Below are 1,153,433 nucleotides of genomic sequence, written 5' to 3' on the forward strand. Positions count from 1 at the left end.
CACTCCCTTCCTTATTCAGTTTTCCCCCACACCACCTCAGGGTGCTCCTTTTCCTACCTCAAAATGTCAGCCCAACATCTTGCCCTCGGTCCATCATAGCTAAGGCAAAACCCCTCTAGAAACCCCACCCGCGAACAGTCGGAAGCCCTCGCATCTGTATATCCCCACAGGGCTGCCACAAACTTGACCTCTTCCACTGGTGTACGAGCTTTTCGGCCCAGGCCCCTTGGCCCCTCACCTTACACCTGTGTCCAGTGGCCCCATACCCGGGCCATCTCCCGCATCCGTGTGCCCCTTACCTTGGCCCTCCTTCCTTCCGGTCACATCCTCGTGACCTTTTATCCGTTTTGTCAGTTCCCACCCCCACATTAGTCCCGTACGTACCTTTACATGACCCACCACGCATGTCCCCTACCCCTCCCCCTGCCCCCACTGATACCATAAAAGTGGCCGCACCAGCTGCCTGTTTACCTGGATCCAACGAAACCGCTCGATGCTCTCCTGTCCTTCCCTCCGGGGGGGGCGACCTGTCTCCCCAGCGTGATGTCCGACCCGTGGGCTCTGCCTGGCGCCGTGACACCTGTAACATACTACACACAACATTACTCGGCCCCCCACCCTCTCTCAACTCCCCTTCCACCATACTATCCTCATCATACGCTAAAGCATCAACTTTAGAATAACCAGCCCTCCCGGCCGGCAGCGCCGACTGCACCCTCTTCACAACATTAAAAATAAACTTTCACGTCGCTCCTCCTCTTACGGTGTCCCCAGGCTGTGGCGCCCCATGCGTGTTGGGGCCGTCGAGCCTGCTGTGGGCCTACTTCTGCCGGCCTCGACGGGATCCCCCGGCGGTACTGGGCACGCCGCTGAGGCTCAACCCTCCCTTCACCTTGGCGCCATGGGCGGTCCCAAGCCCAGCCAAGTCTGGTGCCCGCGATGCTGCGCCCCCTGAAAAATAAACGTATGGTCTGGTATGCTGAGCCCCAGCTACCTTCCCCCCACCTGTCCCACTCCACTTCACCCCTACCCCTAAGATACTGCCTCCCATGCCCTACCTACCACACTCCGCTACCTCATCCAAGGACCCCTCTCCAGACCCCTTGGGCCCCTCTAACGGCCCCAAGAAACCCCCTCCCCCATGAATCCAAGGTATCTAGGCCACCCCAGTCCCTCTCGCTCCCGTTCGATTTGAGCCGCTGGGGGGGACCCCACCTCTGCCCCATCCTCCTGTCCAGCCCGCGCCACGGCGCACCCCCGCGGGGCAGCCACTGTGGCAGCTGACCAGACACCCCAACTCCGAACCCAGAGGATTGCCCGGACTGGCTACTGTCCCTACCCCCTTCCAGAGGTCCCCCCCCCTCTGACGATAAATGGCCCCTCCCCTTGTCTGCCTTGCGGTCTCACCAGCCACCATGAATGCTTTCAGCCCATTGGAGTGACCCCCGTCCTCCCTCAATCCAAGAGGAGATATGCGCTCCGCCTAGCGTTTCCCCCTGCATGCGGCATCACAGCCCGATTCCCCCCACCTACCGCGCCTCAATCTGCCCCGGGGCAGCGCTCTCCCTACTCGCGCTGCCCAGTAGACCATTTTTGCCGTATTTTACCGGGGCCACTCCTCTCACATTAGTGGCGCCTTTGCAAACATGCTGCCCCGGGGCAGCGCTCCCCCTACTCGCGCTGCCCCGCAGATCATGTTTGCCACCTTGTATCGGGGCCGCTCCCCTCACATATGGGCGGCCCCATTGCAAACCCCCGCCAAGGCGGGGAGATGCCCGCCGCGCTCCCCCGCCTCGGGGACCCCTCCCCGCTACTACCGTCCCCACACCTCCCGCGCTCCCCACCGAGACTGTCGCATGCCAACGGGGCAGCGCCCCCAGTACCAGCGTGGCCCCCCACGACTAACCTTGGCCCTCGTAGCTCCCCGGGGGGGGGCAAACAAGCCCCAGGACAAAAAACATACACCTACAGTGCTCCCAGCCACCAGGTCACTAGAACCTAAAATGGTGGCTGGGCAGGTGCCAAACACCCCCTAAATAGCCTTGGGCTATCTTTTTAGACTGGGCTGTATTTGGGCTATTCCCAAAAGCGGACCAACACCACAAAAAGGCCGCGCCCGTCTGGTCCCCACCCCCTCCCAATCTGCCCAGGGGGCAGACCTCGCTGTGCTCGGCTGCCCCCCAAACCTCCCTTATGCCCTGGCTCGCTCTTTGTGTATCGCTTTCTGTATATCGCGGGAACACTGCCCCCTTTCCTGCTTGGCCCCCGCCTGGGTTTTACAGCAGATACATTGAGTTACAGCGGATACAGCGAGCAGTATCCACGAGCAGTGAATGGCGGCGTTGTTAGTAGTGCCCCGGTCGCTCCGGCACTCAGCTCAGTTCAGACACTCATCTCTATGGCTCCGTGGGTCTCAGCTCAAACTCAGGCTCAAGCACACGGTACACAGTTCCGCTGTATCGCTGTACCGAATCCGCCGCTTTCCTCGAAGCCGCTAAAGCTGCCGCCGCTTTTCCTCCCGCTCGTTTCTCACAGTTTGCTTGCTCGCTCCCCGCTGCCTGCGCTCTGCTTGGCAAGGGTAGAAGCAATGACCCTGATTGAGTCTTTTGTACTTTCCAACCAGCGCACCTTCCTGTAGTTTGTTGTTACTAGCTACCCTGGAAGAAGGTTTTCCTTTTGGTGAAACATGCTTTGTGCATTGATCTCCATGATTGGTTCCCAGTGGTTGCTTTCATTTGCTTTATTAATCTGGAATGATGAAATTAGGTGAAATAAGGGGAGAGTTAGTACTGTAAAATCAATTCTTGAGTGTGAACCTGCTACTTAATAGGTCCATGCAGGAGAAGTGTTATTGATGCCTACGGTTACTAACCTTAGGCCAAGAGATTCTAGAAATTTCACTAATGCCACTGCCCATACGTCTCTTGGACCATTTCCTTCAGGGATGTTGCGGATGACCCATAGGTGTTCATATTGTAATATGTTTTCCTCTCGGGAGAATGGCCACAGTAGATTCATATTGAAATCACCTGAAATGTATATTTCTTAAGGTGTTACATCTCGCACTACCTCAAGTAAGATATTTACTAGTTTATGGACATTGATTTCCTTATACTTGCATCTGGGTGTATGTAGAGACTAATTAATGAAAGGAAACTCTCGATGTCTTTGTGCCATTTCCTCAACTTTACTATTGAGATGTTATTGGCATCTAAGACCACTCGTTCGCTTTTCATCTTATGTCCAGTAGCTATAAAGGTTGCCAAGCACCCCCTTGGGTGACCATATCTCATTTCTGTAACATCTGGACCAAAGTAGACAACAAATCCATTCAGTACAAATGGCTGAGTGGCCCAAGTTTCTTCTAAAAGAAAAATATGAAAATTCCTGGTATAGGTATTTAGGTAATTGTTATGGCTTTTAGTTTGCACGCAGTTTATGTTTCATAAGCATAATTTCATAGTTTCCTTTGATGGGATGGGTGAATTTTGCTGGGAGTGCTGTGCTTTTTTCTGTCAGGCTCCAGAACCGCCAAGTAAGGCTGCTGTTAACCAGCCTAGGTTGAGTTGAGTTGTGCATTTTGGATTATTAATTTAAACCCTGTAAGCCAATAAGGGTCATCTGGACTTTCTACATAGTGCACCTTGATTTTGTCCACTGCATAAAAAGACAGCTACCTACACTGCTCGAGTAGAAAATGTACTAAAGCCGCAGTAAAAAGTAGCACCCTCTTGCATGCCGAGTGGTACAGTCTGTGCTGTTTTTACAGTACAGAACAAGCTCCCGGTGCTAAAACCATTGTAAGCAGCACAACGTGCAGAATTCTGCACGCTCACGGAGCTCCTTGGAATTTCACTGAATTACCTCTGGAGAATTCCGCAGTTCCACCCACCCCTACGATACATAATCAATTTCCCTAAATTAATCAACATCTCTAACATTCTACTTTGCTTGGAATTTGAAGAAAGCACTATTATTACCTTCATTCCAAATATACGATCTTGTGAGTGGTTCTCGAGAGCCAAACAGGAAGTGCAGCCCCCTTGGAGTCAATGCAGGGGATTGTGTGTTCGATTTTTGCGAGCGTCTGAAGATGCTAAAGATCATGCTACCTAAAGCCTTGATACTGAGGTGAAAACTTAAAGATCTTCTGAAGCAAAACAAACACATAGCTTAGTTACAATTTTTTTTTTTTTTTTTAGATTCTCTGGGCAACTTTAATGATTTGAATTTGCACATGTAAAATTTCTACCAGATGCAAGGTTCAACATGAGATACAAATATATATCATTGCCGAGAACCCCCTTCTCCTAAACTGGAAGTGTTAACACTTTGGATACATATTTACGCCTGCCTTTGAAGACTAGAACACATTTGTGTGAATATCATGGCCGGTAACTAATTACCGGTTGGATATTTTTTTTTTTAAACAGATTTTTATTAACTTTTCTTCAGGCATCTTACAATCATACAGTGCAGTGAAATCAGCATTGCAGTGGGCCCATCCTCAGAATGCAAAACAACATTACTCAATATCCCGTATTCCTACCTAACTCCCCCCCTCCTCCCCCTCTACCCCCACCCCCCTTGTCAGTGTGCGTTCTTCTACTCCCCCTGCAAGATGGCATAAACCCCTTGTGCTCCGGTACCCAACTCCTTCCAAAGGGTATACTCAGCTACATCCAATTAGGGATCCAGTGATCCCAGCTAAATGATCAGACGCGCTCCATGTCTCTATTCCAGGTTCGTTTCTCCCCTCAACCTAACATGCAGTAGCGATCACAAGCGGTGAAGGTCTAGGTTCTAGTTGTCCCCCTTTCTTACGTGTTCTTCGGGTCTCCCCACCCCAGTCGCTACTTCCTGACTTACCGGCGCTTCTCCCCCATCCCCTTCCTCTGCCTCTGCTGTTGACTGGAGTTCTACTACCAACGCGCCCCACGCCCTGGCCGCTTCTAGCGCTTTGTCATTGGATGTGCGTCTGGCTAATTGTAATCTGAGCGTCCCTTCACTGCTCGCCCACTGTTGAAAGCTCACTTGCCATCTCAGAAAACTGGGTCCCGCTCTGGACTTCCAGCGCATTGTGAGCTCCCTCTTCGCCATAATCAGCCCCAGATCGAAAAATGTACTTGTGATTTTTGTGGCGGGTGTGTGTGGGAACCAAAGTAAAAGGCAAACTCCCATCCCTACTTCAATCTGACGCTCTGTTACCCTGTTCAGACATGCGACAACATCGGTCAAATATGTACCCAACCCCGCGCAAGACCAAAACATATGACCAATATCAGCACCCTCCGCATTACATCGGGGACACATTGAATGAGTTCCCCCAAATATAGCTTAGTTACTATTGCACACAGTCTTCTATGTTACATAGCAATTGTCACACTGACAAAATTCTGTGTAATACTAAAGAGTACTTACAATACTTAGAAAGAAAGAATGATTAGTGGCAAGGCTTATTGTGCGCAAAAAGTTAACAAGTGTTCCCCTTAATCAGGTACAAACTATTTATATTGTGTGCTCCAAGGACCGGGACAGCCACTCATACCCCTATGCATTTTATTTGCATGTATGTTGGAGTCCCATGGCAATGAGCTCACCTTTAGGTTCTGTAATCAGTACATTTAAATGGATTTTTTTTTATAATACTTTTGTAGCGAGGGGTGGTTACTACTTATGCCCTATATTTCTTGAGTTACTCATGAGGTGTAATTCATGAGGTGAATAGAGATACTAAGAAATAAAGAAATGATTAGAAGAGCTATATAAAATATACAGCCAAATATAATAAAACTGTTCTGGCTGTGATTTGAGTTATATTTAAATCACACCACATATTTGAGGTGGGGTTTGATATTATTTGGTTTTAATGGTAGAAGATTGTTTCAAATATGTGGCGACTAATTGAGATAGATTTCTGTTATAATGTAGGTATTAGTGTTGGGGAACAATAAAGTTGTATTGTATAAAGAATAATGGTCCTGAGGCATAACTTAAGCACGAAGGAAACTTTGTTGTTCAAGTTGAAGCTAGCGGCGGCCATCTTGTTTATGGTTGGTTGTGTGTCTAAACGCTTTTAAGATACGTTGAGACCGATATCTTCACAGAAAGTAAGATATATGTTTGCAGTCTTAACCGAGTAATATAGAACGCATAAATATTATATTCGCGTGAGGTATTTACAGTTGTTAGACTACTGGCTGGGACTATATAAGAGGGAGATTCAAGATGGCACATGAGCACAAGCCCAGTAATATTGAGTGGGGAGTACTCTCTGCTGCTTCGGTAAGTGAATCAAATGTATGCGGTGAGAGATCTTAATATTATATATTTTATGGAGATTTTTTGAGATTGGGTTGGCCATAGGTTGTATGGCTGCTTATCAGCATGCTCATTGATGATACTCTCCAGTCGTGCGGGTCGTATACCTAAAGGACAGATGTTAGCAACTTATTCAATGTGGTGATTGTTCCTAATACGGGTCTTTCAGCATGCGCAATAACGATACTTTGCAGTCGTGCGGTTCGTATTTAAAAAAAAACTAATTTAGTAATATATTAAATGTGGCGATTCCTCAAATTTGGGCATGTCATGTAGATGTATCCTTGATATTTGCTGATGTAATGGAGGGCCATCCTTTATTTTCTCCGACTCCTCTATATGGAGAATCTTAACCTCTTGCTCGTGATGGAACCACTCCGTCACGAGCCACGGACACGCTGTGCTGGTGTCGGAGTGGTTCCGTCACCGCGTGGCAGCCCCGCCCACGCTGCAGGAATTCCGAGTGGGGCGTTCTATTGAGCGGGCGGGGCCATGACGGAACCACTCCGTCACAAGCACAGCGCGCTCGTGACAGAGTGGTTCCGTCACGAGCATGGCGGCGCCGCACGGACCCCCCTCGCCCCCCAGCGTCACGTCGGAATTACCGCCACGGCCAAGGGGTTAATCAATAATAAATAGTCAACATGACTGATTAGGAACGTTGATATGCTGTTATGGTGGTGGTTTGTAAATAGATTGTAGTATGAGACTTATTTTGTCTCATTTTATGCTTATTTTCTGCAGGTTTCAGATATTTCAGTGTGGTTACTCGTTTTGTCCTAGAAAAAGGACTTCATAAACAGATGGTAAGCATACATAGATTGACTTATGAAAGGTGCATGATGTACCGTGCATGACCTTTTTACGTAGAACACAATGATAGATACATTTATTATTATTTCCTTTTTATGCTCCAGCGCATACTTTTGCTAAATGCAAGCCTTTGACGTTTGAACTACGGTGGATTTAGTGATTAGGATTTGGATGGATGTTTTATTAGGTGAGCTCTTTGTCTTGGAATGACAGCATGGGTGTTTAAGGGTATTAAGGTGTGGTTTATGTTCCACACATTGATAACTTGACTTTTTTGTATGTATATACAATGTTTTGAGTTTTAATATGGTGATTATAATTATTATGATTGCACTTGCGTTTCCAATTGCCTCTATTTGATAAATATATCTTTACATAAGAACTAGATACTGAAATGTTAGTTCAATCAGTGATTTGAGCACTTATAATCAATTTTTGATCACTTTTGAGCACATGGGTGTTCTGGTGGAGGTGATGTTGTGTATTCACTACAGTATTACTTATGTTGTTAATTTGTTTATAGCCCTGATGAAGTCAGAGATGCTGCGGCATCAGAACTGATGAAACACTTGTTGGCTATATGTGATCTGGAGAAGATTTTATCAAACATCAAGAATAAAATCATCATGGACAAGGAAGATTGATTGGACTTTGATTTTGTGACACACGTGGTGTTGTGCTCAGGACAATCTTTTATTTTTACTTACAATACTTATGTTGTTATATTTAGAATCTTAGCTCTGTTTTAAACTTGTTTTACCAAACCTAAAAAATTGTATGAACATAATGGACACAAATGGTGAATTATCACCTGCACAGGGGGTTACTCTTCAAAGCAAACATTTCTAACATCTTCAATACCTCAGCACACCCATGAAGCATTAGTAGCACATACTTTTTGTAAATAATTACACCCATTGGCTGAACCGTGGGAGTGCAAACATCTGTAGAAAAGTAAAATGGACGTTTCTGGCCATTATATAAAGTATAGAACAATCTAGAACACTCACTGGGGGATGTCATCAGTGATGTAATAAATGATGTTAGTGAACATGACATGAGTGATGTCATATGTGAGGTCATAAGCAGTGCATGGAAGTGGTGCTTGTTACAGTTAGTGCTGCTAACTACAACTGGTGAAAATCTATGTTTTTATTTTGTTCAAAACATTAAATCTTTAGTAGCAGAGGCAAGGGGCAGAGGCAGAAGTGGTGCCTCACAGTAGGCAGGGCTACGCTCTTGAGCCCCTGGTAAGGAGTCGCTGCAGTAGAAAACACTGAGTTTTCACCTCTCATTCATGTACAACTTAATAACACGTTTTGTGATACCATTTTTAGTATCTTACGTCATAAGAATTCATTGAGAGCCTGGCAAGTACTCCACTGGTGCTGGACTTGCTGTCATATTGAGAGATCCCCATATGTATGACAGTGATCTGAGGGCCGGCTTTAGGGCGGTGTGACTGGTACGGCCCTACTGGGGGCTGAACGAGAGGGGGGGGCGTAGACCTCAATTGGGGGCAATGTGTTTAGCAAACAATTACAATTTAAAAGCAGCTGATGCAGAGTTCCTTGTGCCTCCGGAATTCCGGCAGCAATACAAATTTAAAGATATCCCTTGTGATTAATGTTCCCGCTAGTGAGAGAGATCGGAGTTTTGTCTGGTGGCAATTTTGACTCGCCACAAAGTAGCGCTGAGGGCGAATATGACTGCTGCAAAGAACAGATCAGTATTTCAAGTGAATAGCTGAGTGGAATAGTAAAGCCAGCCTTTACCAGCACTTTAAAGGTAAATGTATGCAAGGGAATTTCAATAGAGAGATGAGGGGCCCCTTTACCGGGTGGTAGAGAGGGAATCTGAGGAGGATGTTATGTGACAGGCTGCAAAAAAAGATTGTCACACCGGGCGCCACCAGCGCTAAAGCCCGCCCTGGGTGATCTCTAGGGACAAATATATACCCTTCCCTCAGCACATTCATTACAGCTGGGTGCTGAACAGAGCAGGACTGGTGGTACTGGGCAGCAGTATAGGGAAGTGGTTGTTTTCCCTAGTGGGCCGGCAGGTTGGGGGTCAGTTTTAGTGCTGTTGGTGGCTGGCTTAGTTACTGGCGATAGGCCAGGCTGTGTTTCTTCCCTGCAGCGCTTTGGTGCTTTACAAACAAAAATTGCAAAAAAATGATTTTGAAAGCTTGCCGGTTAGACCCCACTCGCTTGAAAACCATTTGGTTTTGTATTTTGTTGATTTCTGTCACCTGCAGAGTCATCATGAACAGCGCTGACATTCAGGGGTCCAAGAGGAACGGAGATGAGGGGTCTGCTGATGCTTGGCTCAGAGGGTCCAGTACATATATGAAAAAGACTCTTTATAGTTCAAAAGAGTCCCCTTCTTTATAGTGTGGTCATTGCAATGCAGTTCGGTTAAGTATATTAAATGATACCGTTGCGTTGAGTAACAATTGTGAGAAATGATTCTAATCATGAACTTGGAAACATTCATGCCTGTTACCACTGGCCTGACAACAATGTTAATAGTGACCAAGAGGTAAGTCAGTTCTCTTTTTCTCTTAGAAGGGCTCTAGGACGCTGCTATAAAGTCACATAACAGTCTTTTGTTTTTTTCGCAGCGCTAACCTTGAATTACTGTATTTAAAGGTGATCTCGTGAAATGATGGAGCAAAAGGATGCACTGTGAGAAACGTAATTACTTAGGAACACACAATGTGGTTTAGTGACGTTGGGATTGATTCAAGGATTCCTGGTTTTGCTCTGTGAAATGTGGCCACTTCATGTATATCTCCCATTTTAGATCAAAGCTTAATGCTTTGTATTTATTTATTTGAGGTGTTAAATCAGGTCCCTGTGTTTACGTACTTCTTGATTATGCATGTTTCACAATGGTTGGTTATGATAATTATTGGGTAGGGTGATGTTTTAATGCGGAAGCTAAAGGGAAAACTAGAGAACCCATCATTGGTCAGTGCATCGACAACACTTGCTCCACATAGCTAAAAGTATTAATTAATGGTCTTCCTTTCTTGAATTACTTCATCAGCCTGCTCTACACCCATCCAACTGTTTATTTATACACTGAGCCATACATCCATGTCTCCAATCTCCATACATGCTTTCAATGACTGTGCAAGGTTGTATACTGCAAAATGAAGCACCAACTGACCCTACTGAGACTGGGAGTTTTCTCAACTAAAGACCTAATCCCAAAATGGAAACGGACCTGGCCCGCAATGGATTGCTGCCTTTGCGGACAAGGAGAAGAATCATTGCTCCACCTACTCTGTATTCTGTCAGCGCATATTTCCCGCCGGAGGATGGGACCTATGCGCAGACAACCATCAGTGACGAATTACAAACCGCCCTGTTGACTGAATTCCAACCAGTAACTAGGGAACAGGTTGCGGACGTTATTGTTAAAATCAAATCCGGATCTCCTACAGATCCGTTCCCCCTTCGAATGATCAAGATCCTGGCTCCCTCTCTGATACCAAGGCTCACTGATATATTCAATCTTTCTCTGAACCAAGCCATCGTTCCTGCTAGGTGGAAGAAAGCCCTTGTCAGGCCTATCCTGAAGAAGCCTACTTCAAATGCTAGTGAGCTAGCTAACTATCGTCCTATCTCATTGCTGCCTTACTTTGGGAAAGTTCTTGAAGCCTTAGTAAATAGACAACTAACCGGCTATCTCGAAGGACAGAATCTGCTAGATCCCTCTCAATCAGGGTTTAGGGCAGCACATAGCACCGAGACAGCGGTAGTCAAAATGGTCGATAACATCAGGCTTGCCCTAGACAAAAAGCAATCAGCTATTTTGGTGCCATTAGATCTTTCGGCCACTTTTGACACCATCTCACATGACATCTTGTTACAACGGCTCTGGGAGATGAGGATTCAGGGGAAGGCCTTGGACTGGTTTAGGAACTATTTGAAAGGCCGATCGACCTCGGTTCACTTTGGTCTTAGGGCAGCATGTAGTAGATCAGTGTGTTTTGGAGTACCGCAGGGCTCCATTTTGAGCCCCATGCTCTTCAATCTGTATCTGACTCCCTTGGCCAAAATAATCAAACTGTATTGCTTTGAAACGGTATCGTATGCCGATGATACCCAGTTGCTGATAACTTTTGGCCCGACCCCTCAGACACTATCATCAGATTCAAGAAATGTATGACCCACATTGATAACTGGATGGGTCCAAATAAACTGCAACTGAATAAGAGCAAAACTGAGATAATTCTGTTTGGCAGAGATGAAGATCATTGGTCCAGTGACTGGTGGCCACAACCACTGGGCCCCTGCCTACTGGGCCCCTGCCCACCACCAAAATCAACTGTTTGCAACTTGGGGATCATCATCGACAATAAACTGTCGATGAAAGCTCATGCGGACCGGGTCGTGGGCACTTGTTATGGAATTTTACACAATCTGCGCAGGATTTTTAAGTGGTTACCAATCGACTCTCGTAAACCATTGATCCAGGGACTAATTATGAGTCGAGTGGATTATGATAATGCACTATTGGCTTGCATAAATGACAATCTCTATGCCAAGCTACAAATCCTTCAAAACACTGCTGCCAGACTCATTTTGGATCTACCCAGGAGATCATCCTCCTATGCCAATTTGAAATTCCTACACTGGCTACCTATTAGGCTGAGAAGCAAATTTAAGACTCTCTGTCTCATACATAAGAGCCTCTACCATTCTGGCCCAGGGTACTTAGTTAATAAACTGCGGAAATACCAATCAAACAGAACCCTGAGATCTAGCTCTAAATTTCTCTTAACACCATTGAGAGTGCGCACCACGAGACAAGGTGGACGGTCTTTTTCTTATCTCGTCCCCCATCTCTGGAACAAGCTCCCCCCACATATCCCTTCCATTTCAGATCACATGTCCTTTCGTAAGGAACTAAAAACCGGGCTATTTCCCAACTAATAGCTTTTGATCACCCTCACTGTGTCCGCAAGCGCCTTGAGACCTAACGGTGATTTGTTGCGCTATAGAAGACCTTATGACTTATGACTTTATGACTTATTTGTCCTGCATTATTATTCTATACCGAAAGAACTTTTGTGGCCAATAATGAAAAGAGAACAAATAAGGACTTACAGATCCACCGTAATAAAATGTTTAGGAGGCTCAACCGTACAATTGGCATGTAAAGCAATAACGTTTTTGAGTTTAGCTGCAAATGAACTAGGAAAGAGAGATAGAGAACTTGATCCAGCAAAGCATGTAAAGTGAAAAAAGTGTGGATAATCAATCTGCAGCCTGTATAAGAACTACATATCTCATAGCCAGACTCATTATTACAAGACTGAAGAAACCAATTGTTCTCTGCTTTTTAAAAGAAAAAAAGTTTGATCACAAATTTTTTCGAGAATTTTTTAATCAATCTGTATTTTCCTCATGAATTTTATGTGTTTTAGCGATTAAGCCGCTCTTTTTATGATTTAAATTAAATCAAATAAAGTAATTTAACCTTCGTAGTGCAAAATGAGTTGTAAAATGCATCATATTTGCAATTTCTTTTTCAAAACGTCCTCCCCAAGCCGCATCGCATTGGTCAGAGTCGCTCGGGTGGTTAGACTCGCTGGCTGCTCTCAACTCGCCTCGTGCAGTATGAGGGCTGGTTTAACATTGTGCCAGGGATGATTTCGGGTCTCAGCCCCACCCTGGTTCTGAGCAGGCCTGCCAACATGAATAGTGCAAAGGGGGGAGGGAAGGTACAAAGCCTCTATACAGCTATAATACAGCTTACAGCGTGCTCTGCTTGTGGGATTCATGAGAGAATTAAATGGTTTTCACTGGTTTTGAATGTCTTTTTGTGAGGTCCATGATTTTGGCTTCTTCGAGACGAGCATGTGAGGCCAACTGTTTCTATGGAAGTTCTTTTCAGCCCTGTGTGGAGGCTTTCCTCAGTGGATGAGTCATTTCTTCGACATGACAACCACGAGATCTCTGTCATGGCTTTATGTGAGAGAGGCTTCACATAGGTCTCAGTGATTACTGTCTTTGCTAAATTGCTTTGGGCTTAGGCTGTGACCATTGCCTTCCCCATTTTCGTGCCTAGAGACGCCTTTCTTTGTGCCTACTCCCGAGTGCATTGTGCCTACGACGCAGAGAGGTAGGTGAGAACCTGTGTTTATGTTTTTAATTCCTTCATGTGCATTCGAGAGACATGTTTCATGTGCTAACAGGTGAATGACCAGACATGGCCGGGCTATTTTCATGGCAGGAATTTTTACTGTGTCTATGTTTGAAAGAGATAATGTTTACCAGAGTGACCCCCTGCCTCCGGAGAGTGGTGCCAGAGCCACCACAGTGCCACGTGCCACGTGGCCGAAGTGCCTGCTATCCCGGAGTTGCAGCTTGGGCGGCCGCCACCTCTAGCGGCATCTCTCTCTGCCACCTCTGGCGCATCTCTCTCTCTGCCACCTCTGACGGCTTCTCCCTCTGCCACCTCGCTATAGCTCGGTAGAGTGGCACCCGTTGTCAAAGTGTGTTCGCAGGGATTTCCTAACGTTTTCCACTTGCTAATTAAATTGTATGAAAAAAACACATATGTCTTCATTGGAAATGAGCTGATCACTTCGAATCAAAGACTGCGAAGTATTATTAAAGTAAATTATTTATAGCTTAACACCAAGATAGCAATGTGTTGTAATCTTCTTTCTGTGATGTTCTCTCCTAGTGTGGAACATGGAACACTGCGCCTAGTGCGTTCCACATTCCACCTAGGAGTTTGAGGTTCTACACTGGGCAGTTGAGGACAGGCTGGCTTGGGGTGAGCCACGCTTTCCACGCAGGCTACAAACCACTAATAAAGAACCCTTTTATCCAATCACCTGACTTTCCCGTGGTGTTTGAAGATACCTCTTAACATTGGCGACGAGTTGGCCATGTTACACACAACTGATCATTTTACATGTCTTGAAGAAATATTCACAATAAAAGAATAGGGCAGAGGGTTGGAAGAGGTGTTTGTGTAGATTATTGACTTTGTATATTAAAACACAGAAAGCAAGCTTATATGTACCCAAGGCCTTACTGAAGAGTTTTAGATGTCACATTACATCCTGATTCCCAGATGAGTTAAACTTACCACCTCTTTTTACTAGGACATCACTGAGACAAATGTAGTTTAGAATTGAATTATATATCCTATGCAACATCTTACAAGGGAAACACAGGATAGTTTTGCTGTAAAAAACACGCAGTGTCAAAAACATTGTAGTACATTCCATGGATGTAAATTTTCAGTGAGGTTCTACACTGGGTAGTTGATGACAGGCTGGCTTGGGGTGAGCCACGCTTTCCACGCTGGCTACAAACCACTAATAAAGAACCCTTTTATCCACTTACCTGACTTCCTACTGGTGTTTGAAGATACCTCTTAACCAGGGTCAGATTGGGATCACAATTTGGCCCGGGCACTGACAAAAAAAGTGGCCCACATTTGCGGTGCGTGGCCCACATTCACGGGGCGTGGCCAACATTCGGGGCCGTGCCCTTTCATGAAACACACAAAGGAATGTAAGTGGGAGGATATTGTTCTTGGGAAAGACACAGGGCCAAGGCGACAATGTCCTACAAGCTGAGCACCTTAAAAACAGCCAGGCCCCTTTCTATTACCAAATAAATCCCAACCCTCCAGCTCAGGAGCATCTGAAAACAGCAAGGCTCCTTTCTCTTAAAAAATGATTCCCCAGCCCTCCAGCTCAGGAGCATCTGAAAACAGCAAGGCCCCTTTCTCTTAAAAAATGATTCCCCAGCCCTCCAGCACAGGAGCACCTGAAAACAGCGAGGCCCCGTTCTATTAAAAAATTATTCCCCAGCCCTCCAGCGCAGGAGTACCTGAAAAACAGAGAGGCCCCTTTCTCCATTAAAAAATTATTCCCCAGCCCTCCAGCGCAGGAGCACTTGAAAACAGCGAGGCCCCTTTCTATAAAAAAATTATCCCCCTGCCCTCCAGAGCAGGAGCACCTAAAAACAGCGAGGCCCCTTCCTATTAAAAAGTTATCCCCCAGCCCTCCAGCGCAGGAGCACCTGAAAGCAGCGAGGCCCCTTTCTATAAAAAAATTATTCTCCAGCCCTCCAGCGCAGGATCACCTGAAAAATAGGAGAGGCCGCTTTCTATTAAAAAATTATTCCCCAGCCCTCCAGTGCAGGTGCACCTGAAAACAGCGAGGCCCCTTTCTATTAAAACAATTATTCCCCAGCCCTCCAGCGCAGGAGCACCTGAAAACAGAGAGGCCCCTTTCTATCAAAAAATGATTCCCCAGCCCTCCAGCGCAGGAGCACCAGAAAAACAGAGAGGCCCCTTTCTATTAAAAAATTATTCCCCAGCCCTCCAGCAAAGGAGCATTTGAAAACAGCGAGGCTCCTTTCTATTAAAAAATTAGTCCCCAGACCTCCAACGCAGGAGCACCTGAAAAACAGCGAGGCCCCAGCTATTTGTAAATTACTCAGCCCTCCCCAGCCCTTCTTTGCCTCAGGGCAATAGCGTGGCAGGAGAGGGGCTAAAGCAAAAACACAGCTTCTGGGCCGTCCATTGGGGTGCGGAGGGAGGCTAAGGTGAAGATGGTGCGAGTTCCCCACATCACCTGGCCCCATAGTGGGGCCAATGTGAAAATGGCTCATAGGCCTGAGCAACACCTGGCCCTTAGGGAGGCCGATTCTGTGCACACAATCACCCCTCCCCAGCCCATCATCAGCATGAAGGCTTGGCAGGGCAGGGGGTCAAGGAAAGGCCACAGCTGATCATCGCTGAACTGTGGGCCGCACAGGGAAGCTGCATTTCTCTCCCTGTCAGTGCTCTCTGTTGACTGGTAATGGGGGGAAAAACCAGCCCACAGAGTGCACTGAGACACCGGCCCTTCGGCCCATGCCAGAGTGCCAGCAGTGCCAATCCGCCCCTGCTTTTAACACAATGTTCCTTCAAAGAATGCCGTCTTTTTGCTTCTTTCCCTTTAATTTCTCCCGAGCCTGATTAGGACTCAGTCAGAGCAGTATCCCGAGTGACACAGAGGTGTGGTGCCGCGGCCAGGGCGACTGACGCTGGAATCTGGGGCTCACGGTTCGATCCCCGGCTCCGGCGGCAGGTTAGCCCAGCACCATGTGACTCTGGGCAATAGCTCGCTTAATCTTCCCGACGGCCCCCAGCGCCTAGAGACCCTTACGGGTGATTGTGCGCTTTACAAATGTGGACTTTTACACACAGCTGCATCTGATTACGAACGGACTGGTGTTCACTTCTCAGGTGAAGCCTGCCAGCAGGCAGCAAGGATTATTCGGGTGAGGCCCGTCAGGCAGGCAGCAAGCACTCCTCTGGTGAGGCCAGGAAGGCAGCAAGTACATATTATACATAAAGCACATTTTCCTTGATTGCTTCAGGTGCACCTTTTAAAATGTGCTCCTGGCGCAATAAAGGAAAATGTGCTTTATTAGGTTTAATGCAGTGCCCCCAGAGCAGCTGCAAACTCATGCTGCCCTGGGGTCGCGCATTCATGTGAAAAACAAAGGGGCGGCTTTGAAGCTGCTCTGTGTTTTCCCAGGGGCGGTGTGTCGCATAGGGCATGGGGGCGTAGCCCCACTTACATTTTGCCCCCCTGATCCCCAATTCTATATGTAAACTACAAAACATTTTAAAAAGTAATTCAGCCTCAGGTCCGTACCAGCAGCAGCATGGTCCTGTATAAGCTAGAGGGGGTGGGCTCAACAATATTGATAGATACCCACAGTATTCCTCAGTCACTACTCACCAGCCAGTCGGGACCCAAGTGCGCATGCTTGGTTGGACGGCTGCCGTTCTCCGCACAACCCAACATGCACACTAGAGGCTCCTCTGAGAGTCTCAATAACTGCACATTACTGAGGTGGGGTAACTCAAAGCACATCCCCCGGTCTCTGTTATGAGCGTTGACAGTGTCTGCCCCAACCAATCCATGTGCTGCTGTAACAGCAGTAACAGCGTCTAGATTGGCTTATGATGTGTGGTCACGAGGAACCTCCATGCAGTGTGTCACGTGAGGCGGCGTGGGGGTGCGAGGAGGCTATCTCTCTCGTGCTGGAATTTGTGTCCGACCTGTGATGTACTTTTAAATTAAAAAGGCTCCAGACACATGTGAACGGACCATCAGCGGTAAAGCCCATTTAAAGAACACAAACGCGGACGTTTACTGTTGCCGAACACGGGTAAGTTCTGTTTTCACTTTGGAGTGTGTGACTCACGGGTGTCTATAGCAGTGGTGGGTGTTTTGATAGACTAGCAGTCTTTTGAATGTGAAACCTGGTGTCCAAACTGTTCTTTTAGTTAATTTCAGTTTGTTATTTAGGCTGTTTTTTTCGTATTGGGGTAGAAAAAGCATTATGAATCATGGACGCCCACGGGGGCACACAGCCTTGATCACAAGAGATGTGATGCTGCAAACAATGCGCAAGCGTTAATCCCGTGAAGTTGTTGTATAGCTTACGTTGCACCACAAAGGGTGCCTATGCCATAACCCATCTGCGAAGAATACCCATTCATTAATGTAGTTAATTATTATGCATCTAAAGCCTCATCAAGTTAAATAAAGGCATATTTTGAAAAGGGAGCAGGATATGTTCGAATTCTGGTCTTCAGTGTGCTTCTATTGGTGTACAATACAGAAAAGCAAAATAACACTCTACTGGAGTGAAGTCACGCTCATGGCGCATGTCCAGTCATGCCTGTGAACTACCTCTCATTTGAAAATCAACATTGAAAACGCATTCTAAAAGTGGATTCCAACGTGGTGCAGGGAATCAAATGTGAAGGGCACAAAGTTAAAGAATAAAATAGATGTCTTGCAAGAAAACGATAGGAAAAGTTTGGTAAAACATATTACCACCATTCTCTGCAATATGCTAATATTTGCAGAAAGATAAAGGCACATTCCACACAAACTGTACTGTGTGAACGCATGCGTGTGCACCCTAACTTGTTATAACATGTCAATCTACAGTGAGGCCAGCTTTCTTTTGTGTACGGAAGCGAATCAAAGTGAACTTGCATCCTTTCAAATCTCACATCCAGTAAACTGCCATATTCCTCCACCCCCCCCCCCCTCTCAAGTGCTAGGCCTTTTTTGGGCTATTTGGGTTGGTTCACACTTTGGCCCCTGTAACATTTTGTCGACATAAGGAATCCATGCCAAATTTGCAACCTTTTCTTCCAACATCTTGAGAATTCTAAAGGTACCCAGGGTTTGTGGATTTCCCTGAAGGGAACTGAGAAATTGGCCAAAATACAGCAAATTTGTTTTTTTTTGTTGGAAAAATGAGACAAAAAGTGTTACAGAAGAAAGCATCTGTTTTTTTCCCTGCAAAATATATCAACAAATGGTTTATGGTGCTACAATAAACAGCTTTAAGGAACAGGTAGATTTTTGACAGAAAACCGACATTTTCTACACACAGTTTTGGCATTTTACTGGGACATAGCCTCTTTTTCCTATTTTTTGTGATTTCAACCTCCTTCGAGTTAGTGGTAGTAATGGGTGTAAAAGCAATAATAGATCCTAGGAAACTATACATTTCTGAAAAGTAGAAACTATTCTGAATTCAGCAAGTGGTTGTTTGTGTAGATCCTTTAAGATTTTTCTATAGTCATTAACAATTGAGTTAAAAATGTATTAAAATTGAGTTAAAAAAACCCAGCCATAAGTGCAAAAGTTTTCACATGTAATTTCTTTTAAGTATGGCAGATTTTTAAAAAATATATATGGTTATGTTTGCTGGGCCATTCTGGTTGCGGGGATTTATAGGACTTGTAGGTTCACCAAGTACCTGAGGTACCCAGAGCAAATAAATGAGCTGCTTCTTGCAGTGGTATTTCATTGAGTACCGGGTATATGGCAATATATTTGCTAAAATATAAAGAGTGAAAAATAGGTACCATGAAAACCTATGTATTTCAAAACTGGGAACAAAATATAGAAATTAGAAGCAGTGTTTATTTGCAGATCTCCGAAACTGCAGGCACCCATACAAGCATGTGAATTAGAGGAAAGTTTTCAAAATTATTTCTTTTTTAAACATTGTCTTACATTTGGAAGGCAGAATCACAAAGTAAGTCAATAGATAATAACATGTGTTCTACTATTCTGGATTTCCCTAATGCTCCTGGTCAAAATGGTACCTCTCTTGTGCGGGTAGGCCTAGTGGCTGCAACAGGAAATGGCCCAACATGCAACATGGACACATCAATTTTTTCCAGTGAAAAAGGACTCTTTTGTTGCAATGTGCCTAGCTGTGGATTTTGACACTAGCTCAGCCAACACCTAGGGAAACTTAGCACACCTATACATTTTTTTAAACTAGACACCCAGGGGAATCCAATATGGGGTAAGTTGTGTGACTCTCACCAGGTTTTGTTACCCAGAATCCCTTGTAAACCTCAAACTTTGTAAAAAAAAAACCTTTTTCGTCACATTTCTTTGGTAGAAAGTTCTGGAATCTGCGTGGAAGCACACACTTCTACCCACCCAGCATCCCCCCAAGCCTCCCAATACAAATGGTACCTCACTTGTGTGGGTAGGACTAGTGCCCATGACAGGAATTAGCCCTAAACGCAACATGGACACCTCACATTTTTCTACAGAAAACTGACCCTTTCTTTGCTGTGTTCCAAGCTGTGGATTTTGAGCTCTAGCTCAGCCAGCACCTAGAGAAACTTAGCAAATCTGTGCGTTTTTGAAAAATAGACATCCAGGGGAATCCAGGCTGGTGTGACTTGTGTGGCTCTCACCTCTATTACCCAGAATCCCTTGCAAACTTCTAACTTTGACAACAAAACCCACATTTTTATCACATTTCTGTGATGAAAAATGCGGTAATCTATGTGGAGCCACAAACTTTCACCCAGAAGCATTCCCTAAAGTCTCACAATAAAAATGGTACCTCACCTGTGTGGGTAGGCCTAGTGCCTGTGACAGCAAATGGCCCAAAATGCAACGTGAACACATCACATTTTCCACGTAAATGTGCCCTTTCTTTGCAATATTCCTAGCTGTAGATTTTGGGCTCTAACTCATCCAGCACGCAGGGAAACATTGCAAACCTATACATTTTGGAAAACTAGACATCCATGGAAAAACAGGATGTGGTGACTTGTGTGGCTCTCACCAGGTTCTGTTATCCAGAATCGCTTCCAAACACCAAACTTTGTGAAACAAAAACAAAAAAAAACAAATTTTCCTCAAATTTCTGTGATGGAAAGTTCTGGAAATGGCACGGAGCCACAAACTTCCACACACTCAGCATTCCCCCAAGTCTCCCGATAAAATTTTTATCTCACTTGTGTGGTTAGGCCTAGTACCAGTGACAAGAAACAGCCCAAAACGCAACGTGGACACATCACATTTTTCCAGTGAAAACTGACCCTTTTTTTGGAATGTGCCTAGAAGGGGATTTTGGACCTTAGCTCTGCCGCCACTGAAGGAAACCTAGCAAACCTATATATTTTTGAAAACTTAACATCCAGGGAAATCCAGGATGGGGTGCCTTGTGTGGCTCACCCCAGGTTCTGTTACCCAGAATCCTTTGCAAACCTCAAACTTTGTAAAAAAAAACAACAACTTTTTCCACTCCTTTCTGTGATGGAAAGTTAAGGAATCTAAGGTGAGCCACAAACTTCCGCCAATCCAGCAATCCCCCAAGTCTCTAGATAAAAATTATACCTCACTTATTTGGGTAGGCCCAGTTCCCGCAACAGAAAACGGCCTAAAACGTACTGTGGGACTTCAAAATTAACCATTACAAAAAGACCTTGTTTTGCGAGTGAGTCACCTGCGTTTTTGATCCTGGGCTCAGTGGACATCTAGGAAAACTTACCAATCCCAGACATTCCTGAAAACTAAACACCTGTGGGAGTACAGGGAGGTGTGACTTGTGTGGATTCCCCAATGTTTTCCCACCCATAATCCCCTGCACACCTAAAATGTAGCTAAAAAATATCACATTTTCTCACATTTGTGTGTGGGAAAGTTGTGGTATCACCGGGCTGACACACATTTCCTACCACCCAGCATTCCCCCAGGTCTCCTGATAAAACTGGTACCTGACTTGTGTGGGTGGGCCAAGCATCCACAATAGGCTTGGGCCCTAAACCAATTGTGAAGACATCAAAATTATCTATCACCAAATGACCTGATTTTGCAAGGGGGGCACCTGCGTTTTTGGTCCTGGGATCGGCGGTCATCCTGGGCAACCTACCAAACCAATTGAAAAGGGGGCGGTTGGGCACAGGCTTAATGTAGAGCAGTTGTGAGAATGTAGCGTGCCACGGAGGTATCACCTAGTCGAACATCAGGTGTGACAATCCATATAGAAAAAAGCGTTCCCTTTATCTTGGGAACGACCCTCTGGGCGCTGCTGTCTCGGATCGACACTGCGATCTATTTCTTGTTTTAAATCATATAAGACCAATAAATAGTCAGTTCATCAAATTTCAATCATCATTTGGTTTATTTCTTCAATTCTCAATGTTGAAATTCACATCGTGAAGCATATCATGATCATAAATCCATATTGATATATAGCGCTTTTCCCAATGCATTTCGTACCTATGACAGGTACTTCATCAGGGGAATCTGTAGAAATAATACGTATAAATGAGGATCCATCATTCTATCTATTCAATTGCAGATCTCGTATAAAATAGGCAAGCAGTACATTTTCGCAAACATGACAGTTACTAAATAAAAATCACACTCGGAATCAACTCATTTAACTTAAATTAAAGCTCTAGGAAGTGAACCTGTTATAGCCCCTAACGTAAGCATAGTGCGACTTAGTGAACAAAAAACCAATGTGCCACATCTAAAACAAGATAGGTGTTACATGGTAACGGAAATGAAACCAGACGGTACCTCCAAGTTTGCATACGGATATTTCTCACTCTCAAACGGATCTTAAATGTGAACATAACCTGTTACTAGTCCCCACTCTAATCGCGATGCTGTCAACTTACCGCTGATATAAAGATACGTGCGTTGTACTCTCAAAGTGAACAAACGCGGGACCAACCCGTCGCTGTTGATAAAGCGTGGTGTTCAAAACAGTGAAGACGACCTCCCTCTGAGGTGATTAAAAGGTGAAGTCGGACTAAAGTTAGAGTGACGAATGAGTTCAGCCATGTTGGAACAGGGTATTCTGCTTAGCTGACCCACCAAGTTCTGTGATGTACTCCCGGGTACCATCTAACTCACAAAAACTTGTCCATTAACAACAAACTAAATCATAAAATGTAAAAACGTCAGTAATGACAATAAATCATATTACAATAAATGCAGTAACTGTGGTTATGAAACGTGTCAGTGTTGTTATTGTTCATATATAACACGAGAGGTCCAAGCGTTCATTGAGCCCATAAGGTTTTAAAGAGTCCAACTTAAAAATCCATTGATTTTCTTTTTGTAAGAGTTTTCTGTTCACATCTTAATTTCCAATGGTGGTGACCATTTTAAGCACCAAGAATTTTAACTGTGAAATGTTATGTCTTTTCTCATTGAAGTGAACAGCAATGGGCGATTTTTCATTTTTTGTTCTTATATTGCTCTTATGTTCAGTCAGACGAGTCTTTATCTTCCTGGTAGTTTTGCCCACATATACCAGTCCACATGGGCACTTGAGAAGGTATATAAGATTCATGCTGTCACAAGTTTCCGTGACTTTGAGACATTGGCAAATTTTATCTAATGAACCAGATTTCAAAGGGACTTTTCTAAATCAGCCAAGATTTGCTTACACTCGCAGCAGAAACATCCAAGACATGCTCAAAAAAAGAACTCAAGATACCACACATGAATCGTTCAAAGGCACAGTACCATGTTTCAATTGCAATAACTGTCATGCAATTATTAAGGGAACTATTATCAATCATCCACGGCAAGGGAACCCTATACGTCTCAAAGTCACGGCAACTTGTGACAGCATGAATCTTATCAGGTTTTTAGGAGAGCCCGATTTGGCTGAGTTTAGCAGAGATTCAGTGTCATGGATGGTGAGAAGAGGGAATTCTTTAAGGGTGATAAGGCTTGGTATGGCTTGAGCGGGTTCAGCAACCTTATTGTGACAGGTATTTACATTGGAGACAGAGGTCTTATTGTAAATGTCATACATTTTTTGGGAAAAGTGGTTGGCTATGTCATCACATAGAGATTGGGTTGGCTCTTCTTCAGGGCTGCAGGCTTTGGGGTTAATAAGGCTGTTAAGGACCTGGAAGAGGGTTTTAGATGTGTTATCCATCTGCTCCAGTTCGTTGGCTATGTGATTTTTACGAACAGTTTATGTTCTTATGATAGGCATCCAAGGCTACCTTGTATTTTTCTTTGTCAAAGGGGTCCTTGGTGCGGCGCCATTGGCGCTCGAGCTTTTTGCATTGACTTTTTTCTTCTCAAAGCTCTGACGAATACCAGGGAGTCCGGATGCATTTGGGGGCCATAGAGGATTTTTTCAGGGGGATTAGAGTGTCAATGGTGGATGTAATTGTGTCCTGGAGGACCGTCAGACGTTTGTCCACTGTGTCTGAGGTTAGCTGACTTGGGGGATGAATGCTTCAGGGAAAAGGGCGGGTGTTAGTTTGTGCCACTGTCTGTAGGTCCCTCTAGCAGGATTTTTCTTAACTACACGTTCGTGGGGACCTCTTAGGACGTCAGCGCACCATGCACACGATTGTCATTCCATTTGAAATATAACAAATGCCTTGGGAGGTTGGGGAAGCTCTTCCCCAATTCCCGAGGCAAAACAAAAAAGGAAATCCCTCTGCTGTTTTCACCAGATGGATTTCGTGCTCCTGTGCACTTGACGGAATGGTTCTGTCATGAGCACATGAGCACTGGTGGTCATGAAGGAACCATTGCATCATGAGGTCCGAAGGTGTAAAGTCTTCTCTGTCCTGTGTTTTTGTGTTTTCACAGCGGGTGATGTAGTCTTTTGATGCTGCCTGCCTGACTCTTTGTGTAAGCTTTTGTTTAAGGCTCAGAGGGTGGATTATCACGTAGTATGGTTCGCCATCATCAGCCATGAATTTACATTCACCAGGCTGCACATCCTCAATCCAGGGTTTGTGCAAAGGATGGAAGGTATGAGGCCAATAGAAAACAGGGGTGTGAAACCCCCCACACCATCTGCATCAGCCCTCTTCCCCTCATACGTGTTGTGTAAGAAAAAGGGGGTTCACCCAGTATAAGTCGCTGGAACCTGTGTACTGTAGGCACTGAGAGGAAGGGTCCCAGCAAATCGAAAAAGATTTAAAATGAATAGTAAAAGTATAAAGCAAAATTAGATAACAAACAGTTAGCATACATTGTTGTTTATTCACAATGTAGACACGTATTATATATCACAAGAGTGAGTTGATAATATACTCCAACGATATTCAAAAAAGTGCCCCTGGAAGGGAAGGGAGTGGTATGGTGAAGGATAGTGCAAATGAAGTAGTGACATAAAAAGGCTAAGTAGCCACACTGTACTATGTATATTCAATTGAACATAGATAAAGCCATCATCAACACAAAAGTTCCTTAGAAACACAAAGCATACTCCACATAATACATTTGATGTTATGTTCATGGGGTGGAGCTGAAAACAACAGAGAGCTGTTGACGTTTCGACCCCTTTGAGATTGGCAGGCGTTAATAGAGTCCTTGCAGTGGGGTCTTCATCAGGACGGGGGCGGGGCAAAGGACCTATTCAGTAAGTAATAAATAATTTCAATATATCGTATCAATCCAGAGTTAATAATATTAATAGGCACATGGATAACAGACAAGACATACCAAGCGGTTGCTTGTCTCAGGTAGAGATGGAAAACGCTCCTACTGGAGAGAGCTCCAATTCCTGTGGAGAAGAGGTGGTTCGGTTGTTAGGACTATAGTGATCAACTGAAATAGCTGAGTGAAAGAGAGGGAAATAAATTGAAAAGACTCACGGTGGTTGATAACCCCAAATCGGCCATCCAATCTGTAGGGAAGCCAGGGCAAACAATATATCACCTCCGCGCACACATTATCTAAAGTTAATCTTGCATAATGATCAGAGAGAAGAGAAAATGAGCGGGGCTTACTGTGGTGATGAATCAGTGGGGCCGCCCGCAGGTCGGAAGCAACGCGGTGAAGCCGCTGTTGTATGCTGACGTCGTCGAATAGTTCAAACGTCTGAAAAGGTTGTTAAAATCAGGATTACTACTAGGGAGAGATGTGAGGGAACCTGCATCGCATCCCGCATAGCAGTGCGTGTACATACCTGGGAGGTAGGGAGTGAATCCGTCTGTTTCAGAAGCGTGGTCAACAATGGAGACCAGCTTCTTCCTGTTAGTTGTATCATCTAGGATACCGGGTCACGTGATTACTGACGTAGCAGAAATCAGTGCACTCAAGGCGGAGATCAATGGTGATGCTACCCTTAGTAATGCCAAGGATGCATTAGCCAACCTCGACGCCTCCCTTAAAGACTTTGAACTTACCACGCAAAATAAGAAAATTGAGAAACTTGCACGTGATCTGCGCTTGTATGATAAAAAGAAAACCTATCCTTATCTACAAGAGGACTATTACCGCCACAGTGCTGTGACGGCAGGTACTCTGATTGTAGGTAAGCGGGCTTGGAATTTTATCAACGTTCCCTGTAGCCGTTTTCTTTTTATGTGGAGGGGTCCATGTGGCCTCTGCTGCATAAACATCACTGCAGGCAGACGGGGCTTTTCCCTTCTGATCCTTTGTGGCCGCGTTTGTTTTTGATCTGTACACGGGTCAATGGTTTTACTAGTTTTAGATTTCTTGCAATCACTTTAGTTCTTCACGGTGCTTTGAATCAGGCATACGGCAACGGGGGCCACATAATAGTGAAAACATATTTATACTATGCCTTGTGTGTGTGGGGAGATTCACGTGGTCCATGTTGCACCTCCCTATATTACCATAGGCAGAATGGTTATCGTTCCAATGTTGCCATTTGACCGTGATTGTTCCTGTGTTTATATGGGACAGTACTAACACCATGTATAGTGATTTTTTTCTATTGTGGCATTCAAATATAGGACAATTCATTGATAATTGGAGTGAGGTTATGCAACATATGGCATTTTTCCCATTTCTGGTAATTATTGTGTTTTTTTTTTCGTTTTTTGTGTTTTAAAAAAAAATACATATTCTTGCTTCCATTTGTGGTAACATCCCCCTGTGACTTATGTGGTTACAGATATGGGGACAAAGGGATATACATGATATAGCTAATGTTAGGTGGCGATTATATATTGCCAGAAAATGTTTTGTGCATTTACTTTTGATTTTTTGTTTGTTTGTATGTGTTTTCTTTTCACTCACTAGTACCTTCCCTTATCATGGGGAGAATATACTTGAAGTGGTGAAAAAGGATTGATACATGCCTTATTCCTCGCTGTTTTCTACATACCTGTAGGTAATGTATCCTATTTACCTTTTTCCACACTTGGCTCTTGTATTGATTTATATTTACTTGTAATTTGACTATAGGGACATTGCTCCGTTTAGGTTTTATCTCCTTTCAATTATTATGGTTCTCCATTTATATTTATTTGTAATTTGACTATAGGGATATTGCTCCGTTTAGGTTTTATCTCCTTTCAATTATTATGGTCGTCCTTTTATTATTAGTTTCCATTGTTTGCTGCGTTATCTGGGTGGCCTCTACTTTTGATATTTCAAGTACAGGTGTATCATCTATCATTCAGGTTTGTTGATTACTGTGTATACTACACAGACATGAATATTCTTACAGTGATTGTCTGTCGTAGCTATATTTGCTATTAGGATCATAACTGTGTGTATATTATTTGCCCTTTTACTGTTTCATACAGTGACGTCGTCATCTATTTATTTATACATGGCGCCCTGAACCACCCATCTGTTCGGATACGTGGACTGAGTGTTTAGGTGAGCATGTTCTCTTGATACATCCTAGTAATTGGGCCAGTTTATTGTTACGATATATAATGGGGTTTGGAGCCAGTGGTTAGAAGGCCTTTGGGTTGTGGTCGCTACCTTTTATTTCCCCCCCCCCCCATTTACAGTTATCAACAATTTCCAGGGTAAGATTTTTGTAATATAGACTTGAGCCTTGTTGTACCCTCTTGTCACATATGCCTTTCCGTGCTTAGGGATTTATGTGGTAGGGCTCTGGAGTCCCCCTACAACTATGAATTACCGTATGTGTTGGTTATCTCTTTTCTGCTATTCTTTTCATAGAATTATCCTTTTATACACCTATCTGGATTTTTTTACTACAATAACGGTGACCATCCACCTTTACCTTTAATACGCTACTGCTGGAATTGATATTAGGTATGGGGATTTGCTGTTTTTTTGTCTCTTTAACCCTTGATGCGCTGGTCCTGCGACCATTATTTTGGTCCAATGTTCATATGGGACGTCTTATGTTTATGTAGGTATATATACATTTTATTTTCTTGTTGCTTTTGCTCATAGATCTAAAACGTTATCGACCCATGACGTGGACTTTTTTGTGCTCGTGGGATTAGCATGTCGCGGGCGTTCATCTTTAAAATATTGCTTTAAAATATTGCTGCTATCTTTTTGGGTGAGTGTTTCTGATGTGTCTTTTATTTGTTATATCGTGCGATTTTATCTCAAGTGGGATGCGATGTGTTATACATCACCGCGTGCTGTATGTATTGTTAGACCTGACTTTTACTTTTACTGATGGGCACTTGCCTTTTTCTTTCTTTCTTCTTTTCATCTAGGTGTTTTATTATTCATTTCTGTCTACTCTTATTTCTAACTTGTGGTGCAGATCTTCTTGTTTGGTTTTTCTCTTTCGCTCTTGAAAATTCGTCTGGTATTGGTCTTCTTCTATATTTCACTTCATTTTTTCTTTCTCATCTTCGTTTTGATATAGTTCTGATATTATCTCTTGATATGTATCATTTGTGATTATTCGTTCAGATTGCATATATTTTTTGCTGAGTTTGCTGACTTCTCCCAGGTCAACACAATATTTCAATAATAAATACAACTGTTGCAATGCTGACTTCTCCTAGGCCAGCACAATAACTGGCATTTTAGAGAAGATGTCTTTCTGTGTTTGTGTCCCATGCGCCAGAGGGGCTCTGATCAGCAAGGCAGGGTCTAGGGACAACTCTAGGGAGAGACCGTCACATGGCCTAGTGGGGCAGAGAGAGGGGTCGTGACGGTGTAGGCAGTGTCCTGGGGCGTGAAAACAGAGGAGCGGCTATAGGAGGCCCCGTGAGCTCTGACTCTGAGGTCAGGCACTGGGGATCTGCTGGAGTGATTTTAATTGCATACAGGGCACAGAAGCTTATTGCTTAGTGCTCCACCTCCCAGGGACAAAGGGCATTCGTGTGGCAAGAATTTATTGGAGGTGCAGGCAGTTGCATGACATGTGGCAGCTAGGACACTTGGGGGAGCCAAAGCACTCTTATTATGCTCAGAGACATCAGAAACGCACACCAGACGGGCCTATAACCCACCTACACAGGAAAATGACATTGCCCTTGTATGGCAGGTGTTAGAAGAGAGATTCAGTCACCAATCTCAAGTCTTTGATCCAGCTAGCTTCCCTGACCCTCTATACCACTGAACTTCCTCCAAATTGCCAGCTTCAAATGAAACTCTCTAAGGCTACCACAGTGGCAAGCACACTAACCCAGGCTTGTGGTCATCAGCAGAGAAGGTGAGGAATCCTTCCTGCATGCCAAGCACAACTGCTACTTTAACATTAAAGTTATTGACAAGTTTACTCCTCTTAAAGAGAGACGCGCTGATTTCATTTACAAAAAGTAAACAATATGTTGAATGCTGCTACTTTGCAAACAGTTTAGTTGTTTGTTAAATAAAAAACATCTGTGAGTGAGTTACTCTGAAATGCATTGTATATCGAAGTCTGTTATGAATAATCTCGCGCGCACGGCGTTGACTTACCGCGATTCTGAGTTTGCCGAGTTGTTTTCCTCCCGGTTTGCATGCGCTGCGCCATTTTCGATCTTGCTGAGTGATCGCGCAAGACTTTTCGACCGCGAGTACGTCATGGCGTGATCGTGTGAGTCTTTTCGACCGCAAGTACGTCATAGCGTCACGCCATCTTGCACTGCAAGACTTTCAGAACGCAAATGCGTCATAAGGGCCCGCGATCACACATCGCGAGAGTAAACAATTGCGAACACGTAGATGCACCACGCAGCTGAAATCCGGCGGGAGATTTGAACATCTCGCTTTCCCGAAATAGCAAAAATTGCTATTCTGCACAAGAAATCTATAGCTGGCAGCATAAACCTTCTGAAATTGATGATTTGGATCAGGATAACTCCTCAGATTGACATTTGGCTGCACTTTTTTTGTGCAAGGAGTGCATTTTTGGGGGGTTGGGAGGAAAGAATTGCCCCAGAGTCTCCAACTTCCTGTTCCTGTCCAGCAGGCTCCTCCCACTGCTTTGTCCATGTCCTGGTCACTTTTCATTTGGATCTGGAGCTGGAAGGATTACCCTTTGTGGCTGCTGCTGGATATTTGTATTTGAGGAATTTTTGTTTGGATCACTTTTGAAGTTGAGATTTTACAAGTAAGTTGGTGTTGTTTGTTTGGGGCATTGCAGTTGCTGCAACTACAATTTATAAACTTTTTCCCAACTTTAAAAAAAATAATTAAAATATATTGTGGGTAGCAACAGTATCTAGTAGGCCCAGGGTTAGTCATGGGTGCATGATACAACTGTTTCTGTGAGTTTTGTTGAACTTAAGTATCATTTACGGCATGGATGGTATGGAATTGAATAGCTCACTGTTATTACATCTATGTGGATGTTTTTTGTAATGTTAGGGTGTGTGTTAAAGCTACACTAGCCAGTAGGCCCAGGGGTAGTCAGTGGTGCATGGGCCAAGTCTTTCTGTGTGTTCTCTTGATTTTAAATATCATTTAGGGCATGGAAGCCAATGGATTGGGGTGATTTATGTGTGTATTTCGATTTTTGGGTGTTGTTGGGGCCTGGTCCAGGTCCTGGCCATGTGGGTGGGGGTCTAGGGGCCATTTTGAAGCCAGGCAGTGTGCTTTGTGCCATAGGCCTGCAACCAGTCTGCCTTGCTTTCATCCATTATGCCCAGGGGTAGTCAGTGGTGCATGGGTAAGCTGCGCATTTTCACCCTCCTGAGGCGGAAGCCGGGAGGTCCTCTCTTCTATTTTAATTCTTGTGTGTTTTTAACTTGCAACCATCACCCCGCTCGATTTAAGGAGCGCTTTAGTGCCTTATACTCATGGTGCCTTCCGCTTGACTAAAAAAGCGGTTACCTGGCAGATACCTTAGCCGCACTTCCCCGCTGCCTGCGCCCGCTCTCAGCTGAACGCTGACGCTGAGAGTGTGGTCCCGGGGAGGCGAAGACCTTACAGCGGCCATCTTGGGTGGGAGTAAGCGCTCTGGTGCGCTCTAGTCTTCTATAAAAGGGGATAGTTGTTCTCCGCATAGCGGACGCGTTTAGCGGACACACCGGACACACGCCGGAGTCATGCCAGAGTCCTGCCCGTCTGCGCCCGTCCGCGCCAGGACGGGCCCAGGGACCTATCACTCCGTCCTTCCCTCGCCGGATCCCATTACATTTCCACGCTCCCACCTTCTGCAACTAAACCATGCCACGTCCTTATCCAATCCCCTGTCCAAAAATGCGATAGACCCGTCTCACAATCAATACCACTGCCATCACTGTCCTTATCAGCTGATCATACCGGCAGAGATCAGGCAGAAACATGTACAAACTCTGAATATGGCACTTCTGAACTGTCGTTCCCTGCCAAAACACGCCCTAGAGATCTCTTTCCTACTTCAGGACAGGGCACTGGACGCATTGTTTCTCACCGAAACATGGTTGGGACCCAGTTCAGGCCCAGATGTTGCTCAGGCCCTGCCTCCGGGCTACTTAATCCAGCATCTTGACCGAACAGGGAATGTAGGTGTTGGGAATGCCATCCTCTATAAGGAGCATTTAGTCTGTCGCTTTTTAGACAGCCCACTGCGTGACTGTGAAAATGTCCATTTTTCAATCACTCTCTCACCCTCAGCCTCTTTTACGGGGCTATTAGTTTACCGTCCACCTGGTTCCCTAGGACAATTTCGCAAGACACTGCTGGAAGCCGTTGTGAACCTCGCCAGTCTGGCCTCCAACTTCACCATACTAGGAGATTTAAATCTCCATTTCGATGATCCCAATGATACGATAGCCGCGGATCTGACCCAAGATCTAGAAACCTGCGAAATGATTAAAATAATTCAGAATCCCACTCATATAAAGGGACACCTGCTTGATCCCATTTTCTCTAATATCGCCGACCTAACCACCTTGCACCCGAACCCCATCCCATGGTCAGATCACTTCATCATACCTTTCTCTTGGAGCTCCCCTTCACCACCCCCGGCCAAACCATTTAGTACCAAACAGATAAGACCCTGGTCCAAACTTAACTTAAACAAATGGTCGGAAGTACTAAGGATCTCCTCACCATCTGCTAACCTTGACATTAATTTAGCGAACTCAGACTTTAACCAGTGGATACAGAGCTCATTGGATATCACCTTGCCCAAGAAATCGGTAACTCAAAAAAGGGGATCCATCAATCATCCGTGGTTTAGCCCAGAGCTCCGAAAACTTAAACAGAGCTGTAAAAAACAGGAGAGACTTTGGAGGAAAAATGTCGACCCTGAAACTAAAATCAAATACAGAGCTTCTATTAAAACCTATAAAGCTGCGCTAAAGACCACTAAAATAGCCTTTTATACAGAGAAAATCTCTGCATCCCCTAACTCATCAAAAGAAATGTTCACTATTTTTAAAAGTTTACTAAAGCCCCCTGACTCCCCCCCCCTCCCCCGGCCCCTCAATCATCTGGCCCTCGTTGTGAAGAATTGGCACTCTTTTTTTATAATAAAATTCAAAATATTCTTCGGGCCCTTCCACCCATCACCGTTCCTGATCCACCGCTGCCACCTAAACCCCCCTCTCAAGGTTCTATCCCCGAACTCTCCTCCTTCTCCCTTCTCACCAGGGAATTATTCCCTCCCCTTCTCAACTCAATCAAAAGTGGCTCTCCCCTTGATCCCGTCCCAATCAACACTCTCAAGCTAGTCCAGCCCATCATGGTTAACACCTCGATTGAAACAGGAACTGTCCCACGGGACTGGAAAATGGCCATGGTTAAACCGTTACTGAAAAAACCTAACCTGGACCCTGGAGACCTATCCAACTACCGTACCATCTCCCTTCTCCCGGGCGTTAGTAAATTGGCAGAAAAATTCATTAACCAGCAACTGTCCTCCTTCCTGGAAGCCTCTAATCTACTCCATCCCTCCCAAACAGGCTTCCGCCCGGGACAAGGGACGGAGACGGCACTCCTTAGGGTGGTGGAGGAGGCTAGGAGGATCCTGGACACAGGTGGCAATGTGGCCATCATCCTCCTAGACCTCAGCGCCGCCTTCGATACGGTAAGTCACCGTATCCTTTTAACCCGCCTGATCGAAATCGGAGTCTCGGGAAAAGCTCTGTCATGGCTGGAATCCTTTCTCTCTGAGAGATATTTTAAAGTATTTGAAGGAGACTGCCACTCCACGCCATTACCTCTGCAGTGTGGGGTGCCTCAGGGCTCCTCTCTCAGCCCCACACTTTTTAATGTGTACATGTCCCCTTTAGCTAAGATAGGGGCCCCCTATGGAATTGAATTGGTCAGCTACGCTGATGACACTCAGCTCGTGGTCTCTCTGAATCAGGCAGAAGTATCCCACACGAGTCTGAGTGATTGTCTGGATGATGTATCAATGTGGATGGGCCTGTCCCAGCTAAAGCTCAATAACCAAAAGACCGAATTGATGTTATTAGGCAGGAATGCATCTTTTAACTCCCCTACGCTATGGCCATCCTCTATGGGCGCTAGCCCAACTCCCAAAAGCGTGATCAAGAGTTTGGGCTTTTGGCTAGATAACGATCTTACTTTTAAAGTACAAGCCAGAAAAACTGCGGCCACCTGCTTTTGCTTGCTCAAATCCATCCGCAAAATCCTCCCTCAATTGCCCGACAGAGCCATAAAATCCTGGTCCAAACCATGATCCTGTCGAGGCTGGATTACGGGAACGCGCTCTATCTGGGAGCCCCAGTCTCTGTAGTCCGGAAATTGCAGGTGGTACAGAACTCCGCCGTTAGACTGCTGACGAACACCAACCATCGCTCCTCAGCCAAACCAGGGTTGAAATCTCCCCACTGGTTACCCATACAGGAACGGGTACATTTCAAGGCCCTCTGTATAGCCCATAAAAACCTTCAGGGTAAAGGCCCTCCCATTCTTGCCAATCTGATTGAACCACACACAATCCCCAGAAATCTCTGTTCCAACAAGCTTAACCTGGCTCACGTCAGCAGAATCAACAAGGCTCGTACGGGTGGTCGCCTCTTCTCCTACAATGCCTCAAGGTTGTGGAACTCCATGCCCCTCTCGCTTCGACAGGAGCCCAACCATCTTTCCTTCCGTAAGAAATTAAAAACCTGGCTCTTCCCTACAAAATAATGATACCCACCTTCTCTTTTTCAACCCCCTCTTCTCGTAGCTGCAAGCGCTGGGATGCCTCCGGGTAGCCATGCGCTATACAAGAATACTTTCAATTTAATTTAATTCAATGGGCCAAGTCTTTCTGTATGTTCTCTTGATTTTAAACATCATTTAGGGCATGAATGCCATTGGATTGGGGTGATTTTTGTGTGTATCTCGATTTTTGGGTGTTGTTGGGGCCTGGTCCAGGGCCTGGCCATGTGGGTGGGGGGCATTTTGAGCCCTGGTCCAGGTCCTTGCCATGTGGGTGGGGGTCTAGGGGCCATTTTGAAGCCAGGCAGTGTGCTTTGTGCAATAGGCCTGCCACCAGTCTACCTTGCTTTCATCCATTATGCCCAGCGGTAGTCAGTGGTGCATGGGCCAAGTCTTTTTGTGTCTTCTCTTGATTTTAAACACCATTTAGGGCATGGATGCCATTGGATTGGGGTGATTTTTGTGTATATTTCGATGTTTGGGTGTTGTTGGGGCCTGGCCCAGGGCCTGGCCATGTGGGTGGGGGCCATTTTGAGGCCTGGTCCAGGTCTTGGCCATGTGGGTGGGGGTCTAGGTGCCATTTTGAAGCCAGGCAGTGTGCTTTGTGCAATAGGCCTGCAACCAGTCTGCCTTGCTTTCACCCATTATTACGCCCAGGGGTAGTCAGTGGTGCATGGGCCAAGTCTCTGTGTGTTCTCTTGATTTTAAACATCATTTAGGGCATGGATGCCATTGGATTGGGGTGATTTCTGTGTGTATTTCGATTTTTTGGGTGTTGGTGGGGCCTGGTCTATCACCTGGCCATGTGGTTGGGGGCCATTTTGAGGCCTGGTCCAGGACCTGGCCATGTGGGTGGGGGTCTTGGGGCCATTTTGAAGCCAGGCAGTGTGCTTTGTGCCATAGGCCTGCACCCAGTCTGCCTTGCTTTCATCCATTATGCCCAGAGGCAGTCAGTGGTGCATGGGCCAAGTCTTTCTGTGTGATCTGTTAATTTTAAACACCATTTAGGGCGTCGATGCCATTGGATTGGGGTGATTTTTGTGTATATTTTGATTTTTTGGGTGTTGTTGGGGCCTGGTCCAGGGCCTGGCCACGTGAGTGGGGGCCATTTTGAGGCCTGGTCCAGGGCCTGGCCATGTGGGTGGGTGTCTAGGGGTCAATTTGAAGCCAGGCAGTGTACTTTGTGCCATAGGCCTGCAACCAGTCTGCCTTGATTTCATCCATTATGCCCAGGGGTAGTCAGTGGTGCATGGGCCAAGATTTTCTGTGTGTTCTCTCGATTTTAAACATCATTTAAGGCATGGATGCCATTGGATTGGGGTGATTTTTGTGTGTATTTTGATTTTTGGGTGTTGTTGGGGCCTGGTCCAGGGCCTGGCCATGTGGGTTGGGGCCATTTTGAGGCCCGGTCCAGGTCCTGGCCATGTGGGTGGGGGTCTAGGGGGCATTTTGAAGCCAGGCAGTGTGCTTTGTGCAATAGGCCTTCCACCAGTCTGCCTTGCTTTCATCCATTATGCCCAGGGGTAGTCAGTGGTGCATGGGCCAAGTCTTTTTGTGTGTTCTCTTGATTTTAAACATCATTTAGGGCATGGATGCCATTGGATTGGGGCGATTTTTGTGTGTATTTTGACTTTTTGGGTGTTGTTGGGGCCTGGTCCAGGGCCTGGCCATGTGGGTGGGGACCATTTTGGGGTCTGGTCCAGGGCCTGGCCATGTGGGTGGGGGTCTAGGGGCCAAGTTGAAGCCAGGCAGTGTGCTTTGTGCCATAAGCCTGCACCCAGTCTGCCTTGCTTTCGTCCTTTATGCCCAGGGGTAGTCAGTGGTGCATGGGCCAAGTCTCTCTGTGTGTTCTCTTGATTTTAAACATCATTTAGGGCATGGATGCCATTGGATTGGGGTGATGTTTGTGTGTATTTCGATTTTTTGGGTGTTGTTGGGACCTGGTCCATCGCTTGGCCATGTGGGTGGGGGCCATTTTGAGGCCTGGTCCAGGACCTGGCCGTGTGGGTGGGAGTCTAGGGGCCATTTTGAAGCCAGGCAGTGTGCTTTGTGCCATAGGCCTGTACCCAGTCTGCCTTGCTTTCATCCAGTATGCCCAGGGGTACTCAGTGGTGCATAGGCCAAGTCTTTCTGTGTGTTCTCTTGATTTTAAACATCATTTAGAGCATGGATGCCATTGGATTGGGGTGATTTTTGTGTGTATTTTGATTTTTTGGGTGTTGTTGGGGCCTGGTACAGGGCCTGGCCATGTGGGTGGGGGCCATTTTGAGGCATGGTCTAGGGCCTGGCCATGTGGGTGGGGGTCTAGGGGCCATTTTGAAGCCAGGCAGTGTACTTTGTGCTGGAGGCCTGCACCCAGTCTGCCTTGCTTTCACCCATTATGCCCAGAGGTAGTCAGTGGTGCATGGGCCAAGCCTTTCTGTGTGTTCTCTTGATTTTAAACACCATTTAGGGCATGGATGCCATTGGATTGGGGTGATTTTTGTGTGTATTTTGATTTTTCGGGTGTTATTGGGGCCTGGTCTAGGGCCTGGCCATGTGGGTTTGGACCATTTTGAGGCCTGGTCCAGTGCCTGGCCATGTGGGTGGGGGTCTAGGGGCTATTTTGAAGCCAGGCAGTGTGCTTTGTGCCATAGGCCTGCACCCAGTCTGCCTTGCTTTCATCCATTATGCCCAGGGGTACTCAGTGGTGCGTGAAACATCTCTCTCTGTGTGGTCTCTCTTCTATTAATTTAAACATCCATTTTGGATTAGAATTGCCATTTTGTTTTGGGTCTTTCCGTTTTTGGGTGTGTTGTGTTAATAATAATAAATGCCTAGTTGCAAATATTAATTCAAGCACGACATATGCAACATTTATTTTACTGATGTTCCTCTGGCTTCCTTTGCTTTAGGTGCACAAAGACTGACAAACCAGGAATCATCCTCATCATCATCACTTGTTGTAGTGCCAGGAAGAAGCCCTGCTGCGGTGTGTGAACAATGTCACGTAACGTCACGTGTGGTGGCCACAGACAACTCTGCAACTCGTGCAACTGCGTCCTGCTGTTCTGTCATCTGAAGAAGATGGGCCCAAAGAAAGGTGGCGGTAGCTCCTCTACCAAGAAAGTTGCCAGTGCCACTGCCAGTAAGAAGGAGCAGAAGAAGCAGTGGCGCCACTTACCAAGGAGACTGGTGTGCCGAAAGACACTTTTTGGGGGGAAAAAACTACGCCTGCAGCAGCGGTGTCCACCGGGGACCAAGGGGGAAGCAGCACCTCCTCTTCATTGGTCTCAGTGCCACCACGCCAAGTTAGGCCCAAGTCCATGAGTGCCGCAGAGGCAGCCTCTTTAATTGCTCTTTCACCATCGACCAGTGATGTTGGCGTTGACTCATCACAAAGTAGCATCCAATCAACGCAGGGTGTAACTCATCTGACGAGTGTCCAATACAGCCGCAACGACAACCACAGGTGCAACAAGGAGAGGCGCAAGTAGAGGCACAAGTAGAGGCTCATGGAGAGGCACATGGAGAGGCACAACTGCCCACAATGCTTGTTCCTCCAGAAGTAGGGGCACAACAGGAAATCGAGATTCATGGGAGGTATCAGCTGAGCAAGCCACTCCTCCTGATGGAAAAGTTCAAGGAGGGCTAGTACAAGTTCTTCTTCAAGCCCCCTTCCTTATGATGATCTAGATCTTGATTGGCAGCCACCAATGCAGTCTGGGAGGGAGGCATGCCATGAGCCGACAAAGCTAGGTAAAAGGAAGGTTCCCGCAAGGCTTTCAGTTAAGGGTGATGACGAAGAAGAAGTAGAAGTGGTGTATTCTGCTGCTGATGAACAGTCTGACGATGACGACCCAGTCATCACAGTCGTCACTCCAGCCTCAGCGGGTATGCAGCAGACAGACATTTTTACCCTATCCAAAAATGCTGCTGTGCTGGATGTGTGCGGCGCGACACCACTGGTACCACCACCAACACAGGTAACACTAACTACTACACCAACACGACTTACAGCTTCCATATTTTCTTGTCAGAAGAGCCGTCAGGGACCTCCATCTAGCTCGACCTCCATTCTCTCAAGTAGTGGTGCTGTAAGTGCACAACAGAGTCAAATTCCGCCACGCCCATCCTCCACTTCATCTGGCATTGAAACTGAAAGTAACACCTCCACCACCACCAGAAATCTCCAGTCCCCAGTTTGGGACTTCTTTAGTATTAGCAAAAAGGCGGAAAACCTAGTCATTTGTTCGATTTGTAAACAAGTAGTTATTTGGGGTAAGCTTGCTACCAACTATGGTACCGGAGGCCAGAGAGTTCATCCAAAAAAACACCACATTATCCAGTGGGAGCCGCACCTAAGTAACATTCGGAAAGCCAAAAGTCCAAATCCAAATGTATCCATTGATATTGCATCTGATGACGAGGAGCTGATCATGCAGGGGGAGGTGAAGAACCAAGAGACATTTTTTCTGGTACACACAGTACCCCTGGCAGCAGCACTGCAGTGGTAGCGCCCACACTCTCCTCTACCCCGGCAACCTCTAGGAGGCACAGTAGTCTGGTAGAGACACCAATGCGAAAAAGTACATCAATGAGCCTAACTGGGTTGAAAAAGTCTGGATCGTCATCACATATGAAAACGGTCCAGACCACCATTAAAAGCATGTTTTGTTCGAAGGCGCCATTTGAACGCAACCATCCAACGGCACGTCTGTATAATGCAATGCTGGCTAAAATGTTAGCGCTGGACCTTCTCCCTTTTTCTTTCATGGAAGGGGTGGGTTTTGTAGAATTTGTGGCAACAGTCTGCCCTAAATGGAAGGTTCCTAGCCGGTCCTAATCTTTCCAGAGTTGCGGTTCCAGCACTACATCACGATGTGCAGGAGGTGATTGGGGCTTTGCAGAAGAGTGCTGTTCACACTATCCACCTGACAACAGACATGTGGACCAGTTGCCAAGCCGTTGATTACATGTGTATCACTGCACACTGGTTCTCTTTTGCGGGGGTTAGAGACAAGATAGCTGCAGGCGATGACAGTGTCACAATTTTTCAAGCTACTCAGAAACATGCAACAGTAGGCATGTTTGCCATGGAGAAATCTCATACTGCAGTAAACATTTTGGAGGATTTTAACTGTAAGGTCTTTGAATGGCTGCAGCCAAGAAAGCGCATGATTGGTTATGTTTCCACGGATAATGGCAGTAATATGGTTAAGGCCATGTCTGATGGTGGGTATTTCAGAGTGCCATGTTTGGCGCACAGTATTAACATTGTTGTTCAAGATTTCTTGAAAAAAGAAAACACAGTCAGCAAGTTACTGACCATCTGCCGAAGAATCTGCACACATTTCAGCCATTCTTTTAAGGCCCGGAAGCAGCTGAGGATCATTCAGCATAACTGTAGAGTGCCAGTCAGAGGACTCATCCAGGAGGTGGCAACACGTTGAAACTCAACGTTCTACATGCTTGAGCGTCTGTTTGAGCAGTACTTGGTAATCAATGAGTATGTCTTTAACGCATGGGGTGCTTCTATGAAAGACATGAGGCTAGAAGTGGATGAATGGGACTCTAGTTAAAAGCCTGACAGACATGCTTCATCCTTTTGAGGTGTTCATGCACGCCATGAAGTCAGCAGGGAGGATTGTACTTTGGGCAAAGCTATCCCATTGTTGCGCATGCTAGAGCACCAACTGAAGGCGGTGTCTTCAATGTTCCGAGTTGATGCTGAAAAACAAGACGCATATCAGTTGGCGGAGAGGTTATTAAGCCGCCTAGTTGAGAATGAAAGGCTTAAAGCAATACATTCAGAACAACATTACATTTGTGCCACTATTCTGGACCCACGGTACAAAAAGGCACTGTCCAGCAATACATTAATTCCTTTTTATGAAGCAGATGTTTCAAGTACAAACATTGGCTAGCTCTGTCAGCCACTCGATTCGAAAACGAGAGGCAGGAAATTGAAGGAACCACCACAAGTACTACTGAAGCAGCAGGCCATCCGGCGTCAAAGTCCACTTCTGTGGCCGAAGGCAGTCACTTTCCCTCACAGCCATTACCGACAGCAGCAACCGTATCATCATCATCACCTGCACCAGGCCCAGCCATAATATTGTCGGAAGCGGATTTGATAACTCATCATGGGTTTGCTCGTTCCAGTGTTGATGCAAAGGCAACAGATGGTACGCAAAGTGGGTCACCCATGGAGGACCTTGAGTGGATGGTACAGGCCTATCTGGATGACCCAACAGAGATCTTCTTTGATCCAAACCCATTGATGTATTGGTATGGGAAAAGGCCTCAATGGCCACTGATCACCAAGCTTGCTCTAAATTATTTGGCTTGCCCACTCGCAAGCGTGTCTTTTAAACGTGTTTTCAGTGCTGCTGGTGCCATTGTAACATCAAAAAGGACCCGCCTCTCGCCCAAAAATGTGGAGAGGTTAACATTGATCAAGATGAATCAGCACTTCATACCACCAGACTACAAAATACATGAATCCACGCAGGAAGAAGAAGACACCGACTTCGGTGACAGAAGTTCTTCTCTGTTAGCTGACCTACTCCAGGTTCAATTCACAGAGTTTGAGGACGAGCTCTACTTCCCTGACACCTAGGCCTGAAATACTGACTTTCTTTTTTTTGTCCTTATTCACTTTTATTCCTTTGTGTCTTTCTTTGTTTTGCAACTTTTACCACAACAAAACTCTAATCACCACAAATCCATCAGCAGCACTGTCTTCGTCTTATTTCCTTATTGAAGGTGCCACTGTCTGCATTCCTGAAGTTCACAACTCAGTCATGCTCCTCTATTCTCCTCCTCCAGAGACTCCCCCTATCCATTTCCCTCAAGGCAGATGGCTGGATTACGCAGAATCAAGAAACTGTCGCTTTGTAGACGAGTCCCCTCAAAAGAAGTGGGACTGGAATTACTGACTATATGCTGACTGTTACTTCTGAAATTTACATGAGAGGCTGCCCTGTGGGCCTTCATTTTAAGAATAAGATGTGGACACAAAGTGGAACAGGTAATGAATGATGAGATGGCATTCTGTGGACAACACTGGCTGTCTGGCTCTGATGAAAGCAATTGCTGTTTGTTTGTTTGTTGTGCATGAAATGAATTATATGTGTTCTGTTATTTAATCTTTTACACACTAAATGTAACTCAAGTCTACTCTGTTTTTACCTTGTTTAATGCAAATTGTACTTCTACTGCAGGGGCCACTACGTTGCATTTTTAAAAATGTAAAATGTCCGTGGACTCACTGTGTGTAGACTGTGACTGCATGAACAACATTGAGTTTGCCAATACCATGATGATGATGAGTCTTGATGATCAAAGTTACATAATATCTTTACAGTCACTCACTGGGATGGATGGATCATCATCGTCGGTTTACAGAAGAACTATGGCCATTTTGTGAGTGGCAAACAGGTATACAAGTTAACAACAACCACAGCAGAACTACATGTCTGTCTAGTCGTGGTATGGAGTGGTCGAGCCAGTGAAGTGTTGTTATGCCAGAGTCCAGACAGCAGTTCATGTAAAATTGCGGCTATGTTGCTTGCTGCATAAAATTAGATCTGCTTTGTCTGTCTGTGTCAAAGAGGTATGCTACATGGAGGTTGGTTCACTCAGTGGTGCCTGCCTTGACCGTCTGCATGGCCCTGGCCTGCTGTGTACTAATTACTTTCCTTGAAAAGGAGACTCAGAGTACGCACTTTAGAAATGATGCTTGTATGTAATACTGTCGTCTCTGAAAGTGAAAGTGTTATTTTTGCACTACACACCGTACCTTATATTTTTTATCCATGGTGTTTTAATATCCCTTCCTGTTTTTTCATCGACAATTACAGGCCGGCTTTTACCCTGTGCGATGGGAAAAACATTAACTCAGCAATCCGCAATTCAGCATCCGCCAGGCAGGCAGTGGACAGTGTGTCTGGATACCAAGATTGATCGACAGAGCGTGAGATGGAATGGAGGAGTACCGCGAACAAGAGGAATGGCTGGATGCATGCAACTTCCCAAATTGAACAGGACAACTACAACATACAGTTACAGTATCCTCTTCACTTCTCCTTATCTTTTAAATAATGTTATTGTTGTGAACTTCTATGAGTGCGACTCTGTGCGTTTGCTCTCGGTTTCAAATTCATCCCTACAGCTATTTGTTACGTTTCTTTGCTATTTTTAAAACTAATTTAATGTCCTAATACATGTTTATTCTCTCTGAGGGCAGATAGGCAAGTGAAACTGCCTAATTACTGCAGCCCTGTACTGTTAAATTGTTTATTCATAGTTAGTAAGTTGTAGTAACTACTACTTTTCAGTAACCTAACCATCCATTTAGCAAACAACTTCATGCATGCAGTGCACTTCCTTAATGTCCCTTAAAAGATTTATGGATATCTTCGCATCCAAAGATTTGTTTTTCTTTATTTATTGTTTGTCCATGCTGTGTTTTTTTCCTCTCTCCACAAAACTTTCCCAAAACCCCCGATTTCCAGCTAATTTTCAAACCCTAACCCTCTTCCCCCGGGCTGTGTGGTTTTCATTAAGGTGTGACAGACTAAATGACAACAGTAATTCCACACACTTGCTGGGGAGGATAAGGTCAAAGCAACAGAAAATCAATTTCAAGGCTGGTGAAGAAATCCAAGGATATATTCTTATTCTTAGTCTGCTTGACACACACCCATGAGTATTTGCAAATCATATCAGAATTTCATGTGCGCCATTGAGTGGATTCATCTTCAACAACATCCTCCTCCTACACGTGACGAATGCTTACACTGCTGTCTCTTTCACCTTATGTACTATTTCTTGTAGTAGCCATACTCCATGCAACTAGTAATTATATTTTGAATACTTTAGCATTTCTTAGGCTACAATTTATGGCACTGTTCTTGTGTACTGTACTATCTATCGTACTGTTCTAATGCTCCGCTCAGGCCACTCAATGTTTCATTTCCTTTTTTTCATATGCTGCTACTGCCAGTGTGTACCACTACTACTACCACCACAACGATGACATTTCATCCGTCCAGGATTCCATAGCCAACCTTAATCGCCATTTGCCATGCAGCCAGCCCTGTGCCTAGCCCTATTCCCTATTCTCAAACACGAATCACAGGTAAGATAAGCATTTTGGGGGAGGAAGAATAATGGAGTAGGAGGAGAGCAAATGTGGGCGATTAGACAATTTGAATTAACCAGCCAGTTAAGTTTCAGGAAAACAAGCATACAGTTCTCCCCCCCCGCCTCCTCACAAAACAGTAAAAAAACGCGTATGCCAAGTTTAAGCTGAAATAAATATTTATTTGAGCCCCACCCCCCTCCCTAACCCCACCCCCCTCCCTAACCCCAACCAATGTCCATGAAATCAATGTCCCCAAAGTACCAAAACCCCAACGCCCAATTCCTACCCCCAAAAGTCTTTAAAAGGGGCAAGGGGCAGTCTCTCTACTTCCGCCGGCGGTGCCCTTTGGCCAGGTGGTCACGTTGCTCTCTCCGGAGTCCTTGAGCAGGACTTTCAGCCTCGCCACCTCCTGCTCAAGGTTGGACACTCGCAGGGTCAATCGGTGCACACAAGCCTTGCACTTGCAGGTACTGTGGGGGGCAACTGTTGTTTTTTCTGCTCGGCAGCGGTGGATGGCTGCTGGACCACGGCTCCGAACTGCTGGAGTTTGCGCTGGGTGTATGACCCAGTGGCAGCGGAGGAGGATGCAGCTGTTGTGGATGTTGTTGACTGCATGTCATCCTCCTCCTCCTAAGCCACCAGCCGCTGATATTCGGCGACAATTGCCTCCTGCTTCCATTGCCCGGCACAGATAGCCAACTCCTTCCTTGTTAGTTTAGAAGGAGTATCTATATGAAGAAAGAAAAACATACTGTAACCAATGCTCTTTAAGATTAACACAAAAAGATTCAGCAGAAAGTTGTGTCACAGTAGCACTAGCAACTTGCAAGCACAGTACATAACATTTGTGGCATGTATCTATCTAACCTCCCACTTCACCGGCCTCTGCTCTAACATTATTGGGAGTTTCAGGAATTATACTAGCACTATATGGACTCACTACATTAGACTCAGACAGTACACCAGTCTTCTTCTTCTCTCTTGTTTAGCGAAATTGGTACGTAAACTTGTGGAAGCCGGCATAATGGAAAGTTATGTAACTCACTAAACCAACTACAAAAAGGTTCTACTAGGACTGGCAGGCAGCACTCCGCAGCACGCGAAGTGACAGACACAGTCCGTCATGATTGCAGACCACTAAAAAGTTTCCTACTAAATAACCAGTCATAATATACTCAAACTATCAATCCACCACCACTATCTCTTCTTAGTGCATGTGCCTCTCCATGCGCCTCTACTTGTGCCTCTACTTGTGCCATTCCGTGATCCTCGATTCCAACAGCCCTGAAGAGTCACATCATTAACAACGGTGTGACGAAACACGTGTCGGCTGGTTGCATTTTGTATGTACTGATCAGAATTGAATTATAAACACACATCTTACGTCGCTGGATCTCGACCTCATTTATTGAACTTTGTCTTACGCATCAGGTTCTTACTGAAGAACCAAGCAATTTACAATCATGTACATTTATTGAACCTTGTCTTACTCATCAGGTTCTTACTGAAGAACCAAGCAATCTGCAAAGGTGTGCACAGGATTTGTCTTCATTTGTTTGGTAGGGAATTTGTTCCTTACCTATGCAGGGGCTGTTTACTGTCTGGGTTTGTTCCCCTGACCTGTCTTGCACCGTGTAATCTGAGCCAATCTACTTGATTCGCACCCGCTAGAGCACCATATCTTCCTGTCCCTCATCCAAACCCAATCTCTCTTCACACCGCCAGTGAGCAGGCGAGCACCTGCAATCACAGAAGCTTTTGAAACATAATTTACCTGCAATGTAATCTCTAGTGTCTAGCATTAGGCAGTTCTGTAAAGTACACTCATACATAATCACTCAGGCCAAATGAGCACAAAATTGAAAACAAGTAAGCATAGTAGCACCGCCAGTGAGCAGGCGAGCACCTGCAATCACAGAAGCTTTTGAAACATAATTTACCTGCAATGTAATCGGCAGCATTCTTGCTCTTCGGAAAAAACTAATATTTGCAATATCATAACACTGAGCAGGAGAAAATAAAGTAGTGATTAAATAGCTACTAGTACTCACCAAGCCCAGGGATCTCACCACCAAGCAGGTCGAGCAGGTCTTGTTCCCAGTCCAGGATGTCAGACCACCGGTGCGTCGCCTGGTTGTAGGTACGCCTGACCCCAGACTCCCGATACATGGCCCGGCACACCTTCCCCCATAGCTGGCGACGCTCCCGGAGCCCGTACCCGGTACTGGGCCTGCCGCCTGCCGCGACGGTCTTGAGGAGGTGGCGCTGTACAAAGAAAACCAGTGCGGCCACCTCTACTGTGCTGAAGATGTCCCTGGGACTTACAGCCTCCCCCCTTAAGCGCCCGCAAGAGAGTCGGCTACGCGGTGCGGGACCCTTCCCCTTAAGGTTTTTGCCAGCTCCCTTTGCCATGGTCCCGGACAGTTAAAGGAAAATAAAATAGGAAAGAATAGGGAAAAAGTAAAAAAAAGAAAATAGAGTTAAAAAAGTAGTTTTAAAGTAACGAAAAGTAGAAAAAAACACAAAATATAAATGTACAAAAATGAAGAGACAGATAATGAGTAAAAAAGATTTAAAAAAAGTTCAAACAGTCTCATGTTCTAGGTTGTCTAATCATTGGTTTCTTTGCTATAGGACGAAGAGCTAATGTGACACTGATTGCTAGTCTGGTAGGGGGATTTTGGGTACTAAGGTGAGTTTTGGTATACCCTAATTCACTGAGGTCCCAAGTCTCTGTGCACAGTTCTGTGTTTGCGCAGAATTCCTGTAACATGGCGCCGCCAACGAGTGTGGTCTTATTGTGAGACACTTGAGTAGTGCTTATATCAGTCTACGACCCCCTCACTATTGTTTCTATTGGAGAAGTGTGGCTCACCGATTAGAGCGGCAGACCCTGAGGCAGAGGTCTGGCCCAGGACCAGGGTTCAATTCCCGACGCGGCAGGGTCTTGGGCTCAACGTCCACGGACTCGATAATTCTTGCCTAGGTGCCTACTCTAATCATGGGTCCCACTCTGCAACTCTGGGCAATAGCTTGCTTAATCTCCCCAACGGCCCCGAAAGCGCTAGGATGCCTGGCCTCACCTTGGAGGTACCCAGTAAGGGGCATCTCACAGGGAAAGCCAGGAAGGGTTCCACAGCGCCAAGATACCTTCTAGGTGATAGTGCGCTTTACAAGTATACACACACACACACACACACACATGGTAGTGACGGATAAAAGACCTACCTATATTTACATAGGTTGTTTCAAGCTTGTTACTTCTCAAAGGTTTCTTCTTTGAATTACAACCCATTTGTGCATACTAGTATTGTCTTGTACTTCTCTGTTACTGTTTCGATATGGCTGCGGTTGATATCCCGGCTCACAGTCGTGTTGCTGTGCGTAATCATTTGCAGGAGTACCTCGTCTCACTTGAGGGACAGGCGGTGATTTTTTGTTGTCTCTGCTGACGTGGCGTACCCGTTTGAGTTGTACTACTCATGGGTCTCATTTCATGTGGTAGATGCTGTTTCTGGTGTTTTTCACACTTACACCCCTGCTGATGCTCCTGCAGTGAACGCTCCATATCGGACGGCAGAAATACCGATTTCTGTTTGGCAGCATGCCGTTTGACCATTGTTACAATGGTCAGACAAGGACCGTTGTCCATTCTAGGCGTTACTTGGCCTGTGTTGGCTGCTTACACTCCGCATTCCCCGGCGGGTGCTTTGACAGCTATTCAATTGCGACCCCTGCATGCTTCTTCGGTAGCAGTTATCAGGGGTCTGGTTCACTACATTTCTCGCAACCTCCCGGGTGGGGCCCTGGCTGGTGCAGCGCATCCAGTTGGCGGTGGCGGACTCAAAATTAGTCCCGTCATGGTTTATGCGGTCATGGGCAAGCGCCCCCAGGATAAGGAAGAAATGCCTTTTTGGCTTGCCGAGAAATTTGACCAACTGCAATGTTGAAGAAAGAACGTCAATTTGAGTGATTGATGGAACTTTGGCTTCCCACTCCTCTTCGCACACCATGAAGAGGGACCAGACTTTTGTTAATATAACTGCTTGGCCCGTTTTAGATGGGATTGTATGGGATGCTGTAAAGTTCCAGATTCATGGTCTCACAGAGGTTATTAATGTTCCGAATGTACTCCGTGTTTATATGGGGGATGTGGTTAAACAGAATATTCGCTCTGATGATTGGGATGTTAAAGCTGTGGAAGCTTTATTTACTGATTTGAAATAGTATCCTGCCTTCGATGCTGAAGGTTTATATTTAGAACTATGGTGATTTGTACTGTTACCAACATTTTGGCAATCACTTTCTGCATAAGACTAACTCATTTAGGAGTATGGTTAATTTTACGCAGTGGGAACATTGTCCCGCATCATTGGAAGCCAGCTCAAATACATTTTTGAAAAAGTTTTCCTATTTTACTGATTTTGATCAATCCAACCCTAATTAATTTTATTTTAAATTAACTGGAGAGTCAGTTTCCAAGGTTAGCCTTACCCACACCAAATTACTTTATTCAAAGTCCTTTATTGATCAGTTAGCAGTTTGGGGCTATGAACTGTGGAGAGATACTATTGATCTTAAATCTGTTTGGGGTTGTAAAAGTTGGCAAGTGCAAGGCACTGAGGCTTTGCATCGTGCTTGTCTCATCCCGAACCATATGTTGTTTCTGAATGACTCTATTTCACAAACGACAATCTTTGGATTGGCTACTTCTAAAAAATCGAATACTCCTTCCTTTCCTGATTTGGGTGAATACCCCCATTGGAATAATTTTACCGGTGCACCTTTGAGTGAAATACAGGCACTGCTTAGTAATTCCTCTTTTAATGTTTTCAGCATTAATCCCGAAGGCTGGTTGCTATGGCAAAAAAGTACAGATTCCTGCCAGCACCGCTTTCTGGGTCTGGCCCCTGGCTATATGACGGTTAGAGTTGATCCCCGTTTTCCAACTCACCATTCAGTCACCACCTATTCTGTTGGTAAATTGTGCCAGAGCTGGCTCAAGAATTCATCCTTACCGTCTGTAAATTGGCATTTGTCCAAACTCACTGAATCTGTCGATTTAAATGATTTTGTTAAGGGCCCTTCGGGTTTCAGATCGAAACGATGAATATATGCTTCTTACAATGAAATTTGGAAACTGTCTCAAATTGAAGCTATAGATCAAGCTAATTTAGAAAAAGTGCTGGCTGTTGTAGACAATCACATTAATACCCTTTCTTCACGTATTTACACTTTGAATAATATTGTGTCATCTGTGGTCGATATTGTACAAGAAGATGTCGCAGTGTTGTATCATGGCCAAAATCAATTGCGTTCTGTCATGCAGTTTGCTTGGACTTTGCAAACTCTTAAGAATGGTCGCGTTCCATGGGATTACACAAGCTTGTTATTCATGCCTTTTAATTTGACTTTGAAGCAACAATTCATGTCAATGGAAGGGCCATTGGCCTAAAGGGAAAAGATGCTACGTTTTCCCTGTAGCATATTGAAAAATTAGAACCATTGCTTTTTTCTGTAGCAGAGGCAAATTCGGCTGTTTGGCTTATCTATGGGTTAATAACATTACCTTTCTCTCTTTTCAAATTCGAGAATTTCATGAAACACTATGCTATAGGAAGATTTGAGCCCCTGGGTGGTGTATTCCTTCACGAGGTTTGGAACCTCCCATTCACTTATCGATGTTTGAGGGATGGTAAAGAGGTATTTTTGAATGGCAAAGATTGTGTGTCTACACCAGATCATTCGTTAACATGCAGAAATCTTCAATTGCACGGCTCTTTTAATGTGCTTGCACCAAATTTAGCGTGTGTTTTGAAGGGCACCCCAGTCCCGGCCATTACACTAACATTCACACTGCTTGCTAATGGTAGTTATTTGTTACTAAATAATGTAGAGTGTTGTGGTTTAGTCGCCGGTATTGCTTACATTGTTACCGTTTCCCAGCGTGTTACTTGTTGCAAGAATGTGCTGTTCCCTCCTCCGCATGGCAGGCTTGATGCTTCCCTCTGGCCCTTGATTCCGACCTTGAAAGCAGAGTTCAACAAGATGAGCAGAATAAGAGCTCTATTGTCCCAGAAAGAATATCCCTTTACATCTACACTTGAGACATTCGTCCTTCACGTTGTAAATACTTGTACAGAAGTGAATGCTTTATTAAACACAGACCTGCCCTTGCACTTCGTTGCTTTGATCCACACGATTCTGAATGCCTCGTCGACTACTGGCTTGGCTCATTTTTTTAAAGTAGTATGCTCTGGCCTTGTTACCTCGTTTCAGACTATATTCGGTGTGATCCCTTCATTTTTTCATTCGCTTTTTTCGAGAGTCTTTGGAGGTTTCCCCTTGCTCCTGGCTTTGGGCGCCGGAATTCTGCTTTTGTTTATTGCAAAATGGATGCACTGTTTGTGCTCCTAGACGTTCAGTCCTGGCTGTTCCGCCTGCGTGACGGGATGCTAGAATACTATGGAGCTCTACCTTTGGCGACTCTGAGTGTAGCATATGGTTATCCTTCCGATTTCCCTTCTTCACTTGTGTGCAGCCTTCCATTGCCTAGATTGTGAATTCGAATGGGCCCTGGATTCGTGTCTCTGCAACACGGTGTCTCCTGATCTGGATTTTGATCTACTGATGAGTCCCTTAGTTGCTCATGAAATAGACTGTTCTGGTACTGGGATTATGGCCTGCGCAGCGGCAAATGGGGTTCTAGGCAATTGGAATGTTTGGACTGCGGCCAATGACTTTCTGGATCGCAGTTATCTAGAAGTAAGCCCGAGTTGTCCTCTGATGATGCTAGAGGCTCCGGCAATCGAGGAACATGTATGTTCTTTCCCTTTTCTTAATTGGATGGCTGAAATGTTCATGGATGAGAACAAAGACTTCGTGTTGGAAGCAGTTGCAACATTTGGTGCTTACACGTTGTTGGACTGAAGTATTGGATATTTACTTCATAGACACATGCTAGACTTGTGAATATTTTTTATTTTTATCTTGCTTTTTCCTTACGAGGCTGAGGTGTTTTCCCACTGATTTGAATATATTTTGGATTTACAATCCTAAATTTAAAAAATCTGCGAATTTTCTGAACTTGGTTCTGTCCTCCTCGAACTTGAACTCTGCGTTCTAACATGTTTGCCCTGAGTGCTGTGTATTCCCCGAACATGGAGGGGGGGCGGTGTCATATGGATTATGGGCCTCTTTTGCGTGTATGTTAAGTTAACATGGCTTATTCGAAGTTTAAACGCCATTTTTCCCTTTTGCTATTTTTGCGCACGACACTGCTTAGCTGTTTTTGCTGATTTAGCTTGGATGAAGGTCTATACATGCGATAAGGTTGCTTTTCGACATCTCTAGACATACATCGTATCCCCTGTCTGTACAGTGAATGCTAAGCCGCCAAGGTTATGATAACATGAGCCTGTTTATTGGCTTGTCCGTGTAACACATTCTAGACACAACAATTGGCAGCTGCAAGCCGAGTAGGATTCTGGTGCCTTTATCATAGCACACTTGCCAGAATTGCACACACTTGGAGGATTCCAGGCATGCAGAGAGACTAACCGATCCTGATGTAATTTACACTTACTGAGCGGACAGGTAAATGGGGTCCCCCTAAGAAAGCTCAAGAGACCCTCTATAGTTTTATAATACATAGTTCTTAGATAGGGAGGGTGCTTTAAATAGGCGCTTTTTATCACCAGTTTGCACTATCATTGTAAAATGATTCCTCCTTTTGTATTTTATGGAATTGTAACCATGCTGTCCGTATTATTATTATCCTTATGTATGCTGATGTTGATTAAAATACTGCGCTTTAGATCACGTCGTTAAAATAAACATTTTAACCTTACCGTGTCTCTATTTTACTCCTGTTGTGGACTGGTATGAGCGTATAACAAAAGAGTGTTCTCACTTCCCACCAATCCTGAGATAGTCCTTAGTCGCATGTTCTAGGTTGTCTAATCATTGGTTTCTTTGCTATAGGATGAAGAGCTAATGTGACACTGATTGCTAGTCTGGTAGGGGATTTTGGGTACTAAGGTGAGTTTTGGTACAGCCTAATTCACTGAGGTCCTAAGTCTCTGTGCACAGTTCTGTGTTTACGCAGAATCCCTTTAACAATATGACATCTCTTTATTAATGTGATACCTGCACTTTCACAATTGCTTTATTAACCTTCCTGCTTTCTCAAATTTGCTTGCAAATGCACCATTTTTCTTCTCTTTTTTCAAAAACATTTTGGGAGGAGAACCCCCCGAACCCTTCTTATGGTTGTTCAGGCTCGCTCGCTACGCTCGCTCGCAACGGGTTAGTATGCAAATCATTTTACGCCTCTTCACTTTCAAATGTCACCAGCCGCCGCCACTGTTGTATCTGGCCCAGCAAGGAGTGTGTCATCCGTGCTGTAAACGCGGAAGATCAGAAAGTAGAAAACAGAGAGCAGCAGTAAGGTGAGAGCCTTCCTTGCCGTCTTTGCTGTGAAATCGTTTTCAGAAAATTTACATTTGCAAGGCAAGAGGCGTTTTGTGTGTGCCACGTTACAAAGTATGGAAAACGACCAATGCTGCAGTGTGCGAGACACACACCTGTCATACTGCATGTTAAAATCATTCCCCGTGTCCGCCTTTGAGCCCTCCAAATCTTGTTCTTTGGAATTGCTCCATGCTGTGATAAGTGTTCTGATAACTCGTTTAACTTCTACCGTTCCCGATGGTGCTCCCTCGAAGCCGTCTCTGGCTCTTACATTTCACACTCGCTCAATACACAATTTCTCTACTCTGGTCTCTTGACATTGTCCTCTGATAAGTATTTGCAATGTAAATACCAAACAGCACATTAAAATGCAATAGATTATAATCACGTTTTTGTAATTGTTATTATATAAACAGGTGCACACATCCACAATATTCAGAATCAATAACAATCTTGATCACTAGAGGGTAGGGAAGCCACTTTACCCACAGAAAAATACATGCCATCTGTTTACATTTTAAAAATCTTCAAAGGCCTGTACCTGATTCTTAAGTGTAACTGTATATGAATCAGTCTGCCTTTGGTTTGAACATGGCCTCTCTGTCTTTGTTTACTTTAATTTTCAGTCATGGTTCATTTAGGCAGCTGTAGAACACATTTTAAATTGTTTTCTTCCTGCATTTAATGTTTAAATAATGTATTGATAAGGGGGAAAAATAGCAGCTTGAGGTGATTTTCCATATGTATGCGCTGGTAGGAAACTAAAATATTGGTTGTGCTGATGTAAAACCAGCTAGTTGTCATCTCCATTGGAGGGGAAGATGCTTTAATAGAGCTGTGCATGCATGCCTGATAGGTTGATGCGTTGTGTGCATTATAAGAAAAGTATGACAGGCCACAGTTTGTTAAGGAATTTTGAGGTGGCTAAATAATTAAGGAAAGGGGATGAACACTGTCCTAGAATTGGCTTTACTAAAAGGCAGGTTTAAAGAGAAAAGTTTCCACATTTTGCTATAATATGTGTTCCCAGTTTTTATATATTCAGGAATGTGTATTTCAAGTTCGATGCTTTACAAGCTAATCCAAATCCTCTAAAATGTATATCTTCTTTTAAGACCTGTAAACAAAGCAAACCCCAATCTTGGTGGTACTGAGGTTTGGTGAGGTTGTCCCTGTTTTACCAAATTTAAAGATACCCATTCCTTGCCTTCCAAACTTCTCTGAGGTCTCTCGAGAGCACACTTTAGGTCTTATGATATTGCAAATGTGGTCGTGCGTCTTGTACCTGAAATTTTATTTGACTAATGGTTACAGTTTGACGTTCAATCACTATTATGAGTAGGAGACCCAAATAGATCGTCTTTCTAAAGCTTGTTTGCAAATGAATTCGGGATGTGACTATTGATGCAGTAAGACTGGTTAGGAGATGAGTGGTAATGGTCCTGCTCTAAAGTTGATGATTAAAAATCCTGACCCAACAAGTGAAGTGCTCTCCTAACACATCAAGACATTGTCTGGGGCTGTCTTCCTAGTTTCTGGAACAGTCAGAACTACATTCATAGGGAAGGGTTTTGGAATCTACTTGGCAGAGGCACAAGGCAACATGGGGAAAAGAAGTGAAGTACATTGTGATGTTGTAATTTAAAAGAAAAAGGGCCTTTAATATGTATAGTCCTTTATCAAATAATTAGGAAAAGTATGCTAAGAAATCCATTTTTTCATCACCATGTTTTCATAGTTCTCTTGGGGAAGTTAAATTTCACCCTTTGGAAGATACGACGTGCATGGCATACTACAAAAGTATCGAACGTTTTCATTTGTGCCCTTCAGCAGGAATCCCAATGGAGTTTTGTATACATTTTCTGAAAAATAGTCACCAAAATGCATCATTTGGCCATGCAGTCTTCAAAATGTTCTCTGGGGGGTGACATTGCCCACTCAAACACACCTAATGGAGATTGGCTTGTTTTACTGGCTTGATCGAATTAGATGCAGATCAAAATGCTGGTTACGCCTCACCACTTTCAAAGTTCACCGGCCAGCACTGAGTTCATGCCATGGATTGCAGAGTGTAGCACAGTGTTGCCAGCATGACTTGTCTGGTAGTGCACATTGCATGACACGATTTTTTTTATTTGTGTCACAAGAGTGAAAGCCTACTGACTAACTTGTATAGATTACCAGATCCTAGCACTGAGATCTGGCGTGCCTGGATATGTGTCATGAGTGAGTTACGCAATGTATGATGCTATGAGTACACTAGAGTCACACATGCCTTCGAATTAAATTTTAGAAGCCCTGATCTGGAGCACTGCACAGAACCCAGACACTGAGGTGGAGAAAGAAGAGACAGCCTAGCTCACCCTTTGAAAGTCTATTTAATTCTTTGATGCAGAGGGTTGCTTAATATTCTTCATAAAGGCTGCCATTTGGTAGACTGTACGAGATAAGGATGGGACTGCAGTTCTTGTTGTCAGGGCGTAAAGTGTCTTTTGAAAGCCATCAGCTTTTTTTCTCTTTTCCTCATTGCTGTCAGGAGTGGCCATGATAGTTTGGTGTAGACGGCTCACACCTCTTTGTGTCGCCTGTTGTTAGTGCTCTAGTCTAGGGAAGGCCCTGCTGTGAAGTGCATCACTCGCAAAAAAGGCTGAGTCTGGAGGACAGATTAAAAGGACACATGAAAACAGAACCCACCCAAACCGGTTATGAAAGTGCAGACTGAGAATACACAGCCCCTGTCTGCTATAACTCTATAAGAGTGCTACTGACTCATTTGTTGTTCCAGGTTCACTTTCTCTCTGACCACAGCGTGGGTGCTACGCAAAGTGTGATAGAAAACTAATGCACAACCTGAGCTGTTGTCTGCCTGACAGCCAGCATCCCTGAGGTGAAGGGTATCACTTGGAAATTAATCTGCAGGCAAATCTGCTTCCCCTGCCCTGGAATAACTGGAAAATCCTGCCTGAACAAAGAGGGAAGGAGAAACCTAACCCAGCAGGTGGTGCTGAGAGTTCATATGGACAAAAGCAGTTGATTCTGGTCCTGTTGTCCATCCACCTGAAAAAAAGAGTGCCACTGGTGTGCTTCTGAATCTGAGTCAGTCTCTGATCCTGAAAGGAGAAACAGTGGCACTGCTAAAGTACACCCAAGGAAATCTGAACATCATCACTGCTGTTGAATCATAGCACTAGACCTAGTGTGTACGATCGGATTGCATCGCTGAAGAACAGGATTGGCATTGATTTGCTGCACACTTTTTAGGCTCAAAGTAACTATTACCATGTGACTGTAGCACTGTCGAGTTGTACCCAAGCAGTTCACGCCACTGAAGAACACGGTGAGCCTGTGGCACCCACCCCAGGGTGACAGGAACAAACTTAACATATGGCTATCTATGACAGCTGTGTCTGAACTGGTGTGGCGAAGTGAGCTGAAAAATGTCGATGGATTCAACCCAGATCTGTGACTGGGGATGAGTGTCTGAAAAGTTTCAGTACTCTGTGCATCATCTTCTTGCATTTGCTGTGTCCGCCCTAAGTTGGCAGGGTATGCCCAGACGTTGGTCCCTTGCTCACTGGATTCAAGCTAGCCAGGCTGATGAGGATGCTTGTTTCCGGTCCAGTGAAGACATGGCTTGGCTGTTCATAGTGGACTGTTCCCTGAACTGGGGTGGCGAAGCGAGCTAAAGAATGATGATGGATGCAACCCAGATCTGTAACTGGGGTTTAGAATCAGAAATGTTTCAGCACTCCGTCTATAATCTCCTTGTGTTTGATTTGTTCACCCTAAGTTGGCAGGGTATTCCCAGACATGAGTCCCTTGCTCACTTTGCCACTGGTTTCAAGCTAGCCTGGCTGATGAGGGGTGTAACCCCGAAACTGGTCCCAGGATGCTCGTTTCCGGTCCAGTGAAGACATGGCTTGGCAGTTCACGGTGGACTGTTCCCTTGAGGCACAGGGTCAAGACTGATTTGCATACAGCTGTGTCTGAACTGAGAGGTTAAGTGAGCTAAGGAATGATGATGGCTTCAACCCAGATCAGTGACTGGGGGTGAGTGTCTAAAACGTTTTAGCATTCTGTGCATTATTTCCTGGTGTTTGCTTTAGCTATGATACTTGCCAATTGTGTTTGACACAAACTATGCTGCTCAGTAACCACTGCCTTGAGACACATTATGCACTTGTACAAAAGCACTGATTGGTACCTTTGATGACAACTTTCAATGCACCCAATTAACCAAAGTTGGTGCTGCCAAATTCATCTAGAAGCTATTAAGTCACTGCCCTGGAGCCTATGCCTGGAAGAAAGAAGCTCCAGCAAGGCACAGCGACTATTACCAACACTCAGTGTGTCAGTAGCTTGTCAGAAGTTAGAACCTGACATTTGACCTCTGCCTTTAAACGCACAGCAAACGTGTCAAGATAAAAGCTAGGGGGCTTATTTACAAGCCCCTTGCGCCACTGGTGCGCCCCTTTTCCCATATTAAAAGTGACACATCAGCGGCACAAGGGGCATGGAAATAAGCCCCTAGAGTTGAAGGCATGTTAATTGCTCATTCACCTTCTGAATTCAACACAGTTCTTTGGTGGGTCCTGCAACACCTGCCCACCCCTCCGTCCACCTACTTCCAGCACCTATGAAGAGCTTGGCCTTCTTGGTCTTCCGTATAGGTCCTCTTTCCGAGGTGCATGGTAAATTTGTCAGGTGAAACTGCCTATCGGTCGAGTCACACAAGAGCACTTTTCAAGAGGTCAGCCTCTGGGTAATCTTTAAGCAATATCCACCTTATTGACAATGTTTTAGCCCCTTTTAGGCTTACCTTAATAGTGTTGGAGTGTCACTGTTCCCACTTTGTGGCCAGCGCTTTTGGAAAGGTTGTTTTTGGGGCTCTGGCTCCATTTTAAAGGGCTTTCTGTTGTCCTGTTTCTCTGCAATTGATCTGACCTGTGAAGTGCTTCTGGAGCTTCCTGTCAGGAGGTTGGAGACTTATTCAGGAAAGGACGTGGCTGAGGCCTAAACCACACCCACAACTGGTTAAAGCTACTGCACAGTTGCTTGCTTTGGTGATATTGTATGCATTTTCATTTTCTTTGTTTTTGAAGTGCTTTTGATACTATTTATATGTATTTTGCTTGGTAAATTTGTATATGGAAGGAAAGAATTTCCATACAACAACTAAGAAACGTAAGCAAACAATTTCTCCTCCACCAGTAATTTCCCAAATTGTGGATTTTAATGATCCTTCGCTAATAACTTTATTGAGTAAGTTAATATTGGTTTAGAAATTAAAAATATTCGCAAGGATATGGCTGGCCTTTCAATGAAAGTCTCTGACAATGCAAAAAAAAAAATCCAGGCTAATAAGGTAAAATTGACAGTGTGTTCCTTCTCACCACGAAAATTGTGCCACGAAATACCTTATTACGCAAGTTAGAAAACCGAAGTAGGCGGTATAATTTGAGCATCATTAATTTGCCGGAAAGGGTTGAAGGCAATAACTATAGGCAATACTTGGAATCCTTGATACCTGGTCCTTTACAGTTAGAATTCTCAGAAAATTTTTAAATTGATAAGGCATATAGGGCCAGATGTATCAAAGGGTTTTGCCCATTCTGTGTCTATGTGTAAATGTGTTGATACATATGGCTCATAGATTCTTTCTCATAGTAATCCAAGCAATGTTAAACTACGTCAGGTGATTTTTAAAGTCTTGCGTCACTATCATCTGCTAATGATCCGGAAAGCAGCAAGAGAGATCCCAACTTTAATGGCGAATGCATATACATTTTTATACATCAAGACTTCACCAAGGAGACTGTTACAATTCGCAAATAATTCACTGAACTTAGACCTCAACTAAGAAGCTGTGGTTTTAAATATAGCCTTTTTGATCCATCTGGAATCTGGAAGGATGGTATCTCAAAACACTTTCATCATCCTAAGGATCTTCGTGCGTTTTTAGATCAACATTCTCTGCTGCCCATGGGAACAAGTGACACTTCAACATGAATTGTACAATTGAATATTCTTGATTTTAGCCTATTAGTTGATATTTTAGTGTATCTAGGCAGGACAATCTTGCATATATGGGTGTGCAATTCTGGAATATTATTTATGTTTCTATGTTGTCTTTTTTATGTTTGTCCTTGTCTTTCCTTTTTCCCCCTTCTTCTTTATTTGGTGATACTATCAAATACTTTAAGCTACATATTTTCTTTCTTTGTTCTATTTCTTTTTTTACTGATTATAAATAATAATAATAAAATTAAAGTTGTTAAATTTAATGTCAAAGGTTTAAGACACCCTGTTAAAAGAACTAACGTTTTAGATTATTCATTTTCTGATCCTACATATCACAATATTGATATTTGATATTTCTGACAATGCACTTATTCCAGGTGTGATACAACTTTACGCAACAAAACAATCCCACTCTTGCTGGGGTATGAATACGAATATTGCTCTTGATGACAATAATAAATCCAAAATGTTGTAAACATTACATGATTATTTCTCTTTCAATCGAGAAGGACCTACTGCACTAGTTAATCATTCTGATACATTGAAGGCTTATATCAGAGGAGTAAAAATATCAATTATGGTGCACGATAACAAAGCTTTCAATGCTAAACTTCAGGAATTTGATAAACAAATAGCTTAATTACGTCTAATGATAATCAATGCAAAATGCAATTACAGAAACTCAGATATGAGTTAAACTCTTTTTTAAGTAGAATGGAATGGAAGCGGATTTATAAAGCACATGGCTACCCGTGGGCGTCCCAGCGCTGTGAGTAGAGATATCAGCAGAGGTAGCGGATGCTTAAGGAACCTTAGGGAAAAGAAAAGTTTTCAAAAGCTTGCGAAACTTCTGGAGGCTAGGCTCAGTGCGGATGCTAAGGGGGAGGGAATTCCAGAGTGCAGCGGCCTTGACGGAGAAGCGACGTCCTCCTGTACGTGCCCTTTTTATTCTAGGGACATTAGCGAGGTACAGGTGGTCAGATCTGAGTGCCCTGTTGGCTTTGTAAGGGCCAATCAGACTTCTCAAGATGGGGGGGCCCTTACCCTGTAAGGACTTGTGCATAATGCACAGGGATTTAAATTTAATTTTCTCTCGTATTGGCAGCCAGTGCAGGGATCTGAGGGCGGGTTTGGCTGAGAGCTTAGTTGACGATCCCGTTAGAAATCTCGCTGCTGAATTCTGAATGATTTGTAATTTATTTATAGTTGATTCTGGGGCACCTAGATACAGGGCATTACCATAATCCAACCTGGAAAGGATTAGGCCGTAAATAAGAAGTTTCCTGAAGTGGGGAGGTAAGAGAGGGAGAATTTTCCATGCAGTACGGAGTAAGCCAAAACACACGCCAGCAGTTTTCTTCACTTGGGTACTGAGCGAGAGATCTTGGTCGAGCCATATTCCAAGACTTTTAATTTCATTTTTTGGGAGGGGAGCTGCTCCCATACATGTGGGTCACATGGAGTTAAGAATGGGTATAGTCTTATGTCCTAGGAGCATAAGCTCCGTTTTATCTCCATTTAATTTGAGAAGGGATTTGTTCATCCAACCAAAGATTTCTGACAGGCAGGATCGAAGGTTCTCGGAACAGTGGTCTGATTGGTTAAGTGAGATGACCAGTTGTGTGTTGTGTGCATAGGAGACCAACTTAATTCCAGAGGGGGTGACGATGTCTTCCGGGGGTGACATATATGCATTAAAAAGTGTTGGGCTCAACGATGAGCCCTGTAGTACGCCATACTGGAGAGAAACAGATTTGGAACAAATGTTACCTTCCGAAACCTGAAAGGTCCTGTTGTTTATGAAGGATTTTAGCCATGTCTAAGCTGATCCTGAAACTCCTAGATTTCTGAGGCGTTGGATGAGGATACGGTGATCAACAGTATCAAAGGCTGCGCTTAGATCCAGAAGGATCACTGCTGCTGATCCTCTTGAGTCCAGGATCTGCCTCGCCTCTTCAACCACCACTATCAGGGCGGTATCCGTGCCCTGGCCAGGGCGGAAACCTGTCTGGGAGCTGCGGAGCAACTCACCTGCTTCCAAGAAGGCGGATAGTTGTTGGTTTGCGAACTTTTCCGCATTCTTGCTAATCCCTGGCAGTAGAGAGATAGGTCGATAGTTGGCCATCTCTGAGGGATCCAACTGAGGCTTCTTTAGCGGGGCTCTTACTATAGCATTTTTCCAACTAGGAGGAACAATACCTTGGGAAAAGGAGGAGTTGACTAAATCGGTGGCTAATGGGGTGATGATTGATGATACCAATTTCATGATGTGCATTGGTGCAGGGTCACTCGGGGAACCACTTTTTATTGATCAAAATTTTTTTTTTAATTCCTCCGTAGTAATTGGGGAAAAGGAGTCCAAGTGTGGATCGGTGGTTAAGGCACTGGGAATGCTAAGTTCGGATGGCTGGTCAGTGCAGGGTAGGCTTTTTAGAATGTTTTGGATTTTACTTGCGAAGAATTCCACGAGTAAGTTACATCTGGACCCTGAGATATCAGGGACGGGGGAGGGTCAGGAACAGGAGTTCCTTCACTATACGGAAGGTCTCTCTTGAGGAATTTGAGGTGGCTCGAATTTTCTCCTCAAAGAAAACCGCCTGAGAAGCTTTAAGTGAGGCTTTATAGGACCTGATGGCTGTTTTGTATGCAGATTTCATGTTGTTAATCCAGTCTTTCCTCCAGGCACGTTCTAATTTTTTGCTTACTTTTCTCTGGTCCCTGAGTTCTGGCGTGTACCAAGGAGATTTAAAAGGTCTACTTTTTTTCTCTAATCTTTTCCTGGGTAGAGGGCAGTCAAGTGAGTTTTCGATACAGAGTGAAACTTTTTTATCGGCTATCAGCGGATCTGGATCGTGTGTGGGGGCTGATTGCTCCAATAAACTTATCCAGCTATCAAGTGGGAGTTTGGACCAGGGTCTTTCTTGGCTTTGTGTCTCTGGGACTCGGGAGATGTCCGAGGTGGTTTGCCAGTTGAACGGGATTAGGAAATGGTTGGATCAAGGGATAGGTAAAGGTTTCCATTTTATCTAGAGGGTCATCGAAATGCAAATCTAGATCTCCCAGTAATGTGAAGTTGGACGAGGTAGTGGCTAGGGAGATAACTGTCTCCAGTAACGAACTGCTAAAGTGCCCTATGGTGCCCGGTGGGGGGGCGATACAAGAGAGATCTGAATGGTGAAATGAACATTCTCACAGTCTAAAATCCCGCTGTCAACCAGCCTACATGAGAGCTGGTTTCTATATACAATGGCGATCCCACCTCCTTTGCCATTGGGCCTGTTCTGGGACTGGATGAGATATCCTAGGGGGAGAGCTCGGACTATGTCCGGGTCGGAGTTAGAGGATAGCCAAGTCTCCGTTAGAAACAATACGTCGAGTTTATAATCCTGAATCAGTAGATTGATTTCTAGGGAATGTTTAGGCAGCAATCTACAGTTCAGTAGGGCCATACTCAGGCAGGTTGTAACGTGTGTAGAAGACTTTTTTTCCAGCATGGAGTAGTGGCATAAAGTGCAGTGGGTGTGGGGTCTGTCTGGGTTGAGTGAGTTGGAGCAAACAGGGTTACTGTTTAATCTCCATTGGAGGAGAGCTTTGCGCGAGTAGGTAAAGATGGAATTAGGGAAAATAGCAGGGTGCCCTGACCCTGAGCCCTGACTGGCGCAGACGGGCGCAGATGGGCTTGCCTCTGGCGTGCCTCCGGCGCACCATCTGCGCACCCGCTGTGCGAACAAAATGCGTGGTTCATTTTGTAGTGTGGGGCCAAATTCGCCCGCAACACTAGCCCGCCGACCTCCACTCCACCAAAGATGGCGACTGTGCAGATGCGCTCGAGTGTCTAATCCCGAGTCCCAAGTGAGCCCAAATCGGCCGCCTGGAAACGCGTTAACCCCCGGTAAGAGCAAGTGTGGAAGGTAAGGGTAAATAAGGTTTTTAAAAGTTTCAAGCAAAACACAGCGTTTTTACAAAAATTAAAAAAGACTTTGTCCTCAGATTCCCGGCTTCCGCCTCAGGAATCTCTAACTCTATCACTGAGTGCTTTACAGATCTGGCTCTATATGTAATGCGGGGCCAAATTCGCCCGCAGCACTAGCCCGCCAACCTCCACTTCACCAAAGATGGCGCCTGTGCAGATGCGCTCGAGTGCCTAATCCCGCGTCCCAAGTGAGCCCAAATCGGCCGCCTGGAAACACGTTAACCCCCGGTAAGAGCGAGTGTGGAAGGTAAGGGTAAAAAAGGTTTTTAAAAGTTTCACGCAAAACACAGCGTTTTTACAAAAATTAAAAAAGACTTTGTCCTCAGATTCCCGGCTTCCGCCTCAGGAATCTCTAACTCTATCACTGGGTGCTTTACAGATCTGGCTCTATATGTAGTGCGGGGCCAAATTCGCCCGCAGCACTAGCCCGCCGACCTCCACTCCACCAAAGATGGCGCCTGTGCAGATGCGCTCGAGTGTCTAATCCCGCATCCCAAGTGAGCTCAAATCGGCCGCCTGGGAACGCTTAACCCCCGGTAAGAGCGAGTGTGGAAGGTAAGGGTAAATAAGGTTTTTAAAAGTTTCACACAAAACACAGCGTTTTTACAAAAATTAAAAAAGACTTTGGCCCCGATGTAGGTCGGTCGGTAACGGACGAAAATCGGTATTTTCGGCCGTTACCGATCGGAATAGAGACAACGGGATGTAGGAGTCCGAAATCCGGCGAAACCGGCGATTTTACCGAATCGGAAAGTCACCGAGTCGGTAGAATCCCGAATCGGAAAAAAGTAGGAATCTGAAAATTCTCCGATTCGGTAGAATACCTAATCGGAGAATTTTCAGATTCCTACTTTTTTCCGATTCGGGATTCTACCGACTCGGTGACTTTCCGAATCGGTAAAATCGCCGATTCGGTATGAATACCGAATCGGTGATAATCCGATTCGATGCGAAAAGCTGAAGAATGAGATGTAGGTAAGCACTGAAATACCGAATTTGCTTCAAATTCGGTATTTCAGAGTCGGAAATTACCATGGATTGGAATCAGGTGGTAACCAGGTGCAACCTATAAAAAAGGACCCAAAATGCAGTTCTACTTGCAACATGGCAGCTTTCTATGTCATAGCAAGACGGCTACGGCTACAGCAGGAAGGAGAGAGGGAATGGCTGAGACAGGAGCAGGTGTATAGACAGCGGATCACCCTGTGCATGCTGACAGATCCAGAGATCCTACAGAGGTACAGGCTGGAGGCAGAGACCATCAGAGACCTCATTAGGGACCTCCAACCCCTGTTGCAGCACCCCACCCCAAGGGCACACGCAATCCCTGTGCAGGTGCAGGTGCTATGCTGCCTACACCTGCTGGCGTCTGGCAGCTATCAAAGTGTAGTTGCTGTGGCAGGAGGGGTGACCCAGAGCAGCCTGTCAAGGTTCTTCCACAAGTTCCTTGATGCCATGATTCAGAGGATGGACCACTACATATCCTTCCCTTCCACCCATGCAGAACTGGCACAGACAAAAGCTGAATTCTATCAGATGGCAAGATTCCCCCACATCATTGGCTGCATAGATGGCACACACATTCCGATTTGCCCCCCTGCTGACACGGAATACGTATACCGCAATCGGAAGTCACGGCACACCATAAATGTGCAGGTGATATCCAATGCTAAGTGTGTCATCACTGACCTGGTTGCAAAGTTTCCGGGGAGTACCCACGACTCCTATATCTTCCAGAGTAGCGGAATTTATGCACGGCTGATGGCAGGGGATTTTGGTGAAGGATACCTCCTAGGTAAGACACAGTGTTTGACCCCCATAACCAAAATTGCAGTGTGAAGTACATGTATGCATGTGAGTAATGTTACCCCTTTTCCTTGTAGGCGACAGTGCATATGCCCTACGCTCGTTCATTCTCACCCCCTACCTCAACCCCTCAACACCAAGCCAAAGGAGGTACAACCGTGCCCACAAAAGCACGAGGAATGTAGTAGAAAGGACCTTTGGCATCTGGAAGAGCAGGTTCAGATGTCTGCACAAGAGCGGAGGTGCAAGGCAATATACCCCCATCACCTGCTGCAAGATTATTGCTGTCTGTGCAATGTTGCACAACCTTGCAGTCAGGAAAGGCACAGAGGTTGAGTTATCCGACTACGAGGACCCTGATGATGACAATGCTGTGCCACTACCACAACCTGCTGGAGTCCCTGCACCAACTGACGGCAGATACAGGCGTCAGGAGATAACAGACAACTATTTCTGAGTGAGTACAGATGCACAAACAGGTCAATGTATGTTTTCAGAAATGAAATTTAATAATGTTGCATCAACGTTACTGCACTGATGTGCAACAAAAGAAAAGGTAAACAAGAAGTGGGGAACTGTCCATTGTCCGGGTTGCCTCACCCTCACTGCCAGTCTTATTTTTTGCTGCGCTTAGCAGCCCCACTTGGATGAGCCTCACCCCCTTCTGTATGCCCAGCAGCCTCAGCTGAGCGCCTGCTGCTCCGGCGCGGCTCTGACACTGCGCTGGCCGGGCTGCTGCGGCTGCTGCTGTCCCCAGCCTCGCCCAGGACGGGATTCACAACAGTGTTGGAGATCAGTAGTGTCTCCATGGCGGTGGTAATACGGCCCATGCCCCTAGTGACCTCTGACATGTTCTGTGTGAGGCTGGCCTCCATGTTTGCCCCACGTTGGCATAGCTGGGCGGTCGCAGCTGCAAGGCGGTTGAGTGACCTATTCTGTATACGTGCATCCCTGCGACGACATTGCTCATGGTCATCCATCCTGTTGCAGAGCTGGGTGATGGCAGTGGTCATTCGGCCAATAGATGTTGCTATCTCCTTGTTGCTATCTACAAAAGTCTTGAAGCCCTGTGCCATTTCCCCCATCTGCAGGTTGTGCAGGCGCAACTGGCGATGGCAGGCCAGGATGGATTTTGCCTGCATTCTCTGAATCGTCACCATACTGGTCTCCAGCCCTGCGAAGACGCTGCCTCCCTGTGCCTGTATTGGACTGCTGGTTGCACGTGGCCTCCGTGGATTTCTGCTGCCCTGCTGTGTGTGCTGGGGTGACGCTGGTGTCACAGGGTCTTGTGCAGGAGCCTGACCCGCCGCGCCCTCCATGATGACTAATGGAGCAACAATTCTCCTCCTGGCAGGGGATGTTGCAGGTACAGGGTGGCTGTGTGGTGGTGTGATCTCCGGGGAGAATTGCAATGTGGGCGACTGAGACAGAGACAGTCGGGGGGAGTGTGGATGTGTGAGGGAATGTCCAGTGTCTTCCTCATTGCCCAGGGCACTGGTGTTGTCCTCCTCCTGTGCTGCTACACTGGTGCTTGCCACCGCCACCGCACTGGCTGTTGGTGCTGGAGCTGGTGCTGGAGCTGGTGCTGCTCCCCCGCCTGATGGTGCCCCTAGGTATAAAGAAGCATTTGTCAACTGAGTGCTAATGTGTTCCAGTCACTACTATTAAAGCATTGCACATCTCATTACAAAAACGTCGATGCAGTATTACAGTTATTTTTCTTATGCTTCTGCAGTGGCATTATTGGGTACTTTTGCTGACTACATTTAGCAAGATGCATTGCTCATGTCTGTTGCTAGCAGTACTGGCCTGGGGTTTGGCTGTGCATTGGGTCTATAGGGGAGGTGTCTGGTATGGTGTGTCAAGTTGCGCATGCTTCTTACCTGTAGCTGTAGCTCGGGATGAGCTATCCAGGTCCCCAATTCCCACGACACTCGCCCTCTCAATAGTGGTCGCCACTAGTTCCTCCAGCTGAGTGAGGGGTGGCGCCCGGTTTGTGCCTCCTCCAGTAAGTCCAGCCTGCTTGTGCAGGTCAGCCAGTTTTCTCTTTGTCACGCCACGGATATCGTAAAACCTCTTCTTGAGGTCGTCTTGGCTCCTGTGGGTGACACCAACAGCGTTGACTTTTTCACCGATGTCTATCCAGAGCTTCCTCTTGGTGCTCTCCGGAACAGTGAGGGACAGCCTTCCATAAAGCTGCCTGTGCACCCTCACCACCTCCTCCACCAACGTTTGCAGCTCCATGGTGCTAAATTTTGTCTTCCTCTTGCGCTCTGCCTTCTGGCTCTCAGTGCTGTTTGCCATGTCTCACAGGGATCCTGCTAACACTGCTGCTCACTGTGTTTGCTCAGCTCAGGCAGCTTTCCAGAAAGTTCTGATGAGTTGCACCTGCCTGGGTTGCCACTCCCTGTGGGGGAGGGTGCTTCCAGCTCATTGGCTGATGTCTTCAGTGTCAGTTAACCTGCTCGACGAATCGGCATTCTCCGAATCGGTATTTTCCGAATCGGAATATACCGAATATGTTCGGTAAATACCGAATCGGTATGTATTATGCGTTCCTATTGGCCTTTTGGCCCATGGGGCGTATTTCTATTTCCGATTCGGCGTTTACCGAATCGGTAGGATCCGCATTTTTATTTACCGAATCGGACGTGTCCGATCCGGCCTATACCGATTCGGTACTTGGCGAATCGGTACGTATCGACTCACGATACCGATTGCTACCGAATCGGTATTTTTCCGATTAATTTTTTCTACATATCATTTTCCGATTTTGAAATACCGATTCGGTACGGATCGGTATTTTAAAATCGGTAAATGCGTTTTACCTACATCGGGGCCCTAGTCCTCAGATTCCCGACTTCCGCCTCAGGAATCTCTAACTCTATCACTGAGTGCTTTACATATCTGGCTCTATATGTAGTGCGGGGCCAAATTCGCCCGCAGCACTAGCCCGCCGACCTCCACTCCACCAAAGATGGCGCCTGTGCAGATGCGCTCGAGTGTCTAACCCCACGTCCCAAGTGAGCCCAAATCGGCCGCCTGGAAATGCGTTAACCCTTGGTAAGAGCGAGTGTGGAAGGTAAGGGTAAATGGGGTTTTTTAAAGTTTCACCCAAAACACAGTGTTTTTACAAAAATTAAAAAAGACTTTGTCCTCAGATTCCCGGCTTCCGCCTCAGGAATCTCTAACTTTATCACTGAGTGCTTTACAGGTCTGGCTCTATATGTAGCGCGGGGCCAAATTCGCCCGCAGCACTAGCCCGCCGACCTCCACTCCACCAAAGATGGCGCCTGTGCAGATGCGCTCGAGTGTCTAATCCCGCATCCCAAGTGAGCCCAAATCGGCCGCCTGGAAACGCTTAACCCCCGGTAAGAGCGAGTGTGGAAGGTAAGGGTAAATAAGGTTTTTAAAAGTTTCACACAAAACACAGCGTTTTTACAAAAATTAAAAAAGACTTTGTCCTCAGATTCCCGGCTTCCGCCTCAGGAATCTCTAACTCTATCACTGAGTGCTTTACATATCTGGCTCTATATGTAGTGTGGGGCCAAATTCGCCCGCAGCACTAGCCCGCCGACCTCCACTCCACCAAAGATGGCGCCTGTGCAGATGCGCTCGAGTGTCTAATCCCACGTCCCAAGTGAGCCCAAATCGGCCGCCTGGAAATGCGTTAACCCTTGGTAAGAGCGAGTGTGGAAGGTAAGGGTAAATGGGGTTTTTAAAAGTTTCACCCAAAACACAGTGTTTTTACAAAAATTAAAAAAGACTTTGTCCTCAGATTCCCGGCTTTCGCCTCAGGAATCTCTAACTTTATCACTGAGTGCTTTACAGATCTGGCTCTATATGTAGTGCGGGGCCAAATTCGCCCGCAGCACTAGCCCGCCGAACTCCACTCCACCAAAGATGGCGCCTGTGCAGATGCGTTCGAGTGTGTAATCCCGCGTCCCAAGTGAGCCCAAATCGTCCGCCTGAAAACGTGTTAACTCCCGGTAAGAGCGAGTGTGGAAGGTTAGGGTAAATAAGGTTTTTAAAAGTTTCACGCAAAACACAGCATTTTTACAAAAATTAAAAAAGACTTTGTCCTCAGATTCCTGGCTTCCGCCTCAGGAATCTCTAATTCTATCACTGAGTGCTTTATAGATCTGGCTCTATATGTAGTGCGGGGCCAAATTCGCCCGCAGCACTAGCCCGCCGACCTCCACACCACCAAAGATGGCGCCTGTGCATATGCACTCGAGTGTCTAATCACGCGTCCCAAGTGAGCCCAAATCGGCCGCCTGGAAAAGCGTTAACCCCCGGTAAGAGCGAGTGTGGAAGGTAAGGGTAAATAAGGTTTTTAAAAGTTTCACACAAAACACAGCGTTTTTATAAAAATTAAAAAAGACTTTGTCCTCAGATTCCCGGCTTCCGCCTCAGGAATCTCTAACTCTATCTCTAACTCTAAGTAGAAGGGCTGGTATACAAATTTTGAATCATAAGGCAAAATTTAATTTCAAAGCCAATGGATCTGGGTGACTTTTGGCAAATTATTTATGTTTCAAAAAAATAAAATCCAAATAATGCATTTGAATGGTAAATTGGCATTATCACACAATGAAATTGTTAATGAATTTTTGGTCTACTATTCGAAACTATTCAGTAATCCCTCATCTATAAATAAGTTTAGTATTGATAAGTTTTTTTAAATTACCCAATCAATGAAGGAAAAATTCAATGTGCCAATTTCAAATCTCTTAAACTGGGTAAATCACCTGGGCCACAGGGTTCACCTGCTGAATTTGTAAAGAATTGTTTCCTTATCTGATGCCTCATTTAGGTAAATTATTTACTCACTTTAGTATATCAGGATCTACCTCAAGATCCTTTACTGAAGCTTTGATTATAGTTCTTCAAAATTCAAATAAAGATCCCACTATTGTATCAAATTACCGCCCTATTTCCTTAATTAATCAAGACTGTAAAGTTAATGTGAAAATTCTTACTACCAGATAGACTTCTGTGCTTGATACTATTGTTCACATTATTCAAACTGGTTTCATGAAAAATAGAGAGTCAGTGAATAATACTCGGTTAATATTTCATCCAATTGAAACTGTGTCATCTTTACCCCTTCCAGCTGGTGTCCTTGCATTAGATGCTGAAAAAGCCTTTGACAAAGTACATTGTCAGTATCTCTTTAGTACTTTATCCGCTTCATAATTTTGGCAATTCCTTTATTCCTATGATTTCAGCCCTTTATTCTGACCAGTCTGCTAAACTTTCCATTAATGATCAACTCTCTAATAAATCTATCCTTTTTAGAGGCACTCATCAAGGTTGTCCCTTATTACCTTTACTTTTCTTCCTTGCCATTGAATCTCTACTCATTTCCATCAGACACTCCACAGAAATAAAAGGTATTACTATTAATGAGGTTACTATAAAAACTTCAGCTTATGCTGCTGATGTATTATTATATATTAGTAATCCAGATTCCTCAATTCCGCCCCTTTTAAAGGTGGTTCAGTTATATTCTCAAATTTCAGGATACACTTTAAACACAAATAAGGCATACACTTTTCCCTTAAATGTGCACTGCCCTGATATGCTCCCAAACAATAAAATATTATGGCGAAAAGAAAAACTTAAATATCTAGGGATCCTAGTTTCTTATACCATTAAACAATCGGTTACATTCAACTGTGAGTATATTCTTAATACTATTAAAGACAAAATAAACCAGTGGTCCGTTTTACAATCATCTTGGTGGGGGAAAGTTGTTTCTCTGAAAATAGTTATTGTTCCAAAAATATTTTATCAATTATCCATGATACCTACCCAACTTCCACTTAAGTTCTATAAATCTTTAGACACGCTAATATCTAAATTCATTGGGAATAATAAAGCAACTTCTATAAGTTACCAAAAATAGAAAATTGCTAAATGTAGTGGTGGTTTTGGTTTGCCAGACTTTTTTAATTATCATAAAGTGTTCATTTTAATACTAAGCTCCTTTTGTATCACCCCTAAAAATGTTATTAGTATACCCTCATGGCCTCTCATGAAAAAAGTTTGATATCACCATTTCCGGTGCTTACTTCACTTATTATGTCTGATTCAAATTCTTTATGACAAAGATCTGCAATATTGAAACCTACAAAATTAATATTACAAGATGTAGATTCTCTCTTTCAAACCCCTATTTCTCACACCTTAAATATATTCTTATGGTTTAGTCCTATTATAAAGCTTAATCAAAGCATACAATTTTGGCAGTCTTGCATAAATGAGGGAATCTTTTACTTAAAAGATATATATCATAATAACACTTTTTTATACTTTGAAGAGCTGCAACAAAAGTTTCTCTTGCCTCCTAAATATGAGTTTTCATGTAATTCTATCCTTGATTAATTTCCTAGCAATTTCCGAATGGAAAATTTAAACAATTTAGAAACGCATATTTAAGCAATTGCTTTTTCATCTCATGCTATGTCGATGTAGTATAAAAAATTTAATAATTTTGATAAGAATAACATACATTTTTCTCTTCTTTTTGTAATAATTAACTCAATCTATCTTCTTCTCAAGATTTATGGAAGAAAATTTGGATGAACATTGTCGCTGGATGGTTGCCAGTGTCCTTATATCAAACTAATTCTTTCATATTATTTAATCGTTTATGGACTCCGTTGAAAATATTTAAGGCAAACCTACTAAACTGAGACCATTCTTGATTGTCTGTGTGGCTGCCGGGTGGGGAGTAAAACCACAACCCCTAGCCTGCCAAGCGGCATGGACGCCACCAACACTTGCTGCACGCACCCGGAGGCGCATATATTTTGGCCAGGGCTCCCGCTGCGTGGGAGACCAGTCCTGATTGTCTGTGTGGCCGCAGTGGTGGGGAAAAACAACAACCCCCAGCCTGCCAAGTAGCACGGACGCCACCAACCCTTGCTGCACGTGCCTGGAGGCGCATACATTTTGGCCAGGGCTCCCGCCGCGCAGGAGACTGTTCTTGATTGTCTGTGTGGCCGGTGGGGGTAAAACCACAACCTCTAGCCTGCCAAGCAGCAAGGACACCACCAACGCTTGCTGCACGCACCTGGAAGTGCATACGTTTCGGCCAGGGCTCCCACTGTGCGGGCCGCCCCCAGGCGAAGCCCAGGCCAAGGGGGGTCTGTCTGCACCCGTTCGGCGGCCGGAAGAGGCTGGGCTGGGCCAGGTCTTTTGGCTATCTCTACAGGAACATTGTGGTCAGGCCAGGACTTCTCCAGATCACGTTGTTTTGGATTGAGTCCTCAAGGGCAGAAACAGGGTACCTTGCATGATTCCTCTTAATGGTGATCTATGAATGTATTTTTTTTGGTAATTTTCTTCTATGAACTCAGCCCGGAATATGCCCCTCGTATTTCTTATTGATAGCTGAAGCGACCCTAATTCTGTACCACAGTTTACATAAGACTAAGTGTCTCCTGACCAAATAGCAATGGGTAAAAGGAAATTAACCATTGGCCAAGGGGGTCCTCCAGGAAGTAACTCAGTAGGGACCATAGACTACTTCTTAACTAGAGCGGCAAATGTCATCACGTAGGAGATAGCTTTGACTGAGAAAAGGCTCTCTATGGAGACTGAGAAATTAGCACTGGGCTCTGTAAGGAATGGAGAAATGTTGGTGGCAACAAGGGAACTAGTGGGAGAAAGGTACCCCCTTATGCCTCTATCCTCATTGAAGGAAGGCCCTATGGTTGAGCTGGCAACATCTATCTGTACTCCTGCAGCCACCCTGACAGTGGGTGACCATCTGGACTGTTCCCCCACTAAGAGAAAGCAAACTGGTGAGAATAGAGCCATGAGAAAGTTCCAGTGGACAAAAACCATCCCACCACAAACTGAACATAATCTGGAACTGCTGCTGGACACCCTCCTTGTAAGGCTAGAGACTATGAGTAAAGATCCTTTAGCACCCATAATCTTAAAGCTGGCAGGGATTGAGATGAAATTTAACTCTTTTGTTTCCATATATAATAATTGTCTCCAGGGCCTGACATAGTTGTCGGGGGTGGGAGGGGGTCCGTGCTTGGTATCTGGTGGCTCGACCCAAGTCTGCCAGGCGAGTAGTAGCCAAAAACCAGTGCGTGTGTCTCTGTCTAGTAAAACTAACACTAATTATACAGCAGGGGGGGTCGACCATTGTACCTCAGGCGGCCCGCATAGAAGGGAAGGCAACAGCTAAAGAGGGCCCACCACCCACCTAATCTAGGACACACCCGCGCCGCACGGCCACCAGCCGCTGCGTGTGCCTCCTCGCTGCCCCTGCTGCCGCCGTGTGACCACGCCCCCTTGTGGTAAATAAATAAATAATACCCTATTTTTGACTAGACTTATAGCATAACAGATAGCTCAATAAATAAGAGTCAAGATTCGAGGTAGTAGGAGTTTCTGCAGGTTTATTACAGCATAAGGACAAGATCAGGACAACCTGCATGGGAATAGGACAATAAGGCCCGGCAGCTGCCGGGGCTAGGTCTGGGATGAGCGCGCTAACATTTAATAACAAAACATTGACTTATATACATAGCGCAAACACATAGCAGTACATTGCAGTAGGCGTAACAGTAGGTGGAGTAGAAGGCGTGACGCGTAGCAGTCGCGAGAGATAACAGTAATAAGAGGTGTAACGGGGAGTTTACTTAGACATGTGATGCAAAACGTAACAGAATATGTCATGAATGGGCGGACACATAGGAGGGGGCTACCTAAGGAGCAGGGACCTCTAACCTAATGGTGCGCGAAAACTAGCAATGACGTGTTACTAGGAGAAGCTGGGGGCTACGAACTCTGTGCTAGGAGCAGAGACTAGAGTCTGGAGGGTCGGAGCGACATGTACTTAAACCCTATCTGGTATCTAATGTTTAGGGAACATGTTGATATAAACTAGAAGTCATGAGGGGAGAAGCTAACTTGATTCTAAGACTGGACCATGCATTATTCTACATGTAGTGCGTGAAGAATATTAAATGACCATTAAATACAGTATTTCTCTAACATGGAGACGAAAAGGCTAGACAATGACGGAAACTATTGATGCAGTTCAGGAGCTTAGGAATGCAGAGGAGGAGGACTGAACTGATAGCAGGAACTATAACATACTTTTGGCAGACTCAGAGGCAGAGCCGGGGTGCACCGGGCACTGCGAGGCAGGAAGTAAGTGAAGGGTCGAGGATACAGGTGGGGGCTGTATCGCTCCTCAGCGAGGCTTTCAGGAGACAGGAGCTGAATCTGTGGTCCGGGCCCTTTTTGAGGCCTGGAAACGGGGACTTTATAATTGAATAACGTGCACACTGAGAAACGTGGCAACATCACTTACATAGGCCTGATATTCGTAGTATTCACGAGGACTGGAAACTAACATACTAGAGGTGGACACAACTGTAATTGCGTCTTTAATCAGAAATGGGGAATAACATATGCATATTGATCATGCACACATAACACATGATGGATGAGGCGTAGGGACACAGAACATGGCAAAATTTACTTTTCCACATTCCCTCCTTGTCACTACGTTTCCATCAGGAAACATCAATATTCATGATACCGTCTATCATTTCATACAGTACCATTTGCTCGTCTCGAATTGTCTTGGAACGGGATTTAGAACAGGGCTTGGGACTGGGAATACTGGGAATACAAGAGGTAGCACACATGCTGCAAATCGCAGGGCCACATTGTATACAGAGGCAGCAGCTAAATATGATCGCTACTACAATACCTAAAAAGGACAGGACTTTCCAACCCCAGGCGGAAATTATATTCCAGAACCAACCGGACCATGTCCAGGTGCCTGGATCTTGGTGTAACAGATGGGCAATTTTATGGAGTCTGGTTATAGCTGAATAAACAGACGGCGCGTTATTTGGAATGAAAATGCAACAACTGGATCCGAGAATTCTACAGGCCCCGCCCCTATCGGCCAGTATGACGTCAAGGACGAGACGATTCTGTAAAACGACAATTCTCATAAAGGATTGCTCTTCAGTTAAATTACCTAGAGCGGAGGCAGTCTCATCTACTACTGCTTCAAGGGTTCTTGTTAACCTACGGATTAGCTTACTATTTACAACTGTACCTAAATAAGGGAAAACACCTTTATCTATATCAATGAATTGCTCTGCGGCGGTTTCAGTATAATCGACAATCGGGAGATTTCTCTTGTGTCTAGTGTGTACTAAGAAAGAATTCCTATGATAGTCAGGTGGGGCTAGAAAAACAGGTGGCAGTAGGAAAGCAATGTAACAGGTTCCCTCCCAATCGAGGGGCAGACGGACATATGCAGTTTGACCACAAACAAAATAAGAATGACGTGAAGCTTTAAAAATAGATTTCCTACTGTCACTATACTCGATAACAGTAGTACATTCACTATGACCTATATGTACAGAACCATAACTACGGACACATAATTCGCCTTTGACTGGTAGTACTGAAATAGCGGGTGAGTCTGGAGTAGTATCAGACTGAACATTCAGGACCATGAAATTCGACGAATAATTTCCTAAATTATATACTTCATTTTCTAAATCTAAACCTGTTCTGTGGGGAAGACCTTGCTTGTCTGGAAAACATGTACTGTTAAGAAAAGACATATCTGTTGAGGATGACGTTAACGTGGACCATGCTCCACACGAACCATTGTGTGAGAATGGGTAAGGAAAGAGTGGCAGAACTCCCTTCGGTGTCTGGAAAGGGGGGAGTCGACCACACACCCAACAATTAGTGGCATTGCTGGTCTGGTGTGAATAATGTAACATACGGATAAATGTGTTATTACGCATTGCGAGGCGGTATGAATATTCGTGAGGAGGCAGATCACTGAACGTGTGTTCTACTGTAGCATGAGCAGACATATTTACATGAGGAACTGGAAAACACAGGAAAAGTGCGTAGCTGGTGCAGGAAATCATTATGCTGAGAAATAATATGAAACTCAGAAAAATGATACATTTGATTGAGCTTTGACTGACTCTCTCACTATGGGGGTCTATTTTATACATGTCAGAAACAGTCTAACCGTTTCACCTAGGGGAGGACTTATACAATCAAACTGGCTGACTTATTAGACCTGAGCTTTAACTTATACTCCTGTTGCGGAGTTTTCTCTAACAAGGGAGGGGTTGTAATAAAGTCTGGTGCGGGACAGTCCTTCAAAACAATGTTCTGGCAATCCTTCGAATCCTGGGAAATGTTCTTGGCAATGTCTGGTTTCGATCCTTTGAAAAGTTTTACGTGAGAGAGGTGTACCCACCCCTTCCTGCCTTCCAACTTGACGGCAGTCCGGGTGGTCAAGAGGACCTGACGTGGCTCCTTCCAACGTGGTTCCAGCGGACTTGATCTGTCGAAATTTCTGATCATCACAAGGGACCCTGGAACGATCTCGTGCGGTGCCACCTCGGTATTGTCTGGAAATGCGGCGGCAACCTGTGAACGACATGAGTTGAGGGCAGACATCAAGGAAGCTAGGTAATCTGTCAGCATATTACATGAAACATCGGTAATACTTCGGGGTCTAGGAGTACCCCACATGTTAGGGGGGCGGCCGAAAACGACCTCATACGGGGACAGACCTGATCTGGAATGTGCGACCATACGCATATAAAATAAAGCGACTGGCAAAGCTACTAACCAGTCCACACCCTTGTCTTTACAGATTTTTGCTATACGGCTTTTCAGAGTCTGATTATGCCTTTCGACTAGTCCAGCTGCTTCTGGATGGCGTACACAATGGAACTTCCACTGGTACCCTAACAAAAGGGAAACATGTTTCATGAGTTCGGATGAGAATGGCTGGCCGTTATCAGAATATACGACTCTAGGGAGTCCATATCTAGGGAAGAATTCACGAACCAACTGCCTGGCAGTGGTCGCGGCTGTATAATCTGGGACTGGATATGCTTCTGTCCATCTGGACAAGGCGCATACAACTACAAGGACATACTTGAAACCTCGACATCGCTCCATTTGAATATAATCCATCTGGAGGACCTCAAAAGGGTGGTCAGGGGGCTGGAAACCACCTTGTTCCACCGGGACACTTTTACCTGGATTAAACTGACAACATATCATACAGGTACGGACTTTCTGCTTGGCTGCAGCTCGTAAATGCTTGTTGAACCAAATGTTCTGGATACTGTCTAACATAGCTTTTTCTCCTAAATGTGCTGGACTATGTGCGGTATTGATAATGACTTGAACCATAGAATCGGGGAGAAACCATGTGGCTCTACCCTTCGTTAACCATCCTTGATCTGTCTGGACCCCTCCTTGTTCGGACCATTTCTTGATTTCTTCAGGAGTAGCATGTAACTGGATATCTATGACATCTTGTGTAGGGTCCTTAACTGTCATACATGTAATCAGATCTGGAGTATGTGTCTGATTAACTGGAATGTCTGGAGTCTGTGCTGTAAGCTTGGCTGTGCGGTCTGCTAGATCATTACCTTGGGAAATAATGTCTGTAACTTTCGTATGTGCTTTGCATTTCATGATAGCAATAGATGTCGGTAAATGTATGGCATCTAATAGGGCTTGAATAAGGAGACCATGCTGAATCTTGGTTCCATGAGAAGTCATAAAACCTCTCTCCTGCCAGAGCACTCCGAAGTCGTGTACAACTCCGAATGCGTAACGTGAATCTGTGTAAACATTAACCTTCAGGTTCTTGGCATGTATACAGGCTTGTGTCAGAGCGACTAGCTCTGCTGCTTGAGCGGACAGAGTATCAATACGGTGTGTTTCAATGACTTCAGTGTCAGTAGTCACTGCATACACGGCGACTAGTTCTCCTGTACTAGTTCTCATACATGAACCATCCACATAAAGTGTCAGGTCCGGATCTGGTAACGGAATATCTGTCAGGTCTTGTCTTGGCTTTGTCGTAATGTTAACTACTTCCACACAATCATGTGTGTCTGGATTTGAACTAACTGATGGTAACAGTGTAGCAGGATTCAGGACGTTGCAGCGTCTAATTTCTATGTGTGGCTGGAACAGTGTCAATTCATAACCTGTTAAACGTGCAATTGTCAAGTGCTGAGTTTGTGTTCGGTTTAAAAGAACTTCTACTGAATGTGGGACCTGTACTGTCAGGGAATGTCCTAAAACTATGGAATCACTTTGTCTGATAGCTAGTGCTGTGGCTGCAACTGACTTAAGGCACGCAGGCAACGCCTGGGCGACTGGATCTAATGTGCTCGAAAAATAAGCACAGGGCTTGTATTGACCTGCTTGATCTTGTGTGAGAACAGATAATGCTGTACCTTCGCGTTCTGTAACGAAAAGTGTAAAAGGTTTACTGTAGTTCGGTGTAGCTAGAACTGGAGCTTGACATAGGGCTTTCTTTAACTCGTTGAAACTAAGTGTATGTTCAGATGTCCAAGGGAGGACAGTCGATACGGCTGCCTCCTGTGTCGTTAACCGTATCAGTGGCTTGGCTAGGAATGCATACTGGGGAATCCATTGTCTACAATAAGAAGTAAGGCCGATAAAAGCACGTACCTCCTTCTGGGTTCTGGGCTGGGGAAGACTCGCTATTAACTGGATACGGTCGGGTGTCAACTGCCTACCCCTCTTGGACAGCAAGTGTCCTAAGTATACCACTTGCTGGACACAGAATTGAAGCTTCGAAGGTGACACCTTGTGCCCCATCTCGGCTAGAAAATACAGAACCGTAAGTGATGCACGCTCGCAGTCACGTTCAGAACGGGCTGTGATCAGTAGATCATCGACATACTGGAGCAGGGCAGTGTCAGTTGGCATGTGAATGTTGTCTAGTTGTCTCTTGAGTGCTTGACTGTAAATACTAGGGCTTTCTGTGAAACCTTGAGGAGCGCGTGTAAACATATAGCTCCTTCCATTTAAACAGAATCCGAAAAGAAACTGGCTGTCTGGATGAATTGGAACACTAAAAAATGCATTCTTGAGGTCAATGACAGTGAAAAACATGGCTTCGGAATCAATGGCTGTTAACAGGGAAGAAATGTCTGGGACAACTGGGTACTGAGGAATAATACATTTATTAAGCTCTCGTAGATCAATCACTAATCGATATACTGGCGGTGCATTTGGATCAGTACGTTTCATGACTGGAATGATCGGAGAATTACATACATTGGAGTCAGTTTCTACAACTACTCCTTGAGCCATGAGCTCGTCAATAATTTTGGATAAGGCTGCTACAGCCTCAGGTGGCAATCTGTACTGCCTGATTCGGGGTAACACTACACCTGGCTTGAGAGTCACACGATAGGGTGTGATTTGCATGTAACCTACATCAGTTGGACCTTGCGCCCATAAATGCTGCGGAACATTAGACAATCTTGAATCAAAATCTCGTAATACATAGTGACCCTTAAAGTCACGTAGGAACAGACGTATTCCCTCTGGGGAACAGCAAATAACTGCACCTAATTCTTTCAATGTCTTAATGCCTAATAGATTTTCTGGACATGACTTAGTAAGTAACAGATCAGTAGTGCGGGACAATGGACCTACTTCTAGAGTGACTGGCTTTGATATCTCATTAACTATGGGTTTTCCTGAAAATCCAAGGGAAACATTTCTTGAGCCTGAGAGCGGAGCCCCTGGAACTTCGGCATGACTAATTGTGGTCCTACTTGCCCCTGTATCGATCAAAAACTTTCTGTCTTTCCCCAATACTTGACTGTGAACATAGGGACCTTCTTGGTCTACAGGTATCTCGATGAGAGGCAAGCCTACCTCCCTCTCTAGGCTGTTTCATGAATATGACTGGTACTCTGGATACTCGGACTGTGCATACTGGTACATCTGCGATGTAACATGCTGTGTTGCAGCAATAGGCTGCGGTACGGAAACTGTCTGTGGTGCATTCTGTGACTGAGGAGTCTGTGAAACTTGTTCTTGTCTCGGCGGACGTGGTCTTTCTTTAGACTTACCAATAGCTATGTTGTGTTTCAGAACTGCACACTCGTTTATAAAATGACCTGGCTGTTTACAATAATTGCAGTTCCCTTTAACGGGAGCCGCAGGATGACTGGCTTGATTCGGACCCCTCTTCTGACTGTCTTGAGGAATAGATTGTGCAACTAGCACTTTCATTTTCGTGTCTTTCATACGTTTTCTTTCGTGTTCTTGCTCTTCTCTGATTCTATTCTGGTGATACTGGAGCATCTGGAGCATCTGGGACGGAGTATTTGCTTGCCAGGTGCTTTCGACTTTCAAAACTCGGTTTTTAATTTGTGGACTTGAATTCTCGACTAATTTGGTAACGAAAAGATGAGGGTATGACTCACTACTTGTCTTGAGACCACTGTTAATACTAAAACATTTTTCGAATCTAGAATAAAAATCACTAATGTCTTCATCTTGTTTCTGTTTACAGGCTGAGATTGCATCCCAGTCTTCTTTCCTAGTTGTCAATAATCTGGGTAAAACTTGAATCAATAATTCTGGTAAATCTTTACATTTATCTCCAAGACCGGTACCTGGTACTCGTGCCTTGTCTTCAGCTTCTAGAGCTGTCCAATCGATCTTTTTCTCTCCCACCTCCCATTCTTTTTCCTTTAACTTTTCATACACCCCTGCGGGTAGCAGGACCTTTAACATTTTAATGATATCTGGGTAAGTGTATTCTCCCATACGGAGCATGTCTTTTAATTCTCGATGGAACCCTGCTGGATCTTTGTCATGACAGGGAATTAATTTCTTCATTTCAAGAAGTTCCATCTTTGATATCGGAGTGTATACAAACACTCGTTGCATTACGCCACCCGCCCCTTGGACTGGGTGGACTTCTCGTAGCGGATTTTGTCTGTCTATGTAGAATGGTTTACTTTCCGGGGGTGAGACATGAACAAAATGCGGGTTCAGGAACGTTCTATACTTGTGACGCTGTTCTAGAATGACACTAACTAAATCGGTGCCTAGACCTCTCCATCTGTACTGGAGTAACTCGTTCAGGATATCATGTAACGGGCCTGGATCAGAATGTTGACCCTCATACAGGGTAATGAGGTGCTGGATCATATACATACCCACCAGTCGTTGCTCGGCTGGGGGCAGTTTCAGAAACATTTGTGCCACTATTTCGTCTGGAAAAGTGGTAGAATCAGTAATCCATCGGACTGCTGATCGGGCTAGTTCTTGTTCGTGCATGGTACTTAATTCGCTATAACCGACTCGTGATTTCAGAATGTGATCGGTAGCTTGAAATACTTGTTCTAGAGAACCTTGTTCTGGTGCTGGATGATGAAACATAGACTTAGGTTCTAGACGTAAATGGCGATCTGGAAATCTGGATTTTCCTACATACGCTATTCTGGCGGGATTCTCGTCTTCCTCTTCAGGATCAGAGACACTTTCTTTCTCGCTTACTTGTGCTGCTTTACGCTGTTCGTGTAACCTTATTACTTCTTTACGAATTTTCTTGTACATACTTTCCATGGCACTAATGGTCTTGTGCTTACCCTCGGCTATATTATCACTCCACCTTGTTAGGATTCTCATTTCCGCGGGATCTTTAGACGGGTAATCTTGTTCTCTTATTAAACAATTGATCAGGAACTTTAATATCATGAGCTGAATCTCGGCTTTCCTTTGAGACATAATTTCGCCAATACTTTCTGGATCATCCCCTGTACGGATGAAACGATATATTCTGTCTAGATCTTCTTTCATATTTGGTAAGGTGACTAGATACTCGGTCACCCTTCTTACGCGTACGGAATATAAAACCATATTATACTCGCCTGGGACTGTGTCATAGACACATTCGGCAAGGGCTTGTCTGATTTCTGTAACAGACTTATTACTTTTAGGAGTACGCTGTGATGCTTGAGCATGTAATTCGAGTGCTGATAAACGCTTGTGTGGCGGCGGGGTTTGAGGAGGACCTCCTCCTGCGGCCCCTAGACTAGAATCGTCGACTGACATTCTTCGTGCTTGCAGGGTCGGTAATTGTAACGTGGGCTGAACTTGTATGGCAGGCTGACCCGGGGGTACTGTAGCAGGTACTCCGGTGTCTGGAGGAACGGGAAGTGCCTGATTTACAGGGACAGGCGGAGCGCGAACAGGATTGGCATATTCTGGAACTGTGTCGTCCAAATAGGACGAAATAAAAATACCAGCTGCGGTCGGTTTGTGACGTAGCTTGGTCGGAACTAATGGTGGCGGGAAATTACTGGGTGCCTCTGGGGTCGCTTTTGGCAAACCCTCGGCAAGGAGAGGATACATACCCTTCATAAGGGCATGCCTCTGTCTGTCTGACTGTTCGGCTTTGACTTGTTCACCTATCTCGATTAATTCTCTTTCTTGGGCTCGTTCTTGGGATTCTCTACTTAATTCTGACTTTCTGACTTCCTTTTCCGTTCTTCTATGCGCTTCCTTACGCCATAACTCGATGGCATCTTTCTGTGACTGTCTGGCTTTCTTTTTCCATAGTGCTTCTTCTACTCGCATGATACATTCGGCATCCCATGTACCCGATACGGGCCATCTATACTTTTCTTCTAACTGTTTGGTATACTCTACCCATAAATCTAGATACAATATGGCGCTTATGCCATGTTTCTGATACATAAAATGACCTGGACTGTCCCTAGGCGGAACAGGAACTGCTGCTTCCAGCAGACCCTTTCTAGTTTTTAACTGACGTAACTTGGAAAAGAGCGGCATTCTAAACTTGAATCGGAACACAATACAATACACGAAAAACAATAACAATTAGGAAAACAATTCAGGCATACCACGACATTGAAAATACATTAAACAACATTATAAATGACAGTTCGAACAGAATACTACCTGAAAATACTGAAAACAGAAACAGAACAGAATTCTCGAGAACGGAACAGACTAGAGTTACTGGATGCACTGCTGTAACAGTACGGAACATACCGGTCCCATAAAGGAACGCATCAAGACCCGTATCCACCTAGGTGAACACTTCGTTTGTGGGCTTGGGTACCACCAACCCACGGACCAGGAGTCAATTTAGACTGACCCTGTCTAGATACTACCCCAGCAATGGTACTCACCGGGCAGCACGGAACGGAAGGCCTCGGACGGGACTGGACTACGACGACGAACTTCGGACTTCGGACTTCGGACTTCAGTTACGGGTGGACCTCCGGATACCTCGGACCTTGGACTCTCGGCTTGGGCTCTGGTCGGGACTCGCCGCGTTCCTCCACCGTCTCGTTCGGATGCTGGACCGCCTCCTCCGTCTCCTCCGTGGGCCTGAGGGATACTTGAAGCAGAAATATCTGCACTTGGCCAATATGGTTCCGTCACGACTGCAGAGGGTCAGGGGGTCGGCGTGGCTTCACCGACGCGTGGGGAAAGGGCAAGTCCCTGTTCGGGCGCCATTATGTGGTAAATAAATAAATAATACCCTATTTTTGACTAGACTTATAGCATAACAGATAGCTCAATAAATAAGAGTCAAGATTCGAGGTAGTAGGAGTTTCTGCAGGTTTATTACAGCATAAGGACAAGATCAGGACAACCTGCATGGGAATAGGACAATAAGGCCCGGCAGCTGCCGGGGCTAGGTCTGGGATGAGCGCGCTAACATTTAATAACAAAACATTGACTTATATACATAGCGCAAACACATAGCAGTACATTGCAGTAGGCGTAACAGTAGGTGGAGTAGAAGGCGTGACGCGTAGCAGTCGCGAGAGATAACAGTAATAAGAGGTGTAACGGGGAGTTTACTTAGACATGTGATGCAAAACGTAACAGAATATGTCATGAATGGGCGGACACATAGGAGGGGGCTACCTAAGGAGCAGGGACCTCTAACCTAATGGTGCGCGAAAACTAGCAATGACGTGTTACTAGGAGAAGCTGGGGGCTACGAACTCTGTGCTAGGAGCAGAGACTAGAGTCTGGAGGGTCGGAGCGACATGTACTTAAACCCTATCTGGTATCTAATGTTTAGGGAACATGTTGATATAAACTAGAAGTCATGAGGGGAGAAGCTAACTTGATTCTAAGACTGGACCATGCATTATTCTACATGTAGTGCGTGAAGAATATTAAATGACCATTAAATACAGTATTTCTCTAACATGGAGACGAAAAGGCTAGACAATGACGGAAACTATTGATGCAGTTCAGGAGCTTAGGAATGCAGAGGAGGAGGACTGAACTGATAGCAGGAACTATAACATACTTTTGGCAGACTCAGAGGCAGAGCCGGGGTGCACCGGGCACTGCGAGGCAGGAAGTAAGTGAAGGGTCGAGGATACAGGTGGGGGCTGTATCGCTCCTCAGCGAGGCTTTCAGGAGACAGGAGCTGAATCTGTGGTCCGGGCCCTTTTTGAGGCCTGGAAACGGGGACTTTATAATTGAATAACGTGCACACTGAGAAACGTGGCAACATCACTTACATAGGCCTGATATTCGTAGTATTCACGAGGACTGGAAACTAACATACTAGAGGTGGACACAACTGTAATTGCGTCTTTAATCAGAAATGGGGAATAACATATGCATATTGATCATGCACACATAACACATGATGGATGAGGCGTAGGGACACAGAACATGGCAAAATTTACTTTTCCACACCCTGCCTCCGAGCGGCGTGGTCTCCTGCGTGATAGCACTGTGCTCCTGTACCCCGTTTTCCTGCTGTGTGCCCCCCTGACTGCTGAGTAATATTGTGTTCTATTTCTGCTCTTTTTGTACTTTTGTTTTGTGCCTGTATTTTCGCCTGTCCCCTGTTTCTCGGTCTCCTCCCTCCCCGCTCCCCGCTTCCCGCCACCCCCGCTAACCACGCCCCTTTTTTTCTGTACCCTCCCCGCTCCCGCCTCCCAGCTGCTCCGCCCTCCCTCGCACTTCGCCATATATGGCGACCGTGCGAACGCGCAGCGGTCACGCGCAGCGGTCACGCGCAGCGGGCGCGCCGATTGTGCGCCGAAGGCGCGCCAAAGGTAAGCCCGTCTGCGCCCGTCCGTGACCGGACCGCGCCCAGCGCCAGGACCCCTGGCCCCCACCGACTAAAGACGACCCGACTGTCCTACAACGCCACCGAACTCCTCGCACTCAACACCGTCGGAACCCCTGGATGCTACCGAGCCACCCCGAAGCGCACCCACGGACCCTTCAGCTGCCACGCCTGCAAGTTCACCTGCATCCGGACCTGCCCCGCTCCAGCACCCGCCAAGCCGAACACCAGCAGCAACCACCTGAAGTGCATCCTGCTCAACACCCGCTCCGTCCACAGACACGCCATCGAACTCTGGAACCTCCTCGACACCACAGCTCCCGACGTCGCCTTCCTCACGGAAACCTGGATGAACGACTCCTCAGCGCCCGACATCGCCATCGCCATCCCAGAGGGCTACAAGATCACCCGAAGAGACCGCGACAAACAGACTGGAGGAGGCATCGCCATCATCCACAGGGACACAATCCACATCACGACCAACACCGACGACACCCTGAAAACCGCCGAACACCTACACTTCCAGATCCGCACCGACCCGAAGACCACCCTCAGAGGCACCCTGATCTACCGACCCCCGGGACCACGCACACAATTCAGCGAGGACATCGCCGACTTCGTCAGCCCGCATGCCCTCCCCTCCGCTGACTACATCCTCCTGGGGGACCTCAACTTCCACCTGGAGAACAACAACGACCGCAACACCACCACCCTGCTCGACAGCCTCGCCAACCTCAGACTCAAGCAGCTGGTATCCACCCCCACCCACCTCGCAGGACACACACTCGACGCCGTCTTCTCATCCAGCAAAGACATCGCCTTCAGCCACGCCACTGGACTCCATTGGACAGACCACAGCTGCATCCACTTCACCTTCACAAGAACGACGATCCACCACCACCAGCAACCGGTTGCTCAAAGAAACTGGAACAAGATCACAGCTGACCAGCTCGCCACTTCCCTGAGCCAGCACCCCCCCGCCAGCTCAGCCAACCCCAGCCAGGCCGCCAACAACCTCACGAAGTGGATCAACTACTGCGCGGACGAACTCGCCCCACTGAGGACTCCGCCTAGCTGACCCGGCAGCACGAAGGCCCCATGGTTCCCCGACGAACTCAAGAGCTCCAAGAAGAACTGCCGAGCCCTCGAGAATGTTATACACAAAGGGTTAAACCCAATATAGTCAAGGGACCTGGGTAATTTAGTGGTATATAAGGAAGGGGTCCCGGACAAAACAACAAAATTCACAATTTTAAATAACTCTTTACAAAAAGACAGATAAATCAATGCAAAAAGATTTATTTCAAATTTTGCATTTTAACCACTCATTGGTTGCATTTCATCAATAACACAATACAAAAATTCTTATCTATGTGCCCACATACACAACAGGGAGGGGGGTGAAGTGAGGGAAAGTGCCAAAGTTTTAAAAGGAATAAAGAAATGATCAAATTCATTCGTATACGGATATATCCAAATTCAAAAAACAAATGTTCATGTGATTCCTTGAGAACAAGGTCCACAATATTGTGCTCATATAGAGTCCATCATAAAATTCATGTAGACCACCTAGCTCCCCTTCAGCTGCTTTAGTCTAGCTTGGGGGTAGGAGTTGGTGGAGAGATTGGCGTCTACGTTTCGACCCACTTAGCACGTAGGATGTTCGTCCTTACAACGGGGTCTTCTTCAGGACGGGAAGGTTGTGGGTGGGCAACCTCCTAGAAAACAGTTGAGAAGTTATTTAGTACACAGCTACCTTGTTGTAACATACAAGGCAGGTGGATATTTAAAAATAGGTGGGGAAGGGAATGTTGTCTGCTGTCCACTGTACAAATCGAGTGTGGATGATTACGATGGAGTGGACATCCATAGTCATTTAAAACGTGACTCACCTAACATACACAGGAAGCTGAACCAGATTAGAGTCTTGATCCAGATGATTCCCAGACCTTAAGGGTATGTCCCTAGGTGGAAATCATACAAGAGATAATAAACATTAGTGGGTCCTGCACAGGCCGCCCAGAAGTATCTCACACAACCCCTCTGGGTTTACTTTAACGTGAAAGCTAACACTGGGATTATGCCAGATGTTTTAAGCCAACCTACCCATTAGTAAAATGATGTCGATGACCAGGGGATGCTCCTGCTTGGAGCTGTCTCAAAACGGGGATTAAATCAACCGTAGGGCCATCAGCTTGTCGCCAAACAGTCTGTTGTAAAGTATGATTCAAAAGGTTCAAAACACATCATACTATACCCATTTAGCCAATTGTTACGTACATTACGAAAGGGCTAATATTCACTGGGCTACACGTACCTCTAGTTACTACATAAATTGTTGGATGACTTGGCTATATTGAAAAGACGGCTATGATGCTTGCGATGGAGGTAAAGTCTGATGGGTAATTAACTGAATTACCTGCTAGTCCAAAAAGAAACCACAATGCCATTATTATCATGGATGAATCAAACGGACTTTCCTTAGATAGAATGCTACATTCAGCAAATATACTGCACCTTGATTGCAAAAACACTCGGGATAATCGGATATTGCATTCTCGTTCCTAGTAGAGCCCTACTGCAAAATGAGGACAACGTTAGGCACATTCCACCTATGTACTGAAAACATTAAGGGGCCGGTGAAAACAAAAATCTCACCTGGAAGCTAGTCATGTATTAACTAGTCGTCTAACCACTGGGCTGATTTGTCATGGGCTCCCAAAGGGAATGAATCTGGAAATTCAAGGGGTCAAGGGACAACCAGTTAGGCTATATGTCCAAGGAATATAGTGTATTGGTCATAGCGTGTTAGACGGGGCATCAAAAATTGGCGCTCACCTTCTTAATCGTCACCAAAAAATGGAGGCTGGCGGCGGTGACCATCTGTAGAAAGTTAAAAGTGCAAACAGTGTTAGGGGGACGCGACCCAATGCGTCGTGTCAAAAGGATTGCCACACACTAGTGTCGCCTCTCACCTGACACCGCCGGTTCGATTTCCTAACTCCGTCGCGCTGTCGTCCACCTCAGCTCTGAGTGCAGACAGACTTCCTGGTTAGAACGCAGTGGGCGGAGCATTCTCCCGGAGTTTTAAAGGAAATAGAAGAACGGTTGTGCCTACTTTAGAGCGCCGGTAACCGAGCATTCACTTGGATGTAAAACCCACATGTAAACCTAATTATCCACATGTAGAATTACTTGGTGAAGATTTTAAGAATAAAAACGAAAAAGATTCTTTTAATATTGAATTGTTGAATTATTCACCCTAATTCTCCGCCATAGTTCCGCGTTAAACCAGGTTCTCATAGATATTTCGAAGTTTAACCAGTTGTAAACCTTTAAGTATAAGAACACCTAAAATCCCATTGTTAATGGCAAAAGTAGTTGAAAAATTTGGAGAGGCAAAATCATTGCTGGTCATAGCATTTGTACATAGTCCCAAGGCCATGTGAAGCACCAATCAGCCAACAGTGATTACTAAGTATAGTTCTCAATCGGCATGGATAGCATCTTATAAAGTACCTTGAGCGCATTAAATTACACAGCATTTTGAGCAACCAAATGGCCCCAAGACAGTGACATTTCATATATATATATGTCAAATCACAAGTATACATAATATAGACCCATCCGGATCTAGAACTGCAAAATACTAGGTCCTACCGCTTGTATATAGCCAGAAAATTGTATACAATTGTATCATTTACACAGCAAGAGATGCAAAGTTCAATCATTAGTATACACGGACTACATTACAGCGCAGTACAATGCATAAATAAATTGCAAGGCAATTCGTGCACAGAGTTGGCCTTTGTGTCAGTATTGGACGTTAGAGAAAAGTCATATATGCCAGACCACACGTATGCAAATCACAGACTGTCATAGCATCCTTGTCACAGCAGTGTTTATATAGAAGCAACCATAGAGGAGTGCGCACAATACTTGCAGGTTAGTGAAAAGCACTGCTCAACACGGTTGCAGAAAAACTCCAAACTGCAACCAAAATAGGGAATTTCCAATTCATAGGTTTGCCAACTGTACAAAACTGCTTTCGGATTCATTTAGACCCTCGGATACAGAGTTGAAGATCTGAATCCACTTCAGTTCTCGGACATTCAATACACTAGATACATCACCACCCCTGGGGCCTAGTGCCAGCGGATAAGGGGGGTGCCATCATCATTCAAGACACCACCAAATACAAAGAAGAAATTTGGCGCCAATTAAATGATGGCGTTAGTTACCGTAAGCTGACCTCCGATCCCACCAAGGATTTGGCGGCTGAAATTCTACGGATAACACAAGAGGGTTTGCAACAAGGGTTCCTTACAGATCAGGAATACCAATATCTCAATCTGCAACATCCACGCACCCCGACCATCTACACCTTACCTAAGGTGCACAAAGACATCAACAATCCCCCAGGGCGACCTATTGTCTCCGGGTGTGGTTCCATCCTGGAGCCACTCTGTCGGTACGTGGATTTCTTCCTAAAACCTCTAGCTGAAGGAACTGCGACTTATCTTAGAGACACTACACATGTCATCAATCTGGTAGATGCCGAACCTTTCAACCCTGAAGAGGAACTATTGGTCACGTGCGACATTGTGTCGCTATATACAAGTATTCCTCAAGAGGAGGCATTATTTGTGGTGACTCTAGCTCTTGACAAGCGGCCTGCCCCTGTACAAGTACCTACCAGCTTTATCATCCTTTTGTTGAAAGTAGCAATGATGAGGAATTTTTTCACCTTCCAGAATGTATTCTACCTGCAGACAAAGGGCGTGGCAATGGGGGCAGCCTTTGCCCCGGACCTGGCAATTCTATTCATGTCCTTCTATGAAAACACCTTCGTCATGAACGTCAGTAACCCTTTTCAAATGCAGATACGCATGTGGATGCGATATATTGACGACGTTGTATTCATTTGGAACGGAAACAAGGAGGATTTGAACCGCTTCCATTCATGGCTTAACTTACAATCCCCGGATATCCAATTTACAATGTATGCCAGTAACACCAGGATTGATTTTTTGGATATCAGTATAATAGCGGAAGAGGGAAAACTGTATACTACACTCTTCAGGAAGCCGGCCGAACGCAATTCCCTACTATTGTACTCAAGCCACCATCCACGCAGTTTGCGCGATAATTTACCCCACGGGCAGTTCCTCCGGGTCAGGAGGAATTGCAGCAGGAAGGAAGACTACATGGCTCAGTCGGAGATTTTGATGACCCGTCTAATGGAAAGAGGCTATCCCAAGCGGTTGATCAAACAATCACGGAAAAGGGCATGGTTCAACAATCGTGAAACACTTCTTGAACCCTCTTCACGGATAGACCAAAAAGGCAAACGCATGATATGTGTCACCACTTTTTCTACAAAAAGTCAAGAAATAAAAAAAACCATCAACAAACATTGGGGCATAGTTAGCAAGGAGTTGGCAATTCCCGAGGTACCCATGCATGCTTTTAAAAAAGCTAGATGCCTGAAGGACTATGTGGTTTCATCCTTTCTAGAATGTCCTAAAGCTCCTACCCTGGCCTCCTGTTGGAAACAACCTCCCGTAGTAGGGCACTTTAGATGTGGTAGCTGTAAAGCTTGTCCCTCAACTATCCAATCGAAGGACTTTACATTCAAGAACCACCGTCACACATACAAGACCCACACCAATTGCAACACCACTAATGTTATTTATGGGATTATTTGCCCGTGCAATTTAATATATGTTGGTCAAACCCAGCAACGGGTGAAAGTGAGATTCCTTACACATTGCAGCCGCATAAGATGCAAAACCCAGGGAGCACCATTAGTGGAACACTGTCTACAAGCAAACCATCTGCCAGAAACTCTTAAGTGGGCAGTCCTTGATCATGTGACACTAGGCCCCAGGGGTGGTGATGTATCTAGTGTATTGAAAGTCCGAGAACTGAAGTGGATTCAGATCTTCAACTCTGTATCCGAGGGTCTAAATGAATCCGAAAGCAGTTTTGTACAGTTGGCAAACCTATGAATTGGAAATTCCCTATTTTGGTTGCAGTTTGTAGTTTTTCTGCAACCGTGTTGAGCAGTGCTTTTCACTAACCTGCGAGTATTGTGCGCACTCCTCTATGGTTGCTTCTATATAAACACTGCTGTGACAAGGATGCTATGACAGTCTGTGATTTGCATACCTGTGGTCTGGCATATATGACTTTTCTCTAACGTCCAATACTAACACAAAGGCCAACTCTGTGCACGAATTGCCTTGCAATTTATTTATGCATTGTACTGCGCTGTAATGTAGTCCGTGTATACTAATGATTGAACTTTGCATCTCTTGCTGTGTAAATGATACAATTGTATACAATTTTCTGGCTATATACAAGCGGTAGGACCTAGTATTTTGCAGTTCTAGATCCGGATGGGTCTATATTATGTATACTTGTGATTTGACATATATATATATGAAATGTCACTGTCTTGGGGCCATTTGGTTGCTCAAAATGCTGTGTAATTTAATGCGCTCAAGGTACTTTATAAGATGCTATCCATGCCGATTGAGAACTATACTTAGTAATCACTGTTGGCTGATTGGTGCTTCACATGGCCTTGGGACTATGTACAAATGCTATGACCAGCAATGATTTTGCCTCTCCAAATTTTTCAACTACTTTTGCCATTAACAATGGGATTTTAGGTGTTCTTTTACTTAAAGGTTTACAACTGGTTAAACTTCGAAATATCTATGAGAACCTGGTTTAACGCGGAACTATGGCGGAGAATTAGGGCGAATAATTCAACAATTCAATATTAAAAGAATCTTTTTCGTTTTTATTCTTAAAATCTTCACCAAGTAATTCTACATGTGGATAAATAGGTTTACATGTGGGTTTTACATCCAAGTGAATGCTCGGTTACCGGCGCTCTAAAGTAGGCACAACCGTTCTTCTATTTCCTTTAAAACTCCGGGAGAATGCTCCGCCCACTGCGTTCTAACCAGGAAGTCTGTCTGCACTCAGAGCTGAGGTGGACGACAGCGCGACGGAGTTAGGAAATCGAACCGGCGGTGTCAGGTGAGAGGCGACACTAGTGTGTGGCAATCATTTTGACACGACGCATTGGGTCGCGTCCCCCTAACACTGTTTGCACTTTTAACTTTCTACAGATGGTCACCGCCGCCAGCCTCCATTTTTTGGTGACGATTAAGAAGGTGAGCGCCAATTTTTGATGCCCCGTCTAACACGCTATGACCAATACACTATATTCCTTGGACATATAGCCTAACTGGTTGTCCCTTGACCCCTTGAATTTCCAGATTCATTCCCTTTGGGAGCCCATGACAAATCAGCCCAGTGGTTAGACGACTAGTTAATACATGACTAGCTTCCAGGTGAGATTTTTGTTTTCACCGGCCCCTTAATGTTTTCAGTACATAGGTGGAATGTGCCTAACGTTGTCCTCATTTTGCAGTAGGGCTCTACTAGGAACGAGAACGCAATATCCGATTATCCCGAGTGTTTTTGCAATCAAGGTGCAGTATATTTGCTGAATGTAGCATTCTATCTAAGGAAAGTCCGTTTGATTCAGTCAGTCAGTCAGTCAAATACTTTATTGCGATAACTTAATATCATACAAAGACAATGGCAAATATATGAAACAAAAATACAAACAACAGATACATTAAAAACAATTAAAAACAATTTAAGAATAACAGGTTAAAAAGACCAACGTACACAATGTTACAATTTAACGTCAGCATAACTGGTACAAAGTGCAAAGTGCTAAAGTGCAAAAGTGCTAAAGTGCAATAAAGACTTAAAAAGTGTAAAAATTCTAAGGGGGTCCCCAGAAAAATGATTAGGACTGGCGACTACTAGCCCTGCTACAGTACTTTCTAAGAGTGCTGACCCAAAAGGTCACCAGCCAACGTACTAACTAGAGTGTTGATCTATACTACAAAGGCAGGTAGACACATTTTTAAGTCTAATGTTCCTGCTTCTAATAGCTCTCACCAGGAAACTAGCCACGTAAAACATAATCCTGGGAGTTTGTAGCATTTGTAGATAAATAAGAGCAGGTCTAACTAAAATAAATCCTGCTTCCTTGAGTGTAGGTACAAGAAACAATTTCCGAGCTTCATTGTAGTAGCTGCAAAACATTATAAAGTGCATAGTACTTTGCTCGGAAAAATGGTCGCAAGAACAGGGTGGTGCCTTTTCTGGGGTACTCCAGACGGGATAAAAACCCAAGCTAAAATGTATCAAATTAAATCGAAAACGAGTTAAAATAAACCTGTGGTAGGGATGGGTCACCACGTTAAGGTAGCTGTTAGGACCGTTGGGTATAGCCAACAGTACACTGGCCCTGACACAAGGTTTCTTCAGCTCAATTTCTTCCCTCTCCAGGGTTAGGAGCTCCTTCATTCCAACTTTGGTGTAAACAATGTCTTTCGATGTTAGAGAATCAATAGCAGTGTAAAGTTCAGGCCTCCCCAACTTCAGAAAATTTTCCTTAATGTACATCAACCACCTAATCCTGTGTACATTATCTAGGTTCAAACAGTCCCTCATTATGATGTGATTAAGAGGAATTTCTGTGTTCAGCCACATCCTCAGCCAAGCAACTAAAGGTGCTATTCTAATCACGTCTGTGATGTAGCCTTCCCCCAATTCCATGTGGACTGTGTAGGCCGGGGTTGACTGGGGGACGCCCAAGACAGATCTAAAAAATTTGTTTTCCATTGTCTGTATGGGTTCCACTCCCCTATATCCCCACAATGAGCCACCATATGATGCAACTGAGATGCATTTAGCCTTGTATATTTTACTGATAGCTGCAAATGGCCTACCCCCCAGTTTTTTAGAAAACCCATGGAGGGCAGCAGATGTCCTGGCCAGCATGGATGCTCTGCTTGTAACATGAGGACCCCAGCTACCTTTGTCGTCAAATGTGAGCCCAAGGTAGGGAAAGGAGGAGACACGTGCGAGCTTTTCCTGCCCACAAAGAAAAGTTTTATGAAAGGGTCTCCTAGAGGCCCTGCCCACGAGCATAACCTGCGATTTTTTTGCATTTATTTTCAGGTCAAGTGAGCCCATAAAGGATTCAAAGGCATCCAGGAGCCGTTGAAGCCCCACCCCAGTACGCGCAAGAAGAACAGCGTCATCCGCATAAAGGAGAACTGGAATCCCCTGCTCTCCTGCACGTGGAATGTCGCTTGTAACGTCCCTGAGGGCTGGCTCCAGCGCGTTCACATAAAGCGTAAATAACAGTGGTGCCAGAATACATCCCTGTCTTACTCCCTTTTCAGACGCAAAAACATCTGTACACCTTCCATTCGAGGATACTCTAATTTTAGCAGTAAGGCCAGAGTGTAAGTCAGCTAATAAATTAACTATGGATCTATCCAGACCCATGTCGAGTAATTTTAACCAGAGCTTGGATCTATTGACCATATCAAACGCAGAGGAGAGGTCCATGAACCCAAGGTACATGGACCCATCCTTGGCCCTGGTATATTTCTCGATCAAGAGGTGGAGATTAAGGCACTGATCCAGGGTACTTCTTTTAGATCTGAACCCATATTGCACATTACTCAAGATATTGTTCTCGGTGGCCCATTCATTCAATTTAACTAATATGACTCTCCCAAGAATCTTAACTGAAGAATCAATCAGTGAAATTGGTCTGTAACATGCAGGATCCTGCCTATTTCCTTTTTTAAAAACAGGAATGATTATTGATGTTTTCCATGATTTGGGAATATTGTCACGGTTTAAGGCATTAAAGACCCTGCAGAGCAATCTTGACCAGAAGTTAGGGAAGCATTTAAAGGCATCAGCGGGGACACCATCTGGTCCTGGTGCCTTTTTTTTTAAAGTACAATCTATTGCAGATAATACTTCACTGACTTCAAAGTGCAAATGGTTCCCTAATGGAATAGTATTAACTTCCTGTTCCCTGGTATCAGCGTTATTATGAGCTGAATAGATATCTCTGAAGTGTTTAATCCAACCCTCATCAGGGATATTAGTTTCTAGAGGGGAGTTATCCTCCCCTGTGAGTAAGGGTTGGTTGACAATCCTCCAGAATTCTCCACTATTTTTTAGAATGGCTGGATCAGTAAGTTGTGTCCAGGCTTCATCTTTAAGCTGTTTTTTCCTTACTACAATGGCCTTTTTGTATAGTGCTCTACTATTGCTGATGAGGTCACGATCTTTCGGAACAGTTTTCAAAGCATTGAGCAATGCAGAGTGTGCTTTTGAGCAACTGTGATCAAACCATCTTTTGAGAGGTTTCGGCTTGGAATTACTAGTCACAGAAAGCCTGCCGTTTATCTTGTTACATATATGCTGCTAAATGCAAAGATCACTTCCCCATCATTAGAGTCACTAGATAAACACACTCCAACCTCCTCCTCAGCCTCTGAAAGAACTTCTTGAACAAAGGGTTCTGGGATTATGCTATCCCATTTCAGTCTCCTTCCCTGATCCTTAACTTTGAGCTTTCTTTCTTCATAACAAGGACCATGGTTTCGCCCTAAAAAATCAGACACTACTAGGTCCATGGAAACTGGGTTATGATCACTAAAAGCGGAAACCACAGTTCTATACATTAAAACCTTGGATAAAAAACATGCAGAAATAAAAATATAATCAATAATAGAGTCATTGTCTGAGCCCTTGAAAGTAGGGGCTCTAATCCCCCCCTCCCCACAACTGGATTCGTATAGGTTCCATCTTGCGAGGAAGTTCTCTAAACAACCCCCCTGTCTGTTATGTTCAAGATGGACCAGTGCACAATTTGGAGGGGATTCTGAGTCATCGCAAACACACATAAGTGAACAAGGGTGTATATTAAAATCCCCCCAAAAAATGATTTCAAATGCATTAACATCTTCACTATAGACTGACAGAAAGTAATCCAATCTACCTAGACTATATGTTGTACAGTCAACAGCGTTGGAATTATAAAAATTAATAAACAAAATATTAGGAGATTCCACACGAGACAATTCAACAATAAGACATTGCTCAGATCCTGAGTCACATTTCTTAAGGCTACCTTTGATGTCTAGTTTGAAGAGGCTTAACAGTCCTCCCCTCGCTCTTCCTGCTGTGCTAGCCACAGCAGGGATACAAAAATGACTGTAGCCATCAAGAGAAAAACTAGAATTTGTGTCCCAAGTTTCCTGCAGAGCAATGATATCATACCTAATTATAAAAGCCATCCAAGTTGCATTACCTACTTTGGTCTTTCTACCAGCTATATTCCAAGTAAGCATACTGAATACTGGCACACTATTCTCTATCTGACTAGAATGTTCTGACAGGAGTCAGTCATTATGATCCAAAAAGGATAAGGGTGCAAATCGATTAGACAATAAGAGGGGTTGAGCAAAAGGATTCTGATGTACTAAGGGAGCGGATTGATTTACAGTATTCCGATGTTGTTCCCAGCCCCATCTGTAGTTTAAATCAGAATTAATATCCCATCCAAAGGCTGGTGTTTTCGGGTAGGTGACGTTCTGCTGCTCACCATAAAAGAACTTCAATGTTAATGGTACAACAGAGCCCTGCCTGCGTTGGGGTGGGAGTAAATTAATAAGGATGTTAGGCAACACATGCATTTATTTTCAGGTCAAGTGAGCCCATAAAGGATTCAAAGGCATCCAGGAGCCGTTGAAGCCCCACCCCAGTACGCGCAAGAAGAACAGCGTCATCCGCATAAAGGAGAACTGGAATCCCCTGCTCTCCTGCACGTGGAATGTCGCTTGTAACGTCCCTGAGGGCTGGCTCCAGCGCGTTCACATAAAGCGTAAATAACAGTGGTGCCAGAATACATCCCTGTCTTACTCCCTTTTCAGACGCAAAAACATCTGTACACCTTCCATTCGAGGATACTCTAATTTTAGCAGTAAGGCCAGAGTGTAAGTCAGCTAATAAATTAACTATGGATCTATCCAGACCCATGTCGAGTAATTTTAACCAGAGCTTGGATCTATTGACCATATCAAACGCAGAGGAGAGGTCCATGAACCCAAGGTACATGGACCCATCCTTGGCCCTGGTATATTTCTCGATCAAGAGGTGGAGATTAAGGCACTGATCCAGGGTACTTCTTTTAGATCTGAACCCATATTGCACATTACTCAAGATATTGTTCTCGGTGGCCCATTCATTCAATTTAACTAATATGACTCTCCCAAGAATCTTAACTGAAGAATCAATCAGTGAAATTGGTCTGTAACATGCAGGATCCTGCCTATTTCCTTTTTTAAAAACAGGAATGATTATTGATGTTTTCCATGATTTGGGAATATTGTCACGGTTTAAGGCATTAAAGACCCTGCAGAGCAATCTTGACCAGAAGTTAGGGAAGCATTTAAAGGCATCAGCGGGGACACCATCTGGTCCTGGTGCCTTTTTTTTTAAAGTACAATCTATTGCAGATAATACTTCACTGACTTCAAAGTGCAAATGGATCCCTAATGGAATAGTATTAACTTCCTGTTCCCTGGTATCAGCGTTATTATGAGCTGAATAGATATCTCTGAAGTGTTTAATCCAACCCTCATCAGGGATATTAGTTTCTAGAGGGGAGTTATCCTCCCCTGTGAGTAAGGGTTGGTTGACAATCCTCCAGAATTCTCCACTATTTTTTAGAATGGCTGGATCAGTAAGTTGTGTCCAGGCTTCATCTTTAAGCTGTTTTTTCCTTACTACAATGGCCTTTTTGTATAGTGCTCTACTATTGCTGATGAGGTCACGATCTTTCGGAACAGTTTTCAAAGCATTGAGCAATGCAGAGTGTGCTTTTGAGCAACTGTGATCAAACCATCTTTTGAGAGGTTTCGGCTTGGAATTACTAGTCACAGAAAGCCTGCCGTTTATCTTGTTACATATGCTGCTAAATGCAAAGATCACTTCCCCATCATTAGAGTCACTAGATAAACACACTCCAACCTCCTCCTCAGCCTCTGAAAGAACTTCTTGAACAAAGGGTTCTGGGATTATGCTATCCCATTTCAGTCTCCTTCCCTGATCCTTAACTTTGAGCTTTCTTTCTTCATAACAAGGACCATGGTTTCGCCCTAAAAAATCAGACACTACTAGGTCCATGGAAACTGGGTTATGATCACTAAAAGCGGAAACCACAGTTCTATACATTAAAACCTTGGATAAAAAACATGCAGAAATAAAAATATAATCAATAATAGAGTCATTGTCTGAGCCCTTGAAAGTAGGGGCTCTAATCCCCCCCTCCCCACAACTGGATTCGTATAGGTTCCATCTTGCGAGGAAGTTCTCTAAACAACCCCCCTGTCTGTTATGTTCAAGATGGACCAGTGCACAATTTGGAGGGGATTCTGAGTCATCGCAAACACACATAAGTGAACAAGGGTGTATATTAAAATCCCCCCAAAAAATGATTTCAAATGCATTAACATCTTCACTATAGACTGACAGAAAGTAATCCAATCTACCTAGACTATATGTTGTACAGTCAACAGCGTTGGAATTATAAAAATTAATAAACAAAATATTAGGAGATTCCACACGAGACAATTCAACAATAAGACATTGCTCAGATCCTGAGTCACATTTCTTAAGGCTACCTTTGATGTCTAGTTTGAAGAGGCTTAACAGTCCTCCCCTCGCTCTTCCTGCTGTGCTAGCCACAGCAGGGATACAAAAATGACTGTAGCCATCAAGAGAAAAACTAGAATTTGTGTCCCAAGTTTCCTGCAGAGCAATGATATCATACCTAATTATAAAAGCCATCCAAGTTGCATTACCTACTTTGGTCTTTCTACCAGCTATATTCCAAGTAAGCATACTGAATACTGGCACACTATTCTCTATCTGACTAGAATGTTCTGACAGGAGTCAGTCATTATGATCCAAAAAGGATAAGGGTGCAAATCGATTAGACAATAAGAGGGGTTGAGCAAAAGGATTCTGATGTACTAAGGGAGCGGATTGATTTACAGTATTCCGATGTTGTTCCCAGCCCCATCTGTAGTTTAAATCAGAATTAATATCCCATCCAAAGGCTGGTGTTTTCGGGTAGGTGACGTTCTGCTGCTCACCATAAAAGAACTTCAATGTTAATGGTACAACAGAGCCCTGCCTGCGTTGGGGTGGGAGTAAATTAATAAGGATGTTAGGCAACACGCCTGAATGTAAGAAGCTTACTGCCACGCAATCCCCCTTGAATTTTTTGGGACGATTACCTAGCCATGAGACCCTTTTAGCAGTTTTAATCTCTTGAGCCAGCAGTTGACCCCCCCCTGGAGCTAACCTCATATTAGTAGTAAGCCACTGCAAGGCTTTGTTAGACAGAGAGGAAGGGGATTCTTCAACACCGGCTTCTAAGGGTGGTACATTTGCCAATACTAAAATGACAGGGGAAGCTTCAACTATAAATTGAAGAGGGTCAGTTAACTGAGCATGTGCAGGGGGTATCTCGACCGTTAACAGGCCATCCCCTCTAATAGTATTGGGAGCAATAGGTTTTGGATCAGGAGGCTGAGGTGGTGGAATATTTAATACATCATCTGTATTCTCCCCCTCCTGATCATCAACTTCTCTACTATTTTTGTCCAGGTTTGATACCAACATCGTAACATTAACAACACCCTCTGTTAGTCTATTCAACTGCCCCCCTAGCTTTTTGACTTCAGATTGTAATTTATCAATTTTAGAGAGTAATGGTTTAACAATGGATTTGATTTTACTATCTATTAGGTCAGCGATTCTATCAAACAGGTCCTCATCATGGCTGGCCTTAATCTCAACACTTTCCCCTTCAACTTCCTTTGGGTTTACTTTTGGGATGTTTACCCTCTTCCTCCTGGCCCCAGATCTTAGTCCCTCCCGTCTCGGCGGGTTTTTATTTTTCACAGAGTCTAATCGAGAAGTTTGTTCAGTGATAGAAATATCTTCATCTGTGGGGTCAACACGAATTTCCTGATCCACATCACTGACAGATTTATTTCCATGCTCCACGATAAGAACCTCGGGACCAGACAACAAATTATCATTTAGGGAGCCGGATTCCTGTATGGTAGGACAATTTGAAGAGGCATCAAAGAAAGTCTGCAGGGACACTAAGTCCTCAGGTGAGGGGGATGAAGATGGGGACAAACAGTGTAAGTCAGGTGACTGACTCAATCCCAGCGATTCTCTCCTCTGTAGATTGATTTTTTTCACTGTTTGCACCAAGTAGTTTTCCATTGTGTTGGCAAGTGGTGCAAGTGGTGCAGGTCCCTTTTTAGGCATACTGATGATTATAACACAGAGCAAATACTCTTCAAACCACAGGATAATATGTATCACAAGCACTACAGTCTTACTTGAACAGTTGGATGCCTCACGAACCTTGCGCAGGGTTTCTGGCCCTGCCCTGCCTCCTCGTGCCGATGAGGGCCGTAGAGGGCCCGCCCTTTGCCCGGGCTTCGCCCCGGGCGTCCCGCTCGCGTCCCGCGACGCGGGGGTTGTCCTTCCTTTATTGCGGTGTTTGGCGCTCTCTGGGCGCGTCCGGCGTCACTCTGCACGCGCCGCCGCGTTGCCTGCCGGGATTTGTGGTCTCCCGGAGTGGCGGCGCGGAGTCCGGTGCCCTTGGACTCTTGGCGGTGTCGGCGGTTACCTCTGGAGCTTTCTCTGTGGCCGTGTGACTCTCGGCGGTGGCGGCAATATGGTAAGTATCTCCCCCGTTTGATTCATCCATGATAATAATGGCATTGTGGTTTCTTTTTGGACTAGCAGGTAATTCAGTTAATTACCCATCAGACTTTACCTCCATCGCAAGCATCATAGCCGTCTTTTCAATATAGCCAAGTCATCCAACAATTTATGTAGTAACTAGAGGTACGTGTAGCCCAGTGAATATTAGCCCTTTCGTAATGTACGTAACAATTGGCTAAATGGGTATAGTATGATGTGTTTTGAACCTTTTGAATCATACTTTACAACAGACTGTTTGGCGACAAGCTGATGGCCCTACGGTTGATTTAATCCCCATTTTGAGACAGCTCCAAGCAGGAGCATCCCCTGGTCATCGACATCATTTTACTAATGGGTAGGTTGGCTTAAAACATCTGGCATAATCCCAGTGTTAGCTTTCACGTTAAAGTAAACCCAGAGGGGTTGTGTGAGATACTTCTGGGCGGCCTGTGCAGGACCCACTAATGTTTATTATCTCTTGTATGATTTCCACCTAGGGACATACCCTTAAGGTCTGGGAATCATCTGGATCAAGACTCTAATCTGGTTCAGCTTCCTGTGTATGTTAGGTGAGTCACGTTTTAAATGACTATGGATGTCCACTCCATCGTAATCATCCACACTCGATTTGTACAGTGGACAGCAGACAACATTCCCTTCCCCACCTATTTTTAAATATCCACCTGCCTTGTATGTTACAACAAGGTAGCTGTGTACTAAATAACTTCTCAACTGTTTTCTAGGAGGTTGCCCACCCACAACCTTCCCGTCCTGAAGAAGACCCCGTTGTAAGGACGAACATCCTACGTGCTAAGTGGGTCGAAACGTAGACGCCAATCTCTCCACCAACTCCTACCCCCAAGCTAGACTAAAGCAGCTGAAGGGGAGCTAGGTGGTCTACATGAATTTTATGATGGACTCTATATGAGCACAATATTGTGGACCTTGTTCTCAAGGAATCACATGAACATTTGTTTTTTTAATTTGGATATATCCGTATACGAACGAATTTGATCATTTCTTTATTCCTTTTAAAACTTTGGCACTTTCCCTCACTTCACCCCCCTCCCTGTTGTGTATGTGGGCACATAGATAAGAATTTTTGTATTGTGTTATTGATGAAATGCAACCAATGAGTGGTTAAAATGCAAAATTTGAAATAAATCTTTTTGCATTGATTTATCTGTCTTTTTGTAAAGAGTTATTTAAAATTGTGAATTTTGTTGTTTTGTCCGGGACCCCTTCCTTATATACCACGAGCCCTCGAGAAAGCCTGGAGAAGGGAACCAACACCGGACATGACCACCCTCAAGCTTGCCACCCGGAAGCACCACCAACTGATCCGCGCCACTAAGAAAACCGCATTCAAGGACCGGCTGGACAACAACGCACACAACTGCAAGGAACTCTTCAACATCGTCAAAGAGCTCTCCAACCCCAACGCCGGAAACAACGACATCACCCCATCGCAAGACCTCTGCAACTCCCTCGCCTCCTACTTCCACAACAAGATCGCGGACATACACAACAGCTTCAGCACTCAACCGACGCACATCACAACTGAACCACCGCCCCCCACCACCACCCTCCGCGCCTGGACTCCGATCAGCACCGAAGACACCATCCGCTTGATGAACTCCATCCATTCCGGATCTCCGACCGACCCCTGCCCTCACCACGTCTTCAACAGGGCCGACGCGGTCATCGCACCCCACCTGCGGGACATCATCAACACCTCCTTCGACACCGCCACCTTGCCGGAGAGCTGGAAGCACGCCGAACTCAGCGCCCTACTCAAGAAACCTACAGCGGACCCCACCGAACTCAAGAATTACCGCCCCATCTCGCTCCTCCCGTTACCAGCCAAAGTCATCGAGAAGACCGTCAACAAGCAGCTGGCCGCCTTCCTCGAGACGAACGGATCCCTCGACCCCTCACAGTCGGGCTTCCGAGCCAACCACAGCACAGAGACCGCCCTCATCGCTGCCACCGATGACATCCGAGCCCTGATGGACAACGGAGAAACAGCGGCCCTCTTCCTCCTAGACCTCTCCGCGGCATTCGACACTGTCTGCCACCGCACCCTAGTGCAGCGCCTCAGCAACATCGGAATCCAGGAGAAGGCATTCGATTGGATCATCTCATTCCTCAACGGAAGAACACAGAGAGTCCGTCTTCCACCGCACAAGTCAGAGGCCACCGAAGTCATCTGCGGCGTCCCTCAAGGATCCTCGCTGAGCCCCACACTCTTCAACGTCTACATGAGCCCCCTCGCGGCCATCGCACGCCAACACAACCTCAACATCATCTCCTACGCTGACGACACCCAGCTGATCCTCTCCCTGACCAACGACCCCGCCGCCGCCAGAGCCAACCTTCACGAAGGGATGAAAGACGTAGCCGAGTGGATGTCGAGCAGCCGCCTGAAACTGAACTCTGACAAGACGGAAGTCCTCATCCTTGGATCATCACCCTCTGCCTGGGACAACTCCTGGTGGCCCCCTGCCCTGGGCAGCGCACCCAAACCGACAGACCACGCATGCAACCTGGGCTTCATCTTGGACTCCTCCCTCACCATGACCAGACAAGTCAACGCCGTCTCCTCGTCATGCTTCAACATCCTGCGCATGCTACGGAAGATCTTCCGGTGGATCCCCACCGAGACCAGGAAGACGGTCACCCAGGCCCTCCTCACTAGCCGACTGAACTACGGCAACGCCCTCTACGCCGGAACCACCGCCAAGCTCCAGAAGAGACTACAGCGGATCCAGAACGCCTCAGCCAGACTCATCCTCGACATCCCACGACACAGCCACATCTCCGGACATCTGAGAGACCTGCATTGGCTCCCCGTCAACAAAAGAATCACCTTCCGCCTCCTCACCCACGCACACAAAGCCCTACACGACCAAGGCCCCAGCTACCTCAACAACCGCATCAACTTCTACGCTCCCAAACGACACCTCCGATCAGCCAACCACGCCCTCGCCGCCGTCCCCCGCATCCGAAGAACGACAACGGGAGGAAGGTCCTTCTCCTACCTGGCCGCCAAGACCTGGAACTCCCTACCGACCGACCTGCGCCTGACCCAAGACCACCTCTCCTTCAGGAAGAAGCTCAAGACCTGGCTATTCGAGCAGTAGCAGCACCCCCTCCCCCCCTAGCGCCTTGAGACCCTCCGGGTAAGTAGTGCGCTATATAAATTCCTGTGATTGATTGATTGACATTCTTTCTCCTATCCTAAAATGGCCATGGTTGAAAACCAATGTATACTCGATCCCCCCCCTCAATCAGCACCCCTAGTTGCTGTTCTGTTAGGGGTTCCTTCACTCACACCAGGTACTAAGGAAACTTCTATAGACCTTATCCACAAGACCACTCATTGGTGAAATCACAAAGTGGCTAACTGTACTAATGCATCGTCTGATATCATTATGGCCAGACGAGTGGGCTGGATTGGCCATCAGACTAGCAAAAATGTTGAGGGGGATTGCATGATTGCTCATTTTAAGCACCCCATGCAGGCTAAAGCACTGGCAGGTTGCCAGTTCAAAAATGGCACCAAAACAAAAATTAGAACAGTTTATTTTACAGTCTTTTTATCCTTTTAAACAACCCCTTGTAAATCCTTAATGGCAGTTGCCATTCAAGCTAGTTAAGCCTGTTCAAGACAGAAATGTGAACCTAATATTACCTTTGACTAATCAATACATACCTCTAGCCAGCCCACAGGGCCTTGACAAAAATGACTGACGAATTTCAGTGGCAGAAAAAACACAGGGCAAAAAGTCACCATCTAAGGCTCTCACTAAGCCAAATGTGCCTACTTCTATATTCCAACTCCCGTTGGATAATCCCTCTAATTCCATCCGCACCTCAGCCGTCCCTGCTGACTCCCTCATGAAGGTATTGTGCTGGAATATAGCTGTTCTTAGGTCAATGAGGGAAAACGTATCCTGGGAACACTTTCTTGCTACACATCACATTAATACTCTATAAGAAACATGGGGGTCCAATAATTGCTTTTATTTGGATGGTTTTTATCTCAGTTTGTAAATATGCTATCCCCTCGAACATGGGAAGACCTGGTGGGGTCTTCTTTAAATGTTCTCTCCTACACTTTCCAACCAATCCAAACTGATTGGCTGCCGATCACCCCATGTGCAAGCAGTGGAATTGTCATGTAAGAATCTCCCCACCTTGTTAGTGATTACCTTTTACAATTTAATCTCCAGAATCCATTAGACTTTACATTGTTTGGCCTTAGATGACTTCTGGAATGTTATGGGGAAGAAAGACAAGCTTATCATGACACAATAATAATTGGGGATTTTAACATCCGTCCATGCTCCCTTAGTTGCATTTCAATGTTGGAGGTAGAGGATGTCTCCCAGTTGTCAAACCATTTTGAACACACACCATCAGGCACTTTTTAGGTCTCGACTATTATATCCCGCAGGGATAAATAGACGAGAGTATAGTGGACAAACCAAGCTCTGAAACAGATTGAAACAGATTGCGTCCAGTTCATGTGGTGCATTTGTGCGGAACGCGCATCCACATCAAACCCATCAGCCTCCCTCCCACAGGCATCTGAAGCTTCCCCAGCGTGTACTCGGCCTCAGGCATTCAAGCGTGAAGCTTCCCCAGCACGCGCTAGGCCTCACTTCTCCTCCCCCCGAATTCACCCCTGCTGTTGCTGCCCACAGCCGTATTTCACTTTAGCTCTAGCTCATTATGCTGAGAGCTTCACTTCAAAGAAATGCGCCCCCCACCCCCGCAATGGTGAGAGCATTTCCCGGCCGCTTTTAATTTCATTTCGCGGCCGTTTTATCTAAGTGCGTCATTTCCACCATAAGTGCATTTTCACACTTTCTCCCTCTCGCTCCGAGCTCTCAGTCTGTCTAATTCTATGTCTATATTTCTCCAGGGGACGTCTGCACTTCCTCTCACTGGCTTTATCTAGATACCCGGCTGTGCGCCTCACTTTCTATCAGCGTCTATCACTTTATTTGTCTTCTCTTTCTTGTCCATGTCATCTCTACTTCCTTTCCCCTCTCTCTCTTCTTTTATACAACCCTTGCTTGACCGCCCTGATGCGCCAACACTTTCTTCCGCCCTCCCCCTCAGCCCTTCTGCTCTGCCCTTTCGCCCCTTCACCCTCCCTTCTCCCTCCAACCCTCCACAGGTGCAGGCTCTATCACAGAGCCGTTCCAAAGACGTGCTAACGGCATTAGCAGCCCCTCCAGCTGGTCACTGTGCTGCAGTTCTGGGAGCAATCCACGGGGCTCAAGAGACCTCTGCACAGCCAGTAATTGAGAAGTGGATTATATTTTTAGACTAAAAACTATCAGGATCATCAATCAACTTCCAGGTGAAGAGGAGAAATTCTGCTTCTTGTTTTTTGCGCTTCTGACGCCCGTTCAAATTAAACTCTCCTTGTAAATGTTTTCATTTCCACGCAATCTGCGTATCTCAACTGTCCCAATGTCACGTTGTCTGCATTTCTTTTCCTCTCGCTTGCCTCCTGCCCCATTTCGCCCATTTCCAGTCTCGGCTTCTCTCTTGTGCCCTCCATCTATCTACCCTCTCCCTTCCTCCTCTTCCCTATCGTCTTCCTCCCTGCTCCTTCCCCCACCCGTCTAAACGCTTTCTTCCATAGCTGCCTAGATTCCAGTTTGCTTATGTGTGACTTTTCAGTGTTTGAAATGTTCTTGTATATGAAATGTCATTTCTGAATGGGCGCCACTGTGAGTTACAGTTTATCGCAAGTCCAGCTTTGCCTTTGTTGCCAATTTCAGAATAACCTGGGCGACCTAGAAACAGTGGAGTGATTAGGAATGTAGCTGGGTACATTTTTGTTTCCGGTGTAAACGACATAACATATTGGGTGTTGCATGCTTCCCAGGATAACTTATGAAAATATAAGAAAATCGACAAAGAACGAGCTGACTACAGTGCCATTTTACTAGGGCACAGCTGTCTGTATGAAGCACTGGTGACAGCAGTTGCTGACTTCTGCCATACAGTTTGCTGCCTTGCTTGCGCTCCTCTTTCCCTCTTTCACCCGTTTCTTCTTTTCTCTATCTGCCCCGCGGCCCTTTCTCTCTTTGCCTTGCAGCGTCTTTTTTTTGGTGCTTCTGACGCCTGTTCAAATTAAACTCTCCTTGCAAATGTTTGCATTTCCACGCCATCTGCGTATCTCAACTCTCCCATTGTCACGTTGTCTGCATTTCTTTTCCTCTCGCTTGCCTCCTACCCCATTTAACCCACTTCCAGTCTCGGCTTCTCTCTTGTGCCCTCCATCTATCTACCCCCTCACTTCCTCCTCGTCCCTCTCGTCTTCCTTCCCCCACCTGTCTAAACTCTTTCTTCCATAGCTGCCTAGATTCCAGTTTGCTTATGTGTGACTTATGTGCAGCTGCACGCTGTATTTCCACTTTAAAAGCAGTTTTTTATGTGCACAAAAAGACACTTTTCAAGATGATGCTGCAGATGCATTTCACATGTATTTCAAATATGAGCGCGAAAAAAGACAGAACAGTAAAATACACAATTTATAACTCCTGGCAGCCACGTTCTAAGATATTACTACATCAGTTTTGCCTAATAATGTACAACTATTCAGACGTACTGTTTACAAAATGTCGCTTTTAATCTACTTTATGTCACAAATTTTACTTTATTAGTGTTGGACTGCCATTGCATTTTGCATTTTTTATTCTCTCTACACCCCTCTCTCTCTACACCCCTCTCTCTACACCCATCTCTCTCTACACCCATCTCTCTCTACACCCATCTCTCTCTACACCCATCTCTCTCGCTACACCCCTCTCGCTACACCCCTCTCGCTACACCCCTCTAGCTACACACCCCTCTCGCTACACCCACTCTCTCTAAACCCCCCTCTCTCTAAGCCCTCCTTTCTCTCGCTACCCCACTCTCACTACCTCACTCTCTCTACACCCCTCTCTATATAAACCCCTCTCTCTACACCCCTCTCTCTAGACCTCTCTCTCTACACCACCCTCTCTCTACACCCCTCTCTCTACACCCCTCTCGCAACACCCCTCTCTACGCCCCCTCTCTACACTCCCCTCTCTACACTCCCCTCTCTACACCCCCCTCTCTATACCCCCTCTCCACACCCCCCTCTCCACACCCCCCTCTCTACACCCCTCTCTCTACACCCCTCTCTCTACACCCCTCTCGCTACACCCCTCTCGCTACCCCCTCTCGCTACACCCCTCTTGCTACACCCCTCTCTCTACACCCCTCTCTCTACACCCCTCTCTCTCTACACCCCTCTCTCTCTATCGCCCTCTATCTATCTATCTATCTTTCGCCCTCTAGCTGTCTATCTATTGCCCTCACTCTATCGCCCTCACTATATCTATCTGTCTATCAATCACCCTCACTCTGTCTATCTATCGCACTCACTCTGTTGCCATCACTCTATCGATCAATCGCACTCACTCTATCTATCTATCACCCTCACTCTATCTATCTATCGCCCTCACTCTATCTATCTATCGCACCACCACAGCATCACTCAGGGGCACCACAACATCACTATGCGCTACCACAGCTTCACTGAACGACACAGCATTACTCGTTGCCATCCCCAACATCACTAAGCGCCACCACAGCATCAATCTGTGCAACCATTCAACAACTGGTTCAAATATGTTCTCTCAATGTTTCAAACGTTATTGCAAATGTCACAAAAAGATGTTAATATTACACTTCTGTTCTTAGATTTTCCTCCCAGTAAAATACACTGAACATAATCTTTTTTTTTTTCTTTTTTTTCTTTATTCCTCATATACCAGAAGTGGATATTCTAGAAAGGGTATCTCCTCCTCTCCTCAGTGCGATGTTCCGTCCAACTGGACCAAATCTACCATATTGGCTCCAGATTGGGAGAGGAGGTAGGATACCCCTCCAGCCTCCACTGTGAGCTAGGTCCACTCCATACCCTATAGTCTCTACGGCCCTTGGTTGGGTAGGATACCAAGCACCCACAGGACCCAGGTGAAATCACAGGAATATATCTCATCGGTTCCGCCAAGCCACCAGGGCCGCCCAAGTTTTATCAAGGCTAGAATTATCACATGCAATATCGGCTTCGCTGATATATATAATATAGCTTAAAAAATCTGCAAAGGTAGGAGAAATCTCCGACTTCCAAAGTTTACATATTTCTCGTCTAGCTATAATCATTACGTAAAATATAAATTTAGTCCTTATCTCATTAAGCTGAGACCAAAACTCTAACCCAAAAAAAGATGGTCATCGGAGTGATTTTAAACCGTATATAGCACACTTCTATTATAAATTCTTCTATTTTGGACCAAAAAAGAGATAGTTTAGGGCACTCAACGAACATATGTATATCGTCTGCCTTGGAAAGCTTACAGCGTAAACAACAGTATTCAGAATTCATAAACTTGGACAGCTTCTTGGGTGAAAAATACGCTCTATATAATGTGAACAAGTGGTTTCGTTTTAAAGGGGCGGATTTAACAACCATATGCAAAAATTTGAAAGAATCTCCCCAAAGACCTTGTAATTCGCCATGTTGTAGAGCTGTTGCTTCTCCCCATAATTTATTAAGTTCAGGTTCCGTGACTTGATCTTTCTCATTTAGTGCCTCGTACCAAAAGGAAACTTCTTTTTTCCAGCTCCCTTTTCTCTTTACTAGATCAAATGTAGGGTTAGTTGTAAGATTCCAAGTTATAATACTACACCAGCTGGATAATTGATAAAATTTGAATCTAGTAAGGGTTCCATTTGTTAACCTGGATAATGAATCCCACTCCATTAGTCTTGAGTCTACGAGGATATCTTGCCACTGTCCAATGCCCGCTGTTCTAAGAGGAATCGATAATTGATCCCTAAGGCATTCGGGTGTTCCCGGCGAATCCCATATAGGGGCAAGGGGAGTGTAGTAAGAAATGTCCAATTTTTTCCTGACAAACACCCAATTTCTCAAAGCTGTTCCCAAGACCTTTAATCTGACCTTCTTGTAGAACTTCGGGTCTCCGAACTTAAATAAAAAAGATTCTTTACCTTGAGGAATGTTGTGTAGCAAAGCTTGGAATAACTGACCCAAACAAGAAGTGTCAGCTTTATCGGCCATTGACCTAAAGTTTTTAAAATGAAAAGCTTGACAGTAGTGGAGAATGTCTGGCAAAGCAAGTCCGCCTGTCTTAATCTTTCTTCTAAGTTTTTTCATAGAAATTCTGGGCGATTTGGAGTTCCAAATAAAGGACCCTATCCGTCCCTATATTTTGGCAATATCTTTAGAGCTAAATGAAAGAGGTATCGAATTGAAAAGGAAGGTGATCTTTGGTAAGATGATCATCTTCAACAGATTCACTCTACCAAAGATGTTTAACGCCAGTCCCGACCAGCGGTGTAAAAGTATATTGATATCCTTAAGTTCCCGCTCCAAATTAACTTTGGGTATTTCTGTAATGTTTTGTACAAGCTGGATGCCTAGATATCTCATACGGGACTTTGCACCACGAAACCTAACCTCCTGATTCCATTGCATGACCTCAGTTTTTTCTTTGTTAACTTTGTACCCCGAGACCTCTCCAAATGCTTCTGCTTGATGAAATAATTGAGGGATTGACGTTTCGGGATTAGATGTGAACATTAAGAGATCATCAGCATATAGGGCACATTTTAAGTTTAGCTCATTCAGGCGAAAAGGTTCAATTAGATCATCTGATCTTTATTTGATAACAAAGGGCTCCAAGTATAAATTAAATATTAGGGGGGATAGGGGACATCCCTGTCTAGTGCCACGTGTAATTTTAACCCAATCTGTAAGTAAGTTATTTAGTAAGAATTTAGCTCTGGGCTGGCAATATAACGCTTTTATCGATGTTATAAAGTTAATCGGTATGCCTGCCAAACTTTGACAGAGCTTCCCACAGATACATCCAACTTACTTGATCAAAGGCCTTAGCGGCGTCTATGGCTACTATGCTTAATGGCACCTCACCCACTGAAGCAAAGTCAATTGCCGCAATGGCCTGAAAGGTCAATTCATTTAATTGTCTGCCCGGCATAAAGCCCCTCTGGTTCTCATGAACAATAGTCTTAATGACTTTGGCCAATCTCGCTGCCAAAACTCCTGCAAACATTTTATAGTCCACGTTCAGCAGCGAGATTGGCCTATACGACTCAACCAATGAGGGGTCTTTATTAGGTTTCAAAACCAGGGTTACTGTGGCCTCTGACCAAGTCGGGGGCATAGGATCTCCTTCTAGATGTATTCCATTAAAAAGGGCCGTTAAAATGGGACCTAAAATTTCCGACCCTATTTGGTAAATTTCGACTGGGAGCCCATCTGGGCCTGCAGCCTTACCGCTGGCCATCCTCTTAAGTTGATCATGTACCTCTCCCTCCTTAATTGGTGAGCTTAAAAATGAGCTATCCGTCTCTGTTAGGCGGGGTATACATACTCCCTCCAGCCATTGAGCTACCTCTTCCAAAGATGTTTTGTCGTTACTCCCCATATATAGGTTTTGCATATAGGTTTTAACTTCGCTCAGAATCTCCCCGCTGTCTGATGATATATCGCCAGAGCTCTGTATCCTCAATCCGGATATCTGGTTCCTAACACGATCTGCCCTGGCCTTCCAAGCTAGTATTCACCCACATTTCTCCCCATAAGAAAAATTCTGGAGTCTGTTCGTATCCCACCTTAATTTAATAATTTTATCTAGGTTGGCCCGGTATTTAATTTTTAAGTTCTCTAACTCCTTTTGAATGGATGCCACATCCATCCGTTGTTCTAAGGAAGCTTTCTGTAAATCTTGCTATTTTTGCTTTAAAAGAGATAAAGAGTCTTCATCTTCCTTTTTTCTGATTTTATTTCTTCTTATCATTTCAGATGTAAATATACCTCTTAAGAAAGTCTTGAAAGCATCCCATAATATTTGATCTGATACGGTGTTCTTATTTAGTTGAAAATATTCGGTCATATGTTTCAATAGTTCAAGCTTTAGATTCTCTTGTGATAATAAGGATCTATCCAAGGTCCATCTCCTAGCTTGTAAATTCTGTGGGAGCTTGAGCACTAGCTCTACTAAGGAGTGATCTGATAATATTGCCGGGATGTAAGCAGTGTAGAGGGTCTCAGAGGGAAGACTTTGATCAATAAGAAAGAAATCAATTCGTGAGTGGTGCCTATGTCTGTGGCTATAAAATGAATAGTCTCTGTTGTTCCGATTCTTAGTCCTCCAGACATCTATCAAATTGAAATCTTTTATTATGTTTCCAAGCTCCCTTTTAGATCTAAGTAGTGGAGGTACAAGAGCCTTAGAAGTGCGATCCAATCTAGGATCGAATACCACATTAAAATCGCCACCTAATATGATGGGGGCATTCAAATCGATAAGGCTAGTTTTCAGACTAATCAAGGCCTCTGGCGCATCTTGATTTGGGCCATAGTATACAGTACATGTTTCCTTTATGTTTTTTACTACCAATGACGCAATCAGCCATCTACCTGTATGATCTGTTTCATACTTCTCAACCCTTTTTCCACTATTAATTCTAATAATTATCATCACTCCTCTAGTATTATCGCTCTGCTGTGAACATAGAATGTCCTGTATCCATTTTTGATTTTTAAAAGCCAATCTACACTCCTGTGAATTAAGGTGGGTTTCTTCTAAAAGAAGAATATGGGCGCCAGACTTATTTAAGAATTCACAAATTCTACCGAGTTTCCTGCTTTCCCTCAGTCCATTAACATTCCAGCTAATTATTTTTAATTTATTCTCCATATTCCTTGATTATCACCTAAGGGGAAGTGGCTCTTAGTTACATGTTGACTCTTAGTGCTCTCGGAGTTTCTAGCTATATGAGGATTTTTTTTATTTTTTTTAATGCTCCCTCCCTTCCTCCCCCACCCTCCTCCCCCCGTGAGGAACCTTCCCTTATTACCTTTGGCGAAGACATCGCCATTCGAGGCCCTTCCCCCCGACTGGAATTCTGGTCCTATCCATGAATACAATACAAATTATATGTACCTTCACCCATCTAATCACAAAATAATGGAAATCTTTTTTTTTTTTTTTTACATAAAGTTTTTTTGTGCTTATTTGTATATATATACAACAATATATATATTTTTTTCTTTAGCATCTCTTTGTGGTTTATTTCTCCTTCATCTCCCCCTCATATTCCAATACTGCAACTTTAATGTAACTATTTATAACTGCATCTCTACAAAGTGGTAATTCTATTAATATAATCCACTAGTCTCAAATTTAAACATTCCGTTATCTTAGACTTTCCGAGCCTCTTTCAGACTTATTACAAAGTCGTCTAATTCCTGCGGGGATGTGAAATTATAAGTCTTATTATTCCATACCACTCGTAGGGAAGCAGGAAATTTCATCATCACCTGAGCACCCAGACCTCTCAATTCCTGCATCCTAGACCCCCAACTCCCACTGTCTTTGGGCCGTCGCTCTACCCACATCAGAACGAATTAAGTACTTTGAGGGCCCTATCTGTAGTGAAGAGTCAATCAGAGCCCTACCTAATATTAATTCTTTAACAGAATAAGATAGGAAGTTTACCAAAATTTTCCTAGGGGCATTTCTATCAGGATGTCTACGAAAGGGATCTCTATGGGCTCTCTGTATTTCGCGCTCCAAGTCGATATCCGGTCTGTCTTTTAAGATTCCTTCTCTCAGAAGCTTGCAAATCATGGTTTTAACATCGCCTTTCTCTGACTCCTCCGGTATTTTCAAAAATGTCAAATTATTGCGTCTTGCATGGATTTCCAACCTTTCCATATCCTGCTGGAGGGTCTGATTCTTGGCTTTCAGGTCAGATATTGTTTTGGACTGCGCATGTGAGGCCCTTGAGAGCACCGCAACCTCGCCGTCTAATGCTACGGTTCTTGTACAGACATCATCTAGTTTTCCTTCCAGGATAGTGCATTTCTGAGCGATTTCCCTTTGGTTACCTTCAGAGATTTCAAATTTAGGTAAATGTTTTGCCAAAAGATCATCCTGTAAAGATCTAAACAAGTGCTCCATACTTTCACCTCCTGCTTTATGTGGTTTATCCTCACTTAAACTACTTCCTGCCAGAGAACCGGCTGCCTCAGGGGATGTATTGCCAGTTACGGAGACCACAGGTTGTGAGTCATCCCTACGTAAATCAGCGCTTGGGACGTCATCTATTACCTCCATTTCTGGGTCTATCAATAAAGGTGTATACCTATTTTGCAAGGTCACTTCAACCGAGTTTTGTGGAGCCACAGGAGTTGAAACCTGCTCAGTGGTGGAGGGGTCTAAACTAGATACTGTTTTCTCCATGATTTTGAAGTATGACGTTAAGGAGGGGGCTGGTTTTGAGGCTGCGAATGTCTTTTTTTTTTTGCTTTTTCCCCTCTACATTCTTATTCCTCTCTCTCTTCTCTTTTTTCCGTAATGGGGTTAGAGGAATTGGACCACGATCTCGTTTTAGGGGGAGATATGAGAATTCTCTATCCGGCAAAGAATGGAGGAGGTACCTACTCCTTACTACCGGAGGGGTAGCACCTTGCAAAAGATCGCTTGTACTTGAGTCTAGATTAGGACTTATTTTATTGCAATCCTGTTGCTGCAGACAAGCTCTCTCCGCTGTATCCAAAAGGATCTTGGACTTCAAGCCAGTAACAGAGTCCATTCCCTTAAGTCCTATGGGTGTATAACAAGCCAGTTCCTCCCTCCGTGCTCCATTGTCATTCACTCGTAAACTCTGCCGTGCCTTTAATGTAGATATGCCACAAACATTAACCAGCTTCCCCTCTGCTCCCCAACCACGATACCCGCTCACCGCAAATATTCTGTGACCTCTGGGATAAATCCTAGCAGCAGCCCCTCGTATTTATCTCCAAAAACCAAACCTGCTCGCCGCGTAGAGACCACCTCTCTCGCCTCGTCCGCGCTGAGCACAATCGCCCCTTCCGCCTCCAACCTCCATGTCCACGCCCATCAGCCTCGGAGGTCATCCTAATGCCTCCGGCTCAGTGCATCGCCGTGTTGCCCGGGGAGGTCACTCAGGAAGAGAAAGTAGATAACCCCCCTAATAATTTGTTACTCTGAGGAGAAGGGAAGAGTGCAGAATCCGCTCGCTTACCGCATGGACTTCTGAAGGGCGACGATACATTAATCCGAGAGACCAGACATTCCCAGTCAGGAAGGAGCTCTCACGACCGCCGTCAGCTGGCCGCCATCTTCCTCTGAGCATAATCTTCACAAAAGTTAATTACAAAAGCTTAAGCTATTGCCATTATACATTACAATAACTTTTATTTAAGTATTAATTATTAAAAAAAAATAAAAAACATTGTTATTTGTAATATCAATACATCTAAGTCACGTAAATACAAAACATGTTGCATTACAAATGCTATAGGTGTCACATTTTCAAAATTTAAATGTATTGGCATTGTAAATGGCAAAGCTAGTAATCTTGCTATTTTCAAAACCAACACATAAATAAAAAAATTGTCATTTACAAGACCAATAGCTCAAACTTTCCTAATGCGAGACCTATTGCATTTAAATGCTTGTTTAGAAGGTTTCCTTTCAGCCCATAACATACGCTGCATACACTGCCTACAGCAAGCAAACATGTCTGCCCTGGTCCCCACTTATGCAGGCAGTGGTAGCTCTAGCATAATTGACCATAACATGCTCTCTGCACTACTAACACCGGCTGTGACAAATCGAAGCGTTATCTGGAACTGCCATAGTTATCATAATCCTCTAATATTGGATCTTTCCCTTACGGCTCCCCTGAAAGGGGGAATGGCGAGTCAAATCTCTAATATTAACATTAGCACTAAAGACCAAGCGCGGGGATTGAAATGGGAAAGGATTACCCGTGAGAGTATTCTGGATAACCTGTATTTCACCTGTTCCCCAGAGCTCCAAGTATGTATGGATCCTGCCCCACATGACAGAGCCAGCCTAGAGGCCTCAATAACTAGCCATCAAAATTAGAGCAAGATGCCCAAAACTCAGTAGGTGGTTTGATTACACCTATTCGGCTGCCTACAAGGAGCTAATGCAGGCCCTTAAGCAAAATCTGAGGGATGCAACATTGATTAGAAGCTGTAGGAAGGCCTATAAGTCTGCCGTACAGTAAAGGAAAAAGTAGTTAAGGGAGCAAGCTTTGAAGGCCCTCAGCCAAGCTAGTGCCACCTTGCTTCATCAGTCTGTGCAAATATGTTTTCCTAAACAACGCAATATGCACTTAATGAGATAATATCTATAGCCCTTGGCCCATCGCCTAGCACTGTTGCAATTTATATGATGTATTTTTTTTTTGTAGGTTTTATGTGTATGACCACTGAAACAGCAATGCTGGCCATCTCTTATCGCCCTGTAAAGATATTTTTTATTACATTTATGTGACTTAAGTATTATGCATAGAATGTTTTTTGATGAAATGTGCTCTTTTTAAAACTGTCTGCTTTTATGGCTCTTTGTTGCTGAATAAAGTACTGTTGACTGACTGACCAAATTCTCCCAATTGTTGGCACTGTAATTTGGCTTCAGGTTCCCTTAAACATATGCTTTTTGAATTAATATTGTCTTTAAGTTTTGGAATGAGGTTTGGGATGTTATTATTAAAAAATGTCATTTATAAGGTAAACCTTCATATAATATGTTGATTTGTAAGTCACTTTCTCTCTCAACAAAACTGTCATATTTAGATAATAAGCTCTTTAACTTTTTACTATCTGCTGCTCTAAAATCAATTACTACCAATTGGAAAGATGCTTCATTATTATCAGTCCATGCATGGTGGTCATGGATAATTTTTAGTAGAAAGGGAGCTGATTTGACTATGTCGGGTGTTATTTATAATGCATCCATTTACCAATCGTTTTGGAAATCAATTTATAATGATATAGCATTATACTATTAATTGTTTTACATTTTATATTAAGTACAGTTAGTTAGATTTTAATGTATGGCTTTGTTACGTAATACTTGTTACCAGTAGTTATTGATCCCCATTTAAATTTTTAATTTTAGCTCCTATTACACTGCAATTCTCATTGTGGTCTGACCACAATTTGCGCCTGACTGTGTATGTCAAGTTGGGAATTTGCGCCCCATTTGACTTTAAACTCGGGACTCTGAACAACTCACTTAGGTGCGGGTCTCAAGGGGCTACTACTTTCATGAGTGAAATGTCTCATTAAAATTATACCCAACAGTCGTGGTATGCCTTTCATATTTTCCCCAATAAATAACTGGCAAGAACTGGGGGTGCAACTGCAAAATGCTGATACGCTTATTGTGGGATTAATTACCTGTCCCAAGGTGTCAAACTAAGAATTGGTTATGGATTTTCCATCTACTATTTATTACATCTTCAAAGAGGGCAGGTGCTCACTTTGATCCCTTGGAACAAGTTTTTTGAGAACCTATTTGGAGTTTCTCTCTTCATAAGCACTCATTTAGAGAATGGCAAGTACTCCAATGGTAAATTTCCTGCTGCCACCCTCACAAACCCCCATCTGTCTGGTGGCGATATCTAATGGCTAAAGTATACCCCCTGCACTTTCATCAGGGCTCCATGCTGAGCAGCAGGCATTTCCCTGGTTGACGGCAGGCTGATTTTACTGCTTGTGGGAATTGTTTTTGTTTCTTGGAACCGGTTGAGCTGAGTTTCGTGACTGCAGAACTTTGGTGTTTTACAAACAAACAATGCAAAACAAAAGGTTTTAAAGCATGCCTCTTAGATCACAGATATTTAAATACCAATTTTTAAAAAAAAATTGGTTGGTTCCTTTAACTGCAGGGTCACCACAAGCAGCACTGGTGCAGAGGGAAGGGAGGTGAGGGGTCTGCTGGGTAAACAGCGTTTACCACGCAACTTTTACCACGCACTTCCTTTACCATGCAACTTTTACAACGCAAGTCGTTACAACGACTTGCGCTGGGGGGCGCTGTAGGATAGGGAATAGTTTAATTTACTATCCAAAACCTTCCCTACTATCCACGGGCACTGGAGTTGGAATAGTAAATTAAACTATTCACTATCCAGCGCCCCCCAACGCAAGTCGTTGTAACGACTTGCGTCGTAAAAGTTGCGTGGTAAAGGCATGCGTTGTAAAAGCATGCGTAGTAACGACATACATCCTTCTGCTGTAACTTGAGTCAGAGAGTCCAGTAGGTATACAATAAAGCCTCTTCAAAACAATGGGGCAGATTTACAAGCCACTTGTGCCTCCTTGCGCCACCATCGCATCACTTTTTTTGATGTAATGGCGGCGGAAACAATGCCGCCAAATTACAATGAGATACATCTAGTGGGATGCATCAGGTTGTAAAGCCCTGCATCACATTATACCTGCGCCAGGTATAATGTATGCAGGTTAGGGGTTCACACGCAAAAAGACATGTAGAACGGACGCAATGAAATTTACAACATTACAATGCGCCACTCTACGCCTTCACTGCATCAAAATCTCCACGCCAGCTCATACCCGGCGTGAGGAACGACACAGAGCTTTTTGAATGGGACTCACTTACCTGTTGTGGCACATTGCTGGAGTTGCATCACTTTCTTGAGTAACTCCAGTGATGGGTCAGAAATACTGTTAATCCTTGTGCCATGGAGCACTGTATTGTAAATACAGTGCATCCATAGTGGTACAAGGACATTTAACGCTGGCGCAAAGAAACGGATGCATCCATGCAGCTGCGTCAGTTCCTTGTAAATCTACCCTAATGTATTTTTTAAGGCCCAGCTAGAGAGCGAGCGCAGCTGTCTCTTCAAGACCTGCTGTAATCGGTGTACATCGTCTATCCCCTTTCTTGACATTGCTATTTGTCTATGTCAGAGTCCTTCAAAAATCCCTGTCTGCTAGTGGTCAATCTTGCCTCTTTGTCTATCCTTTCTTTCTTCTGTTCCTCCCACAGAGCAGGGATTTAGTACTGTCTCATGCCACCATGGCTCTTAATCTGTTCTCTGTTTTCCTTGGTTTCCTGCTCTGGTTTGGAGCCTGACTGCTTACATTCAAATATAGCATACTCCTTCTCACCCCCTCTTAATGCCACAGTTGTGTTAATGCTGCCTTTTTTACTGCTTCCTCCACCACCTGTGACTCCTGCTGGGTTGTTTGTTTTAATTGTTGCGGACATTCTGCCTGCAGAGTATTGGTTTACCTTTCAATCTTGGGTATTTTCTCTGCTCCTCCAGTCCCTCATAATCAGTCAGCAGGCTACAGTCCGCCCTGCCCCACAGCTCTGCTGATAGTTTACAATGCCCTCCCGGTGTCCCTGCTGAGTTGTAATTAACTCGAAACGGACCATCTGTGCTGAGGGAATGCTTCATTTTCACCCTGTCTCACACATGCTGCTAAGAGACCTCTCTTTGATTGCTTGTTTTACTTTAAGCTGCAAGTTTTAATGAACCAGTAAGTAAGTATCTGACTGGACAGAGGCATGAACACAAGCAGGAGGAAGGCAGAGAAAGTGTGGAGCACTCCTGAGGCTGAAGGAGTTTAGTGGTATTAATTTGCATCACCCCACCACTTCATTGTTGTAAACATGCCCTTCTTCCTTATAAGCATGCACATAATCGCAGAGAAGGTCTGACAAGAAGCCAGTCTTGGGAAGTACACCAGCGATGGACTTGATAGAAAAACTGTGCCCTCCAGAACAATTTTTTTTCCTGTAATTAAACACTGCCAGTCTGCCATGGGAAAAGCCTTATTGACCGTCAACACATTTATGTACGCAACGCGCTCGGCTTCCCTTGAACAAATGCTAGAATAGATTTTCGGTAGATAAGTGAAGGAGTGAAAAGGTGTGCATTTGTACAAGATGTCTTGTGGGTCAGCAGTAGGCACCAACTTTGGTTTTGATTATGAGGTTTCCATATACATTGAGGTGCAGATTTACAAGCCCCTTGCGCCACTGGTCCGTCACTTTTTGTGTCGTACCGGTGGCGCATTTTACTGCTACATATTAACACGGACAGGTAAAGCCACCCTGCGTGACGTTTCCTGTCCTTGTAAATATGGCCACTTTGCATGCAGCACTTTGCTTGAAAAGGGCGTTCCATGGTTGTTGCTGTGGGTGTTCCCACGCAACACCCATGGAACCAGACACATTTCCAGATTTACAAGGAATCGTAAATCTGGAAATGTGTGTGAATACTATGCCTCCCCAGGGGAGGCGTAGGGAGGCACAACGAGGAGAAATGTATTCACTTCTCCTCTTTTTCTTTTTTTCTTTCTATGCGTGCTACATTCTGCAGTATGCATAGAAAGAGGAAATCACCTCTAAAGATTGTTTATGTACAGGAAGGGTTCCCTTCCTCCACATAAACAATCATTGAGACAATGATGTTTTTCAACTTCTATGTGTGCTAATGCAGCACACATAGAAGTTAAAAAAATGGCATTTCAGATTGTTTTTGTTCAGGAAGGGAACCCTTCCTGAAAAAACCAATCTGCCCACTACGCAGGCATCCTTGCACCATGGTGTAAGGGTGCCTGCGCCGGCACGTGGCAGGAGTTTGTGTGCCAGCGCAGGGGGAAGCACAGAGATGCGACATATTGTTATAAATATGTTGCATCCCTGTGCTTTGAAAGTGACTCAGTGCAGCACAGCCAAATGGCTTGCGTTCTGCACTGAGTCACTTTCTTGTAAATGTGCCCCGTAATACTTTCTACTGCCTGCTTTAAGGATTGTTTCAATCCCCTTCTGATCTCTGTACTCTGGCACTTTAGACTTTTGACTGTTGCCCTGGCAACAGCTTACTGAAATTTGATGTGTACCCAGGCGTCTTTCAAAGTCGGGCCTTGCAGTTGCATAGCTGACTCACGGTCTGGGGTTAAGCAACCTTTCCACGATAGCTGATCAATTTTGCACTTTATGTTGACAACATCATTTTGAAAACCCAGGAAAAAGCTACTCCTCCCCATTTGCAACAGAGATAAAAATAAAATGGACAAACTGCAGAGACAGTAAAAGGTAAGAGTAAAACAGATTACAAATATTTTACAGATAGCAGCTAGGTCTGTAAATTTAAGAAAATATTAGGGGTTTAAAGAGGGATTATAGTAGAATGTGGATTGATAATAATAGCAAGGATATAGGAAAGAAACTCAATAACAAGTTTTGATAACTAAATCCAGCCATTTTCTTAAACCCCACAAGCGTGGTGTCATATATTCCCTGTCAACACGAATAATTGGAAACAACAGATGCAGGGTTTTACTTTATCTTTTTAGATCGAAACCTACCAGACTGCTCAACTGTCTGGTTTGCTAATGACTAAGGGCCAGATGTAGGTAGCCAAATACCGGTCGGTAACGGCCGATTTCGGCCGTTACCGACCGGTATTTGGCTTTTGAAATGTAGGTGGGTCTGAATTTACAGAATCGGTATATTTACTGATTCGGTAAATTTACCACTTCTGTATTTTACCGAATCGGTAAATATACCGATTCTGTAAATCCATATGTAGGTGGCAGAGTTTGCAGTGCCACAGGCCCTTAGGATTTCTTATTTTACCACCCAATCCTATTGGGTGGTAAAATACAGAATTCCAGTGTACATGCACATCTGTGCATGTACACCTATGCCATGTCCCTTAGGGCATGTATGTGTGCCACATGGCACACAAGCCTGCATTTGGGGTGCTACAGGGTGTCAAAGTGACACCCAGTTCCCCCTGCCAGGATTCGGTATTTACCGATTCTGTAAATACCGAATCTGTATTTCCCATTGATTCCTATGGGCTTCAAGGCCCCAGTTGGCACCTATCTGGCCACATGTAAGTCCCTTGTAAAAGGTACCATGGGTACCAAGGAAACTGTGACAAGGGAAGGCCTCTAAGGGCTGCAGCACACATTGTGCCACTCTTAGAGATCCCGTACCTTTACACACAAACACTGCCATTGCAGACTGCATGTTCTGGGGCAAGAAAAAGTGAAGAGTTGACATGGCACTTGTGTGCCATGCCTGCAACCCTCTGCATATGGTGTAGGTAAGACACCCCTCTAGCTTGGCGGACTATATCACTATCCCACTGGTGAGGGTACATTTGCATGAGCACTGGATCCCTACAGTGTCTAAGTCCATTCTTCGACATTGTAAGGACAGTAAAGCCATAAAGAGTAAATGGTCTGGGAGTTTGTCATTATAAACTCCACAGCACCATAATGACTTTGCTGAATTGTGGGAAGTTTGGTAGCAAACTTCTCAGCATAATGAACCCACACTGATGCCAGTGTTCGATTTATTATACATTGCACTCAGAGGGCATCTTACAGATGCCCCTTGAAAAATAACCAGCTTCTGGTGGTTTCCCTGACCGGGAAATACCAGCCTGCCGCCACAAGACATGTTTCTGGATCTCTGGGGTTGGAGCCTCTGCTCTCTAAGCCCAGAAACAAAGCCTTTCCTGGGTGGAGGTGGTCACACCTTGCACAGGCCAGGAAGAGCCATCTGTGGCAGGGGAACTCCAAAGGCCTTGCCTCCTTTGTACGCGACCCCCACCCTCTCCTGCTATTAGGAGCAGGCCCCCTTCCTGTCTCACCCTCTTTTCTGCATGAAGACAGGCAGGAACAATTAGAACAGCCCAGAAGGTGTCCCCACCTCTGCCAATCCCACACCTCAGGTGGGGGTGGTCAGTGCCTACTCTCCAATCAGGATTAGGGATTGTGCTCACTCCCCACGTGGGATGAGCACACAAAGAGTGTAGTCACCCTAAGGTCAGTAGCCCACTGGCTACTGACATTAAGACCACTAAAGCGCCCCCTAAATACAGTATTTGGGGACAGCCCTGAACCCAGAAGGCACATTCCTGCAATCCTACAAAGAAGAAGGATAAAAGAAGACGCACAGCAGAGGTGACTGCAGGGAAGAACTGGCTTGACCCTAGCCCTACCGACCCGTCTGCAGTTTCGAGAGAACCTGCACCAAAAGTCGCCTTGCAGTAAGCAATGTCCAAAACCCCTGTGAGGGCTGACTGCCTGAAAGAAAGACCTGCTTGACTGTGAGCAGCAGCTCTGCTCAAAAGAATCTCCAAAGAAAGACTCAGAGCCTGCTGGAGACAAAGAGACCCAATGCCTGGGACCACCACTGCACCTGTCACTTATGGCCCGAGTATGAGTGTCCCACTGGTCCCAGCGAGGTCCTCCAGTGCTCCAAAGTCTCGTCCACCACAAATTGACCCTCCAGGACTCTCTGATGTCACCTGCGGCCTCTGCACAGAGATCCCCCCAACCGCAAATGGCCCAGTAAGGTGAAATTCAACCTCAAATGGCACCCTTGCATCCAGCCACCCTGCACCCTGGAGAAGAGGACCTGAGGTGCACCTACGTCCCTGAGCCCTCCAACTTACCTGCCCAGCTGTTGGTTCCTCCTGGAAGACTTCCTGGACTGAGCCTGCAGCCAGTATCCAAAACTGTGAATTCCAATTGATAACAACAGGGCACTCTCTACACGGCCACACCTGCGCTGCTGCGGGTGCACCTTGTGTGCTAACTCAGATCCCCTTGCCATGAGCTTTACCCTAGGAGCTTTGCTCCCTTAACCCTGTGTCTAGCCCGAGAACAGCCATAAACCCACAGCTCCCTAATCCCATAGACTAACATTGGGCCTCAGCACTGCACCTGGCCACCCTAGTGCCACTGTGGGTGCTAACTTTTGACCCAGACCTGTGTGGTTCTTGGGGCTGCATCTTATTGCTGTCAATGAGATGCAGCCCTGTGTTGCCAATTTGGTAGAGTGTGGTGTTGAGCAAAGGAGGCCAATGCAACACTCTGCCACCTCTCCAGTCAATATGCCCCTTTGCCTGTTCATGAGATGCAGCCATGTGTTCCAAAAGTGACAATGCACGTTGTCACTCCATTGTAAATATGCACCCTTGTGTCTAAAAGGTGCACATTCCATATTGTCACAAATCAGCATTTTGGAGGACAAATGGGATGTTCAACTATGAGTAGAAGGGCTATGCATCCAAAAGTACAGTGCACAGACTCTGCATATCAGGAATGTGGTCTCATATAAACTACAACATGTTTGGTCTGTGTGCCATGCTCACCGAACCATACAGTCCATGTCAAGGTGCCTGTCAAGTTAAGTATAACACTGAGCAAGAATTACAATGTTGCACCAATGCATGTCATCTTGCTACATGTCACCTTCACCTGATACATCAAAATGCACTCATCCACATCAATGTTTCTACATGTGTCATACAGATACCAGTATTGTATAGTTACCACAGTCCTGGTGTGAGATGGCCATGACACATTGACATGCCTGCAAACCAGTATTTAGGTAAAGTCAACAGTGGCAATGAACAAATGCATGGGCAATCATGTCTGTAAACATCCTTACACAAAAAAGGAATCAAATCACCCTGGGAAGTATACATGCATCATCCATGTGTCCATCAGAGGGGCAAATTTACAACCACCCATCACCACGCCAATGTCACTTGATGTGACCCTGGAGTGGTTATAGGTGCTTAGCACCACTTACAAGCCAGTGTAAACTGATGCCATTTAATCAAGGCCCACTTACACACTTCACATGGCGTGAAAGCTGAGAGTAAAGGGTGTCGTGTTTGGTGTCCCCTTTGCAACAGCCATAGAAAAACACACTGCCCTATACTCACAAGGGTGAAGTCAAAAGGAGACTAGTAATACATTTTGGCAAGAAAAAGCATGATCTCTAACGTGAAAATATATAGAAAATCTTCATTTACCAACGCTTTTGCAGTTTCTATGTGTACTGCATTGTGCATCACACACATAGAAACAGCAAATTGTCAATCATTGATAATGTGCCTGATCGGTCCCTCCCTGCACATAAACAGTCTTACCCAGACACAGTTTCACTATCTTGCTAAGGTGCCTGTCTCTGCTCCACACTTAGTAGTTAAGTGCCAGTGCAGGATGAAACACATCACTGAACCATAAACTTGTAACTATGGTGCAAGGCTGAGTTACTGAAGTGGAGTGTGGAGTCAATCGTGTAAGGAGAAGGCCTCACTCTGTCACTTCATTGTATCTATGGCCCTGTGATGCAAGAAAAATGTCTGGAGTCCAACAATGGTGAAGTTGCATAAGCCTGACTAAGAGCCATATGTCCTCCGGCTTGCAACATATCACAATTGAAAATGCACAAAAGTGGAAGGGTGACTGGGTGAAATGAATAAGGGGCAATAAACCAGAAGCTGAACTATTCCTGCATATCAAAATACATCAATGAGAATGTCATTTGTCAATGTGATTTGGACACCTTAAAATAGATAAGCACTGGTTGGAGCATGTCAAATCAAGCACATCTACCTGTCATATCATGGAGTACATCACATCAATCCTGATCTCAACAGCATGATTGCCCTACTCATGCCACAATAACAATCATGTGGCATTGCCAACAGCAAGGTCGGGTGCCTTGCAACCTACACCTCTAAAAATAGATAACAAAAAACATGTACACTTGAATGATTAGGGAGACTCAAAGACAAAGCAGTGTACAGACACATAAATCAGATAAAATCCTCATTGGTAAGAATGTGTTACAACCTGCAGCACTGTCACTAATGAACAGAGGATACAACTGGTGCAGCATGTGTGCAGAAACTGGCCCCTCACATTTGGCATCCTAGGAAATTGTAAAAATAAACATTTACAACTAAAATCTCACATCAGGGATGTAGTACGATGATTTACTATACTACATGTACTAGGTGTATTTTACTTAAAATAGGGATTGGACAATGTCATGCAGTCACCATGTAAACTGCTTAGATGCATTACCATACTTGAGCTACACATACAAAAGCCTCTCCTCTTTACATTGTAGAGGGAGAAACATCACCTCCAGAACAGCACCCTGTCCCACTCTTCAATGATGAAGATGAAGACATCTCAACCACCGACCATGACACCCTCCAAGAGCTGCCCAACTTTACTGACAGGCCATCTCCGGAAGCAGGGACATCCAGCAGCATCATGGAAGCTCCACCTCCTGCACAAAACACCCAGCAGCAAGCACCTACCACCACAGCTGTCTCACAGGACTTTGAGGTCCCACTTTTAACATTTCAACGCTGTGCGGTAGAAGTCCAGCATGAGATGGCTGGTCAGGTGCGGGTGGAGTTTGACAGCCTGACGGCCAAACTAAATGGGGTGTCTCAGTCCCATTAGGGACCACCTAGAGTTCATCAGAGACATCCACAGTATGCTCCATGCTCTCCAGTATTTCATGGCTGACATTGCTAGAGTACTTACACAGAGACAAGAACAATTGTCTAGTCAAAGTGGCTCCAGCAATGTCACCAAGGAGTTGCATGAAATGAGAATGATCAGGAAAGAACATAGAGCGATGCAGGCTTCACACTTGGCAGCTATGGTTGCATACCACAGAGAAGTTGCTGGAGTCTTCCCAGCCCTGCAGCTCATCATTTGGCAGAGATGTATGCTGCTGCACCTTTAACATCCACATCTTACCCCGCTGTTATGCCACAGCCTCACAATTCTCCAGCCAATCCTCCATCAAGCACACAGGAGGCACATGACACATCAGAGGAGGAAGATGTGGAGGAATCAACATTCTTGCGATAAAGTCAGCAGTAGTATTCATATCTGTCAAATGGTCTGTTTCTGCTTGGACCTGTGACTACCATCATGCCTCGGAACATCAGCTTCCAGTGTCCTCTGAATGACTTTGCTACACTCACCTTGGACTTTAATATGGACTTCCGATTTTGGCATTGTTCACAATGACACTGCAATCAGCATGCTGACTGAACTCTGCCCATTCCTTAACATGTCTCTGGACATGTTCCCCTTCCCCAACAAGAACTCTGTATGGCCCTCCTTTGGACATTTACACAATGAGGTGTTGTTGCACAAAGAACTGGGACAGTCTGCTACCTCAGTAAATGCACATGTAAATAAAAATAACTGAGTCACTAAGATGTGTGTTGCCTGTGACCATTTATGTTTAAATGTGCCAACAATGCATGGTCAGTTTAGCCATCACTACAAATCAAGGAACATTTGGCAAAGGGAATATGTTTACTCTGTGTCCATGATAGGCATTGTAAGGGCTGGACATGTGTGACTCTCCCAATGCTCATATCTGTAAGACAACACTGTTTTAGCAACATACAAATACTCTAATGCCCCAGATCACTTGGCCGCAGTGGGCCAAGACCTGGCTGGCCTTGGCAGGGGGGTCGCCAAGAGGAATATTGCCCAGGCCTCGGCTGCAGCAAAAGCCCCAGCACTGGAATTATGGAACTGTGATATGGACTTGTGCCATGAGGCTGAACAAGTGGTCTACCAAAGCTGTGGCTGCCCCGCAAATGGGGAAAGATATGAGGGGCTTGGGCACAGTATAGAGGTCAGTGGACGGGGCCCTGAGGTGCGTCTTAAAGTTTGCCAATGAGAGAATTGCAGATAAGTCCGTCTAGTACTGTATTGGTGTTGGCAGCATGTAACTGAGATTGTAACCTGATGCGCTATGGGATACATGCGTTTTTTGGCTACCCACATCATATATGTCGATGTATGCCATGTCTCTGAAGCTTATTTGTCTTTTTTTCCTTTTTGTTCAACAAAAAGAATTACAAAAAAAAAACTTCATGCCCATGATCTTGATCGTGACTTGGAACAATACTCATGGCAGTGTGAAGCCACATGAAGTGTCTCAAATCTATTTTTAAATACTTGGAACAAGTACTCATAGTAAATCTGGTGGACAATGTTTAAATGGATGTGTGTCATGGCATGCTACATTTAACGACAGTTCTCTCAACATGTGACATATGCCAAAAAATTAATCTAGCAGAAAGAAGAGGAATGTTGTGGGAAAGCATATGTCAAAATTGTTACTAGTTATAATCTGTGCGCTGGTGTGCTATAAAGACCCTCACAACATCCCTTGCCCAACATGTGTATGCCAATTTTTTCACAGTGTTGTCCACAATATACACGGCCCTGTTGGAACATGTATAGAGGCGTTAGGATGACTAGTAAATAATGCAAAGCATATATCCCCTGCACTCCCACATGGAAAGTGAAGCTGTTGCGGGGACCGGTGTAATCGACGATTACCCAAAGAATCCTAACACCATACCTACAGCATTCAGCCAATGCTGTGTGAGCACAATGCCCACAGTGCATCCTGTGTAATTCTGTACTTGCTAAATAGTCACATATAGATGAATATTTCTCAGACCACTCTAAAACTTTTTCCTAACTGAACTTTGTTACCCTAAACATCAATCAGTTTGGTTCAAACCCATTCTAAATAAAGATTGATGGTAGCCTGCCCCTTGAAGACGGTATAATTACATTTGTGAACATTCAAATTGATTGTGTGGGGGATGCATCTGGTGTAATCTGCTACCAATTCAATAGCAAAAATCAATGTCAGCACAAACAATCAACCATCATCAATGTATTCTTACAAAGCACAATCTTAACAAACTAATCATACTGACTTATTCTAAACTACATTAACCTAACTTGTACTAATAATAAACTATACCAAACTAACTACCTTATCTAAGACTATACACATAACAACATATATTATACATCAATCCACCTCCCCCTGACAGCATATCCAGGGACATCACAAATGCAGCTTAACCTATACATCAACTAACTAAACATACATAATAAACAAATATGTTTTTTGTATTTTTTTAACAAGTCCAAAATACATTATCCCCCCACCCTAAGGAAAAGGAAACTTAATCAAAAGCACTAAGAGAATATCCAAAAAGTAAGAACCAACTACATTTTGTACAAAACAATATGGACAGTGGACCACTTTTACACACTCAAAGCACCAACCCGCACATCACCAGTATTTGTATATACTTTTCTTTCAAATTGCGTGCAATTTTCAAATACTCCCTGCCCTGAGAGTATATCCCAAATCCTTGGGAAAAATTAGTGTTATATCAAACTTTGAAAAGCACCGCTAGAGAGTTTGGATCTCCACCATATGTGGTTGGTAAAGTCTGTAAACAAGAGTATTTCAAATGAAAGACGCTGTATCCGTGATTGCAAAAAAGTTCAAAATTCTTTTAATGATCCATTTGAGGTACCAGCCAACGCGTTTCGTTCCACCCTAAGGAAAAGGAAACTTAATCAAAAGCACTAAGAGAATATCCAAAAAGTAAGAACCAACTACACCTAACATTATACTAGCCCTACACTAAAACTACGCTTAACACTAAATAACAAATAATTCTCTGAAAAGGATAGTGAATAGGTGAGAGGAAACGTGGGACTATACAAGGTGGGAAAAAAATCCCTTGCATATCAATAGGGAAGCCCCAGGGCCCCCTTAATGTTCATGAGGTGGCCCTTAATATCATCATTGTCCCGTTATAGTCGGGACACCCAAACATTCAAATTGAACAACATCCTCCTCTCCCTCTTTGTGAGAACAGACCTCTCTTTGTGTCCTGCAACTCTTGAGGATGTCCCCGGTTGAGCACTCTGTGAGGGGGCTAGGTTTTGTGTTGAAGAGGTGGGTGCAGCATGTGGAGCACCTCTTGATGGTCCTGGTACAGCCAACCTTTTCTTTTGTGTGCCACAATGTAATCCTGATGGGACAGGTATTGGCTGGGACTTGCTCTGGTATGTTGTGGCGGCAGGCAGGGTAGAGTGTTGCTGTCTACCTTTCTTTGTGCTATCTGATGTGGACTTCCATCCGCCAGAAGCCCTCTCCTCACGGTACCTCTTAGCCATTACATTGTATCCCTTTGCCACATGTCTAATGTGAAGGTAACGTTCATTATGCTGGAGGAACAACCACTGCTCCTCCGTTGACATGTTGTCTGAAAAAAACAAATACATGTCATGTTTCCTGACTCCAAAAACATGATGACATTATGCATAATTGCCACACCAAAAACTAATAAGCCATATGTACTCTGAACATCGTCATCAAAAATGACACACATGACCTGACGAATCATAAACACATTATAGCCAGAATCAGAATAAGATGTTTATGACAACATGGTTATTCCTGGGCTTGGACAAAGCAGACACACAGTGCAGTGACCGCAGGTGTAGAATTGCTGTTTGCCATTTGGCTGTGCAAATGAACAATTATTGAGTCCAACAAGGGGAGTTCAGTAAGTATGTAGTTTAACAGGCCCAAAGCAGACCCTGTATAGTTTAACAGGCCCATAGCAGACCCTGCCATTCCATCTACACAAAGACAGTAGGCTGCACAGTCTGCAATCATATCAGATGACTAATCACAACAGTAGTAGTCATGTAGTGCATTTGAGGAAATGGTAATTCATCGTATTAGGGACCATTTGGAGGTGTCAACACAGCTACACAACCCTATTAGATCAGGTACACATTTACTTGCAAATCTGTTGGACAATGAATATAATTTGACATGCATGCAAGGAAAAAGGGCATAGATTTCATGAAGCATTTTGTAGTAGTAGTAACTTTCTCTGCTAATTTCTGTGCAATGACCTAATGGGACAGCAAAGCTGCTGCATGTTACCCACAAATTTGCCTGCACATATTTTCAAACAGTGGCAGTGTGAATACCTACGTGCTAGTGCTAAGGAATGCACCCTCGCCAAACAGTGGTATGTTGTCTGCCTTAAGCACGTTAGTTAATGTAATGCAATGATCACCATCATGCACTTGATCCATCATTAAACTATTGTGTTTATCATGTGTGACACACTGATGACCAACTTGTAACATATGAATTGGAGAACTGTTGAGCATGTCACCGTAAAAAGCATATTCCCAGAATGTTTTGGACACAGTGTTAAATTTAGACACTCCACAATATTCAAGGGGCCCCTGTGGGAATTGTTCTGTGTAATCATGAATGGGCTTAGCAGTGTAACAATGTCAAACCCTCAACACCTAAATGTAGTGTGAAATGTTGTCTGATGCATGAGTTGACATTGTCCAATGTTGATTTTTATTATCCCTGCTTGCACTGAGATAGTCTGTCCAAGACAATGTTGTGATACTAAACATTTCATTGGCTACAGAGGTCTGCTTACTTACATCGGTCCTAGGATGCTTGTTTAAGGTCCAGGGAGGACCTGGCTTGGTAGTTCGGGCTGGACTGTTCATATGAGACACAGGGTCAGGACTGATTTGCATGTAGCCAGGTCTAAACTGGGGTGCATGGTGAGCAAAAGAATGATGGATTTAACCCAGTTCTCTCGACTGGGGGTGAATGTTTGGATTTGTTCTACATTCTGCCCATCAATTGTGTGTCTTTTGCTTTCACGCCCTAAGTGCACCGGGTATGCCCAGACGTGGGTCCTGGGCTCACTGTGCCACTGGAATCAAGCTATCCTGGCTGAAGAAGGGTGAAACCCCGAAACCAGTTATAGGATGCCTGTTTAAGGTCCAGGGAGGACCTGGCTTGGTAGTTCGGGCTGGACTGTTCCCATGAGACACAGGGTCAAGACTGATTTGCATATGGCCAGGTCTAAACATGGGTGGCATGGTGAGCAAAGAATATTAGATTTAACCCAGATCTCTTGACTGGGGGTGAATGTTTTGATTTGTTCTACATTCCGTCCATCAATTGTGTGTCTTTTGCTATCACGTCCTAAGGGCGCCAGGTATGCCCAGACCTGGGTCCTGGGCTCACTGTGCCACTGGAATCAGCTATCCTGGCTGATGAGGGGTGAAACCCTGAAACCAGTCCTAGGATGCTTGTTTCCAGTCCAGGGAGGGCCTGGCTTGGCAGTTCGGGCTGGACTGTTCCCATGAGGCACAGGGTCAGGACTGATTTGCATATGACCAGGTCTAAACTGGGGTGTATGATGAGCAAAAGAATTATGGCTTTAAGTGCGCCGGGTATGCCCAGACGTGGGTCCTGGGCTCACTGTGCCACTGGAATCAAGCTATCCTGGCTGAAGAAGGGTGAAACCCCGAAACCAGTTATAGGATGCTTGTTTCCGGTCCAGGGAGGACCTGGCATGGCACTTCGGGTTGGACTGTTCCCACAAGGCACAGGGTCAAGACTGATTTGCATATGGCCAGGTCTAAACAGGGGTGGCATGGTGAGCAAAGAATATTAGATTTAACCCAGATCTCTTGACTGGGGGTGATTTGTTCTACATTCCGTCTATCAATTGTGTGTCTTTTGCTTTCATGCCCTGAGTGCGCCATGTATGCCCAGACGTGGGCCCTGGGCTCACTGTGCCACTGGAATCAAGCTATCCTGGCTGAAGAGGGGAGAAACCCCGAAACCGGTGCTAGGATGTTTGTTTCCGGTCCAGGGAGGACCTGGCTTGACAGTTCAGGCTGGACTGTTCCCATGAGGCACAGAGTCAAGACTGATTTGCATATGGCCAGGTCTAAACTGGGGTGGCATGGTGAGCCAAAAGAATGATGGATTTAACCCAGATCTCTTGACTGGGGGTGAATGTTTTGATTTGCTCTACATTCCGTCCATCAATTGTGTGTCTTTCACTTACTTACATCAGCATGGAAATGATTCACAAGATTCCGCATCAAATACAAAAGTATTGTAGGAGACAGATTTTTGTACCAATGATCTGTGTTACATTAGAAGAGTTTTTCTGACAAACTTGTTGAGGTTTCATCATGTCAGTCAGCCCTTTGTGAGACGTACTCACATTGTCATTGGGGTTATGTGATCTGCTCTTTGTACACCTAACTGTCATTGTTAACTGGAACTGCTATTAGACTTGACAATTACCAACATGCATATCAGTGCTGGGTGTCAACGTATTCTAGGTGTGTTCATACACATCAACGTCATTACTCAAATGCATCTTCTGAAGTGTGTACACTCTGGGATGTACCTACAATGGCTGTAGTGATGTACAAAGTTTGTATTAGTGAATACTTTGAATTTATTACATTTGCATAGTTACTTAAAACCATTGCAATACGAGTTTCAGATAATACAATAAAATCATGATAAGATAAAATTACATATTTCCAAAAATTCATAATTCCTTAAAAGGTTAAAACAGTTAAATTGCTATCTGGTAAAAATTGCTTTGTTCTTCATACACAGAGTTCTCAATGTAATTTATGCGTTCTGCCAGGCTTCATGCTCTGTCTGGGCGGTACTACTATCCAAAAGTTTGTATTAGTGGGCTCATAATTCAGTAGCTCAAACTATACTATATTCAAATGACAAATAATTCCATGCTCAAGGAAACATTTTTAGCTTGATGTAGCAGTGGACATGCACCATGTGCACAAGCTGACCTGTACACATTATACTTAGTCAAGGAGCCATGTTAATTTTTAGTTTTGGGTCAGATCATGCAGAATACATCACACACGTGTCTGTCCATTGTTCCTAAATGACAAATCAAATTTAACGTGTTGTGAGTACCCACAGACACAGCTTAAGTCAAATCATTGATTTGTGGTGACACAGTTGATGCCATGGGGGCAAACATCATGTGGTGATGATAGTGCATTCTATTTATTTACAATAAGTTTGTGTATGTGTTTTTGTCAATAGTTCATGTCAGAATGCCACATCATTTTGCAAATGATTAACAACACTAAAGCAGCAGGGGTATAGGGCAAAGATTGACTGCACTTTATCCAATGTTTTATGGTCTATTTATTCTCAAAGAATTCTGGGTGCCAAGAACCTGAAGTCACATACCCCTAGACTCTCAAGGGCAATGCCCAAAAAGCTTTGCTATGAAACACAATGGTTCAGCACTCCCCCACAATACACAGTAACAATGATAGTCAAAATAATGATTTTAAAAAATCAACTCAGTAGGACTTAAAGTTTTCTTTTTCTTTTATTCAAAATCTTCATACAAAGCGTAGCCAACGCGTTTCATCCAGAGGACTTCTTCAGGGCTACAACAAACAAGTATACAAAAAATATATATATTATACAAAACTATTTACAATAAAAAACACACAGTTCATGATACATCATGATTACAAATACATAGTATATATACTTTTACAACTAGATTTATGAACATGATTCACCTACTAAAAGGATTTACAGTCTGGCGTCTATTTATGCCTATTTAAAAAAAAAGGGATGTCAATAAACGTTTAAAGGAATCAAATGAGGGAAAGAGAGCTAAGATAAGCAAAATATGTGGTACAACTGATAAACATGTCAAATATATATCCTTTTTGAACAAAGTAAATGTTATTGCATATAGGACCATTTATATTTCTAAAGGGAAGTTTAAACTAAAGACAGGGAGGATCATTTCATTCCTATATTCTAACTAAATCTAAGCTTGAGATAAGTTCAGTAAATTCAGTGCCTTGTCTTACCGAAAGATTTGGAGATTATGTTAAGTGTGTTCCAGAGATATGTTATTGCAAACTTCCAGTATGTGTAACAATAATCGCCTATTACGAGAGGAAATATATCATTTTATTTCAATTTCCACAGCTATAGATATGCTGCTATTGAGTGAAACACAAATGTACTACATACCTTATTTCTAATAGAGCAGGCCAATCCTTTAATCAAGTATTCATCTTTATTGATGGTCGAGAAGGATAGTTTTGACTGGTGCCAATATTCGCATCCAATCACTATGGCATCAGTATTCGCCTTAATTGAAGAATTTAAAATAATAAGTATATTAGATCACATGCTTAATAGAGCATAGATCAAAGATAACAAATTTATGCAAACGGAACCAGTTTAACTTGGGCATGGGGTCACCAAGAATCAGGCCATGATATTATGGTCAGCCAGCCTCCATAATGCATATAAAGGTAACTTAAAGCAGGTATTTTCATAGCTTAATAGCAAATACATGGCCCAGCGTGAGTTTGTTGAATTCCCTACTTCGTCTGCAGCCAGGAAAAGTCAGAATAGGAACAGCCTCCATAGTGCATGTAAAAGCATTCCGTTATTTGGAGGCAGCTATTGCCATAACTCAATTACACCCCAAAATAAAAATAAACATGAAAATAATAATAAAAACAGGGGCCCAACGCGGATCAATTAAATTCCCTACTTTATATTCGGCCCACAAGTGATGAGAATGAGAACTACAGCGTTGTGCGGTATAACGTATACTGCACATCGATAGACTGCCTAGTGACAGTCTTTTAAGTAACGTCAAAGCAGATCGTCATGTGTATTACAGGATCAATGGTCCCCCAACCCTTATTTTTTAACAGTGTAAACTTTATTGAGGGGACAGAAAGGTGGCAACTCGAGCTAATAGTAATCAAACAGCCCCCCTCATTCCTTACTTACTTGAGTACTGGCGGCGTGTCAGCTCAACCCCGGTAACGGCTTCGAGTTTGTAGATGAAAAGTTAGTCGGGAATTGCGAGTTTGAATAGCCCGCAAACAATTAACAGCTGTACCTAATTGATACAAAGGACGCGAAAGATCAGATGAACACGGCCGCCATCTTAGAGTGTATCAATTCTTTTAACTGGCTGTCTGATTTATACCTAGCTACGGGATATAGACGATATTCTTAGTAAACATTATGTTAGGAGTTAAGTGCTCGAAGACTCCACATTTATATAGTTGATTGTAGGCAAGAACACTATTTATTTATAGGGGCCGTTTTAAACATTAATTGTGCAATTGATACGAAGAGCATTTTATTAGACAGATCTCAGTGTAACTTCAATTCGAGTTTAATCATAACGGTAAGGCCAGTTTCCAATATGAATCGTATATGGGTTTCAGTTATCCGTATCCGACTAACTTTTCGTCTACAAACTCGAAGCCGTTACCGGGGTTGAGCTGACACGCTGCCAGTACTCAAGTAAGTAAGGAATGAGGGGGGCTGTTTGATTACTATTAGCTCGAGTTGCCACCTTTCTGTCCCCTCGATAAAGTTTACACTGTTAAAAAATAAGGGTTGGGGTACCATTGATCCTGTGTAATACACAAGACGATCTGCTTTGGCGTTACTTAAAAGACTGTCACTAGGCAGTCTATCGATGTGCAGTATACGTTATACCGCACAACGCTGTAGTTCTCATTCTCATCACTTGTGGGCCGAATATAAAGTAGGGAATTTAATTGATCCGCCTTGGGCCCCTCTTTTTATTATTATTTTCATATTTATTTTTATTTTGGGGTGTAATTGAGTTATGGCAATAGCTGCCTCCAAATAACGGAATGCTTTTACATGCACTATGGAGGCTGTTCCTATTCGGACTTTTACTGGTTACAGACGAAGTAGGGAATTCAACAAATGTATGGAAAGTATGATTAATGTCATTGACATCACATTTTACAAAACTCACGTACATCATTGATGGCTTCATGATACAATTTCATTCAATGTAATAATCACGTGTTGTGCCACGTTGAATACATTTTGCAATCTGCTTAGCCTGTCTTACCCACAACACATATCAATGTCACCCTGGTGGCCTAACGGAATGCCTGCCATGATCTGAGTGCTGTAACATATTGCAACTTGTTCCACAGCTTCATGATTGACGAATTAGCTCTAAAACCTCAACTGACGTAACGTTTGTAGGGCAAATCTGTTTTTCCACTAAGCACAGGTGTATCACAACCTCTGACATGTTGGTGACCCACATTGTGTATCTCACTGGGATTGGCAGCCAGTTGGTCATGTAAAGTGTACCTATATCAAAACATGCAGGGGTGGCATAGTATATCATGACAGGCATGTATTTTTGCCATATGGCAATTTCCATGTGTAGTGCATATATGTTGGGCCCAATTAGTGTCCTGCAGATCATCCTCTGACGTGATACAAAGTTACTCATGTACTTACCACATTGCCTGCCGACAATGAGTCCAAGGTAATCCATGAGGTTACCCTCATGGTCCAGGCAATCCTGCCACTGGTGTTTCCACTGCTGGACAGTCATGTCCACACTAAACATATTGAACATTTTCTTCCAGATGTGCTTCCACCTCACTTTCTAGACTTTCTCATTGTATCCATGTAGGCTACGTCCCCCGACCTCTACCATCTTGGGCAGGTAAAATTTTAAAAGCCATAGGAAGCCCCCCAAGGCCCACACCGACATCCTGCCCTCTGTACCTTGACCCAAAATCTCCAACTACACTGTTGACCTTAGGCAAACAAAAAGACCCAGAGATAACCGCCAATAATTATGAAAAATTACAGAGATACCCCCGAGACGTTCATCCGATAAAATAATCGGACAGTCGCAAAAAACATGTATGAACAGAGACACTGGACTCAACAAGGACAGTATGGACTGTACTCTACACAGATAACTCTCTCCAAAACACCAACACAAGCAGACACTTTCCAACACCTCCACAATTCACATAAGACGCTAAAAGTGTGGTGAAAGAGAAAATGAAAGTGTACAGCACTCCTCCATGGAACAGGATGAAGACTGGCATAATTTCCTGCCAGTTTGCAGCCCGTTTCCATGGTTTGCGACAATATTACACACGCATACGGGTAAGTGGAAAGATTTCATGTGTATACATTCATTTTCCATGCCGGGTGTGAAAAATATTACCGCAAACGTGGATTTGCATTGATTTTTTTAAAGCCTATTGATACTTGATCATTGTATGTACCATTTTATCCGATTTGCCTGGACTAACAACACAATATGTATTTGTGATTTGATCTGTGTGTTGTACTTTTGTGTGGTCTATCTGAACTGTACAGGTATGAGTGGTCCTGAGCTATAAGGAGGCACTAAAGACTTCCATTGATGTCTTTTCATGACTGGTCATGTGTGTACCTAAACACATACCACAGTGTCACACGTTAGGGTTAGCAATTGTAGTATGTGTCACTACATGTGAGCCTCTTACATCAGACATTGCTGTGATGTCTGTGCCAGTAAGATAGTCTTGCTACACAAATGTACTTGAACAACAGGCAGTCACTACTTGTCTATGATATTTGCAATGTAGCATGCAATTCACAGCTATGAATGCACATTCACATTTGAGTATGTTAATAGCTGGTGGTATTCAGGGGCACATTGATGAGAGTCTTTGCTAAGGCACTCATGACTTCCTATTCAAAAGTTATGTCTATGCATTTCATGCTGTGCTATGCATGACATGGTCTATGACCGGTGTGCAATGACCATCTCCATTGTCAACATTACAAAAAATGCTAAACAAGGCTTTACATGGTGTAAGTATGTTCTTGTGCAGGCAACATCACAAGACAGGTCTAGCATATCAGCAATTAGAAAATATTAGCTGGTGTAGAAAATTATGTTATGGCTGGACAGATACTATTGGAAGTACAATTGGTAGTGTGTCTTCATATATTATGAATACCCTATGGGCTCAAATATCTTACAGGGACAGCCAGATAATGCATAGTTAAATGTGTGTGACAGATAGCAGAATGGAGTGGAAACTTTAAAATTATGCATAGCTCAACAGGTCCCACTCAGCCATGTTCAAGCATGTTGAAAACCCAGATTCACATGTGAACATGTCATTGTTACTTTGGAACAGCAACGTTGCAGTTTGCATGTCACAATCCTTGAAACAGCAACACTAGTGATGCCTGTAAGCACAAGCAGTCTGCATGGCCTGGAAATATTGCTGTGCCTTTGTATGAGACCCAGGTGTCTAGACACAGATACTTCTGAGTTACAGCAGATTGACGTAGATGACAATGCCTGCATTGTGCGTGATATGGTGGACCCAGTTTCTTGCCATTGTTGGGTGAGCAATGAACATTACCTGATGGCAAGGATTGTCATGTTATTGTTTTAACATCGCTGACATGAGAAGTATGCATGGTGCAACTTGTTGTGTTGATCATTGAAGGTGCTACTGTTAATGTACAAAGGTTAGTGTGCATTGCAGGACACACATGAAGAGGACACTGGTGTAACAAGGTAGACATCCTATCTCTTTGAATGTCCTCTCAACGTCATTAAGCTTTAGTAGGTTATGCAGTCCATCACTGTCGAGGATGAGGCCCATCTACTTTACAACACTTGTGATACAGGGGACATGTGAGTAGCTAAATAAGATTGTCCTCTATTTTCCCCTGTATCAGTAGTTTAAAATGCATAGTTTGAGTACCATGCTGTACTGTGGATTGTATTATCTGGTCTCGCCAAGGATTATGCTGGCTGAGTCAGTGACTCAGAGAGGGTGTTGTGATTTGTGGCCTGCTGCAGTATTGAAGTTTTGGAGATGGTTGTGTGTGAAGCAGAGTAGGCCCGGGGTTGCATTTGCACATTATCCATAAAAATACTGCTTGTAGGGGGGGGGGGGGGCGGAGCTTGCCAGCGTCGATGGTGGACGCATAAGAGAGGAGCTCCACGCAACTACCCTTAATATCCTGCTAACTATCCTGTTTTAACGGAGTCTGTTGGCATCTAACTGAGGCGTTATCCCGCTGAAACCTAGCGGAAGACTCAGCGACGTGTCCTGGTGGCAGACAGCCCCCGGCGAGGGCAAATGGTATTGGCGCTGTCCCGAGGCGCAGTGGGCCCCGATCCCCGAGCTCGATTTTGGAGCCTCCCGGTGTGCGTAGCTGTACGTGCGGCCGGGGCACATTGAGGAGCACCGGTCCCTACGAGGAAACGTCTCTGCCCGGAGTCGGAGGTGGAGGCCATGTGGGGAGTCACCCGCTGCTGCACTGAGTGAGAATGGAGGCGCGCCTGAGGGGAAACTGGACGGTGCTCTGACGCGGACACCAGGCGGGGCCGGGAAGGAGCGAACCACCCGGCCTGACCCCCCCTGAGATATCGGCACTTGCGGTGAGGTGAGCTTGGGCCCTCCACCCCCACTTTCCCTCTGAGCCCAGACTTTTGCATCGTGGCAGTGTGAGCCGCCGGTCTCACGTGTGGCAGTTACTTCGGGGGGTGCACCCTTCTACATCTCCCTGGGCGCCCCCCCTACTTGCTATTGGCACCGGAGCTCCTGCCTGAGACCGAGCTTGGACGGTCGGACTGTCAAGAGATCTACTGGGAGAGCGGGGCACTAGCCCTTGGAATTGCAGGAGGGAGACCTACTTGACAGCGTGTTGAAGCCCGGCCCTTCCCCCCCACCCGCGCCATATTGTGGTACAGACACCCGCAGCTTTCAGATTCACGGGGGTCTGCGCGGACCCTCCGGGTCCCGCTGCTGTTGGAGGGGTCCTGCTGGGGCTGTATATGATTGCTTGGCCCCTCTGTGTTACAAAACGCTGTCAAGCCTGTTGAGTGGGAGCTGGGAAATTGGGAGCTCACTACTACGGAGAGCGGGGACCCCTAAGCCTGCGTCACCATCGTACTTACCCCCTCGAATTGTACAACCAGGTGGCAGTAGGGGACACCCCCTGAGAATACTGACTCGGAGGACCTTCTGTGGGCTAGTGATTGGTCTGGGGTCAGCTGTGTGTTGAGGCAGCGACGGGGGCTTCCCCGAGTGTCCCTCCCTCCAGGCGCAGTGAGACGGTGACGACTGCATCTTCTATATATCTGACCTGTCTGCCCCGTCCAACATGGGCAAGGGTGACAAAACTCAGACTAAGCTTGCTTTTGACCAGCAGCGGGCGAGGGCACCTGAGGAGCAACCCCCTGCCTCTTCACAACGGGTTAATGCTCCTGGGAGCTCACTGGGTGCGGATATCAAGGACATGTTGGTGGCCATGGAGAAGGGACTGCAGGACAGTGTGACCTCCCTAGGCTCCAAGATCGATGCTCTCACGTATCGCATGAACCGTATGTCTGAGCGAGTGGACAAACACGCAGAGCGCCTAGACATGTCTGAGCGGCGCCTAACGGAGGTGTAGGAGGCCCAGTTGGAATGGGACAAGGACCGCAAGCAGTTCGGCAGACTGTTGCATGTCATCCAGGACAAGTCGGAGGATTTGGAGGCCCGCTCGCGACGCTCGAACATTCGCATCACGGGAGTGTCGGAGACGACCCAAACCGGCAAAATGGAACTTTTTGTGGAGAAACTCCTCACCACTCTCCTGGGAGAGGACGTTTTTTCACCGATGTTTATCGTGGAAAGGGCGCATCGCACACTTGGGCCAAGACCTCCCGTGGGGGCGCCCCCGCGACCGATAATTGCTAAACTGCTGAACTATAGAGACAGGGACACAGCACTACGTGTAGCCAGAGACGAAGGAAAACTGCAGTTCGAAGGTATGGACATCTCCTAATACCCGGACTTTACAGCAAAAATACAGGAGGAGAGACGACGCTTCGCCCCCTACAAGAAACAGCTTCTTGAACTAGGCCTGGACTATGCGATGATGTACCCGGCGAAGCTGCGGATCAACAGATAAGGCCACTCACATTATTTCTCAGACCCCAGGGAACTCCAGAAATCCTTGAAGGAATGGTCTAAAGAAAGGAGGAGCAGTCCAAAGGGCCACGAGGATGAGCAGGAGAGGGCCTATCAACTTGATGAGCAAGATGAATAATGCTACGGCTGTTACGGCTCTTGCTCCTCCTCGCAACAGGGAACTCCTGGTGGGTGATCACGTAGCGCTGGTTTGTCACAAGTATCAAGTAATATCCCACACCATTCATAGGCACTGAGGGGTCATCGCTGGAACTGTGCAGTCGGAACTTGGTGAGACCATTCCTTTTTCTTTTTGTCCCCCTATAGAAATGTTCTGCGGGTCACTGGGGCCTGACTTTTGCTGTAATGTGGCACATACTACGAGTATGGGGGTGCTGTCTGCAATGACGTGTGGGGGTGGGATCTTTGGATGTAGCCTATTGGACACTTTTGAAGTACAAGTGACAGACTCATGTTATAAGACACTTGATGGGTGGTGGTGCAGGTGCTGCTTCGTACAGTACAATGCTGGGGCATGACTACTAATTTTTTCTGGTAACCTCCGCCCTTGTGCTATTAGCCAATTTGGCCCCTAGGAGGGCGAATTCTGGGATTGTTACAGGATACTGTGGGGAGGGGGTGCGGGGGAGGGTGGAAAGGGGCGGTCTGGCCAGGTTGGGGGTGGTCAGCTGTGGGAGGGGGGACTTGTGTTCAGGGGTGAGTTTTTGTTCTGGAAGAGGGGGGTTAAGAGTTACGCCAAGCACTGTGTTGCCCATTTCTACTTGTTACAGACATATGATGATCACTACGACTCTGTTGAGAAATGTACGCAGGTCTGCGAGACCTCCGTTTACTGTCTATTGCATTTCAATGTTGGGATGGCTGATACACCCGCGCTGAACTCCATAGGGGACTCCGAGTCGCTGAGAGAATTGACATGGAATGTGAGGGGACTCAATGACTATCGTAAGCTCAGAAAGGTGTTGAATTACCTATATAGGCACCACATAGACCTTGCACTGCTTCAGGAAACCCACCTCCCTCTTAATAGTAGGATGTTCACAGCTAAGGGGTTGCATGGCCATAGTGTTGCATCGGGGTTCACTACACACTCCAGGGGGGTGGTCACCTGGATCAATCCGAGGTCTAAACTAAAATTAACCTTGATTAAAGCAGACCCAGAAGGCCGCTACGTAATAGCCAGGTGTTCAGGTAAGGGACACGACCTCATAGTAGTCAATGTATATGGCCCCAACTACGACAACCCCGATTTTTATGATGCTTTAGCGATGCACTGCAGGAATCATGTGGGCTCTAAAATGCTGTGGGGGGGGGGGCGATTTCAACTTTGTATTCGATCCAGAGCTGGATAGGTCGTCTGGCCAGACCCGCCGACCGGCTGCTGCGGCTCAATTCATGCAGGTGGAACTGATTAAGCTAGATCTCATTGATGTATGGAGATACAGACACCCCGAAAAAGGCGGTTATACACACTACTCTGCCTTCCATGATGTCCACACACGAATTGACTACCGGCTGGCATCCCAGCCGCTGCTGAACAGTGTCCAGGGGTGTGCCACATTGCCGCGTACGCTCTCGGACCACTCCCCCTTGCTTCTTGTGTTGGCGACCCCGCCTTCACATGGCGATTTCCCCCCTACTCCTTACTGGATGATGCCTTTAGAGGGGAACTGGCGGAGGACATAGATAGTTTCTTTGAGATAAACCTGGGGTCTGTTGACAGCTTTCAGACGATATGGGACACTTTCAAGGTATACATCAGGGGGGTGGCAATGGATAAACACTCGAGCGTACTTAAGTCCATACGGCAGAGACTGAAACACCGAGAGACCCAACTGTCAGACCTTGAGGGGCGTCTGCGCTGCCACCCAGAGGCCTCTACAACAACACAAATTCAAATGCTGATTGCAGAATATAATGAGGAGGTAGATAGGGAAGTACAACACATGGGTAAATATGCCACGGCCCGAACATACGGGGAGGGAGAGAGGCCTAGCTCACTGTTGGCGCGTATGCTGTGTAATGATAGGCGTCCTTTGGTTATAGATGAACTGGTGTCGGCTGAGGGGGTGGTGCTTTCGGAAGAGTCGGAGATACTCAGAGAGTTTAAAGACTACTATACTGGTCTCTACAAGTCCAGATCCTCGCAGGTGGATGTGGAAATAGATGATTATCTTAGCTACATTAAAATGCCGTTCTTGTCCAACTCCCAGCGGGAATTTCTGATGACGCCCATACAGAAGGAGGAGGTATTAGAAGCACTGGAGGGGATGAGATCTGGGAGTGCTCCGGGGGTGGATGGACTGACGGTAGGCTATTATAAGGCTTTTAAGGACCAATTGATCCCTCATCTGATGACACTATTTGGTGACATTTGCGAGGAGGGCAGTATGCCGGTCTCCATGAGGGAGGCATTGCTCGTTACTATATTAAAACCTGGGAAGCCTCCTGATTCCTGCAGCTCCTACAGGCCACTCTCCCTAATCAATGTAGATGCCAAATTATATGCCAAGGTACTGGCTACCCGCCTAGCACTGCTTGCTCCGGAGCTGGTCGCGCCGGAACAGGCAGGATTCATTCCTGATAGGAACCTTACGTACAATATCCACACGGTGCTAGGAACTATGCAACATGTTCGCCAAGAAAACACAGCTTTGGCCATTTTCCTCAATATAGAGAAGGCCTTCGACTCTGTGGAGTGGCCCTTCCTGGTGAGAGTCCTGCGGAAGTTTGGATTGGGTGAACCCTTCCTACAAATGTTGGGAGCATTGTACTATAAACCTATGGCGAGATTGAGGATAGGAGACAGAGTCACGGATGCCTTTGAAATAGGCAGGGGCACTAGGCAGGGCTGCCCGCTCCCGCCGCTCCTATATGCACTGGTCGCGGAACCACTAGCATGTGCGATCAGGGAGTATCACAGCCTGAGGGGTGACAGTTTCCCAACATACAAAATAGGTATATCTACTTACGCTGACGATACCCTTTTATACATCCGTGACCCGGAAGTTAACCTCTCGCCAGTGCTGAGAGAGGTGGTACGGTTCGGTGCCCTTTCCGGCCTGCAAGCCAACTGGACCAAGTCCGTTGCGTTCCCTTTAACACCGGTGACACGACCATTCGAGATGGAATTCCCATTGCAATGGACCACAGACCCAGTGCGATACTTAGGGATACGACTCACACAGATCCGGACATCCTTGTGAGGGAGAATTATGGGGTGGCGTACACAAAGTTAGTAGACGATGTGGAAATATGGTGTAAACTCCCCTTATCTTTAATGGGAAGGATTGCCCTCATGAAGATGGTGGTCTTACCTCGCTTCCTGTTCCTCTTTAATAATATCCCTGTGGTTCTATCCAAGGCTTTCTTTAAACAACTGACTCAGGTTCTCATAAGATTAGCCTAGGGAGGCAAACAACACAGAGTTCAGTGGAAGGTACTGACGCTTCCTTATGAAATGGGGGGTTTGGGTGCCCCGGATATGGAACGATACTATAGGGTCGCGCAGGCTGCGCACCTCCATACCTGGATACATGGGAATCAGAATATTCCCCATGTCATTCTAGAACGATTATTCGCTCACCCTTCCCCTCTGCCGGCTACTGTATGCTACCCGATTGACCGAAGCGTTGGTAAACTGGACTCGATTAAGTCCACAAATCACGCCTGGTGCTCTTTGATACGGGCACGAGATTATGACCTGCTCTACTCCCCATTGATGCAGATAGATTGGGCGGTGTGGCTGGCCCTCCTACGGGAGAAGGGAGTTGTGATAGCATTACGCGACCTAGGAATTACGAAGATGGGGGATCTATTCATGGACGGGGCAGTTAAAACTTGGGCGCAATTACTTCCCACGCGGACAGTGACCTCTCTTTTACAGCGCTTTCAGTTCCACAGGGTTCGAAGCGCGTTGCTGGAGCTATTAGACCCAGAGCTAGCTGAACCGCCTGAAATCCCAGAGTTCACTTATGTGATTAAAACGGCACAGTCCCGAAAATTGGTCACTAATCTTAATAAATTAGGAGTTTCTCATAAACAGTTCCAACACTCTAAGGCTAGGACGGAATGGCAGCGCGATCTGCAACTGCAGATAGACGACGAAATGTGGAGATATTGCTGCACAAGCACCAGGACACTGTCTTTGAATGGAAGGCACAGATTGGTCAGTTTCAAGTACATACAGCGCATTTACTATACACCAGAGAGATTGCACAGATACGGACTTAGGCAGTCTGCGGAGTGTGAACGGTTCCATGAGCCAGTAGCTGACTTTATACATATGGCATGGAACTGCCCAGGCGTTGCGAAATTCTGGACGGAGGTATTCTCGGAATTGAGCCAGATATTGGACTCAGAAATCCAGATGGACCCGGCACTGGCACTGCTGGGATACTCCAAGAAACTCCCGGTGGCATTACGCCGCTTGGCAGATATGGCATTACTAATTGCTAGGCGTGTAGTGGCTATTTGCTGGATGAGGGGTCCGCTACCTACAAAGAAAAGATGGGCCAGGGACTTGCTATACTGCTGTACACAATCGGAAACATATAACGAATTTCTCCCACCCACGTGCCGACCCAAGAACTTCTGGGGTTTATACCGGACATATTCGGGTGCTGGGGAAAGGGAGGAGGTGGAACGGGATGACGCAGATCGGAACGATGCGATCGACATGCTAGTACCACTCGACGGTTGTGCTGAGCTGGACCAACTGGGGTAGGGGAGGAGAGCACGGGGTAAGGTGGACCTGTGAGATCAAGACACTGTTCCAAAGGGGGATTAGGGGAAGGGAGCACCACACAACCTACCAATGCTAGCAGGAGACTCGCCTGGGATGTGGTCATTAGAGGTAGTGTATCGTGGACGACGGAGTCTCTCTACTGGGGATGGTCTGGTCTTGTCTGTTGTGGATAGAGGTTGGGGGTGTGTATCAGGCTCTTCCCGGGTGCTTTAGTCAGGCGGGGCAACAGCTGGCGAGCTGGGGGTGGGGGGATTGTTGGGGTAGGAGTTAAGGCTTGACACAGTGTTGGGACATCATTGCTAGTCTACAACGTTCTGAGCTGGGGGAATAGCTAGTCCAAATCTGGGAGCGGGCGTGGGCGTAGGGCATTTTAGAAGTTAGGAGCGCTGGAGTTCTAATGTAATGTTGGTCAATCACAGCGTCATACACTTTTTGAATGCCGCCGGGCCCCCGTGATGCCGGCTGAAAGGCTGTGTTAGCTTTCCTTATGTGCTGGACCTTTTCGCCTATGCTTTGCTGCCGGCCCCAGGGTTGTAGGCTGCACGCTGTGTTAAACATGTTTTTAAGGAAATAAAAGTTTATAAAAAAAAAAAGAAATACTGCTTGTACCAAACAGTTTTCCATGGACAATATGGGACATGTGATTTGATTGCCACTGTTGCCATTCATGAGGCAAACATGTGGTGCAGCCTATCAACAACATATGTTAGGTAGCACCTTGGTGAATGTTGGATTTCCATGGATGCTATTGGGAAAGATATTTAGGTCAGGCATACTCCTTACTGTGGTGGAGTGTCTTGGTGTCCACCATGCACTGTTACATGAACCATACATGATAGTTGTCCAGCTTGCACAGCACCATTTCATGATGAAAATGTGTACATTGCTTGAGAGATGTAACATTGTGGGACATTGACATTTTTTCTTAGAAGCATGCTTATCTATGTGTTCAACTGTGCCTGCAGATGTGTGGCTGTTTAGATTGTTGTAGTTATGCTGAAGAGCAAATGTACACACATCATACAATTAACATGTGTCAACGAGTAGTCATAATCCAGATCTAGGTGGTGCACCTTCTCGGGGCTATGATTAATCATTTCATGACCATGTGACCTAAAAACATGTCCATTCCTGTTGTCATATGTTGCATGTTGTTGGGATGTTAGTGCTGTACTGATTGTATTCAATGTAGCACCTCACTCATGTGTATGTCTGTCCTCTGTTTTAGGTGTGTGAACACCCAGCTAGAGTTATTGTATGAGGATGTTGCCCAATCTGCCCCTTTATTGTCATGAGGCAATCTTGTTGTGGTGCATGTGACATAGACAATGTATTGACATTGCCTTGGCAGGTACATGGTCCTTCATACACATTGTTGTGTGCTGCTCACGTGCCATTGGTCCCATATCAGACATATGTGTTATTGTTCCTGCTTATGTGACTATAGCATTGACTGATCATTGCTGTGTTGAAGAATGATACATGCACAGTGAATGATGCATGTCATTTGACTATTGATCATTACAATGGCACATGTGTTAGCTTTTGGGTTATTCACAATTTCAGTTGTTGATTCATTGAGTGTGCTTGGTGCTTGAGGCATTCACAGAACTGTATTGACACACCAGTTATTGTACCTATACTATAATCTGTATCTTCCTCCTCCACACCCACACAAACTGTTGTCACTTACCTTTATTCCTGTGCAGTTTAATTCACAGATATGTTTGATTACACATATTATGAATGTTTCTAGCTTTGTGGGCACAGCTATAATTAGCATTAGACATACAGTGTATGTTGTGCCACACGCTTGTATGTCATCAGACATATATGTGCTCCTGGGATGACACAACACATATTTATTTTCACTGAACGACCATACATATTTATTTGCTCATGTATCCAATAAGTTGCTCCATCCCCATTCTGTCCACTGCTAAATGTGAGAGCGGTGTGGCACAGTTTCTTTAGTTACCTTTCACTTAACGGATATATGAACTTCTGAAGATATAAACCAAGCATACAAGACTTTTGTGTACCTAAATTTTATTTTACAAAGTAACATTCGGGGGGACTTTTTTAAAGAAAAATCTAAACGATTGGATCTTTGTTTATTGTGATTATATAAAAAAGTTTCAGATGATTTTATCCCCTCTTTCTGTTCCAGCAGCAGAAGCGTTGGTGTGTCTAACCTCTGCCTCTTTGTCTTGGCCATCCTTTGGATTGTCCTGCTCCTCATGATCTTTATCCAATGGCATGTTTGTGCGTACACAAATACTGTGCAGAATGCAGCATTCCATTATGATCTTGCAAACAAGTTCAGGACTTCCTCACAGGCAAAACCCACAGACTCCCGCTCTTCTTCTCTAAACCCACACAGATCAACTGTGGATTACCCCAAGGATCATCGCTCATCCCAGAGCTGTACTGGCCGTAGTGGGCTCTGGGCATTTCCCCGGTGGGCCGCCATGACGGGGCCGTTTTTGTTACAGGGGACCGGTAACAAAATCCGCCAAAACCAGCCCAAGAAAACAGCTCTGCCGCACCCCCTCCCCCTTGGAGGGGGAGCCGGTCGAGCAGTTTTCCAGGGCCGGTTTTGGTTCCCAGTCCGGCCTTGGCTCAGTCTTAAGCTCTCTACATGGTCCCCCTTGCTGCCATCGTCAGACAGCATGCACGCAGCATAGTATCCTATGCTGACGACACCCAGCTCATCCTCTTCCTCACAAAGGATACCTACACCACCAGGCTCAGCTTCCAGGAATGAATGAAAGACGTTTCATCCTGGATAAGCAGCAGCTGCATGAAGCTCAACTTGGAGAGGACAGAAGTCCTCATCCTCCGACCCACCCCCGCAGCATGGGACAACACCTGGTGGCCCACCGTCCTGGGCAACCGCCTCCCACTCCAACGGACCACGCCTAGAACCTCAGCATTATACTCGACTCCTCCCTCACCATGACCCTACAGATCAACAATGTCACCTCCACCTGCTTCAACACCTTCTGCATCCTTCGTAAGACCTTCAAATGGATCACCCCAAATCCAGAAAGACCGTCACCCATGTACTCATAACTAGCAGACTGGACTACAGACCTGCCCTCTACGCTGTAATCCAAAAATCCCTTCTCCGCAAAATCGATACCATCCAGAACACCATGGCCATACTTGTCCTCGGCATCCCTCCACATGAACACATCACCCAACACCTGCGAGACCTCCACTTGCTCTCCATTGAGAAGAGAGTAACCCTCAAGCTACTCACTCATGCCTACACATCTCTCCTCAACACTGGAACCAAATACCTCAATGAAAGACTCTCCTTCCATGTACCCAAAAGAAACCTCCGCTCCGCCGACCTTGCCCTCACTAAAACCCTGTGCATCAGCAGAGCCAGAGCAGGTGGAAGAGTCTTCTCCTACATCGCGGCCTGGAACGAGCTCCGTATCAACATCAGACACTCCCCCACTCTGTACACCTTCAGGAAGAGCCTCTAGACCTGGCTCTTTGGCTGACTCGGAGCTGCACCCCCCCCTCCCCAGTGCCTGGAGACTCTCACGGGTCAGTAACATGCTTCACAATTCCCAGATTGATTGATTGACCGATTGTACAGAGGCCAGTGTCTGCCGGGAGTACTGCTTGCATGATTTCCTTAGGCACACCTAACACTTGCTAGTCTCCTCGTTAAGATATGCAAATGGTACATGCAGACTTTTTGTTTTCCCGATTTGCAACAAGTTTTAGCTGAAGAAAATTGCCTAGACAAAGGGCAATTTGCTTTAGACAAGTGCATCCTAATAAACATTTCTTCTCAAATTGTGGTCAGGCCTAAATCTTTTCATTCAACAATTTGCATTTCACCAAAAAGATACATTTTGCTCTCCCTCTGTGATGTTCAACCAGGCACGTTGCAAACTTAAATACATGAAAAGTTGTTTTTCCTTAATGACAGAAAATCTGCAAGTTGAAGTCTCTGACTGATACACATTCATACTTTTCACATTCACCTGAATCTGCTGGACTGCAAGATGAACTGGAGGTCCCTTAAGTCATACACACATTCTTGATGTACAATAATTGGAGGAGTCAGAGGGCCCAGAGTTCTGGTTATAAATCACAGAGCACTTATTTATACCAAACGTTAAGGGAAGAACATCTCCAGATAAGTTTCACAGAACAGAAACAATATTTTATACCCTTGGTGTAAGGCTTTACCCAAGGTATATCAGAAGACTCCGATGTCCAAGATCTTACCGTGGGCCAAGATCTTGGTCAGGCTGCCATTGTTTATGTGATGTAGATAGCTATGTTGCCATACATACAAATAATCACATTTACACAATGTATGTATTCACCTTGTACATGATGTGTCAAGGTTCATGATAGCGTTCTTGCAAAGTTGGTTTGTAAGCAAGTTTACTTTCCTAGAAACTAATCCTCAATGTAATGTTTGCAAATGTGTGTAAAAAGTCATTGTGTGAGAGTGCAGGCAACTTTAGGAAGAAACCTATGAACATGTATAAATGGCATTGTTTATGTTGAAATTATTAAGAAATATCCAGAGACCCAAAGCAGAGTAAATAGGTCTGTTTATTAATCATCCACTCTCCTCACTGGAGAGCTTCTCAACATTCCATGGCAAGCTCAGGGCCGGCCATACCAACAGGGTAAACAGGGAGGGGGTGGTGGGACATACCAATAAGGGGAATAAATGACAACACATCTCCCTTCCATAGGGTGACACAGGATAAAACTAGTCCCACCACGGTGGGATAGCATATATCATATGAATAGAGGAAAGGCAATAAGAGAACAGGAAGGTTATGTACATTTACAAATCTTGTCAAAACTCCACCATTGACCATTTTCAAGTTGAACTACATTCTTAAGCACCTTGGCAATTTTGCATGGCATGTAGTATTTACTTTGGGTGGCTCCCACCTTGGTGTTCCTTCTGACTTGTACCATGTCACCTATTTCCCACTTGGGATCCTTCACCCCGTACTTATTATCGTACCACAGCTTGTACTTGTCTTGGTAGAGATGAACCTTATCTGCCCTAGCTTCCTGATCCACTACTCTGGGTTCACCCCCACTCATCCAACTGGGATTAAATTTGGTGCATTGTTCCCGACCACGTAGTGCCACAAAAGGAGAGATGCCTGTGACCTTATTGGGAGAGGTGTGGTAGGCCCACAGACACTTCCTAATAGACTCTTCTATATCATGCCCATTGGTTGCGGCTAATTGGATGTGTTCCTTGATGATTCTGTTTGCTGGCTCCACCAGCCCATTGGCCTTAGGGCAGTATAAAGCGGTGGCTTCATGTTTAATGTTCAAACCTTTGAGAAAAGTACACATTTCATCAGAGCAAAACTGAACGCCATTATCCGTAACCAGAGTCACTGGTATGCCTTCCTCCACAAATACTCCTTTTAAAAACTCAATCACTGTCCTCGTGGTGACAGAGTGGACAAACTTTTGTTTGATCCAATGGGTCGTGTAGTCAATTAAAACCAGCATGAATTTTTTCTTTTCTCCTAATTCAAGCATGGGGCCAATAATGTCCATAGCCAGCTTGCTCCATGGTTTACTTGGTACTTCTACTGGGGATATTGGAGCTTTTTGAATTGTTTTTGATTTATCACTTTTTGCACATGCCCCGCAATCATTAACAGCTTGTTCGGTCATGGCATCCATCCTGGGAAACCAGTAGCTGGACCTAACTCTGGCTTTAGTTAGGCTACGCCCAAGATGGCCTTCATGCGCCAATTCAATGACCTTCTTCCTGAGGTTCTTGGGTGGAACCACTCTCTGGTTGCGATAGATTCTTCCATTGATGAGGCTTAGTTCATTCCTCACTTCCCAATATTCCTCTACAATGGGTCGAAGTTCGCTCTTCCTGCTCGGCCATCCTTTCTCCATGTATTCCTTCAGGGCAATTATTTCCTTGTCTTCTTTAGTCTCCGTTTCCCACTCTTCTTCTGTGATGGCAGGCGTCTCCATCATAAGTACCGGACTGTCAAGAGCTTCTTCTTTCTCGCCCACCTCTGGTAATGGTGATCTTGAAAGGAAATCGGCGATTTTATTTTCCTTTCCAGGCACATACTCCACATTGAAATTATAGTGTTCCAGACCCAATATCCATCTGCTGATGCGAGGAGTACAATTCTCTAGTCCCTTCACAGAAAATATGAAGGTGAGGGGTTTATGATCTGTCCGGATGGTGAACCTTAAACCCCACAAGAAAAACTTGAAATGTCTGGCAGCCCAGAAACAGGCCAGGGTCTCCCTTTCGATTACGGAGTAGTTCCTTTCTGGGTTAGTGAGACTCCTGGAGGCAAACGCGATGACTTTCTCCTCTTTACCATCCTTTTGTATTAAGGTTGCTCCCAGGCCCTTGTTGGAAGCATCTGTTGCAAGGATGGTTTTCTTTGAGGCATCGAAAGTTCCTAATGCTGGGGAGGTTAACAATTCCTCTTTCAACAATTTTACCGCAGCATCATGCTCCTTGTTCCACAGGAAATCCTTGTCCTTCTTCATCAAATCTCTCATAGACTCACACTTTGCCGAAAAATTGTCCACGTACTTTGACATATATTCTAAAAGCCCCCAAAAGGATTTAAGTTCCTCCTTGTTGTTGGGGCTGGGTGCCTCCTTCACCGCACGGATTAAACTGCTTTTCGGCCTCAATCCTTCTTCTGTAATTTTGTGGCCTAAATACTCTACCTCGTTCACTTTTATTTTACAATGTTCCTTTTTCAGAGTCAGGCCTGCCTCCATAAGTCTGCTGAACACCTGTCTCATGACATCATCATGTTCTTCCTCAGTCTGGCCGTATACTAGGATGTCGTCCTGGAAACATATGGTGTTCCTCACTCCTTCTAGAATTTTCTGCATCGCCTTCTGGAAAATAGCTGCTGCAGATGCCAGGCCAAAAGGCATCCGTTTGAACATGAACGCTCCTATTGGGGTGATGAATGCCGTGAGGGGCCTAGACTCTGGATGGAGTTCTATTTGGTGATAAGCCATAGAGAGGTCGATCACACTGAAGTACTTAGCAGGACCCATGGTACTCAGCATTTCATTGATTATGGGCAAAGGATGTCTTTCTACCCATATACTGTCATTTAGGCTGCGCAAATCCACACAGAGACGAATACCCTCTCCATTGGCCTTGGCCGCGATGACAATGGGAGCCAACCACTCAGTGCAGGTTACAGGTTGTATTATCTCCAACTCACACAGTTTGCGCAATTCCTCCTCTAGAGGTGCCTTCAACTTCAGGGGTACAGGGCGAAGTTTATGTACGACTGGTTTTGCATTATACTTCAATTTATTCTATGCTGGAACATGTGCAAACACCCAAGCTCATCTCTGAATAATTGCCCAAACTCCTCACAAATGTTACCACATCCCTGGTACTTGTCAGTAAGTAACACCTGTTCTGGACTGTTAGGATCTAGGATGATTCCCAGCTCTTTTTGGTGAACCCAACCCAACAAATTGGATCCTGATTCTACTACATACACTGGACCAAAAGTTTCTCTGTCCTTAAAACGTAGTTGAACATTTTTCATGCCCACCAAAGGTATTTTCCCCTTGTTATACCCTGTAGGAGAAATATCAGGCATTTTCAATTGTTTGACATTACAATTTTCCATGCAGACAAAATCATCTCTGTTGAGTAACGTATAAGGAGAGCAAGAATCTGCCTACTTTCTACACATTGGCCATCGAGGAAGACATCACATTTAGGATAGATGGCATTTACAGTCCCTTCTATATCTTTTACCTGTAAAATATTTTTCTCTACTCTTGGTCCTATGCACTTCACTTCCCTGGCTGTAATCTTCTCTGTACTCTTGCTCTCACTTTTTGAAAATTGTTCACCATCCCTACATACTCTCGCAAAATGTCCTTTCCTATTACATTTTTTGCATGTGACAAACCTGGCAGGGCATTGGTAAAAAGTAGCAAAATTATTATTACTACCACACCTGTAGCATTTCAGTCCTCTCTCTCTGGTTTCTCCTCTAATGCTGAGATTATCCTTAGATCTTATCTTACATACTTCACTGACCTCTTCTTCATCTTTTATAGAAGCTACCTCCTCCCCATTAGTTTTCATCTCCTTAATACATCTGGCTGTGTGTTCAACAGACTTGGCTATTTCAATAGCTTCTTTTAAACTAGGGTTCTTCGCTAATAACTTTTCCTGGATGCGGGGGTTATTGGTACATCTTACAAGTTGGTCCCTAATAAGGGACTCTGTCAAACGGCCAAACTCACATAACTGCGTTAAACCCCACAAAGCAGCAATGAAATTCTGTACAGACTCCTGCTTCCCCTGACTCCTTTTGAAAAACGTATGGCGTTCCAACACCACATTTACCTTGTCTTCAAAGTGTTCTTCTAATTTTACCATAGTTTGCTCATATTCATCCACTCCTGTTTCCTCCTGTCCTTCCTGATCTAGCCTAGGTAAAGACTCATATACCTTGCGCCCATGCCTTCCCAAGTTGTGTAATAAAATATGTTTTTTCCTTTCAGGCTTGTATTTTTCTCCACCTACAGCAATTAAATAAGACTCAAAAAGTTTCAACCACTCTTTCCAACTTATTTCAGGCTCACCTAACTCATTCAGAAAAGGCGGGGGTTGACTCATGCTTGCTGCGGCCATTATTAATACTATGCTCAATTACACCCTGAAAAAAGAGGTACACTATGCTAAAAGGAATAAAAAGCAAAGTAATCACAACTAGCACTTCTTTTAAAGAACAAATACTAAAATAACATAGACTTCAAACGGTAAAATGTAATAAGGGATGAAAATTTTTTTTTTTTAAATCACGACATCTATGTAAAATTCTTCCACACGACAGCAGAGAACAGTCAGGTGGCTCGGCTGTCTTTAGAAACGATGGAACCAGGAAGGCTGAAATCACGAAGCAGGCAGCAGCTGAGGTAACAAAGAGTTAAGTTCCTCACAAGAAATGCCGGCCCTTTGCTGCTGGCGCGCCGGGACCCTCCCCGCTATCAGTTACCAGGAAATCCAGACGCTGACAGAACTCCCTGCTCCACAGCTCATCCACTCAATGGCACTTGAAAGCAGCTGTACTGATACGATCGTGGAGCACCCTTGGATCCACACACAGCGTGGGACTGCGAAAAGACGATGACGAGTGACCTTCCCCAGCTCCACACGCACTTCGGTCGCTCTTCACACAGGACCGCAGATCGGACGCCAACTACAGGAACTATGACAGGCGACACCACAGGCGAGCAGCACGACATCCAAACAGCGCAGCTTCTCCTCGAGCACGGTAGGTTCTATTTTACTTCAACCCAGATTTGCTCGGTTAAATAGAATAGTCGCCCGATTACTTTCACCAGAAATGCAGTTCACAGCCAATAGCTAAATAGCAACAGCCCAGAAGTTAAGCGCTCGGTGAATAGGCACTAGCACAGTCATATGAAGTTGGTAACACCCAGAGTCACACAGGATGATTTTCTCACCACCTCAAGAAGCGGATAATAACGATAACAGCAGAAACCGGTTATATGAAAACACTGATGAGGAGCACAGCATACATTCCAAAAGCATCTGAAACGTTTCCAATGGTGTCCACTGGTCCAAAACCTCTTTGAAATCTTCACTTCCACTGTAAGGTTTTGTATGGAGAGAGCACTCAAAGGGGAGATGATTAACTCCTGCCCCCATCCCATCCTCGTCGCCAATGTTGAAGTTATTAAGAAATATCCAGAGACCCAAAGCAGAGTAAATAGGTCTGTTTATTAATCATCCACTCTCCTCACTGGAGAGCTTCTCAACATTCCATGGCAAGCTCAGGGCCGGCCATACCAACAGGGTAAACAGGGAGGGGGTGGTGGGACATACCAATAAGGGGAATAAATTACAACAGTTTACCTCTAGACCTAACTGTGACACATGACAGCATACTGACTGTGTGCCACAAAAAGGTGTCTCACATTTTGTGCGCTCCTTGAGAGTGACCCCTGCATGTTGGAAACCCCTACACACCCCCTTCATGCGGTTGCAGTCACCAATTGCACCCATCTGCAGGTAGAGCTCTGTCCACTTTTTAAAGTGCAGGTGGGTATCACGTGCACAAATAAATACTAGACGATTGATTCAAGCAGTCGCCCTGCATTTCCCTAATGTGCTGCCCTTAGGGCAACGAGAATTCATGGTTGCCCTGAAGGCAGCACATTATTTGTAATAGGGAGCATTGTCTTTGTTTGTAACATAGTGCACCTGTCTAAAGGTGTGCAATGGCTCAAACAAGAACAGTGTACCCATTTTGAAATATTAAAGTATACAAAAATTATGGATGGAATGCTTGAAGGGATCTTAGTCACTGGTAATTACTTGGGACCACATCACAGTTCATCCCTATTTTGCACTTCATTGGAAACAGTCCAGCCCAAGCTGCCAAGCTAGGCCCTCCCTGGACCAGAACAAAGGCAACCCATGATCGTTTATACCCTTGTTCTGGACTCATCAGCCGGGTATCTCCTGTATATATGTGGGGACACTAACATAAATGAAAAGAGGAAAGTCATGCATTGCCAAAGAGCACTGACAGTCAAATGCTGAAGAAACATGCACCAGTAAAACGCCGGGATGCAGCACACCCAATCAAAACACAGTGAGACCGAAATACGCCAGAGGAAGGAGAAACACAAGATAGCTGAAAAAGCCATTAAGCCAGAAGTAGGGAGCAGAGATAGAATATAAAGCCATCTACTCACGAGCAAGATGCAGTCTCAAAAGCCAACTCTAACTGTATTTTAAAAATAGGTCTTCTAGACAGCTAAAGCTATTTCTAACTAGTAATATGTCTTGTTTCTTTAACTGAAAGAGGATGAGTTCACTTTTAAAGTTTGATCTACAGGTCACATACAAATGTAAATGCACATTTTTATATACTCCTTAATAAAGGACTGTAGTCAATTTCTGAATTCTATTAATTTTTTCAGATACAGGAGGAAAGTCAAAGGGAGGAAAATGTGTTTGCTAAGATCACACTGTCTGACCAAACTAAGATTAAAAGCCAGAGGCCTAATTCACAGAACTAACTTAAGACAAAATCCTAAACTTTCTACCATTTTTGTACTCACAGAAGGCACTTACTCATTTTGGTATTCACAGAAGACACTTACTCATTTCGGTATTAAACGAAGTTAGGAGTCCTAACTTTAGGACTTCTAAATGCCTTCTGTGAATACCGAAAGTCTAAAATTAGGATTTTTCTCAATTTAGTAGTAGTAAAGTTAGGACTCCTAACTTTAGGACTCCTAAATGCCTTCTGTGAATACCAAAAGTTTTAAAATTAGGATTTTTCTCAGTTTAGTACTAGTAAAGTTAGGACTCCTAACTTTAGGACTCCTAAATGCCTTCTGTGAATACCGAAAGTCTAATAATTAGGATTTTTCTCAATTTAGTAGTAGTTAAATTAGGACTCCTAATTTTAGGACTCCTAAATGCCTTCTGTGAAAACCGAAAGTCCTAAAATTAAGGTTTTTCTCAGTTTAGTAGTAGTAGTAAAGTTGAGAAAAATCCTAATTTTAAGACTTTCTGTATTCACAGAAGGCATTTAAGAGTCCTAAAGTTAGGAGTCCTAACGTTACTACTACTAAATTTGAGAAAAATCTTAATTTTAAGACTTTAGGTATTCACAGAAGGCATTTAGGAGCCCTAAAATTAGGACTCCTAACTTCTGTGAATACCGAAATGAGTAAGTGCCTCCTGTGAATATCAAAATGAGTAAGTGCCTTCTGTGAATACAAAAATGGTAGTACGTTTAGGATTTTGTCTTAAGTTAGTTCTGTGAATTGGGCCCCAGGTCTTTTGGTTCAATTATCCACAACCTAGACACTAGGTCAGATCTCTTGTACAACTCTTTGCAGCTGACTTATTTACCCACCAAGTTATCTTACCCATAAATACACCCAGGCAGCACTGAATGCCTTATCATTTCCCCAAGCAATATCAGCATTTATTCCCATAAGTGGATTCTGGACTCAAGCCCATTAACAAACAAACCAATGATTGTAAATAAAACAACACCCCTGTGTTTCATACTAGACAATAAACACTTTTAACATTTTAGCAATACAGCAAAACATTAACGGCAGCTGCGTATCATTCATAATCTTAAGTACCCGGGGCCTCATTTATGAGAAATGACGCCTCGCTGCGTGAAATCAGCGATGCGTCACTTCTCAGTGCGCACTCCTTGCGTCATACCTGATGCGTTATATTTACTGTATGACGCATCATGTCGCAAGGAATTACAGATACGTCAGTATTTCTGACGTATCTGTATGGTGCAAAATTGACGCATTGCTGGAGTGTGTCACAGAAGTGACGCAACTCCAGCAATGCGTCCTTTCACATGGGGCAAGCCCCATGTGAAAGGGCCTGTGTCAGTCTTATGCCTACTGTGAGGCAGGCATAAGATTTTGACGCAAAGGCGTCCTAGAAGTGATGCAGTGAAATCTCATAGATTTCACTGCGTCACTTCTACGAAGATTTTTGCAGGGGAACGCCCCCCTGCATACATTATACCTGACGCAGGTATAGTGTAGCGCAGGGGTTTACAAAGTGACGCATCTGCTTAGATGCATTGCTTTATAAATAGTAAGCAACAGGAGGCATGTTTTACGCCGCCGATGCATCACAAAAAGTGACGCATTGGAAGCGCAAAACTGATGCAAGGCCTCATAAATGAGGCCCCAGGAATTTACACAAGATATCCAAAACATAATCCAATCTCTAGTTATTTTGCTTTCAAACCTTTCAGAATCTAGTCTGTATCCTTTCCAAATGCAGTCTGAAAACACGATAGAGAGAATATTTACAAATACTAACAAGTATTGGCAAAGCCAATAGGTCTTGCAAACAAGTCAAAATACGTCATTGTTTTCATGTGTAGTTGTATGGATGGTCGAGTGGATGAAGGTGAGAATGCATACATGCACGTATACATAAGTGTAGGAGGGCATAGTTGGATTGTGAGATGAATGGGGGACTACATGAATGGAATTGAGGTAAGGGTAGCCAGATAGGGCCCTGACAGCGTGGGAGAAGGGGCAGTTAATGGGTGGAGACAGTTAATGAGTGAGTGATTGAGTGTACTGGTGGTGAAAGAAGTGCAAGGATGGATCAGTAGCTAGATGAATAGATGAGTGCATGAATAGCAGAAAGGGGAAATTGCAGTATTGTTGTTGGCACAGTGTGCAAGCAGTACCTTGAAGTCTACCTCTTTTTGCTTCCTGTAGGTGGTGGAGCTATAGGGAGCACAAGTTATAATGAGCAAAAGTGAATTTCATTCTAAAATGACACAAATCAAGAAACAAGCAAATAAACACTGCTCTAATTGGATTACAGTGCTTGCATGTTCAAACAACTAAATTACATAGAGGTACACCTGTTTTTTACGGATGGATGTCACGAAACGAAACGAAGGTATGAAAGAAGTAGCCGAATGGATGAAACAGAGCCGCCTAAAACTCAACTCAGACAAAACGGAGGTGCTCATCCTAGGATCCTCCCCCTCAGCTTGGGACGACTCTTGGTGGCCTTCCGCTTTGGGATCAGCACCCACACCCACAGACCATGCACGTAACCTTGGCTTCATTCTAGACTCCTCTCTCTCTATGTCCAGACAAGTCAACGCCGTATCGTCCTCCTGCTTCAACGTCCTTCGCATTCTCAAAAAGATCTTCCGCTGGATCCCCCTCGAGACAAGAAAGACTGTCACCCATGCACTGGTCACGAGTCGACTAGACTATGGCAACACACTTTACGCCGGAATTACAACAAAATCGCAGAAAAAGCTCCAGCGTATCCAAAACGCGTCAGCGAGACTCATATTAGACATCCCGCGCCAAGAGCACATCACCGGACACCTAAAAAACCTCCACTGGCTTCCCGTCAACAAGAGAATTACTTTCCGCCTTCTTACCCACGCACACAAGGCCCTTTATAATCTGGGACCCGAATGCCTCAACACCCGACTGTCCTTCTACATTCCCACCCGCCAACTAAGATCATCCAATCAAGCCCTCGCCGCAGTCCCGCGCATCCGAAAAACCACCATGGGTGGCAGATCATTCTCCTTCCTGGCTGCCAAGACCTGGAACTCACTCCCCACCCACCTCCGCCTTACTCAGAACCACATCTCCTTCAGAAAAGAACTGAAAACCTGGCTATTCGACAAATAGTGAAGCCCTCCCTCTAGCGCCTTGAGACCCTCTGGGTGAGTAGTGCGCTATATAAATGCCCGAACTTGAACTTGAACTTGAAACTGGATCCCCAATAAGAATACCCTTCACTTAGGGCACTTGGCTCAAAGGCACCGTACAGTCTTAATGGAGCCACTGGAAATGGTTTGCTTAACAATGTATAGAAAAAACACAATTTCATAGCCTGGTGGCCAGTGACACAGACAATGAAGCCATTCTAGAGATATTGATAGTGTAAACAACCTCCCTGTCTACTTTGAGTCACATATGGCGGTGTATACAGAGTTGAGCACAAACTGCTTCTAGCTTGCAAAGCAACGTTGTGTCCAGCAATCCTGTTTAGGCTCCAAAAATGGCTGACAATGGCAAAATCATTGATTTGCAACACTGATGGAAAATTGGAAATCTCTAAAATGAAGGACAATTTTCTTTGTGTACGCACTATGTAGAAGAAGTGATTTCAGGCACACACAGTAGTCGTGGTCTGAATCTCCAGACACAATGGTAGTCTTTGTTGAACAACGGCATGTTCATAAGAAGCTGAAGAGATGTGTAGGGTATCTCCCTTGATCCCCTTTTTCTTGTAAGCACATATTAATCGTGAGACTAAAGGGTCTGTCAGTACTCATAAAGACCTTATTACATTTAATGTGGGTTCATTTTTATATCTATAGGGATAGAGTGTGCAGGCTGAGTGTCTTACTTTTTGGTTTCAATTTCTTTTTATTTTGAGATTACTTTTGTTGGGCAGCTGTTGGCATGGCCCCTTTGTCCCAGGGTCCACAGCTTCTATGCTTAGTGTTGACAAGAAATCACCATTTACCGCCAGCAAATCAACACCATAAACCATACACTTAGACCAGTGCTCAACTTATATTCTAAAATATGGAATGGGTGGATGTCTGGATAAATGATTAAGGGGCAGATGTATCAAGAATGTGTTTTGCGATTCGCAACTGCAGATTCGCAAAACGCGATGTATGCACTTTTTTGGGATTTATTAAAAATTCTAAGAATTGTTTGCAATTTCTTAAATTGTGAAATTCACAAAATAAGAAATTGCAAAAAACGGGAATCTGCAATGCTGGAGCAGGTTGATGACATCACAGTCAGGAAGTGGGAGTGATTACCTGCACCTGCTTGCTTGCGCCACACCCAGTGGCAGTTGGAAGACTGTTTGGAGGCCGAACAGACCTGCTTGCACTGAAATGGAGTCCCAAAACACCCAGGAGGGAATGTCAGGAGAGAAAAGAAAGAGAAAACATAAGTTTTCTGAAAAGGAGCAAGAAATACTTATTGAAGAGATGATCTGCAGCCATGAGTTGCTTTTTGGTAAAAAAGCACTGAAAGTGCCTGAATCTAGAAAAAGAAAGATCTGGCTGGACATTCAGCAAAAAGTGAATGCTGTAGGAGTTACAAACTGTACCATTGCAGAACTAAGGAAAAGATGGTACGACATGCGCCAGAGATCAAAAGAAAGGGCTGATGAAAGAATAAAGGAGGCAAACAAGACTGGAGGTGGAACTTCCACAGCAGATCAACCAACACCTCACGAGGAACTTGTGGAGGCCACTCCCCTGCCTGAGAGCGTGAGTGGAGTGGCTGATATATACAGCTCTGACCCTACACAAAGTGCACACGGTAAGATTCATGTTTTTAAATATGAAAGTTAATGGAGAATGCATGTGAATTGGTGTATTAGAAGTAATCAGTGGTAGGAATTTTTGTAATCCTGGTAGTTAGATTAACATACAGCAAGCAATGCATCATTGGTGTTGTAGTTTACCCGGAAATTTTCATATTTGGCATCAAGTAAACACAGATCCACATAGTGCTTTTGTTAGGAAGACTGAAATGTACCTCAAATGAAGTTAGATTTTCAAGTAGAAACACTTCATTTTTTTTCATAAAGCACATCATAAAACAAACTCATATGTCTCACTCTACATCCACAGCACAATGAAGGCATTCAAGGGATGAAACTGAGGGCAATGAATCACCTCTCCAAGATGTTTCTGGTGCAGAAGGAGGAAGCAGTGATGAGACTGTCTCTATTCCCATTGTGCGCAGAAAGCGCAGACATGTGGCCCCTCTGCCTCCTTTAGAAGATGACCTTAATAATGAAGGTGGTACAAGAGACAGTGGTCTTGACACAGTGGTCCCTCGTGGCAATGAAGACCAAGCCCAAACACAAAGAAAGCCACGTATGTATAGCTTGGATAGATCAAGGAGCAGCAGTGGTCATATGGAAACTACAACAGTCTTTGCAGGTTTAGAGCAGGATCTGCTTCATGTGCAGCGCCTGCAACATAAGGCCCTTCATTCTATTAATAGGCAGCTGTCAAAATTAAACCACAACCAAGAAAGCATGGGAGAAGGCATGAAATATATGGCAGCATCAAGAGACAGACTATGCTTGACTCTTGAACGCACAGAAACATCACGCAACAGGGCTGCTCACCGTGCACATGGCAGAATGCATGGGTACACTAAAGCCATTAACAGACTATGTACAGTGACATGTAATTTTACAAGGCGCAGCGTAAACATGCAGATAGAAATGAGTGAATGCACTCAAAACATAGCCAAAGGCCAGGACAAGGTCACATCTGCTGTGGAAATAATACAAACAGCAAACTCTGGCACCAGTGCACTTATGGCTTCAGCAGACAGCGAGGACACCTCTAGCAGGAGTAGTAGCAACCCCATTCCAACTTCTCAGCTGACGCAGCACAGAAGTGGAAGACATGTTGGAAATTCTTCTGTTTTGGAGAGCATGGAATGTCAGCAGTGCTCTGCGCAAAGCCGCCAACGTAAAAAATGACATTTTGCATTGAAATAGTTTGTCCTACCAGATTTGGCACATATGGGGTATCTTCGTTATTTTGGGAACATTATCATGAATGTGCAGTAACATGTCATGTAACCATTCAATAGTAAGCTTATTGTTTTGAAAATTAAAACATTCTCTTGGAAAAATAATTAATGTTGTGAAAGACCTTGTCTTACCTAAAAGTTATTTTGTGTTATCTCAGACCGTCTTTGACGGCCAGCCACAGCTCCTACTCCTGCTGTAGCCCTTCTAGGTGGAGGTATATCATCATCATCAGATGATTCTGAGTCACTCACTTCAATTTCTGTTCCTTTTCTCATAGCCATGTTATGTAGAATTGCACAGATAGTTACAATCTTACAGCATGTTTCTGGATTGTATTGTAATGCACCTCCACTTTTGTGTATGCAACGAAAACGGCTTTTTAAAATTCCAAATGTGCGTTCAATGACGCCACGAGTTGACCGGTGTGCCCTATTATATCTTCTTTCACTTGCATTTGATGGATTCAAATGCGGCGTTAGAATAAAATCTTGCACTGCGTAGGCACTGTCACCTGCATGATGAAAAAGAAAGAGTGAGTGTGTGTTACATCAATGAGTAACTGTTGTGTGAATGGCTGTATGTATGAGATTCATTTACCTAGTACATATCCCTCTCCAAACTGTCCCGCACTCAGACGTCCATGAATTCCACTATGTCGAAAAATAAAGGAATCATGTGTGCTACCTGGGTACTTTGCCACAATATCATTGATGATGTATTTTGCATTGCACACAATCTGAATGTTGAGTGAATGGTAACTTTTCCTATTTCTATACACATATTCAGCGGCTGCTAGTGAAGTGATAGCAATATGGGTGCCATCAATACAACCAATCACATGTGGGAAACATGCAACTTGGTAAGAATCCAGTTTAGTCTCTTGCATGGCTTGCTGGGTATTTGATAAGTAGATGTGATGTTGAAGTCTGTTCAGCATTGCATCCAGGAAGCCATGGAAAAAATGTGAGAGAGCACTCTGGGACACCCCACCAACCTCTGCAATGACGCTTTGAAAAGACCCTGAAGCTAAAAGGTGCAGTGAGCACAATATCTGCACATGAGTAGGAATTGATTGTGCCCTGCCTGTTGGATTCTCCAAAAAAGGTTTCAATTCATCAATGAGATCCAAAATAGTGTGTGGGTGAAGTCTGTATTTGTCATAGATGTCCTCTTCAGTCTGCTGGAACAGCGTAATGCGCAGTCTAAAAATTCTTTCCTGTCTCTGTCTCCTCTGTGCAAGGGCTTGGATACGCAGCCTACTGGCTATCAGGTAAAGTTCAGCCATTTTGAAAAGTTTACGTTGCATTGTGGGTTCCTTTTTATCCTTTCAACCAGGTTACCACCTGCATGTAGTTGGTGTTAATTGTGATTTTTTTAAATGCAAATTTCATGTTTTCGCAATTTGTGAATTTTTTATAAATCTCTTTGCGATTTCTAATTTTGCAAACTCTATATTGCGAATATCGCAAATTAGGAACCACGCAAAATAAGGAATCGCAGAAAAATTCGCAGAAACCCTGTTCTTGCAAAATAGGTAATCGCAAATTTAGCGATTACTTATTTAGCGATGCAAATATCTACATACATACCTTTTTCCTACTATTTAATCGCAAACACTGCTTTTTAGCGATTCACAGCGTTTGCGACTAAAAAAGACATTGATACATCTGCCCCCTAAATGAGTGCCTGGATGGATAGCTGGATAAATCCGTGAGTTTATAAGTAAGCCGTGTCCTGTGGCCTAGTCGACTAATGTGTCACTTTAGGGGCCTGTGATTGATGTCATGGTCAACTGTTGAAATCCTGATGAATCCACTCAGCCGTTCATCCTTCTGAAGTCGATGAAATGATTATTGTTGGGTAACAATAGATATCTGTTATTCAGTGCCAAGATACCCTTCCGGGTAAATGTGTGCTTTACCAATACACGTTATATGAATAAATTGGCTAGTGACTGCGTGGATGGAAGCAGACAGTTTATTTCAAGCTCACATGGATAGGCCTTGGACTGCATTTGTGATCTGTTGAAAAGTTCAAGAAGGACCAATATAATGTTACTGCAGTCTTTACAATATCTTTTCTTTTAGTTCAATGTGAAGTCCTAGAAACAATGGATTGACTACTATTTGGTGAAGGAGTCTGGATGTGCCTAATCGAAATTTTTGCAGATGATGTGCTTATCTTTGACCTAACCCTGATTGGATTACAAACTTTCTACTAATTAATGTCTCTAAAACTAAGGTATAGGAAACCTTTAAACCCTTTGGATGGAACTTTGGGGACAAGGGAAGACGTACATCTACCATGGTAGAATATTTTCTCATGACTGTGCGAGCAGGTATCATTTTAGACGAATAGGTAATAACGGATTTTTAAACGCCTGTGCATTACATAAATATTACAAATCTATGGGGAGCACATTCACGTATTTACTGGGCATTTATATAGCCAAAATTCCACCTACTTTATGCTATGCATACACCTGCACTCCTATAGATGAATGATCTTTTATAAATCTATACAAGGGTAAGATCTTACCGAAAGTTTGTGTAGTAAATCCAGCAGTTTCAGTACAGGCACTGAGGCTGGAATATGCTTTGGCAAGTACATATGCCCAAGCATTCACAAAAATAAATCTCCAGCCAAATTGTGTAATACATGCCTCTAGCCATTACATTTAGAAACCTGGGTAGCCTAAAAAAAGTATGTAACCTTTACAGTAAACCTCCGACTGACACTAGAAAGACTAGAGTGCAAAATTGAATATCTCTGGTCTTGTGGCATAACAAAACTGAGGGAGCCCATCCTGCAAAGTACAAGGATGTTATCTTTTAATTCTAAATTCTTTACATTGTTTGCTGTTGCTGCTGTGAGTTGACAATTAAAGAAATATGCATAATATCGGCCTTCGTGCCTTGCCATAAAATTGAATATCTCTGGTCTTGTGGCATAACAAAACTGAGGGAGCCCATCCTGCAAAGTACAAGGATGGGGCCCCTCCCATCAGTCCCAGTCAGGAGCTCTCAGGCCAGAGGCTCGCCGCCCGTACACAGTGCCAGAAGGGACCCCAGGAGCTCGGGTCCCCCGCACTGCAGGGGTTAAGGGGGCTAGTGTTACGCCACTGCTATAGTCATGGTTTCCTGGACGATTAAGGCTTTTTCTGAAACATGTTGTCCCAAGATTAAGTTATACTTTAGACAGCCCCATTGTACGAAAATGAAAATGAATACGGCCTTGCCAGATATGGTATGTTATAAACAAACCCAAAAGACTGTACCCCAATCTTCAGAACATAGAGCTCAAAGACTAATACTACTGTTTAGGCATCCTTCCATTGAAGGATTGTGTAGGTAAATGGGTGGATCATAAAAAGGATTTCACTTTGGGCCTGACTAGAAGTAAAAGTGCTATTTATTGCACCTGGTGAATTACGAAGCCCTGGGTTCGTTATTTATTGGATGCGATAAATAGCACCTATCACGAGTTATTGGGGAATAAATGCAGATTGTGGTGTTTTACATGGTAAAGTAAATACCATACCCATTTCCACTGTTAAATGTTTTCAGGTTTGACCTGATGAAATGTAATGAATGTTGAGCTATTTACCAAATCCGATAATTATAGGATGCATTAATTAAAAACCAAACTCGTAATTCCGTACCATGCATAATCGTGGATTTTTGCACAGGATGGAATTAACCACCTAAATTGTACTCGGAGACATTGTGGCATGTCTGTCGAGGTGGAAAACTGATTTTGACATGTACTTTTTCGATTGTCCAGTATTTGCAAACTCATGGAAGCATTTAGTAAATCTGCTATATATAAAGTTTCAAAAAAGAACTAGTCTAGATGAATTCATCAATTTTATAATGATTTCACCAAATGAACATATCTTTACATTTTTATTTTTTTTAGGAGAGTTCATCTATATACAAATGTTAACACGTCATCAGCAAAATCAATAAAATATAACACATTCTCAGAGCTCACAGCATCTCTTAAAACTTAAAACACAGCAACAAGCCATAACGACGAAACATGAAAAAGTGTGATCATGTTAAACACTCAAATACATTATTACCTTTAAAATTCTAATATATTTCAATTTCACATTTTCATCGGGACTTTATTCCTTAAAACCCTTCATTACTCAATTATTTGCCACAACTTAAGAAATGTCCTTTGTGACCCAGAACCTAATGCATATCTTTTTTCTAACTCCTTAATCCTACTTATTTTAGATCTAAAATGTTGAAATGTAGGAATTTCCTCCGATCGCCCTTTTTGGAAGATTAAGGATCTAGCTATTTAATTCACAATATACAGTTGTTTTTTTCAAAAACAAATTGGCTTTAACTCGGGTGAATACCCGAAGAAAGCTGTCAAAGTATCCAATGGTTGTTGCAGCTGCCATTTATGGCAGTAAAATTGGCTAATCAAAATCTAGAACTTACTCAACTTAGGACAGGTCCATATCCGTTCAATTGTCCTCTTCCTCAACCTCACATCTTAAACAATTAATCAAGATCTGTTGTTTAATCTTTTGGAGTAAAGCGGGAGTTCTATATAGTAGCCATTTGGTGTCAAATTTCATGTGGCGCATGTTTGCACCCTGTAATAATGAAGAATTGAAGTCATTTATCTTATCCAAAGCGAACATTGATATCAGGAGATTCTCTTTAGCTGCCTCTCATGTGCTTTCTCATGGATCTTCGCCACCTCATAGTTATGTAAGAGTGATACCCAGTAGCTAATTGACCTACGGGGTCTGGATTCTATCAGATTTTCTGTAAGTTCTGACGATGCCATGATCTGTATGGGATTTAGATCCAATAAGTAGTGTCTTATTATAATAAAGGACCATTGTAGTGGTGCTCTATGATATTCAATACTGGATTCTCTTTCATTTCACTTTTTCCAGCTCCCATCCAGAAAATCCAGTATCCTTTCATACCCATTTCTCAACCAACTTAGCACACCATTCCTATATACTAGGGGGACGTCTCCATCATATATATCCGATAAACAAGTTATCTCATTGAGAATTGGGGTATAACAATAGCTATAAAATTGCTGCCTGCCTTTTATATTCCACTGTACAACCTAGTTCTGACTTCTTCGGGTGTTTTGGTCAATCGCATATAATCGATAATATTACACTCTTGAAAGATTAGATCTAAAAAAAGTTATCATATCTGCCGATATTTAAAGTTTTATCTGATCTGTAAGCAGAATGTGCAAAAGTCGCAAAGTAATACTCCCTCAAGTCAGGGAGGGCCAATCTGCCTCCATTCAGGCGTCTATATAATATGTCTAAAGCTAATCTAGATGCTTTATTTGCCCATAAAAAAGTTGTAAACATACTCTGCATAGCCTGAAAAAATGTCATTTGTATTGCACTTGGAATAGCAGAGAATAAAAAATTACATGTTCTTCTATACACATTACACATGCCAATGCAGCTAGGATTAATGTTTATTTGTGCAGAGGCCCCTCTATAAAAACCTAAGATAATGTTGATATATCTGGCAGGGAAAACAAATAAAGCCAAGAGACTTTCACAACAGACCAAATCAAAGCCTTCTAGGCATCTAGCAACATAATCTGGGCTGGGATTTTATTGTAGCTAAAATAATCTAAGGGCTCAAATAAAAAGTCGTGGTAAAACATAGCTGCCTCCATAAAAGAAATCCGGTTTGATCCAGATCTAACTGACCCTATACACTTACTAATTCTGTTGGCTAGAGGTTTAGCTATAATTTTATGGTCAGTGTTTGGAAGGCTTATTGGTCTGTATGGATTCACATCCTACTTGTCTTTATTCTTCTTCAGAAAACTAACCACTACCGCTGTTTTAAAGGAGGGCGGTATCTACCCCCCCTACAGAATATAGTTGGCCAGTAATACCAGTTCAGGGTTTAAAATCACAGAGAATCTTTTTATATGATTCAGCTGGAAATCCATCTTCTCCACTTGCCTTCCCGTTGGCTAAAGATTGCACCACTTCCTCTACTTCTTTGATAGTAATATCTGCCAGCAGATCCCTCACATGATTTACCTGTAATTTGGGGATTATAAATTCACATATAAACTCCTTAAGTTTTAAAACATCAACTTCTTACGTTGTGGAGTAAATGAATTTATAATGATTAAAAAAATGCTCATGAATTTGTGATTCTTCTGTCTTCTGTTTTTGAATTCTTATTCACCGGTGATGTTATCCTATTGGATGCTTGCCACTCTCTTATTTGCCAAGCTAAAAATTTCCCAGAAAATTCACTTTCTTCATATACTTTTTGAAGATAAGCGGAATAAGCTAATCAACCTATGTTATAATAATATTCATGCATGCACAAGAGGCAATTTATTTTTGGCGCTTCTATTTCTGATATATCGCGCATTTGGCTGTTGGACCCCCAGTCCTATTTGCGACCTCTCTATCTTTTGGGAGCACTTTATAACAATATATTTGGAGGTTATATACCCACAAATGGTTGCCTTGAAGGCTTTAGCTCTAGGCTTTTGATCTACTTTAGCTTTATCTCTATTTAGTTGAAAAAAACATTGTATTTCATTATGGACCTCAGTACACCATCTTTCATCCTCGAGGTGAATTTTATGAAAGACCCATCTTGAACATATCTTACGTTTATCGAACACTGTTACCTCCATTTTTATCAGTGCATGATCGTGAAAGTAATTCTGAATATGCATATGGTTTAATTAGTATTAGATTTGGAAGAGACAGATGAATATTCTTTCTTTTCTGGGTATCGAGCCTGCCAAATGTAAATTAAATCTAGTTTGTGCATACATTCCATCAGAGCATTGGCTGTTCAGGTCTTATTTTGTTTACGGGTCTCGGAGGACGAATCTATCTACATATTTTGCAAAAAAATTAAAATCACCACCCATTATTACTGCTACTGGAATGTTTAGGAGTGCCTGACAAAGATTTAATAATGGTACTGCATTGTCTTCTATGGGTGCATATATGGAAGCTATTGTCAATCTGCACTGAATAATTACCCCACTAATCAAACTCCATCGCCCTTCTTTATCTGTCTGAAATGAAGTAATTTGGAAACATAATTATTTATTGATAAAGATTGGTACCCCCCTATGGGCAGCGTTAATTTACGAAAAATATTGACCATTAATCTAGTGTCTTAACATTCTGTCTGTAGATTCCGTTTTTTTCCGTGTAATGCCTTTCCTGGATTTTTTTTTCCATAAATCATTTGTATTGGTATTATTTGGTACATGACTTACAACTGAGTTCTTGTCAAACAGTAGGGTACTACACATTACAAATGTCAGCGTAGTGCACCATTACAACCATCATCTTACATCTTTATTACCTGTGCATCATTATTAATTACATTATTTGCCCCTTTGACCTTGTTAACTGTCTTCCACTGAGAAGTTTGCTGTGGGAATCATGCATATACCACCACGAAAAGTATTCCATTGTCCCCATAATCATTCCCATTTTTGGGGGCATCCTATGAGTAGGTATACAGTTTTTTTCAGCTACCTTAGCCATATCCATATCATTCCACCATTCCGTTATTGTGGGAATGCTGCGGGTTCCCCAGTGTTTGGCAATATTTCTCTTAGCTAGTGTCATACCCAGTGTTGCCCAGGTCTGTGCCGTGGAGTTAAGGTCTGTTGCTTCCCAAAAATTTAGAAGACACCATTTGGGCTCCGGTGGAGCAGGGGCCCACTCACACTTGTCATAGTTGACATAACTGACTCCCAGTATGCCACTATTTCTGGGCATTCCCATATTATGTGAAAAAATGTGGCTAATGCTCTGCACTGTTGCGGGCAAAGTTGGTTGTCAATCGTACCCATTTTGTATAGTGTGCCCTAGTGTAGTAGGTCCTGTGAAGTATCTTAAGTTATACAAGGCGCAACCTAGATGGGATCACCACCTCCCTCAGGGATGCTAATGCCTCCTGTCAATCTGTGTCGTCTAAATCTCCCAAGTCTTTCTGCCATTTGTCCCGGAGAAGTTGCATGGGATCAGGTTGGTTGTTAATAATTTTATGGTACGTTAGGGATGTGGCTTTTTTATCCATGTGCTCTGTCAGTAATCTGTCTTGTAATGGGGAGGCTTCAGGGAGGTTAGTATCATGAGGGATAGTCGCTTCTAAAGCATGGTTGATCTGTAAGAAACTGAACCGTTTCGTGGGTGCCATCTCATACTGTTCTGGAAGTTGCGCGAATGTGATTACTTTCCCCTGGGTCCAGACATCTCTTACTTTTGATATTCCTATACTGTCCCACTGTTTGAATCCCTTGCTGATGCATAGCATACCCAGCTGGCTAGTTTCACAGAGGGGTGTTGCTTGTGTGAATTTGTTGTCCCAACCTAACTGTCTGAGTACTGGGTTGCCACACTTAGTGTGTTTGTTTTGTCGGTCCGAACAGGGCCTGTTTTTTGTTATATAGTTCCCGGTTAATGCCTCCCATTCCCAGTTCCGGCCTCTCAAGTCTGTAAGTGGGGTTAGTGTGGGAGACATGTTGCCAGTGATTAATTACCATTAATTGGGACGGCCAATAATACGTGTGGATATTCGGGAGCGCAATGCCGCCATCATACCAATTTCTAGTCAGTTTAGTCATAACTAATCAGGCTGGTATACTATTCCAAAGGAGTTTGGTAACTTCTGTCTCCATGGCCCAGAGGTAGGACAGGGGTATTAGAAATGGGGTATTTTGCAGAGCCTTGAGAAATCTAGGGAGCACCATCATTTTGAAAAGTGCTGCGTTCCCTAGTAGTGTCAATGGCAATGATTGGCAGTGTTTGGTGTCTCTGTGTAGCCGTTTTAGGGATGCTTAAAGATTTAGGGTCATAAAGTCCTCTGTGTCGGAAGCAATATGGATCCCCAAATATTTGAAACTATCTTCCACTACTTTTATGTCGCATCCAGTAGGTAGCGTCGGCGGTGGCCCTCTCAGGACATACAGAACGGATTTGCTCCAGTTAATTGTGTATCCGGAGTGTCTCCCATAAGTATCACAAATACCCGGTAGCCTATATAGGGAGCGTTTGGGAGAGGCCATATATAGGAGCACATAATCTGCATACAGAGATATGCAATCTTCCCATTCCTCTGTCCAGCGGAGCCCGTGGATAATTGGATCTTGCCGTATCCAGGCCGCCAAGGGCTCTAGCACAAGGGCAAAAAGGAGCAGTGACAGCTGGCAGCCCTGTCTTGTACCACGGCCCAAGGGAAACTCTCTGGATATATGCCCGTTAGCCACTACATGAGCAAGAGGTTTTGTATACAATAGCTTTACCCACTAGCAAAATTTAGGCCTGAATCCCATCTGTGCGAGAACAGCAAAGAGGAAGGGCCACTCGACAGTTTCAAAGGTCATGCCTGCGTCGAGAGATAGCATTATGGCCTCTTCTTCTATGTTTTTTTTGCGTCCCACCACATTGATTTAGGGCTGTGTTCTTGCCCGGCATAAACCCTGTCTGGGTGTATTATTTAGATAGGTGCGGTGTAAGTCTGTTAGCTAATGGTTTTGCCAAGATCTTGGCCTCTGAATTGATCAAAGAGATGGGTCGATAAGAGGCACTTTCTTGGGCCGGTTTATCGGGTTCATGGATGGCCACTATTGTGGAGGTTCTCTGGTCCCGTTCTGCTCTCCCATTTCTAAGCGGGCGTTATACATGTTCAATAGGTGTGGTGCCACCGTAGCTGCACTTCACTTATATGATTCTACAGGGAGGCCATTTGGTCCTAGGACCTTTCCTGATTGGAACTCTTCAGTTGAGAGTTCTGTTTCTAGCAATTGAGTCTCATCCTCTGTGAGTGTGGGGAGCTGGATATCACGGAGGAATGCCCCCGCCTCCTCCTGTTGTTTGTGATTGATGGAGTATATACCTGCTCATAATGAAGCGGTAACATGTTAGTTATTGCTCGGGGTCTGTTGCAATTTCTCCCATTGTGAGTTGGAGTTCTGCCACCCACCTATCTGCCTTTTCTCGCTTGTCAAGCCAGGCGAGGAGCTTACTGGCTTTATCCCCCACTTCGTATATTGAATGTAAAGTAGTAGTCAGTCGCATTTTCGCATCTTCCCACAGATAGTATTTATATTCTTGTTTTTTAAGGTGAAGTTGGTGCGTGTTTGTGTCTGAGGGGACTTGCGCGTGAATCATCTCTTCGTTGCCCACCTCCTGCTCAAGTGTTACTATCGTCCTTGCCTTTTCTCTTTTGTGATCTGTAATTAGTGAGATGGCTTGTCCAAGAAGAACAGTATTATATGCCTCCCACAAAGTGAAGGGACAGGAGACCGAGGGCTCGTTTTCCCTAAGGTAGTGCTTTGTAGCTTAACCAATCCCTTCCAAATCTTTGGGTTTTTGAGGTAGCCCGAGTATATTTGAAATATATGACATTGTGTTGATGTGTGCCATGTATATTTAACGGATATAGGGGAATGGTCTGGTATGCCCCTTGGCAAGTGTGTAATTTCCTTGAATCTCCCCATATTGCCCGCTGGTGGCAGTATGCGGTCTATTCTAGAAAGACTGTGATGTGCACTTGAATGATATTTGAATTGTCCTGCTTGTGGGAATTGCGAACGCCAAATATCCACTAAGCCCATTGTATCAAGGAAGTCTCCTAATTTGGAATGTGGCGGTGTTGTTAATGGGGGAATGTTCGGTCTAGGGCATCATGAAGAGTTGTGTTAAAGTCACCTCCTACAATTAGTTCTCCCTGTGGAAGCTGGAGTAGAAATTCGCTAAGCGCTGGGAATGCCAGCAAGTGGAGTGCTGGGGGATGTCAACTGTCACAATGTTGATTGTGCGTCCTTCCCATTGGCAAGAGACAGCCGCAAACCGGCCCTGGTCATCTGTTTGCGTATGTTTGACAATGATTGGGCATTGTTTCTTTATTAAAATTCCCACCCTTTCTTTATCCTGATTAGAACTCTGAATGGACTGCCAATTTTAGTTTATCCCGGAGGCCATTCACATTTCTTGATCTCAGAGGTAGGTGCTGAACAAGCGTGGGCTTAGAAGTGGCGGAACAAGGTGGTGCAGTCATGTGTGGCAATGGAGTTTTATGCGACGTGGTCCTGACTATAGTATTGAAGTGTAGTGCCCCTGTGAGTGTTTGTAAGGTGTTCCATAAACTGTATCAAAAAAGGAGGAAAAGTTAAACAGAAACTGAGAAGAGAGCACATTGTTCCCACCACCCTCCCTGTTTCCCTGCATGAAGGTTTAAGGACCACCCGCCTCCCCAACAGTGCAGAGTGCCTAATACCCATTACCCTGTACCTTCATAGGGGGGAAATGTTCCTTTGTAGTCTCCCCAGGACATCCTCTTATACTTTATATTTCACATTGCAATTGTAAAGTAAATTAGTGCAGCAATCACGGATACCACTGTTCCATGTTGTTCTGATCCAATGACAAGTCAGGGAGTGCCTCCAGGCTCGTCTGTGATTGTGGCAAGTGTCATGAATCGCTCAGTCATGGGTTGCAGTGCTTCAGACGTCCTTGTTAATAATTAGATTAGTCCCACAATCATCAAATGTCGATATGGTAACTTGGTAGGCATGTCTGTGTCCGTTAGTTCCCACTGGCGGGGAGCACTTTATCTACTTGATCCTCTGTTACAGTCATCGATTCTCCCAGTTATGATGGAGTCATTCCAGTCGCATTTCGATTAGTGTTCCTCCCCTGGTTTTCCATGGTTGGAGACTCAGTGCCTCCCATCAAGCCTTTCTTGTGCCTCCTCGGTGTCATAAAGAACCACACTTTCCCATCTGCCTCCACTCTTAGCTTTGCAGGAAACATCATTGAGTATCTAAGTTTACGGTCCCGCAGTTCTTGCTTTATGGCAATAAAGCTTCATCTTTGTTTGGACATCGTGGCCGTGTAGTCTGAGAAGAAGGAGCTCATGCCTTGTTCATAACGTATTGGTTGGGCCGCTCTGGCTGTTTCCAGAATTAAGTCCTCGTCACGGTAATTAAAAATGCGGGCCAGTATGGGCCTGGGGGGCACACCCGGCTTAGGCTTACTATCCCCCACCACCCCTGGGCACGGTGGGCACTTTCGACCGAGAAGTAGTTGGAGATTCCTCGGGGTAGTAGGTGGTTCTTGATAAGGTCTTCTATTAAGAGGCCAACTGCGGGCCCTCCTATTCTTTTGTACCGCTTTTGGCCGCCATAAGTGAGGCAGGGTATGCTCAGACGTAAGTCCCTTGCTCACTTTGCCACTGGATTCAAGCAAGCCGGGCTGAAGAAGGCTGTAATGCCAGAAACCGGTCCTCGGAAGCTTGTTTCCGGTCCAGGGAAGACATGGCTTGGCAGTTCGGGCTGGACTGTTCCCATGAGGCACAGGGTCAGACTGATTTGCATATACCCATGTCTGAACTGGGGTGGCAGAGTGGGCTAAAGAACGGTGATGGATTAAACCCAGATCTTTTGACTGAGTGTGAGTGTTTGATTGGTTCAGATGCTCCGTCCATCACCACCCCCTTTTGTACCGCTTTTGGCCGCCATAAGTGTGGCAGGGTATGCTCAGACGTGAGTCCCTTGCTCACTTTGCCACTGGATTCAAGCAAGCGTGCTGAAGAAGGCTGTAATACCAGAAACCGGTCCTCGGAAGCTTGCTTCCGGTCCAGGGAAGACATGGCTTGGCAGTTTGGGCTGGACTGTTCCCATGAGGCACAGGGTCAGACTGATTTGCATATAGCCATGTCTGAACTGGGGTGGCAGAGTGGGCTAAAGAACGGTGATGGATTAAACCCAGATCTTTTGACTGGGTGTGAGAATTTGATTGGTTCAGATGCTCTGTCCTTCACCACCCCCTTTTCTACCACTTTTGGCCGCCATAAGTGTGGCAGGGTATGCTCAGACGTGAGTCCCTTGCTCACTTTGCCACTGGATTCAAGTAAGCCGGGCTGAAGAAGGCTGTAATGCCAGAAACCGGTCCTCGGAAGCTTGTTTCCGGTCCAGGGAAGACATGGCTTGGCAGTTCGGGCTGGCCTGTTCTCATGAGGCACAGGATCAGACTGATTTGCATATAGCCATGTCTGAACTGGGGTGGCAGAGTGGGCTAAAGAACCGTGATGGATTAAACCCAGATCTTTTGACTGGGTGTGAGTGTTTGATTGGTTCAGATGCTCCGTCCATCACCACCCCCTTTTGTACCGCTTTTGGCCACCATAAGTGTGGCAGGGTATGCTCAGACGTGAGTTCCTTGCTCACTTTGCCACTGGATTCATGCAAGCCGGGCTGAAGACGGCTGTAATGCCAGAAACCAGTCCTCTGAAGCTTGTTTCCGGTCCAGGAAAGACATGGCTTGGCAGTTTGGGCTGGACTATTCCCATGAAGCACAAGGTCAGACTGATTTGCATATAGCCATGTCTGAACTGGGGTGGCAGAGTGGGATAAAGAACGGTGATGGATTAAACCCAGATCTTTTGACTGGGTGTGAGTGTTTGATTGGTTCAGATGCTCCAATCTTTACCACCCCTTTTTGTACCGCTTTTGGCCGCCATAAGTGTGGCAGGGTATGCTCAGACGTGAGTCCCTAGCTCACTTTGCCACTGGATTCAAGCAAGCCGGGCTGAAGACGGCTGTAATGCCAGAAACTGGTCCTCGGAAGCTTGTTTCTGGTCCAGGGAAGGCATGGCTTGGCAGTTCGGACTGGACTGTTCCCATGAGGCACAGGGTCAGACTGATTTGCATATAGCCATGTCTGAACTGGGGTGGCAGAGTGGGCTAAAGAACGGTGATGGATTAAACCCAGATCTTTTGACTGGGTGTGAGTGTTTGATTGGTTCAGATGCTCCGTCCATTACCATCCCCTTTTGTACCGCTTTTGGCCGCCATAAGTGTGGCAGGATATGCTCAGACGTGAGTCCCTTGCTCACTTTGCCACTGGATTCAAGCAAGCCGGGCTGAAGACGGCTGTAATGCCAGAAACTGGTCCTCGGAAGCTTGTTTCCGGTCCAGGGAAGGCATGGCTTGGCAGTTCGGGCTGGACTATTGCCATGAGGCACAGGGTCAGACTGATTTGCATATAGCCATGTCTGAACTGGGGTGGCAGTGTGGGCTAAAGAACGGTGATGGATTAAACCCAGATCTTTTGACTGGGTGTGAGTGTTTGATTGGTTCAGATGCTCTGTCCATTACCACCCCCTTTTGTACTGCTTTTGGCCGCCATAAGTGTGGCAGGGTATGCTCAGACGTGATTCCCTTGCTCACTTTGCCACTGGATTCAAGCAAGCCGGGCTGAAGACGGCTGTAATGCCAGAAACCGGTCCTCAGAAGCTTGTTTCCGGTTCAGGGAAGGCATGGCTTGGCAGTTCGGGCTGGACTGTTCCCAAGAGGCACAGGGTCAGACTGATTTGCATATAGCCATGTCTGAACTGGGGTGGCAGAGTGGGCTAAAGAACGGTGATGGATTAAACCCAGATCTTTTGACTGGGTGTGAGTGTTTGATTGGTTCAGATGCTCCGTCCATTACCACCCCCTTTTGTACCGCCTGAAGAGAGCCTTGGCACACCTGTAAGACTGCTTTACTGCCCGCAGCCTGTTGTGATTCACTCTGAGGCCTCTGAGGATCGGTTCATTGCTCAAATGGGTCCACCTATTGGCCCCCCCACAATTCCGGTTTGCCATTATAGCACGGAAGCATAAGGTGGTCAATTGGGGGAAGCAAAGGATGGGAACAGCAGGGAGGGAGACCTGTGAAAACGAAAGACTCATTTAGAACCACTGACCTATAATACCACATATGACAATAGAACAGAGATTTTATGAGAACATTCTCTATATACCTGTAAAGGAAAATAACCTGCGTTTGCAGCCACTTTAGGAAGGATGATTAGCTCTCATAATAACCTTCCATAAGACACTACTTTGTCTTTCTGAGCCGCAGAGGTTTGAACCCAATCATTGTGAATTTACTGTGAACAGAAACTGGTATACCAGGCTTTTTCAAATATATATATACATGAACAATCACGCCTTTATCTGTACACTAAATCATACTCACCAATAGCGGTGTATGTTTGAGCTGCACAAGGGAGGAATGATTAGGTTTAGGGTTCACCTCTCACTGTTCCCCCTGCTAGTAGCCGGACAACAAAACATATCACATGTAATACATCAACATAAATGAATACAAGCATACTCTGGGTATCACTCCAATGGAATGCGTGTTACGTCGCAGAATGTATGTATACGTTTTTTGCTGCATACACTTCATTGCAAGAAACTTATATAGTTCTGTAATTTGCAGCTGATTATACCACCTGTTATATTCGTAGTAAGTGGGTCTGGCTGTATTCCAGAAGGAAACAATATCCCATACGTTTCCCGTGCCCCATTTCATAAATGAGATAAGGCTCCTTGGGGGTATGAGGTAAAGAGAGTTCTGTAGGCAAATCAGAGGTTGTGTGGTCTTTCAAGCAAAAGGCCCAGGCGGAATAGGATTAGAGATGGTGTCTAAGACACCCTTACCGCACAGAAGGCAAAAGCGGATCTGACTACGAAGTCCTGGAATCGCCAACCCAAACAGGATAATCTGTTACAAAAAGGGGGTGGGGTCGCACACTACTCACACACCGGCGGTGTCGCCCCTAAGGACTCTGGTTAATGTAGTTATGTGTTCCGCGATGCATCATCTTTCGATCTTCTGCTGTCTTCGCTGTCTTCGCCATCCCTGGACACGTGTTTCGGGGTATCACCATCATCAGGATAATCTGTGACGTCTTTCCCGACGCTGCAGGCTTTCATAGCGTTCTGGGAGATTTTTTGGGTCATTTCCTGTGCGCGTGCGACACCGCACACAGGCTTCTGGGATTTGTGGTTTCTTGCTCCACGCGGTGAGGAGATGGCCGGGGTTTCCCGTCCATCCAGCTTGCCTGCAACACCTGATAAACAGTGAGGCTTGTGTTTCAATCCATCGCCCTCCGCTGTAGGAGACTGGGAGAGTGGTCAGCGGTCTTGGCATGTAACAGCACATCCCTCTTCCAAAGACCGCTTACACGAACCAGGTTTGTTAGGAAATTTTGCGTGAAAGGCTTTGATTACTTTTGGAGCTTGCATTCCAGCTGCTGGTTCCCATGAATTCTCCTCCAGCCCGTATCCTTTCCAGGACACCAAATACCACAGTTGTGTGCCTCGCATTTTGGGATCCAATATTTTATGTACTTCATACTCAGGTTCATTATTGATCCATACAGGACAAGGCTTTTTCTTCACTGGCTTCAAAAGTGACACATGAAAGACGCAGTGTATTTTTATGGATTTGGGAAGTGTCAGTAGCATCGCAACAGGCAAATTAACCTTTTTTATTCTGTAAGGACCGATAAACCTTGGATTAAATATGCTGTTTTTACGGAAACTAATGTTTCGAATAGATAGCCATACTACGTCACCCACCTGATTCGTAGGATTAGGTTTCTGGTGTTTATTGGCCGTTGCCTTATATCGTAGCTTAGCTGTTTTCAGGTTTCTGTACATTTGTTTCAGGGTCTGTTGTATGTGAGTTATTCGGTTCTGCGCTTCAGACATCTGTGTGTTGGCTACAGGATGGATCAATAGTATCAATCGAGGATGAAATCCATAATTGATGTAAAATGGAGCTATCTTGGTGGACTGATGCTTTGCACTATTGTAGGCAAGTTCGGCTAGACATAGCAACTCCATCCTCTCGTCGGAATTCTTTGACACACACACGTAAATATTGTTTGAGAGTTTAGTTCAGTCTTTCTGTTTGTCCGTCCAATTGTGGGTGAAAGCTGGTTGGCTTGGAGGATTTTATATGTAGTGCAGCACACCATGCCTTCCAAAACCGAGCTGTGAACTGCGGGCCCCTGTAGGAAACGATATTTGTAGGGAGACCATGTAACCAGAACACATGGTGCATTAGCATTTTTGCCAGTTGTCCTGAGGTGGGTTCTTGTGCACAGGCAATGAAAGAACCCATTTTCGTGAGACTCTCCACCATCGCCAGAATGGCGGTACAACCCTTGTCTTTTGGGAGTCCAGCGATGAAATCCAAGTAAATCGATTCCCACGGAACCAATGGTGTAGGAAGGGGTTGCAGCAATCCTTGTATTTTTCCATGGTCTGCTTTGTATTGTACATATGTCTCACACTTGCGGATTGTATTTAACTTCTTTTCCCATCGAAGGCCACAAGAAATGCCAACTTATCCGGTCAAGAGTCTTTTCTATACCATTGTGTCCGGCGCTATGATTATTATGACACCATTGAAACACTTCTTTCCTCGACGCCAGAGAAGGTACTAACAACTGTTTGCCTTTAATAGGTAGTCAATTGACCAGAGTCCATTGGGTATGATTCTTTAGCCATTCCTTCCAATAGCGGTTTTGAATACCCATTGCTACTCTCTGTAAGAAGGAATCGGTTTGAAGAAGCCCGACTACTTGTTGTCGCTTTAAGATAGAACGAGTTCGCTCAATCGTATGTTCTGGGACCGTCTCTTGTCTGGATAGAGCATCCACTTTATGGTTTTCTGCTCCTGGGCTATAGGTTACCATAAAATGGACCTCAGAAAAGAAAAGCATCCACCTTAGTTGTCTGGGTGAAAGCGTTCTAGTAAACCTCATAAATTGTGGGTTCCGGTGATTCGTATATATGGTCACAACGTGTTTGGCTCCCATCAAAAGATGTCTCCAATCGCTGACAGCTACGTTAATAGCTAACAGTTCTTTTTCAGCAATAGTGTATCTAACCTCAGCATTGTTCAGTTTTCGTGGCATATAGGCCTAGGCCACCAGGTGTAATTGGCCTGTATCCTTATGTCTTTGGGATAGTATAGCTCCAATGACTACATCTGAGGCGTCAGCTTCCACTATATAGGGGATCTCAGAATTAGGTGAGCAGAATAGGAGCCATAGTAAAAGCTTGTTTCAGAGTTTGGAACAAGGTTCTGCTTTGTCGTCCCAACTAAAGGATACCTTCTTTCTTAGAAGTTTGGTGATTGGAGTCACTATGTTGGAGAAATGGCTTATGAACCTGCGATAAAAGTTTGCGAATCCAAGGAAACATTGCATGTCTTTATAACATCGGTAGGTCTTGGCCATTCCTTTACAGCTAAGATCTTTCGCTCCAACATTTCCTGTCCGCAGGGGGACAGCATCACTCCCAGAAACTCTACTTAACTCATGTGAAACTCACATTTACTGAGTTTGGAATTCAGCTTATTGTTTTTTAGAGCACTGAATAGCTGCCTAACATGCCCCTCATGGTCATCAATGGAAGAAGAATAAATCAAAATGTCATTGATGTATGCCACCACAAATCGATGCACAAACTCCTGCAAGACTTTGTTCACAAAATACTGAAATGCTTTGGGGGCGTTGCAGAGGCCAAAGGGCATCACCGTATTCTCATACAATTCATATCTGGTATGGAAGGCGGTTTTCCACTCATCGTCTTCCCGTACACACACCAAGTGATATGCCTCTTTGAAGTCCAGCCTAGTGAATATGGTGGCGGTTTTGACTTGTTCAAGCAGAACAGGAATTAAAGGCAAAGGGTACCTGTTTTTTATGGTGACATTGCTTAGCGTTCTAAAGTCAATGCATGCCCTCCTTTCACCATTCACCTTTGGAATAAAAAAAAGCGGAGAGGCCGCCGGTGACCTAGACGGGCGTATAAATCCGTTCTCCAAATATTTGTTGATATACTCTCTAAGATGCATGTTTTCTGGTTCTGTTAATGCGTATAGTCTCCCACAGGGAATGACTGCTCCTGGGATCAAATCTATTTCGCAGTCATAATGCCTATGAGGGGGAAGTGTGTCTGTCTGCTTCTCACAAAAAACGTCCTTATATTCAGCGTAACAGGAAGGCAGGGTAACGTCAGTTTCTGCAGCTGTGGCGGTGTTGTGAACTAGGCTTATGCTCTGCACTGGTGATAACACTTGAAAACAACCATGCTTATGACACCAGGAACCATGAAACTTCATCGTTCTGTCTTCCCAGTTAACAATGGGGTTATGCTATACCAACCAAGGAAGACCCAATATGACACCATATTGCCGGGCCTGTATAACGTTAAATCTCACACTTTCTGTATGGTCTTCCCCATAACGGATTTCTAAAGACTCAGTGTGGTGTCTATCAGGACCGGTACTCAATTCCGTCCCATCTAATGTGAGTACTTCTTCAGGTTTGTCTTTAGCTACTAAAGCTAGCAACAGTTCTTTAGCTACCAGACTGTCCATAAAAAGCCCTGTGGCTCCTGAATCTATCATGGCTTCTATTCGTTGCCATCCTTTCGCTGTTTTTAGCTGAACAGGGATGAAGAAATGATACGATGAAAGACCTGTCTGGTGATTAATAGAAGGGATGGTCATACCACCCAAAGATTTCCCTTCTGCTATCTTTGAGTCTGTTAGTTTTTCTGCACCATATCAGCTATGGCCACATGTGGTTTCTTAAGCCCTAAATTGTTTCTATGTTTATTAAGGCATTCTTTTTAAAAATTACCTTTATGCCACAATACATACAGAGGCCATTTTTTCTTCAGGCCACTGCGTTTCTGCCACTAAACGCTGAAGGGTATTTATATACCCTACCAGATATTTACTGCCCTGTTTTAGTTCTAGCAGTTCTCTATCTGTGGAAAATGATGCTGCCCTGTGGTCAAACACCATTTCGAACCCTTTCTTGAAAACGTCCCAATCATATAACAAGGGATCATCTCTGCGTACTAAAGGCACTGCCCACTGACCTGCATCTCCGGTTAAATATGATATCATAAAGGCTACCCTAGCCCAGTTGGTGGGAAAAGCCTTAGGCCTACAGGTAAAGTACAACAGTATTTGAGTCATAATTACCTGAACCTTGGTAGTCTCCGTGGAAGCGTTCAGGGGCACTCCGCCGAGCCTGGTGGGCGGCAACTCTCACAGGTGCTGCTGCTTGGCTCCGCTACGAACGGTTTGAAAGCCGCCTTACTGGAAGCTGTGTGGAGAGAGGAGCAGCAAGAGTTCTCAACGCTATGGCCCCGAAAGGTACACGGAAAAAACGAGACCCGGAGGCTAACACCACTTTGACTACAAATGGAGGTGAGAAATCCTTAAGTGGGGCTGCGGCAAAAAAAACTGGGGCAGGGGCAATTTCTGAAACCTCTGGTGCAGTTAAGCAAACAATCTCTACCCTGTTTCTGGTGGCAGAGGAGAAAAAACGAAAGGAAGCGGCGCGCAGCCCACAGTCAGCATCACAATTAAAGATGCTTACAGGAGAGCTTACTACGCTGGCACCAAAAGAAGGGATGCTGAACGATAAATTGTCAGAGCAAGTATTAACTACGGTGTCACAAAACGCTAACATACCACTTGGCATTTCATCTGTGAGTGAAAGCGTCGATGTTACTATGACAGACGGAGAGCCTATTTCGGAGTCATTAGAGGGAAATGTTATAGAACCTCTTGTAGGCTTGACCACGGCAGAGAAAGGCTTGGCTGTAAGGGTGGATACTGCTGTAGCTAACGACGCAGAGTCTATGAACTTCTACTCAGTGTCAGAAAACTCAGCCTCCTCATGCAAAGATTTGGCCACACAGTACTCTAAGCAAATGCGTATGGAGGAAGTTGAAAGTGAGGCTGATGATGACGAAGCCGATGAATATACAGCAGAAAGCCCTATCACTGTGAGGGGTGAAGGGGATGCGTCTATGACGGAGGGCGCTGTTGGAGGGTATCAAGAAGATCAGACTGACAATATAACTTTAGCCCCGATTTATCAGACGATCCTAAGCCATATGGACAAAACTGAGCAGGAAAGTCACAAAATTCAAAACTCTTGTCGGAAGCTCCAAAGCTCTTTTCGGAGACTGGCAAAATCACAGTCTGAGTTTGGTGAAAGGTTTACTGAGGTTGAAGCACGAGTATCTAATATTGAAGATAAATTGGTCAAACAGAAATCGGTCACTGAGACTTTAAGTGCTAATAAAGAGGATTTATTATGGAAAATGGCCGATTTTGAAAACCGTGCTCGGCGCAACAATCTCAGACTTATGCAAATTCCGGAAGGTAAAGAAGGGCAGGATTCACGCAAGTATATAGTTGAACTGTTCCAGAAGGCATTTCCGGATTTGAATAAATGGGATTGGGAGCGAGAGATTGAGCGTGCCCATAGATATCCTTTTAACATTCAACTCCGAGCGGGACAAAATGCCACTAAACCTAGACCTTTTCTTGTGGCTTTTAACAACTTTCGTGCCAGAGAAGACATATATAGGCACACTCGCCCAAATAGTAAGAGCATGGGTGAAGGGTTTACTTTTTTTGCTACACCAGATTATAGTAAACATACAATGGACACCCGTTGGCAGCTACAGCAGTTGGTGAATCAATTTCAAATAAAGGGTGCACAAGCCTATATTATGAATCCGGCGAAACTTAAAGTGATTCATAAGGAGAATACTAAGTTTTTCACTAACGTTACAGCTGCGAAGGAATATTTGCATCTTATAAAGGACTCTTAGATATTCAGACTTATCATATAGAATGAAAGTGACTGGATTAACGTGATTATCTATCAATATGAAAAGAATCTAAATGAATGCTATCTATGTTTGAGTTTAACGTATCAGTTACCGATTTAGAGAATAGCCTTACATTCTGTATGATGTATAATATAGAAAGGCTGCTGGAAACTTGTTTTCTCAGTTTTTTAAAAGGAATGGTTCTGCATCTAGGAGATTTACTGTTTATCTTTTTGGTCTTTGATAGCTAGAACCTGAAGGTATAGATATTATGATAAAAAATGTGTAGTTTGTATATAAGATAAAAACAGAATGGAAAGAAACCTGTGGGGGCGATGACAGGGGGGGTGGAAAGCTCATTCCCATTACCAGGACCATGAGTCCGAAAGCCTCGGTAATGGAGGGGGGGAGGGCGACAGAGGGGTCTGGGGGTTATTGGTGGAGGGAGGCACTAGGGTTAAAGGGGGAAAAAAACACGTTGGGGTCAGATGACTGTATAGAACTGATAAGGTCACAGATTTATTATTATAGTACTAGTCAGGATAGGATGGGATTTATTAAAACAACAAAAAATCTTGTAAGGGGAGAAGGCAAAGAGGGTAAAGACGGTGGGAAAGAACTGTGATGGCTAGGAATATCAAAATTTGTTCTTTTATTGTTTCGGGTCTCAACAATATAAATAAAAGGAAGAGGATTGCTTCTGAAATTCGATTTTTGAAACCAGATATTTTGTGTTTACAGGAGACCCATCTCCCTTGGGAGAAAAGGGGGCTAGCTGCTGATTTAGGGTATGCAGTGCTAGTAGCATCTCAGCAAACAAGTTTGATCAGAGGGGTAATGATCTTGATCAGAACGCGCTTAGGCATGCTTGTACGTAGTTTGACGGATAAGTGGGGTAGATGGGTGATTGCGACATTAAATATAGGAGGCACATACATAACATTATGTTCGATTTATGGATCTAACTTGGATGAGGGGGATGTATTTGAGTATTTAAATTCTGAGTTGGCTAATTGGAGTTCTCCCTTGGTTGTGTGTGGGGACCTGAACATTAATCTGGCGGTTGGGGAGTTAGAGGTTGGAGCAGAGAGTTATAAGGGGCGAAAACCACGAGTTTTTAAAGCACTATACAATCTAGTTAAGGATTACGCGCTGGTTGACATTTGGAGCAAAAATCATCCAACACTACCAGGGTATACCTATTACTCCTCACCACATAGGAAGTTCGTCCGTTTGGACTATTTCTTTACCTCAATTAGTATTCAATCCAATATAAAGATTCAGTTATATCCCAGGGTAACATCGGACCACTCCCCTCTGATAATTGAGATCGCTCATGTTGGAGAAATGAAACAAAGTAGGAGTTTTTCGTTTGACAGGAAGCTCTGCCTAGACGAACAATACAGAGAATATATGGGTAAATGGATTGTAGAATTCATACAGAACAACAGGAAGTCCACTAATGTTGAGATAATCTGGGATACTTGGAAAGCATGTTTTAGAGGGGAAGCGGTGAGCTATGGACTTTATCATCAAAATCAGCAACGGGGAAAAATTCAGGACTTGTATGGTCAGCTGTGTAAAGCTGTAGAAAATTTTATTAAAGAAATAGAGAAGAGGGATAATACGATTAAAATCCAGGAGTATGAGGGGTTAATTGCTAAATGCCATGTTAACATCACAGGAGTTTGGTCTGAGGAGACAGCTCGGAAATATTTAATACATAGAAGGTATATTCATGAGTATGGGGAGGCTATAGGAAGGGCACTGGCTCTAAAATTAAAAATGAAGGAGTCTGCTCGCCAAATTGCGAAAATGCAAGATAAAGGCGGTGTGGTGCACGAAGACCCAGAGAAAATATTGGAAATATTATATCAGTTTTATACTGAGTTATATACTCATCAATCTACTCTATCTCCTGGTGTCTTCTTGCAAGAGATCATCTTTACTAAATTATCAGACTCTGAGAAAGAGGCGCTAGATCAGCCTTTTTCAATGGAAGAATTGAAAAGAGCAGTCAAAAATATTCTGAATGGGAAGGCAGCTGGCCCTGATTTTATTCCAGGGGAGGTGTATAAATGTTTTTTTGAACCTTTAAAAACTCTTATGTTGGATACTTTTAGAACAGCACAACTGGGGAGAGCGCCACAGTCATGGGATGATGCTTCAATTGTAGTTTTCGCAAAAAAAGGGAAGCCCCCAGAGCAGCCCACGTCATATCGGCCTATATCTTTACTAAATTGCAATAGCAAGATTTACTCAAAGATGCTTGCAAACCGTATGTCTAATGTCATAACACCTTTAGTATCATTGACTCAGCACGGGTTCATCCCAAATAGAGGAACTGTAGCACATGTTAATAAGGTGATTACCTTGATAGATATAGCTGAAATCGAGAGAAGAGACTTAGTGCTGATATTACTCGACGCTGAGAAAGTGTTCGATCGCGTAGAGTGGACATATTTATGGGCAGTAATGAATAAAATGGGATTTGGTAAAAACTTCTTGAGAGCTATAAAAGCATTGTACAGGTCACCTAACGCGAGAGTGGGCCGAAACTCGGAAAGGATAGTTATTACAAGAGGTACACGCCAGGGATGCCCTTGCTCTCCACACCTCTTCGCGTTATTTATGAATCCATTTATAATTAAATTGCTAGAGTCACCACATATTAAACCATTCTATGCTTCAAACATACCTCACTCAATATTTGCATATGCGGATGATATAGCTATTATCACCACTGATCCTGGGCAGGCAATGAAAGAGATTGAACGCTTGGCCATTGACTTTGGAAATAGCTCCGGTTATAAGCTAAACGCTGCAAAAACGCAGGTGCTCTGTTCAGATAGTGTTCAATTCAATGACCATAGGGTTACTCCGGAAGTGACATATTTAGGTATTATAATTAAATCCCACACATAAGAGATAGTGGACGCTAATTGGGATAAAATATTGCAACAACTCAAGCAATCTTTAGACAGATGGGGGAGAGGTAACATTATCAAGATGAATGTGCTAGCCAAGATACTATATTTATATTGCAGTATTCCCTTAGAGACACCTTTAAATCATATCTATAAGTTGCAAACTTTATGTAAAAAATTCTTTTGGGCACCTGGTAAAACTAGGCGAGCAATGAAATGGCTGACTTTGCCGATAGAGAGAGGTGGGCGTGGGATTCCTGATTTTGTGTTTTATTATTACGTTTGTTTTTTTACAAAGAATGAGAATTTTGTTGACTGGAGAACCAACTGAGGACCCTGCTGAGTCACCGTCGATATTTTATTTATTATTGGGGGAGCATGCAAAGGGCTGTTTGTTAAAAGAGTTGGAGGGGAATTACTACAAGCACACCCGTTTTAAGGTGGTTGAATCTGCGTATAAAGTTTGGAGAAAGGTAGTGAGGATTATGAAGCTAGAGAGAATCTCATATTACACTCCTTTTTCAGCGGAGAAAATACTCCCATCGATATTCTGGGATAGTGTTGCGAAGGAATGGAGCAAGAAAGGGGTGGTCAGAATTGGTGATTTATTTGATGTAGACGGAATATTTAGATCTTTTTCAAATATGGGAAGCAAATATCAGCTATCTCATTCTTTTTTTTAAAAAATATTTACAAGTTAGAGATTTTTGTGTAAAGAAAGTAAACACACCCACTCCTAACAAATTAATAGAGGCAATTCGATTGAAAAAAAGGACTGGTTTGATATATCGGTTGCTGACGGAATATAAACCTGACGACTTGAATAAATATAATGTATATTGGCAGAATCAGCTGGAGGAAACCGACTTAAATGTTGTAGATACAATCATGATGGCAAAAGATACCTGTTTGTCAGCTAACTTGAAAGCGCAGGTATATAAGACCATATTTAGATTATATTACACGCCCAAACGAATGGCAACATGGGGGCCTAAGTATGATGGAAAATGCTTTCGGTGTGGAGAGGAAGATGCAGATGTTCATGTCTTTTACAATTGTCCCAAATTATCGTCTTTCATCTCCAGCATTGAAGGGTTTATATCTTTAGTTATTCACCATCCTATTAAAATATCCCCCGCACTAATGTTAGTAGGGGGGGGGCAATGTGTCAATAACAATGTGAACTTATGTAAATTTAAGAATTTTTTATTTTTAGCAATGACCACTGCCCGTTTATGTATAGCAACGGAATGGTTACAACCAGAAGCACCGATGTTTGAATTTTGGCGAAGGAAACTGTTCAATGTATACGAATTGGAATGGAATCTGTATGCTTTAAAGGGTGTTAAAAAAAACGATTAGGTATATTCATATGGGGGGCTCTTAAAGATTATCTAGAGGCATAGTTTATGGATTTACGTATCTTTTCTTATGAATTTGGTAATCCTGTCCTCCCCGCTTGATTTACACAATTTTGTAAAAGCAGATTATAGATATGTATATTTTTTGATGCTGGGAATGTACTACTTGTTAAATGACCCAACTGTGGTAACAAAATAAATAAAATAAATAAAATAAAAAAGGAAGCGTTCAGGGGCTGCTAAAGGTATGGGGTCATTATTTCCACAGTAAGAGGTGTCTGGAAGGAAGAGCTCCCGAATTGCCAGGGACCATTTTCTGTACCTCGTCCTGTTTGGACACAAAATGGATTTCTTTGTATGTTGTTTGCCTTTTCTTGTAAGGCTCCTGTCTCAGCTCTAGAGGCCGCAACATCTTGCTGTAGAAGAACTAGGGTGGCTAGTACATCCCCTAGGGTGGCCATAGTCATGGAATCGCCAACCCAAACAGGATAATCTGCGGCGTCTTTCCTGATGCTGCAGGCTTTCATAGCGTTATGGGAGATTTCTTTGGTCATTTCCGGTGTGTGCGCAATGCAGCGCACAGGCTTCTGGTATTTGTGGTTTCTTGCTCCACGCGGTGAGGAGACGGCTGGGTTTTTTCATCCATCCAGCTCGCCTGCTTCGCCTGATATACAGTGATGCATGCGTTCCTATCCACCGCCCTCCACTGTAGGAAACCCGAGTCAGCGGTCATGGGCCCATGGTATGTAACAGTCTGCTTGAACTTACAGAGACATGCCCTGCTTAATGAGCCCCCCTTCAACATGCTAACCAAGGACTACCAGAGTGACTACAAAGGCTAGTTAGCTGGCCTCCTGTTCAGAGCCACAGGGACATGACAGGTGAACCTGGACCAAGCTGGAATGAGTTCTTGGCCTGATCCCCAAGTGGTGCCCCTTATGTTCTGGTCCCTTGGTGTGGGCTCAGTTGAGCTCCCCAGAAGTTTTTGGGTTCTTCGTGAATGTGAACAGGTCCATTAGCACTAGGATCTCGCCACCCGTTCACGAACTAATGTGAAGTTCTGGCAAATAAATTGTTGCACAATAATATCGACTGCTATGTGGGGATCGTCAACGCCAAGCTATAGCAACTACTGTCCATGACGCCCAACAGGATCTTTGTGCTATAGTGATGACTGCCTGCGACATGTGGCCTGCTGTTCGTGCTATTTCGACAGCCATCCACAACACTCTCCCTGCTCTTCACAGCCCCTTTTATCACGAATGTAACTCTTTGCACTGGACTGTGAAGGTAATTGTTTCGGGGGAAACAACCGTTACAACGCAACTATTACAACGGACTACTTTTACAACGCAACTATTACAACGCGTGATCCTTTACAACGAATGCCTTTACAACGCATGTCATTACATCGCAGATGCTATTACAACGCATGCAATTACAACGTAAGTATAGGTAGGTTTATCTTTTTTAAAACATTTATTTAATTTGGGTTTTGGGGTACAGGGGTATTTTAAGGGTTCAGGGCTAGGTTTGGGTATGGGGTACAGGGGTATTTTTAGGTTTCAGGGCTAGGTTTGGGTTTTGGGGTACAGGGGTATTTTTAGGTTTCAGGGCTAGGTTTGGGTTTTGGGGTACAGGGGTATTTTTAGGTTTCAGGGCTAGGTTTGGGTTTTGGGGTACAGGGGTATTTTAGGTTTCAGGGCTGGTTTTGGGGTACAGGGGTATTTTTAGGTTTCAGGGTTAGGTTTGGGTTATGGGGTACAGGGGTATTTTTAGGTTTCAGGGCTAGGTTTGGGTTTTGGGGTACAGGGGTATGTTTAGGTTTCAGGGCTAGGTTTGGGTTTTGGGGTACAGGGGTATTTTTAGGTTTCAGGGCTAGGTTTGGGTTTTGGGGTACAGGGGTATTTTAGGTTTCAGGGCTAGGTTTGGGTTTTGGGGTACAGGGGTATTTTTAGGTTTCAGGGCTAGGTTTGGGTTTTGGGGTACAGGGATATTTTTAGGTTTAAGGGCTAGGTTTGGGTTATGGGGTATAGGGGTATTTTAGGTTTCAGGGCTAGGTTTGGGTTTGGGGTTCAGGGGTATTTTTAGGTTTCAGGGCTAGGTTTGGGTTTTGGGGTACAGGGGTATTTTAGGTTTCAGGGCTAGGTTTGGGTTTTGGGGCACAGGGGTATTTTTAGGTTTAAGGGCTAGGTTTGGGTTTTGGGGTATAGGGGTATTTTTAGGTTTCAGGGCTAGGTTTGGGTTTTGGGGTACAGGGGTATTTTTAGGTTTCAGGGCTAGGTTTGGGTTTTTGGGTATAGGGGTATTTTTAGGGTTCAGGGCTAGGCTTGGGTTTTGGGGTACAGGGGTAGCTTTAGTGATTAGGGATAGGTTTGGTGTACAGGGGTAAAGGGGTATTTTAAGGGTTCAGTTTTTTTAAAATTACTTTTAATAAATTCAATTATTTTAATAATTATTACTTTTATTTTTTTTAAAAATGATATACTTACCTATACTTACGTTGTAATTGCATGCATTGTAATAGCATCTGCTATGTAATGTCATGCGTTGTAAAGGCATTCTTTGTAATGGATCCTGCGTTGTAAAAATTGCGTTGTATTGGTATGCGATGTAAAAGTTCGCGTTGTAACGTCATACATCCTTGTTTCGGTAGGACCAACCTGGTCCCTGCATCTGGCCCATGCTCTATCCTGGTCAGCCTGAACTTGTGACTTTCACCTGCTCTCGCACAATCAGATATCTGCGAGTGGCACACTGTTCTTTTGGTCATTTGTTCTCCTAAATCTTTACAAAATTCATAACTCTTGTTCTACTGATTGGATTTTTATCATTTTGGTGTCTAATAATGTATTAAACTTTACTCAACTTTTCTAAATTGGTGTGTGACTTGTCTTTTGTTGTGCTTTCAATTTATCACTGTGTGTGTGCTGCATAAATATTTTACATATTGCCTCTAAGTTAAGCTTGACTGTTTTTTGTTCCAAGCTACCCAGGGTTAAGCACAGGTTAATTTAGTGATAGTTTGTGGTGTACCCTCCCAGTTATTGTGACTGTTGCTTGACGACTATTTACACCCCTGCAAACCAACAACCCAATTTCTCACAAGTGTACATAATAAAGTAATTTTCCTTTCCTGAAATATACTCACTGGGCAGCGAGTGTTGTTTATTGTATTATTCTGATTCTCTCGCCCACAGCATCTCCACTGAGTAAGTCATGGATAGATTTGCCTTGCTACCCCGAGAGTCAAGTGTTCAAAAGAGATATTTAGCTCCCACTTTGGAAATTCATGTTTAGAGGTCTACAAGATATCAGTAGTGAAAAATCACAGTAGTTGCAGTTAGGGCACAGTACACTCAGTCTGATAAGGGACCCTCTAACACACATTTCTGAAAATACAACTCTTCCAAAAAGATAGGCATTGCATAGCAGTTGTTGTTTGAATGTATTCCTGATGTAAGTCTTAAAATCCATCTACAATCAATTCTCTCTCTTCAAGGTAGTATGATAATTTCGGGCCTTCAACAGCAAAACAATCATAAATCAGATGAGATGTGATACTGTTATGTTCAGCTGTCACATATCTTTCATCTCCAACATAAAGTTATTGATAAGGTAAAAGAATTACACAAACTGTCAATGTAATGTGAAAAAACAATCAAATGACTTTAAATAGAACGTTGTAACTTTTGATTGCTATTAATTATTTTGGAGTAAACTTCCACGATTTACAATGGCTTTAATTGTACAAACTATTTAGAAAAGGCAGGATTTATGCATTCCTTTTATGTGCTTAAAATGACTATTATATTAAACATATATTACCTTTGATGGTTTACATAAGGTTATAGGAAATGTTCCACTCATTTCTGTACCAGATAACAACAGTTGACAATAATTTCTCTGTATTTACGAAGAGTGTAGGAATGTGTATCTGACAATTAGTTGTACCTTTCCTGATGTAATTTCTAGAAGGCTTTTTTGTAGCCCCTATTCTAAAAATTGTACTAGTATTCTAATTCTTTCTTGGACAGAATAGTCCTTGGAACTACAATACATATATACTTGCTCCTGGGTAACTCACCCAGTGGAATAATATTTGTCAGAATTCCGTTCAGAGGGCCACGTGGCAAGCAGGAAGTTACTGTACCCAACTCCTGCCATCTCATGACCCACTCTACTATGGGTACAGAGCAACTGGGCCAAGTTCCCCTTCAGCACTTGACTTTCAATGGTAGCGTGGGCTGAGCAGTCCAAGGCCTCTCAGGGGGAGGTAGACACATGGGGTGAACAGTTCTCACAACCCAAAATACCTTCAGAAGCAGTAATAAATGATTATTCAGTCAAATACTTGCTTTTATGAAAAAACAAGTATTTATATGCAACCGCAAAGTAAAAAACAGCATTTACAAACAATGCACAGAGTCCCTGGAGGTCATGTCTTCAGTGTTTTAACAGCCAGGCTCCTGAGTGAGACTTTCCTCATGCTAGTGGCTATTTGCCATTCGCTGTAAATAGTCAAAGCTTGCAGTTATTCCCTATTCACTGTAAGCAATATTCAGGTTAAGCCCCACTAGTAGTCAGAGTCTCACGAGTTCCTCTCCACCACTTTATTAAAGTCAAAGGTGTTCCAGTGCCAAAGCACCATATGGCACAGGCACGTTCCCCCTAGTCTGCCTGGCCTGAAAATCAGCCTGTCTGCACCACTAAGATGTAAATGAACAGTCTCCAAGAACACCCCCTTTGCTGGTGCTGAAGCTGCAGAGGCTGTATCTGGTGAGATTTTCCCATGCTGCCTGGGAGTGGCAGTGGTCCGATGTCATTGGGTTCCTTACACACAGCCCTGAAGAGACAGCACCTGGGGCTCTTTAATGCTCCTTCGATGCTTTAAGTTTCTTCAGAGCTTTCCCACAGGTGAACAGAGAGGGTGCAATGCTCCAGGTGCTGGTCTTCAGTCAGGGCTTGGGGCCGCTCCGGCCACTACGGTGGCCTCTTCCTTAAGATTATAGTCTTAATCAAACCACGTTCCTTGCCTTGTCCCAGCACACCTCTCTTTCATATGGGGTCAACTTCCTACTCTGTATATGAGCTACAGCCTGATGAGCACAGAAGAAATCTTCACAGTGATCCTGCCTGACATACAAGGTCGCTAACTTTACTCCACACACAGATTGCAGCCTGATCATTATTGCAGCATTCTTCACAGCAACCCCACCTGGTATATGGAGTCGCCAACCTCACGCCACACACAGGCTAAGGCCTGATCAGCATGGCAATAATCTTCATGGCAGCCCCACATGACATACAGGGTTCCTGACTTCACTCTGCACACAGGCTACAACCTGATTGGCACAGTAGTAATTTTTTCAGTGGTCCCACCTGGCTTATGTGGTTGCCAACTACACTCCTGCAGAGTTCACAGCTCACTTCATGGCAGCCCTGCTCTGGCATACAGAGGTCACTGACTTTTCCCTGCATACAGGCACTGACCTGATTGGTACACTAGCCATCGCCTCACACCTTGCCAAAGGGCTCCTATTGCCAGGATCCTCCACTGGACCTCCCTACCTCAAATGCTCTCCTCTTCCTCACCGAGCACACTGGTCTTGGAAGCAGGCAGGCACTGGTGCTCCTGGAGCAGGTGGTCATGGATTTCTTGGGTGATGATCCTTCACCTAGCTGGGAGACTGGCAAGCCTTGCAGAGCTTCTCCTCCTCACACAACTCGAATGGCTACTAATCACTTGACAAATTATGGGACCTTGAGCTCTTCTTCCTATGGTGTATTTCCTGACACCAGATGTGATTTCGTTTCTGAGGCTTTGAAGTTTATATTGGGGTTGGTTACTTTTGAAGTGCCCTCTCCTCTGCCCTAGCAGAAGGCAGTCTGTCACAGCAGGGCCAATTCTAAATCTGATAGCCCCACAACCCAAGCCATAGGAGTGACTATAGATTCACTTCTGGAGGGCAGCATCAGTGATATGTTTATCAAAAGGTTACCCCAGAGCCTCAGGCCTAATCTTTAAGATTCTCTTCGTCAGCCCCATCTCCTTGCTGAGATGTGCCCAGGCTCCTTCCAGTGATGTCTCTCTGAATCAAAGAGCACCCTTTGAAGTGTACTGAAGAGCCTGGATCTCCCTTCCTCTGTGTGTCCCACCCAGCTCACATGAATGCGGCAATCCACAAATATGTCTGGGGGTGGGGCAGTTCCTCTACCTCCTCATGTTCTTTCAGTTATCCTTGCATCTTCCAAAATAGAGCAGAGAGTCTTCCATTTATTGTTCCATTCACATGTCTACACTTATCATATGCATAGTCCTTATAACACACATGCACTGCTAATCACTACATCTCCCATGTATTATACCCCTTGCAGGTACACATCACACAGCACATGCATATAAATCTCACACACTGCACAGCTCTGCATCGTCCCTTTGAATGTATATTACCATTCAAACACACATACACACACCACATGTATAACACACATACACTGTGCAGCACTACACACCAATCCAATGTAGGCCAAGTATGAGTTATGAATACAGCAGTGGAACTTTTTCACTCCAGTGACACAGGCAAAAATGCTTGTTCACTCCAACTATATACTGTCACGACTGGACTTGTACTGCTTAATTCCTGGCAAAGGCAACAGCCCTTCACCACTATGATGACATTGTACAGACATCTACAACTATGTAATGTTCTAACACAATTGGTAGGGATGATACATGCAACACTATATGGTTCATATTATGTAGCCTAATAATATGTGTTACTATGTCAGAACATATGCTAACAGCAAAGAGTTTTGGGAAACCCAAGAAGGCAGCTAGGGGTCAGCAGTCCAGTTCATATGAAATCGGGGATATAATTAGTTATGTTAGTAATATATCTAATCATGTGTACACATTCGATTTGTAGAAATGTGGTGGCAGATAATATCCCATGGAATATACCCCCTACATACAACCTTACATGATTGATCTCCACTACTGATAAAATACGAAAATATTTGATCAGATGTCCGCTACGGTTGGCTGTCTAGTAGTGGTGTAAGGTCTGATTGGTAACATTAGGAGATAACAATCACCACGCCAGCAGGGGCATTCGTAGCACTCTAGGCGTGGCAGAAGGATCCCACTATGCAGTGGTACATGGTACGTTTTTCTGATGGACATTAAGACACGTGGACTGGTTCATGCAATATACATGGGAGATGTTGATGGGTAAAATTACATCACTACGGGGACACAATCTGACTCACATGTGTTTGTTTATTACAGAAGGGAACGTTTTTGAAATTGGTTGAGACCTCTACAAGTGCAAGATATATACAGATGAGAGGTACGTGTTTACTTTGAGAGATGTAAGTTTGACATGTATAATAGGCCTATAAGGTTAATAGATGTGCTTACAATTTATTTCCCCACGTGCTTGTTCAGATGGATTTTTTGTCCTGAAGATTCCCACCATAATTAATGTGTGGCTGAAACATTGACACTAATGTGGGGATCATTTAGTATGAAATAATTCTGTGTTCTGGATAAATAATTGTGCTGGACTGACAATTTTGAGCTATGGATACCCACGTTGTACATATGTATCACATTTTAACTGCTTCACTATTGCAGCCATGAGCACTGATCCATCTGCACTGTTTTGATTCACTTTTTTAAGCACCTTATGTAATGAACACTAAAATTGCGATCTTTGTGTATGACCAAGATGGACATGTACTTTAACCTAATGGGTTATTTTGAGTGAGTACCACGGAACCACTTGTCTGGTACAGTTAAAGCTTGCAGTCACAAATCCGTGTTAGATTGATTGTAAAGTATCACATTTATGAAAGCATCTTTTGTGATTTCATAAAAGAGATCCAGTTGAACATGTTTTACTGAAAAAGAAACTATCCACAGAGCAAGTGGCGCTTTCAGTTGTTATAATTACCCGACACAACAGTGATCTCGGGTGCACACAGAGCATGACAAGGATTAATTCCGGTGTTCATGGGTTAAAAGACTTCCCCTTTGTGAGTTATCAACCGTCTGTCTCTGGAGAGTCTATTGCTCGTCTGCTCAAGTGCTGCACTTGCTGTTTAAGTGCATCTTAGGCTGTTGACAGTCAGCAATGGGTTGTGGGCGTGGCATGCAGTGGCTGTTGATAACATTGCTGTTCCCAATGTGCATGTTGCAATAGATCAGCATGCAGAATGATCGATAGTATACGAGTAAATGACAACATTTGTGTATAGCGCCTACCACTCAAAAAGGGCGCCTTGGCTCCTTGGAAAGAACCAAACGATATCTATTCCTTTGTGGAGCATTGAACAGGCGTTGGTGTCGAGGTCAGGGCTCGCAGGATATGGCATGCTGCTCATAGTGCCAGCCTGGCGCTTCAGATCTACTGAACTGTTCATAGTATTGCCATGTCTCATGTTGTGTCCTTCCTCTGTGTTTAATTTGCAGATTGTAAAATCGCAGGATGTCTGTTGAATATTTTGAATACAAAGGCATTCTCATCCCTTCAGTTGCTTTTTCAGAGGCGAGTGTGCGGTTTGCAGAGAACCATTTTCCAGTCCTGGACGATGATGTATTTAATGTCACCTATCCCAAATCAGGTAAAGGAAGATGCTGTTCAGGTATGGCTTGACAGAGCAGCTGCAGCAAGATCTATTGTTACAAATTATTTAAAATATGAAAAGAGTGGGTATTTCGCTTCAAGATGAGTAGTATTGCTCTCCTGTCTCATTCGATTGGCTATTAGTGCTATTATATGTCCCCTTCTATTAAGTTCTTCCATCGGACTGCATGAGGAACTATTTTACATCTTGCCTGGGCACTCAATCGTCATACTGTTTGTCACATTCATTCCTTTATCCCTTATGTTTATTCTTGAAAGAAAACAATCGTTTATTGCTTTTTTGCAGGATTGGGAAAGCATATGGGGCTTGCAATATTGTTCTAACCAGCACTGTGAATGACTGTGTTAACATGTGTTAGCACATTTAAGCCAGGCCTGTTGACTTTGTCAGTACTTATTTTAATGATGATTTCAGTGTGTGTCTATATATGTTGCACTACATGGCTATTTTGCATTTTCCGATACAGCCCTATTCACAATATCCAGCGCCTTGTAAAGACGCATCTACGACAATATTTTGTTCAAGTGACAGGCAGGTATCATTGGCGAATTAGGAACAGACCTACATACATTTCCAAAAATGTAGTAAACTTCAGAAGGGCCTTTTGAAGAGCGTCTATTGCGGCAAATACACAAATATGACAGGTTGGTAGAACTCAGAGAGATACATCGAATGTCGATGCTTCTGTTCAATCAATCAATGAATCTTTATTTGGTTTTTGTATAAACCATACAGACAATATCATAAATACAATAAAGTAGGTGATATAAAGGTTTGCATTTAAGTTTAAAATATTAAAATAAGCAAATCCTATACTCAAGTTAGGAGTTACATTAAATTGTGTTGACTCCATCCACAACTAGCAAGCAGTTTCTGATCTTAACGACCATCAGTACAAAGCACAATACGGCATCATCGATTGGCAATCAATGTAGGGATCGGAGAAAATAAGAGCCGGTCTATACTGAGTAGAATGTAACAATATGGTTTTAAAAAGTGTGACCTGAGAATTGTATAAAACTTACAAAATACATAAAGTGCAGACCGCTGCATGCAGAGCAACCAACGCAAGGATAGAGTGTACAACTTCTCCGCCTTTGGCCCATTTTGGAAAAGCCACCATAAGAGTGACGAAGTCTAAACTAAAATGTTCCAGTATAAATCGATGTCGATAATGTAATACTGTAACGAGATATGGTTGAATACATTCTCCGTAAAATACAGGACCATAGGCACAGGCTACGGATTTTCCTAATTCTCTGACATTCCCGTTTTCAACAATAACTCGTTTTAGCTAGCTTTTCAATTCCAAATTCAAAAAGAACATGGATGGAGTATGGCTCTTTGAAATTGACCATATCATCAAGAGACCTATACATAGTTAAAAAAAAAAATCAAGCTAGGGTATCTTAAAAACATAATAAACCGTTAAACTGTTCAGACAATGCAAACTATCTTTGTTAGATTTGGGGGTCTCTAGTTGGCAGAGGTAGGTACCTTTGACCCAATAGGGACCCTTGCGTCTAGTCAGGGTAAGGGGGTACACTCCTAAAATAACCCCTGCTCATCCCCTTGGTAGCTTGGCACGAGCAGACAGGTTTATCTCAGAAGCAGTGTGTTAAGCATTTATGAACACGTACCCAGTAACCCAGTTACAACACTACAGATGGACACCACACAAGTTGTAGTATTAAAATAAGTATTTTTATATAGACTTAACAAAAGACTACAAATGACAAAAATCCACAATACTGTACTTAAAAATGGTAGAATTAGCTAAGTTCTCTTAAGATGTAAAATGCGACACTTTGAGTCAATGTACCTTAGGATGCCTAACGCTATACAATGAAAGTGTTGCAGGGAAGGTGATGCGTCGGTTTCTTATGCGCAAGAACAGTGATGCATTGGGTCCCTACCAATGCGTACGGGATACGTCGGTTCTTCTCAACATGGGGAGGTGATGCTTCGGTTTCTTACTGCGCTTCTGTGGAGATGCGACCAACAGCAACGTGATGCGATGAAGATCCGGTGCAATGAACAAAATGGCGTCTTCTCCTTGATGCGACACGATGCGTGCACGCCCGACGGCTGTGAGCCAACTCAACGATTCTTCTGAGCCTGACAGGCCCTGCGACTCGCTTCCCGGTGGTGCGGCATGGTCTGATGTGACGTCGATCCTCTTTTCCGGCGATGCGAGGCGCTTCGCGACGATGCGACAGCTGCAGCGGCGACACGCTTTCCCAAAGATGCGATGACAGTGGCTGTGACATGATTCTCTGATGATGCGGCAGCGTCTAGTGCGACGTCGATCCTCTTCTCCAGTGATGTGAGGCGCTTCTGCGTTGCGAAGTGACAGCGGCAGTACGGCGACAGGCTTCTTCTTTGTGAGTCGCTCTTCCAGCTCCTTGTGACACACAGTCCCTCAGAAAGCCCAACACCACTGCAGGCACTTCCAAATAACTCTTGGGGAGCTGGTGGGTGAAGTCTGTTGTCCCTGAGAATTCAGCAGGAGGTAAGCTCTATCTCAAGCCCTTGGAGATACTTCACAAGTTGAATGAAAGTAGCACAAAAGTCCTTTCTCCTTTCTTTGGCAGTCAAACCACTGCAGGCCATTCCTCACGCTTAGGGACAGTCTCTCTGGTTCCTCTCCTCAGCAAAGGTTTCTTCTTGTTTCCCAAAAGTGATCTAAAGTTCTGAGGTCTGGTTCTCCCTTTTTATACACAGTTTATCTTTGTTCTCTGAAGGTAGAGAGGCCTTTGCCTAGTCCAAACCAGTTCTGGTCAGTCCTGGAGCACTTTGTTGACAAGACTCTTTCTTTCCTTTCACAGTGCAGGCCAGGGACATCAGACACACCACAGGAGGTGGAGCCAGCATTGTGGAGTGAAGGCACAACCCTATTCAGGTCCCAGGTGCAACTCCTCCCTCCCATCTGCATGGAGATCTCTCTATTCAGCCCTGTGCTGACTCACCCTGTCTCCTGGAATCCCCCAGCCCCTGTCACTCAAACTCCAGACAAGGAATACAGAACCTAGCAGAGGCAGGCTTGGATAGGTAGACACAAAAAATGCCTACTTTCTAAAAGTGGTATTTTCAAACACAGAATGTTAAACCCAACTTCACTAAAAGATGCATTTTATCATTCTGAGTTCAGGCATACCGAACTTGAATTTCCACCTAGTTCCCTGAGTCAGTTAGGATTATAAGATGTAATAATCAAACTGCCCATTCTGGCCTATGGGGAACAGATAGCCTTGCAATAGTGAACAACGAAAATGGATGTAATTCACCATTAGGACATGCCACACACACCAGGGCATTTCCTACCTTTTACTACAATGCACTCTGCCGTTGGGCCAACCATAGCGTTGACTAATATGCAGAAACAGGAAGGTTTAGGGACTGGCAAGTGGGTGCACTTGCCCAGTCAACATTGCAGTACCAGACTTCACACAGGCTATGCAATGGCAGACCTGAGACACACTTTTACTGGCTGCTTCTGTGGGTGGCACAACCAGTGCTGCAAGCCCACCAGCAACATTTGATTTACAAGCCCGGGGCACACGCAGTGCCCTGTACTAGGGTCTGACAAGTAAACCAAACCAGCCAATGATGGAGTCACTAATCCATACATCAATTTACAATAGGGAGAGTATATGCACTTTAGCACTGATCAGCAGTGGTAAAGTGCCCAGAGTCATAAAACCAACAAAAACAGGTCAGATAAAATACAGGAGGAAGGCAAAAAGTTCAAGGATGATCCTGCAAAAAGGGCCAAGTCCAACAATCTTCAATATATTTCGGCTAATGTTCCCTCTTATTTTTTTCCTCTTCTTGTGGCAGTGTAAGGTCTGTGTGTGCTGCAGCCTAGGGAACATGCACCAAGAAACTGAGGCCCTTATTTATGAAGGGCTTCTCCCACTTTTGCATCACTTTTTGTAACCCGGCAGCGGCGTAATCAATGCCCCATACTGCGCCCTATTAACATAGTGACACATCTAGGCAGATGCGTTACTTTGTAAATGCCTGCGCTACATTATACCTGGTCAGGTATAATGTATGCAGGGTGGGTGTTCCGCTTAAAAAAGCCTTGTAAATGTGGTGCAGTTAAATCTATGAGATTCCAATTCAAGGACTTCACTGAATCAAATACTTATGCCTGCTTCAAGCAGGCATAAGGACTGATGCAGGACCTTTTACATGGGGCTCCCCCATATGTAATGAAACCATTACTAGAGTTGTGTCAGCTCCCTGACACACTCCAGCAATGCGTCATTACTGTGCCACCAGATATATCAGGATTCATGATGTATCTGTACAATCCTTTCAACATGGAGCGCCGCAGTATAAATACAGCGCATCCATGTTGTCATAAGGAGGGCGCAATGAAAAGTGTTGCATCGCTGTTTTCAACCAGCAATGCAACACTTTTCATACATGAGGCCCTGACCATGCATGCACAGGCAGCGGGAAGCTGCCAGTGCTCTCATTCCTAACACACAAACCCAATCAGATTTCACCATCAGAGACAAATCTCACAATCATATGGCCACCAGTGTAATTCGGTGAATACGAAACTTGTTAGGTGACTTTCCAGGGTTCATTTTAGGTACATTGTGATCTTGGGCTGTCATCATGAACTCTATAGTCACTGTTTTTTGAGAAAGGAATTAAGGAACCTGCTGAAAGATTGCATAACTATACAAAATAAATAAATGAAATCAAGCTCAACATATCCATTACTTATGGATCAGCAGTGTTCTTTGTGAATACTTCGGCAACATCCATTTAACATCTAGGTATTGTTCGCCTAATAAATAATCCTTACATTCAAGACCAAAAAAACATAGCGCAGCCAGGAGTTAGAGTAGTTAAGATAGGCAGATAAAAAATCTTTGAAGGCAGATAAAAACCTGAACTGTACAATGGCAGTGTCTGAAAGGGGAAGACCAAAGGTTGAGGTCATTCTGAGCCTTATGCTTGTGCCATGCATTTATTTATTTATTAAACTTTTATAGCGCACAGCTACCCGGAGGTGTCTCGGCGCTGAAAGAGAAAGAACATAAGATTGAGGGGAGTGCTTACTGGTTGAACAGCTACATTTTTACCGACTTCCTAAATGTCATGAGGGATGGCCTGGCCTTGATATGTAGAGGAAGGGTATTCCACATTTTGGCGGTAGCAACTATGAATGCTCTGTCTCCCCATGATGATTTCTTTGTGCGTGGGATGGTTAAGCAGCGTGCAGAGGAGGAGCGAAGGGTTCTGGTGGGAATATATAGACAGAGTGCCTTTTTCAAGAACTCTGGTCCAGAGTTATTAATAGCTTTATGCGTTATATATAAAGCCTTAAATTTGGTTCGGCTTCTGATTGGTAGCCAATGTAGGTGGCGAATGACTGGGGAAATTGATTTAAATTTAGACGTACCAGAAAGCATTCTTGCTGCTGAATTCTGCACAAATTGCAGCTTATTTAAAACTCTCTCCTGAGCATTCAGAAAGAGGCCATTGCAATAGTCGATCTTTGCCATAACCAGCGTACGCATGAGAGTCTTTCCCACACTAGGGGGAAGGAAGGGAAGCAGCTTCCTTACCATTCTGAGAATGTTGAAGGATGCGGATACAACTGCATTCGCATGGTGAATGAACGAGAGCTTGTCGTCGAACATAACCCCAAGATTCCTGACTTAATTGACTGGTTGAGGCGGAGGTCCCAAGACGGTTGGCCACCACGTGAGGGACCAGCCAGGGGTTAAACTGCCAAAAGTCATTGCCTCCGTTTTCTCGGAGTTTGACTTTAGGCAGTTTTTTGCCATCCAGGCGCTGATGGCTAACATTCCCTCCTGAAAACTGGCTGCCACTTGTATGCCATTGTTATGTACTGCCAACACCAATTGGGTGTCGTCGGCATATGAAGTTATTCTCATCCCTAGATCTTTAATGATCCTGGCCAGGTCCGACACGTAGATATTAAATAAGGTCGGACTAATGGAGGATCCTTGTGAGACGCCACAGGGGAGAGAAAATATTGGAGAATAGGATTCGCCCAGTTTAACCGATTGAGTACGATTGGCGAGAAAGGAGGTTAGTAGCATTTTCCCCTTATGTCCAATGCCCATGGCCGAGACACGGTCGATTAGAATGTAATGATCAACCGTGTCAAAGGCCTCTGACAGATCCAGTAGAACAAGGACCCCCGCACCACCTTGATCTAATATCATCCTAATTCAGTAAAATTGTTCTCAATTTGTGCAGCGACTTTTACCAAAGGCATAATTTTTTTGCAAGCCAACATACATTCAAACATGTTGGTTTCAAAATACAAATTCAAAGAGGGTAGCAATGTGACCTGCCACATTAATACAAATAACATATGTCGTAAATTGCGACCGACTACAAATAGCTGCCATCCAATGGAAGGTATTCACACCAGCCAAATCTTAGAGTTTGTCTCCTCTTTAACCAGAAGCCGGATAAATAATGACTTTTTATACTATTTACATGGTCATTAGTAAAATTGTGCATATTTATTCTATCAGGGTAGTGCCTAGGTATGTTTGTCTGCTATTTGCAATATGCCATACAAATAGTACATAATGGGCCAGATTCATCAAACAAAAATCCGCTCGCAAATGGGCAGATTCTCAGAATCTGCCCCTTTGCGAGCTGTATTTTTGCATTTGGGATGCATCATCCTAAATGCAAAAATCGCAATTTTAGAAATCGCTAAATTGCGATTAATTCCATTCAAGGAATCTCAAATTGAGATTCCTTAAATGCAATGCATGAACGTTTATAAAATAGCGAAATCGCTAATAGGGCACGCAAATTACCATGAAGTACAACTTCATGGTAATTTGCAAAAACTTTGGAAAATGCACTAAAGTGCATTTTTCGAAATTTCATGTTGCGCGCACACATACCCTAAGGGCATGTGTGTGTGCAACATATGTGCACATATCAATTTCAGGGGTGCAACAGGGTGTCCTTTGGACACCCCTGCACCCTTGAAATCGCAATCTTAATTTGCGAATTGCTAAAAGCGATCCGCAAATTGAGATTGTCTTCCCATTCATTCCTATGGGCCCCTCGGCCTATAGGAATGAATGGGGAGGTAGTCCTTAATTGCGACTCGCAATTTGCGAGTCGCAATTAAGGAATTCTAAGAAATCGCTATTTTTTAAGTGATTTCTTGATGCATTCCATTTTGCAATTCCGTAATAGCGAATCGGTATTTTTCGCTATTAAGGAATCGCAAATTGGGTTGTTGATGCATCTGGGGGAATGTTTGCTATTTAGCCAACAAACGGGTAAATAGTGAAGTTTCTTTGCTATTTGGATTGACGCCAACCAATCTATTCATTATCTATACTTTTATTTTAGCAAACTGAGGAGTAAACAGTGAAGTTTCTTTGCTACTTGCATCACTGCCATCCAGTTGGTATATAATTTTTGCTATTTAGACAGCAACTAGGTAAATAGGGAAGTTTTTTGGTATTTACACAGCCAATGGCCAAACAGTGCATAATCTTTACATTTTAGCCAGCATCTGGGTAAATACTGAAGTTTTCTTTTCTATTTGCACAGTAACCAGCCAAATGATACATGGGGCGGGGGTGGAGGAGTTGGCAGATGACGAAAGAGGGAAAAAAAAAAAGAAAACCACTTACTTTGCACTCGCTTCATTGACGGTGTGGTGAGTGCAAGGTAAGTGTTTTTATTTATTATTTTATTTCATTTTCTCTATTCCATTGTCTGGCGACTGCCCCCTGCCCCACCCCTACCCCTCCCCACCGTTCTCACCTGCAAGGGCAGTGACTGTAATAAAGACAGAGTTGAGCCGAACCCCATACATTTCTCCATCAATGCTATCTAGGAACAACCTCTGGTAATGCATGTTATACAAATGTTTCCATTGATGTGCAGAGAAAAAGCAACAGAGTGCTGAACAAGTGTGGACACCCTGAGATACAATTTAGGATTGTTTACTAGGGAGCTGGTGATCACAAAGGGGACACCTTTATTTTACCCAGAGCAGAGCAACCATACTTATGGCCAATAATTAAGAAAACTGAAAACTCCTGTCTATGCCCTATGCTGGTTATCTATTCTTGTACACATTCATTTATGAATTCTATGTAGGTGCTCTGGTAGTGGAAACCAGATTATCTTCAGAAGTGACCCAACCCCTGCACACTTACCTCAATGCTCAGGCCACTCCCACTTTCTTATCCTTCCAGATTGGATGAAGCATCATTATGGGAGAAATGTACCGAAAGCTTGCTAAGTAGTCACCAATGCACTCAAACTCACAAGAATCATTAGGATTGGTTGGCCATCACATTGTGACAGTCATAGATATGCTCTGTAGTGTCCTTGGACTATGGATAGCTTGAAGCCCATTCCCAAACCTGGATAAAACTACTATTCTCACATGTTCAGTGTTTAAGATATGTGGAGGAGAAGGTTGTGTTTTTGAGTTGTAATCTAACATAAAACACTGTCAGATAACAACTTCTTTGAATGTTCGGGCAAAAGCAATCTATCATACAACACATAAACTGATGTTTTCTAATTAAAAAGTAACTTTGCACATGTTGCTAGTGATCCCCATCAAATATTTTTATAAAACACATAGTAAAATGAATTTTTATAGGCTTGAAAGACAGAGGTTAATAAAACATAACGCAAAAGTACCCTAGGTCTGGAGTTGCCTCGAGTTAAACTGGTTTGTATCTAAGCAGACCCATATTTCGAAATGTTTATACATGAAATTCGCATAAAAATATTTGGCAGCTGGCACTTTTCTGTTGTTTAATTCAAATTAGAATTCAGTGTTTTAAAAAAAATGCTACGAAGGAAAAATGATAACTATGAATCACTTAAGTAATGGTGTGATGACTTTGGTGCTATTCCTACCAAATTCTCAGAGAGAAGGCTACCAATTTGTCTTTGTTGTCTAAGTGATTCCTGATTTAGTCACCTGGTTCTTCTTTTCAAAGGAACAGTGTGGATGCTTGAGATCCTGAGCCTCATTCGCAATTACGGAGACCCGACATGGAACAGAGAAGTGCCCAACTGGAAACGAGTGCCATGGTATGAAAGTATTGGCTTTCGAGAGAAGGCGGAGAATTACTCTCCACCTAGGATGTTCACCTCCCACCTCCCCAGACAACTTTTCGCCAAATCCTTTTTCAGCACAAAAGCCAAGGTATGGTTAATGTGGGGCAGGTCATTTTATCCTTAAACTGTAATGGTGCATGGTGTAACTGCGACCTAGAAGAAGTGGAGCACGTTAACAGAACAGAATAACCGTATGTGGGTGAAACACTAGTTGTTCTTTTGGGGTAACTTTCTTTCTTTCAATTCTGCCGCTCATTATCATACTTCCTCCATTTTCTGTCCTTGTACTCACACTCTCTTCTTGCCCTCCCTAACTTTCCTACCCTCTCCTCTCTGGTTCTTCTTCACCAGCTTTTCACTTATCTCTCTTCCTTCCTGTCTGTCTCTTTCTTTCCCTCCCTCTCTCTCACACCTTCTCTCTCTCTTTTGTCCCTTCTCCTTCTTTGTCTCTCACGTTGAAACAATTTTCATTAAACTATGTCCGCTCTTTCCTCAAACCTTCCGTTCACCCCAGAGCTCTTATTCCACATTCTTTCCACTTCTCCCATCCCACTGTGTGCTACATTTCCCCCTAGATCAGCTGTCCCTACATTTTCTTCTTTCCTCATGCCTTACAATGATCCTATCATGCTTTTGATGCAGCGTAAGCAGGGGCACACTTTTTATCACCAATGACCAATTTCAAGCCCACCTGACTTATCCCCGCTTAGACTAAATGTGTCCCAAGTTGGCAGGGTATGCCCAGATGTGGGTCCCTTGCTCACTTTGCCACTGGATTCAAGATAGCCTGGCTGATGAGGGCCATTAGCCCAAAACCGGTCCCAGGATGCTTGTTTTTGGTTCAGGGAAGACATGGCTTGGCAGTTTGGTCCGGACTGTTCCCATGAGGCACAGGGTCAGGACTAATTTGCATATGGCTGTGTCTTAACTGGGGTGGCAAAGTAAGCTAAAGAATGATGATGCATTCAACTCAGATCTAACACTGGGTGTGAGTGTCTGAAAAGTTTCCGCGATCCGTCCATCATCTCCTTGTCGTAACCCATTTCTAATGACATGTAAGAAGCAGGAATACCCTCAGGTGCTACAGGAATTCCCTCTCTAATGGGTATAGGTTCATCCTTTCTAAACAAAGTTTTCAACAATTTTAATAACTTCATGTTGTCTTGTTCCCTAATCCAAAGCAATAACCCAAGAACTAAACTCCCTCTGTACTCCTAGCAATCTGATTTGTTCACCCTGACCGATACCAGCGCTTCTCACACCAACCAACCAATAGCAGCAAAACACTCTTGTGAGGATTCACACTAACTGACCAATGTCAGCGCTCCTCTCTATGACATCAGTATAGTTCCTGAACTCCTGCAACTGACCCTCCCTTTACAAAAGTTAATGTTAGCAATTTTTAAAGAACTTTTTTAAGAGAAAAATTAAGGCTAGACCACATTTAAAACAAACCAGCTTGTTTGCTCTACTAAAAGAAAATAGATACAATCACTCTAAGAATTCTTTCGCTACCAGGAAAATCTCGACCAGCTCGATTCTACTCTCAATTTTCAGGTGTGCTTTCTGAAGGTACCCAAATAAATCCCCTCAATACTAGCTTCAATGGTCCCTGTGCAATACCAGCAATTCGACCATTGTTAAGTACTGCATCAACAGCAGCCAACACAATACTTAGTGTATGCCAAACTAAGATACCCCCTTGGGTTTATCCCGGGATCTAAGCCCTACTATGGACCTGCTAGCTCAATTCCTTCCGTCTTTATCAATTGCCAGTATAATCAATTTAAACGAACCATCCTCCTTCTGCTACCAAAAACTGATGAAGTGGAAGCGGAGGCATAATTCTTATCACCAGTTACCAAATTCAAATCCACCTGATTTATCCCCGTTTAGACTAAATTTGTCCCACACCTCTAATAACTTGGCCCTCCGATTAACTTTTTGATAGTTGATAGGGACTGACCATTGACAAGACAGTTAATACCACCCTTATGAGGACCTACAAGAAAGGGAATATTCTACAAACAAGCAAACAAACTCAGATTAAGAATCACATTAATAATATTTATCAATAACGACAAACTCTGATTACTTATCAATGTGCTTTTATCTATTTCCTAGTATATGAATGATCACTCAAAAAATACAGTTTCAAACACAGTGTATCCCACATGAGAGAGATAGAGAGAAATTCACAATAACATCCCATTAAACAAGCATGATTGAGTAGATAGAAGAGGCAAAGAGCATTTACAATAAGATCAATGCAATTACAGAGTATCATACAGCCTAAGAAAACTATTGCACAGCGTGCTAATAGTCTGAAGGGGTAGCCCTCTGGCTGGAAGGGAAAGCTGGGGCAACCTCACAAAGGTATAAGCAGCAAATTCAAAAATTTAAAATCAGAAAGCATCAGCCAGACAATTAGGAAAGGAAACAGCAACATGGCTCTCTCCTCTAACACCGTCAACAACGTGCCACACTCCCCCCTAACACTGGTAGATATACCCTAAATTGTTAAAGTCCATCCCTAATTCGTTGAAACCTTGCAGAGACAGATGGGAGATGAAAGGTGCTGAATAAATGAGCTTGGTGTTTTTCAGCATCATTTTCTTCACAGTTGCACTTGTCTGTACTAACTTCTAATAGTATGACACTGGGTCTGATGTATTGAACCCTGAAAGTTATGCAAAATTCTGTGTGAATGTGGCAGAACTATATTTCGGTGGTATTGGGCAATGGTCCTATTGATGGCAAGTGTTTACAACTCGTAGAACACTAGCTCTGTGAAAAAGTAATGACCATAATGCTGGTAAAAAAACATGCTATCATAGTCAGGTGTATCCATGTAAGAAATTGCAGCAGATTGGTCAAAATGTGAAAGCATAGTATTTATAGCTTCAATGTCCCAATCATCAGACAGACTACTCGGGGTAATGAAATCCTTCATTGAAATTTTGAACACGTGTGGAATTTTCAAATGTTGAGTAGGACCAAATAGTTCATATGAAACTCTATCCCATAGTATTTGTACAAAAGGCAGTTGCTTCTTGGGAAGGCATAGTGATGTAAAGGTAATTGTTGGGCCGAATTGCAATTAGTGTTTCAGTTTCATTTGGATGTTCAATTTCAACAGGTGTAGTTTGTACTCCGTTATTTGATGCTCCTTCATTTTGCACATACGAGTCTTGAAAGATTATTAGTCTTTTCATCTGAACTTCCTGTATGGTAGTGAGAGGAGATCAGCGGCTACTCAGAATTCCACGTGGCCTGCTGTTGAGAATCAGCCACATAGTGTGGTTTGATCAGATCAATGGAGACACATTTTTTGCTTTTTTGCCGGCAAGAGGCGGAAAAAGTACTGTTCTTGTTCTTTGAACTGCCAGGACAGGTACAGGTGTCCTGTATGTTGGCCCAAACTCCTTGTTGTCACAATATTTTCTCTGACCAGGCCGCCAATCTTCGGGACCCAGCCAGGTCTTTCCAGAACCGGTTTCACTTCCCCAGTGGTGATGTGTTTTACTTGGACATTGCTTTGTGATGCCCGGAATTCATTGAGTTCCTGTAAAACAGCTAAACGATCATTCAATTCAAATGGTTTTATATCTGTGCTTGTACAATCGAGGTCAGGTACCCACATACATGTACCAGACAGGATCTCATAGGGAGTACGTCCTCCCAAGGATTTTCCTGGCATATTATATCGTATAGGCGATTGACCCTACTACCACCGGCACCTAATACCCTTGCTGTTCAGGATTGCTTTAGGTCCTGGTTTTACCTCTCTACCACCAAATTTCTCTCCGGATAGTAGGTTCGGGAGTACCATAAGGCCACTCTTAAACTTTCCATGGCTTCCTTGTAAGCCAGAGTGTTAAATGCAGGGCACCGGTTGGAAGGTAACATGCAATTGCGTATGTCCCGATAAAGACTCGCAAATCCTTTATAACAGTTTGAGCGTCAGTCGAGTGCTGACGCCAAAACCCACAGAAATCTAGAGCATGAATCCACTGCCACCAAGATGTACTTGTAAGCCCTGTCTGAATATAAATTGCCGCAGTGATCTAAATAGACACATACGAGAGGTCTGTCAGAAATGAGTAATGGTGTTTGTGGTGGCCGTGCTACGGTGGAACCCTTCATCTGCTGACAGATGTCGCACTTTAAAGCATAAGCCTTTGCCTGTTTAGACAAACTTGGCCATCAGAACTGCTTCTTCAGTAACAAAACTGTAGCAGCGACTTCTGCGTGTACAGTGTCCAGACCCTCATGTGCAGCTAGTATTAAACCAAAATTGCAATCAGTGTTTGATAAAACTCAAACCCTCACTCCTGGAATTTGTGCTTACAGTGTGATTTGCGCATCTAATTTTAGGTGTGACTAACTTGAGCCTGTGGCAGGCATCATTTCAGCTTTGCCACTTGTTCCCATAACAATTTATGCTCATTTGCGTAACCCTTAGTATCTCTAAACCCATTCTGGACCCAGTAATGACGATAATTATTGTAAGACTACACACAGTAGAGCGAATTGCACACTATCAGTGTGGGGAATTCCTGATCCGTATACTATAGTACCAATATCAGGTCTTTCAGATCTGCCAACTGTGCTGTACAATCTCTATCACAATCAGCTGTATTGTGATAGAGTACCAAGAGCATGGTGTCGAAGAGACAGGAGCAAGCTACTAGGTAAAGGTCCCCTGTTTAGAATTGTTATTGTCATGTGGATAGGACAACGTATGTAAAAATGGAGTGTACATGATGAGCTGATCATAAAAGACATGAAAAAGGCTGCCATTGCTAAGTTATTTACAAAACATGTTTTTATCCAAGCAAGTGACAATGAGTTATGAAATCTACGACAATGTTCTAAGGAACAGCTGGCTTATATCACTACTTTCTGTCAACTGGTGGTGGTAGCACGCTGGACGGAAGAGAAAAGAACATCCTTCTTCTATTGAGGTTTAAGAAATTACCTTAAAGATTCCCTCTCCCACATCATTGATCTCCCAGACGATTATGTAGAATTTATTGATCTCGCGGTTAGTTTAGATCATCGATTGGGCACGCAAAAGGGTGACCGATCTCACAGTGATACCAGAGTAATTGTTCCCAAAACCAAGAAGAAAGAGTCAGACAGTAAGACTCGTAATACTGGACCTATGCAGATAGGAGGTATACGGGGTCCACTATCTAATGAGGAAATAAAACCTCACCTGAAATTAAGCCTATGTCTTTATTTTGGCAAAGCTGGTCATTTTGCTTGGGAATGTTCTGCAAAACCGAATAGACTAAAGTTGTGGCTAGCATAAAGGTTGATCAAGAATAGGGAAAACTAAGGCTCTCAACCAGAAGGGAGAATGTCTTGTTGAGAGAAGCCATACAGATCTCACAATATCTGACCAATGTAGCAACACAAATCCCATGGCATCTGACTATCCGAGTCACAGTAATCCTGTCTCAACAGTGGAGGCACATCACATCCATGCTTATTGAATCAGGGGCCACAGGCAATCTCTTTTATTTGACCCTAGCTACCAAGCTCGGGTTCACAATAGTTCTCAAAGGGAAACCTGAGCCTATGCAAGCAGTAGATGGTGTAGTCAGTCTTTTGGACTGACTTGTTTTCAGACAGAGGCTCTAACCTTAGTGTGCGATAGTGTGCGATTTGTCTTTGATCTAATAGCCACTCCTACCTTTGGGGTAATTTTGGGAGTACCTTGGCTAGAACACCATAATCCAAAAATTGATTGGGTATACTGCACCGTAACTTTGGACTCCCCATTCTACACTACTAACTGCTACCAAGAGGCTCCAGAGGTGGGGATACCTCTGCATTGCGTCTTGGTCCAAGGAACAGAAAAGTATAAACTACCCAAAGAATAGCAGGACTTTGAAGATGTTGTTGACTCTGTGAAAGCCACCCAACTGCCCCCAGACAGAGCCTTTTCATTGCCGCATAGATCTCCTCCTGGGAGCAACGCTGCTCTGCAGTAGAGTTTATGCATTGATAGAACCTGAAACTCAATATCTACTCAAAGATTATGGATTAACTACAAGAGATAGGCCACTCCATGTTCCCTGTGTCTTTCCCACTTTTCTTCGTACCCAAGAAGAATGGGGAGTTGAGGGTTTATGTGGATTATAGGGCAGTCAATAAGGTGATTATTAAGAACCGCTATCCTCTCCTGTTAATTCCAGTACTACTTGATCAGATCAGAAATTCCACCATTTACACGAAACTAGATTTATGGGGAATTTACCCCTCAATCCGTGAACGAGAAGTTGATGAATGGAAAACCTCCTTTAGGACTACATTTGGGCTGTTTGAGTATACAGTTATGCCCTTCGGACTATGTAATGCTCTGGCATCATTTCAAAATGTCATTAACAAGGTCTTGAGGGAGTATTTGGATCTTTGAGTAACCCTCTATGTACAACATTCTGATTTATTCAAACTCAGTACCAGAACATGTGCAGCATGTATTTACCATTTTGCAGCGCCTTAGAGAAAATACTCTCTTTGCTAAATTAGACAAATGTTCCTTCCATGTACAGTCATTAGAGTGTCTGGCGTATGACTAATCTCTGACAGGCCCCCTGGACTCCAAAAAGGTAGAAGCCATTTTCAATTGGCGAACTCCAACAAATGTCAAGGAAGTTTAACCGATACTTGTCTTTGCGAATTTTGACTGCTGTTTCATCACACACTTTTCAGAGACAGTGGTACCCATAACACAGCTGCTAAAAAAAAAAAGGACATTCATTCGCATGGCCTCCAGAAGCCAATCAGGCATTGCAACTCTCAAAAACCAAATTCACCACTGCAACCATTCTTCATTATCCCAATCCAGACGAGCCCCATTACGTCGAAGCTAATGCTTCGCAAGTAGCTGTAGGAGAAATTTAATCTTAAAAGAACCCAAGACCTGGCCACAAGCATCCCATAGTCTTTATTCCACCAGCATCTACTGGCAGAACAAAACTATATTGTGGCTGAAAAGGAACTTCTTGCCATTAAACTGGTGTTCACTGAATGGAGGCATTACCTACAGGGGTGAGATAAACATACACTCACAATATTATCAGATCATAAAAATGCACAATTATTTAATTCTGCTAGGGCTCTCACAACCAGTCAAATGAGATGGCTGTATTTCTTTAGTGGGTTTGATTTCGTCATCTCCTATCGCCCAGGGACCAAGCAGTTACAGTCTGATGTTCTTTCTAGACTGGGGTATGCTCACTATTACCATTCCACGGATGTACAAGAATACGTATCTGGCTTCCCAGCTTGTGCATGAAACAAGAACACTCACATTGTACCTGTAGGCTTATTACAACCTCTGCCTATATCCCCAGTTCCTTGGTACACCATTAGAATGGATTTTATTACTAACCGTCCAACAAGCAATACCTTCACTACCCTTTTTGTAGTTGTTGACAAGCTATCAAAATGGCACATCTCATTCCCCTCAAAAAAATATCCACTGCCGCAGAATTTAGTCAAATATTCATTGATCGTATCGTAAGAGTGCATGGTCTACCGACTAAAATCATCTCAGATTGGGGTGTTCAATACACATCTAAATTTTGGAGAGCACTCTGTGATATGTTAGGAATAGAGGTAGCCTTGGCATCTGCCTTCACTCACACTGTAATAACAGACAAACTGAACGGAGCAACTATTCCCTAGAACTTACACTAAGATGCTTACTATCCACGTACACAGGACATTAGGATCAGGCCTTACTTCTAGCTGAATTCACTTATAATAACAGCACCCACTCATCCATAAACTACATACCCTTCTTCTTCATGTCAGGACAACATCCTCTGGCCCTTCACATTGATATAGCAGGAGTTTCTACTACGCTACTTTCCCTCACAGAAAAATTAGAACAACTGGATGAGACTCAAAATGATACTAGGACAAGTTTAGCAAAAGCCAAATTGGTCATGAAGGCACAAGCTGACAACCATAGAACCGCAGCACCCATATATAAAGAAGGAGACAAGTTATGGTTATCAATATGACACCTACAACAAGAAGGCCCAAGGAAGCTACAACCACAGTTGATAGGTCCTTATGACATTATCAAGCTAATTAACTCAGTTACCATCAAGTTACGTCTTCCCCCTGAATATGCTATCCAAACAGTGTTTCACGTTTCACTGATCAAGCCATACCCCCCGCCACACGAAAATATACCCCACCTCCACCTGATTAATGGCCAACAAGAGTACGAAGTACACTGTTTCCTGGACTCTAAACAATCTCAGGGAAAACTATATTATCCTATAGATTGGAAGGGTTAAGACCCTTCAGAGCATTCCTGGGAACTAGCCAACTCTGCTCATGACCCCCGTCTGGTGAGATGATTTTATGCCCTACATCTCACCAAACCATGACCTGTAAGACTGCCTTTGGGAGAGGTGACTGTAAGGATTCCTACCACAGCTTATCTCTCTTGACTATCACAATATACCGGCATGACTCATATAATTCCTGCCAACACTTATGAATGAACAAACATTTTGTACCCTGATTTCTGACCATGTTACATGCCGTTGGTAATAGCTAGCCAAAGCTGGTGAGCTCCGGTATGTTTAAAAAGGCTTAATCGATTTTCCAAATGTTTTACCAGGCATATGCATGGTCAGTTTCAGGCGCCATGGAAACATTCAGACAATTCCCCAGAATAAGCATCAAGCTCCTGGCATAGATGACCTCAACGTGAACCTTCTGGAAGACAGCCGTCATCATATTTATCCCCTACACCTATTCCTTGCTATAAGCCATTAGTATGCGACCTTCTAAAACACCTTCTAGAAGTCAGCCTTATTAAGTTAATTATCTGCACCTGTTAATTTTCCCAAACTATTAAAATGCCTCTGTTATGGACGTTCTAAGGCAGTGTTATTTAAAGGCCATCCACACTCCTTCCCTTCGCTTAGCCTCTTAAACTGCAATTTACCTGTTTCTCAGTTTCCAGAACTCTGTCTTGCCAGCTCCCTTGATCCTTCCACTTCAGCTTCACCGCGCAGAACGTCCTGCATGTGTCTTGCACCTGGATGGAAAAAAGAACAAGAAGAAAAGGAGAGACGCATTGACAGACTTGATTTTACTACACGCTGAGCTCAGTCGGAACATTGAGCTGCAAACAAAGGAAACCAGCGTTTTTTCCAACTTGTACATACTATTGTCAGGGCTCTGCCAGAGACGAATCGGGTGAAGCTATCCCTGTCCAAATTTGCTATTGGGTTTGAAGCTGAAACCATATTCACTACAGTTTTGACAATGTTGATAAAACTGTAAGAGTTTAAGAACAGGGAACTTCAAAGAGACTCAGTTTGTTGGAGAACAAACCCCGAAAGAGCAGACCACAAAAATGGGGAGAATGTTTAGCAACAAAGATCTCTTGCAAAGGATTGGAGACAGCAGAGTGCTTTTCGAGCGAAGGAGTGGCAGACAACATGGTGGTGTTCAGGCAAGAGGCAGATATTACAGACTTGGTGGAGATAAGCTGTGAGAGCTAGGACAGTATCTGAAGGGGATCCACTCCATCACAGTAGAGGCATTGTCAAGAAGTGGACGAGTGGAGACGGGGAGGCTGACCAGAGATTCACTCAGAGTGATGTAGCCCAGACTTCGACAAGAGGAGTTAGTTCAAGAAACCTGAATGGAAAACAATTCCGACGGAGGGAGAGTAACCACGAAGTCCAAGAAGAGCACCAACAATGTTGATCATCAGGAGCATGGGAGCACATGTCGGAAACCCGACAATGGAAACAAAACAATCTAACAATGGAATCGATGCTCATGCACAATATTAACAGGAGGAGGAGTCACAATACCTTGTGACTCAAAAGACTTTAAACAAAAAGAACTTGCATACATACGGGCCCATTACTAAATGGCTGGAGTATGAACACATGCCTCAAATATACACTTTCTCACATTTCATGCAATTCTTTATGTCATTCATAAATGTTTTAAAGAAACCAATCCTCTCTGTAATATTTTTACGGAAGTAGGCTTATTTTAAAGGTTTTTATCAGCAATAGAGTGTGAATATAGCTTTAAAATGGCTGCCTAAGTGTTTTTGTGTTGCACATCATGACACAGTGTTCCTAAAACATCCATTCTGTTTCATGAGATCTCACAAGTCCCTGGCTCAGATGTATGACGTTACAACGCAGGCTATTACAACGCCTGCCTTTACAACGCGGTTTTTACATCGCAAACCTTTACAACGCATAGCGCTTAGAGGTGCTGGATAGTGGTAAGTATAATTTTCTATTCCAACTCCAGTCCCCGTGGACACTAGGGAAGGTGTTGGATAGAAAATTAAACTTATTCCCTATCCTAGAGCGCCCCCCAGCGCAATGCGTTGTAATAGTTTGCGTTGTAATGACCGCGTTGTAATGGTAGTGCATTGTAAAAGTTTCGTTGTAACGGTTGTTCACCCCCTGGCTCATACTCAACATCACCATTAATATTATCATAGCTGCGACTCTAGCACTAAGGCTTTGACTGCTGTATACACTTCCAGAATGCAGTCACATTGTTTTTCCACTGGTCACTTGTATGCAAATCACAGTGTCTTGCCTTGCAGCTCTTTTCCTCATTGCTTCTCTTCTGCTTGGATGGATTGATGTGCACACTTTCTACATGCCTATCAGCTATTTTGATTTTGCTGCATTGTGCTTCTGTCATAACAGCTTTAGAAGCCACAAACTTGAGTCAAGGAAATAGGGAGAGTAGACTTATGTTGCATATTATTGCAGATCTAAAATGAAAGATATAATGAATTAAACAAAAAAAGTGTATTGTTGTGCTTGTTAAACTTTTTTCAGTTTGCAACATGGTTCTTACACCCAGTGGTTTTTGGCTCATCAAAGCCAGTTAGAACCCACTGTTCCATATAGGATGAGTATAATGCACTTTTTACGATAACCTATGCTCACCCTCTGGAAGCCTGGCACCGAGCAGTCAGGCTTGTCCTCAGGGCTCAAGTGTAAAGTGTTGGCACAACACCCCCCTCGCAACACACTGCATTCACCAAAATCAAAACGAGATGCGCATTGTATATACACTAAACAGTGATACACAATTGTCGGACTTTCCCCTTGCAGGAAGGTCAAACAGTCACTAGTCTCTAACTAGGCTGCGTGACCCAGACTCTCAGTCTTTCAACTCTACCAACCAACAATATACGTTGCCTCTGCTGGTGCCCTGTTGACTAGACAGTTAAAACCAACACAAAAAGACCTGTAACTTAAGTTTATCCATCCTGATTAGACCTCCAGGTTCCCAACAGCACCTGCACGAGGGTGGGATCCCTGTCCCCCCTGTAGACAAAAGGTTGGGACCCAGGAAGCTGGCGTGCTCCTTATCTGAAGGAATATTTTTCCCTTAAGCCAAGGTGTGACCTGCAGGAGACCCCTGCCAGTCACCTGCAGGTGCCTGCTAGGCACACAAACCCCTCGGGCTTCGTCACAGTGATTTCCAAAACAAAGCACCCTGTGGCGTGGGTTCAGGGAGAAGGAACCAACAACCTCGGACAAAGGCTGCAATGTCAGACACTGTCGTCCTCCAGATCTGGATGTTGAAGACAGTCTCAGCTCCTGGCTCAGGTTCCCCCAACACCCCTCAGACTCCACATGCTGTAGAGCACATGCGAGCACAGGTCCTCTTGCTTGCAGGCACAGGATCCTTGGACTCTGCAAGATTTCCTCACACTCCTCAAACTCCTCATGTCTCAGACGTTAGATGGCTGCTGGTCTTTGCGCACACACTCTCCTTGCACAGTGAGATGATGGTGTATCTCAGGACGGATCTTGTCCCAACCACAATCGCTTCCACCTGTCTCCGCTGCACCCACTGATATCCTTATGATCTCATGGAGACAGTAAGATCCCTTGTGTTCCTGGGATCTTGTTGACAGGAGGCCAGTTCACCAGCCCTTGGAGAGTACTTCGAGACCCAGGCCATAACAGTTGGCACTAGCTGCAGGCCAGCAATGTCCAGGCAAACCCACCAAGTGATAGTCCCCTTCTTGAATCAATGAAAGTTCGAAGCCACCACAGGTCTATGAATATTCCATTTGCAGTCCCTCCTGCCCTTATGATTCCTTGTGTCAAACCAGTGTATTATTGTTCCAAATCCAAAAGTGTCTCTACTTTTGGAGGCTGAAGCCCCAGTACTTATACTCACCATGGCCTTGGAAGAGAAGATCAGTTAAAAAGGCCGTCTTTGAAATTCACAGGCCCGCTCTAAATTTGATCTTGTCTGCCATCCTACCCCGGGAGGTGTGATCTAAATCTTTTGTGGGGCCAAGACCCTGCCCTTGGAATTCAGGTGCCAATTACACCCCCACGTAACCGACCCAGAAAGGCCCCATTGTATCGAACACACCATTCAGTGTCATTAACGACTCTTGGAGGTAACCCATAAACACACCTTCCCAACTTCATCCCAACAATGCACCCTGTCACCAGGGAGAACTCTGATATAGCAAGAGACATGCAGAACCTTGGATCCCAGCTTTGTAAATGCTAAGCTGAGTAACAGTAACCCGTGCACACATGTCCCACCATGGAAACCAGGTGGCACAATCGATGAGCTACCTTCGTGGAGGGCACAGCCAGTACAACAGGACCATGGAGACCATTTGAGCTGCATGCCCCTGGCATAGGTCTTAGCCCACATCAAGGGACTTACAGCTAACTCGAATCAGACAATCATACATACACCTCTCCACAGTACGTACATGATGAGCACAGTGCTTTGACACTGCATGGCAGTGCCAAATGTGCCCAAACCCTAAACTAGCAAAACTAGGTCAAAACATGAGGTTCACAGACAAAAAAGGTTAGGGAAGTCCACTCCAAAAGGGGCAGGTCTAACAATGGGCAATCCATGTGGGATGTCTTGGGTTTCCATCCTTTTTTCCTTTTGGGTGCTTGGCATTGCACAACCTTTTGTGGGCAATACCAAAACATGCAGTAGCCTTTGGGACAGCACATTATTTACCATTATTTAGCTTTCTTTACCCTTTCATTTGTTGCATCTTATTACAGGTCTTTCTACATATTCTTTGTTCGTCCTATCAACGGAGCTCTTCTTCTTTACTGTGTTTTTATTAGATAAAATGTGCAATTCCACTGTTTGCATTCCGCAAACAATTTTTTTTTCTTACAGTAGTCCATGAGAGTGCACGTGTTTCAATGCTCTCTCCATCGTATGCTGCTTCCCCCATCACATACCTGTCTCCTCTTGTTTTGAGTTTTCCCCTCCTCCCACCCCAGCTCATTCATTGCTACCCATGCCCAGATGTTTTGATTTTAATAATTTTTTTCTACCACCCCTCAATGTCCTCTGTTGTTCCCTACCAACTTCCTGTTGCCAGCCCTCACTCATGACTCCACCACCCGCTTGTTTCACTCATTCCTCTGTTGTTCTCTTACCCCTTGCATCTTGGAAGTTTAAAAAAATGTTTTTTCATTTTTATGGGCAACCTAGGAGCTGCTATTTGCTACTGGAAAGTTCTGGTTTTCTATAATTGTTGTTTTATACTGCACCAAGGTGTCTGCCATTTTGGAACCAGAAGAAAAAAAATAAACAAATGGTTCACTGCAACATGCTCTATGCACTCACTTCTTCAATTTTGTTGGTGTCAAGGCTACACAGGAGCTGCAATGCCCATTTCTTTTTTTGCTAATGCTGCACAACATTTGCTAAAGCATTGCTAGCAGGATAAAATAGTGAGACCTTTTGACAAGTTCTTGGTTGGCCTTGACCTGCCTGAGCCCTGCTGCTCTGCTGGCATCTTCTGAAATGAGCCGTGATCCCCAAAGGTTGTCCCCTAGTCCTGGACTGTCATGAGAGTGTATTCTTATTTAAGAAAAGGTGAAGATACAGATGTTTTGGGCTCCTCGCGACTGCAAAGTCATCTGTTCGATCTGAGAAATTACTGTCTGCAAGGACCACCAACATGAAGCTCCTGTGGAAACTGCTCTTCTCAGTAACACTGATCAATTGCAATGATTGGCAATGCAAAGATCCAATGAGACCTGCACTAGGCACCAGCATCAACCACCTGCATCAACCGCTAAGTTGCAGCTTCAGCAAATACTGACTCTTCGTGCTTCAATACAACTTTTCAGTGAGAAGAACCTGATCCCTACATCCGAGCCATGCTCCATTGCGGTTGGCCTGAAATTGTCACATTACCCCACTTGTGACATTACCCCAGTTCACCACAACTAGATAACTGAGTGGTGCTTTGTGCTTTGGCACTGTTATCTTTTTTTAATTTTTTTTTTAATTGTTATTGACAACACGACAATGGAAGTAAAACAGCATAATTCCATCGGGAAGTATAAAAATGGTGTAGCAAAATGAATGGAGAAAAAAAAAGGTACTCACAGTGACAGAGGAACAGAAACAGCAGTACAAAAAGAAAATATCATTTGGATACATTGCCTTTTATATTTTAAATGAAATTTCCTCAAATTTTTTCACATTTCCTTAGTGACTGCAGCCCTCTAAACTTAGTCAGAGCCGCCTCCATCAAATATATTTCGTTGACCAGTGACCACCATTCCATGATGTGAGGGGGTAGAGGGGAAATCCAGGAACGAGCAATAGTTAATTTGGCACAAGATAGTAATATAGTAACTAGGGCCTGATGGGGGAGCGATGAGGAGTGAATTTCTAGTAATATCGTTAGAGCCGACAAAACGGGTGTCTTACCCAGTTTCATTTTCAAAACCTTATCCAAAGCTGACCAAAACTCCTTTAACACGAGGCAGGAAAATAACATATGTTCTAAGTCGGCACTAACAAGATCACACTTGGGGCACTTAGTGCAATCACTATATAAGACATTTGTAGAGCACTTGGAAATTACTTCAGGAGTATAATAGAGCAGACAGATGGTTTTAAACTGTTGTAACCTTAAGCTTGATGATTGAACCAGGTTATTCAAGTTAGAAAGAGAGTGAGCAATCTGATTAGATGTTATATTGCATCCCATCTTCGAACTCCATTTCTCAGCTAGTTTAAAACAATCGCCTGTTTTATAAGTGGTAAGACATTTATAAATTTCCCTTATTAAAGACTTAGGGGAAGATTTATAAAGGCCTTTTTCCCATGTTAAAAATGACGCACCGGCGGCGCAAGGCCTTCATAAATCTGCCCCTTAGTCCTCAATGAGTAAAAACAGTCCCAAATATCAGAGTCAAGAATTTCTAAAATTTTTCATTTTGTGTATCAAGAAATCGTGGATTTGGATATATTGAAACCTCATTGAGTAGGTCAAATTAAATAAATTTTTAAGTGCCCCAAAGTCTAAGAAACCCTGAGAGTCGTAGAGATCCACCAATGTTGGGATTCCGTGAGCAGACCATTTATTTGCCTACCATCGTTAAAAATCCCGGGACGACCCGGATTTCCCCAGAGTCGCAATCTAGAATGAAAAAATGAAGTATTACAAAAAGTCAAAATGTTAAACCAGATTTTAGCTGAATCTCTGGCGGTCTTAAATGTAGCCCTCTTGTAGTAGTTCGGGTCATTTAATCTTAACAGGAACATTCTAGAATCTGAGTTGAGCATATTAATATGAACAAAAAATTGAGTGTCAGAGTTCAACAGAGAGCGTAAGCGGCCTATAAAAGTGGCCCAAAAGTATAATTTAAAATCCAGGAAATGAAGTCCCCCTGCATCTACTGCACCCTTGAGTAACGTCAAAGATCTGCGCACCTTCCTGTATCCCCAAATAAAACTGCTAAGTAAAACATCAAGCTTCTTAAAAAAAGAATTGTTAAGTGCTAGAGGTATAGAACAAAATAAATAAAGGAATTTAGGAAGCACTTTCATTTTAATCAGATTGATTCTGCTAATAATCTTTACGGGGAGTTTGTGCCATTTTTTCTGTGACGAAGCTGTTGATTTAAGTAAAGCATCATAGTTAATAGAGATGACCTCGCTGATTTTAGATGAAATTTTAACCCCTAGGTAATTGGCGACCTTACAAATTCCGGTAAAAGTAACCTGTGGTTTATAATTCACTACTATTTGTGTTTTATTAATGTTTAATTTATATCCTGAGACATCTCCGAATCTACTGGCCTCAGTAGTAATACCCTCTAATGCCTCGACAACATCTGTGGAGTAGATGGCAATGTCATCCGCGTAAGCAGTAATTTTCAAGGAGTGGAGGCCAAATCTAAACTGTGTAATTCGAGATTGAAGCTGAAGGGCAGATAAAAAGGGTTCCATCGATAGAGCAAAGAGCAGGGGTGATAACGGACACCCCTGCCGAGTGCCCCGAGAGATGGCAAAAATGGGAGAGGTCAGTCCAGCGTAGCTGATACTTGCTGTAGGTCTATTGTATAGAGCCCTTATCCAGCTAGCAAAATGGCCCCTGAAACCCATGAAGGACAAAACCGACCATAGATAGTCCCACCCCACCCCACTCGGTCGAAAGCCTTCTCGGCATCAAGTAAAATCATACCGAGTGGGATGGACTCAGTCTTGGCTATGTCAAAAGCGGTTATGGCTGTGTTTATATGGACCGTAGTGTCCCTACCTATTACAAATCTGTGTTGTTGAGGATTTACTATTTTAGGGATATACGGAGCCAATCGATTGGCAAGAATTTTGGCGAAGACCTTGGCATCGGTGTTAATCAAAGAGATGGGTCTTTAAGACCCACACTCATCAGCCGGTTTGCCTTTTTTAAGAAAGAAGACTATTTTTGCAATATTCCAGGAGCTAGGGGCCTTCCCGTGTTCCCCTATAGATTGAATTACCTGAAAGAAAAGAGGGATCAGTTCTTCAATGCACAATTTATAAAGCTCAACTGGGATGGTATCTTCACCGGTTGCTTTTCCCGATGGTAATGAGGAAATAGCCTGTCTGATCTCTAACATAGTAATCTCCTCCGATAGTTGATCTAACCCATTTAAACTATATTTCTCTTTGATGTTACTATCCAGATATTCTTGGATCTTTCCTGCATTGGGTTGATTCTCCGGGGTATATAGGATGTTATAGAATTCCACAAATTGGGCCAGTATCTGTACTGCCTGATCATGTATGATGTTATTAGAGCCCCTAATGCTTTTGATCGTAGTGTGGGCCCTTTCATCAGCCACTTTATGTGCCAGTATTTTCCCTATTTTATCTCCTCCTTCGTAATGAGATATTCTTAATTTATGTAGTTTAGCACTGCTTTTTTCCATGAAAATTGTTTTAAAATTTGCTTTTAAGCGCCCCAATGTTAATCCAAGTTCAATTACACTGGGAGAGCCGGTTCGTAGAGCGTCTGCAAAGAGCAATTCTTGTGCCGAGATATTAGATATCAGTTTGTGTTGGCATTACGGCGCTCAGAGTTTTGCCTATAGACGAATTGTTGAGTAAACCCTCTGATGCTGGCCTTACAGGCATCCCAAACAATTATGCATGAAGCTGAATTGAGATTAAGTTGAATAAATTCACAAAGATGTAGTTTGAGTTGTTTAATGTATCCAATATCCAATAATAAATAACGAGGAAAAGAAAACATTCTTGGGACCACCTGGGCTTGTAAGTTGTTAAACGTGAGTAAGATTGGATTATGGTCCGAAGTGACCCGAGGGCAGATCTCCATGGAGCTAATAGATAATATATTGGCTGAGGCCCAGGCCATATCAATACGGGAACATAGTTTGTGTGGTGCTGAGTAATACGTGTTGCCAGGTATTTTAGGGTGAATAGAGTGCCAGATGTCCCTAATATTATGTAACCAACTAATCTCCAGAATTGCTGCCCGCACTTTGCGCATACGCTGAAAAGCGCCCTGTCTAGTAGTGTCTAGGCGGTATTCCATAATACAATTAAAATCCCCCATCATAATTAGCTCCCCTTCCCACCCCAGAAGCTCCGTATTTAATTGATCAAAGACATAGTCTTCATCAGTGTTTGGCCCATAGATGACACAGAATACATATTTATAGTTCCCTATAGATACTTGAGCAATGGCCCAACGGCCGTTTTTGTCTGAGGTAGTTTTAAGAGTTTCTGCTCTGGTTCGTCTATCTTTAAGGATGGCAACTCCTCAATTTGATACTTGTAACGTGGAGCTGATAATAACGTCATATCCAAGTTGGCTAAGTAGCTTCCTATCCTTAAAAGCATTATGTGTCTCGGATAAAAAAACAAAATGTGGGTCATATAGCCTAAGTTCTTTGGAGACAAGTCGTCTTTTATTCTTACTGTTCAGCCCCGCAACGTTCCAGGCCAAACATTTTAGTTTATACATTTTGAAGCATAAGTTAAACATATTCTAGCATTCTGCCCACTAGAAAAACAAATATATCTACTTCCCATCAAATTCAGTAGTACACCATGTCGTGTTGTTTTTTTTTGAAGTTTTCCCCCCCAAAACCAAACCCCCCCGGAGAACCCAGGCCCCCCCACCCTTCCCCCTATCGATCTCCACATCTGGAGAGGGAACCCCCTGAACCTGCTGCCGCTGAAGAGGCAGCTACGTGGAGCAGCAGCCTGAGGACTACCTACCGCCCAACTACTTTTCGTAAGGATAAACAAAAAAGGAGGAAAACACCCAATGAGGAAAAAAGAAAGGGCGAAGGAAAATACGGAAGCTCCGTACAGTCTGATATATGGGTCTGTGTAACATCCTTCATTCAATAAGGGAGAGAAAGAGAAGCCAAACATTAGCCAAATTTAGATAACAAAATCTCTGCTTCCTTCTCATCCGTGAAAAAAATAGGTGTGGCCTCCCTTGATAACCTTGAAACGGGCCGGCTCTTGTAAGAACACTTGCACCCCTATAGATTTAAAGGGATCTATAAGTTTCTTTAGCTTCCACCTCCTATCCATGGTAGCTTTACTCAAATCTGAGCGTACAAAAAAGGACAGATTCTCGATAGTGACTGGAGAATTGGGGCGTGCTTTCAAGGAGACTGCTTGTTTCAAAAGAAAGTTGGCAAAATAGATAAGAAAGGGCCTAGGAAATTTACTTTCTCGGTTCCTTTGGACTAAAGGGAGACGATGAGCTCTCTGAACCTGAGAATCCCAATCCCAGTCCGCTAAGTCAGGGGAAGCCTTAGGTAATAACATAGCAAGATATGCCCTTGGATCTGACCCTTCTACTCCTTCAGGAATACAAAAAAGTGTCAAGTTCGATCGCCGTTGGTGATTTTCTAGGTCTTCCACTTTCAGCTGTAAAGATGTAATCTGGGCATCGTGTTTACTCGGGGAAGACTCAGTACGAGCAGAGTCCTCCTCTATATGTACCACTCTCTGTTGTAGCTCCTCAATGTCTTGTGACATCCCCCCCAATTTAGAAGTCATCTCTGATAATGAATTCTGTAGTTTGCTATTATCCTCCCGTAACTGCAAAAAATGGTCTTGAGCTTCCAAACGGTGATTTGTTAGAGTTTGCAGGGTGATATCTAGGGGAGAGATAGCAGTTTCAGATTCTCCGAGGGTGGCCGGCAGTGAGGTTGTAGTAGCTACATCAGAGATCGCAGCTATTGGTTGAGATAGGGGAGGTATACCAGGGGGAGTTGAGGGTGCTGTGGAAGTAATATGACTTGAGATAGGTCCTACAGTAATTATTGACAGATGACTAGGAGTCAGTTTAGGATCAGGGGGGGGGGGGGGGGGACAGATGATTTGGCCACCGGAGATCACGAGATGGTATTTGTGGGAGAAAGAATTATAGTATCGTTCTCAATGCCAATGTCCCTAAGAAAAGGACCCGTTGGTGCCACAGAGTGTCTCTTCGGAGACTCAGGAATTGGTGGGCTTGTACCTGACAACTGCAGAGTCATATTTTTGACAAGCCCTTTGGCCTGTATCCATTTCCTGAGGGGCCTTTTTTCGGCAAGAAGAGCCTTTTTCGGAGCAGGAGCAGGGATAATGATTGGTAGGCCCTCAGATGTAAGTGTTCTCCCTTTCTTATTGTTTAGTTTGGCCTTAGATTTAGCTTTTTCCCTTCGACCGGCCAAAAACTTGGCAGTGTCTTGAGAGGAATCGGTTGCAGGATTGACAGGTTCTCCATCCTCAGCCTCGTCATCCACCTCCTCATAATCCTCATTGGATCCCACCCCTTCTCCTTCCTCAACCCCCACAGCGGGGGGGGGGGAGAGGCGGACACATCATTGCGAGTCTGCGTGTCTTCTGTAATTACTACCCCCGGGCTCGTTTCCTCCTCCGGGGTCGCACCAGAGTTAATATCTCCCTCTCCCTCTCCTTCAGAACCAACGACAAGAGGCTTACCCCCAGCAGGTGAAACCTCCTGTGGGCCCCCAGATGGCAAAGTAGTGATTACAGCTCCTTCCAGAAACTGTACAGTGAGAGGACCGACGGTTAAAGTAGAGGGGGAAGCAATGCCCGATGAGACCGATGAGACCAGCCCCGAGGCAACCTTGTTGCTACCAGCATCATTGAGAATTACTTTGTTGCAGTCAATATCCATCATACTTGAGCTGTCTCCAGAGCTGCCCATGTGAGACCCGGGGGGCCCCTTCTTGTCTGTGCTATTAAGCAACATAGTATCAGAGACAACAAAAACCGGAGGGCGCAGAACTTGCTTACCGTCTCCTGGTAGCTCCAAAGGCAGGCTCGCTGCATCCATCATGGCACAGGAAGGTGAAGCCGCCAAAGTATCTAAGGAAACCGGGGCGGGCGCCAAAGCTAGAGACACCAAGGGAGCCTGAGCGGCCGCTGCAGACTCCGCAGCGGCTGCCTTGGTAGCACGTGTGGCTCTCGGGAGATTCTTTGGAGCCATTCTCTCCTGTGTGCTTTGATCCTGAGGCAAAAACAGCTGCCCTCGCCGTGCCGACAGTCCTGACCAGCTGAGCACCGATCCGCGGACCAACCACTGAATCGTGTGCCTCACAGACTGCAGGGAGCTGCTCCCCAAGCAGAGCCACAGCATTCGTCGCCGCCGCCCTTCTGCAAAAGTTTAGAGCCGAAAAGCACCCCGTGGTCGCAGCGGATCACTACACAGCGGGCGGCATGCACAGGCAGACCCGACAACCGGACATCCCTAGTCCACGTCAGTTGTTCAGATGCGATTAAATTTCCAGATTGCCGGCACTAGAGAGGTACAACATATTCTCCGTTTGTACTCCGTTTATCCGAGTTGGCTTGAGACGGTAGGAGCCTCTGAGTAGGCTGCTGCTCTGCGGCGTCCTCACTCCGCCATCTTGGATCGCCGTGTCACTGTTTTCACCTCAATCTTTAAAAACTTTAAAAACTCTTCAGTTCTACTTGTTTGTTATTTTGGTGTCATTTAAATGATTACATAGTCCATTTTTCTTAATTGGTTTGGGATTTTTCTTGGTTTGTGTTTCAACTTTATTACTCTTTGAGTACTCCATAACTATTGTACACATTGCCTCTGTCTTAAGCTTAACTTCTTTTAGGCTAAGCTTCTAGAGGGTTTGGCACAGGTTTATTTAGTGACTTTTGTGGTTCACCTTGAAAAGGATTGTGTTTATTTTTGAGTGGGATTTCTACCCTTCTCAACTAATAAACCCATTTCTTGCAATAGATTGGTTAAACAAGGGAGCAGCAGAGCAACCAAATTCATGGACTGAACACCATTAACATTTGAGTTGTAACGAAAGAGTTTATTGATCTGCTTGTGGTTTCTCTTACCAGATATCTTGATATAATCAAGTTTGAAGTCATAGATGCTTCTTTATTCTCTAGTATACTGGATACCACCTTGTTATGGGAGCAAAATTCACTGATAGACTGAGTGTAAGAATCAATATCTTTGAGTTGTACCTTGGACCAGAACAGTTCTTTAACTGCATCTAAGATAATTAGAAAGGAAGATCAGAGACAACAAGAACTCTTGGAGAGTACTGAAAATATGCAGATGTATTCTGCAAAAAAGGGACAGGTCACCTCTCAACCCATTGGCCCTATGACTGCGCTGTCAAACTGATACCAGGAGGAAAATACCCCACAGTCATGTGTATGCTCCCACACAGAGAATAGAGGCTTACATACAGAAAACATTGCTGAAAATCTTGCTAAGGATTTATTCTGCAATCTTGTTTATCTACTAGGGCAACCTTCTTCTTTACCCTGAAACCTCATGGAGACTGTGCCCTTGCGGGGGCGTGGCTTGAGCGCCGATCTAGGTGGAAGCGGGACTCCGGAGCTCCTCCGTAGCCGACCCTCTCCGTCACATATCCTGACCCCGAAACCGGACCCCTGACCTCCACAGTTGCATCGGAGGGTCTGGGGGGCATTGGGGGAGAAGCTGGAGGCGCTGAGTGCCTCACGACCGCTGGAAAAGAACTTTTCCCCCCGAGCGAAGCGGCCGAAGTGGCGGGCTCGCAAAATCGCGACTGGAGTCACTGGCCGTGCTGGCTGACGGAGGTGAGCTACCGGCTGCGGGGGGCCCTCGGAGGTGGCAAGAACTGCTGGTGCTGGAGCGGAGCGTCCCACGAGCTGGTTGAGGTGGGAAGCGCTGCCTGGAATTGCGGGTTTGTCGAGGCCCAGGAGCAGCAGATTAGCGAGCTGCCTGACCCCAAGATGGCGGCGCCCGCGTGAATGAGACTGCCCCTGGACCACCGTTCAAAGACGTCGAAGGGCCCGCAGATTACCCTTGAGAGGGGACCACCCTGCTGCTGGGGTGGGAGCACCGGTGACCACTATCCCTAAGGGCAGTGACGACTGTTGGCTGTGATTGCTGGCTGCCTGGGGGACCATCCTGTGAGGTAGGCAGGAGTGGTGGGGTGCGCCTTCGCCGGGCGCTTGAGTGAGCCTGCCGCCACCGGTGAGGTGGATGTTAGTGTGCTGGTGCCCCGGAGACTGGCGGTGACTGCGTTATCTGCTTCCTCTGGACCCCCCAGTAGTGCGAAGGCCCGGGGCCCCTATCTCCTTCCCATCCTGCATCGGAAGCTGTGGCATCGACGGGATCCATTTTGGGCCTGCAGGGGGGGGGGTCCTGGGAACGAAGAGAGCTGCTCCCTGGGGCGGAGCGCAGTCCCTGGGGCCTGTGGGCCATCCATTAGCCTGCTGACCACTGCAGTCGACCGCTTGGAGCTGGCCCTGGAGATCTGTCTGAGGGCCCTCGCTGGAGCATCTCCCCTCCGCTGACCTTGCCCATGCGCCCACTTACGGTAGAACGGATATTCCTGCCACAAGGGACAGGGGAGTGTAGGGCCAGCATTGGTGCCCCCCCTGGCGTGACGGCATCGGGCTAGCGGGCCTAGGGCACTGGGCCCGGGTGGACGACGCCTGTGGTTTTGGACTACCCGACCAGCACTATCGCTTGGAGAGGACTGCGAAAGCTGCCACAAGATGGTCAGGGGGGCCAAAAAGAAGGGCTTCGATGTGCTGAGGCTCGATGACCCGGGTCATTCCATGGCGGGAGACGGACCGGCGTCTGGCTCTGGGGGTTCGGCCCCGCCAGAGGACCCTCCCTGAGCGAGATTATGCAGGCCATTGTGGCATCAAGTGAGGCCCTGGAGAAGCGGATGGACACCATTGGGTCTGACCTGTCCCTCTTGAAGGATGACCACAGGAAGCTGAAGGAGCGAGTCACGACTTCGGAAACGACCATGAAGGACATTCCTGGTGAAATGGCTACCCTGAAGGCCTCATTGGCGGAAGTGGCGCAGAAGGTTCGGGTGCTGGAGCTCAGGGCCGAGGACAATGAGGGGCGCTCCAGACGAAACAACCTCCGTATCGTGGGTGTCCCGGAGAGAGAGGAGGGCCAGGATGCGGTGTCCTTTTTGGAAACCTGGTTGCGGGCGGAGGTGGCGCCGGAGGGGCTCTCCCCATTTTTCGCCCTGGAGCGCGCCCACAGAGTCCCGACGCGCCCGCCTAGAGCTGGCGGGCCGCCGCGCCCGATGCTGGTGCGCCTTCTGCACTACAGGGATCTTGACCACATTCTACAGGCGGCCAGGGGTTTACCCAACCTGCGCATTGGTAACAGCAAGGTCATGATTTTCCCGAACTTCACCAGGGATGTTCAACGACAACGGGCATCCTTCCTGGCGGTCAAGCGAAAATTGAGAACTATGCAACTGTCTTATTCCATGCTGTTCCCGGCCCGACTGAAGGTCATGGCTGGAGGGGACACACACTTCTTCCTTACACCGCAGGCGGCTTGGGACTGGATAGAAGCCAGGGGGGAGGTTGGCGGGGGCGCCCCCCCTGCGACCACGCCTAGACGACGCTCCACTGATCTGACACCGACGCGACGCCCTGGATCCCCGGCTGGGTGGCAACAAGAAAGGAATGAGGGGGTGCTGGTGGTGGCGGCCATCAGCCAGGGGGAGGTCAGCCCCTCCAGTAACGCCTCGGAGCGCTCGAAGAATGCTGATTTAAGCCCTAGCTCCAGCAGCGCCCATGGTCTATCAGAAGCGGACCTACCGGTGGTGACTCGCTGCTGTATGGTACTGGGACACGGGGTGGGCCCTGCCTGATGGTGCTGGGAGGCGGGGGGAAGCTTGCTCCTGTTGATCGTAACTATAATATTAGTGGGTGAGCTGTGGATTGTTTCTAAATACTTGGGAGAGGGGGGGAAGCTCCAGATCTGACTAAGATTGACGTCTTAAACAGCCTAGCCTGCTCTGGTTGATTTACGCTTGATTTGCAGGGTTTGGATGGGGTTACCACGTTAGTTGTCTGTCCTGGGGAGTGGGTGTTGGGTAGGATTGTTTGGTTGCGTTTGTGGGGGATGGGATCTGGGCGTGTCAGAGGGTCCTATAAGAGAACATGTGAACTGCGATGTAGACTGCCATGGGACCCGACTCAGGCTACAAATGTCTCACGTGGAATGTTAGGAGGATGCATACCATGCATAGACGCCACAAGATTCACTCATATTTAATTTGGCGGGGCATTCATATAGCCTTCCTCCAGGAAATGCATTTCTTAGCACAGGAAGGGAAAGCATTGCAATGGAGATAGAGGGGGCAAGTCTACCACACTGATTACTCAGCCTACGCTAGGGGGGTGGTCATCTGGATACGGGTGGGGGTTCCCTTTCAATGCATCCAGCACCTTATTGACCCGGAGGGGAGGTATGCAGTGGTGAGGGGAAAACTTGATGGGAGGGACCTAACGTTGGGTTGTCTATATGCCCCGAACGTAGAACAACCTGCCTTCTTCTCCTCGTTGTCCCGCAAACTGGCCCCGTGTTTAGTGGGACCATTGCTCCTTGGAGGGGACTTTAATTGTGTAACTGACAGTGCATTGGACCGCTCACATCCCCCTTACCGAATGCACCGACGAGCAAACTAGCGCTTGCGCGTTCTGACTGGCAACGTTACTGGGGGCTGATTGACTCATAGAGAGCTAACCACCCATTGGACAGGGACTATTCCTTCTTTTCCTCCCTTCACGAACTTCATGTCCGTATAGACGCCTTTGTGTGTTCTCCGGAAGTGCATGGGGAGGTGTGCCATAGTGAATACCTTACGAGCACGATCTCCGACCATAACCCGCTGCTGGTGCAGATGCGATGGTCGCAACGTCGCCCACGCATTCCCACCTGGAAACCACGCTTGACGAACAGGTCTTCCGGACCGCGATAGCCTCGAGTATAGAGACGTATTTCCAGCTCAATGCGGGGACAGCGGGGTCGGCCACGGTTGAATGGGACGCCCTTAAATCAGTGGTGCGGGGGCGAATCATTGCGACAGTATCGGGGGGGCGGAAAACCTTACTTAGTGACATTCGCCGAGAGGACGAGAAGCTGCACTCGCTGGAGCGAGAACGACCTGAGCGACCGGATACTCATGAGGCCCTACTCAAGGCGAGGGAATCAGCGGCGGCGACGGTGGAACTTCTCAGGTGCTTCGACTACAAATCCTACCTCACGCGTGCACATTCGGAACGGGATAAAACAGGGGCTCTCTTGGCCTGGCTAACCAATCCGGCTCGCCGCGGTTCGGTCATCCTTGAACTCAGAGATCACGCGGGTAAGGCGCGGTTCGACCACCAGGGAATTAATGAGCTATTCTATGATTATTACACGGAACTATACTGTAGTCGGGTCCTTCCGTCGGCGGACGAGTTCCAGAGATTCCTGGAGGGTTTGGGTTTGCCGGAGCTGGACGAAGAGGACGCAAAACCTCAGGGGGATAAAATTGTGGTGAGGGAGGTGAGAGTCGCCATCAAGAGTATGGCACGGAATAAAACGCCAGGCTCCGATGGTCTCCCGACGGAATTTTATCACACCTACGTCAACCTCCTGGTGCCCCGGCTGGCGTGGCTCTACAATGAGGCTAAACGGCTAGCTAGCTTACTGAAGACCACTGGCGAGGCGCTAATTGTCTCACTATTGAAACCTGGCAAACAGCCTTGGGACAGATCGGCGTATCGCCCGCTGTCCATGCTTAACCTTGACTACAAAATATTGAGCAAAATCTTGGCGACGCGGCTATTCCCCCACATGTCCACACTGATCCACGTGGACCAATCTGGCTTTATCCCGACCCGCAACACCGCGCTTAATATACGACGGCTCCTCCACGTTCTGGAGGCTGACACCTACGATGTGGACGAGGCGGCGGTGTTTGCAATCGACATGGAGAAGGCCTTCGATAGCCTGGAGTGGCCCTACCTTTTCCATGTTATGCGCGCAATGGGACTGGGCAAGGATTTTGTGGATTGGACGGCACTATTGTACCGGAATGCTACGGCTAGGGTCAGAACAGGAGGTGTAATATCTGAGGCTTGCGCCGTAGAAAGGGGCACTCGTCAGGGGTGCCCCCTCTCCCCCCTATTATTTGCCATAGCGATCGAACCTTTGGCGGCACGAGCCCGGCTGGGGCAGGCATATCAGGGGTTGGACGTCTACAGGCAGGTGCACCATATCACTTTATACGCTGATGACCTCCTACTGTTTTTGGCGGACTCTGCTGCCTCCCTGCGGGGGGCTACATCCCTCCTTAAGTCGCTGAGCATGGTGTCGGGCCTCAGAGTGAACTGGGCGAAATCTTACCTGTTCCCGACTCGTGCACGTAGAACATGCCCACACACTACGGAAGGAGTGGCCTGGGAGGAGAGGAGGCTTCGCTACCTGATTACTTCGATCTATCACAATAGCATAGACATTCTAGAGGGCAATATCGGGTCGGCGATCAGACTTACTAAAACGAATTTCGCCTTCTGGAGTACGCTCCCATTGTCTCTGGGTGGCGCTCCTCAAGAAGATGACGCTACTGAGATTGCTCTATTTTTTCCAAACTCTTCCGGTCTGGATCCCGGCGAGTTACTTCCGGCGACTACGGGCCATGGTGATTGGTTTTCTGTGGGGTTCGGGTAGACGCAGAGTGGCACACACCACGCTTCTAAGGCCTCGGGCTGAGGGGGGTCTCGCGGTGCTGGATTACGAGCTGTACTACCTGGCGGCCCAGTTACAGTGGTTGACACAATGGGTAGCGAGAGCTACGAGGGAAGAGGACGGATCCGGTGAACCGGCGGGACCGGTTCGGGTAGTATCCCGGATCGTTCTGGGCCTCCCGATGGGGGACCTCCATCTCACCCAGGATTTCTCGACGGTCCGGAAGTGTTGGAATAGGTATCTGCGGAGGGGACATATTGCGGTTCCATACGCACCTGAGATCCCGCTCAAGCTATGCAGGGCGCTCCCGCATGGGGGCACATGGCACCGTTTGGAAGACTGGGAGCATCAGGGTCTAGCGTCCGTTGGGGATCTGTTTGATGACGGAGTGCTAATGGCTTTCGATCTCTTGAGGGATCGCTTTGGGCTTCCGGGGGGAGACTTCCTCCTTCATGCGGCGCTGACAGCGGCGATCCGTAAACATTGGAGGACGGGTATGACGGAACCGCCACTGTCCATGGGCTGTCAGTACGTGGTAATGGCCGCGGAGACAGTTAAGGCTATTACGTGCCTCTATAAGCGCATGGCTATGGAAGCTTTAACCCCGCTACAAGCCCTGAAGGCGAAATGGGAGGCGGATTTAACGACGGAGATCTCTGAGGCGGCATGGTCTGGTATAGTGGAGCGGGCCTGGAAAGGGACGCGCATCGTGAGGTTTCAGCTGGTGCATTTTTACATCCTGCATAGAGCATACCTTACCCCTGACAAATTACATAAGTACTTTCCAACACACTCGGCGGCCTGCCCGCGCTGCCCGGCGGAGGTGGCTGATTTCCAACACATGTTCTGGTCCTGCGGGAGGTCACTGAGAGGGATTTACAACCTACAATGGCATAGGGGCTCTCTTGGCCTGGCTAACCAATCCGGCACGCCGCGGTTCGGTCATCCTTGAACTCAGAGATCACGCGGGTAAGGCGCGGTTCGACCAACAGGGAATTAATGAGCTATTCTATGATTATTACACGGAACTATACCGTAGTCGGGTCCTTCCGTCGGCGGACGAGTTCCAGAGATTCCTGGAGGGTTTGGGTTTGCCGGAGCTGGACGAAGAGGACGCAAAACCTCAGGGGGATAAAATTGTGGTGAGGGAGGTGAGAGTCACCATCAAGAGTATGGCACGGAATAAAACGCCAGGCTCCGATGGTCTCCTGACGGAATTTTATCACACCTACGTCGACCTCCTGGCGCCCCGGCTGGCGTGGCTCTACAATGAGGCTAAACGGCTAGGTAGCTTACCGAAGACCACTGGCGAGGCGCTAATTGTCTCACTATTGAAACCTGGCAAACAGCCTTGGGACAGATCGGCGTATTGCCCGCTGTCCATGCTTAACCTGGACTACAAAATATTGAGCAAAATCTTGGCGACGTGGCTATTCCCCCACATGTCCACACTGATCCACGTGGACCAATCTGGCTTTATCCCGACCCGCAACACCGCGCTTAATATACGACGGCTCCTCCACGTTCTAGAGGCTGACACCTACGATGTGGACGAGGCGGCGGTGTTTGCAATCGACATGGAGAAGGCCTTCGATAGCCTGGAGTGGCCCTACCTTTTCCATGTTATGCGCGCAATGGGACTGGGCAAGGATTTTGTGGATTTGACGGCACTATTGTACCGGAACGCTACGGCTAGGGTCAGAACAGGAGGTGTAATATCTGAGGCTTGCGCCGTAGGAAGGGGCACTCATCAGGGGTGCCCCCTCTCCCCCCTATTATTTGCCATAGCGATTGAACCTTTGGCGGCACGAACCCGGCTGGGGCAGGCATATCAGGGGTTGGACGTCTACGGGCAGGTGCACCATATCACTTTATACGCTGATGACCTCCTACTGTTTTTGGCGGACTCTGCTGCCTCCCTGCGGGGGGCTAAATCCCTCCTTAAGTCGCTGAGCATGGTGTCGGGCCTCAGAGTGAACTGGGCGAAATCTTACCTGTTCCCGACTCGTGCGCGTAGAACATGCCCACACACTACGGAAGGAGTGGCCTGGGAGGAGAGGAGTCTTCGCTACCTGATTACTTCGATCTATCACAATAGCATAGACATTCTAGAGGGCAATATCGGGTCGGCGATCAGACTTACTAAAACGAATTTCGCCTTCTGGAGTACGCTCCCATTGTCTCTGGGTGGCGCTCCTCAAGAAGGTGATGCTACCGAGATTGCTCTATTTTTTCCGAACTCTTCCGGTCTGGATCCCGGCGAGTTACTTCCGGCGACTACGGGCCATGGTGATTGATTTTCTGTGGGGTTCGGGTAGACGCAGAGTGGCACACACCACGCTTCTAAGGCCTCGGGCTGAGGGGGGTCTCGCGGTGCTGGATTACGAGCTGTACTACCTGGCGGCCCAGTTACAGTGGTTGACACAATGGGTAGCGAGAGCCACGAGGGAAGAGGACGGATCCGGTGAACCGGCGGGACCGGTTTGGGTAGTATCCCGGATCGTTCTGGGCCTCCCGATGGGGGGACCTCCATCTCACCCAGGAATTCTCGACAGTCCGGAAGTGTTGGAATAGGTATCTGCGGAGGGGACATATTGCGGTTCCATATGCACCTGAGATCCCGCTCAAGCTATGCAGGGCGCTCCCGCATGGGGGCACATGGCACCGTTTGGAAGACTAGGAGCATCAGGGTCTAGCGTCCGTTGGGGATCTGTTTGATGACGGAGTGCTAATGCCTTTCGATCTCTTGAGGGATCGCTTTGGGCTTCCGGGGGGAGACTTCCTCCTTCATGCGGCGCTGACAGCGGCGATCCGTAAACATTGGAAGACGGGTATGACGGAACCGCCACTGTCCATGGGCTGTAAGTACGTGGTAATGGCCGCGGGGAAGGCTAAGGCTATTACGTGCCTCTATAAGCGCATGGCTATGGAAGCTTTAACCCCGCTACAAGCCCTGAAGGCGAAATGGGAGGCGGATTTAACGACGGAGATCCCTGAGGCGGGGTGGTCTGGTATAGTGGAGCGGGCCTGGAAAGGGACACGCAACGCGAGGTTTCAGCTGGTGCATTTTTACATCCTGCATAGAGCATACCTTACCCCTGACAAATTACATAAGTACTTTCCAACACACTCGGCGGCCTGCCCGCGCTGCCCGGCAGAGGTGGCCGATTTACAACACATGTTCTGGTCCTGCGGGAGGTCACTGAGTGGGATTTACAACCTACAATGGCACACTGCGTGCTACACTGGTTCCCACACACATCAAAGAACAAAATCACTAGTAAGTTCCTGGACCTGGGTCTGCTTTTAGCGAAACGAGCCATAACATCCAGGTGGAAGGCGAGTAGGGGTCCCACGGTGGAGAGGTGGTGGGCGGAGCTCACTAAATGGGCCCGCTGTGAGGGGGAGGTTCGTCTGCAGCTGGCACTTAGAGCAGGTACTGATACTGCTCTGGAGCGGGCCCGGGCCTGGGAGCGATTTGTTCTGGAACTCACGCTTTCGGACTCTGACAGCGAGGTCTCCCCCGCACGTAGCCCTGCACCTTAGTTGCCTTAGCCTGGGTTTGTAATTGTCCGGGTTCTTTCCCTTGGATTGCCCCACGCCCCACGTGGTGACTGCAATCCCCTGTTGGTTACTCCTGATAGTCTGTCTCGGACCTGCACTGCTCGCGAGGGATTTTGACTTGCTCTTGTGCAACTCTGACATGCCTGGGGGTGGGCGGGGGCAGGGGGGAGTAGGGGGGTAGGGGTAGGGGGGTAAGAGACATGGGGGTTTGGGTTGGGGAGTTTTGAGGGGGGGATGTTTATTTGGATTTGTTAGAGGCTCAATAGGCCGGGAGCGAGAAAACCGAGAGGAAAGAAAGGCAGCCTTGAGTACTGCCTGCGGAACAGTTATATCTGAGCCTTAATGCACCTGTCAGCTACTAGTGCTCTCCTGTCTAATGCCACTCGACCTCCGGGGTGTGAGCTGAATGGCCGTGTAAGACTTTTATTTAGGAGCCTGTGTTATGCGACGATGGGTAACTTGGCTGTTCGACGAAATGGCTGTACAAATTATGACGCTGCAATAAAAATATATTTTAAAAAAAATGGAGACTGTGCCCTTGCATTGAATATTGAGAACATATTTCCATACAGATAATGTTTCCCAATAATCTCTATATTATATCTGCTCAAGATTTACAAAATCATATCTTTGCGAATTTAGAAGTGAAGATGATTGGAAAGACTGCTATTAATGCCAAATTTAGGTTTTATGAGTACTTGGTGATGCCTGGTGGTGCTCTTTGGCCTATCTAATGCACCAGCAACCTTACAGCATTTCTTTAATGAGATATTCTGTGACCCTCAGAATGATTTGAGGTAGTCCACTTCAATAAAAATATGGTGTTTTCTGCTACTTTGCAAGAACTTTGAGAACCTGTGAAAGAAGTAATGAAACATTTAAAACTTCATCAATTGTGTGGCACGTTATTCAAATTTACATTTGAGTCATCTTCAGTCACATTTTTAGATTATGCTACATCAGTCTACAGAAAAAAAATGGAAAAGACAAGCTGCAAGTAGTACTCCAGTGGCCACTACCAAAGACACTGAAAGAGATCCACTGACTCACCAATTTGTACAGTTAGCTCATTCCAGCCTTTTTATCTTTGATAATCCTCAGAGAAGGGAGTCCCTTTTTATGTAAAGCAACATGAACAAGAACAAACAGTTATTGCTCTTAAAGGTGTATTTACAACAGGTACTATTCTACAACATTCCAACATTGAATTATCTTTTATTGTGGAAACTAATGCTTCAGCAACAGCAATTGGAGCTATCTTTTCTCAAAGATCTCCGGACCCAGAAAACGTGCACGCTGTTGTCTTATATTCAAGAATATCTTCCAGATCTGAACAGCATTATACCATTTATGACCATAAATGACCGTAAACTATAATCCATCAAGGATTTATTTAAACATTTGTAACAATATTCATAAAGTGCAGGCATGTAATCACAGTAAAGATTTGAGGGTTCCTTAAATCAATATGTGAAACTATAGACATTCCAGGCGGATGCTCTTGTTTTGCTGTTTTTATTTTCACATCAACTACAGGCGATAAAACTGACATGGAAAAACTGATGCTCTTTTCCATGACTTCTAACATTGAAGTACCCTTGATTTTATACCTTACATCGCAAGATAATGCAACACATGAAATTAACAAGCCTTTAGGACTATTCACAACACCGAATGGATACTGTAAAACATAGTCCACGACACACATGAGGTGGTAGATTGCACTATCATAACAAACTGAACATGGCAACAACAGATTTACAGCAACATCCAACATACAACTAACATCCTGATTCACCTTCTGCAGGTTATCCAAAAATAGGATAAACAGAGAATCTTCTCTCTTGGTTCCTAAAAAGAGCTACCGTTGTCACAGTTACTAGCACACAATTGTATGCATATTTCTCTTGCCAAACAACATATGGTGAAATCAATGACCCCAGTTTATCTCTCATTCTGCGAAACTACAGTTACATTGTTGTGAATACAAACATGTAAACACATGAGTTACACTCCTCAATCTGACATACAAAGTAAAAGAGTAATTAAGATAATTGAAAAATATCAGCAACCTTTTGTAACAAAACAAGGATTTGCTGGTTTCCCTTAAAAGAATTCATATGTAACAATTTATTGAATAGCTCTTATAGCATGTCTTTGTTTTATTATGCCTGTGGTTTTCCAGTCTGTATGCTTCAAATTGTCATTCCGTCCACATCTATTCTGTGAGTCAGTACCAGAGTACTTCCTTTACAGGATATTAATAGGTCAGCTGTTATCCATTTAATTAAAACCCTGACTCGGCATAAGGCAAGAAACATGCAGAAATATTTAGCAAGCAGCTGATTGATAATAAGTTGTTTGAGTAAATTTGAACTATACAGAAGGTGCAGTCAACGATAATATCTTGATTAATCAATCAATCAATCAGGTCATTTGTAGAGCGCACTACTCACCCGTAGGGTCTCAAGGCGCTGGGAGGGGGGGGGTGCCGCTACTGCTCGAACAGCCAGGTCTTGAGCTTCTTCCTGAAGGAGAGGTGGTCTTGGGTCAGGCGCAGATTGGTCGGAAGTGAGTTCCAGGTCTTGGCGGCCAGGTAGGAGAAGGATCTTCCTCCTGTTGTCGCTCTTCGGATGCGGGGGACGGCGGCGAGGGCGTGGTTGGTTGATCTGAGGAGGCGCTTGGGAGTGTAGAAGTTGATCCGGTTGTTGAGGTAGCTCGGGCCTTGGTCGTGTAGGGCTTTGTGCGCGTGGGTGAGGAGCCGGAAGGTGATTCTCTTGTTGACCGGGAGCCAGTGCAGGTCTCTCAGGTGTCCGGAGATGTGGCTGCGTCGGGGGATGTCGAGGATGAGTCTCGCCGAGGCGTTCTGGATCCGCTGGAGTCTCTTCTGGAGTTTGGCAGTGGTTCCGGCGTAGAGGGCGTTGCCGTAGTCCAGTCGGCTGGTGACGAGGGCTTGGGTGACCGTCTTCCTCGTCTCGGTGGGGATCCACCGGAAGATCTTACGTAGCATGCGCAGGATGTTGAAGCATGACGAGGAGACGGCGTTGACTTGTCTGGTCATGGAGAGGGAGGAGTCCAGGATGAAGCCCAGGTTGCGTGCGTGGTCCGTCGGTTTGGGTGCGGTGCCCAGGGCGGGGGGCCACCAGGAGTCGTCCCAGGCGGAGGGCGTGGAGCCCAGGATGAGGACCTCCGTCTTGTCTGAGTTCAGTTTCAGGCGGCTGGTCGTCATCCATTCGGCTACGTCTCTCATCCCTTCGTGCAGGTTGGCTCTGGCGGTGGCGGGGTCGTTGGTCAGGGAGAGGATCAGCTGGGTGTCGTCGGCGTAGGAGATGATGTTCAGGTTGTGTTGGCGTGCGATGGCCGCGAGGGGGCTCATGTAGATGTTGAAGAGGGTTGGGCTCAGCGAGGATCCTTGGGGTACGCCGCAGATGACTTTGGTGGCCTCTGACTTGTACGGTGGTAGGCGGACTCTTTGTGTTCTTCCGTCGAGGAAGGAGGTGATCCAGTCCAGTGCCTTCTCCTGGATTCCGATGTTGCTGAGGCGCTGTACTAGGGTGCGGTGGCAGACAGTGTCGAAAGCCGCGGAGAGGTCCAGGAGGATGAGGGCCGCTGTTTCTCCGTTGTCCATCAGAGTTCGAAGGTCGTCGGTGGCGGCGATGAGGGCGGTCTCGGTGCTGTGGTTCGCTCGGAAGCCGGACTGTGATGGGTCGAGGGATCCATTCGTCTCGAGGAAGGCGGCCAGCTGTTTGTTGACGGTCTTCTCGATGACTTTGGCCGGGAACGGGAGGAGCGAGATGGGACGGTAGTTCTTGAGGTCGGTGGGGTCTGCTGTGGGTTTCTTGAGGAGAGCGCTGAGTTCGGCGTGCTTCCAGCTCTCAGGGAAGGTGGCGGAGTCGAAGGAGGTGTTGATGATGTCCCGCAGGTGGGGTGCGAGGACAGCGTCGGCTTTGTTGAAGACGTGGTGAGGGCAGGGGTCAGTCGGAGATCCGGAATGGATGGAGTTCATGGTGCGGATGGTGTCTTCGGTGCTGATCGGGGTCCAGGTGCGGAGGGTGGTGGTGGGTGGCGTCGTTGCGGTTGTGGCTTGCGTTGGTTGGTTGTTGAAGCTGTTGTGTATGTCCGTGATCTTGTTGTGGAAGTAGGACGCGAGGGAGTTGCAGAGGTCTTGCGACGGGGTGATGTCGTTGTTTCCGGCGTTGGGGTTGGAGAGCTCTTTCACGATGTTGAAGAGTTCCTTGCAGTTGTGTGCGTTGTTGTCCAGCCGGTCCTTGTATGCATTTTTCTTGGTGGCGCGGATCAGTTGGTGGTGTTTCCGGGTGGCGAGCTTGAGGGTGGTCATGTTGTCCGTCGTTGGTTCCCTTCTCCAGGCTTTCTCGAGGGCTCGACAGTTCTTCTTGGAGCACTTGAGTTCGTCGGTGAACCATGGTGTTTTTCTGCTGCAGGATCTGCTGGGCGGGGTCCTCAGAGGGGCGAGTTCGTCCGCGCAGTTGCTGATCCACTTCGTGAGGTTGTCGGCGGCCTGGCTGGGGTTCGCTGAGTTGGCGGGAGGGTGCTGGCTCAGGGAGGCGGTGAGCTGGTCGGCTGTGATCTTGTTCCAGCTTCTTCGAGCAACCTGTTGCTGGAGGTGGTGGATCGTCGTTCTTCTGAAGGTGAAGTGGACGCAGCTGTGGTCCGTCCAGTGGAGTCCTGTTGCGTGGCTGAAGGTGACGTCTTTGCTGGATGAGAAGACGGCGTCGAGTGTGTGTCCGGCGAGGTGGGTGGGGGTGGTCACCAGTTGCTTGAGTCCGAGGTTGTCGAGGTTGTCGAGCAGGGTGATGGTGTTGCGGTCGTTGTTGTTCTCCAGGTGGAAGTTGAGGTCCCCCAGGAGGATGTAGTCGGCGGAGGGGAGAGCGTGCGGGCTGACGAAGTCGGCGATGTCCTCGCTGAATCGTGTGCGTGGTCCCGGGGGTCGGTAGATCAGGGTGCCTCTGAGGGTGGTCTTCGGGTTGGTGTGGATCTGGAAGTGCAGGTGTTCAGCGGTGGTGAGGGTGTCATCGGTGTTGGTGGTGATGCGGATGGTGTCTCTGTGGATGATGGCGATGCCGCCTCCGGTCTGGTTGTCGCGGTCCCTCCGGGTGATCTTGTAGCCCTCTGGGATGGCGATGGCGATGTCAGGGGCTGAGGAGGCGTTCATCCAGGTCTCGGTGATGAAGGCAACGTCGGGGGCGGTGGTGTCGAGCAGGTTCCAGAGTTCTACGGCGTGTCTGTGGACGGAGCGGGTGTTGAGCAGGATGCACTTGAGGTGGGTGCTGCTGGAGTTCGGCTTGGCGGGTGCAGGGAAGGTCCGGATGCAGGAGAACTTGCAGGCGAGGCAGCTGAAGGGTCCGTGGGTGTGCTTCGGGGCGGCTCGGTGACATCCTGGGATGTGGCCGGTGTTGAGTGCGATGAGGTCGGCGGCGCTGTAGGTTCGTCGGGTCGGCTTCCGTCGGTGGGGGCCAGGGGTCCTGGCGCTGGTCGCGATCCGGTCGCGGACGGGCGCAGACGGGCTTACCTTTGGCGCGCACAATCGGCGCGCCCGCTGCGCGTCAACGCTGCGCGTTCGCACGGTCGCCATATAAGGCCAAGTGCGCGGGTGGGCGGAGCAGCTGGGAGGCGGGAGCGGGGAGGGAACAGAAGGGAAAAGGGGCGGGGTCGGTGGTAGTGGCGGGAAGCGGGGGCGGCGAGGGAGGCGGGAAACCGAGCGCTGACACGGGTAGAGGTTAGAGAATCTGGACAAGCACACAGGAATGTTAAAACAGGCTAAAACGGGGAAAAACGCTTAAATACAGTCACAAGTGATTGACAAACCAGCTAAACACGGAGAAAAAGCCTAAGAGAAGAATACAGGCACAAGTGATTGGCAAAACGGGCTAAACACGGAGAAAAAAGCCTAAGAGAAGAATACAGGCACAAGTGATTGGCAAAACGGGCTAAACACGGAGAAAAAAGCCTAAGAGAAGAATACAGGCACAAGTGATTGGCAAAAACAGGCTAAACACGGGGGAGGGATTTGAAAAATAAAAACAAGCACAAGCGAGTGGCAAAGGAAGGCAAACTGACGGCAGCAGGGTCAGTCGGCAGCGAGGCAGCGAGGCAGCTAAGAACAGCTAGGGGGCACACGCAGCAGCTGGCGGCCGTGCGGCGCGGGGGTGTCCCACAAGTGCCTGAAATACTTGGGGATTCAAGGTGTAGCACTAGAGTTGCTAAAATCTCTTCTGACGGTCCGTATGCTATCAGTTGCCTTCAAGGGCTTTATATGTGAATTTTATTCACTGCATAGTGGAGTACTTTAGAGCTCATCTTTGAGCCCAACTCTTTTCAATCTTTATGTAACCCCTTTGTCATCCCTAATCAAGTATTTTGAGCTATCGCTGGTGTCTAACGTTGATGATACCCAAATTGTGGTATCACTATCGTACAAAGGTCTGGATATGAGTAGGATTTTTTAAAACTGTATGGTGGCAGTTGGCTGTTGGATGGACCAGAACTGCTTAAAATTCAACAAAGACAGAGGTCATTTTGTTTTGAAATCATCCCACATTTTGCTCCCCTAGCTGGTGGCCCGAAGAAATGGGCTCTCTTCTCATGCCAGTGCAGAAGGCAGAGCGTCTTGATCGACGACTGACTATCCTATAAGCAGAAAGTAAATCAATTTGTTTCAACCGCCTTCTTCTGTCTGCGAGTACTTAGGAAAATTGCTAAATTTTCACCACTAGAAACGCTCAAGACAGTGGTAATAACATTAGTTCTTTTAAGGATAGACTGCTGCATTGTGCTTTCTTCTGATCCACCTAAGAAAAAAATTGGAAAAGTTGCAGACTGTTCAAAATGCAGCAGCTCTACTTATCACAAAAAATCCTAAAGTTGTCTCAGTCACTCAAGCCATTTGTTGTCTTCATTGGCTGCCAATGAGAAAATGCATTATCTTTAATGGACTCTGCACAGCCTACAAGGCCCTGCAGGGTGAGGGCTCAGCGTACCTTAGAGACAGGAATCAGATGCCATTTCCCAAACAGGACTCAATGCTCAATTTCGGCTCAAAATTTGTGTGTTACCCTTTACAGATGAACTACCTAGGCAGGCAGGAGCCTTATATGGTGTTCAGCAATGCACTGGAATCACCTCCCTTGGCAATGACAAATGCTACTTCTATGCTCAGGTTCCGGAAGGAACTAAAGACCTGGTTGTTCTCCCTGGATCTCTGAGTGATCTCTGAGTGATGTTTCTCTGGGAAAGTTGATGCTCAGGCTTTTCGGTCCCTTCTGTTACGGGTAGCGATAAGACACCTCCTTGCAATTCAATCAAATAAAATCAAGGGATATGTCCCATCTAGCGGGACACACTATTGGTCTAATTTTACTACAGCTGGTTTAGTCAAGATAAGGAAATGTGAACTCAGGACATGGAGTGATCACCTTTTTACCAAAGAAGGAATATATTTCTGATAGTAGTAAGATATTTAATAGGACTTGGAACAAGCTAGATACTTTCAGTTTATTTTACACAAAAAAAACTGAAGATTTAATTCACAATTGTTGCAATTATCTTTTTGATAAAGTGAATGAGTCTGGTTCCAAAGTAATGACTTTTAGTCACTAAAACATGAGAGCAACATTTTGTTTCTGAACACAATTATAGTGGAGAGGCATAAGGTCAGACAAGCAGAGTGAAGATAGATACTGGGATGAAACTAGATTGGCCTATAAAAATCAATTAAAAAGTATAAATATATGCTTACACCATTTTATAGGCAGCCAATTTCCTTATTAAATTATTACAGACTTTAGCTAATTTTACTAAGCCTTTCTATATGGTTTCATCTTTTCCTAGTTCACAAGAACTTTGTTGAAAGTTGGCCACCTAGGATAGAGACTGTTTATGCCTCCATCAGCTCGCATTGGGTGAAGATGAAAAAAGAATGCTCAACTACTTCTCTCTAAGATGATAACAGTGTGGTTGCGACCCTTGCCAATGTGGACAATGTAGAACTATTCTTGCCCAGAAAAATGGGTCTCCAGATGATAGCTGCTCTGTTCGAGTTTTTAAAGAGATAGTGTCTGTGACTGTCCCTGTCGTTTCTTGTAAATTGAATTCTTATTTTAGTGGTGGCATGGTACAACAAGATAGAAAGAAATTTGTAGCCAAACCTCAGCCAAAAATACTAACTTCAATGCAGAAAAGTTCCTAACTCTAGAGCCATCCGATTGCTAACTGTTGTTGCTAAGCTGGGAGAGGAATTTTTCACTCAATGGTTAGCAAGTAATTTAGAGGAGCTTTTTCTTTTTGACAATAGCCAAATGGGTTTCAGATCTGAAACAGTACTAGTATCGGTAATAGATACACTATGAATCAAACTGACCAAGGGGATTCCTTCCCGCTTCATATTGCTCAATCTGTATGACCCCTTTGATAAGGTGTATCATACCACCCTAATTGGGGTACTAGAAAAGCTGGGAATACGAATTGCTTTAAATTGACATTGATTGCTATAAGAAAACAGAGAACTTATGCTGCTGTTACCTTCACATCGTCCTCAAAAGACCGATATATATTGTTATGTACCTCAAGGTTCAGCACTTTCACCTATTTTGTTTTACTTGTAAATTTGTCCTCTAGCAAAAGCCATTAAATGTTTTAGTGCTTCTATCATCTCATATGTAGATGATAGACAGTCCTTAGGCTTTTGAACGTGCATGGGGTTGGCCATAGGGTCTGGCCCTGGAGACCCCATCCTAGGGCCTTTTGAGGATCAGGCCGGGGGGTGCACGGTCCTCTCCACATTTGATTACATTGTAGCCTGGGGGGGCTTGCTGGGGCCTTTAGAGGCTTGGAGATGTGGGCCATGTGGTCTCCCTCCCTATATAAAGCAATTTTTACCCTAGGAGTGGCCTCCCCAAGGCCTCTGGAGGCTCAGTGAGAGGGGCCACGCAGTCCCCATCCAATTTATGAATACAGCCCCAGGACGAGGCTCCCTGGTGTTATAAAAAACATTAAATGTGACACAAGTGCCATTTTTATTTTTTATTTTTTCGATCCCGCAGGATCACAGCATTTTTTGCAAATTCTTTTTTTAATGTTCCCACCAGCTGGGAGCAGACTTACTGCTTGCTCTTACTTGGTGGAGCTTTAAATTAGTCCTGCCATGCAAACTCGAACAAAGGTTTCCCTGTCTACACTAGTGCGGACAGCAAACCATTATGTCGCAGCAGTGGGAATCAAGGGGCATAGCTGAGCCTGGCCCTGTAGAATGGGGTCCCCAGGGCCATTATTGGCTCTGGGAGGGTGTTGTGCTGTTTCCCTCCCTTTTGGTTGCACAGCGGTGCCCTGGGACTAAAAATGGCCCAAAGAAGGGGGCTGTGTGGCCCCTCTCCCTTTTTGTCTGTAGCTGGCCCCCAGGTGGTGGCGGCCCCAGGGGTTTGGCGGTGCCCTGGGTTGAAATCTACCCAGGAGGAGGGGTGCAAAGCCACCCTATCCCTAATTATATATGGTTGGGCCCATTGGGGTGGCGGTCCCAGAGCTGAATCAGCCTAGGAGGGGGCGCATGACCCTCCTCCCCCTATTTATACACTGCTGTGACCCGAGGGTTGGCAGTCCCTGGGGCTGAATTCAGCCCAGGAGAGGGGGTCACGCTGCCCCCCCTTCCTCCCCATTAAAATAAAGAATTCATCCCTTGGACCTGGCCCACCCAGAGGGCATATATTTATACATTTTGTCGCAAATTTGAGAATCCTACTCGAAATCACAGTAAAATTGAAACTGAGTCTCAAGGTGGCTGCCAACACTTCCTGCATGAAGTGATGGCAGTCAATCACATTTCAGTATGTAGACTGTTGAATCCTTGGAGGATCGACATCCCTAAAGATGCAAATGATCATTCCTTTAAATATCTTAAAAGCTACTGAACAGAATTTCACCAAATAACAAAAAGGGTTCTTTCTGAATCAAGACCTACCTTTCTGCCAATTTTGGCTTATTTCCATCCAGTGGATAAGGCTGCAGTCGTGTCTAAAAATCTCTATGGAAATTAACTTTGGAAAATCAATTTTTTTGACCCCCCTTTTTCTCATTCCCCGCTTGATGAATAACCTCAAAACAAAAAACAGCAGGGCATTTTTTGGGGGAAAATTTGTGAATATTTGTCAAACAGCACCAAAGTTATAGGCAAGTAAAAAAATGCTTTTGCTATGAAAACATAGTCCTAACTATATATATCATCTACTGGAATCGCCAATAGGTAGTTATAGCTAGGGCCCAGTTTCCAGTTTTCAGATGTTTACTGTGGCTTGCCAGGAGGTTTAGGTGCTCTACCAATACACTGCAAACACTCCACTTTAGGCAAGGTAGATCAGAGAAATTGATCTTGCTTGCTGGAAGCAGAGCAGGCAAATTTCTTTCAGACTTCATATTTATCAGCTCCCTGTGTCTGAAAGCAATGCCGGCTCACCCAGTAGGTGGGTAGCCGGCAGGGACCGCGGGTGCATTGAGGCTCCCCCGTGGTCCCAATTAACTAGGTGCCCTGGGGGCATCAAATTTAAATGGCCACGCCCGGGAGGATTGGGCCCCCTTCTAGTAAATAAGAGCATGTTTCATGCTCTTGGTTGCTAGAAGTCGAGCTGAGTTTGCTATGGCTTGTCGGGTGGGGTAAACCTACCGACAAGCTGTAGCAAACTGCAATGTCCCAGAGGTGGGCAACCCAGGATATTGCAAGAGCCAGCCCTGGGGGGTGGCGGTCTCCAGGCCATTATTGGTTTGAGGAGGGGGCCCCTTCTTTTATGTCATTGGCCCCTGGGAGGTGGTGGTACCCGGAGATGTGGGGGGTTCCCATGCCCCCGTTCTTTAAAAAAAAATTAAAGACCCGGGGAGGTGGCGACCCTTCAGATTGCAGGGGGGTCCACACAACCCCCGCATTCTTTTAGGAAAAAGTCTGGGAAGGTGCCAGTCCTTGGGGCAGTAGGGGAGGCCTCCCCCACATTAAGTAGTAAAAAAGCCCTGAGGAGGTGGTGGGCCCTAGAGCATAACACGGCACCAGGAGGGGGCTTGTGTGCCCCCCTTCTTTATTTACACAATGGCCCCAGGACCTGACCCACCCTGCGGGCAATTATTAATGATACATGGGAGCCCACACTTCTTTTTTAATGTTTTGGCCGTATTCCCTGATCCAGAGCAACTTGCGCCAAAAATGTTTTATAGAAAATACTTTTAACCCTGGGGGGCTCAGAGTATTCCTATTCTGCCCCCTTTCCTTTATTATTTACATTTTGTGGGACTCTGTTTCAAGCTGAGTCCCAAGATGGCTGCCAACACTTCCTGGTTGAAGTGTTGACAGCCAATCAAATTTCAGTAGGTATTGTGTGGGATTTTGGGCTCCCAAATATCTATTTTTTCAAACTTAAATATCTCTGAATTTACTGAACGGAATTACACCAAATCACAGGCAGCATGCTTTCTGGACCAACATCTAGCTTTCTACCAAATCTGATGTTATTCTGTTCAGCGGTTTGGGCTGTAGTCGTGTTCAAAAAATAAAAATCACCATAGACATAACATGGGAAAAACACATTTTGGGATGGATCACCCTGAAACTTTCAACAAGCAGTGAACAAAAAAGGGGACTTTTTTTGAAAATTGTGTGAAAATTCATCCAAAATTATTGCTAAAACAAAAAACGCTTTTCCTATAGTAACTTTGCTCTTAACTACAACTACCTACTGGTGACCACCAGTAGGTTTTATATATATATCTGTATGCATGCTGGGGATTTAATTTTTTTACTCCATCGGCAGATTGGGGTTCACATTTAAAGCCATGTGGTTCCTTAAATCCTCAACATGGCTGTGATCAAGGCTCGGCATAGAATTAGGAGGACGATGTAAAGACATGCATGATGCTACTGTTTATTCTGAAAATAAACACCAACAATCTTAAAATAGGGCTCTGGCAATTTGTTCTTGTTAGATTATGTGTGGGCATTCCGTTCCCGTTTTGCAAAAACCTCCCTTGCTTGTTTCCATGGCTCCCTTAATGGATGGATTGTGTGCTGCTGTTTGAACAGACTTGGGAGCACAACCCAGCTTGCTTTTATGTCAATACAGAATTTTCCTTTGATTATGATATCACAAGGCAAGTAAGATAAGAAGGGGCAGCATGGGGCTGTGCTCTTCTGTTTTCATATTTTTGGTGTGAAAAGACTATTTTTTAACACGTTGACACAAAGCATGTTAAAATGGATTTCAATATTTTCAAATGCACGGAGTCACTTTTTTAATACAGCATGATGACATATGAGACATTTGCAGCTTTTTGTGATGTGTTATTGGTATTTATCTTGGATTCAAATCTATCACAAATTATGCTGATGAGTATTTTACTCTAAATGCATGCTGAGGATTGTATTTATGACTCCATGGGCAGATTGGGGCCCGGCTTTAAAGTCATATGGTTGCTTAAATCTACAACCCGCCTCACCTGTGATCAAGGCTCGGCATACAGCTGAAACATTTTAGGAGTTCTATGTAAAGAAATGCATGCTGCTACTGTTTATATACGTATATGTATATATGTGTGTGTATGTACATATATGTGTGTGTATATATATTACCTACTAGCGGTTGCCAGTAGGTATATATATTTAGTACCATGTTTCTAATCCTAAAGATCATTTTTTGTTTTGCCAATTTCTTTGGCGCCATTTAATGAATCTTTGCAAAATGTAAAAAATTAACGGCCTGCTCAATTCAGCTGCTGTGTTGAAACATTTGGGGTCATTCGTCAACCGGGGCCAAGAAAAAAGTAGGTCCCCAAATATTCTTTCTCCATGTAAATTTCCATAGGAAACTGTTGACACAGCTGCAGCCCGAACTGCTGAAAGGAATTACACTAAATTTGCCCGAAAGGTAGCTCTTGGTTCAGAGTGCACTCTTTTTGTTAAATAGTAGAAATCTGTCCAGCAGTTTTTGAGAAAATTAACTATTTACAGATATACAAATATGAACTCGGTGGTACAATGAACCCTCCCGATCCTGAGCCTTGCAATTTGTTTGTCTGTCAACACTTCAAACCAGGAAGTGTTAGCAGCCAACATGTGACTCGGTTGAACCGAATCACAAGGAAATAGGTAAATAAAATTATAAAAAATAAGAAAACAGGGCAGGGTAGAAACACCCTGACCCCCTCGGCCTGCTCAGCGGGTCCCTGTGGGATCCCCAGTGCCCAAAAAAGCATGGAAAAAACCAAAGGAATGTGCACTGGGTGTGTGAATACCACTGAAAAAAACCCAGGCTCAGTGTTTTTCGTTGTGTTTAATTAAGCCCCCGGGTGGGCAATGCCAAAATATGCTGTGGGGGCTAATGAGGCCCCTCACAGCCCAGAGGACCACCACCTCCCTAGGGCTATAGTTATTACATGTCGAGGGCCATGTGCCCCTCCGCAGCGCTGGGCACCACCACCTCCCTAGGGCTTTAAACATGATGGGAGGGGGCCATGCGGCCCCCCTCCAGGAGCCATCCATGGCCCTGGGGACCGCCACACCTCAGGGCTGGCTCCAGCAATCTGCCAGGGTTCCTCCCTCGGGCCATTGCAGTTTGCTATGGGATGGAGGGAGAACTGCTCCTGCCATTCCATAGCAAACAGTGTACTCACATTGAACATGCCAGAGCACATTGCTCCTGCTTGTTCAAAGCGAATACACTTTGCTTTTTACACCAGTGAGCTGCATGTTATCAGCTCCCTGGGGTAAAAAGCAATGCCGGCCCCTGCAAGAGGTAGTAGCTGGCCGGGACTGTAGTGGCTTCCAGGCTCCCCCATGATCCTTTTAAAAATGACCATGCCTGGAGTATGGGGTCCCTTGGGGCTGGAATCGACCTGGGGAGGGTGGCCACACTGCCCAACTCCCTGAAAATTAATTTAAAAAAATGGCCTAGCCCTAGTGGATGGGGACCTTGGGCCCAAAATGGCCAGGGAGGGTGGCCGCAAAGGCACCCTCCCCTCTAAAAAAATAAAAGAAGCAAAGGCCTAGCCCCGGAGGATGGGGTCACTGAGGGCGGAATCAGCCTCAGGAGGGGGGCCATGCACCCCCTTCCCGTTGTATTTTTTTAAAATGAAATATGGGTCTGTCTCTAGGGGATGGAATCCCCCGGCCCAAAAGGGCCAGGGGAAGGGGGCCACTGAGCCCCCTTCCTAAAATAAATAACATAAACAAACGAAGCTGGAAACTCACCACTACTCTGCAAACGTGCTTCCTAGTGTGCTATAGGTTGTGGAATGAAGTTCCCTTTGCTACTAAGGGTCTTTAGCGGCAAACTTGCCTACCTCTTACCTCCAGTAATTCCTACACAGTGGGATTTCTGAGAAGTGGTCAGAGGGAATGCCCCTTTTTCCACCACTCTGCAGTGCACCTCTTGCCGCACTGCTGGTGGGGCGATGAGATCCCCTTGGTCTTCATTGCCCAAGCAGAAGTGCACCAGGAGGCGTAATTGCAGAGTGGTGTAAACAGGGGGTGTTGCCTCCGAATAACTCTTAGCAATCCAGCTGTGTGAGGCTCACTGGAGATAAATGGAGGGCTAGTTGGCCCTCAGGCAACCTCAAGAAGCAAGGGGACTTCACTCCTCAACCCAGAGCATGCCAGGAGGCACATTTGCAGAGTGGTGGAGAAAGGGGGCATAGCCTGTGACCAACTCTCAGCAGTTGTAGAGAAGACAGGAGTATAACCCATAGACCAAGCCTGGACTGGGTAGGTAAAATACAATTATCACACAGTGTCCTGAAAGATAAAAGTCAGTAGGCAGTTATAAATAGCATGCACATAGCATTACTTAGGTGAACAGGAAGGAGATTACTCATTTTTGGAATCAAAAAGATAATTATTCATCTTTATGTTATAACATTCATTTTATGGTTGGAAGTACACAGTTAAGACCAGCACTGCATAGAATGTAATGACAACCACATGAAACTTGGTGCAACAAACGTGAATAAATAGTGCAAGTGGCGACGCAAGTGAGAGAGAACAGAGAACATCGTGGTCGGCGCACTGTGTTTGAAGTGCAAATTATGTACAGTGAGTGGCTAAAAACGGCACGTGTGACATAGTGATATCACGGAGGGCACAATCTCGCACAACCTTCTGCTCCGGTTTCAAGACGGACGCGCTGAATCATACAGCGCCCTCGAAGCATGGCTGACTAACGCGGCCGGCATACACGCCAAAGTACTACCTCATCAAACTCGGCAGTATTTCAGGCACAATCCACGCTCTGAAATCGTCAACGAGCGCCCTCGAAGCATGGCTGACTAACGCGGCCGACTTACACGCTAAAGTACTACCTCATCAAACTCGGCAATATTTCAGGCACGATCCACGCTCTGAAATCGTCAACGAGCCTCCTCCTGCCTCATCCTGTGCCCCGATCCCCGGTGACCATCTGGGTCCTCTAGTCAAACCCCTGTTGGTTACAAGTACTCCAATTCGCAAGGATTTTTCAAGCACTATACAATTCAGACAACCAGTCCTGATGATGATCCGAAATGGTCCGGATCGAAACGCCGTCGACCCAACAGCCTAATTAATAGGCGCACTTCTTCCTAGTGGCTTCAAATCTATTAAATCAATTGTGCCCTCCGTGATATCACTATGTCACACGTGCCGTTTTTAGCCACTCACTGTACATAATTTGCACTTCAAACACAGTGCGCCGACCACGCTGTTCTCTGTTCTCTCTCACTTGCGTCGCCACTTGCACTATTTATTCACGTTTGTTTCACCAAGTTTCATGTGGTTGTCATTACATTCTATGCAGTGCTGTTCTTAACTGTGTACTTCCAACCATAAAATGAATGTTATAATATAAAGATGAATAATTATCTTTTTGATTAAAAAAAATTAGTAATCTCCTTCCTGTTCACCTAAGTAATGCTATGTGCATGCTATTTATAACTGCCTACTGACTTTTATCTTTCAGGACACTGTGGGATAATTGTATCAACTCTCAGCAGTGCCACAAAGGTTGGCTAGTTGGCCCCCAAGGACCCCTAGCAGGGAAGAGGACTTAGGGGCATATTATCAAGGACCGTTGTTAAAATTATCACCGTTTTATCTGCAGGAAACTGCCCATAAAACGGCGATAATGGGCTTGATAATACGCCCTTGTTAATTCCCATAGAAGCCCATGTTCTCGTTTTAACATGGGCTTCTATGGGAATTAACACGGGTGTATTATCAAGCCCATTTTCGCTGTTTTATCTGGAGTTTCCTGCCGATAAAACAGTGATAATTTTAACACCGGTCCTTGATAATATGCCCCCTTATTTCTCAACTAAGAGCACGCCAGGAAGCACATTTGCAGAGTGGTGGGCAAAGGTGGTTTGCCCTGCTATCAGAATTTAGAACTCTGCAAACATGCTTCCTGGCACGCTACCGGTTGGGGCATGAAGTCCACTTTACTTCTGAGGGACTTTGGGGGCCAAGAAGCCATCCCGGTACCTTATGTAAGTCCTACGAAGTGGAATTCCAAAGCGCTGGTCGGAGGCCTAGCCCCCTTTCTCCACCACGCTGCAAATGTGACTACTGGTTAAAGGAGCATTTAAAATGCAAAAGGTCTTGTATTTCTGAGAGTTAGCGCTATTGGCGTTGTAAATGTAAAAGTTTTTTTGGAGTGGAGTATGTAGTGTGTAGTGGAATTATGTGGTATGTAGTGCAGTGAAATTATGTGGATGGAGAGTATGTGGTATTTAGTGTATAGGAATTATTTAGAGTGGGATTATGTGTTATGGGGAGTCATTTTTGGGTATGGTAGTCTGTGTTGTGGAGTGGTAACCTCACTAAGCTCACGTTTAGTGTGCCTCATTTCCACAGAAGCTAAGCTATAAACTCAATGAGACACAAAAAAAGAAGGAAACACTGAGGAGCACTTCTGGACCTAGTCAGAGGTACAACCAGTGGCACTGGAATTATGCAACTATTCAGCCGAGGCAATTTTTGCATAACTATACATTTTCTGCATTTGCCACATAATCCATTTACTGCAGCATAATCTGCAGATTTGAGCGAAATAAACCTTGTTTCCAGCTCAAACAGCTCAAACTCTACCAAAAATGCAGTGACAAAAGTTACAGCATGGAGGAAGGCCCTTTGCCAAGCTAAAATGGACACCTGTTACTTATTGCTATATGTGGGTGTTAAATTTGTACTAATGGTGCACAAACCACTCTTGCTTCTTTCTGCGCCTCTCTTGCCTCTTTTTGCACTCCTCTTGCTTTTTTCTGCACATTTCTTTCACTTTCTGCACCTTCCTTCTTTCTGCACCTCTCTTGCCTCTTTCTCCACTTCCCTTGCTTCTTTCTGCACCTCGCGTGCTTCCTTCTGTACCCCTCTTGTCTCTTTCTGCACCTCTCTTCCCTCTTTCTGTACACCTTTTCCCTCTTTCCACACCTCCATTGCCTGTTTCTGCACCTCTCATGCTTCTTTCTGCACTTCTTTTGCTTCTTTCTGTACTTTTCTTGCCTCTTTCTGCACCCCTTTTAACTCTTTCTATACCTCTCTTGAATCTTTCTGCACCTCTCTTGACTCTTTCTGTACCCCTCTTGCCTCTTTCTGCACTTCACTTGCCTCTTTATGCACCTCTCTTGCATCTTTCTACATCTCTCTTCCTTCTTTATGCACATATCTTGCCTCTTTCTATACCTCTCTTGCCTCTTTCTTCACCTCTCTTGCCTCTTTTTACACCTATGTTGCTTTTCTCTGCACTTTTCTTCCCTCTTTTTGCACTGCTATTGCTACTTTTAGTACCTCAGTTGCTTCTTTCTGCACCTCTCTTGTTTCTTTCTATACCTCTCTTGCTTCTTTCTATATCCCTCTTGCTTCTTTCTATACTCCTCTTACCTCTTTCTCAATCCTTCTTTCTTCTCCTCTCGTGCCTCTTTCTGCACATCTCATGCCTCTTTCTGCTCTTCTCTTGCATCTTTATCCACATTGGTTGCTTCTTTCTGCACTTCTCTTGCTTCTTTCTGTACCCCTCTTGCCTCTTTCTGTCTTTCTTCTTTCTACACCTCTTTTGCCTCTTTCTGCACCTCTCTTGCCTCTTTTTGCACCTTTCTTGCATATTTCTGCACTTCTCTTGCTTTTTTCTACACTTGTCGTGACTCCTTCTGCACCTCTCCTGCCTCTTTCTGCACCTCACCTGCCTCTTTCCACATCTCTCTCGCTTCTTTCTGCATCACTCCTGCTTTTTTATACACCTCTCTCGTTTCCTTCTGCATCTCTCTTGTGTCTTTCATCACTTTTCTAGCTTCTTTCTGTACCTCTCTTGCTTCTTTCTGTACTTCTCTTGGTTCTTTCTGTACCTTTCTTACTCTTTCTACATTTCTCTTGCCTCTTTCTGCTTGTTACTGCATCTTTCTTCCTATTTCTGTACTTCCATTACCTCTTTCTGTGCTTTGCTTGCTTCTTTCTGCACCTTTCTTCCTCTTTCTGTATCTCTCTTGCCTCTTTCTATACCTTTCTTGCCTCTTTCTGCACTACTCTTGTTTTTTTTCTCATATTCTCTAGCCTTTTTTCCGTACTCAAATGGGAAGTGCAAGCTGTCAAGTTTAACAGTATGCTTGTTCTCATGACAGAGGTGGATGTTTACTTGTAAATGTATTCTCACATGTGTTATGCATCCGAAGATGGTAGATTAAAAAGCGGGTAGCCTCTCCTATAGGTAGTCAAATTTTCCCAGTTCTGCTCTGTCATTCGGTTGCCCAGGCAGGCATGTCTTACGTATCTAGGTATTATAGAGCCCCTCAAATGTACTATTGAATACCCATGTGCCCTGTATTATGAGCAGAAAGAAATACATACCCCTTCTTGTACACAAATCTACAGAGTATATTGTTTGAAATACAGGTATTCATGTATTTGTATGTTTACTTTTATGTAACATGTCACTAGGTAAAAGCACAGATAAACACATGCATACCTTCACAAACTTGGTGAGTCTTACAGCAGTGATATGGTTAGGATTGCAATTTTATATTTGGTTGGCCTAACATTCTGAGCAGTCAATGAATAGTGAACCTTTAAGAGAAAAATAAGAGGTTTAAGACATCTTGAGGGAAGGATTAGTGATTAGGCTACTTTCTATCAGTCTGTGGAAAGGTACAGTCGAAGTAGGCCTCTTTCAGCACCTCTGTTGCTTCTTTCTGCACTTCTCTTGCTTCTTTCTGCACCCGCCTTCCTTCTTTCTTACCCTGTCTTGCCTCTATCTGCACTTCTCTTGCCTCTTTCACAAGTTCTCTTGCCTCTTTCTGCACTTCTCTTGCTTCTTTCTGCACCTTTTGTCCTGTTTGTGCACATTTCTTACCTATGTAGGCATAGTTAGAAATTAACATATAAAACACCTCAGAAATTCACTGAAAAAAATACAGGTTTCAGGGACTGATATAGTTAGAAATTAGCTTTTAAAAAACCTCAGGAAATCATTGAAAAAACACATTTCATGGATGTTATATTTAGAAATTAGTATTTAAAAAACGTTGGAATTTCACTGAAAAAAACAGAGGTTTTTGGGACATATAGTTAGGAATTAGCATTTAAAAAACCTTAGATATTCACTGAAAAGAACACAGGTTTCAGGGACATTATAGTTAGGCTGATATTTCTTTTGTATAAAACCAGGGAAATTCAGTCGTTGTAGTTAGCTGAACTGACTATAACTCTTGCCCCTGCAATGCAAAGCTGATGATGTCACATATTACATCACTCGTGACATGGTCAGTAACATCACTCATGACATCACCAATAACATCTCAAATGACATTACTGATGACATCATCCTCATAATCTCTGATGCACCTACTCACACCCCAATATAACCTATCACACACCCACTCCAAATTTCAGACTACCATTCTTGAAACCATTGACACACCCATACCAGTATGTACATACCGTCTCACTGGGTGATAGGTCTACATACACATCCATTCACTCACCCATACAGGCACTCCTACAGCCAGTCACTCACCAATACAACAGCTGACATATCCACTCATATACCCCTACAGCCACTCATACACCGTTTGAGATGTCATCCGTGATGCCATCAGTGATGTCACTGACCAAATCCTGAATGATGTAATATCTGATGTCATCAGCAGTGCATTCCAGTGGCGCGAGTCATAGTTAGCTGAACTAACTATAACGGCGGAATTTCTATAGTTTTGTACGAGTGAAATGTCCAATTAACTATAACGGGCCTGAAACCTATCTTTTTTTCAGTGAATTATTAAGGTTTTTTTAAATGCTGATCTCTAATTATAACGTGCCTGAAACCTATGGGTTTTTCAGTAAATTTAAAAGTTTTAAAAAAATGCTAATTTCTAACTATAACGTCCCTGAAACCTATGGTTTTTTCAGTGAATATATATATATATATTACCTACTGGCGGTCGCCAGTAGGTAGTTATAGATAGAACCTAGTTTCCATAGGAAAAACATTTTTTGATTTGCTAATGACTTTGGCGTCGTTTGACGAATATTTCTGAAATTCTCCCCCAAAAAAGTCTATCTAGGTCAGCTTCTATCCAGAAAGTTTGGGGGTTATTTGTTAAGCGAGGGCTGAGAAAAAAGTAGGTCCCAAAACTTGTTTTCTCCATGTTAATTTCCATAGGAAATTTTGCGACGAGCTACAGCCCGAACTGCTGAACGGAATTACTTCAGATTTGGCAGAAAGGTAGAGCTTGGTTCAGAAAGCGACTTTCTTTTTAAATGGTGTAAATCCATTCAGTAGTTTTTGAGAAATAAAAAAAAAGAGTGAAAAAATCTATTTCCCATAGGAATATTTGTGCAAGGCTACAGCTGAAATTATTGGACAGAATTACTCCAAATTTGGCAGAAAGGTAGGCATAAAAGAAGAGAAGGGGGCAGGGTAGAAACACCATGACTCCCTAGGTCTACTAAGGTGGTCCCAGAAGGACCTTCAGGGCCCACATTTTTTTTTTAAATTAAATAAATTGGCGCAATTGGTGCAGGGGTCGCGTGTTCCTGCATTTTATTTTAAAAGGCCCCTGGGTGGGCTAGGTCTTGGGGGCATTGGTTAAAAAAATAGGGTTGCTGGTGCCCCCGCAGTCCCGGGGCTTCACTTATGTTGGTGGGGTCAGTAGGCTGTGAAAATAGGTCCGGGCGTATTTGTTAAAAAAAGAATAGCAGGGGCTCGCTGGGACCCCCGCAGTCCTGGGGCTTCACTGATGTTGGGAGGGGGTTCACTAGGCTGTGGAAATAGATCCCAGGGGTATTTGTTAAAAAAATAATAGAGGGGGGCTTGCGGGGCTTTGCTGGAGCCCATCCAGTCCTGGTGCTTCACTCATGTTGGGAGGGGGGTGTAGTAGGCTTATATCGGGAAAATAACAATGCACCGTATTGCGGCCTTTCTATAATATAATGTGGAATAAAGTTTATTTGTTATGCAGTCTTCACTTTTGTTACGGATAGAGTCACTTTATTACAGGAAATTCATTAGTATGTGGGAGGGCATGTTCTGTATGTGTATGTGTGCACGGAACAAAATTAACGTTTAATTGGCTGAGGTGATCCAACAACAAGATTAATGTTCATTGGGTGCAAACCATCGAAAGTGGAAGTGTTTCCTGCCATTCAGTTCTCCTCCGAAGAATAGCAAGGACATCTAATTGGCTCACATGTTGTAAGGAGGACCTTCCTGAGCTTTATATTGATTGGTTGCGATCTATTGAAAGTAGAAGCGTTGCTAGGTACTCCCTTCTCCTCCGTGGAGTAGGAGGGACATATGATTGGCTGACTTGTTCTAAGGAGAAGCTTCCAGTACTTCAAGTTGGTTGGTTGCGAACTATTGAAAGTAGAAGTGTTGGCAGCCATTCATTTGTGCTCCGTGGAGTAGGAGGAACATCTGATTGGCTGACGTGTTCTAAGGAGGAGCTTTAATATTGCTTAATGTTGCTTGGTTACGAACTATTGAAAGTAGAAGTGTTTGCAGCCATTCACCTGCTCTCCGCGGAGTAGGAGGGACATCTGATTGGCTGTTGTGTTCTAAGGAGGAGCTTCCATAGCTTAATGTTGATTGGTTGTAAACTATTGAAAGTAGAAGTGTTGGCCGCCATTCACTTGTGCTCTGCGGAGTAGGAGGGACATCTGATTGGTTGACGTTTTCCAAGGAGGACTTTTCGAAGCTTAATGTTGATTGGCTGTAAACCATTGAAAGTAGAAGTGTTATCAGCGATTCCTTCCCGCTCCTTCAGAGTATTAGAGATATTTCATTGGGTAGCGTGTTCCAAGCAGGACCTTCCGAAGCTTAATGTTAATTGGATGTGAAGCATTAAAAGTAGAAGTGTAGGCAGCCATTCCCTCCTTCTCTGCGGAACAACTTGGACATTTTATTGCCTAAAGTGTTCTGAGCACAAGTTTGCTCCTTATTGGGTGGGAACGGTTCACTTATGTCAGTCATTTTGTGACGCACTTCCAAACTAGTATGGGAAAACAAAGTAGTAGAGGGGAGGGTAGGAACACTATTAACTCTGTACAGTGGTCACAAGCTGGTGGGCAGGGATTGTGAAGGTAAAAATAGTTTTTTATATATTTTAAGGGCCATTTATATAATTGTCGTGGGGTGTACAAATCACGGCGGAACAATAACAGTGTCTTGAGGTCTTCTTTTTATCAAGTTTGCGGGTGGGATAGTTCCCAGGGGCACTATTTACTTATAATGTGGTGTTAACTTTTCTGACGGGGAGGTGTGGTTGTGCAGCTAAAATTTCAGTCTAGGTTTGAAACAGTTTTAATTTAGCAATTGCAAATTAACTTTCTTCGGAAACTGACGCTGTATATATCAAAGGGGTGACAAATAAAAATGGAATTTCATAAAATATCAGTTAAGCATTGCAACACCCTCCTTTTTTCTGCTATAGATTGTAAAAGTGTTGCCCCATTTTCTTGATAACATAAAAGGGCATCAGTTACTTTTAGGTAAAGTGGACAAGAAGTGCTACAACAAACAATCCCGCACTACATTATCTGAGGTCAGAAGAACAAGTAAAAAACAGTTAAACACAAATGACTTCATATGAGATAGAAATATATGCATTATCATTTTTCAAACTTTTATTTTGTAGAATTCGGGAACGTTCTGTGGTAGTGCTTAGAGATTGCACACTGTTCTGCTAACAAATCACATACTCATTTAAGATTATATAGGATAGTACTATTATAACATAAAGTACTGGTCCTATATATTCTATAGGGAGAAGGTGAATAGGAACCGCAACTGAGAAGAATAGAAATGAGAAAATAACATTCAGAAATGTAGGGTTTATCAAATGTTTAAACTAACAAAGTATGTATGAAAGCAAAATCTTTTTAGACTGCAATTTTGTAAAATATGCTCACTGATAAAATATCTGATCAAGTGAAATATAAAGGTTAGTAAGCTGTATTACAGGTGGTGCAGACAAATCTCCAATTCCTCTTCTGTAACAATAGGACAGTCTATTACAATATAACAAATGACACCATTGTTACACAAAAAAGAAAAGGAAAATAAAGTTATGAATAGAACAGAAGATCCATAACTAAATACTTTTGAGCGGTAATTATTTTCGGAGCTTCTTTTCTCCGGGACGTCGAAAAGTTTGATGTTTGTGGCGACAGGTAATAAACTCCTCTGAGATCATTATACTGTGAAAATTATAATATACATATTCACAGTATATGATCAAAAGGGGGGAACGGACTAAAAGCCAGAAGCTGGTGATGTTGCTTATATATCTTTGCTCTTTGTGCCAAAGGGTCATAAACTCCTCTGAGATCACCATGACTGTTCATATTATAATATACATATTAACAGTATATGATCCCTAGGGGAAAACAGACTAACAACTGGAAGGTGGTGACGTTAATGGTAAATGTTTTGGGTTTGCGCCGACAGGTCACCAACACCTCTGAGGTCAAGTACAGTGTCAATATTATAATATATAAAGTCACAGTATATAAGCTCAAAGGAGCCAGAAAAGGGGCAATGTTTGCTGTAATCTGTCTGTTTCTGAAAACAACGTGCAGACGTTACAGAAAAAAAGGCAAAACATGCAATAACACTATTTTCTACATACAAATGTTTAAATATTGACAAATAACTACGTATTATAAATATCTACTATGCCATAATCAAACGATTACAACTCCAGTATATGTTTTGTTGACGCAAATCAAGAATATGACGCTAGAAAATGGAACCTGCATAATAGAATGGACACGGAGAAACAACTCGCGAAAATGAAACTAATCGCACAACGGGAGTGGTTTATATAGTTTTTTGGTATTAAGTTGTCAATGGAAGGAAGATGCCGCTCCGCCCATTTAGATGTCATGTTTTACAGTCTACACATGCTCACGTTTTAACTGTTTAACTTGTGCATGTGTTGGGAAAATTGACAAACTATAAAGCAGGTAAAGATTTTGATTTCCATCGTAACATGTATAAGGTCCTTAATATCTACATACATTGGAGAGTTTAAAAAGTATTACCTAGTGAACTGTGTCATTTAAATGCTCATGATTAAAATCATCTAAATAGAAGACAATAAAACAATTATCCTTCACAATAGAAGAAAAAAAAACGTGCTAATATTTGTCATCACCATGCTGTTAAATTTAAAAAATGGCAGCATTTGTAAAGGGTAAAGCTACCCCCGGAAAGGTATGCCGGCGCTCAGGGGCGTTGGGAAGATTAAGCAAGGTGTTACCCACAGTGAGATAGTGGTGGGCTAAGATGCTGTTGGAGTCGGGAATCGAACTGTGAACGCTGTTTTTCGAAGTCAGGTATTATAGGTGCTGTGTCATACTTTTACTACACTTATATGTTAATTACTGCTAATTAAGTTGAAAACATTGTTAAATTATAAGTAGGGCTCCTTGTTTTCCGTTTTTACAGATAAATACAGACAGAAAAGTATTTATTTTCCTTTCTGTATTTATTTAAAAATGTGAATACAAACGGAAATTGGGTTATTTTTTGTACTAGGCCAATAGGTGTGCCATTCTAAAAGTAAAAGGGTTAAAACAATGAAAGAATTTTAGTAAAGAGCCTTAACGAGCATTATATATGCTCATATAAGAAAACATGCACATTTTAATATCAAGGTTGTGTATAGTTTATCCTCTAAGAGTGTTTATATGACTGAAAACGGTCAGTCTTTCAGGCATGAGTGCATATTTATCAGACAAATAAAAGTGGAAATATACTCATTTCAGATTATTTGTTTACAAAACCCAAAATATATATGGGTAAATACAGATACAATTATTTAAAAAAAATATGGATAAATACAGATGGAAATGCCCAAAAAATAAATACCATAAAACCAGGAGCCATAATTATAAGTTATAAAAGATTACTGTTAAGTTAGTTTTCTCTATAAAAGGTATGCATGTGTTTTTAAAATTACTTAAAAAACATTATAGGTTACAGGGACAATGTAGTTAGAAATTAGCATTTAAAAAGCTTTGAAATTCACTGAAAAAAACTATAGGTTTCAGGCCTGTTATAGTTAGAAATTAGCATTTGAGAAAAACCTTAGAAATTCACTGAAAAAAACATAGGTTTCAGGGGTGTTATAGTTAGCTGGACATTTCACTCGTACAAAACCATAGAAATTCCACCGTTATAGTTAGTTGAGCTAACCATAACTCGTGCCCCCGCAAATCACTGCTGATGACGTCACATATTTCATTGTTCATGACATGGTCAGTGACATCACTGATGACATCACTGATGACATCTCAAATGACATCACTGATGACATCACGTGAAAATCTGATGCACCTCATCACACTCTAATATAACACTTGATAAACCCACTCTAAAATACAGACTATGATTTTCGAAACCAGGAACACACCATTATCAGTTAGTACATATCCACTCACTAATTCCTATCACTACAAACACACATCCACTCATTCACCCATACAGTCACTCAAACATACAGTCAGCCATCAATACAGCATTATCATATGCACTCACATATCTATACAGACACTCACACACCACCTCTCATTCATTGAGTTACTCACACACCTAGTCAGTCATGGAAATAATCAATCACACTTTCATTTACTCACCTGTACAGTTATACACACACCACCTCACTTATTTAAACACATATTAACACATACGTACACTCTAATACCATAAGTAATACAAGCACACACTGATCCATACAGGCACTCTCACAATCACTCACTCTCACAAATAGTCATTTATACACTCCAACACTCACATGTATGTAGTAATGTATATTACAATGCTGAGGCCAAGTAATTTGTAAATGTCACCCACACCCCAAGATAGCAATATGGAAGAACAATATTACATGTTACCCGTCATATAATTTCTCTTATACATCACGCTGTTATTTTGGGACAGTAAGCTTGAAAAAAGGAGTAGTTTTTAAACATGGAAATGTCCATTGACAACAGAAAGTGGAATACTGGATTGCACTGGTTGGGTGGGTGTACAAAAATAAGTATGTAGTAAGGAATATATAAAAATACTATTTACTTTGTTAGAAACACGTTTTCTCTGTGGCCGGGAGAGATTCTGAAGCAGTTATAGTTAACAATGGACACAACTATAATTTCCAGGTCTTGTTCACTACAAAATGTTCATTGTTCAATGGATAAGAGTAAGGTTGTGCAGAAAGCCTTGGGGCTGCCATTAGGAAGATGAACCAATCCCATGCTTCACAGGGATCAGAGATATATGGGGTTTTATGCTAATAAAGGTAAACGTGGTACAGGTTTACAAAATGTGTGTGTAGAAAGTTGAGAAATGAATGAGATGTGTATTTGGGTAATATAAATGGACACACACACACGCACACACAAACACACACACACACACACACACACACACACACACACACACACACACACACACACACTTACATATTTATTAAACATGCACAATCCAAGAACACCCAGTCTCGAGCACACCATACTGCTGTGGGGAGGGGCAGGGAGCTGAAGTGGGGGAGATGCCAGTGGAAAAGATGAGAACAAACGTGGGTTCTGCTGTGATATCCACGAGGTTCGGCTCTTCCATGTTTCCGAGGTCCTTCCTGTAAGGAATATTATAGATTAAGTTGGAAAACCTTGGTGGGAATGTTCATGCGCCCTTTGTTGGGCAGGATGCTTCTAAGAACAGAGATTCTGTTCCAGACATAAGCTTGGGCAGTGAGTTAAGTGGACAGGTAGCATGGACCCCTTTCATGTTATGAGAGCGTACATGCACTTCTCTGCATGGGTGCGATACTTCTAACGAGGGAGTACTGGTGCTCAATTGCAAACAGGTTCTGTGGGACCATGAGAAACTGCCTTTTTTTAAATTTCCATTTCAAGCACTGTACCCGGACTGGATTATGTGTTTGACCACTAACTGCGGGTGCAGCGGCACAGTATGCATGCATTATTACTTCATGTGATGGGGTGTTGAATATTCTGCACTTATGTAACCGTCTTGAATGTGAAAACATCCTAACTTCATGCCCTTTGGAAATCTGATGCTTTACTTGTAAGTTTTACAGATAATTAAATAGAAACTGTCATGTGTAATTAAAAAACGGGCCATGACAAGGTCTCAAGGACCGTGAACGGCTCATCGGCGTCAGCGCCCAACTAGGTCTCGTGTCACAAACATAAAGTATCAATATATCACATGCCCGCCTTCCAGTCGAGGGCATGGAGTCCGGTAGCTAACCCCGGAAAGGGATGAGGGTTGGATGTCAGAATACTCCTTTCCCACAGAATGTGCGGGGCCTGTCTGTTAATCACTGCCTGTTGCTGAAGAGACCTCCTTCAAACCGGCCAGATAACATGCGTTACCACAGTGTTACTCCAGGCGAGGAAAGAGCCACGCCGACTCCCGTACACCGTTCATCATATGCAGCGTATTACCAAGTGCCAAGAAGTCCCACGTGCCGTAAGTCCCCAGCCTCGGACTAGAACCTTGTGTTCAACTGGCTCAGTAACATGATCAGGTGCGCAGCATCCAGTGTGGGCATAAAACAGAGACTTTATTGAGTGGTTTGTTGGTGTGAATCCGTGTTTTTACAATTGACACCCGCTCATTATGGTATGGGCATTAATAAAGAGCTTACCACCACTGACGAGGCGCTGAAGCAGCCGGCAAGACTAGCGCGTTGACAGGGAAGGGAAGCGTCCCTCCGACATATTAAATGGCGCCGAGCCACTTAAAAGTGTTAATGCCCACACTATGACTTTAAATGGAAAACTGACAGCAATGCCCCTAGACACCTGTTGTCCTGTCTCGAGATGCGCCTGACCTACACGACCCACCCTAGATCACAACAGGGCGAGGTTGGCACCACAGACAGCAATGCATGGGGCATCCGGAGCGGGTGGAGGCTGAAAACCATGGTACAGCAAGGTAGGCACGAGTGGATGAGGATGCCTACTGCCTCCGGAACGTGCAGGGCAGCGGTTGCCTGTAGGTGGGCAGTGAGTGCAGGTGACTGGTGTCACGGGAGGAGATTGATGCACCTCTAACTCCCATCATCTCTAACCCATCGGTCCCACGTGCCAGGCAGTGGGCACCGGCTACAGGTACCTCTGTACCCGGGAGCCACACCTTTCTTGACACATGTGTGCCAGGTGTGGTGCACTTTTTACTGTGATCTGCTCTAAATGATCACTGTGCCACGATGCGCAAGAAACAACAGTTCTAACAACATAGCTAGTACCCCAAGACACAGACCGTGGGCGCCCCACCCCCGATAGTGATAAGGTGAGTGCGTAGGGGCAGGCAGTGGTTGCACTTTTCTGACCTCCCCTGCCCTGGGTACATTCCCCAATGCCCATAGCATCCTGAGGTACCGAAAGTGTACATATGGTACAGTGGACACCCAATCAGAGGCGACTAGAGAGCGCAGGGAAGAGGGACAGATGCCCACTCCAGTACCAGGACGACTGCACTGTGCTCTTCGTAGGTGCCCTTGGGGCTCAGTGGCCACAGAGCTGGGCACCTCCTGAGGGGAGAGGCTGTGAAGTGCAGCCCTGTTGTTCCATGTTAGGGCACACAGTGAGCGGGCGTGTACACGTGAGTGGTTCCTTCTATATAAGACAATGTTTGGTCACGCTGTGCCATGCAGAGCATGTCAGACTGCAGAAGTGCCCAACCTGGAGTCAAACACAGAATGCTTTGCTGACATACATAGAGCTCGCTACATGCAAAGGGTATCTTTCACTGAGTGCATCTGTCCATCCTTTGAGGACAGTGCGTGCAAGTGCACAAAATGCATGTGTACTGAGTATGTGTATAGAGTCAGTGATGGGTTCTGCACAGTGCCAGTGCGTGATAGTTGCGTTTGTATGCATGGGATGGGTGCATGTTGAATATTCTCTGTAAGTTGCAAGTGCTGCGTACATGGTACACTGTGTGCACACTGCCTGTAAAGCGTGGTTTCCATTGGGCTCAGCTTGATTGCTAGATTGCTGTGTACGGCGTATGTCGCGCACCATGGCCAGGATGTGCCGTATGTATCAACCCAGTACCAGGATGAACCGCATCTAACATTTAGTGTGCGTCTTCTGCAATATGTGCACTGCAACGCATGTGGAAAGTGGTATTAGCACACCGTGAGGATTGCATGGTGTGTGCAGTGCTTCTTCTGTGCAGAATTTGTAATATAAGCAAGTAGAAGGGCACGACTTAACCCATTCTGTGTGTGGAGACCACTATGAGGTACGAAGCACATGGTGTGTGCATTATGTGTAGATTATGATCTATTCACTATATGTGCATGACACCATGTGCACTGCCTTCTGTATATGAGAGTGGTGCGCGTATCCCATTTTATTGCCCAGTAGACTTCCATGCTATATGAACTCTGCATCATACGTTGTGCAGAAGTGCAAGTTTGCAGTCTGAGATATGCACAGTAAACACCGTGATTAGCACATGCAGTGATCCAAATGTGAAACAAGTTGCATGCACCATATGTGCAAGGTACTATGTGCACTTTATACGTGCAGTGGGCGTGCGCTGTATGCTTGGTGTAGTGTGCAAAAGGTAATAGTTGCTTAGCGCACTATGTACCTGGTCTACGGTTTGCGTAGAATGCCTACCCCTCATGTGCAGCGTACTACACACACAATCACTGCTCGTACCTGGGGTTGCTGCTGTTCCAGTACGCATTTTTTTTTACATTTCGGCAGGATTCGTGACCCCAGCGCGAATTTCGCTGAACTTTTTTACAAACATGCTTTATTTGGCCATGGGGGTTCTTGTGGGACCCCCTGAGCAGGCCTAGGGGAACAGGGTGTTTCTACCCTGCCCCCTTTTCTTTTTTTTCACCTTTGTTTTACTGTTTTCTTGTGACTTGGTTCTGAAGGCTGCCAACACTTCCTGGTTTGGAGTGTTGGTAGCCAATCACAGTGAAGCTCGTACTCGAGAGGGGTCGCGACTCCACCGCGTCCCTAGATAGCGACGCTTTTTCTTTTTAAAATTTTTCAGGAACTACTTAACAGATTTACACCATTTAACAAAAAGTGCTCTTTCTAAAACAAGACCTACCTTTTGGTGTAATTCTGCAGCTGTGTCTAAAGTTTCCTATGGAAAATGACATGGGGAAAATACGTTTTGGGACCCCCTTTTTTCTCAGCCCCCGCTTGTCGAATCACTCCGAAACTTTCAAGACAGGAACTGTGCGGCCTGAGGACTAGTGCGGGCCACTAGTTTTGAAAAGTTCGCGAAGATGTGTCATCTGGCACCAAAGTTATTGAGAAAACAAAAACCGCTTTTCCTGTGGAAACTAGGTCCTAACTATATACATATACATATATATATATATATAAGGTAGAAAGGCTGCCGAAATGCATTCACATTTGTGCTAAATAAAAGTGTTGCCTACTGTTTCCCCCTGGGTCGCTGTCTCTCTTCGTGGAAGGAGGTTTGGTGCATATATATATATATATATATATATATATATATATATATATATATATATATATGTGTGTAAAACGAAGAGTTGCCTCAGATGATGGAGCCACAACAAAGCGAGTTGATGCCTTTATTTCTGGAATGCAGGACATAAGGAAAGCTGCTCCCCAAAGCACAATTTGCAGCCAGACGCGTTTCGAGCGTAGAGTTGTGTGTATATATATATATATATATATATATATATATTATATATATATATATATATATATATATATATATATATACATATATATATGTATATATATGTATATATTACCTACTTATACTATATATAATTCGCAAACTTTTAAGAAACACTCACTCACGAGATGATGTCAACAGTGATGTAATTTGAGATGTCATCAGTGATGCCATCAGTGATGTCACTGACCATGTCAAGAGTGATGTAATATTTGATGTCATCAGCAGTGCATTGCGGGGGCGCGAGTTATAGTTAGCTCAGCTAACTATAATGGCGGAATTTTTCTGGTTCTTTGCATCCTTATCAAATACAATTCCTGCCATTTGTTTTGTTCAGTTGGCACAATCGAATATCAAATTGCTGAAATATGGAGATTTTTTTGACATCAAGCTACTATAGTTTATTTCCCTGCGATGTAGCTGATTGCATTATATTTGACCAGCTTCTCCATCTTCTGTTGGTAGCCAAATGAGATAATCTAGTGATACCAAAATCTGTATATCTCCTCACCAATGTCTTTGCTATTAGTCTGCCTTGCTTTGCGGATGCCAATGTCCATAAGTTTTGTCCCGGTATCGTATACATCTTAACCCCTTCGACGCTCATGACGGAACCGTTCCGTCATGAGCGTCGGTTGAGCTGTGCTCATGACGGAACCGTTCCGTCATGAGACGGCAGGCTCATTAGAACCTTCAGCACAGCGCAGGAATCTGCGCCGCGTTGAAGGTGTTAAAAAACAGCTCTATTTAATTAACAAAACAGACCAATGATTTCTATCACATGAAGCAAATGATGCCATATAATATGTTTTCAAATCACGAAATACAAGACTCCTTCTTTGGGTAATAGGATTAGAATCTGCAGTCTTGGTGATTATTACGCTAAATATAACTTGAAAATAACAGCTCTGCTTTTTAAAAAAACTATTGGAAAATAATATACATGGTGCTACTATGAATAAGATGTGTGTGGGGCACATTGTGTGCCTTTGTCTAAGTATTCATGTTAATCACAGCTCATGAGGGGCTGTGATTAACTTGAATACTTAAACTAAAGCGCACAATATACCCCGCACCGCACTTTTCTAACAGGAGTACAGCAAGTTTAAAAACACAGCGTGTACTTTCACAATAAATAGAAAGTACACTCTGTGTTTTTAAACTTGCTGTACTCTTGTAAGTAAAGCGCGGTGTGGGGCACATTGGGTGCCTTTGTCTAAGTATTCATGTTAATCACAGTTCGTGATGGGTTGTGATTACCATGAATACTTAAACTAAACCGCACAATATGCATAGCTGCCAAGGTTTCAGATTGCTATGTCTGACATTTTCATAATTTCAATCTAATTATGAGTCACATTTCAACAACTATGAGTGACTTCTTGCGAGGAAAGAAAATCAAGCAATGAAGATGAGGGAAACATAAAAATATCAGAAACAAGGCCCATTTGAGCAATGAAAAACTCTAAAAGACATTAAAACTGGTGCAAAGGAATGTGGCGGCTGACTCAATAATTACAATGAAATTACAAAACTGTCACACATAGCAATTTGAAACCTTGGCAGCTATGTCACTACACACCGCTTTTCAGTGAGTAGCAGGATACAATACAGCTCACAGTAAAGATCAGAAATGAAAACAAAAGTGGGGCAAGCAGCGAATTATTGCAAGAACCAACAATGGATGAGCGCGGGTACACAGAGGAGAAAGGGCAGACATGGTCTGCACAAAACTGTACATCCAGCAGCAGAAGCCCATGCTCCGTGGGCTCTAGAAAACGTCAACAATAAGCATGCTTGCATAACAGTATGTGATGGATGTATGACATTACAACGCATACTTTTACCACGCATGCCTTTACAACGCGGTATTTACAACGAATACCTTTACAACACATAGTGCTTTGGGGCGCTGGATAGTGAATAGTTTAATTTACTATTCCAACTCCAGTCCCAGTGGATAGTAGGGAAGGTGTTGGATAGTAAATTAAATCTATTCCCTATCCTAGAGCGCCCCCCAGCGCAATGTGTTGTAATGGTTTGCATTGTAAAAGTTGCGTCGTAAAGGCACTGCATGGTAAAAGTTGCGTTGTAAAGGATGTTTTCAGTATGTGACTATTTCACTAAATTATTAAATTGCATCCATTCCTGATTTAAGTGCGTGTTTTGCTGTGATAGCTGTGGGATCTTGATGCTGGTATTAGAATAAGAGAGGGTAGCGCCAATCATTTTGACTTAGTGAGTAGGAAAGCGACTTGATTCATAAACAAAAGAGGCAGTGTGTGGGTGGTAGAAAAGGACATGCGTTTCCCACACACAGTTTTGCATTGGTGCTGTCCGTGCTGCTTCTGATGTGTAGGGGCAATCGGGTCCGAAAGCATACTTTACTCCCGCCCAGAGTTAAAAAAGGTTTACTCTTCCGTGCACGTCCAAACAACTTGCACTGCAATTTCAAAGTGCAGGAGGATTTCAAGAGAAGGAAGGCGGGTTGGGGGAACAGGAATTTATAGTTTACAGGGGGTGTGCAGGGTCAGGGTGCAAGTTGCCAAAATGCTTGTCGGTCCAGAAGGCAAAAAGAAACACTTCACTTACTCTGTGTCGGCGCCGCGGCCCACTCATAATCAATGGTGCAGGTGTAACGATTGCCCTGGCACCACAGTCCCGGGCAGCGCCGCAGCCGCCGTCTGGATTAGACACTCCTCAGTCTCCAACCGACTAGACTGCAGGCAGTAGCTGAGGCAGTAGTCATGCTCGTACACCACTACCAGCACTGTTGAATCAATCCTTACGCCGGCCGAGCCCGGCGGCCGCATTTTGAGAGTGCAGCGGCAGGCCCAAAGCCTGTTGGCTGCATAAAAACTGAAACTATGCCACGCAACCGCGCCGGACCATGGCGCCAATGGTGATTAGGGCAAATGTAATCATGGGACATTCGCGCAGCCTTGCCCGCCCATGACGCCTATGGTGATTGGGCAAATGTTATCATGGGACAGAATTGTGACGTTACCTCTGTGACTGCGCGGTATCCGGTAAAACATTACATTATAGCCAGCTGCGCGCTGAGCCAGCACCCAACTAAGACCTTTGGCAGTCAGTGGAGATTGGAGGTGCCAAATTGCAGTTCCGCTGCAGACAGCTGAGCTGAGGCAAATGCGTGACAATGCATTTCAGTGCGGTAATGCGGATCACCACACTGAAATGCGTCAGTATCATGCCTGATGAGTGATACTTGGCAGGGCTGAATATGCCCCGCTTTGCGCGTTTCTACCAAGAGTAGAGCAAGTTTAAAAACACAACATGTACATTCAGAATACATTGAAAGTACACGCTGTGTTTTTAAACTTGTGGGATTCTTTTGAGTAAAGCGCTATGTCCCAAAAAGTAGGGACGTTTAAGGTTCAGGTACCCATAGCTGCCAAGGTTTCAGATCGCTAGGTGTGACATTTTGATGATTTTAGTGAAATGAAGAGTGATATTCACGACTATGAGTGACACTTTCTTTACAAGCAAAACCAAGTAATGAAAATGCGGGAAACATAAATATCAGAAATAATACCCATTTGAGCAACGTCACTGTGACACCAAAAGCAATTTTAAATAGCATAGAAAGTCAGTCCAACAGTAGGAGATCTGGATGTACACCATAGCAAACACGGTTTCAGGGTGTCCTCATAGCTGTGTACGTTTTTGCGTGTCAGATTCTGTCCATTTAAGCTTACTGCAGGTTTTTTTGTTCAGAAAAATCGGCAGTCAGTCCAGCCCTAGCTCGATAAGCCCACAAACAGACAAAACACCGACCTGCCACCTCAAGATCGCAAAAAGCACTGGTGGCAGAACAGCAACGAAAGAGATAGCTGCAACTTCATCTCAGGGGTCAAATCGCCATGGGCTCAGCTCTATCTTTCGTGCGCTGACAAAAAAGCTTGCGGATAGTGTAGGCTTCATTGAAGCTCCGGGCAGCCCACCCGTCCAGCACCAGGGGGCATATTATCAAGGGGGTTTATCTCCGCTTTTTTGGCTTTAAAAGCCAAGAAAGCGGAGATAACATTATCTCCCTATTACCTAGCTGTCGCTAACACCAGTTAGCGACAGCTAGTAGGAGATAGCGACCATCTTGGGCCCCACTTTGCATGTCAGAGAAATTTATCACTAATGACATGCAAAGTGGGCGTGCCAAGATGGTAGCAACTGGAAACAGTCGCTAACATCGCTATCTCCTATTACCAACTTTTGGAGATATTCGCGCTAAGCCCATAATAGAAGGATCCCTTGACAAAGCCAATAGGCTTCTCTTATATATATTGTGGTGATGACTCTTCAATAAAGCCAATAGGCTTGCTGTATATTTTTGGATGTGATGACTTCTTGACAAAGCCAATGGGCTTGCCTTATATATTGATGTAATGACCCACTGACAAAGCCTATAGGCCTGCTTTATGTAAAGTTATAATCCTCCAATATAGTGATGTTCTATCTGGAATAGGTGGGGATGTGCACTGATGTTGAAGGTCATCGCCCAGTGGGAGTCAAATGTGATTTTAGAATGTCACCAAAGGTAATTCCATCTGGCTGATGGGCATTTTATAAATTAATATGTCAGTAGTAATTAGTAGTGTGTGTGTAATAAATGTACTTTTCCAAAGACAAAGCACTGAGAGGGCAATCATTTATTGAGTGCTATTATTGCTATTATTGTGTTCTAGCAAACAGCGATTACTAGACCACACCACCTCCCCTGAGTAGGCCTTTGATTGTTCTGCTTCGCTACCCTGAGAGAGTAAAGTGCTACAATGGGGTGTTCGGTTCCTAGTAAGGAGACAATTGTGCAACTATTACTTGTGCAGTCCTCACATCTTGCATAACTAATAATCCCATTTCTTACAGTAAGGATTTGAAACCGGGAAGAATGAGAACAGGCAGGACTGGAGAACAAGTGGGATTGCATATTTGGCATGATTGTATATTCATGGATTTGAGAGCGTATGTGGTTAGATACCCTGTGACATTGAAGTGTAGGTGTGATGGGAGGTCCAGTCAGAGTTTAAGAACGTTTTAAAATGAACTATTGGGGTAGACAAGAGATTATGTGGGGTTTGGGACCAATTAGAGATGGTGAGACAGGATTGCCGAAAAGTCTGGGTAATTTCAGGTAAAGGGTGGAAATATATGTAAAGATGTGGAAGTCTGAGTTTTTTAAGTGAAATCACTGAAGTGTGCTGGTGGTTTGCTGGCACTTTACAGCTCCCTCACTTGATCAAATACAATGTCCCAAAGATGTTTGAGCCCGTTCCAGAGGATTGTATCTTCTAAGGAAATAATCTCCGACATAAATATTGTGCCCTATATTTATTTTGTCTAATAAATGTTGTGGCATTGAGTGTAACTTTTCATTTATTAACTCCCATAAGTGATTATTCTGTAGACAATATTTAGGATACAATATCTATATCAGATGATATTAGGACAGTGATAATCTGGTACTTACTCTCCGAGAGGTGTACAAAAGACTATTGGCCCGATTCACAGAAGTAATCCGAAAGAAAATCCTAAACTAACTACTTTTGTTATTCACAGAAGGCATTTAGTAGTAGTAAAGTTAGGATTTTGTCTTAAGTCTATCTTAAGTCTGTCTTAAGTTTGTCTTAAGTCTGTCCTAAGTTTGTCTTAAGTTTGTCTTAATTCTGTCTTAAGTCTGTCTTAAGTCAAACTTTAAGACAAAATCATAACTTTACTACTATTAAATGCTTTCTGTGAATACCAAAAGTAGTACGTCTAGGATTTTGTCTCAGATTAGTTCTGTGAATTGGCCCCTTTATGCTTTCGATTTGTGTAGTCATTCCAGTTCACATTTTGTTTATTGCTGCTTTTAGAAAATCTTCCCATTAAGTAATCTGAAAGTATGTTCTGCCAAAGCAACCCACAATTCAAAGTCAACAAATGAAGAAACAAGAATGTTACATGGCACACAGTAAATGTCATTGTGTGACAGAGCAAGTAGACCAACAGTAATCGAAAATACCTTTATAATACCAACAAAACCATTTTTAGCCAAAAGGGACTTGTTTTTATTACCAAAGCAGCAGCCAGCAAGTGAGTGCAGGTGGAGTATGAGCTCACCTGGGAAATTATTATTTCATATTTTCATATTATACAAATGGGTACATGCAGATCAGGTACAACATGGGCAGCAACAGAGATGGCTAACCTTTACCTAGCCCTATCCAAGTTCTGCAACCATTTTTTTCAACCTTTGGTCCGCAGAACACCCACTTTCCTACAAGACACTAGGGATTTATTAAGACTCATTGAAACCACCAACTCAGAGGCCCCACTCCAGATGTGCTGCTTACACTGGACGTGGAGGCCCTCTATACCAACAGTCCACAACTTAACACACTTGAGGTAGTGGAGGAGAAACTCCACAGTATTCCCTGGTCTTCACCCACTCTGAACAGCTTTGTCATGGAATGTGCCCACATCGCACTCACTGCAAACTTTTTTTAGTTTGAAGAACAATTGTTCCATCAGATACAGGGTACATCTATGGGCAGTACCGTCGCCCCGAGTCTGGCATGTCTTTACATGTCAGGCTTTTAGGCAAGGAATGTGCTGCTCACAGATTCCAACCCTTTCTCGGATAACGTTCTCCTATGGAGACGTTATATCAATGATATTTTAATATTCTGAAAGGACCACAAAGACATGATTCCCAATTTCCTAATGTGTATTAATAACCTCAATCCCTACCTCAAATTCACAGCCAATTGCTCTGAACAGGAACTCCCTTTCCTTGATATCATGATCATCAAGAAACCGGACAGATTGGTTACCATCACATACAAGAAACCCACGACAGCCTCTGCCCTCTCTTGTACCAAAGTTTCCACCCCAAGGCCCTCAGGGAGAATTTACCATTTGGCCAGTTTCTACGTCTTCGTAGGAACTGCAGCAACATTGAGGACTACAAAAAACAAGCATCAGAGCTAAGCACCCACCTGGCCAGGAGACAGTACCTTCCTCGTATTATAACGAATGCACAAAAACAAGCATGTAATGCCAACCGGTTAGGCCTCCTTGAAACACAGATCAAACCCAAGAATGACCTCATTACATGTGTCACGACCTACACCTCCTGAGTCAAACATGTTTAAAAGGGTCATAAACAGACATTGGAGAGTTCTGGAGACAGGAGATCTGACACTAAACAAACCAAAATTTTCTTTTAAAAGAACAGCTAACATCAAGGATCATCAACACTAGACCAAAATAAACACATCTACGGCACCCAACACATTGTGGAATTTACCACCTGTGACTGGACATTGGAGCCACTCACAGCTGAGGTATGGTCCAGTATGTAGGCCTTGGAGTCTCAGAGACCCCTCTGAGAGAGTCCCCTGCGTAAAGGGAGCCTTCCGCAACAGAGATAGAGAAGTGATACCACTTCCCCTGGGATCACAGCTTACTGGACTTTGGAAGTTACTTTGACTCGTCTACCAGTTTGTGTCCCCGTCACCCTTCCCCTCCTCCTTCCATGCAGTGTCCTTCACCCTCCCCTTCTCTTTCCCACCTACAATACCTGTCTACTTCCCCGCGCCTACCCACCTCCCCTGAATCTTTCCCCTTGCCTGCTTTTCCCCTTACGAATTTGTGCTTTTGGTTTATCTCGACCTTACAAGTAACTATGTTGCCATGCTCTAATAACTGTGTAACCTTTGTAACGATGTAAACTGTAACTATGATCTGATGTTCATGTAAAGCGCTCTGATACCTCCGGATCTAGCCAGCTCTATATAAATCTTTAACATAAAAATAAAAATAAAAAATATCCTTGTGGCCATTGTGTAGTCTGTCCCTTAACACGAGCCACTAAAACAATCCCACTAACTAATAACTGGATATGGACCCAAAACAAGCACACAAATTGCAACACACGTAATTGTATCTACCTCATTACGTGCCCCTGTCATCGCCAATAAGCATGGGCGGATTTTGCGGATCCACGATTCGCGGATTTGCGGACAGCGACCAGGTGTGTGTTACTATGCAATCGCGCCGAAGGGCGCAGGGGTCCCTTGAGTGAGCTATCATAGTGGGTAAATGGCGGGAAGATGGTGCCCGCCGCGAATGTGTGGGCGGGGCCAAACGGACGGGGCTTCCATGCGAGTGCACATGCCTCTTGTGTGTATTAAAGGTCAGAGACCGATCAGAGCAGCAGATGAAGATACAGAAGCTCCTGGCCACAGGAACAGCACGAGGATTGCGCTCGTGAAAGTCAAGGATGCAAAGGCCTCTGTCCAGCATCACAGCTGATTTTCGATGGTATATTTGGGAAGAAGGCACACCTGCCTGGCCTGTTGTTACTATTTTACGATGGCGCCGGCAAGCTGCCAGCGCCATCCTAAACCTATTAATCATTGGCAGCATCGCGTTTGGTTTGATGGCGCCCTCCCCCACTCTATGTCAGCTGCGAGGTTAGGCCCACTCTCCATTCCAGGTACGGATTGGCCTGCGTTGGGGGGCTTTACCCCGCACCCGAATCACGGCGCTTGTCCTCTAGCGGATGTTCGTAGACTACATGTGGTCGCAATTGCTGTGATTTGAGCGTTAGTACAATACATAGGTCGTCATCTCCCGGGGGGTGCGGCCGTTCAGATGGAACGTGGCGGTTTAAAATTGAATCCAGTTATGGTCAATTCGGTTTTTGGTAAGCGTCCTGATGATAAGGATGACTTTCCCTTTTGGCTTGCCGAGAAATTTGACCAACTGGAAGCTGTGTTCCCAAATTCTACTCCTGCTGATAAACATAGGATGTTAACGATTACTTTACCTAAGGATTTAGCACCCGAATTAGTCGACTGTGAGAGCTGGGGAAAAACTTTGCGGCAGTTTTTACGAGGTGCTTCGGCACCCCGTCGATGACGCAGCTGCCCGAGATTGTCAAACGTGTTCAGGATGATCACGGACCGGAGGCCGCTGTTGAATTGGGTATGCGCCTGTGTGGTTCGTTTGAGATCGTTAGCGATCTCATACTCTCCAATGTTAAAGGAGACGCAGTGAATTTTCAGGTGTCTAATGCTTTGGCACTAATACCCGATGCCGAGAAACCCCGCCAGTTGGCGAAGATTGTAGTGGCCGCTTATAAAACAATCGGTCGCACAAGTAAAGGTTTGAAGTATTTCGCGGTCAAGGAGAAGAAACAAACGCAAGTACAGTCTGCTGCGGCAGATGTACAACCAAAGTCCAAGAAACAAAATTGGCCTCAGAAACAGAAACAGGGGAAGCAACAGCAGCAGACTCAGATTTCTTATCCTGCTCCGCAAGTTTCAGTTCCTGCGCCGACTGAGAAAGTTTATGATTTGCGCGACCGCGCAATGATTAAATCACCTGATCGATTTCAGGGTTCTGATCAACGCTCTCCTCGTTCCTTTCAGGACTCATCGGCCCCGAAGACCGGTGGAGGAGGAGGCGGACGGGGACGTAGTGGCCAACAAGGACGTGGCCAGCCCCGCCAGACAGACGGCGCGGCGAAGCAGGAGGATTCTGCGCAAAAGCGACCACAGTTTGCAAAGAAAAAGGTCGCGGCCTTAACAGCGCATAGATATGCCACAGATAGTGAGAACGCGGCTTCGGAATCTGACGTGGGCTCTGACCTTGCTGGACAGCGCGGCGGAGGTTACCATAGTGAGAGAGGCGCTGCGTCCACTACTGAGGGTGACAGCGACTGATGTCTACGTTGTAATCGAAACAGCCGATACTAGACTTGCTCCCCCTGAAAGACTTTATGAAATTGTCCTGTTAATTGAAGGTGACATACAGCGTACCGTCAGAGGGGTATTTTGGGAGAATCTTTCTTCTACATATGATATTTTGCTTTCGGAGGCTGACTGGCCCCCACCTTTTGTGCTCGCAGCGCCGCGAGGGGAGGAGGTAATCCTCCCCAGTTTCGCGAACACTGTCTCAAAAGAGCATGCGCAGCATTTTGCAGAAGAGTGGGCTCGGGCTCTCGCACCGGCTCTGTACCGTAACCAATGTGGTTGGGATAAATTGTCGCCTTGCCACGAAATCCCGTTGCGGTCTGAGCCGCAGCCTCAACCTCAATATCCCATACGGCGTGAAGCAAAAGCTTCCGTCGCTGAAATCCTTGTGCAATTGGAATATCAGGGAGTTATTGAAACGTGTGTGTCACCGATGAATAATCATAAACAACAGAAGGTACCAGAGGGTCTCAAAGGGTGTGCCCACAAAGAATAGAAAGCCAACCAATCCCTGCAAGCCAAAGTGATGCGTCACAGAACATTCTCACCAAAATGAGGAAAATACCCATCAGTCACCATACTGATCCGCCCTTCATCATTTGGGATTTTATCCGTACCACCCGTCTGAGAAGCTCGGTGTCACACTAAGAGGTCAACCCGGTGGTAAGGGGGTTCCTCAAAAGGGGAAGGCAATGACAGTGTGGTAGACCACTAGATGTTTTGTAAGTGGCCCCGGATATGGGACTGGGGTGTGCAGTGCTAGAAAGAGTGATAGGGTGAAAGAAACCAATAAGAAGTGAATTTAAAATTGGTTTGAAAAGGCACTTAACAAAGAGTTTATTAGGTGTGTGCCTAACATACCAAAAGTATAAAAACAATGTAACCTAAGGCTGTCTCATAATGTAGACTGCTCCAGGTATGGAAAGGTCAACTAGTTTCTGCAATACTGGGACTATTGTTCCCTTGCATTCGTCAGGACCAATAAACAATTAAAAACTACTGCACCATGTGAACTTAAAATGAAGTGAAAAGTGACAACAGGATACCAAACAAGTGCATAAAGTCACCTGAATGCTCCAGATGCCCTTACAGTCTGTGCATATCACTGAGGAAAAAGAAAAAGGTTAGGTATAGCTATCATCATCAGGTGGGCTGACCAACAAGTCCATTTAATATGGATCAGACATTACATCACACACACAGTGTTGACATATAGGCACTTATTACTAATATGGCCTGATTTTTAAGTTATTTGGAAAGACAATTTCATAAGCCAAATATCTCACAGTCCTTACCTCGATCTGTAAGGTGGACTGACCTAACCCCACCTGGCAGCGGCTCAGGGGAAAATGAAGCACCGCTCTAGAAAACATGTGGAAAACACGTAAACAACACAAGTACACAACAAAAGACTCAGCACTTCCTCTTATCAGTAGCCGACAAGAAATGGTGTCGGTACCACGTATTCACAGAGCCAGGACTCGAATTAAAGCCAGCTGCCATTTGTTAGAAAAGCGCAGCCTGGCGCGAGTCAGAGCAGTAGGCACGGGACATGGGCTCTGTTAAAAGTTAGATACCGTCTGTTTGAAAGAGCGCTGCATGGCGCGAAGAACAGCAAAAGGCTTTTCCTACCTCTCCGTCGGTACTCCGGGCCGGCGTCCTAGCCGACTGGGGAGGTGACGAGAAACGAGATAGCGGGTGTTTAAGAGCCGCGCTGCTATTGGTAGCCAGGTCACGTGGGGCGCCTAACAGACCTATCGGATTATTGCAAAGTTAGGCGAGGCTGCGTTTTCATAGGCTATTGCGCTATAGACCATCAGGGTTCATTGGCCATTCAGGCGTAGGTGGTCATGGTAACGCAAATCTCAGGCGAATGTAAACACAACACGAGAGGAATACGAGAACGGTACAGGAGGGAAAACAACCGGGTACCAAATTTTTTTTTTTAAAACGGGGAAATAACTCGTTTGCAGTTGATGTCACCCGATCAAGCATTCAGAAGAATGCTTGACTCTCGGATCACTAGGGCTGAAAGTGGCCGCGTTGTGCACCTCACGGTACTTGCTTGTTACCTGACACTGTAGTACAGAGATAGATGACCCAAGCCCGGCTAACCATAAAACTAGCTGTGATAAATATAGCTTGTTCATATTTACCGGGACAAAATCCTAGGAAGGGTCACTATGTGATCAAGATGGACAAACTCAGCTGGGCGCTATTGCAACGCCCTGTTAGCACCCTTCAAAAAGGGAGGAGATGACGTCAAGATTTTCATCATACTTCAGACAAATGTTAGAACAAAATCCCTCCCACAGGTAGGACACCCTAACAAGAGGCCTGATGTAGTAGGGCTCTACACTGTTGTTGTAGGCAGAATCACAACACAGACCAGGGAATGTCATCGTTCAGGCCCCCTCTGTGTGTCTTCAATTTAAGCACCCATCTTTGTTCTTTTTTCAGCAGGTACCTAGTTACATCGGCTGTGTGATTCGGGATAAATGGTTGCTCCAAAACAGTCCAATGGAAATCAGTGGCTAGGTGTTTAGCTTCAAGGAAGTGAGTGGTTAACTTAGTGGCTTGTCTGGCACACCTGATGGTACTCTTGTGCTCAGATATCCGTATGCGGATCTTACGGGTAGTCATTCCCACATACTTGTAGCCACAAGGGCAGGTAATCAGATAGATTACGTGATCACTGTTGCAATTAGTGACACAGTACCTATTGCTTACAAGTCACACTTGTACACTTCGGCTGAATTGCGGTTTCCCACTGTGGAGAAAGTTTTAACGGCGGTACAGATGGCGATTCTTAAAGAACGAGCTCTGTCACAGGGGAAGCGCATGTTAGTGGTAACACCCTGTCCTCATTTGGAGGCAGTCACAAAAGCCAGTGTACCAAATTCGAAAGCTTTGCACCCTCGGTGGATTCAGTGGGCTGCGTCATTGACATCCACGGATGTCACGTTTATTTTTGACGCCTCTTTACGGTCGCAAGAGTACTTGCAGTATAAATTCGTTCATCCTGCTCCTCTGGCTATGCGACCGTTGGAGGACTTCCATTGCATCATTTACACTGATGGGTCGGCGCAGGTTGCGCATGGCTCTAAACATGCCTACGTTTCCGCATGCGCCATTGTGGTCGGTGCTATGTTGAATGATGAGTTCATTTCCAGGGAAGTGCACACGTTGCCCCTGGGCGATTGCACCGCACAATTAGCGGAGCTTCGTGCTCTCTTACTAGCGTTGGAGTACGCGGATCCAAGTGTTACTACTCTGATAGTAAGTGATTCTTACTACTGTGTCCAGTCTTACAATGAGAACTTGTTCTTTTGGATTCAAAATGATTTTCATGATTCCAAGGGTAGCACAATAAAACATAAAATGATCTGGGTTCGAGTGGCAGAGCTTAAGGCTAAGTTGCCACTCGTTTATGTGATTCATACTCTCGGTCATCAGCGCGTGGGAGTTCACGCTGTTGGCAATTCGCTTGCTGATGAAGCGGCGAAATCAGCAGTATCTACATACTTAGTTGCAGCGGTTACTAGATCCAAAACCAAGATTGATAGCGACATCTTGGCGGCAGTTGCTGCCTCTGAGAAGGGAAGTAAACATCCTGCGGGATTCCCTTCGAAGTACAAATACCACTTAAGTCCCGAAAAGGTTCCTTTTGTGACAATTCCTGACGTTGGGGAACGGCTGATTCCCAACTCGGATCGCAGAGCAGACTTGATTACAGCGGCACATGAAGGTGTGGCATCTGCGCATGCGGGCGTCTCGGCCACTGTAACTCAATTACAACAACGTTTCTGGTGGCGGGGACTGTACAAACAGACACGTGATTATGTCCTTCTTTGTGACATATGCCAGCAGATTAAACCTTCGACTGCTACGCGTCCGCCACAGACTCAGTTGTACATTTCTAATAAACCGCTAGGTTGTGTTTATTTAGATCACTGCGGTCCTTTTTCATCTGATACTGCGTATAAGTACATCTTAGTAGCAGTTGACTCATGCACACGCTTTGTGTGGGTATGGCCACATCGCAGCGCTGATTCACGGACTGTCATTAGAGATTTGCGTGTCTTTATAGGGATTTTTGCCTGTGGTACCTTCCATTCGGATCAGGGTCCGGCTTTCGCCTCTAAGGCGTATAAGGATGCCATGACTTCGTTGGGGGTCCAAGTCAAGTTTTCGTCTCCCTACAGACCTGAGGGTAACAGTGTAGTTGAGCGAATGAACCGTGATTTAAAGCAATCTTTGACAGCCCGAGTTATAGGCACTGGCAGAAACTGGCTGGCTCACCTCTATGGCGTGCAGCGTGCTCTTAATAATCTCCCTAGAAGGTCTCTGGGTGGGCGGACCCCATACGAAATGCTCTTTGGCATCAAGATGTACGTCCCTGACCTTGACGGTCTAGACTGTGTGGTTCGCGCCACTTCCTTTGACGCAGATGAACATTGCAATGTTTTACAGAATCTACAAAAGACCAGAGACAGTCTTGCAAAGGAACATTTGCCCTCCACATTGGATGATGCGTTTCAGATCCCGGTAGTTGGCTGGCTACCCCAAGTTGGAGAACTGGTTCGAGAGAAGATCGATAACAAGAAAGAATTTGGTCCTTCCTATCGAGCTCCGGTTCCAGTCCTTGGAGTGAAGGGCACAAGAACAGTCATTTTACCACCACTTCCTGGTCGTAAGGAAAACAGGTTTATTTCTATTGACAATGTCAAGATACACAGAGTGGCCGATTCTTCTTAGCATGACACCGGCGGTTTCCTGTCCTTCCATTGTGAGAAATTCAGTTATGCCCACAGCTTCTAATATTGAACCTGAGGTGGCCATCGAATTACCTGCTCTTTCCTGTCCTTTATTAAATAATTTACCCGGAACTAACATTGATGAGATAGACTATGCCTACCCCACTGATCTGTCCATACCTGACCTGCAAGCACGTTTAGCCACGGAATCCAGATTTTCATTTGACTCTGTTTCCCTTGCCTCGAAGAAACCCTCTCGAATTGCGCTTTATGCCAGTCTGTTTAAAAAACATTTTTTGATTCCCCCTTGGACATACATTTGGCTGGTCCTTTTTTCAGTTTACCTTTTTATGTCAATTGGTTTTGTGTTTTATTTTTTTCGAATCATGGATGGACACTATGTCGAGGAACGAACATGCATTACTCATCTAAATGGAACTTTGGCCCCGCTTTCCTCGTCACATTCTACACACAGATTTAAAAGAGACTTGACTTTGGTTAACATCACAGCATGGCCTGTCCTTGATGGAATCGTGTGGGATGCAGTTCGCTTTCAGATTCATGGCCCAACGGAAGTCGTTAATGTTCCTAATGTACTTAGAGTAAATATGGGGGATGTGGTGAAACAGAACATTCGTTCTGATGACTGGGATGTTAATGCTGTAGACAGTTTGTTTTCTGATTTACAATACTATGCTGCCTTTGATGCTGAGGATTTATATTTAGAATCTGCTAATTATGGTGAATTATTCTGCTACCAGCATTATGGCAATCACTTCTTACACAAAACATCATCCCTAGGGGATACTGTTAATTTTACTCAGTGGGAACATTGCCCGGCACCTAAACAAGGGAGCTCAGAAACGTTTCTGAAAAAGTATACTTATTTCACTGACTTTAACCCGTCCAATCCCGAGTCCTTTTATTTTAAATTTCATAACACACCAATGTCCAAGGTTAGACTTACCGATACTAAATTGTTGTATTCGAAGACCTTCCTTGATCAATTAGTTACTGGAGGCTATGAGCTATGGAAGGAAACAATAGACCTTAAATCAGTTTGGGGTTCAAGGGCCTGGCAGGTACAAGGCACTGAGGCTTTGCACCGTGCATGTCTCATCCTGAATCATATGTTGTTTCTGAATGAAACAATTTCCCAGACCACATGCTTTGGATTGGCTACTTCTAAAAAGTTAAACACTCCTTCTTTCCCGGAGTTGGAGGAATATGATGGTTGGAGTAATTTTACTCAGTTGTCCATTAGGGAATTACAAGCTCTGCTTCTTAATTCCACCTTTAACATTTCCAGTATGAATCCTAAGGGTTGGCTGCTTTGGCACCGTAGTGCTGATTCTTGCCAGAATAGATTTTTGAATTTAACTGACGGTTTTAAAGCTGTTAGATCTGATCCCCGGTTTAACTTGGGTCATACTGTCACCTCTTATTCTGTAGGCAAGTTGTGTCAAAATTGGCTAAAACATTCAACCTTACCTGCGGTTAAGATTCATCTATCTAAACTCAATGCAGACGTGGACTTGAATGACTTCATTAAAGGCCCGGCTAGTGGCAGGTCGAAAAGGTGGTTATATGGGGTTTACAATGAAATTTGGAAACTATCACAGATTGAGGCTGCTACACGCCTTAGGGCTATTGATCAGGCGAATCTTGAGAAAGTGCTTGCAGTTGTTGACAATAGCATTAACGTGCTTTCTTCTAGAATTTACACATTGGATAATATTGTGTCGTCAGTTGTCGATATTGTGCATGATGAAGTGTCGGTATTATACCATGGTCAAAATCAATTACGATCAATCATGCAGTTTGCAGGGACCCTTCAAACTCTTAAAATGGGTAAAGTTCCCTGGGGGTACATGAACGTTTCTTCTTTATTTGCACCGTTTAATTTGACTGACAAACAACGCTTACTTTCAATGCGTGATGCTTCCTTTTCTATGTTACATATTGAAAGGTTAGAATCCTTACCTTTTTCCGTGGCTGAAGCCACTGCTGCAACGTGGCTTATCCACGGTTTAATAACGCTGCCTTTTGCTTTATATAAGTTTTCAAATTGTATGAAATATGTACCCATAGGTCGCTATGAACCTTTAGGTAGCGGTTTCCTTCATGAAGTCTGGTCACTCCCATACACATACAGATGTTTTAAGGATGACCAGGAAGTTTATCTGAAAGGGGAGGAGTGCACTGAGACGCCAGATCATTCTTTAATGTGTAGACACATACAGTTACACGGTTCATGCAACAAGGACCGACCAAATATGGCTTGCGTTTTACAAGGCACGCCAGTTCCTGCTATCATCCCCACGTTTAAATTATTGGAGAATGGTAGTTATTTAATGCTCAATAATGAAGACTGTTGAGAGGAGGAGCTTGGCGGGCATCCGAGATGGCCGCTTGAGCACAGCGCTCTCCGGACCCTCGCCGCTCCCGGCATTTTATCCTGGCTGAATCCTGATTTCTTGCAAGAATTCGTGTAGGGGACGTTTGGCTGATTACCCTGGCACTTTTCAGAAATCGATTTGGATCTCGTATTCCTGAGATATGGTGCTCTGAACTTTTGGGCTCCGCCCTTGAGGTGCGCCCGGGACGGGGTGCGGTTCTGTAGCCGTCCTGCAATTGAACAACAACGGCAGGAGATCTGGCCTTGTGGGTCCCCCCTTCCTAAGTTTCGGTTTCGATTCCATTCCGACTTGGGCCACGGATGTGGATGTCGTGTTGCGACTGAGACTTGGAGGCAGATCGGCTGTTGGGCTTTCATGTGACCTATTTGCTGGCTTGGCGACCTCTACCCGAGTTGTGCCCCCTTTTTTATGTACTTTTGATCCTGTACTTTGGGTGTCGGGCCCGTCGAACCTGGTGGCTTGTCCTGTGACGCATCTTCAAAATGGCGGGCAGAGGGGACAGAGAGACGCGCAAGACGAAAACACCTCTGCGCGGAGCTCCAGTTCAATCAAATGTCATGGACCGTTATACCCATTCTAAGGGGTCCCCCGGAGCTGCCCTGCCTGGTTCTAGTATAGCGTCCGAACGAGTTTTGGGAGAGTCGGCGGAGCCCTCCCTACAGGATATCATGGGCGCCATCTCGGGTGTGAGGGAATCCATCGGCCTACAGTACGAGGCCTTGGCCCACAAACTTGACACCGTGGCTATTGAGGTGAATCTGATTCGTGCTGATCTCGGCAAGACGAATGAGAGGGTACAATCACTGGATATTAAATCCTCTAGCCTTACGAATGACGTCTCGGAGCTCCAAACAGAGATTGGAAATCTCCGTCGGGGGAACGACTTCATGACCCGTCGCCTGGAGGACTTTGAAAATAGGGCGCGTCGCTGCAATGTTCGCCTGGTTGGTGTACCGGAAAACCCTGAACCCCACTCGGTGGATCTCCTGGTTGAGGATCTGGTCTTTAACCATCTGGCCCCTTCTGGTCTCACAAAATTTTTCACGGTGGAACGCGCACATCGTGTTCCAGGGGGCAAAGTCAAGCCGGGAGCCCCGCCGAGACCCATTGTAGCGAAGCTTTTTCATTATAGAGACCGGGACGCTATCCTGCAGGCCTCGCGGGTGAAGGGCCCGGTGGCCTTTGAGAATGCTACGGTGAACTTTTACCCGGACTTTTCCCAACAGGTTCAGAGACAACGTATGGAGTTTCGTGGTGCCAAGAAACGTCTCCGGGATCGGGGCCTACGTTACGCCATGCTCTTTCCCACCAGACTCCGGGTCGAATACAATGAGCGTACCCTTTTCTTTGATCGGCCAGATGCTGTTAATGACTGGCTGGACTCATTGCCTGACCGTCCTCCTGAAACGGACTCCGCCGCTCACCCTGGTGGTGCCGAAGGTGGTGTGGAGATCTAACTGTTCGGCTCTTACGTCTTATTTTGAATACATTCTCAGGAGTGTTGGCCGGCGTCCCTCTACATTGTGATCATTCTGTCTTTCGTTTGTTATTTTTGTTCTTGCTGAGGTCGGGGGGAGGATGGAACGGAGACCTTTCCTCCTCCGGGGTCTTTGTGTAGAATAGGGGTTCTTGGGCGACAGGCACACTGCAGGTTGGGGTGGCTCTTTAGCTTTTTGCAGGGGTGCAGGGTGGGGGGTGTTTCTCTTCAGTTTGGGGGAGGGGGGTTGGGAAGTTTTTTCTTTTCTGTGTGTTGTTTTCAAGGCGAGTTGCTCCTGTGTTTGCTGCTGTTTCTGATGTCTAGCTCATGGACGAGGGGTCTTGGCTCGGGCGGCTGGGATGGGGGGTAGAGGGTTGAAATTTCTTTCCTGGAACGTTAATGGCCTGGGAGATCGTATTAAGCGCAGTGTGGTCTTAAAATGTATACGACGTTTGTCACCGGACATTGTTTTCATGCAAGAAACCCATTTGATTGGTAATGTTTGTTATGCAATGAATAGATGGGGCTACCGCCTTGTGGCGCACTCGGGGTTTACCTCCGGATCTAGGGGTGTGGGTATTCTTGTTCGAACCTCCCTCTCCCTGGCGATCGATGAGGTGATTCATGATGACCGTGGGAGATATACTGTCCTGGTGGGTAGGTATGAAGGCCGCACCCTATCTCTCTTCAATGTTTATGTTCCCCCGGGTTTGCAGGCCTCTACTTTTACTGACTTGGGCCGTGTTTTGTTAGATCTCCCTGATAGCACTCTCTTTCTGGCCGGTGATTTTAATTCGGTGCTTTCCGGCCTTCACGATCGCCATCCCCCTAGAGATACCCCGCAGGCTCAGCAGTGGTTGGGTGGGTTTTTGGATACCTTTGGCCTTGTGGACTGCTGGCGACTGTTGCATCCTACTCAGCTCCAATACACCTTCCATTCTGGGGCTCATGGCAGTCTGTCTCGGCTGGATTATTTCCTGATGCCCGCGTCCCAATCATCGGCGGTTCGTGAGATTTTACATTTGCCGAGGGGTATTTCTGATCACTCGCCGCTCTGGCTTCGTTTCGAGGTTGGGGTAGAGGCGGCGGGCCGAGTGGCTCCCATTAACCCTTGGTATCTTTCCTCCCCTGAGACTCGTACCCTCTTGCTCAAGTCCATGGATGCATATTTCCTGGAAAACGAGGGGTCGGTCTCTTCGGCTGTGTCCCTGTGGGAAGCCTTTAAAACTGTGATTCGTGGACAGGCCCTTTCCTTGATTGTTGAAGCTAAGAGGGCAGGGAGGAGGGAGGTGGTGGACCTTGAGGGGGAGATCTCTGCTTTGGAGGACGAGTTGGAATCTGGTGTCACGCCTGAGAAACTCCATGCCCTGGGTCTAAAATAGTTTGCATATAAATCTCTGGTCACTGACGCTGCAAGGGTGATGTTTCGTGAGCAGCAGGGCAGATTGTACGATGTGGGTGACAAGGCGGGCAAACTCCTAGCGTGGTTGGACAAGAAAGAAAGAGTTAATCGTGTGGTGCCCGTGATTCAGTCTGCGAGTGGTGAGAATGTGATTGATCCGACCGCCATTGTTGATCGTTTTGCGGAATATTTCCGTGTGGTATATGCTCCCGTGTCTGTGAGGGATGTTGCCGACTCCCGCCTTCTTCTGCGTGATATCACTTTGCCCTGTGTCACCGACTTGGACCGTATTGCTTTGGACTCCCCTTTTACGAATGATGAGATAGCCAATGCAGTTCGATCGCTCCGTTCGGGCAAAGCATTGGGCCCGAACGGTTTGCCTATTGAGTTGTACAAATTACGCCCCGATAAGGTGGCGCCGTATCTCCGCGCCATGTTTCTAGAATCTCGTGAGCGGAACATACTTCCTTATGATCAGCGTCTGGCGACAATCGTCGTCATTCCCAAAGAGTGTAAACCGCGTGACCTCTGTTCCTCGTATAGGCCCATATCCCTATTAAATGTTGAACCTAAGGTGTTGGCTAAACTTTTGGCGACCCGTCTCCTTTCGGTTCTTGGGGAGTTGGTCCATCCGGATCAATCTGGTTTTATCCCGCATCGCAACACTGCTCTGAATTTACGTCGCCTCCACGGCGCGCTGGCGAGGGCGGGGCTTTTGACTGAACCGGCCATTTTGGCGTCCCTGGATGCCTCCATGGCCTTTGATACTGTGGAGTGGCCCTATTTATGGGCGACACTTGAGAAATTTGGATTCGGGTGCGAGTTTATTAGCTGGGTTAGGCTGTTGTACGCGGAACCTCTGGCGCAAGTTGTAGTGAACGGTAGAGTGTCGGCCCCCTTCTCCTTGGGCAGGGGTACCCGTCAGGGTTGCCCCTTGTCCCCTCTGTTGTTCGCGCTCGCTCTTGAACCGTTGGCGGCCTGGCTCCGTTGGGAACCGTCCCTTAAAGGTATTCGTTGGGCCCCGGATTTCGAAGACCGCGTCTCGCTTTATGCGGACGACATCCTCTTGTATCTTACTTCTCCTCGCAAGTCTTTATCTGTTTTATTTGACGTTCTTGCGTCCTTTGGCGCTAACTCAGGCCTCGTCATCAACTGGTCTAAATCCTGTGTATACGTTTTATCTGGTATCTTGCCTCCGTTGCCGAGTAGACTTCCTCTTCAGGTGGTCCGGGATGGTTTCAAATACTTGGGGGTTTTTGTTACCTTGGATCCGTCCCTTCGTTTTGATCGTAATCTCCTTCCCCCGTTGCTTAGGCTCCGTTTGGACGTTGCCCGCTGGCGCAAACTTCCCCTGTCTCCACTGGGTCGGGCGGCCCTGTTTAAGATGATGTCACTACCGCGGTTTCTCTACGCTCTCCAGAATTATTATGATCCTATCCCCAAGACCTATTTTCGGGAGATTGAGAGCCTTCAGAGGCAACTTATTTGGGATGGGCGACCGCGCATTGCTCTCGCGAAACTTTCCATCCCGTGGTACGATGGGGGCATGGCGCTCCCCGATATTAAGAGATACTACTGGGCTTCCCATCTGTCCGCTATTAATCACGCTATGTTCTCGCCGGGTCGTAATCCGGCGTTTGAGATGGATAAACTTCAGCTTCCGGGAGGTGACTTTAACAGAGTGCTCTATTCTCGCTCCGCTGGGCGCCATCTTGTGGGACCTACTTTGACTGCTTTGACGGTGTGGCGTGCTGCGAATGTGAGCCTGGGCTGGGAGGATCGCTTGACGTTGGCGACGCCGCTTTATGCTTCGGAACGTCTGGGCGGTCTTTGGTCTTCCAAGGGTTTTGACCGTTGGGACTTGATTGGGATCTCTAAAGTGGGGGATGTATACTCTAAGGGTTCTGTGCGCCCGTTTCAGGCCCTCCAGGCTGACTACGGCCTGAGTAGTCGGGAATTCTTTCGTTATTTACAGATCAGGCACGCTTTGGTTTCGGTGTTTGCTCCTGGTGAGATTCCGCCTGACTCTTCCCCACTTGAAGACCGTATCCTTGACGAACATCTTCCTGATAGCACTATCTCCCTGATCTATAAAAAGTTGATTAACAATCGGACTGACTTATTGGCCCGACTTCGGGAACAGTGGATGGGAGATGGGTTGGAACTTGATGATGAGGATTGGCAATCGGCCCTCTCCTCTCCGAAGGAGGTGGCTATACCGGCTCGACTCCGTCTGGTCCAATTGAAGATCCTTCATCGGGTGTACGTGACGGGACCGCGACTGATGGTGATGGGCTTTTCCTCCGATGGACTGTGTAAGCGTGGATGTGGTTTGCGTGCTACTTTCCTGCATATTCTTTGGGAGTGCCCGATGGTGGCTGCTTATTGGGTAGCTGTGCTTGATCTGATGACTGTGGTGACAGGGATATCCTTGCGTCCGGAACCCCGTCGCTGTCTTTTGAATGTTTGGGAGCCCACGGACTATTCGGTGGCACAGACTAGATGGGCCACCCTGGGCTATATGATTGCGAAGCGAGATATTGCGCAACTCTGGGGGGCCTCCAGGCCCCCTGCCCTCTCGCAATGGGAGGATAACATGGATTGGTCCATGTTCCGTGAGAAAACTGTCTATGTGGCCAGGGGCAGACCCAAGGCATGGGTGAAGGTGTGGGGTCAATGGAACGAATACCGTGGCGACATTTGTACTCCTCCCCTTGTGGACACTATCGAGATTACCCTGTCTCCTTAGGCTAGCGTTCCCGGAATCTTCATATAGGGACTGAGCTGGTGTCTCCGGCTCTCCCCCCTTCTTCTTCCTGATCTCTGCCCCCCTCCCCCCCCCCCACTTCGCACTTTTAGTGCTTAGGATATTGCTACTGCACTTCCGCTGCTGTCCCCCCCTTGCGTCCCTTGGGCTGACCTTCAGTGATACACTCTCGCCTTTCTGTGTGTTTGTTCTTTCATATATATAAAACCTGTTTTTGTCCTGTATATAATGTGGAGTATTGCATTGTTGATTGACGGTTACCTCTGCGGGCATATATGATATGTGTCTACTCCTTTTTAGCGGCTGGCCCGTGTGGTTGTAGGCCCATCCTTGTACCTTTTTACTTGCTCAAATAAAAGTTTTTAAAAAAAAAAATAAAAAAAAAAAAAAAATAATGAAGACTGTTGTGGGTTAATTAGAGGTTTAGCTTTCATAGTAACAGTAAGTGAGCGGGTTATTTGCTGCAGAAATGTGCTTTATCCTCCCACACATGAACATAGGGAGTCTTCCATCTGGCCACAGATACCAACCTTGGGAGCAGAATTCAGCGGCATGGCAAGAATAAGGGCTCTTTTGTCCCAGAAAGAGGTGGCCTTGAGCTCGGCCCGTGAAACTTTCGTGCTTCACATTGCAAACACCCGTACAGAGGTTCAGGCTCTTTTGAATACTGATTTGCCTTTGCATTTCGGAGCGATGGTTCGTACTATCTTTAACGCATCCTCCACAAAAGGCCTAGCGCATTTCTTTAAAGTTGTTAGCAATGGTCTCGTGACTTCCTTTGAAAAGATTTTTGGAGTCATCCCTGCTTTCTTCCATTCTATTTTTTCATCCTTGTTTGGAGGGTTCCCATTTTTACTTGCATTACCAGCTGGCGCTCTAGTGGTTTTCTGTCTTTTTAAATATGGATGTCCTTCCTGTGCAAGACCCCGCGCAACAGCTACTGACGCGGTTTCGCAACCGCATGCTTGAATATTATGGCACACTGCCGTTGGCGACATTGAGCACGGCATATGGATTATCTTTTCGATTCTCCTATTTCACCTGTGTCCAGCCTGTATTTCACTGCCTGACCTGTGATTTCCATTGGGCCATTGATTTGTGTCTCTGCGGACCGGTTTCTCCTGACGTCGATTTTAATCAGCTGATGAGTCCTATCATTGCTCACGAGTTGGTTTGTTCTGACGAGAGGATTATGGCCTTAGCAGTGGCACATGGACTAATTGGTCCCTGGGATATATTGTCGGCAGCACAGAATTTCTTGGAACTAAGTTTTCTTGAAAACCCACCGAGCTGTCCTCTGATGGTTATAGAGGATCCGGTGCTGGGAGAACACGTATGTTCTTTTCATCTTTTAAATTGGATGGCTGAACTGTTTTCGGATGAGGACAGTGATTTCCTATTGGAGGCTGTTGCTACTTACTTTGCATATACAGTTTTGTCATAGACACTGCCTCGGATTGACGTGCTGAGTAATAGCATTTCCTTGATTTTATTGACTTATGTGTCAACATTTTTTATTATTTCCTTGCCTATTGGCTTGAGCCAAGTTATATTTTTGGGCTATTTGTTAGCATTACTTTTTAATGTTTAGTTTCGGATCATGCTCGTTTACTGTTGAGTTCTGCTCTCATGAGATGGCACTTCTGTTATCATATTTAGTCCGTTCTCGGATCATGGGGGGGTGTCATGTAGCTCCTGAATATCCTTATATCGTGTTAAGTTAGCATAGGTACATTTGAGGTTTAAACGCCATTTTCCATTCTTGCAACTTCTGCATACGACACTTAATTGTTGACTTAGCTTTCAACCTAGTAGTTTGCCGTGGTTTATGTGAGAATAATATGTTATTGCTCTGATATCAGCTTTGCTTAATAAACTATGTCTGCACGAAGAGTGCTGAAGTGCGGAACAACACGATATGGAATTGTTATGATGTCTGATCTCCACGACTCCATAGTCATAACACAAGTGCAGCCTTTGCCAACTCTGGCTTCAGGCGGGATTGATATTGCTTTGCATGAGGCACATAGAGAACACTTGATGCGGTTCACATGAAGAGAGAGCTGGTGTATGCTGATGTGATTCCTTCATGCTAGGACACTAAGGTATGGGCCCGCCCTAATACAACCCAAAGAGACCTTCTTAGCTAATAATATAATATGTGTGTTAGGGAGGGTGAGATATAAGTGTTGTTAACTCTTATTCATTTACAGCATGTTATCATGCTGTCACCGTTCGCTTTTTATGTATTAGTAACTATGCTGGTAATTTTGCTACTGATAATAAGTATACTTGTATTATCTAAGATACTGCGCCTGAGAAGACGGCATTAGTAAATAAACATTTCAAATGCACATGTGTCTTCTTAACTCCATGTTCTGGTTTGTAATGATAATATAACGAAAGAGTGTTCATGAGTTCCACGTATCCTGAGGTACTTTAAGTTCATGTTCTGGTTTGTCTAAACATTGGGAGGTTGATAAGACCAATGAGACACTGTAGCTAGCTCGGTAAGGGGTAAGTTGGGTACTAAGGTGAGTTTTGGGTCACCCTAATTCGCCGAGGTTCCAATCCTCTGTGCACAGTTCTGTGTGAGAACAGAAACCCTGCGACAGCTTCAGTCAGGAAGGAACAATGTTGGGTGTTTAAATTGGGAGGACACACTAGGGGACGCAATGATGAAATTCCATGGACAGAACTGAACCACTGGGGCCCATTCCTACCATCCCCTCTCCTCCACTTACCAATCCTGACAGTGCCCTAATACTCGGCATGCTTTAGCATCACCACAAAAGATAGGACACCCTTAGGTCCGACAGAGGAATTATCGTGCGCAAGCCCCCCTTGCCTCGCCTTTACTATCCTTGGCATTGGACCTTATGGTCCATGACAGAACCCCCTCTTTAACAACCCCATTGTGCACCGCAAGCCACCAACTCTGACATTTGAGTTTTTACCTTACCCCTCACCCAGCAGCCCACACTAGCATGTATACTCTACCCAGGGATCTTACATATCCCCTAGCTAGCAATAACACACTGACACATTGTGTAACTTGCCTACCACATTCTGAGCCTACAATAGCAATTTCACAACTGACCAGGGCTCAAATTTACCCAATATCCTATTCCTTAGTTGTACACACTAGCGGTTGTCCTCTCAATTAAGTTTTTAAACAACCCCCTTACAAGATGGCTGCTGCGCTTCCACACACTCTAGACCCTGCTATAAATAGCAGAGAACCGGAGGTTGTCCTCACGGGGCCCGGAGCAAGGGTAGGATGATTGTTAGTTGACTGACTACACCTGTAGTATACGCTGCGTTCGTACGTCCAGCTTGACCGTAAGCATCTGCCACTGTTACCGGTGACTGAATCCACTGTTTGTTCTTTTCAGAAACTTGAGCAATGACGTGCTCTGGTTATCCCTGTCAGCCTTAGACTATGTAACCAGGGGTGAGTTTGCCACCACAGTGTGTTTGTTACATAATTTGCTCCTTGTTGCCCAAGCCATTTCGGGTTTTGTCAACATCAGCTAAATATGATTGCCCTGAGCTGGCAGTCCAAATCATTCTCGGCTAATACCGCGCACGTTTGTCTAGCATAAGCGCCCCTGTCCATTATGTCCATCAATTGTTTGCCATCATTTGTTTAGCATTTTCCTGTATAACCTCGATTATCCCAGGTCATCTACCCGCTAAATATTTCGGACCTCATTTATCGCATCCGAATGTCACTAAAATGTTTTCGCCCGGCTACGTAAGTCCCCCACCAAGTACTGTTCCACAGTTGGGGAACCATTGGCATCCGATGTTCCACGCAATTTAAGCGCTAATTTGACCGCACTGCAACCAGAAAACAGCCAATGTTTCTCCTTCAAATCCTTTGAGTATGAATGCTCACGCAACCTTGTGCTCAATTGTTTCAATTTATTCATCGCTTGCCAGACACATGAGTTTATGCACTGGCGATGCTTGAACCGCAGCCAACTAATGTGTAATTTTGTATTTGCCAGGTTGTTTGTCAGTACAATTTACCATTTTTTTACATAACCATGTTGCCAAACTGCTGGCTTTTGCTTTGACTTTCATTGGTTTTATTATTATTTTTTATTTTTCCTTGGTTGTACCTCCCCTTCTTCTCCCACAGGTCTACAGTACTCCCCAGTACAAGTCTACTAGGGCATTCCTACCGTATCTGGTAATTTATGTCACAGAATCTCAATACCAGACGGTAGTGCACTTTTCACACTTAGCTTTCTCTGTCCTGCTGAAGTGCCATTTGACCCATTAGGGGCAGACTGGGCATGAAACATGTTGACCATCCACACTTTGATAGCCCTTTAGGAACAGTAATCCAACATAGGGGCACATGCACAGTTTTTAACCAGGCTAGAGCTACCTAGTACATTACAATTTGATCTAAGTAGGACTGCTCCAGACCTATTTTACTTATCTCACCCCCTTGCACTACCCAACCCCACACCCACACGCACCTAACAGCTTCTTCAAAAGATCCCCAAAAAAGAGCCCCGATTCCGGGAGCCAGTCAGGCATTTCAGCGCCGGCCTGACGAGGGGCAAACGCCCGATGATTAAGCATGACATCTCTCGGGGTGTGTGAGGGCATCACGAAGATAGGACTGTTTTTCCTCCACGTCCAGACAGGAACTGCACACTCCCTTTAGACTTTAACATTTACCTAGAACATGTAATGCACACATTTACCTAATTTGCACACCAGGTACAGCAAGGCATTAACACTAAACAAATATAGCATAGACAGTGTTCTTCTCTGGGCTGACTCCAAAAGCTGGGCACCTCCAGCACCCATCTCTCAGCAGCAAGACAGGCTCATGATCCAAGGCAGATCCTCAGCACCCCCAGCACAATTCTGCATACCTCTCAGGAGATGCCTCCCTCACATGATGGTAATGCTGACTGTTGAGGGTACCAAATTTGAATCTCAGAAAATTCTCCTGTGCCCTCTGCGTGTAGCCTACATTGGTCAGCAGGACAACCTGGATTGCTGACTTTGGGTTTCAGTTCGCTACTTACACTGTATCTGCAGACACATTTTGTGCATTTTCCTGACAGATTTCTGGAATTTATAAGAGGTGATTCTGTAACTTTTTGCATCCATTTCCAGATACATCAACAACAATCTGTGTCTTCAACTAGCAACAGGCAGGACTACTGCAGCTGGGAATAACTTAATCAGTAAGAAATTAAAAACATAGGCACAAAAGGGGACAAGCCTTTGCACCTTAAACTCATCAGATTTGTGGGACCACACCTTAAAAGGAACAAAACAACAGGTCTGGGTCAAAGACTATCTCTGCCACCTAAAGGGAACAAAAGAACAGGACCCGGCAAAGGCTATCTCTGCCCTTTTAAATAGACTGCTGTCTCAAGTCAAAAGTCAGATATAAATATTCCTAGAATGACAATTTACCTCCGAACTCTATTTTGTACACCCTACTACTGTGGAGACCCCAAAAATAGCCACAGACATACATGATAAAGCAATACTGCAGGAAACATCCTACTTCGCACATTTAGCATACATGTTTGCCTACCCATGCACAATGAATGAGGTGAAGGACTGATTTGCAGAAGACTGCATGGACCACTTTAACTGGCGCACCATATAAGATATCCGCCCATCCAGGGAAAAGCTAAAAAGATCTGTACTCCATAAGCCGTCGATAGCAGCAGTGGAAAGCCAGAATATGGGTCATATTTATCATACTTTCATGCAACGCAACAAGCCACCTCAATGACCTAGCTGCGTGAAAGGGAAGTGGTGCGACTGGGCCGAATTTAACATCTTACAGCACATTCCTGTCCTTCCCATGTGCTTGCGCACTTTTGGCTACCTAGCACCAATGCAGGCAACCCTATGCGATGGTGGAAGGGTGCCTGTGTTGTAAGACAGATTTTTTTGTGCAGCAAGGGACACCTTCCTGCACAACAACAATCCTGGGAGGCATTTTGCTCTTTCTATGGGGCCGATTCCGATCCGGTAAAATCACCGTCCGTACGAGTCGCATCCGGAGCCGTTTCCGTACGACTCGTACAGACGCCATACGACCCGACAAGTACAATCCCGACCGGGGTACCAGGACGCGAGTCGTACGGTCCACGTCAGGTAAGGGCGATTCGTACGGAAAAGCGCACAATCACAAACACACCGTATGACGCGTACACCCCATGATCGCAGGGGTACGCGGCGTACCCCTGCGATCATGGGGTGTACGCGCTGTACCCGGGGGGGGCGTTCCGTACCTGTTTCGGGGCGAACTCTGCTTTTACGGCAGTTTTCAGCTCCCGTAGGAAAAGGGTCGTACGGTGCGTACCCAACGCGAATCGTACTTGCCGGTTCGGAAAAATCAGCCGCGAACCGTACAGATGTCGCGTACAGCGGGTTCCGAGGGAGAGTCGTACGGGGATTTCATTCGTACGGTCCCTGTACGATTCGTACGGAGTACGGCTCCTGGTATGGATCGCACTTCGTCGGTCGTACGGGGGGACGTTGCAGGGTACGATTCGTACGGGAAAAACGCTCCGAACGGCAATTCGGAGCGCTTTTTACCGGATCGGAATCGACCCCTATGTGTGCTGCAGAATGATGCACACATAGAATGAGGAAAAACCAGGATTAATAAGTATATTTCTCCTTGTTACCCCTCACTTGGGGAGGCGTAGCATTTTGCATGGGTGGATGCCTGGGAACACCCATGCTCCACCCTTAGCGCACCTCCTTGGAGCAGAGTAACCCAAGGCAGCGCAAACCTCTCCCTTGCGTTATTCCAGATTTATCAAGCCCTGCAGAATCACGCAAGGTGGCCTTGCATGGCTTGATAAATCTGACTTTGTTGTTGGGTCGCCCTTGCGCCCCCTTGTGTGGCACAATGATAAATATGCTTCTATATGTATTGGGGACTGCATCATACAGCTTTTGGACCTGATTACTTGTACACAATCTGACTAAAAGAAAAAGATTATGCTTGGAACTTGCAACATGAGGACTTGTCACCAGTTTAGTATTATGTAACAAAAATAGGGTGACTATATATCTCTCACTGTACTAATGTGAAGTTCTCTGACTGCATAGCCATAACTCATTGGTCCTCCATGTACACAGAGTTGTTATGTTTGCTGAGGATAAAAGAAAAATAAGTGTCAAAAAACCTTTGACCTACTTCATTGGTCATTCAGCGCAGGAGATGGACACTTGGAAAGTCATGCTTGGGGCCAATCCTAGCCCAAAATTCAATATGTGCCATATTTGTTTGTTGCACCGAGAACCTGGACTACAGTATTGAGGGTAGGACTGGGACAGAGTGCGGGATGGGACAGAGATTAGTGAAGGACTGGTGGCAGAGCTTGGACAAGACTCAGAAAGGGTCTGGATCTGTTCCAGAGACGCAATCTGATGGCTCTTTTTAGCAGCATGAACTCGTAGAGGGAAGACAATCTTTAATAACACCAATCAATTCAACTGGAATTTCTCTGGACACATAGTAACCACAGATAACTACGTAAGGTAGTTGATTCATTATGAAGCCAAAAATAACTGAACATAGAGACACCTCAAAAAGAGAGTGTTAATATACGTTGGAATCAGCCTAAAGCCAAATCTACTAATAAAGTTGAGTCAATGCTACATGTAAAAAACATTTATTTCAAGAAATAGGATGCAGAGGATCAAAAAGCATGAGTCCAAATTTCCCTGGATCGAGGGTTGATGAAAATAAAGCATCTATCTATCCCTACACTAACTCTAACATGACATCCCTACTTAAGCATTCTCAGGAAAAGGAAATTAAAGTGTGTCAGCATGTGGAGTCTTCCTAAGAAGTCTCTCCACCATTGATGGGTCAGATAGCATCAAGCTGTCGAGACAGAGCTTGCTCTAAATGCTCTCTCTCCAAAGTCAGAGACACAGTGTGACACTTTCCCTGCTTGTAACATTCCAATATTACAGGCATCTTCCCAAGAGTCCTTGCGGGTCACACCGTTTGTTCCAAACACAATCGAATAGGTAACTTTCCATGGGATAACAGTGTTCCCAAACTGAAACAAGTCGACCTTGATCCCCAGACCTTCTCCAGTGTAAAACACAACAAAGGCATTATTATTGCTAATGAGGGCGCTTCTTCCACCTGCACTCAAAATGTGAGAAAGAACAGATTCCAAGACACAAAAGAAATTCAACCATTAATTATAGGGCAAAAGCTTCCGGGGAAATTGCATTTCATGCCTTCAAAATGTAGCTAACATAAGAAAATAGCAAATGAGCTTCAAGAAATCTCATAAGAAATAAGGCACATACGAATAATATTCCTACCTACATGTAAATTACAAAATTTTAAAAAAAACATTAAACAAATAAATTATTGTCAGTTGCATGACACCAATTATTTATGTTAAAATTTTCTGCTGGTCACATTCAATTTCTACATTAGTTTTTCATATTATGAATCAATGGCCTAAATACATCACAGTGTCACGTTATTACATTTCATGATCCTAACACTTCATGTTACTACATCAAAGTATTATGTGGAGGTGCGCTAAACGTGTGATTATAATGCACCGGTACAAATAAAATGTGATTTCCTCTACATCAAGTCAAAGCAGAACCAAGCACTGGCGCATGACTAATTACAGAGCGTAGGACTTGGTAGGAAGATTGCAGGCCTGGTGCAGGACTGGTTAATAAGTGGTGCATATAACTGATGTAGGGTGAAGGAGAAGTGTGCATGGCTTTAGCAGTAAAGATGTACATGCCATTAGCAAGTACTGGACACTTGCTGATAATGTGCATTGCTACATTACAGAGCTGGTTCTAGCACATTCAAGGTTCTGCAAATGTCCAGACAGACTGCATGATAGCGGCAGAATGCAGGCTCTGGACATACATTGAGCATAGTGTAGGCTCTAAAGTGTTCCCCGTCCTGGGCAGAGAGAGAGACAGACTACATCTATTGGCAGATGACATGTTCTAGGCAGAAGGAACGCACATACAGAAGGAATATAGGTGCTCAGTAGAGGGATGTATGACGTTACATCGCGAACTTTTACAACGCACACCGTTACAACGCAATTTTTACAACGCAGATACATTTACAACGAATGCTTTTACAACGCATGACATTACATAGCAGATGCTATTACAACGCATGCCATTACAACGTAAGTATAGGTAAGTATATTATTTATTAAAAAAATGTAATTTAGTAAAATGTAATTAATTTAATAAATTAAATCATTTTTTAATAATTAATTTGTAAATATATATACTTTAAAAAATAGTTTATTTTAAAAAGAACAATTATTATTAAAGAACTAATATTAAAAAATAATAAAATTATTAAAATTAATTATTTAAATTTAAAATTATTTATTTAAAAACTGAACCCTAAAAATACCCGTTACCCTGAACCCTTAAAATACCCATGCACCCCAAAACCCAAACTTAGCCCTGAAACCTAAAAATACCCCTGTACCCCAAAACCCATACCTAGCCCTGAAACCTAAAAATACCCCTGTACCCCAAAACCTAAAACTAGCCCTGAAACCTAAAAATACCCCTGTACCCCAAAACCCAAACCTAGCCCTGAAACCTAAAAATACCCCTGTACCCCAAAACCCATACCTAGCCCTGAAACCTAAAAATACCCCTGTACCCCAAAACCCAAACCTAGCCCTGAAACCTAAAAATACCCCTGTACCCCAAAACCTATACCTAGCCCTGAAACCTAAAAATACCCCTGTACCCCAAAACCCAAACCTAGCCCTGAAACCTAAAAATACCCCTGTACCCCAAAACCCATACCTAGCCCTGAAACCTAAAAATACCCCTGTACCCCAAAACCCAAACCTAGCCCTGAAACCTAAAAATACCCCTGTACCCCAAAACCCATAACTAGCCCTGAAACCTAAAAATACCCCTGTACCCCAAACCCATACCTAACACTGAAACCTAATACCCCTGTACCCCAAAACCCATACCTAGCCCTGAAACCTAAAAATACCCCTGTACCCCAAAACCCAAACCTAGCCCTGAAACCTAAAAATACCCCTGTACCCCATAACCCAAAACTAAATATATACTAATTTACATTTAAAAAAAAATTATTTAAAAAAATAACATACTTACCAATACTTACGTTGTAATGGCATGCGTTGTAATAGCATCTGCTATGTAATGTCATGCGTTGTAAAGGCATGCGTTGTAACGGATCCTGCGTTGTAATGGTGTGCGTTGTAACGGTGTGCGTTGTAATAGTTGCGTTGTAAGGGTTGTTTCCCTCAGTAGAGTACAAACCCTGAGAAGAGTGAAGATTCTTGGCACTGTGGGAGCAGAGAGCAGGTCCGGCTATCAGCTCACCTCTCTCCTATCTTCTGTCACATTGAAAGCAGAGCAGCCTTTCATGGCTCTGACTCTTTTCTTTCCACTAGCCAAAAAATACGTTTATAAAATATGTTTGAAGTTTGCTGAAAGCCAGTGTGTTTATCTGCTTCTTGTCAGCCATTCACCCTATTTTAATGCACTTTTGGTCTTTTAGACTTTATTTGACATTTACTTCACTTCTTTTTACTATAATCTCTTCCTGTGTTGCAGTTTATGGCAAAGGCTGTGTGAAATCTCTGACGTCATAAAATGCTAATTTGCTTTCCCGCTTAAGAATTTGTTTAAAAATAGAGCCCTGCAAATATTGTTTGCATTTTTTTTTATAACTTCTTGGTAATCTGCACAGTGCCTTCCAAGATTGTAGTTGTAATAACTGAGGCAGCAACTGAAATGTGGGGCATTTTGTCTTTAGGTTATATACACGATTCGAAACCCAAAAGATGTCCTGGTGTCCATGTACCACTATGCATCGATTGCAAATTATTTGAACACTCCGAGCAACTTTGAAGAACTTCTGGGGGACTTCCTTGCAGGCAGAGGTGAGTGTACTGGCTACGTCAAACATCATGCACAAAACAATATTGAGTTCATTTAAACTCCTTGGGAAGGCCCACCGGTCTGCTAGGTGACTGGAGACTATCACAGCCACTTCCCTAGTAGAGGCCAATCCATTGATTTTAGAGATTTCTACCAGGCAGACGGTTATCTCTATGCCTTCAGTGGGGCGGTCGGAGCAGCAGCTCCCCAGAAGCCTTGCATTTTGCACATTGGGCACCAAGGTCCAGATTTATCATAGTATTGTGTTGCCCTAGCATCACCCATGTTGTTGCAAGGGCAACCAGTACTAAAGCCAGATTTACCAATCAATGCAAAGCCACCTAGCACATCGCTAGCTTGTGATGTTACTTTGCCCTGAGAAGGCGTTCCATGGGTAAAGCATTGGTGGTCTCACACAACCACCCATAGACTTTGGTGCATTCCCAAATTTACCAAGACTGGTAAACCTGGGAATGCTTCAGAATCTTATCCTTCCAGAGGAGGCACAACGAGGAAAAATACCCCTCCTCGTTTTTTCCTCTTTCTAAGTGCTGCATTCTGCCCTCCAGGCAGCTCATTTCAACAAGTTGTCTTGTTCGATTGTGTTGCACGAGATATTGATAAATCTGGCCCCATGGTTGTAGGGTCCACTCGGACATGTTTTTTGTATTTTCTGAAAACAAAAAAGCAACGGCCCGGACAAGCAGAGAGTTGTGTCCCTGCATGTGGGCGTGATTTGTTTCTCCAGTAAGGAAAATTATTTACGGGGCACCTGACACTGTGATCTGACAGCTCTGTGGCAAAGGTCTCTCAGGTGAGAGGGTTTAGCTGGTAAAGCCAGTTGAGTCTCTGCCAAAGCTTCCCTCCATTCTGAAAAGAAAGCGGGCATAACGCATGCTTGACAGCGGGGGAGTACCACTGAGTTTGGTGATACTACTGCTTCTCCAGGCTCTAGAGGACTCCATGTACTTTGGATGGTTTTATGACAGAACAATGCATGCCATTACCACACATGCCTTTGCAAAACTGTCATCACAATGCATGCCTTTACCAAGAATTTTTTTCCATGCATATGTCTCTATACCTATGCCTTTACGAAGAAAATGTAAGTAATAATAATAGTCATTTTTATTCGATTTAAAGTGATGAATAATAAAAGTGTACATACCAGTACATTTAAAAGCATTTATTTTTTTAATTGTTTTTTAAAAGATAAGAGTGCAGATAAAAAGCATGTGCAATTTAGCATACAGCAATTAGTGACTTCCTTCTGCCAATAGCAGCCCTCAATAATCTAGCTAATACCACACAAGAATACAAATTTGGAAGTAATTGTAAATATAAATACGCCGGCCTACATTGTTTATAATTTAGTGATTTCAATAAAGGCTTGATATCCTCAGATCCTTATAAAATTTACAAAAAAAAGTACATGTATGTTTGATTGTTCAGACATCTTGTCACAAGGCCAATACATTAGTTTTCATGACCAGTTGTTAGTAGTTGGGAAGCTTGTCAAACGATGAAAGATGTCAAGCCTAAAATGCGTAAAAAAAAACCTATGTTGGTAATTAAGAACACTAATTAAATATGGTTGAATCGAGAAACTGGTCAAAATCATTTGGTTATGCTGTACAGTTGGTTTGACCAGTTTGACTAGTTCTACCAATAATCTTGCATCTTCCAGTAAGTTTAAATATTCTGGTTTTAGTGTTTTCCTTGTGATGCATTTCAGGGTTATCAGAATATTCAGGATGACAAATGTCAGTCATAAATTATTTGATAAAATTTAACCATGGAATTCTCAGAGCAAGCTCCGAATCACACCAGTGCTGTGCAATAGAACAAATAAAATCTATATAATCCAAAGTCCACATCTTATGCCAAAGGAGCATTGGCTGCACTTTTATAAAATTAGCTAAATGAATTGCTCCGAGTTCCAAGTGGCTGACAAAGTTCGGGCAGCTGGTTGGGAGTCCAATTAGATTTTTTTTAAAAACATTTTCTAGCAGCTGAAAATAGTCCACATTTACATACCCCCATAGCTCAGAACCATACATTGCAATTGATCGGCATTTGGCATTTCAGATGGTTAACATTTCTTTTGGGTTGCACAGACCTGTAATTGATCTAATAAACTGCATCCTTTTTGAGCTTACTGCACTTCTCCAATTCTCTATACAATCAAATAAAATCCCCCAAAAAGAGGACTGTTGTAGCAAAATTGCTTTTCCTACTAAAATGTTATGCCCCTTCGATAGTCTTTGGTTTGCTTTCATGACAAAGGTTTTGCTAATGTTGATTAATAACCCCAGATTCTCCATAAAATGTACGCATTTGTTTAGAAGATGCTGCAAAGCCAGTGGAGTGCGGGCCATAAGTATTGCATCGTCAGCGTAGAGTAGAACAGGTATAGGTTGATGTCCAATTTGAGGGTGCACAGTCTAAATATCGAGTTTTATATATCAACCTACAAAAATATCGAGTTGGAAATATCGAAGGTATAGAATATCGAGGTCAAGAATATCATTGGACTGAATATCGACCCTAAGGTAAGTAATATCGATTTTTTTAATATCGAGGTAAGTAATATTGAAGTTAGTAATATCGATAGCATATATATTGATGTAACTAATCTCGATGTTACTAATATCGATATGTATATTATATGTATGTATAATATGTTTTTGTTAAATATTTTAATTGTTTTAAATTATATGTGCACTATTTATATATATTAATAATGTTATTTTTAAGTATATTTTATGTTTTAGTACCGGAGCGGGTTGTGGGTTTATAGGGGAATAGGGTGGGAAGTAATTTAAATATACTAAATTAATGATTAATTTTTAGGAATTATAAATTAATTAAATACATTTTTGCTTTTATTCTGTAGCGGGTTGCGGGTTTAAAGGGGAATTGGGTGGGAAGTATTTTAATTGTAATTAATTAATGATTTATATTTATTTATTGGTATGGATAATTATTTTATTTATAAATAAATATTAACTGGCAATTAATTATTTTAATTTTAATTAATTTTTAATAGGTAATTAATGTTTTTAATTGGTAATTTCTTTTTAATTGGTAATTAATGTTTTTAATTAGTAATTCATTTTTTTAATTTATAATTTTTTTTTAAATGGTAAATAATTTTGTTAGTTGGCAATGAATATTTTTAATTGGTAATTAAGTTTTATTATTTGGAAATTATTTTTAATTAATTGGTAATCAATGTTTCATAAAAAGTATTATTTGGGTATGAAAAATAATTTAATTGCTTAATAATTTTTAATTATGAATTATTTTTAAATAATAATATTTGTTTGTATTGAAAAAATATGTTATTGTTTAATATTTATTATTTGGTGGGTAATATTTATTAATTAATATTTATTGGTATTTATTGTTAATTTATTGTTAATTATTTATTCAATTGTAATTGCTTTTAATAATTATTAATTGTGTGTAAATGATGTAGATTTATTTAAAAATTAAATTATTTATTATTTTAAATACAAAAATGATGTATAAGTACGTTATATTTAAATTCTACGCTATCCAACGTTTTCCTTACTGTTTCACCCCCTGGAGTTGGAATAGTAATTTTTACCCGAACGCTATCCAATGTTTTCCCTACTGTAGCACCCTCTGGAGTTGGAATAGTAATTTTTACCCCTACGCTATCCAACGCTTTCCCTACTGTTGCACCCTCTGGAGTTGGAATAGTAATTTTTACCTCTAAGCTATCCAATGCTTTCCCTACTATAGCACTCTTTGGAGTTGGAATAGTAATTGTTACCCCTACGCTATCCAATGCTTTCCCTACTGTTACACCCTCTGGAGTTGGAATAGTAATTTTTACCCCTACGCTATCCAATGCTCTCCCTACTGTTACCCCCTCTGGAGTTGGAATAGTAATTTTTACCTCTACGCTATCCAATGCATTCCCTGCTGTAGCACTCTTTGGAGTTGGAATAGTAATTTTTACCCCTACGCTATCCAATGATTTCCCTACTGTTACACCCTCTGGAGTTGGAATAGTAATATTTACCCCTACGCTATCCAATGCTTTCCCTACTGTTACACCCTCTGGAGTTGGAATAGTAATTTTTACCCCTGCACTATCCAACGCTTTCCCTACTGTTACACCCTCTGGAGTTGGAAAAGTAATTTTTACCCCTACGGCATCCAACGCTATCCCTACTGTTGCCCCCTCTGAAGTTGGAATAGTAACTTTTTACCTCTACACTATCCAAAGCTTTCCCTACGGTTACACCCTCTGGAGTTGGAATAGTAATTTTTACCCCTACGCTATCCAATGCTTTCCCTACTGTTACACCCTCTGGAGTTGGAATAGTAATATTTACCCCTACGGTATCCAACGCTTTCCCTACTGTTACTCCCTCTGGAATTGGAATAGTAATTTTTACCCCTATGCTATCCAACGCTTTCCCTACTGTTCCACCCCCTGGAGTTGGAATAGTAATTTTTACCCCTATGCTATCCAACGCTTTCCCTACTGTTACACCCTCTGGAGTTGGAATAGTATTTTGTACCCCTACGCTATCCAACGCTTTCTCTACTGTTGCCCCCTCTGGAGTTGGAAGAGTAATCTTTACCCCTACGCTATCCAATGCTTTCCCTACTGTAGCACCCAATGTTATCATTACTGTAGTTGTTTTTTGGACTTTAAATAGTACTTTTATTTATTTGGCTATTTAATATTTTTATTATTATTTTTGATAATGTAGTATAATAATAATTTAAAAAATATTGAAAGTATATTTAATTTTTTGATGTATTAAATATGAATATTTACTTTTTATTTATGTTATTGTTTTATGTTTAGATGTATTTGTAATGTATCATATTTTGTAATTCATGAGTTATTAAAATAATTATTAAAACGTATTATTAGGTAAGTATGTGTTTTATGTATATTTTTAATTAATGTTATATTATTGTATATGCATTATTTATTCATTTTAAACAATATTAAATATGTTTAACTATGTTTATTTGGTTTATAAGTATTATTTACATTATTTTACAATTTTTTTAATTACAAAAACCCCCGATATTTTTAATTACGATATTTTTAACAACAATATTTGTTTTTCGATATTTTTGTACTTACCATGTTGTCGATAGAATGTCGATATTCTTGCCTTCCATATTCCAGCGTCAATTTTTCTGCAGGTCGATATTTTGTCCGTCGATATTCTGTCAGTGATTCCAATTTGGGGCAGGTCGGTGCATGCATTCACAAGGGTGCTACCCAAGCTTTTAATATATATATTGAATAAAAAAGGAGCTAGTACGCATCCTTGACGGACCTATTTTCTGATGTTAAAAGATCGTGTGCATTCAAGACTCCTCCCAAATTGGATCTTAGCAGAACCAGTTGAGAATAAATATCTGTGATAGTTGATAATAGCAATAGCTATACTCATTGAAGTCTTGACAGATTATAGTTGATCATGAACAACACAGTCGAATGTGGAGGACAAATCTACAGAAACTAAAAACAAGTTACCATGTTTATCATGTGTATATTTGCCCAACAGTTAGTTCAAACTAATGGCTTGCCCTGTGGTCCCAATTCCCTGGCAAAACCCATATTGGAAATCCGAAATTATATTATTAGTGACTGCCCACTCGTGCAGTCTGCATAAAAGTATGCGACCCAACAATTTGACTAAAGGGTCTAACAAGGAGATGGGTGTGTAGTGCATGGGACAATTACGGTCTCCCTTTTTAAATATTGGGACAATGTGGAATTCGGAACAAGAACTTTTGGAATCCAACACTCTGAAAAGATCTAGAAATCAGAGTCAAAAGAGGACCCCAAAGTTCAATATTTGTTTTAAAAAGGTAAATTGGAATGCAGTAAGGGCCCAGTGCTTTGCCTCCCTTACTTGATCCCAGAGCCCGAATGACCTCATCCAGTGTGAAATTAAAATCAAAGTTTATAGACAAAAATGCAGATCTGGTAAAATCACCATCCGGCTCGGGCGCAAAGCTATTTCGACTGCTATCAATTGGGCCTGTATAGAGGTTAGAAAAATGAGCTACCCATTCTTCTTCTGTTATTGCAACCTCAATGCTAGGCTTGTCAGCATCACTAAAGAAGGGGGAGTGTATGCCATGCCAGAATTCCGTCGTGTTCTTATTTTGACTTGCCATGTACAGGTTTTCCCAGGCCTCCTCTTTGAGGCCTTTCTTATGGTTTTTTAATACTAGCCTGTACACCTGCCTACAATTCTGTACTTCCATGGCATTTCTAGGTGTCTCTTTCAGGGCTCCATTCAATGCTTCGCGGGCCTGGGAGCAGGCGTGATCAAACCAGTTTTGGATTTTTTCAGGCCTGCTCTTTTTATTTAATTTCCTTAGTGGTTTGGTTATAGGCCTTAATAACCGTAATTGCTTCCCCTAACTCATCCAGACAAATTCAAACAGACTTCCCTTCTGGTGGATTCATTGTTCTAAAAATCTAGACGGTTCAACCATAGACCAATGTAGGGTAAAACCATTAGTACTGGAAAGCTCAGTATTTTCCACAAGTAAGTTGTGGTGATGGACCCCCTTCTTAGTTACAGGGTAAGTATCCAGTGTTAGGCTCTGTGGGAAGTGGTCGCTCATTACAATGTCGTGTAGTAAAAAGATTTTAACTATGGCAGAATATCGCTTCAGGAAGACAAAAAAATCAATAATGCTTTTTCCCATACTGCCATCGAATGTACATAATACTTCAACTGGCGTGTCTCCAAACTCATTGCTAAAACCCAAATTATATTTAAAAAGTAGCTCATTAAGTTTCTCTCCATACGCTGTGTGGGAAAAGTGTGTAACATCGTCCCATGTAGACAAAGTAAACAAATGGGGGTAGGGTAGGATTACCCGGACACCGTAGAACTGGTGGTGGGGTCTCATATGGACCCCGCTGGGTGGACCTGGCAAAATAAAAATAAAAAAATGTGGTGGCCACCGCTCATGGTAAGGAAGTTCTTGGGTGGCATGCAGGCAAAATAAAGAAATTGGAGGGGGACACATGTGCCCCCCGCTAAGGCTTTCCTATAGCCCCAGGGACTGCCACCTCTCGGGGAAATCCTTTTGAATTATTCAAGGGGTGCACACGCAGCACCCCCAGCCCCGGGGCCGCCAACTCTCTGGGTCAAAACAATGTAATAATTTAGGGCACCAGTACAGCCTTCCCAGCATCCTTGGACTGCACCTACCCAGGGAGAACCAGCAATCAATGTGGGGGACCAATTCACGGAGGCACGAGAAAATGCAGCAACACCAGCGCTTCTGAGCTCGTGAAACCCGAAGGTAATAGAAATTCGGAAAACTGGGGGACAGCTGACACCACGAAGGTTGCACTTACCGCAAAAACTCCATGAACCAGAATGCAACACTTGTACACGCCCACAGGGGCGGGACTATGAATTTAAATGCTGGTTAAAAATGCGAAGCAGCTGCTCCTCTCTCCATAAGCCCGCCAGTGATCAAAGGAGACATACTCCAGAAACGCCAATAGCAAAAACAGGCTTTGAAGGACTCTTGCTGTGCGAATTGCGCCTTGTTCTGCTGCAGCTTCCTGAATAAATATGGTAAAATAGAACGTCGTGTGTGGCACTTCAATGTTTGAGCAACTTCGTTTTGGATATAATTTGGCCCGCTCTAGGTCACGAAGTGCCCCGCTACAGATTGCGCAGGTCCGGGTGCTTGCATGCAAGAGCACCGCGAGGAACGACGTCACCAATTCAGTGAGGCACGAGAAAATGCAGCAAAACCAGCGCTTCTGAGCACGTGCAGCCCGAAGGTAATAGAAATTCAGAAAACTGGGGGACAGGTGACATCACGAAGGTTGCATTTACCGCAAAAACTCCATGAACCAGAATGCAACACTTGTACACGCCCACAGGGGCGGGACTATGAATTTAAATGCTGGTTAAAAATACAAAGCGATACAAAAGGGGATGATGGACGGAGCGCTTGAGCAAATCAAACACTCACCCCCAGTCAACTGATCTGGGTTTAATCCATCACCATTCTTTAGCTCACTCGGCCACCCCAGTTCAGACATGGCGATATGCAAATCAGTCTGACCCTGTGCCTCATGGGAGCAGTCCAGCCCGAACTGCCAAGCCATGTCTTTCCTGGACCAGAAACAAGCATCCTGGGACCGGTTTCGGATTCATAATCCTCATCAGCCAGGCTATCTTGAATCCAGTGGCCAAGTGAGCAAGGGACTCACGTCTGAGCATACCCTGCCACACTTAGGGCAAACAAAGCGATACAAAAGGGGATGATGGACGGAGCGCTTGAGCAAATCAAACATTCACCCCCAGTCAACTGATCTGGGTTTTATCCATCACCATTCTTTAGCTCACTCAGCCACCCCAGTTCAGACATGGCTATATGCAAATCAGTCTGACCCTGTGCCTCATGGGAACAGTCCAGCCCGAACTGCCAAGCCATGTCTTCCCTGGACCGGAAACAAGCATCCTGGGACCGGTTTCGGATTCATAATCCTCATCAGCCAGGCTATCTTGAATCCACTGGCCAAGTGAGCAAGGGACTCACGTCTGAGCATACCCTGCCACACTTAGGGCGAACAAAGTGATACAAAAGGGGATGATGGACGGAGCGCTTGAGCAAATCAAACACTCACCCCCAGTCAACTGATCTGGGTTTAATCCATCACCATTCTTTAGCTCACTCGGCCACCCCAGTTCAGACATGACTATATGCAAATCAGTCTGACCCTGTGTCTGATGGGAACAGTCCAGGCCGAACTGCCAAGCCATGTCTTCCCTGGACCGGAAACAAGCATCCTGGGACCGGTTTCGGATTCATAATCCTCATCAGCCAGGCTATCTTGAATCCAGTGGCCAAGTGAGCAAGGGACTCACGTCTGAGCATACCCTGCCACACTTAGGGTGAACAAAGCGATACAAAAGGGGATGATGGACGGAGCGCTTGAGCAAATCAAACACTCACCCCCAGTCAACTGATCTGGGTTTAATCCATCACCATTCTTTAGCTCACTCGGCCACCCCAGTTCAGACATGGCTATATGCAAATCAGTCTGACCCTATGTCTGATGGGAACAGTCCAGGCCGAACTGCCAAGCCATGTCTTCCCTGGACCGGAAACAAGCATCCTGGGACCGGTTTCGGATTCATAATCCTCATCAGCCAGGCTATCTTGAATCCAGTGGCCAAGTGAGCAAGGGACTCACGTCTGAGCATACCCTGCCACACTTAGGGTGAACAAAGCGATACAAAAGGGGATGATGGACGGAGCGCTTGAGCAAATCAAACACTCACCCCCAGTCAACTGATCTGGGTTTAATCCATCACCATTCTTTAGCTCACTCGGCCACCCCAGTTCAGACATGGCTATATGCAAATCAGTCTGACCCTGTGCCTCATGGGAACAGTCCAGCCCGAACTGCCAAGCCATGTCTTCCCTGGACCGGAAACAAGCATCCTGGGACCGGTTTCGGATTCATAATCCTCATCAGCCAGGCTATCTTGAATCCATTGGCCAAGTTAGCAAGGGACTCACGTCTGAGCATACCCTGCCACACTTAGGGTGAACAAAGCGATACAAAAGGGGATGATGGACGGAGCGCTTGAGCAAATCAAACACTCACCCCCAGTCAACTGATCTGGGTTTAATCCATCACCATTCTTTAGCTCACTCGGCCACCCCAGTTCAGACATGGCTATATGCAAATCAGTCTTACCCTGTGCCTCATGGGAACAGTCCAGCCCGAACTGCCAAGCCATGTCTTCCCTGGACCGGAAACAAGCATCCTGGGACCGGTTTCGGATTCATAATCCTCATCAGCCAGGCTATCTTGAATCCAGTGGCCGAGTGAGCAAGGGACTCACGTCTGAGCATACCCTGCCACACTTAGGGCGAACAAAGCGATACAAAAGGGGATGATGGACGGAGCGCTTGAGCAAATCAAACACTCACCCCCAGTCAACTGATCTGGGTTTAATACATCACCATTCTTTAGCTCACTCGGCCACCCCAGTTCAGACATGGCTATATGCAAATCAGTCTGACCCTGTGCCTCATGGGAACAGTCCAGCCCGAACTGCCAAGCCATGTCTTCCCTGAACCGGAAACAAGCATCCTGGGACCAGTTTCGGATTCATAATCCTCATCAGCCAGGCTATCTTGAATCCAGGGGCCAAGTGAGCAAGGGACTCACGTCTGAGCATAACCTGCCACACTTAGGGCGAACAAAGCGATACAAAAGGGGATGATGGACGGAGCGCTTGAGCAAATCAAACACTCACCCCCAGTCAACTGATCTGGGTTTAATCCATCACCATTCTTTAGCTCACTCGGCCACCCCAGTTCAGACATGGCTTTATGCAAATCAGTCTGACCCTGTGCCTCATGGGAACAGTCCAGCCCGAACTGCCAAGCCATGTCTTCCCTGGACCGGAAACAAGCATCCTGGGACCGGTTTCATATTCATAATCCTCATCAGCCAGGCTATCTTGAATCGAGTCACCAAGTGAGCAAGCGACTCACGTCTGAGCTTACCCTGCCACACTTAGGGCGAACAAAGCGATACAAAAGGGTATGATGGACGGAGCGCTTGAGCAAATCAAACACTCACCCCCAGTCAACTGATCTGGGTTTAATCCATCACCATTCTTTAGTTCACTCGGCCACCCCAGTTCAGACATGGCTATATGCAAATCAGTCTGACCCTGTGGCTCATGGGAACAGTCCAGCTTGAACTGCCAAGCCATGTCTTCCCTGGACCAGAAACAAGCATCCTGGGACCGGTTTCGGATTCATAATCCTCATCAGCCAGGCTATCTTGAATCCAGTGGCCAAGTGAGCAAGGGACTCACGTCTGAGCGTACCCTGCCACACTTAGGGCGAACAAAGCGATACAAAAGGGGATGATGGACGGAGCGCTTGAGCAAATCAAACACTCACCCCCAGTCAACTGATCTGGGTTTAATCCATCACCATTCTTTCGCTCACTCGGCCACCCCAGTTCAGACATGGCTATATGCAAATCAGTCTGACCCTGTGCCTCATGGGAACAGTCCAGCCCGAACTGCCAAGCCATGTCTTCCCTGGACCGGAAACATGGTTAAAAATGCAAAGCAGCTGCTCCTCTCTCCTTAAGCCTGCCAGTGATCAAGGGAGACATACTCCAGAAATGCGTATGGCACAAACAGGCATTGAAGGACTCTTGCTGTGTGAATTGCGCCTTGTTCTGCTGCAGCTTCCTGAATAAATATGGTAAAATAGAACGTCGTGTGTGGCACTTCAATGTTTGAGCAACTTCGTTTTGGATATTATGTGGCCGGCTCTAGGTCACGAAGTGCCCTGCTACAGATGGTGCAGGTCCGGGTGCTTGCAGGCAAGAGCATCATGTGGAACGACGTCACCAATTCAGTGAGGCACGAGAAAATGCAGCAAAACCAGCGCTTCTGAGCACGTGCAACCCGAAGGTAATAGAAATTCGGAAAACTGGGGGACAGCTGACACCACGAAGGTTGCACTTACCGCAAAAACTCCATGAACCAGAATGCAACACTTGTACACGCCCACAGGGGCGGGACAATGAATTTAAATGCTGGTTAAAAATGCAAAGCAGCTGCTCCTCTCTCCATAAGCCCGCCAGTGATCAAATGAGACATACTCCAGAAACGCGTATGGCACAAATAGGCTTTGAAGGACTCTTGCTGTGCGAATTGCGCCTTGTTCTGCTGCAGCTTCCTGAATAAATATGCTAAAATAGAACGTTGTATGTGGCACTTCAATGTTTGAGAAACTTCATTTTGGATATATATATATATATATATATATATATATATATATATATATATATATATATATATATATATATATATATCTATCTATATCTATATTTATACATATATATGACATTGGGACATAATATTAGATCATTAATATCATAATACATTATTATTGTGATGCAGAAATATTGTGGACATAAATATTGATTTCTAGGTAAGTAATATGTTTTCAAGCGTATCGTAGCTTTTAATCTTGTTTGCAAGAATATCTAAAGGCCTGATTACGATAGCAGTAAACACGCCACCGACAGGCGGTCAGTGGCAGGTTCACCGCCATCGTGCAGCCATTTTCCTTCCGCAAGATTGTGATAGGGAGCGGTGTGCTGGCGGACGAAAAGCCAGACCGCCACGGGTCCAACAGAAGCAATCGTTCCGATTGCCTGTTGGATCACCCTGCTTCCCCAGAATGGTGACGGTGCCTAGGAGCCTGATTGGGATGCAGGATCCCCGCCAGTCTTTCTATGTCAGTTCAACCGCCATGGAAAGAGGATGTACTTTGGGGACCGTTGCGGGCCCCCCTTGACCGGGAGCAGTTCAGTTATGCATGTGGGGGGCACCTATGGTGCAGGGAAATGTTAAATATTGCAGATGTGACCACCGTGGTGGTGATCGAATCATAATTCCACGTTTGAGACCGCCACCTTATAGGTGGGTGGGCCCCATCCACAGGACAATTTCGGATGGACAGAAGTCCGTCCGCCATTTTGATGAGCCCCTATGTTTTTATTATCATTTGCAATAATATCGTTGTAATAAATACTGTTTGATAAATTATTTTAATGTGTCATTGTTAAAATTGTAATTTTATACATTTTAGATTGCTTGTATATTTGTTGTTCATATTTTTAAATATAGTTTTAAACTTTAAATACTTTATTAATTATTAATAGTAATTTATAGTGTTGTAGCGGGTTCCGAGTTTTCCAGGGGTACAGAGTGAGGAAGTTAATTGAGTATAACAAATTAATAAGGGATTTTTAATTCATATTAATTATTTAAGGGAGCCTAAATAATGTAAATCGTATGATTATATTATTGTTTAAGAACTATTTTACATGCCGAATATATTGTTTGTGGGTCTATTGGGTGGGAAGTTAATGAAATAATAATTGATTGATCAATTGTTTATTATTGCTTTGTTAATCGATAATTAATTATGTAAATTGTGTAATTAAATATTTTCAGTGATGTTTGGTGTGTGTTGTTGGGCTTGCAGGGGTATAGGGTGTTCAGTTAAGTAAGAAATAATTGATTAATTATTAATTTAGTATTCATTATTTATTTGGTAATTAATTAGGCAAATTGTGTAATTATTATTTTTGTCATGTTATTTTTAGGTGCAGGTTGCTGGATTGTAGGGGAATAGGGTGGAAAGTGAATTAAGTAATAATCAATTATTTATTATTATCTTATTACATGTATTGATAAATATATAACTTGTCCTATATTTATATTGTAGGTTCCTGTGTTTGTATGGGAATAGGGTGTGAAGTTATTCAAATATAATTAGATAACACATAATAAAACATTTATTAATAATTATTTATATATTACTTAATATGTGAATTAAGTTATCTGATTTCATTTTAATTATCTTTCAATTGTGTAAAGTGTATTGTGGGATTTTAATCATATAATCAATTCATAATACACACATTTATTTGAAGTGAATTATTACTTTTTTGATAATTGTTTAAAATTATATTTGTGTTAACAATATTTTTGACAAGATATTTGTGAGTCACAATATTTGAGTAGTCAATATTCTGTCACTGATCCATATTTATATGGATAGGTGACAGAATATCGACTACTCAAATATTGTGATGCACAAATATCGTAATATATACATAATACACTTTCATTGTAAAGGCATATTTGTAGTAAACATATGCAGGTATTCATACAAAACGTTGGGGTCTATTAGGATGGCGGTCGGAAAACCTCCCCGACTGCCATGGTAGTGGTAAAAGATGGCCCGCATTGACCACGGCATAAACGCCAGTCCAATTAGGATGCTCCGCAGTCGAAATCCGATCGTAGTGGTCGGATTCTGGCCATTAATATTGCGGCAGTCGCTGCTGCCAGCAGCACCGCCGCAATGTTAAAAGGAGCATGTCCTGCATCTCCGTTCACTGCCACCTAGCACAGTGGACCCGCACACCCCTCCAACACATTGCGGGCCCGCAATGGGCCCCCGGAACATGTCACAGCATGCCTTTCCATGGCGGTTCCACCACCGTGGAAAGGCTGGCTACCGCCGGCATCATAATTGTGGCGGCCGTGCTTGGCCCTGATCCGCCACAATTGTAGCGGTCCAGCTCCACCGTCCAGGCAAGCAGACGGAGTGCAACCGGTGAAAAAGTGGTGGGCGGAAAATCGAACCGCTGCAGTCACGACCGAAGCTAATCGGACCAGCGGTTTTCCGGGTTTCGACTGCGGGCGGATGGCTGCCGCCGGTACGGCCAACCATACTTATAGACCCCATTGAGTCAGTGATATTGACATACACAATTATTAAGTTGGAAATATCATGACAGAAATATCGTGAGCAAGACTATCGATTTTAAGGCAAGTAATATCGCTTTTTAAAATACAGAAGAAAATACAGAAGTCATTAATATAGTTTGCAAAAATGTAGTTGTTCAAAATATTGTTTTTTAATTTAGTGTTATGTATTTTAGTATATATTTTACATGTATGTGATGTAATTTTTTTATTGTTCAGGTTTTTTAATGTATGTGTTACATTTTTAGTAGTTATTAAATTTTATTTGACTACATTTTGTGTTCTTTAGTTCTGTAGCGGGTTGTACGTTTGTATGGGAATAGGGTCAAAAGTAATTTAATTATAATAAATGACGGATTCTTTTTTTTAAACATTTATTTCATTGATATTTAATTTGTTAATAGTGTTAAGAATTTTTTTTAATTAATTTTTAGTTGTTAACTAATATCAATCATTGATAATTAATTATGGTAATTGTGTATTTCTTTTAGGTGTGGGTTGTGGGGTTCATAGGGGTAAAGGGTGGGAAGTAATTTATTTTAAATTAATTAATAAATACATTAAATCAAAGAATTGATAATTAATTATGTTAATTGTTTATTTTTTGTGTGGTTTGTGGGTTTAGATGGAGTAAAGCGAGCGAAGGTGAATACATTTGAATTAAGTTATAATTAGTTGTTAAATACTATTCGTTATTTATTTGTAAAATAAATCTTTTAACTGTGTCATTAAATAGTTTTTAGTTTATTTTTAGGGTTGGTTCTGGGGTTTATCGGGTTATGGGGTGGGAAGTTAATCAATTGTGATTAATTTATATTTAGTTTTTAATAAATAATATTTATTTAATTGATAACGAATTATATTATTTGCTCAATAAAAAAGAAATTGAGATGTGGGTTGTGGATTTTGTCGGGGTTTTGGGTGGGAAGTAAATGAATATTTAGTGAATAATTATTTTTAATTAATATTAATTATTAATTTGACAATTTATTATGTTAATTGTGAAAATGATTTCCTGGTATATTTTATGAGTGTCTTGTGTTTTGTTAGTGTACTGTGTAAAAACACTTCATTTAAAATTAATGAATATTTAATTAATGTTAATTGGTTTGTTGATAAATATTTATATTATTAGTGTATATCAGCTTTGGGGGCGTGGCTGAGCACGCAATGGCGGCAGACGTGCCTGGGTAGAGCTCCAAGCGAAGCTCCCCTACCACAGGCCATTTCTCCGCTAAAATTACACGATTTTGGCAGAAAACTTCATCGAGGGCGCCCGAAGCACTCTGTGCCACGCTGGTGAAGTTTGGGACCGGTAGCTTGCTCCTGGCTGCCCCGACGGGGAAGACGACTGAATACCGCGTGGACGGATTCGCGGCTGGAGCTGGATGCAGACCGTTAGGGCTGGCGGCGGATCACCCGCGACGCGGGAGCCGGGGATCTTTTTTCACCTCGCCCTGACCCTTGCCCCTTACTGACGTTGGCTTTCCTTGGGGCGACCTACTACACTCGGGCCCCTCTCGGCTGACATGTGGGTGCTGGCGACCTGCTCTACCTGAGTCGTTCGGACACGCCTTCTACGCCGCCCCCACTAGTGCATGGACCTGCTGAAGTGGACATGGAGGGGTGCACTGCTGTGAGCCTCCTGAGGTAACCTGTCGCCGGTGCTCTCCTTTGCGATCTACTGACTTGAGCGCTGCAGCGGAGATCCCCCCCGGGGCACTTACGGAGCGCCTGGCCCCCCTGCGCCTGGTCCACGGCAGTTCCAGTGACAACCGCGATTGAGAGCTGCCCACTGATGGTGTATTTGAGCTCACACGCGACTGCTGCCTGGCTCGTGCACCGGTGGAGTTGAGTGGGAGTGTCTGGAGCTGGCTACCACGCAGGATTTCTGGACACAGGTGCCTGAGCGCGGGGGGAACTGCTACCTCCTTGAGGGCACTATCGAATAGGCAGTGGAGCGGGGGGGTGTGATGCGATGACCACCGCCTGCCCGAGCCCGCGTATTGAGGGGGCCGACTACAATTACACGTGAAATTGGCGGAGGGGGCCACTTTTGTCGAGTTGAGCCTTTCATGTTGGCTCACTAAACTGGAAGCCCGCCTGCCACCTAGATGCACTGATAGCCGCTAACCGTGGCTAGGAAGGACACGCACCACGCCGCTCTGGCGCCCCCCCTGGACGAGGCCAGTCTTCCTGGTGGGTGACTACCGCATGGCTTGAGAGAGTGGACAACCTACGTTTCCCTACAGCTCACTTGTATTGCCCTTGTGACCCGCTATTCCCTGCCTGACGTCGCAGGGAACCCTTCAAGTCACACTGCTGCCCCGACGCTATTGCGACTCCCATGTCTGGGGGACCTCAGACAAGAGCTGGTGCGAGCGGCGCGCAGGGGAAGGGGAAGATGGCGAAGCTGACTGAACCGGACCACACTGCCTCCAAATTGGACACAATGCTGGCTGCAATGGAGAGGCTGGAGGAGTCGATGCATCTGACCCACACTTCTTTAGAGACTAAAATTGACGGTATGGCTATTGACCTGACGCACCTTCGGGCTGACCACAAAAAACTCTCTGACCGGACGGCCACCCTAGAAACCACTATGATGGATATGATGCCCAAGATTAAACAGATGGACAGACATGTCCAGGATCTTCTTAATAAGTGGAATTCCTGGAAGATCGGGCGGAGGATGCGGAAGGACGGGTGAGGAGAAACAACGTCCGCATAGTGGGTCTGCCGGAGCGATGGGAGGGCAGAGAGCCAGCGGAGCATGTGGAACGTTGGCTCATGGACCTGCTACCGGAGGGTACCCTTTCGCAGCACTTTGTAGTGGAGCGAGCCCACCGTGTGCCGACGCGTCCTCCCCCTACAGGCTCCAACCGGAGACCCATGCTCATTCGCGTCTTGAACTGCAGAGACCGCGATGCCATACTGCGCGAGGCTCGGAAACTATCCGACATCAGAGTTGAGAGAACCAAAATCATGTTCTTCCCTGATTACACTGTGCAAGTACAACGCCAGCGCCACTCTTTTCTAGTGGTGAAACAACGACTCCGCTGCCTGGCTCTGAAATATTCATTGCTCATTCCGGCCCGCCTGCGTGTGGTGGCTCAGGATAAGACACACTTTTTCAATACCCCTGAGGCAGTTGAGACCTGGCTTGACTCGGGCATTGATAAGGAACCTGGTGAGATGCCACTGAAGATGCGACGCGACCGAGGATCCCGACGACGACGCCGCAGAAGGCCCTCGCCGGCGAATTCGACACACATGGAAACAGAAGTGGGTCCCACACCTGACCTTATGCAAAGTGAGCAACAGGAGGCCCTCCGAATGGTGGCGGAGATCAGCGGCTCCCTGACAGCAGATCCTGCTTTGGAGGCTAGCCCTGAAGCCCTTGTGAGCGACAATGAATACTTTTACGGCTTACCGAACTCCCAAGTTTCGGTGGATCTTCCGGATGTTACACCGCAGACTGCTGACATAGTCCAGTGAACATGTCCCAGAGCAATCGACCTACTATTTAGACACTGAGGAAGTCTGCAGCTGACAAACTACTGGTTCCATGAGACACTGAGGTGTAGCTAACAATGCCGCTCTGGCTCCGAATAGGCATCCGGCCCTGCTTCCTATGGTTGTGTGGGCCGAACCCTTTGCTAGTTAAATGCCATGGACGTGCCCACTGTTGGTGAGTCGCGGGGCTGCATCAGAGGGGTGGACGAACCCCCAGAGGTGAGTGCCTAGCTGAGGCCCGCTCTGTGTTGCTGTCGGGCAACTGGTCTCTGACCTTAAAGGAACAGACACACCATGCAACGAGAACTCTCGCTGGAACTGGGCTGAATGTCAATAGCTGCCTGTGGTGGGGGGCAGCACCCTCGCCCTGATTGCATGAAACCCCTGTAAAGATAGAGCTAAAGGCTCAGTGACCCCCCTTGAACTTACGGACTCTTAGTGCTCGCTAGAGCGTTTGGACGACAACATGTTCTGCTGTCGACCTTATGGTATTATGTTTTTGTTTCCCTTGTTTATAAGACTGTTGTTTTTTTCCTATTCCCCTGATATGTGTTTACGGGGCAGTGGACGAGTGCAAACGATTTTCAGTGATTTACGTGGGTGTCTGATCTGCTGTGCAGCTAGGCTGTGTGCTGGGGGTGGATGGTTGGGGGAGGACACGGGAGAATGGGCGTGCAATGGCTACGGTTAAATTCTGTACCTGGAACGTACGCGGTATGCATACGCGGTATGCATACGCCTTCACGCCGTTACCAGGTTTATTCATATCTTAGGCGACACCAGGTACAAATAGCAGTGTTGCAAGAGACCCATTTGACTGACCCGGAGGTGCTTACGCTACGTCGCAGGTGGAGGGGGCAACTGTATGCCACGGGCTTCTCGGCATTTGCACGTGGGACTTTGGTTTGGATACACCCTGGGGTCCCCTTTGCACTCACTCACAGTAGAATAGACGCTGAGGGCAGATATGTGATTCTTCAGGGTAAGCTGGATGGACAACAGGTGGTTATAGCTTCTATCTATGCTCCTAAGACGGAACAGAGACGATTCCTCTAACGATTGTCGTCGATGATAGCGCCATGACCGGGTTTACCACTTTTGCTTGGAGGCGATTATAACTGCGTACTGGATGTTGCGTTAGATCGTCATTCCTCCCCTTAGCCAATGCACCGGCGAGTGGAGCATTGAAGGCGCTCACAGACTGGGCAACGCAGTGGGGCTTACACGATGTCTGGCGCAATCGTAACCCTAATACGAGAATCTATTCGTACTATTCGGGTGCCCATGCGCTACATGTCCGACTAGACAGGTTTATGTTGTCGAGCGATTTACTTCCCCATGTCACAGACACCTGTTATTTGGGTCGCACTCACTCTGACCACAACCCTCATACCCTGGCGACTCCAACCAGATGTCTTATTAGATGCCCCATATAGAGAGGCGCTCTCGAACCGCATTTTGCAGTATTTTGAGGACAATAACGACACTGCATCCGCCCCACAAGTTGAGTGGGATGTGTTTAAGGTAGTCACGTGGGTCAACTGCCTGGGCATGTGGGCGGGAATGCGGCGCCAGGTGGAAAGAGACTTGACGAGAGTAGAATCCACCTTACTAACTGGAGAGCGGGAGGTGGCTGAGGGAGACGACATGAGATTGGTGGCAGCCCGAGAGCAGCACACTCGGCTTCTAGATAGGTTGAAGAACCTGAATTATGCTGCCCATTCGGCGCGCACGCATCACGTTGGAGACACGCCGGGCAAGCTGTTATCTTGGCTGATACGGCGGGACACCCAAACCGCGCCCGTACTGTCAGTCCGTATCACGCAGGGCACCACTGTCTATACGCAGAGGGCTATACACGAAGCCTTCATGAACCATTATGAGGGCCTCTATCGCTCCTGGTTGCGAGTCACTGAGGATGACATCTCAGGGTACCTGTCAGCGTTACCCCTGCCAGCGGTTACCAATGCGCAGTGGGAGGAGTTAGGCGTGCCGCTCGCGGCGGAAGAGATTCGAACAGTCATCTTTTCCCTCTCCAATGGTAAGACCCCAGGACCGGATGGACTACCTGCGGAGTTCTATAAGGCCTACTCTACCATCCTCATACCCGAACTATTGCGGATGTACAAGGCGTCAATTGAGGATTCTGCTCTCCCGCCAACCCTGAATGAGGCAAATGTAATATCTCTCTTGAAGCCGGGCAGAGATGGACTCAATATGGGATCATACAGGCCACTTGCCCTCCTCAATACGGACTATAAGATCCTGGCATCTGCGCTAGCCCAGAGATTGGCGCCCTTGGTACCTAATCTGGTACACGCTGACCAGAACGGTTTTGTGCCAACCCGCAGTACGTCTTATAACATCAGACGCCTGTTTAGAGTGCAAAGCCTAGCCACGTCCCAATGGCCTCACTCGGGGTGCTTGGTTCTCAATCTTGAGAAAGCATTTGACTCTGTGGAGTGACCCTACCTGGTGCGGGTGCTGGAGAAGTTTGGCTTGGGCGATGCCTACCTTCAGATGGTGGAACTTCTCTACCAGGGTCCTGTGGTGCGTGTTCGCACGGGCAGGCTCCTATCGGACTTGGTCCGAGTCCGTAGAGGCACTAGGCAAGGGTGCCCCCTCTCCCCCTTAATCTTTGCTCTCATGATGGAGCCCTTGGCGACGCAACTCCGTGCCTCCGGCATAGATTGGGGTATCCCTTTGGCGGACGGACTACACTCTGTGTCACTGTATGCGGATGATTTACTGATCTACATCAGAGACGTGACTTGTTTCCCGCGCGCCCTCACTGCCATATTCAGCAGCTTCGGTAACGTGTCGGGACTCCGAGTTAACTGGCCGAAGTCAGGAGTGTATTCTTTTGCCGCAGACACGCCAGAAAGCGATATTGTAGTAATGGACGAGCGATTCATCTGGTATCCAACCGTCTTCCGCTATTTAGGGATTTATATTTATCGTAACCCTGCTGACCTACTGGAGGGTAACCTCATGAGGGCAATTTCGTCACTCGCGGCACAGGTGACTTTTTGGAACTCCCTTCCACTAAAGGTCCCAAGTCGGATTACGCTTACAAAAATGATAGCGCTGCCTAAATTGTTGTACATTTATGCCAATCTCCCGGTGTATATCCCGGCCCGAACTTTCCGAGAGCTGGAAACTCTGACCAGGCGATTCATCTGGAATGCGGGGCAGCCCAGAGTCGCGTTAAAGACGCTATATGCTGCAACGGTAAATGGGGGCTATCTGTTCCTAATCAGGAGCTCTATTATTATTATTTGCAACTGCAGTGGGTTACCTACTGGTTGAGTGGAAAGAACTTGAGTGATACAGCCTCGGGCGACACCGTCATGACGGTTGAGCAGATACACGCGCTGTTTCACCCCTTAGCTAGGGTATGCTGCCCTGATCAACCGCACCTTGCGGTGGCGAGGAAGTGTTATATGAGAAACCTAAAGCTTACAAGCTCTACCAAATCATATGCCCCTAATTTACCACTGCTGGGGAAGCCTTGGGAGGGAGGCACACTTACGGAGGCAGCGCTAGGCAGTTGGACGAACGTTGATTTAGAGAGCTTGGGAGACATGTTTGCAGAGGGCACTCTACTTTCATTTGAGACCTGGCAGCCAACACGGGACTGCCTCCTGGGCAATTCCTAACACATGCGACACTTATCCGCTTACTGACACAAACCTGGGGTGACTTAACAGAGGAGCTGCCGGCTCACCTACTGATTCAGTACTTGCACGTGATGGGAAACGGCTCCCACATACGCAATTTTCCTCACAGCGCCTGCGAGACAAATGGACTGTAGATAGGGGTCAGGCCTGGACCGATTAAGAATGGCCGTTGGTGCTGGCCGAGGCGATGAACGTTCCGCGCAACTTCCGTTTTAAGACCGTACAATATTATAGTGTGCACCGTGCGTATTTATCCCCGGATAAAATCAACCGCTATTTTGGTCTTGACTCATCAGCATGTCCCAGTTGCAGACTTGTGGATGCGCAGCTTCTGCACGTGCTCTGGATGTGCCCTGTCCTACACGATTACTGGAAATTAGTGTCGGCCTCTTTGGCAGCAGCAACAGGGGGTATCTTGCCACACACATGGGAAGCTTGCCTGTTGGGCTTATTTAAGCGGACGAAACAGACAAAGGTCTAGGCTAGGTTTTGGGACCTGGGACTGATAACTGTGATACGCCTCATCACCAAGCGCTGGAAGAATAGTGCACCCCCACAGGCAATACACTGGCGCAATTCGTTTGACAATTGGGCGAGGGCGGAGAGTGTAGCCTTACACAGAGAGGAGACGGCGGGACTCCGCATGTATCCCATAGCGCAAGACTGGGACAACGCCTTGGCTGTTTATCAGCAACTGTGCCTGCAGAGGGGTATTATTTAGACTCTCTTGCCCTATTGAGCACTGGCCCAGCCTTTCCCCCCCTCCCTCCCCATTTCCCCCCTCTTCCTTCCCCCCTCCCTCTCACCCCACTTCCCCCCCTCCCTGCCCGCGTGCCTCTCTCCCCTGCAGGACCTATATCGGGTCTCTAAGATGGCTTTCCCATCCTTTCCTCCTCCCCCCCCTCATTGTGTCTGCTGCTTGTCGCGTCGGACGACCCCCACTACTGACGCAGTACCACACATGCCCGCCCCTGACTGCCCCGTCTGTACCACACATCCATTGTTTTGACATCAACCAGTCTTTAGTCCCTACATTCTCAGGTTGTTATTCACAGTTTCTTGTTCCGTATAAATTATTTGAATGTACTCTGCATTGCTGACACGCTTGATTTTGCCTTGATCCATAGATATACCATTGCAGATGTCCCAACCTAAACATTTCACTGGTGGGATGTGAGGAAACAGTTGGTTTATTCTGAGAACTGTTGTTGTTGATTTATAATTTTTCCTTTATTTATTAGACGACTATAGCTAATGGCCCTGTCATGCTGTTCTCACTATTTTGCTTTAATTATCACTCTCCCTACTGCTGCACTGACTGTAGTGGGAATAGTAAATGTTACCTCTCCGCAATCTAACACTTTACCTACTGTTGCATAGACTGGAGTGGGAAGAGTACATTTTACCCATCCGTAATCCAACGCTTTCCCTGCTGTTCCACTGATTGGAACATTTACTTACTTTTGCATTGACCGGAGTGGGAATAGTAAATTGTAACCTCTGCAATCCCGCCCTTTCCTTATTGTTGCTCTGACTGGAGTGGGAATAGTAAATTTTACCCATCCGCAATCCAATGCTTCTCCTACTGTTGCACTGACTGGAGTGGGAATAGTACATTTGTGGGAATAGTACATTTTAACCCTCCACAATCTAGCGCTTTCCTTACTGTTGCACTGACTGGAGTGGGAATAGTAAATTTTACCCCGCTGCAATCCAACGCTTTCCCTACTGTTGCACTGAATAGAATGTAATGGGCATGGCACACTTGGACAGCTCCGACCCCCAGGGACCAAGACAAGGTAAGAAGCATGCCATCACACCCCTGATACCCCCCTACTATCCCCACACACCCAGGAGAGACCCAGGGGCACAACAAAACAAAAAGTCCATTGCAGGTACACAAGCACACACAGCAATGCATTATGAGAGATATAGTCACTTTCACATTACAATGGAGCATTGACACCCAGCCAGTCCCAAACAGTATGTGCACATTAGGAAAGGCCAAATACAGACAGACAGGACCCATGTAACTTCAAACAGTGAAATTTAATGCATGAAAAGTGCAAGTCAGGACAGAAAATGAATGTGTGCATTTACGTCCACAGCACCACCAGAAACACAGGGAACAGTCAGTGGAGGTGAGGATGAATCCCCTAGCCCAGAGGCAACAGGCAAGAGGAGGAAATGGAGCAGGAGGGCAGCCCAGTAATCCCTCCAAAATGCAGCACACGAATGTAGTGCCACCACTGCCCCCGCTGGAGTAGGAAGCCCAGGACACCGATGGCGATGTCCAACCAGTCCCGGGACAGCCAGAGCTACAACACCGTGCTCGAGCACATGCTGATCCGATCCCGCCAATTCCATCCAGGTGCAGGGCACGTGCTTCCACCAGTGCATCAGTCCCAGGAGAGGACACAGTCTTCGGAGGGCTGTAGGGGCACAGGTTGGACGTCCAGCGCCTGCAGGAGAGAAGCATTAGACCATTACAGAGGCAAATCAGGGTTGGCTTCATGGGCATGATGGATGCCCTGGAGGCACTCTGTGCTGAACTGTCAACCGCCTTTCCTCAGCAACAAAAGTGCTGTCAAGGCGCAGCATCAGTATGCAGCGTGAGGTGGCACACAGCAGCCAGGACGTGGCAATGGTCCTGGTACAGGTGACATGTGCTGTGGATGAGCACTACTGGCCCAGGAGTCCTCTCTCCAACAGAAAAGGACGCCCAATCTGGCAGGAGCAGCATTACACCCCCACCCCCGGATAGGCGCCGTAGTGGGCATCACAGTAGGGCTTCTGGGACAGGTGAGGAGGGCACTTTTGCACCCCCAGCCAGGGGCTACTGTAGTGTAGTTCCTATATTCCCAATATGCTCTGTGCATTGGAATAATATATCCTATAGATTTGACGTAGGACTTAGGTCAATAGGTCTCTATCGAATATTCTAAACTTAATAGTGAGTGCCAGCTACCTCAGAGGTCACTAGAAACTTTCTCGAATTCACAAGAAGGGATTAGTTTCTGACAACACCATAAACATGACAACTTTGTTTCCCTTGGACTGGAATAACTATCTTCAGAGTTGTGGAAACAATAGATAAGTATTTCACTCAGTCAATCGTGCATGTTTGGTTTCTACAGAGTTGTAAAGAAACAGTGAGACGGGTGTTTTCAATAAAAGGTTTATTGAACAGTCTTCTTTTTCATGCAAGAGGGGGGTACTGCTACAGTCTTTAGACAGAATATAAAGTATAATGAGAATAGTATTATAAAATATTACTGTAATAGCATTGTATGGTTTCTAAGCCATATAAAAATACATACATAAATAACACAGTCTAAAATACTCAACTGGTGCGTCTAAAATACGCCTAACCCAATGTACCTAACCTAAGTCTAGTACGAGGAAGTATGGTCTTTTGCATAGGTTTAGTTTTTGCCAAGAATCTACCAAAGGTTTCTCTAGGTTCTAATCAGCTCCATACCTTAGAATGAAGGAGGTCTGGTATATCTGTCTCGGGCCTCGGTTTCCCAACACCCCGCAAAGGGAGTCAGAATCACTGGAGCTGGATTCTTGGCAGAGAAGGGCAGCTTCCTGATCAGTGCGTCAACTGGAGAGTCGGCTTCCTTCAAAACTTGCTGTAGCGAGCTGCGTCGGGCAAGTAGATTGTCTAACTGCTCCGAACCACAGTGCTTTGCCATAGCAAGTGAAGGTATATTCATGCCTCAAAGGCGTTTAGTAATGCCATGTTTGACGCAAAGACAGGCATATGAACGGCATGAATGAACCCCTAAGGAATAGTTGTTCATTGTAAAGTAACTGAGTTCTTGGAGAAATCAATATTCAAGCAAGGGGAAGTCCCTAACAGCTTAAGCTGGTTTTCCAAGAAATCGTTGTGACGTTTGGTGAACGGATGGAAGTAGCCATGCCTGTATTTGGGTAGCATGGGCTATGCCTAAATAAGGGCTTGATTTCTAATCCTATATAAGGGCAACGTGAATTGTACCTATATAAGGGCATGAATCGGGAAAATCCATTCGGAATCTAAAACACCATACAACATCCACTCTACTTTCTTATGTACAACATTACTAAGTTCTAAACACGTTAAAAATATCTAAACATGATGTGCTAAAACCCACCCAAAATACATAAAAATGCAATGGTACAGGTTGTATAAGAAAAGAGCATTTGTGCTGTACGCATTTAAAGCAATGGTTCATTCTAAGCATATAGGTGACATATTCAAAATGTGATCTGAATGAATCATGAAAATACATTTATGAAATGGCTCGTAAATACAGAAGAAAAAGGTGCCGAATCCATTTCATATCATATTACATATAACTGTTGGTATGAGGACAAGAACATATATTGTCTCTGGAAGTTTTCAAAGAATTCTAGTTCTCTATAAAAAGTATTTTTTTTGTGTCCTCATATTTCGCCCTTGGTGACCAACGAGTAGCATGTAGAGCTAAACTTACTGTCACAGATAGACTGGTAGGGGCTCTCAAAAGGGCCGCCCAAATTGCCCCTCAGTAAGTGATGTCAGACTCCAACTAAGCTACTTTGGAACAATCGTCAGGGACACATGCTGCGTTCATATACCCATTCTTATACCGATTCAACTTTGGTGGGTATACTCAAACGTGAGAAATAGGTGCCAAGCAGCGTAATCATTGGACCTTGGGGGGAAAAAAATAAAAAAAAATAAATAAAACCCAAGGTCAAAAAAAACATTACCAGTTTAATAATCTTCAGAAGTTTGTCTTGCGCGAATTTCCAGATCTTAAAAGGTCTAGCTTCGATGTTTGTAGCACAGAGGTACGCCAATCAAGTAAGGTAGGAGGCAGCGGATCTTTCCATTTCCTACATATTTCCCTCCTGGCCAGCAAAATACCAAAAAAGAGTAAATTTTTTGCCGGTCCGTGAAATTCTGGAGAAACACCAAAAATAACAAGAGCAAGGCATAATGTAACTTGGGATCCCAGGGAGGTGGAAAGTGATAGGCAAACTGAGTTCCAAAAGGGTGATAAAAGTGGGCAATCTAGGAACATGTGTACATCTAAAGCTTCTACCAAGCCGCATTTAGGGCATGAGACAGGATTATCCGAGAACTTCGATAAACGCTGGGGCGAATAGTAGGCCCTATGTAGTGTGAACAAGTGGTTTCGGCGTAGCCAAGATGGTTTCACAATGTTCCACATGGTCTTGAAGGATTCGAACCACAGGTTCTCCACACTGATGTTTGCAATATGTGCGGTCCACAGTTTATCAGACAACTGAAACTCACCCTCGATTCCGTCCAATAGGAGATTGTACCAGAGTGAAACCTCCTTCTTAGAAAGAGGTTTATCTATTAAGAGGGACACTAAGTTACTATCACCCCGTAGTTGAAATCTACCTTTAATAGAAATCTGTGAGTGTGCCCAACTTTGTATTTGTAGGTATTTGAACCTGGAGAACCGAGTCCCTATTTTTAGACTCAGTATCTCCCACGGAAGTAGGGCACCATCTACAAAAAGATCCCCCCCATACTGCTAATCCTGCCTCTGGTAATGGTACTGCAAGGCTATCCAACAGCCAGCTCGGAGACCCAGGTGAATTCCATAATGGAGCCTTACAGGAATAATAGTCAATTTTAATAGTACGCCTAAGTTTAGCCCATGTTCTACATGAATCTCTTAACACCTTTAGTTTTACTTTTTTTTAAAACTTGGGATCCCCAAACTTAAACAAAAATTCATGATCGGCAACCTTTTCCCCTCTGAGTAATGCTGCAAACATAAGCCCACATCCCGAGTTTGTCGGCGATTTTAATAGCATCCTGATATGGGACATCTGGAAGGCTCACCCATAGAGCTGTAGGTCGGGCGCCGCTAAACCTCCCTTCTCTCTACGCCGCCTGATCTTCTTCCAGGCAATTCTAGGGTTACGATTATTCCAAATAAAAGAACATATATCCCTTTGGAGTTTGGCTATCATTGAGGGTTCAAAAAAAAGGGGGATGTTGTTAAATAAGAATGTAACTTTCGGTAAGATCGTCATTTTAACCAGATTGGATCTGCCTAATAAAGATAATGGGAGTGAAGACCATGATTTCTTTAGCCTATGACATTCTTTAGCAATGAGTGAGAAATTTGCTGGAACTATCTCATTTATATCCTTGTATATATTTCAGCCCACATATCGCAAGACTGGACTTAGCTGTACCCCTGCCACAGGCACAGGATCATTCCAGACCATTATATCTGACTTGGCCGCATTAACTTCGTAGCCAGATACGGCTCCGAACTCCTCAGCCAACGCAATTACCGCCGGAAAAGCCGACCGTAATTCAGATGTAAAAATGAGAATATCGTCCGCATATAAGGCTACCTTCCTCTCCCACCCTTCATATACAAAAGACTTGATGTTACTATTGTCTCGAATCCACTGAGCAAAAGGCTCTATATACAGATCAAATAAAAGGGGGGAGAGGGGGCAGCCTTGGCGGGTACCCTGAGAGATGTTAATTGGGTCTGATAGTTCTCCCTTGACGAGTATTGAAGCTGACGGATTCCTATACAAAAGATTGACTACGCGCCTACATTTTTTACCGATGTTAAATTTTCCCAAGACCTCCGATAAGCAAACCCAGTTAACTCTATCGAAGGCCTTTGTGGCGTCCAAGGTCATCACTGCAAGAGGAAGCGACGCCAACGTTGCCATATCGATGGCACCTATAAGGTCATAGGTCAGCTCGTATAGCTGACGCCCCCTTACAAAGCCCTTTTGGTCTATATGCAAGATGTTTGTTGCTATTGCCCCCAACCTATTTGCCAGTACAGCTGTAAAAATTTTGTAGTCTGTGTTTAAGATGGAAATTGGTCTATAAGACCCACAGCTCATTGCTGATTTACCGGTTTTAAAATCAGTGTTATTGAGGCACTATCCCATGATATAGGAGGGGCATCCCTTCAAGAAGAATCTTATTAAATAACTCCGTCAAGAAGGGGAGAATTATTGGGTTCAGAGCTTTATAAATTTCAGATGGCAGACCATCTGGGCCTGATGCCCTACCTTTTTTACTACTGGCTACTGCTAGCCTGACCTCCTCCTGTGAGATGGGATCTTCCAGCCTATTACTTTGTTCTAATGACAGTGCCGTAAGGGAAACGCCCGCCAGCCAATCCTCACGGTTCTTATCCTCATGGTATATTTCACTGAAGAAATCGCGAAGCGCTCTCCTAATGTCAGCATCAGTGGAGAATGTTATTCCACCGGCCGTAATTGAGTTGATGTTATTACGAACTAACTCCGTCTTCGTCTTCCAGGCCAGCAGTTTACTGGCACCCTCACCATACTCAAAATGTGCCAGTTTGCTGGCTTCCCATCTCTCTAATACCCTAGCATTTAACACTGAGCTTAGCTCTCCTTTTAAGATGGTCACTTTATTCTGCCACTCATGTACTATAGATGGGAGGGCATCTGGGTGACTAGCAACTTCTATTTGGAGTTTAACCAACTCCAATTCAAGGGATGCCACTGCTTCTCTATAAATTTTATTCTTGTACGAAGCTTTATTATTTATGTGACCCCTTAAAAATGCTTTAAGTGCATGCCATATAACACCTGGAGAGGCAGAACCTATATTTTAATCCAGAAAAAACTGGACCTCCACCTTAAGAGCATCGATGATATCAGGGGAGGACAATAAAGAACGATCAAAGGACCAGTTGCTTGATCGACTCTTAGGAAACCCTTCCAGATCTAAGAGTATCGCCGCGTGGTCTGATAAATGAAATGGTAAATGAGATACCGATTTAACCAAGTTAACTAAGGATTGGCTAATCAGAATAAAATCAATTCGAGATTGGTGGTGAAATCTGTAATTTCGGAATGTGACTCCTCTTTGTGTTCCATGCATTGATCTCCAGATGTCATTATATCCTAACTGCTTCATGTTGTCTTGCAGGTAAGACCTGGTTTTAGATAGAACTTTAGCTCTATTAGAAGGTGATTTATCCACTAAGGGATCCAGGACTATGTTGAAATCACCTGCTAAAATAACGGGTTCAGGAAATAGATACAGATGTGAGAAAAGAACCTTCAAAGCCGAGGGATCATCCTTATAAGGGCCGTAGTATCCCACTATAGTGATTGGAGACCCAAATATTATAACTGACGCTATTGCTTATTGACCGCCAGGGTCCACCAATTTAGAAATCAGTCTCGCTTTAATAGATTTTCTAAATAAGATTGCCACACCTCTAGTGAGTGTCAATTGTGACGTTGTTATACAAATATCGATCCATCTGTTTCTTTTAACCAGTACCAGCATTTCAGGCTCGGCCAAATGTGTCTCCTGAAGTACTATGATCTGCGCAGTTAAATCTCGCAGATATTGCATTATGTTGTTTTTCCTCGGGCTTGTTGGCAAACAATTGGTATTCCAGGAGAGAATAACTAATTTACTCATTAAACTGATGTTTCCACATCTTTACTTTTTTGACTCCCCCAGGTTTAAAGGAACCGATACGGTGTATGCCCCTATAGAAAAAGAATTGAACAGGGACACCTCCTTTTGAAAATAATAATAACAGCTTCAGGTATAAAGCCAATCTACAACAAAAATGAGGACTCTTTTTTAATTTTTCCCCCTGCGACCCCCCCCCAGTGCCCCTGACAACCCCCCCCCCCTCCCCTTGGAAACCCTTGTTCTATCTATCTGGAAAAACCAGAAGATAGCACTCTGTCGTGCACTCCCATCTTAATTTTGACCGGGGATATAAAAAGAGAATACCAAGGAGAGAAGAAAGAGTGTCAGAAAAATAGGAGTGAGGAAAAAATATATCTGTCCAATGTAACGTGCACTCTCTGGATGAACCGTGATATATTAGGAAAAATAGAAAATACGATTCTTAAGTGTTATATGTTTCACTACTTTTACTTCAGACTTTTTTTTCCTTTATTTATATATATATATATATATTTTTACTTTTCCCCTACTTTATTCCCCTGTTTCTCCTTACTTTTTTCAACTTCTTTTTTTCCCCTTTCTTTTCTGTTCCCCACTCCCTCTCTATCTTCATACACTTACATTCCCCTTTATCTCTCTCTTTTAATTTTTCTTTTTCTTATTCTTATTCCCTTTTTTTTTTTTTTTTCGGAATGCTGAACATTATTAGGTAACCACTCAAGAAAGCTTCACCTAGCTAGCCGCTCCCTTTTCCTTACCTATAGTCAGAAGTAACTCGTCCGCTGCCTGCACTGATCTAATATTATGCATGCTGTTATACATAACTCTCAATGCTGCCGGGAAAACTAGTTAAGCCACTGCACCATATCTTCTGAAAGCCTCAAGCCTTTTCCCAAACACCCATTGTTTGTCCAGAGTTACCCTGGACAAGTCAGATCGAATTTGGAAATTAAATCCCTTCGCACTGACAGATTTCTGCTTTAGGGCGAGATTTAGGATGGTTTCTTTAAGGGAATATGTATGAAAGTTAACCAAAACTTTTCTGGGCTTGGTTCTTTGGGGATTTTTTCTAAAAGGCTCTCTATGGATGCGTTGAATGTCTTGAGCTAATTCTTCCTCTGATTGGTCCAATCGCAGCGCTTCTTTCAGAAGTGAGATAACGTACTGTTTAATGTCCGAGCCTTCTTTATCCTCGGGGATATTCAAGATGCGGAGGTTATTCCTTCGGGCATTATTCTCCAGCGTCTCCATCCTTTCCGCAAGGGTTTGATCATCTTTCTTAAGCATGGTAATATTGGTCTTAGCTTCATCAAGATATAGGGACATACCGGTTACCCTGTCCTCAAGTACCTCTGTTCTTAGTGTGAGATCACTTAATTTTCTATCCAGGGATTCACAAAAACACCTGATATCCGCCTGATTAGCTGCTGAGGTCTCAAAACCCTTTTTAATATCTGCAGACAAAGATGCAAACATTCCCTGAAATGAAGCTTGCAATGTGGTAATCAAGTCTGCGTTACTATCATTGGACGCCCCCACATTAGACAGGGGATCTGGATCTGGATCAGGTAGTGTGGCTGAAGTGGCTGATGCGGCTAGTAATGGTGGGAATGTTGATGGTGTTGCGCCTTGCCGCACAACTTGTGAGCTTGAGCTGTCTGTTAAAGACAAAGGGGCCATCAAAAAAGGTGGAGCCAATGGGGGTGCCAGGACTAAGGCCAAAGGTGGAGGGTAGTCCGAAGTACAGACAGCAGTGTCTCCACCTCCACTCTCTGTAACTACCACTCGTTCTATTCTAGTACCCACACTAGCGCCCAAATGTACGGAACTTTCTTCACCGCCTCCACCTGTGGCCATATTAGTCATGGTGTTACTATGGCTGGACGAATCCTCCGTGCCCCCCGCCCCTTCAAAAGCTGTATCCTCAGTTGGTGGCTTTTCCAAATTACCAGGGAGAGCGCTATTAACCTCTAATAGAGCCATATCAGTCAAAGTACACTTATTAATCTTCGCCGCAGAGGTACTGGATAGACTAAAAGACTGGGCATCCTAGCAGGGTATAATACCTATGTACCAAGCAGGATTTCGGTCAAACCATTCTGTTATTGACAATATATCAATTCTCCAGACTATTTTAGACAAATACATCTTACGAAACTCGCAACCAGTGTACGCGGCGTTTATTGACTATTCTACTGCTTTCGATCGCGTAGATAGACCTACACTGTGGAAAAAGTTAAGGAGATTGGGAATTCCGGAATATCTGCTGCAGATCATAATTAATCTCCATACCAACACTTGGTCACAGGTGCAAATGGGGGGTGACAAGGGACTAACTGAAACAATCAGAACGGCTAACGGGCTTAAACAAGGGTGCCTTTTAGCACCGATATTATTTTCACTATACCTTAGCGATTTACCACACCATCTGCAACAAGGCGCTAGTTTGCCTCCTAAGATTGCCTCACAAAGTGTACACGCCCTGCTTTAGACAGACGACATTGTAATGTTGGACCTTACGCCCTTTGGTTTACAAAAGCTCCTGGACATTTTAAACGAATACTCAAAGGTCCACTCTCTAATTCCAAACTTAACAAAAACCAAAGTGGTAGCTTTTACTGGTAGGAAACAAAGTGTTAATTACTGTTGGAAGCTTGGCGGGGTACAAGTAGAAGAAGTTGACGAATACATATACCTCGGCAGGATTTTCTCAAAGAATTTACAAAATATAAAACAGATAAATAACTTAAAGAGAAAATCAGAATTACATGCCGGGGCTCTTTCTAGACTGTACTCTGCCACAGGAAATAGGCACTTCTCTTCATTGTTAAAAGTGTACAAAGTAAAAATTCCTCCGGTTTTATCTTATGCTACTGAGCATATTCCAATAAAGCAATGGTCTTACATGGACCTAAATGAAGGGAAAATTTTGAACAAAATCTTGAAGGTTTCAAAATCAATACCTGTTCAAGCCCTAAGACTAGAATTCTCAATAACAAGCTCTTATGCTACAGCTGTCGCCAACATCATCAGATGGGCTTATAATATCTTACATGCAAAGGAAGGAACACTGCGCTACTTACTAAAAACTGAAACATTTGAATCAGACGCATCAAAGCTTAACTTTTATAGGAATGTGACAAAGGCATTTGAAATTGCTAAACTTACTAAAGGTATTTTACTCACCTGGTCCGCTTCCCAATTGAAACTCTATCTAAAATGCTTTACACCTAGGTTGAGCTTCGATCTTGATTTTGCCCATTGTAGTAAGTTATTGTCATATAAACTCTATACTGAAACATTGGAATACAAGCAAGTACAGCCATATATAGGGTTTTCCCTTACGCATGGTGCAAGAAGGGCAATAACAATGTTGCGCTTAGGTATTTTACCTGTGTTAACCTTTACCTCTAGATGGTCACTAGACGGATCTTCGACATGTAATCTCTGTCAAGGAGGCGATCAGAACATCGAGCATATTTTATTTGTATGTCCTCATACAAACATAGTTACAGCACGGTCAAGATATCTTGACCCGATATACCGCAAATGTAGAATTACTACAGTAAAAAATTTGCTACTAGTGTGTAAACAACCACCTAATGAATGGGTTTGTTATAATTTTTACACATTTCTAAAGTCTTTTCTAACATATTAATCCTTGTCGATTTATCTTCATGTAAACTGTTTTTTAAATTTGTGGTCCTCAGTTGAGTACCAAAACAAATAAAAAAAAATTTGACTTTGACTTTTTTTGAATAGGTGTAGCCTCAGTGCTTCCTCCCCTCTCAAGGGCTGTGGCCTCTATTAACGGTTTTCTTAGATTATCCAAGGGAGAGATTTTATCTGGCAGTAAAACCACTTGTGGAACCACTTTAAAGAAAGATCTCAATGACGGCGTAATTTTTGACACAGAGCTAGAGTTTTTACCCTTGGACCCTTTCGAAGACTTACATGTATAAGCTCGTTTTGCTTTAACCTGGCCTGTCAAATAAGAGGAGGGCTTTCTTTTGCTATTCGTGGTAGGTTTATCAAAGATATTATTACTATCCCCTGGAGATTCCACCTGTTTAAACACAGACTCCGCTTCACCCAAACATGAAGTCGTAGGTAAGCTTAAACCAACATCAACCAAAAGCGTGGTGAGTGCACTTATTCTTTACTTTCTTTATCTCGCATTTGCTGCTTTTATGCTTATCTCCTCTCAAATTATAGTGCCCTTCTGCCCCTTTACCACCATACTTGCTGTTTACTCCGGAGCCTCCACCTTCTTGACCCTGCTCCTGAACTGGAATCGGCTCATCTTCCAGTAAGCTCCCCGTGGCAGCTTCGATATCCAAAACGGGGGATGCAGCTGCACCACAACGCCCAGGGAGAAGTGCCCGAGTCCGACGCCCCCGCCGGAGCTCCAGGGCGGCCAGGCTCCACACAGAAAAAACAGACGACTGCTGCGGAGACCCCCGGTATGCCTCGAAGATCTCTCGCCGACTTGGAGAAACCTCAATGGCCGGGGAATTCACTGCAGCCTTAGCAGATAGGCACGCCCCTTGCAAACACATGGGATCACCGACCGCGCGGGTAAAGGTAATAAATCCCTCGTTCTTTTTTGGTATGGAAGCAAGTTTCGTTGTTCAGCGTGGCATATTACAGTCCGTGCTCGTACTTCAGCCCGGTGACGTTTTTTTTTTTTACCGGAACGGGAGCCCACGAACGGAGCGCTGCAGCAGCTCAAGCGGCTGCCCCCATGTTTCCCATGCCTTCCACTTCTTGTGTTTGTCCCTCCTCTACAGCATGGATTCAATAGTTTTACTTTAAGCAGATTACTTTGTGCCCAAAAAAATAAATACAAATTTGGAAAAATGTATAATCATAGAAAGAAAGAGTTACAAAGTTAGAAATTTGTTTTGAAAAAATGAAGGTTGAACTCAGAGTCTCTAAGAACACTGTGTGCCAAATCAAAAGTCAGTGTTATTGTTTGGAGAAAACATAAAATCTTCTAAGTCTGTAAAGAATTTGTCTACCATTGTAGGTGAAAGTTGGATTACCTTGTTAAGAAGATCAACTGCATATTTGCAGTGGATGATACCTGTGTGCCTGTTTTCTCTCATACCTCACCATCAGCAATATGCGTCTGTGGGATCTCAATGAATTCGTTCATCAGAATTCGTAGCTGCTGGGGACAACACAGTGCATGGGCCATTACTGGTTCAAGCAAAGTATCAACATCTGTTGGCATGACTGATGGGAGTGTCAGACATGTGTCTCGCACACATTCTTCTCCGCATAGCAGGCATTGTAGAACAGGTAAGATGCAATCTTGCCAAATTAGTCTGAATGACAGAAACCATGTGGTATTTAATTCTCTTAGACAAGGTAGTCCCAAAATTTGGACGATGCACTCACTACACTTTTTTGCCAGTAGAGTTGTCTCCACAGTGAATTGGGTGTCGCTTTTGGATTGGCTTGCCATATCGAAGCAGTAGGAGCAAAAATAGTATCCCTGCAGCGAGTCCCAAAATGAGAGGCAATCCACCAAACACAGAGTTTGGAAATATTCCTAGGACTGCTTCAAAAGGTGCTAACAGTCCGGAAAAAACTGTCTTAAATACATGTACAATACCATCGTATCAGACATATTTAAGATATGACTTAACATTTCCGGGAACTGCATAGGGCAATTTGTAGTTAAGAGGGCCTGTATCTCTGCAGAAGTCCTTGCGACTTGCAGACCATTTGTTACTTTGGCCGAGGTCAGTGGCACAGTTTTTTGTAAGAGAATGGCTTTCATTCTGCCTAAAGTATCAATTCGTATAGAAGAGATGTTCAGTGAAGGCCTTAAAGGCGACTCCCGGTCTGTCTTGGTTTTAGGAAACAATACTTGCATACTGCAAGTGACCCTGGCTGACACAGCTACGAGATAGGGTTAACCTGGCAACATGCCACAGCAGCTGTGATCGTTCAACATGAGGTAACTTCCATCAGAAAGCTGTCCAAAAATTGGATCAATCACTGCAGCTGGTGAACCTTGAAGGTGGCAGGATAAGTTGTTAGAGGAACCATCGCAGGCCCCGTGTAAATGAATACCCTTACAAAGGAGAGAACCGCTTAGTGCTTTTTCACAAATATTACCACTAAGAAACACTTCTTTTCCCCCACTCCAACATCTGTATATGTATGGTAATTCCCAGGATGTCTTGATGTATTCTTTACCCAACCTTTCATATGTGCCTGCTGGTATGTATTTTAGGCAATATTAAAAATGGAAAATAGTAAGAGGCAGAGTGATTGTTCTGTGTAAAATCCATTCCGTGGTTGGCTTTTCAGCGACAGTTAATGGCAATCTTTCCAGTTTTTCAATGCTCAGCACCATATTGTTTGCTCCCATCTGTGCCAGTTTGATCTGTTTATCAGTGCGACTGAATTCTGAAAACAGTGACGTAGTATTGATTAAACGCCAAGAAACATAGCCTGAATAAAGTTTTTGTAATGTCCAGCATGATAGAACGTATTTGCGACTGACCATGTTGCAGCATGACCAAATCATGTTCCATGTCTATGGCAGAGGATACTATGCTGTCCAAAGAATATAATCTGGACGACAGAGTCGTTAACCCATTGTCAACTACAGAGAGAGATTTCTCTAAGGTAATACGATCAATTTCTCGTATTCTTTCTGCAGTCGCTGCTTGCTTAATCTTCCATGCTTCATTATAAGCAGCATAGATACCGGCATAAATAAAACGTTTATGATGTGGGGTTCTTGGCCCTAGCAAGAATTCCCTGAAATCAGCGCCATCTTTAAGTAAAGATAAGTGTTGATTTACATCCTTTAGTGTAGATCTATGTAGCCATTCAAGGCACAGCTTCCCTACACTGTATGTTGTTATTATTCCTAGATGCTGTCTCTGAACATATCTTGGATCTGGCATAGTGAATTTGAACCCCCGTGTTTTATTCAGGAATCTATCTTGACAGTTATTTGTGTCTGTGGGCCAGATTAACCATTCTTTTCAATCTGGATCTGTTCTGTTGTGAAGCAAAATAGTATGTACGTCGACCTCCCCCTGTGAAGTGTTATCACTAACTTGTGTAGGTGCAGGGTTGGCTAACCAAAGACAAGACGTCTGTTGGACAGTGTCAATCCTTTGTGCCCCAGAAAGTTTTTGTCTCAATGTTGTCTTTCCAAAAGTAGAAGCCTAGTGAAGACAGCTGAGCATAAAAGGCTGCAGAATACATTTGCTTGGTATTCGTCAACATACTTTTCATTCCTGTCTTATTAACATTTTTAAAGAAAAATTATTCTGGATTTGAAGTATTAAAACCTGTTCTTGAGCTACCCTTTGGTGGCATAGGACAATGTTTCCATTGGGTATACATCAGTACATTTCTAGGATTTGCAGATTTGTGTAAGAAATGATGACCATAGTGATTATAACAATACATTTGTTCATAATCTGATGAACCTTCTAAATATTCATGATTTGTAAATACAGCAGACATTTCTAAGTCTGACATCATATTTATTAACAGTCTCGAAGTCCCAATCATCAGAAAAGGTACTAGATAAAACAAAGTCATTCAAAGAAATCTTGAACTGGTGTGGAATATTCAACAGCTCCGACGGGCCAAAAATGTCATAATCAGTTCAGTCCCAAGCTATACCACCAGGTATAGGAACGGCTGTGATGTTCACTGATGACAAATCTCTTTGTTCACGATGAGATGATTTGTGTGCCTTGAGTAGTAAGATGATGTTCTTACTTGCTGTGTCCTTTTTAACATATCTTCCATTTATCAGCATTCCCAAAGTTATTACCAGAGTCAACCAAAGTAGAAGAAAAAGTACACCCAACACGATCCAAAGTTCAATCCAAGGAGAAACCAGATAAGTCTTTTCCAAGTGATGAAAAAGGTCTGTTGCTTGTTCTTTGAGAGTTCTTTTTACTGGTGTTGTTTCACACTCACTGGGATCCTCAAAAAACGTATCAAAGTTAATGAAATAACCAGAGGCAGTTCTGTCAATTGTAAGGATTGCATCAGGATTTGTTGAAAACGCTGAAAGCTCACGATCACTTGTTACATTTGTGTATTCAGATGAAACTGCATTGTAGACAGGCGTTTCTTGATAAACTGTTATTTGGGTCTCAGGAGGTACAAGTTCCATAGCTTTGTTGCATAGTCCTTCATTTTGCACTGCAGATTCTTCAAAGGTGATGAGTCTCTCAGTTTGAACCTCTTGGATAGTAGCCAGATTAGGCCGTCTGCTACATTGGTGGAGTCCACTTGGCCTACTGCTTATGTATGTATGTATTGTGCACTTATATAGCGCAGACTGTCACCCAAAGGGTATCCTGGCGCTCTGACTGAACATAGCTAAGTACATGCATACACAGATTACGCTGCTCTAGGAAACAAGTAGGTCTTCAGGCTTCTCTCGAAGGCTAGGAATTCACCATGGCTCCTCAATAAAAGTGGTAGAGAATTCCACAGCTTAGCAGCGGCAAAGCTAAAGGAGCGGCCACCCATCCTTACCCTCTGAAACCTGGGAACTGTCACCAAGCGTGCAGAGGAAGAGCGTAATGTCCGGGAGGTGGAATACCAAGAAAACAAGTTCTGCAGCAGAAGTGGACCACGTCCATGCAAGGCTTTAAAAACCAGGCAAGAGGATTTGAAAAGAATACGTTGATGCACTGGCAGCCAATGCAAGTCGCGCAGCGCAGAGGTGGAAAAAGCCGTGCGCGGTCGGGAGAGGGCCAGTTTGGCTGCCATATTTTGAACGCGCTGCAATTTACCAACCAGCAATTTAGGTGCTTCAAGAAGCAGAGCGTTGCAGTAGTCCAGCCTGCTTAAAATGATCCCACGCACCACTTCTGGTCTGGCCTGTGCTGGGAGTAGCGGCAGGACTTTCCGCAACATCCGCAGCAACATCATACACGTAGCAACGGTTTTGTTGGCAAAGGCATCCAATTGCAAGTTGGGGCCAAACACAACCCCCAAATTGCGAGCAGATCCTGCTGCTGACACTGCCCCTAAGAAGTAGGATGGCCAGAAATCATCTGGAAGAGGGCGAGCCACTGGCCCCTCACCCAAGATGGCGCCTAAAGATTATCCCCTCCTAGGTACCCAACCCAAAATGGCGTGCAAAAGCGGCGCGATTCGTTCCTAGTGAGCCCCAGTATCCCTCTGTCCCACAAAATGCAGGTGGCCAACTATTAACGTGCAGGTAAGCTCTACCTAGACTTCCCCAGAGAATTACTAAAAAGAACAAGCGACTGCGACCAATACGCGTGCAGCGCGAAGAAGCTAATGCAAATAGGATTTTTAAAATAATAAAATCAAGGCAATACAAGCAGAGAATGATCCTAAGTCATGCAGCGCGTATTTAGGCTAGATAGTCTACCTGAAGTAAGGAAGAAGTCCTGCTTATATAGGTTCCTCCTCCAATGCGGGAGTCCTGTGAGGGCGAGCCACTGGCCCCTCACCCCAGATGGCGCCTAAAGATTATCCCCTCCTAGGTACCCAACCCAAAATGGCATCCAAAAGCGGCGTGAATCGTTCCTAGTGAGCCCCAGTATCCCTCTGTCCCACAAAATGCAGGTGGCCAACTATTAACGTGCAGGTAAGCTCTACCTAGAATACATTTGCTTGGTATTCGTCAACATACTTTTCATTCCTGTCTTATTAACATTTTTAAAGAAAAATTATTCTGGATTTGAAGTATTAAAACCTGTTCTTGAGCTACCCTTTGGTGGCATAGGACAATGTTTCCATTGGGTATACATCAGTACATTTCTAGGATTTGCAGATTTGTGTAAGAAATGATGACCATAGTGATTATAACAATACATTTGTTCATAATCTGATGAACCTTCTAAATATTCATGATTTGTAAATACAGCAGACATTTCTAAGTCTGACATCATATTTATTAACAGTCTCGAAGTCCCAATCATCAGAAAAGGTACTAGATGAAACAAAGTCATTCAAAGAAATCTTAAACTGGTGTGGAATATTCAACAGCTCCGACGGGCCAAAAATGTCATAATCAGTTCAGTCCCAAGCTATACCACCAGGTATAGGAACGGCTGTGATGTTCACTGATGACAAATCTCTTTGTTCACGATGAGATGATTTGTGTGCCTTGAGTAGTAAGATGATGTTCTTACTTGCTGTGTCCTTTTTAACATATCTTCCATTTATCAGCATTCCCAAAGTTATTACCAGAGTCAACCAAAGTAGAAGAAAAAGTACACCTAACACGATCCAAAGTTCAATCCAAGGAGAAACCAGATAAGTCTTTTCCAAGTGATGAAAAAGGTCTGTTGCTTGTTCTTTGAGAGTTCTTTTTACTGGTGTTGTTTCACACTCACTGGGATCCTCAAAAAACGTATCAAAGTTAATGAAATAACCAGAGGCAGTTCTGTCAATTGTAAGGATTGCATCAGGATTTGTTGAAAACGCTGAAAGCTCACGATCACTTGTTACATTTGTGTATTCAGATGAAACTGCATTGTAGACAGGCGTTTCTTGATAAACTGTTATTTGGGTCTCAGGAGGTACAAGTTCCATAGCTTTGTTGCATAGTCCTTCATTTTGCACTGCAGATTCTTCAAAGGTGATGAGTCTCTCAGTTTGAACCTCTTGGATAGTAGCCAGATTAGGCCGTCTGCTACATTGGTGGAGTCCACTTGGCCTACTGCTTATGTATGTATGTATTGTGCACTTATATAGCGCAGACTGTCACCCAAAGGGTATCCTGGCGCTCTGACTGAACATAGCTAAGTACATGCATACACAGATTACGCTGCTCTAGGAAACAAGTAGGTCTTCAGGCTTCTCTCGAAGGCTAGGAATTCACCATGGCTCCTCAATAAAAGCGGTAGAGAATTCCACAGCTTAGCAGCGGCAAAGCTAAAGGAGCGGCCACCCATCCTTACCCTCTGAAACCTGGGAACTGTCACCAAGCGTGCAGAGGAAGAGCGTAATGTCCGGGAGGTGGAATACCAAGAAAACAAGTTCTGCAGCAGAAGTGGACCACGTCCATGCAAGGCTTTAAAAACCAGGCAAGAGGATTTGAAAAGAATACGTTGATGCACTGGCAGCCAATGCAAGTCGCGCAGCGCAGAGGTGGAAAAAGCCGTGCGCGGTCGGGAGAGGGCCAGTTTGGCTGCCATATTTTGAACGCGCTGCAATTTACCAACCAGCAATTTAGGTGCTTCAAGAAGCAGAGCGTTGCAGTAGTCCAGCCTGCTTAAAATGATCCCACGCACCACTTCTGGTCTGGCCTGATCTGGGAGTAGCGGCAGGACTTTCCGCAACATCCGCAGCAACATCATACACGTAGCAACGGTTTTGTTGGCAAAGGCATCCAATTGCAAGTTGGGGCCAAACACAACCCCCAAATTGCGAGCAGACTCTGCTGCTGACACTGCCCCTAAGAAGTAGGATGGCCAGAAATCATCTGGAAGAGGGCGAGCCACTGGCCCCTCACCCAAGATGGCGCCTAAAGATTATCCCCTCCTAGGTACCCAACCCAAAATGGCATCCAAAAGCGGTGCGATTCGTTCCTAGTGAGCCCCAGTATCCCTCTGTCCCACAAAATGCAGGTGGCCAACTATTAACATGCAGGTAAGCTCTACCTAGACTTCCCCAGAAAATTACTAAAAAGAACAAGCGACTGCGACCAATACGCGTGCAGCGCGAAGAAGCTAATGCAAATAGGATTTTTAAAATAATAAAATCAAGGCAATACAAGCAGAGAATGATCCTAAGTCATGCAGCGCGTATTTAGGCTAGATAGTCTACCTGAAGTAAGGAAGAAGTCCTGCTTATATAGGTTCCTCCTCCAATGCGGGAGTCCTGTGAGGGCGAGCCACTGGCCCCTCACCCCAGATGGCGCCTAAAGATTATCCCCTCCTAGGTACCCAACCCAAAATGGCATCCAAAAGCGGCGTGATTCGTTCCTAGTGAGCCCCAGTATCCCTCTGTCCCACAAAATGCAGGTGGCCAACTATTAACGTGCAGGTAAGCTCTACCTAGACTTCCCCAGAGAATTACTAAAGAGAACAAGCGCCTGCGACCAATACGCGTGCAGCGCGAAGAAGCTAATGAAAATAGGATTTTTAAAATAATAAAATCAAGGCAATACAAGCAGAGAATGATCGTAAGTCACGCAGCGCGTATTTAGGCTAGATAGTCGGCCACATGATGTAGTTTGACCAGGTTGTGTGGAAAATTAGTACGATTTTGGTAAACATTATCTGCGCCATCTTGCCTTTTCCCGGATGCCACACTTTTGTCGTGCGCACCCGCCATTTTAGGTGCCTCGATCAGAACCACCCTCTGCACGCCGCTGGCCCCCAGCTTAGCCCTTCGCCCTCGCACAGCCCGCGCGCTAACAACCCCCGCTCTCACATGCCTTGGGTCATAAACCCCTCTCTAGCACAGCTCTGCCTCAAAGCCCCATCCTGTTCCCAGCGCGACCCCTCCCTTCATTCTTTTCATAGTCCCCGGCCCTTTGATGCAAAACCCCTTTTCCTGCGCCCATTTGTCTTCCTCGTTCCCAGGCCGACACCTAGCTCTGCCGATACTATTCCTTGCCCCTCCCCGTACAGTAGAAAGCTTCCCTCATCAAAGGACCCCCGAGTTGATCAAAGCCCCCACCCCATGAGATCCGATCGAACCCCCCACATTCCATGAATCGACGGAATGTCCAGCTGCGCGATAATCATCACCTGTTGTGACCGGGGTGGGGGACTTCTACTGTAAATGTGTGTGGGAACGGGCCCGAAGGGGAGATTCCGGGAACGTCTTTCCGTACATCAAAGCATTGCCATGAATATGTAATCTATAATAAAGCAATAAAACCTGTATATAAGAGGCCAGGCCTCAGAGATGCAGTTAGAGCACCTCAGAACGATACCTGCTGTCTAACTGATGTGTTCTCCTCCGGAGAGAATAAACCTTGTTTCCTGCCTTCCCGTCTCCAGCGCCTGCCTCGTCATTGATTAATAATTCGTGGGTTACAGAGGCGATACCGCCGGGCACAAATATCGATTGCCCCTGACCTTAGTTTCTACAGTTGATGGACACAAACCTGTTCTCCTTTTTACCAGCAAGAGGCGCCAGTAATACTGTTCTTGATCCTTGGATTTCTAGGACAGGTACTGGTTGTCTGTAAGAAGGCCTAAATTCCTTCTTGTCCTCGATCTTCTCTCTGACTAGATCCCCAAGCTTAGGAATCCAGACAGGCCTTGCTGGTACAGTCGGTTTTTCTTCAGTGGTGGTTGGCTTCAGGAACACGTTACTTTGTTTCGTTCTTATTTCATTTAAGTCCTGTAAAACAGCCAAATGGTCTTTGATATCAAAGGGTTTCTGGTCTACCACTGAAGTCTGACACTCAAGATCCAATATTAACATTCTGGTCCCAAAAAGGACTTCAAATGGAGTGATACCCCCTAGAGAACTTCTTGGCAGATTGTTAAGACTACGTTGGACACATATTAAATGTTTGACCCACCCGTCAACCGAGCCTAATACCCTAGCTGTTATAGATTGCTTTAAGTCCTGTTTTTTTCTCTCCACTACCAAATTTCCCTCAGGTTGGAATGGACTAGAGTACTGCAATGCAACGCCTAACTTGGCCATGGCCTCCTTGTAAGCCCGAGAGCTAAACGCAGGACCCTGGTCAGAATGTAGTGTGTCAACTGCGTATGTGCCGATAAAGTCTCGCAAATGTTTTATAACAGTTCGAGCGTCAGCCGAGCGCTGACGCCACATCCAAATGAACCTTGAACACGAATCTACTGCGACCATGATATATTTATAGTTACCAACCCTCTGTAAGGGACCGCAGTGGTCCAGGTAAATGCAAGCTAATGGATTATCTAAAATTAACAGGGGCGTCTGTGCAGGACGTTTCACAGTAGAGACTTTCATCTTTTGGCAGATTTCACATTCCAAAACATAGTTTCTGGTTTGTTTCCTCATGCATGGCCACCAGTATCTCTGTTTTAATAATGACACTGTGGCAGAAATACCTGCTTGAGCAGAGGCAAGCCCTTTATATGCTGCTAAAATTAGTCCTAATCTATGTTCCATGTTTGGTATTACTCTATCCTCCACTCCAGGGATTCGAGCAAACAGAACATTATTCGCATCAGGTAAATATGAGTATTTGAGTGGAAAGCCTTCTGGTAATGTTTTACCACTGTCTTTGCTTGAAGCAGTGACAGCTTGCATTATTTCGCTGTCTATTTTAGTTTTTGAAAGAGTGACTGCAGCTACAAAAGCCGTTTGCACAGCTGCCTTTGCGGCTTCTTCAGCCAATGAATTCCCTGCAACGTGAACGCCATCACATTGATGACTCAGCGTATGTATCATGTGAGTGCTTTGTAGTCTTTGTCGTAACTGATCTACTTGTTCCCAAAGCAATTTATGCTTGATTGTGCCACCTTTTTCATGTGTGTAACCGTTTTGAATCCAGTTCTGCAAGTATTCATTGTAAGATTGAACACAATAATACGAATCCGACACTATGAGTGTGGGGAATTCGCGGTCCCTATTCTCAAGCACCTTCTTGAATGCTTGTAGTTCAGCTCACTGAGCTGTACAATCTCCTAGAGATTGTGTTTTAGTGACCATTGGTCGAAATTTGCCATCACGCCAATGACCTTTAACGACCGCGCACGCCGCACTATAGGCTTGTGTACCTCCGTAGCGGGTTGAACTGATCCGTCAGTATAAATTGTACATTCATACTGATCTAGAGGCAGAATTTCAGTAGGCAGAGGACATTCTTGTTCATATTGTAGAAATGCCTTTGTTTTCAAATATGGGTCAAAAACGTATTCAACGTCTGATGCAGCAAGAGAATTAAGCCATTGTATCCATTTCAGATGTAAAGCTTTTGCATTTGGAATGCTCGCTTTTGTTACTGCCTCTAAGGCAGGTACAGGAGTTATGACCATAATTTGTTTACCCTGTGCGTGGGCTCTATCTTTTTCTACTGCAGTTTGAAGCTTTAAGAATTTTTTATGTAGAAGTGAATTTCATTTCTGCTTGTGTGTACTAGTGATTTGTAAGCTATTGGTACTTTTTCACCTTCATTAAAAGTTAAGTACGTGAATCTGCATTGTCCTGGAATGATTCAGATCACTAAGTTGCGTACGTTTACGCGTGTTTGCAAATGTTTTCTTGCTAACATGTCTGTTTGCAATGAACACAACATTTCTGTGTGTTTTTGAGTCCAATTAACAGTTTTAAAATCAGGTTTGATTAATTCGTAGAGAGGTTTAACACTTTCTGCATAGTTTAGAATGTAAGTTCTTCTGAAATTCAGGAAAACCTAGAATCAACTAAGTTTTTCAGTGTTTTTTGGAGGTTGGAGCAGCGCACATTTCTCTAGAAAGTTTGCTGCCAGGCTTTTGCCTTCACTCGATAACGCATATCCTAGAAATAGGACGTTGAGGTGGGCAATTCTCGATTTTTTGAAATTGAATTTGTATCCTTCAGAGGCGAATCCCAATATAATTGTATTCACCCTATTCAAGTGCCTATCCAAGTCATCGTCTGTCAGATAGATGTCATCGACATATGACAAGGCTTCATCATCATATGGTTCTAGAAACTCTGTTACTCTAACTGAAAATAACCCAGGACTATTCTTGAATCCCTGAGGGAGGCAACAGAATTGACGCTGTGTCCCCATAATTGAGAAAGCGGTCAAATACCTACTTTCTGGTGCAATGTTTTGACAGATAAAAACATTAGAAATATCTAATGTGGTTTTATTTTTTTATGCACAATGTTATTCATTAGTGCTGCACTATGTGCATTTTGTACTGCAAAAGTTTTGGAACAAGAGTTTAAATGTCTGCAATCCAATACTAGACGATATGTATTGTCTGGTTTGGAGACAGGAAACAAAGGATTGTTTATGGACGAGGTGCATTTTTCAACCACACCTTGGTATTCAAGTTGATCTAATATCTCCCTGACTTGTTCTTTGTGGTGAGGACAGTCCTCATCCCATCCTACATGATTTTTATATAATGCAGGAGCTTGGGCCACTGCCCATTTCCTGGCATAAGTATTTTTTAAATGTATTGGAATGTGGTTGGAGAAGGCTGGCATAATGATGTCTTCGCCACGTGGGCACTCCCTGACTAATTCTGGTGGCCTGTCTTGTTCAGCTAGAAGAATGTCATAACCCTTAGGAAGTCGCTCCCAAAAGAGTGCTCTCACTTTTCTTGGTAGGTCCCCCTCCATCTGGAGTGTTATTTCATATGACTTATGTGGACAACTAACCTTGGTATCTGCAGTTTTAACTTGAATTAATTCATTCAAGTCCACTGTCTCCGGATGATCCTTCATGGTCTTGCGAGCTATGGTGACTTCTGCTGCGCTGTCCAACATTGTCTGAGCCCATTCCCCATTCTTGAGTCGTCTCCTCAAGATCCTAGGCATGTTTGATTTTTACACCTGCTACCTTCTTTTTGGTAAATTGAGGTTTCTTGATTTTGTGAACGTATTGATCGTCTTTCGACTTCACACGTTCTTCCTTGTATTCGGACCGTCCTCTTCTTTCGGATTTCTGTGACGAAGTCTGAAAGGTACGAGAGGAACGTGTATCAGTATCTTTATAGCTATAAGGTTTTCTCATATTATCCATATTCCTGAGGTTATACCTCCTTTCAGAGGGCTCCTTCTGAGGAGACCTACCCCGGGATTGAGAACGCTTCTCTTTAGAAGTTTGTTTAGTGTTCTTCCACTTCCTTTTAATAGGAGTAGGAGTGTTTTTAGTAAAGACCTTTAACTATATAATTCTATTAGATTTTGTATATCACTAAGTAATTCATCGTCTCACATTGCTTCAATGTCAGGGTTAGGTCTGTAGTTGGCTATAGCTAGCCATGTTGCTCCTGGTCTACCTAGTGGACCGAGCCTGGTAACGTGATTTATATGTTTTAGGGCGCCTTTAAACTAGAGCACATGCTCCTGGTAAGTTAGTGGAATTTCAATATCCTCGAAGGGAATGTATTCCTCTGGTGGTTCATCTTCTTTGTAGAAGTGAAACACTTTTGTTACTGGGTTTGCTTCAGGGAAGACTATCCATGAATAGAATACCTCTGTCTGGTGATATTCATGTGCCTCTATCACAAAAACTACCTTAGCACCTCTTGGTGTTAGGCCATTTCTAATAGGTTTTATAGTGATGGCTTTCCATAAATTTTCTGAAGTGCTTATAGCATCCTCATCGGTTTCATTAAAACCTGTTATGTTAAAAACTGCACCGGCTGGATCAGCCGCAGCTCCACCGGTTTCGGTGTTGTTATCCCCGTTGAGGGACATTTTTGTTTAATAAAACTGCAGAGCAAGTTTCAAGGAAACAAAGATAAGGTGCACAATATTTTGAAACACTGTATCCTTCAACGTTGAACAAACCAAAAAGCTAATACATAGGACTTTCGTCCTACCCTTTACCCACTCCAGACGTCTATCGGAGTATTTACGCAAAAGGGGTCCTTGAGAAAAACTCAACTGAGTTACTTTAGTACCTAGCGTTAAATTAGTGCCTTACCAAACGTTGGGCGCCATGTAGTTTAGTTCCTATATTCCCAATAGGCTCTGCACATTGGAATAATATATCCTATAGATTTGATGTAGGACTTAGGTCAATAGGTCTCTATCGAATATACTAAACTTAATAGTGAGTGCCAGCTAGCTCAGAGGTCAGTAGAAACTTTCTCGAATTCATAAGAAGGGATTAGTTTCTGACAACCGCATAAACATGACAACTTTGTTTCCCTAGGACTGGAATAACTATCTTCAGGGTCGTGGAAACAATAGGTAAGTATTTCACTCAGGCAATCGTGCAATTTCAATAAAAGGGGTATTGAACAGTCTTTTTTCTCATGCAAGAGAGGTGAACTGCTACAATTGTTAGACAGAATATAAAGTATAATGCGTACAGCGAGAATAGTATTATAAAATAATACTACAATAGCATTGTATAGTTTCTAATCCATATAAAAATACATACATAAATAACACAGGCTAAAATACTCAACTGGTGCTTCTAAAATACGCCTACCCCAATGTACCTAACCTAAGTCGAGAACGAGGGAGGAAGTAAGTATGGTCTTTAGCATAGGTTTAGTTTTTGTCAAGAATCTACCAAAGGTTTCTCTAGGTTCTAATCAGCTCTATACCTTAGAATGAAGAAGGTCTGGTATCTCTCTCTCATGACTCAATTTCCCAACACCCCGCAAGGGGAGTCAGAAACACTGGAGCTTGATTCTTGGCAGTGAAGGGCAGTTTCCTGATCAGTGCGTCAACTGGAGAGTCGGCTTCCTTCGGCACTTGCTGTAGCGAGCTGCGTTGGGAAAGTAGGCCGTCAAACTGCTTCGAACCACCGTGCTTTGCCATAGCAAGTTAAGGTATATTTATACCTTGAAGGTGTTTAGGAATACCATGTTTGACGTAAAGTTGGGCATATGAACGTCATGAATGAAACCCTAAGGAATAGTTGTTCATTGTAAAGTAACTGAGATCTTGGAGAAATCAATATTCAAGCAAGGGGAAGTCCCTGATGACTTAAGCTGGTTTTCCAAGAAATCATTGAGACGTTTGGTGAACGAATGCCTGTATTTGGGTTGCACGGGCTATGCCTAAATAAGGGCTTTATTTCTAAGCCTATATAAGGGCAACGTGAATTGTACCTATATAAGGGCATGAATCAGGAAAATCTATTTGGAATCCTAAACGCCATATAACGCTACGGGCTGACAGCGCCACAGTTATGGTGCTCAAACTTGGACAAGGATGTGGGCGCATCAACCCAGTGTGCATGGACACTTGCTATTGATTGTTCATTCGCACTGTGATCCTAACATGTGCTGGGCATTGGACAATACATTGTGTGCTACACAGGCTGTGTGCCGTTATTAATCCTGAAGTAAAGGAAATAAAACACAGTCTCATAATTGATATTTAGCATTGTGTCATATTTTCTTACCTAGAAATAGTTCTGTGTAATCTCATCTTGCCTCTGGCGCCCAGCAGCTGCATCAATTACACCTGCTGGCATGCGTACGGGCACTGGCTCTTGCTCATCCGATGAATCCGATTCACTGAGCTCCACTGGTGTGCCTTTCATGATGGCGATATTGTGCAGCATGGCACCTACTACCACTATCTTGCAACAGGTCTGGGGGCTGTATTGTAGTGTCCCTCCACTCTTATGTAGGAATCTGAATCTGCTCTTGAGTAGCCCGAAGGTCCGCTCAATGGTACATCTGGTTGCTATATGGGCACTGTTGTACCTCCGCTCCCCAGCCTTGGCAGGATTCAGGTAAGGAGTCAGTATGAATTCACAGACCGCCTACTCACCTTTGGGGTGGGAGGAATATGGTTAAACATGTCCTGCCAATGCTGTCCTTCACTGATGTGTCCTTTGTACAAAAGCAATTACCTAGTAGGTCTCCTTCACCAAACTCCCCACTTGTGAGTCGACGGTGTATCCCACTGTGGCAGAAGATGAAAGCGGCGTGCGTGCTGCCTGGGTATTTTGCGACAATGTCGGTGATGATGTGTTTGGCATTACACATCACCTGTATGTTCAGGGAATGGTAGGATTTGTGATTCCTGAACACATACTCATTCTGGGAAGGGGTGATATGGTGACATGTGTCCCATCTATGCATCCAATGATGTAGGGAAATTGTGCAACTTGACAGAACTCTTGCTTTGTCTGGTCTAGAGCCTGTGGTGTGCTGGGGAAGTGGATGTGGTGATGCAGCCTCTGTACCATGGCATCATGGAACGCGTGGAAAAAGCGTGACAATGCACTCTGTGAGACCCCTCCTGCTGAGGCTATCACCCCCTGGAAGCTATCTGATGCCAAGAGGTGCAGGGAGCACAGGTCCTAGATGAGGGTGGGGATGGTGTGTGTCCTGCGGGTGAGGTGTTTAAGTATAGGTCCGAGCTCCTCAATTAAATCAAGGATGCTCTCTTCATCCAGCCTGTATTTTGTATGAATCTCCTTCTCAGTCCGCTGGAACAGGGTTATGCACGCGCAAAAGATCCTTTCCTGGCGACTCGTTCTCTGTGCAGCAGCTCTGAGTCGTAGCCTCCTGGCTATCACTTACAGCCCAGCCATTGTGGAAAAAATATGTTGCATTGTGGGCCTCCTTAAATAGTTTGCACTTGGTTACCACCTGCTCAGACTTGGTGGTAATTGCGATTCTCAAAATTGCGAATTTCATCAAATTGCAAATTGCGATTTTTTCATGCATTCCGTTTTGCCCAACAATTGCGATATTCGCTATTGTTGAACCACATTTTGGGAATTCCCCAAAAAATCACTAAGTAGTATGAATCGCAAATTTGCTAATCGCTGATTATGCGATTAGCAATTTTGCGTACAGAATGTGCCTTTTACATAGCAAAGCTGTGTTTTGTGATCGCAAACACCATTGTTTGCGATTCACAGTGTGTGCGATCGCAAAACTGCTTCATACATATGGCCCCAAGTGTCCATATATTTATTTATTTTATTTATTTATTTATGCAATTTATAAAGCGCCCAAATACCCATGGGTGTCTGGGTGCTGTGGACTGGACCAAGGGGGCTGACATGACTGATTATTGATTAAAGAGCCAAGTGTGCTGATTATGGTCTTAGCAGCAGTAGCTGGAGGATATGGGAGAAGTTTCTTTATCATTTTGATGGTGTAGAAGGCAGTGGTGTAACGAAACTTGAGGGGGCCCCCCTGCAAAGCACATGGAGGGGGCCCCCCCACCCCCCGGCGGCCCAGCCCACCACCTACTACTTTGCCCCACCACCCAGAAATCTAGTATATTTTTATTTGAAACCTCAAACATTTAAATGAAATGCCTCTATATTGTCAGAAAAAAAACACCTGGGGCACACAGTGTTGTGCTAGAAGACATGACATTGTCATATTAGAACCAAATTGTAAACACACTAAAAACAAAAAGTAGGCTTTTCCTGTCCAAGCTACCAGGAATTGGAATATCAACATCAGAAAGGTCCTATCCTGAAAGGGCCTGAAGATTCGCCTTTTCAAGAATGCTACACTGCTTAACAATAGAAATCACCATTGTGAGATTCTTCTTTTTGTGGATGATAATGAATCATATCCCTGCACTCTTGACAATGTAATTATTGTTAGCTTATAAAGTGCACTGAAACCTAAACTGTATCCTGGTGCTGAGATAAACGGCAGATTCCAATTACAATTAGATACGAGTACCAGTTCAGGCATGTTGTTTATAAAGCCAGGTTTCTAAGCTTTACTAACACAACCGCTGTGGATCTTCTGCAAACCTGGGCAACGTGTTCCAATGTTGAACAGCTTGTACTGAGGAGTTGCCTCCCAACTAAATTGCCGAACGTACAGTTCTGGCTGGAATTAAAAACATCAACTTATTTTGTATGTAACACGGGCCCTTACCACGTAGAGCCCAATGGCCCAAATACAAAGATTTGAAACTGACCCGCTTGACAATCAACAACCAATTACGAGAGTCCCATCCTAGGGAATCCGAAGGCCTCCTCTGCCATTTTAGGGCTGGTTTCGCAGCCACATTCTGAATAAGCTATAAGCCCTTAAATATGCCTACTGCATATCCTAAGAATAAGAAATTGCCATTATCCATATGGTTCACAATTAATACCTAGACAACCACAGGCCAAGCTTGAGAAGGAAAGAGTGGTTCAGCATTCAAATGCTCCCTAGCTAAGTCTGTGCTATGTGAATATACATACACACAAACCTGGCCATACCTAAGCAGTCAAAAGTACCCCACTTGGTTGTTTGAGACATGTCCAGAGATTTACCAAAGTCTCACCTGATCGTTATGTCCAGAACAGAGACTGGTCAGTTTCCCAGTTCATTACCACTAACTGGGTCACAGATTTGGGCGCCCGTAACAAAGAAAGTGAACTGCTTGCCTCCTCTGCCAATCCCAAACTATTACAAATGCCTGTGACTCTCCAACCTGTGCATCCCTGAATAGTTAAGCGTCCTGTAAGCATATAATGTTATCCTCCATTACATAGGGGCCTGTGAGCTCCATATAAGGATAATAAATAACACTATTAAAGTCTTCAAATTGCGCAACTGCCCTTTTCTGACCAGGTTCAGAGATATGCAGAATTTCATCTGGCAGTCCAGAGATTTGTGAGCTTTTAACTCAGCTATTCTGGAGAGAACTGAACCTCCATTTAGCTACTCTTTACCAGTATCAAGACTTTCAGGTCTCCCAACTGGCCACCCCTTACCACCTGGCAAACAAAAAGTTTCCAACTGGCTATGTGAGAGATGATAAGAAATATGCAACTCTTCCACATGGGCATCCCTAACCTCTTCAGAGACTAGCAGGTCGCCTACTTTGCTGTCCCTAACCAGGGTTAGAGATGCGGGCACATGCCATGCACTACTCAGGTTCACTGCTCCCACAAAGTGTTGGGTATTGATTAGGAAGCTGTAACTCACCTGCCCATCCGCCTAGCTCATATGTGGGCAGTCATTTAAGTAGGGCCTAAAGATGTGCCAGATTCCTAGAAATAGATCTTTGGCCGACACAGGCTCCACGCCACCTTAGCTTATCCACTTGTAAGATCAATGCAGTCCCTTCTCTTAAATGGATGTAAGAAATCAAGTGTAATACCAACATCAAGGCTCTGCTTTTTAGCAAAAAGCTGTTGTATTCAGGGACTTCTACTTTCCTTTTAAAGTTTACATACGGATTGAGAACTCTTAGCACTCAAAGTGCTGCTGTTTGCTAAAAACCCAGCACAAGAATTCAAACATGACATACGGTAACTTGGTAGTTCCTTCACCACATCATGCTACGATAAAGCAGATACCATTATGAAATTAGAGGATATTCAGAAGTAATATTAAAAACATATATTTTCAATTAACAGTTATGAACAAATGAAAAGATCAACCTCCCAACAGAGGGGTGTGGAGAAGACCTTGATATAGGAATTAAAAGGATTGGGACAGTCCTCGGTGAACACCAATCCTCAGTAAGCAAAGATAGCGCTGCATACCTTGTAAGAACAAGATCAGGCTTGTGACTTCTGGTAGTATAGTGATAACAGCTGGACAGCGATTATCTAGTCTGCCAACCGGTATGTGTTCATTGGCAGTGCTAATAAATACTTCAAGGAGGTGTTCACCAAAAATGACTGGTGTCAGACCATCTCTTTGACATTAGAAATATTTTCTTTGCGATTTTGATTTTCTAATGGCTGTACAGGCAAGAGATGCCAACCAGTGTCATATTTATTACTGCAGTGCTTATTTGTACTGTCAATGAACTAAAATGTATTAAGTTCAAATGAGAATTGTGCAAACGCTGCAGCACAACCATTACACTTTTCATATGCCAATCGGCTGCCTGCGTGGAAACTGGAGGTTTGGAGGCTGACTTTACGATGCCCTGGCCTCCTCCAAGGATCCCTGCTCAAAATGTTGTGCCAACAAACAAACAATCAGGAGTTTCTAGCGTCGCTGTCCAGCTGACTTCGTAGCTGGGCAGGCAGCAGAGAAGGCACTGGCACATCTTTTATTCTCTGCATTTTCGTTTAATTTTGTTTTGTTCATTTTTTACAACTGTATTTTCTTCACACATATTTGCACAATTTCACCTCTAATACGTGGCCATTGCTCTGTGCGCTCTGCAGAGAGGCCAACTATTGGATGATCATGTACTCTGAACACCGTTTTGACACAGTGGCATGCACTCTAAGAAGCTTGTGGAGCTTTAACCACCATTTACATAGCTCACAGTCATGGCCAGTTACAAACACCTGGAAAGGACTCACTTCAAAGTAAGCACTAAACAAGTGCAATAGGACTCATGAAAAAAAATATGGAAACACAGCATCCTGCAAATAGCGAACACTTTTAGGGAATGCAATATTAAATAAAACATGTGAACTGTAAATAGAAATTAAATAGCTGACATAGATTACCTAAAACGTTTTTGTATTCATTATTTATAAACCGGTCAGTGTTTTTGCCATTACAACTAACATAGGGGACCCGTTTCAATGTCCGTTTTGAAGTATTACCGGCCCTCTTAAAGCCCTGACCTCACCTGAAAGTATTGTCAAAATCTAGAGCATCAGCACATGATATGCTGTGACTAACGAGTGGCTAGCAGATGCACAGAGCCATATGGCAAACATTTTTTATTCACATTTTAAGGCACTGTAGCTCTGTCCTGCCGAAAAATATAAGTGACAAAGTGAGCCTGAGATGTTTGAGCAAATCTGAATTAATGCATGATATGCAAAAACGAATATCACTGACTGCAAACCTTGGAAAGTTGAACAAAATATGTCTTGTATAGGCCGGCACTGTCTAGACAAACTTTTGTGAAGGTGGAGGGATCAGCATTTGGAACTTTCTAAACCTAGAGTTTTTTTCGCTTCCCAAATGCATTTTGCTATTTGGGGTCTTGGCAAGATTTAAAAATTATTTCAAATCATGCACGATTCTTAATTATTAAATTTCGTCCAATACACACTCTCTTCTGTTCCACAGCAGCACTTTAAAGAAGGTTAACATTGTGAGGCCTACAAATCACCATGTTTCAAACCTTACCTCACTGAAGCATGAAGTTACTGCAGAAGTGCTAACATCCAGTAAATCTAAAGCGGGGAAGGCAGTGAGTTCCTGGAGAGTGGCGCGCACTGCTGCTGAGGCTAACTGCTGCTGACGCAATGCAAATATCCGGAGCCTCTTTTGAACCCTGCCCCTTTCACATTTCGTCACAGGGAGAGGTGGGATCTGTAAATCTCGCTGATCACACCCTGCCCTGTAACGAGATGGGAACATGCAGTGTTCCTGGTTGACAGACAACCTCGGGAAGTACAGGATGTAGAGAGCCACCCGGCCTCTCACCTACATTGTAGCAACACACACACACGCACGCCTTCACCCTCGGGACGGGCACGCCCCGAGGTATATATTAAAAGCGCAGAAGACCGCTCGGGGTCTTTCCGGCATACCACTAACCTGTGTGTGTGTCCAGTCACTGTGTGATCCACGCCACGTGCGAGGCCCAGACCTCGCGCACTACACTGGCGACGAGGCCGGTTCTGCCCCCGCGCGTGCCTGGCCATCTGCTGGAGCTCCCCGCTCCATTGCCTGCTGTTGGTTGCCGGCCGCTTCTGCCTGGCGTCCTTGTGGCCGCGGAGCTCGTCCGCCGGCCTGCTGCCTCTGCTCAAGTCGGCTCCCCGCCCACGCGCCTCCGAGGTCGGAGCGTGTTCAGCTGGCGGGAGCCGCCCGGTGAGTGATTCACCCCGCGTCCTTGCCGGCGACCCCGCGCTGTGTGTGCGGTTACCTGGGGGCTCGCCCCGCTGCGCGCACAGCGCTAGCGCGCCTCCCGTGGTGTGCTGCCCCAGGGGGGTGGGGCGAAGAGGGGAGACGCTGCACGTCAGCCCCGAGGCCCTGTCTGCCGGCGCCTCCCACGCCTACGCCTGCCCTCCGCTCCGTGAACTCGGCTTTGCTCTGGCCCTGAGACTGCTTTGGAGGTGATTTTAATCAAGCACTGGCAAGAGCACCAATTCAGACCCGGGCTGATTCCACTGCTGCCTGCTCCCCGCACCGCTGACACAGCCTGCTCGGGCCAAGGGGGGGGGGGTGTGCTGCTGCACCGCGACGTGCTAATACTGTGTTGAACAAGCATTGGCCGAGTCAACTTCTGCCTCCCGTGGGAGCCCCGTGTCAGGAAGCTAGACGGCCACGTACTCACCATCCTACCTCTGTTCCACGCTGCGCGGCCCGCGCAGGAGGGGAGTGATCCAAGGAAGGGGCCACCATCATGAATGACGCCGCCACAGGGGGTGCGCCCACGTGGACGGCCGCACATGCCGCTTCGCCACGCCCGCCTCCGCGGCGCGGAGCAGCCACTCACGTAGTCAGCCATGCCCACACTGGAGTGGCCCCGCTTCCGCCATTCAGCGAGACTGCAGACCCAGCAACTGCGGCGCCGCGATGGAAGGCGTGGCTGGGGCGCTTGAACCTCTACTTTAAGGGGACCAGAGAAACCGACAGCACCGTGAAGAGATCGCTCTTACTCCTGTATGGCGGGCCAGAAATTTACGACCTTTTCGAATCTCTCCCAAACACCGGTGAGGACGATGACTATGACGCGGCGGTGACCGCGCTGAATACCCACTTTGACCCCCAGGTCAACACCGACTATGAAAAGTTCAAGTTTAAACGGGCGTGGCAAACTGAGAACGAATCTGTGGACATGTATTATGCGAGGCTGCGCCGGCTGGCCAGCAGCTGCCCGTTTGCCGAACCGCGTGAGGAGATCAGAGACCAAATCATCGTCGGGTGCAAATCGAAACTGCTTCGGAAGCTCATCCTCAGACAACCGGGCATCACGTTGGATGCCATCCTTGTCCTCGCTCGCTCCCATGAGCTGTCAGACTCCAGAGCAGACGAGATGGAAATGGCGCTCCGGTCCCCCATTGCCCAGCAAGCGGCACCAAAAATGGCGCCCATCAAGGAAGAGACCGTCGACGCCATACAAAGGAGACCGGCGGGCGGAAGGAATCGACAGTGGCAATCCCGGGACGCCCAGTGTGCCTACTGCGGGGGAGATCATGCGGCGACCGCTGTGTGCAATGCGAAAGGAAAGACGTGCTCAAAGTGCGGCAGACTCAACCACTTTGCTGCGGTGTGCCAGGGAGGACGGTACAGGCCCAATGCACAGAGGTCGCGAGGCGGACATGGGTCTCGGTCAATGGCATCCAGAGTGAGGCAACTGTCGCTTGAGCGGTAACACCCGCCCCCGGACACGCAGGCCCAAGGCCGGAAGCCATACTATGAAGACGAGGAGGACGATGAGGTCTATGTAGTCTCCTATGTCAGCCGGGTAGCCACCCGGAAGAGGCCGCCGCCTATGTGCACGATATCAGTGGAAGGCTCAGAAATCAGAGCACTCATCGACACAGGCGCCTCCGTGAACGTCATGGACTCGGACCAGTATGAACAAATGTCGCCGAAACCCACACTGACCCCGACGAACGCTCGAATATACATGTATGGGGGCACCGAACCCATGCCGTTGCGTGGCGTCATCAGCACCACCATTCGAAATGGGGAATACACGACTGAAACCCGGTTCCACGTAACTGAGGGGAAGAAAGGGACACTACTCAGCTGCAACACAGCGGAAGACCTGGGTTTGGTCTTCTTCGCCAACCAAGTTCACCAATCACACGCCGACTCCATGCTTGAAGAATTCCCGGCGCTCTTTAGTGGCCTTGGAAAGCTCAAAGGCAAGAAAATCAAACTACACATAGACACCTCCATCCGTCCTGTCGCTTTGCGTCACAGAAGAGTGCCTTTTAACCTCCGCGCTCAGGTCGAAGAGGAGCTGAAGAAGCTCGAAGACCTCGATGTCATCGAGAAGGTGTCGGGACCGACTCCGTGGGTGTCTCCACTGGTGGTTGCCCCGAAGCCCAAGCAGCCTGGTGCCATCAGGCTGTGCGTCGACATGAGGCTGCCAAACACTGCCGTGAAAAGGGAGCGCCACATCACGCCCACCATGGACGACATCGTCGCCGACCTCAACGGGGCGAAGTGGTTCTCTAAACTTGATCTCAACGCGGGCTACCACCAGTTGGAACTTGATCAGAGCAGCCGATACATCACGACTTTCTCCACCCATGTCGGGCTCCGGAGATACAAGAGGTTAAGCTTTGGAGTGTCATCGGCAGCCGAAGTGTTTCAGAATGCAATAAAGGAAGTTCTGTCCGGGCTGAGTGGGGTCATCAACTTGAGCGACGACATTCTGATCTACTCGAACACGCTGGAGGAACACCATGCACATCTGAGGGCCACCCTACAAAGGTTACAGGAACATGGACTAACCCTCCACAGGGAAAAGTGCTCGTTCTACCAAGAAGCGGTGGACTTCTTCGGCTACCGATTCACGCGCGAAGGACTCCGAGTTGACCCAAAGAAGGCGGAAGCGATCCAGAATGCCAGCACGCCCAGAAACCCCACCAAGGTGAGAAGCTTCCTCGGGATGGCCACGTACTGTGGCCGATTTATACCCAACTTGGCCGACCTGGCCGAGCCCCTCCGCGCACTCACTAGACAGGACCATGAATGGGAATGGACTGGCGCAGCAAACCAAGCCTTCCAGGAAATCAAGGCGAGCCTTCTGGACAAGGCCACGATGGCTTACTTCCAACCACGCAGGAAGACCGAATTAGTCGTGGACGCCAGCCCCGTAGGCCTCGGCGCTGTTCTACTGCAGGAATATGGCCAGAATGTCTGGAAACCTGTCGCATATGCGAGCAAGGCTCTCACGGACACTGAAACGCGGTATGCTCAAATCGAGCGAGAGGCGCTAGCCATCAAGTGGGCCTGCCAACACTTTCACTTGTACCTCTGCGGCCAACCCTTCACCATTGTGACCGACCACAAACCACTCCTGACCCTGTTCACCGGATCCTCCAGGCTTGCCCCACCGCGGATTGAACGATGGGCCGTCCAGCTACAAGGCTACAATTTCACCCTGGTCTTCTGGCCCGGCGCCCATAATCCAGCGGACTATCTGTCCAGGCATCCTGATGTCACCAGAAAAGCAATCCCACTGGCGGATAGTCCATTGGTGGAGGAATTCGTCCACATGGTGTCCGTGGCTGCCTGCCCGGAGACCCTCACCCTGCAGGAGATTGGAAGAGCCACCACTGAAGATGAGACTCTGACCCGCGTCAAGAATGCCCTGGACACTGGAAGCTGGACCTGGTTTCTGGAAGGAGCTCAAGGACTTCGTCCGGAGATTAGCCATGCCCGACAACAGCTATGGCAGATCCGCCATGAATTGAGCGTCGGCGATGAAGGCATTATACTGAGAGGGCATCTCATTGTGGTGCCTGCAAGCCTCCAACAACAGACCCTCGTGATCGCTCACACGGGCCACCAAGGAACTGCCAAGACGAAGGCCAGACTACGCAACAAAGTATGGTTCCCAGCCATGGATCGCATGGTGGATGAGATGGTGCGCTCCTGTCATGCCTGCACCATCACGGGGTCAGATCCAGCCCCAGCCCCAGTCATCACTAAAGAAGCGGCGACAACACCCTGGACCCAGCTGAGCATAGACTTCGGGAGCTTCCCAGATGGTCGACACACGCTGGTCGTCGTGGATTCTTTTTCGAAATTCCCCGTCGTGGAACTACTCTCCTCCACAGCATTTGGACCAGTCAAGAAAGCGTTGGACCACGTCTTTGCCACTATGGGACTCCCGGAGGAAGTGAAGTCGGACATCGGACCCCCTTTTCAAGGGCGAGAGTTCCAAACGTACCTGGAGGGCCTAGGGATAAAACACCGCAAGATCACACCGTTGTGGCCGCAAGCAAACGGCGAAGTGGAGAGGCTCATGCGGACTCTCAACAGGGCGCTCCGCATCGCCGTCAACGATGGCAAAGACCCGGAAGCTGCGTTAGACCAATTCCTGAGTGCATACCGACAGACCCCGCATAGCACCACCCACTGCGCACCGGCGCATGTCCTGTTCAAAAGAGCACCAAGAGGCAACATCCCTGCGTCCTCTACATGGACCCCGGAAGAGAGAGATGATGATGCCATCCAGGCACGGAGAACTCTCACGAACCAGAAAGCAAGCGAAAGGAGACATGCAAGACACCCAGGGTTGCAAGAAGGAGACATCGTGGTGGTACAAGATCGGCACCCTGGGTGGAAATTTAGAACCCCGTTTGAACCAGAGCGATGGATCGTGGAGAAAATTCAAGGAACAATGGTGACGGCCCGCCTCGGCCAACAGACTGTCACACGGAATATATCCTGTTTCAAACGAGTTGGAGTGCCGGATGGCACTCCCCAGGAGGCCGACGAAACCATCGATGTCGGCGCAGATGGTCCGGATGATGGAAGAACGGGGGCCCAAAACTCCGTGCCCCTCCCGAGCCGTAACCAGCCAGGAGAAGACAGGCGTCACCTTGGTGTGCCCCGAAGTGAAACAACTGGGTGCACCTCTTCCTCCCGAGATGAAACAACAACCCCGGCTGGGGCTGTTGAGTCTCCTGCCCGGTCCAACCACAGATACCACCTGCGGCCCAATCCTGGGCCAAGCCAAAGACTCCGAGACTTTATGTGCACTTCCCCTTAGCCATTGTGTTTGGACAGTTTACATGTGAACTAAATTGAAGGAGGGATGTAGAGAGCCACCTGGCCTCTCACCTACATTGTAGCAACACACACACACGCACGCCTTCACCCTCGGGACGGGCACGCCCCGAGGTATATATTAAAAGCGCGGAAGACCGCTCGGGGTCTTTCCGGCATACCACTAACCTGTGTGAAATTGTTGCAATATTTGTATTTGGTTTGTGTTTGTCCTTTTATAAGAGTTTTCTTAGTCTCTTTTTACTCTTTCTTCGTAAGTTACCAGAGCAATTCTGTAATGTATCCATTGCCTGAGATGCTTGGTTATTCACCAAATCCTCGATGCTCTGGGAATTTGGTGTGTTCAAGCAGAACCCCCCTTCTAGGTCTTTGAGTGCCATTGCTGCTACGCCGGTGGGCATTGATTGGGATAACATATGTGTAGGCTCTTCTGGGGCCTTATTAATGAAAGCCTTGCGCCACCGGTGAGTCACTTTTTCCCATGTTAAAAGTGACGCACCGGCGGCGCGAGGCCTTCATAAATAAGGCCCCTGGTGTTTTGGTAGATAAGCTTACTTCAAGCCAGCTGTATTGCGTAAAAGAAGAATAATCAATCCAGGCTTCATGTGTACTATGGGGGTTGGAGACTGTTAGAAATAGGGGTCTCTAGTTGGCAGAGGTAGGTCCCTTTGTCCAAATAGTGACCCTTGCGTCTAGTCAGGACAAGGGGATACATTCTTAAGATAACCCCTGCCCACCCCCTTGGTAGCTTGGCACGAGAAGGTAGGCGTATACCAAAGTCAATGTGTAAATTATTTGTACCAACACTCACAGTAACAGAGTAAAAATACCACAAAATCACACCAGTTTAGAAAAATAAAATATCTTTATCTAAACTTAGCAAGACCAAAACAACAAAAATCCAACATGAACAGTTAAAAATATGACTTTCAAAAGGTTTCAAGACCTTGTACGATACTAAACTATGGATCCGTGACTTTTACACAAAGTCCCTGAAGACGCGTCAAAATTCACAAGGCCAAACAGCCGCAAAGAAAGGAAGCATTGGAAAATACAGACGTGTGTCAGTACCTGAGTCTTTGGGGAGGTGAGGCGACAGTTCTGCTGCACACAGGAGAAGTGATGCATTGAATCCGGACTGTAGGAGGAATTAAGGCGTCGAAATCCAAGACGATTCTGGTCTGAGGCTTTGCATCATCCGGCGTCGGTTCCGAGAGACTTTTTTTTTTTTATATATATCATTTTCACAGCGAAAAACACATACACCATACAACAAAAAAAAAATCATTACAGTTCATAGACTTAAAAGAATACAACAAGATAAGTAAATAAATCAGCACAGACGTTGCTTAAACAAGGAAGGGGAGAGAAATATACAGAAAAATACATCCTTAGTTCATTTTCAGCCCAGATCATTCATATCAACAAATATCATTCCTCATAATAATTACGAAAGGCACCCCATATTTTCAGACCCAGTTGTCTCCTCCTAGAACCCTTAACTGAAAAAAGCCCCCACTCCAATTTATATAAACTATACATTTTAGCTCGCCATAATTGAAATGCCGGTGGGTTTTCCTGTAACCACTCAGTAGCTATACACAGCCGGGCTACCGTCCTAGAAAAAAAACCTAAATAGCGATACTGATATAGTATGTCCACCGGCCTATTTGTGGGAATTTTCCCCAATAGCATCATTGCAGGTGTGATAACTAAAGGCATTTTAATAACCAATGTCAACATTTTTTCAATATCTGCAATAAAACTTTGGAGTTTAACACAGCCAAAAAAAATATGTAAGCTTTCCGCATCATCCTCCCTACAGCGAAAACATTTGCCCTCATACCCACCCCCCCATTTTGCCATTTGTGCCGGAGTGTAGTATAAATCGAATAGGGTTTTATAAAATTGGACTTTTAAATTTACAGACAAGGTTCCGAGAGACTATGCACAGCTTTGTGATGCTTTGTGTAAGTTCTTACAGAGATTAGCTGCAAAACCCACCCCTGAGGCCCTGTTACTGGAAGGAGGCACCTCAGGCAAGAGTAGGACTCACAAATGGCAGAATCCAGCAGCACCAGCAGATTTGCAGGAAGTCTTTTGTGCTGGGACTACTTAACAGGAGGCAAGCACACACAAGCCCTTGGAGATCTCCTTCAGGCACGGGGCACAGCACACAGCAAAGTCCTTCTCCTTTCCTTGGCAGAAATAACAACTGCAGGCCAACCCCACATAGCACACAGCAAAGGGGCAGTACTTCTCCTCGGTCTTTCCAGCTCTTCTCCTTGGCAAAGGGTGCTCTTGAATTCTAGGGATGATCTAAAGTTCAGGGGTTTTAAGTCTAATACATATATCCCAAAATGCATTTGTCTTCTTTGTGCAGGGGGCTCTGACCCCAGTTCAAACCAGTTCTGCCTTCACTGGTGCAGTATGACCACAGGAAGTGGAGACAGCATTGTGCAAGGGAGACAGGCTTCATTCAGGTGCAAGGTAAATCTCCTCCCACCACTCTATATGCAGCCAGGGTCTATTCAGCTCAGGGCTGAGTCATCAAGGAAGGGCCAGGCATACCTTAACCCCCCCCCCCAGATGCTGTCTACAGGTAATGCATATCCTCTGTCTCTGTCACACTGAAACCAGACAGTCAATCCACAAACAGGCAGAGGCACACAGGAAGGTTGAACAAGAAAATAGCCACTTTCTAAAAGTGGTATTTTCAAACACACAATTTAAAAATCATCTTTACTACAAGATGTGTTATTAAATCCTGAGGTCAGGGATACTAAACTCCATTTTTCCATCTTATCCCTATGGGAAGATATGCTTGTAAAATGTTACAAAGCATTCCCCATTCTTTACTATGGAGGCAGATAGCCTTTCAATAGTGAAAAACGGAATTGGCAGCATTTCACGATCAGGACACGTTACACACACCAGTACATGTCCTACCTTTCATATAATCTGCACCCTGCTGGCGTGGGGGTACCTTAGGCCTGAGCACACAGAAGGATACAAAGTTCCCCGGGGAGGGGGGGCTTGTTACAGTGTGGAGAGAGAGTTAGATGTGGAGAGTCAAGGAACTGGGAAGGTTCCTTTTTCGGAACTAGAGAGCCTCACACACCCAGAGCGTTAGGTGTGAAACACACCCTGACTGTAGGGTGTCCAGTGTCATCATCGGCTCACTGCTCCTCGTCAGACCGGCGCTGCAATGTCTGACGGAGTGCCGAAGGGCACCCTTCTGGTGGAGTTCTTTTGTTCCTTGCCGCTTGGTGTGTGTGAGTAAAAAGAGAACAAGTGTAGTCGGTGCAGAATGAGTGAATATTAAAACAGGGTAACCAGTCCACAATGGGTTTTATTGGCGTGGCTGATTCCCTAATTAAAAGGGGGTGAGAGGGGAGCTAGAGACTGTGTGAGGGTACAGAAAACTAACTCAACCCCTTGGTGTGGTCAACATGTTTCTCGCCATCCGGCGATTCGTCAGGACCAGTGCAAGGTACTACACGTGAAGAAAGGTGATATAAAGCTCATTCAAAAAGTAAAAAGCAAATACAACCTCACTGGGTCGGGTAAAAAGAGGGCCAGGGGGTCCTGCTCTAGTTAGGCGACCTAAAGGTGGGAGGAAAAGAAATTTAAGAGAAAGCGAGTCAAATCATATCTCGAAATTATGATGACACATTGAGATAGTGTTGGGTGACTTTTAGGTCAATGCTCTCCACACTGTGGGGTTTGTGAAGGGGACGTGCAGGGAGAACATTCATACCGAACATTCATAATCGGTCTGGGTATGGCACGATTATAATCTCTCAGTGGAGAAGTAGAAATGCAGTGAAAACATTCATCTCAAGTGTCTAGCCGAATCTGTCCATGCAGCACCCATTCCTGGGAGGCGAAAAGGAAAATTCTTATCCTAGGGGAGAGTGAAAAAGGCCTCGCAGTAAGCTCCCGTGGGGCCAGCGCTGTCTGATGGGTGTACCTGCGGGGTATGGAGGGGCAGGGATGAGAGTGTTAGACAGGGTACAGGGTAATACACTAGTGCCTGGTAGTAGTGGCTCCCCCTATGGGGGAAGACCAGGCTCATGCCAGAGCAAAACCGCGTGGAGGGCACAGGGATGGACACTCGAAGCGCCTCCCCGGTAAAGATGCCTAGAAACACGGGTGCGGTCGTCTGGTAGGGAGGGAGACGGAGCCTCTGTCCGTGTAGGGAGTCTGCACAACAGGGGAGCTCCCAGCGCGGGGCACAACCCGCACGCCCAGCACCATACAACACAGTACGCCCACAGTACGTGGGCGTTAGTATAGACGGCGCCGAGGTGCAGCGGGGCACACGCAAGAGACACCCCCAGGGCACAGCATCTGGCGCGTAAGTGGAACCAGGGACCGGAGGGCGCTCCCCACCTCCTCAGTACCGCCGGCCGTAATGTGGCAAGTGGGCGGGGAACCCGGGCAGGGCCGAGGGCCACCCCCGCATCCCCCAGGGCTGTGAAGCTGCCAGCGTGGGAGGCGAGCCTCAGATCATGGGGACAGAGGGAAAGATCTTACCTCAGTGCGGACGCTGGGACGGCGGAGACACCTACCCCTCACGCTCGCGGCACCTGGTCAGGGTGCGGAGCAACTGGTGGTGAGTCCCAGTGTTGTCCATCTATAAGAAGGCTGGCCGATCGTATCCCCGGGCGCCGCGAGTGCAGTGGCTCTTGTCGCGCGTCATAGGCATGCGCACCGGGAGCCCAGTGACTGTGGCTGTTGAAAGGCAATGATGGCAACTGTGGCGGCCATGTTGGAAAGGTCGCTAGTGCTAGCGGAGGTCGGATGTGCAGTCAGCTAGGGGGCAGGTGTGGCACTGGGTTACTGCTCAAACTGGAAATTATGCGGGTTTGGGATCCAATTAAGGTAACCTCTCTAGCGGCAGAGCTGCGTGACTGCTGAGGGAAACGGTGGGGTGGGGTGGGGGAAGGGAGGGGGGGGAAGGTGGGGGGGGTTGTTAGGCTGTTGGGGTGTGTGGTGGTAAGGTTGATTGACCGGTATCAGATCACGGGGGTAGCGTGGCCTCCCTGATGTGCACTGAGGTATTATGCTCAAGGTAGAGACAAAGGGGGGGGGGTGTTTCGTCAGGTACTTGGAGGGACGTCGTGTGGAGATGACTTGAAGGGGAATCATCACAGGTAGGGCAAAGACCCCCGAATGTGCAAAAGCCTGGGTCAAGCTCCGGGGTTTGTAATGAATGGGTTGAGTGGGTACCAGAGCTAGCTCGGAAATCATCTAGAGACGGTGGCCCAGGGGACTGCATCGTTGAGCCCTACTGTGTCGAGCTGTAGGCGGTGCACCCATCTCTGTTCCAGCCTAAACAGTGCCTGCCTGGACAAGGCGGGTTGGGACTCGAGCACTAACCACTGGATGCTATCTGCAGAGTGGTTGTGACGTTGGTAGTGTTCATACAGTCTTGTGTGGGTCCTGGAGCACCGTATATTGCTTTTATGCTCCGTTATTCTTAGCTTCACTTGTCTCATGGTCATACCTATATAAAATTTGTCACAGGGACAGATCAGGAGGTAGATACATTTAGTACTGAGACAGTTGGTGTGTCTGTTGAGTTTCCATGTGAAGGAATCGGTGAGTTTGATTTCTTTACATTGTCTGGACTGGGGACATACCGCACAGCCGCCACAAGGGTAGTGTCCAACAACGGGAGGAAGGTGCCATAGTGTCTGCTGCCCACTGCTGTGTTGTTTCTTAGGGCGTGTATGTATCTTCCCCAGACTTTTCCTTGAGGACACCCAGTTCAAGGGGGACTGGTGCCAGGTCTCCTGGAAATGTACGAAAGATCTCCTATTCTTGATTGTCAAGACAGCCAAAAGACTGGCTGATGCCCTGCTGGATAAAATTACAGCAATAGAGATGACAATGAAGGCAGCTGTCAATAAAAATTCTAAGGCAGGCTTCACCTCTAAACTTGCAGAAATCAACCAGGAGATCGCTGATAATCAAGAGTATCTCCAAAAACAGAAACTAGCTAAACTTCAAAAAGATCTGGATAAGTTTGATAAAGAAAAAGTGTATCCTTACCTCAAGGAAGGGTATTCTAACAAAAAATCCGGATACTCCTCAGACGAGAACTCTGGCACTGACAGTCGCAGAGGGTCGGCAAGTAGTGACTCTAGTGGAAGCACTACACCCAATAACAACCGCCAGCAACGTCGCCCAAACTGGAATAGAGGCTATCACCAAGGACCCATGTTCCAAGGACCACCCCAAATGCTGCCCCCGTGGCAATATCCTTTTTACCCTCAGGGGCCCCCTCAACTCTACCCACTGAACCCCAACCCCCCTCCTTTTCACGACAGAGGTTGGGGCCGAGGAAAAGGGCGCAAGCGGGGCGGTGTAAGAGGGGTGCAGTGGCAAGACCAGCCATCGACATCTGCCCCGATGGAAACCAGGAGTGTAACCAGGGGAAGGAGAGCCTAATAGTTAATCTCTCTAAGAGAGTACTCAATTTCACTGAAATGGGTATCCTTGAGAAGGGCTTGGGGTTTGTTCCCACCCCCACCCCAGACAACTTCACGGAAATGTGTGAGATCAAACAACTTTTCCGCAAAGTACGTCTCAGGGCCTTTTTCCAAGACCAACCAGCAACCGACAAAACTGACACAGGGCTACGCAACCCCTCCACATTCACCCCAACGGATGGGATGGTCCCACCCGAGGTGCTTACATTTGAGAGGGCAGTAATGAGGTCCCTGGAGAATAAACCGCAGACCAGTAGTTTCAACAACCTGAGTAGAGCTGAAAGACAGGCTGTCTTAGCTTTGGGTAGTGACACCTCCATCGTCATTAAACAAGCCGATAAAGGGGGAGCCACGGTTATACAAGATGCCATTGACTATGACACAGAGTGCAAACGGCAACTTGCCAACACCACCCACTACAGACCCCTTCCGGCAGATCCGACCAGCAGGTTGACTACAGACATCTCAAGTCTGATTATTGAAGGCGAGACCAATGGCTGGATCTCGAAACACGAAGCGGATTTCCTCTTGACGACGGACCCAGTGGTCCCTTACTTCTACACCCTGCCTAAGATTCACAAGGGTACCAGTCCAGTCCCAGGGAGACCTATTGTCTCTGGCATTGGCTCATTATTGGAGCCACTGTCTAAATTCTGTGACGTATTCCTTCAGCCCATTGTGAAGAAAATACCCTCCTTCCTGCAGGACACAAGGGATGTCCTACGCCTGATTGATTCAATTGATGGTAGGGAAGAAGTGGACCTCCTCCTCACGCTTGATGTGGAAGCACTGTATACGAATATTCCCCAAGCAGCCACACTAGAAGCAGTGGAATCTGCCTTAATGCAGGATGAGTGGTCCTCCCCTACACCAATACCGTTCATTATGGCCTGCGCAAGCATCGCCCTGGCAGAAAACTTTTTCCAGTATGGAGCCCAATTGTACCATCAAATCAGGGGCACGTCAATGGGTTCTACCTTTGCTCCCAGCATTGCCTGTATCTACATGGCAGCCTTCGAGAACCAAGTGATCTACCCAGAATCCAACCCCTTCAGAGAACATCTGACATTATGGCGTCGCTACATAGACGACATCCTGATACTATGGAAAGGTGACCGCGATAGCTGCACCCAATTCTGTACATGGATCAACCAACAGAATCCATACCTTAAATTCACAGGCTCCATGTCTGAGACGGCTCTCCCCTTTCTTGACCTCACTATACGGCTGGGCTCAGCTGGATTGAGCACTACCCTCTTCCGGAAGAATACGGACAGAAACAGTCTTCTCTTGTTCAATAGCCATCACCCAAGAGCACTACGCGAGAATCTACCCTTTGGCCAATTTCTGAGGGTACGAAGAAACTGCTCCTCTAGGGATGACTATAGGCAAGAAGCTAATACTCTCCAACACAAACTGATGGATAGAGGGTACCCCACAAAATTGATACGCGACTCCAGTCAAAGAGCACTCAACAACCATAGGGAGGCCCTCCTTGAAGTACACCAGAAAGAGCGTGATGACCTGATTACCTGTGTCACCAGTTTCACCAGAAACTCCAACTTTATTAAAAAAACTGTGAACAAACACTGGGGCATCCTCAACTTAGGGGGCACTGAGCTACCCAAACCGAGGTTCGCTTTTAAACAAACAGCCAACCTTAAAGACTCCCTGATACATACACGCCCTAAGAAACAACACAGCAGTGGGCAGCAGACACTATGGCACCTTCCTCCCGTTGTTGGACACTACCCTTGTGGCGGCTGTGCGGTATGTCCCCAGTCCAGACAATGTAAAGAAATCAAACTTACCGATTCCTTCACATGGAAACTCAACAGACACACCAACTGTCTCAGTACTAAAAGTATCTACCTCCTGATCTGTCCCTGTGACAAATTTTATATAGGTATGACCATGAGACAAGTGAAGCTAAGAATAACGGAGCATAAAAGCAATATACGGTGCTCCAGGACCCACACGAGACTGTATGAACACTACCAACGTCACAACCACTCTGCAGACAGCATCCAGTGGTTAGTGCTCGAGTCCCAACCAGCCTTGTCCAGGCAGGCACTGTTTAGGCTGGAACAGAGATGGGTGCACCGCCTACAGGTCGACACAGTAGGGCTCAACGATGCAGTCCCCTGGGCCACCGTCTCTAGATGATTTCCGAGCTAGCTCTGGTACCCACTCAACCCATTCATTACAAACCCCGGAGCTTGACCCAGGCTTTTGCACATTCTAGGGTCTTTGCCCTACCTGTGATGATTCCCCTTCAAGTCATCTCCACACGACGTCCCTCCAAGTACCTGACGAAACACTTCCCCCCCCCTTTGTCTCTACCTTGAGCATAATACCTCAGTGCACATCAGGGAGGCCACGCTACCCCCGTGATCTGATACCGGTCAATCAACCTTACCACCACACACCCCAACAGCCTAACCACCCCCCCACCTCCCCCCCTCCCTTCCCCACCCCACCCCACCATTTCTCTCAGCAGTCACGCAGCTCTGCCGCTAGAGAGGTTACCTTAATTGGATCACAAACCCGCATAATTTCCAGTTTGAGCAGTAACCCAGTGCCACACCTGCCCCCTAGCTGACTGCATATCCGACCTCCGCTAGCACTAGCGACCTTTCTAACATGGCCGCCACAGTTGCCATCATTGCCTTTCAACAGCCACAGTCACTGGGCTCCCGGTGCGCATGCCTATGACGCGCGACAAGCGCCACTGCACTCGCGGCGCCCGGGGATACGATCAGCCAGCCTTCTTATAGATGGACAACACTGGGACTCACCACCAGTTGCTCCGCACCCTGACCAGGTGCCGCGAGTGTGAGGGGTAGGTGTCTCCGCCGTCCCAGCGTCCGCACTGAGGTAAGATCTTTCCCTCTGTCCCCATGATCTGAGGCTCGCCTCCCATGCTGGCAGCTTCACAGCCCTGGGGGATGCGGGGATGGCCCTCGGCCCTGCCCGGGTTCCCCGCCCACTTGCCACATTACGGCCGGCGGTACTGAGGAGGTGGGGAGCGCCCTCCAGTCCCTGCTTCCACTTACGCGCCAGATGCTGTGCCCTGGGGGGTGTCTCTTGCGCGGTGCCCCGCTGCACCTCGGCGCCGTCTATACTAACGCCCACGTCCTGTGGGCGTACTGTGTTGTATGGTGCTGGGCGTGCGGGTTGTGCCCCGCGCTGGGAGCTCCCCTGTTGTGCAGACTCCCTACACGGACAGAGGCTCCGTCTCCCTCCCTACCAGACGACCGCACCCGTGTTTCTAGGCATCTTTACCGGGGAGGCGCTTCGAGTGTCCATCCCTGTGCCCTCCACGCGGTTTTGCTCTGGCATGAGCCTGGTCTTCCCCCATAGGGGGAGCCACTACTACCAGGCACTAGTGTATTACCCTGTACCCTGTCTAACACTCTCATCCCTGCCCCTCCATACCCCGCAGGTACACCCATCAGACAGCGCTGGCCCCACGGGAGCTTACTGCGAGGCCTTTTTCACTCTCCCTTAGGGTAAGAACTTTCCTTTTCGCCTACCAGGAATGGGTGCTGCATGGACAGATTCGGCTAGACACTTGAGATGAATGTTTTCACTGCATTTCTACTTCTCCACTGAGAGATTATAATCGTGCCACACCCAGACCGATTATGAATGTTCGGTATGAATGTTCTCCCTGCACGTCCCCTTCACAAACCCCACAGTGTGGAGAGCATTGACCTAAAAGTCACCCAACACTATCTCAATGTGTCATCATAATTTCGAGATATGATTTGACTCGCTCTCTCTTAAATTTCTTTTCCTCCCACCTTTAGGTCGCCTAACTAGAGCAGGACCCCCTGGCCCTCTTTTTACCCGACCCAGTGAGGTTGTATTTGCTTTTTACTTTTTGAATGAGCTTTATATCACCTTTCTTCACGTGTAGTACCTTGCACTGGTCCTGACGAATAGCCGGATGGCGAGAAACATGTTGACCACACCAGGGGGTTGAGTTAGTTTTCTGTACCCTCACACAGTCTCTAGCTCCCCTCTCACCCCCTTTTAATTAGGGAATCAGCCACGCCAATAAAACCCATTGTGGACTGGTTACCCTGTTTTAATATTCACTCACTCTGCACCGACTACACTTGTCCTCTTTTTACTCACACACACCAAGCGGCAAGGAACAAAAGAACTCCGCCAGAAGGGTGCCCTTCGGCACTCCGTCAGACATTGCAGCGCCGGTCTGACGAGGAGCAGTGAGCCGATGATGACACTGGACACCCTACAGTCAGGGTGTCTTTCACACCTAACGCTCTGGGTGTGTGAGGCTCTCTAGTTCTGAAAAAGGAACCTTCCCAGTTCCTTGACTCTCCACATCTAACTCTCTCTCCACACTGTAACAACCCCCCCCCTCCCCGGGGAACTTTGTATCCTTCTGTGTGCTCTAGTCTTGGACATGTACACTGGACCCCATTAAATATCGTCCGATCTTAAGTTCCTCTTGTTGTCTAAAAGGTACCTTAGGCCTACCATAGGAGTTTCCTATGTGTAAGAAAAGGGAAGGGTAGGGCCTGGCAAGTGTGTGCACTTGCCAAGTTGACATGGCAGTTAACAAACTGCGCACAGGCACCGCGGTGGCAGGCCTGAGACAACCTTTTAAGGGCTACTCAATGGGGTGGCAAATCAGTGCTGCAGGCCCACTAATAGCATTTGATTTACCAGCCCTGGAACACTCAGTGCACTTTACTAGGGACCTACAGTTAAACAGATTTGCCAATCAGAGATAAGCAATCACAATATCAATTTACACAGGAAGCACTTGCACTTTTACACTGATCAGCAGTGGCAAAGTGCCCAAAGCATCTAAGCCAACAAAAACGAAATCCAGCACAAGATCAAAAACAGGCAAAGTCAGGGACAACCATGCCTAGGATGCCAGGTTTAACAGAGACATATTAGTTGAGGAGCCTATTTTAAGGAATACAGATCTTTGCATGTAGCCAATTTTCTTTTACGTTCAGCGTCCAGATGGGGGTAATTGAATGTAGAATGCTATGTAATGTCCACCAATGTCTCAATTATATCTCCACAGAAACAATGTGCAGCAGAGGAGGCACTTGTCAAATGCAAGGCCCCTTTCCACCATGACCTTGCAGCTTTGCTGCAAGTTTTGAGAGTATACCTCCATCTTAAAGCAACTGCAGAATTAGTGCTTCCACTATCGTAGTCAGTAGCCTGGCCATAAAGTTCAATGTGCCAACTGAAGAGGCTGTGGCTGAGGTCTTGGGGGTGCTATGTGCTTCTTAAGTGGACAATGAGGTAAATGTCCTAGTGGTTGCTTTTGAAATGAGTTGTTTGCTTTGCTCCCGCGGCTTGATCGGGCCTTCTGTATTGGACACTTTTTTGGGTGTTGGCCTGATATGTATGATTGGTGTTTTCCCCATTCTTTAATTGCTGGTCAGCCTTGAGTGAGAGGTTTTGAATTTTGTCACTCCCCGGTGGAAGCTTTGAGTTTTTGGGGGCTATTTAGTTTGACGTAGATGGTGAGTGGATTGAGGAGATGGGATTAAGATTGAATTGTGGTTTCAGCCTTTGCTGTTCCTAAGGCTGGTCAAAATAGGACATGACCTGGAGGGATTTTGGAGCGCTTGTTGTGTTTTGTTAAGATTAAGGTGCAGGAGTACTGGTTTTCCACTACCAAAGTCACCAGCACTAGCACTAACACCACATTCTGAGCAGAGGAAGGGAGGGCGGCTGTCAGGCAGAAGGCAATCGGCTCATTATGGGCTTGAGATTCGAACAGGACTTCAAGCTGAACAAGAGCCTGGCTGCATGCCCAAGCCTGGCTCGAGCTTTCAGGAACTCACCCAACTCTAGGCACAAGCAAACTCCAAATTAACATGTGCTCAACTGTCTGGTAGTTTGGCAAATAACAGCCAGGCTTAACTTAGAGGTAATGTGTAGAGTAGTTATGCAGACTTCAAATAGTACTTACTTCAAACAGTAATAAAGTAATTGTGCAACCCTATATTAATAAGAGACTGGGTCAGACATATCATAACCAGAAAAAGGGAAACTTCTTTGCAAATTTTTTTGAACTACCCCATGATATTGTAGAGCAATGTTCTCATTGTGTATAATTTAACAAATCACGTGGGGTACTTGCTTTATGCAGAAAATGCTGACTGTGATGTTAAAAAACAAAACATTTAATCATAATTTGAATTATCATCATATAATTCATCAGATGCAAACACAATAGAATGCTCTAGATCTTCTAGCTTTTCATGCAGTGTATCAATATCTCAATTGTCGGAAACAGTACTAGGGGTAATGACATCATTCAATGATACTTTAAACAAATAAGAAATGTTTAAAAGTTCAGTGGGACCATATACCTCACAGGGGACCCTATCACAAAAATCCCATCAGGAACTAGAACAGCTGAAATATTCACCAGGGAAAGGTCTCTTTGTTTACCGTGTGATTGCGCATGTGGTTTGAGAACCAAGTTCACCGGTTGTATTGCAGAGTGCCCTGGGAGATAGTGACCATTTAGAAGCAAGAAAAAGACTGTCACCAAACCAATACAGGGGACCAGGAAAAGTAACTCAATGGTAATCCAAAGATGTTAACACAGTATGTCCTTTTCAGCCAAAGAAAGAACGAGAAGGCTCACTTTCAGTCTGAATGGCAGAGGTGGCGGTGGGGGTGTATCCGATACATCGGAAGAGAATTCATCAAAGTCAATAAAGTAGCCAGTGGCTGTTTGATTTATTGTTGGCAGGTGCCAACTGGGTGATGACTTGATCTGTGGAACATTGATGTAGACCATGTTCTTTTGAGATTACTGAATTGAAATCTGTTTCTGTACTAGTTGACTGTACAGTTGTTGTAGCAACAGGTAGAAGGCATAATTTGTTGTTGTTAATTGTTGTCTCTCAATGGAGAGAGGATGCTTCATTTGTTGTTAAAGCTTCCATTGGAACTTCCTACACAGTAGTGAGAGAAGTTCACGTGGCTTACTGTTGGAAATTGGCCACATAGTGTGGTTTGATCAGATCGATGGAGACAAATCTTTTGTGTTTGTGGCCGGCAAGGGGTGGAAGAAGTACTTCTCTGGTGCCTTAAATAGCCAGGCCAGGAAAAGGCGCTCTGTAAGATGGCCAAAATTATTTCTTGTCCACAATTATTTCCCTGACCTGGTCTCCAACCTTTGAGACCAAGGCAGGTCTTTGCGGAACTTCCTTCACTTTCCCAGTTGCATTGCGTTATACTCGGACAGTTCTATGTTCATCCCGGAAGTCATTCAGTTCCTCTAAAACAGGCAAAGATGCAGTGATGTTAAACAGTGATTCTGCCACCACTGTGGTGGTATTTTCGAGGTCTAGGACCCACATGTTTACCCCAAACAGGATTTCATAAAGAGTTTGACCACCCAAGGGTTTTCTAGGCAGGGTATTAAGTACCCCTTGGATCCCATACAGAGGATGGACCCAACTGCAGCCTGAGCCTTGTAACTTTGCTGGTAAAGACTGCTTTAAGTCACAGTTTTCCCTCTCTACAACCAAATTAACCTCAGGAAGGTATGGAGACGAGAAGCGCAGGGTCACAACCTAACTTCCTTTGGCCTCTTTATAAACCCTAGAGCTAAACCCCAGACCCTGGTCAGAATGTAATTTGCCAACTGCTTATGTCGTGATTAGGACTAGCAGGTCCTGTATAACAGTTCTGGCATCAGGTGACTGCTGTGGCCATACCCAGAGGAGTCAAGAGTAGGAGTCTACTGCTACCAAGATGTACTTGTAAGACCCATCTGATGACAGAGGACAGCAGTGGTCCAGGTAAACACAAGCCAGATGCCTGTTTGAAATCAGTAGAGGCGTCTGTGGTAGACAGGCCATGGTGGACCCCTTTATCTGCTGGCAGACATCGCATATAAGGACAAAGTACTTGGTTTGTTTGTAAAGACCGGGTCACATGTAACGTTGCTGCAATAATGAAATTGTAGCAGCCACCCCTGCATGTGCAGATACCAGACCCTTGCGTGCAGCTAGGATTAAACACATCCTGTGATCAGTGTTTGGTATTACTCTATCCCCAACTCCAGGAATGTGAACATATAGAATGTTTTGTACTTCTAACTTGACGGAGTTCTTGAGTAGAAAGCCTTTTGGCAAATGGGAGTCATTGCAAGCATCATTGACAGCCACCATCTGACTCTCTCTATCTATCCTCACACTTGAATGAGTGATTTCAGCAACCACATCAGAGCAAACTGTTGCTTTTGTGGCTTCATCAGCCATGGAATTCCCCGCAACGTTTACACCAGCATCTGATGACTCAATGTGTGTATTATGAGTCCGTATCAAGTCCTTTTAGCTATGCCACCTGTTCTCAAAGCATATTGTGCTTGATTGTCCAACCCTTTGAGTCCATTCTGGCTCCAAAATGTAGATATTTTTTATAAGACTGGACACAGTTGTGCAGTAGCTGTGGAGAAGCGTGGCTCAGTGGTTAGAGGTGGCAGACCCAGAAGCTGAGATCGGCCGTGGACCAGGGTTCGATTCCCCGCCTCGGCGGGTCTCGGGCTCAAAATTCCACGGACTCGATAATTCTCGTTCCGGTGCCTACTCGACTCACGGGGTCACACTCTGCGACTCTGGGCAATAGCTTGCTTAATCTCCACTACGGCCCCTCGCGGCGGGATGCCTGGCTTTCACCTTGTGGATACCATGCCGGGGTATCTCACAGGGGAATACCAGGACGGGTTCCCTAAGCAAGCGCTTAGATACCGTGTCGGTGATTTGCGCTATATAAATACATGTACATTTACATTTACAGTAGTTTACAAGGGGAGCCATCCCCATTGGCAAGCACATTTTTAGTAATCTGAGTTTTTCCTGTGGGCTGGTATAAGGAAACACCTCCTCAAGCTGACTTGTTTTTTGTGCAATCTAGAACTGAATCTCCCCCATCTGATGGGATCTTTACCCATGACTGCATTTAGCATTTGTGCACTGCTGCTCAGTGTAGCCTGTTATGGTTGTGCAGCTTGAGTGGTCTGCACAGGGTTAAACAATAATGTTCGCATATTGAACTTTGTCATACATCTTTATATTGTTACAAGTTCTTTGTATAGTGTTTGCACATCTGCTGCTGATAAATTATCAGCATTAGGATGCAGTATGTAGCTGGTTAAGACTAGTCATGTTGCTTCCTCATTGCTGAGAGGACCAAGTCTAACATTTGCTGTTGTGTGTGGTTAACTATGGGCGAAATTTGCGAATTCGCGGTACGTGAATTCGCTTTCGCACGAATTCGCGGTCCGCAAAATCCGCGAATTTGTGCAAATTTGCTTATTATTTTTTTTTGCGTGTTCGCGGGGCGCTTTGCGTGTTTTGCAGGGTTTTTTTCAGGGCAGCGACCGCGGTCGTACATGGACGGGGCCATCTTGTTTTTAGTGTTCACGTTGCGTATTTCTGTTTCCGGGCGCCTGTTGCATGCTCGCGTTGTGCATTTCCTATGTGCGGGCCTCAATTGCTTGCTTGCGTCTGTTTTTGCATGCTCGCGGGGGGAAATATCGCGCAAACTTACCCACGCGGCTGCAATGGGTGCGGCCATCTTGTTTTTCATTCATTGATATGGCTTTGGGCATGCTTTTTCAATCCTCCCTTAATCTTTGCAATCCTTTGTTTCTTTGAACTTTTTTTAACTTTTTTTACTCATTACCTATCTCTTTATTTTTGTATATCTATATTTTGTGTTTTTTTCTACTTTTGGTTACTTTAAATCTACTTTTTTTAACTCTCTTTTCTTTTCTTTACTTTTTCCCTATTCTTTCCTATTTTTTTTTCTTCAACTGTCCAGGACCATGGCAAAGGGAGCCGGGAAGAACCTTAAGGGGAAGGGTCCCGCACCCCGTACCCGGCTCCCTTGCGGGCACTTAAGGGGGGAGGCAGTAACTGCCCGGGAGGTCTTCAGCACGGTGGAGGTGGCCGCACTGGTTTTCTTTGTACAGCGCCACCTCCCCAAGACCGTTGCGGCAGGCGGCAAGCCCGGTACCGGGTACGGGCTCCAGGAGCGTCACCAGCTATGGGGGAAGGTGTGCTGGGCCATTTATCGGGAGTCTGGGGTCCGGCGCATCTACAACCAGGTGACGCACCAGTGGTCTGACATTCTGGACCGGGAGCAAGACCTGCTCGACCTGCTTTTCGAGATCCCGGGCCTCGGTGAGTAGTAGTAGCTAGTATTTAATCTCTACTTGTTTTCTCCTGCTCTGTGTTATGATATTGCAAATATTTGTTTTTTCCGAAGAGCAAGAATGCTGCCGATTACATTGCAGGTAAATTATGTTTCAAAAGCTTCTGTGATTGCAGGTGCTCGCCTGCTCACTGGCGGTACTACTATGCTTACTTGTTTTCAATTTTGTGCTCATTTGGCCTGGGTGATTATTTATGTATGAGTGTACTATACAGAAGTGCGTAATGCTAGACACTAGAGATTACATTGCAGGTAAATTATGTTTAAAAAGCTTCTGTGATTGCAGGTGCTCGCCTGCTCACTGGCGGTGCTACTATGCTTACTTGTTTTCAATTTTATGCTCATTTGGCCTGAGTGATTATGTTTGAGTGTACTTTACAGAACTGCGTAATGCTAGACACTAGAGACTTAAGTCTAGTTCTTCCTTTGTACTCCTGCCACTAAGAAGAAATAGTGGTGGTGGATTGATAGGTTGAGTATATTATGACTGTTTATTTACTATTTAGTAGGAAACTTATTAGTGGTCCGCAATCATGACGGACTGTGTCTGTCACTTAGCGTGCTGCGGAGTGCTGCCTGCCAGTCCTAGTAGAACCTTTTTGTGGTTGGTTTAGTGGATTTTCCAAGTAGACGGTCCGCGAATCCAGCAATACCAATTTCCTAGTAGACCACATAAGATAGGTCAATACATTTAGTGCAATTGTTTTCTATTTCCCCGAAATAATTTGTTATTTTTTTTTGAAATGTTTGATTTGGCTGACAACAATCATCCATGTTTGTGTCTTTCTTTCATGTTGTACATCAGCTCCCCCCAGGGGCAAGAGGACAGGGGAGGAGGTAGCGGCACCGGCGGGCCAGGATACGTCCGCCGAGGGCTCCTCTGCTGGCCCCAGTAAGTTTTCCTGTTAATATTATTAATTATACTTCCCTATCTTTTACAGCACCTATTTATTCCAAACGTTCCTCATAATTCTATTTTTTCCTAAATTGTCTTTGATCTTCTTGTAGACTGTTTCTAAATTCTTATCATGACTCTCCGTGCTACTACTAGATTATTATTATTAGTCTGTCTGTGTAGCTAGCTAAGCTTGCACAGTTGGACAAATGTGTTAAACAAAACTCCTATTCAGCAATAGCTCTAGGCACTGAGTGCAGTCCTCTGGGTTGTCCATAATGTCTAATGAAGTCTTCTTAATGTTTATGCTTTGACAATTCCCAACAATAAAATGTCAGTGGCTACCAAGAATAAGATACTTATTATATTTTGATTTCATATGAGGACATACTACTACTGTTGCAGGGACTATTCTGCACATACAGAACTATGGACAAGAAATAGGGCATTGGTGATAATAGGCGCAGTTAGACTTTCCAGTTTCCACATACCTCAGTCATAACAGAAGTTGAACCCCCAATCTCCTTATACTTAGACTAGCTAGTGTGTCAGAGTCTTTATTTAGCTCCCGAATGCAGCAATGATCCCCAATGATTATACAACCCAGAACATAAGAATACAGAGTCAGAGTCAACTCCCGACCTCTCAGAGTCACGGAATCATGCTTTCAAATTACAAACCCTTTCGCTCACTCACTCATGACTAAAAAACCACAGAGTTTATGTAAGTTTTAAAGCTTCATTAAAAGTAAAACAACTAGCTCTGTGTGTACTCAGTAGTCAGTACATAACATTTCAATTGTGCATTATATAAAAACATGTATTACAATCAAATTCATTCATATAAGTTAAACGGTGAAGTCTTTGAAACTGAACAGTGGCTCATTTATTTTACACATTAATTGTGGGAGACCCCTCACCTGGTTGGAACTTAAAGTCTTGGTGATGATGATGACGAGTCGACTCCGAGTAACATCTTGCTCTTGTTGGTACTCGTAGAAGGGAAGCTTCTGTCTGTTATGAGAAAAATGGTGTGTGTTAAAAAGCAAGCATTCATCAGTTGTGCCAAAAAGTGTAGCTTCTTATCAGGCCTAAGTAAAAAAACAGCACCCTACCCTTCCGAAAAGGGAATTTTTAGTTTAGACTAGAGAGTCACAAATAATTAAATTTGTTTAGTAACATATTTTTTCATTCCTAGACAAAATAGGGAGTGGTGTATGGCATCTAAAATTTTCACAAGTATTTTCTAGGCGTAACACCATCGGCACAGCCAACCACCAGTGCCGGGGCCAGCGCGGAGGCGGTCACTCCAGGGGCAGATGCGGTGCCAGCAGGAACTGCTGTGGGGGATGCCACAGTGGTGGCAGGCAGTGGTAAGCTTAAGCTATTATATTCCTTCCTTATTGAGATTGCAGAGTAGGCTCGCTGCAGGGGTGTATATGTTGCACAGTACAAGTAAGTACACTTTACTGTTAAGAAGACTTACAAATTTAGAAGTAAGTTTTTGTCAACCAGGTAGAACTTAGAACTGAAGACAGTCACCCTTGACTTTAGCATTAGCGGCAGAAGTTGACGAGTAACCAATGGCCTACTCTAAATTTGACTTCGACTCAGCTGTGAAAGTGTTATCGAAAAGCCAAGTCAGATCAGAGATTAACTTGATGGATGGGATGAACGGGAAGGGAAAGAAGGGTGTAAGGAAGGACGAGCAAGTTAAATTAATGGCTGGCAAAGAATGATACGTGTTTTTGAATGCAGGCACAGTTGGCTGTGAATCTGACGCATGGCCGGTTGAAGGCTGAAGCAAGGATGGGTGGAAGGAGAAATAAAAGAGGACTGCCTGGTTGGGTGAAACAGAAAATGTATGTGTGCACAATATATCCTTTGGTGCAAATTCAAATGCAAGTCAAGCACAAATAAAAAGGGTGTTTTTTGGTGAGAAAAAGTAAGGGTTGTCCATTAAGAAGAACGATTGACATTTACTTTGAATGAATGGATGCCTGGATGGTATCTTCCTCATAGATAGCATAGGTGTATATAGAGTAGACAGAGTAGATGGTCACTAGATGAAGACTAAGAGTGTTACTTTGAAGAGCAAAGCCGAGGAAAGTAGTAGTTGTAATTTTTCAGAATACTCCCTTGACTAACAGTAGTTTGCAAGCACAGCATATATTGTGTATCTATATTGTACAGTTCACATTATCAAGTCAAGTCACAAGTGCCTTCCTCCAGCGATTACGGGGACCACTCACTACCTCTGTTAATAATTTTTTTGGAACTCTGTCATTCATGTGTGGCCTATCGGTGTTCAGTCAATCAATAAAAACAAAGCACGTAAAGTCATCCCTTATATAAGCATATATCCTGTGAAGGGATAGATGATCATATTATCTTCTTCATTTTCCATTTGTAGTAGTCAGGGACAGGGCAGGGTGAAAGTTAAATTAATTGAGCAGTAGCCCTTGTAACAGAGACACCCGTAATAGAAAAGTAAGAGCTTCACCACCTGCATGTACTGGACTGGTAACAGTAACGCAAGTCTGTGTCATCATGGCTTGCGTCTGTTTTTTTCGGGTGCAAGTTGACTGCGCTACCATTATGCCGGCTTCCACAAGTTTATGTACCAATTTCGCTAAACAAGAGAGAAGAAGAAGACTGGTGTACTGTCTGAGTCTAATGTAGTGAGTCCATATAGTGCTAGTAGAATTCCTGAAACTCCCACTAATGTTAGAGCAGAGGCCGACGAAGTTGGAGGTTCGATAGATACATGCCACACAAATGCTATGTACTGTGCTTGCAAGTTGCTAGTGCTCCTGTGACACAACTTTCTGTAGAATTATTTTGTGTTAATCTTAAAGAGTATTGGACTTGGTTACAGTATTTTTCTTTTTCTTCATCTAGACACTCCTTCTTCTAAACTATCTTGGAACTAAGGAGTTGGCTATCCGGGCCAGGCGCCGGAAGCTGGAGTTAATTGTCGCAGAATATCGGCGGCTGGAGGCCCAGGAGGAGGAGGAAAGCAGTCGACATCGGCAACAACTGCATCCTCCTCCGCTCCCCCTGGGTCATCCGGTCAGCGCAATCCTCCAGCGGTACGGCGCCATGGTCTCGTAGCCACCCGCCGCCGCAGAGCAGCGACAACAACAGCTGCCCCCACAGTGCCTGCAAGGCAAGGATGCACAGTTTGTCACTGAGAGTGGCCTACCTTGAGCAGCAGCTGGCCCAACTGTCGAGGCAGAAAGCCAAGCTCAAGGCCCTCCATCGGGAGCTCCGCGACCACCTCGCCACAGGACACCGCCGGTGGAAGTAGATGGAGAGAGACTGTCCCTTGCCCCTTTTTTTAAGACTTTGGGGGGGGGGAATTGGGCTTTGGGGTTTTTGGACTTTTGGGACATTTGATTTCATGGACATTGGTTGGGGTTAGGGAGGGGGGTGGGTTGGGTCTTGTGGGATAGTTTATTTTTGTTAGGGACAAAATAATTATGTATTTTCTACTGAAACATAGCATACGCGTTTTATGTTTTGTGGGGCAGGCAGGGTGGGGTTAACTCAACTGTACGTTTGTTTTCCTGAAACTTAACTGGCTGCTTGATTCTAATTGTCTAAGTAATCCCCCAAATTTCTACAAAAGTGCCACTGACAGAGTTAGTGAATTCAATTGTCCTACTACTTTATTAGTACTACCGTCAGTCTCTCCTCTTCTCCTACTCCATTATTCTTCCTCCCACAAAATGCTTATCTTACCTGTCATTAGTGTTTGAGAATAGGGCTAAGCACAGGGCTAGCTGCATGGCAAATGGTGATTAAGGTTGCCAATGGAATCCTGGATGGATGAAATGGCATTCGTTGTGGTGGTAGTAGTAGTGGTACACACTGGCAGTAGCAGCATATGAAAAAAAGGAAATGAAACATTGAGTGGCCTGAGCGTAGCATTAGAACAGTACGATAGATAGTACAGTACACAAGAACAGTGCCATTGTAGCCTAAGCAATGCTAAAGTATTCAAAATATAAGTACTAGTTGCGTGGAGTAAGGCTACTACCAGAAATAGTACTGAAGGTGAAGGACACAGCAGCATAAGCATTCGATTCGTCACGTGTGGGAGGAGGATGTTGTTGATGATCAATCCACTTGATGGCGTACATGAAATTCTGATTTGATTCACCGGCCTTGAAATTGATTTTCTGCTGCTTTGACCTTATCCTCCCCAGCAAGTGTGTGGAATTATTGTTGTAATTTAGTCACACCTCAATGAAAACCATACAGCCCGGGGGGAAGAGGGTTAGGGTTTGAAAATTGGATGGGAATGGGGGGTTTTGGGAAAGTTTTATGGAGAGAGGAAAAAAACCACAGCATGGACAAACAACAAATGAAGAAAAACAGATCTTTGAATACGAAGATATCCATACATCTTTTGAGGGACATAAAGGAAGTGCACTACTAGATGCATGAAGTTGTTTGCTAAATGGATGGTTAGGTTACTGAAAAGTAGTACTTACTACAACTTACTAACTATGAAGAAAGAATTTGACAGTACAGGGCTGCAGTAATTACGCAATTTCACTTGCCTATCTGCCCTCAGAGAGAATAAGCACTTATTAGTACATTAAATTAATAGCAAAGAAACTTATCAAATAGCTGGAGGGATGAATTTGAATCAGAGAGCAAACAAACGCACAGTCACACGCATAGAAGTTCACAACAATAACATTATTTAAAAGATAAGGAGAAGTGAAGAGGATACTGTAACTGTATGTTGTAGTTGTCCTGTTCAATTTGGGAAGTTGCATGCACCAGCCATTCCTCTTATTCGCGGTACTCCTCCATTCCATCTGATGCTCTGTTCATAAATCTTGGTGACCAGACACACTGTTCACTGCCTGCCTGGTGGAGGCGAAATTGCGTATTGCTAATGGTAAGCCTGAGTTAATAATTGTTTTTCCCATCGCAACAGGGTAAAAGCCGGCCTGTAATTGTTGAGGGAAAAACAGGAAGTGATATTAAAAAAACACCACGGAGAAAAAATATAAGGTACGGTGTGTAGTGCAAAAATAACACTTTCAGTTTCAGAGGCAACAGTATTACAAACAACAAGCATCATTTCTAAAGTGCGTACTCTCAGTCTCCTTTTCAAGGACAGTAATATATTTAGCACACAGCAGGCCAGGGCCATGCAGACGGTCAAGGCAGGCACCACTGAGTGAACCAACCTGATGTAGCATACCTCTTTGACACTGGCAGACAATGCATATCTAATTGTATGCTGCAAGCCACATAGCCGCAATTTTACATGAACTGCTGTCTGGACTCTGGCATAACAACACTACACTGGCTCGACCACTCCATACCACGACTAGACAGACATGTACTTCTGCTGTGGTTGTTGTTGACTTGTTTACCTGTTTGCCACTCACGAAATGGCCATAGTTCTTCCGTAAACCGACGATGATGATCCAGCATCCATCCCAGGGAGTGAGTGTAAAGAATAAAGATATTATGTAACTTTGATCATCAAGACTCATCATCATGGTATATTGGCAAACTCAATGTTGTTCATGCAGTCTCAGTTTACACTCAGTGAGTCCAAGGACATTTTCCATATTAAAGAATGCAACATAGTGGCCCCTGCAGTACAAGTACAATTTGAAATAAACAAGTTAAAACCAGAGTATACTTGAGTTAGATTTAGTGTGTAAAAGTAAAAGATTAAATAATAACAGAACACATATGATTCATTTCATGCACAACAAACAAACAGCAATTGCTTTCAACAGAGCCAGACAACCAGTGTTGTCCACTGCAGTGCATGCCATCTCATCATTATTATTCATTACATGTTCCACTTTTTGTCCCCATATTCTTCTTAAAGTTAAGCCCCACAGGGCAGCCTCTCATGTCAATTTCCGAAGTAACAGTCAGCATCAGCAATCAGCATATAGTCATTAATTCCAGTCCTATTTCTTTTGAGGGGGCTCGTCTACGAAGCGACAGTTTCTTGATTCAGCGTAATCCAGCCATCTGCCTTGGTGGAATTGGATAGGGGGAGTCTGAAGGAGGAGGATAGAGGAGCATGACTGGGTTGTGAAATTGTGAACTTCAGGAATGCAGACAGTGGCACCTTCAATAAGGAAATAAGACGAAGACAGTACTGGTGATGGATTTGTTGCGATTAGAGTTTTCTTGTGGTAAAAGTTGCAAAACAAAGAAAGACACAGGAATAAAACGTGAATAAGGACGAAAAAAAAGGAAGTCAGTATTTCAGACCTAGGTGTCAGGGAAATAGAGCTCGTCCTCAAACTCTGTGATTTGCAACGGGTGTAGGTCAGCTAACAGAGAAGGACTTCCGCCACCTAAGTCTGTGTCCTCCTCTTCTTCCTGCGTGGATTCACGTATTTTGTAATCTGGTGGTATGATGTGCTGATTCATCTTGATCATTGTTAACCTCTTCACATTTTTGGGTGAGAGGCGGGTCCTTTTTGAAGGTACAATGGCACCAGCAGCACTGAAAACACGTTCCGAAGACACACTTGCGAGTGGGCAAGACAAATAATTTAGAGCCAGCTTTGTGATCATTGGCCATTGACCCCTTTTCCCAAACCATTGTTATCAATGTAGACCTCTATTGGGTCATCCAGATAGGCCTGCACCATCCACTCAAGGCCATCCAGGGATTCCAGGGGTGCTCCACTTTGCGTACCATCTGTGGCCTTTGCATCAGCACTAGAACGAGCAAACCCTTGATGAGTTATCCAATCCGCTTCCAACAATATTAAGGCTGGCCCTGGTGCAGGTGAGGAGGATGATGATGATACGGTTGCTGCTGTTGATAACGGCTCTGAGGGAAAGTGGACCTTGACGCCGGATGGCCTGCTGATTCAGTAGTACTTGTGGGGTTTTGTTCAATTTCTTGCCGCTCTTTTTCGAACCGAGTGGCTGACAGAGCTAGCCAATGTATGTACTTCTGCTTCTTTAAAAGAAATGAATCTATTGCTGGCCACTGCTTTTTTATACCGTGGATCCAGAATAGTGGCACAAATGTAATATTGAATGTAATGCTTTAAGCCTTGCATTGTCAAGTAGGCGGGTTAATAAGCTCTCCGCCAACTGATATGCGTCTTGCTTGTCAGTATCATCTTTGAACGTTGAAAACACCGCCTTTAGTTGGTGCTCTAGCATGCGCAACAATGGGATAGCTTTGCCCAAAGTACAGTCCTCCGTGCTGCAATCACGCGTGAAGACCTCAAAAGGACAAAGCATGTCATGGGGAGAGGAATTAGCCTTTTGCTAGGGCGCTCGACCTCGGACCTGGGGAACTTGGTTCGAGTCTCGGTAACGACGCCAAAAAACCCCTGTGATTCTGGGCAAATCACTTAATCTCCCCGTGCCTAAAAAATGAAAGTGTGTCCTCATGTAACGTGCTATGTAAAGCGCTCTGATAACTAATTCGGTTCGGTTCTAGTTCGCGCTATATAAAACTCTGCAAAAAAAAAAAAAAACTAGGTCCCATTCCTCTACCTCTAGCCTCATGTCTTTCATAGAAGAACCCAGCGCAAAGACATACTCATTGATTACCAAGCACTGTTCAAACAGACGCTCAAGAATTTAGAAGTTCGAGTTCCAATGCGTTGCCACCTCCTGGATGAGTCATTTGACTGGCACTCTACGGTCACGTTGAATGATCCTCAGCTGCTTCCGTGCCTTAAAAGAATGGTTGAAATGTCTGCAGATTCTTCGGCAGGTGGTCAGTAACTTGCTGACTGTGTTTTCTTTTTTCAAGAAATCTTGAACAACAATGTTAATACTGTGTGCCAAACACAGCACTCTGAAATAGCCACCATCATTCATGGCCTTAACTATATTACTGCCATTATCCGTTGAAACATAACCAATCATGCGACTTCTTGGCACCAGCCATTCAAAGACCTTACTGTTAAACTCCTCCAAAATGTTTACTGTAGTATGAGATTTCTCCATGGCAAACATGGCTACTGTTTCATGTTTCCGAGTAGCTTGAAAAATTGTGTCACAGTCAACATCTGCAGATAGCTTCTCTCTAACCCCTGCAAAAGAGACCCAGTGTGCAGTGATGCACATGTAATAATGGGCTTGGCAACTGGTCCACATGTCTTTTGTCAGGTGGATAGTAATGATGTTTTTAATAGCTTGGCGCAAAGTGTCATGTCGGGATCCCCCTGTGATCCTCTTCCTCCAAAAGTCTGGAAGACGTTTGGTAAAGACACCTTACCATGGCTGAGACAGATCTGCAACCAATCATTGGTGGAAGGAACAGTTCCGGGTAGTTGGAAACAGGCGGTGGTGACCCCGCTGATGAAAAAATCCACCCTAGATCCATCAACCCCAGCCAGCTTCCGACCCATCTCTCTCCTGCCCTATCCGGTCAAAATCCTGGAAAAAGCAGTCAGCCGGACGCTGTCGTGCTTTCTGGAGGATAACTGCCAGCTTGACAGAGACCAATTTGGGTTTAGACCAGGCCATGGGACTGAGACGGCGCTTGTCACCATGATGGATAACCTGCGCATGCGAGCCGACAAGGGGAATGCAACTGTTTTAGTGCTTCTCGATATGTCAGCAGCATTCGACACGGTGAATCATTCCATCCTAATGGAGAGGCTTAGGAGGTTGGGGGTGCAGGGGCGTGCACTGCAATGGCTCCAGTCCAATTTACGGGAAGACAACAGGTTGTATCCTTAGCATCATTCTCCTCTAGTAAATCGCCGGTAATATATGGAGTGCCGCAGGGCTCCGCAATCAGTCCTATTCTCTTTAATATATACCTGCAGCCCCTGCTTTCTATTATTAAATCTTTTGGAGTCAGCTTAGTTAACTATGCTGAAAAAACTCAGTTAGCGTTCTCTTTAGAAGGGGAACATGCGGTGTCCCTTGATACTTTCCAGCAATGCATGCAATGCATGGCTGGCTGGCTCAGGAGAAACTCCCTTCAATTTAACAGTGGAAAAACCGAGGTGCTGTATTGCTCCTCTGCAAGGATACCCAAACCATTACCTTGCGAACTTAAAGTAACTCCTGCGGAGGAATCAATACCGCCGGTTAAGAAATTATGCAACCTGGGGGTTTTAATTGATGACAACCTTCAGACGGAGTCCCATGCTACTAAGAATGCTAATGCATGTCTCTCCTTAATCAGTTTGTTCCGGAAAATACTTCCGCTACTACCTACCGAGTCACGATCATTGGTGGTAAGAAGCACCGTGCTAAGCAGGCTGGATTATTGTAATTCTCTGTTTGCGGGTGCCCCACTATATATCATCCAGGGACTGCAAAGAATACAGTCTGCAGCAGCAAAATTAGCACTCAACAGGCAGCGAAGCTCATCTTCCACCATGGCTCAGAGAGAGCTGCATCTGTTCTTTAGAGCAGCGCATAAGCTAGGACCAATCCCCCTGCAGGAAAAGTTCAGGTGGTACCAACCCAAGAGGCACCTCCGCTCCTCCAGTACCAGCCTTTTGTCGGTCTCTAGGTTCAAACAGGCCAGGGCAGGAGTGAGGTCGTTCAGTGTCATGGGTGCATGCCTCTGGAATGAACTTCCCCTGAATTTGAGACAAGCAGCCACCCTGTTAGAATTCCTTAAGAGCCTTAAAACATGGCTTTTCCCTAAAGTTTAGTTCTGCCTCCCACACATTCGGCTCTGCCTCTTTCCATCTAGGTCCCTCTCTTCAGTCAGAAGCGCCAGGATACCCGTAGGGTGACAGTCTGCGCTATACACATACCGAATCAATCAATCAATCAATAGGGTGAACAGCACTCTTCTGCAAAGCTGCCCCAATCACCTCCAGCACATCTTGATGTAGTGCTGGTACCGCAACTCTGGCAAAATAGGACCTGCTAGGAACCTTCCATTTAGGGCAGACTGTTGCCACAAATTCTCGAAGCATTGCATTATAAAGACGTGCCGTTGGGTGGTTGCATTCAAATGGCGCCTCTGACCAATACATGATTTTAATGGTGGTCTGGACTGTTTTCATATGTGATGAGGAGGATCCAGACCTCTTCAACCCAGTTAGGCTCATTGATGTACTTTTTCGCATTGGTGTCTCTCCCAGACTCTTAGTGTGCCTCATAGATGTTGCTGGGGTAGAGGGTGTGGGCGCTACCACTGCAGTGCTGCTGCCAGGGGTACTGTGTGTACCAGAAAAAATGTCTGTTGCTTCTTCACCTCCCCCCTGCACGATCAGCCCCTAGTCATCATCAGATGCAATATCTATGGATACATTGGATTTGTTGTACTTTTGGCTGCCCGGATCTTACTTAGGTGCGCCTCCCACTAGATAGTGTGGTGTTTTTGGAGATGACCTCTCTGGCCTCCGATACCATGGTTGGTGCCCCTACTTACAGGAGAAGTGTGGCTCAATGGTTAGAGCGGCAGACCCTAATGCAGAGGTCTAGCTCGGGACCAGGGTTCAATTCCCCGCTTCGGTGGGCCTTGGGCTCAAAATTCCACGGACCTAATAATTCTCGCCTCGGTGCCTATTCCAATCATGGAGTCCCACTCTGCAACTCTGAGCAATAGCTTGCTTAATCTCCACAACGGCCCCCACAACGCTAACGATGCCTGTGCTTCACCTTGGGGGTGCCCAGGAGTGGACACCTCACAGGGAAAGCTGGATGGGTTCCACAGCGGTATTCGTACAAGCGCCTTGAGACCCTTGCGGGTGAGTAGTGCGCTATACAAGTATCAATTTACATTTACCAAGCTTATCCCGACTAACTACAGTTTTACAAATCAAACAAATAACTAGGTTTTCCGCCTTTTTGCTAATACTAAAAAAGTCCCAAACTGCGGAGTTGAGATTTCTGGTGGTGGTGGTGGAGGTGCTACTTTCAATGCCAGATGAAGTGGAGGATGGGCGTGGCCGAATTTGACTCTGTTGTGCACTTACAGTTACAGCACCACTACTTGAGGAAACGAAGGTCGAGCTGGATGGAGGTCCCTGCCGGCCCTTCTGAAGAGAAAATATGGCAGCTGTAGGTCGTGTTGGTGTAGTAGTTACCTGTGTTGGTGGTGGTACCACTGCCACGCCACCCACATCCTGCTCAGCAGCAATTCGGGATAGGGTGAAAATGTCTGTCTGCTGCATGCCCGCTGGTGCTGGAGTGACGACTGTGATGACTGGGACGTCATCCTCAGACTGTTCATCAGCAGCAGAATACACCACTACTACTTCTTGTTCTTCGTCATCACCCATAAGTGAAAGCCTTGCGGGAACCTGCCTTTTAGGCTTAGCTACCTTTGTCGGCTAATGGCGTGCCTCTCTCTCAGACTGCATTGGTGGGTTCCAATCACGAAAACTATCTTCCAAATCGTGCAAAAATTGCAAAATGGAGACAAGCCGGCTTCTCACATCACCTCCAAGCAGCAATGTGAAGACCTAGCCATCTTCTTCACGGAAAAAGTGAAGAAAATTTACAACGCTTTCACCCAGGATAGTCCTGAGGACACCAGCCCCCCCAACGCCACCTTTGGAGACTACAGGCTCACCTGCCTACCCGCTATCTCCGGTGAAGAACTTACCAAACTCTGTAGGAAGGTGAAATCTGGTGCCCCCACAGACCCGATGAGGCCAATTCACTTCCTGGGAGCTTTGGAATTCTTCCTCCCATCTCTGACCTCACTCCTTAATCTCTCATTTTCCACTGCCACGGTACCCACTTGCTGGAAACAGGCCTGGGTTACGCCAATTATAAAAAAACCTTCCCTAGACCCCTCTAAACCGGAGAATTACCGGCCCGTTTCACTGCTCCCATGGGTCGCAAAACTAGCGGAAGCCCACGTGAACAAAATTCTCAGTGATCACATGGCAAAAAACAACATCCTGGACCCCTCCCAACACGGGTTCAGGCCGGGCCATAGCACGGAATCCGCACTCCTCACCTCTACGGAAAATTTATGGGAAATGATGGACACCGGTAAAAGCGCCGCGCTGATACTGCTCGATCTCAGCGCGGCCTTTGATACGGTCTCCCATGCCATCCTACTAAAACGCCTTGAAAACATCGGGATCGTAGATTCGGCGCTTCAATGGTTCCGATCATTTCTAACCAACAGATCATTCAGGGTATCTGCCCCTCCGTTTATCTCCCAACCTCAAGACATAGGACAAGGAGTCCCACAGGGATCTGCCCTCAGCCCCTCCTTGTTTAACCTATATATGCAACCTTTGGCGGAGGTTGCCAAGACATGGGGCCTCACAATGGTGTCGTACGCCGACGACACTCAGTTGGTCATCAGCCTCAATGAGGCCCCATCTCCCGAGGCCACTAGTTTCAGGGATGGACTGACTGCCGTCGCTAAATGGATGACAGCAAACTGCCTCCAACTTAACGGTGGCAAAACCGAGGTGCTGATAATGGGGAAAAACAGTGACAACTGGAATGACCTCTGGTGGCCCCAATCATTGGGCCCAGCACCCCTCCCGAAAACTCTAGTAAAAAATCTAGGAGTGTGGCTGGACTCTACTCTTAGCTTCCAGTCGCACACCAAAAAAGTTGCCGCAACTTGCATTGGTTTACTGAGAAGTCTTAACCCCATCTTAGGCTACTTTGACTCCAAAACGCGACAACTTATCGTACAATCTACCATCTTGTCCAGGCTGGACTACGCAAGTGTCCTGCTGTTAGGAGCAAACAAAGCTGAAATAAAGAGATTCCAACGGATCCAGAATTCGGCTGCAAGGGCTATAGTAGGTCTTCCTAGAAGGTGCTCAGCGAGAGCGACCATTCACAGACTTCATTGGCTACCCATCGAAGCCCGCATCCAATTCAAGGCCCTCATATTCGCCTTTAAAATCCTGAAGAACGAAGGCCCAGAGCTCCTCCGTTCACTGTTGACCCCCTATATTCCCAAACGGAATCTCCGGTCCAAGGGGCAACACCTAGCCATGGTACCCCACATAAAGTTCTGCCGCATCGGAGGGCGTTCCTTCAAACTACTGGGGGCCAAGTTATGGAACTCCCTTCCCTTCCACATTCGATGCATCGACAATATATTAGCCTTCCGCAGAGCGACCAAAACCCATCTCTTTCCCTCTTTGTAGGTCTCGTCTCTCGTTTCAGATGGCTGTGTTATGGTTCTAGCGCCGGGACGCCCCGTTGCTGAGGCAGCTGTTTGCGCTTTACAAAACAGATAACATAACATAACATAACATCTAGATCATCAGAAGGAAGGGGGCTTGAAGAAGAACTTGTACTAGCCCTCCTTGACCTTTTTCTTGCTGGGGATCTGGAAGACAATGGTTCATCAGGAGGAGTGGCTTGCTCGGATGATGCTCCCGCTTGAATCTCGATTTCCTGATGTGCCCCTACTTCTGGAGGAGCAAGCATTGTGGGCAGTTGTGCCTCTCCATGCGCCTCTCCTTGCGCCTCTCCATGCGCCACTCCATACGATTCTCCATACGCCACTCCATGCGCCTCTCCAAGGTCCACTCCTTGCGCCACTCCTTGCGCCTCTACTTGCGCCACTCCTTTCACCAGCGCCACTCCTTGCGCCACTCCTTGCGCCTCTCCTTGCGCCTCTCCTTGCGCCTCTCCTTGTTGCACCTGTGGTTGTCGTTGCGGCTGTGGTTGAACACTCAACAGATGAGGTACACCCTGCATTGATTGGATGCTACTTTCCTGCGATGAGTCTATGCCAACATCACTGGTCGATGGTGATTGAGCAATTAAAGTGGCTGCCTCTTCAGCACTCATGGCCTTGGGCCTAACTTGGCGTGGTGGCACTGAGACCAATGAAGCTGAGGTGCTGCTCCAAGCTTGGTCCCTGGCGGACACCACTGCTGCAGGCGTAGTTTTTTTTCCCCAAATAAAGTGTCTGTGGGCACACCAGTCTCCTTGGTAAGTGGCGCCACTTGTTTCTTCTGCTCCTTCTTACTGGCAGTGGCAGTGGCAATTTTCTTGGTAGAGGAGATACGGCCACCTTTCTTTGGGCCCATCTTCTTCAGATGTCAGAACAGCAGCCGCAGTTGCACGAGTTGCAGAGTTGTCTGTGGCCACACGTGACGTCACGTGACGTTGTGCACACACCGCAGCAGGACTTCTTCCTGGCACTGATGATGAACGATGAGGATGATTCGTGGTTCTCTTTGTGGACCTAAAAGCAAAAGATGCCAGAGGAACATCAGTTAAATAAATGTTGCATATGTCGTGCTTCAATTAATATTTGCAACTAGGCATTTATTATTATTACAACACACCCAAAAACGGAAAGACCAAAAATACAATTTTTAATTATTTCTAATCAAAAATGGATGTTTACATTAATAGAAGAGAGACCACACATAGAGAGTTGTTTCATGCACCAGTGAGTACCCCTGGGCATAATGGATGAAAGGAGGCAGACTGGGTGCAGGCCTATGGCACAAAGCACACTGCCTGGCTTCAAAATGGCCCCTTGACCCCCAGCCACATGGCCAGGCCCTGCCTGGACCAGGCCTCAAAATGGCCCCCACCCACACGGCCAGGCCCCAACAACACCCCAAAAAATCAAAAAACACACACAAATCACCATTATCCAATGCCATCAATGCCCTAAATGGTGTTTAAAATCAAGAGAACACACAGAAAGCCTTGGTCCATGCACCACTGAGTACCCCTGGGCATAATGGATGAAAGGAGGCAGACTGGGTGCAGGCCTATGGCACAAAACACACTGCCTGGATTCAAAATGGCCCCTTGACTCCCACCCACATGGCCAGGCCCTGCCTGGACCAGGCCTCAAAATAGCCCCCACCCACACGGTCAGGCCCCAACAACACCCCAAAAAATCAAAAAACACATAAAAATCACCACAATCCAATGCCAGCCATGCCCTAAATGATGTTTAAAATCAAGAGAGCACACAGAAAGCCTTGGTCCATGCACCACTGAGTACCCCTGGCATAATCGATGAAAGCAAGGCAGACTGGGTGCAGGCCTATGGCACAAAGCACATTGCCTGGCTTCAAAATGGCCCCTTGACCACCACCACCCACATGGCCAGGCCCTGCCTGGACCAGGCATCAAAATGGCCCCCACCCACATGGCCAGGCCCCAACAACACCCCAAAAAATCAAAAAACACACAAAAATCACCACAATCCAATGCCATCCATACCCTAAATGGTGTTTAAAACCAAGAAAACACACATAAAGCCTATCAATTCCATGACAAAATGATATTTAAATTCAACAAAACTCACAGAAAAAGTTGTATCATGCACCCATGACTAACCCTGGGCCTACTGGATACTGTGGCTACCTACAATATATATTTTTTTAAGTTGTGAAAAAGTTTAAAAATTATATTTGCAGCAACTGCAATGCCCCAAACAAACAACACCAACTTACTTGTAAAATCTCAAATCCAAAAGTAATCCAAAAGTGATCTAAACAAAAAGTCCTCAAATAAATACAAATATCCAGCAGCTGCCACAAAAAGTAATTCTTCCAGCTCCTGATCCAAATGAAAAGTGACCAGGACATGGACAAAGCACTGGGAGTAGCCTGCTGGACAGGAACAGGAAGTTGCAAACTCTGGGGCACTTCCTACCTCCCACCCCCCAAAAATGGACTCCTTCCACAAAAAAGTGCAGCCAAATGTCAATCTGAGGAGTTATTCTGATCCAAATCATCATTTTCAGAAGGTTTATGCTGCCTGCGGTGGATTTCTTGTGCAGAATTGCAATTTTTGCAAGTTCGGGAAAGCGAGCTGTTCAAATCTTCCTCAGGAAGTCAGCTGCGCGTCGCATCTACGTGTTCGCAATTGTTTACTCTTGTGATGCGTAATTGCGGGCCCTTATGATGTGCTCGCGTTCTCAAACTCTCGCAGTGCAAGATGGCGGGCCGCTATGACGTACTCACGGTCAAAAAGTCTCGCGCGATCACGCAGCCAAATCCAAAAATGACGCAACGCACGCAAACCGGGAGGAAAACAACTCGGCGAACTCAGAATAACGGTAAGTCAATGCCGCGTGCGCAAGATTGTATTTTTGAAGCCCGACCAAGCAAAAAAATCTGCCAGCTTGCGAATTGCGAATTCTTTGACAGTTTCGCGTAATTCGCGGACCGCGAATTTGCCAAAAATTCACAAATTCCACGAAAGGAACGGATTTTCATGCCCATAGGTATGTGTGGTAAACCAATTTATGTGATCTTGGTAAGTTAGAGGTATTTATATCTCTTCGTATGGTGTATCTGGCACTATATATATATATATATATATATATATATATATCAAAACCAAAGCCAAAACTCCCTCTGAGTGAAGAAAGTAGTGCGGCACAGCTTTGGGGTACGAAAAATGGCTTTATTGATAAAACAGCCCTGGCAAAAAAAAAAAAAAAACTGCAGCCTGCTGCTTTGGACTCTTAAGAGGCTTAAGGCCAGTGCTTAGGTTCTTCGATGCCCCCACCAGACAGCTTGTAGTCCAGGCAACCATCATCTCTCGTCTGGACTATGCAAGCTCTTTGTTGGCTGGGGCGAACCAGGCTGAGTTAACCCGCCTGCAGCGGGTGCAAAACGCCGCGGCGAGAGCCATTGTCGGCTTACCTAGGTTTTGCCCGGTGACTAATGTCCTCCGCTGCCTGCACTGGCTCCCGGTCAGGAAGCGTATTCTTTTCAAGGTCTTGTGTTTGACCTTTAAAATCTTAAGAGGCATAGGCCCTGAGATTCTGGCCAACTCTATTTCCTTTTATGTCCCCACCCGCAACCTTCGGTCTCAAGGTCAGGCCCTTGCTGTTGTCCCTAGGTTTAGGCTCAGCAGGATGGGGGGTCGTTCTTTCAGGGTGAAAGCGGCGTTAGTCTGGAACACCATTCCAGTTGAAATCCGGCTGCTTGAGGACTTGTTGTCTTTCCGTAGAGCCATCAAGACCTTCTTGTTTTAGCCTCTTTTCCGTGGCATTGTCTCCCTGTTATGTTATGTTGCTCTGTTGTCTCTGCCCCGGGATGCTCCTTCACTGGGGTCGCTGTGCGCATAATAAATTGTTATAACATAACATAACATAACATTACGAGTCCATGAAACGCTGGCAGACATGTTTCAGCCCTTAATGGATTTCCTCCGTGACCGTTTTCATGATCTCTCTTCATCTCTGGGGGTAAGCTCGAGTGGTCTTTTAGCAGCGACATCATGTAATGCCCCACTGTGTGGCTGATGAACCACACACCGCCACAGTCGTCCGGAAAGCCAAGCCACTTTCTGTCCCCCTTCTCAGGCAACTCAATATTGCCTCCTCTCGCCCCAGAAAATGGTAACCTCCATGTGGAAATCGACTATACCAGGGGGGTGACGCGTTTTAGTTCCATGCACCGATCAAAGCTGCTCGCACACCGTGTAGCACCTGATCGAGAGGGCCTACCGCTTGGCCAGCAGCCTGCCTGCTGGCAAAACACCAAAACTAAACCTTTCTCTGAGTGAAGAAAGGAGTGAGACACAGCTCTGGGGTACGAAAAGTGGCTTTATTGATAAAACAGCGCTGGCATTACGAGTCCATGAAACGCTGGCAGACGCGTTTCAGTGCTTAATGGCTTTCCTCAGTGCCCGTTTTCATGATCTCTCTTCATCTCTGGGGGTCAGCTCAAGTGGTCTTTTAGCACCGACCTTGCCCAGTCAGCTGGTTACTTGCCCCTCCTTCCGCCTTGATGATGCAGTGGCAGCTCGCGCTACTCCTCCCAGACCACAGCATGCTGGTAGATGGAGTTCTCAGAGCAGTTCCATGCCATGATGGGGTATTGCACAACACCATGTGATGCCCCAATGTGTGGCTGATGAACCCCACACCGCTGCAGTCATCCGGAAGGCCAAGCCACTTTCTGTTACCCCATTGAATGAACCAACCCCATTACCTGAAAAGAGAAAGACTATAGGTTCCTAGAGTGGTCACAAGTTGGAGATCCATCACAGAGGGATCAGCAAGCAGCTCGGCTAAGGTTTCAGCATGTAGTGACCTCGCAAATGACAGCAAGTGCTCCTCTACCTCAACCCAGAAATGCTTGTTCATTTATGACCAAAAGTATCCTTGGTCTCAAGCAGAGACCTTAGTCAGGCCAACATTGTCATGGTCTATTGATAGCTCCATCGCTTTACGGATGAAAACACAATGTGCGTTGAGGCCTTGTACACGGTGGTCAAGTTGTCATGATTATGTTCATACTAAGTGAAATTTGAAAGCAATGTAGTTTCAGAGAAACTAATACTGCAATGTCAGGCACGCAAATGCGTATTAAAAGTAATTGTGTGAAAAAAAAGACAACTTAGGAAACATGTATATGATAAAAATGTCAACGTTCCTCTCTGGCCTAACTAAGACACATGACACAACTAGCCCTTAGTATCACTCTGGAGACCTGGATTCAACAGATGCATGGCCTCTCCTTCTCATTCAGGCAAGAGGACAGCAGGTCAGCACAGCGGGGCAGCAGTCCTTCAGAGCAGCAGTCCGGCAGAGTGGCAGTCCTTTCAGCAGTAAAGAAATCCTTCTTCCTTGCACAGTATCCACAGGTCCAGAAACCTGTTGAAGAGTTGGAGTATGTGGTACAGTTTTATACCTAGGCCTTCCTTTGAAGTGGGGGAAGCTTCTAGAGGTTTCCATTTGAAGTCCACAGGCATCCTGCATTCCCTGTCCTGCCGCCAGACTAAGTAGAGGGGGTATGCAGCCCTTTGTGTGGCAGGAGGATGCAGCCTTCTCAAGTGTAAGTAGGGCTATCACCAGCTCCACCCTCCCATGCTACAGATGCCTAGGAGAAATACCCAAAGCCGAATTGCCAGCTACACACTGTCATGTGATCCAGAGACAGGCTTCTGGCACTAAATGGCTAAGAGTAACATCAAAAGTGTCCCAGAGAAATATACACAAATTATATAAACACAATTTAACAGAACAAATATTACACAACACAAGGAAAATAACCTAAAACTTAATTGTGTCAGCCAACACTTGAATAATACACGTAAACCCAAAGATTGATATATCAAAATACATTTGTGTTATTTATTATACATACAGTTTAAAAACAGTTTATCCTTAAAACCATAAAAATCATAATCAATTGTTACACATTTTTTACAGAAAACAAAAGTCGACGCAGCGTTTCGGTGATATTCGATTGATGATTCACCTTCTTCAGGACAGTTTTCTCACTATTTCCGTAGGGTTTCTACAGTGTTTGAGGAGCAACCGTTTTCAATAGTGAAATCACTCCAGATGTATATCAATTATATATGCTTTCAATTTCTAGGGACCTTGGTTGGAGCCACCGTGTCTTTATTAGTTTAAAATGCACTGGGCATAGGCTTCTTCAGGACAGTTTTCAATTAGAAATGCTTTCAATTTCTAGGGACCTTGGTTGGAGCCACTGTGTCTTTATTAGTTTAAAATGCACTGGGCATAGGCTAAAAAACAACTTTTCAAGAAGCCTGATAAGGTCTGTTTGTCAGTCGCAACTGGATGTCATCAACACTCAAGGTGCCTTCATTGGTTGTTGTTACAGAGTTTGATATCTGGTCCTGTAATTTGGCAGACCACGCTGTACAGGTATTGGAATATATATTTTTCTTTAAGAGACCTTAATTAAAATGTACGGCCTCCCTGCATCCATCCAGAGTCCCGGATGAAAACGGGACTCTGGATGGATGCAGGGAGGCCGTAAATCCGTCCATCACCGCCCCCTTTTGTACCACTTTGTTCGCCATAAGTTGGCAGGGTATGCTCAGACGTGAGTCCCTTGCTCACTTTGCCACTGGATTCAAGCAAGCCGGGCTGAAGACGGCTGTAATGCCAGAAACCGGTCCTCGGAAGCTTATTTCCGGTCCAGGGAAGGCATGGCTTGGCAGTTCGGGCTGGACTGTTCCCATGAGGCACAGGGTCAGACTGATTTGTATATGGCCATGTCTGAACTGGGTGTCATGCCTGCTTGCAGGGAGCGGGCGCATCGCTCGTAACTGGAGACGTGATTGGCAAAGAAGAAGTGGTTGGCAAAAGCTCACCATAAGATTGAGCGCGCATTGCGCATGCGCATGGTAGTTCCTGGTGCATTTAGGACCGCCTTTCCATTTCGGAAGCGCTTCGCGTCTAGCTAGTGTCATTGGTTCGTTCCGGGTCACTGGGGGAAGCCGTCCGAGGAGTCAGCGGTTGGCGTCCCACCACCATCGGCGTTTACGGCGGTATTCGTGAGTTCAGGAAGATTCCTGAGATAGCGTCTCACCTTGATTTATTGTTCGTTGCTTATTATTACCTTTGGTTTAGAGCCGGCTGGCTTTCAAGGAATTCACTCCGCTGTGAGAACAGCGGGTGCATTATTATTGTTCTGACTCGAGGGTAGTCAGATTACTAAGTGTTGTCACTGAGTTGTGTTGCAAGTCGAGTCCCTAGTTTTGTTGGGACTTTGTTTTATTGTACTTTGTGCCGGTTAACAAGGGGATTGGATGCTTGGAGCACTTATAGGTGTATCCTCTGATGTCAAGAGGTACAGTGCCTGTACAGAGAAACAGTATAGAAGTCTAGAAACCTTGAGTCAGGGCCTAATCTCATGTTTTCTTGTTTATAGGATAACATATACATACATAGGTCTGCCCTGTTCCCATGATGCACTGGGCCAGGGACAGACTAATTTGCATACAGCCAGGTTCTGAAACTGGGATGGTGCAATGAGCTAAAAAACGGTGTTGGATCTAGCCCTGGTTTCTTGACTGGGTGAGAGTACTCTGCTTAATTCAGAGACTCTGTCCATCACCACCCCTTGTTGTAAATAATTTTGTCCACCCTAAGCGTGGAAGGGTATACTCAGATGTGAGTCCCTTGCTCATTGCACCATCAGGATTCAAGCAAGCCGGGCCGAAGACGCCTGAAATGGCAGAAACCGGTCCCCGGAAGCTTGTTTCCTTCCCAGTGTAAGAATTGGCTTTTGTAGTCTGGTCTGCCCTGTTCCCATGATGCACTGGGCCAGGGACAGACTAATTTGCATACAGCCAGGTTCTGAAACTGGGATGGTGCAATGAGCTAAAAAACGGTGTTGGATCTAGCCCTGATCTCTTGACTGGGTGAGAGTACTCTGCTTAATTCAAAGACTCTGTCCATCACCACCCCTTGTTGTAAATAATTTTGTCCACCCTAAGCGTGGAAGGGTATACTCAGATGTGAGTCCCTTGCTCATTGCACCATCAGGATTCAAGCAAGCCGGGCCGAAGACGCCTGAAATGGCAGAAACCGGTCCCCGGAAGCTTGTTTCCTTCCCAGTGTAAGAATTGGCTTTTGTAGTCTGGTCTGCCCTGTTCCCATGATGCACTGGGCCAGGGACAGACTAATTTGCATACAGCCAGGTTCTGAAACTGGGATGGTGCAATGAGCTAAAAAACGGTGTTGGATCTAGCCCTGATCTCTTGACTGGGTGAGAGTACTCTGCTTAATTCAGAGACTCTGTCCATCACCACCCCTTGTTGTAAATAATTTTGTCCACCCTAAGCGTGGAAGGGTATACTCAGATGTGAGTCCCTTGCTCATTGCACCATAAGGATTCAAGCAAGCCGGGCCGAAGACGCCTGAAATGGCAGAAACCGGTCCCCGGAAGCTTGTTTCCTTCCCAGTGTAAGAATTGGCTTTTGTAGTCTGGTCTGCCCTGTTCCCATGATGCACTGGGCCAGGGACAGACTAATTTGCATACAGCCAGGTTCTGAAACTGGGATGGTGCAATGAGCTAAAAAACGGTGTTGGATCTAGCCCTGATCTCTTGACTGGGTGAGAGTACTCTGCTTAATTCAGAGACTCTGTCCATCACCACCCCTTGTTGTAAATAATTTTGTCCACCCTAAGCGTGGAAGGGTATACTCAGATGTGAGTCCCTTGCTCATTGCACCATCAGGATTCAAGCAAGCCGGGCCGAAGACGCCTGAAATGGCAGAAACCGGTCCCCGGAAGCTTGTTTCCTTCCCAGTGTAAGAATTGGCTTTTGTAGTCTGGTCTGCCCTGTTCCCATGATGCACTGGGCCAGGGACAGACTAATTTGCATACAGCCAGGTTCTGAAACTGGGATGGTGCAATGAGCTAAAAAACGGTGTTGGATCTAGCCCTGATCTCTTGACTGGGTGAGAGTACTCTGCTTAATTCAGAGACTCTGTCCATCACCACCCCTTGTTGTAAATAATTTTGTCCACCCTAAGCGTGGAAGGGTATACTCAGATGTGAGTCCCTTGCTCATTGCACCATCAGGATTCAAGCAAGCCGGGCGGAAGACGCCTGAAATGGCAGAAACCGGTCCCCGGAAGCTTGTTTCCTTCCCAGTGTAAGAATTGGCTTTTGTAGTCTGGTCTGCCCTGTTCCCATGATGCACTGGGCCAGGGACAGACTAATTTGCATACAGCCAGGTTCTGAAACTGGGATGGTGCAATGAGCTAAAAAACGGTGTTGGATCTAGCCCTGATCTCTTGACTGGGTGAGAGTACTCTGCTTAATTCAGAGACTCTGTCCATCACCACCCCTTGTTGTAAATAATTTTGTCCACCCTAAGCGTGGAAGGGTATACTCAGATGTGAGTCCCTTGCTCATTGCACCATCAGGATTCAAGCAAGCCGGGCCAAAGACGCCTGAAATGGCAGAAACCGGTCCCCGGAAGCTTGTTTCCTTCCCAGTGTAAGAATTGGCTTTTGTAGTCTGGTCTGCCCTGTTCCCATGATGCACTGGGCCAGGGACAGACTAATTTGCATACAGCCAGGTTCTGAAACTGGGATGGTGCAATGAGCTAAAAAACGGTGTTGGATCTAGCCCTGATCTCTTGACTGGGTGAGAGTACTCTGCTTAATTCAGAGACTCTGTCCATCACCACCCCTTGTTGTAAATAATTTTGTCCACCCTAAGCGTGGAAGGGTATACTCAGATGTGAGTCCCTTGCTCATTGCACCATCAGGATTCAAGCAAGCCGGGCCGAAGACGCCTGAAATGGCAGAAACCGGTCCCCGGAAGCTTGTTTACTTCCCAGTGTAAGAATTGGCTTTTGTAGTCTGGTCTGCCCTGTTCCCATGATGCACTGGGCCAGGGACAGACTAATTTGCATACAGCCAGGTTCTGAAACTGGGATGGTGCAATGAGCTAAAAAACGGTGTTGGATCTAGCCCTGATCTCTTGACTGGGTGAGAGTACTCTGCTTAATTCAGAGACTCTGTCCATCACCACCCCTTGTTGTAAATAATTTTGTCCACCCTAAGCGTGGAAGGGTATACTCAGATGTGAGTCCCTTGCTCATTGCACCATCAGGATTCAAGCAAGCCGGGCCGAAGACGCCTGAAATGGCAGAAACCGGTCCCCGGAAGCTTGTTTCCTTCCCAGTGTAAGAATTGGCTTTTGTAGTCTGGTCTGCCCTGTTCCCATGATGCACTGGGCCAGGGACAGACTAATTTGCATACAGCCAGGTTCTGAAACTGGGATGGTGCAATGAGCTAAAAAACGGTGTTGGATCTAGCCCTGATCTCTTGACTGGGTGAGAGTACTCTGCTTAATTCAGAGACTCTGTCCATCACCACCCCTTGTTGTAAATAATTTTGTCCACCCTAAGCGTGGAAGGGTATACTCAGATGTGAGTCCCTTGCTCATTGCACCATCAGGATTCAAGCAAGCCGGGCCGAAGACGCCTGAAATGGCAGAAACCGGTCCCCGGAAGCTTGTTTCCTTCCCAGTGTAAGAATTGGCTTTTGTAGTCTGGTCTGCCCTGTTCCCATGATGCACTGGGCCAGGGACAGACTAATTTGCATACAGCCAGGTTCTGAAACTGGGATGGTGCAATGAGCTAAAAAACGGTGTTGGATCTAGCCCTGATCTCTTGACTGGGTGAGAGTACTCTGCTTAATTCAGAGACTCTGTCCATCACCACCCCTTGTTGTAAATAACACTGGATTCAAGCAAGCCGGGCTGAAGACGGCTGAAATGCCAGAAAACGGTCCTCGGAAGCTTGTTTCCGGTCCAGGGAATGCATGGCTTGGCAGTTCGGGCTGGACTGTTCCCATGAGGCACAGGGTCAGACTGATTTGTATATGGCCATGTCTGAACTGGGGTGGCAGAGTGGGCTAAAGAACGGTGATGTATTAAATCCAGATCTGTTGACTGGGTGTGAGTGTTTGATTGGTTCAGATGCTCCGTCCATCACCACCCCCTTTTGTACCACTTTGTTCGCCATAAGTTGGCAGGGTATGCTCAGACGTGAGTCCCTTGCTCACTTTGCCCCTGGATTCAAGCAAGCCGGGCTGAAGACGGCTGAAATGCCAGAAACCGGTCCTCGGAAGCTTGTTTCCGGTCCATGGAAGGCATGGCTTGGCAGGTCGGGCTGGACTGTTCCCATGAGGCACAGGGTCAGACTGATTTGCATAAGGCCATGTCTGAACTGAGGTGGCAGAGTGGGCTAAAGAACGGTGATGGATTAAACCCAGATCTGTTGACTGGGTGTGAGTGTTTGATTGGTTCAGATGATCCGTCCATCACCACCCCCTGTTGTACCCGTTTCTAAAAGTGACATTTAAAAAAGTGTAATTTAAAATCCAAATTCAACATGGGAGAGTATTTCTACTTACATTCCCAAAGACACCAAACATGAAATGGTTACCCATTTTGAGTTGACAACTGATTAAATGTAATAAGGGAACTCCAATGTTCTCTTATTGTAGAGACAGGCCTTGCAATAGTGAAATACAAGTTTAAGAGTTTTTTCACTACCAGGACATGTAAAATTAAAAAGTACATATACAGCTTTTTAAATGCACTGCATCCTGCCCTCTGCGCTGTCCAGGGCCTAGACCTAGAGGTCTAGGCCCTGGACAGCGCAGGGCCTAGACCTCTAGGGCCTGGCAAAAAGTTATTTTGCAAGGTTGAAGTTGTTAAAACTGCACACAGGCTGCAATGGCAGACATGGGACATGTTTAAAGGGCTACTTAAGTAAGTAGCACAATCCTTGCTGTAGGCCCTCTAGTAGGATTTAATTTACAGGCCCTGGGGACAGGTAGTGCCACTTTATTAGGGACTTATAAGTACATTAATTATGCCAATTGGGCATAAGCAAATTTGACCATGTTTTAAGGAGAGCACAAGCAAAAACGAAATCAGCAAAACAGGGGGATTGAAGGCAAAAACTTCAGGGAGAACCACACCAAGGATGCCATGTCTAACACAGTCATAGAATGTATACCAACCCATTGGCTCAACGTTTTCCTCATTCAAAACTAAATTATGGGGGTCAACACAGTATGGATGAATACATTTAGTATACTGCTCCAAACACGCCTAGTTTCCTCACCCCACTTTCTCTCCTGTCTCTCTGACTGGATCCTGATAATCTTTGAAGGTTTTGGGGCTTAAATACCTGCCATGCTTTATTGGAAGCCTGTAATTTGGATGATCAGTAGGGCAGTATTAGAAATTGGGTTTCTGGTTGTCAGATGTATGCCCAAACAGGAGCCACAATCCTAGTTAGGGTAAGTCAGATACACACCCATGGTAGCTTGGCACAGAGCAGTCAAGCTTAACGTAAGAGGCAATGTGTAAAGTATTTGTACAACACTCCATATAGTAACACAGTGAAAACACCACAAAAAGACACAATTTTAGAAAAAAAGTTTACATTTCTATTGGAAAAACAAGACCAAAACAAAATAAAGAAGTCAAGATGTACATTGTTATGAAACAAATTGTTCTCTAGTGCTTTGAAACAAATAGCACCAACCAGGCTATCTGGTCCCGCCTGTCCAGCACAAATCCAAAGGTTCAGGCTGATCGTGATGGAGCGTGGGATAGACACAGGGACCAGCCTTGGCATGCTAAACAGTACCTTGGATGAATCGACATCTAGGGTGGTACGTGGAGCAAAGGAGGCGATGGGTTGTGGTCGATCACGCAGATGTAAGGGATCCATCAGTTCCAAGCTGTGCAAAGTTAAAGATGCATTGAGAGTCAAAATGAGGTGAACATCCGGGGGATGTGTTGGTGTCGAATTGATGGACTTGTAGGTGAAGTGTCTATCACAGAAAAGAGGACCCTTGTAAAAACGGATTTCCAGGCAGGGGAGCAGGGGATGAAAGTCACAATTTAAACAAAAAACAATCTGCCTACATAAATTGAAGTAAGATATCTCATCAATAATTTCAAAGCGCAATACGTCTTAATTGAGCCCAGTGAAAAACAACAAATCTCAAAACCAAGTTCGTCACAATCATATATACATAATATTTTTTCAAAATGTGCAATGATTCTTGTAGTACATTCATAAAAAATAAGCTATCTACAATTTCTATTCTGATGTGAACACATCAATAACAATACTCATAACAAAATATATTCACCCTGGAGAGATCCAGGCCCTCCAACAAAACAATCCAACGTAATAATGACTCTACAGACATACTAGCCAAATCACATATTTCAGTTATCAATAACCATACAACACAAAACCAATTAAATCAAGCAGTATTTATATAGTAGTAGTAGTAATTTTCTTTCTTCAGTTTTAAATACCATATAAGATACAACATCATACAATATATACACAGTAATGTCAACCAATTGTAGATACGGTCCCAAGCCCACACATATAAAAAAAACTATACATCATTTCATTCATTAGTATTTACCATAAAAACTGAATTTAAAGACATTTAGAAACTCTATAAATCACTTTGGGTTTAACCAGTGACATAAAAAAGGCACAATTTAAAATTAATAAAACTATAAGTGCAAAACGTGATATAATAAAAAAGCATGTGCAATAATGATACTATGCGGGCATACTGATGTTAATGGAATCATACGATGAATCAGTATGCCAGTCATATGAAAAGTATACTGTACTAGGAGAATTCCCTCCCATGCACTAGTCTTAGGACGACACTTCCTTGAGCCTGAATTCTTGCTAATCCTATGTTCCTTGGTTGGTAAAATCAAGCGGTATTTATATATGTAGCACAACATTGAGCGAAATCAGAACCTTATTCTGTACATTGGCAAGCTCAATTCAAATGCATATTATACAGAAAACAGAAATTCTATACCATCTATTGGATCACATCATCATTAATGATTGAAGTAATCAGATGTTCTGGTCCTTGTATTCCAATTCAAGGTAAGCGCAGACTCACATTTCCTCAGGGCGCAGAATGAATTAAAATAAAACAAGTGATAGGAATCTGGAAGGAATCCCAGGGTTGGACATTCTGCAGAAAAATGCAAAAAATGCCTGTAAGCAGCTCGAACAAAAGTGAATGATCAGAAAACTCGAATTTTTATCTACGAAGAGATCTCCAGAGTTATTTGTGTCTTAGTATTTAGGGATACACTTCAGTGTGTGATAGGTCAAATATGAAGGAACATCCCTTACTTTCCAAATAAAGGCAAGATGATCGAACTGCTCACCATAATTTTAGAATCTGTAGCCTTAGTTAAACAGGTCCTCAAAGATAACAGCGTCCATGAATAAAACCTTGATGGAGCTCTGTAGGTGATGCAAGCAGCACAAAGCAATGCATTGATGCGGAGCTGTGCAAATTCAGAGTTCTTTCAGAAAAAGATGACGATGCTTCCGTCAGTCGGCGATGCTGTGTCCGCGGTTCAGGCAGTATCAGCAATGCATCGGTGTTGAGGGAAATGCACCGGTTCCAATTGGCGCAACATTGTCAATGCGTAGATTTTATATGGTGACAGCACTTGGTACTCACTTCCAAGGGCCCAGGACTGGATTGCACCACTTGGCAGAGCAGGGCTCACAGCAGACAGAGTCCAGGTGCTGGTTACAGATTGAAGAGAGAAGTCATTCATATCTCTGAGACTTCAGAAAATAGGAGGCAAGCCAACAAGCTCTTGGAGATAATTTGCTTCTGGGATGTACAGATGCATGTCCAGCCCTTTTCATTCCCAGGCAAGACTCAGCAGGCCAACACAGCAAAGCGGTTTATTAAAGAGGCAGTACATCCAGCTGCACAGCAGTCCTTCTTCCTGGAAGAATATCCTCAGTTCCAGAAGTGTTCTGAATTGGTGGTGTCAGAGGTCCAGTACTTATTATCAGGTGGACCTTTAAAGTGGGAAAGACTTCAAAGCGATGCATTGAGGTTTACAGAGTCACTTTCTTTCCTGCCTTGGCTCCAGACCCTCACCACAGGAGAGTATGCAACCCTTTGTATGAGGAACATGACTCAGTTCTTTTAGTTGTAAGCATCAGTTCCTCCCTCCCATCCTGTTCAGGCTGACCAATCAGCATGTAGATGACCACTCAGTCACACCTGCCCTTCCTTTGTGTTTGGTGTATAGAGGGAATGCAGGAAGCCAGCTGTCGCCTACCAAAGACGTGTGTTCCAGAGGCAGGTAGAAGGCCTTTTCACGTTGGAGATAACAGACATCTTCTCCACCTGACAAATGCTGACTCCACCGTGCTTGTGCCCACCTGTCATATGCAATGCAGAGAAGAGGAGATTCTGCACCTATCGCAAATTCTGGGGAGCTGGAACACACTTGTATTTTCCAGCTCTGTTTTTTCTCTGTCCTGCTGGTCCCTCTCTGGCTCCTAGCCTGTGGCAGCACTGCAGACAGATGTGCAAAGTACATGCAGAGGGGAGGCGTATAGCAGAGAAAAACAATCAGCAGTCAAATTAATCTTTAAGACTGTTGGCGTGGGGGGGGGGGGGAAGAGACCGGACCGCTAAACTATCTTCTTTTGGTAATCTTTTGTGTTTGGGAGGCTATCATGCAGCTACTGTACCTACTGAAACCAGGGAGCAAGTTTAAGTTTGACATGTGGCAGAGCTTGCGCAATGCGTATGGAGGACACAATTCATCGGTCAAGGGCCATTCATGAACATAATACACTTCGAAAACATCTGGTGAAAGGCTGACAAAAGGTTTCAAACTCTACAATTTCTATGCCAAAAGGAGCCTCTGAACTCCAGAATGTAACTCCAAAATATTTTGAGTACCTGGTAGCAAATATACTTGATGGTGTGGAAGGGTGGTTGCGGCATTATCATACATAGTGAATCAGGAGGGTAGAGGTAAGTGTAAACATAATTTGTGATCACACGAGTGAATAAATGGTCTTCTCTCTGACACTGTGCAATGGTAACACATTGGGCAGAGGGAGACATATTTGATCTGCACGATGGACTTCTAGCACCTCCTTTGTATATAGTCAGCGATAATAAACAAACTTTATAAGGAGCAGAAAATAGAGACCAAAAGTATGGCCCCCACTAGAACCAAATCGCACCAAGGACATAATCTACAGATTCGGAAGGGGTGAAGGAAAGGCGCAGAAAGTAAGCTTCAAGTTGGTGACCGCAGAAAGTAAGCTTCAAGTTGGTTACGCTGTGGAGCAAATAGCAGAAGTGAGGAATGACTTGCTAACATATTTAAAGAAGAGGAACCTCCAAATGAGCTCGCCGATGTAGAAGGCAGGAGGACAATCTGTATCCAATTCAATCAACATGTTTGTGGACATGCATTTAAAAAAACACAGGTACAAGTGTCACATTTTAGAGAGAGGGATATGAACAGCAGTGACTTAGGGAATGAAAGTTTGTGGTCTCTTGACCTGAGTCCACTGAGTATTAAGTACTCAAATGCCATTGAAGGCAATCAACCCTTGCCAAAGGCAGGACTGTCCTCTTCCCTTTGTTCATTTTCCCTAACGGATAATAGGATGTAGCAAGATTGTGTGATAGGGAGCATGAGTGATGAAGAAGGAAACAAGGGGCTAGGCAATGAGAATAGGGAGGCAGCTGGTGCAATACAGGAGCCAGAAAGAAGCTGGGGTGTTTCCTTAGCATTCTGCCTTACATCTACATGGCTCAGCCTCATCTTCAGACTCAACGCTTGACATAATGTCTGCCAAAAAGTGTTAAACAATGATATTTTGAAATCTAAGAAATCTCAGCTTCAGTCCATTACCTTAGAACTGAAGCAAATGAATTATCATATGCCTAACTTAGTGGGGCCTTTAGAGGAAAGCAGGTAACCCATGACCAAAGAAGTACAAGGACAGGCTGGCATGACTATACCTGAAGAGGAAAGGGTAACATCACTATAAGTTTCCAGACAGCCAATGCTGATATAAAAAAGGGGTGAGCAGACAATGTATAGGTAGTACATATAACATACAAAGGAAATAAGAAAACGGTGGTTACTGGAAGTAAAGAAGGAGAACGTGAGCACAAATGCATCAATGAAGGAAGGCATTCCGTAAAAATCCCTAAAAAGATATCACAAAAAATGGACACAACGGGACTCCAACAAGATGCCCAAGGAAAAGGAAGTATTAAAGGTACACATGTGGTTGATAGTTGGAAGAATCACCCGACACTCCGCTAAGGAAGAAGGAGACCAGCTATGTCAGCTTACCCGACTCCACCTGCCCCATGTGACCTAGCCTGTAAGGTAGTGTGGGTTGGGGAAGAGAGACTGGGTGTTTCTTGTTCAAGGTAGAAACAAGTGACTTAGAAGAACTCAGCAACACTGCTGATTAATTAATTCCTCCTGAGGAGCAGCAAAATTAATTCGTGATTCGGTGTTACAAGTGTAACACGGAATTACTGACCCCACCGGCAGTATTAAAAATTCTGCCCTCCCGTAATTTATCATTCCTACCCCAACCTAAACCATTTTTGAGAAGATGTTGGATACTACAGGAGCTATATTTACTATTCTCACTCCGATCTAAACCATTCTGGGGAAGGTGTTGGACACTAAAGGGCTTACATTTACTATTATCACTCCAATCTAATATGTTTGGTGAAGGTAAAAGTCACCACATGGGTAACATTTAATTTTCCTGAAAATCAATACATAATTTTTTCCAAATCATAAATAAAGTAAAAAAATTATAACTTGCCATACACGTTAACAAATTACATAAGACTTCAAAAAAGAAACATGTCCTAATATAACATAAAACATTAAAAATGAACAACATTTCACAACACAAAAGAATCCAAGTAAGTGCCTTATTATGACTTTGGTAATCTCGGAGCGGGGCTGCCATGCTGCCACTCCGCTCCAAGACCGGCAATCAAGGCCGTCCGCCATAGCACAACTTAGTTCTATTCTGGCAGGCGTTTATTTGGCGGTCCCACTGTGTTGCCTTTCAAATAGGTACCGCAATGGGAGTGTCAAAAGCTGTTCCTGCCAAGTCCATGCCCTGCAGGAACTTCGGGTGAATGCGCACAGAGAGGCACAACATGTGCCCTCCTGCATGCCCCCCAGGGCACAGAGGAACTACCATGAAACATTTGGTGGTGAGGAAATTCGTAATATGTGTGGCAGGGCCACAGTGGCCCAGCCAAGCATATTGCAGCCTCAAGACTCCTCTGCCACCACCAGGGATCTCTGATCCAAGTAAGTGCCTTATTATGACTTTGGTAATCTCGTAGTGGGCTGCCATGCTGCCGCTCCGCTCCGAGACTGCCAAAACCAATAAAGGCCATCCGCCATAGTACAACTTATTTCCATTCTGGCAGGTGTTTTTGTGGCGGTCCCACTGCGTTGCCTTTCAAAAAGGTACCGCAATGGGAGTGTCAAAAGCAGTTCCTGCAGGGCATGGACTGCCAAGTCAATGCCCTGCAGGAACTTCGGGTGAATGCACACAGAGAGGCACAACATGTGCCCTCCTGCATGCCCCCCATGGCATAGAGGAACTACCATGAAAAGTTTGGTGGTGAGGAATTTCGTAATATGTGTGGTGGGGCCACAGTGGCCCACCCAAGCATATTGCAGCCTCCAGACTCCCGTGCCACCGCCAGGGTTGCGGTGGTCCCAGGGTGGCTTGACCGTAATGGTCCTAATAGGGCGGTCAGATGACCGCCACCACAGCGTTCCCATGAGCCTGTCGGTCCGTCGAGCGCCAAACTAGTAATAAGCCCCTAAATTAAATTAAAAAGTAATATATAAAAAAGTACTACAAGTAAAATATAAAAAACTACAATATTCTAATTCTACACCATTACTAACAATATAAATATCATAAAGTTTAGAAAATAATAACTTACAAAGTTATTGTATATAATTGCCCAAATTAGTGTAAATCATACAATGGAAAAAACATTAATAAATGATTAAAATAACATACTTTAATTAAAAAGAAACAAAATGTATGCATACAAACTCTACACATATACATAAGGGTGAAGTATATTTTAATGACATCAATCAAAAATTGAAAGTTGATGTAATGTCTTGATAATTAATACAGAATAATAGCTACAATTCTAAAATGTACGAATACACTACTTAAAAAATAAACAATTATTTAAAATATGAACTAAAAGCAAATATTTCAAAATTGCCCCACCCCAGACCCTATAAATACAAATCCGACTAATATTATTACTAATTTTTGTTTAAAAAACTAATATACATACAATTTTTTTTGCTAAACTATTTAATAAATCCCACATTCTATTTACATTTTTAAATGAAAACATAGAATTGTATATAAAACTGTCATAAATATTTAAAAGATAATTAATACAATCTTTAAATTGTTCCTTTCACTTGTCATAAACACAAATACTACATACAATAACATACCAAACATAAATTAAATAATAACTACCACTTAATTTTGGAAATAAAAATAGTTAAAAAAATATAAATTACATTAAAATATTAAATTCAAATGTTATACAAACATTTCTTATCTATCCAAACATAAACAATGATTTAAGTTTCATGATTTTAAAATTACTACATAAAAGTTAACAAATACTTTTAAAATAAAACAAACATTTATACAAACACACTTTCAAAATATCCCCAAACCTTTCTCATATAAAGCCAACATCCTCTAAACCTTTCTCATATAAAGCCAACATCCTGCTACAATTTTTTTTATTAAACATATATTTTTATTTAAAAAGATATATTTTTAAATTAAACAGACAAAATATACCTTTTAGAAAACAAATATGCAAAACCTCAAATCATTTTAAAATTAAGCATATAAAATACATTTTATATTACTACAACTGTTTAACAAAAATATCATCAAACACAATATTATATAAAATGCTATTTTAGTAAACTATATATTTTACAAAAATTTTAAAAACAAGTCTAGAATGATATAGTTTTCTTCGATATGTATGTCCATGTTTTTGACATCACAATATTCCTGCAATGACTTTTCTTTATTAAAATGTTTTTTTTAAATATTCTGTCCAAACACCATTCTCAATAGGGTATCCATGGAGAGACATCAACATTATCTGTAATACAATCTGGCATTGCTTAATGAGCATTTTATTATCTGCATACACGAATATGCTGGCTACCTCAGGTGTTTGCCAATTATCTACTATATATACAACAGCAGGGTTAAGACAAAGCTTTGTTGTAGCCCACAGGCAGGACCTGACTGGGACAGGCCACCAAAATCAAAGTGTCCTCTGTGAAGCAGCCAGCAAAAATGCGGTACACAGTCTGCAAATCAAGGCAGTTTTAAACACTCTGTATAGGCATTTTACAGTGTATAAGAGACAACATGCATGTGTGCTTGCTGCAGACAATGTTACAGCAGACAAAAGTAAACAGTAACAGCAAATGAACAGCAAACCCCAGTCCACCAGACCCAAACCAGACGAAAATCAGGCCGAGACCTGATCTGTCAGATCAACATTTCTGGCACTGCCAGATTGCTTAATAGGCCAGTCCGAAAGTGAATTTGGAAGGGGCACATGACTGGATTCAGCTACTTTTAGAAAATTATTGATAATCACCCCTGTTCTGTTTATAGAGATTATGTATTTGTGAAAAACTATAGGGTGTAAATAAGATGCAAAGAGAGAAAGGGTGAGTGAGTTAACGAGAGTGTTAGAGTTTGTAGGATTACATGGCTAAGTAGATATAGTGAATCTGAATGTAAATGACAATGGTGCAATTGTTTCTTTGTCTGAGAAGGTATTTGGTATTTTGTGAAAGTGACTGATGTGGAGAATATGATTGCTCCATATGTTGTTGTGGTAATAGGTTTCTGTTATTCCTTATATGGCAGAGTATGATAGTATTTTGGGCTTTTTATGATAGGACAAACATTTTGCACTCCAAAATATGGATTTCATGCATCAGCATAATGTTTATGGATGTGATTTCCTATAGTTTACACTGCCTAATGTGATATTGTGATAATTTACTGTGAAAACATGTTTGCCTTTGGTAAGAGAGTAATTTGCACAGTTTATCAAGGCAGGGGGGCATATGTAGTGCCTCCCAACGCACCCAATCACTGTGCGCCAGGCACCACATTGTATCTGGCAGATGTTGCTTGGATGTGCACAAAGTGCATTTTTCTACTGCAGCTTGTGCTGTTGCCCTATTCCTGGGACGCAGCACAAGCCACAGTAGAAAAGAGCACTTTATAACTGCCTACATGGTGGTCCGATCATAATAGGGCAGGTGGGACCACCTATTCATTGTCATACGGTCACCTGCCTGATACGATGATGGTCGGCGGCCAAGCCAACAGCCATCGTAATGAGGGCCTCAGAGTTTTCCTTCTCAGCAAGACAGACATTCCTCTACTCCAAACTACTCCTAACTGGAAGCAAAGGGAGCTGAATAACCGTTTAAATATGCTTTTATTTGAAAACCTATCGTAGTTGTAAATTCAATGGGTCTTGTCCATTTGGGTGTTTAGCTCCATCTGCAAGATAGCTAATATGACATAAGACATCTGTTGCGGGGATTCTGCACATACACAGAACTATGTGTTAGAAGGGGCAATCTCCGAGGGCCAGGTTGTGCTCACCCAGACACCCCAAGATTCACCTCTCCCACAGAACTTGCTGAGTCTTGATTGTGAGGTCCTCACCGGGGAGGACTTTGGGTCTGGGATCGTACACTCTGAGCTCACACCACACTACGAACAGACACCACACCGTTGGATTTTAGGAACAAGGTCTTTATATAAGCAAATAATGAAGGAAACACTCTTATGTACACAGTGGCCACAGGACCACAAAGTCTCTGAGGATTCGGGAAGGGGGAAGCGGGACAGTCTTTTAGTCTCTGGGTCAGTACGAGGCGTACCCCACGCACAGCTCTCAATCCTCGAGCCGGGGGGTACGGGATGGTGGTCGTACTGGCTGCCTCACCTTCTTCGAGTCGGCCCGGTCGTGATGGTGGTCTCGATGGTCCAGCCGGACCAGAGTACTCCTTGAGCCGCGACGAGGTCAGCAGGGCTCGATCGGGAGGGGTTCGTGAGAGCCGCGACAGCGTCAGCAGGGCTCGGATGGTTGCAAGTTCAGCTCGAGCCGCGACAGCGTCAGCAGGGCTCCGATGGTCTTAGATGTCGAGCCGCGACAGCGTCAGCAGGGCTCCGGTGGTCTTTAGATGTCGAGCCGCGACAGCGTCAGCAGGGCTCCGGTGGTCTTTAGATGTCGAGCCGCGACAGCGTCAGCAGGGCTCCGGTGGTTCAGTTCCTTAAGGCGAAGAAGGAGCCGCGACAGCGTCAGCAGGGCTCAGAGGTTCAGGATGAGTCTTTTTAGGATCAGCCGCGATCAGATCAGCAGGGCTTCAGGTCCGAGATACAACTGCCTGCTAGCTGTTGGGCGGGCCCAGTTATAGTCCTTTCGCTCTTTGATCTCCGGACCCTTGCAGGCGGAGGTCTCAGGCCCTGGGGGCTGGTCGTTGGCGAGGTCCGGCGGTTGGCTCTTTGATCCCTTTGAAGGAAGGGTCCGGGAATTCCCAGACGCCCAGCGGGTCTGGAGCCAGCCCTCGGGGAGGCCAGAGGGGTGAGCGAAACTGGCCCACAGTGGAGGCCGAAGGTGTGACAGATACCAGTCTCTCAGGGGAGGCCAGAGGTGCCATCGAAACTCCCTGGCTTATCTCACTCGGGGAGCCCTTTACCCTCCGGCGGGGACTGGCGCGCCTTTGGAGGCTGGGTTTCGCTGGGGCCGGGGTCACGCTAGGCCCAAGGAGACAGGGATGTCGGGAGGGGAAGATGGCGTCCGGGCCTTGTGGGGCATGCCAGGTCTAGGTGCTCGGAGCCGTGAGCGGGACGGGGACATGTGGCCTGGTCGTGGGTTGACGGGGGTTCGGGCTCATCGGGGGTGAGACTACCAGGCTGCTGGGTGCAGGCTATTCTTACGGGGACGCCGCGCAGGGGCTCAGGGTGCAGGCCTACGCTCGCAGAGGTCTGAGGGACAGAGACGGGCCAGGCCACGAGGCCGGGTCCAACACGCGTCCCCCCCAGTTGAAGGCGGGGAGAACTACCCATCCTCTTGGGGGTTCTCTTCGCTGAGGCGGAAGAATCGGGACAGGCCGTCTGCATTGGCGTGGTCAACACCAGGCCGGTGCTCAACAGTGAAGTCCATCCCCTGGAGTGAGATGGACCAGTGCAGCAATTTGGGATTCTCCCCTCTCATCTGCATTAGCCACCGGAGGGGTCGGTGGTCGGTCTGGACCCGGAAGTGAGTACCGAACAGGTAGGGCCTCAGCTTCTTCAGGGCCCAAACCACCGCGAAGGCCTCCCGCTCGATGGTGCTCCACCTTTGCTCGCGAGGGAGTAGCCTCCGGCTAATAAATGCCACTGGTTGGTCTAGGCCGTTCTCATTCACCTGGGACAGGACCGCTCCGATGCCATGCTCGGACGCGTCCGTCTGGACTACAAACTCTCGTGAGTAGTCGGGGGCCTGCAGGACGGGGGCGGTGCACATAGCGTCTTTCAACGTCTCGAACGCCTCTTGGCAGGCGGAGGTCCAGCTGACTTTCCTCGGCTGGTTTTTGGAGGTTAACTCCGTGAGGGGGGCTACGAGGCTGCCGTAATTTTTGATGAACCGGCGATAGTACCCTGTGAGTCCTAGAAACGCCCGCACTTCCGTCTGGGTCGTGGGGGCCTCCCAGGCCACGATGGCATCGATCTTGGGCTGGAGGGGGGCTACGAGGACGCTTCCGACCTGGTGCCCGAGGTAGATTACGGACCCTTGTCCGATCTGGCACTTGCTTGCCTTAATGGTGAGACCAGCCCTTCTCAGGGCGGTCAGCACCGCCCAGAGGTTCTGGAGGTGCTCGGGCCAGTGGGAACTGTACACTGCGATATCATCCAGATACGCAGCGCTGAAATCTTCCAGCCCAGCCAGTACCTGGTTAACCAGCCTCTGGAAGGTGGCGGGGGCGTTCTTCATCCCGAAGGGCATCACCCGGAAATGGTAGTGACCATCCGGGGTGGAAAAAGCGGATCTTTCCTTAGCTCCCTCGGTGAGGGCGATCTGCCAGTATCCACTGGTCAGGTCGAAAGTGCTAAGGAAACGAGCAGCCCCGAGGCGATCGATAAGCTCGTCGGCTCGGGGGATGGGATGAGCATCGGTTCTGGTGACTGCGTTGAGCCCGCGGTAGTCCACGCAGAACCTCAGCTCGGGAACCGCACCGGGGGCGGCTGCTTTCGGAACCAGGACCACGGGGCTAGCCCATGGGCTGTCAGAGGCTTCGACCACCCCGAGGGCTAACATCTTCGATACCTCGGACTTGATACAGGCCCGGACTCGGTCAGGGACGCGGTAGGCTCTGTGCCGTACCGGAGGGCTGTTCCCGGTGTCCACGTCGTGGACGCACCAGCTGGTGACGCCGGGGGTGAGGGAGAAGAGGTCCGAGAACTGTCCCAGTAACTGGCGGCAGTCCGTGCGCTGCTCGGAAGAGAGGGAGGAGGAGAGACTCACCCCCTCTCCGGAGCCGTCTTTTTCTTTCACGCACAGGAGATCGGGGAGAGGCTCCGTTTCTTCTTCTGCCCCATCGTCCGTGGCGAGGAGCAAACTCAACTCGGACCGTGCGAAGTGGGGCTTGAGGCGGTTCACGTGAAGGACGGGTAAGGGGTTTCTGGGGGACTCTACGTCGATGAGGTAGGTCACCTGACTCTTGCGCTCGACCACCCTGAAGGGCCCTGTCCACTTGTCTTGCAGGCCACAGGGCTCTACGGGGGCCATCACCCAGACCCGCTGTCCGGGCTGCAACTCGACTAGAGTGGTATTTTGGTCATACCACCGTTTCATTTCTTCTTGACTGGCCTCGAGGTTCGCCTCGGCCAGTTCTCTGAACTTCCTCGTCTGGTTCCGGAGGGCCAGAATGTAACGAAACACATCTGGAGGGGGCTCAGGGGCCGCCGTCTCCCACCCTTCCTTGACCAGACTGAGGGGTCCTCGGACGGGGTGCCCGTAGAGCAGCTCGAAGGGGCTGAACCCCAGGGACTTCTGGGGGACTTCGCGGTACGCGAAGAGGAGACAGGGAAGGAGGACGTCCCACTTACGCCTCAGGGGCTCTTCGAGACCCATGATCATCCCTTTTCAGGGTCCGGTTGAAGCGCTCCACCAGACCGTTCCCCTGGGGGTGATATGGGGTGGTGAACTTGTAGGTCACCCCACATTGCTGCCAGAGGGACTTCATGTATTTCGAGATGAAGTTGGTCCCTCGGTCGCTGACGACTTCTCGGGGGAATCCCACCCGGGAGAAGATGGCCATGAGGGCCCGCCCCACTACAGGGGCGGTCACCGTCCGGAGGGGAATGGCTTTGGGGTAGCGGGTGGCATGGTCTACCAGCACCAGGATAAAGCGGTGCCCCAAGGAGGTCTGGGGGTCGAGGGGGCCCACGATGTCGATTCCCACCCTCTCAAAGGGGGTACTGACCACGGGGAAGGGCTGGAGGGGGGCCTTGCGCCTCCCGCCGCTCTTCCCGCTGGACTGACACGTGGGGCAGGACTTACAGTGAGCCTCCACATCGGAGCGCATGCCCGGCCAGTAGAAGTGGGTGACCAGGCGATGGTACGTTTTGTCTCGTCCCAAGTGTCCCGCCAGGGGCACGTCATGGGCCAGGTTCAGGAGAAAGCCGCGGAAGCGTAGGGGGACCACCAGCACTCGGCCGGACCCTAGCTCGGCGGACTTTTGCTCGCTGTATAAGAGGCCATTTTCCCAATATACCAAGTGGGAGCCGGACTGGTCACCGGCGGCCTGGGCGGCGGCCTGCTGCCGCGGCCCAACCAAGGATGGACAGGAGGTCTGCTCTAGGCAGAATTCTTCACGGGATGGTCCTCCTTCCTGGCGCCACTGGGCCAGCTCAGGAAGGTCGTCCAGGCTCGGGGTCGAATCGACGCTAGGGCCGAGGGGACCTGCGTCGGGGGGGAAGCTCTCCCCGGGGAACAGTTCAGGGGCTTCGGAGGGTTCAGGGACCTCGGGGTCCTCAGGGGTCATTGGTGCCGCCTCTAAGGTCGCCCCTTCTGGGGTGACCCTTCGGGCGGTCATCGACCGGGTACTCACACAGGCCCATTCGGGCAGGCCCACCATCTCCAGGTAGGTCCTTTTCTCAACCCGCTGCCATGGGAAGCTCTCTAGATCGTTGCCGAGCAGGCAGTCCACGGGCATGTTGGAGCGGACTGCCACTCGTAACTCCCCCGAGACGCCCCCCCACTCGAACGGGACTTGAGCTATCCGGCAGGTGCGGACGGAGTTATCGGCTGCGATCACCCTGCAGGAGATGTGGGGAACAATCTGGGCTTCGGTTACTAGATGCCGTTTGACGGCGGTGATACTGGCCCCCGTGTCTCGGAGCGCCCCTATGTGATGGCCATTGACAGTCACCTGCTGTCGGTACTTCTCGGTATTGTCGGGTAGGGGGGCTCCTGGGACCATCTCCCTATCACCCAGGGAGACTAACATCATGGCTGTGGGGTCAGCCCCCTCGAATTCCTCTTCTCCCTCCTCTTCTTCTAGGGCTACTGAGGTGATATGGCGCGCTGGGGGCCCTGCAGCGGCAGGCTTCTTGAACAAAGGGCAGCGGGGGTCATTGGCATAGTGCCCTGGTTGCTGGCAATGGTAGCAGGCTTGGCTGACTCGGGGCCCTGGTTTGGCTGGGGGAAACCCTGCGCGCGCTGTGGGAGGCGAGGTGCTGGGCTGGTTTCTGGGGGGACTGTGCGGGGACCCTCCCTGGGATCCCCTCTGTCTATTCTGGTTCCCCCCTCCTCTCTGGCGGGAAGACCCCTGTTCATTTCGGCCAGAATCTCCCCCCGGCCCCCGGGGGACTCGGGTGCTCACCCAGCGATCGGCCTCGACGGCCAGTTTCCGGGGGTCAGCCAACTTGCTGTCCAGGAGGTGCTGTCGGAGTTCCACAAAGCAATTCAGGGACAAATGTTCATACGCAATCAGGTCAATGAGCCCCTCGAAGGTGGACACCTTGCTGCCCTTGATCCACCCCTCGAGGGCCCAGCTATAGAAATTGACATATTCCACCCAGGTGGTGCCGAGGATTTTCTTGCACTCTCTGAAGCGTTGGCGGTACATTTCTGGAGTGAGCCCGTACCTTGTGAGGAGGGCCTCTTTCATGTGGCTGTAGGAGGTCTGTTCGGCAGACGGTAGGTCGAGTAGGGTGTCTCTCCCTTCACTCAGGAATCGACCCCACAGCCCGGCTCCCCAATCTTTCTGTGGAACTCGGTGTGAGGTCATAGCTACCTCGTAGGCCTTGAACCATTGCTGGATGTCATCGTTTTTATAATATTCTTTGACCACATCCTTGGGGATGTGGACCTTGGGTTCCACTGGGGGACCAGACTCTCGGGTCGCTGCTGTTTTGTTGCCTTCATTCCGGGCCTTTAGTTCGATTTCCAATATGCTGCGCTCGTGCTCCAGCTGGAGCTTCTTTCCGTCATGTTCTCGCTGGAGCTTCTTCTCCTCCAGTTCTCCTTGCAGCCGCAGCTGCTCGATGGCTAGCTTCTTCTCGGCCAGCTTGAGTTCTCCTTCCATTTTCAAACGGGCTAGTTCTAGCTCGTGGTTTCGGTTGCGTTCTCGGTCGGTCATCTCTTCTCGAGACAGACCTCTCTCGGGGCTGTAAGTCCGCGTTGGGGACTCTGCTCTTTCTTGCTCTGGGGCGTGGGTTTCGATCAGGGGTGCTCCCCCTTCATCGGCTTCCGTCGGTGCTGGAGGTTGGGCTCCGGTCTCCACCCAGGCTGTTAGAGCTTGTTGGAAGTCCTCTTTGGTGTTTAATCCCGTTGACGGGATATGGAGATCTTTGCAGAATTGCTTGAGCTCACGGTGCGAATAGTCTCCCAGAAGCTCCATCTGGAAGGTGGTCTTGTCGGTAGTGATGCTCATGGCTGCTCTTTGTTCGGGTAGTGTGTCAGTACTGTACGATCCCTAGACGTAGGTTCTTATCCCACCGCTGCCACCAATGTTAGAAGGGGCAATCTCCGAGGGCCAGGTTGTGCTCACCCAGACACCCCAAGATCCACCTCTCCCACAGAACTTGCAGAGTCTTGATTGTGAGGTCCTCACCGGGGAGGACTTTGGGTCTGGGATCGTACACTCTGAGCTCACACCACACTACGAACAGACACCACACCGTTGGATTTTAGGAACAAGGTCTTTATATAAGCAAATAACGAAGGAAACACTCTTATGTACACAGTGGCCACAGGACCACAAAGTCTCTGAGGATTCGGGAAGGGGGAAGCGGGACAGTCTTTTAGTCTCTGGGTCAGTACGAGGCGTACCCCACGCACAGCTCTCAATCCTCGAGCCGGGGGGTACGGGATGGTGGTCGTACTGGCTGCCTCACCTTCGTCGAGTCGGCCCGGTCGTGATGGTGGTCTCGATGGTCCAGCCGGACCAGAGTACTCCTTGAGCCGCGACGAGGTCAGCAGGGCTCGATCGGGAGGGGTTCGTGAGAGCCGCGACAGCGTCAGCAGGGCTCGGATGGTTGCAAGTTCAGCTCGAGCCGCGACAGCGTCAGCAGGGCTCCGATGGTCTTAGATGTCGAGCCGCGACAGCGTCAGCAGGGCTCCGGTGGTCTTTAGATGTCGATCCGCGACAGCGTCAGCAGGGCTCCGGTGGTCTTTAGATGTCGAGCCGCGACAGCGTCAGCAGGGCTCCGGTGGTTCAGTTCCTTAAGGCGAAGAAGGAGCCGTGACAGCGTCAGCAGGGCTCAGAGGTTCAGGATGAGTCTTTTTAGGATCAGCCGCGATCAGATCAGCAGGGCTTCAGGTCCAAGATACAACTGCCTGCTAGCTGTTGGGCGGGCCCAGTTATAGTCCTTTCGCTCTTTGATCTCCGGACCCTTGCAGGCGGAGGTCTCAGGCCCTGGGGGCTGGTCGTTGGCGAGGTCCGGCAGTTGGCTCTTTGATCCCTTTGAAGGAAGGGTCCGGGAATTCCCAGACGCCCAGCGGGTCTGGAGCCAGCCCTCGGGGAGGCCAGAGGGGTGATCGAAACTGGCCCACAGGGGAGGCCAAAGGTGTGACAGATACCAGTCTCTCAGGGGAGGCCGGAGGTGCCATCGAAACTCCCTGGCTTATCTCACTCGGGGAGCCCTTTACCCTCCGGTGGGGACTGGCGCGCCTTTGGAGGCTGGGTTTCGCTGGGGCCGGGGTCACGCTAGGCCCAAGGAGACAGGGATGTCGGGAGGGGAAGATGGCGTCCGGGCATTGTGGGGCATGCCAGGTCTAGGTGCTCGGAGCCGTGAGCGGGACGGGGACATGCGGCCTGGTCGTGGGTTGACGGGGGTTCGGGCTCATCGGGGGTGAGACTACCAGGCTGCTGGGTGCAGGCTATTCTTATGGGGACGCCGCGCAGGGGCTCAGGGTGCAGGCCTATGCTCGCAGAGGTCTGAGGGACAGAGACGGGCCACGCCACGAGGCCGGGTCCAACACTATGCATATGAAAACAGATCATCGGTGTATTGGGGTTGTACCTTTCTACCACCTTAGTACCCAAAATCCCAAAACCGACTAGCTATAGCTATAGTGTCTCATTCATTCTCCTACATAATCACAAAATAAATGATTAGATAACCCAGAACACAACATTCCCGACTCTGTCAGGAATCGCTGTAGCAAGACATTCCTTTTTACTCACTCACTCGTACTAGTCCACAGTAAGAGTAGGCAGAGTCACTGTAATAATTCAAAATGTTAATTTTAACTGTTGTGCTCTATAATGCAGTACACCAGCCACTTCCAGCAGCAAAATGCATACACATAAAAGAGTTAGCATTGTTACGATACAATAGAATATAAAGGGGGATGTCATCATATACAGACAGTGGAACAAGGCCTATTAGGCATAACCACCCTCCCCTTGGTAAGTTGAAGTTTATTATATAAAGGAAGATCTCTGGGCTTTGTCAGCAGACCCCATACCTTAGAGCCTAGATGGAAGCTTTACATCATAGGAACAGTATAGCTCTTCTCCAAAAAAAGGTCTCTCTCCAAGTGTGTGTGAACAACATGCATCCCCATAACATCAAAGCACGAGTTTTCCAGCAATGCAGCTGTGTTTAGCATGTTAAGTCTAGGTGCTAGTGACTGACCAGAACAAAATAACGAGGAGCATGTTTATCAAACTTGCACATCGTGTTGAGACAACACTCCAGGAATATGCAGAGAATGCAGAAAGCAGACAGTCCCCATGTGAAAGGCACAAACAGAGTCTTGCGAAATAAAGTTATGAAGTAATGTGCGCAAAAGCAGCATCATGGCAGCAGAGCTCATGTTCACTTAGCAATGTCGAGAATCAATCAATCAATCAGATAATTTGCAAAGCGCATTACTTACCCGTGAGGGTCTCAAGGCTCTGGAGGGGGGGGGGATGCTGCTACTGTTCGAATAGCCAGGTCTTGAGGAGTCTTCTGAAGGTTAGGAGGTCCTGGGTCTGCCGTAGGGGGATGGGGATGGTGTTCCAGGTCTTGTCGATGAGGTGGGAGAACGATCTATCGCCGGAGGTTGCTCTTCGGATGCGGGGCACTGTGGCAAGGGTGAGGTCGGCAGTTGGGGTTGTAGAAGCTGAGTCGTCTGTTGAGGTATGCTGGTCCTGTGTTGTGGAGTGCCTTGTGTGCGTGGGTAAGGAGCCTGAAGGTGACCACATTGTTGCAGGTCTCTCAGGTGGGGTGTGATGTGGCTGCGGCGAGCGACGTCAACGATCAGGCGTGCGGAGGCTCCTGCGTAGACGGCGTTTCCGTAGTCCAACCTGCTGCTGACGAGGGCCTGTGTGACCGTTCTTCTTGTTTCTGTGGGGATCCACCTGTAGATCTTGCAGAGCATGCAGAGGGTGTGAAGCAGGAGGACGAGATTGCGTTGACCTGTTTTGTCATGGAGAGAGTAGAGTTGAGGATGAACCCAAGGTTGCGTACGTGGTCGGTGGGTGTTGGTGCTGTTCCCAGTGTGGTCGGCCACCAGGAGTCATCCCAGACCGAGGGGGTGGAGACCAGGATGAAGACTTCTGTCTTTTCCGAGTTTAGCTTCAGTCAGCTGTTCTTCATCCACTCGGCGACGGCTTTCATTCCTTTGTGGAGGTTGGTTTTGGCGGCGAGGGGGTCCTTCGTGAGGGAGAGGATCAGCTGGGTGTCAGCGGCATAGGGGATGATGTTGAGGTTGTGCAGTCAGGCGAACGGTGCCATGTAGATGTTGAAAAATGTTGGGCTGAGGGATGAGCCCTGGGGTATGCCGCAGATGATCTCGTGGCTTAGGCGTGAAAAGGGGTAGGCGGACGCTCTGGGTTCTGCCAGAGAGGAAGAGGTGGTCCAGTCCAGACCCTTGTCTTGGATCCCAGCATTGTGGAGGCGTGTGCGTAGGGTGCGGTGGCAGACAGTGTCGAAGGTGGCTGACAGGTCCGGGAGGATGAGGGCCGCGGTTTCTCGGTTGTCCAGGCGGACTCTGATGTCATCGGTAGCTGTAATGAGGGCAGTTTTGGTGCTGTGGTTGCTGCGGAACCTGAACTGGCACGGGTCCAGGATGCTGTTCTCCTCGAGGTAGCAGGTCAGTTGTCTGTTGACGCTCTTCTTGAAGACCTTTGCTGGGAATGGGAGCAGGGAGATGGGCCGGAAGTTCTTGAGGTCTTTGGGGTCAGCCTTGGGTTTTTTGAGTAAGGCGTTGATCTCGGCGTGCTTCCAGCTCTCCGGGAAGGTTGCTGTTTCAAAGGAGATGTTGATGGTTTTCCGGAGATGGGGTGCGATGGTGGTGCTGGCTTTATTGAAGATGTGGTGTGGGCATGGGTCTGACGGAGGTCTGGAGTGGATGGTGTTCATGATTTTGATTTTATCATCATTGTTTATGTTGGTCCAGGAGAGCAGGAGGTTGGTGCGGATGGTGGACGTGGGGATGGAGGTCTCAGTGGTTGTCGGGGCGGTCAAGACGTTGAAGCTGTCATGGAGGTCTGCGATCTTGCGATGGAAGAAGGTCGCAAGGGAGTCACACAGGTCTTGCGAAGGTGGAATATCATTGGTGTTGGAGTTGGGGTTGGAGAGTTCCTTCATGAAGTTGAAGAGCTCTTTGCTGTTGTGTGCATTGTTGTCTAGGCGGTCTTCGAAGGAGGCCCTTTTGGCAGATCTGATGAGGTGATGGTGTCTGCGGGTGGCATTCTTGTGGGCTGTGTAGCTGTCCGGTGTCTGTTTACGGTGCCATTTCTTCTCTAGCTGTCGGCAGGGTTGCTTGGAGGCCTGGAGGTCTGCAGTGAACCAGCTGGCTTTCTTGTTGGCGTGTCTGTTGGAGGGTTTCTTGATCGGGGCAAGGGTGTTGGTGTAGTCGTTGATCCAATGTCTGAGGTTGCAGGTGGCGGTGTCGGGGTCGGTGAGGTCGGAAGGTGGGATCCGGGTGAGTGTGGTGGTTAGCTGGTCTTCAGAGACTTTGCTTTGGTGGGTGTCCGGAAGGTGAAGTGGATGCAGCGATGGTCGGTCCAGTGGAGTTCGGTGGTGTGGTTTAAGGAGACGTGGGTGCTTGCAGAGAAAATGGGGTCAAGCATGTGGCAGGCAGAGTGGGTGGGTGTTGTGATGAGTTGTTTGAGTCCCAGGTTGGTGAGGTTGTCGATCAGGGTGGTGGAGTTGCTGTTGTTGTTGTTCTTGAGGTGGAAGTTCAGTTCAGCGAGAAGGATGTAGTCTGTGGAGGCGAGGGCGTGTGCACTGACGAAGTCGGCGATGGAGTCGATGAACTGTGGTCAGGGACCGGGGGGTCTGTAAACGAGGGTTCCTCTGAGGGTGGTGTTGGGATCTGTGTGGATCAGGAAGTGCAGGTGTTCGGCGGTACTGAGGGGGTCGTCGGTGTTGGTTGAGACTCAGAGAGTGTTCCTGTGGACGATGGCGATTCCTCCTCCTGCTCAGTTGGTGCGGTCCCTGCAGGTGATCTTGTAGCCGTCCGGGATGGCTACGGCAATGTCGGGTGCAGAGGAGGGGTTCAGCCAGGTCTCTGTCAGGAAGGCAACGTCTGGGGAGGTAGAGTCGAGTAGGTCCCAGAGTTCAACGGCGTGTTTGCGGGTGGAGCGGGTGTTGAGAAGAATGCATCTGAGGTTGTTGGGTTCTTTCCTGGTGGGTGGATTTGCGGATCAGATGCTAGTGAAGCTGCAGTTCCGGCAGGAGAAGGGTTCTTGGGTGTGCTTCGGGGCGGTTAGGATACAGGTGTGTGATCGTCCAATGTTGAGTGCGTGGAGGTATCGTAGCAGCGTGCCCGCTGCGCGCGACCGCGCAGCGGCCGCCATAAGAAGGGGAGGTGGGACGGAGGAGCAGCTGGGAGGTGGGAGCGAACGAATGGGAGAGCGGGGGCGGGGCCACAGGGGACGCATCGGCTGGAAAAGCCACGAGAGGAACGGCGAGAAGGAGACAAAGGGCACAGGGCACAGAATAGCACAAGAGGGTGAAAGGAGGAATGAAACGAAGACAAAATAAACATTGACAACAAAAGCAGTACAATAACACTGAGCAGCCTACGGCCTACCACTGGCCACCAGGGATGAGGCGCAGGTGGTAGCCTGCTAGTGGTGGAGGGCCTTGAACTTCCGTCAGCAGAAGCGGCAGCTGGGGTAAGGGCACGGGCACACAGGTGGTGCTGTTCGGCGGGGGGAGCGACCTGTCTAAAAGGGTCAAGGGTCGCTCTCCTCACCACGCAGCGGCCGCCATAAGAAAGGGGGGTGGGAGGGAGGGACAACGACCCTAATGGTAGGAGAATGACCCTAACTGCCATATAACACATAGGAAGCCATACAAAGTACAGGGGTACTCTGATCATGGAGGATGTCTTAAAGATTCTTAAGAACCAGGTTTTCTTGCTATTGACTTTTTATGTGGCTTTGAAGCAACATAGAGTACTTTTTTCACAGCTGTATTGACCTTAAGCGTACTTTATAAGAATGTTGTCTCATTTAGCACCATGACTTAGAAATTAAACTCGTCAGTGCAGTTGGTTTTCAAGATGTGTTGCCTAAAGAATATACAGTTTGTGCAATTTTTATTATATGGAAATTTAACAACAATCCCTTCCCTTCTCTATAATGCAGTCGGTTTTCAAATCTTTGAATTCCTAGCAGGCTACGTTTAACATTTGTGCCAAAAATAAATACTGCTGACATAGGGATTGAACCTGGTATCATGGAGGTTTAAAATATTAAGTAGGGTATATTGATGCCTCACAACTTTTTAACCAAAACACCAGCGGCAAAATGTTTGACAGTTAAGTTTATTTCAGTATTGACAGGTAGGTATTTATATGTAAGTATATGTTTACTTTACTTAGCTCTACACATTTGTACCGTGACAATATATATTTCTTTAAAGTACATCAGTGCATTCGTGTAGAATTAAGAATAGCTAATCTAAATTTACATACATTACCTTCCTCCTCAACAGTTTTGTCCTCGATATTTTAACTACAGTACTGTGGTAAATTGCAAATTGCTACTCAATAGTCCTAGCATTTTGTTTCATTTTTAATATAAATGTGATCCACTGCATTATGCTGTATAATCTGCACTTCTCTTATAAGCTCTTATAAGAACTTGGAAGTGCCATTCATTTCTCTACCAAAATCCTGGAAACCTCAAGTCAGTTAATGACTTCATAGTATATGAAAGTCTGCAATCCTAATATAAAAAAGTGTCTAATATCCTGCAATAAGAAAATGATGTAGCTACCCATCCGTAATAACTTATGACAGCTGAATTGTGACATGATAATGCTTACTGTCAACTCCAGCAAGCAACGTGAAAAGCAGATCGCAGATCATTAATATGGTCTTTTTTTCTAAAATAAACAATGATCAGCAGAAAGGAGAGGTTTATGATAACATATCTATTTTTGCACATGCTTAATTACACGAAAGAAAGTATATATATGCATGCTACTACTTATCTGCTATTTGGTGTTTTACAGTCCTTTTATGTTAAACTGGTTGTTTTTTTTTACAATATAACACTAACTGCTATTTGGTGTTTTTAATTTTACAGATTCTAATTTCATCCTTTATGTGTGCAGCTATAGTGTTTCTTTCATATGAAAGAGCAAAACACCAAGGGGCAGATTTAAAAGAAACGGACTCAGTGCGTCCTGCAAGCCACACTGAGTCACCTTCAAAGCACAGGGATGCAACATATTTAAAACAATATGTCGCATCTCTGTGCTTCCACATGCGCTGGCGCACAAACTGCTGCCATGCGCTGGCGCAGCCACCTTTGCACCATGGTGCATGGAGGCCTGGGTCGTGGGGAGATTGTTTTTGTTCAGTAAGGGTTCCCTTCCAGCACAAAAACAATCTGAAATGCCGTTTTTCAACTTCTATGTGTGCTGCATTAGCACACATAGAAGTTGAAAAACAATTAGAGGTGATTTCCTCTTTCTCTGTGTGCTTCAGAATGCAAAAGGAAAGAAAATGAGGAGTATCGAATACATATCTCCTCGTTGCGTCTCCCTACGCCACCCCTGGAAATGTGTCTGGTTCCATGGGTGTTGCGTGGCAACACCCACAGCAACTCCCATGGAACACCCCTTTCATGCAAAGTGCTGGGTACAAAGGGGACATATTTACAAGGAGAGAAAAAGTCACACACGGTGGCTTTTCCTGTCCTTGTAAATATGGAGCAGTAAAATGCGCCACCTGTACGACACAAAACAGTGACGCATCGGTGGCACAAGGGGCTTGTAAATCTGCCCTCAAGGATTTAAGTGGCTTACAGGAAGAGTAATGATGTGACCATGTGTATTGCATGCCATACGTTAAAGGGTATTGCAAGTTGCCTATTTATTTTATTTATTTATTTTAGGAGTTTCATATAGCGCTGACCTGACCCGAGGGTATCGGAGCACTTTACAAAAGTGTGATTTAAGAAATTACAATAGTAGAGGAGTCTTAAACATAGGGATTCTGGATTCAATGAGTGCTGTGGATTCATGAGGAAGTAGATGGGTCCTCAGGTAGCTTCATTGAATGCATTCTTGGGGTAGTGCAAGAGTTTAGCAGCAGTCTCGCATGCCGGGCCCATTTGTTTGGTGGTGGACTTTCGTGGATCAGTACGATTGGCGTGGAGGTGGCAGCTATCCGTTTGGGAGGGAGAGGTTGAGGAGGAGGCCTTTTAGGAGTTTTTAGAATTTTGTGAAGGACGGGGTGGTCCTGATATCTGCTGGGATGGAGTTCCAGATTTTGGGCGCGTTTCCGGCAAATGAGCTGGCCGCGTTTTTTTTGTTTGCATGCTTTCATGGGGATGAGAAGGAGGGAGGTGAAATTCCTAAGGTTTCTTGTTTGGCCAGCCCCCTTAAGTTTGGCGGCCAGGTAGTCTGGTTTTCCTGTGTGTAGGGCTTTGTGTGTGAGGCAGGCAGTTTTAAAGTTGGTCCTCTGTTCCACAGGGAGCCATTTTAGTTCTCTTAGGGCTGGTGAGATGTGATCATATTTCTTGATTCCAGTGACCATTCTGGCTGCCGCGTTGAGGGTTGTTTTGAGGGGAGCTAGGTGGGCTTTACCAGTGCCGGTTAGGGTTGCGTTACCCTAGTCTAATCTGGATAGCACCAGTGCTTGTGTAGCTTGTTTGAGGTCTTTGGTAGGGATGAATGGTTTAATTTTGTGGGGACATTTCAGGTTAAGGAAGGCAGTCTTTGAGGAGTTTTTGATGTGGTGGGTCATTTCCAGTTTTGGATCAAGAGAGATTCCCAGAGATTTTACTGAGTTCGCCATAGTGGGAGTGCTGCTTAGATAATCCATATCCTTGAGCCATTCTGCAATTTGTTGGTTCTCTTCCTTGCTGGAGATTAGGAGGAACTCGGTTTTGACTTGATTGAGTTTGAGGTGGTTTGGGACAGCCATTGTTGAATTTCTTTAATAGTGTTATTTAGTCTGGAAATGTCGTCTGGGGAGGTGGTTTCTAGATAGATCTGGGTGTCATCAGTGTATAGGTGGAAGGGGATCTTTGCGTTTGGAGATTGGAGGCGGGTCTGAAGTTGTTTAGGTCTGTGCAGTCAAGGCCTGGTTTCTTAATTATTAGCGTTCCTTGGCCTGATTTAAGGCAGTCAGGTATGCTTCCGGTTCTCAAGGAGCTGTTAGTGATCCTGCACCAGAACGGGGCTACTGAAAGTTTGAGGTCTTTGGTCAGTTGGAATGGTGTAGGTTCGACGGTGTGAGAAGCAGTATTGGAGGTGGAGATTAGCTTGATAATCTCGGCTTCTGAGTTGGGATTGAAGGATTTCCACTCATTCGTGTGTAGCCGGCCACTGTTTTCCATTGCGACTGGGGGCGGGCCTACGCATGTGGAGTTGGCGTTGGTGTCTGTATCTATTGAGTGCTCAATCTTGGAGATTGTTTCTTCAAAGAAGGTGGCAAAGTTTTCACACAGTTCCTTGGAGGCCTGGGTAGAGGATGCGAGGGGCTTGGAGGTTTGCTGCTTGATGATTTTGAACAGTTCGTAAGGCCTGTTTTTAGCATTGTCCAGGGCGGCGTGAAGAAATTGATTTAACGTTATTGATGTGTTTTTTGTATTTTCTTCTAGCTGCTTTGAGTTGTTCAAGTAGGCACGTGGAGGGGTTCTTTCTCCAGAGTCTTTCTGTGACTCTAAGTTGTCTCCTTTCATTGTTAACTTCCGTATTGAACCAGGATCTGGATGGGATGTTTCTGGGTTTTTTTAGTTTCAGGGGGGCCATCTGATCTAGAATGGATGCCATGGATGTGTTGTAATGGTCCGTGAGTTCTGTCGTGGTTAGACCATCCGTGGGGATGCTGAGTTGTGCATTGACTTTTTTCTTCAAGTCAGTCATGTTGACCTGGGTGAGGTTTCTGGTCCATTTGGGCTGTTTGCGGATGTGTGGTTGTAGGGTAACTGGCTGGGTGAGGTGGAAGACGATTAAGTGGTGGTCAGACCAGTCCACGGGTAAGATGTGAGTTATCGTCACTAAGTCTTGTTTGGCGATAATGGCATCATGGATTGAACCTTTGTTATGGGTCTCTTCTGTGCAGTGTTGTTTGAGGTTGTTGTTGAGAAGTAGCTCATTCAGGTTGCGTACTGGCGGATTGTTAACGTCATTCCAGTGAAGGTTGAGGTTGCCTAGAATTAGGTTGTTCGTATCTTGAAGTGAGCAGTGGGCAATCAGGTCGGACAGGTGTTCAGTGAAAGCAGCTGAGTTGCCCAGGGGGTGGTAGATGAGCTGACACGTTAGTGATTCTTTGTTGCTTGTACCAGTGGTGGCAGTTTCCCTGTTGCTTGTACCAACGGTGCCAGTTAGGCAACTTCAAAGGTGTTGTAGTTGAAGGAGTCTGCCTCTGACATGGAGATATTGTCTCTGTGGATGATTGCTATGCCTCCTCCTCTTTGGTCTTTTCTGTGTTTGCGAGTGATTAAGAAGCCTGGGGGGACGAGAGTGTCCAGGAGGGGTAGGGAGGAGTCCTTGAGCCAGGTTTCAGTGATATATGCTATGTCAACGTCATGGGTGAGGATGGATTCTTCTAGTTCGGTGGCATGTTTGATGACTGATCTGCAGTTAATGAGCAAACAGTTTGTGGGAGTCGTCTCTGCTATGGGAGTCTTTTTAAGGGGGGGCCCAGGGATGATTGTGCGGGTGGTCGGTGGTCTAGGTGATTTTGGTGATTCTTGTTCTCTTACTAGCCCGGTGATCACCTGTATTTTGGATTGTAGGGTGATAGTCCTGAGCTTGTCGTTCGGGTAGGTGAGGACCACCGCCTTACTCTCGGACAAAGGCTCACTAGTTCTTTTGGACCTCTGAGAAGTTCTGGGGAGGGGATTGTGATCCCTTTCTGAGGGAGGACTATGGGAGCTCTCTGTTGTGAGCTGGTGGTGTAGGAGTTCACTCTGGGGGAGTTAGGCGGTATGGAGGACCTGTACTCTCTGGGGGTGAAGTTGCATGGCGGGGGTAGGTGGGGTTGTTCGGGAGTGTCGGCCCACTTGTGTGTCTGGAGGTAAGAGGCGTTGCTTGGGAATGTCGGCCCGTTGTGTGTCTGGAGGTGAGGAGAGCTTGCGATGGGAGGAGGAGAGGTCCTATTCTCCTTGGTGGGTGTGGGGAGGGTGTCACATGGAGGTGTGCGCTTGAGGTTGTTGGGGAGTACAGACGAGGTAGGAGTCGGTGGGGTGTGGGAGCTGGACGAAGTACGTGGAGGGGCCGCGTTCTTCCAGAGGGCGGTGTGCGGGGTGTCACATAACGAGAGGAACGAGTGGTGTCTAGAGTGTACGAGGGCGGTAGGTGGGTTCGGAGGGTGGGTATGGTTCTTCTGGCAAGGGTGAAGGGTCGGGCTGGGGGGTTGCGCGAGATGGTGCATTCCGGAGAGCGGGGAAGAGGGCGTCAAAAGACTCTAGATTGTCATTGTTGGCTTGTATTAGGAACTTGACATTGTAGTATATGGTCACCGTGGTGCATTCAGCGAGTAGTGTAGATATTCGAGTTTCTCTGTTAGTGGGTCGGACGTATGCTTCTGAGGAGCGGTGGATTGGATGTGGACGGAATGAGTTGTGAGGTCGCCACTATCCTGAGTTTCCTTCCTGGGCACTGCTCTGGGGGGTTGGGTGCAGATTAGTGACGCAAGTGTGCCCGTTCTCTTAGCCCTCTACTTGTTCGAGGGGAGAGGAACTCATCCGTGTTGAAGGTGGATGAGTGGATGAGCACTGTCCGTGGCAGAGGTATTGCTTCACAATGGGCTGAAGTGACCGGGTGCGGAAAGATATAGACAGGGTCAAACCCTGCACAGTGTGTTGTTGGTGCCCGGGTCAAAGGCAATCATTGAGCCATGGTGAGAGAGTCATGGACTGGGACTCTCTGCATTCTTCCGGAGTTGGGAGGGGATCCCATCCACGGTTGAGCATTGACCGCAGTGGAAGTGTGTTGTGTGTGCCAAAGTTGGGGTCAGACTGAGCACTGGTGTGGAATTCAGAGGATAAATCAGGGTTTAAGAGTGATTGTGTCCTGGCTGAGTCCTCTTTTTAGCAATGCTCGTGCACTGGAGAGAGCCTTGTGTTGTGAGTACTGGGGTCAAGGTCAGATTGAGCTCTGGTGGAGAAGTCAGGGATAGGGAGTGATCAAAATTCTATGAGTGTATAAAGGAACATGGGCGACCCTCAGTCACGTTCCTCTAGATGGGCATGGAACTATTCATTTACTTGCAGTACAGTACAGCAGAGGGTTCTTTCTCCATGTATAACACAAGAGCAACTCTTTGGTAAATTTAATAATAAATCATGAAATACGGCATCCAAAGTTTCTGTGCTTCTTTGCATGAGAGGTTATATTTACTGAGATCTGGCCTTGCTGCTCTCTGCCCTGGTGCTGGCGTGGAAACAGCCTGCCGTGTGTAGTGCATGCTATTGTACAACATTGCAAATGTGTCTGCCTGATTTCTAGCATAGGTTTTATGCTGACAGGATGGCCTTATATTACAAAATACTATGTCTAAACATTCTTTTGCCACCTTGGATGTGTGCTGTACATCGTAGCACACATGCAACATCAGAAAAAGTTGGAGAAAGAAAAACATTTCTCCTTTTTTAACACTTGCCTGAAAGAGGCATTTTTTTCGGGTGCAAAACCCTGTCTACTATTGATAGGAGATAGGTCTTTGCATCAAAAACCATCGTGGTTACATGGGAACGCTGATGTACCATTCATGTCCCCTTGACACAAACTAATTCCAAACAGCACAGCGTGCAGCTTTCCAATTTTTTCAGGCAACTATCCTGTGGAAATAAAAAAGTTGTGTGCTGAAAAGTGAATCCCAAGTAATTACGTATTGCAGTCCTTTGTGTCATTTCTGTGACACAAACCTGTTGCAAAGTGTTAATACATAAATGGCAATACAAGTTCAAATAATAGTTTGTTATGATGAAGAGCTGGAGTAGAATGACAGTATATTGCATCGTGTTAACTTTCACTTTGTGATTCCTCAGTGCCCTTTGGTTCCTGGTTTGATCATGTTCAAGGGTGGATGGAAATGAAGGACAGAAGCAAGTTCTTTTTCATCACTTATGATGAACTGCTGGAGGTAAATCTCTCACTACCATGATTTCAATTAAATTGATGTAGGGGAGTAAAAGTTACTTAGGAAATCAGAGGCTCATGCACACCCCTAATTTCTATGGCGTTGTTCTCTTAGATTTCTGGCCAGTTTCACCCTAATGCTAAAATAATTATGTTTAAGTCTCAGGTTTACCATAGGCGTCCCTTAAATGTGAAAGCAGAATGCCCCATCCAGTGGCTCAAGGTCCATTCTGTGCATTTACTCCAGTTTCTTTGTGAATGTGAGAGAGCTCCATGTTATTTTGAAATTTGTAGGGGTGCATTATAGTCCCAAGTAGTCAGCACCCGCATATTTAGAGGGCCTACTGATGTAGTATAGTTATGTAACATTAGGCTGAGAAACAGCATGATATATGTGTTTATTAATCAGAGACTAATAGGGTTTTATTGAAACGTAGCGATGCCTAAGGTAGAAATGTCGTATTGCTAATGAAATGCTGTGAAATATGTGATTAATACTGAAAGAATTAATATAGGGTTTTAAATGAAGGCTAATGCTCAGATTGAGAGTATAATTAACGTGCTATAATAGTAGAATGCAACGTTGTGCCGTGTTAGAAATGCATTTAAAAGTGCAGAGGCCTGAGACATGTTGAAGCTGTAGAGGCCTAACTATATTTTCTTTTGTTAGCCATAGTCGAGAAGAAATGTTTTTCTCCTTGGGGAAAGCTGTCCTCAGTAAAATATGAAATGGTCACTTCGAATGGTTGCAGAAATGTTCCCATGTATTTCAGCTTGCAGGTGCAAGTCCACAAGGCTCGTTAGGTAGAAGAGTCCATTGTTTAAAAGTTAGGATAGTAGGCGCGGATGGAGGAAAAGCTGGCAAGGAATTTGCGAGTGCAACATTTAGCGAGAAGGTGCCTGTTACACAAGGACACATCAACGGACGCTGGATGGAAAGGTGCCATGTTGGAAAACTCCAAAGATCTTCACCTGCCAGAAGGGTGTACCTCTGGGAGTGTCAACGGATTTTGGGATTCTGTATTAGGGACAGCACCCGAGGGTGGAGAGCAGATTGACAGAGCAGGATGTAGTAAGCTGTAGAGAGAGAGTGTCTTGGCAACTTAGGTAGAGTGAGGTGTAGAAGGAGCGTCTTATAACGAGCTCAATGGTAGATGATCTGCCTAGCTAAAGTGAAGATACTTCTTTGGAAGACTTCACCGCTGACACCTTTATTCTTGTCTGATGGGAATGTTATGTAGGGATGTCACTTTAGAATAGCGTAGGGACAGACCAATATTTGTTTTCCCTTTTGTAAATGCAGTCGAAACTTCAAGCTGGGACTGTTCTTGGTTGCCTGATGTTACTCAAATTAACTAAGCTTTTTATCTTGAGTCTTCCAAAACTCTTGCTTAGGATTATGTTTGTATTAGTGCCAGTTTAATTTTTGAATCTTTTGCTGAGATGCTTGTATGTTCAACTATTTTTGGCTTTGTAATATATCTTTAAAATTTCAGTGGTAGTCAGTGGTCCTTTGAGTTCATTTGGATTTATGTGGATGCGGATTTATAGATATCAATGCAAGGTCTTTCTTTATACTTCTAGAACAGGGAAAAAGGTTCAGCCGACCGGATTTGGGATTCTAGAGATGAGTAAGAAAATCTAGATTAAAATCCCAACTTCCTCAGTTGGTAGCCAGAGGATGGTTCCCTTTGCAGATTAGGGAAAGATCTGATCTAGAACAGGATACGAAGTAGCTTCAGTGGGTCAGGTGTACCGCACACCTAGAGTAATTGTCGACCATTGTTGAGGGAATCGTGAGGTACCATCGATTGCCCGCTGGACCGAGATAGGGGGAACGAATATGTGAGTGCGTGAGTAACTGACGCTGGTCGTGAGTTGCTGTGTGCTTGAGACCTATCAGTGGAGGTGATTGTCCGGTCGTTTCCTGGACAGACAGTTGCCAGTTTGGTGACAATTACACGACTGTGGACGTACAGTCAGACTGTGGACGTACAGTCAGCGAAGTGGTTGCTTGGTCAGAAGTGATCATTTCAGTGTATGTTTGGGGCGTTTGTGTGAGTGAGAAATGGATGGTGAAGGAGGGGAACTGCTGCGCCGCGGAGGCGAGTGACCTCAGATGGTGCCACGCTGGGATAGGGCGGTTAGTGTGAAGCCGCGCTGTGATTGGTGGAGTTTCATCAGGAAGTAAAAAGAGCGCTGCGGGAGAAGAGACGCTGGGTTTCATCATTAAATGTTTTAAAGTTTTGCGAGATTTGTTTCGAAAAGAGAAAAGGTTAGAACCTCGGGGAGGAGAAGAGGCCCCACCCGAGGATACTGCAGTTCATTATATGGCTACAAATGTTGGGTTGCACACTATATTAGGGCTCGAGAACTGGGCAAAAATGACAGATGGAAATGAGGAGTTGACGTTCCCTAGGTACGGGACGTTCAGCCTGGATGTGTTGTATCAGTTGAAAGCGATTATGGCTTATTTGCAACCTCTGCGTAGACCGACACAGTTTAAGGCATTGAATGGATGGATCAGGGCGGCGCACGAAAGGAACAGATACAGGCGACAGGAAAGAGTGAAGAGATCAGTCAGGGCCGTCCAAGACGCGAGGTGGGATGCTTTGGAAAAAAGATGTAGTATACAGACGATTGAGGGAGCGCAGAGAAAGAGCACTGAGGATGATGACAGTGACACGAATGATAGCTTGATAGAAAGGCTGTTATCAGAGAGACCACCCCCATACAATTTAGAGGCCGGGGAGGAGAAGTCGGCCCCGGTAGAGGAAGTGAGGGTACTGCAAGTCCCCCCTAGAACTGAGGTGGTGGGAACGCTCTCGGCAGGAGAGGGACAGAATGTAGAAGGTGTCAGTACTCAGAGGTTGCCGGATGCTCTTACAGTACCGGTCACTATTGTCCCCAAAGTATCAGTGTACAATCCAGAGCAGATGCGAGAGGAACAGTGTGGTGGACAGACTGAGTCAAATGCCAAGGCCTGTAGAATCAAGTACCCCTTTACCAGCCACTGCAGACTCGTCAAGGGGACCAATGGATTTGAGGGGCCCGAGACCAAAATCTATAGGGGAGTTGAGGCCGGACTTGAGGACATGGGAGTCAGTTGAAAGGGCTAAAAGTGACAGGATAAGAGAGGGATCGGACCATGGGAATACTGGAAATAGAACAGTTCCTCCTAACACCCCTAAAATCTGTAGAAGCAGGGGACAGGACAATGAGTCCAGGGAATCAAGTGGTGCAATAAAAGCAAAAAGAATTGATGTGATGCGATTGAAAGCAGAGGTGGGTGAGATTGTTGAAGGAAACTTGTCCATAGAAAGGATTGGGCTCTATGAACCAGATGAGTTGCTGTTCCTGGCGAAGGATGTGACTCGGAAAGCTACATCGTCCCACGAGAAACTGACTGAATTAGCAGACAAATATGAGGTGGACCTGTCTAAGACAAAAATGTTTCAGGGTAATCACAGGCTGCAATATACTGACCAGGATTTGGAAGAGAAAAGAGTGATTGGATTAAAAACTCACATTCGGGAACTGATTATAGGGATACGAGCGTGGAGTAGGCTTGACAAATGGGAAGAAAGGTGGTGAAAGAAAAAGATTGTGAGAAGAAGTACTATTGAGACACCCCCTGCGGGAGGAGGAATGGCTGGAATTGAGGCATACCCTTTGCGGGAGGAGGCCCATGGGGCATATGTGCATGTGCCCTAGAGTAGGGGAAATTTGGCTGCCTTTACAAATGATTTCCCAAAGCTGAGAGAGAACGAAGTTGAGTGGTACAAGCTGGTAGAGAGGTTTGTTAAGATCTGAAAGGTACTGTGGATTGACTTGAACACCTTGTTTGACATCGTTGTTCCAGGAGATTTGTGGATAGCATTCAAGGTCGTTGTTGAATGGCCCATTGTGGAGCTAGAGCGAGATGCTGCCACAAATGGACCCTCACCTCTTGTAATGAAAAAATACAAGCAGGATATAGATTGGGTGAAAATAGAACGGACGACTCAGGAGCCTAAGGAGACCGTTCATGAGTACTATGAGAGATTGTTACAGGTCTTTAAGCAGTACAGTGGGTTAGATGTGATGAATCCTAGGGACATGGGACAGTTTGTGGCAAAGTTCGTTCTAGAGTTGACGCCTGATATTTGTCGTATGATCCAGCAACATTTAAGTTGTTGGCAGAATAAACCGCTGGATGAGATTTTGAGATATGCTCGATACTGTAGCGATGAAATAGACTCGAACCACAAAAAGCTCAAGGACAAGCTGATGATGGTTCAGATGCAATCGGCAGACAAAGGAGGTACCTTAGGGAGGAAACAAAATGGACAGAAAAAGGGAAATGGGGACGACTCTATTGGGGAGTCCATATAACTCGCCAATAATGGGATTGCAGAAACCAAGTGGGAAGTTCAGGATTGTACAGGATCTTCGCCGGGTGAACAACATAGTTGTTCCATGTTGTCCAGTGGTACCGAATTCATCTGTGATCTTGTTTCAGATTCCGTGCCAAGCTGAGTGATTTACTGTGATAGACCTTTGTCAGGCTTTTTTTTCAATACCTTTGCATGAGGATAGCCAATTTTTATTTGCTTTCAGGCTGAAAAACAGGGTCTTAACGTGGTATCATATCCCTCAGGCGTACACAGAGAGTCCATCAATATTTAATCAGATTTTGAAAAAGAATCTTGAGAGTATAGTGCTGCCTCAAAACTCGGTTCTTGTCCAGTACATAGCCTTGTTGCGTCAGAGACCGAAGATGCATGCAGGATTGATACCATTGCTCTACTGAACCATTTGGCAGAGAACGGACACAAGGTCTCGCCAAATAAGTTACAATACTGTTTGAATGAGGTGCAGTATTTGGGACACAAGATAGAGAAGGGGAAAAGGAAAGTGTCACCAGATAGGATAGAGGCAATATTGACAATGACGGTGCCTTCCACTCAGAGGGAGATCAGGATGTTCTTAGGGATGGTTGGCTACTGTCGCCAGTGGATTGCCAACTTTTCACTGAAGGCAAAGCCTTTGCAGAGACTGACGCACAAGGATGTGAGTGATCCGGTACCATGTGAGTTGCGAGAGGACCTTTGTCGTGCTCCGGCCCTGGGAATGCCCGACTACAATAAGTCTTTTTCACTGTCCTGCTGCGAATGAGAGGGTTGTGCATTAGCAGTCTTAGTTCAGGAGCACGGAGGTGTCCGTAGACCAGTTGCTTATTTCTCAGCTACTTTAGATCCAGTAGCTTCAGTGTTGCCCGAATGTCTGAAATCTGTTGCGGCAACAGGTGTCAGCATTGAATGGTGTGAAAGCATTGACTGTTTTTGTACCACATTCTGTTGAACTGTTGATGACCAGGACCAACACACAGCATTGACGAATAACAGGCTCACACACTACGAGCAGGTTATACTTGCTGTGAAGAATGTGACCCTTAAGTGGTGCTTTGTTTTTTGAATCCTGCTACCTTGATGCCATTGCCAAATACGCTTGATGAAGATTGTGAGGACCATGATTGTCTTGATGTGGCTGAACTTTGCACCAAACCGAGACCTGACATTGTTGATGAGCCATTTCTTGACCCTGATGAAACTTTCTTTGTCGATGGTTCATGTGTAAGAGACAGTGTTGGTCAGTTGAGAGCAGCATTTGCTGTATGCACCATTTCAGGAGTTGTCGAAGCTGCATGCCTGGAAGGAGTATACTCTGCTCAGGTGACTGAACTTATAGCTTTGACACGTGCCTGCTTGGCCGTAGAGGGAATTCGGATTAGCATTTATACCAACAGCCAATACGGGTTTGGTGTAGTTCATGACTATGGACAGTTATGGTCTCAGAGAGGGTACATGACTTCATCAGGAACACCAATCCAGAATGGAGAATTTGTTAGGCTGCTTTTAGAAGCTTTACAGGAACCCTTAGAAATTTCTGTTGTAAAGTGCACGGCTCACGGTAAAGGAACAGATTTCGTATCACTTGGAAATCGCTATGCGGACGAAGTTGCACAATTCTGTGCTGAGCACGGTTATTCATTTACTGAACAGGAGATAGAAGGATGCGAGGAAAGAACTGAGTTAGACATGATGCTTGCCATGGCCGATACTTGGGATGAGCTCAGATGTATGCAAGAACAAGTGTCCGAACATGAGAAAAATGTGTGGATAAATTCAGGCTGTGTGAAAGGAGATGTGGAGATTTGGGTCTCGTCTGATGGAAGGGCGGTGTTGCCGGATGAGCTGTTGAGTCCGATGGCGGGGCAAATTCATGGTGCAGTTCACTTGGGAAGAGATGCGATGATCCGAGTGTTCAGACAAAAACTCCAAAGTTTCGTGCAGTGGCCGAAGCTGTATGTCAAAGGTGTGTTACATATCAACAAATGAATGTTGGGAAAAGAACGGCAGTCACCATGAGTCACATTGGGAGGTCGGGGGGCCATTCAACCAGATGCAATTGGATTTTATCGAGATGCCCAGATGCAATCACTTGAGGTACATTTTAGTGGTGGTGTGTGTGTTGGGTGGGTGGAGGCATACCCGACGCGCAGGTGCGACACACTTACAGTAGCAGAGCGATTGTTGAGGGAACTAGTGCCTAGGTTCGGGGTCCCGGACAGAGGAACTCACTTCCATAGTGAGGTCACGAATGATGATGATGATTTGTACGGCATTGAACATTGATCAAAGGCTCCACTGTAGTTATCGTCCAGAGGCTTCTGGGATAGTGGAGCAGATCAACGGAACTTTGAAAGCTCAGATGGCGAAACTGTGTTCCTCCACGTCCCTTAAGTGGCCTGATGCCTTGCCTTTGGTGCTGATTAGTATGCGCAGTACCCCAGACAGGAGAACAGGTCTTTCGCCTCATGAAGTACTGATAGGGAGGGCAATGAGGTTACCAGCGGTGCTGTCAACAGCTTTGCTGAGTATCACAGATGGTCTGATCCTTGATTATTGCAAGGGACTCGTTGATGTCATCCGTTCTGTGTCCCATCAGGTGCAGGCTGCTGTGGTTCCGGCTTCCAGTGATCTCTGTCACGACCTGAGTCCGGGGGACTGGGTGTTGGTTCGGAAGCACGTGAGGAAAAGCTGTTTGGATGCTCGTTGGAAGGGGCCCTACTAAGCCATCCTTATAAGGAACACTGCTGTGAAGTGTGGTGGGCTACCGAATTGGGTGCATGCTTCGCACCTCCGTCGAGTTCCAGCACCCTTGGAAGAAACAGCTCCTCTCCTTGATGAAAATCCAGCTGCAGTGGTAAGGCCACAGGAGGGGACAAGCCAAGCTGTGAGGGTCTCTGGAGAAGCTAGTGACTCACCGGATCAAGTTGAAGGGAGTCATAGCGAAGTTGAATTGGAATCAGTCTCTGGAAGAGGAAGTGACTGTGAAAGTGACCCAAAGCCGAACTCAGCTGAAGAGAACAGTGCACAAAGTAAGCAGGTCGAGAACAGGGGGACCAGCAGAGCAGGGGAACAGTGGCCAGAAAGACAAAGGCGATTGAACCTGAGGCTGGTTTCCGAGAGAGATCTTGCCTCGGTGTCTGAGGTGTCCCAATCAGACGGAGGAAGGGAAGAGCAAACTTGTGAGGGATTAAGAAGATCAATGCGAAAGAGAGTGCCTTGCCAGAGATATGCGACCCCTGAGTGGACCTACCCGGTGACTGATGCCAGGCATACTGAGATCGGGATATGTGAGCGCAGTGACGGTGATCAGTAACAGTCCTAACATCAAGTTGGACGTGTTGTTGTTGGTACCAGGACTCGAAGGGGTACTGACCATCACTGTTCCGGATCCTCCGATTTTAAGCAGAATTCGGCATTTGATTTTGAGTAGATTGCTTTTTCCTACATTTGGCCCTGAAATTTCAGCTCAAGAATCCATTGTTATTCGTCTTGAACTCTTGGAATATGTGTTAGAAGCGGTTGGGACAAGCCTTATTATTGATGAATGAGACTGTTGTAAATATTCGCTGTAATTTACTTAGGTCCGAGTGGAAGAAGAAGAAATTTAGGGACTTCCCATAGAGGACGGAGTAGAGTTAGGGTTGTCTGTTGTTGCTGTAAATAAGGAACTGAAATCAAATGGGATTTTCAGCCTCTGAGGTGTGGATCGAGTGTTTCAATTGTAAAGAAGGAAGAAAGAGGCTTTGAATACTGTTGCAGAACGACGGTTTCGAGAAGCAAGTCCTGAGACCATGGAGGCTGGGAACCCGAATCATAGAGCTAGGTGCATTGTAGGCACACTTGTAGGAGGAGTAATACTCTTCATTGTTTTAGTCGTTGTAGTCCCATACTTGGCACCACATGAGCAGGCAGTAGAGGTTGAGGGTACACCTACACCTACTACTCCTAGCAAAGAAGAAGTAAAGGTAGGACGTGACAGAGCTTTGCTGCTAGAAGAGAGTCCAAGGGAAATTTCAAGCCTAATGCGTATGCAAAGTTGTTGTATGAGTACATTGATGGGATGGATGCGAAAGATTGCTATGTGTGTATGCAATTGCCTGCTTCTGTAGACGAGGGTATTAGATGCCATTATCTCCCATTGACTTATGGAATTTCATGCAGTTTGTTGCTTAGCATATTTTATGGTCATAACCATTTTGAGTATTTCTTTTCGAATTATGATGCGGTGCTTCCTGAAGTAACGGCATATAAGCTTTTGAATAAGTATGATTATTATAAGTTAGAGGACAGGCTTGGAACGTATTTTATTCTGACCCAGGAGTTGGATACAGCATATGCGATACCGAAAACAAAAACAGTTGCGAAATTCAGGACAAGGTAAAGTGGATTGGACAGATGAGGAAAGGTTGCACAAGACTAAAGGGAGTTTTGGTCCAATAGCTTTAGATGAAATACAGAAAGGGAAGTTGTGCATTCATCGACCACAACCGGATGTATGACATTACAACGCATGCATTTACATCGCATGCCTTTACAACGCGGTTTTCACAACGCATGCCTTTACAACGCATAGTGCTTTCCCTATCCTAGAGCGCCCCCCAGCGCAATGCGTTGTAATGGTTTGCGTTGTAAAAGTTGCGTCGTAAAGGCACTGCGTGGTAAAAGTTGCGTTGTAAAGGATGTTCCCCACCACAACCATATTAAGAGAATGTCAATGTAGGTCACACTACGTGCGGCCATAAATTCAGTCTAGAATATTATGCAAAGGACTTTTTGCAAGGTGTGGTGCAAGTGATTCCGACGGTGCATTTCGTCTGTGGGAGGAATGCCTATGTGGTTTTCCTGAGAAGTGGTATGGAACGTGCTATTTAGTGATCATTTTCCCTAAGATTTATCATACGGAAGATTTTGAGCTTATAGAAGGAGGACAACACGTGAGAGTGAAGCGAGGTGAAAGTGCAGGAGCCATAGTGGGAGATGTTTTTGGAGCAATGATACCCATGGTGGGAGTGATTCTGAATGATGTGAAGATCCGAAGGTTGGCGACTGTTGTGGACAAATTATCTATGAATACAGCTTAGTCCTTAGTGTTGGTTGAGGGTGAGATGTTGTCGATGAGGACTATGGTTTTGCAAAACCGTCTTCAATTAGACGTCCTTCTAGCAAAAGTCTGTAAACTTTTGAAGGTCCAAGAATGTTGTACTTATATACCAGACAATTGCAAGGATCTGGAGAAATATATAAGCAACATTACTGCGATTCATTATGAGATTGAGGACTTGACTGAATAAACTGTTTGGGAAAAGATTGGAAAGGGATTTGGAAGATTGGGAGTTGGTTTGCCAATCTTGGAAAGGGAATTCTTGGTTATATCTTGAAACCAATAATAATAGTGGTGTGTTGCGTGATTGGATTGTGGGGAATGGTCAGAGCGTACAAGTGGTACAGGTCAAGTCGATTGGAGAGATCAATGTGAATGCAAGAGAGACGTATGGAGAGACTGCAGGACAGTCAGTATCAAAGTCTGAAGAATATGGAAACGCTCAGGAGGGGGAAAACGGCAACAAGCTCAGTCTAAGTCGGTTCTTTCCAAAGGATGGTGTAGAGTGTGATGACACGGGTCATCAAAGGGGGGAACTGAGAGAGCGCCATGTTATTTTGAAATTTGTAGGGGTGGATTATAGTCCCAAGTAGTCAGCACCCACATATTTAGAGGGCCTACTAATGTAGTATAGTTATGAATTAATGAAACAAAATGAAAAGAGCATTTGTAAAGCGCGGTAGCTACCCTGAGGAGTCCTAGCGCTGCGGACAAATGCGTGTAAAAGGGCAGAAGGAGTCTAGTCTATGTGATAAACAGCTGGGATTTAAGCTTTTTCCGGACGGACAGCAGGTTGTGTTCCGCACGCAGGTGGGGGGGGGGGGGGTAAGGAGTTCCAGAGTTTGGCTGTATTGTGGGAGAAAGAACGTCCTCCACATCTGACCTTCTTGATCCTGGGTACTGTGAAAAGGTGTGAGAAGGTAGATCTAAGCTGTCTGTTTGGTTGGTAGGGAATGAACAAGGCGTGATTGATGGTGGCGCCTGATTTCCATAAGGCTCGATGTGCGATGGACAGGCCCTTGAATGCGATTCTGTCCCTGACAGGGAGCCAATGGATCTTCCTGACTTCTGTTTTGACTGGGGTACGACGTGCGATCTGAAGCAGGGTACGTGCTGCACAGTTCTGGATGACCTGTAGCTTGTTTAAGGTGGACTGTGGGGCCCCTAGGTAGAGGGCATTTCCAAAATCCAAACGCGACAGGATTAGACCTTAGATGATCCGTCTGGCATTAAAGGGTAGGAGGGGAATGATTTTTCGGATGAGCCTGAGTAAACCGAAGCAGGTCGCTGATAATTTTGCTACTTGGTGGTTGAAATTGAGGGACTTGTCCAGCCAGATGCCAATGCTCTTTATTGTGTCCTTGGGCACGGGGGGGGTCCAAGGCAGGCGGGCTAGAGGTGGTTGATGTTGGGATGGGGGGGTGACCTAGTAGCATTAACTCGGTTTTGTCTCCGTTTAGTTTGAAACAGGAAGATGTCATCCAGGAGGTCACTGCTTCCAGGCAGTCCCTGACATTGTTGGGGCCGGAATGAGAGTGACTCAGAGCCACCACTAGCTGAGTATCGTCCGCATAGGTGACTATTTTTATCCCGAAGGGACGGACGATCTCAGCAAGGGGCTCATGTAGACGTTAAAAAGCGTAGGGCTTAAGGAAGAACCCTGCGGTACACCACAATCGAGAGATTTGCTGTTGGAAGCAGTGTCACCCTCAAAAACTTTGAAGGATCGCTCCTTCAAGAAGGATTCAAGCCATGAGATTGCTTTCGATGAGACTCCTAGGTTGGTGAGTCGTTGCAGTAGTATGCTATGGTTTGCAGATCCATGATCTTCCTTGTCTCTTCTGTCACATTAATAAGGGCAGTCTCAGTCCCGTGCGTGGGTCGGAATCCTGTTTGAGTAGGGTCAAGTAACTAGTAGGTCTCTAGGAACTCCGTCAGAGTCTTGTTGACGTGTTTTTCCAAAATCTTGCTAAGCCATGGTAGCAGGGAGATTGGTCGGTAGTTCCCTGGAATATTGGGATCTAGGGTAGGTTTCTATAGGAGGGCTCTGACCAAGGCTCGTTTCCAAGGAAGCGGGACAATTCCGGTGGCTAGCGAGGCTTTAAGTAGTTCCAGGATGGTGGGTAAGATGTGCGCGGTGACTACCAGCAGAGAGAGTGGAGGTGCTGGGTCATTGGGAGATCCGGATTTTACTTGGAGCATGATGGATTGTAGCATGGAGGGGTCAAGAAAGGGGATGTTTGCGAGTGTCGCTGGGATGTGGGGTTGTGGCTCAGGAGGGTTGATTACTGAAATTGGGGCTTTGGTGTGGGGGAAAGTGGTGTAGATGGTTTGTATTTTATTATGGAAGAATTCTGCCAGGTCGTTACAGCGGGATTGGGGGTTGAGGGGGCTTTGAGGTTTTTCAGAGAGTTTGAGAAGGGTTTTTGCGATTTTATAGATTTCCTTGGGTTAGAGATGGCTGCATTGATTTTGCCCTCGTAGAAAACTGCTTGCCCAGTTCTAATTTCATTTTTATAGGTTTTTATCGCCGTTCTGTACGCAATTTTTCTGGGGAGGGAGTAGTCTAGACGACAGTTTCTCTCTAGTTTTTTACATTGGCGTTTCTTTTCTCGTAAGTCCTGGGAGTACCAGGGGCGCTTTTGGTGATGCGCTTCGGTTTAGTAACTTTAGTGGGGAGAACAGAATCTAAAGAATTTAACCCCTTCCATGCTCATGACGAGCTCAGCTCGTCATGCAGTACACTGCTCGTGTGCTCATGACCAGCTCAGCTCGTCATGAACAATGGGGATCTGCACAGTTCAGCACCAGGGGGGAATTGCTATAGCATTGAAGGTGTTAAAATCCACTTGTTGAAGTTCTCATTGGCTGCGGAGGGATCCGCATTGAAGGATGGTCCGGAGGAGTCTAAAGTTACTGTCAATTCTGCTTGGGGGAGTTTTGACCAATTGCGTTCCTTCCGGGTAGCTATATTGGGTGCTTGATGGGGAGCTGGGCATCCCCAGGAGGCAGGGATCAAAAAGTGGTCTGTCCATGGCAGGGGGGGAGGGTTTCCAACTAAAAGACCTGGACAGTTGGTGAAGATGGGGGCCTAGGAGATGGCATTTAGAATGGGTAGATTTCAACACTAATTGTTGGAGTTGGAGTGCAGCAAGACTGGAAATTATTTCTAGGGCATTGTTGTCTGAAGAGTTGTCGAAGTGAATATTTAAATCTCCTAGGAGAGTGAAGTTAGAGGAGCTACAGACTAGGTTGGCTATGGCGGATGACAGGGAGTTAAGGAACTTTCCTAGAGTCCCAGGTGGACGGTATATAAGTATCCCTGACAGGGTGCTGGTGGGGGAGAAGTCGAGGGCGAATGAAAGACTCTCGCAGTTGGATATTGGGTAGGGGGAGCTGCGGCAGCTATAACATTCTTTATAGATGATAGCTAAGCCGTCTCCTCTTCCAGTTGTACGATCTTCTCGCACAATTTGGTATCCTTTGGGTAGGGCCTGGACGATGTCGGGGTCTGACTCGAGATGGAGCCAAGTTTCAGTTAAAAACAGGGAGTCAGGGCTATGTTCTTTCAGTAACAGTGAGATCTCAGTGGTGTGTTTGGGGAGGGATCTACAGTTTAGAAGGAGGATACTTCGCTGTGTAGGTTTGGATGGGAGGATGGGGGAAGCTGGAATACGCAATGAGGGCATGTTGAGTTTTGATCTAGTGGATTGCACGTAGTAGGGCAGGGTGATGGGACCTTACCTCTTAGTTTGTGCAATGAGTTAGGGCTGTATCTTCTGACCTGATTGGAAAAATGAGCAGGGGTCATAGCCCCTGGCCCCGGTCGGCCGCGGACGGGCGCAGACGGGCTTGCCTTTGGCGCGCCTTCGGCGCACCAGCGGCATGCCTGCTGCACACGTCCGCTGCGTGTCTTGATGTGCATGGGTTTATCAGTTGGTTGGACTGACAGCTGCAGGCAGCTAATTGTCATCCGGCCCGGAAGTCGTCAATCACTTCCTGGAGCCCGGATCTTGCCCTGCCTCCCTCCACGCAAACCAAACAATTGGCAGTGGACCGGGGAGTATGGGACCGTGAGCACAGTATACAGTGAGTAAAAAAAAAAAGCTTTTACCCTTGTGAATTGTTAAAAAACAGCGTAAGCCCTTCCCGGGCGTTCCTTGTTACCCCAAGCGCGTAACGTTAGGCTGACTAATAGGATTTTATTGAAATGTAGCGTTGCCTAAGGTAGAAATGTAATGACATGAGACATGTCGTATTGCTAATAAAATGCTGTGAAATATGTGTTTAATACTGAACTAATTAATATAGGGTTTTAAATGAAGGCTAATGCTCACATTGAGAGTAGAATTAACATGTTATAATAGTAGAATGCAACGTTGTGCCGTGTTAGAAATCCATTTAAAAGTGCGGAGGCCTGAGACATGTTGAAGCCGTAGAGGCCTAACTATATTTTCTTTTGTTAGCCTCAGTGGAGAAGAAATGATTTTCTCCTTGGGGAACGCTGTCTTCAGTAAAATATGAAATGGTAACTTCGAATGGTTGCAGAGATGTTCCCATGTATTTCAGCTTGCAGGTGCAAGGCCACAAGGCTCATTAGGTAGAAGAGTCCATTGTTTAAAAGTTAGGATAGTAGGCGCAGATGGAGGAAAAGCTGCCAAGGAATTTGGGAGTGCAACATTTAGCGAGAAGGTGCCTGGGACCCAAGGTCACATCAACGGACGTTGGATCGAAAGGTGCCATGTTGGAAAACTCCGAAGATCTTCACCTGTCAGAGGGGTGTACCTCTGGGCGTGTCGACTGATTTGGAGATTTTGTATTAGGAATAGCACCCGAGGGTGGAGAGCAGAATTTGAGAGGGGATTGACAGAGCAGCATGTAGTAAGCTGTAGAGAGAGAGTGTCTTGGGAACTGAGGTAGAGCGAGGTGTAGAAGGAGCATCTTAGAAAGAGTTCAATGGTAGATTATCTGCCTAGCTAAAGTGACTTCACCGCTGACACCTTTATTCTTGTCTGATGGGAATGTTATGTAGGGATGTCACTTTAGAATAGCGTAGGGACAGACCAATAATTTTTTTCCCTTTTGTACATGCAGTCCAAACTTCAAGCTGGGACTGTTCTTGGTTGCCTGATGTTACTCGAATTAACTTTGCTTTTTATCTTGAGTCGTCTAAGACTCTTGCATAGGATTATGTTTGTATTAGTGCTAGTTTACTTTTTGTATCTTTTGCTGAGATGCTTGTATGTTCAACTATTTTTGGCTTTGTAATAAATCTTTAAAATTTCAGTGGTAGTCAGTGGTCCTTTGAGTTCATTTGGATTTATGTGGATGCGGTTTTATAGATATCAATGCAAGGTCTTTCTTTATACTTCTAGAACAGGGAAAAAGGTTCAGTCAACCGAATTTGGTATTCTAGAGATGAGTAAGAAAATCTAGATTAAAATCCCAACTTCCTCAATAGATACAATTAATATGAGTTTGCTGACATCATTAGTGGGGCTACATATCTTCTCGGTTGGTGGGAATTATTAGATAGATAGGCTGAAAGAAACCATGCAGCATATTATCTAGGGCTGGCGATAGATTTATCGCCGCTTTAGTGCCTGTTTTCGGGTGAAAAGCGGTGATAATTCTATCACATTATCAACAAGGACACGCTGGTGTGTGTATCCTTGATTTATCCCCCGTTTCTGTCACCACTCACTACGCATCAATAATGAGATGCAAGTAGGCGTGGCTGACAGAAACAACATGGGAAAATATCGAGACGGCAGATTCACAATATTAGCAAGGAGTGGTAGCAATGATAATAATCGCGCTACCTCTGGCCTAACGCAGGAATTTAACGTCTGCTAAATTCCTATGTTAGCATACCTAACATGGGAGGTGGATTATGGGGGTAAGGCCACAGGGCCTTATCACGAAGATCATCGCTGTTTTGGGAGAGACATCGCTGTTTTTTAGGTGATATTTGCAAAACGAAAGGTGGTGATGGACGGAGCGTTGACAATACAAGCACTCACCCCCAGTCAACTGATCTGGGTTTAATCCATCACCGTTCTTTAGCCCACTCTGCCACCCCAATTTAGACATGGCCATATGCAAATCAGTCTGACCCTGTGCCTCATCGGAACAGTCCAGCCTGAACTGCCAAGCCATGCCTTTCCTGGACCGGAAACAAGCTTCCGAGGACCAGTTTCTGGCATTACAGCCGTCTTCAGCCCGGCTTGCTTGAATCCAGTGGCAAAGTGAGCAAGGGACTCATGTCTGAGCATACCCTGCCAACTTATGGTGAACTTATGGCGGTATTTGGCCATTTGCCCGCTATCGCTGGAATATTTATCGCCATAGCACTGAGCGTTGGGAATACAGTGCTAGCTTGGCTAGATATTCCAGCGATAGCCGGCGATAATGAAAAGTTATTGTTTCCTCCCTTAGCCCACAAAGCCTGCAAATACTCGATGACCATTGATTTCCCATTTTGAATTCCATCCTTTGTCGGATATCTTCCCAACCTCAAGTACATAAATGTATTCTTAAGCAAAGGTCTTTGATGATTTGACAGATAGGGTTGGGGCGACAACCTACCAAAAGAGTTAGCAATTGACCAGAAATTATTTTTTTTCCTTAAGTCCTCCTTATCCGCAATAGTCGTTAGTAATGTGGCCATTTGATTCATTTCTTTCTTAAAAACTATTCTACTTCTCATTTCCACTACTAATTTAGAGCAATCAAAATTACATTAAGCATTTAAGTACAGCTGCCAATTTTTTGAATATTCACCTTCCGAAATTTCGAGCCAACACAGCTTTGCTAAAGATCCTTCCTCCGAACGGACTAATGATAACAAGGACTTCAAAAATGCTGATTGACGCGCCAGAAATTGATTCTTCAATCCGAATTCCAGTCTTATGTTTGCACGACTGATATATTTAGGGATCTTAAAAACAGTTTTATATGTTCTAATTTCTATATCGTCGAGAAATTTCACGTCTTTGCCCCTAAAGATGATTGAGCAATAGTCCAAAGATGGAATTAACTTTGCTCTCATCAACTTCATTAGATGTTCATAGTTAGGGCATGATAATTTGTCTCTTAATTTTCTAAAAGCAAATGCGAGAGAGCAACCCCTGGCTTCAAGATTATTAAAATGCTGTCTAAATATCAGTCCATCATCAAAAGTAATTCCAAGATATTTATATGATTTCACATTTTCAATTACCAGGCCGTTGATATACCACTCTTTAATCCTCGGTTTCCCTTTTCCCATAGTCATTATTTTTGTCTTTTTTATATTAATTGTTAGTCCATTTTGTATGACATAACAATTAAAAGAATCAATTAACCTTTTTAACCCTATAACTGTTTGGCTCATTAAAATGGTATTGTCTGCATATTGCAGATATTTAATCTCTTGACCATAAATCGAAGGCGAATGCGAATTAATATTTTTAAAATGAGCTGGCAAATCGGCCATAAAAAGATTAAAAAGGCAAGGAGCCAAGACACAGCCTTGTTTCAATCCCACATTAGTAGCCAAACGACGGGTCATATGTTTTCCATCGCCAATTTTGATCTGCACCCAGGTGTCGGAGTATAAAAGTATAATAATTTTTAGTAGAGTTTCCGGTATACCCCAATTCCTTAACTTCCACCAAAGAGTATTTCGCGGCACAGAATCAAAAGCGGCTTTTAAATCAATAAAACAAACATATAATGTTTGCATCCTAGTTTTGGCTCTCTCACCTAATAGTGTTAATAAAATCAAATTGGGATGGGTTGATTCACCCTTTCTAAACCCAGTTTGAAAGTTAGGAATCAGCTCCTTTTTTGTGGCCCAAGCCTCTAACTCATCCAACAGGCAACTAGCAAACATTTTTGCATCTACGTCTGTGAGTGTGATTAAACGATAATTAGCCGGATTATCCTGGGGGCCACATTTATATAGTCGTTGTATAATACTTCCATGCCACGATAACGGAATAAGGCCTGATTTAAGTACCTCATTAAACAAAAGCATTGATAACTCCGGCCAATTACTTAATTTAGCTTTAAATATTGCATTCGGAATACCATTTGGACCTGGTGCTCCGTTGGATCTAATCCTATTTATCGCTTTTTTTACTTTATCGAGCGACCAGGGCTCAATATCCATACTACATTGAGGAGGAGGAATACAATCCGGCCTCCCTCTATTTGTTGTTTTATGCATGTCAGTAGGACTATTACTATCACACTTGTCATAATCTGGACATTGGGTATCGATTTTTTGATTAAAAAAGTTCATCCAACTTACTTCATCTACATTAGCACTATTGCTTCTATTATTACCATTCTCGATGTTGTTAATAATGCTCCAAAAAAACGTAGATCTTTGGATTTACAAGCATGATGTATCTTTGCCCATGTTGATTCATAATATGCTTGCTTTGCTCTCCAAATTTCCCTCTTATATCCCTGTTTTAACTCTCTAATTTTAAGTGATATAATAAAAAGCGATAGCCTGTTTTTATTCCTGTGCAGTAATCCTACTGCTTTATTAAGCTTTCTTTTTTGATATAGTAGGTGGGAAGAATACCACCCTGGTTTCCTAGGGTTCAGTGTTATACCCTTAGAGGGCTCATCCCTAGCAAATTTAGCCAACGATTCGTCACACAAATGTGACCATAAATCAACCATGGAATTCTCTTCACTGTGAGCAGACTGCACGCCCTGTATTAAACAGGCAAGGACTCCCAAAATATTTTCCTCAGTTTTTTCATTCCATGTTAACCTTTTAAGATTAAAAGCTGTTGGAGCTTTTACCAGAGTCCTAGTTTCTGGCAGATAGTCCAGAGCTAGATCAAAGAGAATGTGGATTGTGATCACTTTCAATCCTTGGGACTATCTGATAGCTTTTTACTAAATTATATAATTTCTCAGACATTATAGTATAATCTATTACAGAAGAACTACTTGCTTTGTTAAAAGTCGGGATAATATCCGGGTCATGCATAATCTTTAGATTGTATTTTTTAAACTCACAATCTGTCCATTGAGCTAAACGTTTTAAGTCAAGTGTCTGCTTTTTAAAAGCAACAAAATGCATGTTAAAATCACCTGAGATAATAAATACTGAGTTCAAATGATCAAAATATAACGTTTTTACCATTCCCCATAGCTGAGTGATTTGAGTGATTTGTGTGGATGATTTGTGTGGATCTAACCTTCTTTTTACAACTTAAATACACATTTAATAGAATAATAGAATGACCAGCTATTAATTTAACACACTGTAGCCATTTTACCTGAAGGTCAATTTCAAAGTGATCTACTTTAAGATTCAAAGAAACATATATAGAAAGACCACCACATGGGCGACCTGAGTTAGCTTCACGCGTTGCGACATTACAGTATTCAAAGTAACCAATAAAGGGTTCACTACACGTGTTCCAGGTTTCTTGAAACATTAATATACTAAAAGCCTTCAAGAAATCTATTACATATTGGTCCTCAATTAATGGTTTTAAAACATTAGTGTTCCAGGAACAAAGATTCAAAGGATTTGATAGGCATCAATCCTTCTTTTCAGGATTTGCATTTGTTAATATTCCTGGAAGCCAGCTCCAATCATCTACTAACTCTGGGACTTTTTTCAACGCCTCACATGTTCGCAAACCAGACTGGCTACTCCTTATCTTGTTGCGGTATGCTAAGTTTAATTCCGTAGATGGGCCTGACGCACTTTTTAAAACTCTAACCTGTGCTGCTGTAGCTATTTTTTTATCGTCTCTTTTTTGTGCTACCGTAGCTATTTTTTGTTAGTCGTTGTATCAAGTGACTTAGTTGGAATCAGCAACATCGGATAGCAAGGTCCTTGTGGTCGCCAAACTTTAATGCCCCATTTCTCAAATATTATACCATTGGCCATTATTTTATCAACAATTTCCGTATTTAACCAGGTTGTAATTGTTATCTCCCTGTCAAGGTGTTCACCTTCTTTCTTAAACTCCACAGCTTCCAGATCCCTAGTTACCACATCTTTAAGATCTGTAATTGCATGTAACAATTTCAAGATGTTACCACGATTTAAGATATCATGAGGGCCTCTTGATATATATTGTGGACAGGAGGCTACTTTCCTCATATTGAACGACAGATTTGAATGCTCAATATTATCCTTATCCATAATACCAGGTGGACACGTGTTCTTAATAGCAAGCACCAGAACCATTTCAGTCGGGAAATTAACTTCTTTAACTTCCTTTATTAATCGCTCTTGTGTACCAGAGTGGGCCACCTGATCGGTCCTATTACCACCTTGCTGATGAGTGTGATTTACAAATTTCTGGTTAATAATATTGTTATGAACTCCTTGATCGACCACTACTTCATTACTTGGTTTCAGGCTTAATTCAAACCTCTGTTCATTACTAATACTACCTAAATGACTATTAAAATCTACTAATTTCTGAATATGACTAAATTGCGCACTTTGGACTTCCGCCCTTACACTTATCGGTTGTTCTGATACAATTTCCTTTATTATTTTTGAAGCTTCCACTATGGGACCAGAACTAAATTTAGCATCAACATCCCTAATTTTTTGATGCCACACTCCATTATATGATTTTCCTTTACAATAAATCCTGAATTTTTATTGGGGCCAAAAATCGGGAAATATGATTTTGTTTCAGATTCGATTTCTTCCAAGATTTTAGGATCTTCACACACATTCTTACTAGATGATTGTAAGTCATGCGTTTTCTTATTGTGAGTTTTCCTTAACCTTTTTCTTGCCCTTTTCGAGAGAATTACTGATTTTGATGGAACACTTATTTCACGGCTTTGATTTGGGCATGACTTATTCATACTGCTTGACTTGTGGGTTGACACTGAATAGTCACTACTCCCAACTGCTATTACCAAGCCATCTTTAATTATATCGCATTCCGATTTCTGTAGCTTGTATTTTGCTATCATCATTTACAGATTGTGACTTACCGTCATCAACTGATCTACTTATGCTGTTAGATAGATCAATAATTTCATCGATACCGTGCGTTTTTCTACCCAACAACAATTTAACTTCTTGCACCATTGAACTTACTATTGAAGGCAGATCAGAGATCTTATCAATCAATTGTGCACAGGGGCAAGTTATAAACGGACTATCTTTATCTGCTTGCACCTTCGTAATCAGGTTAGTTAAATGCAGGAGTTTTGTGTCAATACCCACTACATGAGATGCTAGTGTGTTTAAAATATCAACCTGAACATCCAATTTGTCTGAGTAGAAATTAAGCGCATTAGTAATTGAGCCCATTGTACGTATGTATGTCTAGAGAGACTCAAGTATACCTGGAAACTTGTAGCCCCAGTGATAGCAAAGAGATAGATGGCCCTTCACCCTCAACTACACCGGATAAAGAAGTATTGAGGGAAATGTTAGACCCTTTGGAGATCGAAGTTGGTAGTCTCAGGGAGGGTGAGTTACACTCGGAACCTTGCGGCCCTAGTTTTAGTGAAGAGGAACCCGGTCCCACACAATTATTTACTGTACCGACTGTAGTCGGCACTCCTATTAATATTCTTTCCTGGAACATAGCAGGGCTTAAGAAAAACCTTGCAACTCCAAAATGGAACGACTTCATTGATCTCTTCCATATCTGCATGTTCCAGGAAACCTGGTCTCTCTCTCCGCACTATAAAAATGGGTACTCCACCTATTATGTTCCTGCAGTCTCATCAGGGAAAGGTCGCCCTTCTGGTGGCCTCCACATATGGGTGAAAGTCAATCTAAATTACGTTGTCACCATGCACAGTGTCCCCTCTAATGACATCTTGCACATCTCCCTGAAAAGTCCCCATGGGGATAAAATACACATTTTTTGTATCTATGCAAGGGGGGCACAGGGTTTCCAAATTTCACAAACAATCGAGCTGCTGGATTGTAAGTTCTCAGAACTACCTCCTGGTTCAAAAATCTTGGTAGGGGGCGATTTTAATTGTACATTCGAACCTCTGGATGATGAGGACATACTGGGTTGGTGCTCAGAGGACTGGAGACATTCTATACCACCTTTAGACCTGGCCCCGATCAAGAAATGGTATCCCAGAGCAATACAGCTGAATGCTCTGGCTTTGGACCACAACCTACGAGCTCTTAATGGGCGGACCATTTCTGATCGTAAAGGGGCGATGACCTATAATAGGATAGGCTCCCCATCGCGTATTGATTATATTTTTTTAGATGTCCAATCCTGGGCCAACCTTGTAGATATGGAGATCAAGCAGTCCTCAGATAGTGATCACAACCCTTTGTGCATGGGAATTAACTGGGCCAATGGGTTAAGCGAGAGTGTAGGACCGAAGCTGATCATGAAGGAGGTCTTTCCCTCCAACTGCAACAGGAAACTAAAATGGGACGTGGTTAAGTGTGAAGAGGGGAACCATATCAGGGAACTAGTTATCGCAGAAACTTCCAATCTCGCAGCGTTGGATTTGGTAAATACAAATCTCTCGGGCCTAAAATTACTAGACCATTATCAGAACTTTGTAGTTAATATAGGAAAGTATTTCCTTAAAAACTCCAAGGGGAAGCTATCGGCTGATCCGCGAACCCCGAAGAACAATCTTTGGTACAAGCAAAGTGCAGGGAAAAGAGGAAGGCTATTGCCCTAGCCATTAAATTAAAAGACCCAAGAGCCATGAGACTGGTCAGGTGCGACTATCGCAAAACCATTACCCTAGCTAAAAAAAACTGGGAGGAGAATCATAGGCAGCAACTTAAAATCGCGGCTTATTAAAAGAACTCAGTCACTTTCTGGAAATTAATTAATATTCTAGATCGTAGAGAAGTTGATCCCATTTTAAATCACATAAGTGAACAGCAATGGCATGCCCATTTTTTTAAATTATATTGTGATGATGACGCTCAACCTCTCCCAACATCATTAGCTTTACGTTACCCAAGAATAGATTTACCCGCCGAGGCAATCCTATTTACTGTGCGAGAGGTCCGAGATGCCATCTCTAAAATTTTTCCCGGTAAAGCAGCCGGTCCAGATGGCTTGCCCGGAGATTTGTTATCCTATGATCCCTTAATATGGGCAGATTTCATTGCATGCCTTATGAATTTAATCCAGCTAGGTCACCCTGTCCCGGAATCATGGAAAGGGGCGGAAGTGATCACGATTTACAAAAAAGGAGATAGAGAGGACCCTGCCAACTACAGACCAATTAGTTTAATTGACACAATTCAAAAGGTAGTTGGCAGGGTCATTATAAGCAGAGTTGAGACATGGCTTATGGGTGAGGGTATATTAACACACTTCCAGGCTGGGTTTAGGCAGAATGTAGGAGCAATGGACCAGGTGTTTCGGTTCTGTGCGGTTTACTGGAAGTCAGTATCTATTAATAAGGGCAGTCTTTATCTGGCTTTCATTGACCTCAAAACCGCATTTGATGTCATCCCAGGTGCCAAACTGTGGGAGGTATTATTGGCTATGGTGCTTCCTAGCTATCTGCTGCAACTTGTCATCAAGCTCCATGAGGACAATTTTGCAAGGATACGGTGGGGGAGTCAGGGGCAATTGACAAGGAGGGTACCAGTAAATAGAGGGGTGCGGCAGGGATGTGTGATGGCGCCAACGTTGTTCTCCCTCTTTATAAATGGGGTGGTGGACTATTTGAGGGAGGACCCTGCGGACGCGCCCGTCCTTGCCGGAGAGAAGACCCCCACACTCCTCTTTGCGGATGATACCCTCCTGATGTCCAAGACCCCGAAGGGCCTGCAAAAATTGCTTGACCGTTTCTCTCTCTTCTGTAAAGAGCGTGGTTTATCAATAAATACCACGAAAACAAAGCTAATGGTTTTATCTGCAAAAAGAAAGGCTAGAAAAGTACACATCTCACTTTTCGGGTCACCTCTGGAGGTGGTAAATGAATTTGATTATCTGGGGGTGAGGTTATCCAATAATATGTCTTGGGGCTCCCACATATCCAAAATGGTACTTAACCTCAAAAGGGTGTCTGGAATGATATTAAAAAACCAGCGCCTCTCCATTAGCAGACCGGTTGCTCCAGCCCTGGCAATCTATGAGGGTAAGGCTGTAGCCTCGGCAGTCTACGGTTCTGAGCTATGGGGTAATGAAAACATCAAGGCTCTGGTGTTGGCAGAGAATAAGTTTATTAGAGATTTGGTATCACTTCCAGTGTCAACCCCTTTGTTACCATTATTTTTTGACATGGGCAAGAAATTAATTGCTGATAAAGTCCATCTCAGGCCACTGCTATTTTGGGTCCGCCTTAGAAGGACCCAAGAATTAATTGAATATGCACGAGTGTTGGACGAATTAATCTCCCTCAATACCAACAATAAGATAAAGTGGCTCAATAACCTCAAGCTGTTGGTAACCTCTATAGGTTTGGGAGAATCTTGGGTCTCGCAAAATCCACCACTCAAACAATTTGTTAAAAAGTTATACTGGGATTGGGTTGAGACCAAGGTCCATGCCAACCCCAAACTTGGATCTCTGACGACCAAATTCTTTGAACATAAACCAACGTGTAAACTGGAACCCTTTTTGGATTTTATCCAGTTACCCAGAGACAGGACCATGTTTTTGAAATTGGGATATGGTACTTTGCCCCTTAAGGAATTTATGGAAGGATGGAAAGGCATGGGGGGCATGACTTAAATTGCCCAGGTTGCACTTGCCCGAAGGAAACCCTAGGTCATTTTTTATTTGCATGCACAGCATACAAGCGTGCTAGAAACAAATGGCTGAAACCAGTATGCTGGGCTTTAGGTGTGAAAGATTATAGATCCGCCCTGCGTATTATGTTAACTAACACTGCCTCAATGTATATTGTCTGTGGGGTTGTAAAATATCTTGCGGGTGCCTGGATAATTCGATCTAGGCTGTTGGGCAATGTACAATAACTCATCTGAAACGACTGTATAGTTTTAATCTTCCACTTTTATTTTAAAATAGTTCGTCTTTTTAAATTGTTTGAGTTATTCTGTTGGAATGTAGTACTTTTGGGTAGATTGTTTTTATGTACTTTTGTATGTATGTTTGTACTTTTATGATAAATATCTATCGAATAAAGTATTACAACAACGTAAAAGACAATCCCATAAACCCCGCTCAGGACTAGCCTCATTTTTTTTTTAATCACCTGGGGTAGCCTGAGGGTTGACCTCTAGTTTAGACAATAACAATATATCAGCTGGATTAGACTGGCCATTTAGGTCTAAGCTACATTGGTTATTTGTATTAATAATCTTCTCAGAACTGCCTACACATGGATCGAACAATGATTTATTGATAATAAAGCTATTCTCCATAATTATACTTGACTGGTCCAGGTTAAAAAAGCTGACATTACCACCTTTAACAGAACAACTATTTGGGCTAGGAAGCGAGTCCTCTGAAACTAAAATTGGTTCACTAGACCCATCCTTGTGAGATGGATTTCCAACTTCAGCTCCAAGATCGAACACAATAACATCTTTATTTTCGTTCAGTGTCCTACAAGGAGACAAATCACACACTACATCCAACCCTTTACAACACAACGCCTGACTGGTAATTTGAAAATCATCGACCAGCTGTGACTCCACCTGATTAGCAGAATGGACACAGACGTGAATTTGCGCCTGAGCCTGTAGCTGCCCTGCTACAAGTAAAGGCTGGAGCGAGGGTGCCAACACTTTCTCCACTACAACACCTTCGCCTATTACACTCCTATCCTGATTGACGGCTACAGCATCCAATTTTTCAGGCAACTTTGGTTGGGTCAGATCACTAACAGAGCCACTTTTTTTCTCTTTTTTACACAGTGGGGACGACAAAGGAGAGGACAATGAACAGTCACTAGCATTCCCACTAGGTTCTTCCTTTTAGGAGGTCTTTCTTTTATGTTTATCTTTATCAGATTGTTTTTGATGGTACTTAAAGAAGTAGCTCTTTATAGATGACTGCGCCACACATGGAGACTTCATATGAACAACACGGTCCTTACTAAGAGAAGCAGATAAAGCCTTTTCCTCGGCTGGAATACACAAATTCCCCTCTATATAGGCACTGCCTCTACTGATTAACATTTTCCCTCCTGTTTTCCATTTTCCTTGTGCCTGACCAGTTGGGGTGGAGCAACTGTTATCTCTTCTGTCTTCTGGCTTTGTATAGAGTTTTGTGGGGCCCCACGCTGACGGCCAGACCTCATCCTTAAGCCCACAAGCACCGCACTGCACAAGCTCCTGCTCCTCCTCTCTCTCGTGATCGTGCAAGGCTCGGCAAATTCACCACCAATTGCAGGTGGATGAAACCTCCTAGTGGTAGCTAGAAGAAAAGAACAGGGGAGGAAGCAATCTGGAGCTGTTTAACCGGTTAAAAATGTGCCCATACGCAGAATTCCCCAATCTCTAAAGACTCAGACTGGGACTGGGGCTGGGGCTGGGGCTGCCAGGTCAGGGTCCACGTTCTCTGGTTCGACTTGTATTTTGTGGGGTCTTATTCAGTTCGACCACAGTCTTACTCAGTTCGACCACAGTCTTATTCAGTTCGGCCACAATCTTATTCAACTCGGCCACTGTTTGCCACAGTTTTGCTAACCGGCCCAAATATACTGGCTCTTGAAGGGAAAAAAACACAAAGAGGCTTTTAACTGCTCCACACAGCCTCACTGCCTCCCCCACTTACCCCTGTTGTGTGTGCGAGTAAGCCGCCTCCGCTCCCGGTGCCCCTGTTTCTCTGTGTCACGGTGTGTAGTTACGGTGTGTAGTCATGTAAGGGCGGGATTTTCCTTCTAGAGTCTGCATACCATTCTCCAGAATCCCGTCACAGGTCGACTGGACCTTTTTACCTGTCATAGAATGAATTAGGCAATCTATCCACCAATAGTCAATACATTTCAACGATTCCCACTGTTTCCCCCAAAGAACCACCGACTAAGGACTAAGTTTGAAGATTTATTACAAAGCCAAAAACAACTGAAGGTATAAACACCTCAGCAAAAAGGTTCAGAAGATAAACAGGCACTAGTACAAACATAATCCTACGGAAGAGGAAGAGTCTCAGACGACTTAGGAATAATACAAGAATCAATTCAAGAATCATCAGGCTAACAAGAATTGCTATAACCTGAGTTTTAGTATGCATTGAAAAAGGTATAAATTCAGGTTAATCTGTCCCTACACTATACTAAGTGACATCCCTACTCAACAATAGCCCAAACTAATAAAGGTGTCAGCAGTGGTGACTTCCAAAGAAGTTCACTCACTTTCTCACGACTTAGTCTAAAGACTCCTCAGTCATAGCTAAGCTCTCTGCCAACCAACTCCTCCCTCTCGCTTCTCAGCTCATCTGCTCTGCCTCTCCCCTCGGGGTGCTGTCCCTAATACAAAACCCCACAATGCGGACGACACGTCTTCAGGTACGCCCCTCTCGAAGGTGTTGGTTTTCAGAATTTTCCATTATGGCACCTCTCCATCCTTGTCCGTTAAAACGTCCTTGGGTCCCAGGCTCTCCTTCGCTTCAAGTTGCTTCCTTGAATTCCTCGGCTACTCCTCCACGTCTGAGCCTAGTATCCTAACACTGATACACAATGGGCCCTTCTACTCCAGTATCTACTTGGTCCTGCATCTGCAAAGGAATACATGTGAATCGGCTCACAATTTCTTAATGTTGCAATTGACTTTAGCTAAAGGCAGCTTTCTCCAAAAACATTTCTACGATTTAATGCTAAGCAAGGCATTTTCTATCAGGCCTACACGATTTCCATGAACTGGGCCTCTGCACGTTTATAGGCCCAACATCCTAACATGAACAATATCTTTCGTTCTTTAAGCCTCCATCTTTAAAGCAAAATACATTCTCCTACCTCAAGCAATTTTATCACGTATAAAAAGGTACAACTCTGAATTTTAATAAAGCAGATCTAAAGACACAATGGTGATCTATTAAAACACATCTCTTATTAGTGAAAGACTTCACATCAAACGACACCTCTATGTTAAAACGGCATTATTGATTTTCAAAACTCTTAACATTAGCTCTCCATGTATTTCTAATACCAAGTACATTAGTCCTCAACCCTACATTGCATTTGAACACGATTAGTAAATCCTCTATATATGCGGGTGTTAACTACTTGTACATATGATACACCCCTACAATTTTTACTTCTGTTTGGCGCTCTTTCAGTTCCCCCCTTTGATGACCTGTGTCATCACTATCATCACACCATCCCTGAGGGTAAGAACCGAGTTAAACAGAGCCTGTCACCACTTTCCCTCGCTTGAGCATCTCCATCGCTCTCAAGCTCCGATATTGACTGTCCTGCAGTCTCTCCATTCTTCGCTCTTGCACTCTCATCGATCTTTCCAATCTAGTTGACCTATACCACTTGTACACTCTTACCAAACCCCACAACCCAATCACACATGCCACAACTATGATGAGGGGTTTCAGTACAAACCCAAGGAAACTCCTTCCCAGATTTGCAAGCCAGTTTCTAACATTTCCAAATCCCTTGCCAACCTTCTCCCACACGTTCTCTTGCGTTAAATCTTCAATTTCATAATGGATTGCAGTAATGTTACTTATATATTTCTCCAGATCCTTGGAATTTTCTGGAATATACGTGCAACATTCCTGTACCTTCAAAAGTTTACAGACTCCTCCTTCTTTTGCTAGAAGGACATCTAAGGCAAGACGGTTCTGTAAAACCATTGTCCTTATCGACAACATCTCACCCTCAACCAACACTAATGACTTAGCTGTACTCATTGATAGTTCATCCACCACAGTTGCCATTCGCCATATCTTCACGTCGTTCAAAATGACTCCCAACATGGGTATCACTGCTCCAAAAACATCTCCAACTATTGCACCAGCACTTTCACCTCGCTTTACCCTCGTCTGATGTCCTCCCTCCAAGAGAGCAAAATCCTCAGTATGGTAAATCTTGGGAAAAATAATCGCTAGATAACACGTTCCATACCACTTTTCCGGCAATCTTACATACGCATCCCTTCAGCAGACAAAATAAACAGTAGGAATCACCTGCACCACGCACTGCAAGAAATCCTTCGTGTAATACTCCATTGTGAAAGTGTGTTCACATGCAGTATGACCCACATACACATTTTCATAATACGTCTGTGGTCTGTGAATGCACAACTTCCCTTTCTGCACTTTATCTAGAGCTATCGGACCATAACTCCCTCTTGACCTGTGCTGCTTCTCCTCATCCGTCCAATCTACTTTACCTTGCCCTGAATCTCGCAACTGTTTTTGCTTTTTGTACCTGTCCTCTACTTGTTCTATGAACTTTTTCTCTGTCTCTGATAGCAAACATGTCAAATTGTGTCGGTGTGCATATGAGGTGTCTAACTCTTGTGTTGGAATGAAGAAATATCCAAGTCTATCCTCTGACTTATAATAATCGAACTTATTCAAGTGTTTATAAGCAGGGACTTCTGGAAGCACAGCATCATAATTCGAAAAGAAATACTCAAAATGGTTTCGCCCATAAAATATGCTAAGCAGCAGACTACATGAAATTCCATATGTCAATGGAAGGTGATGGTATCTAATACCCTCATCTACTGAAGCCGGCAATTGCATACACACATAGCAGTCTTTCGCATCCATCGCATCAATGTATTCATACAACAACTTTGCATACCCATTCTGCTTAAAATTGCCTTTAGACAGATCTGCATGTAACCTACGACTCTCTTCTTCTAGCAAAGCCTTCTCTGCTCCTACTTTGACCTCTTTCTTGCTAGGAGTGGTAGGTGTCGGTGTTCCCTCAACCTTCACTGCCTGCTCGTGTGGTACTAAATAGGAAACTATAACTACTAAGAAAATAAAGAGTATCACTCCTCCTATAAGGGTGCCTACAATGAACTTAGCCCTATGAGTCGGGTTTCCAGCCTCCATGGTCTCGGAACAATGTAGTTCGTTCTCAGCAACAACCCAAAGTCTCTTCCTTGGTTATTTGAGTCTCTCGAACCACACCTCTGAAAGCAGAAATCCCCGTTTTAGTTTTTCACTTGCATCAACAACAGACAACCCTAACCCTCCTCCGTCCTCTGTGGAAAGTCCCTACATTTCTTCTTCTTCCATTCGGCTCTAGGTTAGTTCAACAGCTATTTACAAAAGTCTTTAATAATCAATGATCACACTTGCTCCAACTGCACTTAGCACGTATTCCAGAAGTTCCATGCAAAGCACAATCGATTCGTGAGATGGTATTTCTGGACCAAATGTAGGAAAAAACAGTCTATTCAGGATTAAATCACGTATCTTGCTTAGGTAAGGGGGATTAGGAATGGTGAGTGTCAGTACACCTTCGATCTCAAGTCCTGGTACCAACAGCACCACATCCAACTTAACATTTGGGTTCGTACTGGTCACTGTCACAGCCCTCACCCTCCCTGATCTCAGTACACCGGGCATCTGTCACAGGGTAGGTCCACTCAGGAGTGGCGTATCTTCGACAAGGTACTCTCACCCTCCTTGACCTTCTCGGACCTCCTTGCTCTGTTTCTTGTTCTCCCTCTTCCTGGTCTGATTCTTCAGATACAGGGGCAAGATCTCTTTCGGAAGCCAGTCTTACGTTCAATCGCCTCCGCCTCTCAGGCCAATGAGCCTCTGTGCTTCTCACTCTTCTGCTTCTCGTTTGCACACCCTGCTCATCACTACTTTCAGCTTGCTCTTCGCTCAAATCACCTTCACAGCAACTTCCCCATTCAGAGGCAGACTCAGTGTCACTGTTGTCGTGATTTCCTTCAGCTCGATCAGATGAGTTACCGGCTTCTTCAGACACCCCCACAGCTTGACTTGTCCCCTCCAGTGGATCTTCTTCCACGTCCGGATTTTCATCTATGAGAGGAGCTGTTTCTTCCAGGGGTGCTGGAACTCGTCAGGTGTGAGAAGCATGGACTCAGTTTGGCAATCCTCCACACTTCACAGCAGTGTTCGTCACCAAGATAACTTGAAACGGTCCTCTCCAGCGCACATCCAGGCAGCTTTTCCTTACGTGTTCCCACACTAGGACCCAGTCACCCGGACACAGGTCGTGACAAAGGTCTCTAGAAACCGGAATTTCAGCAGTCTGCACCTGAAGGGACACAGAATGGATGACATCAGAAAGTCCTTTGCAATAATCAAGAATCAGATCATCTGTGATATTTAGCAAGGCTGTTGAAGGAATAGATGGCTGCATCATAGCCCTCCCCATCAATACTTCGTGAGGTGAGAGACCTGTCCTCCTGTCTGGCGTACTACGCATGCTCATTAGCACCAACGGTAATGCATCTGGCCATTTCAGGGACGTAGATGAGCACACTTTCGCCATTCGGGCCTTGAGGGTTCCATTTATTTGCTCCACTATGCCAGAAGCCTCTGGTCGGTAACTACAATGCAGTCTCTGGTCAATGTTCAGTGCAGAGCAGAGCATTTTCACAATTTCGCTATTAAAATGCGTCCCTCTGTCCGATTTCAAAGAGGTCGGAACCCCGAAACGTGGCACCAGCTCCCTCAACAATAACTTTGCTACTGTGAGTGTATCGCACCTACGAGTTGGGTATGCCTCAACCCACCTGGAAAACACACACACGATCACCAAGACATACCTGAGGCGATTACACCTCGGCATCTCAATGAAATCCAGTTGCATCCTATTGAAAGGTCCGCCAGACTTCCCAATGTGACTCAATGTGACTGGTGTTCTTTTCCCAACGTTCATTTGTTGACATGTAACACACCTCTGACATACTGCTTCCGAAGCCGTTCGGAATTTCGGGTTGTACCAAGTTTGTCTGAACACACGCATCATCGCATCTCTTCCCAGATGTACACGACCATGTATCTGTCGTGCCATCGGACTCACCAGTTCATTCGGCAACACCGCTCTCCCATCAGCCGAAACCCACAAATCCAACTCTCCTTTGACACAACCAGCTGTCCCCCACACCTTTTTCTCATAGTCTGACGCCTGCTCCTGCATGCTCTTCAACTCTTCCCAGGTATCAGCCACCTCAAGCACCATTTTTAACTCAGTCCTTCCCTGCGCCCCTTCGACAGTTTGTTCAGTAAACGAGTATCCCTGCTCGGCACACTAACGTGCAACTTCATCAGCATAACGATTACCCAGGGACACAAAGTCGGTACCCTTGCTATGTGCAGTGCATTTCACAACGGCTATCTCTGCTGGACCCTGCAAAGCCTCCAGCAGTAATCTGATAAATTCTCCATTCCTGATAGGGGAACCCGATGATGTCATGTAACCCCTTTGAGACCACAACTGACCGAAGTCATGAACCACACCAAACCCATATTGGCTGTCAGTATATATGGTGATCCGAATCTTGTTGGCTGCCAAACAGGCACGCGTCAACGCAATTATCTCACCTGAGCGGAGTGTACTCCTTCCAGGCAGGCCGCTTCGACTATTCCAGAAATAGTACAAACAGCAAAAGCTGCTCTCAACTGACCAGTATTGTCCCTTACACATGAGCCATCAACAAAGAAAATTTCATCAGGGTCTACCAGTGGCTCATCAACAATATCCGGTCTGGGTTTGGTGCACAGTTCAGTCACATCAAGGCAATCATGGTCTTCACAATCATCGTCTAAGGCATTTGGTAATGGCATCAAAGTAGCAGGATTCAAGATCGAGCACCTCCTAAGGGTCACATTCTCCGCAGCAAGTATAACCTGCTCGTAGCGTGTGAGCCTATTATTTGTCAAGTGCTGCGTCTTGGTCCTGGTCATCAACAATTCCACTGAGTGGGGAACATGTACCGTCAGTGAATGACCCACCACAATGCTTTCACACCTTTCAATGCTGACACCTGTTGCGGCAATGGATTTAAGACATCCGGGCAACGCTGCGGCTACTGCGTCTAAGGTAGCCGAGAAGTAAGCAACTGGTCTACGGACTCCTCCATGATCTTGTGCTAAGACTGCCAAACCACACCCCTCCCTCTCACAACAGAACAGTGAAAATGATTTGGTGTAATCGGGCATTCCCAGAGCCGGAGCGCGACACAAGTCCTCTCGCAGCTTAAGGAAAGCCATCATACAATCTTTGTCCTATGGTACCGGATCACTTACATCCTTGTGCGTCAGTTTCTGCAATGGTTTCGCCTTCAGGGAAAAATTGGCAATCCACTAGCGACAGTAGCCAACCATACCCAGGAACATCCTAACCTCTCTCTGGGTCGAAGGCACCATCATTCTCATGATCGCCTCAATCCTGTCAGGCGACACTTTCCTCTTTCCCTTCTCTATCCTGTGACCCAGATACTGTACTTCAGACAAACAGTACTGTAACTTGTTGGGGGATACCTTGTGTCCATTCTCTGCCAAATGGTTCAACAAAGCAATGGTGTCAACTCTACAAGCTTCTTCTGTCTCTGACGCAACAAGGAGATCATCTATGTACTGTACGAGAACGGAGTTCTGCGGCAGTACCAGACTCTCAAGATTCCTTTTCAGCAACTGATTAAAGATCGATGGGCTCTCCGTATACCCTTGAGGGATACGACACCACGTTAAAACACGATTCTCCAGCTTGAACGCAAAAATAAATTGGCTCTCCTCATGTAATGGAATCGAAAAGAAAGCCTGACACAGATCAATCACAGTAAACCATTCAGCTTGGAACGGTATCTGAAACAGTATCACTGATGGATTCGGTACCACTGGACAGCATGGAACAACTATGTTGTTCACCTTCCACAAATCCTGCACAATCCTAAGCTTCCCGCTAGGCTTCTGCAAACCCATGATCGGGGAGTTGCATGACTGCCCATGACCTCCTTCAGAATTCCCTGTCTAATCATGGATTCGATCACAGGTTTTATTCCTGCAATAGTTTCCGGAGTCAACTTGTATTGGGGTGTTCTTGGGAACTCAGCATTCGGCCTCACTTGAATCTTAACTGGCTCTACTCCTCTAATCAAACCGATCACCTCTCCTGTAAAGTCCCACACTTCCTGTGAGACTGTATCCCTCAAATCCCAAGGGAGTTCCTCCACAGTTAAAGCAGGATACAATTCTATGCACACATGCGTATTTGCAACCTTAAAGGCAGCATCATCATCATTTGTCTGCAACTCCACTCCCCTGGGGGTACAGTAGATGGTATGATTGAGTTTACACAGTAGCTCTCTCCCTAACAGACACACAGGACTGGAATCACACACTACGAATTGGTGTTTGTCCCTGAAACTTCCGATCTTCACTGGGACTGGCTCAGTCAGTGGGTTTGTCATTCTTCTGTGTGCAATGCCTACAACTTGGATAGTCTGTCCTGAAAGGGGTAAGTTGGGGACTACTGCAGACCGTACAGTAGAACGGGTAGCACCAGTATCAACCAAAAAGGTGGTGGGATGTCCATCTACATCAGCCTCTACGAATAGTCCCCTCTGGTCTACCTCCAGAACTGCCCCGAGGGTACAGTCCTCCTCCCCACTCAGGCACCGTCCTGTCACTGGGTCAAAGTAATAGTACTCGTCCCCTTCGACTATGAAAGGCATCTGCTTGTAAACCTTGTTCCCTGACGAAATCTTCGGTGGCTGGGGAACCGGAGGCATAGGGTCTGAAGTCCCCCCTTTAGCCGTCTTGAACATGGTTACTGTTACTTTCTGTACCGGAGGGGCTTGAACCTCCTCCTCCTCTTCTTCCTGTCCTTGATTTTCTGGGTTATGGGGACACTCGCGTCTCCAATGTCCGACCTCATGACACTGATGACACTTGGTCGTCTTTTTCAGAGTTGCCAGATCTATCCTTAGTCTTGGGCCTTCCTCGTTGTCCCTTTTCTGTCCCCCTGGTTTTCTCCCTAATGTTCCACTTCCTGACTGACCCTGTCCTCCCGATTGCATCTGGACTAACATCAGTTTATCCTTAAGCTTCTTTGTCTTAGAGTCTATCTCGTCACTGCAATACCTCGCGTACCTCAAGATCTCGTCCAGAGGCTTGTTCTGCCAACAAATTAAATGTTGTTGTATCATGAGACAGATATCAGGTCTCAGTCCCAGAACAAACTTAGACACAAACTGTCCCATGTCCTTTGGATCCATCACATCCAATCCACTGTACTGCTTAAAAATCTGCAATAGTCGCTCATAATACTCGTGAACTGTCTCCTTCGGTTCCTGCCTAGTCCGATCTATCTTCACCCAGTCAATGTCCTGTGGTGGTACCTTAGTCTTCAACCACGTGATCGCCTGCTCATACTTTATCATTACCCTGGGTGAGGGTCCATTCGTGGCAGCATCTCGGTCTGGCTCCACTGTGGGCCATTCAACACTGACCTTACATGCTATCCACAGGTCTCCTGGAACCACAATGTCAAACAGTGTGTTTAGATCAATCCACAGTACCTTTGAGATCTTAACAAACCTCTCTACCTGTTTGTACCATTCCACTGGACTCTCGCGCAACTTCGGAAATGAGTTTGTAAAGGCAGCCAAATCTCCCCTACTCCAGGGTACATGTACATATCCCCCGTGAGCCACCTCCCGCAAGGGGTACGCCTCCACATGCATCAACCCTCCTCCCGGAGATGTCTCAATAGCGCTTCGCCTAACACTCTTTTTCTTTGACCACCTTTCCTCCCATTTGTCCAATTGGATCCAGGTTCGGAGTCCCACAACCAATTCCCTGATGTGGGTTTTTAATCCGATCACCCTCTTCTCTTCTAGATCTTGGTCCGAGTACTACAACCTATGGCCACCCTGTAATGCTTCCGTCCTTGTCAAATCCACAGCATACTTATTCGCTAATTCAGACAATTTCTCATGAGCTGTCCTAGCCCTTCGAGTAACATCTTTCGCCACAAACAACAGTTCATCTGGTTCATAGAGTTCAATTCTCTCTAGTGGCAATCTGCCTTCCACTATTTCCTCCACTTCTGATTTGAGTCTCATCACATCGATCCTTCTTGCCTTTATCGCCGCCCTCTATGTACCTTGGCTAGAAGTTCCATTAGAGTCCCTCCCACCACAGTCCCGACTCACTCGTCTGTCTTCTTCAGGTGTGTTATGGGGAACCCTTCGGTTTTCCCAACTTTCGCGGTCCCACTCCTGTCTATTATCGCTAGGGGCGTGGTGGGACGCCCCCCCTACTTTCCACACTCCCGCGATCCCATTCCTGCCTGCTTTCGCTAGGCACGCAGTGAGACACACCCCTATTTTCCTGGTTTCCATGGTCAAAATCATCCCTCGACCTGTTGCTCTCGGTATCCGCCATCGTTTCCCAAGTTCTCAAATCAGGCCTTAATTCTCTAAGTGACCTTGGCCGTGGTCCTCTCAAGTTCATCGGTCCTCTCAAACCCCCCTGCTCTCCATATGAGTCTGCCGATGCTGCCAAAGGGGTGCTCCTTTCTACAGGCCTTGGCAATTGGCTCCATCCGTCCGCCACATTACTCCTTCCTTCACTGACACTTCTCTCTCTCTCTGTTTGTGGCGGACCCTCGCTTTGTGTCTGTTCTGGATTGTACACTGATACTATGGGACCTACCGTAACAGGTACCGTAAGAGCGTCTGGCAGTGTCTGAGAATCGACACCCTCTTTGTTTTGTACATTTTGTACCGTAAATCTTCCCACTACTCTCGTCCTTGGAGAAAGTTGAGGTGCCCTTTCTCCCTCCACCGAGCCGAACCTGTCCCCTAAGGGGCTCAAGCCACTGTCCATTGGGACGCCACCGTCCACGACAGAGGCTTCCCTGCCCATTGCTGGTGTTGGCCTTCCCTCCATCTCAGGATTATATGAAGGTGGTCTCTCCGACAACAGTCTCTCTATCAGGCTGTCGTCTGTCTCACTGTCCTCATCCTCAGTACTCCTTCTCTGCGCATCCCCTGTATTGACCAACAACGGGTACAACCTGTCCCCTTTGATGGTCTGCACTCTCCACCTCTTGGCTAGTGCATCCCATCTCGCATCTTGAACCGCCCTAACTGATCTTTTCACTCTTTCTTGTCTCCTATCTCTGTTCTTTTCATGGGCTGCCCTGATCCACACATTTAGTGCTTCAAACTGTGTTGGTCTGGGCAAAGGCCGCAAAGAAGCCATAATCGCTTTTAACTGATACAGCACCTCCAATCTAAATGTTCCGTATTTAGGAAAAGTCAATTCCTCACTTCCGTCAGTCATCTTACACCAATTCTCAAGCCACAATATGGTATGCAACCCAACATTCGTAGCCATATAATGGGCTGGGGTATCCTCGGGTGGAGCCTCTTCCCCACCCCGAGGTTCTAACTTCTTTTCACCTTTGAAACAATTTCGCAACACTTTTAAGCATTTCATGATGAAAACCACAACGTTTCTTTGTTTACAGCGCTCTTTTACTTCCCGATGACAATCCACCAATCCCAGCGCGGCTCCACACTAACCGCCCTATCCCAGCGCGGCTCCTTCTGACGTCACTCGCCTCCGTTTCGCAGCAGTTCTCCTCCTCTCTCAGCTCGTCTCCCGGTCACGCATGCATCCCAATCATACACTGGAAATGATCACTTCCGACCAAGCAACCACTTCCTTGACTGTACGTCCACAGTCTGACTGTAATTGTCACCGAACTGGCAAATGTCTGTCCACGAACGACCGGACAATCGCCTCAACTGATAGGTTACAAACACACGGCAACTTCCGACCAGCGTCCGTTACCCACGCACTCACACATTCGTTCCCCCTATCCCGGTCCTGCGGGCGATCAATGGTACCTCATGACCCCCTTAACAATGGTCGACAATCACTATGGGTGTTCGATACACCCGAACCACTTAAACTCCGCTTGAGCCTAAGATTTTCACTGGTTGCGCGTGCTCACAACCTAATCTCCTTTCACACTACAGGCACTCAACTCCACAAGACAATACAACACAACAATACAAACGTAACACCGCAATCTAACAACGCATGACCCTTTTCATACTCACTCTCTTACGACCTGCTGCTTTCTGCCGCACCGTCACTCTCCGTCAGTTTCCATGGAACGCCATCCTCCGTCCACAACTCTCTGGACACTCGTCATTGGTTCTCTATGGGCCTCGGGGAAATCTCAACCTACTCTAGATTACCCTCACTCCAGAAGATAAACCATCCTACTCTGCTACCAACTGTAAGGGCGGGATTTTCCTTCTAGAGTCTGCATACCATTCTCCAGAATCCCGTCACAGGTCGACTGGACCTTTTTACCTGTCATAGAATGAATTAGGCAATCTATCCACCAATAGTCAATAAATTTCAACGATTCCCACTGTTTCCCCCAAAGAACCACCGACTATGGACTAAGTTTGAAGATTTATTACAAAGCCAAAAACAACTGAAGGTATAAACACCTCAGCAAAAAGGTTCAGAAGACAAACAGGCACTAGTACAAACATAATCCTACGGAAGAGTCTCAGACGGCTTAGGAATAATACAAGAATCAATTCAAGAATCATCAGGCTAACAAGAATTGCTATAACCTGAGTTTTAGTATGCATTGAAAAAGGTATAAATTCAGGTTACTCTGTCCCTACACTATACTAAGTGACATCCCTACTCAACAATAGCCCAACCTAATAAAGGTGTCAGCAGTGGTGACTTCCAAAGAAGTTCACTCACTTTCTCACGACTTAGTCTAAAGACTCCTCAGTCATAGCTAAGCTCTCTGCCAACCAACCGCTCCCTCTCGCTTCTCAGCTCATCTGCTCTGCCTCTCCCCTCAGGGTGCTGTCCCTAATACAAAACCCCACAATGCGGACGACACGCCTTCAGGTACGCCCCTCTCGAAGGTGTTGGTTTTCAGAATTTTCCATTATGGCACCTCTCCATCCTTGTCCGTTAAAACGTCCTTGGGTCCCAGGCTCTCCTTCGCTTCAAGTTGCTTCCTTGAATTCCTCGGCTACTCCTCCACGTCTGAGCCTAGTATCCTAACACTCATACACAATGGGCCCTTCTACTCCACTATCTACTTGGTCCTGCACCTGCAAAGGAATACATGTGAATCGGCTCACAATTTCTTAATGTTGCAATTGACTTTAGCTAAAGGCAGCTTTCTCCAAAAACATTTCTACGATTTAATGCTAAGCAAGGCATTTTCGATCAGGCCTACACGATTTCCATGAACTGGGCCTCTGCACGTTTATAGGCCCAACATCCTAACATGAACAATATCTTTCGTTCTTTAAGCCTTCATCTTTAAAGCAAAATACATTCTCCTACCTCAAGCAATTTTATCACGTATAAAAAGGTACAACTATGAATTTTAATAAAGCAGATCTAAAGACACAATGGTGATCTATTAAAACACATCTCTTATTAGTGAAAGACTTCACATCAAACGACATCTCTATGTTAAAACGGCATTATTGATTTTCAAAACAGCTCTCCATGTATTTCTAATACCAAGTACATTAGTCCTCAACCCTACATTGCATATGAACACGATTAGTAAATCCTCTATATATGCGGGTGTTAACTACTTGTACATATGATACACCCCTACAATTTTTCCTTCTGTTTGGCGCTCTCTCAGTTACCTTCGTCACCTTCGACTCCTCGGTGCTGTTTAACCACCGTCAGCCGGCTCGGCTTGCCGTTTTCGCGTCTCTCCCCCTTCCGCTTCCTTCTTGCGCCCGCGTTAGCGTCGGTGCAGCACTGTTATGTTATGTTATGTTATGTTATGTTATGTTATGTTATGTTATTTATGTTTTTAATATAGCGCAACGGATACTCAAAAAGAGTGTCCCGGCGCTTTGGGTAAGGGGAACAGATTCAGAATAACATAACGCAATTAAAAAGAACACAAAAAAGACCACACACACACAAAGAAACAAGAAAGAGCAACTAGTGAGGCCTACTGGGTGAACAACCAGGTTTTAAGACCTCTCCTGAAGTCCAAAAGACTAGTCGCTCCCCGAAGTGAGAGTGGAAGCGCGTTCCACATCTGTGGGGCTAGCAGACTGAAAGAACGGCCGCCCCGGCGAGCTCTCTTAATGCGAGGGACGACCGCCATAAGCAGCGATTCAGACCGCAGAGAGCGGCCCGGATGGTAAAAGACCACTCTCTTCTGGAGATGTTTAGCTCCTACAGCGTGGAGTGCCTTATAGGCCAATATCATGGCCTTAAAAGCGATCCGTTTACGGATCGGAAGCCAAAGCAAAGTCCTAATTAACCCAGAGGCACTGGCGCGCCTGTTTAGACCAAAAATGGCCCTGGCCGCCGCATTCTGCGCGACCTGAAGCCGCTGCAGCAGGTACTCAGGTAGGCCCAGGTAGAGAATGTTGGCATAATCCAACCTGGAGCCTATCAGGGCCTGCACTGTCAGCCTCCTATGCTCCTCCGACAAAAGAGGCAGGAACCTCCGCAGCATTTTTAATAGGCCGAAGCAGGTGCCGGTCACCCCGAAAATCTGGGCTTTCATTGACAGTCCCCCATCCATCTTAACCCCCAAGTTCTTAGCCACAGGGGAAGAACCGGACGGAGGGAACATGTCAGTGGGCCACCAGGCCTGCCAGCTAGGCTCCGCATCGCACCCGAAAAAGAGTACCTCGGACTTATCGGAGTTGCACTTGAGGCTGTGCAGTTGGAACCATGAAAACACAGCCCCAAGGCAACTCCGGATACTCTCCCCGTCAAAGTCAGCCCCTCTCTCGCAAGAGAAGAGGAGCTGGGTGTCGTCGGCATATGACACGATCCGGACACCGAAAGACTCCACGACCGCCGCCAAGGGGGACAGAAAGATATTAAAGAGGGTCGGGCTCAAAATAGAGCCCTGCGGGACCCCGACTCCCAATGGCGGCATCACAGCGGTGTCAGGCGGCGTCCAGATCGTTTGCCGGCGGTCGGCAAGAAAGGATGAAAACCATTTGAGCACCGTCCCCCGCAGGCCAATCTCATAGAGTCTTGCGAGAAGGCCATCATGGGGGACGGTGTCAAAAGCCGCCGACAAATCCAGCAACACCAGCATGACTTTGCCCCCGGTATCCAACACTCCCTTGATGGTTTCAGAGACCTCAAGGAGCGCGGTTTCGGTACTACGATTAGTGCGGAAGCCAGACTTGGAGTCATGCAAGATCTCATGAGACTCCAGGAAATTGGAGAGCACCGACTGGACGTGCTTCTCCAGGATTTTAACGAGGGCCGGCAACAGCGAAATCGGCCTATGATTGGCTGGGACCTTCGGGTCGAGCCCCGGTTTTTTTAGCAGCGGGATGACCATCGCCTGCTTCCATCCTGGCGGAACCACTCCCTGACTCAACGAAAGATTGAGAAGAGGGTTCGCCAGTGGGTTAACCACCTCCGCCAACTTACCCAAGAGCTTAGCTGGGCATGGGTCAAGTGGCGACCCCGATTTTAAATTGCCCATAAGTGCTAAGGAGGCAGAGGCCGGCAGAGATGGAAACTCGGCCAAAACGGCGCCCTGCCAAACGAGAGAGGGAAGGCCAGCCGCGGAAATAGACGATGTTTCCTCAGGCGCTCCCGATGGAAAAGAATCCTGAATAAGCTTTATCTTGGCCGTAAAAAAACAGGCAAGGTCCGCCGCCCAGGACTCTAGGGGCGCCTCTTCCGACATGACGGTCCGGGGAGAAGTAAATTCTCTCACAATAGTAAAGATTTCCTTACTAGAGTTCGATGCTGCGTCGATTCTGTCCGCAAGATAAATTTTCTTTGCAAGGCGGATATCCCGATGGTAGTCATTCACCGCGCGTTTGTAGGCAGACCTGTCCACAATGTCATAGTGTGCCCGCCAGGCCCTTTCGGCAACCTTGCACTGCTGCCGCGTAGCCTGCAGTGCTGCAGTAAACCAAGGGGCCGAGACCCGCTTAGATGTTAAGCGGGGAGGCAACACCGGGGCCAGATCATCAAGCCTATCCGCAAGCCACTCCTGCAGGGACTCCAGGTCTCTCTCGAGGTCTCCGACAAGCGGGCAGGGGTGATCCACAGCGGCCTGAGCCAACATCTCAGGGGTCACTCGATTGAACGCTCTGGCAACACCAGCCCGTTGCTGAGGGGCAGGGACGGACGATCTAACACTGCCAATGATAGAAAATTTGGCAAGGCAGTGATCCGACCACACAACCGGGAGAATCTCTTCCACCACCAGAGGCGCAGTGGAGAAGACCTGATCCAGCGTGTGCCCCTTAGCATGAGTCGGCCCCCTCAAGTAGGAGATAAAGCTCAGCGGAGTCAAGGTGTCGGACAGCTTTATAGCAGCGGGGTCAGACAGATCGTCCATTCGGATGTTAAAGTCCCCCGCAACTATGCAATGCTCTGCTCTCAAGGCCAATCCCAGCAACACCGACTCAAGGTCAGCAAAGAACGTACCGGGCGGACCTGGTGGTCGATAGACCAGGAGTCCTTTCACTGATTGGTGCGGCGCTAGCATGATAGAAAAAGCAAGCGACTCCGAGCCACAGATATCCTCCGTCTGCAAGACGGTGCAAACCGTGCCCTTCTTCACCACCAGTGCGACACCTCCGCCCCTGCCCTTGACCCTGTCCTTCCTGAAGATGTTATACTCTGACGGAATTGCCATCGCCACGTCGGGGTTCGAGAACTCTCCCCATACTCTGTGCCCACGTTGTTACTAATCGGGGCAGATGACATAGCCCGATTGGGGCGCCAGCTACAGCCCGGGCAGCGAAGCTTACCCCTATGGCGTGCCGGAAAGACAGAGCAACACCGGCTCTCCCGAAGGTTCAGAGAGCGCAGCTCCTCAGATGTATACCGCACACAAAGTGCGCCGGGTTTGCACATGCTGGGAGACCAGAGCCCAGCTACAGCCCGGGCAGCGAAGCTTACCCCTATGGCGTGCCGGAAAGACAGAGCAACACCGGCTCTCCCGAAGGTTCAGAGAGCGCAGCTCCTCAGATGTATACCGCACACAAAGTGCGCCGGGTTTGCACATGCTGGGAGACCAGAGCCCCGCCTGCCGCCCGAAACGCCTCCGGGACGCTGACGGGCGCAGACGGGCGCAGACGGGCAGGACTCTGGCTTGACTCAGGCGCGAGTCAGGCGCCTCCGCTGCGCGGAGGAAGCGAGCTTTAAATACAGCCTCCTCGTTCTCCCCGCGGAGACTAGAGCGCTGAGAGAGATGGCACGCTGCCAGACAGCAGCCCCAAGATGGCGGCCCTACTTCCTGCCCAACCAAATTATGCAAGGTAACAACGCTCCGCTTCTGCAAGCGGTGGGGGGCACAATTATGATGTAAGAATGTGGGCGCTACCTCGCTAAAAACAAGCAGGTAAAAACCAGGGGGCAGATTTATGAGGACCTTGCGCCACGTTTACGCCGCTGTTGCGTCACGCAAGGCGGCGTAAACGTGGCGCATCCCTACGAACGATTTACAACGTGACGCATCTAGGCAGATGCGTCACGTTGTAAAGCCCTGCGCCGCTTGTGGGCGTTCCGGCGCAGGGGGGGGCGTTCCGGGGCAGGTGCACCTCGCAAAAGTGACTGAGTGAAATCTATGAGATTTCACTCAGTCACTTTCAGGCCAATGCTGCGTCAAAAGCCTGCGCCTGCTTGAAGCAGGCGTAAGGCTTGACGCAGCATTGTTAAGATGGGCACCCCCGAGCCTTGCTGGAGCTGCGTCGCGCTTGCGACGCAACTCCAGCATTGCGCCACCTTTACGGCACAGATGCGTCACGCATCTGTGCCGTTTTTGCCCCATGGTGCGCCGCATCATAAATGCGGCGCACCATGGGTGGCGGAGCAGTGGCGCACTGTGGCGCATGTTAACTGGCGCATCCCTGGGGATGCGCCAGTTAACATTAATCTGCCCCCAGGTGCACAGTTTAAATTTTACACAACACACAAAAACGAGTAAAATTGTCTGTTTAAAAGCGCTGCGCGCCTACTGCAGCTGAAAAGGAAGGCGCCAAGCAGTAAAGGTGTCCCCTTACCATAAAGGTCGAGCAGCTCCCACCAGCTCGCCTTAAATACAGCCTCCTCGTTCTCCCCGCGGAGACTAGAGCGCTGAGAGAGATGGCACGCTGCCAGACAGCAGCCCCAAGATGGCGGCCCTACTTCCTGCCCAACCAAATTATGCAAGGTAACAACGCTCCGCTTCTGCAAGCGGTGGGGGGCACAATTATGATGTAAGAATGTGGGCGCTACCTCGCTAAAAACAAGCAGCTAAAAACCAGGTGCACAGTTTAAATTTTACACAACACACAAAAACGAGTAAAATTGTCTGTTTAAAAGCGCTGCGCGCCTACTGCAGCTGAAAAGGAAGGCGCCAAGCAGTAAAGGTGTCCCCTTACCATAAAGCACTCAGCTAGTGCTGATGCTTGCTGGCGCGTGACGTGTGGGCGAAGGGGCAGGACTTCCACAGAGTCGTGTTTCGGGCGGGCGGGCGGACGGCGTATCACACAGCACAACAGACGGGTGACGGGTGGGTCTGCTACTTTGGCCAAATAGTGATCGCCCCCCCTCACTGGTGCGCCACCAGCGCTCCGCTCCTCTGATGCTCTTAAGCTGCATGTGTCACCTGGCCTCCACAATCCTCTGTTGCAGCAAAACGGCTGTGTTAAGGATGAGGGCCCCTCTGCTACGTGTGTCCTCTATTGCAGCAAAATGGCCGTTTTGGGGGTGAGGGCTCCTCTGCTCCTCTGCCGGTATCACCGGACTGGACCTGCACAATCCTCTGTCGCAGAAAAACAGGTGGTTAAGGGGAGAGGGTGGGGGTGGGGGTGGAAGCGCAAGGGAGCGCCATCTCGCTTTACTCTGCTCTGTTCTGCTACGCTGGCTCTGTCACCAGCCCAGCAGCCCACCAACTCTGAGTACGCTCACTCCTCCGGTCTCGCCCCCACCTCGGAGACCGGCACTCAACTCTGCTCCGTTGTCTCAGGCAGCAGCAGCTCAGGATTCGTGGCACAGGTATGCGCAAGCACAAGTTCGTAACTGCGGTTCGTAGCTCGGAGGTGCTCGCTGTGGCTCTTCCTTACGGGCTCACACCACGCCACACCACATTGCAGCTCCGTGCCGCTCAGGGCAGGTAGGCTTAGCCTGGGTAGTACTTGTAGAAGGAATAGTAAGGCATGGGTGTCACAGAAGGGTCTGCTTTAGCACCCAGGAAAGGAAACCGCAGACTAAGGGGCAGATTTATGAGGCCCTTGCGCCACGTTTACGCCGCTGTAGCGTCACGCAAGGCGGCGTAAACGTGGCGCATCCCTACGAACGATTTACAACGTGACGCATCTAGGTAGATGCGTCACGTTGTAAAGCCCTGCACCGCTTGTGGGCGTTCCGGCGCAGGGTGAGCGTTCCGGGGCAGGTGCGTCTCGCAAAAGTGGCTGAGTGAAATCTATAAGATTTCACTCAGTCACTTTCAGGCCAATGCTGCGTCAAAAGCCTGCGCCTGCTTGAAGCAGGCGTAGGTCTTGACGCAGCATTGTTAAGATGGGGCACCCCCGAGCCTTGCTGGAGCTGCGTCGCGCTTGCGACGCAACTCCAGCAATGCGCCACCTTAACGGCACAGATGCGTCACGCATCTGTGCCGTTTTTGCCCCATGGTGCGCCGCATTGTAAATGCGGCGCACCATGGGTGGCGGAGCTGTGGCGCACTGTGGCGCACATTAACTGGCGCATCCCTGGGGATGCGCCAGTTAACATAAATCTGCCCCTAAGTGTGCTGCTGGCCTGTTCTCCTGCGGAGCTGACTCTCCTCCACGGGGGTGAGAAACATCCTCATTGCGGCTACTCTCCGTGGCTTCCTCGATAGTAAAAGCAGGCCCCTGCAAAACCTCTACTTGCGGTAAAGAAAACATTGAAAACATTAAGATAAAACGTATTTAGTTTAGGCAAATTGAAAAGATGGAAGCATTATGATGAAACCTATTTCATTTAGCAAGCAGGATACATTGAAAGCATTCAACAACTGAAATATTATTGCATTTTCAAAAATGTTTACTTTTTTTAAAACAACTAGGCATCTTTCGGCCCCAGCGCTTCTAAACAGTTTATCCAACGTGTACAATTTGATTCAAAACAAGAACAGTTTATATATAGTATGCGGCGCTTGAGGGCACATGAATTTCAACATTAAGATAAGGTCTGGCATGCTTACAAAAGGAATGCTTAGAAATCAGCCCTGTAATGCATAGAACTTTGCAATGCTACAGTCTACGATGACCACTAGTATGCAATCAGGCTGGTAGCTGAATCAAAAAATTGGGAGAGAACAATGGAACAAGCAAATGCGTCCAACCCCCCCCCCCCTCCTTCCCTATTCCCCCTCCACCCTGACACCCCATGGAGCCTGACTTGTTTACTAAATGAACCCCCACCACAAAGCCAAGATTAAGAGTATCCATTCACATCTAAAGAGAAGGCCCATCTCTCCAAACAACATATAGCCTACAAAGGTCCCATAGGATGCATCACCCGATCCACCTGAGGTTGTCTACCATCACCCCATGTCAACTGTGCCACTTGTACACTCTGCAGCCGTGGTCCTAAAGGATGCAAAAGTGAGTCTACCCTGCTGATCAAGCTCCCGGTCCTCTAACTCACACCATTGTATTTCCAGTTGTGGGGCGTGGGCTTTAAAGAATAAACAGATACTATGGAAATGTAGAACTGAACCCTTGAGCCACTCCAAAGTCCTGAACATAAAGGTCCATTTATCTCGCTCAAAGGCTTATTCTATGTTCAGTGCAATGGCACACATTGGATTCGTGTAAAGGGAAGCCTTACTAATTAAATTCAAAACTACACAACAGTTATTTCAGGACAATCACACTTTAATAAACACAGATTATTCATTACCAATTAGTTTGAGGACTCAGGAGAGGCAAACCTAATCCGATTCCCAAACATTTAGCAAAGATTTTACAATCCTTATTATTCGAGGAAACTGGTGATTGATGATGGGGCAAAATGAGAATAGAACGTTTCTTTTTTTGAGTGCAGCTATTAGCCCTGGCAGCCTTCTCTGCAGAAAAATCTTTTTGACAAATAGAGATATCACAATTTAAATTGGTATGCTTTGTATACCTGAAATGAATTGTTGGAAGTCCTGCTGGGCAGGAATAATCTCGGAGGAATATTCATTCATAAACACGAAAAATAATTTCTGAGCTAGCATGGACCAGTCGTCTCCTTTTTTGAATTTTAAACGTTTGTTAACAATCGAACTTTTATATTCAGACAACCAAAAAAATTAGTTTTTAGCTTTAAATAAAACATACGAACCTTATTCTATTTTACATTGATTAAATTGCAATTTATTACTAATTAATTGTTTGAAAAGCATTATCATTTGGAAGGCAAATATTATAATATCATTATTGTGACGAGAACGGCTATTACGAGGATGCCTAAATGAATCTACCTTCATTTTGAACCCTTTTCTGGCCTAATATTTCAATGGAAAAGGATCCATGAAAAAGATCCATGAAAAAGAGTTATAACCCCATTTTAATATGCAACGGTTTAGATATATGTACATGTTCCAATGTTCCTTTTAGTTTGTGGCTTTGTCAAAAGAAACAGGTGCAAAAACAACAATTGATGGACAGAATGCAGACAGTATGTCATACATTCACCCCAGTACAGAGATCTGGGCTAAATCCATAGTTTTTTTGCTCACCATGCCATTACAGTTTGGACCCAGCCATATGCAAATCAGTCTTGACCCTGCGCCTAATGGGAACAGTCCTGCACAAACTGCCAGGCCAGGTCCTCCCTGGACTGGAAACAAGCATCCTAGGGCCCATTTCAGGGTTTCACCCCTTTTCAGCCAGGATAGCTTGAGTCCAGTGGCATGGAGAGCACGGGACCCACATCTGGGCATACCCGTCCCACCCGGGGTGACAAATGTAAAAACAACAATTGACAGACAGAACACAGAATAATGTCATACATTCACCCCAGTACAGAGATCTAGGCTTAAATCCATTGTTTTTTGCTCACCATACCATTCCAGTTTGGACCTAGCCATATGCAAATCAGTCTTGACCCTGCACCCAATGAGAACAGTCCAGCCCGAACTGTCAGGCCAGGACCTCCCTGGACTGGAAAAAAGCAGCCTAGGACCGGTTTCGGGGTTTCACCCCTCTTCAGCCAGGATAGCTTGAGTCCAGTGGCATGGAGAGCATGGGACACACATCTGGGCATACCATCCCACTCGGGGTGACAAATGCAAAAACAACAATTGATGGACAGAATGCAGAACAATGTCATACATTCACCCCAGTACAGAGATCTGGGCCTAAATCCATTGTTTTTGTGCTCACCCTGCCATTCCAGTTTGGGCCCAGCCATATGCAAATTAATCAGTCTTCACCCTGCACCCAATGGGAACAGTCCAGTCCGAACTGCCAGGCCAGGTCCTCCCTGAACTGGAAACAAGCATCCTAGGACCGGTTTCGGGGTTTCGCCACTCTTCAGCCAGGATAGCTTGAGTCCAGTGGCATGGAGAGCGGGGGACCCACGTCTGGGAATATCCATCTGACTCGGAGTGACAAATGCAAAAACAACAATTGATGGACAGAATGCAGAACAATGTCATACATTCACCTCAGTACAGATATCTGGGCCTAAATCCATTGTTTTTAATCCATTGTTTTTTTGCTCACCATCCCATTCTAGTTTGGACTCAGCCATATGCAACTGAAAAAGAAACGTGTGCTTCATGAAGTAAAGAAATGTAAGCTTTGAGCCTTGCTAAATAGAAAATAAAACATTTTCTCTTTAAAGATGTCCATTAAGGGTGGACGTAGTTGGCGGAGTACCACTACACAGAATTGTGCGAAATGGATCAAAAACTCTGTGAACTCCGCTCCGCAACTCTATTCCGTCTCACCACAATAAATAAAACAAATACCTCACATACCCTTGATAAAACAACAAAAAACTCCATTATTACATGCTAAAATGCATATAACATCTCACAAATGTGATATTTTGAAAGCTCAGTTTTGTGAATTGGTTAGATGCTTTGTAGCATGTAATGTTAAAATTGATTTATCAATCAGATGTGGGTGCAGTAGCCTATTCCAGAACTTTTGTTGTGTTTTAATAAAAGTTTTAAACAGAAATCTTACATACCTTTAGAAGAAAAAAAGAAATTATCTTTGCATGCTAAAGTACATATACCCATCTCTCAAAAATGAAAACATAACAAGCAGTGCCTTTAGTTGAACAATAAATAATTCTATCTTTACATGCTAAAATGCATATAGTCTTCTCACAAAAGTGAAAATGAAAAATAGCAAGCAGTTAGAGACGTGATGATTTTGGGTTTTTTCCTAACCTAGGGAGAGGGCCAAGCAGATGCCTAGAAGACAAGGAGCACATCATGCTAAAATGATTTGGTGGTGGTCCCATCCTACCAGGACCACCCCAAGCACAGTTATGGGCAAAAATACAATCCCAACCAAAGGCCCTGCAAAGCATTATGGGACAATATTCTAGGGTGCAGTGGATAATATAGTATCCAATATCAAAACATTCCTCAAGGGCAGGCTCTCGGGCTCAGCTGAAAGCTAATACTATAATATTCACTAAACTCTAGAATCTCGCCCCATAATGCTTTGCTGGGTCTTTGGTTGGCATTGTATTTTTACCCATAACTTTGCTTGTGGTGGTCCTATGAGGATGGGACCACCACAATTATTGAGCATGATATGCTCTTTATGTTCAAGGCACCTGCTTGGTCCTCCTCCTAGGTTATGGGGGACCCCAAAATCATCACCTCTCTCATTAACTGATGTTTTTCAAATCTAACTTTTGTGAATTAGTTACATGCTTTGTAGCATGTAAAGGTAAAAGTGTTTTATCAATGGAATGTTGGTGCAGTAGCTTATTCCAAAGTTTTTGTATGAACTCCTTATTGGTGTGTATTAATAAATGTTTTAAACAAAAATCTCACATACCTTCAGTAAAAAAAAAGAAAATTATCTTTGCATGCCAAAATACATATAGCCATCTCACAAAAATGAAAATATAGCAAGCAGTGCTTTTAGTTAAAAAATAAATCATTCTATCTTTACAAGCTAAAATGCACATAGTCATCTCACAAAAGGGAAAATGAAAAATAGCAATCAGTGAAAGACGTGATAATTTTGGGGTCCTTCCTAACCTAGGGAGAGGACCAAGCAGATGCCTTCCACACAAAGAGCACATCATGCTGAAATGATTCGGTGGTGGTCCCATTCTCTTAGGACCTCCTCAAGCACAGGTATGGGCAAAAATATACATTCCCAACCAAAGGCCGTGCAAAGCATTATGGGACAATATTCCAGTCTGCAGTGAATATTATAGTATCCAATATTAAAAGACTCCTCAAGGGGCAATGAGTTCACTTTTGTGAATTGGTTATATGTTTTTAGCATGTAAAGGTAAAGTTGTTTTACCAAAGGGTTGTGGGTACAGTAGGTAACTCCATTGCGTAGCAGAGTGGGAAATCTGGCATGAATTCCGTGTTTCCAATGAAATGCGTAATTACCAAATCTCAGCAACTTCCGCTAGAGGAGCGGAGTTCATTGCCCAGGCTTATTATCCACATACCCTTGATATTGTTGTACTGTACCAAAAAGCCTCCTTTTGCATGACCATTTATTTGAACTGATGCTGTTGGTTTTTGGACTTTGTACACTAGGACCTTGCTATCCTGGCCCCATTTTTGTGCTCCGTCCCCAAAAACTTGTCAGATTGGTTAAAAATCCCAATTGGAATATTTAACCTATCTATAAGTCCCTCTTATCTGGTACCCAATGTACCCAGGGCCTGCAAGTTAAATCTCACTAGTGGACTGCAACTGCTGTTGTGCCAGCAATAACATGACACAGCAACACGTATCTTCATACTTGCCCATGAGCCTGATTGTGCTTTTTCAAAACTGCAAATTCGACATATATTTTTTATAATTAAAAGTCACCAATAAGGTAGACCCTAAATGCCCATAGAGCAGGGTGCATTGTATGTAAAAGGTAGGACATGTATAGGTATGTTTTACATGTTGTGACAGTAAATATTCTCCAAAGTTGTTTTTCACTGTGGCAAGTTTGAATCTCCAAAATAAAAGCTTTGAGGTACATTATAACACATTATAATGCATAACTTCTGTTTGGTAATAGCTAGAACCCTGATTCAGGGACTTAAATTATTAGTAACTAAAAAATCCAATCTATTGGTCAAGTCGAGTTTTTAATTACTATTCTGAAAATGCCACTTTCAAAAAGATGGCATTTTCCTGCCTGAAGCCTTCAGTAGACATTTCAGAATTAATCTCCAACTGTCACTTGGCAGCCAGCTGGAGGGGGGGGGTAGGGTTGAGCTGAATGGCTCCCAGGACAGGGAACAATGGGGCCTTGTCTGGGAGGAGGTAAGCCCTCCACCTGACAGGATGGCCCTGGTTATGTGCCCACCAAATGAACAAGCTTCAAAGGGGCACCCCTGTCACAAGCAGATGTAAATAACACCTTGGCCTTCACAAATGGGAATTTTGCCATGTATGTCTTGGGGGTCTGTTGATAGAAATGCACTTAATCAGTGTGAATCAAGTTGTACCATCTTCTCACCTGATGACTAGGAACCTGTTGCAAAATATACATTTGTCTTTGCAGATTTGGATGTTAGGAAACAATGTCCCGTTATAATTTTGGAAAGTTCCAAAGTAATCGTTGACACAATGTTGCTGGAACAATATGACTAGGTATTGTATATTTATCAACTAACTTAGGGCCATATGTAGGTGGCCAAATACCGGTCGGTAACGGCCGATTTCGGCCGTTACCGACCGGTATTTTGTTTTTCTGATGTAGGTGGCCAAAATATTACCGATTCTGTATATTTACAGAATCGGTAAATTTACAGAATCTGTAAATTACCGAATCGGTAAATGTACAGAATCGGTAATATGGGATGTAGGTGGCACTGGAAACAGTGCCACAGGCCCTTAGGAATTCGTTATTTACCATGAAATATTATGGCATGGTAAATAACGAATTCCTGTGTACATGCACATCTGTGCATGTACACCTGTGCCATGTGGCACACAGACATGCCCTAAGGGCATGTCTGTGTGTCAAATGGCATAAAAGCCAGAAACAGGGGTGCAACAGGGTGTCAAAGTGACACCCTGTCCCCCTTGTAAAATCGGTAATTTTACCGAATCGGTAATTACCGATTCGGTATTTGCTATTGAATCCTATGGGCTTCAAGGCCCATAGGAATCAATGGCAAATACCGAATCGGTAATTACCGATTCGGTAATTACCGATTCTTACCGATTCGGTAATTGTTAAGGAATAATTACCTACATTGCATTTACCGAATTGTAAATACCGAATCGGTAAAATTCGGTATTTACGATTCGGTAAATGCAATTTACCTACATATGGCCCTTAGTCTCCATCTATATCAAGTATGATCTGATCCTCTTAACACTGCATGTCCAGATCCTCAGGTAAGACCTTAGTATCTTAGTAACAGGGTGATCAGTCCATCATCATGCCACTTCCACCAATACCCATGAATCACTTTCATTGCAAATTTCTGTTGTCAACCACAAGATCGTCAATACATCTCCTGCCAGCACTATTATTATTCTCCCCCCTTCTTTCCATCCCTCTTTCCAGTCTATGCACATAGCGAATCTGGGTCCACTCTTTGTGCTCTTTTTTGACACCTTAGGTCCTAGGTAACTCTTTTTAACCTCTTAACTTCTCACTCACTGGACTTTTTAATTAAATAAAACTGTAAACACCATAAAAACGCCTTCTCACTCTTTCAAACACTTTCTTATCCTTTCCTTCACTCCAACACTCGGCTGGTGTCCCCCCTTTTCCCTGGGAGCCTTGTGCTCCAATATTGACATTTCTTTCTTTTCCACACAGCCTTGAGAAAGCCCTGGCTTTTCCTGCCACACAGGGCAAAATACCTGTCGGCTGTTCTCTTTCCTTAACAACTTATTCTGTGAACATTTTTACATTTGTGAAATGGATTTAATCAAGTGGTGAATAAAAAAAACTATTCTCACTCAAATCAACTTGTATTGAGCTGCTTTTTAATAAGGAAATACCCTACTGACAGGCAGTTTGAGAAGGAAGAACACACGCTCATAACCCCTCCCCCACACCTCAGGTGTGTGCCCAGAGCTCTGTACAAGGAACGAAAGGTTCTGTCATATTGGTCTTAGGTAGAGAGGGGCATTGTGGGACAGTTTACAGTAAGTTTCATAGGAAGTGCTGCAAACGTGTGCAAAGGACACCCCTTGGAACCTTTTCCCATTGGTTAAGGAGTGGCCAATAAATCTCACCACCCACAGGCTTGCTCTGGGCATAGAAGTGGCATCCTCAGTACCCACTTCATAACCTCAATGTTCCAGAGGAAGCCATACCAACTGCACCTGCTGTTAAACCTATTAAGCGAAACCCCAAGGGCTAGACCTGCTTCCCACTTATACCCAGGAGAGAAGAGTGTACTCCAGTGGGTAGTTGGCGAGCTTCCTATTGAGCTCCGGGAAAACAAAATCTACAAAAAGCCCAAGAGATCCAACTGGATGTACCATGGATTCTGCTGGTGAGTTCTGGGTGATTGAGTTATAGCTCCCTAGTGGTGGTTTCTGGTGTTAGAAAACTGCAAAACTGGACATTTAGAAACTTTTTCCAAACATTCTGAAGAAAGAAGCAGAGGCTATCACTAGACCTCCTGCTTCATTTTCGGGCAGCTCCTTGTTAGACCGGTGCTGCAATGCCCAAAGGGTTCCTAGAGGGGGCTCTTTGCCGGCGCTCTTTTGAGCAAGAATGCCGATGTAATGTGCAGGATGGAGGTGCTCTAGGTGAATATTGGTGTAATGAGAATTAGTGGTTTTAAAAATAGCTTGCAGATACCCAATTACATTTAATAAGTGGGTTCTCTTTTTATGATTAAAAGGCAATGGATGACAGAGGGTGGAAGTAATGGTCCTAGCCTGCTCATAAAATAGTCTGTCTGTAAGCCAAAAGGTTTCTTGCCTCAAGTGTCGCTTTTGATTTGGGAAATTCTTCAGGAACTAAAAATGAAAACGTATCTACTTGTGGTTGGGGAAAACGTATGTAGCATTAATGAAAAGTACCCCAATCATGCACCCAAATCCTCACAGTAAGGTATACCTGGGGATATCAAAAACCCGACCTTTGTTCGGTTTGCTACTGACCCCTTAGATGTTGGCAGAGATGAAGCTAGCTGTGGAACAAAACGTTTCCAGTACCCTGAATCACCAGTGACCTATTCCTTCTCTGCCACCCAGGCAACCCATGCCACTCTGACCTCCTCCAAGCCACAGCTGCCACTGTCGAACTGCCGGTCGGATTCAACTTGCTAGTTTATCCTGTTGAAAGGTTCCTGACTTCTAGAAACATTTCAAAGTCTGAACATTGAGGGCTTCACTGGGACCAAAGCCAAATGATGATGAAAAGGCCTACTTGGGTCCCAGCTTTTTACTTTGCTTGCTCAGAGTTTTCCTGCTTTCAAAGTTTAGAGCCTTGAACTACCTGCCTGAGAGGAGGCTTTCACAAAGGCCTGCATTTCAGCCAGCCACCATTGACAAGTCCATCTTCAGATCCAGGTGGCTCTTGTAAGGCTTATACTTTCTCAAGTAAAACTGTGTATTTGTGGACAGCATAAACTTTGGACTGGTGCTAGTCTCATTCTGAGCACCTCTCAGGATATGTTGGCCTATAGTCCTGCTAGCTCACAGTGCACCATCTGCAGCCCTAACCTTACAGGGTAACAAATGGATGTGCAACCCCAGAACATGATTAACCTGACTCCCCCAGGAAATCGTGGCAACAGATCTAAAACCCTTTTGCTCAACCTCTTATGCGCATCCAAAGAGATACACAATACACAGTATGCGGTTACAATATTTATTGAAGCATTGTGATTCTTGAGTAAAATATGTGTTCTGCAATGATTTATAGAAAGAAACAGAATAATGTGATTAACAGTATGCATTCAGCAGCACACATAGAAGGTTTAAAACAGCATTTCAGGTTGTTTATGTGCAAGAAGGGAGACCTTCCTGCACATAAAACAATAATTCCCCTCAACGCAGGCACCCTTTCACTCGAGTGCCAAGGGTGCCTGCGTTGGTGCTCGGCAGCTAAATTAGCGCAAGTGCAGGTGGAAATGCAAGGGTGCACCATATTCTTGTAAATATGGTGCAGCCCTGCATTTTAGAAGTGGGGAAGTGTGGTGTTAAGCCAAGGAGGCTAACCGTGTCCCCTTATGTGTTTGCATAAAAGTACTGAAATATAGTGCACTCCTGGTCAGCTCATTCTACCTTATAATGTCTAAGGTAAGTGGATCAGCCAAATACCTCTCAGGTACTATAGCTCCCCTTAAACTGTGGGTTAGTCTCAGCAAGCAGTCCGTCTTGGTGTAGAGTTGGGCAGCATATCTTGCATAAGATGACAGGAATCAGCTGAGCTGGAATTCCGGCATGGACCAATATCTTGGTGCCAGTAAAAATGCTCCTCTGAATAAACAAAGGCCTGATGTAATGTTTATATATAATAACATCCTCAAGGTTGCCATGTCAAAGCTCCAGTCAGGCTGATGCTGTTTTTCCCATTTTGATAGATCTGTTGCCGAGCTTGCCCGTGTTGTAAGCAAAACTGAGTTTGAGGAATGTTATCCTGTGTGTGCACGCAAATGAATGTGTGTCAAATGTCACCATGTTTAGGAAGGGAAGGCAATGTAAGAACGCGAGCATGTAAAAATGGTGTGACACCACTCCTTGGATGCAAGACGACAACATTAAAGCTGTCTACATACAATGCTAAACCTACGTAAAAGCATAAAAACTCTTAAAACTATAAAAAGGCACTAGGCTAGTTTGAGGATAAAAGCATACAGAAAGCCATATTTAAAAAGTATAGAAGCAAATTTTAAAAATGAATTTCAAAAGACTGTGTATAAAACATTTTAAAATCAATTTAAGATGTTCAAAACAAGTCAGATTTAAAAATGTTGCCACAACTCCAAACTGTGAGTTGGTTTATGTATTCCGGAGAGTAGATGAAACATTGCTCTTCTTAGCAACTGCAGACGATGATCCCAGAGGCACCCAAAGCATCTGGTCTATAGAGCAACGATGTTCCAGTCCATAAACCTCAGTGTCCGCAAAAGGATGAACATCCATTGCTTGTATTTATTTATTTTATTTTATTTTATTTTAAAGTTTTATAGAGCGCGAACATGACCCGTGAGGGTATCAGAGCGCTTTACAGATACAATAGAGTAATACAGGGTCATAGCACACAAAAAAGACCAGGTAAAACGATAAAAAAATTAGTACAAAGGAGAGAACACTAGAACACCCAGAACACTAGGAGCTGAAGCATCCCAAGGGGGCTCATAATATGCATTCAGGAGGAGCAATGGCAAACGTAAGGGACCACAGTTCAAGTAAGCCATTAACTGCCCCACCAGTAGGGCAAAGTCTACAGGTTGTATCAATTACGATCCCCAGCATATGTCCAGGGCACACTCGAAAGTGTACAGCAGAGTGCGGAAAACACGCTGCATGTAGTGTAGCCATATATGGCAAAAGGACAAGAGCCAATGGGCCTTCTGTTCCTGAAGTAAGGGTGTGCCAGAGCACTGTATGTTCAGTAGGCATAACATTAGACCACTGTTATTTCATTAGTAATGGTAATGCATTAATCATGAAAATAGAGAAAACCCACAGACAACGGATTTGCTGTTGTGCTCTCTTCAGCCGAAGATGGGCGTAAATTTTATTTGCAAAACCATGCTTGGAGGGAGAAATAACACTATGTATTTACACTATATACAGGGTAAAAAAAAGAAAGTGGCCGATATGCCCCAGTGTAGTGACCATAACCAACAGTGAAATAATTTACAGTGACAAGTAGATAGGAACACTTGGTTATTGGAATGATAAGGGAGGGCCTGTGGGAGAATTAATTCTAATGCATCATTATTTCCAATGTTCTGGGACTCTCCCTCCCTTTGTAGATGACAACGATTCGACCCTTTCGAGATGTGGGGTCTCTTCAGAACGGGAGTGCTGGGGACTGGAAGGGGACATCAAATTAATATGCGACCAGAAATGATAATGACTGTAAGTGTGAAGACCTAAAGTGGGCTTACCTTGGGCTCTGTGTTAGGCCAAAGGTATGGTGAAGTCAATCGTCTGGTTGCAGCCAAATGGCTGGCGTCCTAGTGTGATAAGGAAGCATAGTTATTTAAAGAAGCTTACAATGTATGTGGGACTACAGTATCCCTCACAGTACAAAATCTTACACTAGTAGTGTATAACATCGCCTTCGGGGACTCTGCAAGTAGATCAGTGAGAAGGAATTGTCAATATTGTAGTACGGAGGACTACCAATGTGTATGGGGGAGCCTGTTGAATAATAATTGATTTAGCTGCTGGTTTGATTACGAGAAGGTAAAACTCAATGGCAGGAACATTCTTCCCATACACACCAGGAGTAGGGGTAGCGTTGTGTGCAGATGCGCAGAGGAATTAGTGGGGCAATCCTCCCACTCTCTTGCTGGGGATGGCAGCTCTGAAATACAGATTGCAACATTATGAAGGACCTGTTAGTTAATTTCAATGGCACAAAGGTGCTAAATACAGGCTGCTGGGACAAAACCCAATCATCAAGCCTGAGTCATATTGTCTTACGTTACTTCTCCTTGTTGCGAGGTCCATCCTAGTCCGGAATAGCATGAATGGCAACTGTGTATTTATTTATTTATTTATTTATTTATGAAACTTATGATTGATTTGATTTTGGGATTTATAGAGCGCGTAGCTACCCTAGGGCATCCCAGCGCTAGTGACCATAACTCCAGCAAGGTGGGGAAACAGGGAAGAGGTAATCAGGGGAAATTTAGGGGAAGAGCCAGGTTTTTAGTCGCTTCCTGAACCTGAGGTGGTTGTGTTCTTGCCTCAGAGAGAGTGGGAGGGAGTTCCACAATCTGGGGGCATTGTAAGAGAACAGGCGACCGCCGGTTCTGGCCTTCCTAATTCTAGGGATGTTTGCGAGGGATAGGGAGTTAGATCTTAATTGTCTACTGGACTGGTGCTGTGTCAGAAGTGGTCTGAGAATGGGGGGGCCTTCATCATGCATTATTCTGTGGGCAATGCACAGGGTTTTGAAGTTGACCCGTTCTTTTACTGGCAACCAGTGCAGGTTTCTGAGGGCTGGTTTGGCCGAGCTCCTCGCTTTAGTTCCTGTTAGGATTCTTGCAGCCGCATTTTGTGCACATTGAAGTCTGTGGACTACAGAGGCTGGAGCCCCCAGATACAACACATTTCCGTAGTCTAATCTGGAGTTCACCAGCCCCTGCATCAGGAGCTTCCTAGATTGGTGGGGGATTAGATGGAGAATCTTTCGTGCCATCTTTAAGAGGCCGAAGCAGGTTCCCGCAGTTTTTCTAGCTTGAGTCTTAAAACTGAGATCCTGGTCCAGCCATATCCCCAGGCTCTTTACCTCAGATTTGGGGATTGGTGGAGTTCCCATACATGGCGGCCAGGGAAGGGATGTGGGGATTTTGTTTGGATTTCCCAAGAGGAGTATTTCTGATTTCTCACCGTTTAATTTTAACCGGGAGTCGCACATCCACTGGTGCACCTTCTCAAGACAACTGGATAGATTAGAGAGGGAATTGTCTGATTGGTTAAGGGAAACGACGAGCTGTGTGTCGTCGGCGTACATTATAGATTTGATGCCAAAAGGTTTGACAACATCCTCGAGGGGTGCCATGTACACATTAAAAAGTGTGGGGCTCAGGGAAGATCCCTGGGGGACCCCACACTTGAGTGCCTGAGCCTTGGAGGTGGAGTACCCATCTGCCACTTGAAAGGACCTATCTTCGAGGAAGGATTTAATCCAGGCTAAGGCGAAGTCCACCACTCCTATCAGACCAAGCCGTTGTATGAGGGTTGCATGGTCCACCGTGTCGAAGGCGGCACTTAGGTCGAGGAGGATCACTGCCACTGATCCTCCTGCGTCCATAATGCTCCTAGTTTCTTCGACCACGGCTAACAGTGCGGTGTCGGTCCCTTGTCCCGGTCTGAAACCTGTCTGAGACTGGCGGAGGAGGTGATTAGTTTCTAGGAACTCGGAGAGTTGTTGGTTTGCTACACGTTCGGCGATTTTGCTGATGGCCGGCAGCAGTGAGATAGGTCTAAAGTTAGATGGGTCCATAGGGTTTAGATGCGGCTTTTTTATAAGCGCCCTGACAGTGGCTTTTTTCCAGTTTGCCGGGACTGTGCCAGCTTTGAAAGAGGCGTTGATCAAGTTGGTAAGAGGGGGGGCTACAGTAGAAGCAACCAGCTTGAGTTTACTGATCGGGGCTGGGTCTGACGGGGCACCACTTTTGATCGTATGTAGGATGTTAAGAAACATCTCAGTGGTGATTTGGGGGAAGGTGGATAATCTCGGGGCGTCTTGGAGAGGAGAGGAGATAGAGCATCCTTGGGAGATGGAAGGGGCCGGTAGGGAGGTCAGGATTTTTTCAATTTTTGCCGAGAAAAATTCGGCCATCTGGTTACATTTTACGCCCTCCAGGTCTGGAGTCGGCGGTGGGTCCTGCATTTTGGTGAGGAGATTAACTATGCGGTAGGTCTCTTTTGCGGAATTGGCCGCTGAGGCTATTTGATCCTCGAAGTAGGAGGCCTGCGCTGTTTTTAAAGTGTTTTTATAGAGCCTAATATGGGCTCTGTATTCACTTTTGTCTTCTGTAATCCAGTTTTTTCTCCATTGGCGCTCTAGCCTTTTGCCTTTCTTTCTTAGTTCACGTAATTCCTGAGTAAACCACGGCAGTTTGGAGGATTTCCTGCTAGTTGGAAGAGGTTTGAATGGCAAGACTGAGTTAAGGGAATCGTTAATCCATTTATGCAATTGGACTTCGGCTTTAGAGGGGTCTGGGTCTACTACTGGTAAAGTGGTTGACAGCGAACGTTCCCATAGGTTGGTGTCCAATTTTTTCCATGGGCGTGATGGGACCTGGGGACGGGGAGTTTCCGACTTCTTCCCTGGAAGTTGAAGTTTAAAAGGAACCAAGAAGTGGTCTGACCAGGGGAGGGGCAGAGGAGTTTGTACGGAAAGTTTGGTGAGATTGGAAAAAATGGGATCTTGCAGATGTCCTTTCATATGAGTAGGTTCATTGCTGCGCAGTTGTAGATTGAGGGATGTTAGATCGGTTTTTAAATCTGAGGCAAGTTTGTTAGCGTGGTCATCGAAGTGGAGATTTAAGTCTCCAAGGATTGTGAAATTTGGAGTCACGCAGGCAAGAGAGGAGATGGCGTCCATTAGTGAGTTTATGAAACACCCTACCTGTCCTGGTGGGCGGTAGATTAAGACACCAGATAGGGTGGTAGATGGACTTATAGAGCGCACAAATGCCCAAGGGCGTCTCGGCGCTAGTAACAGTAACTAGGACTCTAGAAGGCGAGCAGCTGGGAGTTATTGATTAAATAACCATGTTTTTGATTTTTCTGCGAAAAATCATCAAGGATTGAGAGAATCGCACATCCAGGTCCAGTGAGTTCCATAGTTTTGTGGTAGACACCAAGAAACGTCTGTCACCCCAGGAAGCCGTTCTGGTTCTAGGCACGGACATCAAGAACGCATTGGCAGACAGTAATGGTCTATTGGGGACATGAAATGATGGGGCATTCTAAAGAAAGCGAGGTCCTTGGTTAGGGGTTGCTTTATAAGCAATGCACAAAGCCTTGAACTTTATTCTGTTTTTCACAGTAAGCCAATGGTAACTTTTTATTACATGGGCGATAGGCATTAACTTAGGAGTTGCTGAGAGCATTCTGGCAGCCGCATTCTGATTGGGAGGAGAGCCTAAGTCAGCAGGCCACCAGGAACTGGACCAGATGGGATGGAGTTTGTCGAAAATCATAACCTCCGTTTTCTCGGAATTAAGCTTAAGGCAATTCTCTGTCATCCATTTGCTGATGGCAAGGATACCTTGTTGGAAATTAGCTGCTACTCTCTCTCCGTTGTTTTTTTATCACTAGTACCAATTGGGTGTCATCAGCATAGGATGTTAGGCTCATCCCATATAGCTTGATGATTCTTGCTAAGTCCATAACATAAATGTTAAAAGGTCATTTGGGCAGAGTGATATTTGCCCAACATGACCATCTGGGAGCGTTCGGATAGAAAGGAAAGTAGCAGATCTCCCGCTCTATCCTGGATGCCAATGGAGTTGACACGGTCGATCAAGATGTTGTGATCGACCGTGTCAAAGGCCGCTGATAAGTCCAACAAGATAAGGACAGCTGACCCACCCTGATCCAGAATTGTTCTTATTTCGTCTGTGGCCTTGATCAAGGCTGTTTCTGTACTGTGCCCTTGACGAAAGCCAAATTGGGTGTCGTCCAGTAAAGAATGATGTTCAATATACTGGGAAATTTGAGTATTCATCAATTTTCCGACCACCTTGGCTGCAAAGGGCAGGCTAGCAATAGGTCTGTAATTTTTAACATCCTTCGGGTCTAAATGAGATTTCTTTAGGAGGGGTTTTAATAAAGTGTTTTTCCAAATGGCAGGGTAAATACCAGTGAGGAACATTGAATTAAATATTTCAGTAAGAGAAGCAGCTACAATATTTGCCACAGGAACGATGTTTGCTGGTGGGCATGAATCCTTAACTGAGCCAGACTTAACTAAAGCCATAATTTCCTTGACTTGGGACATTTCGACCTTTTGAAAGGTCTTAAATGTAGGCTTGAATTCATTAGTGAGAGGGACCGAGAGACGTTTGCTTGTATGGGATGAAAAGTTGGTATATATGTCATTAACTTTCCCATAAAAATGGTCAGCTAAATGATTGCAGAATTCTTGTGTAGGCGGCGGGGTAGTTTGCAAGGGTAGTTTAGACAGTTTGTTAACAACTTGAAAAAGTTGCTTATTAGAATTTTTGACTTGTTCTATTTGAGCTGAGTAATATGCACTCTTTTCTTTAATAATCATTTGTTTGTATATCACAAGTTCTTTTTTTATATTGCCTTTCTTTCTGGCAAATATGCTTTTCTCCACTGTCTTTCCCGGTTCCTACATGTCTGTCTTTGCTCTCTAAGGGCACTAGTAAACCATGGAGCTGATGGAGTACTTTGGTTTTTTGACAGTGATTTAGTAGGAACTGTCTCATTGATAGCATTGGTTAACCAGTGCGTATATGCTTCCGCAGCTAAGTTAGGGTCATCTAGCCTATCATATTTTGTAGTCGCTGTGGTGCCATATAAACTCAAAGCTGCCAAGGTTTCAAATTGCTATGTGTGACATTTTCATAATTCAGTGTAATTAGGAGTGACATTTCAATAACCGTGAGTGACCCTTTCACGTACGCAAAATCAAGCAATGATGACGAGGAAAACATATAAAATCACTTGGGACTCAGCTCAAACAGGATGTGTGAAGACCTAACTGGGGCACGAAAACATCATGGACCTGCCTGGACATCTGTGCTGCTGGTCAGGCTGGCAGAATCCTGTCTTCCAGCCTTTGGCGACTCGTACTGGGTCCCCTGGCTCCACCCTTGAAATTAATGATGGTGTTTAGAGCATCAGTCTATCAAAGGCCTCTCTGTCACATGGGACACGGCCCTAACAGGATGTGTGAGGTCCCAACAAACAACACACTTCTCCGGTGCCTACTGTTGCCGGGCGTGCGGGCCCCCAGAAAAACAAAACACAGATTGCCAGCCTATGTGGTAGGCCCCCTCCCTGCTGGCAAACTCGGGGCCTCTGACATCACGTGAGTGACCTGGGCCAACAGGAAACGGGGACGGACCAATGTCAGAGAGGGCCCAAAAACATGAACAGGTGTCATTTATAGTCCAATACGTCATGCGTTCGATCGGATCAATCCACCTGTCACTCTACAGCATGCCTGCTCTACAGAGTAACAACTTTAAGCTAACACTGGCAGAAACGACTGCAGCTACCTGATGTGATTGTGCGCTGCACTGGCATCATCACTGTCTATTACAAACACAAACACACACAGGTTCACAGTGGCTGGCACTTACTGTCTTGGGCCACGGCCCTGCCGCAGATGAGTCTGAGTCAGTCCGGATTGTGGCACAGGCGGGTGGCGCATGCAGGCAGTGACTCTGGTCTGCTCGGTGTACATCTGAAGGGCGTCGCTTCGCTATTTCCTGGAATTACAGACTTTTTCTTGAATTACTTTAACAGCAGGCACTTACTCACTTTGGAGCGGCAATTCAGTATGGGGCGCCTCGTGGCCACAGCGACTTCCGCCGCAAATGTCATCTGCTCGGGCATACTTCAGTGACTCTCAGTAAAAGATGAGAGTTCCAGCAGCCGCCACGGTCGGTGGTGTTTGGGCGGTTCTGGCCGGTCGCGGGGATCTGCATTTTCATTTGTTTTATTTCAATAATATTCACCACGAGAAGTCCTGCCATTACAAGTGTGGCCTCCCTCCCACAAACACCCGCTCACGATGGCGCGCTCTTACTGAAGTCATCTATCAGGATTGCGGCACCATGTGGTTAATATTAGTGTTACATTGTAGCACTGCAGATCAGCCACTTCCGAAGCCTTTAGCTTTATGTTCAGTCTCCATTGAATATTGGTGCATGATTTGCATATGTACGGCCTAACAGCCGAGGAGGCGATATGCCACTTATGCGTGACTTTCCATTTCAGTGCGGTGATGCAGATCACAACACTGAAATGCGTTAGTGTCAAGTCTGATGTGTGATACTTGACAGGGCTGTAACCTACTCAATCCAGGGCGCCAAGGCGAGGGATTAATTAGGGCTCACATGTGCACCACTCGCTACTAAATGACGGGCCATATTCGCGCTTCTGTTGTGGAAACAGCGGCGGCCATATTAGAAAGGGTTTTTTGTGAGACCATTAATATGTACAGCAACATGAATGGAAAAAGAGATCACTGCACTCCGTGGGTGCTAGTGTAGTCAGAGCTCTTGTTGTGTGTGATGACAAGTAACGAGTGCAGAGAGGAATTACCGTTCGAATTTGTGTGATTTTTAATTCTGGGACTGCAATAAGTAGTATCCTTATATTGCACTGAGCAGCGCCTAATTTGCAATGGCGCAAATGTAATAATTCTATAAACCTATAACGGTATCAATATAGGTTGAGCTGATCTATTCAAGAATGTGGGAAGGATAATGGTTACAACGCCACTTATTACTCTTAAACTGTAATGTAATCGAGACCAGCCATCATGGAGTATGTTCCAAAATGAAACATCTTAAGATGTATTCAACAAAACTGATCAGGGTTAAGTAACAGTCGGGAAATGGTGACAACATGGGTTGAGCTTGACATTGGAGATATATTTAGATAATTACATATGTCATATATGCCTACAGGGTTTCATTGTCAGAGTTGTCAGAGTAGGAGTGGTGCGTGACAATGCAACGAGGCCCACGGCCACATAGATACAATTAGACTCATGTGCACATCTAGTATAGTATATTGACATTATAATACTCCATTAATGATTTAAAATAACAGCAGAATTATGAACTTAAACATTAGTGTGTCGTGTATATGCCAGCTATGTACTTCGCAGTGATACTAGCAGACCCATGGTCCCAGCCGGGATTATCAGTGGGGTCTACCGCCTGTAATCTTTTGAATCTGAGTGACAACTGTTTTGTAGAGGGTGCTGTGATGCTAATGGAGAAGGTAGAATGATTGCCTGAGTAGGTTAAGTATCTAGATAGCCATTAGTGTAAACTAATGAATTTACCTTACTCTTCAAGACTATTCAGACCCTTTCTTATCGAGTCACACTTATCTATCCATTTGTACTCTAGGGCTTGTAGGATTAGTGAAATGTTTCGGTGTCTTAGCTTTCTCAATGACCTGCCAGCATATCTCATCTGTTCTATGCTGCCTTATATGTGTTTCACTGGTTGTAAGTTGAGTGGAAGGTCTTCTTCAGGGCACTGTGTGTTCTTGTGGGACACATATTTTGTCTTTTGGAAACCTTCAGGTATCCTAGAGTGTGTTCATGGACCAACATGGAAGGTGGTCTTCCATGAAGGGTGTGGTAGGTGGAGCGCCTTTAGTTCTCTCGTACTTATACTTGAAATTAATCGTGTGGTTTCCGATAGCAGCATCTGTTTTCCTTTCCATGTCTTCAGGTGGTGACATTTGCCTTACTTTCAGCTGAGAGTAAGGCAGACGTCGCCACCTGAAAACACGGAACAAAATAACTAAATGTGCTCCGCCTACCACACCCTTCATGGAAGACCACCTTACATGTTGGTCCATGAACACACTCTAGGGAACCCGAAGGTTTCCAAAAGAAAAAATAAATGTCCCACAAGAACACACACTGCCCTCAAGAAGACATTCCACTCAACTCACACCCAGGTTCAACCCAGAGGTCATAACGCGTTCACACATTCCAAACGGAGGCCAAGAGTCAGTATGAACAATTGAATGGAGCAAAAAAAACTTCATAAGCAAAAGCGTAATTAAGGACGCTTAAACAAGAATCTACCTAGTCATGCTCTGACTTTTACATGACCTTACACTATCATAAAAGTGCATGGGGACACAAAGGCAACAGGTCCCTATATCAAATTTCAGTCAGACACTCACATAAAGAATTTATAATTCTATGTTGGATGTGTGCAATGTAGGAAGTCATGTCTCATTGTACATGAAACGTTTATGTGTAAAAAGTATTGTCATTTCATGTTTTAATCATCATCTCACATATTTTTGTGTTTGCATTTTGTCGCCATTGAGTCATGTGTAAGCATGTATGTTACTGTTCTATATAAGTGTAAAAGCATTCGATGAAATTTAAAAAACAAAAAAAGATAAATATCAGACCAAGTTAAGGACCTGGCATATGAGTATTCATTTGACCAAACCAGCTGGGTTTCACATTTGAAGCAAGATAAGGGAAACACTGGTATTTGAAAAAAAGTAAATTTAAGTAAGGACCGTTCATTGATTGAACAAGACTCCTGCAGCTCTCTATCTAGTAAATAAGTACAGTCTATGGTCTGGACTGTTCCCATGAGGCACAGGGTTGAGCCTGATTTGCATATGACCAAGTCTAAACTAGGGTGGCATGGTGTGCAAAAGAATGATGGATTTAACCCAGATCTCTTGACTGTGGGTGAATGTTTTGATTTGTTCTGCATTCCATCCATCAACGTGTGTCTTTTGCTTTCTCGCCCAAGTGCACCGGGTATGCCCAGACGTGGGTCCCGGACTCACTGTGCCACTGGATTCAAGCTATCCTCACTGATGAGGGGCGAAACCCCAAAACCAGTCCTAGGATGCTTGTTTCTGGTCCAGGGAGAACCTGGCTTGGCAGTTCGGTCTGGACTGTGCCCATGAGACACAGGGTTGAGACTGATTTGCATGTGGTCAGGTCTAAACTGGGGTGGCATGGTGAGCAAAAGAATGATGGATTTAACCCAGATTACTTGACTGGGGGTGAATGTTTTGATTTGTTCTGCATTCCGTCCATCAACTGTGTGTCTTAGGCACTGTTTTGTAGCAACTTTAATTTTGATTCCAGCCTCCACAGCTCAAAGTTGAATCACTGAGACAATTGTTTTATTTATGACATATAACAGTTGCGTCATAGTATGTGATCTAGATGGCAGCCATGGTTTCTGTTCGGGGACATAGTTTCTGTTTACTCAGATGTATCAAATCTAAACTGAGTCTTAACTGTGTAGCTTGAATATAGGCCTCTGGATGAAGATGTGATAAACTTCCATCGTGAATGGATTTGAAGAAAGTTATTTTGCAGTTTTAGGTGGCTCATATCCCCAGATAAACACAAATAGTTTGTGGAAGTTTTTGTATAGTAAGTTGCAAGGTCTGACAGACGCATAAGAGCTGGGGTAAACCAAGAGATCGCCATTTTGCCCCAGAAATATAGATTTTTAAAGGGATATCTAAAAGAGAATGTGTATATTGGTATCATAGGTGCACTTGGGAGAAGCTGTTATATGAATCCCTAAGTATTGAAAGGGGTTTGCCGAAATGGTGAAACCATATTCCCTCAAAGTACCAATTATAGCAAAAGGAGTAGATGGTATACCCAGGACTTTGGACTTGATAACATTTATCAGGAAACAAGATGTTTTAACAAAGTCATGAAGCTCGCTCACTAAATGAGTAATTGAGTGGCCAGGTTGTAAGATGAAGCTGCGGACATTATCAGTTAACAGTACCAATTTGTATGTGGGCCAACAGTAGCATCACGAGTATGAGGGTTACTAATAATTGTTTGGACGGAGGATTGAGGGGTGAAAGGAGACACTCTTGTTTTGTGCCCCTAGCTAGAGTGATTGGTGAGGACTTAACACCATTTACTTTCAACATTGTTGAAAGGTTACAGAAATTAGCTACAATGTACGTGTAAGAAATAGGATTGTTGGTTGACTGGAATGTAAGCCCTGGTCAAGTAGCAACACAATCCTTGTCAGGGTGAGGTACATGCAAATCTCAAATTAACCTGTGCTCACCCCCTTGGTAGCTTGACACAGAGTAGTAAGGCTTAACTTAGAGGCAATGTGTAAAGTATTTGTGCAATACTTTAACCAGTAAAACAGTGTCAACACACCACAAAAGGAGCCCACAAAAGATTTAGAAAAAATTAGTTGTTTTTAATAAATAAAACGACCAAAATGACAGAAATCCAACTAGTAGAACGGGAGATATTGAATTTTAATGTTTATAGTGAAAATATTGACAAAAAGCAAAAAGTTCTTTTTGGGGAATCTGGTTGCGCCAGACTGGAAGAAAGACAAAGTTCAGGCCAACAGCCATGGAGCATGGGCTGGCTACAGAGACCCAGTTAGGGCCTTGAATTCTGGTTGTGGAAAGTTGTATCTATCCAGATCAAAAATGCGCCTTGCAGCCAAAATGATGCATTAGTCCCAGAAGCAACGAGGCAGCGGTGCAAGGTCCTGTTGCTCTGTCATCACAGAGCTCAACAACGGGGCTTGTGATGTGAAGTGCGGTGTCAGGGATGCGGGCGCAGCTGATGATGCGTCTGTTCCGAGGAGCTGTGAGGCTGCGATACAGAGTCCAGCGTTGTAGTTGAGGCTGCTGCAGACGAGGTATGGGATATTCTGAGCTGTGGAAGGCAGCGCCATTGGGGCCAAGTGTCTGTTCCAAGAAGCTGAGATGGCCTATGCAGATCTTTGCAACGAACCCAATCCAAATAGCAGCAGCGATGCGTTAGTTCTGCTTGAAGATCTGTCGCTCAGCTGAGGAAATATGTTGGTTCTGCTAGAGGATCTGCGGCTCAGCAGAGAAGATGCATTGGTTTTGCTGGCAAGCACCACACCCAAGTCCCAAGGGTCAAGAAATGAGGTGGCACCACTTGGCAGAGGGTAATCACGGATGGCAGAGTCCAAGTACAAGATGGTTGGAAGCCTGTTATATCCCTGAGCCTTCAGATCAGTAGGACAGCCAACTTTCCCTTGGACCTAACAACAAGACTGGGTCCTGGCTCTTACTCAGCAAGGCTGAGCCATCAATATTATAGAACAAAACAGTTGCCAATACTGGGACTAACTCCTCCTTAATTTGTGAAATAATCTCATGAACCAAAACATGAAATACAGCTTTAAAGATTGCTATTTATTTATACGCAAAACCTTTTTTAAACCTTCATTTGTTTTTTCGAACAGCGTTAACAATTGTGCATTTCAATGAAAAGTGGACATATACACTACAATAAGACAAAAATATTTACAATTACAGTACTTTTATGCCATAAATCGATACATTTGGCCATTCTCACATTCATGTCACATTCACACCACATCCATCCTACAAATCAAAAAAGGAAAAAGCTCCTGGCCACTTTTAAATTATATGATATCACATTTCAAGACACATAATCATTTTCAAGTTTCAATAAATGAGAGAAAAAAGTTGTTTTCTTATTTCTAAAGTTGGCTTCTAGATGGCAAGGGAACAGGTCGGTCGACGCGTTTCGAACCACTATTGTTTACGGGTTCTCCTCAGGACCAAAAACTCTCTACAACCAAAACAACAAAACAACAAGTTTTAAACTCCCTATATTAAAAAAGACCTTTGGCCTATGATCTAACACAACTCCCTCCATACGCTGCTTCCCCACCTTCAGTAATCCACACCAATTTGGGATCCTTGTATTTCAAACTCATATGTCACATGTAACAAATCACTGGAAAGGAACAGAACATTCAAGAACCAACAAAACACATTTTCTCGCACTCGACAGCTTCTCGTGTGGAGCGACACGCTTACCGTGTAATGTGTGATAAATCCTGGCAATGGTAGCATTTGTAATATGTTGTGTCCAGACTCAGTAGATGTTGTTCACTTCTAAAAGCAAAAATTGTCACTCGCTGAATTTCCAACTCGTAAAAAATTAGCTTGCTAGCTTTCTCACTAAAAAGAAGCTTACCCCGTGTTGAAGTGATCGGGTGTGTGAGTTAATCCGCAGCATCCGCTGCTTCACTCGCGGGTATTCTATAATCACTCGCGGGTATTCTATAATCACTCGCGGGTATTCTATAATCCTACAAGACAGCCACAGAGACGGCGGGCATTAGTATTCCGACCTGCTTCAACGAGTTTAACACTGGCTGTCATGCTTTAAGCGAATAGTCTCACCTGTTGATGGGAAAAATCTTCTTCAAAGTCACGGCGTGTGCATCCCACTCCTTCAAGTGTTGACGTTTTAATGGCGTGATTGTGTTAGACGGGACCATTACTTCCTACTTGGTCACGTGCCTGCCGCCCCGAATTATGGGTCTGTCGTTTTTTATAGCTGGTTGTGGATCTACGAGTGCGTGAGTCCGTCAGGGACTCCAAATTAGAATACTTTCTTCAGGAAAGCGCTATCTACAGTCGCTTCTATTTGAAACTGATAATTCCATGGGTGTGATTTAAGTGAACCAACCAGCGTCCACACCAGAACACCCTACAAAAGCAGGAGCCACAGATGCAGGGTGGAGGGACAGCTATAATTTTTAATTTTTACAAACAGTCTTACAGAGGTTTGAATATTTCGGAGAACTCATTTAAACCATCCGTGGCAGTATTAAATGTCATAATCAGGAGAGCCTCTCTTTGGCTCAGACGTGCCTCAATGTCCCCTCCGCGAGGATATTTTTCGATTTTGGATAGCACAGTCCATTTCAACTCATTTTCTTTGTGGTTTTTGGTGATCCAGTGGTTCACAAGTGGTGCATTCACAACCTGTCTTCGCACACGAGATTTGTGTTGTGTAATGCGTTGTCTGATCTCCTGAGTCGTTTTCCCGATATATAAACTCGGGCATGGGCACACCAGTCCGTAGACTACATTTCTAGTTTTACAATTAGTAAACACTTTGTGTTTCCAGTGTATTTCATTGAATGTAAAAATAGAGTTTTCCATGGTTTGGTCGCAACAAGTGCACGTGCCGCATTTGTGGTGGCCAGTTACTGGGGCTAATCCCAACATGGTCCTCAAAGTTGGAGTTTGTTCCGACGGGAGTGATGCCCGGACAACATGGTTGGCCACACTTTTTTTTATTTACGAAAAGCAAATAATGGTGGTGTTTGAAAATCTTCATGTAAGTCTTTAATCAGATGCCAATTTGATAAGATTAATTTCTTTAGTTGGTGCGCATTAGGACAGAAAGTGGTGACACACACAGATCTGTTGAGTTCAGGTTTGACTTTTTTCTCCAGTAAATTTTTCCGCTGTGTCCACCATGCTCTCTTGAGGGAATGTTTTAGTAATTTGTTTGGATATCCTCGTTGTAAAAGACGGTCCTTCAATTGATTGGCATGATAGAAGTAATTTTCTTTGTTAGAACAGTTTCTGCGGATCCGTAGAAACTGGCCAAACGGTAGGTTCTGTCTAAGGCTCCGAGGGTGATTACTACTGAAGTGGAGAGCTTTGTTTCTGTCAGTCTCCTTGCGAAACAAAGTTGTAGCGAGTTGGCCTTCTGATGCCACCACCTTCACATCCCAAAAATGTATAGTTTTGTTGGAAAACGACTCAGGAGATCAGACAACGCATTACACAACACAAATCTCGTGTGCGAAGACAGGTTGTGAATGCACCACTTGTGAACCACTGGATCACCAAAAACCACAAAGAAAATGAGTTGAAATGGACTGTGCTATCAAAAATCGAAAAAGATCCTCGCGGAAGGGACCTTGAGGCACGTCTGAGCCAAAGAGAGGCTCTCCTGATATGAAATTTAATACTGCCACGGATGGTTTAAATGAGTTCTCCGAAATATTCAAACCTCTGTAAGACTGTTTGTAAAAATTAAAAATTATAGCTGTCCCTCCACCCTGCATCTGTGGCTCCTGCTTTTGTAGGGTGTGCTGGTGTGGACGCTGGTTGGTTCACTTAAATCACACCCATGGAATTATCAGTTTCAAATAGAAGCGACTGTAGATAGCGCTTTCCTGAAGAAAGTATTCTAATTTGGAGTCCCTGACGGACTCACGCACTCGAAGATCCACAACCAGCTGTAAAAAACGACAAGACCCATAATTCCGGGCGGCAAGCACGTGACCAAGTAGGAAGTAATGGTCCCGTCTCACACAATCACGCCATTAAAACATCAACACTCGAAGGAGAGGGATGCACACGCCGTGACTTTGAAGAAGATTTTTCCCATCAACAGGTGAGACTATTCGCTTAAAGCATGACAGCCAGTGTTAAACTCGTTGAAGCAGGTCGGAATACTAATGCCCGCCGTCTCTGTGGCTGTCTTGTAGGATTATAGAATACCCGCGAGTGATTATAGAATACCCGCGAGTGAAGCAGCGGATGCTGCGGATTAACTCACACACCCGATCACTTCAACACGGGGTAAGCTTCTTTTTAGTGAGAAAGCTAGCAAGCTAATTTTTTACGAGTTGGAAATTCAACGAGTGACAATTTTTGCTTTTAGAAGTGAACAACATCTACTGAGTCTGGATACAACATATTACGAATGCTACCATTGCCAGGATTTATCACCCATTACACGTTAAGCGTCTCGCTCCACACGAGAAGCTGTCGAGTGCGAGAAAATGTGTTTTGTTGATTCTTGAATGTTCTGTTCCTTTCCCTTTCCAGTGATTTGTTACATGTGACATATGAGTTTGAAATACAAGGATCCCAAATTGGTGTGGATTACTGAAGGTAGGGAAGCGGCGTATGGAGGGAGTTGTGTTAGATCATAGGCCAAAGGTCTTTTTTAATATAGGGAGTTTAAAACTTGTTGTTTTGTTGTTTTGGTTGTAGAGAGTTTTTGGTCCTGAGGAGAACCCGTAAACAATAGTGGTTCGAAACGCGTCGACCGACCTGTTCCCTTGCCATCTAGAAGCCAACTTTAGAAATAAGAAAACAACTTTTTTCTCTCATTTATTGAAACTTGAAAATGATTATGTTTCTTGAAATGTGATATCATATAATTTAAAAGTGGCAAGGAGCTTTTTCCTTTTTTGATTTGTAGGATGGATGTGGTGTGAATGTGACATGAATGTGAGAATGGCCAAATGTATCGATTTATGGCATAAAAGTACTGTAATTGTAAATATTTTTGTCTTATTGTAGTGTATATGTCCACTTTTCATTGAAATGCACAATTGTTAACGCTGTTCGAAAAAACAAATGAAGGTTTAAAAAAGGTTTTGCGTATAAATAAATAGCATTCTTTAAAGCTGTATTTCATGTTTTGGTTCATGAGATTATTTCACAAATTAAGGAGGAGTTAGTCCCAGTATTGGCAACTGGTTTAGTCATCAATGGAGCGCACACCGCTAGCCCCTCCTCCGGATCGCCCCTCGGGACTCTGGTACTTGTAGTTCTTTAGTGGATCACCCAGGTGGGTGCAAGTCGGTACTTTTTGGACTGATGAATCTCTAGACCCGATACATGTCCCGGGTTTTAGGATATCGCCCGAGACATGTCTCGGGTTTCGGGATAACTTCCCTCATCTGTAGAGAAAGATCGTTAGGGGTGGAAGAGAAGGCCGCCACACAACAGTCAAAGGCCTCGATGCCAGAACCGGCACGCAGGTGCGTCGTCCAAGAGCCCGTCGGCCCAAAGCTCAAGGGAGCCATATTGTGTTTAGTCATCAATGGAGCGCACACCGCTAGCCCCTCCTCCGGATCGCCCCTCGGGACTCTGTTACTTGTAGTTCTTTAGTGGATCACCCAGGTGGGTGCAAGTCGGTACTTGTTGGACTGATGAATCTCTAGACCCGATACATGTCCCGGGTTTTAGGATATCGCCCGAGACATGTCTCGGGTTTCGGGATAACTTCCCTCATCAGTAGAGAAAGATTGTTAGGGGTGGAAGAGAAGGCCGCCACACAACAGTCAAAGGCCTCGATGCTAGAACCGGCACGCAGGTGCGTCGTCCAAGAGCCCGTCGGCCCAAAGCTCAAGGAAGCCATATTGTGTTTAGTCATCAATGGAGCGCACTCCGCTAGCCCCTCCTCCGGATCGCCCCTCGGGACTCTGGTACTTGTAGTTCTTTAGTGGATCACCCAGGTGGGTGCAAGTCGGTACTTGTTGGACTGATGAATCTCTAGACCCGATACATGTCCCGGGTTCGGAACTTTTGAAAAGCACACCTGCTTTGAGAATACTGCATTTACCATAATGCTCTTGGGGTATACCCGCTGGAATGGTGGAGTAGCGTGCGACCTAAGGACCTTTTACTTCATTACGGCTCCCTCGAGCCTTTGAGCTGACGAGCTCAGGTAACGCCCTACGCGCCTGGAGAGGTACCAGACCTGAGAACACTTTGGCAGCCTGCACAGCAACCCCTGAATATCTTCCTACACTCTGCTGATGAAGGACAATAATCCTGAAACACCGGTGTCCAGAGTTGGCCAGCAACATTGCATTTACACTTCGGAACTTTTGAAAAGCACACCCGCTTTGAGAATACTGCATTTACCATAATGCTCTTCGGGTATCCCCGCTGGAATGGTGGAGTAGCGTGCGACCTATGGACCTTTTACTTCATTACGGCTCCCTCGAGCCTTTGAGCTGACGAGCTCAGATAACGCCCTACGCGCCCGGAGAGGTACCAGACCTGAGAACACTTTGGCAGCCTGCACAGCAACCCCTGAATATCTTCCTACACTCTGCTGATGAAGGACAATAATCCTGAAACACCGGTGTCCAGAGTTGGCCAGCAACATTGCATTTACACTTCGGAACTTTTGAAAAGCACACCCGCTTTGAGAATACTGCATTTACCATAATGCTCTTGGGGTATACCCGCTGGAATGGTGGAGTAGCGTGCGACCTATGGACCTTTTACTTCATTACGGCTCCCTCGAGCCTTTGAGCTGACGAGCTCAGGTAACGCCCTACGCGCCCGGAGAGGTACCAGACCTGAGAACACTTTGGCAGCCTGCACAGCAACCCCTGAATATCTTCCTACACTCTGCTGATAAAGGACAATAATCCTGAAACACCGGTGTCCAGAGTTGGCCAGCAACATTGCATTTACACTTCGGAACTTTTGAAAAGCACACCCGCTTTGAGAATACTGCATTTACCATAATGCTCTTGGGGTATACCCGCTGGAATGGTGGAGTAGCGTGCGACCTATGGACCTTTTACTTCATTACGGCTCCCTCGAGCCTTTGAGCTGACGAGCTCAGGTAACGCCCTACGCGCCCGGAGAGGTACCAGACCTGAGAACACTTTGGCAGCCTGCACAGCAACCCCTGAATATCTTCCTACACTCTGCTGATGAAGGACAATAATCCTGAAACACCGGTGTCCAGAGTTGGCCAGCAACATTGCATTTACACTTCGGAACTTTTGAAAAGCACACCCGCTTTGAGAATACTGCATTTACCATAATGCTCTTGGGGTCTACCCGCTGGAATGGTGGAGTAGCGTGCGACCTATGGACCTTTTACTTCATTACGGCTCCCTCGAGCCTTTGAGCTGACGAGCTCAGGTAACGCCCTACGCGCCCGGAGAGGTACCAGACCTGAGAACACTTTGGCAGCCTGCACAGCAACCCCTGAATATCTTCCTACACTCTGCTGATGAAGGACAATAATCCTGAAACACCGGTGTCCAGAGTTGGCCAGCAACATTGCATTTACACTTCGGAACTTTTGAAAAGCACACTCGCTTTGAGAATACTGCATTTACCATAATGCTCTTGGGGTATACCCGCTGGAATGGTGGAGTAGCGTGCGACCTATGGACCTTTTACCAGTATTGGCAACTGTTTTGTTCTATAACTTTCCCTTGGAGTGACCCTGGGTTCTGGGTTCAAGACATGCAATTCCTGTCCTTCTCACCGAGGCAAGAGGGCAGCAAACAGCAGATCAGCACAGCAAAGCAGGAGTCCGCCAGAGTGCATTCCAGCAGAGCGGCAGTCCTTCAGGAGCACAGCAGTCTTTCTTTGTGGAAGAGCATCAACAGGTCCAGAAGTATACTGAAGTGGAGGTCCTTATTTTTTACAGAGTTGTGCCTTTGAAGTTGGGACAAACTTCTAGAGGTATGCTTTTGAAGTGCACAGTTGCCCTGCCTTTCCTGTCCTGTCTCCAGATTAACTACAGGGGTTATAGAGCCATTTCTGTGGGGACTGGACATCGCCTATTCAGGTGTGGGTAAGGCTAAGCCCAGCTCCTCGCTTCCATCCTACCAGTGATGGCCCTCTCAGTCACACCTAAGCTCCTATTGTGTGTGGCTGTCCTAAAGCTCAACCCCCATCAACACCCAGGCATGTGACGAGAGGCATGCTGCAGACAACAAATGTCTAGTGCAAGAAAATGCCAACTTTCGAAAAGTGCTATAAAAATCTGACTTTACCATAAATGAGGATTTGTATTTAGGATTCCAGAAACACCCAATTTTATCCAGGTATATCTTATTTTTTACATATATTGCCCAGGGCCTTCCATAGGGATGACCTATATGTATTAAAAAGGAAGGTTTTGCACTGGTAAAATCTTTATTTTGCCAGGTGAAATGACAGTTTAAACTACACATACAGCCTCTGCAATGGCTAGCCTGTGACATGTTGAAAGGGCAACTTAAGTGGGTGGCAAAACAAGTGCTGCAGGCCCACTAGTAACATTTCATTTACAGGCCCTGTGCACATGTATTACCACTTTACTAGGAGCTTATAAGTACATTAAATATGGCAATTGGGGATACACCAATATTATCATGTTTAGAGGAGAGAGCACAAGCACTATAGAACTTGTTAGCAGTGGTAAAGTGTGCAGAGTCCTAATACCAGGAGAAACAAGGTCAGAAAAGTGGTGGAGGAAAGCAAAAAGTTGGAGAAAAGACCACCCTAAAGCTGACAGGTCAAACAGTACGTTTTGACAGTAGGGTTAAACAACTTTTACTCAATGTTTTTCTTAAATAATTCTCAATGGCTCTTTCAAATGCCTTCTCCACGTCAAGTGAGAGAAGGAGCATTTGAGTCCCCAATTTTATTTCAATTTCCAATAAGTTTAAAGTCAAATGGACAGCATCCATGGCCTGTCTGCACTTGATAAACCAAGACTGGGCTGGATGTATTAACATAAGCCAAATTTCCTCTAGTCAAGTGGTACCTAGCCTATGGTTCAGGGACTCCCGGGGATTAGCAAAGCCTACTCAGGGGTTGCACGGTCGTTTATAAAATTAAATATTATTAACAGATCAATAAAGTGTGTATAGAATTGAAAATGTAACATTTTAGGACCTTCTGTAGACGTGGAGGAATTTGTGGTAGGTATCCTCAATTAGATTTGTGGAAGCAGTGCAATTGCATCAAACAAAATAGAGTATTAACAATGAGTGGCCTCAATTGAATCATCGAAAATGCTTAGGCTGGGATCTCAAGTTTCCTGTAATGACTGAGTGGTGGTCCATTGATTCCAATAATGATTAAGTGGGGTCCCCGGTTCCAGTAATGATTAAGTGGGGGCCGCAGAAATCAAGAGGTTAAGACCTACTGCTATAATTGGTGAGATGGGACCCTTGCATTCATTTTTACATCTTTGTTAAGTAACACTATAGAACGGTATGAGCCGCAGCTTGCAGGGTTCTTCTTCGCATTTATTAACAAGTACACCCTCCACTGTACCAATCATACTATACACAAAAGCCATTGGTATAGCACACACATCAAATCCTTTTTATACGGGTTTCAGGGTCCACTTCATCTATAGCTAAGATCTTGCTGTGTCTAGTATATATCTAAAAAGACGTCCCTGTGTGTGTGTGTGTGTGTGTGTGTACACTGTAAAACAAAAAGAAGAAACAAAAACAAGAACTCTATATAAGAAATATAGAGTGCAGCTATAAGACATCCTCAGAAGAAAAACACAGGGAGTGCCTCATGTAACCAACCACCAGGGAGCGATTGGCAGGTTCTCACCTATTTGTGCACTATATCATCATCAGCACCTCTCCTATGTATGGGAAGGAACCAACACCCCAACAAGTTTAAAAGAATGATGTGTGTGTGTTGTAACCTCACTACTTGTATTATGTAAACAACACACCTCTACACCCCTCCCGGAGGAAAAAGGATTTGAGGTTGGTAACCACAGTGACCAAACACTCTAGATAGGGGTTGACTGTGGATATCCTGGAAAGCTTTGTAAAAAGAGGTCACATATAACCATCAACTACTGGGGCTTAATTACTGGGCAAGTTTATTATGGCGTATTTTACCTCTCCAGGGGTGATACATTCTTTAAAACAAATGTAAAACTTCTCACTTGTAGGAAGGAATAGTGCCATTTACTTTAGGTGTAGATCTTGTAAAGCCAGAACTAGAGAGGTTGGCCAAATCGTTTTTCTGGCAATTTTATGTTACATCTATTTAGTGAAGACCAACACATCACACCCGGAGGTGTATCTCGGTGCTCGGATTCCACAATAACATGCACCTAATACTTTTAAAAAGCAATGTTTTTAGAAATGTTTTAAATTGAGATAAATATGACCAGCAACAAAGGTGGCTTGGAAGCTGATTTCATGCAGTTGGAGAAGTGTAAAAAATGGTTCTGCCCCCATACCCTGAGGCACACTGGGAATCGACAGCAATGCCTTATCGCTGGAGCTTAGTGCGCGAGAGGGAAAGTAGCAATGTAGTTTGCCTTTAAGTTACAGAGAAGACTTGCCAATAAGACTTTGTGGACAAGACAACAGATCTGAAACACAATGGGGCAGATTTATGAAGGCCTTGCGCCGCCGGAGCGTCACTTTTTGCCATGTTAAAAATTACGCACCGGCGGCGCAAGGCCTTCATAAATCTGCCCCAATGTTTCCTTACTGGAAGCCAGCAAAGAGAATGGAGTATGGAGCAGAAGGAGAGGCTACCGGGACTTTACAGACCTTCTGGGCAGCCATAGTTTGCATCATCTGCTATTTAGTCAGGAGGATATCGTTGGCTGCCATCTGCAGAGTGTTACTGTAGTCTAAACAGCTGTTGATAAAAGCCTGGATTAATGTTTTTCTGGCCGAAGGAAAAAAACTGGGAAAGACTTTCCTCACGAGCCGCAATGAAGCAAAACAAGACCCTTTTATAGTGTGCATGTGACTTTTCATGGATAATTCATGATCAATTTTGATACATAGATTTTTGGGCAATTTACCTGGCCAGGGGGCAGGTCCCAGTTCAGAAGGCTACCTGTCTGGGGACCTGAGACGTTGAGCTTTGCCAAACAACAGAACCTCTGCCTTCTCACTGTTCAGCTGAAGGCAGTTTTTGGACATCCAGGCTGCAAAGTTCCTCATGCAAACTTGAAATCGACACCTGGCATCATTGATGTTCTGTCCCAGAGAAATGATTAGCTGCCTATTGTCACCATAAGAAATTACTTCAAATCCTGATGCTTTGATAATCTGGGCCAGGGGAGCAACTTAGCTATTGAACAGCGTTGGGCTCAAAGATGAGCCCTGCTGCAATCCTTTGGTGATGGAAACTGTACTGGATTTGAAGGGACCCAGAGTAATAATTTGAGACCGATCTCCCAAGAAATCAACCAGCAATCGGATGACAGTGCCTCTGACACCTTTCTCACGCAGTCTGCTAATCAGTATTGCATAAGAAACTGTGTCAAAATCTGCAGAGAGTTCCATCAGCTGAAGCATAGCAGGGGTACCTGTGTCCATAGAGAGACAAATGTAATTTGTAACATGAACCAATACAGTATCAGTGCTGCATGCTGCTCTAAAACCTGACTGGGAGGGGTCTAGGATGCAAGGAATAACATATTCTGTTTGTTTACGTAGCTTTCAAGCATTTTCCCTAGTTACTGGAGGAGGGAAATGGGACGGTAATTAATCAGGTTTTTGGTGTCCCCCTTAGGTTCTTTTAAGAATGGGGAAACAAAAGCTGTCTTCCAAACTAACGGTAGTTTAGCAGATTCAAGAGAATGATTGAATAGAGAAATAATAGCAGGAGCTGTCACTGTTGATAGAGTAGCTGATATCCTAGGGGAGAGGACATCCATAGGAGACCCAGATTTGGCTATAGATAAGAGTATTAAAATATGGTAGAGTGTGAAGAGTTTAAGCCTATCCTACAGCGAGGGAGAATAATTACAGGAAGAGATGGATGAAATGGGGTTGATCAGCCCTGGATTGATCGGAAATTTCTTGTAGATAGCATCAAAATTGTCCTAAAATATCAGCTGGGGAATTACAATGGCATCTGAACATTCTAACCACAAGGTTTAGTGTGACAATGAAGTCCCCACCCATTATCACCAACCCCTGAGTGAAGTAATAATTCAGAATAAAAAGCCTCTGAGTTTTTATTTGGGCCATAAGTTCAGATAGCATTTATAGCTTGGCTTATTTTCCAAAGGCAAATAAGAAATAATGCTCATCTGGAGCACTATATGAGCTATGTAACTGTTAGCAAATGCCTGTTCTGAACAATATGGCCACTACTGTCATTTTGGTGTGGGTCGTTGACTGGAACTATATAGGGTAAAGCAGTGACTTAAGTCTATGGATCGAAGCGATACAAAAGGGGATGATGGACGGAGCGTTTGAGCAAATCAAACACTCACCCCCAGTGATCTGGGTTTAATCCATCACCATTCTTTAGCCCACTCAGCCACCCCATTTCAGACATGGCTATATGCAAATCAGTCTGACCCTGTGCCTCATGGGAACAGTCCAGCCCGAACTGCCAAGCCATGTCTTCCATGGACCGGAAACAAGCATCCTGGGACCGGTTTCGGATTCATAATCCTCATCAGCCAGGCTATCTTGAATCCAGTGGCCAAGTGAGCAAGGGACTCACGTCTGAGCATACCCTGCCACACTTAGGGCGAACAAAGCGATACAAAAGGGGATGATGGACGGAGCGTTTGAGCAAATCAAACACTCACCCCCAGTCAACTGATCTGGGTTTAATCCATCACCATTCTTTAGCCCACTCAGCCACCCCATTTCAGACATGGCTATATGCAAATCAGTCTGACCCTGTGCCTCATGGGAACAGTCCAGCCCGAACTGCCAAGCCATGTCTTCCATGGACCGGAAACAAGCATCCTGGGACCGGTTTCGGATTCATAATCCTCATCAGCCAGGCTATCTTGAATCCAGTGGCCAAGTGAGCAAGGTCTATGGATGGCATGCTTCAAAAGATAGCTTTCATGTAGTAACACTAAACTCACTTACCTAGTATCAAGTCACTATAAGTGTTCTGTGCTTCAGGGGTGAATATACACAATGGTTAAGCCACTTGAGATGATAAAGACATATCAAGTTTGATCATCCCTGATGGAGATCTCTCTTACCTTTTTATCCTGAGACGGCACCTACACCTAGCCTTAAGCTTATCCTTATTTGAGAGTTAACTTAGACAGAGGCCCTCACTTCATTGTGCATTAGAGAGGGATTCCTCCTCAGGAGTTGAGATGTTCAGGATTAGGGCAGCTTCTGGCTTGGTAGTGAGTCACTGAATGTTTACCTGTGAACGTGACCAAAAGCCTGAAGTGGAGGCCCCAACAGTGAGTATTTTTTTCATCGAACAAGTGGGACATAATGTCTCAGAGGTCTTCTGTTTAGTGTGTGCATGGAAATGTCTTGATAAATAGAGATATTGCCCTGTTAGAGCTGTATGTTCTTGATCTGTCTTGTCACAAAGGCAATCTCTTCTTTCAGTCGATAGAAGTGTACCCTATACATGGAGGTAGATTCTTTTGTTTTTAGGATGCTGAGTACATTCTGTGTTATGATCTAAAATTATTTCTATCTCCTCTGAGATGCTGCAGAACAATATCTGTACATGGGTGACTAGCCCTCCTCTGCTATTTCTGGTTTGATTCCCCAATTAGTAGATTATTACATTTGGAATGATTTTCCGCATTTTCCTTTGAATACTGTATGACTTGTTGATTTTTTTCTAGAACTGACACTCACTCAAGCAGTTCATCCTGTTCATGAGATCTTTCCGTGGAAGACTTTTCTTATTGGTCCACTCAAGTTTCAATTTTCTGCAAATGATGGTTGAGGTCGAATATTGATTGGGAGACATCCTACCACAAGATTGACGTGTGCATTAACAGTTCCTGAATTAGGACTTGCATATCACCCTTTGTTGCTCGTGCTGAATGCCTTTAGGATTGGTTGATTCGCAGGGGCAAGGTCAGGTATATGCTCACATGCTTAATTTGAGCCTCGTTTTTGGTGACAGGCACATCTTTTCTGCATCAGATATTACCCAAGCGCAAGCGAGAGAAAAACATACAATGCAGAAAAACAGATGAAGAGAAAAACGGAAAAACCGTCACAAAGGCAGAAAACAGGGAACTACAGGTGTGATGTAAAGGGGCAGGCAGTGTCTGGTAGTGGATTAAACAGACATAAAGTGGATCCAAGACTATGCATTGTTGTAAGAGGCTGGCTTAGTATATGGTGCTCAATTAGGTAACTGTAGCAACCTGCACTAATTACCCGTATGGTGATTGTAGTGGTCTTAGAAAACCTTAGAAAGCTCTCTAAGTGGTAGCTGTGGAGAGAAGCCTTCAGGTTTAGTCCAGAAAGTGTGTGTTTGTTTTACCAGTACTTAATTTTATTGTAGGTTAAGTGAAAAAGAACCACCCAGTTCAGTTATAAAAATATGTATTTATTATTACCACTCACTAACACAATACAACATCTCCTACCCGAAGATATATGCACAATACACACAATACCTTGTCAATAGAATACATAAATATCATAGAATACACAGTGGTCTCCAGGGGGAGACCAAACCATGTACTAAAATAGTGGAATGCAAACCATGACGCAAGTCAAGAGTGGACCCAGAAGACGTAGAAGAGTCGGGGACCCAAGGAACCACCCAATGTGAGTATTTAGGAACCTCAATGCGGTTGTGTGCAGAGTGGAAACACAGCTGCATATTTAATGGAAGTCAATGGGTAAGTCACGGTTGCAATTTTAAAGAATAAGGACCATCCCAGCAGACCCGTAAGAAACCCCATGGAATACTGAAGGTTGGTGAGTCACCCCACCTGTGATACCCCAGGAACAAGGGTACCTAGACCAGGGAAGCTGGGTGTATAGGTGCAAAGTGGAGTTGGACACCACAATGGAGGACTCCAGGTTGATGCCACTGATGAAGAATGTAAGAAGACTCTGGTGGAACCCAAAGATGGATTTAAGGTGAGAGGTACCTGCAAGCAGAGGGGAAAGAGTCTTTGCCACTCAGGATTGACCAGGAAGCATGGAATACGAATGCCCACTAATGTCGGAAATGCAGGAGAGTTTGACGGTGCACTTAAAGTTGTAGCTGTGCGGACCAGGTGACACTGTAAAAGACCAGGAACCGTTCATGATCTGAGCCATGTTGGGTGTCAAGAGCCAAGGGGTCAGTGTCCATCAGGAGCACCAGCACGCCTTGGCAGCGGCAAACAACATTGCAGATTATAAAGGTGCAGGGTTGGGACCAGCAAGGTCCAAGTGACTCACCACAAGCAGGCAAGTCAGAGCAGGCCCCGAGCAAGTAGGAGAGCCCACTAAAGCCAAAGAAGGCCCTAAGAGGGCCCACAGGCCAGAAGCACACGAGTCGTAAGAGGACCTTGAGCAGCTCACTAAAGGATCAAGACCCACGTCGGGGTGCACAGAGGTGTGGCTCCAGCGGTTCTGATGAGCGATACTGGCCTCCAGCTTGCTAGGAAGACAGTTCAGGCCTCAAGGGAGTTGTTGAGTCACCACCTGCTTTGCTGAATCCTTCAAAGTCCGTAGGAGCTCGGGAACTGCAGATCTGTCAGCTGGGTTGTGGTGCCTGCAGATACAGGGAAGTGACTCCTTCACTTCAATGGTGATTCCTTTAGGTGTCTTGGCTGGCAACAGGACATGTGAGGATCCTGTATGGAGTAACAGGCACAGCGGTTGTAGCAGACTTGCAGGACGATGAGACCAGCAGCAGCAGGAGTCTTCCCAATTGCACTCTTGGTTACCAACAGCGAAGTTCAGCGATGTCCAGAATGCCCAGTCGGTCGAAGTTGAAGTGCTATTGGATCCGCATCTTGTCCCACGATGAATCCAGGGTCCCACCCCCAGGTAAGCTCTTACGTACTCTAAGGAAAGGGTTGGAATGATTATGGGGTCCCTCCCAGAGGAGGGGCTGGACAATGGGGAGGATACTCCCATGCCCTTTGTCCAGTTTTGCGCCATATCCAACGGCTCCCTGAAGTGGTTTGAACTAGGATATGCAAGGAGAGCACCAAATGCCCCCTTCAAGCAGTCTGAGTGGTGCTGGCAAATACCCCCACCCTGTCCCAGTCCTGTCTGGGAGGTGGTGACACCTCCCTCTGACAGGATACCTATTGTCATACCTTCCTCTGCTCAAGGCTGGCTTAGCAGCAAGAGAGGAGAATCATGTCTCTGGTCGGCAGCAGCCATAGTTTACTGTCCGGGTCTAGAAGTCTGGTACCGGGTGCACTGAGAGCCTCCTGGAAGAGCTTTACAGTGCATGGAATCATACCTCCCACACCGCTTATGGTGTGGAATGTATGATTCCAACATGTTTGATAACAAACACAACAGAGTTCGTTACAGCCAGTTTCAAGATGTTCATCGCGTAATGACGCATGGCCACTCTGTATATCATAAAGGCTGATGGACTTACAACCCGTGAGAATGAACTCTGTGGATTGTAGGGGTGTCCTGGTCATGCAGGGGTACCCTCAACCTTAGAACCGAGCACCCTGCTTTCAAGATTGAAAGGCCTGCCTTAGGGCTGACTAGGTTTTTAAGTGAAATGACCCCAGATATAATGAAACATATATCTAGCTTAAGAGGTGCTAGCACCAGCTTGCACAGGCTGCAATGGCAGGCCTGTTGTCACAATTTGATTGGGCTCCAATGGATGGCATACTACATGCTTCAGCCCATGTGAGACCCCTAGTGTACCTTTGTCCTGGGTACCTTAGTACCATATACTAGAGACTTATACGGGTATATCAGTATCCAATTAGGAGTGTACCTTAGTACTCACCCTGCCCAATTTAGGGGAGAAGCACAGAGACTGGGGTACTGAATAGCAGGATCCCAGTGATACTAGTCAGTAAAACTTAATGACACCAGCAAAAATGTAAATGTAAATGTAAATGTAAATGTAAATGTAAATGTAGTATACTTGTAAAGCGCACAGCTGCCCCAGCAACGGGGCGTCCCGGCGCTGTATAACTCTGGGGAACCCGTCCTGGCTTTCCCTGTGGGATGGTCCCTTGCTGGGAGTCCCCAAGGTGGAGCCAGGCATCCCCGGAATTGGTGGGGCCGTTGTGGAGATTAGGCAAGCTAATGCCCAGAGTTGCCGAGTGGAACCCCTGATTAGAGTAAGCACCGTCTCTGCCCACCAGGATATTATATGTGGAGAGAATTTGCAGCCATATCTTTCACTGTATATGTCTAATCATGAACGGTACCTTTTGACCCGATTTAGATTGAATATAGTTTTCAGGACACTATCATTCCCCGTGATGAATTGTTGGCTGAAGGACTTATGTTTCTGTCCATGCGATGATGTTTCCCAACAATCGGATATACATATTTTATTTTTTTGTAAATTTTATACTTTTCCCCGAAAGAAACTTATCATCCCTATTCTTAAAGATCTAAATGTTTACAGATGCCGCCTAGCGTTTACAGAGTGCCAGAAAATGGATACTGTTTTTATGGTCGCCTCTATTGCAGAATTTTTAAAATTGGCTTTTAAATGTCGTAAATCAATGCAAATGGATTGATCTCTTTTATTGTGTATATGAATTTAATATTGCTGATATGGATTTAATTTTGTTGTTTTTCTTATTTTGTGATTTTAAAGGAAAAATACTTACTCTACCTTTTGTAAATTGCACCTTACATGCTACTTTTATGGTTATCTTCCCTTTTTAACCGAATAAAGTACTTTTGAATCTTGAATCTTGAGTAAGCACCGAAGCGAGAATTATCGAGTCCGCTGACCAAGGTCCACGACCCTGCCGCGTCGGGAATTGAACCCTGGTCCCAGGCTGACTTCTGCTCTCAGGCCTGCCGCCTCTAACCAGTGAGCCACACTACTCCACTACCAGTGAGCCACACTACTCCAAAAAGTGGGGGCGACCATGAAACTGATCCTACTTTCCTTCAATTGGTATCCGTTATTGGTTTAATTGTATCAGCAGTGGGCTTCTGATCAGAGCTTTGGGCACTACACTCATTCTTTTACAAATTTAGTACTGCATGCTCATCTTTTCCAGAGTTGCTAAAGCTTCTTCAACTGAGGGAGTTCTAAGTGCCCTTATGCCTGTTGGCAGCCTTGACGCTTCCCAATTGCAGAGATTCTAGGTGAATGGTATCACAATAATATGAGAAGAGGAGAGGATCATCACATATCAAACACCTTTTATCCTAACTGCTCAATAGACACTTATCCAATCAGTAGCACCAATATTGGAATGTTTCTAAATAAGTTTGCACTATCCAGCATTTAGTGGAGGAGGACTAAAGCGAAGAATCCTGATATCCTGCCAAATAATCTGAAAAGTAATCCTCAAAAAGACTCTTTCATTGTGATAATTGAGGTGACCGAGGATGGAAAACTATTTGTGGTAAGATCGGGTACATGACCAGTCTAGCCTCTAAGAAGGCCCCAGTAATCAGGGTTCTGCCAAACATATTAATTCTGTTTAATTGTGAGCCAACTACCAGCTTTGTGTATCTGTCTGCATGTGAAGCCCCTAAACCTTGGAGCCTGGTCAAGTGATGTGTCCACAATCTCCTCATGGGGGTGATTCCACCAACTCACACCCAGATTCCTAGCACATTTCCTAAGTCGAGATTCTCTGCTGAAGGGGGGGCACGATATGTGGGGCCCAATAAGTAGAAAGTGGGTGTCAACAATAGTGGATTGTAAGTGGAGGAAAGATCTTCAAGATCTTAGAAAAGGTGCATCTGCTCTGACGTCTCTTATGTCTAAACTATGGGCAATAAAGTTAATGACAGTTTCACAGTTCACAACTAAAGTTCCACCCAAACGCTTCTTTCGGGCAACAATGTAGTATATGCAGCATTAACAGCTAACACAGTCATACTATGCATAATATGAGATGCAGTCAGTTGTAGTGGAAGACCAACAGTTCTGTGAAGGTGAATAACAACTGAGTACTATGATAAAAGCAGTGAAACTCGCAGAGGGCTGTGCTTTGCAATTCATAATATGATATCCCTTATGTTTGGTGTCAGAGTAGCAGCATATATACTTTATATGCTCTGCTAGCACCAGCAATGCTTGCCATGTCAGGCACCTGACCGGGTGTGGTTGTCCCAAAGAGCCTCTGTGTAGATGACGTTACAAACTACACAAAAACACTTTCCAATATGGACGTAAGAGTGCACTCACAAAGTTCAATTCCTAAATGTGTTTTTTATTTGGTCAAAGCTGAACAGCTTTCGCCAAATAAAAGCCACATTACTGAAATACACTTTGTAATTGTTCCCTCACTTTGATAATGGACTGTGTGTTTGCTAACACGTTATATTCTGTGTAACACAGTATATATGTATATACATAACTTACAGTGTGATTTCCATATGAGCACAACAACGGTGTATTTGCAGATATCCATAGTGAGTTAGGAGCACAAAAATTGAGTGCTACGCACTTTACAATTCAGACATAGAAGTACCAAAAACACAACAGTTGAGTGCAGTACGGTATTTTTAATATCAGATCAATTAGTGTTGCTGGAGGAATACAGGAGCATATTAGGAACAAATAGTGTGGAAAAGTAAATTTTGCCATGTTCTGTGTCCCTACGTGTCCTCCATCTTATGTTATGTGTGCATGATTAAATATGCATATGTATCCCCCATGTTTGATTAAAGACGCAATTACAGTTGTGTCCATCACTAGTATGCCAGTTTCCAGTTCTCGTGAAAGCTACGAGTATTAGGCCTATGAAAAGTTACGTTGCCACGTTTCTCAGTGTGCACGTTATTTCATTGTAAAGTCCCCGTTTCTAGGCCTCAAAAGGGCCCGGACACCAGATTCAGCTCCTGTCTTCTGAGTCCTCGCTGAGGAGCGATACAGCCCCCACCTGTATCCTCGACCCTTCACTTACTTCCTGCCTCGCAGTGCCCGGCTCAGCCTGGCTCTGCCTCTGAGTCTGCCAAGAGTATGTTATGTTTCTAGTTATCAGTCCAGCCCTCCTTCTCTGCATTCCTAAGCTACTGAATCGCATCAATAGTTTCCGTCATTGTCTAGCCTTTACGTCTCCATGTAAGAGAAATACTGCATTTAATGGTCATTTAATATTCTTCATCACGTACTACATGTAGAATAATGCATGCTCCAGTCTTAGAGTCCGTTAGCCTTTACCCCGATAACTTTTGGATTCTATCAACATGTTCTCTAAACATCAGATACTAGATACTGTTTAGGTACATGTCGCCCTGACTCTCCAGACTTCAGTCTCTGCTCCTAGCACAGAGTTCATAGCCCCCAGCTTCTCCTAGTAACACGTCATTGTCAGTTTGCGCGCACCATTAGGTTAGAGGTCCCGGCTCCTTAGGTAGCCCCCTCCATGTTTCCGCCCCATTTATGACATATACTGTTACGTTCGCATCACATGTCTATGTATACGCCCCTGTTACACCCATTTTCACCCTTATCTTTCGCGACTGCTATTGACCACACCCACTGCTCCGCCTACTGTAATTCATTGTAATGTAACTGTTTTAGTATATATATTTGTGCACTGTTATTAAATGTTACGCCGATTCTGATCCTGCCCCCGGCAGCGCTGCCATCCTGTTCCCGTGCAGGTTGTCCTGTTCCCGTCCTTTATGCTGTATTAAACCTGCAAACTCCTACTACCTCGAATCTTGACTCTTATTTATTGAGCTATCTGTTATTGCTATGTCCAGTAAAACCTAGATCCGGTATTATTTATTTATATACCACATAATGGCGCCCGAACAGGGACTTGCCCTTTCCCCACGCGCCGGAGAAGCCACGCCGGCCCCCTGACCCTCTGCAGCCGTGACGGAACCATACCGTGCACGTGCAGATATTTCTGCTTCAAGTATCCCTCAGGCCCACGGAGGAGACGGAGGTGGCGGTCCAGCATCCAGATGAGGCGGTGGAGGAACGCGGCGAGTCCCGACCAGAGCCCAAGCCGAGAGTCCAAGGTCCGAGGTATCCGGAGGCCCACCCGTAACAGAAGTCCGAAGTTCGTCCGTCCGGCGTCGAAGCAGTCCAGTCCAGTCCGAGGCCTTCCGTTCTTGCTGCCCGGTGAGTACCATTGCTGGGGTAGTATCTAGACAGGGTCAATCTAATTGACTCTGGTCCGTGGGTTGGTGGTACACAGACCCAAAACGAAGTGTCCACTTCGGTGGATGCGGGTCCTGACGTGTCTCTTTATGAGACCGGTAAGTTTCGTACTGTTTCAGCAGTGCATCTAGTTTCTGTTCTAGTCAGTTCTGTTCTCGAGAAAATTCATGTATTCTGTTTTCAGTATTCCAGGTAGTATTCTGTTCGAACTGTTATTTTAAATGTTCTTCATGTATTTTTAATGTCGTGGTATGAATGTGGAGTAATTATCGTGTTCATTGTGTATTGTATTGTGTCTAGATTACAGTTCAGTCATGCCCTTATTTTCTAAATTACGTCAGTTAAAAACCAGAAAAGGTCTGCTAGAAGCAGCAGTTCCTGTCCCGCCTAGGGACAGTCCAGGTCATTTTATGTATCAAAAGCATGGCATAAGTGCCATATTATATCTAGATTTATGGGTAGAGTATACCAATGAGTTAGAGGAAAAGTATAGATGGCCTGTATCAGGTACGTGGGATGCCGAGTGCATCATGAGAGTAGAAGAAGCATTATGGAAAAAGAAAGCCAGACAGTCACAGAAAGATGCCATCGAGTTATGGCGCAAAGAATCTCATAGAAGAACCGAAAAAGAAATCAGAAAGTCAGAACTAAGTAGAGAATCTTTGGAACGAGCCCAAGAAAGGGAACTAATCGAGATAGGTGAACGAGTTAAAACAGAACAGTCAGACAGACAGAGGAATGCCCTCATTAAGGGTATGTATCCTCTTCTTGCCGAGGGCTTGCCAAAAGCGACCCCGGAGGCATCCAGTAATTTTCCGCCACCACTAGTTCCGACTAAGCTACGTCACAAACCGACCGCAGCTGATATTTTCATCTCGTCCTATTTGGACGACACAGTCCCGGAATATGCAAATCCTGTTCCGCCAGTCCCTGTAAATCAGGCAATTCCTGCTCCCCCAGACACCGGGGCACCTTTTGCAGTACCTGCTACGGTACCCCCGGTCCAGCCTACATTACAATTTCCCACTCTGCCAGCACGAAGAGTATCAGTCGATGATTCCAGTTTAGGGGCCGCAGGAGGAGGTCCTCCTGGTACCCCGCCGCCACACCAACGTAGAACGTTGGCCGAGTTACATGAATGTGCGTTACAGCGTACGCCCAAATATAAGTCCGTTGCAGACATCCGACGAGCTCTTACTGAATGCCGCTATGATCCAGTTGCAGGTGATGATAGTACAGTAATATATTCCATCCGTGTAAGACGGGTGACCGGGTATTTGGACACCCTACCAGATATGAAAGGAGATCTAGACCGAATATATCGTTTCATCCGTACAGGGGATGATCCAGAAAGTATTGGCGAAGCCATGTCTCAAAGGAAAGCTGAGATCCAGCTCATGATATTAAAGTTTCTGATTAATTGTCTAATAAGAGAACAAGATTACCCAACTAAAGATCCGGCCGAAATGAAAATCCTGACAAGGTGGAGTGATAATATAGCCGAGGGTAAACACAAGACTATCAGTAGTATAGAGAGTATGTACAAGAAAATTCGTAAGGAAATACTAAAGTTACACGAACAACGTAAAGCAGCACAAGTAAGCGAGAAAGAAAATGACTCTACTGAAGAGGTAGACGACGAGAATCCCACTAGAATAGCGTATGTAGGAAAATCTAGATTTCCAGATCGCCATTTGAGCCTAGAACACAAGTCAGTTTTACATCATCCAGCACCAGAACAAGGTTCTCTGGAACAAGTATTTCAAGCTACCGATCACATTCTGAAATCACGAATCGGTTACAGTGAGTTAAGTACTATGCATGAACAAGAACTAGCCCGATCAGCAGTCCGCTGGATTACTGATTCTACCACTTTTCCAGACGAAATAGTGGCACAAATGTTTCTGAAATTGCCCCCAGCCGAGCAACGACTGGTGGGTATGTATATGATCCAGCACCTCATTACTCTGTATGAGGGTCAACATTCTGATCCAGGTCCGTTACACGATGTCCTGAACGAGTTACTCCAGTATAGATGGAAAGGTTTAGGTACCGATTTAATTAGTGTCATTCTAGAACAGCGCCACAAATATAGAACGTTTTTGAACCCGCATTTTGTTCATGTCTCACCTCCAGAAAGTAAAACGTTTTACATAGACAGACAGAATCAGTTACGAGAAGTACACCCAGTTAGGACAACAGATGGTGAAATGCAACGAGTGTTTGTTTACACTCCGATTACAAAGATGGAACTCTTAGAGATGAAGAAATTAATTCCCTGTCATGACAAAGATCCAGCAGGGTTCCACCGAGAATTAAAAGACATGCTCCGTATGGGAGAATACACGTATCCAGATATAATTAAAATGTTAAAAGTCCTGTTGCCCGCAGGGGTATACGAGAAACTCAAGGAAAAAGATTGGGAGGTGGGAGAGAAAAAGATCAATTGGGCAGTCCTAGAAGCTGAAGATAAGATACGAGTACCAGGTACCGGTCTAGGAGAAAAATGTAAAGAATTACCAGAACTGTTAATACAAGTTTTGCCAAGATTATTAGCCACTAAAAAGGAAGACTGGGATGCAATCTCAGCCTGTAAACAGAAACAAGACGAAGACACTAGTGATTTTTATTCTAGATTCGAGAAATGCTTTAGTATCAACAGTGGCCTCAAGACAAGTAGTGAGTCATACCCTCATCTTTTTGTTACTAAATTAGTCGAGAATTCAAGTCCACAAGTTAAGAATCGAGTTTTGAAAGTCGAAAGTACCTGGCAAGCTAATACCCCGTCCCAGATGTTACAGATGCTTCAATACCACCAGAATAGAATCAGAGAAGAACAAGATCATGAAAGGAAACGTATGAAAGACACGAAAATGAAAGTACTGGTTGCACAATCTATTCCACAAGACAGTCAGAAGAGGGGTACGAATCAAGCCAGTCATCCTGCAGTTCCCGTTAAAGGGACCTGCAATTATTGTAAACAGCCAGGTCATTTTATAAACGAGTGTGCAGTTCTGAAACACAACATAGCTACTGGTAAGACTAAAGAAAGACCACGTCCGCCTAGACAAGAACAAGTTTCACAGACTTCTCAGCCACAGAATGCACAACAGATAGTTCCAGCACCGCAGCCTATTGCTGCAACACAGCATGTTACACAGCAGATGTACCAGTATGCACAGTCCGAGTATCCAGAATATCAGCCATATTCATGAAACAGCCTAGAGAGGGAGGTAGGCTTGCCTCTCATCGAGATACCTGTAGATCAAGAGGGTCCCTATGTTCATAGTCAAGTATTAGGGCAAGACAGAAAGTTTCTGATTGATACAGGGGCAAGTAGGACCACCATCAGTCACGCCGAAGTTCCAGGGGCTCCGCTCTCAGGCTCTAGAAATGTTTCCCTTGGATTTTCAGGAAAGCCTATTGTAAACGAGATATCTAAGCCAGTTACTCTAGAAGTAGGTCCATTGTCCCGCACTACTGATCTGTTACTTACGAAGTCATGTCCAGAAAATGTGTTAGGTATTAAAACACTGAAAGAATTAGGTGCAGTTATTTGCTGCTCCCCAGAGGGAATACGATTGTTCCTACGTGACTTCAAGGGTCACTATGTATTACGAGATTTTGATCCGAGATTGTCTAATGTTCCGCAGCATCTATGGGCACAAGGTCCAACTGATGTTGGCTTCATGCAAATCACACCCCATCGTGTGACTCTCAAGCCAGGTGTAGTGTTACCACGAATCAGACAGTACAGATTGCCACCTGAGGCTGTAGCAGCCTTATCCAAAATTATTGACGAGCTCATCGCTCAAGGAGTAGTTGTAGAAACTGACTCCAATGTATGTAATTCTCCGATCATTCCAGTCATGAAACGTACTGATCCAAATGCACCCCCAGTATATCGATTAGTGATTGACCTCCGAGAGCTTAACAAATGTATTATTCCCCAGTACCCAATTGTCCCAGATATCTCTTCCCTATTGACAGCCATTGATTCTGAAGCCTCATTTTTTTCAGTCATAGACCTCAAGAACGCATTTTTTAGTGTCCCCATTCATCCAGACAGCCAGTTCCTTTTCGGATTTTGTTTAAATGGAAGGAGCTATATGTTTACACGAGCTCCTCAAGGTTTCACAGAAAGTCCTAGTATTTACAGTCAAGCACTTAAGAGACAACTAGACAATATTCACATGCCAACTGACACTGCCCTGCTCCAGTATGTCGATGATCTACTGATCACAGCCCGTTCTGAACATGCTTGCGAGCGAGCATCCCTTACAGTCTTGTATTTCCTTGCCGAGATGGGGCACAAGGTGTCCCCTTCTAAGCTTCAATTCTGTGTCCAGCAAGTGATCTACTTAGGCCACTTACTGTCCAAGAGGGGTAGGCAGTTGACACCTGACCGTATCCAGTTAATAGCGAGTCTTCCTCAGCCCAAGACCCAGAAGGAGGTACGTGCTTTTATCGGCCTCACTTCTTACTGCAGACAATGGATTCCTCAGTATGCATTTCTAGCTAAACCACTGATACAGTTAACGACACAGGAGGCAGCCGTATCGACTGTCCTCCCTTGGACATCTGAACATACACTTACTTTCAATGAATTAAAGAAAGCCTTATGCCAAGCTCCAGTTCTTGCTACACCGAACTACAGTAAGCCTTTTACACTTTTTGTCACTGAACGTGAAGGTACAGCATTATCTGTTCTTACACAAGATCAAGCAGGACAGTACAAGCCCTGTGCTTATTTTTCGAGCACATTAGATCCTGTAGCCCAGGCTCTGCCTGCGTGCCTCAAGTCAGTTGCAGCCACAGCACTAGCTATTAGACAAAGTGATTCCATAGTATTAGGACATTCCTTGACAGTACAAGTCCCACACTCCGTGGAAGTTCTTTTAAACCGAACACAGACTCAGCACTTGACAATTGCACGTTTAACAGGTTATGAATTGACACTGTTCCAGCCACACATAGAAATCAGACGCTGCAACGTTCTAAATCCTGCAACACTGTTACCGTCAGTTAATTCAAATCCTGCCACACACGACTGTGTGGAAGTAGTTAACACTATGACTAAGCCAAGACAAGACTTGACAGATATTCCATTACCAGATCCCGACCTGACACTTTATGTGGATGGTTCATGTATGAGAACAAGTACAGGAGAACTAGTAGCCGTGTATGCAGTGACTACTGACACTGAAGTTATTGAAACACACCGTATTGACACCCTGTCTGCTCAAGCAGCAGAGCTAGTTGCTCTGACTCAAGCCTGCATACACGCTAAAAACCTGAAAGTTAATGTTTACACAGATTCACGTTATGCATTCGGAGTCGTACACGACTTTGGAGTGCTCTGGCAGGAGAGAGGTTTCATGACTTCTCATGGAACCAAGATTCAGCATGGTCTCCTTATTCAAGCTCTGTTAGATGCCATACACTTACCGACTTCCATTGCTATCATGAAATGCAAAGCACATACGAAAGTTACTGACACTATTTCTCAAGGTAATGATCTAGCAGATCGCACAGCCAAGCTTACAGCACAGACACCAGACATTCCAGTTAATAAGACACCGACATACACTCCAGATCTGACTACCTGTATGACAGTTAAGGACCCTACTCAAGATGTCATAGATATCCAGTTACATGCTACTCCCGAGGAAATCAAGAAATGGTCCGAACAAGGAGGGGTCCAGACAGACCAGGGATGGGTAACGAAGGGTAAAGCCACATGGTTTCTCCCCGATTCTATGGTTCAAGTCATTATCAATACCGCACATAGTCCAGCACATTTAGGAGAAAAAGCTATGTTAGATAGTATCCAGAACATTTGGTTCAACAAGCATTTACGAGCTGCAGCCAAGCAGAAGGTCCGTACCTGTATGATATGTTGCCAGTTTAATCCAGGTAAAAGTGTTCCGGTGTAACAAGGTGGATTCCAGCCTCCTGACCACCCTTTTGAAGTCCTCCAGATGGATTATATTCAGATGGAGCGATGTCGAGGTTTCAAGTATGTCCTCGTAGTTGTATGCGCTTTGTCCAGGTGGACAGAAGCATATCCAGTCCCAGATTACACAGCCGCGACCACTGCCAAGCAGTTGGTTCGTGAATTCTTCCCCCGTTATGGACTCCCTAGGGTCGTGTATTCAGACAACGGCCAACCATTCTCATCCGAGCTTATGAAACATATTTCCCTGTTGTTAGGGTACCAGTGGAAGTTCCATTGTGTACGCCATCCAGAAGCAGCCGGTCTCGTAGAGAGACATAATCAGACCCTGAAAATTCGAATTGCAAAAGTATGTAAAGAGAAAGGTGTGGACTGGCTAGTAGCTCTGCCAGTTGCCTTGTTTTATATGCGCATGGTCGCACATTCCAGATCAGGTCTGTCCCCTTCTGAGGTCGTATTCGGCCGCCCCCCTAACATGTGGGGTACACCTAGACCTCGAAGTATTACCGATGTTTCAAGTAATATGCTGACAGATTACCTAGCTTCCTTGATGTCTGCCCTCAACTCTTGTCGTTCACAGGTTGCTGCCGCATTTCCAGACAATACCGAGGTGGCACCGCATGAAATCGTTCCCGGATCCATGGTTCTTGTCCGGAATTTTGATCGTTCAAGTCCGCTGGAGCCTCGCTGGAAGGAACCCCGACTGGTCCTCCTAACCACCCGTACAGCCGTGAAGTTGGAGGGGAGAAAAGGCTGGGTGCATCTGTCGCATATAAAAAAGTTTTATGGACTGAAACCTGTTTCAAAGAACATTTCCGAGGATCTTAAAAACTGCCAAAGTACTATTCTTAAGGACTGTCCCGCAAAAGACATTGCTACGAACCCTTCCCTGTTAGAGAAAACTCCGCAACAGGAGTATAAGCTTAAACTAAGGTCTAGTAAAATAAGTCAGCCAGTTTGATTGTCTAAGTCCTCCCCTAGGTGAAACGGTTAGACCGGTTTCTGACATGTATATAATAGACCCCCACAGAGAGAGAGTTAGTGAGAACTCTAGAAGTTGCACTATTATTTTATGTTTTCTGCTATATTTCAGCATTATGATTTCCTGCACCAGTTATGCATTTTATTTGTATTTTCCAGTTTCTCATGTAAATAAGTCTGCTAATGTTACAGTAGAGCACACGTTTAGTGATCTGCCTCCTCATGAACTCTCATATCGTCTTGCTATGCGTAATAACTCCTTTATCCGTATGTTACATTATTCACACCAGACCAGCAATGCCACAAATTGTTGGGTGTGTGGTCGACTCCCCCCTTTCCAGACACCGAAGGGAGTTCTGCCACTCTTTCCTTATCCATTCTCACATAACGGTTCGTGTGGAGCATGGTCCACGTTAACGTCATCCTCAACAGATATGTCTTTTCTGAACAGTACATGTTTCCCAGACAAGCAAGGTCTTCCCCACAGAACAGGGTTAGATCTAGAAAATGAAGTTTATAATTTGGGTAATTATTCTTCGAATTTTATGGTCCTGAATGTTCAGTCTGATTCTACTCCAGACTTACCTGTTATGTCAGTATTACCAGTCAAAGGTGAATTATGTGTCCGAAATAATGGTTCCGTACATGTAGGCCATAGTGATTGTACTACTATTGTCAAGTATAGTGACAGTGGGAAATCTATTTTCAAAGCTTCACGTCATTCTTATTTTGTTTGTGGTCAGACCGCATATGTTCGTCTGCCCCTTGATTGGGATGGAACCTGTTACATTGCCTTCCTACTGCCACCAGTTTTCCTAGCCCCACCTGACTATCATAGGAATTCCCATCTAGTACATACTAGACACAAGAGAAATTTCCCGATTGTCGATTATACTGAAACTGCTCTAGAACAATACATAGATATCAATAAAGGTGTCTTCCCCTACTTAGGTACTGTCGTGAATAGTAAACTGATACGTAGATTAACCAGAACACTTGAAGCAGTAGTGATTGAGACTACTTCTGCTCTAGGTAACTTAACCGAAGAACAATCCTTTATGAGAATTGTCGTGCTCCAGAATCGTCTCGTCCTTGACGTCATACTGGCCGATAGGGGCGGGGCATGTAGAGTCATCGGATCTAGTTGCTGCATTTTCATTCCTAATAACGCACCGTCTGTTTATTCAGCTATTACCAGACTCCATAAAATTGCCCATATGTTACACCAAGATCCAGGCACCTGGACATGGTCCGGTTGGTTCTGGAATATAATTTCCGCCTGGGGATGGAAAGTATTGTCATTTCTGGGTATTGCAGTAGCGATCATATTCAGTTGCTGCCTCTGTTTACAATGTGGCCCTGCGATTTGCGGCATTTGTGCTACATCTTGTGTTCCTAGTCCCAAGTCCCGTCCTAAATCCCGTTCCAAGAAAATTCGAGACGAGCAAATGATACTGTATGAAATGATAGATGGTATCATGAATACTGATGTTTCCTGATGGAAACGTAGTGACAAGGAGGGAATGTGGAAAAGTAAATTTTGCCATGTTCTGTGTCCCTACGTGTCCTCCATCTTATGTTATGTGTGCATGATTAAATATGCATATGTATCCCCCATGTTTGATTAAAGACGCAATTACAGTTGTGTCCATCACTAGTATGCCAGTTTCCAGTTCTCGTGAAAGCTACGAGTATTAGGCCTATGAAAAGTTACGTTGCCACGTTTCTCAGTGTGCACGTTATTTCATTGTAAAGTCCCCGTTTCTAGGCCTCAAAAGGGCCCGGACACCAGATTCAGCTCCTGTCTTCTGAGTCCTCGCTAAGGAGCGATACAGCCCCCACCTGTATCCTCGACCCTTCACTTACTTCCTGCCTCGCAGTGCCCGGCTCAGCCTGGCTCTGCCTCTGAGTCTGCCAAGAGTATGTTATGATTCTAGTTATCAGTCCAGCCCTCCTTCTCTGCATTCCTAAGCTACTGAATCGCATCAATAGTTTCCGTCATTGTCTAGCCTTTACGTCTCCATGTAAGAGAAATACTGCATTTAATGGTCATTTAATATTCTTCATCACGTACTACATGCAGAATAATGCATGCTCCAGTCTTAGAGTCCGTTAGCCTTTACCCCGATAACTTTTGGATTCTATCAACATGTTCTCTAAACATCAGATACTAGATACTGTTTAGGTACATGTCGCCCTGACTCTCCAGACTTCAGTCTCTGCTCCTAGCACAGAGTTCATAGCCCCCAGCTTCTCCTAGTAACACGTCATTGTCAGTTTGCGCGCACCATTAGGTTAGAGGTCCCGGCTCCTTAGGTAGCCCCCTCCATGTTTCCGCCCCATTTATGACATATACTGTTACGTTCGCATCACATGTCTATGTATACGCCCCTGTTACACCCATTTTCACCCTTATCTTTCGCGACTGCTATTGACCACACCCACTGCTCCGCCTACTGTAATTCATTGTAATGTAACTGTTTTAGTATATATATTTGTGCACTGTTATTAAATGTTACGCCGATTCTGATCCTGCCCCCGGCAGCGCTGCCATCCTGTTCCCGTGCAGGTTGTCCTGTTCCCGTCCTTTATGCTGTATTAAACCTGCAAACTCCTACTACCTCGAATCTTGACTCTTATTTATTGAGCTATCTGTTATTGCTATGTCCAGTAAAACCTAGATCCGGTATTATTTATTTATATACCACAGGGCTGTGCTTTGCAATTCATAATATGATATCCCTTATGTTTGGTGTCAGAGTAGCAGCATATATACTTTATATGCTCTGCTAGCACCAGCAATGCTTGCCATGTCAGGCACCTGACCGGGTGTGGTTGTCCCAAAGAGCCTCTGTGTAGATGACGTTACAAACTACACAAAAACACTTTCCAATATGGACGTAAGAGAGCACTCACAAAGTTCAATTCCTAAATGTGTTTTTTATTTGGTCAAAGCTGAACAGCTTTCGCCAAATAAAAGCCACATTACTGAAATACACTTTGTAATTGTTCCCTCACTTTGATAATGGACTGTGTGTTTGCTAACACGTTATATTCTGTGTAACACAGTATATATGTATATACATAACTTACAGTGTGATTTCCATATGAGCACAACAACGGTGTATTTGCAGATATCCATAGTGAGTTAGGAGCACAAAAATTGAGTGCTACGCACTTTACAATTCAGACATAGAAGTACCAAAAACACAACAGTTGAGTGCAGTACGGTATTTTTAATATCAGATCAATTAGTGTTGCTGGAGGAATACAGGAGCATATTAGGAACAAATAGTGCTAATTATCGCTAAATGTGCTTAGCGCATTTTTTTATCGCCGGATATCATCGCAAAGATAACGGGCTATTAGCAACGTTTATCTCCAAAGCGATAAAATATCCGGAGATAGCGGCGAAATGCGTAAATATCGTTGGGAATCCAGCGATATTCAGGCATTATCGCTAACGGGGACATAACCTGAATATCCACCTCCCATTGGATATACAGGTCAAGAAGTAGTCTGAGCAGGCGTTAGTTTCTAGCGATAGCTGTGTTAGCGACTGTTTTCAGTCGCTAACAGTTTGGGTACGCTCACTTTGCATGTCATTAGCGATAAATATTGCTGACATTCAAAGCGGGCCCCTAACCCATTGCAATCGCCTTAGAGCTGTCGCTAACTGCTGTTAGCGACAGCTTGCTAATAGGGCGATAAAAATATTGCCGCTTTAGCGGGGAAAAGTTCCGCTATAGCGGCGATATGGCCCTTTATAATATGGCCCACAGTTATTACAGACAATGGAGGATTACAGGTAGAAGTACCGTGACACAGAATACGTTCAGTCTCTTACTTATAGGTGGTTTCAGGGACATAATTGTGTCATATTTATCACACCTGATAAATTCGGCACCTCTAAATTTGATTTTACCAGATGCGATAAATGCCACCAAAATATGAGTCGCTATATTTATCAAAAATCCCATAATTGCGAAATGTGTAGTACCAGGAGTTACTGCACATATCACAATTAATCAAGCCTCTCATTATGTTGGACAAAATACTATGCTGATGATGGGGTATTTGAGTATTCTGGTCCATACTTCTAACAACATATTCCTCACCTCTAGAATAGTACTCAAGGCACCAGAGTATATCCGGAAATGTTTCATAGCAGTGCGCCCGAGCACCACTAGCGGGTGCCATGTGGTTCTGTATTGGCTTTTTTCTGCCCTGGAAGTGACTGAGGAGAGCTGCATCTAAGCACTACTCCTGCTTGCGAGCCCGAATGTGGATTCGGAGCTCTGCTCCCACTTTCATCAGTCTTTCAATGTCTTCCATAAATGAAATCCAGAGTGCAAGGGAAGGTTGTGCCCTACTAAAAGTACATTATATAAACCATACAGTGACAGTAGCGAAAAGGTGTCAGTCACAAACCCACATGAGGTCTGTGTTTGGTATTTGGGATCGGGGCACGACTCCCATGAGCGCTGGGATGACCAAGGTTAGCTTTGCACTTTAAAAATCCCTAAACCTAAATTCTGAGTTCTGCGATGTGTTCATCTTCATGCACCTGAAGGCAGAATGGGTCTATGAAGCAAAGCTGTGTGCTTCCCCACACAGGAAGAAGTCATGGTCCACAGGTAGGTTCTTCTTTAAGTTGAGGGCAAGGACCTGATGCAGTTCCAGTGAGTTTCTTTGCAGTCACAGTCTTCCCATAAGTCAAAGTCCAAATGGAAACATAGGAATGCAAAGCTGGACTTGCCCACATCCTGCAATTCTTTATCAAAAGATAAGTCACAATGGAGATCCCGTTCTTGGTCTCTGACATAGGAACTCCTTCCACAGTTGGGCATTGGCTACACTGCAGCAGGTCAAGGCTGTGTATCTTTGCTGCTCTTCCGTCTCTTTCTGGGGTGCCTGCGGGACCCAAGTATCTTTAGGAACCCCTAGTCAGATTATCAATGTTAGATACATCCTCTGCACCATCTGAACCTTTTGGACACATCAAAGGTTCTCCACCTACTCCGTTGCAGACTTCCACCCTCAGCCCTAAGGCCTCCATTCATCCCTCCTTCCTAAACGCCAGTGCTGATGACCGCCAGTGCAAGCACCAGTGGAGAATCCAGTACCGAATCCGATGCCTGATCCCAAACCGGCTACACCTATACACCTTGATCGAGGTTGTGCTATACATTCACTACACGATAGCTGGTGACCCCACAGCCTGAGTCTGATTCTATGCTACCACTTTCAGAGAGACAGCCAGAAAGGCTCCATAGTTTTTGGGGGCTCGATTTGACCACAGCTTGCCACTACCCAGAGATGACCACGGTCGGGATTGGGGATGATTTACCCCTTCTTTATTTAGTCTCTTCATGAACTTACAGGAAGCCAGAGGGCTTCATAATCTCCCTGATACGTGGTGTAATATGCCTCTTTGGCTTCCAGAAGAAGAGAGTGCTTCCTTTGCTGTGGCAATTCAATGAGCAGCGGAGGTCCTGAAATTTCAACTGTCTCCTGTTGAAATCAACACAAATGTCCTTACAGATGTTTTGCAACCTGAGCTAGCCTGTTCAGAACCCATGCTTCCATTTAATGAAGCCCTTACTGACACTTAATAGGAATTTGGAGCTAGCGCTTTTCTTGCCCGCAGGTGACTAAGCAGTTGGCAGATGCTATAGACTATTGCCTGGTGACCATGATTCCTTTACACAGAATCCTGTCTCTGAGAATCTGGTGGTCCAGGTGTATACTAGCAATATTAGCCCCAAATCATTCCCTATGACCCCTCCGGACCCATGGACAGATTATCAGAGGTTTGAGGTATTCAGGAAACAAATTTTCTCTTTGGATGGCCTTACCCTGAGGTCACTTAATGATGTTTTTACAAACTCGATGCACTCACACACTCTAGGACATGGTTAGTGAGATCTTGCTGGTCGTCTTGGAGAATCTTAGGGCCTTCTTGGCTCTAACAACTCAAGATCATCAAGATGTGCCCAAGTATATGATTTGTGCTGGCCTTGGTACTACTGATTCTCTGGGCGAACAGCTGACACCAGTGTGGTGCTCTGTTGCCATGCGTGGATGCAATCCACTTCTTTCTCAGCTGATACAGCATTAGAATGTATTAAGGAGAGTATGGTCAGAGCAAAATCCCTGGTCTTTATGCCCCTGCTAAACACTTTTCTCTCCATTTTAGGAAATTTCAAGGTTACACCAGGAGATTAGTATGCAACTAATACCAATCTCCCCTGGCCCCAATGTGGTATATCCTTTTAAAACCAAAAACGTGAACTGGCATTCAACTTACAGGTTACCACGGTGTATCAGTCCCCCCAGTCCCACCACCCATGAAGCAACTGCCTCTAAGCCACTTTAGCTTACCATTAGTTGGGCACAACAACCCTGTGGTTCCAGTACTTTCTAATAGGGTAGCAGCAATCCATCACAAATGAAAGATGGGTCCTTAAAGTTGTGCAGCATGGCTATGCCTTACTTTTTTTCTGACCGGCCCCACCTTCCTCCAACATTAGAATGGCTCTCAGAGTAGCACCTCTCCATTCTAATGTGAGAGATTTGAGCTTTTCTCTCTGAAGATCCATCAAGAGGGCTCTGGGCTGGAAGAGGTGTATTGCTGTTTCCATTTCCTTGTGCAGAAGAAGGATGTAGGGCTCAGCCTACCTTACAAATTTGTCCTCCAAATGTCTTCTTATGTAAAGACAAATTTAAAATGCTCACGCTGGTGCAGGTTCTGTCTGTCCTGGATCCAGGTGAAAGGATGGTGGTCTTGATCATGCAGAATGTGTATTTTCATGTACCTGTCCTGCAGCCAACTGACGTTACCTGCAGTTTAAGTTAGGTCAGGAGCATTTTCAGTTTGCTCTGCTCCCCTTTGTCATCACCAGGGCGCATCGACAGTGCTCAAAATTGATGTCTGTGATTGTCGTCCATCTTTCGAGATTGGGGATATCAGTTTTTCCCTTCCTTGATGACTGGCTGTAGAAGGAGGGATCACTTAAGCCAGTCAAGGACAACCTTCAGACAATGGCAAACCTCCTAACATTGATAGTTTTCTCTGTCAACAAGCTAAAGTCCCACCTGACTCCTTTGTAGAGTTTTTCTTTTATATGAGCTATCTTGGACAAGATGCAGTTCCGAGCCTTCCCTCTGCTGAAACAAGTCCAGGACATTTGGCCTTTGGTCCTGATGTGTCAACCTCACTCCTGGATCTCAATGAGAGAACCTTTGTGTCGTCTTGGCCAGTTAGCCTTCTACATCATGCTTCTCAGCTACACCAGTTGGCCTATGCGAGACATGCAGTGACATCTGATGACCCAGTGGGCCAGCACAGCGGAAACTTGTCAAATGCCATCTAAGTTTCTGAGGAGACAACACAAGTTCTGTAGTGGTGACTGAGAGCAATTATACTAGCACCTGATTGTGGTGACAGATGCATTACTGTTAGGTAGGGGATGATAAAAAGGGGAGATGGAGATCAAAGGACTCTGGTTGCTGGTGGAATCCTGTCTCTGTATCAGTCTGTTCGGGTTGCGGGCCATTCATCTGACCCTGAAGGCCCTCCTACATTCATCAAGGAGAGGCTGGTGCAGGTGCTCACAGACAGTACCACCGCCATGTAGTACTGCAACAGAAGGGTGGAGTTGGATCCTGGGTACTGTACCAAAAGCCTCTGGAAGTGAGGAGTTGGCTAGAGCATCAGGGCATCTCCCTTGTGGTGAACCTCCTGGCGGGCTCCTTGAACTCCAGGGAAGACAAGCTCAGCCAACAGCTCCTGATGGATCACAAATGTCATTTGCATCTTTAGGTGGCACGAGGCATCTTCCAACAGAGGGTTTACCCTGGCTATATCTTTCCTTGCAAGATCAAAGTATTTGTGCATTGAAGTTACTGCAACAATTCTCACTAGGTGATGTATTACGTTTGGGGTGGAAGGCAAGATTCTTGAACACCTTCCCTCTTCTGCTTCTCCTGTTCTTAAGTAGAGCAGGAATAAACAGGCCCAATCCATCCTATTGTCTCCATATTGGGCCAGCAGATTCTACTACCCGGAACTTCTGAGCATGAGCGCCTGTCCCCTGATAAGTCTATCCCTTCAGGAAGATCTTTTGTTGAATGAGCCGGTAAGGGTTCCACACCTGAACACATGCAATCTACACCTCAATGCATGAGGATTGAGCAGCAGCAGATGACTGCTTCCCAAAGTCAATCTTTGAAGTCCATTTACACTGGGCATTCGGACAAATGTTTGACCTGGTGTCATGTACGCAAGGCAGACCCTCTGCAATCCAAACTGTTGGATGTTTAAATGTTTGTTTTGTCTTTGGCTCAGCACCATTAAAGTGTATTGGGCAGCCTTTTCTATCTTCTTTGCCTTTTTGCATCTACCGGACCAACTGTCCTTATTCAAATCACCTGTTGTGATGCAGTGTATTATAGTTTGAATGACATGTTCCCTCCGAAAATGTTTGTGAGGCCACATTTTTGGCATTAACTTGGTCTTAACATTTCTCAAGTGTACTCCTCATGAGCGGATGCATAGTTGATCATTGCGTCTTCTGACCATAAAGACGGTCTTCCTTATTTTGACCACTTCAGATTGTTGCATGAGTGAACTCTACGCTCTACAGGTACAACCGCTCTGCTCCACATTTTTTCTAAACTGTTGCTAAGGACCTCTGCAGCTTTCTTGCCAAAAGCTGTGACTCCTTTGCACATTGGGCAATCCATCACACTCCCAATGTTATTTGTCCCACCTCACCCCTCGAAAAAGGGGGAGAGGGTCATTGGCTGAAAGAGCATTGAGCTGGTACCTCAACTGTACAATGAATTATCAGGTGATGGATTAGCTTTTTTTGGGTTGTTCTGGGGCTCAGAAAAGGAAAGCAGTGCAGAAAAGGCCTCTGTGGAGGTGGATAGTCCTCTTCATTAAGATCTGCTGTGCATTGGCCATAAATCAGCCAATTTGTCTGAGAGTCCATTTCATCAGGCCATGGCTGCTTCCACTGTGTTGTCAAGTGGAGTCACCACACACAAAGGATAAGGGGTAGGAGGAGTTGTAGTCCCACTTCGACCTCCATTAACAATGTATACACACAAAAAGAAGAGGGACTTAGTGTTCTAGCTGGCTGTGCTAAAATAGGCAAGGGGGAAGATACCCATGTGTTTAAAACTACCCTCACACACAGCGTACTGTGTCATGCTTCATCATAGGGCTGCTAACACACCTCAGCACAAGCCAACGCTAGAGATGGAGCAATAGGGAGGGAAAATACAATACAGCACATAAAATACACAAGAGACGGGATTACAAGTGAACAAGGGTGGAGAAACTGTGATATAAACCTGGACACAGAATGTCCTCAATCTCACTTTAATCATGGACTCCCTTCCCAGATTAAAAGGTCAAATACAAGACCACTGGATGGTGGTATGAAAGACTATGATGAGTCACCTACACCTCCACTCTGCAAACAAACGTCAACACGTTTCAGCCAGCAAAATAAATGAATTATGACCCCAGCTTTCATCAGGACTTCACAAAGAAAGAGATCCCATGGGTTCTAAGCCTACCTCCTTGATCCAGGGGGCAGAGGGTAGAAACCCTTCTCAAAGAACATTCCCTACAAATATGTTGGAATGATTTCAGTGGGGAACCTATAACAAAGTCAATAAAAACAGGTGTAAAACAGATAGTGCAGTGCCTTCGTGACTATAACAACATACATACAAACATACTACAAACATCCTGGTAGTGCATCCCGACCCGCTCAGGAGCACAGCAATTTATATGTGGGCGTTACCTCACCGGCTAGGACCAAATGGACACTTAACTCTGGTCCCCCAGTGCATATGGTGATTCCAAACATCCCACAATAGTGCACAATCTGCACTTATTTAAAAGAATCAGGTGCATATCCCAATAATAAGTAAAAAATGTAGGCATCAGTGTTTGGATAGAAGAACACAACCATTCACTTGGCAGATCTTACTGAGTTCTTTGAAATTCAGAACTTGAACTGGCGGGGGAGTGAGGACAACTCCCTATAGTCATACTCTGTGGGACATTGGGGTAAATAAAAACACGAGTCAAAACAAATGTATAGAAAGGAAGTGGTCACATGATAGTAATCTTATTAAAACCACCCTGCTTAGGCTAGCGACAGCACAATCTACTCGTAAAAGGATATAAATTCACAAGATAATCACAAAGCTCGGGGCCTTCATTCCAGACTGGACCTAATGCCCCCGTGAGAGCTGCTGACACCCGCCTAGATGCGTGTTGGAGTGCCTAAACTTACTGCATCAAGGTAAGATGTCTCTGTCGACTTGTCCATCCCTGCGCCATTTAGCTTCACTCGCCCCGTACCACCATGAGCATAGTTAAGCTCACCTCCCTCTGTACCACGTCATTAAGGCCGCACCGTTCGTGCCCAGCATGGGTGGAGGAGAGCCAAACCAGCAGAAAGCTGGAATGCTCAATCATCCCGCCATGTGGGGAAGGTGCGGGGTAACCCCTGTTCATGTGCGCGCCGGGTCCGCGGACATGAGACACTCCCATTATGAACCTTAGAGGTAGTCTCTCCCACTGGCCATCTTCAAAAGGTGGTATCACTAATAGAAATACATAATTAGTGTTGGCACCATACAGCAGGTGCTCAGAAAAGGGGGCATAAGGGGCCATGGTGAGGAAGTACATTGTTAGGTTCTACATGTTGCCAGAAAGAGATACATCCGTGTGGGGACCAGAGTTAAATGAAAGTGAGTGTCCTTTCCTATGTCCCTTCCTGCCATGGAAGTTATAGGGGGCAGGGAAAGCAAAGGTGCAGATGTAAAAATCCAATCTTTAGGAGACACAACAGTGCGGGTCCCTTTCCAAAACAGACAAGAAAGTGAAGACAAAAGACCTGGTCAGCTGGTCGTAGGGGGCCCTGCTAGTAGGCCCTCATCATAACGGGGCACAGTCAAATACAATGGGGGCAAGCATACGTGTAGCCCTGTCGGCACTAAGATTATGTAGAATGGACCAGGGTATGTCATCATTAAGTCCCTCAATATGATTACGGACCCTATCGATCCATTTTTGTTCCCAAGAAAAAGTGCATTTTTTGGGTTACTGGTGGCACTGATGTTCGGCTTATACACGACCGTCCAGAGGAAATCCTCAGCCGAATGTTTCTTCTCCTTGAAGTGAGTTGTCAAACGACTCACTGTTTTTTCACATCTGAAGTTGACCTATGCTCCATGATCCTGACCTTAACCCTCCTTCTGGTAATGCCGATGTAGACAAGGTTGCAACGGCACCTTAGCATTTAAACAACATTAGTGGTGTTGCAATTGGTGTGCCTCTGTTGCTCCCAAGGATTATTACGTCCAACGTCCACTGTTTTCAGGTTGGCGGTGAGATGGCACACATCACTTCCCCTGCATCTGGTGTGGCCAAAGACTGGAGGGAGGGTCCATGTATCTTCATTCCCTGTGGTCAGGCATGGTCTAGTAGAGGTCCCTCTAGGTATCTTGTGAACCAATAGGTCCTTGATGTTCTGGCTTCTATTAAAAGAGAAAAGGGGTTTCTCCAAAAGGAGGACATTAGAGTTGAGGATTTTCCAGTTTCATAAAATGATCCTCTTGATGTTATTAGAAGCAGTATTGAAGGTGGTAACGCAGATGGTTTTATCAGTAGGGAGTTTTTCCGAAGTCTCCAACAATGCCTCTCGGTTGCAGTTAGTCGCCCTCTTGTAAGCCCTCTTTACCGTCCAACGTGGTATTTCCTTTGTTGGAGTTAATTCGTCATGCCAGTGGCTTCTGATCTGAAGTCCACTGTGTCAGAGCATTTTCCGCAGAGTCACAGGAATTGGCCCACCGGTAAATTATCCAGTAGAGATTTGGGGTGGGAGCTCTCAAACAGCAGCAAACTGTTTCTGTCCGTAGGCTTATGGAACATTCTGGTCTGTAAACCTCCTTTATTCGGGTAGATGATAAAATCCAGGAAAGGAAGTTCCTCGCTCGTGATGGTTGAGGTGAAGCACAGGAAGGGATTGCGGTTAGTCAACCACTTCAGAAAGTCTTCAATGGATTTGGCATCACCTTCCCAAATGAGGAGGATATCATCAATATACTGCCTCCACATCTTTATGTTGTTACTCCAGGGGCTCTCAGGGGTGTAGATGTACTGGTCCTCAAAAGGTGCTACATGGAGCTCGCTAGGTTGGCAGCAAAAACGCTCCCCATTGATGTCCCATGTATTTAGAGATAGTAGGTCCCCTGGAATTCAAAGAAATCCCCAGTGAGAGCTATTTCAGCTAGGTGGAGCTTAAAAGGCCTTGGGGTACAGTAGTCCCAGCCCAAGGTAAACAAAATCTCCTCCACCACACGTAGAGTCTCCATTTGAGGAATGTTCGTATATAGAGACTCCACCTCTATGCTCACTAGGAACTCTTTCCCTGTGTTAAAGTGTTGGTCCTTTAGCAGATTCAACACATCCCTGGTGTCCTTTAAGTAGGTTGTTCTGCTTTGGACCACCGGTTTCAGAAAAAGTCACAAAATTGTGACAAAGGCTCCAACAGCGACCCAATCCCAGATATGATGGGTCTCCCTGGGGGTGGACGCGTTGGCGTTTGCACCTTGCGGAGGGTGTAAAAGTACGGTGTTACTGGAACTCCCTGACTTAGGAAGCTGCCCTCTTTTTCAGTGATCCACTCATTGTTAACTGCCTCCTCTACCATAGATGTTATCTCCCTCCTGATGTCCTCAGTCGGATCTGTTCTGAGTATAGCGTAGTTCCTCTGGTCGTCGAGGAGTGTCAAACATTCCATTTCGTAGGATGATTTCTTCTGAATCACGATAGCTCCTCCCTTGTCCGCATGTTTGATCACGATCTCAGGGTTGTTCCTGAGTTCCTCCAGAGCTTGTTTCTCCTGTTTGGACAGATTGTTGTAGCTGGTGTTGTTTTGTCCACCCAGAGCTTTCACATCGTGGATGACTGCTTGTTCGAATGCTGCCACCTCTATGGGGAGGCTTCCCATAGGCGGTACAAATTTAGATTTAGGGTGAAAGGTTGTGTCCCCTCTGGGTTCTGTGTCTTCTATGTTGTCTTCAAAAAGACTTTAAGCCTGATGTTCCGAAAGAAACCCACCAATTCCTGGTGGATCTTAAAAACATCCAGGGTATTGGTAGGTACAAAACCCAATCCCTTGTTGAGGAGTGATTCTGGGAACCAGTCAGGAGTGTGTCAGGTTCATTATGAGAGAGAAATTATTCCCTGCTCGTCCCTGGGGGTGGGTCTTTTGCCATGCTTCTGGTAACCCTATGGTCTGGGTCCTCCCACTGCACCCCTGTGGCTCCCTTCTGTTTGCCCCTACCTCTCCCTCGGCCCCTTGCTATAAAAGGATTCGGCATCCGTGGGTACTGTGCTATTCTCCCCCACCCCCTTGCATCCCAGGGAATTGCTGTAGGTACATAGCTTGCCACCCAAAGTTCTCGTTCAAATAATTGGAGTACACATGGTTGAAGGGGGACGGGGACCTCCAAATAAACCTCTTCCTATACCTCTCCTACGTGGTTTCCTCACATAGTCACGATTATCACTACTTGTGCTGATTCTGTCTGAGTTCCTACTTTCCCTGTAGGTGCCCTTCTTCATGTTATCTATTTTCTTCTGGATGTACTCATCCGTGATAAAGGTGTAAACCTTCTCACGTGAGAACTTCTTCAGGTCTTTTTGAAGCTTATCCACCGTAGATCTTAATAGGTAGTCCTTATATTCCCCTATTTCACTGTTGGCTTCCTCAAGTTTCTTTTTGTATGTTGCCAAGAGAACACTGGCCTTTATTCCCTGCTCGCTATCCTGAATTTTGATGTAGATGGTGTCTGCTGTCCTTTTTTTTTGTAAAGTGGAGTGCCTGTCCGGGACAACTGTCGGGCTCAAAGTGGGCATTGGTGAACACGTTCCTGAAGCACTACTGCTTTGAGAACCAGGTCTGACTGGAAGGGCATTTTGTCCATTCGGTCCTGAAAGTCTTTTTGGTCTGAGCCCGCTCCACAGTTCCTACGCATTTGGGAGGTACTGCTTTTGTGTCTTTTCAAAAGGTGAGGAATCAGGGTTAGAGTCTCTATCAGAAGAACAGGATATTTTCCATTGACAACACTCTGGTGCAGATTTCTCACTGCTCTTCCACCTTGCTATTCTGTTGAGTACTCTCTTTTTACTGGTTAAAAAGGTCCAAAATAAGAGAAATACATACTGGTACTGACAATTGTATTCTGCTCTGTGTCCGAAGGCGCAAAGAGTCAAGCAAGAAGCCGTGGTCAGCGCGCAAGGGTGGTGCTTATAAAGAGCTTGGTTCTGTCACTTCAGAGCTGAAATGAAGCCAATGCTGAGCTGCTTGGTGCTCTCTAACATGGAAGCAATGCTATGAAAGGTTTCTGCATCTAGCATGGGGTCTACACTAATGGTGATAAGTCTACTGTTAAGTATTCAGAAGGAAGAGTGTAAAAGAAGGTAAGTAACTTGTTAATCTAGGTAACCCAGGCCCAAAAGGCTTGGTAGAGCATGATGGATCTCAAACAGAATGAATTAGTGCAGTCATAAAGCATTGTGAAAACAAGTACAGCGATGCAGCACAGCTGGCTCATGTTCTTAACATTAGAAATTATTTCTGAATGGGGCCTAGCTGCTCACCTGCTCACTCTCCCAGCCCCCACCTTATTTTTCTCGTGCTAATCCTGAACCTTTAGCAATTTTCTTCAAAAATGGATTCACTGTCTTCAAGGCTGTAGCATTCTTGTTCTCGTCCTTTTATTTTTCTTCTTCAAGATCGTATGACATGTGCATCTACTAGGACGTGTACTTGTATCTAATCCATGGGTAATTTCTGTGGACTGCTCCAATACATTTTATGGGCTGAAGAACCTATATGCAAGATCAGAGCCCTTTCAGTCCTAAAGGACAAGGGCTCTAGGGCAAAAAAAGAAATCCTTTGCAGGACAATAGACAAAGTAAAATCCACAAGAGTATATTCAAAATTCAGGATCATAACATAAAGCAAAAAGATGAGTTAGTCAATTCAATAACTCATAATAAGGAAGAGTATGGCTGACCGCCAGAAATATTCTAAGTACAAAATCAAAGAGCGAAGAAAGGGGTGTCACACATCTCCAATAATGCACCTTTTATAAGTTCTGAGGAATAGAGAATCATGCCCTTTAAAGAAGGTGAGAGGGCAACGTTGGGCTGATATAATGAAGTTGCATGACACAAACCTATCACCCAAATTCTGTTACATAAATCGGGATACTCTAAGCTCTACCCAAATAATGGATAATAATGATCCCCATTGCCTTAGAGGCAGAAACAGCCTTTATTTTTTTTAAACATGAGAACATTGTAGCACATTAGTTAATACAGAGCAAAAGAACACCGCAAACATAGATCCCATTTTGACGATGTTCTGAAAATGGTAAAATGGAAAAACACAAGAGAGAAATCATGCGGGTTGTGCTGTCAGTGCAACCAGACCAAAATAGCCTAGTACATTCATTTTTTAGTCCTCGTAATAACTTAAACATATAAAAATTTGCAGGAATATCTATTGTTAAGTCTACTCTAACAGTAACACTACGATAAGGTGTGAGTGTCTCAGTCAGCTCTATGGTTCCTACCTATTTACTTTAGCACACATTGAAATACTTGTCTAAAAATGGCTCCCTTATCAGGCAAAAATACAACAACGAATTGCTTGCATGACTCACAAATCTTCACACTACAGCACACCAAGGTACTAGGCACAATAATTAGAATTATCTGGTGGTTGCAGATCCTCTAGAGGCACCTGCCCCTAGTTGCTAAAACCGCAGATATTCAATAAAAAGGAAAACTTGCAACTGAGCCTTCTCGGATATTTCTGTGAAAATCAGACTGATCCCTTCTGCTGCCTCTTTAACAAAAGAAGTTAAAACACTACTTATGAAAAAAGTTCCGCCTTAGCTCACACATTTGTCTCTTGATATTCACCCATGATCATTTACTCATTTATTGGATCATGTCTATTGTCTTATCCTATGGAGGTTACTTTCCTCAGTTTGATAAATTAAACAGTTTGCACCTATCTCAGGTAAGTGGCTGTTCTCGTGTGTCTTGCTTGTTTCTTACTTCATATCACCTGTCACTCACTCTGATACCCTCACAGGTCATTTTTTGTGCTATATAAAACTTTATAAATAAATGACATAAATACATACCTACAAACCTCCAGTTGCAGCTAAAATTGGTGGTCAATCTACCATCAGCTATATGGGTATCGTAAAAATCAATTATTTTCTTTGCTTTTATAGGACCTGCATGGCAGCGTTGTGCGTATCTGTGAATTCCTTGGCAAGAAGCTGGATGAAGATGCAATTGATAGAGTGGTCAAAAATAGTTCATTTGAAGCAATGAAGAACAATGACATGTGCAACTATTCCAAGGTGTCTGAAAAAGTAATGGATATGACAAAGGGACAATTCCTTAGAAAAGGTGAGAGTGGGCTCATGAGTTCGGCTGTAAGGTAGTTGTGATGCAATGATGAAACATGCTTTAAAAATCTATGCACTTACTGTGTTTTTGTCATTTATATTTAAAACTCTAGTATCATGGATACATGCAAAAACGTGAGTGACATGGTACATGCCAATTGTAAACTTGTAATGTATTAGCGTTCTGTAGTAACCCCCTTAAAGCTTGAGTGCTACTCAAATGCAAGAAATATATTGAATAGCTTCACCAATAAACACGTGCAAAGAGTATTTAGATTACATTTTCACTTGCAGTAAATCATATGTATCTCTTCCATGCATATCGAGATAACTGAGCTTAGAAATCACTAAAGCAGAGAGTGTAAACATTCAATAACAAAGAAGTGTGTTGGTGGTAAAGAGAGTACAACTGAGGTCCTAAGAGGACTATTTCATTTGGTTTGCTTGTCAAATAACCATGGGAATCTTTTATTAGAGCTTGGCGGGTGACCCACCCATCCACAAGATATATTTAGAGATCTCAGCTGGCCTGATGAAGATCTTGTGGCATCTCGGAAAACACTGAAAGCTTGCTGGCTTTGATGCAGTTGCTCAGTAAACTTCTTTTTTTTTTTTAATCAAACTGGGAGTTTGTATTTGTAAAACAAAATACTAATGACCCTGACACTTTGGGTGGTTTCTCCTGGGTTGTGGAAGTCATTTTTTCTAATCTGGGCTTTTTCTGCTGTGCTCAAACAGAAAAAACACATTAAATCCTCTGTTGTAATAAGGCACACCACATATGTACTTAAATTGATGGCCTCAAGTCTATCGGACCATTGAAGTCATTTTCCACAAGCGGAGTCGGCGGGGGCACTGCTTGCAGAAACAGGACAGTCTGCCCGATTCTGAATTCAGACCAATCTTTTTGGGAGAGTATGCTGCCCGACAAACTCGAAGGAAAAGATGTATGTAGCTTTTTTGAGGTACTAATGGCCCAATTCACAGAATCGGGCCGTTTGTGACTGCAAAAAAGCATTTATTTATGTACAAATCACGAATTTGCAATTCTGTAACCTGTTGCTGAATCGCAAATTGGGTTTGCAATTCGGTATTCGGAAGGATGCTTAGGTGTCCCTTCCTAAAGGCGACTCACAGTGGTATGTGAGAATGATTTGCAACCAAAATGCAGTCTCAAAAAAATGTGCATTGTATCGCCTACTCCTAGTTGGTGGTAACCCATTTGCAAATGGGAAGGGGTCCCGTGGAGGCCCCTTCCCTTTTGTGAATGTTGGGGAAACATTTTTAAGAGCAGGCAACTTTTCGTTTTACATTTTGAAACTTATCCTATTTTCCTTTAAGAAAAATGGGCTGCATTTCAAAAACAAATTGCTTTATTTAAAAGCAAACACAGATATGGCGGTCTGCTGACCCCTCGCAGGACCTCATCACTGTCATTTTTGGGATTCCCAATGGATTGCAAACAAGACCTAGCTCATGAATATCAAGCTGTTAGGCCTATATTCGACCCACTGGAAATCGTTAACTGAGTTAAACACACATTTGTTCGTAGCTGTTTGTCATTACATTATAGCAAATCGCCACAATTTGCTATTAGGTAGTCTGAAACCCAAAGACGTGTACCTCTGGCCCTAAATGAGGCCCAAAGTGTTTATTTGTTCGTAAAGTGTAGAGGATTCGACTTCACTTCGATCTGAAGAGGCATGGAGTTCCATAATTTTGCCCCACTGCATTAGATTTACCACCCCAGTTCTTCAGTATTTAGGCAGAGATATACAGAGAATGAGCACAATTTGGCAGAAAGTGTTTTTTACCCTAAGAAACAAGGAGGGTGAGTCCTTATGATCCAATGTATACAAAGAGATTTAAAAGTAATATTTTATGCACCAGACTCCAAAGTACCTGTTTTAACGTAAGATATGGGGTAAACAGAAGGAGAGAGGAGCGCTGAATATCATGTTTTTGCAATTGCTTAGGGGTCGAGTTGAGTAGTCTATTTGAAGCGAAAAGGATGTTATAGAAATAAATTTAGAATCCAATCTAAGGCCTCGACTAAAATTGTGCCTTTTGGTCAGGCGTTATGGGAAGATCTGATGGTTAACAGCGGCAAATGACAGTGAAGGACCTAATAACATAAGGGCACTGAAACCTCTTCCATTTGCTATCATTTGCTAATCATCCATCACAAAAAAGCAGCTTCAGTGTTGGACCTATCAGCTTTAGGGTGGTCTGACCCCAAACTGTATGCCTTCCCCTTTTTATTTTTTTTTGGCTATCAGTTTTCTGCGCACGTTACCATCATTGACCTGTGCTAACGGACATGTATGTGCTTATTCCTCAGAACATGGCCACATTACATTATCCCTAATTGGCATTTTATTTTACTTATAAGTCCACAGTAAAGTGGCACTAGGTGCACCCAGGGACTGTAAATTAAAAGCTACAAGTGGGCACTTAGTGTGCCACCCACTTAAGTAGCCCTCTAAACATGTTTCATGTCTGACATTGCAGCTTGTGTATGCAGTTTGTAACTGCCATTTCAACCTGGAAAAAAAAATGTTCATCAAAAAGCTGGAGCGAAGTAAAACTCCTGTGCCAGACGCACAGGAGTGTTATTTCGCTACAGCTATTGATGAACTTTCAAGACATGGTTGTAGGGTAAACCACGATTCCAGGCTGCATGCAAAAAAAGATTACATTGCTTAAATTTGACAAGTCAACCATTATGAACAAAGGAGTGCACTTGGATACCCCCTTTTTAAAAATAAAAACATCTTGCCAACCACAAACCTTCGTTTTTAATACATATAAGTCACCCACAGGGTAGGCCATGGACAGCCCAGAGGGCAGAGTGCAGGGTATTTAAAAAGTTGGACATGTACTTTTAAATGTTTCATGTCCTGATAGTAAAAAACTCCTCAATTTGTTTTTCGCTACTGCAAGGTCTACCTCTCCCATAGGAAAACATTGAAGTTAGCTTATACATTTAGTGAGTTCTAAAAAGAAGCAGGTCACCAGTTCATGTTCGGTGTGTTTTGAATCGTAATGAAAAATCCTAACTCATGGTGAAGTCGTATTTTAAATTACAGTTTTGAAAATGCCACTTTTTAAAAGTTAGATCAAAAGTAGTGGAGAGTCGCACAGCTAGAATCTGTCTAAAGGTTTAAGTCATTTGATGTAATTTATTAAAGGTATGAGGTGACTGCCTGGGTGGCGTCTCTTGTCAAAGACGTCGGTCAAAACGTTGCGAAAGCAGTGTTTCCAACAGAAAAGTTGAAAGCATCCCCCGGTGCACACTCTTGTGTGTTTTTTTTTTAAATACTCCACAAACAGTTAATTTAGAAAAGTTCATAGACAAGTTTTTGAAGAAATAATCTTATTTTATACTCATAAGTTCATATCTTTGTCTTGTACATTCATGTATTTCATTTCATTCAAAACATTTCACATGTTAAGTCCAATGCATTTCGGGCTTGAAGGCCCTTCATCTGGGACAAGTAGTGTAATAGTCTCAGATTTGCATAATTTAACAATCGTTATGGAGGTTTATGGACGCTTCGCGGGAGATGAGGAAATATCTTGGAGGAGACGCTGCGCGTCCATAAACCTCCATAACGATTGTTAAATTATGCAAATCTGAGAATATTACACTACTTGTCCCAGATGAAGGGCCTTCAAGCCCGAAATGCATTGGACTTAACATGTGAAATGTTTTGAATGAAATGAAATACATGAATGTACAAGACAAAGACATGAACTTATGAGTATAAAATAAGATTATTTCTTCAAAAACTTGTCTATGAACTTTTCTAAATTAACTGTTTGTGGAGTATTTAAAAAAAAAAAAAAAACACACAAGAGTGTGCACCGGGGGATGCTTTCAACTTTTCTGTTGGAAACACAGCTTTCGCAACTTTTTAAAAGTTGACATTTCCTGCCTTAGTCCTTTATTACCTGAAGCCTGTCTCTGGGTCACATGACTGAGTGTAGCTGACAGTTGGCCTTTGTGTATTGCTCCTATACAGCCACACACAATAGAGAGCTTAGGTGTGCTTGGAAGGGCCATCACTGTCAGATGGGATGGCAGAGCCCTACTTACACTGGAATAGGCTGTGTCGTGCCTAGCCACAAAGAGCTGAATACCTCCTGTAGTTAGTCTAGAGCCAGGACAGGGAAGACAGGATGCCTGGGGACTTTAAAGGGATATCTCTAGAAGATTCTCCTCACTTCACACAACTGGGTATAAATACTTGACCTCAGACACCTGAACAGGCAGCCCGATTAATCCTAGATCTGCCTCCTAGTTCGCCATCCATCCCCAATTTGAAGCTTCTTCATTGGCTTCCAATTAGGAAGAGAGGGCAGTTTAAAATCCTAAGCCTCACACACAAAAGCTTTTATGGCACCGGTCCTGGTTATCTTGGGAAAAAACTGAAAAAATATCAACCCGTGAGAACTCTTAGATCCAGTTCTAAGCTCCTCTTATTTCCCCTGCGGGCTCGCACTGTGCCTAACGGTGGCCGATCTTTTTCCCATCTCACCCTGTATTTTTGGAACCAGCTTCCGCCCCATCTTATGTCCATCCCAGACAACCAACGCTTCTGTAGTGAATTAAAAACATAGCTGTTCTCCAAGTGAAATTAGATACAACTCAGCCAGTTGAAGGGTGTGCAAGTGCCTTGAGACCTAACGGTGATATGTGCGCTATAAAAGATTTTTTGACTTTGACCAACACTTCAATACACTCCAAGACCTGTGGAAATTCCGCCAGGAAAAATGACTGCTCTGCTGCTGAAATGAAAGCCACTCTGCTGGACAGCGGCTCTTAAGGACTGCTGCCCTGCTGTGCTGACCTGTGACTGTGTTATAAATGTGTTGGGCCTCATAAATTATTTTAGTTGTTTACATTTCTATCTCAGAATAACCTCAGCTACCACATTAATCTCATTAGATCCTCCGATGGATCTTGTTCTGTGCTGAAAGGGACCAGAATATTTTGGGGATAAACAATAATCAAATTAAGACCTGGAATAAGATAATTGTTAACATCCAATCTTTACTGATGGGATTTCTCAGATTTAATGGGCCACAACCAAATAATGAAACAGAGTCAGCAGCATAATTTATCTCAAATTGTATCTTTATCAATTTTCAAACGATTAGCATAGGAATCTAATTTATGAATTGAAAGGATTTAATAACAAACTGTGAAATTCAATCTGAAAGGAATTATCTTCCTCAGCCAAGGGAGATTATATTCTAAAGAAGCGAGTCTATACAAAGCAATTATCTCTTGTACAAACCCTAGGGATGAAAGTTCAGTAATTAACCGAATGACCAGTTCCAGTTCATAGACAGAATTGTCTGCCCCTGTCCGTACTGCAGCGTCCATGCCACAGCTGTTGTGGAAACCTGATAGCCAGAAAGATTCCACTACGCATGCATACCAGCTGGCAGCAAACGCAGTATTTTGGCACAGTTCACTTTAATCTGGAAGTCCAAATCATCAGTCTCCATACCACAAGATGAGTAGAGAAGGTGGGCAGGAAATGAACCACCCCTGGGCAATTACACTCCATCTTTTTATGGTTTACGCCCCTTAACATCACCAATTTTGTCATACTACTCTGTCCCATTGGTTAATTACAGTAGGATGAGATAATGTAGTGGGTAAAAGTATACCACTGTACCTTGTCATATGATTGGTTGTGACATTTAGGAAATAGGCGAGTTCTTATCTATGATCTTTCCAACTCCCACAATAGACTGATAGTTCTGGGAGATTTTAATCTATGGCCAAAGGGGCCTTTAGACTCTACCTACCATGACATCTGTCAGGCATGTAATAATATTCAGCTGCAGCAGCTGGTTCTCTCTGCGACCCACCAGAAAGGTCATGCTCTGGACCTGGTGTTTGCCGACGCCCAGCATGTAGTGGTGAATGACATCATGCCTCAATGCTGGACGGATCACGCGCTGTTTTTTTTCCATCTTTGCCTACCTGCAGTCCTGGGTGACACAGGGCAGAGCAATATCAAAATGGGTAGACCTTGGTCCAGACTTTTAAAATCTTCTGTCCTGCCTACCCTTCTTCTTGAAGGTTTTGCACTTGGAAACAATGTCGATGAGAGCTATGCCAGTTTATGTCGGCAGATTTCCGACTCCCTGGATAAGGCGGCCCCATTGCGTCGATCAAGGAACAGACAGAACCGCGCCATGCCTTGGTACACCCCTGACCTTTTGCAGCTAAGGTTGAGATGCAGGCGGGCAGAGAGGATGTGGAGGAGGCATTATTCGGATGCGGAAAAAACAATTTTTAGATCGACACTACAGGAATACAAAGCACAGATTAAGTGTGTTAAAGCAGTATATTTGGAGGATACGCTAAACCAGGCGACTAATAAATCTCAGTCCCTATTTAAGATTGTGAATGACCTTTGCCATCCGGCTGGTGCCATGAATACTATTCCAATCTCACAGGTCTTGTGTGATTCTCTGGCAGCCACCTTTGAGGATAAGATCGCCACGATTCTGAGTGGACTTGCGGGGGAGGCTCTGTCTCTGTCGACCTCTTTAGACAGTCTATCTAGTCAGTCTACCATGGAAGCTCCGGTAGAATCTTCCAGTCGACCCCGGCCGAGTTGCTTGCATTTCGGCCTGGGAGCTCCAGAAGAACCTTCCAGTCGACCCCGGTCGAGCCGCCTGCACCTCGGCCTGGGAGCTCCGGAAGAGTCCTCCAGTCGACCTCAGCTGAGTCGTCCCTCTTCTAGCCCGGGAGCTCCGGATGAATCTTCCAGTCGACCCCCGCCGAGTTATTCTTCTCTCGGTGTGGGAGCTCCGGAAGAGCCTTCCAGTCGACCCCGGGAGAGCTGTTGGCCTCTCAGTTTGGGAGCTCCAGAGGAACCTCTCAGCTCTTTCCAACTGAATGATCTTCTTTCTGGCTTGGCTGTGCCGGGAGTACCACCTAATTGCCTCCTGCTGAGCTGTCCTCCCTCTAGCTCGGAGGCACCGTAGGAATTTCCTAGCCACTTTTGGAGGAACAGTCTTCCTCTCAGTCGGGGAATCCTGGATGAACCTCCCAATCATCTTCAGTTGAGCTGCTTCTCTCTGCCTTCTTTTGAGGAGTTTTGTAAACTGGCACAGACTGTATCATCTGGCTCTCCGCTGGACCCTCTCCCGCATAAAATCTGGAAAGCATTCCAGGATGAACTTTTCCACCCCCTGTACTCCATCTGTCAGCAGTCGCTTGTTACCGCGACTGTCCCGGAGAGCTGGAAACTAGCGGTAGTTTCCCCCCTCCTGAAAAAACCCACACTTGATCCCACCTGTCTGACAAACTAAAGGCCTATTTCCCTGCTCCCTTTTCCGGTTATGATCTTGGAGAAGTTGGTTACCCGCTCTCTATCTAGTTTCCTTGAGGATAACGCATGGCTGGATGTGGCCCAGTTTGGGTTTCGGCCAGCGCACGGGACAGAATCGGCATTGGTGGCAGTGCTAGACAACCTTCGTTCGCGGGTCTACACAGGCCGGGCAGCCTTTCTAGTGCTGCTCGACATGTCGGCCGCGTTCGACACGGTCAGCCACTCCATGCTCATCAAGAGACTGGAGGAGAGCGGGGTTACGGGGTTGGCCAGGGACTGACTAGTCTCTTACCTTAACAACAGACCGCAGGTAGTGGCTTTGCCGCCTTCTAAGTCGGACGTGCGGAAAGTCGGGCAGGGGGTACTGCAGGGCTCGGCCATCAGCCCCATACTATTCAATCTGTACCTCCGCCCTCTGATCCAACTGATAAAATCCTTCGTTATCTCGGTGTTTAATTACGCCGATGATACCCAGTTGGTCTTTTCCCTGGAGGGCAAAGATGCCGTCTCCTTAGAGACATTCCACCGCTGCTTGACTGCCACATCGAACTGGTTGTGCTCCAACTCCCTCCAGTTCAACGGATCTAAGACGGAGGTACTCTACTGCTCCAATGACCGTGTACCGCGTGTTCTTCCGGATGATTTTTGGCCTCCTTCCTTTTCTGGAACAGTGACGGCTGCAGAGTCTGCTCGAAATCTGGGGGTCATGTTTGGCCCCAACCTTCAACTGGATGTTTTCGTAAACAAGTCCGTAGCCACTTGTATGATGTTGCTTTGGATGTTGCGGAAGATCCTACCACTTCTCCCAGCCCAGGCTAGGCCAGAGGTAGTGCGGGGTCTGATCCTAAGCAGATTGGACTATTGTTACGAACTACTCCTGGAGGCGCCTAGAACGCTGGTGGGCAGGCTGCAGCGGGTTCAGAATATGGCAGCCAAGCTGGCACTTTCTCGACCACGCACTGCCTCATCTACCTTGGCACTACAGGATCTACACTGGTTGCCGGTTCATCAGCGGATCCTTTTAAAAGCATCCTGTCTGGTTTTTAGAGCTATACATGGGCAGAGCCCAATGTTGTTACAGAATCTCTTCTCCTGGTACACTACATCTCGGAGCCTTCGCTCCTCATCTGCGTATTTGGTGTCGGTCCCTAGAGTCCAGAGGGTAAGGATGGGAGGGCGGTCGTTTAGTTTTGCGGCCGCCAGACTCTGGAACTCCCTCCCGCTCTTGTTAAGAAGTCAGGGTGAATTTCCAGCCTTTAAAAAAGGGCTGAAAACTCATTTGTTTCCTAGAGTAGCCTAAGCTCCGCATCGATGGTTCGGCCTACTGAGTCAAAGCGCCAGGATGCCCTTTGGGTGACAGTATAGCGCTATATAAGTATGCAAAATAAATAAATAAATAAATATTCATGTTCTCATCCTTTGTCAGTTCTTTCCTAAGCATGTGATCTTGGAAGTAACAATTTTGTTGCCAGTCCAGTCAAATAGGCCACAAACGTTAAAGGAAATATTGAGTAATAAAGCATAAGTAGAAACTTCACAATAGGCTTTAGACTATTCAGTTCATAAGTTTATGCTAGAAAGAAAAGGAAGTTTGAGGCCTTCATGAAACACAGCTTGTGCATGAGGAATTTATGCTAAAATATTAATCTTATTATTGAATACCATGCATTAGTTATTCAATTAGCAGATCAATGACTTGAATCTACATTATGTGAGCATAAAGTACTGCTAATATTTTTTTTAACACTTCGTTAATATTTCACATGCTAATTTTCTATCCTCTTTTCACGTTATAGGTTAATACATCATTCAGAATTCAAAAGCATATTTAAAATAAACCTTACATAGCACAAATTATTGTAGCATCAGTTTTCTCTTCAATGCACGAGCTCTCATTACACATTCTAATGTTATCGGTTGTTTATTACATTCATTTATGTATAAAGAAAAGCATATCAATACATTTGATAAACTTTACATTAGTTTGTTTATGGTTAAATGTCCTTATAAACCTGTTTAAAATGTTGCATGCTTAACAATACAGTATCTAAATCAAATTCAATTTGTGTTTTTTCTTACACGTGGTAACCTAACACACATTAGTCATGCTCTTATAAAAATATCCCAAGTTGAATTCATAGAAATAGGCAAAAGGTAACATCCATGCTCTATCAATTCCTCCTTTGATGGTGAATCGAGCACTCGCACTCTTATCTTTATCTTTATCTCATGCCACATTTATAAAGTGGATGTCTTCATTAGTTTTAGCCTAGTTTGTTCTAAAGCTTTTAATAAATCATAGTACCCACATTGTCTGTCTTCTTGTTCAATTTCTGATTTTTTAACTTTATTCCCATAATATGCTTCTCAAATGTTGTACTTTTGCAATAAATCAAATCATCATTATTTTTTTTAATTTGCCAGTGCAATAGTTAGTATGTGTTAATATTTTCTCCACTACACTACCTCCCAATGTCGGAAACCATTTTCCCACAGAAGTAAATACTTTTCCAATAGGATGTCGTACACCATCAGCTTTCCATTCAGTCAAATATTTTTCTAATTTAGTAATATTGCTGCTTTATCCCAGCACAACTGTTCTTTTGTCAAGAATATGAGCACAGCACTGTTGGAATATTAGCATGTGACAGACTCCACCCTCTTTTATGAGTAAGACATGAAATGCAAGTCTGTTTTGTAACACCACAGATCCGATAGCAAACATTTCTGTATCTATTACGGCCCCTCTTCCGGTGATGGAATTAAAAAACCTGGGAGTGTGGATGGATCCCACTCTCAGTTTTGTGGGGCACACGAAGAAAACGGCCGCCTGTTGTTTTGGAATCCTCCGGGCTCTGCGACCAGTCCTGAAGTTCTTCGACCCCCGCACCCGGCAGTTGGTAATACAGGCGACTGTTATATCGCGCCTGGATTATGCCAGCTCTCTCCTGGTGGGGGCTAACCTGGCTGAAGTCACCCGCCTCCAACGTGTGCAGAATGCTGCCGCTAGAGCAATTGTTGGTCTTCCTAGATTCTGCCCCGTTTCCAGTACTTTGAAAGCATTGCACTGGCTGCCAGTTAGGGCCAGAATTCAATTCAATGTACTGTGCCTGGCCTTTAAAATTCTAAAGGGTACGGCCCCTCAAATTCTTACGGACCTCCTGTCCTGGTACGTCCCCACTCGGCCTTTGAGATCTTTGGGCCAAGCTCTTACTATCATCCCTCGATATAAGTTGTGCCGTGTTGGTGGTCGTTCCTTCCGGGTCAAAGCAGCCGAATTGTGGAACTCCCTCCCGGTGGAGATTCGGCTGTTGGAGGATCTTTTCTCCTTCCGTAAGGCTATTAAAACCTTCTTATTTTAACTTGGTTCCTTTTCTTTGGCTGTTGTGTTTCCTGTGACGACTGCGTGTTACCTTGCCATGCGCCAGGACGCCCCTTAGCTGGGGCAGCTGTGCGCAGTACAAATTCACGTAACATAACATAACATATTACAAAGAGAGCTCCTGCTGTGTTGCTTGATAAATGATCAACTATAGTAGAGAGTTTTCAAATTTTGTGAGAGTTTAGAATTACCCCAAATGATGGTATCATTGCACCAAAAATATCCCTAATTATTTCAGCAGCACTAATTCCTCTTCTTAACGGTGTATGTTTAAATTCGTTGATTTCGGTAGCCTGATTAACATGATACATTTTTGGAAAAGCTATTCCCAAATAGCAGCATCTATACCGAAGTTTTGGCAACCTGTTATAGGCATTTTTTTTACACAAACATAGTACAACCCTGGGAAAACAGGATCAGATCCTCTGAGATACAAACCCCAACCTCCCTCAATTCGGAAGGTGTGATCACATTACCTAGAACCAACAAATTGATGGTTAAATTCAGTTTTGTGTCTCAATATGCATAGCTTCCCTGTATGTTGCCAATCCAAATCCATAGCAGAGTATGCTTCGCCCTTTTCAATTTCACCCTCCGGGTGTGGCCAAGGTGGAATTATTTATTGTATTTCAGCCTTTTTCCTAATTTCCACACATCTATCATAAATTGAATTTATAAAATGTTTTTCTATATTTTGTAAAAAGAAAGTTAAATTATGTCTATGCGCATGTACTGTATCTATGCTTTGTGTAGGCTGGAAAAATTCACCTATTATTTCAGCAGTGCGTGCATCTGGTACAATATTTTTTCTCCTTTTATTTTTTTTCTCATAAACCAATGATGGGTATTCTAGATAGGGTATCCTCTCCTTTCCCTAATGCGATGTAACGGCCTCAAGGATTCCATCCAAGGGATACAATCCAGATTGGGTAAGGAGAGAGAAAAACCCCTCTAGATTTAGCTGTTTGTTAGGTCCGCTCCATACCCTTTATACTAGAAGGCCCTTGGTTGGGTTGGAGACCAAGCACCAACAGTTCCCAGGTGAAATTATAGGAATACTCTCATCTGTTCCGCCAAGCCTCTAGGGCCGCCCAGATCTTAGTGAGGCTAGAGCTATCACATGCAACATCAGACTCACTAACATATATGATATATTTAAGGTATTCGGCAAAGGTAGGAGCGCTCTCTGCCTTCCAGCCCTTGCAGATTTCGCGCCTAGCTAGGATCATTATATAAAATATGAATTTAGTCCTCATATCTTTAAGCTGGTAGTCTTCCCCTAGGCCAAAAAGAATAGTTTTGGGAGTGATGGTAAATTGAACATCAAAGACTTCTGTTATAAACTCTTCAACTTTGGACCAAAAAAGTGACAATCTTGGGCACTCAACAAACATATGTAAGTCATCTGCTGCGATGGCCTTGCAGCGAGGGCAACAATGTTCAAGGTTCGTAAATTTTAGCATTTTTTGGGGGGATATATACACTCTATAAAGGGTAAACAGATGATTTCGTTTCAAGGGGGCCTATTTCACCGCAGTGTTTAACAATCTAAAAGAATCTCCCCAAAGAGCAAATATGTTATCACATTGTAAAACTGCCACTTCTCCCCACAACTTATTCAGTTCTAGTTCTGTTATATCATCTTTCTCGTTGAGTGCTTCATACCAAAAAGATATCTCTTTTTTCCAGCTCTTTTTTTTCTTGACCAGTTCAAATTTCGGGTTAGTAGTTATATTCCAGGGTATGGTAGTCCACCAGCTGGATATCTGATAAAATGTAAACCTTGTAAGAGATCCATTTGTCAGCCTACAAAGTGTTTCCCACCCCAATAACATTGAACCATCGAGAAGATCCTGCCACTGCATGATGCCAGCTGTTTTAAGAGGAAGAGATAATTGATCTCTGAGGCATTCTGGTGTTCCAGGGGAATCCCATATTGGGGCAAGAGGTGTATAATAGGGGATGCCCAGTTTTTTTCTGAAAAAACCCCAATTTCTCAGAGCTGTGCCCAAAATCTTTAGTCTGACCCTTGGCCTAGGGGGATGTCATGTAGTAATGTCTGAAATAGTCGACCCAAGCAAGATGTATTGGCTTTATCGGCCATCATCCTAAAGTTTTTGAAATGGAAAGAATGGCAATAGTGAAGGATGTCTGGCATAGCGAGTCCACCTCTTTTCATTTTCCTTCGTAGTTTTTTCAGGGAAATTCTAGGCGATTTAGAGTTCCATATAAAGGATCCTATTTTTCCCTGTATTTTGGCAATATCCTTGGGATTGAATGTCAAGGGTATCGAATTAAAGTAATCTTCGGCAAAATAACCATTTTTATTAAGTTTACCCTCCCAAAGATATTCAATGGCAGTCCCGACCAACGATGCAAGAGTCCGCAGATGTCCTTGTAGACTCTATCTAAATTTACCTTGGATATCTCAGAGATGTTCTGTACCAGGTGAATTCCTAAGTATCTCATCCTGGGTTTCGTTTCAGGGAGTGAGTCCTCATGATTCCACTGCATGATCTCTGTTTTCTCTTTGTTAATTCTATATCCAGAAGCCTCTCCGAAGGCTTCTGCCTGGTGAAATAGTCGACGGATAGATACCTCTGGATTGGAAGTGTACATTAAGAGATCATCCGCATATAGAGCAAATTTTAGTTCTAGTTCATTCATGTAGAAAGGCTTAATTAAAACATCCGATCTTAACTGGATAGCTAGGGGCTCTATATATAGATTGAACAGTAAGGGAGAGAGAGGGCATCCCTGTCTAGTACCTCGCATTATTTGGACCTAGTCTGTAAGTGAGTTATTGACAAGGAACCTAGCCCTTGGATGCAGATATAACGCTTTCAAAGATGTTATAAAATTAGTTGGAATTCCGAACTTTAATAATGCTTCCCACAAGTACAGCCAATCGACCTGGTCAAAGGCCATAGCGGCATCTATTGCTACGATGGTTAGTGGAGTTTTTTTCTCTGTAGCAAAGTCGATAGCTGCAATAGCCTGGAAGGTCAGCTCATTCAGCTGCCTGTCGGGCATGAAACCCCTCTGATCTTCGTGTACCACAGACTTGATACTTTGGCCAATCTCGCTGCCAAAATACCAGCAAAGATTTTATAGTCTGTGTTAAGCAGCGAGATTGGCCTATAGGACTCAGCCCTCCTGGGGTCCTTATTAGGCTTCAAAACCAATGTGACTGTAGCCTCTAACCATGTTGGAAGGATAGACTCTGCACCTTGATGTATTTTATTAAATAATGACATAAGAATGGGGACTAGGATAGCAGATCCTAGTTGATATACTTCTACTGGAAGCCCGTCTGGGCCGGATGCCTTCCCCCTGGCCATTCTTTTTAGTTGATCATATATCTCTCCCTCTTTGATTATAGAACCCAAGAATAGGCTATCTGCCTCAGTTAAATGTGGAATGCAAAGCCTCTCTAACCAGTGCACTGCACCATCAGTAGAAGTTTCATAGTTTCCCATGTACAGATTCTGCATGTAAGTTTTAACTTCTCCCAACATTTCGTCATTATCAAATGATATATCCCCAGTACTCTGTATCTCTAAGCTACTTATCTGGTTCCTGACTCGATCGGATCTAACTTTCCACGCAAGAATACGACCACATTTCTCCCCATAAGAAAACGATCTATTGAAGGACATGGCAGAATACTTCCAGTTTAATAAAGACTCAGCATCTGAGCAAATAATATGGGACGCCTTTAAGTCTTACTTGAGGGGGACATTTACATCTATAATGGTACATAGGAACAAAAGCAGGAAGAAGGCAGAGGATGAATCTCTATTTGAAATAAAACAAAAAGAGTAGAGTTACAGAAGGCCTCCTTGGAACAGCAGCCTAACTTAACTTCCATACAGAAAGACTTAGAGAGCTTAAAGGCCAAGTACCAGGCCAAATTGGATAAAACTATAAAAGATAAATGGGACGCAAGCAGGGTACAATATTTACATGTTTCTTCATAGGTATTTCTATCAAGATCAAATCATAATTTGAGTAATAATATTGAAATTGTACTTTGCAATAGAATAAACTGGTAGTACACTAAAAGAAATGTCACTCCCTCTTATACAGAAGTAGATAGAAGCATTTGTATCACTTCATTATTGAAATGTGTCCCTCTATCTGATTCCAAAGAGGTTGGAAATACAAACCGTGGTATAAGCTCTATAACGAGCAGTTTTGCTACAGTTAGACTGTCATTATACCTCGTTGGATAGGCTACCTCCCAACAAGAGAACAGACACACAATTACTAAAACAAATTTTAGACCATTGCAAGGAGGCATCTTGATGAAAACGAGTTGCATCCTATTAAAGGGTTTACTTTCCTACATTTTGTTGCTGACATATTACACATCTCTTTTTATAGGAGATACTGGCCCCTTGGACAATCAGGAATGTATATATAATGAATATAGCCCTAGTCAGTATATTTGCACCAGTATCCAGACAGATAAAGGCAATTTTAATATGCATAATAGTTGAGAAATAGAACAAAATTGCGAGTCAAATAAAAGTATTATACAAGCCTGTATCCATAGACTCACATACAAAACAGACAAACAAAGTAAAACGGCTCAGGCAAATTGTGAGTGTTTCTATAGAGCAATACATAAATTGTGAAACAACAAATAGAGAGGTCAACTTTACATAATATCAAATGCAAAAATCACTCTGTATAAGGTTGACAACTGTGTCAACGGCATTTCAGTCCTTATCTGTACGATATTGGATCATCATCAGGACTATCAGATAAAGTGCCTGAAAACAGTTGCCTGTAATTTACTGTACGTTAAGTGTGAACAAAATAGGCAGAAAATAGTGGGGGAGAAGGAAAAAAGGTGGTGAGTCAGGGATTGAATATGCAGATAATACACAGAACATTCTGAATGGCATGGTACATGGGTAGCAATAACTAGTAGGGATTATGCATGAGAAAATGGCGTTGTGTCTACAATTCGGACAGTCGGGGTGTCTGTGGGAGTGTTTATCCTGTCCATGCATTAGGGAACTCGTGCATTGAGTAATCAAATGGTGACGCTATGAAGCAAGGTGCCAAAATAGTGGTGTGCACAATGAAAAACTCTGTGGTAATGGCCGTTTTCAGCTTGCTATTGAGCCGAACGATTTCTACACGCTCATGTGCCGCCAAAAGCATACATCTCAATACCTGTAGTGTGGCCCTGTACTTGAGGCAGAAGATAATGTATCTGGATTGCAGGTGAGGCGCATTGACCTGAAGAAGAAAGGATGGGGTGTTGGGGGGCTTAGCCGATAGCAGGCATAACGGCGGGAATCGGGTAAAAGTAGGAAGTTGGCTTACCATGGAAGACCGGAGTCTGATATCGGCGTAATTACCATGACAAGGGGCAGGCGTCTTAAGGATTGAAGACAAGGATGGCCATGCTTAGAACTTATGGCATAGTGAAAAAGATATGGCAGCCTGGAGGGGACGGGAGGAAGAAGTGATTAGAAGTGGGCAGTAGCGCTGTGCTGCCTATGTCGGAGCAAGACACAGGGATTCTTACCTCGGTACGAGAGCAATGCTTGTGGTGCTGTCATTGAGGGGGGAGTCCAGGTCATCAATCGATGGGCCTGGAGGGATAAATCTGGGTTAGCTGTCAGTATCTTTTGTGTTCAAAATATGGGTGGAGCGGGACGCAGAGCGAGCGCTTAGCTCAAATGCAGCTTCTACGCGGAGTATGATTGCAATCCGAGGGGACCGATGTGTGTATAAGGTGGGGATTTAAGGAGAGTGGCTAAGTGGTCATGTGGCTACCGGAAGAGGTCACGGGCGGTTGTGGGGTGACTCATGGGAAGCATCGGCGTGATCATGTGACCAGTGGAACGGGGCGGCCATCTTGGAGTTTAGATGTAGGGAATACAGGCAGTAAGTGACAGCATGGAACAATGACATTACGGAAGTGACTACGGAGGGTAAAAAAATTACACTGTTCGGTGACTTATGTGATAGAGTCAAGAGAATAAAAGCAACAGGATATACTTAGAAACGTGACAGTTGCACATATTAAGTGACTTTTGTGAATACACAATCAGTGGAATTGCTGGTGTTATACAGAAGGTGAAAGCATGTCTAGATCAAAAATTACAGATTAAGCATGTATGTGGTATAATCAGGTGTGCTTAGTGTACATCGTTTCTGACAATTAGGAAGTTTGTCACTGATATGAGTACCGTTTCAAAATATATAGTGACTGGCTGTCAGCATTGTTATGCAGATGGGGTAGAAATAAAGTTTCTGCATAGTTAATGCCAATATGTGAACTGATGTTATTAAATTCACAGTGGTTGTTGAACAATTGATCGACACAGGGATGGAATTACAGCAGTGTCGTCCAGTCTTCAAGTCAATTCAGGCCTGTGTGGATACTGCCCGTCCTCAAAATCCATTTCAATTCCTCTATGTTGAGCAGTTGGGAGAGGTCAGCTCCTCTCGAGGGCATTTTTATCACACTCACTACTGTCCAGCGGATATCATCTTCAGTGTGGCCACCAGTTTCAAAATGTTCTACCAACGGGCATTTGGTGTTTTGCAGCGTAGTCTGCTCCTGTGCTGGCAGATCCTGTTCCGTATTTTTTGTGTTGTTTGTCCTATGTAAATCTTGTCGCAGGGGCAAAATATGGCATAGATAACATTGCTAGTGTTGCGGTTGAAGAATTCTCTAAGTGCACATTTGATGGTACCAAAGGCAAATTCTTTGCAGTCAGAAGTAAATCTGCAGACAGTGCAGTTTCCACATTTTGCGTGTCCTGTTAGTCGTGGAAGGACCCGAGTGTTCGTGAAGTGTACCTGTACTAGGCGGAGATGGTAGTGCGGCCCTGACCAGATAGTCCTTCATGTTTTTGGTTTTCTTAAATGTGAAGAGGGGTCTGTCTAGGTTCCGTATCCCTGCATTGATGACATTCCAATGTTTTAGTATGCTTTTGCGTATTTTATGTGATGATGGTGAAAAAGTAGTGACACATACTATGCAGTTGAGTTATTTTTAGGGTTTGAGTTCAAGTAGGCATTCTCTCGGGCAGTACAATGCTCTTTTTGGAGCATTGTGTACCAGTCTTTTGGAGTACCCTCTAGTCGTAAGTTTGGAGCTGAGCACCTTTGTCTCCGATAAATAATCTTCTTTCAGTGTGCAGTTGCGTCTTATGTGCAGAAACTGTAAGGTAGTGAATCCCTCAGTGCTCAGCGTAAATCTAAGGTCCCCACAATTATTATTCAATCAATGTAAAAACTGTTCTAGCATGATTTGTGTGTTGCACCAGATCATGAAGATGTTGTCGATGATGCGCTTCCACATTGAAATTGAAAGGGGTTGTGCACGGTGAGTATACAGTTTGTTTCTAGGGCATCCATGTAAAGTATTGCCAGATTGGGGACAAAAACAGCCTCCATGCACATGGAAATTGATACGGTCGAAAAGACAAGGTGGGCGTGGAGGAAAATAGCCCAAAGAGCAGGGCAAAGCGAACTTTATGCCCCCTCGATGCCACTAGGGGGTAATCCGCTTCTGACACCACTCACTGACTGGGCCACCACCCTTAGGGATAAAGCCCATGACCTGACGAGAGGTAGTGACTTGTATCCAGAAGACACATTTATTACATTACAACAAATGTGTAAACAACAGACGCCATCGACGGCAGATATGCTATTATACTACCAAATCAGAGCTGCTAGTAAAGCCAGATGTGACAGCTTCCCACGAGTGCCTCCCACTTTGGCAGCACTGGAAAACATATTAGCAAACCCTTCACCACGTAAACTTATCCGCATTTAAAACACAACGCAAAACACAACACCCAGTGTGACCAGTGTTTCTAAAACACAATGGGGATGCGACACAGGCTCAGCAATATCTGACAAACAATGGCAGTTTTGCTGTGCGCAATTAGAACACCTATCGCCAAACTATAGACTGCGGCTAACACATTTCAAATTTTTACATAGGGTACATCGCACTCTGCTCCAACTACACCGTATGAGACTCCAAGCTGATGCGAGATGCTGGTGATGTGGGGCGCAAGACACAACATTTATCCATCTGGCCTGGTATTGCAGAACGGTGGCACAATTTTGGGTTGAAGTGGGAAGACACATAGGGGATATCACAGAGGACCAGAAAACTCTCCCTCCATTGTTGGCACTAATGGGATTTGTGCTAGAGGTGCCGAAATGTTCCTACAAACTAACAGCTATGCTACTATTGATGGCAAAATGACAGGTAGCCATACACTGGAAAAAACACAGCCCCCCCACAATTGCGGGTTGGATACAGGCAGTGGCATATTGTCGAGATCAATTGATGAATTACTGGGAATTAATGCCTGAAAGAGCTAGACCTGTAGACATATAGAAACCTCTGGTACGATGGCTGGGTACGGGTGGTGGTGATTTACAGGTCAGTGATTAGACTATGCCTGGGTGAGAAGCGAATAGATGAGACCTAATGAGGAGTGTACAGAATGGGTTAGACATGCTGTCTCCTCTAATGGAATCTATATTATTTACAATAGGACGGACATGCTGGAAGCTGATGGACCAAAAAGATCTAAGGAATCAACAGTCATGCATCACGTTATTGATACAATAGGCTAGGAAAGGGGGGAGGGGAGGGAAGGTTGTTCAGGTTACAATATATAGGTTTGAATCATTTAAGATATAACACTTTAAGAATGCTTAAAATACTTTATTACTGTCGCACAGTTCACTGATCTGTGTAGATATATTGCAGCCAGGCCTCAGGGATGTCGGCACAAGGGCTGTGTTCATCAACTCGAAGTGTTATTAACCACGCTGCGGGCCTCTGTGGTTGTAGGCACAAAGCTGTGTAAGTGGTATGTGAATCAATAAACTCGTTTAAAAAAAGAAAAACAGCCTCCATGGACGTGCCCTTGGTTTGCTGATAGAATTGCCCATCAAACAAGAAATAATTCCTAGTGAGGCAGATCTCCAACAGTTGCAATATAACAATTGTGGGGACTGCATGAGGTCGAGGATGTCTATCAAGGATATTTTCTATCACAAGTAATGAGTGAGTTTCGGGGATGTTTGTGTACAATGACTCAATGTCAAGAGTACACAGGGTGTCAGTTTGGGGATCAAAGGGATAGTTTTCAATCAGCGAAATCATTTGCATGCTGTCCCTAACATACTATGTGGTTACGGCTACAAATTATTTTATAAAGAAGTCGACATAGAGGCCCAGGGTTCCAGAATGGAACCGCATCCAGACACAATGGGGCGACATGGAGGGTTGCCTTGATTTTTGTGCACTTTCAGGAGCGTATGGATTACTGTTGTGTGTGGTGATTTTGCATTGAGGAATTGGTGTTCCAGTTTGGACAGGAAACCTTGGTCAAGGCCAGATGTGGTCACTTGTAGGATTAATTTTTGGATCTCTGGAGTGGGATTCGTAGGTGGTTTACAATAGTGGTTCACTCACATCCAAACAATCATTACTTGCTTCATCAATCACAACTTAATTTCCTGGTAAGGGCATCAAGGTAGCTGGGTTTAGACTCGTGCATCTCACCAATCAGACATTCTCAGCACCCAATATCACCTGTTCATACTTTGTTAACCAGCTACTTGTGAGATGTTGAGTACGAGTAAGCAAAATCTCAACAGAGTGAGTGTGGTACATGCATTTTCAACGGATAGCCCATCTCAATGCCCCTACACTGCTCCAAACTCACACATGTGGCAGCAACTGCTTTTGGACATCCAGGCAATGCTGCAGCTACAGGATCTAATGTGGCTGAGAAGTGTGCAATAGGTCTGCATGCATTTCCATGCATCTGTGTTAGAACTGACAATGCACAGCCTTCGCGCTCACTGCAGAACAGAGTGAAGCTTTTGTTAAAGTTGGGCATTTCCAATACTGGAGCTCGACATAGACTCCCTCCAGTTCGTTAAAAGAGTGCATGCATTCATCACTCCATGGGACTAGACCTGGCACATCCTTGTGCATAAGTCTCTGAAGGGGCTTAGCAGTCAACAAGAACTTTTGAATCCATTGGTGGCAATAGTCAACCATTCCCAGAAACATGCACACCTCCTTTTGAGTTTTTGGTGGGTTCATCTGCAGAATGTCTGTAAAAAGATCTTGTGACACCTTCCTGACTACCTTCTCGATGTGATATCCTAAATAATGGACCTCCTTTCAGCAAAACTGTATCTTCGTTGGTGACACATTATGCCCGCTCACTGCCAGATGATTCAGTAATGCAATAGTGTCACATAATCAAGCCTTCTGGGTACCTGTTACTACCAATAAGTCATCAATGTACTGCACCAGAACATAGTGGGTTGGCATTAGCAATTACTTCACATTCCTTTTCAATATTTGATTGAAAATGGATGGACTGTCTGTATACCCTTGTGGAACCCGGCGCCAAGACACTGTGTCTGACCGGAATGCAAATAAAAATTGGCTATCCGGGTGCAAAGGGATGGAAAAAGATGGCTTGGCACAAATCAATGACAGAAAAACACTCAGCTTCGCAAGGAATCTGATAGAGTATCACAGCTGGATTTTACACGATTGGACAAAATGCTATCAAAAATCTAGTTAATTTTGCACAAATCCTGCACAATCCTATACTTTCTATTTGGCTTCTGAATTCACATGATAAGTGATTTACCTGGATTCCCATGATTACTCTCAGGGTTTCCTGTTCAATCCGTGACTCGATCAAAGTGGCTAAACCTGCAATAGTCTCAGGACTCAGATTATAAGGTAGAATTCCAGGAAATTTTGCACATGGTTTCAGAGTGATTCACATTGGAGCGACTCCTTCAATCAGCCCAATATCTTTCCTGTGAAATCCCAAACATCTTTAAACACAGTATCCAGGGGTAAATCATTACTTATTAAGGTAAATGGTCAAAATATCGATTCCAAAATATAGACAAACCAAAATATGGAGTCCAAAATATAAAATGGACAAAATATCGAATGGACAGAATATAGACATCAAAAATATCGTTTTGAAGGTAAGTAATGTAATATCGATTTTAAAAATATAGACAGTCAAAATATCGAAGTACATAATATAGTTTATTAAAAATATAGAATTTTTAATAATATCGAATTTTTTAAGTGTTTTTTATGTTAGTATATGTGTGAAAAGTGTATATATTTTTGTAATTTATTTTAAGTAAGTAATTTAATGTTATTTACTTATTGTGTAATTTAATTCTGTAGCGGGTTGTGGGTTTATAGGGGAATAGGGTGGGAAGTAATTTAATTATAATTAAATAAATATGTTAATTAATTAATTGGTATTCATTTAGAATAAATTGTCAATTAAGTTTTAATTGGTAATTAATTAATTCTTAATTGATAATTATTTTTTATTAATTGATTAATCGATAATTATGTGAATTAAATTAATTTATTTTCTGTAGCGGGTTGTGGGTTTATAGGGAAATAGGCTGGGAAGTAATTTAATATTAATTAATTAAATATGTTAATTAATTATTTGGTATTTATTTTGATTAAATTGTTAATTAATTTTTAATTGGTAATTAATTAATTCTTAAATGATTATTTTGTATTAATTGATTAATTGATAATTATGTGAATAATATTAATTTATTTTCTGTAGCGGGTTGTAGGTTTATAGGGGAATAGGGTGGGAAGGAATTTAATTATAAATAATTAAATATGTTAATTAATTTATTGGTATTTATTTTGAACAAATTGTTAATTTAATTTTTTAATTGATAATTAATTAATTCTTAATTGATAATTAATTTTTATTAATTGATTAATTGATAATTATGTGAATTATATTAATTTATTTTCACTAGAGTGGGAATAGTAAAATATACCCCTATGCTATCCAACGCTTTCCCTACTGTTGCACTCTCTGGAGTAGGAATAGTAATTTTTACCCCTACGCTATCCAACGCTTTCCCTACTGTTGCACTCTCTGGAGTGGGAATAGTAAATGTTACCCCTACTCTATCCAACGCTTTCCCTACTGTTGCACTCTCTGGAGTGGGAATAGTCATTGTTACCCCTACGCTATCCAACGCTTTCTCTACTGTTTCACTCTCTGGAGTGGGAATAGTAATTTTTACCCCTGAGCTATCCAACGCTTTCCCTACTGTTGCACTCTCTGGAGTGGGAATAGTAATTTTTACCCCTACACTATCCAACGTTTTCCCTACTGTTGCACTCTCTGGAGTGGGAATAGTAATTTTTACCCCTGCACTATCCAACGCTTTCCCTACTGTTGCACTCTCTGGAGTGGGAATAGTAATTTTTACCTCTACGCTATCCAAAGCTTCCCCTACTGTTGCACTCTCTGGAGTGGGAATAGTAATTTTTACCCCTACGCTATCCAACGCTTTCCCTACTGTTGCACTCTCTGGAGTGGGAATAGTAATTTTTACCCCTACGCTATCCAACGCTTTCCCTACTGTTGCACTCTTTGGAGTGGGAATAGTAATTTTTACCCCTACGCTATCCAACGCTTTCCCTACTATTGCACTTCTAGGAGTGGGAATAGTAATTTTTACACCTCCGCTATCCTACGGTAATAATATTGTGTAATTTTTTATTAATATTATGTTAATATATATATATATGTTTTAACAGATATGATTGTATTTTTTTATATACGTTAAATACGTTATTTAATAATTTTAAGGTAATTTAAGTATTTTTAAGTATATTTTAGCTATTTATGTTTAATATTTTCTAAATTTTACATTAATTTTAAGAAATTCGATATTTATATAATGTATATATATATAAACGATATTTTGGGGTCGATATTTTGGTACTTACCTGATTGTAGATAGGAATTTGATATTTTGTCTGTTGATATTTTGGAATCTATATTTTGGGTAGTCTATATTTTGTCCCTCGATATTTAGTCAGTGATCCACTTATTAATAAAGAAAATAACCCCTCAACTCCTGTCCTTTGTTTTGACATTTTGAATACAATATGCTTATCATTGGGGGAGAGAATGTGGCCTAACGGCTAGGGCGATCAACCTCGGAACTGTGGAACCAGGTTTGAGTCTCAGCAGGGACTCTCAACATTCTGTGATTCTGGGCAGTTCACTTAATCTCCCCATGCCTAACTTAAAAAAGAAAAATGAATGTGTCCGTCTGTAACGTAACTGGTGCTCATGTAAATCGCTCTGATACCTTTGGATCTAGTTTCACGCTATATAAAAAACTCCTCAAATTGGTATGGATTTGTATTCATTTTGGAGTACAATAGATGAAGCAATTCAACTTGTTCAATAGTTCTTGACCTAGAAGATTTACTGGGCTTGAATCACATATTACAAATTTGTGCAAATCTTTAAATGATTCAATTTTTACTGTAACTGGTTCAGATACAGGCATTAACATTAATCGGTTTAAAACTCTTACATCTTGGATTCTTTTTCCTGTGAGTGGTTTTCACAGTGGAATGGGTAGCACCAGTGTCAACAAGGAATAAAATAGGAGTTCCATTTACCTTGCCTTCCACTTAAAGACCACTCTGGTCTACCTCTAAGGATCTGCCAAGTATCGTTCCTCCTCCCCGTTTAGGCACCAACATTGGAATAAATCGGAATCAATCTGTAATAGGTATTTTTGGGTTACGTTTGAATTTCAATCAATTTGATTATTTTTTTTAAATCCCATGTTCACATTATACTTCTGCAATTGACCATTCAATCGAGGCATAGGGGCTTATGGCATAATCAAGTTAACAACTTTTTGCCTTATAATCTGCTGATTTTGCATCATATCACCTGTCTGGGCATTTTTAATTTTATCCTGTGCTACCTTCCCATTCATCTGATTCAGTGGTTTGAAGCTACACTCGTACTTCCAATGCCCGAACTTGATATAGACACAGGTGAGCTTTTTTCCACATTTCTATCAAAACCCCTTTTCCTCTGCCTTGCGCTGTCACATTTTGTTGCTGTCCTCCCGCTACCTCTCGCTTACCAGTGTTGTTTGGCCATTTCTTTGCACCACAACAGAACAATCAGTACCTACTCCTCCATAACCTTTCTTTGCTCCCTTCATCTGAGCCAACATCAATTTTTCCTTCAATCTTTTGTACTTGGAATCCATTTTATCTCAACAATACTTTGCACACTGAAGAATCTCTTCTATAGTCTTGCTCTGCCAGCAAATCACATGCTGCTTTATCAATGCACTTATTTCGGGTCTTAATCCATACACAAAGTGATATACAAAATGTCCCATATCTTTACCAGTCACATGTTACATTCCACTATATTGTTTAAATACTTACAGGAGTATTTAATAATATGCATGCACTGTCTCTTAATTCTTGTGTCATCCTGTTGATTTTCAGTTTCCTTTGGAGACAGTTTTCCTTTTAAATAAGTAATGACCTGATTATATTGTCTCATTACTTCAGGTAATGGTGCTCCAGTCCTCAAATCTCTCAGCAGTCCTGTCTCTGTCCAATCAATTGCAATTTTACACTCCGTCCATAAATCATTTGGAACCACGATGTCAAACAGAGTATCCAAATACTTCAACAACACCTTTGATACTTTCACAAATCTTTAGACTTGTCTATACCATTCAACTGTTTTCTCTCTCAGCTTTGGGAAATCATTTGTAAAGGACACTAGTTATGACCTAGTCCAAGGAACATGATCATACCCTCCTCCTGGCACTTCTCTCATTTGAAATATTTTTGTTCCTAAATTGTCAGTTTCTCCTTACAGCATTGGATATATTGGCATGGTTGCCTTTTCATTTCCTTCTTTTTAGCCCATCTACCTTCCTATCTCTCTAACTCACCCCATTTCATGAGTGTTGACAGTATTTCTTTAATCTGTTATCTTTTTCCTGATGGGTTAAACTCTCTAGATCCTTGTCACTAAAATCCAATTGATACTTTTTTGTAATGCTTTTGACTTCTGTATATCCACCATATATTTTTGTGCCACATCAGCATATTTCTTGTGTGAGGTTCTAGCTCTCCTGATAATATCCCTACAGATAAACGATTATTTGTGGTCATGGTAATTAGCAATCCTTCCTAGATTCATGGTTCCCAAAATCATGCCTTCCAATTCCACTGCACTTTTGGATATATCAAGTGTTTTTCCATTTACATTTCCTGTGTTTGAATTACCCCTTTCTACCACACATCTTTCAAAGGTGAAATGAGCTATTTCCTTTATCCAGTCATCAGGTTCCTGTGGGGCAGGACCTACTTCATGATTTAACACACCCTCTTGTTATCCACCACTAATTACCTCCATTTGTGGAGTTACACAGGTTTTAGAACCTCGAGTTTCCAGTTGAAATTTTTTAGATGTCAGAGTCTGTCGTCCTCTGGTGGGAGTTTCCATGATCCTTTCTGCAGTACCAGATAATAGGTTTGTTCTCTATTAGGGGGCATAGTTCTTGTTGTTTGATAGACCATCCGGGATTCCCTTTATTGGGCCTCAAAGGATTCATGTTTCTGTTAGTGGGAGGCTCTACTGAAATTATGGATACAGCTGGATATTATCTATTATCCAGTGGATTGGAATTGAAAGACAACGATTTAATAAGAGGATCTCTTTTAACATTACTATGTCTCCTCAGGACAACGCTCTTTGGCTTATTGACCGTTTGGGATTTGGTCCTCGGTACAAAAGATATTACCTTTGGGACAATTGGATACCTCTTGTGACACTTGGATGTTTAACCTTACTTTGGTTTTATTTGTAAGTTTGACACCAGAGATACACAAGGTTTACAAGTCTCTCATTTTTTGGGCTAGAATGGATGAATTACTAATCATATCACTTTTTGTTTTATTGTCAGTTAATGATACATCTCAATTCACACTTGTTACCCTACAGGATCATGACTACTTGACCAAATTATTAGGTCAGGTTAATGATGAAGGAGGATTTTTCTCTTGGGTGCAGGTTCTATGCTACACTACCACTTTTGGTAATTTCTCTGTCTCTCTTTTCTGCCTCATCCTACATAGGGGAGTGCACAATGTGTACTCATCATCGTATCTCTTACGTCTGCTTCTCTGCTTTCATTCCCTTGTCACCCTTAATAGGGAGTGCACAATAAAAATGTATCTTTATATTGTTTGGGGTGGCTTTTCTACTTTTCTGTACATATCTGGTATGATCTATTGTGGCTTACATGTGGCGCAGCCATGGTTCTCCTTTTTTCCTTCCTGGAGCTGGATCGCGACACAATGCTAGAAGCATAATAGATGCATATTAGATGTAAAGAATGTATATACACTTAATGTGTTATTGGTTAACTTATATTCTTTGTACATGTGGTTGCAGCCTTGGAAAAGTCATTTGTGTGATAAAACACGTGTCAGATGTTTTTCCGGATTCAAATACTAGCTTCATTGAAACATTTGGCTCCTGATCTTTTATTGTGGTCACTATGTAATAATATGAATGGTGGAAACACTGGGTGTTGACTGTTGATTGAGTGCTCTGGTAAATTAATTTCTCAATTTTCTAACAATGTACATCAATGATATCCTTTCTCTAAAGACATGTACAATGCAGGTGTGCCTTCAGGTGCAACTGGTACTCCATCTCTAGTGGCTACAGGCACGTCCCCATGTATCAATGTTCTTAAACCTTTTAGGATTTTCATGTTTTCCAATCAAATTATTTTAATGTCCTTTTGCAATTATTCCACTTGTTTCTGGAGAATCTCACTTCCTTATTATTGTTCTAACTTCAAATCACTGCTCAGCTCCTCGTACACCTTCAAGTAATCCCAACGCAGCTCTACACCAACCGTCCTATCACAGTACAGAATTTTATGATATCAGACCAACTCCTCGCAGAAACTGGCTCTTCCTTTACAATCCAGCTTTTTCAACTCTGGTCTTAAACAATCTACTAAATACAGATAAACTCTTGTCTGCTCCTCTAAAAGAATTGATAGATCTCCATTCAACCAAAATTTTTTCATCCAACCTAAGCTAAATTTGGACCAGCCGTGAATTCACATGAAAAATCCTCTGTGCACTTGAGAAAAATCCCAACAATTGTAGCTTTTCACACTCTCACAAAGTTCTTTTCTCTGGTGCTCCTGATGATGATGTCTCATGTACAGCATCTTCGAAACAGCAGACGAACTTACTCGCATATGCCACACCGAGATCATCCTTGGGTGTATATCCTTGGATCTTAGACCACTTCGGACCTGATAACAACTTCAATGCAACAACAACTCTAATCTACATTAAACACTGAAACATGCCTTTTTCTAGTTAATGTTACTAACGCATATGAATGCAATATTTTCACAACCCTTTTAATACTTACCACTTGTTTTGTCATCTTCAGAACAAGTATTCAGTCAAAGGATCACTGAACTCGGGATTGGGGCAAATCTGGTGTAACCTCATTACACATCCCCCTTATATCCCAGTCTTGTCAGATAGTAAACCATCTGACACGCTACAGGAAAAACTGTTTTAGCATAACTGTGTAGGGTCTCATAACATTTTTTAGTTGTTTAAATTTCTATCTTAGAATAACCTCAGCTACCAAACTAATCTCATTAGGTCTTCTGACAGATCTTATTCTGTGCTGAAAGGGACCAGAACATTTAGGGGATGAACAATTATCAAATGAGGACCTGGAATAAAATAATTCTTAACAGTCAATTAGTACTGATGGAATTTCTCAGATTTAATGGGCCAAAACAAAAAAATTAACCAGAATCACCAGAGTCATTTATCTCAAATTGTATGTTTATCAGATTTCAAATGATTAGCATACCAATCTAATTTATGAATTGAAAGGATTTAATAAGCATTGACAAACTGTGAAATTAAATGTGAAAGGAATTATCTCTCACAGCTGAGTAAGTGAGTCTATAGAAATAAATAATCTCTCATACAAACCCTAGGGATGAATGTTTAGTAAATCACCAAATGACCAGTACCAGTTCTTGGACAGGATTGTCTGCCCCTGTCCGTACTGCAGCGTCAATGCCACAGCTTTTTTTTTAAACTTTCCAGTCGGAAAGATTTCATAGTGCATGCATACCTATTTCCAGCAAACACAGTATTTCATAACAGTTAGCTTATTTCTGAAAGTCCAAATCCTCAGTCTCTGTACCGCAAGATTGGTAGAAAAGGTGGAGAAGATAGGAACTGCCCCTGTCCATACTTTGGGCAATTATACACCTTGTAACAATTCTGTTGCAAGTCCAGTTAAATATGCTACACACGTTAAAGGAATTATTGAGTGTTAGAGCACAAGTAGAAACTTTACAAAAGTTTCCCATAAGCTTCAGACTATTCAGGTCATAAGTTCATGCTAGGACAGAAAAGGAAGTTTGAGGCCTGCATTAAACACAGCTAGTGCACGAGGAGTTTATGCTAAAATATGGATCTCATTATTAAATACCATGCATTATGTGAGTATAAAGTCCCCCTAATAAAAAAAATAACACTTTGATATCATTTCTCATACTAATTTGCAATTCTCTTGTCATGTTATTGGTTAATACATCATTCAAGACTCGAAAGCTCATATAAAATAAACCTTTACATGGCACAAATTATTACAGCATCTGCTTTCTCTTCAGTGTCAGTGCTCACATTACACGCTCTAATGTTACTGACCATTTTCCTAACACATAACAGTTGTATTCTTTTATAGAGTTTTTTATGTTATAGTTTGTTTATTACGTTCATTTAGGTATAAAGAAAAACATATCAATATATATGTTAAACCACAGTTTGTTTACGGTTAAATGCCATCACAAATCAACATCTAATATTCTGCATGCATTTACGATGCAGTATCTAAATCAAATTTAATTTGTGTATTTTCTTAAACGTGATAACCTAACACACATTTGTCATGTTCATAAATAAAAATTCACAAATCATTTTTCAGAGGGTGAATTCATAGAGATAGACAAAAGATAACATCCATGCTCTATCAACTGCTGCCCTCTTGTCTGAATGAGAAGGAATGGACCTCCACCTGTTGAACCTAGGACCCTAAAGTGGATCCAAGGTCCAGTTGTCTGGCCTCCTGACTAGAACCTAAAGGGACAGAAGGCTTCAACAACTTTGAACCCAGCACCTGAACTATGCTATCTGCGATTTTACCCTTTCAAGTGGTGCCATCCCAGTTCTGGACCCTTGTAAGTGGGCCTAAGGTGCTCCGCCAGACTCTGACGATTCAGAGGTGCCGACACAGCTCCTCTGCTGCACAGTGCAAACCCGAGCAGAGCCAACGCATGGCCGCTGCGGTGTAGAAAAGAACAATCATAAACTCCCACTTCACATTGGAGTCTGTTGCCTCATCAGAACTGCCACCGCATGATGCATCATCAGCACAGGCCCTCGCAACCCTCATTGACAACAGCCTTGATGATGATGCTGAACTCAGCATCCCAGCCTTACAACTCCTTGGAACCAATCCAATGTCCTGACTCAGCAATGCATACTCAATGCCAGACTTCGCATCACAAGCCCTTGTTGATGGGAGCCTCGACAACGATGCAGGACCTCACACTGCAGCCTCGCTATATCTCAGAACCGACACATTGCTTCGGCTGTGCAACACACCTAACGCAGACCTCCACATTGGTCCGCAAACCATAATTAAAGATACTTTTTTCATCAGGCCTAACTGTGTTCCTGCCTGTAGCTGACCCATGCTTCATCGCCGTCAGCCTCAACTTATGACTTTGTCCCGGTCCAGCACAACTAGATATCCACTGCTGGCACAATGTGCTTTTTGTAGCTGTTTTTACTGAAAACTTTAAAGGTGCAAATCTCCAGTACTACTGATTGGATTTTTGGTGTATTGGCCTTGTTTTATTTATTGAAAATTGCTATATTCGCCTAAATTGGTGTGGCATTTTTTTGTGGTGTGATTTCACTGTGCTACTGTTTGAAGTGTCGCACAAATACTTTACACATTGCCTCTGAGTTAAGCCTGATGGCTCTACTCCAAGCTACCTTAGGGTTGAGCGCAGGTTCGTTTAGAGTTTGCTTTTGACTTTACACTGAGAAGAATTGTGGTTACTACGTGACCTGGATTTCACCCCCCTCAACCAGGAACCCAATTTCTTACATTCAGTGTCTACTCCTGGCCGAAATTCCACCTGTAAGTGGGTCAGGAAGAAAATTATCTACCAGAAAATTGTGCATTTTTTAATCTCAGGTTGGTATCTTATGTAGCAGCCAAGTTGAGGTGAATATATGTTATGCTTTGGCGAGCATTTTCATGTTACAGTTTCGGTATTTGTATTCGAACGTAGCCCTGTTATATCATGTATTCAAATGTAAAAAGAACAATTAATGAACAATGACAAACACTCACCCACATTTCGATATCTGGGCCTAAATCCTTTGTTTTTTGGCTCACCACGCCATTTCCATTTCAGTTTCGGGCCAGCAATACGCCAATCAGTCTTCACCCTGCCCATGGGAACCGTCCAGCCCGAACTACCAGGCCAGGTTCTCCCTGGACCTAAAACAAGCATCCTAGAACCAGTTTCGGGGTATCACCCCTCATCAGCCTGGATAGCTGGAATCCAGTGGCATGGCGAGTATGGGACCCACATCTGGACAAACCTGCCCCACTTGGGTTGAAACATGCAAAAAGAACAATTGATGGACGGAATGTTGAACAATGGCAAACACTTACTACCAGTCAGAGATGTGGGTCTAAAGAAATTGTTTTTTGGTTATCACCCCATTCCAGCATGGACCCAACAAAATGTAAATCACACTTGACCCTGCTCCCCGTGACCTGACATGGCAGTTTTGGCTCGACTGTTCCTATTAGAACAGGTCAAGACTGATTTATGTGTAGGTGAGTCAAAATTGAGGTTACGTTGTGCGGAATAATTATGGATTGGGATGGGGCCCGAGCGATCAGCAGTGGCTTAGATGAATTCAATCATTCCATCCATAACTGTTTTGTATGCTAATGTGGTGCTCCCAGTGGGACTTGCATTCCCAGACGTGGATCCCGTGCATATTGTGTCACTGGAACCAAGCTGTACCCAGGGACATTTTAAGGATGGTTGGGGCCCTGGACCAAATGTATTTTGGGAGCCCCTGTTCGCACCTGTTTTGAATTTATGATCCAGTTTCAGCTCTTTTATGTCATCTTTGACCAGATCACTGACAGTGCACAGGCACACTGGTCCAAATTCTGAATAAAGACAAAGATCCAATGGCGGACTCCAAGTGCCGCACTAGCCTCAGTGTAGTAACCCCAAGTATGATCCAATATCAATAGATTTGGTGGTGTGCACAAACTGCTCTAGCAACCGCCGTTGAGGGCTGCAACCCATCAGCCCGGGAACCAAAACTAGTGAAGAAATGGAGCGTGTTTACATCTAATATTTAGGGACAGTGAGGTGTGTTTTCAATATTGTAACACATGAGCTGCTCACTGATATTACTCCAAATAATCTATGGGGCATATGTACATGTTAGGTCCTGTTTTGATCTAGAAGAATGAAACATAAACGCAACGTCTCTTCCTAAAAAATGTCTGTAATAGTCTCATACATCACCTACATTAAAAATGATTAAAAGGGAAACAGTATTTGATACAATCAGTTTATTAATTATTCAAGGTCATCCGGGCAAGACTCTTTGCAGAACAGAGCTGGCTCTGTTAGGGTGGGGGGCTTAAAGACTGGGGCCCTGGGCCACAGGCCACAGGCCACTTTGCGCATCCCTTAAGACGCCTCTGGCTGTACCCAGCTAGTGAGCCCATAACTAAGGCAAAACTGGTCCTAGGTTGCTTGTGTTCTGATCCAGGGAGGACATGACTTGGCAGTTCGGGCTGGACTGTTCCTTTTGGAGCAGGGTGAAGAATGATTTGCATCTATCTGGGCGCACACTGAGGTGGCATGGCATGCAGAAAAATAATGGATTGGAATGCCGCCTGAGTGATGACCAGTGGCTGAGATAAATTAAAGCATTCCATCCATCACTGTTTTGTATACTAATGTGTCACCCTAAGTGGGACAGGTATGCCTAGACAGGGGTCCTGTGCATACTGTGTCACTGGAACCAAGCTGTACCCATCTAATGAGCTCATAACTAGGGCAAAACTGTCTTGGGTTGCTTGTGTTCCAGTTCAGGGAGGACCTGACTCAGCAGTTTGGGCTGGACTGTTCCTATTGGAGCATGGTCAAGACTGATTTGCATCTAGCTGGGCCAAAACTGAGGTGTCATAAATCTTTTTTTTTTTAAGTTCTGCGAGCCATATTGAGGGATAACATGAGATATGGTTTCACCCCATAGTAAGGCTGTATGAAGTTTCGTTCTGAAATGCAAAACTCAGAATTGGGACTTTTTCTTTACTGTTTGGAAATAACTACAGGTAAAGCCTGCAGGAATTTTCGTGAGGATAAACTGAGAGTCAATGCGCAATTTTCCCACAACCTGGTATGAAACATTGGGTGCATAACAGTTTGCTCCTCATTTGACAAACTCAGAATGCCTTAGGTAATGTGAGATAGCTACACATTGCCATGAGAGAAAGATTGCAGAGCTTTAGAACTTTTATCGATGACTGACAATTCAATCCTTTGTCTTAAATGCACATAGTAGTGCCTAAACTAACATACATTGTCGAGTGGTTATTTTATGCATACAGTGGAGTTGTGGTCATGCGTTGCCGCCCCTCCAGTGATTCTATTAGCAAGCAGGCGAGCTTTCAGGGTTGCCCTTTATTCAATTAAATTTAGGAAAAGAAGAATTCACTATGTAGCACGTTTCACATAAGCGCTTCCAAGAAACAGATTCATTCTTATTATCCCCAGCAACATTATTTTAGTTTCATAGAGTCAGAGTAAATCATAGTAAAATATTAAAATGGGGAACTGGGATTTGCTTATAGTAGGGCATTGCTCAAACAGACACTGAAGTTGCCCTAACTTTGTCATTTCTTGGTTGATAGGATAAATGTGCAATGGGGGAGTCAGACTTTTATTTGTCGTTTTATTTGTGTTTTGCAGGTACATCTGGGGACTGGAAGAACCATTTTACAGTGGCCCAGAGCGAACGCTTCGACAGAGTTTATAAAGAAAGGATGAAAGGAATTAAAATAACATGGGATGAAATTGACTCCAAATGTTAATTACCAAGACAGTTTTTTAAGCATTCGCTGACAAACCAATGTTTCATACACTGAAACAATATAAAATATAATTTCATTATGCATAATAGGAATTAATAAAAGCTAATATTACATGTGATAAAAACAGATTTGATAATGATAAAAAGGAAAACAAAGATACAATGAAAAATGATTAAACAGGCTACTACTATACATTGTAAAAATATGTTGCAATCTGTCTTTTTATGAATTCACTCAGAGCCTAGTCCTGCCTTGCTGGAGAAAGTGAGCGGGGATAGAAAGCAGCGTGGGTATGATCTTGCATTATGTGATTATATGATTTGTATAGGGTCCCTGGATGTTTTTTTATATCAACATCCTATATCGATGTTATTATTTTTAACCTCTCACACTGGTAGTTGTATTCTGACTAGAACATAGAAGTTTATTCTCCAGACTAGGCCTGGATCTGTCTTTTACTTCAGCAGGCCTTTACCTTGTTCGGTATGGATGCCCATGGTTCTTCTCTTTACATTTTGGGAACATTTATAATTGTAATGTTATTCTTAGAATGCAATTATTGTCCAGGTAGATCTTGGCAGTATGCCCATACAACATACAAAAGAAGGACATAAGAACAACAGAGCCAAAAAAATGAGAGGAAAAAGAACAAATATACAGCAGACTGTTATCAGAAAAGGTGGATGTTTCTCGCCTACCAGAACCCTTCAAAGTCATTAATTAGGTTTTAAATATTTGTATGCTTATTGATATTTGATATTTGATATTTATGTGCATTTGTATAGCGCTAACGTTCGCTCCCAGGGGAGCATCATGGCGCTGAGCAAGCTGCGGAGAATAACAGAAGGATGGATTTGGAATGGAAAAGACTAGATGGCTGCCAGGACGGAGGAGTCTGGTTGTTGATAGACCCATCATTATTCCAAAGCTGTAGACCTAGTCTCTGCTTGCTCTTACGCCACAGCAGTATTTTTTAAAATAGGGCACTGTGGCAAGAGCAATAGAGCCTAAATGTAAGTTGTGAAAAGCAACATGAGGAATGATAATATCAGAATGAAATTTGGGACCGCTTAGTTGAAGATCCCTGTGAACAATGCAAAGGACTATGAACGTTAGGTAACCAATTCAGTGCATTATAAGATGCTGAGATGTGGTCAACTTTCAGGGACCAAAATGTGTCATTACCATTATAACTTGGGTGCGGTGCTGCTTGTAAAACTGTGATACAGGCACGGCATGGTAGACGCTGTCAGCATAGTCCAGCAGAAAGAGATTGAAGGCAACAACTACCGATGAACCAGATTCTTATGGAATGAATTGGAGATCCGTTCTAAGTGTTGAGATGCAGGATGATCACAATGAATGAGTCTGTTGTTCGAATGTTTGGTCCCTTTTAAATAAAATTCCAAGATTTTAGGTAGTACTCATGCCCATAGAGAATAATGAATCAAAAAGAGGGGTACCCATGCTCCTCACTATAATTGACACGTCTATTCAGTGTAGGTACTTGTTCCTATGTGGAGAGGGTATAGAATGTGTTTATTATTTGGAAGTGTTGCCCTCATACACCCTCGTGGGTGTCATATTTATGATCGGGTGTTTTGCTCCTTCTGTGGCTGGCGCTGCAAGGCCCAACGGGCCTGGCAAGAGGGCTCTTTGTCTGAGATATTTTCTTGTATCAGCCTTGATGTGCATGCAGGTGTGTGGTGTATAAAGTGTAAGGTGGAGAGTGTGATCTGAAAATTACCTAAAGTAGATCACATTTTATTCTGAGACCCTTCAGTAAGGTTAAAAACCAAGATGTGGTAGTGTGCTCAAAGTTATGATACACCACTACTCAGTGTGTGTTGTAGTGAACTATCGTGTTTTTCACTATTCAGGGCAACATGTTTCACACTATGTTGGTCCAGTACTGGATCCCTAGTGTTTCTTCATGACCAAAAAAATATGCTCCATACCACAGAATTATAGTGGGTATCTAGAGTATACTCAATCCCTTCTAGTGATACAGTAGATCCTAGCTCTGTAAGTCATGCTTATCCCAGTATACATCCATAAATCAACCTGGGGGAAAGAAAAAAGATATAGGGAAAGGACTTGAAATATCCGAAAAATCAATGTTGCACATATGGTTAAGCCCATGCGGAGTTTGCGTAGCCGTGCTACACGAAACTCTGTGAATTGGTAAAAAAATCTCAGCAACGCTATGCAGAGTTGCACAAGCATGCAGAGTTGCTTGTTCCGCATGCTCACGAGACGTTTCTGACATTAAGCAACGGGAGTTGCATGTCACGGAAAATATTGCGCAAACTTCACCAAGCAGTTGCCAATGGGCGCGGCCATCTTGGTTTTCTACTCTTTGTATGGTTCTGGGGCCTGTTTTTCATACCTCGCCAATCTTCTCAATCCTTTTTTGCTTACACTTTTTTCTGACCTGTATTATTTATATTCTATCCCTCTCTCTCCCTAAGTGTATATTTTGTGTTTTTTTCTTTTACTGCGTTTTTTGTACTGTTTTTTATGACTTGCTTTTTATTTATTTACACTTCCCTACTTCTTCTCCTGACTTTATTTTTAACTTTTACATTTTCTTTTCCGCCCCTGCTCCCACAGAACCATGGCTAAGGGCAAGGCTTAGGTTAAGAGTAGTGCGACCAGGATCCACCCTCCTTGCGGAAGACGGCACCCGGAAGGGGTGCAGGCCCGGGCCCTGTTCTCTGAGGTGGAGGTGGCCGAACTTGTTTTTTTTGGTACAGCACTACCTCCCCTTAACCTTGGCAGCAGGCGGCAGGCCTGGCTATAGCTATAGGATCCAGGAGCTCCACCGCCGGTGGGTGAGGGTGCGCCGGGCAGCGTTTTGCACCCACAACCAGCTGACTCACTGGTGGTCCGACAACCTGGACCGGAAGCAGGACCTGCTGGACCCGCTTGGTTGAGGTTGTGGGGCTTGGTGAGTAGCTAATTATATTACTAATTTGTGTTCTGCTCTGTGTTTTTGCAAATATTATTTTTTTCCCAAATAGCAAGAATGCTGCTGCTGCTGGTTACATGGAGGTAAGTTACATCTAAAAATCTTAAATTATGTGATTGTTATTCTTCTAGACAGGTGCTCAGCTCTACTTTGTACTTGTTTGGGCTGATTATGGAAGAAAGGTTAGAGAAATTAAGTTAGGTAATGCTAGAGAGACTCCTTTCCTTTGTCCTGTCACCAAGATAGCAGTGATAGATAGATAGTTATTATAGTTAGTTGCTTAGAATTATTTGTTAAGTTTTTTTGCGTTCTGCGTGACGCGTCCTCCACCACGTGCTGCTGACTCCAGTCCTTAGTAGAACCTTTTGTAGTTTGTTAGTGAGTGAGTAATATAGCAACTCATCAGCACATGAGCAGCAACGAACCATCAATTTGGTGCATGCAATATGCATGCTTCCATCTATACATTTTTGAGGACTAAAATAAATGGAAATGCAGACTTAGTGAACAATTAGCCTGTCAAAGGGGGTTTATTCCTTGATGATTGCGAATGAGATCGGAACTTAGAAGAAGCAAATATAATTTTTGACAATTCATTCCAATGACTTTGGAATAGGCAGGCTAAGTGGTAATTACTTTTAGGATTCTGGAATCGGAATAGAACACTGGATTAATAAATAAAATAACTAGTCTGTCCGCAATCACGGTTCTAATAGTCGATCAGATTAGATAGGTCAAATTTTATTGGAATTTTCGTTTCCTGTCATAAAATGTTTTTAGAGCGGTTTTTTTCAAATATTTTATTTGTTTCACACCAATCAATGTTTGTCTCTGTGTTATATATTACATGATTAGCATCCGTGGGCAAGAAGATGACGAGGTCTGAGGTGGGAGCTGAAGATGCCTCCCAGAGCCAGGGTCGCTCCTCAGAGGGCTCTTTTGCTGGTCCCAGTAAGTCCTCCTGTTGTTAATATTAATACTTATATTTCCCTAACGTTTACTACACCCTATTTTTTTCGACCTAATATTTCCATTTCCTAATTCTATTTTTTACCAAATCTTCTTCGATCTATCTGTTTCTAAATTCTTTTTTCCCTGCATTATTTACCTACTTTGTTAATATATTTCTAGTGTCTTTTTTGTTTTTTTTTGGTAATATTAGTGTCTTTTTATACACCAATCAAACAGCCTCTGACTCTGTACTACTATTAGTCTGTCTGTAGCTTGCCCAGGTGGCCACTATTTTTCTTTTTAAAAAGTTTTAAAACTCAGATTCACCGATAGCTCTATCCACTGAGTCCAGTCCTTTGGGTTGTCCTCTTCTTGAGAGGCTTTTCGAAAATTGCCACCAACAAAATGCCCAACCAGATATTTTACTATTTTTGATAGGATAGGACATACTACTGTCTCCTCTACTCTGGACTAGTACACGATTTGTACTAGTTATGTGAGTGGTGTAAGTATGTGCTATATTTTCAATATTGCAAGTGAAAATAAATATCAGGAGCCATATATGGCATCTAAAACATACGTTATGTTTTTTCTAGGTGTACCAACCACGTGCGGCGGGGCAGGCAACTCCAGCCAGGAAGGACAGATGCTGCAGCTGCTGCAAGGATGGGTAAAGCAGCAGCAGTGTTGGGTGGTCGTAAGTTATATTCCTTTGTTATTGACAATACCCACTCGCTGCAAGGGTGTTCACTGTACTGTTGAGAGAGACTAAGTTGTTGTGAACAATGGTTGAAGTAGATACCCTTTCCTTAGCATTAGCAATAGCATTAACAACAGGAGTTGAGAAACTAATGGCCTCTTCTATCTGACTTCAACTCAGCTAGGAAAGTTTTATGAAGGAGTTTAAGAGTCAAACGACCTTGATGTATGGATTGAATTAAAAGGGAATGAAGGATGGGAGGAGGAAGGACGTGCAACATGTAATATATAACTGGCAGAGAAGGATGCATGGGATGCACAGGTGGCTGATAGGAATCAGATGCATGGGTGGTTGAAGGATGGGTGAAAGGTGAAAGAAAGGATGCCTGTATGGGTGGGTGAAAATGTATGGGTGATAGGAATCCTCCGGGAGGTTTCATTGGTCAAACTCAAAGGCAAGCAAAGAAGGATGCATGGGTGGCAGTTTAAAAATACAAATGTTTGTTTTTGGCGAAAGGTTTGTTGAGAGATTATGAAGAATGATAGCCATATTTACTTTGAATGAATGGATGTCTGGATGGTATTCAATCATAGCATAGGTGGAGACTGTCACTGGATAAAGACAATGTAAAAGAAAAATAAACCGTGCCAGAGTAGCAAAGCCATGGGTAAAGAATGGAATAAGATTAGAATAAAAAAAATATAATGCTAGAAGAGCAAAGCAATGATACATGGGAAATTTGCTGAGAAGAGAAACACTGTTTTTCTAAAAGGTTTTTGATTCAAGGATGTGCATCAGAATACCCCCTTGACTCACAGTAGTTTGAAAGAACAGCGTATGTATTGTGTATGTATGTACCCATACCCTCCGATTTTCAATTGCTTCCCTCCGACTCAGAGGCTCACTCCCCACCTATGTCATTTTCAACCTGCCATGGGTGGCCATCGGCTGCATGGTTGGTTACACAATCAATCAAAATAACCTCAATAGTACCTCACATTGTCCCATATATGATCAATGATCATTCCGATCAGATATCATCTCACTGCCTTGTTGTAGTAGTCAGGGTAAAAGTGAAATTGAGCAGATGCAATTGATGTAACAGAGTATGGCCATAATAAAAATTAAGATAATTGTGTAGCTGTAGACTACAGCTGACCCACCTGCAGACAGTAGTAAGTAAACGTTAGTCTGCAACACAAGTATGCCTGTCTAGGGCACAAGCTGACTGAGCTGGCATGCGTATAAGATTAATTTAGCTAAACAAGAGAGAGAAGAAGAAGACTTGTCTACTCGTAGTGCCCAGTAGGACTGGCTGAAACTTCCACAAATATTAGAGGACAACGAAGTGGGGGATACCAAAAATTGAATGTACTGTGCTTGCTAGTGCTACTGTGCCACTATAATTTTATGTGTATAATGAATTTTGTGTTACTGTTTTGCTAAGAGTATTGATTACAATTGTCGTTTTTCTTTCTTGATATAGCTACTCCTTCCCCACCGAAACCACAACCAAACAGGAAGGAGTTAGCAGCCATGGCCCGGCAACAGAAGCTGGAAGCCAGCCATACCAAATATAAGCTGCTGATGGATCTGGTAGAGGAGGAGGAGGAGGTGGCAGCAGCTGCTGCCTCCTCAAATGCCCTGGGCCTCAGCCAAGCCCCTCCAGTTCCTCCAGTGGTATGGCCCGTGGTCTGGCAGCTGCCCGCCACACTTCTTCTCTGAGGAACACAGTTGTCCAACCCTGTGCACGCAACTGTAAGGCATTTAAGAACTGCTAGAACTCCTTTGCCTTGCCCTTTTTTTCATCTTTTTTTGTGGGTGTGAATTGGGCGTTGGAAAAATGTTGGGGTTTATTTCCAGACAATAGAATGGACATTGGACTCTTATGGTCATTGGTTGGGATTAGGGAAAGGGGTGTGTCAGGTTTAGTGGTTTTTTCATTAGTGTATTTGTTAGGGGAATACATTATTTATAGTTAACATATGATGTAAATGTTTTGTGGGGAGGTTACTCTTTTATTTCACCCAGTTCCCCTTGCTGCTGCAGGGATGCAGCCCGTTTTTGATTGAAATAATCTGCAAATAGTGTAACACACCAACAGATTGATGTGTTACCCTCACTTGTGACTTGTTCTACTACTACTGTCAGTCTTGCCTCCAGGTCTATGCAGTCTACAACTAAAACCCCTATGGACTCGGAAGGGTGTGCGTGTGTGAATTAATTAATTAATTTCTATATTATTATTTATGCCTCCCCCAAACTTCTTCTCTTACCATGTTAGGCAAAGCAAAGGCTGCATGGTGATGGTTTCGTTTCCCATGGTGCCATGTTGGTGGTAGTAGTAGTAATAGTAGACACTGCCACTCAGTAGCATTTGCAAAAAAAGAAGTACAGTACATAAGAAGGCTGTCAAACAAGACTCCATGATGATAAGCAATGCTGAAGTAAAATAAATCAGAATCCCTGTAGGGCTAGCCTAGTACAAGGTACAAACTGAAGTCGACTCTAGCTATGATGATGAAGTGAAAGAGAACCTTCGTAACCTTTAGTGCTGGAATTAGGATGATGATTGATGAGTCGATGCTGGCAACCAATTATATTTGAAGTATTCTTTATGTTCCTCTGGAAAAGAAATTGAATATTGAATACCGCGCATTTGTGGGCAATCTAATATTGCAAGTGTAGTCTAAAGTGAAGTATATATATGTATATATATATATATATATATATATATATATATATATATATATATTCACAGAAAAAACCATAGGTTATAGACCATATATAGTTAGGAATTAGCATTTACAAAACCTTGAAAATTCACTGAAAAAACCATAGGTTATAGACCATATATAGTTAGGAAATAGCATTTAGAAAACCTTATTTTACTCACACAAAACCATTGAAATTCCATATATAGTTAGTTGCACTAACCATATATCGCGCACCTGCAATCCACTGCTGATGATGTCACATATTACATCATTCATGACATGGTCAGTGACATCACTGATGACATCACTGATGACATCTCAAATGACATCACTGATGACATCACTGATGACATCTCATTTGACATTACTGATCACATCACTGATGACATCATTCATGTGATGATACAATGAACCTCTTCAGACTCTAATATAACCTTAGATACACTCAGTGTAAACAGACACTCACAGACTGTCACTCATCCATGGAGTTACTCACACACCTAGTCAGTCTTGCAAAGAATCAATCACACCTCGATTTCCTCAACTATATAGTTATACACACCTTACTTATTGGAACATATAATACCACATATTTACTCTGTTATACAATCCCTGATACAAGTTCACAATAATCCATACAGCCACTCACACATTCACTGGCTCTTATGCACAGTTATTTATATATGTCAACTATCACATGTACTGTGTTTTACATATGTACTTACTTTGACATGTAGCACTGAGATATCCATTCACTCACCAATACACTCATGCACACAGTCAACCGCCCATACAGATGTTTCCACATGCACTTTTGAACCCATACATCTAGTGAATCAACTGCTCACACATCTATGCACAGAGTCATACACCTCCCAGACACCCACACACACACTCAGTCTCCCATACAAATACTTGGGCAACTAATCAATAACCCATATAGTTAGTCATATAGCTAATGATCAACACATGCATCAGATTACAAAACAACAGACACAATGATGCACAATTTAAAACAGTTTAGCCACTAACCCATGCACTCAGTGAGACACATTTAATCACTCACTTATACAGTCAGTCATGCACCTACTAAATCCTTCATCCAGACACTTATACATCCACTCATTCTTCAATATGTAAGACATATTTTAACTTTACAGAAGCATACAGTCACTGGATGTTGTCATCAGTGATGTCATCAGTGATGTCATTTGAGATGTCATCAGTGATGTCATCAGTGATGTCACTGACCATGTCATGAATGATGTAATATGTGACATCATCAGCAGTGGATTGCAGGTGCGCGATATATAGTTAGTGCAACTAACTATATATGGAATTTCAATGGTTTTGTGTGAGTAAAATAAGGTTTTCTAAATGCTATTTCCTAACTATATATGGTCTATAACCTATGGTTTTTTCAGTGAATTTTCAAGGTTTTGTAAATGCTAATTCCTAACTATATATGGTCTATAACCTATGGTTTTTTCTGTGAATTTCATTGGTTTTTTAACAGCTAATATCTGTAGCTGTAAAATGTATTCTTCTTTAAATCCAAAAATATATTTTATATGTTTATGAATATTTTTTTTTTTAAATATTTTTTTTTCTTCGTTCCCGCTTCGCGAATCAGGAAGCTTCCCGTTAGCTGACCTTGATGCCGCGAAATAGACCGCGAGCCGGTAAACGTTTCTTTACCGCAAGTGCCGCGTTAGAAAACAACATCGTGACGCCTCCCGTCCGCATGACGTTCCACGTTGTCGCTTGATACGTCATATGACGTGCTACGTTAGCGAACTGGTACGCGAAGCGAGTGCCAAAGCGCAGGTTTCTGGAAGCAAACAGGGAGGCCCTGCAAAGCGCTTAACGTAAACACAGCAAGTCATGTGACTTGGTAATAACACTTTTCATTGGTTCATTTCACTTTTGGTTTCCTAATGATGTAAGACTAGGTCATATAATCTAAAATGAACACTTTTGATTGGTTGAGAACTCTTGTTTTTCCCAAATGATGAAAATCCCTCCTTCTTTCCTCACTCTGACTTTCATCATTGTGAGAGAAAGACCCTTTGTGATCACTGAGCAATGGCTTCTTTAGTAGCTTCAGCTGGTGCTTCCCCACCACCTCCACCACATCCAAGGAAGAGTGGACCACCTGCTCAAGTTGTAATTCAACAAGAAGAAGAAGAAGAGGAACAGGAGGACGAGCACGAAGAGAGGCAGTTTTTGCCTGAGCAGCCCAAGACGTCTCACCGGAAAGAAAACTTCATTTGGCAATTTTTTTAAATTCCCAAAGGTCAGAAAAAAGTAAATGCAAGATACGTAACTTGCCTTATATGTCAAGATAGACTGTCCAGAGGGACCGACAAAAAATACAGTTTCGGAAACTACACAATGCATCGCCATATGACTAGGTGGAATCCTAACAACTACAGTGCTGCACAGTTTCGGAACGAACTAGATAATCTCCCTATTATGGCCAGAAGATCTGTTGTACCGGAAGTAACGGGACCAGAGGGCAGGGAGATGGTGCCAAATATACAAATGAGATTTGGTGAAGTAAAACACACCTGCGTATTTTGCGATGGATTCATTTCCTACGGAGAAAGAAGCATCACTCTGATCAACAGAGCTATTGACTATCATATGCAAGTTTGTCCGAAACGCCCAAAATAATAAATACTTCTTTTTTTTGTTTTGTTGCTCCTGTTGAGCCCTTTACAATGAATCGTTTTCATTGCCCCCTCCAAGAAAAACCCAAAAAAATATAAAACTGTTCCGAAAAATTCAAAAACAGTAAAAAAATGTTCAGAAAAAAAAAAAAAAAAGTTCTTTTCAGAACTACCTCCCCGTTATTAAAAAATTGGTACAATATTTGGAACTGTGCCAACCTCTATTTCTCTTAGTTCGCTTCCTAGTTCGCTCGCTGGTACGCGAACTGGAAGCGAACCAAAAACAGTAAGTATAAGGGAAGGAAACACACACTTATGTTAAAAGAAAGACAGCTATAGGGGAGTAAACTAGAGATACTATTACCCATAATCCACTACTGATGATGTCACATATTACATCATTCATGACATGCTCAGTGACATCATCAGCAGAGGATTGCGGGTTTTTTGGCAACATGCCTTATCCACGGTTTAATAACGCTGCCTTTTGCTTTATATAAGTTTTCAAATTGTATGAAATATATACCAATAGGTCTTTATGAACCTTTAGGTAGTGCTTTTGTTCATGAGGTCTGGTCGCTTCCATACACATACAGATGTTTCAAAGATGATCAAGAAGTTTATCTGAATGGAGAGGAATGCACTGAGACGCCAGATCATTCACTAATGTGTAGGCACATACAGTTACACGATTCATGCAACAAACACCGACCAAATATGGCTTGCGTGTTGCAAGGCACGCCAGTTCCTGCTATCATCCCCACGTTCAAGTTGTTGGAAAATGGTAGTTATTTGATGCTCAATAATGAAGATTGTTCTGAGTTAATTAAAAGTATTCCTTTTATCGTAACAGTAAGTGAACGGGTTATTTGCTGCAGAAATGTTCTATTTCCTCCCACACATGAACATAGGGAGTTTTCAATCTGGCCACAAATACCAACCTTGGGACACGTTTCAACGGCATGACAAGAATAAGAGCTCTTTTGTCTCAGAGAGAGGTGGCCTTGAGTTCGGCCCGTGAAACTTTCGTACTTCACATAGCGAACACCCGTACACAGGTTTGCCTTTCAATTTCAGCAACATGTTTCCGACTATCTTTAACGCATCCTCCACAAAATCCCTGGCACACTTTTTTAAAGTTGTTACCAGTGGTCTCGTGACTTCATTTGAGAAAATCTTTGGAGTCATCCCTGCTCCCTTTCATTCCATTTTCTCCACTCTGGTTCGTGGATTGCATTTTTACTTGCATTACCAGCGGACGCTCTTGTGCTTTTTTACATTTTTAAATATGGATGTCCCTCCTATGCAACCTCCGACCCTGCAGCTGCTGACACTGTTCCGCAATCGCATGCTAGAATATTATGGCACAATGCCGTTGGCGATATTAAGCACGGCATATGGATTATCTTTTCGGTTCTCCTACTTCACCTGTGTCCAGCCTGTATTTCACTGCCTGACCTGTGATTTCGATTGGGCCATTGATTTGTGTCTCTGCGGACCGGTTTCTCCTGACGTCGACTTTAATCAGCTGATGACTCCTATCATTACTCACGAGTTGATTTGTCCTGGCGAAAGGATTATGGCTGTGGCATTGATGCATGGACTACTTGGTCCCTGGAATTTACTGGCGGCAGCACAGTCTTTCTTGGAACACAGCTTTCTTGAAAACCCACCGAGCTGTCCTCTGATGGTGATAGAGGATCCGGTGCTGGGAGAGCACGTATGTTCTTTTCCGCTTTTAAATTGGATGGCTGAACTGTTTTCGGATGAAGACGGTGACTTCCTATTGGAGGCTGTTGCAGCTTATTTTGCATACACAGTTATGTCATAGACCTTTTTCATGTTTCATATGCTGAGTACTAGCATTTCATTGACAATTCATTGACTTATTTGTCAAGTTTTTATTATTTACCTTGCCTATTGGCTTAAGACTCGATAAAGTACTTGGCTGTTTTATTTTTCTTTAGCATTGAATTTTCCTAGTTTTTAATGCTTTACCTTGCGGACCGTCCACATATAAACTTGCAATCTGCTCTCATGAGATGGCACTTCTATTATCTTATTCAGTTCGTTTCCGGATCATGAGGAGGTGTCATCTAGGTCCTGGATATCTTTACACCGTGTTAAGTTAGCATGGGCTCATTACCGGTTTAAACGCCATTTTTCCTTTTTTGCAACTTCTGCACACGACACTTAGTTGTTGCTTTAGCTTTCCACCTAGTAGTTCATCGTGGTTTACATGAGAATAATATGTTATTGGTCTACTATCTGCTTTACTTGTTAAACTATATCTGTACAGCGAGTGCTAAAGTTTCAAGAACAACACGATACAGAATTGTTATGAGGTCTGATCTCCACGACTTCATACTCATAACATAAGTGCAACTTCTGCCAATTCTGGGCATGAGGCGGGTTTTATATTGCTTTGCCGAACACACATACACAACAGTTGATGCGGTTCACATGAAGAGAGAGCTGGTGTATGCTGATGTGATTCCTTCAAATCTAAGACACTAAAGTATGGGCACGCCCTAAACCAACACAAAGAGACCTTCTTAGCAAATAATATAATATGTGTATTAGGGAGGGTGAGATATAAGCAGCCGCGGGCCGTGGAGGGAGTTACGGTGAGGCAGGGAGGCGGGGAGGGGGAGAAGCAGGGTGGAGCCCTCTCTACCCTGCCCCTCCCCCTCCCCGCCTCCCTGCCCCACCGTAACTCCCTCCACGGCCCGCGGCTGCTTATAAGTGTTGCTAACTCTTATTCATTTACAGCATGTTAACATACTGTCACCATTCGCTTTTTATGTACTAGTAACTATGCTGGTAATTTTGCTACTGATAATATGTGTACTTGTATTCTCCACCCTGCTTCTCCCCCTCCCCGCCTCCCTGCCTCACCGTAACTCCCTCCACGGCCCGCGGCTGCTTATAAGTGTTGCTAACTCTTATTCATTTACAGCATGTTAACATACTATCACCATTCACTTTTTATGTACTAGTAACTATGCTGGTAATTTTGCTACTGATAATATGTGTACTTTTATTATCTAAGGTACTACGCCTGAGAAGACGGCATTAGTAAATAAACATTTCAAATACACATGTGTTCTTCTTAACTCCATGTTCTGGTTTCTAAGAAATATATAACGACCGACTGTTCATGAGTTCCACGTATCCTGAGGTACTATAAGTTCATATTCTGGATTGTCTAAACATTGAGAGTTTGTTATATCCAATGTGACACTGTACCTAGCTTGCTAAATAGTTTTTGATTACTAACGTGAATTTTGGGACACCCTAATTCGCCGAGGTTCCAATCCTCTGTCCACAGTTCTGTGTGAGAACAGAAACCCTGCGACAGGGGCACCCCCGACCCTTGCTGGACCTTCATCACACTTGCGATACAACTCCAGCAATGCGCCACCTTTACGGCACAGATACATCACGCATCTGTGCTGTTTTTGCCCCATGATGCGCCGCATTGTAAATGCAGCACACCATAGGTGACGGAACAGCGGCACAGAATGACTAACACATCCCTGGTGATGCGCCAGTCATCATAAATCTATCCCTATGCTTCTTATCTTGTTAGAGATGAACCGCCATATGTATCATCAAAGTTATTTGCATTTCCTAAATAGCGAACTTTAAGGAATAAATAGCGATTCTTTACCATTCCTAGTTTGCGATGAGCTATTTGCTAATTAGCCGAATGTAGCCCAATGAAGCCCAATGTAGCCCAATGTAGCCCAAAGATGGCCGCCAGACACACAAAAAATCAAATGTAGCCCAAATATCAGCCAGATGTAGCCCAACTATAGCCCAGTGACAGAATGACCAATCAGCTTCGCAAACCTCCGTTACGCGAAGCGGAGCGCTGTTACAGATATATATCTTTTTTTGAACGTTAATTTCTCAAAATCCACTGGAGCACATATATTGAGACCTAGCAAAGGCACATCGGGCTACCAGTCCCTAATATTTTGCCAAGTTTCGTGCAAATCCATTCAGCCGTTCAATTATTATTTTTATTATTTTTTTTTGCCCCGCGGGGCCCTTTTAAAACCTCCACATCAAACCTAGGGGGTCAGCGAGGATCTATTATGCCCCCTTATAGTTATTTCCCCCTTTGTTTTGACCTCCTCTTGTCTCTCGATCCTACCGAGAGACAAGATGGCGGCCGCTACGGACTGTTTGGAATGTTGACAGACGCCGGAGAACCAATCAGCTTCGCTTCACAAAGCTCCGTTGCGCGAAAAGTCCGCGAACCAGAGCGCTAACCGGTCCGCTGTTACAGATATATATCTTTTTTTAAACGTTAATTTCTCAAAATCCACTGGAGCACATATATTGAGACCTACAAAAGGCACATCGGGCTACCAGTCCCTACAATTTTGCCAAGTTTCGTGCAAATCCATTCAGCCGTTCGGGCTAAAAGTGAGGCCAACCGCCCTATGGAAAACTCAATGTTAAAAACACGTTTTGGGACCCCCCTTTTTTCTCGGCCCCCACTGGACGAACCCCCCCCAAATTTTCAAGGGCTGCTCAGAAACAAAATGTGCCATTTTCCTGAAAATTTCAGCCAATTCCGTCCACAAACGCCAAAGTTATTAGACATAGAATTTTCAAAAAACCCATAGAGAAAAAATCCTAACTATATATACCTACTGGCGACCGCCAGTAGGTAATATATATATATATTACCTACTGGCGGTCGCCAGTAGGTATATATAGTTAGGATTTTTTCTCTATGGGATTTTTGAAAATTCTATGTCTAATAACTTTGGCGTTTGTGGATGGAATTGGCTGAAATTTTCAGGAAAATGGAACATTTTGTTTCTGAGCAGCCATTGAAAATTTGGGGGGGGTTTGTCAAGGGGGGGCTGAGAAAAAAGGGGGGTCCCAAAACATGTTTTTCCCATGTTCATTTCCATAGGGCGGTTGGCCTCACTTTTAGCCCGAACGGCTGAATGGATTTGCACGAAACTTGGCAAAATTGTAGGGACTGTTAGCCCGATGTGCCTTTGCTAGGTCTCAATATATGTGCTCCAGTGGATTTTGAGAAATTAACGTTCAAAAAAAGATATATATCTGTAAGCGCGCTCCGGGCAGCGCCCCGGTTCGCGTACTTGACGCGTAACGGAACTTCGCGAAGCGAAGCTGATTGGCTCTCCGGTGTCTGTCAACATTCTAAACAGTCCGGAGCGGCCGCCATCTTGTCTCTCGGTAGGATCGAGAGACAAGAGGAGGCCAAAACAAAGGGGGAAATGACCATAAGGGGGCATAGTAGATCCTCCCTGACCCCCTAGGTTTGATGTGGAGGCTTTAAAAGGGCCCCGTGGGGCAAAAAAAAATAAAAAAAAATTTGTTTTTTTTGCGTGGGGAGCGCCCGGTTCGCGAACCGGGAAGCGGTCCGGGGAGCGTACTATAAGGAAAAAAGAATGATAGATTTTTTAAATATTGTATGTTAATTGATTGTTTGTTTTGTTGATTTTTTTTATTTCTTTATTTTTTAAGCAATTATTTATTATTGTGATTGTGTTTCAAAATTTAATAAAATGTCTAACATTTCACTGTCTGAAATGTCGTTATTTTCATTGAACATAGCTTGTAATGTTTGAGTGTGTAAAATGTCCTCATTTTCAAGGAGGACATCTACTGATTGCACACATTGCAGTAGTTCTTGGTCCCAAGTTTCATCCATAAATTCAATGTCATTTGGATCAATGATTTCTTGGTTGGTCTCTGCAAGGACAATTTCAAATGAAACTTTCTGTTCGCCTTCCATTTTGCCTGAAATTTGCATAAAAAAAATATATATTAGTAGAGATAGGGCACTGTTGGGATTAATTTTAGATAGGCAGTTTTTAACAGTGAATTTATCTTTGGGCAGTGTATAGTATCAGAGTGGAAGTAGGAATATAAAAAAGTGTATGTGATTTAACGTAAGTAAATTCATAATTATACAAGAGAAGCCTAAATCCATCCATAACTATAACAGAGAAGTCTATCTAAATCTATAACTACTACAGAGGGATAGTATATAACTATCAGAAAAAGTTTACCATATTAACTTAAAGTGCACAATATACTTCAGTTTTTAAAATAACAACTTACCTTTAAAAAGAAGTTGAAGTTATTAGTGAAAATCCTATTGAAATGTACACCAGGAAGTAGTAGTCAAAATGGCTATGTTTCCTTCTCTTCCTTTATATATATTCAGGTACATAACCAGTCAAATGTCAGGTAAAAAAAAATAGAAAATGAAAGTAACATTTTAATTGGTTGTCAATTCCAACACTTCAGATGTGTTTTGTGAAGTAATTTACCTCAGGGTATTTAGAGAGGTCTACAGGCTAAATGGCTAAATGGAATTCCAACCAAATTTGTGAAAATGGTAGGGATTGGTATGTAGTATGAGCAAATCTATATTTGGTGAAAGTGTATCTAGGGTTTCTTCTGTAAATTACTTTCCCACCTTTTTTAATGGAGCGCTTCCTGTGGAGCGCCCCTGTACGCGAACCTGCAGCGTTACGGGAGTCCACCATTTTGTGTTTCGGTCGAATTAAGATACAAGATGGAGGGCAAATAATGTTCAGAATGGGTAGAAGGGGACACGGTAGACGTATTTTGACCCCCTAGGTTTTCTGAGGATGGCTGAGGAGGCACATATGTGCGAAAAAAACCCATTTTTTTAAAAAATTTCGCGCGGTTAGCTTCCGGTTCGCGTACCGGGTAGCGCTCCGGGGAGCGTACTTTGTTGAAAATTAGTGAAAAAAGTTAGAGTAAAATAATAATTGTGAGTGATCAGATGTGGGGTAGCTCTGAGAAGAGCTTTTGGGTTTATGGTACATTTAGGTACTTATAAGTAGGTACCAATGCATAGTCTTAAATTCAGGATGAAAACTCTGTTCCCTTCATCTGAGAAGTGAACTCCATCTCCTCTGTAGATATCTTGCATGTAGTAACGCAAGTTATTGTTGTAGATGCAGCCCATTCCATGGTCTCTCATGTAAGCTGAAACAGATTTGTTTACATGCTTCCTCGATTTCTCAATTTGTGGACAAAATTGGTTCGACCACCTCCATTTCTGTCTTTGGCATATATTTGAATATACCAAGGCAGTTTGAGGAAAAAGTGCCATCAATTGCTCAAAGATGTCCTTTAAAAGCATTTCCAGACCTACACCAGTCAAAGTGCCCAAGTCATTACCTCCACAGTGCAAAATTAACAGGTCAGGTTTAGGCAAATGCATAAAGGTTTTCACCAATGGTATCAATTGGTGACATTTTAATCCTCTGTGGCCAAACCACTTAATTTCCACATCTTGTAAATTGAGGTTAGGTAAATTTCTGTTATCAGCATACCTCTGAGCCCAGTAGATGTAACTATGTCCAACAATCCAGACAGAAAACATGGTGAGAGGAGGTTCTGCTGCAGTCAGATGAAGTGTGGCAATGAAATGGGAGTTGAAAAAATAAGAGTTTAAAATGAAAAAAAACTGTGGAGTTTCTGTGTTAATGAAGCAGTAGCAGTGATTGGTGGATTTTGATTGCTGAAAACAGAAAGTTAGGGTGCATGGATGAGTTCTTTGAAAGATGTAATTTGAATGGTCAAAAAAAATCATTTTATGAAAGATTGCACTGGATATGCAGGTGTACTGAGAGTTCAGAGTTCAATTGAAACATTGTTGTGTGAACTTGCAAACATGAGAGGTCTTTCAGGAGGTGGTTGCTATGCAAAAAAGGCAGAGAGGGCAGAGGGGGGAAGGGTGTTGATTTGAAAAAAGTGAGGGAAGAGTTTTGATTGGGTGACATGAGAGATATGTGTGATGAATTAAAGCATTTCTGTGCTTTTGATAGCTGCAGACTCTGGAGTGCATACCTTTTGCTCTGCTGCAGACAAATTGGTGTGTTTCTGAGACTGTTTTGAAACTCATAAAGTATTTGCTAAGGTGAGAAAAGATTCATTTAATTTAGATAGACAATAGTATGCTTTAGGGAGAAAATTATGAAGAAAGTTCTGTATTTAAAATGTTGCTTTGTGTCAAGTGTTTTACAAATAGATTTTGTTTCTTTGAGTTACATAGCCATGTTAAAAGTGACCCTTAAAAAAACGCTTTCATGTGTCTTAGGGCATTGTAAGTCATTTCCCGATGAATGTAGGTATATAAATGATTTATATGATGTGTTTAAAATCGTTTTTTGAAAAATATTAGGTTTCTTGATATGTACTGCTAGAGCTTCATAGGTTGCTTGGGGCATATTTATAAGGCATTTGAGTCTCTCTGATGTTATTTTTCCCATTTTAATTTAAGACCTTTCCTCGTGGAGCAAGGTCCTTGTAAATATGCCCCCATCTGTGCTTGGCAAATTTAGATTTTAATTCTTTGACTAACATAGCCATGTTAAAAGTGACCCAGAAATGGTGCAAGGGCCTTAAAAAAACGCTTTCATGTGTCTTAGGCCATTTTAAGTCATTTCCCCTTGAATGTAGGTATATCATTGATTTAGATGATGTGTTTAAAAACGATTTTTGAAATCAATTAGTTTACTTGATATGTAGTGCTAGAGTTTCATAGGTTGCTTGGGGTATATTTAAAAGGCATTTGAGTCTCTCTGATGTTATTTTTCTCATTTTAATTAAAGACCTTTCCCCGTGGTGCAAGGTCCTTGTAAATACGCCCCCATCTGTGCTTGGCAAATTTAGATTTTAATTCTTTGACTAACATAGCCATGTTAAAAGTGACCCAAAAATGGTGCAAGGACCTTAAAAAAACGCTTTCATGTGTCTTAGGCCATTTTAAGTCATTTCCCCTTGAATGTATTTGAATAACTGCTTTACTTGATGTGTTTAAAAACGTTTATTGAAGTCATTTAAGTTTCTTGATATGTACTGCTAGAGTTTCATAGGTTGCTTGGGGTACATTTAAAAGGCATTTGAGTCCCTTTGATGTTATTTCTCCCATTTTAATTAAAGACATTTCCTCGTGGTGGAAGGTCCTTGTAAATACACACCCATGTGTGCTTGGCAAATTTAGATTTTGATTATTTAACTTACATAGCCATGTATGCCTCTTTTGCATCACTGTGCGTCACTTTTGTGACGCAGTGGCGGTGCAAAAGATTTGCTATCTGGCGACATATTTACAACTTGATGCATCTAGGCAGATGTGTCATGCTGTAAAGTCCCGTGCCACATGAAACCGATGCAGCAGTGATGTAAAACATGCACCATGTTGCAAGACAGGCCTCATTTCATCTCCAACAAGATAAGAAGCTGAATCTTCTGTAAATGTCAAAATTGTTGTATACACTGCTGAACTTCTGTGTACTCCTTGATATGCTAGAGTCCATCTGCACTATGAGATACCTAAGCAAAGGAAACACAGGTGATGTGATTGTGAAATGAGGAAAAGAAACTCCACATTTTTCAATTACATCACCTGTGTTTCCTAAGTTTACGAATGACATTGTGCAGATGAGGTTTAGGTCTGTCCACGGACACAGAAGAGGTCTGGCCTTTGTTCAAGAGTGAAGTGGACATTACTTACTTCATTGGTAGGTCTTCACATGTATTATCTCCTCTATACTCTTCAACAAGCGTAAATTTAATCTGCAACCCTGAGTAGGCCTCACCCTAAACAAACCTCTGGATAGGCCACACCTTAATGTCATCCTGAATCAATCATTTAACATGTTAGGGACAGATTTATGATAGGTCTATGACTCTTTTGCGTCACTGTGCGTCACTTTTGTGACGCAGCGGCGGTGCAAAAGATTTGCTATGTGGCGACATATTTACAACTTGATGCATCTAGGCAGATGTGTCATGCTGTAAAGTCCTGTGCCACATGAAACCGATGCAGCAGTGATGTAAAACATGCACCATGTTGCAAGACAGGCCTCATTTCATCTCCAACAAGATAAGAAGCTGAATCTTCTGTAAATGTCAAAATTGTTGTATACACTGCTTAACTTCTGTGTACTCTTTGATATGCTAGAGTCCATCTGCACTATGAGATACCTAAGCAAAGGAAACACAGGTGATGTGATTGTGAAATGAGGAAAAGAAACTCCACATTTTTCAATTACATCACCTGTGTTTCCTAAGTTTACGAATGACATTGTGCAGATGAGGTTTAGGTCTGTCCACGGACACAGAAGAGGTCTGGCCTTTCTTCAAGAGTGAAGTGGACATGACTTACTTCATTGGTAGGTCTTCACATGTATTATCTCCTCTATACTCTTCAACAAGCGTAAATTTAATCTGCAACCCTGAGTAGGCCTCACCTTAAACAAGCCTCTGGATAGGCCACACCTTAATGTCATCCTGAATCAATCATTTAACATGTTAGGGACAGATTTATGATAGGTGTATGACTCTTTTGTGTCACTGTGCGTCACCTTTGTGACGCAGCGGCGGTGCAAAAGATTTGCTATGTGGCGACATATTTAAAAATTGATGCATCTAGGCAGATGTGTCATCCTGTAAAGTCCCGTGCCACATGAAACCGATGCAGCAGTGATGCAAAAGATGCACCATGTTGCAAGACAGGCCTCATTTCATCTCCAACAAGATAAGAAGCTGAATCTTCTGTAAATGTCAACATTGTTGTATACACTGCTCAACTTATGTGTACTCTTTGATATGCTAGAGTCCATCTGCACTATGAGATACCTAAGCAAAGGAAACACAGGTGATGTGATTGTGAAATGAGGAAAAGAAACTCCACATTTTTCAATTACATCACCTGTGTTTCCTAAGTTTATGAATGACATTGTGCAGATGAGGTTTAGGTCTGTCCACGGACACAGAAGAGGTCTGGCCTTTGTTCAAGAGTGAAGTGGACATGACTTACTTCATTGGTAGGTCTTCACATGTATTATCTCCTCTATACTCTTCAACAAGCGTAAATTTAATCTCCAACCCTGAGTAGGCCTCACCTTAAACAAACATCTGGATAGGCCACACCTTAATGTCATCCTGAATCAATCATTTAACATGTTAGGGACAGATTTATGATAGGTGTATGACTCTTTTGCGCCACTGTGCGTCACTTTTGTGACGCAGCGGCGGTGCAAAAGATTTGCTATGTGGCGACATATTTACAACTTGATGCATCTAGGCAGATGTGTCATGCTGTAAAGTCCCGTGCCACATGAAACCGATGCAGCAGTGATGTAAAACATGCACCATGTTGCAAGACAGGCCTCATTTCATCTCCAACAAGATAAGAAGCTGAATCTTCTGTAAATGTAAAAATTGTTGTATACACTGCTCAACTTATGTGTACTCTTTGATATGCTAGAGTCCATCTGCACTATGAGATACCTAAGCAAAGGAAACACAGGTGATGTGATTGTGAAATGAGGAAAAGAAACTCCACATTCTTCAATTACATCACCTGTGTTTCCTAAGTTTACGAATGACATTGTGCAGATGAGGTTTAGGTCTGTCCACGGACACAGAAGAGGTCTGGCCTTTGTTCAAGAGTGAAGTGGACATGACTTACTTCATTGGTAGGTCTTCACATGTATTATCTCCTCTATACTCTTCAACAAGCATAAATTTAATCTGCAACCCTGAGTAGGCCTCACCTTAAACAAACCTCTGGATAGGCCACACCTTAATGTCATCCTGAATCAATCATTTAACATGTTAGGGACAGATTTATGATAGGTGTATGACTATTTTGCGCCACTGTGCGTCACTTTTGTGACGCAGCGGTGGTGCAAAAGATTTGCTATGTGGCGACATATTTACAACTTGATGCATCTAGGCAGATGTGTCATGCTGTAAAGTCCCGTGCCTCATGAAACCGATGCAGCAGTGATGTAAAACATGCACCATGTTGCAAGACAGGCCTCATTTCATCTACAACAAGATAAGAAGCTGAATCTTCTGTAAATGTAAAAATTGTTGTATCCACTGCTCAACTTATGTGTACTGTTTGATATGCTAGAGTCCATCTGCACTATGAGATACCTAAGCAAAGGAAACACAGGTGATGTGATTGTGAAATGAGGAAAAGAAACTCCACATTTTTCAATTACATCACCTGTGTTTCCTAAGTTTACGAATGACATTGTGCAGATGAGGTTTAGGTCTGTCCACGGACACAGAAGAGGTCTGGCCTTTGTTCAAGAGTGAAGTGGACATAACTTACTTCATTGGTAGGTCTTCACATGTATTATCTCCTCTATACTCTTCAACAAGCGTAAATTTAATCTGCAACCCTGAGTAGGCCTCACCTTAAAGAAACCTCTGGATAGCCCACACCTTAATGTCATCCTGAATCAATCATTTAACATGTTACGGACAGATTTATGATAGGTGTATGACTCTTTTGCGCCACTGTGCGTCACTTTTGTGACGCAGCGGCGGTGCAAAAGATTTGCTATGTGGCGACATATTTACAACTTGATGCATCTAGGTAGATGTGTCATGCTGTAAAGTCCCGTGCCACATGAAACCGATGCAGCAGTGATGTAAAACATGCACCATGTTGCAAGACAGGCCTCATTTCATCTCCAACAAGATAAGAAGCTGAATCTTCTGTAAATGTAAAAATTGTTGTATACACTGCTCAACTTATGTGTACTGTTTGATATGCTAGAGTCCATCTGCACTATGGGATACCTAAGCAAAGGAAACACAGGTGATGTGATTGTGAAATGAGGAAAAGAAACTCCACATTCTTCAATTACATCACCTGTGTTTCCTAAGTTTATGAATGACATTGTGCAGATGAGGTTTAGGTCTGTCCACGGACACAGAAGAGGTCTGGCCTTTGTTCAAGAGTGAAGTGGACATGACTTACTTCATTGGTAGGTCTTCACATGTATTATCTCCTCTGTACTCTTCAACAAGCGTAAATTTAATCTGCAACCCTGAGTAGGCCTCACCTTAAAGAAACCTCTGGATAGGCCACACCTTAATGTCATCCTGAATCAATCATTTAACATGTTAGGGACAGATTTATGATAGGTGTATGTCTCTTTTGCGTCACTGTGCGTCACTTTTGTGACGCAGCGGCGGTGCAAAAGATTTGCTATGTGGCGACATATTTACAACTTGATGCATCTAGGCAGATGTGTCATGCTGTAAAGTCCTGTGCCACATGAAACCTGCGTCAGTTTTCATATAGGTGTTTTGTTACAAGGTATGCATTAATTTGCATGAAAGCCCTGTAAAACTAACACAGTGAAATTTAGAAGATTTCACTGAGTCAGCTTTATAGCATTGCTGAATCAAATCCTTACGCCTGTTTGAAACAGGCATAAGAAGTGATGCACCATGCAATGTGAGGGTTCCTCCTGTGCATTGCAGTAGACATGTCGCGCTTATGACGTGATTCCTGCAATGTGCTGCTTTTGCGGCACAGATGCGTGACGCATCTGTGCTGTTTTTGCTCAATGGTGCTCCACATTGTAAATGCGGCACACTATGGGTGGCAGAGCAGCGGTGCACATTAACTGGTGCATCCGTGGGGATGCGCCACTTAGCATAAATCTGCCCCTGTACATTTAAGTATGAGCAGGGGACACAGAGTCGGTGAGGCTTATCCAATGTTAAGAAGAGATGAGTCCTGTTCACTGAAAACTTGGACATAGGCCTCACCTCCTCAGCATCGCTGGACATGGCTAAATAATAGCTGCAAAATGTTACTCTTGTTAAACAATTTTACTATTATAATCTCTGAGATTTGTCTCTTACTCTGCAACATCTCATTGTTGTTATCTTTCTTTAAAGATAACGACAACATCAACATGAGCGACAATCAGCAATCAGTTGATCTTGACCTCATCATTGAACTCGTAATTGAAACGTCAGTGGAAGTAGATCCCTTGGATGATTTAAATCCTGAGGATGAAGAAGAACATGATGAGGATGCAGATTTGTCAGAATTGTATGACATAGGGTGGGAAGCTGACCTGCTTGAGCCTATGAAACTATAAACATTTATTTTTAAAATTTACAATAAATGAAAAGTAAAAATGTAAACTGTTTAATTTTAAATTAAACACACCTTCAAAAACAGGTTATGTGTAGTGTCTTCAATAAAATATTAAAATATGCTCATAAAATTAGATCAGATTCACATATAAAACAGGACAGGTAAATGAAGAAGAATTCCATTTCTTTTCTGCTATTTCTGTATTCTAAATTTGCCAAAGCACTAAAAAATATTCTATGTAAAAATGTCAAGTAGTGTGTTAAGTTTTTGATGACTGTTATTGATTTACTGTTTGGTAATAGTGGTTAATAACATTTTTTATTATATTTTACCACAGATTCAACTGCAGATCATTTCAAGATTTGAGAATGCCAACCAAGGATAGACTTAGAAAGGCTGCAAAACGTCAAAGACAGCAGGTCCATGAAATAATGCAGCAGTCCTCTACAAAAAAAACTTGTCAAGTCACCAAGAAAGCACCGGGTAAGAGCACGAAAACATTCATAAGAAACATTTGTAGAAAAAAAAGTAGTACTACAGAAAATGTTTTAGTCCAGAAAAAGAGAAGCAATTTAAACGGAAAGGAAAGGCCAATCAAAAATGTTACTGCTAGAGCAAGAGATAACTCTGTGCATGATAGTAGAAGGAAACAACAGTTTAGGGACATTCGTAGACGAATGTTCCGCAACAGGATAATTGGCAATTTGTTAAAAAATATTAAGAAAGGTCAACAGAAAGTGGTTTTTTATAAGAGAAAAAAAAATTTGAGAAAGTTATTGATCAGGCATTTGAAATAAAGCGAAGGTTATTTATTTTGATAATCAATAGAATTAGGAAGCTAAACAAGGCAATTTATGATTTCAAAAGAAATAGTAGATGGAAGAGAATAGTTAATCGTAGTAACTTTTGTGAAGTTTTTTCCGGAGAATGGATGCATAGTTCAAGTTGTGAGGCATTTTTCAATGAGGAGAGTTATTTCCAGGATAATGATTTGGTGCATGCAGTTGACACCAGTGGTCGAGCTTATGAGGTGAAAGATGGTTGTCCAGTTGAAAAAGAAAAACTTGTGACAATAGAGGCAGAAGAGGTGTTAGGTAATGAGGTTTTAGGAAGATGTCCTAAGGGACCTGTGTACACCTGGAAGTGGAGTAGTATTTGCAGTGTACGACAGGATTCCATCAATTTGCTTTGTGATTTTGTACGGACATTTAATAAGAAAAGTTTGAATCAGAAAATGAAGTTGTTGCAAGAATTAGATCCTTGCAGAGTGAGAGAAGTGACAGGTTTGCATGGTCATTCACTGGCTTGTCTTTCCAGGAGAGTATGCCAGAGTGTTTTTCATCATTTCAGGATGCTAGCAGTGCATCATAATAAAGTGAGGAAATTAGTTAGAATGTTGTATTATGCTAAGAGTCCAGCAGTTATGCTTAAACAATTATGCGCTGCTCTTTTGCATGGTTCTGAAATAGATGTGAAGAATATGTGTGAAGAAGTTGAGTTTTGTTACTTTGGAAGTAAAGAGGAGAATGTTGAAATTGACCCAGAAGAAGAGGGTAATGTGGAAGACAGTGTACAGGTTTCCAGTACAGATAATTTTCAGAAGGAAATTGCCACGTTTCAGGTTAAATCAAGTGAGAGGCCTAATTTCACTTGTGTGTGTTGTCGACGCACTTATTATAAGAATCAGACTAAGTTAGTGGATTTAAACGCAAAAAGTGAAAGGGAAAATAATAGTGAATGGAAGGATTTCGCAACATACTTGATGGTAGAAAATTGTTTTGATTTGGGATCGGATCAACGTGTGTGTACTTATTGTTGTAACAAATTAAATCAAAACCAGATGCCTGCTAGAGCGGTTCATAATAATCTGGAATTGGTTGAGATTCCTTCTGAATTGAAGGATTTAAATACTTATGAATCTATTTTGATTCGAAGTATCCATCCCTTTCAGGCTATTGTAAGAATGGAGCCAAAGACAGGGAAATTGCCTCCATCAGATTTACAGAGAGGATTAAAGGGAAGAGTTGTTTATTTGCCTCTAGATTTGAAGAAAAACATTAACACAATTGGAGTAGAAAAAGTGGAAGAGGAACCTCTGGTTATCTTAGTTAATGGGGTTCCGACAAAGAATAAAAAAAATGGCAAGATTTAGTGGATGTTAGGAAAGTCAAAAAGGCAACATTGTATTTGAAAAAAAATAATAAGTACTATAAGAATGTATATGTTGCAGAAGAGGAAGTAAGTGAGGAAGAGGATAGCGATTTGTGTGCTGGTCAAATTGAGAAAGTAGAACCCTCTAAAAGTGAAGAAATATATGAACATTATAGTGTTCATCCTTTGCATTCCAAGGAAGTCATGGGGAATGCTATTGAGTTGTTTCAAATTAAACAAGCCAAAGGGAGTCCCATTAGTGTTTGGGAGGAAAGTTTGGAAGCTCGGTGTTTCCCACAGCTATTTCCAACAGGTCAGGGAGGAAGATATGATGAGCGACCTCATCAAATTCCTGCTTCTGAATACCGGACTTTACGATTGTATGCAGGAGATGCTAGGTTTCGACAATGCATTCCCTATTTGTTTCATCTCCTGTTTGAAAGCGATCTGTCTGGACTGTCATATGCAGTGAACCACATCTTGAAAAGTGGTATACACATGCAAAACATCTCGGCAAGTGACTTTATGGATAAAGTCAATGTCCAAGACAGTATTTTGGATTGTCACCTGATTAATCTCATGGCGTGTCAGCGTGGTACTAATGAGTACTGGTACCGTCGTCATGGTGATTTAAAATGTATGCTGAGGAACTTAGGAACTCCCACATGGTTCCTCACTCTGAGCTGTGCCGAGTATGGCTGGGAAGACTTACTTGAATTTCTACGAGAGGCAAATGGAAACATTGAAAACATCGAATTCAAGACACCCGGAGAACTGTGCTCTTTGGATCCAGTCAATGTATGCAGGTACTTCAATCATAGATTCGAAGCTATGATGTCTTTCATCATGAATAAGAAGATTCCACCTCTTGGAGAGGTGTTGGATTTCTTCTGGAGAAAGGAGTACCAAGCAAGAGGTGCTCCTCATATACATATGCTGCTGTGGATCAAGGATGCACCTAAATTTGGAACGGATCCAGAAGACTCAGTGATGAGTTTTATACAACAGTATTCTACGTGTGCTGTTCCAAACGCAAAGGAGAAGAAAAGCCTAAGAGAACAAGTTCTACGTTTCCAAAGCCATCGTTGTGGAAAGTACTGTCGTCGTAAATTCCGAAACAAGGACAAGTTCTACACCAAATGTCGTTTCGGCTTTCCACGACCGGTGATTTCTAAAGGAAGAGTAAACAGTTTGATGTCTTCGCTGCGACATAATGTGATGAAGAAATCACCTAAAAACACATACAATTTGAAGAGGAACGAAGAGTCCAAGTACATCAACGACTACAACCCAGTGATTTTGTCCATGTGGAATGCTAACATGGATATACAGTTTGTGGCTGATAACTGTATGGCTGTGGCTCGGTATGTGACATCTTACATCACCAAAAAAAAAAGACAGAATTGAAGGATATGTGGGAGGACATTTCCCATGAAAAGAGCCTCAGCAAGAAGTTGTACAGTTTCAGTCTGAAGATGTTGTCACATCGAGAAATCGGAGCTTACGAATGTTCTGACCGGTTGTCTTCAGCAAGTCTCTATGCCAAATCCAGGAGTATCGTTAGGGCGAGTCTTGGTCTTGCTGCAACGCGTAATCGAGTTCTGAAACCTGTGCGGGAAATTGAGTATTTGGCGGAAAAGGAGCCAAACAGTACCGATATTTTGAAGACCAACATGTTGGATACATATTATCCAAATCGAAGCAGTCACCTCGAGAATGTTTGTCTGTATGAGGTTCTACAAAATTACATATTCAAGAGGAACATCAAAGAAGATATTGATAAAGGAGTGTATGCTGTAATTGGAAGTGAGGGATGTCTGGTCAAGCAAAGAAAATGCCACTTGGTAAACCATCGAAAATTGAGTGGCGAATCTCCTGAAAAAAAGGAGTTTTTCTATTTAGCACTTTTGCAACTTTTCAAGCCTTGGCGTGCAGAAGAGGAACTGCTTGGAGATTTCCTCTGTTACGAAGACTCTTTCACTGCCGCCAAGGAGACCATAGAATGTCCTGCTTTTCCCAAATATGTAGAAATGTTGAATGCGGAAATCGAGCAGGAAGCAACGATTGCAGCCGAGATTGCCAGAGACAGTTCTCAGGACAGTCAGAGTTCTGTTTCATTGAGTCAGGATCCACTAGGAGGACCTGTTATCGAAAATGAAGCTGCCACTGCCATGAATGAAGTAGAAAGAGCCATGGCACATGCTCAGGAGGATGCGGTTAACTTAGTAGACTTGGAAAGACAACTCAACGTTGAGCAGAGGAAAATATATGACGAAGTTACCAACCAAATTGATCATGGATTAAGTCATGAGAAGAAAGAGTGCTCATGTACGTCGTGGAAGCCTGTCCGACTGTACATGAGTGGAGAAGCGGGAACTGGAAAAAGTTTCCTCATTAAAGCAATTTCATGTTATTTGAAGGAAAGGACTGAGTCATCGCTGTCTTGTGTTGTCACCGCTCCAACTGGACTGGCAGCACATAACATTAAAGGTATTACTTTGCATCGTCTACTGATGCTGCCAGTGGAGCATGACAACAAATTACAATACCACAAGTTATCTGGAGATGCTTGTTGTGAAGTTTCAAGAGTCTTGAGGAAAATGAAACTTCTTATCATTGACGAAGTAAGCATGGTTTCCAATGTCATGCTTGCCTTTGTGCATTTGAGAATGCAAGAAGTTCTCAAAACAGAGTATGATGTGTTATTTGGTGGCAAACACATCATTGTTTTCGGAGATCTTCTGCAGCTGACACCAGTGAAAGGACAACCTGTGTTCAAAATGCTCACGCATGAAGATACCAGGAAGTGCCTAGGGAGCATTGGCAACGTCAATATATGGTTAAACTTCAATTATGCTGAACTGCATGAAAATATGCGTCAGGCGAAGGATGAAGATTACAAGAATATTCTACAAGATGTTAGAATTGGAAAAGTGACCGAGCATGGGAAAGAAGCTTTACATGCACGATTACTGTCAAATTTATATCCAGAACAAGACGTTGTGCCTGAGAATATTTTTCAGAAAATTACTGAGAAGAAATCTGGAATATGTTTGATGCCAACTCTTGCAGAATGTGCCATCTTCAACAACAAAATGTTGAATTTAGAAAACCAAGAGATTGTGAAACTGGAAGCTATTGACAGAGTAGAGCATATGGGAGCAACAATTATTTTGTCTGAGAATTTGAAATCTAAATTGGATTCATTAGAGAAGACTATATCTAAAACTGCTGGTTTTGAAAAGACTTTGAATGTGTGCTTAAATTGCCGTATAATTTTAAGAAGGAATTTACATGTTGAAAGAGGTCTGGTAAATGGATCAATGGGTAATGTTGTTGATTTTGTGAAATACAGAAATAGAGATGGAATTGAATTTTTAAAAATTAAATTTGATGGCATTGAGGAAGTACAGCTAATTGGTCATTGTTCTGCTAGATTTTTGCTTGTGAAAGACTTATATGTTCGCCGTAAGCAGTTTCCTGTTTGCTTGGCATACGCGGTGACAATCCATAAATCGCAAGGTTTAAGTGTAGACAGTGCATTGGTGAATATTGGCAGTTCTGTGTTCAAGGAGGGTATGGCATATGTGGCATTGTCACGAGTTAGAACTTTATCGGGATTGTACTTGATTGAGTGTGATGTCACAAACATTTGTGCGGATCTAGATTGTGTTAAGGAATACAATAGGTTAAGAAGAGAGTATGCGCCACATTTGCCTCAATATCCTTTGTTTGAGAAACGTGTGGTAGGCCGGAAACGAAGAAATGTGACCAATACTAGGGAGGTTGTAGCAAAAAGACGAAAAGTCGATGAACCTGAAATTATAAGCAGAAACAAAAAGGATTCTGTTGAAGATGTTGTTGGTTTTCAATTTGAAAACAGTTCTGGTGTCAACTGCTATGCTAATGTAGTGGTTAATGTTTTGTTTTCTCTAGAAAATGTAAAAGAAGAGATTGTGGTCAATTCGGATCAAAGATTTTGCAGTTTGTTAAATTCTGTGTTAGAGAAATGTAGCACTGATAGAACAAAAATAGAAAGTGTGTCTGAAATTCGAAATCTGTTAGACAGATGTTCAGGTCAAACACAATTCTCTCAAAATATTCAGCAAGATTGTGAGGAGTTTTTAATGTATATGCTTGATGTATTGCATGCTGAAGGTGTAGATGTAGATCACCTGTTTGGGCTTTCTTATCAATGGCAGCATGACTGCGAGAACTGTAGGGTATCAAGTACTACTAGTGTAGACTCAGAAAGATTTATATATTTAACTTTGCCAGACAGTAAATCAGTGTCCTTTAATAAGCTAGTAAAAGCAGCTGATCACAACATGGAGTGTAGCCAATGTAAATCTGAAATGATGTCAACATTATTTATACGAACATATGGCCAGTATGTCATTTTAATGTTCCAACGATGTAGGCCTGATGGAACAAAATTGACAACTTTAATTAAAAATGTTGTGGCTTCGCAGTTGTCAATATCAGGAAGGACTTTTGTAACTGCAGCAATTATATATCATGACGGTCCTTCAATAACATCAGGACATTACACAGCTTATGTAAAGTCTAGAAATGGCTGGTCATTCTGCAACGATTCTGTTTTAATTTTCAAAAAAAAAATTGCCGTATGACCTTAAAAATTCTTATCTGGTGTTTTTAAAACGAAAATTTTAGGGAAAGAATCTCGGGATGTGCTCTGAGGAATTTCAAGAGGTTCTAATGGCTCCTACACGATTTGGCCTTGAGCATAAGTGTAGTACAGAGACATAAGTTCTTACCATAACACTTGATGTCATGGAAAATAACTGCACTTTGAATGAGTTCAGAAAAACTTTTTCTTTTTATAAGCTAATTCAAGCAGTCAATCAAAACATGGAGTAGAGGGAATGTAAGTCTGCAATGCTGTCTACTGTTTTATATTGCTTTGTGATTAAAAGTGATGTAGAGAATTAAATAATTGTAGTAGTCATAGAGGTAGTGTAAGTCTGCTTCATAGTAAGCAGTATCAGTGTCATAGGAAATGTAGAACATGAGTGAGCAAGAAGGGTAAGATATTACTAGTCCAGGATTGTGAAAGTGATCTTGAACATTTTCTTTCTGAAAGTTGCGGAAATACAAAATGACGGGATTTGCTTACAAGAATTCCAAGAGTTATAAATGGCTCTTACATGATTTGGCCTTGTGGAAACGTGTGGTAGAGAGCGAGAAGTCATTTATTGTATGTAACATATTTGTCAAAACGATGGAGGTTTTCTTTCAGAAAGTGGCGGGCAGAAAATAATAGCAGCACAACAGAGTGTAAGCTGTTCATAGGACATCATTCGACGTCATGGAAATTAAGTTAATTTTAAGGAGTTCTGATTTCTGATTTGTCATGTTGTATGGGTTTTTTAAACACAATCATTTTGATTGTGTTTTTTTTCCCCGCTGTTATATGATGAATACCTTCAAGTCACTGTTTTTAGTGAAATTTGATACATTCTGAGAACAGCAAAAATAAACCATTTAACATGTATAATTAATTCTGTACTGTTTGTATTTATGATGTACATTTAGAACTGTGTAGGAGGCATGGAAAAGGCGAGGCTTCTGTAAGTGTCAAAGTTGTTGCATACAGTGCTCACATTCTACGTAGTCTTTCATATGATAGACTACATTTCCACAATGAGATACCTAAGCAAAGGAAACACAGGTGATGTGATTGTGGAATGAGCAAAAAAAAATGCACGTTTTCCTATTATATTACCTGTGTTTCCTAACATTACACATCACATTGTGTAGATGAGGTTTAGGCCTGTTCCAGGAGACAGAGGAGGTCTGACATTTGTTAAAGAGTGCAGTGGGCATGACTCACTTCGTTAGTAGGCCTGCACATGTATTATCTCCTCTATACTCTACAACAAGCCTAAATTTCATCTGCAACCCTGAGTAGGACTTACCTGAAAGAAATATGTGGATAGGTTACACCTTATCAGCATCTAGAAACAATCACTTAAAATGTTAAGGGCAGTTTTATGAAGGCTGTGTGCCTCTTTTACGCCGCTGTTCCGTCACTTTTGTGTAAAAGATGCACCATGTTGCAAGATAGGCCTCAGTTAATTTCCAGCAAGATACCGTCAGTTTAAAATGTATATAATTAGGACTGTGTAGGGGGTATGGAGAAGCTGAGGCTTCAGTAAGTGTCAAAGTTGTTGCATGCAGTGCGTACTCTTTCATATGCTGGACTACATCTGCACAATGAGATACCTAACCAAAGGAAACACAAGTGATGTGATTGTGAAATGAGCAAAAGAAATTGCACGTTTTTCAAATACATTTCCTGTGTTTCCTAACATTACGAATCACATTGTGCAGATGAAGTTTAGGCCTGTCCAGGGAAACAGAGGAAGTCTGAACTTTACTGGTTGGCCTGCACATGTATTATCTCCTCTGTACTCTTCAACAAGGCTAAATTTGATCTGCAACCCTGAGTAGGCCTCACCTGAAACAAACGTCTGGATAGGACACACCTTATTGCCATCATGAAACAATCATTTAAAATGTTAGGAACAGTTTTATGATGATTGTGCACCTCTTTTGCGCTGCCATTGCGTCACTTTTGTGAGACAACAGCAGTTCAAAAGATGCACCATGTTCCAAGATAGGCCTCACTTCATCTGCATCAAGATACTGTTAGTTTAAAATGTATATCTTTAGGACTGTGTTGGGGGCCTGGAGAAGCAGAAGCTTCTGTAAGTGTCAAAGTTGTTGAAAAACTGTTTGTCCTTCAATCTTTTCCCTTGTCTTTTCTAATTTTTAAATACATGTTTTAATATTTTTCAAATGTTTGTTATCTCTTTCACAGATTGAAAGTATAAAAATAACAAGTGAGTAAGTTAACGACAATTATAAGGTAAATTTTTTGTACTCTTTTCGTTACATTTCTATCACATTCACCTACTATTAGTTCCACAGCTTCATTTCTTTAACCCTCAGTTTCCTGCCTTTGCTACTTCCCTCATTACTTTCTCTATTACCTACTTACTCTACTCCTTCCACTCCTTTTCTCAGTCCCTCTCTTCTCATAGTTCCTCACTCTTGTTCACTCACTCCATCTCTATTACTCTTAGTGTCTTTGACTGATCACTCTTTCACTACTTGTTCATTATGCTTTTTCTGTGTAGTTGAAGCACACTAAGGTGCATATTATGAACACAGCCATTAAAATTATTGCTGTTTTTATCGGCAGAAAACTGCTGCAAAAGTGGTTTTAGCGGCAGTTTTCTGCCGCAAAAGCGGCTTTAGCGACACATTTCTGCCGATAAAAGCTGCAAAACTTTTATTGCCTATGTTGATAATATGGCCCTATGTTATTTACATTTCTTTGCTGTTTCAATTATTCTTTTTCTGTTACTTCTTCTTTTCTGCTTTCTGTTTTTTCTCTCTGTTATTCCACATGTTTTAATCTTATTTTGAACATTCACTCATATTCTCTAAGAAACTCTTGTTTGTTATTCTTCTACTCTCCTTTTTTTCTCTCACTTCCTTATCTATTTTGTTTTTCACAATTATATCCTCTTCCCTCTTTTCTTTGGTAAATAAATCTATTAAACAGTATCTCTGGTTTAGACCCTATAGCTGTCTTCGTTTTAACATTACTCTCTGTTTACTTCCCTTATACTTAATCTTCTTTTTTTTTTTTTTTTTTTTTTCTTTTTTGGTTCGCTCCCGGTTTGCGTACCGGCGAGCGAACCAGGAAGCGAACCAAAAGAAATACAGCTTGCCAGAGTGCTAAACATTCTAGCAATTTTTTTTGAAAGGGGAGGTAGTTCTGAAAAGGACTTTTTTTTAATGTTTTTGTTGTTTTATATATATATTTTTTTTTCTGAACATTTTTTTTTGTTTGTATTTTTTGAACAGTTTTATGTTTTTTTTGTTTTTTTTGGAGGGGATACAACAAAAAACAGGCATTGGAAAGGGCTCAACAGGAGCAAAAAAAAAATTTACTTTCTGGGGCGTTTAGAGCACTTGTGGTTTTCAAATGCTCTGTTGATTAAGTTAATGCTCATATTGGCACATGAGAGTAATGTACCGCAATATAAACAGGTAATCTTCATATGGACAAAGTTGTCCTGAATGTTTGGCACGGTTTCCCGTGTTTCTGGCCCTGACAAAGATACCTGTGCCGATGTCCTGGCCACAGGAGTTCGTGGATTGTCCTGAAGGTCACGCATCTCTGCCCGGCTGTAGTTTAGTGGATGCCACCTCTGCATGTGACGGTGCATGGTGTAGTTGCCGAAGCTATACTTCTTTAAGGTGCCTCTAGATAAGTCCTCTTTACATATCAGGCACGTCACATATCGAGCATTAACTTTTTTCTGCCCTTCAGGGATTGAAAAAAACTGCCAAATGAAACTAGTTTTATGATGAGAAACCCGGGGCTCCTCTTGTAAAAACTGTGGTGCCTGTATCTCCTCTTCCTCTTGTTCATCCTCTTCCTCCTCTGTGTTGGTAATGAACTGTGGAGGTGGTCCTCTCTTCCTATGAGGAGGTGGTGGTGGTGGTGGGGGTGCACCAGCTGAAGCTACCAATGAAGCCATTGCTCAGTGATCACAAAGGGTCTTCCTCTCACAAAGATGAAAGTCAGAGTGAGGAAAGAAGGAGGGGTTTTCATCATTTTGGAAAAAAAATAGGTCTAAACCAATGAAAAGTGTTATTTTTAGATCACATGACCTAGCCTTACATCATTAGGAAACCAAAAGTGAAATGAACCAATGAAAAGTTTTATTAACAAGCCACATGACCTGTTACGCTTATGTTACGCGCTGCGGAACGCGCCCCGGATCGCTTACGGGGAGCTGCGCTTCGCGCCTCGGTTCGCGCTCCGGAGCACTTCCGGGTGCGCTAACGCGGCGCGTCATAAGACGCATTACGCGATACGTCGCGCTTTCGCGACGCGCCCCGCGTCTCAGTTCGCGTACCGGAGCACTTCCGGGTGCGCTAACGCGGCGCGTCATAAGACGCATTACGCGACAACGTGATACGTCGCGCTTCCGCGACGCGTCACGATGTTGATTTCTAACGCGGCAGTTGCGCAAACGGAACGTTTACTGGTTCGCGGACCGGGTCGCGGCACCAAATTAAGCTAACGGGAAGCTTCCCGGTTCGCGAACCGGGAGCGAACCAAAGCATAATAATAAAAAAAAATATTAATAAACATATAAAATAAATTTTTTGATTTAAAGAAAAATACATTTTACAGCTATAGATATTAGCTTTTAAAAAACCAATGAAATTCACTGAAAAAACCATAGGTTATAGACAATATATAGTTAGGAATTAGCATTTACAAAACCTTGAAAATTCACTGAAAAAACCATAGGTTATAGACCATATATAGTTAGGAATTAGCATTTTAAAAACCTTTTTTTACTCACACAAAACCATTGAAATTCCATATATAGTTAGTAGTACTAACTATATATCACGCACCCGCAATCCACTGCTGATCATGTCACATATTACATCATTCATGACATGGTCAGTGACATCACTGATGACATCACTGATGACATCTCAAATGACATCACTGATGACATCACTGATGACATCTCAAATGATATCACTGATGACAACATCCAGTGACTGTGTATTTCTGTAAAGTTAAAATATGTCTTACATATTGAAGAATGAGTGGATGTAGAAGTGTCTGGATGAAGGATTTAGTAGGTGCATGACTGACTGTATGAGTGAGTGATTAAATGTGTCTCACTGAGTGCATGGGTTAGTGACGAAAGTGTCTTAATTTGTGCATCATTATGTCTGTTGTTCTGTAAACTGCTGCATGTGTTGATCAGTACCTATATGAGTAACTATATGGGTTATTGGTTGATTGCCTAAGTATTTGTATGGGAGACTGAGTGTGTGTGTGGGTGGCTGGGAGGTGTATAACTCTGTGCATAGATGTGTGAGCAGTTGATTCACTAGATGTATGGGTTCAAAAGTGCATGTGGAAACACCTGTATGGGAGGTTGACTGAGTGTATTAATGAGTGAATGGATATCTCAGTGCTACATGTGAAAGTAAGTACATATGTAAAACACAGTACATGTGAGAGTTGACATATATAAATAACTGTGCATAAGAGCCAGTGAATGTGTGAGTGGCTGTATGGATGATTGTGAACTTGTATCAGGGATTGTATAAGAGAGTAGATATGTGTTAGTATATGTTTGAATAAGTAAGGTGTGTATAACTGTATAGTTGAGGAAATGGAGGTGTGATTGATTCTTTGCATGACTGACTAGGTGTGTGAGTAACTCCATGGATGAGTGACAGTCTGTGAGTGTCTGTTTACACTGAGTGTATCTTAGGTTATATTAGAGTCTGAAGAGGTTCATCGTATTATCACATGAGTGATGTCATCAGTGATGTGATCAGTAATGTCAAATGAGATGTCATCAGTGATGTCATTTGAGATGTCATCAGTGATGTCATCAGTGATGTCATTTGAGATGTCATCAGTGATGTCATTTGAGATGTCATCAGTGATGTCATCAGTGATGTCATTTGAGATGTCATCAGTGATGTCATCAGTGATGTCACTGACCATGTCATGAATGATGTAATATGTGACATGATCAGCAGTGGATTGCGGGTGCGCGATATATAGTTAGTACTACTAACTATATATGGAATTTCAATGGTTTTGTGTGAGTAAAAAAAGGTTTTTAAAATGCTAATTCCTAACTATATATGGTCTATAACCTATGGTTTTTTCAGTGAATATATATATATATGCATATGCATTTATGTATGTGTATATTACCTACTGGCGGTCGCCAGTAGGTATATATAGTTAGGATTTTTTTCCTATGGGATTTTTGAAAATTCTATGTCGAATAACTTTGGCGTTTGAGGACGGAAGTGGCTGAAATTTTCAGGAAAATGGCACATTTTGTTTCTGAGCACCCCCTGAAAATTTGGGGGGGTTTCGTCAAGGGGGGGCCGAGAAAAAAGGGGGGTCCCAAAACGTGTTTTTCCATGCTATTTTCCATAGGGCGGTTGGCCTCACTTTTAACTCGAACGGCTGAATGGATTTTCACGAAACTTGGCAAAATTGTAGGGACTGGTAGCCCGATGTGCCTTTGCTAGATCTAAATATATGTGCTCCAGTGGATTTTGAGAAATTAACGTTCAAAAAAATATATATATCTGTAAGCGCGCTCCGGGCAGCGCCCCGGTTCGCGTACCTGACGCGTAACGGAACTTCGCGAAGCGAAGCTGATTGGCTCTCCGGTGTCTGTCAACATTCTAAACAGTCCGGAGCGGCCGCCATCTTGTCTCTCGGTAGGATCGAGAGACAAGAGGAGGCCAAAACAAAGGGGGAAATGACCATAAGGGGGCATAGTAGATCCTCCCTGACCCCCTAAGTTTGATGTGGAGGCTTTAAAAGGGCCCCGCTGGGCAAAAAAAAAAAATTTTTTTTTTGTTTTTTTTGCGTGGGGAGCGCCCGGTATGCGCACCGGGAAGCTGTCTGGGGAGCGTACTATAAGGAAAAAAGAATGATAAACTATGATATATTCTTTTTGTTGTTTTTTTTTTATTTTTTTTATTTAAGTAGCAGTATTTATGATTATTAAATATAAATTTATTTTTGTGATTGTGCACAGTATACTATAAGTCTGACTTTACATTATAATCAATTTGGTACTAGTTTATGAAGTACATATAAAAATGATTAAAGACTCAAACAATTTTTTATTATTAAATATAATTTTATTTTTCTGATTCTTTTTCAAAATTTAATAGAACGTCTAACATTTGACTGTCCGATATGTCTTCTTTTTGACTGAACATAACTTCCCACATTTGACCGTCCTCATATTGAAGTAAGAAATCCACAGATTCTACACATTGTAGAAGTTCATGGTCTCGTGATTCATCCATGAATTCCAAGTCAATGGGTTCAATGATTTCCTCATTGTTCATCTCTAGGACAATTTCAAAGGAAACGTTCTGTTCTCCTTCCATTTTTGTGCTGAAATTTGCATAAAAAATAAATATATCAGTAGAGATAGGGCACTGTTGGGTTTAAGTTCAGATAGGTACTTTTGAGGCGTGAAGTAGTACTATTAAAAAGTGCCTGTGAAAAAGCCTAAGTAAATTCATAATTATACCACAGAAACCTAAATCAATCCATAATTATAATAAACAAGCCTTTCTGAATGTCTAACTCTTACAGAGGGATAGTATATAACTATCTGAAAGTGTTTTCAAATTTATAAAATAACATCTTACCTTTTAAAAACAAGTTTAAGTTGTCAGTGAAAATGATCTTGCAATGTAGTTCAGGAAGTAGTAGTCAAAATGGCTGTGTTTCTCTCTCTTTCTTTATATATATTCAGGTACATAACCAATCAAATATCAGGTAAAAAAAGTAGAAAATGAAAGTAACATTTTAATTGGTTGTCAATTCCAACACTTCAGATGTGTTTTGTGAAGTAATTTACCTCAGGGTATTTAGAGAGGTCTACAGGCTAAATGGCTAAATGGAATTCCAATCAAATTTGTGAAAATGGTAGGGATTGGTATGTAGTATGAGCTAATCTATATTTGGTGAAAGTGTCTCCAGTGGTTTTTCTGTATATTACTTTCCTACCTTTTTTGAGCGAGCGCTTCCCGGTGCGCTCCCCGGTACGCGAACCGACAGCGTTACGGGAGTCCTCCATTTTGTGTTTCGGTAGAATTGAGATACAAGATGGAGGGCAAATAATGTTCAGAATGGGTAGAAGGGGGAACGGTAGACGTTTCCTGACCCCCTAGGTTTTCTGAGGGTGGCTGAGGAGGCCCATATGTGCGGGAAAAAAAACATTTTTTTTCAAATTTTCGCGCGGTTAGCGTCCGGTGCACGTACCGGGTAGCGCTCCGGGGAGCGTACTTTGGTGAGAATTAGTGAAAAAATTTAGAGTAAAATAATAATTGTGAGTGATCAGATGTAGGGTAGCTCTGAAAAGAGCTTTTGGGTCCTGTGGCTGATGTAGGTACCTACAAGTAGGTACCAATGCACAGTCTTAAATTGAGGATGAAAATTTTGTTCCCCTCATCTGAGAAGTGAACTCCATCTGCTCTGTAGATATCTTGCATGTAGTAACGCAAGTTATTGTTGTAGATGGAGCCCATTCCATGGTCTCTCATGTAAGCTGAAACAGACGTATTTACATGCTTCCTCGATTTCTCAATTTGTGGACAAAATTGGTTGGACCACTTCCATTTCTGTCTTTGGCATATATTTGAATATACCAAGGCAGTTTGAGGAAATAGTGCCATCAATTGCTCAAAGGTGTCCTTTAAAAGCATTTCCAGACCTACCCCAGTCAAAGTGCCCAAGTCATTTCCTCCACAGTGCACAATTAACAGGTCAGGTTTTGGCAAATGCAAAAAGGTTTTCACCAATGGTATCAATTGGTGAATTCTTAATCCTCTGTGGCCAATCCAGTTGATTTCCACATTTTGTAAATTGAGGTTGTGTAAATTTCTGTTATCAGCATACATTTGAGCCCAGTGGATATAACTATGTCCAACAATCCAGACAGAAAACATGGTGAGAGGAGGTTCTGCTGCAGTCAGATGAAGTGTGGTAATGAAATGGCAGTTGAAACAGTAGGAGTATGTAATGAAAAAAACTGTGGAGTTTCTGTGGTAATTAATCAGTAGCAGTGATTGGTGGATTTTGATTGCTGAAAACAGAAAGTTAGGGTGCATGGATGAGTTCTTTGAAAGATGTAATTTGAATGGTCAAGAAAAAATCATTTTATGAAAGATTGCACTGGATACGCAGGTGTACTGAGAGTTCAGAGTTCAATTGAAACATTGTTGTGTGAACTTGCAAACATGAGAGGTCTTTCAGGAGGTGGTTGCTATGCAAAAAAGGCAGAAAGGGCAGAGGGGGGAAGGGTGTTGATTTGAAAAAAGTGAGGAAAGAGTTTTGATTGGGTGACATGAGAGATATGTGTGATGAATTACAGCATTTCTGTGCCATTGTTGGTTGCAGCCTCTGGAGTGCATACCTTTTGCTCTGCTGAAGACAAATTGGTGTGTGTCTGAGACTGTTTTGAAACTCAAAAAGTATTTGCTAAGGTGAGAAAAAATTCATTTAATTTAGATAGAGAATAGTATGCTTTAGGGATAAATTTATGAAGAAAGTTGTGTTTTTAAAATGTTGCTTTCTGTCAAGTGTTTTACAAATAGATTTAGTTTCTTTGAGTTTCATAGCCATGTTAAAAGTGACGCAAAAGTGGTGGAAGGGCCTTAAAAATACGCTTTCATGTGTGTTAGGACATTTTAAGTCACTTCCCCATGAATGTGGGTAAATAAGTGATTTACTTGATGTGTTTAAAAACGTTTTTTGAAATCAATTAGGTTTCTTGATATGTACTGCTGGAGTTTCATAGGCTGATTGAGGCATATTTACAAGGCCTTTGAGTCCCTTTGATGTTATTTTCCCCATTTTAATTTAAGTCATTTCCCCGTGGTGCAAAGTCCTTGTAAATACGCCCCCATGTGTGCATGGCAAATTTAGACTTTGTTTCTTTGAGTTACATAGCCATGTTAAAAGTGACACAAAAATGGTGCAAGGGCCTTCAAAATACGCTTTCATGTGTGTTAGGGCATTTTAAGTCACTTCCCCTTGAATGTAGTTGAATAACTGCTTTAGTTGATGTGTTTAAAAATGTTTATTGAAGTCATTTAAGTTTCTTGATATGTACTGCTAAAGTTTCATAGGCTGCTTGGGGCATATTTACAAGGCCTTTGAGTCCCTTTGATGTTATTTTCCCCATTTTAATTTAAGTCATTTCCCCGTGGTGCAAGGTCCTTGTAAATACGCCCCAATGTGTGCTTGGCAAATTTAGATTTTGTTTCTTTGAGTTACATAGCCATGTTAAAAGTGATGGAAAAATGGTGCAAGGGCCTTCAAATTATGCTTTCATGTGTGTTAGGGCATTTTAAGTCACTTCCCATTGAATGTAGTTGAATAACTGCTTTAGTTGATGTGTTTAAAAACATTTATTGAAGTCATTTAAGTTTCTTGATATGTACTGCTAGAGTTTCATAGGCTGCTTGGGGCATATTTAAAAGGCCTTTGAGTCCCTTTGATGTTATTTTCCCCATTTTAATTTAAGTTATTTCCCTGTGGTGTAAGGTCCTTGTAAATACGCCCCCATGTGTGCTTGGCTAATTTAAGTACTGATAGGATGTGCTTCTACATAGGACCTGTGTTGTGTTTTCAAATTATGACCAGAAAATCGTTTTTTTTTTTTTTTAAAACGCTTTTCACATTTATGAGAAGGTCATATTTTGTGTGCTTCTTTAAATAAATATTGTACTGAGAAATATTATACTGAGGCTTCTGTAAGTGTCAAAGGAGGTGAGTAATGTACATTGCTCTGTTGGATACAGTCCCCATCCTCTGCGTACTCTTGGATATGCTAGACTAAATCTGCTCAATGAGATAACTAAGCTGAGGAAACACCGGTTATGTGATTCTGAAATGAGGAAAGGAAATTCCACATTTTTCAATTACATCACCTGTGTTTCCTAACTTTACGAATCACATTGTGCAGATGAGGTTTAGGCCTGTCCACGGACACAGAAGAGGTCTGGCCTTTGTTCAAGAGTGAAGTGGACATGACTCACTTCATTGGTAGGCCTGCACATGTATTATCTCCTCTGTACTCTTCAACAAGCCTAAATTTCATCTGCAACCCTGAGTAGGCCTCACCTCAAACAAACCTCTGGATAGGCCACACCTTATCGTCATCCTGAATCAATCATTTAAAATGTTAGGGGCAGATTTATGATGGCCGTGTGCCTCTTTTGCGCCACTGTGCGTCACTTTTGTGACGCTGCGGCGGTGCAAAAGATTTGCTATGTTGCGACATATTTACAACTTGATGCATCTAGGCAGATGTGTCATGCTGTAAAGTCCTGTGCCACATGAAACCTGCGTCAGATTTCATGTGAGCGTTTTGTTGTAGGGTGGCCAGTCATTTGCATGAAAGCCCTGTAAAACTAACAAAGTAAAATTAAGAAGATTTCACTGAGTCACATTTATGGCATTGCTGAATCAAATCCTTACGCCTGTTTGAAACAGCATCGCTGGACATGGTTAAATAATATCTGCAAAATGTTACTCTTGTTAAACAATTTTACAATTATAGTCTCTGAGATTTGTCTCTTACTCTGAAACATCTTATTGTTGTTCTCTTTCTTTAAAGATAACGACAACATCAAGCATGAGTGATAATGAGCAATCTGTTGATCTCGATATTATCATTGAAATTGTGATTGAAACATCAGTGGAAGTAGATCCCTTGGATGATTTAAATCCTGAGGATGATGAAGAACATGATGAGGATGCCGATTTGTCAGAATTGTATGACATAGGGTGGGAAGCTGACCTGCTTGAGCCTATGGAACTATAAACATTTATTTTTAAAAGTTACTGGAAATGAAAAGTAAACATGTAAACCGTTTCATTTAAAATTAAACACAACTTCAAAAACAGCTTGTGTGTAGTGTCTTTAATAAAATAGTCAAATATGCTCATAAAATTAGTTCAGATTCACATATGAAAGAGCACAGGTCAAATGTAGAAGCATTCCATTTCTTTGCTACTATTTGTGACTACTAAATTTGCCAATGCACTAAAAATTATTGTATGTAAAATTGACAAGTAGGGTGTTATATTTTTGACGACTGTTATTGATTTACTGTTTGGTAATAGTGGTTAATAACATTTTTGATTATATTTTACCTCAGATTCAACTGCAGATCATTTCAAAATTAGAGAAGGAAAGAAGCCGAAAGGCTACAAAACGTCAAAGACAGCAGATTACTAAATGCTTGCAGCAGTCCTCTACAATAAAATCTCGTCAAGTCACCAAGAAAGCTCCGGGTAAGAGAACGAAATCATTCCTTAGAAACATTTGTAGAAAAAAAAGTTTAACTACAGAAAAAGAGAGCCAATTTAAACGGAAAGGAAAGGCCAATCAAAAATGTTACTGCTAGAGCAGGAGATAACTCTGTGCAAGGTAGTAGAAGGAAAAATCAGTTTAGGGACACTCGTAGACGAATGTTCCGCAACAGGATAATTGGCAATTTGTTAAAAAATATTAAGAAAGGTCAACAGAAAGTGGTTTTTTATAAGAGAAAAAAAAAAGTTGAGAAAATTATTGATCAGGCATTCGAAATTAAGCGAAAGTTATTTATTTTGATAATCAATCGAATTAGGAAACTAAACAAGGCAATTTATGATTTCAAATCAAATAGTAGATGGAAGAGAACAGTTAATCGTAGTAATTTTTGTGAAGTTTTTACAGGAGAATGGATGCATAGTTCAAGTTGTGAGGCATTTTTTAATGAGGAGAGTTATTTCCAGGATAATGATTTGGTGCATCCAGTTGACACCAGTGGTCGAGCATATGAGGTGAAAGATGGATGTGTGGTTGAAAAAGAAAAACTTGTGACAACAGAGGCAGAAGAGGTGTTAGGTGATGAAGTTTTAGGGAGACGTCCTAAGGGTCCAGTGTACACCTGGAAGTGTAGTAGTATTTGCAGTGTGCGACAGGAATCAATTGATTTGTTTTGTAATTTCTTACGTACATATAGTAAGAAAAGTCTGAAACAAAAAATTAAGTTGTTGCAAGACTTAGATCCTTGCAGATTGAGAGAACTGAGAGGTTTGCATGGTCATTCATTGGCTTGTCTTTCCAGGAGAGTATGCCAGAGTGTTTTTCATCATTTCAGGATACTAGCAGTGCATCATAATAAAGTGAGGAAATTAGTTAGAATGTTGTATTATGCTAAGAGTCCAGCAATTATGCTAAAACAATTATGCACTGCTCTTTTGCATGGTTCTGAAGTAGATGTGAAGAATATTTGTGAAGAAATTGAGTTTTGTTACTTTGCAAGTAAAGAGGAGAATGTTGAAATTGACCCATAAGAAGAAGGTAATGTGGAAGATAGTGTACAGGTTTCCAGTACAGATAATTTTCAGAAGGAAATTGCCACGTTTCAGGTGAAATCAAGTGAGAGGCCTAATTTCACTTGTGTGTGTTGTCGACGCACTTATTATAAGAATCTGACTAAGTTAGTGGATTTATATGCGAAAAGTGAAAGGGAAAATAATAGTGAATGGAAGGATTTTGCAACATACTTGATGGTAGAAAATTGTTTTGATTTGGGATCGGATCAACGTGTGTGTACTTATTGTTGTAACAAATTAAATCAAAACCGGATGCCTGCTAGAGCGGTTCATAAAAATCTGGAATTGGTTGAGATTCCTTCTGAATTGAAGGATTTAAATACTTATGAATCTATTTTGATTCAAAGTATCCATCCCTTTCAGGCGATTGTAAGAATGGAGCCAAAGACAGGGAAATTGCCTCCATCAGATTTACAGAGATGATTAAAGGGAAGAGTTGTTTATTTGCCTCTAGATTTGAAGAAAAACATTAATACAATTGGAGTAGAGAAAGTGGAAGAGGAACCTCTGGTTATCTTAGTTAATGGGGTTCCGACAAAGAGTAAGAAAATATGGCAAGATTTAGTGGATGTTAGGAAAGTGAAAAAGGCAACATTGTATTTGAAGAAAAACAATAAGTACTACAAGAATGTATATGTTGCAAAAGAGGAAGTAAGTGAAGAAGAGGATAGCGATTTGTGTGCTGGTCAAATTGAGAAAGTAGAAGCCTCTAAAAATGAAGAAATATATGAACATTATAGTGTTCATCCTTTGCATTCCAAGGAAGTCATGGGGAATGCTATTGAGTTGTTTCAAATGAAACAAGCCAAATGAAGTCCCATTAGTGTTTGGGAGGAAAGTTTGGAAGCTCGGTGTTTCCCACAGCTATTTCCAACAGGTCAAGGAGGAAGATATGATGAGCGACCTGATCAAATTCCTGCTTCTGAATACCAGACTTTACGATTGTATGCAGAAGATCCTAGGTTTCGTCAATGCATTCCCTATTTGTTTCATCTACTGTTTGAAAGCGATCTGTCTGGACTGTCATATGCAGTGAACCACATCTTGAAAAGTGGTGTACAGATGCAAAACATCTCGGCAAGTGACTTTATGGATAAAGTCAATGTGCAAGACAGTATTTTGGATTCTCACCTGATTAATCTCATGGCGTGTCAGCGTGGTACTAATGAGTACTGGTACCGTCGTCATGGTGATTTAAAATGTATGCTGAGGAACTTAGGAACTCCCACATGGTTCCTCACTCTTAGCTGTGCCGAGTATGGCTGGGAAGACTTACTTGAATTTCTACGAGAGGCAAATGGAAACATTGAAAATATCGAATTCAAGACACCCGGAGAACTGTGCTCTTTGGATCCAGTGAATGTATGCAGGTACTTCAATCATAGATTTGAAGCTATGATGTCTTTCATCATGAACAAGAAAAATCCACCTCTTGGAGAGGTGTTGGATTTCTTCTGGAGAAAGGAGTACCAAGCAAGAGGTGCTCCTCATATACATATGCTGCTGTGGATCAAAGATGCACCCAAATTTGGAACAGATCCGGATGACTTAGTGATGAGTTTCATAGAACAGTATTCTACATGTGCTGTTCCAAAGGCAAAGGAAGACAAAAGCCAAAGAGAACAAGTTTTACGCTTCCAAAGCCTTCGTTGCGGAAAGTACTGTCGTCGTAAATTCAGAAACAAGGACAAGTTCTACACAAAATGTCGTTTCGCCTTTCCACGACCGGTGATTTCTAAAGGAAGAGTGAACAGTTTGATGTCTTCGCTGTGACATAATGTGATGAAGAAATCACCCAAAAATACGTACAATTTGAAAAGGAACGAAGAGTCCAAGTACATCAACGACTACAACCCAGTGATTTTGTCCATGTGGAATGCTAACATGGATATACAGTTTGTGGCTGATAACTGTATGGCTGTGGCTCGGTATGTGACATCTTACATCACCAAAAAAGAAAAGACAGAATTGAAGGATATGTGGGAGGACATTTCCCATGAAAAGAGCCTCAGTAAGAAGTTGTACAGTTTCAGTCTGAAGATGTTGTCGCATTGAAAAATCGGAGCTTATGAATGTTCTGACCGGTTGTCTTCAGCAAGTCTCTATGCCAAATCCAGGAGTATCATTTGGGTGAGTCTTGGTCTTGCTGCAACGCGTAATCGAGTTCTGAAACCTGTACGGGAAATTGAGTATTTGGCGGAAAATGAGCCAAACAGTACAGATATTTTGAAGACCAACATGTTGGATACATATTATCCAAATCGAAGCAGTCACCTCGAGAATGTTTGTCTGTATGAGGTTCTACAAAATTACATATTCAAGAGGAACATCAAAGAAGATATTGATAAAGGAGTGTATGCTGTAATTGGAAGTGAGGGATGTCTGGTCAAGCAAAGAAAATGCCACTTGGTAAACCATCGAAAATTGAGTGGCGAATCTCCTGAAAGAAAAGAGTTTTTCTATTTAGCACTTTTGCAACTTTTCAAGCCTTGGCGTGCAGAAGAGGAACTGCTTGGAGATTTCCTCTGTTACGAAGACTCTTTCAATACCGCCAAGGAGACCATAGAATGTCCTGTTTTTCCCAAATATCTAGAAATGTTGAATGCCGAAATCGAGCAGGAAGCAACGATTGCAGCCGAGATTGCTAGAGACAGTTCTCAGGACAGTCAGAGTTCTGTTTCATTGAGTCAGGATCCACTAGGAGGACCAGTTATCGAAAATGAAGCTGCCACTGCCATGATTGAAGTGGAAAGAGCCATGGCACATGCTCAGGAGGATGCGGTTAACTTAGAAGACTTGGAAAGACAACTCAACGTTGAGCAGAGGAAAATATATGACGAAGTTACCAACCAAATTGATCATGGATTAAGTCATGAGAAGAAAGAATGCTCATGTACGTCGTTGAAGCCTGTCCGACTGTACGTGAGTGGAGAAGCGGGAACTGGAAAAAGTTTCCTCATTAAAGCAATTTCATGTTATTTGCAGAAAAGGACTGAGTCATCGCTGTCTTGTGTTGTCACCGCTCCAACTGGACTGGCAGCACATAACATTAAAGGTATTACTTTGCATCGTCTACTGATGCTGCCAGTGGAGCATGATAACAAATTACAATACCACAAGTTATCTGGAGATGCTTGTTGTGAAGTTTCAAGAGTCTTGAGGAAAATGAAACTTCCTATCATTGACGAAGTAAGCATGGTTTCCAATGTCATGCTTGCCTTTGTGCATTTGAGAATGCAAGAAGTTCTCAAAACAGAGTATGATGTGTTATTTGGTGGCAAACACATCATTGTTTTCGGTGATCTTCTGCAGCTGACACCAGTGAAAGGACAACCTGTGTTCAAAATGCTCACGCATGAAGATACCAGGAAGTGCCTAGGGAGCATTGGCAATGTCAATATATGGTTAAACTTCAATTATGCTGAACTGCGTGAAAATATGCGTCAGGCGAAGGATGAAGATTACAAGAATATTCTACAAGATGTTAGAATCGGAAAAGTGACCGAGCATGGGAAAGAAGCTTTGCATGCACGATTACTGTCAAATTTGTATCCAGAACAAGACGTTGTGCCTGAGAATATTTTTCGGAAAATTACTGAGAAGAAATCTGGAATATGTTTGATGCCAACTCTTGCAGAATGTGCCATCTTCAACAACAAAATGTTGCATTTAGAAAACCAAGAGATTGTGAAACTGGAAGCTATTGACAGAGTAGAGCATATGGGAGCAACAATTATTTTGTCTGAAAATTTGAAATCAAAATTGGATTCATTAGAGAAGAGTATATCTAAAACTGCGGGTTTTGAAAAGACTCTGAATGTGTGCTTAAATTGCCGTATAATTTTAAGAAGGAATTTACATGTTGAAAGAGGTCTGGTAAATGGATCAATGGGTAATGTTGTTGATTTTGTGAAATACAGAAATAGAGATGGAATTGAATTTTTAAAAATTAAATTTGATGGCATTGAGGAAGTACAGCTAATTGGTCGTTGCTCTGCTAGGTTTTTGCTTGTAAAAGACTTATATGTTCGCCGTAAGCAGTTTCCTGTTTGCTTGGCATATGCGGTGACAATCCATAAATCGCAAGGTTTAAGTGTAGACAGTGCATTGGTGAATATTGGCAGTTCTGAGTTCAAGGAGGGTATGGCATATGTGGCATTGTCACGAGTCAGAACTTTATCGGGATTGTACTTGATTGAGTGTGATGTCACAAACATTTGTGCGGATCTAGATTGTGTTAAGGAATACAATAGGTTAAGAAGAGAGTATGCGCCACATTTGCCTCAATATCCTTTGTTTGAGAAACGTGTGGTAGGCCGGAAACGAAGAAATGTGACCAATAGTAGGGAGGTTGTAGCAAAAAGACGAAAAGTGGATGAACCTGAAATTATAAGCAGAAAAAAAATGGATTCTGTTGAAGATGTTGTTGGTTTTCAATTTGAAAATAGTTCTGGTGTCAACTGCTATGCTAATGTAGTGGTTAATGTTGTCTTTTCTCTAGAAACTTTAAAACAACAGATTGTGATCAATTCGGATCAAAGTTTTTGCTGTTTTTTTTAATTTATTTTTTTATTGTTGATGCACGAAAAAACAAATGACAATACACATTGCAGAATTGATATTTAAACCCAAAAAAAGAAGCTTTGCAAGAAAGTAACATTACACATCCCTGTAAACATTCTAATGAAGGCACTTATGTAGCGGTTGACAAAGTGAAGGTCAAGATCAACAACAGTGACTAAAGAATACAAAACAATCAATACCCCATAGTACAATAAGTCTTTAACCAGCCCAATCTGCCACAGGGACCCAAATCCTAGTTGCTAATTGCCGGCTTCTTCTCCCTTTGCATGAAAATACAGAGAATTCTAACTTATGCAGGGCTAGTAATCTTGCTCGCCATTGTGCAAACGTTGGAGCATCCGCAGACAACCACTGAGATGTAATACATAGACGTGCCTGGGACATAGCAATAAACAAAAAAGCTGATTTGTTAAAAGAATGATGAATACCAACTGAGCTATTGCCCATATCAACCCCAAATATTACTAATGCTGAAGTCAGTAAGCAGTTTATCTTAAGTTCTGAGTTGATAAAACATTCGATATCATTAAAAAATCCGGCTAATACTGGACAAGCATAAAACATATGTACTATGTCCGCGGTCGTTGAATTACAACGAGCGCATATATTACCCTTTCTAGCCCCCCATTTTGCAATTTTCATTGGCGTATAGTAGAGATCTGACATAGCCATATAACTTTGGGTCTTCAATGAACCTGATATAATGACCTTACTAGCAAATTCAATTACTGGAACTAAATTAATACCTGTCCGACCTAGCTTAATTTCCCACTTGGCGTTTTGTGCTGCTAAGTCGTCGGGAAAAATTGATACTAAATATTGATACAGTACCCCTATTCTACTCCTTTTCCTAATTATATCAATAATTGGTAACTTATTAAGTATGGCTGGTAAGGTCTTCAATTGTTTATGGACAAAACTTTGTATTTGTAGATATTTAAAAAAGTCGCGCTGGGGTATATTATATTTATTCCTAATGTCACTATATGTTAAGAGTTGCCCATCCTCGACTAGATCCCCTAGCATACAGACATCCTTCCTTTGCCACCTAAGCATTACATGATCTTGAAAGATGCTAGGAAACACTCTACTGTTTTTAAATGGTGTGTAGAAGTTCAAATTTGGAATATCTACGTTTTTCCTAATTTTCCGCCAAATTGAGCATGCAGCAATCAAAACTTTGAAGCGTGTCCTTTTATAATAACTAGGCTCCAAAACTTCCAACAGAATACCCTTGACCGCTTCACCAAGCCCTAACTCATATATAGTAGGTTGAATAGCCACTGGAACAATATCTCCAGAAATCAGCACTCCCATAGTTTGCAACATTGCTGCCCAATAATATATAACAAGACTGGGGACCGCCCAACCCCCCCTATCTCGGGGACGATACATCCACTTAGCAGCTCGCCGCGATCGCCTATACCCCCACAAGAACCTGTTACACACCCTCTCTGCCTTAATTAAACTATTTTGAGAAAATATTAACGGTACAGTTCTGAACAAATATAAAAATTTCGGGAGGACTATCATTTTAATAACACTACAGCGTCCATATAAGGATAGATGTTAATTATCTAGTCTCTCAAGTTTGGTGTTGACTGCTTCTATCGTTGGGAGAATATTTAGGTCCGGGATTCTGTCAACTCTCGAGCTTATCCGAACCCCTAAATACATAGCTTCAGATACAACCGGGGCATCGGATATAGACATGTCGGAAGTCTGAATCACCTGCGTTTTTGAGACATTGAGCTTATAGCCCGAAACTTCTCCAAACTTATTAGATAATTCTTTCAATGCCACAAATGCAGATGGAACATCAGATGTTATCACAACTATATCATCTGCATATGCTAGCAGATTATAGCAGATGCCGCCAGCCCTGATTGGAACTATAGCCTGATTGGCCATAATTTTCGAGAGAAACGGATCTATATATAGGGCAAACAGCAGGGGTGAGCAGGGACACCCCTGCCGTGTGCCCCTAGAAATAGGAAAAAAGCTAGTCTGCTGCCCTGAAATACGCAGCTGGGCCCTTGGGGAATGATACATAGCAGAGACTGCCTGTATAAATCCATCTGGAAAGCCCTTCCATCTTAATACTGCCCACATAAACTCCCAGGAGACCCTGTCGAACGCCTTCTCAGCGTCCAACAGGATCAAACCAAGGGGAGATTTCGTGACATGTGCCCAGTCTAGCAATGCGATGGAGCGTCTAACATGGTCCGCTGTGTCCCTACCTGGAATAAATCCGTGCTGATATATAGAGACCAGTGGGGTAATTACTTGCGCTAGTCGACGAGCCAAAATTTTGGAATAAACTTTCGAATCTCCATTAATTAATGATATCGGCCTAAATGAGGATGGCAGCAGCTCTGGTTTCCCTTTTTTCCTGAACAAAACTATAGTTGCATTTTGCCATGATTCTGGCACTATGCCCCTCTGTGCTGCCCTTAAAACCCCAAGAAAAAAAACCTTAATCTCGTCTAAAAAAGTTTTAGAAAATTCCAGGGGAACCGCATCTGGACCACAAGCCTTGCCATTAGCTAAAGATTTAACGGCAATTTCCAACTCCTCCATTTGAATAGGAGAGCCCAAAAATTCAGCCTGTTCTAAAGAGATTTTGATTGTCTCCACATCAATTAGGTACTCCTCCATGGCCCTCTCAATATACGATCTAAAGATATCCTCCCTACCTTCCATATATAAAGAGGAGTAAACATCCCAAAAAACTCTATTAATTGCCTCTTGAGTATCATGAATTATTCCATATTGATCTTGGATTTTCACTACCTGATTCTGTATACTACGCTGGCGAAGTCTCTTAGCTAAAACCCTACCAGAGTTCTCCCCAAACTCAAACATCTCAGTACGATATTGTAAGTACTTTGATGCAAGATCTTTTCCGAGTGGTTCCAATAATTGAGCTTTCAAGATAGCTACTTTTTGTTGACTCGACTGAATTTCATAGCCATTCTTAATATTCAGAGTCAATTCAATTTCTGCCTCTCTTAACTTCTCAACACGCCTGCGTAATTGTTCTTGCTCATACTTCCATCTGTACGAAGTGAAGCTCTTAGTTTCCCCCCGTATTCCCGCTTTCAACGTATCCCATACCACTTGATCCGATGCTGATCCAATATTTATTTTTAAAAACTGAACTATCCACTTTTTTATATGGGCCCGATACTCATCTTCGTGGAGCAGCTTCCTTTCGAACGTCCACTCCCTAGTGGGTCGCCTAATTCGAGGCCAATCGCACTCTGCTATTAATGGGTTATGGTCTGAAATAAGTCGAGGAAAACAAGAAATAGAAGAACCAATTGCCACCTGTACTGTAAGACAAACATAATCTAATCTAACGTTTTTATTATTGGGGATAGAATGGTGAGTGAACCCATCTTCGGATTTATTGTGAAGAAACCAGAGATCAACCAAACCATGCTCCTGAAGAAGAGTCTGAAGTGCTTTAAAAACTTTTGGCTTTCTGCCCACATAGTTTAAATCACTAGCTAGATCAAAATTACTTAGAGTATTAATGTTCATATCCCCACATAATAAAAGGGGGGGGAAGGCCAAGCTGCCAATTCCACATTTAACTGTTGCACCACCTCTGGATCGTCTAAATTCGACCCGTACACATTACAAATCGTTAATTGTTTACCCCCTATAGAGACTTCGGCTATGGCCCACCGACCCATTTTATCCCCCAATGTCCTTTTACAAGAACCTAGACCCCGCTTCATGAATATAGCGACCCCTCTAATCATAGAGGTCTGTTTAGAACATATAAGGAGCTCATAGCCAGCTATCCTAAGGAGATCGCGCTTCCCCCATGGTACATGAGTTTCCTGTATGCAAAGGAAGTCTACCCGCATCAGATAGACAATTTTAGCAAAGAGAGCCCGTTTTTTGCCATCATTAAGACCGCATACATTCCATGTAGATAGAGTCAATTTATCCTGCCCCATCAGAATAAAGAAAAAAAGAAAACACAGACCAAAACAGGATGTGCATGTACTCAAGCTGTAATACCATTACTGCAATGCAAACGAATACTCTTTTTATTTTTTTCCCCCATCCCCTCCCCCCCCTTGCTCCCTTCCACCCACCCCCCATCCCTCCCCTCCCTGATCCCACACCCCCACCACCCATAGTGAGGCTTAAGGACTAAGTCCTCAGTGATGTTGAGATGCTATTGCCGTGCCCCCCCTATCAGCTTCCCTACCAATACTTGTGTCACCCCTTTTCCCCTCTTCTCCTTATAGCATATTTACTTCCTACAGCATCTAAGTAATTACATTTTACCACATTGAAAGGTATCCAAAACAGTTATAGACTATTAACTTTCATAGCCTAATCATCACATCATAATCCGCTTCTATATCATTGCTAGTGTCATAGTCATAAAAATAAAGATAATTGAATACTCGATTATATCAATTATGACAAACATAAGCATTTGAATAGCCAAATTTCTAGGAATAAAGTTCGCTGGGAAAAAAGGGTTAGACACTCATTGTCAAAAAATGAACAAACGGTGAGTTAAACTGGTGATCCACACCTAATACAAGCTGTGATCCAAAAAAAAAATTAATTGAGCCAGTAAACAATATAGAAATTATCTTTTGGTGTGCTCAACCACCTCCTTTAGGTAGTCCTGTGCTGAGTTGCAAGATGTAAAAAAACGTGCTTTCCCGTTGACAATTACTTTTAACTTGGAAGGATTAAGCAGGAACACCTGGGCTCCCACTTCTTGAAAAGGAACGATTAATTTTCGCATTTGCCATCGTTCTTTAACAGTCGTAGAGCAAAAATCTGGACGGACAAAGAACTCGCATCCCATAGCGGCTCTTTTCTTATCCGGCCTTGCTAAATCATACAATGCCTCACGTAGCAAGTAGTTGTTGAGACAGATTAGAATTGCCCTTGGATAGAGATTCTGACTGTTTTGGCCTTCCTTGGCCCGATTTCTTACCACGAAAGGAAATCTATGAGCACGAATTACTTCGACTTCCCAATCCCAAGCATTTAGTTCAGGAAAAGCTTGCTTAAACAGCTGGATAATGAATTTACGAGGGTCCGCACCCTCCTTCGATTCAGCTATTCCCAGTACGCGTAGATTATTGCGGCGTGCCCTGTTCTCTAAATCAGTGAGCTTCCATTCAACGTCAGACTCCGTTCTTTGCAGAGACTCCACAACCTTCTGTTGTTTCACTAAGGTATCTTCGACTGAGGAGACTCTCTCCTCAACTTCAACCACCCTCGTAGTTACCTCAGCGCAAGTTTTGACCAATCGTCTCACGGTATTCTGTAATTTCTTTACTGCTCCTTGCGTACGTAAGCCCTCCACTTTCGTCTCGGTCCGATGAGCCATAATAGTCTTGTATATTAAGCCGAGGGTTATTGAGCTCTCTTCAAGCTCCTCTTCTACTTCTAAGTTTAACTGCGTAACCGGCGTAGCCTCCCGGGTTTGACCCTGCTGCACTCCATCCAAGAGATCAGTCGTTTTCCTCACTGTAGACAGGGAGACAGATTGATCAAACTCCTCACCTTCCAAGTCCCCCCAGTCGCCCAGATTGCTAGAGCTATCTAACTCATGCTCCTTGTCTGACAAAGTTGTTAGATCTGACATAGAATAGAACTTCCCGTCGGCTTCCATTTCATTAATTTTATCGACTGTATTGACTGTTTCCACCATAGTTCCTGGCCTTAACTGTGCAGATTCATTAACTTCACTTAACAACGTGTTAGCAGTCAATATAGGCTCTTTGTTCTTGACAGTACGTTTTTGATCAAATATCGCTGGAACAGTTTTCTGCCTCACAGGTGTCTCTTGTACCTGAGGCTGGTGGGCCGCAGAGTCCCGGTACTGGCACTGTATGTCACCTAACGCACCCTGTACTGACGACTCCCGGTTAGGTGAGGCGATCAAAATATCTTCTGACACCACGCTCTGAGTTTGCTTGTTAATGGCCCCACCAGGCTTGCTCTTATTAACATTTCCTTTAGCTTTAAGATCAATGTCATTAGTGCCTGCAGCGGACAGATTATGCTCTCCGGTGGCTGAAGCCCCCACTGAGATTTCAGCCGCTGCGCCTCCCTTGTTCCTAGCAGTGCCCCTGCCCTTCGGTGCCATCCTCTGAGCTAAGGGCTGAATCTCAGCACAGTGTCCACTCCTTGATAACAGCAGTGTCAGACTTAAAACAGAAAACAGAAAACAGAAAAAAAAGTCTTTAAAAAAAAAAAAAAAAATATCAAGAGACTACTGGTCCCAGAATCCACCAGAAAGGCTTACTTGTTATTTGTTGATTACACTGATTTTCAAAGCGCGGCCTGTTCAGGATAGTACTGGGTCATTCAATCCTTCCAGTCTTTTCCTGTTACATCATACAGAGCCTCACGCTGCGTCAATACCATCGCCTTCTCCTAGGCGCTATGGAAGAGATTGATTACAGGCAAGCCCCCAGCCAACGACACAGAACGCCATCGAGGGCGTCGCCACCAGCTTCCCACTCCAACGCCGGTGTCCAGGCAGCAGCGAAAAGCAGAAGCCAGCCAGGCCAGGCCAGTGAAGCAGCGGCGGTAATGAAAAAATGTCCTGAAGCGCCACTGAGTGCAGCGCGCTGTCTGCGTCTGCGAGGATAACCTGCGGTTAGACAGGGGGCTGAGTCAAAACCACCTTGTTTTCTAAGACGCAGAAGAACCAGCAGCTCTCCAAAAACTAAGCGTGGGACACCACCCGACACAGCCGAGAATGCACGGAGCCTTAAAACGCTCCAAACCCGGCTCAACCGACGTGTGGTCACCGCAGGTAGGGAAGCTAGACAGAGCAACGGGATAGCACCTCACACGGCCACAGCTGCGGCCGCCATCTTGCCCCTTATTCAACCTCTTTGCTGTTTACTGAACTCTGTGTTAGAGAAATGTAGCACTGATAGAACAAAAATAGAAAGTGTGTCTGAAAACCGAAATCTGTTAGACAAATGTTCAGGTGAAACGCAATTCTCTCAAAATATTCAGCAAGATTGTCAGGAGTTTTTAATGTATATTCTTGATGTATTGCAAGATGAAGGTGTAGATGTAGATCATCTGTTTGGCCTTTCTTATCAATGGCAGCATGACTGCGAGAACTGTAGGGTATCAAGTACTACTAGTGTAGAGTCTGAAAGATTTATATATTTAACTTTGCCAGACAGTAAATCAGTGTCCTTTAGTAAGCTAGTAAAAGCAGCTGATCACAACATGGAGTGTAGCCAATGTAAGTCTGCAATGTTCTCCACATTATTTATACGAACATATGGCCAGTATGTAATTTTAATGTTCCAACGATGTAGGCCTGATGGAACAAAATTGACAACTTTAATTAAAAATGTTGTGGCTTCGCAGTTGTCAATATCAGGAAGGACTTTTGTAACTGCAGCAATTATATATCATGACGGTCCTTCAACAACATCAGGACATTACACAGCTTATTTGAAGTCTAGAAATGGCTGGTCATTCTGCAATGATTCTGTTTAAACTTTAAAACAAAAAATTGCCTTTTGACCTTAAAAATTCTTACCTGGTGTTTTTAAAACCAAAATTTTAGGGAAAGAATCTCGGGATCTGCTCTGAGGAATTTCAAGAGGTTCTAATGGCTCCTACACTATTTGGCCTTGAGGATAAGTGTAGTACAGAGTAAAAAGTTAAATGTGGAAATGTGGAACATGAGTGAGCAAGAAGGATGAGATATTACTAGTACAGGATTGTGAAAGTGATCTTGAACGTTTTCTTTCTAAAAGTTGCGGAAAAAGAAAATGACAGGATTTGCTTAGATGAATTCCAAGAGTTATAAATGGCTCTTACACGATTTGGCCATGAGGAAATGTGCGGTAGAGAGCGAGAAGTCATTTATTGTATGTAACATATTTGTCAAAACGATGGAGCTTTTCTTTCAGAAAGTGGCGGGCTGAAAATAATAGCAGCACAACAGAGTATAAGCTGTTCATAGGCCATCCTTTGACGTCATGGAAAGTAGGTTACTTTTAAGGAGTTCTGATTTCTGATTGGTTATGTTATATGGGTTTTTTAAACACAATCATTTTGATTGTGTTTTTTTTCCCCCGCTGTTATATGATGAATACCTTCAACTCACTGTTTTTAGTGAAATTTGATACATTCTGAGAACAGCACAAATAAACCATTTAACATGTATAATTAATTCTGTACTTTTTGTATTTATGATATACATTGAGAACTGTGCAGGAGGCATGGAGAAATGAGGCTTCTGTAAGTGTCAAGGGAGGTGAGTAATGTACATTGCTCTGTTGCATACAGTCCTCACCTTCTCCGTACTCTTGGATATGCTAGACTACATCTGCACAATGAGATACCTAAGCTGAGGAAATACAGGTGATGTGATTGTGGAATGAGCAAACAAAATTGCACGTTTTTCAATTACATTACCTGTGTTTCCTAACATTACGAATCACATTGTGCAGATGAGGTTTAGGCTTGTCCAGGGACACAGAAGAGGTCTGGCCTTTGTTCAAGAGTGCAGTGGACATGACTCACTTCATTGGTAGGCCTGCACATGTATTATCTCCTCTGTACTCTTCAACAAGCCTAAATTTCATCTGCAACCCTGAATAGGCCTCACCTCAAACAAACCTCTGGATAGTCCACACCTTATCGTCATCCTGAATCAATCATTTAAAATGTTAGGGGCAGATTTATGATGGCCGTGCGCCTCTTTTGTGCCGCTGTTGCGTCACTTTTGTGATGCACCAGTGATGCAAAAGATGCACCATGTTGCAAGATAGGCCTCACTTCATCTCCAACAAGATACCGTCAGTTTAAACTGTAAACATTTAGGACTGTGTAGGGGGCATGGAGAAGCTGAATCTTCTGTAAATGTCAAAATTGTTCCATACAGTGCTGACCTTCTGCGTAGTCTTTGATATGCTAGACTCCATCTGCACAATGAGATACCTAAGCAAAGGAAACACAGGTGATGTGATTGTGAAATGAGGAAAAGAATTCCACATTTTTCAATTACATCACCTGTGTTTCCTAACATTATGAATCACATTGTGCAGATGAGGTTTAGGCCTGTCCAGGGACACAGAAGAGGTCTGGCCTTTGTTCAAGAGTGCAGTGGACATGACTCACTTCCTAAGCTGAGGAAATACAGGTGATGTGATTGTGGAATGAGCAAAAAAAATTGCACGTTTTTCAATTACATTACCTGTGTTTCCTAACATTACGAATCACATTGTGCAGATGAGGTTTAGGATTGTCCAGGGACACAGAAGAGGTCTGACCTTTGTTCAGGAGTGCAGTGGACATGACTCACTTCATTGGTAGGCCTGCACATTTATTATCTCCTCTGTACTCTTCAACAAACGTAAATTTCATCTGCAACCCTTAGTAGGCCTCACCTCAAACAAACCTCTGGATAGTCCACACCTTATCGTCATCCTGAATCAATCATTTAAAATGTTAGGGACAGATTTATGATAGCGTGTGTCTCTTTTGCGCCGCTGTGCGTCACTTTTGTGACGCAGCGGCGGTGCAAAAGATGCACCATGTTGCAAGATTGGCCTCACTTCATCTGCAACAAGATACCGTCAGTTTAAAATGTATATATTTAGGACTGTGTAGGGGGCATGGAGAAGCTTAGGCTTCTGTAAGTGTCAAAGTTGTTGCATACAGTGCTCACCTTCTGCGTACTCATTCATATGCTAGACTACTTCTGCACAATGAGATACCTAAGCAAAGGAAACACAAGTGATGTGATTGTGGATTGAGCAAAAAAATTGCACGTTTTCCAAATACATTACCTGTGTTTCCTAACATTACGAATCACATTGTGTAGATGCCTCACTCAGTCTGTATCTGACACTCTTTCTTTCTTTCAGTGAATTTTCAAGGTTTTGTAAATGCTAATTCCTAACTATATATGGTCTATAACCTATGGTTTTTTCAGTGAATATATATATATATATATATATTTTCACTGAAAAAACCATAGGTTATAGACCATATATAGTTAGGAATTAGCATTTAAAAAACCTTATTTTACTCACACAAAACCATTGAAATTCCATATATAGTTAGTTGCACTAACTATATATCGCGCACCTGCAATCCACTGCTGATGATGTCACATATTACATCATTCATGACATGGTCAGTGACATCACTGATGACATCACTGATGACATCTCAAATGACATCACTGATGACATCACTGATGACATCTCATTTGACATCAATGACCACATCACTGATGATATCATTCATGTGACAATACAATGCATCTCCTCACATTTTAATATAACCTCTGTTTCACCCAGTGTTAAATACAGAATATAATTTTTGAAACCATTGACACACCAATACTAGTTACTACATACGCACTCACTGATTCCTACGTCTACACACACCTTCACTCATTCACCCATACTATCATTCATACATACAATCACTCATCTTTACAACACTATCATATGCACTCATACACCTATACAGACACTCACAGTCTGCCACTCATCCATGGAGTTACTCACACACCTAGTCAGTCCTGTAAAGAATCAATGACACTTCCATTTTCTTGTCTATACAGTTAAACATAGAGCACCTTACATTTTCAAACATATACTAACACATACTTACCTTGTTATACAATCATTGATACAAGTACACATTGATCTGCACAGAGTCACACACCTCCCAGCCAGCCACACACACACTCAGTCTCCCATACAAATACTTGGACAATCAATCAGTAACCCATATAGTTAATCATATAGCTACTGATCAAAACATGCAGCAGTTTACAGAACAACAGACATAATGATGCACAAATTAAGACACTTTAGTCACTAACCCATGCACTCAGTGAGACACATTTAATCACTCACTCATGCATTCAGTCATGCACCTACTAAATCCTTTGTCCAGACACTTATACTTCCACTCATTCTTCAATATGTAAGACACATTTTAACTTTACAGAAACATACAGTCACTGGATGTTGTCATCAGTGATGTCATCAGTGATGTCATTTGAGATGTCATCAGTGATGTCATCAGTGATGTCACTGACCATGTCATGAATGATGTAATATGTGACATCATCAGCAGTGGATTGCAGGTGCGCGATATATAGTTAGTGCAACTAACTATATATGGAATTTCAATGGTTTTGTGTGAGTAAAATAAGGTTTTTTAAATGCTAATTCCTAACTATATATGGTCTATAACCTATGGTTTTTTCAGTGAATTTTCAAGGTTTTGTAAATGCTAATTCCTAACTATATATGGTCTATAACCTATGGTTTTTTCAGTGAATTTCAATGGTTTTTTAATAGCAAATATCATAAGCTGTCGAATGTCAAGTACGTGGTAAGTGAAAACATTTTCGTGTTTATGCACACTGATCTGCTTTGAATGGTGCCCCCCCCCCCTCATTTCTATTAGGAGTACTCTCTCTTTGCAGATAGTGAAAGGTAGTTAACGCAGGTCTTTGCCCCCATTGTAATCCGTCGTGCCTGCTTCTCTCTCCATTTGATTCATTGTTATCCAAGTATTTACTGTTTTAGAATTAGTTCTCTTTGGTTCATTCTCTATTTACAAACAAACACAGAGTCGCAATACTCTGTTTAGTCTTTGCAGATAACAAAAAATCGTGTAAAAAAAAAGAAAAGGAATCGAGCAAAATCAGTAGGCCACTAATGGGATCTCTTTTTGACCTCGCTAAAATAGAAACATTAGGAACAACCCCTCATGACAAATACAAAACTAGTGAGATGAACTGAACTCCACACAATGATGGCTGCAAAACAGCTCGGCTCCGCCACCCACCCCGCCCAAAATAACGATAAAGAACGGCTGCCATGATTGGTTGCGGAATGACCACGACGGAGCTACGAAATGGTGCTGCTCTCATGCTAACCCCAGCTTCAGTCTGAAACATCCAGAAACACTGTAGACTACCGATTCGATCAGTTCCGGTAGCGCCCCAATGTAACCCGGTAGAGAAGAACTAGCCCTCCCCTCTTTGACTGATGGTTCTTGTTGCCTGTCCCTTCTGTTGTCATTTAACAGAACTATTTAGCCTGCTGAAAGGGGTTGTGTTCCGACCGCTGGTTGGTGGAGACATTTTGACTATATTCTGTACCTGCGTTGTCGCGTAATGCGTCATATGACGCGCCGCGTTAGCGCATCCGGAAGTCATCCGGGGCGCGCAGCGCGTAACGTAAGCATAACAAGTCATGTGACTTGTTAATAAAACTTTTCATTGGTTCATTTTACTTTTCTTATTGTAATGATGAAAGGCTTGGTCATATGACCTAAAAATTACGCTTTTCATTACTTCCGAACATTATTTTTTCTTAAATATATGTTATAATGTTCCAGGCTAATGTACTTTCCCGGAAATTTTACAACTGTCCTGCAAGTAAAATATATTCTTTTTTCGAGAAAAAGAGCGTTTCTTCGTCCCATGACGGAGCCGTTGAGCAAAAGAGGGTCGACCTGCTGTCTTAGTCGCCGATACGCCTGAATATGAGATTCTTATCGATCACTTTATGTTGCAGGAATAGAAAACACAACAGCCCTTGACCATTTATCTTTACTGCGTTCCTTCGTATTATACCTTTTACCCTTCATGTAATTGGTCTGCTTTATTTCATTTGCCTTTTAATGATTCTAAAACAGTGACTATTATTAAAAACTTTACCAATGTATATACTACTACCATGTTTTCTTTTAAAAACCTTTATTGTGAAAATTTCATTATACAAATACGAGCCTATAACCACGTGGGCCGGCCACGGAGCAAACTGTAATCGTATATGATGAATAGACATTTACACTGTAGAGGAACGTAACGGGCGGGCCATTACGTTGCAAGAACTAAGGTGTCTAACAGTTACGGAATCGGTGGACGTACATTTTATAATTAAAATACGACAGGGCCAGTTACAATAAAATTATCTAGATATACATTTGCGGGCCAGTACCATGGGTGACGTTAATTCGAACTTTCAACAGTACAGTAATCAATAACACATCAGAACTTAATATCAATAGGGATGTCGAAATATTCAATCAATTCTCGTCCCCGCCCGCCATTTGCTTCAAAACTGCATACGTATCTCGTGATTTCAAGGTTCTGCAACCAGTACACAACAAGGAGTTACGAGTCCCATTTATTCTGGCGCCATTTTGGGCGAGGACGGGCAGGTCCAGGATATAGTCAAAATGTCTCTACCAACCATCGACTATGATGATGTTCATATGCTGTATTTATTAGAGTAACACTCATCTGTCCACATGAAATTAATTTGCCACAATCTAAACATGTCATTTTAATCTTTCCAAAGTTCTTCTAAATATTTGGGACCGTTTCCCTTGCCTCTGAAGCTCTCAGTGCCACTTCTTTGATGAATGTACTAGCAGGTCAGGGGTTCTCCTCCAAATCTCTCTTTTATGCAGCACTATAATTAATTGGTGCCACCTCTCCAAATGACGATGCATGGTATAGTTACCACAACTATATTTTTTTTCGGTTCCTCTGGAGAGTTCATCGTGGCAGATGAAGCGTGTAACGTACCGGGCATTTACCTTTTTTTGCATGTACAGGAAAGGAAAAAAAAATCGAGCGTCCGAGTTCTAAGGTGTCCCAGGGCCATTTTAGTGGACCAGGCCCAAATCCAAAGAACAGGCCGCCATTTTGAGAGTCCTGTTGCAGCCGCCTGTCGCTGTAGCATCAAGAGCAGCCGAAACTCAGCTGAATGGCAACTGAAACGGTAAAGGGGCGCCCCACTACAGCAGACGAGCCAGGCCCAAATCCAAAGAACAGCTATCTCACAGGCTAATGGGGCGACCCACGCCGAGTTTCAGCATTGTAGGATGACCACACAAGTACAGCAACTTGCTAGACATCACCTCGGTGCCATCCGGATCTCGGCGCCCCACTGCAGATGAAGTGCCTCTCAACTATGAAACCACCACGGTGACATCCGGATCTTGGCGCGTTGTGCTGCCTTCGGCCTATTCGCACATCGGTCCGCTACTGACGCCATCTCACAGGCTAATGGGGCGACCCACGCCGAGTTTCAGCATTGTAGGATGACCACACCAGTACAGCAACTTGCTAGACATCACCTCGGTGCCATCCGGATCTCGGCGCCCCACTGCAGATGAAGTGCCTCTCAACTATGAAACCACCACGGTGACATCCGGATCTTGGCGCGTTGTGCTGCCTTCGGCCTATTCGCACATCGGTCCGCTACTGACGCCATCTCACAGGCTAATGGGGCGACCCACGCCGAGTTTCAGCATTGTAGGATGACCACACCAGTACAGCAACTTGCTAGACATCACCTCGGTGCCATCCGGATCTCGGCGCCCCACTGCAGATGAAGTGCCTCTCAACTATGAAACCACCACGGTGACATCCGGATCTTGGCGCGTTGTGCTGCCTTCGGCCTATTCGCACATCGGTCCGCTACTGACGCCATCTCACAGGCTAATGGGGTGACCCACGCCGAGTTTCAGCATTGTAGGATGACCACACCAACTTGCTAGACATCACCTCAGTGCCATCCGAATCTTGGCATCTCAACGCCTAGTGGTATCTTCCATACAAAAAATATTGTTACGCTGCCTTTGGCCCCATTCGCACATCAGTCCGCAACTTAGACATCACCTCGGTGCCATCCGGATCTTGGCATCTCAGCGCCTTGTGGTGTCAGTCAGAAAATATTGTTGTGCTGCCTTCGGCCTATTCGCAGATCGGTCCGCTACTGACGCCATCTCACAGGCCAACGGGGCGCCCCACGCCGACTTTCAGCATTGTAGGATGGCCACACCAGTGCGGCAACTTGCTACACACCACCTCGGTGCCATCCGGATCTTGGCATCTCAGCGCCTTGTGGTCTCTTCTACACCGGAAATATAGTAGAAAATATTGTTGCGCTGCCTTTGGCCCCATTCACACATCAGTCCGCTACTGACACCATCTCACAGGCCAACGGGGCGCCCCACGCCGACTTTCAACATTGTAGGATGGCCACAGAAGTGCGACAACTTACTAGACACCACCTCGGTGCCATCCGGATCTTGGCGCGTTGTGCTGCCTTCGGCCTATTCGCACATCGGTCCGCTACTGACGCAAACTCACAGGCCAACGGGGCGCCCCACGCCGACTTTCAGCATTGTAGGATGGCCACACCAGTGCGGCAACTTCCTACACACCACCTCGGTGCCATCCGGATCTTGGCGCGTAGTGAAGCTGCAGCAGCTGCAAATAAGCTTCAGACAGTGTTACAACCGCTGCTCAGAACTCTCAACTATGACACCACCTCGATGCCATCCGGATCTTGGCGCGTTGTGTTGCCTTCGGCCTATTCGCACATCGGTCCGCTACTGACGCCGCCTCACGTGCCAACGTATTTTCTCCGCATTTTATACCCTATGCCGCATAACAGGTCATGTGACTTGTTTATAAAACTTTTCATTGGTTCATTTTACTTTTGGTTTCCTAATGATGGAAGGCTTGATCATATGACCTAAAAACAACACTTTTCATTGGATGAAAACTTTTTTTTTCCCCCAAACGATGAAAGCCCCACCTTGTTTCTGGATGTTTCAGACTGAAGCTGGCGTCACCATGAGAGCACCACCATCTCGTAGCTCCGTCGTGGTCATTCCGCGAGCAATCATGGCAGCCGCTCCCCACCAGAAGCCTGCAGGAGTCGGGGCCCCCAAAACTTTTGATGAATTCTCAAGGCGGAGGGGACGCTTTCGAGAATGGGGTCCAAGACCTAGCAGACAAGCGTCCGATTTCCAAGGTGTCCCAGGGCCATTTCAGTGGACCAGGCCCAAAAAGGAAACAGCCTGCCGCCATTTTGAGAGTCCTGTGACAGCCGCCTATCGCTGCACCGCAAGAGTGGGCGCAACTCAGCTGAATGGCGGATTTTGACACAGTGGACCAAAAGCGGACGGAATGGCAACTGAAACGGTAAAGGGGCGCCCCACTACAACAGACGAGACTCCACCTGGAGAGGCCCGTTCACGCCGCCTCCCCCGGGGCGCTCCACGCCGTTATTCGGAGCAGCATTGTAGGATACCAAAACCAGTGCGGCAACTTACTGGACATCACCTTGGTGCCATCGTTCTGCTGCCTTGGAACTATTCGCACAACAGTTTGCTACTGATGACCCACCCCCCGCGACGCCCCGCGACGCCCCACGCCGTTATTTGCTGGGTGGCAACTTACTAGACATCACTTTTGTGTCATCTAGATTTCGGCGCGTTCTGCTGCCTTGGAACTATTCGCACAACAGTTTGCTACTGATCACCCACCCCCCGCGACGCCCCACGCCGGAAATCTGGACGTTGTGCTGCGTTGGGACTATTCGCACAGCCGACCGCTACTTCGTTGTTTTTCTCTAAAAATGTTTATATGTTATTACTATTTTTGTTTTCTTGTATATATTTATAAATTATTAAAGTTTTATAATCTTACTACTTTGTCGGAGTGCTATATATTTTTAATGTGACACATAATTGTAAAAACTTTGATGTACAAAGAGTCATCCCTGGAATCTTCCGCTTCACGCTCGGTCCCCTCCCCAATCACAATACAGGATGGTTTTCAGATAATAGCAACGCTTCTGCTGTGACGGATCTCATCGAGTGTGGGCCTTGATCTACTATAACTCCTTTGAAGACGGGTGATTCTTTACAGCTGTGGCTATAAACTACATCTGCAGGGCTAGCTGATAGCCTAGGACCGGCCTGGACAATCGGACACAGAGGAAAAGGAGTGTCAGAGGGTGCGGTAGTGAATAGGGCGAAAGGGAGGTGTCGGGCGGGCACAGGGTGTGATTCTCAGGGAAGAACAGCGCAGATGGGGGGAGGTTTATTACCCATGCATAAAACAGAGAGCGGGGGTGACCACTGCCTGGGGGAGATGCTTGCGAGGGTGGGGAGCCATGCTAAGGATCGACAGCGTGCACAGAGTGGATCTGGTCAAGGCATCTAAAATGGCTGCCGTGCACGACAAAAGTGTGGCATTTGAAAAAAGACAAGATGGCGCACACAATGTTTTTCAACAATTCCTGATTTCCTTCGAATCGAACGTTAACAGACGTTGGGGCATATTACCAAAGTTAAGCGATATTTATCCCTAACGATGCATTGCAAAGATTTTTTTACCGTCAGAAATTATCGCAGATAAACCTTGCTATTATCAAGGTTTATCGCAAATACGATAAAAAACGAGCGCAATGCATTAATATCGCTGAAAACTCCGCGATATTCATGCATTACCGAGCTAATGCTCTTAGCCATGTTATCCACCTCCCATTGGATAACATGGCTAAGAACTGCTCAGGGCAGCTGTTACTTTTTGGAGATATTCGCGCTTATCTCGAATATTTCCAAAAGTTGATAATAGGAGATAGCGATGTTAGCGACTGTTTCCAGTCGCTAACATCTTGGCATGCCCACTTTGCATGTCATTAGTGATAAATATCACTCACATGCAAAGTGGGGCCCAAGATGGTCGCTATCTCCTACTAGCCGTCGCTAACTGGTGTTAGCAACAGCTACGTAATACAGATATAATTTTATCTCCGCGAAGCGGAGCGCTGTTACAGATATATATCTTGTTTTTGAACGTTAATTTCTCAAAATGCACTGAAGCACATATATTGAGACCTAGCAAAGGCACATCGGGCTACCAGTCCCTAATATTTTACCAAGTTTCGTGCAAATCCATTCAGCCGTTCGATTATTATTATTATTTATTTTTTTTGCCCCGCGGGGCCCTTTTAAAACCTCCACATCAAACCTAGGGGATCAGCGAGGATCTACTATGCCCCCTTATGGTCATTTGCCCCTTCGCTTTGGCCTCCTCTTGTCTCTCGATCCTACCGAGAGACAAGATGGCGGCCGCTACGGACTGTTTGGAATGTTTACAGACACCGGAGAGCCAATCAGCTTCGCTTCGCAAAGCTCCGTAACGCGAAAAGTACGCGAAGCGGTCCGCTGTTACAGATATATATCTTTTTTTGAACGTTAATTTCTCAAAATCCACTGAAGCACATATATTGAGACCTAGCAAAGGCACATCGGGCTACCAGTCCCTACAATTTTGCCAAGTTTCGTGCAAATCCATTCAGCCGTAAGATTATTATTATAAATTTTTTTTTTTGCCCCGCGGGGCCCTTTTAAAACCTCCACATCAAACCTAGGGGGTCAGCGAGGATCTACTATTCCCCCTTATGGTCATTTGCCCCTTCGCTTTGGCCTCCTCTTGTCTCTCGATCCTACCGAGAGACAAGATGGCGGCCGCTACGGACTTTTTGGAATGTTGACAGACGCCAGAGAACCAATCAGCTTCGCTTCACAAAGCTCCGTTGCGCGAAAAGTCCGCGAACCAGTGCGCTAACTGGTCCGCTGTTACAGATATATATCTTTTTTTAAACGTTAATTTCTCAAAATCCACTGGAGCACATATATTGAGACCTACAAAAGGCACATCGGGCTACCAGTCCCTACAATTTTGCCAAGTTTCGTGCAAATCCATTCAGCCGTTCGGGCTAAAAGTGAGGCCAACCGCCCTATGGAAAACTCAATGTTAAAAACACGTTTTGGGACCCCCCTTTTTTCTCGGCCCCCACTGGACGAACCCCCCCCAAATTTTCAAGGGCTGCTCAGAAACAAAATGTGCCATTTTCCTGAAAATTTCAGCCAATTCCGTCCACAAACGCCAAAGTTATTAGACATAGAATTTTCAAAAAACCCATAGAGAAAAAATCCTAACTATATATACCTACTGGCGACCGCCAGTAGGTAATATATATATATATATATTCACTGAAAAAACCATAGGTTATAGACCATATATAGTTAGGAATTAGCATTTAGAAAACCTTATTTTACTCACACAAATCCATTGAAATTCCATATATAGTTAGTTGCACTAACTATATATCGCGCACCCGCAATCCACTGCTGATGATGTCACATATTACATCATTCATGACATGGTCAGTGACATCACTGATGACATCACTGATGACATCTCAAATGACATCACTGATGACATCACTGATGACATCTCATTTGACATCATTCTTGTGCTAATACGATAAACCTCTTCAGACTCTAATATAACCTTAGATACACTCAGTGTATACAGACACTCACACACTGTCACTCATCCATGGAGTTACTCACACACCTAGTCAGTCATGCAAAGAAACAATCTCACCTCCATTTCCTCAACTATACAGTTATACACACCTTACTTATTCAAACATATACTAACACATATTTACTCTCTTATACAATCCCTGATACAAGTTCCCAATGATCCATACAGCCACTCACACATTCAGTGGCTCTCATGCACAGTTATTTATATATGCCAACTCTCACATGTACTGTGTTTTACATATGTACTTACTATGACATGTAGCATTGAGATATCCATTCACTCATCAATACACTCATGCACACAGTCAACCGCCCATGTAGCTTTTTCCACATGCACTCTTGAACTCATACACCTAGTGAATCAACTGCTCACACATCTATGCACAGAGTCACACACCTCCCAGCCACCCCCACACAAACTCAATCTCCCATAGAAATACTTGGGCAACCAATTAATAACACATATAGCCTCTCGTATAGCTAATGATCAACACATGCAGCAGTTTACATCACAACAGACATAATGATGCACAAATTAAGACAGTTTAGTCACTAACCCATGCATTCAGTGAGACACATTTAATCACTCACTCATACAGTCAGTCACGCACCTACTAAATCCTTCATCCAGACACTTATACATCCACTCATTCTTCAATATCTAAGACATATTTTAACTTTACAGAAACATACAGTCACTGGATGTTGTCATCAGTGATGTCATTTGAGATGTCATCAGTGATGTCATCAGTGATGTCACTGACCATGTCATGAATGATGTAATATGTGACATCATCAGCAGTGGATTGCGGGTGCGCGATATATAGTTAGTGCAACTAACTATATATGGAATTTCAATGGTTTTGTGTGAGTAAAATAAGGTTTTCTAAATGCTAATTCCTAACTATATATGGTCTATAACCTATGGTTTTTTCAGTGAATTTTCAAGGTTTTGTAAATGCTAATTCCTAACTATATATGGTCTATAACCTATGGTTTTTTCTGTGAATTTCATTGGTTTTTTAACAGCTAATATCTGTAGCTGTAAAATGTATTCTTCTTTAAATCCAAAAATATATTTTATATGTTTATGAATAATTTTTTTTTTAAATATTTTTTTTTCTTCGTTCCCGCTTCGCGAATCGGGAAGCTTCCCGTTAGCTGACCTTGATGCCGCGAAATAGACCGCGATCCGGTAAACGTTTCTTTACCGCAAGTGCCGCGTTAGAAAACAACATCGTGACGCCTCCCGTCCGCATGACGTTCCACGTTGTCGCGTGATACGTCATATGACGTGCTACGTTAGCGAACTGGTACGCGAAGCGAGTGCCAAAGCGCAGGTTTCTGGAAGCAAACCGGGAGGCCCTGCAAAGCGCTTAACGTAAACACAGCAAGTCATGTGACTTGGTAATAACACTTTTCATTGGTTCATTTCACTTTTGGTTTCCTAATGATGTAAGACTAGGTCATATAATCTAAAATGAACACTTTTGATTGGTTGAGAACTCTTGTTTTTCCCAAATGATGAAAATCCCTCCTTCTTTCCTCACTCTGACTTTCATCATTGTGAGAGAAAGACCCTTTGTGATCACTGAGCAATGGCTTCTTTAGTAGCTTCAGCTGGTGCTTCCCCACCACCTCCACCACCTCCAAGGAAGAGAGGACCACCTGCTCAAGTTGTAATTCAACAAGAAGAAGAAGAAGAGGAACAGGAGGACGAGCACGAAGAGAGGCAGTTTTTGCCTGAGCAGCCCAAGACGTCTCACCGGAAAGAAAACTTCATTTGGCAATTTTTTAAAATTCCCAAAGGTCAGAAAAAAGTAAATGCAAGATACGTAACTTGCCTTATATGTCAAGATAGACTGTCCAGAGGGACCGACAAAAAATACAGTTTCGGAAACTACACAATGCATCGCCATATGACTAGGTGGCATCCTAACAACTACAGTGCTGCACAGTTTCGGAACGACCTAGATAATCTCCCTATTATGGCCAGAAGATCTGTTGTACCGGAAGTAACGGGACCAGAGGGCAGGGAGATGGTGCCAAATATACAAATGAGATTTGGTGAAGTAAAACACACCTGCGTATTTTGCGATGGATTCATTTCCTACGGAGAAAGAATTATCACTCTGATCAACAGAGCTATTGACTATCATATGCAAGTTTGTCCGAAACGCCCAAAATAATAAATACTTCTTTTTTTTGTTTTGTTGCTCCTGTTGAGCCCTTTACAATGAATCGTTTTCATTGCCCCCTCCAAGAAAAACCCAAAAAAATATAAAACTGTTCCGAAAAATTCAAAAACATTAAAAAAATGTTCAGAAAAATAAAAAAAAAAGTTCTTTTCAGAACTACCTCCCCGTTATTAAAAAATTGGTACAATATTTGGAACTGTGCCAACCTCTATTTCTCTTAGTTCGCTTCCTAGTTCGCTCGCTGGTACGCGAACTGGAAGCGAACCAAAAACAGTAAGTATAAGGGAAGGAAACACACACTTATGTTAAAAGAAAGACAGCTATAGGGGAGTAAACTAGAGATACTATTACCCATAATCCACTACTGATGATGTCACATATTACATCATTCATGACATGCTCAGTGACATCATCAGCAGAGGATTGCGGGTTTTTTGGCAACATGCCTTATCCACGGTTTAATAACGCTGCCTTTTGCTTTATATAAGTTTTCAAATTGTATGAAATATATACCAATAGGTCTTTATGAACCTTTAGGTAGTGCTTTTGTTCATGAGGTCTGGTCGCTTCCATACACATACAGATGTTTCAAAGATGATCAAGAAGTTTATCTGAATGGAGAGGAATGCACTGAGACGCCAGATCATTCACTAATGTGTAGGCACATACAGTTACACGATTCATGCAACAAACACCGACCAAATATGGCTTGCGTGTTGCAAGGCACGCCAGTTCCTGCTATCATCCCCACGTTCAAGTTGTTGGAAAATGGTAGTTATTTGATGCTCAATAATGAAGATTGTTCTGAGTTAATTAAAAGTATTCCTTTTATCGTAACAGTAAGTGAACGGGTTATTTGCTGCAGAAATGTTCTATTTCCTCCCACACATGAACATAGGGAGTTTTCAATCTGGCCACAAATACCAACCTTGGGACACGTTTCAACGGCATGACAAGAATAAGAGCTCTTTTGTCTCAGAGAGAGGTGGCCTTGAGTTCGGCCCGTGAAACTTTCGTACTTCACATAGCGAACACCCGTACACAGGTTTGCCTTTCAATTTCAGCAACATGTTTCCGACTATCTTTAACGCATCCTCCACAAAATCCCTGGCACACTTTTTTAAAGTTGTTACCAGTGGTCTCGTGACTTCATTTGAGAAAATCTTTGGAGTCATCCCTGCTCCCTTTCATTCCATTTTCTCCACTCTGGTTCGTGGATTGCATTTTTACTTGCATTACCAGCGGACGCTCTTGTGCTTTTTTACATTTTTAAATATGGATGTCCCTCCTATGCAACCTCCGACCCTGCAGCTGCTGACACTGTTCCGCAATCGCATGCTAGAATATTATGGCACAATGCCGTTGGCGATATTAAGCACGGCATATGGATTATCTTTTCGGTTCTCCTACTTCACCTGTGTCCAGCCTGTATTTCACTGCCTGACCTGTGATTTCGATTGGGCCATTGATTTGTGTCTCTGCGGACCGGTTTCTCCTGACGTCGACTTTAATCAGCTGATGACTCCTATCATTACTCACGAGTTGGTTTGTCCTGGCGAAAGGATTATGGCTGTGGCATTGATGCATGGACTACTTGGTCCCTGGAATTTACTGGCGGCAGCACAGTCTTTCTTGGAACACAGCTTTCTTGAAAACCCACCGAGCTGTCCTCTGATGGTGATAGAGGATCCGGTGCTGGGAGAGCACGTATGTTCTTTTCCGCTTTTAAATTGGATGGCTGAACTGTTTTCGGATGAAGACGGTGACTTCCTGTTGGAGGCTGTTGCAGCTTATTTTGCATACACAGTTATGTCATAGACCTTTTTCATGTTTCATATGCTGAGTACTAGCATTTCATTGACAATTCATTGACTTAATTGTCAAGTTTTTATTATTTACCTTGCCTATTGGCTTAAGACTCGATAAAGTACTTGGCTGTTTTATTTTTCTTTAGCATTGAATTTTCCTAGTTTTTAATGCTTTACCTTGCGGACCGTCCACATATAAACTTGCAATCTGCTCTCATGAGATGGCACTTCTATTATCTTATTCAGTTCGTTTCCGGATCATGGGGAGGTGTCATCTAGGTCCTGGATATCTTTACACCGTGTTAAGTTAGCATGGGCTCATTACCGGTTTAAACGCCATTTTTCCTTTTTTGCAACTTCTGCACACGACATTTAGTTGTTGCTTTAGCTTTCCACCTAGTAGTTCATCGTGGTTTACATGAGAATAATATGTTATTGGTCTACTATCTGCTTTACTTGTTAAACTATATCTGTACAGCGAGTGCTAAAGTTTCAAGAACAACACGATACAGAATTGTTATGAGGTCTGATCTCCACGACTTCATACTCATAACATAAGTGCAACTTCTGCCAATTCTGGGCATGAGGCGGGTTTTATATTGCTTTGCCGAACACACATACACAACAGTTGATGCGGTTCACATGAAGAGAGAGCTGGTGTATGCTGATGTGATTCCTTCAAATCTAAGACACTAAAGTATGGGCACGCCCTAAACCAACACAAAGAGACCTTCTTAGCAAATAATATAATATGTGTATTAGGGAGGGTGAGATATAAGCAGCCGCGGGCCGTGGAGGGAGTTACGGTGAGGCAGGGAGGCGGGGAGGGGGAGAAGCAGGGTGGAGCCCTCTCTACCTTGCCCCTCCCCCTCCCCGCCTCCCTGCCCCACCGTAACTCCCTCCACGGCCCGCGGCTGCTTATAAGTGTTGCTAACTCTTATTCATTTACAGCATGTTAACATACTGTCACCATTCGCTTTTTATGTACTAGTAACTATGCTGGTAATTTTGCTACTGATAATATGTGTACTTGTATTCTCCACCCTGCTTCTCCCCCTCCCCGCCTCCCTGCCTCACCGTAACTCCCTCCACGGCCCGCGGCTGCTTATAAGTGTTGCTAACTCTTATTCATTTACAGCATGTTAACATACTATCACCATTCACTTTTTATGTACTAGTAACTATGCTGGTAATTTTGCTACTGATAATATGTGTACTTTTATTATCTAAGGTACTACGCCTGAGAAGACGGCATTAGTAAATAAACATTTCAAATACACATGTGTTCTTCTTAACTCCATGTTCTGGTTTCTAAGAAATATATAACGACCGACTGTTCATGAGTTCCACGTATCCTGAGGTACTATAAGTTCATATTCTGGATTGTCTAAACATTGAGAGTTTGTTATATCCAATGTGACACTGTACCTAGCTTGCTAAATAGTTTTTGATTACTAACGTGAGTTTTGGGACACCCTAATTCGCCGAGGTTCCAATCCTCTGTCCACAGTTCTGTGTGAGAACAGAAACCCTGCGACAGGGGCACCCCCGACCCTTGCTGGAGCTTCATCACACTTGCGATACAACTCCAGCAATGCGCCACCTTTACGGCACAGATACATCACGCATCTGTGCTGTTTTTGCCCCGTGATGCGCCGCATTGTAAATGCAGCACACCATAGGTGACGGAACAGCGGCACAGAATGACTAACACATCCCTGGTGATGCGCCAGTCATCATAAATCTATCCCTATGCTTCTTATCTTGTTAGAGATGAACCGCCATATGTATCATCAAAGTTATTTGCATTTCCTAAATAGCGAACTTTAAGGAATAAATAGCGATTCTTTACCATTCCTAGTTTGCGATGAGCTATTTGCTAATTAGCCGAATGTAGCCCAATGAAGCCCAATGTAGCCCAATGTAGCCCAAAGATGGCCGCCAGACACACAAAAAAACAAATGTAGCCCAAATATCAGCCAGATGTAGCCCAACTATAGCCCAGTGACAGAATGACCAATCAGCTTCGCAAACCTCCGTTACGCGAAGCGGAGCGCTGTTACAGATATATATCTTTTTTTGAACGTTAATTTCTCAAAATCCACTGGAGCACATATATTGAGACCTAGCAAAGGCACATCGGGCTACCAGTCCCTAATATTTTGCCAAGTTTCGTGCAAATCCATTCAGCCGTTCGATTATTATTTTTATTATTTTTTTTTGCCCCGCGGGGCCCTTTTAAAACCTCCACATCAAACCTAGGGGGTCAGCGAGGATCTACTATGCCCCCTTATAGTTATTTCCCCCTTTGTTTTGACCTCCTCTTGTCTCTCGATCCTACCGAGAGACAAGATGGCGGCCGCTACGGACTGTTTGGAATGTTGACAGACGCCGGAGAACCAATCAGCTTCGCTTCACAAAGCTCCGTTGCGCGAAAAGTCCGCGAACCAGAGCGCTAACCGGTCCGCTGTTACAGATATATATCTTTTTTTAAACGTTAATTTCTCAAAATCCACTGGAGCACATATATTGAGACCTACAAAAGGCACATCGGGCTACCAGTCCCTACAATTTTGCCAAGTTTCGTGCAAATCCATTCAGCCGTTCGGGCTAAAAGTGAGGCCAACCGCCCTATGGAAAACTCAATGTTAAAAACACGTTTTGGGACCCCCCTTTTTTCTCGGCCCCCACTGGACGAACCCCCCCCAAATTTTCAAGGGCTGCTCAGAAACAAAATGTGCCATTTTCCTGAAAATTTCAGCCGAATCCGTCCACAAACGCCAAAGTTATTAGACATAGAATTTTCAAAAAACCCATAGAGAAAAAATCCTAACTATATATACCTACTGGCGACCGCCAGTAGGTAATATATATGTAAATATATATATATATATATTACCTACTGGCGGTACCGCCAGTAGGTAATATATATATATATATATATATGTAAATATATATATATATATATTACCTACTGGCGGTCGCCAGTAGGTATATATAGTTAGGATTTTTTCTCTATGGGATTTTTGAAAATTCTATGTCTAATAACTTTGGCGTTTGTGGACGGAATTGGCTGAAATTTTCAGGAAAATGGAACATTTTGTTTCTGAGCAGCCCTTGAAAATTTGGGGGGGGTTCGTCCAGTGGGGGCCGAGAAAAAAGGGGGGTCCCAAAACGCGTTTTTCCCATGTTAATTTCCATAGGGCGGTTGGCCTCACTTTTAGCCCGAACGGCTGAATGGATTTGCACGAAACTTGGCAAAATTGTAGGGACTGGTAGCCCGATGTGCCTTTTGTAGGTCTCAATATATGTGCTGCAGTGGATTTTGAGAAATTAACGTTTAAAAATAGATATATATCTGTAACAGCGGACTGGGCAGCGGCCCAGGACGCGGACTTTTCGCGCAACGGAGCTTTGTGAAGCGAAGCTGATTGGTTCTCCGGCGTCTGTCAACATTCCAAATAGTCCGTAGCGGCCGCCATCTTGTCTCTCGGTAGGATCGAGAGACAAGAGGAGGCGAAAGCGAAGGGGCAAATGACCATAAGGGGGAATAGTAGATCCTCGCTGACCCCCTAGGTTTGATGTGGAGGTTTTAAAAGGGCCCCGCGGGGCAAAAAAAAAAATAATAATAATAATCGAACGGCTGAATGGATTTGCACGAAACTTGGTAAAATATTAGGGACTGGTAGCCCGATGTGCCTTTGCTAGGTCTCAATATATGTGCTCCAGTGGATTTTGAGAATTTAACGTTCAAAAAAAGATATATATCTGTAACAGCGCACCGCTTCGCGTACTTTTCGCGTTACGGAGCTTTGCGAAGCGAAGCTGATTGGCTCTCCGGTGTCTGTAAACATTCCAAACAGTACGTAGCGGCCGCCATCTTGTCTCTCGGTAGGATCGAGAGACAAGAGGAGGCCAAAGCGAAGGGGCAAATGACCATAAGGGGGCATAGTAGATCCTCGCTGACCCCCTAGGTTTGATGTGGAGGTTTTAAAAGGGCCCCGCGGGGCAAAAAAAAATAATAATAATAATAATCGAACGGCTGAATGGATTTGCACGAAACTTGGTAAAATATTAGGGACTGGTAGCCCGATGTGCCTTTGCTATGTCTCAATATATGTGCTTCAGTGCATTTTGAGAAATTAACGTTCAAAAACAAGATATATATCTGTAACAGCGCTCCGCTTCGCGGAGATAAAATTATATCTGTATTACCTAGCTGTTGCTAACACCAGTTAGCGACGGCTAGTAGGAGATAGCGACCATCTTGGGTCCCACTTTGCATGTGAGTGATATTTATCACTAATGACATGCAAAGTGGGCATGCCAAGATGTTAGCGACTGGAAACAGTCGCTAACATCGCTATCTCCTATTATCAACTTTTGGAAATATTCGAGATCAGCGCGAATATCTCCAAAAAGTAACAGCTGCCCTGAGCAGTTCTTAGCCATGTTATCCAATGGGAGGTGGATAACATGGCTAAGAGCATTAGCTCGGTAATGCATGAATATCGCTGAGTTTTCAGCGATATTAATGCATTGCGGTCGTTTTTTATCGTATTTGCGATAAACCTTGATAATAGCAAGGTTTATCTGCGATAATTTCTGACGGTAAAAAAATCTTTGCAATGCATCGTTAGGGATAAATATCGCTTAACTTTGGTAATATGCCCCAACGTCTGTTAACGTTCGATTCGAAGGAAATCAGGAATTGTTGAAAAACATTGTGTGCGCCATCTTGTCTTTTTTCAAATGCCACACTTTTGTCGTGCACGGCAGCCATTTTAGATGCCTTGACCAGACCCACTCTGTGCACGCTGTCGATCCTTAGCATGGCTCCCCACCCTCGCAAGCATCTCACCCAGGCAGTGGTCACCCCCGCTCTCTGTCTTATGCATGGGTAATAAACCTCCCCCCATCTGCGCTGCTCTTCCCTGAGAATCACACCCTGTGCCCGCCCGACACCTCCCTTTCGCCCTATTCACTACTGCACCCTCTGACACTCCTTTTCCTCTGTGTCCGATTGTCCAGGCCGGTCCTAGGCTATCAGCTAGCCCTGCAGATGTAGTTTATGGCCACAGCTGTAAAGAATCACCCCTCTTCAAAGGAGTTATAGTAGATCAAGGCCCACACTCGATGAGATCCGTCACAGCAGAAGCGTTGCTATTATCTGAAAACCATCCTGTATTGTGATTGGGGAGGGGACCGAGCGTGAAGCGGAAGATTCCAGGGATGACTCTTTGTACATCAAAGTTTTTACAATTATGTGTCACATTAAAAATATATAGCACTCCGACAAAGTAGTAAGATTATAAAACTTTAATAATTTATAAATATATACAAGAAAACAAAAATAGTAATAACATATAAACATTTTTAGGGAAAAACAACGAAGTAGCGGTCGGCTGTGCGAATAGTCCCAACGCAGCACAACGTCCAGATTTCCGGCGTGGGGCGTCGCGGGGGGTGGGTCATCAGTAGCAAACTATTGTGCGAATAGTTCCAAGGCAGCAGAACGCGCCGAAATCTAGATGACACGAAAGTGATGTCTAGTAAGTTGCCACCCAGCAAATAACGGCGTGGGGCGTCGCGGGGGGTGGGTCATCAGTAGCAAACTGTTGTGCGAATAGTTCCAAGGCAGCAGAACGATGGCACCAAGGTGATGTCCAGTAAGTTGCCGCACTGGTTTTGGTATCCTACAATGCTGCTCCGAATAACGGCGTGGCGCGCCCCGGGGGAGGCGGCGTGAACGGGCCTCTCCAGGTGGAGTCTCATCTGTTTTAGTGGGGCGCCCCTTTACCGTTTCAGTTGCCATTCCGTCCGCTTTTGGTCCACTGTGTCAAAATCCGCCATTCAGCTGAGTTGCGCCCACTCTTGCGGTGCAGCGATAGGCGGCTGCCACAGGACTCTCAAAATGGCGGCAGGCTCTTTCCTTTTTGGGCGTGGTCCACTGAAATGGCCCTGGGACACCTTGGAAATCGGACGCTTGTCTGCTAGGTCTTGGACCCCATTCTCGAAAGCGTCCCCTCCGCCTTGAGAATTCATCAAAAGTTTTGGGGGCCCCGACTCCTGCAGGCTTCTGGTGGGGAGCGGCTGCCATGATTGCTCGCGGAATGACCACGACGGAGCTACGAGATGGTGGTGCTCTCATGCTGACGCCAGTTTAGTCTGAAACATCCAGAAACAAGGTGGGGCTTTCATCGTTTGGGGGGAAAAAAAAGTTTTCATCCAATGAAAAGTGTTGTTTTTAGGTCATATGGTCAAGCCTTCCATCATTAGGAAACCAAAAGTAAAATGAACCAATGAAAAGTTTTATAAACAAGTCACATGACCTGTTATGCGGCATAGGGTATAAAATGCGGAGAAAATACGTTGGCACGTGAGGCGGCGTCAGTAGCGGACCGATGTGCGAATAGGCCGAAGGCAATACAACGCGCCAAGATCCGGATGGCACCGAGGTGGTGTCCAGCAAGTTGCAGCACTGGTGTGGCCATCCTACAATGCTGAAAGTCGGCGTGGGGCGCCCCGTTGGCCTGTGAGTTTGCGTCAGTAGCGGACCGATGTGCGAATAGGCCGAAGGCAGGACAACGCGCCAAGATCCGGATGGCACCGAGGTGGTGTCTAGTAAGTTGTCGCACTTCTGTGGCCATCCTACAATGTTGAAAGTCGGCGTGGGGCGCCCCGTTGGCCTGTGAGATGGCGTCAGTAGCGGACCGATGTGCGAATGGGGCCAAAGGCAGCGCAACAATATTTTCTGACTGACACCACAAGGCGCTGAGATGCCAAGATCCGGATGGCACCGAGGTGATGTCTAAGTTGCGGACTGATGTGCGAATGGGGCCAAAGGCAGCGTAACAATATTTTTTGTATGGAAGATACCACTAGGCGTTGAGATGCCAAGATTCGGATGGCACTGAGGTGATGTCTAGCAAGTTGCTGTACTGGTGTGGTCATCCTACAATGCTGAAACTCGGCGTGGGTCGCCCCATTAGCCTGTGAGATGGCGTCAGTAGCGGACCGATGTGCGAATAGGCCGAAGGCAGCACAACGCGCCAAGATCCGGATGTCACCGTGGTGGTTTCATAGTTGAGAGGCACTTCATCTGCAGTGGGGCGCCGAGATCCGGATGGCACCGAGGTGATGTCTAGCAAGTTGCTGTACTGGTGTGGTCATCCTACAATGCTGAAACTCGGCGTGGGTCGCCTCATTAGCCTGTGAGATGGCGTCAGTAGCGGACCGATGTGCGAATAGGCCGAAGGCAGCACAACGCGCCAAGATCCGGATGTCACCGTGGTGGTTTCATAGTTGAGAGGCACTTCATCTGCAGTGGGGCGCCGAGATCCGGATGGCACCGAGGTGATGTCTAGCAAGTTGCTGTACTGGTGTGGTTATTCTACAATGCTGAAACTCGGCGTGGGGCGCCCCATTAGCCTGTGAGATGGCGTCAGTAGCGGACCGATGTGCGAATGGGGCCAAAGGCAGCGCAACAATATTTTCTGAAGAAAAGACACCAAAAGGTGCTGACATTCCAAGATCCGGATGGCACCGAGGTGGTGTCTAGCAAGCTATGCAGTTGAGTTGTGTGCGCACTTGTGGCGAATAGGTCGAAGGCAGCATAACAATGTTTTCTGAATAGGAGACACCACAAGGCGTTGAGATTCGGTTACCACCGAGGTGATGTCTAGCAAGTTGCCGCACTGGTGTGGCCATCCTACAATACTGCTCCGAATAACGGCGTGGGGTGCCCGAAGGGGGGGGGAGCCGGCGTGAATGGGCCTTTCTAGGTGGAGGCTCGTCTGCTGTAGTGGGGCGCCCCTTTACCGTTTCAGTTGCCATTCAGCTGAGTTTCGGCTGCTCTTGATGCTACAGCGACAGGCGGCTGCAAGAGGACTCTCAAAATGGCGGCCTGTTCTTTGGATTTGGGCCTGGTCCACTAAAATGGCCCTGGGACACCTTAGAACTCGGACGCTCGATTTTTTTTTCCTTTCCTGTACATGCAAAAAAAGGTAAATGCCCGGTACGTTACACGCTTCATCTGCCACGATGAACTCTCCAGAGGAACCGAAAAAAAATATAGTTGTGGTAACTATACCATGCATCGTCATATGGAGAGGTGGCACCAATTAATTATAGTGCTGCATAAAAGAGAGATTTGGAGGAGAACCCCATACCTGCTAGTACATTCATCAAAGAAGTGGCACTGAGAGCTTCAGAGGCAAGGGAAACGGTCCCAAATATTTAGAAGAACTTTGGAAAGATTAAAATGACATGTTTAGATTGTGGCAAATTAATTTCATGTGGACAGATGAGTGTTACTCTAATAAATACAGCATATGAACATCATCATAGTCGATGGTTGGTAGAGACATTTTGACTATATCCTGGACCTGCCCGTCCTCACCCAAAATGGCGCCGGAATAAATGGGACTCGTAACTCCTTGTTGTGTACTGGTTGCAGAACCTTGAAATCACGAGATACGTATGCAGTTTTGAAGCACATGGCGGGCGGGGACGAGAATTGATTGAATATTTCGACATCCCTATTGATATTAAGTTCTGATGTGTTATTGATTACTGTACTGTTGAAAGTTCGAATTAACGTCACCCATGGTACTTGCCCGCAAATGTATATCTAGATAATTTTATTGTAACTGGCCCTGTCGTATTTTAATTATAAAATGTACGTCCACCGATTCCGTAACTGTTAGACACCTTAGTTCTTGCAACCTAATGGCCCGCCCGTTACGTTCCTCTACAGTGTAAATGTCTATTCATCATATACGATTACAGTTTGCTCTGTGGCAGGCCCACGTGGTTATAGGCTCGTATTTGTATAATGAAATTTTCACAATAAAGGTTTTTAAAAGAAAACATGGTAGTAGTATATACATTGGTAAAGTTTTTAATAATAGTGACTGTTTTAGAATCATTAAAAGGCAAGTGAAATAAAGCAGACCAATTACATGAAGGGTAAAAGGTATAATACGAAGGAACGCAGTAAAGATAAATGGTCAAGGGCTGTTGTGTTTTCTATTCCTGCAACATAAAGTGATCGATAAGAATCTCATATTCAGGCGTATCGGCGACTAAGACAGCAGGTCGACCCTCTTTTGCTCAACTGCTCCGTCATGGGACGAAGAAACGCTCTTTTTCTCGAAAAAAGAATATATTTTACTTGCAGGACAGTTGTAAAATTTCCGGGAAAGTACATTAGCCTGGAACATTATAACATATATTTAAGAAAAAATAATGTTCGGAAGTAATGAAAAGCGTAATTTTTAGGTCATATGACCAAGCCTTTCATCATTACAATAAGAAAAGTAAAATGAACCAATGAAAAGTTTTATTAACAAGTCACATGACTTGTTATGCTTACGTTACGTGCTGCGTGCCCCGGATGACTTCCGGATGCGCTAACGCGGCGCGTCATATGACGCATTACGCGAGAACGCAGGTACAGAATATAGTCAAAATGTCTCCACCAACCAGCGGTCGGAACACAACCCCTTTCAGCAGGCTAAATAGTTCTGTTAAATGACAACAGAAGGGACAGGCAACAAGAACCATCAGTCAAAGAGGGGAGGGCTAGTTCTTCTCTACCGGGTTACATTGGGGCGCTACCGGAACTGATCGAATTGGTAGTCTACAGTGTTTCTGGATGTTTCAGACTGAAGCTGGGGTTAGCATGAGAGCAGCACCATTTCGTAGCTCCGTCGTGGTCATTCCGCAACCAATCATGGCAGCCGTTCTTTATCGTTATTTTGGGCGGGGTGGGTGGCGGAGCCGAGCTGTTTTGCAGCCATCATTGTGTGGAGTTCAGTTCATCTCACTAGTTTTGTATTTGTCATGAGGGGTTGTTCCTAATGTTTCTATTTTAGCGAGGTCAAAAAGAGATCCCATTAGTGGCCTACTGATTTTGCTCGATTCCTTTTCTTTTTTTTTACACGATTTTTCGTTATCTGCAAAGACTAAACAGAGTATTGCGACTCTGTGTTTGTTTGTAAATAGAGAATGAACCAAAGAGAACTAATTCTAAAACAGTAAATACTTGGATAACAATCAATCAAATGGAGAGAGATGCAGGCACGACGGATTACAATGGGGGCAAAGGCCTGCGTTAACTACCTTTCACTATCTGCAAAGAGAGAGTACTCCTAATAGAAATGAGGGGGGGGGGCACCATTCAAAGCAGATCAGTGTGCATAAACACGAAAATGTTTTCACTTACCACGTACTTGACATTCGACAGCTTATGATATTTGCTATTAAAAAACCATTGAAATTCACTGAAAAAAACATAGGTTATAGACCATATATAGTTAGGAATTAGCATTTACAAAACCTTGAAAATTCACTGAAAAAACCATAGGTTATAGACCATATATAGTTAGGAATTAGCATTTAAAAAACCTTATTTTACTCACACAAAACCATTGAAATTCCATATATAGTTAGTTGCACTAACTATATATCGCGCACCCGCAATCCACTGCTGATCATGTCACATATTACATCATTCATGACATGGTCAGTGACATCACTGATGACATCACTGATGACATCTCAAATGACATCACTGATGACATCACTGATGACATCTCATTTGACATCATTCTTGTGCTAATACGATAAACCTCTTCAGACTCTAATATAACCTTAGATACACTCAGTGTATACAGACACTCACACACTGCCACTCATCCATGGAGTTACTCACACACCCAGTCAGTCATGCAAAGAAACAATCTCACCTCCATTTCTTCAACTATACATTTAAACACACCTTACTTATTGAAACATATACTAACACATATTTACTCTCTTATACAATCCCTGATACAAGTTCACAATGATCGATACAACTACTCACTCATTCAGTGGCTCTCATGCACAGTTATTTATATATGCCAACTCTCACATGTACTGTGTTTTACATATGTACTTACTATGACATGTAGCATTGAGATATCCATTCACTCATCAATACACTCATGCACACAGTCAACTGCCCATGTAGCTGTTTCCACATGCACTCTTGAACTCATACACCTAGTGAATAAACTGCTCACACATCTATGCATAGAGTCACACACCTTCCAGCCACCCCTACACAAACTCAATCTCCCATAGAAATACTTGGGCAACCAATTAATAACACATATAGCCTCTCGTATAGCTAATGATCAACACATGCAGCAGTTTACAGAACAACAGACATAATGATGCACAAATTAAGACAGTTTAGTCACTAACCCATGCATTCAGTGAGACACATTTAATCACTCACTCATACAGTCAGTCACTCACCTACTAAATCCTTCATCCAGACACTTATACATCCACTCATTCTTCAATATGTAAAACATATTTAAACTTTACAAAAACACACAGACACTAGATGATGTCATCAGTGATGTCATTTGAGATGTCATCAGTGATGTCATTTGAGATGTCATCAGTGATGTCATCAGTGATGTCACTGACCATGTCATGAATGATGTAATATGTGACATGATCAGCAGTGGATTGCGGGTGCGCGATATATAGTTAGTGCAACTAACTATATATGGAATTTCAATGGTTTTGTGTGAGTAAAATAAGGTTTTTTAAATGCTAATTCCTAACTATATATGGTCTATAACCTATGGTTTTTTCAGTGAATATATATATATATATATATATATATATATATATATATATATATATATATATTACCTACTGGCGGTCGCCAGTAGGTAGTTATAGTTAGGATTGGCTACTATAGGAAATCTGCAACATTCTATTGGGAATAACTCTGGCGCCGGTTGAGGAATTTGTGTGTAATTTTCCAAAATTTTGGCCAGCTCCGCTCCTTCCCTGGAAGTTTTGGGGGATTCGTGAAGTTGGGGCTGAGAAAAAAGGGGGGTCCCAAAATGTGTTTTCCCCATGTTAATTTCCATAGGACGGTCTGCCAAGTCTACAGCCCGAACCGCTGAACGGAATTACGCCAAACTTGGCAAAATTCTAGGGACTGGTACCTCAGATGTGCCTTTGCTATATTTGGTGAAAATTGCTCCAGTGGTGTTTTTGAAAATTAACTTCAAAAACACATATATATCTATAAGCGCTCTCCGAGCGCTCACAGGTGCGCGTACCGGGGAGCGCACCCGGCGCGCTACGGGAGTGCGCGAGCGGAAAGCTGATTGGCTGTCGGGTGTCTGTCAACATTGTAAACAGTCCGGAGAGTCCGCCATCTTGTGTCTCGGTAGAATCGAGACAGAAGAGGTGAAAAAGAAAGGGGGATATAATTAAAAGGGGGCAGAGTAGACACATCCTGACCCCCTAGGTTTTCTGAGGGGGGCCTAGAAGGACCCTGAAGGGCAAAAAAACGTATTTTTAGTTTTTTATTTTTGCGGGGTAAGCGCTGGGCGCGTTCCTAGGTGCGCGTTCCGGTACGCGCACCCTGAGCGCACCACAGGGAAAAACAGAGTAAAAAATTATAGTAAAAAAATAATTTAGAGTTCTTAGAGGTAGGGTAGCTCTGAAAAGAGCTGTTGTGTTATGTGGGTGTTTTTTGTACCTTCAAGTAGGTACCAATGCAGAGTCTTATATTCAAGAGGAAAACTCTATTCCCCTCATTTGTAAAATGCACACCATCTCTCCTATAGATGTCTTGCATGTTGTAACGCAAGTTGTTGTTGTAAATGGGACCCATACCATAGTCTCTGAGGAAAGCAGAAACAGATTTATTCACATGTTTCCTCGCTTTCTCAATCTGTGGACAAAATTGGTTGGACCAGTTCCATTTTTGCCTTTGGCATATATTAGAAAATACCGAGGCAGTTTTTGGAAAAAGTGACATCAATTGCCCAAAGATGTCCTTTAAAAGCATTTCCAGAGCTACCCCAGTCAAATTGCCCAGGTCATTGCCACCACAGTGCACAATCATAAGGTCAGGGTGTGGTAAATGCATAAAGGATTTTACCAATGGTATCAATTGGTGACTTCTCAATCCTCTCTGTCCAAACCATACAATGTCCACATTTGGTAAATCAAGGTTGTAAATACCTCTGTTAGCTGTGTATTTTTGACTCCAGTGGACATAGCTATGACCCACAATCCAGACTTTTTGCATGTTGAAGGTAGATGTGCTTCTAGTCAGATGAATTGTGGAAATTAAATGGCAGTTTGATTATGAAAAAAGTGGTTGGGAATCAGTGCAGTTGAAAAACTAGAAATGATTGGTGCTTTCTTAAAAATCTCCACTGAAAATTAGGCTGCATGCTTTTTTTTTGTAAGAAGTCATTTCAATGGTTGAGAAAAACTCATTTAAAGAAACATTGCATTTCATTAGCTAGTAGATTGAGAGGTCAAACAGCCTTGATGGATTTTTTTGCAACATAGTATGATGAACTTGTGAACTGTGTGCTGGTTTAAGAGGGAGTTACCATGGTTACTTGGTGAATGAGCACTGGGGGATGGGCGAATGTTATGTGAGTTTCAAAGTCTTGAAATGTACAACCAATTGAAATGTGCAGTTTGGTTTTGAATTTGTGTGGGAACAATTTTAATCGGTTAGGTACAAGAATATGGGTCTGAAATGAGAAAGAATCTATGCTATTATTCTTTTCTTCCTCTCTCTTCCCATCCTTTGCTCTTTCACTGTTTTCCCTTCCCTTACTGTCCTTACTCCACTTCACTAATTCCTTCTCTTACTCCCTCTGTCCTCTTTCTTCTACACTGCTCTTACCTCATTCTCTCTCTGTTAGCCTCATTCTCTCTGACCCCTTAGTCTGTCACACCTCTTCTATCACACTCACTCCTTATAACACAGCCATACTCCTTCACTTATGTTTCTTTCCTCTCTCACTCAGGGCCTCATTTATGAGAAATGACGCATCGCTGCGTGAAAGCAGCGATGCATCACTTCTCAGTGCGCTCTCCTTGCGACATTCCTGATGCGTCATATTTAATGTATGACGCATCATGTCGCAAGGAGTTACAGATACGTCAGTATTTCTGACGCATCTGTAAGCGCAAAAGTGACGCATTGCTGGAGTGTGTCACAAAAGTGACGCAACTCCAGCAATGCATCCTTTCACATGGGGCAAGCCCCATGTAAAAGGGCCTGCGTCAGTCTTACGCCTGCTGTGAGGCAGGCGCAAGATTTTGATGCAACGGCGTCCTAAAAGTGACACAGTGAAATCTCATAGATTTCACTGCGTCACTTCTACGACCCTTCCTTGCGTCAATACGCCCCCTTTGCATACATTATACCTGGCGCAGGTATAATGTGGCGCAGGGGTTTCCAAAGTGACACATCTACCTAGATGCGTCACTACTTTGGAAAAATGACTCAACAAGGTGCATTTTTTACACCACTGGTGCGTCACAAAAAGTGACGCACCGGCGGCGTAAAAGTGACGGATGGCCTCATAAATGAGGCCCTCAGTCTTCTACTCTCACTTTTTCTTTCACTTTCTCTGTCTCTTCATTCCCTTACTCACCTTGTCTCACACTCACTTATCTTTATCCAGGCTGTATCTCCACTCTTTCCTAAACATCACTGCTCTTTTCTTACCCTTCCACACCCCCGTTCCTTTACTACATTTTCTTCACTTATCCTCATTCCCCATGTTTACTCTCCTTCTCCTCACTCTCCTTCCCCACACTCACCTTCTTTCAGTCCCCTACTTCACTTCCCTTCCCCTCTCGTCCCTTTCTTTGCTTTCTCACTCATTTTCCTCTCCTCTCTCACTGCACTCCACTTCAGTTACTCTTTTTCATTTTTTCAAGAATACAGCTCTTTTTTGAGAATTGGAGGTAGTTCTTAAAAGAACTTTTTTTTCCTTCTTTTTTCGTTTTTTTCTCAACAAAAACAAAAACAGGGAATGGCAAACTGCTCAACAGGAGCAAAAAAAAATAATCAAAATTAGGGCTGGGGACGGCAGCGGTGGTTCTCTATTGCTCGAACAATGATCATAATACTTTGTTCACCATAACAAAGTAGTTGATCACAATGTTTGCATTTGATTGTGGCTTCATTAAAAACAGGCTAAATATTTGGGATCAGCTGTTCTGGTTGCCCCCTCACCGATACAGTTGCTCCTCCAGTTGAAGTAGAAGCACCATCCCTTGGAGCCTCTCGTGCAGAGCCCTGACACTCTCCCGGGCATAGTTCTGGGGGTGCCTCCTCTGGACGTGACGAATCATGGTTGAATTACCAAAACTGTACTTCTTTCTGGGGTCTCTTCGGGAAAGTACAGTTTGGCAGATTTTGCATTCAACTTTTGGTGCATTTACTTTTTTATGTTCCTCAGGTATAGAAAAAAAATTCCAAATAAAATGTTCTTTCACCTTGGGCTGAGGAGGCTCTTCATCAATGAAACCATCTGACTCCTCACTGCTGCTGGATGCTCTGGCAGCCATTCTATCCACAAATTGTTAACACAGAAAAAAAGAGGTCTTGCTCTCACCAAAGTGAAAGAAGAAGTGAAGGAAAAATGTGGGGTTTTCATTAGTTGTAAAAAAAAAACAACCAATGAAAAGAGTTATTTTAAGGTCACATAACTTGACACGCTTACGCTTGCGCGCACCGGAGCGCTTCCGGGGGCGCTTACGCGGCGCGAACTAGGCACTTCCGGGGGCGGTTCCGCGGCGCGCCTGAGTGACGTTTTGGTAGCTTTACGGAAATGCAAAATCATTTTCATTCGGAAAATCAAAAATACTACTTTTATAAGCATGGTACTGAATGTCTTGCATTATTATTTAGTTTTCATACATATTTTTTTTTACGAACGCAGAAATAGTGCTCTCGCTGCGCTCTCGGGAGAGCTTACCGGTGCGCGCACCCTGAGCGCTCCAAGACAAAATGATACGGGTAAGCTTACCGGTGCGCGCACCCTGAGCGCACTATGAAAAAATGATTAAAAAAAAAGAAAAATACAGTGAACAAATAATTTTTTTTAAAAACAAATAATTATAATTAATAGTTATAAAAAACAGCTAATAAAAAAAAATCGTAGGTAACAAAGTCGATATACAAAGGAATTAACCTAAAAAAAAATTATGAAATTCACTGAAAAAACCATAGGTTTCACAAATGTTATAGTTAGGAATTAGCATTTAAAAAACCTTTGAAATTCAATGAAAAAACCATAGGTTTCACAATCGTAATAGTTAGGAATTAGCATTTAAAAAACCTTTGAAATTCACTAAAGAACCATAGGTTTCACAATCGTTATAAATAGGAATTAGCATTTAAAAAACCTTTGAAATTCACTGAAAAAACCATAGGTTTCACACCAGTTATAGTTAGCTGAACATTTTACTCATACAAAACCATTGAAATTCCCACTTTATAGTTAGTTGGACTCACTATAACTCGCGCGCCCGCAATCCACTGCTGATGATGTCACATATTACATCATTCATGACATGGTTAGTGACATCACTGATGACATCACTGATGACATCTCAAATGACATCACTGATGACATCACTGATGACATCATCCATGTGATAATACGATGCACCTCCTCACACTCTAATCTAACCTTTTATACATCCAGTGTTCAATACAGACTACCATTCCTGAAACCATTGACACAGCAATACCACTTACTACATACACACTCACTGATTCATAAGTCTACACACACATCCACTCATTCACCCATACAATCACTCATACATACAGATACTCATCAATACAAAGCTATCATATGCACTCATACACCTATACAGACATTCACACAGTGCCACTCATCCATGGAGTTACTCTCTAATCTACTCAGTAATGAAAATAATCAATCACACTCCCATTTCCTCATCTATTCAGTTATACACACATAACCTTACTTATTCAAACATATACTAACACATACTTACTCTCTTTTACAATCACTGATTCAAGTACACATTGATCCATACAGTCACTTACGCAATTACAGGCTCTCATGTATAGTCATTTATATATGCCAACTGTCACATGCACTGTTTTTTACATATGTACTTACTTGGACATGTAGCACTGAGAAATCCATTCACTCACCAACACACCCATGCACACAGTCAACCGCACATACAGCTGTTTCCACATGTACTCTTGAACCCAAACACCAAGTGAATCAACTGCTCACACATCTATGCACAGAGTCACACACCTCCCAGCCACTCCCACACACACTCACCCTCACATACAAATACTTGGGCAACCAATCATTAACCCATATAGCCAGTCGTAAAGCTACTAATCAACACATGCAGCAGCTTACACAACAACAGACATAATGATGCACACATTCAGACAGTTTAGTCACTAACCTATGCATTCAGTAAGACACATTTAATCATTCACTCATACAGTCAGTTACGCACCTACTAAATCCTTCATGCAGACACTCATGCATACACTCATTCTTCAATATCTAAAACATATTTTAACTTTACAGGAACACACATTCACTGGATGATGTCATCAGTGATGTCATCAGTGATCTAATTTGAGATGTCGTCAGTGATGTCATCAGTGATGTCACTGACCATGTCATGAATGATGTAATATGTGACATCATCAGCAGTGGATTGCGGGCGCGCGAGTTATAGTGAGTCCAACTAACTATAACGTGGGAATTTCAATGGTTTTGTATGAGTAAAATGTTCAGCTAACTATAACTGGTGTGAAACCTATGGTTTTTTCAGTGAATTTTAAAGGTTTTTTAAATGCTAATTCCTAACTATAACGATTGTGAAACCTATGTTTTTTTTAGTGAATATATATATATATGTATATATTATTTGAAAAAACCATATGTTTCAGGCAGGTTATAGTTAGGATTTATCATTTAAAAAACCATAGAAATTCACAAAAAAAACATAGGTTTCAGGGGTGTTATAGTTATCTGGACATTTCACTCTTACAAAACCATTAAATGTCCTCCGTTATAGTTAGTTGGACTCACTATAACTCGTTATAGTTAGTTGTACTAAGTATAACTCGCGCACCCGCAATCCACTATGTCACATATTACAACATTCATGACATCACTGATGACATGTCAAATGACATCACTGATGACATCATCCAGTAAATGTGGTATGGTTTGTTATTTATATAATTATTTTATATATAGGAATCTGCTTTGAAGACTGAGTGGATGTGGAAGTGTTTGGATGGAGGATTTACTACTACTGTGATTGACTGTGTAAGTGAGTAATTTAAAGTGTCTCACTAAATATATGTTTATGTTCATGAAATTTGTATTGCGCACAAATACCCTGGGGTGCCTCGGCGCATAGGACAGTGAGCCAGACTAGAGCACACGAAGGACTCACTGATTAAATAGCCAGGTCTTTAGTTGTTTCCTAAAGATTACGAGGGTGGGGCTACTTCTGATGGAGAAGGGGAGGGTATTCCAGAGTCTGGCAGTGGCAACAAGAAAGCGTCTGTCTCCCCAGGAGGAGGTTTTAGTGCGAGGAACTGGGAGACAAAGGGCCGTGGAGGAACGGAGTGTTCTTGGGGGGGGCGTAAGTGATAAAGGCATTCCTGAGAAACTGAGGCCCTACATTGTGAATGGCCATATATGCGATGCAAAGGGCCTTGAACTTGATCCTATTTCTGACCCGAAGCCAGTGGAGATGGCGAATGGCATTAGTGGTGGATTTAGATTTAGGGATCCCAAGTAGGACCCTGGCTGCAGCGTTCTAAATCGACTGGAGTTTGTTCAGAACCTTCTCTTGGGCATTTAGAAGGAGGGCGTTACAATAATCGATCTTTGAGAAGATCAGGGTGGTGACAAGGGTTTTGCCCGCCGAGGCCAGAAGATAGGGCATCAGCTTCTTGATTTTCTTTAGGAGGTAAAAGGAAGAGGATACCACATTATTTACGTGGTGGTTGAATATGAGTTTATCATCAACCATCACTGCCAAGATCCTAACCTTGGGAACGGGTTGTGGTGGAGGACCCATTTCTTTGGGCACCAGATGGAAGACCAGACGGGAGATGGATTGCCAAAGATCAAGACCTCGTTCTTGTCTGAATTTAACTTTAAGCAGTTATTGGTCATCCAAGAACTGGTGGCCAACATACCCTCCTGGAATCTGGAGGCTACTGCTGCTCCGTTTATGTGTACCGCTAGAACCAGCTGGGTGTCGTCAGCATAAGTAGTCAAGCTCAAACCGTAGGATTTGATTATCCTCGCCAAGTCCAAAACGTAGATATTAAATAGCAATGGACTTAGCGAGGATCCCTGCAGCACTCCGCAAGGGAGAGCGAAGGTGGGAGAGTAGTAGGTACCCATTTCTACGGTTTGAGTGCGGTCCAATAGAAATGAAGCCAGGAGGTCCTATGCAAGATGGTTAATGCCAAGAGTTGCGACACGGTCGATCAGAATGGAATGATCGACCGTGTCAAAGGCCGCGGATAAGTCCAATAGTATGAGCACAGCTGCTCCGCCCTGGTCCATGATTACCCTGATTGCGTCCGTGGCTTTTATCAAGGCAGTTTCTGTCCCGTGGCCTTGCCTAAAGTCAAATTGGGTGTCGTCTAACAATTGATTACAGTCGATGTAGTCAGATAACTGCCTATTCATAGGTTTTTCCACTATCTTAGCAGGAAACAGGAGACATGCTATGGGGCGATAGTTGACTGAGGCCGTGGGATCCAAGGATGGTTTCTTCAATAATGGTTTAATCACTGCTTGTTTCCAAGCTGGAGGAAATATCCCGGAGCGGAAGATGGCGTTCCAGATTTCCATGAGCGGGGGAGAGATCACCTCTGGGATTTGTTTGAGTATGGAAGGAGGGCATGGATCTAACGTCGACCCTGATCAGGTGGATGAGATGAGGTTCCTAATCTGGTCCACGCTGGCCAAGTCAAAGTTAAGAAACAAGGAGGAAGAAAGTTTTAGGGGAAGGAAGGAGGTGGGATCATTGAGATGGGAGTGTGTGGAGAATGATGTATAGATCTTCGTAACCTTAGTGGTAAAAAAGTCAGCCAAAGAATTGCAGAGGGCTTGTGATACCTCAGTAGGCTCACTGGTTTCAGGGATAGAAAGGCCATTGACAATAGTTTTTTGGATGAGTTCTGAGCGGAGTCAATTTGGGAGGAGTAAAAAATACTTTTTCGTTTAATAATTGCCCGCTTGTAGATAGACAGGGCGTCCTTATAGTTTTGTTTGTCCTGGGGTTTGTATTGCTTCCACCGGTGCCTTTCAAGGTTTCTGCAGTACTGTCTCTGAGCCTGAGCTCCTCAGTATAGAGGGGGTGGCTTGATTCGGGAACATTTTTTTGGACGGTACTACTTGATTACAGGCTTCTAGAATCCAGTTCTGATATAGGTTGGATGCCGTGTCAGGATTAGAGGTGGCCTTAAAATGGGAGTTTAGGAGAGTCTGGGAGAGTAGCGGGATGTCTGCATTGTTCCATGATTGAGTGATCTTGGGAATAAGGGCCTTCGATTGTGGTGAGTTGGGCGTACGGGCCTTAATGGAGAACAGAACTATTGCGTGGTCGGACCAAGTTACAGGAAGAACCGCTGATAGTGTAAGGTCTGGGTCATTGGTGAATACCCCATCTAGCGTATGACCAGATTGATGGGTAGGGGCAGCCACTATCTGAAGAAGTCCTGTAGCTTGAAAATCGGATAAAATTATGGCGGTGTCTAAGTCGCTGGGAGATTCAAGATGGAAATTGAAATCTCCCAGTATAGTATAGTGTGATGATTCCACAACTGGTTCAACCAGGTTTTCTAGTGCTGCCTGAAAACGGTTCCGTGAGCCAGGGGGGCGATAAAGGACGGTCCCTCTGAATACTTGATCGTTGTTAAGGGAAAGCGCAAAGCTGAAGGCCTCGCAATCAGGGAGATAGAGTGGTTCAATTTTCAACCCAAATCTGGTTTTGTAAATGACTGCAAGCACCCCCCTCCCCCCGTGGCTCTATCTTGTCTGGTCACCCGATAGCCCTCCGGAGTAGCTGAGCAAAAGTCCGGGCCTGAGGAGGCATCACCCCAAGTCTCAGTGATAAATAAAATATCTAACCCTTGGTTGATAAGTAACACAAGGTAGCTCTTAATCAGCGAACAATGTGACAATTTTAAAACACAAGTGCAATACAGTGAAGTTTAAAAACAATAAATAAATCGAGCGTCCCCCTGTAATATAAACCCCGTTCTGTTGGCTCTATCGATATCCAAATGTCGACCTGAGATGCCATTTTATTCAAGGAGCGTGCTAACGGCACGATAGTCTAGGAGTCCAACAGATCCCGAATGACAGCGGTCTTTATACCAGTGGAGGCGGTGAAACTACACCGCTAACCTCCCCAGTAACCGGAAGTGAGTTCTTCCTGATTATGGCGTCCGCTCCCTCCACAACAAGCTGAACAATCAGTGGTGGAACTGGGAGCACCCCAGTGAACACAAGGTAGCTCTTAATCAGCGAACAATGTGTCAATTTTAAAACACAAGTGCAATTCAGTGAAGTTTAAAAACAGCGCTAGAGGTCATAAATCGAGCGTCCCCCTGTAATATAAACCCCGTTCTGTTGGCTCTATCGATATCCAAATGTCAGACCTGAGATGCCAATTTATTCAAGGAGCGTGCTAACGGCACGATAGTCTAGGATAGTGACTTAACTGGGTGAATATTTGTTTCACTCTGTGTCTTGTTGTGTAAACTAGTGCATTAGTAGGTTACTAGGTATGTGAAACTCTATGTTAGTTTTTAATTAGTTAAGAGAGTATTTGTATGAGAGAGTGAATGTTAGTATAGTTTGACGGAAGGTGTGTAACTGTCTAAAGATGTGTAAATAGTTGATTAAGTACATATATAAGGTTAAGAATGTATGTGAAAACAGTTGTTTTGGGTGGGTGAATCTCTTTATGAGTGTGTTGATGAGTAAATATATTTCTTAATGATATATGTGCAACAAAGTAGAAATATAAAAGGCAATGTATGTGACAGTTGTTGTATATAAATAAGTATACATAAGACTCAGTGATTGTATGAGTGACTGTATCGAAAACTGTAGACTTGTAATAGTGATTTTATAGCACACTGAGTATGAGTTATTACCTATAAATAAACAAAGTGGTGTTTGTATAAGCGTGTGGCTTAGTAAATGTAAATATGATCAATTGTTACCATAAGTGGGTAGGATGACTACATAACTGAATAGGGTAGGTGCTGGTGTGTAATGTCGATGTAGGTGTATAAGTATATTTAATAGTGTTCTATTCATCTTTGTTAGCATGTATGAGTGAATCTATAGGCAAGTGTTTAGTGTATTTTACAGTGAGTGATGAAAGGTTATACTAGTGTACGATGAGGTGTATCTGACTGTCACGTGGATGATGTCATCAGTGATATCATCGGTGATGTCACTGACCATGTCATGAATAATGTAATATGTGACATCATCAGCAGTGGATTGGGGACGCGCGAGTTATACTTTTTTTTTTTAATTTCAAGACCTTTATTTATCACACACGATATCGTTCACACAGCTCAGTGCCTACAACCTTACAAGATAGGCCGGCAGCGATAGAAACAAGCATTGACGCATCATTAGAAAATGCAGCAAAAGGTGTCACACAGCAAGCCGCCTACAACCCTTCTGGGCCGGCCGCGTCAACAGTTATTGTGGTCTTGATTTTATTTACTTTAAAACAGGAATCTAAACCAACTTGAATCAGTCCACTACCGCACTCCGTCTCCTCCTAACAGTGTTGTGTTATGCTATCAAAAAATGCCCATTCCTCCACCTAAATATTATATGAACAGCAGTGGTAGTCCCGCATATACCTCGATAGTGTTCACTCATCCGTTCGTGCAGTCAAATATGCTGTTAAGAACACCCAATAATCCTTTGGCCTAGATCTAGCAGGCAACAGTTCTTCATATGTATGCAGTGTATCCCGGCAATAAGCCATATCCCTGAGCCATTGTTTGACAGTAGGCGCCTGTTTACTTCCCCAGCACATGGATACCCTACGTTTGGCCAGGAGTAGGGCTACAGCGCAAAACCTGCGTGGCATCGGCTTCATCTTGCCCAACAGTCCCAGGAGACAGAGGCGAATCGTGCCCTCCAGGTGCACTCCCACCATCGTTGACAGTATTTTAGTGACTTCCACCCAGTAGGCCTGTATTTTCACTCAGTACCAGGCCGGATGTACAAAATTACCTTCCTGAGAATGACAGCGTGTGCAACTTGCATCTTCTCTGAGTCCATACCTGTGTAAGGAAGCTGGGGTGTAATATGCTTGATGCAAGTATTTTAAGTGGATTATGCGCGAGTTCCCATTCGGTGTTAATAATGAAGTGAGCAAGCATGTGGTTTCCCATTCTTTGTCAGTAAGGTGGTCTTCCAATATCAGGTCCCACCGTGCTCTCGCATTAGCAGCGGTATGTCCTATTTCTGTTTGGGCGGCTGCATAGAGACGGGATACCAAATGGGACGTGTTCGGGGACGCTATAAGCAATTGTAGTGTGTCTAGTGTGGGCGGTTCCTCAGGGAAAGTCGGATAAAGATGCCGAAGTACCAATTTTAATCTATGAATCGTGAATTGAAATAGCAGGGACGGATTGTGTATGTATGCCAGGTCAGCTGCTGTGAGGAAAGTGCCATCTTTGAATACATCCCACATGGTGACCAGACCCACCTGTGTCAATAGACCCATACCCACCGGTTCCATTGTTACCGATAGTGCCGGATGATCATGTAAGGGGAGAGCTGGAGCATAAAGTGGTAGTTTGTGGGCTAACTGTCCTATTTTCTTCCACGCTGCATTAGTAGCATCTATAGTATTGATGTCTCTGTCATGAAGTGGAGGTCTTTCATGTGTTATATTGGCATTGAGCGGGATAGGAGCTGCATCCCCCTCCTCAACTGCAATATGGGACATGTATGGGGTTCAATGGAACCAAAAGGCTGCATACTGGGCCTGAGCACAAAGGTAGTACAGGAAAAAATCTGGTACACCCCACCCTCCTTTAGCAGTCGGTAGCGTCAGCGTGGTCAGGTTTAGGCGAGCCTGTTTGCCCGCCCAAATGAGCCTCAATACCAAAGTAGTTATGCGCCTGAATACTTCTCTTGGTGGCGGAATGGGTATATTGTTAAAGAGGTAAAGAAGCTTGGGGAGCACCACCATCTTCACTATTGCTATCCAGTCGGCTAGGGATAATGGGAGTTGAATCCACCTGTTAGTTTTGTCCTCAAGGGCATCAATCACTCTGCCGTAATTGGTTCTGATGACAACTTCGGGGTCTCTATGAAACCAAACACCTAAATATCTTATGGGGTCTGTGTGCCATTCCAGTGGGTATTCTACTGTGTGCGGTGTTGTTGTGTCCGTGAGTGGGATAATTGAGGACTTCTCCCAGTTTATTTGCAGCCCTGAGAAGCCTCCAAATTTAATATATGTGCGTAGTAGAGGGTCTAAATTCCTCGGTGAATCACGAACATATAGCAGCATATCATCCGCATATAGCGAGATGTGCAAAGGCCTGTTTGGAAATTGCAGAGCGATATGATGGCCCTTCTGTCTCACTACGCAGGCCAGGGGCTCCAGAGCTAGAGCAAATAGGAGTGGTGACAGCGGGCAGCCCTGTCTGGTACCTCTTCCTATGCGAAAGGCTTCAGAAACATAGCCATTGACTCTAACTCTAGCATTGGGTGCAGTGTATAGTAATTGGATCCAGTGGATGTAAATCAGTGGAAAGCCCATTCTGTGCATTATTGTTATTAAGTAAGACCACTCTATAGAATCGAATGCTTTGGCAGCATCCAGCATTACTGCCACCGCTGCATCTTCGGCTCTAGATAATGTGAGACCGCAAATAATGTACGGGTGTTGTACGTGGTATTACGTGATGGTATAAATCCCGACTGATCTGGGAGAACCAAATTCTGCATAAGTGGCAGCAGTCTCACGGCAAGTATTTTAGCTAGAATCTTAGAATCTACGTTGAGTAGGGAGAGGGGCCGATATGAACTGCAGTTTTCCGGGTTCTTGCCTTGTTTGAGAAGCGCCACTATCATCGCCTCTCTGAGCGTTGCCGGTAGTAACTGAGCTTCATGTGCAGCTCCGAACATAGCAACTAAGCGAGGTGCCAGGAGGTCTTTGTAAGCCTTGTAAAATTCGCAAGTGAAGCCGTCCGGGCCTGGGCACTTGCCGTTAGGCAGGGACTGGATCACCTCAGATACCTCCTCAACCGTAATTGGTAACGATAGATATTGCCTCTGGGAGTCAGACAACCAGGCAATGGCGATGTCATCTAGATATTGAAGTGTGTCTGATTGCGACGCCACTGGTCGTGACTGGTACAGTTCCTCAAAGTTTGTGACAAAGCATTTGAGGATGGCCTCAGCCTCCGTGTGAATTCGATCATCTGCCCCCCTAATCTGCGTGATAGTATTGGGCAGTCGTCCTGTGCATATTTTGTTCGCTAGGACTCGCCCGGGTCGCCCACTTTCTCCATAGACATTCTACATGTCTCTTACTCAGGTACTTAACCTCGTCCTCCGCAAACGACTGGTGCTCCGTTAAGGTAGTACGTATTTCTGCAAGTGTAGCTGGGAGAGGTGATACTTCATACTGACGCTCTAATGTACTGAGTTTAGCTTCGCATCTGGCCAGTTGCGCTCGTATGTCCTTCAGTATCCCCGCTGTGGTGCTGATGCAAATGCCCCATACGGTCGCTTTGAAAGCCTCCCATAGGAGGCCCGCATCGTCAGTGGAACTTTCATTTAGTTGGAAATAATCTCTAATAGCCCTTTCTATGGTATCTGCATAAACTTGGTCGGTCAGTGCCGTGGCATTGAATTTCCAACTATATGGGGGTGGCACATAGGCAGGAAAGTCGAGTGATAGTTTAATGGGGTTATGGTCTGACAAAGTTTTGGGCATATGTTTGACCTCCCTCGTCCATAGAATTAAATCGTCAGAGCCCAACCAGTAGTAAATGCAGGACCAGCTGCCGTGCGCTGTTGACGAGTGTGTCGCCTCTTTAGTGTCTGGGTGCCGGACCCTCCGGATGTCCGATATGCGTAACTCTAGCATCATATCTAGCAGTTTGGTGCGAGCCTGTGTGTGATGTTCTAATGTGTCTCCTGACCTGTCAAGGTCATCCTTCAAAGCTAGGTTAAGATCGCCGCCCCATAGTATTGTGCGTGCGTCCACCGAGTGTAATAGCTGCCATAGCTCATGGTAGAAGTCAGGAGCATCCGTGTTTGGGCCATATGTGTTCACCAGTGTTAGTGGGTGTCCCCGTAGTTTACCCTTAAGGATTACGTATCTCCCATATTTGTCTAGGTGCGTTGTATCTATCTTGAAGTTCGTTCCTTTTTTGACCAGTATTGAAACCCCTCTAGAGTATGAAGAGTAGCGTGAGTGGTATGTAGATTCTGCCCACCGTCTGCCCACCCGAGCGGTCGCATGTGGAGCTTCATGCGTCTCTTGAAATAGTACAACGTCTATGTGCCATCTGTCCAGACACGCAAATATCTGACGCATTTTTTTCGGATTGGTGTAACCCCTAATATTCCAGGTAAGGAAGTGTAACGATCGTGAAGTTAGCGTGTTAGATGTCATCGTATCTTACAGTGAAAATTGACAGCAATTGAATGGTCCATACGGAGAGCCACCCACCATTCGTAACCAAAATGTCTGGTGTAGGCATTTTCAAAGTAACCATAGGTACATGTCAAGTAGGTACAGGCAGTGCATCTTAAGTAGACTGATTCCGAATTAAAAACAATGTCCACAACATTCCCCTTCCCACCCACAACAGCAGCCCAAACCTGCTGATGCCATACCCAAACCAAACTGTTTAAATTCAAAAACATTTCATGGGGGTTTCCCTTAGGGGGTTCCACCAGGGCTACACATCTCCATCCAAAACATCGGATGTGGACGGGCTATGTTAGGTATAGACATCTGATAGTCCAGGATTTCCGGGATCTTCAGTGGCCCCCTATGATGCATTATACTAAAACAACAGTGCATACATATTTCAGTACATCATACTGTGACCAGACTGTACACATAGGGACAGACCCAAGTCTCCCTACGTAAGTAACGACAATGAATCGTCCAATGCCTAGGTTGAGTATTCAGATGTACAAAAGTGTCTCTCAGGAAATCTGATCGCAGAATCCGTCGCAGGAGTTAGATGACAGGTCTAACAGATTACCTCAGTACAGCGCTCCTCTAGCTCTGCATTAAGTCACACACCTCGCAATATATGGCAACAGTGAAGGGCAATTTCCATATGTATGCATTTAGTGACTAGGCCCTGATATTTAGTCTTGTAAATGATATGTGGGTCGTGTTCGTGGGTACCTAGGAAACACGTGAAAGAGTAGTGCCTCTTCTGACCTCAGGTGTATCCTCCGATAACTAAGAGAGTCTGTTCCTGAGTCACAACACAGACCAGCATACCTCCACCATTGCTGACCTCGTCTGAGAGGAGTGTACATAGGTATCAAAATACAGTCTTTTGCAAACGTAACATTCCAAAGGGGTAGTGTGGGAGAAAGCCAGTCTGACATGCCAGGACATCGTTCCGGCGTCATGCATATCCCCCTGACATAATATCAAACAGTAGTCATGTGTCCGGATATGTCGTTACCATCCCGTTCAGTGCATGTGAGGTCCTGCATAGTTTCAGCGCAACACACAAGGGTAGTGATAAGGAGCATATGGGAGCTAACTCTACCGGTGCTCAAAAGTCGGACTGGTGGAATAGCATATTGTTCTAAGGTATCATGTAGGAAAGACTCACCACACACACCGTAGTCAGTAGCATCTAGTACAGGTCAATCCGTTCTGTGAGGAAGTTCTTCCTAGATGCCACGTGAGTAGTCAAGTCTCTGCCCCTGTCGCACTTGAAATACCTGGAGGTCAGCTCATTCCATATCTTTGTCTTGCTCCTGTCTGTCTCTGGTCCGTCGCGTGTTCACAATGGTTTTGATGTAGTCGTTAGCTGCTTTTGGTGTAGACAGAACCGTTGATTTGCCCTCCCATGTCACCTTTAGACATGCAGGATACAGCATAGCGTAATCTATCTTCAGATCGCGTAGTTTGGCATTGGCTGCGTTGAATTCTTTGCGTGCCTGTTGCACTGCCATTGTATGATCCGGATAGAACTCCAGGCGATTATTTTGGAACACAAGGTCTTTGCGTTCACGTGCTAGCCGTAGTATCGTACCTCGATCTCTGTAATTTAAGATGAGTGCCACGATGGGTCTCGGCGGCGTGCCAGGCGGAGGTGGAGGTGCCAAAGTGCGGTGTGCTCTTTCCACGATGAAGATTTGTGACAGAGCTTCCTTGCCAAACAGCGTCATGCAAAGCTCCTCTACATAGAGCTCCATTTTGCCAATGTTGGTCGATTCGGGCACTCCCGCGATGCGCACGTTGTTACGTCTTGATCTAGCTTCCAAATCCTCCGCCTTGGATCGTATGACATCCAGGTTTTTCTCAAAACCCGTGCATTTGGAGGTGCTAGTATGCGCTACGTCCTCTACAGCTGTTATTCTGGTCTCCGCCTCATCTAGCCGCTCCCCGTGTTTGTCAAGCTTAGCCACCATATTGTCTACACGGCAGGTGAGGTGATCTAATTTCCCATTTATATCCTGTAAGCTGGACTGGATGGCCTTGAGTATGGTCTCCATCCCATTGGACGCCTCCGTTACGGTATCTGTCTCCGTGTCCGAGTGAGATGTGGGCGCACGTGTTGTCCTGCGCTGTTCAAAATTAAGTTTAGGCTGCTGCCTGTCCGGTTTTCCCATGGTGAAGTCCTGGTCTGCACACTGCTCAGCAGGATCGGGCACCTTGGTCTAGCTCAGTAGATTGTGGCTGCGGACGCACTTTGAACAGGTACACCGTCCTTGGATAGGGATCTGAGCGTTCTTGAGGTAGCGCAGCTGCTTACCCGTTCCGCAGGCAGGCTGTGTGCGTTGGCGCCGTTAGGTAGTCAAAGCCGGCGTGAGGGCAGGCAGCCGAGTGTCGGAGGTCGTCGGGCTGGAACCCTTCGCAGCGTCCTAATCCCTGAGTCGTAGAGTCGCAGGAGATGTACAGTCACTATAGTTACACAGGCAGTAGTAAATATGTGAGCTCGAGACAGGGGACTTATGTTGAGGCTGCCTTTCAGACCCCAGTACGCCGAGTTTGGTGTACGAATCCTCTCAGGTGCCAAATCAAGCGCTGTCACTAGTATGCAGGGGGGCGTTCCTCCATTGACTGTGCAGGGCGAGTCGTCATCATACACTGTGGCCGCTTCCTATCAGGTAGTGGAGGTGGTGCGCACCGCTCGCGCTATATGCAGCTGGTTATAGAGCGCCTCACGGCATACGTAGCCAACAGTTGTGTGGCTCCTGTCGCTTCATCCGTTTCTATCGGGGAAAATGGGCGCCGCCATTTTGTCATCATAGTTACGCGTCGTTGTGTGTTGCTGGCTCAAGCGCTTAGTGCTAAACGTTAGACTCGTGTTTCTAAGGAGTACGCAACTTGCAGGCTTGCAAAGCACCCAGCGACACCATAAGGGGTACGGTATGTACTCATGGACAGTTCGTTCTTCTGCTAGGTCTCCGAATGGGAGCCGCCATCTTGGCCAGTTTGTCGTCCGGTGTCCCGCCAAACAAAATGTAGCCTGAGAGACACTTAGCTGTCCCAGTCTTTACGTCTCCCGCAGGGGAGCGTGTTTAGAGCGCTTGCCTCGATGGCCGTGTCGGGATCCCAGAGTAGTTCGCATTACACTGTGAGTGGGCTGTGCGCTGGGGAATGGCAGCCACCATCTTACCCGCCGTATGCCCGTGAACGCTCCAGGGTGCTACGTTGAATTTCTTCGTGTTCGTTATCTTCCCCGGCCAGCACACGCGTCCCACAGGTGCCCGGCCTCATCAGCTATCGATTGGTGGCACTCAATGCTGTCATCAGTTGTCCGTTGCGGGTCATAAGTTGTTTATCAGAGCCCGTCCGGCGGAGCTGTCAGTTCAGGCAGCCATCCCGCAGTGCGCCCTCTAGCGCCCCCAGACGCGCGAGTTATACTTACTACAACTAACTATAACAGAGGAATTTCAATGGTTTTGTATGAGTGAAATGTCCAGCTAACTATAACACCCCTGAAACCTATGTTTTTTTCAGTGAATTTCTAAGGTTTTTTAAATGATAAATCCTAGCTATAACCTGCCTGAAACCTATGGTTTTTTCAGTGAATTTCAAAGGTTTTTTAAAAGATATTTCCTTAGTATAACTTAATATGTATGTGTATTTACCAATATATATTTCGAGTTTTGTAAAAAAATGAATCTGAAATTTGTATATTCCCACATTTATTTTACTGTTAAATGTGCACTCATGGCTGCAAGACTGACCGTTTTCACTCATGTAAACACTCTTAGATGATAAACTATGCACAACCTTTATATTAAAAAGTTTTCTTATACGAGGATATATATTGCTCTTTATGGCTTATTACTAAAAGTCTTTTATTTTTAGAACAACAGACCTATTGGCCTACTACTCATCATTGACAGCATTTACAAACGCTCAAAAAATAACCCAATTTCCGTATTCATCCACACTTTAAAATAAATACAGAGAGGAAAATACTTTTCTGTCTGTATTTATCTGTAAAAATCAATAAAAACATAAATCAAGGAGCCCTACTTATAATTTAAGAATATTTTCAACTTAATTAGCAGTAATTAACATATACGTGTGGTAAAAGTATGATGCAGCACCTATAATACCTCCCTTTCAAGAACAGCGTTCATAGTTCGATTCAAAACTCCATCAGCATCTTAGCCCACCACTATCTCACTGTAGGTAACACCTTGCTTAATCTTCCCAATGCTGCAAACGTCAGCACACCTTTTTGGGGGTAGCTTTACGCTTTACAAATGCTGGCATGTTTTTTTAATTAAAAAGCATAGTGATAACAAATATTTATACGTTCTTTTTTTTCTTATCTTCTATTGTAAACAATATATTTTTATATCTTCTATTTACATGTTTTTAATCATGTGAATGCAAAGGACACAGTTTACTGGGTAACCCTTTTAAACTCTCCAACATATGTAGATAATAAGGAGCTTATACGTGTTACTATGGAAATCGAAACCTTTACAGTTTCACAGTTTGTAACTTTTCCCAACAAGTGCACAAGTTCAACAGTTAAAACGTGAGGACATGTAAACTGTAAAATGTGACAACTACATAGGCAGAGCTGAATCTTCCTTCCATAGACTACTAAACAACCAATACTATATAAACCACACCTATCGTGCGATTAGTTTAGTTTTCGCGAGTTATTTCTGCATCGCCAATCTGTGATGCAGGTTCCTTTTTCTAGCATCGGATTCTTGCTTTGCGTCAACAAACATATTCCGTAGTTGTAAGTTGTTTCATTATGGCATGGTAGATAGTTATACTTTGTGGCTATTTGTCAATATTTAAAAATGTATATCTAGAAAAAGTGTTATTGCATGTTTTTCCCTTTTTCTCTGTAAGGTCAGCAGCTTGTTTTCAGCAACAGATAGATTACAACAAACACTGCTCCTTTTCTGCCTCCTTTCAGCTTTATTTTTTTACTTTCTATATTATAATATTGACACTGTACTTCGCTTCAGAGGTGTTGGTGACCCGTCGGCGCAAACCCTAAACATTTACAATCAACATCACCACCTTCCAGTTGTTAGTGTGTTTTCCCCTAGGGATTATATACTGTTAATATGTATATTATAATATTAACAGTTATGCTAATCTCAGTGGACTTCATGACCCGTCGTCACAAAAAGTAAAGATATATAAGCAACGTCACCAGCTTCTGGTTTTTAGTCTGTTCTCCCTTTTGATCATATATTGTGAATAATGAGGAGTTTATGACCCGTCGCCACAAAGATCAAACTTTTTGACCTCCCGGAGAAAAGAAGCTCAGAAAATAATTACCGCTCGAAAGTATTTCGTTATGGATGTTCTGTTAAATAGATAACTTAATTTTCCTTTTTTTTACTGTAACAATGGTATCAATCATTATATTGTAATAGATTGTCCTATTGTTACAGAAGAGGAATAGGATATTATTTGCGCCATCTGTAATACAGCTTAGAAAACATTACAACGTACTTGATCAGATATTTTTTTCAGGGAGCATATTTTACGAAATTGCAGAATAAAAAATATAGCTGGCATACATACTTTGTTACTTTAAATATTTGATAAACCCTACATTTCTGAATGTTATTTTTTAATTTCTATTCTTCTCATTTGCTGTTCCTATTCACCTTCTCCCTAAAGAATATATAGGACCAGTTCTGTATATTATAATAGTACCATCCTATGTATTCTTAAGTGAGTATGTGATTTGTTAGCGGAACAGTGTGCCACCTCTAAGCACTACGACAGAGCGTTCCTTAATTCTACAGAATACAAATTTGAAAAATAATAATGCCTACATTTCTATGTAATATGAAGCCACTTGTATTTAACTGTTTTTTACTTGTTCTTCTCACCTCAGATAATGAAGTGCGGTAGTGTTTGTTGTAGCACTTCTATTCTACTTTATCTAAAAGTAACTGATGCCCTCTTACATTATCAAAAATATGAGGCAACACTTTTACAAACTATAGCAGAAAAAAGGAGGGTATGGCCACACTTAACTGATATTTTATGAAATTGCATTATTAATTGTAATCCCTTTCATATATACAGCGTCAGTTTCTGAAGAAAGTTTATTTGTATTTACTGAATAAAAACAGTTTCAAACCTAGACTGAAATTTTTGCGGCGCAACCACACCTCCCCATCGGAAAAGTAAACACCACATTATAAGTAAATAGTGCTCCTGGGAAGTATCCCACCCGCAAACTTGATAAAAAAACACCGCAAGACACTGTCATTTTTCCGCCGTGATTTGTACGCCACACGGCAATTATAAACATGGCCCTTAAAATATAAAAAAAATGTTTTACCTTCATATTCCCTGTCCACCACCTTGTGACCACTATACAGAGTTAATAATGTCACTAACCTCCCCTCTACTACTTTCTTTTCCCATACTCCTTTGCAAGTGCGTCACAAAATCAGTGAACCAATCCCACCCAATAAGGAGCAAACTTGTGCTTAAAACACTTTAGCCAATAAAATGTCCATGTTGTTCCGCAGAGGAGCAAGGAATGACTGCCAAGACTTCTAAGTTTAATGCTTCATAGCCAATGAACATTAAGCTTCGTAAGGTCCCACTTGGAACACGTTACCCAATGAAATGTCCCTAATACTCCGCGAAGAAGGAAGGAATCGCTGACAACACTTCTACTTTCAACAGTTTTCAGCCAATCAACATTAACCTTGGGAAAGTCCTCCTAGGAGCACGTCAGCAAATCAGATGTCCCTCCTACTCCGCAGAGTGGAAGTGAATGGCTGGCAACACTTCCACTTTCAATAGTTCGCAACCAACCAGCATAAAGCTCAGGAAAGTCCTCCTTACAACATGTTAGCCAATTAGATGTCCTTGCTACTCTCCGGAGCAGCAGTCAATTGCAGAAAACACTTCTACTTTTAATATTTCGCACCCAATGAACATTAAGCTTATTGTTGGAACATGTTAGCCAATTAAACGTTACATTTGTTCCATGCACGCATACAGAATACTCCGTCCTACATATTAATAAATTTCCTGCAACAAAGTGACTCTATCCGAAACAAAAGTGAACACTGCCTAATAAATAAACATTATTCCACATTATATACCACCGCAATTATTTTTATTATATTTTCCACTGACTTCTTCTATGACTAAAGATTCCTATGGAAAACTTTTAAAACTCCAGCACAGTAACTTTTTCGATTAGCAACATCGTGTGGTGAACTTCTAACCTCTGTGCTCACTTAAGTGTTCCATGAACTGTAACAGGCAGAAAGCCATTTTTGGGGTAGGGTTGAAAGGTACTGGCTGTACAGAGACCGTTATATTTACCCAGGATACTCTACATGACAGAAAGGAAAGCAAAGTAAAACAGAACACTGTATACCAGATTTACAACACCCTTGCGCCACTTTTGCCTCACTTTTCACTTCTTAAAAGTAATGCAATAGTAACACAATGAACTTGTAAATCTGCCCCTATGCACATTACGAGCAAAATAAGTACACAACTCATTCAATTCTTTATCAATCACAATTAGACAGTGTTGCTTCACGATTCACAATGAACTTCAATAAATACTTACTGCCTATTTAAATGGAAGACGAGATTGTCGACATTACAAAACTTAGTGGCATATTTACAAAGATGGAGTTAAAATGGTCATCTCTTTAATGATTGCAAACTACAACAGAAACGCTGAAAATGGACTTCAAAATCCTTTGTTATCTTACCGGAAGATTTTCTCAACATTGCTGTTTCCTATACAAGACTGAGAGCCACTCGCCGGGGCTATAAAACAAATGGTTGTGTGGGGCTCCAAGGCCCCCCCTGTAAAATAAGTGTGGGGACCTCAACAAACCCCCTAAAGCCCGAGAACTACCACCCCGGGTATTTTTGTATTGTGGGAAGGAGACTGTGTGGCCCTCCGCCTGGACCCCTCGAAGGCCCTGGAGACCGCCACACCCCAGGGCTGACTCCTGCAGTGCCCCGGGGTGCCTACCCCCGGGACACTGCTGTTTGCTATGAGAGGGCGGGAGTCTCATGGCTCCTGCCCTCCCATAGCAAACTTAGGGGTCCATTATGATCGCGGACGGACTTCAGTCCGTCCGCGATCACAGAGGAGGAGGGAACCTCCGCATGGGCATGCGGAGTTCCCTCCTGTCCAATTAGGATGTGACCGCCACCCTGGCGGTCACATCCTCTATTTGTAACATTGCTGTGGTTGCGGCTTCAAGCTGCACCCGCCGCAATGTCACAAATGCATACATTGCATTTGTATGCAGAAAGCGGCAGGCACGGCGAGGTGCCTGCCGATTTCTGCATACAAATGCAGGGAGGTACCATAGGTACCCCCATGTGCCCCCCCCAGCCTTTTCACCCAGGGGGCCCGCTACGGGCCCCCGAGGTGAAGATCCACATGCTTTTCCTCGGCGGAGAAGCCGCCACGGAAAAGCATGTTTTCACAGCCATCCTAATATGTCTCGCGGTGTCTGAGAGACACCGCCACCATATTATGCCTTTTCCGCCGCGGTTGTAAGCCAACCGCGGCGGACAGAAACCAGGACCCACCAGTCATTCTAATGTGGCGGTGGGTCTTTGGTGGGTTCGCAGAGGATTTCTGGCGGTGGCTTCCGCCGGCCCGGATGATGCGGAAAATCCTCCATCGTAATCTGCCCCTTAGTTTGCATTCTGAAAGACACAGCTGTGAAATCTGTTCTCACTTTCAAAATCCAAACCAGATTGCTTTTCCACATGCAATTTAGCATCTCCCCATGCGGAAAAGCAATGTCGGCTCCCAAAGAAAGCAGGGAGCCGGCGGGACCATGGGGGCATTGTGGCTCCCCCAACGGTCTCCAACATTTTTTATAAGACCCGGGGAATAGTGTCCCCGGTAGGGGTGGGCGTCAAATTCTGTTCCGCTCCTGGAAATTGCGATAATTTGACATTTTCGCATTCCGTGGAGAGCGCGAAAATGACAAAATTTCCACAATCCGCATCTTACCGGAAATTTTTGTCTTGCTCGAGCTGCAAAAAAATACATTCTCGCGAGCGCGCGATCGCCTTACCTGAATCCCCGCGTTCGCCGACAAGTTTACCAGATCCGGTCGCGTTCTCCACGAGATGTTGGATTGTGGTAGCCATTTGCGCTATCTCGCATTAACGTCATTCATCGCACGATCACGTCATTTGACGCGCAATCACGTCTTTCTTCTCGCGATCATGCACCACGAGAGTATGAGATGATTGACATCTCAAACACGTCATTCTCCACCACGAGCGAGAGCGTGAGGACGCGGGCACGTCATATCAAACGTGACAAGGAGCGAGAGACCCCGAACACATCATATCCAATGCGACAGGGAGCGAGAAAACGCGATCACGTCATTTTGGACGTGCCATCGACATCCTGCGGAAGTAATGTGAATAATAAGTAATAATCAGCTCTAGCAGCATGAAACCTTCTGATGATTTGTATGAAAAAAACTCCTCAGATTGACATTTGGCTGTCCTTTTTTGTGCAAGGAGTCCTTTTTTAAAAAGGTGGGAAGAGGGAGGAAGTGCCACAGAATCTCCAACTTTCTGTTCCTGTCCAGCAGGCTCCTCCCAGTGCTTTGTCCATCTCCTGCTCATTCTGCCTTTGGATTTTGAGCTGGAAAGATCACTCTTTTTGTCTGCTGCATCATTGCAATTGGATTTGAGGATTTTTGAATTGGATATTTTACAAGTAAGTGGTTGTTGTGTCTGTTTGATTGGGGGCATTGCAGTTGTTGCTACTACAATTTAATATTGGTAACTATCATTCCTTTTTTTTAAATGCTGTGCGTAGTAGTAGTCAGTAGTAGGCCCGAGCTAGTCATGGCCTCATGGGTGTGTGCATGATGAAGCAACTGTTCCTTTGGTGTTTTTTCAATGTATTTCATTTTCAAGCATCATTTTGGGCCTGGATGGCATTGGATTGAGTTGGGGAATGTGTTTTTTTGGGGTGGGCTTTCTGTTGTTATTGGTGGCCATTTAGAAGCCTAGGCCTGCAAGCTTGTCTGGCCATGTCTGCCAACAGGCCTGCTTTCATACAGTAGGCTCAGAGCAGGTAGCCACAGCTTTATTAATCAAGTGTTTCTGTGTGGTCTGTTGAATTTAGACATTCATTTAGGGCATGGATGGCATTGGATTGAGTTGGCAAGTGTGTTTTTTGGTGGTGGGCTTTCAGATGTTGTTGGGCCTGGCCATGCGGCTGGTGGCCACTTTGAAGCTTAGACCTGCAAGCTTGTCTGGCTTGTCTGCCAACAGGCCTGCCTTCATCCAGTAGGCTCAGAGCAGGTAGCCACAGCTTTATTAATCAAGTGTTTCTGTGTCGTCTATTGAATTTAGACATCATTTAGGGCATGGATGGCATTGGATTGAGTTGGGAAGTGTGTTTTTTTGGGGTGAGCTCTCTGATGTTGTTGGGCCTGGCCATGTGGCTGGTGGCCATTTTGAAGCCTAGGCCTGCAAGCTTGTCTGGCCTTGTCTGCCAACAGGCCTGCTTTCATCCAGTAGGCTCAGAGCAGATAGCCACAGCTTTATTAATCAAGTGTTTCTGTGTGGTCTGTTGAATTTAGACATTCATTTAGGGCATGGATGGCATTGGATTGAGTTGGCAAGTGTATTGTTTTTTGGTGGTGGGCTTTCTGATCTTGTTGGGCGTGGCCATGTGGCTGGTGGCCATTTTGAAGCCTAGGCCTGCAAGCTTGTCTGGCCTTGTCTACCAACAGGCCTGCTTTCATCCAGTAGGCTCAGAGCAGGTAGCCACAGCTTTAATAATCAAGTTTTTGTGTGAGGTCTGTTGAATTTAGACATCATTTAGGGCATGTATGGCATTGGATTGAGTTGGGAAGTGTGTTTTTTTGGGGTGGGATTTCCGATGTTGTTGGGCCTGACCATGTGGCTGGTGGCCATTTTGAAGCCTAGGCCTGCAAGCTTGTCTAGCCTTGTCTGCCAACAGGCCTGCTTTCATCCAGTAGGCTCAGAGGAGGTAGCCACAGCTTTATTAATCAAGTTTTTCTGTGTGGTCTGTTGAATTTAGACATCATTTAGGGCATGGATGACATTGGATTGAGTTTGGAAGTGTGTTTTGTTGGGATGGGCTTTCTGATGTTGTTGGGGGTGGCCATGTGGCTGGTGGCCATTTTGAAGCCTAGGCTTGCAAGCTTGTCTGGCCTTGTCTGCCAACAGGCCTGCTTTAATCCAGTATGCTCAGAGCAGGTAGCCACAGCTTTATTAATCAAGTGTTTCTGTGTGGTCTGTTGAATTGAGACCTCATATAGGGCATGGATGGCATTAAATTGAGTTGGCAAGTGTGTCTTTTTGGGGTGGGCTTTCTGATGTTGGGCGTCTTAAAGACCTGCCTTTGTTGTGTGTGTCTTGTGTGTGTTGGTATGCTATGCACCCTGCAGACCTTTTTGGGGCCTGTGAATTTTTGTATTTGCATTTTGTTGCATTAAAAAGACAGAGCAGTGTGCTTTAGCATGCATCCTTTTCCTGGCTTTTATAGGCCTTTTGTCAGCTCCTGGTGTTTCCCAGGCCCCCTGCTTGTTGCTTGTGATTTTTTTGAGTGTCTACGTGGCTGGTGGCCTTTCTTTGTGTTAGGAGTTATTAGTGTCCTGCTTTTGCCATATAGGCCTGCATGGTTTTCCTATTGGCTTACTGCTGCCATCCACCCACCCCCTTTGCCAGCAGCAGCTCCATGAATGATGTGATGCTCTAATAATTTAATGGCAAATAGGGTCCACCCCACTTCCATTACATTTTTTATTTGGTGGTTCTTATTCTCTTTCCTATCCTTCCTGAGAGTGTAGTGTGTGTATACAGAGTAGTATAACATAGCCCTTGTTGACAAAGTCTCAGTAATGGCTAGACTTTATCTTTTGTACCATTGTAAGTAACTGAACCACAACAACAAATGCAACATTTCACTGATGTTCTTCTCCTGGCTTATTTGCTTTTAGGTGCACAAAAAGCCAGAGGAGGAGGTGTCATCATCATCACCCGTTGTACTTAAGTATGGGGGAATTTTGCAGACTCGCGGTCCACGAATTTGCGCGAAATAGCAAAAAGATAATTTGCACAAATGTGACCACGTGTGTCTGTAACTTTGCCACCACGCCAAAAGGCGCCGAGGTCCCTCGAGTGAGCTGTCCATTATAGTGAGGAAAGGGCGGGAAGATGTTGCATACCCTAGTGTGTGTGTGGCGGGGCCAAACGGGCGGGGTATCTATGCGAGTTCACATGCAAATTGTTTATAAAGGGTCAGCGACCAATCAGAGCAGCAGATGAGGAGAAAGCAGCCTCCTGGTCACTGGAAGTACACGTAAGCATGGGCGTAAAATCCGCTTCGCTCGCGGATTTTTCGGATTTTCGGCAAATTCGCAATCCGCGAACTCTTGCGAATTTGTCGAAAATCCGTGAATCCGCTCGCGGCGGATTTTTTGCTTGGTTGCGGCGCGCGGCGTGGTGCACGGCGTTCACTTTCCGTCATTTAGCGTTTGCCGAGTTGTTTTTCTTTGCGAGTGCCGCGCCATTTTGGATCTTGCTGCGTGATCCCGCGGGAGTTTGGCGCCCGCGAATACGTAATCGCGGCTTGCCACCTTGCACAGCACACCTCGCGAGAGTTCGCAATTGCGAACACGTAGTTGCGGCGGAAAGGAACAATCTCGCACTCGCGAAATAGAGCTTTTGCAATTCTGCACAAGAAAATCACCAGCAAACAAGATAAACCTTCAGAAAATTATGATTTTTATCAGAATCACTCCTCAGATTGACATTTGCATGGCCTTTTTTTTGCAAGGAGTTCATTTTTGGAGGGGGGGGAGGAAGGAAGTGCCCCACAGTCTCCAACTTCCTGTTCCTGTCCAGCAGGCTCCTCCCAGTGCTTTGTCCATCTCCTGGTCACTTTCATTTGGATCTGGAGCTGGAAGGATTACTTTTTGTGGGTGCTGCTGGATATTTGGATTTGAGGCCTTTTTGACTGTCTTTGGATCACTTTTGGATTAGAAATCAACTTTCACAAGTAAGTTTGTTTGGGGCATTACAGTTGCTGCAAGTAAAATTTTGGAACTTTTTCAGAACATTAAATAAATTATATTGTGGGTAGCCACAGTATCCAGTAGGACCAGGGTTGGTTAGGGGTGCATGATACAACTGTTTTGTTGAATTTAAGCACCATTGAGGCCATGGATGGGCTGGGATTGTGCTGATTTTTGTCGTTTTTTTGGGCCTGCTGGTGGGGCCCTTTGCCCAGGGGTGGTGAGTGTTGCATGGGCCTAGTCTTTCTGTGGGGTGTCTTCTTGAATTTAAACATAATTGAGGCCATGGATGGGCTGGGATTGTGCTTATTTTATTGTTTTTTGTCGTTTTTTGGGGGCTGCTGGTGTGGCCTTTGGCCCAGGGGTGGTGGTGCATGGACTGAGTGTGCCTGTGGTGTGGTCTCACTCTTTTTAATGTAAACATCATGGATGGCATTGGATTGTGGTGAGTTCTGGCTGTTTTTCTGTTTTTTGGGGGTGTACTGTTGATGTGGACTGGCCATGTGGGTGGTGGTGGTGGCCATCTTGAGTGCTGGCTGGTACAGGCAACATGTGCTTGGGGTGTAAGGGGCCATTTTGAGGAGAGGCAGTGTCTGAGGCCTGCACTTATTTTGCCTACTTTTCATCCTTTATGCCCAGGGGTAGTGAGTGTTGCATGGGCCTAGTGTTTCTGAGGGGTGTCTTCTTGAATTTAAACACCATTGAGGCCATGGATGGGCTGGGATTGTGCTGATTTGATTGTTTTTTGTCGTTTTTTTGGGCCTGCTGGTGGGGCCCTTTGCCCAGGGGTGGTGAGTGTTGCATGGGCCTAGTCTTTCTGTGGGGTGTCTTCTTGAATTTAAACATAATTGAGGCCATGGATGGGCTGGGATTGTGCTTATTTTATTGTTTTTTTTCGTTTTTTTGGGCCTGCTGGTAGGGCCCTTTGCCCAGGGGTGGTGTTGCATGGGCCTAGTCTTTCTGTGGGGTGTCTTCTTGAATGTAAACATAATTGAGGCCATGGATAGGCTGGGATTGTGCTTATTTTATTGTTTTTTGTCGTTTTTTGGGGGCTGCTGGTGTGGCCTTTTGCCCAGGGGTGGTGGTGCATGTACTGAGTGTGCCTGTGGTGTGGTCTGGTATCACTCTCTTTAATGTAAACATCATGGATGGCATTGGATTGTGGCGATTTCTGGCTGTTTTTCTGTTTTTTGGGGGTGTACTGTTGATGTGGACTGGCCATGTGGGTGGTGGTGGTGGCCATCTTGAGTGCTGGCTGGTACAGGCAACATGTGCTTGGGGTGTAAGGGGCCATTTTGAGGAGAGGCAGTGTCTGAGGCCTGCACTTATTTTGCCTACTTTTCATCCATTATGCCCAGGGGTAGTGAGTGTTGCATGGGCCTAGTGTTTCTGAGGGGTGTCTTCTTGAATGTAAACATAATTGAGGCCATGGATGGGCTGGGATTGTGCTTATTTTATTGTTTTTTGTCGTTTTTTGGGGGCTGCTGTTGTGGCCTTTTGCCCAGGGGTGGTGGTGCATGGACTGAGTGTGCCTGTGGTGTGGTCTGGTCTCACTCTCTTTAATGTAAACATCATGGATGGCATTGGATTGTGGTGATTTCTGGCTGTTTTTCTGTTTTTTGGGGGTGTACTGTTGATGTGGACTGGCCATGTGGGTGGTGGTGGTGGCCATCTTGAGTGCTGGCTGGTACAGGCAACATGTGCTTGGGGTGTAAGGGGCCATTTTGAAGAGAGGCAGTGTCTGAGGCATGCACTTATTTTGCCTACTTTTCATCCATTATGCCCAGGGGTAGTGAGTGTTGCATACTTGCATGTCCCTAGTCTTTCTGTGGGGTGTCTTCAATGTAAACATCATGGATGGCATGGGATTGTGCTAATTTTTCTGTGTTTTGTCCATTTTTTGGGGTGCATAACTGAACTGATGTTCCTCTGTCTTCCATTGCTTTTAGGTGCACAAGAAGACTCAAGAGAACCACCAGTGCCAGGAAGAAGTCCTGCAGCGGTGTGTGTGTGCAGCATAACGTCACGCGACGTCACGTCTGGACACAGAACCCTCTGCAACTCGTGCAACTGCTGCCTGCTGACCTGCTCTGAAGAAGATGGCCCCAAAAAAAGTAACCCGTAGCTCCTCTAGCAAGAAAGGTGCCAGTAAGGAGCAGATGAAGCAAGTTACCAAGGACACTGGTGTGCCGCCCGCCCCTTTTTTTGGGAGTAAAAAAAAAAGTATGCCTGCAGCAGCAGCGGGATCTGCTGGGGACCAAGCTGGCAGCAGCACCCCCGCTCCATTGGGCTCAGTGTCACCACCACTCCAACTTAAGTCCAAGCCCTTGAGTGCTGCAGAGGCAGCCAGTATAGTTCTTCAATCACCATCGACCAGTGATGTTGGCTCATCGCAAGAAAGCAGCAGCAATGTCCCTCAATCAACACAGGTTGTTGTAGCTCATCTGACGAGTGTTGAACAACCACAGCCGCAACAACAATCACATGTGCAAGTACAAGCCCAAGTACATGTGGAAGGAGAGGCAGCGCAAGGAGATGCGCAAGCAGAGGTGCATGGAGGGTCACAAGTGGCCACAATAGTTGTTCCTCCCGAAGTAGGGGCACATCAGGAAATCGACAATCAAGGCGAGGTATCATTTGAGGAAGCCACTCCTCCTGATGATCCTTCATTGTCTTCCACACCCCTAGCAAGGAAGAGATCAAGGGTGGTGTCTACATCCTCTTCAAGCACACCTCCTTCTGATGATACGGATCAAACTTGGGAACCAGCACCACAGCCGTCTGAGAGTGAGGCACACCATGATCCGACAAAGGTAGTTAAGCGTAAAAGGAAGCTCGTCCAAAGTCTCAGAGTTATGGAGTGTGATGAGGCTCAACAAGAAGTGGCGGATACTGCTGCTGATGAAGACTCTGCCAACGACGACCCAGTCATCATAAAGGTCACTGCAGCCCCAGCGGGCATGCAGCAAACAGACATTTTGACCCTAGCCCGAAGAGCTGCTGAGCGTGATGATGATGATGATGTTGTCGATGAGGAGGCAGTGGAAACACCACAATCATTGGAGTTAAGTAGTACACCAACTCGTCCCGCTTCCATATTTCTTTCTGGCAAGAAGAGACCTCCGTCAACCTCGACCTTAATTAGTGGCGGTGAAAGTGCAAAACGTACAAAAGTTGGGCAATCCAGATCCTCCACTTCATCTGGCATTAGCTTCATGACCACCACCACCAGTATCGCCGCCTCCTCCATGTCCCACAGACACTTCAAGTCCCCAGTTTGGGACTTCTTTACTGTTTGTCCAAAAAATCCAAAGTTTGCCATTTGTACCATTTGTAAGCAAGCAGTTAGTCGTGGTAAGCCAGGTACCAACTATGGTACCGGAGGCCAGAGAGGTCATCTTAGGAGACAGCACACTGTCAAATGGTTTGCGCACCTAGATGCGATCAAGAAAGGCCGAATTCAAGGAAACGTTGATGTTTCATCTGATGATGACGAGGAGGAAGAAGACGTGTCAAACACTTCCCTTACACCCAGTACCCCTGTCAGCAGCACACCCAATGTGAGGCACACTAAGAGTGTTGGAGCGACTGAGACACCAACGCACAAAAGTTCACCAGCGAGCAAAATTGGGTCAACGAAGTCATTATCAGCCCGTAAATGCTTGGTCCAGGGCAACATTAGAACAATGCTTACTTCAGACGTGCCATATGAACGCAACCACCCACTGACGCGTCTGTATAACACTAAGCTGGCTAAAATGCTAGCTGTGGACCTTCTCCCTTTTTCTTTTGTAGAAGCGGTAGGTTTTCTAGAATTAGTGGCAACGCTCTGCCCTAAATGGAAGGTTCCTAGCCGGTTCTATTTTGCCAGAGTTGCGGTTCCAGCACTACATGAAGATGTGCTGGAGGCGATTGGGGCAGCTTTGCAGAAGAGTGCTGTTCACACAATACATCTGACAACAGACATGTGGACCAGTGGCGCAGGCCTGATTACATGTGCATCACTGCACACTGGGTCTCTTTTTCAGGTGTTAAAGCAAAGCTAAACGCAGGTGTTGACCCGGACCAAGTTTTTAAAGCTGCTCGGAAACATGCAACACTAGCCATGTTTGGCTTGGAGAAAAGTCACACAGCAGAAAACCTTTTGGAAGAGTTTAACAAAAAGGTCTTGAAAATGCTATCCCCCCAAAAACGCATGATTGGTTATGTTTCCACGGATAATGGCGCCAATGTAGTTAAGGCCATGTGGCAGGGTGACTATTTTAGAGTGCCGTGTTTGGCGCACTGTATCAACCTGGTAGTTCAAAAATTCTTGAGTGATAAACACAGTCCAGCGTTCGAGGTAATGGCCACCTGCCGCAAAATGTGCAACCATTTCAGCCATTCTTTTAAGGCCCGGAAGCATCTGAGGAGACTGCTACTTGAACGTCAAATGCCAGTGAAAGCACTCATCCAGGAGGTGGCAACACGTTAGAACTCAACCTTCTACATGCTTGAGCGTCTGTATGAGCAGTATACGGTACTCGATCACTATTTCTTCACAGAGGGTACATCTCAGAAGGAGGACAAGCGGTTGGGTGCGGCGCAATGGGACATAGTTAAAAGCCTGACAGACATGCTTCGTCCTTTTGAGTTCTTCACGCGTGCAGTCAGCCAGGAGGACTGTAATTTGGGAAAAGCTATCCCATTGTTGTGCATGCTGGAGCACCAACTGATGGCGGTGTCTTCTGAGTTTGAAAAAGATGAAAAAAAAAGACCATTTTATTTTGTCTGAGAAATTATTAGAGCGCCTACGTGGTGATGAACGTCTTAAAAACATCAAGTCAGAACAGCATTACATTTGTGCTACTATTCTGGATCCACGCTACAAAAAGGCACTGGCAGGCGAAGCATTCTTTCCTTTTGCTGATGCAGATGTTCAAAAGTACAAAGATTGGTTAGCCTTGTCAGCCAAGAGGTTTGAAAAAGAACGGCAGGTTATTGAAGGAGAAAACAGTACATCAGCATCAGCATCAGCAGGCCATCCCCAGTCACAAGAATCCACTTCTGCACCTGTGGCTGGGGCACAAGCGACCTCTCAGCCGTTAAAGGCAACTGGATCATCTGCACCACACACAACAGTATCAGTGGCTGTTGTAGAGGATTGGCTAAGTTTGCTTGGGTATGGTTCTCGAAAAAATGTCAAAGGCACAGCAAAAAGTAAGCAAAGTGGAGGAACCGTTGATGACCTTGAGTCGATGGTGCAGGACTATATGAATGACTCAACAGAGGTCTTTCTTAATGATGAGCCATTGCAGTATTGGCATGGCAAAAAACAATTGTGGCCACAGCTCTCCAACCTGGCTATAAACTATTTGTCTTGCCCACTCGCAAGTGTGTCTTCTGAACGTGTTTTCAGTGCTGCTGGTGGCATTGTAACTCCCAAACGGAGCCGCCTCTCGCCCAAAAAAGTGGAGCGGCTGACAATGATCAAGATGAATCAGCACCTCATACCACCAGATTACAAAGTACGAGAAAGCACGCCACATGAAGACGAGGAGGACGGCAACGTAGATGAGGGGATTTGTTCTCTGTTCGGTGGCACTGACCTCATCCTGCCTGAATTCGCAGAGTATGATGACGAAATCTTCTTCTTATTCCCTGACACCGAGCCCTGAAAATGAGACAATGAATCAAGAACTTTCTTTTTCGTCCTTATTCACTTTTATCCCTGTTTGTCTCTCTTTCGTTTGCACAGTTAATTTAATTCAAACTTTAATCACCTAATCCCAAAAACAAGACCATCAGCAGAACTGTCTTCACTTGTTTGCTTATTGATTTGAAGGTGCCGCAGTCTACATTCCTCAGGTTCACAAGTTCTGAAGAACATGCTCCTCTATCCTCCTCCTCCAGACTGCGATTTCCCTCAAAGCAGAGTGCTGGATTACGCCCAATGAAGAAAGACTCAGCACTTGTGGGGGTGTTGTACTTCTTTGCGGGTGAGTTGACGGATTTGGGCCCATTGCTGTGAAGCTCTAATAATGGACAAAAGTGTTTTGGACCAAATATGAGGTGGAAATTTCTTGCCGTTTTTGCTGACTTGCTTGCCTTTGGGGTGCTCTTTTGCGGGGTTCCGGGTGTTTGTGGGTGATTTTTGGTGTCTGGGAGCACTGCTGCGACAGTCTAATCTTGATTGCATTTGCTTTTCAGAAAATCTGTGGTGGAAAACAGGAGTTATGATGATTGATGATGATGACCTAGCTGCACAGCGCCGCGTTTGGACCGAAGGCCGAGAGATATTGTAAGTATGAGATTTAGCTTTTTCGCTGTTTGGGGGTGTTGTCGGGTGGTTTTTTCCGGGTGGGTTGGCGGGTCTTGCCTGGGGCATTCCTGGGAAGGTCTAATACCGGATAGAAGTGTTTTGGACAAAATCCTTAAGGAACAGCCTTTTTTTTGCGATTTCTTCTGTCATCTTGCTCAATGTAGCGTTTTGGGGGGCTTCCTGCTGTTCGTGGGTGGGTTGCGGCCGGGGTCTCTGTCGAAGCACTGCTGCGACAATCTAATCTTGATTGCATTTGCTTTTCAGGAAATCCGTGGTGGAAAACAGGAGTTATGATGATTGATGATGATGACCTAGCTGCACAGCGCCGCGTTTGGACCGAAGGCCGAGAGATATTGTAAGTATGAGATTTAGCTTTTTCGCTGTTTGGGGGTGTTGTCGGGTGGTTTTTTCCGGGTGGGTTGGCGGGTCTTGCCTGGGGCATTCCTGGGAAGGTCTAATACCGGATAGAAGTGTTTTGGACAAAATCCATAAGGAAACACCAGTTTTGGCACTTTTTGTAAGTTAGGGTTCGTTAGGGTTAGCCCTAGCAGCAGGATTGCATGTGTTTCGGGGGGTTCTATTGCAACGCAGTTCTGGTGTTGTAGAGCACTGTTGGAGCGATGCTGGCTATGGATACTTTTGCTTGCTTGCAAGTGGTTTGAATACAATCCACGGTCTGTATTTGGGCCTACTGTTACTTTCAAAGTACGTTTTGTAACCATTTTTCTGCTAGGCATCGTTTTTGGAGATCTGATTGGGGTTCTTCTACATTTTTGCGACTGGCTTTAGTAAGGGTCTTGGTGGGAGCATTGCTGGGAAGGTCAAATTTTGTTCTAAAACACAGTTTACAGTACACCTACCTTGAGGGGAAAGATCCGCTATAATATTTTGGCCATACTTATTTATCCTTAAAAAGGTGACTCAGACAGAGCACGCAATTTCAAAAATATTGTACTGTCTATTAGGGAAATCAAAGTGTCACTTTTTGAACCACACAGCGTACATACCTTTTATTTATTTATCAGTGGTATTGTAATAGCACTTCCTGTTTTCCGTTCAATAATTACAGGCCGGGTTTCAGTCAACATCCGCCAGGCAGGCAGTGGACAGGGTGTCTTCTGTCAGTGGACACCAACATTGATGGACGAAGCGTCAGCTGGAATGGAGGAGTGCCGCCAATAAGAGGAATTGTTTGCTGCATGCAACTTACTTACCAAATTCAACAGGACAACTCCAACAACATACGCAATACAGATACAGTATCCATTGTTTTATTCTATGAGTGTGACTGCATGTGCTTAGCTTTAGTTTGTAACCAAAGATTGTCTTTATCTTCAATTATTGTTTGTCCATGCTCTGCTTTTTTTTTCTTCTCTCAACAAAACCTACCCAAAAAGAAACCCCCATTCCCATCCATTTTACAAACCCTAACCCTCTTCCCCCGGGCTGTGTTGTTTTGCTTGATGTCTGACTAAAATGACATCAATAATTCCACACACTTGCTGGGGAGGATAAGGTCATAGCAACAGGCTGGTGAAGGAATACGAGGATATCTTCTAGACTTACTCAGCTTCAGTACTATATCTTCTAGTAGTAGTAGCCAATGTCAAATAAATTCAACGCAAGTACTAGTTATACTTGCAAGCAAATACTTTACCATTTGTTAGGCTACATTATGGCACTGTTCTAGTGTACTGTCACCTGCTATATTCTCGATCGTACCGTAACCGTTGTGATGCTACAGTAAGGACAAACAAGGTTTCGTTTTCTTTTTTTCCATAGGCATGCAACTGCCACTGTGTCACACCACTAGTACCACCGCAATGAGGAAATGTCACCCGCCCAGGATTGACAACGTTAATCCCCATTTCACGTGGAGCCAGCCCTGGGCCTAGCCCTAATTTCTAACACTAATTACAGGTAAGATAAGCGTTTGGTGGGAGGTAGTATAATGGAGTATTATTTCGGAGTAGACAAGAGATTGACGGTTGTACTACTAAAGTCCTACGACTGTTCAGGAAAACAAAGTTACTGTTACACCCCCGTCCCCCACCCACCAGACTGAAAAGCAGTAAAAAACAGGTATGGTCAGATAAAGTTTAAAAATGTATATTTATGTAGCCCTAACAAAATAATCTCCCTCAAGACCCACCCTAACCCCAACGATTGTCTTTGAAACGTCCCAAAACGATCCCAACTCCCAAATCCCACCCCCCAAAAGTCTATAAAAAAAGGGCAAGGGACACTCCACTACTGGAGGGTGCTGGTGCTGGTGCATTTTGCGGCATGGGCATCATACTCCTTGCGGAGGGTGGCAAGCTCGGAGCGGACACCCTTCACCAAGTTCTTATACTTCAGGACCTCCTGCTCCAGGTTGGACATTCGGACTCGTAGGCGGCGTTGGCGTTCCTTGCAGCTCCTGTGGGGGGCAGCTGGTCTTTCTGTTGCTTGGCGGTTGTCTTTGTTAGCCTGGCTCGGTCCCGCTGGAGCACTGCGCATGCTGGCGTCCCGTGGGGTCACGGAGGAGGATGCAGCGGTCCCAGTCGAGGATGTTGTTGTTGCCCCGCTCGACTGCGTGTCCTCCTCCTCCTCCAGGGCCACCAGCCGCCGATATTCGGCGACAGTGGCCTCCAGCCTCCGTTGCCGGGCCATTCTAGCCTGCTCCCTCCGTGTTGTTGATTTGGAAGGAGCAACTATATGAAGAAAGAAAGACATAGTCTGTAACCAATGCTCCTTAGCATTAATAACACAAAGTGATTGAGCCGAAAGTTGGGTCACAGTACAAGTAGCAAATTGAAAGCACAGTACATAACTATTGAGGACAGTATCTATGTAACCTCCCACTTCTGCATCCTTGCTCTAACATTAGTGGTAGTTTAATGAACAAATACTACGACCACTATGGACTTCCATTACAGTCGACTATGACAGTACACCAGTCTTATTCTTCTTCTTCTCTCTTGTTTAGGGAAATTGGTACGTTATCTTATGCAAGCCGGCAGAATGACATGGACAGCACAGTGAACTTGCACCCGAGAAAAAAAGTTGCACACCATGATGAGTGAGACAGACTTGCGTTACTGTACCGGTCCAGTACATGCAGGTGGTGAAGCTATTACTTTTCTATTACGGGTGGCACTGAGAATACTCTGTTACAAGGGCTACTGCTTAATTAATTTACCTTTCACCCTACAGTGCAAATGAGTACTAGAAAAGGAAAATGAAGAAGCTAACTAATTTGATTATCTATCACTTGACATGGGACGTATTTGATGACATATGGGATGACTTTAGGTGCTTTGCTTAATATTGAGTGAACAGTGATACACCCACACATGAATGACGTACTACAAGCAAACTAAAGTTATTAAGAGAGGTACGGAGTGTCCACCGTAATAACCAGATATATGCTGTGATTGCAGACGCAATACAAAGTACTGCTACTATTCATGGTAGTATTGGACACATTTACAATTTCTTTTCCTTGCCTTCCCTGCACTGGAACGGACGTGCGGGTGCGGTGGTACATGCTCTTCAAGGTAACACTTAGTTCATCTGGCGACCATCTACTCTCTCTAGATACACATGTGCTATCTAAGAGTCAGAGAATACCATGCTCCAGGCATTCATTCAGTCAAAGTATACGCACACATACAGTTTCTGTTTCACCCACCCAGGCTGCTGTCCTTCCACCCATCCTTGCTTCATCATTGACCCAGCCATGCACCATACCATATTCTTTTCTTCCAAGCCACCTCGGGGGCCAAGCAAACACATATCGTTCTTCTTTGCCAGCCATCATACAATTTCGTGTCCCACTTACTTACACCCTTCTTTCGCTTTTCGTTCATCCCATCCATCACGTTCGTCTAAGAACTTATTGGGATTCTTCTCACCAAAAACTTCACAGCTAAGTCGAAGTACATTTCGAGGAGGCTACTACTACCTGGTTGATTTGTAATACACCCGTGCAGAAAGCACACTATGCAGTCTTCAATCTCAATAAGTAAGGAATATATAGCTTACCTGTTTCCGCCACCACCGTTTGAACCCCCACAGGACCGTCCGCCGGCTCTTGCACCGCCTCCTCCCCAGAGTCCTCCGAGTCCTCGCCCAACACAGCCACCTCCGCACTGGCCCCGTCACCAGATGTTACACCTACAAAGTACATTTAAGAATGTTAGAATACACCAATCACTACTATATAATATTTGGTCTAGGAGAAATGTTAAAAAAACTGAATACAATATAATAATTTGTGACTGTCTACTCCAAAGTAAAAATGTCCCTTTTTCCAGGGAAGGCTGTTGTCTTGCTGCACTTTTATGCACAACTGATGAATGCTTGCTTTTTATTTTTAACACGCACCACTTTTTCTCCTAACAGACAGAAGCTTGACTCCTAAGAACACGACCAGGATCAAGTTCAAACCAGGTGAGAGCTCGGCTCGACCACAAGAAATGTGTCCAATTAATCGTCAGCAGCACTAACCACTTTTCCGTTTTCAGTTAAATAGTTTTATGACAAAGTAGATTTTAATAAATGTGTTTACTTTTAATAAAGCTTTTAAACTTAAATAGACTCTGTGGATTTTGGTCCTCCAGACTAGAGTGGATGAGCTAAAGGTTTTGGAATTTTTGCAAGCATGAGTGCCTCTGACACTTCTTGACTGTGCTGTGACTCCGTACTCTCTTGTCCTGCGTACGATAATCTAGAGATCATTGGGGATCAATAATCGGTGACTTCGGGAGCTGAAAGACTCTGCCACACTAGTATCTAGTCAGTAAGGAGACAGTGCATAGAGCTATTGCTGAATAGAATGGGAGTCCAATGGAATTGCCAAATGTCCAATCTTAGTTAGCTACACAGACAGACTAATAAGAATAATCTAGTAATACCACAGGGAGTCATATTAGAGCCAGGATAAGAATTTATATCCAGTCTACAAGAAGATCAAAGACGATTTAGAAAAAATCGAATGAGGAACGCTAGGAAAAAATAGGTACTCTTTATTACAATTAAAACTTACTGGGGCCAGCAAAGGAGCCCTCGCCTGCCCGATCCTGGCCTGCATCCTGAGCACCCTCCTCCTCCTGTGTCCTCTTGCCCTTGGGGGGAGCTGATGTACAACATGAAAGAAAGAAAGACCAGAAAACATGGATGAGATTTGTCAACCAAATCAACCATTTCAAAAGAACAATAACAACATTTTTTGGAGAAATAGCAAATAGATAGACAACTATTCCACGGGATCTATCTCATGTGGTATACTACGTTATTCGTATTGCCCGATTTGCGGAACGTTGACTTAGAAAGTTCCTATGTAACTCAATAAACAGACTACTAAAGAGGTTTGCCTAGGCCTGGCACTGCAGGCAGCAGTCCGCAGCACGCGAAGTGACAGACAAAGTCCATCCTGCTTGCAGATCAGTGAATACTCAAACTATCAATCCACCCACCACCACCACTATTTCTTCTTATAGCCATGTGTCTAAAGGAAGGAGTGGACTTCAGTCTGTTGGGGCTGATTTAGAAGTCCCTTGCGGCTCATTTTCCTCCATTGTTGCGTGACTTTTGTGACGCTGCGGCAGAACAAAAGACTCGCCATGGTTTTGGTGCGGCGTATATATTAAAAAAAAAGAAATTATGGGCGATGCATCACGTTGTAAAGCCCTGCGCCATCAGGGGGCGTTCCGGCGCAAGGGAGGGCGTACCTGCGCAGGAACGAATCCTAAAAGTGGCTGAGGGAAATCTACAAGATGTCAATCAGTCACTTTTAGGACAATGATGCATGACTCAAACCCTGCGCGCTTGAAGCCGACGTACGGCTTGATGCAGCATTGGGGAGATAGGGTACCCCAGAGCATTGCTGGAGCTGCGCCATCGTTGGCACGCAACTCCAGCAATGCGCCGCCTTTACGGCACAGATGCGTAAGGCTTCTGTGACGTTTTGGGCCAATGGGTGGTGGTGGTGGCATGGCACACAATTACTGCCGCATCCCTGCTACTTTGCAGGGATGCGCCGGTAATTGAAAATATGACCCTTAGTGTCTAGCATTACGCAGTTCTTATCTTTACACTACACTCATACATAATTTCTCAGGCCAATGAAATGAACACAATGTACAAAACAAATAAGCATAGTAGCAAGCAAGGCTACTGAGAAGGAGAGCAGTGCACCTGAAATGCATAGAAGATTTTGAAATATAATTTACCTACAATGTAATCGGCAGCATTATTGCTCTTGGTAAAGAACAAAGACTTGCAAATAACAGAGCCGGATAAAACAGAGTAGTGATGAATAGCTACTACTACTCACCAAGCCCGGGGACCTCTACGCCGAGCGCGTCCAGCAAGTCCCGTTCCCGGTCCATGACATCGGTCCAGCGGTGGGTGGCCTGGTTATATGTGCGCCGGACCCCAGAGAGCTTATACATGGCCCGGCACACCTTCTCCCACCGCTTCCAGCGCTCCCGGATGCCATAGCCAGTCGCGATCTTGCCGCCTCCCAGGATCGTCTTGGGGAGGCGGCGCTGGACGTGGAAGATGAGTGCCGCCACTTCCTCCGCGCTGAAGATCTCCCGCGGCACCACTTGCTCCCCCCTCAAACGCCCGCACGGGAGCCGGGCACGGGGTGCGGGACCCTTCCCCTTCTCAGGGTGCTTCCCGGCTCCCTTTACCATGGTCTGGGCAGAAATAAACTTAAATGATAAAGAAGAAATAGAATAGTGAAGAAGAAAAGAAAAGAGTTTAAAAAAGTAGTTTAAAAGTAACTAAAAGTAGCAGAAAACACAAAAATATACAGCTAGAAAAATAGAGGGATAGATAATAAGTAAAAGTAGATCAAATAAACTTCAAACAAGCAAAGGATGGCAGAGATTGAGAGAGGATACAGACAGCATGCCCAGAACCATAGCAATGAATGAGAAACAAGATGGCCGCGCCCGTTCACGACCGCGTGGGTAAGTTCACGCGAGATTTTCCTCGCGAGCACGCGTGAAATTGTACTAGCGAGCAGCACACTTTGCGAGATTACACATAGCGGCCGGAAACGGAATTACGTCACGCAAACAAGATGGCCGCGCCCGTGTACGACCGCTAGGGTAACTTGGCAAACGTATAGCTACAAGCGCCTCGCGAACACGCGCAAGATCACGCGAACATACACGTCGCAAAAAAAAAATGTTGTATTCGCACGCATTCGCGGCTTCCGAAATCGATCTCGCACGGATTCGCGCCCCAAAAAACACGCGAAATTGCAGAAAAAATGATTTTTGATAAACTGAAAGCAATGAGCAGGTGCAAAAGTTCAAACTTAACATTAGTAACATTCAAGGTAGTGCTTCCTGAGGGGCCCCTCCAGAGTTTGCAACTATTCTATGACCCTGCTATGACCCAAACAGCAGGCTCATAGAATAGCTACAAGTAGACCATAAAGGTCCTGTGAAAAAAAATTTCACTGCAACAGAAAGCAAATTACAGATAAGGAAGGAAGCAGGTGCCAGCCAGACTGGAACTTTCAAAATTACTGACACATTAATGACCCACAAATTAATTGATGGCAGTTGAAGAAGGGCAGGTGTGCTTGCTTTTTTCAACCCCCATAATCTACAGTGATAAACAAACCTAATGGGTGGCAGTGAGGATGTACCAGAGGGTGGCATGGGTGTCCCAGAGGGTGGCAGTGGTGAAACAGAGGGTGCTGTGAACCTGTGATGATAAACCAGACGTAGAAACAACATAGTCGCGGCCGTTGCGTGCCAAAAAGTAAGTTCGCAATTGCGAAATTGTCCCAAAATCGTCGCGAACGCGCGCCAACACAAAAAACGGGAAAATCCGCAAATCCGCGAGAGTTCGCGGATCTTCGCGGATTGCGAATCCGTAAATCCGCAAGTTCGCGTACGCGAGATCAGCTAGATCCGCCCATGCTTAAGTACACGGGGATTGTTCTCGAGAAACTTGTGGATGCAACAACCTCCATCAAGGATTACATCTAATTGTAGGCGGTAGATATAGGAAGGAAGCACACCTGCCTAGCCTCGACCGTGCTCACTAGTTGTTTGGGCGCCGAGGCCCCTCGAGTGAGCTGTCCATCATAGTGAGGAAAGTGTGCAGCAGCAACAACAACAACAACAGCAGCAGGCGCAACAACAACAGCAGCAGCAGCAGCCGCAACAACAGCAGCAGCCGCAACAGCAGCAGCCGCAAGAACAACAGCAGCAGCCGCAAGAACAACAGCAGCAGGCGCAAGAACAGTCCACAATAGTAGTTGTTGCTCCTGACGTAGGGGCATTTCAGGAAATCGAGCTTCCTGCAGACAAAGTGCAGCAAACCATTGTTTTGGAAGATCTATTGTCTTCCAGACCACCAGGAAGAAAAAGGAGGCTTAGTCCATCATCTTCTTCTTTAAGCCCCGCTTCTGATGACCGGGATGCCACTTGGCAGCCACCAGCTTAGTCTCAGAGTGATGCACACCACAAGACAATACTTCTGAAAAGGAAGGTTCCCGAAAAACTTACAGTTATGGAGGTAGATGTAGAAGAGGGGGATGTTGTTGATGAAGAGGACGAGCCAGTCATCACGCACATCACTCCCGCCCCAAAGGGGATGGAGACCAACATTCTCACCCTATCCAGAAAGGCTGCAACTGAGCGGGATGTAGCACGTATACCACCAACGCAGGTTACACCACCGCGACCTCCAGCTGCTATATCTTCCAAGGCCCGGCAGGGTCCTACATCCAGCTAAAACCATCTCAGTAGGTAGTAGTAGTAAAAGTCACAGTGTAGCTGCGCAGAGTCACATTCCAAGCACACCCTCCAGGTCATCTGGTATTGGAAGTGACACGTCCAGCAGTGCCAGAAAATTCTGTTCCCCAGTTTAGGACTTCTTTTCTGTTAGCACCAAGGTGGAGAACGTTGCAATATGCTCAATTTGTCGCAAAGGTGTTCGGCGCGGTAAGCTTGGTACAAACTATGGTACCAGAGGCCAAGCAAGTCATCTCAAAATACACCACACTATTGTGTTGGAGAATGTATATGTATATGTATGTATGTATAAAATATTTTATTACGCGCTCTGCTACTACAGAGTATCCTGGCGCGATATGTGAGCTTAAACAGGGCCAAACCAGAAGGAGAAAGAAAAAAGCAACTAGATGCTGAGATTAAAAAGGTGGGTTTTTAACCCCTTCTTGAATTCTGTCAGTGTGGCTGAAGCTCGCAAAGAGAGCGGCAGGGCATTCCTTTAGTTCCTATACTAGTTCCTTTATACTTTAGTTGAAACAAAGTAAAAAAACGTAACCCATTGAACTTGGTCAGGAAGAATCAGGGGACGATATTATCGCGGTGGAAGGTGGACAGGCAGGCATTTCTGGCCCTGTCCCCAGTAGTGTAGTGGTACCGCTCACATCCTCCTCAGTAACATCTGAGTGGCACCGTAGTAAGAGCCATACTCAGAGTCAGGCTGAGACACCAAGGCGTCCGAGTACCGCAATGAGACAAACTGCGTTGTTGACCCTAAGTGGGTTAATGAAAACAACAGCACCACAAAGGAAAGTAATCCAGCCTACCATTGAGAGCATGCTTAGTTTGGAGGGGCAGTTCCAACGCAACCACCCAACGGCACGGTTTTACAATGCAAAGCTCGCTAAAATGTTAGCACAGGACCTTCTCCCTTTTTCATTTGCGGAAGGGGTGGGTTTCCTTGAATTTGTGTCAGTCATCTACCCTAAATGGAAGGTTCCCAGCCATTCCTTTTTCGAAAGAATTGCTGTTCCGGCACTACATCATGATGTGCTGGAACTGGTTGGACAAGCTTTGCAGCAGAGTGCTGTTCACAATATCCACCTGACAACAGACATGTGGACCAATTGCCAAGCCACAGATTACATGTGCATCACTGTACACTGGGTGTCTTTTGTGGCGGTTAGAGATAAGCTATCTGAACGAGGTTCTGTTGACACAGCTGAGATTTTTAAAGCTACTCGGAAACATGGAACTGTGGCCATGTTCGCCATGCAGAAATCTCATACTGCTGTAAACATTTTGCAAGAGTTTTGCAGCAAGGTTTGTGAATGGCTGCACCCACGAGGGATTAGTATTGGTTTTGTTGCCACAGATAATGGCAGGCCATGGATCTTGGTTCCTATTTCAGGGTTCCGTGTTTGGCGCACTGCATAAACATTATAGTTCAAGTCTTTCTGAAAAAAGAATGAAGCCATAGTCAGCAACTTACTGACCATCTGCCAAAGAATATGCACTCCTTTCATCCATTCTTTTAAAGCTCGGAAGCAGCTGAGGATCATTCAATGTGAATATAGGATGCCAGTCAAAGCACTCATCCAGGAGGTGGCAACACGTTGAAACTCAACGTATTACATGCTTCATCGTCTGTTTGAGCAGTACAGGCCACTCAATGAATATGTCATGCAAAGAGGGGATGCCACTGTGAAAGGCATGCCCCTTCAGATGGAGCAATGGTGCCTATTTAAATGCCTGACTGAGATGCTTCGTCCTTTTGAGGTCTTCACACGTGAAGTCAGCAAGGAGGACTGTACAATGGGCCAAGCTATCCCATTATTGCAAATGCTAGAGCATCAGCTGAAGAAGGTGTCCGAATCATACAAAGGTGTAGAGGACAAAAAAGAAGCCTATGACTTGGTGGAGAGCTAGCCCGTCGCTTATCTGAAAATACAAGGATTGAAAATAAAATGTTGTCACAAGAACATTACATTTTTGCCACAATTCTGGATCCACAGGCAAAATTGGGACTGAAGACATTCTTTCCTTTTTCAGAGATTGATGTTGCCCGCTTCAAAAGTTGGATAGCTGAGGCAGCGAGTAAGTTGGAAAATGAACGGCTGTTAATTAAAAGCCCGCAAGATCAACCCACAAGAAGTACTGCAGAAGTGCTTGCAGCATCAAGTGCAACTTTGGAGGCTGAGTGTAGTGCGTTTGGATCACAACACTCACCAACACTATCGACAACAGCAACAATAACTGGATCATTAGTCCCAGTAGAATCGTTAGACGATTGGTATTTACAGTTAGGCATTAATAGGCGCAGTGCTGATGCACAGGAAAAAGAGCGCAAAAGGTTAGCAGCAGCACCCCTGAACATTGAGCGGATGGTCCAGGCCTATCTGGATGACCCAACAGAGGTGTACACTGATCAAAACCCATTGCAGTATTGGTATAGGGAAAGGGCTGAATGGCCACTGCTCAGCAGGCTTGCGATAAACTATCTGGCTTGCCCTGTCGCAAGTGTGTCTTCCAAACGTGTTTTCAGTGCTGCTGGTTCCATTGTAACAGTGAGAAGGACCAGTCTCTCGCCCAAAAACGTGGAGAGTTTAACAATGATCAAAATTAATCAGCACTTCATACCACCGAATTACACAATACATGAAGCAAGCAAGGAAGATGAGGACAGCGGCTCAGGTGATGGAAGTAGTGTGTCACATCATGATTACCTACTACTGGCTGAACCCTCTGAGTTTGAGGGCGAGCTATACTTCCCTGACAATTAGGCTTGCACTTACTGTCTTCCTCCCTTTTTTTCCTTTATTTGTGTGTCTGTCGTTCCAGTTACAAACTTTGAATGACAACAAATCCATTACCACCGTCTTCTACTCTTCTTATTTGAATATACAAGTTTCAGGTGTCTGCATGTGACAGTATAGTCCTCCGAATCCAGCTCCTCCGCTCCATCATACTGAATCTCCCGCCTAAATCCATTGCCCTCATGATGATTGGATGATGGACAATAGAAGAAAAAATAAAAACTTTCCTAGTCCTGCCAAAAGAAGTGGAACATGATGACTACTATAGCTATCCTTCTTTCAGAGCCGAGAGAGACTGCCCATGAACTGAAAATGAGATGGAACAGGTAATGATTGATGCCATGTTTTGGATGCAGAGTCGCAGGCTGAGAGATTTTGTTGTTGTTTGTTGTGCATGAAGTTATGTCATTGTGCAATAATCATCCTTCCACAGTTCACACTAAACGTAACTCAAGGTGAATTTTCCCCTTCTTGCAAATAAGAAATTTGTACTTCTACTGCAGCTTGATACATTGCTTTTGATTGAATACAGGAAAGGGACTCAATCTGCGCACTGAGCATGACAACAGCACCGTCCATGATGATGATGGTGAAAAAGACAGCCCGTTAACTTACGATGAGAAGGAACAGGCAATAAAAAAGAATGGCATGCATTGGACACCTGACTCTGAGTGATTGGTGTTTTTGTTTTTGTTTGTTTGTTGTGCACGAAGTGAAGTCAAAGTGTACTAGTAGTCTTACTGTACACACTAAAGAGTGACTCAAGTCAATAATAGTTCTACTCTTGTTGTGTAACAACAACAGTTTACTTGTACTGCAGGCCGACCTTCACAGTCAGTCAGTACAAGTATCGGAGATGATTGATGGAATAATAACAAGTCAATAGGACGTTTCATGAGTGGCATAAAAGCCTAAAGGTAAACACGTCAACAACAACCACAGCAGACCCAAATGTCTGTGTAGAAGTAGAGTCAAGTGTAGAGGTGGGATGACTGCAGTGCTTTTAATTAACTAACTTAAATTGTAAAATGCTATGTGTGGAATGGAAAGGGGCGACCGCTCGGTCCCCCCGAACGTATGGATGGGGGCCCGAACCTCCCGGGAAACCATTTTGGGCGGGGTGGGCGTAGCCCGGCTGGTATGCCCAAAGCGGCGTAGCCGGGGCGCGCCTTCCCCCGCCCGAGAGGGGTTGTCCTAGACACCTCGAAGGAAGACCACGCCCAGTAGGCGTATCGGGGACGGGTACACGCCCTCCCGCAGAAGGATAAAGGAGCGGGAATCCAGAAGATCGTCCTCTTGTTCCTCGGATCGGAAGGCTGCACCCACTCGTTGCTCATGAGCCCTCGACGGAACAAGCAGCAATTTTGAATGTGGTAATCTTGTTTTTTCTCTTTCAGTTTCGAGGGCCCACAGATTTCAGGACCTCGTGGATCGACCAAGGGCGGAAGACTCGAAACCATGCCTAGCAAGAAAGCAGGAAAGGGTTCCGAGACAGAGAGGATGTTACGCCTGTTGTCGAATCGGATGGCTTGTATGGACCGAAAGCTCGGACAAGTCCAATCGATCGGGAGAGGTTTAGCGGAGGTAAACAAACAATTGGCCGCATTGAACGACCCAGGTCAGCCTAAAAAGGTTATAGGCCCGGCTTTGCCGGGGATAGTCCCCGGGGGAAGAGGGAAGCGGGTCAAGGAAAGGGCGGTTTCGGGGGGGGTCCCAGTTCCAGAGGTACCTCTCATCGCCCCCCTCGTACCGGTCGATAACCCGGGTCAGAACCTAGATGTAGGCCAGCCTATCCCGGTGGTGATCACCTCTGTCGAGGACGATGAAATACCCCAGAATTGGCCGCACAGTTGACGGCATGGCTCAAAACAAAGGTGGGGGGCACAGCGACCCCGGGAGACCCGGCCGAAGAAGCCAGAGTTTTAATGAAGCAGTTGCGGCAATCGAGAGATGTCGCGAAGGCGAGTGTTCCTCTTGTTCCCCCACAGGTGGCGCCGGGAGTACCAGCAGCTGGTCAAGAAAAGACGGCGGCAACAACAGCCGATCCGGGTAAGCTCGCATTGCCGATGGTGGGGGAGGGCTCGATACCCTCAAGGCGGGAAAAGGTTGCACAGCACATTCCCTTGGCCACGAAAGAGTTAATATGGGGAGACAAGTATGTCAACATGTTTTCATTGTTAACGGACCATCGTGAGATGGAGTATGCTAAAACGCAGAAAGATTTGTGGCACCCTAGTGTCTGGCGCGCCAAGATGGCCGAGTTCAGGCTGGAAGAGACAGTGACGAACTGGGTTAAGGCCTTCTCGATATTTACCGCAGTTATGGGTGAACGTAAACCTGAGGTTATGACTGAGTTGGTTTGCTATCAGAATCGCATTATGGATTTTTTTACTCAATGTATGAGGGGGAAGAATGGAAAGGCTATGACATGAAGTTCCGTAAAGCAAAAGAATATGATGCTTCTTTGTCTTGGGATTGTTTGGACTCGGTGTCATGGCACAAGCAACTCCTGCGAGGGGCGACAGGTACGTCCTCGCCAGGCGGGAGCGGGTCCGGAGTTGTCCGCCAAAAGCCCGGGGTGCCCTTTCGAGCAGGCACAGGTGGGGGCTATCAGCCTAGAGTTGGCGGGAAGGGCGGACAAGGAGGGGTCTGTTGGGGCTTCAATCGAGGCAATTGTAACAGACCGAAGGAGACATGCAAGTTTAAGCATGTGTGTGCCGGCTGTGGGAATTCCTCACACCCGGAAAGTGCATGTAGATCAAAGAATGGTGGGACGGGTGGAAAAGGAGGACCTAAGCAGGAGTGAGGTAGACCTTTGTAACCGATTGCCTACACCCGTTGATCTCATGGTTATGATTCCGTGGTTAAACAAATACCCTGATCATGTGTCCGCTGGGGTGTTGAGGAAGGGATTCTTACATGGCTTCCACATCCCGGTGGGGGAAGTTCGGGGGAATTCCTTTTGTAGAAACCAGTTATCGGTACGGCACAACCCAAGCGTGGCAGAAAAGAAAATAGCAAAAGAAGTCAGTTTAGGACGAGTGGTGGGCCCCTTTTCCTGCCCGCCGGTGGCCGATTTCATATGTTCCCCGTTAGGGGTTGTCCCGAAGAAAGATCCGGGGGAGTTTAGACTCATACATAACCTTTCTGCTCCTAGGGGTTCCTCGGTGAATGATGCCATAGACCCAGAAGTTTGTTCGGTACGATACGCATCGTTCGACGATGCCGTGGCCATATTGAACCACCTAGGCCCTGGGGCGCTGATGGCGAAATGTGATATCGAATCAGCATTCCGGTTGCTTCCGGTGCACCCGCAGGATCAGCGCCTGCTAGGTTTTGCATTTCAAGGAAATTATTACATGGATAAATGCATGCCCATGGGTTGTTCCATTTCATGTGCATATTTTGAGATGTTTAGCTGTTTTTTGAAATGGGCATTTACAGAGGCCACAGGGCATAGACATGATATGCATTATCTGGATGATTTTCTGTTTTTGGGGACAGCCGGTGATACGAATTGCGCACAGGCGCTGTATGATTTCTGCATCCTCATGAATGAATTTGGTGTCCCATTGGCACCAGGTAAGATGGTCGGACCATCTACTTCACTGGAGTTTCTGGGAATTGAGCTTGATTCTGTGGAGGGGTGTTTCCGACTACCAGTAGACAAAGTGACCAAGTTCCGGGCTTCCTTGATGCAATGCCTGGGTGGGGAGAAAGTGACCCTGCACCAGTTACAACAAACAGTGGGTCAGCTTAATTTTGCCTTGAGGGTGATTCCTATGGCCCGCCCGTTTTCGCGCTCTATCGCGCAGGCTATGGGTGGTCTCAAAGAGGCTCACCACCGTACAAGACTGTCTGGAGAGGTTCGCCAGGATATGCGTATTTGGTTGGCATTTCTGGCGGACTTCAACGGTTGAGTCGTCTGGAGCTCCCCGCCAGAGACGTCGGAGGAATTAGGTCTATGGACCGACTCGGCAGGGAGCGTGGGTTTTGGCGCCATCTTAGGTGACCGATGGTCGGCACAAACATGGCCAACATGGTGGCACTCCGACGGCCTCACAGGTAACATTGGGTTCCTGGAGTTATTCCCCATCTGGGTTGCTCTGATGACATGGGCTGACGACTTCAGGGGCCGCTCAGTGGTGTTTTGGTTCGACAATATGACTGTCGTTGATTGCATTAACCAACAGGCAGCACGCTGCAAAATGATTTTGAGATTGTTGAAAGAGATTGTGCTGCTGTGCATGAGATTGAATGTACTGTTCAGGGCGAAACATGTGCCAGGTGTCCTGAATCATGCGGCTGATGCACTCTCTCGTTCACATATACAGGCATTCAGGGGTTATCTGCCCACAGCAGACCTAGAGGCAGCACCATTCCCAGAAGCAATGTGGCTAATCGGTGCCTCGGATTACAAGACCTCGTGGCAGCGAGTCTAGCCCCCAGGACAAGGAAAGCATACGAAGGAGCGTTTCGTTCCTATTGCACATATTTGGGTCCTGTAGGGAGTCTGCATTGGGGTCAGGAGGAATCCTTCCTGTGGTACCTGGTTGCACTACACAGGGAGGGCCGATCAGTGGCAACGGCCGGTAGGCATAGGGCGGCCATTTCCTTCATGGCCCAGGTACACGGCATAAAAGACCCTACAGGTTCTTTTTTGGTGAAGAAAGCCCTTCGCGGCTGGCAGTGCCTTGAGGGTTGCACGAGAGATACGAGGCACCCGATTGGCTTGGACAGACTGTCTCTGCTTTTAGCAAAGCTGGACGAGACGTGTTCCTCCCATTACGAAGCAGTTCTGTTCCGGGCAGCGTTCACATTGGCATTTCATGGGGCCATGAGGGTGAGCGAGCTTGTCGCAAGGAACAAGAGAGATATGGAGGGAGGTTTGTGCAGGGATCACATCCAGATAAGGGGTGATTCGATGGTAATCATGATAGCCAGGTCCCAGACCGACCAGGGGGCTATGGGAGATAGTGTGGTCGTACAGCGCAAGCGTGGGTCCCCCGTCTGCCCGTTGAAGTGTGTGGAAGACTATTTGGCGCTAAGAGCGGCCGCTTGGGGGGGGAGCTTGCTCCGACACAAGGATGGCACCCCACTGACGAGATTTCAGTTGCAGAGGGTGCTGGCACTGGCAATCGCTGACGCGGGCATGGACCCGTGCGATTTTGGGACCCACTCCTTTAGGATAGGGGCTGCTACTGAGGCTACAGCCAGGGGTCAGAGTGCAGAGGAAGTGAAACAATTGGGCCGTTGGTCCTCGAATTGCTTCAAGAGGTATGTGCGATTGCACATGTTGTAAGTGATCAATTGACATGCACTCACGTTTTCTGTCTTTTGTTTACTTTGCAGTTTCGCGGGCCTGCCATGCAGGGCGGAATTGGAAGTCGACCCTACATCAAGAGACCAGCGGTCAGAGATCACCGACTGGGGAGAGGATGGTATGGGTCGTGGGCCACTCATACGTGAGGCGCGCCGGTGACGTATTCAAGGAAGGTGACGCGATTCACGCACCTGGGGAATACGGGTTCAGAGTGGCTTTCCATGGGAAAGGTGGGCTCGTTTTTGACAAATTTGAGTCATTTTTCGAGGGACTTTTAGGGCGGCATAGGCCACCGCCATCTATAGTCATAGTACACCTGGGTGGCAACGATTTAGTGACACTGGGTAGACGAGTGTTACTTGAACGAATCTTGTCGGCTGTTAGCTGGTAGGCTAAAAGAGTCCCAGGGTGCACGATTGCCTGGTCCCACATGATTCCTAGAAGGAGGTGGCAGGGGGGTCAATAATAAGATTAGTAGACTATTCCGTTCTGCACAGTTGCATGTCATTCCTCATGGGTGTATCCGGGGTGACCATATGTATCTGAACTATGGTATTCACCTGTCCAGGGAGGGGAATGATTTTCTGATAGGAAATTTTGTTGCATGGCTGAGAGGTTTGAGGAAGCATGACCTATAGGAGGAGTTGGGTGGACCGGATAGCCGGTCAACTATCCAGTCTGTGGCGGTAAGGTCATGATCGGTGAGCAGTAATTTAAAGGTCCCTAGAGTGGGGCGCCACCCACAATGGATGGGAGCGCCCGGGGGAAGACGGCCATTGGCCCCTTCCACGGGGAGGCGGCACCCACTAAGGATGGGGCGCCTAGGGGGAGATGGCCATGGGCCCCTCCCAGGGGGGGAGGCGGTTAAATGCCCCTCCTGACTAATTTCCCGGGGGCCGGATATCCGCGACGGCGGATAGAGAGTGTGGGGTTGGGGGGGAGAGTCCACGCTGTCCTTCCTACAGAGACCTCATACGGGAACTCGGACGACCCTTAAGATGGCGTCGAGTAGAAAGGGGGCCCCCACCACGACAAGGGAAGTTACAGTTGGCAATGAGGGTAGAGCCCTCTGCGCATGCGCCGCTCACAACGGTGAGGGCGGGAGTTTGGTAGTAGGGATCTGACACCGGTTAAGACCTTGCCGTTGGCCCTTAATGCTAGGATGTACAATTTGAATTAGAGTGTATGCATTTTCAGGATGTTAGCCAAAAGTACATGACTGCATCGAAATGTAATAAATGTCAAATTGTACATAATGCATAATGATGAAACTTTTATTTAATGTTTTAAATTTTGTTTCATATTTTAATAAATACAGCCGGGAGGGTGACTCCCTCCCGTCTTCCAAAAGTTCAACTATTGTCGGACTTCCCATCCTTGGGGATATGTGTTGGGAGGGGGTGGCGGGCATCCCGGCCATATGGATATGTGCTTTGCCTTTGTCCAAAAGTAAGTACTCTAAACGGAGGATGTGCTAAGCAACGTGTCATCAGGCCTGTCACTGTGGGCCTGCTCTGTCCTGTTGTTGTTGAAGGTCAATGCTGGAAACAGACTAGAGTAGAGATGATGCATACATGCCGCCTCGGAAAGTGTTCTTGTTGCACTACACCATAATTTGTGCATTTGTTTCAACTTTGTTTCTCAATATCCCCTTTGTGTTTCCATCTGCAATTACAGGCTGGGCCTTGCCCTATACTTGGGAAAACATTACAATGCACACTTACTTTGCCAATAAACCTACATTTTTTTCCAGGCAGGCAGTGGCGTCACCCAAGATTGATGGACGTGAGGACCAAGAGGAATGCCGAGATGCAAATCCAGTCCACATTTTTGACCAGGATAACACAGTAACAGTATCAACTTTCTTCTTCTTTTAAATAATTTGATTCATTTTTTTGTCTACAATCTTTACAACAGTCTGTTCTTGTTGTTATTATCATTAGGTTTGCTCTCTGTTTATGGTTCATCCCTACCAATATTTAAAAATTCTATTTGCTATCTGTAAAAGTATTAATCCCGGAACAACAGAACAAGAAGTGTATGTAATCCGGGTCTCCTTATCAATCATCATCATGCATGCATTTCCTTTTTCTCCCTTAACATATTGATATGGATATGGTAGTCTTCAAAGATTGTCAATTGTTTGTCCATGCGTACTGTTTTTTACTTTCAAACCTTTCCCCAAACCCCCTTCCCATCCATTCAACAAACCCTAACCCTCTTCCCCCGGGCTGTGTGACTTATTGAGGTGTGACTAAATTAAATGTACACCAATAATTAATCACACACTTGCTGGGGCGGATGTGGTGAAAGCAACAGTACTTCAATTTCAAAGTAGAGCGATGATCTTCTTGTCCATGCCCACCCATGAGCAGTATATTTTAGAGGTGATTTTTAACAAAGGAAGGAACATATTTCTCAGCATTAATTGCCCGCATTGTTTGGATTTGTTGTCATGATCATCCTCATGCACAGCACTAACTGTTACGCTGTAGGCCTAGTCAAGTGACTCGACACAGCTATAGTTTGTAAAATATTTTAGCATATTATGGTTGCTCGGTAAGTTCGCTACTGAGCTTCATTCTATAACTCCTCGAACAGTCACTCAAAGGCGACCGACTGTCTCATTTTCTTTTTTTGCAAACGCTGCTGCCCGGCCAGTGTCTACTACTACTACTACTATACTACCACCACCACCCCAATCATGGCATGTTACAAAAAGCAAACCATCTTCACCATGCAGCCATCGCTGTGCCTAAGTTAAACATCAGCAAAGGTAAGAGAAGTTTGGGGGAGGTATATTTAATAATGGACATGTTTTCAATTAATTCACACACCCCTTTGAGTCCAGATAAAGAATGCATAGACTAGAAGAGAGAGACTGAAAGTACTGGTAGGACAACTCAATCAGTGAGAGGTGTCGCATCTATCTGTTTATGTCTTACACAGTCAGCCAATTATTTAAATCAAACACTGGCTATGGGCTGACCTGCACCAGCAAAGAAACAGTGGGATGTAAAGCAGTAACCCTACCTACAAAACATTAACAACATTGCATGTATAGTATAAATATAGATTTAACGTACCCTAACAAAAATAAACCATGTAAAACCCACAAAAGCTGACCCACCCTCCTCCCTAACCCCAACCAATGTCCATAAGAAACTTAAGTCCAAATGTCCAAATCCCCAACGCCCAATTCCCATCCACCCAAACAAGAATTAAAAGAGGGGCAGAAGACAGGGACTCTAAGATCAAGCAGAGGGCATGGAAGGTCCGAGCCAGCTACTTCCGGTTGCTACGGGCAGCGTTCTAGTTGTTTGGATGCTGGGGGGGATATAAGGCACTGGACCCAGGGCCCCTGTGTGGTAAGTGGACAGTGGCAGTGTCCCTGCCGCTTTTTACGGCGCGATTACCGGCGCATTGGTGATTTTGCTGACATTTAAAATGCTGAATACTTCCTGATATTTTATAGCCTGTGAGCTCATTTTTAATTTAGTCTGGGGCATTGTGTGACCGAGAGCGTGTACGCTCCCCCCGTGTGCTGTTTTATTTTATTTCCACATTTGCTCTTTTGTTTTGGGGGCATTCTGCATTCTGCACTGCTGAGGTTTTTACCTGAAGGCAGGCAGTTGCAGCTACGGCACTGAGAAGCGTTGGACTCGTCCCTCCTTCCCGCCTCGTTCTGATGCCGGTGACTTGCACCGTTCGAGCAGAGGGCGTGGAAGGTCCGAGCCAGCTACTTCCGGGTGCTTCGGGCAGTGCTCTAGTTGTTTGGACGCTGGGGGGGATATAAGGCGGATGTGTAATTGGCAGCGCAGCGGATGAGTGCAGCGGGCGCGACGAAGGCGCACCGAAGTTGAGCCTAAGTTAAGTCCGTCTGCGCCCGTGTGTGGCCGGGCGCGGGCCAGGGCCCTGCCCCCTGCCCCTCCGAGAAGACACATACGCTGGAGCAGAGCTGACCTGCTGTCCCTCTGCAATATGAGCACTAGCAGCTCTTGTCTGCATGGCATGAGTGTTGAGGAGAACACTGGCTGCAGGCATTGCCAATTCACCTACAACCTGGCCAAAGCGGCAAAGAGTGAGCATCATGATCTAGTTTGTGGCCTGCTGAATGTTCGGTCCCTACATAAGCACAAATCAGATACTTATGATCTCCTTAGTGAGAAGCAATGGGATCTAGTCTTCCTCACGGAAACGTGGCTAGACTGTGACTCTATCTCAGAGGCCATTGAAGCTATTCCGGAGGGCTACACCCTGGTGAGGCAAGATAGACTGACGGGTAGAGGTGGAAGGATAGCCATTGTCGCCAAGCACGGGCTTCGCTGCCATCTGGAGCAGATTGTGATCAAGGAAAGCGAGGCGGGTGCCTTTTCCATTCAGGTGAACGGGGGCTACACAGTGAAGGGCCTCTTGATATACAGGCCGCCTGGCCCGTCCGCCAGATTCGGCGAGAGCCTGGTAGAAGGTATTACAGAGGCTGCTCTGCGCACGGATACGTTTCTGGTGTTAGGTGATCTCAACCTACACCTGGATGACCCTGCGGACAAGGCGGCCGGGGACCCTGCCAAGAGATGAGTGCACTTCAGCTTGAGCAGATAGTCAAAGATCCCACCCATCAGCGGGGCCACTTATTGGACCCTATATTTGCCAAATGGAGACAGGTGGAGGCTTTGACCCCCGTACCTATCCCTTGGTCGGACCATCATCTGGTGCCTTTTTTGATACACATTCTGAGAGCTAGATTACTGGAGCAGTCAGCACTAAATCGTCCGAGTCGGAGATGGGCTACCTTCTACCAAGCCAGGTTCAATGAGGCACTTGTTGTAGGGGGTGGTCCGGGGGGGAGGATGTGGAGAAAGCCAACACTAATCTGGATCAGCGTATCACTGAGGCCTTGGACCGTGTTGCTCCGCTTGCCTTGACCAGAACGGGGGGACGTGCTCAGAGAGCGGCACCATGGTATAGTGAGGAGGTGCGGGTGGCCAGGGTCGCGTGCAAACGCGCAGAAAGGCAGTGGAGGATAGCCTTCGCCACTCAAGCTAAAGTTGACTATGTTGCAAGTAGACACACTTACCACAGACTAATCAGGAAGGCTAAAATGGCGTACTACGACACCAGGATTAGGGAAGCAGAAAACTCCATGAAGGAATTGTTTTTAATATATAAATCGCTTTCGGTTGGGAAGCCTGCGGCAGTTCAAGAAGAATTCTGCACGGTGGACAGCTGTAACCGAATAGCGGAGTTTTTTGCTAACAAGGTAGCACATATCTATTCGGCCTTTCCGAGCCAAGTTATCACAGGCCCCGAGTTTAAGGAGGAGCCTAGGGTGAGGGGAGAACAACTGGTGCTGACTATATTCGTAACTCCGCCTACTGAGGCGCTCATCCAGATCTGCGGATCAATAAAGTCAGGCTCCCCCAGGGATCCTACTACGCCCAAACGCTTGATGGGCAGTTTGCAGGTATTAGAGCCGTACATCCGTCATCTCCTGGATATCTCCTTTGGGACCTATACTGTACCGGATGCCTGGAAACGGGTGGTGGTCCTCCCTCTCCAAAAAAAGCCCAATATCAGCTACGATAGGTTAGAAAATCTTCGACCTATTTCTCTCCTGCCATATATGGCGTAGGTTGCTGAGAAAACTTGAACCTCCGGCTGATGGATTTTGTGGAAGAGGCTTCCCTGCTTCACGATTCTCAGTTTGGCTTCCGTCCACGGCACTCGACGGAGCCAGCACTACTTATGGCAGTAGAGTCCATACGGCAGGGAGTGGATGAGGGCCAGACTATGGCCCTGATCCTCCTGGACCTAAGCGCAGCATTCGACACTGTAGCTCATTCCATCTTGCTACAATGTCTGAATGATGGAGGGGTATCAGGAGCTGCGCTTAGATGGATCCAGTCTTTTTTGACAGGCAGATGCTTTCAAGTCCGTCAGGGAGAATGTTACTCTAGGGAGATCAGCTTGGGCCAGGGCGTGCCGCAGGGCTCGTCCCTGAGCCCAACTCTGTTTAATCTGTACGTCTCCCCGCTGGCGGCGATTGTTGAAAGTCATGGCCTGCGCCTTGTGTCAAATGCCGACGACACGCAGTTGGTCATCTCCCTCTCATGCATGCCAAGTCTTGCGGTGGACAGCTTCAGAGTTTGCATGCAAGAGCTGGCAACCTGGATGTCCGCCAACTGTTTGAAACTTAACGGTAGCAAGACCGAGGTACTCGTGGTGGCGTGGGGAGGGCCATCGGTCTGGTCATCGGCATGGTGGCCACCCTGTCTGGGAGAAACACCTGTTCCTTGCCAGGAAGCAAGGAATCTTGGGGTATGGCTTGATGCTGACCTTGCCTTTGGCCCCCAGTTTGGCCGGGTGGTGGGGGTATGCTTTGGAGTTCTAAAAACTCTGAGGAAGGTCTTGGACCTTCTGCCTATTACAGCTCGTCGGACGCTGGTGCATGCCCTCGTCACCTCGCGCCTAGACTACGGGAATTTGCTGTATCTGGGGACCACGGGAAGGGCCATCAACCGCCTCCAAGTGCTGCAAAAGGCAGCTGCACGCTTAGTTCTGAGGCTCCCCAGGAGATCCCCCTCAAAGGCAGCGCTCCAGGCCCTGCACTGTCTTCCTATCAGGAGCAGGGTGGAGTTCAAGGCTCTTTCCACGTGTCACCGCATCCTGAGCGGCAAAGCCCCAGTCCCGCTACAGAGTCTGGTTACTCGTTATGAGCCCACACGGGACCTGCATTCCTCTTGTACAGGGCTACTGAAAATTCCAAAAATAAAGAAGGCTCGAATGGGGGGCAGGTCTTTTAGATATCTGGCTGCTAAGCAGTGGAATGCTCTGCCATTAGAGCTACGCTTGGAGCCTTCAGAGTCCACTTTCAGAAGGAAACTTAAGACTCACCTATATGGGAGGTAGGCGGCTGTGATGGCTGCTTGGACTGTTTACCCCACTTACCATAGCGCGGGGACACGCCGGTGTGCGTAACCAGGCGCTCTACAAATTTCCCTAATAATAATAATAATAAGATGAGTGGCGGGATTGGAGGACGACACGCATTTGCTCCTCTAAACGGGTGACATAGCGCTTGAGAGCGCGGCAGCTGGAGCAACAGTGGGGAGGGCACCAGAGATGGTATTGTGGCGGCCGCCAGACGGTTGTGCCGTACCGCTGAGGGCGGTGGCTGGGGCCCGGGGCACTGGAGGAGGGTTCAAGTGCTGCAGCAGTCTCCTCCTCCTCCTCTACCAAGACCACCAACCGCCGATATTCGCGTTGGATTGCCTCCAGCGCCGTGCCTTGGTGGCCAACTCCTTCCTATCAACTTTGGAAGGAGTAGCTGTATATCAAAAAGAAAAAACAAGACAATTGTAAAGTATACTCTTAGAAAAACAGTAAGACAAGTTAATTATACACATAGTGGCATGGTAGCACTATAAAGCACAGTACATAACATTTATTAAATCTCGCCCTTCCTTCTTCCTTCCACCCGTCTTTCACTTTTTAGTTGAACACCAGGTGATCTGATCTGACTTTTAGTCTTCTCCATAAAATTTTCAAAGCGGAGTTGAAATCACAGATAGATGAGGCCATTGGTTACTCAATACTCCCGCACCTATGCCAATTAAAAGGTGTCTTCACTTTTCAAACATTCACAACAACTCTTACTTAGGACATCGGATGGCGGGAGGACAAAGTCCACCCGCCATCCTCACGCTAAAAAGGGACCGCGGGGGTCCCGTGGGGACAACTAGGATGCGCCCACCACAGTGGCGGGCGCATCTCGTATTTTTAGCAATGTGGTGGGCGGTGCCATGAGCACCGGCCGCCGCAATGCAAAAATACATGTTGTCCTTTTCAAAGCACAACGTGATAGGCCCCGCACAGAGCCTTCCACGTTGTGCTATGAAAGGCGGGGGGGTGCCATCGCATAGGTACCCTCCATGGGGGCCCGCAAAGGGCCCCTAAGCATACTCCGCATTCCAAAATGCAGATGATATGGCTGGCGGTGTGTTCAGACACCGCCACCATATTGAAACCTTTTCTGCCCGGTCGACATGTCGACTGTGCGGAAAATCGGCAGGCGGTTTCTATCTGCCGCAGACCCCCCTGCCATTGTAATATGACAGGGGTCTTTTCTTCAGGGATCGTGGGTGGTTTGCCCCTGCGGGGTCAGTGGTGACTACCGACGGCCTGGCGGGGGCAATCCACCTGCCATCCTAATGGGGCCCTAAGTCTCAAGAGTACAGTATACATACAGTACACCCTTGCAGTGAGTGTAATGTCAACAATAGTTAAGGATTATGAATCTAACTTACCACCGCCCGCCACTGGTGCTGGCACTCCCCCTACCGCTCCATCGGTATCGTCGGCAACTGCCGCATCCTCTCCCTCCGTGTCGCCTTGGCTGGCCCCGGCAATGGTGGTCTTGGTCGCTAGTGCGCCTAAAAACATTACACATTTTTTAGGCGTCATATACACCTCCCCCTATTGGTCAGTAGCAAGATTGAAAAATGCGTTAATAGTATATAACATACATCACTAGTACAAAACAGGTAGTATTAGAGTAGACACTAGTAGTTATATATGGTCCCTAGTGTCATTCTAGCCTTTGCTTAGTTAGCCCGAGCCATGCAACCATTTTAACTTTGTGTCTTTTATTTTTGCACATGTGACGTTACCTTGCAGCTAGTTGTATAAGACACCTTTGAGCCCACATGATCTCACACTGCTACTGTCTAAGTGCTGCGTACAAGCGGTCAACCAAAACATTAACAAGCAACTTTTTTATGAAGTTCTGGTGTACTGTTAGTCCATATTGCTTATCCATAAATGCTACACTTTTTGGCACGGCTTGCAATATATTAACGCGTACATTTCATTTTTTGCATTACAGACGGAAGATTCCCTTCTACGAACCAGAGCTTTGCAGAGCTTATGATGCAACAACTACCAGTACTAGGTTCTTCTAAGATGAGGGGTCGCTTCACTCAGAGATCTTCATTTATAAATTTATATAAACTAAATTCCTACCTAGGGGATGGTGGTGCATCCACCACTGTTCAGTTATCATGATTTAATTCCCAACTGTAAGTAAGTGTAAGAATGTTTATTGTTTTAATGTTATTGATTTACCTTGTGGTGCTGCATTATAATACAACAACGTACAGAGCTGATTAAAGGAAGGGAGTGCAATGCATGTGCAGTGCTTCCACGACTGAGAGGTTGGGTGTGTTATGTTATGTTCTGGGTTGACTACTTGTTGGGTATCTTGGGGGGAGGATTTGGAGAGCTAATAGTTATGACAAGACACTACTATAACTAGTCGGGCAGGGGATTGTGCTGGGTTCTGAACTTCTGATTGAGGTGTGTGAGGAAGGTCCAACCTACTATCACCAACATCCTATTTTCTTGTGCAGAGGTCTGTATGTGCAAAATCCCTACAACAGTAGCAGGATGTTCTATCATATCAAAATAGTAATAAATCTGGTTGGGCATTTGTCGGTGTGAATTGTCAAAGCCTCAAGAAAAACAAAGACAAGATCAATAAGAACTAGAAGTAGTACAAGAGGATGACCCAAAGGACTGGACTCAATGGCTAGAGCTACTGGTGAATCTGAGTTTTATTTACAACCTTTTAAATTAAGCATGGGCGTAAAATCCGTTACGCTCGCGGATTTTTCGTATTTTTGGAGAATCCGCAATCCGCGAACTCTCGCGGATGCGGCGAGAATACGCAAAATCCGCGCGAAGCGGATTTTTTGTTTGTGTTCGCACTGCTCGCGCTGCTCGCGGTCCGCGGCGCGGGCAGGAACAATCTCGCACTAGCGAAAGTACAAAAATTACTTAGTAAAGGAAGTGGCCCAGTCTCCAACTTCCTGTTCCTGTCCAGCAAGCTCCTCCCATAGGGGTGGGGTGAAGGAAGTGCCCCAGTCTCCAACTTCCTGTTCCTGTCCAGCAAGCTCCTCCATTTCCTGGCCACTTTGATTTCGATCTTGACTGGGAAGGATTACTTTTTGTGGTTGCTGCTGGATATTTGGATTTGAGGCCTTTTGGATTACTTTTGGATTCGAATTTTGATTTCACAAAGAAGTAAGTTGATGTTGTTTGTTTGTGGTGATTTTTGTGTGTGTTGTTTTTTTTCGACTTTTTTGGGGGGAAAATCTGCAAGTTCGCGAGCTGAGGATGTGTTTTTGCTTGTGTTCGCACTGCTCGTGTCCCGCGCAGCAACAATCTCGCACTCGCGAAATTGTAAAAATTACAATTCTGCTGCACATGAATTGAAAACCACCAGGCTTATTTATGGGTGCATGGATGATACAACTGTTTTGTTGAAATTATTTTTGTTAACATGATTCTGGCCAGGGCATGGATGACATTGGATTGTGCTGATTTTTGTGTGTTTTAGGACTTTTTGGGGTGGTGTTGGGGGCTTGCTATGGGGGTGGGGGCCATTTTATTGTCTGGTCCCGTGTGGGTGGGGGTCTAGGGGCCATTTGTAAGTTGTGTGCTTTGTGCCATAGGCCTGCACCCACTGTGCTCTGATGTCATCCATTATGCCCAGGGGGGCCCAGAATCGGTCTGTTCGCGGATTTTGTGGGTTTTTGCCACGTTCGCGCCGTGAAGCAACAATCTCGCACTCGCGAAATTGTAAAAAATGCAATTTTGCACCGGAAAACCACCAGCAGGCAGCATAAGCCTTCTGAAAATGGATGGATGGCATTGGATTGTGGTGATTTGATTTGTGTTGTGTGTTTTCACTTTTTGGAGTAGGGGTTGGGTGCTGGCTATGTTGGTGGTGGCCATTTTGAGGCATGGTCCTGGCCATGTGGATGGGGGGGTCAAGCGGCCATTTTGAAGGCAGGCAGTGAGCTTTGAGACATAGGTGTGCCTTGCTTTCACCCATTGTGCCCAGGCGGAGTCAGGGGTACATGAAAGCACAACCCTCTGTGTGTGTGCTCTCTTGGATCAATGTTAAATTCCTGTTTCCCAAAAATTTAGCAAATCCTAATTTTGAAAATTCCATATTGTGTGGTGTGCATGTGTGTATTCATAAATGCCTACTTGCTAACTGTTTATTCAAGCGCTACATATGCAACATTTATATTTACTGATGTTCCTCTGTCTTCGTTTGCGTTTAGGTGCACAAAACTACGCATCATCATCGTTGAGCATCAGTGCCAGGAAGAAGTGCTGCTGCGGCCTGTTGTTCCGACATCTGAAGAAGATGGCTCCAAAAAGAGGTGCCCGTAGGTCCTCTTCCAAGAAAGATGTCTCTACTAAGGAGAAGAAGAAGCAAGTGGCACCACTTACCAAGGCGACTGGTTGCTCAACCAAGACATTTTTTGGGCAACAACAACCAAAAAAACAAAGGCCCACCATGAGTGCTGCACAGGTAGCCTGTTTAGTTGTTGAATCACCAACGACCAGTGATGTTGGATCATCGCAAGAAAGTAGCAGCACGCCATCAACACAGGTTTTAACTCATCTCACAAGTACTATTCAACAACCAAAGCCGCAACAACAACTGCATGGGCTACTAGTACAAGCAGAAGTACATGCGCAAGGAGCTGTCCGAGAAGGAGCTGTCCGAGAAGGAGCTGTCCGAGAAGGAGCTGTCCGAGAAGGAGCTGTCCGAGAAGGAGCTGTCCGAGAAGGAGCTGTCCGAGAAGGAGAAGGCCGAGAAGGAGCTGTCCGAGAAGGAGCTGTCCGAGAAGGAGCTGTCCGAGAAGGAGAAGGCCGAGAAGGAGAAGGCCGAGAAGGAGAAGGCCGAGAAGGAGAAGGCCGAGAAGGAGCTGTCCGAGAAGGAGAAGGCCGAGAAGGAGAAGGCCGAGAAGGAGAAGGCCGAGAAAGAGAAGGCCGAGAAGGAGAAGGCCGAGAAGGAGCTGTCCGAGAAGGAGAAGGCCGAGAAGGAGCTGTCCGAGAAGGAGAAGGCCGAGAAGGAGAAGGCCGAGAAGGAGAGGTCCATGGAGACTTGCAAGTAGAGGTCAGTGAAGATGGCCATGGAGCGGTGCAAGTGCCCACAATGGTTGTTCTTCCAGAAGTAGGGGCACAGGAGGAAATTGACTTTGGAGCCGGGGTATCATGTCAGGAAGACGAAGCCACTCCTCCTGATGATTCATTTTCTCCCAGCTCCCCAGCAAGGAAAAGATCAAGGAGGGTGTGTAGAAGTTCCTCTTCAAGCCCCGCTCCATCAGATGATGATCTGGATCTGGATTGGCAACCATCTCCGACGTCTGAGAGGGAGGCACACCATGAGCTGCGAATGGTATCAAATCTTAAAAGGAAGGGCCCCGGAAAGCTCATACTTATGGATCCGAACGTCGGACTTGATGAAGTGGTGCATTCTGATGTTGTTGAAGAGGATGACAGCAATGACCTAGTCATCACACATGTCAGTCCAGCCACACCGGCCATGCAGCAGACAGACATTTACACCCTATCCCGACGTCATGCTGAGCGTGACCCTGGCGACGTGCCACTGGTAGCACCACCAACGCAGTCAAGTAGTACCACAAGTTCAACAAAACCTACAGCTCCCATATTTTCTCCCCGGAGGGGGACTCCATCCAGCTCGACTCCCTCAAGTAAGGTTGCTGCAATAATTGCACAACCCAGTAGATGTCTGCAAGGCTCATCCACCACTGCTTCATCTGGCATTGGCAGCAGTATCACCTCGTGCGGCAAAACCAGAAGTTTCCAGTCCCCAGTTTGGAACTTTTTTAGTGTCCATGAAAAATATGATAACATAGCCGTTTGTTGCATTTGTAAGACTAGCGTTAGCCGTGGTAAGACTGGTACCAACTATGGAACCGGAGGCCAGATAGGTCATCTTGAAAGAAAGCACGCTGTCGAATGGTTTCCGCACCTAGCAAACGTCAAGGGAAAGCGATCCCAAAGGGCAAGTGGCCAAAATATACCCATAGTAGGTGTTTCATCTGAAGATGATGGGGAGGTAGAAGAAGCGTCAGACATGTGTCCGGTTGCACCCAGTACCCCTTGCAGCACCACACCCTCCGTAACACATAGCAGGCACACTGAGAGTCTGGGAGACACACCAATGCGGAAAATGTCAACACTGATCAGAAGTGGGTCGAAGAAGGCATCAGCATCATCCCGTAAATTTGTCCAGCGCACCATTTCAGCCATGTTCTCCTCAGATGCGCAATTTCAACGCAACCACCCAACTGTACGCCTCTATAACACTAAGCTGGCAAAAATGCTAGCGGTGGACCTTCTCCCTTTTTCGTTTGTCGAAGGTGTGGGTTTCCTTGAACTCGTGGCAACATTGGCCCCTAAATGGAAGGTTCCTAGCCGGTACTATTTTGCCAGGGTTGCTGTTCCAGCACTACACAAAGAGGTGCTTGAGTTGGTGGGGGCAGCTTTGCAGAAGAGTGCTGTTCACACTATACACCTGACAACAGACATGTGGACCAGTTGCGCAGCCACTGATTACATGTGCATCACTGCACACTGGGTCTCTTTTTCAGGGGTTATTAAACAGATAAATGCAGGTGGTGACTTGGTCGAGATTTTTAAGGGTGCTCGTAAACATGCAACATTAGCCATGTTTGGCATGGAGAAAAGTCATACTGCAGTCAACATTTTGGCTGACTTTAACAAAAAGGTCTTGCAATGGCTGCGCCCAAGACATTGCAAGGTTGGTTATGTTTCTACAGATAATGGCAGCAATGTAGTTAGGGCCATGGCGGACGGTTTCTATTTCAGAGTGCCGTGTTTGGCGCACTGTATCAACCTTGTTGTGCAAAATTTTTTGAAAAAAGAACTTGCAGTCGACAAAACACTGACCATCTGCAGAAGAATATGCACACATTTCAACCATTCTTTTAAGGCCCGGAAGGAGCTGAGGCGCAAGCAAAATGAACGTAGAATGCCAGTGAAAGCACTTATCCAGGAGGTGGCAACACGTTGGAACTCAACCTTCTACATGCTTGAGCGTCTGCATGAGCTGTTTCCAGTAGTCAATGAGTATTTCTACAACCTGGGTGGTGATACGACAGGAATGATACTAGCGGTGGAGCAATGGCAGCTAGTTAAAAGCCTGACAGACATGCTTCGGCCTTTTGAGGTCTTCACGCGTGACGTGAGCAGGGAGGACTGTTCTTTGAGCAAAGCTATCCCACTGTTGCTGAAGCTCGAGCACCAAGTCAAGGTGGTGTCTTCACAATTAAAGGACGTTGGAAAGAACGAAGCACATGAGTTGGCGCAGAGATTATTACAACGCCTAGTTAGCAATGAACGGCTTGTAAATATCAAGAAACAACAGCACTACATTTGTGCTACTATTCTGGATCCACGTTACAAAAAGCCATTGTTTGGCAAAGTAATAATTCCTTTTGAAACATCGGATGTTACAGAGTACAAAGGTTGGCTAGCTCAGTCAGCCATTCGTTTTGAAATAGAACGGAAGGAAACTGTAGGAGAAGACAGTACTACTAGTGAATCAGCAGGCGATCAGGCGTCCCAAAAAAGCACTTCACCATCTGTGCCTGTGGCAGAAGTGAGTGATTTTTCCTCTGAGCCGTTAACCACACCAGCAACCGTATCATCTCCACCAGGCGCATGCGATATGTCTGAAGCGAGTTGGCTAACTCAGCTAGGGTTTCCTGGTCCTAGAAAGGACACAGAAGTGCAAAGTACAGGAATCCGGGAGGACATTCTTTCAATGGTGCAGGCCTATCTGGATGACTCAACAGAGGTCAATATTACTGAGGACCCATTGGCGTATTGGCATGGGAAAAGAAAAATATGGCGAGAGCTCACCAACCTGGCTATCAATTACTTGTCTTGCCCACTCGCAAGCGTGTCTTCAGAACGTGTTTTTAGTTCTGCTGGTGGCATTGTGACTTCCAAAAGGTCCCGCCTCTTGCCCGCAAATGTGGAGCGGCTCACCTTGATAAAGATGAACCAGCACTTCATACCACCAGATTACAGAGTACGAGAATGCACGCAGGAAGAAGAGGACACCGCCCTACCCGAGGAAAGTTCTCCTCAGTTACCAGAAGTAACCCCGACTGATGAGTTAGCAGAGTATGAGGACGAGTTCTGCTTCCCTGACAGCGAGTTCTGAAAATGACTCAATCATTCATTAATTGTAAATAGTCCTCCTTATTCACTTTTATTCCTGTGTGTCTGCCTTTCTTTAGCAAGTGCTTCATCACATTCCCAACAAAACTGTAATCAACCAATAAAACAACAAGCCCATCAACAGAACTATCTTGATTTTGATGCCGCAGCATTCCTCAGGTTCACAACAGTTAGTTGACAAGAACTCAGTCCTGGTCGTCTATCCTGAGTCCTCCTCCTCCAGACTCACCCTATCCATTACCCATAATGCTGATGCCTGGATTCTGCACAATGAAGAAATGAAGGAGCCAGCCCTCAAACACAAATTACAGGTAAGATAAGCTTTTGGATGGGAGGTAGTATAATGGAGTATTCGGAGAGGCGAGAGAGTGACAGTGGTACTAGCAGCAAAGTCCTAGGGCTCTTGAATTAACAAAGTCTGTGACAGGCATTTACTTAGGAAAACATTTGGCCTATTGCACGTGAACGTGTAGGCGTTATATTGCTCGCTTGCCTGTCTCAGGGGTGCTGTCTCTGGGGCTTCTAGGTTTTAGGGTTGTGTCAGCACCGCTACCACATTTCTAATGTTGATTGCTTTTGTTTTGCAGAAAATCCACGCCGGGAAACTCCAGTTGTGGCCCTGCTGCAGAACGCGTTAGGACTCTGTGAATTCCAGGTGGAGCCAGCCCTCAAACACAAATTACAGGTAAGATAAGCTTTTGGGTGGGAGGTAGTATAATGGAGTATTCGGAGAGGCGAGAGAGTGACAGTGGTACTAGCAGCAAAGTCCTAGGGCTCTTGAATTAACAAAGTCTGTGACAGGCATTTACTTAGGAAAACATTTGGCCTATTGCACGTGAACGTGTAGGCGTTATATTGCTCGCTTGCCTGTCTCAGGGGTGCTGTCTCTGGGGCTTCTAGGTTTTAGGGTTGTGTCAGCACCGCTACCACATTTCTGATGTTGATTGTTTTTGTTTTGCAGAAAATCCACGCCGGGAAACTCCAGTTGTGGCCCTGCTGCAGAACGCGTTAGGACTCTGTGAATTCCAGGTGGAGCCAGCCCTCAAACACAAATTACAGGTAAGATAAGCTTTTGGATGGGAGGTAGTATAATGGAGTATTCGGAGAGGCGAGAGAGTGACAGTGGTACTAGCAGCAAAGTCCTAGGGCTCTTGAATTAACAAACTCTGTGACAGGCATTTACTTAGGAAAACATTTGGCCTATTGCACGTGAACGTGTAGGCGTTATATTGCTCGCTTGCCTGTCTCAGGGGTGCTGTCTCTGGGGCTTCTAGGTTTTAGGGTTGTGTCAGCACCGCTACCACATTTCTAATGTTGATTGTTTTTGTTTTGCAGAAAATCCACGCCGGGAAACTCCAGTTGTGGCCCTGCTGCAGAACGCGTTAGGACTCTGTGAATTCCAGGTGGAGCCAGCCCTCAAACACAAATTACAGGTAAGATAAGCTTTTGGATGGGAGGTAGTATAATGGAGTATTCGGAGAGGCGAGAGAGTGACAGTGGTACTAGCAGCAAAGTCCTAGGGCTCTTGAATTAACAAACTCTGTGACAGGCATTTACTTAGGAAAACATTTGGCCTATTGCACGTGAACCAACACGATGACAGTGTTCAGTTAAATGAAATTACTGCAAAACCACCACCCACCCAGCTCAAAAGTAGTAAAAAAACAGGTATGCTCAGATAAAGTTTGAAAAAGTATATTTATATCCCTAACAAAATAATCTCCCGCAAGACCCTCCCTAACCCCAACAAATAGTCCTCAAAAGTCCCCAAAAAACCCAACTCCCAATTCCCACCCCCCAAAAGTCTCAAAAAAAGGGGCAAGGGACACTCTAGGGATGCAAGCTGGTAAGTTTGGCCTCCAGGGCATCATGCTTTAGGGCCAGGGCATCATATTTTTCTTGGAGGATGGCTTGCTCTAGGCGGAGGCCCTCCACCACATTTTGAAATTTGTGCCATTTCTGGACCTCCGCCTCTAGGTCTGACACTCTGCGGAGTGCACGGCGCAAGCGACCTTTAACAGTGCTGCGAGGTGCAGCTTTTGCTGCTCGGCGGTGGCGTCTTCCGGCACGGCTCCGGTTCGCTGGAGCACTGTGCTTACCGGCAGAACGTGGGGTAACAGAGGAGGATGTAGACGATGTTAAGTTGGATGCACTGGAGTGCGTGTCATCCCCCTCGAGTTCCACCAGTCGCCGATATTCCGCAACAGTTGCTTCCAGCCTCCGTTGCCGGGCCAGTACAGCCAGCATACTCCTCGTTGGTTTGGAGGTTTTAGTATTGCCAACTATATGAAGAAAGAAAGACATAATCTGTAAGCAATGCTCTTTAGGAATATGATTAACACAAAATGATTCAGCAGGAAGTTGTGTCACAGTACAACTAGCAACTAGCCAGGGCAGTACAAAACTATTCAGGCCAGTATCATGGGCGTCCGCAGGGAGGGGCGCTTGAATCACCATTTCCCTTCCCACAACTCTCTTGTATCCTTGGTTTGGTGCTCTTTCATATGAAAGAGATGTGGCAGAAGTGAGTGATTTTTCCTCTGAGCCGTTAACCACACCAGCAACCGTATCATCTGCACCAGGCCCAGGCGATATGTCTGTTTCCCTCCCTCTCTCTCTCTCTCTCTCTCTCTCTCTCTCTCTCTCTGTCTCCCTCTTTCTGTCTCCCTTTGTCTCCCTCTACCTCGCTGTCTCTCTCTCTCTGTCTCCCTCCCTCACCCTCCCTCTGGCTCCCTCCCTCTCTCTCTCTCTCTCCTTCTGTCTTCCTCTCTCTCTGTCTCTGCCTCTATCTGTCTTTCGGTCCCAGCCTGCTGTAATTACCATATTGTAATTTGTCACTGGGCCACCACTGGATACACATCATATCCTATCTAAGAGTCAGATAGTACCATGATCCAGCTTACCTGTACTCGCCACCGCCACTGTCTCCTTCCTCACAGTCTGTACTTCTTCTTGGTCCGACTCCTCTAGCGCCGCCTCCTCCCCAGATTGACCCTCGGACTCCGAGTTAATGATGACCACATCCGAGCTGGCCCCGCCACCAGATGTTCCACCTACAAAGTAGATTTAAGAATGTTAGATTACACCACTCCACTAGTATTTGGTCTATGAATGAAAACATGTGAAAACAACTGAAAAAGTAATTGACTGTCTACTCTAGTCTAAAGTAAATGTCCCTCCTTCCAGGGAAAGCTGTTGTCTTGCTTAATTTTTTTGTCACAATTGTTGAATGCTTGCTTAATTTTAACACACATTATTTTTCTCTGAACAGACAGAAACTGGACTTCTAAGGACAAGAGGAACATCAACTTGAAACCAGGTGAAAGCTCGGCTCGACCACAAGAAATTTCTACCAATCCAGTACTCATCAACTCTGCACCAAGCACTTTTCCATTTCCAACTAACTTTATTTTAATATATGTGTTTACTTAAACTTTTAATAAAGCTTTTAAACTTGAATTGACTCTGTAGTTTTTCCTCCAGAGAGTCCAGACTAGAGTGACTGAGCGAAAAGTTTTGCAATTTTTGGAAGGAGGAATCTGTGCTGCTGACACTACCAGGTTTATTTATACAGTGTGCCAAACACGCCACTCTGAAATATTATTACTCTGGTCTTTGGTGTCCATAGTTCGGTTTGTGGAGAAGTGTCCCTGCAACAGTAGTATTATGGATTTTGCTCCTATCTAAACACTATTTCGAAACAATTAAATTAGGAATGCTTGGACAACAATAGGTCCTCTATATTTGAATGAAAACTTACTGGGGCCAGCAAAGGAGCACTCGCCGCCCTGGCCTGCATCCTCCTCCTTTGGAGCCACTGCTGCATCCTCCTTTTCCGCCCGCTTGCCCCTGGGCGGACCTGACGTACAACATGAAAGAAATAACAGAAAACATTGATGATTGCTGCTTGCCGATGTCCTTGTCAACCAAATCAAACATTTAGAAAGAACAAGAACCTACTATTTCAGCCAAAAAGAGGGCTACAATGGAAGGACTGCACCTGAGCCTCTACTCTAGGGGCAGATTTACAAGCCCCTTGCAGCTCTTCTGCTCCATTCTTGCGTCAATTTTGTGACGCAGCGCCACAAGAGAGGCGCCATGGTCTGGCGTATATTAACAACGTGACGCATATGGGAGATGCATCCCATTCTAAAACCCTGCGCCATTAGGGAGCATTCCATCGCAAGGGATGGCGTTCCTGCGCAGGAACGCATGCTAAAAGTGGCTATGGGGAATATATAAAATTTCAATCAGTCATTTAGGACAATGATGCGTCACTGAAACCCTGCGCCTGCATGAAGCAGACTTACGGCTTGACGCAGCATTGCTGGAGCTGCGCCATCGTTGCAACGCAACTCCATCAAAGAGCCGCCTTTACGGCACCGATGCATTGTAAATACGGCGCACCATGGGTGGTGCTGCCGTGCCACACACTTTGCAGGGATGCGCAGGTAATTGCTAATCTGACACTTACGGGCATACTTACGAGTTCTGAGCTGGACACCTCCAGATGTGCACCAGAACAAATACGTAACGCAAAACTAACCTTGCGTCACGGCAGATGCGCCGCTATTACAATGCGGCAAACCCTGGCGCAAGGGTAGGCAGATGCGTAACGCATCTCGTGACGAAATAGGGCCGCATCTCTAGAGTCGCTTCGTGGGCGCAATGCAACTATAGCAGTGCTCAGGGCTGCCCAATACTCTACATACCGCATCAGTCCTTACGCCTGCTTCAAGCAAGCAGGCATAAAGAATTGACATAGCAGCGTCGCGGAAGTGCCTGCGCTAAATCTTGTAGATTTTACGCAGGCACTTTTGCGAGGCACACATCTGCCTGACCGGCACCACCCACCCCCCACTCCCCCCCTGCGTGGGAACGCACCCATTGAGGCGCAGGCCCAGGCATTCACGTGGCGCATCTCCTTAGATGCATCACGTTGTACATGACTCGCCGGGATGCGCCACGTTTACGTCGCTGTGTGTCAGGTAAGGCAGTGTAAACGTGGAACAAGGGGCTTGTAAATCTGCCCCTTTGTGTCTAGCATTACGCAGTTCTGTAAAATACACTCATACTCAGCCCAATTAAATGAACACAAAATAGATAACAAATAAGCAGTGGCACCGGCACAGAGAAGGAGAACAGTGCACCTGAAATGCACAGAAGATTTTGAAATATTAATGAAAAAATTGCTACTACTACTCACCAAGACCGGGGACCTCCACTCCCAGCACGTCTAGCAGGTCACGCTCTCGGTCAAGGATGTCGGTCCAGCGGTGGGTGACCTGATTGTAGGTGCGCTGGACCCCCGTGATCTTAAAAAGGGCCCGGCACACCTGCCCCCACCGCTTCCGTCGCTCCTGGCTGTTGGTGTAACCAGCAGCAATCCTGCCGCCTGCCGCGATGGTCCTGGGGAGACGGCGCTGCACGTAAAAAACAAGTGCGCCCACCTCCTCAGGGCTGAAAATCTCCCGGGGCACCACCATTTCCGCCCTCAATCGACCACACGGGAGCCGGGCACGGGCTGCGGTGCCCGTCTTGGGCAGCTTGACTGCTGTCTTCACCATGTTCTGGGCAGGTAAGGAGATAAAATGAAAAAGAATAAGAGTAGAGAAGAAGGAAAGTAAAAGTTTAAAAAAGTAGTTCAAAAGTAAACAAAAATAGCCTAAAACACAAAAATATAGATCTAGAAAAATACAGGGATAGAAAATAAGTTAAATAGATCAAAAAAATAGTAAAACAAGCAAAGGATGGCAGAGATATAGAGAGGATAGAAACACCATACCCAGACACATAGGAATGAATGAAAAACAAGATGGCGGCCCGATCACGTGCGCGTAAGTAAGTTCGCACGCGATTTCTCTCGCGAACTCGTGCGAACTTGTATTCGCAAGGCGCGAGTCGGGCGAGATTACACTTAGCGGGCGGAAACGGAAATACGTCACGCAAACAAAATGGCGGCGCCCATACTCAACCTTGAGGTAACTCGCACGAGTTCGCGGCCTCCACGGGCCAGTTCGCACTACGACGCGCCCCGCGAATAGGGCGAAATTACCGAAAAACGAGTTTTGCAAAAGCAAAACGAACGAGCAGGTGCAAAAGTTCGAGCTCATCATTTGTAACCATTTACCTGTAGTGCTTCCTGAAGGGGCCCTCCAGAATCCGGTTGCCTACTTGCAACTATTGTGTGACCCTGCTCTGACAGTCACAGAATAGTTACAAGTATGCCATTGCATCCTGTTAAAAAAAATTATTTACTTTGCATTTGCAACAAAAAGGAAAGGGAGCAGACAAGCAGGTGCCAGCCTTCATTAATGTCAGTTGGGGCAGGGCAGGTGTTGTTGTTTGCAAAACTTAAGGCACTTAGCAGGTGTTTGTTCACTCAGTGGTCAATCAGAGGGTGTTGTGATGACACTGAGGGTGGCATGGGTGTGCCAGCCAGAGGGTGGCATGGGTGAACCAGAGTGCCAGTGTTGACAGAGGATGGCAGTGCTTTGCTTTGCCCCAATAATGTACACTGGTGAACTAGAGGGTGATGTGATGACACAGAGGGTGACATGGGTGAGCCAGAGGGTGGCATGGGTGACCAAAGAGAGTGCCAGTGGTGACAGAGGGTGGCAGTGATGAAGAAAGCTTAGCAAACAGGCTGGGCACGTAGAAACAACAAGTTCGCTAAACTGGCGACCCGACAAGTAAGTTCGCAATTTGCGAAATAGTACAAAACCCTCGCGAACTTGCAGAAACCCGTGCGAACATACACACCCCCAAAAAATCCGCTAATCCGCGAGAATTCGCGGATTTCGCGTATTTTCGCAATCCGCGAATACGCAAATCCGCAAATTCGTGGATTGCGAATCCGCAAAATCCGCCCATGCTTATTTTAAATAAAGAGTGGCCAACTGGGCAAGCTTAGCTACTACAGAACAGACAGACTAATAGTAGTAGTAGTACAGAGAGTCATCAGAGCAGAGGCAGGGATAACACAATTTTCGAAACAGTACAGATCCAAGAACAGTTGTTGGTAAAAAATAGCATTAGGAAACTGAAACAATTGTTCAGGAAAAATATGGTGCAGTAAAAGTTCTGGAATAAGGTTTATTATTAAAAACAAGAAGATTACTAGGGCCAGCCGAGGAGCCCTCGTTGGTGTCCTCCTGGTGTTGTCCTCCCGCCGACTGTCTCCCACTCCTTGTCTGCCTGCCCCTGGGTGCTGAACAGGAAAGATATAAGAAAGAGACAAACATTGATGGATGGTGTCAAACAAATAAAATATTTTTAAAGAACGGTCCAAAAACACTTATGTAAACAACCATTGCAATAACTAAATTGACCGATCTCATCTGGTCAGCAAGTAGTATTGGCGGATTTGGGGATCGACTACTTACTATTTATCAACACTAATTCAGTCTTCCATTCTGATTCCAGAATACTAACTAAGCATAGGTACGACGTACCACCTGACCTAGCCCACCTATTCCAGGCGTGCCAATTGTACATTAAGTATGCATTTCAACTTCTTTTAGTTCTTAACAATGCATATGGTTAAATGGAGGACACATGACTAAATTTTTTGTATACACCAAATTTTGGGTTGATCGATTGATGCTGATGTTCTGCTAGTGCTAAGCCTATTACCACCACTCATTGAACAAAGTAGAAAAGGTTCTAATAAAGACTGTGGTTCGAGCAGCACATGACATAACTGAGGGGGCATCACGCTTACCACTAAAAAATTACAAACTCATACAAAGTAACTAAACCTAAGTATCAATCCACCCCTATCAGTTAGTGACAGGACAAAGTAAGAACTAGAATCACTATAGCATTACGTAACTTAATTTCTCTAAAATAAACTCTTACATAATCACGCTAAGTGAGCGCAAACGCAAAGTTGCAAACAAGTAAGATTAGTAGTAGCGCAGAGGAGCACCTGTGCCATAACAATCACAGAAGACTTTTAAACGTAATTAACCTGAATGTAAGCAGCAACATTCTAGCTGGTTGGAAGAAAAAAAGAGATTCGCAATATATAACACAGAGCAGAAGAACAGACACAAAGTAGTAATAATTAAATAGTTACTCACCAAGACCCGGGACCTCCACTCCTAGCAGGTCCAGCAGGTCCTGCTCACGGTCCAGGATGTTGGACCACCGGTGCGTCAAATGCGCCTGGGTGCGCCGGACCCCAGAGAAGCGGAACACTGCCCGGTGCACCTTCCTCCAGCGATGTTGTCGCTCCCGGAGCCCGTACCCAGACCCAGGCCTGCCACCTGCTGCCAGAGTTCTGGGGAGGTGGCGCTGCACAAAGAAGATGAGTGCAGCCAACTCCACCTCCCCAAATAAGGCCCGTGCCTGCACCCCTTGTGGACGCCGCCTTCCGCAAAGAAAGGCGGTCGCGGCTCTGGCTGCGGCGAGCCCTACCCTTCGGCATGGTTCTGGAGAGAGAGAGAGACAGGGCGGGAAAGAAAAGGTAACACAATTTTAAAAGTAAGTAAAGAAAATAGCAGGCAAAAGAAAAAGAGTGAAAAAGTAGATAAAAAACACAAAATAACTAGACAAAAAACAAAAATATAGAAGCAGGAAAATAGTTAGAGAGATAATAAATAAAAAAGATTTAAAAAAAGTGGCTTGAAACAAAGGATTGTAAAGATACAGGGAAGATTGAAAATCAGGCCCAGAACCATGTAATATAGTGAAAAACAAGATTGCCGCGCCGATTGCGACCACGCGCAATATTTTCTCCCCGAGCAGCAAAAAGCGCTGCGGACAAGTAAAAGCGTTCCCAAACAGGAAATACGTACCGCAAACGGGCACGAGCATGCTTTACGTGACCCGGAACAGGAAGTAAGTATCGCGGGCGGGCGAGACAAGTGAAAACAAGATGGCCGTGCCCATGAGCAACCGCATGGGTAAGTTGGCGAGCCGCGATCATGCAGAAAATACAGCAAACGGGCGGGAAAAAGACTTCTGCGTCTTCGCGATATATCTGTGTGTTTGCAGAAATTTTGACATTTTCGCAATAGTTTGCGAAAGTGAATTTCGCAAATTCCACCCACCACAAGTCCCCGGGAATATTAGAAATTACTGATAGGGGCTATTTTTTATGGTGAAATTAAAAGCCGCGCACCCAGCGCAGCGCTCAGTGCGGCCCCCTGGTGTTCACGCGCTAGATGAGTGACTCATAATCTGTAGGGTGCGTGACTCCAGCGCCTTTGGTGCACAACTTCTACACATTTGGGAGCCGGCATTGCTTTTCCACATGGGGACCTACTAATATACATCTCCCCATGTGGAAAAGCAATCTGATTTAGATTTTGAAAGAGAACAGATTTCCCTGCTATGGGAGGGCAGGATGGACACCCCAGGACACTGCGAGAGCCGGCCCTCCCACAATACATAAAGCCCAGGGGAGTGGTGGTCCCCGGGGCATTGGAGACCTTGCAGCCCCCCAACTATTTTTTTTGTAGCCCCAGGGGATAACGGGGCCCTCGAGTGCTTCAGGAGGGGGGCCACACAGTCCCCCTCCCACAATACATAAAGCCCCGGGGGTGGTGGTCCCCGCGGCTTTGGGGACCTTGGACCCCTCCCCCACCATTGTTTTTCTTTTTAGCCCCGGGGGTGACGATCCCCGAGGCTGGGGGGTCCCTCAGGCCCCCACATAAAATGTAATGATTTTGCCCCCGGTATTTAACCCCCCGGGGACTAATTATAAAAAAAACTCTGTTTTATTTTACGGCACAGTCCGCGCACACAACACGCATCTGCCGGGTTTAAAAAAAAATGAAATTTGTGGACCCTGGGGGTCCTTCTGGGACCCCCTAAGCAGGTCTAGAGACTGTGATTAACCTCTCCAAACGTGAGTTAACCAATGTTGAAATTGACTTACTAGCTTTAGGACTGTCCTTTTGTCCTATGCGCAAGATGGACTTTGTACAAACACGCATAGACACATTTTGTTTTATTCGTAAATTAAAACTAAAAAAATGGTTCCAGTTCCATACACCTAACAGGGAAACGCAGTCGAGAGAGGACCCTCTAAGAGCTCTGAGTCTGTCCGATATTGATAACTTACAAACTATAACTGAGTTGGATGAGGCCATTGAACATCATGAAGATCCTATGCTCAATTTAGATAATTTGGAATTGACAATTGACAAACCTTGCAAAAGTGGTTTTAAACCCAAATCAACATTTGTACCTGTAATCCACTGTGATGCGATAGATGTTTTTGAAAGAAGCGTCACAGAGATCTCAAAAAAATGCGCTATTGCTCTAAAGGTTTAGCTAAGCAAAATCTAACTGCCGAACAGTCTAAAGCACTTGATTCCCTCAAATGTGATGATTCCATAGTGATCCGCCAGTCGGATAAGGGAGGAACGTGGTGGTTTGGGGGAAGACAGAATACTTAACTGAAGGCTTACGGCAGTTGGATGATAAACAATGTTATCAACTAGCAACCATGGAAAAACTAACAGCCTCATATGTGAAGTATGACAAAATGCTTTTGCAGTGGTATGAGAGAGGTATATTGGAAAAGGGTGAATATTTTAGTCTTAGATGCAAATACCCTAAAACACCAATTCTATATCTCCTACCCAAGCTGCACAAAAATCCCTTGTCACCTCCTGGCAGGCCAATTGTCTCCTCTATGGGGTCACAATTGGAAACAACATCTAAATATATAGATCTTTTTCTGAGACCGTTTGTAGCTTCATTACCAGCATATCTGAGGGACACCATGCACTTCCTGAATCTGATTAACGATTTAGCTTGGGAACCTGATTATTTACTGATCACCTTAGATGTGACAAGTTTATATACATCTATCAAACATGATTCAGGAATCTAAGCCATAAGACACTATTTGCGAGCCAGATCAATAACCAAGTTATTGCATACTGAAATGTTGGTTGATATGACGTACTATTGTCTCACCAACAATTTTTTCTACTTCAATGACCAACTTTATAGACAGACACAAGGGACGGCGATGGGCACCTGCTTCGCCCCCAGCTACGCAAATTTGTTCATGGGCTGGTGGGAGGAGCAGGTGTCCAGTAGCCAAGGTGACCAGGGAGAGCGAGTCATCTTTTGGACTCGCTTCATAGATGACATATTTATGATATGGAAAGGAGACGAAACAAGTGCTAGAAATTACATCTCGACCCTTAATGATAATGTCTGGAATATTGAATTAATATCTCACATCAGTAAAGAAAAAGTAATATTTCTAGATGTGACAGTGGAAATAAAGAGTAACAAACTAGCAACTAAACTCCACAGAAAAGAAACTGCGGGTAATAGTCTCCTCTTTGCTTCCAGTGCCCACCCCTACAGTCTAATCCAAAGTATCCCCTACGGGGAATTACTAAGAGCCAAAAGAATTAGCAGTAATATGGCAGAATTTGAAGCGGAGAAATCAGTGATGATCGAACGGTTCAGTGAAAGAGGTATTCCAATAAAACAATTAATCAAGCTATTGAAAGAGTAAATAAGATACAGAGAACTGATTTATTGGTACCCAAACAGAGAATGGAAGAGAAAGATGACATGGTGAGATTCATCACTACTTACTCGGGGCAAGCCTACAGGGTTCGCCAAATTTTGATTAAGAATTGGCCAATCTTAACCACAGATGCCTTCTTAAGTAAGCATGTGAAAGAGACCCCGCAGATAACCTTCAGAAAGGGGAAATCATTGAAAGACGATTTAAGCAAAAATGCAGTGACATCCAGAAATATTTCTAAACATTTGAGTCCAGGGGGTTTTGAGTGCTGCATGAAGTGCAAAGCCTGTAAAGGCAGCAGTAATTGCATGAAAATCAAGGTACCTAATAGCTCTAGAATGTTTACAATCAAAGGGCCCTTTGATTGTAATACAGAATTTTGTGTTTATTGTTTGATTTGCCCCTGTGGAAAATTTTACATTGGTAGCACAAAGCACAGGGCAAAAATCAGGATACTAGAGCACAAGAGAGCAATTAGGAATAACAATGAACAATATCCTGTTGCTCGCCATTTTAAGACGTACCATGATCAAAATGACAATTTACTCAAATATGTGGTGTTGGATGCAGTCAATCAACCCGTGATAGGGGGAGATAGACTCCATCAATTGAGAATTCTAGAATCTAAATTTATTATTGATTTGGAGACACTACAGCATATTGGGTTGAATTGTAGTGAGGAACTAGCAGTCCATCTATAACATCAATACAGTAGAAAAGACTTAGTCTGATCGCCTCTATAAATCTCTGTTTTAATCTTGTATATACTGATGAGGATTAAGGATTTTTAAATTTTTATGTATATTTTTGCTATTTCTTTTCCGTTTGTATAGGAACTCATGGACCCTGTGAAATATCCGGAAATTGGGAACTGTGCATTAAGACAATTGCTGAAAGTTGTCCTCGATAAAAGTGCCCAATCTGGACGGACATTATGCAGATTTATTCATGCCCACTTGGGCAAGATGTTATGTATAAAATATCAACAAAAAATGTATATTGCGTGATAATAAGAAAACATTAGCCCACTAGGGCAAGATTTTTCATGTATAATTGTTCTAAATGTACAGCATAGAGTTAAATCGTGACAACATTTGTGTTATATGAACTTTATCAATCTAAGATGTCTGCCACAATTTCCCAGCAGAGCGACCAATTCTAGTCCTGTTTCTATGCAAACTACTTGGTATGTAAATAGCACCTAGCACAAATGAATTTTACCGTGACCAAGCCTTAGTGGTGAAACGCGTCGGTAGGCAGCTACCAGATTCTGTGCCTTAAATAAAGAACACTTTAGCATCCAGAAAGCAGCCTGTGTGTTTTCTTCAGAACGGGAGAAGATTTGGATCGTGATTTAAAGGGTGTCCGGCACCCGCACAGGCTCGTCGCAATTCAGAAACCAGGAACAGCCGAGAAATGTTGGTTCATATATATATATATATATATATATATATATATATATATATATATATATAAATATATATATATATATATCACACTCCAACTCGTCTTCAACTTCTATATCCAAAACGAACAGACAAGCGTGGACCCAGTTTGGTAAGTGCATTATTTTATTTTGCCAATGCCGCCATAACGCGTTTCGGGAGATCCCTCCCTTGATCACATGACATCTCATTGACTTTTTGCATCGCTTTTAAAGTGCAAGTGCAGTGCAACCAACAATAGGCATAGAGGAAATACTTCATACTGACATGTAACATTGGTAATTAATAACAGCTTAAATGCTTGATATAATTCTTTAAATCAAAGTGCATGGAATAAATATCTCATACAAACAGATAGCAGCATAAATGCATAAGTACCCATGAATTCCCAAATATGTCTAAAAGAAAAAAAGTTTTGTTAGTGAAACCTTTAAAAATACTATATGTGAATATGTGTACAAGTGAAAATAAAAACCTAAGTCTCAATTTGACGATTCCTAGTAAAGTGACTGTCGTGCTTAATGATCCTAGACTCCTTTAAAGTGCATAGAAATGGCATCAGGACATTGAATACTCATTATTTATCAAAGGTTGATCCATCAGAAAATGACTCATAATAACAAGAAGTATTAGAAGAATATATACTTTCTATCAAATGATTTCTAAAACCAATCCCTAATATAATAAATATATAAATAACATTATCCTAAAATCCATTTCTCAATTTAAAAGAATCTTAGAAGGTGGCAATGGTGAACGTTTCTAGTTTCATTATGTTTAGTAAATACCATCAGGCTAGAACTCAAATTACAATAAATCAGATCATGCAATGCACCTATGACCACACATACAATATATATATATAGATAAAAATGTGCATTTTACATATATTGAAAAGCAGTCAATAAGCCTTATTCATAAGAAGGTGTATAGGTCTTCGCTGTTATTCAATGCATTCGGGTGTTTGGAGTCGAATCTCAGAATGTATCTAGACTCCTCAATCTGGACTCCCTATCCCCACCTCTTTTATGCAGTGATAAAGCATCAATTACATAATACCTAAGATTTTTGGGATCACTGTTGTTACTGAACTTAAAGTGCCTTGCAACCGGATAGCTTTCATCATTGTTGCAAATGGCACGAATGTGCTTTAAAATTCTATTATGTGCTGGTAATTTGGTGCTTCCTACTTATTTCAGATTGCAGCTGCAGGTAAGCACATATACCGCAAATCAGATTTGCACGTCAAGTGCAAATTAATTTTGCCATCTGCTGGATCAAATGCCGTTGTGTAACAGGTAGTGTTCACACCATACTGGCAGGCTTTGCAGACAGAGCATTTGAAGAACCCCTTTCTTGCTTTTAACCAGGAGCGTTTTGGTCTGGCTTCTATACTGCTCCTTACAAGTGTTTCACCCATACTGTTTGTTTTTCTAAAAGTGACTGATGGGTTGATGGGCAAAGCCCCCCAATTACTGCGTCACTCCTTACTATTCCCCTAATCTGTTTCTCCTGCCTGGAGAAATTGAGAATAAGCCTTACAGGTTCCTCCTGTCCATTTTTGATGCTCTGTCTGTCCTTATATTTCAGCAGATCCTGTCTACACAATGATTTGGATTTAGTAATAGCTGTCTCAATCACATCTTAATCACATCAGAACTGTACCCTCTATTTAGAAACCTATCTTTACATTCCTTTTGCTGTTCATTACAATCATCATCCCTACTGCAGATCCGTCTGATACGGAGCATTTCTCCATATGGAATACTCCTAATTAAATGGGACAGATGCGCACTTGAGGCATGTAGTAAAGTATTACCGGCCATAGGTTTCCGATATAGAGTAGTGGTCAATTCATCACCTCTCACTTCAACTTTAACATTTAAAAAAGCAACCATAGTCCTGCTAATTTCTGCTGTAAATCGCAAATTGACTGTATTGTCATTCAATTTTTCAATGAAATCCGAAGCACTGTCCAGATCACCATGCCAAATTATAAATAAATCATCAATGTAATGCACCCAAGTTACTACACTCCTGTTGTAAGCTTGTTTATGTTGTTGCCGGAGGACCAGCTCCTCCCACCATCCCATAAACAAACAGGCATATCTGGGGGAGATGCTGGCCCCCATAGCAACCCCCTGTATCTGCTGATACATTTTCCATCAAATAAGAAAAAAATATTTTCTAAGCAGAATAATAGCATTTTAAGAATCATCCTGGAGTGTTGAACAAAGGTTATTGGCCTATCTAACAAGAAGTACTCGATCGCTCTCATACCATCTTGGTTTTTAATGCACTTATACAGACTAGATACATCCAGTGCTAACATTAAATAGGTAGGCTTCCATTTTATGTGCTGTATTTTACTTAAAAAGTCGCTTGTATCCTGCACAAATGATTTGAGACTTTTAACAAAGTCCTGCAGAAAAAGTCTATATATCTTGAGAGGTTTTCCAAAAAGCCATTGCATGCTGCTATAATTGGGCGTCCCGGCGGCTTATCTCAATTTTTATGTATTTTGGGTATGAAATACATAACCGGGACCAGAGAAAAAAAACAAAGGTTTTATGGGTGTTATAGTTAGCTGGATATTTCACTCGTACAAAACCATAGAAATTCCTCTGTTATAGTTAGTTCTGCTAACTATAACTCACACACCCGTAATGCACTGAAGATGATGTCACATATTATTGATTCATGACATGGTCAGTGACATCACTGATGACATCACTGATGACATCTCAAATGACATAATTGATGACATCATCCAGTGAACGTGGTTTTGTTTGTAATTTAAATATGTATTATATATATATATATATATATATATACACCAATCTGTATTGAAGATTGAGTGGATATATAACTGTCTGGATGGAGGATTTAGTAGCTGTTAAAGTGAGTAATTAAAAGTGTCTCACTAAATACATGGGTTAGTAATTAAACTATGTGTGCATCACTGTCTCTCTTGTTGTATAACCTGCTGCATCAGTTGGTCACTAACTACATGAGTGTCTATATTAGTTATTGATTAGTTGGCTGAGTATTTGTATGGGAGACTGCATGTATCTGTGGTTGGCTGGGGGTTGTAACTCTATGCATAGATGTTTGAGTGGTTGATTGACTGGGTGTATGGGTTAAAATGAGTTTATGGAAACAGTTGTTTTTATTTGTGTGTGACCGGATATATGTCTCAGTAGTACATCTCCAACAAAGTAAAAAAGGCATTTTATGTGAGAGTTGGTGTATATAAATACGTATACATAATCGTCAGTGATTTTGAGAGTAACTGTATGAATGAGTGTATATGTGTAATGGTGATTATGAGTTACTATGTGAATGAATACATGAGGTGTTGTGTGTATAACTATGTAAGTGAGTAAATGTAAGTGTGATAGATTCTTTTCATGAGTGAGTAGGATCACTGCATAAACGACTAGGATGACTGCTGATGTGTCAATGTCTATCAAGGTGTATGAGTGCATTTGATAGTGTTCTATTGATAAGTGACTGCATGTATAAGTGATTCTGTGGGTTTATGGGCAGTTGTGTGTGTAAACTTAGGGATCAGTGAGTGCGTATGTAGTAACTGGTATGTGTGTGTCAATGGTTTCAAGTATGTTAGTGAGTGATCAACAGTTATACTAGTGTGTGATGAGGTGCATCAGATTGTCACATGAATGATGTCATTTGAGATGTCATCAGTGATGTCACTGACCATGTCACGAATGATGTAATATGTGACATCATCAGCAGTGCATTGCGGGCGCGCGAGTTATAGTTAGCAGAACTAACTATAACGGAGGAATTTCTATGGTTTTGTGTGAGTGAAATGTCCAGCTAATTATAACACCCATGAAACCTATGTTTTTTTCAGTGAATTTCAAAGGTTTTTTAAATGCTAATTTCTAACTATAACGTCTCTGAAACCTATGTTTTTTTAGTGAATTTTAAAAGTTTTTAAAATGCTAATTTTTAAGTATAATAGTTCTACGTACGTTTTTTGTACTGAATTTCTAGAGTTTTTTTAACTGTTTATTAGTAAATATATTGTTTATTAAAGAACATTATATATTGTTCTGAAAATTGCAAAATAAGTTTTAAAAAAATATAAACTGAAATATTGTTTAAATATTTATTTTTATTTTTTATTTTAATATATTAATATTATTTTCTTTTTTCATTTTAATTTTTCAAAGGTTTTTGGGGAGTCGCGCACCCAAAGCGTATCTACCACGGCGGGTCCGCGTATTCTAGCCGCCATTTTTAAAAAACGTGAAGGATCCGCGTACGGTGTGCGATGGGTGCATGTTTTTCAGTTACATCATATACGTATAAGGTTACGTGGTGTGCGGATTTGGTTTGCGACCGGTCCGCGACTCCTGCTCCTGCGTATTCACGACACATGCGCTTCACGGTACTGACGCTTGCGTGTTGGAGGGCTCCACGTGACGTCATATACATGCTGGGGAACGCTGGTTGCGCGACTCCTGTGAAATTTTTTATATTCTAAAATGATATGTATGTGTCTTCAATGTACATATTAGGGTAAGAGATTATCTACTGTATTCATAAAAATCATATATTTCTACTTGAAATAAACGTATATTATTTCTAAATATATTTTCGCGGAGTCGTGTCGAATGTGTTCTTCATGCGCGCTGGGTGTACAAATCCCGTGTGACCTTAAAAAAAAGTATTAAAAAAAAGGATTTGATTGGTTTATAACATTTCCCACTAACTATTGAAGGACCCCAACCATTTTACAAATTTTAACAAGAGGGGGGAGAGAGAGAGTCAGTGGATTCAGTCTCCCGAGTCATACGAATAAACAAAGTGGAATCCACTCAAGGTGATAGTGATCTCTAGAGTGATGGGGAACACACAATGTTGTTTAAATGCCCCTCACACACCAACAGGCCCCTTGGTGTCATGCTTCATCATTGGGGCCTTCGCACCCCTCTACGGAATGCGGCGTGCTACGACTCAAAAGTCAACATGTTTCGGAGGTCAAAGCCCCCTTCTTCAGGACAAGGGTTAATGCACTAACCCCCCTTACTCACATGTAAAATGTAAAAGTGAAAATAATAAATTACCACAATGTGTAATGTTCCTCACAATGTTAAATGTAAGTGAGTGTCGTTGCGCCCAATTGGCGTCAGAACTTAGAGTTCCCAAATACTGGACTTCATGAGCCTTTAGCGTATAGGGGAATCCTTCCTTTCTTAATCAGAAAACGGTTACTGCAACAGCTAATCGCCTGCCTCCCCACAACGCGGCTCGAATGAACTTCATTGTTGACTTTTAATACAGTGGTTTGATACCCTAACACGTATCTCCTAAAACCACGCCCTGCACTTTCATTTTAATAATACCAGCCGGGGATTTAATAAAGTTTTTTACTCCCACGTGCCAGGTATTTTTTAACTACTCACCTTTTTTCACCTCACCTCACTCACTTTTGTAATAAACACACACCCCCACACTTAGTTCACGTCAAGTGCTCCTGCGTATTCGCGAGTCGTAGCACGCCGCATTCCGTAGAGGGGTGCGAAGGCCCCAATGATGAAGCATGACACCAAGGGGCCTGTTGGTGTGTGAGGGGCATTTAAACAACATTGTGTGTTCCCCATCACTCTAGAGATCACTATCACCTTGAGTGGATTCCACTTTGTTTATTCCCCCAACCATTTTAGTCATCCTGTGTGGAGCAATTGATGAGAGACATCTCTTCTCCATCAAGAGCTGGTTTTGCTGTTTTTTTTGGTGTTTTTCAAATATTGCATTGGAACAATAGAATCTAGTTCACAAGTTCCTCATCATTCTTCGGATGAATATATCTTGGAAAAAGATCCACCCAAGTAGAGGCCTGAGTCAGTGGTCTGGACATTTTTTACCTTTTCAGCCAGACAAAAAAGGTAAATGCAACAAAAGTCACATGCTCGCTGTGTGAGAGGGTCCTGTCGTGAGGCAGTGAAAAAAATACTCCTGTGAAACTGCGAGTATGTATAAGGATTTACGTACTATTGACCCGTGGAATCCGGAGCGCCCACATCAACAGCTCCAATAGACATTCGTCCAGAATTTGATTATCTCCAGCAGCACTGCACTAAGTGCAAAGCCGTCATCTGCTATGGTGAACAATCAGTGGATGCTGTTTGCGCAACACAGTGCAAACATAAATGTCATTTTTTATTGGAATGTTCTTTAATTCCAAAAGTTATCTGTTTACTTTTTTCCTTTCTTAAAAAAACACCCAAAAAACTAAAAAATTGTTGAAAAATAAAATAGAAATACAAAACAAAAAAAGTTAAAAAAAAGTTCTTGTCAGAACTACCTTATCTGGTTAAAATAAGAACTATAATTGCATGGTAATGTCTAAAAGTTTGGTTGAATATATATGTAGAGCATGATTGATTGAAAGAATGCATTAGTAGTGTATGGTGAATTTATAGGGGCAGATCTAAGAGAAAGTGCTGCAGCGTGACACTGCAAGCCCTTTAGCTGCACGGCGCTGCAGCACTTCCGAAGCACAGGGATGTTACATATTTACATGAATATGTTGTGACTCTGTGCTTCCCTCTGCACTGGCACACAAACTGCAGCCACGCACTGATGCAGGCACCCTTGCACCATGGTGCCAGGATGCCTGTGTCATGGGGAGATTGTTTTTGTTCAGGAAGGAACACATTCCTATACAAAAACAATCACTAAAGGCATTTTCCTCCTTCAATGTGTGCTCTGGAATGCAGCACGCATTGAAAGAGGAAAAAACGCGCAGAAATGAAAACATTTCTCCTCGTTGCGCCTCGCTACGCCACCTCTAGTGTGGCGCAGCACTCACACGCATCTTGTGTATAGGGTGCTTGACTTTTCAAAATATCAGCTTATCCTATCTAAAGTACCTTTCAAACAGTTTTTAATAACCAATAAGAAACATGTTTTTTAAACACAGAAACATGCACCCTATTTTTCACTTTTTAATGTTCTCAAACAGCCAATCACTTCTCTTCTTTTTTTAAAACTGCATCTTGTCGACCTCTTATTTTACCAACTGCCTACTTCCCCTATAGACATCTTTTGAGTGCATCCAGACTTCCCTTCAAGATGTTTAAAATGTGGATTGTGGGACACAGCTATATTTTCTGGTGCAAAAGGTATGCTGAAAGCAGAGGTATTGACAAAGACCTAGCTTTGCAAAATGTAGATATTAAATGGATTGGACAGAGTGGATTAAAGTGTCACCAATTGATGCCATTGGTTAAATCATTTTTGCATCTCCAACACCCTGACCTCATAATTGTGCACTGTGGTTGCAATGACCTAGGCACATTGACTGGGGTAGGTCTGAAAATGCTAATGAAGGACACCTTTGCAGAATTGATGTTAATTTTCCCCCAAACTGCCTTTGTCTACTCTAACATATGCCAAAGACAGAAATGGAACTGGTCCAATCAATTTTGTCCACAGATTGAGAAAGCTAGGAAACCTGTGAATATATCTGTTTCTGCCGACTATAGAATGGGGTCCATATAGCACAACAATCTACATTTCAATATGCTTGGCATCTACAGGAGAGATGGTGTACATTTTACAGATGAAGGGAACATAGTCTTCCTCTTGAACTTCAGACTCTGCATCGGTACTTACTTGTAGGTAATCAAATTTGTCCACAGATTGAGAAAGCTAGGAGAAATGTCAATAAAGCTGTTTCTGCTTATCTCAGAGATTATATTATGGGGTCCATATACAACAACAATATGAATCTTAATATGGATGACATCTACAGGAGAGATGGTGTAGATTTCACAGATGAGGGAAACAGAGTCTTTCTCAACAACTTTAGACTCTGCATAGGCACTTACATGTAGGTACCAAAATCTCCCAATAAACACAAGGGCTCTTTTTAGAGCCACCCTAGATCCAAACATATGACCTGGATTTATAATAAAAAAACAAAAAATTTCTTTGCTTGGAGTCTCGCACCCAGCATGACTAAGAGTCGTGCACCCCTCACGTTCACACCAGGGGACCGTGCTGGGAGTCGCACCGCCCTCGTGTTCACACCAGGGGTCGTGCTGGGAGTCACACACCCCTCACGTTCACACCAGTGAGGCACCCTGGGAGTCGAGCACCCCTCGCGGTCAAACCAGGGATCACGCTGGGAGTCACGCACCCCTCGCGTTCACACCAGGGGTCGCGCTGCGAGTTGCACACCCAGGGCGTTCACACCAAGGGGCCCGCTGAGCATCCAACAAGGGTTGGGACCTACCACTAATTTCTATTCACCCTGGGGACACCATCCCCCAGGGCCTATTCACTTTGATAGTGGGGGAGCCCCAATGCCCCCATGGTCCCACCAGCTCCCCGCATCTTGCAAGAGCCAGCATTGCTTTTCGACATGGGGAGCTGCTAACATGCATCTTGCATTTGGAAAAGCAATTCTGCTTTGTATTTTGGAAGAGAGAGCAGCTTTCCCTGCTCTCTCTTCCAAAATCAAAACCAGAGTTTGCTATTGCAGGGCGGGAGACGTGCTCTCGCCCTACCATAGGAAACAGCAGTGACCCGGTGGTGGTCACACTGGGACACTGCAGGAGCCAGTCCTTGGGGGTAGTGGTCCTCAGGGCAACAAAGGCTCCAGGAGGGGGGCCCGCGGCCCCCCTGACAACTTTTGAAAAGCCTCGGGAGGTGGTGGTCCCCGGGGCTCCAAAATGGACCCCTAAATTTTAACCATTAGTGCCCCAGGGAGGTGGTGGTCCCCGGGACATGTGGGAGTGCTTGTGCCCCCACAAAGGCTTTAATAAAATTTAAAAAACAGAGCCCATGGGTGGTGGCAGTCCCTGGGCCTGCCGGTGGCCCCGCACGCCCCCGCTTTTAATTTTAAACCCCCCCCCCCGGGACCTGGCCACTCAGGGACTAAAAATAGCAAAGTGAGACAGCCCTCGCTTAGTTTTTTTTTATTTTAAATTTGGATCTGCGCACCCAACGAGCATTCCGCTGTTTTAAAAAAAATAATGCTTTTTTTTGGCCCTGGGGGTCCTTTTGGGATCCCCTGAGCAGGCCAAGGGGGCCAGGGTGTTTCTACCCTATTCCCTTTTCTTTCTTTTTACCTTAGTTTCCCTGTTTTCTTCTGACTCACTTCTACCGAGGCACAAGATGGCTGCCAACACTTCCTGGTTTGGAGTGTTGACAGCCAATTAGAATAAAGCTTGTGGTTGGGAGAGTGCGCGAATCCACCACACCTCTATACATCGAAACTTTTATTTTTTGATTATCTCAGCAACTACTGAACGGATTACACCATTTAATAAAAATAGTTTTTTCTGAAACAAGGGCTAACTTTGTGCCAAATTTGGTGTAAATCCGTTCAGCAGTTCGAGCTGCAGCTGTGTCTAAATTTCCTATGGGAAATGCATTATACAACCTCTTTTTTTTCATTTCTCAGGAACTACTGAACGGATTTACACCATTTAACAAAAAGAGTTCTTTCTGAAACAAGGGCTACATTTTTGCCAAATTTGGTGAAATTCCATTCAGCAGTGCAGTCTGTAGCTGTGTCTAAAGTTTTCAATGGGAATTAACATGGAGAGAACGCTTTTTGGGACACCACTTTTTTCTCGGCCCCACTTGACGAATCACCCTGAAACTTTTAAGATAGGAGCTGAGCAGAGCGCCCCACTAGTTTTGAAAATTTTGCAAAAATTAGTCAACTGGCGCCAAAGTTATTGGGAAAAGAATAAACACTTTTAGAATAGAAACACGGTCCTAACTTTAACTACTTACTAGGTAATATATATATATATATATGTATATATATATTCACTGAAAAAACCATAGGTTATAGATCATATATAGTTAGGAATTAGCATTTAAAAAACCTTATTTTACTCACACAAAACCATTGAAATTCCATATATAGTTAGTTGTACTAACTATATATCGCGCACCCCCAATCCACTGCTGATCATGTCACATATTACATCATTCATGACATGGTCAGTGACATCACTGATGACATCACTGATGACATCTCAAATGACATCACTGATGACATCACTGATGACATCTCAAATGACATCACTGATGACATCACTGATGACATCTCAAATGACATCACTGATGACATCACTGATGACATCACTGATGTCATCTCAAATGACATCACTAATGACATCACTGATGACATCACTGATGACATCTCAAATGACATCACTGATGACATCACTGATGACATCTCATTTGACATTACTGATTACATCAATGATGACATCATTCATGTGATAATACGATGAACCTCTTCAGACTCTAAAATAACCTTAGATACACTCAGTGTAAACAAAGACTCACAGATTGTCACTCATCCATGAAGTTACACACATACCAAGTCAGTCATGCAAAAATCAATCACACCTCCATTTTCTCAACTATACAGTTATATACACCTTACTTATTCAAACATATACTAAAACATATTTACTCACTTATACAATCCTGGATACAAGTTCACAATGATCCATACAGCCACTCACACATTCACTGGCTCTTATGCACAGCAGTTATTTATATATGTCAACTCTCACATGTACTGTGTTTTACATATGTACTTACTTTGACATGTAGCACTGAGATATCCATTCACTCACCAATACACTCATGCACACAGTCAACCGCCCATACAGCTGTTTCCACATGCACTTTTGAACCCATACATCTAGTGAATCAACTGCTCACACATCTATGCACAGATTCATTCACCTCCCAGCCACCCACACATACACTCAGTCTCCCATACAAATACTTGGGCAACCAATCAATAACCCATATAGTTAATCATATTGCTAATGATTAACACATGCTGCAGTTTACAGAACAACAGACATAATGATGCACAAATTAAGACAGTTTAGTCACTAACCCATGCACTCAGTGAGACACATTTAATCACTCACTCATACAGTCAGTCATGCACCTACTAAATCCTTCATCCAGACATTTATACATCCACTCATTCTTAAATATGTAAGACATATTTTAACTTTACAGAAAAATACAGTCACTGGATGTTGTCATCAGTGATGTCATTTGAGATGTCATCAGTGATGTCATCAGTGATGTCATTTGAGATGTCATCAGTGATGTCATCAGTGATGTCATTTGAGATGTCATCAGTGTTGTCATCAGTGATGTCACTGACCATGTCATGAATGATGTAATATGTGACATGATCAGCAGTGGATTGCGGGTGCGCGATATATAGTTAGTACAACTAACTATATATGGAATTTCAATGGTTTTGTGTGAGTAAAATAAGGTTTTTTAAATGCTAATTCCTAACTATATATGATCTATAACCTATGGTTTTTTCAGTGAATTTTCAAGGTTTTGTAAATGCTAATTCCTAACTATATATGGTCTATAACCTATGGTTTTTTCAATGAATTTCATTGGTTTTTTAAAAGCTAATATCTATAGCTGTAAAATTTCTTCTTCTTTAAATCCAAAAATATATTTTATATGTTTATTAATAATTTTTTTAAATATTTTTTATGTTTCGCTCCCGGTCCGCGAACCGGGAAGCTTCCCGTTAGCTCAATCTGATTCCGCGATCCGGTCCGCGAACCGGTAAGAAATCAACATAGTGACGGTATCGCGTTGCCGCGTAATGCGTCTTATGACGTACTGCGTTAGCGCACCCGGAAGTGCCCCGGGGCGCGGACCGAGGCGCGAAACGCAACTCCCCGGAAGCGATCCGCGGCGCGAAAGCGCGACGTATCGCGTTGCCGCGAAATGCGTCTTGTGACGTATCGCGTTAGCGCACCCGGAAGTGTCCCGGGGCGCGGACTGAGGCGCGAAGCGCAGCGAACCGGAAGCTAACCGGGGAGCGTTCCGCAGCGCGTAACATGAGCGTTAGAGGTCATGTGACTTGTTAATAAAGCTTTTCATTGGTTCATTTCACTTTTAGTTTCATAATTATGGAAGGCTAGGTCAGGTGACCTAAAAATAACACTTTTCATTGGTTGAGAAGTATTGTTTTTTCCAAATGATGAAAACCCCTCCTTCTTTCCTCACTCTGACTTTCATTATTGTGAGAGGAAGACCTATTTTGCTTCTTGGAAGACCTATTTTGGTTGTGTGAAAATGGCTTCATTGATTGCTGCAGCTGGTGCACCCCCACCACCACCTCCACCTCCTCATGGGAAGAGAGGACCACCTCCCCAGGTGGTTACCAACACTGAGGAGGAAGATGAAGAAATGGATGAGGAGGGAGAACAACCACAATTCCTGGAAGAGTTGCCCCGGGTTTCAAGAAAGAAAGCCAGTTTCATCTGGCAGTTTTTTCCATCCCTCCTGGCCAAAAAAAGGTCAATGCCAGGTACGCAACATGCCTCATATGCAAGGAACAATTGTCCAGAGGGACGGACAAAAAATACAGTTATGGTAATCACACCATGCATAGGCACATGACGTGGAAACATCCCCTAAATTACAGCCGGGCGGAATTAAGGGATATGATGGACAATCCTAGAGCAACTCCTGTGGCGAGATCAACAACATCGGTTTCCTTAACACCAGAGGAGGCACGGGAAACTGTGCCAAATATCCAACCAAATTTTGGGCATATGATACATTTATGTATGCACTGTCGTGCATTATTAGCTTGTGGCAACATGAGCATCAATGCACTGAACCTTGCATATGAACACCATGATTGCCCTAACCGCCCCCAGTAATTTTTTTTTGCTCCTGTTGAGCCCTTTTCAACGCCTGTTTTTTGTTGTTCCCCCCCCCCAAAAAAAACAAAAAAAAGATAAAATCGTTGAAAAAATACAAAAAAAACTAAAAATGTTCAAAAAATACAAAAAAAAATATAAAACAACAAAAATATAAAAAAAAAAGTTCTTTTCAGAACTACCTTCCCTTTAAAAAAAAATTGCTACAATGTTTAGCACTCTGGCAAGCTCTATTTCTTTTGGTTCGCTCCCGGGTTGGCTTCCCGGTACGCGGACCGGGAGCTAACCAAAAATTAAAAAAAAAAAAAAAAAGTGTAAGTATAAGGAAAGTAAACAGAGAGTGATGTTAAAAGAAAGACAGCTATAGGGAGTAAATGTGGGAACTTATGTTCACTCAACAAGAGGACATATCGGACAGTCAAATGCTAGACGTACTAATAAATTTTGAAAAACAATCCGAAAAATAAAATTGTATGTAATATTAAAAAATTGTTTGAGTCTTTAATCATTTTTATATGTAATTAATAAACTAGTTAAATGTTAGAAATGTTATTAAATTTTCAACCACAATCACAATAATAAATAATTGCTTAAAAAAGTTAAAAAAATTAAAAATAATCAACAAAACCAACAATCAATTAACATACTGCATTTGAAAAGTCTCTCATTCATTTTTCATTGCAGTACGCTGCCCAGAACGCTTCCCGGTTCGCGGACCGGGCGCTACCCACGGAAAAAAACAAAAAAAAATTATTTTTTTTTGCCCCGCGGGGCCCTTTTAAAGCCTCCACATTAAACCTAGGGGGTCACGGAGGATCTACTATGCCCCCTTATGGTTATTTCCCCCTTTGTTTTGGCCTCCTCTTGTCTCTCAATCCTACCGAGAGACAAGATGGCGGCCGCTCCGGACTGTTTAGAATGTTGACAGACACCGGAAAGCCAATCAGCTTCGCTACGCGAAGTTCTGGTACGCTCCCCGGTCCGCGAACCGGGGAGCTGCCCGGTCCGCTGTTACAGATATATATCTTTTTTTAAACGGTAATTTCTCAAAATCCACTGGAGCACATATATTGAGACCTACAAAAGGCACATCGGGCTACCAGTCCCTACAATTTTGCCAAGTTTCGTGCAAATCCATTCAGCCGTTCGGGCTAAAAATGAGGCTAACCGCCCTATGGAAAAATCAATGTTAAAAACACGTTTTGGGACCCCCCTTTTTTCTCGGCGCCCCCTGGACGAACCCCCCCCAAATTTTCAGGGGCTGCTCAGAAACAAAATGTTCCATTTTCCAGAAAATTTCAGCCAATTCCGTCCACAAACGCCAAAGTTATTAGACATAGAATTTTCAAAAATCCCATAGGGAAAAAATCCTAACTATATATACCTACTGGCGACCGCCAGTAGGTAATATATATATATATATATATATATATATATATATATATATATTTCAAAAAAGTCCCAAATGCTGTACACTCTCAATGACTCGAACGAAAACCAGAGATGATTCCAAGGGTGTTTATTCTTCTGACAACATGTTTCGGCTGTGAAGCCTTGCTCACGTCAGCAAGGCTTCACAGCCGAAACATGTTGTCAGAAGAATAAACACCCTTGGAATCATCTCTGGTTTTCATTCGAGTCATTGAGAGCATACAGCATTTGGGATTTTTTGGAATATTGAATACCAGCGCGCTCCGCCGGCGTGTTCGCCAAATTCCCACAGCGCCTGGGGTAATCGGAAGGAGTATTTGTTTGGAATTCATATATTACCTACTGGCGGTCGCCAGTAGGTATATATAGTTAGGATTTTTTCTCATTGGGATTTTTGAAAATTCTATGTCTAATAACTTTGGCGTTTGTGGACGGAATTGGCTGAAATTTTCTGGAAAATGGAACATTTTGTTTCTGAGCAGCCCCTGCAAATTTGGGGGGGGTTCGTCCAGGGGGGGGGTCGAGAAAAAAGGGGGGTCCCAAAACGTGTTTTTAACATTGAGTTTTCCATAGGGCGGTTGGCCTCACTTTTAGCCCGAACGGCTGAATGGATTTGCACGAAACTTGGCAAAATTGTAGGGACTGGTAGCCCGATGTGCCTTTTGTAGGTCTCAATATATGTGCTCGAGTGGATTTTGAGAAATTAACGTTCAAAAAAAGATATATATCTGTAAGCGCGCTCCGGGCAGCGCTCCGGTTCGCGGACCTTACGCGTACCGGAACTTCGCGTAGCGAAGCTGATTGGTTCTCCGGTGTCTGTCAACATTCTAAACAGTCCGGAGCGGCCGCCATCTTGTCTCTCGGTAGGATTGAGAGACAAGAGGAGGCCAAAACAAAGGGAGAAATAACCATAAGGGGGCATACTAGATCCTCCCTGACCCCCTAGGTTTAATGTGGAGGTTTTAAAAGGGCCCCGCGGGGCAAAAAAAAATAAAAAATTTTTTTGCGTGGGTAGCGCCCGGTCCGCGAACCGGGAAGTGTTCTGGGCAGCGTACTGCAATGAAAAATGAATGATAGACTTTTCAAATACTGTATGTTAATTGATTGTTGGTTTTGTTGATTATTTTTTTTTTTTTTTTTTAAGCAATTATTTATTATTGTGATTGTGTTTCAAAATTTAATAACATTTCTAACATTTCACTGTCTGAAATGTCGTCATTTTCATTGAACATAGCTTGTAATCTATGAGGGTGTAAAATGTCCTCATTTTGAAGGGGGTCATCCACTGCTTGCACACATTGCAGTAGTTCTTGGTCCCAAGTTTCATCCATAAATTCTATATAATTTGGATCAATTAATTCTTGGCTGCTCTCTTGCAGGACAATTTGAAATGAAACTTTCTGTTCGCCTTCCATGTTGCCTGAAATTTGGATAAAAAATATATATATTAGTAGAGATAGGGCACTGTTGGGATTAATTTTAGATAGGCATTTTTTAACAGAGAATTTATCTTTGGGCAGTGTATAGTATCAGAGTGGAAGTAGGAATATAAAAAAGTGTATGTGATTTAACGTAAGTAAATTAATAATTATAAAAGAGAAGCCTAACTCCATCCATAACTATAACAGAGAAGTCTATCTAAATCTATAACTACTACAGAGGGATAGTATATAACTATCAGAAAAAGTTTACCATATTAACTGATAGTGCACAATATAGTTCAGTTTTTAAAATAACAACTTACCTTTAGAAAGAAGTTGAAGTGATTAGTGAAAATCCAATTGAAATGTACACCAGGAAGTAGTAGTCAAAATGGCTGTGTTTCATTCTCTTCCTTTATATATATTTAGGTACATAACCAATCAAATGTCAGGTAAAAAAAGTAGAAAATTAAAGTCACATTTTAATTGGTTGTCAATTCCAACACTTCAGATGTGTTTTGTGAAGTAATTTACCTCAGGGTATTTAGAGAGGTCTACAGGCTAAATGGCTAAATGGAATTCCAATCAAATTTGTGAAAATGGTAGGGATTGGTATGTAGTATGAGCTAATCTATATTTGGTGAAATTGTCTCCAGTCGCTTTTCTGTAAACTACTTTCCCACCTTTTTGATGGTGCGCTTCCCAGGGAGCGACCCGGTACGCGAACTGGTGAGCGCCCCGGTTCGCGGACCTTAAGCGTTACGGGAGTCCACCATTTTGTGTTTCGGTCGAATTAAGATACAAGATGGAGGGCAAATAATGTTCAGAATGGGTAGAAGGGGGCAGGGTAGACTTATCTTGACCCCCTAGGTTTTCTGAGGGTGGCTGAGGAGGCCCATATGTGCGAAAAAAAAACACATTTTTTAAAAAATTTAGCGAGGTTAGCTCCCGGTTCGCGTACCGGGAAGCGCCCCAGGGAGCGTACTTTGTTGAAAATTAGTGAAAAATGTTAGAGTAAAATAATAATTGTGAGTGATCAGATGTAGGGTAGCTCTGAGAAGAGCTTTTGGGTTTATGGTACATTTAGGTACTTCTAAGTAGGTACCAATGCACAGTCTTAAATTCAGAATGAAAATTCTGTTGCTCTCATCTGAGAAGTGAACTCCATCTCCTCTGTAGATATCTTGCATGTAGTAACGCAAGTTATTGTTGTACAGGGAGCCCATTCCATGGTCTCTCATGTAAGCTGAAACAGATTTGTTTACATGCTTCCTCGACTTCTCAATTTGTGGACAAAATTGGTTTGACCACCTCCATTTCTGTCTTTGGCATTTATTTGAATATACCAAGGCAGTCTGAGGAAAAAGTGCCATCAATTGCTCAAAGGTGTCCTTTAAAGCATTTCCAGACCTACCCCAGTCAAAGTGCCCAAATCATTACCTCCACAGTGCACAATTAACAGGTCAGGTTTTGGCAAATGCATAAAGGTTTTCACCAATGGTATCAATTGGTGACATTTTAATCCTCTGTGGCCAAACCACTTAATTTCCACATCTTGTAAATTGAGGTTAGGTAAATTCCTGTTCTCAGCATACCTCTGAGCCCAATAGATGTAACTATGTCCAACAATCCAGACAGAAAACATGGTGAGAGAAGGTTCTGCTGCAGTCAGATGAAGTGTGGCAATGAAATGGCAGTTGAAAAAATAAGAGTTTAAAATGAAAAAAACTGTGGAGTTTCTGTGTTCATGAAGCAGTAACAGTGATTGGTGGATTTTGATTGCTGAAAACAGAAAGTTAGGGTGCATGGATGAGTTATTTGAAAGATGTATTTTGAATGGTCAATAAAAAATCATTAAATGAAAGATTGCAGTGGATACGCAGGTGCACTGAGAGTTCAGAGTTCAATTGCAACATTGTTGTGTGAACTTGCAAACACCAGAGGTCTTCCAAGAAGTGGTTGCCATGCAGAAAAGGCATGAAATGGCAGAGGGGGGAAGGGTTTTCATTTGAAAAAAAGTGAGGGAAGAGTTTTGATTGGGTGACATGAGAGATATGTGTGAAGAATTACAGCATTTCTGTGCTTTTGATAGCTGCAGACTCTGGAGTGCATACCTTTTGCTCTGCTGAAGACACATTGGTGTGTTTCTGAGACTGTTTTCAAACTCAAAGTATTTGCTAAGGTGAGAAAATATTTCTTTAATTTAGATAGAGAATAGTGTGCTTTAAGGAGAAAATTATGAATTATGTGGCGCAAATTGCTTGTAAATATGCTCCCATCTGTGCATGGAAAATTTAGATTTTGAATGTTTGTGTTACATAGCCATGTTAAAAGTGATACAAACATGCTGCAAAGGCAATCAAAAAACGCTTTTATGTGTCTTAAGGACATTTTAAGTAATTTTCCCATGTGCAGTGTTTTGAAATTATGATTTGAAAATCGTTTTTGGGGAAAAGGAATTGTTTTTAAATGTATGACAAGGACATAATGGTGTATGCTTCTTTATAAGGCAATTGACTGTCCCTGATGTTATTTTTCCCATTTTAATGTAAGACCTTTCTCTGTGGCGCAAATTGCTTGTAAATATGCTCCCACCTGTGCATGGCAAATTTAGATTTTAAATGTTTGTGTTACATAGCCATGTTAAAAGTGACCCAACCATGCTGGAAAGGCAATCAAAAAACACTTTCATGTGTCTTAAGGACATTTTAAGTGATTTCCTCATGTGCAGTGTTTTCAAATTATGATTTGAAAATCGTTTTTGGGGAAAAGGAATGGTTTGTAAATTTATGACAAGGACATAATGGTGTATGCTTCTTTATAAGGCATTTCAGTGTCTCAGATGTCATTTTTCACATATTACATTAAAAGACCTTTCCCCGTGGAGCACATTCCTTGTAAATATGCTCCCACCTGTGCATGGTAAATTTAGATTTTGACTGTTTGAGTTACATAGCCATGTTAAAAGTGACCCAAAAACTTGCAAAGGCTTTCAAAAGACACTTTCATGTGTCTTAAGGACATTTTAAGTAATTTCCCTGTGGGCAGTGTTTTCAAATTATGAATTGAAAATCGTTTTTGAGGTAATGGAATGTTGTTAAAATTTATGTGGGCCATATGCCCCCAAATTTATTTTTCAGGGGTGCAGCAGGGTGTTCTTGAGACACCCCTGCACCTTTGGAAAAATTCCTAATTTGCGATGAGCTAATTGCTAATCGCAAATTGCACCTTTATTCATATGGGCATCCTGGCCCATGGAAATGAATGGGTAATTTGCAATTAGCAATTTGCTCATTGCAAATTAGGAATGGTAAAGAATCGCTATTTATTCCTTAAAATTCGCTATTTTGGAAATGCAAAATAGTTATATGATACATATGGCGGTTGATGTCTAACAAGATAAGAAGCTTAGGGATACATTTATGATGACTGGCGCAATGAAGTGGACATTACTTACTTCATTGGTAGAGCTTTACATGTATTATCTCCTCTGTATTCTTTATCAAGCGTAACTTTAATCTGCAATCCTGAGTAGGCCTCACCTTAAACAAACCTCTGGATAGGCCACACCTTATCGTCATCCTGAATTAATCATTTAAAATGCTAGGGACAGATTTATGATAGGTGTATGCCTCTTTTGCGCCACTTACAAAACACTGTCCACGGGGAAATGACTTAAAATGTCCTTAAGACACATGAATGTGTTTTTTTAAAGCGTTTGCAATTTTTTTGGGTCACTTTTAACATGGCTATGTGACTCAAACAGTCAAAATCTAAATTCACCATGCACAGGTGGGAGCATATTTACAAGGAATGTACTCCATGGGGAAAGGTCTTATAATGTAATATGGGAAAAATGACATCAGAGACAGTGAAATGCCTTATAGAGAAGCATACACCATTATGTCCTTGTCATAAATTTGCAAACCATTCCTTTTCCCCAAAAACGATTTTCAAATCATAATTTGAAAACACTGCACATGTGGAAATTACTTAAAATGTCCTTAATTCAAAATTTGCTATTCTTTATTTTGTGATTTCACTGAAGGATTTGCAAATTTTGCGATTCCTTAAATGCAATGTATCAAACAAAAAATATGTAAAAAATAACATTAAGGATTTGGAAACTACCACCAACTTCTAGTTTGTGGTAATTTGCGAATTCTTTTCAAAAAGCATTTTTTTCCAAAAAACAAAAGGTGCCATATGACGCCAATACATGTCCTTAGGGCATGTATGTGTGCCATATGCCCCCAAATTTCTTTTTCAGGGGTGCAGCAGGGTGTTCTTGAGATACCCCTGCACCCTTGAAAAAATTCCTATTTTGTGATGAGCTAATTGCTAATCGCAAATTGCACCTTCATTCCTATGAGCCTCCTAGCCCATGGAAATGAATGGGTAATTTGCAATTAGCAATTTGCTCATTGCAAATTAGGAATGGTAAAGAATTGCTATTTATTCCTTAAAATTCGCTATTTAGGAAATGCAAAATAGTTTGATGGTACATATGGTGGTTCATCTGTAACAAGATAAGAAGCTTAGGGATACATTTATGATGACTGGCGAAATAAAGTGCACATCACTTACTTCATTGGTAGGCCTTTACATGTATTATCTCCTCTGTATTCTTCATCAAGCGTAACTTTAATCTGCAATCCTGAGTAGGCCTCACCTTAAACAAACCTCTGGATAGGCCACACCTTATCATCATCATGAATTAATCATTTAAAATGCTAGGGACAGATTTATGATAGGTGTATGCCTCTTTTGCGCCACTTACAAAACACTGTCCACGGGGAAATGACTTAAAATGTCCTTAAGACACATGAATGTGTTTTTTTAAAGCGTTTGCAATTTTTTTGGGTCACTTTTAACATGGCTATGTGACTCAAACAGTCAAAATCTAAATTCACCATGCACAGGTGGGAGCATATTTACAAGGAATGTGCTCCATGGGGAAAGGTCTTATAATGTAATATGGGAAAAATGACATCAGAGACAGTGAAATGCCTTATAGAGAAGCATACACCATTATGTCCTTGTCATAAATTTGCAAACCATTCCTTTTCCCCAAAAACGATTTTCAAATCATAATTTGAAAACACTGCACATGTGGAAATTACTTAAAATGTCCTTAATTCAAAATTTGCTATTCTTTATTTTGTGATTGCACTGAAGGATTTGCACATTTTGCGATTCCTTAAATGCAATGTATCAAACAAAAAATATGTAAAAAATAACATTAAGGATTTGGAAACTACCACCAACTTCTAGTTTGTGGTAATTTGCGAATTCTTTTCAAAAAGCATTTTTTTCCAAAAAACAAAAGGTGCCATATGACGCCAATACATGTCCTTAGGGCATGTATGTGCGCCATATGCCCCCAAATTTCTTTTTCAGGGGTGCAGCAGGGTGTTCTTGAGATACCCCTGCACCCTTGAAAAAATTCCTAATTTGCGATGAGCTAATTGCTAATCGCAAATTGCACCTTCATTCCTATGAGCCTCCTAGCCCATGGAAATGAATGGGTAATTTGCAATTAGCAATTTGCTCATTGCAAATTAGGAATGGTAAAGAATTGCTATTTATTCCTTAAAATTCGCTATTTAGGAAATGCAAAATAGTTTGATGGTACATATGGTGGTTCATCTGTAACAAGATAAGAAGCTTAGGGATACATTTATGATGACTGGTGAAATAAAGTGCACATCACTTACTTCATTGGTAGGCCTTTACATGTATTATCTCCTCTGTATTCTTCATCAAGCGTAAGTTTAATCTGCAATCCTGAGTAGGCCTCACCTTAAACAAACCTTTGGATAGGCCACACCTTATCGTCATCCTGGATTAATCATTTAAAATGCTAGGGACAGATTGATGATAGGTGTATGCCTCTTTTGCGCCACTGTGCGTCACTTTTATGATGCAGCGGCGGTGCAAAAGATTTGCTATGAGGCGACAAAATTACAAATTGATGCATTTAGGCAGATATGTCATGGTGTAAAAAAAACGTACCACATGAAACCGATGCAGCAGTGATGCAAAAGATGCACCATGTTGCAAGACAGGCCTCACTTGGGGCCATATGTATCAAGCTAATTAGCATTCGCAAAGATCAAAATTCTGCGAATTTCGGCCTTTGCGAATGCTAATTAGACAAATGGTATGTATCAAACAAGTTTGATGCAAAATAAGGAATAGCAAAATTTGCTATTCCTTATTTTGCGATTGCACTGAAGGATTTGCAAATTTTGCGATTACTTAAATGCAATGTATCAAACAAAAAATATGTAAAAAATGACATTAAGGATTTGGAAACTACCACCAACTTCTAGTTGGTGGTAATTTGTGAATTCTTTTCAAAAAGCTTTTTTTCCAAAAAACAAAAGGTGCCATATGACGCCAATACATGCCCTTAGGGCATGTATGTGTGCCATATGCCCCCAAATTTCTTTTTCAGGGGTGCAGCAGGGTGTTCTTGAGACACCCCTGCACCCTTGGAAAAATTCCTAATTTGCGATGAGCTAATTGCTAATCGCAAATTGCACCTTCATTCCTATGAGCCTCCTAGCCCATGGAAATGAATGGGTAACTTGCAATTAGCAATTTGCTCATTGCAAATTAGGAATGGTAAAGAATTGCTATTTATTCCTTAAAATTCGCTATTTAGGAAATGCAAAATAGTTTGATGGTACATATGGCGGTTCATCTGTAACAAGATAAGAAGCTTAGGGATAGATTTATGATGACTGGCGCATCACCAGGGATGTGCCAGTCATCCTGCGCCGCTGTTCCGCCACCCATGGTGTGCTGCATTTACAATGCGGGGCATCATGGGGCAAAAATGGCACAGATGCGTGACGTATCTGTGCTGTAAAGGTAGTGATTGCTGGAGTTGTATCGCAAGTGCGATGCAGCTCAAGCAAGGCTCAGGGGTGCCCCATCTCCACAATGTTGCGTCAAGACCTATGCCCGCTTAAAGCAGGCGCAGGGTTTTGACGCAGCTTTCTCCTATCTGATTGTAAATACGGCACACCATGGGTGGCAGAGCAGCGGTGCACGTTAACTGGTGCATGCCTGGGGATGTGCCATTTAGCATAAATCTGCCCCTTTACATTTAAGTATGTGCAGGGGACACAGAGTTGGTGAGGCTTATCCAAGGTTAAGAAGAGATGAGTCCTGTTCACTGAAAAATTAGACATAGGCTTCACCTGCTCAGCATCGCTGGACATGGCTAAATAATAGCTGCAAAATGTTACTCTTGTTAAACAATTTTACTATTATAATCTCTGAGATTTGTCTCTTACTCTGCAACATCTCATTGTTGTTATCTTTCTTTAAAGATAAAGACAACATCAACATGAGCGACAATCTGCAATCAGTTGATTTTGACCTCATCATTGAACTTGTAATTGAAACATCAGTGGATGTTGATCCCTTGGATGATTTAAATCCTGAGGATGAAGAAGAGCGTGATGAGGATGCAGATTTGTCCGAATTATATGACATAGGGTGGGAAACTGACCTGCTTGAGCCTATGGAACTATAAACATTTATTTTTAAAATTTATAATAAATAAAAAGTAAAAGTGTAAACCGTTTAATTTAAAAATAAAGACACCTTCAAAAACAGGTTATGTGTAGTGTCTTCAATAAAATATTAAAATATGCTCATAAAATTAGATCAGATTCACATATAAAATAGCACAGGTAACATGAATATAAATTCCATTTCTTTTCTGCTATTTCTGTATTGTAAATTTGCCAAGGACTAAAAAATCTTCTATTTAAAATGTCAAGTAGTGTGTTAAGTTTTTGATCACTGTTATTGATTTACTGTTTGGTAATAGTGGTTAATAACATTTTTTAATATATTTTACCACAGATTCAACTGCAGATCATTTCAACATTTCACCATGCCAACGAAAGAAAGAGAGAGAAAGGCTGCAAAACGTCAAAGACAGCAGGTGAATCAAAAGAAGCAGCAGTCCTCTAACAAAAAGATTTGTCAAGTCACGAAGAAAGCACCGGGTAAGAGTACAAAAACATTCATAAGAAATATGTGTAGTAAAAAAAATATTACTACAGAAAATGTTTCAGTCCATAAAAAGAGAAGCAATTCAAATGGAAAGGAAAGGCCAATCAAAAATGTTACTGTTAGAGCAAGAGATAACTCTGTGCATGATAGTAGAAGGAAACAACAGTTTAGGGACATTCGTAAACGAATGTTCCGCAACAGGATAATTGGCAATTTGTTAAAAAATATTAAGAAAGGTCAACAGAAAGTGGTTTTTTATAAGAGAAAAAAAAAGTTGAGAAAGTTATTGATCAGGCATTTGAAATTAAACGTAAGTTATTTATTTTGATAATCAATAGAATTAGGAAGCTAAACAAGGCAATTTATGATTTCAAAAGAAATAGTAGATGGAAGAGAATAGTTAATCGTAGTAATTTTTGTGAAGTTTTTTCTGGAGAATGGATGCATAGTTCAAGCTGTGAGGCATTTTTTAATGAGGAGAGTTATTTCCAGGATAATGATTTGGTGCATGCAGTTGACACCAGTGGTCGTGCTTATGAAGTGAAAGATGGTTGTCCAGTTGAAAAAGGAAAACTTGTGACAACAGAGACAGAAGAGGTGTTAGGTAATGAGGTTTTAGGAAGACGTGCTAAGGGTCCTGTGTACACCTGGAAGTGTAGTAGTATTTGTAGTGTGCTACAGGATTCCATCAATTTGCTTTGTGATTTTGTACGGTCATTTAATAAGAAAAGTTTGAAGCAGAAAATAAGGTTGTTGCAAGAATTAGATCCTTGCAGAGTGAGAGAAGTGACAGGTTTGCATGGTCATTCACTGGCTTGTCTTTCCAGGAGAGTATGCCAGAGTGTTTTTCATCATTTCAGGATGCTAGCAGTGCATCATAATAAAGTGAGGAAATTAGTTAGAATGTTGTATTATGCTAAGAGTCCAGCAATTATGCTTAAACAATTATGCGCTGCTCTTTTGCATGGTTCTGAAATAGATGTGAAGAATATATGTGAAGAAATTGAGTTTTGTTACTTTGGAAGTAAAGAGGAGAATGTTGAAATTGACCAAGAAGAAGCGGGTAATGTGGAAGATAGTGTACAGGTTTCCAGTACAGATAATTTCCAGAGGGAAATTGTCACATTTCAGGTCAAATCAAGTGAGAGGCCAAATTTCACTTGTGTGTGTTGTCGACGCACTTATTATAAGAATCAGAGTAAGTTAGTGGATTTATATGCAAAAAGTGAAAGGGAAAATAATAGTGAATGGAAGGATTTTGCAACATACTTGATGGTAGAAAATTGTTTTGATTTGGGATTGGATCAACGTGTGTGTACTTATTGTTGTTGCAAATTAAATCAAAACCAGATGCCTGCTAGAGCAGTTCATAATAATCTGGAATTGGTTGAGATTCCTTCTGAATTGAAGGATTTAAATACTTATGAATCTATTTTGATTCAAAGTATCCATCCCTTTCAGGCTATTGTAAGAATGGAGCCAAAGACAGGGAAATTGCCTCCATCAGATTTACAGAGAGGATTAAAGGGAAGAGTTGTTTATTTGCCTCTAGATTTGAAGAAAAACATTAACACAATTGGAGTAGAAAAAGTGGAAGAGGAACCTCTGGTTATCTTAGTTAATGGGGTTCCGACAAAGAATAAGAAAATATGGCAAGATTTAGTGGATGTTAGGAAAGTTAAAAAGGCAACATTGTATTTGAAAAAAAATAATAAATACTATAAGAATGTATATGTTGCAGAAGAGGAAGTAAGTGAGGAAGAGGATAGCGATTTGTGTGCTGGTCAAATTGAGAAAGTAGAACCCTCTACTAGTGAAGAAATATATGAACATTATAGTGTTCATCCTTTGCATTCCAAGGAAGTCATGGGGAATGCTATTGAGTTGTTTCAAATGAAACAAGCCAAAGGGAGTCCCATTAGTGTTTGGGAGGAAAGTTTGGAAGCTCGGTGTTTCCCACAGCTTTTTCCAACAGGTCAGGGAGGAAGATATGATGAGCGACCTCATCAAATTCCTGCTTCTGAATACCGGACTTTGCGATTGTATGCAGGAGATGCTAGGTTTCGACAATGCATTCCTTATTTGTTTCATCTCCTGTTTGAAAGCGATCTGTCTGGACTGTCATATGCAGTGAACCACATCTTGAAAAGTGGTATACACATGCAAAACATCTCGGCAAGTGACTTTATGGATAAAGTCAATGTCCAAGACAGTATTTTGGATTCTCACCTGATTAATCTCATGGCGTGTCAGCGTGGTACTAATGAGTACTGGTACCGTCGTCATGGTGATTTAAAATGTATGCTGAGGAACTTAGGTACTCCCACATGGTTCCTCACTCTGAGCTGTGCCGAGTATGGCTGGGAAGACTTACTTGAATTTCTACGAGAGGCAAATGCTAACGTAGATAACATCGAATTCAAGACACCCGGAGAACTGTGCTCTTTGGATCCAGTCAATGTATGTAGGTACTTCAATCATAGATTCGAAGCTATGATGTCTTTCATCATGAATAAGAAGAATCCACCTCTTGGAGAGGTGTTGGATTTCTTCTGGAGAAAGGAGTACCAAGCAAGAGGTGCTCCTCATATACATATGTTGCTGTGGATCAAGGATGCACCTAAATTTGGAACGGATCCAGAAGACTCAGTGATGAGTTTTATACAACAGTATTCTACGTGTGCTGTTCCAAACGCAAAGGAGAAGAAAAGCCTAAGAGAAAAAGTTCTGCGTTTCCAAAGCCATCGATGTGGAAAGTACTGTCGTCGTAAATTCCGAAACAAGGACAAGTTCTACACCAAATGTCGTTTCGGTTTTCCACGACCGGTGATTTCTAAAGGAAGAGTAAACAGTTTGATGTCTTCGCTGCGACATAATGTCATGAAGAAATCACCTAAAAACACATACAATTTGAAGAGGAACGAAGAGTCCAAGTACATCAACGACTACAACCCGGTGATTTTGTCGATGTGGAATGCTAACATGGATATACAGTTTGTGGCTGATAACTGTATGGCTGTGGCTCGGTATGTGACGTCTTACATCACCAAAAAAGAGAAGACAGAATTGAAGGATATGTGGGAGGACATTTCCCATGAAAAGAGCCTCAGCAAGAAGTTGTACAGTTTCAGTCTGAAGATGTTGTCGCATCGAGAAATTGGAGCTTACGAATGCTCTGACCGGTTGTCTTCAGCAAGTCTCTATGCCAAGTCCAGGAGTATCGTTTGGGCGAGTCTTGGTCTTGCTGCAACGCGTAATCCAGTTCTGAAACCTGTGCGGGAAATTGAGTATTTGGCGGAAAAGGAGCCAAACAGTACCGACATTTTGAAGACCAACATGTTGGATACATATTATCCAAATAGAAGCAGTCACCTCGACAATGTTTGTCTGTATGAGGTTCTTCAAAATTACATATTCAAGAGGAACATCAAAGAAGATACTGAGAAAGGAGTGTATGCTGTAATAGGAAGTGAGGGATGTCTGGTCAAGCAAAGAAAATGCCACTTGGTAAACCATCGAAAATTGAGTGGCGAATCTCCTGAAAAAAAGGAGTTTTTCTATTTAGCACTTTTGCAACTTTTCAAGCCTTGGCGTGCAGAAGAGGAACTGATTGGAGATTTCCTCTGTTACGAAGACTCTTTCAATGCCGCCAAGGAGACCATAGAATGTCCTGCTTTTCCCAAATATGTAGAAATGTTGAATGCGGAAATTGAGCAGGAAGCAACGATTGCAGCCGAGATTGCCAGAGACAGTTCTCAGGACAGTCAGAGTTCTGCTTCATTGAGTCAGGATCCACTAGGAGGACCTGTTATCGAAAATGAAGCTGCCACTGCCATGAATGAAGTGGAAAGAGCCATGGCACATGCTCAGGAGGATGCGGTTAACTTAGAAGAGTTGGAAAGACAACTCAACGTTGAGCAGAGGAAAATATATGACGAAGTTACCATGCAAATTGATCATGGATTAAGTCATGACAAGAAAGAGTGCTCATGTACGTCGTTGAAGCCTGTCCGACTGTACGTGAGTGGAGAAGCGGGAACTGGAAAAAGTTTCCTCATTAAAGCAATTTCATGCTATTTGCAGGAAAGGACAGAGTCATCGCTGTCTTGTGTTGTCACCGCTCCAACTGGACTGGCAGCACATAACATTAAAGGGATTACTTTACATCGTTTACTGATGCTGCCAGTGGAGCATGACAACAAATTACAATATCACAAGCTATCTGGAGATGCTTGTTTTGAAGTTTCAAGAATCTTGAGGAAAATGAAACTTCTTATCATTGACGAAGTAAGCATGGTTTCCAATGTCATGCTTGCCTTTGTGCATTTGAGAATGCAAGAAGTTCTCAAAACAGAGTATGATGTGTTATTTGGTGGCAAACACATCATTGTTTTCAGAGATCTTTTGCAGCTGACACCAGTGAAAGGGCAACCTGTGTTCAAAATGCTCACGCATGAAGATACCAGGAAGTGCCTAGGCAGCATTGGCAACGTCAATATATGGTTAAACTTCAATTATGCTGAACTGCATGAAAATATGCGTCAGGCGAAGGATGAAGTTTACAAGACTATTCTACAAGATGTTAGAATTGGAAAAGTGACCGAGCATGGGAAAGAAGCTTTACATGCACGATTACTGTCAAATTTATATCCAGAACAAGATGTTGTGCCTGAGAATATTTTTCAGAAAATTACTGATAAGAAATCTGGAATATGTTTGATGCCAACTCTTGCAGAATGTGCCAAATTCAACAACAAAATGTTGCATTTAGAAAAGCAAGAGATTGTGAAACTGGAAGCTATTGACAGAGTAGAGCATATGGGATCAACAATTATTTTGTCTGAGAATCTGAAAACAAAATTGGATTCATTAGAGAAGAGTATATCTAAAACTGCAGGTTTTGAAAAGACTCTGAATGTGTGCTTGAACTGCCGTATAATTTTAAGAAGGAATTTACATGTTGAAAGAGGTCTGGTAAATGGATCAATGGGTAATGTTGTTGATTTTGTAAAATACAGAAATAGAGATGGAATTGAATTTTTAAAAATTAAATTTGATGGCATTGAGGAAGTACAGCTAATTGGTCGTTGCTCTGCTAGATTTTTGCTTGTAAAAGACTTATATGTTCGCCGTAAGCAGTTTCCTGTTTGCTTGGCATATGCGGTGACAATCCATAAATCGCAAGGTTTAAGTGTAGACTGTGCATTGGTGAATATTGGCAGTTCTGTGTTCAAGGAGGGTATGGCATATGTGGCATTGTCACGAGTTAGAACTTTATCGGGATTGTACTTGATTGAGTGTGATGAAACAAACATTTGTGCGGATCTAGATTGTGTTAAGGAATACAATAGGTTAAGAAGAGAGTATGCGCCACATTTGCCTCAGTATCCTTTGTTTGAGAAACGTGTGGTAGGCCGGAAACGAAGAAATGTGACCAATACTGGGGAGGTTGTAGCAAAAAGACGAAAAGTCGATGAACCTAAAATTACAAGCAGAAACAAAAAGGATTCTGTTGAAGATGTTGTTGGTTTTCAATTTGAAAACAGTTCTGGTGTCGACTGCTATGCTAATGTAGTGGTTAATGTTTTGTTTTCTCTAGAAAATGTAAAAGAAGAGATTGTGGTCAATTCTGATCAAAGATTTTGCAGTTTGTTAAATTCTGTGTTAGAGAAATGTAGCACTGATAGAACAAACATAGAAAGAGTGTCTGAAATTCGAAATCTGCTAGACAGATGTTCAGGCCAAACACAATTCTCTCAAAATATTCAGCAAGATTGTCAGGAGTTTTTAATGTATATGCTTGATGTATTGCATGCTGAAGGTGTAGATGTAGATCAGCTGTTTGGGCTTTCTTATCAATGGCAGCATGACTGCGAGAACTGTATGGTATCAAGTACTACTAGTGTAGACTCAGAAAGATTTATATATTTAACTTTGCCAGACAGTAAATCAGTCTCCTTTAATAAGCTAGTAAAAGCAGCTGATCACAACATGGAGTGTAGCCAATGTAAATCTGAAATGATGTCCACATTATTTATACGAACATATGGCCAGTATGCCATTTTAATGTTCCAACGATGTAGGCCTGATGGAACAAAATTGACAACTTTAATTAAAAATTTTGTAGCTTCGCAGTTGTCAATATCAGGAAGGACTTTTGTAACTGCAGCAATTATATATCATGACGGCCCTTCAATAACATCAGGACATTACACAGCTTATTTAAAGTCTAGAAATGGCTGGTCATTCTGCAACGATTCTGTTTTAATTTTCAAAAAAAAATTGCCGTATGACCCTAAAAACTCTTACCTGGTGTTTTTAAAACCAAAATTTTAGGGAAATAATCTCGGGATGTGCTCTGTGGAATTTCAAGAAGTTCTAATGGCTCCTACACAATTTGGCCTTGAGGATAAGTGTAGTTCAGAGACATAACTTCTAACCATAAGACTGGACGTCATGGAGAAATAAGTGCACTTTGAATGAGTTCAGAAAAACTATTTCTTTTTATAAGCTAATTGAAGCAGCCAATCAAAACATAGAGTAGAGGGAATGTAAGTCTGCAATGCTGTCTACTGTTTTACATTGCTTTGTGATTGAAAGTGATGTAGAGAATTAAATAATTGTAGTAGTCATAGAGTTAGTGTAAGTCTGCTTCATAGTAAGCAGTATCAGTGTCATAGGAAATGTAGAACATGACTGAGCAAGAAGGGGAAGATATTACTATTCCTGGATTGTGAAAATGATCTTCAACATTTTAATTCTGAAAGTTGCAGAAATGCCAAATGACGGGATTGGCTTACAAGAAATCCAAGAGTTATAAATGGCTCTGACAAGATTTGGCCTTGTGGAAACTTGTGGTAGAGAGCAAGAAGTCATTTATTGCATGTAACATGTTTTTAAAAACGATGGAGATTTTCTTTCAGAAAGTGGCGGGCTGAAAGTAATAACAGCACAAAAGAGTGTAAGCTGTTCATAGGACATCCTTTGACGTCATGGAAAGTAAGTTAACTTTAAGGAGTTCTGAATTCTGATTTGTTATGTTGTAGGGGTTTTTTAAACACAATCATTTTGATTGTGGTTTTTTTTCCCCGCTGTTATATGATGAATACCTTCAAGTCACTGTTTTTAGTGAATTTTGATACATTCTGAGAACAGCAAAAATAAACCATTTAACATGTATAATTAATTCTGTACTGTTTGCATTTATGATGTATATGTAGAACTGTGTAGGAGGCATGGAGAAGGTGAGGCTTCTGTAAGTGTCAAAGTTGTTGCATGCAGTGCTGCACTTCTGCGTATTCTTTCATATGCTAGACTACATCTGCACAATGAGATACCTAAGCAAAGGAAACACAAGTGATGTGATTGTGAAATGAGCAAAATAAATTGCACGTATTTCATTTACATCACCTGTGTTTCCTATCATTACGAATCACATTGTGCAGATCAAGTTTAGGTCTGTCCAGGGAAACATAGGAGGTTTGGACTTTGTTCAAGAGTGCAGTGGACATGACACACTTCATTGGTAGACCTTCACATATATTATGTCCTCTATTCTCTTCAACAACTCGAAATTTCATCTGCAACCCTGAGTAGGCCTCACCTCAAACAAACCTCTGGATAGGAGACATCTTATTGGCATCCTGAAGCAATTATTTAAAATTTTAGTGTCTTGCGACACTGAGACAACAGCAATGCAAAAGATGCACCATGTTTTAAGATAGGCCTCACTTCATCTGCATCAAGATACTGTTAGTTTAAAATGTATATCTTTAGGACTGTGTAGGGGGCCTGGAGAAGCAGAAGCTTCTGTAAGTGTCAAAGTTGTTGAAAAACTGTTTGTCCTTCAATCTTTTCCCTTGTCTTTTGTAATTTTTAAATACATGTTTTAATATTTTTCAAATGTTTGTTCTCTCTTTCACAGATTGAAAGTATAAAAACAAAAAGTGAGTAATTTAACGACAATTATAAGGTAAATGTTTTGTACTCTTTTCGTTACATTTCTATCACATTTAACTACTATTAGTTCCACTGCTTCATTTCTTTAACCCTCAGTTTCCTGCCTTTGCTACTTCCCTCATTCCTTTCTCTATTACCTACTTACTCAACTCCTTCCACTCTTTTTGTCAGTCCCTCTCTTCTCATAGTTCCTCACTCTTGTTCACTCACTCCGTCTCTATTACTCTTAGTGTCTTTGACTGATCACTGTATCACTATTTGTTCATAATGCTTTCTCTGTGTAGTTGAAGCACACTAAGGGGCATATTATGAACACAGCCAATAAAATTATTGCTCTTTTTATTGGCAGAAAACTGGTGCAAAAGTGGTTTTAGCGGCAGTTTTCTGCCGCAAAAGCAGCTTTAGCGACACATTTCTGCCAATAAAAGCTGCAAAACTTTTATTGCCTATGTTGATGATATGGCTCTATGTTACTTACATTTCTTTGCTGTTTCAATTAATCTTTTTCTGTTATTTTTTGTTTTCTGTTTTCTATTTTTTCTCTCTGTTATTCCTCATGTTTTAATCTTATTTTGAACATTCACTCACATTCTCCAAGAAACTCTTCTTTGTTAATGTTATACTCTCTTTTTTTTTCTTTCACTTCGTTATCTATTTTGTTCAAATGTCATCAGTGATGTCATTTGAGATGTCATCAGTGATGTCATCAGTGATGTCATTTGAGATGTCATCAGTGATGTCATCAGTGATGTCACTGACCATGTCATGAATGATGTAATATGTGACATGATCAGCAGTGGATTGCGGGTGCGCGATATATAGTTAGTACAACTAACTATATATGGAATTTCATTGGTTTTGTGTGAGTAAAATAAGGTTTTTTAAATGCTAATTCCTAACTATATATGGTGTATAACCTATGGTTTTTTCAGTGAATTTTCAAGGTTTTGTAAATGCTAATTCCTAACTATATATGGTCTATAACCTATGGTTTTTTCAGTGAATATATATATACATATATATATATATATATATATATATATATATATATATATATATATATATATATATTCTCCATTCTCCTCTATTTCAACAAGTTTCCATGAAAGAAGGAAAGCACTCCCCGGGAATATTTCTGTTGTTTATTCACAGAAGATAAGCACAACTTCAAAAACAGACGCGTTTCGGTATCCAACCTTCGTCAATGTTTACCGAAGTGCCTGACCACCATGAGCCCAAGAGGAAGAAGCGGACAGCTTTGAAAGCAGCAGGAGCGTTTTATATATATATATATATATATATATACTGTCCACGAAAACACCAGCGTGGAGCACTCGCCGACAGGTGCTTTCAGATGCGGGGGTGTGACCGCACAATCTAATACTCTCCATTCTCCTCCATTTCAACAAGTTTCCATGAAAGAAGGAAAGCACTCCCGGGGAATATTTCTGTTGTTTATTCACAGAACTTGGGCTCATGATGCAAAGCAGATTTGGCAGTCCTCAGTAATTACCCATGATTCCTGGTGCTTTTGTAGTGAATGAATCCAGTTAAAGCTATAGTAGTTCAATTGTCTTGGAACTCGTAATTACTGTCTGCCATAGTGTTTACCCTCCGTGGGTTCTGCGATGCAACAGTTATTTAAAAGGTTTCAGAGGTTCTGTACGAAACCTCTGCATTAAGGCACTCCATTGCGCCCCGGATGAAACGGCGTTTTCAGTAGTGATTGGCCCCTGCTGCGCCGGTTAAGGCAGGACATTGCCTGCTTTCACAGCCCCCACTTGATCGGCACTTGCCTTCCGTAGGTGGTGCTCCTTTACACGGCCAGAAGCTGCCGTGTACATATTTTCTTCCAAAACGCTCCTGCTGCTTCAAAGGATCACTCGAACAGCCAGGTAAATGACAACTCACTTTATTGCCACGCTGAAAATTTCATTTCATCTGTAATTGTTTCCTCAGAGCCGACGCGTTTCAAAGCTGTCCGCTTCTTCCTCTTGGGCTCATGATGCAAAGCAGATTTGGCAGTCCTCAGTAATTACCCATGATTCCTGGTGCTTTTGTAGCGAATGAATCCAGTTAAAGCTATAGTAGTTCAATTGTCTTGGAACTCGTAATTACTGTCTGCCATAGTGTTTACCCTCCGTGGGTTCTGCGATGCAACAGTTATTTAAAAGGTTTCAGAGGTTCTGTACGAAACCTCTGCATTAAGGCACTCCATTGCGCCCCGGATGAAACGGCGTTTTCAGTAGTGATTGGCCCCTGCTGCACCGGTTAAGGCAGGACATTGCCTGTTTTCACAGCCCCCACTTGATCGGCACTTGCCTTCCGTAGGTGGTGCTCCTTTACACGGCCAGAAGTACAGAACCTCTGAAACCTCTGAAACCTTTTAAATAAAAGCATGGATCGCACTCTGGTCAGGACAAATGAATCCATAAACGTCCGGTCCGTGAAACGCGGATCCTCGGATACCGAAAAAACATGTCCGTCCGGGAATAGGTCTCCTATTGTGGCGAGCTGGTATTTGGACAACGTTTTGCGGACCACTGTCTCCGCGGTGATGGGGAGCCAGTGTGGGTTCGGTAGTGGAAGAGCCGGAGAGTACAACACGTCTAACTGGAGCAGTCTACGTAATTGCATCCAAGCCCACGATGTAGTGGACACCGTCTGTATGTCTAGCGGGTCTCGGGGTAAGCCTTTGGGCAATATTGAATTGAGTGTATGCAAGAAAGGAAAGGGGTACCCCCGACTAGAGTTCCTAATTTCGGGATATGTGGCCGTGTGTCAATACAATAATTAGGAACAAGGTAAAAGGGTGGATAATTACTGACAAGAAAGGAGGAACACTAAATCATCAAAAGAGTGCACGGTACAGATAAGGTTTGTGTATTTTTATTGAACAATCATATATCAAAAAAAGGGGGGAGAGGAGGGAGGGAAAAACCAATATCTTTTATACATTCATTATGTTTTGGTCTCCGTCATATTTGTCTATTCTACAACAGCATGAAGTTATGCATATTTATTTCTCTAAGCAGATTGTTTGAGATTTACATTTGTAATGCTGTCTAGAAGATTACATTAAAAAACATGGCTAAAGATTTGAGTGTTACTACGCGCGTTTCGGCTATTTAGCCTTCATCAGGAAGCCATGATGAATTGTTCAGAAGTACCTGTGCACCCACAAAAAAGGAAAAATAGAGAAAAAACATATGTATGAGATAAAGGTTCCTATCAATGTCAGTATAATGTCCTAAGTTATTTACAATATAGGGTCTAAAAACATCACATCTTTATAAAAAAATGATAAGATAACGGCTAAAAGGAAAACAGTACTAAGATAAATACCAATACATCACTTCTATCTAGTGCACATATTTACAACTATTTACATGGTGTTCTGTACACAATGTTTGTATATATATATATTTTCACAAATTCTGAACGATGACCGTTTTGATGTTACATACGTTATTTTACATCTACTAGCAGTCATAGCTTGTCTATACATTTATATACATTTAGAACTAAGTAACTGGTGTGTGGGGCATGCCTTCAGGGCTGGTTGTTACGATTACATGCACTTTTACATAATGGGGAGCAGAATGGTAGAGCCAAGTGATATCTACTTATGTAAACCCGGTGTCAGTTATGAGAGTTAGAGAACTGAGATGGATCGAAACCCCAAGAGGCACCTAGATGGAAGGTAGACAACTTAAGACAAATTTAGAAGGAAGGGGTAGGAAGGGAAGAAAAGAAAGGATAAAGGATAAAGGTTAAAGCTCACCCAGAACTTATTGATGTAACTTCCTGCGATGTTGGCACGGAAGAATAGGGTGGACACTGTTCGGTTGCCGGTTGAAGAAGGTGGAGCTCTAATTAGATGATGCGAGAGGTTATTTATTATTATTGGAGCATAAATTGGAGACACAGTAAAACTGTATAACTATGAAATATAGTAGCGAGGAGTACCTATATACGAACAAGATTGATGACAATCTTTAGTAGTGGGGTTGTACGTGAATGTCCTTCCTCGCAATAAACATAAACCTGTAGACGGTATGAGAAATTACATTACATGGTTGGAAAGATTATTTGGTGATATGGTCACAGTAATGGACACGAGATATGCTGAGGGTGGGACGGGGAAGGGGGCAAACCGGGACCCGGGGGGGGAGAAAACATTATGCAATTACTTAAGAGCGTTTCGTAATACCTATCTGTAGGTATGGTGGGTCCTCCGTTTGAAGAGATCACTGGATTTTAGGTTCTGCAGGATAGAGTGGCGATAATGGCACTAGTAAATCATATCTATGGAGATAGAAAGCGGTGCTCGCTTGGTTAGTCCAAGGGTTAACTGAAAGGACTAATGTGATTACTTATAGAAACTAAAACAGAACAAGCATACCTTATGCTAATCACTGATATATTTGCCGATGACGGATCCTCTCTGCTTACAGTAGATAAACTGGTAGCAGGTGGAGCAAGACTCTCGTGTTGTTGATCTAGGGACAGGGGGGAACACTTAAGGTTAACGGAGTGTTTCTATGTTGGCAGATACCGTCTGAGGTTAGTTAGAACCCCGCAGAATTACCTGTTTGAGCGGTCCGGTGCGCTTCCCACTGGTGGGTGTTTGTTGGTTTGCGAGCCGGCCGCTGGTTAAAAGAGAGAAACGGGAAAATGTTCCATTACCGGCGGTTCTCTTAAGGCTCCGAGTGTTAACGCGCAACTAGGCGGATGCGTACCTGATTGGGATGTTGGGCGTGCCTTCCAATCGTGGTTTCCTGTAGAATCGCGTGCCGGTGTAGATTGAGAAAGGAACCAGTAAGGCATGATGGTTCCTTTTATGTTCAAATTGCGCGCGCATATCGGTGAAAGGTCAATGTGGGCAGAGTACGAGCCCGGGACTACAAGGAGTTTTCCTTGGAAGATTCGGAATAACGCGGCGGCCATGTTAGAACGGGATGGTAATATTGAGGAGCCGAGAACAATACTCTGTTCATGTTCTCTACGTAATGGTAGAGTTAAATTAAGAGATATGGAATAAATCTCAATTATGTGGCATGTCATGAAACGTGCGAGCCCGGAACTACAAGGAGTATTCCTTGACGGGTTTGGAATAGCGCGGCGGCCATATTGGAACAGGATATGCGTGCTGGTAGTGTTACGGAGCTGAGAACAATGCTATATTTATGTTCTCTACGCAACAGTAGAGTCACATTAGGAGAAATGTAGTAAATATTAATTTTGTGACATATTCTAAAGTTATGTTGTTATTTGTCTATATAGTGGATGATATGCCCAATCAGAATTAAAAATAGAACAAATGTAAAGGACTTAATAGCTGTCTCTAAAGAGGCATTGACTGTACCTCTTGGGCGATGTACAAGTCCAGGGTGTTGAACAATATCAATAAGGCTCATAGCGCCCAATTTTGAGAATTGTTTAGACATGATAGACAATATGAATGGCTTAGAAGTGCCATCTATTGAAGATGGAATTGACAGTATTCTGCCTTTTGCTTATTGCAGTTCTCTGTACTGTGGTTCACTTATGGCTACCTGAGTTGACATGGCTGTGTATATAGTCCACAACATATTTTCAGGATGTGGACTGATTATGTTCCATGTCATAACATATTGATTCTAATATGCCGATGTTGGGCAAAAATCAGTGGATATATTAGCCATAATTGTATTTCAGTACCTGCTCCCAGGGTATTTCATTATTTAACCCTTTTGTATACGTGTCCAGTGAAAAAATCCAGTACACTTCTCGGCATTTGCGTGTCTGGGTGCTCAGAGTGCCTGAGGACTTGCGTATTTTTTCCAAGATATACCACCGTATGTCATTTGGATGGTGTTGAGCCTCTTTGAAATGTTTAACTAGAGGTGCTTGGATTTTCCCCGTGCGTATAGCCGATCTATGTTCAGATAGGCGGGTGGACATCATGCGGGCGGTTTCCCCCACATAGCCCAAATTGCAAGGGCAGAGCAGTAAGTAAACCACATTTGTGGTTTTGCAGTTCGTCAGAGTTTGGGACGTGAGGATCCTGGTGTTGAAAGTCCATTGTTTTGTTTCGATGGCCGAATCGCATGCAATGCATGTGGAGCATTTGAAATTGCCCACAACTGGTTTCATATCACTAATAGATCTTTGTACAGGTACGGTGTTTTTCTGTTCCATTCTTGACCGTACGATCAAGTCTTTAAGATTCTTATTCTTCCTGTACGCGAACACTGGTTTGGGTAGCTGGTGTTCCTTAGGTTTTGTGGCATTCAATATATGCCAGTTAGAAAACACAATGTGCTGAAGTTTGGCATTCATGGTGGAATGTCTGGTGACAAAAACCATTTTGGGGCTGGGTTCTTTGATTTGTGGAGTTAAAAGATGTTGTCTGTCAAAGAACCTGGCTCTTTTGTAGGATTCACGAATTAGGCGCTTCGGATAACCTCGCGAAATGAATTTTCTTTTCATTTCTTCTGCTCTGGTGTCAAAGTCTGCAAGTGTGGTGCAATTCCTTCGAACTCGGAGGAATTGCCCAAATGGAATACTTGATTTTTGGGTCATCGGATGATAGCTGGTAAAGTGTAATAATGTGTTTCGGGCCGTGGGCTTCACAAACAAATCTACAGTAAGTTGACGATTCTTGCTAGAAATGCTAATGTCCAGAAACTCTACACATGTTTGGCTAGCTGTAGCTGTGAAAAGAATGTTCTGATCACAGAGGTTTAGCCATGACACAAAAGTGTGAACAGATTCTGTTTCTGAGGACCAAATGAAAAAGACATCATCAATGAAGCGGGACCATGATGTAACAGACTCGCTAAAAGGGGCAACATCATTATAGATGAATTTAGATTCATACGAGGCCATGTATATATTTGCCACAGTGGGCGCACATGAAGCCCCCATGCTGACTCCCTTCGTTTGTTGGTATAGGGAGCCATTGAAGTCAAATGTATTTTCTGATAAGACTATTTTGAGGCAATCTATAATGAAAGTTTTAGAGCATTCTACCTCATATGTGTCTATAAACCAGGCTACAGCTGTAATTGCTCCTGATTGCGGTATATTTGAATATAGGGCCTCGATATCCATAGTGATCAGCCATTGTGTTTCTGGGTTGAAGGACAATGTTTCTACTTTGTTGATGATGTCCCTTGTGTCTTTTATGTGGGATGGGATTCTCGAGATGTGTGGTCTCAAGATGGTGTCCAGATATTTGGACAAGGGTTCCGTACTCGACCCAATGGTGGTCACTATGGGTCTATAGGGTGGATCTGTACTGTTTTTATGGATCTTGGGGACTCCGTATATCGCAGCCATCTTCGGTTGATTTACATTAAGGAATTGCCATTCCTTGTCACAAATGATGTCGTCATTGAGTGCTTTCGTAGTCAGATCAAGAATCAAGGACTGGACTCGTTTGGTCGGATCTTTTTTGATCGCGACGTAGTGCCTCTCATCGTGCAATAGTTTCTCCATATTCTGGATGTATACATCAGTGTCTAGCACCACAATGCCACCTCCTTTGTCACAACATTTGATGGTGATCTCTTTGTTTGTTTTAAGTGCTGTTAAGACTTGATGTTCATCATGTGTGATATTGTAATTCGGTGGCGGTATGTATTTGGTGGCAGCTGTCAGTTTATTAAAAACTGCATGCTCAAATATAGCTATTTCGGGAGAGACTTGTTCTAGAGAGGGCAAGAAGGTTGACCGAGGTTTGAGTCCTGATAGATTAATCATTCCCTCTGGATCAGGGTTGGTATTTTCAAAAAAGTTTTGCAATCTGATCTTCCTAAAAAAGCTCATTAGATCCTTGAAAAGTTCAAACTTATTGATGGTGCAATGTGGAACAAAGGTTAAACCTTTAGTCAGTAGTTTTTCAGTTACAGAATTCAATGGATTCTTGCTAAGATTGAAAATAGGAATCTGTTCTAATCGCGCCAATACTGTGCATGGCGCGTCACTAGGTATTGATTGGGGTTGGGATACATGACTGGAGCTTCCTGGAAGTTCTGAGGTGGTGCATACGCATGCATGGGTGGTCCAGGGTATTGTTGATTTGGAGGTGGGTAATATTGATTGGGCTGTTGGTAGTTGCCTCTGAATCTCGGTTGGTATCGGGGTTTCCATCGTCCCCGGGAGTTCCCTCGCCTGGATAAAAAAGGCTTATTACCTCTATTGTATCCTCCTCTAAGATCATTATCACCGTTGTTGCTGCCATTGTCAGACCCTGAAGTATCTGAAAAGGTGGTAACTTTTTTAGGGATTTGATGTTGATTGGGTGTGTTTGATGTGTCGCCAAGTGGTTCTGGCTGGTAATAGTTATCTGCTAGATACGGATAGACTTTTTCTTGGCTGAAGTACTGGACATCTTTTTTAAGTTTGTCCGTTTTTCTTTTGAGAAGGTAGTCACTGTAAGATTGCATCTCTTGTTCCATACCTTCTAGTTTTTTTACTGCGTCTTCAACCGCAGAACAATTTTTAAGTTTAAGTTCAAGGTCTTTTATTTCTGCCAACAACGTTTCCACTAGATGTTTTGCTGTTTCCACAATCAACATCATGAGATCCCTTGAGCATCTGTTTGCTATGAGGGACCATCTTTCTAGGAATCTACGGATCTGTACAAAGAGCCCAGGGATGTTTTTCACTCTTAGACCTTGGGGGATAACTCCTGCCTTAAGGTATTGAAGCATGAAGTGGCCATGCAGCTCTATTCTTTTTGTCTTTTTCTTCAAGGCTAAGAGTTGTTGGTATTCGGTGTTAGTTTGTAGATCAATATTGGTTGGATTGTCTGCAGTAGCAAGATCTCCAACCATGGAGACAAAATCGTCATCCGAGAACCCAAAGGTAAGCAGTTTATCCATGATATCTGGGTCTGGAAAACAGGTGAAGGCAGAAATACAGAAAAGGATAAGGTGAAATAATGGAAATAAGTTTCACAGTGTGTAGGTGGAGAAAATGCGTATAGGATTACAAGGTTGGTGTTTGGTATAGAGAGAGGGGTGTATATAGTACTGAATCCCTGGCAAAGTCAAAAAGTATTGAATTGAGGGCAAGCGGTAGTACCAAATCTGCTTCAGGCCTCAGATATGGGATCCGAGCGTCTGGATGGAACCAAGGATGTGCATAGGCGCATTGCGCGACTAGGTAGTAAAGATAAAAGTCTGGCACTCCAAAGCCACCTCTCTCATAAGGCAGTGTCAGGATGCGCCACGAGACTCTCGGGTTCTTGTCCCCCCACACCAACCGCAGCAAAAGAGAGCGGAGTTGGGTGAAGAAGATTTGAGTGAGCGGGATCGGTATGTTATTAAATAAATACAGAAACCGGGGAAGTATAATCATTTTGATTATGGCGATACGGCCAGCCATCGAGAGAGGGAGGCGAATCCAACGCGTTATATTATCCTCCAGAAAGTCCAACGCCCGGCCGTAATTCAGACGAATCATGGATACCGTGTCCAGATGAATGTGGATGCCCAGATATTTCACCGAATCAGCATTCCACTCAAGCGGGAACGGACACTCCCAGCGGGCAGTGGAGGGGGTGAGTGGAAAGATGTCGGATTTGTGCCAATTAATACGAAGGCCGGAGTACTCCCCAAAGCGTGCCACCTCTAGCAGCAAGGGCGTCAGATTGGTCTCCGGAGATCTGACATATAGAATGGTATCATCTGCATAGAGGGAGATGAGTACCGGACCCGTCTGAAACTGGAGCCCGCGGTGTAGGTGGCGCTCCTGAAAGTGTCGTACCAAAGGGTCCATGGCCAGAATATATAGTAGGGGGGACAGGGGGCATCCCTGTCTGGTTCCCCGGGAAAGAGGGAAGCTATCAGAGAGCGTGCTATTAAGGCGCAGCCGCGCTCTAGGTGCGGTATAAAGCAGCTCGACCGTGGAGACAAACAGTGACGGCATGCCCATCCGGTTCATGACCGACAGAAAAAACGACCACTCCAGGGAGTCAAACGCCTTCTCGGCATCCAAGAACACCGCAGCCGCCGGTGTACCTGGGTCTATTCTGTGGAGCACAGAAAACAGCGTCCGTAGATTAAAGGAGGTGGATCTATGGGGGACGAATCCGGACTGGGCCGGAGAAATGATAGATTCCATAAGTAAAGACAGTCGTGTTGCAAGGACTTTTGCCAAAATCTTGTAGTCAAGTTTGAGTAAGGAAAGGGGCCTATACGAGCCAAGCCTCGTGGGGTCCCGTCCCGGTTTAGGAAGTAAAATGATGACTGCTTCTCGTAGTGTGGGAGGCAGACTCCCCGTCTCGAGCGCCTCCGCATACACCTCAATCAGGCGCGGTACCAGTTCCTCTTTGTATTCTTTATAAAAGTCGGCCGAAAAGCCATCTAGACCCGGCGCCGAGGAGCCCTTCAATGCATCAATGGCTTCCACAACGCAGTCCGGATCGATAGGCATCGCCAGAAATTCTTGCATGTGTTTTTCCAGGAATACCATAGAGATCTCGTCGATATAGGGGCCTGGGTCGCGACAGTCAGCAGTCAGAGTGGAGGTGTACAATTCTTTGTAGTAGGATAGGAAGGCATCGCAAATGGCAGGGGTGGTCTGGTGACGAACACCCAGTTCATCCACCACGTCAGAGATGTATGAAGCCTGGCGGGGAGGACGGAGCAATTGGGCCAAGAGCTTGCCAGGCCTATCTCCCTCTCCGTATTGTCTAGCTGAGTGTTGTGCGCAGAGAAATGTCAGTTCCCTGTCTGCCGTGTCCCTGAACTCCTGCAGCAGCTCCAGCCTTTTCGCCTCTATCCTACCGCCTGTGTCTGTGAGCGCGTCCACGTCCAGCGTGGCAATTTCATTCTCGATACGTGTCAGGGAGGCACGGATCTCGCGCAGAGCCCCTACGTGTTTATTGATGCAAACCCCTCTAATAGTGGCCTTGAATCCCTCCCACAATGTAGCCCAAGTGTCCACTGTGCCCTCGTTGAGCTCAAAATACTCCTCAATTGCAGTACGAACGTCTTCTTTGAAGACCGGATCAGCTAACGCCTTGCCAGGGAAGCGCCATTGTTTCTCATATCCTCCCAGCCTGGGAACCAGTAGGGTTAGCACAATGGGAGAGTGATCAGACATCGTGCGTGGGAGTGTCGAATGATCTCCTACCCAGCCGGCCACCCCTGGGGAAAGAAGCCAATAGTCGATTCTGGTGCTAGTGTTGTGATATCCAGAGTGATGGGTATAGGTAGGTGCGTTAGAGTGTAAACGGGCCTCGATGTCAATTAGTGGGTAGTGCGTGCACATATCTGTCAGCACAGCGCGTGAGCGGGGTTTACTATCAGGAGAAGAGGAAGTACTGTCTCTGGTAGGGTTCATCAACAGGTTAAAGTCGCCCCCTATCACTAACATGTCAGTGTCCAATCGTAGCAGAGCATCCTGGAGACTCTGGAAGAAGGCAGGGGAATCTGAATTGGGACCGTATACCCCAACAAAGGTGATCTTGAAGCCAAGAAGTATCCCTGTAACTATAACATATCTGCCATCCTCATCAAATATACTGACTGAGTGCACAAATGGGACGCGCCTATGTATCAGTATCGCCACCCCCCTCGCGTATCTGCTATAGCTAGAGAAAAACCTGTGCATGCCCCAGCTTTTTGCAAAGGAGGAGGAGTCAGACCTCACCAGGTGTGTCTCCTGGACATTTCACTCGTAAAAAAACATAGACTTTCCCTGTAATATTTAGTTCAGCTAACTATAAATTGCGCGCCCGCAATGCATTGCTGTTGACGTCACATATTACATCACTCATGACATGGTCAGTGACATCATTCATGAGATCACTGATGACATCTCAAATGACATCACTGATGATATCATCCAATGAATGTGTGCTTTTCTGAAAATTAAATATGTTTTATATATGTATATCTCAATAAATGGATATATAAGTCTAAATGGATGTTTTTTTGTAAAATTGATTGTATATCTGATTGATTAAGTGTATCTTAGTGAATACATAAGTTTGTGAGTAATGTATAAATATGTGAATATCTCTATCAGTCTCTCACTTTGTGTATAAGTGGCTGCATGGGTCGGTGAGTACCAATATGGGTTATTAGTTGGTTGTTTGAGTATCAGTATGAGTGTCTGAGTGTTTGTATGGTTAGGTGGAGGTATTACTTAGTGCATACATGCATGAATGAGTGACTCATTTTGTATGTGTTGAAGACAGTATGTGTGCAGGACTGTATGGGTGAATGAGTGTATGTATCGGTCTGTTAGTGTGTGAATGAATGTCTCAATAGTGTCTTTATAAGTAACTACATATATTTTAAACTAGTATATGTGAGTATTGGTGTATATAAGTGAGTATATGTGAGAGTGAGAGAGGAAAAGTTCCTGTATAAATTAGTATGTGTATCAAAAATACTTATACATCTATATCGACATTAAACAACAGCACGCATCCTATTCACATATGAAGTCATCCTATTCACTTATGCAAACAATGGATCATACTTACATATTTACTTAGCAAAACACTTATACAAACACCACTTCTTCTATTCATTTAGATAGTAAGTCATACTTAGTGAAATATAAAATCATTATTACAAGTATACAGTTATCCATACAGTCACTCACACAATCATTGTGTCTTATGTATACTTATTTATATACAACAACTGACACATACACTGCCTTTTATTTTTCTAGTTTTTTGGACCTGTACCTTTGAGAAATATATTTGCTCATCACCACACCCATAAAGAGATTCCCTCACCCAAACTGTTAGAACACATAGTTTTAACTTCATATATCTACTGAATCAACTATTCACACATCTTTGGACAGTCACACACCCCCCACCGAACCACACACACTTTCACACTCCCATACAAATACTTAGTTAACTAATCAATAACTAATATAGACTTTCACATAACTAGTAACCAACTGTAGAATCAGTTTACACAACAACTGACAAAGTGATACAGATATTAACACAGTTTAGTCACTATCCACTATATTTAGTGAGACATTATAAATTGGTCAAGTAAACAGTCAATTACACTGCTACTAAATCCTCCATCCAAATATTTATTTATATATATCCACTCATTCTTCAATGCAAATTGCTATATATATAATGCATATTTAAATAACGAAACAAACCACATTCACTGGATGATGTCATCAGTGATGTCATCAGTGATGTCATTTGAGATGTCATTAGTGATGTCACTGACCATGTCATGAATGAATTAATATGTGACATCATCAGCAGTGGATTGCGGGTGCGTGAAATATAGTTAGTACAACTAACTATATAGGAGCAATTTCAATGGTTTTGTATGAGTAAAATGTCCAGCTAACTATAACACCACTAAAACTTATAGTTTTTTGAGTGAATTTCAAAGGTTTTGTAAAAGCTAATTCCTAACTATATAACTCCTGAAACCTATGTTTTTTTCAGTGAATTTCAAAGGTTTTTTTAAATGCTAATTCCTAACTATATAAGGCCTGAAACCTATGGTTTTTCCAGTGAATTTCAAAGGTTTTTTAAATGGTAATTCCTAACTATATAAGGCCTGAAACCTATGGTTTTTTCAGTGAATTCGCAAGGTTTTTTAAATGCTAATTCCTAACTATATAAGGCCTGAAACCTATGGTTTTTTCAGTGAATTTGCAAGGTTTTTTAAATGCTAAGTCCTAACTATATAAGGCCTGAAACCTATAGTTTTTTCAGTGAATTTCAAAGGTTTTTAAAATGCTAATTCTATTAGCGGATAACGTTTAAATATATTAATATCCTAGTGGGACCACCTGAGCAGCCCTAAGGAGTCACGGTGTTTCTACCCTGCCCCCTTTTTGTGTTCTACACGTTTGTTTTTCTGCTTTCTTGTGCCTAATTCCTAACTATATAAGGCCTGAAACCTATGGTTTTTTCAGGGATTTTTAAAGATTTTTTAAATGCTAATTTCTAACTATATAAGGCCTGAAACCTATGGTTTTTTCAGTGAATTTCAAAGGTTTTTTAAATGCTAATTCTATTAGCGGATAACGTTTAAATATATTAATATCCTAGTGGGACCACCTGAGCAGCCCTAAGGAGTCACGGTGTTTCTACCCTGCCCCCTTTTTGTGTTCTACACGTTTGTTTTTCTGCTTTCTTGTGCCTAATTCCTAACTATATAAGGCCTGAAACCTATGGTTTTTTCAGGGATTTTTAAAGACTTTTTAAATGCTAATTCCTAACTATATAAGGCCTGAAACCTATGGTTTTTTCCAGTGAATTTCAAAGGTTTTTTAAATGCTAATTCTATTAGCGGATAACGTTTAAATATATTAATATCCTAGTGGGACCACCTGAGCAGCCCTAAGGGGTCAGGGTGTTTCTACCCTGCCCCCTTTTTGTGTTCTACACGTTTGTTTTTCTGCTTTCCTGTGCCTCAGTCTACTAAGACCCAAGATGGATGCCAACACCTCCTGGTTAGAAGTGTTGACAGCCAATGACCATGCAGCTTTCTCGGTAAGGCATGCTGATTGGCTGCCACTGTCTGTCAACACTCAAAACCAGGAAGTGTTGGCAGCCATCTTGGGCCTTGTTAGAACCAAGGCACAAGAAAGCAGTGAAACAAAGGTGTGAAACTCGCAAAGGGGCCAGAGTAGAAGCACCCTGACCCCCTAGGCCTGCTCAGGGGGTCCCACAAGGACCCCCAAGGCAAAAAAAAAATATTTTTTTTTAAAAAAAAGTTGCGGGGTACAAAAAAACAATAAAAAAATATAAAACAACAATAAGAATAAAGAAAACAGTTCTTTTCAGAACTACCTCCAATTTATATAAAAATGCTACATTTTAAAAAAACTCTGTCTTTCTTTTTTTCTCCAGGGTACGCGTACCGGTACGTGTACCGATACGTGTACCGGGGCGCGCACCCCCTCAAAAAAATAATAATAATAATGAGTGTGTGTGTGTGTGGTGTGTGTGTGTGGGGAGGGCCGGGTGTGGGGTGATTGTGTGGGGGGGGTATGTGTGTGGTGTGTGTGTGTAGGACGTGTGGGTGTGTGTGTGGGGTGTGTGTGTGGGTGTGTGTGTGGGGGTGTGTGTAGGTGTGTGTGTGAGGAGTGTGTATGTGTGTGTGTGTGTGTGTGTGTGTGTGAGGTGTGTGTGTGGTTGGTGTGTGTGTGTGTGTGTGTGTGTGTGTGTGGGGTGTGTGTCAGAGGTGTGTGTGTGTGGGGGGGGGGGGTGAGGTGTGTGTGGGGGATGTGTGGGGTGTGTCTGTGAGGTGTTTGTGTGTGTGTGGGGGGAGTGAGGTGTGTGTGGGTGGGGTGTGTGGGGTGTGTGGGTGTAGGGGGTGGTGTGGGTGTGTAAGGTGTCTGTGTGGGTGTGGGTGTGTGGGGTGTTTGGGTGTGGGTGGAGGTGTGGGTGTGTGAGGTATGTGTGGGAGGTGTGTGTGGGAGGGGTGGGTGTGGGATGTGTGTGTGTGGGGGTATGTGTGTGGGGTGTGTGTGTGTATGAGTAAAATGTTCATCTAACTATAACTGGTGTGAAACCTATGGTTTTTTCAGAGAATTTCATAGGTTTTTTAAATGCTAATTGCTAAATATAACTGGTGTGAAACCTATGGTTTTTTCAGTAAATTTGAAAGGTTTTTTAAATGCTAATTCCTAACTATATAAGTCCTGAAATCTTTGTTTTTTTCAGTGAACTCGCAAGGTTTTTTAAATGCTAATTCTATTAGCGGATAACGTTTATATATGTTAATATCCGTATGGGACCACCTGTACAGCCCTAGGGGGGTCAGGGTGTTTCTACAAGGCCCCCAAATCTTTTTTTTTTCTTTTAAAAAAATGAGGTACGTGCACCGTACGCGTACGGGTACGCGTACCGTAAGCGTACCCCGCGATTTTCTGATTTTTTTTTTGGGGCCTTGGGGGTCCTTGTGGGACCCCCTGAGCAGGCCTAGGGGGTCAGGTTGCTTCTACCCTGCCCCCTTTTTGATTTCTACACGTTTGTTTTTCTGCTTTCCTGTGCCTCAGTCTACCGAGGCACAAGATGGCTGCCAACAGTTTCTGTTTTGGAGTGTTGACAAACATTGGCAGCCAATCAGAATGCAGCTCACGCACTAGAGGTACGCGTAATCTCACAGGTAAGCTGCCATAGATATATATATTTTTTTTAACCTAAATTACTCAAAATCCACTGGAGCACATATCTTGAGACATAGCAAAGGCACATCGGGCTACCAGTCCCTACAATTTTGCCAAATTTGGTGGAAAACCATTCAGCCGTTCGGGCTAAAAGTGAGTCCAACCGCCCTATGGAAATTAACATGGGGAAAACATGTTTTGACCCCCCTTTTATCTCGGCCCCCGCTTGACGAATCCCCCCCAAACTTTCAGGGAAGGACTGGAGCGCCGTGAGGCAAAGTTAAGGAAAATTTCAGGAAGATTCCTCAACCGGCGCCAAAGTTATTCCCAATAGAATGTTGCGATTTCCCTATGGTAAACAATCCTAACTATATATACCTACTGGCTATCGCCAGTAGGTAATATATATATATATATATATTACCTACTGGCGGTCACCAGTAGGTAGTTATAGTTAGGACCTAGCTACCATAGGAAATCCGCAACATTCTATTGGGAATAACTCTGGTGCCGGTTGAGGAATTTGCGTGTAATTTTCCAAAATTTTGGCCAGCTCCGCTCCTTCCCTGAAAGTTTGGGGGGGATTAGTGAAGTGGGGGCTTAGAAAAAAGGGGGGGTCCCAAAACGTGTTTTCCCCATGTTAATTTCCATAGGACGTTCTGACACGTATACAGCCCGAACCGCTGAACGGAATTACGCGAAACTTTGCAAAATTGTAGGGACTGGTACGCAGATGTGCCTTTGCTATATTTGGTGAAAATTGCTCCAGTGTTTTTTTTTTAAATTAACTTCAAAAACACATATATATCTATAAGCGCGCTCCGAGTGCTCACCGGTACGCGTACCAGGGAGCGCACCGGCGCCCTACGGGAGTGCGCGAGTGGAAAGCTGATTGGCTGTCGGATGTCTGTCAACATTCTAAACAGTCCGGAGAGTCCACCATCTTGTGTCTCGGTAGAATCGAGACTCAAGAGGTTAAAAAAAAAGGGGAAAATGATTAAAAGGGGACAGGGTAGACACCCCTTGACCCCCTAGGTTTTTTGAGGGGGGCCTAGAAGGACTCTGAAGGGCAATAAAACAAATTTTTTTTTTTTAAATCCGCGGGGTTAGCGCTGGTTGCGTTCCCAGGTGCGCTCTCCGGTACGCGCACCCTGAGCGCACCACGGGGAAAAACAGTGTAAAAAATTAGAGTAAACAAAATATTTCAGTGTGCTTAGAGGTAGGGTAGCTCTGAAAAGAGCTGTTGTGTTATGTGGGTGTTTTTTGTACCTACAAGTAGGTACCAATGCAGAGTCTCAAATTCAAGAGGAAGACTCTATTCCCCTCATCTGTAAAATGTACACCATCTCTCCTATAGATGCCTTGCATGTTGTAACGCAAGTTGTTGTGGTAAATGGAACCATACCATAGTCTCTGAGGAAAGCAGAAACAGATTTATTTACATGTTTCCTTGCTTTCTCAATCTGTGGACAAAATTGGTTGGACCAGTTCCATTTTTGCCTTTGGCATATATTAGAAAATACCAAGGCAGTTTTTTGAAAAAGTGGCATCAATAGCCCAAAGATGTCCTTTAAAAGCATTTCCAGACCTACCCCCGTCAAAGTGCCCAGGTCATTTCCACCACAGTGCACAATTATAAGGTCAGGGTGTGGAAGATGCATAAAGGATTTTATCATTGGTATCAATTGGTGACTTCTTAATCCTCTCTGTCCAATCCACACAATGTCCACATTTGGTAAATTAAGTTTGTAAATACCTCTGTTGCTTGCAAATTTTTCACTCCAGAAGACATAGCTATGAACCACAAACCAGACTTTTGGCATCTTGAGGGTAGATGTGCTTGTATTCAGATGAGTTGTGGAAATGAAATGGCAGTTTCATTATAATAAAAAGTGGTTGAGATTCAGTGCACTTGAAAAACCAGAAATGATTGGTGCTTTCTTAAAAATCTCCACTGAAAATTAGGGTGCATGCTTTTTTTTAAAGAAATCATTTCAATGGTTGAGAAAAAGTCATTTAAAGAAACATTGCACTTGATTAGCTAGTACATTGAGAGGTCAACCACCCTTGCTGGATTCTTTTGCAACATACTATGATGAACTTCTGAACTGTGTGCTGGGTTAGGAGGGAGTTACTATGGTAACAGGGTGAATGAGCACTGGGGGGATTAGTGAATGTTATGTGAGTTTCAAAGTGTTGAAATGTACAACCAATTAAAATGTGCAGTTTGGTTTTGAATTTGTGTGGGAAGAATTTTGATTGGTTATGTACAAGAATATGGGTCTGAAATGAGAAAGAATCTGTGCCATTATTCTGAGGCTCCAGTGAAAGAAGCATTATTCAGAGATTCTGCTTAAGAAAATCTGTTGAGTGTGACTGACACTGTTCTACATCTTTCAACGCACTTTTAAAGGTGAGTAATGATTATTTTAATAAAGGTAGAGTGCTGTATGCACTATGGGGAAGATTAATAAGCATATTGTGCTTCTTTATTCTTGCATTTTGTGTCATGTTTTTTGTAATGTTGTTTAAAAATAGAATGGTGCATATTGGAAATGTATTTTGAAAATCAGTTAGGTTTCTGCTTTGTTTCTTTAGTGGTCATTTAAAGGAGCTGTGCTTTGTGTCAAAAACGATTTAGTATGCAAAATATTTTCTGGAAAAAAGTCTTCTTTTTAAATTTTGGAGAAGCATTACACTGACTTTCTGTTTGAAATAAGAGAAAACATTTTCAAATTTTTCAATAATGTCACCTTTACCTTGTAACAGTTTGCCTCAATTAGCTTAAAGAGTATTCTTTGCTTGTGTCTCACTTTACTCTGTGCCTGTGTGTAATCTGATATATGATTTATTTAATGAAGATAAGCTGCTGTATGCAGTATAGGGAAGATTAAGAAGCATATTGATAACCTACTTAAGATGGACTGATTAAATTGGAATAATATGCTTAGTTGATGTCTTTAAAAATATGGAAGTATATGTTTTTTGAAGACATGGTAGATTACATGTAACATTCTGGTCATGTGCCTAAGATCACACTGATAGATGAATCAAGCTTCAGTCACAGTGTGATCTTAGGCACATGACCAGGATGTTACATGTAATGAGAAATTGATGTTATGTCTTGCTTATATATAGGTGGCCTGTTTTTGGTCTGTAGAGACAGTGAAATTATATGAGCAGATACAAACATACTGCTTGCAGAGACAGACATGGTAGATTATATGTAACATCCTGGTCAAGGGCATAAGATCACACTGTGAGTCAAGCTTGATTTTAAAAGGATGTGGGTGAATAATATGCTTACTTGATGTCTTTAAAAATATGGAAATACATGTTTTTTAGAGACATGGTTGATTACATGTAACATCCAGATCATGTGCCTAAGATCACACTGTGAGCTAAGCTTGATTTTAAATGGATGTGGGTGAATAATATGCTTAGTTGATGTCTTTAAAAATATGGAAGTACATGTTTTTTGAAGACATGGTAGATTACATGTAACATCCTGGTCGTTGTGCCTAAGATCACACTGATGGGTGAATCAAACTTCACTCACAGTGGATCTTAGGCACAAGACTAGGATGTTACATTTAATGAGAAATTAATGTTATGACTTGCTTATATATAGGTGGCCTGTTTTTGGCCTGTAGAGACATTGAAATATTATGAGCAGAGACACACATATTGCTTGTAGAGACAGACATGGTAGATTATATGTAACATGCTGGTCATGTGCCAAAGGTCACACTGTGAGTCAAGTTTGATTTTAAATGGATCTGGGTGAATAACGTGATTAGTTGATGTCTTTAAAAATATGGAAGTACATGTTTTTTGAAGACATGGTAGATTACATGTAACATCCTGGTCGTTGTGCCTAAGATCACACTGATGGGTGAATCAAGCTTCACTCACAGTGTGATATTAGGCACATGACCAGGATGTTACATTTAATGAGAAATTAATGTTATGTCTTGCTTATATATAGGCGGCCTGTTTTTGTCCTGTAGAGACAGTGAAATAATATGAGCAGAGACACACATACTGCTTGCAGAGCCAGACATGGTAGATTATATGTAACATCCTAGTCATGTGCCTAAGAACACACTGTGAGTGAAGCTTGATTCATCCATCAGTGTGATCTTAGGCAGAGACACACATACTGTTTGCAGAGACAGACATGGAAGATTATATGTAACATTCTGATCATGTGCCTAAGATCACACCGTGAGTGAAACTTGATTCACCCATCAGTGTGATCTTAGGCAGAGAAACACATACTGTTTGCAGGGACAGACATGGAAGATTATATGTAACATTCTGATCATGTGCCTAAGATCACACTGTGAGTAAGGCTTGATTCACCCATCAGTGTGATCTTAGGCAGAGACACACATACTGTTTGCAGAGACAGACATGGTGGTTTATATGTATCATTCTGATCATGTGCCTAAGATCACACTGTGAGTGAAGCTTGATTCACCCATCAGTGTGATCTTAGGCAGAGACACACATACTGTTTGCAGAGACAGGCATGGTAAATTATATGTAACATTGTGATCATGTGCCTAAGATCACACTGTGAGTGAAGCTTGAGTCACCCATAAGTGTGATCTTAGGCAGAGACACACATACTGTTTGCAGAGACAGACATGGAAGATTATATGTAATATTCTGATCATGTGCCTAAGATCACACTGTGAGTGAAGCTTGATTCACCCATCAGTGTGATCTTAGGCAGAGACACACATACTGTTTGCAGATACAGACATGGTAGATTATATGTAACATTCTGATCATGTGCCTAAGATCACACTGTGATTGAAGCTTGATTCATCCATCAGTGTGATCTTAGGCAGCGACACACATACTGTTTGTAGAGACAGACATGGTAGATTATATGTAACATTGTGATCATGTGGAGAAGTGTGGCTCACTGGTTAGAGGAGGCAGACTCTGAAGCAGAGGTCAGACCTGGGACCAAGGTTCAATTCCCGACGCGGCAGGTTCTTGAGCCCAAATATCCACTGACTCGATAATTCTCGTTTCGGTGCCTACTCGAATCACGGGTTCACACTCTGCAGCTCTGGGCATTAGCCTGCTTAATCTCCACTGCGGCCCACCGCGGCGGGATGCCTGGCTTTCACCTTGGGGATGCCCATTACGGGTATCTCACAGGGAAAAAAGCCAGGACAGGTTCCCAAGGCAAGCGCCGAGATGCCTACGGGTAATCGAGCGCTATATAAGAACGCATAATAATAATAATAATAATAACTGTTTGCAGAGACAGACATGGTAGATTATATGTAACATTCTGATCATGTGCCTAAGATCACACTGTGAGTGAAACTTGATTCACCCATCAGTGTGATCTTAGGCAGAGACACACATACCGTTTGCAGAGACAGACATGGTAGATTATATGTAACATTCTGATCATGTGCCTAAGATCACATTGTGAGTGAAGCTTGATTCATCTATCAGTGTGATCTTAGGCAGAGACACACATACTGTTTGCACAGACACACATGGTAGATTATTTGTAACATTCTGATCATGTGCCTAAGATCACACTGTGAGTGAAGCTTGATTCACCCATCAGTGTGATCTTAGGCACATGATCAGTATGATCTTAGGCGGAGACACACATACTGCTTGCAGAAACAGACATGGTAGATTATATGTAACATTCTGATCATGTGCCTAAGATCACACTGTGATTGAAGCTTGATTCACCCGTCAGTGTGATCTTAGGCACATGACCAGGATGTTACATGTAATCTACCATGTCTTTAAAAAACATGAACTTACATATTTTTAAAGACATCAACTAATCACATTATTTACCCAGATCCATTTAAAATCAAACTTGACTCACAGTGTGATCTTAGGCACATGACCAGCAAGTTACATATGTATTGTACCATGTCTGTCTCTACAAACAGTATGTGTGTCTCTGCTCATATTATTTTACTGTCTCTACAGGCCAAAAACAGGCCACCTATATATAAGCAAGACATAACATTAATTTCTCATTACATGTAACATACTCGTCATGTGCCTAAGATCACACTGCGAGTGAAGCTTGATTCACCCATCAGTGTGATCTTAGGCACATGACCAGGATGTTGCATGTAATCTACCATGTCTGTCTTTGCAAGCAGTATGTGTGTCTCTGCTCATATTATTTCACTGTCTCTACAGGCCAAAAACAGGCCACCTACATATAAGCAAGACACAACATTAATTAGTAAATCGTTTTTGACACAAAGCAAAGCACATGTACAGTAAATCATCCTTTTGTTGTATACTAGTGTTTATATCGTTTACTTATTGTAATTGCTATGTAATATGTTTGCAGTGGTCTATAATATGTTATTTTTTCTTTACCACAGATTATAATCATCTATACAAAGAAAAAACAATTATGCCATCCAAACAAAAAAGTGAAAAGCACTATAAAAAAGAATTAAGGTCTAAGGAAAAAAAAATTCAAGAGTCAACCCAAACAAAATTTTCAGAGATAAAAAATAATGCTCCTGGTAAGCAAACTAAAAATTTTCTCAGGAACTTATTGAAATGTCAAAAAATAAAACGTGTTATTTCAAAGAACAATAAGACACCTGTAATTAAAAAGAAGAAAGTGTGTCCCTCCAAAAATGTTAGACCTGTAGAAGGAGATGATATTGTCTATAGCAATAGAAGGAGAAATCAATCTATTGAAATTCGTAGATGAATGTTTTATAACAGAATTATATCCAATTTATTAAAAAATGTAAAGAGGTATCAAAAAAAGACCGTTTTTCACAAGAAAAAAAACATAGTTAAGATTGTGGATGAAGCATTTAAAGTGAAAAATAAATGTTTTAGTTTAGTAATGAATAGAATTAGTACACTCGATAAGGTAATCAATGTGTTCAAATCAAAATGTAAGTGGAGGAGAGTAATTAATCGGACTAATTTTTGTGATGTTTTTTCTGGAGAATGGAAGCATAGTTCAAGTTGTGAGCCATTTTTTAATGAAGAAAGTTACTTTCAGGATAATGATTTGGTGCATGCAGTTGACACCAGTGGTTGAGCAAATGAGGTGAAGGACGGTTGTCCGGTTGAAAAAGAAAAGATTGTGCCTAGAAATACAGAAGAGGTGTTAGCTGATGAAGTCTTAGGGAGATGTCCTAAGGCTCCAGTGTATACTTGGAATTGTAGTAGTATTTGTAGTGTGCGACAGGATTCAATTGATTTGTTTCGCAGTTTCTTACGGACATATAGTAAGAAAAGTGTGAAACAAAAAATGAAAATTTTACAAGAGTTAGATCCTTGTAGAGTGAGAGAAAAAACAGGTTTGCAGGGGCATTCACTGGCTTGTCTTTCAAGAAAAGTATGACGGAGTGTTTTTCACCATTTTAGGATGTTAGCAGTGCATCATAATAAAGTGATGAAATTAGTGAGAAGGTTATATTATGCAAAAAGTCCAGCACTTAAACTAAAACAGTTAAACAGTGCTCTTTTGCATGGAACTGAATTAGATGTGAAAAACATTTGTGAAGAAATTGAGTTTTGTTACTTTGGTGAAAAAGAGGACAGTGCAGAAATTGATACAGTAATAGAAGGTAATGTAGAAGAGAATGTAGACATTTCAAGTACAGAAAAATGTGAACATGAAATTACAAAGTTTAAGGTCAATTCAAGTGAAAGGCCTAATTTTACTTATGTGTGTTGTCAACGAACTCATTATAAGCATCAGACTAGATTAGTTGATTTATATGTAAAAAGCGAAAAGATAAATAATAATGAGTGAAAGGATTTTGCAACTTATTTGTTGGTAGAAAATTGTTTTGATTTGGGTTCTGATCAACGTATTTGTAAATATTGTTATAATAAATTAAATGAAAACAGAATGCCTGCTAGAGCTGTTCATAATAATCTGGAGTTGGTAGACATTCCTTCTGAATTGATGGATTTAAATACATATGAGTCTATTCTGATTCAATGTGTGCATCCTTTTCAGGCTATTGTTCGCATGGAGCCTAAGACAGGGAAATTGCCTCATTTAGATTTACAGAGAGGATTAAAGGGAAGAGTTGTTTATTTGCCTCTAGATTTTAAGAAAAATATTGATACAATTGGTGTAAAAAAAGTAGAAGAGGAACCTCTAGTTATTCTAGTTAATGGTGTTCCGACAAAGAGTAAGAAAATCTGGCAAGAATTAGTGGATGTTAGGAAAGTCAAAAAGGCAACGTTGTATCTGGTAAAAAATAATCAGTACTATAAAAATGTGTATGTGGGAGAAGAGGAAACAACTGTAGAAGAGGACAGTGATTTCTCCCCTGGGCAAATAGAAAAAGTTGATGTCTCTAGAAGTGAAGAAATTTATGAACATTATAGTGTTCATCCATTGCATTCCAAAGAAGTAATGGAGAATGCTATTGACTTGTTTCAAATGAAAGAAGCAAAAGGAAACCCCATTAGTGTATAGGAAGAAAGTTTGGAAGCTCGTTGTTTTCCACAGTTATTTCCAACAGGTGAAGGTGGACGATATGACGACTGACCTGTTCAAATTCCTGCATCTGAATACCGGACTTCAAGATTATATGCAGAAGATCCAAGGTTTCGTCAATGCAGTCCATATTTGTTCTATCTACTGTTTGAGAGTGACTTATCTGGACTTTCTTATGCTGTAAACGATATACTGAAAAGTGGAACACATCTACAAAATGTTTCGGCAAGGGATTTTACGGATAAAGTGAAACTGCAAGACAGTGTTTTGGAATCTCAGCTAATTAACCTCATGGCATGTCAGCGTGGTACTAACGAGTATTGGTACCGTCGTCATGGGAATTGAAATGTATGCTAGGAAACTTAGGAACCCCTACATGGTTCCTTACTCTTAGCTGTGCTGAGTATGCTTGGGAAGACTTACTTGAATTTCTACGAGAGGCAAATAAAAACATTGAAAATATTGAATACAAGACACCTGGAGAACTGTGCTCTTTGGATCCAGTGAATGTATGCAGATATTTCAATCTTGGTTTGAAGCTATGATGTCTTTTATTACAAACAAAAAAAATCCTCCGCTTGGAGAGGTGTTGGATTTCTTTTTGAGAAAGGAGAATCAAGCAAGAGGTGCTCCTCACATACATATGCTGCCATGGATTAAAGATGCACCAAAATTTTGAACAGATTCAGATGAGAAAGTGATGAGTTTCATTGAGAAGTATTCTATATGTGCTGTTCGGAAAAGTACAGAAGAAAACAATTTAAGACATCAGGTTTTACGCTTTCAAACCCATCGTTGTGGGAAATACTGTCGTCGAAAATGCAAATCCAAGGACAAGTTCTACACGAAATGTCGTTTTGCATTTCCACGTCCAGTAACATCAAAAGGAAGAGTCAACAATTTCATGTCTTCTCTGGGACATACTGTGACAAGAAAATCACCCAAAAATACATACAACCGAATAAAAACTGAGGAGTCCAAATTCTTAAATGACTACAACCCAGTCATTTTGTCCATGTGGAATGCTAACATGGATATTCAATATGTGGCTGACAACTCTATTGCTGTGGCTCGATATGTGACGTCTTACATCACAAAATCTGAAAAGACAGAACTGAAGGAAATGTGGGAGGAGATTTCACATGAAAAGAGTCTAAGCAAGAAATTATACAGTTACAGTCTGAAGATGTTGTCGCATCGAGAAATTGGAGCATATGAATGTTCTGATTGGTTATCATCAGCAAGTCTATATGCCAAATCTAGAACCATCATTTGGTTGAGTCTAGGTCTTGCAACACAAAACCGAGTATTTGGCGGAGAAAGAACCAGACAGTACAGATATTTTGAAGACAAACATGTTGGATACATACTATCCAAATAGAAGTACTCATCTTGAGAATGTTTGTCTCTATGAAGTTCTGCAAACCTATACTTTTAAAAAGAACGTCACAGAAGACATCAATAAATGTGTATATGCTGTAATTGGTTGTGAAGGCTGTTTAGTGAAACAAAGAACAGGCCATTTGATTAATCATCGAAAATTGAGTTGTGAATCCCCAGACAAAAGGGAATTTTATTACTTAGCTCTTTTGCAACTCTTTAAGCCTTGGCATACAGAAGAGGAACTACTTGGAGATTTTCTTACTTATGAAGATTCATTCAATAGAACCAAGGATACCATTGAATGTCCTGTTTTTTCAAATTATCTGCAAATGTTGAACGAGGAAATAAGGCAAGAAGCTACAATTGCAGCAGAGATTGCTAGAGACAGTTCTCAAGATAGTCAGAGTTCTGCTTCATTGAGTCAGGATCCACTAGGAGGACCAATTATACAAAATGAAGCTGCCACTGCCATGGATGAAGTTGAAAGAGCCATGGAACAAGCTCAGGAGGATGGAGTTAACTTAGAAGATTTGGAAAAAGAACTAAACGTTGAGCAGAGACAAATATATGACGAAGTCACAGAACACATTGAGCATGGTTTATCTCATGAGAAAAAAGAGTGCTCATGTACATCATTTATACCTGTCCAACTATACGTGAGTGGAGAAGCAGGACCTGGAAAAAGTTTCCTGATTAAAGCGATTGCAACATATCTGCAGAAAACAAGGAAGTCATCGCTCTCTTGTGTTGTTATGCTCCAACTGGGTTGGCAGCACACAACATTAAAGGGATTACTTTACATCGCTTATTGATGCTGCCAGTAGAGCATGATAACAAATTACAATACCACAAGCTATCTGGAGAAGCTTGTTGTGAAGTTTCAAGAGTCCTAAAGAAAATGAAACTTCTTATCATTGATGAGGTAAGCATGGTATCAAATGTAATGCTTGCTTTTGTGCATTTAAGAATGCAAGAAATTCTTAAAACAGACTATGATGTGTTATTTGGAGGCAAACACACCATTGTTTTTGGAGATCTACTGCAACTAACTCCAGTAAGAGGACAGCCAGTGTTTAAAATGCTTACGCATGAAGATACCAGGAAGTGCTTAGGAAGCATAGGAAATTTTAACATATGGTTACATTTCAAATATGCAGAACTGCTTCAAAATATGCGACAGGCAAAGGATGAAGATTATAAAAATATTCTACAAGATGTAAGAGTTGGAAAACTAACTGAGCATGGCAAAGAAGCTTTACATGGACGATTTATTTCAAATTTGTTTCCAAATGAAAATATTCTCCCAGAGAATATTTTTATGAAAATTCCTGAAAACAAATCTGCTATATGCTTGATGCCAACTCTGAAAGAATGTTCAATCTTCAACAACAAAATGTTAAAGTTGGAAATCAAGAGATTCTGAAACTGGAAGCTGAAGAACATGAAGGAGCAACTATTATTTTGTCTGAAAAGTTGAAATCCAAATTGGATTCTTTAGAGAAGACAATATCTAAAACTGCTGGTTTGGAAAAGACTCTGTATGCATCTTTAAATTGTCGTATGATTTTACGACGTAATTTACATGTGGAAAGAGGTTTAGTAAATGGAGCAATGGGTCATGTTGTGGATTTTGTGAATTACCGAAATAGAGATGGAATTGAATTTATAAAAATTTAATTTGATGGTATTGAAGAAGTACAACAAATCAGTCGTTGTTCTGCACGATTTTTGCTTGTGAATGATTTATATGTCCGCCGAAAACAGTTTCCTGTTTCTTTGGCATATGCAGTGACTATTAAAAAAATCTCAAGGTTTAAGTGTAGATAGTGCTTTGGTGAATATTGGAAGTTCTGTGTTCAAGGAGGGTATGGCATATGTTGCTTTATCTCAAGTCAGAACTTTATCTGGATTGTACTTGATTGATTTTGATGAGACAAAGATTAATGCAGATCTAAATTGTGTAAAAGAATATAATAGGTTAAGAAGAGAGTATGCTCCAAATTTACCTCAATATCCTCTATTTGAAAAGCGTGTGGGAGGCCGAAAAAGAAGAAATGAGAAAAATTGTAGTTATGTTGTAGCAAAAAGAAAAAAGGTAGATGAACCAGTAATTGTAAGCAGAAACGAAATGGATTCAGTTAAAGATGTTGTTGGATTTCAGTTTCAAAATAGTTCTGGTGTCAACTGCTATGCTAATGTAGTGGTTAATGTTGTTGTTTTTCTCAAAAAGGTACAAGAACAGATTGCTGAAAATCGTGATCAAACATTTTGTTACTTATTAAATTCTGTGTTAGAGAAATGTAGCAGTGATAGAACAAAAATACAAAGTGTTTCTGAAATTCGAAATGTTTTAGACATATGTTCTGGTCTAAATCAATTTTCACAGAATATTCAACAAGATTGTCAGGAATTTCTAATGTATATGCTTGTTGTTTTGCAAGATGAAGGTGTAGATGTAGAAAATCTTTTTGCATTTCTTACAAATGGCAACATGACTGCGACAATTGCTCCTTTTCAAGTAGTACTACAATAGACACTGAAAGATTTATATATTTGACTTGACTAGACTGCAAATCAGTGTCATTTAATAATCTAGTTAGACAAGCAAATCAAAGCATGGTTTGTACTCAATGTAAATCAGCAATGCTATCAACATTATTTATAGAAAGATATGGACAGTATGTAATGTTAATGTTCCAACGATGTAGACCTGATAGAACTAAATTGACAACATTAATTAAAAATGTTGTGGCTTCTCAATTATCAATTTCAGGAAGAACCTTTGCAACTGCAGCAATTATTTACCATGATGGTCCTTCAACAACATCAGGACATTACACAGCTTATTTAAAATGTCATAAAGGATGGAAACACTGTAATGATACTCAATTGACTTTCAAACAACGTTTGCCTTCTGACTTACAAAATTCTTACCTAGTGTTCTTACAACCGAAATTTTAGGGAAGGTAATAGGCCTATGAAGATTGCAGCACTTAATATAGCTTAGTGTGCTGTTCAAAATTACTTTCCGAGTGAGAGTTATGAAGATAATTAAAAACATGTAGTTCTCATAGAGATAGTATATGTATATCACATAGTGTGTGCTGTGAGTATTATAGAAAATATTTATAAAAAGTAAGCTAGAGGTGGAAATAAAACTATTGTTACATATTGTAAAATATGTTGGAGCTTTTCTTTCAGAAACTCGGGTAAATGAGAGATTAAGAATACTCTTGACTAATTTCCAAAGAAAATGACTTTCCATATACTATTTGGCCTTGTGGAAAAGTAGATGGATCAAAAGTGAGTTTAGATATGTTTTTTCTAAATTTTACATTATTTAATAAAACATTGTATGGGTTTTTTAAACAATCATTTTGATTGTGGTTTTTTTTGCCCACTGTTATATGATGAGTAGTATTGAAGTCACTGTTTTAAGTGAAATTCAATATATTCGGAGAACAGCAAAAATGAACCATATAACATGTTGTACAAATTAATTTGTATTTTCTATTCTTAAATATATATTATTCTCTCCTTCTCTTATGCTCACTCACCTATTTCCACCCTCTATCACTCCTCTTAACTCACCCTCACTGGCCTTTCTTCACTCTCGCTTACCTCCCTTCCTTTATTCCACCTTCCTCACTTATCCTAATTCTCCACTCCTTCACGGCCCTTTCCCTCTCCCCCATCCACCACTTTCCAGCTGTCAGTCACTCTACTTCACTCCCCTTCCCCTTGTTTCCTTTCTTTGTTCCGTCAATAATTCCCCTTCTCTCACTCACCTTATTAAACTTCTCTCACTCCTTCTGTTACTCCCTCTGTCCTCTCAGATTCTCGCTCCCCTTCCCTCACTCCCTCTCTCTTAGCCTCACTCTCTCGATCCCCTCACTCTCTCCCTCGTCTTCCGTCACGATTACTCCCTAAAACTCACCCACACTCCCTTACTTTGCTCTCTCACTCAGTCCCTTTCTGCCACTCTTTCCTTCGCTACCTCTATGTTCTTACTCCTTCACTTCCCTTGTCTCAAGCTCACTTGCTTTTATCCTCTCTTTATTTTCCCTTTTTCATCAACCTCACTGCCCTTCACTCACCTTCCCTTACCCTTGTTCCTTTACTCCAGTTCCTTCAGTTATCCTCATTCTTCATCTTTAACTACCCTTCCTCTTTCTCTCCTCACACACTCACCTTTTCCTAGTCCCTTTTTTTCACTTTTCTACCCTTTCTTCCCTTCCTTTGCTCCCTCAGTCATTCTCCTTCCTTCACTGACCTTACTGCCCTTTACTCACTCTTTCTCTCACTCCCTCTGTTCTCTCATATTCTCACTTGTCTTCCTTCACTCCCTCTCTCTTACCTTCACTCCCATTGTCTCCTCACTGTCTTACAACCCTACATTCAGCCTCACTCACCTTCCATGCCTCATTGTCATTACTCCACCGTTATTCACTCCTGATTCTCTGTCACACACTTCCCTTTCTTTACTCCCCTTTGTTCCTTTAGTTTTCCTAATCCACATTCCTTTAGTATCTTACTCACCTTCAGTTCATTTCTCTCTCCTGCTCTTGTTCACTGTCACTGAATGTATCCATGTCATTATCCTTTTAGTAATTTGCTCTCTCTCTATTTCTTTTTAACTCTCTCTGACCTTCACCATTCCTTTGTTTTTCTTTCTGAATCCTTCACTTCTACTTTATCTCTTACTAACCTTTTATGACTTTTAATCTCCTACTTTGTCTCTTGTATTGTAAAATATATAATATAAATATTCTAACTTATTTTCTTTTCTCTTTCACAGATATTAATTTTAATGAAAATATGTAATTAAGTTTACATTACTTATAAGGTAAGTTTGATGTACAAAATGTACTTTCACTATACTCTTTTCCTTAACCTCACTACTCTTCTCTGATGCTCCCACACCTCTGTTCCCTTATTGCACTTGCCTCACTTATTCTGAATCCCCACTTTTACTCCCCTTTTCCTCACTCCTCTCTCACACTCACCTTCTTTCAGACCTTCTCCTTTACTTTCCTTCCTCTCTCTTCCCTTACTTTATTCCTTTACTCTTTTCCCTTCCCTTACTCTCCTTACTACACTTCACTAACTCCTTCTCTTACTCCCTCTGTCCTCTTACTTCTACACTCCCCTTCCCTCATTCTCTCTCTGTTAGCCTCATTCTTTCCGTCCTCTTAGTCTCTCACTCCTCTTCTGTCACGCTCACTCCCTATAACTCAGCCATACTCCCACACTCACCTTCTTTCAGACCTTCTCCTTTACTTTCCTTCCTGTCTCTTCCCTTCTTTCGCTCCTTCACTCTTTTCCCTTCTCCTACTCTCCTTACTCCACTTCACTAACTCCTTCTCTTAGTCCCTCTGTCCTCTTACTTCTACACTCCTCTTCCCTCATTCTCCCTCTGTTAGCCTCATTCTCTCCATTCCCTTAGTCTCTCACACCTCTTCTGTCACGCTCACTCCCTATAACTCAGCCATACTCCAACACTCACCTTTTTTCAAACCTTCTCCTTTACTTTCCTTCCTGTCTCTTTCCTTCTTTCTCTCCTTCACACTTTTCCCTTCCCTTACTCTTCTTACTTCACTTCAGTAACTCCTTCTCTCAATCCCTCTGTACTCTAACTTACTCACTCCCCTTCCCTCACTCTCTCTCTGTCACCCCTATTCTCTCCGTCCTCTTAGTCTCTCACTCCTCTTCTGTTACACTCACTCCCTAGAACTCAACCATACTCCCTCACTTACCTTCCTTTCCTCCCTCAGTCAGTCCTCTACTCTCACTTTTTCCTTCACTTTCTCTGTCTCCTCACTCCCTTACTCCCCTTGTCTTACGCTCACTTGCCTTTATCCAGTCTCTATTACCACTCTTTCCTCAACATCACTGCTCTTTTCTTACCCTTCCACACCCCCATTCCTTTACTCCATTTTCTTCACTTATCTTCATTCCCTTTGTTCACTCCCCTTCTCCTCACTCACTTCCCACACTCACCTTCTTTCAGTCCCCCTACTTCACTTCCCTTCCCCTCTCGTCCATTTCTTTGCGTCTTTACTCATTATCCTTTCCTTTCTTACTGCACTCCACTTCACTCACTCCTTTTGAATTTGTTAAGAATACAGCTCTTTTTTTAGAATTGGAGGTAGTTGTAAAAAGAACTGTTTTTTGTCTTCTTTTTTTGTTTTTTTTCTGAACACAAACAAAAACAGGGAATGCTAAACTGCACAACAGGAGCAAAAAAAAGGGGGAGAAATTAGGGCTGGGGAGGGCAGTGGTGTTCTTGCCTTTTGCGTGCAATGAGCTTGATGCTCTGCTCACCGTAGCAAAGCAGTTCATCGCATTGCTTACACTTGGTAGTGATATCACTGAAAACAGGCTGAATGTTCATCTCCAATTCCACTGCTCTTCCTCTCCCCGATGTTGTTGCTCCTCCAGTGGATGTTGAGGCACCATCCCTTGGGGGATTACGTGCCAGGTCTCTGACACTCTCCCGGGCATAGTTCTGGGGCTGCCTCCGTTGGACATGGCGAATCATTTTAGAGTTGCCAAAACTGTACTTCCTTCTAGGGTCTCCCCGTGAAAGCACAGTTTTACAGATTTTGCACTCCACCTTAGGAGCATTAACTTTTTTCAATCCTGCTGGTATGGAAAAAAAAATTCCAGATAAAGTTCTCCTTCACCTTGGGCTGAGGAGGCTCTTCCTGGATGAAGTCATCTGAATCCTCACTGCTGCTGGGTTGTCTGGCAGCCATTCTTTTCACTAAATAGAATAACAGAAAAGAACAGGTCTTGCTGACTCCAAAGTGAAAGAAGAAGTGAAGGAAATGGGTGGGCTTTTCATTAGTTGTAAAAAAAACTGGTAACAACCAATGAAAAGAGTTATTTTAAGGTCACATGACTTGACGCGCTTATGCTGCGTGCACCGGAGCGCTTCCGGGGGCGCTTACGCAGCACGAACGTAGGCGCTTCAAGGGGCGCTTACGCGGCGCGCCTAAATGACGTTTTGCTAGCTTTTCAGAAATGCATTTAAAGTTAAATACGGTTATTTAAAATCAAAAATACTACTTTTATAAGTATGGTACTGAATGTCTTGCATTATTATTTAGTTTAAATAATTTTTTTTTTACGCACGCGGAAATAGCGCTCTCGCTGCACTCTCGGGTGAGCTTACCGGTGCGCGCACTCTGAGCGCTCCGAGTCAAAATGATTAAAAAAAAAAAAAAACATGAAAAATACATTGAAAAAATAATTTTTGAAAAATAATTATTATTATTAAAAGTTATAAAAAACAGCTAATAAAACAAAAAAACAGTTTAAAAATCGTAGGTTACAAACTCGATATTCAAAGGAATTAGCTTTTAAAAAACCTTTGAAATTCACTGAAAACACCATAGGTTTCACAATCGTTATAGTTAGGAATTAGCATTTAAAAAACCTTTGAAATTCACAGAAAAAAAACATAGGTTTCACAATCGTTATAGCTAGGAATTAGCATTTAAAAAACCTTTGAAATTCACTGAAAAAACCATAGGTTTCACACTTGTTATAGTTAGGAATTAGCATTTAAAAAACTTTTGAAATTCACTGAAAAAACCATAGGTTTCACATTTGTTATAGTTAGGAATTAGCATTTAAAAAACTTTTGAAATTCACTGAAAAAACCATAGGTTTCACACCAGTTATAGTTAGCTAAACATTTTACTCGTACAAAACCATTGAAATTCCCACGTTATAGTTAGTTGGACTCACTATAACTCGCGCGCCCGCAATCCACTGATGTCATTTGAGATGTCATCAGTGATGTCATCAGTGATGTCACTGACCATGTCATGAATGATGTAATATGTGACATCATCAGCAGTGGATTGGGGGCGTGCGAGTTATAGTGAGTCCAACTAACTATAACGTGGGAATTTCAATGGTTTTGTACGAGTAAAATGTTCAGCTAACTATAACGGGTGTGAAACCTATGGTTTTTTCAGTGAATTTCAAAGGTTTTTTAAATGCTAATTCCTAACTATAACAATTGTGAAACCTATGTTTTTTTTAGTGAATTTCAAAGGTTTTTTAAATGCTAATTCCTAACTATAACGATTGTGAAACCTATAATTTTTTTAGTGAATTTCAAAGGTTTTTTAAAAGCTAATTCCTTGCTATATCAAGTTTGTAACCTACGATTTTTAATGTGAATTTTAAATTTTTTTAGTACCTGTTTTTTATAACTATTATTTATTTATTTTTCTAAAATAAATTTTTCAATGTATTTTTCATGGTTTTTTTTTTCTTAATCATTTTACCTCGGAGCGCTCAGGGTGCGCGCACCGGTAAGCTCAACCGAGAGCGCAGCGAGAGCGCTATCCCCTCGTGCGGAAAAAAAAGTATGTATTTAAAGTAAATAATAATGCAAGTCATTCAGTGGCATACTTATAAAAGTAGTATTTTTGATTTTAAATAACCGTATTTTAACTTTAAACGCATTTCCAAAAAGCTAGCAAACGTCATTCAGCCGCGCCGCGTAAGCGCCCCCGGAAGCGCCTACGTTCGTGCCTCGTAAGCGCCCCCGTAAGCGCTCCGGTGCGCGCAGCGTAAGCGCATCAAGTCATGTGACCTTAAAATAACACTTTTCATTGGTTGTTAACAGTTTTTTTTTACAACTAATGAAAACCCCACCCATTTCCTTCACTACCTCTTTCACTTTGGAGACAGCAAGACCTATTGCCTTCTGCTCTTCAATTCAGTGAAAAGAATGGCTGCAAGACCACCCAGAAGCAGCGAGGACTCTGATGAGTTTATCCAGGAGGACCCTCCTCAGCCAAAGGTGAAGGAGCACTTCATATGGAAATTTTTTACAATTCCACCAGGGGAAAAGAAGGTAAAAGCTCCTAAGGTGGAGTGTAAGATTTGCCACACTGTTCTTTCTCGTGGTGACCGCACCAAAAAATATAGTTTTGGCAACTCAACAATGATCAGGCATGTTCAAAGGAGGCACCCCCAGAACTATGCCCGGGAGAGTGTCAGGGACCTGGCACGTAATCCCCCGAGAGATGGTGCCTCAACTTCCACCGGAGGAGTAACATCATCGGGGAGAGGAAGAGCAGTGGAGCTGATACCCAACATACAACCAGTATTTACTGACATCAGTATTAAATGTAAACAGTGTGACGAACTGCTTTGCTATGGAGAGCAGAGTATCATGCTAATTGTACGCAAAAGAGAAGACCATCGCTGCCCTCCCCACCCCTAATTTTTCCCCTTTTTTTTGCTCCTCTTGAGCAGTTTGGCATTTCCTATTTTTGTTTTTGTTCAGAAAAAACACGAATTTTTTTTTAAAACGTTCGGAAAAACTAAAAAAAAACATAAAACCTAAAAGAAGAAAAAAAACAGTTCTTTTTAGAACTACCTACAATTCTCCAAAAAGAGCTGTATTCTTTACAAATTCAAAAGGAGTGAGTGAAGTGCAGTGCAGTGAGAGAGGAAAGGAAAATGATTGAGGGAGCAAAGAAAGGGACGAGAGGGTAAGGGAAGTGAAGTAGGGGGATTGAAAGAAGGTGAGTGTGGGAGGTGAGTAAGGGGAAGGGGAGTGAACAAGGGGAATGAGGATGAGTGAAGAAAACGGAGTAAGGGAACGGGGGTGAGGAAGGGTAAGAGAAGAGCAGTGAGGTTGAGGAAAGAGTGGTGATAGAGAGTGGATAAAGGCAAGTGAGAGTGAGACAAGGGGAGTGAGGGAGTGAGGAGACAGAGGAAGTAAAGGAAAGAGTGAGAGAAGAGGACTGAGTGAGGGAGAAAAGAAAGATAAGTGAGGGAGTGTGGCTGAGTTATAGGGAGTAAGCGTAACAGAAGAGGAGTGAGAGACTAAGAGGATGGAGAGAATGAGGCTAACAGAGGGAGAATGAGGGAAGGGGAGTGTAGAAGTAAGAGGACAGAGGGAGTAAGAGAAGGAGTTAGAGAAGTGGAGTAAGGAGAGTAAGGGAAGGGAAAAGAGTGAAGGAGTGAAGGAAGGTAAGAGAGAGGAAGGAAAGTAAAGGAGAAGGTCTGAAAGAAGGTGAGTGTGGGAGTATGGCTGAGTTATAGGGAGTGAGCGTGACAGAAGAGGAGTGAGAGACTAAGGGGACAGAGAGAATGAGGCTAACAGAGAGAGAATGAGGGAAGGGGAGTTTAGAAGTAAGAGGACAATGGGAGTAAGATAAGGAGTTAGTGAAGTGGAGTAAGGAGAGCAAGGGAAGGGAAAAGAGTGAAGGAGTGAAGGAAGGGAAGAGAGAGGAAGGAACGTAAAGGAGAAGTTCTGAAAGAAAGTGAGTGTGGGAGTGTGGCTGAGTTATAGGGAGTGAGCGTGACAGAAGAGGAGTGAGAGACTAAGAGGGCGGAGAGAATGAGGCTAACAGAGAGAGAATGAGGGAAGGGAAGTGTAGAAGTAAGAGGACAAAGGGAGTAAGAGAAGGAGTTAGTGAAGTGGAGTAAGGAGAGTAAAGGAAGGGAAAAGAGTGAAGGAGTGAAGGAAGGGAAAAGAGAGGAAGGAAAGTAAAGGAGAAGGTCTGAAAGAAGGTGAGTGTGGGAGTATGGCTGAGTTATAGGGAGTGAGCGTGACAGAAGAGGAGTGAGAGACTAAGGGGAAGGAGAGAATGAGGCTAACAGAGAGAGAATGAGGGAAGGGGAGTGTAGAAGTAAGAGGACAGAGGGAGTAAGAGAAGGAGTTAGTGAAGTGGAGTAAGGAGAGTAAGGGAAGGGAAAAGAGTGAAGGAGTGAAGGAAGGGAAGAGAGAGGAAGGAAAGTAAAGAAGAAGTTCTGAAAGAAAGTGAGTGTGGGAGTGTGGCTGAGTTATAGGGAGTGAGCGTGACAGAAGATGAGTGAGAGACTAAGGAGACGGAGAGAATGAGGCTAACAGAGAGAGAATGATGGAAGGGAAGTGTAGAAGTAAGAGGACAAAGGGAGTCAGAGAAGGAGTTAGTGAAGTAGAGTAAGGAGAGTAAGGGAAGGGAAAAGAGTGAAGGAGTGAAGGAAGGGAAAAGAGAGGAAGGAAAGTAAAGGAGAAGGTCTGAAAGAAGGTGAGTGTGGGAGTATGGCTCAGTTATAGGGAGTGAGCGTGACAGAAGAGGAGTGAGAGACTAAGAGGACGGAGAGAATCAGGCTAACAGAAAGAGAATGAGGGAAGGGAAGTGTAGAAGTAAGAGGACAAAGGGAGTAAGAGAAGGAGTTAGTGAAGTGGAGTAAGGAGAGTAAGGGAAGGGAAAAGAGTGAAGGCGTGAAGGAAGGGAAGAGAGAGGAAGGAAAGTAAAGGAGAAGGTCTGAAAGAAGGTGAGTGTGGGAGTATGGCTGAGTTATAGGGAGTGAGCTCGACAGAAGAGGAGTGAGAGACTAAGGGGACGGAGTGAATGAGGCTAACAGAGAGAGAATGAGGGAAGGGGAGTGTAGAAGTAAGAGTACATAGGGAATAAGAGAAGGAGTTAGTGAAGTGGAATAAGGAGAGTAAGGGAAGGGAAAAGAGTGAAGGAGTGAAGGAAGGGAAGAGAGAGGAAGGAAAGTAAAGGAGAAGTTCTGAAAGAAAGTGAGTGTGGGAGTGTGGCTGAGTTATAGGGAGTGAGCGTGACAGAAGAGGAGTGAGAGACTAAGAGGACGGAGAGAATGAGGCTAACAGAGAGAGAATGAGGGAAGGGAAGTATAGAAGTAAGAGGACAGAGGGAGTAAGAGAAGGAGTTAGTGAAGTGGAGTAAGGAGAGTGAGGGAAGGGAAAAGAGGAAGGAGTGAAGGAATGGAAGAGAGAGGAAGGAAAGTAAAGGAGAAAGTCTGAAAGAAGGTGAATGTGGGAGTATGGCTGAGTTATAGGGAGTGAGCGTGACAGAAGAGGAGTGAGAGACTAAGGGGACGGAGAGAATGCGGCTAACAGAGAGAGAATGAGGGAAGGGGAGTGTAGAAGTAAGAGCACAGAGGGAGTAAGAGAAGGAGTTAGTGAAGTGGAGTAAGGAGAGTAAGGGAAGGGAAAAGAGTGAAGGAGTGAAGGAAGGGAAGATAGAGGAAGGAAAGTAAAGGAGAAGGTCTGAAAGAAGGTGAGTGTGGGAGTATGGCTGAGTTATAGGGAGTGAGTGTGACAGAAGAGGAGTGAGAGACTAAGGGGACGGAGAGAATGAGGCTATGAAGAGAGAGAATGAGGGAAGGGGAGTGTAGAAGTAAAAGGACAGAGGGAGTAAGAGAAGGAGTTAGTGAATTGGAGTAAGGAGAGTAAGGGAAGGGAAAAGAGTGAAGGAGTGAAGGAAGGGAAGAAAGAGGAAGGAAAGTAAAGGAGAAGGTCTGAAAGAAGGTGAGTGTGAGAGGGGAGTGAGGAAAAGGTGAGTACACGTGGGGATTCGGAATAAGTGAGGGAAGCGCAATAAGGGAACAGGGGTGTGGGAACATGAGAGAAGAGTAGTGAGGTTAAGGAAAAGAGTGTTGAGAAAATAAATTTTGTATGTCAAACTTACCTCATAAGTAATGTAAACGTAATTACATATTTTCAGTAAATTTGATATCTGTGAAAGAGAAAAAAAGTACGTTATAATATTTATAATATATATTTTACAATACTAGAGACAAAGTAGGAGATTAAAAGTCATAAAAGAATAGTAAGAGATGAAGTAGGAGTGAAGGACTCAGAAAGGAAAACAAAGGAATGGTGAAGGTCAGAGAGAGTTGAAAAGAAATAGAGGGAGAGCAATTTACTAAAAGGATAATGACATGGATACATTCAGTGACAGAAAAGAAGAGCAGGAGAGAGAAATGAAGTGAAGGTGAGTAAGATACTAAAGGAATATGCATTAGGAAAACTAAAGGAAGAAAGGGGAGTGAGTGACAGGGAAGCAGGAGTGAATGACGGTGGATTAATGACAATGAGGGATGGAAGGTGAGTGAAGGTGAATGTAGGGTTGTAAGACAGTGAGGAGACAATGGGAGTAAAGGTAACAGAGAGGGAGTGAGGGAAGACAAGTGATAATATGAGAGAACAGAGGGAGTGAGAGAAAGAGTGAGTAAAAGGCAGTAAGGTGAATAAAGGAAGGAGAATGACTGAGGGAGCAAAGAAAGGAAAGAAAGGGAAAGAAGTGAAGCAAAGGGACTGGTAAAAGGTGAGTGTTTGAGGAGAGCAAGAGGAAGGGGAGTTAAGGATGATGAATAAGGATAACTGAGGGAACCGGAGTAAGGGAACAAAGGTGAGGGAGGGTGAGTGAAGTGCAGTGAGGTTGAGGAAAAAGGGAAGATAGAGAGAGGATAAAAGCAAGTGAGTATGAGACAAGGGAAGTGAAGGAGTAAGAACATAGAGGTAGTGAAAGAAAGAGTGGCAGAAAGGGACTGAGTGAGAGAGTAAAGAAAGGTAAGTAAGGGAGTGTGGATGAGTTATAGGGAGTGAGCGTGATGGAATAGGAGTGAGAGAGTGACAGGACCGAGAGATTGAGGCTAAGAGAGAGGGAGTGAGGGAAGGGGAGTGAGGATGTGAGAGGACAGAGGAAGTGAGAGAAGGAGTGAGTGAAGTGGAGTAAGGTGAGTGGGAGAAAGGAAATATTGAGGGAACAAAGAAAGGAAAGAAGGGGAAGGGGAGTGAAGTAGAGTGACTGACAGCTGGAAAGTGGTGGATGGGAGAGAGGGAAAGGGCAGTGAAGGAATGGAGAATGAGGATATGTGAGGAAAGTGGAATAAGGGAAGGGAGGTGAGAGAGAGTGAGAGAAGGCCAGTGAGGGTGAGTTAAGAGGAGTGATAGAGGGTGGAAAAAGGTGAGTGAGCATAAGAGAAGGGGAGAATAATGTATATTTGATAATACAAAAGAGAAAATAACTTGTAAAACATGTCATATGGTTTATTTTTGCTGTTCTCAGAATATATTGAATTTTACTTTAAACAGTGACTTCAATACTACTCATCATATAACAGTGGGCAAAAAAAACCACAATCAAAGTGATTGTGTTTAAAAAACCCATACAACGTTTCAATAAATAATGTAAAATTTAGAAAAAACATATCTTAACTCACTTTTGATCCACGTACTTTTCCAGGAGGCCAAATAGTATATGGAAAGTCATTTTCTTTGGAAATTACTCAAGAATATTCTTAATCTCTCATTTACCCGATTTTCTGAATGAAAAGCTCCAACATCTTTTACATTATGAAACAATAGTTTTATTTCCACCTCTACCTTACTTTTTATTAATATTTTCTATAATACTCACAGCACACACTACGTGATATACTTTTAGTACCTCTATGAGAACTACATGTTTTTTATTATCTTGATCACTCTCATTCGGAAAGTAATTTTGAACAGCAAACTAAGTTTTATTAACTGCTGCAATCTTCATAGGCCAATTACCTTCCCTAAAATTTCGGTTGTAAGAACACTAGGTAAGAATTTTGTAAGTCAGAAGGTAAACGTTGTTTGAAAGTCAATTGAGTATCATTACAGTGTTTCCAGCCTTTTTGACATTTTAAATAAGCTGTGTAATGTCCTGATGTTGTTGAAGGACCATCATGGTAAATAATTGCTGCAGTTGCAAAGGTTCTTCCTGAAATTGATAATTGAGAAGCCACAACATTTTTAATTAAAGTTGTCAATTTAGTTCCATCAGGTCTACATCGTTGGAACATTAAAATTACATACTGTCCATATCTTTGTATAAATAATGTTGATAGCATTGCAGATTTACATTGAGTACAGACCATGTTTTGATTTGCTTGTCTAACTAGATTATTAAATGACACTGATTTGCAGTCTGGTAACTTCAAATATATAAATCTTTCAGTGTGTATTGTAGTACTACTTGAAAAGGAGCAATTGTCGCAGTCATGCTGACATTTATAAGAAAGGCCAAAAAGATTTTCTACATCTACACCTTCATCTTGCAAAACAACAAGCATATACATTAGAAATTCCTGACAATCTTGCTGAATATTCTGTGAAAATTGATTTACACCAAAACATATGTCTAAAACATTTCGAATTTCAGAAACACTTTGTATTTTTGTTCTATCACTGCTACATTTCTCAAACACAGAATTCAATAAACAACAAAATGTTTGATCACAATTTTCAGCAATCTGTTCTTGTACAGTTTGGAGAAAAAAAACAACGTTAACCACTACATTAGCATAGCAGTATGACACCAGAACTGTTTTCAAACTGAATTCCAACAGCATCTTTAACTGAATCCTTTTCGTTTCTGCTTACAATTACTGGTTCATCTACTTTTTTTCTTTTTGCTACAACTTCACTACAATTTTTCTTATTTCTTCCTTTTCGGCCTACCACACGCTTTTCAAATAGAGGATATTGAGGTAAATTTGGAGCATACTCTCTTCTTTACCTATTATATTCTTTTACACAATTTAGATCTGCATTAATCTTTGTCTCATCAAAATCAATCAAGTACAATCCTGATAAAGTTCTGACTCGAGATAAAGCAACATATGCCATACCCTCCTTGAACACAGAACTTCCAATATTCACCAAAGCACTATCTACACTTAAATCTTGAGATTTATGAATAGTCACCGCGTATGGCAAAGAAACAGGAAACTGTTTTCGGCGGACATATAAATCTTTCACAAGCAAAAATCGTGCAGAACAACGACTGATTTGTTGTACTTCTTCAATACCATCAAATTTAATTTTTATAAATTCAATTCCATCTCTATTTCGGTAATTCACAAAATCAACAACATGACCCATTGCTCCATTTACGTAACCTCTTTCCACATGTAAATTATGTCGTAAAATTATACGACAATTTAAAGATGCATACAGAGTCTTTTCCAAACCACCAGATATTGTCTTCTCTAAAAAATCCAATTTTGATTTCAACTTTTCTGACAAAATAATAGTTGCTCCTTCATGTTCTATTTTATCAATAACTTCCAGTTTCATAATCTCTTGATTTTCCAACTTTAACATTTTGTTGTTGAAGATTGAACATTCTTGCAGAGTTGGCATCAAGCATATGACAGATTTGTTTTCTGGAATTTTCTTAAAAATATTGTCTGGGAGAATGTTTTCTTTTGGAAACAAATTTGAAATTAATCGTGAATGTAAAGCTGCTTTCCCATGCTCACTTACTTTTCCAATTCTTACATCTTGTAGAATCTTTTTATAATCTTCATCCTTTGCCTGTCGCATATTTTGTAGCAGTTCTGCATATTTGAAATTTAACCATATGTTAACATTTCCAATGCTTCCTAGGCACTTCCTTGTATCTTCATGTGTAAGCATTTTAAAGACTGGTTGTCCTATCCCTGTAGTTAGTTGCAGTAGATATCCACAAACAATGATGTGTTTGCCTCCAAATAACACATCATAGTCTGTTTTAAGAATTTCTTGCATTCTTAAATGCACAAAAGCAAGCATTACATTTGATACCATGCTTACCTCATCAATGATAAGAAGTTTCATTTTCTTTAGGACTCTTGAAACTTCACAACAAGCTTCTCCAGATAGCTTGTGGTATTGTAATTTGTTATCATGCTCTACTGGCAGCATCAATAAGCGATGTAAAGTAATCCCTTTAATGTTGTGTGCTGCCAACCCAGTTGGAGCATAACAACACAAGAGAGCGATGACTTCCTTGTTTTCTGCAGATATGTTGCAATCGCTTTAATCAGGAAACTTTTTCCAGGTCCTGCTTCTCCACTCACGTAGAGTCGGACAGGTATAAATGATGTACATGAGCACTCTTTTTTTCTCATGAGATAAACCATGCTCAATCTGTTCTGTGACTTCGTCATATATTTGTCTCTGCTCAACGTTTAGTTCTTTTTCCAAATCTTCTAAGTTAACTACATCCTCCTGAGCTTGTTCCATGGCTCTTTCAACTTCATCCATGGCAGTGGCAGCTTCATTTTGTATAATTGGTCCTCCTAGTGGATCCTGACTCAATGAAGCAGAACTCTGACCGTCTTGAGAACTGTCTCTAGCAATCTCTGCTGCAATTGTAGCTTCTTGCTGTATTTCCTCGTTCAACATTTGCAGATAATTTGAAAAAACAGGACATTCTATGGTAGACTTGGTTGCATTGAACGAATCTTCATAAGTAAGAAAATCTCCAAGTAGTTCCTCTTCTGTACGCCAAGGCTTAAAGAGTTGCAAAAGAGCTAAGTAATAAAATTTCCTTTTGTCTGGAGATTCACAACTCAATTATTATTATTTTTTTTTATATTTTTATCAAGAACTTTTTTGGGAGCGTACACACAGCACAACAAAGGAGAATTAACATCCAGCGTATTGCAAATTAGTTCAGAAAATTGCACAACAAAACAACAAAAAAACACAAAAAAGAGCTTAAAAATAAAAGAAATAAGTAAATAAAAAGAAAATGAATATATATCACATTTCACATTACGGTTCGATAGATTGCATTAGCCAAAATAATAACACCATTATACTACATATTGTCCAACAACCTAAGAAAGGAAACCAATGAAAAGTAAAAGGGAGCAACAGGTATGCAGCAACATTTTTCAGCTTTCCCGCATACCCTTTTTCCAACGCTGGATCGGCTCCCAAATTTTTTTCCCCAACCTCCTCGCTCTCCTACCCTTTCTCTCATATATACCCTTCTCTAAATTATAGACTGCCAGCATGGTGGCCAGCCATTGTTGCATAGCTGGAGGAATTTTATCCAGCCATACCCTGGCTATTATCAATCTAAGAACTGCCATGGCAATAAACACAAATTCTTCATACTCAGTATCATAGTCCCCGCTGACCCCCAACAAAATCAAATGAGGATTAAGGATAATCTTAATCCCTAGGGCCCCTGCCAAGAAACCTTCAAGTAGGTTTTAAGGGGTAAACGTTTACCTTGATTACAGTCTATGGATCCACAGGGGATGACCCAGATGTATTTGAATTTCTTGATTTAGAAATGGCGAATTGGCCCGAGCCAATTATTTGTTGTGGAGATTTTATTCTTAATAGTCCCTCGGGCATTGAGATTCAGAAGAGACAAGGCTACAGCGGGAGGAAAAAAAGGTCACACAGAGCCCTAGTGGATATGGCACAGCATAATACTTTAATAGACCTGTGGGCAAATTTGTGTCCACAGATGGACGGCACTACTTATTTCTCAGCCCCACACAGAACTACGGTAAGGTTGGATTACTTTTTGATATCCCTCTCCTTACTCACTAGATCACAAATAACGACATTTCCCCGTGTAGTTTCGGACCACAACCCTCTGGTGTTGACAATTGAATTAGGAGGGGTAGCCTTTAATCCATATTGCTGGACATTTGAGAGGGCCCTTCTTACAGATAAGGGATATGTAAGATACATGAGCAATTGGATCAAAGATTTTTTGAGGATCAATAGGGGGAGCACATCATCGGGCATTGCTTGGGTTCCGTTTAAAGTGGGGGTCCACGGGGAAACACTTAGTTATTCACTGCATAGACAAAGGGATGAAAAAACTGAGGGTGGAGGAATTGATTAAGACCTTAATGGAAGCAGAGGAGGAACTGGCCTTACTGATTCGAGCGGGTAGCCCTTTGGAACAGCAATTACTGAAAATTATGGTATTAAAGGCGGATGGAATAGAGGGTATAGCTAGTAAAACTGCGGCTAAATATTTGGCTAAAAAGGAGGAAGTGTTTGAGATGAGTGAGAGGGTGGGCCATATTGTGGCGGTTAGGACAAGACAGAAAATAGCTGCAGGGGATATTAAGTGCATTAAAGATAAGCAAGGGGGTTTGATTGCTGATCCTGTGGGCGTTAGGGTGGTTTTCTGGGAGTTTTGTGGAAAAGTAAATTTTGCCATGTTATATGTGCCTACGTGTTCCTCATCTTATGTTATATGTGCATGATCGATATGCATGTATCCCCCTATGATCGATTAAAGACGCAATTATAGTTGTGTCCAACTCTAGTATGCCAGTTTCCAGTCTTCGTGAAAACAACGAATATTAGGCCTATGTAAACCTATGTTGCCACATTTTACAGTATGCACGTTAATTCATTGAATTGTCCCCGTTTCTAGGCCTCAAAAGGGCCCGGACACTAGATTCAGCTCCTGTCTCCTGAACCCTCTTCGAGGAGCGATACAGCCCCCACCTGCATCCCTGACCCTTCACTTACTTTCTGCCTCACAGTGCCCGGCCCGGCCTGGCTCTGCCTGCCTGTCTGCCAAGAGTATGTTATGCTTCTAGTTATCAGTCCAGTCCTCCTTCTCTGCATTCCTAAGCTACTGAATCGCATCAATAGTTTCAGCCATAGTCTAGCCTTCCTGTCTCCATGTAAGAGAAATACTGTATTAATATTCATAGAATATTCCTCGCACACGCAATACATGTAGAATAATGCATGCACCAGCCCTAGTGCCAAGTAGCCTTTGCCCTGATAACTTTTGGATTCTATCAACATGTTCTCTAAACACCAGATACCAGATATGCCTTAGGTACATGTCGGTCTGACACTGTAGACTGTAGTCTCCTCTTCTAGCACAGAAGTCATAGCCCCCAGTTCTCCCTGGTAAAACGTCATTGCCCGTTTGCACGCACCACTAGGTTAAAGGTCCCAGCTGCTCAGGTAGCCCCCATCCATGTTTCCGCCCCATTTATGACACTTCTGTTACGTTTACATCACATGTCTATGTACACGCCTCTTGTTACACCTACTTCATGCCTTATCTTTCGCGACTGCTAATAGTCACGCCTACTGTATTGAATGTAATGCAATTGCTTTGATATATATATCATGTACTGTTAATATGATGCTGCTCATGCCACCCCATTAGCGCTCATCCCATTCCTGTCCCCGGCAGCTGCCATCCTATTCCCATGCAGGCTGTCCTGTTCCTGTCCTTTATGCCTGAATAAAGCCTGTAGACTCAAGATACCTCGAATCCTGTCTCTTATTTATTGAGCTATCTGTTTATATGAGTATCCTGAAAAATAGAACCGGTAATTAATTATTTATTTACCACATAATGGCGCCTGAATAGGGACTTGCCCTTTCCCCACGCGCCGGCGAAGCCACGCAGGCCCCCTGACCCTCTGCAGCCGTGACGGAACCATCCTGCGCACCGGCAGATATTTCTGCTTCAAGTATCCCTCAGGTCCACGGAGGAGACGGAGGTTGCGGTCCAGCATCCAGACGAGGCGGTGTGGAACGCGGCGAGTCCCGACCAGAGCCCAAGCCGAGAGTACAAGGTCCGAGGTATCCGGAGGCCCACCTGTAACTGAAGTCCGAAGTTTGTAGTCCGACGTCGTAGTAGTCCAGTCCAGTCCATTCCGAGGCCTTCCGTTCTTGCTGCCCGGTGAGTACCGTTGCTGGGGTAGTATCTAGACAGAGTCAATTCATTTGTCTCTGGTCCGTGGGTTTGGGTACACAGATCCAACACGAAGTGTCCACCTAGGTGGATGCGGGTCCTGACGTGTCTCTTTATGGGACCGGTATGTTTCGTACTGTTTCAGCAGTGCATCTAGTAATTCTAGTAAGTTCTGTTCTCGAGAAATTCATGTGTTTCTGTTCTCAGTATTCCAGGTAATATTCTGTCCGAACTGTTATTTTAAATGTTATTTCAATGTGTTTTCAATGTCGTGGTATGAGTGATTTGTTCTTCCAGTTATTATTGTGTTTATCATGTATTGTATTGTGTTCAGTATTTCAGCCTAAAGAATGCCTCTGTTCTCTAAGTTACGTCAGTTAAAAACCAGAAAAGGGCTGCTCGAGGAAGCAGTCCCTGTCCCGCCTAGGGACAGTCCAGGTCATTTTATGTATCATAAGCATGGCTTAAGTGCCATAATATATCTAGACTTATGGTCAGATTACACTAAAGATCTCGAAGAGAAATATAGATGGCCTGTATCAGGCACATGGGATGCCGAGTGCATCATGCGAGTAGAAGAAGCATTATGGAAAAAGAAAGCCAGACAGTCCCAGAAAGATGCCATCGAGTTATGGCGCAAAGAATCTCATAAAAGAACCGAAAAAGAAATCAGAAAAACAGAATTAAGTAGAGAATCCTCAGAAAGAGCCCAAGAAAGGGAATTAATCGAAATAGGTGAACGAGTTAAAACAGAACAGTTAGACAGACAGAGAAATGCCCTTATTAAGGGTATGTATCCTCTCCTTGCCGAGGGCTTGCCAAAAGCAACCCCGGAGGCATCCAGTAATTTTCCGCCGTCACTAGTTCCGACTAAGCTACGTCATAAACCGACTGCAGCTGATATTTTTCTCTCGTCCTATTTGGACGACACAGTCCCAGAATATGCAAATCCTGTTCCGCCTGCTCCCGTAAATAATCTAATTCCTGTTCCTCCAGTCACCGGGGCGCCCGTTGCAGCACCTGTTACGGTACCCCCGGTCCAGCCTACAGTACATGTACCCGTTCTACCAGTCACTCTGCCAGCACGTACAGTGCACACCGACGATTCCAGTTTAGGAGCCGCGGGGGGAAGTCCTCCTGGAACCCCGCCTCAACACAGACGTCTAACGTTACTCGAGCTACATGAACGAGCGTTACAACGTTCACCCAAACTTCAGTCAGTTGCAGATATCAAGCGAGCACTTACCGAATGCCGTTATGATCCAGTCCCAGGCGATGATGATATGGTCTTGTATTCATTGCGTGTAAGACGGGTGACCGAGTATTTGGACACCCTGCCGAATATGAAAGGTTATTTAGACAGAATATATCATTTCATCCGTACAGGAAGAGATCCAGAAAGTATTGGCGACACCATGGTCCAAAGAAAAGTCGAGATTCAGCTCATGATTTTAAAGTTTTTAATTAATTGTTTAATAAGAGAACAAGATTATCCAGGAAAAGATCCAGAGGAAATGAAAGTCCTGACTAGGTGGAGTGATCATATAGCCGAGGGAAGACACAAGACACAGAACAGTATAGAGAGTATGTACAAGAAAATCCGTAAAGAAATAATAAAGTTACATGAGAAACGAGAAGCAATACAAGCAACCGAGAAAGAAAATGACTCTTCTACTGAAGAGGTAGACAGCGAGAATCCCTCCAGAATAGCGTATGTAGGTAGAACTAGACTTTCCGACCGACATTCACGCCTAGATCACAAGAAAGTTTTCTCTCCTCCAGTACCAGAACAAGGTTCTCTAGAACAAGTATTCCAAGCTACCGATCACATTCTGAAATCACGAATAGGTTATAGTGAACTTAGTACTATGCATGAACAAGAACTAGCCCGATCAGCAGTTCGATGGACTACTGATTCTACCACTTTTCCAGACGAAATAGTGGCACAAATGTTTCTGAAACTGCCCCCAGCCGAGCAGCGACTGGTGGGTATGTATATGATCCAGCACCTCATCACACTGTATGAGGGACAGCATTCTGATCCAGGTCCACTACATGATGTATTAAACGAGTTACTCCAGTATAGATGGAGAGGTCTAGGTACCGATTTGATTAGTATCATTCTAGAACAGCGCCACAAATATCGAACGTTTCTGAATCCGCATTTTGTTCACGTCTCACCCCCAGAAAGTAAATCATTCTACATAGATAGACAGCATCCGTTACGAGAAGTACACCCAGTTAGGACAGCGGGTGGTGATCTAGAACAAGTATTTGTTTACACCCCTATCACAAAGATGGAACTCTTAGAGATGAAGAAGTTAATTCCCTGTCACGACAAAGATCCAGCAGGGTTCCATCGAGAATTAAAAGACATGCTCCGTATGGGAGAATACACGTATCCTGATATCATTAAAATGTTAAAGGTCCTGCTGCCTGCGGGCATATATGAGAAACTCAAAGAAAAAGAATGGGAGGTGGGAGAGAAAAATATAGATTGGACAGCTTTAGAAGCTGAAGATACTACACGAGTACCAGGTACCGGTCTTGGGGATAAAGCTAAAGAATTGCCCGAGTTATTGATACAAGTTTTGCCAAGATTATTAGCCACGAAAAAGGAAGACTGGGATGCCATCTCAGCCTGTAAACAGAAACAAGACGAAGATACTAGTGATTTTTATTCTAGATTTGAGAAATGTTTTATTATCAACAGTGGTTTGAAAACAAGTAGCGAGTCATACCCTCATCTTTTTGTTACTAAACTAGTCGAGAATTCAAGCCCACAAGTTAAAAATCGAGTACTGAAAGTCGAAAGTACCTGGCAAGCTAATTCTCCGTCACAGACGCTTCAGATGCTCCAGTATCACCAGAACAGAATCAGGGAAGAGCAGGAACACGAAAGGAGACGTATGAAAGACACGAAAATGAAAGTATTAGTTGCACAATCTGTTCCCCAAGACAGTCAGAAGAGGGGTCCGAATCAAGCCAGTCATCCTGCAGTTCCTGTTAAAGGGACCTGCAATTATTGTAAACAGCCAGGTCATTATATAAACTAATGTGCAGTTCTGAAACACAACATAGCTACTGGTAAAACAAAAGAAAGACCACGTCTGCCTAGACAAGAACAAGTTTCACAGAATTCCCAGCCACCGCAGAATGCACAACAGACAGTTATAACACCGCAGCCTATCGCTGCAACACAGCATGTTACACAACAGATGTACCAGTATGCACAGTCCGAGTATCCAGAGTACCAGCAGTATTCATGAAACAGCCTAGAGAGGGAGGTAGGCTTGCCTCTCATCGAGATTCCTGTAGATCAAGAGGGTCCCTATGTACACAGTCAAGTATTAGGGAGAGACAGAAAGTTTCTGATTGATACAGGGGCAAGTAGGACTACAATCAGTCATGACGAGGTTCCAGGGGCTCCGCTCTCAGGCTCAAGAAATGTTTCCCTTGGATTTTCAGGAAAACCAATTGTTAATGAAATATCGAAACCAGTTTCTCTAGAAGTAGGTCCGTTGTCCCGAACTACTGATTTGTTACTTACGAAGTCTTGTCCAGAAAATTTGTTAGGCATCAAGACATTAAAAGAATTAGGTGCGATTATTTGTTGTTCCCCAGAAGGAGTTCGTTTGTTCCTTAGAGACTTTAAAGGTCATTATGTATTACGTGATTTTGATCCAAGATTATTGAATGTACCACAGCATTTATGGGCGCAAGGTCCAACTGATGTAGGATGTATGCAGATCACACCCCATCGTGTGACTCTGAAACAAGGTGTAGTTTTGCCACGAATCCGACAGTACAAATTGCCACCCGAGGCTGTAGCAGCCTTATCCAAAATTATTGACGAACTTATTGCTCAAGGAGTGGTTGTAGAAACTGACTCCAATCTATGTAATTCTCCTATCATTCCAGTCATGAAACGTACTGATCCAAATGCACCTCCAGTATATCGATTAGTGATTGACCTTCGAGAACTTAATAAATGTATCGTACCCCAGTACCCAGTAGTCCCAGATATTTCATCCCTATTGACAGCTATTGATTCTGAAGCTACGTTCTTTACAGTTATCGACCTCAAGAACGCATTTTTCAGTGTTCCCATTCATTCAGACAGCCAGTACCTTTTCGGTTTCTGTTTAAATGGAAGGAGCTATAAATTCACACGAGCTCCTCAAGGTTTCACAGAAAGTCCTAGCATTTACAGTCAAGCACTTAAGAGACAACTAGACAATATTCACATGCCAACTGACACTGCCCTACTCCGGTATGTCGATGATCTACTGATCACAGCCCGTTCTGAACGTGACTGCGAGCGAGCGTCACTTACAGTTCTGTATTTCCTAGCCGAGATGGGGCACAAGGTGTCCCCTTCGAAGCTTCAATTCTGTGTCCAGCAAGTGGTCTACTTGGGACACTTACTGTCCAAGAGGGGTAGGCAGTTGACACCTGACCGTATCCAGTTAATAGCGAGTCTTCCACAGCCCAAGACCCAGAAGGAGGTACGAGCTTTTATTGGCCTCACTTCTTACTGCAGACAATGGATTCCTCAGTATGCATTTCTAGCCAAGCCACTGATACAGTTAACAACACAGGAGGCAGCCGTATCGACTGTCCTCCCTTGGACCCAGGAACATACACTTGTCTTTAATGAGTTAAAGAAAGCCTTATGTAAAGCACCTGTTCTAGCAACACCGAACTACAGTAAGCCTTTTACACTTTTTGTTACTGAACGCGAAGGTACTACATTATCTGTTCTCACACAAGATCAAGCAGGACAATACAAGCCCTGTGCTTATTTTTAGAGCACATTAGATCCAGTGGCCCAGGCTCTACCTGCGTGCCTCAAGTCAGTTGCAGCCACAGCACTAGCTATCAGACAAAGTGATTCCATAGTGTTAGGACACTCCCTGACAGTACAAGTCCCACACTCCGTAGAAGTTCTTCTAAACCGAACCCAGACTCAGCACTTGACAATTGCACGTTTAACAGGTTATGAACTGACACTGTTCCAGCCACACATAGAAATCAGACGCTGCAACATTCTGAATCCCGCTACACTGTTACCCTCAGTTACTTCTGATCCCGCCACACATGATTGTGTGGAAGTTGTTAACACTATGACTAAACCAAGACAAGACCTGACAGATATTGCATTACCTAATCCCGACCTGACACTTTATGTGGATGGTTCATGTATGAGAACAAGTACAGGAGAACTAGTAGCCGCGTATGCAGTGACTACTGAAACCGAAGTTATAGAGACACACCGTATTGACACTCTGTCCGCTCAAGCAGCAGAGCTAGTCGCTCTGACCCAAGCCTGCATACGTGCCAAGAACCTGAAGGTTAACATTTACACAGATTCACGTTATGCATTCGGAGTCGTACACGACTTTGGAGTGCTCTGGCAAGAAAGAGGTTTCATGACTTCTCATGGAACCAAGATTCAGCATGGTCTCCTCATTCAAGCTCTGTTAGATGCAATACATTTACCGACAGCTATTGCTATCATGAAGTGCAAGGCACATACGAAAGTCACTGACATCATTTCTCAAGGTAACGATCTAGCAGATCGAACAGCCAAGCTTACAGCTCAGACTCCAGACATTCCAGTTAACACGACACTGACACACACTCCAGAACAGACTACTTGTATGACAGTTAAGGACCCTACACAAGATGTCATAGACATACAGTTACATGCTACTTCCGAAGAAATCAAGCAATGGTCCGAACAAGGAGGGGTCCAGACAGATCAAGGATGGGTGACGAAGGGAAAAGCCACATGGTTTCTCCCCGACTCAATGGTTCAAGTCATTATTAATACCGCACATAGTCCAGCACATTTAGGAGAAAAAGCTATGCTAGACAGTATCCAGAACCTCTGGTTCAACAAGCATTTACGAGCTGCAGCCAAGCAGAAAGTCCGTACCTGTATGATATGTTGTCAGTTCAATCCAGGTAAAAGTGTCCCGGTGGAACAAGGGGGTTTCCAACCTCCTGACCACCCTTTTGAAGTCCTCCAGATGGATTATATTCAGATGGAGCGATGTCGAGGTTTCAAGTATGTTCTTGTAGTTGTATGCGCTTTGTCCAGGTGGACAGAAGCATATCCAGTTCCAGATTACACAGCCGCGACCACTGCTAGGCAGTTGGTTCGTGAGTTCTTTCCCCGTTATGGACTCCCTAGGGTCGTGTATTCAGACAATGGCCAGCCATTCTCATCCGAGCTTATGAAACATATTTCCCTTCTGTTAGGGTACCAGTGGAAGTTCCATTGTGTGCGCCATCCTGAAGCAGCCGGTCTCGTAGAGAGACATAATCAGACTCTGAAAATCCGCACTGCAAAAATATGTAAAGAAAAAGGTGTAGACTGGCTAGTTGCCCTGCCAGTTGCTTTATTTTATATGAGGATGGTTGCACATTCCAGATCAGGTCTGTCCCCGTATGAGGTCGTATTCGGCCGCCCCCCAAACATGTGGGGTACACCTAGACCCCGCAGTATTACAGACGTTTTCAGTAATATGCTGACAGATTACCTAGCTTCCTTGATGTCTGCCCTACACTCTTGTCGTTCACAGGTTGCCGCCGCATTTCCAGACAATACCGAGGTGAAACCGCATGAAATCGTTCCTGGCACCCTAGTATTGGTGCGAAATTTTGATCGTTCAAGTCCGCTGGAGCCCCGTTGGAAGGAGCCTCGTCTAGTCTTGCTTACAACAAGGACTGCGGCCAAGCTGGAGGGAAGGAAAGGATGGATCCACCTGTCCCACATAAAGAAGTTCCATGGAGTACGAGAAAAGACATTTGCTAAGGACTGCCGCATTTCTAAAGACTGCCTAAAAACAGACTCTGAACTCAAAGTTCCCCTGTTAGAGAAAACTCCGCAACAGGAGTATAAACTGAAACTCAGGTCTAGTAAAATAAGTCAGCCAGTTTGATTGTCTAAGTCCCTCTCGGGTGAAACGGTTAGACAGGTTCCTGACATGTATGAGATAGACCCACACAGTGAGAGAGTTAGTCAAAACTCTAAAAGATGTATCGTTATTTTTGAGTCTTATGGTTACCTGCACGAGTTATGCTTTTCATTTATGTTTTCCAATTTCACATGTACATATGTTTTCCAATACTACAGTAGAGCACACATTTAGTGATCTGCCTCCTCACGAGCTATCCTATCGTCTTGCTATGCGTAATAACACGTTTATCAGAATGTTACATTATTCACACCAGACCAGCAATGCCACTAATTGTTGGGTGTGTGGTCGACTCCCCCCTTTCCAGACACCAAAGGGAGTTCTGCCACTCTTTCCTTATCCGTTTTCACACAATGGTTCATGTGGAGCATGGTCCACGTTAACGTCATCCTCAACTGATATGTCCTTCCTGAATAGAACATGTTTCCCAGACAAGCAAGGTCTCACCCATAGAACAGGGTTAGATCTAGAAAATGAAGTGTATGATCTAGGTAATTATTCCTCGAATTTTATGGTTCTGAATGTTCAGTCCGATACTACTCCAGATCTACCTGCTATTTCAGTACTACCAGTCAAAGGCGAATTATGTGTCAGAAAGAATGGTTCCGCACATGTAGGACATAGTGATTGTACTACTATGGTCGAGTATAGTAACAGTGGGAAATCTATTTTCAAAGCCTCACGTCATTCTTATTTTGTTTGTGGTCAGACCGCATATGTTCGTCTGCCCCTCGATTGGGATGGAACATGTTACATTGCCTTCCTACTGCCACCAGTTTTCCTAGCCCCATCCGATTATCATAGAAACACACATCTAGTACACGTCAGACATAGAAGAGAGATCGAGTCCCCAATTGTCGATCAAACTGAAACTGCTTTAGAACAGTATACAGACTTCAATAGAGGTTTTTTCTTCTTTATAGGACCTATCCAGAATAGTAAGTTAATTCGTAGGTTAACCAGAACCCTTGAAGCAGTAGTGAATGAGACTACTTCTGCTCTAGGTAACTTAACTGAAGAGCAATCTGCTATGAGATTTGTTGTGCTCCAAAATCGTCTCGTTCTTGACGTCATACTGGCCGATAGAGGAGGAGCATGTAGAGTCATCGGGTCTAGTTGCTGCATTTTCATTCCTAATAACGCGCCGTCTGTTTATTCAGCTATAACCAGACTTCATAAAATTGCCCATCAGTTACACCAGATTCCAGGCACCTGGACATGGTCCGGTTGGCTCTGGAGTATCATATCTGCCTGGGGATGGAAAGTATTGTCATTCCTGGGTATAGCAGTAATGATTATATTCAGTTGCTGCCTCTGTTTACAATGTGGCCCTGCGATTTGCGGCATTTGTGCTACATCCTGTATTCCTAGTCCTAAGTCCCGTTCCAAGACAATTCGAGACGAGCAAATGATGCTATATGAAATGATAGATGGTATCATGAATATAGATGTTTCCTGATGGAAACGTAGGGCACAAGGAGGGAATGTGGAAAAGTAAATTTTGCCATGTTATATGTGCCTACGTGTTCCTCATCTTATGTTATATGTGCATGATCGATATGCATGTATCCCCCTATGATCGATTAAAGACGCAATTATAGTTGTGTCCAACTCTAGTATGCCAGTTTCCAGTCTTCGTGAAAACAACAAATATTAGGCCTATGTAAACCTATGTTGCCACATTTTACAGTATGCACGTTAATTCATTGAATTGTCCCCGTTTCTAGGCCTCAAAAGGGCCCGGACACTAGATTCAGCTCCTGTCTCCTGAACCCTCTTCGAGGAGCGATACAGCCCCCACCTGCATCCCTGACCCTTCACTTACTTTCTGCCTCACAGTGCCCGGCCCGGCCTGGCTCTGCCTGCCTGTCTGCCAAGAGTATGTTATGCTTCTAGTTATCAGTCCAGTCCTCCTTCTCTGCATTCCTAAGCTACTGAATCGCATCAATAGTTTCAGCCATAGTCTAGCCTTCCTGTCTCCATGTAAGAGAAATACTGTATTAATATTCATAGAATATTCCTCGCACACGCAATACATGTAGAATAATGCATGCACCAGCCCTAGTGCCAAGTAGCCTTTGCCCTGATAACTTTTGGATTCTATCAACATGTTCTCTAAACACCAGATACCAGATATGCCTTAGGTACATGTCGGTCTGACACTGTAGACTGTAGTCTCCTCTTCTAGCACAGAAGTCATAGCCCCCAGTTCTCCCTGGTAAAACGTCATTGCCCGTTTGCACGCACCACTAGGTTAAAGGTCCCAGCTGCTCAGGTAGCCCCCTCCATGTTTCCGCCCCATTTATGACACTTCTGTTACGTTTACATCACTTGTCTATGTACACGCCTCTTGTTACACCTACTTCATGCCTTATCTTTCGCGACTGCTAATAGTCACGCCTACTGTATTGAATGTAATGCAATTGCTTTGATATATATATCATGTACTGTTAATATGATGCTGCTCATGCCACCCCATTAGCGCTCATCCCATTCCTGTCCCCGGCAGCTGCCATCCTATTCCCATGCAGGCTGTCCTGTTCCTGTCCTTTATGCCTGATTAAAGCCTGTAGACTCAAGATACCTCGAATCCTGTCTCTTATTTATTGAGCTATCTGTTTATATGAGTATCCTGAAAAATAGAACCGGTAATTAATTATTTATTTACCACAGTTTTACTCAGATTTGTATGATATAGAGCAGGGAGGAGAAAGTACAGACATTAAGGATTATCTTAACCAAGTCACTGTAGATGGTCTCCCCGCGGAGGGAAAGACTAGATTCGCCTATTAACCTCAAAGAAGTGTGTGAGGCGTTGGCGGAACTCCCCTCAGCAAAAGCTGCAGGCCCAGACCAGATCCCACTGGAGTTTTATAAAACATTTCAGGAAGCTCTGCTGGTAGATTTATTAGATACATTTCTTCAGGCACAACAAGGGCTTTCAATCCCAGCATCCTGGTGAGGTGCAGAAGTTATTGTGTTACTAAAAAAGGGCAAGTCACCTATAGCCCCGGGGTCATATAAGCCTATCACTCTATTGAATTCAGACGCTAAACTTTTCTCTAAAATTCTCGCGAAAAGATCGGCTAAGTTAATAGAGGGACTGGTTAGCCCGGAGCTGCATGGATTTATTACAGGGAAGTGCACGACTGTGCACACTAGGCAGGTCATCACCTTGTTCGATGCCACCGAGAACCCGGGAGACCCTATAGCTGCTCTATTCTTGGATGCTGAGAAGGCGTTCGAAAGGGTCTCCTGGGATTATTTATGGGAGGTGATGAGATGGTTTGGCTTGGGGGAAGGATATATTAGAGCGGTTCAAGCTCTATATACAGCCCCTACAGCCAAGATCAGGATTAATAGGGGGCTCACTTCGGAGGTAAACTGCAACACAGCATAAACTGCAACACAGCAGCCCAATAGTAAAGCCTGAAGTCTGGAGCCCCCCACCCTCCCCTCTCCCTGGGTAATGACATGAACCTATAAGCCCGCCTGGTCTTCCCATGTGCCCAGATAAATTTGTTCAAAATTGATTCTAGCTTGTTGAACCAATGAGCTTCAAAGAATAAGGGGATTGCCCTGAAAAAGTATAAAAACTTAGGGAGTATTAACATTTTAATAACGTTTGCATGACTGACCAGGGACAGCCGAAGATTATTCATCCTTGCCAGATCCAAACTTACTTTATTCAATAATGGTGTCAGATTGCGCTCCACAACCGTGTCTAAGTCTGACGTAATGTCAACACCCAAATATACTGCTGCGCTAACCACCCGTGGGTCATTGCAGACGGCATGAGGATTCTTCACAATTTGTGTATTGTTACTGTTAAGCTTATACCCCGAGATTCTCCCAAACCTGTGTGCCTCGACCTCTATTTCTATTATTGCCGAGGAAGGATTAGGGGTTATTATCGCGACATCGTCCACGTATGCTAACACCTTAACATGCGTACCTATTGTTGTTAGAGCTGAATATTAGGGTTGCCGGACAGTTTGCGCAAGAAAAGATCCAAGTAAATTGCAAACAGAAGGGGAGATGAAGGGCACCCTTGCCGCGTACCTCTTCTTATCTGCACATCCTGGTTATGTGCCTAAGATCACACTGTGAGTGAAGCTTGATTTTAAATGGATCTAAGTGAATATTTTCCTTAGTTGATGTGTTTAAAAATATAGAAATACATATTTTCTTACAGTCAGTTAGACTTTAGCATATGTACTACTAGGAAATCTTAGGCAGCATGTCAAGTAGGCTCTAAGCTGTGCAATGAAGATCCAGGGAGTGCCGTTGAAATAAAAAATGAGTGTTATGTCTAAAGCCTAACTGTCTTTAAGAAAACATGTATTTCCATATTTTTAAACTCATCAACTAAGCAAATTATTCACCCAGATCCATTTAAAATCAAGCTTGACTCACAGTGTGATCTCAGACACATGAGACACATGTCATGACACACACACAAGGTGAGAAATGACAAACAGAAAAAGAGAGATTATGCTCTTGCAAAGTGACATGAGACACAGGCACAGAGTACCTTTTAAGCTAAGAGAGGCAAACTGTCAGAAGGCACAGGTGACATTATTGAAAAATTTGAAAATATAATTCCTTATTTCACACAGACACTCAATGTGATCCTTGACCAAAATTTTAAAGCCAGCCTTTTTACCAGAAAACATTTTCCATAGTAAATTGTTTTTGACACAAAGCACAGCCCATTTCAATGACCACTACAAAACAAAGCAGAAACCTAACTCATTTCCAAAATACATTTCCAATATGCACCATACAATTTTTAAACATCATTACAAAAAAACATGACACACAATGCAAGAATAAAGAAGCACAATATGCTTCTTAATCTTCCCAATATTGCATACAGCAGTGTATCTTCATTAAATGAATCATATATCAGATAACACACAGGCACAGAGTAAGGTGAGACACAAGCAAAGAATACCCTTTAAGCTAAGAAAGGCAAACTGTTAGAAGGCACAGGTGACATTATTGAAAAATGTGAAAATTTAATCTCTTATTTCAAACAGACACTCATTGTGATCCTTGACCAAAATTTAAAAGCCAGACTTTTTACCAGAAAACATTTTCCATAGTAAATCGTTTTTGACACAAAGCACAGCTCATTTAAATGACCACTACAAAAACAAAGCAGAAACCTAACTCATTTTCAAAATACATTTCCAATATGCACCATTCTATTTTAAACAGCATTACAAAAAAAATGACACAAAATGCAAGAATAAAGAAGCACAATATGCTTCTTCATTTTCCCCATAGTGCATACAGCAGTCTATCTTTATTAAAAGAATCATTACTCACCTTTAAAAATGCTTTTAAAGATGTAGAACAGTCAGTCACACACAACAGATTTTCTTAAGCAGAATCTCTGAATAATGTTTCTGTCACTGGAGCCTCAGAATAATGACACAGATTCTTTCTCATTTCAGACCCATATTCTTGTACATAACCAATCAAAATTCTTTCCACACAAATTCAAAACCGAACTGCACATTTTAATTGGTTGTACATTTGAACACTTTGAAACTCACATAATATTCACCCATCCCCCCAGTGCTCATTCACTCTTTTACCATGGTAACTCCCTCCTAACCCAGCACACGGTTGAAAAGTTCATCATACTATGTTGCAAAAGAATCCAGCAAGGGTGTTTGACCACTCAATGTACTAGCTAATCATGTGCAATGTTTCTTTAAATGACTTTTTCTCAACCATTAAAATGACTTCTTTAAAAAAAAAGCATGCACCCTAATTTTCAGTGGTGAATTTTAAGAAAGCACCAATCATTTCTTGTTTTTAAAGTGCACTGAATCTCAACCACTTTTTTTTTCATAATTCCTACTTTGAAGCTGCCGTTTTATTTCCACAACTCATCTGAATACAAGCACATCTACCTTCAAGATGCCAAAAGTCTGGTTTGTGGGTCATAGCTATGTCTTCTGGAGTGAAAAATGTGCAAGTAACAGAGGTAATTACAACCTTGATTTACCAAATGTGGACATTGTGTGGATTGGACAGAGATGATTAAGAAGTCACCAAATGATACCATTCATAAAATCCTTTATGCATCTACCACACCCTGACCTCATAATTGTGCACTGTGGTGGAAATGACCTGGGCACTTTGACTGGGGTAGGTCTGGAAATGCTTTTAAAGGACATCTTTGGGCAAATGATGTCACTTTTTCCAAAAACTGCCTTGGTATTTTCTAATATATGCCAAAGGCAAAAATGGAACAGGTCCAACCAATTTTGTTCACAGATTGAGAAAGCAAGGAAACATGTAAATAAAACTGTTTCTGCTTTCCTCAGAGACTATGGTATGGGTTCCATTTACCACAACAACTTGCGTTACAACATGCAAGGCATCTATAGGAGAGATGGTGTACATTTTACAGATGAGGGGAATAGAGTCTTCCTCTTGAATTTGAGACTCTGCATTGGTACCTACTTGTAGGTACAAAAAACACCCACATAACACAACAGCTCTTTTCAGAGCTACCCTACCTCTAAGCACTCTAAATTATTTTTTTACTCTAATTTTTTACACTGTTTTTCCCAGTGGTGCGCTCAGGGTGCGCGTACCGGTGAGAGTACATGAGAACGCACCCAGCGCTTTCCCCGCGAATTTAAAAAAAAAAAGTTTTTTTGCCCTTCAGGGTCCTTCTAGGCCCCCCTCGAAAAACCTAGGGGGTCAGGGGGTGTCTACCCTACCCCCTTTTAATTATTTCCCCCTTTTTTTTACCTCAAGTGTCTTGATTTTACCGAGACACAAGATGGCGGACTCACGGACTATTTATAATGTTGTCAGGCACCCGAGAGCCAATCAGCTTTCAGCTCGCGCACTTCCGTGGCGCGCCGGGTGCGCTCCCTGGTACGCGTACCTGTGAGCGCTCGGAGCGCGCCTATAGATATTCATGTGTGTTTGAAGTTGCTTTTCATAAAAACTACTGGAGCAATTTTAAACAAATATGGAAAAGGCCCTACTACATACCATTGCCTATCATTTTGCCAACTTTGTTGTAATTCCATTCAGCCGTTCGGGCTGTAGCCGTGTCTAAATGCCCTATGGAAAATTGCATGGGGAAAACACATTTGAAAGTATTGAAATTTAGAACCAATCAAAATATTACTTTCATTTTGAATTTGTGTGTGATGAAGTATGATTGGTTATGTATATATCTCAAATGAGAGGAAAACACAGCCATTTTGTGATACTCCTGTCTGAGGTACTTTTGAGTGGAATTTTGGGTGCTCAATTTCTGGAGTTTGAATTACACAGTACTAACTCTTCTACTTTCAAAAAGGTGAGTTGTTAATTTGTAAGGGGACCTATGTTGTACACTTTAAGGTAATTTGGAAAATGTTTTCTGTTAGTTATTTACAGTCCTTCTGTTATAATTATGGATTAAGATAGGCTTCATCACATGCGGTGCTTTATATTTCTAGTTCCTGCCTGATACTATACACTGCCCAATTAATTTTAAAGAACTAAATACTTGATTAAGCTACTTTTATATTATGTATTACTAAAAACAATAAATGAAAGTGATTACTTTTTTCTGCAATTTACAGCAAGAAATTTGAAATTAAAATGGATCAAAATGAGGAGACCAAAGAAATTTCTTTTGAAATTTCTACTACATTTATTGAAATTCAAAATGTGACGGATATCGACAGCACCATTTTATCACAAGGAGGAGATAATTTTTTTGATGAATCTCTTGACGAAGAATTAATCGAATGTTTGGATACAATAGAATTCCAAAAATCATCATGGCACACTTATAATGAAGAGATTCCTGATCATATGATTGAAGAGGAAATTCCAGATGAGGACATGCTCTATTAAATTATGAAAATTATGAAAATTCTGAACAATAAATCAATATTTGCAAATTAAAAATTAGTTGACATAATAATCATTTTTATTTCAAATTGATGAGGTAGTAGTGAAGTGATTGTATTGAAGTGAATTTTAGACTCTGTATCGGTACCTACTTGTAGGTACTTAAATCACCCACATAACACAACAGCTCTTTTTAGTGCTACCCTACCTCTAAGCAATCCAAATTCTTATTTTACACTATTTTCCTTCAATGTTTTTCCCCTGTGGTACGCTCCGGGTGCGTGTACCGGTGAGCGTACATGGGAGCGCACAGAGCGCTTACCCCGCGAAAATTGCAAAAAAAAAGGTTTTTTGCCCTTCAGGGTCCTTCTAGGCCCCCCTCAGAAAACCTAGGGGGTCAGGGGGTGTGTACCCTGCCCCCTTTTAAATCATTTCCCCCTTTTTATTTTCACCTCTTGTGTCTCGATTCTACCGAGACACAAGATGGCGGACTCTCCGGACTGTTTAGAATGTCGACAGCCAATCAGCTTTCCGCTCGCGCACTCCCGTAGCGCGCCGGGTGCACTCCCCGGTACGTGTACAGGTGAGCGCTCGGAGCGCGCCTATAGATATATATGTGTTTTTGAAGTTAATTTTAGAAAAAAACACTGGAGCAATGTTCACCAAATATAGCAAAGGCACATCTGCGTACCAGTCCCTACAATTTTGCAAAGTTTGGCGTATTTCCGTTCAGCGGTTCGGGCTGTAGCCGTGTCAGAACGTCCTATGGAAATTAACATGGGGAAAACACGTTTTGGGACCCCCCTTTTTTCTCAGCCCCCACTTCACAAATCCCCCCGAAACTTTCAGGGAAGGAGCGGAGCGGAGCTGGCCAAAATTCTAGAAAATTACACGCAAATTCATCAACCGACGCCAGAGTTATTCCCAATAGAATGTTGCGGATTTCCTATGGTAGCTAGGTCCTAACTATAACTACCTACTGGCAACCGCCAGTAGGTAATATGTATATATATATGTGTATATATATTCACTTAAAAAACCATAGGTTTTTAGGTCATATATAGTTAGGAATTAGCATTTAAAAAACCTTGCAAATTCACTGAAAAAACCATAGGTTTCAGGTCATATATAGTTAGGTATTAGCATTTAAAAAACCTTGCAAATTCACTTAAAAAACCATAGGTTTCAGGTCATATATAGTTAGGAATTAGCATTTAAAAAACCGTGCAAATTCACTGAAAAAACCATAGGTTTCAGGTCATATATAGTTAAGAATTAGCATTTAAAAAACCATTGAAATTGCTCATATATAGTTAGTTGTACTAACTATATTTCGCGCACCCGCAATCCACTGCTGATGATGTCACATATTACATCATTCATGACATGGTCAGTGACATTACTGATGACATCACTGATGACATCTCAAATGACATCACTGATGACATCACTGATGACATCTCAATTGACATCACTGATCACATCATTGATGATATCATTCATGTGATAACATGATGCACCTCTTCACACTCTAATATAACCTGACTACCATTCTTGAAACCATTGACACACCAATACCAGTTACTACATACGCACACACTGATTGCTAGGTCTATACACACATCCAATCATTTACCCATAGAATCACTCATACATACAGTCACTCATCAATACAACACTATCATCTGCACTGAAACACCTATACAGACACTCACACTTTACCACTCATCCATGGAGTTACTCACACATCTAGTCAGTCATGCAAAGAATCAATCACACTTTCATTTCCTCAACTATACAGTTATACACACAACACCTTACTTATTCAAACATATACTAACACATACTTACTATGTTATACAATTACTGATACAAGTACACAATGATCCATACAGCCACTCGCACAATCAGTGGCTCTTATGTATAGTCATTTATAAATTCCAGCTACCCACAAACACACTCAGTCTCCCATACAAATACTCGGGCAACCAATCAATAACACATATAGCCACTCATATAGCTACTGATCAACACATGCACCCAGACAAATTTTTTAAAATTTCTAAAACATAATATCTACGTTTTTAACGTAGATTTTAAAGGTAAACAATATCTGCTTTAATGTAGAAAATGTTTTTTAAACTTTTAACAACAGTATATTACTTTTTAAAGTAGTAACAAATCTCGTGAGGGTGCGTCGCACATGCACGCAACGTAAGAGCTCCGTCCGCGCAACGTAAAAGCTTTGAGCTCTTACCCCCGAAAGTTTTATAAACTCTAAATCGTTATATCTACGTATTCATTGCACAATGTAAAGGTACACATTATATGGGATAATAAAGAACATGTTAATTTAAACTTTTAAAGACCATATATAACTTTATTAAAGCAATTATAAATCTCGCGAGGGTGCGTACTATGTAGACGCATCGTAAGATGACGTAACCGCTCCCTAAATAATACGTAAGCTTACGTAAACGCTCCGTAAACGCTCCGTAAGATTACGTTCAACCATGTGACCTGAAAACAAGACATTTTATTGGTTTATAATACTTCCTACTCCAATTGTAGAAATATCCCTCCCATGTTCATCATTCTTCTTTGGCTTTCAGAGAAGCAACATCTACTTTCAACAGCTCCTGGCTTGTTTGGAAATGGCTGAACGTGAGGAATCAGAACATTCTTCTTCAGAAGAATTTGTGGAAAAGGACCCCCATCCACCTAAAAAAAAAGAGTACATAGTCTGGAAGTTTTTTTCATTCCCAGAAGGTTTGAAGAAAGTAAATGCACCGCATGTCACATGCAAAATCTGGGACACAGTATTGTCAAGAGGCAATCCAAATAAAAAATACTCTTATGGAACCTATAGCATGGAACGCCATGTTAAAAATCTGCACCCCAACAATTGGGCTAGAGCTGTGGTGCGTAGATCTGAAGAGCAGGGCTCCGCTCCTAGTACTTCAACAGCACCACCAATGCCAGCTTCCATGGTTCCCAATATCCAGCCGGAACTGAAAAATCTAATGATGCAGTGCATACAATGCAATAAATTAGTTGCCTTTGGACAAAGGTCCATAGAAGTTATTTTGCAGAAAAACAGGAGCCACAAGTCCAGCAAATACATTTTTCTTTATTTTTCATGGTTTGTTCATGTTGAACAATTGTTTTGGTTATAAACTAAATTTTTTACACCGTTTTTCTAGCAACCAAAAAAAATACAAAAAAAACCCAGTTCTTTTTAGAACTACATCTACTGGTCAAAAAAATAACTATATTTCTATGTTTGTATGTAAAAGTTTGTTATAGTAAATGTAAAAGGGCAAAACTATAAGGATGTGGTACAGCATAAATCTATAGGGTGTTTACCTATAGTATACTTTAGTACTTCCAAAGCACTGAAATGTAACATATGTATATAAATATGTTACCACTCAATGGGCCAGATGTATGTAATCTCCATTTACCTACTCTTAACCCCTTCAGTGCTGCGCGAATTTCGCTGCAGTGCTGAAGGGTTTAAAAGCGTATTGGCTCATGACGGAAATGTTCCGTCATCAGCACCGGAGCACCGACGCTGATGACGGAACCGTTCCGTCATGAGCATGGAAGGGGTTAAATACCAAATCATACCTGTTCAACATTTAAGAGTAGGTAAATGGGATGTAGTTAATTTCTCTTTTGAAATGGCCAAATCTGTATAATTCAGTCATTTTACCGAATCGGTATTTACCGATTCGGTAATTGCCATTGAATCCTATGGGCCTTGAGGCCAATAGGAATCAATGGCAATTACCGAACCAGTAAATACCGATTTGGTAAAATAACTGAATTGTCAAGGGGAAAAGGTTATCACTTTGACACCCTGTTGCACCCCTGATTCTAACTTGTGTGCCATGTCACACACATACATGCTCTTACAGCTCGTATGTGTGCCCTATGACACAAATGTACATGCACAGATGTGCATGTACACAGGAATTCGTTATTTACCACCGAATAGTATTTGGTGGTAACTAACGAATACTTAAGGGCCTGTGGCACTGTTTTCAGTGCCACTTACATCTAGATTTACCAAGGAAGTGTACTGGAGTGCCAATAAACGAAGGCTTACTAACAGGTAAGAAATGGATAACAGAGTGAAGGAAGGAAAATAAGATCAAACAAAAAAAAAGGGGAAACTGACTGAGGTAAAGAGGAGGAGTGGTAGAAAAAGAAAACATACAAGATTAGGTGTAAGGGAGAGATATGTAGAGAGAGAGAGAGAGCAAGGGAACTGAGAAAGAGTGAGGCAGTTATTCTGTCACAATAACAGAGTGATAACAAACTTATTTTTCTTTCTCATACTTACCTTATAAATAATAAAAACTTAGACACTATTGCGAAAAAAGTTTTTATTTGTTACACTTACCTTCTAAGATATAAAAAAGTTAAGGAAATTATTTTTTTTAAATATAATATCTGTAAAACACAAGAAAAAAATAAATTGTAATGCATACAATGTATATTTCACAATACAAGAAAGAAGGAAGAAGATTAAAAGATGGGAAAGTTAGATGGCACACGCAGAGGGACAGATGCTACAGGTAGAGGGTAAGATGGTGCAGGCAGAGAGTGAGATAGAACAAGTAGAGGGTGAGATGGTGCAAGCAGAGGGTAATATGACACAGGCACATGCATATATAGTGCAGACAGAGGGTAAGATGGCACACACAGAGAGAAACATGGAACAGCCAAAGGAAGACATAGCACAGTCAAAAGAGAGATGGCAACTGAGCGTGAGACAAGGGGAGTGAGGACACAGAGGGAGTGAAGGAAAGAGTGAGAGAAGGGGACTGAGTGAGGGAGTAAAGAAAGACAAGTGATGGAGTTTGGGTGAGTTAAAGAGAGTGAGTGTAAGGGAAGGGCAGTGAGACAGTGAAGGGACAGAGGAAGTAAGGCTAACAGAGAGACAGTGAAGAAAGAGAAGTGAGGATGTCAGAGTTCAAAGGGAGTGACAGAAGGAGTAAGTGAAGTGGAGTAAGGTGAGTGAGGGAAGGTTAATGAGTAAGGGAGCAAAAGAAGGAAAGAGAGGTGAAGGGGAGTAAATCAGATGAACTGAGAAAAGGTAAGTGAGGGAAACAAGAAAGGAGAAGGGGAATGAAGGATATGAATAAACGGTACTGAGGGAAGCAGCCTAACGAAACAAGGGTGAGGTGAGTGAGAGAAGGACAGTGAAGTTGAAGAAAGACAAATGATAGAGGGTGGATAAAGTCGAGTGTGCGTGAGACAATGGGAGTGAGTGATTGACTACACACAGGGAGTGAAGGAAGGAGTGATAGAAGTAGACTCAGTGAGGGATCAAAGAACAGAAATGAGGTAGTGTAGGTGAGGGAAAAGGAATGACAGAATGAGGTGATGGAGAGAGTCATGCTAAGAGACAGGGAGCAATGGAAGGATAGACAAAAAGAGAAATAAAAAAGGTTTTGGGGTCAGTCGTACTTACCTTATAAATGAAATATCTGTGGAAACAAAAAAACAAATCAGTTATAATACATTATTCACAATACAAGAGACAGTTAGGGAAGGGAAATGAGGGAGAGGGAAGGGGGAATTAGTGCAGGTGCGTTAACAACAGTGAGTCTAAGAGAGAGGGAGTGATGGAAGAGTACAAAGAAAGTAAAAGGACACAGGGAGTTTTGTGAAGGTGTGTTTGAAGTGCAGTTAGGTGAGTGACAAAAGGGGAATTAGTGAGTGAGCAAAGGAAGGAAAGAGAGGTGAAGAGGAGTGAAACAGAGGGACTGACTTAACATGAGTGGGTGAGAAGACTAAGAAGAAGGGGAGTGAAGTATAGGGAATGAGGATAAGTGAGAGAAGCACAATAAAGGGACAGGGGTGACATAGGGTAAAAGAATGACAGTAAGTTTGACGAAACAGAGGTGATAGAGGATGAATAAAGGCGAGTGAGCATGAGACAAGAAGAGTAAAAGAGTGAGGAAATAGAGGGAGTGAAGGAAAGAGTGAGAGAAGGGGACTGAGTGAAGCAGCAAAAAAAAGTCAGTGACAAAATGTGGATGAGTTAAAGGGAGTGAACATAAGAGAAAGGGAGTAAGAAACTGAAGGGATGAAAGCAGTGAGGTTAAGAGAGAGGCAGTAAGGGAAGGATAGAGAGAAACAGAAATCAAAAAGTAATGAAAATGTATTTTTTATTAGTCGTACTTACCTTATAAATGTAATATCTGTGGAAGACAGTAAACAAATCAGTTATAATATATATTTCACAATACAAAATGCAAATTAAGTTGTACAACATGTTATATGGTTTATTTTTGCTGTTCTCAGAATATAGTGGAGTAGTGTGGCTCACTGGTTAGAGGCGGCAGGCCTGAGAGCAGAAGTCAGCCCGGGACCAGGGTTCAATTCCCGACGCGGCAGGGTCGTGACCTTGGTCAGCGGACTCGATAATTCTCGCTTCGGTGCTTACTCTAATCAGGGGTTCCACTCGGCAACTCTGGGCATTAGCTTGCCTAATCTCCACAATGGCCCCACCAATTCCGGGGATGCCTGGCTCCACCTTGGGGACTCCCAGCAAGGGACCATCCCACAGGGAAAGCCAGGACGGGTTCCCCAGAGTTATACAGCGCCGGGACGCCCCGTTGCTGGGGCAGCTGTGCGCTTTACAAGTATACTACATTTACATTTACATTTACATTTACATATATTGATTTTCACTAAAAACAGTGAGTTCAATACTATTTATCATATCACAGCGGGCAAAAAAACCACAATCAAAATGATTGTGTTTAAAAAACCCATAAAACTTACAAAAAACTTATCTTAAATGTTTTCTTCCAAACAGCAATTTCTAAGATACAGTATCTCATTATTATACTCTCAAACTAAAGTGATATAGAAACATATATTAACCACATTTACCCGAAATACGTATTCTTCATTTACATACCTTTCCACATGGCCAAATGGTATACAGAAAGTCCTCTTTTTGGAAATTACTTAATAGTAGATTTAAACTTCCATTTACCCGACTTTCGGAATGAAAACTCCAACATGTAGTTCATCATCTAACAATAATTATATTTGCACCTCTGACTTACTCTTGATAAACATTTCCTATAATACTGATATCACTCACTATGTGATACACTTACACTACGTCTATGACAACTACCAGTTTACTAATTATCTTGATCACTTTTACTCACAAACTAATTTTGAACAACACACTTACTTTTATTAACTGCTCCAATCTTCATTGTCCAATTACTTTCACTAAAATTTGGGTTCTAAAAACACTAGGTAAGAATTTGTTAAGTCAAAAGGCAAACGTTGTTTGAAAATCAATTGAGTATCATTACAAACTTATGTCAAAACATATATTATCAACATTTACCCGACAAACTCATTTTTCATTGATGTACTTTCCCACATGGCCAAATAGTAAGTAAAAATTCCTTGTTTTGGAAAATACTTAATAATACTCTTGACCTTCCATTTCCCGACCTTCTGCATGAAAAGCTCCAACGTCTTTCCTAACACCTAACAATATTTATATCTCCACCCAAGGATGTGTATCATGTCCATAAAACCTTAAACAACCAGTAAACTATCAGAATCTGAACATCATATAGTATCCTGATGACTAACTTTTATTAATTGCTCCAATCTTTCTAGGCCAATTACTTTTCCTAAAATTAAGGTTGTAAAAACACTAGGTAAGAATTTTTTAAGTCAAAAGGCAAACGTTTTTTGAAAGTCAAAACAGTATCATTACAATAATTCCAACCATTTTGACATTTTAAATAAGCTGTATAATGTCCAGATGTTGTCAAAGAACCATCATAGAAAATAATTGCTACTGTTACAAAGGTTCTTCCTGAAATTGATAATTGAGAAGCTACAAAATTTTTAATTAAAGTTGTTGATTTAGTTCCATCAGGTCTACATCGTTGGAACATTAAAATTACGTACTGTCCATAACTTTGTATAAATAATGTTGATAGCATTGCAGAGTTACATTGGGTACAAACCAGGTTTTGATCAGCTGCTCTAACTAGATTATTAAAAGACACTGATTTGCAGTCTGGTAAAGTCAAATATATAAATCTTTCAGTATCTACTGTTGTACTACTTTAAAAGGAGCAATTATCGCAGACATGTTGCCATTTATAGGAAAGGCCAAAAAGATTTTCAACATATATACCTTCCTCTTGCAATACAACAAGCATGTACATTAGAAATTCCTGACAATCTTGCTGAATATCCTGAGAAAAAAGAGTTATAACAGAACATATGTCTAAATCATTTCGAATATCAGAAACACTTTCTATATTTGTTCTATCACTGCTATATTTCTCAAACACAGTATTCAACAAGCAACAAAAACTTTGATCCCGATTTTCAACAATCTGTTCTTGCAAACTTTGGAGAAAAAAAACAACATTAACCACTACATTAGCATAGGAGTTGACACCAGAACTGTTCTCGAATCCTCTTTGTTTCTGCTTACAATTACTGGTTCATCTACTTTTCTTTTTTTTTGCTACAGCCTTGCTACAATTTTTCTCATTTCTTCTTTTTCGGCCTACCACACGCTTTTCAAACAGAGGATATTGAGGTAAATTTGGAGCATACTCTCTTCTTAGCCTATTATATTCCTTTACACAATTTAGATCTGCACTAATCTTTGTCTCATCAAAATCAATCAAGTACAATCCAGATAAAGTTCTGACTCGAGATAAAGCAACATATGCCACACCCTCCTTGAAGACAGAACTTCCAATATTCATCAAAGCACTATCTACACTTAAACCTTGAGATTTATGAATAGTTACTGCATATGACAAAGAAACAGGAAACTGTTTTAGGCGGACATATAAATCTTTCACAAGCAAAAATCGAACAAAACAACGACTAAACTGTTGTACTGCTTCAATTCCATCAAATTTAATTTTCAAAAATTCAATTCTATCTCTATTTTGGTAATTCACAAAATCAACAACATGACCCATTGCTCAATTTACTAAACCTCTTTCCACATTTAAATTCCGTTGTAAAATTATACAACAATTTAAACATACATATAGAGTCTTTTCAAAACCAGCAGTTTTAGAAATTGTCTTCTCTAAAGAATCCAACTTTGATTTCAACCTTTCTGACAAAACAATAGTAACTCCTTTGTGCTTTATTTTATCAATAGCCTCCAGTTTCACATTCTCTTGATGTTCTAACTCTAACATTTTGTTGTTGAAGACTGAACATTCTCGAAGAGTTGGCATCAAGCATATTACAGTTTTGTTTTCAGCAATTTTCTGATAAATAATCTCTGGGAGAATATTTTCCTTTGGAAACAAATTTTAAATTAATCGTGACTGTAAAGCTTCTTTGCCATGTTCAGTTACTTTTCCAATTCTTACATCTTTTTTTTAAATTTTTTTTTATTCATCATCATCAAGTGAGACATTTCATTACTCCATTGCTTCATCAATCTTATACATCACAGTTTTGCAAATGAGAAAAGGAGAAATTAAGGACGCAAAAAACAACAAAAGAAAAAAGAAAAGAGAGAAGATACAATAATATGGAAAGTATACATTACATCTCTACCTAATCAAAACTGTATATAGTGATTACAGGCAAGGCTGTTTGATTGCCCCCAAACAATAGAGATAAAAAAAGAAGGGAGAAAGAAAAAAACCAGAAGAGGGTGCACTCCTCTAACCATTTTCAAGCCTATATTTCAAATCGGCTATAGGGGCCCATATCCGTTTCCCCACTTGCTTTGTCTTCCATCCCTTTTTGTCATACAGCGCTTTCTCTAATACATATACCGCTAATAGCCATGATAGCCATTGTTGGGATGTTGGCGGGTTTGGATCTTTCCACAGTGTTGCTATATATAGCCGGCTTAAGGTCATCGCTAGGTATAAAAACTCATATTGAGCTATTTCTACACGGTCCCTGGTTACCCCTAATACCATAACTTCGTTAGTTATACTAATTTTGATCCCTAATGCTCTATCAAAAAATTTCTCTAACGAACTTTTAAATAGGTCCAGGGCTGGACATGCAGCAAACATATGTATAGTATCCGCCTGCGTTGCTTGACATCTAGGACAGACTACCCCCGTTGTTCCGCCCCATTGAGCAATTCGATATGGCGTATAATAGAGCTTGTGCAGAGTCTTGTATTGCTGGACTTGTAAGCTGGCTACTCTTAACACTGAATTTAAAAGCTTGAACGATTTTTCAACCTCGTTGCCAGATAAACTTAGCTTGGTATTCCATTTTTCTACGACCCTTCCACAGTCATCTTCCTTATACTGACTCAATTCCCCGTATATCTGGTATATCGAACAGCCCTTCTTATCCCTCAAGAGTTCCATGATTTCGCCCTTCTTATAGTTGATGTCCCCTCCCTGTTTTTTTGACAGTGCTGATCTTATTTGTAAATATTTAAAAAAATCTCTACGGTCGAAAGGATATAGTTACTGTACTTGATCAAAGGCATGTCCATAAGGTCTCCAATAGTTTTTACCCCCAGCGTATCCCATCTCTTCATTACTTGATCATGGAATATCGGCGGTAGCAAATGGTTCTTGAATAGGGGCGTATAATAATTCATTCTCCCCATTTTTGTTTTCTTCCTAAAAGTTGACCAAACTGATATTGGCGCCCGAAGGGTCTTAAACTTGACTTTCTTGTAATAGCTACCTTCATTAAATGAGAGGAGCCACTTGTTGGAGTCCTTGACTATCAACTCATATATATCAGGGACACTCTCCCCCAGTCTCCACCGATCCTCCATGCTCCCACCCACTAGCCCTCTGATATATTGCAAGACAGACGCCCAATAATAAGCCTTAAAGTCAGGTGCCGCAAGAACCCCTCGCTCCCTTGATAGTGACAACATTTTTAATGCTAGCCGTGTTCTACCGTTGGCCCATATAAAACGGCTCGAGACTCCCTCTATGTCGCTAAACCAGTTGTTATTGAATTGTAACGGGATAGTGCGAAACAGATATAATATTTTAGGCAAGAATGTAATTTTTATTAAATTACACCGACAAATTGTTGTTAAATGCAGGTTGTTTAATCTATCTAGGTTCTTTTTGGCCTTTTTGATCACCGGCCCCAGATTCATTTCGACTACCTTGGAAAGATCTGATGTTATTGTTATCCCTAGGTAAATTGCTGAATCTGTTATTCTTTGATCTATCATCATTACCTTTTTGTTGATTACAATTTGGGTTTTGCTCTGGTTTAGTTTATAACCCGAAAGCGCCCCATACAGTTTTGCTTCTGTTTCGATTTCCAATACTGCAGCTGCCGGATCTGTAGTTGGTATAGCTACATCGTCAGCATACCCTAGGATTTTTGTTCCGTACCCATTCAAAATAATTGGTAAGATGTTTTCATTCAACTCGTCTTTCTTATGAAGGCATCTATGTAAAAGGCAAAGAGCAGCGGGGAGCAAGAGCAACCTTGCCTGTTTCCCCGTCGAATATTTATTATCCCACTCTGCTCTCCCATAATCCTTAGTCTTATCGTCGTATTCTTATATAAGGCACCCAGAGCCCCGATGTAGACATTAGCTATATTTGCCTTTGCTAATACAGACCAGAGGTAGCCCCACGAGACCCTATCAAATGCCTTTTCAGCATCTAACAATATTAGAGCCATAGGGTCTCATGAGACTGCCGCCCCATCAAACAGCGTGCACACCCTTCTGATATGGTCTGCCGTCCCTCTACCGGGAATAAACCCATGCTGTCGGGGGGATATGATCTTACCTATAACCGCACTTAGCCAATTAGCCAGGATCTTAGAATAGATCTTTGTATCGCTATTCATTAAGCTTATAGGTCTGTAAGACCCAGGATCAGTGGGGGGTTTGTTCTTTTTCAAGAATACCACCATGGTGGCCTCCCCCCAAGACTCTTGAGGTGCCGCTCCTATTTGCGTAGATGTAGGAAGGTGGATATCTGACTATGGTTACCCCCAAACTTTTTGCCTGGTGTTTAGCTGGTTTTTGACATAGTTGGCCTGGGATCCTGCCATTCAGGGCCCCAGGCTAATTGCTCTCTCCTTAAAATGGACTCCATGTACCTTAGGTGCATACACAATTGGAATTGGCTCACCTTATTGGCCCCTGTAACAGTGTACCCAGGTACCCAGGGCATAGGTGCTTCCAAGGCCTACCAGGGGCTGCAGCACGTATTGTGCCACCCCTGGCCTGGCCTCCATATTTGACACAACTGGCTGATCACTCAGCTGGGGTAAGTCGGTGTAACCACCCCTTACTTAGGTGTAGTATGCCTATACCTAACCTAAAATGGACACATATGTTCCTATCAGTCACTCCTATGGAAGGCCTCATCAATCCTGGAGGCAGAGTGCTTGGAAATATGTGAGATGGTGCTCTGGCATGAGCTGAGCCCGTCTGCAGCTTTCGGAACCATGTCCTTTAGCTGTTTCATGATACTGCCATACCATATACTCTTAAGTGCATTATAATCCTCGCGGTTAAATGCTATCTTAGGTTTGGCTTTATCAAAACATGTCGAGTAAGGTGTCATACGAATTGGAATACTACCCCCTCGCCAGTTCTGGCGATGGGGGTAGCATTCCACCCTTCTAGAGGGACACGACATGTACCTAACCTGGACCCCGGTTAAAGTTAAACAGAGCCTTAGCATCACAAAATGGATGCTGCCACCACAGACACAAGTCTGACCTCCTGCTGCTGGGAGTCCTTCCAGCGAGGGCAGCTTGGACAAAGGGTTTCCTGCCTTGGGAGGTGCTAGCACCACCCCAGACAGGATTTTGTGTATTGGGTAGGACAGGGCTGAATAGAATCAGACATGCCTGGGGCACACAAGGTGTCCCTGTGCATAGGTCAGTTCAAACCGGTGCTGGGGCTTTCCTTCCCCAGTCCTGGCACGAAACTGGACAAAGGAAAGGGGGTGTAACCACCCCCCTTCCTGGTTCCACCCAGAGGAGGGACCTAGTAGGTGATCCGGCCCCCCAGATTCGAATAAGAGTGGGAGCTGTGTCCTGAGACTTCAGATCATCCTGAATCAACTTGAAATAAAGATGAAGACTGGACTTCGACATTCTGCTGCTCAGAAGACGGAAGAGAATCTCCCTTGTGGCCAAGGAGTGACCACCCTGTGAACACAGGCACCAACCAGCAACTCGACATCTGCTTTGCTGCCACCTCCTGCCGGAGCCCGAGCCCAGAGCCTGACAAGACCCAGACTCCCAGACTTCTCACCGCCCGATCCACAGTCCCTGCAAAGAAGGGACCCGTGGAGGCACCGAGAGACGTGGGACCGGACATCTTGGAAGACCCCCGAAAAGCTGACTGCGCAGCATCAGAGGCACCCTCGACGCTGTGCTTTGGGGTTTGAGAAGCCCCAACCTCGAGCAGCCCTTGCACCGAAGATCAGCCCCCCAGCATCTCCACGATATGCGTGGGGCCCTTTTGCACTGTGCCACTTGACGCGCCATCCCGTGCACTTGCCACGTGGCTAGTGGCCATCTTGGCGACGAAATCTACAACTTTCACTGCAGGTCTGGTTGCTCCAGACTTGCCCTTGCTCCTGCGAAAAGGAGCACCCGCTCTAACCTTGCTGGTCTGAGTGACAAGCCTTTCTTGATTCCTGCGTGGCTTGCATTAGCCAAGGCCTGTTTGCTTCCATCCGGTTGCCGACACCGCCAACAGCGAGAAGCCTGCGTGGGACAGCTCGTGACTGACTCCTGGACGTCTTCGACCCCTTGTATCCACGTGGCTGCAGAGAGAAGCTACACCTCGACGCCTGTTTGCACCCGACATCGCCTGGTTCCACTCTGGTTCCACGGTAGTCACTGGCTAGTGACTTTGAACATTGTCCCCTCTGCTTTCGTGGTCTTCACGACTTCAGATCCACCCTTGGATCCACCGGAACTCTTCACCTCGAGTCGCCTGCAGCATCTTCAGCTCCAAGCACCATCGACCAGCGTGACGAAACCCGACACTACTTCGACCCTGTGCACCCGCTTCCTGTGGGTGAGGTAACTCAGCTCCGCCGGTGTTCCCACACTGGTACACACCTCTAGGGCCTGTGTCTTAAGTTTCATCCTTCTAGGTCACTCGGAAGGTTCCTCTTTAACTACCTTTGTACTTTTTACGCACCATTGACACTGCATTGGTATTGCGTGCACTTTCCTCACTGCACCCGAGTCCTGCGGGCCTTTCCCGACTTCACTGCTAGTCCCGATCAGCTCCAGCAATTCCCCAGGCCCTAGGCCTCTTCACTTTCCTCATAGTGGTTCTTATACCACTATTTTAGTATATGGTTTAGGTGGCCCCTAGGGCTCATCCATATTTGTGCAACTTTTGTGTATTTAAACTGTGTTTTGTTTTAACGCTTGTGCTTCTGTGCTCATAAAGAGTATAGGGTATCTTTTGAGAAATAAATTTATATATATTTTTAATATATATCTGTGTGGTGTCCTTTCATTTGGTATTCAAGGGATTGTGTATGGTAAAACAGCTTGCTTCACATGCCTTTACAGAGTTTAGCCTAAGACTGCTTAGTCCATGCTACCCCTAGGATAGCTTGTCTATAAGGTTGACTTTACAACCTGCACCATAAGGGTTGCTTGGCATGGTACAAGGTGATCACTAGAACTAGTGAGCATCATATACCAGGCCAACTTCTCACAGTAGACACCATAAGCTGGCCGATGTCATTTTGTAAACTTGGAATTTTTTTTTAATGAAATTCCAGCGGGATGAGATCGGTGCCAACGGCTTTCCCAACAGGTAAATCTTTAATTGCTGCCTGTATCTCCTCTAGCGTGAAATCCATTTCCAGCCCCGCTTTATTATCCATTGTCAGCTTCTCTACTTGCGCACTCTCTAGATAGCTCTCTATTTCACTGCTATCAGCATCACTGTCAGAATTGTAAAGATTCTGATAGAAGCCCTGGAATATTGAGCAAATCCCCCTTGGTGTTGTAGCTGAGGACCCTGCCCCTGATTTGATCTGTGAGATTTCCCCTTTAGTAGCCACCTGCCGGGTTCTGATAGCTAATATGCGACCTATCTGTTCACTAAATTCATATTGGTCCTGCTTCCACACCAGGTACTTTCCTGCTGCTTTAGCGGCGAGTGACTCGCCTACAACTGCCTTTGCTATAGCCAGATTTTGTGGTATCCCTGCTACATCATGTTTGGCCCTGATTGCCTCGAATTAATTCCTCTTCAATGGCAGCAACTGTTCTCAGATTGCCCTCCATTTCCTCCTTCTCTAGCTTATTTCGTTTTATCAAGAAGCTGATGGTTTCCCCCCTTATACCGGCCTTCATAGCATCCCAGACTATTATGGGGGAAGCAGACCCTCTATTTGTCTTTAGATATTCGTTTAGCCATCTGTCCATCTGGGCCACTTACTTGGAGTCATGTAGCAATGCTCTCTCAAAGGTCCAGTTAGATCTTTCCTTTTGATGATTTGAAGTAAAGATATCTAATACCAAAGGGCTATGATCTGACATCACCCTAACATAACTTTAGATATAGATGAAACCAGAAAATAGTCCAATCTTGCTAAGGATTTATGTGGCGCTGAATAATACGTGCTCCCCCCTCCAACAATATTTTCCTGCTTCCATATGTCGACGAGTCCATTATCCTGCATCATTTGTATCAAGGCCCTATGACTTCTTTTTTTTCGGCCTGAAAACCTGTCCGGATCATTTTTCCAGAGGCCATGCAGGCCGTTAATGTTCAAATCACCGCAAACTATAATTGGCGTAGGCCAATTTGTCATTTGTGCATTGACGTAGTCTAGAACCTCGGGGTCATCTACTGTAGGAGCATAAATAGAGCAGAGAGTGAAGTTGAAATCATGTGCCTTGCATTCAATCATAACCCATCGACCATAGGGATCGGCCTTTTGTCTTTTTATCGTCAACATCCTACCCCGTGCCAATATAGCTACTCCCCGAGTCCGAGACCCTTGAGTTGTACAAGATATTAGCTGATAGCCTAGCTGTTCCAGCAAAACTTTGCGAGCTATCTCAATGTGGGTTTCCTGTATGCATACAATATGAGCATGTGTTGTCCTTAAATATTCTTTCAACTCTCTTCTCTTTTTAGCATCGTTCAATCCACATATATTAATTGTGACTATCCGCATAATTTTTCTTCCCTTTCCCCCTTCCCTTCCCCTTTCTTCCACCCACGTGATTTCTTGTTGATGATGATTTTTCCTCTTTACTCCCTCAGAACACCCCCCCTTTCCCACCCCCTATACAAGAACCCCCCTTACGTACACCCCTCCCTTCCCCCCACCTAATGAGGCAAGCAGACCTACGGTCTCTATGATGGAATCTGACCACCAGCCTCCCTCTGCCTTATCCTTTAATTTATATTTCTGGTGTATTATGCCACTGTATTATCGGTTATTCATCTTCTCACCCCCTTTTCCATTTTTTTTTTTTTTTTAAGTCAGCGCGGCTGCTTATTTTCTATTCGATTCCTTTTTTAGCCCTCTGTGCTATCACCGTGCATGTCCATTACAAATGTACATATAAATGACCCTATTGGCATACATGCATGATTTTTCCAGTCTAGCATTCCCTTCATGCTGTGGTATTTGCTGGGCCACTTGTTTTAAGTGTATCTATGTACGCCTTTGCCTGTACTTCGGAAGTAAAGACTCTGACCGTAGATTTATATATGATCTTAAGCCTGGCAGGGTTCATTGAAGACATTCTCGAAGAGTTGGCATCAAGCATATTACAACTTTCTGATAAATAATCTCTGGGAGAATATTTTCCTTTTGAAACAAATTTGAAATTAATCGTGACTGTAAAGCTTCTTTGCCATGTTCAGTTACTTTTCCAATTCTTACATCTTGCAGAATATTTTTATAATCTTCATCCTTTGCCTGTTGCATGTTTTGAAGCAGTTCTGCATATTTAAAATATAACCAGATATTCACATTTCCAATGCTTCCTAGGCACTTTCTTGTATCTTCATGCGTAAGCATCTTAAACACTGGTTGTCCTTTCACTGGAGTTAGCTGTAGTAGATCTCCAAAGACAATGATGTGTTTGCCTCCAAATAACACATCATACTCTGTTTTAAGAATGTGTTGCATTCTTAAATGCACAAAAGCAAGCATCACATTTGAAACCATGCTTACCTCATCAATGATAAGAAGTTTCATTTTCTTCAGGACTCTACGAACTTCACAACAAGCTTCTCCAGATAGCTTGTGGTATTGTAATTTATTATCATGCTCTACTGGCAGCATCAATAAACGATGTAAAGTAATCCCTTTAATGTTATGTGCTGCCAACCCAGTTGGAGCAGTAACAACACAAGACAGTGACAGTGATGACTCTGTTCTTTTCTGCAGATAAGTTGCAATTGATTTAATCAGAAAACCTTTCCCAGTTCCGGCTTCTCCACTCACATACAGTTGTACAGGTTCAAATGACGTACATGAGCACTCTTTTTTATCATGACGTAAACCATGCTCAATCTGTTCTGTGACTTCATCATATATTTTTTTCTGCTTCACGTTTAGTTGATTTTCCAAAATCTTCTAAATTAACTACATCCTCCTGAGCTTGTTCCATGGCTCTTTCCACCTCTTCCATGGCAGTGGCAGCTTCATTTTGGATAATTGGTCCTCCTAGTGGATCCTGAATCAACGAAGCAGAAACAGGACATTCTATGGTATCCTTGGTTGCTTTGAACGAATCTTCAAAACTGAGAAAATCTCCAAGTAGTTCCTCTTCTGAACGCCATGGCTTAAGGAGTTGCAAAAGAGCTAAATAGTAAAATTTCCTTTTATCAGGAGATTCGCAACTCAATTTACGATGATTAATCAAATGACCTTTTCTTTGTTTCACCAGACATCCTTCACATGCAATTACAGCATATACTCCTTTATTGATATCTTCTGTCATATTCCTCTTAAAAGTATAGCTTTGCAGTACTTCATAGAGAACAAACGTTCTCAAGATGACTACTTCTATTTGGATAATATGTATCCAACATGTTTGTCTTCAAAATATCTGTACTTTTGGTTGAAACTTAGCCAAATACTCAATTTCTTGTGCAGACTTCAAAACTCGGTTTCGTGTTGCAGCAAGACCGAGACCCACCCAAATGATGGATCTCGATTTGGCATACACACTTGCTGATGATAACCGATCTGAACATTCATATGCTCCAATTTCTCGATGCGACAACATCTTCAGACTGTAGCTGTATCATTTCTTACTTATGCTCTTTTCATGCCAAATATCCTCCCACATTTCCTTCAGTTCCGTCTTTTCTGATTTTGTGATGTAAGACATTACATATCGAGCTACAGCAATAGAGTTGTCAGCAACATATTGAATATTCATGTTAGCATTCCACATGGACAAATGACTGGGTTGTAGTCATTTATGTATTTGGACTCTTAGTTTCTTTTCAAGTTGTACGTATTTGTCGGTGATTTTCTTGTCACAGTATGTCGCAGTGAAGACATAAAATTGTTCACTCTTCCTTTACATTTTACTGGTCGTGGAAATCCAAAACGACATTTTATGTAGAAATTCTCCTCGGATTTGAAATTTCGACGACAGTACTTTCCACAGCGATGGGTTTGAAAGCGTAAGACTTGATGTCGTAAATTGTCTTCTGTACTTTTCGGAACAACACATGTGGAATATTGTTCAATGAAACTCATCACTGTGTCATCCGAATCTGTTCCAAATTTGGGAGCATCTTTGATCCATAGCAGCATATGTATGTGAGGAGCACCTCTTGCTTGATACTCCTTTCCCAAAAAAAAAACCAAAACCTCTCCAAGTGGAGGATTTTTTTTGTTTGTGATGTGACATCATAGCTTCAAATCGATGATTAAAATACCTATAAACATTAACTGGATCTAAAGAGCACAGTTCTCCAGGTGTCTTGAATTCTATATTTTCTATGTTTCCATTTGCCTCTCGAAGAAATTCAAGTAAGTCTTCCCAGGCATACTCAGCACAGCTAAGAGTGAGGAACCATGTAGGAGTTCCTAAGTTTCTTAGCATACATTTCAATTCCCCATGACGACGGTACCAATACTCATTCATACCACGCTGACATGCCATAAGATTGATTAGGTGAGATTCCAAAATACTGTCTTCCACTTGGACTTTATCCATAAAGTCCCTTGCCGAAACATTTTGAAGATGTACTCCAGATTTCAGTATCTGGTTCACAGCATATGATAGTCCAGAGAAGTCACTCTCAAACAGAAGATGAAACAAATATGGAATGCATTGACGAAATCTTGGATCTTCTGCATATAATCTTAAAGTCTGGTATTCCAACGCAGGAATTCGAACAGGTCGGTCATCATATCTTCCACCTTGACCTGTTGGAAACAATTGAGGAAAACAACAAGCTTCCAAGCTTTCTTCCCATACACTTATGGGCCTTCCTTTGGCTTCTTTCATTTGGAACTATTCAATAGCATTCCCCATTACTTCTTTGGAATGCAGAGGATGAACACTATAATGCTCATAAATATGTTCACTTCTTGACACATCTACTGTTTCAATCTGTCCAGCTGATGAATCACTGTCCTCTTCTACAGTTGTTCCCTCTTCTCCTACATATACATTTTTGTAGTACTGATTGTTTTTTTACTAAATACAACATTGCCTTTTTGACTTTCCTAACATCCACTAATTCTTGCTAGATTTTCTTACTCTTTGTAGGAACGCCATTAACTAGAATAACTAAAGCTTCCTCTTCCACTTTTTCTACGCCAATGGTGTCAATATTTTTCTTTAAATTTAAAGGCGAATAAACAACTCTTCCCTTTAATCCTCTCTGTAAATCTGAAGGAGGCAATTTCCCTGGCTTAGGCTCCATACGAACAATAGCCTGAAAAGGATGCACACATTGAATCAGAATACACTCATAGGTATTTAAACCCATCAATTCAGACGGAATCTTTACCAACTCAAGATTATTATGTACAGCTCTAGCAGGCATTCTGTTTTCATTTAATTTATTATAACAATATTTACAAATACACAGATCAGAACCCAAATCAAAACAATTCTCAACCAATAAATAAGTTGCAAAATCCTTCCATTCATTATTATTTTCCATTTCACTTTTAACATATAAATCAACTAACCGAGTCTGATTCTTATAATGAGTTCATCGACAACAAACACAAGAACAATTTGGCCTTTCACTTGAAATGATCTTAAACTTTGTAATTTCATTATCAAAATTTTGAGTACTTACAATCTGCACATTCTCTTCCACATTACTTTCTATTACTGTATCATTTACGGCAGTGTCCTCTTTTTCACCAAAGTAACAAAACTCTATTTCTTCACAAATCTTCTTCACATCTAATTCAGATCCATGCAAAAGAGCACTGTTTAACTGTTTTAGCCTAAGTGCTGGACTTTTTGCATAATACAACCTTCTCACTATTTTCCTCACTTTAGTTTGATGCACTCCTAACATCCTAAAATGGTGAAAAGTACTCTGACATACTTTTCTAGAAAGACAAGCCAATGAATGACCATGCAAACCTGTTTTTCCCCTCTCTCTGCAAGGATCTAAGTCTTGTAACATCTTACACTTTTGTTTTAGACTTTTCTTACTATATGTACGTAAGAAATTGCCAAAAGAATTAATAGAATCCTGTCGCACACTACGAATACTACTACATTTCCAAGTATACATCGGACCCTTAGCACGTCTCCCTAAAACTTCATCAGCTAACACCTCATCTGCATTTCTAGGCACAATTTTTTCTTTTTCAACTGGACAACCGTCCTTCACCTCATATGCTCGACCACTGGTGTCAACTGCATGCACCAAATCATTATCCTGAAAGTAACTCTCTTCATTAAAAAATGGCTCACTACTTGAACTATGCTTCCATTCTCCCGAAAAAACATCACAAAAATTAGTTCGATTGATTACTCTTTTCCACTTACATTTTGATTTCAAATCATTGATTGTCTTGTCTAGTGTACGAACTCTATTGATTACTAAAATATACAGCTTTCTCTTCACTTCAAAAGCCTGATCAACAAACTTTTCTATTCTTTTCTTTTTCTTGTAAAAAGTTGTTTTCCTATTATATTTCTTAAGATTTTTTAATAAATTCAAAACTACTCTGTTACGAAACATTCGTCTACGAATGTCAATAAACTGATTTCTCCTACGATTACCAGACAAACTATGATCTCCTTGTACCATTATACCATTTTTTGGTGACCTCTGCTTTTTCTTTCTAGTTACAACTTGTTTTTTTTTCATAGAAACACTTTCTTGACTTTTTCTGCATTTTAACAATTTCCTTAAAAATTCCTTGGTTTGCTTACCAGGAGAATTTTTTCTTTTCTCTGAAGATTGTCCTTTGCATGAATCTTCTAATTAATTCCTCTTGGTCGATAAAACTTTCTTACAAAGTCTCTTTTGGCGGTCTTTCGTAGGCATAAACTATTATGACTCTGTAGATATTTACAATCTGTTGAAATGAAAAATGTGACATATTATAGACCACTACTAACATAACACATAGCAAACACATTAACTAAACATTATAAACACTACTTCACATCTCTCTTTGTGTGTCTCATATCTCTCTTTGCCTGCACTATCTCCCTCTTTGCATGCCTCATCTCACTCTCTCTGTTTGTATGTGTGTGTCAACTCAATCTCTGCCTACACCATCTGTCTGTTTGGTTTGTGTGTGTGTGTCATCTCACTCTCTGTGCCTAAAACAATTTAACAAGCTAAATGTTTTTTGCTGAAATGACTGGCTTTAAGATTTTTGACAAGCATCACACTGAGTGTGTATCTGAATTAAGGAATTATATTTTCATCTTTTTCCTTAATGTTAGCTGTGTGTGCTTACAGTTTGTATCTTTTACCTTATACGGTAGACTTCTTTTTAAAGTGTTTCTCATGCTTGAATTCAATGCTGGTATAGAGATAGTGCTAATGGTTTCATTGGCCTTGTAAATATGCTCCTTTTTTACAAGCGCTTTGCGCTAGCTTTAACAGGGATGCAAGCAGTAAATGTATACAGAGGGATAGGAATAGCAGATAGAAAACAATATGAAATGCCACCGCTTGACGAATCCCCCCAAAACTTTCAGGGAAGGAGCGGAGCGCAGCGAAGCAAATTTAAGGACAATTACAGGCAGATCCCTCAATTGGCGACAAAGTTTCTTTGCTGCCGTTATTGTCTTTGCCAGTGTTTCTTTGCTGCCGTTATTGTCTTTGCCAGTGTTTCTTTGCTGCCGTTATTGTCTTTGCCAGTGCTTGTTCGCTGCTGGTATTATCTTTGCCAGAGCCGTGTGGGCTGTGTGGGCTGTGTGAGCTGTGTGAGCTGTGAGAGCTGTGTGGGCTGTGAGAACTGTGTAGGCTGTGAGAGCTGTGTGGGCTGTGAGAGCTGTGTGGGCTGTGAGAGCTGTGAGAGATGTGTGGGTTGTGAGAGCTGTGTGGGATGTGAGCTGTGTGGGCTGTGAGGGCTCTGTGAGCTGTGAGAGCTGTGTGGGCTGTGAGAGCGGTTTTTGGATGTGGGAGCTGTATGGGCTGTGAGAGCTGTGAGAGCTATATGTGCTGTGAGAGATGTGAGAGCTGTGTGGGATGTGAGCTGTGTGGGCTGTGAGGGCTGTGTGAGCTGTGAGAGCTGTATGGGCTGTGAGAGCTGTGTGGGCTGTGGGAGTGTGGGCTGTGTGGGCTGTGAGAGCCGTGAGAACTGTGTGGGCTGTGAGAGTGTGGGCTGTGAGGGCTGTGAGGCCTGTGAGAGCTGTGTGGGCTGTGGGAGTGTGGGCTGTGTGGGCTGTGAGAGCTGTGAGAACTTTGTGGGCTGTGAGAGTGTGGGCTGTGAGGGCTGTGAGGCCTGTGAGAGCTGTGTGGACAGTGAGCTGCGTGGGCTGTGAGAGCTGTGTGGGCTGTGAGAGCTGTATGGGCTGTGAGAGCTGTGAGAGCTGTGTGGGATGTGAGCTGTGTAGGCTGTGAGGTCTGTGAGGGCTGTGTGGGCTGTGAGAGATGTGTGGGCTGTGCGAGCTGTGTGCGCTGTGCGAGCTGTGTGGGCTGTGAGGGCTGTGTGAGGTGTGAGGGCTCTGTGGGCTGTGAGAGCAGTGTGGGCTGTGAGAGTGTGATCTGTGTGGGCTGTGAGAGCTGTGAGAGCTGTGTGGGCTGTGAGAGCTGTGCGGGCTGTGAGAGCTGTGTGGGCTGTGAGAGCTGTGAGAGCTGTGTGGGCTGTGAGAGCTGTGTGGGCTGTGAGAGCTGTGTGGGCTGTGAGAGCTGTGTGGGCTGTGTGGGCTGTGAGAGCTGTGTGGGCTGTGAGAGTTATGTGGGCTGTGAGGGCTGTGTGGGCTCTGAGGGCTGTGAGAGCTGTGTGTGCTGTGAGAGCTGTGTGGGCTGTGAGGGCTGTTAGAGCTGTATGGGCTATGAGAGCTGTGAGAGCTCTGTGGGATGTGAGCTGTGTGGGCTGTGAGGGCTGTGTGAGCTGTGAGGGTTGTGTGGGCTGTGAGAGCTGTGTGTGCTGTGAGAGCTGTGTGAGCTGTGAGGGTTGTGTGGGCTGTGAGAGCTGTGTGGGCTGTGAGAGCTGTGTGGGCTGTGAGAGCTGTGTGGGCTGTGAGAGCTGTGTGGGCTGTGAGGGCTGTGTGGGCTGTGAGAGCTGAGTGGGCTGCGAGAGCTGTGTGGGCTGTGAGGGCTGTGTGAGCTGTGAGAGCTGTGGGCTGTGAGAGCTGTGTGGTCTGTGAGAGCTGTGAGAGCTGTTTGGGCTGTGAGAGCTGTGTGTGCTGTGAGAGCTGTATGGGCTGTGTGGGCTGTGAGAGCTATATGGGCTGTGAGAGCTGTGAGAGCTGTGTGGGATGTGAGCTGTGTAGGCTGTGAGGGCTGTGTGGGCTGTGAGAGCTGTGTGGGCTGTGCAAGCTGTGTGGGCTGTGCGAGCTTTGTGGGCTGTGAGGGCTGTGTGAGGTGTGAGGGCTCTGTGGGCTGTGAGAGCAGTGTGGGCTGTGAGAGTGTGGGCTGTGTGGGCTGTGAGAGCTGTGAGAGCTGTGTGGCCTGTGAGAGCTGTGCGGGCTGTGAGAGCTGTGTGGGCTGTGAGAGTGTGGGCTGTGTGGGCTGTGAGAGCTGTGAGAGCTGTGTGGGCTGTGAGAGCTGTGTGGGCTGTGTGGGCTGTGAGAGCTGTGTGGGCTGTGAGAGTTTTGTGGGCTGTGAGGGCTGTGAGGGCTGTGAGGGCTGTGTGAGCTGTGAGGGCTGTGAGAGCTGTGTGTGCTGTGAGAGCTGTGTGGGCTGTGAGGGCTGTGAGAGCTGTGAGAGCTGTGTGGGCTGTGAGAGCTGTGTGGGCTGTGAGAGCTGTGTGGGCTGTGAGAGTGTGGGCTGTGTGGGCTGTGAGAGCTGTGAGAGCTGTGTGGGCTGTGAGAGCTGTGTGGGCTGTGTGGGCTGTGAGAGCTGTGTGGGCTGTGAGAGTTTTGTGGGCTGTGAGGGCTGTGAGGGCTGTGAGGGCTGTGTGAGCTGTGAGGGCTGTGAGAGCTGTGTGTGCTGTGAGAGCTGTGTGGGCTGTGAGGGCTGTGAGAGCTGTATGGGCTATGAGAGCTGTGAGAGCTCTGTGGGATGTGAGCTGTGTGGGCTGTGAGGGCTGTGTGAGCTGTGAGGGCTGTGTGGGCTGTGAGAGCTGTGTGGGCTGTGAGAGCTGTGTGGGCTGTGAGGGTTGTGTGGGCTGTGAGAGCTGTGTGGTCTGTGAGAGATGTGTGGGCTGTGAGAGCTGTGTGGGCTGTGAGAGCTGTGAGAGCTGTGTGGGCTGTGAGAGCTGTGTGGGCTGTGTGGGCTGTGAGAGCTGTGTGGGCTGTGAGAGTTTTGTGGGCTGTGAGGGCTGTGAGGGCTGTGAGGGCTGTGTGAGCTGTGAGGGCTGTGAGAGCTGTGTGTGCTGTGAGAGCTGTGTGGGCTGTGAGGGCTGTGAGAGCTGTATGGGCTATGAGAGCTGTGAGAGCTCTGTGGGATGTGAGCTGTGTGGGCTGTGAGGGCTGTGTGAGCTGTGAGGGCTGTGTGGGCTGTGAGAGCTGTGTGGGCTGTGAGAGCTGTGTGGGCTGTGAGGGTTGTGTGGGCTGTGAGAGCTGTGTGGTCTGTGAGAGATGTGTGGGCTGTGAGAGCTGTGTGGGCTGTGAGAGCTGTGTGGGCTGTGAGGGCTGTGCGGGCTGTGAGAGCTGAGTGGGCTGCAAGAGCTGTGTGGGCTGTGAGGGCTGTGTGAGCTGTGAGAGCTGTGTGGGCTGTGAGAGCTGTGTGGTCTGTGAGAGCTGTGAGAGCTGTTTGGGCTGTGAGAGCTGTGAGAGCTGTGTGGGCTGTGAGAGCTGTGTGGGCTGTGAGAGCTGTGTGGGCTGTGAGAGCTGTGTGGGCTGTGTGGGCTGTGAGAGCTGTGTGGGCTGTGAGAGTTATGTGGGCTGTGAGGGCTGTGTGGGCTCTGAGGGCTGTGAGAGCTGTGTGTGCTGTGAGAGCTGTGTGGGCTGTGAGGGCTGTTAGAGCTGTATGGGCTATGAGAGCTGTGAGAGCTCTGTGGGATGTGAGCTGTGTGGGCTGTGAGGGCTGTGTGAGCTGTGAGGGTTGTGTGGGCTGTGAGAGCTGTGTGTGCTGTGAGAGCTGTGTGAGCTGTGAGGGTTGTGTGGGCTGTGAGAGCTGTGTGGGCTGTGAGAGCTGTGTGGGCTGTGAGAGCTGTGTGGGCTGTGAGAGCTGTGTGGGCTGTGAGGGCTGTGTGGGCTGTGAGAGCTGAGTGGGCTGCGAGAGCTGTGTGGGCTGTGAGGGCTGTGTGAGCTGTGAGAGCTGTGGGCTGTGAGAGCTGTGTGGTCTGTGAGAGCTGTGAGAGCTGTTTGGGCTGTGAGAGCTGTGTGTGCTGTGAGAGCTGTATGGGCTGTGTGGGCTGTGAGAGCTATATGGGCTGTGAGAGCTGTGAGAGCTGTGTGGGATGTGAGCTGTGTAGGCTGTGAGGGCTGTGTGGGCTGTGAGAGCTGTGTGGGCTGTGCAAGCTGTGTGGGCTGTGCGAGCTTTGTGGGCTGTGAGGGCTGTGTGAGGTGTGAGGGCTCTGTGGGCTGTGAGAGCAGTGTGGGCTGTGAGAGTGTGGGCTGTGTGGGCTGTGAGAGCTGTGAGAGCTGTGTGGCCTGTGAGAGCTGTGCGGGCTGTGAGAGCTGTGTGGGCTGTGAGAGTGTGGGCTGTGTGGGCTGTGAGAGCTGTGAGAGCTGTGTGGGCTGTGAGAGCTGTGTGGGCTGTGTGGGCTGTGAGAGCTGTGTGGGCTGTGAGAGTTTTGTGGGCTGTGAGGGCTGTGAGGGCTGTGTGAGCTGTGAGGGCTGTGAGAGCTGTGTGTGCTGTGAGAGCTGTGTGGGCTGTGAGGGCTGTGAGAGCTGTATGGGCTATGGGAGCTGTGAGAGCTCTGTGGGATGTGAGCTGTGTGGGCTGTGAGGGCTGTGTGAGCTGTGAGGGCTGTGTGGGCTGTGAGAGCTGTGTGGGCTGTGAGAGCTGTGTGGGCTGTGAGGGTTGTGTGGGCTGTGAGAGCTGTGTGGTCTGTGAGAGATGTGTGGGCTGTGAGAGCTGTGTGGGCTGTGAGAGCTGTGTGGGCTGTGAGGGCTGTGCGGGCTGTGAGAGCTGAGTGGGCTGCAAGAGCTGTGTGGGCTGTGAGGGCTGTGTGAGCTGTGAGAGCTGTGTGGGCTGTGAGAGCTGTGTGGTCTGTGAGAGCTGTGAGAGCTGTGTGTGCTGTGAGAGCTGTATGGGCTGTGAGGGCTGTGAGAGCTGTATGGGCTGTGAGAGCAGTGAGAGCTCTGTGGGGTGTGAGCTGTGTGGGATGTGTGGGCTGTGAGAGCTGTGTGGGCTGTGAGGGCTGTGTGGGCTGTGAGGGTTGTGTGGGCTGTGAGAGCTGTGTGGGCTGTGAGAGCTGTGTGGGCTGTGAGAGCTGTGTGGGCTGTGAGGGCTGTGTGGGCTGTGAGAGCTGTGTGGGCTGTGAGGGCTGTGTGAGATGTGAGAGCTGTGTGGGCTGTGAGAGCTGTGTGGGCTGTGAGAGCTGTGAGAGCTGTGTGGGCTGTGAGAGCTGTGTGGGATGTGAGCTGTGTGGGCTGTGAGGGCTGTGTGAGCTGTGAGAGCTGTGTGGGCTGTGAGAGCTGTGTGGGCTGTGAGAGCTGTGAGGGTTGTGAGGGCTGTGTGGGCTATGAGGGCTGTGAGGCCTGTGAGAGCTGTGTGGGCCGTGAGAGCTGTGTGTGCTGTGAGAGCTGTGAGGGCTGTGAGGGCTGTGAGAGCTTTATGGGCTGTGAGAGCTGTGAGTGCTCTGTGGGATGTGAGCTGTGTGGGCTGTGAGGGCTGTGTGAGCTGTGAGGGCTGTGTGGGCTGTGAGAGCTGTGTGGGCTGTGAGAGCTGTGTGGGCTGTGAGGGCTGCGTGGGCTGTGAGAGCTGTGTGGGTTGTGAGAGCTGTGTGGGCTGAGAGAGCTGTGCGGGCTGTGAGAGCTGTGTGGGCTGTGAGAGCTGTATGGGCTGTGAGAGCTGTGTGGGATGTGAGTTGTGTGGGCTGTGAGGGCTGTGTGAGTTGTGGGGGATGTGAGCTGTGTGGGCTGTGAGAGCTGTGAGAGCTCTGTGGGATGTGAGCTGTGTGGGCTATGAGGGCTGTGCGAGCTCTGAGGGCTGTGTGGGCTGTGGGAGCTGTGTGGGCTGTGGGAGTTGTGTGGGCTATGAGAGCTGTGTGGGCTGTGAGGGCTGTGTGGGCTGTGAGAGCTGTGAGAGCTGTGTGGGCTGTGAGAGCTGTGTGGACTGTGAGGGCTGTGAGGGCTGTGTGGGCTGTTAGGGCTGTGAGAGCTGTGTGGGCTGTGAGAGCTGTGAGAACTGTGAGAGCTGTGTGGGCTGTGTGTGCTGTGTGGGATGTGAGCTGTGTGGGCTGTGAGGGCTGTGTGAGCTGTGAGAGCTGTGTGGGCTTTGAGAGCTGTGTGGGCTGTGAGAGCTGTGTTAGCTGTGTGGGCTGTGTGAGCTGTGTGGGCTGAGAAAGCTATGTGGGCTGTGAGAGCTGTGTGGGCTGTGTGAGCTGTGAGAGCTATGTGGGCTGTGGGCTGTGTGGGCTGTGAGAGCTGTGAGAGCTGTGAGAGCTGTGTGGGTTGTGTGGGCTGTGAGGGCTGTGTGGGGTGTGAGAGCTGTGTGCACTGTGTGGGCTGTGAGAGCTGTGAGAGCTGTGTGGGCTGTGAGAGCTGTGCGGGCTTTGAGAGCTGTGTGGGCTGTGAGAGCTGTATGGGCTGTGAGAGCTGTGAGAGCTGTGTGGGATGTGAGCTGTGTGGGCTGTGAGGGCTGTGTGAGCTGTGAGAGCTGTGTGGGCTGTGAGAGCTGTGTGGGCTGTGAGAGCTGTGAGGGTTGTGAGGGCTGTGTGGGCTATGAGGGCTGTGAGGCCTGTGAGAGCTGTGTGGGCCGTGAGAGCTGTGTGTGCTGTGAGAGCTGTGAGGGCTGTGAGGGCTGTGAGAGCTTTATGGGCTGTGAGAGCTGTGAGTGCTCTGTGGGATGTGAGCTGTGTGGGCTGTGAGGGCTGTGTGAGCTGTGAGGGCTGTGTGGGCTGTGAGAGCTGTGTGGGCTGTGAGAGCTGTGTGGGCTGTGAGGGCTGCGTGGGCTGTGAGAGCTGTGTGGGTTGTGAGAGCTGTGTGGGCTGAGAGAGCTGTGCGGGCTGTGAGAGCTGTGTGGGCTGTGAGAGCTGTATGGGCTGTGAGAGCTGTGTGGGATGTGAGTTGTGTGGGCTGTGAGGGCTGTGTGAGTTGTGGGGGATGTGAGCTGTGTGGGCTGTGAGAGCTGTGTGGGTTGTGAGAGCTGTGTGGGCTGAGAGAGCTGTGCGGGCTGTGAGAGCTGTGTGGGCTGTGAGAGCTGTATGGGCTGTGAGAGCTGTGTGGGATGTGAGTTGTGTGGGCTGTGAGGGCTGTGTGAGTTGTGGGGGATGTGAGCTGTGTGGGCTGTGAGAGCTGTGAGAGCTCTGTGGGATGTGAGCTGTGTGGGCTATGAGGGCTGTGCGAGCTCTGAGGGCTGTGTGGGCTGTGGGAGCTGTGTGGGCTGTGGGAGTTGTGTGGGCTATGAGAGCTGTGTGGGCTGTGAGGGCTGTGTGGGCTGTGAGAGCTGTGAGAGCTGTGTGGGCTGTGAGAGCTGTGTGGACTGTGAGGGCTGTGAGGGCTGTGTGGGCTGTTAGGGCTGTGAGAGCTGTGTGGGCTGTGAGAGCTGTGAGAACTGTGAGAGCTGTGTGGGCTGTGAGTGCTGTGTGGGATGTGAGCTGTGTGGGCTGTGAGGGCTGTGTGAGCTGTGAGAGCTGTGTGGGCTTTGAGAGCTGTGTGGGCTGTTAGAGCTGTGTTAGCTGTGTGGGCTGTGTGAGCTGTGTGGGCTGAGAAAGCTATGTGGGCTGTGAGAGCTGTGTGGGCTGTGTGAGCTGTGAGAGCTATGTGGGCTGTGGGCTGTGTGGGCTGTGAGAGCTGTGAGAGCTGTGAGAGCTGTGTGGGTTGTGTGGGCTGTGAGGGCTGTGAGAGCTGTGTGGGCTGTGAGAGTTGTGTGGGCTGTGTGGGCTGTGAGAGCTGTGTGTGCTGTGAGAGCTGTGTGGGCTGTGAGGGCTGTGAGAGCTGTATGGGCTGTGAGAGCTGTGTGAGCTTGGTGGGATGTGAGCTGTGTGGGCTGTGAGGGCTGTGTGAGCTGTGAGGGCTGTGTGGGCTGTGAGAGCTGTTTGGGCTGTGAGAGCTGTGTGGGCTGTGAGGGCTGCGTGGGCTGTGAGAGCTGTGTGGGTTGTGAGAGCTGTGTGGGCTGAGAGAGCTGTGCGGGCTGTGTGGGCTGTGAGAGCTGTATGGGCTGTGAGAGCTGTGAGAGTTGTGTGGGATGTGCGCTGTGTGGGCTGTGAGGGCTGTGTGAGCTGTGGGGGATGTGAGCTGTGTGGGCTGTGAGAGCAGTGAGAGCTCTGTGGGATGTGAGCTGTGTGGGCTGTGATGGCTGTGCGAGCTCTGAGGGCTGTGTGGGCTGTGTGGGCTGTGGGAGCTGTGTGGGCTATGAGAGCTGTGTGGGCTGTGAGGGCTGTGTGGACTGTGAGAGCTGTGAGAGCTGTGAGAGCTGTGTGGGCTGTGAGAGCTGTGTGGACTGTGAGGGCTGTGAGGGCTGTGTGGGCTGTGAGGGCTGTGAGAGCTGTGTGGGCTGTGAGAGCTGTGAGAGCTGTGTGGGCTGTGAGAGCTGTGTGGGATGTGAGCTGTGTGGGCTGTGAGGGCTGTGTGATCTGTGAGAGCTGTGTGGCTGTGAGAGCTGTGTGGGCTGTGAGAGCTGTGTGGGCTGAGAGAGCTGTGTGGGCTGTGAGAGCTGTGTGGGCTGTGCGAGCTATGAGAGCTGTGTGGGCTGTGAGCTGTGTGGGCTGTGTGGGCTGTGTGGGCTGTGAGAGCTGTGAGAGCTGTGTGGGTTGTGTGGGCTGTGAGGGCTGTGAGAGCTGTGTGGGCTGTGAGAGTTGTGTGGGCTGTGTGGGCTGTGGGAGCTGTGTGTGCTGTGAGAGCTGTGTGGGCTGTGAGGGCTGTGAGAGCTGTATGGGCTGTTAGAGCCGTGAGTGCTCTGTGGGATGTGAGCTGTGTGGGCTGTGAGGGCTGTGTGAGCTGTGAGAGCTGTATGGGCTGTGAGAGCTGTGTAAATGCTAATACCTAACTATAACGAGTGTCTACATTGCGTAAGGGACTTGTAAATATGCCAATGAAACCATTACACTATCTCTATACCAGCATTAATGTCAAACATTGCGCAAGCGGCTTGTAAATATGCCAATGAAACTATTAAGTCAAGTCAAGTCAGATGATTTGTATAGCGCGCTACATACCCAGAGGGTCTCAAGGCGCTTGAAGAAGGGTGGGGAGTTACTTGTCGAATATCCACGTTTTGAGTTGCTTTCTGAATGCTAGGTGGTTCTGAGTAAGGCGAAGGTGAGTGGGAAGTGAGTTCCAAGTTTTAGCTGCTAGGTAGGAGAAGGATCTACCTCCCATGGTGGTTTTGTTAATGCGAGGTACAGTGGCAAGGGCTTGGTTGGAGGATCGTAGCTGGCGGGAGGGGGTGTAGAAGGATAGTCGTGTGTTGAGGCATTCGGGTCCGATTTCGTAGAGTGCTTTGTGTGCGTGGGTTAGGAGCCGGAAAGTGATCCTCTTATTGACGGGGAACCAGTGGAGGTTTTTCAGGTGAACAGAGATGTGTTCTTTACGCGGGATGTCTAATATGAGCCTGGCTGAGGCGTTCTGGATGCGTTGTAGTTTTTCCTGGAGTTTTGCGGTGGTGCCGGCGTAGAGGGTGTTTCCGTAGTCCAGTCGGCTCGTGACCAGAGCGTGGGTGACTGTTTTTCTAGTTTCGGTAGGGATCCAGCGAAATGTTTTTTTGAGCATGCGAAGAATGTTGAAGCAAGATGAAGAAACGGCGTTGACTTGTCTGTTCATCGAGAGTGAGGAATCCAGGATGACGCCCAGGTTCCGTGCGTGGTCCGTCGGGATGGGTGCTTTTCCAAGGGCCTCTGGCCACCAAGAGTCGTCCCAGGCGGAGGGGGAGGTACCTAAGATGAGGACTTCTGTTTTGTCTGAGTTCAGTTTCAGACGGCTGTGCTTCATCCATTCGGCTACTTCTTTCATTCCTTCGTGTAGGTTGGTTTTGGCCGTGTTAAGGTCTCTGGTGAGTGATAGGATCAGTTGGGTGTCGTCGGCGTAGGAGATGATGTTGAGGTTATGTTGGCGTGCGATGGCCGCGAGGGGGCTCATGTAAACGTTGAAGAGGGTGGGACTGAGTGAGGACCCTTGAGGTACGCCGCAGATGACTTCAGTAGCCTCTGACTTGAATGGTGGAAGGCGGACTCTCTGGGTTCTTCCGGAGAGGAACGAGGTGATCCATTCCAGTGCTTTTCCTTGGATTCCGATGTTTTTGAGGCGCTGTAGAAGGGTGCTATGGCAGACTGTGTCGAAGGCTGCGGAAAGGTCGAGGAGGATGAGGGCGACTGTGTCTCCATTGTCCAGTAGAGTTCGAATGTCGTCTGTTGCTGCGATGAGGGCTGTTTCGGTGCTGTGCTTGGCTCGGAAGCCGGACTGTGAGGAGTCGAGGGATTTGTCGGTTTCGAGGAATGCGGCGAGCTGGTTGTTGACAGCTTTCTCGATGACTTTGGCTGGGAATGGAAGGAGTGAGATAGGGCGATAGTTTTTGAGTTCGGTGGGGTCAGTTGTGGGTTTCTTCAGGAGGGCGCTGAGTTCGGCATGTTTCCAGCTTTCCGGGAAGGTTGCGGAGTTGAGGGAGCAGTTGATGACGTCTCGGAGGTGCGGTGCAATAATGGAGTCTGCTTTGTTAAAGATGTGGTGAGGGCAAGGGTCAGTGGGGGATCCTGAGTGGATAGAGTTCATCAGACGGATGGTGTCCTCAGTGGAGATAGGCTTCCAGTCATTGAGGATGATCAGGGGGGGTGGGGGTCCTGCAGGGGATTGGGTGGGTTGGTCTCCGGGTTGGTTGTCGAAGCTGTTGTGGATGTCTGCAGTTTTGTTGTGGAAGAATGAGGCTAGGGAGTCGCAGAGAGCTTGAGAGGGGGTGATGTCGTTGGAGTTGGCTGAGGGGTTGGTAAATTCCTTGACGATGTTGAAAAGTTCCTTGCTGTTGTGGGCGTTGTTATCTAGACGGTCCTTGAAGGCTGCTTTCTTGGCATTTCGGATTAGTTGGTGGTGTATGCGGGTGGCGTTTTTGAAGGCGTCCTTGGTGCTGGTGGTTGGGTCTTTTTTCCAGGTCTTCTCGAGGGAGCGACAGAGTTTCTTCGATTTCTTAAGGTCATCGTTGAACCAGGAGGCCTTTTTGCTGCCTAGTTTGATTTGTCGTTTTTTCAGTGGTGCTAGGATGTCGGCGCTGTTGGATAACCATTGGGTGAGGTTGGTGGCTGCTTGGTCTGGGTTTGAGGAGTGGGCGGGGGGCTTTTGAAGAAGCGATGAGGAGATCTGGTCGATGGTGATTTTGTTCCAGTTTCTTTGCAGAGTGGGTTGGGGGTGGTTGTTGGATGTGGGCTTGTTGTAGGTGAAGTGAACGCAGCTGTGGTCAGTCCAAAGGAGAGCTGTGGTGTGGCTGAAGGAGACATGCTTGCTGGAGGTGAAGATAGGGTCGAGTGTGTGACCTGCGATGTGGGTGGGGGTAGTGACAAGTTGTTTAAGTCCGAGGTTTGCGAGGTTGTCCAAAAGGGTGGTGGTGTTGCGGTCGTTGTTCTTTTCAAGGTGAAAGTTGAGGTCTCCCAAAAGGATGTAGTCCTCGGAGGGGAGCGCGTGTGGAGTGATGAAGTCCGTGATGTCTTCACTAAATTGTGCGCGGGGTCCTGGTGGCCTGTAAAGGAGGGTGCCTCTGAGTGTGGTCTTGGGGTCGGTGTGGATCTGGAAGTGAAGGTGTTCAGAGTTGGCGAGATTGACGTCTGAGCTGGTTGAGATGCGGATGGATTTCTTATGGACGATAGCGATGCCTCCTCCTGTGTGGCCGGTACGGTCCTTGCGAATGATCTTATAGCCTTCCGGGATGGCAATGGTGATGTCTGGGGCTGAAGAGGCATTCATCCATGTTTCTGTTAGGAAGGCGACGTCCGGAGAGATGGTGTCGAGTAGATTCCAGAGGTCAATGGCGTGTCTGTGGACCGAGCGGGTGTTGAGCAGGATGCATTGTAGGTGGTTGGGATCGGATATCTGTTGTGAGTTCGTAGATGAGGAGTTGTTCTTGGTGCCGTCGAACTTGCAGGAGTAGCAGGAAAAGGGTCCATGGGTGTGTCCAGGAGCAGCTAGGACGCAGTTGAGGGAGCGGCCGGCGTTGAGGGCTAGGAGGGTGGTGGCATCGTAAGTAATGCAGGAGGGGTGGACTTTACGAGGACCAGGGGCTCTGGCGCTGGGCGCGGTCCAGGCGCGGACGGGCGTAGACGGGCTTACCTTTGGCGCACCTTCGGCGCGGCCGTAGCGCGTGGATGCTGCGCGTGGGTGCATCTGACATTAATGGACAGTGAAGGGGGCGGAGCGTGGGAGCGGCAGCAGCTGGGAGGCGTTAGCGGGGAGGAGGGGCGGCCCAGGGGCGGCCCTGGGAGCACACTATCTCTATATCAGCATTAATGTCAAACATTGCGCAAGCGGCTTGTAAATATGCCAATGAAACCATTACACTATCTCTATACCAGCATTAATGTCAAACATTGCGCAAGCGTCTTGTAAATATGCCCCTCTTTATCTTATATTCCATCTCAATTGATGCCGTTAGTGAAATCCTTTATGCATCTCGCACACCATTTCATATGGTTTTCTATCTGCCATTCCTATCCCTCTCCATACATTCACTGCTTCCACCCATGTTAAAGTCCAATGAAACCATTACACTATCTCTATACCAGCATTGAATCCAAGCATAAAAAATTATTTAAAAAGAAGTCTACCTTATAAACAAAAAAATACAAACTGTAAGCACACACAGCTAACATTATGGAAAAAGGTAAAACATTAATTCCTTAATTCACACAGAGACTCACTGTGATCCTTGTCAAAAATCTTTAAGCCACACATGTTATCAAAAAACATTTAGCATGGTAAATCATTTTACACACAGAGCACAACCCATTTAAATGAACACTACAATACAATGCAGAAAACAGACTCATTTTCAAAATACAAAAGGAATGAAGCCCAATATGCTTGTTATGCTTCCCATACTGCAAACAGCACTCTCTCTATATTACTCACCTTTAAAATCACTTTTGAAAATATAGAACAGTGTCAAACACACAGCAGATTTTCTTAAGCAGAATCTCTGAAATGCACCTCAGACACTGAAACCAGAAATGGCACACTTTCCCACTCATTCTTCACACATATTTCAGGTCTTAACCAATTAAATCTCTTCCCACACTATTTCAAAACTAAACTAACATTTCAATTGGTTCTACATTCCCACAATTTCAAACTCACATAATATTCACCCATCCCCCTAGTGCTCATTCAACCTATCACCATGGTAACTCCCACCTAAGGAAGAACAGAGTTTAAAAGTTCATTATACTTTGTTGCAAATGAATCCACCAAGGTTGGTAGAGCTTTCAAAATAACAGCTAATCATGTGCAATGTTCCTTTCATTGACCTTTTCTGAACCAATAGAATTGCTTCTTTTAAAAAACAAAACTATGCACCCTAATATGCTCTTTTCCATTTTCAGAAAGCACCAATCATTTCTTAAGCTTCAAGTGCAGTGAATGTCCTCCTCTTTTTTTCTACAATGCAAGCTTTCCAATTGCCATTTCATTTACAGCCCTCATCTGAGTACAACCAGACGTGCCTTGAAGATGCCTTCAGTATGGTTTGAAGGACACAGTTTTGTATTCTGGTCTAAAAGGTATGCAACGAACAGAGGAATTTTAAACCTTGATTTACCAAATGTGGATATTTTATGGATTGGCCAGAGAGGATTGAGATTTCACCAATTGATACCATTGGTGAAATCCTTCATGCATCCACCATATCCAGACCTTATAATTGTGCACTGTGGTGGAAATGACTTATGCACTTTCACTGGGGTTGGTCTGGAAATGCTATTGAAGGACATCTTTGGACAATTGATGTCACTTTTTCCTCAAACTGCCTTTGTCTATTCCAATATATGCCAAAGACAAAAATGGAATTTGTCCAATCAATTTTGTCCACAGATTGAGAAAGCAAGGAAACATGTAAATAAATCTGTTTCTGCATACATGAGAGACTATGGAATGGGTTGTATATACCACAACAACTAATGTTCCAACATGCACGGCATCTATAGGACAGATGGTGTACATTTCACTGATGAAGGGAACAGAGTCTATCTCTGTAACATCAGACTCTGCATTGGTACTTACTTGTAGGTACAAAAAAAAACACAATGAACACAACGGCTCTTTTTAGAGCCAACTAACATGTAAACACTCAAATATAATTTTTAACTTCATTTTTTGTACATATTTTTACCGAGGTCCGCGCACCGAGCACTCACCGAGCACTCCCCTTGCGCGGACCTATCGTGTTTTCTGTTATTTTTAAAAAAAAACACATTATTTTTAACCTTAGGAGTCCTTGAACGACCCCTGAGAAGGCATAAGGGGTCAGGGACACTCTACCCTAACCCCTTCCCACGTTTTTAAGTTATATTTTTCACTCTCTTCTGAAACCACAAAATGGCGGCGATAGGGTTCGCGCACCATGCATTTACCGAGCACTCACGGTGCGCGGACCTAGTGCAATTTCTTTTTTTTTTTAAATAAAACTAAATGGAAATGGACATCGTCTCCTCTGTAGATACCTTGTATGTTGTAATGCAAATTATTGTGGTGTATTGAATCCATACTATAGTCTTTCAGGAAAGCAGAAACATATTTGTTCACATGATTCCTTCCTTTCTCAATGTGTGGCCAGAATTGGCGTAGGGGATCATGAGTTCCTACTCTGGTGAAACACACTTGCTGTTCTATATACTTACTTATGTTGTAAACTAGTGCATCAGAGACAGTCAGTGACAGAAAGGATACAGGACATGAAGAACACAAAATTGTATCACTTTGCTACTACCTCATAAATTACATTTAAATGAGTATAATTTTCAAAACAATTTTTTATTTACTCAGTTAAAATTTCTTTATCAGAATTTTCAAAATCTAAAAGAACTTGTAGGATTTCTTCATCAGAAATTTCATCCATCAAAGTGTCTGAAAATGATTCGTCAAACTCGACAACGTCTACACATTCCATTAATTCCATATCTAGTGTTTCATCAAAAAAATCTGCCATGGTATTTCCTTCATGTTCTTCATGATTTGTTTCATCTATAGGATCAATCTCCACCTCAGAATAAGTTGCCTCAATAAACGTTACTGTTATTTCAAAGAAGATGTTGTAGGCTCCTCATTTTCATTCATCATTTTATGTTAGTGTACTATTAAAAGAAAGAGAAACAGCGCTTACTGCATGATTTCCCGCTCTGGTGAGACACACTTGCTGTTCTTTAAACTTACTTATGTTGCAATCTTCTGCATCAGAGACAGACAGTGAGAGAAAGGATGCAGGACATAAAGAAGAGATGTCAAATACACATTTAAGAAAATTTTGGGGAAGAACGGAAGTATTTATGAGTAAACTTACTATGTAACACAAAAAATTATCAGTTAGCTACTACCTCATAAATTACATTTAGTTAAGTATAAATTCTCATACAATATTTATTTACTAAATTTAAATTTATTGTTGGGAATGATCATCTAAGATTGCATCCTCAGCAATGTCAATATTGAAAATCTCCCAAAAAGAATCCTCAAACTCAATGAACTCCAAAGCTTCCATTAAATCTGAATCCAAGGATTCATCATAGAAATCGTCCATGCCATCTCCTCCATCATAAAGCTCTCCTTCAGGATTACTCTCATCAACAGGAACATCCTCAATAACAGTCACAAAAATGTCTATAACGATGTCAAATGACTCTTCATTTTCAACCAATATTGATGTAAGTGTACTATTAAAAGAAAGAGAAAGACAGTGAGATGCTGCAGGGTAAGTGTGAGATAGGGCAGAGAAAAACTATTAAATTCTATAAGAAGAGTTACTACTGTGTAAATCTCACACCAGAAATTGAACGCCAAAATGTCCACACAAAAGTACCTTAGACACTATAGTCACAAAATGGCCGTGTTTCCCTGGACAATGTATAGTATCAAGCAAGAATTAGAAATATAAAGCACTGCATCTGATGTTGCCCTACTCAATCCATAAGTATAACAGAAAACATTAAATAACTAACAGAAAACATTTTTCCTATTAACTTAAAGTGAACAACAGAGTTCTCCTTACAAATTAACAACTCACCTTCTAGAAAACTGTTGTACAGTAAATTCTGGCTCAATCTCACACCTCAGAAGTATACCTCAAACACTAAAATCTCAAAATGGCTGTGTTTCCCTCTCATTTTTCATACATATTCAAATACCCAGCCCATCACATTTCATCACACACAAAATCAAAACCAAAGAAACATTTTAATTGGTTCAAGTTATCAACACATCCAAACTCACATAATCTTCAACCTACACCCAATGCTCCCTACCAATTACCATACTAACTCTCCACAAACCACCTACCTAAACCCAAAGGTGAAAGAGTCATCACTCAATGTTGCACTCAACCAACATCTAAACACTGAAACTTGTTATTATAATGTATTTCTTTTTTGTCTTTTTGAGCCGCGGTCCGCGCACGGTGCGCGGACCCCGCGATTTTTTAAATTTTTTTTTAAAAAAAATGTCAACCTTCGGGGTCCTTTACAGACACCATGACAAAACCTAGGGGGCTCAGGAATCTCTACCCTGCCTCCTTGTCAACTATTACACTTCTGTTTACAACCACTATCATCTGCCACAAAATTAAGATGGCGGACAACACTTCCTCATTTCGACTGAATGGAATGTTGACAGACGTCCAACAGCAAATCAAAATTCCGTGCGCGCACGCTAAGGTCCGCGCACGTGCAAGGACAGTGCAAGGATGGTGCAAGCCCGTGAGCGCACCGTGTCCCGCCTATAGATATATAATTTGAAAAAAGTCAATTTTCTCAACAATTACTGGAGGGATTTTTACCAAATATACAAAATAAATTATTGCAGTGTGATGTTTTGGCAGGAGATCGAGCATAACAACACAGCAACGTGTAAGCTCGAGATCTCCCAGCGTCACCGTGACCTCCCTGTGCTGGCAATCCCAAAAACCAAATTTCCACACGACGCTTCAAATTCAGTAAAGCTCAGCTGAACTGCACAGAGGAATCCTTAGCAGCGGTAAGATTACGAAGCAAAATTATTTAGGCGGAGCAAAATTGTTCGGCGAATCTCTGCTTCCAGTAATTCAATCTTCCTTAAATTACCTTCAATCACTTTCAATCACGCGGTAAATTCAATCCCATCCTCGTCGCCAGTGTAGGAAGACGATAATCAGAGACTGGAAGAAAGTTGGTAAGTGACGAGGTTTATTTGTCACAACATCTCATGTTGAAGTCCAGTGTCAGAATGCCCATGCACAAAACAGTCTTTAGAATGGCGAGGCTCCCCCACTTTGAAAGATAACATTCTTCCCTATCAACTTACAACACGAGACTGTCACGAGCTGTGACAATACAATCACCATGCTCGTGACAGCTCATGTAACAGAAGAGTACCCAACACATATCAGTCTTTACAATTTTGCCAAGTTTGCAGTAATTCCAATCAGCCGTTCGGGCTGTAGCTGTGTCTAAAGGTCCAATGCAAAATTGCATTGGACTCATTTTCACATTCAATTTTCTCAAAAAATACTGGACAGATTTACACCAAACATACAAAAGGCACTGCTCCATACCAGGCTCTACCATTTTGCCAAGTTTGGTGTAATTCCGTTCAGCCGTTCGACCTGTAGCCTTGTCAGAATGTCTCTATGGAAATTAACATGGGGAAAACACGTTTTGGGACCCCCCTTTTTTCTCGGCCCCCGCTTGACGAATCCCCCCGAAACTTTCAGGGAAGGAGAGAAGCGCAGTGAGGCAAATGTAAGGAAAATTACAGGCAGATCCCTCAATCGGCGCCAAAGTTATCCTCAATAGAATGTTCGCAATTTCCTATAGTAACTAGGTCCTAACTATATATACCTACTGGCGACCGCCAGTAGGTAATATATATATATATATATATATATATATATACACACACACACACACATATATATATATATATATATGCATGATGCTTATACGCATGCTGCGCAAGGTCTTACCTCTCCTCCCTGAACATGCTAGACCTGAAGTAGTGCGGAGCACCATTCTAAGTCGACTTGACTACTGCAACGCACTGCTTCTGGAAGCCCCGGTAACACTTCTGGGCAAGCTCCAAAGGGTTCAAAATCTTGCAGCCAAACTTGCTTTATCCCGCCCCTACTATAGCTCCTCGACATCTGCGCTACAGGTACTTCATTGGCTCCCGGTCCATCTACGTGTTCGCTACAAAGCGGCATGTATTGTGTTTAGGGCCATTCATGGTCTGGGCCCGATCCCTCTGCAAAGAATGTTTGCCTGGTACCTTCCATCTAGAGCCCTTCGGTCCTCCTCATCCAGGCTACTAGTAGTACCGCGGTTCCAGAGAGTGAGGATGGGCGGCCGCTCCTTTAAAGTGGCGGCATCCAAACTCTGGAACTCCTTGCCACTACCCCTAAGGAGTCTTGAGGATCTCTCAGCCTTCAGGAAGGCGTTGAAAACTTATCTCTTCCCCAGGACAGGCTAGCTGCTGAATCCGCTGGTTCATGGCTCAAAGCGCCAGGATGCCCTTGGTGGTGACAGGTCGCGCTATATAAATATACTACAATACAATACAATATATATTTATCCAACCATTCTCCCATCAGGAAAACACGTAAACGACACACCAGGAGTTGCTGTGCTCGAAATTTTAATTGGCAGCAAAAACAAACAACGCGTTTCACCTCACGGCTTGTTCACGTTTGCTGTGAACTCCAAAACCTAGTCCTTTTACACTTTCAATTGATTATCATAAAAATAGGACTATTTGTGCACACCTATAATTGAGAATATAGCGGACATGCTGGAACAGAAAATAACATCATTCTTTGCCAGTTCTGCAGCTCCTGAAGAATGCTATCAAGCATGAAACACGTCGGGCTTTTACAGGACTTGAATTTTTGCAAAGCATGTGGGCTGTTTACTGAACGCTGGTCCTTTGGTGAAATAAATAAGGTTACTCTTCATCACTCGTGTGGGCTCACTTGTACCAGACAAACTTTGTGATGGATTTAAAGCGGCGCAGTCTGAGCCGCGAGTGAGCCGCGCTGCACGGTGTTGCAGACCCGCTGGGACGCCACATGACGCCTCAGCTTTGGGGCGAGGGATACCTACCGAAGGAAATCAAGAGCCTTTGGCAAGCAACGCACCAACGCTTTTGCCACCCACTTGGGGTTAATTTGGGACACAGATAGCTTGGCAGTGGCAAACTGTGATGTGAATATATTAAACCACAAGATCCAGAAAGCCATAGTATGGCCACGCCCAAACGGGCGGGACTTTTCAATTTAAGGTGGTTTCTTCCTTGCCACACCTTGCTTCATTTCCATGCCTGCAGCTCCTGAAGAAATGCTATCAAGCATGAAACGCGTCGGGCTTTTACAGGACTTGAATTTTTGCAAAACATGTGGGCTGTTTACTGAACGCTGGTCCTTTGGTGAAATAAATAAGGTTACTCTTCATCACTCGTGTGGGCTCACTTGTACCAGACAAACTTTGTGATGGATTTAAAGCGGCGCAGTCTGAGCCGCGAGTGAGCCGCGCTGCACGGTGTTGCAGACCCGCTGGGACGCCACATGACGCCTCAGCTTTGGGGCGAGGGATACCTACCGAAGGAAATCAAGAGCCTTTGGCAAGCAACGCACCAACGCTTTTGCCACCCACTTGGGGTTAATTTGGGACACAGATAGCTTGGCAGTGGCAAACTGTGATGTGAATATATTAAACCACAAGATCCAGAAAGCCATAGTATGGCCACGCCCAAACGGGCGGGACTTTTCAATTTAAGGTGGTTTCTTCCTTGCCACACCTTGCTTCATTTCCATGCCTGCAGCTCCTGAAGAAATGCTATCAAGCATGAAACGCGTCGGGCTTTTACAGGACTTGAATTTTTGCAAAGCATGTGGGCTGTTTACTGAACGCTGGTCCTTTGGTGAAATAAATAAGGTTACTCTTCATCACTCGTGTGGGCTCACTTGTACCAGACAAACTTTGTGATGGATATATATATATATATATATATATATATATATATATATATATATATATATATATTACCTACTGGCGGTCGCCCGTAGGTAGTTATAGTTAGGACCTACTTTCCATAGGAAATCCACAACATTCTATTTGGAATAACTTTGGCGCTGGTGGCCGAATCTTCGCAAATTTCTCCAATAAAATGGCCTGCTCCTCTCCGCTCCTTCCCTGAAAGGGGGGTGATTCGTTAAGCGGGGGCCGAGAAAAAAGGGGGGTCCCAAAGGTGTTTTCCCCATGCAAATTTCCATGGACACCTTTAGCAAGGGCTACAGCCCGAACGGCTGAACGGTATTACACCAAATTTGGCAGAGAGGTAGGGTCGGGTTCGCAGACTGTGCTTTTTGTTAAATGGTGTAAATCTGGTCAGTAGTTCCTGAGAAAATCAAAAGTAAAATCATAGCGATATCCAGAGACGAAGTACACCACACGTATGGAAATCCATACAATTACGAGCACGAGCTGCATGCTGATTGTATGTCAACTGTCTGTCAACACTCCAAACCAGGAAGTGGTTTGTTCATGTTGAGCAATTGTTTTGGTTATAAAGTCCATTTTTTTACACCGTTTTTCTAGCAACCAAAAAAAATACAAAAAAAAACCCAGTTCTTTTTAGAACTACCTCTACTGGTCAAAAAAAGAACTATATTTCTATGTTTGTATGTAAAAGTTTGTTATAGTAAATATAAAAGTGCAACACTATAAGGATGTGGTACAGCATAAATCTATAGGGTGCACTGTTTACCTATAGTATACTGTAGTACTTCCAAAGCACTGAAATGTAACATATGTATATAAATATGTTACAACTCAATGGGCCACATGTATGTAATCTCCATTTACCTACTCTTAAATACCAAATCATACCTGTTCAACATTTAAGAGTAGGTAAATGGGATGTAGTTAATTTTTCTTTTGAAATTACCAAATCTATATAATTCAGTCATTTTACCGAATCGGTATTTACCGATTCGGTAATTGCCATTGATTCCTATGGGCCTTGAGGCCAATAGTAATCAATGGCAATTACCGAACCAGTAAATACCGATTTGGTAACATAACTGAACTGTCAAGGGGGACAGGTTATCACTTTGACCCCCTGTTGCACCCCTGATTCTAACTTGTGTGCCATGTCACACACATACATGCTCTTACGGCTTGTATGTGTGCCACATGGCACAAATGTACATACACAGATGTGCATGTACACAGGAATTCGTTATTAACCACCGAATAGTATTTGGTGGTAACTAACAAATACTTAAGGGCCTGTGCCACTGTTTTCAGTGCCACCTACATCTCGATTTACCAAGGAAGTGCACTGGGGAAAGTGGAGTGCCAATAAACGAAGGCTTACTAACAGGTAAGAAATGGATAACAGAGTGAAGGAAGGAAAATAAGATCAAACAAAAAAAAAAGGGGAAACTGACTGAGGTAAAGAGGAGGAGTGGTAGAAAGAGAAAACATACAAGATTAAGTGTCAGGGAGAGATATGTAGAGAGAGAGAGAGAGCAAGGGACTGAGAAAGAGTGAGGCAGTTATTCTGTCACAATAACAGAGTGATCGCAAACTTTTTTTTCTTGCTCATACTTACCTTATAAAAAATAAAAACTTAGACACTATTGCGAAAAAAGTTTTTTATTTGTTATACTTACCTTCTAAGATATAAAAAAGTTAAGGACATTTTAAAAAAAAATATAATATCTGTAAAACACAAGAAAAAAATAAATTGTAATGCATACAATGTATATTTCACAATACAAGAAAGAAGGAAGAAGATTAAAAGATGGGAAAGTTAGATGGCACACGCAGAGGGACAAATGGTGCAGGCAGAGGGTGAGATAGAACAAGTAGAAGGTGAGATGGTGCAAGCAGAGAGTAAGATGACACAGGCACAAGTATATATTGTGCAGACAAAGGGTAAGATGGCACACACGGAGAGAAACATGGAACAGCCAAAGGAATACATAGCACAGTCAAAAGAGAGATGGCAAATGACCGTGAGACAAGGGGACTGAGGACACAGAGGGAGTGAAGGAAACAGTGAGAGAAGGGGACTGAGTGAGGGAGCAAAGAAAGACAAGTGATGAAGTGTGGGTGAGTTAAAGAGAGTGAGTGTAAGGGAAGGGCAATGAGACAGTGAAGGGACAGAGGAAGTAAGGCTAACAGAGAGAGAGTGAAGAAAGAGAAGTGAGGATGTCAGAGTTCAAAGGGAGTGACAAAAGGAGTAAGTGAAGTGGAGTAAGGTGAGTGAGTAAATCAGATGAACTGAGAAAAGGTAAGTGAGGGAAACAAGGAAGCAGAAGGGGAATGAAGGATAGGAATAAAGGGTACTGAGGGAAGCAACCTAACGAAACAAGGGAGAGGTGAGTGAGAGAAGGACAGTGAAGTTGGAGAAAGACAAATGATAGAGGGTGGATAAAGTTGAGTGAATGTGAGACAATGGGAGTGAGTGATTGACTACACACAGAGAGTGAATGAAGGAGTGATAGAAGGACACTCAGTGAGGGATCAAAAAAAGGAAAATGAGGTAGTGTAGGTGAGGGAAAAGGAGTGACAGAATTAGGTGATGAAGAGAGTCACGCTAAGAGACAGGGAGCGATGGAAGGATAGACAAAAAGAGAAATAAAAAAGTTTTTGGGGTCAGTCGTACTTACCTTATAAATGAAATATCTGTGGAAACGAAAAAACAAATCAGTTATAATACATTATTCACAATACAAGAGACAAAACAGGAGAAAAAGGAAAGAGGAGTTAGGGAAGCAAAATGAGGGAGAGTGAAGGGGGAATTAGTGCAGGTGCGTTAACAACAGTGAGTCTAAGAGAGAGGGAGTGATGGAAGAGTACAGAGAAAGTAAGAGGACACAGGGAATTTTATGAAGGTGTGTTTGAAGTGCAGTTAGGTGAGTGACAGAAGAGGAATTAGTGAGTGAGCAAAGGAAGGAAAGAGAGGTGAAGGGGAGTGAAACAGAGGGACTGACTTAACTTGAGTGGGTGAGAAGACTAAGAAGAAGGGAAGTGAAGTATAGGGAACGAGAATAAGTATGGGAAGCAAAATAAAGGGACAGGGGTGACGTAGGGTAAAAGAATGACAGTACGTTTGACGAAACAGAGGTGATAGAGGATGAATAAAGGTAAGTGAGCATGAGACAAGAAAAGTAAAAGAGTGAGGAAATAGAGGGAGAGAAGAAAAGAGTGAGAGAAGGGGACTGAGAGAAAGAGCAAAAAAAAGTCAGTGACAAAAGGTGGATGAGTTAAAGGGAGTGAACACAAGAGAAAGGGAGTGAGAAACCGAAGGAATGAAAGCAGTGAGGTTAAGAGACAGGCAGTAAGGGAAGGATAGAGAGAAACAGAAATAAAAAAGTAATGAAAATGTATTTTTTATTAGTCGTACTTACCTTATAAATGTAATATCTGTAGAAGAGAGTAAAGAAATCAGTTATAATATATATTTCACAATACAAAATGCAAATGAACTTGTACATGTTATATGGTTTATTTTTGCTGTTCTCAGAATATATTGATTTTCACTAAAAACAGTGAGTTCAATACTACTCATCATATCACAGCGGGCAAAAAAAACCACAATCAAAATGATTGTGTTTAAAAAACCCATAAAACGTAGAAAAAACATATCTTAAATGTTTTCCTCCAAACAGCAATTTCTAAGATACAGGATCTCATTATTATACTCTCAAACTAAAGTGATATAGAAACATATATTAACCACATTTACCCGAAATACGTAATCTTCATTTACATACCTTTCCACATGGCCAAATGGTATACAGAAAGTCCTCTTTTTGGAAATTACTTATTAGTAGTTTTAAACTTCCATTTACCCGACTTTCAGAATGAAAAGTCCAACATCTATTTCATCATCTAACAAAAATTATGTTTACACCTCTGACTTACTCTTGATAAACATTTCCTATAATACTGATATCACTCACTATGTGATACACTTATACTACCTCTGTGACAACTACCAGTTTACTAATTATCTTGATCACTTTCACTCACAAACTAATTTTGAACAACACACTTACTTTAATTAACTGCTCCAATCTTCATTGTCCAATTACTTTCACTAAAATTTGGGTTCTAAAAACACTAGATAAGAATTTGTTAAGTCAAAAGGCAAACGTTGTTTGAAAATCAATTGAGTATCATTACAAAATTATGTAAAAACATATATTATCAACATTTACCCGAGAAACTCATTTTTCATTGATGTACTTTCCAACATGGCCAAATAGTACGTAAAAATTCCTTGTTTTGGAAAATACTTAATAATGCTCTTGACCTTCCATTTCCCGACCTTCTGCATGAAAAGCTCCAACGTCTTTCGTAACTCCTAACACTATTTATATCTCCACCCAAGGATCTGTATCATGTCCATTAACCCTTAAACAACCAGTAAACTATCAGAATCTGAACATCATATAGTATCCTGATGACTAACTTTTATTAATTGCTCCAATCTTTCTAGGCCAATTACTTTTCCTAAAATTTAGGTTGTAAAAACACTAGGTAAGAATTTTTTAAGTCAAAAGGCAAACGTTTTTTGAAAGTCAAAACAGTATCATTACAATAAGTCCAACCGTTTTGACATTTTAAATAAGCTGTATAATGTCCAGATGTTGTTAAAGGACCATCATGGAAAATAATTGCTACTGTTACAAAGGTTTTTCCTGAAATTGATAATTGAGAAGCCACAAAATTTTTAATTAAAGTTGTTAATTTAGTTCCATCAGGTCTACATCGTTGTAACATTAAAATTACGTACTGTCCATAACTTTGTATAAATAATGTTGATAGCATTGCACAGTTACATTGGGTACAAACCATTTTTTGATCAGCTGCTCTAACTAGATTATTAAAAGACACTGATTTGCAATCTGGTAAAGTCAAATATATAAATCTTTCGGTATCTACTGTTGTACTACTTGAAAAGGAACAATTATCGCAGACATGTTGCCATTTATAAGAAAGGCCAAAAATATGTTCAACATCTATTCCTTCCTCCTGCAATACAACAAGCATGTACATTAGAAATTCCTGACAATCTTGCTGAATATCCTGAGAAAATTGAGTTATACCAGAACATATGTCTAAATCATTTCGAATATCAGAAACACTTTCTATATTTGTTCTATCACTGCTACATTTCTCAAACACAGTATTCAACAAACAACAAAAACTTTGATCCCGATTTTCAACAATCTGTTCTTTCAAACTTTGGAGAAAAAAAACAACATTAACCACTACAATAGCATAGCAGTTGACACCAGAACTGTTCTCAAACTGAAATCCAACAATATCTTCAACAGAATCCTCTTTGTTTCTGCTTACAATTACTGGTTCATCTAGTTTTCTTTTTTTTGCTACAGCCTTGCTACAATTTTTCTCATTTCTTCTTTTTCGGCCTACTACACGCTTTTCAAATAGAGGATAATGAGGTAAATTTGGAGCATTCTCTCTTATTAACCATTATATTCCTTTACACAATTTAGCTCTGCACTAATCTTAGTCTCATCAAAATCAATCAAGTACAATCCAGATAAAGTTCTGACTCGAGATAAAGCAACATATGCCATACCCTCCTTGAAGACAGAACTTCCAATATTCACCAAAGCACTATCTACACTTAAACCTTGAGATTTATGAATAGTCACTGCATATGCCAAAGAAACAGGAAACTGTTTTCTGTGGACATATAAATCTTTCACAAGCACAAATCGGGCAGAACAACGACTGATTTGTTGTACTTCTTCAATACCATCAAATTTAATTTTTATAAATTCAAATCCATCTCAATTTCGGTAATTCACAAAATCAACAACATGACCCATTGCTCCATTTACTAAACCTCTTTCCACATTTAAATTCCGTCGTAAAATTATACGACAATTTAAACATACATATAGAGTCTTTTCAAAACCAGCAGTTTTAGAAATTGTCTTATCTAAAGAATCCAACTTTGATTTCAACTTTTCTGATGAATCAATAGTAACTCCTTCGTGCTCTATTTTATCAATAGCTTCTAGTTTCACAATCTCTTGATGTTCTAACTCTAACATTTTGTTGTTGAAGACTGAACATTCTCGAAGAGTTGGCATCAAGCAAATTACAGTTTTGTTTTCAGCAACTTTCTGATAAATAATCTCTGGGAGAATATTTTCCTTTTGAAACAAATTTGAAATTAATCGTGACTGTAAAGCTTCTTTGCCATGTTCAGTTACTTTTCCAATTCTTACATCTTGTAGAATATTTTTATAATCTTCATCCTTTGCCTGTTGCATGTTTTGAAGCAGTTCTGCATATTTAAAATATAACCAGATATTCACATTTCCAATGCTTCCTAGGTACTTTCTTGTATCTTCATGCGTAAGCATCTTAAACACTGGTTGTCCTTTCACTGGAGTTAGCTGCAGTAGATCTCCAAAGACATTGATGTGTTTGCCTCCAAATAACACATCATAGTCTGTTTTAAGAATTTGTTGCATTCTTAAATGCACAAAAGCAAGCATCACATTTGAAACCATGCTTACCTCATCAATGATAAGAAGTTTCATTTTCTTCAGGACTCTACCAACTTCACAACAAGCTTCTCCAGATAGCTTGTGGTATTGTAATTTATTATCATGCTCTACTGGCAGCATCAATAAACAATGTAAAGTAATCCCTTTATTGTTATGTGCTGCCAACCCAGTTGGAGCAGTAACAACACAAGGCAGTGATGACTCTGTTCTTTTCTGCAGATAACTTGCAATTGATTTAATCAGAAAACATTTCCCAGTTCCGGCTTCTCCACTCACATACAGTCGGACAGGTTCAAATGACATACATGAGCACTCTTTTTTATCATGATGTAAACCATGCTCAATCTGTTCTGTGACTTCATCATATATTTTTTTCTGCTCCACGTTTAGTCGATTTTCCAAATCTTCTAAATTAACTACATCCTCCTGAGCTTGTTCCATGGCTCTTTCTACCTCTTCCATGGCAGTGGCAGCTTCATTTTGGATAATTGGTCATCCTACTGGATCCTGACTCAACGAAGCAGAACTCTGACTGTCTTGAGAACTGTCTCTAGCAATCTCTGCTGCAATGATAGCTTCTTGCTGTATTTCATCGTTCAACATTTGCAGATAATTTGAAAAAACAAGACATTCTATGGTATGCTTGGTTGCATTGAAACAATCTTCAAAACTGGGAAAATCTCCAAGTAGTTCCTCTTCTGAACGCCATGGCTTAAAGAGTTGTAAAAGAGCTAAATAGTAAAATTGCCTTTTATCAGGAGATTCGCAACTCAATTTACGATGATCAAATGTCCTTTTCTTTGTTTCACCAGACATCCGTCACATCCAATTAAAGCATATACTCCTTTATTGATATCTTCTGTCATATTCCTCTTAAAAGTATAGCTTTGCAGTACTTCATAGAGACAAACGTTCTCAAGATGACTACTTCTATTTGGATAATATGTATCCAACATGTTTGTCTTCAAAATATCTGTACTATTTGGTTGAAACTCCGCCAAATATTCAGTTTCTTGTGCAGACTTTAAAACTTGGTTTCGTGTTGCAGCAAGACCTAGACTTACCGAAATGATGGATCTCGATTTGGCGTACAGACTTGCTGATGATAACCGATCTGAACATTCATATGCTCCAATTTCTCGATGCGACAACATCTTCAGACTGTAACTGTGTAATTTCTTACTTAGGGTCTTTTCATGCGAAATATCCTCCCACATTTCCTTCAGTTCTGTCTTTTCTGATTTTGTGATGTAAGACGTTACATATCGAGCCACAGCAATAGAGTTGTCAGAAACATATTGAATATCCATGTTAGCATTCCACATGGACAAAATGACTGGGTTGTAGTCATTTATGTATTTGGACTCTTCATTTCTTTTCAAGTTGTGCGTATTTTTCGGTGATTTTCTTGTCACATTATGTCGCAGTGAAGACATAAAATTGTTCACTCTTCCTTTACATATTACTGGTCGTGGAAATCCAAAACGACATTTTGTTTAGAACTTCTCCTTGGATTTGAACTTTCGACGACAGTACTTTCCACAGTGATGGGTTTGAAAGCGAAAGACTTGATGTCGTAAATTGTCTTCTTCTGTACTTTTCGGAACAACACATGTGGAATATTGTTCAATGAAACTCATCACTGTGTCATCCGAATCTGTTCCAAATTTGGGAGCATCTTTGATCCATAGCAGCATATGTATGTGAGGAGCACCTCTTGCTTGATACTCCTTTCTCCAAAAGAAATCCAAAACCTCTCCAAGTGGAGGATTTTTTTTGTTTGTGATGAAATCATAGATTCAAATCGATGATTAAAATACCTACAAACATTAATTGGATCCAAAGAGCACAGTTCTCCAGGTGTCTTGAATTCTATATTTTCTATGTTTCCATTTGCCTCTCGAAGAAACTCAAGTAAGTCTTCCCAGGCATACTCAGCACAGCTAAGAGTGAGGAATCATGTAGGAGTTCCTAAGTTTCTTAGCATACATTTCAATTCCCCATGACGACGGTACCAATACTCATTCGTACCACGCTGACATGCCATGAGATTGATTAGGTGAGATTCCAAAATACTGTCTTCCACTTGGACTTTATCCATAAAGTCCCTTGCCGAAACATTTTGAAGATGTACTCCAGATTTCAGTATATGGTTCATAGAATAAGATAGTCCAGAGAAGTCACTCTCAAACAGAACATGAAACAAATATGGAATGCATTGACGAAATCTTGGATCTTCTGCATATAATCTTAAAGTCCGGTATTCCGACGCAGGAATTCGAACAGGTCGGTCATCATATCTTCCACCTTGACCTGTTGGAAACAATTGAGGAAAACAACGAGCTTCCAAGCTTTCTTCCCATACACTTATGGGACTTCCTTTGGCTTCTTTCATTTGGAACAACTCAATAGCATTCCCCATTACTTCTTTGTAATGCAAAGGATGAACACTATAATGCTCATAAATCTGTTCACTTCTAGACACATCTACTTTTTCAATCTGTCCAGCTGATGAACCACTGTCCTCTTCTACAGCTGTTTCCTCTTCTCCTACATGTACATTTTTGTAGTACTGATTGGTTTTTACTAAATACAACGTTGCCTTTTTGACTTTCCTAATATCCACTAATTCTTGCCAGATTTTCTTACTCTTTGTAGGAACGCCATTAACTAGAATAACTAGAGGTTCCTCTTCCACTTCTTCTATGCCAATGGTGTCAATATTTTTCTTTAAATCTAAAGGCAAATAAACAACTCTTCCCTTTAATCCTCTCTGTAAATCTGAAGGAGGCAATTTCCCTGTCTTAGGCTCCAAGCGAACAATAGCCTGAAAAGGATGCACACATTGAATCAGAATACACTCATAGGTATTTAAACCCATAGATTCAGACGGAATCTTTACCAACCCAAGATTATTATGTACAGCTCTAGCAGGCATTCTGTTTTCATTTAATTTATTATAACAATATTTACAAATACGCAGATCAGAACTCAAATCAAAACAATTCTCAACCAACAAATAAGTTGCAAAATCCTTCCATTCATTATTATTTTCCATTTCACTTTTAACATATAAATCAACTAATCGAGTCTGATTCTTATAATGAGTTCGTCGACAACACACACAAGAAAAATGTGGCATTTCACTTGAAATGATCTTAAACTTTGTAATTTCATGATCAAAATTTTGAGTACTTACAATCTGCACATTCTCTTCCACATTACTTTCTATTACTGTATCATTTACGGCAGTGTCCTCTTTTTCACCAAAGTAACAAAACTCTATTTCTTCACAAATCTTCTTCACATCTAATTCAGATTCATGCAAAAGAGCACTGTTTAACTGCTTTAGCCTAAGTGCTGGACTTCTACAACCTTCTCACTATTTTCCTCACTTTAGTTTGATGCACTCCTAACATCCTAAAATGGTGAAAAGTACTCTGACATACTTTTCTAGAAAGACAAGCCAATGAATGACCATGCAAACCTGTTTTTTCCCTCACTCTGCAAGGATCTAACAGCCTGATTCATCAATCTCCCGTTTTGCGAGCCCCTAATAGCGATTCATAAGGAATCGCTATTAAGGACTTGCAAAACGGGATTCATGTAGGAATAGCAAAAAATATTGCGATTCCTACATGTTCCTTATTTGCGATTAGCAAATTGCTAATCGCAAATAAGGAATAACTCCCCATGCATTCCTATGGGGCTGTAGGCCCATAGGAATGCATGGGGAGTTATTCCTTATTTGCGATTAGCAATTAGCTAATCGCAAATAAGGATGCGATTTCAAGGGTGCAGCGGTGTCCAAAGGACACCCTGTAGCACCCCTGAAATGTAATCTACATTGGTGTTGCGCACACACATGTCCAAAGGACATGTGTGTGTGTAACATGCAAATTAGAAAAATGCATTTAAATGCATTTTTCTAAGTTTTTGCTATTTACCACGAGGTCTGACCTCTCGGTAAATAGCGGCCCAAAATTGCAATTTCGCAATTTTAAAATGATTCATGAATTGCAATTAAGGAATCTCAAATAGAGATTCCTTAAATGCAAATCTTCGCAAATGTGCGAATTCTTTAATAGCGAATTTTGCATTTGGGATGATGAATCCCAAATGCAAAAATTGCACTCGCAAAAGGCAAGATTCTGAGAATCTTGCCCTTTGCAAGTGCAATTTAGCTTGATGAATCAGGCTGATTGTCTTGTAACATCTTAAACTTTTGTTTTAGACTTTTCTTACTATATGTACGTAAGAAATTGCAAAACAAATTAATAGAATCCTGTCGCACACTACAAATACTACTACAATTCCAAGTATACATCGGACCCTTAGCACGTATCCCTAAAACTTCATCAGCTAACACCTCATCTGCATTTCTAGGCACAATTTTTTCTTTTTCAACTGGACAACCGTCCTTCACCTCATATGCTCGACCACTGGTGTCAACTGCATGCACCAAATCATTATCCTGAAAGTAACTCTCTTCATTAAAAAATGGCTCACTACTTGAACTATGCTTCCATTCTCCCGAAAAAACATCACAAAAATTAGTTCAATTGATTACTCTTTTCCACTTACATTTTGATTTCAAATCATTGATTGACTTATCTAGTGTACGAACTCTATTGATTACTAAAATATACAGCTTTCTTTTCACTTCAAAAGCCTGATCAACAAACTTTTCTATTCTTTTCTTTTTCTTGTAAAACATTGTTTTCCTATTATATTTCTTAAGATTTTTTAATAAATTCAAAACTACTCTGTTACGAAACATTCGTCTACGAATGTCAATAAACTGATTTCTCCTACAATTACCAGACACACTATGATCTCCTTGTACCATTATACAATTTTTTGGTGACCTCTCCTTTTTCTTTCTAGTTACAACTTGTTTTTTTTTGTGTAGAAACACTTTCTTGACTTTTTCTGCATTTTAACAATTTCCTTAAAAATTCCTTGGTTTGCTTACCAGGAGCATTTTTTCTTTTCTCTGAAGATTGTCCTTTGCATGAATTTTCTAATTGAGTCCTCTTGGTGGATAAAACATTCTTATAAAGTCTCTTTTGGCGGTATTTCGTAGGCATAATCTATTATGACTCTGTAGATATTTACAATCTGTTGAAAAGAAAAATGTGACATATTATAGACCACTACTAACATAACACTTAGCAAACACATTAACTAAACATTATAAACACTAGTTCACATCTCTCTTTGTGTGTCTCATATCACTCTTTGCCTGCACTATCTCCCTCTTTGCATGCCTCATCTCACTCTCTCCTTCCACCATCTCTCTGTTTGTATGTGTGTGTCATCTCAATCTCTGCCTACACCATCTGTCTGTTTGTGTGTGTGTCATCTCACTCCATGTGCCTAAAACGATTTAACAAGCTAAATGTTTTTTGCTGAAATTACTGGCTTTAAGACTTTTGACAAGCATCACACTGAGGGTGATGCTTGTCATCTTTTTCCTTAATGTTAGCTCTGTGTGCTTACAGTTTGTATATTTTACCTTATACGGTAGACTTCTTTGTAAACTGTTTCTCATGCTTGAATTCAATGCTGGTATAGAGATAGTGCTGATTGTTTCATTGGGCTTGTAAATATGCTCCTTTTTTACAAGCACTTTGCGCTACCTTTAACATTGATGCAAGCAGTAAATGTATACAGAGGGATAGGAATAGCAGATAGAAAACAATATGAAATGCCACCGCTTGACGAATCCCCACAAAACTTTCAGGGGAGGAGTGGAGCGCAGCGAAGCAAATTTAAGGAAAATTACAGGCAGATCCCTCAATTGGCGCCAAAGTTTCTTTACTGCCGTTATTATCTTTGCCAGTGTTTCTTTGCTGCCGTTATTGTCTTTGCCAGTGCTTGCTCGCTGCTGGTATTATCTTTGCCAGAGCTGTGTGGGCTGTGTGGGCTGTGAGAGCTGTGTGAGCTGTGAGAGCTGTGTGGGCTGTGAGAACTGTGTGGGCTGTGAGAGCTGTGTGGGCTGTGAGAGCTGTGTGGGCTGTGAGAGCTGTGAGAGCTGTGTGGGCTGTGAGAGCTGTGTGGGATGTGAGCTGTGTGGGCTGTGAGGGATGTGTGAGCTGTGAGAGCTGTGTGGGCTGTGAGAGCGGTGTGGGCTGTGTGGGCTGTGAGAGCTGTGAGAGCTCTGTGGGCTGTGAGAGCTGTGCGGGCTGTGAGAGCTGTGTGGGCTGTGAGAGTGTGGGCTGTGTGGGCTGTGAGAGCTGTGACAGCTGTGTGGGCTGTGAGAGCTGTGTGGGCTGTGAGAGCTGTGTGGGCTGTGACAGCTGTATGGACTGTGAGAGCAGTAAGGGCTGTGAGAGCTGTGTGGGCTGTTAGGGCTGTGCAGGCTGTGAGTGCTGTGAGAGCTGTGTGGGATGTGAGAGCTCTTTGGGATGTGAGCTGTGTGGGCTGTGAGGGCTGTGTGAGCTGTGAGGGCTGTGTGGGCTGTGTGGGCTGTGAGAGCTGTGTGGGCTGTGAGAGCTGTTTGGGCTGTGAGGGCTGTGTGGGCTGTGAGAGCTGTGAGAGCTGTGTGGGATGTGAGCTGTGTGGGCTGTGAGGGCTGTGTGAGCTGTGAGGGCAGTGTGGGCTGTGAGAGCTGTGTGGGCTGTGAGAGCTGTGTGGGCTGTGAGGGCTGTGTGGGCTGTGAGAGCTGTATGGGCTGTGAGAGCTGTGTGGGCTGTGAAAGCTGTATGGGCTGTGAGAGCTGTGAGAGCTGTGTGGGATGTGAGCTGTGTGGGCTGTGAGGGATGTGTGAGCTGTGAGGGCTGTGTGGGCTGTGAGAGCTGTGTGGGCTGTGAGAGCTGTGTGGGCTGTGAGGGCTGTGTGGGCTGTGAGAGCTGTGTGGGCTGTGAGAGCTGTGTGGGCTGTGAGAGCTGTGTGGGCTGTGAGAGCTGTGTGGGCTGTGAGGGCTGTGTGGGCTGTGAAAGCTGTGTGGGCTGTGAGAGCTGTGAGAGCTGTGTGGGATGTGAGCTGTGTGGGCTGTGAGGGCTGTGTGAGCTGTGAGGGCTGTGTGGGCTGTGAGAGCTGTGTGGGCTGTGAGAGCTGTGTGGGCTGTGAGAGCTGTGTGGGCTGTGAGAGCTGTGTGGGCTGTGAGGGCTGTGTGGGCTGTGAGAGCTGTATGGGCTGTGAGAGCTGTGTGGGATGTGAGCTGTGTGGGCTGTGAGGGCTGTGTGAGCTGTGAGGGCTGTGTGGGCTGTGAGAGCTGTGTGGGCTGTGAGAGCTGTGTGGGCTGTGAGAGCTGTGTGGGCTGTGAGAGCTGTGTGGGCTGTGAGGGCTGTGTGGGCTGTGAGAGCTGCATGGGCTGTGAGAGCTGTGAGAGCTGTGTGGGATGTGAGCTGTGTGGGCTGTGAGGGCTGTGTGAGCTGTGAAGGCTGTGTGGGCTGTGAGAGCTGTGTGGGCTGTGAGAGCTGTGTGGGCTGTGAGAGCTGTGTGGGATGTGAGCTTTGTGGGCTGTGAGGGCTGGGTGAGCTGTGAGGGCTGTGTGGGCTGTGAGAGCTGTGTGGGCTGTGAGAGCTGTGTGGGCTGTGAGGGCTGTGTGGGCTGTGAGAGCTGTGTGGGCTGAGAGAGCTGTGTGGGCTGTGAGAGCTGTGTGGGCTGTGAGAGCTGTGTGGGCTGTGAGAGCTGTGAGAGCTGTGAGAGCTGTATGGGCTGTGAGAGCTGTGGGAGCTGTGTGGGATGTGAGCTGTGTGGGCTGTGAGAGCTGTGTGAGCTCTGTGGGATGTGAGCTGTGTGGGCTGTGAGGGCTGTGTGAGCTGTGAGGGCTGTGTGGGCTGTGAGAGCTGAGTGGGCTATGAGAGCTGTGTGGGCTGTGAGGGCTCTGTGGGCTGTGAGAGCTGTGAGAGCTGTGAGAGCTGTGTGGGCTGTGAGAGCTGTGTGGGCTGTAAGAGCTGTGAGGGCTGTGAGAGCTGTGTGGGCTGTGAGAGCTGTGTGGGCTGTGAGAGCTGTGTGGGCTGTGTGGGATGTGAGAGCTGTGAGAACTCTGAGAGCTGTATGGGCTGTGAGAGCTGTGGGAGCTCTGTGGGATGTGAGCTGTGTGGGCTGTGAGAGCTGTGAGAGCTCTGTGGGATGTGAGCTGTGTGGGCTGTGAGGGCTGTGTGAGCTGTGAGGGCTGTGTGGGCTGTGAGAGCTGAGTGGGCTATGAGAGCTGTGTGGGCTGTGAGGGCTCTGTGGGCTGTGAGAGCTGTGAGAGCTGTGAGAGCTGTGTGGGCTGTGAGAGCTGTGTGGGCTGTAAGAGCTGTGAGGGCTGTGAGAGCTGTGTGGGCTGTGAGAGCTGTGTGGGCTGTGAGAGCTGTGTGGGCTGTGAGAGCTGTGTGGGATGTGAGCTGTTTGGGCTGTGAGGGCTGTGTGAGCTGTAAGAGCTGTGTGGGCTGTGAGAGCTGTGTGGGCTGTGTGGGCTGTGAGAGCTGTGGGAGCTGTGTGGGCTGTGAGGGCTGTGAGACCTGTGTGAGCTGTGAGAGCTGTGTGGGCTGTGAGATCTGTGTGGGCTCTGAGGGCTGTATGGGCTGTGAGAGATGTGAGAGCTGTGTGGGATGTGAGAGTGTGGGCTGTGAGGGCTGTGAAGACTGTGAGAGCTGTGTGGGCTGTGAGCTGGGTGGGCTGTGAGAGCTGTGTGGGCTGTGAGAGCTCTATGGGCTGTGAGAGCTGTGAGAGCTGTGTGGGATGTGAGCTGTGTAGGCTGTGAGGGCTGTGAGGGCTGTGTGGACTGTGAGAGCTGTGAGATCTGTGTGGGCGGTGCGAGCTGTGTGGGCTGTGCGAGCTGTGTGGGCTGTGAGAGCTGTGTGGGCTGTGACAGCTGTATGGGCTGTGAGAGCTGTATGGGCTGTGAGAGCTGTGAGAGCTGTGAGAGCTGTATGGGCTGTGAGGGCTGTGAGAGCTGTGTGGGATGTGAGCTGTGTGGGCTGTGAGGGCTGTGTGAGCTGTGAGAGCTGTATGGGCTGTGAGAGCTGTGTGGGCCGTGAGAGCTGTGTGGGCTGTGAGAGCTGTGTGGGCTGTGAGAGCTGTGTGGGCTGTGCGAGCTGTGTGGGCTGTGAGGGCTGTGTGAGCTGTGAGGGCTGTGTGGGCGGTGAGAGCTGTGTGGGCTGTGAGAGCTGTGTGGGCTGTGAGAGCTGTGTGGGCTGTGAGAGCTGTGTGGGCTGGGAGAGCTGTGTGGGCTGTGAGAGTGTGGGCTGTGTGGGCTGTGAGAGCTGTGAGAGCTGTGTGGGCTGTGAGACCTGTGTGGGCTGTGAGACCTGTGTGGGCTCTGAGCTGTGTGGGCTGTGAGCTGTGTGGGCTGTGAGAGCTGTGATCGCTCTGTGGGCTGTGAGAGCTGTCTGGGCTGTGAGAGCTGTGTGGGCTGTGTGGGCTGTGAGAGCTGTGTGGGCTGTGAGAGCTGTGTGGGCTGTGAGAGCTGTGTGGGCTGTGAGGGCTGTTAGGCCTGTGAGAGCTGTGTGGGCTCGGAGAGCTGTGTGGGCTGTGAGGGCTGTTAAGCCTGTGAGAGCTGTGTGGGCTGTGAGAGCTGGGTGGGCTGTGAGAGCTGTGTGGGCTGTGAGAGCTGTATGGGCTGTGAGATATGTGAGAGCTGTGTGGGATGTGAGCTGTGTGGGCTGTGAGGGCTGTGTGAGCTGTGCGAGCTGTGTGGGTTGTGAGAGCTGTGTGGGCTGTGTGGGCTGTGAGAGCTGTGAGAGCTGTGTGGGCTGTGAGAGCTGTGCGGGCTGTGAGAGCTGTGTGGGCTGTGAGAGTATGGGCTGTGTGGACTGTGAGAGCTGTGTGGGCTGTGTGGGCTGTGAGGGCTGTGAGAGTTGTGTGGGCTGTGAGGGCTGTGATGGCTGTGAGGGCTGTGTGGGCTGTGACGGCTGTGAGGCCTGTGAGAGCTGTGTGGGCCATGAGAGCTGTGTGTGCTGTGAGAGCTGTGTGGGCTTTGAGGGCTGTGAGAGCTGTGAGAGCTCTGTGGGATGTGAGCTGTGTGGGCTGTGAGGGCTGTGTGAGCTGTGAGGGCTGTGTGGGCTGTGAGAGCTGTGTTGGCTGTGAGGGCTGTGTGGGATGTGAGAGCTGTGTGGGCTGTGAGAGCTGTGTGGGCTGTGAGAGCTGTGTGGGCTGTGAGAACTGTGTGGGCTGTGAGTGCTGTGTGGGCTGTGAGAGCTGTGTGGGCTGTGAGAGCTGTGTAGGCTGTGAGAGCTGTGTGGGCTGCGAGAGCTGTGTGGGCTGCGAGGGCTGTGTGGGCTGTGAGAGCTGTATGGGCTGTGAGAGCTATGTGGGCTGTGAGAGCTGTGTGTGCTGTGAGAGCTTTGTGGGCTGTGAGGACTGTGTGGGCTGTGAGAGCTGTGTGGGCTGTGAGAGCTGTGTGGCTGTGAGGGCTGTGAGGGCTGTGTGGGCTGTGAGGGCTGTGAGAGCTGTGTGGGCTGTGAGAGCTGTGAGAGCGTAGATCCAAAGCTGAATTGAAGTTGTGAACCCTGCTGTTAGCAGTGTAGATCAAAGGGAGTATTCGATACAGACATAAGTCTGCGGTGCTGGGGTGCTGAGTTCGCAATCAGCCTGTATCGAGGAGGCACGTGGTCATTGCGGCAGCCACGTGGCAGGTTGAGGACCTTCGCTGTGGCAGAGTCTTTTCTCTTTGCAGAAATGAACCACGCCCAAGGTGTAGGCTAATTATTTATACACTTACACTGGAGTTGCGTACGTTGGATCAGCCCACTTCAGTTCTGCTTCAAGGGGGGGAGACAACACAGCAACATGACCGAGATATTCCCCAGAGTCTGAGATAATATGGTTGCGTCCACTGTGCAGTACACACGTATCAATGGTATATCCACACACGAATAAGTTTTTGGTTTCTATAGTGAGTTGTGTATAGCATTTCACTGGTAGTCTTGGCAATGTGTAAATTATTGTTGATGTGCGAGTTCCTTTCCTTACACATAATTGGTTGCCACATCATGAACATTGAGCTGGTGTGCTGTTGAGGGGATATTTTATATTGGAAAGGTCTGTTTTGTGCAGCCTCAGAGGTAGTAGAGTGGGAGGGGTCAGGAGGGGTGGTTGTAGTGGTGGTGGCGCTGGGTTTTGTGATTTTGTTGGGTGTCAGAAGTGTATACTTAGTACCTCTATCACATATTGCTCTTTAAAAAAGGGTGTGAGTTGGATGTAATCAGGCAGTACATAGTCGACGTCATTACACGAGTTAATTTGTTAGTGGTAAGTGGAACTATTGCCTGTTTTTTTAGGTAGCATTGCAGATTTGGTTTCTTGTTGAAGATATGGAGTAGTGGTCAACATTATAATTAGGAATTGTCATTTAAAAAACCTTTGAAATTCACTGAGAAAACCCTAGGTTTCAGGCGTGTTATAGTTAGCTGGACATTTCACTTATACAAAACCATTGACATTCCTCCATTATAGTTAGTTGTACTAACTGTAACTCTCGCGCCCGCAATCCACTGGTGATGATGCCACATATTACATCATTCATGACATGGTCAGGGATATCACTGATGACATCAGTGATGACATCTCAAATGACATCACTGATGACATCATCCACGTGACAATCAGATACACCTCATCATAAACTAGTATAACCTTTCATCACTCACTGTAAAACACAGAGTAACATTTTTGAATCCATTGACACAGCAATACAAGTATCTAAAAACCCACTTAGTGATTCCTAGATCTACACACACATCTAATCACTTACCTATGTATTCACTCATAAATGCTGTCAATGATCAATAGAATACTATCAAATATACTTATACACCTACATCGACATTATACACCAGCAGACATCCTATTCACTTATGTAGTCATCCTACTCACTTCTGCAAACAATGGATCATGCTTACTTTTACTCAGTTACACACTTATACAGACACTACTTCATTTATTCATATAGATAATAACTCATACTTAGTGAGTTACAAAATCACTATTACAAGTATACAGTTATCTATATAGTCACTCATGCAATCAATGCGTTTTATGTATACTTATTTATAACAACAACTATCACATACACTGCTTTACATTTTTCTACTTTGTTGGATATGTACCATTGAGAAAAATATTTGCACATCACCACACCCATAAAGATATTCACTCACCCAAACAACTATTATAACATGTAGTCTTAATGTCATATATCTACTGAATTAACTAATCACATATCTTTGGGCAGTCACAGATCCCCCTCCGATTCACACACACATTCACTCTCCCATACAAATAGTCAGTTAACTAATCACTAACTAATATAGTGTTTCACACAGCTAGTAACCAACTGGTGCAGCAGTTTACACAACAACTGACCAAGTAATATATAGATATTCATACAGGTTAGTCACTATCTAATATATTTAGTGAGACACTATAAATTACTCAAGTAAACAATCAATCACACTGCTACTAAATCCTCTATCCAGATATTTATATATCCAGTGATTCTTCAATTTAGATTGGTGTATATATAATACATATTTAAATAACAAACCAAACCACATTCACTGGATCATGTAATTTGAGATGTCATCAGTGATGTCATCAGTGATGTCACTGACCATGTCATGAATGATGTAATATGTGACATCATCACCAGTGGATTGCGGGCGCGAGAGTTACAGTTAGTACAACTAACTATAACGGAGGAATTTCAATGGTTTTGTATGAGTGAAATGTCCAGCTAACTATAACACCCCTGAAACCTATGTTTTTTTTCTGTGAATTTTTAAGGTTTTTAAAAAAAACCTATAGTTGTTTTTTTCAGTGAGTATATATATATATATATATATATATATATATATATATATATATATATATATATATATATTACCTACTGGCGGTCGCCAGTAGGTATATATAGTTAGGATTTTTTCTCTATGGGTTTTTTGAAAATTCTATGTCTAATAACTTTGGCGTTTGTGGACGGAATTGGCTGAAACTTTCAGGAAAATGGAACATTTTGTTTCTGAGCAGCCCTTGAAAATTTGGGGGGGGTTCGTCAAGGGGGGGCTGAGAAAAAAGGGGGGTCCCAAAACGTGTTTTTAACATTGAGTTTTCCATAGGGCGGTTGGCCTCACTTTTAGCCCGAACGGGTGAATGGATTTGCACGAAACTTGGCAAAATTGTAGGGACTGGTAGCCCGATGTGCCTTTTGTAGGTCTCAATATATGTGCTACAGTGGATTTTGAGAAATTAACGTTTAAAAAAAGATATATATCTGTAACAGCGGACCGGGCAGCGCTCCAGGACGCGTACTTTTCGCGCAACGGAGCTTTGTGAAGCGAAGCTGATTGGTTCTCCGGCGTCTGTCAACATTCCAAACAGTCCGTAGCGGCCGCCATCTTGTCTCTCGGTAGGATCGAGAGACAAGAGGAGGCCAAAGCGAAGGGGCAAATGACCATAAGGGGGAATAGTAGATCCTCGCTGACCCCCTACGTTTGATGTGGAGGTTTTAAAAGGGCTCCGCGGGGCAAAAAAAAAATAAAATAATAATAATCGAACGGCTGAATGGATTTGCACGAAACTTGGCAAAATATTAGGGACTGGTAGCCCGATGTGCCTTTGCTAGGTCTCAATATATGTGCTCCAGTGGATTTTGAGAAATTAACGTTCAAAAAAAGATATATATCTGTAACAGCGCTCCGCTTCGCGTACTTTTCGCGTTACGGAGCTTCGCGAAGCTGATTGGTTCTCCGGCGTCTGTCAACATTCCAAACAGTCCGTAGCGGCCGCCATCTTGTCTCTCGGTAGGATTGAGAGACAAGAGGAGGCCAAAGCGAAGGGGGAAATGACCATAAGGGGGCATAGTAGATCCTTCCTGACCTCTTAGGTTTGATGTACCATTTTGTCAAGTTTGGTGTAATTCCGTTCAGCCATTCAGGCTGTAGACGTATGTAAATGTCCTATGGAAAATTGCATGGGGAAAACACATTTGAAAGTGTTGAAATTTAGAACCAATTAAAATGTTACTTTGGTTTTGTATTTGTGTGTGATGAAAGTTAATTGGTTATGTATATATGTCAAATGAGAGGAAACCACAGCCATTTTGTGATACTACTGTCTGAGGTACATTTGTGAGGAATTTTTGGTGGTGAATTTCTGGTGTTTGATTTACACAGTACTAACACTTTTCCTACTTTTGAAAAGGTGAGTTGTTAATTTGTAAGGGGAACTATGTTGTACACTTGAAGATAATTTGAAAAATGTTTTCTGTTATTTATTTGCAGTCCTTCTGTTATACTAAATACTTGATAAAGTTAGTTTTATATTATGTATTACTAAAAACGATAAATGAAAGTGATTATTTTTTTCTGCAATTTACAGCAAGCAATTTCAAAATAAAATGGCTCACAATGAAGAGACCGTGGCAATTTCTTTTGAATTGTCCACTACATTGATTGAAATTGAGAGCACCAATAATGAAATATTGTCACAAGGAGGACATGACTTGTATGATTCCATTAGATTGATTGAAATGGACAGCACCAAGAATGAAATATTGTCACAAGGAGATGACTTGAATGATTCCACTACATTGATTGAAATTGAGAGCACCAATAATGAAATATTGTCACAAGGAGGAGATGGCTTGTATGATTCCATTAGATTGATTGAAATGGACAGCACCAATAATGAAATATTGTCACAAGGAGGAGATGACTTGAATGATTCCACTACATTGATTGAAATTGAGAGCACCAATAATGAAATATTGTCACGAGGAGATGACTTGAATGATTCCACTACATTGATTGAAATGGACAGCACCAATAATGAAATATTGTCAGAAGGAGGAGATGACTTGAATGATTTTTTTGATCAATCTCTTGATGGCGAATTTATCGAGTGTTTGGAGACCATAGAGTTACAAGAATCATCATTGCAGACTTTTAATGAGGAGATTCCAGATGAGATGATTGAAGAGGAAATTACTGATGAGGACATGTTACTAGTTGTTTCAAATTTAGAAAATTCTGAAGAATAAATTTATATTTAGAAATCAAAAATTGTTTGAGACATTATTTATTTTTATTTTTAATTTATGAGGTTGTAGCGAAGTGATTGTAGTATAAAATGAGACTTATAGTATAGAGTGCAACATTTTTATGTTACATGGTAAGTTTACTCATATTTACTTCCCTTCTGCCACTATATTATCTCCAATGTGTATTTGACATGTCTTCTTCATCTCCGGCCTCCTTTCTCTCAGTGTGTGTCTCCGATGCATCTTATCGCTGGTATTTTGTGTAATTACAGAAGAGAGTAAAATAAAATAGTTCGGAACGTGAAAAGGGGGCAAAGTAGAGTACTCCTCACCCCCTAGGCCTTTTTAGGCGGTCCCAAAAGGATCAGTTTCTGCTTTCCTGAGAGATTATGGTATGAGTTCCATATACCACAATAACTTGCATTACAACATGCAAGATATCTATCTCCTATTACCAACTTTTGGAGATATTCGCGCTAAGCGCGAATATCTCCAAAAAGTAACACCTGCCCTGAGCAGTTCTTAGCCATGTTATCCAATGGGAGGTGGATAACATGGCTAAGAGCATTAGCTCGGTAATGTATGAATATCGCTGAGTTTTTAGCGATATTCATGCATTGCGGCCGTTTATTATCGCATTTGTGATAAACCTTGATAATAGCAAGGTTTATCTTCGGTAATTTCTGATGATGCTTAGCGGTAAAAAATTCGTTGGTAAGCATCGTTAGCGATAAATATCGCTTAACTTTGGTAATATGCCCCAACGTCTGTTAACGTTCGATTCGAAGGAAATGAGGAAGTGTTGAAAAACATTGTCTGCGCCATCTTGCCTTTTTTGAAATGCCACACTTTTGTCGTGCACGGCAGCCATTTTAGATGTCTTGACCAGACCCACTCTCTGCACGCTGTCGATTCGTAGCATGGCTCCTCACCCTCGCAAGCATCTTCCCCAGGCACTGGTCACCCCCGCTCTCTGTCTTATGCATGGGCAATAAACCTTCCCCCATCTGCGCTGCTCTTCCCTGAGAATCACACTGTGCCCGCCCGACACCTCCCTTTCGCCCTATTCACTACCGCACCCTCTGACACTCCTCTTCCTCTGTGTCCGATTGTCCAGGCTATCAGCTAGCCCTGCAGATGTAGTTTATGGCCCCAGCTGTAAAGAATCACCCCTCTTCAAAGGAGTTATAGTAGATCAAGGCCCACACCCGATGAGATCCGTCACACCACACGTGTTCCTACTATCTGAAAACTATCCTGTATTGTGATTGGGGAGGGGACAGAGCCTGAAGCGGAAGATTCCAGGAATGACTCTTTGTACATCAAAGTTTTTACAATTATGTGTCACATTAAAAATATATAGCACTCCAACAAAGTAGTAGGAATATAAAACTTTAATAACATATAAATATATACAAGAAAACAAAAACAGTAAAAACATTTAAACAACGAAGAGACCGTGGCAATTTCTTTTGAATTATCCAATAGATTTATTGAAATTGACAGCACCAATAATGAAATATTCTTGTCAGTAGCGGTCTGTTGTGCGAATAGTTCCAAGGCAGCAGAACGCGCTGAAATCTAGATGGCACGAAAGTGATGTCTAGCAAGTTGCCGCCCAGCAAATAACGGCGTGGGGCGCCGCGGGGGTGAGTGAGTCCAGTAGGCACCACAGCTATTCTTAGCGGCATTGCAGAATTACTGCTGGGGACAATGGCTGTGCTGTAGCAGGGTCACAGCAGAAACAAAAAGGATTCTGTTGAAGATGTTGTTGGTTTTCAATTTGAAAACAGTTCTGGTGTCAACTGCTATGCTATTGTAGTGGTTAATGTTTTGTTTTCTCTAGAAAATGTAAAAGAGGGGGAGGCAGTCCAAAGTTCCGTTAAAAGGGCAAAGGAAAGGATCGGTGGTTTGAACTATCAGTCAAAAAGGGGAGGGGGTGCAACAATTTTTCCTACCGGGTCACACTGTGCTTTCACCGGAAGTGAGGTCTGCAGGATTCTAGTAATTCAAAGTGAGGCTGGCGCCGACGTCCCGCGGATACAGTTTCGTCACTCCACGGGTGATCATGGCAGTCATTCCCCATCGGGGGTCGGAGACTCCCGCGGCTCCTCTAGAATCTTCAAGGTCGTGGAGGACTACGGTGGTGGAGTCAACCAGTGACCGGGCCATTTCTTTATGCTGGGCCCGCTCTTGCCAGGTCGACCGCCATTTTGAGAGTTCGGTAGCTACTGGCGATCGCGGGGTCAAATGAGCGGACGGGCTCCACCCTGCCGGGCGAGACGTTGCAGCATAGCCACAGTGGAAGAACCCTTTTCCGGGCGCCTGGAGCGCTGAGGGTGCAGCTGGGAAGCCTCCACCTGGGGAGGCGGGAGAGGCCTGTTCGCACCGTCTCTCCCTGCCAGTGCATCCCACGGCGTCTCGCTTGAGATTTGTTATGGCCGGACCAGGCGATGAGGACGAGGGGGGGGGGGTCGGAGGCATGTGCAAGACATCCCCCCCCCAGTGTTGTCGCAGCCATTTTTCAAGAAAGAAGAAGTGTCCCGTCCGTCTTCGGGCCGGGCTTCCGGTAGATGTCGGCCGGACGCCCCTGGCTCTGGCCCCATTAACGGGTTTCTTGGTTTATTGGCTGCAGCCGGATCCCGTCGGCCTCGGCCCCCCGACCGTTGGTGGCCGGACCGGAAGAGCATGTGGCGGGACTACCTGCAACTCTCAAGGGCCACCGCGGCCGGACTGGGAGAGAGAGGGGAGGGTCGAGGAGACATTCCCCCCCCCCTGCAACTGTTCAGCGTTGTAAAGGCAATCCCCTGGCCGGGTCCCGCTGGTCTCGGCCTCTCCTCCGGCTACACCCTACGTTAGGATCTCCTGGCCGAGGCGTGGCAGCAGGACCTGCTTTATATGGGCTGCTCCCGGCTGGGCGTAGCCGGAACCCTGCCCCACCTTGGAAGTTTCCAGAGTGGGGGCGGATGTTCTACTGACTTGCATTTTCCCTAGTCTATCGATTTTTTGGGCGTGGCAGGCGGTGGGACAGCGAGGGGTGATTTGGTTTCTCTTACTGTTTTTCTGGTCTCTCACCACTGGCATATTTCTAACGTTTTCTTGTTTCTAGGACATTAATAGGTTTTATCATTACGTTATGTTATCGTTTCTTTGTTCGTTGTTTAATAAAAGTTCATGTTCATCAGTGGCCTACTGATTTTCGATTTCCTATTCTTTTCTTTCCAGGTTGTTTCATGCTAAAGTTTCTGTTAACAGGATACAGTGATCACTTCGTTATTATTGCATATGTCTTTTTCACTAGGGGTGCTCTCTGGTCGGGCCAGATGACGTATGTCTAGTAAATGGTCCGGGTGAAACAGGTGCATCAATCAATCAATCAATGAGGAATGAAATAGGTACGACGTGTTAAAGGCTTGCGTTACCTACCCTTCACTATCTGCAAAGGGAGAGAGAATATTCCTATTCTTCCTCGTTTGCAGGCAGAGAAGATCCTTAAGAGAACCAACTTCGAACAATTCAATGCTCGATTCAAACAATCAACAAGGGGTACTGTGAACACAAATGAACGCCGCTTATGTACATACGCATTGCTATTTTCAACAGGTTGTTCCTAATGTTTCTATTTTAGCGAGGTCAAAAAGAGATCCCATTAGTGGCCTACTGATTTTGCTCGATTCCTTTTGTTTTTTTACACGGTTTTTCGCTATCTGCAAAGACTAAACAGAGTATTTTGACTCTGTGCTTGTTTGTAAATAGAGAATGAACCAAAGAGAACAATCAATCAAATGGAGAGAGAAGCAGGCACGACGGATTACAAAGGGGGCAAAGGGCTGCGTTAACTACCCTTCACTATCTGCAAAGAGAGAGTACTCCTAATAGAAATGAGGGGTGGGGGGTAGCATTCAAAGCAGATCAGTGTGCATAAACACGAAAATGTTTTTACTTACCACGTACTTGACATTCGACAGCTTATGATATTTGCTATTAAAAAACCATTGAAATTCACTGAAAAAACCATAGGTTATAGACCATATATAGTTAGGAATTAGCATTTACAAAACCTTGAAAATTCACTGAAAAAACCATAGGTTATAGACCATATATAGTTAGGAATTAGCATTTAAAAAACCTTATTTTACTCACACAAAACCATTGAAATTCCATATATAGTTAGTTGCACTAACTATATATCGCGCACCCGCAATCCACTGCTGATGATGTCACATATTACATCATTCATGACATGGTCAGTGACATCACTGATGACATCACTGATGACATCTCAAATGACATCACTGATGATATCTCATTTGACATCAATGGTCACATCAATGATGATATCATTAATGTGACAATACAATGCATCTCCTCACACTTTAATATAACCTCTGTTACACCCAGTGTTAAATACAGAGTATAATTTTTGAAACCATTGACACACCAATACTAGTTACTACATACGCACTCACTGATTCCTACGTCTACACACACATTCACTCATTCACCCATACAATCATTCATACATACAATCACTCATCTTTACAACACTATCATATGCACTCATACACCTATACAGACACTTACACTCTGCCACTCATCCATGGAGTTACTCACACACCTAGTCAGTCCTGTAAAGAATCAATCACACTTCCATTTTCTTGTCTATACAGTTAAACATAGAGCTCCTTACATTTTCAAACATATACTAACACATACTTACTTTCTTATACAATCATTGATACAAGTACACATTGATCTGCACAGAGTCACACACCTCCCAGCCAGCCACACACACACTCAGTCTCCTATACAAATACTTGGACAATCAATCAATAACCCATATAGTTAATCATATAGCTACTGATCAACACATGCAGCAGTTTACAGAACAACAGACATAATGATGCACAAATTAAGACAGTTTAGTCACTAACCCATGCACTCAGTGAGACACATTTAATCACTCACTCATACATTCAGTCATGCACCTACTAAATCCTTCGTCCAGACACTTATACATCTACTCATTCTTCAATATGTAAAACATATTTAAACTTTACAGAAACACACAGTCACTGGATGATGTCATCAGTGATCTCATCAGTGATGTCATTTGAGATGTCATCAGTGATGTCATCAGTGATGTCACTGACCATGTCATGAATGATGTAATATGTGACATCATCAGCAGTGGATTGCGGGTGCGCGATATATAGTTAGTGCAACTAACTATATATGGAATTTCAATGGTTTTGTGTGAGTAAAATAAGGTTTTTTAAATGCTAATTCCTAACTATATATGGTCTATAACCTATGGTTTTTTCAGTGAATTTTCAAGGTTTTGTAAATGCTAATTCCTAACTATATATGGTCTATAACCTATGGTTTTTTCAGTGAATATATATATATATACACACACACACACACACAATAAAAAGAAGCAGAGAACTCAGGGTTATTCTCAAGTTTAGGTGGAAAGCAGCTACAGTATAGAGCACCCACAACACCAGCGACACTAAATCTGCTCACCTCAAATGTCTTATTTTCTAACAAAGTCTTTAAGCATAGGATTTGCACAGTGCCATCAATGCAGAGATAGAAAGGGACAAAGTATTTTGCCATTCCTACAGCAAAGTCTTTCAGCATAGGACTAGCACAGTGCTGTCCATGCCGAGCTGTAAAATGAGCCGTTTACCACTCCAGGCACAATATTGCAGGTTTGAATTGGTAAAATACCAACTGTTACAACGGGGGTTATCTAGTTGGCTGAAGTAGGTAAGTTAGTCCAATTAGGGACCCTTGCTTCTAGTCAGGGTAAGGAGGAACACACTCTTACATAACCCCTGCTCACCCCTGATAACTTGGCACGAGCAGCCAGGCTTATCTCCAAGGCAATGTGTAAAGTATTTGCAACCACACTCCCAGTACCACAGATATAACACCACAAATGGACACCACACTGGTTTCATAAAAATAGCGGTATCTTTATAAAAATTAATACGATGAGACCAAACGATAGCAATCCAACATATGCGTATTCGTAATATTTAGATTTGCCTGTTATTAGGCCAGCAATCACTTGTAGGTTCTTGCTGTTTTAATGAGCAATTCACGATCTATAATGCAGTCCTAATGCAATGCTATGCAGTTTGTAATGCAGTTCGTAATGTAGCAATAAGACAGTCCTTAATGCAAGAATCAGGCAATTCGTAACACAAGAAAAATGCAGTTTGTAATGCAAGAATCAGGCAGTTTGTAATGCAAGAATAATGTGGTTCGTAATGTAATAATCAGGCAGTTCGTAATACAAGAATGATGCGGTTCGTAATGCAAGAATCAGGCAGTTCATAATGCAAGAATAATGCGATAAGCCAATCTGCGTGGTCAACTCGGGCACCACTAGGCCACGACAGCAGAGACAACGGTCGAATGCTTAAAGGGGCGGCCCCAGTGCTGCTGGGCAGGTACAGGTCACTATGGGTGCACAAGGAGAGAGATTGGAGCATTCCTGTACTCCTCCTGCATGCCTCCCTAGGCCACACACGCTTGCGGCTCCCAACCGGAGTCCAAGCCTTACCTGGGAGGGTGTGCTGCCTCACTCCCTCTCTGCTCGGCGATGCTTTAGCTGGATGGGTTACGATGCTGTCTTCTCCTTCATTGATGATCTTGGGCAGATTCCTTTCAACGAACAACGATCATGATCCCTTTCATCTTGTAGCTTCCTTAGCTTTAAGAAATCCGTTAGCTCGTTGCGGCTCGGGCCGGCGATCTTTACTCACAGCCCCAGTTACGATGACGGCTCAGGCCACAAACAGCAATGCAGCAGCGTGGACGTTGTTTCATGCTGAGGGGGCAATGTGGTCATGGGGCACCTCGTAAAGAGCACCAGGGACCACACGTGCAAAAAGCACACTCACACAGCATTGCTAAGACACGGTCCTTAGTTTCAAGTAAGCCTTTAGCCCATTGTGTCTCGAACCGGCAGCGATCTTTACTCACAGCCAAAGTTACGATGACGACTCTGGCCACAAACAGCAATGCAGCAGCGTGGACGATGTGTTACGCTACAGGGGCAATACGTCACGGGGGACCTTGTAAAGAGTACCACGGACCACAAGGCAGTCTCAGGCGTGCAAAAAGCACACGTACACAGTGTCGCTGAGACACACTTGGAACCTTTTAAGTTCCTGAATATCCACAACAGGGGACCAGCTCTCCTCGGGCCCTTGGAGACAAGTTACTTCAGGACACAGCATACAGCAAAGTCCTCTCAAGCAGGGGGAAACAGCACCCAGCAAAGTCCCTTGTCCTATTCTTAGTCAAATCAAACTGCAGGCCAGCCCCAAAACACACCACAAGGGCAGCCCTTCTCTTCAGTCTCTTCAACTGTTCTTCTTTGGCAGAGGTTCCTCTTGATCGCAAAGTAGTTTCAATCCTTTTACAGTATGGATTTAAGTCTTGAGTTCAGGGGTTTCAGCTCTTACATTTATACCCCTACATGCCTTTGAAGTCTTTGTGTTCAGAGGGCTCTGACCCCGGTCCAAACCAGACCTGGGTGTCTTCCTGCCAGTGCACACCCTCTTCCTTTAATAGTCAGGGTCTGGGGCCCAGACGCTCAGCAGGAGGTGGAGCCATAGTTTGGTGGCAGCAACACAGCCCTCTTCACACCCAGGGGGCTACTCCTCCCCCAAATGCAGGCCAGACTGTTGCTGTCTCACCTACTCCTCCCTGGGGTCAGGACACTTCCCAGACCCTGTCACAGCCAAACCCAGACAGGCAATACACAACCAGGCAGAGGCACACAGGATGGTTTAAGACAAGAAACCAGCCACTTCTAAAGGCGTGGTTTCTAAACACACAATTCAGAAACCATCTTAACAGAAAGATGTGTTATTCAATTTTAAATTCAGGCACACTAAACTCCATCCCTCTATCTTATGCCTATGTGAAGATATGCTGGAAACATGGGACACAGCATTCCCCATTATGTCTTATGGGCAAGATGGCCTTGCAATAGTGAGATACAAATTTGGCAGTATTTCACTGTCAGGACATGGTACACACCTCAGTACATGTCCTACCATTCACATATAATGCACCCTGCCCAGGAGGGTACCATGGGCCTGCTATAGGGGTATCTGATGTACATAAAAAGGGATTGTAAGCCTACACACACACACACACACACACACACAGAGAAGAGGGAATAACGGATCTCCTCCTGAACAGGGAGGAAATAGAATGAACATTCAAAAGAGGGAAGGCTGGAGACAAATGACGACAACAAGCAATGTAAATCCAGAAGCCAATGATGAAAATTATGTCTAACATCTCGAGGAAAGCTGGGCATAAGAGAAAACAGAGTAGAAGAAGCGAAGTAAATACATACAGTATCACTAGTCCTCTCCCATTTTCCAAAAAACAAAACAAAACAGAGTATGAGTGTTACATTGCATAAAGCAAACCAGCAATGTAACTCAATATAGGAAGACAATATCAGCCAATTGGACTGAAACCCATGACCGTCCTCTACTCCTATGCAAGAGTGTGAGGAGCACTGTAAATGGGACTGTGACCCATAGTGTGAAAACCCATGAAAGGACAACCCCCGTGTAGGGGTCACATGTAGAATAAGAATGGGACAAAGACCTATAAGACGCACTGTGTGTAAGGGTAGCAATGTAAATGTAAATGGGAAAGAAACCCATGGAACGGTGCCCTGTGTAAGGGTACCAGCGTGAATGTAAGTGGGTCAGAGTCCAATGCTATGGTGACCTGTATAAGGGGGAAAACCAAATGTAGCCTGTGTAGGCAAGAGAAAGTGGGCCAATGGGGCTGGTACCCATTGCCATACCTGTATAGGGAAACGTAAGGTGTAATGAACGCATAGCAAGTAGGAAAATGTGTGTATAAGCTAATGGGGCTAGAACCCATTGCCATCCCAATGTGGAGAAACGTAATGTAACAAAAAAGTGAAAAAAATGAACCCCTGGAGGTGTGCACCAAAAGACAAAGTGCATGAAATGACAAGCCACAATACAAAGAAATACCCCCATTATGTACTGACATATGTAAACATGGTGCAAAAACATTAAATACATTACTGACCATAATGAGATGTATGACTGTAAGCTGGTGGTATGAGAAGACACAAATTGATTAACATGTGGCGGAGGTACATAATAAAGCGTAATGTAACACAAGCTTGAAGATGTTCCTGGGGTATACCGGAGTTCAAAGCAGTTACACCACCAGTTAGGAAACGTTAATTTGATCATGTTCCTATGGAATAAAAAGTTCCAGTAATGACATAAGCAGAAAATTCTACTTCACTCCCAAGTTTGCCTTGTGAGGTACGCAGTAAAAAGACCAACCACTTAAGTCAGTCTGAAGAACCCTTCACCGCACAGCAAGCGGCCACAGCATGAACGCGTCAGGAATCCCATGATGACGAGGTTATCCCCATCCAGAGTCCTGAGCCAAAATGCTGTAAACCATGCAGCAAAGCGCTAGGGTCCCACGGCGACTTCAGACGTCAACCAGGGTAAATGGTTGGCAGGTGGCAGGAACCACAGTAAACGGGTGATTGGATAACAAACAAAAGATGGTGGCATGCATGGCACGCCACGCTGGGTGGCTAATGGCGTGCAAATGCGCCACACAGTGTCCCTCAGAAAGTAAAAGCATGACTGCGCTGACTGAAAAGAGAGGTGAGATGCACGCATTAAGATTGTTGGAATGTTATAATTACTGTCCACAATGCGATGGTTTAACTGCCTTAGGGGATGTGACAAGATGAGGCAAATGCCACCAGATGAGTAAAATCCACCACAGGCAGAAAACAAAACGCCACAAACTATCATGTTTTGAGATGCAAAGTCAGCAAAAACACAGCCTACATACACATTCTCAGAAAAGTAACACTTGCAGACACACTCAGAGAATGTGCTTATTTTAACGAAAAGCCACAACGTTGTAAAAGCGTGTTAATACCGCTAAACGATGTCACCGGTCGTGCTCCGGTTTGGTCCCAAACATTTCCTGGGTGCGAGACAGAGCCATTGTGACACAGAATGCGATGGATATCTTATGATGTGAAAAAATTTCCCAATTAGGCTTAATGCTGCAACGCATCTCCTCAAAAATCGAAGCGCCGTAGAGGCAAATCCCAATCATGTTGTTCTGCAACGCAGTGGTGGACATGATGAAAAAACACTGTAGAAGGAATCAAGGTCCCCAGTGTGTAGAGTTGATGTGCACAGGGTCAAACAGGATAAACATCAGGTGCACAGGATCACACAGCATTGGCAGCAGCACGACCACCATAAATCGCGGATTGTAGTTTGATTTCCACAAGGTTGTTGAGTGTTTGCCTGGGAGTGAACCAGCCTGACGAAGATGAATAGTCTGACTGTAGAGTTGGAGAGTATGAACGAGCAGGCAGTAGATGTAAATAAAGTCCAATGAAGGTAATGTAGAAGAGCACAACATGCCAGAGGGCTGTCCGGTGGTGAGGACACTGGTTGGGCATAACGGCGTAGTGCTTCAACTTACTAGTGTAGATGTCTTCTTTTCTTTTCTGTGACAAAATTCTTTCTTGTAAGTAAATGTAGCTTGTACCTTGTTCGCAGTTTCTCCTTTCCTGTGGCTACCTCCTCTTTTCCATTGTGTAGCCTGTGACTGTCTGTTGTGTAGCTTGAATCATCTTCAGGTCCTGATTTGTATGCCAGGTTCCTGAGATCAGCTTGTTTCATGTAGGTTAGTCACCATCCTTGTCGCCATAATATGTAGTGATGAATGTCTACGCAGGAAGGATGTAATTCAAGAAGTCTTTATTGTAGATAACAACATGTAGGTAAGATCTTTCAAGGAGCCCCTCCAGGAGCAGCCGGTATGCTGCTCAGCCAATTCTCAACTGTCACTCCACGGCACACCAGCTCCCAACATTCCGAGGTGCATCATCAATCACCAACATTTTAAGCAGCACTCAGCACAAACACACTGACTGAGCAGGAAGTGTACATTGGATAACATTAACAATAAATATCTCCAGTAAAGGATGAGTAAACTACATAACCAAACAGATGCAGGATACTACAAACTCCTCTTGGTTTAGCAGGAGATGCAAATGAATTAAGGCGAGGACCAAACAGATGAACCCTCTGAATATTGAGCGAGGTGGAAAATGGCCTGCCCAGTAGTTTTGGAAGAAAACATTTGAAAAGTGAAACAGGGTCATTTCCTTCTATTGAATCAGGAAGACCAGAAATACGGAGATTATTCTGTCTGTTCCTGTTTTTCTAAATCCTCTGTGTCCTGTTTAATGTGAAAATCCCCCTTTTCCGAATGTTTCAATTCATTTGTTTCATCCGGTAAGTCCACAATCTGCTGTCCCACGCAAGAAACATGATTTTCCACCAATGTCCATTCATCATAAAGATGCTGAATCCGTTTATTAGACTCCTTGACAAAGGGATGTAGTGCCTGTATTTCCTCTCCAATGATATAGGAGATAAATGCTTTTCAGGTGAATGAGGATGGTGTTTTAGCAGAAGGCAATTGAGCCTTGCTGTTGGAGCGCTTCAGGGAGGCCACACGAAGAGTATTAGACTTAGCAATTTCGCCAGATGGATGTTTAGCAACCTATAGATTCTTAGAAGTAGATTGCAATTTAACTGTTAAAACAAATGGTAGCTTTTATAATCGACCCACAAAAAACCTGTTTAAGTGTCTTCATGGGTAACAAATCCCTTTTCAGGTGCTGTGGTACTCTCTAAATCATCTTACTCCTATGTGCATTAGTGCTCGAGTGTTGTGGACAAATGCCTCCTGAAAAGGGATTAATTACCCATGAAGACACTGAAAAAGGAGGCCATACTTCTTGCTACTTAAAAGTCACAAAAGTTTGGAAAGCAAAACCCTGATGAAGTTTATAGAGGATGAAACGAATTGGCTGTGCTGATTGGTAAATTTCATGTATTGAAAAATCAATAAAAGTTGGATACTGGAGGCATTCTTAAGACTTCTGACAATTGAATCTCACTTCTTGTTCATCATTCTTATATTTGTTAACATTGGATTGTCTGAATTTGGGCCAGAAACAAAACAATATAGTGGACGCTCCTTTTCTAATTGTTGTTGTGTACATTGAATAGTTGTGGGTTTTAGGCACTGGGGCCATGAAAGGGATCACTGATGATATTTAGTACAATACACTTGTGCAATGGTAGGACCTGCACTGCTTTTGCTTATCTTTGGTGCATTACAAATATATGTATGTTGTGCGATTGCTGCATTCCAGTGTGTAATTGTCTTTTTTCCCTTTTGCAGGGGTCTCTGAGGACTGGAAGAACCATTTCACTGTTGGCCAAAGTGAATGCTTTGACACAGTTTATAAAGAAAGGATGAATGGACTCAAAATGAGATGGGATGAGACAGATTGATTCCTGTTACGGAACTAAACTGCATATTAGTTTAATAAAATACTCTACTGTTAGTTGAACTTCCTGGGCATAAACACAAATGTGTTCCATTATCCTAATGTGTACTGAAAATCACTGTAAATAAATGCCAGACTTCAATGTTTATTATGCCTTCCCCTAGCATAAAAATTGTCCATTGCAATGTATGACATCCCCACCTCGTCCCTAGGCACTTCGGGAAAAAATTGAACTTTGGTGCTTCACTACAAAGGAAAACGGTACATGTTCGAATTGGAGGCATTGTTCTGCAAAGAGTCCGTATTTGGATTCAAATTTACTGTTTCCTCACTGCGTGCCCATTCTGTCAGTGGCGGCTGGTGGCATCGAAAAATGGTACCGCTTTGCCCGTCATAAGTGTGGCAGGGTATGCTCAGACGTGAGTCCCTTGATCACTTTGCCACTGGATTAAAGCAAGCCGGGCTGAAGACAGCTGTAATGCCAGAAACCGGTCCTCGGAAGCTTGTTTCCGGTCCAGGGAAGGCATGGCTTGGCAGTTCGGGCTGGACTGTTCCCATGAGGCACAGGGTCAGACTGATTTGCATATGGCCATGTCTGAACTGGGGTGGCAGAGTGGGCTAAAGAACGGTGATAGATCAAACCCAGATCTTTTGACTGGGTGTGAGTGTTTGATTGGTTCAGATGCTCCGTCCATCACCACTCCCTTTTGTACCGCTTTGGACGCCATAAGTGTGGCAGGGTATGCTCAGACGTGAGTCCCTTGCTCACTTTGCCACTGGATTCAAGCAAGCCGGGCTGAAGACGGCTGTAATGCCAGAAACCGGTCCTCGAAAGCTTGTATCCGGTCCAGAGAAGGCATGGCTTGGCAGTTCGGGCTGGACTGTTCCCATGAGGCACAGGGTCAGACTGATTTGCATATGGCCACGTCTGAACTGGGGTGGCAGAGTGGGCGAAAGAACGGTGATGGATCAAACCCAGATCTTTTGACTGGGTGTGAGTGTTTGATTGGTTCAGATGCTCCGTCCATCACCACCCCCTTTTGTACCGCTTTGGCGGCAATAAGTGTGGCAGGGTATGCTCAAACATGAGTCCCTTGCTCACTTTGCCAATGGATTCAGGCAAGCCGGGCTGAAGACGGCTGTAATGCCAGAAAGCTGTCCTCGGAAGCTTGTTTCCGGTCCAGGGAACGCATGGCTTGGCAGTTCGGGCTGGACTGTTCCCATGAGGCAGAGGGTCAGACTGATTTGCAAATGGCCATGTCTGAACTTGGGTGGCAGAGTGGGCTAAAGAACGGTGATGGATCAAACCCAGATCTTTTGACTGGGTGTGAGTGTTTGATTGGTTCAGATGCTCCGTCCATCACCACCCCCTTTTGTACAGCTTTGGCCGCCATAAGTGTGGTAGGGTATGCTCAGACGTGAGTCCCTTGCTCACTTTGCCACTGGATTCAAGCAAGCCGGGCTGAAGACGACTGTAATGCCAGAAACCGGTCCTCAGAAGCTTGTTTCCGGTCCAGGGAAGGCATGGCTTGGCAGTTCGGGCTGGACTGTTCCCATGAGGCACAGGGTCAGACTGATTTGCATATGGCCATGTCTGAACTGGGGTGGCAGTTGGCTAAAGAACGGTGATGGATCAAACCCAGATATTTTGACTGGGTGTTAGTGTTTGATTGGTTCACATGCTCCGTCCATCACCACCCCCTTTTGTACCGCTTTGGCCGCCATAAGTGTGGCAGGGTATGCTCAGACGTGAGTCCCATGCTCACTTTGCCACTAGATTCAAGCAAGCTGGGCTGAAGACGGCTGTAATGCCAGAAACCGGTCCTCGGAAGCTTGTTTCCGGTCCAGGGAAGGCATGGCTTGGCAGTTCGGGCTGGACTGTTCCCATGAGGCACGGGGTAAGACTGATTTGCATATGGCCATGTCTGAACTGGGGGGGCAGAGTGGGCTAAAGAACGGTGATGGATCAAACCCAGATCTTTTGACTGGGTGTGAGTGTTTGATTGGTTCAGATGCTCCGTCCATCACCACCCCCCTTTGTACCGCTTTGGCCGCCATAAGTTTGGCAGGGTATGCTCAGACGTGAGTCCCTTGCTCACTTTGCCACTGGATTCAAGCAAGCCGGGCTGAAGACGGCTGTAATGCCAGAAACCGGTCCTCGGAAGCTTATTTCCGGTCCAGTGAAGGCATGGCTTGGCAGTTCGGGCTGGACTGTTCCCATGAGGCACAGGGCAGACTGATTTGTATATGGCCATGTCTGAACTGGGTGTCATGCCTGCTTGCAGGGAGCGGGCGCATCGCTCGTAACTGGAGACGTGATCGGCAAAGAAGAAGTGGTTGGCAAAAGCTCACCATAAGATTGAGTGCGCATTGCGCATGCGCATGGTAGTTCCTGGTGCATTTAGGACCGCCTTTCCATTTCGGAAACGCTTCGCGTCTAGCTAGTGTTCTTGGTTCGTTCCGGGTCACTGGGGGAAGCCGTCCGAGGAGTCAGCGGTTGGCGTCCCACCACCATCGGCGTTTACGGCGGTATTCGTGAGTTCAGGAAGATTCCTGAGATAGCGTCTCACCTTGATTTATTGTTCGTTGCTTATTATTACCTTTGGTTTAGAGCCGGCTGGCTTTCAAGGAATTCACTCCGCTGTGAGAACAGCGGGTGCATTATTATTGTTCTGACTCGAGGGTAGTCAGATTACTAAGTGTTGTCACTGAGTTGTGTTGCAAGTCGAGTCCCTAGTTTTGTTGGGACTTTGTTTTATTGTACCTTGTGCCGGTTAACAAGGGGATTGGATGCTTGGAGCACTTATAGGTGTATCCTCTGATGTCAAGAGGTACAGTGCCTGTACAGAGAAACAGTATAGAAGTCTAGAAACCTTGAGTCAGGGCCTAATCTCATGTTTTCTTGTTTATAGAATAACATATACATACATAAGAATCAAGACTTTATACGGGGGAAAAAGCTAAGCACACAACATTCCATAGGTATATATATATATATTCTGGGCTAATAGAACACACATTCAGGAAAGCCGGAACAGAACTGTAATAATCATCTGCTTTATCTTGTAGATACAAACCTGGTGAAGCCTACACCTGTCCCGTTAGACGATTGCTGGTTGCAGTGTCTTCCCCTCCTTTCCTTGTTTTGTTCCCCCGTTTTCCCCCGCGTCACCGCTTATGTGTTAGTGATTATACCTGGCACAGGGAGGTGATAAGGGGCGAAGTTGGGGGCTTGGCATCGAGCTCCGTGGCACTCCTGCGACAATTGGAACCGAGCACGACAGAACGCGAAGCCCATAGTCTAATTGTCTCCCGAGTGCCATGGATCTATCACTTGCAGATGTAGCCAACATGATAGGCAATCTCCAGTTGGAGACCCAAGCCCTTTCAAGTAAGGTAGAAGCCTTACAACGAGATAGAGAAGGAGGGACCAGAGCTAGCTCCTCCACCCCTGTAGTACAAGTGGTTACTCCTCATACCATCCCTTTGGCTCCACCTGAGCGATTTTATGGAGACCCTAATAAATGTGCCGCATTCCTTACTCAATGCCAGCTCCATTTTTTGTGCAAGGCAGCTTGTTTCCCGAATGACCAGGCCAAAGTCGCATTCGTCCTTTCTTATCTAGGAGGTTCTGCTGCTAATTGGACGATTCCTTCAATTGAAAAGGATGATCCCCTCCTCTTAGATTACGATCTGTTCAGACGAGAATTAAGAAAGATGTTTGATAAACATACCTTCACTCATGCAGCAGATACAGAACTTTTGCACCTTAAACAGGGAAACAAGGATCTTATAACGTATATCTCTACATTCAACAGATTGGTTGTAGAGGCTGATTGGCCCCCAGAAAAGCGCAGTGCACTTTTTTATAAAGGATTAAGGGAGGAGTTAAAAGACGCTCTAGCTCATGTTGTGGACCCCCCTGATTCTTGCCCTGAATTAATAGATTTGGTTGTGAAGCTTGATCATCGGTTAAATGAAAGAAGAAAAGATAAGGGTAGATATGAATATCCTCGAGCAGGTATGAGGGAAAAGAAACCAGAGATAGAATCCAAAATCGAAGAACCAGAACCTATGCAGATAGGTAGCATTAAGGGTCCCCTGACAGAAACCGAGAAACAAAGGAGAAGAGACTATAAATTATGTCTCTATTGTGGTAAAGCGGGGCATTTCCTCAGAGAATGTCCTGTAAAACCTAAACAGTCACGCCGAGCGGAAAACTAGCAGACTCGAGACCGAACGAGACTACTCTCTCGGGTCCTATGAAACATATGGTCTCCTCTGTCATGGTTAACAAGGGTCATTTTTATGTCCCTGCTCAGCTTACATGGATTGGAAACAAACTAGATGTTCCTATTATGGTAGATTCAGGAGCCTCAGGGAATTTTATGGATACGCAATGGGCAATGGAGCATTCTGTTCCAGAAATAAGGAAAACCCTTATTGAAGAAGTGTATACTATTGATGGCAGTCCTTTGAAATCCGGACCCATCACCCATGCTTCCATTATGATTGAACTCACGATCAGTTCCACTCATTGGGAAGAAATAGCTTTTGACTTGATAGATTCCCCCCAGTTTCCAGTGGTATTAGGGTTGCCCTGGCTACGCTTACATAATCCCCAGATAGATTGGGAACATTCAAATCTTACCTTTAGTTTACGATGTACTTCCCATAAAAAGGCTGAGATTGCTCCTATCACACTTGAGAATGCGACAGGGTCAGAAGATCCTAGCCCACAAGAAGAGGAAGCAGAAAAGAAAGTCAATTCCATAACACCTTTCACAGACTCACTCCTTACGGTGGAACAACCTGATGTAGAATTACATGCGGAATATGGAGAATACCAATCAGTGTTTGATAAGAAACAGGCCACCATACTGCCCCCGCATAGGGTATATGATTGCCGAATAGAGTTACAACCTGGAGCCAAAATACCTACAAGTAGAGTGTATTCTCTCACAGAAAAGGAGAATATATACCTCAGAGAATACCTTGATAATATGCTGGAGTTGGGATTTATACGAGTCTCTAGATCCCCTGCTTCCTCAGCTCTTTTTTTTATTCCTAAAAGGGAAGGTGGATTGCGCTGTTGCATTGATTATCGCTCTCTCAATTCTATTACAATCAAGAATAAATATCCCCTTCCCCTCATATCTGTTCTTCTGGACCAAATAAAGGACGCCAAATGGTTTACCAAATTAGATCTTCGTGGTGCATATCATCTCGTCAGGGTCCAGGACAGAGATGAATGGAAAACGGCCTTTTGTACTAAATATGGGTTCTATGAGTATTTAGTAATGCCCTTTGGGCTTTGTAATGCTCCCTCTGCATTTCAGTACTTCATTAATGAAGTACTGAAAGAACATCTTGATATCAGTGTAATAGTACATCGACGATATACTCATTTATTCCAAGACTTACAGTGAACATGTTCAACATGTACAGGAGGTACTCCAAAAACTACAAACAAATCAGTTGTTTTGCAAATTAGACAAATGCTTTTATTTCACAGACACCAAGTAGCCTTTTTGGGTTTTTTGATTTCGGAACGAGGTTTACAAATGGACCCGCATAAAGTGTCTGCTGTGATGAATCAGCCTCCCCCTAGAACTGTCAAAGAAGTGCAACAGTTCATAGGGTTCGCCAACTTCTACAGGCGCTTTATCCATCAATTTTCTGACGTCGTGGCCCCTATTACTAAGTTGTTGCGTAAAGGGGTATCTTTTGAGTGGTCTAAGGAGGCCGATAATGCCTTTCAGGTACTGAAGTCTGCTTTTACTCAGGCCCCCATTTTGAAACATCCTGATCTCAATAGCCCATTCATTGTGGAGGTAGATGCCTCCCAGGTGGCAGTGGGGGGAGTCCTTTCACAAGCTGATCTTACTACGGGAGAATTACATCCAGTGGCCTACTACTCCCACAAACTCACGCCTGCAGAATCCAACTGTGCCGTGAGGGAGAAAGAGCTTCTTGCAATTAAGAAAGTGCTAGAAGAGGGGCGTCAATATCTTCTGGGCACACATCACACAGTCACAAAAATAACTGACCATAGAAACTTGCAGTATTTAGAAACAGCACGAGCATTATCCATGAGGCAAATGAGGTGGACACAGTTCTTTAGTGGGTATGACTTTGTCATACATTTCAGACCCGGGAGAAAGAATGGAAAAGCTGATGCTTTATCACGCATGGGGTTTGATCCTATTCCTAACGATGAAGAACCTCCCAACATCATTGGTCCTTGTAAAATCATAGGTGGGCTCACTTCAGAAGAGCGTTTGATAGAACAAGTACGTAATGCTCAACAAGATCCTTCCTTCCTACCTTTGTTGGCTCATCAAACCGCCACTATCAAGGACGGTTTGCATTATGTACAGGGTGGACTAGTGATACCTACATACCCCTTGCAACAGCAGATACTTGAGTTGTGTCATACATCAGGAATAGCCGGACACCCAGGGTATAAAAGGACACTGGAGTTAGTGAGGAGATATTGTTGGTGGCCTAATATGGCAGGGGAGGTGCAGAAATATGTTTGTACATGTCATGTGTGTGCCCAAGGGAAGACATCTCATGAAGGGTCAGTAGGACTGCTTAATCCCATCCCTACTCCTCCAGAACCCTGGCACACCGTGTCCATGGATTTTATTGTTGAACTACCATGCACGAAGAGAGGCCACACCACACTTCTCGTAGTGATTGACTTGTTCACTAAATTTGCTCACTTCATCCCACTGAAAAAATTACCCACGTCACAAAATCTGGCATCTGTCTTTTTGCATAATATAGTCCGGTTGCATGGCTTACCAGCAGTTTTGATCACAGACAGAGGGACTCAATTCGTATCGAAGTTTTGGAAATCATTGTGTGAGGCCTTACACATAGAAATACGCCTTTCATCCAGTCACCACCCCCAGACAGATGGGCAAATTGAGAGGGTGAACCAAAGTCTAGAACAATTCATTAGATGTCAGTTGCTGCAAGATCAGAAAGAATGGGATGAGTTAGTTTGGCTTGCTGAACTATCATATAACAACAGTCACCACTTTTCTTCTTTGTATACACCTTTCTATGGTTCCCATGGTTTTCACCCTAGAATTCCGCCCTTTGCTCCCATCAAACACTGTATCACTCCTGCTGTATCAGATCTGGTCCATCATATTCAATCGGTACATTCCAAGATTCAAGATAATCTTGATAGGGCCAAAACAGAGTATAAGAAGAAGGCGGATGCTCGCAGGAAAGTGGAACCGGGGTATCAAACGGGTGAAAAAGTATGGCTTTCCACCAGACATTTGAATCTAACGGGTGCTGGTAAATTCGAACCAAAATATGTAGGTCCTTTCGTGATTTCTAAGGTCATAAACCCTGTTGCCATAAAACTGAGTTTGCCCTTGTCTATGAAAGTGCATCCTGTCTTTCATGTGTCCCTTTTAAAACCTGTTGTGCCTGGTACGCGTATTCCAGCTTTGATTGTTCCTATTTTGATTGACAACAACGAGGAATATGAGATAGGGGCTATAATCGATTCCAGAAGGGTACGGAGACGTCTCCAATATCTGGTACATTGGAAAGGTTATGGAATCGAGGAGAGGTCATGGGAACCAGCTATCCAGGTGCATGCCCCTCGTTTACTCAGGGCCTTCCATAGGCGCTATCCGCACAAGCCTAAACCAGTGGGAGGTGCTGTGGGAGGGGTATTCTGTCATGCCTGCTTGAAGGGAGCGGGTGCAGCGCTCGTAACTGGAGACGTGACTGGCAAAGAAGAAGTGGTTGGCAAACGCTCACCATAAGATTGCGTGCGCATTGCGCATGCGCATGGTAGTTCCTGGTGCATTTAGGACCGCCTTTCCATTCCGGAAGCGCTTCGCGTCTAGCTAGTGTCATTGGTTCGTTCCGGGTCACTGGGGGAAGCCGTCCGAGGAGTCAGCGGTTGGCGTCTCTCGACCATCGGCGTTTACGGCGGTATTCGTGAGTTCAGGAAGATTCCTGAGATAGCGTCTCACCTTGATTTATTGTTTGTTGCTTATTATTACCTTTGGTTTAGAGCCGGCTGGCTTTCAAGGAATTCACTCCGCTGTGAGAACAGCGGGTGCATTATTATTGTTCTGACTCGAGGGTAGTCAGATTACTAAGTGTTGTCACTGAGTTGTGTTGCAAGTCGAGTCCCTAGTTTTGTTGGGACTTTGTTTTATTGTACCTTGTGCCGGTTAACAAGGGGATTGGATGCTTGGAGCACTTATAGGTCTATCCTCTGATGTCAAGAGGTACAGTGCCTGTACAGAGAAACAGTATAGAAGTCTAGAAACCTTGAGTCAGAGCCTAATCTCATGTTTTCTTGTTTATAGGATAACATATACATACATAAGAATCAAGACTTTATACGGGGGAAAAAGCAAAGCACACAACATTCCATAGGTATATATATATATATTCTGGGCTAATAGAACACACATTCAGGAAAGCCGGAACAGAACTGTAATAATCATCTGCTTTATCTTGTAGATACAAACCTGGTGAAGCCTACACCTGTCCCGTTAGACGATTGCTGGTTGCAGTGTCTTCCCCTCCTTTCCTTGTTGTGTTCCCCCGTTTTCCCCCGCGTCACCGCTTATGTGTTAGTGATTATACCTGGCACAGGGAGGTGATAAGGGGCGAAGTTGGGGGCTTGGCATCGAGCTCCGTGGCACTCCTGCGACAATTGGAACCGAGCACGACAGAACGCGAAGCCCATAGTCTAATTGTCTCCCGAGTGCCATGGATCTATCACTTGCAGATGTAGCCAACATGATAGGCAATCTCCAGTTGGAGACCCAAGCCCTTTCAAGTAAGGTAGAAGCCTTACAACGAGATAGAGAAGGAGGGACCAGAGCTAGCTCCTCCACCCCTGTAGTACAAGTGGTTACTCCTCATACCATCCCTTTGGCTCCACCTGAGCGATTTTATGGAGACCCTAATAAATGTGCCGCATTCCTTACTCAATGCCAGCTCCATTTTTTGTGCAAGGCAGCTTGTTTCCCGAATGACCAGGCCAAAGTCGCATTCGTCCTTTCTTATCTAGGAGGTTCTGCTGCTAATTGGACGATTCCTTTAATTGAAAAGGATGATCCCCTCCTCTTAGATTACGATCTGTTCAGACGAGAATTAAGAAAGATGTTTGATAAACATACCTTCACTCATGCAGCAGATACAGAACTTTTGCACCTTAAACAGGGAAACAAGGATCTTATAACGTATATCTCTACATTCAACAGATTGGTTGTAGAGGCTGATTGGCCCCCAGAAAAGCGCAGTGCACTTTTTTATAAAGGATTAAGGGAGGAGTTAAAAGACGCTCTAGCTCATGTTGTGGACCCCCCTGATTCTTGCCCTGAATTAATAGATTTGGTTGTGAAGCTTGATCATCGGTTAAATGAAAGAAGAAAAGATAAGGGTAGATATGAATATCCTCGAGCAGGTATGAGGGAAAAGAAACCAGAGATAGAATCCAAAATCGAAGAACCAGAACCTATGCAGATAGGTAGCATTAAGGGTCCCCTGACAGAAACCGAGAAACAAAGGAGAAGAGACTATAAATTATGTCTCTATTGTGGTAAAGCGGGGCATTTCCTCAGAGAATGTCCTGTAAAACCTAAACAGTCACGCCGAGCGGAAAACTAGCAGACCCGAGACCGAACGAGACTACTCTCTCGGGTCCTATGAAACATATGGTCTCCTCTGTCATGGTTAACAAGGGTCATTTTTATGTCCCTGCTCAGCTTACATGGATTGGAAACAAACTAGATGTTCCTATTATGGTAGATTCAGGAGCCTCAGGGAATTTTATGGATACGCAATGGGCAATGGAGCATTCTGTTCCAGAAATAAGGAAAACCCTTATTGAAGAAGTGTATACTATTGATGGCAGTCCTTTGAAATCCGGACCCATCACCCATGCTTCCATTATGATTGAACTCACGATCAGTTCCACTCATTGGGAAGAAATAGCTTTTGACTTGATAGATTCCCCCCAGTTTCCAGTGGTATTAGGGTTGCCCTGGCTACGCTTACATAATCCCCAGATAGATTGGGAACATTCAAATCTTACCTTTAGTTTACGATGTACTTCCCATAAAAAGGCTGAGATTGCTCCTATCACACTTGAGAATGCGACAGGGTCCGAAGATCCTAGCCCACAAGAAGAGGAAGCAGAAAAGAAAGTCAATTCCATAACACCTTTCCCAGACTCACTCCTTACGGTGGAACAACCTGATGTAGAATTACATGCGGAATATGGAGAATACCAATCAGTGTTTGATAAGAAACAGGCCACCATACTGCCCCCGCATAGGGTATATGATTGCCGAATAGAGTTACAACCTGGAGCCAAAATACCTACAAGTAGAGTGTATTCTCTCACAGAAAAGGAGAATATATACCTCAGAGAATACCTTGATAATATGCTGGAGTTGGGATTTATACGAGTCTCTAGATCCCCTGCTTCCTCAGCTCTTTTTTTTATTCCTAAAAGGGAAGGTGGATTGCGCTGTTGCATTGATTATCGCTCTCTCAATTCTATTACAATCAAGAATAAATATCCCCTTCCCCTCATATCTGTTCTTCTGGACCAAATAAAGGACGCCAAATGGTTTACCAAATTAGATCTTCGTGGTGCATATCATCTCGTCAGGGTCCAGGACAGAGATGAATGGAAAACGGCCTTTTGTACTAAATATGGGTTCTATGAGTATTTAGTAATGCCCTTTGGGCTTTGTAATGCTCCCTCTGCATTTCAGTACTTCATTAATGAAGTACTGAAAGAACATCTTGATATCAGTGTAATAGCTTACATCGACGATATACTCATTTATTCCAAGACTTACAGTGAACATGTTCAACATGTACAGGAGGTACTCCAAAAACTACAAACAAATCAGTTGTTTTGCAAATTAGACAAATGCTTTTATTTCACAGACACCAAGTAGCCTTTTTGGGTTTTTTGATTTCGGAACGAGGTTTACAAATGGACCCGCATAAAGTGTCTGCTGTGATGAATCAGCCTCCCCCTAGAACTGTCAAAGAAGTGCAACAGTTCATAGGGTTCGCCAACTTCTACAGGCGCTTTATCCATCAATTTTCTGACGTCGTGGCCCCTATTACTAAGTTGTTGCGTAAAGGGGTATCTTTTGAGTGGTCTAAGGAGGCCGATAATGCCTTTCAGGTACTGAAGTCTGCTTTTACTCAGGCCCCCATTTTGAAACATCCTGATCTCAATAGCCCATTCATTGTGGAGGTAGATGCCTCCCAGGTGGCAGTGGGGGGAGTCCTTTCACAAGCTGATCTTACTACGGGAGAATTACATCCAGTGGCCTACTACTCCCACAAACTCACGCCTGCAGAATCCAACTGTGCCGTGAGGGAGAAAGAGCTTCTTGCAATTAAGAAAGTGCTAGAAGAGGGGCGTCAATATCTTCTGGGCACACATCACACAGTCACAAAAATAACTGACCATAGAAACTTGCAGTATTTAGAAACAGCACGAGCATTATCCATGAGGCAAATGAGGTGGACACAGTTCTTTAGTGGGTATGACTTTGTCATACATTTCAGGCCCGGGAGAAAGAATGGAAAAGCTGATGCTTTATCACGCATGGGGTTTGATCCTATTCCTAACGATGAAGAACCTCCCAATATCATTGGTCCTTCTAAAATCATAGGTGGGCTCATTTCAGAAGAGCGTTTGATAGAACAAGTACGTAATGCTCAACAAGATCCTTCCTTCCTACCTTTGTTGGCTCATCAAACCGCCACTATCAAGGACGGTTTGCATTATGTACAGGGTGGACTAGTGATACCTACATACCCCTTGCAACAGCAGATACTTGAGTTGTGTCATACATCAGGAATAGCCGGACACCCAGGGTATAAAAGGACACTGGAGTTAGTGAGGAGATATTGTTGGTGGCCTAATATGGCAGGGGAGGTGCAGAAATATGTTCGTACATGTCATGTGTGTGCCCAAGGGAAGACATCTCATGAAGGGTCAGTAGGACTGCTTCATCCCATCCCTACTCCTCCAGAACCCTGGCACACCGTGTCCATGGATTTTATTGTTGAACTACCATGCACGAAGAGAGGCCACACCACACTTCTCGTAGTGATTGACTTGTTCACTAAATTTGCTCACTTCATCCCACTGAAAAAATTACCCACGTCACAAAATCTGGCATCTGTCTTTTTGCATAATATAGTCCGGTTGCATGGCTTACCAGCAGTTTTGATCACAGACAGAGGGACTCAATTCGTATCGAAGTTTTGGAAATCATTGTGTGAGGCCTTACACATAGAAATACGCCTTTCATCCAGTCACCACCCCCAGACAGATGGGCAAATTGAGAGGGTGAACCAAAGTCTAGAACAATTCATTAGATGTCAGTTACTGCAAGATCAGAAAGAATGGGATGAGTTAGTTTGGCTTGCTGAACTATCATATAACAACAGTCACCACTTTTCTTCTTTGTATACACCTTTCTATGGTTCCCATGGTTTTCACCCTAGAATTCCGCCCTTTGCTCCCATCAAACACTGTATCACTCCTGCTGTATCAGATCTGGTCCATCATATTCAATCGGTACATTCCAAGATTCAAGATAATCTTGATAGGGCCAAAACAGAGTATAAGAAGAAGGCGGATGCTCGCAGGAAAGTGGAACCGGGGTATCAAACGGGTGAAAAAGTATGGCTTTCCACCAGACATTTGAATCTAACGGGTGCTGGTAAATTCGAACCAAAATATGTAGGTCCTTTCGTGATTTCTAAGGTCATAAACCCTGTTGCCATAAAACTGAGTTTTCCCTTGTCTATGAAAGTGCATCCTGTCTTTCATGTGTCCCTTTTAAAACCTGTTGTGCCTGGTACGCGTATTCCAGCTTTGATTGTTCCTATTTTGATTGACAACAACGAGGAATATGAGATAGGGGCTATAATCGATTCCAGAAGGGTACGGAGACGTCTCCAATATCTGGTACATTGGAAAGGTTATGGAATCGAGGAGAGGTCATGGGAACCAGCTATCCAGGTGCATGCCCCTCGTTTACTCAGGGCCTTCCATAGGCGCTATCCGCACAAGCCTAAACCAGTGGGAGGTGCTGTGGGAGGGGTATTCTGTCATGCCTGCTTGAAGGGAGCGGGTGCAGCGCTCGTAACTGGAGACGTGACTGGCAAAGAAGAAGTTGTTGGCAAACGCTCACCATAAGATTGTGTGCGCATTCCGCATGCGCATGGTAGTTCCTGGTGCATTTAGGACCGCCTTTCCATTCCGGAAGCGCTTCGCGTCTAGCTAGTGTCATTGGTTCGTTCCGGGTCACTGGGGGAAGCCGTCCGAGGAGTCAGCGGTTGGCGTCTCTCGACCATCGGCGTTTACGGCGGTATTCGTGAGTTCAGGAAGATTCCTGAGATAGCGTCTCACCTTGATTTATTGTTTGTTGCTTATTATTACCTTTGGTTTAGAGCCGGCTGGCTTTCAAGGAATTCACTCCGCTGTGAGAACAGCGGGTGCATTATTATTGTTCTGACTCGAGGGTAGTCAGATTACTAAGTGTTGTCACTGAGTTGTGTTGCAAGTCGAGTCCCTAGTTTTGTTGGGACTTTGTTTTATTGTACCTTGTGCCGGTTAACAAGGGGATTGGATGCTTGGAGCACTTATAGGTCTATCCTCTGATGTCAAGAGGTACAGTGCCTGTACAGAGAAACAGTATAGAAGTCTAGAAACCTTGAGTCAGAGCCTAATCTCATGTTTTCTTGTTTATAGGATAACATATACATACATAAGAATCAAGACTTTATACGGGGGAAAAAGCTAAGCACACAACATTCCATAGGTATATATATATATATATTCTGGGCTAATAGAACACACATTCAGGAAAGCCGGAACAGAACTGTAATAATCATCTGCTTTATTTTGTGGATACAAACCTGGTGAAGCCTACACCTGTCCCGTTAGACGATTGCTGGTTGCAGTGTCTTCCCCTCCTTTCCTTGTTGTGTTCCCCCGTTTTCCCCCGCGTCGCCGCTTATGTGTTAGTGATTATACCTGGCACAGGGAGGTGATAAGGGGCGAAGTTGGGGGCTTGGCATCGAGCTCCGTGGCACTCCTGTGACAATTGGAACCAAGCACGACACTGGGGTGGCAGAGTGGGCTAAAGAACGGTGATGGATCAAACCCAGATCTTTTGACTGGGTGTGAGTGTTTGATTGGTTCAGATGCTCCGTCCATCACCACCCCCTTTTGTACCGCTTTGGCTGCCATAAGTGTGTCAGGGTATGCTCAGACGTGAGTCCCTTGCTCACTTTGCCACTGGATTCAGGCAAGCCGGGCTGAAGACGGCTGTAATGCCAGAAACCGGTCCTCGGAAGCTTGTTTCCGGTCCAGGGAAGGCATGGCTTGGCAGTTCGGGCTGGACTGTTCCCATGAGGCACAGGGTCAGACTGATTTGCATATGGCCATGTCTGAACTGGGGTGGCAGAGTGGGCTAAAGAACAGTGATGGATCAAACCCAGATCTTTTGACTGGGTGTGAGTGTTTGATTGGTTCAGATGCTCCGTCCATCACCACCCCCTTTTGTACCACTTTGGCCGCCATAAGTGTGGCAGGGTATGCTCAGACGTGACTCCCTTGCTCACTTTGCCACTGGATTCAAGCAAGCCGGGCTGAAGACGGCTGTAATGCCAGAAACCGGTCCTCGGAAGCTTGTTTCCGGTCCAGGGAAGGCATGGCTTGGCAGTTCGGGCTGGACTGTTCCCATGAGGCACAGGGTCAGACTGATTTGCATATGGCCATGTCTGAACTGAGGTGGCAGAGTGGGCTAAAGAACGGTAATGGATCAAACCCAGATCTTTTGACTGGGTGTGAGTGTTTGATTGGTTCAGATGCTCCGTCCATCACTACCCCCTTTTGTACCGCTTTGGCCGCCATAAGTGTGGCAGGGTATGCTCAGACGTGAGTCCCTTGCTCACTTTGCCACTGGATTCAAGCAAGCCGGGCTGAAGACGGCTGTAATGCCAGAAACCGGTCCTCGGAAGCTTGTTTCCGGTCCAGGGAAGGCATGGCTTGGCAGTTTGGGCTGGACTGTTCCCATGAGGCACAGGGTCAGACTGATTTGCATATGGCCATGTCTGAACTGGGGTGGCAGAGTGGGCTAAAGAACGGTGATGGATCAAACCCAGATCTTTTTACTGGGTGTGAGTGTTTGATTGGTTCACATGCTCCGTCCATCACCACCCCCTTTTGTACCGCTTTGGCCGCCATAAGTGTGGCAGGGTATGCTCAGACGTGAGTCCCTTGCTCACTTTGCCACTGGATTCAAGCAAGCCGGGCTGAAGACGGCTGTAATGCCAGAAACCGGTCCTCGGAAGCTTGTTTCCGGTCCAGGGAAGGCATGGCTTGGCAGTTCGGGCTGGACTGTTCCCATGAGGCACAGGGTCAGACTGCATATGGCCATGTCTGAACTGGGGTGGCAGAGTGGGCTAAAGAACGGTGATGGAACAAACCCAGATCTTTTGACTGGGTGTGAGTGTTTGATTGGTTCAGATGCTCCGTCCATCACCACGCCCTTTTGTACCGCATTGGAAAGTGGTACAGCATAAAATTTGTGGTGGCGCGCAATTTGTGGTGGAGCGCACCACAATGAGCCAGCGAGCGTAGCAAGCGAGCCCAAATGACTTAAGGAGCGTCGTGAGGGATCCGAATTGTTTTTTTTAAAAAGGGTGGGCAAATCATGCATTTACGGGCAAATTTGAGAACACCTGCACTTACTCTTCACAGTCAAAAACGAGGTGAGTGTTGGCCTAAACTAATTGTTAATTAGTCTAGGACAACGCTGAACTCCTTTTTGACGTGAAGAGTAAGGTGCATATGGTTATGCAGATGGTTAAATACATGCATCCCATCCTCGTCAGCCTAGCCTGACTCACAAGAAAATTATATATATATATAATTGGGCCTCTACTTATCTGTCTTGCAGACAAACTATCAGTTGTGTTTCTGTTTTAGATGTTCTAATAGATGTTCTAATAGTTAAAGAGATTATGCACATAGACATAGAAAAAAAAAACCAAAAAAACACAAAACTATCTCTCCGGATGGAAGACCGAGACCAGGAGTAAAACCAGAGTATAGACGGCCGCTCATCACAGACAAAGTATTTAATATTTGTATTCTCTGCTTTGAATGTCGCTTCCTTATGTGCACCTCTTCTGCTCTCGCCACCTCTCCATTGAACAAATAAGGTCTTGCTGAGTTTGATGGCCGTTTAGGTGACAAACGTAATCACAAGTAGTGTTAATGGTGCTGTGCTCCATTAGGCAAGGATTATTTTGTCCCGACCTCCCTCACCTCCTGCAGTTTGGTGCTGTGAACACAAAACAGGTAAAATATGGGTGCTGTGGTATGTTTACGGAAAATTGCACTAGGGCATGGTCAGCACAGGCTATATGGATGAGGGTAAATGAAGGAAGGGAAGCAGCAGCAATTTGTGGAGAGACCCACAATCAAGGAATCTCGGAGAGTGTGTACATAACATTTTGTTTCACAGATTGAGAGGTACCCTATTTAACGTAGGGGACAGGGTAAACTGCACTTTCAACAAAAGACTATCCCCTACTAGGCAAAATCTAATTCTAATCACTACCATCAGGCAACACTTGCAGACTCTCAATCACTCTCTATTATCAACAAGCTGAACTCATATACATATATACAAAGAAATGTCCAAAATGTATTAAGTTGATTCTCAGTACATCTTCAAAAAACGCTTAAAAACAGTTACAAGGTTGAATGCTATACCATCATTGCACATAATCCCCTCTCCCCACTGTCTTTTACATTAAAGTGCTGGTTCAGTATGAGTTGAGAAACATGTAAACCAGTTGTTCGTAGTTGTAAAGAGGTCTCTGAGTTCCACAAAGTGCAGGTAAGCATAAAGAGAAAAACACAATTACATTCAAATATTACACATACTATCCAAAAATTATACAATGAAAATTATACAATAAACAGGAAGGAGTTGAGGTCTTGAGATGGTCCTCCTCCTGAGCTGGCGTCGAGTCCATAATGTGATTTTATTTTAGTTTGATGCTGTTATTTTCACAAGTAATGACGTCTTCACCCAGCTCCCAACTATAAAATATAAGAGGTTTCTCTTATACACTTAAAATATAGGAGGTCTCTGTTATGCACTCTGTTACATAATTGATCATTATTTCTTTGGATATATTTCTAAGTAGTATATTGTCTAAACTTTATGAAGTTATTTTATTTGTGTTTTGTTATGTCCATCGCTATTGCCGGCGTGTTTCACTCTGAAATTACCATAGGTACCATCTTTGTGAACTGTGAATGTCTAGCAGAATCGTTATCCTGTGCCAAGTGCATGTAACAATATGTTCACAACAGAGGTCTGCAAGTTCTGGGCAAAACCACAAGCTTATGTTTCTCAGAATCTGGCATCATGTTGGCACAAGGAACAAGTCCTGAATGCCAAGAATAAAGGCGTGTGTGTTCCTGGCACACACAAGCACGTATATGCGCCAACTCAAACAAAACGAAAACAGTTAAGAAAATGAACACAACATTTAACTTAAGCCAGAATATCCCAACTGGTCGGCTTCTCTGAACACATATTCAATATTAAGTGTGCTAGCTAAGCTATATCAGGCTTTTCATATTACCATACAACTAGATAATAGTGACGGGGTGGTAGGAGAGGAAGGAAACCAAAAGTACCGGCTTTAAGACTGCAGCGAAGCTTCGTTTTACTGTAACACCGAATATTTCTCTTTTATGTTCGGTGACTCATTTTCACAGATGCTTATAGGCATTAAGGATTAAACCTCTTATAGGCGCAATTTGTGTATTTCTTCATAGCAGTTTGTGCATGTCCATGTCCCGTGAGTTTTAGTACCTGTGTGTTGGCTCAAGTAGAACGCTATGTCGGAACAAACTGTGAGATGTAAGTCTGTCATTAGGTTTTGACTGGCCATGCGCTTTGCGCATGTGCCAAAAAAACCTCTTGAGTTGTGTGTGTGGGTCGGGATACGCCCCCTCCTCCGATTGGCTAGCTCCATAAATGGAGGCTAGCCATTGGACGAGGGGCCTGTCCGTCAATGCCGGACCAGATTCGGGGGCGTTCCCGAGATTCTTTGGCTTTTGCCGACGTCACGCGACGTCAGCCAAAAGCCGGGAACGCCCCCGAATCTGTCCCGGCATTGAGCCGGCACCCGCCTTCCGATGCAGCATTTTCATTGTTACTATAAGCTTGTTTATTTTATACGTTTTAGCGTTGTGGACATTAAAAAGGACTGAAATGATGTACATATATGTGAATATCCGTTTTAGAGTTAGGTCCTTTGCTGGATGTGTTTTATTTCATGGGAGTAAAGTATACCGAATTCACGCTGGTTTCTCTTTATTTTAATGAGGCGAAAACAGACTAATTTGTGCGGTGATAAATGTCCCAGCGGCGAGCATGCTACTTTTTTTTATTTAATGACAGCCTCATTAGATGAAGTTATTTATTTAGAGCTTCCCATGTGTTACCTATTATAGGGCACCGACCCCCACTGTGAAACCACTAACTTTCCACTTTCCGACCAGAAAAGTGCACCCGGGATCACAGCATCGCCTAATTGTGCACTTCCCGCGGCAGCGAAAGGCCACGAGGCAGCAATATTGTGCTACTGAACACTGCCTGACCCGCTGGGCATTGACAAACATTGCATGCGTATTAACACGAGTAATAAAAAGGTCTGCTTACTACAGAACAAAGGGAATATTTCAAGTAGATAAACTTCCAAATAAGGTAGGAATCGTAAGCTGATAGTTAAAAAAAATGTTTATGCTGTCGCACTTTGAAACTTCCTGCTCACCTTTTAATAAAATTTCGTAACGAACATCAGGCAAACAAAGGAACCGAGAGTGGATTTTAAGGCGTGCAGATTCAGAGTCAGAGTGCAGATTCAGAGTCAGAGTGCAGATTCAGAGTCAGAGTGCAGATTCAGAGTGCGAGTGCAGAGTGCGAGTGCAGAGTGCGAGTGCAGAGTGCAGAGTGCGAGTGCAGAGTGCATACTGATAGTGCATACTGATAGTGCATACTGATAGTGCATACTGATAGTGCAGACTGATAGTGCAGACTGATAGTGCAGACTGAGAGTGCAGATTGAGAGTGCAGATTGAGAGTGCAGAGTGCAGATTGAGAGTGCAGAGTGCAGACTGAGAGTGCAGATTGAGAGTGCAGATTGAGAGTGCAGATTGAGAGTGCAGATTGAGAGTGCAGAGTGCAGACTGAGAGTGCAGATTGAGAGTGCAGATTGAGAGTGCAGAGTGCAGATTGAGAGTGCAGAGTGCAGATTGAGAGTGCAGAGTACAGATTGAGAGTGCAGAGTGCAGATTGAGAGTGCAGAGTGCAGATTGAGAGTGCAGATTGAGAGTGCAGATTGAGAGTGCAGAGTGCAGATTGAGAGTGCAGAGTGCAGATTGAGAGTGCAGATTGAGAGTGCAGATTGAGAGTGCAGATTGAGAGTGCAGATTCAGAGTGCAGATTGAGAGTGCAGATTGAGAGTGCAGATTGAGAGTGCAGATTGAGAGTGCAGATTGAGAGTGCAGATTGAGAGTGCAGATGCAGAGTGCAGATGCAGAGTGCAGATTCAGAGTGCAGATTCAGAGTGCAGATTGAGAGTGCAGATTCAGAGTGCAGATTGAGAGTGCAGATTGAGAGTGCAGATTGAGAGTGCAGATTGAGAGTGCAGATTGAGAGTGCAGATTGAGGATTCAGAGTGCAGATTCAGAGTGCAGATTGAGGATTCAGAGTGCAGATTCAGAGTGCAGATTCAGAGTGCAGATTCAGAGTGCAGATTGAGGATTCAGAGTGCAGATTCAGAGTGCAGAGTGCAGATTCAGAGTGCAGAGTGCAGATTCAGAGTGCAGAGTGCAGATTCAGAGTGCAGATGCAGAGTGCAGATGCAGAGTGCAGATGCAGAGTGTAGAGTGCAGATGCAGAGTGCAGATGCAGGGTGCAGATTGAGAGTGCAGATTGAGAGTGCAGATTGAGAGTGCAGATTGAGAGTGCAGAGTGCAGATTGAGAGTGCAGATTGAGAGTGCAGATTGAGAGTGCAGAGTGCAGATTGAGAGTGCAGAGTGCAGATTGAGAGTGCAGAGTGCAGATTGAGAGTGCAGATTGAGAGTTGAGAGTGCAGATTGAGAGTGCAGATTGAGAGTGCAGATTGAGAGTGCAGATTGAGAGTGCAGATTGAGAGTGCAGAGTGCAGATTCAGAGTGCAGAGTGCAGATTCAGAGTGCAGAGTGCAGATTCAGAGTGCAGAGTGCAGATTCAGAGTGCAGATTCAGAGTGCAGATTCAGCCCTGTGTGTGGTGAGGAGGGCCCCTCAGTGTTTCACATGCTTCTACGGAGGTTTAGGGACCTTGTTGCTTCACTGCTGATTGGGCTCTGAGACGACCATCCTGCCTAGTTACCTGTTGTGAATGGGTATAAACAATAAACGTCCGATTATGGTGCCGGTTGGGCCTATCCCCCCCTCAAGAACACAAAGAACCTACTGACATTTTCTACCTGAAATAGACCATCTAATTTGGAAAGACCACCCTGTGTCCTTCCTGATTTTATTTTCACCCAGTCACTAATCTCAAACTTATACTCCTTTCTCTCCATGCTCACATTTGTCCCCTTGCCTCCTACACCATTTCAACCTTTCAGCCATGCATGGACCAATTTAGTACCAGGTAAGCATCACACATCTATTGAAATGGGGGTCGCAGTGTGTAGGGCTTGCAGTGTGTGGGGGGGGTCGCAGTGTGTGGGGGGGCTCTGTGTGGATGTGTGTGGAGGGCTCCGTGTGGGTGTGTGTGTGGGGGGCTTTGTGTGGCTGTGTGTGTGGGGGGCTCTGTGTGGGTGTGTGTGTGGGGGGCTCTGTGTGTGTGTGTGGGGGGGCTCTGTGTGTGTGTGGGGGGCTCTCTGTGGGTGTTTGTGTGTGTCATTTGCGAGAGATAAAGCTAGTTGCATTGTAAATGACAATGCCATTTATTTATGTTTTAAAAAAACACATAAATAAAAATGTCAAGAGCAATGCCAATAGCTCTAACTTTAACAAAGGCAAAACCATTGCATTGTAAATGCTTGTGATATATCGGCATCTGTTTAGTTTGAGTGTCTATGTCAACATAATGGCCCAGTTCAACCGCCACTTTGGGACGCTTAATGCAATGGCACAGAGCTATGTGCACGTACGAGAGTGGAAAACGTGATGGTGGAAACGTAGCAGTCTAAGATGTTAGGAGCATTCTGACATGATTGCCCAGCGGAGAGAGAGATTAGCAAAACATCAATTTTGTTTAATGTGGTGTTGGGTCATATAGAACTGAGTTTCTGTGTGAGGAAAGCCATGTCCTCATGGGATGCTACTTTTAAATATGGCCGCCTGCCTGCCTGCCTTCGGTGTAGCAGTGAGTGATAGGAAGCGATGGAGCATGGTCATGCATAGAATGTGAGGAGGGTTGGAGAGAGCACACAGCCTTGAAATGCACCCTGATATAGAGGAGTTCATGATCTTTATGAATTGGCAGTAGACATGGATTGAACCGCTAGGCAATCGCTCTGATTCCTAGACAGAACCAGAGGGAGAAGAGAAATCCGGCTTCCGTGGGGGAGGGGTGGAGAAGGGGGGCGGGGAGGGCGAGAGGCAGTATCTTCCTGTGTACTATGATTGGAAGACCATTGCCTACAATTTGAAGCATCTCAAACCTGGTTCTGCACCCTGATTGATTGTCATTGAAAAGGTTGTTTTCCAGAGGTTTTACAGGTTTATTTCTGGATGGCAGCTGTTCAAATCTTCCTGGCTGGCTTCGGTTTCTTCAACAGAGCAGTGTCTTGTCCAATCTTTATGAAGTCGAGTGCTCCATGTTAAGAAGGTGAACCAACTATCAGAGCAGCTCACATTGGACTGACAGTAGGTACTGATTTCTTTAAGATAGTAGTTGGAATGGGATCAGTGACGTGAGAGTATGGCTGTAGGCTGGCAATATTTTTTATGTTCTGATTGAACGATTTCAGACCAGGTGGAATTGGACTTCTGTATTGTGTATTTGTATACGTGAGCTGAATACCTGAGTACAATCATTATTGTTAAGCCCATATGAGAGGGTGCTTATGACAGATGACATAGAAGACTTGGTACCTCTGAAGCAGTAGAGAGAAGGGTCATATTGTACATTTCTAGTTTATAGTGGAATGCCCTTCAGATTCTTCTGGACCACAGGGCTACTAGTATTATTTCTATGTGGGTCAACTTGTACCTCCACGTTGACAAGAGTAGCTGTTCCCGATCTTTAGGGGACCTTGATGCTGCTATGGTCTCCACAGATACATGGCAAAGTATGTGGTGGTAAACATTTTGGATTGAAGGAATAGAAAGGATGTCAACAAAACCTTGGTGTTTTTTGGGGGAGAAAGAGCACAGATATTAAAACCTATTCTATACTAAATCTAATTGAGAGAGGAACGCTAACAGAATGAAGGCATTTGTAAAGCATTTCTGAATTCAAACTGTGACTTAATGCAAAAAGGAAGATTGCTCCGGAGCTGAGGGGCAAAAGGACAACTAACCAGACTTTGCACTCTGCTTAATCCAATTTGAGAGCAACCCCAAAACTCTGGTGCAGTTATGTTACTGGGTAGGTACAGCAGAAAGAGGAAAGGTAATTTTTATATTTCCTGCTGGTCAGGCTTGAAAGGGAAGAGAGGATGGTCTTTTACCGTTTTTCTTCCAAATCAAGTTTTGGTTTCTGGCTGTGGCCATAGTATTTTTTTATAGGTGTATATGTGGTTCACTGTTGTCCTCTGAGCACGTGGTGTACCTTCTCAGGAATATTGACGTTGAAAACTGTGAGGAAGGTATTTTGTGCCTGGAGGCTCATATGTGCCCTCTGAGGTCAGAGGAATGCAGAGCCTTTGTGAAGGAAATCTGCCAAGGAAATGTTGGCTACAATATAACCTATGCAACTGATTGCTTTGAAAATTAGGAAAACATAATCATCATATTTTTATGCTACAATGTCTACAAAGTCAATTATTTTGTTGCACTTTTGCTGCAGTCAGTTCCAGGTACAGCATGTCACAATCCTACACCACTCAATCTAGAAAGTCAGCATGCATCCCCGGTGTTAATCACCGAAGTACAATGTGGGTGTGTGTAAGTCTAACAGACTATCAGGCTAAGAGTAAGTCAATGTGCAGCTCTATATGAGTCCTTCATTTGAAGGGTAAAGTCATGTCATGCTTATGGTTGAATTTAGAAATATGCACATGAAGGAATGTCTAAAAGAAGGAGTCGAAGGCATGAACACGTTTTAGGTTCAACAAAGGATTGGGGATGTCTACCTTGCATTGCAGAAACGACATTTGCTTGTCATGACACAGATTTGTCACGTAGCAATATGTTCACTGTTTGTCAAAATCCCCTAGGCAGTGCTTATTTCAAAACAAAAAAATCATACATAATCCGTAAAGCCACATTTGGTTGAATCCAGTGGGGTCTCAGCTGGAAAAGAACATGGGGAAATGGAGGTTGAGGAGGGCCTTGAAATGAAAGGAGAGGCTGAGGCAAAAAACGCAATTGGGAAAAGTTAAAAATCGTTTGTGCTGAGATGCAGGACACCCATAAGTCATATGATGTTAGGGAGTGGCAGATGTGAAGAGGTGCAAGTCAGCCCAAGCCCAATTTTACGAATCTAAAATCAATCTGGCTGCAAACGCCCCCAAAGAAAATTTTAAAATAGCCAAATCACTGATCTCCCTTCCCCCCGAACGTATGCCACCAGATGGGGCATTAGCTCGTTGCAACAATCTAGCAACTTTCTTCTCCCAGAAGATCCAGACTATCTATTCTTCTTTTGCCACGGATAGAATTGGCGCGGACGTTGCCACTATAGCAAGCCCTAATGCCTTAACACCTTGTTTGCTAGACAAATTCACTCTTTTAGATTCCACCTCTTTAGATAAAATAAGTCCCAAAGTCGTCTCAGGATCCCCTAGTGACCCAGCACCCCTTCAGTCTCTTATCATGGTCATTGATGTTATCCGCCCAGTCATCCTCGATGTTCTCAACTCTTCTATCATCTCGAGCACTGTCCCAGCCGCGTGGAAAAACGCAATGGTCAAAGCCCTTTTAAAAAAACCTACTTTATACCAAAATAATCTAGCTAACTTCCGTCCCATCTCCTTATTACCCTGGATGAGTAAACTGCTGGAAAAGCACATTAATAATATCTTAGTAGATTATTTAGAATCTAATAATCTGCTGTGCATTTCCCAGACGGGATTTCGCCCCCAGCACGGAACTGAGACAGCTTTGCTAGCAGTGACCGAAGAAGCAAGATCTGTGCTAGACCGGGGAGGGAAAGCAGCCATCATATTATTAGACCTCAGCGCCGCTTTCGACACGGTTAACCATGCCACCCTATTACATCGATTGAAGGGCATGGGAGTGTCGGGCATGGCCCTGGCCTGGCTGACTTCCTTCCTGGACGAGCGCTTCTTCCAGGTGTTTGAGGGGGAGGTAGTATCCACCAAGCAGCCACTCAACTGTGGGGTTCCTCAGGGCTCCGCCCTGAGCCCCACACTTTTCAATGCTTATATGAGGTCTTTGGCGGAGATAGTCCATCCCTTTGGCGTGCGTATTGTCACCTATGCAGACGACACTCAGTTGGTGGTCTCATTGGACCACACTGAGGGGTCGTCTAGCGCACTGGGCCCCTGTCTAGAGGCAGTGGCTAGATGGATGGAATCCTCCTGCCTCAGACTGAATGGGGAGAAGACAGAGATCATGCTACTGGGCAACCCCTCACCGACTACCTTGGTTTCCATTTGGCCCACGTGTCTAGGTCCCCCTCCCCTCCCTAAACCCCAGATAAAGAGCCTGGGAGTTTGGCTTGATGAATCTCTGGATTTCATCTGCCAGGCCACTAAAACAGCATCCACCTGTTTTGGGCTAATGAGAATGCTCCGGAAAGTGCTCCCTTTGCTTCCGTTTCAGGCGAGGAGAGTCATGGTTCAGGCCATGATACTCTCCCGCCTGGACTACGGCAATGCTCTCTATCTAGGAGCCCCGGTGGCAGCGATTAACAAACTTCAGGTCACCCAAAACTGTGCGGCTCGATTTCTCTTTAATATTCCACGCTGGCAGTCGGCCAAACATGCTCTAAAGAAGCTGCATTGGCTTCCTGTGGCTGCCAGGGTGCAACTCAAAGCCATGTGCCTCATTCAAAAAGCCATTCATAGAACAGGCCCAGCCATCATGCACCCCCTAGCCACTCCCTACCTCCCTCTCAGAGCTCTCTGCTCCAGCTCGTTGCATTTAGCCACCACGACTAAAATCAACAAAGCTTGCTGGGGCGGACGCTCATTCTCACACAATGCTGCGAGAATTTGGAATTCCCTTCCACTTGACCTTAGAGAGAACAACAACCGGATGTCATTCAGGAGGTATTTAAAAACTCACTTGTTTGGAAGAGCTTGTTAATTACCCCAGCCTACCGTCTTGGGATTCAGTTAAAGCGCTGCGAGGGCTCCGGGTAGTCTATGCGCTATACAAATATAATTTTTCATTTCAGTGTTAACGGAGCCGAATATGCTGTAAAACTTTGTCAGGGGTGGAAGAATTCAGGGGAGGAATAGGGTCAACAAAGTAAAATTATTGTGGTTGGAACAGGACCAGACTATGGAGGAGATAATAGAGTTTGCTTGTTGAGTGGCCTGTGTGTGCATCAGTGTTTGTGAGAGGCTGGCCTGGTATATGATGGCCGCTAATTAATGTGGGCACCCTGCACCAGTCCAGACAACCCTTATGGTGATGTAAGAGGTGTTAGACAACCTTAGAAAGTTATCCAAGTGTTAGCTGTAGAGAGCAGCCTTCAGGCTAAGTCTTGAAGGAGTGTAAAGCAGCTTGTTTTACCAGAATGTCACCTCATATTATAAATTAAATGAAAAGAAAACCACACAATAGTTATGAAAAAGATGTATTTATTATGTAACACTATCTGGTACGTTAAAGTATCTCCTACATGGAGATATACGAAAAGCACACACTACTTAAGCAAAGAAACAACAGTAAATAGCACTAATACACAGTGGGCTCCCAGGGTGGACCAAACCATATACTAAGAACGTGGTGTAAGAAGACAGACTTGAGTCAGGACAAGGTCGAGAGGACGTAGAATCACTGGACGCCAAGGAACCACCCAATGTGAGTAGATAGGGACCCCATAGAGGACGGATGAAGTGTGGGAACACAAAAGTGTGCTCCGTACAACTCTATGTGAAAGTTTGGTTGGAGTTTTTATAGATCAAGGAACCTTCCCAGTGGACTTGAAGAAACCCCCGTGGAATACAGAAGTTTGGACAACCACCCCACCCATGGATACCAAAGCACCCAAGTTACCTAAACCAGGGAAGCTGGGTGCATAGGTGTAAAATGGCGTCGAAACTGCCGTCAAGCCCAATGGAGGACTTTGAAGAAGAGCCACTGCTGGAAGGGAGAAGAATGTCAGTTGGAATCCAAAAGTGGATTCTTGTTGAAGAGGACCTGAAAGCAGATGGGGCAGAGTCTAGGTCACTTGAGAGTGATCAAGGGCTCGGTAGATAAATGCCCAACGATGTTGGGGGCTTCAGGATAGTTGACAGTGCTCTTGACTCTGCAGCTGCGGGGACCAGGTGATGATGAGGATGACCAGGAGCTGGATGCCAGCTGTCCCACAAAGGGTGTCGAGTGCTGAGGGGTTGGTGTCAGGCAGGAGCACCAACAAACCTTGACAACAGCAAACCATGCAGGAAGTAAAGAAAGTGTACGGTTCAGACCAGCAAGGTCCAGGAGACTTACCACACACAGGGGAATGAGGGAAAGCCCGGAGCAACCAGGGGAGCCCAAGAAAATGAAAAGTTGACCCTCAAATTGACCCACAGGCCGGAGACACAGAAGTGGCAAGAGGACCTAAAGTAGCTTCACGAAACAGAAAGACACAAAGCACTTGGTGCGAGGTGGATGAAGATCTTTGTGGGAAAAGTTGCCAGAGTTTGGAGCTACTTGCAGCCTAATGCACTTGTCAAGGAAATGCCAACAAGCACATGCACTTGCAAATACATGTATTGCGCAGGGGTTCAGGTAGTGTAGCCCCCACTAGAGATACTGGCTTGTTTTTCACTTGGTGAAGGGGCAGCTCGGGCCTTGAGGGACATAGAAACTCACCTTCTGTGTTCCTGGGCCCTTTGGTGTCTGTAAGAGCTTGGGATCAGCAGACCAGTCAGCAGTGTCATGGGATGTACGTCATTACATAGCATACTAATAAAACGCGTGCCATTACAACGCAGGTATTACTATGCAATGTCAATGACAACGACATGCCATTACATCGCATACTTTTACCACGAGTATGCCTCTACCACGCATGCCATTACAACGCAAAGGCATGCGTGGTAAAGCTATACTTGTGGTTAAAGTTTGTAACCCTGCCCCTGCCCCTACACCTACACCTACACAACACACTACTCCCATCCCGACACTACCCCTAACCCTAAAACACTACGACACTACAACACTACCCACACTACTCCCACCCTACACTACCCTAAACCCTAAAACACTACTACACTACAACACTACCGACACTACCCCCACCCTTACACAACCCTAAAACACTACAACACTATCCACACTACTCCCACCCCTACACTACCCTTAACATTACGACACTACAACACTACCCACACTACTCCCACCCCTACACTGCCCTAAAACACTATGACACTACAACACTACCCACACTGCTCCCACCCTACACTACCCCAAACCCTAAAACACTACAACACTACCCACACTACTCCCACCCCTACACTACCCTAAACCCTAAAACACTACGACACTACAACACTACCCACACTACTCTGACCCCTACACTACCCCTAACCCTAAAACACTACTACACTACACTACCCATACTACTCCCATCCTACACCACCCTAAACCCTAAAACACTACAAGACTACTCACACTACTCCCACCCCTACACTACCCTAAACCCTAACATACTACAACACTACCCACACTGCTCCCACCCCTACACTCCCTTAAACCCTAAAACACTACAACACTACCCACACTACTTCCACCCCTACACTACCCTAAAACACTACTAAACTACAACACTACCCACACTACTCCCACCCCTACACTACCCTAAACCCTAAACACTACGACACTACAACACTACCCACACTACTCCCACCCCTACACAACCCTAAACCCTAAAACACTACTACACTACCACACTACCCACAATACTCCCACCCCTACACTACCCCTAACCCTAAAGTACTACGACACTACAACACTACCCACACTACTCCCACCCCTAAACTACCCCAACCCTAAAACACTACCACACTACCCACACTACTCCCACCCCTACACTACTCTAAACCCTTAAACACTACTACACTACTCACACTACTCCCACCTCTACACTACCCTAAACCCTAAAACACTACGACACTACAACACTACCCACACTATGTCCACCCCTACACTACCCTAAACCCTAAAACACTTATACACTACAACACTACCCACAATACTCCTACACCTACACTACCCCTAACCCTAAGGCACTATGACACCACAACACTACCCACAATACTCCCACCCCTACACTACCCCAACCCTAAAACACTACAACACTACAAACACTACAACACTACCCACACTACTCCCTAAAACACTACAACGCTACAACACTACCCACACTACTCCCACCCCTAACCCTAAAGCACTACTAGACTACACTACCCACACTACTCCCATCCCTACACTACCCGAAACCCTAAAACACTACAACACTACCCACATTACTCCCACCCCTACACTACCCTAAAACAGTACAACACTACCCACACTACTCCCACCCCATACACTACCCTAAACCCTAAAACACTATGACACTACAACACTACCCACACTGCTCCCACCCCTACACTACCCTAAACCCTAAAACACTACTACACTACAACACTACTCACACTACTCCCACACCTACGCTACCCTAAACCCTTAACCACTACTACACTACCCACACTACTCCCACCCCAACACTACCCTAAACCCTAAAACACTACAACACTACCCACACTACTCCCACCCCAACACTACCCTAAAACACTACAACACTACCCACACTACTCCCACCCCTACACTACTCTAAACCCTAAAACACTACAACACTACCCACACTACTCCCTAAAACAATACAACGCTACAACACTACCCACACTACTCCCACCCCTACACTACCCCTAACCCTAAAGCACTACTACACTACACTACCCACACTACTCCCACCCCTACACTACCCGAAACCCTAAAACACTACAACAACACCCACATTACTCCCACCCCTACACTACCCTAAAACAGTACAACACTACCCACACTACTCCAACCCCTAGACTCCCCTAAACCCTAAAACACTATGACACTACAACACTACCCACACTGCTCCCACCCCTACACTACCCTAAACCCTAAAACACTACTACACTACAACACTACCCACACTACTCCCACACCTACGCTACCCTAAACCCTGAACCACTACTACACTACCCACACTACTCCCACCCCAACACTACCCTAAACCCTAAAACACTACAACACTACCCACACTACTCCCACCCCTACACTACTCTAAACCCTAAAACACTACAACACTACCCACACTACTGCCTAAAACACTACACTACAACACTACCCACACTACGTCCACCCCTACACTACCCCTAACCCTAAAGCACTACTACACTACACTACCCACACTACTCCCACCCCTACACTACCCTAAACCCTAAAACACTACAACACTACCCACATTAATCCCTCCCCTATACTACCCCAAACCCTAAAACACTATGACACTACAACACTACCCACACTACTCCCACCCCTACACTACCCCTAACCCTAAAACACTATGACACTACAACACTACCCACACTACTCCCACCCCTATACTACCCTAAACCCTTAAACCCCCACCCCAAGCACAATCAGCCTTACCTCTTTCCTCATGGTTCCAGCGTTACCGTCTCTGCTCCCGGTTCCTGCTTCCTGTGTCGTGAGAGGTGCACGTCGTTGTAAGGAAACAGCCTCAGTTTCCTCACAACGACGTGGATAGCCATTACATGGCATGCAGTGTAAAAGCGCATGCAATGTAATGGTATGCGTGGTTTTTACCACGCGTTGTAACATTGCATGCGTTGTAACGCATGCGATGTAATGACAACGCATGGTAAAAACCGCATTGTAATGGCTGTTCCCCCTGTTGTGGTGCCTGCAAATGAAGGGGAGTGACTCCTTCACTCGTAGTGAGTCATGTGAGGTGCAAGCTGCAGCTGTGTCAGAGACCGAAATTGACCATTGGTGCTCAAACCCGGAGCACAGAGCCTAAACCCACCGAGCCATCAATCTGCTGCAGGCTCCTGGCACGGGGTTCCCTAAGGCCTGCCTGCCATTGTCGCGAGTGCTGCGGCCACAGTGGCCATAGTCGGTTGCTACCGAGGGGCTGCCCCAGGAGGCCCACAGAGGTGGTCTGGCCCGGCCTGGACCAGGTGCAGGGCACGACATTTGGCACCCCTGGTGAGCCCCACTCACCAAGGGTGACGAGAGTGCCCAGTTTTAGGACATATAAAGTGTGGCAGGATTGAGCCACAATTCCTAATTTAATATAGAACACAGAGAATTCGGATACGGACCTGAGGCTGATGCTCTTGTAGCTCTTGTAGCTGGAAGCAGGAACTAGAGAACAGAGTCCTGCCGGATTGCAGATGTCACATGTAGTAGTCAGAGACTAGATATAACAATGCTCAACCCATACACTGTTTCCCTGAAGTGCATGTGAAGCTGACGCGTGGCAGCTGTCGGCAGAGGTGTTGGAGCGATCTAACCCGGAGACCAGCCAGGAGAGGCTCAGTGGTATGGCACAGCAGCAGCCAGAGCCTGGAGCTGTGGTTTCGCCCTTACCTACGGAAGAGTCCGGTGTTAGGCCGGTGCGGCTTGGAAGTCAAGGTGGTCCCCAGCCTGCCTGCCCTAGGGCCTGCTTACCCACACCATTGCTTTTTGCCACTTGCTATTTTTGGAGTAGTACAGAGTTGAACTCCTGTTTTTTTCCTGCAATGACGTCTTTCGCAATCCAGAAGTGAAGTGGAAGGGAAGAGGTGTGGCGCCGCGGCCAGGGCGACTGACGCTGGAATCTGGGGACCACGGTTCGATCCCCGGCTCCGGCGGCAGGTTAGCCCAGCACCATGTGACTCTGGGCAATAGCTCGCTTAATCTTCCCGACGGCCCCCAGCGCCTAGAGACCCTTACGGGTGATTGTGCGCTTTACAAATGTGGACTTTACTTTACTAAGTGAGGGAACCAGCGAAGCTGACAGAGGCTGACAGACTCTTATATCCCGGCTTAGACAGGAAAATCGGTGTGTGGCGGGTGATTGCTCTCTGCCTTTGCGTACTCAAGTAGGAGAGAGTAAGAGAGAGGAAAAACATTAACAGAGGTGGGTCAGCTTTCTGAACCATCCCTGCAGGTACTCAGAGAAGAGGGGGGGGGGTTTGATGTGATGAGCCATGGTGTATTGGAGCTGAGTCTGGAGATCGGAGCTGGAGAGTGGTGAGTGGGATCTACACCAGCACCAGAAAGAGGCTGCTGCTCATGCACCGGCTCATACTTAGACCCCGAACCCCCTCCACCTGAAATGAATCTGGTAATTAAGTGAAACCTTTAATAGTAGTCCATATAAGCGTCTGTAGGTGACTTATTGCCATTTTAAATTTCAACCGCTAAACCCCTGGTCCATTTCACTATTTGCTATCAGGTCTAAGCTTTGAAGCTTAGTAATTTTGCGGCTCGAACGAGGTGGCTGAACTTGGTTATAGTATTTGGACAGTCAGTACTAAAGTTTGTCTCCGCCCCTTGCCTTCCAGCTAGAATTAGTCTGAGTCCCAGTCAGAGTTATGACCGCAAAAAAACTGCATTTAGGAAAATTGGTTTTTATAAGAGCTTGTAAAAAACCCAAAGTTAATCATTTAAGGAGCAAGTCAATACAGATAAACGCATTAAAAGAATTCAATGCCATTGCCACCTTCTTCTAAAAAAAAGAGATAAGTCAAAATAAGGATGCAATTATGGAGCTTAAGACCGAATTCATCCCCAAAAGATGGAAGAAGAAGCAAAAAACGTACCTGTGGCTACCATATCTTCACGTGGAATTAGAGTGATTAGGTCTGGAGATTAAGTAAGCCCTGAAATCAGAGTTGAAGGTACACCATGGGCAAATCATACTATTTATTCCATCAAAAAAGGTGTGCCTCAGTCTATTGTTGATCTTTGTTCTGAGTCTAAAGTGGAAGGCTCTTTATTGGAGGATTTTACTCTCCCAGATATTAACATTAATTTGAACTATACCTCGAGGGTTCCTCAGTCTCCTAAGCATCGTATATCTAATACCTCACATCTTTTAAACACTCAAGACCTTCCTCTGGGACCTTCCATTAAAATGCAACATTTTAGTAGTACGCCTAGCGGAACATCTTTAATGAACTCTAGGGTGTCTATCTCCCCCGACTTGTCTGTGGGTTCTCACCCTACAAACAAGGATCCTGAGGAAAAAATACTAATGTCTGAATCCTTGCTCTGTTTGGAAAGAGTCTTGTCATCAATTTTAGCCCTCATCGAGAGATCTGTAAATAACTTAGATTATATTCTGGATTCACTTCTGTAGCTGACTAAATCAATAATGCCTGATCAAAGACTTCCAAATAGTAAAGTTTCCCTCCCTTCCTCTCACATGCTTAACCCTTGTATCGAGATTCCTCCTGTACCCCCTCAGGCTCCTAATACGAATCAAACAAAATCCACTCAAACACGCCCTGTTTTGTATTCTAATTGTCGTGATTTTGGTACTCAGGCGGGCATGGCCCTTGATATTACAAAATATATGGATAAAGAAATCGCTGATTTATTTGTTGAAATTCTGCCCCTTTAACTACAGCAACTCTTTGATTCTGAGGTCCCTGTTCCTTTGCCTACATCTTTGCCCCCCGAGATCAGAAATGGATAAAATAAATATAGAGCGTAACGTTTTTCCAATTTTAAAAAAAAAACAGGGGGTAAAAAAATCGATCCTCTTATCACGGAGGAACCAAAAACTGAAGATATTTCATCAGAAGAAAAGATTACTAAAACGAAAAGTAAATCTGTTTGCAGGAAGGAGAAAACCAAAAGGGGAAAGCTCCGGAGGATAAAGAAAAAAAGAGCAAAATTACTGCGTTCGACCCCAATATAAACTTGATCTTGCCTCCGATCTCTGCTCTAAATGATCAGAAGAGGGAAGAAGATCAAGTGGAAGCTTTTCCAAGGGATTCCTATTCACTATTGTTGAAATTGAGTATTGTAATCCCGACTTGACAAGAAACAAGCACATCAAACTTAAGTCCTACAATCTGAATCTTACTGCTGTATTATTCACCTCCTCTAATGGCAGTAATGTGATCTATATTCCTGGAAATATACCTGATGGAGTTTCTCACGCTAGCCTTTTACCTTTTGTACCTCTCATTAGATTTTGTTTTTATTTTTTATCATGAGCTATATATGAATACGTCCTATCTATTGGGATGTTTTGCTGAAATCCATGTCCCGCAGCCTGGCTTCCAGGTCACATTCCCGGGGCGGCGCTCCTCTCCTCCGGTAACAATGCGGGGTGGGCGCCCGCTTTAGAAAAACACTGATGCAGGGTGGGTACCCGCTGTAATTAGCACAAAAAGCAGGGTAGGCATCTGCCTTAAAAATACTCGTATAAGCGGGGTGGGCACCTACCAACTAGCACCGCAGGCAGGGTGGGCACCTGCTGTTTTAAGTATACATAAAGTGGGGTAGGCCCCCGCTCAGCTGGGCAAAACGCTGGGTGGACACCTGCTTCACAATGCAGCACAGGGGAATCTCTATGATGGGGATTCCCTCTGAAACATGAGCAGCTCAGCGCTGTGAATCCCACTCGCTCCTCTTCTGAGGTGAATTAACATATAGCGCTCACAAGGTGCTAGGAGCCTGGGCTTCCAAAGGAAAGAGGTCCAAAAGCAAAGTTTCTAGGGGCACAGCTGGGCCCAAGGAGGTTAGCACACAGGGCCCTCCAGCAGGGAGGCAAGCCCTTGTGGCAGTTCCTCCTGGGCCTCCAGCAGCAGCAGTCCCCCAGCAAGTCCAGGAACAGCACCCCTCATGGGGTTACAGCTCCTATATTTACAAGTCATATTCCTTTGTCTGCAGTACAGGGCTTGGGGGAACCAGCAAAAACTGGTTCAGGGGGGAATCGGAGCACTCTATTTACCAGGTTACTCTTCCCCTTTGTCAGGTGGGGGCTCGGTCATCATACACACCATAGGGGGCCGAGCCAACACTGTTCAGGGCAGGCACCATCCTATTCAGGGTCATGGAACTACTCCTCCCACTACTCCAAATGTAGATGTCCCATTCAGTCTAGTGCTGACTCACCCTGCCCCCTCCTGGAGCCACACACACCTCCCAGCCCCTGTCACTCAAAAGCCAGACATGCAATTCACATCAGGCAGGCAGACAAAGAGCACACAGAAATGGCAACTTCTAAAAGTGGCATTTCTAAAATAGGTATAATAAATCTGCACACACCATTGTGCAGTATTTATTATTACCATTCCAAATATACTAGACTTGACCACGCTGCTCCTCTCATTTCAGGAATTACCACTGAAACACTAATCAGGGAATCCCCAATGCATCTCTATGGGAGGCAGCCTCACACTAGTGAGGAACCAAAATGGACGTTTGTCACTACCAGGACATGTCACACACTTAAGGTACATGTCCTACCTTTTACCTACAATGCACCCTGCCCATAGGGCTAGCTAGGGCCTACATTAGGGGTGACTGACATGCAGTTAAAGGGGCGTCACAGACATGGCACACACTTTAGGTGCCACGTCACAGCGGCAGTGACACTGTGGCACAGGCCCTGCAATGGCAGAGACCTGAGATTGGTTTGAAAGGCTACTTTGGTGGGTAGCGCAATCAGCTCTGCAAGCCCACCAGTAGCATTTAATTTTCCAGCCCTGGGAATATGAGATACCACTTTACAAGGGACTCACAGGTAAAATAAATAGGCCAAACAGGTGTATACCAATATTACCATATTCAACACAGAGCGCACACACACTTTACACTGGACAGCAGTGCCAAAGTGCCCAGAGGCCTAAAACCATCAACACCAAGTCAGAGAAAAAGCTAGCAGAAAGGTAAAAAGTGTAGGGATGACCCTGCAAAAAGGGCCAAGCCCAACACCACACTGCTTAGAACAAGTCTCAAATGGATATATAAAGTTATCCTGCATGCCTCTAATCTATTTCAGGCAATTAAGCTAGAGTCCAAGGAAGATCATGTTGGTTCAGATTCTCTCTTAATTGTAAATACACACATACTTCCCAACGCATCAAATACATATATACTAAAAGACTTGTTTGTCTTTGTCTCTTCTAACTTGGAAAGAGAAGATTGTAAAAACTTAATGTTGGTTGGCACCTTAAATGCCAAAGTTTTCACCCACAGTATGGGACTCATTGCTAATACCGCAAAGGAAGAAGCACTAAACATCCCCCCTGCTCAATTTCCAAAACATAGTCAAACTAATAAAACAGGTGCAATTGTACTTGAAGGCTTGAGAAATTTGGACCTATTAATAGTTAATGGGAGATTAGAAATGGATATACCAGCCAAAATTACACATAAGGGGTCTACTGGAGGCTCTATTATTGATTATTTAATTGCCTCAGCAGATTTTTTAATAAGCTCTCCAATATGGAAGTTTTCGAAAATTCGCTTAGCGACCACATGGAGATTAGCTTAAAAATAGAGATGACCTGGGCTAGGGTGAGCTCTTGTAATTTTAAGGATAAAACGGTAGCTTTTAATAAAGCAAATGGCAGAATCCACTGGAATACTCTAGATGCCAGAAAACATAAAGAGACCCTAACACTTTTAATAGGAGACCAGCAGTTCACAGTAACAGGAGACCTATATTCCCCCCCAAACTAATTTGCTGTAAACATTTAATCACAGCATTAATACTATGGTCATGTCCTGTAAATCTAGCTAACTACCAACTAAACGGAGACCGCTTCACAATCCTTTACTTCAAATAAATAGGGAATTAAACAAATTAGTGAGGGCTCAGTTCCTGAATTGGTCCCCTGAACGAAGTAGATTAATAAGTTTATTAAAGAGGAAAAGACAAAGGATAAAATGCGCCTTAAGACAAAAAAGGAAGACTATGAATGGGTCCAGCTAAAAGAGTCTGCTTCCAGAAACAATTCTAACCGGTATTGGGAAATAATTGTGAATGCTGTGGCACTAGAGTTCAATCTCTCCCAATCCCAATAAAGGAAGAAGAATAGAAATCACACCTTTTAGAACTTTACGCTGTGAATCCTAATTCCTTCTGTACTGACTCTTTTTTACTAAATCCCCCCCAAACCCCTGAATATAGAATCGCTCCTTCCAAGGGGGAAGTTGTAGGACTCATTAAAAAACATGAGAGCCTCAGGTGCAATGGGACTTGACGAAATCCCTATGGCAATTATCAAAAAAGAGCCTGTATTATGGGTTACATATCTTGCTCCTTGTTTGAATATTGTTACCTGCAAGGGGTGACCCACCCATTATGGTCTGGTAGTATCCTAATACCTCTATATAAAAAGGGTCATAGACACCATCAGGGTAACTACTGGCAAATAGCCTTATTAGACTCAGTGGGGAAAATATTTGCTTGCAGTATTCTTGACAATCTTACTCACTGGGTTGTAGAGGAGAACATTCTCCCCATTGAGCAAGCGGGGGTCCAGAAAAATCACTCCACTTTGGACAACATTAGTATGTTGAAGTTAATAGAGGAGAAGTATACCTTATTTCGAAGGTCAAATGTTTATGTGGCATTGATAGGCTTTTCAACAGCCTTTGATAAGGTAGTCCGGCCACTTATTTGGAAAAAGCTACATGAAATGGGGTGCTATCTTTAATGATTGCCCTGCACTCGCAAACTTGGTGTCAGCTGCTAATGGGGGGAAATCAGGGCCTATCATCAGTAGTACTTACAGAAAATGGCCTGAAGCAGGGCTGCCTATTGGCACCACTTCTCTTCTCTCTATATGTAAGAGATTTACCGGATTGCTTTTCCCCACTAGAAGGAGATCCACCAAAGATAGGTGGCCAGCCTTTTGCTTGTCTCATGTATGTAGATGATATGGTAATTATGGACTTGACCCCTATTTGACTGAGTAAAAAGTTGTCATCCTTGCAGAAATCTATAACGGCACAATTCCTGATGATTCATGTTTCAAAAAGTCCTGATTAGGAAATGTAGCAAAAACAGAAAATCACATAATTTTAATTGGAGAATTGGTTCAGAAAAACTGGAGACTGAAGATTCCTATCTCTATCTGGGGAAAGTAATAGTGAGTAGTATAAAGATTAAACCACATATTGAACACAGCTCTTGCAAAGCGGCATCTCACACAAATGGCTTACGTATATTCTATTGCGCCATGGGTCAAACACATTTTTTACATTTGCTTTTAGTTTTTAAAGCAAAAATACCTTCCACTTTGTTATATGCCATAGAATCCATTCCAGTAAGAGACTGGAGTTTTCTGGATAAGATTGAAAGTCATATTTTTTGGTAAATTATGTAATTTAAATACTCTTGTTCCCACAGCCGCAATCAGACTAGAATTTGGCTTGGTAAGTTCATTTATACAAGGTATAGCTAGGGTATTATGATGGGCATACCAGTTAAAGAATAGCGAGCCTTACACATTAAGGGGTTTTATGTGCCAGGTACTTTTTGAAGGACAAATGTACAAATACCCTTTTTCCCATGATTTTTTCTTGGCACTGAATTACTTCCATGTGCAAGAGGATTCAGTGATGTCCCTCTCGTTTTTAGAGTTTAAGTCTTTCTTAAAAATCACAAGTGGCACAGTTAGTCACCAGAGAGATGTCATATTTTGTAGAACAAAGGATAGACTTAAGACAATAGCCATGGCTAGTACCCCGAGAGTTCCTCAGATGTATCTTTCCTGGAATCTAAATCATGGTATACCCTGCTGGCTTACTCTTTGTCGTATGAATCTCCTGCCATTAAATGATTTAACGGCAAATTGGTCACTCAATATGTAAGGTGGAAAAAATTGTAATATTCACAATCTGGGCATCCAGAATTTCTATTGTATTCTGTTTGTGTGCCCAGTTCTGTCACCATTCCGCCATCAATGGCTTTGACTAATGTGCTTACAAAACGGTATCAAAAATTTAACATCTGCTCGAGAATTCCTTCTCTCCCCAAAGAATGAAATAGTTTGTACAAAACTGTAACATATTTTTAGGGAGTTTATGAACATATTTTACGTTTTACCATTTCCTTCCTGGGGAGCTTATCCCTTCGTTGTGCATATTCCATTTAATTTTTATGTATAAAGAGGAAGAGTAATGACATGACTTCTGATCATTTGATCAATTACGTGTTGTTTTACGGGATCTGTGATACCTTTAGGGTTTGGTTTGCTGCGTACGTGTTAATCAGCACTGTTGCTGCTATATGATGCACTTTAAAAAAAAATATGTTTTAATATGATGCTGCTATTGTATGTTATTATCCCAAACTGCAGATATATTTACCTCAATTTACTTGCTGCGTTAAAGGTTTTAATGACATGACTGCTGCTATTTAATAGCTTTTGCATAAAAAACTTTGGGGTAGGGTGACGCGCCGGTCCAAGATGGCCGCGTAAGAGCTCGGTTCCACCGACCCTTTCCACCAGCCCTACTATCCTGGCATCGATCTTGGTATTAGACCCCACCGCCTGATAGCTGAATACAAGCAACGCTCCCTGCAGCGATCCCGCCCCCTCTATGACATTGGGGGCCGGAGATACGCCGCCCGTCTGTTGTGGCCTGCTCGCCTCCGGAGCCGGGGGCTCGAGTGATTGCGGTGGCCAGCCCTCAGATGAATAACACCGGGGGCGCAAACCGGAAGTCGTCGGTCCGGCCCCGGCATCTGACCATTGGCGGCTGGCGGCCATGAAAAGTGACGCGGAGGTGAGGAGCGCAAGTCGGGACTAGTTTAGAGGCCCCCCACCTCGTCTGGTGTGAACGGACTGCCGGCGGGCTGAGGAGCGCTGTGGGAGAGAGCAGGATTGTGTGATGTGGAGGGAGACCGGCAGCCCTCATCTGATGTGCCTTGAGAAGTGGGCACACACAGTGGAGCTGGGGCACTTTTCTGGAGACAGACGGGAATTTTGTGAAGCCTCTGCACCCTACACTCCTGTTAAGAAGACCCCTGCTGTTGGCGCGGTCCCGCTGCGCTGCTGTGGTCGTGCGGGGGGGCCTGCGCCGCCTTGGAGGTGTGGCTGTCCCGTCGTCAACCAGACCGGAGGAGGCATCGCCATCGTCCACAAGAACACCATCCGCATCACGACCAACGCCGACGACACCCCCACAGCCGCCGAACACCTGCACTTCCAGATACACACCGACCCCAAGACCACACTCAGAGGCACCCTCATCTACAGACCCCCGGGACCACGCACACAATTCAGCGAAGACATCGCCGACTTCATCAGCCTGCACGCCCTCGCCTCCGCTGACTACATCCTCCTAGGGGACCTCAACTTCCACCTAGAGAACAACAACAACCGCAACACCACCACCCTCCTGGACAACCTCGCCAACCTCGGACTCAAGCAACTGGTGACCACCCACACCCACTACGCCGGCCACACGCTTGACCCCGTCTTCTCCTCCAGCAAGGACATCTCCTTCAGCCACACCACCGGACTCCACTGGACAGACCACAGCTGTGTCCACTTCAGCTTCAGTAGGACCACCACTCACCACCACCCACAACAGGTTCCCCGCAGAAGCTGGAACAAGATCACCACCGACCAACTCACCACATCCCTGAACCAGAACCCTCCCGCCAGCTCAACGAACCCCAACCAAGCCGCCACCAACCTCACAAGGTGGATCACCAACTGCGCAGACGACCTCGCTCCTCTGAAGACCCCCCCCGCCAGACCCGGCAGCAAGAAAGCATCCTGGTTCACCGACGAACTCAAGAGCTCCAAGAAGAACTGCCGGGCCCTCGAGAAAGCCTGGCGCAGAGACCCGACTACAGACAACATGACCACCCTCAAGAACGCCACCCGAAAACAACACCAGCTGATCCACACCACCAAGAAAACCGCATTCAAGGAATGACTGGACAACAACGCCCGCAACAGCAAGGAACTCTTCAACATCGTCAAAGAGCTCTCGAACCCCAGCGCCGGAAACAACGACATCACTCCCTCGCAAGACCTCTGCAACTCGCTCGCCTCGTTCTTCCACAGCAAGATCGCAGACATACACAACAGTTTCAGCACTCAGCCGATGCACCCTACGACCGAACCAACGCCCCCCACAACAACCCTGCACGCCTGGACCCCGGTCAACACCGAAGACACCATCTGCACTATGAACTCCATCCACTCCGGATCACCAACCGACCCCTGCCCTCACCACGTCTTCAACAAGGCCGACTCCGTCATCGCACCCCACCTCCGGGACATTATCAACACCTCCTTCGACACCGCCACCTTCCCAGAGAGCTGGAAACACGCCAAACTCTGCGCCCTACTCAAGAAACCATCAGCGGACCCTACCGACCTCAAGAACTACCGACCCATCTCGCTCCTTCCTTTTCCTGCCAAAGTCATCGAGAAGACCGTCAACAGACAGCTGGCAGCCTTCCTCGAGACAAACGGATCCCTCGACCACTCGCAGTCCGGCTTCCGGGTCAACCACAGCACCGAGACCGCCCTCATCGCAGCCACCGACGACATCCGAGCCCTGCTCGACAATGGGGAAACAGCGGCCCTCATCCTCCTGGATCTCTCCGCAGCGTTCGACACGGTCTGCCACTGCACCCTAGTGCAGCGCCTGAACAACATCGGAATCCAGGAGAAGGCACTGGAGTGGATCGTCTCCTTCCTCGCCGGAAGAACCCAGAGAGTCCGCCTCCCCCCGTTCAGATCCGAGGCCACCGAAGTCATCTGCGGCGTACCACAAGGATCATCCCTCAGCCCCACGCTGTTCAACATCTACATGAGCCCCCTCGCGGCCATCGCTCGCCAACACAACCTCAACATCATCTCCTACGCCGACGACACCCAGCTGATCCTCTCCCTCACCAACGACCCCGCAACCGCCAGAACCAACCTATACGAAGGGATGAAAGACGTAGCCGAGTGGATGACGAACAACCGCCTGAAACTGAACTCAGATTAGACGGAAGTTCTCATCCTGGGATCATCACCCTCCGCTTGGGACGACTCCTGGTGGCCCCCTGCCCTGGGCAACGCACCCAAACCAATAGACCACGCACGCAACCTGGGCTTCATCCTGGACTCCTCCCTCTCGATGACCAGACAAGTCAACGCCGTCTCCTACGCATGCTACGTAAGATCTTCCGGTGGATCCCCACCGAAACCAGGAAGACCGTCACCCAGGCCCTTGTCACCAGCCGACTGGACTACGGCAACTCCCTCTACGCCGGAACCACAGCCAAACTACAGAAAAGACTCCAGCGCATCCAGAACGCCTCAGCACGACTCATCATGGACATCCCCTGACACAGCCATATGACTGGACACCTGAGAGACCTGCACTGGCTCCCTGTCAGCAAGAGAATCACATTCCGACTCCTCACCCACGCACACAAAGCTCTCCACAACCAAGGCCCCGGATACCTCAACGACCGCCTGACCTTCTACACTCCCACCCGCCAGCTACGATCGACCAACCACGCCCTCGCCGCCGTTCCCCGCATCCGAAGAGCCACAACGGGAGGAAGATCCTTCTCCTACCTGGCTGCCAAGACGTGGAACTCCCTCCCCATCCACCTCCGCCTGACCCAGGACCACCTCTCCTTCAGGAAGCAACTCAAGACCTGGCTGTTCGAGCAGTAGAGGACCCCCCTCCCCCAAGCGCCTTGAGACCCTCCGGGTGAGTAGCGCGCTATACAAATGCTTTGATTGATTGATTGATTGGTGCTGAGGAGGTCCTGACAACGTTGCAGTGCGACCTGTGCATGGACGGCTACCTGCGGCAGGGTGTGGGCGGCGCTGCCAACGTGCCCTTGTACTGCTGTGGGCCCAGCCGGGCACACAGGCCGCTGTGACCCTGCTGTGGCACTATCTTCAAGATGCTGGTCTCCTAATCGGTGGCTGCGCTGTGGGGCCCCTGCCGTGGTAGGGCTTTTCGTGACTAGGACACCTCGCAGGTGCGCCCATGCACCCTTGACATTGAATTTGCAGTCGGCGTTTGTCAGGTCCCCTCTCCTGCCAAGCCTCAGATGCCAATGGCGAGACATTGCATGAGTCTCTTAACATTCTGATGAGCAACGAGGTGTGATCGAGGTTTGAGCTCACTGTCTACACTCCCGGCTTGGACCTCTGCATCGCAGGCTGTCGCCATGGAACTTTATTGCTCCCACTGTCTAGACTTACCGGCAGGATACTTGGCGGACCTTCTGTCGATTGATCACAAAAGCTCAAATGTCGCTGTCAATACCTGGATTACTACCTACATCCTAGATTGTCAGCTGCGGTGCCCAGACACTCTACAACCTTTGTATTGCTGGGTTGCTGCCGTGCTGCCACCGGGTGCGTTGACTCAATAATCCACTCCAAGGGCCCTGGGGGCCCGAGACCTCCCATACTCCAGCGGAGCACGAGTGCTGGAACACCGGATGACAAGCACCAGTCCAGACCCTCCAAAGGGCCAAAACAGATCCAGACTAACAAACTGACGAGGTGGCCCAAGCCTCCAGAGGAGTGCGCTCTGGGAAGGCCTCGGGGCCGAACAGAATTCCCATATAACTTTATAAACAGGGATCCAACAGAATTGCTACATTTCTCCGCTCCATGTTTGAAGAAAGCAAGGATAAGGGGCAGCTTCCGTATGATCAGCGGGTTGCTAATATTGTGGTCATCCATAACGTGGGTAAGCCCAAGACTTGTTGTTCTTCATACAGACCTATCTCGCTGCTGAACGTGCTGCCTAAGGTCCTGGCGAAGCTGCTGGCAATGAGGTTGGCTAAAGTCATCACCACCTTGATACACCCGGACCAATCCGGTTTTATGCCGCGCCGGAATACAGCCCTCAATTTACGCCGGCTGCATGGGGTCCTGGGTAGGACCCCCAACAATTCAGAAGCCAGCGGTTCTGGTGTCATTGGATGCCACCATGGCGTTAGGGGTGGGCGGAATTTGCGTAATCGCGTTACGCAAATCTCCGCAAAATGGTTTAAAATCTCCGCGAACACGCAGAAATTCCACGAACACGCGGAATTGCTTGTTCGCAATGCTTTTTTACTGTTCGCAATCGCTGTTTGCGTGCTTGGGGAGAAATATCTCGCGAACACACATTTGAGAACGCGAACATGCCAAAAATTTCACAAAGTCGGGGAATGCAGAATTTTGGGCAATTTCGTGTTCTCCGCGGAACGCAAAATTACCCAAATTCCGCAAATTCCGTGAGCGTATCGGAATTTACCGCCCAGGCCTACATGGTGTTTGATAGGGTCGAGTGGCCCTACCTTTTTGCAATATTGGGGAAGCTGTGATTTGGTCCGGAATTCACTAAATGGGTGCGCCTTCTGTACTCTGCTCCTTTGGCCCGAGTGGTAGTAAATAACCCCAAGTCCCCTGACTTTCATCTCAGCAGGGGCACCAGACAGGGATGTCCCCTGTCCCTGCTCCTTTTTGCTCTGTGTTTGGAACCGTTGGCAGCATGGGTCCGTTTGGACAGTCCGATACGCGACATGCTATGGACGATGGAGTAGGAGGATAAAATCTTGCTATATGCTGATGACATCCTGCTTTATCTCACCAACCCGAGGGGATCTCTGATGTGTTTTCTGAACATGTTTGCCATCTTTGGGAGGTATTCAGGCTTCGCAATAAATTGGTCCAAATTCTCAGAGGTGACCCACCGGTTGTCCCACATACTTGCCCGATACAAATCGATCCCGTAGGGTTCAGAAATCTTGGTATCTATATCACGCTTGACCCAAACCTTTGATACACCAATAACCTGTGCCCCCCTCTGATCCAATTTAGGGGTGACGTGGCACGTTGGAAGGCGCTCCCGCTCTTCCACTTTTAGGTAGAGCGGTGCTTTTCAAGATGATGGCTCTGCCCCTGTTCCTATATGCACTCCAGAACGCGATGGATCCGGTTCCCGCATCCTACTTAGGGAAATAGAGGCCCTCCAGAGACAGCTTCTCTGGGACAGTAAGCCCCGCATAGCATTCTCTAGACTTATCCTTCCCTGGTATGACGGGGGGATAGGATTGCCAGACCTACGAAAATACTACTGGGCTTCCCAGTTGGCAGCGGTAAATCACGGTATATATGGGCCCCCGGGGATCCTGGGTACGCTATGGACCGCTGGCAGCTACTGGAGGGAGACTACACTAGAGCACTTTATGCTGAGACTCGTAGGTTTACGCTCAAGGGACCAACGGCTCATGCCGTCCAGGTGTGGCATGCGGCCAACAGACACCTCAGGTGGGAGGAGAGGTTCACACTTGCCACTCCGTTGTCGAGCTTGGAGAAGTTGGGAAGTCTATGGAAGTCTAAAGGCTTTCATAGATGGGACCTTATAGGAATCACGCATATAAAAGATGTTTGGGGGAAGGCACAGTTCACACATTTAATTCCCTTAAGCTACAATATCAACTTCATGACTGTGAGTATTTCTGTTACCTTCATATCCGACAAGCACTGCTCACACACATTCCCAAGGGCACGACAATCCCTGACGCTTCCCCTCTCGAGGACTAGGTGCTGGAAGGACATCTTCCTGAGAAAACCATCTCTCTAATATTTAAGAAGCTTATAAATACCATGGAGGATCCGCTGGTACTTATAAGACGGCACTGGAATGAGGATGGGTTGGAGCTAAATGATGAGGACTGGCAGGAGGCGGTTTCCTCCCCGCAGGTGGTGGCGATTCAGACGAGGCTCAGATTGGTTCAACTAAAGATACTACACAGGTCATATGTCACGGGCCATGTCTGGTCCGTATGGGCCTCTTGGAGGGTGGGGAATGCAGGAGGGGCTGTGGGGAACTAGGGACGTTCGCACATATATTGTGGCACTGTATTGGTGTGCAGGCGTATTGGGGGAAGGCACATGACACGCTGCGAGACGTCCTGGGGATAGAGATTTGGCCTGAGGCCCGAAGGTGTATTTTGAACGTCTGGTAACCCATGGATCTGAATGCATATAAAAAGCAATGGGCAACGTTGGCATTCATGATAGCTAAGCGTAATATTGCCCAGTTGTGGGGAGCCAGCCAGCCGCCCCATCGATAAGTGAGTGTAGGATTTAGACTGGTGCATGTTTAGGGAAAGGTCAGTCTATGTTGCCATGGGGTGTCATGAGAAATGGGGTAAGGTCTGGGAGGCTTGGAATCACTACAGAGGAGATGTTTGTGCACCTCCGGTATGTCTAAAAGAAGTGGATGAGCACGTGTCCCCTTGATCCACTACTTGTCTCACGTATATATTATTTTGAATGTATGGAATGTCATCAAGAAACTTGTAAGAGCTGCTAATGTCACCTGATGTGTTTCTTTGTTGCATTTTGTTTAATAAAAAGAGTTTTTAAAAAAACAAAAAACTTTGCAATATATATATTTGCTTTTTAATTTTCGTTGCCAGGGAAAATTAGTTTTTAGTCCAATATACGATAATCCTCCTTAGAAATTCTCTTTGGTCCATAATCTCACTGCTGTCACATGATGTATCCTAATTAATATAGGAATCAATATGATGCTGTGATAGTATGAAATTTATCAGATTTTATATGTATTTTATTCGAGTCACTTGCTATGGTAAAAGTTCCGAATTAAATTACTGCAATTCTGCTCTTTGTTATAATAATGACTATTCTTATTTATATTCTGCTAGCTCTGTGCCACTATTTGTATTTTTCTATGGGAGACTACTTCCTTTTGTTGTCTAAGGGAGCCCCTAGAGCTGATCTGGAAGGATTTTGATACTGCTAGGATTAACTAATTTGTACCTAAATTGTTGCTATGACACATTTCTAACTGTTTTTAATGAAGTGATTTTAATGTAAATGTAATATATTTTCTGCCATTTTAGTTTATTTTATCCATTGTGGAATTGGACTATGTTGGTACTTTAATAGTCTTACCATGCAATATTTGTGTATTCCTTAAGTGGACCTCATTAGAATTCCAAATTCTCAATAAATATATCTAATTGAAATTGAATTGAACTGACTCCTTCACTCTAAGGGACATTATCTATAGTTGTCTGTGATGCTAGACAGGTCATACACTGATCCTGTATGGTTCACAGGCACAGATGATGCAGCAGACTGAGAGGGAGACAGAGTCAGGTCCAAATGAAGTCCAGCGAAGTCCAGAGTGCCCAAACGGTCGAAGTGCAGTGGTTTCAGGTCGGAATCTTGTCCACGACGAATCTAAAGTCATACAGCCAGGAAAGCTATTAAGTACCCACTCGAGAGGGTGGGAAGAATCAGGGGACCTTCTCAGGGGAGGGTCTGGACGAAGGGGTAGTTACTCCCATCTCCTTTGTCCAGTTTCATGACAGAGCGGGAGCCAATGGCTCCTATGACTGGTTTGAACTGGACTATGCACAGGGACACCAAATGTGCCCCTCATGCAGACTTTCAGTCGCTGCCAAGCGCACCCACCGAGCACTAATACAATAAATCCTGTCTGGGAGGTGGTCACACCTCACTGTGACAGGATGCCTATTGTTCAGCCTTCCAATGCTTTAGCTTGGCTCCACATGCAAAAACAACAGTGGATAGACAGAAGGCAGAAAATTGTCATACATTCAACCCAGTACAGAGATCTGGGCCTAAATCCATTGTTTTTTTGCTCACCACGCCATTCCAGTTTGAACCCAGCCATATGCAAATCAGTCTTGACCCTGTAACTCATGGGAACAGTCCAGCCCAAACTGCCAAGCCAGGTCCTCCTTGGACTGGAAACAAGCATCCTACCACCGGTTTCAGGGTTTCACCCCGTTCAGCCAGGATAGCTTGATTCCAGTGGCTTGAAGAGCACGGGACCCACGTCTGGGTATACCTGTCCCACTCGGGGTGACAAATCCAAAAACAACAGTGGATGAACAAAATGCAGATCAATGTTATACATTCAACCCAGTACAGAGATCTGGGCCTAAATTCATCGTTTTTTTGCTCACCATGCCATTTCAGTTTGAACACAGCCATAGGCACTTCAGTCTTGACCCCGGGCCTCTTGGGAACAGTCCAGCCTGAACTACCATGCCAGGTCCTCCCTGGGCTGGAAACAAGCATCCTAGGACCGGTTTCTGGGTTTCACCCATCTTCAGCCAGGACAGCTTGATTCCAGTGGCATGGATAGCACGGGACCCACATCAGGGCATACCCATCCTACTCGGGTTGACAAATGCAAACACAACAGTGGATGGACAGAATGCAGAACAATGTCATACATTCAACCCAGTACAGAGATCTGCACCTAAATCCATCATTGTTTTGCTCACCATGCCATTCCAGATTAAACCCAGCCATATGCAAATCAGTCTTGACCCTGTGCCTCATGGGAACAGTCCAACCCAAACTGCCAAGCCATGTCCTCCCTGGGCTGGAAACAAGCATCCTAGGACCGGTTTCGGGGTTTCACCCCTCTTCAACCAGGATAGCTTGATTCCAGTGTCATGGAGAGCATGGGACCAACGTCTGGGCATACCCGTCCCACTTGGGGTGAAGACTGCTAAAACAACAGTGGATGGACAGAATGAAGAAAAATGTCACACATTCAACCTAGTACAGAGAACTGGGCCTTAAGCCATTGTTTTTTTGCTCACCATGCCATTCCAGATTGAACCCAGCCATATGCAAATCAGTCCTGACCCTGTGCCTCATGGGGACAATCCAGACGGAACTGCAAAGCCAGGTCCTCCCTGGACTGGAAACAAGCATCCTAGGACAGATTTCGTGGTTTCACCCCTCTTTAGCCAGGATAGCATGATTCCAGTGGCATGGAGAGCACAGGACCCACATCTGGGCATACCCTTCCCACTCGGGGTGACAAATGCAAAAACAACAGTGGATGGAGAGCATGCACAACAATGTCTTACATTCAACCCAGTACAGAGATCGGAGCCTAAAATCATCATTTTTCTGCTCATGGGACGAGGAAAACTGGTCCGAAATGACAGCTGCCCTCACACTGCGAGATGGCCGAAAATTTTGGCAAATCGTTAAGCATGGTTCAGCTGAACCTCTAGCGGCAGTTGAAGTAAATATAGCATCCGCTGTCTGGGAGGACCACTTTAAAACCCTCTATAGACCACATAACCCGGACCAATTGGTGACCCCATCAGAACCCATAATGGACCAACTCACTGAAAGTGCAGCTCCCATGGATGGATTTACTCTAAAAGAAGTCACCATGGCGATTATGGGTCTGGCTGCTGAAAAGGCGCCAGGCCTAGACAGGCTTCCAGGTGACCTATACAAACACGAAACTAAAATCTGGGCCCCGTGTCTCAGGGTGCTGTTCAATGCGATTCTGAACGGCATGACGATCCCCCTAACTTGGCTGGGGGCAGAGATAGTCCCTATCTTTAGGAGGGGTTCTCCTCTGCTCCCAGTCAACTATAGGCCAATAAGCCTGATAGACGTTTCACAAAAGCTATTCGCCAGGTTATTGTTGAATCGTCTGTTGGATTGGATGACGGAATATGATATTCTGAGTCCCCTCCAAGCGGGCTTTAGAAAGAAGGTTTCAACTATAGATCAGGTCTTTCGGCTTGCCCTCATTTTTTGGAAAACGGTACAGTTGGAGGGTGGCAGCCTCTATACTGTATTCGTGGACCTGAGGGCAGCCTTCGACCTGGTCCCACGCAAAAAGCTTTGGGAGGTGCTGGCCAAACTGGGGGTCCCTAAGGGCTTGTTGGAGATGGTTATCCATCTCCACACTGCTAATTTTGCACAAGTGAGGTGTGGCAAGGAGGGAGCCTTGTCAAATAAGTTCCCCGTTGACAGGGGGGTAAGGCAGGGTTGTGTGCTTGCACCGACCCTGTTCTGCCTCTATGTCAACGGGGTTATCTCTCATCTGAATGGGGTGGTCAACTCCGAAGCTTCCAAGCTGGCGGGCTCCAGAGTGCCGGCGATCATGTTCGCCGACCACACCCTGCTGCTCTCAAAGTCGGCGATGGGTATCCAGCGTGTTCTTGATGGCTTCGTGGATTTCTGTGGGGAACACGGCCTAGAAATTAACACCTTAAAGACCAAATTCATGGTGTTTAATCCCCCCCCAAAATTCCGCTCTAGCCCCAACATCTGACAAAGCAGACTCGAAAGGGTGAGGACTTTTGAGTACCTTGGAGTTATGATTAATGAGAGAATGTCCTGGTGCACCCACCAAGAGAAAGCACTCCTCAAACTGATTCAGTATTCGGGTGGTACCATGAAGCTCTTGGGTAAAAACAAGTCATCTATCCGACCCGTTGGTCCACCTCTACAGATCTATAGGGCACAGGCAAGGGGGGCTGCCATGTACGGGTGTGAGCTCTGGGGCCATGCAGCCTCTAAGGACCTGCTGAAAGAGGAGAACAAGTTCATTCGTAGGGTTGTAGCACTTCCTCCCAGCACGCCTCTTGTCCCTTTAAGGTTAGATCTAGGGATGCGACCCCTCGATGAAGAATTGGCTTTTCGACCCCTGGCTTACTGGCGTAGGCTGTGGTCAATTCCCGAATTGATCAGCTATAGGCAGGGACTCCAGGAGGTGCTCGCTATGCCTAATGCAGGGAAAATCAAATGGCTGAAATGTATCAAAACTGAGCTGGAGGGTTTGGGCCTTCTGAAGTTGTGGTCTGACCCTCTAACCACCTGCCCACTTCTTCCCAAAAAGACATTCGCTAAGGTATACCACGATAGCAAATTAATGGCACTCTACCATCGTCAAAATCATGGGACATTAACGGAGTCATTTCTACGCACCAAGGATACCTATAGCTTTGAGCCAGATCTAGACAATTTATATCCTCCCTTACTCAGAAAACTTTATTTGCAGTGGAGGCACGGGTCCCTCCCACTTCGAGTACTTACAAGTAAGTGGAGTGAACAAGCAGTCAGCGTATGCCCAGCTTGTAGAGTGGCCAATGAGTCTGAGCTCCATATAATCTTCTTTTGCCCAGTCTATCATGAGATTCGCAAGAAATGGATCGTCCCTCTATGCAGAGATTTGGGATTTGGAGAGTGTTTGGCCGCCTTCAGAGTTCTCAAAACAGATCTGTCGGACCACATTGTTTTCGCAGTGGCTAAATATCTAGGTACAATGTGGTCTTTGAGGAGAAAATGCCTAAAGGCTGGTCAGTGATTCTAATGAACAAAAATGTGACATCTGTACCATTAAACTTTTCTTTTTAACGGACTTGGATGATCCTGTAAAGTATAAACATTATCTTTTAATTGTTTTATGAATGTTATAATGTCTTTTATGGTGAAAATTCACCGAAATAAAGATTTATGTGTGTGTGTGGAATTGGACTATGTTGGTACTTTAATAGTCTTACCATGCAATATTTGTGTATTCCTTAAGTGGACCTCATTAGAATTCCAAATTCTTAATAAATATATCTAATTGAAATTGAATTGAACTGACTCCTTCACTCTAAGGGACATTATCTATAGTTGTCTGTGATGCTAGACAGGTCATACACTGATCCTGTATGGTTCACAGGCACAGATGATGCAGCAGACTGAGAGGGAGACAGAGTCAGGTCCAAATGAAGTCCAGCGAAGTCCAGAGTGCCCAAACGGTCGAAGTGCAGTGGTTTCAGGTCGGAATCTTGTCCACGACGAATCTAAAGTCATACAGCCAGGAAAGCTATTAAGTACCCACTGGAGAGGGTGGGAAGAATCAGGGGACCTTCTCAGGGGAGGGTCTGGACGAAGGGGTAGTTACTCCCATCTCCTTTGTCCAGTTTCATGACAGAGCGGGAGCCAATGGCTCCTATGACTGGTTTGAACTGGACTATGCACAGGGACACCAAATGTGCCCCTCATGCAGACTTTCAGTCGCTGCCAAGCGCACCCACCGAGCACTAATACAATAAATCCTGTCTGGGAGGTGGTCACACCTCACTGTGACAGGATGCCTATTGTTCAGCCTTCCAATGCTTTAGCTTGGCTCCACATGCAAAAACAACAGTGGATAGACAGAAGGCAGAAAGTTGTCATACATTCAACCCAGTACAGAGATCTGGGCCTAAATCCATTGTTTTTTTGCTCACCACGCCATTCCAGTTTGAACCCAGCCATATGCAAATCAGTCTTGACCCTGTAACTCATGGGAACAGTCCAGACCAAACTGCCAAGCCAGGTCCTCCTTGGACTGGAAACAAGCATCCTACCACCGGTTTCAGGGTTTCACCCCCTTCAGCCAGGATAGCTTGATTCCAGTGGCTTGAAGAGCACGGGACCCACGTCTGGGTATACCTGTCCCACTCGGGGTGACAAATCCAAAAACAACAGTGGATGAACAAAATGCAGATCAATGTTATACATTCAACCCAGTACAGAGATCTGGGCCTAAATTCATCGTTTTTTTGCTCACCATGCCATTTCAGTTTGAACACAGCCATAGGCACTTCAGTCTTGACCCCGTGCCTCTTGGGAACAGTCCAGCCTGAACTACCATGCCAGGTCCTCCCTGGGCTGGAAACAAGCATCCTAGGACCGGTTTCTGGGTTTCACCCATCTTCAGCCAGGACAGCTTGATTCCAGTGGCATGGATAGCACGGGACCCACATCTGGGCATACCCATCCTACTCGGGTTGACAAATGCAAACACAACAGTGGATGGACAGAATGCAGAACAATGTCATACATTCAACCCAGTACAGAGATCTGCACCTAAATCCATCATTTTTTGCTCACCATGCCATTCCAGATTAAACCCAGCCATATGCAAATCAGTCTTGACCCTGTGCCTCATGGGAACAGTCCAACCCAAACTGCCAAGCCATGTCCTCCCTGGGCTGGAAACAAGCATCCTAGGACCGATTTCGGGGTTTCACCCCTCTTCAACTAGGATAGCTTTATTCCAGTGTCATGGAGAGCATGGGACCAACGTCTGGGCATACCCGTCCCACTTGGGGTGAAGACTGCTAAAACAACAGTGGATGGACAGAATGAAGAAAAATGTCACACATTCAACCCAGTACAGAGAACTGGGCCTTAAGCCATTTTTTTTTGCTCACCATGCCATTCCAGATTGAACCCAGCCATATGCAAATCAGTCCCGACCCTGTGCCTCATGGGAACAGTCCAGACGGAACTGCAAAGCCAGGTCCTCCCTGGACTGGAAACAAGCATCCTAGGACAGATTTCGTGGTTTCACCCCTCTTTAGCCAGGATAGCATGATTCCAGTGGCATGGAGAGCACAGGACCCACATCTGGGCATACCCTTCCCACTCGGGGTGACAAATGCAAAAACAACAGTGGATGGAGAGCATGCACAACAATGTCTTACATTCAACCCAGTACAGAGATCGGAGCCTAAAATCATCATTTTTCTGCTCATCATGCCATTCCAGTTTGAACCCAGCCATATGCAAATCAGTCTTGACCCTGTGCCTCATGGGAACAGTCCAGCCCAAACTGCTAAGCCAGGTCCTCCCTGGACTGGAAATAAAGATCCTAGGATCTCTTCAGCCAGGATAGCTTGATTCCAGTGTCATGGAGAGCAAGGGACCAACTTCTGGGCATAAACTTCCCACTCAGGGTGACGAATGCAAAAAAAATAGAGGATGGACAGCATGCACAACAATGTCTTACATTCAACCCAGTACAGAGATCGGAGCCTAAAATCCTCGTTTTTTTGCTCTCCATTCCAGTTTGAACCCAGCCATATACAAATCAGTCTTGACCCTGTGCCTCATGGGAACAGTCCAGTCTGAACTGCCAAGCCAGGTCTTCCCTGGGCTGCAAACAAACATCCTAGGACTGGTTTTGGTTTTTCACCCCTCTTTAGCCAGGATAGCTTGATTCCAGTGGCATGGAGAGCACGGGCCCCACATCTGCGCATATCCTTCCGCTCGGGTTGACAAATGCAAACACAACCGTGGATGGACAGCATGCACAACAATGTCATGTGCAACCCAGTACGAAGATCTGAGCCTGAAATCATCGTTTTTTTGCTCACCATGCCATTTCAGTTTGAACCCAGCCATATGCAAATCAGCCTTGACCCTGTGCCTCATGGGAACAGTTCAGCCTGAACTGCCAAGCCAGGTCCTCCCTGGACCGGAAATAAGGATATTAGGACCGGGTTTGGGGTTTCACCCCTCTTTCGCCAGGATAGCTTGATTCCAGTGGGATGGAGAGCACGGGACCCAGGTCTGGGCATACCAGTCCCACTCGGGGTGAAAAATGCAAAAACAACAGTGGATGGACAGAATGCAGAACAATATCATACATTCAACCCAGTACAGAGATCTGGTCCTAAATCCATCGTTTTTTTTGCTCATCATGCCATTGCAGTTTGAACTAAGCCATATGCAAATCAGTCTAGACCCTGTGCCTCATGGGAACAATCCAGCCCGAACTGCCAAGCCAGGTCCTCCCTGGACTGGAAAAAAGCATCCCAGGACCGGTTTCAGGGTTGAACCCCTCTTCAGCCAGGATTGGCTTCAGAGCAGGAGGGCAGAAATGTGTCTCTGGTCGACAGCAACCATTTTGTGCTGTCCAGAGCTAGAAGGCTGGTACGGGGCACATCAGGGACCCCACGAAGCATGTTTCTGAGGGATGGAATCATACTTTTATTAACAACAAAGAAACCTAGGGGTCTCGCGAAAAGGAATGCACGGAAACCTCAATCCGTCATTAACAGAGTATAGATTAGTATAGCAATGGTTGGAGTGGGATAGACAGTTTATAAACAGAAGATATATTAGTGGTTGTAAATAGAACCCCCTCAGTGTTCATAGGATACCCATCAAAGTATTGCATGATCAATTTTATCATCTGGTCATCCCACAGAAGTAATAAGTCTCTAGATCATTGAGACCGAAGTCTTACCCTGTAAGAGAGCGGGGTCACTGCCCACAAGCACTTTATGACTAAGTGAGTATGAGCTAATGGGTAAAAGTGCAGTGCAAACATTATAAAGGTGGTGGATTAAGATAGGATAGAGGGCAGAAAGGAGGACAATTTTATTGAGAATATGACCTCTTCCTAATTAAAAACAAACAGAACAGTGCAAGAATGCAGTGTGAAACAAATAACTGCATGTGGGCCAAAATGTTTCAGCCTAAGTGGGGAAGACCCAAGGCTTTCTTCAGGGCCTCTGTTCATAATATAGCTACTGCAAAGTGATAGATCAAATTTACAATAAATGAAATATATAATGAGTGAAAAGATCCAAAAGGATACAATAGATTAATTACTGCTCCTCCGTGTAAGTGGTTCCTTATTTCGATCCAGCATTACCGGGGAAAAGACCTCACCTCGCCTGGACTCAGACTCAGGTTTGAGATTTCAGGTTTCAGATTGAGGTTTCCGTGCATTCCTTTTCGCGAAACCCCTAGGTTTCTTTGTTGTTAATATCGTTGATGGGGGGTACAACCTAGGCTTGGTCTTTAAACACCCCTTTGACCCTCACTCCACTGTTTTGTTATAATTGGAATCATACTTCCCACAACTGTTACCGGTGTGGGGGTATGATTCCAACATGTTTGACACCAAACACGATAGGCTTTGTTTCAGCCATTTTAGAGTTGGTCATCATGCAGTCGCGTACTGCCCCTCCATATATTGTATATGGCTGCTTCACTGAAAACCCAGGAGGATGGACTCTATAGGCTGCAAGGGTGTCCTGCTCATACAGGGGCACCCTCTCACTTAGAACCAAGCACCCTGCCTTCAGGTTTGTAAAGGCCTGCTATAGGGGTGACTTATAGGTTTTAAGTGCAGTGACCCTTAAATATAGTAAACCTACATCTTAAGTAAGTTGAACATGCACCAATTTAAAACAGGCTGCAATGGCAGGCCTGTAGTTCTATTTTGCATGGCCCCTCATTGGTGGCATAATACATGCTGTGAGAAAAATAGACAATTGATAATACATGCGGGGAGGAAAGATATGAAAAGCACAAAAACCAATTAAGAAAAACAAAATTGCATTTATTGCTAAGTGTACATATTCATATTAAAAACATTTAATGCGAGAACATAAAAACCAGGTAATCATATAAACAGTCGATCATATACAAATAATGTATTTATAACACAATTGCACAAAAAATAATAAAACAGTGGCGAACAATATTAGTCATCGACGCGCGTTTCGGCGTTATCACGAGAACGCCTTCTTCAGGAGCCACAATAAAACCTGAAAGACATATATAAAACACATTAAAAACACAAAGGAGTAATCTCGAACTCCCATCATCAACATAGCAATACATGTACATCTGGCTGTGCTTACATACCATTAACTCCCTACTTGTGCAGCTAAACAGTATAGCTACATAAGGTACAAACTAATCATTATATATTTGAGCAGTGGTGTATGGATAAAATAAACAAAGGTCTTGGTAGGGTATCTCGACATGAGACTGTTCAAGGGAGGAGATTTCTTCCCATTTAAACCTGAAGCCAATTATAAGAACCACATGAAAGAAAGCCAATATGCGCTCCCAGTCTTAGAAATGGTAAAGTAAATCAGGTGCCTGTCCTTATTAGCATGCACTGAATACACTAGTGAACGTCCGTCAAACTGTGGTACTGAAAAAGGAAAATGGTAGCGAACCTCTAGTTGCCATTCTATACACAGATAGTTTATGTTCAGAATGTAGTTTTAAGCTGGAAATCTCAGGATCTTACCGAGTATGTTAAAAAGACGAAAAATTACGTCAGGGTACAAGAAGAAGCCAACTGTCAGTCTTCGGTACTAAAGATAAAGATAAGACCAACCTCTATTTATAAATAAATACATAGTTGATTTAAATTGTTAATGCAATTTCGGGGGTAAAGACAACTAACTTACCGAATGTGATCAAAGATGAACAGTAACATAAACCAAGGAGAGCCGCACTCAGGATATCTGCTAGCGTCCCGCACCAGTATCTTCAGTACTAAGGGTGGAAATACGACAAGCTACCAGTTACGAACAAATACATGAGTGATTCAATTGCGGGTGCAATCTCGAAGGAAGAGGCAGCTCGCTTTCGAGGACGAAGATAGCTAACTCACCGAATATGATTAAGGATGAGCGGTAACATAAACAAGAGGGAGCCGCGCTCAGGATATCTGCTGTCGTCCCGCAACTGTATATTCGGTACTAAGGGTGAAAATACGACAACCCCCAGTTACAAACAAATACATGGGAGATATAATTGAGAATACAATTTCTAAGGGGGGGGCCGTTCGCTTACCGAATATGATAGGCGACGAACAATAACATTAACCTACGGGAGCCACATTCAGGATATCTGTTGGCGTCCCGCAGCCGTTGGAAATGTATCTTCGGTACTGAGGGTGGAAATACGACAACCCCCAGTTACTAGCCAATACTTGGGAAATATAATTGCGGATGCAATTTCAAAGTCGAGGGCAGCTCGCTTACCGAATATGATAGGAGACAAACGATAACATCAACCTGCGGGAGCCACGTTCAGGATGTCTGTTGGCGTCCCGCAGCCGTTGGAAATATATCTTCGGTACTGAGGGTGGAAATACGACAAACCACCAGTTACAAACACATACAGAGGTAATTTAGTTGTAGGTGTAGTTTCGAAGAAAGGGGACAGTTCGCTTACCGATTATGATAAGAACCGAACAGTGACATCAACCTGCGGGAGCCACGTTTAAGATATCTGTTGGCGTCCCGCAGCCGTTGGAAATGGTGGTTAACCCGACCGGCTGGTACGCCCCTCCTTAAAAGAGGATAGCTGGATTGCCTGTGCTGACGTGTCGGCCCGTCGATGCCTCGTTTTAAAGGGAGAGTGCCACCGGTATCAATATTGATAAGGGTGGAACGACTAACGCATATAAATGGTAATGCTTCAATAAGCATAGGTATCAATATTGATATGGGTGGAACAACTACCGCATGTAAATGGTAATGCTTCAATAAGCATACCGAGCGGCGAAAGGAAGGTCAAAGAAAAATATCAAAAAGATCCAAAATATGTCCATATCGTCACATGATTGCCAGCACCAGGAATATACTAAATGATCTCAAAAATGTCTGAATGGGAATAATAATATCCCAGTCATGAAGAATATACTCATATATAACTGGATCGGCCTATGGACCACGGATCTGTCATGAGCCGCTATTGGGGGATCTTTCTGAACTAGGGAAGTCCCCTCATGATGCAGAGTTACTGTCTCAGAATTCCTAATACAAGGGCAAATACCAGGGTGCTTTCTATGTACAAGGAATAGGGGAATGGAGGGTTCCTATTTATTAAAATGTTATATTTGAGGATAGGAGGGGATATTAAGAAGAAGCCCCAATAAGGACACGGATTACTAATTCATTTTAATTTTTAGCAGATTTTCTGTCTATTCCTGGATCAATGACGCAAAAAGAATGAACATACAGACTGCCAGTACAAATATTGTTTCTGTTACAAACAGATGGCATTCTCCCAGGGAGTTTCGTTGTTTAATCCCCTTTTATGTGTATCCAGAACAAAAATCCAGAAAACCTCGCGTTTTTTACGGATAGCACATCCTCCTTTACTGTCTGGGGTTTTGATCTTTTCTAGGATACGCCAATGTAGGTCTTCCGGTTTGTGTTGTAAATCAAGAAAGTGTTTTACTAGAGGCGCATTCAGTTTCTGGGTTTTAATGGCTGATCTGTGCTCTGTAAGTCGTGTTTGGATCGACCTGCACGTTTGGCCGATGTAGCCCATGCCACAAGGGCAGCTGATAAAATAAACCACATTAGTGGTTTTACAATTCCATAAGTCTGTTGCTTTAAAGGTGGAGCCATTGTGGGTAAACATCTCTCCAACCAAGATATTCTTACAAGATTTGCAAGAGGAACAGGGAACTGTACCTCACACTGGCAGATTAGTCAGTAGTGATCTCTGAGTCTGTTTAACATTGGGCAGCTTGGAATTAAATTTAGAATGAACTATTTTGTCTTTCAGATTACGGTTTCTCCTGTGTGCAAATAGAGGTTTAGCTAAGGCCGACGTGGAGGACGGGTTGCAATTCAAAATATGCCAATTGGTATTAACAATCTGCCTTATACGTTCATTCATGGTCGAATGGGTGGTTACACACACGATACGGTCATTAGCCTGATTTTCTTTGGGGGTTAGTAACGCGTCTCGATCAAAAAATCGAGCACGTTTATAAGAATTCCTAATTAATCTGTGAGGATATCCACGATCAAGGAATTTTTTACGCATAATAGCTGCTTGTTTGTCAAAGTCTGACAAATTCGAACAATTCCTGCGAACCCTGAGAAATTGGGAGAAGGGAATACTTTCTCGTTGACATTTGGGGTGGAAACTACTGAAATGTAGTAGGGTATTTCGAGCTGTTTCTTTCACAAATAGATCCACCTCCAATACATAATACATGCTTCATCTCATGGGAGTCCTATGGGGTAAGTGAGAAAGCTGCTTCTCGATTCGAAAATCTACTCAAGCAGTAGAAAAGAAGCAGCACCGTCTGGTACGCCATGTGGTTTCGTCAGTGTTGATTTTGCAGCATGGAGCAAGGTCCCAAAGCTAAAAATCAGTGCAACGTGCCGATTCCACCTGCTCATGGAACCCTGCTGAGTCTCACAGCGTTTTTATATACCTAATTGTAATTCCTAAAATAAATAATGGTTTCGTACTTTTTTTAATAGCGGGATATTGGGTTTCTAAGTGCTAAGGGAGGAGAGATTAATAAAAAGTGTATATTTTATGCAAATTAATATTTTTACATTTTTGAATGAATGTTCTTACATTAATATTTAACACATATATTTTAAAAAATACATATTAAGAAAAATACATGAACAAATTGAATATTTAAGTTATGAAAATATATTTAAAAAGTATTTTAATAAAGTTATATAATTTGATGATTGCATATAAAAGTGTTAAATGCTATACTTTTTGTGAACAATTTAAATAAATATTTCTAATGGCATCATTAGGATGGCAGGCGGACCACCATCATAATCAGGCCCATAGATAGATTGGAGTGGGGATAGAAAATGTAACTTTTTTAATGCCCACGGCCTTCTTCAAATTAGTATGGGTTGGAGTGGGTATAGTGAATGATACCCTATTAGTACCCAGCACTGATTCTAAATTGGTTTAGATTGGAGTTGGAATAGTATATGTCACTCCGTTAATGTCCAACACTGTCCTCAAATTGGCACAGCTTGGACTAGGAATAGCATTTTTCACCACTTTACTGTCTCACACCTTCTTCAAATTGGTATAGTTAGGTTAAGGGAATTATAAATGTTACCCTTTTAGTGACTAACACCTTCCCCATGTTGGTATAGGTTGTAGTGAGATAGTAGATATTACCTATTTAGTGTCCAACACCTTCCCCAGGTTGGGATAGGTTGGAGTGCAATAAGAAAAAATGACACCCTTTAGTGTCCAACAATTTCTTAAAAATAGTTTATGGTGAAGTGTGATTATTTCCTTTTATAATTTTAGTGTGAAATCATTTTTAAAATGTTGTATTTGTATGTAGTAGAAATACTTTTTGTCATTTCATTACTATTGTTTTTTTATAAAAATAGAATAAAAAAATTGTTATATGTTTGTAAGCATTAATATGATTATTTACATTTTGAATAGAATAAAGTCAGGCAACACATTTTTCTCATTTTATTTATGTTTCCAAAGTTTATTTAATGCATATTTTATATTTGTAAACATATATATTTCAGAAGAAGAGAAATTCATATGTAATTAAGTAAATAAAACATTTGAATCATTATTTATTATTAAATAATTAAAAAAAACTATATTGCAACAGTATTGTAGGTTATATATTTTCCACTGGAATTTGCCATTGTTTAAAAGTTTTTTATCATTTCCTAAAATGTTTTGTATACATATTTTTAACATAATTTTAACGTAAGTTTTTTCAGCATATATTACCAATATTTTATTTATAATTACAATTTTTTAACATTTTATTACAACATTGTTTGACATATTTTACATGTTTAATATTTGTTTATATTTATTTATTTCATTTATTCAACATTTTTACTTAATTTCCCTTTCATTTCTATAGGGAGGTGGTCTTTTTAGGTTTCGAAACCTGGCGAGGGGCGAAGCCCCTCCCAGATCGAAATCTATTGTTTTTAATAGTGAGGTTAGGACAGCCTCTGTTTCCAATTGGCTAGCTCCATAAATGGAGACTAGCCATTGGGAGACAGAGGCTGTCAATCGCGCTTTCTCACGAAAACGCGATTCGGGGGCGTTTCTGGTGCTTTTTTTAAGCCCCGCCCCTTTGTCCCGGGCCGCGCTGCGATTGGCTGCCGGCCCGGGACACCCCCGTGACGTCATTGCTGGGCCGCGCTGTGATTGGCTGCCGGCCGGGAAACCCCCGTGACGTCAGCCAATCACAGCGCGGCCCGGGACCTGACTTGTTTTAACAATGACGCTGGCTCATTATTCAGGCGAAGAGAATGCCTTTCCTGAAGAAATAATCTCGTTTTTAATTCCGTGCGACTACGACTTCCCCTTCTTCCCCTTCTTATCTCTTTTGAGAAAAATAGTTCGGAGCTCACCTGCCGCCGCCAACAAAGAAGCGAGACCCGGTTTAGAAAGGTGCTGGCGTCTGGGCAGGGAATCGTTGCAGCTACAAGCAAACCGCCGCAGCTGAATCCGCAGGAATTTGGAGAGAGTGGCTCTTGTTCTTGCCACTGCTTTGCTGATCTTTGCTGAGGGAAGACCTGCGGGGCCTCCTAGGACAACGCCTTCCGTTCTCCGTCCTCCGACTAGGCACCGAGAGGATTTTCGCCCCGGGAAGCATGAATTATATGCAGAAGACCGAAATGGACGCCGATAAACTGCCAGGACCACAAAATCCGCCGAACCGCCTCATCGAACTGCACAGGTTGCTCACATGAGGCAGGAGATGCTGAAACGCTGGCTACCTGCCGCCATCATCCTCGTGGGAGGGAGGAGCTAGGGTCACTTCCAAGCAGTTACCAGCGCCAGCAGCCCCGCTGTCTGCTTGCTCCCCCGGCACCCGCCTGACGATAGTCTTTAATCAATATTGCAATCTGCCATTGCCGATGTCAAAAGCTTTGCTGTAAAAAGACCTCCTGTCAGCTGCAACAGTTGCCAAGATCCACTACCAATTGACCGAGAAAAGTAGTATTCACAAGGCCTACTGGTAGTCTTATAAGAACCAGGCATAGGCGTTTGTTTCAAAGCTTAGCTCCTTGTTTAAAAGAGGTTGCTAAATCAGGAGGGTATGCTTAGATTGGGGTTTTAACTAGCCGAAAATAAGTGTTGGGGTTTTATCCTTGATTTAAAGTGTTCTACCAAAAATGGGGAATAATTTGAAGCTACTGTCCGACTGGTTTTTATACATTCCTGGTTACGAAATGGACACACCCTTTTTAGTGGCAGCCGGGTATGAGTTTACTTTGCTGTAGGGAACTGATGCCCTCACTAATTAGATCGCTTGCCACATCCTCCACAAAAAGAATAGCCTGATAAGGAAAATGGCCAGATTCCTGTTTAACTACTCCATTCCAAACGAGTCAGCAAGATGGAAATTAAGTGAAAACACAGAATTGAAAGAATCCCCCCTTTTAGGCAGGCACTGTAATTTTTAATGTATACCTATATTTATATGGCATCACATGAAGCTGAATCAGTTGTGGGGCATATGTTTTTCAAACCATTTGTAGTGTGTTAGTATGCCCAAGTTCAGTCAATTTATCCAAAGAGCAGAATTGGCCATAGGCATCCATGTTGGGATGGACAGGCAGGCAAGTTAGTACATTACCCCTTTCTTGTTGATGGAGTCCGATTGCAGTACATCCCTGCGCATGACTAGACATTAAGCACACTCACACTGGCAGTGTGGAGAAGATCATACCACCATGGATGAGTTCAATCTCCTACAATTCACCCAGAGCTACTAGCTGACATAAAATCAACCTGCCATTCCAATGCATCCCTAAACTCACGTCTTCAAGACAGGAAGCACATTAGCATAATTCATGACAAGAAAAGGAGATGTGGTTAACTAGCTCAGTAGCTGATCTTGGAACTTGGCTTAGGCACTTGATAAAACAAGCATTTACAATGCAACGGTTTCGCCTTTGGAAAAGTTTGAGCTATTGGCATTGTAAATGACAACATTTGTATTTGTGTTGGTTTTGAAAACAGATAAATAAATGGCATTGTCCTTTACATTGCCAATCGCTCTAACTTTTCCAAAGGCGAAACCGTTGCATTGTAAATGCTTGTTTTAATGTTTCATTTAGCAGGCAGTTTTTTACTGGAACCTTCAATTTTATAATCTATGTGTGTTATTTTTAGTCTATTTTTCCAGAGTCACTTCTCAGTAAGTTGCTGCTGTTCGTCAGAATGATTTTTAAAGTGTTTTTAGGGTAGGTGGGTTTAGGAGGGAGGTGTAGCTGTTAGTAATAGTGTTGTTTGTGGGTTTTTTGTATATTTAATTATATTAATAGTAGTGATTTCCACTAGTTTGCAGTTTGGCGTTATTGTATACTATTTTAGTAATGTATCGTTATGTTTTATTAGTTATTGGTATTTTACTTTTATTTTGATGATTAAATGAGAGGTATATGTATTTTTGGGAATGTAATGTGTTATGTGGGTGAATTTACATATTTCTTTTACAGGTTTTTGTCTACGAATTTGTCCTATGGGCATTGGGAGTTTCTGTTTTTTTCTCTAAAAGGCAATCAATTTTCGTTTATAATAAACCAATCCTTTTTACAGTGATTTCCTTTTTTAGGGTTTCCTGGAACATTTCCTTTTTTAAAACACCTTTTCTGGTGTTTTATGGCTTCTTAATGCTTTGGATTGCTTTGCAGGATCTCTATTAGATTCATTTTGTTTTTGCATTTTTTTGATCTTTTAAACAATATTTTTCCAATTTGTGGTTGATTACTATCTTTAACTACTTCTTTTCAGAGGAAAAACTGCAGCTAGAGTATAGTAGAATTTATTGTTTAAAAAAAATTGAGGAATCTGATATTTTATTGTTTTATAAATATAATGTAATTGTTATTTGCAATTGTGTGGTTTATGTGGTGTATTTAATGTATTTCTTAGTTTCTTGATTGGTGACAGTTACATTTTTTGTTTAAGTAATTTATATATACATTTTATTCTATCAGTCTTCATTAACATTTGAATTTTATTTAAATTTTAGACTGATGTAATAAAATATTATAATTTGTTTTGTAAAATGATTTGTCATGTTTGTTTAGATTTTGTGATTGTGTTTTGGTACTTTGGCAGCTTAAAATGTATTTTACAGTATGCTTTGGCTATTGTTTCTAAGTAATATACTTTTTGTTATGTATGATTGAGTTTGACTTTAAATAGTAGCATGTCATACATTCTATCGGTTTGTTTGCTAAGCTTGGGGACAGTCTGGCAAACAGATTGCTGCAATTGTAGTTGTTGACAGCTTTGCTCTTTTTGTAATGCTTCTATAAATTTACAGAGTGTAGGTTGGGTTTTGCCAAGTGTGACTTGAAAGGCATTGTTTTATCCTTTTACGATGTTGTTTGTTTTGGCTTCCTGTGCCAAGGTGCTGTCATAGATATTCCACTATCGTATTTGGAATTTGGATTGGCGGCTGTGTCTGGAGAAATACATTCTGCCAACACAAATGACTTCGAAATAATCCATTTTGGGGTTTAGTTTGTCTCCTTTTTGTTGATAGAAAGGGCTTTCTATTAGTAAATTGTAGAGGTTAGCTACCACTGTGAGAGGGGCATAGGATAGTTCAGTCACCTTTCTGCAATGGCATACTAGCTGTTTCTAGCATATTCTACATTCAGAGCCTGATTACAAGTTTGTAGGTCCAAACGCCAACCGCTGTGGCCTCCAGAAGACCACCGCACCGATGGTCTCCTACCCTCCATATTACAATGTTTCCTATGGGTCAGAGGTGGTCTTCCAGGAGGTGGTCTATGTATTTCCATATTGATCGATGCATGTGTATACATTACGACTGCACGTCTTGAATGTACACATATGCATGATACATGTGTAACAATTCACCTACCCATTGCTTGAGTCTGGCCCATATGTGGCCAATCCAGTCAATGGGTATATGGTACAAGACGGACATACCTGCTTTTTGTGCACGCAGGGTGGTTATTTTCAGGAGAAGATGCTATTTTGAAGGGGGGACCTGGAGGAAGGAATCCACGTCAGAGTCTGATGGGAAGAACAGGAATTGGGTAAGTATACACCACCAATCCTTGAATTCTACCAACTCAAAGCAGGCTGTCTGACTGCCATTGTTGGCTCTTTGAAAATCCAGCTCGTCATACGGATGGGGTTTACTCCTCTGTAGCACCCTATGACCGCTGTTTTCCTTCTACCGCTGCTTAAGCAGTTTGCGGCTGGCTGGGGGTTTTGGCAGTTCACCGGCAGTCTTTCCAACAGCATACTAGAAATCTCGTAATACGGCGGACGGACCACAAAGGTTGCAGTGATCGGACTGCCATTACGGCTAAAGTGGACGCAGGACCACAGTGCAGATTGTTGGCGGTGTCTCCATAAGCTTTGAATGAATAGGTAGTAACAGTCTTGTGGGGAACATTTTTAAAATGGTTTGAATCATGGCTTGCTCAAGGTTGATGATTATTTTTGGGAGTAATAGTTATTTGTTTTATGTGGTTTGAGAGATCATAGAAAGTGCAATTTTATTTATTTATTAGTAGGGCATATATGAAAGGAATATTTGTGAGTTGGTATTCATCATTTATGGTGTATATCTGAGTGAATAGTGGGAAGTACCCAAAGAGACCTAGGGTAAGGCTAGTTGATAGGACATTTGTGCTGGCCCAGTGATCACACCACTTCCCCACACAGAAATTTGAGGACATTTTGATCTTTTTGGATGAATTTGAGGTTTGCAGGAGACTCGTAGTAAGAAACCTGTAGGGGATCTATGCAAGCCACACCTACCTGTACTTCACCAGGCATCTAGTTTTCAGACATGTCTGGGTTTGGTAGCTTTCCCTATATTGCAGCCAAGCCCGGTACCAAAAACGCAGGTGCCCCCCTTGCAAAACCAGGCAGTTTTGTAATAGATATTTTTGACGTCTCCACAGTATGTTTTGGGCCCTTCCCTGACACGGACACTTGGCCCACCCACACAAGTGAGTTGCATTTTTATCAAGAGACCTGGATGAATAGTGGGTGGTAGGAAATTTGCGGATGACTGCGATTCCAGGACTTTTACTCACAGAAATGCAGGAAAATTTATTTTTTTAGGCTAGTTTGTGATTTGCAGGGGATTCTGGGTAAAAAGACCTTGTGAGAGCCATGCAAATCAGCCCACCCTGGATACCCCTAGCTGTCTAGATTTAAAAATGTAAAAGTTGGCTAGGTTTTCATGGGTGCCGGCTGAACTAGGGTCCAAAATCTAGAGCTACCCACACTGGAAAAAAGACTCAGTGCAAAGGAAAAATGAGATGATGCATCCACGTTGCGTATTGGGCCGTTTCATGGGTGTAACTAGGCCAACCCACACAAGTGAGGCACCATTTTTATCAGAAGACTTGGGAAAATGTTGGGTGCAAGATAGTTTGCGGCTCCCCTGGGATTCCAGAATGTCCCATTCCAGAAATTGAAGGAACATGTGCTATTGTAGACAAAAGTTAAGGTTTGCAAGGGATTCTGGGTAGCAGAACCTAATGAGAGCCAAACGTCAACCCATCTTGGATTTCCCTAGTTAGCTAGTTTTAAAACATGTTCATGTTTGTTAGGTTACAAAAGAGGATGATGGACGGAGCGTTTGAACAAATCAAACACTCACCCCCAGTCAACTGATCTGGGTTTAATCCATCACCATTCTTTAGTTCACTCAGCCACCCCAGTTCAGACATGGCTATATGCAAATCAGTCTGACCCTGTGCCTTATGGGAACAGTCCAGCCCGAACTGCCAAGCCATGTCTTCCCTGGACCGGAAACAAGCATCCTGGGACCGGTTTCGGATTCATAATCCTCATCAGCCAGGCATGTTTGTTAGGTTTCCATAGCTGCCGGCTGAACTAGGGCCCAAAATCCACAGCTAGGCACATTGCAAAAAAAAAGGGCCAGTTTTCAGTGGAAAAATGTGATGTGTCCATGTTGTATTTTCACCTATTTCCTGCTGCTGGCACAAGGCCTACACACACAAGTGAGGTGCTATTTTTATCGGGAGACAGAGGGGAAGACAGAATAGTAGAACAAGTGTTACCAGTTGTATTTCTATGCCTTTCTGCCTTCCAAACGTATTACAGAGTGTAAAGAGGAAGACATTTTGAAAAACGCCCTCTAATTCACATGCCAGTATGGCTACCCACAAATTCAGAGATGTACAAATAACCATTGCTTCTAAACTCAATATCCTGTTCCCCTTTTGGAAAACCATATGTTTCTTTGATACCTATTTTTCACTTTTTATATTTTACCCAATAAAGTGCTGTATACCTGCTTCACAATGAAAACCAGTGCGAGATGCAGCTAAGTTATTGCCTCTGGGTACCTCGGGTTCTTGTTGAAACTACAAGCTCTATATATCCCCGCAATCAGATGGGTTCAGTGGACATAACGGCATTTAGTTTTAGAAAATTTGTCATAGTTAGAAGTTCAGCTGAAAATGAAAAAGTAGCAAATGGCGGATTTTTTCATCTCAATTTCAATATATTTTTTATTTCAACTGCTACTTTCTATAAGAAAAACTTGAAGGATCTACACAAATGACCCCTTGCTAAATTTAGAATGTTCACTAGTTCTCAGAACTGAATAATTTTCTGGGATACATTATTGGTTTTACACCTATTTTTACACCTATTTTTACACCTATTTTTGGAAGGAGGTTGAAATCACAAAAAAATTGGAAAATAGGCTATATCCCAATAAAATGCACAACCGGTTTTGAAAATTTGGTTTTGTGGTTCTAGTCTGCCTGTTCCTGAAAGCTGGAAAGATGGTGATTAGGGCACCACAAACCTTTTGTTGATGGCATTTGCTGGGGAACAACGCTTTCTTCTGCAGCACTTTTTCTCAATTTTTCATAAAAACCCACATTTAGTTGTATTTTGGCTTATTTCTCTGTCTCTTCCAGGGCAATCCACAAACCCTGTGTACCTTTAAAATCCCCAGGATGTTGCTAAAGTAGGACACAAATTTGGCATGGATATCTTTCGTGGACAACATTTTTGAGGGCCTAAGCACACACTACCCCAAATAGCCACAAAATGGCTTAGCACAGGGATGAAAGACCTAGCAGCGAAGGGCTTGAAGGTAACAATATTTTTGTTTCCGGTATTTGTGTTTTTGATAAATGTAAACAATGATATTTATAACACCAGGTTTTAGTGTAACTGATATTTTTGTGTTAACTAGTTAAATATAGGAAGTCAATATTTTTGTACTTGATATTTAATTTCTGACATGTGTATGTTTCGATATGGTATCAATCAATAATATGTCGGCTATGCATGTGAATCAGCTATACACAACTTTATGGTCTTGGCAGCCATAGTGGGAGAAGGCAAGCAACTCTGGTGAGTGAGGCAAGTGAGGATATTGAGCTGCTAGTATAATTCTGGGTGCCCCCAGGAGGCTAGCCCCAAAAAATCTAGTATGAATCAACGTTCCAAACATCAGAAAACAAAAGAAGATAACTTTTCAAATGACAGGGTCTAAGGTTGAGCATGCCTGAATACCAATAGGTGGCTCTAAGTGAGAGAATGGAGTTCGGAGTGGATACCATATCTGAGAGTGAAGTGTTGAGCTATGGGAAAGGGGAGATGGTGTGGAGAAAGAGACTGTTGAAGAGTAGATGAGTGGACACCAACTGCTTGTTTTACAAACTGAAATGGAGGTGGAGTAGAGGAAGTCATAATGGAAGGAGGTAATTTGAGTTTCTTGGAGTGACTGCAGAAATGCATTGAGTTAGTTGAAGCTTGGTAGTTTAGGTAATGAGGATTAGTGATCTTTGTGGTGGGATGCAGACATCAAGGGTGGAAAAGCGGGAGCTTGAGGTCTTGGTGGGCAGTAGAAGCAGAGGTATGTTTAAAAAGTGCTATGTCTCCAGGTAAAGGAAAGAGGTTGGATAATGTTGTGGTCACAGAGGTAAACAAGAGAAAGAAGGAAAAATGTAAAATAGAAGACAAAATGTTAGATGATCTGAGGCGACTAGGATGTGATGAAAAGGTTACCTTGCATGTGCATCACTAAACAATTGAAGGCCTACATGCTGTCAAAGAATAAATAAAAAGTTTTGAAAAGGGGAATAGGTGGATGGTTTTAAACTACTTTACAGGGATGTACGGACAAAACAGTTGGCAAAAGAGCAGGGATGAGATTTGGCAAATAGTCTAAGGTTTTTTGTCACCATTAAGAATTGGACATCTGGTTTTTCACACATACCAGCCAACAATGCAAATGCTTTATTGATATATTTTGACAATGTATCTTGGGTAAGACATAGTGAAGTGTTCCATGCACGGTTCTTGATGGCCTGAGAAATGTAAAGTGGTAATTTGAATAAAACAGTTTGGGGAATATTTACTAACCCTGGGAGGAGACCTCTGATCCGCCCGCGGAGTGTGCAGAGATTTGCCTAGAGTAGGCAAATCTCTGCACACTCCACAGCGGAGAAGAGTTGGCCAGCCCCCGCCTCCCACCCACCCTATTAACAACTGATTAAAACTTAAATAAAAAGACTTAAAAGTAAAGAAAAAACACTTACCTTGGCTGTGGCATCCCTGGGCTGCCCTCCTCCTCCTAATCGCTAAGTATGGGCGAAATTTGCAAATTCGCGTTCCGCGAATTCGCGCGAAATCCGCGAAATCCGCGAATTCGTGCAAATTTGTGGATTTTTGGTTTTTGCGTGTTCGCCGGGTTTTTTGCGTGTTCGCGGGGTTTTTTGCATGTTCGCAGGGCTTTTTGCGTGTTCGCGGGCCGCTTGCATGGCGAAGTTACCCATGTGGTCGAGTATGGGCACAGCACCCTCTGGTTCACCACTGCCACCCTCTGGTTCATCACTGCAACCCTCTGGTTCACCCCTGCCACCCACTGGTTCATCACTGTCACCCTCTGGTTCATCACTGCCACCCTCTGGTTCACCACTGCCACCTTCTACCGAGACCTTTTGTGACGCAGCGGCAGCACAAAAGATGCGCCATGGTGCTGGGTATTAACAACGTGATGCATCTGAGAGATGCGTCACGTTGTAAAGCCTTGCGCCATCAGGAGGCGTTCCGGCGCAGGGGAGGGCGTTCCTGGGCAGGAACGCCTCCTAAAAGTGGCTCAGTGAAATCTACAAGAAGTCACTTTTAGGCCAATGCTGCGTCAAAACCCTGCGCCTGCTTGAAGCAGGCGCATGGCTTGATGCAGCATTGGGGAGATTGGGCCCCCCCAGAGCATTGCTGGAGGACGCAGCTCCAGCAATGCGCTGCTTTTACGGCACAGATGCGTCGCGCCGCATTGTAAATGCGCGCACCATGGGTGGCGGAGCTGCGGCGCACAATAACTGGTGCATCCCTGGGGATGCACCAGTTATTGTAAATCTGCCCCTATACATTTAGCCAACGAGGGAGCACTTACTGATTAGACAGTAGAAAGTACTCCAGTTGAGTAGAGGTATTGCACAAAAAGGTGGCATCTTCGTGGACAAACACGCAGGGCGGGATTCATTCTGCCCCTTGTTAGACTCGTTTTTCTGCCCTTCTGCCCCCTGTTAGACTCGTTTTTTGTGCCCTTCTGCCCTCTGTTAGACTAATTTTTCCCTTGTTTTTCTGCCCTTCTGCCCTCAGTTAGACTTGTTTTTTTGTGCCCTTCTGCCCTCTGTTAGACTCGTTTTTGTGCCTTTCTACCCCATTAGACTCGTTTTTTGTGCCCTTCTGCCCTCTGTTAGACTCGTTTTTCCCTTGTTTTTCTGCCCTTCTGCCCTTTGTTAGACTGCTTTTTGTGCTTTTCTGCCCTCTGCATCACTACATCATCACTTAGCGCTACCCCAGCATCACTCAGCACCACCACATTATCATTTAGCACCACCACATTATCACTCAGCACCACCACAGCACCACTCAGCGCCACCACAACATCACTCAGCGCCACCACAGCATCGCTCAGCGCCACCACATTATCACTCAGCACCACCACAGCACCACTCAGCACCACCACAGCATCACTCAGCACCACCACAGCATCACTCAGCACCACCACAGCACCAATCAGCACCACCACAGCACCACTCAGCGCCACCACAGCATCACTCAGCACCACCACAGCATCACTCAGCACCACCACATTATCACTCAGCACCACCACAGCACCACTCAGCACCACCACAGCATCACTCAGCACCACCACAGCATCACTCAGCACCACCACAGCACCACTCAGCACCACCCCAGCATCACTCAGCACCATCCCAGTATCACTCAGCACCACCACAGCACCACTCAGCATCACCACAGCACCACTCAGCACCACCACAGCACCACTCAGCGTCACCCCAGCATCAATCTGCACAACCATTCAACAACAACTGGTTCAAATATGTTCTCTCAATGTTTCAAACTTTATTACAAATGTCACAAAAAGATGTTAATGTTTCACTTCTGTTCTTGGATTTTCGTCACAATAAAATACACTGAACATAATCTTCACAAAAGTTATTCACAAAAGTTTAAGCTATTGCCATTGTAAATTAAAATCACTTTTATTTAAGTATTAATTATTTTTAAAAAAAAAGTAAAAGCCATTGTAATTTGTATTAGCAATACAGCTAAGTCACGTAAATACAAAACATGTTGCATTACAAATGCTATAGGTGTCACATTTGAGAAAGTTATAACTATTGACATTGTAAATGACAAAGCTGTTAATTTAGCTATTTTCAAAACCAACATATAAATAAAAAAAATTGTCATTTACAAGACCAATAGCTCAAACTTTCCCAATGCGAGACCTATTGCATTGCAAATGCTTGTTTTTATATCTGTCAGTGCTTCCTGTTGAGGTTTAATTTTCGTGACAGGCGCCTCATTGCCTACTTGTAACTATTCTCTGACCCTGCTTCAAGGGTCAGAGCAGGGTCAGAGAATAGTTGCAAGTAGGCAACGAGGCGCCAGGAAGCACTTACAGGCTTACAGCAGCAGGTGCCCAAGTTGAAGTTAATTTCTTTGTAACCCTTTTGTAGAAAGTTACAAAAAATTAGCTTCAACTTTTGCACCTGCTGCTGTAACCCTGTAAGGGCTTGGCTGAAAATTCGCCCCCGCTGATTTGCGGATTTTACCACGATTTCGCAAATTCCGCGAGCGGAACGAATTTTCAGCCCATGCTTACTAATCGCCATCTCTGGGAAAACTGTGCATGCGCATTTCGCCGCAGCCAAGGTAAGTTGTTTGTCTTTACTTTAAAGTATTTGTATTTAACTTTTAATCAATTGATAATAGTGGGTGGGAGGCGGGTGGCATAGCTGAGCTTGAAAGAGTTACATGGAGTTTGTTCTCAACTCAGTGGCCCTCCGGGTACCCCTGCTACGCCCACTCGGCTCCGCCGTGGAGTGTGCAGAGATTTGCCTACTCTATGCAAATCTCTGCACACTCCGCGGGCGGATCAGAGGTCTCCGCCCAGGGTTAGTAAATATTCCCCAAACGGGGTAAATATTTACAATGAAGTGGCAGAGCGTGGCGCTAGCCTTCTTAGCTTAACAACACGTGCAGCCACTTCTGAAATGCAGGGCTGCACCACATTTACAGAATATGGTGCAGGCGCTAAATGTAGCAGCCTATTGCCAACGCAGGCACCCTTGCACCATAGTGCAAGGGTGTCTGCGTTGAGGGTAAGATTTTTTATGTGCAGGAGGGTCTCCCTTCCTGCACATAGGCAATCTTTAAATGGCTTTTTGTATCAGTTTTATGAGTACCACTTAATGCAGCACACATAGACAATAGAAAATAATTTTCTTTGATGTGCAGAAAGGGATACTTTCCTGCACATATACAATCAATGGGCTTTTGCTCTTTCTGTGTGCTGCACAACACAGCACACATGGATACAGCAAAAAAGAGGAGATTTAAAGCATTTCTCCTCATTTCGCCTATTTGAGACCAGGTTTTCCCTGCTCTTAATTTTGGTGCTGCCTCCTGTTTACACTGCCCTTGTAAATAGGGGACAGCATCACAATCAATGGGTGTTGCAGTGGAATGGCCACCGCAACACTCATAGCCCTCCCCTAAGTAGAGCATGAAAGGGTACCTTATTTACAAGGGCACGTTAAGTGGCATAACACTTCCTTATAAATAATCACTAAAAGTGACGTTCCTGTGGCGATAGGAGCTTTTATATATGCCCCTCTTTTTTCAGTCAATGGTGCTGATGAAGCCTGCGCCAGCTTTGCATACAGTTAGTTATCTGCCAAGTCAATAAATGTCACTTCTTAGGTGCCCAGCCCAACCTGGAGAATGAGGGTATGAAGGGTAATCAGTGAGTTGTGGGTCACAGGTTGATAATTTCCCAGAAGCCTCTATAGAACACACCTTCGAAAATTCAGGCACAAGTGTGTTCAATGTGCGACTAAATACGCAATGAGAGGCTTGTTGTGGCTGAGGGTCAAGGACATACAGAAAGAGGAAAAGGTTTCCAAGGGAAATTGTAGAATTGGTTATTTAGCCCCACATAATTATGTCCACTTTCGAGGTAGTGTCAAACAAGGCATAGGGAACAATCAGGTTAATGCACCAGCTTTCATTGCTGGACAGCCTGTTAGTTAAAGACTCCATTTCAGAAGATAGAGACTTTGGCGCACCTTGTCATGGTTGATAACAATACTGCTGCTCTGACTAATTGTGTTCAAGATGCCAAAATTGTAAAAAGTGACATCAAGTTACCTATTAGACTGCTGCTGATATAAGCTAGTTTGTTGCACCTTGTTACTTGGGTGATTTTCAAATTTGCTTTGTTAACATTAATCAGATCCTTTTCACAGTGAACCTTCACTGTAGCAACGGTATGCACATACACAGGATTTGGTTGATTTATTGCTGTTGCATTAAAAGGTGAAGGGGCCTGCAGTATGGCACTGAAGAAGTTTGAGATTTTCATGTTGAAATTGTTGTAACTGTATCTCCACTTCCATTTATGAGAAATAAAATGGATTTGAAAAAAAACAAGGTGAAACTAATAAAGGAAAATATAAATGTGAGAAAATACCCATTTTGTGTGATTGCATGTATTGTTTTCCTGTATTTCTTTGCTGCATTTTAGACTCTACACACTGGGATGCTGCTGTCCAGTGCCCATTGCCCAGTGCCCGGTGAATGTGTTCAGTCCCATAAAACATGAAACATTGCCTAATGGTGTATTACCATATTTAACTCTGCTGTAAGGCTCTAATATATGATGTTAGAACTACACTCATGGCCTATAAAGTTAATTGTCACCTGTGGACTACAGCACTTAATGAGTCACACACTCGTGTGACAAGGTAAACATGGCTTCAGGCCAACCAATGTACCGTGATTGCTGGAATTGAAACCTGCAGATCAAAGTGTCAAAATAATTATTTAACAGTGGAAAATGTATCCTTTTAAATATTAATGTCAACCCCAAGAAGGCCTTTTAACTGAAAGGGAAGGGTACCTTGTATTTAAAAGTTAGACATGTAGAAAAATAATGTTAGTATGTCCCTACAGTGACAAGTCCCAAACACTGTTTTTATTGTGAAAGATGTGGCTTTCCTGTGAGGAAAATTAGAGTTCAGATTAGTATATTAATTTTGCTAACTTGGGTTTGGGCAAGCTATAGAAATGATTCAACTACTATTTTTCATAAGTATTAAAATTTCAATCAGTGGTGAAGTTCGATTTCTAATTACAATTTACAAAAAGTAACTTTTAGAAAGTTACCTTTTCCCTACCTGAAACTCCTGGAGACTACCTTTACCAGGCAGCTGCCCCTGCCGTTGATTGGCCTTAATGAGGTATGGAACCTGCTCCATAAGCAGGATAATTTCAGAGGCCTGCTTAGCAAGACAGGCCGGGATTGAGGTAGATGACATTTGTCATTTCAGAATTTTAACTTTCTTCAAAGAGACAAGGGTGAGGCCTGCCCATTTTCAGTCAAATGTTAAGGTATCCCTGAGAAAGGACAGCCTTTGAACATTAGGCCCTTTGCATCAGTTTGGGCACCAGAAAAGTGGGAGGGGGTTCTGGACCCAGACCCAGTTTTGATGTGGCTGAGGAGAAAGGGACTACACATATTCCTAAGAATACCACTGGCTGGCCCACATGCTCCCTTCATGGGCAGGAGGCCTGTTCCATCTTGGGTTTCTCTTAGAATAGTGCACTGTGGATGGTTTGGAGAAAGGCAGACATGATAAGATGAAAAAGTGTCAATTGTAGCTCCAGAAACATTTTCCTTATTGGTTTCAACCAGTGTGGAATACGTACACGAAGACAGGCAGTTCTTGCCTGCTTTGCCCCCAGCGACCCGCTGTTGAACTGCAGCCTGGTGAAGTTCTTGAAGGAGGTAGAAACAAAGATGCAGAACATTGACTCTTCATCATGTTTTTAGAGGTTATCAAACAAAGCAGATTTCCCTACCGGTATTCTTTAAAGTATTAAATTTAGGAAGGTGGAAGATACTGGAACTTGTCCCCTTGCCACAACTTACAGAGGACATTTAGAACAATATGTTTACTATTTTAATTTTCATTCACACATATTAAATCTCATCAATGTTTGATAGGAATTATAAATATACATTTTATGTGAATGTAATTTTACTCAAGTGATGAAAAATGTATTGTGTGCATATCAGTGTTTTTAAGGATGAATTGCAATGGTTTTTAACTAACTATGCTAATAAACTAATCTAAAAACTAAGCTGTAAGTTGTTATTGGTTAGGGAGTGTCCAGGACTCACCCCCACATATTGGCTATTGAAACCCACAAAGCCAGGACCTCACACAAAGCTCAACAGGATCTGCAGAAGAACAGAAAAAGGACTGCTGCTGCTGTTGACACTTTAGTGAGACTTGACCATTTCCCATTTGTACCTAGGACAAAGAAGAGCCTGAACTCCATGGGTCAATTGGCTGACATCCTTTGTGGCTGCTGTTCCTGAAGTGCCAAGTGGTCAGTTGCAACTGGAAGAGAACTGGCATCTGGAGTTAGCTTCTGCTGAGGTGAGTTCTGACTCCCAAGAGCTGTTCCTGAGCTTCTGGGAAAATGAGTGGATTTCAGAATCACTTATCTAAAATCTATAAAAAAAAATTGACTCCCAGACAACCTGAGGACCAGGAACAACCACCCAAGTCAAGCTGCCCATGGTACAACCTCGCTAGGCAAAAAAATCCAATTGGTCACGTTCGGGACTTTTTACCACCTTAACCACATCGCTGCGGCGGCTAATCCGCCGCAGCGCTAAGGGGGCGGGGCAGCCGCACGGCGGCCGCATGCTGGTGACGGAACCGCTCCGTCATCAGCCGCGGTTGGGCTGTGCTCATGACGGAGCGGTTCCGTCATGGCCCCGCCCGCTCAATAGAACGCCCAGCGCGGGCGCGGAATCCGCGCCGCGCAGGAGCGGCGGCCGGGCCATGACTGTTAGGGGTGCTACTGGTCGTCTTACTTCATCTAGTGGGATTTACGTTCTGTTCATGTGTTTAATAAACTGTCAGTTCAATTTAATGATAGTATGAAACTTAGAAATAATTTAAGTAGGTGATTTTCTGTTTTAGGTCAATGTAAATACTGTTTAGGAAATTGCATTTAACAATGCTTGTTTATTTTTAGTTTATGTGTTAAGCCTTAGGGGTTAACAATCAAGATTGTGCGCTCATTTTCGAGAGAGGCTCGCGCAGGCTCTCGATATTGGAATCCTCATGAGAAGAGAGCTCGCGCTGCTCTCGTGACTGCGTTTGTTAATAAATTGACTGAAGCCCAACGGTTCGGTGCTTCATCTCGTGTTGCTGCCCTGGCGAGTGCTTCTGCTCCTGAAGTGACGGTTCACCTTTGACCGTTATCTTGTCCTAAACTTCTTTTATGCCCCCAATTTAACCTGATTTATTAATCCCACCTCGAGCCTTCACCCTAGCTGTCTGTTCCAGTTTGATTCGTGGCTTCACTGAAGCCGAGAACCCGAGTCCCTTTCATCGCGCAAGAAGAAAGATCGAGTTACATTTTCCCTCTGCTGGAGGGCAGTTCGAGACTGCAGTCTGCTTGGTGAAGCAAGTACAGTGTACAGTAAGGCTATTAACTCTTTCGAAGGAGAAACAATAGACTTAAACGTTTCTTGAGTTCAACGTGAAGGTAATTGAATCCGAGTACAGCGTTTTTAGGAAAAAGACATTCAATTATTTAAGCGGACTTAAGAAAACAAGCCTAGGCAAAGGCAAGGAGAAATCATAAACTGTCTGAGAGGTTTTAGCGTTTGTGGCTTCTCATTTGGGAAGAATTTTTCTCCTGTAAAAGAAAAAGAAGCCTAAGCTAAGATAAGGAATTAATGTAAAAGAAGTTAAAGACTGAAAAGTAATTTCTTAAGGTGTAAATAGAATGCAGTAAAAGACTCTGTTAAGTAAGGTTATTCTTTTGAGGTAACTTCCTGAGTCTAGAACCTTGCAGTAGTTTTAAGGAGTAGGTTGTTGTGTTTACTATCTCCAAACTACAGATTCCAAACAAGTTGAAGAGTTGCTGAAGTCTTCCGGTACAAGTTTGCATGATCAAAACCAGTTTTGTTCACTAAAATCTAATTAACAAACGAATCCATTAATTAGGTGATGCAATTTGCTAATGTGGAATTATTTCCCTTTTTAAAAAGGTATAGAGAAAATAGAGTGTGAACAAGGGCCGCCAAAACCAATGGTCAGTTACAGAAGCTTTTATAAAAGATATAATTCTGTGTTTAGTAGTTGGGTTAAGTTTTTAAACAATGTAAAATTTTAACAACAGAATTGCGTGAAAGCCTGTGAAGCGCAACTAAGAGAGGTCTACGGCCTGGAACACTTTATCGAGAAACAACAGCAGAAGACATTGTTTATTTATATGTTGTTAGTTTCTCTGTCCACTTCCCCTTTCCCTGAGGGAAAAGTTGATTCAGTCAGAGTTGTATTCCTGATTGTGTTAATTGATCCTTGAGGGAGTTGGGAGTTTGCAGCTTCAAGAGGAAACGTCAGAAGTGACTCACAGGACTTCTCAACAGTAGACGAAGCCTTACCTTAATCGCTTCCTCTTGAGTTTGTAAACTCACCCTCATGGATGTCTCGCAGTTGTCACAGTTAGTGCAGAAAATGACTGTGGAGATGGAGAATTTACGTTTAGAGAACCTAACACTTCGTCAGGAGTTGGATGAAACTAGAGCAGGGTTCTCTGTCTGGAGGGATCCTATTAAGGAGAAAAAGCCAGTCTTAGCGCCAACTAGGTTTGGAACTGAGGTTCGTCAGTCACATGCTTTAGGTGACCAGACTGAAAGTCAACCAGTTCAAGTCACAGTAGTCACCCCGACACCTGTCCCTTTGGCAAATCCTGAAAGATTTTCCGGAGATAATAGTAGATTTGCAACTTTTCTTAGCCAATGTCAATTGCATTTCATGTGTAAACCTCAGATTTTTTCTTCTGACACAGCTAAGGTAGCTTTTATTATTTCTTATCTGGGAGGGGTGGCTGCAAATTGGGCTATGCCTTTGATAGATAATGATGATCCCTTGCTTCATAATCTGCGAGATTTTAAAATAGCCATGTCCAGTTTATTTGCTAAGCATACCTTTGTTCAGTCTTCAGATAATGAGTTATTGAGTCTTCGGCAAGGGAGCAAGGATCTCATTTCTTACATCACTACTTTCAATAGACTTTTGACTGAAACTCATTGGCCTGAAGAGAAAAGAATTTCTTTGTTTTATAGAGGTCTGAGGGATGATTTGAAAGATTCTCTTGCACACATTGTTGATCAGCCTGGGAATTTTAAGGAATTTCAAGACCTTGTGCGTAAGCTTGATCACCGCTTAGGTGAACGTAAAAATGAGAAAACAAGAAGTGATTTTAGAAGTTCACAAGTTAGAGTTGAGAAAAAAGAGTCAGAAGTTAAGAATACCTTAGTTGAACCTGTTCTATTGGGAGGGTTTAAAGGACCTTTAACCCCTGAGGAAAAAGAACGAAGACGTAAGGGTAACTTGTGTTTGTACTGTGGCAAGCCTGGTCATTTTGCTAAGGATTGTACAGTTAAACCTGCTAAAAAAAAGCCCTTGTGATAGAAACTTTTCCGTCTAATCCGTCGGAAAACTAGAATTCTCGAGGAAAGATGAGATAGTTTCTTCGAGTAAATCTTTTTCTAAGATCTCCCAATTTGTCACAAATGTAACTACGCATATTCCTAAACATTTTACAATTCGGATGGTTTTTATTTTAACTACTCTTCAAAGACATAGCATTCCTGTACTTTTGGATTCTGGGGCCACTGGTAATTTTTTTGATATTGAGTTTGCCCATAAATTAAATTTGAAATTTGTTGCCAAGGAGGAACCGGAGTCTGTAAGAGCTGTTGATGGTTCGGTTCTGTCTTCTGGGATGATTCAATTTAATACAGAACTATTAACTTTAGTGGCAGACAATGGGCATACTGAAAAGGTGGTTTTTGATCTTATTGATGCACCTACCTTTGGAGTGATTTTGGGTATTCCTTGGTTAGAATTACATAATCCAAAAATTGATTGGGTTAAAAGAACTGTTACCTTAGAGTCTTCATTTTGTAAGTTGCATTGTTATCAAGAGACCAGAGACCCGGTAATGCCTCTTTTTTGTGCTACTTTGAACCCTGAAATTAATAAGCTTCCAGTTGAGTATATGGATTTTTCAAGGGTTTTTGATCCTGTTGAAGCAACTAAATTACCACCACATAGAATTTTTGATTGTAGGATTGACTTAGTACCTGGTGCTATTCTACCTTGCAGTAGGATTTACGCTTTAACGGAACCAGAAAATGATTATCTAAGGAAGTATCTGGATGAACTGTTGGAATTAGGTTTTATCCGTCATTCCACTTCCCCAGTCTCGTCTCCTCTCTTCTTCGTTGCGAAGAAGACAGGTGATTTGAGGGCTTGTATTGATTATAGAGCTGTTAACAAAGCGACAATAAAAAATAGATATCCGTTACCTTTGATTCCTGTACTTCTTAATCAAATTAAGGGTTCCAGTATTTATACCAAACTGGATCTTAGAGGAGCTTATCATTTTATTAGAGTCAAGGAGGGTGACGAGTGGAAGACCGCTTTTCGTACGAAATTTGGTCTTTTTGAATATTACTGTTATGCCTTTTGGTCTTTGCAATGCTCCAGCGGCCTTTCAATATTTTATCAATGAGGTCTTGCATGATTTGTTGGATGTCTGTTGCATAGTTTATATTGATGACATCTTAATTTATTCTAAGAATACTGAAGAGCATGTACTGCATGTTCAATCTGTTTTACAGAGGTTGAGAGATCACTCATTATTTGCTAAATTGGAAAAATGTGTTTTTAATGCCTCCAAGGTGGAATTTCTTGGCTATTGCTTGTCACCTGAGGGGATTCATATGGATCCTAAGAAGGTAGAAGCAATTTTAACCTGGCCAATTCCTGCTTCAATTAAAGATATACAAAGAATTCTTGGATTTGCCAATTTTTATTGGCGATTCATTTCCAAATTTTCTGAAATAGTCACTCCCATTACTCAGCTATTAAAAAAGGGGAAAGCCTTCTCTTGGTCTGAGGAAGCTGATCAAGCTTTTTCTTTGTTAAAAAAGGCTTTTACCTCTGCTCCAATCTTGATTCATCCTGATAAGCCATTTTTTGTGGAAGCTGATGCTTCTCAAACAGCTGTTGGTGGTGTGTTGCTTCAAAAGGATGCAAATACTGGTCATTTACATCCCATCGCTTTCTTTTCTAGGAAGTTATTATTAGCTGAGCAGAATTATTCAGTTGCAGAGCGAGAGCTGTTAGCTATTAAGGATGTGTTTCAGGAATGGAGACATCATCTTTTGGGGGCTAAACATACTATCACCGTATATTCTGACCACAAAAATTTTCAATTTTATTCCTCTGTTAAGGCCTTCACTCCTAGACAGATGAGATGGTTACAGTTTTTTAGTGAATTTGACTTCTTAATTATGTATCGACCTGGTAATAAGCAATTGTTATCGGATACACTTTCTCGATTAGTTTGTGAAAAAAATATTAATTCTGTTAAAGAACCACCAAGTATTTTACCCTTGGAAAAAATTGCTGCAGAGGTTCATTCTGAAAATTTCTTAGACTCTGTTAAGGAGGTTTTGAAAACTTTTAATTTTCATGAATGGTTATCAAAGGAAGGGAATTCTATCAGGGAAGGTCTTTTCTATCACAACAATAAATTATTTATTCCCACAAAAGACTTACAAATTAAAGTTATGCAATGGAATCATGATTTGGCAATTGCTGCTCATCCAGGTATTAATAAAACCTTGGATTTATGTCAGCGTCATTTTTGGTAGGAAAAGATGATTCCTGCAATTCAGCAATTTGTGAAAGCTTGTCCAGTTTGTTCGCGACAAAAGGCTTTACATGCAGCTCCTATGGGTTTACTTCATCCAATGACTTTACCTCCTCAACCTTGGCACACGATCAGTTTAGATTTTATTACGGATCTTCCTAAATCTAATGGTTATACTACGGTTCTTGTAGTGGTTGATTTGTTATCTAAAATGGGACATTTTATTCCTTTACACAAGATTGCATCTGCTGCAGAATTTAGTAATGTGTTTTTATCTAATATTGTAAAACTTCATGGTCTTCCCTCAAAGATTATTTCAGATAGAGGTCCTCAATTTATATCAAAATTTTGGTCACAGCTTAGTAAACAGCTAGGAATTGAGTTAGCTCTGTCCTCTTCTTTTCATCCACAGACTGATGGACAAACTGAAAAAGTTAATCAACATGTAGAACAGGGTTTAAGATGTTTGTTAACAACTTCTTCTAGGCCTTGGGATGAAGTTTTGCCCTGGGCGGAATTTTCTTATAATAACACCACTCATTCGGCTTTGGGTTGTTCTCCTTTTTATTTTCTCACTGGTCAACATCCAAGATCTCTCCCTATTCTCTTACCTGAGGAACAGCAATTCATGCCAGCAGTTAATGACAGGTTGACTTCATTAAAGGATATTCAGGAAAAGGTAAGAAAACAGTGGATTAAAAGTAAGGAAACTATGAAAAGAACAGCCGATTCCCATGGTAGACCTTCTCCTTTGTACAAGGAGGGTCAATTGGTTTGGCTTTCTACTAGAAACATTCAGTTAGAGGGTCCTAGGAAGTTGAAACCCAGGTATCTAGGGCCTTTTCAAATTGAGAAAATGTTGGATCCTGTGTCTGTGAAATTAGTTTTGCCTGAGGAATATGCTATTCATCCAGTATTTCATGTTTCTCTTTTGAAACCTTTTGAACCTTCTACTCGACCTGATAATCCACCTCCACCAGTGGTGATTGGTGATCATGTTGAATATGAGGTTAAATCTATTTTAGATTCTAAAAGGATTCGAGGTTCTCTGTTTTATTTGGTTGATTGGAAGGGTTATGATCCTTCTGAGCGATCTTGGGAACCCGAAAAGAATGTGCATGCCCCTAGACTTGTTAGGTCTTTTCATGCTTTACATCCTGACAAACCTCGACCTGTAAGACGACCTTTGGGGGGAGGAACTGTTAGGGGTGCTACTGGTCGTCTTACTTCATCTAGTGGGATTTAGGTTCTGTTCATGTGTTTAATAAACTGTCAGTTCAATTTAATGATAGTATGAAACTTAGGAATAATTTAAGTAGGTGATTTTCTGTTTTAGGTCAATGTAAATACTGTTTAGGAAATTGCATTTAACAATGCTTGTTTATTTTTAGTTTATGTGTTAAGCCTTAGGGGTTAACAATCAAGATTGTGCGCTCATTTTCGAGAGAGGCTCGCGCAGGCTCTCGAGATTGGAATCCTCATGAGAAGAGAGCTCGCGCTGCTCTCGTGACTGTGTTTGTTCATAAATTGACTGAAGCCCAACGGTTCGGTGCTTCGTCTCGTGTTGCTGCCCTGGCGAGTGCTTCTGCTCCTGAAGTGACGGTTCACCTTTGACCGTTATCTTGTCCTAAACTTCTTTTATGCCCCCAATTTAACCTGATTTATTAATCCCACCTCGAGCCTTCACCCTAGCTGTCTGTTCCAATTTGATTCGTGGCTTCACTGAAGCCGAGAACCCGAGTCCCTTTCATCGCGCAAGAAGAAAGATCGAGTTACGTTTTCCCTCTGCTGGAGGGCAGTTCGAGACTGCAGTCTGCTTGGTGAAGCGAGTACAGTGTACAGTAAGGCTATTAACTCTTTCGAAGGAGAAACAATAGACTTAAACGTTTCTTGAGTTCAACGTGAAGGTAATTGAATCTGAGTACAGCGTTTTTAGGAAAAAGACATTCAATTATTTAAGCGGACTTAAGAAAACAAGCCTAGGCAAAGGCAAGGAGAAATCATAAACTGTCTGAAAGGTTTTAGCGTTTGTGGCTTCTAATTTGGGAAGAATGTTTCTCCTGTAAAAGAAAAACAAGCCTAAGCTAAGACAAGGAATTAATGTAAAAGAAGTTAAAGACTGAAAAGTAATTTCTTAAGGTGTAAATAGAATGCAGTAAAAGACTCTGTTAAGTAAGGTTATTCTTTTGAGGTAACTTCCTGAGTCTAGAACCTTGCAGTAGTTTTAAGGAGTAGGTTGTTGTGTTTACTATCTCCAAACTACAGATTCCAAACAAGTTGAAGAGTTGCTGAAGTCTTCAGGTACAAGTTTGCATGATCAAAACCAGTTTTGTTCACTAAAATCTAATTAACAAGCTAATCCAATAATTAGGTGATGCAATTTGCTAATGTGGAATTATTTCCCTTTTTAAAAAGGTATAGAGAAAAAGACTGAGTAAATTCTGATATCAAATAGAGTGTGAACAAGGGCCGCCAAAACCAATGGTCAGTTACAGAAGTTTTTATAAAAGATATAATTCTGTGTTTAGTAGTTGGGTTAAGTTTTTAAACAATGTAAAAGTTTTACAACAAAATTGCGTGAAAGCCTGTGAAGCGCAACTAAGAGAGGTCTACGGCCTGGAACACTTTATCGAGAAACAACAGCAGAAGACCTTGTTTATTTATATGTTGTTAGTTTCTCTGTCCACTTCCCCTTTCCCTGAGGGAAAAGTTGATTCAGTCAGAGTTGTATTCCTGATTGTGTTAATTGATCCTTGAGGGAGTTGGGAGTTTGCAGCTTCAAGAGGAAACGTCAGAAGTGACTCACAGGACTTCTCAACAATGACGGAACCGCTCCGTCATCAGCACAGCGCCACCGCAGCTGATGACGGAGCGGTTCCGTCATCAGCATAGAAAGGGTTAACATTCCGCTCATGTAGATCCAAGCAGAAAGCCTATTCAACTTCAGTATGACCTTCCTGGATTCCGCCTACTACCCTGTAAGGCTGAAGGAATACAGGCCCAAAAAAGTTGAAGTTAGAAATTTTGAATGGGTGAAGGCGCCTAAATTATCCTGATGTTGAAAAGACTTACCTAGGTGTGAAACCAAGGGCTTCAATGGGATCTCACTTAGCATCTATCTGGCATCAAAGGGACTTTGTCAGACACAATCTGCTGCCCTGCCCCATTGGAGGATTCAGACTTAACGTCTACACCATCCTGGCCCCACACCCACACTTCACCTATACGGCTGTTGGATTGAAGATCACGGCCAAAGAGCCCCTCTTTGAGGTGTCGCCCGTTGGGTATTGCACCGCTGACCCAATGAGGAGCATTGCCAAAGATGAAGCATGACACCTGCAAGGGTGTGTGAGGACATTATATCCAACAAAATGGATGCCCAACTGTAGGTCTCCACCGAGATCCTACTGTTTTCGAACACCTAGGTGACCCCTACACTCACTCCCTCCAGGAACAGGTCAGTATCTTGTTGTTCATACAGGATTCAGACTAAGTCAGAAGATAACAACTTTGAGTGGAATGAACCTTCTTAGTGCTCCATTGCGATCAACCTGAAAATGTGCCTAGGTCCCTGTCACACAAGAATAGTACTGTCTGTTGGAGCTTTACTTATTCATGGTGCATTTTCTTTTTACTATTTAAAAAATAATACCTCCAGGAACCTGCTTTGGATTTTTTCCTTTTATTGTGAACTTGCTTGTTAAAATGGTCTCTATTTGTATAATTTAGAGTGGGAGTTTTGTGTTGTGTTTTTCAATTTTCAACAGTATTGATTCTTCCAAATGCGTTGCACATCTTTCTCTAAATTAAGCCTGTCTGTTGTGTGCCATAGCTACCAGGGGTTCTGTAACCTTGTGTTGGACTTAACAAGTTGGTGGCTTTATTAAGCATGGTGGAAAACTATTCAGACCAATTTATAATTCACTCTTCTTACAGTAAAGAATATAGCTGTTTTTTAAGAGGCAGTAGCCTAGAGGAAGGTGGAGTTGTGGAAGGGACAGGTCCTGATGTGTCATTTAATCATTACAGTTGGGTGGTGAGAGCAGGTCATGCTTAATCTCAGAGACTAGAGTTGACAACAGGCAGGGATTTTTCTCTCATCATAGTTGAAATAGTGAAAGGGATTTAGTAGATATAAAAGTGTAGGCTGAAATTTTGAGGAGCTTTACCAGGGTCAATGTGTGGTCTCCTGAGAAAGAGACTGTGGTCGTGGGGTGTCCGCGGGCCGGTAAAGCAGGCAAGGAGGCCGAAGATAGTGTGCTATATTTAGGGTTTTTATTTGTAGTACAACAGTCACGCAAGACGTGAATACAGCGGTCTTCTGATCTTCGGATTGGGCGTCTGTGGGGCGTAGCTCTCTTCAGATGGTCCTTGCCGGGCTCCTGGTCGTTGCTGCTGGTGGAGGGACCTCGGAGGGCAAGAAGAGAGAGAGGGACCGTTAGTCCGAACAGGGACTCGGCAAGTACGCCACTACCAACACCGGGAGGTGAAAGGGGCGGAGCGGATGGTGGTGAGGGAAGGAGGGAACGGGGAAGAAGGACGGCAGGCAAGGACAAAGATAGTGAATGAGAAAGGGTGTTCAGGACGTGACGAGGACCGGGACAGTGCACGGTGAAGATGCTGTACAAAAACGTTACAGTGCTTATTCACAGTGATTAGTGCCTATAAGTGCGGAGACTATGTACAATATATACAGAGAGCACCTAGCGCGCTCCAGGGGCGGTTAAAGGTACTCACGCGGTCTGCCGTAGCTCTCCAGGTGAGCTACGGCCGCTCTTCAGCTTCCTCCTTAAGGGTTCCACCACTCCTCCGACCACTCGTCTACTTCGGTTGACTCGTCTCCTCCGTCTCCCGCTCCAGCCTGAGTATCCTGCCACGATTCTCCGACGCTGATTCCACTGGTCGAATGGCTTTTCACTAGTTCCGACGCTACCTCCGAGGCGGGACTTCCGGGTTCACGGCGTAGTGCTTCCGGTGCTTGCAGGTCCGTGATTGGCTCCTGTATTGGAGAGAGAGGCGGGGGACTGTGGGTCACTGTTATTGTTCCGGTTCGGGGGCGGACCCGAGGATTTGACCGGCCTGAGTCCGTGTGGACGACCCCGGGAAGAGGTAAAGGCGCAGGGGGACAGTATCCTGGGGGGGAGGACACCGGGACACCGTCACAGAGACAAAAGTAAATATTTATTCCTTTCAGTTGTAGAAGATGCTAGAGTTAAGTTCCTATTTTCAGGAGGCAGTTCAGTGGTAGCTGACGTAATGTTTAAAAGAAGGCTGAAGTTTTGCCTTCCTGTAGTTTTGGCATGGAATAGGCCAGTAGAGTGATTTGTCATGTTAAAGATTTGGTGGAGGTAGTGTTGTGATGAAGGTCAATAAGCAGAGGATTGTCTTTCAAGATTGTTTATTAGTCTTAGGTGCAGGACGGTATCTAAGTACAGCAGCCCCCCAGGAGCACCCTGCCTGCTGCCCAGTCCATGTTCCAACTGTTACACCTCACCACATAGGCACCCAAACATTCCATTAATCTGCATCACACCAACATTCCACTCAGAATACTCACACTGGTTGGGCAGCTAGCAGCCAAGGTAACAGAGGGGATGCATGAATACCTAAGCAAAGTATAACGTATCCCCCCCCCCTTTTAAACAGAAACTAAAATGTAAGATGCTATGGGGAAACAACTATTCACATAAATGTACACATAAAGGTAAATAGTTCAAAACCCAGGTACGCAAGATAGAACAGAGCATCTCGGGAAGAACTAAGCAATACAGAAAGCAGAGAGGATGAAAAAATAGACACAGAAGAAATATGACTTATCCTCCCTTTATAAAAACAGATAATAATGTAGAAACAATGTTGTCTAACATGTCACAAGTAACTAGATATCTGACCAGGAAAACAAATAACCTCCAAATGAACAGCAGATACAAAAACATGTGAACACATAGGAGAAATGGTTGTGAAACACCTGACCAAAATTCCAAGCAAAGGGCAAGAAACTAACGTGTAGCCACATGTGACACATACCCCCATATCTCAATCCCTAAAGCAGAGAGGAAGAAGTGAAGATGTGGGTGAATTGCACCCCATCAGTGACCCCTCCGGTAAGGGCTTGTGAAGTAAACTGTGGAAATGGAATTAGAACCCATTTAGACACCCCTCATATAAGGGTCACTAAATTGTATAAATGAGACTAAAACCCATATAAACATCCTGTGTGTAAGGGTTTGTAAGTTACAGCATACAAATGGGACTAAAACCCACTTACGTCACTCATGTACAGGAGTTTAACGTGCAATGCAAATACAGACAACTTCCATCCATATAACGATCCCCTATTGTACGGGTGTGTAACTTCAAACCTAGAATTGTGTGACCACCACTCACTAAAACATTAGAACCTCCCTCATGTAAAGGTACTAGACTATCCAAAGAAAATGGGCAAATCCAGCCCATAACTCCCATTACCGCCCGTGTTTAGCCTGCATTCTCTGTTGGAACCCCAATTAGGCATTCTTAGACAATTAATGTTAGACACTGCTTTTAGTTAACTTATGCTCATAACCCAAACTGCGAAAACTTCTCCCATACCTTCATCTCGTAACAGAGTAATCTCCTTCCCAATGTCTTCTCTCCTTATGCCAAACAGTATCCCATTCTTTACTACTGTTTTCCTTTTAAACTTGAATGATGTAACTCCACTCCTCCCAATCAGCCAATCATACTAAACGAGCCTATCCTTCCCAGTATCTTCGCTACTACAGATCACATAGAGCACTGCTCCAAACACCTCATTGACCCCAAAATAGAATGCTGGCTAAACAAGGGCGGTAATGGAGGGTGTGAGAAGTTCCTTTGGCCAAAGGTTTGTCGCGTGTGGTTGCACATTTTGAGGGAAAACGTTGGTTATTAGAATAACATATCATGCATTGTTTGTGTATTGTATAATTTGATGTACAGTGGTCTAAAACAAAAACTAATGGTAATGTTTTTAAACTTGTAGTGAACCCCTGATGTAGGGCTATGGAAAGCCCAATATGCTTTGGGTAAATGTGATCAACTACCGAGGATGTTTTATGTAACGTCATGTTTCAGAAAAAGGCCTGGATTGGCATATCTGGAGCAGTCGACACTTGTGCAGAACATAATCCACCTCACATGTGACAGGATAACAAGTTAAGTGCAAAATGACATTTGGAATACCTGGAATAAAAAAAATGAAAATATGGACATGTTTGGAATATTTTATTCACGAATTGTGGAGTGTGCTGTGCGTTCGGCATGGGAGTGAGACTTCACTCCCGTTTTTGATGTGGTCTCAGACAGTACCGTGGAAGGTGTAACAAAACACAAGAGGATCCAAACAGTGTAAACAGACGCATATCCTGGCTGGAGCCGACCGATGTGAAGGTCACTGGTGGGGCTGAAGGGCTACAGGGCATTGTGTCTCTCTCTTTACTTTAAATTTCTTTTATATTCCTTAAAAGTTCAGCTTTCTGTAGAATCTCCTGTACAACGCATGGTCCGAGACTTTGGTTTCAGTGGGTATCTTCAGACTTTCAGTGTGCTTTTACAAGCCAGCTTCTGTAGTTTTTGTAAATGATTCTTTAGTTTCTCAATCTTCTTTCCAGTGACAGATTCATGAAAAACAGTTATACGCATGGGTCTGTCTCCAGGTCTTTGCCAAGCTTATGTTGTAATGTATGACAAGTTACAGAGGAGTATCTTTGAAGATTGGTTATTAGTCCTATTTGCAGGATGGTATGTATGTACAGCAGCCCCACCAAGATTAGCCTGCCTCCTGCTCAGCCCATACTCCAACTGTCACACCACACCACACAGGCATCCAAACATTCCATTAAACTCCATCACACCAAAATTCCACCCAGAGCACTCACACTGGCTGAGCAGCTAGGAGCCAAGGTAACAGAGGGGATGCATTACTATCTAAGCAAGGTATAACAGGTAGCCCTTCTAACAAGCCAGAAAGTGATGGACTATTACACATGTGTATGCTTATTTACTCTACTCGTAACATCCTATTTAGAGCGTGTCATGTTTCTGCAGTTGTTAGCAACACTTAATTATGATGCTTCATCTTATATGCAGTGGCAGAGATTCCATGGGTTGGGACCTCTGTGTAATGGTGAAGACTAATACTGATAAAGCATTTAGAGACAGGATGATTACTGTGTTATGTTATGTTAATTAATTTTTGTATAGCGTCAAATCACTGGCAGGTCTCCAAGCATTTTAGAGAGAGAGGCCTGAGGCCAGTTGGTAGTAACATAACAGCTTTACAAGGAAGGGGTAGTTTAAGCAGTACGTAAGGCCTCCCTGAATAGGACAGTTTTGAGATGTTTTCTGAAGGGGAGGAGTGCAGGTTCCTTCCAAAGGTGGTCAGGCAGCTGGTTCGAAAGTTGTGAGAATAAGACCGAGAATGCTCTACCCCCTTTGAATACTGTGTTGCAGCATGGAGTGGTCAGGCGACAGGCTTGTCATGACTGCAGTGAACGGCCCGGAACATAATTCTCAAGGCGATATTAGATGCAGGCTGGGGCATTACCATAAATTGTCTTATAGGCAGAGACCCTTGAACTTCACACTCTGCATAATGGGGAGCCAGTGCAGCTTACACAGTAAAGGGGTGGTGTGAGAGCTCCTGGGAAGCCTACATATCAGCCTGGCAGCATCAATCAGTATCACTTGCAGCTTGTGAATTAATTTCTGGGGGAGGCCGATGTATAGGGCATTCCCATAGTCAAGTCTTGAGATAATTGTAGCTGACACAATCGTCTGTAATGTTGTCATTGAGAGGATAGGGACCAGTTTCCTCAGCTTTCTCATAAGCCCTATACAGGTACCAACAACATGGGATGGTTGGGGGGGACACACGGTGAGTTTCTGGCCGCGCCTTTTAAGGACGACAAGCTCAGGGAGACTATTATGCAGATGAGGTTGGGCAAGGCCCCCGGTTCTGACGGCCTACCTGTGGATGTTTATAAATTATACATCACACAGCTACTCCCTGTGTTGAAAGGAGTCTTCCTTGAAAACCAAGAGACCCACATTCTGCCGCCTTCAATGAGGGAAGCCCTAATCATCTCATTGTTAAAAGCAGGTAAACCCCCCGACCGTTGTGAGTCCTGTAGACCACTGTCTTTGCTGAAACTGACACCAAGATTCTTGCTAAGCTTTTAGCGAACCGACTGCGCCCCCTGCTAGACAAATTGGTAATTCCCGAACAGTCGGGTTTCATACCAGGCAGGGCGACGTCTCACAATCTCCGCCCCCTTTTTCCATCTTGCAGACAGTTGATCCCTAGCTGGCACTGGCAGCGGTCTTTTTGGATGCCTCCAAGGCTTTTGAATCTGTCGAGTGGGATTATTTATTTGCTGTGCTTCAATGTATGGGACTACCCGTTGGTTTCCTCTCCTGGATTCGCTTGCTGTACACATCGCCCACAGCGAGAGTACTGATTAACGGGCAAGCCTCGCCATCTTTTACCTTACCCCGCGGCACCCACCAGGGATGTCCCCTTTACCCCCTCCTTTTTGCCCTCATTATGGAGCCACTGTCAGCGAGGATTAGACAGCACTATCAACATGTAGGTCTTCATTGCCTGTTACGCCCTATCCTCATGTCCCTATATGCGGATGACGTCACCCTTAAAAGACCCCCGTCAAAATTTGAATCCACTAATGCGTGAATTTGTAAGATTTGGTGGCCTCTCAGGCATTAACATAAATTGGACCAAATCGCAAATCTTCCCCTTGACGAGTGCTGCTGTCCCCTTTGAAATGGACTATCCAATAGTGTGGTGCGAGGACAAGGTCAAATATCTTGGGATCAAGGTCACGACGAATCGCGAGGAACTCATGCGCCTCAATTATGAATGCGCCATGGAACACATTGTTAGTTGCATCTCCTGCCGGATAGTGTTACCCCTAACTATGGCGGGTCCCATATCCCTTATTAAAACGGTCATAGTACCAAAATTCCTTTATCTATTTCTTAATGTCCCTTATAATCCCGGGCGTCACTTCTTCTGTTCCCTTCGGTCGGAACTGACTAGACTAGTGTGGGGGGGCAAACAACCCTGTATACAATGGGACACGCTTACACGACCGTACGAGCAGGGAGGCTTGGACATCCCAAACTTTGAGTTGTATTACATCAGTGCACAGGCACACTTTGCTCAATATTGGTTCCACCCCCCGTTCCACCCCTCACGTAGCCACTGAGCATTGATGATCAGACCCTGTCCCATTGGATGGTGTTATACTATCTAGAGTGGTACCTTGTGGGAACGAGCCAAACTCAATTGATTGCACAAACGCAGCCTGGGCTCGTATTCTAGCACATACGTCCGCACCCTATCTTTATTCCTCTCCCCTTTCTTTGACTTACCACCCGGATGTGGCGCTACTGCAAGAAGGCATTTTTAGAAAAATGACATGTGCGTGGAACATTTGCACCTGGTGGGATATCTTTGTCAAAGGTAAATTTTGCACTCTCCAGCAGTTATGTCATGACCATACACCCTCTACCATGGACACATTTCTGTATGCCCGCCTGAGACATTGGATACGAGCGAGTCGCGCCACGTTCCTCTCAGAGCTTCCCACCCTGCCGCATCTGCATCGTGTGCTTCAGGTGGATAACGCTAGTCATCTGGTGTCTGTACTTTACCATTCTCCGTACGCCAATCATGACTATTCACCTTGTACTTCCCGCGCTAAGTGGGAATTGGATCTGAGTCAAGAGCTCACTGATGAGCAATGGACATATTGCTGTAAACAGACAGAGGGAGTCTCCTCGAACAGCAGGTTACGCATTATCCATTACCGTTATATTCAACGCTATTACCACACTCCTTCACCTTGCCTGGGCGTGTCCTGGGGTGTATGACTACTGGCAGCTTGTATTTGATGCTCTTGATTCCATGACTACTGCACCCCTTCCTAGATCTCCACTCACTGCGCTCCAGGGCTATACTGTACCCATCCCTACCACATACTTTCGGCCTGGTTCTGGCGAAACGGCATGTGGCCTGCAGGTGGGGCCGTGCACCCAGATTTAAGGAATGATTGGGAGATATGATCCTTTGGTAAGACCAACTTTGCACGTATGCTGATTTATTGCCTCGCTCTTCACGACCCCGGGAAATATGGGGCCCGCTGCAGTCATATTTTGCTGTAACATCCTTTCACTGTTAATTCCTAAGCCTGCGCGCCTGGCATGTGATCCAGAGATATTCTCGCCGTTCTTGTGATTTCTGGGGTGGGAGACACAGCTCTGTATTGTTACATAAACCATCATAACACTGTTTCCTCTATTGTCGTCAAACGGCCAATATATGCTATGCAGCTCTATTGTTGCATTTGCATTTCCTGTGTCGTAAATCTTCAAATGTAATAATCCTTGCACTATGATAATGTAATTTGCTGTACTTTACGATTGCATCACTTCTACTCTGCTGATGGTTGTTTAATAAAGAAATTTAAGAGCAAAAAGAAAAAAAAAGGTACCAACTACTGAACTAACTTGGTTGGCCATGGAGAGCTCAGAGTCTATTTTTAGGCCCAGGCTTTTCACAACGGAAACTGGGGTGGGTGTATCGCCCAGCTCTTGAGGCCAGAACAGATTATTCCAGAAGTTATTTTTTGTAGGGATGACAAGGACTTCTGTTTCGTCTGGGTTAATTTTTAATGAATTAGTTGTCATCCAGTTTACTATAAATCTGATAATGTTTTGCGCCAGCTCTTGAGTATGTGTGGAATTGTCGATCCGGAGGATGAGTTGTGTATCATCCACGTAGTTAAAGATTTGGCAGTCCATGTGAGCCAGGACGGTCACCAAAGGCTGCAGATATATATTGAAAAGAAGTGGGGAGAAAGCAGAGCCCTGGGGGACGTCGCAGGTGAGAAAGCCCCTGTCCGATACCTGCTCCCCCAATTGAACCCTTTGGGACCGGCCCTACAGGAAAGATTCCAGCCACTGGTGTGCCAGCTCGTGCATTCCCAAGTTCGTAATACGGGCCAACAGTTGTTTATGGCTAACCGTATCGAACAGCGCTGATAGATCTAATAGGATCAGGGTGCTTGGTATATTTTTGTCAGCCATAATTCTGAGTTCATTGAGAACAGACAGCATCACCAGCTCAGTGATGTGATAGGCTCTAAACCCTGCCTGTCGGACTTGGAGTAGCTGGTGTTCCTCCAAGAAGGTCGAGAGCGTCTTAAGAACATGTTGTTCCACAACTTTTGCTAAGAATGGCAGCTGGGAAATAGGCCTATAATTCTTAGGATTTGCGGCATCTGCACCTGATTTCTTTAACAGGGGAGTAACTTGAGGGTTTCACTGCCAGTATCACCTAGCTCATGTGACAAAAGAGCCTGGTCCGGGGGAGTAGCGTTCTGGGCCAGAAGATCAGGTTCTCAGTCCAGAAGAGAACTTAATCAATCAAGGGCTACATTAGTCCAGAGGAGATATTAGAATGGTAGTTTTCACAGGGTCGTTTGTGCATTTTGTTAAGGTTGATATTTTGTGTTTTTCATTTAGTTTTTTGTCTCCTTTGATGTGTCCGAGACTGTATGATAGGATCATCCAAGTAAGGATTATTGAGCGTTCCTCTTTACAAAGGGCAGCTTGTGTGGAACCATTTTTCCTGGTTGACAGACTATGGGAAAGTTGGATTGGGGGATGTCAGATTGGCTTTGACATGGATTGGGAGGACCAGTTTGAAAAGGGTAGGAGTGAAGGGAACAGTGAACTAGGAAGCTCAGTGAAGTATGCAAATGGAAAAGGAAAAGACATGCCCTTGAAGACTAAACAATGATTAAATATAGATGACCTGCAGGATGGGTAGAGGACATGTAGAGGGCTTGAATTGGCAGAGTTATTTGAAGTGAGGTTAAAGTCATTGGTGCAATGCTTAGGGGGAAGTTGTGACTGTATTAGTGAGGTGATGATTTATTTGTATACTGTGAGGCATTTACTGGTGTTAATTTCTGTTTCATGTAGAGATCAGTTGTAGTAAACTTGCATTGTGCACTTAGACAAGAGTCTGTCATCATTCAGCTCCGTATTGATAAACAATGACTGAATTGTAAATCATGCATTGACTCAGGCTATGTGAAAGAGTAGATACCTTGAGTAGAGCTAACAGCTTTTATGTGGTCTTGAAATCTGTGTTTTTGTGTATACATGGGCACACAGATTGTGAACATCCAATTCCTCACACATATTAAGGAAATGATGGCCAACAACTAATTTCCCTTCTCATTATAAGGAAGTATATTAATCACATCAAGAACGTGGAGTTCATGAATGCATGTTTGAAATTAAAGGATGAGGCCAAATCGCAGGTAAGAAGACTGAAAGCACCTCCCAATCTGTCCTCTGTCGCTCAAAGGTTGTGTGCTTCCATCTGGAATGTCTATGCATTTACAAACCCATCAGGTCTGAACCAGGCAAAGAGCCTGCAATCCTCCTGGGGGTTCTACACTCATGAATGACTCCAAACAGTAAGATAAATAAATACCAGTGTGAAAGGTAAATGAAGCTGTGTGCTTGGAAACATCAACAGTTGAATTCTTATAATATTATAATCCTCATTCCTCATTCCACACTCACACTCTCTGCACTATTGCAAAATTTACATTTCTCACAGATGTTGAGAACAAAGAGAATTACGTCCAATGAGGATGTGTTGTTATCAACTCTTGAGAATCAATGTGAGGATTTCAAAAAGTGGGGCTACCCCCCCCACCACGTTGACTCAAGCGGTATCTAAAATTCATAAGTTACGACAACAGGATTTACTTTTGTCTAGACCCAAGTCAACTGAAAACCATTAGGTCTTCGTCTCTGAATACTCCACAAAATCATCGACCATTAAAAAGATCATATAATCAAAATGGGAGTTGCTTAAATTCGAACCAGCTTTTAATGGACTATTTGATCAAGAACCTTCGTTTGCCTACACAAGTAGCAGAAACATTAAAGAGCTGCTGACGAATGTGACTAAGTCCATTCAACAGACAGACATTGGCATGCGCAAGTGTTACAACTGCTTCAATTGTAACAATGTAATATTGGGCAAGGCAATTAATCATCCACATTCTGGAAAGGAAATCAAGCAGAGATTAACCATAGATTGCAATTCGTCATATGTTATTTATTGCATTAAATGCACATTGTGGCTTACTATACGTAGGCAAGACCACACGTAAAATCATGATTAGAATTTCAGAAGACAAAAGTACAATTTGAATCCGCAGGTTAAAATCACACTTAGTGACAGACTGGTTAGAACACCAACACACCATTGCACAACTGAGATACATAATTCTTGAAATGTTAACTTGCAACACTGGTCAAGACAATGCAAAGTTGTTATCTCAACGTGAAATGTGGTGGATCAAGTCATTACAGACAATTATCCCAGGTGGTTTAAATGACAAACTTGATATGTTGTGCTTTCTTTAACATTGCAGGTGTTCTCATGATCATATTACTTTGACATTGGTATTTGTTATCTTTGGCTTCATTATGTAGGCTGTAAATGTGTCTTACAGATGGCAATACTTTAATTCCACAACAATTTAAATTGTATTCTTAATTTTTCATTTTTCATCTTCAATTTGTTGCTGTTATCACATCCTTTCACTACTCCTTTCACTCGTCATTTGCTCTTGGCTGGCATGCATCTTTAACACTTGTTTAGTTCCATATTCTGGCTGATAGTCGTTGCTTTATACATTTGGTGGAGTGCTTTGGCAGTTATGTAACACTAGCTTCCAGTCGCTGTTTACAGTAGGAAGGCACAACAAGAGAGACTTGATCATGGGACTCCAATAATACAATTCCTATCTGTTCATCATCAGTTACATCTTGGCATACTGAAATATTACAAAGTTTCATAGTAAACACTGGTTGCTGCAATCCTTTGACGTTCCTTCAAAGATGGCGTCCGTGTTCGCAGTTTGCGCAAGGTGGTTACAGTGACATCTTAGTCCTTTTTTTAATCTCAGTTGCCCACCCGAGTCATTGACTTACCAGAAGACTGTTGATAATTCATAAGGTGAATGGCAGAAAGGGCGTGTTTATAAAGGCATGACCAGATTTCAGGTCTCGATGTCGGCAACTTTGTTGGTGCTTCAGCAGCGGCTTGCTTTTAAGTTTCTACGCACATAGCTTATAGAATTCTAATTGGTTAGGGTCTAGGCGTGGTTGTGTTTTCTACATACTAATCTTTGGAGATGAGAGCAAAGTCTAAGGTTTGTGTACGTGTGTGTCTTTCAGAGTTAGAGTCATCACCTTCATGGCGTCCACAGCGGCGCTGTTGACGTTTTTTTCAATGCTTGATTGTTCGCGCCACATCAGCAGGTAAAGCCATACTAGCAAGCTATGCTGGAATACTGAGGGTGTATCAGCAATTTACATAACTTTTGCAGGCTTATTGCGATATGTATTTATCGTTTCCTTCATTATCATTTGCAGAAATCTTGGTGGTATCACAAGCTATTGTGCATATAGCACTAAGTGCTTCTTCAGCTGCCCGACACTGGCTTCGGTGTTCTTTAATAGACAAGGCGTTTTGAGAGGTGATCTTGGTTTATGCACCAGTTGGTTTGGCTGTACAACAGCTTGTTTATCCATGGTTAGTTTTTCCCTAGTACACTGAGAGGGGTTTTTACTTTCTACAGCTTTGGCAGCATTTTGAGCTTAGAACAATTGGCCCACAGCGGAGTTTGATTGTCACAACATTCAGTAAGTTTGCTATTTTTTTAGATCATGTTTGGGCCCACACAAGTTTTTCCAGAGCATTTATGAGATCTTTGGAACTCGGGATGTTGCCACTTATAAACGGGTTAATTCGGTGGCTCACCAGCAAAAATTCATTAACCAACACTGATTATTTTTGGGTAATGCTTCACATTTGTAATCTTTTCTAACATTCGATTATCTTACAATAATTGTCACTTCTTCCGATTGCCACAAATCTTTTTTTAATAACAATTTTTATTAAAGTAAAAGCACAGAGTCATTATTGTGGTACCACAATACATATCAAATATGGTGAATTACAATACTTCAATAATCATGTAGTACAGAAATTAGGCGGTTAGGAGATTATCGTTCCGTTCTTCTTCGCATCGCCATGTCTTCAGTTGGTGACGTGCAAATCCCCCCTCTAACGGGGTTCCAACCCCCCATTTCCTGCTCCAATACTTGGGGCAACCTCGTAATTTGTAAACCTCCTTCTCTGCTATCATGCATCTATCCATTTCCGCCACCCATCCAATCGTGGAAGGCCGGTATCCCAAAGCAACCCATTGTGCTCAATTTCCGTCAATTAGGTGGCTTCCCATATATTCAATGTTCAATATACCCAACCTTGGTGACAATTGGAGCTGTTTGCCCAGTGTGTCCGTCATTTTTTTGGTTGCGTTATTCAATGGGGGCGTACCTCGGGACAGTCCCATAAGATATGATAGAAGGTACTATCTTGACCACATCGTCTGAGGCATAATGCGTCCGACCGGCTGCCTATCCTGGCCAGGAGTACCACAGAGAAAAAGGTTTTGTGTAGGACTTTCAGTTGGATAAGGTGAAATCGATGATTTATCGCCGTTTCCCTAGAGGACATTAATGCAGTCTGGCAGTTGTCGTCATCCAGTGGCCATATCTCTGCCATTGATCCTGAAAGGAGTCAGGTAGGTTATTATAAAGCTTCCGATATGTGCAGGAGACAGCTTTTGTCTGGTGTGGTTCTGAGAGTAAGCTTTTCTCCAGAGGGGAAGAGTCTGGTTAGGAGGATAGGTCTGGAATATTGGTGAGAAGTGCATGTCATATCTGTAAATATCGAAAAACTTCACCCGGTGCAAGGGCGTGTTTGGTTTGCAGCTCCTTGAAGGTGAGAAGTTTGCCCCTGTGTATTAGGTCCCCTATATTAGAAATCCCAATAGTGTCCCATTTATCGAATCCTGTATGATGACAAAGCAGACTATGCCACTGAGAGGACCAAAGCGGTGTGGCCTTTGTAAGTTTATTTTCCCATCGCATGCGCTTGGTGGTCTGATGCCAAATAGTTACCATTTCCGACATAGGCCCCAAGTAGCAGCCCCTTTGAGTCTTACTGTAGAGGGCGCCTAAAGAGCTGTCAAGGCAATAAGTGAACTCTTACCACAACTTGCACAGGAACAGATTGCTGCTAATTTCCTAACTCCACCTCAAGGATGCCCCAGAGTCCGTTTTAGAAAACTTGACCCTCAAGGACACCTAAGGGGGAATGGGGAATGGATAAAATAACAAACAATAGAAGAGACTGCTCTGGAACTGTTCTCAGCTTCTCTTGCTTCGTCTGTTCTGTAGGCTGAAACTCCGAGAAGTCCTGATCAATACCAAAAGTGAGATTTAGTATACCTCCTAATCTACCGAGTAAACCCTAGGTGTATTCTAACTACTCCTTACCAAACGTTCCAGAAACTAGTGCTCCTCTTCTTTCCTCTCTTTTCTTTTCTATATTGGTAGTGGTCTTTTCCAGGAAATATTATCTGTAAACACACACACTATTAATTCTTAGTCTTTTCAGTATCCATAAACTATTTGTCTTACTATCTATTCTGACCATCTCCTGTTTCTAACTGCTCTTTCTTGGGGGTTCTTCTCGATGATAAACAATCTAATCTTTTCTTTTTTAAATGTTCCTTAAATGTTTTCCATACCACTACACTGCTCTAACTTCTCTCTTATCTTTCTTTTCTCGTTACAGGATTCTTCTGAATTGAAGTTTCATAACTGGGTGAATATTGTCTTGTGTTTTCTAATGTGTCTCTGAATTTTTATCTTATCAAAATATACATATTTTCATAAACTTATCTTTTAATTGCATATGCAAGGTTTTGCCACTTATCTGTTGTCTTCTTGTTCTTCTCTCAGGTGCTGATGAAGACTGTTCAGTGTTCCTGTCTGAAGATTAGCAGCAAATTGGGAGCAGTGTGAGTTGGAGAAACGCCCCTCTTCTTAGAAGTTTCACAAGCACCGAAATTTCAAGACGGGAAGGAAGGGGAGGACCCGACAGAAAGGAGATGACACCAAGGACAGGAAAACCTGACGCAAATGGACTAGGAAACAGATATGTACACGGAGCTCGATTTCAGCAGTTCTCCTCAGAAATTATCTCTGGTGAAGTGCGCCTTAGAGATTGAGCGTGCGCTTCACCTAGATGCCGACACCTATGGAAACACGAACAACTAGACTGCCAACTCTCCTCCAGAGTCAACGGGCATCTTGAAATTCCGCTTATGAACCAGATAGTGCCAGCAATGGTTCTGGATTTGATTTATTTTGTTACCCCAACAGTTCTTGGTTCTTAGGGAGCAGACCACATGGTATGGTCCTATCTAAGGCTTGGGAGGTCAGACAATAGCCCTCCCGCCCAGTTTGATAGTGTTCTAAGTGAAAGGCCGGATTCGACGGGGAGCCATGGATCCACTGGTTAGTAGCCACTAGTTGTGTGGTCCAATAACATAAACGTAAATCCGGATGGGCAATTCTTCCATCGTACCACCCCTTTGTCAGTTTCCGAAGGGCAATGCGAGGCGTCCCTCCATCCCAAAATAAATTGCGGATCTCTCTTTCAATGGTAGCAAAGTATGTATTGACAATTAGCAAGGGACAATATTGGAGCACGTATAAAAATCTAGGGAGTGCAAGCATTTTAAATAGGGCTGCTCCTCCCAGGAGGGACAAGGGGAGTGATCTCCAATGTTTAACGTTTCTTGTAGTCCACGGAGGGGGCCTACACATTTTTATTTTTGATTTTCATTGTTGCATTTTGCACCTTCACAGCTTTTCCGCTTTTCACTTCCTTTGCCACGTGTAAGCATATTCAGAAGGTACTGGCTTTTTCCTTCCCTGTACGTGGTTGTTTTCGTTATATAATAAAAGTATCAGAAATTGTTGCATGATGGTTTGTTCGTATCTTTACAGTGGCCCCTGAGGAAGGGATGAGTGAAATTCCGTAATGCATTGGGCAGGGCATATTTGCAGAAGGAAATTAGACAATCATGTTATTCTGTTAAGCATTTTACTATGTTATTGTTTCTACGTTTTGATTCTCTAATATGTAAATTCGATACCAGATGATGATAAGCCATACATTGGCCTCATTTTATGTTTGTGTAATACCACAATTTATTTTTCAAGAATTTGAGTGAAGTATTGTTTTTTTAGTACTAAACCTTGTGATTAGGTGATTTCATATATTTCGCTGTGCACCCAGTATACAAGTGAACATTCACTTGCAGATATTTTTTGCATTCGAGCATGGCTGCCTTCAACAGGGGTGTCACGCATAAGAGTGAACTTTAGAACAGTTTACAATTCCTTTGTTAAATGAGGTGTGCACTGACTACAAACAAACAAAAAAAAATCCTTTGAACGTTTCTCACAGCCCAGGCTTCATGATGTCAGATGCCTCCTATCCATAGCCTACCAATGGCATTCTTTGCACTCAGATTACACAAGAACCTAGTTACCTTCTCCCAGATTGTTACTGTTGTCGGAGAGAGATCACCTCACTGACCAGATTAAGAGTATGTGACAAGACTGAAAGGAGGCTCTGTGGGGAAAGCCCAGCTCCACTGCAGCAAAAAACTCTGAAGCTCCAGGCATGTACAGGGTGTAGGTCCGTCTTAAACATCATACACTGGCAGAGGCAATACTCCATACCCAGGGTGGGCCTCTGCTGGTCAAATTAGGGCTCTCTGTCTCCTGCATGATTGAAAGGGCAGGCGGGGCAGGAGCCCTCCTATCAAGGCTCAGGTGGGCAGCTGGGAGTTCTTTCAGTACCAGCCATCTGGTCGCACTTTTCCCCTCGGCGATCTTGGCGCACATAATGCCTTCCAATGGGGCGACCAGATGGCCGGCCTTCCCTGGAAGTCCCGAGGAGGTGCCATTTGCCCTCCCGATCCCAGGGAGGGCTTCAGGAGGTCGGGCGCCTCCGCGGCCTGGGTCCCCTCCGTCACTCTGTGTGCGCGGGTTCCCAGAAAGCGGGGTAGCCTACCTCTGGATTACTAGGGGCAGGGTATGCCCAGACAACCCTCCCGGGCTGGCGGTTCTCTGCCGGCGACCAGATGGGCTATGCCCGGGCAACACCTCCCTAGGCATCCGGGGCTCCGTCCTCTGGCCCACAGCATGGCAAAGTGTCCGGGACAGGCTCCATGGGTCCTGGGCAGTCCTCCCCCAGGCATCCGGGGCTTTCTCCTCCAGGCCAAAGGCATGGCCGAGTGCCCAGGAAAGGCTCCATGGGCCCCGGGCAATCCTTCCCCGGGCGACCGGGGCTCCCTCCTCCGGGCCAACAGCATGGCCGAGTGCCCGGGACGGGCTCCATGGGCCCCGGGCAGTCCTTCCCAGGCATCCGGGGCTCCCTCCTCCAGGCCAACGGCAAGGCCGAGTGCCCGGGACGGGCTCCATGGGTCCCGGGCATTCCTCCCCCGGGCGTCCGGGGCTCCCTCCTCCAGGCCAACGGCATGGCCGAATGCCCGGGACGGGCTACAGGGGTCCCGGGCAGTCCTCCCCTGGGCATCCGGGGCTCCCCCCCCAGGCCAACGGCATGGTCGAGTGCCTGGGACGGGCTCCATGGTCCCAGGCAGTCCTCCCCTGGGTGTGCCGGGGCTCTCTCCTCCGGGCCAACGGCATGGCAAAGGGCCCGGAATGGCCTCCATGGGTCCCGGGCAGTCTTCCCCTGGGCGTCCTGGTCCGAGAGCTCCGGTGGTTTTCCCCGTGTCTGAGGCCCAGCTGGGGTCCCCGAGCCCCTGAACCCAGCCCTGCTTGGGCAGGCAGGAGCCCTACCGCGAAGGATCGGGGTGGGCAGCTGGGAGTCCTTTCGATCCCGGCTATCTGGTCGCACCTTTCCCCTCAGCCATCTGGTTGCACGTAATGCTTTCCATTGGGGTGACCAGATGACCGGGCTTCCCTGGAAGTCCCGATGAGGTGCAAATCCCCTCCCCGATACTAGCGAGTGCTCCAGAAGGTTGGGCGCCTCTGCGACCTGGGTCTCCTCCGTCACTCGGTGCGCGCGGGTTCCAAGAAAGAGGGGTAGCCTTCCTCCGGATTACTAGGGGTAGGGTATGCCCAGACACTCCTCCCGGGCTGGCGGTTCTCTGCCAGGGACCAGATGGGCTATGCCTGGGCAACACCTCCCTAGGCTGCCGGAGCTCCATCCTCCATGCCAACGGCATGGCCGAGTGCCCGGGACAGGCTCCATGGGTCCCGGGCAGTCCTCCTCCGGACGTCCGGGGCTCCCTCCTCCAGGCCAACGGCATGGCGGAGTGCCCGGGACGGGCTCCATGGGTCCCGGGCAGTCCTCCCCAGGCATCCGGGGCTCTCTCCCCCAAGCCAACGGCATGGTCGAGTGCCTGGGACGGGCTCCATGGTCCCGGGCAGTCCTCCCCTGGGTGTGCCGGGGCTCTCTCCTCTGGGCCAACGGCATGGCAAAGTGCCCGGAATGGCCTCCCTTGGTCCTGGGCAGTCTTCCCCCGGGCGTCCAGGTCCGAGAGCTCTGGTGGTTTTCCCCGTGTCCGAGGTCCGACCGGGGTCCCCGAGCCCCTGAACCCTGCCCTGCTTGGGCAGGCAGGAGCCCTACCGCGAAGGATCGGGTTGGGTAGCTGGGAATCCTTTCGATCCCGGCTATCTGGTCGCACCTTTCCCCTCAGCCATCTGGTCGCACGTAATACTTTCCATTGGGGCGAGCAGATGGCCGGGCTTCCCTGGAAGTCCCGATGAGGTGCAAATCACCTCCCCGATACTAGCGAGTGCTCCAGAAGGTTGGGCGCCTCTTCGCCCTGGGTCTCCTCTGTCACTCGGTGCGCGCGGGTTCCAAGAAAGAGGGGTAGCCTTCTTCTGGATTACTAGGGGTAGGGTATGCCCAGACACTCCTCCCGGGCTGGCGGTTCTCTGCCAGGGACAAGATGGGCTATGCCTGGGCAACACCTCCCTAGGCTTCCGGAGCTCCCTCCTCCATGCCAACAGCATGGCCGAGTGCCCGGGACAGGCTCCATGGGTCCCGGGCAGTCCTCCTCCGAACGTCCGGGGCTCCCTCCTCCAGGCCAACGGCATGGTGGAGTGCCCGGGACGGGCTCCATGGGTCCCAGGCAGTCCTCCCCGGGCATCCGGAGCTCTCTCCCCCAGGCCAACGGCATGGTCGAGTGCCTGGGATGGGCTCCATGGTCCCGGGCAGTCCTCCCCTGGGTGTGCCGGGGCTCTCTCCTCCGGGCCAACGGCATGGCAAAGTGCCCGGAATGGCCTCCATTGGTCCCGGGCAGTCTTCCCCCGGGCGTCCTGGTCCGAGAGCTCCGGTGGTTTTCCCCGTGTCTGAGGCCCAGCCGGGGTCCCCGAGCCCCTGAACCCTGCCCTGCTTGGGCAGGCAGGAGCCCTACCACGAAGGATCGGGGTGGGCAGCTGGGAGTCCTTTCGATCCCGGCTATCTGGTCGCACCTTTCCCCTCAGCCATCTGGTCACACGTAATGCTTTCCATTGGGGCGACCAGATGGCCGGGCTTCCCTGGAAGTCCCGATGAGGTGCAAATCACTTCCCCGATTCTAGCGAGTGCTCCAGAAGGTTGGGCGCCTCTGCGCCCTGGGTCTCCTCCGTCACTCGGTGTGCGCGGGTTCCAAGAAAAAGGGGTAGCCTTCCTCCGGATTACTAGGGGTAGGGTATGCCCAGACACTCCTCCCGGGCTGGCGGTTCTCTGCCAGGGACCAGATGGGCTATGCCTGGGCAACACCTCCCTAGGCTTCCGGAGCTCCCTCCTCCATGCCAACCGCATGGCCGAGTGCCCGGGACAGGCTCCATGGGTCCTGGCCAGTCCTCCTCCGAACGTCCGGGGCTCCCTCCTCCAGGCCAACGGCATGGCCGAGTGCCCGGGACGGGCTCCATGGGTCCCGGGCAGTCCTCCCCCGGGAGTCCGGGGCTCCTTCCTAAAGGCCAATGGCATGGCTGAGTCCCCGGGACGGGCTCGATTGATCTTGGGCAGTCCTCCCCCGGGCGTCCTTGGCTCTCTCCTCTAGGCCAACGGCATGGCCGAGTGCCCGGGACGGGCTCCATGGTCCCGGGCAGTCCTCCCCTGGGTGTGCCGGGGCTCTCTCCTCTGGGCCAACGGCATGGCAAAGTGCCCGGAATGGCCTCCCTTGGTCCTGGGCAGTCTTCCCCCGGGCGTCCAGGTCCGAGAGCTCTGGTGGTTTTCCCCGTGTCCGAGGTCCGACCGGGGTCCCCGAGCCCCTGAACGCTGCCCTGCTTGGGCAGGCAGGAGCCCTACCGCGAAGGATCGGGTTGGGTAGCTGGGAATCCTTTCGATCCCGGCTATCTGGTCGCACCTTTCCCCTCAGCCATCTGGTCGCACGTAATACTTTCCATTGGGGCGAGCAGATGGCCGGGCTTCCCTGGAAGTCCCGATGAGGTGCAAATCACCTCCCCGATACTAGCGAGTGCTCCAGAAGGTTGGGCGCCTCTGCGCCCTGGGTCTCCTCCGTCACTCGGTGCGCGCGGGTTCCAAGAAAGAGGGGTAGCCTTCCTCTGGATTACTAGGGGTAGGGTATGCCCAGACACTCCTCCCGGGCTGGCGGTTCTCTGCCAGGGACAAGATGGGCTATGCCTGGGCAACACCTCCCTAGGCTTCCGGAGCTCCCTCCTCCATGCCAACAGCATGGCCGAGTGCCCGGGACAGGCTCCATGGGTCCCGGGCAGTCCTCCTCCGAACGTCCGGGGCTCCCTCCTCCAGGCCAACGGCATGGTGGAGTGCCCGGGACGGGCTCCATGGGTCCCAGGCAGTCCTCCCCGGGCATCCGGAGCTCTCTCCCCCAGGCCAACGGCATGGTCGAGTGCCTGGGATGGGCTCCATGGTCCCGGGCAGTCCTCCCCTGGGTGTGCCGGGGCTCTCTCCTCCGGGCCAACGGCATGGCAAAGTGCCCGGAATGGCCTCCATTGGTCCCGGGCAGTCTTCCCCCGGGCGTCCTGGTCCGAGAGCTCCGGTGGTTCTCCCCGTGTCTGAGGCCCAGCCGGGGTCCCCGAGCCCCTGAACCCTGCCCTGCTTGGGCAGGCAGGAGCCCTACCACGAAGGATCGGGGTGGGCAGCTGGGAGTCCTTTCGATCCCGGCTATCTGGTCGCACCTTTCCCCTCAGCCATCTGGTCACACGTAATGCTTTCCATTGGGGCGACCAGATGGCCGGGCTTACCTGGAAGTCCCGATGAGGTGCAAATCACTTCCCCGATTCTAGCGAGTGCTCCAGAAGGTTGGGCGCCTCTGCGCCCTGGGTCTCCTCCGTCACTCGGTGTGCGCGGGTTCCAAGAAAAAGGGGTAGCCTTCCTCCGGATTACTAGGGGTAGGGTATGCCCAGACACTCCTCCCGGGCTGGCGGTTCTCTGCCAGGGACCAGATGGGCTATGCCTGGGCAACACCTCCCTAGGCTTCCGGAGCTCCCTCCTCCATGCCAACCGCATGGCCGAGTGCCCGGGACAGGCTCCATGGGTCCTGGCCAGTCCTCCTCCGAACGTCCGGGGCTCCCTCCTCCAGGCCAACGGCATGGCCGAGTGCCCGGGACGGGCTCCATGGGTCCCGGGCAGTCCTCCCCCGGGATTCCGGGGCTCCCTCCTAAAGGCCAATGGCATGGCTGAGTCCCCGGGACGGGCTCGATTGATCTTGGGCAGTCCTCCCCCGGGCGTCCTTGGCTCTCTCCTCTAGGCCAACGGCATGGCCGAGTGCCCGGGACGGGCTCCATGGTCCCGGGCAGTCCTCCCCTGGGTGTGCCGGGGCTCTCTCCTCTGGGCCAACGGCATGGCAAAGTGCCCGGAATGGCCTCCCTTGGTCCTGGGCAGTCTTCCCCCGGGCGTCCAGGTCCGAGAGCTCTGGTGGTTTTCCCCGTGTCCGAGGTCCGACCGGGGTCCCCGAGCCCCTGAACCCTGCCCTGCTTGGGCAGGCAGGAGCCCTACCGCGAAGGATCGGGTTGGGTAGCTGGGAATCCTTTCGATCCCGGCTATCTGGTCGCACCTTTCCCCTCAGCCATCTGGTCGCACGTAATACTTTCCATTGGGGCGAGCAGATGGCCGGGCTTCCCTGGAAGTCCCGATGAGGTGCAAATCACCTCCCCGATACTAGCGAGTGCTCCAGAAGGTTGGGCGCCTCTGCGCCCTGGGTCTCCTCCGTCACTCGGTGCGCGCGGGTTCCAAGAAAGAGGGGTAGCCTTCCTCTGGATTACTAGGGGTAGGGTATGCCCAGACACTCCTCCCGGGCTGGCGGTTCTCTGCCAGGGACAAGATGGGCTATGCCTGGGCAACACCTCCCTAGGCTTCCGGAGCTCCCTCCTCCATGCCAACAGCATGGCCGAGTGCCCGGGACAGGCTCCATGGGTCCCGGGCAGTCCTCCTCCGAACGTCCGGGGCTCCCTCCTCCAGGCCAACGGCATGGTGGAGTGCCCGGGACGGGCTCCATGGGTCCCAGGCAGTCCTCCCCGGGCATCCGGAGCTCTCTCCCCCAGGCCAACGGCATGGTCGAGTGCCTGGGATGGGCTCCATGGTCCCGGGCAGTCCTCCCCTGGGTGTGCCGGGGCTCTCTCCTCCGGGCCAACGGCATGGCAAAGTGCCCGGAATGGCCTCCATTGGTCCCGGGCAGTCTTCCCCCGGGCGTCCTGGTCCGAGAGCTCCGGTGGTTCTCCCCGTGTCTGAGGCCCAGCCGGGGTCCCCGAGCCCCTGAACCCTGCCCTGCTTGGGCAGGCAGGAGCCCTACCACGAAGGATCGGGGTGGGCAGCTGGGAGTCCTTTCGATCCCGGCTATCTGGTCGCACCTTTCCCCTCAGCCATCTGGTCACACGTAATGCTTTCCATTGGGGCGACCAGATGGCCGGGCTTCCCTGGAAGTCCCGATGAGGTGCAAATCACTTCCCCGATTCTAGCGAGTGCTCCAGAAGGTTGGGCGCCTCTGCGCCCTGGGTCTCCTCCGTCACTCGGTGTGCGCGGGTTCCAAGAAAAAGGGGTAGCCTTCCTCCGGATTACTAGGGGTAGGGTATGCCCAGACACTCCTCCCGGGCTGGCGGTTCTCTGCCAGGGACCAGATGGGCTATGCCTGGGCAACACCTCCCTAGGCTTCCGGAGCTCCCTCCTCCATGCCAACCGCATGGCCGAGTGCCCGGGACAGGCTCCATGGGTCCTGGGCAGTCCTCCTCCGAACGTCCGGGGCTCCCTCCTCCAGGCCAACGGCATGGCCGAGTGCCCGGGACGGGCTCGATTGATCTTGGGCAGTCCTCCCCCGGGCGTCCTTGGCTCTCTCCTCTAGGCCAACGGCATGGCCGAGTGCCCGGGACGGGCTCCATGGGTCCCGGGCAGTCCTCTCCTGGGCGTCCGAGGCTCCGTCCTTCAGGCCAACGGCATGAACAAGTGCCCGGGACGGGCTCCATGGGTCCCAGGCAGTCCTCCCCCGGGTGTCCGGGGCTCCTTCCTCCAGGCCAACGGCATGGCCGATTGCCCGGGACGGGCTCCATGGGTCCCAGGCAGTCCTCCCCCCGGGCGTCCGGGGCTCCCTACTCCAGGCCATCGGCATTGCCGAGTGCCTGCGACGGGCTCCATGGGTCCCGGGCACTCCTCTCCCCGGAGTCCGGGGCTCCCTCCTCCAGGCCAATGGCATGGCGAGTGCCCGGGACGGGCTCCATGGGTCCCGGGCAGTCCTCTCCCAGGAGTCCGGGGCTCCCTCCTCCAGGCCAACGGCATGGCAATTGCCCAGGAAGGGCTCCATGTGTCCCAGGCAGTCCTCCCCCGGGCATGACGGGGTTCTCTCCTCCAGGCCAACGGCATGGCAAAGTGCCCGGAACGTGCTCCATAGGTCCCAGGCAGTCCTCCCCCGGGTGTCCAGGCCCCAGAGCTCCGGTGGTCTTCCTCGTGTCTGAAGCCCTGCGGGGGGGCGCAGCTGGGAGTCCATACGATCCCAGCCATCTGGTCGCACCTTTCTCCTCAGCCATGTGGTCGCACGCAATGCTTTTCAATGGAAGTCCCGATGCGGTGCCATTCGTCTCCCTGATCCCAGCGAGGGCTCCAGGAGGTCGGGTGCCTCTGCGCCCTGGGTCCCCTCCGTCACTCAGTGCGCGCAGGTTTCAATGAAAGAGGGGTAACCTTCCTCTGGATTACTAGGGGCAGGGTATGCCCAGACACTCCTTCCAGGCTGGCAGTTCTTTGCCAGGGACCAGATGGGCTATGCCTGGGCAACACCTCCCTAGGCATCTGGGGCCCCCTCCTCCAGGCCAACGGCATGGCCAAGTGCCCAGGGCAGGCTCCATGGGTCCGGGGCATTCCTCCATGGGTGTCCGGGGCTCCCTCCTCCCGGCCAACGATGCGTACAAGTGCCTGGGTCGGGCTCCATGGGTCCCAGGCAGTCCTTCCCCGAGAGCTCCAGTGGTCCTCCCTGTGCCTGAGGCCCAGGCGGGGATCCCCGAGTCCCCGGTAAAGCAGAGCCCCTGAGCCCTGCCCTGCATGGGCAGGCAGGAACCCTACCACAAAGGCTCGGGTGGGAAGCTGGGAGTCCCTTCGGTCCCGGCCATTTTGTCGCACCTTTCCCCTCGGCCATCTGGTCGCACCAAATGCTTTTCAACGAGGCGAACAGATGGCCGAACTTCCCTGGAAGTCCCGATGAGGTGCCATTTGCCTCCCTGATCCCAGCGAGGGCTCGAAGAGGTCGGGCGCATCTGCACCCTCGGTCCCCTCTGTCACTCGGTGCACGTAGGTACCCAGAAAAGAAGGATAGCCTTCCTCTGGATTACTAGGGACAAGGTACTCTGGGACACATGTCGGCCTAGAGGTCCTCAGCCGGCAGCTGGACGGGCCAGGATGCTGCCCCAGCCCTGGGTCCGTTCCTGGAACTGCCGCGTGGCAGGCTGCCCTGGATGGGGTCCGGCAGGCCCAGGCAGCCTCCCCCGGATGGCCTGGGTCCAGGGGCCCTGGGCAGGGCGGCCTCCCCACCCCAGGCTCCGTTGTCGCTCCTGCTGCATGGCAGGGTGACGGGACGGGGTCCGGCGGGCCCGGGGAGGCTCCCCTGCACCTCTGGGCCTGGGAGCCCTGGCTGGGTACAGGGGCCCCGCCGGGCGCTCCAGGCCCAGGGCCCTGTCCCCCAGCCTGCCGCTCTGCCAAAGGCCTGGGACAGGGTTCTGTTGTGCCTAGGGAGCCTCCCCTTGCTTAGCTGGGTTGAGGAGCTCCAGCCAGGGCACATGAGGGCCCGGGAGGGCGGCCGGGCCCCGGGTCGGGTGCTCCAGCCCTGGGCCCTTTTTACCAGCCTGCAACACTGCCAAGGGCCCAGGACGGGGTTCCGATGTGTCCGGGGAGCCTCCCCGTGCTTGGCTGGGTTCAGGAGCTCCATCCGGGGACCCTGAGGGCCCTGGGGAGGGTGGCCTCCCCAACCCGGGCTCTGTCCTGGGTCCTGCTGCAATGGCAGGGTGCCCAGGACGGGGTCCAGAGGGCCCAGGGAGGCTTCCCATGCTCCTCCGGGCTTGGGAGCCCCGGCTGGGTCCAGGGGCCCGCCAGGCCCTGGGTCGGTGCTCCGGCCCTGGGCCCTGGCCCCAGCCTGCCGTACTGCCAAGGGCCCGGGACTGGGTTCCGTTGTGTTGGGGGAGCCTCCCCGTGCTTGGCTGGGTTCAGGAGCTCCATCCGGGGCCCCTGAGGGCCCTGGGGAGGGCAGCCTCCCCACCCCGGGCTCTGTCCTGGGTCCTGCTGCATGGCAGGGTGCCCGGGATGGGGTCCGGAGGGCCCGTGGAGGCTTCCAATGCTTCTCTGGGCTTGGGAGCCCCGGCTGGGTCCAGGGGCCCCGCCGGGCCCCGGGTCAGGTGCTCCAGCCCTGGGCCCTGTCCCCCAGCCTGCCGCACTGCCAAATGCCCGGGTTGGGGTTCAGTTGTGCCCGGGGAGCCTCCCCTTGCTTGGCTGGGTTCAGGAACTCCCCACCCGGGCTCTGTCCTGGGTCCTGCTGCATGGCAGGGTGCCCGGGATGGGGTCTGGAGGGCCCAGGGAGGCTTCCCATGCACCTCCGGGTTTGGGAGACCCGGCTGGGTCCAGGGTCTCCCCGGCCTGGCTAGGGCTTGGAAGCTGGGACCGGGCCCGGGGCTTGAGCTCCGTCTGGCAGGCCCTGGGGTGCGTGAGCCCCCCATCCTGCAAGCCATCAGAGGGTCCGGGCGCTGGGGACGGGGGTCCACCGGGGCCCGGGGAGGCTCTCCCTGGCCTGGCTAGGGCTCGGAAGCTGGGACCTGGCCTTGGGCTTGAGCTCGGTCCGGCAGGCCCCGGGGGTGCTTGAGCCCCCCGTCCTGCAAGCCATCAAAGGGTCCGGACGCTGGGGACGGGGGTCCACCGGGGCCCGGGGAGGCTCTCCCCGGCCTGGCTAGGGCTCGGAAGCTGGGACCGGGCCCAGGGCTTGAGCTCCATCTGGCAGGCCCCGGGGTGTGTGAGCCGCCCGTCCTGCAAGCCATCAGAGGGTCCGGGTGCTGGGGACAGGGGTCCACTGGGACCCGGATAGGCTCTCACCGGCCTGACTAGGGCTCGGAAGCTGGGACTGAGCCTGGGGCTTGAGCTCCGTCCGGCGGGCCCCGGGGTGCGTAAGCCCCCCTTCCTGCAAGCCATCAGAGCGTCCGGGCACTGGGGACGGGGGTCCACCCAGTCCTGGGGTGGCTCTCCCCATCCTGGCTAGGGTTCGGAAGCTGGGACCGGCCCGGGGCTTGAGCTCTGTCCGGCAGGCCCCGGGGTGCGTGTGCCCCCGTCCTGCAAGCCATCAGATGGTCTGGGCGCTGGGGACGGGTGTCCACTGGGGCCCGGGGAGGCCCTCCGGGCCTGGCTAGGGTTCGGAAGCTGGAACCAGGCACAGGGCTTGAGGTCCATCTGGCGGGCCCCGTGGTGCATGAGCCCCCCGTCCTGCAAGCCATCAGAGGGTCCGGGTGTTGGAGACGGGGGATCGGTCGGGGCCCGGGGAGACTCACCTGGGCCTGGCTAGGGTTCGGAAGCTGGGACTCGGACGGGGGCTTGAGATCCGTCCAGTGGGCTCCGGGGTGCGTGAGCCCCCCGTCCTGCAAGCCAGCCAAGGGTACGGGCGCTGGTGACAGGGGTCCGCCAGGCCCCGGGGAAGCTCTCCCTGGTTAGGGTTCGGAAGCTGGGACCGGGCCCGGGGCTCGTGCTGCATCCGGCTGACCCTGGGGTGCAGGAGCCCCCCATCCTGCAAGCCAGCCGAGGGTCCGGGCGCTGGGGACGGGGGTCCACTGGGGTCCGGGGAGGCTCTTCCCGGCCTGGCTGCTTTCAGAAGCAGGGACTAGGCCGGGGAGCAGGGGTGGCTGGCTTCATCCACTACGCTGTCAGAGCTGAGTTTTCCTGCCCACCCCTAGTTAGAAGAGGTTCACCAGTGGTCACACTGCAATCTTGTTGCAACATAATGCATCATTGTTATAGAGCTTGTATAAGCATGTATAAAAGTACAATTGTCCTTCGAGATGAGTCACCTGTTTGGGAATAGCGGGGTCTTTACCAGACTATTCCTGTTTTGACCCTTATCTTGGATGGTGTAGGGTTTTGGAACTTGGCTATCTGCTTTATGATAATTTAATTTGAAAGACCTAATTTCTTGGAACTCTCCTAAACTATGCAGATATATACTTGGTAGAGCCTTTATAAGGAGGAGAAAGCATTTGGCTCCCCTTTTTAAAAGACCGAAATTGTTTGCTACTCAAGTCATTTGTCTCAAAACTCCCCTCTCCAAGTTCTGTGCCTTTGAATGGGGACAAGGAAGTACATTTGCATGTTTTAATCCGATTCATGGTGCAAAACCTAGGAATATGAGGTATTTTTCTTGTACATCTTCCTTCATATTTTACCCTGAGAAATGTATGCCTCAAAAAGTGTGATATTAGACCACATGTTCTAATACGGATTTGGGTGTAAAGCATATGTACAAAGAAATGAGGCACCATGGCACTGGAAGCAATTCAGGGTGCTGTGCAGCTTTATTTAAAAAATACAGGAATGCACCGTATTTACAAAAATACAGCGTACCCCTGTGTTTTCACTTGAGCAGGAGCTGAAAAGGCTGCCTAGCGCCAGCACAGGCAACCTTGCACCATAGTGCAAGGGTGCATGCTTTGCATGGATGATTGTTTATGTGCAGGAAGGGACATCTTCCAGCACGTAAACAATCTTTAATAGGATTTTCTCCTTCTATGTGTGCTTCAAAATGCAGCACACATAGAAAGAGAAAAAAACGAGGAGAAATAAAAGTATTTCTGCCTCAGATTTACCATTTCTAGTAAATCTAGGGCAGTGTTAAAAATCAATGGATGTTGAGTGGGTATGCCCACTGCAACACCCATTGCACTCGCCTTTGACACAGAAAATGGCATCAAAAGGTGAGATATTTACAAGGCGGTGTTAAGCCACACAAAGTTGCCTAACGGCACCTTGTAAATATGGAGAAGGGCACTGTGCAACCAGAGCATTGTGAAAAAAGATGCACCAGTGGCGCAATCCCCTTGTAAATATACCCCCCCAGTATTCCCAGAGTACTTGAGATGAAACACAATATGCAATGTCAATGAAATGACATCTTCTGTAGTATTTAGAGAATGCAATGTCCAACAAAATTTCACAGGCCTCATTTACAACAAAATGACACAGCGTAGTGCTGCAAACCATTTTGCTGCACCAAGCTGAGTCATTTTAAAAGCACAGGCATACATCATATTTACAACAATATGATGCATCTCCGTGCTTTCCCCTGTGCTGGCGCACAACTGGCTGCCCTGCTCCAAGGGTGCATGTGTTGCGGGGATAATTGGTTTTGTGCAATAAGGGACGCCTTCCTGCACAAGAAAAAACACTGATTGTTTTCCTCTTTCTATGTGTGCAGCAGAATGCAGCATGCATTGAAAGAAGAAAAAAGAGAAGAAATAAAAGTATTTCTCCTTGTTGCCCCTGCTTACACCTCCCCTGGGGAGGCATAGGTTTCTGACGCATTCCCAGGTTTACAAACTGTTGAAAATATGGGAATATGGCAGAATCCATGGGTGTTGCGTGGGAACACCCACATCAACACCCATGGCATGTCCCTTTCTTGTAAATTGATGCATGAGATGGGGTTGTATTTACAAGGCCATGAAAAGCCACCCAGGGTGGCTGTGCGTGTCCTTGTAAATATGGGGTCAGCACACTGAGCCTCTGGTGCGTCAAACAATACGACACACTTGTTTGTATAATAAGCCCCACATCTTTGTCTACATACATTAATATGATCATTGTTTTCTTTTTATTATTTTGCTTTCTATTTGTTTTATGCATTGTAAATCAAAAAACATGTCGAAAAGTTATTGTGCAATCATTTCATAATGTTGTTTGTTCTGTGTTCTGGTAGCTTTCAGTTTCAGTTGAATCTTGTCTGAAAAATGCCTTTCCTACAAAGGAATCCTCTTTAACCACTTGTCATACAAACCAAAAGACCTATTTTTTGTGGAAAATGAGTTCCAGCTATTGGATGATAGGGCCTGCATTGTGACATATACCAGATCAGGTAAGGCAAAGACGAAGATAGCTTCTTACCAAAATACTGGTTCAGTGATTGGGCATGATTACAGCTGGGCAGACCTATAAACATTGGGACTCATTTATGAAAAGTGACGCATCACTGCGTGAAAACAGCGCTGCGTCACTTTTCACCGCGCACTCCTTGCGACACCAATGATGCGTCATATTTAATGTATGATGCATCATGTCGCAAGGAGTTACAGATACGTCAGTATTTCTGACGTATCTGTAAGCGCAAAAGTGACGCATTGCTGGAGTGCGTCACAAAAGTGACGCAACTCCAGCAATGCGCCCTTTCACATGGGGCAAGCCCCATGTGAAAGGGCCTGCGTCAGTCTTACGCCTGCTGTGAGGCAGGCGGAAGATTTTGACGCATCAGGGTTCTAAAAGTGACGCAGTGAAATCTCATAGATTTCACTGCGTCACTTCTACGACCCTTCCTTGCGTCAATACGCCCCCCCTTGCATACATTATACCTGGCGCAGGTATAATGTGGCGCAGGGGTTTACAAAGTGATGCATCTACCTAGACGCGTCACTTTATAAATATGGTGCAACAAGGCACATTATTTACGCTGCTGGTGCGTCACAAAAAGTGACGCACCGGCGGCGTAAAAGTGACGCACGGCCTCATAAATGAGGCCCATTATTTTTTAATACAGGAAATGTGCGCAAGCTGGGGACATGTGGAATTGTCATAGAGATGCAAACCTTCTTGAGGTATTGGCTTAGAAGGCTTAGAATATTACCATCATAAGAACAACTCTAAAAGAATTTTAGTAATGTAGTTCTCCTCATGTTGCAATAACCGACAAATTGATGGGTGAAATGTTTTTATTAATCCCTGCCATTGGCGATCACTCAGACCCGATTCCAGACCATTGTTTTTGGCACACCATGCCTGTCTGAACAGAGACCAGCCATATGCAAATCAGATGTGGACCTGCTTGAATAATAAATTCCAGGGGAAACAACCTTTACAACGCAGTTATTACATCGCACTACATTTACAATGCAGTCATTACATCGCAACATCTTTACACCGCATGTCACTACAACACAGCCATTACATTGCATGTCACTACAACGCATGTGATTACACCGCATTTCACTACAATGCAGGCATTACACCGCATGTTATTACAACGCATAACATTACAATGCATAGTACCCCTACACTATCCAACACTTACCCTACTGTTGCACCCACTGGAGTTAGAAAAGTAATTTTTATCCCTACACTATCCAACACTTCCTTAAATGCAATGTAATGGTTTGCGTTGTAATGGTATGCGTTGTAAATGTATAATGTGATGTAATGGAATGTGTTGTAAAGTTAGTTTCTAAAAATGCGATGTAATGGCATGCGATGTAAATTAATGCGTTGTAAAGGATGTTGCGATGTAAAAACTTTGTTGTAAAGGCATGCGTTGTAAATGTACGCATTGTAACATCATACATTCAAATTACAGCCAGAACTTCCAGTCAAGGGACCCATCTCTGGGTATACATATCACACTTAAGACGTCTACTAAAATGAACAACAAAGTCAAGGGACAAATGTTTTAATTAATCTCAGCCCCTGGCAATCACACAGGCTCCATTTCCAGACCTTCAGTTTGCGCCCACTTTTTTACTGAATCACAGACATCAGCTATATCAATTCAGCCATGCTCAAACTGCCAGGTCTGGTCCGCACTGTGCTTGAACACAGGCAACCAACGACTGGTGTGGCCTGCTTAGGCTTTCCCAGTGAGGTATAAGATGAATCAAGTGCCACAGTGAGCATGAAACATATATCTAAGATTCCTTGTGTCGCTGTTTGTATGATGTACGTAGTGCATTGCCCAAAGGAAGCTGACGAGAAGCTGCTTGTATTTTCCTTTGGAGGAAGGCCCTGTAGTTGGAAAAAAAATGTCAATAAGCATTCTCTTACAGTATCATTTTGAGAGTTGCTTATTACAAGCTGTCTGTACAATAGGTTTAGCTAGAAATGGTGTTGCGGTAAGAGAATGTTCACACATAGATTGAGGTTAGCACTCAGGTTCTAATTGCAGAGGGCAAAATGTCATCCAGAGCTATAACTCTGGGCGGAATTCCATCACCCACAATTCTATATGTCCAGATTCATCTTGTCAGCAACCTCTGTAACCAATATTTCTGGATCCATAGAAACCAGACCCTGTTTGAGAGCAGAATCACAGCCTGGCAGTGTCCAAACTCTGCAGAAGTATTAGAGGAGCAGACAGTGCTCTCTCTTTGGACATGCTCAAGCTAGCCTGACCTAGACCTGGCCTAGACCTGATGAGATCATTGAAGAAATCTCAAATGACATCACAGATGACATCATCAAGTGAGTGTAAGTGTTTTAAAGAGTTTATTGGTGCTAAACATATATACTAACCAACTACAAAAGTTTAATTAGTATTCTAGGTGCACCACTACTGAGTGATACTACTTCTAACATATGTGAGTGGCTGCATGACTATATCCTTGTGTGTATGGGTGTGTAAGTGGCTGTATAGGTATATTAGTGGGTGTGTGAGTAGCTATGTGGGTGTGTGAGATGCTGTGCGAATGGCTGTATTGGTGAGTGGGTATGTCAGTGGCTGTATGGGTGAGAGTGGCAGTGTGAGTGGCTCTATGATTGGGTAAGTGGGTATGTAATAACTGCATGGGTAAGTGAGTCGGTATCTGAAAGGCTGTATGAGAGAGTAACTCAGTGTGTAAATAGCTGATGGGTGAGTGAGCGGCTGTTTTAGTGGGTGTTTGGTTAAGTGAGTTGGTGTGTTAGGGGCTGTATTGGAGAGTAGGTGTCTGTGCAAATGGCTGTATGGGTTGGTGAGTGGAAGTGTGAGTGATTGTATGGATGTGTGAATGGTTATGTATGTGGTTGTGTGGTTGTTTGGTTGTGTGAGTGAGTGTGTGAGTGAATGAGTGGATGTGTGAGTGGTTCTATGGATGAGTGAGTGGTTCTGTAAGTGCTTGTATAGGTCTGTGAATGGGTATGTGAGCGGTTGTATGGGTGAGTGAGTGGGTATATGAGATGTGTGGGTGTGTGCATGGATCTGTGGGTGATATCATTTGAGATGTCAACAGCAATGTCATTTGAGATGTATAAAACTCTCTAAAAATAAAAAATAAAAACTCTCTAAATAAAACACTGATGTCATCAGTGATGTCATTGACCATGTCATGAGTGATATAATATGTGAGGTCATAAGCAGCGCATTGCGGGGATGTAAGTTATACTTAGCTCAAATAACTATAACTGCTGAATTTCTCTGGTTGTGTATGAGTAAAACTTAAGCCTAACTATAACGTCCATGTAACTTTGGTTTTCTCAGCGAAGTTCTAAGGTTTTTTTAATTGTATTTCCTAACTATAAAGTCCCTGTAACTAGCAGCCAATGGGAGTTCATACCCTAAGAATTAGTACCCCAGGAGGCCCCTGTGCAAAGTGGTTGAGAAAGAGTCAGGCCTCCGACGAGGTCTCAGCAATTTTCACCAGGCTCTTTTCTGACCTTTATATTGCTTCTTCCTGCTCGTTTCTGACCTTTATTTTGCCTCTTTTTGCTCGGTGCTGGCCTTTATTCTTCCTCTTGCTGCTCATTACTGACCTTTATTCTGCCTCTTTATATGCTTGCTTCTGATCTCTATTTTGCATCTTTCTGCTCATTGCTGGCCTTTTTATGCCATTTGCTGCTTGTTTCTGACCTTTATTCTGCCCCTTTCTGCTCATTTCTCATCTCTATTTTGCACCTTACTGCTCATTTCTGCCTTATACTCTGCATCTTTCTGCTCATAGCAGCACTTCATTCTATCTCTTGCTGTTCGTTCCTGACCTTTATTTTGCTTCTTTATGTTCATTTCTGACCTTTATTCTGCTTCTTTTGGCTCGTTTCTTACCTATATTCTGAATACCCCCACAGCCTGACCTCCTGCGGGAGACGGCACTGCTTTTATAGAAAGGGAGCTGCTGGAAAGGCAGCTCCCTCTCTGTGAAGACAATTCTTCTCCTCTTCTGTCAAGCTTGCTAGGAGCGGACTGTTTGCTGAGGGTTGGTGGGAGTGGCAAAGCTACTGCCAAGCCATAGCAAACAACTATGTCCCGTGGGTGGGTACCCCAGCACATAGCAGGAGCCGGCTCTGTGGGGGTTGGCTGTCCCCAGGGCCATCTATGAATTTAATTCTAAACATTTGGCCCGGGTAGGTGGTGATCCCTGGGACTGTGGGGGTATTATGAGCCCAATGTACCCCAATATAGGCTTATTCAGTTGCATGACCTTTTACCTACATTTGTCCTATCTTGCTCTTCATAATGTTCTGGTGCTGTGTCCTTTTACCTAGTTAGGTGCTGAATAAATGTAGTGTGGTTTTCTTCAAATATTATTATTATGCATGAATATTCTCAGTATCACAGCAGGATTACCATCTTCTGCATAATAACTCTGTATCAAGTCACCAATCCTTGAACAACATGCCCGCTGAGCAAACCAGAGGAAAAGCTTCCATGCTGACCCGTGACGCTGAAGTCACTTCCCGCAGACACTCCAGCACGCAGTGGTCTGACATCCCTTACGGGGTGTCCAACTTAAGACCAAGATGTGGTCCTTCGTTCTCTCCCATCAGGTAAAGGGGTTGGTTCTATCCTAGGGGGATTCTTGGCGTTACACCTACATACATACATGCTAGGTCACTTAGCTAGGGTTAGCATTTTTAGGAGTACACCTGATTAATGCGATGTATCTATATGCCTGCATATATTCACTGTTTTAGCACTATGGTAGAATTCTACCGTTTATTTACTCTGTTGGAGCTTGTAATCGTATGTATCTGTTTCCTTCTAATGGTTGTTGCAGCATAAGTATTTTATACTAGAAGGATGCTGGTTCAATAAATACTAATGAGAACGTCCCCACCGTTTATTCTGAATATACCTCTGAGAAGAAGTGAGCATGAATGACTTAGTGAAACGTACTGTACTGTTTGACAATCCCTGAGGGGTCAGGGTTGTCATGTTCGATGGTTGCCATAAACTATTCGCTCCTTAGTAAGGCTAGGGAGCTTATAGTGGCACTGTGAGCTAGCTGGTCTACAGGCAAACATATCCTTTGGGGGTGTCTGGAATCAATCTGGACACCAATCCCCTAGTTTATGTTGTCTAAATGTGCAGATCCTATATAGATTTGTAGTAACTACATGACATGGCACCGCTAATGTTGGGTTGGTTCTAATTTAATGGTCAAATCTGAGTAGTTCAGTAGTGCTTTTCTCACAGTCCCCTACTGGCATTTTACCCAGGGACATCTGGAGTGGGTAGAAAATATCTGCCACAGCTGCGTAGGTATACCCTATGTATTGGCAGCAGGTATATTCAAGCTTGAAGGATTATAGTTCTCCACATTGTGCAAAACTGTATCTCTTTTTCCACAGACCTTCCACCCATAATGTCTCAAAGGGCAGACACAGGTGAGAATGCTACTAGTGGTGCTAGTAGTACTAGTAGGGAGGACGCTGAACATGAAGGTGCTATAAACATTTCTGAAAATTACTGAAAAGCACTTGCTATAAAATTAGAACATTTTGGTCTCTCAGCGTTGGGCGGGACCGCTACCTTTGTGATTGAGGCACCCAAGGCATACAGAACAGAGATATTAGGAGAGAGTTGGAAGCAACCGGGTCATAGATGACTGCACCACGAGAACTAGTCACAACTGTATTTCGTGTTGCCCACCTCAAATGATCTGCTGTTTGTAAATCACAAAAATAATTAAGTGAATTTGGTTGGATGAGAGGCAATATATAGGAACTGACACTTAGGTACAAAAGAACACGTAATAACTGGCAATTACAGATGAATGTGTTTATGATGTTTTTACTCTTCGTTGCTCTTCAACTGATATGACCAGCCAACGCATTTCGCCCAAACACGAGCTTCTTCAGTGCAGTATGGTATTATAATAGGCCTGAGGACGTCGCTTACGGACACGGCTCCAGGTTTCTACGTGCGGCTAATACCACTTTGAAGTCTCGTGAAATTTCTATCCAGTCACTGGCAATAACCTCGCCGGTATTACTGTATTTAATGCATTTGGATTGAACTCTGGAGCACCCGCAATAATTTTTCTAGTCCTTTTTTGAACTCCATACTCCTAATACCCACAGAACTTCGCTCTACCATGAGCCTTACGTATATTAACTATGATTCGTTTTCAACAATCCTCTTGAACAAACGCGTCACAGGACACACCTATTATAGTACCATACTTCCCTGAAGAAGAAGCCCGTGTTTGGGCGAAACGCATTGGCTGATCATCTCATGTGAACCGCAGTGAAGAATAAAAACATCATAAGCATATTCATTGGTAAATGCCTGTTATTACGTGTTCTTTTGTACCTAAGTGTCTGTTACTATGTACTTGCCTCTGATCCAACTAAATTCACAGAATAGACATGTTCTATTCTTGGGTCAAATTCCAGCCTGCAGATGCACGCACAAATACATTTCATTCATACACTCTGGATAAAATACCAGATGAATATTTGCCATAAAAGAACATAGAAGTCCCGTAAACTTACCTATAACAAATAAATTGGTTTAAAGGTGCCTTCCCTCATACCACAGAAAAAGTGAGACTCGCTCAGCAGAGATGGAGCGACTTGGCCAGTTCTAGCTGTTTACACACCGCATCCAGAGATAGATACATTACCAGTGGCAGACTTATGCCCACTTCACAAAGAAATAATAAAACTTTACAGAAATCTTACACAGTTCGGTATGCAAACACTCACACTTCAACCTACAATGGTAACTCAAACAGGTCAACTACATGGGGCCGCAACAAAAATCACCCCACAAACGCTGAACGTGATTATGGGAAGAATGACCACTAAATGTGAAAAAATGCCATTCTGGATAGCACAGAAAATAGCAAGCTTGAGGCAGTGTTAACACACACAGGCCTGAAAGAAAAAAACAGACTACTGACAATCTGCTTGCCAGTGGGGATAGCTCCCCCTATAGAGGATTGTCCCTCTTGGGGTACAGTTTTCACTGCTGTTTATACAAGAACTACTGGTACTCTCTCAATAGCAGTCATACCAGAAGTATTAAAACAAATACAGAATGAGTATGGGGCTGAACCTGCCCTGGACTAAGAGATGAAATTGATAGGCAATTTTCCCCAGGTATTCACAAATATGTTAGCAAACATAAAAGGGAAGGCAGCAGCGGTGACATACATCAAAGCCTGATGGAATGCACTCCTGAATAAGTCGAGAGACCTATGCTTCGCTGGGTAGGGATAATTTGGGAGCTAGACCAGTGAAACCACAATTAATAGGTATTCCTGAAAAGGACAACTCAAAGCACCCAATTCTTCTAAAAAGAAATGGGATTAGAAACAATAAAAAAATAAGCAGAATGCATCACAATCATTGGGTGGGTCTCCTCAACAGAAGCCCTCTGACAGGAAATATAACCTTGGGAACCGTGACAATATTAAGAAACCTGACAGGTATCAGGATATTGATACACGTTCCTATCAGGTATCATCCAAAATCTCAGAGAGGGAAGGACGCTCAGAACGCAGATGATAAGAGTGAGTCAAGCCAAAAGACACACATCACACATATCAAACAAGAAGATAAACCCAGAAGTAAACCTCAATTTAAAAATAAGAAGGTAGCTGGCCTTAAAATAAAAAAATGGTCAACTTTTGAACGGGGAATGGACTCTGACGATTCTAGGCAGCGCAGCAGAAGTAATAATAGCTCGCCAGAATCTGATGGAATTTCTGGTGACAGCAGTGTTAAATGAACATATCACGGAAGAAACACCTCACACAAGCATAAGCGTCCCACATCAGTTACATGAAATAACACTCCAAATTGAGGAAGACATACAAAGGAAAGTGAAAGGTCTCTTTTGGGAGAACCTGGCTTTTTGATACATTATCCTTTTGGCTGAAAAATATTGGCCTCCTGAGTTTGTTATGGACTGCCCGAAAGGAGAAGCTGTAACATTACCAGCCTTCTCCGACCTCAGTCCAGAATCTCTATGTTAGACATGGCTTTTTCAGTGGGTTACCCCCAGGCCTTTTGCTTTTTGGCCTGATGTTTTTGACCCTGTTTTTGTTGGTTTTAGGACTCTGGGCACTTTACCATTGCTATTCAGCGCTAAAAATTGTGTTTATGGATTGGTGAATCTATGATTGGCAAATTTGATTTACTGGTAAGTCCCTAGTACAGTGCGCTGTGTGTGCCCAGGGCCTGTAAATCAAATGTTGCTAGTGGGTCTGAAGCACGGAGTGTGCCCCCCACATGAGCAGCCTCTAAATGTAACTCAGATCTGTCACTATAGTTTCTGGGCATAGCTTGTAACTGCCATGTCGACCTGACAAGTGTACCCACTTGCTGGGACCTAATCTTGCCTTTTTCCTACATGTAAGTCACCCCTAGCGTGGCCCCAAGGTACCTCTGTGGGAAGGGTGCTGTGTAAGTTAAAGGTAGGATATGTAATGGTGTGTTGTGACATGTCCTGGTAGTGAATTACAGTGTATTTCGTTTTTCTCTATGGAAAGGCTATCTGTCCCATAGGACGGAATGGGAGTTTACTTATAACATCTTATCAGCATAACTTTCCATTTGGACAATATGGGAAAATGGAGTTTAGTATGCCTGGACTCAAAATGTAAACATGCACCTTTTATTAAAGATGATTTTTATGTTCTGTGTTTGAAAATACCACTTTTAGAAAGTAGGTATGTTCTTGCTTAGCCATCCTTTGTGCCTCACCTGGTTCGTGGATTGATAGTCTGGCTTTGCAGTGACAGGGGCTGGGGATGCGCATTCCCTCAGACAGCCACTGGGGGGGTTGATGTGTGTCCTGCCTTTCCTGAAAGTCAGGGCTGGGCTGTATTGACCTGGGCTGCATTCAGAGTAGTAGAAGGAGGTTTCACTAGCACCGGAATAGGCCTGGTCTGCATTTAGAGTGGTGGGACGAGATTTCCTTTGCACCTGAATAGGCCCTGTCTGCCTTGGACAATGCTGTCCTCACCTCCTGCTGGGAAGCTAGACCAGAGAGGACAGAACTGGTTTTGACTAAGCACAAAGACACAAGAGAACAAAGAGAAATGCTGTACAAATATTGAGGCCCAGACCCCAGAACTTTAGATCACTGTGAACTAAGGAACCTGCCAGGAAGAAGAGCTGGAAAAGCAGTCTGGAGGAATTGCCACTTTGCTATGTGCTCTGCTGCGTTGGCCTGCTGCTTGCTGCTTCTGTCTTGGGCAGGTAAAGGGCTGGATTGTACTTTCCTCATCCTGATGTTTGAGTCTTTTCCAAGGGCTTGAAGTAGAGCTTGCCTCCTGTTGGAAGTCTCAGGGAGATTAAAGACATCCGTGTCCTTACTGGAATCAAGGAACCTGCCAAGAAGAAGAGCTGGAAGTGCTGCCAGAAGGAGTACTGCCCCTTTGCTTTGTTGTTGCTTTGTTGGGTTGACAGACAAAGACATCTCCTTTTCTCAAAACCCAGGATCGCCTCAGCGGCCAACCCCTAATTTACTTCCACTGGCTGGTGAAGTTTGCGAACATATTAGGACCACAACCTACCGGTGTGAGTCTGAGGTGTTGGCTGATACCTCCATGCACGTACCTTCCAGTTGGATGCCGATTGACTAGGATCCACTGATAGTGGCTGTCATCCCTCCCTCGCCCGTCCTGATAAACACCGGCTTCGGATGCCCATTAAGCCGCACCATTTTTTAGGGTCGAAGTGTTGAAGTTACCGTCAATCAATCAATCAATCAGTACATGTGTAGAGCGCGCTACTCACCCGTGAGGGTCTCAAGGCGCTGAAGGAAAAGAAGGGAGGTGGGGTGCTGCTACTGCTCGAATAGCCAGGTCTTGAGGTGTTTCCTGAAGGTGAGATGGTCCTGGGTGAGTCGTAGGTGTGCGGGGAGGGAGTTCCATGTCTTCGCTGATAGGTAGGAGAACGATCTTCCTCCCATGGTGGTTCTGCGAATCCGTGGGACGGTGGGGAGGGCGAGGCTGGAGGAGCGGAGCTGGCGGGTGGGGTGTGGAACCAGATGCGGTTGTTGAGGTATTCGTGTCCCATGTTGTGGAGCGCTTTGTGTGCGTGGGTGAGCAGCCTGAACGTGATCCTCTTGCTGACTGGGAGCCAGTGCAGGTTTCTCAGGTGGGCGGACATATGGCTGTGGCGGGGGATGTCGAGGATGAGTAGTGCGGAGGCGTTCTGTATGCGCTGAAGGCATTTCTGAACTTTGGCTGTGGTTCCTGCGTATAGGGCGTTCCCGTAGTCCAGTCGGCTGGCGACGAGGGCCTGGGTGACCGTCTTTCTGGTTTCGGTGGGGATCCACCGGAAGATCTTTCGTAGCATGCGCAGGGAGTTGAAGCACGAGGATGAGACTGCGTTGACTTGCTTGGTCATCGTGAGAGAGGAGTCAAGGATGAATCCCAGGTTGCGTGCGTGGTCAGTGGGTGTTGGTGCAGTGCCTAGCGATTCGGGCCACCAGGAGTCGTCCCAGGCGGAAGGGGATTGTCCGAGGATTAGGACCTCCGTCTTATCCGAGTTGAGCTTCAGATGGCTGTGCCTCATCCATTCTGCGTCCTCTTTCATTCCGTCCTGGAAGTTGGCTTTGGCGGTGAGAGGATCTTTGGTGAGGGAGAGTATGAGTTGGGTGTCGCCGGCGTAGGAGATGATGTTGATGTAGTGTTTGCGGGCAATGGTGGCGAGGGGGCTCATGTAGATATTGAAGAGAGTTGGGCTGAGTGAGGAGCCCTGGGGTACGCCGCAGATGATCTTGGTGGCCTCGGAGAGGAAGGGAGGGAGGCGGACTCTCTGGGTTCTGTCGGAGAGGAACGATGTGATCCAGTCCAGGGCCTTTCCTTGGATCCCCGTGTTGTAGAGGCGGGTTAATAGGGTGAGGTGGCAGACGGTGTAGAAGGCTGCCGAGAGGTCCAGGAGGATGAGAGCGGCTGTCTCTCCGTTATCCATCAGGATCCGAATGTCATCGGTGGCTGCAATGAGGGCGGTCTCGGTGCTGAGGTTGGCTCAAAATCCGGACTGGGATGGGTCGAACTAGCTGTTTTCTTCGAGGAATGCAGTCAACTGTTTGTTGACGGTCTTCTCGATGACTTTGGCCGGGAAGGGGGGCAAAGAGATGGGGCGGAAGTTCTTGAGGTCTTTGGGGTCTGCTGTTGGTTTCTTCAGTAGAGCTTTGATTTCTGTGTGTTTCCAGCTTCCAGGGAAGGTGGCTGACTTGAAGGAGCTGTTAATGACGTCCGGAGGTGGGGTGCGAAGGTGGTGTCAGCTTTGTTGAAGATGTGATGAGGGCATGGGTCGGAGGGGGAGCCGGAGTGGATGATGTTCATGACGCGGGTGGTGTCTTCAGTGCTGATCGGGGTCCATGCGTTGAGGGTGGTGGTGGGGGTCATTGGTTTGGTGGCTGGGGGCGGGGTCTGGGGTCCGAAGCTGTCGTGTATATCTGCAATCTTGCGGTGGAAGAATGTGGCGAGGGAGTTGCAGAGGTCTTGCAACGGTGTGATGTTGTTGTTGCTGGCGCTGGGGTTCGAGAGTTTTTTGACGATGCTGAATAGTTCCTTGATGTTGTGGGAGCTGTTGTCCAGTTGCTCTTTGAACGATGTCCTTTTGGTGGTGCGGATCATCTGGTGGTATTCGTAGGTGGCGCTCTTGAGGGCCACCCGTCAGTACTAGTCCACGCAATCCCCCTGACCTGAACAGGAAATTATAATCAGGAGGATTGTCTTTTATTTTTGGACCTGACCATAAAGTTTCCTACCACCTGTTTGTATACACATGTCTTCCATGTCACTTTCTGTATAGTACAACTGTCACTCATCACGATAAGTCACTTATTGTACACTTGAGTCCCTTGTAGTTTTGATTTTTGTGTATTATGCCACAGACAGCCATCCTATTATATTTTGAAAAGTAAAGAGTACCATTAACTGCTTATCTAAGTTGTGTTCTCTTGGTGTGCATCTTGGAAGTGTTTTTAATGTATTGAAGACTGTGTACAAATCATTTGACCTACCCGACAGAACCAATTTTTTCCTCATATTGTACTTACCCAGGTTCTGAGGGTCACAGGGTTACAATGAGAAACTGTGTTATCCCTGTGCACTCGATTTTTAGTTGAAAAATGTCTTAGTGTATGTTTAAACTTGATCCGGTTGGCGCTGCATTTGTCGCACGTAGTCTGACGGTGCCTTTAAGTAACAATATATGGTGTGGGTAGAGTCACCTACCCACCAGGATGTGCGCTCAATGAACGATGAAACACATCGGTTTCTTCACGAAATTCAATTTATTAACTTCAAAATTGAAATCTCTTCAATCGTCATTTTTGATCCAATGTTCAATTCAATGGATAGTTGCATACATAATGTCGATCTTATGGTGCAATCTTCATAATTATTTCAATGCTTTAATCCACCCAATGCATTTCGGGTCAACAAACACGGACCCTTCGTCAGGGGTCTGTAAAGAGGGTAAAACAGGACCAAATCAGATACTCCACTAGCGAAGTTCCAAGTAAATGTACATGGCTGTAATGCACGAAGTGAGCATGCAAACTTGAGATTCAAATCAGGACGTGTCTAAAGGTCAATGTGACCGCGATGGAGCATCGCGGTTGAATAACTAATAAGTGATGGTGCAAGATAAACGAAGATGGAAACTACGGTGATGTGAATAAAAGTAAACATGACTGAATATTCGACTGACTGAAATAACGCTGCCCAAGGATAAACTACGAGTTTGTGAGTTGGGTAGGACAAACGTGGAAATGAACCGAGTAAAATGCGACATGCTGCATGCAAAACCCGAAAAAGGCGTGACTCAAAACAGTTTAGAAAGACTTACATGAGGACCGGACGGTGCCGCGTCTCAGGTGAAACTGAAGGTTCGGAAAGTTGAACGAGATAGAGGGAGATATCTGCACTAAAGGTCACGTGATCGGCATGAAATGGCCAATAGGAAAGGGAAATGTGCCAGAAGCCTCCACCATGTGATATGAGTGTATGCGCTTCGAACCAGGAAATACGGATGTTCTGGCGGCAAATAATAAAGTTGCATTAATACAAATAACGAGCGTGACATGAATAATGCGATGAAATGGAATGAAATGAAAAGAGGCCTGTTACAAGAAACAAAATAACAGTGTGAACTGAATGAAAAATATGAAACATCGGTGATCTCATGATTTGTAAATTGACAGTGGGGACGCAGTATATATCATAAGTCAATGATGGCAATATAATGTCTTACTATAGAAAACATGAATGTTCAATCCGGTCATTCATCCCGACCGGATGTGCGGAATTAAGTTTTTTAATCCAATAATACTCTGTTCTCAATCTTTGTTTCACGGTATCCAAGTCCCGGCGCTGTGGGATAGTCTCCAAAATAATGAATCTTAATTGTGCAATTTGATGACCTGCTTCTTTCCAGTGACACGCTATGGTGGATTTCATATTGGCAAGGCGTATGTTACTCTTATGTTCGGTAATACGAACTTTAATTTTGCGCTCCGTTTGCCCCACGTATATTTTACCACAGGGGCATTTGATGACATAAATACAATTGGTGGTATCACAAGTACTTGTATGGTGTAATTCGATTTGATTGCCTTTGGTTGGATGTGTAAACGTTTTTCCCGTGATAACGTTATTACAATGTGTGCAATTTTGACATCTTAACATTCCTTTCCATGTTGCGTTCTCTTTCTTGGGTGTGTTTAACAGTTCTTTCAGATTCTTGGATCTTTGGAATGCAAATGTGATTTTTTCACTGTATAGACCCTTCAGGTCAGGTTCAGATTGAATCAATGGCCAATGACTGTTGATTATGCGTTTGATTTTAATGGATTCCGTGGAATACTTCATAACACATACAGTTTTCTTCTCTGGAATTTTTGCTTTCTCTTGTAATAGAGTTTCTCTTGTTTGTTCTGTAATTTTTTTAAGAGATGTATCCAGGATATCCTGTGGGTAACCTCTTTGTCGATATTTCATTGTTTGCTCTTTAAATGATTCTTGTAAGTCGTGGTCATTCGTGGTGATCCTTTTTAATCTGATGTATTGTGACGTGGGTAAATGCTTTTTGAAAGACTCCGGATGAAAACTTTAAAACAACAGGCTAGAATTTTTGTCTGTCTTTTTTGTGAAAACTTTAGTGCTGATCACATTGTTATCCATCATCACTTGCACATCCAGAAATGCAATGGTTTCCTTTTCAATGGTATGTGTAAATTTGATGCGATCATTGTGCATGTTCAATGAGATGATGTTCTTCTCTAATTGTTGTCTGGAACCTTTCCATATTACAAAGATATCGTCAATTTAATGTTTAAACATTATGAGACCTTCGAGCCAAACTTGATTATGTAAGATATGATCTGTCTCGAATTTGTGCATGTAGATATTGGCATTTGAGGGTGCCCCCCCAAAGCCCATGGATGTGCCATTACATTGGTTGAAAAATTGTCCCTGCCACTCAAAATACCTGTGGTACAATGCAAATTGCATCAACTCCATGATGAATATTTTCTGTGATTCTTCCAAATCACTGTTGAGAAGGCTCCATTCCAATGCTTCAATGCCCTCATTATGAGGGATGGACGTATACAATGCAGTAACGTCTATTGTACATAACCATTATGTTGTGTCTTTGCTGAGTGTCACAGTTTTGAGTAGATTTAAGAACGCTGTGGTATCTTTGATGTAAGTCACACTCTTCTGCACGATGGGTTGTAGAAACCGATCAACAAATTTCCCAATGGGTTCGGAGATGGACCCACAGGCCGAAACTATGGGTCTGAATGGAGGATTAATTGGATCCTTATGGATTTTTGGCAACATGTACAGTTGCGGTCTTCTGGGGTATTTCATCTTGAAGAATTTGTGTGTCTTCTGACTAATCCAGTTCATTTCCAGTGCGTGATCAAGAATTTTTTGTAGAATACGTTGGTACTCTTGAGTGGGATCGAACTCTAGAGGTAGATAAATGTCTTCATTTCACGAGGAAAAGCTGACAAGCCGCACCCGAGTACTTCACAGGTCTTTAAAAAGACCATTAATTTGTTAATGAGGCTTTGTTATTTTTCTCACCCCTTCTTACCAGACTGCGGGCAGTGTTACAGGACCTCCCTGTGAGAGCTGCCTTTTGTACACGGGACAGCAGAATAGTTTCTTTGTAATGACGGTAGCAAAATACCTGACGGCAGCGCTGCTGAACTTGCTAGTATTTTGCCGTTTCTACATATAAATACAGACAAAGGAAATATAGATTTCCGTCTGTATTTATATGTACAAATCCGTAAAAACAGAAAACCGGGAGCCCTAGTTATTAGCGGCTGACATTATATCTGACAGGACAGATGAATTTTTTTCCCTTACCGAGGACTCACACTCAGGAGCTTCAGACTCTGATTTAGGATGCAGCGAAAAAGAGGACAGTGCCTCTACCTCAGGATCTAGCACACTAGAAGCACTGGAGACTGCTCTTAAGCACCAACATTTTCGAAAGTGCTCTAAAGGATCTTAGGGCCACGTGGACTCACGTAAAAAAAGAAGGGACGACGTATCTCTGGCTCTGGTTTGAAATGGGACTATTCTCATATGAAGATTATGGGACTTCTAGACTGAGCATCTGCCCCAGCTGGAAATTCCATAGCTGAACAGCAAGTCTAGATGGCAACCAATGTAAACCCAGCCTTAATCTGATCCTTGAGTCAATTAAGGAACACCGGGCAGAGACCAGGGAGGATGGAAAGAAAGCAAGACAGGCCCCAAAGAAATCGGAAAGGGCAGTACGAAAGTTGGGTGAACCCGTGTGGAAATCGGTGAACGATTGGACACCATGGAAGATTGAGCATTGGTTGTGGAAAAGGATTTAGTTGCTGTGAGAGAGCAAGCAGAATCTCTTGAAGCCTAACTTCAGATGTCATGTGGAAACTGGAGGACTTGGAAAACCGCCAGAGAAGAAACAATCTCTTATTTCTTCAGAATAAAGAAGGCTTGGAAGGGGATGACATTTGATCTTTCATTCTGGACCTCCTTAAATAAGTTTTCCCCAAGCTTACAGGGTGGGGCTGGGACCAGGAAGTACAAAGGGTGCATAGGTTTCCATTCGCCTGCCATAAAATGCCTAGCCGAGACTTAAACCAGCCAAGGGCCATCTTGGTCTTTTTTGGTAACTTCTCGCTTAGACAGGCTGTATTCGAGAAAGCTCGTCCTGAGACTAGAAGGGGTCTTCCTTTTATGTTCACCCTGACTTCTGCCACATAACTGTTGAGAACAGATGGCGATTACAGCAGTTAATTAAACCTTTCAAGATGCTCGGTCTGAGGCATTTTTGCTGGCCCCGGCGAGGCTAAAAACTATTGTGAGAGGGTCTTCAACATTCTTTACCTCCAAAATACAGGCCAGAGAGTATTTAGATCAGGCTCAGGTAGAAATAAGAAGTGTAAGAATAGCTGGCTAATGGGTCCAGGATGAAAATTTCACAAGATAGTTACTTTTGCTATCCAGAGGGTATACTTTAAAAGAGACCCTGTTTCTCTTTTTTCCTTTTCTTTTTTCTCTAGTTTCTTGCTCCTTTCTCTTCCGTTTTGAGTCTCTATAAATTGGAGAGATACGTTCTTCTGGGGGCTTTTTTTCTTCTTTCTTTCTGTTATTGGACGGATAATCTGGATGAAATTGTAGTTTGACCCGGTGTGTAGGGGGTTTAGGGTGGTGGTACCACGTTGTGTCTTGCTTTCTCTATCACACAGACCTGGTACGTCTGGCTGCTTTCAAGGGTAGGGGGAGGGAAGAAGGAGGGTGGGGTGGAGGTGTTCACGGGGGATCTAGGTTTTGGGGTTACTTGGTAAAAAATCAGTATGTAAATTGCAGCTAAATAATGTTTGTTTATTTGATTTTCTAGAACCATTAAAAGCTGAAGAGCAATGCTTTCATAAGATTCGAACAGAGAGCTTCTGTAGACATTAGAGGGCCTAGGTTAAAATGTGGGGAGGAAACATGGCTGGAAAAGATGACCTACTGTACTATGGCTAAGGTATGCATTGCCACTATATATATTTGAGGGTTAAATGAGGGGGCTAAACAGAGAAGGATCCAAGAGGATCTTAAGTTTCTACAAGCAGATCTGCTATGTCTCCAGGAGACTCACATTGCCTGCTATGATTATAATCTACTTAATTCTTTAGGCTTGTAGGTAGTCGCCTTTACAACTCAAGATGTGAGGACTAAGGGGTGGCCATTTTAATGAAAGGTAGTGCCATTATGTTTGGGAGGAAGGCAGTGAACAAGAATGGTAGATGGATAATACTGGAATGTAGAGGAGGGACAGGCACATTTACTTTATGCTAGTATATGCCCCAGTACTAGACAATCCTGGTTTACGGAACTTTCTAGCCATTGAAATACCTTCCTGGCCTGCACCAAATTCATAGTCTGTGGGGACCTAAATATTAACGGATAAACCTCAATCTTCCAGGGCGATTATATTTTTTTAAAGGGATATTGGCCTGGTGGATGTGTGGCCTAGCCTGATGGGCAATGAGTCAGGATACACTTATTACTCTGCTCTCCACAGCAAGTTTGCCAGGCTCGATTATTTTCTAACATCACCTTCTTAAGGAAGCCCGGGTGGAGTTATTTCCCAGAGTGATGTCAGACCACAATCCCCTCGTTTTTTAATTTTCCCTTGTAGGATTAAGAAAGGAGCATAAAGGTGGACATTTGAAAGGGCACTTCTTTCTGACCAGGAGTATGTTAAACATATGAAGAGTTGGATTTGGGAGGTTTTTAGTAATAATAAGGATACTGCTCCCCCGGAATGGTCTGGGATGCTTTTAAAACATCAACAAGAGGTGAGACTCTGCGATTTAGCTTGATCAAACAAAAAAAGGAGCAGGTCAAAAAAAGGGGTTTTATTGAAAACTAGCCCTTTTTGAGACAAAACTAATCAGCACAGTAAATAATGGAGGTGATATTTCTTCAGTCATGGATTTAATTATGATTACTAAAGCCGCTCTGAATGGCCCTACATGAAATTTTTAAGATCTCCAAGCACTTTCTAAAACTAACAGTCAGGGATGTTCCACCGGACTGCTCAAACACACCCTGTACCAAACTTGCAGAGTTCTTCTCCAATGAGATCAAGTATATCTACAACTCCCCCCCCCAGCCCATCCATCAATCAGCGGCTTACGGAACACTCCATGTCCGGTGAGCACTTTCTCAGGGAAATTCCCTTGATAGACATGGACACCCTAGTGAATATATGTGCCTCAGTAAAATCAGGCACTTCCAATGACCCAGCACCTTCCCAAGTTTTTTAGTAAGGCCAGGGATACAATCTTCCCAGTGTTGCTGAAACTGATAAACTTCTCCATTTCAACTGGACTAGTTCCTCCACCCTGGAAACACGCCATGGTGAGGGCACTATTAAAGAAACCCAGTCTTGACCCTGATACACTTGGAAATGATTGCCCCATTTCCCTTCTCCCGGGGATCAGCAAAATGCTAGAAAAGTATGTTAACTCAGTTATCTCTGCTTTTCTTGAATCTAATAATATACTCTACCTGTCTCAAACTGGATTTTGCCCTCAACGCGAGACTGAAACCGCATTCCTCGTAGTGGTTGAAAAGGCCAAAATGATCCTAGACAAAGGCGAATCGAAGGCCATCATCCTCTTGGACCTCAGTGCCGCCTTTGACACTGTTAACTACGACATCCTGATCCACAAATTGAGAAATGTTAGCCTATCCGGTAATGTCATCCCCTGGTTACAGTCCTTCCTCCAGGACAGGAGTTTTCAAGTAATTGAAGGGGATAACTCATCAGATCAAATCCCTTCAATGTCCCTCAGGGCTCATCCCTGAGCCCGACGTTGTTCAATGTTTACATGTCGGGATAGACATTGTTACGTACGCCGATGACACCCAGTTAGTGGTGGCCCTAAACCACCCAGTATCCTCCTCATCCAGTCTAGGCTCCTGCCTGGAGAGAGTCGCTAAATGAATGGAACTCTCCTACCTCAGTCTAAACAGAGATAAAACAGAGCTCGTGATGCTGGGCAACTCACCTATTTCTCACATCGGCCTAGCTTGGCCAAGCTCTCTTGGATCTCCACCCACACCCAAAAATCAGATCAAGTCTAGACATGTGGCTAGATCAGTCACTCACTTTTGATCATCAGGCAACTAAAGTGGTAGCATCTTGTGGATGCTCCGTAAAGTTCTTCTGCTACTCCCTTTTTCAGCAAGAAGACTCATGGTCCAGGCTTTAATCCTCTCCCGCCTCGACTATGGAAATGCTCTGTATGTAGGAGCTCCTAGGGCTACGACAAATAAACTGCAAGTGATCCAGAATTGTGCAGCACAGTTGCTTTTTAAGATTCCCAAAATCCACTCCGCAAGGCCTGCTCTGAAAACCATGCCCAGGCTCCCGGTTACGGACAGAATACAATTAAAGTCTCTATTGCCCACAAATCTTTCTGGAAAAAAGGTCCCCCATACTCCAAGCCATCGTCTCCCCTTACTGCCCTAATAGACTCCTTCATTCATCCAGTCTCTACCTAGTTGCGGTCCCTAAAATCAGCAGGATGAGAAGTGGTGGCAATTCCTTCTGCTTTACCTCCGCCAAGCTCTGGAACACTCTCCCCATCCACCTTCAATCGGAACTAAATCTTCTTCCCTTCCGTAAACTTCGGAAAACTTGTTTTCTTCAAAACCCCTCCTATTAAGCTTTCATGATTTGCCTCTCTCTCGGCTAGCGCTGGGACGCCTTAGGGTAGACATGCACTCTACAAATATCCATAACATAACATAACACTTTTAAATAGTGATACCAAGTTATATTCTAAGATTTTTGCCACTGACTTAATAAGGTAATGCAGCACTTGGTATCAGTCTGGCAACATGGTTTTATCCAGGTGAGGAGGAAAGCCGATCATGTTTGAGGTGTGTAATTTCACTCTGTGATGCTATGGAGGCTCTTATGAAAGAGTTGCCTTTCTGGACGCTGAGAAGGCCTTTGATAGGGTGTCAAGGAGCTATCTGTGGAGTGTTTTGGAAGCTAATGGCCTAGGAGTTTTGTTTATCAGGGCAATACCGGTTTTGTATGCTAAACCAACAGCACGCTTGCAGATAATGGGAGAAGAGTCAGAGGCATTTTCAATTGGATGGGGAATAAGGCAGGGATGTCCTTCCTCCCCCCTGCTATTCGCATATATATAGATCCGTTTCTCAGACGATTGGAGGCTTCCCTGGCTATCCCTCCCATAAGGCTACATGGGTGGGATACAAAGCTATTGACATATGCCGACGACATGGCAATGATTACCTCAGACCCTGATAGAGCGCTGTTCGCATTAGAAGCTGTTGCCGACAACTATGGGATCCAATCGGGTTTCTCACTGAATGAGGCAAAAGCTCAGATCTTAATAAATAAATATACCACTGTTTCTGATAGCAGAATTGTGGAGGAAGCAACATACCTAGGCATACACATTAGGGCAAAGGTGGAAGATATTGTGGATATAAATCTGGCTCCTATAATGGGGAAAATTAAGAATGATATGCGGCGATGGGACAATTTAAAGCTGTCAATCTTTGGAAGATGCAACTTAAATAAAATGATGGATCTGCCAAAACGACTTTATACATTTTGTACATTTCCTTTGGAAATACATAATAATTGGTTTAGGCAAATCGAGAGAGAGTTGGCTAGATTAATCTGGTCATTTAGCCAGACTAGAAGATCTAATGCATTTTTGTCCCTTCCTAGGGATAGAGGTGTACTCGGGCTACCTAATTTTAAATTATATTACCTTGTCGCAGCTCTACAATATTATTGGCCTCTCTTTGGAATCAGGACGAGAGAAGAAAATGATCCCAGCTTGTTCCCGTCAATGTTTGAGATTCTGATTGGTTCATGGTCAAATGGATGCCTTACAAAAATTGATGTACCAAATAATTTTTAAAAAACATGGTTCAAGACCTTAATTGCTGCGTTTTGTGATTGGGTGAATGTCCAGAAAAAACTTGGGTTGGGTAGGTTTAGCAGATACACTCCTATGATTGGTAATGATCAGCTCCCTATGATCCTACAGAATGAGTGCCTGGCAAGGTGGGAAAAAGGTGGTTTGCCCAGGAGAGGGGATCCTCTGGCGGGGATTACATTGCATCTTTTGAAGTAGTCAGGAAAATGCTTAACATTGGTCATTGTGATTTTTAAAATTTTTACAGCTAAGGGACTTTCTTCTCAAAAAAGCTGGGGGCGCAGCGGGTTTTGCACAGGTAGCCCTGACCAAAGTATCAATACGGGCTTCTGGCTTTTCGATGTCACAATTGTATAGTTGCTTGCTGGAAGGGATTACGGATGGTCTGGACAAGCATGGGCTAAAGTGTCAGGGCAGGCTAGGGGTCCCGGAGTCCTGCTTTTTTAAATCAATAGATATGGGCAAGTCTATATTATGCACTGCTAATCTGCGGGCACAACATTTTCAAACCGTTTTTGACTTGAATATAACACCTGCGAAAATTGTAAAGTGTGGGTGGAGTGGAAGGGACTCAGTGTTTTAGGTGTAAAACACATGGTGTGGACTTGGTCAATAACGTCTCTACATGCCCTAGTATATAATCGATTGGCCGAGAAATATCTGGCTTTTTGCGGCATGTATTGAAGGAGGATGTCCCGCTCTCACCTCAGCATATGTTATAGGCATAACTGAACAAGATGGGAAATCTGGAGAAGAGCTTATATTTAAAGCAATGTCAGTTCTCATACTCTGCGTTGCCTCAGCATGGTTCGACCCTTCTCCCCCAACTTTCCAGCAGTGGAAAGGCAGATTTCTGCACATAATCAATCTGGAAAAATGCACTCTATGATCAGAGAGGGAAAAAAGGGAAGGATTAAAGGGAAGAGGATCTGGGGGCCATTAATTGCTTGGACTACCTTACTCGCCCAGGATGAATGAATTTGAAGGCTGTGATTATTTATGTTTTGTATATATAATTAGGTTTGGCGATGAAGTCTATAATATATATTTTTGTACCTAGGCCCCGGTCTGGGTTGTCATTTTTTTATTGTAATCTAAACAACTTTAGCTCTCAGCTTTCAATCTGGTTAACTTCATATTTGTTTTAATCTGATCTGGGTATGCTAGCCTTCATTGATTAATGAATCTCATTAGTTTTATATTATGGAATTGCTTTTTTTTATTTACTCATGTGTATTCTGACTTTAGCAGCATTCACACTTTTTCTTCTGTATTTGAATTATATAGAAATAAAAAAATGAATTAGAAAAAAAGACATCTCAAATTGATTGTTTTGCCAAAATATAGCACCTGAAACCAGATATTTGACAGCATTTTTGGCCCTGGGCTCTCAACAGCAGTTCTGTAGATTGCCCCAAGGGTATAGGAATTGCCCCGGAATATTCTCGGCAAGAGTATCAGAGTTACTTAAAAAGTTTGATGAGGAGGCATTGTCCTATGTAGATTATATTTATCTAACAGACGATAAACTATTGAATCATCTGAACAGGGTGATAAACATAATCCTGGGATTCGCCTCTAAGGGCTACAAATTTAACTTTAAGAATTCAAAAATTGCCCTTTTCAATACCCTATTTTGAGGGTATGAGCTCTCAAATGAAAGAAAAAGCCTAGCAGCAATTTCTTTTAGAAAAATATGCACTGTTCCAACCTTCAAAAACTCTGAAAAATGTACAATCCATTTTAGGATTTCAAAATGTTGTCAGAACTAAGTATGGGCAAAATTTGCGAATTCGCAGTACGCAAATTAGTGCGAAAGCGAATTCGTGTTCCGCATAATCCCCGAATTTGTGCGAATTTGCTGGGTTTTTTTTTGGCGTGTTCGCGGGGCGCTTTGCGTGTTCGCGGGCCTCTTGCAGCGCACCGACCGCGAAGTTACCCATGGTCATACATGGGCGCGGCCATCTTGTTTGTGTTGCGTATTTCTGTTTCCAGGCGCTCGTTGCATTCTCGCGTTGTGCCCGGGGCGCGATTACGTGGTCGCATGCGTTTTTGCGTGCTCGCGGGGGAAATATCGCGTGAACTTACCCAGGCGGTCCTCAATGGGCACGGCCATCTTGTTTTTCATTCATTGCTATGGTTCTGGGCATGCTTTTTCAATCCTCCCCTAATCTTTGCAATCCTTTGTTTCTTTGAACTTTCTTTTGATCTTTTTTACTCATTATCTATCCCTCTCTTTTTCTACATCTATATTTTGTGGTTCTTTTCTACTTTTGGTTACTTTAAACTACTTTTTTTAACTCTGTTCTGTTATTTACTTTTTCCCTATACTTTCCTATTTTTAATTTAACTTTCCTGTCCAGGACCATGGCAAAGGGAGCCGGGAAGAGCAAGGTGAAGGGTCCCGCACCCCTTAGCCGGCTCCTTTGCGGGCGATTAAGGGGGGAGGATGTAGTGGCCAGGGAGATTTTCAGTGCGGTGGAGGTGGCCGCACTGATTTTCTACGTCCAGCGCCACCTCCCCAAGACTGTGGCAGCAGGAGGCAGGCCCGGTTCAGGGTATGGCCTCCGGGAGCGTCGCCAGCTGTGGGATAAGGTGTGCCGGGCCAAGCGTAGGGAGTCGGGGTTCCGGCGCACCTATGACCAAGAGATGCACCGGTGGGCTGACCTCCTCGACCGGGAGCAGGACCAGCTTCACCTGGTAGGCGTGGAGATCCCTGGCCTTGGTGATTAGCTATTTAATAACTACTTTGTTTTCTTCTGCTCTGTGTTATATTGCTAATATATGTTTTTCCCGAAGATCAAGAAAGCTGTCGATTCCATTACATTGCAGGTAAATTAATGTTTAAATAGATTCTGTGATTGCAGGTGCTCGCTCGCCTGCTCAGTGGCGTTGCTACTATGCTTACTTGTTTGCAACTTTGTGCTCATTTGAGCAGAACTGCGTAATGCTAGAGATACTAGAGACTCAAGTCTAGTCCTACCTTTGTACTCCTGCTGCCACTAAGAAGAGATAGTGGTGGATTGATATGTTGAGTATATGACTTGTTATTTAGTAGTAGGACATTTTTTAGTGGTCTGCAATCATGATGATGGACTGTGTCTGTCATGTCGCGTGCTGCTTAGTGCTGGCCGCCGTAGTAGAACCTTTTTGTTGTCGGTTTAGTTAGTGATTTACATAACTTTCCAATTAGACGGTCTGCGAATCCAGCAATACTGTACTATCTATCCTAGTTGACCAGATCAGATAGGTCAATCAATACATGTAGTGCAATTGTTGGTAATTTGTTTCCCTGAGATAATTTTAGATTGTGGTCAAAGAAATCAAATATTTCCAAAAAACAATCATCCATGTTTGTAATTATTTCATGATCATCAGCACCTCCCAGGAGCAAGAAGACTACTGAGACTCCGGCGGAACAAAGTTGGCAGGAACGGTCCTCTGCATGCTCTACTGCTGGCCCCAGTAAGTTGTTCTGTTGTTAATATAATCATACTTCCCTAACTTTTACAGCTCCTATTCATTCCAAACTGTTTCCTAATTCTATTTTTTACAAAATATTCTTTGATCTTCTTGTAGACTGTTTCTACATTCTTATCCTGCCTCTCTACCATCACTCTCTGTGCCACTACTATTTACTATTATTATGAGTCGGTCTGTGTAGGTAGCTAAGCTTGCCCAGTCGGCAAACAGTGTTAAACAAAACTCGGATCCAACAATAGCTCTAGAGGCACTGAGTGCAGTCCTCTGGGTTGCCCTTGCTGTCTATTCCAGTCTTCTTAATGTTAGTGCTTTGACAAGTTCCAACAACAAAATGTTAATGTCCACCAAGAATAAGCTAGTAGTTGGCTTTTTGATTTGATAGTAGCACATACCATACCGTTAGTGTTTCAGGGACTATTCTGCACATAAAGAAGTATGGACAAGAGAAATAGGACATTGTTGATGATAGGTGCAGTTCGACTTTCCACATACCTCAGTCAAAACAGAAGTAACTGTGCGGGACTCGGGAGCCCACACCTTGTTGGAACTTCAAGTCCTCCTGGTGGTGATGAGGAGTAGGCGGTCCTGTCTGTAATTAGAGAAATGTTGCCCGTTAAAAAGCAAGCATTCATCAGTTGTGCCAAAAAGTGTAGCATGTTATGGCTAAGCATATAAGTTAACACCCTCCCCAAAACCGTGATTTTTTTTCAGTCCCAATAATTAAAAATTGTTTAAGTGTTATAACTTAACATTTTCTCTTCTATTACGAGAAGAAATAGGGGGTGGTGTATGGCATCTAAAAATATGACATGCTTTTTTTCTAGGCGTCATCACAACATCGGATGCGGCACTTCCCACCACCAATGCCAGGGCCAGCAGCATGGAGGGGTCCACTCGAGGGGCGGATGCGGTGGCGCCACATGTGCCACCAGGAGGAGCTGAGGGGGAATGCTCAGCAGCGGCGGACGGTGGTAAGTTATTATACTCCTTACTTATTGACATTTTAGAGTAGGCTTGCAAAGGGGTGTATGATGTAATGTACAGTAGACAGTACACTAGTAGAAGTACACTGTACTGTTATGAACAGTTACTTATTTAGAACTACATTTTTGCCAATCACGGAGAAGACAGTCACCCTTGACTTAGCCATAGCATTAGGGGCGGTAGTTCTCAAGTAAGCAATGGCCCCCTCTATTTCACTTCAACTCAGCTGTGAAACTTTTATCGTGAAGCCAAGTCAGATCAGATGAACTTGAGGGATGTGATGAACTAAAAGGGAAAGAAGGGTGTAAGGAAGGTCGAGCGAGTCGTACCATTTATGACTGTAAAGAATGATGTGTTTTTGAATGCATGCAGAGGTAGCTGATAGGAAGGAATCAGATGCATGGTGCTTGAAGCAAGGATGGTTGGAGGAGAAAGAAACGATGATTGCCTGTGTGGGAGAATCAGAAAATGCATGTGTGGTGTGCATTGCAATATATAATTTGGATGAAAGTGAAATGCAAGTCAAGACGGTGGTTTACCAAATAAAATGAAAAGGGTGTTAGTTGGTTGTTGAGAAAAAGTAACGTTGGTACCGTTGAGACATTAAGAAGAATGATAGACGTTTACTTTGGAAGCATGGATGGTATCTTCTTCCTCATAGATAGCAGAGGTGTATGTAGAGCAGACGCTCAGTGGATGAAGAGTGTTACTTTGTTTGAACAGCATGTCCATGCCAAAGTAGCAAAGAAAAGGAAATCCAAATACTAGAAGTTGTGATTGTTCAGAAATTCTCCCTTGACTAACAGTACAGTAGTTTACTTTGTAAGCACAGCATATATTGTGTATGTATTGTATAGTTGACATTATATCAAGTCAAGTCCTTCCTCCGGCAATTATGGGTTCCACACTCACTCCCTATGTTAATAATTTTCTTTCAGCTGTGTCAATCATGGGTGGACTATCGCTGTTGTTCACTCAATCTATCACAACAAAGCACCTTAAGTCATCCATCATATAAGCAAAGATCATGTGATCGGCTGGATACCTGATCAAAAATTAATAATCTTCATTTTCCTTTTGTAGTACTGAAGGCCCGGGGGTTTGGGGGGCAGTGCGAAATATATTACATTGAGCAGTAGCCCTTGATGTAACGGAGTATGGCCAGTGCCACCCCTATAGAAAATTAAGAGCTACCCTATCCCCACCTGCATGTACTGCTTAAAGTAATGCGAGTCTGCGTCATCATCATGGCTTGTGTCTGTTTTTCTTTGGTGCAAGCTGACCTAGCTGGCATTATGCCGACTACCACAAGTTCACCTACAAGTAATTTCTTTTGCAAAACTAGATAAAAAAGAAGAAGACTGGTGTACTCTCTGACTCTCTGACTATGTAGTGAATCCATAGTGCTGCTAGTAGAATTACTGAAACTCCCACTAATTTTACAGGCCTACAAAGACGGCGGAAAGATACATGCCAAAATATTATACTGTGCTTGCAAGTTGCTAGTGTTACTGTGAGACAACTTTCTGTTGAATTATTTGTGTTATTGTTAAAGAGTATTGGATACAGTATTTTTCTTTCTTTTCATATAGATGCTCCACAAAAGCTCACCCGAAAGGAGATGGATGTCCGGGCCAGGGCGCGCAAGCTGGAGGCCATTTGTGCTGAATATCGCTGGCTGTGGGCTCCGGAACAGGAGGAGGAGGTGGCAACAGCTGCATCCTCCTCCAGTGCCCCCGGGTCCACCAGCCAGCAGCCTCCAGCACTGCGCCATGGTCCGACAGCCTCCCGCCGCGCAGCTGCAAGAACACCAGCAGCTGCCCCCCTGAGCCTGGATGGCACGCCTGCTCCGGCTACGCCGCCGAGTGGACTACCTGGAGCGCACGGTGGAGAAGCAGCAGCACCATCTCCTGGACCTCCGCAGAAAGCTGCAGGGCCACCTATCAACAGGACACCGCTGGAAGTGACTGTGTCCCTTGCCCCTTATTTAAAGACTGTTGGGGGGGTGGGAATTGGGAGTTGGGGATTCTATTTCTGAGGGTTTTTCTGCTGGACATTTGAATTAGACAATTGTTGGGGTTGTATTTGTTTATTTTACATACTTCAACATAGTGTACGCGTTCATATTATTTTGTGGGGTGGTGGGCGGGGGTTACTGCACGTTTGGTTTCCTCAAACTTACAAGCATGAATTATCTAAAACGTCCAAAAATGTACAAAAGTGCCACTAACAGAGTTAGTGAATTCAATTGGCCCACTAGTACTTTACTAGTACTACTGTCAGTCTCTCCTCTCCTCCGAGTCCTGGCCCATTATTCTACCTCCCCAAAATGCTTATCTTACCTGTGATTCGTGAGAATAGATCTAGGCACAGCGCTGGCTGCATGGCAAATGGCGATTATGGTTGCCCATCCATCCAGGACGGAAATTCCATTGTTGTGGTGGTAGTAGGAGTGGTACCGGTGGTAGTAGTAGTGGTACCACACTAGCAGTAGCAGCATATGAAAAACAAAGGAAAAAAATGAGACATTGAGTGGCCTGAGAGGGGTATTAGAAGGAACAGTATATTTGTAGCCTAAGCAATGCTGAAGATAAGTATGGGAAAAAAATGTGCATGGATGATTATGGCTACAACAAGAACAGTGACACAGCAGCGTAACAAGTCTTGACATGTAGGAGGATGATGTTGACAATGATCCAATCGATGGTGGGCATGAAAATCAGAATTGATTTTAAAATAGTTACTCATTGGTGTTTTGTAAGCAGAATTACAATATCCTAGGATTCATCTAGCTGCCTTAAAATTGTTTTGAGGAGGTTGCTTGCACCTTATCCTCCCCAGCAAGTGTGTGGAAATATTGCTGTCATTTAGTCACACCTCAATGAAAACTACACAGCCCGGGGGAAGAGGGTTAGAGTTTGAAAATTAGATGGGAATGGGGTTTTTTGGGAAATTTTTGTGGAGAGAGGGAAAAAAACACAGTATGGACAAAGAACAAATGAAGAAAAACAAATCTTTGGATACAAAGATATCCATAAATCTTTTAAGGGACATAAAGGAAGTGCATGCATGAAGTTGTTTGCTAAATGGATGGTTTGGTTACTGAAAAGTAGTACTAACTACAACTTACTAAGTAGTACTAAACTATTAGACAGTACAGGGCTGCTGTAATTACGCAATTTCACTCAGAGAGAGAATGACGAATGACTTAGTAGTACATCACATTAGTTTTAAAAATAGCAAAGAAAGTTATGAAATAGCTTTAGGGATGAATTTGAAGCAGAGAGTCACACTCATAGAAGTTCATAACAATAAGTTATTTGAAAGATAATGAGAGGTGAAGAGGTGGAGTTCTGGACTTTTTGGTTCCGTCCAGAGGTGTCAGGGACAACACCCGAAGACCCCGGAGTTCAACCTGTCTTGGTACACAAACAAACAGAAACACGGGCTTCTCGATGGTGGCGTCAAAGACCAAAGGTTTATTACTGCAGGGACACAGAAGTCACAGAAACTACACATGGGCAGTATCTAGGAGCCTGTTCGATTTGTACAGAGAGGATTGCTCCTTATATACTAAATATTGGGCTTCAGGCAAATTCTTTACATGTTACCACAGTTCTAATCATTTGTGTCTTAAACAATAAATATTTGGCGTTGCACAGGAATCGTCGACAGTATCTGATGTCAAAACATTACGAATGAGGGGTTCCCACTAGTCCATCATACTCCCATGTCAATTCTTCATTCAAGACCCGGACCGCCTCATCGTAAATTTCGTTACCTCCCCCTAATAAAGGCCCAGAAGGAAAGGAGTAGAGCCAGGTGTGGAAGATAGAAAGACGGGATAAGAAATGTTTGTGGGTCGTAAATGGGCACGGTTACCAGCTTCGGCCGCTTAATCATGATCAGGCCAACGAACACAAGAACCAGTATGGCAGGACTGGCCTCAGGCTGGGGAGGCAGTTCTTGCCGAGTCATGCTGCCACAGCGTTGCTGGCCTAAGGTGCACGTGTCACTAGCAAGGTGAATCGCCGGTTAAGGCCTACGTGTCCTTAATGAAAAAGAGATCATTGCGTGTCCATTGACTATGTGAGGGCAAGGAATACAAAATGGCTTCCGTGATCTAAAATGGATGCCATGGGTAAATCACAAATGTGTTGGTAACAGGAGTGCTCTTGCTCGTAGCATAGCGAAAACACCAGGATATACTAAATGGATCATTTGCGGTTCACCGATACTAAAATTATGTATTTACGACAATGTTACAAACACGAGCATAAATGATCACGGAACCTCAGACCCTCCTTTTGCCCTTACTTAGGCAATTACTCAGTCTATATCAGAGTCAGAGTCCATTTCTATGCTCATTAGATCAGCGATATGTCGTTGTGTCATCATCCTGCCTCGTGCCTTTTCTCCTAATGCAGGTGGTTTCCTGAAACAGGTTGCAGCGCAGAGACTACACAGAGCGGGACCACACTGGATAATAAGGCAGCACGAGAACAGAAATACTAGGATGACACCAATGACCATCAGAACCTTCCATCCCCACGCTGATACCAGAGTCCAAAACCACTCCATGAAGGACCAGTTTCCCTTATCTATGTGTATAGAGTCGGAAATCTTATGTAACTTAGAGATTGCTTCATAGACTGTTGGAGCATTATTAGGAATAAAGACACAGCAGCTCGATTGGATCACTCTGCATACCCCACCTCGATCTGCAAGTATTACGTCTAGAACCATACGGTTCTGCAACGTCATGAGACGATCCGCCTGAAGCTCAGCTGTTAAGTTACTAAGGGCACCAGCAGTTTCTGTAATAGTAGATTCAACTACCCGTGTTAGTTGGCGTAGATTTCTACTGTTGGCCATAGGCCCCCAAAACGGAAGGAAACCTTTGAAAAAGTCTCCAGCTTCTTGACCAGCGGTATCTTCCTTGCTGAAGACACCTCTTGCTACTCTGGATTTGTGATAATCTGAAGAAGCAGTGTATGTCGGAGGTAACAATCGAGCAATATAACATGAACCTGAAAAGTCAGCAGGCAGCCATGTATATGCTCTGTCCTGACAAATGAAGTAGGTACCCCTAGCAGTCAGAAAGGCAGGGGAGGAGTCAGACGGAAATACGTAAGTCTCAACGCACTCGCTGCTCCCTAGCTGAGCTCTCGGATTTCTCCCATTTCCTTGCAAACAGACCTGACCTCGGTGAGGCACGACCCAAACTGAAGTGGAGCTTTTACGCTTGCTTTCTCCCAAACTAAGGCGGTACTCTGTAGAGTTCCAAGTCAAATACACCAGCAATTCATCTTTAGGATAAGATGGAGTATTATTGACGTCTTTAATCATATCAATAATTCCCTGGACTAAAGCTTTGTTGGCTGAGTTGTATTTAGTGGACCGTGGAGGACGCGGAGGATAGGTCTCAAGGGCGTATGAGAAAATGGTCTGAAAGGCCTGAAATGATCCATTATAGCTAAAAGGCAAGACTAGATAGGGAATGCCTTTATCCATAGTGTGAGGTATCAACCCACACACCCAGCAGTCTGTAGTATTAACTATCAGTTGGTGTTGATGCAAGAGCTGTACAAATGTATTGTTCATAAATTCTGAGCGTCGAGCTTGTTCGTGTTCAGGAAATGAGTGAAAAGAATGCATAGAAGAAACTGTAGAAGTAACAGGATTAAGGGGAGGCACTGTAGTTACTGGCATAAAAATCAAATGTATGCAAAAGATGATTCCACCCACCAACGTTATTAAAACAATTAAAAATGTAACTGCACATTGTATTAGAAAGCATTTGCTGTGAAGTATTCTGTACAGTCTATTTCTGCGAACATAAATTACATTTTCTCGTTGTAGCTCAGGAAGCTCCATCTTCTACGACCGTTCGCGACCACTGATGATGTGTACGTAGATGAAAATGCCTCTATCAGCCCTGGGAGTTCCCAGAACTAACAGAAAGGTCAACCTTGTGTCGGACCCCCGCAGATTCAACTAGGCACACAGCCACGACCCTACGGCTACCCAGACGGCAAGGCAATTTTAAAACAAAAAGAAACAATACAAAGTATTAGCAAACTTCCTGGCTGGAGGCAATGTTATAGCAAATTCAAATCTGAAAATAGGCAGTTTCCTGCTTTATTTGTCCATATTGCGAGAACGTAAGTTGTATCTCAGTTTTGCAGGAGCTGTCTGATCTGGAAACAATGTATTTTCAGCTGACGTTGCAATGTTCACGTTCGCAGATGGCAAATGTTCTTTTGGTGCAGATGGCAAATGTTCATTGGGTGTGGATGACAAGTGTTCAGGGTTCCAAAGAGCAGTTTCAGGAGGAGAGTCAGAATTTGGTGAATCCGTGATCAGTTCTGCATCGCTGAAAGGTATGAACCTGGGGACTTGTTCCGTTTCAGAGGTACCGATTCCTTTCTTTACCCAGTTGTCGTAAGGAAGTGGCAGAGGCACACGTTTAGCGTGTGTTGTATGGATCCAATTTCTTCTTCCGGCCACACGAATAGCAGTTCTCGTTGCTAGCAGGACTTGGAACGGGCCAATAAATCTGGGCTGAAGATTTTTCGTTCTTGCAAAATTTCGGATGACCACCTGATCACCCGGTTTCAGTTGATGGCCTGGACTCTCCGATGGCTTTGGTAATGCATCGAAAACCTGTTGGTGAATAAGACTTAATTTAGCAGTCAAGTCGAAAAGGTAATCAATTAACATTGGGTATTCCAGCTGCTTAAATTCTTTCGGTCTAGGTACCCCCCAAACATTTGCAGGACGACCGAAAACTATTTCGTAGGGACTAAGCCCTACTCTAGAATGTACAGTTGCTCTTGTTGATAGCAAAGCCAAAGGCAATGCGTCTGGCCAGGACAAACCCGTGGATGCTTGTATCTTAGCGAGTTTCAGTTTAAGGGTGCCATTGTAACCCTCGACTAAACCCGCGGACTGGGGATGATTTGCACTATGGAATTTTTGCCTAATCCCTAGGCCGGCACACACACTCTGCATAACTTTCCCTACGAACTCACTTCCGTTATCTGACCATACAATCCGTGGCATTCCGTATCTGGGGAAGTATTCTTTAAGAAGAATTTTGGCAGTGGATAAGGCAGTATTGTCCTTGAGTGGGTATGCTTCGATCCATCTGGAAAAAGCACAAACTACCACTAGGACGTATTTCAGGTTATTACAACGGTCCATGTGAATGAAGTCTAGCTGGATCACTTCAAAAGGGCAGGAAGGAGGAGCGAAATGACCTGCAGGTGTGGGGATTCCCTTGCCAGGATTATGCATCAAGCATACCATACAATTCCTCACCACTCTCTCTGCACACCTACTAATCCCGTCATTCTTCCAGACCGGAGCCAACATCTTACAAATCCCTTTTGAACTGATGTGCGCTGATCCATGCGCCATCGTCACTACTGCAAGCACATACGCATCAGGCAACATCCAACGCTGTTGTTCCGACAATTCAATCCAACATCCACTCGAGTCCAGTTTACCCGTGCTCTCTCTCCATGCACGTTTTTCCTCCTCAGTCGCCTCTTTCTGAATTTCCTTCACGCTTTCCACTGTGTCTTCACACATTCCAGACTCAGAAATCCATCTTGCAGACGTTGCAACATACATTCTACTCATCATATTTCTAGCTGTCTGTTTTGCAATCTCATCAGCAAAAGCATTCCCACGACCAACATCATCCGTGATTGCTTTATGAGCACTGCATTTCACAATCGCAACTTCAGTCGGTAAGGTTAGAGATTCCAACAAGTCATTAACTAGCTGACCATGTTGAATCTTAGTCCCATGGGACGTAATGAAACCTCTCTCTTTCCACAAACGGCCAAAACTATGGGCCACGCCGAACGCGTACTGACTATCTGTGAACACATTCACTCTCTTTCCCTTAGCTAAAACGCACGCTCTTGTTAGCGCGATCAATTCCTGCAGCCTGGGCAGAATTCTGACTCACTCTTGCAGTCTCCACAATCGTACTCAAAGTCGTTACTGCATAAGCAGCAGTCACATCACCATTCTCCAATTTGAAGCAAGACCCATCAACATACAACGTGCCATCTGGTTCTGACAACGGAGTGTCTTTTAGGTCGATTCGTCCTTTTGTTTCTTCCTCAGTTCTGAAACAACAGTCGTGTGGTTCGGAATCACTCGACTCTTGACTAGTCGGCAACAATGTTGCTGGATTCAATACATTGCATCTTTTGATCTGAATATGACTAGCTAATAGTGTCAGTTCATAGCCTGATAATCTAGCACTGGTAAGGTGTTGCGTCTTGGTTCGGTTCATGAGTGTATCCACCGCATGAGGAACCATGACTACTAGCATGTTGTTCATTACTAAACCAGCAGATTGTCGAATGGAAGCTGCAGCTGCGGCTGTAGCTCTCAAGCAACTAGGCAATGCTCTAGCTACTGGATCTAATGTTGATGAAAAATACGCACAAGGGCGTTGTTTATCACCAAATTTCTGCGTCAAAACACTCAATGCACAACCTTCTCTCTCGTGGACATAGAGCATAAATGGCTTACTGTAGTCGGGTGTACCCAATACAGGTGCTGAACACAGTGCATTTCGTAACTCAGAAAAACTCTGCTGACATTCAGCAGACCATGGTACCGGACTCGGGACACCTTTCCCAGTCAAGGCTACCAATGGTTTCGCTAAAAGAGAAAAATTTGGGATCCATTGCCTACAATATGAGGTAATACCTAAAAAGGCACGCACTTCTCTCTGCGTGCTAGGAACATTCATCTGTGTAATTGCTTTTATTCTCTCTGGGGTCAACTTCCTTCCCTCCTTTGACAAGAGATGACCTAGGTAGGTCACTTCTTGGCAGCAGTATTGCATTTTTGAAGGTGACACCTTGTGATTCAAATCCGACAAGTGATGCAATAAAGAAATCGTAGCTGTTTTGCAAGTTTCCTTGTTATCGGCAGCCACTAGAAGATCATCGACATACTGTACTAGAGCAGAACCACGAGGAAGTACGAAGGAATCTAACTGGCTTTTTAATGCTTGACTGTAAATGGATGGGCTTTCACAATAACCTTGTGGAGCGCGTTTAAATCTAAAACTTCGTCCTCCTAGAGAAAAACCGAAAATATCTCTGCTTTCCTCGGCTATCGGGATGCTGAAAAAGGCATTTTTCAAGTCGACAACCGAAAACCATGCTGCTGTAGCAGGAATCAACGTTAACAATGCAGTAATGTCTGGTACCACTGGAAACTGTGGGATCACAATTTTATTAACCTCTCTAAGATCAATTACGAACCTATATACTGGAGGCTTTGTAGGGTCAGTTCGTTTCAAAATAGGCAGTACAGGACTATTACAGACATTACCTCTAGTCTCTTCTACAACATCTTTCTTGATCAGGTCTTGTACTATCAGTAGGAGCGCACGCTCACCTTCACTAGAGATTCTGTATTGTGGAATTCGTGGAAGTTTGGCATTTGCTTTCAAAGTTACTACATAGGGTGGAATTTCCAAGAGACCTACATCATTAGGACCAGTCGCCCAAAGAGTATCAGGGAGTGAACGCAGCTCTGGTGGGAGCGCATCCATCGACAAGTACATCGGAGAGATTATTCTTTTACCCAACGTAAGCTGTACTCCTGCTGGAGAACAGTACAATGTCGCGTACAGGCGTTTTAACAAGTCTAAACCAAGCAGATTTTCGTTACAACCTGTCGTCAAAATCAGGGGTGCTTTCAATTGACGGGGTCCAACAGAAATAGACAAAGGACCAGAAACAGGGTTGTGAACAGGGGCGCCCGAAAAACCTACTGAAACGTTTGTTGAGCCAGACAAAGGTGCGCCAGGGAGTTTAGCATGTATGATAGAACTTTTTGCTGCACCAGTATCCAACAGAAACGGTTCGACTATACCTGATGTTGCTACTGCGACATAAGGTCCACTCTGATCTACTGGTACTGATACTACTCCCTCTCTTTGTCCATGGCTGTCCTAGTATTCACTTTGCTGAATTTCCTCACTAGTTTCATAATAGTCTTCGACATGATACTGTGGAGACCTATTCTGTTGGGCAGATTGTCCATTTCGCTGATCGAAATAATTAGAGGGGCGATCACTTGTCTGTGGAGGCATAGCACCTCGTCCTCGACCTCTAGAGTTTTGCATAGAACTACCACGACCTCTCTGAGCGGCCGCATCATTATTTTGCGCCCGAACTGGACAATCACTCTTGTAATGACCTTCCTTTTTGCAATAAGCACATTGATTCCATTGATATTGTGGCCTTTGAAAATTATAATCCGTTCTTTGATATGACCCTTGCTGCATATTAGTTTGATTCGTGCGAGGCGGATAAGCTTGCTGTAAAAGTACTTTAGTTTTTAAATCTTTCGTCTTTTTATCTGATTTTTCCTTCTCTTCTTTATCCCTATTTTCGTAGTACTGAGCAGTCGCAAGTATTTGCGCAGTCGTAGAGACAGCCCACGCACTTTCAGAATTCTTTAATTTACTACTAAGTTCTGGCAGCAGATTGTGCACAAATTTATCGACAAATAATCTCTGGCCTCCTTCTGTGCTCATATCCTGACCACTATGATCTACGAAAGTCTCTTCGAATCTTGTGAAAAAGTCGGAGACGCTTTCGTCTTTCTTTTGTTTGCACGCGGACAATTTATCCCAGTTAATGCGTAATGCAGGCATTAAGGTTTTCATTAAATCGATTATTCTACCAGGCAAATTAGCAATTAAAGGTTCAGGTTTGGAACCACCTACTTGTTGACCATCCGCTGCAATTATAGCTGCCCAGTCACCACCTAGGGCAACTGGATGATTCTCTTTACGAATTTTAGCCCAAATTGGTTGCGGTACTACGTTACCAAATAGCAGATCTATGTCAGCAAGATTCAATACACAAGCGTCAACTGTTTGAGCCAACTCTTTGTAGTATCCTGCAGGATTTTTACGCGGATCTGGCAAAGCCTGTTTTACTGCTAATACTTCAGCTCGCTTCCATGGAATATGTATCCATACTCTCTGGAACTGGGCCGGAGCGGCTGCAATACCAAGCGGTGCATTAGCTTGCACAGCTTCACGCCAAATTGGTGGAACCTCTCTCATTGGATATTGACGATTTCGTTTCGTACTACGTTTCTCTAGCTCTCTCGGTGAAAGAAGGGATGAGTCGGATCTATAACTTAGAACCAGTTCCATCGCTTCTTTTATATTTTGACCAACTATCATACCTGTAGCAAACTCTTTCTGAACATTAATTAATTCTCCTAGATTTGATTCAGGGTCATCTTCTTCCAATTCCTCACGTAGAAGGAAACACATTTCATCGAACACATATCGTTGTGTCGGTTCGTTCCATTGCATAAATGTATCTAATACATTTTGTACATTATATCTTCCAACTTTCGAAACCCATCTAAGAGCAGTGGAATCTAGTATTCCTCTTTCCTCAGTACTGGGAAGCTGACTACGTCTCTGCACAGAGTCAGAGGTAGGAGTCTTAATCAGAGTTTTATAGAGGGGAGATAGAATATTAGAGACAGAATCAGTGATTCTTCGACGAACAGAAAGCGGAGTCATAATATTAGCAGAGGCAGTGAATAGAGTAGCAGTTGGAACAGATAGATCAGGAACAGTAGGAGTAGCTTGAAAATTAGCTTGTGAAGTAGCAGGTGTGAGCGACACAGGCATAGGTAAAGAAGTCGGCAACCCTAGAAGAGGGGTTGTCGAAGGAACATTAATATTGACTACAGGAGGTACAGGAGCTAGATTCAGGGGAGCGGGAACAGGGACACCAGGTTGTCCAGCAACCGGTAATTGAACATTCGGTATAGGTGGAGCCGTAGCACCTTGTGCATACGGTGGGGGTGATCGTAACAAGTAAGACAACAGGGGATCCTTTTCAGGGTCCTCTACTATCTTAGCCGTACTCGATGGCAAAGCAGGATAGCACTTGTCTATCGCTAAATTACGCTCTCTGTCGGCCATCTCCATCGCTTTCTCAGACTCGTTGAGTTGCAGCTGCCTAGCAGACTGTTCTAAAGTCAACTCTTGCTCTTTCTGTTCTTTCTTCAGCTTTTTAATTTCTCTCTGTTTAGATTCTTTTCGCCAATAACGGAAAGAATCAAACATTGCCGGCCGGGCTTTCTTCTTAAACAACCTTCTTTCTAGATTATCGAGGATTTCAGGTTCGAAACTACCATGTAGTGGCCAACTAAGGACACCGTCTTTCTCTGTGTAGCGGATCCATACCTCATTATAAGAGATAGGGCCCACACCAAATTTGCAATATAGATCATAAAGGGGAGTTCCAATCGGAGGAACCAAACACGAGTCCTCCAACCGGGAATCACTGTTGCAACTAAAACAAGACAACATACAATTTTTCCGACTTACCATTTTATAATCCGGAACACAAGACAAACAAGACACAAACAGAAAAGATGCGCACTCGAACCACGAACTTAGGCCTACCAGAACTGACAAATGTATCGATACCTGAACTGAACAGAATGATTATCGTAACCAGAATAACCAGTGATAATCTTACAGAACTGAACTGAACTGAGAACTAAAAGGATTATCCAAACGGGAGCAATCCTCACAAAATATTTAACTAGCAACCACTGAATACTTAACTGAGGCACTGAAGACGTCACCAAGGAGAAACCCGTCACGTTTCGCCGTACTGAGGACTGTACCTCGGGTCCAAGACAGGGCGACGGTCAAGGCAACGGAGCACTGCAGCCGTCTGAACGGGAACCCTCGTGGAAGAGGACGTCGGGGCCACTTTTGCGATATGCCGGGATCGATGAAGTGGGGCGCCTCCCTCTGAAATCTTCACACGAAGCTCCTCGAATTCTTCAGGCTTTTGGACCGGTACCGAATGACGTCGCCCCACGTTGGGCGCCAAATGGAGTTCTGGACTTTTTGGTTCCGTCCAGAGGTGTCAGGGACAACACCCGAAGACCCCGGAGTTCAACCTGTCTTGGTACACAAACAAACAGAAACACGGGCTTCTCGATGGTGGCGTCAAAGACCAAAGGTTTATTACTGCAGGGACACAGAAGTCACAGAAACTACACATGGGCAGTATCTAGGAGCCTGTTCGATTTGTACAGAGAGGATTGCTCCTTATATACTAAATATTGGGCTTCAGGCAAATTCTTTACATGTTACCACAGTTCTAATCATTTGTGTCTTAAACAATAAATATTTGGCGTTGCACAGGAATCGTCGACAGTATCTGATGTCAAAACATTACGAATGAGGGGTTCCCACTAGTCCATCATACTCCCATGTCAATTCTTCATTCAAGACCCGGACCGCCTCATCGTAAATTTCGTTACCTCCCCCTAATAAAGGCCCAGAAGGAAAGGAGTAGAGCCAGGTGTGGAAGATAGAAAGACGGGATAAGAAATGTTTGTGGGTCGTAAATGGGCACGGTTACCAGCTTCGGCCGCTTAATCATGATCAGGCCAACGAACACAAGAACCAGTATGGCAGGACTGGCCTCAGGCTGGGGAGGCAGTTCTTGCCGAGTCATGCTGCCACAGCGTTGCTGGCCTAAGGTGCACGTGTCACTAGCAAGGTGAATCGCCGGTTAAGGCCTACGTGTCCTTAATGAAAAAGAGATCATTGCGTGTCCATTGACTATGTGAGGGCAAGGAATACAAAATGGCTTCCGTGATCTAAAATGGATGCCATGGGTAAATCACAAATGTGTTGGTAACAGGAGTGCTCTTGCTCGTAGCATAGCGAAAACACCAGGATATACTAAATGGATCATTTGCGGTTCACCGATACTAAAATTATGTATTTACGACAATGTTACAAACACGAGCATAAATGATCACGGAACCTCAGAGGAAAGGATAGTGTAATTGTATGTTGTTGTTGTCCTGTTCAATTTGGGAAGTTGCATGCATCCAGCCATTCCTCTTATTTGCGGTAGTCCTCCATTCATTCTGATGCTCCGTCGATCAATCTTGGCGACCAGACACACTGTCCACTGCCTGCCTGGCGGATGCGGAATTGCGGATTGATGTTGTTCCCATGGCACAAGGTAAAAGCCGGCCTGCAATTGTTGAAGGAAAAACAGGAAGGGATATTAAAACAGCACTGAGAAAAAATATAAGGTACGGTGTGTAGTGCAAAAATAACACTTTCAGAGGCGACAGTATTACATACAGGCATCATTTCTAAAGTGCGTACTCTGAGTCTCCTTTTCAAGGATAGTAATTGCACACAGCAGGCTAGGGCCATGCAGACGGTCAAGGCAGGCACCACTGAGTGAACCACCCTGATGATATAGCATACCTCTTTGACACAGAGCATATCTAATTTTATGCAGCAAGCCATATAGCCACAATTTTACATAAACTGCTGTCTGGTCTCTGGCATACACTACACGGCTCGACCACTCCCATACCACGACTAGACAGACATGTAGGTCTGCTGTGGTTGTTGTTGACTTGTTTACCTGTTGTTTGCCACTAACGAAACTGCCATATTTCTTCCGTAAACCGACAATGATGATGATCCATCCATCCCAATGAGTGACTGTGTAAAGAATAAAGATAATATGTAACTTTAATCATCAAGACTCATCATCATCATGGTATGTTATTGGCAAACTCAATGTTGTCTACACACTGAGTCCAATGACATTTTCCATACTGAAAAATGCAACGTAGTGGCTGGCCCCTGCAGTAGAAGTACAATTTGTATTAAACAAGGTAACAGAGTACACTTGAGTTACATTTAGTGTGTAAAAGATTAAATAATAATAACAGAACACAGATAGGATTCACTTCATGCACAACAAACAAACAACAATTGCTTTTATCAGAGCCAGACAGCCAGTGTTGTCTACCACTGCATGCCATCTCATCATTCATTACCTGTTCCACTTGTCATCATCTTATTTAAGTGAAGGGCCACAGGGCAGCCTCTCGTGTCAATTTCAGAAGGTGCAGTCAGCATAGTGAGTCATTCCAGTCCAACTTCTTTTGAGGGGACTCGTGTACGGACTGAAGCAACAGTTTCTAGATTCTGTGTAATCCGGCCATCTGCCTTGAGGGAAATGGATAGGGGGAGTCTGGAGGAGGAGGATAGAGGAGCATTACTGAGTTGTGAACTTTAGGAATGGAGACAGCGGCACCTTCAATATGGAAAATAATACGAAGACAGTGCTGCTGATGGATTTGTTGTGAATAAAGTTTTGTTTTGCTAAAAGTTAAAAATCAAAGAAAGACACACAGTAATAAAAGTCAAAACGGACGAAAACAAAAGGTTTTTCAAGCCTCATTGTCAGGGAAGTAGAGGTCGTCCTCAAACTCCGTAAATTGAACATGGAGTAGGTCAGCTAACAGACACAAAATTATACCTTCCCAGCAGTGCTCCCAGACCCCTAAACCCACTCCCAAAAATCTAGAACACCCCCAAATAGCCTCCCAAAAATACAAAATAATGCTACCTTGCAGGCCGCCAATGTAAGCCAATGGCAAAAATGCACCTCAGAAACAGGGCCTAATTCCCCTCTCCCCTCAACCTACGACCAAACTGCTATTTTGACACAAAATTAGACCTTACCAGCAGTGCTCCCAGACCCCTAAACCCACTCCTAAAAATCTAGAACACCCCCAAATAGCCTCCCAAAAACATGCAATACAGCTACCTTGCAGGCCACCAATGTAAGCCAATGGCAAAAATGCACCTCAGAAACAGGGCCTAATTCACCTTTCCCCTCAACCTATGACCAAACTGCTATTTTGACACAAAATTAGACCTTCCCAGAAGTGCTCCCAGACCCCTAAACCCACTCCCAAAAATCTATAACACCCCCAAATAGCCCCCCTAAAACATGCAATACAGCTACCTTGCAGGCCGCCAATGTAAGCCAAGGGCAAAAATGCACCTCAGAAACAGGGCCTAATTCCCCTTTCCCCTCAACCATCGACCAAACTGCTAGTTTGTCACAAAATTAGACCTTCCCAGCAGTGCTCCCAGACCCCTAAATCCACACCCAAATATCTAGAACACCCCCAAATAGCTTCCCAAAAACATGCAATACAGCCACCTTGCAGGCCGCCAATGTAAGCCAATGGCAAAAATGCACCACAGAAACAGGGCCTAATTCCCCTTTCCCCTCAACCTACGACCAAACTGCTATTTTGACACAAAATTAAACCTTCCCAGCAGTGCTCCCAGACCCCTAAACCCACTCCCAAAAATCTAGAACACCCCCAAAGAGCTTCCCAAAAACATGCAATATAGCTACTTTGCAGGCCGCCAATGTAAGCCAATGGCAAAAATGCACCTCAGAAACAGGGCCTAATTCCCCTTTCCCCTCAACCTCCGACCAAACTGCTATTTTGACACAAAATTAGATCTTCCAAGCAGTGCTCCCAGACCCCTAAACCCACTCCCAAAAATCTAGAACACCCCACATTACCCTCCCAAAAACGTGCATTACCGCGACCTCTCACAGGCCTTAACATCACGTCAAAACGCACTCTGAAACTAGGCCCAAAACACCCCTTTTCCACCATGGATTTTCTTCAAACCACTTGCAATCAAAACTGGACATTCCCAACTCTCATCCCAGCTAAGCAAATCCACCAAGAACCACCTACAACACACTCCAATCGCACCCTGAAAACACCCAATAATCGAAAATTAACATGGGCACCTATGGCAGCGGTTTCCCTTCCTCGACTTTGCCTAAACACACCCTTCCCGTCAATCAATTCCTCCCAAATATCCTGCACAACCACCAATTCCCCTCCCTACCACTCACAGAAGCCCCGTTCTGCTAGCTCAACTGGAACACCCCAAACACACTTTCCCCTTGCGCCCCCAAACCGCCTATTGGATAACATGGCAAATCGCGCCTTGACAAAAAATTGCTGTTCAGCACTTCCACTACTTCGATCCTCTTGAAACTTACCTGGACACTTGTTCCAGCGATTCCCAAGAATCTCAGCAAGGCAGAATAAAATCTATCCACTGGAAGGTGTACGACTTTTCACCCAAAAATACGCGCCCGCAAAACACCAAAAAAGGCCAAAAAAGGCCAATTCTGGACCAAGAAACGCCAAACCCCCCTAAAACCTTACCAACATCATTATGAACGAGCCTGCATCAGGCCCTGAACCCTAGACTCCGGGAACCCTACCAAATGCAACCCAAAAACCCAAGTAAACCGCACTGAACCCCCAAAACAGCCCTAAACCCTAAAAATAATTAGCACACTGCAGGCCAGGGCCATGCAGACGGTCAAGGCAGGCAACACTGAGTGAAGCAACCTGACGTAGCATACCTAGGCTCTTTGACACAGACAGACAAAGCATATCTAATTGTATGCTGCAAGCCACATAGCCCCAATTTTACATGAACTGCTGTCTGGACTCTGCCTGGCATAACAACACTAAACTGGCTCGACCACTCCATACCACGACTAGACAGAGATGTAGTTCTGCTGTAGTAGTTGTTGTTGACTGGTTTACCTGTTTGCCACTCATGAATTGGCCATAGTTCTTCCGTAAACCGACGATGATGATCCATCCATCCCAGTGAGTGACTGTAAAGAAAAAAGATATATTATTTAACTTTGATCATTAACACTCACCATCAATCATCATGATATATTGGCAAACAGTGAGTCCAAGGACATTTTGCATATTGGAAAATGCAACGTAGTGGCCCCTGCAGTTGAAGTACAATTTGAATTAAACACGGTAAAAAAAAAGCAGAGTAGACTTGAATTACATTTAGTGTGTAAAAGATTAAATAATAAGAGAACATATATGATTCATTTCACGCACAACAAACAAACAGCAAATGCTTTCATCAGAGCCAGAGAGCCATTGCTTTCCACTGCATGCCATCTTCTCATTATTCATTACCTGTTCCACTTTTTGTCCGCATCTTGTTCTGAAAGTGAAGACCCACAGGGCAGCCTCTCCTGTCAATTTCAGAAGTAACTGTCAGCAATCAGCATGTTGTCAGTAATTCCAGTCCCACATGTGGGGCTCGTCTACGAAGACAAAGTTTCTTGATTCTGCGTAATCCAGCCATCTGCCTTGAGGGAAATGGATAGGGGGAGTCTGGAGGAGGAGGATAGAGGAGCATGACTGAGTTGTGAACTTGTGAACCTCAGGAATGCAGACTGCGGCACCTTCAAATCAATAAGGAAATAATATGAAGACAGTGCTGCTGATAGACTTGTTGTGATAAGGTGATTAGAGTTTTGTTGTGGTAAAAGTTGCAAAACAAAGAAAGACACACAGGAATAAAAGTGAATAAGGACGGAAAAAAAAGGAAGTCATTTTCAGGCCTCGGTGTCAGGGAAGTAGAGCTCGTCCTCAAACTCTGTCAATTGAGACGGAAATAGGTCAGCTAACAGAGAAGAACTTCCGTCACCTAAGTCGGTGTCCTCTTCTTCCTGTGTGGATTCACGTATTTTGTAATCTGGTGGTATGAAGTGCTGATTCATCTTGATCATTGTTAACCTCTCCACATTTTTGGGTGAGAGGCGGGACATTTAAGTGACAATGGCACCAGCAGCACTGAAAACTCGTTCCAAAGACACGCTTGCGAGTGGGCAAGATAAATAATTTATAGCCAACCTGCTGAGCAGTGGCCAGTGAGGCCTTTTCCCATACAAATACACCAATGGGTCACGATCAATGTAGACCTCTGTTGGGTCATCCAGATAGGCCTGCACCATCCACTCAAGGGCATCACTGGGTGGTGCTCCACTTTGCGCACCATGTGTTTCCTTTGAATCAACACTGGAGCGAGCAAACCCTTGCCGAGTTATCCAATCCGCTTCCGACAATATTATGGCTGGGCCTGGTGCAGGTGATGATGACAAGGATACTGTTGCTGCTGTCGGTAACGGTTGTGAGGGAAACTGACTGCCTTCGGCCACAGAAGTGGGCCTTGATGCCGGATGGCCTGCTGCTTCAGTAGTACTTGTGGTGTTTCCTTCAATTTTCTGCTGCTCTTTTTCGAACCAAGTGGCTGACACATGTAGCCAATGTTTGTACTTTGAAACATCTTCTTCATCAAAAGGAATGAATACTTTACTGGTCAGTGCCTTTTTGTACCGTGGATCCAGAATAGTGGCACAAATGTAATGTTGTTCTGAATGTACTTTTTTTAAGCCTTTCATTGACAAGTAGGCGGCTTAATAAGCTCTCCGCCAACCGATATACATCTTGTTTGTGAACATCAGCTTGGAACGTTGAAGACACCGCCTTCAGTTGTTGCTCTAGCATGAACAACAATGGGATAGCTTTGCCCAAACTACAATCCTCCCTGCTGACTTCAAGGGTGAAGACCTCAAAAGGACGAAGCATGTCTGTCAGGCTTTGAACTAGGTCCCATTCCTCCGGCTCTAGCCTCATGTCTTTCATAGGAGCAGACCGTATGTTAATGTTATTGACATACTCATTGATTACCTTGTACTGCTCAAACAGACGTTCAAGCGTGTAGAAGGTTGAGTTCCAACGTGTTGCCACCTCGTGGATGAGTCCTTTGACAGGCACTCCACTGCTATGTTGAATGATCCTCATCTCCTTCCGGGCCTTAAAATAATGGCTGAAATGTGTGCAGATTCTTCGGCAGGTGGTCAGTAACTTGCTGACTGTGTTTTCTCTTTTCAAGAAATCTTGCACAACAATATTAATGCAGTGCACCAAACACGGCACTCTGAAGTAGCCACCATCATGCATGGCCTTAACTATATTACTGCCATTATCCGTGGAAACATAACCAATCATTAGACTTCTTGGCACCAGCCATTTAGAGACCTTACTCTTAAACTCATCCAAAATGGTTAAAGCAGTATGAGATTTCTCCATGGCAAACATGGCTACTGTTGCATGTTTCCGACTCGCTTGAAAAATTGTGGCAAATTCAACACCTGTAGACATCTTTTCTCTAACCCTTGCTAAAGAGACCCAGTGTGCAGTGATGCACATGTAATCCACAGCTTGGCAACTGGTCCACATGTCTGTTGTCAGGTGGATAGTTTGAACAGCACTGTTCTGCAAAGCTGACCCAATCACTTCCAGCACATCTTCATGTAGTGCTGGAACCGCAACTCCGGCAAAATAGGACCGGCTAGGAACCTTCCATTTAGGGCAGACTGTTGCCACAAATTCTAGAAAAGCCACCCCTTCCACGAAAGAAAATGGGAGAAGTTCCAGCGCTAGCATTTTAGCCAGCTTTGCGTTATACAGACGTGCCGTTGGGTGGTTGCGTTCAAATGGCACCTCCGACCAAAACATGCTTCTAATGGTGATCTGGACTGTTGTACGTGATGATAGGCTCAGTGATGTACTTGTTCGCATTGGTGTCTCTCCCAGACTCCTAGTGTGCCTCATACATGTTGATGGGGTAGAGTGTGTGGGCACTACCACTGCAGTGCTGCTGCCAGGAGTACTGGGTGTACCAGAAAAAATGTCTGTCGCCTCTTCACTTCCCCCTGCACGATCAGCCCCTCGTCATCATCAGATGCAATATGAATTGATACATTTGGAATTGTTGTACGTGTGGATTGCCGGATCTTACTCATGTGCGCCCCCAAATGATAGTGTGGTGTTTTTGGAGATGACCTCTCTGGCCTCCAGTACCATAGTTGGTACCAAGCTTACCTCGACTAACTACAGCTTTACAAATCGAACAAACGACCATGTTTTCCGCCTTTTTGATAACACTAAAAAAGTCCCAAACTGGGGACTGGAGATGTCTGTTGGTGGTGGAGGTGCTACTTTCTATGCCAGATGAAGTGAAGGATGGGCGTGTCTGAATTTGACACTGTTGTGCACTTACAGCACCACTACTTGAGGTAATGGAGGTCGAGCTGGATGGAGGTCCCTGCCGGCCCTTATGACGAGAAAATATGGAAGCTGTAGGTCGTGTTGGTGTAGTAGGTAACTGCATTGGTGGTGGTACCAGTACCACGGCGCCCACATCATGCTCAGCAGCAATTCGGGATAGGGTAGAAATGTGTGTCTGCTGCATGCCCGCTGGGCCTGGAGTGACAACTGTGATGACTGGGTCGTCATCAGACTGTTCATCAGCAGCAGAACACAACACTTCTTGTTCGTCGTCATCACCCATAAGTGGAAGCCTTGCAGGAACCTTCCTTTTAGGCTTAGCTACCTTTGTCGGCTCATGGCGTGCCTAACTCTCAGACTGCATTGGTGGGTTCTAATCAATATCAAGATCATCAGAAGGAAGGGGGCTTGAAGAAGAACTTATAGTAGCCCTCCTTGACCTTTTTCTTGCTGGGGATCTGGAAGACAATGGATCATCATCAGGAGGAGTGGCTTCCTCGGATGAAACCTCCGCTTCAATCTCAATTTCCTGATGTGCCCCTACTTCTGGAGGAACAAGCATTGTGGGCAGTTGTGCCACTTCATGCGCCTCTAGTTGCGCCTCTCCTTGCTCCTCTCCTTGCGCCTCTCCTTGCACCTCTCCTTGCGCCTCTCCCTGCGCCTCTCCTTGCGCCTCTCCTCGCGCCTCCACTTGCGCCTCCACTTGCGCCTCCACTTGCGCCTCCACTTGCGCCTCCACTTGCGCCTCTCCTTGCGCTTGTACTAGTTGCACCTGTGGTTGTCGTTGCAGCTGTGGTTGGTGAACACTCGTCAGATGAGTTACACCCTGCGTTGATTGGTTGCTACTTTCTTGCGATGAGCCAACATCACTGGTCGATGGTGATTGAACAATTAAAGTGGCTGCCTCTGCAGCACTCATGGCCTTGGACCTAACTTGCCGTGGTGGCACTGAGCCCAATGAAGCGGAGGTGCTCCCAGCTTGGTCCCCAGCGGACCCCGCTGCTACAGGCATAGTTTTTTTCCCCAAAAAAAGTGTCTGTAGGCACCCCAGTCTCCTTGGTAAGTGGCGCCACTTGCTTCTTCTGCTCCTTCTTACTGGCAGTGGCACTGGCAACTTTCTTGGTGGAGGAGCTACGGCCACCTTTCTTTGGGCCCATCTTCTTCAGATGCCAGAACAGCAGGCCGCAGTTGCACGAGTTGCAGAGTTGTCTGTGGCCACATGTGATGTCACGTGACGTTGTGCTGCACACACCGCAGCAGGACTTCTTCCTGGCACTGATGATGTTCTCTTGTGCACCTAAAAGCAAAGGAAGCCAGAGAAACATCAGTTAAATAAATGTTGCATATGTCGTGCTTCAATTAATATTTGCAACCAGGCATTTATTTTTACAACACACCCAAAAACGGAAAGACCCAAAATAAAAATTGCAATTCTAATAAAAAATGGGTGTTTACATTAATAGAAGAGACACCCCACAGAAGGACTTGGCCCATGCACCACTGAGTACCCCTGGGCATAATGGATGAAAGCAAGGCAAACTGGGTGCAGGCCTGAGCACACTGCCTGGCTTCAAAATGGCCCCTTCACCCCCACCACATGTCCAGGCCCTGCCTGTACCAGGCCTCAAAATGGCCCCCACCCACATGGCCAGGCCCCAACAACACCCCAATAAGTCGAAAACCACACAAAAATCACCCCAATCCAATGCCATCCATGCCCTCAATGATGTTTAAATTCAAGACACCGCACAGAAAGACTTAGCCCATGCACCACTGAGTACCCCTGGGCATAATGGATGAAAGCAAGGCAAACTGGGTGCAGGCCTGAGCACACTGCCTGGCTTCAAAATTGCCACCTTGACCCCCACCACATAGCCAGGCCCTGCCTGCACCAGGCGTCAAAATGGACCTCACCCACATGGTCAGGCCCCAACAACACCCCAAAAAGTTGAAAACACACAAAAATCACCCCAATCCAATGCCATCCATGCCCTCAATGATGTTTAAATTCAAGACACCCCACAGAAAGACTTGGTCCATGCACCACTCAGTACCCCTGGGCCTACTGGCTAGTGTGGCTCAACAGGCACCCCAAAATTAAAAAAACAATTCCACATATAACAGTGAGCTAAAATTCTATGACATAAATGAGATTTAACTTCAACCATACTCACAGAAACAGTTGTATCATGCACCCATGACTAACCCTGGGCCTACTGGATACTGTGGCTACCCACAATATATATTTATTTTTATTTTTATTTTTTTTAAAGTTGTGAAAAAGTTTTAAAATTGTAGTTGCAGCAACTGCAATGCCCCAAACAAACAACACCAACTTACTTGTAAAATCTCAAAATCCAAAAAAGATCCAAACTCTGCGTGATTGCGGGCCCTTATGACATACTCGCGTTGTCAAACTCTCGCTGTGCAAGATGGCGGGCCGCGATGAAGTACTAGCGGTCGAAAAATTCTTGCGCGATCACGCAGCAAGATCCAAAATGGCGCAGCACACGCAAACCCAGAGAAAAACAACTCAGAATCATGGTAAGTCAACGCAGCGCACGCGATATTGTATTTTTCAAGCGCGACCAAGCTTGTGAATTGCGGATTTTTGGGCAAATTCGCGCGATTCACGGACCGCGAAATTGCCAAAAATCTGCAAATTCTGCCAGCGGACTGGATTTTACGCCCATAGTTAGTCAGAACATGCATTTTGGATTACACAGAAAAACTAAAACCTTTCCACACCTTAATAAGACCTGATTTTTCAGTTCAACTTAGGACACAGGAACACACAGAAATTCTCAGTTTCCTACAAGCTGACATGATAGCTTCAAAGTACTTACACACACATGTAAACACCACAAATTTGGTGATCTGTGTAGTCACGGGTCAATCCGGGTATACTTATCTCACCTTCAATGAAGGCGATGCTGTACCTATTGCATACAAATCCCATTTGTATACAAACCCTAAAATGCATTTTGCTTCAACAGAAAAAATACTAATAGCTGTACAGACTGCTGTGGTGAGAGCAAGCGGTACAAAAGGGGGTGGTGATGGACGGAGCATCAGAACCAATCACTCACACCCAGTCAAAAGATCTGGGTTTGATCCATCACCGTTCTTTAGCCCACTTTGCCACCCCAGTTTGGACATGGCTATATGCAAATCAGTCTGACCCTGTGCCTCATGGGAACAGTCCAGCCTGAACTGCCAAGCCATGCCTTCCCTGGACCGGAAACAAGCTTCTGAGGACCGGTTTCTGGCATTCCAGCCGTCTTCAGCCAGGCTTGCTTGAATCCAGTGGCAAAGTGAGCAAGGGACTCACGTCTGAGCATACCCTGCCACACTTATGGCGGCCAAAAGTGGTACAAAAGGGGGTGGTGATGGACGGAGCATCAGAACCAATCAAACACTCACACCCAGTCAAAAGATCTGGGTTTGATCCATCACCGTTCTTTAGCCCACTCTGCCACCCCAGTTCAGACATGGCTATATGCAAATCAGTCTGACCCTGTGCCTCATGGGAACAGTCCAGCCCGAACTGCCAAGCCATGCCTTCCCTGGACCGGAAACAAGCTTCCGAGGACCGGTTTCTGGCATTCCAGCCGTCTTCAGCCCGGCTTGCTTGAATCCAGTGGCAAAGTGAGCAAGGGACTCACGTCTGAGCATACCCTGCCACACTTACGGGCTGAAGACGGCTGGAATGCCAGAAACCGGTCCTCGGAAGCTTGTTTCTGCCACTCTTTTTCGAACCGAGTGGCTGACACAGCTAGCAAATGTTTGTACTTTGAAACATCTGCTTCATCAAAAGGAATGAATGCTTTGCTGGCCACTGCCTTTTTGTACCGTGGATCCAGAATAGTGGCACAAATGTAATGTTGTTCTGTATGTATGGTTTTAAGCCTTTCATTGGCAACTAGGCGGCTTAATAACCTCTCCACCAACTAATATGCGTCTTGCTTTTTAGCATCATCTCGGAACGTTGAAGACACCGCCTTCAGTTGGTGCTCTAGCATGCGCAACAATGGGATAGCTTTGACCAAAGAACAGTCCTCCCTGCTCACTTCACGCGTGAAGCCCTCAAAAGGACGAAGCATGTCTGTCAGGCTTGCAACTAGCTTCCATTCCTCCAACTCTAGCCTCATATCTTTTATAGTAGAACCCAGTTTATAGACATACTCATGTATTACCCCCCACTGCTCAGACAGACGCTCAAGCATGTAAAAGGTTGAGTTCCAAAGTGTTGCCACCTCCTGTATGAGTCCTTTGACTGGCAGTCTACGTTCATGTTGAATGCTCCTCAGCTGCTTCTGGGACTTAAAAGAATGGCTGAAATGTGCGCAGTTTCTTCGGCAGGTGGTCAGTAACTTGCTGACTGTGTTTTCTTTTTTCAAGAAATCTTGCACCACGATGTTAATACTGTGCGCCAAACACGGCACTCTGAAGTAGTTACCATCATACATGGCCTTAACTATATTACTGCCATTATCTGTGGAAACATAACCAACTATGCGATTTTCTGGATGCAGCCATTTATAGACCTTCCTATCAAACTCCTCCAAAAGGTTAGGTGCAGTATGAGTGTTCTCCATGGCAAACATGGCTACTGTTGCATGTTTCCGAGTAGCTTGAAAAACTGTCCGTGTCAACACCTGCTTTTAACTTGTCTTTAACCCCTGCAAAAGAGACCTAGGGGGCTGCGTTGCACAGAGGTAGAGGTGTAATGAGGCCCGCCCCTTTTTACACCTCTCTGCAACGCAGCCCCCTGGCGCGTTTGCAGAGGGGGAACTAATTCCCCTTGAATACTGGGGGTCCCTGGGGGCCATGTAAACATAGAGATTCTATCAATGTGTAGAGGTGCAAAATATTTTTAGGATTTTGTAGTTTATTGTGAAATGATAGGCTCTCTCTTAACAGTGGAAAGATGAGAGCACGTGTGCTTGTTTAAAATACCCCTCACACACTAAAAAAATCCGTTAGTGTCATGCTTCATCATAGGGGTCTTCCCGTCCCTATAACGGGGCGGGGCGTGCTACGACCAGACGAAATACGCGGGAGCACTGTAAATGTGACAGAGCTATGTGTGGGTGCAGTGGTGTCAGTGGAGTGTAGGGATCTAACTAGTGAGTGCACAAAAAAATACAAGCGCACAGCTGCGGAAGCTCAAAAGAATGAAAATTGACACTGTCGCTCTCACTACATAACGACAGTGATTCCACATTCAGCACCTGATCCCTGGGAGGACTTTGGGACCTTTTATATTGTCCTTCTATCCTGAGAATTGCAAATAACTATGGCTGATCTAGGCCTGGCCTTCACTGAGGATGACATTTCCAACCTCATAGCCACCCTAGGAACTTTTGAGGGTTTAAACACCGCAGGTCCCTCCACAAGGAACAATGACAGGGATGAATTAGAAGAATTGAGAAGAACACAAATAAAGACCGCTATCCATGGCCTACTGATGACCGAGTATCTCCAGGCCAACACAGCCCCAGCAAGCCTTGTAGTTCGTAACGAACCTTTTATCTTTTTACATGATAAGATATTCAAAATTGACTGGTCCAAAATCTCATGGAGATGCACCCGCGATTGGATTGTGTTAATTATTAAAACTGCGAGCAGGTTAGCAAGCGAACTAAAAGTAGAAATACAAACGATTGAGGTTCGCCTGAAAAGCCATGAATCCCCTGCTGATCTGAAAAAATATCTTGACGAAATGAACAAATCCCTCAATGAGTTCGAAATCACCCTGAAGAATAGTAAATATGAGAAACTAAAAAAAGACAACAGCCGATGGTCAAAAGAGAGAGTATACCCTTACACTAAAGATGACTACAAATCTGCTAATGAAAACACAGACGAAGATTCATCGGACACTGGATCAAGTGGGTCCAACTCAAGTCGCAACAAGAGCCCAAGGTCTCAAGGGGGAAGGAGGAATTTCCGCAGACCAAATTACCGCGGTCCAAGAGGGTGGAACAACTTTCAACCACATATGGTGTATCCTCAACAACCACAATATGGTCCACAACCCCCATTTCAACACCTACAGGGCACATTTCCCGTGTGGGGATATCAACAACAAGACTATGGCTATTTCGACCAATCGGCGCCTTTTTTAGGGGTGCGCCAAGGACAAACCAGGGGAAGGAACCGGAGGGGCACTTCAGTACACTGGAACACAGGAGAGGAAGAGACCCCACGGGTAGCCACAAGAAGCATGACAGGCGCCAAGAAAAACCAGAAGTAAGTCTGGTGGTAAACCTCTCAGATTGTGAACTCACAGAAGCACAAAATGCGGTACTGGAAAAAGGCTTGGGGTATGTACCTACTGCCAATATGGACAAATTTCACCTATGCAAGGAAGTCCAGGAATTCATGCGACGCCTGAAGTTGCAAGTCTTCTTTAGAGACAAAAAAGATGAGAATGAACCTGGCGATACAAAACTCAGACCAAAATCTACATTCACACCGATGAACAATACCCTACCAATCGAACTACTGGCTTTCGAGAAATCAGTGATGAGGGAATTTGAAGACATAAACCCACGGGAAAGAAGTACCTTTCAGAACATAAACAACGAAGAAAGACAAGCACTACGAGAGTTGAGCAACAACAAACGTATAGTAATTAAACCGGCTGATAAGGGCGGCGCAACTGTGATACAGAATGTAAGCCAGTATGACACTGAATGTATGAGACTGCTCCAAGACGAAAGGAACTATGAAATCCTTCACATGGATCCAACGGATAAGATAGCAACAAAAATCAGCACGATGGTAGAGGAAGCCGTGACACATGGTTGGATTACCAAGAAGGAGGGTGAATTCCTGTGCCAGAAGAATCCAAGGATCCCTTACCTATACACCCTTCCCAAGATACACAAGAACTTACAAAACCCTCCGGGACGACCCATCGTATCCGGCATCGGGTCAATATTGGAACCCTTGTCGAGGTTTGCAGATGCTTTCCTTAGACCAATTGTTCAGAAAACTTCAACATACCTCAGGGACACGAAGGATGTACTGAACCTATTAGAAAATATCACCTTTGATCCCAACAACCGGCTATTAATCAGCTGTGATGTGGAGAGTCTCTACACTAGCTTGCCACATCATGCCACTTTGGAGATTGTGGAAGATGTCCTTTTTGAAGACTACTGGGAGTACCAGACACCATGGAATGTGGTGATGGAATGTTGTTCCCTAGCCCTTAGAGAAAACTTCTTTGAGTATAAAGGTATCCTTTATCTACAAAAACACGGCTGCAGTATGGGAAGCACATTTGCTCCCAGCATAGCTGGGTTATATGTACACCACCTGGAAGTGACCAAAATATTGCATCCAAATAACCCTTTCAGAGATAACATCAAGGTATGGAAACGGTACATCGATGACATCCTGATCATCTGGGATGGAGATGAGAGGACCTCCAAACAATTCCTGAGCTGGTTGAATCTGCAAGACGACTATCTGAAATTCACCAGTACCACCTCCAACTGTAACTTGGTATTTTTGGATCTGAACATCTTCCCCAAGAAAGGCAGACTAATGACCACAACCCACTTTAAAAACACTTCTAAAAACTGTCTACTGTTGTATAACAGCTTCTACCCCAGACATCTGCGGGATAATCTCCCTTACGGCCAGTTCCTGCGCCTCCGCAGGAATTGTACAGAGATTGGTGACTTCAAATTGCAGTCTAGAGACCTGAAAAAGAAGTTGGAAGCTAGAATGTACCCTGACAAGATCATTGATCAGGCATACAAACGGGCAAAGAATAACTGCCGAGAGAGCCTTCTGGAAGAAAAAATACCAAAAGAGGAGGACAAGAGACCTATCTGCGTCACTACCTACAACACCTGTTCCAACCAAGTGACTAAGATCATTAACAGGAACTGGAAGATTCTAACCAGTGGTGGGTTGCAAATCCCGAAACCGATGTTCTCTCACAAGAAAGCACAGAGCATAAGGGATGTATTAGTCCACACAAGACCCAAAACAAATAGCAACACTGTGCAAAAAAATCCTAACTTTGTACATGGTCACCATCCATGTGGAAACTGCAAAGTTTGTTGTCTCACGAAGAAAAGCAACAACCTAACCTTCAGTGATGGGACGACCTGGGAGCAAAGGGGCTTTAGCAACTGCAATAGTACCAATGTAGTCTACCTTATCACATGCCCCTGTGGATTGGAGTATGTAGGCATGACGAGCAGGGCAGTGAAAATCCGGATAGGTGAGCACAAGAGTACCATAAAATACAGAAAGACCAGCACGAAACTCACTAATCACTTCCTAGAGATGAACCACAAACCTGATGAAATATCTTGGACTGTGATAGAGCAAGTGAATAACGAAAGGTTCCTTCTGGAGAAAGAACAAAGATGGGTGTTCCGCATCCAATCCCACAAAAGGGGACTGAACGATGACATACCGTGGGGACAGCTGTGACCCCTCGCTTTTTGGACGTCATCATTTGACCCCCATGTAACTGATATATACTTATACCACCTACTCCTTGTTCAGGGTGGGAGTTAAATCTTATAACCCTTGGGCTGTACCAATAGACTCCTTTTGGACGTCATCATTTGACCCCCATGTAACTGATATATAATTTTACCACCCATTCCTTGTTCAGGGTGGGAGTTAAATCTTATAAGCCTTGGGCTGTACCAATATATTTAAAGGGACATGTTACTATACCCTGCTGAGGGAACCCCCTGGCAACTGACAGTTTTGACCCATTTGATACTTCGAAAAATGATTCGTTTTTCAAATAACACGACTACATTATACTTTGACCCATGAGCATAATTCAAAATCATCGATTTTTGAGATTTAGTAGTACATTACACTGGATACCGACAATTTAAGATCCTTCGTTTCCTCCACGCTAGTCATAGAAAGCGTGAAAAGACTTCCGACCTCAATCCTGACATTGTGCCGAATAGCGGCGGCCATCTTAGGACTGAGTGTTCTAGCTTTTTTCTTGGGCGTTCACTTGAAGCAATGAGCATTACGGAAGGATATAGCAGAGTATATCTAGCGCGCAGACGAGTGACCACACATCCTCGGAGCTGCACGGTAGGAACGATAGGCGAATTGCTATGCTGGTAACGTAAGTAATAGACTCGGACCCCGAGTCTTTAATAAATGGGTCACAGGGCCATTTTTCTGTCACAATAAGAACGAACCACATCTAACAGTGGGGGCGGCAACATTTATTTATCTTTCCAGTAGACCGAGCAAAACTTCCTCCGCCTGCAAGCTCATGGGGCAGTGAAAAATATCGGAAAAGTATGTATAAAACGAATGTATTGACTACCATCTTTGCCAATACCACTTCGAGAATATCGATCTTGACAAAATAAGATATATAGGTCCTTTATTGAAACCATAGCGATTGGGTGTTTGAATGTGTTGAGTCACTACTGTATGGGTGATGAGTTAATCATGAACCGCGTCCATTCGGATGGTTCTGGATAAAATGTCGGACACATAGTCCAACAATGAGAGGTGTATACTGATTAATGCACAACAATTGTGGCAAAGGAAATGGCACCAAACCCAGCGAAATCTTAGTGAATTAGCTAATGTTGTGAATGTAATCTCGAATTAATGATGTACATTTGATGATCAGAAATGAAAACACGAATATGTTTGTGCTTTCTCCCCCGTTTTTTTTTCTCTTCTTCTTTTACAGAGACCACTGGTCATTCTTCTTTTTGGCACTGATTACTGGTGCCTTGCTTCACCTGGGCCAGCTCATGCCCTGAAGCCCAAATATTCAGCCTATTTTTGCTGGTATATTTGTAGGACAGTAGGCCTACTTCTGTAGAACTGAGCTATTTACAGTAGGGATCGCCATATGGTCCTGATGAGTAGGCAGTTGGGGACTGCCTATGAAACATGTCGACTTGGTAGTCAGTAATTGCTCTACCTATATCCCCTTTTTAATATTCCCAGCCAGAGAAACCAATAAAATGTATTTTTTCTACTAGCCAGGGAATTTTTAATTTTTGTATTTTTTTGTGCACTCACTAGTTAGATCCCTACACTCCACTGACACCACTGCACCCACACATAGCTCTGTCACATTTACAGTGCTCCCGCGTATTTCGTCTGGTCGTAGCACGCCCCGCCCCGTTATAGGGACGGGAAGACCCCTATGATGAAGCATGACACTAACGGATTTTTTTAGTGTGTGAGGGGTATTTTAAACAAGCACACGTGCTCTCATCTTTCCACTGTTAAGAGAGAGCCTATCATTTCACAATAAACTACAAAATCATAAAAATATTTTGCACCTCTACACATTGATAGAATCTCTATGTTTACATGAACCGTTTAGGAGGGTGATTCTATCTCAACCTCTACGCTTCCCCCTTTGGTTTTTTGTGGTCCCTGGGGGCCAACTAGACCACCAGGAACCTCCAGTATGCGCCAGGGGGCTGTGTTATACAAAGGTGTAATGAGGCTCCACCCCCTTTTACACCTCTCTGCAACGCAGCCCCCTGGCACGTTTACAGAGGGGGAACTAATTCCCATTGCATATTGGGGGTCCCTGGGTGCCAACTAGCCCACCAAGACCTCCAGTATGCGCCATGGGGCTGCGTTGCAGAGAGGTATAAAAAGGGGCATGGCCTCTTTACACGTCTCTGCAAGGCAGCCCCCTGGCGCATACTGGAGGTTGTTGGTGGGCTACTTGGACCCCAGGGACCCCCAGTATTCAAGGGGAATTAGTTCCCCCTCTGCAAACGTGCCAAGGGCCGCGTTTGCAGAGTGGTGCCTTATTTTTTTGGGGGGGGATCGTCAGTGTATGCGTACCCGCGATTTTCAAAAAAAAAAATAATAATTTTTGGGGCCTTGGAGGTCCTTGTGGGACCCCCTGAGCAGGCCTAGGGGGGTCAGGGTGTTTCTACCCTGCCCACTTTTCTCTGTTTTTACCTTTGTTTCCCTGTTTTTCTTGTGACTCGGTTCTACCGAGGCACAAGATGGCTGCCAACACTTCCTGGTTTCGAGTGTTGACAGTAAGCGTGGGCGTAAAATCCGTTTCGTTCGCGGAATTTGTGGATTTTTGGCAATTTCGCGATCCGCAAATCGCGCGAATTTGCCCAAAAATCTGCAAATTCGCAAGCTGCGGATTTTTTTACTTGGTCGCGCTTGAAAAATACAATATCGCGCGCGCTGCATTGACTTACCGTGATTCTGTGTCGCCGAGTTGTTTTTCTCCCGGTTTGCGTGTGCTGCGCCATTTTGGATCTTGCTGCGTGATCGCATGAGAATTTTTTCGACCGCGATTACACCATCCTGGCTCGCCATCTTGCACGGCGAGAGTTTGACAACGCCAGTACCTCATAAGGGCCCGCGATCACGCATTGCGGAGTAAACAATGCCGAACACATAGATGCGGCTCGCAGCTGACTTCCGGCGGGAGATTTGAACAGCTAGCTTTTCTGAAATTCCAAAAATTGAAATTCTGCACAAGAAATCCACCGCAGGCAGAATAAACCTTCTGAAAATGATGATTTTGATCAGAATAACTCCTCAGATTGACATTTGGGTGCACTTTTTGTGCAAGTAGTCATTTTTTTTTGGGGTGGTGGGAAGAAGGAAGTGCCCCTGAGTCTCCAACTTCCTGTTCCTGTCCAGCAGGCTCCTCCCAGTGCTTTGTCCATGTCCTGGTCACTTTTCATTTGGATCTGGAGCTTGAAGGATTACTTTATGTGGCTGCTGCTGAATATTTGTATTTGAGGACTTTTTGGACTTTGGAGTTTGGATCACTTTTGGACTTGAGATTTTACAAGTAAGTTGGTGTTGTTTGTTTGGGGCATTGTAGTTGCTGCAACTACAGTTTTAAAACTTTTTTCACAACTTTAAAAATATATATATTGTGGGTAGCCACAGTATCCAGTAGGCCCAGGGTTAGTCATGGGTGCATGATACAACTGTTTCTGTGATTTTTTTTAACTTAATTCTCATTTATGTCATAGAATTTTAGCTCACTGTTATATGTTGATTTTTGTTTTTAATTTTGGGGTGCCTGTAAAGCCTCACTAGCCAGTAGACCCAGGGGTAGTGAGTGGTGCATGGTTCAAGTCTTTCTGTGGGGTGTCTTGAATTTAGACATCATTGAGGGCATGGATGGCATTGGATTGTGGTGATTTTTATGTGTTTTTTTACTTTTTGGGGTGTTGTTGGGGCCTGGCCATGTGGGTGGGGGCCATTTTGATGCCTGGCCCAGGCAGGGCCTGGCCATGTGGTGGGGGTCAAGGCTCAAGGCACCATTTTGAAGCCAGGCAGTGTGCTCAGGCCTGCACTCAGTTTGCCTTTCTTTTATCCATTATGCCCAGGGGTACTCAGTGGTGCATGGAACAAGTCTTTCTGTGGGGACTCTTGAATTTAAACATCATTGAGGGCAAGGATGGCATTGGATTGTGTTGATTTTTCTGTGTTTTTCAACTTTGTGGGGTGTTGTTGGGGCCTGGCCATGTGGGTGGGGCCATTTTGTGGCCCGGTCCAGGCAGGGCCTGGCCATGTGGCTGGGGGACAAGGGGCCCTTTTGAAGCCAAGCAGTGTGCTCTGAGCCATAGGTCTGCACCCAGCCTGCCCTGCTTTCACCCATTATGCCCAGGGGTAGTGAGTGGTGCATGTAGCAAGGCTTTGTGTGGGGCCTCTTGAATTTAAACATCATTGAGGGCATGGATGGCATTGGATTGTGTTGATTTTTCTGTGTTTTTCGACTTTGTGGGGTGTTGTTGGGGCCTGGCCATGTGGGTGGGGGCCATTTTGAGACCTGGTCCTGGCAGGGCCTGGCCATGTGGCTGGGGGACATGGGGCCATTTTGAAGCCAGGCAGTGTGCTCTGAGCCATAGGCCTGCACCCAGCATGCCCTGCTTTCACCCATTATGCCCAGGGGTAGTGAGTGGTGCATGTAGCAAGGCTTTGTGTGGGCCTCTTGAATTTAAACATCATTGAGGGCATGGATGGCATTGGATTGTGTTGATTTTTCTGTGTTTTTCGACTTTGTGGGGTGTTGTTGGGGCATGGCCATGTGGGTGGGGGCCATTTTGAGGCCTGGTCCAGGCAGGGCCTGGCCATGTGGCTGGGGGACAAGGACCCATTTTGAAGCCAGGCAGTGTGCTCTAAGCCATAGGCCTGCACCCAGCCTGCCCTGCTTTCACCCAATATGCCCAGGGGTAGTGGGTGGTGCATGTAGCAAGGCTTTGCATGGGGCCTCTTGAATTTAAACATCATTGAGGGCATGGATGGCATTGGATTGTGTTGATTTTTCTGTGTTTTTCGAATTCGTGGGGTGTTGTTGGGGCCTAGCCATTTGGGTGGGGACCATTTTGAGGCCTGGTCCAGGCAGGGCCTGGCCATGTGGCTTGGGGGACAAGGGTCCATTTTGAAGCCAGGAAGTGTGCTCTGAGCCATAGGCCTGCACCCAGCCTGCCCTGCTTTCACCCATTAAGCCCAGTGGTAGTGGGTGGTGCATGTAGCAAGGCTTTGTGTGGGGCCTCTTGAATTTAAACATCATTGAGGGCATGGATGGCATTGGATTGTGTTGATTTTTCTGTGTTTTTCGACTTTGTGGGGTGTTGTTGGGGCCTGGCCATTTGGATGGGGCCATTTTGAGGCCTGGTCATGTGGCTCGGGGACAAGGGGCCATTTTGAAGCCAGGCAGTGTGCTCTGAGCCATAGGCCTGCACCCAGCCTGCCCTGCTTTCACCCATTATGCCCAGGGGTAGTGAGTGGTACATATAGCAAGGCTTTGTGGGGGGCCTCTTGAATTTAAACATCATTGAGGGCATGGATGGCATTGGATTGTGTTGATTTTTCTGTGTTTTTCGACTTTGTGGGGTGTTATTGGGGCCTGGCCATGTGGGTGGTGGCCATTTTGAGGCCTGGTCCAGGCAGTGCCGGGCCATATGGCTGGGGGACAAGGGACTATTTTGAAGCCAGGCAGTGTGCTCTGAGCCATAGGCCTGCACCCAGCCTGCCCTGCTTTCACCCATTATGCCCAGGGGTAGTGAGTGGTACATATAGCAAGGCTTTGTGTGGGGCCTCTTGAATTTAAACATCATTGAGAGCATGGATGGCATTGGATTGTGTTGATTTTTCTATGTTTTGCGACTTTGTGGGGTGTTGTTGGGGCCTGGCCATGTGGGTGGGGGCTATTTTGAGGCCTGGTCCAGGCAGGGCCTGGCCTTGTGGCTGGGGGACAAGGGGCCATTTTGAAGCCAGGCAGTGTGCTCTGAGCCATAGGCCTGCACCCAGCCTGCCCTGCTTTCTCCCATTATGCCCAGGAGTAGTGAGTGGTGCATGTAGCAAGGCTTTGTCTGGGGCCTCTTGAATTTAAACATCATTGAAGGGCATGGATGGCATTGGATTGTGTTGATTTGCCTGTGTTTTTCGACTTTGTGGGGTGTTCTTGGGGCCTGGCCATGTGGGTGGGGGCCATTTTGAGGCCTGGTCCAGGCAGGGCCTGGCCATGTGGCTGGGGGACAAGGGGTCATTTTGAAGCCAGGCAGTGTGCTCAGGCCTGCACCCAGTTTGCCTTGCTTTCTTCCATTAGGCCCAGGGGTAGTGAGTGGTGCATGTAGCAAGTCTTTCTGTGGGGTGTCTTGAATGTAAACATCATTGAGGGCATGGATGGCATTGGATTGTGGTGATTTTTGGGTGTTTTTCGACTTTGTGGGGTGTTTAACTGATGTTTCTCTGGCTTCCTTTGCTTTTAGGTGCACAAGAGAACCACCAGTGCCAGGAAGAAGTCATGCAGCGGTATGTGCAACACAACGTCACGTGACGTCACGTGTGGCCACAGACAAGACAACTCTTCAACTCGTGCAACCCATGCAACTGCGGCCTGCTGTTCTGACATCTGAAGAAGATGGGCCCAAAGAAAGGTGGCCGTAGCGCCTCAGCAAAAAAAGTTGCCACTGCCAGAAAGAAGGAGCAGAAGAAGCTAGTGGCACCACCTACCAAGGAGACTGGTGGGCCCACCGACACCTTTTTTGGGGAGAAAAAAAACTACGCCTGCAGCAGCAGCGATGTCCGCCGGGGACCAAGCTGGAAGCAGCACCTCCGCTTCATTGGGCTCAGTGCCACCACGCCAAGTTAGGTCCAAGACCTTGAGTGCTGCTGAGGCAGCCACTTTACATTCTCAATCACCATCGACCAGTGATGTTGGCTCATCACAAGAAAGTACCATCCAATCAACGCCAGGTGTAACTCAGCTGACGAGTGTTCAACAACCACAGCCACAACGACAACCACAGGTGCAACTAGTACAAGTACATGGGCAAGGAGAGGCGGAAGGAGAGCCGCAAGGAGAGGCGCAAGGAGAGGCGCAAGTAGAGGTGCAAGTAGAGGCGCAAGGAGAGGCGCAAGGAGAGGCGCATGGAGAGTTGCATGGAGAGGTGCAACTAGAGGTTCATGGAGCGGCACAACTGCCTACAACGCTTGTTCCTCCAGAAGTAGGGGCACATCAGGAAATTGATATTCAAGCGGAGGTATCATCTGAGGAAGCCACTCCTCCTGATGATGATCCATTGTCTTCCAGATCCCCAGCAAGAAAAAGGTCAAGGAGGGCTGCTACTACTACTACTACAAGTTCTTCTTCAAGCTCCCTTCATTCTGATGACCTTGATCTTGATTGGAACCCAGCAATGCAGTCTGACAGTGAGGCACGCCATGAGCCGACAAAGGTAGCTAAGCCTAAAAGGAAGGTTCCCGCAAGGCTTCGACTTATGGGTGATGACGACGAACAAGAATTGGTGTCTTCTGCTGCTGATGAACAGTCTGACGACGACCCAGTCATCACAGACATCACTCCAGCCCCAGCGGGCATGCAGCAGACAGACATTTTCACCCTATCCCGAATGGCTGCTGAGCGGGATGTGTGCGGCGTGGCACTGGTACCACCACCAACGCAGTTAACTACAACACCAACACGACCTACCGCTTCCATATTTTTGTAATCAGAAGGGCCGGCAGGGACTTCCATCCAGCTCAACCTCCATTACCTCAAGTAGTAGTGCTGTAAGTGAACAACAGAAACGAATTCAGCCACGCCCATCCTCCACTTCACCTGGCATTGAAAGTCAAAGTAGCACCTCCACCACGAGCAGACAACTCCAGTCCCCAGTTTGGGACTTCTTTACTGTTAGCAAAAAGGTGGAAAACATGGTAGTTTGTTCGATTTGTAAAGTATTAGTTAGACGGGGTAAGCTTAGTACCAACTATGGTACCGGAGGCCACAGAGGTCATCTCAATAAACACCACACTATCCATTGGGATGTGCACCTAAGGAACATCTGGGAAGCCAAAAGTAGAACTGATCCAAATGTATCCATTCATTTTGCATCTGATGTTGACGAGGGGCTGATTGTGCAGGGGGGAAGTAAAAAACCGACCGACATTTTTTCTGGTGCACCCAGTACCCCTGGCAGCAGCACTGAAGTGGTAGCGCCCACACCCTCTACCCCTGAAACATGTGTGAGGCACACTAAGAGGCTGGGAGAGACACCAATGCGAAAAAGTACATCAATGAGCCTAACTGGTTTGAAGAAGTCTGCATCATCATCATCACGTAAAACAGTCCAGACCACCATTAGAAGAATGTTTTGGTCGGAGACGCCATTTGAACGCAACCACCCAACGGCACGTCTGTATAACGCAAAGCTGGGTAAAATGCTAGCGCTGGACCTTCTCCCTTTTTCTTTCGTGGAAGGGGTGGGTTTTCTAGAATTTGTGGCAACAGTCTGCCCTAAAAGAAAGGTTCCTAGCCGGTCCTATTTTGCCAGAGTTGCGGTTCCAGAACTACATAAACATGTGCTGGTGGTGATTGGGGCAGCTTTGCAGAAGAGTGCTGTTCACACTTTCCACTTGACAACAGACATGTGGACCAGTTGCCAAGCCCTTGATTACATGTGCATCACTGCACACTGGGTCAGAGACAAGATAAATGCAGGTGTTGACCCGGACACAGTTTTTCAAGCTACTGGGAAACATGCAACAGTAGCCATGTTTGCCATGGAGAAAACTCATACTGCACCTAATCTTTTGGACGAGTTTGATAGGAAGGTCTCTGAATGGCTGCATCCAAGAAATCACATAGTTGGTTATATTTCCACGGATAATGGCGGTAATATAGTTAAGGCCATGCAGGATGGTAAGTACGTCAGTGTGCCGTGTTTTGCGCACAGTATTAACATCGTGGTGCAAGACTTCTTGAAAAAAGAAAAGAAAGTTACTGACCGCCTGCCGAAGAATCTGCACACATTTCAGCCATTCTTTTAAGGCAGGAAGGAGCTGAGGAGCATTCAACATGAACGTAGACTGCCAGTCAAAGGACTCATCCAGGAGGTGGCAACACGTTGGAACTCAACCTTTTACATGCTTGAGCGTCTGTCTGAGCAGTGGGGGGTAATAATTGATTATGTCTATAAACTGGGTTCTACTATGAAAGACATGAGGCTAGAGTTGGAAGAATGGAAGCTAGTTGCAAGCCTGACAGACATGCTTCATCCTTTTGAGGTCGTCACGCGTGAAATCAGCAGGGAGGACTGTTCTTTGGGCAAAGCTTATCCCATTGTTGGTCATGCTAGAGCACCAACTGAAGGCGGTCTCTTCAACGTTCCGAGATGATGCTGAAAAGCAAGACGCATATCAGTTTGGCGGACAGGTTATTAAGCCGCCTAGTTGCCAATGAAAGGCTTAAAACCATACATACAGAACAACATTACATTTGTCCCACTATTCTGGATCCAAGGTACAAAAAGGCAGTGGCCAGCAAAGCATTCATTCCTTTTGATGAAGCAGATGTTTCAAAGTACAAACATTGGCTAGCTGTGTCAGCCACTCGGTTCGAAAAAGAGCGGCAGAAAATTCAAGGAGCCTGCAGAAGTACATCTGAATCAGCATGAGGTATCGGGTTCTGTCAGGCCTAAATACTCTGCAAAAACACTCAAACACCATAGACAGAAATTGGCACGGAAACTGAAAATGCAAAGAGACAAGTTTATTAGGACCCCATGGGGTGGTGGTACATTCCTACAGCACCCTTCGGTAATGCAAGAAGTATCACACCGAACATCGGTGCGCGACCTCTTTTATACAGTTTAAAGGTAATAAAAAGGTAGGCGGTACACATTTGAATAGTTTTAGGTACATATAAGGACATTTTTGGCGCACAGCCAGCATGTGGGAGGAGCTTAATACCACTGGTCAGTTAGGGGAACATTCCTAAAGAGTGACCACTCTCTAGTCCAGAGATCGTGTGTGCGCATGCGTGAAACTGACCATCGCTAAAAATAGCCTGTTGCCGGGCAAAGTGAAGGTTCATTGGCATGAAGGAAGGACAAAAGGGCACTCTAACCACGAGGCCGCATGTTCGTACAAATGGATGCCACCAAATACAAAATGGCCCCCACACGCTTCAGTCAAGTTAACACAAAAGGTCGTGTAGCTGAGCTAAACGCTAACTCAGGTGCTGCCAAATTACGACAGACGGCCCTTTTAGCGTTTAGCTGAAGCTACCTCATAATGGAAATAATCCGGATGTTCATCTTCGATATCGATCATCATGATCCGCTTCACTTCGGTATTACTCATTTGTAAATTTTTAGCAATAGCTCGTTTGGATGGGATACAGGCCGTAATACATACAGAACATAGAGTAGGACCACATTGAATACATAAACAGCAAAAGAAGAATATTCCAATAATTACACATAGCATCGTTAGCAGTTTCCAGCCCCATGTACTGAGCATAGTCCAAAACCAACCCGAAAAAGTCCAAGTACCATTGTCAGTGTGAATTTCAGAGGCGATTTTGTGCAATTTGGAAATGGCATCATACACAGAAGGCGAATTATCAGGGACATAAACGCAACAACTACTTCCGATGATACGACATGCACCCCCACGATCAGCTAACACTACGTCCAGAACCATTCGGTTCTGAAGCGTAACAATTCTAGTAATCTGGAGCTCTTCAGTTATATTCCCTAAAGCAGAAACAGTTTCATTAGCAACTGCCTCCACAACACGTGTTAGCCGCCTAATTTTCCTGCTGTTTAGAGCAGCGCCCACAAAGGAAAATAATCCTAAATTAAAATCCACATATTGTTGTAGGGAGGTGTCAGTTTGATCAACACCATCAATGTCCAATGTACTCTTAACTCTATTCAAAATAAAATCATGATATAATACAAAATCATTATGGTACATAGGAGGAGCAATAAACACAGGGGGTAATACAAAGGATATGTAACATGTGCCTAACCATCCAAGAGGAAGACGATAATAACCTTTATTACCACAGATAAAATAAGTGTTTTGTGAGGCCACAAATGAAATACCATTGGGAGTATCAAAAGCAAGAGTAATATTGCATTCACTTCTCCCCACCGGAATTGTTCCCTTATTCCTAATACAGAGATCTGCTTTCGTATCAATGACAGTAATTACGTGTAAACTGGACATATTTGTTAGTCTCTGATTAGTGAAGATGCGAGGTGCAGATACATTGTTCGGTCGATATTCTTCCCACTCGAACTTAGTTCCTTCTGCTTGTGGATAGCCATCTCGATCATTATAGCAGACCTTGTTCAGTCGAAAAAGTAGTCCACCTTTTGTTGGCCATCTCAAAGTAAAGAGAAGAGTGTACCAAGCATTGCATGACCCATTGTGAGAAAAAGGAAGAGGAATAAGTGGGGTTCCTCCCTTCTTCTGATGCACAGGTAACATCCCACATACCCAACAGTTGGACGTGTTGGTCATATTATGCGTGTGATGTAATATCTGAATGAAACTAATATTCAAATAAGTCTGTCTATGTCTTTCTTCGTGGTAGGGCAAAGTAAAATGAAAATGTTTAGATGGAATTGGAGTGGTAGGCAGTAAATAGTCCCGTGCAGGAAATAGTCTTTCTATAGTCCAAGCTATTACTGCTATTACCACTATTGTCGCAACAAAAAGAACCGCACCCAGAATTCTTCTGTTTCTCAATGTCATAGGTGCCATGGTACAATAAACAGAAGTCTCAAGAAACAAACTAAAAAATAAAAAAAAATATGGTGCTGAGAACCGAGGCTGCCGTTGATTTTTTCTCCGAGATTCAAGACGGGTGTCGCTACACTGGACAGAACTGATCCCCCGCCCTTGATATTCCCGGCTTCCGTTTCACAAACCTCGGAACGGTTACCAACCAGTCATGAAAAATACAACAAAAAAAATTATTTCCTTGGCCGTAGATTGTACTTCACTCCACCAGAATCGTTGTGGTCCGGGAAGGCTCCCTCCGACTCGTGAGGCATAACAGCTGGGCTCTTCTCCGCGTCCAAGATGTCTCTGTAGTCGGACAGCACAATAGGGTTCACCAGATCCGGAGAGACACGTCGGCAGTGCGTTGAATGTATCCACCGCTTCTTATTCGTGACACGCACAGCCGTCCGCGTTGCCAGCAGCACTTGCTCAGGGCCACGCCACCTCGGCTCCAAGCTGCTGGATCTCTCAAACACCCGGATCATCACGAAGTCGCCAGGATGAAGATTGTGAGCCTCTCCAATGGAATTGTCGGGAGCGCTTCTCGAACCTGTTGATGAATAGAAAATAAATCATTTGTTAATTGTGTCAAATAATCGTTCATCATTATACAAGGCACATCATGTATCAAACGAGGCTTTGGAACTCCCCAGATATTCATAGGCCTTCCAAACACCACCTCATAGGGTGTGAGGCAAGTCCGAGAGTGTGGCACTGATCTAATAGACAATAATGCCAATGGCAAAGCGTCCGGCCATTTCAAAGACGTGGATGCCACGATCTTTGCTAGCTTCAGCTTCAGAGTCGCATTATACCTTTCTACTAGACCTGCTGACTGCGGGTGGAATACAGCGTGGAACTTTTGTCTTATTCCCAATCCTTTCAGGACATCCTCCACTATTTTCCCAACGAAATGAGGGCCATTATCATTCCACAAAAATGTACAAACACCATAACGTGGGAAGTACTCTTTCAGTAACACCTTAGCTGTTGTTAATGCTGTATTATCCTTCGTGGGGTAGGCTTCAACCCATTTACTGAAAGCACACACCACCACTAGGACATACTTGAGGTTATTACAGCGCTCCAGCTGGATGTTATCCATTTGCAGTACATCGAATGGTGCAGTAGGTGGAACGAACCCTCCTTTAGGAGTAGAGGTCCCTTTAGCAGGATTGTACAGTAGGCATATCAGACAGGTCTGTACTATTCTCCTAGCCGTGCTGGTAATCTCAGGATGCTCCCAAACTCGTGTAAGCAATTTAGTAATCGCAAGAGCTCCAATATGTGCCAGCCCATGCGTCATTTGAACCATTGCCTGTAAGTAAGCAGCAGGTAATTTCCATCTCTTCATGTCTTTGCTTCTCCAGCAACCCTCATCATCCAATACTCCCTCTGTTGCCCATGCTGCAAGCTCCACTTCAGACGCTGATTTCTGTATGTCTAAAACTTCCTCTCTAGCATCATGCCATCGCTCGGCTTGCGATCTCACCACATACATAGGGGAGTCATTTTGCAACATGGCAGTCTCTCTCGCTATGCGGTCTGCAAAAGCGTTTCCTTGCCCTATTTTGTCTGTCACCTTTTTATGTGCACTACATTTTATTATTGCCACCTTCCTTGGGCATAATAGTGCATTCAGGAGGTCACATACCAACTCTCCGTACATAATGTGTGTTCCGTGTGAAGTCATAAACCCTCGTTCCCTCCAGAGTAGGCCAAAATCGTGCGCTACTCCAAAGGCAAAACGACTATCGGTGTAGATATTCACACATAATCCAGCACTTAGCTCACATGCTTTCGTTAAGGCTATCAATTCAGCTGCTTGAGCCGATTTCTGCAGTATCCGTGCTGTTTCTACCACCGTCTTAAGTGTCGTGATCACATAGGCCGCGGAAGCCGTTCCATCTGGTAATCTCACACACGACCCATCAACCCACAATTCCCCATCTACATCAGGAAGCGGCGTGTCCTGTAAATCAACACGACCCTTTGTTTGTTCATCAGTCAGAAAAACACAATCATGTTGTTCTTCTTCCTGGGTCTCAGTAACAGGATATGGCAATAAAGTGGCGGGGTTCAAAGTGGCGCACCTCTTCAATGTAATGTGTGGCGCCAGCAGTGTTAACTCGTATCCTGTTAAACGGGCACTGGTTAGATGCTGCGTTTTCGTTTGGTTCAATAGCGCATCTACTGCATGGGGAACTAACACCAACAATTTGTGCGATAAAACTATTCCCTCACTCTGCCGTATAGCTACTGCTGTTGCTGCAACTGCTCGAAGGCATCCAGGCAGTCCTCGAGCCACAGGATCGAGTACCGCTGAAAAATATGCACAGGGTCTCTGTTTGTCTCCGTGCAATTGTACTAAAACTGACAATGCGCACCCATCCTTTTCGTGTACATACAGTGTAAAGAGTTTTGTATATTCTGGTGTACCTAACACTGGTGCAGAGCAAAGAGCTTGTCTCAATTGTTCAAAGGCATTCTGACATTCATCCGTCCATTCAAGGGAGGTTGGTGCAGTTTTGGACAGCAATGCTAACAAAGGTTTTACAATGTATGAACATCCTAATATCCATTGCCTGCAAAAGGACGTCAAACCTATGAAAGCACGAACATCCTTCTGTGTGCAAGGGACTGGTGTATCTAAAATTGCTTGAATTCGGTCTGATGTTAATGCACGTCCCTCCTTAGACAAAAGATGACCAATATATGTCACCTTTGGTCTACAGTATTGCAGCTTCTTCCGTGAAACCTTATGATTATGTTCAGCAAGAAAAGAAAGCAGGGAGAGCGTACTCTCCTCGCATTGCTCCTGTGTGTCTGCCGCAGGTAAAATGTCGTCAACATATTGGATAAGCGCCACCCCAGACTGCAAATCATAAGAATCAAGCTGTCTTTTCAAAGCCTGGCTGTAAATGCTAGGACTTTCTGTGTAACCTTGAGGAACTCGACAAAATCTATAAGATTTATTATTTGATGTAAAACCGAACAAATATCGGCTATCAGGATGAATGGGGATCGAAAAGAAAGCGTTTTTCAAATCGATCACCGTAAATGTAGTAGCTGTGGGTGGAACCAGAGTAAGTAATGTGGTGATATCGGACACTACTGGATACTGGGGTACAACTATCTTATTAATTTCCCTCAAATCAATAATGAAACGATAAATCTTGGAGTCTGTATATTTCTTTAGAATCAGCAAAATTGGACTGTTGCAAACATTGTAGGGAACTTCCTCCACCACCCCTGCCGTAATCAAATCATTCACAATATGTGTCAAAGCCAGTTCGCCTTCTCTAGAGATCTTGTACTGATGAACACGAGGTAAAACCGCTCCCTCCTTCACAGTAATGTGCACAGGGGGAATAATCATTTGACCCACATCAGTATCAGAAGTGGCCCATAACGTGCTTGGAAGGGAAGCTAATGCATCGGACTCTTGCATGAGGCACAATCTCTCAATTTCTGGGTAGTTTTCATTCAAAATAACCCGCACCCCTTCAGGGGCACAGCATATTGTTGCACGAAAATACTTTAGCATATCAAGTCCCATAATATTATCTGGTGTATTTGGGGATAATAGAAACGGACATGGGGCAGTGAATTTGTCAACATGAAATGTAAGAGGTTGAGACAATGGGCTTAGAGAAGGTGTTCCATCGAACCCTATTGCTGTAATTGTTTCGCCAGACAGGGGAGCCCTTGGAACCAAGTGTTTGGACAGAGCGCTACGAGTAGCTCCTGTGTCAACCAGAAACTGATCAGTAGAACCCAAAACATGTGCTGATATATATGGACCCCTCTGATCGACTGGTACCTCAACCGATTCCACACCCCATCCTACGCAATCCTATGCATGCCTATTATCCTGTGACTCAATATGTTCTCCTTCGGCTATCTGATATTGATTCCGTTTATCAAAAGTATTATGTTCAACCTGACCACGACCCCTCTCTTCAAACCTACCACGGTCATTCGCTCCACCTCTCGGTCCTGAATAACTATTCCGTGACCTTCCACTTCCTCGACCCCTCTGACTACGCTGTTCATGAAGTACCGGACAATCTGCAACCCAATGTCCAAACTGTTTACAGTATGCACACTGATCCTCAGAAATGTCGGAACGAGGGGGAGACGTAACGTACGATCCTCCTCTACCCCTATCATTCCCTCTCGATTGCGTAGCATGAACCTGTGCCAACATCACCTTCGTCTTTAAGTCTTTCACTTTCTTATCACTACTTTCTTTTGCCTCTAATTCCTGTCGTTCATAATACTGTCCGTGTGACCACCTGTGCACGTTGTACAGGTAATTTTTCTCGTTTATGTATTTATGTCGAGACAGAGAGAGTGTATATTGTGAAACCTTAATTTAATTTAATTTACCCTGACACCATTCTTTAAATTTCCCCCACAGTGATTATTCCAGTCCCTGTCCTGAGGAGAACCTAGAACTTTGTTGGTTCGAAACGCGTAGACCCCCAGCCTGTGACAAGAAGGAAGTGTGCGACTTGGGACGAATTTGTCCCACTGCAGTGGGCCCTAGTTTGCAACCATTTAAAATACAGTGTCACAGGTCTTGTGGATAGGCAGGCAGCCTTTTTCCATCGTGCATTCCGCCTGTCCATTGGTAGTACAGTCAAAGGACTGGTTTTGTTTTGATTCCTTATGCTATATGTTTTTGATTTTCTAATTGATTTGTATTGTCTATATTGAAGTCGAAGTGACATTTTGGTGTCTATTTAATGTAAAAAGACTGATTTGTTCATTTTTCCAATGTTTTGTATACTTTATAATTTCGGTGTACACAGTTGCTTGTTTTTGCTTTGTGATTTATCTGTCCTGATGGTGTGTCTCCTTGTACGTCATATTCTTACCAATTTCGTAGATTTGGTTTTTTTAAATGCTGAATAAATATTTTGCTAACAAAAGGCCTGACCACTCAGCACTTATTGGCTGTGTGGGTTTTGAATGATATTGTAAACTATCTGACCAGCCGCATTTTCTCTGTTTTTGCAATTATTGAGGTCCTGGCTGGCCAGGTTTTTGGACCCACAACCTTTTTGTATTCACGTTGGTAGAGCGGGCGACGCCCGCAAGGTTTTTCTTAGCTTCGACATTATAATTGAGTGTCGATTGGTTGCATTAATTGCTGTTAGGTCTTTGGGTCTAGCAATTCAAATATGGCTGAAAAGGACACGCTGTCGTTCAGCGAGGATCATATCCAAAAACTCCTCTCTGACTCTACTCTCTTTTCCTCAGTCAAGTTAAGCAGCACGGCTAAACAGTTGAATTTCGCAGAGAAACTAATCAGACTTCGAAAAAAGCACGTTAGGACAGAACTCCATGGACACTTCCTACTTGCTAACCTTAGAGCTGGAACCATACCCTGGGGGCTTCAGATCAAGAATGTACCCGTCATTTTCACAGATGACCCGATGTATCGCAAAGGATTCAGTTTCATAAGTACCAAATGCAGCAGGGATCTCATGGTGCACACTGTTGAAACAGCTCAAAGAATCTTGAAAAAAGAAGAAGAAGAAATCGAGGAGCAACTACGAGCTATAAAGGATAACCACACAGAGCTCGAGGCTAAGACTCTCCTTGAAAAAATCGAAAAAGAACTAACAACTTTTAGGGACAATACTATTAACTTTAAGACCACCAAGTTTGAGAAGGACCAAAAAAATTTCAATATTGAGACGGTTTATCCCTATCTAAAGGACGAGTTCTATACCAAGCCAGATTCAACTAGATACCTCAACTCGAATCAAGGAAGATCTAAAAGAAGATTTACAACCTTCTCCGAGACATCCTCTTCCGAGTCTACGGAAGACTCTGATGCAGGCGAGGGCCCATCAAATAGGAACCAGCAAAAAAGAAACACCCCTAAGAGGCCTTTTTTAGGCCAGGGCCAGCAGCAGAAACGCACACGATTCAAACCACAGTGGGAGATGACGACACGCAACCAACACTACAAGTCGTAAAATCAAAATCATCCTCCATCATCAATATCTCCGATAAAATCTTGACTTCAGCTGAAAAGGAAATTTTGGAACTGGGACTTTCCTTTGTCCCTGGTATTGCCATGGACTTCACAAAAATTAAACTAGAGGTGATGGAATTCTTTAGGAAAATAAGACTAAGGTGGTTTTTCAAAGAATCACCACAACAGGTCGCCGTGGAGGCCTCAGGACTACGCAACAAATCCACATTCTGTCCTCCGAATCATAACATCTCTAAGAACATCATTGCTTTTGAGCGCTCCGTGATGTCATCCCTCAATGTACTTGAAAAGAAACGTCCTTTTGCCGTTGAGAATGTCACAAAAAAACAGAGAGAAGCTATCTGTGAATTGAAGAATCAGCAGGAGGCCATCATCAGGCCTGCAGACAAAGGGGGAGCTGTAGTCCTTTGGTCTAAGGATCTGTATCGAGCTGAGGGACGCAAACATGTATACAATCAGGAATGGTATCGCCGCATTACACATGATCCCACAGCCCAGATACTTGATGACATCAACAGATTGGTCAAGAAGGCACAAGAAGCAGGAATACTGGGTCCCAAAGAGTCCGAATACTTAGTCAAAAAATATCCACGCACTCCCCATCTGTACTTCCTTCCGAAAGTGCACAAAGACTCCAAAACGCCGCCAGGACGTCCAATCGTGTCTGGGTGCGACTCTGTGTTCGAACCAATCTCCCAATTCGTGGACATCTTCCTTAAACCCCTTGTAACTCAGGTGCCATCTTACCTCAGAGACACCATGGACTTCATTACCAAGGTGGAAGGTATCAAATTTGATTCGAATTCTCAACTGCTTGTCACTATGGACGTATCCTCCCTGTATACGCAGATTCCACAGCAGGATGGCCTTGATGTAATTGAACTCTACCTGGAGACTAGACCTCGACCGCACAGGGTCCCTACAGATCTTATCGTCTCATTTGCAACATTGGCATTGAGAAAGAATTTTTTCACCTTCGAGGAAGAAATGTTCTTGCAAATCAAAGGCTCAGCTATGGGCTGTCCCTTCGCGCCTGAAATGGCCATCCTTTACATGGGGCAATATGAAGAGAGATATGTCTACACCAACAATCCCTACAGAAACCACATAGAGCAATGGCTCAGATATATTGATGATGTCTGGTGCATCTGGAACGGGTCCCTCGCCCTGCTTGAAGAATTCCATACTTGGCTGAATGACAGAAGCCCTGACATTAAATTTAGTCTCAGCTACAACTCCAAGTCATTACCTTTCCTGGATGTCGAGGTGTCAGCCACCACAGATGGGCTTGCGTGTTCTCTATATCAGAAAAAAACTGATAAAAACAATGCACTCCACTACAGAAGCTACCACCCCCGGAGTTTGAGGGATAATCTCCCTTACGGTCAATTTCTCCGGGTGCGACGGAATTGTTCGTCTACTGAACAATTTAATCTCCATGGTCAGGCTCTTGTGAGGAAACTGCACGAAAGAGGGTATCCCAAGAAGCTATTGAAGCACTCTATGAAAAGGGCGAGATGGACTCCAAGGGAGCACCTCCTAGAAAAAAGATCAAGACCCCCAACCCAAAGAATGGTTTGTGTTTCTACGTTTGGGCCTCATACTAACCAACTACAAAAAATAATCAAAAAATCCTGGCACCTAGTGGAAGAAGTGTTACCAGATGTGGGGGCTCCCTTGTTTGCTCTCAAGAAGAACAGGAGCATTGGACAAATGATTACATCGACACGGCCGCCAACAAAAAAAGATCCACAAAGCACCATCTTTGGGTCAAACCCTGTGAAGGGGCATCGGAAATGCGGCACCTGCTCAGTGTGCGACCTCACTATGGAGGGGTCTTTGTTCACATATGGCAACAAATTCTGGAGACACGAAGAGCACACAAATTGTAAAACGAAAAACACAGTGTACGCCATCCAATGCCCGTGCAAAAAGGTGTATATTGGGAAGACCACTCAAGAGGTTCGTCAACGAATCATCCAACATCGATCAAGACTAAATAATAAGACTTTAACAGCCCCCATTGTGTCTCACTTCCTGCAACAGAAACATTCTGCTAATGACATCAAATGGACCGTGCTCGCGGTCATTAGAGGAGGAAGTGGAGATCCTGAAGTACGCCTCGCCCAAAAAGAGGCCTATCTGATTTTGAAGTTTGATACTGCGAACTCAGGGTTGAACGAAATGACTGAACTAAGCAATCTGTAATTCCACCTCTTCTCTGCGTTCAGCTGTGGCCGTGCTGTTTATGTGTTGATTGCTGTCGTCTTACCACATGCCAGGGTGTGGTTTTTAAATTTTCCCTTTTTCAACTCTTGCTCTTTGTGTGGGGAAGCTAAGCTTGGTAATTGTGGTCACGCCCTGTGTAAACTGCCTGTACATGATGTATACTGTTTGAGACAGCTGAAACACAAAACGTCGCAATGGCACTTTCAGAAACTATGTACAATCAAAATGTAATTTTGCATACTGTCTTGTGCTTGACTACACACTGCATTTTTTATAAGTTATTTTTTATGAAATGTTTTCTATTGATTTATACAATGTACAGGCATGTGTATTGTAATTGGACTGTGCAATCTTTATTATTATGAAGGTTTCCATGAGATTCACGGCCCCCCAGACTTGCCACGTATTAAGGTTTACATGTTTGGCAATTAGGTGCGCTGCTGGCACTTTGGGAGTAGTATGGCCACGCAGGCCACGACTGCCGCTGTGCGGGACACGCTCCCTGTGCCGGGACGTACATTCAACAGCCCGGTCACTGCTCGCAACCCCGCGGAACTACGAATACCAGCATCCCTGGCTGCCCCCATTGTCCTTTCTCGCTTTCGCTCATCGGAAAGCATTTTACAACGGAACCTCTGGCCGGCGCCAAGGACTTTCACTACGCCTTCGGCAACGGACTTGCTTTCCGGTTAACATGTAAGTCGCTCTCTACCGCTCTGCGCGGGCAGGCTCTACTGAGTATCCGCTCGCCTGTTTAGATCCTCACTTGTGCTTCCTTTTGCCCCTTACAGTTCTGAACCGCGGCAGATTTACTCCCGCCACCGACGTTTAAAACAACCCCTAAATTGATTCCTTATCAAGACGCCACTCAGGTAGGCTGTCGCCGACCACCATTTACCACGTTTTGCAGTTTGGATATATGTATCTGGCGATCAGTGTGGGCACTCATGACTCCTCACTTTCCTTTCTCCAGTATACTAAGAATGTGAGTGTGATCTAACCCTACAGCAGTGTACCGCTGGGCGGACGCCATTTCACCTCTGACATCGAATAAATTGCTCCAGGTAAACCCCTTTTTCCTCGTTTATGAATCAGCTCTGTGAGTATGTTAAACTTAGTGAATACTCCAGCTTGAAGGCTTCCCCTGCACTTCTTCACTCAGTTACTCATTTATTTACCCTCTGTAGAGAGTTAATGTCCTGGTTTACAGCCTTCGCTGTCACCCGTGTGACCACCTGTGCACGTTGTACAGGTAATTTTTCTCGTTTATGTATTTATGTCGAGACAGAGAGAGTGTATATTGTGAAACCTTAATTTAATTTAATTTACCCTGACACCATTCTTTAAATTTCCCCCACAGTGATTATTCCAGTCCCTGTCCTGAGGAGAACCTAGAACTTTGTTGGTTCGAAACGCGTAGACCCCCAGCCTGTGACAAGAAGGAAGTGTGCGACTTGGGACGAATTTGTCCCACTGCAGTGGGCCCTAGTTTGCAACCATTTAAAATACAGTGTCACAGGTCTTGTGGATAGGCAGGCAGCCTTTTTCCATCGTGCATTCCGCCTGTCCATTGGTAGTACAGTCAAAGGACTGGTTTTGTTTTGATTCCTTATGCTATATGTTTTTGATTTTCTAATTGATTTGTATTGTCTATATTGAAGTCGAAGTGACATTTTGGTGTCTATTTAATGTAAAAAGACTGATTTGTTCATTTTTCCAATGTTTTGTATACTTTATAATTTCGGTGTACACAGTTGCTTGTTTTTGCTTTGTGATTTATCTGTCCTGATGGTGTGTCTCCTTGTACGTCATATTCTTACCAATTTCGTAGATTTGGTTTTTTTAAATGCTGAATAAATATTTTGCTAACAAAAGGCCTGACCACTCAGCACTTATTGGCTGTGTGGGTTTTGAATGATATTGTAAACTATCTGACCAGCCGCATTTTCTCTGTTTTTGCAATTATTGAGGTCCTGGCTGGCCAGGTTTTTGGACCCACAACCTTTTTGTATTCACGTTCATAATACTGAGCCATGGTTAATAAAGAAGCGGGCATTGCAGTGGTCCATGAACTTTCACTAGCCTTTAATCGTTTTGCAATCTCCGGTAGGAGATTAGCCACATACTTGTCTACAAACAAATGCCTGCCCGTGTCCTCTGTTAATGATTGACCACTGTAATCATGGAATGCTTCCTCGAAACGTGAAAAGAAGTCAGAAACTGATTCATCTAGCTTCTGTTTACAAGATGCCAATACTGTCCAATCTATCTTCTTAGGGGGGACAAGCGTTTTTAATTTAGTCAAGATAGCCGTCGGTAATTCTAAAATTAACCGGCACAGCTTACATGCAGGTTCCCTATCTAGGTCAGCTCTCACTATCTCCTTCCAATCTGCACCTAATATCGTACGATCATCAAACTTACAAATCGCCCTCCACATATCAGGAGGCAATATCAACCCAAAGAAAAGATCAATATCGACTAACGTCATAATACATGAAGAAATAGCGCCCTCCACACCTTCATAGAAAGCTGCTGGATTTTTACGGGGGTCAGGCAAAGCATTCTTAAGTGCCATAACATTTGCTCTATTCCATGGCGTATAAACCCAATTATCCACAAAATAGCCCTTTGAATCTTTAGACATCTTATCATCATCCGTACCGTCCCCTTTGGGAGGGACATACAAAGGTGCGGCTTCCCGCATAGGCAAAACATTAATCGCAACACTCTTATCTGATCCATAGATAGGGCACACTCGAGAAGTTTCCGTCGATTCAGACGCTGGTTGGTTCGATGCCTTTTTCACCGCTTGCAATCGTGTCGCCTCATCCCGTAACCAAATCAACCGCCGGAAAAATTCCTCCGCATCTGAAAGAGCAAAAACACCTTTACGGAAATTCTCACGACCAACTGATATATCCTTAGGTTCAAACTCAGGAGATTGTTTTCTAAACCGCTCAACAACTTCACCTGCAAGATGATCTAAAAAATACAATCGTTCCTTGTCGGACCACTTACTCATAAAATCATCAACCTCTGAAACAGTTATAGAATTTACATTAAGTTTACGGGCAATCGAACGCAATTCCGTCATACGCTCGGCGTGTAACCTGGTACGTTGTTTGTCCTGATTATCCTCGTCCGATTCCACATCCGGAGCCGTAGGCTGAACATACGGAGGCGGGCAACGATCTAACAATGAAAAATCATCTAATTCATTAGTAAGGACAGGATAGAGAGGACGCCGAAGAGGAAACTGACCATTAACTTGTAAATTACGCTCTCGACTCTCTTTTTCTTTCTGTTCCTGCAATTCCTTCTCCTGTAGCTGCAAAGCTTTATCCCGAGCAGCCTTACGCTGCTCTTTGTCCGCCAAGGCTTCTTCACGCTTCATTCGTTCACGCACCGCTTTCTCCCACATACGCACACAATCAAACATGTCCTGTCTAGACCTGCGCTGGAACAAACACTGCTCCACATACTGGACTTTTCGCAAGTCGAATGACCCATGTAGTGGCCATTGCAATTCACGATCAGATTTTGTATATTTGTGCCATAACGTGCTATACATTATGGGAGGAAGGCCAAATTTAATGTACATTTCGCGATTAGGAGTCCCCTCTGGGGGAGCCGGCTGAGATTCATTTAATCGGTAACTGGTACCATTTCCAAAACAGCACATTCCTCGGAGTGTGCTGAGAACAGGCATGTTCAAAATATCACAGAAACGTGATATTACAACAAATGGCACTTAAAAGGTACTTACGCACGATGTGCCATTCAAACAAATTCAAAATCAGAGAAATATCCCTACATGCCTGCCTATGTGAGGTGCACTCCACATATAATTCAAATCATAGGTCCAAACGTTAGCTAACTCATACAAATTCAAATTCAAATTCAAATTCAAAAAAGCCACAGTAAGTGTCAGTAGACTACCTTACCAAACATAAGCTTACCAAATATCTTCAAAAAGTGTCCAGATTTCCAACTGCCAAGTTCCGTAGACGAATCAGCCAAAACGGGCACTACACGACAAACCAACCGATCAGGATCTCAGTCGAAGACCGGCGCCACCTGGAAGGTCAGATCAGAAGGAAGGGAAAAACACCGTGGGTGTCGAGACTCGGGTCACTCAGTGGCAGCGTACGAGTCCATAGCGAGTTTCCAATCCTTCGCCGTGACCTCTCCTTCGGGCATCCGAGTCGCCGATGAGTCCCTTCATGGTCGCCAATTGAGGTATCGGGTTCTGTCAGGCCTAAATACTCTGCAAAAACACTCAAACACCATAGACAGAAATTGGCACGGAAACTGAAAATGCAAAGAGACAAGTTTATTAGGACCCCATGGGGTGGTGGTACATTCCTACAGCACCCTTCGGTAATGCAAGAAGTATCACACCGAACATCGGTGCGCGACCTCTTTTATACAGTTTAAAGGTTATAAAAAGGTAGGCGGTACACATTTGAATAGTTTTAGGTACATATAAGGACATTTTTGGCGCACAGCCAGCATGTGGGAGGAGCTTAATACCACTGGTCAGTTAGGGGAACATTCCTAAAGAGTGACCACTCTCTAGTCCAGAGATCGTGTGTGCGCATGCGTGAAACTGACCATCGCTAAAAATAGCCTGTTGCCGGGCAAAGTGAAGGTTCATTGGCATGAAGGAAGGACAAAAGGGCACTCTAACCACGAGGCCGCATGTTCGTACAAATGGATGCCACCAAATACAAAATGGCCCCCACACGCTTCAGTCAAGTTAACACAAAAGGTCGTGTAGCTGAGCTAAACGCTAACTCAGGTGCTGCCAAATTACGACAAGCAGGCCATCTGGCGTCAAGTTCCACTTCTGAATCTGTGGCCGAAGGGAGTCACTTTCCCTCACAGCAGTTATCGACACGAGCAGCAACCGTATCATCATCCTCACCTGCACCAGGCCCAGCCATAATATTGTCGGAAGCGGATTGGCTAACTCATCAAGGGTTTGCTCGTTCCAGTGCTGCAAAGGCCACAGATGGTGTGCAAAGTGGAGCAACCGTGGAGAACCTTGAGTCGATGGTGCAGGCCTATCTGGATGACCTAACAGAGGTCTTTGTTAATCAGAACCCATTGCTGTATTGGTATAGGAAAAGGCCTCTACGGCCACTGATCACCAACCTGGCTCTAAATTATTTGTCTTGCCCACTCACAAGAGTGTCTTCTGAACGTGTTTTCAGTGCTGCTGGTGCCATTGTAACTTCAAAAAGGACCCGCCTCTCGCCCAAAAATGTGGAGAGGTTAACACTGATCAAGATGAATCAGCACTTCATACCACCAGATTACAAAATACGTAAATGCACGCAGGAAGAATAAAAAACACCGACTTAGGTGACTGAAGATCTTCTCTGTTAGCTGACCTACTCCCATCTCAATTCATAGAGTTTGAGGACGAACTCTACTTCCCTGACACCGAGGCCTGAAAATGACTTCCTTTTTTTTTCGTCCTTATTCACTTTTATTCCTGTGTGTCTTTCTTTGTTTTGCAACTTTTACCACAACAAAACTCTCACAACAAGTCCATCAGCAGCACTGTCTTCATCTTATTTTTCTTATTGTTTTGAAGGTGCCACAGTCTGCATTCCTGAGGTTCACAAGTTCACAACTCAATCATGCTCCTCTATCCTCCTCCTCCAGACTCCCCCTATCCATTTCCCTCAAGGCAGATGGATGGATTACGAAGAATAAAGAAACTTTGTTTTCGTAAACGAGTCTCCTCAAGTGGGACTGAAATTACTGACTGACTACATGCTTGCTGATTGCTGACAGAGCTACTTCTGAAATTGACAGGAGAGGCTGCCCTGTGGGCCCTCACTTTCCGAAGTAGATGCGGACAAAAAGTAGAATAGGTAATGAATAATGAGAAGATGGCATGCAGTGGACAGCAATGGCTGTCTGGCTCTGTTTAAACCAATTGCTGTTTGTTTTTTGTGCATGAAATGAATCATATGCTTGTCTTAGTTATTATTTAATCTTTTACACAGTAATTGTAACTCATGTCTACTACTCTGTTTCTTTTTACCTTGTTTAATTCAAATTGTACTTCAAATTCAGGGGCTAATATGCTGCATTTTACAATATGCAAAATGTCCTTGGAGTGGACTCACTTGCCAATATACAATGATGATTGCTTAAATAATATATCTTTTTTCTTTACAGTCACTCACTGGGATGGATGGATCATCAGCGTCGGTTTACGGAAGAACTATGGCCAATTTGTGAGTGGCAAACAGGTAAACCAGTCCACAACAACTACTACAACAGAACTACATGTCTGTCTATTCGTGGTATGTAGTGGTCAAGGGCGAGGCAATGTACTGTTGTTGTTATGCCAGGCAGAGTCCACTCCTGACAGCAGTTCATGTAAAATTGGGGCTATGTGGCTTGCTGCATACAATTAGATATGCTTTGTCTGTCTGACAAAGAGCCTAGGTATGCTACATCAGGTTGCTTCACTCATTGGTGCCTGCCTTGACCGTCTGCATGGCCCTGCCTCAAGCTTGGGCCAAGCATCCGTTATGTTTGCAAAACTTGCTGTTTTTCGTTTTTTCGCGAATCTCGCGAAATTACCGAAAATTCGCAAATTATAGAGCGGAACGGATTTTTGGCCCATGCTTGCAGCAGGGCCGTGCAGACGGTCAAGGCAGGCACCACTGAGTGAAGCATCCTGATGTAGCATACCTAGGCTCTTTGACACAGACAGACAAAGCATATCTAGGGTTTAGGGTTCAGTGCGATTTACTAGGGTTTTGGCTTTAAGTTGGTAGGGTTCCCGCTGAGTCTAGGGCTCAGGACCCGATTCAGGATCGTTCATAATGATGTTGGCTAGGTTTTAGGGGGGTTTGGCGCTCTTTGGTCCAGAATTGGCAGAATTTTGGCCATTTTTGGTGTTTTGCGTGCGCATGTGTTTGGGTGAAAAGTGAAAACTAGTCATAGACCTTTTTCTTCTTCTTCTTCTTCTTCTTCAAAGAGCGCAGTGGTTCGATTCTGTTCTGCCTTGCTGAGATTCTTGGGGATCACTGGAACAAGTGTCCAGGTAAGTTTCAAGAGGATCGAAGTAGTGGAAGTGCTGAAAACAGCAATTTGCCATGCTTTGAATATACCAGTATTGCATGTTTTTGGGGGGCTGTTTGGGGGGTGGTCGGGGGGGTCTTGGAGCACTGCTGGAAAAGGGGGGTTTGGGCCTAGTTGCAGACAGTGTTTTGGCACAATTTAAACTGAGGCCTAGCCGTATTGCGTGTTTTTGGGGTGGTGTTTGGGGGGGTTCTAGGTTTTTGGGGATGGGTTTGGGGTCTGGGAGCACTGCTGGGATAGTCTAATTTTGTTTGCCAGTGGTTTGAAAAAAATCCATGGTGTAAAAGGGGAGTTTGGCCCTACCTGCAGAGCGCGTTTGGAGTGATTTTTCAAGTAGGCCTCACATTTTCTAAGTGTCACATTTTCCATTTTTGCTTTTGGCCTGTTTGGGGGTGTTCTCCTTTTTTTGCGGGTGGGTTGAGGGGTCTGGGGCAATGCTGGGAAGGTCTAATATCGGATGCAAGTGGTTTGGAGAAAATCCATGGTCAAAAAGTTTTTCCTTTTTTGCTCACTTGGCTCATTTTTTGGGAGGCTGTTTGGGGGTTCTAGGTTTTTGGGGGTGGGTTTGGGGGTCTGGGAGCACTGCTGGGATAGTCTAATTTTGATTGCAAGTGGTTTGAAGAAAATCCACGGTGGAAAAGGGGAGTTAGGGCCTACCTGCAGAGCGCGTTTGGAGCGATTTTTCAAGTAGGCCTCAAATTTTGTCACATTTTCCATTTTTGATTTTGGCCTGTTTGGGGGTGTTCTCCTTTTTTGCGGGTGGGTTGAGGGGTCTGGGGACAATGCTGGGAAGGTCTAATATCGGATGCAAGTGGTTTGGAGAAAATCCATGGTGAAAAAGATTTTCCTTTTTTGCTCACTTGGGTGTTTTTGGGGGGCTGTTTGGGGGGTTCTATATTTTTAGGGGTGGGTTTGGGGGTCTGGGAGCACTGCTGGGATAGTCTAACTTTGATTGCAATTGGTTTGAAGAAAATCCATGGTGGAAAAGGGGAGTTAGGGCCTAGCTACAGAGCGCGTTTGGAGTGATTTTGACTGGTAGGCCGTACATTTTCTAAGTGTGGGATTTTCCATTTTTGCTTTTGGCCTCTTTGGGGGTGTTCTACTTTTTTGCGGGTGGGTTAAGGGGTCTAGGGGCAATGCTGGGAAGGTCTAATATCAGATGCAAGTGGTTTGGAGAAAATCCATGGTGGAAAAGGGGGGTTTGGGCCTAGCCTTAGTTGGAGAGAACGTTTTGGCAAGGTTGAAAGTTAGGCCTAGTAGTATCGCATGTTTTTGGGGGGCTGCTTGGGGTTTTAGATGTTTGGGAGTGGGTTGAGGGGACTGGGAGCACTGCTGGGAAGGTCTAATTTTGTTCTAAAATCGCAGTTTACACTTTACACCTAGCTTGAGGGGAAAGATCCGCAAATTTCGCCAACACAAGTTATTTATCTTTGAAGAGGAGACTCAGAGTACGCACTTTCGAAATGATGCTTGTATGTATTGTAATACTGTCAACTCCGAAACTGAAAGTGTTATTTTTGCACTACACAGCGTACCTTATATTTTTTTCTCCATGGTGTTAATATCACTTCCTGTTTTTCCATCAACAATTACAGGCCGTCTTTTACCCTGTGCAATGGCAAAAAGGATGAACTCAGGCTTACAATTAGCGACCCGCAATTCAGCATCCGCCAGGCAGGCAGTGGACAAGGTGTCTTCTGGTCCCCAACATTGATCGATGGCGCGTCAGATGGAATGGAGGAGTAACGCGAAAAAGTGGAATGGCTGGATGCATGCAACTTCCCAAATTCAACAGGACAACTACAATAACATACAGTTACAGTATCCATCTTCATTTCTACTTATCTTTTAAGTAATGTTATTGCTGTGAACTTCTATGAGTGTGACTCTATGCATTTGTTTGCTCTCTGCTTCAATTCATCCCTCCAGCCATCGTATACTTTTTTCTTTGCTATTTTTAAACTAATTTAATGTAGTAAGTGGTTCTTCTCTCTGAGGGCAGCTAGGCAAGTGAAATTGCATAATTACTGCAGCCCTGTACTGTCACATTGTTTCATTATAGTTAGTACATTGTAGAAAGTACTACTTACTTTTCAGTAACCTATCCATTTAGCAAACAACTTCCTTTATGTCCCTTAAAAGATTTATGGATAGCTTCGTATCCAAAGATTTGTTTATCTTCATTTGTTGTTTATCCATGCTGTGTTTTTTTTTCCTCTCTTCACAAAACTTTCCCCACAAACCCCATTCCCATCCAAGTTTCAAACCCTAACCCTCTTCCCCTGGGCTGTGTGGTTTTCATTGAGGTGTGAGTAAATTACAACAATAATTCCACACACTTGCTGGGGAGGATAAGGTGCAAGCAACCTCCTCAAATTAATTTTAAGGCGACTAGATGAATCCTAGGATATTGTAATTGTGGTTAAAAAAACAACAATGAGTATTTTAAAATAAATTCTGAATTTCATGCCCACCATCGATTGGATCCATCGTCAACATCATTCTCCTTCATGTCAAGAAGACTTGTTGTTACGCTGCTGTGTCACTGTTCTTGTTGTAGCCATAATCATCCATGCAATTCTTTTTTTCCCATACTTATCTTCAGCATTGCTTAGGCTACTGTTCCTTCTAATACTCCTCTCAGGCCACTCAATGACTCATTTCTTTACTTTGTTTTTCATATGCTGCTACTGCTATTGAGGTACCACTCCTACTAACACAACAAAAACGGAATTTCGGTCCGGGATGGCGTAATCGCCATTTGCCATGCAGCCAGCGCTGTTCCTAGCTCTATTCTCAAACACGAATCACAGGTAAGATAAGCATTTTGGGGAGGTAGAATGATGGGCGAGGAGAGACTAACAGTAGTACTAGTAAAGTACTAGTAGTCCAATTGAATTCACTAACTCTGTTAGTGGCACTTTTGAACATTTTTGGACGTTTTAGATAAATCATGCTGCTAAGTTTGATGAAACCAAACGTGCCGTAACCACCGCCCACCACCCCACAAAATAAGATCAAGGCATACACTATGTTGAAGTATGTAAAAAGAATAATGATATATTTCCCCTAACAAAAATAAACTAGTCCCACCCCTCCCTAACCCAAACAATTGTCCATTTCAAATAGTGCACTAGTGCCAAATAATCCCACACTCCCGATTCCCACCCCCCCAACAGTCTTTAAAAAAGGGGCAAGGGACACAGTCACTTCCGGCGGTGTTTGGACAGGTGGTCCCGCCGCTCCTTGCGGAGGTCCCGGAGCTGTTTTTCAAGGTTGTCCACCTTGCACTCCAGGTAGTCCACTCTTAGGCTTAGGCGGCGCATGCGTGCCTTCGAGAATCTGGAGGGGGGCCAGCTGCTGATGTTCCTGCAGCTGAGCGGCGGCGGGGGCTGTCCGAGCACGGTGCCGTGCTGGAGGCTGCTGGCTGGTGGACATGGGGGCAGTGCTGGAGGAGGTTGTTGATGCCCCCTCCTCCTGTCCCCGAGCCCACAGCCGGCAATATTCCACCCGAATGGCCTCCAGCCTCCGGGCCCTGGCCCGGACAGCTATCTCCCTTCTGGTGAGCTTTTTGGGAGCATCTATATGAAGAAAGAAAGAAAAATAATGTAACCAATATTCTTTAACAATAACACAAAACAATTCAACAGAGAGTTGTCTCACAGTAACACTAGCAATTTGCAAGCACAGTATAACATTTTGGCATGTATCTTTCCGCCATCTTTGTAGGGCTGTAACAGTGGAAGTTTCAGGAATTCTACTACCAGCCAGCACTATGGACTCAATACATAGTCAGAGAGTCAGAGAGTACACCGGTATTCTTCTTTTTTTCTCTAGTTTTGCGAAAGAAATTACTTGTACGTGAAGTTGTGGTAGCCGGCATAATGCCAGCTCAGTCAGCTTGCACCGAAGAAAAAGAGACACAAGCCATGATGACGCAGACTCGCATGCATTACTTTAAGCAGTACATGCAGGTTGGGATAGGGAAGCTCTTACTTTTGTATAGGGGTGGCACTGGCCTTACTCGGTTACATCAAGGGCTACTGCTCAATGTAATTTATATTTCACACTGCCCCCCCTGGGCCTTCAGTACTACAAAAGGAAAATGAAGATTATTCATTTCTGATCTTGTATCCAGCCGATCACAAGATCTCTTTGCATATATGTTGGATGACTTTAGGTGCTTTGTTGTGATAGATTGAGTGAACAACAGCGATAGTCCACCCATGATTAACACAGCAGAAAGAAAATTATGAACATAGGGAGTGAGTGTGGTAACCATAATTGCCGGAGGAAGGGACTTGACTTGATATAATTGTCAACTATACAATACATACACAATATATGCTGTGCTTGCAAAGTAAACTACTGCACTGTTACTTTAGGCAAGGGAGAGTTTCTGAACAATCACAACTTGTAGTATTTGGATTTCCTCTGCTTTGCTACTCTGGCACGGACATGCTGTTCAAACAAAGTAACACTCTTCATGCACTGAAAGTCTGCTCTACACATACACCTCTGCTATGTATGAGGAAGAAGATACCGTCCAGGCTTCCAAAGTAAACATTTATCATTCTTCTTAATGTCTCAATTGTAACAACTTTACGTTTTCTCAACAACCAAATAACACCCTTTTCATTTTATTTGGTAAACCACCGTCTTGACTTGCATTTGAGTTTCACCAAAATTATATATTGCAATGCACACCACACATGAATGTTCTGATTGACCCACACAGGCAGTCATTTTTTCTTTCTCCTCCAACCATCCTTGCTTCAAGCAGCCATGCATCTTATTCCTTCCTATCAGCCACCTCTGCCTGCATTCAGAAACACGTATCATTCTTTAGTCATAAATGTTACGACTCGCTCGTCCTCCCATTGACTCTAAGTTCTTTCCCTTTTCGTTCATCACATCCCTCAAGTTCATCTGATATGACTTGGCTTCACTATAAAAGTCTCCCAGCTGATTTGAAGTCAAATACAGGGGGCCATTGCTTACTCGGGAACTACCACCGCTAATGCTATTGCTAAGTCAAGGGTGACTGTCTTCTCCGTGATTGGATAAAAAAATGAAGTTCTAAATCAGTAACTGTTCTTAACAGTACAGTGTACTTGTAGTAGTGTACTGTCTACTGTACAGTACATCATACACTCATTTGCAAGCCTTCTCTAAAATGTCAATAAGTAAGGAGTATAATAATAACTTACCACCATCTGCCGCAGCTGAGCCATCCCACTCAGCTCCTCCTGGTGGCGCTGCTGCATCCGCCGCTTGAGTGGATGCCTCCGCGCTGCTGGCCCCGGCACTGGTGGTGGCAAGTGCTGCATCTGATGTTGTGACGCCTAGAAAAAACATGCCATACTTTTAGATGCCATACACCACCCCCTACTTCGTCTCGTAATGGAAGAGAAAATGTTAAACAATTTTTAATTATTGGGACTGAAAAGAAGTCACGGTTTTGGGGAGGGTGTTAACTTGTATGCTTAGCCATAACATGCAACTCTTTTTGGCACAACTGATGAATGCTTGCTCTTTAAAGTGCAACATTTTTATAATTACAGACAGAACCAACTACTCCTCATCCCCACCAGGAGGACTTGAAGTCCTCCTGGTGGGTCCTCAAGGTGAGGGCTCACGAGTCCCGCACAGTTACTTCTGACTGAGGTATGTGGAAAGTCGAACTGCACCTATCATCAACAATGTCCTATTTCTCTCGTCCATACTTCTGTATGTGCAGAATAGTCCCTGGAACACTAGCGGTATGGTATGTGCTACTATCAAATCAAAAAGCCAACTACAAGCTTATTCCTGGTGGACATTGACATTTTGCTGTTGGAAATTGTCAAAGCACTAACATTAAGAAGACTGGAATAGACAGCAAGGGCAACCCAGAGGACTGCACCGAGTGCCTCTAGAGCTATTGCTGGATCAGAGGTTTGTTTAACACCGTTTGCCGACTGGGCAAGCTTAGCTACCTAGACAGACCGACTGTGGTAGTGGTGGTAGAGAGGCAGGATAAGAAAGTAGAAACAGTCTACAAGAAGATCAAAGACTATTTTGTAAACAATAGAATTAGAAAACAGTTTGGAATGAATAGGAGCTGTAAAAGTTAGGGAAGTATAATTATATTAACAACAGAACAACTTACTGGGGCCAGCAGAAGAGCCTGCAGAGGACTGCAGAGGACTGTTCCTGCCCACTCTGTTCCGCCAGAGTCAGGGATGTTGCTGCCTTGCCCCTGGGAGGTGCTGATGATCATGAAATAAACACAAACATGGATGATTGTTTTTGGGAAATATTTGATTTCTTTGACCACAATCTAAAATTATCTCGGGGAAACAAATTAGCAACAATTGCACTACATGTATTGATCTATCTGAACTGCTCAACTAGGAGGATACTAGTACAGTATTGCTGGATTCGCAGACCGTCTACTTGGAAAGGTATGTAAATCACTAACTAAACCAACAACAAAAAGGTTCTACTGCGACTGCCAGCACTCAGCAGCACGCGATGTGACAGACACAGTCCGTCATCATGATTGCAGACCACTAAAAAATGTCCTACTACTAATAACAAGTCATAATATACTCAACCTATCAATCCATCACTATCTCTTCTTCTTAGTGGCAGCAGGAGTACATAGGAAGGACTAGACTTGAGTCTCTAGTCTCTCTAGCATTAAGCACTTCTGTAAAGTACTACACTCATACATATTCTCAGGCCAAATGAGCACAAAGTTGCAAACAAGTAAGCATAGTAGCAACGCCACTGAGGAGGCGAGCACCTGCAATCACACAAGCTATTTAGACACTATTTTACCTGCAATGTAATCGAATAGGCAGCATTCTTGCTCTTCGGGAAAAACATTTATTAGCAATATAACACAGAGCAGAAGAATACAAAGTAGTTATTAAATAGCTACTCACCAAGGCCAGGTACCTCCACACCGAGCAGGTGGAGCAGGTCCTGCTCCCGTTTGAGGACGTCGGCCCACCGGTGCGTTGCTTGGTCATAGGTGCGCCGGACCCCCGACTCCCTCCGCATGGCCCGGCACACCTTATCCCACCGCTGCTGATGCTCCCGGAGGCCATACCCTTGACCGGGCCTGCCCCCTGCTGCCACGGTCTTAGGGAGGTGGCGCTGAACAAAAAATTATAAGGGCGGCCACCTCCACCGCAGTAAAAACCTCCCTGGCCACTACATCCACTCCCCTCAATCGCCCGTGAGGGAGCCGGCTACGGGGTGCGGGACCCTTCCCCTTTGAGTTGCTGGCTCCCTTTGCCATGGTCCTGAACGAAAGAAGAAAAGAATAGGGGAAAAAAAAAAGAGAGAGCTAAACAAAAAAAGTAGTTATTAAAGTAACAAAAAGTTCAAAAAACACAAAATATAGATCTAGACCAATAGAGAGATAGATAATGAGCAAAATAGAGCAAAAAAAAGTTCAAAGAAACAAAGGATTGCAAAGATTAAAAGAGGATAGAAAAGCCAGGCCCAGAACCATAGCAATGAATGAAAAACAAGATGGCCGCGCCCATTGAGGACCGCGTGGGTAAGTTTGCACGATATTTGCCCGGCGAGCACGCAAAAACACACGCGAACTCGTAATAGCGCGCAGCACACAACGCGAGGTTGCCAATAGCGCCCGGAAATGGAAATACGCAACGCACACAAGATGGCCGCGCCGCATGGGTAACTTCGCGGTCAGTGCGCTGCAAGCGGCCCGTGAATACGCAAAAAACCCCGCGAACACGCAAAAAAAATGTCCACGAATTTGCGGATTATGCGGATCGCGAATTCCATTTCCGCGAATTTGCAAATTTCGCCCACACTTAGTTGACAGACAGTTGACAGCCAATCTGCATTCAGCTCGTGCTCAGGAAGGTACGCGTACTGTTCTCCGTCTCTAAATATCGCTATGATTTTACTTTTGATTTTCTCAGGAACTACCAAACGGATTTACACCATTTAACAAAAAGCACAATCTGCGAAACAAAATCTACCTCTCTGCCAAATTTGGTGTAATTCCGTTCATCCATTTGGGCTGTAGCCCTGGCTAAAGGACCCAATGGAAAATTGCATGGGGAAAACACGTTTTGGGACCACCCTTTTTTCTCAGCCCCCACTTGATGATTCACCCCCAAACTTTCAGGGAAGGAGCGGAACGGAGCTGGCCATTTTCTTGAAGAAATTCACGAAGATTCGTCCACCGGCGCCAAAGTTATTCCAAATAGAATATTGCGGATTTCCTATGGAAACTAGGTTTTAACTATAACTACCTACTGGCGACCGCCAGTCGGTAATACATACAAATAAACCAATGGTTAAAGGGACACTAAAGTTAGGCTGACATTTCATACATACAAAACCAGAGAAACTCAGCAGTTATAGTAAGCTGAGCTGACTTTAACTTGCTCCCCCACAATGCACACTTTTTATCGTTTCAACATCTTCGAAAATTCTTAAACACATATATACACATATTTGAAGCAGTCTTTGACACCAGTTGTTTAGTAGTATGTCTATAAACTTGTACATATGCAATGAACTTTTAACAAAATTACTTTTAGTTGGTGTTTCCCACTTTTGCAATGGTGCAGGTCACAGCAATGACATCAGTGACTGCGAATACACCGGTACACATGAAAATCATGTGATTTGGAAACAAAGACATGTGATTGGAAGAGTCAGTTTTTAGTAATATTGGAAATAATTTCCCACCTCTTTCTTCCTTCTTGAATGTTCCTTTGTGGGTAGAAAACATTTGGAACTCTGGTGGGGATATTGAAAAGAGGGAGCATTTTGGTCAGTTTTTTTGTGCTTTTTGGAAAAATAAAATGGCATCAAGGTCAACTGAGGATGAAGAACATCTGCCCAGCCAATTTCAAGAGCAGGAGGTGCTAGCAGGAGAGAAAGACCATAATGATGAAGCCCCCACCCAAGAAGCAGAGTGTGGCTTAGGATTTTTGTACAATTCCTTCATGTGAGAGGAAGACTACTGCAAAAAAAAAAAGTAAAATGTTCTTTGTGCATGAAAACACTTTTACATGGCATTGCCAAGAACTACTCTTGTGGCACTAGCTCAGTGCTATACCACTTAAAAACATACCACTAAAGGCAATTGAAAATGGCACAAAGGGAAAGAGAGAAAGACCAGAAAAGCACATCTGCAGCAGCACCACCTACAACAGTAGCTACAGTACCATCTGAAGTGTAGAGACACCAGCCTGTCTGTCCTTCATTACGCTGTGTGGCTACATACTGTTTGGATTGCAATGCCACCCTAACTGCTGGAGAACACTCTGTTGACATTATTAGGCCTAAGCGGTGAACTCTGCTCTATTCATGGAGTTTGCAGAGATTTTCTCATGCAGAGTTTCAAGGAATGAGTTTTTTAGCCGTGCTCGCCAATTTTAAGTTGGCAAGCTTGAGCAAGGAAAATTCACTGCTAGACCACCTCCCACTGAGATTTCTCAATGCGGGCGGTTGCTGATGGTCACAACCGCTAGTGTTGAGAAACCTACTGTTTGTGTTGAGGAAGCTGCTGCTTGAGTAGAACGTCTACTCAAGTGGCAGAAAGAAGCAGCGCTCTCTTGCACTGTGCATGGTGCCATTCGCACTGATTTTCCAGCGTGGGACAAACCTCCAGCGCTAAAAATCAGCGCAAACGGATCAACCTAACGCACTCCGCCGCTTGCCGAACCGCATAGCGTGGTGGAGTTTTTTGGTCACTTTGCAGAGTTCCGTGTAAACTCTGTCAATTCTTTTACTTGGCCCGAGGACCCGGATGTCAGAACATCTGATCTCTTTTCACTGGCTGCCGATCCGCAAGCGGATGCAGTTTAAGGCATTTGTTCTGGCTTTTAAGACTATGCATGGCTTGGGGGCCACTTATTTAAGGAAGGGTGTTCAATTCTATTACCCTTGCTGCTCTCTTCGCTCCGCCTCATTGGCGTTAGTGTGCACTCCGGCGGTCAAGCGCTCCCGAATCGGAGGACGCTCTTTTCAGCTCCAAGTGGCTAAGCTATGGAACAATTTACCACCTGCTCTGAGACTCTTACAGGATCTGCTTCCCTTCCGGAAGGCTCTCAAGACATGGTTATTTCAGCAATAACTGAGCCCTTTGCTTTCCCTCTTCTCTTTTACCGTCTCTGGTTAGTTTTCACTCACCTAGCGCCGGGACACTGAGTAGAGTAGCTGTACATAACAAATCCGCCTAGACCTAGACATTATTTTGGGCATTGCTAACAAGCAGAATTGTTAATTTGTTAATATTTTGTCCTGTTTATGAATTGCTCTTCTCTTTTGAATTTACACATTTTTTTTGCCACTCACCGTTTTTTTTAACATAAAAAAGTGGAAATTATTTAAAAATATGAATAAGAAAGAGAAGCAGAGTTCCCCCCCCCCAAAAAAGGTTCTTTACATGACCTCCTTTCATGGTTAAAAAAAGAAAAATGGTATGTCTAAACTAAAAGTATGATTGCTGAATGCATGATTCCATGACTGTTTCAGTGCTGCATGTATGATTGAATGAGTGTGTGGGTGTTGGAAAAATATTTGAAGAAGTGGTGGATAAATTATTCAACACATGTATAAACAGTGTCTGGGGATTGGATGAGTGGATGAGCAATGTCTGGTTGACTGGATGAGTGCATGAGTAGTTCTTGGATGATTGAATGAGTGCATGATCAACGCCTGGGTGATTGGATTAGGGTCTGAGTAGTGCCTGGGTGATTAGATGAGTAGATGAGTATTGTCTGGTTAACTGGATGAGTGCATGAGTAGTGCCTGGATGATTGAATGAGTGCATGATTAGTGCCTGGGTGATTGGATGAGGGTATGAGTAGGGCCTGGGTGACTGGATGGGTGCATGAGTAGTGCCTGGGTGACTGGATGAGTGCATGAGCAGTGCCTGCATGACTGGATGAGTGCATGAGCAGTGCCTTGGAGATTGTATGAGTACATGAGTAGTACCTAGGTGATTGCATAAGTGGATGAGTAGTCCAAGGTTGCCTGGATGAGTACATGAGTAGTGCCTGATTGGTTGAATGGGAGCATGAGTAGTGTCTGGGTGATCATGTGAGTGCAGGAGTGTAGCCTGGATGATTGGATTAGTAGGTGAATAGTGTCTGGGTGATTGGATGATTGCATGAGTAGTGACTGGCAAGTGCATGAGTACTGCCTGGATGATTGGATGAGTGCATGATTAGTGCCTGGGTGATTGGATGAGTGTTTGAGTAGTGCCCGGGTGACTGCATGAGTGCATGAGTAGTGCCTGGGTCACTGGATGGGTGCATGATTAGTACCTGGGTAACTAGATGAGTGCATGAACAGTGCCTGGGTGACTGTGTGAGGGCATGAGAAGTGCCTTGGAGATTGGATGATTGCATGAGTAGTGCCTGGGTGATTGCATGAGTGGATGAGTAATGCCAGGGTGACTTGATGAGTGCATGTGTCATGACTGGGTGATTGGATGAATGCATAAGTATTGCCTGGGTGATTGGATGGGAGCATGAGTAGTGCCTGGGAGATTGTGTGAGTACATGAGTAGTGCCTGGGTGATTGGATGAGTAGTGTATAGGTGATTGGATGAGTGCATGAGTAGTGTCTGGTTGACTGGCGAGTTTATGACTAGTGCCTGGATGATTGGATGAGTGGATGAGCAGTGTATAGGTGATTGGATGAGTGCATGAGTAGTGTCTGGTTGACTGGCAAGTTCATGAGTAGTGCCTGGATGATTGGATGAGTGCATGATTAGTGCCTGGGTGACTGGATGAATGCATGAGCAGTGCCTCGGTGACTGGATGAGTGCATGGGAAGTACGTTGGAGATTGAATGAGTGCATGAGTAGTGCCAGGGCAACTGGATAAGTACATGAATAGTGCCTGGGTGATTTGATGAGAGCATAAGTAGTGTATGAGTGATTGATGGTAGTATGAGTAGTGCCTGGGTGATTGTATGAGTGCATGGGTAGTACCTGGGTGATTAAATGAGTGTATAAGTAATGCCTGGGTGATTGTATGAGTGCATGAGTAGTGCATGGGTGAATGGTCGAGTGCATGAATAGTGCCTGGGTGATTGCCAGAGTGCATGAGTAGTGCCTGGGTGACTGGATGAGTTCATGAGTATTACCTACGTGATTGGATGAGTGAATAAGTAGTGCCAGGCTGACTGGATGAGTGCAGGAGTAGTGCCTGTGTGATTGTATGAGTGCATGAGTCTTGCTTGGGTGATTGCATGAGTGGATGAGTAGTGCCTGGGTGACTGGATGAGGGCATGAGTAGTGCCTGGGTGACTGGATGGGTGTATTGGTAGTGCCTGTATGTGGATCTATGAGGGTCTGCATGGGTCTGCAAGTCTATGCATGAACCACTGAGTGAGTTTGCAAATGGGTGGATGTGTCCATCCGTAGGCTCAGGTCATAACTGGGAGTCTAAGTCTTTCACTGAGTAAGTTGATGAATGCATCAGTATCTGTGTGAGTCTGTTATTGGGTACATCAGTGTCTGAGTAGATGTGTGAGTGGGTGCATGAGTTCTGAGTGGGTTTGTGAATAGATGTCTCAGTTTCTAAGTGGGTCTGTCAGTAGATGGGTGAATCTCTGAGTGAGTTTGCTCATGACTGTGTGAGTCTTTAAGTGGGTCTGTACATACGTGTATGAGTGTCTCAGTGGGTCTTCAAATGGCTGCATGAGTTTCTGACTGGGTTGAGAATGGCAAATGGGTGCATGAGTGTGTGAGTGGGTTCCTAATTTGGTGTCTAAGTCTTTCAGTGGGCAAGTCAATGAATGTATCAGTATCCTTGTGGGTCCGTTAGGAGGCCCATCAATGTCTTACTAAATAGGACAGTAGGCCCATATGTCTCCCACTGCGTCTTTGAGCAGATGTGTCAGTCTCTGAGTCGGTCTGTACATTGGTGTGTGAGTCTCTGAATGGCTCTGTAGATGGGAGTATGAGTCTCTGAGTGGGTGTACAAATGGGTGCATGAGTGTTTGATAAGTGGTGTTAGTGGCAGAGTGTTATTGTTACTGGGTGTATAAGTCTTTGACTGGGTGTATATTAGTAGGTGCATGAGTCTGTGTGTTTATCAGTATGTACGTAAAACTAAGGTTGTGTGTGTGTGTGTATTTGTATGTACCAATATATATATATTTTAAAAAAATTCCACCATACTTATGATGATGCTGTGATAGTCCTGATGTGGCAGCAATGTTGTACGGGCCACACTGGCAGTGGCATTGCAAATATCACACATGCGCCCAAAAATCTATTCGTAACACATAACTTGCCTTATTAACACATCTCTTTCTCAAACATGGGGTCAGAGTACCTCCAACCATGACCCCTTATCAATCAATCAATCAGGGAATTGTAAGCATGCTACTCACCCGTGAGGGTCTCAAGGCACTGAGGGAGGGGTCCGCAGATCCGTTTAGCTGAAGAGCCAGGTTTTGAGGGTCTTCCTGAAGGTGTTCAGGGAGGGGGTGCGTCTGCTGGTAGCTCGTACCAGGTCTTGGCTGTAATGTGAGAGAAGGATCTTCTGCCTGCTCTGGCTCTGTCGATGCGCAGGGTTTCGGCCAGTGCGAGGTTGGAAGATCGGAGGTTTCTTTTGGTTATGTAGAAGTTGATTCTGTCGTTGAGGTATTTGGGACCATTGTTGTGTAGGCATTTGTAGGTGTGAGTGAGGATTTTGAAAGTGATTATTTTCTCCACAGGGAGTCAGTGGAGACTTTGTAGGTGTTGGCTGATGTGTTCGTGTCGGGGGATGCCGAGGACGATTCTGGAGGCAGTGTTATGTATTGTCTGGAGTTTGCCGAGTATGGAATTGTTGATGCCGGTATAGAGTGCGTTTCCATAGTCCAGTCTGTTGGTGATGAGTGTGTGGGTGACCGTCTTTCTTGACTCGGGGATGATCTACTTGATGGTCTTGCAGAGAATGTGGAGGGTGTTGAAGCAGCTGGAGGTGACGGTGTTGACCTGTTGGTTCATGGTGAGTGATGAGTCGAGTACGATGACAGGTTTTTGGTGTGGTCTGAGGGGGTAGGTAGGCTTCAGAGGGTGGTCGACCACCAGGTGCTGTCCCATGCAGAAGGGGTGGTACCGAGGACGAGAACTTCTGTCTTCTCGGCGTTGAGCTTCAGGCAGCTGTTTGTCATCCAGACTGCGAAGTCTTGCATCCCTTTCTGGAAGTTGAGTTTGGTAGTGGTGGGGTCTTTGGTGAGGGAGAGGATGAGCAGAGTGTCATTGGCATAGGATACGATGTTGTGGCTGTGTAGTCAGAGGATGGCTGCAAGGGGGCCATATAGATGTTATGTTAAAAAAAATTCTTAAGCACACGTTCACCTACAGTTTCTTGGTGCTGAGCAGAGACGAGTGCAAGACAGGCACAGAGGGTTCTTCAATTGTAAGCCTGGGCAAAAAGCCATGTTTTGAGGGATTTCCTGAAATAGGGATAGAAGGTAGCTAGGTGCAGATCCTGAGGAAGGAAGTTCCAAAATTGTGGCGCTAGAGCCAAAAATCTAAGACTGCCTTGTTTTTTCCGTTTAAATGGGCAGGGAGTCGGTAGGTTCATGTTAGATGAGCATAGATCGCGGGTGGGGACATATCTCTGTATCTTGGTGGAGATAAAAGTCAGTCCATGGTCCGAAAGGGCCTTGTAAATCATGCAACCAAGTTTAAAGAGGCAGCGTTGAGTTATAGGGAGCCAATGAAGGCTCTTAAGCAATGGTTTCACATGGTGACATTTTGGCTGGCCATTGACAAGCCTTGTGGCTTGGTTCTGCACCAGTTGAAGCTTGCGTGATTGGTAAGCTGGAATGCGTTTGAACAGGGTGGGCTCAGTGATGAACCCTGTGGGACTCTCAGGTGATTATCGTGGGGTCGGAGAGGAAGGGTGAAAGTCTGATGAGGTGAGGAATCCTCGGATCCAGTCCAGGGCTGTTCCTTGTATGCCTGCGTCATGTAGTCTGGTGACTCGTGTGCGATGGAAGACGGTGTCAAAGGCCGCTGATAAGTCGAGTAGGATGAGGGCTGCAGAGAGGCTTTGGTCCAGGAGGGTGCAGATGTCGTCTGTGGTGGCGAGTAGGGCGGTCTCTATGCTGTGGTTGCTTCGGAGTCCCGTTTGGGACGGGTTGAGAACGGCGCTCTTCAATGAATCGTGTCAGTTTCCTGTTGACTGTTTTCTCTGCAACTTTGGCTGCGAAGGGGAGGAGCGAGATGGGCCGATAGTTCTTGAGGTCGGCGGGGGTCAGCTGTGGGCTTCTTGAGCAGGGGTCTGAGTTCTGTGTGCTTCCAGTCATCAGGGAAGGGGCCTGTTTTGAAGGTGATGTTGATGATGCGTTGTAGTTCAGGTGCGATGGCAGCTGCGGTTCTAGGGTAGATGTAAGGGGGGTAGTGGTCAGTGGGGGCGCTAAGTGGATGTTTTTTATGGTCGAGGCGGTGTCTTTGGCTGTGATCGGTGTCCAGCTGGAGTTGGTGGGCTGGCTGGAGTTTCTTGGGGGCGGAGGGCCATCTGTAGCGCCTGGTGGATGGTCGATGATGTTGTCGTAGAGGTTTTTGATCTTGAGGTGGAAATAGGTTCCACGTTTGTCGCAGAGGTCTTGGGATAGGGTGATGTCTGTGGCTTTGCTGCGTGGGTTGGTGAATTCTTAAATGACACTGAAAAGTTCCTTGGAGTTGCTGGAGTTGGCCAGGACTTTGTTGTGGATGAAGTAGCTCTTGGTGGCTCTGATCAGGTTGTGGTAGTCCATCATGGCGTCCTTGTAGGTGGTATGGCTTTTGGTTGTCTTGGTGTTTCTCCATTTCTTCTCCAGGCATCTGCAGGTGCGTCTGGCTTCTTTGAGAGCAGTGGCGAACCAGGCGGCTTTCCTGTGGCATTGTCTGTCGGGGATGCATAGCGGATGAGCTTGTCTGCGCAATTGGACATCCATGTGTGGAGCTCTCTGGCTTCGTCGTTTGCGTGGGTGCCCAGGTGTGGTTGTCTCAGGTGAGGGTGGAGTTAAGTTGCTCATTGGTACCCTTGCTCCAGTTCCTTCGTGGTGGGCGTGGGGCTGGTTTGGAAGCCTTGGGTCTGTTGATGGCGAAGTGTACGCAGTGGTGGCCGGTCCATGGCGGCTGCGTTGGATGGCTGAACTGAATGCTGTTTCCTGCCACGAAGATGGGGTCGAGGGTGTGTTCTGCTCTGCGGGTCAGTGTGTTTATGAGTTGTTTAAGTCCGATGCTGGCGAGGTTGTCACGAAGGATATTGGAGCTGGGGTCACTGGGGTTGTTGAGGTGGAAGTTCAGGTCTCCAATGAGTATGTAGTTTGTTGAGGTGATGGCGTGGGGTTGATTAAGTCAGTGATGGTGGTAGTAAAGGCTGTTTGGGGGCCGGGGGTCTGTAGACCCCCGGTCCCCAAACACCCTTTGCTACCCCCTCGGAGTGTGGCTTTGCGGGTGGTTCTGGTGGCAGTGGAGGCAGGAGAACTGGCCATGGGTCATGTTCGGCGAGGCCTGTTGGCATTCTCTTATTCTTCCAGGGTTGAGTGTGAGGAGGGTGGTGGTGTCGTAGAGATCGGTAGTTGGAGGTCCAGGGTTCCTGGCGCTGGCCACGGTCGGTTTGCGGACGGGCGCAGACGGGTTTGCCTTTGGTATGCATTTGGGGTGACATGCAGTGTGCGCCATTAATTAGGGGAGGTGGGAGGGAGGAGAGGCTGGGAGGCCGGAGAGGGTAATTCCGGGGCGGAATTCCGGGGGGGGAGGGGCCACAGAGGCAGCAGCGGCAAACGGCAAAAGGAACAGGCAGGCATGAGAAGATAAAAACAGTGGCAGAATTAGAGCAAGACTCAGATGGGCAGAATAACAGTAGCACATAGGGAAAAATTAAGAAAAAAGGGCTGAGAAAGGTTACGGCGGTTGCAGGCAGTCTGGTCCTAGTTGGAGCAGGCACAGGAGCAGGCAGCAGCCTCGAACCTCCCAAGAATGAGGTCAGGGTCTGGAGGCAAGAGACGGCTTAGCGGAGCTGCAGGGAGAGAGTGGACCTAGACCTAGATATATAGGTCCATTAATGTCTCACTAGATGTGTGAGTAGGTCCATAAGTCTCGCACTGGGTCTGCGAGTAGGTGTTTCAGTCTCTGAGTGGGTCTGTACATGGGTGTGTGAGTCTCTGAATGGCTCTGTAGATAGGAGTATTAGTCTCTGAGTGGGTGTACGAATGGGTGCATAAGTGTTTGAGTAGTTGTGTTATCGGCAGAGTGTTATTGTTACTTGGTGTAAAAGTCTTTGCCTGGGTGTATATTAGTAGGTGCATGAGTCTCTGTGTGTGTTTATCAGTATGTAAGTAAAACTAAGGGTGTGTGTGTGTATTTGTATGTGTCAATATATATATTTTTTAAATGTTCACCGTATTTACGAGGACGGTGTGATAGCCCTGATTTGGCAGCGCTGTTGCACGGGGCCACGCTGGCGGTGTGCATTGCAAATATCGCACACGCACAAAAAAATCTTTTTTGGACACATAACTTGCCTCATTAACACATACGTTTCTGAAACAGGGGGTCAGAGTACCACCAACCATGACCCCTTATACCACTTTTCACACAGATTTTCAGCTCCGAGAATGGTACCTGAGTGATACAATGGCAGCTCTAACTTTCCATTCAACGTACAGCTGTCCAATCACTACATTCCTTTCAGTGGATGTCACTGTGAATACTTGTGAATTCTCCTCTGAATATCCACAGCCACAGATATATAGGTCCATCAATGTCTGACTAGATGTGTGAGTAGGTCTATTAGTCTCCCACTGGGTCTGTGAGTAGGTGTGTCATTCTCTGAGTGGGTCTGTACATGGGTGTGTGAGTCTCTGAATGGCTCTGTACATAGGAGTATGAGTCTCTGAGTGGGTCTAAAAAAGGGTGTATGAGTGTTTGAGTGGATGGGTTAGTGGTGGAGTGTTATTGTGAATGGGTGCACAACTCTGACTGAGTGTGCAATAGTAGGGGCATGAGTGTCTGTGTGTGTGTGTGAGTGTGTGTGTGTTTGTCAGTATGTAAGTAAAACTAAGGGTGTTTATATATTTAGAAAACTTGCCTCGTTAACACATCCGTTTCTCATACATGAGGTTAGAATACCTTCAACCCTGACCCCTTATACCACATTTTTCACAGATTTTCAGCCCGAGAACACTGCCTGAGTGATACAATAGTGGCTACAACTTTCTATTCACCTTAAGGTTGTCCAATCACTGTATTCCTTTTGGCAATTTGTAAAATGCTCTTGTTGCACAAAGTGGAATACAATTGCTTTTGGGCAGAGGGAGCTGCATGTTCATCAGCTCACTCTGTCCAAAAGCACGGCCGGATCCCGCAGGATGTGGGGAGCCGTCAGGGACCATTGGGGACTTCAGCCTCTCCCAGTGGTCTGCCATGAAAATGACTGGGTGCCCTGGGTGACACGTGTCAGGGGTTGCGTTTAATAATTTCAGGTTGTCTTGGTCGGTAATTTACCAACTCAAAGGTGTAATTCTGTGCCTGGTGTGATCAAAGGCTTTGTCATTTTTTTAGCTCGGCATGGGTAGCAGTGTGCTAAGCCTATACTTAAAAACTTTGCTGTAGAAAAGGCAAAGGACTTTGTGCCATTCTATGTTGTCGTGGATGGAACTGTGCTAATGCTATGCTTAAAGATTTTGATAGAAAAGCAGAAATTTGAGGTGAGCAAATTAGGAGTGTAGCTGGTGTTGAGGGTGCTCTATACAGGAGCTGCCCTCCACCTAAACGTTTATCTATATATATCCATACACATATTCCGAAGCACAATAGAACGTTTGGAAAACACACTCTCAGAATGCGGAGAAGTTGCAGCAACAAAAGTTTAATTCATATTCCCATTACGCATTTCGGCTGCCCAGCAGCCTTGGTCACATGAGAATACCTCACCAATCCAGTGCATATTAACGGCTGTGAAATGAACATCGACAAGGCATATACATGGTAGCATACCAAGTAAAATGAAAAACATTGTGGGCTGTTAGATTTTTGGGTCTCTAGTTGGCACCGGTAGGTACTTGTGACAAATAGGGACCCTTGCCTCTAGTCAGGATAAGGGGATTACACTCCTAAAATAACCCCTGTTCACCCTTTTGCTAGCTTGGCATGAGCAGACAGGCTTATCTCAGCGGCAGTATGTAAAGCATTTATGACCACATACAGTAACCCAGTGACAACACTACAGATGGACACCACACAAGGTTTTATATAAAAAATAAGTATACTTTATATAGATTTACCACAAGACCATAAACGTCAAAAATAAACAATACTGTTACTTTAAGATGGTAGATTTAGCTTAGTTTAGTCCAGTTCTTAAGATGTGACACTTTACATCAATGTACCTTACGCTGTGTTGCGCTTCCATGACAAGCAATGTCGCAGTGAGGGAAATGCGTCAAAGTTCAGTTGCAAAGAAATAAAGACGTGAAGATCTTCCAGATGCTGCATGCTTCTCTGGGGATGCGTGAAGTTCTTGGTTTAATGCGTGGACTGCAGCAGCGACCACCTTGTTCAGCGATGCGACAGCAACAGCTCCAACTGCGACACTTTTCTCCCACAATGCGTGAAGCTTCCGCATGATGCGACAACTACAGTGGCGACATCCACGGTGTGACAGCAGCAGCTCTGACGGCGGCGCGCTTCTCGGGATGCGAGGCGCTTTTCTTCGAAGCAGTGCAGTGCGACAGTTTCAGCAGTGACACCCTTACTGAGAAGTACGATGGTAGGCACATCGACTGCAACACGCTCCGACCTCGTTGCGACACTCTTCGCTCGATGCAGTGCAGTGCGACAACTCCAGCGGCGACACCCTTTTTCAGAAGTGCGACGGCAGCAGCAGCGATGGTGACACGCTTCCTCTTCCTTGCGGCACGCTTCCCTCAATGCGGTGCAGTGTGACAGCTCCAGCGGCGACACCCTTGTTGAGAAGTGCGACAGCAGCTGCAGCGACGGCAACACTCTTTGATCTTGTTGCGCCGCGCTTCCAGCTCTTTGCAACACGCAGTTCCTCAGAAGGCCCAAAACAGCAGCAGGCACTTCCACAAGAACTCTGGGGAGCTGGGGGTTGAAGTCTGTTGTCCCTGAGACTTCAGAAGGAGGCAAGCTCTTTTTCAAGCCCTTGGAGATCCTTCAGAAGTTAAAAGTAAAGTACACAAAGTTCCTTTCTCCTTTTTTTGGCAGTAAGGCAACCACTGCAGGCAGATCTCCCAAGCAGCACTTCAGATTGGGAATAGTCTCTCCTCAGTTTCTTCAGGTTCCTCTCCTAAGTAAAGATGTCTTCTTGTAGTCCAAAGTGATCCAATTTCAAGGAATCAGGGTCCCAATATTTATACCCCCAAATCCTTTGTTCTCTGAGGGGAGAAGGGCCTTTGTCCAGTCCAAACCAGTTCTGAAGCACTCTGTTTACCTGAATTCTCATTTCCTTTCACAGTACTGGGCAGAAACATCAGACGCCCCACAGGAGGTCATGCCAGCATTGTGGAAGGCAAGTAGGGTCCTGGAGCACTTTGTTGACAGGACTCCTTCTCTTCTTTCAGTCTGCAGGGCAGAAACATCAGCCGCTCCCCAGGGGGTGCAGCCAGTATTGTGGAAGGCAGGCACAGCCCTATTCAAGGTTCAGGTGCAACTCCTCCCTCCCATCTAGATGCAGATCTCTCTATTCACCACTGGGCTGACTCATCCTGTCTCTTGGAGTCCCCCTACCCTGTTACTCACAAAACCAGACAAGGAATACACAACCTAGCAGAGGCAGGCTGGAAAGGTTAGACAAGCAAATATCTACTTTCTAAAAGTGATATTTGCAAACACAGAATGTTAAAACCAACTTCACTAAAAGATGCATTTTATCATTCGGAGTCCAGGCATACTAAACTCGAATTTCTACCATGTTCTCTGAGTCAGTTAGGATTATAAACTGTAATAGTTCTAACAGCCCAATCTGGCCTATGGAGAACAGGTAGCCTTGCAATAGTGAAAAACGAAAATGGCTGTAATTCACTATTAGGACATGCCACACACACCAGGGCATGTCCTACCTTATACTTACAATGCACCCTGCCCTTGGGCCTACTATAGGGGTGACTGATATGAAGAAAAGGGAAGGTTTAGGGACTGGCAAGTGGGTGCACTTGCCCTGTCATTGTGACAGTACCAGACAGCACACAGGCTCTGCAATGGCAGACCTTAGACCCATTATACAAGGCTGCTTCTGTGGGTGGCACAACCAGTGCTGCAAGCCCACCAGCAACATTTGGATTTACATGCCCTGGGCACACTCAGTGCACTGTACTAGGGTCTGACAAGTAAACCAAATAGCCAAACATGGAACCACTGATTAATACATCAATTTACAATAGGGAGCAATTGCACTGTGGCACTGGACAGCAGTCGCACAGTGCCCAAAGCATCTAACACCAGCAAAAATACATGAGGCAACAGCAAAAGTGGAAGGGAGACCAACGCCAATGGTGCCAGGTCTAACATGGGCCATATGGGAATGTTTTGCATTTGAACAGAAAAAAGAACAATTGTTGGACAGAATGCAGAACAATGTCATACATTCACCCCAGTACAGAGACCCGGGCCTAAATCCATTATTTTTTGCTCACCATGCCATTCCAGTTTTGACCCAGCCATACGCACATCAGTCTTGACCCTGCGCCCAAGGGGCCCAGTCCAGCCCGAACTGCCAGGTGAGGTCCTCCCTGGACTGGTTAAAAGCATCCAAGGACCGGTTTTGGGCTTTCAGCCCTCATCAGCCAGGATAGCTTGAATCCAGTGGCATGGAGAGCACTGGACCCACGTCTGGGCATATCCATCCCAATCGGGGTAACAAATGCAAAAGGAAAAATTGATGGCTAGAATGCAGAACAATGTCATACATTCACCCCAGTACAGAGATCTGGGTTTAAGCCCATCGTTATTTTGTTCACCATGCCATTCCAGTTTGGACCCAGCCTCATGTAAATCAGTCTTGACCCTGCGCCCAATGAGAACATTCTAGCCCGAACTGTCAGGCCAGGTCCTCACTGGACTGGAAGGAAGCTTCCTAGGACCTGTTTCAGGCTATCAGCCCTCATCAGCCAGGATAGCTTGAGTCCAGTGGCATGGAGAGCATGGGACCCACGTCTGGGCATACCCGTACCATTCGGGGTGACAAATGCAAAAAGAACAATTGATGGACAGAATGCAAAACAATGTCATACATTCACCCCAGTACAGAGAACTGGGCCTAAATCCATCGTTTTTTTGCTCACCATTCCATTCCAGTTTGGACCCAGCCATATGCAAATCAGTCTTGACCCTGCGCCCAATGGGAACAGTCCAGCCCAAACTGCAAGGCCAGATCCTCCCTGGACTGGAAACAAGCATCCTAGGACCCTCATCAGCCAAACTGGGGTGGCGTGGGGGCAAAAAAACTATGGATTTAACCCAGATATTTTTACTGGGGGATAATGTTTAATTTGTCAGCATTCCGTCCATCATTTGTTTGCTGTAACACTTTTCACCCTAAGTGGGATGGGTATGCCCAGACGTGGGACCCTTGTTTACTGAACCACTGGATTCAAGCTAGCCTGGCCGATAAAGGGTGACATACCCTGAAAACAGTCCCAGGATGCTTATTTCAGGTCCAGGGAGGACCTGGCCTGACAGTTCGGTCTGGACTGTTCCCATGAGACACAGGGTCAAGACTGATTTGTATATGGCTGGGTCCAAACTGGGGTGGTGTAGTGGAAAAAAGAACGATCGATTTAACCCAGATCTTTTAACTGGGGAGAATGTTTAATTTGTCAGCATTCCGTCCATCATTTGTTTGCTGTAACACTTTTCGCCCTCAATGGGATGGGTATGCCCAGACGTGGGTCCCTTGCTCACTGTGCCACTGGATTCAAGCTAGCCTGGCTGATGAAGGGTAACATATCCTGAAACCGGTCCCAGGATGCTAGTTTCCAGTCCAGGGAAGACCTGGCCTGGCAGTTCAGCCTGGACTGTTCCCATGAGGCGCAGGGTCAAGACTGATTTGCATTTGGCTGGGTCCAAACTGGGGTGGAGTAGTGGGCAAAAGAACGAGGGATTTAACCCAGAGCTTTTGACTGGGGGAGAATGTGTGATTTGTCAGCATTCCGCCCATCATTTGTTTGCTGTAACACTTGCCTTCAAACAGATCATTAATCACAAGCATGTAATGAAAAAAATAAATACATTGTGTATAGTACTGTAGTATGCAATTCTAGTAGTTAATTCACATAATGAACTAATCCACAGTGTAATGAGAAATTAATTTTCTACAACAAACCCCCTTAAAAAATCAGCAGGGGGAAGGCAATCAACATGCATTTCCGAGGTGTGGTCACTACAATCATTGCATATTACCGCATGTCACGCTCTAAGTGTACCCTGTCTTGACTAAGCTGTATTGCCCAAAAAGAATGTGGGAAATAAAAACGCATAATTATAGCAGGACTGCAGCAATTTTGTATGTTAAATAGTATGAGTTCCATGCATGGGTACGTAAGTAATAGGGTGGACGCTGTGTAGGATCAAGATGTGTCCAGAAGTCAAGGGATCTATGCTCAGCAAAAAGAAGACTCAGGCAGTGAGTGAAGGGTCTCTCTCTGGCAAAAAGAGACAAGGTCACATCGGAGAGCAGAGCTCAAAGATAAGTAATCACGAATGTCCAGAATGTGGCATACAGACAAATGAACGTCATCACAGGGGAATAGCTAGGTCAGAAGAACCTGGAGGTACCCCAGGGGGTCTGGGCCCAAGAATGGGGTGACACAATAAAGGGGCTAGTGCCTGTGTGTGTGTGTGTGTGTATGTATGTGTGTGTCTGGACATGTTGCCTAGGAAGCAGCATACCCAAGAGATGGTAAGTTAAAAGGTGAGCACAGGGCATCTGAGGTTACAGGTTTCCCAGGGAAGTAGGGACTAGATTCCAAATGACCCATGTTGAGACGTGGTCTACTGCCCAGACAAAAGAGAAACAAACAAGCCCCATGCGTCCATCTCATGTGTATCCCATGGAAAGAAAATATTTGAGAACTGTACTGAGGAGGCCAGACACAGCGTTATACAGGATAAAGAAGAAAAGTGCAGAAGTCTTATCTGAGGATGCTCCCCCCGCTCGCCTCTCCGAAGAAAAGGGTAGGAAACCAGTGTTAGTGAAACAACCGAAGCAGAGCGGGTACCTGCCTTTCCTTCTGTAACCCAAGAAAAGTAAAGAAAACATTAAAATCACAAATGTGGAGATCTTAGTACATACATTTATAACCAAGTACCTAAAAATAAGCCACTTTGTAAGAGGATGTGTGAGGAGGATAAGCAGGTTCCCCCCTGGTGTAACTGGCCTTAAGGTGAGGAACCACTCAAAGAGTGGCATGTCAGACCTCCTGTAAATGGACCCCAAGTTCCTCATCATGGTGAAGCCCTCATGGGCTCTTGGTTTGTTGGTCAACGATTTATCTGGATTTCTGAGTTTGAGTACTCGGTCACCCCCTCGACTGATGTTGGGTATCTGTTCAATGGCACAGTATGACAGAAGTGAGCTGTCTGAAAAATATTTGTTCTGAAATACAGGGTATTGTGGGTCTGTGTCAGTAATGGCGCACATGTGTTCCAGCACTCTCTCTTTTTGGCCATCTGCATGGTACTGCCCACAAACCTTAATTTGCAGGGACTTTGCAAGATATATATTGACAAAGGTAGAGTTGCAAGTGAGGAATTGGGAAATTGTCTTGGTGGTATTATGGTATTCCTACTGGCCTTGCATGCCCACATGTGAAAAAGCATTGGAGATTGTAGTCTTTCATTTGTCTGGGTATGGTGATGTCACTGTGTACTAGAAGGTCTCTGAGACTGCCTGTTACTGATTGCTCCCCAAAATCACTCTATCCAATCTTAACTTGCGACACACACAAAATGCTCCAATGTCCACCTGTGAACAGCTTTGCATCGTTATCTGGAACCATTACAAGATAATCTGTACACTCCACACTGTCTATCCTTCTTTTTGTCAAACAAATAATGAAGATCATTTCCTCTAACTCTGAGCAACATAATAACCATATCTTCCTTGGGGATTTCAACTTACACTGGACCAACGTAAATGATCCCCTTCTGTGCACTTTCAAGGCTTTCCTCGTAGACCGAAACTTCACCCAATCGTGCGACGGACCGATCCACAAAAAGGGCACCACTTTTTATTCACTCATTGCATTAGACAACGTTATAAAATTGGATGACATATCACTTTGTGACTGGTCAGACTTATACCTTTTCTCATCCTGGAAAGAGTGATGATCAGACAGGGACTACCTCGTAAGACCAAACAATGGGCAAGCTATCTGAGGAACATCAATGCTGAAGATCTCACCTACATTAGCAATAACCTACTTCCTCCACCCCTAACATGTCAAATCTGGATGACATTACTGAATTTTACATCTCTTCAATGACGAATTTGCTTCACAATAGCTCAAAAGGATTCCCACCGTGATCTGGCTCCCTTAATGAAAGAATACGCAAATCTCTTCACCGAACGATATCAACACTGTTAACTATGCTCGTCTGAGAACTCAATACTGGCTGACTCACAAACACGTGATGCTAAATATGCTCCAGAGGGAATTCTTACTGATTGCTCCTCAAAATCACTCTGCCCCCATTCAAGACTGGCTCGAACAACTAAAGGCACTCAACTGTGCTCCTCACATTGTGGACTCCACTAAATTATTAGGCTTGACTCTGGACAAACACCTAAATATGCAAGACAACATTAGAGCAACCATCAGAGGAGCCAATCACCAACTCAACACATTAAGGAAACTCAAACCAATCCTGCCTCCTGATGATGTGCAGCTAGTAGTCCAATCCCCAGTCATGTCCTGCCTGGACTACAGAATTTTGACCTTGGCTGGGCTGCATATAGTCCGACTGGTCCCCCTAAGGGCAACGCTGAACTCAGCGGCCAGACGTATCATGGGTTCAAGAAAACGTAACCACATCACACTAGATCCAACTCAACTAAATTGTCTCTCTCTCTCTGAGATAGGATCTGGTTCAATATAGCCTGCCTGATGCACAAAGTGCTTAATTATAACACTGCAACTTACTTGGCAAAAGAACTCAACCTATCTGGTTTGAACCGGACCCTAAGTAGCTCTAACACTCTATTACTGAGACAGCAAAAATTCAAAAAGAAGAAAACTTACAACCATGCCTTCTCCGGTCTTGCTCCAAGAATTTGATACAGTCTTCCGTCCGAAATAAGAGCTAACCATTTGACCGCTACATTAAAAAAAGAAGTCAGAGGACTGTTCCTGAAAAGCTTACTGCAACTATTGACTAGAAGTCACCAAATTAACTTTTGCTTCATATTTACAGTACTGATCTACCTTTCAACTATGCAGTAGTTTGATTCTTTATACCTAATGTGATCACCCTTTGTTTGTTTAACTTCCTTTATAGTTTGCTTATATATACAGCACTCTGATACCCTATCTGGTCTTGTTCGCGCTTTATAACATTTTTCTAATAAATAAAATAAATAAATAACTGGGTAAGACTGTGAACTTGCACGTCCTGCCAGTGAAGCCAGTACGGATTTTCCAGAGAGGCCATGGGGAAACCGCAGCCAGAGTCGCTGCAGTTACAGGTAGAGAAGGGGCTCTCTGTCCGCCGCACCACACCACCTGCCCGCCTGCCCGCTTGCCCACCCGCCCGCTTCAACGCCACAGCCGGAGCCAGAGCCAGCGCTAATGTCAACACATCGACATCGCAACTGCGCTGACACTGAGGGAGCAAGAGGGGTCCTGTGGAGGCGAGGGCGGAGGTGGTTGTGTTCGCGTAAATAACCTTCTTCGAGAGTCTGAGAGCCTACTGGCTACAGCCAGCCAGTGGTGTTGAAGCTGCAGAGAAGGAGCAGCACAGTTTTTCCTGACTCTCCAAACAACCCTCAAATCCAACTTGCAGGATGACCAGGGGGAGCAGGCACTGAGGGGTGGCAAGGGAACGAGGGGGCCATAACTCTCTCCTTGCTCCCGGCACGACCATAAAATCCTGTGGGTGCGGGTGTTTACTGCGAGACACTGGAGGTCGGCGATCAACTCAAAGTTAAATTACACACTATTTGTGCCACAGCAGGAGCAGAGTGTTATACACAGAGCTCAGTGAGTGCGAAGGGAAAAACGGAGAGCGGCGTAGGCATTGAGGAGTCTGGGAAGGTTAGGAGATAAGGGGCTTTCGAGTTCAAAGCAATTTTTAACCACCTTGCTACTCTGCTCCTTAGGTTGATAGGTTGTTAGGTTATCTCCGAATCTTTCATGTTCCCTCTGGTACCAAAAAAGTAAAACTTCGATGAATTGAAATATTTTGTAATGCCATCCAGGTGCTTGCCCTCAAACGCACCAATAGATTCAGCCACAGGACTGTCAGGGCCACCTGCAAGTTCAACAAGTTGCTCCACGGACCCCTGTAGTCCCCTGAAACTCCCCAAAACTATCAAGCAAAGGAGAAATAGGGAGCACCTTTCAAATTTGAAAACCTATCCATCGGTGATGTCAATGCTCACGAAGGGTGTAAGGAGCTCCAAACAGGGTAAGGTGGCAAAGGAAGAGACAAAGGAGGCCCAGGATGACCAGGTGATGGACACCCATGTAAAACCGGAGAATGAGGAGGGAGTTCAGTCCGCTCTCCCACAGGTTAAAGCGCCTTCTTATCCCACCCTAATTATTCACCAACAGAACACAGGTGAAAAACTTCAGTCATCCTCATTTACACAGCCTCCTGGTGGAAATGCGTTACAAGCAGGAGATGAGGACAGCGAGATGGAAAGGGATCTAGCTGAGGGCAAAGCAGAAGTCTTTCCAGTTGTGAGCTAAGACAGAAAGCAATTGTCATAATTATCACCATTGGCAGGGTTGGTATCCTTGTTTGATAAGCCCCAAACAACCCCCAGAAGAATCATTGCGTGTAGTTCTGGTGCTTCCCCGCCGAACTTGTGTGAGCAGGTATCACAGGTGCCACAGCTTGTAGATTGTAGCCCTGTACTGGTAAAAATGGAGGACTAAACTGTACCGGACATCGCTATACCACTAGACAAAAACAAAGTCTTGAAGGCGCATTCAAGAAAATCAAGCACCATGGATCCGGACCCGGAAAGGAGACTGTCTCCCGTTTTTATTAGCTGGTTGCTCCCATATGCCCGCCCTGTACAGTAGTACCCCCACTAGTTTTTCTCATGTTCATTCATGAGAACTGTCCGATATAGGGACATCAGAAACATTTCTGGATAAGGGGGGAGATGACATTTGGAACTCAGTTGGGAATGTTCGAGGGTGCCCTAGAGATTTTCTATGCATTAGAGAGAATTCTCTCATCAATGTTATCCTTGTTAGAGAAAACTACGGTAAATTCTGTTCATATATTGGAGGTTCTCTCTCTTAATTTAATGGGGATCCAAGAACTTAACTTGGTTAACAAAGTAACAAACAAATTAGCAAAGGTCCCTGATATAGATTGCCGTTCATGCCAGACATGTAACGGGGTGTCCATACGGGGAATCGTTAGAGGAGCAGGAAGTTAAGGAGGCTTCTATACCTGTACCGTCTAGAGGTAGTCCCCTGGTAAGTTTAACACCAGTTAAACAACATAGAGAGTACCCAGTCCACTAGTCTCGGGGGAAATTTAAATGTAACTCCAGTTACAGCCCCATTGCAGGTATAGCCTATTTTTAGAAAATGTATCTTAAACAACTCGTGTATGGCAGGTCCATCGATTAATCCACAGTTTACTGAAGGGACTGCTAATATTTTAGTCACTGCACCCCTAGGGGAGGTTGCCCCACCAAGAGAAAGTAACACCCAACAAAGTCGGAGGGGACTGAAGTAGAACAGGATTCCATGTATCCCTAAACGGAAACAGAAAAAACTGTGGTTCCCTACTATAATTGAGGAGTTAAATAGTACAAAATTACCATCAAGTAGGAAGGTTCCTGGGCCCTTGGGGCAATCCATATTGAATGTTGGTCATAACGCAAGGCTAGATAATGGTAATCAGCCAACCTGTTCGGACTCGGTGCCGAAGAAGCCACGGAGCCAAGAGGAACAGGAAGAAATAGGGTCACCCAAAGTCATCATGGGTGACACTGAGATTCAGAGTTTCTCCTGCAACACTATTTTAGCACATCAAGGAACAAGTAGAGACCCTACACCAGGAAAAGTACTGACAATTTCATATGCCTCAGTGTTAAAACAGGGTTTAGTTAGTGGAGGTGCCCCTCTTCCTCTTTTTGTATGGGATACATTCCCAGTATGGTTTGATCCCGACCAGAGGAGAGTTGGGGAGGGGGACTTAATCACAGTGTGTAGTGGTAAGAGGGCTAGGTATGAGAGGGGATCGGTCTTGGGGCCAATTAGTAAGAGGCACATAGGGCACACAGGGCTGGGTATCGGGCAAGTGAACAGGACCTTACTCTTTGTTTCCTTGTTCGACACTGACTCAATGTTACTGAAAAGAAATGCCCTTTTTCGGTTGTTATCAGAAATAGAGGATCTGCGACAGGTAACAAGCAAAGACCTCGAGTTGGTCTATGTAGACCTGAGGAGTGACCCTCCAAACACTAGTCACATTCACGTCAAGGGCAGTTTCAATGTTAGTTCTAGCCAATGTAGATTTCTTTAGGAAAAGAGGAATAGATGTGCTCTCTTGCGTGAATCATTGGCCTGTCCCATCTGAATTCTCAGGGAAGACCCATCAGGTGCCAGGTAGCGGGTTCCCTACTCCCATGGGCATTGTAAACCCTATAAATCCTAAAGACATTAAAATATCAGTAGGGAGAAACCTAGGAAATAGAGAAATTAACATTATATGTCTCCACGTTCAAAGGCCTAGTAGTCCCATTGTGGAGGATGAGATGGCCCAGTGGAGTTGGGTAGCTGCTTCCCTGAATGGCTGAAAAGAATCTACAAAACTGCCCTTGTTGCAGAGGTAGCCAAAAGGGAAGAATTCTATCCTGGAATCTAGCGGGGATAGGAAACACTAATTGTAAGCTCAAATCATTATTAGAATAGAAAATAATTTGCCTCCAAGAAACCTGGAATGGTGGGGATTTCCACTTCGAGAACTTTTATGTATACTGTTTTGCAGTAGAATCTTCTGTAAAAGGCATGCTAGTGGTGGTTTAGCTATTTTACTTAGCTGTACCATAAGATGGGATCCTGTGATTTACATTCATACCTCAAAGTGTTGTATGGGAGTGAAGCTGAGGATGGGTGAAGATAAATCAGGGCAAGCTGTTTACCCTATTCTGGTAAACGTGTATATTCCCCCAGGTGGAGCATCAAACTCACTGGTTGATTCAATCTGTACCTATGTGCAAAGGATAAGTAGCACTAAAGAATGCTTGCAAATTATGATGGTGGGGGATTTTAATGCTAAAATATCCAACAGTTCTGTCATGTCTTTTTCAAATCTTGAGCTGGAGGAAGTATGGTCCATTCCGGATTCTTTACTGCCCTATCATTTAAGATCAGATAAACGAGGCCTGCATAATTTGAGAATGTTCGAAATAGTAATGTTAAATGGCAGATCCCCAGAGGATTCCCCAGCCTCCTATACTTACCGGGGCCCATATGGTCATTCATTAATTTAATTACATGATGGTATCTTACCTGCCCTGGTCACTTCCCACGCCGCTCGGCTCCCCCTGTGCAACCGTGACTCTGCTGCCGCCGCCTGGAGTTCGCCGCGGATAACTGCCTCTGTATTTCTGCCTTATTTTGTTTTGTATTGCTTTTCTCTCATTGACTGCTCTTTGTGATCCTTATATTCTGTAATTGCCTTTTACATCATCTGTTCTCGCTCCTTGCGCCCCTCGTCCCCAGTACCCCCCACCCCATGCTTCCCGCTGCTGCTCCCCATGGCCCCACCCCCTTTTGCCTTCTGTGACCCTTCCCTCGCCCATTGGCCACCCCGCTCTCGCCTCCCAGCTGCTCCTCCCTCCCACTTGGCCTCTTATGGGGGCCGCCGCGCAGCAGTGGCTGTGACCATTCCTGGTCACTCCCCACGCCGCTCGGCTCCCCCTGTGTACCCGTGACTCTGCTACCGCCGCCGGGAGGTCGCCGCGGGTGACTGCCTCTGTATTTCTGCCTTATTTTGTTTTGTATTGGTTTCCTCGCCTTGACTGCTGCTGGACCGACCACAGCTGCATCCATTTCACCTACAAGAAGACCACAACACACCACCGTACGCTACAGATCCCCCGCATATGCTGGAGCAAAATCACTACAGACCAGCTCACCACAGCTCTGAGCCAGAACCCACAAGCCAACTCCCCCGACACCAACGAACCAGCTCACAACCTCACACAGTGGATCACCAACTGCGCCGACAACTTCGCGCCGCTGAAGAACTCCCAGGCAAGAACACCAACAGAAAAACCACATGGTTTACCGACGCCCTGAAAGACTCAAAGAAAGCATGCCGCACTCTCGAAATAACCTGGCGTCACGAACGAACGACAGAAAACATGACAGCCCTCAAGAACGCCACTCGCGAACACCACCAGCTGATCCGCACCACCGAAAGGACATCATTCAAAAAGCGGCTGGACAACAACACCCACAACAGCAGGGAACTCTTCAGCATCGTAAAAGAGCTCTCCAACCCCAACGCTAGCAACAACGACATCACACCATCACAAGACCTCTGCAACTCCCTCGCCACGTTCTTCTACCACAAGATCGCAGACATACACAACAGCTTTGACACCCAGACTCCGCCTCCAGTCTCCACACCAACGACCCCCAACCACCACCCTCAGCGACTAGACCCCCATCAGCACAGAAGACACCACCCACGTCATGAACACCATCCACTCCGGCTCTCCCTCCGACCCATGCCCCCACCACATCTACAACAAAGTAGACGCCATCATCGCACCCCACCTCCGGAACGTCATAAACAGCTCCTTCACATCAGCCACCTTCCCAGAGAGCTGGAAGCACGCAGAGATCAACGCCTTACTGAAAAGACCCACAGCGGACCCTAAGGACCTCAAGAACCTCCGCCCCATCTCTATCCTTCCCTTCCCGGCTAAAGTCATCGAGAAGACCATCAACAAACAGCTGACTGCATTCCTCGAGGCAAACAACTCGCTCGACCCATCCCAGTCCGGATTGCGAGCCAACCACAGCACCGAGACAGCCCTCATCGCAGCCACCGACGACATCAGGACCCTGATGGACAACGGGGAGACAAACGCCCTCATCCTCCTAGACCTCTCAGCCGCCTTTGATACCGTCTGCCACCGCACCCTAACAACCTGCCTCTACAACACTGGGATCCAAGGAAAAGCACTGGACTGGATCACCTCGTTCCTCTCCAACAGAACCCAGAGAGTCCACCTCCCACCGTTCCACTCCGAGGCCACCAAGATCATCTGCGGGGTACCCAAGGCTCCTTGCTCAGCCCAACCCTCTTCAATATCTACATGAGCCCCCTCGCCGCCATCGCACGCAAACACAACCTCAACATCATCTCCTACACAGACGACACCCAGCTGATACTCTCCCTCACCAAAGACCCAACACCCGCCAAAACCAACCTCCAGGAAGGAATGAAAGAAGTCACAGAATGGATGAAGCTTAGCCGATTGAAACTGAATTCAGACAAAATGGACGTCCTCATCCTCGGACAATCCCCATCCGCCTGGGACGACTCCTGGTGGCCCACTGTGCAGGGCACCGCACCGTCACCCACAGACCACGCACGCAACCTGGGATTCATCCTGGACTCCTCACTCACGATGACCAAACAAGTCAACGCCATCTCATCCTCCTGCTTCAACACCCTGCACATGCTCCGAAAGATCTTCTGGTGGATCCCCACAGAAACCAGAAAGACGGTCACGCCGGCCCTCGTCACCAGCCGACTGGCCTACGGGAACGCCCGATACACAGTAACCACAGCCAAACTTCAGAAAAGACTGCAGCGAATACAGAACGCCTCCGCACGACTCATCCTCGACGTCCCTTGTCGCAGCCACATATCGGCCCACCTGAGAGACCTGCACTGGTTCCCCGTTAGCAAGAGGATCACGTTCAGGCTCCTCACCCACGCACACAAAGCACTCCACGACATGGGCCCCGAATACCTCAACAACCGCCTCTCGTTCTACTCTCCCACTCGCCAACTCCGCTCCGCCAGCCTCGCTCTCGCAGCCGTCCCATCGATCTGCAGAGCCACCGCCGGAGGGATTATGGAGCACCTTCGTGCATTGAAATAGAGGGTTATATTAAAGGGGCAAGATACTCCGGTGTGATGGGCCAAGATGATGTACCAATAGCCATAATCAAACAGGATGGCAAAGCATGGACAGAATATTTACATCCACTTGTGTGTCTACTGTAATACACATGGCAACATCCCACAATCCTGGAAGGGAAGTATAATTGTTCTTTTATATAAAAAGTGTCAAAAATATTCCTCTGCCAGTTTTAGATGGATCTCTCTCCGGGATGCGACTGGTAAATTATTTGCGAAGAGCATTCTTACCCATCTGCAAGATTGGGCCTTCGGAAAAGGTCTCATCTCTGTAGAGTAAACAGGATTTCGCAAAAACAGTGGTACCCTGGATAACATCACCGCCTTGCAAACTTTAACTGAAAAATATCCAGTGAGCCGGGGAATGCTGTTATATGCGGCTTTTCTATGGCATTTGACCGGAAAGATCGGGGGCGTTATAAAGAAAACTGGTCATCATGGGGACACCAGGGAATCTATTACGATTGGTTATTGCACTGCACTCTTTGGCTTGGTCGCAGGTTTTATTGAGGGGAACACAGGGCCTTTCAAGAAAAATAGAAACTAAAAATGGGTTGAAAAAAACACAGTTGATGGACAGAATGTAGAACAATGTCATACATTCACCCCAGTACAAAGATCTGGGCCTAAATCCATCGTTTTTTTGCACTCCACACCACCCTGGGTTAGACACTGGCTATACGCAAATCAGCTCTGACCCTGTGCCTCATGGGAACAGTCCAGTCCGAACTACCAAGCCATGTCTTTCCCAGACCGGAATCAAGCATCCAAGGACCGGTTTCTGGCTATCAGCCTTCATCAGCCTGGATAGCTTGACTCCAGTGGTGTGGAGAGCCTGGGACTCACGTCTGAGCATACCCAGCACACTCGGGGTGAAAATTGCAAAAAACACAGTTGATGGACAGGATGTAGAACAATGTCATACATTCACCCCAGTACAAAGATCTGGGCCTAAATCCATCGTTTTTTTGCACTCCACACCACCCTGGGTTAGACACTGGCTATATGCAAATCAGCTCTGACCCTGTGCCTCATGGGAACAGTCCAGTCCGAACTACCAAGCCATGTCTTTCCCAGACCGGAATCAAGCATCCAAGGACCGGTTTCCGGCTATCAGCCTTCATCAGCCTGGATAGCTTGACTCCAGTGGTGTGGAGAGCCTGGGACTCACGTCTGAGCATACCCAGCACACTCGGGGTGAAAATTGCAAAAAACACAGTTGATGGACAGAATGTAGAACAATGTCATACATTCACCCCAGTACAAAGATCTGGGCCTAAATCCATCGTTTTTTTGCACTCCACACCACCCTGGGTTAGACACTGGCTATATGCAAATCAGCTCTGACCCTGTGCCTCATGGGAACAGTCCAGTCCGAACTACCAAGCCATGTCTTTCCCAGACCGGAATCAAGCATCCAAGGACCGGTTTCTGGCTATCAGCCTGGATAGCTTGACTCCAGTGGTGTGGAGAGCCTGGGACTCACGTCTGAGCATACCCAGCACACTCGGGGTGAAAATTGCAAAAAACACAGTTGATGGACAGAATGTAGAACAATGTCATACATTCACCCCAGTACAAAGATCTGGGCCTAAATCCATCGTTTTTTTGCACTCCACACCACCCTGGGTTAGACACTGGCTATATGCAAATCAGCTCTGACCCTGTGCCTCATGGGAACAGTCCAGTCCGAACTACCAAGCCATGTCTTTCCCAGACCGGAATCAAGCATCCAAGGACCGGTTTCTGGCTATCAGCCTTCATCAGCCTGGATAGCTTGACTCCAGTGGTGTGGAGAGCCTGGGACTCACGTCTGAGCATACCCAGCACACTCGGGGTGAAAATTGCAAAAAACACAGTTGATGGACAGAATGTAGAACAATGTCATACATTCACCCCAGTACAAAGATCTGGGCCTAAATCCATCGTTTTTTTGCACTCCACACCACCCTGGGTTAGACACTGGCTAGTGGCTATATGCAAATCAGCTAAGCGTGGAAGGGTATACTCAGATGTGAGTCCCTTGCTCTTTGCACCATCAGGATTCAAGCAAGCCGGGCCGATGACGGCTGAAATGCCAGAAACCGGTCCCCGGTAGCTTGTTTCCTTCCCAGTGTAAGAATTGGCTTGGTAGTTTGGTTTGCCCTGTTCCCATCATGCACTGGGACAGGAACAGACTAATTTGCATATAGCCAGGTTCTGAACTGGGATGGTGCAGTGAGCTAAAAAACGGTGTTGGATCTAGCCCTGATCTCTTGACTGGGTGAGAGTATTCTGCTTAATTCAGAAACTCTGTCCATCACCACCCCTTGTTGTTAAATATTTTGTCCACCCTAAGCGTGGAAGGGTATACTCAGATGTGAGTCCCTTGCTCATTGCACCATCAGGATTCAAGCAAGCCGGGCCGACAACGGCTGAAATGCCAGAAACCGGTCCCCGGTAGCTTGTTTCCTTCCCAGTGTAAGAATTGGCTTGGTAGTTTGGTTTGCCCTGTTCCCTTCATGCACTGGGACAGGAACAGACTAATTTGCATATAGCCAGGTTCTGAACTGGGATGGTGCAGTGAGCTAAAAAACGGTGTTGGATCTAGCCCTGATCTCTTGACTGGGTGAGAGTATTCTGCCTAATTCAGAAACTCTGTCCATCACCACCCCTTGTTGTTAAATAAAAATGGGTTGAAGCAAGGGTGTCTTCTGGCCCCTCTTCTTTTTTCCATTTACGTTAATAATTTGCCAAGAAGAGTGGGGCTCAGCAAAGGGGATTCCCCCAAACTAGGAAACTTAAAGTTGAGCTGCCTGCTATATGCAGATGATGCAATATTATTGGATTTAACTCCAATTGGATTTCAAAGACGCCTTGACGAGTTGATTAGGTATGCAGAAGAATACTACTTAGAAATAAAGATTTTGAAGAGTAAAGTTATGGTTTTTAGCTATCGAGGAGGTAGAGTCAGAAATAACTTACATTGGTTCTGGGGAAATGAGAAACTGGAAGTAGTAAAATGTTATCCATATTTAGGAAAAATCTTTACAAACAGGTGCTCTGGTAGCAATCACATGGATCAATGTAAAGGCAAGGCAATTTCACAGGCCTTCGCAATTAATCGATTATATACACACTGTGTAAAAAGACACTTTGCACATATTTTATCAAATAAAGATACCACCAGCTTTGAGTTTTGCTTTGGAAACAATAGATGCATAAGAGTGGGATGAATTTGAGAAAGCAGAGGGACGGATCTGGCGCCAAATATGCAATCTGAATCGCGCTGCTCCTATCGCAGCAATTCGGCTAGAATTCGGTTTACTCTTCACTTACGTGCTATGTATGGCTGCGTGCTTAAGATGGAGCAACGCACTAGTAAATATCTCTGAGAATGCCTTAAGCAGACCCTCCAGCATTTTGCGATTTCGCAATTCACCAAATTACCACAAAATCAGTAAAAAGCGATTCCCGCAATTGTTTTCATTATGGCCACGAAAATGGTCTCTCGGCAGTTAGCAAAAAAAATGGGGTGTTCCTATTTGCTGTACTCACACACATCATTACGTGAGCCCGTACAGCCATAACAGCTGCTCCCTGCTACATTGCAGTAAATCACTACCAAGTATATGTACTTTCAACATTAAGGACGTGTTGTTTAGGGATATGTTGTCACCATACAAAAAGACGGCCCAAAGGGAAGCTGAGGTGAAAGAAGGGAAAGTGTGGGCACTTATTAGGAAGAATGAATACAAGACTCGTCTCCCCTTTGCATGAATTTCTCGGCGTGTCGTCTGTGACGAAGAGTTTGAGACCTGTACATAACAGGACAAGTGAACACGTGTCTTCCTTAGATATCCCAAGCTGTGAGAATGTGAATGGGAAGGGGCAGGGAGGAGGCCTCGATCGAATGAATCTTCACTGATGAGCGCTGACTTTTTCTCATCACGTCCTACCTCCACAGGTCTAGCACTGCTTCTATTTTGAGTATTTTATGAGGCGGGCAAGGGGGAGGGGCGCGAGGGTCCTGTTTTGCATTGCCCTGACCATCCGCCCTGTCGGTCGATTGTTGCAATCCATGAAAACAATAATGCAGCATAAAAACACAACAGCGCATAATACGAGCAAAACACATGACCACCATGTGAAAATGCAATATAAAATGTGAAAATATTCTTTCCACGCATTGCCACCTCCACAAATCTTATTTGCTAATGTGGTGGTAAAAGGTGCCAGCACCAGGCACTGCATTACCACCAAGGACTTGGAATAGAGCCAGTCTCATTTTTTGTGATCTGCCCCTTTTCTCTTTGAACACACACCGGCAGGCTGTGTATCTCCACTGCACTAACCAGCATATATCATATTTTATTTATGTTGCTGACAGCAGTAAAATAGGCAGAGGTTCCCACCTCAAAAGGAGCTTTTCTATCTTCTAGGTTTCATATTGTTTTAATAAACATTTATAGTGTGTTGTGTCCTTTTTAGGATCAGTGTACATTTTTATGATCGTTTAAGATCACAGTGGCATCTTGATGCTGGAGGAAGCTGGCCTTCGTTCTTTAAAGCTTGTTGCCTGTCTCTATATTTTGCGCATATCTATCTGGGTGGTATGGTGTGCCATAGCTACAGTACTACAGCGCTAGCACCCGGCAGCAAATTAAGGGCCTGATCCTGATGGACCCACAAAATACAGATGCAAATTGCACACCTTTTCATTTGAGTTAACTCGGGGTGCACATGTTAGTGATTGTGTAGTTTGCTTCCGAATAAAGTTTGCGTTTTCAGGATTGTGGATTAGATTGCACAGGATTCTACCAATTAGCGGGTGTGCTAAGTGACATTTTTTAGCAATCCGCTCTTGCAGTCTATACCATTCTTATCCTGATGCAAATTGCAGGCACAAACGCCTGAGTTTAGTGCAGTTTGTCCCCAATTCATAATTGCATTTTGGGTGCAAACATAAATGTTTCCCCCAAAACAGGTTTTTCAGCATGATCATAATCAGATCCTCCATAGGTGGCGTTCCTAGCCTTTTTTTCCACTGGTAGCTCCAAACTGTCATAGGTACAATGTGTCACACTCATCAAGTTTGGATGTGAGACAAAATGAAGGTAAATGTTAAAATCGCCATGTTTAAAAAAAGTGACTTGTTTCAAAAAGGAGGGTTAAACTAGTGCTTAACCTGAGCGGTGGTGCATGTGGCCCCACTAGTATACTCATTTTTATGGGCGTGCTACTTGTTTTTCATCATCATCGGAACAAGCGAGAGATAGGAACGTGGACTGAAGGAGTAAGAGAAAGATGGGAACAGTGATAAAAGCCAGGGATTAAAAAGAGCATGCATAATTGAGGTGGAGGTGCACTGAGAGTATCGTAGTGGATGAGAGACATGAGGTTAAATTAAATAGAGTGCCTTGCTATTAAGCACCTTACTCTTTTACAAATTTGCACAGGGTCATAGCGAAAACAATAGCAAATATTATGACATGTTTGGGTCTTGCTGGACCTCATCATTGGGATACATCTTGAGTCTGCACTCAATCATTCGATCCTGCACATCACTGTGATACAATACTTCCTCTGGATCTAGTAGTATTTGTAAGCTGGTTCACGTAATTTCTACCCCCAGTTACTCGTTTTTCAACACTCTAAATGAAAACCTTTAATCAGACCCTCCGGCATTTTGTGATTTTGATTGCCAAAATCAGTTAAGAAATACAATGGCTGCTATATTTCCAATTATGGCTGCGAAAAATGGTCTCTCTGCAGATAGCAAATAAATGGGGAGTTCCTATTGCCTATACACACACATGTTGTGTGTTCAGTGTTGTTTTCTTGTTGGACCATCTCCTAGTCGATGCCTGCTGTTTTAGTGACATTTGCACTTCCAAACATTTGCCTTTTTAGTCATTTCAGAGTTAAGTTGATGTCTGTAGTTTATGTGACGTTGGTGCTTAAAAACTGTGCACAGCATCTGCAAGCTTCGTAGAAACCGACCCACATCTCCAAGGTCAGGGGTGTCTCTCACATCTCCATGGTCAGGGTTGTCTCTGACATTTCTATGGTAAGGGGTGTCTCCAACTTCTCCTTTGCCAGGGTGTTTATGCCATCTCTATGGTCTAAGGGGTCTCTGATGTCTTCATGGTCAGGGGTGTCTCTGGTGTCTCCCTGTGCTATTGAGCTTGGCTGAACCTATGCTCCAGAATGTTAATCCAAAAGGAGAATATAGCAACAAAAACTCTCTTTGAAAGTTTATAATGCCTATTTCAAAGTTAAATTCTCTCCTAAATCAGGTTACATTTATTTAAGGCTGAAAAGGAATGATTACGAGTAAAATAAAGTGCCGCAAAGATGCCGCTAAATTTCAATTTTTGTGCCGGTAAATTTCTATTTTTGTGCCGCTAAATTTTCAAGTCTATTCCGCAATAACCAGGGGGGTCTGCTTAAGGGTAGCACTATGTGAGGAAATCTTTGTCGGCATGAAAGAAAAGAGTGCTCTTTTTAGGAATCATCAAAAAGCCATGAAACTGTTCGGCCTAGAGATGGATAGTGTGGCGGTACTCTGTAAACGTTCTTTGTAAATCTGAATTTAAAAAAACAATCTACAGGGTATCACGCGAAAGAGATATTATATTGTGTGCAGAGAACGGCAATAATAATTGTATTGCAGGGAGTAGTATCCATAAAAAACCCAACCATATGTTTTATGGAATCTTAAACATGGAGTATGTAGAGGTATTCTGTTGCTTAGGCTGAATTTACTCCCTTTAATAATAATAACAGGAGCTTGGGAGGGCATTGCAAGACATGAAAGACTTTGTCACTTATGTAACTCCGGTATACAAGACTTAAATCATGTCCTATTCGTCTGCCCCACACTACAACCTTTACGTCGCACATACCTAAGGAATTGCTTTTTAAAGTAAAATATCACCACAGCAGGAGAGGCCCGTAACTGTCTGCTGGCACCTCCATCTGAATTACTTTGTTTTAACATTTTTAGCTTTTTTTAAACAATTTAAAAAATATTTTAGAACAGTATTGTTTCATTATGAATGTTTCCTAGCACTTGCACTCTTTCCCTATCTTTTTTGCTGTTAGGTATTGAGTACTGTATGCTGAAGTTGTACATCTCTGCCTTACTATGAGCTTTTTAATTTTTATGCATATTTTACAATTGTTAGTTATCGCGTATTTCCTCTGAATTGTATTACTCTGTTTTACTGCAAAGTTTTTAAAAATTCCTGCACTGTCATTATGATGCTGGCTATTTCGTACTGTATTTTGAATTGACAAATCCCCGCTTTTTACTACATGGTTTTAATCTTGAAAGTTCCTATTATAGCATTAGATTGTAATCTTCGTAAAAGTCCTTTAAGTATTCAATGATGGTAATCTGATTTGTTATGGATCAATCTACTTGGCACTTGAAAGGTCCCTTGAGTGGTTTCTGTGTATATGCCTTTTCTCTGTTTTTATATTATGATGAATTTAGTACTGTAAGCATTTAGAAAATTCCTCTTTTAAGGGAGTAATATGTTGATTTTTGAATGTATCTTTTTCATTTTTATGTGGAATCCTCCAGAGTCCAAAATCATAATAAATAAACTTGTAGTAAATAACTGGTGAAGTTCAGTGTTTTCTGGTTTATAAACATTAGTTTTAACTTATTTCGACACCTATTTATACTGTCACAGTAACATTTGCATTTTGCAGGGAGTTTGTAGGAATTCTTAACGTACGCTAGTACCATATTACTGTACCTATCTATAACATGTTTTTTTGTTGTGAATTTATGTTTTTTTAAAGATATAGCAATATCTTAGTGACTTTCTTCAGGTGACTTTCTATGGTTTCTAAACATATTCACCCAACTACCCTGCTGCATACCGCCTTTGGTAGAATTGCCCTTCAGATGAGTTATCAAAATGACACATTTTTTGAGATGGAATCATTACCAATGTCTGATACAAGAAAAAAGAATATCTAGCTCAGGATCCAAGAACTCATAAATGCTGAGCGAGTCACTCACAAAACCATCAAACAATGAGCAGACACGGATATACCTACTGGTCACAGAACAAAGAGAAAGCTTATGGCAAGTAACACAGAATGTGGCCTCCTATAGAACAACCACCCACTCTCATGGAGTAGCTCTTTAATTCTATGACCATACCTGGGGCAATGACAAGAGTCAGCACCATTGATAGCTCATCACACGGTAGTAAACCCAAAGATAAGTGCTGATTACTTATATCCCATAAATATATCTTTAAGGAGGCAGACCATTCACAGATCAGGGGTTTATATTCAACACAAGAAGTTACCTTTATCATGTGAATCACATACAAGGCAATGTATCTTCTAGCACTCTCATCCTCATTTCTCATAATAATTGTGCAAATGAAATAATGACCCTAGCTGTCTTCATAAGCTGGTTCTTATTATGTACTCAAACAGGAAATGATGGTCTACTTCTTCTCAGTGAATCCACTTGTGCTGCTTCAAGAGTTTAAAACATGGCAGAAGATCCTTAGGACTCGTGGACCTGAAACTCTGGAACTCACTCAACTGCCACATCCAAGATGACGGCAACCATTTATAATTCCCAAAATTATATATTACCTACTGGCGGTCGCCAGTAGGTATATATAGTTAGGATTTTTTCTCTATGGGATTTTTGAAAATTCTATGTCTAATAACTTTGGCGTTTGTGGACGGAATTGGCTGAAATTTTCAGGAAAATGGAACATTTTGTTTCTGAGCAGCCCCTGAAAATTTGGGGGGGGGTTTGTCAAGGGGGGGCCGAGAAAAAAGGGGGTCCCAAAACGCGTTTTTCCCATTTTAATTTCCATAGGGCGGTTGGACTCACTTTTAGCTCGAACGGCTAAATGGATTTGCACGAAACTTGGCAAAATTGTAGGTACTGGTAGCCCGATGTGCCTTTGCTAGGTCTCAATATATGTGCTCCAGTGGATTTTGAGAAATTAACGTTCAAAAAAAGATATATATCTGTGACAGCGCTCCGGGCAGCGCTCCGCTTCGCGTACTTTTCGCGTTACGGAGCTTTGCGAAGCGAAGCTGATTGGTTCTCCGGCGTCTGTAAACATTCCAAACAGTCCGTAGCGGCCGCCATCTTGTCTCTCGGTAGGATCGAGAGACAAGAGGAGGCCAAAGCGAAGGGGCAAATGACCATAAGGGGGCATAGTAGATCCTCCCTGACCCCCTAGGTTTGATGTGGAGGTTTTAAAAGGGCCCCGCGGGGCAAAAAAAAACAAACAAAAAAAAAATCGAACGGGTGAATGGATTTGCATGAAACTTGGCAAAATTGTAGGGACCGGTAGCCCGATGTGCCTTTGCTGGGTCTCAATATATGTGCTGCAGTGGATTTTGAGAAATTAACGTTCAAAAAAAGATATATATCTGTGACAGCGTCCCTGGTAGCGCTCCGTTTCGCGTACTTTTCGCGTTACGGAGCTTTGCGAAGCGAAGCTGATTGGCTCTCCGGTGTCTGTAAACATTCCAAACAGTACGGAGCGGCCGCCATCTTGTCTCTCGGTAGGATCGAGAGACAAGAGGAGGCCAAAGCGAAGGGGCAAATGACCATAAGGGGGCATAGTAGATCCTCCCTGACCCCATAGGTTTGATGTGGAGGCTTTAAAAGGGCTCCGCGGGGCAAAAAATAAATTAAAAAAAATCGTTTTTTTTGGTGGGGTGCGCCCGGTTAGCCTAACGGGAAGCGGACTGGGGAGCGTACTACAAGGAAACAAGAATGATTGACTTTTAACTTATTGTATGTTTATAGACTTTTTTTTCCCTTTTTTTTCTGCTGAGTGACGTCTCGGCCTATCTCCACGGGATGCAGTCCCTACCATCTCGGCGTTTAAGCCCAGGGGGACCGGTAGTGTGGGAGAGATAACGTCTGTTAACGTTCGATTCGAAGGAAATCAGGAAGTGTTGAAAAACATTGTCTGCGCCATCTTGCCTTTTTTCAAATGCCACACTTTTGTCGTGCACGGCATCCATTTTAGATGCCTTGACCAGACCCACTCTCTGCACGCTGTCGATCCTTAGCATGGCTCCCCACCCTCGCAAGCATCTCCCCCAGGCACTGGTCACCCCCGCTCTCTGTCTTATGCATGGGCAATAAACCTCCCCCCATCTGCGCTGCTCTTCCCTGAGAATCACACCCTGTGCCCGCCCGACACCTCCCTTTCGCCCTATTCACTACCGCACCCTCTGACACTCCTCTTCCTCTGTGTCCGATTGTCCAGGCCGGTCCCAGGCTATCAGGTAGCCCTGCAGATGTAGTTTATGGCCCCAGCTGTAAAGAATCACCCCTCTTCAAAGGAGTTACAGTAGATCAAGGCCCCCACCCGATGAGATCCGTCACACCACACGCGTTCCTACTATCTGAAAACCATCCTGTATTGTGATTGGGGAGGGGACCGATCCTGAAGCGGAAGATTCCAGGGATGCCTCTTTGTACATCAAAGTTTTTACAATTATGTGTCACATTAAAAATATATAGCACTCCAACAAAGTAGTAGGATTATAAAACTTTAATAACTTATAAATATATACAATGCAACAAAAACAGTAAAAACATTTAAACATTTTTAGGAAAAAAGAAGGAACAATGGTCAGTAGAGGTCGGTTGTGCGAATAGTCCCAAGGCAGCACAACGTCCTGAGTTCTGGATGGCACCCAGGTGATGTTGCCTGGGTGCCGCACTGGTTTTGGGTATCCTACAATGCTGCTCCGAATAACAGCGTGGGGCGTCCCGGGGGGTGGCTCGTCAGTAGCGGTCTGTTGTGCGAATAGTCCCAAGGCAGCAGAACGCGCTGAGATGTGGATGGCACCCAGGTGATGTCAAGTAAGTTGCCGCACTGGTTTTGGTATCCTACAATGCTGCTCCGAATAACGGCGTGGGGCGCCCCGGGGGGGGGGGAGGCGGCGTGAACGGGCCTCCCCAGGTGGAGGCTCGTCTGCTGTAGTGGGGCGCCCCTTTACCGTTTCAGTTGCCATTCCGCCCGCCTTTGGTACACTGTGTCAAAATCCGCCATTCAGCTGAGTTGCGCCCACTCTTGCGGTGCAGCGATAGGCGGCTGCCACAGGACTCTCAAAATGGCGGCAGGCTCTTTCCTTTTTGGGCCTGGTCCACTGAAATGGCCCTGGGACACCTTGGAAATCGGACGCTTGTCTGCTAGGTCTTGGACCCCATTCTCGAAAGCGTCCCCTCAGCCTTGAGGATTCTACAAAAGTCTTGGGGGCCCCCGACTCCTGCAGGCTTCCGGTGGGGAGCGGCTGCCATGATTTCTCGCGGAATGACCACGACGGAGCCACGAGATGGTGGTGCTCTCATGCTGACGCCAGCTTCAGTCTGAAACATCCAGAAACAAGGTGGGGCTTTCATCGTTTGGGAAAAAAAAAAGTTTTCATCCAATGAAAAGTGTTATTTTTAGGTCATATGATCAAGCCTTCCATCATTAGGAAACCAAAAGTAAAATGAACCAATGAAAAGTTTTATAAACAAGTCACATGACCTGTTATGCGGCATAGGGTATAAAAAGCGTAGAAAATCCGTTGGCACGTGAGGCGGCGTCAGTAGCGGACCGATGTGCGAATAGGCCGAAGGCAGCACAACGCGCCAAGATCCGGATGGCACCGAGGTGGTGTCTAGCAAGTTGCCGCACTGGTGTGGCCATCCTACAATGCTGAAAGTCGGCGTGGGGCGCCCCGTTGGCCTGTGAGTTCGCGTCAGTAGCGGACCGATGTGCGAATAGGCCGAAGGCAGCACAACGCACCAAGATCCGGATGGCACCGAGGTGGTGTCTAGCAAGTTGCCGCACTGGTGTGGCCATCCTACAATGCTGAAAGTCGGCGTGGGGCGCCCCGTTGGCCTGTGAGTTCGCGTCAGTAGCGGACCGATGTGCGAATAGGCCGAAGGCAGCACAACGCGCCAAGATCCGGATGGCACCGAGGTGGTGTCTAGCAAGTTGCCGCACTGGTGTGGCCATCCTACAATGCTGAAAGTCGGCGTGGGGCGCCCCGTTGGCCTGTGAGGTGGCGTCAGTAGCGGACCGATGTGCGAATAGGGCCAAAGGCAGCGCAACGCGCCAAGATCCGGATGGCACCGAGGTGGTGTCTAGCAAGTTGCCGCACTGGTGTGGCCATCCTACAATGCTGCGCCGAAAGTCGGCGTGGGGCGCTCCGTTGGCCTGTGAGTTCGCGTCAGTCAGTGGGGGTTGTTTGAGGATCTGACTGCATTGGAAAGCAATGTGATGCTGTGCGTCGCCCCCAAGATGAAGGTTCCTCGGCTGCAGTGGGGCGCCCCTTGGTGTTTCACTCGCTATGCAGCTGAGTTGCGTGCGCACTTGCGGCGAATAGGACGAAGGCAGCACAACAATATTTTCTGAATAGAAGACACCACAAGGCGCTGAGATTCGGTTGGCACCGAGGTGGTGTCTAGCAAGTTGCCGCACTGGTGTGGCCATCCTACAATCCTGCTCCGAATAACGGCATGGGGTGCCCGAAGGGGGGGGGAGGCGGCGTGAACGGGCCTTCCCAGGTGGAGGCTCGTCTGCTGTAGTGGGGCGCCCCTTTACCGTTTCAGTTGCCATTCAGCTGAGTTTCGGCCACTCTTGATGCTACAGCGACAGGCGGCTGCAACAGGACTCTCAAAATGGCGGCCTGTTCTTTGGATTTGGGCCTGGTCCACTAAAATGGCCCTGGGACACCTTAGAACTCGGACGCTCGAATTTTTTTTCCTTTCCTCTACATGCAAAAAAGGTAAATGCCCGGTACGTTACCTGCCTCATCTGCCACGATGTACTCTCCAGAGGAACCGAAAAAAAATATAGTTATGGTAACTATACCATGCATCGTCATATGGAGAGGTGGCACCGATTAATTATAGTGCTGCACAAAAGAGAGATTTGGAGGAGAACCCCCGACCTGCCAGTACATTCACCAAAGAAGTGGCACTGACAGCATCAGAGGCAAGGGAAACGGTCCCAAATATTTAGAAGAACTTTGGAAAGATTAAAATGACATGTTTAGATTGTGGCAAATTAATTTCATGTGGACAGATGAGTGTTACTCTAATAAATACAGCATATGAACATCATCATAGTTGATGGTTGGTAGAGACATTTTGACTATATCCTGGACCTGCCCGTCCTCGCCCAAAATGGCGCCGGAATAAATGGGACTCGTAACTCCTTGTTGTGTACTGGTTGCAGAACCTTGAAATCACGAGATACGTATGCAGTTTTGAAGCACATGGCGGGCGGGTACGAGAATTGATTGAATATTTCGACATCCCTATTGATATTAAGTTCTGATGTGTTATTGATTACTGTACTATTGAAAGTTCGAATTAACGTCACCCATGGTACTTGCCCGCAAATGTATATCTAGATAATTTTATTGTAACTGGCTCTGTCGTATTTTAATTATAAAATGTACGTCCACCGATTCCGCAACTGTTAGACACCTTAGTTCTTGCAACCTAATGGCCCGCCCGTTACGTTCCTCTACAGTGTAAATGTCTACTCATCATATACGATTACAGTTTGCTCCGTGGCCGGCCCACGTGGTTATAGGCCCGTATTTGTATACTGACATTTTCACAATAAAGGTTTTTAAAAGAAAACATGGTAGTAGTATTTACATTGGTAAAGTTTTTAATAATAGTCACTGTTTTAGAATCAGTAAAAGGCAAGTGAAATAAAGCAGTCCAATTACATGAAGGGTAAAAGGTATAATACGCAGGAACGCAGTAAAGATAAATGGTCAAGGGCTGTTGTGTTTCTACTTCTGCAACATAAAGTGATCGATAAGAATCTGATATTCAGGCGTATCGGCGACTAAGACAGCAGGCCGAGCCTCTTTTGCTCAACGGCTCCGTCATGGGACGAAGAAACGCCCTTTTTCTCGAAAAAGGAATATATTTTACTTGCAGGACAGTTGTAAATTTTCCGGGAAAGTACATTAGCCTGGAACATTATAACATATGTTTAAGAAAAAATAATGTTCGAAAGTAATAAAAAGCGTAATTTTTAGGTCATATGACCAAGCCTTTCATCATTAGAATAAGAAAAGTAAAATGAACCAATGAAAAGTTTTATTAACAAGTCACATGACCTGTTATGCTTACGTTACGCGCTGCGCGCCGCGCCCCGGATCGCTTCCGCGGCGCGTCATATGACGCATTACGCGACAACGCAGGTCCAGAATATAGTCAAAATGTCTCCACCAACCAGCGGTCGGAACACAACCCCTTTCAGCAGGCTAAATAGTTCTGTTAAATGACAACAGAAGGGACAGGCAACAAGAACCATCAGTCAAAGAGGGGAGGGCAAGTTCTTCTCTACCGGGTCACGTTGGGGCGCTACCGGAACTGATCGAATTGGTAGTCTACAGTGTTTCTGGATGTTTCAGACTGAAGCTGGCGTTAGCATGAGAGCACCACCATTTCGTAGCTCCGTCGTGGCCATTCCACGAGCAATCATGCTAGCCGCTCCCCACCAGAAGCCTGCGGGAGTCGGGGGCCCCCAAGACTTTTGTAGAATCTTCAAGGCTGAGGGGACGCTTTCGAGAATGGAGCCCAAGCTCTAGCAGACAAGCGTCCGAGTTCCAAGGTGTCGCAGGCCCATTTTAGTGGACCACGCCCAAATCTGAAGAGCCGGCCGCCATTTTGAGAGTCCTGTGGCAGCCGCCTATCGCTGCACCGCAAGAGCGGGAGCAACTCAAGTACATGGTGAGCGAGACGCTGTAGTCGAAAGAGCGGGCGGTAAACAGCTGAATAGCGGAAGAGGCACAGTGTAGCAAAAGCGGGCGGAATGGCAACTGAAACGGTAAAGGGGCGCCCCACTACAGCGTGTCTTTAGGTGAAACGGATTGTGGGACAAGGTCAAGAATGGAAGAGTCACCAAAAGGCAAAAAGTTCCGCTTGACCCCGGGAGCCGGCCACCTATGTCGGGGGCGATCTCAGGCCACACCAGGGCAACACGACATGCGGAGGGGGCCGGAGCCAAGCGCCCCCTCCGAGTCCGCGCCATGACACCGTCCCTCGGGGGCCTCCGTCAAGCGGTTCAGGGTGGCACCGCATCACATTGTTTTCAAATGCAGTCACGTCCTCAAACAGCCCCCACTTACATTGAGAATAGTGAAGCTGTAGCAAGTGCAAATAGGCTTCAGACAGTGTTACAAGCACTCCTCAAAACTTTGAACTATCAGAGTGCATGAGTTTCATGCTCGATCGATTGAGCTAGCCGGATCGGGCAACAAAAAGTATAAAATA

The 1,153,433-nt window shown here is 44.5% G+C and overlaps 2 protein-coding genes across 2 annotated transcripts; both read left to right on the plus strand.

The window, feature by feature from the left end:
* The first annotated feature begins 13,116 nt into the window (after positions 1–13,116).
* On the plus strand, positions 13,117–578,170 carry LOC144767505 (sulfotransferase 2B1-like). Its single transcript, XM_078650923.1, has 8 exons — positions 13,117–13,272; positions 194,092–194,152; positions 195,277–195,428; positions 204,452–204,660; positions 300,112–300,238; positions 432,241–432,335; positions 543,897–544,077; positions 577,857–578,170. Exons 3-8 carry the CDS (start codon positions 195,293–195,295, stop codon positions 577,976–577,978), a joined length of 870 nt encoding a protein of 289 aa, XP_078507049.1. The 5' UTR covers positions 13,117–13,272; positions 194,092–194,152; positions 195,277–195,292; the 3' UTR covers positions 577,979–578,170.
* A 146,574-nt stretch (positions 578,171–724,744) lies between these two features.
* On the plus strand, positions 724,745–728,554 carry LOC144767507 (zinc finger BED domain-containing protein 6-like). The gene is made up of 2 exons (XM_078650924.1): positions 724,745–728,210; positions 728,487–728,554. Exon 1 carries the CDS (start codon positions 724,817–724,819, stop codon positions 727,880–727,882), a length of 3,066 nt encoding a protein of 1,021 aa, XP_078507050.1. The 5' UTR covers positions 724,745–724,816; the 3' UTR covers positions 727,883–728,210; positions 728,487–728,554.
* Positions 728,555–1,153,433: the final 424,879 nt, after the last annotated feature.

This window comes from Lissotriton helveticus, chromosome 7 (assembly GCF_964261635.1).
Source record: "Lissotriton helveticus chromosome 7, aLisHel1.1, whole genome shotgun sequence".
Taxonomy (NCBI): Eukaryota; Metazoa; Chordata; class Amphibia; order Caudata; family Salamandridae; genus Lissotriton; species Lissotriton helveticus.

Coding starts and splice junctions, on each gene's coding strand:
- LOC144767505 (XM_078650923.1), top strand. CDS start 195,293: ATGTCTGTTGAATATTTTGAATACAAAGGCATTCTCATCCCTTCAGTT. Junction 204,661..300,111: donor TTTTCAGCACAAAAGCCAAG/GTATGGTTAATG, acceptor TTTTGTCTTTAG/GTTATATACACGATTCGAAA. Junction 544,078..577,856: donor GGGACAATTCCTTAGAAAAG/GTGAGAGTGGGC, acceptor TGTGTTTTGCAG/GTACATCTGGGGACTGGAAG.
- LOC144767507 (XM_078650924.1), top strand. CDS start 724,817: ATGGTTGTTCTTCCAGAAGTAGGGGCACAGGAGGAAATTGACTTTGGA.